The sequence below is a fragment of the Mus caroli genome, unplaced genomic scaffold (genome assembly GCF_978045245.1).
Source record: "Mus caroli unplaced genomic scaffold, Mus_caroli_1 scaffold_17, whole genome shotgun sequence".
Taxonomy (NCBI): domain Eukaryota; kingdom Metazoa; phylum Chordata; class Mammalia; order Rodentia; family Muridae; genus Mus; species Mus caroli.
The window spans coordinates 56,826,286-57,935,000 of record NW_028227272.1 but is presented as its reverse complement, the minus strand read 5'-3'; the positions used below and the strand labels follow the sequence as shown (position 1 = coordinate 57,935,000).

Sequence of the window (1,108,715 nt, the reverse complement as noted above, 5' to 3'; positions counted from 1 at the left end):
TTCAGCCAATAAGACTTCAGTCGATTACGCCACTCACATAAATTTGATTAAAACTTAATTTTTAATATAGCACTTGCCAAGACAGTAGTTCACGTAATCTGCATTAATTGACTACAGAATTTGCCACTAACCAAATAAAAGAAACAGTGATGAGTCTTCCACTAGCAGCCTTTGGATGAAGTCATAGAACTCTCGGCTCTTCCTGCGCCATGCCTGCCTGGATACTGCCATGCTCCCACCTTGATGATAATGGACTGAACCTCTGAACGTGTAAGCCAGCCCCAATTAAATGTTGTTTTTTATAAGAAAAAGAAAAGAAAAGAAACAGTGATGATATGATTGGTTAGGTTTTCATGTAAAAGCTGTTTCTACACACTTCTAATAGCATTGGTTTCTAAGTACTTTCTCTTCTGGAAATATAATCAAGCATTGTAGCATATATCACTTCCAAAAACTCGGACAGGAGATCATTATTTACCTATTACCTCCGAAGAAAACACCTGTTCCATTAAAGTTCCACTCATAAACGCACAGTAGATGTTTCTCTGGTAGGTAAAATGAATGTGCCACTTCTTATTTATGGTTAGTTTAACAGAACATAGCATATTGAAATAACAAACACATGTTTCATATATACTGATGATATAAGGATAATTCATATCCTGTGAAAAGATCAAGAGTTCCACTGCATTGTAATCTGAGGCAAATGTCAATAATTAAAATTATGTATGCTTAAAATATATGTGTATTTCAAGCACTCCATGTGGGTGGTTTCATTTACAGCTGTGCATTACTGAACTTATTGAGAAATTCAGTTTCTCTTTATACAATGCACAAACTGCCCCTTATGCACATATAAGCATAAGAAAGTAACATGAGACTAAGGACTTAGGATGCAGTAAGTGAAAGTGTAAGTCCCTAAATCCAATTTCTAGTGCCACATAACAAACTAGAATATTAATCCTAAACATTCCTTAGACTCTAGGAAATCTTTAGCACAATTTTCAACTTGATTCCATGATTCCACTGACCAGTGTTTAGAAAGCCTGTTTACCAACTACAGTGATAGAAAAACCAAGCAGATCTTATTGTGTATCAAATTAAATATTAATAATATTATGAAATTATAAGTTGTAAATTAATTTCCTGTAATTTGGATTATTATATGTATTTATTACACATAAGTATAAACTGAGTTAAGAGAAATTTTCTCTACTGTAAGGAAATGAGTATTTTCATTGCTATGGTTATTATTTATGGTCATAATGTATATGACAGGCATATATGACTATACCACATTGATATGATAGAATTCACTTACAGTTTTCAAACAGTTTGTATCACCTTTAACAATAATGTTCTATTCTCTATATAATTAACATATAATATTTCAACTGTAATACTTTTAAGAACAGGAAATTAGGAAAATTATACTTAAAACTTTGCTTATGTTAAAATTCTTCCATGCGTGTTTTGTTCCCAATTCCAAGAAGGGGCACAGTGTCCACGCTTTGGTCTTCGTTCTTCTTGAGTTTCATGCGTTTAACAAATTGTATCTTATATCTTGGGTATCCTAAGTTTTTGGGCTAATCTCCACTTATCAGTGAGTACATATTGTGTGAGTTCCTTTATGAATATGTTACCTCACTCAGAATGATGCCCTCCAGATCCATCCATTTGCCTAGGAATTTCATAAATTCATTCCTTTTAATAGCTGAGTAGTACTCCATTGTGTAAATGTACCATATTTTCTGTATCCATTCCTCTGTTGAGGGGCATCTGGGTTCTTTCCAGCTTCTGGCTATTATAAATAAGGCTGCTATGAACATAGTGGAGCATGTGTCCTTCTTACCGGTTGGAACATCTTCTGGATATATGCCCAGGAGAGGTATTGCTGGATCCTCTGGTAGTATTATGTCCAATTTTCTGAGGAACCACCAAACTGATTTCCAGAGTGGTTGTACCAGCTTGCAATCCCACCAACAATGAAGGAGTGTTCCTCTTTCTCCACATCCTCTCCAGCATCTGCTGTCACCTGAATTTTTGATCTTAGCCATTCTGACTGGTGTGAGGTGGAATCTCAGGGTTGTTTTGATTTGCATTTCCCTGATGATTAAGGATGTTGAACATTTTTTCAGGTGCTTCTCTGCCATTCGGTATTCCTCAGGTGAGAATTCTTTGTTCAGTTCTGAGCCCCATTTTTTAACGGGGTTATTTGATTTTCTGGAGTACACCTTCTTGAGTTCCTTATATATATTGGATATTAGTCCCCTATCTGATTTAGGATAGGTAAAGATCCTTTCCCAATCTGTTGGTGGTCTTTTTGTCTTATTGACGGTGTCTTTTGCCTTGCAGAAGCTTTGCAACTTTATGAGTTCCCATTTATCGATTCTCGATCTTACAGCGCAAGCCTTTGCTGTTCTATTCAGGAATTTTTCCCCTGTACCCATATCTTCGAGGCTTTTCCCTACTTTCTCCTCTATAAGTTTCAGTGTCTCTGGTTTTATGTGGAGTTCCTTAATCCACTTAGATTTGACCTTGGTACAAGGAGATAGGAATGGATCAATTCGCATTCTTCTACATGATAACTGCCAGTTGTGCCAGCACCATTTGTTGAAAATGCTGTCTTTTTTCCACTGGATGGTTTTTGCTCCCTTGTCAAAGATCAAGTGACCATAGGTATGTGGGTTGATCTCAGGGTCTTCAATTCTGTTCCATTGGTCTACTTGTCTGTCGTTATACCAGTACCATGCAGTTTTTATCACAATTGCTCTGTAGTACAGCTTTAGGTCAGGCATGGTGATTCCTCCAGAGGTTCTTTTATCCTTGAGAAGAGTTTTTGCTATCCTTGGGAACAAAACACCCATGGAAAGAGTTACAGAGATAAAGTTTGGAGCTGTGAAGAAAGGATGGACCATCTAAAGACTGCTATATCCAGGGATCCATCCCATAATCAGCTTCCAAACGCTGACACCATTGCATACACTAGCAAGATTTTGCTGAAAGGACCCAGATATAGCTGTCTCTTGTGAGACAATGCCAGGGCCTAGCAAACACAGAAGTGGATGCTCACAGTCAGCTATTGGATGGATCACAGGGCCCCCAATGGAGGAGCTAGAGAAAGTACCCAAGGAGCTAAAGGGAACTGCAACCCCATAGGTGGAACATTATTATGAACTAACCAGTACCCCAGAGCTCTTGTCTCTAGCTGCATTTGTATCAAAAGAATGCCTAGTAGACCATCACTGGAAAGAGAGGCCCATTGGACTTGCCAACTTTATATGCCCCAGTACAGGGGAATGTCAGGGCCAAGGGGTGGGAGTGGGTGGGTGGGGGACTGTGGGGGAAGTGTATTGGGGACTTTTTGGATAGCATTGGAAATGTAATTGAGGAAATTACCTAATAAAAAAAATAAATAAATAAAAATTCTTCCATGCAAAGCATAATATATATGTCAAGCTACCATTGAATTTTAACCTACATTATTGCAAATGCCACCTGTTTTCTCTCTTCTATGGTTCTTTACTTACCAACAGTCATAGGGACCATGTCTTCCTTTGCATTTTAATAATCAGGGCTTTCTTATTAAATATAAGAAAAATAAAATAAAATTATAAATTAAATATATAATTATTATCATTTTCTAAAAGCACACATAATTTTGTTAACAACAATCTTGTTTTTTTTTTTAATTTTCTTATAATGTGCCATTGTTGCTATAGTTCCCTCTAGAAAATGTCAGAATATTTTGTAATATTATATTTGCTTCTCTGCTTGATGGTCTATTTCCTGGTATCCCTGCCTTCTATATTATTTTGTCATATTTTACATAACACAATATCTCATCTAGTAATTGAAAATAGTCATGAAGAACTACAGGCCACTAGGAGTGTTGAGAAAGGGAGAATTATCTTCTCCCACAGATAAGTCACCGTACTGATTGTCCAATATACAGTGGTCAGCACTGAAATTGTTTATAAAGAAGCAACAAAAAACTAATTAGCTTACATTTATATATATATCAAACAATATCAACAATATCAACAATAATCAAATCAAATAAACAATATCAACAATAATCAAAGAAAAAGCTATTAACTAGAGAAGGACTGGGGATGCATGAGGCATTGGAGGAAATAAGGCAAGGAGGAGATGATCTAATGACCTTCTTTTTTTGGGGATCTTTTCTTTATTTACATTCCAAATGTTATCCACTGTCCAGGTTTGCCTCCCTCCAAGAAACACCCTATCACATCCTCCCTCCCCCTGCTTCTATGAGGGTGTTACTCCAACCAACCATTCACTCCCACCTACCCACTATGGATTCCCCTATACTGGGACCTCTATTGAGCCTTCAGAGAATCAAGAGCCTCTCCTAACAAGGCCATCCTCTGCTAAATATGCAGCTGGAGCCATGTGTACTCCTTTGTCAATGGCTTAGTCCCTGGGAGTTCTGGAGGGTCTGGTTGGTTGATATTTTTCTTCTTCCTATGAGGTTGCAAACCCCTTCAATTCCTTCAGTCCCTTCTCTATCTCCTCTATTAGGGACCCTGCATTCAGTGCAATGGTTGGCTGCTAACATCTGCCTCTGTATTTGTAAGGTTCAGGCAGGACCTCTCAGGAGACAGCCCTATTATGCTCCTTTCAGCATGTACTTCTTGGCATCCACAATAGTGTCTGGGTTTGGTAACTGTATATGGGTGGGAGATTCTCTGGGTGGCCTTTCTTTTAATCTCTGCTGTACATTTTATCTCCATATTTGCTCCTGTAAGTATTTTGTTCTCCTAAAAAGGACAAAAGCACCCACACTTTGGTCTTCCTTCTTACTGAGCTTCAGGTCATCTGTGAATTGTATCCTGGTTATTTGGAGCTTTTGGGCTAGTATCTTTAATTAAAATATAATAAATAAACATAATTTAAAAATAACAACACAACATTTACTATTCATAGTCCCTAATGTATGATGTCCACATGCCTTAACTATAACTATCACTATACTTTCTTGGCAAATACATTTTTTTACCTATGACCAAATTACTAAATCATGTAAATTCTATCCAAACAAGAATGTTCTCTTTTTAATGTTGGCTTGAAAAACTTAAATTATTTAGCACTTTAAAAAATAATAGATACATTACATAGCTTGTACAGTAGAATGATTACTTGCTTAAAAGAGTTTTAATTATAAAAAGACATGTCTATAACTAGAAAAGAATGTATTGCAGAGGAAAGACAGGAAGAAATGTACAGGTAAACTGTTCTAAAACGTATAACCGTGAAAATATGCTGAATCAAAAATTTTCTACAATATATAATTATAGACAACATTTGATTCTAGAAAATAATAACATGTAGCTATTTTTCTAATTCATTTAATACTATTTATTTTAATTAGCTTATGAAAGTCCCTTTGAGTGTAGCCCATTTCTTTGTAGCTGAACAAATTTTAGAATGATGATCCTTCATTGTATCTGCTTCCCAGTGTGTACTTAAAGTTTCAGTAATTCACACTAGAAAAGAGATAAAAGGCGATGGCACCTTCTATATTCCGACCTATATTAAACAAACGTTACTGTCATACTCAAACAACAGTCAAGTCAGCGCTTCTTTCTCTATTGCATTTAAATAAGTGGGCCCTGAAGAATACTTCCTGAGTGAACTTTATTAAAGATTACTTTTCTGGTGTTTTCTTCTTATTACAAGTTCTCTCTGGTGTTTGATCTTCTGACATCTTTCACTGACAAAAATTCCAAAGAAAAACCTACTATATTCTCAGTTCAGAATATCATAACTTTCTAACCCTCCCTTGTGGTAAAAACATATTACTCATTTAATGTCAGCATTATGAACATAATAGAAAATATGAGATCTGGGAGAAAGATGTAAGCGAACTGCAGGAATGTATCATGAGCAAAGTAGGCATAGTCATGTTACAGAAAAGACAGTTTTTATTACAAGATTATCTGTAGAAGAAGTAGAAAGATTTCCTTGCCTCAAAAAAAATCAAATTATATTTCTATTATTTGTAACCATGGTGTCATTTAGCACTAGAAATTTTTAATGCTGTTGTCTTAAACAATCTTTCAATGACTCAGTTTTGCCACTAGTTATTATTAAACAATATGATTCTTATTATAAAGTTACAGTGATAATCTTATAACTGGCTTGGTATTTAATAATAAGCAAAACATGAGAAGAATTTAAGCACAAATATTCCTTAGGGTTATTGAATAATTTTTCAATTAGTATTCAGCTGAAGGAATTATGTTATCAAAATATCAAGTTAATGAAGAGAAAGCTTCATATATTAAATATGTTTCCTTAGGAATTCAAATTGTATAATTCCAAAATGGCAGAGTGCAAACATGAAGTCCATGCATAGTAAATATATATTTTTCTATAATAAGTAGAATTGATTTACTCAGAAACTTAAAACAAATCAACAATGAAAAACATATTTAAAGCTATTAACAATATGATAATAACAGAGATAAGAAAGACTGAATATTTTACCATCTTAATGCTCATGATGTTCTCTCAAAGGAAGTCAAAATGAGGTACTTCTCTTGATAACAAACTGGCTCAAAATAGGATACTGAAAAAGGACAGCATGAATTTGAGGGACAACAGAGATGTAGGTATACAGGAAGGCTTGAAATGTGTGTGGGGGTGCAATTATATTATAATTTCAAAAAATTAAAGAAACAATTAAAAAATAATGGGCTCCCAATTAGTTCTGTGAGGAAAACTGTTCAAATTATGAAAATAAAAATCTAATCATTCTACATTTTATAGAATCAGGTCAAGAAGTTTTAAATATTCCCATGGCAGCATATTAAGAAAAAGAAAGGAAGGAAGAAAGAAAGAGAGAGAGAGGGAGAGGGATGGGGAGGAGGAGGGGGAGGAGGAGGGGGAGAAGAAGGAAGGAAGGAAGGAAGGAAGAAAGAAAGAAAGAAAGAAAGAAAGAAAGAAAGAAAGAAAGAAAGAAAGAAACCTCTGATGTTTGTTAGCCTAACATCGTTCCTTACCAGAATTTTTGAAATAATATGTATCTTAGAGAAAATCAAATTTTAAAAAAAGATTTTACTTATTTATATTCTAGCTGTTACCCACACACACTCTCACAGTTCCTCACCCCATTCCTTTGCATCCTCGAGGGTACTTCCCCCATCCACCAGGTATCCTTCTTTTCCGGAACCTCAAAATAATCTTCACTAACCCTACTTCTAATAGAAGGGTAATATCTAAAATATTTAAATAACATAATGCATTAGCCTCCAAAAAGAAACAACAACAACAAAAACCCAAACAAACAAAAAAACAAAACAAAACTAAACAAATAACCCAACTGAAAAACGAGCTACAGATCTAAACAGAGAACTCACAACAGAGGAATCTCAAATAGCCAAAAGCACTTAAAAAAATGTTCAAAGTTATTAATCATCAGGGAAAGGTAAATAAAAATGACCTTGAAATTCCACCTCACATCAATCAGAATGGCTAAAATTCAAAACACAAATGACAGCACATGATGGAGAGGATGTGGAGAAAGTCCAACACTTCTTCATTGCTGATGGGATTGCAAACTCTCACAACTACTCTGAACATCAACCTAGTGGTTCCTCAGAAAAGTGGAAATAATTCTACCTGAAGACTCAACTATACCACTTTTGGGCATATGCCCAAAAGATGCTCCATATTACAAGGACACATGTCCCTTTGTTTCACAGCAGTCTTATTTGCAATTGCCAGAAGCTGGAAACAACCTAGATGTCCCTCAAGTGAAGAATTGATACAGAAAATGTGGTTTATTTACACAATGGAATGCTATCCAGCTATTAAAAACAAGGACATCATGAGTTTGCAGGCAAATGGATGAAACTAGTAAATATAATCCTGATTGAGGAAACTCAGACCCTAAAGGACATACTTGGTATGTACTCACTGATAAGTGTATATTAGCCATAATGTACAGAATACCTAGGATACATCCCACAGACTGTAAGAAGTTTAACTTTCAAGGAAAGCCCAAGGGAGGATGCTCAATCCCACTTAGATGGGGGAAGAAAATAATCACAGGAGGCAGAGTGAGTTAGGGATCTTGGCTGATGAGGGGAATGGGAGGACAAAAGGAACAGATCATGTATGGGGTGTGTGGCAGGAGAGAAGCTCAGATTTCCAGAAGAATGAATGGAAATATGTGGCCTCTGGGGGTGGGATGTAGGGTGGCCCTCTAGAAAGTCTCAGAGACCTGGGAGGTGAGAGATTCTCTGGACTCAAAGGAATGTGACCTTAGCCATAATGCCCAACAGTGGGGAGAAGGAACTTGAAGAGTCCACCTGTAGTAGATAGATAAGTCCTTGCATGGAGGGATAGGGTCATTAACCCACAGTCAAAATGTTTGACCCAGAATTGTTCCTGTCTAAAAGAACTTCAGGGACAAAATGAAGAAGAGACTGAAAGAAATGAGGTCCATCTTATTAGGAGGGAAGTGGGCAACAAAGCCTGACACTAACTGATACACTCCTGTTCTTACAGATGGGATCCTGGTATGGCTGTCCTCTGCATAGAGATCCTACCAGCAGCTGACTAAGACAGACACAGATATTTACACTCAACAATTGGAAGTGGAGGGCAACCCCATAGTAAGACCAGCAGTCTCAACTAACCCAGACACCTGGGAGCTCTCAGAGACTGTGCCAAAAACTAGGTAGCTTACACTAGTTGGGTCAAGGCCTCATGCACATATATAGCAGAGGATTGCCTGGTCTGGCATCAGTGGGAGATGCGCCTAATCCTCAACAGAATAAAAAAGATAGAAGAGAGACTTTCCTGTGCAGAAGATACCATAACAAACCTTGACAAGACAGACAAAGTTAAAAAAAAACAAAAAAGCAAAATGCATAAAGGCCCTAACGCATAACATCTAGAAAATCAAGGACGAAATGAGAAGACCAAACCAAAACAACTTTAGTGAAGTAGCTGGATAATAAATTAACTCAAACAAATAAGGGAACTTTCTCTACACAAAAGATAAATAGGCTGAGAAAGAAATTAGGGAAATAATACCCTTCACAGTAGTCACAAATAATATAAAATAACTTGGTGTGACTATAACTAAGGAAGTGAAAGATCTGTATGATAAGAACTTCAAGTCTCTGAAGAAAGAAATCCCCAATAAAAAGACAGACTAACAGACTGGATACTTAAACAGGACCAACATTTTGCTGCATACAGGAAATCCACCTCAGTGACAAAGACAGATACTACCTCCTTTTAAAAGGCTGTAAAAAAAATTCCAAGCAAATGGTCCCAAGAAACAAGCTGGAGCAGCGATTCTAATATTGAATAAAATCAACTTTCAACCTAAAGTTATCAAAAAAGATAAGAAAGGACAGCTCATACACACCAAAGGAAAAATCTACCAAGAAGAACTCTCAATTCTGAACATCTATGCTCCAAATGCAATACACACAATAACTGTGGGAGACTTCAACACCCCACTGTCAGCAATAGACAGATCATGGAAACAGAAACTAAACAGAGACACAGTGAGACTAACAGAAGTTATGATCCAAATGAATTTAACAGATATCTACAGAACTTTTCATCCTAAAACAAAAGAATATATTTTCTTCTCAGGACATCACAGTACTGACTCCAAAATTGACCATATAATCATTCACAAAAAAGGCCCCAACAGATACAAGATTGAAATAATCCCATACATCCTATCAGATCACCACAGATGAATGCTGGTCTTCAATAGCAGCAAAAACAATAGAAAACGCACATACATGTTGAAGCTGAACAACACTCTACTCAATGATAACTTGGTCAAGGAAGAAATGAAGAAAGTAATTAAAGACTTTTTAGAAAATGAAGCCACAACATACCTAAACTTATGGGACACATTGAAAGCAGTCCGAAAAGGAAAACCCATAGCTCTGAGTGCTTCCACAAAGAAACTGGAGAGAGCATACACTAGCAGCTTTACAGCACACCTAAAAGCTCTAGAACAAAAAGAAACAAATACACACACCCAAGAGGAGTAGACTCCAGGGAATTATCAAACTCAGGGCTGAAATTAACCAAGTAGAAACAAACAAACAAAAAATTATACAAAGAATCAACCAAACCAGGAGGTGGCTCTTTGAAAAAAATCAAGAAGATAGATAAACCCTTAGCCAGACTAAACAGAGGACACAGAGACAGTATCCTAGTTAACAAAATCAGAAATGAAAAGGGAGACATAATAACAGAAACTGAGGAAATAAAAAAAAATCATCAGATCCTTCTACAAAAGCCTATACTTAACAAAATTGAAAAATCTAAATGAAATGGACAATTTTATAGACAGATACAAGGTACCAAAGTTAAATCAGGATCAGGTAAACAACCTAAACAGTCCCATAACCTCTAAATAAATAGAAGCAGTCACTAATAATCTCTCAAGCAAAATAGCCCCAGAACCAGATGGGTTTCGTGCAGAGTTCTATCAGACTTTCAAAGAAGACATAATACCAATACTCTTCAAACTATTCCACAAAATAGAAACAGAAAGAACAGTACTAAATTTATTATATGAAGCTGCAATTACTCTGATACCTAAGCCACATAAAGACCAAACAAAGAAAGAGAACTTCAGACCAATTTCTCTTATGAATATCAATGCCAAAAGTCAATAAAATTCTCACAAACTGATTACAAGAACACATCAAAACAACCATCCAGAATGATCAAGTACACTTCATCCCAGAGATACAGGGATGGTTCAATATACATAAATCCATCAATGTAATCCACTATATAAACAAACTCAAAAAAAAAAAAAAAAGAAAGAAAGAAAGAAAGAAAGAAAGAGAAAAAGAAATAAAACCAAATAAACTCACATGATCAATTCATTAGATTCTAAGAAAGCACTTGTCAAAATCCAACGCCCTTTCATGATAAAAGTCTTGGAAAGATCAGGAATTCAAGGTCCATACTTAAGCATGGTAAAAGCAATATACAGCAAAACAGTAGCCAACATCAAACTAAATGGAGAGAAACTTGAAGAGATCGGTTCAATTTTTAATCGGGGGGGGGGGGTGTTATTCTCTCAAAAATGAGCACCAATTGTGGCAAAGTGTGTCAATGTTCCCGATCATCTAAGGCAATAATTTTGGTTTTGTTATTGACTTATGGCCTGAAAGAATCTAGTCTAGCCTCTTATCCACTGTGTAGTTGAAGGTGTCTTCAAGCACTGATCTTCCTGACTTGATCTCTCTAGCTGTGATTACAGCTCTGTAGCATCAAACCAGGTTCAAGGACCTGGAGCAAGGGATCCATGCATACTGAGCAAGGCCTCCACTAGCTTAGCCATAGCCCCAGCTGTGAATTATATATGGACTCTGCACATCAAAGCTAAGTGTCTAAGCATGACAAATATGAAACTTCCCATGAGTTAAATTTAACAAAGAAATAAAAATTTCTCTTTTATATTAAATGTACAAATTTACATCTACAATGACAGTCTTGTTAAAAATAGTACAATCGTGTAACTCAATGAAGATACATGTACAAATGCACAAATTAATCATGATGCTGTGAGAACCATCTTTATAATCTCTGCCTCATTCTTTGATTAGTATTAACATAGAAAATATCAGATATAAGTGAGGGATAATTGAAAACTTCTTTTAAAATGTTGTCATTCAGTTAAAGTGAAGCCATTCAATACCCTTTTAAATAGACATAAAATATGGTATTTAAACTTATTCTAATAGAAATACAATAGGCTATTTAAATAGTTTTGAATGATTTAAATTTAAAATGCTGTATAAAGCAGATATTTTACAGTCATGAATGTTTAAAGAATATTTGGACATTATCTTGAATTTACTGTTTCATGATGAGAAATATTTATTTTTACAAAAACATAAGTAAAATAAAATGGAACAAGATATTTTTTCTCAAATAAGAGGAAAGGGAACTCATAATTTTTTATAAGAATAAATCAATGAATATCATTTAATTAAATCAGTTATTCTAAAAATAAACATTGACATGATTTCAGCATCATGATTAAGTTCATTAAATTAATGTATTGCGACTTTTTCCTTACAAATATAAATGGATATAATTGCCAAATATAGTTTATTATGTTAAATACAGAACTCATAAAATAGTCTTAGGATGATTGAATCTGGAAGTATATTCAACAAACACTTATTTGTTATCTATTACAAAAGAAATTTCAATATGAATGCTTATCTTTCTCCTACACCAAAACAAATGAGGGATTTATTTTAAAAGCATGTAATTGAAGTGTGTTTCTGAATGAGCTCATACTACAGTAAAATCTAAAAGAGATTTGATGGTAGATAGAAAATTGTGGTTTTGTTTACCAGAAAGTAGGAACAGGAACTTGTACATATAACAGAACGGATCATGGACTTGAGTTGGTGGAATGTGTAGAAACCAGAAGAAAGGCCTCTTAGAATTGGATTATCCATCTGGAGGGATCTGGATTAGGGATTAACCACTCAAAACTTCCTATGTCTGCCTATGAGAAAAGCTTAGTAGTGTAAATTGACACCAAGTGATCCCTTAGACACTGTCTTCCATATATGACATTACATGAAAAGTAAAAGTCAACTTATGTGGAGGGAAAAGGTGATAGTAAATGAAAAGATAAACACAATAAAAGAAGCCATGATTGGAATAAAAAATTAATAGACTCCAAATAATTGACAAAAATATCAAATGTGAAACTACAAAAAATTTAAAAACATACGCAACTCTTTTACAAAATTCCAATACCATTATTCACAGAAATTGAAAAATACCAGTCTTCAACTGTATATTGAAATATGCACACAAACACACATAAACACACACACACACACATGCACACACTCAGAGGCTAATACAGGCCAAATTAATAAAGGCACATCTAGAGGTATTACCAACCCTGATTTCAAGTTGTACTACAGAGCTATCAAAGTGAAAATAGGCACATTGTCAATAGAATAGAATTAAAAACCCAAACATAAGTCCATGCAATGGAGTCATGAAATTATGGTATGTTTACAGAGTGAGATGTTATTCAACTGTTAAAAAATGAAATTATGAAGTTTGCAGGTAAATGGACAGAGCTAGAAAATGATCCTAAGGTAATGCAGATTAAAAATAAGAAATGTGTCATATTTTCATTTATATGTGAGTGTTATCATTTAAGCTTTCAGTGTGTATACTATTATACAAATAAGTAGAGAGGTTAGGCACCTAGCAAGGGAATAGGTTATGGGAATGGAGATGAACTTTTCTTAAGGAAGTAGAAATAGAATACAGTATTGTGGAGATATAAAGAGGAACTCAAATAGGAACATTGTCTTAGTTGAGGTTATTATTGCTACGAGGGTTATTGCTAATAGGGTTATTTTTGTGAACTACCATGTCAAAGAAATTTGGTGAAGAAAGGGATTATTCAGCTTATGCTTCCACTTCACAGTTCTTCATCACAGGAAGTAAGGACAGGAATTCAGGCAGGTAAAGGACCTGGAGCTGCGGTAATTCAGAAGCCAACAAGGTGTGCTGCCTACTGGCTTGACTTTCGTGGCTTGCTCACACAGAACCCAAGACCACCAGCCCAAGGATGACATCATCCACAATAGGCTGGAAGCTCCACCGCCAGCAACAAGTAATAAAGGAAATGCCTTGCAATATTCTAGACAAAACTAGACATTTTATACCACCAATTAATATCCCAATGTCAGAGTGAAAAAAATGTTGAGTCATTTGCCAGTGGGGTCCCATAAACCCCTTTAAACATCAGAAGCTATTGTCACCGCTTGTAGCTGAAATCTACAACCTGATGACAATGCCCAGTCGCTGAAGAAAATGCTTAAACCTGCCATTGAAAATGGAGAGGTTAAGCTACCCCAGCTGTGTCAGAGGAGTTACTAGAGATGTCGCCTGTACTGACTATTATTCATGGTGGTGAAAGGTGCTTTGAAATCTATCAAATGGGTAAAATAATCATTAATGTAGCCCATTTATAAACTCAGTGAGCTCCCTGAAAGATACATTATTACAATATCGATACCAATGTTGTTTGAGTAACCAACCACATTTTCATTGAATTTAAGGTCCACTATATGAGAATTAACCTATACTGGCACTACTACTAAAACTGAAAAGTCCTTGCAACGAAGTAAGTGTTTTCTTCTGCTCTGAAGACACACCACGAGCAGCACAACTCTTTCAAAAGAAAACATTTAACCGAGGACTTGCTTACAGTGTAAAAGATTTCTTCTCTTATCATTATATCAGGGAGAATATCAGCAGGAAGACAGGCATGGCACTGGGTAAGTGCTTCATTCTGAGAGAGAGAGGGGAGGGAGGGGGAGGGGGAGAGGGAGAGAGACTGAGTTTGATTTGATGAGGGCTTCTAAAACCTCAAAGCACCCACATCCTCCCTCCCCAGTGGCACAACTCCTCCAACAAAGCCACACCTGCCACAATTTCTAATCCTTTCATGGGAATGAACTTAAAATCACCAGAGTAGGTCATGGGCCTAGGGGAAAACCCAGTGTTAATGTTATGCTAAAGTATCAAAGCAATAAAACAGCTTCTGCTGCAATACTAGTATACCCAGTTCAGTACCTTGTTCAACCAACAACAAAGAATTTCTTTTTGAAATAAATAGAAATTATCACAGAGACTTACAACTGCACAATGTGAAGTGAGTGAAAAACTGGGAATCCTTTATTCTAAATAGAATGAATTCATCAAACCATCCCTTCAAAGCTCAGGAAATTATGCAGAAGAAGAGGACAAATTGCCAGAGATGATCAATGATTCCCCAAGGAAATATTCTCTTGAAAGCACAATGGGACCGATGCACATATGAACTCTTGGAGACTGCAGTAGCATACACAATACTTAAGAACATTCAATTCAGCTATTTCTGGGTCCCATTTCTGAGAGTCAGGAGTGGACACAAGAACATACCTTTAACCAAGAACATATGTACAGTTGTTTCCTGTAAAATGGAGTATCACTGAGTTTATCAATTACACTCCAAAAAAGACCTCCTGATCAGGAAGAGTTGGCCAACACAAAACAAACTTTATTTTTCTTGTGGATTTTATGTTTTATTCTTGACATATTTTGCCTTATTTGCCTTTTGTTTGTTTTGATTTTTACTTTTGTGTTTTATTTGCCTTGTTTTGAAATAAAGACATAAAACAAATTTTGGGATTAGTGGGGGGTGGCAAGAATCTGGGGGAGTTGGAACATAAGAAAAATGATCAAAATATATTACATGAAAAATAGAGAAATATAGATAATGGTCTGAAAAATTGATGGTTTTATTTTTTATTTTTCAGATATCATATTTTTCAATGTCAAACATAATACACAACCTCTGATATCATACATTTTGTACTCCATATTTAAATGTCATGGTATAAGTAAAATAAAATGATGTTTAATTGACAATCAAAAAGTAGAGTAAAACTTTAAAAGAAGGAAAATTAATAAAGATGTATACTTATAACATTTAGATAGAATAACACTGAATTAGACAAATTAATTCTAGCTTTCTAATCTATGTGAACAAAAGCTTACTTTGTGTTAAACTATAATACTAACTGATTCAATTATCTATGAAAATGTCAATTATTTTCAGAAGAAAATTGCCTCGAGGAATTTATAATTGTAGCTGTGGAAACTTACTTGTGAATCCTTACTTAGAAATTGCTCATGTGTTTAAAATTCAGATGAGTTCACCTAAAGAGTGACATTCCACTCAACAATAGGGAAATTATGCCTGGTACTGCAATCTATTCAATTGCACAGGGCTGGTGAAGTCATGGATCTAGGAGGAGAAGCTAAAACTACTACTTTACTAAGTGAGCACAATCCCAACCTACATTCTAAATATTTTTCCTTATACCCACAGATAAATGTAGTTATCCCCCCTCATCAAGGAAATTTCTCTCTGCAACAGAAGGTTTTTTTGTTTGTTTGTTTGTTTGTTTTGTTTTGTTTTTGTTTGAGTAATAGTGTGCTCCATAGAATCATAGACTTGAATTCTTGGCCCCCACTGAGAGGCACTGTTAGAAGGTGTGGCATTGTTGGGGTAGTTGGGATTTTGTCAGAGGAAGTATCTCCTTGGGGTTGTGCTTAGCGGTTCTAGGTCCAGTGTCTCTTTCTTCCTGATGCCTGTGGATCAGGAAGAAGAAGTCTCACATCCTTCTCCAGCACCATGTTTGCCTGCATGCTACCATGCTTTCTACCCTGATGACAATGGACCAAACCTCTGAACTGCAAGCAAGCCCCAACTAAGCATTTTCCTATATAAGACTTGCCAAAGTCATAGCATCTCTTCAGGAGAAATAAAAATCCTAACTAAAACAAAAACCATTACAGAAAACCATAGCCTACCATATTGCAGAGTTCAGTAAAGACCCCAGTAGATATATGTATAATATGTATACCTTCCATTTAAGGCTCAGAGATCATTGCAGAAGATAGGAACAGGTACAAAGTTTTTAAGAGTCTATCATTTCCTTACAATGTTCAGCAAATGATTTTTCTCACATTGTCTCTCCGTAATGTAGTACTAATCATTAGAAAAAGCCCCAATTAATTATTGATAATTCAGTTATTTTTTTCCAGAAATTTTTTAACATTCTCAATCTCTCAAAATAATCTAGAAAATATTTTTTCTCATTTTGCATAACAAATTAAAGCTGTCTACAATATAAGATAGAATCTGTAATTTAGATTATTTTTATTATATGTAGACATTCTACAGTATGAAAGTGACTTAATCACAATCAATTTTTCGAAATCTGTCCTTTGATGGTGTTGCAATTGAGCCCGAGTAAATGTTCTGGTACTTACTTAGCTAAATAGGTACAAGGTGTTCCAAAAATAACAGTAACAATGACAGCAACAACAAAGCCAAACCAAACCAAAGGGCTTGAGCGCAAAATGTAAAATTCTACAGATATAGAGGGAGAACTAGAAAAGAAGAAACTAAAGGATTAAAAACAAAGCATAGTAGAGGGGGATGTGATTACTATCACATATTCTAAACTTATAGTGATACCTCTTTATGTGCTTAATATATGGTAACAATATCTATGTAAGTTAAATAAAAATCTGAAAGAAATACTTCATGAGATTCAATGTTACTTACAAATTTATAGAACAGTTTTCATTTGAGGAAAATCATAGGAAGTACTTATTCTAATATGCAATAACTTCATTTTGGTGATAAGTATTGTGTCTGTATTAGAACCAGTTTAACTACAACTCTAGATCATGCTATAGGATGTAAGTAAATAAAGGCTACCAGGTATCTGTGTATGTGCGTACTAAAGCTGTGTTTTTTACCAAAGACCTCTACTTGCTTTTGGCTTTGTGCAAAGAGTTCCAGTAAGGATTTGTACTGTCTTAAGACAACTCAGCACTTTTCATACTTCTCTTCTCAAATGAGGACTCTTAGTTAAATTTTTTTCAGCATTCCCAAATCCCTCAAAATAACTTAGGGAATCCTTTTTTTCTCATTATGCATGATAAATAAAGGCTATCTCCAACACAAGATAGAATCTGTCATTTAGACTATCTTTACTCATATGTAGATGTTCTGCAATTTAGAAAGTTACTTCATCACAACCAATTTTGCCAAATCTGTTCATTTATAGTTCTGCACACTTAGCAGTTGACACTTAGCAGTGCCAATTACCAGAGTGATCATTCTCCTTTCTATTTATTCAACTGGCAAGGGAGAGGGATTAAAATGAGATCTGTTCCCTAAACGTAAGAAAACATAAGGAGACTTAGCTATGTGCTTTAGTCAGAGAATAACCTGGTTTTAATAAGAAATACTATCTTTCAGTTTCTTTTAATTATCTCTGCTCTCCACAACCATTTTTGATGGCTCTACCATCACTATACCCATTTATTACAGCAACATCATTTACAAAGAATTGCAAAGCTAAACTTGTGTATTCAAAGATGTGGATAATGTAACAAGTACACTCTTAGACCTAAGGTCGAATAAGGTGATAGTATTCTGAAAGACCCCCGGAGGGCAGACACTTACTCAAGCCTCGGGACAGCCGCGCACCCAAGAAGACACTGAGACCGAACTTAAGATGTAGAGAGTAAGATTTAATAAAGCGACAACAAGAAAGCACATAAAAAGCACATAAACCAGAGCTCTGGGGTCGAAACTCATACACCCAGCATGGTGTAGAGGAGAATCGACGCCCGGCCCAAATTTTTCACAAGCTTTTATAGGAAAAAGCCAGGGGAAAAGTACAAGTTTTACGTCACCAAGGGGTCGTGTCCTATATTTTGGCAATGTACCCGATCTATTGGAACATTCTGGGGTAGTACCAGGAGGCCCCTATCTCAAAAATGTTCTTGGAACAGTCTTCAGTTAGGAGGGGTAGGACTAGGTTTGTTCCAGGAGACCCTTATCTAAAAAATGTTCCTGGAACAGTTTTTATTTGGGAGGGGGTCGGACTCTGGGGTGAAGAGTTCAGGAATGTACTCTGGGGTGAGAAGTTCAGGAGTGTTCCGGGAACAGTCCTTAGATGGGAGGGGTAAGAGGACTCTGAGGTGAAGAGTTCAGGTGTCCAGTAATTTTCCTCTTTCATTCCCCACTCCTTCTAGTAAGTAATTCTAATCTTAGAATTTTAGAAGTCTATATTTTTATGCGGAGAATACTGCATTTACTCTATTTTAACATGGGAACAAAAACAGAATAAGAAGCATTAGTAAACAGAACTAGGCAGGGGCCCTTTTAGCGAGGCTTGAGGGTCTGGGCATGATGTAGGTGCACGTAGATCAGATCTCTGGCTGGAACTGGTGAGATGTCCTTGGGGTACCCAGCTCGTTCACTGTCTCGGCTGTTGGGATCCCTGGCGCGATGTCGTCCGCGTACTCAGTCTGATCTTTTTCAGTTGTGACTAGACCACCTGCAAGCCTTTTAACTTAGCATACAGATCATTATTATAACAACATAGGTTTAAACACATCATTTAAGACTATGATGGGCATAGGAGTCTCATAAAGGATCTTAAAACTGAATCAAGAGGGAGTATTTTTAGTACGTTTGAATAGGGCATAGGGAAGGAACACCAAGTCTGTGCCAGTCTCCACGATTAATTTTGTCAAGGTCTGTCTTAGAGTTTTAAACTAATTTTTTATCTGTTCTGAGCTCTGAGGTCTGTACACACAATGTAATTTTTATTTTGACCTCTAAATACTTGGCCACACCCTGACTTACCTGGGCAACAGGATTATTGTTCTTTGGGATGCCTGTTTGGCGGTTAGATCTGCCATCTGATTTCTTTTGTTCACAGCATCTTAGGTCTTTTTCTTGCAGATGTCAACAGCTTTCTTTGTCTGTATATTGTTCCATACAGTGGCAAAAGCATACCTGCTGTCAGTGTAGACTTTTCTTTTGTCATTTATAAAGCTTGTATCAAAACCACAAATTCAGCTTTCTGGGCTGAAGTCCCTTTAGGGAGGCTGCTGGCCTAGATCACTTGCTTTTTGTCCACCGCTGCACTGCTGTCCCCGCCTTCCGCTTACCTTTAACCATGAGGCTACTGCCATCCGTGTACCAGTTCAAACTTTCAGGCATGGCTGATTTGATCTTTACCTGCCGAGGTAAGTAGCCCCCTCTGTTGGTAGATGGCCCCATGGACATGAGCTGCTTTCCATCTACTACTGCCGCTCCTGTTCTTCTTTTTCTCTCCACTACAAAGCTGCTGCCATCTGTGTACCAGGCAGGCACACCTGGCCAAGGCTGATCAGTCAGATCCCTCCTTGTTCCAGTTTTTTCAGCCAGGACATCAGCACGTTGATATACAGGAGTGGAGTCAGTCATCCGCCAAGGGGAGGAGGGTGGATTGAGAGCATGTGTCCTTGCAAGTGATAAGGAAGCCCACGGAATAATGTGTGGAATGCCCTAGTTGTAATTGGCTGAATTTAGCTTAAAAACTCCAGTCTAGCATGGCAAAATCGCTCAACTTCTGAGACCCCAGCGGAGAAACTTTGTGTTGAGAAATAAATCTGCATGGACGCTACGTGGGCATACAACATAGCCTGCATTCCGCAGATCAGTTCCAGAGGATCCAAAGCAAGGAACATTGAGTCGCATCTTACTTGCATGCCCTCCAGGAGCTAACGATACCCCTGCCAGACAGGAAAGGTTAGTGCGAGAGTGTTTATGTGAATGAACGAATGCGGGCCCCTTTTACCATTTATTTGCTTTTTTGCCGTTTATGAATAAATAAAAGTATTAGAAACTTTTCCACCGGGTTTGAGGAATTTGGTTCTGTCATGCTTCACAGCCCAAATCGCGAAACACACATCACAAGTACTTCATGTCCACATTTTACCCAAAGTGAAAAGAAAGAGAATCTGTCTCAGCTGTGTTCTACAATGAGTTAGACTGTCCACCCATATTCTATGAATGATCACCAAAATTTTTGCCTGATTCTCCATTTGTTCTCTGTCTCTTCTTGCTACTTGATTGCTCCTGGCCTTCCAGAGCCACCAGAGAGCCTTTTCATTTATGTTAAAAGCCAGAGAACTGGAACATGATTTCATTCTGAAATTATTATGAAATATACATATTTTAATTGTCTCTATGGTATTGTTAAATATTTTAGAAAGGACGTATTTTATAGAAAACGTTTTGCTTTAGGAAGAAGTGAAATGTGGAGAGAGGGGGAAAAGAAAGACGACATGAAGCCCAAGAAGGAAGACCAAAGCATGGATGCTTTGGTCCTTCTTAGAAGGGGGAATAAAATACCCATGGGAGGAAATACGGACACAAAGTGTGGAGCAGAGACTTAAGGAAAGGCCAACCAGAGAGTGTCCCACCTAGGAATCCATCCCATATACCATCGCCAAACCCAGACACTATGGTGGATGCTAAGAAGTACATGTTGACAGGACTCTGATATAGCTGTCTCCTGAAAGGTTCTGCCAGAGCCTGGCAAATACAGAGGCAGATGCTTGCCTCCAACCATTGAACTGAGCACCAAGTCCTCAATGGAAGAGTTACAGAAAGGACGGAAGGAGCTAAAGGAGTTTGCAACCCCATAGGAAGAACAACAATATCAATTAACCAGACCCCACAGAGCTCCCAGGGACTAAACCACCAACCAAAGAGTATACATGAAGGAACTCATGGCTTCATCTGCCTATCTACCAGAGGATGGCCTTGTTGGGTATCAATGAGAGGAGAGGGCCTTGGTCCTGTGAAGGATTGATGCACCAGTGTAGGGGGATGCCAGGGTGGAGAGGTGGTAGTGGGTGGGTGGATAGGAGATCACCATCATAGAAGCAGGGCGAAGGGGGATGGGATAAGGATTTTCTGGGGCGAAAACAGGGAAAGGGGATAACATTTGAAATGTAAATAAAGATAAATACACAATAAAAAAATGAAAAGAAAAGAAAAGAAAAGGAAAGGGAAAAAAGAGGTGAAATATGGAGAGGTAACAAATTAAACCAAGGGCCATTGAGGGAATATATGGAAACCCGCTAGAGAAGAAGAAGCTTATTAAAAATATACATATATGAAAGATATCTAAATGTAGTTATGTAATGAGGGAGGCAAAAAACACATCTAGACATCTCTATTTAACACCATCAAATAAAATCTCCAGTGTCAGGAATGGGTTACATCTAATTGAGTTTTTGGCCAAAGAGAACACATGGAAATCCCTCAAAACAACCTAGGCTACTGCCAAAGCTATTGGTTGGTCTCCACAAACTGATGGTAAATCCCTATAGTAAAGCTAAAGAAAATGCAGGTACAAGAATTTGAACCGCAAAAATTCAAGTTGTTGGCAGTCAACAGTTACTGCTACTGAGGAGTGTGCATGGTACTAATAGATAGTCTGTATACTACCAGAAAATAAACCAACAAACATGACGACAAACCCTTAGATCTAAAAGTGTTACCTACCTACAAGATATGCTGGTGTAATAATGACACAAAATGTGTGGGGTTAACCAACCACTGTTGGAATGAAATTAAGGCTTACTCCATGAGAATGAACTCATGTTTCATACTCCTCAAATGGCCAACAACCCGAGACTAATCAGGCCATAAACCTATGGGAAAACCAGATCCACATGTTTTGCCAAATGAATGTAGCAACAAAATAACTCCCCCCTCCCCCCCAAAATGCCTGTGATTCTCATAGATCAATGTTGGGTTCTAATAGAGATGTCTTCATCAAATCTATACCTCAGGTCTCACAGATCTCTGCAAAAGGGAAAGATTATAATATTATAAGATTGTAAAAATTATAAGCAGGTGGGGGACACCAAGGAAACAAAGCTTTCTAGACACAATAGATCTGATGCATATAATAATTTACACTCTGTGACAACATGCACAGGTTATGGACAAGTCTACATTAGATGGGAACCAACACTAAGAGGGAAAGTGAGCAGAAACTATCTTTAACCTAGAACTTATCTCCAGTTGGAACATCTTCTGGATATATGCCCAGAAGAGGTATTGCTGGATCCTCCGGTAGTACTATATCCAATTTTCTGAGGAACCGCCAGATTGATTTCCAGAGTGGTTGTACAAGCTTGCAATCCCACCAACAATGGAGGAGTGTTCCTCTTTCTCCACATCCTCGCCAGCATATGCTGTCACCTGAATTTTTGATCTTAGCCATTCTGACTGGTGTGAGATGGAATCTCAGGGTTGTTTTGATTTGCATTTCTCTGATGATTAAGGATGTTGAACATTTTTTCAGGTGCTTCTCAGCCATTCATTATTCCTCAGGTGAGAATTCTTTGTTTAGTTCTGAGCCCCATTTTTAATGGGGTTATTTGATTTTCTGGAGTCTACCTTCTTGAGTTCTTTATATATATTGGATATTAGTCCCCTATCTGATTTAGGATAGGTAAAGATCCTTTCCCAAACTGTTGGTGGCCTTTTTGTCTTATTGACTGGAAAGAGAGGCCCATTGGACATGCAAACTTTATATGCCCCAGTACAGGGGAACGTCAGGGCCAAAACGTGGGAGTGGGTGGGTCGGGGAGTGGGGGGGGGAGGGTATGGGGGACTTTTGGGATAGCATTGAAAATATAATTGAGGAAAATACCTAATTAAAAAAATTTTTAAAAAAAGAACTTATCTCCAAACAATCTAAAGGAAAAGTCATTTTTTTTTTTCTAACAAAGTTTCACTAGATATGCAAACCACTCTTAAGGGCAAACTCCATCAGGAGAAGGTCAATACAAGGTGAGTTTGATGACATTATGGGAGGCTTGTTTGTTTGTTTTTGTTTGTTTTTTGTTTTTTTGTTCATTTTTTTTATCTCATGTTACCCTATCCCTTGGTACTTTGTGATGGTAATTCTGAGTAGAGGGTAAGAAGGCACAGCATCAATGACACAGACTCAATGATTCAGGTGAGAAGGAAAAGCAGAGTACCTTATTATAGAATTGGAGAATGTCTTTTTACTTTCCACCCATGCTCCATTGGTCCATGACATCTTACCCCTTGTTGCTGGCACAGTTTTACTGACTGGCGAGGTGATGAGCTCTGTTATCATTTGTCTCCATGTGGCAGGAGAATCTCCATGGGCAGTCAGTCAGGGTATGCTAACTCACTCATTCTATAGTCTCATAACATTTGTCAGTATATTTATTTTTAAACCCAGCAAGACTTTTACCTGCGCATTATGGGTTCAAAATTTGGTGTCTTTATTGTGGTTTTGTGTGTGCAATTGTGTGCCTCTGCATTTCTATTTGTCTATTCAGTCTCCTCTTTGTCTCTTAGCTTGTTTATTTGTTGAAGTTGCTTATTCTTAATTTATTTTTTCTTCTTTTTTAGATGTCTATTTTCTAAAGAGTGAAAAGCCAGGAATGGGTATGAATTTGGGTGGGTAAGGGGGTAGAGAGAATAAGGAGGAGTTGAGGGAAGGGAAAATGTAATCGGAATATTGTATATGAAAATCTACATTCAATGACATTTTAAAAATGTACATGAATTTGTATAGGAAATGTTGAGAGGTATAGGAAAAGAACTGAACACAGGGAATGGGGGATAGATTTGATTCACATACATTATGAGCATGAATACATAAAATCTAAAATATTTATAAAATATTTTATACTTATAAAATATAAAAGACAATATAAAAGTGGCTAAAAGAAAATATAAAATATAAAAGAAAATATAAAAGTGGCTAAAATAAACTTGGTTTCATAAATTGACTAGAAACAGGGTTGTGAATTTGCAGCATGGGCCATACACAGAATGAAACTGGCCTAGTTTACCTGTAGATGACAATATTATACCAACAAGGACAAGTAGCTAAACACCACTGAAAGTTACTCCTATTTTTAACAAACTTCTTCAGGGCCAGGCAATCTGAGTGTAGATACATGGGGTTTATGCTGAAAAAGAGTCTGTACTGGCTATGTTTTTCTGTCACAATGTTCAAAGTCTTTATAATTTCAGCTTCTTGTTTATACATTAAAGTAATTTTCAGTGGAGCAATAAATGGTGTACTTGCAAGACCAGTAGGGTGGCTCAGTGTTTAAGTGTACTTGTTTGCAATAGCAGAGAATTTTATTTGATTCCCAGTACCTACATACTGGCTGTCAAGCATCTATAACTTCAGTTCTCTGATGACCTCACCTGACCTCTGCAAGCACCAAGTACACACACACACACACACACATACATACAAACATGAAGGTGAATCACTATACACATAAAAATAGCAAAATAAAGCTTTTTAAAAGGTGGAAATTGTGGAGATATTTATTATAATATGTGTGCCTACTATTCCTTTACACCAAATTTACAAATAGTATTCAAGGTCTTCATAGCACAAAGCTCCATAGGTTCACTTATGCATGAGACCTCAGTGAGAATGAAAGTTGCTAGAGGCTAAGGAATTTATCTTAACTGAATAACAGAAAGTTTTGAGAACCAGAGAAGACACGCTTGACATTTAACTGAGAATTTGCTCCAGGTAATGTTATTTTAAGAAACACAAATGACAAAGAACTCTTTGCATGTACGCTCTTATTCATACTACTTCACCAACATAGATAAATGCTTATTCTGAAAAAGAATACAGAAAAGTAAAAGGGAAAAAAAGCAATGGATAATTCCTTTTAGCAACATTACATGACTTTTCCCCCACCATTCCTTCCATCCTCCACGCCTTCCTTCCTCCCTTCCACCCTTCCTTTCTTTCTGGTTCTGCCTATTAACAAGAGAGCTTTATATATGTTAGACAAGATTACATCCACACTTTACCCAAATCACTCCTCTTCTGAGGAAGCTAAAAAATGTTAATTTCTGAAAAATAAATGTATCTTAAGAAACAAAACAAAACAAAACAAAACAAAGAATATTTACCCCAGTGCACTATTTGTTCAGTATTGATAAGAACAAAATGTAGATCTGTGGGTAATGTATGTATCAAAAATAATATAATTTCAGTAAATCTTCCAGAGTTTATCTGATACTTGATTCTAATGTTGTCACTGCATATTATCATGTAAATTTCTTTCTGATTACTTGTGTGCTTTATAAAGAAATTAAACAGATAGTGAAAAACCAATATAGATTTTCAGAGAGAAACATTGATTGTACATTTAAACAAAGGGACTTGCATTCCAAATTCATTCTCAATTCCTTAAAGTATACAATTAGCCCTAAGATTTATAATATGATCTAATGTGCTTTACGAGATAACCGATTAATCTCTCATTCTTTTATTGATTACATCATGTTGCTTAGAAGCAAAAGCCTATTTTGTTTCACTCTTAAGATGCCTGCAGTTGACAAAAATATACTTGCTGGCTTCTGTCCTCTCTTTTATTTTTATCTCTTTCCAAGTAACGTACTGCATGAAGTTAGCAGAGTGTCTCTTTGATCAATGATTTGTACCCTGTTTCCAACAGCATCTTCTGTATCAGGCTCTATCCTCAGAGACTTACACACATTGATGCTTCTATTCTGCTATTTTTCTTCATTTACTATCTTATCCTAAGAGAGCACATGAGGAAAAATAGATTGTTTATCCAGGTGTGGAAGCGCTGCTGTTATACACACAAGATGCTGACATTTTGTACCCCTTCTAGACTCAATGGAATAAAGTAAAAAAATAAAAAATAAAAATCCTAATGTCAATTTTTCTGCTGCTCCTTCTCTAGTGCTTTATTGCTATCTTTCCTTGCTGCTTTATAAAGAGCCACACAGATTCCCCTAGGTTTGGAATAAAAATTAGGTCCTAGGTTAGAACCTTATTCTCTGTCTCAGCTAACCTCCATTTCATACACTCCTAACGCTGGATAGCACCACATAGCATATGTCTTATTCTGGGGATTTGAGTTTTCAATAATCTTTGTTTCATCATTCTCTAGTTCCATTCAGTATTTGAAATGACAATTGCTCCATTTGTGTGACATTTAAAAACTATGCAGATTATTTGATTTAGATTAGTGTTACATTAAAAACAGCTATTCATTAACTGATCATGTTGTTCTATATAGAGTTAGAGATATGAAAAACTGTTTTAAAAGAAATATATTAGATGAAAACTAAAACTTGCATAATATGGCCTATTTAACCAAATTAGAATAATTATAGTGGTGTGGGGAGGGGTATATTTTCAATTATATTAATTTTTTAGTGTGTCCTCTAGAGTTACCAGTAGACAATGCATTAATCCCTAAGAACACTGAAATAATTATCTAGCCTTTTTTTCTTTTGATTAGTTTGTTTATTTTTTACTTATTCACTTTACACTTTGATCATTGCCCTTCTCCTGGTCACCCCTTGGTCAATGTCCAGGGCCAAGGGGAACCTGGGTGTCCCCCTTGTTATCCCCAGACCCTGGCACTTTAAGTCTCTGCTAGGATAGGTGCTTCCTCTCCCACTGAGGCCATACAAGGCAGTCCAGATAGAAGAACATATCCCACATGCAAGCAACAGCTTTGGGGATAGCCCACGTTCAGGGCTAACATAAAGACCAAGGTGCACATCTGTTACATATGTTCAGGGAAGTCTATGTTCAGTCCCTATATGTTCTTTAGTTAGTGGTTCAGTCTCTGAATCCCAGGTGTTCAGGTTAGTTGATTCCCTTAGTCTTTCTGTGGAGTTCTTAATCCCTTCCACAATCCTTCCTCCTATTCTTCAGTAAAATTCCCCAAACTCCATCCACTGTTTGGCTGTGATTGTATTCCTCTATCTGTGTCAGTTGATGGGTAGGGCCTCTCAGAGGGCAGCCATGCTAGACTTCTATCTGAAAGCATAAGAAAGTATCATTCGTAGTGTAAGGGATCATGGCATGGATCTCAAATTGGGCTGGTTATTGGTTGGTCATTCCCTCAGTCTCTATCTACTCCATCGCCAATTCCTGTATTTCTCATAGAAAGGATAAGTTTTGAGTCAAAAGTTTTGTTGGTGACTTGGTGTCCATATTGCTTCACTTTCCTGCCTGACCATAGGAGTCAACCTCCCCAGGCTCAATATCCCCAATGCTATGAGTCACAATCAAGGACACCCTATTGATTGTTGAGTACCTCCCCTATCTCTTCCTGGAGATGTCCCTATCTCTCCCCTATCTCTCTCCCAACTCTCCTATCAGTTACAGATTTCCATTCATTCTTATGTCTATCTGGTCATCTCCTCTGTCACCACATCCAATCCCTCCACTTCCCTCATGATCTCTTATCCCATTTAGCTCCCTCCCTCCATCTTCTATTCATGATCATTTCATTCCTCCTTCCAAGTGAGGCTCAAGCATCCTTGCTTGTGTCCTTCTTCCTGTCCATCCTTCTTGGGTCTGTAAACTATAGCATGGACATCCCATATGTTATGAATAATATCCACTTATAAGGGAATGCATACCATGCATATCCTTTTGGGACTAGATAAACTCATTCAGACTGCTTGCAAAATTCATGATGTCTTTGTTTTTTGTAGCTAAATAGTATTCCATTGTCTTGATGTAGTATATTTTCTTTATCCATTCTTCAGTTTAGGAATATCTAGGGTGTTTCCAGTTTCTTACTTTTACGAATAAACTGCTATGAAATACATGAACAAGTGTCTTTGTGGGATGGTAGAGCATCTTTTGAGTATATGCCCAGGAGTGGTAGAACTGGCCTTGAGATAGAACTATTCCCAATTTTCTGTGAAAGAACCAAATTGATTTCCAAAGTGTTTGTACAGTTTGCACTCCTACCAGCAATGAAGAAGTATTCCCCTTGCTCCACGTCCTTGCCAGTACCTGCTATTACTTGACTTTTTGATCTGACCTGTGTAAGATAGAATCTCAGATTTGTTTTGATTTGTATTACTCTGAGGACTAAGGACTTTGAACATTTCTTAAGTTCTTCTTGGCCATTTGAGATTCCTTTGTTGATAATTCTATGTTTATCTCTATGCCCCATTTTTGGGGGGTGGGGTGGGGGAAGGGTTTTTTGTTTTTCAGATTTCATTTCCACATTGCTATTCATCACTAAAGTAAACCACGACTGGAATTCAAGCAGGTCAGGAAGCAGGAGCTGATGCAAGGCTATGGAGGGATGTTTCATATTGGCTTGCTTCCCTGGATTGCTTAGCTTGCTTTCTTATAGAACCCAAGACTACCAGCCCAGGGATGGCACCACTCACAAAAGGCCCTCCCCCTTGATCACTAATTGAGGAAATGCCTTACATCTGCATCTTGTGGAGGCATTTCCTCACCTGAAGCTCCTTTCTCTGTGATAACTCCAGTTTGTGTCAAGTTGACCCAAAACCAGTCAGTACAGTAAATTGGTTTATCTGGGTTCTTAGTGTTTAACTTCTTTAATTCTTCATGAAGATTGGATATCAGTGCTCTGTCAGATATAGGGTTGATGAAGATACTTTCCCAATCTGAAGGATGCCATTTTTTTTTTTCTTGGCAGTGTCCTTTACCTTACAGAAGTGTTGCAGTTTCATGACATCCCATTTATCAATTATTGATCTTAGAGACTGAGCCATTGGTATTCTGTTCAGGAAATCGTTTCATGTACCAATGTGATCAAGGGTATTTCCCTCTTTCTCTTTCCTGAGATTTAGTATACACAGTTTTATGTTGAGGTCCTTCATGCACTTGGACTTGAGTTTTGTGCACGATGATAAATATGGATCTATTTTCATTCTTCTATGTGAAGACATCCAGTTAGACCAGTACTATTTCTGAAGATGCTTTCTTTTTCCATTGTACAGTTTCAGCTTCTTTATCACTCAGCTTCCTTATCAAACCTCAAGTTTTCATAGGCATATGGATTTATATCCGTGTCTTCCATTTGATTCCATTGATCAACCTGTCTGTTTCTTTACCAATACCATGCAGGTTTTTGTTTGTTTGTTTGTTTGTTTGTTTGTTTGTTTTACTTTTGGTTTTTTGAGACAGGGTTTCTCTGTGCAACCTTGGCTGTCCTGGAACTCACTCTGTAGACTGGTCTAGAACTCAGAAATCCACCTGCCTCTGCCTCCCAAGTGCTGGGATCAAAGGCATGTACCACCACTGCTGGGCTATTGCTCTGTAGTACAGTTTGAAGTCAGAGATTCTGATTCTTCCCAAAATTCTTTTATTGTTCTGAATTGTTTTAGCTATACTGAGCTTATTATTTTTCCATATGAAGTTAAGAATTTCACTTTCAAGTTCTATGAAAAATCATGTTGGAATTTTGATGGGGATTGCATTGAATCTGTAGATTACTTTTGTTAAGATGGTCATTTTTTCTATGTTAATCCTGTCTACCATGAGCATGGAAGCTAATTTCATCAAAGATTTATAACAATCTAATTCAACAATGTATAAAGTAAAATAGGATAATTTAAGCTCAGAATAAACAAAATGTTTGTGAAATAATTTAAAGATGTCAAGCTTTTCAAGTATGGCGTAAGGAGAGTGTAACATGGCAAGGATGTAAGATTCAGACCTACCTAGACAGCTTGGTCATTTTTTTCTATATACTTTAGCAAACTCAGCATGAAATAGATACTACATGGCTTCATTGTTGTGTCTCCATAATTATCTAAGTAAAATGTATGGAATGCATGGAATAACTGCAAGCATATAATAATAACTACTGAATGACTTTTGATATATAAAAATCTATGGATATTTATACAATTGTTTTAAATTTATAATCCTAAACAGGTAGACAGAAATCAGCCTCAGCTGACAAGCCTGCAAGAAAAAAGGCATTCAAATGATAAAATACTATATTTATAAATTTAGTAAGTTAAGAATCAATAGAATTCAAATCACAATCTATATTGCAATATAATTAAATATGTCTTTTCTATCGATGAGATCTTAAAATCAGATTTAATTGATTTATTTATACACATGCTACATAAAATAGGAATGCTATAGGAGCTTTAGTTGAGCTACATCATAAACATGAAGCATTGCCTGTAATGATATAAAATACATACCACAATAATTCAACTTTGAGATAAACAGTTAGCATTTTTATGGTCACTTACAAGAAATGTGTGTTTTTATCATAATAATGTGTTGGTTTAATTTATATAGTATTCATATACTCATTCACAATTGAAAGTTACACTGGGGTCATTTTCAGTAATAAGAGAAGTTCAATGTACTCTTTTCGCAAATAAAACAGAAAAAATAAAAAAGACTGTGTAGCCTGCATGCTAAAATGTGCTTGCATACAATCAAAAGGAAGAAATCTGTGGTAGATATAATCCAGTGGAAATCACTTCCTATTTTACACTTTTAAATCAAAGTAAATCAGAACTGTTGGCATCAGAAAAAGACAGTGGTCACTGCTGTGTCTGACCTGAACTGGAGCTAGCTACTTCTAGCAAAGAAGTGATATCTTTCTCAGATTTGCCGCTTTCTCTACCCTCAGTTTTGTGTGTGTGTGTGTGTGTGTGTGTGTGTGTGTGTGTGTGACTTTTAAAAATGGCTTCTTCCTTCTACAAACTTTTACCTTAAAATATTTAATAAGGGTGTTTCTGCATTTCAGCCAAATGACACAGACCTGAAAGGTATTTAGATGTGGTCAGAACAGCCATGTTGTTGGATTAAATTCCCTCTACAACTTCTCCCTTTCTGTTTAAGCTAAAATCATATACAGTTTAATTATTAAAACAGAGACAATTACCAATCCCATAAACTTAATAGTCCATATTATTGTCTATAATGAATATGTTGTATATACTCCGTGGACATAGTTTTAAAGACTTCAAAGACAATGTAGACTTTTCAGATGTTACCTGAGTATACACATAGTTCCTATGTAGTCTTGTCACCTTTATCAATTTTATGAGTGTTAAAATATCCAGAAAATTACCTATAAGGAAAACCTAAACAAAAATTAACAGCCAGCATGATTTTTCTTTTTATTCAGAGTTTTATTTAAATTTCTTTTAAATACTTTTCCTCTGAGTGTGTTTGCTCAGTTCATTAATCTATCTGATTGGTTATTTTTACTCAGTCAGCAAATAAGTCATTGAGATTTTACCACTTAATATTTACCATGCTGAGTCTCCAGCTATGAACAAAATAGACATTATACATTATATATAAAGAAACAAGCAACTTATATTATATATTGACATCTTAACAACATAAAGCACATATGGATAGAGAAGCTGTAATCATGATGGAATATAATTAATAAATAGAGATTTAGTAGAAAAAAATGGAAAATGGTACACTGGGAAGAAGCCCAAAGGAAGCAACACAAGGATCAAGGAGGCAATGCTCTAACTTTTTTTTTAATTAGATATTTTCTTTATTTACATTTCAGATGTTATCCCCATTCCTTTCGAAAATCCACTATCCCATTCCCCTTCCCTTTGCTTACCAACCCACACACTCCTGCTTCCTGGCCCTGGCAGTCACCTATACTGGGGCATAGAACCTTCACAGGACCAAGGGCCTCTTCTCCCATTGTCGACCGACTAGGCCATCTTCTGCTACATATGCAGCTAGAATGCTTTAACTATTGAACAGTCAGGAAGCATGAGGAGACAGGACGGCAAAGAACCAAGAGGAGGGCATGCTACTCTACATAGGTCTGTGTGTTAGAGCACAACCTCTGTGGAACCCTTTGCCCAGCTGGCAGGAGCAAAACATCTCAAAGGGCCCATGTGTGACCAGAATGTGCAAAGTGTTACAGCCCTCCAAGAGGAAGGCAGACCAAGGCAGGTGATAAGATGCAGCAGACAGCTAGGAGCCAAAGGTGGAGCAACCGAGCATGAAGTGACTGTAGTCAAGCTCCCACACCAGGCTGGTTGAGCCAGGGTGAGGTCCAGTGATGAAAGCTTTAGGAGAGAAATCTCTTCCCTGGAGTATTACAGCTCAGTAAGTCAAACACACTCAGACATTCTTTGGTGAAGTAATTCATGCACTTCATTTCTTATGGGCAGGGACCTTATAAACATTTGGGGGGTAAGCTAGGACCTAGGGGTATATCTTCCTACTGTCTCAGTCTGAGAAGTTAGGGACCCCTATTTGCCAGGGGGAAAACTCAAAGTGTTGTCCCTACGTGACTGTCAGGGTCCTCATAATGGGCTTTCATGTTCCTGTGTTCTAGGTAGGACAGGAATCTGGTTAAGAGCTTGTTCAAACTTTTGCCATTCTCAGTTATAAGTTTTTAACAGAGTTCAGAACTTTGCTGCAAGCTTACAAGTTCTTCTGTCTGGTGGCACACTCTACTGTGCCACAAGGATACTAGAAATAAACTGACTCAAAGAAAATGGGCAAATATTTAGACATAGTTACAAGATGATTCTCAGTAGAGCTTTGAGAAAGAATGCCTTTCTGGTTAAGATCATGCTTGGAAACTGTATTGAATAGAATCTAAAATGTTAAAACTTAGGAGAAATATAAATTTAAAAAGTAGAATTTAATCACACTCTGAGTAAAAGCAAAGAGGATGTCTAACATTTATATTCGGATTAAAGAAATGAACATTATGAAAATGGTTTTAGGCATTACAGTTAGCTCACATAGAAAAAAAGACTGTTTCATAAAGATCTATTTGAGCTGTGATTTTAAGATTCAGTTAATCATAATTTCTACATCCTCTTCCCAGAGTATAGGATTGAGTTAATAAAATGAGAGACACATCACTTCTCTTTCTTGTTTTGATGCCAAACCAGAAATTTTGGTCTGAAAAGCTCAGCCTCTCTTCCAAACTTACAAGAAATGGGCTTAAACTCATGAGCATTCTTTAAGGTCTCACACTGACAATGGATCACTTGCTATCTTATAATCTTCCACCGTTGGCTTATCACAACATGTAGGATAGGGTACAGAGTGCTTATAAAACCAGCAGGTATGTGAAACTGTTTGAACAATATCATATACACAGAAACATCAATCTCAGTTTAATCTTAGAAATTAACTTTCCTAATGCAAGGGGAAATAAAACTTTGTTTACTCCCTCATTATTTTTATATAATTTGGCATACATTAAATACCAGCTTACTACCTTTATTGTAAATCAGAAATTCATGAAATAAGGATAAACTTAGGTTGATAGATCAAATGTTTCTTGAGGTAAATCTTTAACTTAGGACAAATGGCCACACAAAATTTCATGACATCTTTAAAGAACGTACTAAAGAAAGCAACTTGTAATAAGTGGAGGTCCTTTAGACCAGTATCTGATGATAGTTCTTGTTTTAATGGATGTCTTGTACACAAACTTTCATTTGCTATTAATGTAAGAGAAATCTCATTTTTCATTTAGGCTTTCAACTTTTGAAACTCTATTAAGTTACTAATTTCATTTAATATACCAAATTAAATTGTTTTTACATTTGTGGAAAGCACACATCTAAAGTTTTAATATAAAGTGGTCTAAAAGCTATAGTTTATCTATACTGTAGCTTTTCATCCACTTGAAATCAAAAATTGTAATTGGTAGTGAGTTTCTATGGGATTTAAAATGTAAGGAATGTTTTCCTTGTGTTTGTTGACTTTGGTGGAAAAGTGTGACTTTAATATTAGAGAGATTCAAACTAAAATATATTATTATCCATTGAACATTTGGTTCATTCAAAATTAACAATTGGCTCTAAATGACCTGCGGTACTAAAGTATTTTGCCTAAAACACTGACTTTAGGTTTAAGTTGAGAGTAGTAAGTTCCTATAAGCATTATATTTGCAACTTGTCTAGATAGACAATCTATTCTTTCCATTCTCTAAACAATAAAGTAACATATTTGTTAGTGTTTTAGCATATAGTTGGAAGATTAGATGAGAGGCTTTTTGGCACTTCTATGTGATAGACATTTTAAAATATACACAAAATGACATATATACATCTACATAAACATGTATGCATGTCCCTTAGTTACTGTTCTATAGCTCTGAAGAAAACACCATGATCAAAGCAGTCTTATAAAAGGAGTAGTTAATTGTGGCTTGCTCATAGTTTCAGATGGTTTAGTCATTATCTTCATGGTGGGACATAGACCTGTATCTTTTTTTCCCTCTTCTTTCTTTCTATTCTTTTATTCTCTCATTTTTCCCATTATAATATTGTTGCTGATTACTTAGTGACTTAGTTCAATGCACTCCAATCACACTTACTTCAAATTCCTCTCAGATAGGCACCCTCATCCTTGTGCCCTCCCTAAAGAAGAAGAAGCAAAAAACATTCTCCAAGTCAAGTTTGTGTTGCCCGTATACTTACCCTAGCCTGGTCAAACTCCCAGTTGCCAGCTGCTTATAGACATCTCAGTCCTTTTCTGCCCCCACTCACACACACAGCAGAAGCCATCAACTGTGACGAGCTGCAATTCAGTATCCGTATCGCCACTTTCAAGGACTCCTCAATGGGCTTCCTATCTTGATTGTGTCTTTTGAGGGTGGAGTCTCTCATTCCCAATTATGAGTCTACAGTCACTGATACCATTGCAAAAGAGGCTTCCTTGCCCACAACATGCAGCCACAGCACAGATCTAGTGTCCCTTTTCATACAAAATTCAGAATAACATTGCCAAAGCTGCCAAGTTCTGCAGCCTGCTTGGGCTGAAATCCATCTCCACTTGATGACTTGCACTTACAAAAACATTCTGGTGTTGTTTTGGTTTAGGATATCCTTCAGATCTTTGTCTTTTTGTAGGTCGCAGAATTAACGATATGAGGTTTTGCCCTAAAGTCACCATTCACTTTATTCCATTTAGAATCAATAATACCCATATGATGCAGTATTAAGCTGCCCTGAAATCTCCTCTGCTAATGTTAATAACCCAAAGTTCTTCAATTTTGCCTCCATCAAGTGTTTAGGGCAAGAGCACAGGGCAGCCACATTCTTTCTTAAAATATCACAGGACTGGTCTCCAATAAACTTCCTGTCTGAAACATCTACGGTTGGGTCCTCCCAGTCCACACTGGTCTCAGTTCCTGCTAGAATGGCCCAGCTACCCCCATTTAAAGCATTCAACGTCAACTACGTTTTTTTTGTTCAAAGTTACAAAGGCTTCCATATTCCTCCAAAAACAACATGTTTAGGACTGTGAATCACAGCAATATTCTAGTCTCTGGAAATCACTTCTGTCTTAGTAATTGTTCTATTGCTATAAAAAGATATGATGACCATGATAATTCATAGGATAAATCAGTTGTTTGGGGCCTTGCTTACAGTTTCAGGGGATTATTAGTCTGTTTTGCCCATTTGTGAACCCCAAAAGACCACCAAGGAGCAGACTCTAATGTAATCTCGCTAGCTTAAGCTTGGGGTTACCACTGACCGTAATACAGCAAGATAGAAAAGTTCAGCTCCCACCCCAATTTCAAGTAAGCATTGATAGAGGCAAGCAAATAAGTAAGGGGGTTCTACCCTGGCACACATTTGATTGGGGGGCTATTATGGAATATTTTTGCCCTTTAAAATGATAGGCTGGTGCTGGGATCCAAAACATAAACTTAACTTCTGCTTTCCACCTGATTGGTGGTTGTTAGTGCCAGTGCAGACTTGTTGGAGAGTATCCTGGAAATTAGTGCTAGGCAAAGGTTTGTTGGGGAGTAACCTGGAAATTGATGCTAGGTGCCAGCTTGTTGGTTAACTTAAGTTCAACCTTAGGTCAGGTTCTCTAAGGTGGAGTCTGAACCCAAGAACTTATCACTCAAGTCCATTATCTTCATAACAAGAAGCATATGACAGGAGTGGTACTAGAGCAGTAATTGAGGGGTTTATATTTTGATCCAATGGAGTCAGGAAAGCAAAGAGATACTATGTCTACTGTGCATTTTTGAAACCTCAATACCCATCCCACTGACACATCTTCTCCAATGAAGCTCCAGTTCATAATATTTTATTTTATTTTCCAGTCATCTCTAAAACCTAGTATTCAGATATATGAACCTAAGTGAGTCACCCTCGCTTAAACGACAGTATTTATAGAGTTTATTAGTAGTATTTTAAGGATGAATATATTACTCTAACATGTTTAAATCTGTTATACATGCAGAATTAGCTAAGACCAAACTACCAAAATTGCTCAAATATTTGTTTCATCGAACATTCTAGCTCAAAGGTCTCTGATGTAATTAATCCATTATTAAAAGTGAAATTTAAGCACTTTTAAAAATAAATTCCATTTGGTTTTCCAGTGAAAATTGACTAAAATAAAAAAATCTAATATGTAGAAAACATGATTTTCATATTGCAGCTACAGAATTGTTAATGTTAGCAGCCTAAAATAGATGACATTGATTCATAAAAATATATTTTCCCGAAAATGTTGTAAGAAAATCAGATCTTTCTGTTTTTAAGAGTATTTTTTTTAATTATTCTGAAGTTTTGGTCATCTTATTTAATTAAAACAGAAGTTTCTTTTAGATTTTTAACTGAGATCTAATGTCTGTACTAAATTATATTTTCACAAAAACTTAATCTGACATTAAAGTAATTTATTTTTATTATTTTACACAAGCACTTTAGATACCATAAAATAAAAGGTTAGCAGAAATTTATGAAAAAGAAAAATGTCAAATTTATATATAAATACCTGATTTACATATTTATTGTTATTCACAATATTTTATACTTTAAATGCCTTACTCTTCCCTTGTCTTTATTCTTGGTCAATGCATGATATTTAACTAGCTATCAACAGTTTGAAATTTGCATATTGTATTTTTAATCAGAACTTTACACTCTATTTATATTTCCACATGTTTTTATTGCGCTGAGACCATAGAATCACACTTAAGGTAACAAATTACATCATTCACACAGGAATAATCTGCAAAGACCTCATTAAATACATTGCTTTTAAGAGTTAAGTGGTGGACCACAGGCCTCATCCGGCTGGATCAGCGCCGGGGTAGCGGGAGCGCAGGGTTGCCTGACACCCGCCAGCTACCCACGACCCCCGCCGCAGGATTTTGGGACTGCTGGTGAGTGGAACACAGCTTCTGCTCCAATCCAATTGCGCGGGACCTGAGACTGCATTAGTTAGGGAAGCAGAAAACCGGCCTGAGTAGGACCACAGGCCTCATCCGGCCGGATCAGCGCCAGGGTAGCAGGAGCGCAGGGTTGCCTGACACCCGCCAGCTACCCACGACCCCCGCCGCAGGATTTTGAGACTGCTGGTGAGTGGAACACAGCTTCTGCTCCAGTCCAATCACGCGGGACCTGAGACTGCTCTGGTTGGAGAGAGAGAAATCCGGCCTACATAGGGCCACAACCCTCTTCCGGTCAGAAAAGCACCTGGGCAGCTGGGGCGCAGGGTCTGCTGACACTCGCCAGCTACCCACAACACCCGCCACAGGATCTTAAGACTTCTGGTGAGTGGAGCACAGCTTCTGCTCCAATCCAATTGCGCGGGACCTGAGACTGCATTAGTTAGGGAAGCAGAAACCGGCCTGAGTAGGACCACAGGCCTCACCCGGCCAGATCAGCGCCAGGGTAGCGGGAGCGCAGGGTTGCCTGACACCCGCCAGCTACCCACGACCCCCGCCGCAGGATTTTGGGACTGCTGGTGAGTGGAACACAGCTTCTGCTCCAATCCAATTGCACGGGACCTGAGACTGCATTAGTTAGGGAAGCAGAAACCGGCCTGAGTAGGGCCACAGGCCTCACCCGGCCGGATCAGCGCCAGGGTAGCAGGAGCGCAGGGTTGCCTGACACCCACCAGCTACCCACGACCCCCACCGCAGGATTTTGGGACTGCTGGTGAGTGGAACACAGCTTCTGCTCCAGTCCAATCACGCGGGACCTGAGACTGCTCTGGTTGGGGAGAGAGAAATCCGGCCTACATTGGGCCACAACCCTCTTCCGGTCAGAAAAGCACCGGGGCAGCTGGGGCGCAGGGTCGGCTGACACTCACCAGCTACCCACAACACCCACCACAGGATCTTAAGACTTCTGGAGAGTGGAACACAGCTTCTGCTCCAATCCAATTGCACGCGGGACCAGAGACTGCATTAGTTAGGGAAGCAGAAAAACGGCCTGAGTAGGACCACAGGCCTCTTCTGGCTGGAGCAGCACCGGGGTACCGTCAGCTACCCACGACCCCCGCCGCAGGATTTAGAGACTGCTGGTGAGTGGAACACAGCTTCTGCTCCAATCTTTAAATAGTGACAACGATAACAACTAACCCCAGAGATTACCAGATGGCGAAAGGTAAACGTAATAATCTTACTAACAGAAACCAAGACCACTCACCATCATCAGAACCCAGCACCCTCACTTCGCCCAGTCCAGGGCACCCCAACACACCGGAAAAGCTAGACACGGATTTAAAAGCATATCTCCTGATGATGATAGAGGACTTCAAGAAGGACTTTAATAACACACTTAAAGAAATGCAGGAGAACACTGATAAAAAGGCAGAAGACAATAAAGAGGAAGCACAAAAATCCCTTAAAGAATTGCAGGAGAACACTGCTAAAGAGTTACAAATCCTTAAAGAAAAACATGATAACATAATCAAACAGGTAGAAGTCCTTACAGAAAAACAGGAAAACACATCCAAACAGATGATGGAAATGAACAAAAACATACTAGACCTAAAAAGGGAAGTAGACACAATAAAGAAAACCCAAAATGAGGCAACACTGGAGATAGAAACCCTAGGAAAGAAATCTGGAACCATAGATACGAGCATCAGCAACAGAATACAAGAGATGGAAGAGAGAATCTCAGGTGCAGAAGATTCCATAGAGAACATCGGCACAACAATCAAGGAAAATGTAAAATGCAAAAAGATCCTGACTCAAAACATCCAAGAAATACAGGACATAATGAGAAGACCAAACCTACGGATAATAGGAGTGGATGAGAATGAAGATTTTCAACTCAAAGGACCAGCAAACATCTTCAACAAAATTATAGAAGAAAACTTCCCAAATCTAAAGAAAGAGATGCCCATGAACATACAAGAAGCCTACAGAACTCCAAATAGGCTGGACCAGAAAAGAAATACCTCCCGACACATAATAATCAGAGCAACAAATGCTCTAAATAAAGATAGAATACTAAAAGCAGTAAGAGAAAAAGGCCAAGTAACATATAAAGGCAAGCCTATCAGAATTACACCAGACTTTTCACCAGAGACTATGAAAGCCAGAAGATCCTGGACAGATGTTATACAGACACTAAAAGAACACAAATTCCAGCCCAGGCTACTATACCCAGCCAAACTCTCAATTAACATAGATGGAGAAACCAAAGTATTCCACGACAAAACCAAATTCACACATTATCTCTCCACGAATCCAGCCCTTCAAAGGATAATAACAGAAAAAACCAATACAAGGACAGGAACCACGCCCTAGTAACAACAAGAAGGTAATCCCTCAACAAACCTAAAAGAAGACAGCCACAAGAACAGAATGCCAACTTTAACAACAAAAATAACAGGAAACAACAATTACTTTTCCTTAATATCTCTTAATATCAGTGGACTCAACTCCCCGATAAAAAGACATAGACTAACAAACTGGCTACACAAACAAGACCCAACATTTTGCTGCTTACAGGAAACTCATCTCAGAGAAAAGGATAGACACTACCTCAGAATGAAAGGCTGGAAAACAATTTTCCAAGCAAATGGCATGAAGAAACAAGCTGGAGTAGCCATTCTAATATCTGATAAGATTGACTTCCAACCCAAAGTCATTAAAAAAGACAGGGAGGGACACTTCATACTCATCAAAGGTAAAATCCTCCAAGAGGAACTATCAATCCTGAATATCTATGCTCCAAATACAAAGGCAGCCACATTCATTAAAGAAACTTTAGTAAAGCTCAAAGCACACATTGCACCTCATACAATAATAGTGGGAGACTTCAACACACCACTTTCACCAATGGACAGATCATGGAAACAGAAACTAAACAGGGACACAGTGAAACTAACAGAAATTATGAATCAAATGGATCTGGCAGATATCTACAGAACATTCTATCCTAAAACAAAAGGATATACCTTCTTCTCAGCACCTCATGGTACCTTCTCCAAAATTGACCACATAATTGGTCACAAAACAGGCCTCAACAGATATAAAAATATGGAAATTGTCCCATGCATCCTATCAGATCACCATGGACTAAGGCTGATCTTCAATAACAAAATAAATAATAGAAAGCCAACCTTCACGTGGAAACTGAACAACACTCTTCTCAATGATACCTTGGTCAAGGAAGGAATAAAGAAAGAAATTAAGGACTTTTTAGAGTTCAATGAAAATGAAGCCACAACATACCCAAACTTATGGGACGCAATGAAAGCATTTTTAAGAGGAAAACTCATAGCTCTGAGTGCCTCCAAAAGGAAACTAGAGAGAGCACACATTAGCAGCTTGACAACACACCTAAAAGCACTAGAACAAAAGGAAGCAAATTCACCCAAGAGGAGTAGACGGCAGGAAATAATCAAACTCAGGGGTGAAATCAACCAAGTGGAAACAAGAAAAACTATTCAAAGAATCAACCAATCAAGGAGCTGGTTCTTTGAGAAAATCAACAAGATAGATAAACCCTTAGCCAGACTCACTAGAGGGCACAGGGAAAGCATCCTAATTAACAAAATCAGAAATGAAAAAGGAGACATAACAACAGATCCTGAAGACATCCAAAACACCATCAGATCCTTCTACCAAAGGCTATACTCAACAAAACTGGAGAACCTGGATGAAATGGAGAAGTTCCTAGACAGATACCAGGTACCAAAGTTGAATCAAGATCAGGTTAATGATCTAAACAGCCCTATATCCCCCAAAGAAATAGAAGCAGTCATTAATAGTCTCCCAACCAAAAAAAGCCCAGGACCAGATGGGTTTAGTGCAGAGTTCTATCAGACCTTCAAAGAAGATCTAATCCCAGTTCTTCACAAACTATTCCACAAAATAGAAACAGAAGGTACTCTACCCAACTCATTCTATGAAGCCACAATTACTCTGATACCTAAACCACAAAAAGACCCAACAAAGATAGAAAACTTCAGACCAATATCCCTTATGAATATTGATGCAAAAATCCTCAATAAAGTTCTTGCTAACCGAATCCAAGAACACATCAAAACAATCATCCATCCTGACCAAGTAGGTTTCATCCCAGGGATGCAGGGATGGTTCAATATACGGAAATCCATCAACGTAATCCAGTATATAAACAAACTCAAAGACAAAAACCACATGGTCATCTCGTTAGATGCGGAAAAAGCATTTGACAAGATCCAACACCCATTCATGATAAAAGTCTTGGAAAGATCAGGAATTCAAGGCCCATACCTAAACATGATAAAAGCAATCTACAGCAAACCAGTAGCCAACATCAAAGTAAATGGTGAGAAGCTTGAAGCAATCCCTCTAAAATCAGGGACTAGACAAGGCTGTCCACTTTCTCCATACCTATTCAACATTGTACTTGAAGTCCTAGCCAGAGCAATTCGACAACAAAAGGAGATCAAAGGGATACAAATTGGAAAAGATGAAGTCAAAATATCACTTTTTGCAGATGATACGATAGTATATATAAGTGACCCTAAAAATTCCACCAGAGAACTCCTAAGCCTGATAAACAGCTTCGGTGAAGTAGCTGGATATAAAATTAACTCAAACAAATCAATGGCCTTTCTCTACACAAAGAATAAACAGGCTGAGAAAGAAATTAGGGAAACAACACCCTTCTCAATAGTCACAAATAATATAAAATATCTTGGCGTGACTCTAACTAAGGAAGTGAAAGATCTGTATAATAAAAACTTCAAGTCTCTGAAGAAAGAAATTATAGAAGATCTCAGAAGATGGAAAGATCTCCCATGCTCATGGATTGGCAGGATCAACATTGTAAAAATGGCTATCTTGCCAAAAGCAATCTACAGATTCAATGCAATCCCCATCAAAATTCCAAATCAATTCTTCAACGAATTAGAAAGTGCAATCTGCAAATTCATCTGGAATAACAAAAAACCTAGGATAGCAAAAACTCTTCTCAAGGATAAAAGAACCTCTGGTGGAATCACCATGCCGGACCTAAAGCTCTACTACAGAGCAATTGTGATAAAAACTGCATGGTACTGGTATAGTGACAGACAAATAGACCAATGGAATAGAATTGAAGACCCAGAAATGAACCCACACACCTATGGTCACTTGATCTTCGACAAGGGAGCTAAAAACATCCAGTGGAAGAAAGACAGCATTTTCAACAAATGGTGCTGGCACAACTGGTTGTTAACATGTAGAAGAATGCGAATCGATCCATTCCTATCTCCTTGTACTAAGGTCAAGTCTAAGTGGATCAAGGAACTTCACATAAAACCAGAGACACTGAAACTTATAGAGGAGAAAGTGGGGAAAAGCCTTGAAGATATGGGCACAGGGGAAAAATTCCTGAATAGAACAGTAATGGCTTGTGCTGTAAGATCGAGAATTGACAAGTGGGACCTCTTGAAACTACAAAGCTTCTGCAAGGCTAAAGAAACCATCAATAAGACAAAAAAACCACCAACAGATTGGGAAAGGATCTTCACCTATCCTGAATCAGATAAGGGACTAATATCCAATATATATAAAGAACTCAAGAAGGTGGACTCCAGAAAGTCAAATAACCCCATTAAAAAATGGGGCTCAGAACTGAACAAAGAATTCTCACCTGAGGAATACCGAATGGCAGAGAAGCACCTGAAAAAATGTTCAACATCCTTAATCATCAGGGAAATGCAAATCAAAACAACCCTGAGATTCCACCTCACACCAGTCAGAATGGCTAAGATCAAAAATTCAGGTGACAGCAGATGCTGGCGAGGATGTGGAGAAAGAGGAACACTCCTCCATTGTTGGTGGGATTGCAAGCTTGTACAACCACTCTGGAAATCAGTCTGGCGGTTCCTCAGAAAATTGGACATAGTACTACCGGAGGATCCAGCAATACCTCTCCTGGGCATATATCCAGAAGATGTCCCAACCGGTAAAAAGGACACATGCTCCACTATGTTCATAGCAGCCCTATTTATAATAGCCAGAAGCTGGAAAGAACCCAGATGTCCCTCAACAGAGGAATGGATACAGAAATTATGGTACATTTACACAATGGAGTACTACTCAGCTATTAAAAAGAATGAATTTATGAAATTCCTAACCAAATGGATGGACCTGGAGGGCATCATCTTGAGTGAAGTAACACAATCACAAAAGAACTCACACAATATGTATTCATTGATAAGTGGATATTAGCCCAAAACTTAGGATACCCAAGATATAAGATACAATTTGATAAACGCATGAAACTCAAGAAGAATGAAGACCAAAGTGTGGACACTGTGCACCTTCTTAGAATTGGGAACAAAACACCCAGGGAAGGAGTTACAGAGACAAAGTTCGTAGCTGTGATGAAAGGATGGACCATTTAGAGACTGCTGTATCCAGGGATCCGTCCCATAATCAGCTTCTAAACGCTGACACCATTGCATACACTAGCAAGACCTTGCTGAAAGGACCCAAATATAGCTGTCTCTTGTGAGACGATGCCGGGGCCTAGCAAACACAGGAGTGGATGTTCACAGTCAGCTATTGGATGTATCACAGGGCTCCCAATGGAGAAGCTAGAGAAAGTACCCAAGGAGCTAAAGGGATCTGCAACCCTATTGTTGGAACAACATGATGTACTAAACAGAACCCTGGAGCTCTTGTCTCTAGCTGCATATGTATCGAAAGATGGCCTAGTCGACCATCAATGGAAAGAGAGGCCCATTGGACTTGCAAACTTTATATGCCCCAATATAGGGGAATGCCAGGGCCAAAAGAATGGGAATGGGTGGGTAGGGAAGTGGGGGGCGCTATGGGGGACTTTTGGGATAGTATTGGAAATGTAATTGAGGAAAATATGTAATAAAAATATTAAAAAAAAAAAAGAGTTAAGTGAATTTTTAGTTTCTCACGAAGTTTTTTCTTATCTATAAAGAAGTAATAAAATTATTTCTAAAATAAACTTTCTTATATTCTGCCCAACCTGCATCCCAGACAACAAACAAACAAACAAAAAATTCCTTTTAAAAATACAACCACTAAAATACCCAGAACTACTCTTTAAACCAGTAAATAAATTAATAAGCAAATATCTATTAGTAATAGTTAAGAACAAAAGTATCAAGAAAGGGTGGAGTTTGTGAATGTGAAGCAGAAATTGGTGTTGCTAAGCTAAGATATTTTCCATATCTTCAGTCTGAAAATGGAAGACTCTCCTGGGAAAAAGAGAACACAGCCTTTCAGACTAAACTGAGATACTTTCTATTCAGTGTGAGATGCAGGCACTGGCAGTCTGAGATGGGAAAGATATGTAACAGTGTTTTACATATATCTGTGTCCAGCCTATATCCCTGAGGCTCTGGTTTCCCCTGGTTCAAACATGGTGATATTGGTCCCCAGAATCCAGTTTTCAGATCTTTCTCACTCCATTCATCGTCCAATTGTTGAACCAGAAGTGTGAAACTTAAAAATGCCAGGTATTGTCCCCACTCCTACCTCCACAGCCTGGACTCATGATTTCTGTTTGAAGTGGAATAAAAATCATATGAAAAACAATACATAACCTTTTCTCAAAGGAACTAATTTAGTTTACTAGAATTAAAGTCTAAAAGCATTCTACAGAGTGCAGGATAATATGCTAAAAAGTAGAACTATGAGCTTGTGATGGTTTGATAGTGGATGGTTCCTTATGTAATTTTGTACACTTTGTTCCCTGTTATTGCCACCATTTATGAATCTGCTTCCAGTGTGTTGATGAAATGGGACTATCCATCCGGCTGTTCTTGCCATTATGTCTTCCTATCTGTTACTTTTTCATCCCTGACAATTTTCAGTCTATATCCTTGGAAATATTAGCCAGAAACAAACAAACAAACAAATAAGCAAACAACCCTACTTTCCTCCAACTTGTTTCTTGCCATTGCATTTTATTACAGCAAAAGTAGGTGGGAGTGGGAAGATGGGTGGGGGAGCACCTTCATAGAAGCAGAGGGGTGGGGGATGGGATAGAGAGTTTAGAGAGGAGAAACCAAGAAAAGGGATAACATATGAAATGTAAATAAATAAAATAGCCAATTAAAAAACAAACAAACAAACAAAAAGAAAGGTGCTAGAAAAAAAGGAAGAATAAACTCTAGGAGCTTTTAAAGAAGAGAGCAACCCAACAGCAAGAGCAGGAAGAACTGCCCTCCAAAGGGCAAAAGGACCAAGAACAGGACTGCAGTAACAGTGAAAATAATTGTTCAAAAAGCCAAGATTTGCTCTGATTGGTCTGTAGACAAAATTATAATTAGGGACATTTGAAAGCAATATAGAAATTGGATAGAGGTTAGTTGTTGGGTGTGGTATACACAAAGAGTAAGTTCCATCAATTTCCCTGTCATCCCAGGGACATTGAGTGAATATCCAAAACGGTGGCCCCCTAAACAATGAATTGAACAATATTAATGATTGTAGGGTAGAGTAGATTTGAATGAAATAACTCAGTGAGCCACTAAAAAAATTTAAAAATTAAAAAAAAATAGCAGTCCCATGTAGTGAGAAAATTTAAGTACTTATGATGGCACAACATAGTATATAAATGTCCAGGGTCCAAGAAAAATAGCAAAAACAAAGAATACTGAACACAAGGTACCAAGCAGTAAGTACATGATAGAAGTCCTATGTTGATTTAATAGGAACATAACTTATAATAGTTGTTTATACATGTTCGATGAACTAAAAGAAACCAAACAATGCATTATGGGTTAAATGATATCACTTTATAAAATAAAGAATTTCTGTAAAATACTAGAATTGTGAAAAGAAATACCACCAGAAATTTTGGAGACATATTTTTATAGTAATTAAAACTATTTAAAATAAACAGAATATTTAAACTGGGAGAAGGAAGAATAAGTGAAGATAGAGCGAGATCATGATAAAATATGCAAACCAAGCTTGTGTCACTAATAAATCAGAGAGGCCTATAAAATTAGACTGACTAATTCAGCCAATCAAAATAAAACACAATCCTTTACTACAGTTCTGATGTCTTATAAACTCAGGTCCTGCCATATATATATATATATATATATATATATATATATATATATATATATATATACCCTCATTTGCATGTTGGTAACTGAAACCATACTGAAGAAAAATTTCCAAAAAAGCATATACTGTTTTCAATCATCTGACTGGCCATCTTTCACATCTGCTTTGCTAGTGTCTTAACATTGTAGTGAATAATCTAATCTTTCTCTTCTTGGATATGAACTTGGTGGATTTTTTTTTTCACTTGCAGTGATGTTAATCTACCACATTAGATTTCCCTATGTGTAATAGGGGACTTTGGTGAGGCAGTGGATCATTCTAAGAAACTTGGCAAGGTCAAGTAGGTTCAGAACTCCCTATGCCCACCTGAGGACAGTTGTAGTTTCACCTACTCCCGACTAGATTTCTGGCTTGTAACACTGTGACCACAACTCCCCACATAAAGAACGTGACCCCTGGTCATGTATAACACAGAACCCAGAGTTCTCCATGCTAATGAGATATCTAGATGGGTTTCCTTTCCCAGACATTCCTTCCTGCAAAAGGTATTTAATCCCTGATCCACCCCAAGGAAGTGGTTTGTACCTATTCTCCACAATGAACAACGAATAAAACGCTGACACCATTGCATACACTAGCAAGATTTTGTTGAAAGGACCCTGATATAGCTATCTCTTGTGAGGCTATGCTGGGGCCTAGCAAACACAGAAGTGGATGCTCACAGTCAGCTATTGGATGGATCACAGGGCCCCCAATGGAGGAACTAGAGAAAATACCCAAGGAGCTAAAGGGATCTGCAACCCTATAGGTGGAACAACAATATGAACTACCCAGTACCCCCCCCCCCCCCGCCAGAGCTCGTGTCTCTAGCTGCCTATGTATCAGAAGACGGCCTAGTCGGCCATCAGTGGAAAGAGAGGTTCACTGGTCCTGCAAACTTTATATGCCCTAGTATAGGGAAATGCCAGGACCAAGAAGTGGGAGTGGATGGGTAGGGGAGTGGGTGGGGAGGGTATGGGGACTTTTGGGATAGCATTGGAAATGTAAATGAAGAAAATACCTAATTAAAAAGAAAAAAGAAAAGAAAACAGTATGGACAAGCAAGAACTGCCTCTTTCATCAATAACCACTGTGCTGGAAAACCATGGTCATAGAGCCACATCGCCTAAGTACCTCCCAGAAGGCCCCTCTCCACTCCTGGACATTGACCCCCCTGAGCTAGGCAGGAGTTTCCCATTCCCTCTGTCCTCATTGCAATCTCCTGGGCCCTCTTTGTTCCCAACTCCATTGGGTTTCCTGCAGTGACTGGATGCCCCGGAGCTTAGAAACCCCTCTCTCTTTGGCTTCAGGCTGTGCGGTTTCTCAACTAGGCTGAGATCCTTATTATAGGCTGTATTCTTCTACCCATTGAGTGGTGAACTGTCGCTTTATGGAAACTCAACACCTGATGGAAGCATAGGTGAAATGCAGCCTAGCATGCTGCATTTCTTCTGCCAGAGCAGAGTTCACACACCTCAGTGATGGGAGGGAATGTTGAATTACAAACCTCAACTCTCTTCTGCCATTTCTTTTTTTTTTTTCCTTTTCTTTTGTTTTTTACTTTTCTTCTTTTTTTTCTTTTGGATATTTTATTTATTTATATTTCAAATGTTATTCCCTTTCCCAGTTTCCTCTCCGGAAAGCCCCTATCCCATCCTCCTTCTCCCTGCTTCTATGAGGGTGCTCCCCATCCACCCACCTGCCCACTCCCATCACACCGCCCTGGCATTCCCCTACACTGGGACATGGAGTCTTCTCAGGACCAAGGGCCGTCCCTTCCATTGATGTCATTCTCTGCTACATATGGAGCTGGAGCCATGGGTCTCTCCATGTGACATAGCCCTGGCAAGACCAAAGATCTTTAAAGTTTAGTAAGCATCACTCAACCTCAGAGGCGATGATCCAGAGTTGGTTTTTATCTTTCAGATTACCATATCTCTTGGCAAATGACATCTTCTGAAAACTTTAAAAGTACTGTCAGGAGGAAATTTCCAACAGGACATAAAAGGACTGAGAAGGAACCAACTAAACCACCATGTCCTGTAGGGAGAAAGGCTTCATTACAAAGATTCACGATCTCAGTGTTCCCCGTCAGCACAAAACAAGCAAAAACATCTCATGTGCATAAATCCATTTATGTTACAGATAATATTTTTCTCCACACTGTAATTTTTCTTCCTCTACTCCTCTGGGTAACCCTGGGAAGACTGATTTTATGAAAGACTTCTTCACAATAGCACATAGGTGGGCTTTCTTTGTTCTGAAATGAAATAATGTATCAGTGTTCTCACCACTTAATTGCTGTTCCCAGTGCTAAGGCATCATTTCAAAAAGATGCTTTGCTTTGACACTGACATTCTGAATTCCCGTTAGAAGCTTCAGTATCAGGTCAAATCTATAATGAGAGCCAACCATTTTGAAAGTTGTAGGATGTGTTCCTTTCAGTTGCCTTGAATCCCTTTTCTTTGGAAGGATACCTTGTTAGGAATTAGTCACCCATTGCCTTCCCCATTATGAACAAACCCACCTGTGCTCCCAAACTCAACACTGTGAGATATTCTAAAGAAATATTGGAAATATTTACCTTTAACGTGTGGAAAAGAAATATGGGTTTCTTTATAATGTGAAATCTCATTAAAATGAAACTGAGCAAGTATTGTCTGGATATAACTTAGCCAACAAATAGGTCAATAGATGACCATCTGTACGTCCTTATACATGACCTCCACCACTGTTCCTTGGCCTCCATTATACTCAGGAAAAAAATTCAGGGAGGTTAGACAAAGGTTTCATTGATAACTCTCAACTGTGAAATGTAAGGTGCAAAGGATAGGATGCTCTAGTTTTGCATAATTTATCCTCCAAAAGGACATGCATAAAGATTGGCTAGGATGGCAGGGTTTAGAAGGTGATAGCTCTTTTAGACATTTAAATAGGACTTGGGGCTCTACTCTCAGCAATGAATTAGTGTTGTCACTATGAAGTGGGGCAGGTCCTTAATTAATTAATTAATTACTTAAACCTTTGTTTCCTATTCTGTTACCTACTGCTTCTTTATACTACCTCTTGCTCACACATGTTGCTGTATTTTTAATCCACCCATCACAAAGTCTTCATTAGAGGCTAAGACTGGTGCTATATATGCTCTTGGTCTAACAGAACTGTAAGATTTGCTTACCAAGCATGTTTTGTTGGCTTGCTTTGTTTTATTTTTGTTATATAAAGTATCCAAGTTAGTATATTTTACTACAACAGAAAAGTGTCTTAAATATCTTCTCTAATTGACTTCTACATATCTGTGCATACAGAGTGGCAAAAATGGACCCATAACCATCATGTGTTAGGACCAAGGGAACCAGAACTATATTAGATATGTGTTTTGGACTCAACATTATAGCATTAGCAATTAAGAAGGTATTGGGAGTAGTTTATTCAGGGATTATGTGATCAACATTGTCTCTCAAAGTCCAATAAAATAATTGTAGAATAATTGTGAAGTATATACATATGCACATATATAGTAAAAGATTTATTAAAGATTGAAAAACTTCAATATTTCAGTGAGTTAATAGAGTTAACTCTATTTAATGAGTTAAGTTTTAGGCACATTTTACAATATACAACTAATTTATATATAAAAATACTTTCTTCAGAGTATTATCGTTTCTATGCCTATGAATTTTAATATCGTGTTGTTATAAGGAATTAATGTTTAACATTATTGCACATTTGCCAAAAAGATATACTTTCAATTCATTCTATTATAGGCAGATTTTCAAAAAAAAATACATTATCACTAGCAATAACTTTCTGTTACTGGCACAAACTTTTTGGAATGATTTGATTCTGTTTGCACATATTTAGTTCCATCATCAATACTATATTATGAAAGCATTGATCCACTCATTTAGAGTTTGCATATTATTATGTAAAATATTGTTGGTCCACATGTTATTTAACTCACGTCTATGAAATGAAGCTTCTTGACTTTGGCTTTTGCAGTAGAAAATGAATGAATGTGGTGGCTCATATAACTAAATCAGGAGTTAGAGTCATCACATCATCTGACTATTTATATATTGCTTTTTCATAGTAAACTCATAAAACATAAATTAGACTACTTCGTTAATAAAAATGACACCAAAAAAGGTAGAAAAAATATTCTTGTTTTTCAGTTTGCTTGTTTCCTATGCAGGATCTCCATATGTAGTCTAAGCAGGCTTTGATCTCAGGACCTTCCTCCTTAGCTAACAAATGCTGGTGCTACAGGTGTATACCTGCTACAGGTTGACTCAATTAACTTTTAAGTGTTGAATTTAAATGCTAACTACAACATCTGATCTTTAGGGAGGATCAAAAATTGTCACATGACAAGATTGCTCCCTATGAAAAGTGTTTCCAGGAACTTGAGCACACAAAAGGCCTCTGTGTATACCACAAACTGACAAGAAATAAAGGACAGTCAACCAGACCTTGATTCAAATGCCCTTGGTGCCATCCATCCAGATCCCTCAATCAGGAATTTGATGAAGGACAACAAGATGTTCTTTTTCTTAAAGAGGAAGTTAGTCAAATGACTGAAACTCATATAAAAAGTTGATTCTGAAAAATCTGTTGAGTATATCTTCATGTCATCATCATTTGCCTGAAATAATTATTGTTAATTTTCCCTACCCATAATCATAATTGAGCCAGAAATGATTCTAAGGTCCAAAATGTTAACACACCTAGAAGCAAATTAATCCTAACTGAAGCATGGCAGATATAAGAATTTAAAGGAGCTTCACAGATGACTACCTTAAAGTCATCTTTAACGTGATTTAAAGTCAGGCTTGTAGAAATACATTGGTCTATATCAGATGACCATTAATTAATCAGTTAGATAATTAAATAATACCTATTATAATATACTAAAATATCTAGAAGTCATACTGCAAAATTATTAAGAAAATACAACTTTATTCCTTGAGAACTTGTAGGCAACAATAATCCAATATACTTACTTTTCTATTTATAAAATTTAGTCACATAAGTAAAATAAGTTGAATTAAACAACATACACTTGACAAAGATATGTATAAAAACTGTGCAAAATAAACCTAAGTTTATAGAAGAGCTATAGCTGTGGAGATGTTAAATTTAAAATTATCTAGCATAACTAGAAAGATTAATTAAAGAAAAATAAAATTTTTCTGTTCATAGCCAGCCAGCTATGCCATATTGTTCGTAAGGATTAAGATGCTATTCCTCTTTATGACTTTCATTTTTATTTGAGAGCTGACATAGAATTTGTGCTCTGTTCTCAGGGAGTCAGTTTTGTCTGCACAGTTTTGTGATGATTATAAAACTAATGTTCCAAATTCCTAGCCTCAGAATTTAGTTTAATGAGAGTTGGGGTTTGATTCCTCTTTGCTTGTTTCACAAGATAATATTTTTTAGTAGTTCTAATGAGTTGCAAATTTTATTCAGCATTTTATTATTGAAAAAAATTTTCGTCCACATTTGGCTCATTACATTCAAATATTCATCATGGTAACAATAAGGTGAAGATTAAAAATATAATTTATAGTTTTGTAGAAGAATGAACATTAACTGGTCTCATTTGTAAAACAAGAAAGTAATATGTGAAAGTTTGTCAAAATCAATAACTAATTGTAATGTATTCATCTTACAAAGGAGTAACTATAATAACTCGCTGGAAGATGTAATCACCTGCATATCATTACAGATTCACCAGAGCCACACACTCACACATTCATTTCTCTTATTGATTTTAATACCAACAGAATTCCAATCTGACTCTAATCTCATTACTTGTATGTAATATTTCAATATTCAAGTAAAACAACTTATTTTATACAAATGTAATTTTATTCATTACTTTAAAATTGAAAATATAAGAGAATATTTTCTTATATTTTTGTGGAAAACCAGTGAAACAAAGCAAAGCAAAAATAATGAATAAATGTAAAATACTTCATGTGCTCATTAATACTAATAGTGTTAATGAGAGTCTCCAGAGATTGTATCTTCTTTTGTAAGGACTTTCATGTGAGTGTAGCATTTTGATCCATATAAAATTATGTATAAATTTCAAAGTACATAAAAATAATGTGTATGTGGGGGTGCATGGCTACCAATATAGATACTGCTCAATCATTGCCCAATTTATCTTAGACACACAAGCAAAACTGATTAAAATAGTGGAAACGTAACTATACCACACGTTGCTTCTCATCTCTAGTATCTTAGAAACAATTACTTTTTCAAGGAAAACTAATGTAGGGTCAATTGTCTATCATTTATAATCTTTGTGCGATGCAGACATATGTATGTGAGCATGCATTTGTGTTGTGTTAATTCAAGTAGACACACATGTTATAGGGTGCACATATATATTGGGGGAAATTTTTGCATGTCAGCCCATGCTTTCTGCATTCTTTTAGAGAGGGTTTATTGTTCACTTCTTTGCATTTTAAATTAGCTGGTATGAGGGTTTCCAGTGATTCTTCTCTTTTCACCTCACATCTGCAACAAATGTTATGACTATAGACATGTGCTACCAAGTCTGGATCAAATTAGATTCTTTGAACCCAAACTCGAATTAATTCAGTACATCAAATGTGCAGATCAAGCACTTTATCCACTGATAAGTATTCTAAGGCTCAATTCTCTGCTTTAAACAAAATCAAATAAAAATTTTTGTAATGATTAAGAGAGTTTCTCTCAACTTTTTGGTCATTGTCTTGTATTACAATTATATCAAACCTATGGCCTTTTATTCTGACCATTTTAGGCTTATTGAAAATTAGAAATAAGAAAAATTGACATTATCTTATTGAGTATAATGCAAGCCAAGCTTCAGCAATTGTCTTGTTCCTGGGTTATACATTTTAGTACATTATTATATATTTTCATGGAACGTTTCTATGATTTTAAATTTGTTCATCTGCATACACACACACATATGTGTGTGTGTATGACATATATAGCAAGGTAATGTATAAAGTTTTAAAACTGTAAAAAAAAGTATTAAGGAAGAAGAGAAATTCAGATTGCTGTTTTGAAGCAGTTAGTTTACACAGAAAATGTTCTTTACTTAGATATTGGGAGATGATGAGAAACTTGTATGATGGTAAAGGCATTCCTTTTATACTATTGAGGCCAGGAGAACCATAAACACAAACTAAGGGAAAGATAACATTGTGTATGGTGTTTGACTCTGGCCTGAGTCACCATGCCTAACCTTTATACACACCTTCATGCTGAACACTAGTTACGGCTCTAGTGGTCAGCCATGAACCTGCCCATGGGACTTGCTTTATGAATGAACTATGAGATTAAGCAACAATATTTATGGATTCATATTCTTATTCCTAATTGCTATTTAATGTTTCTAATTATTGTCTGAAATCTAAATACCATGGGTGGCCCATTGGTTCAACAAAGATGAAAATATTCCCAGAAGACAAATCTCTTTATACAAAGAGGAGTCTAAAGCAGCATGCAAATCCATATCTAGAAAATAGGTATTTACTGAAAGTGTGTTCTTACTTTTAATAAAAACTACAATAGACTTATTGAAAAATAAGTCAGAAGTTAGTATGCAGAAAAATCTATATTGCAGAGTAGGAGAGCAAGAGAAAGGGATGAACGCGTAGTTACATAAAAACCGATTAGCAAAACCTTTTACTGCTTTTATTAGGGCTCATTTCTCAGGCAATTGAATGTGATACAAGAGTATTTCAAGAACTATAGTAGCAATTCAGTTTCCAACAATGTACTGAGAGAATACCAATAGATAAATTAGGCTAGAGGCTAGAGACAAATTTTGGTCTCTACACAAGAGAGTTTGGGATGATTAAAGAATAAAAACATGGGTAAAGAGGTGGTGAAAAGAATAAGGGAATTATTTTCACAGGATTAAGTTATTACATGAATAAATTGTATCAAGAAGACATTCACAGCAATCAGAAATGGCCAGGTTTGTTCTTGGTAGACATTTTCTGAGTTGTGACATTTATTAGAGAAGAAAGATGTTCAGACATGACATGCTAAACCCTTCAATAAATGCAAAGAGGTAATTTTAAAATTAGTAGCTGTCTATGATATCAAAGCAGTGGTGACAATTTATCATTAGATGTTGGAATTTGTTGAGTGAAGGAAAAATCAAACTGATTGCAAACTGCTATAAATGCCAGAATTATTTCTCTAAGTGGCTTTGTTAAGGATAAGGGAGTGTATGCAGAATATTATCTCCTACAATGACTAGGGCATGTAAAAAAGGAAGTATATTGGAACAGTATAAATAAACTTTTGAAAGTTGTAATATAATTGAGATATGTAATGGAAAGTAAGTAAGCATGTGAATGCACATTTTGTGATTCTTCAGGGAAATAAGAAGGAACATCTATTCACCATCAGTATAGTTCATATCCAAAGAGTTGATTCCACTCAGTCTACCTCTGTACCCTTACCTTATTAATTCAATGTATTTTAAACATCCGCTTTACCCTTATTCAGCCCATGCCATTTGTGTTTTTATCATTTTATCCCTTGCTTTACAATTAATTAGATTCACCTTTCACTTATAATTATCTGCCTCAGTACATTTTTATACTGTCTCATAAATAGTATAAAAAGTCTAAAATAATTTGTTTCTTCTCTTTATCAGTCTTTAGCTTTACTATGCATAATTCTTGTTAAAATCGTTTTCTTATGTTATTGTTGACTCACTTTTACAGAGATGTAAACAATTTCAAAACTACTACATGTTCTACTATGGAGTTATTAAGTACAGTGTTTTTCTGTATGGATCTGTAGTTCCATTTTGTAATGTTTTAATTGTATCTAAGGAACATCTGGTATGCATTCTTTCAGGTTTAGTGTGTCTGGAAAAGTATCATTCTGTTAATGTCATGTATTTCGGTCACTTCAGCACTATGTTGCTCCCTTTTATTCCCCTACCAATCCTGATGAACCTCTGTTTGTGAAAGTTATGTCAATGAACAACTGTAACAAAATTTTAAATAGCTGTCTGTCTGTTGTTTTCCAGTGAGAAAAATTTTGCCATCTTTATATTTACTCTTTGCCTATAACATAACTCTCCTGATAAATGTATGCTTCTTTTCCGTTACTTTTTTTCCATTTTTTTATTGGGTTTTATTTCATTTACGTTTCCAATGCTATCCCAAAAGTCCCCCACACGCTCCCCTACCGACTCCCCCACCCACCCACTCTCACTTCTTGGCCCTGTTGTTCCCCTCTACTGAGGTGGTTTGTCTTATACGTCCTATTCAATGTCTTTGCACTCCCATGCATGTGTATCACTAGGGTCATTGTCCTTTCTGGATTAGCAAATTAATAATTAAGATTAAAATTTGGAAACACTCAGGCATTTCTCACAATAAACTTCTCCATTTTCTTAAAATTGCGTGCATATAGGTTATTTAAACTATTTTGTTACTCAAATGTTTTTAAAGTGTGTTTGCAGATTATTAGTGTCAAACTCTAGCACTTCAAAGGAAAAAACGTATTTTATCTAAATAGTAAATTTGATAGTATTTGTTGCTCTTTTGTTTGTCTTCTTGATATTACAGTCATTTATGACATTAAATCTATAAAGGGATAGGTATTGTCTCACATGCTACTACACTTTGAATTCAAGACAGATTTGTGTGTATCTGTCTTTTAACCTAATTATGGCTCTACTTGACTCTTTACTTAAATTGGCAGACGTAGTTCAATTATAGCAAATTCAAACACATTTGTTTGTTAGCTCTAATATTTGTTAATTCTGAACTGGATTTAGTTGATTTGAGGCGATTATGTGGTATGATTTACATAGTCCCTAATCTTAATTGTATATTAGATAGTGAAGATCTTATCCACTTTTCTACTGTAATTTTGTCTTCCTATAATTAAACTGAATGTTTTCTCTGCATAATAGGATAAGTTATTTGAAAACATTTTAATCTGATCAACTCTCCCTCCAAACATTGCCTTTACCATAGAATTTGGTGAGTGTCAGAACGCAGTTAACCTGAAGCTTCCTATGTGATAATTCTCAGAGGTTCAGTACATTCAGTCTATTCAGTGGAATAATCTTTACCTTGCAATGTTTTTTTTTGTTTGTTTAATATTTGGCAGCTTTCCTTACTAAATCTACCTAGGTATCTACATGGGTTTTTTTCATTTGTTTTAGGTTTTTCTGATTTTGTTGTTTGGTTGGTTCTTTTGGTTGTTGTTTGCTTGCTTGTTTTTCATATATTAAAATTATGGACTGATGTATTCTTATGCACAGCACATATTTTGACAAATTACCATTTTAGAACATATATTGAAGTATAAGCTACTATAAACAGAAAAGAGGATTTTAAGAAATGAAATCAATTTTGTATTATCAGCAAATATATTTTAGTCAAAACTGATTAACACAAATGACAGATTTTATGTACCATTTTACTATGATTGTATAATTCACAATCTACAAAAAAAATACTTCTTATGACACAAAACTTAACCTACAACAGTCTCTAGAATATTTCATTTTCCTTGTAGTTTGGGAGTTTAAAATAGCAGGTCAGTTTTCACTAGTCTATATAAAAATATCGGCATTTAAATTGGAGACTTATCTGTTATTTACTTTCTCAAGTACACACACTTTTTTTTGACAGTCATCAACTCATAGATCCATAAGGTTTTACTTTATTTTGTTAAGGTAGAGTAGTGACAGTTTAGGTCTGCTACAAACATTCTCTTTGTAAGGGAAATATAGATTAAAGAATTGGAAAATAAAACATAAGGGCATAGAGAATAATTTATGAATTTGGGCATATGCTGTAAATTTGAATAAATAAACTATGACAATTTCACTCTATAAACAAGACAACTCTAATGTATTCACTAAGAGATATTTGTGAGTATTGCAATGAAATTGTTTATAAATAAGGCAATTCATATGCAAAGAAATGAAAACATACAAAGCAACGCAAACAGCTTAATGAAACTACATTTTTATCATAATCATGCAAGTTGGTACAATATCGTAGTTAGGGAAGCCATGGGAATAGAGACGTGCACAGAAGCAAATATATCTTACACTTAGGATGGGGAGCAAATGGTTTATGGCCTAGTTTGTGAGTGAAGACAAAATGGGATTAAGATAAAAGGAACCCTTCAATAGTGGAAAAGGAGACAAATTTCCTATGACCTTTAAAATAAATATATATTCTGTGTTATGCATGTGAACCAACACACACACACACACACACATGACTACATAATCTTTAAAAATATATTTTAAAACATAGAATTTTGAAAATATGTCATTTTAAGTTATAAAGCATTAGGGGCTATTTTAATTGAAATGCAAAACAAAAAATCCCACCTATTATTTGTTGCAACTTTTTTTTTGAAGAGAATCTCAATTATTTATTGCTACCAACATGTTCTACAAAGAACAATGCCAAAAAATCACTCACAAAATACATGTCTTTTTTTTTTTTTTTAGGTATTTTCCTCAATTACAATTCCAATGCTATCCAAAAGGTCCCCAATACACTCCCCCCCCAGTCCCCCACCCACCCACCCCCACCCCTTGGCCCTGGCATTCCCCTGTACTGGGGCATATAAAGTTGGCAAGTCCAATGGGCCTCTCTTTCCAGTGATGGCCGACTAGGCCATCTTTTGATACAAATGCAGCTAGAGTCAAGAGCTCTGAGGTACTGGTTAGTTCATAATAATGTTCCACCTATGGGGTTGCAGTTCCCTTTAGCTCCTTGGGTACTTTCTCTAGATCCTCCATTGGGGGCCCTGTGATCCATCCAATAGCTGACTATGAGCATCCACTTCTGTTTGCTAGGCCCCAGCATTGTCTCACAAGAGACAGCTATATCTGGGTCCTTTCAGCAAAATCTTGCTAGTGTATGCAATGGTGTCAGCGTTTGGAAGCTGATTATGGGATGGATCCCTGGATATGGCAGTCTTTAGATGGTCCATCCTTTCTTCACAGCACCAAACTTTATCTCTGTAACTCTTTCCATGGGTGTTTTGTTCCCAATTCCAAGAAGGGGCACAGTGTCCATGCTTTGGTCTTCGTTCTTCTTGAGTTTCATGCGTTTAACAAATTGTATCTTATATCTGGGGTATCCTAAGTTTTTGGGCTAATATCCACTTATCAGTGAGTACATATTGTGTGAGTTCCTTTGTGAATATGTTACCTCACTCAGGATGATGCCCTCCAGATCCATCCATTTGCCTAGGAATTTCATAAATTCATTCCTTTTAATAGCTGAGTAGTCCTCCATTGTGTAAATGTACCACATTTTCTGTATCCATTCCTCTGTTGAGGGGCATCTGGGTTCGTTCCAGCTTCTGGCTATTATAAATAAGGCTGCTATGAACATAGTGGAGCATGTGTCCTTCTTACCAGTTGGAACATCTTCTGGATATATGCCCAGGAGAGGTATTGCGAGATCCTCTGGTAGTATTATGTCCAATTTTCTGAGGAACCGCCAAACTGATTTCCAGAGTGGTTGTACCAGCTTGCAATCCCACCAACAATGAAGGAGTGTTCCTCTTTCTCCACATCCTCGCCAGCATCTGCTGTCACCTGAATTTTTGATCTTAGCCATTCTGACTGGTGTGAGGGGGAATCTCAGGGTTGTTTTGATTTGCATTTCCCTGATGATTAAGGATGTTGAACATTTTTTCAGGTGCTTCTTTGCCATTCGGTATTCCTCAGGTGAGAATTCTTTGTTCAGTTCTGAGCCCCATTTTTTAACGGGGTTATTTGATTTTCTGGAGTCCACCTTCTTGAGTTCTTTATATATATTGGATATTAGTCCCCTATCTGATTTAGGATAGGTAAAGATCCTTTCCCAATCTGTTGGTGGTCTTTTTGTCTTATTGACGGTGTCTTTTGCCTTGCAGAAGCTTTGCAACTTTATGAGGTCCCATTTATCGATTCTCCATCTTACAGCACAAGCCTTTGCTCTGCTCTTCTATTCATGAATTTTTCCCCTGAACCCATATCTTCGAGGCTTTTCCCTACTTTCTCCTCTATAAGTTTCAGTGTCTCTGGTTTTATGTGGAGTTCCTTAATCCACTTAGATTTGACCTTAGTACAAGGAGATAGGAATGGATCAATTCGCATTCTTCTATATGATAACTGCCAGTTGTGCCAGCACCATTTGTTGAAAATGCTGTCTTTTTTCCACTGGATGGTTTTTGCTCCCTTGTCAAAGATCAAGTGACCATAGGTATGTGGGTTGATCTCAGGGTCTTCAATTCTGTTTCATTGGTCTACTTGTCTGTCGTTATACCAGAACCATGCAGTTTTTTTTGTTGCAACATTTAACATAGTGAGGACAGAGGATCTGGCATTACAAAAAAATAATTCTTAAATAATAACTTATGGAATGCACAGTATTATATTTAGAAAATTAGCTCATTTTTTTCTAATTAGATTACTTAGATAGATCAACATTCCTAGTAAATTTCTGTCTTGAACACTGGGTTGTACACAATTGGACAAATAGCCTAGAAAGTAAAAAACAAAACAAATAAAAAAATCTCTACTGTTAAAGACACCTTTCATTTTGGAAAAAGAACATAGAAAATCTGTTTAAGTTTTATAAGCTACTCTTCTGGCTTGCTTACAAGATACTTTGAAGACTAATTGGAGAAGAAAGCATTGATGGTCTTTATTGCTGCATTTTTTTCATCCTGCCAGCCACCTAAGTAGTGACATGGAGACTTGTTACTAATTATGAGAGCCTTAGCTTGGCAGAATCTCAACTAGCTCGTTTAAGTAAACCAAACCCTCTAGCTCTGTCCCACCATTTGCCTTGTTAGGTACTGCTCCTTCAGTCTGAATCCCTGTTCCTTCCTCCATGTCTGGCTGGTGAATATCTTACCATAGACTCTTCCTCAGAGTTTCTCTCTCTGCCTGGAAGTTCCACTTATACTCTCCTACTAGAAATAGGACATGCATCTCTTTATTAAACCAATCAGAAGATGATGGAGAAGATGTTTACAAAACACTGAAACAGTTGATGCTTCATAAAAATAACAATGCCAAAGTCTGCCTGTACTCAAATCTCAGACATTGGTATAGAAAGCAACATTTGAATAATACAAAGAGAATTTTTACACAGTGCACAGGAGATTATCCCAGCAGGCCTCACTCCACCACTGTCCAAGCTACAATACTTACACTTCTAAGAGATGTGCCTACTGATGCAATAACAGCATGATAGGTATGCAGGCAACCAACTACTTTCTAATTGGATAGGAAGTTTCCTCCACAGGAGGTATTTTATGTCTGGTACCATAAACCAGGTCCTATGGGCACTAATCTGTTGTTGTGATAATAAGTGATTATATTGTAAATATCCTAAATATTTACATTCATAAGCATAGATATGTGTTCTTAACTTTGGTCAGAGAAGCTTCCAATTATAGTAGGTAATTGTGAATGGAAAGACATAAAACTTCAAAGTCCCCAGTATACATAACACTGAATATTCGTAGTGGATGGACCATGTAGGTCAAGTTCTCATCACCCAAAGCTCAGGAAAAATAAAGAAGAAGAGGACAGAAAGAACATAAAATACATATGAAGGTGAGGTTTGTCATGCTGACTTCTGAATGTGATATATGTACATGGCTGGTACATACATCAAATCAGAGAAAGTATGGTCTCCTGCACAAGATCAAGCCAATAGAATTTTTAGCATACGGGACTCGCTGAGGCAGTTTTCTGACAACTGATGGCTATTGTACGAGAGAGTCATTCTAATTTTGGGATGTGACCATTGGTATATTATTTATATGCCACTAGGTTACGACTATATTGATTTGCTTTTTATTTTAGTGATAACTACCATAACCAAAAGAAATTTCAGAAAGAAAAGATTTAATTCAGCTTAGAAATCTCAGGCCACAGTACTACACTGTTTTAGAAATTCAAGCAGGACTTAGGAGGTAGAAATTGGATCCTAGACCATTGAAGGACACTACTCACTTCTCATGTCTTGCTTAGCTTGCATTCATATAGAGACGTGAACGACCTGCCTGGGGGTGATGCCACCCACAGTGGGATGGGCAATTTCACATTAATCATTCTATAAGAAATTGATTTCTCCACGGGCCAATCTGACAGAGGCAATTTCTACACTGAAATTCCCTCTTCAAAAATACGTCTAGGTTTGTTCAACATATGTGCAGTAGTAATTTGAATTATGGTGATGAAGATGAAGATGATCATTTAAAATTATTATTATTATTATTAAAAGTACATAAAATTGGAGAGGAGATAGGATAAAATGCATAAAGGGTAATTGTAGATATATATTGGTAGATGTATATGATCCATACACTGTGTAAAATGTATAGAGATTAAATGAATAAATATATTGTCATAAAATATTTGAAGAGTGGAAAATTACCAGCTGCCTGAAGGAACATAAAACTTTACACCCTCAGGCCCCGGCCTCCTGCTGAGTGACTGTACCCGAAACATTTTCTATAAAATACCTTTCCTGGAACAATCATAATGTTCCAACGCCCTCTGTGGAATGTCCCAACGCCCTAGGAGAGTTGCTTAATGTAGCACATGACCTAACTGTTAAGTGAATTTATGGTTTTGAACTTCCCCTATCTCCTCCCGCCAGGTTTGTGGTTTTTGCCTTTATAAGCTCTGTAACATTTCAGGCCGGGGTCGAAACTCCTCTACTCCCTGCGTGGTGTATGAGTCTCGACCCCAGCATGCTGGCCTGAGCTCTCGTTCCATCTCGCTTTCAATAAAACTTCCTCCTGTGATTACAGCAAGTTGGTTTCAGTTTCCTACTGGGTGCACAACGTTCCTGAGACTTGAGTGAGGGTCTCCCTTCAGGGGTCTTTCATATTGAATAAGAGTTAGTGAAGTAATTAATTGAATTATAGCTAACAACAGATTTAGTTAATTTCTTCCTGAGTTTAATTCTTTTCCTTTCTCTTTCTTTATTGGTTGTTTGAGAAATGTAAATTTTTGTCATATTCCACTCAGCTCCTATTAGATTCATCCTTCTTCCAAACCACATAAAGCTAGTCTTCTGGTTTTATTTTAAACTCACTGCATCCAATTTGCTTTTTAACCCTATATTTACTCTAAAGTGTGTGTCAATATACTGAAGCACTGTTGACCTACCAGGGGCCACATCTTTAAATCAAACTGATTCTCCTTTGCACATTCAAGCTTTTACTAATATGGCTTCAAGCAGCTTAAGAAACCTCTTTTAACATAAGAATAGAAACAATTTCTTAAGGCAGATTTATTTTCCATTCCCAAATCTTTGTCATGGTATATTTTGGCTGCATAGAGATTCAGCAAATCCTTAGTATGCTGTACTTCAAATCCATCTGCCTTAATCTCTCTTTGCAATACTCCATTCTTAGATATTTTGAGGCCAGCACTGCAGTCAGGGAAAGGCATTCCCTCTAATGGCATGTGACTTAAGGATTTCTAGATTTACCACTATGTTTCTAATATGATTAAAGAAGAAGGAAGAAAGTCTAGTTTTGCCACTGATGATATTTCATGAGTGAGAAACAGCCACACCTACAGAAACTGAGGAGGAACACAACAGTTTTACTGCAGTTCAGAGTGTAGGGAATATAACTTGTGATCATCAACCTATGAACTACCTGCTACTGTTATGAATCAGTAAATATCCACACTGCAGAATATCTGATCTGTGATCTTTTAAATGGTCATATCTCACAGGCTGAGAACTATTGATCATACTAAATTTGCTTTAACAACTTCCAATATACATGTTAAAAACTACTTCACTTCATGTGTTCACCTCTACTTTTTCAGAGCTAAAAGTCTGTGGGGAATTGGGCTACACAAAAACAGACTGGTCTCCAGTCGAGCTGAGGTCTGAACCCCAGGAATGGTGATAATCCACCTACATGACACAGTAGGCATTCCCTTATGCTCCTGGAAATCTGGCCCCTGCCTAAGTTACCACCCCACACAGCCCCCACAAGAGAAGCATGGCTAGAAGTTATGTAGGCAATAGCCCAAGCTTCTCATCTTCAGGCTAAACTCCTTCCCAGTTACCTAGCAACAGTGAAGACCATAAAAAAGGACTGTTCAGCCTCTGCTTACTTTCTTGCCCTCTTACTTCTTGCTCTCTTAATTGTCTCCCTCTTACCACTCACTCTCACCCTCTCTCATCTCTCTTTCTCTCCTCTCCTCTCCTCTCCTCTCCTCTCCTCTCCTCTCCTCTCCTCTCCTCTCCTCTCCTCTCCTCTCCTCTCCTCTCCTCTCCTCTCCTCTCCTCTATCTCTCTCTCTATTTCTGTCCCTCTCCCTCTCCCTCTCCCTCTCCCTCTCCCTCTCCCTCTCCCTCTCCCTCCCTCTCCCTCTACCCCTCTCTCTCCCTCTCCCTCTCCCTCCCTCTCTCTCTCTCTCTCTCTCTCTCTCTCTCTCTCTCTCTCTCTCTCTCTCCCCCTCTCCCTCCCTTCTCTCTTTCCCACTGCCTTTCTATAATAAAGCTCTCAAACCATCTCTGCTCATCAAGACCAGCTGTGATTAAAGGATGGGACAGGCATTTTCCTAATGAGCAGTTTCTTTCTTTCTTTTTTTTTTTTTAGGTATTTTTTCATTTGCATTTCCAATGCTATCCCAAAAGTACCCCACCTGCTCCCCGATCCATTCCCCCACCCACCCACTCCCACTTCTTGGCTCTGGCGTTCCCCTATATTGAGACAGATAAAGTTTGCACAACCAATGGGCCTCTCTTTCCACTGATGGCCAACTAGGCCATCTTCAATTAATATGCAGCAAGAGACACAAGCTCCAGGGGGTACTGGTTAGTTCATATTGTTGTTAAACCTATAGGGTTGCAGATCCCTTTATCTCCTTGGTTGCTTTCTCTAGCTCCTCCATTGGGGACCCTGTGATCCATCCAATAGCTGACTGTGGAAATCCACTTCTGTGTTTGCTAGGCCCCAGCATAGTCTCACAGTAGACAGCTATATCTGGGTCCTTTCAGCAAAATCTTGCTAGTGTATGCAATGGTGTCAGCGATTAGAGGCTGATTATGGGATGGATCCCTGGATATGGCAATCACTAGATGGTCCATCCTTTCCTAACACCTCACAACTGTGTCTCCGTAACACCTTCCATGGGTGTTTTGTTCCCTCTTCTAATAAGGGGCAAAGAGTCCATATTTTGGTCTTCGTTCTTCTTGAGTTTCATATGTTTAGCAAATTGTATCTTATATCTTGGGTATTCTAAGTTTCTATGCTAATATCCAATTATCAGTGAGTACCTATTGTGTGAGTTCTTTTGTGATTGTGTTACCTCCCTCAGGATTATGCCCTCCAGGTCCATCCATTTGCCTAGGAATTTCATAAATTCACTTTTTTAATAGCTGAGTAGTACTCCATTGTGTAAATGTACCACATTTTCTGTATCCATTCCTCTGTTGAGGGGCATCTGGGTTCTTTCCAGCTTCTGGCTATTATAAATAAACATAGTGGAGCATGTGTCCTTCTTACCGGTTGGAACATCTTCTGGATATATGTCCAGGAGAGGTATTGTGGGATCCTCCGGTAGTACTATGTCCAATTTTCTGAGGAACTGCCAGATTGATTTCCAGAGTGGTTGTACAAGCTTGCAATCCCACCAATAATGGAGGAGTATTCCTCTTTCTCCATATCCTTGCCAGCATCTGCTGTCACCTGAATTTTTGATCTTAGCCATTCTGACTGGTGTGAGGTGGAATCTCAGGGTTGTTTTGATTTACATTTCCCTGATGATTAAGGATGTTGAACATTTTTTCAGGTGTTTCTTTGCCATTCAGTATTCCTCAGGTAAGAATTCTTTGTTTAGCTCTGAGCCCCATTTTTTAATGGGGTTACTTGATTTTCTGGAATCCACCTTCTTGAGTTCTTTATATATATTGGTTATTAGTCCGTTATCTGATTTAGGATAGGTAAAGATCCTTTCCCAATCTGTTGGTGGTCTTTTTGTCTTATTGACGGTGTCTTTTGCTTTGCAGACACTTTGCAATTTTATGAGGTCCCATTTATTGATTCTCGATCTTACAGCACAAGCCATTGCTGTTCTATTCAGGAATTTCCCCCCATACCCATATCTTCGATACTTTTCCCGACTTTCTCCTCTATAAGTTTCAGTGTCTCTGGTTTTATGTGGAGTTCCTTAATCTACTTAGATTTTACCTTAGTACAAGAAGTTAGGAATGGATTAATTCACATTCTCCTACATGATAACCGCCAGTTGTGCCAGCACCATTTGTTGAAAATGCTGTCTTTTATCCACTGGATGGTTTTAGCTCCCTTGTCAAAGAACAAGTGACCATAGGTGTGTGGGTCTTCAGAGAAGAAAGAGAGAAGAAGAGATCTTTCACTTCCTTAATTAGAGTCACGCCAAGGTATTTTATATTATTTGTAACTATTGAGAAGGGTGTTGTTTCCCTAATTTCTTTCTCAGCCTGTTTATCCTTTGTGTACAGAAAGGCCATTGACTTGTTTGAGTTAATTTTATATCCAGCTACTTCTTTGAAGCTGTTTATCAGGATAGGAGTTCTCTGGTGGAATTTTTAGGGTCACTTATATATACTATCATATCATCTGCAAAAAGTGATATTTTGACTTCTTCCTTTCCAATTTGTATCCCCTTGATCTCCTTTTGTTGTCTAACTGCTCTGGCTAGGACTTCAAGTACTATGTTGAATATGTATGGAGAAAGTGGGCAGCCTTGTCTAGTCGTTGATTTTAGTGGGGTTGCTTCCAGCTTCTCAACATTTACTTTGATGTTGGCTACTGGTTTGCTGTAGATTGCTTTTATCATGTCTATGTATGGGTCTTGTTTTCCTGATCTTTCCAAGACTTTTATCATGAATGGGTGTTGGATTTTGTCAAATGCTTTCTCTGAATCTAATGAGATGATCATGTGGTTTTTGTCTTTGCATTTGTTTATATACTGGAATAAGTTGATGGATTTCCATATATTGATCCATCCCTGCATCCCTGCAATAAAACCTACTTGGTCATGTTGGATGATTATTTGATGTGTTCTTAGATTCGGTTAGCAAGAACTTTATTGAGGATTTTTGGATCGATATTCATAAGGGAAATGGGTCTGAAGTTTTCTATTTTTGTTGGGTCTTTTTGTGGTTTAAGTATCAGAGTAATTTTGGCTTCATAGAATGAGTTGGGTAGAGTACATTCTGATTCTGTTTTGCTGAATAGTTTGTGAAGAACTGGGATTAGATCTTCTTTGAAGATCTGATAGAACTCTGCACTAAACCCATCTGTCCTGGGCTTTTTGTTTTTGTTTGCTTGTTTGTTTGTGAGACTATTATTGACTGCTTCTATTTCTTTAGGGGATATAGGACTGTTTAGATCATTAACCTGATCCTGGTTTAACTTTGGTACCTAATATCTGTCTAGAAACTTGTCCATTTCATCCAGGTTCTCCAGTTTTGTTGAGTATAGCCTTTTGTAGAAGGATCTGATGGTGTTTTGGATTTCTTCAGGATCTGTTCTTATGTCTCCCTTTTCATTTCTGATTTTGTTAATTAGGATGCTTTCCCTGTGTCCTCTAGTGAGTCTAGCTAAGGGTTTATATATCTTGTTGATCTTCTCAAAGAACCAGCTCCTCCTTTGGTTGATTCTTTGAATAGTTCTTCTTGTTTCCACTTGGTTGATTTTGCCCCTGAGTTTCATTATTTCCTGCCTTCTACTCCTCTTGGGTGAATTTGCTTCCTATTGTTCTAGAGCTTTTAGTTGTGTTGTCAAGATGCTAATGTGTGCTCTCTCTAGTTTCTTTTTGGAGGCACTCAGAGCTATGTGTTTTCCTCTTAGAAATGTTTTCATTGTGTCCCATAAGTTTGGGTATGTTGTGGCTTCATTTTCATTAAACTCTAAAAAGTCCTTTATTTCTTTCTTTTTTCCTTCCTTGACCAAGGTATCATTGAGAAGAGTGTTGTTCAGTTTCCATGAAAATATTGGCTTACTATTATTTATTTTGTTATTGAAGATCAGCCTTAGTCCATGGTCATCTGGTAGGGTGCATGGGACAATTTCAATATTTTTGTATATGTTGAGGCTTGTTTTGTGACCAATTATGTGGTCAATTTTGGAGAAGGTACCATGAGGTGCTGAGAAGAAGGTATATCCTTTAGTTTTAGGATAAAATGTTCTGTAGATATCTGTTAGATCCATTTGTTTCATAACTTCTATTAGTTTCACTGTGTCCCTGTTTAGTTTCTCTTTCCATGACCTCTCCATTTTTGAAAGTGGTGTGTTGAAGTCTCCCACTATTATTGTGTGAGGTGCAATGTGTGCTTTGAGCTTTACTAAAGTTTCTTTAATGAATGTGGCTGCCCTTGTATTTGGAGCATAGATATTCAGAATTGAGAGTTCCTTTTGGAAGATTTTACCTTTGATGTGTATGAAGTGCCCCCATTTCTAATCTCCCTTTAGAAGGCCTTCCTGTGCTCCAGTCAAGATCTGCTGCCCTCACTCTCACAGATGTTGGGAACCTCTCTTCCCTCATCCCTCTCTCCTATAACCCTGGTGACTTTAGCAAGGTAGCTCAGTGTTTCCCAGGTAGGGCTGCCCTTTGGCCACCCCCTGAAGAGTGGGTCAAAGGCTTAAATGCCCACCCAGGGATGAGTTGAAAGTGTATGGCTGCTCTCCCATGACTGACAGACAAGAGAATAGGTAAAACTCCTGCGGGGCATGGGTTTCTCCTCCCCCCTCTTCCCCAGGACCCCCCTTTTGAGTTCCCAACAAAAGTCTAATCTAACAAAAGACCTAATCTAAAATCAACTCATCTTTGGCCAAATGCCAGCATCAAAGTATTCTCTGTACCACTCCTGTTATTGTCCTTCATTAATCTTCATTTTCTGTTAAATTGAGGTTAATTCTATTCAGAAGTATTATAGATTTTTTTTTTTTTTTGCGAAGTTTACATGTAACATTTGTGACATTTAAGTCTCTAGAATCCTTGTATTTTAGGAAGTTTTAATTTATTTTTAACTAAAATTAAGTTGTTTCAAAGTTGAACACACATAGCAGATGGTAATTTTGTTTAGTAGAATATATTAGTTAAATCTAATACAGTATTATATTTTTAAAATGAATTAAAATTTATAATTTGCATGTATTTTTTAAGCTGGTAAAAGATTCTTCAGATGCATAATTATAAATAAATCAGGCTAATTTTCTGTATTTTTCTCCCTGTGTGTGTAATGTGTTTATATAAGAAATCTAAAGACTTAAAGTCCATCTATATTACTAGAAAGCCAACTAGATGCAGATTGTAGTCTAGGCCTTCCTAAGTATCTGAAAGAAATTAATCACTTTGTTTAAATAACTCTTTCCAATAAATTTTTTTCACTAATCACATAGAAATGAGACTATTATACATCCCTTAGAATTGATTTAAGGCCTAAATAAATTTTAGGAACTAGATAAAACTCTTCTAAACTATTAATGCACCCTTTGTCTCCTTTTATCATTTTGCAAACAGCTTTTCTGTCTGAATCAGTGATTCTTAATCTTCCTAATACTGTTACATTTTAATACAGTTCCTCATGTTGCAATGGCTCCAAACACAAAATGATTTTGCTGCTATTTTATAAATGTAATTTTGTTACTATTGTAAATCATAATGTAAATATCTGTAATGCAGAATATCAGATATGTGACATTTTAAGTGGTCATGTCTCACAGGTTGAGACCTATTGATCTAAGTTAAGTTTGTGTTGACAGCTTCCATGATTCAGGTTGAAAACTACTTCACATCATGGCTTGTTCATTTCTTCAACTTTCTTAGAGTCCAAAGTAGAATCAGACCTAACCTAGAATCAACTCATCTTTGGCCAAGAATCAGTATCAAAGCATTTTACCTCTGCAACAATAATCTTATCCACTTCTTGGTTAAACTGCTTTTACCAAAACAAGGATTTAATCTAACTGTCTTCCCTTGCTCAGTAGAACTCAGGAGAAAAGAGGGAAGATTAAACTCTGGTTCTTCCTCAAATTGTTTAAAATTCAGTGAGAAAATGAAAAGCAAACGAACAAAAACCCGAGGTGTCCTGGGATGGCAGTTAGTGGTTGAGAAATTCAAATGACAATGCCTTCAAAAATCTAAAGTGAAACTGAGAGGAAGAAAATCTGCCATTATACCTATCAAATATATTTAATTTATATTGTAAGGCTTTTTATTTTTTCTTTCCACATCTTTCTTCCAGCCACAATTCATTGGAAACAAATGCAGTATTTGCTCCTCCCCAAATTTAGCTTCATAAATTAGGTTAGTGTTAGGAAGACATAAGAGACCAAGGACAATACAACCCTTCCCATAATGGAGGTGTAAACTACAAATACATTTTCTGTATACATTCCTCTGTTGAGGGGCATCTGGATTCTTCCTAGCTTCTGGCTATTATAAATAATGCTGCTATGAACATAGTGGAGAATGTATCCTTCTTACCAGTTGGAACATCTTCTGGATATATGCCCAGAAGAGGTATTGCGGGATCCTCTGGTAGTACAAAGTCCAATTTTCTGAGGAACCACCAGACTGATTTCCAGAGTGGTTGTACAAACATGCAATCCCACCAACAATGGAGGAGTGTTCCTCTTTCTCCACATCCTCGCCAGCATCTACTGTCACCTGAATTTTTGATCTTAGCCATTCTGACTGGTGTGAGATGGAATTTCAGGGTTGTTTTGATTTGCATTTCTCTGATGATTAAGGATGTTGAATATTTTTTCAGGTGATTCTCAGCCATTCGGTATTCCTCAGGTGAGAATTATTTGTTCAGTTCTGAGCCCCATTTTTAATGGGGTTATTTGATTTTCTGGAGTCCACCTTCTTGAGTTCTTTAAATATATTGAATATTAGTCCCCTACCTGATTTAGGATAGGTAAAGATCCTTTCCCAATCTGTTAGTGGTCTTTTTGTCTTATTGTAGGTGTCTTTTGCCTTACAGAAGCTTTGCAACTTTATGAGCTCCTATTTATCGATTCTCGATCTTACAGCACAAGCCATTGCTGTTCGATTCAGGAATTTTTCCCCTGTACCCATATCTTCGAGACTTTTCCCTACTATCCCCGCTATATGGGGTACTACTCAGCTATTAAAGAGAATGAATTTATGAAATTCCTAGGCAAATGGATGGACCTGGAGGGCATCATCCTGAGTGAGGTAACCCAATCACAAAGGAACTCACACAATATGTACTCACAGATAAGTGAATATTAGCCCCAAAACTTAGGATACCCAAGATATAAGATACAATTTGCTAAAGGCATGAAACTCAAGAAGAACGAAGACCAAAGTGTAGACACTTTGCCCCTTCTTAGAATTGGGAACAAAACACCCATGGAAGGAGTTACAGAGACAAAGTTTGGAGCTGTGACGAAAGGATGAACCATCTAGAGAATGCCATATCCGGGAATCCATTCCATAATCAGCTTCCAAATGCTGACACCATTGCATACACTAGCAAGATTTTGCTGAAAGGACCCAGATATAGCTGTCTCTTGTGAGACTATGCCGGGGCCTAGCAAACAGAAGTGGATGCTCACAGTCAGCTATTGGATGGATCACAGGGCCCCCAATGGAGGAGCTAGAGAAAGTACCCAAGGAGCTAAAGAGATCTGCAACCCTATAGGTGGAACAACATTATGAACTAACCAGTACCCCGGAGCTCTTGACTCTAGCTGCATATGTATCAAAAGATGGCCTAGTCAGCCATCACTGGAAAGAGAGGCCGATTGGACTTGCTAACTTTGTGTGCCCCAGTACAGGGGAACGCCTGGGCCAAAAAGTGGGAGTGTGTGGGGAGGGGAGTGGGGGGAGAGTATGGGGGACTTTTGGGATAGCTTTGGAAATGTAAATGAGGAAAATACCTAATAAAAATTATTTAAAAAAAAAAACTACGAATACATTATTCTTACTATTGTCATCTGTCACTATTATCCTTTGGTTTTTTAATTTATATTTCCCTTTCCTCCCCCCCTTCATATCTAAGGGGATACTCCCCCACCCACCTACCCCTACCTTACCTCTCAAGCCTCCCTCTTGTTTGGGGCATCAAGCCTCCACAAGAATAAACACATCCCCTCCCACTGAGTCCAGACAAGGCAATCCTCAGCTAACATACATAGTGGGGGCCTACGACCAGCCAGCCCATGTATGCTCTTTTGTTGTTTGCTTAGTTCCTGGAAGCTCTGAGGGGTCCGGTTAGTTGATACTATCATTTTTACTGTGGAGTTGCAATCCCCTTCAACTCCTTCAGTCCTTCCCCTAACTCTTCCATAAGGGTCCCTGGACTCAGTCCAGTGGTTGGCTGTAATTATCTGCATCTACTCTAAGGTCCACATTATTATCCTTGTATTGATTTCAAGATCTATAGTCAATGATCTAGGTTTGACTTGAGAACCCAATTGACTACTATTACAAAATGTATGGCATAAGGGTATTATCTACAACAAAATCCATGTATACATCCATATAAATAGACCATCAAATGCAACATTGCATTCTTTCAAAAGTAGATGAGTTTCAGAATACATAGTTGTGACACACTTAAAATTACAAAATGAATCCCTGATTAATTATATCTTAAGCCACTTCTCCATAATTTATTTCCCAATTAAAGAAACGACTGGATGAAACAAAAGAATTTACTAACTATGATTATTCTTAAAATTCACAATTAAAATTTGCTTATGATGCTGAGCCTTTCAAATCGTGATTTTGAATAAAGATACTAGTTAATAGTTATTATTTTTATCCTTCTGATGTTGGAAGGTGGAAAAAAATGCTTATTTAAAGGTGGAACAATACAAACCTATAGAGTGATTCTGTTTTAACACAATATCACTATCAAGAAGATATGTCGCATCTCACTGAGCATTTGATAATGTCATTAGTCTTCCTGATCCTATTAATTCATGCATGGCTGAAACTGTTTTCAAAGGGAGACTAGGATCTTATAGCAAGCACGTGCTCTCAGATCACGTTTCACACTTGAATTAAGTAATGTAACACTGATTGATCTCTGGGGTAATGCATACCCATAGATTAAATGTCAAGACTGAAAAATTGGACTTTAGATCATGTCATGACAAATGTAAGAAAGTTTACACCACAATATAACCACAGCCTCTTTAGATGTTATAATTAGTTAAATGAAAACATTTGTGGTCAGAATAGAGCCATTACAATTCTTTCCTTTTTTTCTCATTCAAATCTTTTTTTAACAACTAGAAATATCTAACACAATAAAAATAAATCTAAGCTAACACACGAACTATTAAAATGAATAAAATATTAATTTAATGATTAGATTTTTCTAAGGATATTATGTAAGCACTAAGTAGTATTTTGGAGCTCTGTGTCAATGACTTGTAAACTAGAATATGTATTATAATAGGAACAATCAAATTAACATGTTTACTAGAGGGTATATAGTAAATGCATTACATTTAAAAGTTGATTCCATTCAGACTTCAATGTTGATTACTAACAGTAATGTTATAGATCTTCAGTAATAAATAGTGCTACGAACATGATATCATAAAGTCTTTGTTAGTTACAACACAGAGACAGACAACTCTTTCTCATAGTCAATTTACTCAATTTCATTTAATAATACATGTCTCCTTGTGGTTTTATTAGCATATATTAATAATGCATAATGATGATATTCATTATGTCAAGTTCATAAATGCATATAATATACTTTTACTTTATCCAGTCCCTCATTAAACCTCCTGTCACCCTTCCACCTACACTTACCCCTTCTCCTTCCTAATTAGTCCACTTTCTATTTTCATGTTGCTTTTCCTCCCAGTAAACTAATGAATTAAATTAGAATTGCTTAAAGCAGCATGCTGAGTTATTCACTGGAGAATGAGCACCTTACCAGTATTTACATTCCTGTAGAGAATTTCTCTCCCTCCTCCAGCAACATTCAAATGCCTAGAGACACCCAGGGAGAGGTGAAGCCCTCCCAGCAATAATTACAGTCAAATAGTGGATCACTGTGATCCATGATGGAAGATAGATGGGTCCAATCTTGTTCAGGTTCTATGCAGTATACCACATCTTCTCCAAACACCCCATCAGACTAGAAGACAGCACTCTATAATACTTCATTCTTTTTCTAGCTCTTATTTTCTTTCCATTCATTCTTGTCAGGATGCCCTCTCAACTGTACAATGTGTCCGAATAAAGTCTGAACATTTTTAAAAATTACTTATTTTCATCAGTTTAAGCAGTTATGAGTCTCTGCAGCTACACATGCCCTACTTCAAAAAGAATCTTTTCTAATCAAAAGGATGGCATCATTAATCTATTTACAGACATATATAAGTATTTAGAAGACAATTTAACAGGCACATCATGCACTTTTAGCAAAACAACAGCAGTATTTCTCCACTAGAGCCCAAGACTTCTTCAGTTATGGATATAAAGCCAGTCAGTAGCAAAAAAAGAGAGTAGGCACCAAATCCAAACATAATATGTTGGCTATTACCATAATATTCATGAGACTGTTATATTCTTCCATTGGACATACATTGCCAGCAATTTTGTAATGTAGCTTGTAGGGTCCATAACTGTATAAAACTGTTTATGGAAATTCTCCATCACCTTCTGGAATTATGAACATTAGATAAGAGAAGAAACTTTCAGTTCTATTCCAGCTTGGTTTCTCTATGTCCTGAAACCAAAGTATGTTCTGTCTTTAGCAGAAACGCCTTACCATCCAGTTACAGTATGCAATAAAGAACATTGGTAATAGTATAGGTTATTTTATCAGCAGTTGGTAGGGAGGTAACCCACCACTGGATAAAGATATTCATTTAATAACTTTATGGCTTCCTTGAACACCTTTATCACAAAAAGTACCACCCTTAAAATTGTTAAACATTTTAGTGCATATATGTGTTATGTGTTGAGCAAGCCACATCTTATCTCCAAAATTACCATTTTCTCACTCTTCCCAATTCCTTTGTCTGTCTTTTCACTTTCAACCCTTAGACAGCTTACTCGAACTTCAAGTCATGCATATAATAAAAATATCTAAAATCTAGGAACCAGATTTCAAGAAAACTTATGTTTGTCTTTCTGTGACTAGATTAAAAAACAAAACAAACAAACAAACAAACAAACAAACAAACAAAGTATCTAGTCAAATCCATTTTTCTGCAAACAGCATAACTGATTTGTCTTTATGTATGTAAAAGCAACTTCTTTAAAGACACAGACACACACACATACACACACCCCACATCACATTTTCCTTTTCTTTGTCAGTTAATCTCTTATTGAACACCTAGGTTGATTGCCTAATTTGGCTGTTATGAACACTAATGTGCAAGTATTATTATTCAGATGTAAGTACTGTAGGAGCTTGTGTTCTTATGCTAATTATGTTACCTATAAATCTGGTTGCTCTTTTAAATTTTACAAAAATAAACCATCTTTGTGAATAAAGATGTCAATAATTTATATTTATTCTCTATATTTTAAAATTTGTCTTTGTGAATTATGATAACTATTTTTCTTTTATAACATTCTAAAAATTCACCTAAACTTCTCTTGCTTAGTTATGCTTTCACAACTTAATAAGTATGATTGAGCTTGTACTTTGAGTTACATTGTTAAAAGTCAAAATTATTATTTTAATAAACTCAAGATACTTAACAAATCAGTAATAATAAAGTGTGAGTGCACTGTTAATAACAAATACTTGCTTCAAATCTCAATTGTTTAAGGGAAATTGGCGTAAATAGAGAACAAAAGATAAGTAGAAGGATGCTCATTCTAGGACTATTGCAATAACACTATTTTAATAATTAATACTATTGTAATAGTATTTAAGCTCATGGAACTAAAGATGATTCTGATTATAACTACTTTGAGGTTTAAGGCTCACAGGTACAGTCCAGTGAATGTGAACCCAGTGAAGATTGAATGAAGAGTGTTTTGGGATATTTCGTGTTGGAAGCAAAGTTGTGAACCAAGGAATGTTGATCAGGAGATAGGAGAAATCTGTAAAATTGGCTTGATACGTAGTATTTTATCATAGGGGTGGATTTTGGTCCATACCTGGTACAGGTCTATTTAGTGGGAAGATTTATTGAAATTTATTACTGAAAAATTTAAACAGTAACATGGTTCCTTCTCTCTTAGCTCAAGATCATGTAACCATTTATTAGCAGATTTCACATCCAGTCTGCTTACTTTAAGCGCATGTTGACATGTGCTTTAGACATAGTAAAGACATAAAATTTAGTCAAGTTGATAAAATAGTGTTCTATTGTTTGTAGAATGATTGGGAAATACCTTCTCATCTCTCCTTGGTACAACAGCATAGACATAAGTCTTTGATTCAGTCAGGAGAACATGTATACACGTTCAATTCCTAGTCCTGAACATGGGGAAAGAAAGGATCTGGGAGAAGTCAGGGGAAAGGGAAGTGTAATTGATTAGATTCTTTCAAGAAAATTTATCTCACTAAAAGTGGGAAGAAGCTGGTTTTGTTTTTGTTTGTGTTTGTTTGTTTGTTTGTTTGTTTGTTTGTTTAAGAGACAAAGAAAATGATGAAACTAAAGGGAGGGAGGTGAGAAGGACCTGGGGTAAGATTAGGGAGGGGAAATAGCATGATAGCATTGTATGAAAAAAAAAAAATAGACAAAAAACACAGGCAGGGGTGAACCAAAATCTGAAGCTCTGTTGATCAAAAACAAAGGAAAGAATCGGGGAAATTGGGCTTTTCGCCATCCTCCCATTTTCAGATGTGCTCCTAGAACTCAGAATCCTCCTCAACCAGCCTTAGGGGGAGAGAGAGAGAGAGAGAGAGAGAGAGAGAGAGAGAGAGAGAGAGAGAGAGAGAGAGAGAGAGAGATCTCCTTAATTAATTAATTAATTAATTTACTGTATATTTCTCTCCTTTCCTCCCAGTCTCTCCCTCTCATCTCCCCTCCTCTCCTCCACTCCTTTTCTCCTCAGAGAAGGGTAGGCCTTCTATGGATATCAACCTGCCATGCTATATCAAGTTGCAGTAACACTAGGCACATTTTCTCCTCTGAAGGCTGGTAGACAAGATAGCCCACCCAGTGAGGGAAAAGAGATTGAAATGTAGGCAACAGAATCAGAGACAGCCCCTGCTCCAGCTGTTAGGGGTTCCACATAAAGACCAAGCTACACATCTGCTTATTGGTTAGTGATTTAGTTTCTTTATTATTATTATTATTATTATTATTATTATTATTATTATTAGCTTTTTTCTTCATTTACATTTCAAATGCTATCCTGAAAGTCCCCTATACCACCCCCCCCCGCCCTGCTCCCCAACCCACCCACTCCTGCTTCCTGGTCCTGGCATTCCCCTGTACTGGGGCATACAATCTTTGCAAGACTAAGGGCCTCTCATCCCATTGATGGCCTACTAGGTATCCTCTGCAACTAGAGACACAAGCTCTGGGGGTGGGGTGGGGTACTGGTTAGTTCATATTGTTGTTCCTCCTATAGGGTTGCAGACCCCTTTAGCTCATTGGGTACTTTCTCTAGCTCCTTCATTTTGGGGCCTTGGGTTCCATCCAATAGATGACTGTGAGCATCTACTTCTGTATTTGCCAGGCACTGGCATAGCCTCACAAGAGACAGCTCTATCAGGGTCTGGTTAGCAAAATCTTTCAGGCTGGGTTTAGTGGATCCCCTTGATTCAGTTTCTATGAGCTCCCTGTGGGCCCTGGTTAGTTGAATCTCTAGGTTTTCTAGTGGTGTCCTTGACCTCTCCTTGACCTCTCTAACTCCTTTCATTTCTTTTTTGTTTGTTTGTTTTTTGTTTGTTTGTTTGTTTTGTTTTTTGAGACAAGGTTTCTCTGTGTAGCTCTGGCTGTTCTGGAACTCACTCTGTAGACCAGGCTGGCCTCTAACTCAGAAATCCACCTGCCTCTGCCTCCCAAGTGCTGGAATTAAAGGTGTGTGCCTTTAATTCTTGCTCCACCTTTTCTAGCAATTGCCCAAGCTCCATCTAATGTTGGGCTGTGAGTCTCTGCATCTGCTTTCAGCAGCAGCTAGGTAAAGTTTCTGTGTGCAAGTATAGTGGAACATCATTAACAGTGTCAGGGACTGGCTCTCTTTCATGGTATGTGTCCTAAGTTGGGCTAGGCATTGGTTGTTCATTCCCTCAATTTCTGCTCCATCTCATCCTTGAAGTCTTGCCAAATTGTAAGTTGAATGCTTTGTAGATGGGTTAATGTCACCTTCCCTTCATTGGAAGTCTTGCCTGGTTATAGAAAGTGGCTATTTCAGGTTCCATATCTCCTGTTGCTAGGAGTCTCAGCTAGGGTCACCTCATTGATTCCTGGGAGGTTACGTTGTCCTATGTTTCCTGCTTGTTCCAGTGATGCACCTCCAGTGATTTCAATACTCTCTCCCACTTCTCTCTCTTTCTCTCAGTCTTCCCTACACTTATTGTCTCCTGTTCTCCTCCCCACCCCCTCTCTCACCCAGGTTCTACCTCCATCCATTTCTACTGTACTTTTCATTTCCCTCTCTGAGTGAGTTTCAAGCATCATCCTGTGGGCATTCCTTGACAAGATAGAACAATGATACCTGAGTGGGCTGCTAGCATTTCCTGTAGTCACAGACCCTTGAGAGCTAAGACAGCAGGAATCCCAGGTTTAAGGCTTCCCTGGACAATAAAGTTACAGGCCCACAGGTCAACATTGCAAGACTGGCCTCAAAATAAAATGTAAAACGAACACAATGTTGGCATTTGCAAATTTCACTTCAAGAAAAACATTACTGTGTTACTAAAATAATTATCAAAATATACCATCTTAGAAAGCTTAAACTTTCATATTGTGACTATTCAGAGCTTTTGGAACTCTGCAATTGGGGCCCAATTCCACTAGTGAGTCATATTTTCTGTATCCTGTTTTAAAAAGCCCGAGTCAATTCAGATATGAATGGAAGCAATAAAGGAGAAAGATGAGGAATCCATTTACATGAAATTGCAAAATTCCCTGGAAAGGGAGTTTTAAAGATGATAGGCATGCATATGTATAAGCCTCTTCCTGATTTTTAGTAAAAATATAATCCACTGTACATTGTTCCCCCAAATTTATATACACTATTAATATATATCTTAATATATATACTATGTGGTATATATTAATATAATTAATATACCAATACAGATAATGTATTTTTTAGCTTGAAAAGGTTTTATACCTGTGAAAATATAATAAAAAGCAGAAATGATTAAATTGTATCCTGGACTGATACAGACATAGAAGAAGGCAATAACACTGATTGGCATTGGTTATTTATGGCATTCTGCCTTTACTCACAGGAAAAAAAAAATAGAAGTGCTCAGAACCCTGGACTGACCTCAGACAACTGGACACCAACACCCGCTGAAATGCAGAAAAAACCAAATAGTTGTGATTTCTATTTCACATTTGGTCCAAGGGAGAAAAGAAATTTTCTCCAGAATGATTGACACTGAAAAGAACAAAAACCATGAAGTGAAAACTTTCTGTGTTGGAGCAGCATGATAGGTTGAGTTTGTCCAAAGTCACGGAGTTAATATTGACAACAGCAGTAGGAATTGTAGTCAGAACATAGCTGTTCAACCCCTGCATAATTCTCCAGGGCAGATGTAAGCATAGGCCACATTCTAAATTATTGTAGCAAAATAAAATTTATTGACACATTTTATAACAGTCATGTTTGACAAATATTAAAGTTAGCTGTATTTATTTGTATTAGTTCCTTTTCTTGTTGCTGTAATAAAATACTATGAAACAAAAAAGCAACCTAAGGGTTTATTTTGGTTCACTTTAGTTCACAGTTCCTGGCTAAGCTACATCCTGGCAAACAGTAAGAATTGAAGCATCTTGTCCAGTGGTATCCATGATCAAGAAGCAAAGTAATAAATGCCCAGGCTTAGATAATTTTCTCCATTTTTGCACATTGTGGGATCCCACCAAAGAATGTTGCCACCATTAGCAGATGGATTCTCACACTACTAGCCTTAACTTAAGCAGTAAAACCCCCACAGGCAGCTAAGAGGTCTATGTCCCAGAAGATTATAGATCTTATCAATATACCAACTCAAATTATCCATTATGTTCTTATAAATTAAAAACTCATCTTTATAATCACAGGTGGTGCAGGATCTTGGCATTCATTAATTTCAATATTAGAACTACAGTTTTTCTAAAAATTGCTTTGAATAATTATAGGTAATATAATTGCATAAAGTTAAACATCTGAACATTACACAAGGAATGCTTAATTTTTCTAAATATAAAATATCTTCTAGCTCTTTTCAACTTTCTCTTATGACATTTGCTGGCCATATGCTTTGGAAGAAAGAATTTTTATCTATTCCGATTCCATGAAATAGCTGTGAAATGATTCTTGTTTTGAATTTATGTTTCTGATTCCATGTTGTTGATATAATTTTGAACAATTTTATTTGAAGTATTTATTGCACAAATTTATGAGTTGCAATGCAATATCTTAAAAGACTTATATGCTGTATGATAAACAAATAAAAATAATGAACACATCTTCCACATCATTTTAACTGTTGGTTAGTTGGTATGGTTTTTGGTTCCTATTTAATTTTTCAAAGAACTAGATCTTAAATTCATTTAATATTTGGGTTGTTTTATGCTTCTAATTTAATAATTTCTGTTCCTGTTTTTATTTTTTCTTGCCTTATACTGGGGTTGAATTTGGCTTTATTGTTTTTCAATTCTTGAGTAGCCTCATAAATATGTGCTTTTATTTAAACTTTAATGTAGGCACTTCAAACTATAAACTTTTCTCCTAGAATTGGTTTTAATGTGTCCCGGGATATTTGTTGTGTTGTATTTTCATTTTATCTTAGTTCCAGGAATGTTCATTTCTTCCTTTCTTTTTTTCTTTTTTTTGAGCTATTTATCACTCAGTAATGAGTTGTTCAACCTTCATGCATGTGCTGTATAGCTTTATACTAACTTGACACACGCAGGAGTCATGGAAGAGAGAGCCTCAATTCAGGAAATGCCTCCACAAGATAGGCGTGAGGGCAATGCTCTGGTGCATTTTCTTGACTTATGATTAACAATTGACATAGTAAGGCCTAGATTACTGTGAATTCTGCAACCCTGGGATGATGGTTTTGAATGATCTAGAAAAGCAGGCTCAGCCAACCATGAACAGCAACCTAGTGATATATACTTCTCCATGACCTCAGCTTCTGTCTTGAGGTCCTAGCCTTGAGTTCCTGTTCTAATTTCCCTGGATGATGGACAACCAGCTACAAGATGAAATAAAATCTTTCAATTTCAAGTTGATTTTGGTTATCGTGTTTTATCACAGCAATAGAAACTATAAATAAAATGAGATTATTGCTGGAGAATCAATTTTTGTTACAAACCTCTGTATATACATATACCTTTTCCTCTACCCAAACCCTCCCATATCCCATCCCTTCCCCAACCCCCCACCCCCCCCCCACACACACACACACAACACTCTCTTTCAAATTTAGTCTACACTCAGGTTTCTTGGCTAATTATCTGAATGTGTTGTTCAGAATTTGATATTTGAAATTACAAGTGTATTTAGTGATCATTTATTTTTATATTTGGATCCAATAATTTAGGGCACTGCACTAATGACATATATTACTATACTTTTAATCACTACACTTTTTTTTTTTACTAAGCTAACTCCTTATTTGCTAGGTAATGTATCCTTTTATCATTCCTTACAGATTTTGATTTAAAGTGAGGTGTATCTCCCGACTCTCACTCTTCCTTCCTGCTCTGTGGAAGACTTCTTTGATGCTGTCACCATTGATCAGTATCTTTATGAGTGAAGGAAGTTTGTCCTAGGCAGAAGATAGTTGGGTCTCTTTATAATTCAGCTAGCTAGTTTGTTTATATCCACTAGAAAGTCACAGACACTAGGAATGCAAGAGGATCCCAGGAACCAGTGGAGATGACATTAGCCAAAATGCCTAATAGCTGGGAGATAGAATATGAAGAGTCCATCTGTAGTAGATAAACATGGCCCTGAGTTGAGTGATGGGGCAACCAATTCATCTCAAAAATTTTAACCCAGAACTGTTCCTGTGTAAAGGAAACACAGGGACAAAAAAAAAAAAAAAAAAAAATGGAGCAGAGAGTGAAGGAAAGGCCATCCAGAGACCGCTGCATTCGCTGAATTTTGGGATCCGTCCAATCTGCAGGCACCAAACCCTGACACTATTGCTGATGCCAAGAAGTGCTTGCTGACAGGAGCATGATATAGCTGTCTCCTGAGAAGACATTTGAAATATAATAAGAAAAAATGATTCACATAAAATAGGTTTCATTATGACATTCCCATACATGTACACAATGTATTTCAATCATGTCCATGCCTATTACACTCTCTTGTTCCCCTACCACTCCTCCTCATCCCCTTCTTCCAGATCGTCTTCCTTCTCCATCAAGTAAAGAAAGGAAAACTTTTCACTATTGCACTAATGGGTTGATCTCAGCTGACTGGTTTCCCTTAATATACATAGTTGTATAAGCCTAGATGACCTTTTTCCAATAACAGTGTGCATAAGAGCTTCTGCCAGTGTGGGATGTCTAGCTTGGTTTCTCTATGTCTCGTGGCTATGAATGTGTTATTATTAGCATTTGATTCTTACCTTCATGTTATGGTGAGCAACAAGCAGCAGTAGTAATAGCCAATATTGCTTGGGGCATTTTGGGGTCCTTATAACCCGACATGTGTGTCTTTTCCTTTCATGTATAATCAGTGCTTTATTTGTTTTGTGCATATATGTACATGAACATATACAATACATATGTATACATATATATCATGTACATTGTATTTTTGATATACCTAATAATAATTAGTGAGCAGGGGAAAGAAATAACAAAGGGAACTTGGAGGCAAGTGTAAAAGGAGAAGCAAAAAAAAAAAAAAAGAGGAATGAGAAGATAAAATTGTGAATTAATACCATGAAAAATATAGGGCCTTTCAGGAACAGTGAAAGTTTCTACATCTGATATTGAAATGTATGTTATATTTTGCATTCAAATTTTGTTAAAATATGAGTGGAAACTACTTAATATGCATTTTTGCCCTAGTATTTTAAAGATCATTAGTATTTTCAAACTGCAAACATGAGATAGACTATTATTTATAGCAAATATATTGTCTAATAATGAAGATAAAATCAATATAGTTATGTGTTGTTTAATGTAAACTCCAAAATAAAGGGCAGCAAATTATTACTCTACTTCTAGCACATAATATTCTTTACTATAGGTTTTCTTCCATATAGTCATATCTCAATATCCCACTCTTTAGTCATAAATATTAATATTTAGTTTGGAATCAATTCATTGATTTGTAATATAATTTAATATAATCATTAGCAATATTTATCAATATTGATGTTTTAGATTATACTAAATGGCCTCACTACAAAATGTACAGGATCTTAAACATTATCATGCATGGTAAAATGTAGAGAATAAGTTTTTAAATATAGAAATTAATATTATTCTTAACTTTTCATTTTTCATTTGCTATTAACAACTCACTCTTGGGGATAAATTCAGGGATATGGGAAAATAGAACAACTATTATTTACTTTATCTACTTTAACTTAAAATATTAGAAACATGACAAAAATTTATCTTTGGAAAAATATATGTCAAATTGTAGTTTCATTTTTTTCCCCTTTATCTTGATTTAAAAATTTTCAAGATGGAGTAGTTCTCTGAAGTCTGGAAACATGTTTTAATCTTTTATGAAGTCCAGTTAGATTCTAATATTCTATCATAATCAAATTTAATCAGAGAGAAGAACTCCGGAATTTATTTTTCACTTTTTTTTTTTTTCCTACAGCATCTCTCAGGCTAACTGTTTTTAGAACTTCACTTACATATCACTTACATAGGATTCTAGTTCCCTGTGAAATCCTATGACTTTTTGGTTCTCTCTTTCATTTTCATCATTGTTTTCTAAAATTGTTTGTTTGTTTGCGGGTGTGTGTGTGTGTGTGTGTGTGTGTGAGAGAGAGAGAGAGAGAGAGAGAGAGAGCAAGAGAGAGAGGGGGGGGGGAGTCAGAGTCTTTAAACAGAGCTTCTCTGTGTAGCCTTGAATGTCCTAGAACTTTTCTTTGTATATAAAGATGGCCTGGAATTAACAGAGATATACCTTTCTCTACCTCTGGTGTACTGAGAATATACGTGTGTGCCAACATTGAGTGTATCATTTTATAAATTGCCAACTACATGTAAGCATTATTTTGAGGTAGGAGAAAGAGAATATATGACAATACATTTATTTCTTTGTGAGAACTGACTAACAAGCAATGTTGAATCAATTATGATACTGAAGAAGATGATACAAGTAGTTACTTAACCACATAAAATCTGTTAGTTATTTTCTAATATTATATATGAATATTATGTTCACATCTATTTCTGTAGCTAATGTGTACTTTTAAAACAATTCATTCTCTAAAACAATGATATAATCACTCATATTCACTGTCCATGTTAGAAATTTACACTATTAAAAACTGAAGAAAAGGTTTTTTGAAAAGTAAACATTTTACTAGAATGATAAATTATAACTCTTCCCAAGCTATGAATCCTGGAGTATTTTTTGTCTATAAAAATTAAGAAAATTATTTCCATCTAGAAATAGCTTAAAACTTTTTTGCTAGATTCTACAGAAAAAGGAAAGAGCTTTTAAAAATCTTATCCTCAGTAGTCAGGAGCTAATGTTAAATTCTTTTATCTGACATTACAAGAGTTCAAAGCATGTTGTAAATGTCAGTAATCAATTCTACAAAGGATATCTCAGAGGACCGGATTAGTAAGCAAACAAATCCTGAGTCTACTGTTAACCTCAACTTACAGGCTTTTAAACGCCATGAAAACACTTAGAAGATTGGAATCAAGGACAAAGAAAAGCCCTAATTGATATGTACTAATAAAGGTCAGGCAAAAACAGTAATTGCATCTCTGTACAGAATTCAGGGGATTAATCATTTGTTTCTATTACAGTTTTCAACCAAAGCCTCTAGAAAACTGGTTCATTGGGGGTGAGGTGCAACCTCATGATGTTATAAAATTTGTTGGCGATTACTGCAGGCTTTAGAATAGGCAGTCTCAGAAAAACTCCAGACTTTGAAGCTAAGTCAGAATAGAGAGTTACATTTGAATTCCAATCAGATGGAAATAGATGAGTACTACAATTAATTCACATCAGTGGATCAATAGGCAAATTCATATAGAGGAATACCTGACTACACACAGCTTGAGTACTGAACAGCAATGGCAAGCTACAGTGCTAGGAGAACTAGACTATGTGATCATTAACAACACTAAATGACATTTAAACAGGGAGTAGATTTTAAAAGGTTATGATTCCCTTCATATAAACAACAGAGTACAGGCCTTGTGAAACACATGAATAACATTATTATTTTTTTCATTATCCCTATACAGATGCACATCAGCATTTGAGGGTTGAGATTTTTCCGTTTAAAATATGCAAGCTTTTGAAAAATGATGAGGAACTTGAAAAGAGTTAGTTTGTTGAATTTATATGAAACAGAACCAACTATATATTTGGTAGGAATGAAATATAAATTGCCATTAGATTCTCTCTTCTTTTATCAAATTATAAGTAAAATTATCAGATGTGAAAGGCTTGGTTTCAGAGCTAGGGACAGTGATCAAATAAAGAAAATGCAGTGTTTAGTATTATCATTATATGACCTTTTACTAACATATTTTTTTTCCTGATTCATGTGGTTTTCTTATCAACTGCAATTCGAGGACAAGACACCCAGAAAGATCAGCAATTCAGACTGCATATAAGGAAACAAGAAAGTGTGACAAGACTGTGAAAGTAATTATTGCTGGAACAAAGACAGCATTTTCAACAAACGGTGCTGGCTCAACTGGCAGTTAGCATGCAAAAGAATTCTAATTGATCCATTCTTATCTTCTTATAGAAAGCTCAAGTCTAAGTGGATCAAGGACCTCCACATAAAACCAGAAACACTGAAACATACAGGAGAAAGTGGGAAAGAGCCTCGAACATATAAGCACAGGGTGAAAATTCCTGAACAGAACAGCAAGGGCTTGTATTGTAACATCAAGAATCAACAGCACTCAGGAGGCAGAGACAGGTGGATTTCTGATTTCGAAGCCAGCCTGGTCTACAAAGTGAGTTCCAGGACAGCCAGGGCTATACAGAGAAACCCTGTCTCGGAAAAACAAAACAAAACAAAACCAACAACCACAATAAAAGAATTGACAAATGGGACCTCATAAAATTGCAAAGCTTCTATAAGGCAATAAGACAAAAAGGCAACCAATTAATTGGAAAAAGGTCTTTACCAATCCCAAATCCGTTAGGGGACTAGTATCCAATATATATAAAGAAGTCAAGGAGTTAGACTCCAGAAAACTAAATAACCCTATTAAAAATGGGGTACATAGCTAAACGAAGAATTCTCAACTGAGAAATACTGAATGGCTAATAAGTACCTAAAAAATGTTCAACATCCATAGTCATCAGGAAAATGCAGATCAAAACAACCCTGAGATTCCACCTCACAGGAATGGCTAAGATTGAAAATTCAGGTGACAGCAGATGCTGGCAAGGATGTGGAAAAAGAGGAACACTCCTCCATGGCTGGTGAGATTGTAAGCTGGTACAACCACTCTGGAAATCAGTTTGGCAGTTCCTCAGAAAATTGCACATAGTACTACTGGAGGATCCAGCAATATACTCAGAAGATCCTGGGCATATATACAGAAGATGCTCCAACATGTAATAAGGACACATGCTCCACTATGTTTATAGCAGCCTAATTTATAATAGCCAGAAGCTGGAAAGAACCCAAATGTCCTCAGCAGAGGAATGGATACAGAAAATGTGGGACATTTACACAATGAAATACTATGCACCTATTAAAAACAATGAATTTATGAAATTCTTAGACAAATGGATGGATCTGGAGGATATCATCCTGAGTGAGGTAACCCAACACAAAAGAAAACACATGATATGCACTCACTGATAAGTGGATAACCCTAAAGCTTGTAATGCCCAAGGTACAATTTGCAAAACATATGCAACTCAAGAAGTAAGACCAAAGTGTGGATGCTTTACTCCTACTTAGAACGGGAACAAAATACCCATGGAAGGAGTTACATAGAAATAGTGTGAAGCAGAGACTGAAGCAATGACCATCCAGAGACTCCATCACTTGGGGATCCATCTCATAAACAACCACCAAAACTGGAGACTATTATGGATACCAACAAGAGCTTGCTGACAGGAGTCTGATATAGCTGTCTCCTGAGAGGCTCTGCCAGTGATTGACAAATACAGAAGTGGATGTTTACAGTCATCCATTGGTCTGAGCACAGGGTCCCCAATGAAGGAGCTAGAGAAAGTACTCAAGGAACTCCAGAGGTTTGCAGCCCCATAGGAGGAAAAATATGAACTAAGTAGTAACTCCAGAGCTCCCTGGGACTAAATCACCAACCAAAGAAAACACAATGTAGGACTCATGTCTATAGCTGCATATGTAGCAGAGGATGGTCTAGTCGGTTGTCAATGGGAATAGAGGCCTTTGGTCCTGTGAAGGTGCTATGCCCCAGTATAGGCAAATGCCAGGGTCAGGAAGCAGGAATTGGTGGGTTGGTGAGCAGGGGGAGGGAATAGGGTGTTTTAGAAGGGGAAACCAGGAAAGGGGATAACATTTGAAATGTAAATTAAGAGAATACCTAATAAGGAATAAATTAACAACTAAAATGTGGTACATTTACACAACGGAGTACTACTCAGCTATTAAAAAATGAATTTATGAAATTCCTAGGCAAATGGATGTACCTGGTGGGTATCATCCTGAATGAGGTAAGTCAATCACAAAAGAACTCACATGATATGTACTCACTGATAAGTGGATATTAGCCCAGAAACTTAGAATACCCAAGAATACCAAGAAGAATTACTGTTTACACGAATATGTTGCTATTTAAAAGTAAAATAACCAATGCAGTGGATCACAGGAAAGCAAAAGGATAAACACTTCATGTTGTAACATGTTGACTTTTGTTAAGAAATCCTGTAGGTCAAAGTTTATATCTGTTTCTGCTGTCCATCTTATTATAATGACATGGCATATGCCATGAATTTTATGTATCTATGTTTGCTTTTGCAATATTTGAGATTTTAAGGTATTTATATACCATTTAGAGGTCCTTTGACAAATACATGAGCCCTTCATTTCAGTCTCAGCTCCTCAAGCTCCTTACCTCAAAATCTTGCTTACAGATAACTGTGCACCATGGCACTGTATTTTAATCTCCTGCTTGCTTCCATGTAGGCAATACTCTGCGAGGCAATTCAAATTTCAGGCCTACTTCTCATCTAATGTGATTGCTGAAATTATATTTCATTCATATTCTTTCCATTCAACATAAGGAAAATAACTTTTAACCTTTTGTGGAGTGATCTAGGAATCATATAATTAATGTCTGAAACTCTTCCTCTATATACACAAAACACTGCATGACATGGTCACTATGGTCTTTAATAGTTTAAATATACAATAGCCATCTAATTTATAGGTGACAAAATTGAAGTTTTAGTTAAAAATGTTATAAAATAATTGTTTTTCCATTACATGTATCTCACCTTATTTATTGACAATCCATAATGAAGTACAACATCAATTTGCTCTACCTTCTGGAATGTTGGGCAAAAAATGATTTCAATTTTTTTCCTGCCTTTTCATATTGTTAGATCATAAAACACATTCTGGAAGTCCTTTGAGTAGTAGACTTGAAGCAGTGAAAATTTTTTGAATCTTTAGTAGCTGAAACCATAGATTTAGGTTTCAATTCCAATAAAGGAACTATTTTGTTCCTCAGAGGCACTACAGAGGTAAATATCATAACGTAAGAAGCTATGACAGTGAGTTGGAAGAATCAGTATTTCCAGTCTCCTCACATGCATAAACCAATAAAAACTTAGGCCACATAATGAAGTGTAAAGTCATGTGTGGTCAAACAAGAACCTTCTCCAAACAAGTTCTTATTCAAGGATTAAAAATGTTCGTTAGCTTTTAAAGTTTTTTGATAGGAAAATCTATCCTCCATTTCCAGGACCAAACCTTAATTATTATAAAGCACTTCTCAAAGGACCCTGTAAATGTTTTCATATATACAAACCAGCATAATTTTGCTCATGTCTCAACTGGATTAACAAAACAAGAGTTTTCTTAGTAAATCTCAAAGGCAGCCTTTAGGGTAAGATTTTTACTCAGGATTATCTTTCAATTCTCAGACCTGTGCAAAAATGGAACAAATTATTGCACATTGATTTGTCCTGCTATACACTAAGTGAAATAATTAGAAACTTAGGAGGGAACTAAAATTTCTTCTGCACACACATCCAGCACCCTAAGTGACTTAGGGACAGGTACATGAATTTTCATATAGATTTTCATTAGTTGGTAGGCAACACAGAGTTAGATTTCAGCCATGGCTGCTTTTATCAGCCAGGTTGCTTGAGCCGTCACCAAATTGCATAAACATATGTGATAGCCTTGGGCTGAGCCATCAGCTTGGTGTCCCATCTGTGCTCATTAAATTATTGCTCTATGCACTTAATCAGGACCTGCTTTTTCACAGAGTTGAATGAAACACATAGTCCCTAATAAGTACAGAATAGATGGATTATAATTCTGCAATTGTGAGCTTTAAATATAATGTCAACTGGTCTCTTATGCCATTAATTTTCTAATAAATTTTATTGATATTATTCCAGAAATAAATCACTACACTAATATATACAGATCACTGTATTGATTGCTCTTTGATTTACAGATTCAACAACAATACATCAAAAATATTCATAAAACATTGTTTCCATACAGAACATATATAGACGTCCCCTTGTTAATATCCTGTAAATTATACATTATAATAACTATATAGTGTATAAAGCATAATGACATAATATAATAACTATATATCATTTAAAATGTAATCTAGACATGAATTGAATTATATGAGTAAAAACATAGCTTATTTTAAAATAGGCCATTTTACATAAGAAAATTAAATATTCATAGTTTTTTTTACACATGTGAGTTTCTTTAAACCAATTTCCTATAGATAACAAAGATCAATTGAATTTTATATCTTTAGAAAAAGTATTTGAGTATCTGCTAATGATTTAATATTGACTCAGAATATTAGAGACCCACAATCACTAATAGTTAAGGAGGCAAAAATCAATGTTCTTCACAAACAGAAAGAGTAATGCTGCGATGGTTCGTGATGTTAACGCGATATGTGTATCATATGAAGTTATGTTGGTCTAAAGTTTAACATAAAAAATAATCATTATTTCTACTTTTAATGTCAAATGTAATTCATAAGCAAAGCCAGACCTCCTGAAGATAACCAACTTTTGTATCATTTTAGTCAAAAAAATACTATTGACATTCATAAATGCACTGTGAATTCCATAAGAATAATTAGAGTGCACAGCAAATTTTCTTTCCAAACAGTATTGTTTTGTATAACATGTTGTATAAGAAGTATAATAATGAATATATTTCAATAGTCAACACATAGATTAAAATCAATGTAAATAATTATACATGCTTTGTTTTATGTGATCTCCAAAGTTCCACCTACGATTAGAAAACTTATTGGACACAATTTCAATATTATTTATAGGAGGATTTCAAACTTTGAGTTTTCAAACACTTATTGGATCAAAGTTCCATGTCAGCCGGTATCTAGCCGAATCGTGCTGTCTCTCAAGATTTTATAGAAAAAAGTAGACCATAAAGACAAAACTTCTAGAGACCATATATTTTTTGGCAATGTAATTGCTTTATTACAACACCTAAAATTAGTGGAAGTAAAGAAGACCCAGCCCAGACATTCCTCAAAAATATTGCTCTGTAAAGGCATGACACATGCCTCTAATCCCAGCGCTACAGAGACAGAGGCAAGCTGATACTTGTGTGCTTGAAGCCAGTGTTGTCTATAAATTGAGTCCAGGACAACCAGACTGTTTCACAGTGAAACTCTGTCTTGAAAAGCAAACAAGCAAACAGACAATAAAACAAACTCTGTGTGTGTGTGTGTTGCTTTGTTGAAACTACCTTCTAGAATAGATTTCTGTCTATAATACCTGACCATGATGCCATTATGCTATTTTAGTGATTTATGTGCTAGACAAAGGATATTTAAATATAATTAATCAAATTATATTGAAATATAATTAAACAGATGCACTTAATATATATTTATTGTATTTTAAAAAGTGAAAAATTATAAATCACAGCATATGGATAAGTAATCCGATGTTGTTTTATCACAGCAACAGAAAAATAATTAATACAGTACATAACCTTGGAATTCGTTTTACATTTATGTCCTCATTTTGGAATATCTGCAACCTGCTAGAGCATAGAAAATACTTCTAATTTCTAATTCTGCAGGCCTAAGAATGTACTGTCATTAATCTGATATATATGACCTGATTTTCTCTGTAATATCATAGACCACATCCATTTTGTTCATTGGCCTATCTGGGTAGGAAGAAGAGATAAGTATAGTCTTGCCGGGTGTGGTGGCGCATGCCTTTAATCCCAGCACTCGGGAGGAAGAGGCAGGCGAATTTCTGAGTTTGAGGCCAGCCTGGTCTACAAAGTGAGTTCCAGGACAGCCAGGGCTATACAGAGAAACCCTGTCTCGAAAAACCAAAAGAGAGAGAGAGAGAATGAGAGAGAGAGAGAGAGAGAGAGAGAGAGAGAGAGAGAGAGAGAGAGAGAGAGAGAGAGAGAGAGAGATTAGTATAGTCTTAAAGATATGTATTAAATGTACAGCGCCATGTGTTTCAAGGAAATATAAATTGTTTGAGATTAAAACATAGACTATACTTATCAGATTTTTAAAGAAAAATAAATACTAGGATGCATTCATCTATGTTCATGAAAATATCCACCTAAACAGCCAAACCTGTGCAGAACCTGTACATAGTGATTTCAAATTAGCTCATTAAAATACAGGTACATCCCTGAGTCTTGGAAGAGTCGTAACAGTGATTCTCTAGTATATTATAAGATTCATTTTTATGTGTGTAGGTTGTTTCTGTGGAGGTTGAAAGAGGATATAGATTCTCCGGGAACTACGTTTACAGGTAATTATGAGCCACTTGACATGGGTGCAGGGAAGCGAGGTCAAGGCTTCTGAAGGAGCATTAAGTGCTCTTATTCACTGAGCTCCATCTCCTGTAGATTTAAGGATGAGTTCTTCTTTCAGTAACAGAGAGAAGCATTGTAGTCACTTAGGTTTTTTATGTATGACTTGTTATTTTTCTATTTCTGAGTTGGATTGAAATAATATATACATTTTAAATTTACTACCTTATCCAAGGACAAAACATTCAGTTGCTTCATGTGAGATTTCCTTTCTATATCATCATTTTGCCAAAAGGTAAGCAAAAGATAGGAGAATACTACCAGACAGTACTTACACTCATCCTGCATTTCTATTCATGAACCAAAGAGATGATCACGGTATATATCTAGTGGACCCTCTGTGAGATGAAATGGGACCATCCTTCCACTTATCACCTGGCTATGTGCAACCTCTTGTCCAACAAAGGCAATACTAGAGTTTAGAATTCTCGGATAGGTTTATATTCTGTATATGAAGGATACAAAATGATGTTGATAGAGCCCTTGCCCTGTGAGAGAATAAAAAGCAAGCATATTAAAGCTAATTGATAACTTATTGTTTGAATGGAAGAAAAATATTTTTGCAAGGAATTACAGATATCCAATTCAAATTCCATATCTTCAATTTTAAGATTCGAATCTGCAAACTGACTCAGTGAAACTAAACCAAGAATCTCAATTTTCTCTTTGATATCTGGCTCCGGATTTTTGCTTGCCTCTTCTTTATTATATTAGATTGCACAAGTCAAGCAAAATGTACCGGCCTACTTATTTATTTTGTATTTAAGATCAACAAGAAACGGAAGGGTTTTGTTGTAGTTCTACAATCTTTTTTAAAAATATTTTCCGATCTGATTTTCTGCTATAGTAAATCATGGATTTCCCTCAGTTCTCCATGTGTTAAAAAGAGTGGCTCTCCAACAATCAGGGAAGCTGTATGGGTCTTTTCAAGGCAATCTGCATACACATTATGATTGTGTAGCATGCTCTTTCCATTGTACTCCTAACAGTGTGGATAGGGCTGTCTCTGACACTTTTTCCTGATTTTGGGACACTTTTCTGCCTCCTGGGTTACCCACCCATCCAGGCTTAATATGACAGGGATAGCTAATATTATTGTGACTTAATAAGCAATGTTTGGTTGATACCCTTGGGGGCCTGCTCTTTCTGAAAGGAAACAGAGGAGGAAAAGGGGAGGTGTAGTTTTGGGGGACTGGGATGGGAAAAAAGAGGGAAAATTGCAATTGGGATGTAATATATGAGAAAAGAACAAATTCAAAGTGAGAAATAATAAAAATGATGTTGTTCCCAAGGTAGCACTTTGGTATAGCACAGAACCCTTATGTACTTGTGGCTTTGTGGGGTCATTTGGTCGCCATGCATGTACCCTTGCTGGAAATTGTGAGATACCAGATTTCACCTCACCCCCTTTGGTCTCTATTCATATAGAGCGGCTGCTACCATTCCAAACACTTATGTCCCTATTTGATTTTCACAGTTCCATAGGAAAGGGACCATATGATTAGAGATTGCAATCTCCAACATTTTATACCAAAAATAAGCCTTTTTCAATTTATAACCTGATAATTTTGGCTTCGAGTATTTCCCATAATAATAGAAGGACCATAGTGTGTTACATAATATTAGTAGCCTTCTTAGTAAATAAAATGTTGCTGCTAACCCTCTGTTTTTCTGAAGCCTACAATCCACAGTGACCATGAAGAGAACAGGTTCATGGCAGCATCTCAGGTGACCAACGGAACCACCAAGCTTCTCAATGAGGTGGGTACTTTACTGAATCATAACATAGCTTGTTCTTTATCGCATGTGTTGGACTATTTGGGTAGTTTACGCTATAGCTTATTTTCTTGTAGTTTTACATAATAATAAAATAATTCAATTAGTCATTTGACCTTTCTCTAAAATCTTTATAGAGGCACTTCTCAAAGTTCACTATTCTTACCGTGTTGTCTGGCTATATTTAATCCAGGAACAATTTAAATTGTCCCATTCAGAAATCCCAGTAACAGACAGATAATTTTTTTTTTTGCCAAAGGTTATGACAATTCTCTCTCAGTGTTAAAATTTGTACATTTCTCTCCTCACTATCCATCATCTTTAAGCCATATTTCAAGCATTTACTTTTGCTTGCTAACAACAGATCTTAGTAAAATGAAGTGAGAGAGCTCATTTCTGTTTTGAATTTCCGAAGTGTAACTTGGCAACTGTACTGGAAGCAATGAAGCCACTTGGAGCAAAATAGGAGGGCCATCACAGAAGACATTCACTTCTACAATTTTTGCCCAATTCATAATCAGTAAATAACAGAATATCTTTCATAAGCAAATATATGTATTTCTACCTCTTCAAAGGCATTAAGAGCTATAATTCATCCATCTTTTAAATATCACATAGATGCAGAAGAAATAGACATACAAGAAACACACAGACATCCAATCCAAAATTGAAAATGGAAGTACTAAAACATATGGAAATGAGTTCCAAACAGTTCATTTGCTTTAAAAAGGTAAATAAATGATGTCTTACCGAAATGTATCCAAGTTTACAAGTACAAGGAAAGAGGTATTTTGACAAGAGATGAAGGATATAATCTACCCTGGTGTATTAAATAAAGATGTAGAAGAATCAAAATTAATTTGTATCAAATTAAAGGAAAAGCCATTTAAGTTCAATGGCAAGCAATGTGTATGTGACAATAATTCTGTATATGTTTTATAATAAATACAAAATATGCAATATCCTTTCAATTCAAGACTTAAAATTATTTAAAATTACCTCTAGGTTTGATTTTCAACATCTACAAATCTCTTTAAATCTTTAGACATTAGTTTTTAAATTATGGGATAATGGTGGAATAAAACAAACTCTCATATCAACTAGCCATGTGAAATCATGACAAGATTACTACCTCTATATTAATAACTGTAAGTGATCAAATGATACAAAATATCCACTTAAAATTCTTTCAAAAATAACAAGAAAAAAACTTAACACTGGACTGTGGGAAAGGAGTTATATATGGATGACACTAGTTGACTGGAAACATGTTTTAAGATGTGATTTTTTTTTTTGTTATTGTTGAACAAAATACAGTGACAGGATGATATGCAACAAGTCAAGGTATTTCTTCCACATTATAAAGGAGATTTGTTTTGTGATTTCATGAAAACTTTATGAGTTTGGTAGAGTAAATACCACATAGTATCATACTAAAAACATCATCTAAACCCAATACAGAATGTCACAAGTGCTCATTTGTAGCAGTTCACAATATCTGATCCTCAAGTTTCTGACACGGTAAAAATAATATCCACAGGGTCATCCTGATCATCTGCAGCCCCTGTCATTCTAACTCTCTTCTTAGCTAAGAGTGACATCTGTAAAATTATCCTGATTGCATCATGACTAACCCCTTTCCTCCTCACCATACTCACTGTGCTTGAGAAAACAAAACAAACAAGGAAGAAAACCAAATAATGTAAAGGCACAGGCGAAGAGGCAGAGTGTGGCAGTGTATGATCCCATCACTCTGGAGGCAGAGGCAGGCAGATCTCAGTGAGTCCAAGGCCAGAATGGTCTACAAACCAAGTTCCGGGATAAGCAGGGCTACACAACAAAACCCTGTCTCATAAAAAATAAAATAAAATAACGAAAACACTTACTTAGTTAGAGTCATGCCAAGGTATTTTATATTGTTTGTGACTATTGAGAAGGGTGTTGTTTCCCTAATTTCTTTCTCAGCCTATTTATCCTTTGTGTACAGAAAGGCCATTGACTTGCTCGAGTTAATTTTATATCCAGCTACTTCATTGAAGCTGTTTATCAGGCTTAGGAGTTCTCTGGTGGAATTTTTAGGGTTACTTACATATACTATCATATCATCTGCAAAAAGTGATATTTTGACTTCTTCTTTTCCAATTTGTATCCCCTTGATCTCCTTTTGTTGTCTAATTGCTCTGGCTAGGACTTCAAGTACAATGTTGAATAGGTAGGAAGAGAGTGGACAGCCTTGTCTAGTCCCTGATGTTAGTGGGAATTCTTCCAGCTTCTCACCTTTTACTTTGATGTTGGCTACTGGTTTGCTGTAGATTGCTTTTATCATGGTTAGGTATGGGCCTTGAATTCCTGATCTTTCCAAGACTTTTATCATGAATGGGGGTTGGATTTTGTCAACCTTGGCATGACTCTAAATAAGGAAGTGAAAGATCTGTATGACAAGAACTTCAAGTCTCTGAAGAAAGAAATTAAAGAAGATCTCAGAAGATGGAAAGATCTCCCATGCTCATGGATTGGCAGGATCAACATTGTAAAAATGGCTATGTTGCCAAAAGCAAACTACAGATTCAATGCAATCCCCATCAAAATTCCAACTCAATTCTTCAACAAATTAGAAAGGGCAATCTGCAAATTCTTCTGGAACAACAAAAAACCTAGGATAGCAAAAACTCTTCTCAACAATAAAAGAACCTCTGGTGGAATCACCATGCCTGACCTAAAGCTGTACTACAGAGCAATTGTGATAAAAACTGCATGGTACTGGTATAACAACAGACAAGTAGACCAATGGAACAGAACTGAAGACCCAGAGATGAACCCACACACCTATGGTCACTTGATCTTTGACAAGGGAGCAAAAACCATCCAGTGGAAAAAAGACAGCATTTTCAACAAATGGTGCTGGCACAACTGGCAGTTATCATGTAGAAGAATCCATTCCTATCTCCTTCTACTAAGGTCAAATATAAGTGGATTAAAGAACTCCACATAAAACCAGAGACACTGAAACTTATAGAGGAGAAAGTAGGGAAAAGCCTCGAAGATATGGGTACAGGGGAAAAATTCCTGAATAGAACAGCAATGGCTGTGCTGTAAGATCAAGAATCGATAAATGGGACCTCATAAAGTTGCAAAGCTTCTGCAAGGCAAAAGACACCGTCAATAAGACAAAAAGACCACCAACAGATTGGGAAAGGATCTTCACCTATCCTAAATCAGATAAGGGACTAATATCCAATATACATAAAGAACTCAAGAAGGTGGACTCCAGAAAATCAAATAACCCCATTAAAAATGGGGATCAGAACTGAACAAAGAATTCTCACCTGAGGAATACCGAATGGCAGAGAAGCACCTGAAAAAATGTTCAACATCCTTAATCATCAGGGAAATGCAACTCAAAACAACCCTGAGATTCCACCTCACACCAGTCAGAATGGCTAAGATCAAAAATTCAGGTGACAGCAGATGCTGGCGAGGATGTGGAGAAAGAGGAACACTTCTCCATTGTTGGTGGGATTGCAAGTTTGTACAACCACTCTGGAAATCAGTTTGGCGGTTCCTCAGAAAATTGGACATAATACTACCAGAGGATCCCGCAATACCGCTCCTGGGCATATATCCAGAAGATGTTCCAACCGGAAAGAAGGACACATGCTCCACTATGTTCATAGCAGCCTTATTTATAATAGCCAGAAGCTAGAAAGAACCCAGATGCCCCTCAACAGAGGAATGGATACAGAAAATGTGGTACATTTACACAATGGAGGACTACTCAGCTATTAAAAGGAATGAATTTATGAAATTCCTAGGCAAATGGATGGACCTGGAGGGCATCATCCTGAGTGAGGGAACACAATCACAAAGGAACTCACACAATATGTACTCACTGATAAGTGGATATTAGCCCAAAAACTTAGGATACCCAAGATATAAGATACAACTTGTTAAACGCATGAAACTCAAGAAGTATGAAGACCAAAGTGTGGACACTGTGCCCCTTCTTAGAATTGGGAACAAAACACCCATGGAAGGAGTTACCGAGATAAAGTTTGGAGCTGTGACGAAAGGATGAACCATCTACAGACTGCCATATCAAGGGATCCATCCCATAATCAGCTTTCAAACGCTGACACCATTGCATACACTAGCAAGATTTTGCTGAAAGGACCCAGATATTGCTGTCTCTTGTGAGACAATGCCGGGGCCTAGCAAACACAGAAGTGGATGCTCACAGTCAGCTATTGGATGGATCACAGGGCCCCCAATGGACGAGCTAGAGAAAGTACCCAAGGAGCTAAAGGGATCTGCAACCCTATAGGTGGAACAACATTATGAACTAACCAGTACCCCAGAGCTCTTGACTCTAGCCTCATATGTATCAAAAGATGGCCTAGTCGGCCATCACTGGAAAGAGAAGCCCATTGGACTTGCAAACTTTATATGTCCCAGTACAGGGGAACGACAGGGCCAAAAAGTGGGAGTGGGTGGGTAGGGGAGTGGGGGGGAGTATATTGGGGACTTTTTGGATAGCATTGGAAATGTAAATGAGTAAAATACCTAAAATAATTAAAAAAAATAACGAAAACAGAAACTGCAGCAGCAACAGCAAACAAAGAAAGAAAGCAAACAACAACAACAACAAAAGTAAAGTGGAAAGAAAAAAAATTGCTATCTGAGAAGTCAAGAAAACATCTAGAGATAAACTAAGATTTTTCTGTGGAGAAAAAAAGTATAGAGACTGAAGAGATGGTTCAATGAGTAAAACTACTTACTGGGCAAACATGAAGTCTTGAGTTCCAATTCATAGCACCTACAGAGAACAAACAAACAAACAAACAAACAACAACAACAACAAATTGGCAGATTTATAACTCCAGCATTGGTAGAAAGAGATAGGCAGATCCTTGGAGCTAGCTTGCCACTAACCATATCAAAAAACAGGAGTTAAGAGTTGATTGGGAGATTTTGTCTCAAAGAAGCAAAGTTGAGAATTTTAGTGTAGCCCTCAGCAAGATCCTCTGGTCTCTATGTTCATACCCAGGAAAACACATGATAGCATGTGTATAGGACACACACAACAGTACATCACAAAGCACAAGAGAATATTTTGATTCTTAATATTTTAATATTTTAAGTAAAAAATGTGGTTGAAAGTTAGTTGATAGAAAGATACACAGAAACTTTAAACCCCATAGAAACAGTATAAATTACAAGAAGCTTTAGTAAAACAGTGAGTTCCTGAGAAGAGCAGCAGGAGATTTTTCAGCTGTATAAAAAGATTCTAAAATAAAACAGATGAAATTATAGAGGAGAGGTAATATTTAAACAAATAATGAAAGTTTTCTTTATTTGATGAAAGATGTGAGGCTGCAGGTTGACAAGATTTCTGAGTCCCAGAGCGGATTAATAAAAAAGGTCATTTACCTCCATATATCCTGATAAAAATTTTGAATTCCAATATCAAATAGAAACTCTTATATAAGCTTCTTTAAGAGCAAAGAACTTTCACTTGAAAGTTAATCTGACTAATGTCTCATGTGTTTATAATATAAAACTCAGCAGCCATTAAATGTTATTGACTAATACAAAAGAAGCTAGCTTTAAGTCACTGCTCATTTGTCCATGCAAAGGCAGAGCATATAGTCGTTCCTCAGTTGAAACTATTGCCGTGTTTTAGAGAAAACAATCAGAGCATTATAATACTCTGAATAATCACTTGACAATAAATAGGAGCTAAGATACTGCAAAGAATGAAGTTGATAGTGGGCAATGTGGTAATGATTCTTCCAGTTTACACAACGTATCCTAAATGATAATGCTGATATGGTTTAGAAATGGGGAAAGCACCTTAGAGTCAGATTTCTTAAAATAATGTCTATTTATTTATTTGTTTGTAATTTTTATTAGTTATTTTATTCATTTACGTTTCAAATGTTATCCCCCTTCCTGGTTTCCCCTCCACAAACTCCCTACCCTACTCCCTCCGCCCTGCTTCTATGAGGGTGTTCCTCCAACTACCCTCGCACTCCCACTTCACCACCCTGGCATTTCCTTAAACTGGGGCATCGAGCCTGCACAGGGCCAAGGGCCTCTGCTCCTACTAATGCCAGATGAGACAGTCCTCTGCTACCGATGCGGCTGGAGCCATGGGTCCCTCCACGTGTAACTCTTTGGTTGGTGGTTTAGTCCCTGGGAGCTCTGGGGGTCTGGTTGGTTGATACTATTTTGCTTTCTATCATGTTGCAAACCTCTCAGCTCCTTCAGTCCTTTCTCTAACTCCTCCATTGGGGACATTGTGCTCAATCCAATGTTTGGCTGCAGGTATCTGCCTCTGTATTTGTCAGACTCTGGCCTCTCAGGAGACAGCTATATCAGGCTCCCATCAGCAAGCACTTCTCAGCATCCACAATAGTGTCTGGGTTTGATATCTGCAGATGGGATGGATCCCTAGGTGGGGCAGTCTCTAGATGGCCTTTCCTTCAATCTCTGCTCCACTCTTTGTCCTTGCATTTCCTTTAGAGAGGAGTAATTCTGGGTTAAAATTTTTGATATGGGTGGGTTGCCCTGTCTCTCAACCAAGTACCATGCCAAACCTCTGGATATGGTCTCTACAGGTTCTCTCCCCTTTGTTTGGTATTTTGGCTAATGTTATCCCAGTTGGGTTCTGGGAACCTCTTGCCTTCCTGGTATCTGGGACTTTCTAGTGGCTACTCCCAGTTCCCAATCTCCCATTGCTACACACCTCAGGTCAATTTCCTGGCCCTTGGTACTTCTCCCTCATCATCTCTCACACCTGATCTTGCCCCCCCCCCTTTTCCCTCCCTCCCAGGCCCCTCCTTTCCTTTACCTCCCATGATTATTTTGTTCCCTCTTCTAAGTAGGACTGAAGCATCCATACCTTGATCTTCCTTCTTCTTGAGTTTCATATGGTCTGTGAGTACCCTGAAATGAATTTAAACAAAACTTGAAACTAATAGGAACAGATAAGAAGAAAATGTGTTTTGATAACTGTCCTATCTGACTGAAGGAGGGGGGGGTTGCAAGAGATACTTGTAGAAGTATTTAATTCCAGTTCTTTTATTTTTCTTAGTAGTTGAAATTAAATTTAATTAGTGACAATTGCATCATAATAAACCATGACACTTTCCTGCTCTGGCTCACAGATGTAAGTGCACTGTGCTCACAGGCAAGGCAACATGCAGAGTTTTGTGGATGCTGGTTCAAAGGCGACTCAGTGCCTGCTGACTACAGGGTGATGTGCTTACTTGGCCACCACATTCTCTCACCCACTGATGTCAGTTTATTAACAGGAGGTTCAAGAGATAGTGCACCAATAAAAATGAAAAAGAGAGAGGTCAAATCCGAATTGGGAAAAAAAAGAAACAAAAATGCACACTAAAAAATAATAAAGTGGAAAGGTTGAAAGCTAAAACACAGGCTTTGGTGTTTAAAAGTATAAACAACATGATTCTGGATTAATTACAAAAGAAAAGGTTAAAAATATATATGCTACAAATGAAAACTTCTCTGAGTGCTTGTAAGTAGATGAAAGAAAGTATTTTATATCATTCTTTTGTCTTCATTTCTAACTTCTTTTTCACCGATTATTTTATTTACATTTCCCCTCTGCAAACCACCTATCCCATCCCTCCTCCCCTCCTGCTTCTATGAGGGTGCTTCCCCATCTGCCCACTTCTGCATCACAGCCCGAGCATTCCCCTATGATAGACAAATAAAGATTTTATAAATTGTGATACATGGAAACATTATCAGAAAAAAATATATATGTAGTGATTATTTATCATCAAAATATAAATAAAATTGATCAAGAAGTAGACCATTTGAATGAACCATCAAGAAATATCCAAATTTAAGCTGGAGAAATGACTCAGTAGTTCATAGCATTGGCTATTCTTCTTATATGTTCTACCCTTCCTGCCTCCCTTTATCCTATCCTCTTGTGTCTGGATACTTCATCCTACTTTCTACTTGGGCCTTTCTGCCCCATTAAAGCTAATCTAATTTTATTTTGCATACATTCTATGACCCTCCAATCCATAATACACGTTCACTCAATAACACTGTTCAGTAATTTGGCTTCCACATTACACCAATTTAATTATATGAAGCAAAAGATTCAGATCTAGGATCCACATATGATAAAGAGAATCTAATATTTGTCTTTCTGTACCTCGCAGACATTATTCAGTATAATATTTGTAGGCTCTGTATGTTTTCTTGCAGATTTCATAATTTGATTTTTTCCTGTACATGAGTGAAAATTAACTGTGTAAGTACAACATTTCAGTATTCATCAGTAGATGGATACCTAGATAGATATCATTTCCTAATTATTATGAGTAGAGCATTAGTGAACATAAATGAGCACGTATCTCTATAGTATAAAATCTAAGTAGTCATTATACTGAATATCTATAGTCTTCATATCTGTATATCTATATCTATGTAGATATAAAGTCATTTAAGTATAGGCTTAGGTATCATACATCTGGATTGTATGGTAGCATGTTGATAGCTTTCTGAGAAACCTCCAAACTAATACCCAAAATGACTACACTAAAACCATCGTGATGATCTGCGGTTAATGTGTTTGGAGAGCCACCATTTAGTTTGAAATCAATAACAACAAACCACTCCATTTCATTAAGATTATAATATCCATTGGGAAAATCTATTAAGCTTTTCTTACTCCTTTGGAACTATGAATAATGAATACTCATGTTACAAATAAAGAAATGCTACAGGAATAAAGTAAGATTTCAAGCTTAAAAACATAATAATGGCAAAGTACATCTTTCTAATAATAACTAAGAAATGATTATAGTACAGAAATTAGCTCTAATTTTTTGAGTATAATAAAAAACATGGCAAATCAAATTAAGTACAAACCTCTTTTCTTCATCATTGAAATTATATGTTATTGTAAGTCATTATAATCATGTTAATTACAATTCACAGTATTTTAGTGAATATATTATACATCAGTTAATATTAAATGATAAGATATTTTAATTTTCATGAAAATATAATATAGTCAAAATATTGAAGTTTTTTAACATTCCTATTTTCTATAATAATATTAATAATGAAAAAGAAATTATTTGTATTATAAAAAATGTAAGTATACTGTATGTAACTGTGTGTGTTTAAAAAAGAGAAAAGATATATTTTCATTCAGAGTTTGAGATGGTACACACCTACATGTGTGTATTTTTTAATCCATTAGCATTGACATTATATGGACTGTGCCGAGTTCTGACGCCAGCTCAGATATACTTAGACAACATTTACAAGTCATACCTAACATGTCCTCTAAATACTTGTTCCACTGATCCAGAAAAAAATTTCACCATGGTGTTCTGTTCAAGTAAGGTACACTAGGGGCTCTGTCTTCTCAGGCACTCTCTGTAAGAATTCCACTTCAGATGACCCTGCGTCTGCATTGTCAGTAACTCAGTTTTTAGTCACTTTCCCTCTCGAGGCAGTCAAGTCCTGAGGACTTTCATTCATGGCACTACTTGTTAAAACAAGTATAACTGCTTTTCTGTAATTTTCAATATTTACATGTATTTCCCCACAAAATCACATTTTTCCTAGTGTCTTATTTCCAGTCTTTGCTCTGATTTCTCATCATAAACTGGTGTCAACTAAGGAGGATAGTTGCCTAAATTGTAGGCTGAAATTTTTCCACCAAAAAAAAAAAAAAAAAAAAAAAAAAAGGTCCAACATGCCCCTAAATCTAGTCTCTCTCAGATATTCAGAGTTTGGGCAGAACATAGGAAACTTCATCGCCAGAATGTGACACAAGTGGCCTCCAGTCCAATTCCAAACACAGTTCTCCTTCCTTTTTGAAATCTAAGTAAGCTATCTTCAGTGAATTCTTAGAACAATTTTTGTTTTGGTTTTCCCCCCATGCTGTCACCAAAATGGTGTTACTCAAGTAAGCAGTGTTTATAAAGCTTTTGGCTCTTCTGTAACCCGGATTTCTAAACCTTTCCTCTCTCTCTTAATCTAATCACCAACACTTACAATAATAGCAAACACCTCCACCTGATCTGGCCAATTATCAGAGCAATGGCCCCACTTTTCAGGACCACTTTTCCTTGCCAGTTAACTTATCTTGTTATTACAATAGAAGACCAGACAGGAACAACTTAAGGATCTCTTAGAATTTGAAAGAATGTTCTTTACCTTGTCAGAGAAAACATGACAACAAGAGTATAGGCACCATGGCAGGGAGCAGGTATTGTGTCTTATTTCAAAAAACGTTGAGAAATCACTTACATATGTTTTCTGAGAAAGAATAAAAATATAAAAAGATAGCTTTCCTGTAAAGTAATGCTTTTGAAGCAACATGAAAATAAACAGAAAATATTTTTTTGTTAGAAACATGTTCTTTATAACAAGTAGCCAGCATTATCCTGCTATTCTTTCATGAAACTTTAAAGTAAATGATTCTTCCATGGTAGACACTGTGTTGATTTAAAATGAATTGTATCAGTTTGCGTATGATACTTTTGTACAGATTCCACTAAAGATTTAATCATGCTTAAAGATTTTGCTTATCAAACATGGAGAATATTTGCATTAATGGTAAGTGTGTGTGTGTGTTGTCTGCATTATTTTTGTTTAGTTAAAAAGGCCCAAGCCTTTAAAGAGTTCTTTCACAGAAGTCAACTGCCTGTTGAGTTACCACTGAGCTTAGTCAGTTAAATAGTGTGAAGTCCCTGTTATAAAGGAATTTTCCAGCCTACATACAAAGGACTGATGGGACAGTTTAATAGTGGCATGCTTGGTTAATCTCTTACCTGTTCATTCTGAGGGTGTTTATGAAGGACTGAAGCAGCATCACTGACTCAGTATTCACTATCTCACAAATTGCTATTTAAATGTTTATTTTACTGTCCTACCAAAATTATTTAAGTAAATATTTTCTCATCTGCTTTTCATGAAATTTTATACTGAAATGATAGGTCAACTATCTTAAGGAAATTTCCTAATCTATAGCCTGTTAAGAACCTGTGAAATATTCATATATGTAAATTCACTTTTTAAGACAAAAGGTTTTCATTCAAAAAACACCAAATATATTTTTTAAAAAGAGTAAAAAGAAAAAAAAAAGATCTCTTTTATTCCCCTGTACAGTATTTCACTCAGATAAAACCAGCGGGCTAAATGCTGCACAAAGCACAGCCCCAGAGAGGATCCAAAAGCACACCCCACCAGAACAGGCTTTCTATCTTATAAGCACAGTCAGCAGCCCTAGACCCACTCCGGCAAGTAGGCAAGGGGCCCCACAGAAGGGAGCGACAGCTACTGTCCCACCAGAGTCCTAACACCTAAGCAAAGTTGCTACTCCCAAGCAAAAGGTCCCCAAGTCAGGAGGAGGGGTGAAAAAACAGAGAGACCATGACAGTAAGACCATAGGGGCAACAGTCAGTGGAAGCTTAAAAAAGGAAGACAACCAACCAACCAGATCAATCAATCCATCAATCAATCACCCACTTTCGGGCTAGAGTGTGCCATCTTTCAAAAACAAAACAAGCAAAAACCAAAATCAACCAAACAAACAAACCAAACAAACCAATCCCCAACACATAATATAACTTAAAGGTATTTTTTTATTCTATAAAATTGTTATTATCTACAATCCTTTTGCAGGCTACCATGTAGCCTTTTACAGCCTGTCTGGTTGTTGCATTGGTTGTGCGTTCGGTATGAGGTCTTGGTTTGAAACAGTTAAATAGAAACCAAAAAGGGAGACCAGTTCACTCTGGAATTTTACTAACAGAGGCAGAAAAGGGGCTGGTAGCTCAGCAATGGGCCCTGTAGCCTCTCCCATGGCACCTTTCATAGGAAGTGAAGGATGGGAAGAAGGAAAGCGAGTAGGGAAGTAAACTCAGGCAGAATTTGAGAGCAGCAGGTAAGAGGTAAGTATTTCTCCCAGCACAGGCAGAGTCCCTACAGAGAGCACTCAGAGGAGCCAGAAGAGGTGACAGGGATTTACATAGGGTGCTAGTTTTATCCCACCCCCAAATGTTTTCTCCTATGTTGGCCCATCTTGGTGACCCACCGTCTCCATGGTGACTAAAGTTCCATGAATATCAGCATCTTATTAGGTGGTGCCTGGTCCTGAGACCATCAGATCAGTCATCCTTTGAAGAAATCCAGAACCATCCAAGGAAGCAGGATTTCTCTTACTCCTGGCAACTGTGGAGATTCATCTGCACAGCCTGTCACCAAATAGCAGGCAAGTAGCAGCTTTCTGTCAGACCCTCCAGGGAGGGAGAGCTTGTCTTCTGGACACCAACAGGACTTTGCTTATGGCAGGAGCGGTAGTGACAATCCTTTACAGACACCAGGTCCCAGGAGCAGCCTACCACAAAGAAAATAGACTACTTCTCTCCTCCTGGGCCCCTCCTTCCACCCCATAGACTCAGCATCTAGTGTTGTTGGGCTCCATAGAATCCTGGGTAGGGGTGGGAGTGGGTCAGAGCCCTGTAAATACTCTTTTTAAGTGAACTTTATAATCTTTAAATACATCTAAAACCTTTTTGTGTTTTTTAATAAGTCTAGTACTAATTTAATAAGTCTAATACTAGTTTTTTAATAAAACTAGTATGTTTGTATGCTTTTAGTCTTTTATCATTGATTTCCTGATAGTCAATAATAAAATGATTTTGTAAAAAAAAAAAAGTCTCAAATTTTGGACAATTCTAAGTTGGGATACTAACTTATACGATGTCAGATTTGAAAACATACAAAAGCCAATCATATGATGAAAAATATCAATGTCCTTAATAGTATTTTACAAAAATTATTGAATAGCTCACCAAATTTTAGAAATTATATATATATATATATATATATATATATATATATATTCTATTTTGGAATATGTCTTAGTCATGGTTTCTATTCCTGCACAACCATCATGACCAAGAAGCTGCTGGGGAGGAAAGGGTTTATTCAGCTTAAACTTCCATACTGCTGTTCATCACCAAGGAAGTCAGGACTGGAACTCAAGCAGGTCAGGAAGCCGGAGCTGATGCAGAAGCCATGGAGGGATGTTCTTTGCTGGCTTGCTTCCCCTGGCTTGCTCAGCCTGCTGTCTTTTTTTTTTTTTTTTTGGTTTTTCGAGACAGGGTTTCTCTGTAGACCAGGCTGGCCTCGAACTCAGAAATCCGCCTGCCTCTGCCTCCCGAGTGCTGGGATTAAAGGCGTGCGCCATCACGCCCGGCTCAGCCTGCTGTCTTATAGAACCCAAGACTACCAGCCCAGAGATGGTCCCACCCACAAGAAGCCTTTCACCCTTGATCACTAATTGAGAAAACAACTGGAGTGGGGGCTGTTCCAAAAGCTATTGTCTGTCTATGGAATATGTTCTTCTAGCTAGTCTGCCTTGTCTGGCCTCAGTGGGAGAGGATGTGCTTAGCCCAGCAGAGAAAATGCATATTCCCTGAAGATGTGCTAGGGTAAGGGGATACTCAGGGGGCCTCTACCCACTCAGAGGAGAAGGGTAGGGGATATGAAGAGAAGGATTGCTGGAGGGGGTGACTGGGAAGGGAAGCAGTGAGTGGGATATAAAGTAATTTTTTTCTAAAAAAGAATGTTTGAAAATAAGTAGTACTTTATCTCAGGAATGTTTTTAGAAATGAAGCAATATAAAGTTTTAGATTATATCATATTTTAAAATTTGGCTTCTTTATTTACATTGAAAACAGAAAATATTTAAACATGCTGACACTATTTTGTAGAAAACATAGAGATAAGCCCAAATGTTTTATGCCTCAAAATATTTTATAAGCAACGTACTTTATTTATATATCACTTCTATTTATTCTCAACAATTCTGGCTGTAGCACTCACCTGTCTTCATGCTGAACCATTAATCCTTTGTATTCCTATTTTTCTAAAATCTATAATTAATTTTTTTCTCTATGTTCACATAGGAGGTTTCTTACACCTATATTTATATTACCGAATGCAATTTCAAGAGCAGTTTGGACCACATCTTTACTGAGCATTTTTCTTTCCCTAGTGGTTTCCCCTCCAATCATATCCCTTTGATAAGGACATCCCAGCAGTATGCCCATCTATAGAGTACCCTAGAGCGTCAGCATAGACAGACACAGAAGCATCCCAGCAGTATGCCCATCTATAGAGTACCCTGGAGCGTCAGCATACACAGACACAGAAGCATGCATGTACATTCCTGTTTCTCTCCTCTTCCAGTGACTACTGGCTGGCAAGATTTCCTCACTTCAGGTCACTACTGCTTTTTATACTGGGCTCTCCATGGGCTCTCATCATACTATTTATTGCCCTGAAACCTTTCTGCATTGTTCAGTGTGCTTTGTTTGATAATTATTCTGAAGGACAAAGGCAATTACTCACTTCAAGGATCTCCCTAGTAGTCATGTGATCTTCCTTTTTTATTATTTTATTAGATACTTTATTTACATTTCAAATGTTAACCCTTTTCCTCATTTCCCCTCCAAAATCCCCCTAGCCCCTTCCCCTTCCCCTGCACACCTACTCACCCACTCCTGCTTCCTGGTCTTGGCATTCCCCTACACTGGGGCATCAAACCTTGACTAGATGAAAGGCCTCTCCTCCCATTGATGCCCAACAAGGCCATCCTCTGCTACATATGCAGCTGGAGCCACGGGTCCCTCCATGTATACTCTTTGGTTGGTGGTTAAGTCCCTGGGAGCTCTGGAGAAATGAATACGTGTGTCCTTTAAACATAAGCTTATACTAAATTATGGTTCATGTACATCTTGAAATACCCGCAGTATACTCATTCTTTGAATACTAACCACATTATATACATCTTATCTTTATAATAGGGACAATTGATTCATACTAGATGATTAATGGATATGAAATAGATTTAGGTTAAGTGTTATATTGAGATTAAGGGGCAATGATGTCATGTACAAATACAATCTTGAGAACCATTGGTTTAGTTTTTATTTAAGCATCTGCAGAAAATGATAAGATTCGAGAAGATGCTCTATCAAAGTGATAAAAATCACACAAAACCACATAAAATTTATTAAATATTCCAAACATCATTAATAAAATAGAGCTCCATGCAATGAAAACTACTGGAGAGATGTTCTGTGAGGTAGCTTTGCAATTTGTATGGGAGAATAATTAGCAAATATTAGTATGTCATTAAATGCTCAGTGTGATTCTAGCATTCACATACATTGTGAAATAACTACCAGACTATGGTTAACATATTCCTTCCTTCACAGATATGTGTCCATTTACTTATGTAAATATGGTATGGATACTTAAAATTTAGTCTCTCTTCAAATTCCTACAGTACATTTTATTAACCATGCTATCTAAATTCTACAGTAGATATCAACAGTATGGCTCATGTCATTCTTGAAATGTCTATTTTTTAATGGCATTGATTTTCACTCCATTCAGTCACCTAATAGCTGGTAATTGACCTTGTATTTATATATATATATACTTACAGAAATTATACATGTTAGTGAAATCAGACTCTTATTTGTGCTTGTTCCTGTTGTCATTTCTCTTGAGCAATAATTCTTAGAGATGTAATCATGGTATCTCAAGTTATAGGATATCTTGTTTTAGTCTCAGTGATATTACATTACATTTTCTCTCTACCCATTCATTACTAAAGAACACAAGTTTATTTCACATGTCAGATATTGAGAATAATGTTCATATATATTCATATATATTCATATATATTCATATTCCTTTATAGATTTCAACACTTCAAGACTAACATTAACCCTAAATAAACATCTAGCTCTAACCTTGACCCTAACTCTAAATTTAGCTCTAATACTGTCTTTTGGGCATATACTCACAGTAGCAAGTTTTGCTGAATCATATGGTAGTTGTAGTTTTACTTATTAAGGCATGTCTATACTATTATAATGATGGAGAATCTAATTTACATTCCATGTAAAATATATCTGTGATTTTTCTGTTTATAACACTTCTTTTTTTTATTTAGGTATTTTCCTCATTTACATTTCCAATGCTATCCAAAAAGTCCCCAATACACTCCCCCCCTCACTCCCCTACCCACCCACTCCCAATTTTTGGCCCTGGCATTCCCCTGTACTGGGGCATACAAAGTTTGCAAGTCCAATGGGCCTCCCTTTTCAGTGATGGCCGACTATGCCATCTTTTGATACATATGCAGCTAGAGACAAGAGCTCTGGGGTACTGGTTAGTTCATAATGTTGGTCCACCTTTAGGGTTGCAGATCCCTTAAATTCCTTGGGAACTTTCTCTAGCTCCTCCATTGGGGGCCCTGTGATCCATCCAATAGCTGACTGTGAGCATCCACTTCTGTGTTTGCTAGGCCTCACAAGAGACAGCTATATAGGGTCCTTTCAGCAAAATCTTGCTAGTGTGTGCAATGGTGTCAGCGTTTGGAAGCTGATTATGGGATGGATCCCTGGATATGGCAGTCTCTAGATGGTCCGTCCTTTCATCACAGCTCCAAACTTTGTCTCTGTAACTCTTTCCATGGGTGTTTTGTTCCCAATTCTAAGAAGGGGCAAAGTGCCCACACTTTGGTCTCGTTCTTCTTGAGTTTCATGCTTTTAGCAAATTGTATCTTATATCTTGGGTATCCTAAGTATCTGGGCTAATATCCACTTATCAGTGAGTACATATTGTGAGAGTTCCTTTGTGATTGGGTTACCTCCCTCACGATGATGCCCTCCAGGTCCATCTATTTGACTAGGAATTTCATAAATTAATTCTTTTTAATAGCTGAGTAGTACTCCATTGTGTAAATGTACCACATTTTCTGTATCCATTCCTCTGTTGAGGGGCATCTGGGTTCTTTCCAGCTTCTGGCTATTATAAATAAGGCTGCTATGCACATAGTGGAGCAGTGTCCTTCCTACCAGTTGGGACATCTTCTGGATATATGCCCAGGAGAGGTATTGCAGGATCCTCCAGTAGTACTATGTCCAATTTTCTGAGGAACCACCAGACTGATTTCCAGAATGATTGTACCACCTTGCAATCCCACCAACAATGGAGGAGTGTTCCTCTTTCTCCACATCCTCGCCAGCATCTGCTGTCACCTGAATTTTTGATCTTAGCCATTCTGACTGGTGTGAGGTGGAATCTCAGGGTTGTTTTGAGTTGCATTTCCCTGATGATTAAGGATGTTGAACATTTTTTCAGGTGTTTCTCTGCCATTCAGTATTCCTCAGATGAGAATTCTTTGTTCAGCTCTGAGCCCCATTTTTTCATGGGGTTATTTGATTTTCTGGAGTCCACCTTCTTGAGTTCTTTATATATATTGGATATTAGTCCCCTATCTGATTTAGGATAGGTAAAGATCCTTTCCCAATCTGTTGGTGGCCTTTTTGTCTTATTGACGGTGTCTTTTGCCTTGCAGAAGCTTTGCAACTTTATGAGGTCCCATTTATCGATTCTCAATCTTACAGCACAAGCCATTGCTGTTCTATTCAGGAATTTTCCCCCTGTACCCATATCTTTGAGGCTTTTCTCTACTTTCTCCTCTATAAATTTCAGTTTCTCTGGTTTTATGTGGAGCTCCTTAATCTACTTAGATTTGACCTTAGTACAAGGAGATAGGAATGGATCAATTCGCATTCTTCTACAAGATAACCGGTAGTTGTTCCAGTACCATTTGTTGAAAATGCTGTCTTTTTTCCACTGGATGGTTTTAGCTCACTTGTCAAAGATCAAGTGACCATAGGTGTGTGGGTTCATCTCAGGGTCTTCAATTCTGTCCATTGGTCTACTTGTCTGTTGCTATAACAGTACCATGCAGTTTTTATCACAATTGCTCTGTAGTACAGCTTTAGGTCAGACATGGTGATTCCACCAGAGGTTCTTTTATCCTCGAGAACAGTTTTTGCTATCCTAGGTTTTTTGTTATTCCAGTGAATCTGCTGATTGCCCTTTCTAATTCTTTGAAGAATTGAGTTGGAATTTTGATGGGGATTGCATTGAATCTGTAGATTGCTTTTGGCAAGATAGCCATTTTTACTATATTGATCCTGCCAGTCCATGAGCATGGGAGCTCTGATACCTAAACCACAAAAAGACCCAACAAAGACAGAGAACTTTAGACCAATTTCCCTTATGAATATCGATGCAAAAATCCTCAATGAAGTTCTCACTAACCGAATCCAAGAACACATCATAACAATCATCCATCCTTACCAAGTAGGTTTCATCCCGGGATGCAGGGATGGTTCAATATATGGAAATCCATCAATGTAATCCAGTATATAAACAATCTCAAAGACAAAAACCACATGATCATTTCGTTAGATGGAGAGAAAGCATTTGACAAAATACAACACCCATTCATGATAAAAGTCTTGGAAAGATCAGGAATTCAAGGCCCATACCTAAACATGATAAAAGCAATCTACAGCAAACCAGTAGCCAACATCAAAGTAAATGGTGACAAGCTGGAAGCAATCCCACTAAAATCAAGGACTAGACAAGGTTGTCCACTTTCTCCCTATCTATTCAACATTTTACTTGAAGTCCTACCCAGAGCAATTAGACAACAAAAGGAGATCAAGGGGATACAAATTGGAAAGGAAGAAGTCAAAATATCACTTTTTGCAGATGATATGATAGTATATATAAGTGACCCTAAAAATTCCACCAGAGAACTCCAAAGCCTGATAAACAGCTTCAATGAAGTAGCTGGATATAAAATTAACTCAAACAAGTCAATGGCCTTTCTCTACACAAAGGATAAACAGGCTGAGAAAGACATTAGGGAAACAACACCCTTCTCAATAGTCACAAATAATATAAAATACCTTGGCGTGACTCTAACTAAGGAAGTGAAAGATCTGTATGTAGATGTATTCTTATCCTAATAGGAAATGAACTTTATGAAATTGTCATTGAGAGCAGTGCCAGCTCCAGCACTAATGTAGAACAATAGGTCTCACTACCAAAGTTTTAGGAGACAATCTGGTCCTCATTGTAGCCCAGGATGTCCTTTAATGGGCTCTCCAATGTCAGCTTCACTACCTTCTTGATGCCATTGTACACTATGGACATATTGGGGATTGGGACATGGAAAACCATGTCAGGGAGCTTCTATGTCATCTCTGGAATAACTCTATCCAGAGCCTTGGCAGCATTAGTTGACACAAGGATGCTCTTCTGCACAGCCCTAGCATGATCATACCAGAGCTTCTCAGATGTACCGCCCACAGTAATCTGGGTCACAGTAATGGTGTAGACTGCTTTTGTGAATCCTTCAATGCCAAAATGTTCATGGGTGACCTTTGCAAGGAACGTCAACCAGGAAGCATTGATGATAATCTTGAGTGAGTTCTCCTATTTCTCATGGTTCACATCCATCACAAACATGGGGCATCAACAGAAGAAGCAGAGATAATAACTCTTTTAGCCATACCCTTTTGGTCCAAGCTCTCTCCACAGTGGCAGAGATACCAGTAGACCCCGCAGCATAGTCAGCACCAGCATCACTCCTTTTTGTGCTGTCAGGATGTCATTCCTGGAAGAAAGTGATGGGCTTCCTATTGAAGATCAGTCTCTTGTTCTTAGCATTGGCTATGCCATAGAACTTGCCATATGTAGAATCACACTGGAAAATGTAGATCATGTAGTTGAGATAAATGGAGGGGTCACTGATAACCACAATATTCCCTTTGCCAAAGTTGAAGGAAGCTCTGCAAACCAAGAACCCAATATGGCCAAATCATTTCTCTCTGACCTATGCCATCATGTCTGAAGGATGAATCTGGCACTACAGAAAATGTGATTGAGTATGGAACAGGTAGGAACAGAAAGCTAAATATATATAATTTTAATATATTAATTTAGATTAAGGTGCTTCTTGATAGTCTATGGTATAATGATTGTTATGAGGTAGTCAAAAAGGATAAATTAATGAATAATTTCCACTTTTAAGATACTTGATTTCTACATTGCAAAACATTGTGTGGAAATTTCACTTGATCACAATTTTTTTTCCCTTAACATTTACCACTGAAGCTTCTGAGAGACACTTTTGATAATACAAGTCCCTCTAGTGGCACCTGATGTGAATGCTGTGGCATGAAAAAATTTAAAATTGTTGTTAATGCTTTTAGAACACATTCATAAGATTGACATTTAGAATGGTGATATCTTCAAGTCACTCATTTCTTGTAATACTTATTAATTATATTACATAATATATATTTGTGTTGGTGCTAAATCAATTTAAGTGACACATAGGAATTGTAATTTTCAGTTTGAAAGTTACTTTGAGAGCACATAGAAGTGTCTCTTAGGCACTTAAGGTATACTAGATGTTTCCTCCATTAATAAATTTTGTTTGATTACTGGTAAGATATACACAATAGGTCTCATAATTTGTGCTTTTAAATGAAGTAATAAATAAAATAAAATAATAAAATAAAATAAAGTAAAACTTTGAAAACAACAAACTATATGAATTAAATGTCAAGTAACTGAGCAAAGTAACTGTGCACAAGTTTGTTTATTTAGTTTCTGCTGCTTATTTCCATTAAAATAAAGTTGCTTGGAAATAAAGAGTGGGCAGGGGAATGGCTCAGTGGGTGAATGACTTGCTGTGTATGCATGAGAACATGAATGTGGATGCCCAGCATGTGGGAGGTTGACAGAGGCATGACTTGAGTGCTTGCTGGCCTTTATTCTAGTGAATGTTGGCTATTTTTCTATCGATTCTTTCTTCATCCATTCAAATGAGCCATTGTGTGCTCACTGTTTGGGGAATGTGTATGACATTATAACAAACAATCTCACTTTGGCTTTGTGCTTCAAAATGTTCAAAGAAAATATTACCAAGCCTAGATTAGAGGTTTGGCCATCATATAAAGAATGGCAAAAGCAAAACATGTTATATTTATTATTTCCCTCACTTTTCACATAATTAATCTTAGTGTGAGATATGAATAACAGAGGTGATGACAGTTTTCTAAATGGCAAAGCATCTGATGAAAGCAACTCAGCTCTGGGCAGAGCTCCCCAGAGGTGGTAAATGGGCATAGAAAGGGAGACCCTCCAGTCCCCAAACAATTCTGTGAGTTGCAAGGATAAATTCCAGTACCACTGCTACTACTTTTCATAGTCATTAGGAAAGAGATGTTATCTGGGAGAATGAAAACCCTGAAGAAAGCCCTAAGGCCTTTTTTGTTTGTTTCTTTCATTGTTTGTTCATTTAAAGTAAAATAAATTCATTGTTCTCTAAAGTAAGGCTTGGCAAGATGACTTCTTCAGATAGTTCAGCCTCCCTCTGTTCTATTGACCACTCATACTTAGGGCAATAGCTGTAGTAGGGTGTAAAATCCCCATGCCTTTACTCATGGGGAGAGTTGGATATGTTTGAAGGGTCCACAAAAATGACCTTTATTGAATCTGCATGCCCTGAAATGGACATGAAATATCTATACAAGTTCTATGCATAATGGTAGAGACTTAAAGACTGTAAAGAACATATTCATTGAGCCAAGAACAATTACCTACTAAGGGGCATATAATCCAATAAAATTGATAAAGGATTCCTCCCAGAAAGTTGCGTGAAAAGACAAAACTGGCAATCTGTTTCTAGTACTGTACTGATCTGGTCACTATTATCAATAACAATAACTACACATACAGAGCCATAATATCAGAAGAGGGTGTGTGGATATTTTTAAAGTAAATGGTGAGATGCTATTTTTGATAACATGAAAATAAAATGTTAACTAGTTTGAGTCATAAGAAATTAAAACTTTGAGTTAAGGTATATGTGAATTGATTTATAACAAGAGATATAAGAGCCACCAATGTCTAATAAGAATTCTAAAGCCTCTTAGGAATTATTCTGTTAAATTTATTCTAAGGAATAAGTGATATAATAAAGTATAGTTGACAGTCTCAATTAACCTGGCCCCCTGAGACCTCTCATATACTGGACCACCAACCAGGCAGCATATACCACCTAATATGAGGCCCCCCAACACATATACAGCAGAGGACTGCCAGGCCTTGGTTTAGTCAGAGAAGATGTACCTAATCTTCAAGAGACTGGAGGTCCCAGGGAGTTTAGAGGTCTGGTGGGATGGGGGTGGGAGTTGGGGATATCTTCATGGAGACAGGGGGCAGGGAAGAGGTATGGGAAGTGATATGGGGGTGGGTCTGAAGGAGAATAAAATCTGGAGTTTAAAATAAATAAATAAATATTTCAAAATATTTTAAGTAGCTCTATATAGACACAGCTTGCCTTCAGTAACAAATCAAAAAACATATGAAAAAAATATTGAATCATGTGTTGGGCATGAATATTAATCACAAGCATTTTGTACATTATTTCCTTTTAGCTTTCTCATATCCTAATTTATAGAACGTTTTTGTGCAGCACTTTTGTGCTTTCTCAGTCAGTGATCATTTGGTTAGTTTTGGTCAATCCAACACAAACTAGAGTAAATTGGGAAGAGAAATCATATACTGCGGAATTGTCTCTATCAGATTGGCCCTTGGAATTGTCTTTGGAGGATTTTCTTGATTAATAATTGATGTGGAGGGTCCAATCACTTATTGCTGGTGATGCCCTTGGGCAGATTGTCTCTCGTGTAAGAAAGCAATCCAATAAGCATCATTTCTGCATTGTCTTTTTCTGTTCCTGATTCTCTTGGCTTCTCTCTATATAGGTTAACTTGTAAGCCATAAACACTTTTATTCCCAAATTGTCTATGGCCATGGTGTTTACTACAGTATGGTATTCATCTCAGAAACATAAAGCAAAGTAGGACAATGGAAAATGCTTTTATATATGAAAGTTAAAAGAATTGACATTTTTATAGTACTCACTTTCATAATTCATGGAGTTATATTTATAAAATATGTTCCTTAATACTCTTCATGATATTGGTCCTCACATCAATTGGCCCAAACCTCACTATTAATAAATCTTCATTTTCTTTAATTTTCTGACATCTATCCAAAATTTTATAAATTTGCTATTAGGTCTCTACATTTCAGTACACTATAGATGGACTTAGAGCATTCTTCTTACGAGTTAAGTTCACACCTACCTCAGTATTTTAGCATTGACTATGGGGCAAGATGAAGCCATACAACCATCCTTAATATTGAAAAGCAAAAAGCTGTTTTATGGACCTAACTTATCTTTTAAATAAAAACTTATCAATATTTAAGCTCTTCTTTTGGAGTACAGAACATGATGAGCCTAGAGGAGAAATTGATTCTCATAAATCCATTAATGTTTTTACAAACTCTATGAGATAGCACTTTGTTACATGAAGTTCTTTTTGTGTAAAGTTTAATATAAAAATTATGTAAACAGAAGTGGATGCTCACAGACATCTATAGGATGGATCACAGGGCCCCCAATGGAGAAGCTTGAGAAAGTACCCAAGGAGTTGAAGGGGTCTACAACCCTATAGGTGGGACAACAATTTGAACTAACCAGTACCCCCAGAGCTCATGTCTCTAGCTGCATATGTAGCAGAAGATGGCCTAGTCAGCCATCACTGGGAAGGGAGGCCCCTTGGTCTAACAAACGTTATATGCCCCAGTACAGGGGAATGCCAGGGCCAAGAAGTGGGAGTGAGTGGGTAGGGGAGCAGGGCGGGGGAATGGGTATAGGAGACTTTTGGGTTAGCATTTGAAATGTAAATGAAGAAAATATCTAATGAAAATTTAAAAAAAACATAAATAAAAGAAAGAAAGAAAATGATGTAAAACTTTTCAGTCATTAAATCCAAGTATAAAGGTAGTTAGACTAACTTCAGTTGTTAAAAGTCAAAAGCTGGAGTAGTTGGCATAACTAACAAGAGCATATTTTTTGAGGTATTAAGAAACTTGCTGACAAATCTGCCTGGTTAGACATCCTATACCCATTATCTATAAGAGCGTTGTTTACTCCGCTAATGAGCACAGAGAGCCAGCAGATGTCTAGAACCGATTTGGCAGCTCCTGAGCTTTATATCCATATTCCAAGAACCCATTAGCTAAATATAATTTTTAGAAACATAAATGTCAGGATTCTGCCAATGCTTCTTCTACAAGAAACCTAGAATTGGAAGAACGTATCATTTCGCAGTGGTCCGTGAAACCTAGATGGAAAGATTGGTGAGGCAGCATCAGCACTATTTAGATAACAACATCAAAGTCGCAGTCAAAACTTTACAGTTTTGCCAACATTTTTAGAATATCAAGTATCACCCTTACATTTCAGCTCTCTTTGCAGGTAGAGGTGGAGAAGCAGAGAAGATGGGTAGCAGTCACAGCTTTAGTGGCCTCTCCTAATTAGGTTTTCCATGGAAGCCACCATATAATCAATTGACCCCTCACTTTCTGGCTATAATACAAATGTATTTTGAACTATTTTCTGGCACTGCTGGGGCAGAGTCTAATTTAAGAATTCTTCTGGTCAACAGCTCCTCCTCAAAATGATAGGACTTCATATGAGATATAATATGTATCACATCCGTAATCATAGTATGTCAGCTATACTTCTTGGATATTATGTATCACTTTACCACAGTTGTAGTCTTCAATGTAAAATGCAGTGCTCACATGACTGACAGATTTCAATTAAAATAATGAATCTACTAAAAAGTGAAGGCATAAATCTGCATTAAATATTCATCAGAAAAAATATTAAGTGGCATCTTTTATCTTTGTATTTTAATGTGATCTTTATATTAAATTAGACCAATTCAAAGCTGTTTGTTTGATTTTACTGTCACATTTTTACAAATACCTTTTCTAAATTATAGCTTAATCACATAGTTTTATTATTATTTCTTTGGTGATATAATGAATACTTTTTAAAGAAGGATTCTGTAACTCTATATTCAACAGAACCTTGTTGAAAATGTTGCTAAACTCTACATACTGTGCAGAAAGTAAATATAATTTTTAAACAGTTAACCCTAAGAAATTTCAATTTATTAGATACAAGCATATGAATTATAAACACATGTTATAAATTGCTATATTCATGGGTTGCAGTACATCTATGGCACTAGGAATCCAGAGAAAGCTCAATTTTAGCACTATAATTGAATACAGTCTCAATTATAGCATCCAATATCCTCATACACAGGAATCATATTTATTTCTGCTAGAAGTCAATGAAGAGAAGTAAGTTTAGTTCCATAGAGAATTTTATGCTTTATTTTATTGTATTATGAGAACAAGATAGCCTAAAGTAATTTGCCTTGCATCCTGACTTCAGTTCATCTGAGTAAGTAACTCAAGCTAAGAGCTTGATTCATTTTTATGTCTCCTCCAAATGAGGCTTTGATGTTTATACCTTGTAATTGCCTTGTTTTACAGATATTTTTTTGGATTTTTGTCATTTTAAAACAGCCAGGCCTAGAAAGATAATCTCTTTTAATCCCCTAAATTTTAGAAGAATTAATTAAGGCCTTGAGATTGTAAGTGATGAGGCAAAGATTACATACACAGTTACTTGTGTATTTTATATGAGAAATGAAGGAATCTGAATGTTCATCCTCCACTTAAGTCATCTTTCAAAAAGGATGAAATGGGAAATGTAGCCAGATAATTAACAATTGATTGGAAAGGGAAGAAAAAGAAGACAAAGGAAAAACTGAAAAAGATATTAAAACTTAGTAAAGGTTTACATTTTCATTTCCATATATTACATATAAATCTAAGTCATGGCAATTGGAAAAATTTCACCATAAAGTAAAGATTATATACTTCTGGAACATTCTAAGATAAATAAACATGTCCCCTAAAAATTTTAAAATGCCTTTGTCTTAAGATAGATTTTGATTTATTGAACATTTAAAATTAAGTTATTATATCAACAAAAAGTCACCTGATTTTCGTGGGAGAGGTGGCTACAGGGTACAGAAATAACGAGTAGATGAGAACTTCACAGTTGCTGAATATCGAAATATAGAATTCAAAGAGGCAGGAATTTAATTATATCTCTTGCTGCAAGGAAGGACAGGTATACCCTAGGAGAAATCAGCTGGTTTAAAGCCACCAAAAGGAGGTCAAGAATGTTCTCAAGTAGTATACCCATTCCAAGAAAAAATGCTAATGTCTACAAAATACATCAAACTAAGTAGTTTGGGATCTGCCCAAGTATAAATAAAATTAAGATAGAGGAGTACTCACATTCACAAGTTTCTAGAAAATCCAGAAAAAATAAACTTACCCTTTATAATTTAAAACTTATTACATGCTATGTTTTCACCAGAAAAATCTTAAAATTTGTTTCATTAAGAGGAAAGAAGTAAAATGTTATATAATCATAATTTTGTCTTCTTACTTGTTTTACTTCTTATTTTTATTGCTGACCAGTTATTTCCATATTAAAGAAGATTTTCAGGAAAGTTATTAATGACTTTTAATTGATAAAAGGTACACCTAACTTACATTCTGTACTCATAGATATTAATACTGATTGAATACAACCTTTTCAAAATATCAAACTTATTAATTACCATGTTATAACTAATTTTTGTTCAGTAGCTTCTCTGGCACACAGTTACAAATACCAAGATGTATAATTGCATCATTTCATTCAGAAGGTTATATCTGATTAATGTTTGAAGAACAACTCTACCATATTGCTATTGGCTTCCTATCAGTCAGTGATACTCTGAAAAATCTATGTGTTTTTTACTAGTTATCATGAAAATATTATTTCTGTATTAACGTTTTCATCTTCTAGAACTACAGTATATTATGGTTGTGAATATTTTGCTCTAGGATCCTTATAAGCTACTATTATGAACATTTTAATAATACTTTTTTCTTTTTTTCTCTGTGTTTCATTATTTTTGAGAATTTCAATCACAAGTAGTTGAATCATAGCCACCTGACCCACTCTTCTCTCCAACTCCTATGCCACACCACATACTCAAATTCATGACATTATTTTCTTTAGTTATTATTGCTACACATATATGAGTAAAAAAATTCATGGTGTGTGTATGTGTGTGTGTGTCTGTCTGTCTGTTGCTCAGTCCATTTGGGGCTAAGCATTTGAAACTGGCTAATAAATTAGTGTTATCACTATGAAAGACAGACTTTCCCTTCTCAGTGGCTATTAATCGTCTAAGCTTATTATCTAAGCTCAAGGCCTTGATAGATTTCCTCCAACTATGCTAAATGTCAATCAGTGTTGTGGTTGTTGTTGTTGTAAAGATTTTGTCTAGATGACCATATTAGATTTCGTAGGCTCATATCTCCAATTATTGTAGAAGACATTATTTCACTGCAGATGCCCTAGTCCTCTCTTCCTTTATTCACGCCATCTTAAACAATGTTGCCTGGGCCTATCTTGAGCAAAGGGGTTGTGCTGTAGATATGTCAAGTTGGCACAGGAACACCACAGCCAGTTGTTCTCTGCATTTTGAGAAGTTGTGGCTTGCTGTAATGGACTCTGTATTCACTCCAGAACAGTATTTTTTGATGAGGAGTGAGGGCTCTTCTTATCTGTGGATATAAAGATAGGTTTTTAAATGCAGTTGGGAATTAGGGTGGTTTAAGAGAGTGGCAGTAAAAGGTTCTCCTCTAGAGTCAGCCAACCAGGTACAGGGAGTGGAAGAGCTTTAGCATAAGTCTGCTATTGAGTAGGTCTTAAGTCCAATTAGATTGTTGGGTGGTTATCCCAAGCTATAAAAGTGCAATTGACTTGCCTCATTGATGGCTTTTCTTCCTTAGCAGCTTGCACAGGACTTTCTTTTAACTTGAGAGCTACTCCTCAGGGCCAGACAGGTGCATCAGTGGTTAAGAGATGTGGCTGGTCTTCCAGAGGCACTGAGTTTAATTGCCCCAAACCACACTGTGGCTCATGACTGTATATAAAGGGGTCTGATTCTCTCTTCTGGTGTGCATGAAGACAGATAGCTACTCTTCAGTAAAGAGGCTTCTAGGTCAGCTTTAGCCCAATTTCTCTACACTCCGTGTTTGCAGTTGTGGTGTCTTTATCCATTAAGTTTACCTTGAAACTCTAGGAAGGAAACCAAAGTGATGGCAGTAGCCTATATTATGTAGGGAGTAGCTTGAATTTCTCTGACCAACAGATTAAAGAGAGGTATCCCTGTCTGACACTGATGTTTTTATTCCATAGCACTCTTGTGGGCACATGTGTAAGAGTTATCTCCACAACTGCTTTAACTTAATATAAATTATATATGTTACACATACACTTGTATAGATTATATATGTATATTTTTTCATTTTGACTGAAAATAAATTACTCTTTCATCTAATACATCCTAACCACAGATTTCTATCCCTCCACTTCTCCTAGCACTACCATCTCCCCTTTCCCATAGACCCAATGCCCCTCCATTTCCATCTATCAAAGGTCAGCACTCCAGAAGATGACAGGGAAACAGTTCATAACAAGGCAGGATAATACTAGGCAAAAACCCTCATATCAAGGCTATACATGAAAACACAATTGGAGAAGAGTCTCAAGAGCAGGTAAAAGAGTCAGAGACTCTCTCACTGTTAGGAATCCCACACAACCATCAAGCTAACAGCTACAGCATATACACCGAAGATCTAGTGCAGACCCAAGCAATCCCTGAAGTTGCTGTTTCAGTCTCTGGGAGTTCATATGAGCCCTGCTTAATTGACCCTGTGAGTAATTTTAAATAAACATAAAATGATGTATTATCTTAAGACGTTTCTAATCATCTTTAATGATCTCTAGCCTTCTTCTCTCTATTTCTGGATGTATTGTTCTCCTTCCTTTCATAGACAATCAATTTGAGCCTTCCTTTGGGAATACTATCACCGTGCATACTGTGCTATGTTTCCATGAGTATTCTTACTTACGTATGACAAAATCATCCCCTTGTAAATGTAAACAAGTTCACTCCTAATTTAAAAATGAATACTGCAATTATAATTTGGTTGTGGAATATTTTAATTAATATCTGATTTTATTTGTATGGTATTGATGTCAAATTTGCTGATAAACTCAAAGCATTACCTCAGGTGTGAAATTTCTCATTTCTGTAGTCAGGAAATTTCATTTTGAGTGGCTCTTCAGAAAGTGATGTTTTAGATTGCTTATGATCAAATCTCATGGTTCTATCATGAAGTCTCCATCAGAGGAATTGCACCAGTTCTTCAATATGAGATGGCAGACACATGCATCTGCAGTTCTGTACATCAATGCAATAATCCAACACCACAATTTTATTGATTTTTTATTTTATTTGTTTACATTTTATTTGTTTACATCTCAAATCATATCCCCCTTCCCAGTTACCCCTCCACAAGTCCCCCATCCCATAACCTCCCTCTCCTCCCTCCCCTTTGCCTCTATAAGGGTGATCCCCCACCCACCCACCCTCTCCTACCCCATCACTACAGCATCTCTCTATGATAGGGCATTAAACCTCCACAGGACCAAGGGCCTCCCTTCCCACTGATGTCAGACAAGGCCATTCTCTGCTACCTATGTATCTGGAGCCATGGATCCCTCCCTGTACACTCCTCTTTGGTCAGTAGTCTAGTCCCTGGGAGCAATGGGTGGTCTGGCCAGCTGATGTTCTTCCTATGGGATTGCAATCCCCCTTTGCTCTTCCAGTCCTTCTGCTAGCTCCCCCAACCAGGGTCCCTGAGCTCAGTACGATTGTTGGCTCTAAGCATGCACATCTGTATTGGTCAGTTGCTGGCTGAACCTCCCAAGGAACAGTCATACCATGTTCCTGTAAGCAAGTGCCTCTTCACAACAGCAACATTGTTGGTTTGGTGTCTGCACCAAAAGGATGGATCCCCAGGTGGGCCAGTCCTCAGATGGCCCTTCAGTCTCTGCTCCATTTTTTGTCCCTGTTCTTTCTTTGGACAGGAACATTTGTAGGTTAAAATCTTTGAGATGGATACGTGGCCCCATCCCACCACCAGAGGCCATGCCTATCAACTGGAGATGGTCTCTACAGGTTCTATCTATCCTTTTCTGCTAAAACCATTGTCCTGGTAGCCTCTTGTTTCCCTGGTGCCTGGGACCCTCCAGTGGCTATCCCCAGTTCCCTATCCCCACTGGCTACATATTTTTATTCAATTTCCTGACCCTCTCTCTACCTCTCTCCTGTTACCTCCAGTACCTGACACTGTCCCCTTATTTCTTTCCCCTCCTTTCTCCCTCCCTTTGCCCCTCCTTCCACCTCCCACGATCATCCTGTTCTTTCCCTCAATGTAGGACTGAAACATCTACACCCTGATCTTCCTTCCTCCTAATCTCCATATGGTCAATGCGTTGTATCATGGGCATTGTGAGGTTTGGGGCTAATATCCACTTATCAGTGAGTACATACCATCCGTGTTCTTTTGTGTCTGGGTTGCTTCACTCAGGATGATATTTTCTAGCTCCATCCACTTGCCTGCAAATTTTATGAAGTCATTGTTTTTAATTTCTTCATAGTACTCCATTGCATATATGTACCACATTTTCTGTATCCATTCTTCTGTTGAGGGACATATAGGTTGTTTTCAGCTTCTGGCTGTTATAAATTATGCTGCTATAAATATGGTGGATCATGTGTCCTTGCTACATATTGTATCATCTTTTGGGTATATGCTCAGTACTGGATATAAAATTAACTCTAACAAATCAGTAGCCATTCTCTAGTCAAAGGATAAATGGGCTGAGAAAAAAATTAGGGAAACAACACCCTTCTCGATAGTCACAAACAATATAAAATCTGTTTGTGTGACTCTAACCAAGCCAAGTGAAAGATCTGTATGACAAGAATTTCAAGTCCCTGAAGAAAGAAATTGAAGAAGACCTCAGAAGATGGAAAGATCTCCCATGCTCATGGATAGGTATGATTAAGATAGTAAAAATGGCCATGTTACCAAGAGTAATCTACAGATGATTCAATGCAATCTCCCATCAAAATTCCAACTCAATTCTTCATAGAATTAGAATGAGCAAATACAAAATTCATTTGGAATAACAAAAAACACAGGATAGCAAAATCTATTCTGAACAATAAAAGGATTTCTGGGGGAACAACCATTTCTGGCCTCAAGCTGTATTACAGAGCAATAGTGATAAAAATTGTATGATATTGGCACAGAGACATACAGGTAGATCAATAGAATAGAATTGAAGATCCATAAATGAACCTATATACCTATGGCCACTTGATCTTTGACAAAGGAGCTAAAACCATCCAGTGGAAAAATTACAGCATTTTCAACAAATGGTGCTGGTTCAACTGGTGGTCTGCATGTAGACGAATGGGAATTGATAAAACCTGATATGCTGAATCTAATAGAAGAGAAAGTTGGGAAGAGCCTCAAGCACATGGACATGGGGGAAAATCCTCTGACCAGAATATAAGTGGTTTATGCCCTAAGAATAACTGCTATTTTAATGTCAAGGAATTGTCATGATACATTCAATATTTTCCACATCAACCCTGGTATTTTACTGAATACATATTAAGGAGTCACCACCTAGAATAAGTTCCTATGTTTCTAAAAGCATTGCTGACTTTAAAAGGAGATGATGAGAAAATAGTTCACAGAACTTTAACTTTCAGACAATCACACAGTGATAACTTGATACAGTCTCTTTTGCCAAATCTGGTGCTTTGTAATCTGTGCAATGGGTACATGTTGGCTTTGCCTTTAGGGTGAATTCAGTGGTTTTCAACCTGTGGGCTGTAACCCCTTTGAAAAAATCTCTATCTCTGGAAATATTTACATTCTATTTCTTAACAATAGAAAAATTAGTTATGAAGTAGCAATAAAAATAATGTTATGATTGGGAGTTACCAAAACATGATATATTTAACTGTATTGAAGGATCACACAGTTAGAAAGTCTGAAAACCTGGGAAAATGCATGGATTCTCTTCTAACGAGTGGTGATGGAAGAATAGAGAACTGTAATTTAATAGTGCTGGAAAAAGACAAAAAGAACCACACAGAAATGTGAAGTTACCGTTGATGGTCCCAGCTGAGGACCCAGCCAACATCAGCGGCCAGATATGCAATCGAAATGCCTTTATATAATTTGAGACCCACAGACACTAAATTTTCTGAGCTGAAGCTTCTGTCCTTGGAGGAGAGACAAGCCCTGATCTCTTTTGTGACTTGTCTGACCTACAGAGTCCATGTGTGTAATGAAATGGTTGCTTTATGCCACTACATTACAGGCAATGTTAAAAGCCACATGAATAAGTAATGATAGATGAATTTTTCCAGAAAGTATTTGTAGTCAGCCAAATATCAAGTCACTGTGGAGACAGTGAGACACTTAATTCTCTGTGTGATCTGGGCAGTTTACTCTGAAAGATACGTATGTTTAAATGTAGATTATTAATATTGGTATGTTCTAATATAGCTGATAATGAAATGATGTAAAAAGAGGTCTTAGTACTTATGTATATTTTACATATGCAAAAAAGATAAATATTTGTTCTAAAAGTCAAGCACTTTGGAAGAGGGGGAAGTCAACTTTGTGGAGGAAGATTGTAGGATGGGGAGTTAGGTTGCCACAGGCTCCTGCGATTCCCTGAAGAAGAGTCCTCATCTTCTGTACACACATTAGATCTAAATTGGCTCCCACACACCATACTGGTGAGACAGCAAAAAGGAACGGAAGCCAGAAGTTCCCACAGATGAACATACTCTCCAGTCTCCTTCTAGCCTTCTAAGTTATCTCATTGGACTGGGCTTTTTTTGGAGTGTGGTGTGGGTAGATACGATTGGCCAAGAACTTAGGGGTTTGGGATTGACTCAAAACTGTATATAAACTTATGTGCTTGGTGATAAACTCAGGTCTGCACCCGGATGCTGGTCTCCAGAGGATTTCCAAGAATATGTCATGTGACTCTGTCTCCTCTCGCCCCACCCCTGGCCCCCTGCTCCTTACCACAAAATACTAATCTAATTGAAAAACTTAATTATGTGTCAGAAGGAAAATGTGGCACAGAAAGGAAATATTTAGAGCAAAATAAATTGAATTCAAATTAGTGATTTTGCCTACAATATTTAGGTCAGGAATATAGTCACACTTGTTCTACACTATTTGCAAATTAATGCCATTTCTTCAGAGGGGAAAAATGCTGTCTTTTTTTTTTTCCCCATCAAATAATGGCAAAAAATTAAAAAAAAAATAGCAGCAAGCATTCATTTCATCATGTTGCAATTCTGCACTAATGGTATTATGTTGATGGTGGCAATGTAGAACAATTCTTGATAATTTTGAGGGACAGCCTCAAAATGCATAACAGCAGTAAAAAGCACCACCTTCTTGCCTGGTCATATTCAGAGATTATTTTTAAATTATATCATGAGAACATCTATTGACCAAAATTCAAAGTTCTATAAACTCAACAACTTAGGAAAATATTGAAATCAATGTAGTCTTGGACACATATTTATATTAAATACCATGAATATACATATTTGAGTGGGGTAGCTGAAAATATTTTAAACAAACTAATGATTTCCTAATAGCACAATAGAGATGTTTATCTCTGTTTTCATTTATATTATTATTTTATATATTTATATAGTATTTTATTTACATTATATTTTATCTTTATTTTTATAGAGATAGGTTATTTTTTTTCCAATTCCTTATTAAATTTTTTGGTATTCTTTAGTATTGTTATGCCATTCTCATACTTTCAAAACTGAAAGAATAATTTTAAAACAGGTGTTTGATGGTTCATGTCTGGTCTGTCATGTATATAATTCCTGGAGCAGGATGTTTATAAGTTCCAAGCCAGAACAGGGTCCATAGACCGTTCTTGATGGAGGAATGGAGAAACCTTAAAGAGGAAGAGATGGCCTAAATTGTGACAACAACAAAAGTCACGCCACTCAAATGTCTTTAGCTATGTGATAAGAACTTCATTTTCATAAGAGACTGACACACCTATAAGTCCTTAATTTTTGGCTTTCAAATCTTTCTTGTTTATAGAGACTTATGCGTCTATGGTTAGCATTTCAATGAAATTATTTTGTTCTGTCTGGCTGAAGGTCTGAGGAAATTTTCCACTACGAATTTGTGTATCTCACTACTGATACTGTTATAATTACACTGGGTGCAGAATACTTAACACTTGCTTAGTTAATAAACAGTTGACAATATCAAATCTAACCTTCAAAATAATATTATTTTAATAAGACCATTGATTATATATATATATATATATATATATATATATATATATATATATAAAGCACCACCTTCTTGCCTGGTCATATTCAGAGATTATTTTTAAATTATATCATGAGAACATCTATTGACCAAAATTCAAAGTTCTATAAACTCAACAACTTAGGAAAATATTGAAATCAATGTAGTCTTGGACACATATTTATATTAATGGACACATATACATACATATACCAGATAGCCTATACATTTTAATCACACAGGATACATGTGTAAAGTTCACAACTATTTTTTCAATTTTATGAAAATATAATCAATATTCTAAACTTTCATTAATCACCAACATCATAATACCTTTATTTAAGAATAAAATCTAATAGATGTCTTTTACATATAGGTTTTGTTTGAGTGATCTGTGTTGATTTTAGGGAAACAATGAATACCAAGGTTCTAGAATTCTGATTTGAAAGAGACAAATGTATTTCAACAATGAAAGATACCACAAAAAAAAGACTGATAAAAAATGTATTACATAGTCTGAGTGTATATTAAATTTATGACTTGAATAGGCTTTTAAAATGTGAATTGTAGCCTTTATAATAAGGTTCTGGGTTTACTTATAGCACTAAAAATGTAGCATGGACCAGTAGGTAGATTATTAGACAGTCCTATCCTCACTGCAATAACCATACATAAGAAATGTATTGATCTCTCACTTTTGTTGCATACCAGGTTGATTCAATATTATTTCCCCACAGAACAACTGTAGAAACCTCTTTCTCTTGATTATCCCCTAGCTTCCTTTTAAAAAAAGTAGATGGGGTACTCTTCAAAATATAGATATCAAGTAAAGAAATGACTCGCCCTGCCTTAGTACCTGCAGCTTATATGAGAAAGACAGCCTTTGATCCCCTCCCACCAGTGACCAAGATTCGTTTTGTGCCTTTCCAGGACAGGCAGGCAACCATACCTGTTATAAGTTCATGATTGCAATGGTTATCCCGTGCCCAGAAGAAAGAACTCCAACACATCCAAATGGGCATACACATGGCCCTTGTTAAACTCAGTGGGCCACAAAACAAAACAAAAAATAAGGCAGGACTATGAGGAAAGGGTATACAGGAATGATGAGGAAGGATTGACAGTGGTAAAGAAGGCAGAAGGAGGGTGTGAAGATGTGAGAGCAACAGACTGAATTATGTAAATGCGTGTACCTATCACCGAATACATTTCATCAATAAAAAAAATAAACTCATGCTTTGCTTGCCATTACACTAGAACTCACAAGTTTTTAGAAACACTATTTCTGAGATGGGTAAAATGAGGCTACAGACAGGGATGTAGATAACTTAGCATGTGCAATACTTTCCCAGTACTGTGAGATGCACACCAAGTACTTAGTCCGTGCAAGTTCTGTGTGAGCAAGCACTGCTTTGTTTACCATTTATCCTGGGACTTGAAAGGAGACTGCAGATGGAGCAGAGAACAGAACAGATGAGTAAGGACGAGTTCAGACTTCAGAAGACGGCTTCTACTTAAAAGAAATCCTTCACAGAAAAAAGGAATAATGTTGTGGAAATCACCACTGTGCCAAGGATGGGCCAGTTCAAATAAGGACGAGGCCATATGGGAATTTAAACTGGGAAGGTGATTCACTGAAAGGATTCGGTAATGGGAATTTAATTAAACCGGATTTACTAAGATTTTATAAATCAGTAAATGGGCAGGTACATGTAAATTATGTATTTCAGAATTCTTATAGTGTGGTGAATATTGTGGGACTGAGGAGACAGAGGAGTAATGACAAGCAAAGCTGGAAGCCAGAATGTCTAGGCTATGGTGACTAGTTCTCATCTAGTACCTGGGAAACTGGGCAACTTGTAAAGTAGTATTAACTATTTTCTAATTTTGAATCTAAGGACAAATTAAGGTTTTCGCATGCCACCAAATGGAATGCTTTAGGGTGATGTAAGTGACAGGTGGTAAACAGATCCTGACTTTCATATGCAGTTTTTTATTTAAAAAAATCTGGCCATGACAAGATATGATTTTCTTTTATATGTTTAAACAAAAATCACAGGGATGAAAGACAAAACAAACTAAGAGCAAAGTGTAGCATAAAATAACAGACACACTTCTTTGAAATCTCTCAGGGGATGTGTATTTGGGAACATTTACTATGGTTTCTGCGTCTTCTGACACTATGTTTAAAGGACCCTTGGCAGTACAGTTGGAATACTGTGCAGGGCATAGGGTATGATGACTTCTGGATTATTTCGAAACTATGATATTCAAAAGAAGGCACATTAAGTAAATAATGTGTATATAATTGAATTAATTTTCTAAGATAGTAATGCTCTATTTGAGAGATCAACTTCTGTCTCATCTCACTAATCTAATAAAATATCAAGAAAGGACATGATATTTGGCCAGTTTTTTACTTTTATTGAAAATATATAATTTTTCAATATAAGCTAATAACAGTTTTCCCACCCCCACTCCTCTCAGTTCTTCCCCTCTGCCCTCCCATCTGGATCCACACCATTTCCATTTCTCCTCAAAAAATAAACAGACATCTAAGGAATTATAATAAAATACAGTACTATAAGATAAATAAAACCCAAATCTGAATATGACAAAGCAACCAAACAAGAAGAGTCAAAGAAAAGAATTGCAAGAAGTGAATATAGAGGAAGAGGCACACATCAGTGAAAACATCTGGTGGCTCAGTTTCTTGTCTGGTTACTCTGACAATGTTACGCAATTAGAGGAAGCATATACGTGCTTCATTCGGAAATTTTGCTTTTCTATTAATAAAAGAGAAATATATGTATTTATAGATGATACTAACACAATACATTTATGCTCTTCAATGAAATCAGGAATTCTAAAATAGTTATCTACTTCTGTGTTTGCTTTTCAAAACAATATTCTCTCTTGCATTGGTACCAAAAGTCACAGAAAATATACAAAAATCGCTGAGATTGAGTTTCTAAATCTGATACAGGAATGCCGATTAATTCAACACAGATCAAAAATTTTAACCTCATAGTGAAGGACTCATACCTTCCTCATCACTGTAACTATTTATTTTACTAAGTTCACACACTCTTGGTATAGTGAGGTTCATCCTCTGATGTGGGCCCATTTGCCTACATCAAATATTGACTTAAAGGCTACACAACTGTGGACTTATTCAAATAGATCCCACTAAGTAGCATATACAATGCTATCCACAAAATAATGTGCATAAATCATGTAGAGGATTTTAAGTGATAAGATGTAAATTTATTCCATCTTATAGGTAACAAGTCACTTCGTTTATCTCCCAAGCACCAGAATGACCAGCTGTGTCAAAACCACTTTGTTTTCACCAAATAAAAGTAAATATCATTAGCTAGCATTTTCTAAATGTCAAACAGGCAACCACTGATTGAAAAAAAAAAGCAAAAGTAATTTGAAATAATATTTCTACAGTTAAACTCATGTGCTCTATTTTCATTTTAAAACATATAGCAGGAACGATGTTCTTAGTTTATATTCAAGAAGTCAAATAGAAATGTAATAAAATATACTTTTACTCTGTCTTGTGATCTTTCCACATTGAAAAGCTTTGTGTGCTGCCCCAGAAATCTAGATTTTACAAGGACAGATACATAAGCATAAGTTTATTAGCAATATTATCATTTCAATAGTAGCTATGAAGTATACTTTTTAGGTATTTTGAGATCGACAATGCAAATCACATTTGTTCTAATTAATCCAAGTACATAATGCATTAGACAGAGAAGAGTGAAGTCGAGATATCTCCCAGAAGCAGGAGCTTGTCCCAAATTTCTTCTATGAAAATATTTCAGAATTTTTGTCACCAGGGATCTATTTTGTACTCCTGAGCCTCTACAAGTTTTCTTGTGCTTTAGTTTTGAAAAATTGACAAAGAAGTTTTAGTCACAGTGTTCTATTCTGAATGAGCTCTAGCATCCCAGTGACATTTTAATGTGCCTAGTATATGCACTTTATGTGAGGACTTCCATATTATTCTAACCATAATGTGTTTGTTTCACAGAATTTAACCATAGATTTCTAACTATAATTATAAAAAAAAAAAAAAGTTTTGTAGAACTACTACATCACTAATATGAAAAACACATTTATTTTACGGCTGCCTAACTCTGCATTCATGAGATTTTTCTCAAGAACATTAGAAATTTTCAAAAGCATCACCACAACAAAGTTTCTAATTAATGATGTGTTTATTTTATTATTTGAGACAGACTCTGTAGCACAGGCTAGACCGTAACTCCAGATTATGCTTTAAATATACACTGAGACTCCTCTGCCTAGTAAATAATGGAATCACAAGGGTGACCCATCATACTCAGATATTTGTGCTTAAAGGCAATTATATGTTTACCTTTTTAAAAAACTGACATATTTATGGATTTTTTAGAATAACCCAATATTTCTACCTCCATCTCTACTAGAAAAAGAACATTTGAATAACAATTTTTCTAAGACTACTCAAAACTTCTACTACCAACAATTTTGCCAACAGAACATTATAAATGACTACATACACATACCACATATTTATTTTACATCTTTTTACTCAGAGTTATTGTAAAAATTGTCTTTAATCACCCTAAGTACAAAAACTCATAAAGAGATCCAATTCTATTTCAGGGTTCAATTCCATAGCATTGAAAATATAATGAAGTTTACAGTGTTTGAAGTTAGGTTTTGATATCCTTTGTGGTTAAATACAAAATTTTCCAGGTTAACAAAGCAAGAAATCACAAATCTTAAATTTATTTATATTAGTACACATTCATTATCAAAATTATGCTACATTGATTTAATATTAATTTATTTACTATCATGTCTTGAAATATATAAAAAGCAGGAAAGCTATTTGGACTTGATCTTTAGTGTGTTGTCTTTATATAGTATAAAAAAATTAGAGAAATTCTTTGCTCACTGAAAATATACACATAGTTTCTAAGCAAGAAACCTCAAGTAGCTGTATTTGTATTTGTAGATTTTTTACATTAGTTGTTCAATTTTTCTTATACTTTTAGCATGCTAGACCATATACAAGCCAATCTTTCCTTAGTTAATATATTAAATTTGATGGCCTGAAAATATTACTGTCCACAGCAGGTCACTGATTTTGGTACCAGGAAAAAGCATCACTCAATTGTGTATATCTATAGTGAAAACTTAATCCTTTAAGACCAGATATTTCATGACATCTTTAAGGATCAGAACTCTTTATTTTTGCTCCTTCTTTCTTGACCTTAGAGAATGCAAATTACTGGTGTAAATTGATTAATTTACTTTTCTCCCAGAATAACATACTTGAGACTTTCTCCAGCCTTGAAACATGCTGTGGATTAAACAGCATAATCCTTCTTGTTTTCCCTCGAAGGAATTAATTGCAGGTTAAATCTCCACTCTTTTCATCATTTTACAAAGCAAATAGCAATAGGCATTGTGAAGGCTGTTATTTCTACACTAAGTGAATCGTTGGGCTGGAATTTTTTGTCATATATCTTTCACTTAATAAAAATTTAATCATTTCTTACCTGAAACCCGATCCCATATATCTTGAAGAACAATGTTCTGAAGGAATACAAAAGAATTCTGAACAATATAGCTCTGAAAAATGGGACATGAATGCTTTTATGAATATGGGTATGATTCAAATAGACAAGTGCAGATAAATCTACATGAATATTGCATCTGGTTCTTTGAGCGGCTTATAATTTTGAAACTGTCACATGTCAGCAAATATAAAACACTGCCAAAAAAATCAAAACAGAAGTGGATCTCCACTTCCTGCAATTTCATCTAGTTCATATAGGATACTCATGACTGTATTTTCTAGTTATTATTTCTTTTTATTTTATTGAAAAATGGATTTTTTTCTCACATAAATATATCATGATTTTGGACTCCTCATCACCTCCCTTCCCATTTGGGCCTACACCATTTCTGTCTCTTGTTAGAAAGCAAACAGGCTTTTAAGTGCTAATAAAATATAACATAAAACAAAAAAAGTCATCATATCAAAGTTGGATAAAGCAGCAGCAGGAAAAGAGCCCTAGGACAAGACACAAAAAGCCAGACCCTCAGGAATCTCAACAAAACACTGAACTGAAAGCCATACTCTATTCACAGAGGCTCCATGCATGCTGCATGAGGTCTCAGTGAGTTCCTATGCGTTCTGCTCATATTGGTTGAGAGGGCCTTATTATCTTGGTGCCCTCTTTCCCCTCTGGCTCTTATACTCTGCCTCTTCCTCCACCAGGTTCATTGACCTCTAAGAGGAGGAATTTGATGTAGATGTCCCACCTAGTTTAGGGCTGAGTACTCCAAGGCAGGTTTATGAAGCAAATTACTTTTACTCATACAAAATGGTTTACCATTAACCCCCTCCCCCCAGAGGAGAAAAGTGGGCATATGGAAAGAAAAGCAACTTTAGAATGTATACATGTATGTATACTTGGTAAGGAACCTTTAGAATGTAATACATGTATGTATACTTGGTAAGAATAGAAATGGACAAACTGATTTATTTAAAAAAATGTTACTACCAAGTTGGAATGAATAGCCATACTCCAAGTCATGGCTTACTCTTCTATTAAAAGAATGTCCTTAAGACTGTCTATGATCAATGGTCATGACAAAAACTACCATGTCTTTATCTCTTAAAAATAAAGTAAGAGACAGTACCAGAGTATTTCTAAACATATGACAGGTGCTTAATCCTGAAGTATTTTTTTCTTAAAAAGCCAAACTTAATAAGACAGTCATCATCTGTATACACAATACATATTCTGTGACGCTCTACCATGGTGTATTTAAACAAATAATTCAGACAAGACAAACCGTTGATACAGGAGAAGTTCAGTTTCCTCAAATGTTAGAGTTATGTTGAACTTCTGTTTCATACATTACATTTTGCTGTGAAATTGAGCATGAGACTTGGGAAGTGACACACACCTTTGTTTTTGTTTTGTTTTGATTTTTCCTTTCTTCCTTTTCTTTTCATTAGAATCACTCCCATTTAATATGATTTTTAGAAAAGCTTCTTACAGTTCAATTGTTTATAACTAACTCTTTCAAATTTACCATTCAAATAAAACACGAAAGCTTGAGTTTGGATGCTCATTTATAAATGTGATACTGATATTATGTTCATTTTTTCCACTGAGCAAATGTACAAAAGAATTATGATTTATCATCAGTCCACCAACATATTCATTATACACTCTGAAATTATTAGACAGGCAGAATGCCAGGTGGTGTACTCGGGTAGATTTTTACTTTACACCTGAGTTAGTAAACTAAATTGAATGTACAAGTACCTATGTCATTAGTTAGTATCAGTAACACTGGAAAAATGAGTAGTGAAATTAGATTACCCTACTGTAAACATGAATATAGGGACTCCATCTTTGTAGGTGTGATTTGCATGCATTTAAATTGGCATGGACATCTTTGAAAACAAGCTGTGTATGAATTCATAATGAGCGTGAAAGTAGCCACCAATCAGAAAGCGTCATTACAGTGTGGTTCCCACTTGCATGTTTCATTACTCTTTTGGAGTCTGAGCTTCCCTTGCTCTTCTCTCTTTCCTTCTGATTGACGGTAAGGCATGGACTGAAATCCTTAAACTAGGATCTGAGCCACAAACAGCACTGAGTAGCGCAGAAATCCGAGGAAACCCTGCTTTCATTTCCAGCATTCCTGGTAAACCGTTGACCCTAGACCTACAACATTTAAGGTTCCTGTCACAACTATTCCCGACCTGAACCCTCCACCCACTTGAAAATTATCCTCTCAAATTCGCTTCACTTTTCTCCAGCGTCATCAAAAAACCTTCCCAGTGCTTTTGAAGGAAAAAAAAAAAAAAAAAAAAAAAAAAAAAAAAAAAAAAAAAAAAGCATTACTCAGGCTTGATAATCTGCTCCTCTTCAATAAAGAAAACGATAATAATGTTAACAAATACACTACAGAAAATCCTACGCCAGTGATAAGCGATTTAACAAACATTGTAAGTTTAACCTGAAAACATCCTGCTTTTTCCGCAGGTTTAGCCTGCTCTTCCACCTGCGAGCAGTGGAGGAATTTTTGTTGTCTACTAACCCCCTCTAGCGCCGAATTGGCTGCACCCGAGCCACAGCTGCTGTCAGACGGGAGATCGCTCGGCTCCACCGAGCTCAGCAGTGCTCTAGGGCCCTGCCCTCCACGCACCCCTCTCGGCCGGCAGCAGGGCAACAGCTTGGAGACTGCAGGTGGCAACACCACTTCCCATCAGCTAGTCCCGTGCCTCAGCCCAGGGCGGGGTCCCACCAAGTAAGTAGCCAGTGAACCGGCTTAGAAGAGCCCCGACCTGGGAGACAGCGTATTGAGAAGGGGCATCTGGAGCAAGGAGAGCGCACCGGCCCTCGCGCGCTGCCGTGGACTTGGCCACGCACTGCTCAGACCTTGGGCTGCTCCTAGCTTCTAGCCCGACGCCACGGCGGAACAGCGGACTTATCCAGGCCCGTGGAAGCCCGGCACCAATGCTGCTATGAGGATGCTAATGACCTCCATGGCGAAGTCATCACCTTATGCGGAATGCTAAGACCTGGGGAAGCCGAGGCGCCAGGCACCAGTAGACTTCCAGCGCTCAGTGACTCCTCTCTGTAGCCTCTTCTCTCCCTATGCTTTCCAAGGACTCAGAACGGGAGAGGTGGCCACAAACCTCGGTGGCCAAGTTTGGGAGGCTGGCACTCAGACACGTCAGGGCTGACCACTACCTTCGCCAAGCTGTGCCCCGGGGCCAAGAGCACTGACCTGCAACCCTCACCCTTTCTGGTAGCAGAAATGTCTCCAAGGGAAAGGTGGTGTCCAGAGCTGAGAGCACATCGTTATATGGGGGAGGGGGGGCGCGAGTGCTTGGGGGACTAAGGTAGCTTCCGTGATACCCAATAAACAGCTGCTATGGCCGAGGGGGGCGGCGCAGATGCCGCGGAGTCGGTGGTCACGAGGCGACACTCAGCCCAGGCTACTCAGTCAAGAGGCTGAGTGCTCAGTCCGCCCCTCCCAGGGACCACTTGAGATCCCGCAGAGCCTCAGTCGCTGGGTTTCCCAGACATCAGACACAGGAAAGTTCTGGATGCCCAGGCTACCCTTACAATCTGCTGTGCCTCCTCTGCTCTGGGGTCTGTAAGTGCCCACTTGGATTCAGAGAGCACTTGGGTCCCCTGAACTGCACCTTCACTACCCGTCCAAACGTCCCTACCCATCCCCAGTACCGGCCTAGAGCCACCCTCCCCCGTCCACCATCCCCTCCCCCAAACTACAGCCTGAGCTCGCTCTTGCGCGCGCGCTCTCCTGGGCCCAAGTGAATAGTCCTCGCTCGAGCGGGACACGGTGGTGGATGCAATTCCCCTCGCCTCCAGCCGCCAGGAGCTCCCCGGCGGCGCAGGCAGCATCGTCCCCGCAAGCAGCTGCTCCAGCACCTGGGCAGCCTGGACCCTCGTGCCCTGCTCACGGGGCCTCGCGCGGGGGGCGCCCCGGGACTTCCCCTGCGGACCGGGTGGAGGAGGAAGAGGAGGAGGAGGAAGAAGAAGAGAGCTTGGTTCAGGACCCCCACGCTACTAGGAACACCTGGCTGCGCTGCTGCCACTTCTTTTTAAGGAGGAGAAGAGAACCAACCAGAACCATGGGGGGCTACGAAGTCCGGGAATTTCTTTTGCAATTTGGTTTCTTCTTGCCCCTGCTAACGGCTTGGACCGGCGACTGCAGTCACGTCTCCAACCAAGGTAAGGGACAAACAGAAGGGTTGGAGGAGGGTGCCCGAGTACACTTGTCCACTACTGCAGCTAACTTTGTCCCTGGGTCAGCTCCTCTGGACTTGCCACACTCTGAGTTCCAGGGAGCCCTGATTAGACCACCTGGGTCCAGCGTCCCCTGGGGCTTTGATCCCTTCAGTCTCTTGAATTCTTTCCGAAGCTCAGACATCCTCAGCACTTGGGTTCTTTCCTGGCAGTTGCCTGATTGCTCCCACTTGCGCAGTCTACACTGGAGGTCAAGCTTCATGGCACAGACCTAACTGCTTCTTGGAGATCTTTCACTAAATGGCAACGTGTGGATTCTCTTACACAACAGATTACAAAAAAAGGTCATGACTTTTCTCTATACACCTGTAACCAATGATCAGCCTGTTTTCCTCCAGTAACTATGGGTCGACCTTACCCTATCTTAGTTTCGGAACTCTACCATTTACTTCGTCAAAATATCCATAGAACAGATGCTCACGGGTCGCCGTTAGTGCTTCTCTCTTCTGAGAGAACTGGGCAAACAAGTGTTAAATCTGAAATTCCAAGTTATGACTATCCGATTCATAAAGTCTAGTTGCTATCCAATTTTTAGAGGACTTTATCAGTGGATAGTGGAAAGAGGAAGGCAAACATTGTGTGAGGAAAAAAAAATGATGAGAAGCATGTAAAATATTTTCTTCCACTCAATCTTCCATGAGATGTATCTCTTTTGATCCCTGCTATCCATGTTTAAATATATCGAAAAACATTACCTGCATGTTCAAAATTGATTTTACACTAGGTATCAAACAGCCATAAAAGTTTTCCAGCAGGTACCTGGCTGAATGCTCTCACTGATACGGTAGCATCACCAATATGTCACCTGTTAGCAAAGACTCTCCACACAGACTTCAAATGTAATACAGTGTTGATCAATTACGTTTTCCATTTAATATGGAGAATATATGTGTAATGGTCTAGAGAACATTAGCTGAAAGTACAAATAGAGGTCAGATTATAATGTGCTTTGTGTGTGATAGGTAGGAGGTTGAGAGAAGACAAGCCAAACAACGAAGGCTTACTTTTGTTATACTCGCGTATGGCCATATTATTTTATCTAGAAAGGAAATAGTTATCCAGATGTTCCTGTTTATAAGCAGTACTATTGATGTGTTTTACTTATTACTTTTTATCTGACAAAATGCAATCACAAATATTTATTTTTTTTGGAAAAAAAAATATCATCCCTGTGAGTTTGACATATCACATACGTGACCGTTATAATTCCACACTCTTCAGACTGTATCCCTCATTTGGATTATTGGTATTAATTACCCAGAAGTAGTTTAGTTGACTCTTGTGAAAATACATAGAGTTTTTTAAAAATAACATGAAATTATTTACTTGCCCTTTCATTTGAAAGGAAAACAATTTTTAGGAGTGAGGACATCGGATATATTTTAATACTAGAACTATCAACTACAGGAATTAAACATGTGTGTACTTTGAGATTCAAGTTTACTACAAAGTTTGAAGTGATTCCAGCCTGGATTTTCCTTGATAGTTAATGCCTGTAGTCCCTAAGTAAGTCAGCATCAATCCTAGTCCCTGGCTGGATGCAGACAAATAGAACACATATGAACATCCCCCAAATAAAGCACCACTCTACTGAAGCATGCCGTCCCGAACTATCACATTACAGATATTTATATCAAATGCAAAAGCCTAGTTGTGGAGTTTCCTACCTCTTAGAGTATTTTTTTTATTTCCTTCTTTGTCTTAGTGAAATTTAATGATTTTTAAACCTAAAGTAAATAGGAAACATCTGAAACATATTGCTTGTTTCAATTAGCTTAACTTAATGGTTGGGAGTATTTCTCAGCTATTCCATCCACTAAAACTGGCTACTAGGTATCACCAGATAAAACTGTTAACTTGAATTTGTAGTAATGCATTGAAATACAAGTATACATTTACTAGTACTCAAAAATAAAGCTGGATAAAATTGGGTTCGTTCTCTAATGCAAAGTTAAAAATATGATCATATTTTTTATCAGAAGTAAATGGTTATTTATAATATTATAGTGATTAGAGATTTTGCCTGGCAAACTTAAAAGAACACTCAAATATTAAAATAATCATACAAATGAGTGATAAATTATTGGCCTTCTATATACTACTCTTCTGAGTACTTTAGAGTAAGTTTGTTAACCTATAATTTCATAAAGAGACAGCAAATTGAACATTAATGCTTGTCTAGTTAAATGTAGAATGTTGCAGAATTATATGAACAGCACAAGATGATGCACGTAAAATTTACATTTAGTTGTAATCGATATAAATATAAATGTCAGATATGTGATTAATACTTAGTTTTCAGCAAATACTTTTCACATTGCTCATAATTTTATTAAGATTTTAGTTTTGAAGCCTATTTTATATAGAGCAAGTTTTCATTTTTCTATAACCTTCACTTTTGATTAAGGACATTCACAAAATGAAATGTCATTGCTCTGTGTCTATTTTTACCAAATGATTATATATAAAATCCTTCATGGATGAATAGATTGGATTCACCCTCTGACCTCCTACCCCATCTTCCATACTAAGTCAGAGTCAATGATGCTGAAGAGAACTGAACTTACCTCCCTCTTCAGATCAACCTAAGGGAAACCTCCCTACAGAGAAGGCTTCCTGCCTTTAAACTGACTGTAGAGCTCTGTGCTGTAAAGACAAAATAAATCAGATTGAATCTTTCTTTCTATTACCCATTGCTCTTTGAATCAATATGAAAGTAATGTTCCTTCCCATATCACTTCACCTGATTAAGCAGAAACATGATTTGTATTGGACTGTCTCTCATATGCCACTATTTTCTCTTGTGTTTAAAAATCACAGTATTTTTGAGGTATCAGCAATTTTTATTTAAAACTTACATTTTAATCTCTGTATATCCTTGTATCTATTTACTAGTGAATATAAAACCAAGCTTGCTTCCTCTGTAAGCTAAGCAAGTATAATCAATTATAGTGGCTACTGGCCATCAGGGGTCTATCTATTCAAAGATTACTCTCCTTTATAATCTGAATGAGTTGATACATCTCTTGGGGTGCTCATGTTTATAAAAATAATCAATTGCATGCATAATGATTCATTAAGTCAACTTGTTTGGCTACATGAAAGAGTGAAATTATTTTATTATCCCTGATGTGTGATATGACTAGTTTCCAGACAATCCTGGACAAACACAAGTACCAGGTAGCCATGGCACACGTTGATTTTGTTAATTTATTAATTGGTATGAGATGATGGTAAAAAATCTGAATTTGTATGTAAATATACGTAAACATGTTAAAGCAGAAATATCTGGGTGAAAATCAAGGCCTAAAATTAGTTGCCCTGCAGTAAGTATCGTTCATAAATTGTTAAAACAGAAGAAATTAGTTACTATAAAAGTTAGTTGAATTAGGGCGATTAGATAATTCACAAACAATATGAAGGATCCTTCAATATAATCAAAATGATTTTCACAGACAAACTATGCATAAGTATAGAGATGTCTGTGATAATTGTCACAAGCCCTCTTGGAATATATAACCTAGAGTTTGACTTTGTTATAAATAGGAAGTCCAATCTGTTGAGTTATTAGTAACAACAACCAATATAGAAAGATAAAGTGTTTCTTTTTTACTGACTCCAGAGTGACTCTGATTCTGTATATTGTTTGCTCTGGCTTACAAATAAACTCTATCAGAAGATTTCTTATTGCACAAAAAAGATAACTACTGCATTAAAGTTATGTCCTATAAACTGGAAGTAACTTAAGTAGTATTACAAACTGACATAGTGTATTGACTATTTTATGCTAATTTTATGAAGAGGAAATATTATTTTAAATATGCTAAATAAGATGATGTATAAGATTTTTGAGTCCAAAAGATCACACAACAAATTGTGTATTTTTCTACAAAATCATTCTCTGTTGCACAATCTTTCGTAGCTGTCTACAAATTTGTTTTCTTTTCTACAGCCTCAACAGCCAACCACACCTCTCCTGGTCTCACACAAGTATTTTCACTACATGTGTCCATTTGTTGCAAATAATAAAAGATTCTACATAAAATTCAACATCACAACATTTAATAAAAGATTCGTCTTAAAATTAAACATGGCAACATTCATAGAAGTCTCCTTCCTTTGGGTTATCACTTCTTGACAGTCTAAAGATTGTAGGCATCAATATGCATACTTAAATAATGAAAATAATATTATTCATGTACTTAAATAATAATATAAAATTGATTACATATCTACAAAAATCAAATGAACTTAGTATATATAGATAGATAGATATCATTATTTTTTTAAAAGTCAAAAATGTGTCCCTGTTATCACTGCTATATCTTGAGCATTGTTTTTAGAATGTAAAATTTAGTGGTTGAAGAGATGGCTCAGGAATGGACAGTGTCTGCCTAAGGGTGAGAGTAATTTGTAATTTCATATTCACAGTGATTATGCTTCTGGTCACCTGGGTCATGTATACTTACATAGATGTACACATTCATACACATAACATAGAGTAAAAATATAATAAACTAAATAAAAAATCAAAACTTTAAATAAAAGAGTAAATTGCTATATATAAAACAAAAAAAAACAATAAAACAAAACCTAAAAAAATATTTTTTAGATGATGATGATGAAAAATTAGAGGTGAGCAGGCATAGTCTATTTGTTCCCCACAACCTAGGAAAATAATAATTAAAGAACTCAGAATAGGGTGGATCCCCAGGTGGGGCAGTCCCTGGATGGCCCTCCTTTCAGTCTCTGCTCCATTCTTTTTATTCCAGTTCATCCTTTGGATAGGAACATTTCTGGGTTAAAATTTTTGAGATGGGTGGGTGGCCCCATCCCTCAACAGGGGGGCTGTGCCTATCTACCAGAAGTGGTCTCTACAGGATCTGTCTCCCTTTCTCTGAGTGAGAGGGCAGATGTAGGATGGGGGACTTTTGCAGAGTTAACCCATCAGTGGTATATCATTTGAGATGTAAACGAATGGAAAGATTAATTAAAAAAAATTAAAAAATGTTTCTAACCAAAAATGTAAACGAATAAAAAGATTAATAATAATAATAATAATAAAAACCTCAGAACAAATTGGAGAAAGCAACAAAATAAAGAGTCATGGGACAATTGTGGCCCATTAAATGAGTTGTGAAAAGGGACTGTGTTGAGGTGACATAAACCTCATTCTTAGGGAAGACAAACAAATAACCTGTTCAGAGTAAGGGGTAAATTAATGCGCGTGGAAAGTGATTTGTTTTGTTTTATTTTTGGTTTTGTTTTGTTTTATTTTTGGTTTTGTTTTTATTTTATTTGTTTTTTTTTTTTACTACTATTATTTTTTTTTACAGTTCAGTCATTGCTCCCCTCCCTGTCAACCCCCCCTGTCTGTCCTCTGACTGTTTCTCATCCCATTCCTCCTCTCCCCTCTCTTCCAAAGGATCTCCCCATTCCCTGGGGCCTCAAGTTTCTCAAAGGTTAGACCTAGATATACAAGGTCTTCTCTCACTGAGGACAGACCAGGCAGCCCTTTGCTGTATATGTGTCAGGGGCATAGAGAAGTATATTCTACATATATGAAAAACTGAGTCCACTGTAACTGGAATGTACTGAGTGAAGAAAGGACTCGTGAAAGTGTAGTTTGAAAGACAGTTACCAGACTTAATGGATGAAAAAAATGAGACATAGTAAGAAACCAGGCTCTAATGTTGTCTCAGGTAAAATGGATGATAAAGGACCTATAGTCTATCTCAAGAGCAAAGAGATGTCTGGAGGTTTGCAAGAGCCCAAGTAGAAATCTAGCTATTCAAGAGAATGGCTGTGGTAGCCTGGCCTAGACCAGTAGTAGTGGAGACCGACAGCGTACAGGCTTTGAAGAATTAGTTAATGGGAAAACATTATTCCTACAGAGAAATAAATATGCATATTCAGTAAACCTATTGTATTTTTTGAGTATCTGAATTACGTGTTGTATTATCTCACATTCAGTGGTCTTGCTATGTGATTAGGCATAATCAATGGGTTAAGAGGAATTGAGCAAAACAAAAATATTTATTATTTTGTTTTAAGTTCAAACTGACTAATATAACAGTGTAATCATATGAGATTTAGCAGTATTCCTCCATGGCCTCTGCATCATCTCTGGCTTCCAGGTTCCTACCTTGTTTATGTTCCTGCCCTAATTTCATTCCATGATGAACTGTGCTATGGGAGTGTAAAAGAAAGAACTCCCCAAAAGGAACAATTGCAAAAATACACATTGCTATAGATATGTGTACATTGATAGAGTTGGAAATGAGGCCCCTATACAAGTCTTCTGTGCCACGCATTTAAAAGTATTATATAATCTTAGTACCACTTGCTATTTCAAAAAATGTGTACGTGGTGTGGACTCATATGCTGCATCATCAAATGCACTGAGCTTTTTCTTTTCTTTCACCATAGCTTTCTGACTGTAGTTGTTTTCTTGTTTGTTTGCCTATTTGTTTTTTGTCTGTTTGTCTGTTTGTTTTGTTTTGTTTTTGTCAGGGAGGAGACGACTCAAGTAGGTCTTCTACACAGGACATCATTGTGTTACAAAGCCCAAGTATCAGGGAATGAAAAGCAGCAATGGAGTTGTTTGTAAATGTATCAAAATGCACCTATGTGTTTTAATGATACTGTTTATTTATATTAAAATTCCAACTAATTCCATCCATAAAAGAGATGAGTTGTTTTCAGATATTTCTGAGTCCCCTTTCAGCATTGCATGTCTATGAAGAACAATAAACATCAAGAACACTTCTAAATCCAGGCAATGGAAATTGAAGTTAGGCAATGTGTGGGAATGGGGGCAATAGAAGACCATTCGAAAATTTTCAAAATTTAAAATATCCCTTCGCTATTATCTACCTTTTACTGTGAGTTGTCTTTCCAAAAAGATATTTTTGAAAAAGAAAATCATGATTGTTTAATCTCCCATAAAATTTAAGAACCACCCAAAAAGAACAGAGTGTCATTAAAATGTCTAACTTAAACAACGCTTCCATAAATTTGATGTCTATTTTTACAGTCATACTATGAGTGTTTTTCACATAAACATTTGTGAATATTTTTAAATATATTCACATATAGTAAATCTTTATAAAATGTTCAATGAACAATCTGGCTTCTTATAGAATATACAATTTTAGTTTTGAAATATATATTCAAAAAATTATCATATTTATTCTTCTTCAACATATTTTTAAAAGGCCTTGCTACATGCTACATGCAGTAGATGTCTCATTTAATATGTAAAATGCCTGGCCCCAAATCTGGCAGGAAAAAAATTGTTTTTTTTTTATATTAGAATCATTAATCAGGAAAGACGTTTAATGTCATGTTTGTAATATGAATTATATAGTATATGACATATAGATGCATATAGACACACACTGGTTTATGTTCAAATCTCATAATAAATAATCAACATTGTATACCATTTTTTAGAAAACCGAATCTATTTTTCTTGTGTAATTTATGTTTAAGTGAGAAAACCATCCAGCAAGCTCAGCATTTAAAGGATCAGACAGCCTACGAGGTGCTGACACCAGAGTGACCACCACCAAGCAGACTTCCCTGAAATCCTATTACAAGGGGTGTGGTATTCCCTTAGTTCTTATTTAACTTACAAAGATTTGATGGTGTTCATATAATATCTTTTACGGTAGAGGAGATTGTGTGATAAGTGGGAGTAATCAAATGCTATCCGTCGTTTGTAAGCTTTATTTCTAAATTCCTTTTTAACATTTTTCTATTCTTAATTTTATAGATATATAAAAGCTTTATTTATAAAGGACACAAAGTCAATTTAAAAACATACAGTGTTTGTGCAAATAAAGGATAAATATAACACCAAGGTATAACTTTCTACAGACTGGCATTGAAGTGGAGATTTTTCTTGAAGGGATATTAAACTGACTTACTCTAGTGTGTTCAAAATAAAAGGATATTTATTTAAAATTGTAATTCATCCGGAAAATTTAAATTTCCCCTTTCAAATAGCATTAGGTATGTTTTGTTGTTGTTTGGTTTTGGGTACATTGTTTCACTTTGGATTTTTGAGCATTGGAGAAAAAAATTAGGATGAAAATCCATGCTTTCCACCCATGTGCTCAGTTGAAATATATGAAAAATACAGTCTGCTCCTTTGTGAGTACATAGCTGAGATCTTCAGCTGCGGGACAATTTGCTGACCTGCATTTGGTGAACATACTTGCAAATAGCTCTTCTTCCTTATATTTCATTAAAGTATGCTAGGTGTTAATGTCACATGTTATGATCCTTGGAAAGATGAGATAATATGAACTTTGAAAATCAGTCTTAGGGATATAAAAAGACTTAATCTGTTGTTCTGCTCTTGAATTTTCTCATGAATGTGATAAAAGTACTTCATTTAAATAAGCATAATTAACTTAATATATCCATCTGCTGATAGCAATATGTCAACTCCGTTCTCTAGAATAATGGTGCTACACTAGCAAACATGATTTTTTTGACACAGGAACAAATAGATACATATTATGCTACAGTCATTAGAGTATACATCTAGAATAAGATCACTTCCAATTTCAATTTATAAAAATGTACGTGCCAGTGAATATTTTTAACATTTCATGCAGTTAATAAAGTCCATTGTAATCTAGAAAATAAGAAGCCTTGTATTAGAATTAGAACATTCCAAATAATAACTGTATGAGAATAAGTAAAACATATACAAGAATAAAGTAAATATATACTTCCGGGTTAAATCATGTTGAATTATATTTGATGAAACCGAGTTTTTTTCTTCTAATGTTACTATAATACTTAAGTATAACTAAAAACTATGAAATTAGATATATAATTAGAGACTTTAAGTAGAAAAATTGTCTAAGGATTGATATCTTGTATTACTAAAACTGTTTTATAGACATAATAAAACTGTAAAAAAATCCTTCAGTAAAAATATCAAATAAAATAGAGATGTGAACAATGGCACTATATTTTTAGTTTTCAGTTTGATTTGTTTGTTTGGATATAGCTCTCTTTGTAGCACGGGATGACCTAGAACTTACTATGTAGCTCAAGCTCACCTTAGACTTGCGGCCTTTCACTAAATTAGCCTCTCAATACTGAAGTTATAGTAATGTATGACCCGGTGTGGCACATGGGACTGTCTATTTCTTTGAAATTAAAGTGCACTTATATAGTGGTTCCCTTGTGCAACACAAGTTCAAATAATCAGTCACCACTGTGTATCAGGACTTAAAGCTGAGCAAATTGAGAGATCTGATTGCTCAAATTCAAACCTGATTATAGCACATTCTACATGAAAACATGCCTTATGCAGCACAGTCTATTTGTTCTTCAGTAAAATAAAGTCTCTGCTATGTGTGAAGATGTTAGAACACCAGCACACTAAAGGAGGTTCACTATTACCCTAACTACTTTATATGCTTCATTTAATGAAGGAAGAGTTGTAAAGAGACCTTTATTTTTACTTAACAAACCCAAACATTTAGCTCTTCACACTACCAATATACCAGATTACCTACCATGATTTAAAAACAAGTAAAGTTTAGAATGCTTCACTTTTATTGTGATTTTTACGACTGTACTAGAACTACAAGCACTGAAGGGACAGTAACTCATTGTCTTACAGTATTGCTCTGTAATAACTTCATTTTATAGATTCAACAAAATGTGGTTCATTCTGGTTATTAAAAATAACACTTTGCTAGTTTGTTTAGTAAAAAAATACAAGTGTAAGAACATTTTTAGCATTCACTAGTTAATGGCAAGAAATCTATTTATGGAGAAAATTTTTCCTGGAATTTTCAAGGATCCCTTCAGCTCAAAAGATGAACTTAAGTTTAAGAATTTGAGCTAGTATCTTAAAGTTTTAATAGGCTTATTAAAAGCTAAGTCATACTGTTTCTTTAAAATTGCCACCAAGATATATAGTAACTATATATATATATATATATATATATGTGTGTGTGTGTGTGTGTGTGTGTGTATATATACATACACATATATATATATTTCTATGTGACTTCTGAAATAGTATTTATTGAAATGATTAGCAACTTACAAATATGCTCATTTTCACTTAGATACAAATACTACATTTCTTACATTTTGTGAAGCATAGGCATATCTTGTAAGATTACTGTTAGTTTCAAAATTAAGCACATATTCAAATTAAAAATGCTTGATCATGATGCTGAGTCCAAGAAAGAGCTATAAAATTTACAGCACAGCCCCCAACTTCAGAGAGGTTAAAATTCACCTAATCCCAGGTAGAGAGAAAGCTCAGTGCCTAAGGGAACTGTTTGCTCTTTCAGAGTTTAGATTCCCAGCACTCACTATTGGTACAAACACCTCCTTCTCTAGTTTCAGGGGATCCAGCATCCTCTCCTGTCCTTTGCAGGCACCAGGAATGCATATGGTACACATACACACATGAGAAAAAGCACACATACACAGAAAATTAAATTAACCTAAATATTTACCCAAGAAAACTATGTAAGCATCAATTTATAAAACTAATCGTGACTTTAATGAGGTTGAAGAGATCTGGACTCTTTAGAAAAATATAAAGGGCTCTTCTCAAAGATCCATAAGTTAAAATACAAAAGCAATGAAAATAAGGAGTCATTTTTATTAGATATTTTATCTATTTACATTTCAAATGTAATCCCCTTTCCAAATTCCCCTCCAGAAACTCTGTATCCCATCCCCCTCCTCCTGCTTCTATGAGGTTGCTAACCCACCCACCCACTCCTGCCTCCTCGCCCTAGCATTCTCCTACACTGGGGCATCGAGTTTTCACATGACCAAGGGCCTCTCCTCCCATTGATGACCTACAAGGCCATCCTCTGGTACCTATGGGGCTAGAGCCATGGGTCCCTCCATGTGTACTCTTTGTTTGGTGTCTTAGTCCCTGGGATCTCTGGGGGCTCTGTTTGGTTGATATTGTTGTTGTTCTGATGGGGTTGCAAACTCGTTCAGCTCCTTCAGTCCTTTCTCTAACTCCTCCGATGGGGACCCCATGTTCAGTCCAATGGTTGGCTGTGAGCATCTACCTCTGTATTTTTCAGTTCCTGGCAGAGTCTCTCAGGATACAGCTATATCAGGCTCCTGTCAGCAAACACTTATTCGCATCTACAATAGTGTCTGGGCTTGGTGACTGTATATGTGATGGATGCCCTGGTGGGGCCGTCTTTAGATGGCCTTTCCTTCAGTCTCTGCTCCACACTTTGTCTCCATATATCCTCCCATGAGTATTTTGTTGGCCCTTCTAAGAAGGATGGAAGCATCCACACTTTGGTCTTTCTTCTTCTTGATCTTTACGTGGTCTGTGAGTTGTATCTTGGGTATTCTGAGCTTTTGAGCTAATATCCACTTATCAGTGAACGCATACCACATGTGTTCTTTTGTTACTGGGTTTCCTCTCTCAGGATGATACTTTCTAGGAGCCATTTAATATTTTGGGAATGACTGTACATTGGGTATGAGCTTGTGACTATGAGAATAAAATCAGCCCTCACCCTAAGCTCATTGCCAGCCATAAAATCAAAGAGATGTCTCTGGCATCCGTGCCCTATAGATACAGCAGAGGCCATAAGATGTGGTATAATATACTTTCACAAATAAATTACTCTTGTTAAGCATAGGCTGTGGCAGTGACACATTGGTCAGAGCATGTCAACTTCAATACCCGAATTAAGATAATGAAGCTGGAACTTTCATGAGGATCACAATTTTAAAGTAATTTTGAAGTATCTTGTCAGTATTTAAAGATTAAACCTTAGCATACATTTAAAGTAGAGCCATTACCATGTAAATTGTACTATGGCTTAGGCTGAGTGTGGAGCTGATTACTGCATGGTATGATTTGGATTTTCATTAAACTTTTAAATCTGACTTTCCGTAGCTTTTATATTTAATTCTAGGTCTCACTGTAGAATACAAAACACATTTCTTAAATCTTAGCAAATGACATGTATAGCTGGCTGTTGATTAGTTATCTTTCCTTACAGGACTGCAAAATTAGGAATATCTGAATGGTTTTCCATGATATATATTAATAAAATGTCTCTTTAGTGCTGGGGGGATGCCTGCATGGATAAGTGCTTTCTGAGCAAGTGGGAATACTTTACGTGTGAGGTCCCCAGAATCCATGTCTAGTCTATGTCTGTGGTGCATGCATCTGTTACTCCAGAGCTAGGAACCAGAGAGGAGAAGACCATGAGTCTTGCTGTCAGAGAGCTCCAAGCTCCTTGGGGTCTCTTGGGGTAAAAAGAAAAGAAAAAAGAGGAAGGAAGGAAGGAAGGAAGGAAGGAAGGAAGGAAGGAAGGAAGGAAGGAAGGAAGGGAGGGAGGGAGGGAGGGAGGGAGGGAGGGAGGGAGGAAGGGAGGGAGGGAGGGAAGGAGAGAGGTCTAGGTGGAAGATGGGAGGAAAACTAAGAGAGAAGAGAAAGAAAAGAAAAGCTATGATGATCAATAAAGGAAGTTATCTCAGTATCAACACATGTGCAGGACATCTGTACACACACACACACACACACACACACACGGACACATACAAATACATGCATGCACACATGAATATACACAAGTACACACACACACACAAACAACATGTATATTCAAACCAGGGATGGTTGTTTAAATGTGTAAACCAGCTTTTGAGAGTAGAGCAGTGTACTGCCAGCCTTGCTTACATAATTAGAACCTACCTCAAGATAAACAAACAAACAAACAAACAAACAAATATTTCTTCAAAATCTTATCACCAGGTTTCATGCCTTATTTTCCTGCTTCATGGTTACTTAGTCCTTCCTAAATTTACTAAGCATTTAGTTGTTAGCAGTGCTTTAGACGTTTGGATTTGCAGGTAGTACTTAAATTTTTTTAGAAGTTAACTTACCATTTGATAGATTTTGTATTTTATATTTGAAAAATATGCCTTTAGAAGCATGTAAAAGGAAAAAATGCTGCCAGAACTTGGTATTTTTGAACAGAAGACATCAATTGCAGATTACCCATGATTAGCTTCTGACATTTAGATTTGTACATTTAGAATGTCAAAAAGCACTGAAAACTCCCAATCTAGCTTTTAAATTACAATAATACTACTTATTTTCTATCATTTCTGATATTATACTATCTTCCCTTTTTCATAAAAATAATTTTTTTCTAAGATAATAAAATTTATTATAGATCTTTTCATATACCTGATAGATTTAAATAATCAATTGTAAAGCAATATGCATTTTTATAAGGCAGATGAATATGCATGCTTCTACGTTTGTTCATATAACCAGACTTTACTGAGTTGAAAATTTCAGAGTTTTGACACTTTAAATTTAAATCCTTATTGTACACTCTTATACTCATACCACTAAAGACACAGCCCTCGCCCTGACAGGCATCCCATCTTCCAAATGTACCCTAGCCTCAGTTAGAAGTTCTATTCTTGATGTAGCAGAAGAATCCAGGACACATAAATAGTGCCTATAAAACCATGGGCAAACAGCCAATTTCCTCCTCACTATATTTGACTTTGATTGGCCTGTTCTCCAACTCTTTAGTTTTTCATGGTTTTTGCCTCATTAGTCCTCAACTGTTCCTTGAAAATATGAATATGTTCTAGTCCAAAGCAAAAGGAAGGTGACGTTTATACAATTTGGCTATTCATTAAAATCTCTGTTCTGAAATTGGAATGATTATAAGACTTCTGACTTTAGGTTGTAATTCTTACTACACCTGGTATATGTTTCACATTCATTCGAACAATCTCTTCAATTGGTTGTTGATTGTTTCATGTTTGTATTATTCTCTGACTAGCAACAGTGATTCAAACCCTGAAGGTTTCTCCTATTAGACCCCTTTTTACTATTGAGATATGCTTCTGAAGATTCATGCACACATTGCCCCATGGGTAATAGAAAAGTGAAATGTCCATCTGCCAATCACCAAATACCAGTAGTGTATGTGTGAATGTCAGTTCTCTGTTAGAGGTCAGTACACTAATGGAACTTATTTTTAGGAGGGGTTACGTCTTAACAGTTTGTTTATTTATTTATTTATTTATTTATTTATTATTAGATATTTTCTTTATATACATTTCAAATGCTATCCCGAAAGTTCCCTATACCCTCCCCCAGACTTGCTCCCCTACCCACCCACTCCTGCTTCTTAGCCCTGACATTCCCCTGTATAATGTTTGCAAGACCAAGGGGCCTCTCTTCCCAGTGATGGCTGAATAGGCCATCTTCTGCTACATATGCAGCTAGAGACACAAGCTCTGGGGGTACTGGTTAGTTTATATTGTTGTTCCACCTATAGGGCTGCAGACCCCTTTAGCTCCTTGGGTGCTCTTTCTAGCTTCAAATCGACTCAAATCCACTTATCTAACAGCCCAGGAAGATGAATGGGTAGCTGCTGGATTAATATTTGTAAGAAAGAAGAAAGGTAGGCTTAGATCAACTGAAATGTTTAGTACATAGAATATGGCTGACACAAGAGCAAGTGTATTTGGCTCTCTGCTGTAATAATGTAGTGCTCTCAAGCCAATGTTCTGCATATTAAAAAGAAAAAAAAAGGATGACACAAACTATAACAGACCTCACTACTCCTCACCCAGACCTGCCAACTGGGAGTTCTGTGTCCTGTTGTACTCTTAAAGCTGTCCAGCTCTGAGTAAGCTGTCCTTGGGAGGAAAAAAGCACCAACATGGTTAAAAGAACTTTTGAAATTTTAAATAGGAATTTCAGATAACTTTCCACAGAGAAGTGAGTGTCATTTGCTAGACGTCATTACTCAAGAATCTGTAAGCTGGGGGAGATTATGGCTCTACAGATTGGTCTGTATTGGTCTTGTCCTCTGTTAAGTTTCCAAGGTTTTTGTCTCTCTTGCAGAGGATTGGACACAAAGCCTCTCTTTTGCATAATTATGTCAGTGAACTACACTGCAGTTCATTCTGCTGATGTATAATGTGTTTTTTTTCTGGTGTTTAATGTGTAGCAATCTTTTCCTATCATTTTAGTTCGTTTTTCTCCTTATTTTATGGCTTTAGGTTAATATATTATGCCTTAGCCTATGCCCTGATGGCTTGCATTTCTTTGGATGTTACATTCTAGTAACCAATTAAGCAGAATGTTGAGAAATATCCATACAGTTGAATTTATTACTTCCCTCTTCTATGAATTTAATTTTTTTAAAATGACAAGAAAAAGACAGGATAAGATTTATTTGTTTGTAGAAAAGCATTTTATGTTGCAGTCATACTTACAAAATGAAAAGTTTGGAATCAAATTAAATAATCTGATTTGGGAGAACCTTTTGAGAGATGACTTCATTTGTCTGATATAATTTGAGTGACATTTTCTACTTTGATAAAAGTGTCTAAGTTTTTCTTCATAGGGTATTTGGAAAATTTTAGTTGTTGTTAAAAACATTATGGGCATAGACAAGACAATAATGAACAAAGACTTGTAACAGGGTGAGTCTGATGAAGACTAGCCAAGGAGACAGTATTAAAAGGATTGTCCTATTTGAGACATGAATTTTTGGGGAGGGCTCCTGTACTTTTATCTCCTGCCCCTACCCCTTTGATCTTCAAAATCTCAGCATTATGTTGCATTCTGATAGCCCTCACCTCCACAAAGATCTCCAAGGATATCACAACTATTATCATAACTATAGCTTAGTGATATCTTTTCATTTTTTCACATTTATTTTTAATTGGTTCTTTCTTTCTTTTTGAAACAGGGTTTCTCTGTATAGCCCTGGCTGTCCTGGGACTCATTTTGTAGACCGGGCTGGCCTTGAACTCAGAAATCTGCCTGCCTCTGCCTCCCGAGTGCTGGGATTAAAGGCATGCACCACTACACCTGGCTGGTTATTTTATTTCTTTACATTTCAAATATTTCCTTACATTTCAAATATTGTCCCCTTCCCCAGTTTCACTTCCACAACCCTCCATCCTATCCTTCCTCCTTCACCCTTGTTTCTATGAGGGAGTTTTCCCACCCACTCCTGCTTCACCACCCTAACATCCCCCTATGCTTGGGCATCAAGCCTCTACAGGATCAAGGGCCTCCCCTCCCACTGATGCCAGATAAGGCAATCCTCTGCTACATACTCAGCTAGAGTCATGGGTCTCTCCATGTGTACTCTTTAGTTGGTGGTTTAGTCCCTGGTAGCTCTGGGGGATGGGAAAGTCCAGTTAATTGATATTGTAGTTTTTCCTATTAGGTTGCAAAGCCCTTCAGCTTCTTCCCCTAATTCTTCCATTGGGGTCCCTGAGCTCAGTCTTATAGTTGGCTGCAAAATCCACATCTGTATTGGTCAGGTTCTGGCAGAGCTGTCCCACCTAGAGATTCATCCTATCCACATATACCAAACACAAACACTATTGCTGATGCCAAGAAGCAGTTGCTGACAGGAGCCTGGTAAAAATATCCCCTAAGAGGCTCTGCTTAGTGATATTTTTAAGGACTGGGCCTTTCCTGCTGGGGAACTAAGAACTGATGCTGGGTCAGGAATTTTTGGTTTCATCTGGTCCAGTGTCCCTAATTCTTCTACAGAAAGTAGCATGCATCTACCTAATGTGACAACATACCAGGAAATTTACAGAGGTCATAGAAATTGGGTCAGAAAACAGATCTCTGTGCAATCTCATTAGCAAGCTCTGCATATTGATTATACTCACCATTTATATCTAAAGGTTGGGAATGATCCCAGCTCATGGTTACAGTGTTGTAGAAGAGGACACATGTGGCTTGCTGACCAAGTACCACACATTTCTTGCTGTGTTGACAGTGTCATTTCTTAAGAATATTTAGCAAATTGTATTAAAAGTTATGCACTCCTTAGATTTTTTTTTAACTGTTGTGGATTAGAAAACATTTGCTTTATATGTGGGAAAGGGTATAAGCCTACACATATTATAGAGAAAAAGGGGTGAAATTAAATATAGTAATGCTGTCTAACATATGAGGTAAATAGAGCATAAGAGTATATAAACAGCGGGCTAGGAAGAGGGTTCAGCGGTTAAGAGTACTGAATGCTCTTTCAGAGATCCTGAGTTCAATTCCCAGTAACCACATGGTGGCTTACAACCATGGGATCCAAAGGCCTCTTCTGGTATGGCTGAAGACAGCTACAGTGTACTCATAAAAAAAAAAAAAAGCAATAAACATAGACACATGGAATCATAATGCCATAATAGGTCAGAATTTGAACCCCTGTCAGTTTAGTTCCAATAAAATATATGTATTCATGACTTATGTGATGCTGGCTTTGCAGAACAATTGATTTTTAATAACTAGGAGCATCTGTTCCTCTTACATTTGTAGATGGGAATAGATATTGTCCTTGGTAGCTATTGTGCTCTTTGGAACTATTGATAATTTTAAGCATTTTGCATTCAATAACCAATGAGATTTTCTTCTCAAAACAGTGTGTATAGTAGTTGAGAGTGCAAGCCAGTTGGTGCTTGAAGCACAAATATGAGGACATGTGTTTGGATCACCAGCACCAATGTAAAAAATGTAGGTGTGGAGACATGTGACTATAACCCAAGTGTTGAGGCAAGAGAATTGTAGGAGCTCATTGGCAATACAATTCCAGCAAAATTACCAGGCTCCAGGTTCAGCTAAGAGAGCAGAAAGACAAGGCAGAAGAGTTTTTGAAAATGAGACACAGCAAAGGTCCTGGCTTCTACAAGTATACATGTGTATAAGCGTACACATCCACGCCCCCCCCACACACCCACACACACAGGAAAACACACAAATCTATTCATCAAGCAAATTATTACAATAGATGAAGTGTCTTCCAACCTCATGTGACTAGAAGTAATAATCTCTAATCCTTGTCACTTTGTTATCACAACATTCTAATTTAAGGGCATAAATCTTTATTGAGCATCTAGTGGAATTGAGCATACATAAAGTAGGGAGTTATTTTTGAAGCAAATTTTGTCCTTAAATTGAAGTGAATCATTTACCCCTGTAATTTGAAAGCAGTTTACATGGTTGTCCTAGGTCCTAGAAACTTTCATGTGGATATGTATTATTTTCTATTGCTGTCTATCTAGGTTTTGATGCCTTTGTAGAGGTCAGGGGTGAGAGGAAGAGAGAGATGGGGGTGGGAAGAGGCCAGCATATCCTGGGTTACTTTACCTACAGGGTTCTTCTCTCACTAAATCACAGTGATTCACATAAGCATTTTATGTTAATAGTGTCATGAAAAGAACTGTGATTTTAAGAATGGGCTTTTTAAATGTACTTTAGGTTTTTTAATATTAAAATTTTGAAATAGAACCTGTTTAAGTCTGCTATGCAGGGCAGACCAGTTGCAATGTAAGCTGATGCAGGTACTGGGCAGTACCTGTTCTCTGTACTTACAGAGAGAAATTCAGTGAAACCCACCAGCATCGTTTGTGCTCAGCAGCCTCTCTTTCTATGTACTTGCAAAAACGCATGAGTGAGGGAAGGTTTCAACAACTAGGAAAAGGGAATAAAAAGCCAAATTATTTCTGACTGTACGAATTGATTTTGTTCCACCAATTCATCTTGTTTTAAGTAAGATAAAATTTAAATAAGATAAAAAAATCTGTACTTATCTTGCTAATGCAGTTTTTAACAATAGTTTACATGGCAGTTAATCAAACAAATTAGTAAACAGAAAGAAAAAAAGGAAAAACACTTTTAAGTACTAGATGAGAACAGAAACTTCATACAACTGCTAGAATTTACAAAATGCAAAGAAATTAAGTGTTTTAATGTTTTATTGTAAATTCTGTCAGTATTTCAAAATAATTTTAAAACTCATATACTTATATTAGTGATCTATATTAGAAAAACCAAAATTACTTAGAAAAAAACATTATACAATTAGTTTTCCTGAACTATATAAATTTGAGGTTTTACAGTAGCCAAAGTCAGTAGTTATCATTTTAAGCAATATTGTCCCTTTAATACTAATTTATTTATGGATCCTATTATATTGTATAGTGGAAAAGCTGTTTACCATATATATTTTTCTCCATTGGTCATATTTATAACAATTTCTGGATAAATAAAAACTGTTAATTACTACATAATCAATCTTGATTAAGGATATATAGATATATGTATACAGTATGTATGTATATGACTTATTATAAAATTTTTTCCAATGAAAAAAATCTATGAGGCAGTTTCCAAATCATTTGATTAGCATAGCTGAGGTACTATTTAGAACAATCATTTTGAATAATGATGCAGAGGTCTGTACTAGTTTTTCTACATATGTACTGTGGCTGTTACTTTGGTGGTTTTGAGCGGCTCCCAGTGGTGGGAGCAGATGTGTGTTTGACTCTTTTGACTGGTCTTGGTACCCTTTCTTCCTCTTGTGTTGCTTTCTTCACTGGGATTTATCCACATATAGGATTGTTAATTATTTTTCTTCTCCAATTCCTTCATTTTTCAAAATTACTCATTTCAAGTTACGGTAGTCATATGTGAATAATGCTTTGGAACAAATAGTTTAGGCCATTAATATTCAACAAGAAGGGGCTAATTCACTGAAATCATGAGGGAAACATGTAAAACCTTAAAGAAGTAATATACATGGTTCTTGCGAAGGCACCAGAGGATTAATTAGGTTAGCTGGATGGCATTTTTTTCTATGTAGCCTTGAGCAAATATTTTAAATCTTCAAGCCACAGTTCGCAACTTGGTAAGATACTGACAATCCTTGAAAGCTCTATTTTACAGGGTTGTAGTAGCAATGGAATATTGTTTGTCAAAATGTTTTGAACGTTGTGCAGTACAGCACAATTGTATTAGTTCATTTGGTTTCAGAACTGCGCTGGAACATCTTCACACACTGTCGATCAAGACATTTAATCATTCATTCGGCATTTACTGAACAAACATTAATTGAATTCCAGAAACCGTGATTCATGTTAGCATTAAACAGGGAGCCAGGCAGTCAAAAAGGGAGGAACTGAAGACTAAAGGGTAGGCAGAATGGAGGAGTCTCTATGACATGTGTTCAGGTTAGCTTGGCTGCAGCCACTGACAGTGTGCCCCGTTCTGTGCTACCAGGGTAGTGCACTGTCTTGGAAATGAAAGTAAACAAGATAAAATGGAAAGAGATGGGAAAGTCAATTGTTGTGCATGGATTACACACACTAATTAACTTTTCTACCTGAGGTGGTAGCAACGGTATTGAACTGTAACCGTAATCTCTGAAAGTATAATCTTAGGCAGAGCCATTATCACATCTCATTTTGTAAGTGAAGAGCGTGAGACACAGAAAAGCTAAGAGATTTAAAGAAGACCATCTGTCTCAGTTAGAGTTGTATTTCTGTGAAGAAACATCATGAACAAGGCAAGTTTTAAGAAAAAGAATTTAATTGGGGGCTTGCTTAGAGTTTCAGAGGGCTAGTACATGATTATCCTGTTGGGAAGCTGGCAGACATGGTTCGAGTGGAAACTGAGAACTTTCCATCCTGATCTGCAGGAAACAGAGAGGAAGGGAAGGAGGGAAAAAGGGAGGAATGGAGAGGGAGAGGGAGAGAGAGAAGAGGGAGAGAGGAAGAGAGGGAGGGAGGGAGAGAGAAAGACAGAGACAGAGATTCATTGGACCTGGTGGGGGCTTTTGAAACTTTAAACCCAACCCCCAGGGACAAATTTCTTCCAATAAGGCCTTTTTCCAAGTTGGACACACTTCCTCCAATGACAACCTTCTCCAACAAGGACATACCTCCTAAACAGTTCATCATGTGGGAACTGAGCATGCAAATACATGAGCTTAAGAGAACTGTTCTAAATCAAACCACCACACCACCTGATAGGACGAAAGAACATAAGAAGATATTGTGTGGCTATATAATTTGTGCAAAAGGATGTAAATGAAAAATGAAAATAACTGATAGATTGGTCAGGAAATGGAGGAGACTATTCATAATTGCTCTCTTACAGAAGATGTAGGTATTTCCTGAGTACTGAAGGTATATCCTAACAAATGAAAACTGACAGGAATGTTTTACAAACACAGAGGAGATAGAAATAATCTAATATTAAAATTCAGTATGTTAATTACTCACTAATAATCACTTGAAAAAAATTTTAATTCACTATAGGTTAGTATATACAGAGACTATTATTCAGGGAGGATTGTACCTGAAAGACATGGTTTATAACGAAGAAGAGTCAATCTTGAAGCATTTTTCCAAAAGAGATGAAAGTGAAACTGGGTGTTGTGATGCACAGTTACCAAGAGAGGTTCAATGTCAACCTCTACCCAAGAGGTCCTTCAAAAACTTTAAAGTTATCCCTGGATACACAGACTGTTTGTAAACCATGTGGAATACATGAGACTCTGTCTAAAATAAAAGGTACAAAAGGCAGTTTGATGAAATACATGTAGAGAAAAGGCATAGTTCCCCTGTAGAAGGGTCTGGATGGAGCAGTAGGATTTGGAGGAAGAGCAAAGGATAAAGAAGTCAGCATAGGAGAAGCCTGAGGGAACTGGTCAGATGACATCCACAGTAGAGAACCAAGCAGTGGATTAATGGATTCCTCCAAATGCCCACCTCACTTTCTCCTTTCATTCAGTCCTGGGCCCAGCCTCTGAAATGGTGCTGACTTATTCAGGGCAGGCCTTCCCACTTCAATTAAATCTATGAGAAAATGCCTCATGAGATGTCTATATGCCAACTTAATCCAGACAGTTCCTCATTAAGATTATCTTTTCAGGGGATTCTTTATTGTGTCAGGTGGGCAATTAAAACCTACCAACTTAACTCCATTCCTCGTCATCTTGACATAAGTACATCACTTTAAGCTATAACCATCCACTCTATATCAACAGTCTCATGGTTATGTCATAATGTAATATATAGTCCAACTATAAATGTTCTCATAACCTTTAAACATTCTAATTCTTTATTATTATTATTCTTTAATCATTTTTTTTTTTACAGTCTAGGCGTTATTCCCCTCTCAGTGCACTCTGACTGTTCCTCATTCCATTCCTTCTCTCTCATCTCCAAGAGGATGTCCCCACCCACCTCCTACCCCACCAGACCTTCCCCCCACCCCTACCCCTCTGAGACCTCAAGTCTCTCAAGGGTTAGATGCTGCTTCTCTGACTGAGTCCAGGCCCGGCAGTCCTCTGCTCTATATGGGTTGGGGCCTCATATCAGCTGTTGTATGCTGCCTGGTTGGTGGCTCAGTGTCTGAGAGATCTCAGGGGTCCAGGTCAGTTGAGACTGCTGGTCTCCCTGGGGTCGCCCTCCTCTCAGCTACTTCCAACCTTTCCCTAATTCAACCACAGGAGTCCTGGCTTCTGTCCATTGGTTGGGTATAAATATCTGCATCTGACTCAGCTGCTTGTTGGGCTTCTCAGAAGGCAGCCATGCTCTTTTAATGTCCAAAATCTCTTAAATGTGAGTTACTCTAAAAAAGTTAAAGTTAAAATCTCTTAAATGTGAGTTACTATAAAAATGTTAAAGTACACATTCATATTCCAACAACAAATGATCATGGAATGGTTAGGAGCAATCATATCAAACCTAGACCAGATTCCAGCACAGGAAACACAAAATTCTTTTGCTTCATGACAGGTATCTGGGGCTTATGACAAGATCAGTCAGGCTCTTAGCAGTTTGAATTGTGCTCAATCATCCCATTCTAACTGCAGCATATGTAGATTCTCTTTAGCCCTCCCTGAAGGATACACTGGCATCTCTAATATACTGGAATCTGCATTGCAACTTAAGCTTTACTTTCTTCTACCAAATTAACTGGTCCATTATCATTAATTCTAACCCTACTTATGTAATCTAGGCACAGAAGGAATGTAGTGGAATTTTTGCTAAAATATCACATAAACAGCCCATCACTCCATCTCCTACAGAGTCCTTATCCTCACCTCTGAGCCCTAATCATCTCAGACCTTTACAATCTCTTTTTCCTAGCACTACCAGCTTTTAGTGTCCCCGGGTTTGGCCAATTAAACTCTGACAATGAGGATACCAGCTTTTCCAGTCCAAAGTTCCAAACTCTTCTATGTTTCTTCAACAGAACAGGTCCAAAGGCTAAAAAGCCACATCATCAGGTTTATTACAGCAATGACCTCAATTCTCCTTACCATTATATGTCTTAGTTTTCTTTCCCATGGCAGTAATAAAGTACCTTAACAAAAATAACTTGAGGAAGGAAGGTTATACTCATGCCCCAGTTCTAGGTAACATTCCGTTTTGGCAGAGCAGTCAGTAGTAGCAGACTGGGAGACTGTCAGACTACATCTGCAGTCAGAGCAGGGGAAAGTAAAGCATTCCATTGTAGCTCAGCTAGCTTTCTTCTGTTCCTTTGGTCCAGGCCCCAGTCCATGAAATAATAATGTGGGTCTGCTCTCAGTTGGAGTGGATCTGCTTTCTTCAGTTACTGTAATCAAGATAATCCCACAGATGTCTTTGAGGCTCTTCTCTTATGCTATTTTAGACTATGTCAAGTTGACAATTAAAAGCAAATCATTACAGGTTTTATTTTCCCAGTAGTATTATTTTGGTTCCTATGCACCGTGATAAAATATTTTCACTAATTAAAAATGATTATGGAACAATTTCAAGTAAATGCTTTTTTGTTTATTGCATTATTAAAACACAATAAAATGCTTTAAATTAAAACAAAATAAAGAGGCAGTAATAATTTACTTTGATATGAAAATATTTAATCCAAAAACTACTAAGGAATAAGTATGATGTCTCATAAGTTTTAATATACATTTAGCAATAAAGGTTTACCTGTAGCACGTTGTTCCCTGAGAGGTTCCACCCAGCAGCTGACTCAGACAGATATAGGCACCGACAGCCAGCAGTGGATTGAATTTGGGACTCGTATAGAAGAATAGGAGAAAGGATTATGGGCTCAAAGGAGATAGGAATTCTACAGGAAGACGAACATAGTCGACTATTCTTGAACCCTGGGGCTCTCAGAGTCTGAACCACCAACTGAAGAGCATACATAGGTTGGACCTGGACCTCCCCACCCATACGTAGCAGAAGTGCAGCGCCGTCTTCAAGTGGGTCCTAAACAAGAGGAATGGGGGCTACCCCAAAAGCTGTTGCCTGGGTATGGGATATGTTCTTCTAGCTGCACTGCTTTGTCTGGCTTCACTGGGTGGGGCAACACCTAGCTTCATAGAAACTTGAAGTGCCAGGCTGGAATGATACCCAGAGGCCTCCATCCAGTCAGAAGAGAAGAGGAAGGGGAGATGGGGGAAGAATTGTTGGAGGGGGTGACTGGGCAGGGGCAGTGAATGGGATGTAAGGTGAATAAGTAAAAATAAAAATTAAATTAAATTAAAAGATGTTTGCCTGTTTTGTATTAGACATATCATTAGTTTAATATTTGAAATGTATGCAGTTTGATCCTAAGATTGCCAGTCATTCATGATGTGTTTTTATTTTTTGTTGTAACCTCTAATAAGGAATAAAAATGTTCAGATACTAATCTGCTAGTAACATATTTTGATGTTGAAAGACATTCTCTTAAATGAATCCTTATTTACATATAAATAATATTGGTTTTATCCCTTACATGTAACTACATCATTTACCATGCTTCCTATTTTAATTGTTAACTATCCATGGCTAAATATTTAATACCATGTGACGGAGAATAAGCAAGTTCACCTAGCTGATCATCTTCCACTTGGACAGCCTGCTATAGAAGTCACTTTGTGTTCACCAGCATTAATGCACAGCCCTGTGGCTTGCCTTGTAAGAAAAAAAAAAATCTCCATTTATTTTAAAACTCATGTGTGCATTTAAAGCTTAGGATATTCTGAGAGTAAACCATGGAGTCTTATTGAAATACTATTAATGTTGCTTAGAAAGCAAACTAATACTTGATTATAGATAGATTGATAGATAGTAAGGAGATGGATAAATACACAGATACATAAATAGTCACATGCATGCATGCATACATAGATGCATACATAGATGTTGTAATTGTAATCTTAGAGTGGTCTCCCTCATGGTGAATAAAATGCTTTGGAGGCCACAGTTGTTATTAAGGATGAAGGTGATAGACAAAGAATGACAAAAGAGAGATTTCTGAGAAACATGATTAAAGTGTCATCAGTCTGTTTTTATTTGTGTTGTTGTTGATCTGGTCACCACTAGACATTTGTAGTCACATCCAGAAAGTCTATTAACATATTTTAGGAAGACAAAGCACTAAATTTTTCTGCTGCTTCATAAAGTAACTACTTTGTCCCCTTAACGAATAGTTTTTGTGAGGAGCAGGGACTGATAACCACTTAGGGAACTAGATCTCAACCTTCCTAATGGTGCAACCCTTTAATACAGTCCCCCATCTAGAAAGTTATTTTTGTTGCTGTATTATAACTATCATTTGCTACTGTTATTAAGTATAATGTAAATATCTGTGTGTTCCAATGGTTTTAGGTGACACCTGTGAAAGGGTCCTTGGGGACCTACAAAGGGGTCATAATTCACAGGTTAAGAAAACTGGTGAAAGACATGATTCCCATCATCCAGACAATAGGCTATAGTGATTGAAACTGGAGCAGTGGCAATTACCACTGGAAGAGTAGATGGATGTTAAGAGAATTTATATTGAACTTTAAGCGATCTGAATTTAATTTAAGTGGTGAGACATAACTCATTGTCTTCTACTATTTCTCATATTTGGTATCAAGTATAGCAGGAAAAACTATTATAACATGCCTGATTCTGTAAATTGAAAATCTCTTTTTATATCCTTGAGAAGCAAGGTTTACTTCTTCAGTTTGTCTTTCTGATAAAGAGATATCCTAATTGTTTTTTCTTAGAAAAAAATACATACTCGGTTGTTGATGCTATATATGCATCTCTTATTGTTCAGAATTGTTCTCTTTCCTTTTCACTCTTTTGACTTACATAATCATAGTGTCTTTCACCTTTGCCTCCTGAAAACATGTGTCAAGAGTCAAAATTATTCTTTCAGGATGTTTAAAGTGACTCAGTTATTTTGGAGCTTTAATTTATTATTTTATTGGAATTATCATTGTATGGAAAACAACAATATTTTAAATAACTGAGTTGAAAATAAGATGGAAAATGATGGAAAGAATACCAGTGACTCAAATTGCTATCTGACTAATTCTTGTACAAGAGTTTAAAACATGGTCAATGTTCTCCATGTAGACTTGACACCCTCTGTTTATATGAATGAATGTACAATAAATATAAAGGTTGGTACACTCAAGCACAGATACAAAATCAGTTTTAAACAGAGTTTGAAATAGGACAGAAAAGATTTTCTTTTTTTTTTAATTAGGTATTTTCCTCAATTACATTTCCAATGCTATCCAAAAAGTCCCCAATACACCCCTCCCAGTCCCCCACCCACCCAACCCCACCCCTTGGCCCTGGCATTCCCCTGTACTGGGGCATATAAAGTTGGCAAGTCCAATGAGCCTCTCTTTCCAGTGATGGCCAACTAGGCCATCTTTTGATACAAATACAGCTAGAGTCAAGAGCTCTGGGGTACTGGTTAGTTCATAATAATGATCCACCTATGGGGTTGCAGTTCCCTTTAGCTCCTTGGGTACTTTCTCTAGCTCCTCCGTTGGGGGCCCTGTGATCCATCCAATAGCTGACTGTGAGCATCCACTTCTGTGTTTGCTAGGCCCCGGCATTGTCTCACAAGAGACAGCTATATATGGGTCCTTTCAGCAAAATCTTGCTAGTGTATGAAATGGTGTCAGCGTTTGGAAGCTGATTATGGGATGGATCCCTGGATATGGCAGTCTCTAGATGGTCCATCCTTTCTTCACAGCTCCAAACTTTATCTCTGTAACACTTTCCATGGGTGTTTTGGTCCCAATTCCAAGAAGGGGCACAGTGTCCACACTTTGGTCTTCGTTCTTCTTGAGTTTCATGCGTTTAACAAATTGTATCTTATATCTTAGGTATCCTAAGTTTTTGGGCTAATATCCACTTATCAGTGAGTACATATTCTGTGAGTTCCTTTGTGAATATGTTACCTCACTCAGGATGATGCCCTCCAGATCCATCCATTTGCCTAGGAATTTCATAAATTCATTCCTTTTAATAGCTGAGTAGTACTCCATTGTGTAAATGTACCACATTTTCTGTATCCATTCCTCTGTTGAGGGGCATCTGGGTTCGTTCCAGCTTCTGGCTATTATAAATAAGGCTGCTATGAACATAGTGGAGCATGTGTCCTTCTTACCGGTTAGAACATCTTCTGGATATATGCCCAGGAGAGGTATTGCTGGATCCTCTGGTAGTATTATGTCCAATTTTCTGAGGAACCACCAAACTGATTTCCAGAGTGATTGTACCAGCTTGCAATCCCACCAACAATGAAGGAGTGTTCCTCTTTCTCCACATCCTCGCCAGCATCTGCTGTCACCTGAATTTTTGATCTTAGCCATTCTGACTGGTGTGAGGTGGAATCTCAGGGTTGTTTTGAGTTGCATTTCCCTGATGATTAAGGATGTTGAACATTTTTTCAGGTGCTTCTCTGCCATTCGGTATTCCTCAGGTGAGAATTCTTTGTTCAGTTCTGAGCCCCATTTTTTAATGGGGTTATTTGATTTTCTGGAGTCCACCTTCTTGAGTTCCTTATAAATATTGGATATTAGTCCCCTATTTGATTTAGGATAGGTAAAGATCCTTTCCCAATCTGTTGGTGGTCTTTTTGTCTTATTGACGGTGTCTTTTGCCTTGCAGAAGCTTTGCAACTTTATGAGGTCCCATTTATCGATTCTCGATCTTACAGCGCAAGCCTTTGCTGTTCTATTCAGGAATTTTTGCCCTGTACCCATATCTTCGAGGCTTTTCCCTACTTTCTCCTCTATAAGTTTCAGTGTCTCTGGTTTTATGTGGAGTTCCTTAATCCACTTAGATTTGACCTTGGTACAAAGAGATAGGGATGGATCAATTCGCATTCTTTTACATGATAACCACCAGTTGTGCCAGCACCATTTGTTGAAAATGCTGTCTTTTTTCCACTGGATGGTTTTTGCTCCCTTGTCAAAGATCAAATGACCATAGGTATGTGGGTTGATCTCAGGGTCTTCAATTCTGTTCCATTGGTCTACTTGTCTGTCGTTATACCAGTATCATGCAGTTTTTATCACAATTGCTCTGTAGTACAGCTTTAGGTCAGGCATGGTGATTCCACCAGAGGTTCTTTTATCCTTGAGAAGAGTTTTTGCTATCCTAGGTTTTTTGTTGTTCCAGATGAATTTGCAGATTGCCCTTTCTAATTCGTTGAAGAATTGAGTTGGAATTTTGATGGGGATTGCATTGAATCTGTAGATTGCTTTTGGTAAGATAGCCATTTTTACAATGTTGATCCTGCCAATCCATGAGCATGGGAGGTTTTTCCATCGTCTGAGATCTTCTTTAATTTCTTTCTTCAGGGACTTGAAGTTCTTGTGATACAGATCTTTCACTTCCTTAGTTAGAGTCACACCAAGGTATTTTATATTGTTTGTGACTATTGAGAAAGGTGTTGTTTCCCTAATTTCCTTCTCTGCCTGTTTATCCTTTGTGTACAAAAAGGCCATTGACTTGCTTGAGTTAATTTTATATCCAGCTACTTCACCGAAGCTATTTATCAGGCTTAGGAGTTCTCTGATGGAATTTTTAGGGTCACTTATGTATACTATCATATCATCTGCAAAAAGCGATATTTTGACTTCTTCTTTTCCAATTTGTATCCCCTTGATCTCCTTTTGTTGTCTAATTGCTCTGGCTAGGATTTCAAGTACAATGTTGAATAGGTAGGGAGAGAGTGGGCAGCCTTGTCTAGTCCCTGATTTTAGTGGGATTGCTTCCAGCTTCTCACCATTTACATTGATGTTGGCTACTGGTTTGCTATATATTGCTTTTATGATGGTTAGGTATGGGCCTTGAATTCCTGATCTTTCCAAGACTTTTATCATGAATGGGTGTTGGATTTTGTCAAATGCTTTTTCAGCATCTAACAAGATGATCATGTGGTTTTTGTCTTTGAGTTTGTTTATATAATGGATTACATTGATGGATTTTTGTATATTGAACCATCCTTGCATCCCTGGGATGAAACCTACTTGGTCAGGATGGATGATTGTTTTGATGTGTTGTTGAATTCGGTTAGCGAGAACTTTATTGAGGATTTTTGCATCAATATTCACAAGGGAAATTGGTCTGAAGTTCACTATTTTTGTTGGGTCCTTATGTGGTTTAGGTATCAGAGTAATTGTGGTTTCATAGAATGAGTTGGGTAGAGTACCTTCTGATTCTATTTTGGGGAATAGTTTGTGAAGAACAAGGATTAGTTCTTCTTAGAAGGTTTGATAGAACTCTGCACTAAACCCATGTGGTCCTGGGCTTTTCTTGGTTGGGAGACTATTAATGACTGCTTCTATTTCTTTAGGGGATATGGGACTGTTTAGATCATTAACCTGATCTTGATTTAACTTTGGTACCTGGTATCTGTCTAGAAACTTGTCCATTTCATCCAGGTTCTCCAGTTTTGTTGAGTATAGCCTTTTGTAGAAGGATCTCATGGTGTTTTGGATTTCTTCAGGGTCTGCTGTTATGTCTCCCTTTTCATTTCTGATTTTGTTAATTAGAGTACTTTCCCTATGCCCTCTACTGAGTCTGGCTAAGGGTTTATCTATCTTGTTGATTTTCTCTAAGAACCAGCTCCTCGATTGGTTGATTCTTTGAATTGTTCTTCTTGTTTCCACTTGGTTGATTTCACCCCTGAGTTTGATTATTTCTTGCCGTCTACTCCTCTTGGGTGAATTTGCTTCCTTTTGTTCTAGAGCTTTTAGGTGTGTTGTCAAGCTGCTAATGTGTGCTCTCTCTAGTTTCTATTTGGAGGCACTCAGAGCTATGAGTTTTCCTCTTAGAAATGCTTTCAAAGTGTCCCATAAGTTTGGGTATGTTGTGGCTTCATTTTCATTAAACTCCAGAAAGTCCTTAATTTCTTTCTTTATTCCTTCCTTGACCAAGGTATCATTGAGAAGAGTGTTGTTTAGTTTCCACGTGTGTGTTGGCTTTCTATTATTTATTTTGTTATTGAAGATCAGTCTTAGTCCATGGTGATCTGATAGGGTGCATGGGACAATTTCAATATTTTTGTATATATTGAGGCTTGTTTTGTGACCAATTATGTGGTCAATTTTGGAGAAGGTACCGTGAGGTGCTGAGAAGAAGGTATATCCTTTCGTTTTAGGATAAAATGTTCTGTAGATATCTGCCAGATCCATTTGTTTCATAATCTCTGTTAGTTTCACTGTGTCCCTGTTTAGTTTCTGTTTCCATGATCTGTCCATTGGTGAAAGTGGTGTGTTGAAGTCTCCCACTATTATTGTGTGAGGTGCAATGTGTGCTTTGAGCTTTACTAAAATATCTTTAATGAATGAGGCTGCCCTTGTATTTGGAGCATAGATATTCAGAATTGATAGTTCCTCTTGGAGGATTTTACCTTTGATGAGAATGAAGTGCCCGTCCTTGTCTTTTTTGATGACTTTGGGTTGGAAGTCAATCTTATCAGATATTATAATGGCTACTCCAGCTTGTTTCTTCCTACCATTTGCTTGGAAAATTGTTTTCCAGCCTTTCATTCTGAGGTAGTGTCTATCTTTTTCTCTGAGCTGAGTTTCCTGTAAGCAGCAAAATGTTGGGTCCTGTTTCTATAGCCAGCCTGTTAGTCTATGTCTTTTTATTGGGGAGTTGAGTCCATTGATATTAAGAGATATTAGGGAGAAGTGATTGTTGCTTCCTTTTATTTTTGTTGTTAGAGTTGGTGTTCTGTTTTTGTGGCTGTCTTCTTTTAGGTTTGTTGAGGGATTACCTTCTTGCTTTTTCTAGGATGTGGTTTCCGTCCTTGTATTGGTTTTTTCTGTTATTATCCTTTGAAATGCTGGATTCGTGGAAAGATAATGTGTGAATTTGGTTTTATCATGGAATACTTTGGTTTCTCCATCTATGGTAATTGAGAGTTTGGCTGGGTATAGTAGCCTGAGCTGGAAATTGTGTTCTCTTAATTTCTGTATAACATCTGTCCAGGCCCTTCTGGCTTTCATAGTCTCTGGTGAAAAATCTGGTGTAATTCTGATAGGCTTGCCTTTATATGTTACTTGACCTTTTTCCCTTACTGCTTTTAGTATTCTATATTTATTTAGTGCATTCGTTGTTCTGATTATTATGTGTTGGAAGGAATTTCTTTTCTGGTCCAGTCTATTTGGAGTTCTGTAAGCTTCTTGTATGTTCATGGGCATCTCTTTCTTTAGGTTTGGGAAGTTTTCTTCTATAATTTTGTTGAATATATTTGCTGGTCCTTTGAGTTGAAAATCTTCATTCTCATCTACTCCTATTATCTGTAGGTTTGGTCTTCTCATTTTGTCCTGATTTCCTGGATATTTTGAGTTAGGATCTTTTTGGATTTTGTATTTTCTTTGATTGTCCTGCCGATGTTCTCTATGGAGTCTTCTGCACCTGAGATTCTCTCTTACATCTCTTGTATTCTGTTGCTGATGCTCGTATCTAAAGTTCCAGATTTCTTTCCTAGTGTTTCTATCTCCAGTGTTGCCTCAATTTGGGTTTTCTTCATTGTCTCTACTTCCCTTTTTATGTCTTGGATAGTTTTATTCAATTCCATCACCTGTTTGGTCTGGTTTTCCTGCAATTCTTTAATGGATTTTTGTGCTTCCTCTTTAATGTCTTCTATCTGTTTAGCAGTGTTCTCCTGCAATTCTTTAAGGGATTTTTGTGCTTCCTCTTTAATGTCTTCTACCTGTTTAGCAGTGTTCTCCTGCAATTCTTTAAGGGATTTTTGTGCTTCCTCTTTAATGTCTTCTACCTGTTTACCAGTGTTCTTTTGTATTTCTTTAAGTGTGTTATTAAAGTCCTTCTTGATGTCCTCTACCATCATCATGAGATATGCTTTTAGAACCGGGTCTAGCTTTTCCGGTGTGTTGGGGTGCCCTGGACTGGGCGAAGTGGGAGTGCTAGGTTCTGATGATGGTGAGTGGTCTTGGTTTCTGTTAATAAGATTCTTACGTTTACCTTTCGCCATCTGGTAATCTCTGGGGTTAGTTGTTATTGTTGTCACTGTTTAAAGATTGGAGCAGACTCTGTGTTCCACTCACCAGAAGTCTCAAAATCCTGTGGCGGGTGTCCTGGGTAGCTGGCGGGTGTCAGCTGACCCTGTGCTCTAGCTACACAGGTGCTGATCATACTGGAAGAGGCTTGTGGCCCTACTCAGGCCGGATTTCTGCCTCCCCAACCAAAGCTGTCTCAGGTCCCGCGAGCAATTGGATTGGAGCAGAAGCTGTGTTCCACTCACCAGAAGTCTTAAGATCCTGTGGCGGTTTGTGGGTAGCTGGCGGGTGTCAGCCGACCCTGCGCTCTAGCTACCCAGGTGCTGGTCAGACTAGAAGAGCAGAAAAGATTTTCATGAAGATGTTCAAGCTCATGATAAAAAGACAGAGCTCTATTGCCTTGCTCTTGATTTCACTCAATTGAGGGGAAAACAGTCATGACCCGGTATATATACAAATAAAATATTTGCCTAGCATGCAAAAGGACTTTCGTTTCAATAGACTTTCCACTTTATAGAAACTAGAGAACTTTTAAAATATAAATGAAACTATGGAAATAATTCATACTTTTATGCATTTTTTCTCATTTGTAAATACACTATAGTTGATTTAGTTCCTTCTATGGTTATGACAAAAACACCATGGGCAAGGTGTTAGGAAGGAAGGAAGGAAGGAAGGAAGGAAGGAAGGAAGGAAGGAAAGGAGGAAGGAAGGAAGGAAGGAAGGAAGGAAGGAAGGAAGGAAGGAAGGAAAGAAGGAAGGCAGGCAGGTAGAGTCTGTTTGGCGCTTAAGATTACAGAGGGATACAGTCCATCACGACCATCAGGGAAGCATGGAACATGCTACTGGAGATAAAAGCTGAGAGGTGATGGCTCATATCTTAATCCAGGAAGCATAGAGAATGAATTTGATATGGTGAGAATTTTTAAACTCTGGAACCTCTCTTTCAGTGAGGTTAAAAAGTGCAGGTCAGAGCATTCCAGTGAGTATGTATGCCTTTCTTACAGCTCCCAAGAAGCCAGGAGAGAAACATCTTTACATTTTCTAATAAGAGGTACTTTCTCATCTATTCTGAGATTTTCCAGAAAAAGGATGAGAGGGTTTAGAGAAGAAGCACCCTTCAATTCCTGAGATCTTATGCGTGAATATGTCAACTCAGAAAGTCTTTTATGTTTTATTTTTAGTTCACAAAAATCACATTATTGGCTTAAATTACATGGATACCATATTATGTTTTTTAACATGTAAACATTGTGAATGATATAATCAGTGCAATTAGCATACAATTTACCTTAAATATTTCTAGTTTTTTTAGTGAACATATTTTGATATCTCTCTTAGCTTCTCAAAAATGTATACTGTTATATTTTAAAGTATATTTAATTTATTCCTTGAGATTTTCATATGTCTGTATAATGTATTTCAATCATATCCATCCCATTTCTCCCAGAAATACCTTGTCCTCAAACTTGTGTAGCTCCCATATCATATTTTCCTCCATTTTTAAATATATATACCCCACAATATCCTATTAGTACTAGCTCTGTGAAGTAGTTGGTCAAGCTGCTTGCTATACAGTAGATATGTCAGACTTTTTTTTCTAATGATAACCTTATATAAATCATTGACTAGCATTTAGTCTTTCTCTGATCTCTGTATCCAGTCTTAATTATCACCCTCCTTCTCCTTACATCCTAGAGTTTGACATTTTAAAATTCTATAAGTCATATCACATAGTATTTCTTTTTTTTTTTAGCTGCCTAGTTTATAGTATATGACTTCGCATTCTTGAGCTTATTCATGTTGCTAAACTCAATTGAACTCTTTGATTTTGTAGATCTGAGTAACTTCCCATTCTGTATTCATACCATATTTTATAAGTCCATCTATTTGTTGATGGACACATTGAGGGATTCCATATCTTGGGTATGGTGAATATAACTGTAATGAACATGGGTATACAAATGTCTCTTCCACCTTCAACTTTTTCCCTTGTATATTTTTGCAATAGAAAGGTTGCAGTAACTCTTAATCAACGTGTATCAGAGCTAGCAGTGCTCTATCAATCTCATACAGAAATGATAATCTCCATTCCTGGCTACAGGATGAATTAACAGGGTTTACATGCGCAAGAAACAAAATTGTGCTTACGAAACCAAGAGTCAGCATTTTCTGATCTTTCCCCATCCTTTATTTTTATTCACCATGAGAGGACAAGAGTTAACAGATGACAATTTTGATGACAGAAACAAATAAACGTTATATCTATATGAAAGATTATATCTATTATCTATATGAAAGATTATATCTATTATCTATATGAAAGATTATATCTATTATCTATTCAAGTTCCCCAACCTCTAATTTATATTTTCCTTAGTTGTACATTTTTAAATTTTTTCTATTTTTTTATTAGATGTTTTCTTTATTTACATTTCCTGGTTTCCCCTCCAACCCCCTCCCTATTTCCTCCCCCTCCACCTACTCATCAACCCACCCACACCCACTTCTTGGCCCTGACATTCCCCTATACTGGGGTATAGAACCTTCACAGGACCAAGGGCCTCTCCTCCCATTGATGACCAACTAGGCCATCCTCTGCTACATATACAGTTGGAGCCATGAGTCCCACCTTGTGTATTTGGTTGGTGGTTTAGTCCCTGGAAGATCTGGGGTTTCCAGTTAGTTCATATTGTTGTTCTTCCTTTAGGGCTGCAAACCCCATAGGGGTTTCAGTTCCCTGGATCCTTTCTCTAGCTCCTTCATTGGAGACCCTGTGCTCAGTCCAAAGTTAAGCTGTGAGAATCCACCTCTGTATTTGTCAGGAACTGGTGGAGTCTCTCAGGAGACAGCTATAACAGGCTTCTGCCAGCAAGCACTTGTTGGCATCAACAAAATTGTTTGGGTTTGGTGATTGTATATGGGATGGATTTAGTAGTACATTTTAAATATAACCTTACAACAGATTACACTACCATTAAAAAAACTTAAATTTATACTCTGTGCTAATTTCCTCTAGTGATGAATTTATTACATCTCATATTGAACATTAGGAATTTTAAGAGTTTATTGTAGCATAGCATAGTTCACTTTACTTTTCCTTTAGAAAAAATTTTGGTCACCCAAATAAATCCAATTTCAATATAAAGAAGATATGTCTAAAAACATAAAACCAGGAGCATTGATTTGTCCAGCTATATGTACATATATTAGATTCTCTATGAAATATAAATTTCAACTTTTGATTAAGCAGACAATTTTAGTATGAGACTCTATTATATCTCTAATTCAAAGAAACAATTTAGAACCTCAATTGGAAAGCATAACTCATGACAAACTTCTGAGAGTCCATTGATGGTTTTCCTTGTTTTATTCAAACATATCATCTGGATTTTGTTTGTTTGTTTGTTGTTTTGTTTTCTTGCCAAAGTTAAGTTATTAATGCTTAGGAATTGCATCAAAGTCAAGGTAGAAACTTCAAACTGCTACTCAATCATAACCCTAATCAAAGTGGAGAAAAATGGATGCAGGCATCCTCTCCTATGCTCGATTGTGCTAATATCTATTTCCCTACACTTAAGCAGTTCAAGAATCTCTCACTAGTGAAGCTGAGACTAAAGGAAATGTCATCTAGAGACTGCCCCTCCTGGGGATGTATCCCACATACAGTAACCAAACCCAGACACTATTGTGGATGACAAGAGCGCTTGCTGACAGGAGCCTGATATAGCTGTCTTCTGAGATGCTCTGTCAGTGCCTGACAAATGCAGAGATGGATGCTCACAGCCAACAATTGGACTGAGCACAGCGACGCCAACAGAGGAGTTAGAGAAAGGACTGAAGGATTGAAAGGGTTTGCAGCTAATACCATTGTAGGTCATCAGTGGGAGGAGAGGCCCTTGGTCCTGTAATTGCTTGATGCCTCAGTGTAGGGGAATGCCAGGGCAAGGAGGCAGGAGTGGGTGTGTAGGTGAGCACCCTCATAGAATCAGGGGTTGGGGATGGTATAGGAAGGTTCTGGGAGGGGAGGAGAACAGGAAAGGGAATAACATTTGAAATGTAAATAAAGAAAATATCCAGTAAAAACAAAAATCTTTCTAGGGAAATGGGCCCTCACCCTGTGATGGGCTTCTTATGTCAGTTAACTTAATCAGAGCATCCTGCCACTATAGACAAGAGACAGATAAACCTAGTGTAGAACATTTCTCATTGAGACTCTCTTCCCAGGTGATTGAGAGTGTGTCTAGTGGGAGATGGAAGCCAGTCATCTGCATGAGTTATTTTCTATTGCTGTGAAAAACACCATATCCAGAAACATACTGAAGGAAGATTCTGTTGGGGTATACTGTTCCTGAGAGATGAGAGTGCATCATGGTGGGTGGCATGCATGGAAAGGAATAAAACTGACATTTTATATCTGCTATGAAAATATAATAATATAGAGAAGCTAGGCTAGATTGAATATCCTCAATCAAGCCATCTTCATTATTTTACCTTGTAACTAGAAGTTTGTTTTATATTTCACATCAGTAAAGCTGCAGGGTTACAATTTCATCTAAAAATGAAAAGTAACAAAAATATTTTGGAACCCCATAGCTAACTGAAGATACATTATCTGTTTGACATATGTTGTTTGAAACACATTGATTTAAATAAATATGCTTAAATTGTAGATTAAGGATATTTATAGAACTAATTCTTTAAAAAAAGTCAGATTCACATAGAAAGAGAAAGATATTGGTCAGTTTTTTTTTTCATTCTGTCACAGATTTATCAGAAACATAGGGGTGTTAGATTTCAACAAAAGAAGTTCTGCTAGTGACATGTAGAAGATGTAACTGTTGACTGAGAGTGCAAGGAATGCTGCCTACAGCAAACATTTGACAATTACAATTGGGCTTAAGTTGAAAGTATGTGGGTTATAGCTGTTCAGATAACAGGGTCAGTGTTTGTTTGTTTATAAAATACCTAAAAGCAAAACTTACATTGTAGATAATCCAGACCTACTTAGTGATTATGCTATTTCTTAAATTTTATGTAATTGTGTAAAATATTTTTGACTTGTAAAACTATTTCCCACTGAATCATCCTTTAACAGGGATGTTATTGGCAGGAGGATGAAAGTATCCTTGACAGAATCGAAACATTTCTAGTCTTTAAATTACTTTAAATTCAACTCTTTGGACTTTCTGATGCTTTACCTAGAAAAACCTTATTAATTCCCTCAAGTTTTGTGACTAAATCTTTAACTTGTTTCTATCGATTTAATCTCGACACAGCCACCGTGAGCACAGTCTTGTCCACTCCAAAACTTATGGACTGTCTTCCATACCTACACTTAAATTTGCTCTGATTGATCTATGAGTGGATAAAACAATGTAAGCATCTTGTTCCATCTTGTATTTCTTAGGTCTCATTGTTTCAAATGAGACCATCTTTCTAATGAACATTTTTGGTTTTGTTCCAAATATCCAGACCTTATTTTATATAATATATGATAATGTCTTATTTGGGGTTTCTAATATGGTGATGAAACACCATAATCAAAGAACAAGTTGAAGAGGAAAGGATTTATCTGGATTACACTCAACTGTTGCTATTCATCACTGATGGAAGTCAGGACAGGAATTCAAACCAGGGTAAGACTTAGAAGTAGGAGCTGACATAGAGGCTTTCAAATAATACTGGTTACTTGCTTGCTTTTACTGGTGTGCTTCCCCTAGCTTGCTCAGTCTGCTTTCTTATAGAACCCAGGACTACCAGCACAGGGATAGAACCATCCACAGTGGGCTGGGCCTTTCACTATCAATCACTAATTAGGAAAATGCCATACGATGCTGGATCATATTAAAACATTGTCAGAATTGAGATTTCCTCCCTTCAGAAAATTCATATATGTGTTGTTGACATAAGTGTTACCAACAAAGATGTGGAGATGCCAAATAAATGACATATTTATGTGACTGTACAAGTAGACATTACCTAGTCAAAACATATCTAGATTATAACTGTCATATTTTGAAAATAAAACTCACTTACATGATCTAGTATATTTTAAAATGCCTACTAATTTTTAATGACATTAAAATAATTTTTATAAATCTTGTATCACATGAAAAAGATACTTTCCATTGATAAGTTATTAACTTTTTGAAGGACAGCTATGCCGAATATCTGAATTTTGGTTAGGAAACTATAGATTGTATTGAAATTTTGATCATTAGGTGAAGATAAAATAAAACAGAATCTTTTCACTGTTGTTGTGGGGTATAATTGACGATAATTCTGGTAAAATGTGAATGTAAGGATGTAAGAGAGAATGCTTGCAGAGAAGATGTAGAAAGTGTGGAATGAAATAAAGGACATCAACAGAACAACTTAGTCAACCAAGATGATTCTAACATGAATGGATTCTTAGGAAGACTAATTCCTAATTCATCTGCTCTCTGTAGAACCAAAGTATAGGACCAAAACAACCATACACTAATTAAGGCAAAGTTAGAACATGCACAGATAAAAGAAATAAACTGCCCTGTATGTTCTGTAAAATTATATTTGTCAAGTTCCCTACTGTCTTCCCAGCCTTCCAATTAGTAAAAAGACAAAAAGAAATGTCTCTGTATTAATCAGTGATTATTTTAAATATATAAAAATGACTTCAAGAAAGTAGCTTTTGTGATCAAAGAGAAAATTAATATTCAGATTTAATTTCTGCTATTTAAATAACACAATTAAGAGATTGCATATGAAAAATATAAATTGCATTTTTCCAATGTACTTCAGATTCAAAGTGGGGTTTTAAAAGATACTAACTAATTTGGTGAGCGATAATGTTAGGGTTAGCCTCATGCTGTGCACAATTATCTCCACGAATAGTGAGACTGCAAACTACAATGCAAAGGCTTATTATCCATCAAGTTCAACAAAGTCCTTCTATCTGTAACTCTCTTAATGCCTCCCTACTAAGGTCCATCCAATTAGCTGGGTAATCATTCTCAATAGATGTTGCTGTAAAGAGTTATCAGAGAGAGAGAGAGAGAGAGAGAGAGAGACAGAGACAGAGAGAGACAGAGAGAGACAGAGAGAGACAGAGAGAGACAGAGAGAGACAGAGAGAGACAGAGAGAGGTAAACACAGAGGAAAAGAGGCAGAGACAAATAGAAACCAACAAAGACTCGGAGAGAGGCAGAGAGAGTGAGTCTGTGTGCTATATATTGCTTACTTTAGCTTTCTAACATTCAACAATAAAATCTAATGATAATATTCTAATTTATACTTTCAGTAAAAACTGATATACTATGTTTATCATTTCTTAGTTCTTTCTTGATTTGACTAGAAAAAGGCAAACAGATATACTTCTGGGTCTTATATAGTTTGAAAATTAAGGTACTTACTGGCAGAAAGGTTATTTTCCTGGACACACTAGGCTCTGACAACAAGTTTCCTCTGGTTCAGATTAAATCTCATCTACAGGAGCAGTTCCAACATGAATTATGTGATCCAGAGATCTCATAGGGAGTAACAGTGACATGCATTTAAATGTTTGACAGAAAGTTGAGTGATAAATCATTACTCTCCATAAAAATTGCAAGTAAAATTATAGAGATTTAAAAGTCATCCATCTGAATACTTAAGGAAAACAAAATCATAAAGTTTATATATGTTAGTGACTTTCAAACTTTTGATTCTGTGAGACCTCTGTAAGGCTAAAATTCATTGAAAAGAAACAGGGAATATAAAATTGAAATTAAGGTTAATTAAACTTGTTCTCAGACTAAAAGAATTTTGTTCGTTTTGTAGTATTTTGTTACATAGAATTATTTATATCATATTTTGCATGCATACACATGCATGTGTCTATGTGTGTATGTGTGTGTGTGTGTGTATGTGTGTTTATGTGTATACCAAGGCATGCATGTGGAGCTCAGAAGACAGCTATGAAGAGCGAGTTCTTAATTCTCAACATATAGATCCTTGGTTTGACAGAATTATGTACTTGTAAGCCTACTGTTTCATGTTATTACCTATGGTTGGCAAAAACTACTCTGATGAGGAAAAAATAAAATAAAAGACTTAGTAGAGGAAAGGGCTCATTGGGCTTGTATTTACAGGCCAGAATCCATCATTAAGGAGTGATGCATTAGGTAATTAATGCTGCTCAAATTGCCCAGGTGGTTCAGCGGCCAAAGTCCCTTGCTACCAGCCCCAATAGCCCCAGTGTTCTTGATTACCAAATGGAACACACAAACACACACACACACACACACACACACACACACTCTCCTATTTTAATATGTCTTAATCAGCTCAATGGTTGGGCTACTTCAGTCCTCCAAGTGGCTTGCACAGTCTCCCCTCTGATCTTCCTGAATTATAGCTTACTCAACCCTATAACCCATATTAGCTACCTGGGATCCAAGCCTACAGTCCTCCTGGGCCATGATCCTCACTGGCAGTCTATCTCTGTCCTACACTTCTCAGGACTGGGTCACCTCCTTTCCCTACATGGCAGATTTTTTCTCCCTTCTGCTTTCCTTGTCCCGAAATCCTAAAAGTCCCACCTCTGTTTCTCTGCCCAGTCCTTGGTCTCCAGCACCCTTATTTACCAACGAAAGCTAACTGGGGTCAGGGATACTCAACAGCTTGCATGCCGAGTGCAGATTCCCTTAATTTTGGAAACTGGAATTAACAAAAGTAGCATTAGAACCAATTTACAACAAAGGAGTGTTTGTTAGGACATGAACTAAAGCAGGAACTGAGGGAAAGGAATCACAGAACAGAGCAGCTTCCCCACTTTCTAACTGGCCTATGCAACCCAGGATGACCTGCCTAGGGATGGAACCACCCACAGTGGGCTGGGCCCTCTATACGAGTCAAGACAGTACCCCACTGACATGCCTGCGGCTAAATTGATCATAAAAATTCTTCACTTGAGGTTCCTTATTCCCAGACAACTCTAGGTTCTGTCAGTTGGCAATAACAACGAACCAGCATACCTACTGAGCCACACAATGGTCCTTAGATTAATTTTGATGGTGAGAAATCAAAAGCAGTGTCAACTACTCATCTTCTGTGGTGATTTTAAAATGAAATATACAAAAGCATTGCCCAAGCTGTTTGTTTAGATGAATCATAAAAAATAAAAAATAAAGACAAAGCATAAGAAAGTTGCATATTGCCTGACATACAGGATTACTCTTTATTAGCAATCATCTATAATGGCACTCGTACATGCTCTTATTTTTTGAAAAATCAATGCTCTTGAGAAAATGGAGGAAATTACTACAACTTCTAATTTTTCTATTATGCGTTTTCGTATTTTTTACCTAAATTATATTCGAAAAAGTAGATATTTACTCCATAAATGATTTTGTAGATTTGATATGTGAACACGATGTTCAGTAGCACCCTTGGTAGCCTGAAAACACGGATTAAAACCATCTAGACTGTATAGTTAGAGCAATCAATTCATTAAATGAAACAACACTGGAATCTAGTAAGAGATTGTAGAATTATAGAAGTAACTTTTTACAGCTATTCCCCATAAAATACAATACTATGTTATATCAAAAAGTAATATCCCCAAATCTTTTTTTCACACTCTTTATGTTGGAACAGACTCTCACTAAGTTGCCCAGGTAATCCATGGACTTTGCAATCCTTCTGCTTCAGCCTGCTGTGTAGCTAAGATATAGGCTTGAGCTACTAGGCTTGGCAAAACAATCTTAATGGCATTTTGTAACCATATCCAATATGCTTCTAGGTGTCTTGTATTGCTATGGCAATGTTGGAGGGTGTATCTTGAGTTTAAGCATTCATCTGCACTGAAAGTACATTTGTACTCATGATGCTTGAGCCACTTTGCTGTAGTGTACCACATCCTTGGATACTTATTAATCGTTTCAAGATGCCACTGCCTCTCCCTTGGAGTGCATCCCAATCCTCTGTATTTTCTCATCATTGCATGATGCCAGTCCCTCTCCCTTAGGATGCATCCCAACCCGGTGTACTTGCTCATCATTTTTTCTCCCAAACCTCAACCAGTAGATTAAAGCATTATATTATTTTGTAATGATTTGATCTTATGTTAAGGAAATAAGGTTTAAAACTGGCTATTAATAAAAATTGTTCTCAGCAAGACTCATTAGTGAGTGGAAAATTATACATGTAATTTATTGCAGTCTGCTTAGCAAAAGCATCACTGGCATTATCTCAGAGCACTCAGCCATCAGTTACCAATCGTCCATCCCTTGACTGTAAATGGACACGGTGACAAAGTATATCCTATACATAAATGACACGTTAATGTTTTTCACTTTCAAGACAGTAAGAAGACACCAGGGTATGATAAAAAAAATCTCTGATAAGCAAGCCACATTTTAACTTTTTTTTCATTAATGATGGTCAAAATAGAATCATGATAAGAAATAGAAGAGAAAAATCATAGTCTTGAGAGACTGACTGGGCATGCTGCTTGTAGATAACTGTATCTAATATTATGAATTACAACTTATAAGATTAAGGAACATTTATATAATCTTGAATGTCAGAACCAAGAAAATAATTATTCAAACATTATTTTGCTAAGAATGTTAGTTACATAAAAACATAAATTTCTGTCATACTTTTGAACAGCTGGGAACTGTGTAAACTGTGGGAGCCAAACTGCTATCATTCCAAAATGCTATGTCACAGAGGTACTAGAAGTCCATTAATGTTTGAGTTGATCAGGTAAGGCAGATGAGCAGAGTAAAAATAATTAAACTCATTCACTGAGTATATATTATTGATCACTGAATAGATATCTATTTTACTGAAAGCTTGTGTTAGGAGTGGCAACTGTAGTAGGGTGTTTTATGTGCCCAGAGTTTTCTGAGCATAGAAAACAGTATTAACTTGGTAGATTTTTAGGAGTTGTGAATGTAGCTATTTATCCCACACATGCTTATTTTTTGTACATCCATTGGTACCCATTCTGATTTTGTGAATAAAGGTTTTATTTTAAGTTCTTATATCATCTTAATTTTAATATTCTACCAAAAATTAAATTACACAAACTTGTAAGAATATTCTTTTTTTCTAAATTGTTGTTATTGGTTATTTTTTATTAGATATTTTCTTTATTTAAATATCAAATGTTATCCCCTTTCCTCATTTCCCTTCTGAAAATCCCCTCTCTCTTCCCACCTCCCCCTGCTCACCAACCCACCCACTCCCAATTCCCTGTTCTGGCATCCCCCTATACTGGGGCATTGAGCCTTCACAAGACCAAGGGCATCTCCTTCCATTGATGTCTGAGAAAGCCATCCTCTGCTACATATGTGGCTGGAGTCATGGGTCCCTCCATGCGAATTCTTTGGTAGGTGATTTAATCCCTGGGAGCCCTGGGGGTAATGGTTGGTTCATATTGTTCCTCCTATGGGACTGCAGACCTCTTCAGCTCCTTGGGTCCTTTCTCTAGCTCTCCATTGGGGACCCTGTGCTCAATTCATGCAAAAATATAATAAATGAATAAAAGTTCTCCTGAATAAAGTATTAAAATGCTTTAATTCTTTTCTGCTAATAATGTAGTAGAATACCATGTTCCTAAAGAATGTCTTAGAGAAAATGATAAAACTATTAGTGACTGTCTTAGTCAGGGTTTCTATTCCTGCACAAACATCATGACCAAGAAGCAAGTTGGGGAGGAGAGGAAAGGGTTTATTGGGCTTACACTTCCATACTGCTGTTCATCACCAAGGAAGTCAGGACTGAAACTCAAGCAGATCAGAAAGCAGGAGCTGATGCAGAGGCCATGGAGGGATGTTCTTTACTGGCTTGCTTTCCCTGGCTTGCTCAGCCTGCTCTCTTATAGAACCAAGACTACCAGCCTAGAGATGGTCCCACCCACAATGGGCCTTTCCCCCTTGATCACTAATTGAGAAAATTCCTTACAGTTGGATCTCATGGAGCCATTTCCTCAACTGAAGCTCCTTTCTCTGTGATAACTCCAGCTGTGTCAAGTTGACACAAAACTAGCCAGTACACTGACCCTGTCGTTACCCATAAAACAGTTAAGCTTTCAATTTTATCAGTTTCATTTCAAATTTTATTGACTCTTCCCACTGCCATGCTGAATAACACTGAAGGGTATTTATAAACAAAGACTTGGTTATATAGCCAAGCATATAGCTTTAGAATATTAATGTCCATTGAGATTTATTCATTTCTGACATTTATTATTAGTATACATATTCTAAAGGTAGGCATTTCTATATGACTCAATCTAGCCCTCCTTCTTTATGGTCATGAATGTTAGGATTTAAACTGTCCTCAAATCCAATTTATGGCTATGTTTGTAACAAAAAAAAATTCAACCCAGTTTAAACACACGGAAATACTTGGGTCCAACGTGTTTTCTTATTTTTGTAATTTTGCTTTACAGTTTGGGAGACACATAATAGGTGTGTTCACCATAAAAGTCCTTTTTAAAAAAAAAAAGGAAAGAAAGAAAGAAGCAAAGAAAGGAAGAAAGATTGATTTCCTAAGAGAATGTAAGTGCTTAGCAAAAGTTAGAGCTGTCTTCGTGAGCAGCCTTCAAAGGTGAAGTAAATAAGACATGAAGTTTAGCTTCCCAGCAGGCTTTAATTCAGAAATTGCTGATGGAATACAAATGTTCCCAGCCTCCTGCTATAAGATTTGTTCATTACCTTCATCCACTTGAGCAGATGAGGTGTATAGTATTGCAGGATACAAAGGTAAGAGCTGTAAAGTGTGTCTCCTTAAGCATTTTTATTTATTTATCTTTTGTTTGGTACAAGCATGGATGACCCTTGCTTGCTATTTATTAATTTATGCTTTGGAAGATGAAATGGACTCTTGGGGTTTCGGATATCATACAGAATAGTATAGAATTTGTTTGTTCGTTTGTTTTGCTTTGCTTTATGTCAGATCAATATCTATATACAATCATGTAAACTTTCAAATCTTTTTTTTAAGATATGATTTAATCTTTCTTTTTTTAAAAATGCTTCAGGTTTATCCCCCTCCTGGTCCAACCTCTGACTGTTGCACATCCCTTACCTCCTCCCCCATACTACCCTCTTCTCCACAAAAATGTCCCCAACCTCCCCAACCCCGCCAACCTCCCCAACCCCAGCTAGACCAGACCTCCCCTCCCCTCTCTCTGTGGCCTCCAGTCTCTTGCTGGTTAGATGTATGTTCTGACTGAAGCCAGACCTGGAAGTCCTCTTCTGTATGTGTGTTGGGGGCTTCATATCAGCTGGTGTATTATGCTGCCTGGTTGCTGTTCCAGTATCTGAGAGATCTCAGGAGTTCCAGGTTAATTGACATTGCTGGTCTTCCTACAGGGTCACCCTCCTCCTCAGCTTCTTCTAGCTTTTCACTAATTTAACCACAGGGGTCAGCAGCTTCTGTCCCTTGGTTGGGTGCAAATATCTGCATCTGACTCTTTCAGCTGCTTGTTGGGTCTTTCTGAGGGCAGTCATGATAGATCCCTTTTTGTGAGCGCTCCATGGCCTCAGTAATAGTGTCAGGCCTTGCCCTCCCCCTATGCCCCTTGAGCTGGATCCCACATTGGGCCTGTCACTGGACCTTCTTTTCCTCAGGCTCAAATCTTTTAGTACCAATTTCATCATCACTAACTAGAATTCTTCAGTCAGAAAAGCAGGAAAGTGAAGCATGTCCTGCAATCCATGTCTGAGAGATGACTTTCTGGCTTTCATTCTTGGACTGTGGCCTGCAATGTTCTCCAGCTCATATTCCAGATGCTACTTTATGAGCAGTGCTTTCGGGTCATACTCCAGCTGTTTTTAAACACAAACCTATCTGGATTTTACTTTGACTGCTTCTGTCTCTCACCAGTCATGCTTCCTGAGTGTTCTTACATTCAATGACCACTTTGTAGCCACTGAGAATAGAAATAGGAGTTAAAATACCTTTGAAATATTAAATGATGTAATACAATTAAAATATATTTAGTAAAGTGCACATACAAATGTCATTGAAACTATGGTAGCTAAAATTATTATATAACCATACTAAGTTTATAGATATGACTCAAATTCACCTTAAAACCTTAGGGCATGAAAATGTGCAGGTATAAATTATTTTCTACATATATTAATTTGATGCATTAAACTACTACTTGTGTAGCATATTCGTTTTTTTAAAAATAAATTCTTCTCTTATACAATACATCCCAACCAGTTTTCCCTCCCTGCATTCTTCATGACTTTGAGCTCCCTCCCCTCTCCCTCATATCCACTCCCTCTCCATTTTCTTTACAGAAAAGGGCAGATCTCCACAAGACAACAGCCAAATAGGACAAAATAAGATATAATAAACTGAGGCAAAACACCCATATCAAGGCTGGGCAAGACAATCCAAAATGAGGGGAAGTCTCTCAAGAGGAGGTTAAAGAGTCAGATATACATCAGCTCTTGTTGTTAAGAGTCTCATTAAAACACCAACCATATTAGTTTTTAAATTATTTTCCAGTATTAAAGATGTTCAGTTTCAACTACTATTATTGGATGAGTTTTAGAAGATTGAGAAAAATTTCATGAATATGTCTATGTATGTGGGTATAACATTTTAGAAAACACTTAAGAAATAACTCAAACATCAATATATTTTTTTGTTTGGGTTGTATAGAAAACATCAGAGAGCCCATGACTGATGTCCTGAGAATGGAATACAGGGCAGAGGCTGTGCTGTATTAGCACTGAGGAATGGGATGCTCTCCCCCACATGAGCAGTGTGCCATTAAGGAGGACACATTCTGGATACCTTCAGACAGAACACTATCTGGAGTACATTCATGATGTCTTGGTGACATAAGGTGATCTATGGAAATAGGAAGAGAATTGAGGAAGCACTAACTAGAGAAGGATCGGTTTGTTTACTTCAGGATCTATTTCTCAAGGGGAGAACTTTTCAAGACAGCCACAAAACAGAGTCATCTTTACCATGTTGCAATCATGCAAAGCAATCTCAAGGCTTAACAATTCAGAAAAAAAAATTTTTCCTCTGTCTGCTAAATCACTCACTTTCTGGGATTATTCTTGGTAAGTCAGAAATAGCAACCTTGAATGGCAGGTTATAAGTAGCAACTAACACCTACCCTACCCCTCTTACAGTGCAAGATCTCAAGCAAAGCACAACTAATGGAGAGAGATCTGCAGAGTTGTATGAACTTTGGATACTTTCTTGACTGAAACATTTTAAAAATAAGTCATAATTAAAACTCACAATAAATAATTAAGCTGTGAGATTTTATTAGAGTGTGAAATCAAATTAGCCCACAGACACGTTTTAAAATATTGAGGATGAATTAAAATAAAAAATAAAATAAGCACATAAACTTTAAAAAAAGATTAAATTCCAGTACTTTCAAGTAAAATAACATAATTCTCTATGATCTAATATTCCTTTAATAGCAATATTATATAGCAACAGTATATATACATGCATGTGTGTATGTGTTACAGATGTATGTGTGTGAATCCCTCACTTTTGAAAACATCCTCAAACAAAGTGCTACAGGAGAGGTCCTGCCCTATAAAATCATGATTTCAGTTTAGAATATGGAATTTTCTTTCAGTTAACAATATAGAGGTTTTACAGTATGATACAGGAGGCATCACATCTGGAGGCAGTGCTATTGTAAGGTGGGGATAGCACTGCTGGAGCAGCCTTTACCAAGTTGGATGTTTGTTGGGTACCTAATTCAAATCTGTAATGTGTACCAAGAAAGTATGTTATGTGATTTAGAAAGCAACACAGAAGATCAGACAGAATATAAATAACAAGATATCAACATTGATGGTGAAGAAATATAAAGAATATAAATAGGTAGCTATTGGAAGTTTCCCATAAGAAGCAAAAAGACACATACTAAATGTTTATAGGAATGATATTTCACTGTAGTCTTGATCACTGGCAGAAATCCTGTTTGTGTGTGTGTGTGTGTGTGTGTTTTTGTGTGTTTGTTTGTGTGTGTGAGTGTGTGTTTGTACAGATGTGTGTTGTGATGCATATGTCTTAGTGAATATAATTCTCCAGGAAAACCATCTGCTTTATTTTAAGACAGTTTCCGAGTGGCCTGTATATGATCCATTAGGCTAGGCTGCAAGCTAGCACATCACAAAAACTCACTTTTCTCTGCTTCTCTGGAACTGGGATTATGACTGTAGGACCAGACTCAGATTTCCAGCTAATTGTGTGAATGGTCCTCAGGTTTTCACAAGTGCAGAGCAAGGACTCTAACACCTGAATTTCTTTCCACCCTTAAATATGTTTTATGCAAAGACAACTATTATTACTCATTAGAAGACTTATAACCTTTGATATTTCATTGTTCCAGAATCTAGAAAACACTTAGTGAATAATGAGACGAAAATCTCTAAATTTATGAAAGAAACTTAGTCCATTTCCTAGAGATAAGGGATTGAATAGCCAGCAACAATAAATTCATGCCTTTGGCATGGAAAGTACATTATTCTGAGGAGGCCCATTAAACATGCCACTTCCACACCATTAGATGAAGGAAATTGGGAGATGGTTCTAGCAATAACTGTTATGCAAGCTGGGACTGAGAGTGAAGAGATAGTCATTAGAATAAGAGAATGCTGGCTTGTGGAATACCCAAACAGTTAAGTCTTCGAGAAACAAATGTTTTGATAAATCATTTTAGTAGGACCTGGGGCACTTAGTTTAAGGAATTTTTCAAGAGAGATGAATGCAATGATCCTAGAGTGACATAGAAGCCTACTGGTCACTTCAAAGTCACTTGGCCTTTGGTCACAATATTAAGCTAATTTCAGGCCTTATCTCCAATATATGTATATACATATAAATACATATATATATATATATATGTATTTATATGTATATACATATATATATAATGTTTAAGCACACATAGAATGGCTTAGCGAACAGAGAAAAGTGATGAGCATGAACTGTGGTTTTGTTAAATTGCTCAGATGTTTCATTATTCGTGGTATTCAGGCATAAAAATGTTATTGTAATGTTTGCTAGTTTAGAGTTGGACACATTAATCTAGAAAACCCAGAAAGTCCCATTCCTCTCTATTCCAATCCAATAGGGCATACAGAGCTTCCTAATTGAAGTTTGTGAACGCACTGTTTATTATGCATGTACAGTATTAGCTGCTTGATCATCAAAGTGATCAAACACTTAATAGGAACAACTTGTGTCAAGAAACATTTAGTTTGGATCACTGCATTAGTTCAGGGTATTATGAAGAAAAGTGATAAGCAAGGCAGAGAGAATTTTGATAATTCCATATATAGACTCACACTATTTTCAATAATCACATAGATCCGATTTTTATATTTTTTTCTCATTTGTTCAGAAAAAAAAGGCAGACTCTTTCCTTGATATAATGTAAAATCTTGTCTCTATTGGGTTTCCTGTCCTTCCATAATAACAACCTGCTTTTCTAAGGAAAAATTCTGGACCATTTAGAGGTTCAGTTATGTCTCCAAGCAAAAGTAATCATGGATCTAATTTAATATTTCATTTTATTTTATGAGATATTTTAGTTCCTACTAAAAGTTTGAATTCATATAAAAGCTCACTCAGGGAGAAACTCTAGAAAGGACATCATTCTGTACAGTTTTAAATGAAACCTGAAGTGTTGAACCAATAGGATCCCTATATTTAACTTCAGTGATGGTGCTGACTTCCTAGGTCTTTTAAAATAATTTTAAATGCAGTTTCATGTTTCTTTTCTTAGCTTTTCTACAACCTAAGTGGCCATAATGCATCGGCTATTTTTGTGCATGTGTTAAGAGCATCCTCTGGGCTAGAGATGTAATTCAGAGGATGGAGCCCTTGCCTTATATGAACAAAGACTTGGATGTGAATAGAAGCACTGCACAAGCTGTGTGTGCTGGTATCTGCCTGTCATCTTGGTCTCCAGAAGTGAAACCTGGAGATTAACACATTTGACAGACCAGCCTAGGATACAAGATAAAAGATAAAATTCCTGCCTATTTGTTTATTTATTTTGGATAGATACACCCAATTATCCATATATTTGTTTCTTTATATTTGAATTAGAGTAGAATTTATACTAAGTTTAGTGTTTTATTCACACATATACATCTACATACATGAGTATATATAATATACTCATAAATATATATATATATATATATATATATATATATATATATATATATATATATATATAATATGGTACATCATCTTGATTTTCCCTACAAACCCATTAAAGTTTATTTTCCTCCAATAGTTGAAGCTCCTGAATCATGTTTTTCTGTCAATAGCTGCTCTCTCCACATAGGATCAAGATCTTAAGATTATTACTGTGGTTTCATAAGTGAGGGAACCCTCTGCTCCCTTAATTTCCTGTGGCAAATCTGATATAAAAGTATAAAGCACTTTTATTATTTATTGCTATTGGATCAATGGATTTTAATCATATGGCCATAGCTACCCCTTCTCCAAAGTGCTCCTCTAAACCTTGAAGCAACTGAAAGTATACTATCTGTATTGTTTTCTTCTAAATTTCCATATTATTCAAATTTTGAGTCATTTATCAATTCCTAAGTTATCTAGATATGTGAAATATCATCTACAACTATTTTTGGCATAATTATAACAGTAATGCATTATAACAAGTACATCTATATATAGTATTTTTTATTTATTTTGTGGTTCCATTGAGTAACTTAATTTTTAAAATATCTTTAATTTTAAGTGCTTGATACGGGGTTCAGGATTTAGCTCAGTGTAGAGTGTCTGCCTAGCATGCACAAGGCCCTGGGATCGGTCCTCAGCTCTGGAAAAGAAAAAAAAAAGGCCGGGCATGGTGGCACATGCCTGTAATCCCAGCACTTGGGAAGCAGAGGCAGGCGGATTTCTGAGTTCAAGGCCATCCTGGTGTACAAAGTGAGTTCTGGGACAGCCAGGGCTACAGAGAAACCCTGTCTTGAAAAAACAAAAAACAAAAAACAAACAAAACAAAAAAACAACAAAAAAGACAAAATAATAGCTTGATACATAGAGCAAATTTGAGGGTATGCTATTCATATTTTTAACACTCTGACATAGGAAAGAACATGACATTAATATGCATACTTTGTGGCCCAAAATGGATTCAGTCTAATGGAGAACATTTACAGAAAGAACTCTATCCATTGTGGGTGAATCAAGATAATTCTTAAGAAATCATATATACAATTCTCAATAAAATATAAGATTATAGGCATCATTTCTTATTGTTTATTCAGGAAAATTATGGAAGGCTTTAAAAAGTAATCATGAGGTAGGCTATAAGTGGCAATGAGAATTTTATTTGTAGATCTACTAAAAATGAGAATGTTCCAAAGAAATGTAATAGATGAAATTGTTAGATGGTGAAAAGAAGCTGAATTTGAAAAATACCAGTGTTTAAGAGTCATGAAGGTAGGAATGATATGCAGAGGGAAGACCTGGGGCAGGGAAACATCACAGAGCTAGGAATTGTCCTACATACATTACTGAAGAGTTCAGAATACAAAGGCTCCTGAGTTCCAATGAGAAATCTACTCATGACTCAATCAGTAGTAGAATAAAATATCTGAGTAAAAATATTATATCTGCAGGGCACTTCTGCAACTATTTTTGACACTGTTATAAAAATAATACATTATTACAACTTCTTCCATAGTATGTGTACTAGGCCAAGTCTCAAAATTAATTTCAGGGTAATTTAGAATATAGGAAGTATGTGTAAAGGTTATGTGTAAGCACTTCATTTTCCATATGAGACTTTAGCATCTGGGTATATTAATATCTATTTCCAATTTTCTGAGGAACTTCCAGATTGATTACAGAGTCGTTGTAAAAGTTCCTTCTCCACATCCCTGCCAACATCTGCTATTGCAGTTTTTATTGAAGTTTTGATATTAGCTATTCTGATTGGTGTAAAGTGGAATCTCAGGGTCGTTTTGATGTGCCTTTCTCTGATCATTAAGGACTTTGAACATTTCTTTAGGTGTTTCTGAGCCATTGGAGATTCCTCTGTGGTGAATTGTCAGTTTAGATTCATACCCCATTCTTTTTCATTCGTTTTTTGTTTGTTTGGTTGGTTGGTTTTGGTTTTGGTTTTTTTTGTTGTTGTTTTTGTTTTGTTTTGTTTTTGGTTCTTTGGTGGTTAGCTTTTTGAGTTCTTTATATATTTTTGATATTAGCCCTCTATAGGATGTGGAATTAGTGAAGGTATTTTTTTCATTATGTTGCTTACTAATTTGTCACCAGCTTTGGCCCTTAAAGTGCCCTTGACTTCATTCTGTTCTTGCCTTTCTTTCACCTTTTTCTTGAGGTCCCTTTCTTCATGTAAATGCCATGCCTTGGAAGTCTGCATTTAGGATAATCATTTTGCATAATCCAAGGAATACAAAATCTCATCAAAGCCACTAAAATCGATTCTGAGGGGTTCTGAGTCTAAATATAAACATGACAACTGGTGTGACTTTTTAACATTTTGGCTAGCCTTTCCTGGATATCTGTTTATGGTACTGTTGTCTTCCTTCTCAGAGTGAAGGACAGGAAGAGCCATTTGTTTTCTCTGAATCAAATGGTTAGGAGTTTTCCCTGTCCACATTTTTATTGAGTCATTCATGACGACTGTGGTCCCCAAATATCCATGGAAGAAAAGACTAAGCCATGTTGGTAGATGACAGTGTTTACAAGGCTGGAAATACTGCAATAAAACTTCAGATTCCAAACTGACAAATAACATCGGCAAAATATGATGTCAGAGGAAACAAAAAGAAAACTATGATAGGGGTATAACCTAAAACATTCAAACCATAAACAGTTTTAGACATAGAATAAAGGAACAATAATTTAAGTAAAAGAAAATTAAATTATTCAGGAATGTTTTTTAGTTTTAAAACTACTCATTAGTAATCAAAAAGAATAGTGTGTTTATATCTTTAAAGGGTATCTATGTCAATAGCATTCTAACCAATGAACTCTGGTTGGTAAGATAAACATTTGAGTGAAATATAAAACTATTTAAAAGTTTAATTTCACCTGAAATGATAACTCATGATAAGCAAATACAATTTTCTGTCCTGATTTTAAACTGTAAATAAATTTCATATATATGTACATATATATATATGAGATATACATATATATACAGAAAATATGTATATATGTATATATATACATATATGTATAGATGTATATGTGTGTGTATATATATATACATGTATATATGCACACATATGTAAATATATATAGATATGTAGATATCTATATATATAGATATTTAGAGATAGATATATGATGAAGACACACAGATAATCAGCCTGTAAAAATGGGACTGCCATTCTCATATAACATGCCCTTCGAGGTAAAGATATACTTCAGCATGCAACAATACTTTAAATATAAGTGTAAGAGTCCTGAATTAAAATCTCCAGTACCCATGCAATAAACCTCTTAGAACCCCAGGAGTGTGACAGTTGAAGTCAGGAGTTTCATTGGGGTTTTCTGTCCAAAGGGTTTACTAAACCCAGCTTTAGTAAGAGACACTATCTTTAAGAGAGAATCTAGATGGTCTAGTCGGCCATCATTGGGAAGAGAGGCCCCTTGGTCTTGCAAACTTTATATGCCCCAGTACAGGGGAATGCCAGGGCCAAAAAGTGGGAGTGGGTGGGTAGGGAAGCAGGGTGGGGGGGAGGGTATAGGGGACTTTCTGGATAGCATTTGAAATGTAAGTGAAGAAAATATCAAATAATTTTTTTTTAAAGAGATGATCTAGAGAATCTTAGCAGGATGCCTGACATTTCTTTGTATGCCCCACATACTGCCAGGAACATACACATTTGCACAGATGCGTATACCTACACTCACATACACAAAAAAAGACATTTTTGATAAAGAAATGTAAAGTTTTTAATTTAAAAATTAAAGAAGCAATGTATTATCAAAAATTGAAATTTCTAAAATTTATCTAATAAAAAAATAAGCTACAACTATGGGCACTGTGTGAAAGTAATATATAAAATTCTAGCAATATAAGTAACAGTATTTGAAAATATATTACTTAGCCTGAAAAGAACTTCTTATTTTAGGTCTGAGCTTCATGCTTGCACTTATAGTATTCAGGTAGCCAAAGAGGATAATTACAAGGTCAAGGTCATCCTGGTCCATGCAGCTTTGTCTCAAAAAAATTAAAACAATCCAAAAATCACTCTTGATGTTTCTTTAGCATCATTGAGTGATGATGCTTTAAAAATATTTTTCATTGAAATTAATCAGATAAAGTAGGAGGCTTTTTCAAAAGTAAACCATGGCCATGTATTGCCAGTAGTTTAGTACTTTAGAGGAAATCTTTGATTTATAATGTGGTGAGTGAATTCAAATCCAGGAAAGGAAATTGTTTTGTGACAAACTGCCAGCTAATAAACCATCTTTCTCATTTATAAACTGATTTCCTGTATACATGAACAATCAGAGACAGTCTATTCCACTATGTGTTTGCCTCCTTAAAGAGTAATATTGAGCTCTTAAGGACAGACTTTGATTCCTGTTGACTTCGCCGAAAGAGTTTTTAGGGACTCACACATGTAATCATAATAACCGTGAAATAAAGAAAAAGATCAAGAGTTCAAAGTCAGCCTGAGCTACATAGTGAGTCTGGGGCCACCAGGAGCTATTTGTGATCCTGTCTTAAAAAAAAAATGAATGAAAAGAAGAAAAGCCATCCGTAAGAGTTTGTCAACATTATACATTTCTTCCACAATCTGTGCTTTAGGTAATCAGTAAATTAAGGAGCCTGTTCAGTGTCTTATGAAAGACTTTTTTGTCCTTAATTATTCTTGAGAAACTAATACTGAATAAAATATCCTTCATTTGCCTAAATGTTAAAGCAGTTTTGCCATTTTTCCTGCATTTGCTTTATTGGAGGCAGTCCTGGTAATAAACAATTTGACAATACTCCTTAATGATGCGCCTCCCCTACAGGGTAATGATGACACTAATGTAAGTTTTTATAAGTTTATTTTTATGCCAACAATAAAGCTTCCATCTGTCATTCGTTTCTGTATACTGAAGTCATACTGCTTCTGGCATGGGTCACATTTGTAAATGTTTCATTTATGAACCCTTCCTCCTCTTGACTCGTGTTCCCTTTAGAAATATGCTGGAAAGAATATGTTGCCTCCTCACAGTCTCTGTGCCTCTCAATCTGTCATTAAGTTCACTCTGACATTTCCTTCATCGTTTCCAGTAGGAAGTTATCCCACATCCTCCCCATGACTTTATCAAACAATTGTGCCAAAGGCTGCTTAATGTACAAATGCCTTGACAACTGTTACATATTTTATGGAAATTCTTATCATGGCTACATTTGTTTTATTATAGACCATTCTGCTTGAACTATGAACACTGTGACTTACCAAAGTAATTGGTATGATTCAATTTAACTTCTTAGAAGACAACACATGTCTTTTAGGCAGTTATTTATGTTGGAGTATGGTAAAAGCATTTGAAAATTACATTCTTATTTAAATTATTCCTGTGTAGAATCTCCCCAGAATTTGAAAGAGTGTGTGAATAGATTTTCCACTTTCACGACTAAATAAGTGTATTTCATGAGCAGTTGACTATGAAATCCGCAGGTTCATGAACAGTCTTTGTCAGTTGCTTTAAAAAAGACTCTTTATAACGTGGCAGTTTGATCTACCTCTTTTAAAGACTAGCAGAGCTACGGAATGAAATCTAATGATAGAAATTTTCTTTTGCTTATATTTGTTTTGAAGACTTCTTGCGTGAATCTATTGATATAAGAAACTAGGTGTGGAGAGAAAATGAGACTCATGACCCATGCAAACTGTATTATTTCTCTCCTTCTCTCTCTTTCATAGAATAAGTGTTGTTCACCTGGTACAGTAGCTAATAAGGCCAAAGTTCATTGATACCAGATCAGGATAGGTGCTGAAAATTAAAGAATTACTTGTTTTAGGATCAAACAATTCATAATAGTTAACACATTTTGGTTATTTACATTTTTATAATACACAATATTAATGACAAGTCTTATCCCTGGATAAAAATGGAGTATAAGTTAGAGTTTTAAAATTTATTTTTCAAGAGATTCCTGTGAATTTCCAGGTACAGTGATTTTTAGAATACCCTGAAAATTTCCCAAGTTGCTATCACCAAAATGGTACTAGAATAGGTTTTTTTAAAAATAGTGTTCCAGAAGTAAGAATAGAACATGAGTATTCATAAACAAATCAACAAGCTAATTTAGTAATATATTTTCTTCATAAGATGTATTCAGTAGAGTTGCTGATAAGAAAGGGTCATTTGAACATTTTTTACATGAGAGCAAACAGCCTGAGGGTCCTGTTGGCTAAAAAGGAACAGGTACAGTCTAGAAAATGAAAAGAGACTCCAGAAAGGAGAAAAGATGTGTCTCTTCTCACTGCTCATCCTATGTTCAAAACGATATCTATTTGATTTCATATTTCATTGTGACTACTTTGTCTGCTATGTTCAATAGATCATATGTAAATGGCACATGGGCAACTTCTCCACAGACTGAGAATTAACATTTGAAGTACCGACTTTTCTCCATATTTTGAACTGCTCTTTCAGTGCTTTGGAACGTATTTCTATCCAAATATGCAGCTTTTAGCTACACTCGTTTCCACTAACTACATTCTTCCATTCCTTCTTGCATTAATTTTATGAAAAAGAGAGGGGGGAGGGGGGAGTGGAGAGGAGAGAAGGAAAAGGGGAGAAAGGAAGTGGGCTCAGCCCCCACGGAACTCTAATTTTAAAAATTAATAAGTTTTTATTATTTTGGGGGTGGGGGGATAGAGACAGGGTTTCTCTGTGTAGCCCTGAATGTCCTGGAACTCTGTAGACCAGGCTGGCTTCAAACCCAGAAATCTGCCTGCCTTTACCTCCCAAGTGCAGCAATTAAAGTTTGTGCCACCAGTGCCCTGCTTAATAAGTTATTTTGATTTATCTTTAATTAATCTGAAAATAAACCATTTTCCCTTCACTCTGACACTGGCTTATTCTGCTGCCACAATGCAAGCATAGTTTGTTATTTTTGTTACTGCCTTTTTTGAGAGATTATGTATCTATATAGCTACCTGTCTAGATCTGCATCTGTGTCCCTATGTATTTATTATACACACACAGAGGCACTCACTTCTGGCACTCCTTTCCTTGCGATTGGAGTTGGGGTGATAATGTTTTCTCCAGTTCAACAGGAGTGCTTGACCCAAGTCAGTCATATTTATAATATGCCTGCTCTTTGTTTAAAATTAAATTTGGGCACAGGAAGTTCACAGAGACATTTAGGTTGTTTAAAAAGTCAGAATTTCTGAGTACCATTTCAGTCTGGAGGCTTTTAGCTGAGTCCAGGTATAAATTAGCCATAAACAGTCAATGACCCACAGTAGGCTTTAGTAAACTGTTGAGAAATCTGGGTAAAAGTCTGCCTTCAATTCTAAGCTTTTTGTGTGTGTGTGTGTGGCTTTTGTTGTTATTATTTGTTTCTGTTGTTGTTTACTCTTTAATCATAAGTACTTTTAACCCCAGAACCCAGGTCCTTGGTTCACATGGAATAATAAAGATGTGGTTTTAGATGGCCAAAAAAAAAAAAAAAAGAAAGAAAGAAAAGAAATCCTTTCAAATTGTTTCCAAGTATTTTACAAAATGATGACAACATAATTAAGATTGTCCTTTGAATACATTCCTGGTGATGTAAGTCTGCCTTTTATCCATGTCTTCTTCTCATAGGATTTAATTTATTATTATTTCTCTCTAGTCAAATTTAGTAGAACTTTAATGTACTTGAGATTATTTGAGAGAGCATTTTACAGGCAGGAAATATTTATCTCGCATTTTGTTGACTCCTGGGATGAATTTCTCTCTGTTCTATCTTTGGAATTCTTGGAAACTGGAATAAGTTATCTACTTACCGACAGCTCTAGTGCTGATGAAGATACTGATGTGGATGATGTGATACTGGATGCTCTACCTTCAAAAGAAAATCAACAACTCAACTTCACACAGTCTCCTAAATAGCTGGAACATCTCCTTAGCTACATTTCTAAATCAGGACATTTTAATACGTTCTGCTAGAACGTATTAAAATGTATACGTTGAAAAACTATACTTTTCAAGGCATACTAAACTGTATGCCTTGAAAAACTATGCCATGGGGATCAACACAAACATTTTAACTCTGGAAGTGATAATATCCCACCAGAACCCTATGAAGGTAAATATTGTATCCTATAGACTGTAAAAAAACTTCAGTACCTAACAGTCGCATATGACAGAAGCTCTATTTGGAGTAGTACCAACACATTAAATATGATCAAATGTCATTCCTGGAGACCTTTGCACCCAACTGAGAACTAGAGAAATTTATTTATATTAAGTCTGTGTATGCATAATAAAAGCAAATAATACTAAGAAGTGAAAGTCCCTTCAATTTTCAAGAATGAAAATAAATACTATTATTCACAGATGCTGTTTTTAAGCTCATGTAAAATTAGTTTCTGTGGATAGAAAATTTCTCTTGTTTCTGCTTAAAATGAAGGTTGCAAAAAGGTCTTTGAAAAAAACTGATTAATTAAATATTCATTGTTTATAATTAAAACAGCCATTGAATTGTGAATAAGATTTTAAATGAAATGGTCATAATTTCTTTTACCAGTGGTAAAGGAAAAATAATGTTAGTATATTTCAAACCTTCAGTTTTGTAATGTGTTTTCAAAATGTAAGTTGTCTAAAGTACATTTAAGACAAAGTTGGAATACAGAAGGACGGAAGTAGAAAGGCTTACATGACTTTGATGCCTTGGAAGCAATGGGTAGCACCTTCAGTGAACTTAGTTAAGTGGGACACCTTTGTGGGAGACATGAGAGAGTCAGGATGTTTATTAAATATATCTCGAAATTGGTAACACTCGGACTACAGACAAATAGCCTTTCATTTTCTCTTCTTCTTCTTTTTTTTTCTTTTGAAAAGAATCAGACCCTGTGTAGTTGAAGCTGTAATGATTTCAAGTTCCAAGATGAAGCAAGTGGAACAGTTTTATAATACTGTGCACTAGCAACTTGACATTTTTATTCTCTTACTCTTTTTCGGCAGACTGATAGCAATAATTTGATGGAAAGGCATAACTACCTCATGGATACTCAGGTGCATGTACTGACATTGCTCAGACTCCTGCTGTAGTAGAAGAATTGCTAAGAAGTGTCCCACTTGGGTTTTCATTAGGTCTCTCTGGTCAGTCCTTGTAATGAAATATTTAAGGAGTGTTTATAAAGAAGCAAATAAAAACTATTAGAAAAGACAAATATCTAGGTATACCTGGAAAGAGGAAATGGGAGCTATAAAAATAAGGATGACCATTCTAGTCACACTGATCAGCTATGAGCAACTTCCTCTTGAATGAATTCCTAGTGGTAGTTATGACTCTGTAGTTTAGTGTACTTCTAAATAATAATAAATTTATTCATTTGATAACTCCCAAGGAGCTTCATTCATTAGAATATGTATAGTTTGTCATTTTACTGTGTTACTTTCTCCATTTAAATAATAACTAAATTTAAAGGTTTAGAGCTGAAATAAATGGAATGATTTATTTTTCAGTAAAACAGACATGCTTCCTAAAAAAGATATTTTGTACTTGTACTGGATAATTTTGTGTCAACTTGACACAGCTGGCGTTATCACAGAGAAAGGAGTTTCAGTTGAGGAAATGCCTCCATGAAATACAACTTAAGGCATTTTCTCAATTAGTGATCAAGGGTAGAAGGGCCCCTTGTGGGTGGTGCCATCTCTGGGCTGGTAGTCTTGGGTTCTATAAGAGAGCAGGCTGAGCAAGCCAGGAGAACCAAGCCAGTAAAGAATATCCCTCCATGGTTTCTGCATCAGCTCCTGCTTCCTGACCTGCTCAAGTTCCATTCCTGACTTCCTTTGGTGATGAACAGCAATATGGAAGTGTAAGCCGAATAAACCCTTTCCTCCCCAACTTTCTTCTTGGTCATGATGTTTGTGCAGGAATAGAAACCCTGACTAAGACAAATTGGTACCACCATAGTGCGGTATTCCTGTGACAACCTGACCATGTTTTGGGGAGGACTGTGAAAGGACTTTGGAACTTTGGGCTTGAAGATCCATTCCTTGTTAAGAGCTCGTCAGATGTTGTGTAGGAGCTTGGAAGATAATGTTGAGAACAGTACAGAAGATGGAGGCCTGGCTTGCGAAATTTCAGAGGGAAAATTAAAGACTCTTTTCAGGGCCATTGTTGTTTAGATTGTGAAGATTCTGTAGTTCTGGTTAGCTGGGACTGAAGAATCAGCTGTGATTAACAAGATACCAGAACTACTAAAGCAAAAAGTTTGCACTACTGAGACTATTGATGCTGGTTAGCTGGAGCTATGAAATTAGCTGTGATTATTTGGGATAGCATTGGAAATGTAACTGAGGAAAATATGTAATAAAAATATTAAAAATTAAAAAAAAAAAGAAGAGACTAGCATCATTGAGGTGACATCTACTGGAAAGTGTTTTCTGAAAGCACACGAGGCTGTGTTCCAAAGATAGCCAAGGTTGTACTCCTGCTGCAGTGGGACTTGGTAATGTGTAAGGGTCACCCAGGTGGTACTGGTTTTGAAGGCATGAAGGGGTCACGCAGAGCAGCTGAGGCTTGACACTGTGAGAGGCCATGGAAGGCCATTGGTGAAGGTTCAGCCTCAGTTGCAATTGACTGCCCAGGACTGGAGGGGTCATGCAGTGTTTTGGAGATGCCAGTACCATGAGATGACCACCAAGAGCAGCAGCAACAGTGGAGTACAGGCATCTGGAGCCTAGAGGATGGTGTGTGTGCTACAAAGGGCATGGCTGGAGAAGTGACCCAAGCCCTTGGAGGAGCCCAGAAGATCGTGAGTTGGATCCCAGACATTGGATGGTTGGAGATTGATTTTTGCTTTTGATTGTGACTGTGCCCTGATATTTTCCCTCTTGAAGGAAGAAACTAGTTTAGTGGAGCCCACAGTTAAGAAACTTTTAATTGTAAAAATACTTTGGATTTTAAAAGAGATTTATATTTTAAAGAGATTGAAATTTTAAGAATATGTAAAGACTGTGGGACGTTTAAGGTTATTTAGACCTTGGGGATGAATAATGTAAGGGTTGAGGCTTACTAGTGATGTGTTTGTGTGTCAAGTTGACAAGGGGTCAATTGTACTGGATAATTTTGTGTCAACTTGACACAGCTGGCGTTATCACAGAGAAAGGAGCTTCAGTTGAGGAAATGCCTCCATGAGATACAACTGTAAGGCATTTTCTCAATTAGTGATCAAGGGTAGAAGGGCCCCTTGTGGGTGGTGCCATCTCTGGGCTGGTAGTCTTGGGTTCTATAAGAGAGCAGGCTGAGCAAGCCAGGAGAAGCAAGGCAGTAAAGAACATCCCTCCATGGCTTCTGCATCAGCTCCTGCTTCCTGACCTGCTTGAGTTCCAGTCCTGACTTCCTTTGGTGATGAACAGCAATATGGAAGTGTAAGCCGAATAAACCCTTTCCTCCCCAACTTTCTTCTTGGTCATGATGTTTGTGCAGGAATAGAAACCCTGACTAAGACAGTACTGAAACACAAAACTGTTAAGCTCAAGAATCCAACACTTAAATTTCTCCCTAATTTGTGACAGTAATTTAACCTTCCAGTGGACTTAGTTTGTTATAATTCAAAATGGGATTTTTCCAAGCTCTCAGAACTTAAAGGCTGGATAAAAGTAATCACAAATACCACTTACTCAATGTCAAATGAATAAGGATAGAGAGAAATAAACATAGCCACAAGCAAACAAAATGTTCTCAATACAACTAATGAACTAGTGTCAATCTCTGTAGACCAAGCTGTCTTCATTATTTTTAAGAAGCAATGATCCCCCTTGCACAGTGTTGCCTTGAAAATAATATCAATATATAGAAAGGTATTTGAGGGATAAGCATATAATCCTATGTACATTCCCAGCAATCTCTATTAGTTTGAGAAAGGATTAAAAATTGATTGCAACAGTATAGTATATAGGTCTGAAAGTAAAAATCGTTAGAGTTTACTGAATAAAACAGGCAGTTTTGTCAAACCTGGATAATTTGATAACCTTGAAAGTCAGCTGAAGCACCTGAATAGTATATTAATCATCTAGACGATGTCTACAATGTACTGTATTAAGGTACATGTTTATTGGTATAACTGATACTTCTGAGATTATAATAGATGTATTTTGTTTGTATATTATTTCTAGTGATACAGGAATGATAGGAAATGCTAAAGCTGGTGAAAGACAAGCTATCATATCCAAACCTGCTCAGTTGTTTTTGACTGACTCAAGTTCTTTTCTACCTGATCTAGCATTAACACAGAATAATGTAAAATGAATGCTTTATCCTTTTTGCATGAAATCCCCTAACAAAATTACCCAAGCAAATATTGGTGACTGTTTAAACTTTTAAGACTCTTGATATTATGACAGTCAGCATTCTGGAATGGAGAAAGGAAAGCTGTCTGCCAGTAGATGGACCAAGCTTCCCTGTATGGTTCCTCACACATGAGTATATGACCAACAAAACTGCACTTGTTGAGGGTTGATCTCTGAGGAATTGGGTGAGGAAGGGAGCTAATATAATCAAAATATATTGTATACATACAGAAAATTCTTAAAAAATTAACATATATATATTTAAAGATAATAATTCATGGTATTAGTTTCTATTCCTATAATAAAATTATCTAAAAACTGTATACATCTTAAATAATTATATATCAATCTATAAATATATCTCTCTATAAACATATAGAGATAGATAGATAGACAGACAGACAGACAGGCAGGCAGTCAGACAGTATTTCATGCTAGAATTCTAGGTATCCATAAATCTCATGCTGACCTAGTACACGGACTATAGGCAAATCACTTTCATTCCTAGTTTATGTGGTGCTGGATGCTGTTGGTGTGCTGGGCAAGTACTCTACCAACTGAGCTATATTTCCGTTCCAACTCCCAGTAAAGGGGAACTTTCTCATGGAATATCTTATTTTCTTATATTAGTTTTTCAAAATAATTTACAAATAAAATTTTATATTCTTTTATTCTTAGTTTATTTTATTAAAATTTTTATTATTCCACTTACTATACACTGTAAATAAATATGGTACTTGATTTTAATGCTGTATCATTTAAGTTTAATAAAGGAGTTCAAAAGTAGGTAAATTAAAGATATATTTACAAATATTGAATCGTATATTCATATTTGTATTTGTTCTACTACTATTAAAGTTCATTTTATTATTTAATATTTTCTTCTAGCACATAAAATACTTTTAGCTTTCTAAATGTAATAAGTAAAAGTAATACTATATATTCAGTGTATTTTTCAAGATAAATATAATATCCGGGACCTTTTCAACAGCTAATGTGAAAACCATACGGCCCTTTCCACACATATTCTATGCCTCATATTACTTCATAAAATAAAAACAAGTTTCAAAACAATACTGTGTTAACATCACTCTAGTATTTCATTTTTATTTATCTTATTTCTCATTATTTAAAAAACATAATTACATTTTTAGTTTTACTAGATAAAATTTATGTTTTGAGTTATACTACATAACTAACTAAATACAATTTAAACCAATGCTGTTCTGTTTACCATGATAATCTACTGACTTTGATGCTGTGACTTGTTCCCCTCCTGCTGGGTTTACAGTGATTTCACACTCCTGCAGGCAGTGGATGCCTTTTGTTTAAAGCCAGCAGGAGGAGCTCTCACCTTGTTGGGTTCACTGTAATTAGTTTGGGAAATCTGCATTGTGGGGTTTTGTATATGAAACAAATGGTGAAATCACAACATGTATGCACTGTAATGATATTAAGCTGTCATCAGTTTTCATATTTATATTACTATCAATGCATCATTTACTTGTGTACAATGCAATTTTTAAAAATGCTGTTAGGAATTTTTTAAAGGTAAGAATACAGCAATTAGGACAATCTTGTTCCTGAAAACTAGTAAGTGATTTCCCTCCCACCAAAAGAACTCTGCAGTACTAATTAATAATTCTCCTTCCACCACGAAATCCTCTGTACTCAGAGACGACCTCTGTTGTCTATTTTTATTTGTTTTGAATTTACTATTATGACTACTAAACCTAAGCCACCAAAATGTCTAGATAAAATTGTAATGATATCAATTAACCAACTATTTTACCAGCCATAACACCAGTAATTTTTGGAAACTCAATAAAATACTGTTGATAAATTTAAGTACTGATGGATTTTTGTAGTTCTTTCTGTAATTGTCATGTTTGAATATCTTTACTTATTGATAATACCTGTAAATTTTCTATATAAAATGGCAAAAGAAAAAGCATTGGTGTTTTTCTGGCTCACCAAATTTTAAAAGAGAAAACATAAATGAGTTTTTTTTTTTTTTACTTATGGGGTATTTATTAAGAATATCTAAATAAGGATATTAAAACCTGCACTTTCCTATTTGTTAGGAAATAAAACAAAATATAAAAGATGTACAGACAACTTCAGTGTCTATTAGAAAGTATAATTGAATAAACAAATCATGGTAGCTATATGCCATTGAGTAGTGTTCTGCCTTAAGGAACCACGAAGTCTCCTTATTTGTCACAACATGGATAGGCTGCAGACATTAAATGAAGAATGGAGTGAGTCAAATGTTAAAGACAACCGCTACATTGCTTTATTTAGACTTTCAGTGAGCAGGGTGGGACATGATGGAGTGGGCCCGAGGAAAGCAATAGCAAGCTACTGTTCAATGAATATATTCATTCATTCAATAATGTATATATGTTTTTCCAAAGTACTATTCAATTTTATTCAAAAATACATTTTGCCCAAATAATATATATTCATTCATTCAATAAATTTTCAGATATGCTATGTGTATAAAGTCCAGTGATCAACTCTACAGCACAATGGTTCTTCTAGAATATTGTATGTGAAATTGAAAAGTATTATTAGACAATAGGAGGAAAACAATAAAAGGAAAAAGAAAACAGCAAAAGAAAATCTTTGAAGGTGCTGAATTTGTTTATGATTTTTATTAAATATTTTCTTTATTTACATTTCAAATGTCCCCTTTACTGGCTTCCTCTCCAATCCCCCCCCATCCCCTCCCCCTGCTCACCAAGCTACCCACTCCCACTTCCCTGTCATGGCATTCCCCTACACTGGGGCATAGAACCTTCACAAGGCCAAGGACCTCTCCTCTCATTGATGTCCCACAAGGCCATCCTCTGCTACTGAATTAATAGGTTTGTGGGTGTTTGTTTATATCTAATATTATTATTTGTGTCTGTGTGTGTATTTGAGACAGAGTGTCTCTGTGTAGCCCTGGCTGTGCTGGAACTTACTCTGTAGACGGGGCTGGCCTTAAACTTAGAGATCCACCTGCCTCTGCCTCCCAAGTGCTGGGATTAAAGGCATGCACAACCACTACCCAGCTTTAATCTTATTAAACTGTACATATTAAATATGCACACTTCTTTGTTGTACCAACTGACCTCAAGAAAGAGATATAATTGAAAGTACGATAATCATAAATTAAAAATACTAAACATACTGTATAAGCACTAGTCATTTGAATATACATATGTCAGAAGTATTATTATTAGTCCATTATATTATTATCAGTTATTTGAGAACTTCATATCTTACATCTTAACTACATTTACCCTCTAATCATTTACATAGCTCTGCCAAGGTCCATCCACCACCTTCCCTGTTTATCCTCCTTTTTTAATTAATAATTCTTAAAATCCAATTTGTGCTGACTTATACTCTTTGTTGAGAGGCTATCCATTGGAGCATGGTTGAGTTTCTAAAGACCAACCATAAACTACCTCCTTCCCCCGCCCAAAAAATAAAACAACCCAAAAATAAACTCTATCTTCCTACCCAAGAAGCCATCGTCTATCAAAAGCTTACCAATTTTTGTTGGAACTCATAAGGCCCTCCTATCTCCATAAAAGTATATTGATTGTCTTTATCTTGTACAAGACTTGTGCATCCACAGTTGGTATGAATTCTAGAGTGCAACTATTGTTTCATGTCCAGAGGGCACTGTTAAGCTTCTGTTCTTCTGATACCTGGCTCTGACAGTGGTCCTAAACCTCTTCCCTAAAATTCCCAAGACCCTGGTGTGGGGAGAGTTGATGACCATGCCTCTCTCCTTAGTTACTGAATACTCCACTGACATTTTCTGCAATGTGATCAGTTATGAGTAGGCACCAATCACTACACAAGGAACCTTCTCTGATGAAGTCTGACTGTTATACTAGTCAGTGGTTATAGACGTACAAACATTAAGGCGGCTTATTATTGTGCCCATGTAGTAGAATACTCATACTAGACTTATATGCTTTGGGCCTGTGAACTGCCCAAACATGGGTTCTTTGCAAAAATTAACAGTACCAGGCATAAATTCCTCCCAGTAGAGCAGACCTTAAATCCATTAACAATGAAGTTGGCTCCCATTGTAACATGAGTGGCATTATTGCACACATGGGCATATCTTGGCATATAGGTCATTATTATAGTTACTGTAGGATTTCTTTTCTCACAGTGCCTAAAGTTACTTTCAATTTATCAAAACAATCAGCAAATGAGAAAGTTTCCTGGTTGGCATTAACCTGATTTTCCCATGTGCTGTGACTAAATTGTGTGATGTCTTAAGTAACAGGTTGTTACCATCAAGTTTTGGTGTGCATTCTGAAGAAATAGAGATACCCTATATTATTTTTGATGGCTTCCTGGACAACTCCGAGAAACAACTTCAGAAAAGATAGCCCAACTTCAACACAGAGTCTCTATTTGACATGATTTGGCTTCTTAAAGGAGCATTCTCACATGTATAAGTTAACTCCAATTAAACCCATTAATATGAAAAAATAATTTCATATGGTAAAATAGTAGACTTCCATATAACTTTCCCAAACATTTCTTATATGTAATTTCTCTATACCTCCATGCTCTCTCTACCCTACACTGTCAATTCTTACACATTATTTTTTCTATTTTATATGATCATTAGTTTTTGGTACTTCCCCTCTCCTAAGATTTTTTCCTCTCCAAATCTATGAATTACTTTCTAATTTCCTGGATTGTATACTTACTACCAATTAAAACATAACTCTAAAGATTTGACACAAAGATCCACCCTGAGTTTAGAACATGCAACACTTGTCTTTCTGAGACTAGGTTAACTTGCATAGAATGATTATTTCTAGCTCCATCCTTTCACCTGTGAATTTTATAATTTCTTTTATCTTTATATATAAATAAAATTTCATTATATATAGGTACCCCGTATGTTCATTATCCATTCGTCAGGTGATTGACATCAAGGCGGTATCCATGTCCTAGATATTATGAATAGAGCAGTTATGAACATGGATGAGCATGTGTCTCTGTAGTAGCAAATAGAATCTTTTTGGGTATGTGCCTAGAAGTGGTATTGCATATGGTGGATCTATTTTGTTTTTGAAGACTTGCCTCGCTGATTTCCATAGTGGCTGTACCAAATTGCACTTCCAGCAACAGGGCAAGATATTTTGCCATTACCCACATCCTGTCATTATTTACTCTTTTGTTTTCTTAATATTAGCCTTTGTTACTAGAGTAAGATGTAATTTCAAAGTGCTTTTAAATTTTATTTCTTTTGGTAGGGATGCAAACATATTTTAAGATATTTTTTAGAAATTTACATTTCTTCTCTTTAGAAGTCTCTATTCAGTTTCATAGCCCACTTAACAGGCAGTCTACAGAATAAGAAAAAAAATTCTCTTTCAGCTATACATCTGACAAAAGCATTTGTCATTTCTTTATAGTGGAAATCCTCATGATGTGTTCTTGTAGATTTTCTAAATGAACCCTACAGTTGCCATCAGCAGTTGCTCTGCTGCACAGCAGCACACAAGAACTTTTCTCATCTCTGTCTGCCCCATTTCTTCAGCCCTTCATAACGATCATTGTACTGCCAACTCCTGAGATATCAATACTCAGATTCCACAAATGAAAGTTATTATGCTGCACATATCTTTCATTATGGTTTACTTCACTCGAGATAATAATCTTCCATGTGGTATGAAGGAAAGATTTTTTCCTATTTTTTGTTCCTACATAATCTCATACTCTCTTCTCTCTTCTCTCTCTCACTCTCTCTCTCTCCTCTCTCTCTTCCTGTCCCTCTAGCTGCTCCCTTGTATGTGTGTGTGTGTGTGTGTGTGTGTTATTTATTTCTTTTTATTTCTTGACAACTATAAAGGTTGCTACACTTGAAATGGGGATGCAGATATTCCTTTGATGTACTGATTTCATAAAATACTTAAGACATTTCTGAGATCACTGGAAGAAGAGATCACCATATCCTCACTTCAGTTAATGTAAATTAATCACTAATCCTGCCACCTATTAGTAAAAAAACAATTATTTCCAAAGGATGTGTTTTAGATAAGTAAAAGTATGATCTTCAGTGACCTAATGTAGACACTGGACTTACATACTTTAATATGTCTGTGAAATAACTTTTATAACAAGATTAAACTATAATTTTAACAATCTTACTGTTGTTATTTTTTCCTATAATTGTGAGATATGTTGCATTGAATGAAGCAAGCCATGGTGTGTGTGTGTATGTGTTCTTATTGTACATGCCAATTTTTGTTTTTTGTTGCTTCCAATCTTGTTAGACTCGTATACAAAGATAGGGTAAATTGAACTATAATGAAAGTGTTTTAGAAGCTCTAGCCTTTTATGTCCCATTTTATTTCTTTTTCTGATGTTAGCAGCCACGGAAAAACATTAGCTAAATATATTAATTCATTAGCGATAGCAAATAGTGCATCCTAATCTGGTCATTCCGTCTCAATTTATTAACTAGAGTATTTCAACAAGAGAAATTTCCTTTCAAAGGCTATTTTGTTCAGCAGAAGTAGTTTAAACAGAAAATGCAAAATGCATGTTTTATTATATTAAGTTTATGTACCACTTTTAAACAATATGCTGTTCTACAGTTCTGAAAACTACTAAGTATGTTATTACATAGGCATGGATTCATCATATCTGGAATATTTCATTTACTGTTATGGATGGTCATATTAGTTATTTTGCCAGTAGTAAACTATGGAAATGAGTTTTTAGATCCCTTTATTGTTTTCTAGTAGAATATAATATTTTCTTCATGATATAGCATTGCTCCTAGGAAAAACCCAGGACCTTCTCTCCTTCTGCCTATTGTGATCACTTCTCCTGCCCAAGTGAGACTGAAGCATCCTCACTTGGACTCTTCTGTTTGTAAACTGTCTTGTATCCTAGATATTCTGTAAGTTTTGGCTAATACCCACTTATTAGTGAGTATATCCAATGCATGTCCTTTTGAGTCTGAGTTACCTCACACAGGAAGGTATTTTCTAGTTCTATCCATTTGCCTGCAAAACTCATGATGTCCTCATTACTAATAACAGAATAATATTCCACTGTGTAAATGAACCTCAGTTGTAGTATCCATTCTTCGGCTGAGGGACATCTAGGTTGTTTTCCGACTCTGGCTCTGACAGATAAGACAGCTATGAACATAGTGGAACATGAGGCCCTGTGTTATGTTTGGGAATCTTTTGGGTATATGCTCAATAGTGGTGTAGGTCTTCAGGTAGATCTATTTCAATTTTTCTGGAAAACCTACAGATTGATTTCCAGAGTGGTTGTATAGGTTCACAATCTCATCAGCAATGGAGGGGTGTTTGCCTTTCCCCATGTCCTTGCCAACATGTGCTGTGATCTGAGGTTTTTGATATTAACCATTCTGATTGGTCTAAGGTGGAATCTCAGGGTAGTTTTGATTTGCATTTTCCTGATAATTAAGGACCTTTAACATTTCTTTATGTGTTTCTTAACCATGTGAGACTCCTCTGTTGTGAATTCTCTATTTATCTCTATATCCCACTTTTGATTGGGTTGTTTGGTTTTTTGGAGGACAGCGTCTTGAGTTCTTCCTATGTTTTGGATATTAGCCCTCCATCAGATGTGGGGTTAGTGAAGATTTTCCTTCCCAATCTGTAGGCTGTGGATTTGTCCCATTCACTGTCCCATTCAATGTGTCCTTTGCCTTACAGAAGCTTTATAGCTTCATTAGGCCCCACTTATCAATTTTTGATCTTAGAGCCTTAGCCATTGAAGCCTTTGCCAATAATTTCAAGGCTCTTTTCCACTTTCTCTTCTATTAGGTTCGATATACCTGGTTTAATGTTGAGGTCCTTGATCTGCTTGGACTTGAGCTTTGTGCAAAGTGACAAATATAGATCTATTTTTTATTTTTAAATATACAGACTGCTGGTTAGAACAGCACCGTTTATTGAAGATGCTTTCTTCTTTCCATTGTATATTTTTTGATTCTTCATGCAAGTTTAAGTGTCCATAAGTGTGTGGGTTTATTTCTGGGTCTTCAATTCTTTTCAATTGGTAGACCTGTCTGTCTCTGTACCATTACCATAAAGCTTTTATCACTATTGCTCTGTAGTATAGTTTGAGGTCAGGGATGGTAATTCCCCAGAGGTTCTTTTATTATTAATAATTCTTTCAACTTTCCTTGTTTGTTCTGGTTTTCCATATGAGATTGAGAACTGCTCTTTTCATGTCTGTGAAGAATTGAGTTGTAATTTTTATGAGGATTGTGTTGAATCTGTAGATTGTTTTTGGTAGGATGGCCGTTTTTGCTATGTTAATCCTATCAATCCATGAGTATGGGAGATCTGGGGTCTTCTATTTCTTTGTTGTGAAACTTGAAGTTCTTGTCATACATATTGTTAACTTGTATGGTTATAGTTACACCAAGATATTTTAAATTATTTGTGACTATTATGAAGGGTGTTGTTTTCCTAATTTCTTTCTCAGCCCATTTATCATTTGTATAAAGGAAATTTACTGACTTGTTTGTGTTAATTTTATATCCATCCACTTTGCTGAAGTTGTTTTCAGCTATTGAAGTTCTCTGGTAGAATTATTGGAGTCACCTATGTATAGTAACATATCAGCTGCAAATAGTACTACTTTGAGTTCTTCTTTGGCAATTTATATTCCCTTGATCTCCTTTTGTTATCTTATTGCTCTACTTAGAAATTCAAGTACTATATTGAGCAGATATGTGAAGAGTCCCTGATTTTATTGAGATTGCTTCAAGTATCTCTCCATTTAATTTGATATTGGCTGTTGGTTTGCTGTATATTGCTTTTATTCTGTTTAGGTATGGGTCTTGAATTCCTGGTCCCGTGAATGCTTTTAACATGAAAGGGTATTAAATGTTGTCAAATGCTTTGTCAGCATTTAATGAGATGATTATGTGATTTGATTTTTTCTTTGAGTTTGCTTATACAGTGGAATACATTAATGGATTTTTGTATATTGAACCAACCTTGCATCCCTGGGATGAAGCCTACTTGATTGTGATGACTGATGGTTTTGGTGTGTTCTTGGTTTCAGTTGGCTAGAATTTTATTGAGTATTTTTACATCAATATTCAAGAGAAAAATTAGTCTGTAGTTCTCTTTTTTACTGGCTTTTTATGTGGTTTATGTATCAGAGTCATTGTGGCTTCATAGAATGAATTATGTAGTGTTCTTTCTGTTTCTATTTTATGGAATCATTTCAGGAGTGTTGATATTAGCTCTTCTTTGAAGGTATGATATACTTCTGCACTAATGTGATCTGGTCCTGGGATTTTTTTGTTTGGAAGTTTTTATTGACTTCTTCTATTTCCTTAGTGGATATGAGGACATTTAGATAGTTTACCTGCACTTGATTTAAGTTTGTATATGGTATCCGTCTGGAAAATCATCCTTTTCATCTAGGTTTTCCAATATTTTTGAGTATAGGCTATTGTAGTGTGATCTGATGATTTTTTTTTAGTTTTCTCAGTTTCTGTTGTTACGTTTCCCTTTTCATTTCTGATTTTATTAATATGAATACTATCTTTGTGCCCTTTTGTTAGTTTGGCTAGGAGTTTATGTATCTTGTTGATTTTCTCAAAGAACCAACTGTTAATTTTCTTGATTCTTTGTATTTTTCTCTTTGTTTTCACTTGGTTGACTTCAGCCCATAGTTTCACTATTTCCTGCCATCTATTACTCTTGGGTGTGTTTGCTTCCTTCTGTTGTAGAGCTTCCCCGTGTGCTATTAAGTTGCTAGTGTAGGATCTTCAATTTCTTTAAGTGCTATTAATTTTCTCTTAGCACTGCTTTCATTGTATCCCATAAGTTTGGATATGCTGTGTCATCATTTTCATTGATTTCCAGGGAGTCTTTAATTTCTTTCATTATTTCTCCCCTGACCAAGCTATCATTGAGTAAAGAGTTGTTCGGTTTCTATGGGTATGTGGATTTTCTGTTGTTTTGTTGTTATTAAAATCTAGTCTTATTCCTTATTCCGTGGTGATCTAATAGGATACATGAGATTATTTCAATCTTCTTGTATCTATTGAGGCTTGTTTTGTGAATGATAATATGGTCAGTTTTGGAGAAGGTACTATGAGGTACTGAGAAGATTTTTTTTTTGGTGAAATATTCTGTCCATATCTATTTTTATGTATATGAGTACACTGTCTTTGTCTTCAAAACACAAGAAAAAGGTATCAGTTCTCATTACAGATGGTTGTGAGACACCATGTGGTTGCTGGGAATTGAACTTAGGACCTCTAGAAGAGCAGTCAGTGATCTTAAAACACTGAGCTATCCTCCAGCCCCCATCTATATCTATTAATACATTTGGTTCATAACCTCTATTACTTTCACTGTGTCTATGTTTAGTTTCTGTTTCAATGGTCTGTCTGTTGGTGAGATTGGGGTATTGAAGCCTCCCACTATTACTATGTGGGGTTCAATGTGTGTTTTGAGCTTTATTAATGTTTCTTTTATGAATGTGTTTGCCCTTGCATTTGGGGCATAGATATTCAGAATTGAGACTTTCTCTTTGCGAATTTTTCCTTTGATGTACATGAGGTGTCCTTTTCCATCTCGCTTGATAACTTTTGGTTGAAAGCCTATTTTATTGGATATTAGAATGGCAACTCCTGCTTGTTTCTTGGAATCATTTGCTTAAAAGCTGTTTTTCCAACCCTTTACTCTGAGGTAATGTCTGTCTTTGTCAATGAGGTGTTTTTCTTGTATGGACCTAAATGCTGGATCCTGCTTTCATTACCAATCTGTTACTTTATGTATTTTTATTGGGAATCTGGGTCCATTGATATTGAGGAATGTTAAAGACACATAATTGTTAGCTCCTGGTATTTTTTGTTGTTGTTGTTGTAGGTGGCATAATAATTCTCTCCTTTTGATTTTATTTTGAGATGAATAGTTTTTTTTGTTTTTTTCTTTGGTGTAGGTACCCTTCTTTTGTTAGAGGTTTCCCAGTAGAATCCTCTGTAGGGCTTGATTGTTAGACAACTATTGTTTAAGTTTGGTTTTGTCATAGAATATTTTGGTTTCTACATCTATGATGATAGAGAGTTTTGCAGGGTATAGTAGCCTGGGCTGGAATTTGTGATCTCATAGAGTCTGTGTGACCTCTGTCTGGGCTCTTCTGACTATTGGTCTCTCTGTGTGAGAAGCCTGGTGTAATTCTGATATGTGTGCATTTATATGTTACTTGTCCCTTTTCCCTTTGCAGCTTTTAATATTCTTTTTTTGTTCTGTGCATTTGGTGTTTTGATTATTATGTGACAGGAAGATTTTCTTTTCTGATCCAATCTAATGTTCTATAGGCTTCTTGTACATTTGTGGCCATCTCTTTCCTTAGGTTGAGGAAATTTTCTTTGATTTTGTTGAAAATGTTTTGTAGTTTTTGAGCTGGAAGTCTTCTATTCCTATTACGCTTAGATTTGGTCTTTTCATTGTGTCCTGAATTTCTAGGATGTTTTGTGTTGGGAGGTGTTGTTGTTGTTGTTGTTGTTTTGTATTTTCTCTGACAATTGTGACAATATCATCTAAAGTATCTTCTATCTCTTAGATTCTGTTGGTGATGCTTGCATCTGTAGCTCTTGACTTTCTTAAGTTTTTCATTTACATTTACCTCCATTTGTGATTTCTTTATTGTTTCTCTTCTAGTTTTAGGTCTTGGACTACTTTGTTCAATTCCTTCACTTGTTTGTATTTTCCTGTATTTCTTTAAAGGATTTGTTTCCTCTTTAAGGATTCCTACCTGTTTACCTGTGTTTTCCTATATTTCTTTCAGTGAGTTATGTATATCCCCCTTAAAGGACTATATTATGTTAGTATCATGTTTTTCAGGTGTGTTGGGGTATCTAGGGCTTGCTATGGTAGGCAAACTGGATTATGATGGTGCTAAAGTATATTATTGGCTTCTGTTGTGTATGGTACTTAGCTTGCCTTTTGTTATCTGGCTGTCTCTGATGTTGACTGATTTGAGTGTCTCTGTCTGGAGCCTGCCTCTTATGTCCCTGGGTTGTTGCAAGTCTCCTGTGAGACCTGTGACCCTGGCTGTAGCAGATCTCCTGGAAGGCCCTTAGATTGTGGGGTCTTCAGAGGGGCATGCACACCAATAATGCATTGCCCTGGCTATAGTAGATCTTCGGAGATGCAGTTAGACTGTGGGGTCTGATGTCCTGTGTGCAACAGATCTCCCGAGAGGCTTTCAGACTGTAGGATTTGTTGCTCTGGATGCAGAAGTCCCCTGGAGGCCTTCATTCTGTGGAGTCTTCATAGAGGCAGACAAGCTATTGATCTGACCTGGTAGAAGGCACAGGTGGGAAGGGAGGTACAGTTCTAACAGAGGGAATTGGTGCCAAGTCAGCTGGGTTCTTCAGGGGTCCCATCTTCTATTGTTATTACAACAGGTCTCCTGGTCACAAGGACTTCTGGGGTCTTCTGAGGAAAAGACACACTGGTGAACTATCTACTCAGGCAGAAGTCATAGGCAGGAAGGGAAGATTCATTAAATTGTGTTTTTTAATACAGTTATACATTAGTACTCTAGTTAATGTTGAAGCATTCCATGCTTTGAAAGCTATGACTTACTTAAAAAGAACAATCTTCAAATGTTGCTGATATTTACATGAAAATTTCATAGCAACAAAGCACAGAGACCTGTTAGTAGTTTTTATTTTAATACACTAATCATGAAATTTAGAGAATAATCAGTGTGGGTTATTTCATTAAATTGAAAAATCTGTTGTATTAAATATGACCTTGTAATTGTTATTTGACTACCAATGTCATTGACATTATTAAATCAAATACCTGTGTAGAATTTTTGCATTAATTCTAACCATTTTATCTTTTGTATTTTTAAGTATTATAATAGGAATTATAAGTTCAAAGTAACAGTGTTCTTAAAGCTACTGTGATGAAGATATAGGCTCATTTCTTTTTTTTTTTTTTCCTTGAGGGTTCTACCTTCTTTTTTTAATTTTTAATATTTTTATAACATATTTTCCTCAATTACGTTTCCAATGCTATCCCAAAGTCCCCCATACCCTCCCCCCCACTTCCGTACCCACCCATTCCCATTTTTTTGGCCCTGGCCTTCCCCTGTACTGGGGCATATAAAGTTTGTGTGTCCAATGGGCCTCTCTTTCCAGTGATGGCCGACTAGGCCATCTTTTGATACATATGCAGCTAGAGTCAAGAGCTCCGGGGTACTGGTTAGTTCATAATGTTGTTCCACCTATAGGGTTGCAGATCTCTTTAGCTCCTTGAGTACTTTCTCTAGCTCCTCCATTGGGAGCCCTGTGATCCATCCACTAGCTGACTGTGAGCATCCACTTCTGTGTTTGCTAGGTCCCGGCATAGTCTCACAAAAGACAGCTATATCAGGGTCCTTTCAGCAAAATCTTGCTAGTATATGCAATGGTGTCAGCGTTTGGAAGCTGATTATGGGGTGGATCCCTGTATATGGCAGTCTCTAGATGGTCCATCCTTTCGTCACAGCTCCAAACTTTGTCTCTGTAACTCCTTCCATGGGTGTTTTGTTCCCAATTCTAAGAAGGGGCACAGTGTCCACACTTTGGTCTTCATTCTTCTTGAGTTTCATGCGTTTAGAAAATTGTATCTTATATCATATTAAGGTTGTTACTAATGTTGATGTATGTTTGAATCTGTTGAGATATTTATGTGAGCTTTATCTATTTAATTCTAGTTGTGTTGCTTGATACAACCACAGTGATGGGAGAACTAGGATGGAAAACATATCCATTAAATGGGGTAAGTTTGAATGTCATGAATGTTTTTACATTACTTTCTATCTTGGGTTTGTAGGATCTTCTATGAAAGGTAGAGGAACCACAGATGTGTGGGCACTTTTGTATATCACTTAAGTCACATAGAAAAGATTAAAGTCCAACTGAACTGTTAATGAATGTTAACGCTATATAAATAATGTTGTTTTCTTATTTTCTTTTAAATTAATAGTTGTTCTTTAATATTCCATTTTAAGAATGGGATTTTTAGAAAATTTATACCTGTTTTCTTTAAAATAATATACATGCATACATATCTATGATTTTTTTCTATACTCAGGTTAAATATGGTAATAGAAAATGTATTTCCTCAGAGACAAAACATATAATTAGAGTGAATAAACATGAGCAATATATCATTTAATAAAAAAAAAAATAGGTACTACAAAACTGATTTGGAAATTGGTGAGGTGATACATCTTTATGTAATCTTCAAGGTTGCTTCTAAAGGCTAATTCACATGTGTAATCTATAAAATTATGTTACTTCCTAGGTATTGATACTTTAGCTATGGTTATTAGTGAGCTTTTATATATTTCACTTCATTTTATATAATTTCTATATCCCAGTGTATTTCTACTTATTTTTTATATTAAGCTAAACTGGGTATTTGTGATTATTTTTACTTATTCTTTTTCTATGAAAAAAAACAATTCAGTAATCAGTACAAGTAAATAATCTCAACAGTTTATTTTTTCCTACAAATGTTTTCATTCATCAGTTCCTTATGATTTGTTTACTTTGCTTCTTTTATCATAACCTCAAATATGAATCTGATAGGAAAAAAATACATCGCCATGTCTTCATGTTTTAGAACCTTTCACTACAATGTACATTTTACAGCAAATGTTATTGATTCAACAATTGCCCCTGAAAGAAAACATTCATACAGAGCAGAATCTTCACTTTTTTACTTGACTACTTCTGTCATTGTTTTCATAGTCAATCTATAATTACAAAGTAAAAGGCTTCATTTTATTCTGAAAGAATGCTCACCATAGTTTCTGAGAAAATGTATTTTTAGGTATCATAATTTTATCTTTACTGTTTAATATGAATATAGTTTATCTATACTATTTTATATGAATATAGTTCTTTAATAAAAGTCCTTATTGAGGTTTTCAGGTTATGTCTCTTATTAGTTATCAAAATTTCTAGAATTCACTGCATATACTGATAATTATATAATGTAAAACTTCCATAAAATTCTAATTTATATTTGAGATTACAAAAGCTATTGTTTTCAAAATGAACTAAAACTTAATTTGCCAGAAAGGCAGTGGCAGAAGTCTAAAATCCTGAGACTCAGAGGGAAGCAGTTGTTTCTCTCTCAATTCTTATGTCTAAATGCAACATGTAAGAAAATATTCACCAGTTTAAGCTGTCCAATCAAAAGGTCCAAAGACGATGGGGCGCTGTAACTGAGGACTGGGTAAGAAAGACACCATCCAAGCTCATCCTGCACTGTGAATTTACCCTTCCAGCCTTGTGCTTTGTGGGTTGTCCCCCTCTTACATAAGGGAGTGTCGTTTTACTCATTGTGTTCATTTAAATATTATTTAGTCTCAGAAATCCTCAAACTCATTGGCAGAGTTATTTTCTCGGTTCTCTACGTGATTCTCATTCCAATCATACTGACTCCAATTTAACCAAGTCAGTTACTAGAGTTATGAAAATTGCTCTCATATCTAAATAACAGCTACAGATGAGCCTAGTACTGAATGCTGTTTACAAGATATTTGTAGTTTTAAATTAAAAGTAAGCTGGAGAAATGACCATATTGTCTATCACTTACATATCACAGTTTTCTTTTTTTTAAATTTTTTTATTAGGTATTTTTCTCATTTACATTTCCAATGCTATCCCAAAAGTCCCCCATACTCTCCCCGCATAATTCTTTATCACACGAAGAGTCAGAAATTGAATGTATTTCAAGAGAAAATGGAATATCTACTAATAGGTCTTTTTATATAGTATGCCAACTTCAGTAGTTTAATAACTTATCAAAAGTCCTAGACCTTAGTATTTCATTTTGAATCATGTCATTATGTACCATAATCATATATATGTATATATATATATATATATATATATATATGAAATCAGAAAGTAAGAACTTTAATGATAACTTCTCTAAAAATGAATGTTAATTTTCCTTGCTTTCCAAGATGCAATTTAAATAAGTTTTCTTTGAAGAAGCTCCACAATATATATATAGTGGTGTTTAAATGTCCACTATGTTAATTTCATTTCTGTTATTTCACATTTCAAATAACTGCATTCAGATTTAATGAATAGATAGATTAATTATACAAATATACTTCATTAATATTAGTGTTTTGATGACATTTTATTGCATTTTAGTGTATGTGCATGTGTGTCGTTATGTGTGTATGTGTGTGTGTGTGTGTGTGCACGCATGTATGCTTGTTCTGTGTGTATGTTCATCATGACTGACATATGGACAACAAAGAATAGCATACAGTTATTGCCATCCCATTCCATTTTGTAAATTCCAAGTTCCTAGGGTTGGCAATAGGCAGCTTTATTAGTTGAGCCATCTCATTGGCCTTCATATGATATTTTAGAGCTGTTTGCTCTCCATACAGACAAAAAGAAGAATACATTAATAGTACACATTTCCTTAGATTGTTACAGGGATAAAAATTTCATGGATGTAAAAAACAAAATTTATTATTATCATTGGGATAACTCTAAATATTTTGAATAAGTGAAAATCTAAACACAACATTGTACACATTGCTTGTTTTCTTCATCTGGAATTACCTTTACAATATATATGTAATTTTTTTTCTGTAGCCCTTCAAAAATATTTTATCATTACAATGTTTTTTAAAACAAACAAATGTAAGTAAAATGGGGTGTTCTCTTAATCTAAGTGAAATGGAAATTCATGTATACATCCCTCTACTGAACAAGAACTATTTGAAAAGTAGCATGGTGAGTATTTGTCATGAAGGTGTATGTGTGTACTCATTCTTGTCACCTCAGATCTCATAGTAGCTAAGGTCTTTAAATTGTGAGCAGTCAATTCAGCATTATTTGCTCTACAACACATAATATATATTACATATTATATATTATGTATTATATATTATATATTATATATTATATACTATATGTTATATGTTATATATTATATATATGAATACATATATATTATATATTATATATTATATGTTATATATGAATACATGTGTGTTAAAGCGAAAGTTGACATGAGGTGCTATTATAATAATAGTGCTCTATAACTTGATGGATTAGTTACCCAGAACATAACTCTGGAGGACAAATGTTCAACTTACAGGATCATAAAAGCAGGTTTTTTGTAGGAAAGAAATAGGGAAATTTGAAATATTTAAAAGGCAAACACAGGAAAAGTATGATTCTGTTTGTTTTTCCATGTTTGATGACTTCCTTTCAATATTATTCTTTTATATACACTTCTCCTCCTTCCCCTTTCAGTTTCCCCTTCCCCAGCCCTAGACTTTCTTCTTTTAGTGGCAAGAAAAAGCACCCTACAGACGAAAGGCTTTTGCAATGTTACAACGGAGCCTGTCTTTTGAGGACCATGATAAACATCTAAGCTTCTCTTTTATTTTTTGAGAAATGGAAGTACCAAATTTGAAACCCATCTTTCATCCTTTGGTCACAGCTTTCAAGAGCTTGTTCTATTAAAATACATACTGGCTTCAGTTGAGCAATCACTACCTAAATATCCCTGTGTGGCCCCTGTGATCAAGATAAAAGCATGACAGCAATGTAAATCTAGCTAGATCTCTGAAACTTTCAAAGGGTGGTGTTTAAGTTTGTTCTCTGTCCTTTCTTTGTGTATATATCCCAAAGTATGCTGACATATGAATTTTCTTCCTTCTTAAGAATTTTAAAGTCTTTTATAAGATCACTAAATGATCACAAATTACTCTAATTTTCATTTAAATGAAAATACATTAGTTGTTTTCGTTTTTACATTTATTTACTTTGCATGAGTGTAGGTGTGTATGTATATATGTGTATGCCAAAATATCTCAGTGCTTGTGCAGAAGTCTAAGAATAATTTACATGAGTCTTCTCTCTTTGTCTAGCATAAGAACTCATAAACAAATTCAAATCACAGACTTGTCATTATACATTTACCCAGTTTCCTTAATATTTATAGTCTATTTTTAATGTACTATTTTAGATAATTTGTACCTCTCTTGAACAAAGTAGCTGCCAAAATAAACTTAAGGTTATTTTCAGTTCACCATTCATAGGTACATACAGTACAATGTGTCAGAGAAATCTTGGAGATTAACTTGACAAAGTTGGTCCTATTGCATCCATGGGCAGGAGAAGAGAAAGATACAAGCTAGTAGTAGTCTTTTTACTTTTCCTTAGATATTTTCTTTATTTATATTTGAAATGTTATCCCCTTTCCTGGCTTACCCCATGGAATCCCCCTATATCATCCCCCATCCCACTGCTTTTATGAGGGTGTACCCCTACCCACCCACCCACTCCTGCCTCCCCTCCCTGGCATTCCCCTACACTGAGGCATTGAGTTTTCACAGGACCAAGGGCTTCTCCTCCCATCAATGCCCGACAAAGCCATCCTCTGCTACATATGTGGCTGGAGCCATGGGTTCCTCCATGTGTACTCTTTATTGGTGGTTTAGTCCCTGAGAGCTCTGGAGGATCTGGCTGGTTGTTGATGTTCTTCCTATGGGGTTGCAAACAATTTCAGCTCCTTCATTGGGAACCCTGTGCTCAGTCCAATGGTTAGCTGCGAGCATCCACCTCTGTATTTGTCAGGCTCTGGCAGAGCCTCTCAGGGACAGCTATGTTAGGCTCCTGTCCAAGCTAGTAGTATTCATCCTTGATTTGTCCCAGTCAGTCACTCTGGAATGATGCCACAATGAGAATGGTGCTTTCCATTTCAATTAAAACAATCTAATAGGACATTCTTTGCCAATCCCAGATGTTTATCTCCTAAGCCACCCTAGATCTAGTCACTTTGATGATCACTATTAACAAAAACAACAACTCCCTCTCAGCTTGACACTCAGCCATATAACTAGTGAGCCCTAACTTTCCATTCATTGTCCCAATGTCTCATGTTCATCATAAGGCAAAATTCATTTGGTCCAATATCTAAAATTCCAAACAGGCTTTTCATCTTAATATATCTATCTATTTATCTATTTATACACACACACACACACACACACACACACACACATATATATATATATATATATATACATATATGTATACAAATATGTGTGTGTATGTGTATTCCACAAAGTTTAATATTATTCTAAGTCTTCTGAGACTAAAGACAGTGTCTTTATACAAAACTCGGAAAAAAGTAGTTCTGATATAAAATGGTCTTGAGTTAAAACATTCCCATTCTGAAAGGGAGGAATTTGACATTGCATGCTAATTGCCAACCATAGAGGAATTTTAAAAGAGGTAGAGAGAGCTGCTGCATAATACCCAGTATCTAGGGCTCCTGATGCAATCATCTGGCTTCTAAATGGCTTTAGTAGAACTGCCTACCTAGTTCTTCTGCTTGAAGTATACATAGTATCACTTTGAAGCCACTTAGTGCCTTTAGTAAGCATTCAGGGGTCTGGTATATGCAACATTTTGGCAGCTCTGCTGCAACTTAGAACTCATCATCACAGGTTTATACAAAGCCTTCTCCAGCCCTCTTGCAGGGACTTTGATTCTGCTGAATATGGATTGAGTCGGTGACACTGAAACCTTCCAGCCAAACTTCATAAAAATCATTGTTTTGCATCTTACAAGCTTACAAAACTAGTATTGTGTGAGTGATGCTACCAAGTCCTACTGCCAACAAGCATGGTAATTCATTACTTTCAACCTCAGCTTAACTCAGTTCTTCAGGACATAGACAGACTGATTTCTCCCCCTTAGGAGAACATGGTCAGTTCCTAATAGTTCACTTCCTAGCTGGTTTTGGGCCAACTTGACCCAGGCTGGAGTTATCACAGAGAAAGGAGCTTCAGGTGAGAAAATGCCTCCATGAGATCCATCTGTAAAGCATTTTCTCAATTTGTGATCAAAAGGGAAGAGCCCCTTCTGGGTGGTACCATCTCTGGGCTGGTATGGTAGCCTTGGGTTTTATAATCAAGCAAGCTGAGCAAAGCAAGGCGAAGCTAGTCATTAAGTAACATCCCTCCAATGCCTCTGCATCAGCTCCTGCTTCCTGACCTGCTTGAGTTCCAGTCCTGACTTCCTTTGGTGATGAACAGCCATGTTGAACTGTAAGCTGAATAAACTGTTTCCTCCCTCCTGTTAGAATATCTGATTAATCTCCAGATCTCCAGCTACAGCTTTCCAGGCTTTTTCTAGCCCAGAGTTAGAGACTTTCGAGTATTCTTAAGATAAAAGAGATCCAAAGGCATACCATCCACAAGGTCAGGTTTATCACAGAAACAGCACAACTCTAGATTATCCATTTTCTATATTAGTTATACTACACACTGTTGGAACATTATGTATTCCATAGGCAATATAAGGAAGGATGGACTTATTTTGGTTCTCCGTTGAAGGATATAGTCCAGCATGATAGAGAAGTCTTGTGGTTGTTAAAGCACAACTACTCAATTGTAAGTAGAAATCATGAGAAAAGATAAGAAAAGGCCTTAAGCTCTATGCCCCAGCGTAGGGGAATGCCAGGGCCAGGAAGCAGGAGTGGGTGGGTTGGTGAGCAGGGGGAGTGGGGAAGGGATAATAGGTTTTCAGAGAGGAAACTAGGAAAACAGATAACATTTGAAATGTAAATAAAGAAAATATCTAATAATAATAAAAAAGTAGAAAGAAAGCAAAGGCCTTAAGAAAGTAGGTGATTAGGAGAATCAGTGCCTCTTAAAGTAACACTGTGGTTGCTAAATTTCCAAGCTCTGCATGACCTATGTGGGGTAGAGATGGAATGAGAAAATAGTTTTCACTGAAAATACAGAAAAGCTTTGTCATTCTTCTGTGCCTCTCTCAAGGAAGGCTGTATTACTCCCATGTGGGAGGTATTGGTCCTTGACATGACTGTGCCCTTGTCAACAACACACTTGCACTCTGGACAGCATTCACCACCCCAAACCTCTTGATCATCAAGTATTAGGTCGTTTGGAAGCAAATTCCCTAACTTGATTTTTGTCATATTCATATACACATATATTGAATAATCACATTGCAGTCAATATATGTATACATATATGTCAATTTTAAGAAGCTGGCTTCCTCGAAATCCTGATTCTCCTGCCTCTGCCTCCTTCAGCAAATCCTACCTGCGTGTGCCACCACAATCGGGCACACACCTTTAATCCCAGCACTTGGGAGGAAGAGGCAGGCGGATTTCGAGTCCAGCCTGGTCTACAAAGTGAGTTCCAGGATAGCCAGGGCTACAAAGAGAAACGCTGTCTCGAAAAAAAAAACAAACAAACAAAATAAAAAAAGAAGAAGCAGCTGGCTTCCTTATCTTAGACTGCCAGGCTGTAAATTCCTGCTGTAAGCCTAATAGTAGTTTGTAGAAATAATAGAAATAATGATAGCAATGACAAATGGAGAAGTGCAGCTACTTTGAGACAAACCAGCAAAGAGGGAAAAAAGCTCAAACACTAAAATCTTCTTTAGGAAAACACAGAACCATGAGGTTTTTTTGCCAAACTACTGGCTTTCTTCCATCGACTCTTGTAGTGAGTTAGGGAAATGGCCTCCCTGCATACAGGCAGCATGGGGAAACATATGAATGAATATGTGTAGTGTATTAGAGGCCATAAAATACAAATATTTAATAGATATTCAACTACAATTCCTGTAACCTTTTCCCCATCTGCTTTGAATAGCATCTGAACAAAAACAACAAAAATTGATTGCTGTCTTATATTTTCATTAGCTGCAAAAGCATCTATTAAACAGGGTAAATTTAATTTTGAGGTAAGGACAAGAAGTAATGGAAATTTAGAAAATCAGATGTGAAATGTTTACTATCTGTAAATAAGTGATTGCTTTCATATTCCTGGAGCACTTAAAAGTCAGTATGAATTGAATTGAATTTTTTCAGTGGCTCTGCTATTTTTAGATTTAATTTAATAATTTAAATTAATAAAGGGATTTAATGTCCCCTTGTAATCACTTCTTTTTTGAAAAGTATTAGCATACTTAAACCAGTCGTTGATTACATAATATATATAGTATTTTCTTTGTTGCTGTTTTTACAGTAATACTTCTAAGTCTTGATATATGGACTTCTGGTTTTATTTTAAAAAAATAATTATTGTGTTGCATGTCTCAACTAATGGACTGTTGTGGTGGTTGTTCATCTGTCTGTTTGTTTCAGCACCTTAAAATCTATTTTAACCAGAATTGTTTAAATACATAAACGTGATTGCATTTATACATCTGTCTACATCTAAATTTCATACAAGGCCATATAAATACTTTAGGAAATCAATAGTAAAGGTTGACAATAAAGTTAACATATTATAGGAGGTATTTTTAATACAATTAATTGGTTACAATCTATAATCAGCTTGCCCTTCTACCCCATGGGCAAGTAGAATATCCTGCAGATTCTATTTCCATGAAGTCTTTCAACCAGTATCCTTCTGCAGTTTCATCTTGGGCTCATTTAACTTCTTGTTATTTATCTCATGATTCACCAAGGTTTATTCTCGTGCTTCGAGTCTCTCTCCAGCTGATTCCTTCAGTCAATCAAGTAGTGTTTCGATGGGTGTCTTATCACAAACATGTCTCTATCCTACTAAGTTTTTCCTCTTCTTATTAACCTACATCATCTGTAGATATGTAGGATGGCCATCACCTGGCACTCTCCATTCATCATCTGACGATTTCTGAGCTTTAGTTAGCTCCTTTTCATCTTTTCTGAAATAGTCATCATTTCTTGTGCCTTACATTTGTCTCTGGCTATCAGAACCCAGTTCTCTGGTCTGTAACTAAAGTCAGTAAAGATTCAGAGTCTTTTCTGGAAAACGGATACTACTAAAGATGAATTAAGGAAACTTTATTTCAGGAATGTGATAGGAATGCCTATCACAGCATGTCACTCAAACTTTTTAAATGTGTGGTGAAGCACTAGTGTAATTCTGCAATTGGTGTTATATGATATAAGAAACTAGATATTTTGTATGTATGTAGAATTAAATAAGACAATTAGTACAGTATGCTAGAAGTGCAAGAAAAGTGGTTTTAACAGAGAAATAGTAGATGCATACCTGACAATATTTTAATAATATACTGGTCAAAGACTATATTTTGCAAATCTAATTAAAGATGGAAGAGTCTATTATTAACTGTACAGAAATCCTCTGTGGAGAAACCACAAAACTGTACCAAACATTTAAGTGTGTTCTTTTTCAGAAAAAGTTAAGTACAGGTTGGAAGGTTTAAATATTTGCATCTAATTTTTGTGTTTTTATCTAGTCTGATTCATATTGCTATAATCAGTTTTCTTATAAAATTCAAGTTCAGAGATGGAAAGAAAGATATGTACCTTTGAAATACAAGGACTGTAAAAAACTTGGAAACTTTTTAAACAAATAAATGAAGACATAATATACTTTTAGACAATTAATGACTGTTTTAGAGTAGCTGATTGCTAAATCCCATCTGGGAAATATTAACCCCAGTAAGTTATTAATCCTGCACAATGTTACAGAGATAATAAAAAGCAGAGCATATGGATCTTTAATGGCTTATAGATGAAGTGCAGGTTTAGAGAACAAAGCACTATGTTTTTTAAAGCATAGGTCAGCATTAAATGTTGAACGGGATTTTTTTTAATAATATACACCCCATGAAATTAGTATTTTGAGATAATTTAGCATAGTAAGCAAAGTAGAGTCTTAAAATGATTTATTTCCTTTTCACTCAGCAAAACAAAACTTGTTGACTAATAAATGTAATGCTTTACATATTTTTCATCACCCCTATAATTAAAAAGAGCACAATGCAAATATAAAACTAAAGGAGCTTTTCAAGTAGATATATAAACAAGGTCTGCATATATACATATGTAAGTATTTTAATCCCAGCACCTGGGAGGCAGAGGCAGGCCGATTTCTGAGTTCTAAGCCAGCCTGGTCTACAGAGTGAGTTCCAGGACAGCAGAGCTACACAGAAACCCTGTCTCAAAAAACAACAAAACAAAACAAAACAAAACAAAACAAAATATACAAGTATTTCCTTTGAATGTTTATACATAGTGAGCACAATGTCTTGGAAAAGTCTTATTAATTTTTATTTTTTTTATTTTGACTGTCAAATTTAAGTTATAGTTTAGTTAAGTGGTTTACCTTAAATGTAATGCTCTGTAGCACAGATACAAGGGATTCATTATTGTCAGCTCTAAATAAAGCTGTGAACATTTTCCATATCATCAATATATGGCAAAAGACACATGTAATCATCAAACATCAGTTATTTTTATTTATTGATTAATACATTATACTAATTAAGTGATTATTAATAATAATCTGCTTAGAGCATCACTGGATTATTTCTGGTGTGCCAGAATAATTGTTAATTATACCAAAAGTCTTTTCTTCAGTTCTCAATAACTACACTAAGACTAAAATGGCTATACTACTCAGATACCAGAACTTTTTAGAAAAATTATAATATTATGAAAATATGTTTCAGTTTTATTCCTATCAACATCTATTATGACTTTAGAATGGTATTAAGTTGTTATTTTCTGCTAAGATCTCTCCAAATGTCCTCATGTTTATATAAAAAAATGTATATGCAAGTATTGGTTGTTTTCAGATACCAGTATTCTATTACATGCAAGTCTTAAGAAAAATGTATATCATTTGATATTGATCTGGAAGCTGACAAACTATCTTCATTTTTATGGTGTAGAAGAAAATTCTGGTTATATTTCTTGTCTAGACTGCTCTAATAATTAAAATTATCTGAGAGAAAGGCTATGAAAATTTTTATTTTGGTCCAGTTTCATAGGTTCTTTTTATGGTTAACTAATTTATTGGCTCTGAATTTATGGGAAGACAGAAACTTCATGGTGGAAGGCCATGGGGGAGTAGAGTTACTCACCTTCAGACTCTCAGAAATGAGAAAAAGACAGTAGATGACAAAGGGGGTCAGTTAAAAGATGAACTCTTTAAAGGCATGCTCCAATAAATCACCTCTTTGAATGAGCCCCAACTTGTAATAACTCATTCATGTGTACTATAAGTAGATTCATCCAATGGTGAAGCTAGTGTGCAATTGCATCTTAAGTTCTTCAACTCCTACATCCTTCTGAGGATATTTTATATCCAATGCATGACAATTATTTCTTTTTTAGTGTATTATTTGTCCAAGTAGACCTGTTAGATATTAGAACCTCATGATACTCTATAAAACCAGGACAATATCTCCACTTTGCTTCAGAATAAAGAATTTCAATTCAGAAGCAAAAAACGATGTTAATTAATTAAAAATGCACTTTAACACATTTTTTTGGGGGGGGGAGGGGTTCAAGACAGGGTTTCTCTGTATAGCCCTGGCTGTCCTGGAACAAACTTTGTAGACTAGGCTGGCCTCTAACTCACAAATCTGCCTGCCTCTGCCTCCCAAGTGCACTTTAATACATCTTAATCCTAGGCAGCCCCTTCTGCTTAGGCACTTACTCTCTGTTTAGACGTGCACACAACTTGTACTCAGGGTCAAACAGTTTTTTGTTTTATCATTTTGTCTTTGTGCGTTAAGGTAAATATGTTATCCTATCCTGATCTGATATTAACAAAAAGAAACTAATGAAGCTACAAATATAGACACAACAGCAAAGTAGAGAGAGAAAAACCAATGTTAAAATGTAGTTCAGTTGAGCTTTTCTCTTAAGATATCAGAATACCAACCCTTGCTCATTTCTTTTCTTTTTTAAATTAGGTATTTTCTTCATTTACATTTCAAATGCTATTCCAAAAGTCCCCCATTACACACACACCCGCACTCCCCTACTAACCCACTCCCACTTCTTGGCCCTGGCTTTCCCCTGTACTGGGGCATATAAAGTTTGCAATACCAAGGGGCCTCTCTTCCCAGTGATGGCTGACTAGACCATCTTCTGCTACATATGCAGTTAGAGACACGAGCTCTGTGGGTACTGGTTAGTTCATATTGTTGTTCCACCTATAGGGTTGCAGACCCCTTCAGCTCCTTGGGTACTTTCTCTAGCTCCTCCATTGGGGGCCCTGTGTTACATCCAATAGCTGACTGTGAGCATCCAGCCTCATACAAGACAGCTATACCAGGGTCCCTTCAGCAAAATCTTGCTGGAGTATGCCATGGTGACTGCATTTGGAGGCTGATTATGGGCAGTCTCTAGATGGTCCATCCTTTTGTCTCAGCTCCAAACTTTGTCTCTGTAACTCCTTCCATGGTTGTTTTGTTCCCAATTCTAAGAAGGGGCACAGTGACCACACTTTGGTCTTTGTTCTTCTTGAGTTTCATATCTTTTCCAACTTGTAACTTGGGTATTCTAAGTTTGCAATATCTCTCCTGGGCATATATCCAGAAGATGTTCCCACAGGTAATAAGGACACATGCTCCACTATGTTCATAGCAGACTTACTTATAATAGCCAGAAGCTGGAAAGAACCCAGATGTCCCTCAACAGAGGAATGGATACAGAAAATGTGGTACATTTACACAATGGAGTACTACTCAGCTATTAAAAGGAATGAATTTATGAAATTCCTAGGCAAATGGATGGACCTGGAGGATATCATCCTGAGTGAGGTAACCCAATCACAAAAGAACTCACATGATATATACTCACTGATAAGTGGATATTAACCCTGCTCATTTCTTAGTTGCAGTTGCAGAAGATGGCCTAGTCTATCATCAATGGGAGGACAGGCCCTTGGTCCTGTGAAGGCTCTAAGCTCCAATATAGGGGAATGCCAGGGCCAGGAAGTGGGAGTGAATTGGTGAGCAGTGGAAGGGGGGAAGTGATAGGGTTGGTTTTTGTTTTTGTTTTTGTTTTTTGTTTTTGTTTTTTTTGTTTTTGGAGGGGAAACCAGGAAAGGAGATAACATTTGAAATGTAAATAAAGAAATTTGTAAATAAATAAATAAATAAATGAATAAGGAATACAACTGTGAACATGCAGTCTAGATTATATCTCTGCATGGAGAATCAAGGTATTTATAAACTCTTTACACCAAACCTATGCCATTTATAGCTTCTGGGACAGGGAAAGGCAGTTTTCTCTAAGAGCATAGTCCCAGGTAAGTTGGCCGCATTCCAGGGGATGATTACATATCCATATGGGTTCATTAACTGGGCTGAATGTGTTTGACTAAAGAGGACACAGAGTTGTATGAATAAGGAAGGGTGATGGATAAGAAAGAAATTGGGGAGAGATTAAGAGGATTAAAAGTGCTGTGTGAAATCTAATACCTAATATCTATATATCAGAATCCTCTCTTGTATACATGTATTTAGTAGCCTCCTATGGGCTCAACAGTCTATACAATTCTGCTGAAAACTAATGACTTCTATATTTTTTTCTCAAATGTCTTTCAGTGTTTATACTTACTCTGACTGAACAGATATATTATGGGTTATTTAATGGATATATTCACAATAAATGATGGTGGATCATTTTTCCCTTGGCCCTGAAAGTTGAGTGTGGGAGGATTCACTAGTCTTCAGAAAGTATCTATCCTGATACTGTTCTTTAGTGAGCTAAATGATTCTCAAGGCAGAGCATTTTCTTCCTGAACATAAAATTTTAAAATCCTAAAACATTAGGAATTACAACCTTAAAATTAGAAATGTTGATTTTTCATCATTTGGATTTTTACATATCAATAGCACTAAAGTTAATTTACATTATAGTAAATATTTCTAAGGATAGAAAATGTCTATTGACATAAATAACAACATTTGAAATTGAGTTATTAAGTGAAAGACTCTTTGGGCGTGAAAGGCCATTTTTAAAAATTGCATTAGTTAGCTAGCTTTATATTACTATACCAAGTTGTATATGAAAATTCATTATATAGAGAAAAGATTTATTTTCTTCAAAATTCTGGAAGTGCCAGTCCTAGATTCCTCAGCTCCCTTCCACCCCACCCCCCATTTCTTTTTTAGTGCTACTAGTAGAAACATCAAAACTATTATATAAGAGAATCTATATTATAGAAAAAATTATTCTATAGGAGAATCAAACTATTTTATATTTACTTGCTAAAAGACCCATTTCTTTTCAGTACTATAGGATGCCAACCAAGTTTTCAACATGCAGAGGCCTTTGAGAGAGATACTCAAAATTATTCTCACACCTTCCTTCATTCTTCAACCCAACTACCCCTGTTCTTATTTATAATGTCAGTGTTACCACTTGTTAATATGCCAAATTACAGATACGTGTCTTAAAACAACAGGAATTAATTGTCCCAAGGTTATACAGGCCCAGTCTCTGAAATTGCAATGACTAAGGCCAGTCTTCCACTCAAGACTGAAAAAAAATCTGTGCTTGTCACTTTTAGTCTTTTGGTTCTGAGTAATACTCATCTCCCAGTTGACAGGCACAACTGGCTTTCCCCCTGCATCTTCACATGGCCATTTTCCTTCTGGCTGTCTCTCTGTCTTCACAAGGCAATGATAGGACACAGTGACAGGACTCAGCTCATACTTTAATTTGGTAGGATCTTAATTCATCTACACTTATACTGCCTGCTTTTCAAAATAAGGCTGCATTTACAGATGTTACATGGACATGAAGTTTTCTGGGACACTGGATCCTTTTACATATCAACATGTCAATCTTCTCAGAAATTTCTGTTTATATAAAATACTTACATTTATGTTTTAGCACAGTAATATATTAAGGGAGCATATAAGTTATTCAATATGGGGTGATGACATTTTTTTCAGTATCTGTCTCTTCAAGGTTAATGCCTGATATGATAAGTAAACATTCACAAAGGAGTTTTGGAAAGCTGCAGAGAGTTAAACATAGAAACATTATATGGAAATATGACATACTTATGTGCTTATGAATTGGTAAGATAGTGTTTTTCTGTCTTCCATCCTTCAATTTTTCATCATAAAAAGTAGACCCGTGTTAAATCTAGAGTAACACAATAAAATAGAACTCAAAGAAGAATGAGGGGAGGAGGGATTTTAGATATTTTCACATTTACCTTTAAGCTGATAGAACAATCTTTTCTCACAATTTAGATACATGCTTCCTGGATTTTCACACAGTTCATAAAAAGTTTATGAGTTGCTGAAAATGCCTAATGGTTTCCCTTCAAAGCACAGTGACCTTGCAGGTGTTTTTCTATGATGTTTACCCTAATCTCTTCCAATATGACAGTAAAATAAAATCAGTTATTTTCCAACATAACTCCTGAGACTAATGTAGACCCTTTACTAATTACTCAGGTACAATAAGTATAAACAGAACATTCTGTTTTGCTACCAATTTAATAACCCATTCATCTTTTATTTGTAATTGAGATAATTATTTCTCTCATTTGCCTCAACATAAGCAGAAAATGGCAAGATATAATTTCTTTTAGCTGTGGCTAATATTTTGAAGTCATTAGTCTAATAAAAAGGAAGCATCTAATTTAATAGGATTACTATGCAAATTAGAGTTGTCTGTGCTGCAAAATATTACTGAGGGTAGAAATTGCATAAGAAATTTGGTAGAAAAACATAAAGATATTACCTCTTTACTTTAAAATAAATATATGATTAAGCCATATTCCTTTATATCCATTATTATATTTCAGTTACTTATCTGATGTCAATATAATTATATATATGATACCTAAAATAATCAGAATGTCATTGAAAGTATTCTGATTGTTTTTCTATTTTATCATCTATTTCCTTTATCTGAGGTGACAACTGTTTAGAGGAAAAGTATCAATTATTTTTCTTTTTTAATAGTCTTTGGTTGAGATTATAGGAAACTCAGATAATATCACCTTTGTTGAGTATCCTTTAGAACTGAGAGTTGCTTTTGATCCTTAAGTTAAAAGAAAGAATAAATGAAAGCAGGGGGAAAGGAACAAGTTTGTAAATATGGTAAATATGTACATGTGCAGGAAGTGAGAATGATACGGACAGCCTTTTAGGGAGCTGAAAGCATGGCTGTGACAGTAGGTTTAGGAGGCAGTGTGGAATTTTGGATGTTCTTTATTATCCACAAAATGCCAGTGAAAAAGAAGTTTCACATGAAGTGGTTTTACCAGAAGAATAGATTCTGGCACATGCCAGTACGATTAAGTATCCTATTCATCTCTGTCAGTCACGGCCCTTCAAAGACTGAATTCAAAGAATTGCTTTTTATAAGAGGGAGGACAAGAGGAAACATTTGAAAGAACAGGTGATTAATGACATCATTACAGAGCCCTGTGACTATTATGCAAAACCCAGGACATTTGTGCAGAAAATCTGGAAGTAACTTGAAAGTCCATGGATTGCCTCATTCTGAATCATTGATCTAAAATGCATGAATGTAACAGGCCAATGATAAATGTGAAGAGCTGGCTGCATAGGAAGTGGTATTCAGAATTGGTTTTTAGACAGATTTGGCCAGAACTGAAAACAAGGTAATATACTTTCTCTTGCCTAAGGTATGGTATTTTAGGATTGTAGCCAACAAGCAAGATGTTCATCTTGGTGAAGAATGTGCCCTTTGGTGAGATGAAACAGTTTTTGTTAATTTTTATTGAACATTTCATAATATGTTTTGACCTAATCCACACACTGTTCTATATCCTCCAGTTCTTCACCAACCACGTTTACATCCAACTTTATGTGCTTTCTTTGTCTTGCTTTAGAAGCTAAAGGAGACGACATTTATCAAGAGATTCAGATCAAAAGGAGACTAGAATGGGGCGAAAAAAAGGAGGTTAGTGGCACAAAGGGCTAAAGTTTTATATCACACTGTGAAATGTTTGGGAGTCATTTGCACAGTACAGACTTTCGTTCCCGTTCCATCCATTACATGCAGTTCTTTATACCACTTCGTATATTACATGTCTTATAAGCACCTTAAATATGTACTAAAGAGGTGTGCATCTTAGACATCTACAGATATTCTGGAGTCAGAGCACCACTGCCTCTGACCAGTTATAATAAGCCTCAACTTGGGGATTTTCAGCCTTCCTCTTTGCCCATGGGTTGTTCTATCTAGGACACTATTGTGTAGCATCTGTAAGGTCTTCCAGACCGACCTTCCTCTGGAAGGTCACTCTGCTACCTTAACTCCCATCTGAGAGTAGTTTCAGAATATTTTGGGAGAGCTGAAAGATGATGATCCATCTCCTTTTATCTATTTCCTGCTGGTGAGCAGTATAGCCTCTTCCTGAGCAGGACCACAAAACTATCTCTTAGTTTATGCATCAGCTGGAAAGGAAGCCTGTATCCCTGGTGGTAGAAACTGGCTGAAAAAGTCAGCATTACAAAGTTAGTCTGGAATTATATCATAAATGACACAAAAATAGAAATTAAGTATTAAGCAGGTTTTCCCCAGAGCTATTAGCACTTCTAGGACCCTCGGGTATGGCAGAACAGGTGCCCTAGCATTAATGGCTCAAAGGCATGCAAAGCTGGTAAACCTGGGCCCTGAATATTTACATTAGCAAAGAAAGAAAACCATTAGTAGGAGAGTGGTAGACTGATGGGGAAGTGGGGCTGTACCTGGAGGAAATTCCACTGAAATATGAACATGGGAAACACAAGAAAATGGTTGGTATTTGCAAAATGCTAGTACTGTAAGAAGTACAATCTAGCACAAATCCAATTAAACTCCATAGTTGGCAGGTGTAGAGAAAAATTAGGAAGCCCACGTGGGTGGGATCAGGGGAAGACTGGGTAAGAGTAGTCACACTAAGTATGGAAGGATTCATTTGTTATATTTGACTTTGCTTACAGATCATGTTGAGATACCATTTATCTTTCCTGGAAAAATCACCTTTAATTTATATATTTTTAATTTTAACACTTAAAGGGGTTACTAAGCTATGATTATATATTCATGGACTGTTCTGATTTTGATAAGATGTTTTTAACACTTAAATATGTGAAAATGCTCATTAAGTGGGTTTTAAAAGATACCAACACTTCACAACATTCTAATCTTTACATAACTCTAGAGAAATCTTCATGATTTTTGTAACAACATTTTATAGAAGGTCTGAAATTTTTTATTTCATAATTTAATTTATTGATTTTTAAGTAGCATTGATATAGTTACCGATGGAAACACCAAATCTTTGAGTGTAGAGAGGAATTTGAGAAGGGCTGTCTTAAAGGAAAGGGGAAGGATTATGAATGTCAGGATAAGGATAGTTGAATTTAATCAGCAGAACTCATTTTAAACATGATTTACAAACATGAGAAACTACTCATACCATTTGACTAAATATTTGTAGTATGCACTTTTGAAAATAAATAGCTATCAATATACTTTGTATGAGCCAAAAAACATATAAACTAAATTAAATTCAGATTTATAACCAATTAAAACTAACTGTGTAGTAGGAGATGAAAAGAAAAGATTTACATTGTTGTATTCCATGGAAAATTAAATCCAGACAGATATTGGGGGTGGGGGCAGATGAAATGAAGACACTAGTAAGACAAAATCAAACATGCTTATCACAAACTATCAGAAGATCTACATTAAAACTATCAGACTAATAACAGTTTGTCCTCTATGGTATTACTTTAAGATTTTATATAAAAGGATACTGTATTTCATGATTTCTATCACTGCCTCTACCCCAATCCAATCTTTCTATGTCCCCTCTCCCAAATTCATCATCTATTTTTCCTATAATCATTTACAAACACACACACACACACACACACACACACACACACACACACACACTTATTGAATCCAATGTATTTAGGACTAATGACATAGGATTAGAGACTTATTGATCAACCTGACAGCAGAAACCAAACAAACACACACACACAATAGCTCCCACATTCACCCCAAATGGTTCTTCTCCTTCAGCATCCTGCCTGTAGCACTCTTCACCTAGAAGTGAAGCCCTTTGAATTTTTCCTCCATCTATTCTGTCTTATCAAATGGACTTGCCTTTGAAGGTCTTATTGAAAGTTCATAAGAACAACATTCATGTTCTGTCCAAAAGACACTATCACATATCAGTCTTCTCAGTCCACCAGCTCTTCTTATCCTTCTGCTTTCTTCTCCATTGCTTCTAAGTCTTAGTTGTTGAGACAGCCCTACACACCTGTAAGCCCAGGAACCACAATTATTACAAGACTAGCATGATAGGTCCATAGGATGTGATAGTGGCACTTAAGTCTAATGTACAAACAACAGCTGTCTAGTAATAACTAAACCCTGCATAGCACTATACTATAATCCTACCCTAAACCAATGAATAGAGAGGTCCTAACCTATAGAAGAAAACCTGGTATTTTAGGAATATGTCTGTCTAAATAATCATCATCATAAACAAACATACAAAAAACTCACATATCTCATCAGGGAAATTTTTTGAAGCTAAGACTAATGAAGAGAACCACAGCTGGCCAAAATATGCATTGACTTTCTTGATTGAGTTCTCCTGTGAAATCCTCTTTGAAAATGACTGTTCAAAGCTAGTAAAGAGATGGGTGTGGCATTCACCTGTAACCTAGTACCTGGGAAGTGTAAACAAATTGGTCAGAAGTTAAAGGTCAGCTATGCAAACATGGTGAGTTTGAGAGTTCAAGGATAGCCTAGTTTGCATGAAATTCTTTCTTAAAAAGAAAAAAAGAATATAACGGAAAACTGAAGACATTGTTTTTCCCATTGGGCCAGCAGCGGCAATACTTCATGATAAGTGGGATGGTGATATGCATTTACCTTCTGGCAAATAAGAAACTATATTTTACTTGTCAAGTTTAAATTGTAAGCAGACAGCGCAACACATTAAATCAGTGTACCAGTTAGCATTTTACTGTCAGCTTGATACAGACTAGAATTGGCAGTGAAGAAGAGACTGAAGCTGAAGTGTATTGACTTGGCCTATGGATATCATGCCTGTGGGGCATTTGGTTGCTAATTGATATAAGTGGGACAACCACACTAGGGGTGGTGACATTTTAGGCAGGTTAGCCAGGACTTTAGAAAAAAGGTAGCTGAGCATGCCTGAGGTAACGAGAAGTATTCTTCCATGGTTTCTTCTTCAAATTTATCTTGATTTCTTTCCCTGACTTCTTGCAATAATGGATTGTGACCTAGAAGAATAAGTCAATATAATAAATAAATAATAAATATGCTTTCCTTCCTAAGTTGTTTTTGGCTATGCTATTTATTACAGTACCATAAAGAAAACTAGAATGCTCAGTTTCTTTGATTCATCAAATAATCATTGTATATATCTAAAGCAAATATATTCTAGAAACCATAAAACAATAGCAGCCATATCCCTTTCTTGTTATAACTATTTATGATAACCTTACAAAGGAATTCTAAAAATATGATTTAGAGTGTGAATAGTGCTCATTGTTTTGTTATTTACAACTATTTCATTGAAATCAGATCACTTAAGAACACTATTAATTATTGTCTTAACAAAAAAAAATCATATTGCTACTATATAGTACTATAAATCTCTACAGATCTGGTATAAATAAATTTGCATTTATTTACCATATCCTAATATTTCAAATAAATTGAGTCACAGGTTGCTTGAAAAATACATTTAATTATACTTTCCCTATAAGTTGTTTAATCTAATAACATGTCTTGAAGCATCAAGCCTTCACAGGACTAAGGGGTTCTCCTCCCATTGATGCCCAATAAGGTCATTCTCTGCTACATATATGGCTGGAGCTATTTTTATTCCTTTTTTTTTTTTTTTTTTTTTTTTTTTTTGGTTTTTTCGAGACAGGGTTTCTCTGTGTAGCCCTGGCTGTCCTGGAACTCACTTTGTAGACCAGGCTGGCCTCGAACTCAGAAATCCGCCTGCCTCTGCCTCCCGAGTGCTGGGATTAAAGGCGTGCGCCACCACGCCCGGCTTTTTTATTCCTTTTTTAAAAAAAAAATAAATTCTCAAGATTTATCAAGAAGTCTAATTTTAGGTGAGAACTAGGGGATAAACATTCCCTCATTTTATCCTGTCTCCCCTGTCTATCTATCATCTATCATCTGTCTATCATCTAATCTTCCTTTTTACTTCTATTTTACTTTTTTTTTTTTACTTCTCTTTTATCTTCTTTTTTACTTTTTATTTTTTTACATCTTATTTACCTTTCTCTCTGAAGGTCAGATTTGGACTATGCTCAGTGTCTAGAACTATGTGCAGGCTCAGCCATCTTAAGTTACAATAAGTCAGGCATTTTCTTCTTAGTTCTTAGTCTTCACTCACTCACGTCCTCCTGCTCTGGCACCTACTCAGAATGGATCAAGTCTTCTTTGTCTTACATTTTTAAGCCCAGGGCCTCTAAAATACAATTCCAATATGAGCATTTAGCATATCAGATCTATTCTAGTTCAGGCACATTGACAATCCATGTGTCCTTGTATCTTGTTATAGAAAATTTAGATATCTCTATGTCTTTTGACTTTGACTATAATTTTTGTGGTCATAGTATCCTGCTTTATACTATATAGTAGGAAAATAGTAGGATAGTTTAAAACAATCAATTATTTTAGATATAAACTTTATGTTCACTTTTCCATACAGACTTTTAAGACTATCACATGAAAGTAATATATAAAATGGTTCACTGTTTGTAAATAAGAGATAGAATACAAGGAAGGAAGGAAATATAAGAAAATAAATATGACTCTGTAAGAATGAGGTTATAGGCTTTGGATTTATAAAATAGGGATTTCCAGGTAACTGTTTCCTAGAATGTTGGTCTAGAGAGGAATGAATGTTAATGAAACAATAATGGATAAATGTATGTCCCTAAGCTAACAATATGAGAAACATGATTTCCTACAACCTGCCCTACAGTGTTTATGAAATATTATAAAATGTTATAAAAGGCCATTATGATAAATCCACAAAATATAATTAATATGGTCTTATTAACAATGAACCTATCTTTGGTTTTTATTATTATACCATCTGGTATGGTGCATTTAACACATTCTTGTTCATTTTATTGAACACAAGTCAAAGATTTACTTAAAATAAATACTTAAAATACCATGTCTTACTTACTAATGTTTTCTGCGTATTTATCATTATAAAGAGTCTGCCATATATGCTCTTTATTACATATCCTATTGATAGATATAATGATGGAAGTGTCACAAGTGAGAATTAATTCACTCCTAGCATAATTTACTGTTGTTTTCTGAGTAGTGAATGTTCTCAAGAGACTATCATGTATTTTCCATATCCTATTGATAGATATCATAATGAAAGAATTAAAAGTGAGGATTTCGTCACACTTGGTATCTGCCTGCTCACTGTAGATTTTACCTATACTCAACATTTACGGAGAATTCATAAAATGATAATGCGCTCTCATGCTATAGGTTACCAGTCACCTTGTGTTTTTTATCATTAGTTTTCATTCTTACAGCACTCTTTGGGTATGCCTTATATGCTACATAAAAATGTTAGAGTTTTTTCATGGTTTAGCTGGGCTGTCATTAATTAATAATTATTTTGTTAGTAATTCAAATTATTCTACAAAATCTTTCATAAATTAGTTATACTTAGTTATAATTTAGCAAAGGAATTTAGAATATATCTTGAATTCTACATAATTTGGAAATTTTTCATTCGCAGTAGTACTGAAAACATAAACTGCCCCACTTTTCACTACTTTCTCTACTGTGAGCACAGATATGTTTAAGCATAATTTACGCAAAGGCAAATTCACTTTTATATCTCTAATTGATTCATATTTGTCATAGATTTATAACAGTAATAAAATTTAATAAACATAGTATTTACAAAATGTCGCATGTTGTTTTTCATGATTTTTCTTTCTCAAAAGGTATTTTCTGTAATAGACTGAATTCTACAGTGTCACATTTATTACTTAGTATTTATTTATTTATTTATTGTGTAGGAGCTATGTGTCATAATATACAGGTTAAGGGGCGGGAAACTCGCAGGAGTCTTTCTCACCTCACACAATCTGGATTCCTGGGATCTAAGTCAGGTAATGAGGCTTCCTGGCAAGTTCCCTTATCCACTGAGCCATCTCATTTTGCCATGTATAAATTTTTAGTAAGCTTAAATTTTATATTACATTCTTTTATAATGCATACTTCGAGGAAATTTTTTAATTAGTTCTCATGCAATGTCAGGAGAGTAAAACTGTATATGTAAATTCTTCCAACTTTTATTGGTTCCATTTTCACCTTCGATGGTGTCCTTCATGAAAACCCTGGGTAGCTGCAGGTAGGGATGCAATGGGATTCAGTGAGTGAGAGGATCATTGCACATAAAGAGAATTATTAGACTCTTATTTTTCCAAGTTTTTCAACAAAGGAAAAGATTTTCTCTGTGTTCTTATTCTTCTAAATGATTGATGCATGTGAAAGAAAAGCTATTTGGGTTTATTGTGAGGCCCTAGAAGATGAAGGAGATGACTTCGTTGGAATTAATCTGCTAGGTGCCAGAAATACAGTGTTCAGAGGTTTGTAAAATAACTGAAGATTTTGGGAAGCTGAACATAAGATGGGTTTGATTGCATTGATTCAATTAGTCAGAAACAGTCTTTAATCCTTCAGCATTAGATATCTACTATTGCGAGATGTGGATTTTGATGACAGGCAATTTTTGTGATAATTTAGCTCATTATTATTATGCTATCCTTATCTTTTTTCATATTTTCACACACACACATACACCCTACTGAATCCATATAATCTCTGTCCGTGTACATGAGTTTATGGCTGACTGCTAGGTATTAGGGTAGACTATTGGGGTTTTCATGACTGGAAAAACTATTGTATTCACAGCAGCAATTTATTGCCTGTAGGTCTTTCAAAGATGGGGCTAAATAAAATGTACACAGTATACAGTAGAATGCCAACCAATGCCTTTTTGCAAGTCTAGTTTAGAAAACCATATTTTTGAGATTTCATTTGTGTGCTTCCCCTGTCACGTCTAAAAGACAACCTTTTATATTGGCTCTTAAAATCTTTTCACCCCCTCTTCCTCACGGTTCACTGAGACATAATTTAGAAGTTATGTTATAGATATAATAAGTGGGGCTGAATATGCCTCTCATCATTTGCTCTCTGTAGTTTGACCAGTTGTAACTCTCCTTATTAACCTCCATTTGCTTAATAAAGAAACTTTTTTGTTGTTGTGGATTGAAAACTATACTTATCTGCAAACTTCACAGACTATCATCATCATAAAATATAAAATATCATTCACATTGTCTATGTGCTGAAAGTACACAGTGTATATTATTTGTATAGATGAGGGAGTATGGGGAGGGGGGAGCGATAAGTCTCACAAGTTAAGAAACTCAAGTGTTATATTAAATGAGAAACTAAAATATTTTAATGAAAGCCATCAACTTTCTGGACTCAGTGCACATTGTTCTGCTGTTGAGTTGATATTTGAGCAGTGCCCCATGTGCTTCTAAACACATTTCCTACAATTTTAAGATAGACATAGAAATTTACTCAGATGCAGTCTAATGTCCTTATTTTCCATCTGATTTTTTTTTTTGCTTCATAGTCCCATAAGTAGTATATTAATTAAAAAGACAGGCAAATCAACTACCTGTACATACCTGTAAGTCTTCTTATATTGATGTAAAAACTTTCTATATTTTTGTGTCTCAGAAATGTACTTCACATGCCCTCCACAAATTCATAGAAATAATTGATGGCAGTAGAACCCAGGCCTAGGCAGGAAACTGTGCTATGGTTACACTGTTTTGTTTGGTTTCCTTTTCTTAAAATTTGCATTTTATTATTATTATTTCTTTTTTATTAGATATTTTCTTTATTTACATTTCAAATCTTATTCCCTTTCCTGGTTTCCCCTCTGAAAATCCCCTATACCCTCCCTCCTCTCCCTACTCACCAACCTACTCACTCCCACTTCCTGGCCCTGGCATTCCCCTATAATGGGGCATAGAACCTTCACAGGACCAAGGGCCTCTCCTCCCATTGATGACCATAGGAGGAACAACAATATGAACTTACCAGTACTCCCAGAGCTCCCTGGAACTAAACCACCAACCACAGAGCACACAAGGTGGGACACATGGCTCTAGCTGCATATGTAGCAGAGGATGCCCTAGTTGTTTTGTTTTGTTGTGTGTTTGTTTTGTTGTTGTTGTTTTTAACAATAGCAGTATTGCACATAGATGCTGAATCTATACAACTAGACCTCATTCTTCCCTAATGACTAACAACAAAAAGTAGATATTTTGTCCAACCAGTTTCTAACAGTTTAACCCTTTCCATCATAACCCTGTTCCCATAGCTTGAAATTCTCTCTCTTGCTCTCTTTATTTTTGACCTTTCTCCCAGTCCCTACAGTAGCTACAATATTCCTTCAAAAATAGATTGCATCACAATTTTACTAAAGAATACCACATTTTCTAGGACTCTGTCTTCATCACACCCCACCAAAGTGTATCTGTGTTTGCATCTCCTCTTGTCCTTTCCTTTGCTAGAGTTCTCTTTGTCTACTTGTAATTTGTCCAACTTCTTACTCAAACATCACCTTCTCAGACATGATTATACACTGTCTACTTAAAATAATCATCTCAATGCATCATTTCCACATCCTTTACTTTTCTTTTTTCTTTTGACTAATGCCAAATTTAAGCCCCAGGTTTCTCTGGTATCATGAGAAATATAGTCACTCTGATACATATTGCTTCATCTAGAATCTCTATGGAACATTGGAGCAAGCCCATTCTCTCCAGTTAATAGTGGGGCTGACAATCATTATGAACCAAACTGACAATCAGTAGATTCCAACATGTATATTTACTTGACATATAATAGCGAAGCATTGACCTTCAATGTACAAATGAATCTGTATTTAGGAAGAAATGCTGACAGTTGTCATTTAAAACATTACCCTAATACAATTTCAGCACATTTAATTGGAGATATTTAGCTATAATTTTTATAAGATTTGTATTAATATGAATGAGTAAATATTGTAATCATAAAATTAAATTATCAGAATGACTTGAATATATTATTGAAAATTCATCTGCTGGGATTATAGGTCTGAAATTCAATGTCATTTGTAATTATTCATAATTTATTTTATTCAAATACATTAAGCCTTAATCTTTGTAGGGTCATCTCACATTAATTAAAAGTATTGTCTTTTTAATGTAGAAGGCTTAAGAATTCATTCTTATGATCACATCCATATAAAAATATAGACATATAGTTATGTTAAATAGGATACAGTAATTTGAGGATTGCAATTATCTCTATTCATACCCAGAGGATACAGTATTAGTATGATCAACAAAGGTTATCAGGTTGAAAATAATACAAAACATGGAATTAATAAAATGAAAATATATTTAAATAAAATAATTATTTGATTCATGTTATTTCAAGTCATGTGTGTTTTAAAGATTTTTTTCTTTTTCCTTTTATTCTTCTCTTGAACAATAGAGGTATCATTGCACCCCCCCTCCCTCTATTCTTCCCACCTTCCCCACCTCCCCACCTCTGCTTTACCCTGGACACACTGCTTCTCCATTTCCCTTAAGAACAGAGCAGGACTCCCAGTGATATCAACTGAAAAACTAATAAAAAGATGCAGAAAGACGAGGCACAATCCCTATCAAGCCATATCAGGGCTGGAAGAGGCATCCAAGTAGGAGGTACAGGGGTCCAAGAACAGGCAAAATAGTCAGAGACAGCCATCACTCGCATTGTTAGGAGTCTCACAAGAACACCAAGCTACACAACCATAACATATATGCAGAGGGCCTAATACAGATCCATGCAGACTCCAAGGTTGCTGCCTCAGTCTCTATGAGCTCCTATGAGCATCGCTTTGTTGATTCTTTGGGTTCTGTCTTCCTGGATTCTTTTAGGAGATTTCTACCTTTTTCCTGAGGTCTGCCAAATATTTGGGTGTAGGTCTCTGCATCTGCTCCCATTGTCTGCTGGAGAAAATCTTCCTGATGATGCTTATGTTTAGCTCTGTCTGTAAGTATAGGGAAAAAATCATTAGGAATCACTATTTACATTTATTTGGTTGGTTGGTTGGTTGGTTGGTTGGCTATGTTTGACTCTGAGCATGTAAAAATAAGAAAACATACTTTTATGTCACTTAAAGTAATCTATAACAGTCTATAACAATAATGATTAACCAAAGTATATATAATGAGTAAATGTCTTTGTAAATATAGTATAATTTTAAATATATTTTAATGTGTTTACATTGTAGATGTGCAAAGAAGCTCTTGTGTTTTACAGATCCTTGGTATTTCCATAGTTATTTGTAACTCAAGTTCAGAAAGAATTGCATGGAGTTACTTTAATCTGGTAATTAACTTATCCAAAATATTTGTACATCTTAATGAATTTATGATAGCTCCTTCTTTGCTATTGGTATGTATCGACTACATTTTCTTTCTTTTACAATATTAAGTCATTTTTATTTTATGTGTATGATTTTTTTGCCTATATGTATGTCTGTTCACCATGTGAATGTATTGTTTACATAGGTCAGAGGACGGGGTCAGACTCCCAGGTAATCAACTGGCACTGATATATATATATATATATATATATATATATATATAAAATCTTTATTTTACACTCCTGATTTTATCCCCCTCTTGGTCCACCCTCTGACTGTTCCACATCCCATACCTCCCTGCCCCCTGTCTCCACAAGGATGTCTCTATCTCCCCACCCCCACCCTACCAGACCTCTCTACTCCCTCAGGTCTCAAGTCTCTTGAGGGTTAGGTGCATCTTCTCTCACTAAACCAAGACCAGGCAGTTCTCTGCTGGATATGTGTTGGGGGCCTCATATAAGCTGGTGTATGCTGCCTGATTGATGGCTCAGTGTCTGAGAGATCTCAGGGGTCCAGGTTACTTGAGATTGCTGATCCTTCTACAGGGTCGCCCTTTTTATCTACCATATATGTTCTGGGAATTGAACCATGCTCTTCTGAGTTATCTCTTCAAACCCCTATATTTTATTTTCTTCATAATGATGAATGTTTTTCTATGAAGCCATGTAAATAAAAAGGAATGTGATTATAGAAAACTATTAGAAGCTATTAAAGTTTTAAAAGTCATATTCTAGACATTAAAATCAGCTGTAAAATAGCCATAAAATATCTTCATCCAAATGAAATCTTTCAAAATTTAACTTGAAAATCAAATGTAACACTTAAAATATCTATAAATTAGTGTCTTCTATTGAAATTAAGTTTAATGTTTTTGAAGTAGCATGAGAGCCCTTCTAATTAAATTTTGTTCCATGTGTTTATATACTACATCACTGCTTTGGCAGAACTAAATGACAAGTCAGAGTTTAGTAGGAAATTTCCTGTCAAAGGAAATGACATATTAATTTGTAAGAAGACAGGTTGAAGAATCTTCATGTTTACCAGTGATATTCAGAGACTGATAAACATGCTACAGTAAAGTTATCTTGCCCTACCCCCACAGCCACTTTTGTTAATGGCAAAGTTTCCAAAAGGGTGTTGAAGACCATCTAAATTCTTTTGTGACAGTGAGGAATAAATGAGATGGGCGAATCAAAACCAAATTTCTGTTTAGCAAAATTTAATACTAATTCTTGACAAGCAATTTAGTTTGCCTTTGACTAGTAGTATTTGGATATGTTAGGAAGGCAATATTATTAGAACTAAATGCTTATGCTAATTATGGACATGTCTGAGTGACTTTTTTTTTTTTTTGAGGGTCTCATGTTTTAGCCCTAGCTGGCCAAGAACTCACAATGTATATAAGGCTGGCCTATACCACAAGGAGATCGTCTCCTTCTGCCTCATAAATGCTAGGATTACAGGCATGTACCACAATGCTCAGCCCATGCCTATTGTGAAAGAAAAAGAAAAGAAACATTATAAAGAATTAATAAACTACATTTAAGGGAAATTAAGAGAAAAGAAATGCTAGTAAAAGTAATGAGGAAAGGATTAGATATAATCTGTCATTTGATTATTTAGTTTAACATTCTTCTAGATTTTATACTGTATTATCCATATTATGAGATATTTATATTTTAATGTTAATCTCCAATATCCTACAACAAGTTTATGTATTTTTTAGGTTGTATATTAAAGAATTTAGGATATTCATTAGAGAAAATGATTATTTCTTTGTGGAAACTATGGAATTACTAGGGTAAGACAGAAATAATTTCAAGATGCTATTAATTGCTATGAATTGAAAGTGATGTGCTGTATCAATTCAATAAACAAATTTTGTCCAGCTATCATTACAATTGTATCTTTTGTTTTTTTTCAAAACCATCTGTTATTGTTCTCATTTTATAGATTAAAGAAACAAAGATAAAATATATTAAATATAATTTATAATACTAGAATCTATTTAGGGGTGAGAAGTAAAGTTATAATGTATGTTATTCCATGTGTTTCTCTCTTGATTCCATGTTAGAATTATGACTCAAGACTGACAGCAAAAATGACTGCCACAGTATACTAATAATTACAGAACTAGCTTCTCCCTTGCATGTATTGTGTTCCAAATCCTGTTTTCATGCACATTATTTTGTTAATATATTTATATGCATATAATATGTAATATAGTTATATGCATTATTTCTATTTAATTTGGACCTGTTTTACAGATAATGAATAATTCTGGAGATAGGCTTAGCCAGCATCATATATGGGGATATAGATATTTATGGTACTAGAGATGCAGAGTCGTATAATACAGACCTTTAATAACAACACTTTAAAGGTGCTTTCTCTGCCATAAGGTTTCAAATATATGCCATCCTATAAGAATATATTATCTAAAACCTACAAATCACGTCCTAAAAAGCTATTGAAATATTTTTGTCTCTAAAAGAAAATGGAGAGAGTTAGTTTCATGAATAGCTAAAGAATGCTGTTAGCACGTTTGAGTAACTTGGTGCCAGAGACACCTAGAAGGAGAAATTAAGCTGACTTATTGATTTATGATCTTGAGATGACAGAGCATTTGGGAAGTGATCAATGTTATGAACAGATGTCTGAATAGAGATAGAATGAAGCGAAATGTTAGGTGTGGGAGGGAGAGGGGCGTCATAAGGTACTTGACAGTTATCGTTATTAAAATGTATGAAGCAAGTGAGCATGGTTTTATATACTACCCTTTAAAAAAGTGTTACTTTGGCTAATACAAACACTTATATTCTTGACTTCAGTACCTAAGGTCACAAAGGTCTGGTTAGAGTAACTGAGTGTCTGAAAAAGATCCATGCAGCTGTATCAAAAAGACCACAGTCAACCACGGGGAAGAGAGGAGAGATGGGGCAAGGGGAGTGAAAGAACCATTGTTAAAGAGTCTGACCTGAGTGGGATCAAATAGGGTGGAAGACACAGAGACTGACATTTTAATTAGGAAAAATTAGGAAAAACCATGTCCTAAACTATATATGAAGCATGTTCAAAAAATGCACAGCAAAAGCAGTGGAAAACTATTTTTTAATCACTTCAATTATCTCAACATCTCTCTTTTTGTATCAGAATTTTATCTCACACACCTATGCATAATATAATGTCTCATAGAAATGAAATGTTCACTATTTTAAAATCTTGAGTCATAAAAATTGAATGTTTTGCAAATGGGAAGCATAGCTTGAATTTATAAGATCATCCTTTGAAAATGATACAGCACGTTCAGAAGTGTGTTAACTCATTCTGTTTTACAAAGTTTCATGTATGTATTCAGTTTGTAGACCCATTCTTGGTCGTTGAAAGTTATAGATTCTAGCTGGTATATTAAGGATTACCAAACAACTCTAGTGATTTAAAAATATCATGTGTGACACTTGATTCAGAATTTTATTCCACAATATTATTTGATCCTGTTTGTAATCGCACACAGGTCTTTATTTTAAGATGGAGAACTTTTCTGTTAAACTATTACATAATGAGAATTTAATGTGTTTAATATTGGAGCTTTGTGGTAAATTCAAATAAATATATAAATAGAGCAGTACCACATTCACAGATTTGTGACATAGTGATTGGTTCACATGAGACAAAATATAAAGTACACTGTTCTTTACTCTGCTATATCATTCATGCATATAAAGACACCCCTGGACTATGCTCAATTTTCAATAATTAAATTCCTGTGTGAAAGGATATAGCATATAATTTTTTACACTGATACTTCCAGTAAATAAGATCAAATATCAGAATGTTGCTCATAAGAGAAGAAATCTAAAGTGTCCTGAATTTTAAAACTAAGAACCCTTTTGCAAATAATTAAAGTTCATAAAATCCAGTTGAAGAGCAAGAATTACATTTACATGTCTGAAAATAATATATCTAATAAAAAGTTTTAGGAAGAATTCAATTAAAGTTTGTGACAAGATAATAAGTTCCATAGAAATTCATAACCACATTAATTCTGTCTACAGAGGAATGTTGTCTCTTGCTTAAAAATGACTTCTTTAGTCACTTCATTTAATTTAGCTTTAGGGAATTTTTAAATATATATTTATGTCTATTTCAATAAGAGAAACCATCCTCTTAAGCCTATTGAAAAAGCAATTATAGTTGACTATAATAATTTTAGGTATTAAGTACTATTTAAAACTTCCTAGCTATAAAAATGCATGCCTTTGGCTAAAGTAGAACTGGGCATCCATCTCTTATAATATGTTCCCTGATGTTTCTTTCCTTTGACAAATTACTTTGCTGTGAGTTTTTGTGCTAGTAAGTATAATGTGAATCCTTTTCCTTTATGTTAAATATAAAAGAGTGCATAAAGCATCGTATATATCTGACAGTGTGATAAAAATTATAAAAAAGAAACAAAAATGCCAAACACTGGCAAAATCTTTACAAGCTATGTAGTGATTTCACTCAAATAATTGTTGATAGATTCAAACAAATCTATAGCACTACTAACAACACAAAAGATTATGACATTTAAGTGATTAATGGGTTTTCCAATATTATTCTAAATACTTAAAAGCTATCCTAGTGGACACCAAAACATGGAATGACATTTGTTTCTAATCAAGACAAAATATTTTCCAAAGAAACTAGTTAAAATATTTAGCAAACTATACTTCTGGTATGCTTGTCATTTCAACCTATAACAAAATATATTTAATTTTTAAATAAAGTTAACTATTTGATATCTATGAATTGATAAAAAATATGAATAATTGCTTTCTACCTTTTTGAAGATTTATTTAATGATGATCAACTTCCAGAGGCTCCATCTCACAATCACAAATTAATAAATCAATTTAATTTATCCTTGTAGGTGTGCCTCTCTCACAACAAGTTACACAATGTGTTCATAGCATACTTTATCTATTTACTAAGAGATCAATTCTCCATTTACATTTTATGAGATAATAATTGAGAAAGAAATTTAGAACTCTCATATTACACTAGTAAAGATTAAGTAGCAAAAGCATATTTGCACAATACTAAATGATTTTATTATTCATTTACTTATTCATGATCTATGTTTTGTAAATGTTACAGAGTTGCCTCTATGGGTTTGTAACATCTCAGGCCAATTGAGGTGGTTGTTGTTGTTGTTGTTGTTGTTGTGTGTGTGTGTGTGTGTGTTTTAATTCTCATTTTTTTGTTTTTGTTTTTGTTTTGTTTTGTTTTGTTTTTCGAGACAGGGTTTCTCTGTATAGCCCTGGCTGTCCTGGAACTCACTATGTAGACCAGGCTGGCCTCGAACTCACAAATCCACCTGCCTCTGCCTCCCAAGTGCTGGGATTTTAATTCTTCTCTTATACAAAGTCCCAACCACAGTTTCTGCTCTCTCCACTCTTCCCAGGCCCTGCCCACCACCTCTCTTTCCCATATCTATTCCTCCTTCATTTCCCTTAAGAAAAGAGCATGTCTCCCTGTGATAGCAACAGAACAAAGAACAAAGCATAACAAGATGCAATAAGACGAGGCACAAACCTTCAAATCAAGGCTGGGTGAGGTGTTCCAGTAGGAGGAAACAGAAAAAAGAGTCAGAGACACCCTCATCCCCACTGTTAGAAGTCCCACACAAACACCAATCTAACAACCATACCATACCATATGTGCAGAGTCCCTCCTTCCCTCCTCCCCACCCCCTCTCTTTCTGCCTAATATTTGGTTATGGGTCACTGAATATTTTCCCATCACTTCCCATAGTAAAACTCTCTGGTAATGGTCTTGGCTCAATCTAGTGATATAATTAGACCTAGTTAGGCTAGACCTAATCTATGAGCATTACAGAATATGATTAGGAATCATTCCATTAATTTCTTAGGTCTCTGGGTCTTCTACCTTCCAGTTCCTGCTCATCGGCTCCCTCTTCTGGTTTGGGCCTTAAATTAAATCAGACATTGGTTGGCTAATCCCACAAGTCTTGTTTCTCCCAACATCAGAAGCCTTGCCTGCTTACAGAAGATACCTAGTTCAGGCTCCATATCCTCCACTATTAGGAATCCTCACTGGGATTACCTTAGTAGAATCCTGGGAGTTTGTACTGCACTAGGTCTCAAAATGAAAAGAAAAGAAACAACCAAACAAAACCAGCAAAAATACATATGTTAAGGTCAATGGTTCTTGACCTCTCTAATGCTATGACTCTTTAATATAGTTCCTCATGTAGTTATGAGCTTCAAACCATAAAACTATTTTCATTGCTAATTCATAATTGTAACTGTACTACTGTTACGAATCCTGACATAAACGTTTTTGGAAACAGAGGTTTGCCAGAGCAATCATGGCCTACAGATGAGAATTGTTGATTGAGGTTAACCATACTTGTGTGACGACACAGATGTCAATTTGTAACTAGAGTTATTTCAGAATCTTAAAGCCTTTAACCATCATTTACATGTCAGTGAGTATAGTCTTTTCTTTTGTCCGGTCTTCTTGATAAAAGGTAAAGTCATTTGTAAACAGGAAGTCTCAATTGAGAATAGGCTACCATAACGGGCTTATTGGCAAGTCTGTGAAGCCTCTTCTTGATTAATGATTGATGTTAGAAGGCCAGATCATGGTAGGTGTTGTTATTTCTGGAAAGATGGTTCTGGAATATGTAAGAAAGCATCCAGAGCAGTTCATAAGGAGCCAACCAGGAAGCAGCATTCCAGAGTGGCCACCACTTCAGTACTTGCCTCCAGGCTCCTGACCTGACTTCTCTCAGTGATAGACTGTGATGTGTAAGTGTAGGTGAAATATTCACTTTTATCTGCTTTTGTGGCTGGTGTTTCATTGCAGTAATAGAAATATATAACATTGTATGTTTTAGTGTGAATACAAATATTAAGAGTGCTGAGTGGTGTGTGTGTGTCTGTCTGTCTGTCTGTGTGTCTGTGTGTGTTTTCAGCACTATTATTTGCTTGGGCTTAGAATAAGCCAAATTTAGGACTATTTGGAACATTTAAATAATTAAAATTTTTGGGCTGGTGAGATGGCTCAGTGGGTAAGAGCACCCGACTGCTCTTCTGAAGGTCAGGAGTTCAAATCCCAGCAACCACATGGTGGCTCACAACCATCCGTAACAAGATCTGACTCCCTCTTCTGGAGTGTCTGAAGACAGCTACGGTGTACTTACATATAATAAATAAATAAATCTTTAAAAAAAAATAATTAAAATTTTCAGACATTGTAGAAAATAGGTCATTTGATGTATGTAAACTTAAAGAACAATATTATATTTAAATCAAAATATTATTGAAACAGACACTATATATTAGTTATCTTGGCCCACAATTATTTACAGTCATTAATTCAAAATTCAAAATTGAAATCAAACAAAATACAGATATTCGTCTATATTTTAAGAATAGATGTTACAGATATTACTTTATCTAGAAAAATATATGTGAAACTTTTTCATAGAAATGTATTTCTGAGTATTGTAAATTTGAAAAAATATTAAAATTTAATATGAAGTTTTTACTTTTTCCTTCTATCAAAAACTATCTTTCTGAATGTTAATCCTCCATATAATTTTAATCATCATTGCTTTTCATCCTGATTGATAGAGTCTGTTTTTTACACCAAGGAAAAAGGACAGTTCAGTATCTAAGCCATCCAAAACTGATCTACCTGTGCCAACATGATACGTTAAAATCTGGGTAAAATAAGGAAAATGCATTATGAATTAAATTTCCTGATTTAGAATAACAAGGTTCTGTTAGTAGTGCATATATATATATATATATATATATATATATATGTATAATTTGTTTGTGTAGATTCTGACATCCATCAGCAGCAACTTACTCTTCCATTAACACTATTATTTACTTTACCATTCAAAGTATAAATCACTAACTTTAATTTGGTTTTATGGCCAACAAATTCTATTTGGAATTGAATATACTCTAGTCCATTATTTTGAAAAAAAATGTTACATTGTTTTCAGACTTGCTTACCTTCCTGATTATGGATGTCTCTGTGATGAAATTCATGAACTTGGTTCACTGTTGCTGAAAACAGTATTTAGTTCTCAATTTGGTCCCCTTTGCAGTTGTTATTATAAGCACTTGCATGTGTAAAGGCCAGTTCACTGTTGTTTTAGTATTTAATCATCTTTAATTCTCCCTCTGTGTACTTTAGGGATAATCAGATCCACTAATCATGTTTTTGGTTTATTCACCCTGTTTTCCTGTTGTGTTTTCTGGTTTTTATTACTTTATAATTAATGATATTCTATAATAGATTTTTTTTCTGTTCCAGAGTTTGGTTCATTTTTGTTTTATTTTGTGGATTCTGTAACAGATTTATCTTTGCCATTTTAAGTCTATTAGAGTAACCTCAACACCTAATTTTTTATTTATTTCAGGAGTTATATATATTTTCCTGTTTATACTGGACTGCATTTTTCTTTTTCAATAATAATCATTATTGTATAGTAGAATATGATTACTATATTTCAGTCTGGATTTTGTCATTTAATTAACTCACAGATAGCTGGTTTTCAGAAGTTTACTGGAGACAAATTTTTATATGCAAACATAATTTTATTTTAAATTCTGGTCCCATGAATTTCAGTTGAAAGAACAGTGTTTGTTAAGGCTCTTGAAATTTGTGGAATTTGTACCACAAATGTATTCCCTTTCAAGCTGGGACCTAAAATCTTTACAAAGTTCCTGGGGGCTCATTTGTTTCTGCTGTCACTTGGTACATGAATAGTTTGAGTCCAGTAGGGACTGTCTGTGTGGACATGGTTCCTTTAGAGTCACTTTTCCCTAACAGGCTTTTTAGAAACACTCCAACTCTAACTTCTAGGTCCTCTGAAAGCCAGTAAGTCCAACTGCTGACTTTCTAAAACTTGGTCAAAAACATTGCATCTTTGTCCTATGGTTCTTACTAATAGCAGACTCCCTCCCCCACCCTCTTCCTCCTTCACATCCTTCTCACCCTCCCACACTGGAAACGTAAGAGTGTATTAGGTTTCACACTTGAGACCTACAGCAAAAAGGAACATGCCTACTCAAAATGTCAAGGTGTATCTGGTAGCCAGATCCTCCCTGCATGGCTCAGGATCTGCGTGTTATAAGACCCTCCTGGCTGTCATTCCTCACTCCTACCCTAAACTTTCTCTAGCTCAGGAGGCTGGGCTGCTTTCCCTATATAATCCAATTATTTGTGGTTGCCCCTTTTTTTGTACTTTGGGGAGTTTCCCTGTTCTCACCCTCCCTTTCTGCCCTCCTTCCTCACATGGAAGAGTGTCATGTCCACTCTGGACTCTCCCAACATGTCTCTACCTCTGGCTATGTTCTCCAGCACATCTGCAATAAACCTTTTCACTCCATCATACCTAGAACCAGTCCTGGTTATTTCCTTTTCTGTGTCTTCTTTTCATACATCTGGTCCCCCAAAACCTAAACCAGTAATGAATGTCCTTTCCTTTCCTGTCTTTTTTTTTTTTTCATTCAGAGTGAATGTCTAGTACATGAATTTTTATTTCACAGGCTTTATCTTTCAAGCATATTATGTATTCTCTACAAGACTTCTTTGAGGATACCAATCCTCTTTTATGGAAACTTCGAATTCATGATTTAATAACATGGCAAAGGTTATACCTCCATCCTGATTCCAACCCTTCTTGCAAACACATTGGTGATTTCTATTGATTATCAGATGCCAATCTTGTTGGTAATTTTAAAACTATGAAGTGAGCCAACTGTGAGTCTTAATTTACTCTGTAAGGATGTCTGTGGTAGTCTATTTATGAACTTTTATTACTTTTATTGTTATTTTCTCTGTATTTTTGCTTAGAACATCCTCCATTCTAACATCAGTTCATGTTCTATTTAAAGAGCTGCCTTTACTCAGGGATTACGGAAGAAATGGCAGGAGAGCCTGAAAAGTGTGTAACTATTGTAGTACATGAACTCAAAGTGTCTGTGACTACAAGCAAGGACCAGCACAAAATCAAACCATCTAAACCAACATGGAAGTGGAGTGGGTGGTGGATCATAAGGACACACCCCAGATAATGACCTGTTGGCAAAGGATGGCAATTTAGGCAGGGAAGGGAGCCATTTTTCTTCAGGGATGCTGTTTATTTTTGACTGCCCATCTACAGTGGATGATTTTATAATCATACACATAGGAGTATATGTCTGACAGCACCAAATGGATTCAGTAGGTTTAAAAAGGAGAGAATTAGTTGGGAGATAAACAGGTGGGTTAGGAAAGATAGGGGAGGTTATGAAGGGGAGATAATGAGGGTAATTTGATCAAAATGTGATCATTTGAAATTTCTGAACAATGAAAGTAATAAAAAATGATGCTTTTAAGTTAATTACAGTTTTAATATAGTATTTAATAGTTGCCTATATCAGTTATGTATATGTATGTTGTTGAAACATAACACACCCTACCTATGTATGGTGTATCTAGAATGTTGCCACTAAAAGAAAAAAAATAAAAACAAGCAATGGCTGATGAATCACTATTGTCTTGTATCAAATGTACTCTTCTGTCCAGAATGTTATAGCAAATTACCACAGATTGGGTAGCTTAATATGTAAACGCATTCTTTTTCTTGGTTCCTCAGACTTAGGCAATGAACTGATAGATTTGGTAGCAGGTCAGGTTCTACTCCTTGTTCTTGAACCTGCATTTCACTCTGTTCTTAAATGGTAGAACAGGCAAGGGAGTCTCTGAAGCCGCTTTATATGGGTTTTAATTTTTTTTTCCATGTGTGTTGCTTCTCTTTTACATCACTGTGCTAGAATACCTAAGAAAATCAACTCAAGAAGGGAAGAAACACGCCGGTTTGTTCATGGTTTCACAACTTTCATTCATGGTCAGTTGGCTGCATTGCTTTCAGTCCTCTGGACGCAGAAACATGGCTGAATAGATTAGAAGAGTAAAGCTGATGTCATCGTGATGTGCGTGAAGCAGAGAAAGAAAGGAGAGGAAAGAGAGAAAGGCCAGGGAAGAAGATAAAAACCCACCTCTTAGTTCTCAATGAACTCATCAGTGGATTAAGTTGCTGATGAAGATGGCTCCCTCATGATCCACTCACCTGTCCATACACCAGCTAAGGATCACCCTAGGGCCAGAAGGGAGACTCCATGCCCACATAATAAGAAAACATATACCCATGACATGACCTAACACCTCCCAAACCTCCATAAATCACAGTACTGACTGGATCTCACTTCAACCTATAGGTGTAGTCAAAAATGCTTCCACGTGTTGTATGGCTTACAGCCTGTAGACGCTCTATTAGATGATAACCCATAGAGGATAAAGTTTCAATTGATATCATCAGCAAAATACATTAGTTTTGAGAAAAATATGTTTGCTTTAGTTTTCAAAATGCTTTCTCTAGACTGCGATTTCTGTTGTTGTTGTTGTTGTTCTTGACTCTTCAGCAACAAAGCATGTGTTTTGGTTTGTTTGATTTCTTCCATCTTCTAAACTTTCAATCTATTGGATTTTGCTTCCATCTGCAAATTGACAATAAGCAGACATTTGCAAGACGCTGGTAAAGATGACACTGCCTCACTGTTTTTCTGTTTCAATATTAATATATTCAGATTTAAAAGATAATTAACATTCTAGGCTTTGTGGGGGTTTATTTCAATAGATATGTGAAAACTTCCCTTTCAGAACTGTAGGCATCGCATCGTTGTCACACCTACCAATCTCACTCCAGTTTCCCAAGGCCACAGGCTTCCAAAGGCTCAGTGCCAAATCCTCTAACTTAGGTGTCTGTAACACATTTAACCTGTTGGTGAACTCCTTCACCAGAGATGTTTCTATCACTGAATCACATTTCCATGCCCACAATGATGTCTTGTCCATGCTAAACAAAAATGTTAATGACATGTTTTCTCTAATAAAATGTGTAAATTGCTTTTCCCTTTAATGGATTTTAGTTACACGAAGGAATGCATTTGTACAAAATGAATTGACAAAGATAGTTTTTTTTTTTAACTAAATGCAATATTGCACTTTAATTCGAAAAGATGTTTGGCTTTCTTTTGAAACCATAATCACTTAGAGGTTGATGTCAAGCTCTTTCAAATATTTCTAGGTTTTAATAATAAATCTTGATTAAATCTGATTATGCCATGTTATAAAACTTCTACTAACACATTGAATTTTTATTTTAATCTGAAATTATCATATCAATAAGTGATCATTTGTTTTTCAGAACTAAGTTTTCAGTCTTTCTCCCTGTTTTAGTAGTCATGATTTTGAAATAATGAAATCTAGAGTTTTAGAATTTTTTAGGTGGCAAAGATATTCTGACTAGCTTTGTATTTTACTCTTATACAATAAGTATTGAATAAACATAATTTTACCACCTTTATAATACCAATAATGGGGATGGGTATATTTTAAATATTTCTAATATTGTTTTAATATTTCCAAAGTTGTTGATTATTAATAACTTTTACTAAGAATCATATATTAAGGGAGGGTAGCTAGAAGAGACGGCCTTCCAAATTAAAATAGGCAGTGGCAATTATCAGAAACTATAATAAAATAACATTTTCCTAATATAAGAACATAATTTTAAGTGTAATAGCTTTAATATATTATTTTTGCTCCCAGCATTGTGAGATTAAGTCTTCAGTGTTATTTAATTTTACTATGTTAACACCATCAGGAAACAATAACTTTATTATTTCGACTTACACTGACTCTCATTCAGGTTAGGGAGATCTGAATAGCTTTTGATCTCTAAAGCTCATGTAGGTTTTCTAAACTTTAAAATGTAGAGATAACAAACCATTTAAACCTCAGCGGTCACTTTCTCAGTAAGCTCTGCTCTTTAAATACAAAATCAATATGAGCTATCCTATATTTTGATACCAACAATATGCTTATGCACTTTTAGAAAATGTAACTAAATCATAGGTAGTTTGATTCCTTGTTTTATAATTGATATTAAGGAAAATAAAATTAAAACATTTTATGGTATAATTAATTATATTGATTATTTTAACAAATTATGGATTGTATTTAGAACTTTGAAACTCATTGTTGAAATATAATTACTGATATTTTGATTTGGGGCTAACACACAAATATATTTAACCATCACTTATGTTAATATTATTTTATATCTATATAATACATTTAGGAATAGTTTTATCAATTCATTTCATATTTTCTAAGTTGCAAAAGATAATAAGTGTTTAGACATTCTTGGAATCTCAAATTTGAAGTAGAAAATATCAAAGTCCTTGTTTTTTACTGAAGCATCATAGTTCATTTTCTATCAAGACCATGACCTTAACTAGTTCAGCTTCCCTTAGAATTTTCATTTGTGTATTTATAGTTCTAAGGATGCTTATTTATTTACTTCTCAAATTTGATCTTAATTTAAATGAATAGTATGAAATCTTTTTATCTTGAAGATACTGCCAATTTAACATGGAGGACTCATTAGGTAAAAATGAATTTTTAATGTCATGCCATATAGCACCTTCACCATGCAAAATCGCCAAAACAGAATGGAAACAAATCCTCCTAAGAAAAATTTGATATAGCTTTCCTATGCTTTTCCAGACCTATTTCCAACACTGCTAAAAGGGGGGAAAATTCCAGAAGGCACTGAAGAGACCGCCTCTCCAGACCCCGCTGTTACCTCTGCTCTGGATTCACAGGCTGCAGCTCCCTAGGAGCCAGGTTGGAAAAGTTTCTAGGAAAAGAGATTATTCATGTATAGCATATATTTTAAGTACAAAGGGTTTTTTTTCATGCAAATTTGTCTTTTAGGCCCCACAAGTACATTAAAATTCCACATATTAGTTTGAAATTCACATTTATTCTCTAGATCTTTTAAAATATCAAAAATGAATGTTTAGATTTTTTAATATAATATTGAAATGTAAATGACTTTAAAGGATGCAAAGTGAGATTATTGAAAACAGAGTGTGGCTGTTATAAAAAGACCCTCAGCCTCTTCTGATTCTTTTAAGATTATAAAGTATGACGTTAAATTTGATATTTTTTCAAAAATTTCTAAGCTTTCTCATATAAACAATATAAATGACAGTATTCTTATTTTGTAATTCTCTCTCTCTCTTTTTTTTTTCTATTCCTCAATTCTAAGAGATTTCAAAAACCCTCTTGGCATGAATGGAAAGTTAAAAGTAGTAACTCTGCATATGCTGTTAAAGTCCATGTCTAGTGGGAATCTTCACAGATAGGCCCAAAAAATAACAACATACTTAAAGGGACATTTTATCTAAGCTTAACATGAATTTAAACTGGAGGACTGGTGAATTTTGAAAGTAGAGAGAACCATCATTAATAGTGTCAGTGTGCAATGCATTGTAGTAAAAAAGAATGAAACTCTCTTAATGCACAAAGACTACATATAATAACTACGAGTATAAACGATATACCCAGGAGATATACAATTGATGTCTAAAGTATCTTATCTAATGCTAATTACTCTCTGAATATGAAAATATGTAAAAATTATTAAAATAGTTGAAGATCTAATACATCTTTAAAGAAAAGGTCTAGAAAGCTATAAATCAGACCTCAGATACTTTAAATCTGAAATAATAAATACAAAAGTAGAAATTACACATTCATATTTATAAAAACTAATTTTAAAACAATATATTTATATCTACTTATATAAAGTATGAGATTACTAACATTTTTAGGATTTTTTAAAAGAGAATGCATATAATAGTCTCCAAATGTTTTATAGCATTTTGGCATTTACATTGTATTATAATTATTGCTTTAAGGGGTATTTTGTTATTCATTCCCATGTATTGCTATTGTTAATGCCTATAGGAAATAATTAGATCTCACTATATCATTTATATTTCTGTCTCCCAGAAGTGCGAATAAGTTGAATTTAAGTGTTAATTACATATAAGCTTAGTTGATAGAACTGAATATACAAAATCAAGTATTTAAAAAATCATTACACAGAAACATGCACTGCATTAGCTTCTGTGAAATGGCTTCATTATTCTAACAGAATATATTCATTTCTTAATTCTTTTTTAAGTTAAGTAATTTTTAACTACAACCATTGCATTTTAGTTATTAGCTACTGATAATGATGACTTACTATTCTCTTTAAAAACTTTTATTCTTCTCAGATACATGACATCCTTACCTCCTGACTGCAGCTCACCCTCCCTCCATTCCTCCCAGCCCTTCTCCCCATCTTCCCTCTTCCAAGATTAACTTCTCCTCTGTCTCCATCTTAAAAATAAAATAAAAGAAGAAGAAGAAAATTATAAAACAGGACTTCTGGGGTATCCTTAATTCTTTTAAAGTTTACTTTGTTAAATGTGTTTAGAAATATGATTCATACCTTATTTTCTATACACATGTCCAATGTTCTTAATCACATTCAGTTCCTGTATGTCTTAATGGAGAAACATAAGATGCTCTGCTTTGAATATACAAATCAGTTTAGCTAATGGCCCTACTCTAACATGCCTGATAGAGCACTGGCATGTCCAGACCTAGAACAGCTGTGTACTTTATATTTAAACTACAAACAACATTATGCACAATTCTATAACTATTAATGTGACTGAAAAAAATGTGACTAATAATGTGACTAACAAAGTCAATTTGTTAGATCCATTTGAGCATCAAGGAAAGAGTGAATATTCTGTACTTTTTCATCCTGAAACATGGCTGACGAATGTGGTTCTTCTCCTCTTCATGTGAACTCCCAAAATCAAAAAGAAACAAGGAAGCAGTTAGTAAAGAGAGAATGATCCAATAAGCCAAAATTTCTAATTTGTTGAAATATAACAAGAATTAGCCAATTATCATGTTAGTCAATAAATATTATTTTTGTACTAAATACCATTTTCAGTAAAAAAAAAAAGGAGTGGTCATAAGTTAATAAACTTTGTGGATAGTGACATGTACAGATAAATAACATAACCCTCAATTTTATTCCCCATGAATGCAGTAAATCTTCAGACAGACTATAAGGAAAAAAACTTAAAAGCCTGAAGGTTGTCAGGCAGTGGTGGCACAGGTCCTTAACCTTAGTACTCAGGAGGTAGAGGCAGGCAGGTCCCTGTGAGTTTGAGGTCAACCTGTCCAACAGAGTGAGATCCAATGATATATAAATTTAAACACCACCATAAATGTTAAAATGTTATAGGCCTATAAATCTGTAGCCATAGTCAAATGATACATAAATCAATGCTGACTACAAAAATAGTAGATTAACATAAAGGATATCTTGAAAGACAAAGAAAACTGAGAGAACAAATATGTGCCTGGGGAAAATATTTAAATATTTTAAATATTTCCAGCAAGTATTATTAGCCTTTAAACATCTATGGATAAAAAGAAATGTCAATCTTCAAATAACTCAAAAAGTGCTCAATAGAATCAGAGGGTTTTCCTCCTTTGAGGGTGGGGAAAGAGAGTGTACTTGTAGAGCAGATTCAGTTTCCCAGCAGTATGAATGAGGGGAGCAGGTATCTCTTGCTGCTTCTGCCTCTATACCAGCCCTTCTGCATATCTATTGATTTCCTGTGACCGCTATCCCCATACCATACCTCAGGACCCACAGTTCACACTAGGACTCACTCGTAGTTTCCAACAAATTCATGACACCACGAATCCACCATCGTTTTTAGGCAGACAGATTCAGTTTTCCTAGACATTTTTCTGTGCTCTGGTGATTTGGCACTTTGTCCACTGTAACTCTGGTTGTTCAGCACTTTCTCTTTATTAACTTCAGACAGTGACTGTATTTTGTTCTTTCGTGTATTTCCTCTTTCCCATCAGTGCCATATAGCTAGAATCATCCACTCTGTGTCTTTATTTCTGATTGTTTCTTTTACTTAATATTAAGATGCATTTTAACTTCCTCTCTGTCCTACTTGTTATAACACCTAAATTCTATTTCACACTGAATATTTCATTATAAATACGTGTGAATTTTTAGACTGAAACCTGTAGATGATTAGAATATTTCTCATAAGCATTTTCTTTTTTAACTTTTTAATTAGTTATTTTCTTTATTTACATTTCAAATATTATCCCCTTTCCTGGTTTCCTCTCTGAAAACCCCCTATTCCACTCCTCTCATTTTCAAATGACTTGTTAGGCAATAATATTTTCTTTTACTGTACTTCTATGAACATTTATCTTTCTATATCTCTTAATCTAGATATTTAAAACCCATTTCACGGATCATTTTAATCTGTGTTACCTACTTTTCCTTTCCTATTTGTCACCAAGAAAATTCTATCATGGTCAGCCGCTACATAAAGGAAGGTTAAGTTCTGTCTAATCAACCTATATTCATCAGGCTCATGTCTTACCTTAATATACATTTGGTTATCTTATCGTATATTTCAAAATTGACATAGTAATTAATGCCTTTACATCATGTACTAGGGAGAGGAAAAAGAAAGGTTTACAGCAAGTTTGTTACCAACCGTGAGACTATGTCTTGAAGAGAAATAAAAACCACATATTTCAAATCTCATTAATAAACACATCATTTTTTCTGTGGGAAGATGACTTAGTTCATTAAAGTTAAGATAAGAAATATTAATTTTAAATTGACTGGTTTTGTTGGTTAAAGCCAAACCAAAAATAAATGTTTAATAAAAATAAACTCCATGATGTTTAATTTCATATATTAATATATAATCTTTATGAAAGGAATATGTACTATTTAATTTTTCAGCCTACTTACATATCTTTTTCTATCATGAATTAAAGATTATAAAAGATATACAGAATTTCCAAGTTTTGAAAGAATCTGATAAGGGTGTTCATTAATGTACTATCTATGTATCATTAATGTACTATTAATGTAATATCTATATACCTACTATTTGAGATGGTTTAATTTCATTAATCCATATAGATGTAGTAACATATCAGAGTTATACAGAAAAGATAAAGGGGTCCCAGGAAAGATTAGTTCCCTAAGGTTAAATTGTCTTCCCCACTAGTATTGCCCATTTTGAGTGTCTGCAGGTGAAGCCCTGAGCTAGTTGGATATTTATGCATTATACCTCAGCAACCTCTAGGGATCTACTGCTGAAGTGGTGTGTGTGTGTGTGTGTGTGTGTGTGTGTGTGTGTGTGTACCCTTTAGCATTCAACATAATGTTAAGTGAACTAAAAGATTGGTTGCTTTTCTATTCCTATAAGACATCACTGCCAAGGCAAGAAACTTAAATAAAAATGAGTTTTAGAACAACTAACAGTCTACCAGGGTGAGTGCATGGCCATCATGTTAGGGAGCTTGGCAGCTGGCATGCAGCCATAGCAGAACAGCAGTAGCTGAGACAGCTTAAATCTTGAGAAACAAACCTGAGACAGAGATAATTGGAAAGTTGTGAGCTTTTGAAATCCAAAGCCTACCACCAGTGACGCCTCCTCCAACCAGGCCACACCCCCTAATTCTTCCCAAAGACTTATAACAATTGTAGGCCAAGTATTCAAATATAAAAGCCTGTGGAGAGCAGGCATTGCCATTTAACCCACTGTATTTCGTGTAGAAGACTCAAGAACATTTTTTTCTCTTATATCTGACTGTTAAATCAAGGGTGGGAAGATGCTTGATTTTTAAATGTCTATCAAATATAAATTAGGCAAGGACCAGCCATCACACTGAATGGTAGAGAAGTGAACTCCCCTTTCTTTGTGTGTAATTCTATTACAAACCTGTAACTCTATACTATAACTGAAACTAGTAACATGAAAATAACAAAGTATCTACTAGTTGTAAAAGATTTTTAGTTTGTATAAGGGTATTGAAATAATAGACTATGGATTGCAATTCTAATTATTTATTATAAGGGTTACTACTAGTTGGAGACAGTTTTAAATACTGTCCTATATGCTCAGTATATTTATTATTTATATAAATTACTTATAATGATATTACAAGCTTGAATTGAGAATTAAAATAATATTTTAGAGAAGTGCATACAAGAATGCTATTTAAGAGTGATTTTCAACATGTGGGCCATAACCCTATTGAGGGTTAAATGACCCTTTCATGGTAGTCACATATAAGATACCTTTCATATCAGGCATTTACATTACTATTCATAACAGTAGAAAATTACAGTTATAAAATAGCAAAGAAAATAATTTTATGGTTGAAGGTCATCACAACATGAGGAACTAAGGATTGTAGCCCTATGAAAGCAAAGAACCATTGCTATATAAGGTTATTTGCACCTGAAACTACTACAATTAGTTGAATTAAAGGACATGTATGGGATGTTACCATAAGTAACAATTTCAAGACAGAAATATTACAAGGGAACAGGTTGTAGGGATGCTATTTTATTCACAAGACATTTGACTAACTTTAAGCACAATTTTTAGTTTGTTATTTCTTTTCAATGATTGTTATTAAAATGTCAGTATTTGTTCCAAGTGCTGTTCATGTCTGTTATTCTTAAACTGAAACTCCATATTTCTAGAATATCTATTCTTCTATGATCATGGTTGTGATGATCATAGATTAGTTGTTAATGAAGATATTTTCTAAACCTAGAAGTTTATTCTGAAGATCAGCAAGTAGTGTTACTTATTGTTCTTTATATCAGAAGTGAGCCTCTGAATCCAGTGATGCCCTCACCCATAGGTGACAGGGACCCTTGAGTCTATTGACATGGCGATCACCATACATTCCCAGTTTCCATCTGCCCTTACCTGTGTGCAGAGGTACGTGTGGCTATGTCATGTCCCAAATAAAAAGGAGAGCCATCTGACCTTTGCTCTATTCTCTTCCTCTTTTCCATCATCCTTCTCTGTTTTTTATCCCTGCCAATAAATCTTTCCCATGGAACTGTGCTGGCCTGGTGTGATCTGTCTGATGAGCCTCCATACTAATACAATTGTAAAAATACAATATTTTATATTCAATATTTTATATCCATAAATTTGAAATTCTTTGCATCATGCCCTTACTGTTATTTTTAAAATCATACTTCATCTTATATATGCCAATATACTTTGCATATAAATAATAGGAAGAATTGATACAGCTTTTATATGGGATGGGGCATATTAAAAAAATACTGGAAACATGGTAACTATATTCTTAGAGTGGAGATTTTTGTTATTCATAAGAGAGAGAAAATATTCAGAGTCATCTGGAAGAGTTCATAGCAGAGAAAGAAAGAAGTAAAGTAGACTTGGCCAAGGCTCTGACAATGGAGCTGGAGAGAGTGGGAGAAAGCAAAGACAGAACTAGCAATCCCAGTGTCTTTGGAACACCATTTCTCTGTGTTTTTAGGGAATCTTTCATTATCTGGTACTAGGGTCTGCCCTAACTGCTCAAACCTTCCTTCACATACTTCTCCTTCATCTTCAGCTAAACAGCCTCTTAGCATTTAGGCAAAAACAATTTGCTCAGGTGCCTGACTACCTTCTCTTAGGGTCTATGCAGCAAAAGTATTTTAGTGAATTGGTGAAGGGCCAAAGAATGCAGCAAAGATCACTCTACCATGAAGCAGATGCCATGTAAGAAATTTATTTGCTATTGAGAGGGCACCTCAGAGAATGGACAAGAGAGAAAAGAACAGACACAGAGAAACAGAGTGAGAGAAACAGAGCAAGTTAGAGAGAGGGTAGACTGTGATGGTGGGGACCTTTTAAAGGATGAATATGTTGCATTTGGTAGCTGGTGATTATGTGGCTGCTAAGTCATTAAAGAAATGGGGTTAAAATTCCTCACTTTTGTTTATTATAAAGTAATGAATATAAAGGGATGATGGTGAACCAGGAATGGGGGAACATGCTCTTTAGACTGGTTCCTGCACTTCGTTGGCATTACCAGCTTTGGAGACCCAGAAACCTGGGATTCTGACCAAGTCCTGAGAGAACATGCTAGTTGACTCACTGTTCAGGCTCTGTTGGACCATCTGGGGCTAGGGACATGCAGGCAGCAGTTGGAGCATTTTGTGAGGCTGGGCCACCTGGAGCCAGCCACTTTGAAGCTGTCTTGGATGCTGATTTTAAGGGAATACTTGGAGCTGGTGGGTTGCTGAAACAGATATATATTAGAGGCAGAAGGTAAAGTTAGGGATTTTAAGAAAATTTTTTAACCAGAGTATACATATGAAACTCTTAGGCCCATATTGTTAGTAATGTATTAGGTAAGTGGTATCCCAAGACAGACAGACAGACAGATAGACAGACAGACAGACAGACAGAGACAGATACACAGAGACTGATTCCACCCCCAGGAATATGTAGAATAGGCAAGTAGGAAAACAAGCTGTTGAGTGGCAATATTTATCTGGAGTCCATTTGGCCCATTAAAGGTGGATTCAAGCCAATCCTCCAAAGCTTACATGAATTTAAGTTTACAAGAAGACATGTTTTAGATATGCTGTGATTCATTACTTTTTGTTTGTAATCGTACTGAATATTGTGGAAAATGAAGAAGACTCATGCCTTTTTGTGTGCGAATTAGGCATTTCAGGGTCCAGCCTACCTTATCTAGGCAAATCCCAGACAGCAGCAACCCAGTGTACTGCTCATTCAGAGTTTAGACAAGGTCCTGATAGCCATCAGAGTAAAGGAGAGTTTTTCTCTTTATAGCCAGCTTTGCTACATTTAAAGCAAGCTCAAGATTGATCTTTTGTGCCCATGATTTCTTAGGAGGAAATCTAAGGTGTGGTGCCAGGACATGGCACTTCTCTCTATCACAGTAAGCTTTGTTATTATCATTATCATTTTCATTGTTGTTGTTAAACAGTAAATGTCATATTCAGTACCACTATCTATTAAATATATCTAAAGTAAATAAACTATGATTATTTCTAGTTACTTGTTTTTGTCTTAATTTAAAAAAAAAACAAACACAAGAGTCTAAATGAAACTTATTCTTGTAATTAATTACATTAATAGAACACATTGAAGAATTTGATCATTTATAAGGTGATCATTTATGTATGTATTAACTTAATTATCCTTAACAGTTTACAATACGTTATTAGCTTTTAAAAGACTAGGGCTTCACATTCTATCCTGTTAGGTTTAGCCTTGAAAAAAAATAGCAATTTTTGAGTTGAAACCCTTTTTAGTATCAAAGTAAAACTTTTAATCATAAAGTCAATAGAAAGACTGGGAACTTTATTGATCCTATCGTAGTGCACCATTATAGCATATTACAGTTTTTTGTAAGGCTTAGTTTCTATAAATAGCTAAAGCTTGAAGTGAGAAAAGACAAAGAAGCTGGAATAGTAGTACTGTGAGCTTGAAGGGACCTTAGCATTGTATAAATCTTGATCATCAAATGCAATTTATTTATCAAACATGTTGTTACATATCTAAATTTTCTAGCACGTTAGTATTCAACCATTAGCAAAGACATGTCGGTAGACATAAATCCTAACTCAGCTGTTGTTAGCCTGTGGAGAATTTTATAATCTTAAATTTTTATCATCATACATAGTATATTCTTAACCAGAGTTGAACCACATATATAGTATGATGTCGCAAATGTAACCTTAAATTCTTATCATCAAACAAAGATCTATACCAATCTAAAATATTAGAGACTTATAATTGCTTCCTTAGTCTAAACAGGAGACAAAGTGGCACACAAAGAGCTCACTCAGACTAAGAAGTTTTCTAGTTGTTATTCTAAATCATGTGGTTTCTGGAGATGATGTTTGTTGTTGTTCTATACCATGTGGTCATCTGAATATGCTGTTTAAGTCACATGGGATATATCCCTTAATCTTAGTAATAATGGGTGTCAGACGTGCAGCTGATTAACTCTTGAGGTCATTCAAAAAGATATAGGAGAAGAACATGGCTTAAAACTATCTGTTTTTCTAATATATATGTGTGCATGCAACTTGGTTTCAACTGTCAATAAAATAAATATTTTCATATATATTCCAATATACAAAACCCAAGTTACATATACAAACACATATATACCCTAAATAGCTTAAACACACACACACACACAAACACACACAAAGAGAGAGAGAGAGAGAGAGAGAGAGAGAGAGAGAGAGTTAAATATAAGCCTTTTCTTATATGTTTAAAACCATTTTCTACAGATTTTATAGATTTTAAATCATAGCCAACTTACAAATCCTGAGATAAGAATTTCCAGAATATTGTTTTAAAAATTATTTTTTATTTACATCCCAAATATTGCCCCCATTTCCAAGCCCCCCTTGCAGAGTTCTTCACCATATCCCTTGGCCTCTGATACTCTGACAGGGTACACCTCACCCCCAGACATCCCCCTTCCCTGGGACATCAAGTCTCTACAGGATGAGGCATATCCTCCCCCACTGAGGCCAGGCAAGGCAGTCCTTTCCTATATGTGTTCCAAGGGCTTTGACAAACCCCTGATGACTTAGTCTTTGAGAACTTCCACAGGTCCAGTTTACTTGATATTGTTGTTCTTCCTATGGGGTTGCTGTCACCATCAACTTCTTCAACCTTCCCCTAACTATTCCATAGGGTCCTGACCTCAGCCCAACGGTTGGCTGTAAGGATCTCTGTCTCAGTCAGCTGCTGGTAGAGCTTCTCAGAGGACAGCAGACATAAAGAGCAATTCTCAACTACATATGGAAAAACAAAAATCTCACGATAGCCAAAAAAAAAAAAAAAAAAACTTCTGGGGAAATCACCATCATTGACCTCAAGCTGTACTGCAGAGCAATAGTGATAAAATACCACATGGCATTGATACAGAGGCAGACAGACCCACTAATGGAATAGAATCAAAAGCCCTAAAATCAACCCCCACACCTACAGACACTTGATCTTTGACAAAGAGAACCAAACCATACTGTGACAAGGGGGTGGGGGAGTAGGGGATCTTCAACAAATGGTGCTGGTCTACCTGGTGGCCTGAATGTAGAAGAATGAAAATTGATCCATATTTCTCAGCCTGCACACAGTGTTATTTTAATAGTTTCTCTCTCTCTCTCTCTCTCTCTCTCTCTCTCTCTCTCTCTCTCTCTCTCTCTCTCTTGAGAAGAGTATAAAAAATTGTATATATAAAAGATTTTTTTATTGGGAAGAGAGGCCCCTTGGTCTTTCAAACTTTATATACACTGGTACAGGGGAATGCCAAGGCCAAGAAGTGGCATTGAGTGGGTAGGGGAGCAGGGTGTGGTGAGGGTTTAGGGGACTTTCGGGATAGCATTTGAAATGTAAATGAAGAAAATATCTAATAAAAATTGAAAAAAAAAAGAGTGGAAAGTAGAGAAAGTGTTGGGCAGAACAAGTTTAGATATAAGATATCACTTGTGTATGAAATAGCAATTGTTAATGATTTGTGGAAATTTAGAAATCAATTTTGTCAATTTGGGGTCATTTATCTATACTGAGGCCAAACTGTTGTAATAAAATATGATTCTATAGAAGAGAGAAAGGGCCATAAAACAGAATAAAATGGGGAAGTTTCCCCATGTTTCAGCTCTAAGCTGAAGTTATGTGATCACAGGCTGAAGCCAGAAATACCCAGAAATATGCAGTGGAAAGCGGAGCCAGTAAGTGTCTTTAGTAGAGAGATCCATAGAAGTGTAGAGAGTCAGAGCCTAGAGGGAAAGTCCCTCACGTGGTGGGAACACTCAAGGTGTAATAGCTGCCTCCAGAAAGTAGACACTCTTATGACATAGGACAAGGAAAGGAAAGATTAGGAGACAAGGAGAAACAATGTATGCCCTTGTGGAGGGTACAGCAGGCCACAGGGAAGCAGCAGCTGAAGATACCTAATCTAGAATTTGGAATCAAATTCATGAACAAATGATCCATACATACCTTAGGAGACTTGGTTTAGAGTATTCCTGCAGGTGCGATCAGGTGTGTGCAAGTTATGTGTATGTAGCAGTTGGTCTGCTCCTTTAAGGGATCCACAAACATACTTCAGCTAGGTCTAACTCTGGCTCCCATTTTGCAACAAACCTAAAATTCCATCCAGCATAACTTAAAGACAGGACATTTATACAGTGTGCTAGGAAGGAGACCAGAGAAGAACAAACAAGACTTGGAGCTAAGAAAGAAAAATAAACAGCTAGTGGGTGATGTCTCTCCATTTCTTCAGTCTCTGTCAGGAATTAAGGAGGTCCCCAATAACGTTGGGATCTAGGGTGCTGCTGGACAGCCACTTTGACTGCTTATGTAAAGGTTATTGAGGCTATATTCCACTTCAAAGATAGAGGTCCCTAAGGCAGGTGCTAGTGGAGGGGTTGGAGGATCTCCAAGAGGCATTTCAAAAAGACATACAGACAGTGCAGGTCCAATGTGAGGGAAAGGGGCAGGGTGATCTCTCCTCTCTTCTTGATCCCTAGGACTCAAGAAGATTGAAGAAGGAAGGCACAAGCCATTCAGTGAGTCATCCTGTATTGGACAAAGGCCAAGGCCAGAGGAGACATGGCACTAAACAGCAGGACTTTTCAATGAAGCAAAAACAAAACAAAGTAACAACAAAAACAACAAAAAACAAAAAGAAAACAGAGCTCAAAAATGAAGCCTCATCCAAGGAAAACTGTCAGCAGTGGGGTCAGCAAAGAGGGTCAACTGTAGCCTTAATACTGTAGCTATAGATACTTCCACCTTCACTAATACTAGAAGTTAAGCTGGATGTTCAAGATATATCCTCACATCCAAGGAAGTATTTCTGCCTCTGAAAAGAAAATATACCAATTGCTACTGCTGGATGGGGTCTCTAGCAACAACTGAGACTAAAAGTCTGTTGCAGGTGGAGCAAGTGGTTAAGGGATAGAGTCCCAGTGTGACTTAGATACACCCAAGCATGGAGGGCACAGCACCAAAATATCCTACCAAGGCTTGACATCCATATTAGGGTTTATGCCTGAGAGTACCTTCCAGATCAGTCCAGGCAAAGTTATGCCACAAAGATCACACCACACAACACATCTCACACAAGAGATTTAATGGGAGTAGGGGTGGGGGTAAGAATCTGCATTAGTGTGAGGACAAGAGAGAGAGACACAGAGAAAGAGACAGAGAGTTAGGGAGACAGAGTTAGAGTTAGAGAGGGAAAGACAGAGACTGGCTGACAGAAATAGAGTAGGCTAGGTCAGCTGTGAAGGTAGAGACCTTTTAAAGGGTGCATTAACTTGCTGGTGATGACATGGCCGCTGGTGCTGAGTCACTAAAGGCATGGAGCTAACGCCTTGAGCACAGGACTATATCATCTGTGTTGCCCTGTCATTCTGAGGTCTTTGAATTGTGTATCTCTGAGTTCGAGGCCAGCCTGGTCTACAGAATGAGCTCAAGGACAGCCAGGGCTACACAGAGAAACCCTGTCTCATAAAACAAAACTAAAAAACAAACCAAAAAACAAAAAACAACAACAACAAAAAAATACTTCCTGAGATTATAGTTAAGAGGGGTAGAGGCCTGAGACTTTTTCTGAGAATTAATGTTAGTTTGTGGGGAAAAACTGACTGTTCTTTTCCACAATTAATTTCTATTTCTCCTTTTTCACTGAAGCATATATTTTCCAACATACCACGTGACTACCACATTTTTAATGGCACTTGTTACACTAATCATATATAGTATTTCTACAATGTGAGAATTTCCATTTTTTAATATTCAGCTTCATACTGATATCATTGCAAAACAAAGATGATATGATTAATATCAATAGTAATTGAATCTTGTTAAATGGAGTTGATTTATATGAAAATTTAGCATTTTTGATACTGAAAACTACATACCATTAGTACTTTTAAAACTCTGCATATATAATATAATCTTCTCCTCCTTCCAGTGAAGGGGAAAAACTGACTGTTCTTTTCCACAATTAATTTCTATTTCTCCTTTTTCGCTGAAGCATATATTTTCCAGTGAGGTAAACTTTTAAAATTGCTTTATACACATGAAGATATGGACATTCCAGGATATATATGATCTGGACTACCCTCTCCCACATTATAAGACCCTGGCTTTAAAAAAAAAAAACACACACATAGATATTACAGTGTAGTACATTTTAAGAATATCAGTGTACATGATATAAACTTTGTAAATATATGACTTCTCGTTTGCTGAAAAGACCAATTTGATAATCTATCTTCTTTTTACCTTTTAAATAAAGGAACATGTCTGTAGGTGTCCACTCTCATGTAGCAGTACCTCACAGGCGGCCTCCTACGTCAGCATATGCTGATCTATCTCATAACTGACCTATCCCTTTTGTCTGTAATCCTACGTACTGACCTTTCCCTTTGTCTGTAATCCTAAGTAGCCAAACCCTTATCAAATGTTTTAAGACCTCCCCACACCCTATAAGTCTATATAGAGTTGTTACCCTTCTATTGCTATTCTAATCCTTTCACCCTTCAGGAATATTTTCACAGGCATTACTTGCTCATTTGTCTCCTTTGGCCTGTAACCCAGACAGCCGCTAGAATGATCCATTAAGAAATGCTAGCAGATCTTGCGATTTTTTATGACAAGCCCCTGCTGTGCTTACCTCCTTAGTACAGAAAGCCAGCACCCCAGTAATCTACCCCTCCACGCAAGCCTTTGAATCCCTGTTCACCACTCCCACCCTTTCAGCTGAGCTCTCCTCATGCTGGCCCCTTACCATTCCCCGCATACACTCTGCTTGTTCATAACTTGTGCCCTTTGATCACACCGTTTTCTCTTCCTTTCAAGTTCCCCCACATTTCTCGCTGTCATCCACTTCAGTCAGATTTCAAATATCACTGCATCAGAGAGGTGCTCTCCATTATCTAACATGGGGACCCTTCCCTGTTCCCTTACCCTCACTGTTCACTTGTTCACTCACCCCTGCCTCACATCAGTTCATTTCTCTCTGTAACACTTTTACCACTGATTTTTTTCCTTTTTATTTTTCTCTCTTTACACGTGACCTGAAGTTTCTTTTTTTTTTTTTAAAGATTTATTTATTGATTATATGTAAGTACACTGTAGCTGTCTTCAGACACTCCAGAAGAGGGAGTCCGATCTCGTTATGGATGGTTGTGAGCCTCCATGTGGTTGCTGGGATTTGAACTCCGGACCTTTGGAAGAGCAGTCGGGTGCTCTTACCCACTGAGCCATCTCACCAGCCCGACCTGAAGTTTCAAAACTTCACAAAATCAGAAAATTTGCCTTGCATTAATATTTCCACTGATATACACTTTACTCCAAGAATGCAGTTTGGTGGAAAATAAGTTGAAAATAAATATTTATTGAATGAATTATTATAAAATTTAAGAATAATGAGCCATATTAACATCAATGATATATTCATAAATTTAAATAAACCATAACTTACTAATCCCCTCTTGCTGATAGTTCATTTATCTCAATTTTTTCACTATTGGAAACTTTATTAAGTGAATTATTGCTATGCATTTTATGAACAATTTTTTATGGCTAGAAGGACTGTATCTAAGAGTATACAAGTTGTTATTTTGATGTATGTTGACAGGCTATCCTCTAAATACAATGGATCGAATGAATCTTTATAGTGCTTGGTGTTTTTATCCTTGGCTCTATTCTACCTCTTACATTTATTCAGATTTGTATGTCTATGCTAACTTCAGTTTCATTTGCATATGTGAATGGGTTCCACATTTACTCATATTGTTTATGGTATTTTTTATTTCTATGCAAGAGCTAAATATATGGTGTTCAGTCATTCAAATATTTCAGGGAAGTATAAGTTATCAGTATATGAAGAATTTTCACTAAAATTGTAGAAATTATGATTGTGGTCCACTGTGTTTGTATTTATAGAGATTTCTTTATTTTCATTAAATTTCAAGATTACAAAGAGGACTATATGATCTTTAAAATCATATGGTTAGGCTAGGTCTCCCTCCCTTCCTTCCTGCTGCCATCCCACCCCCCTACATGCACAGATTGCTTTGTAGAGGATCTTTCTCTCCATGTGCTTGCTGTGTGCACATCGACATGCTTTCTAAAAGCCTTCCTTTATTTGGTACAGACAGATGTCTAGAAACAAACATGATCTTAAAAATAAAATTTGAAGTTGATACTCATTCATTATATTTATTTACTTATTTGGCCCTCAAAATGCTACTTAATGGAAAAAAAACCTCATATGCCGAACAAAATATCATTTTTATTATCCATGTCAGTAAGTCCAATATTTTCCACTTCCTCTTGCATTATGGTAATGGCTTTTCAGATGACTGCATTTTAATTAAAAAACAGTTGTCAATTGAAGAGCGTTACTCACAAGCAGGCACAAATACAAACTACTGTTTATGTGATATTTAAAATGCTTTGAAGAAACCAGCAGAGGAATCATTTTCTCATAGCTGTAAGGGAGAAACTGTAAAATAGATTCCTTTTCAGTTGTAGGAATCAGTATTCAGTAGGAAAGGGATACATGAACCTGTGCCCTCTTCCACATTTCACAGCTAATGTCTCATCAGGGCGGTGTCAAAGGTTGACAAATTTAAAGGCATTCCATAGTGTAAAAGGAGCATAAAAAGAAATTCTAGAATGTTATTCATTTAGCGATGAATCTTTTCACAAGTATCTTCCCAAGCCATATGAAGAAATAATGATCCGAATACACAGAGAAGTGGCTGAGGATGGTAATTAGAAGCATTCTTCTCTTCACGTCTTCTCTTCAAGGTTATTGAGAGACTGTGGGGAAGAGGTGCACAGGTCATATTAACTACATCTGATGAGTCAATTAAAAAGTTTCAGAACATGCTGGCAGTCATGACCCAGCTAACTGGCTAAACAAGGTCTAAAATATGTGTTTCATTTGGATACAAATGATATGTTTACCCAAAAGCTGGAGTCTCACTATCAGATGTGTTAAGTTCTGAAGGAAAATTAATAGAGGCTGTCTGTATATCCACTCTTGTAATTGAGTGTTAAGATTCTGAGATACAAATAATACATGCATGTCAACAGTTTATTGCAGCATTGAGAATTTCTTAAAGAGTGGCTACTGGTTTCTTCCCTTTCAGATAAAATTTTGTTGAAAATTGAGAAATGTTGTCCAGATCACAGATCATTGCACAGGAGAGAAAATACCATGTGTGAAGGCTAGTTTTATATCAATTAGACACAAATTAGAGTTATCTGAGAAGAGGGAATCCAATTGAGAAAATGCTGCAGTAAGAAGGGGTATTGCCTTATTTGATGGTTGGTGTATGAGGCCCATCCCACAATGGGTGGTGTCACCACTAGGCCGGCTACCTTGAGTGCAATGAGAAAGCCAGCTGGGCAAACTATTGGAGTAATCCAAACAGTAGCATTTCTACATGGCCGCTGCATCAGCTCTTGGCTCCAGGTCCTTGCCCATTTCAGTTTGTGTCAACTTCCCTCAGGTTGGAACTGTAAGCTGAATTAAATTCTTCCTTCACCAAGTCATTTATGGCCATCGTCATCACATCAATAGAAACCCTAATGAAGATAAATATCTGAAACACAGTAATGGGAGAAATACAAATATGATCATGTGAAATGCCAATTTAACGAAACTGTATTTAACACAGGAGAAATAATGTGGGGAGTAATTTGAGCACTGTTAAACTTGATTGAACATTCACAAGAACTGTAGAGGATTTGGATAATAATACATGAGTGATACTTGTAGATGAAAGCAAGATTGAGCATGGAAAGAAATCTATAATGTTGCAAAGAATTTGTATAAGATGGAGAAGATGATGTGTGGATCATATCAAATTATTAAAGACATTACAGTATCAATCATGGAGCCTTCCAAGTTAACTTTGAAAATTCAAACTAAAAATATAAAGCATGATCTTTAATAAATAAATATCTTTTCATATATGGTAAGCAATCTTTACTCACATACTATTTTTCAGTGGACAGAATTTGCACTTGAAATATCCACAAAACTCAGAAATTGCTCTAATAGAAACATATAATAGAAGTTAGTGAATTTAAGTAGCCTGCTTACTCCTATATTGCACTGGACCTTCTTTCCCTCAGGCTCCTCTCCATTTCCATCCCTGCAATTCTTTCACACATTTACAATTCTGGGTCAGTTTTGACTATGGGATGGCAACTCCCTCCCCCCCTTAATGCCCTGTCTTTCTGCTGGAGGTGGGCTCTACAAGTTCCCTCTCTCCAATGTAGGGCATTTCATCCCTCCTTTTGAGTCCTGAGAGTCTCTCACCTCCAAGGTCTCTGGAGCATTCTGGAGGGTCCCCCCAACCTCCTATCTCCCAGGGTTGCCCCTTCCCATTCTTTCTGTAGGCCTCAGAGCTTCAGTTCTATTATCTCACCCAGTACCAGATCAGTTTCTCATCTCCCCTCCACTCCCCATCCACTTTCCCTCTCACATCCCTTCCTCTCTCCCCATTTCTGATTGTTTTCTTCTCCCTTGGAAGTGGGTCTGAGGAATACTCACTTGAGCCCTTCAGTTTGTTGACCTTTTTGAGTTCTATAGACTATCTTTTTATCTCTCTCTCTCTTTCTTTCTTTCTTTCTTTCTTTCTTTCTCTCTCTCTCTCTCTCTCTCTCTCTCTCTCTCTCTCTCTCTCTCTCTCTCTCTCTTGTCTAATATCCACTTATTAGTGAGTACATACCATGAATGTCCTTTTGGGTCTGAGTTACCTCACTCAGGATGATATTCTCTAGCTCCCTCCACTGTTAATTTAAGTAAAGAGAAGTATGCTAATGTCATATGAATTAATTCTTCCTCTAAAACTAAGCTATTTGTTCCCCCACCCAAAATCCTAGAAAATGTGTACTAACATTATGCCTCATATGATAACATTAAAGGGATTTCAGAAGTTTCATTTCTTGTTTGTTCCCAGTGTTTCCAGGTAACCTGACTCAGTTTCTTGGGAGTTATGAGATCCTTTGCTTGAGTACTTCTGCCATGTTTACTCTACAATTTCTGAGTACTATTTTATCTTCCAGTTCTCTGATTTTGAGAAGTGTGAGTCAACTTGAATAGGACTCAATTTCTTTAAATATAGAATGAGTATTATCTCATTGAACTTTTGTACATACACAAGATAATAGTGTGTACAAAGCATTTATTGTTTGTACTCTCAGTTAAAAGATAAATAATATTAATTAGATGTCCTTGTGTGTGTTCTTATTTTTACGTTTTTATTGACAGAAGGCTTTATCTTTAGTTAACCATGGGAATGCAGGTGATAGATCCTCCATGTCATATTTACCCCTTTTGTGCTTTAGATTTTTTTCATCTAAATTCTATTCAAAGACTTCTGCCCTTTGATTTCAGATCATCCTTTCCACTGTGTACCTCAAAAGAGCATACTAACAGCATATCATGGCTCATTCAGCTGCCATTAAAATCCAGTCATTAGTAAATGCCCTGATGCCAGTCTGCTTGCTCTAGTGTGACCTATATTTTTTCTTATCTTGTTCTTAATATAAAGAACCCATCCTGACCCAAGTTTCACAGTGCTTTTCTCCACATGTCTCATCATGTTTTATATTTCTTTTGATGAATAACCCATTTCCCCTCAGTGGAGAAGAGTAACATCTATAATTGCATTATGCTAAAAGTTACTGCAGCCATTGACCCAGAAATCTTAAAGAATACAGGTTTCATTTTGCCAGGTATCTGATTGAAACAGTGCCTCCTAATGTCTTAAAGTAAAGGGATCTACACTTCCAAAGCAAGAAAAAGGGAACCACTTTTACAGGCCCAGATGATCTAGGGAAAGATAGAGAAGTAAATCTCAAAACATCTCCTTCCATAAACCTTCATGCTCAGACTTAAATTGTTACTTGCACATCCATAAATTAAATGTATAGGATACACTGTTATGGTCCAACCATCTCTTTAGTATGGCTCACTGCACAACCAGGTTTTCATCTCATTTTGCATGCTGACCTACTTTTTGGAAACTCAAAATTAGTATCTTTATAAAATCTATTATTAAAAACATCTATTTCACGCTCTGCTGTGAACAGAAGGTTGGCTGAGTCAACTATGGCATTTCTTTCCTGCCTGTGTGTTGACTGTGATGTAGTGTATCCACCACCATTGTACTTACCATGGCTAGTGCCCTGTAACTTTCTCTAATCCAAGATATATCTATACTATGCTACTGTCTGTAAGCATGCCTAGTTATATGTGTCAGTAAAAATGTCAGGCCTTGGAATCTACCCATGAGATGGATGCCAAATTGGGCAGGTCACTGGACCACCTATCCCTCAGTCCCTTCTCCCAACACAAATACAGGAGACTCTGGTCGGACCTCAGTGGGAGGGCATCCTCTTGAAGATGTGAGTGGAGGAGGAATGGAATGAGGAACTGTGGGATGGTCGACAGGGAAGGGGGAAATGCCTGGACTGTAAAAAAATTAAAGTAATAGTAAAACACACACACACACACACACACATTTATGCATGCTACCATCCCACCTCTACAACAAAGCGATTCAAAGGGAAGAAGGCAGTTCAGACACTTGCAACACTAGTTCACAATTATTTACCTTAGGCAATGAAGTCTTCATGGCTTTTGCACAGTGACCAGTTCAACACTCCGTGCTAGGATAATTGTTACAGTTACTGTCTTCACTGCAAGATCTTTTCTGAGACAGGTATTCCAGTAAAGCGAGATATTACGTTGTTTAAGAGAATTTCTGAGTAAGCGGACATAGTGGGAAAAGAAGATGGCAATAGTGAAAACTGCTTTATTAAGCTAATTATTTCCATAAATAGTTGGAGCTGATCCTACTAAAACATTGATATCATTTGTTGTGCATGAAACTCCATGGCTTTTGTGGTATCTTAATTCCTGACTACTTCTGACCTATCTCATTCACAGGTAAGCACCCATTTTTAAGAGCTTTGAAGATAATCTTCACATACAAACCTGTGATTAGGGTATCATGAAAGGTTGGAGGAAATAGGCAAATGAACAGTTCCAAAAGTCACATTAGGATGAAATGCATACTTGGCTTGTGAACTAAAGTTCCCAGAGCATCAGGAGAAGGGAGCGCCATCTTGGTTGTGGGACTCCACCGAACTTAGGAACTTAGTCTGCACAGCTGAGAGTGTGCACCACAGAGGCAGACAGCTTCTGGGACAGGCGGGACTCACAGAGCCACTGAGGCAGCACCCTTTTGGGGCCACAGACATCCAGCACCCTCCAAGCCAGAGGACAGTGGCCCGCCCTGCACGGAAGCCCTCTGCCTCAGGAGCAGGGAGCACCATCTTGGTTCTGTGACTCCGCCAAACTTAGGAACTTAGTCTGCACAGGTGAGAGTGTGCACCACAGAAGCTGACAGCTTCTGTGATCTGCCAAAGCAACACTGCATCTGGGAAAGGTCCTGTTTTGGGCCTTCTTCTTCAGCCAGGAGGAGGTCCAAACACCAGATATCTGTGCACCCTCCCTTTAAGAGGAGAGCTTGTCAGCAGAGAGTGCTCTAACCAATGTAACTCAGAGGAGAGAGCCTGTCTCCCAGGTCTGCTGATAGACGGTAATCAGAATCACCAGAAGAACAATCTCTAAACAAAGACAACTATAACAACTCCAAAGATTACCAGATGGCAAAAAGTAAACATAAGAATCTTACTAACAGAAACCAAGACCACTCACCATCATAAGTATCCAGAACTCCCACTTCGCCCAGTCCAGGGCACCCCAACACACCTGAAAAGCTAGACCTGGATTTAAAAGCATATCTCATGATGATGGTAGAGGACATCAAGAAGGAATTTAATAACTCACTTAAAGAATTACAGGAGAACATTGCTAAAGATTTACAAGTCCTTAAAGAAAAACAGGATAACACAATCAAACAGGTAGAAGTCCTTAAAGAAAAACATGAAAACACATCCAAACAGATGATGGAAATGAACAAAACCATACTAGACCTAAAGAGGGAAGTAGACACAATAAAGAAAACACAAAATGAGGCAACACTGGAGATAGAAACCCTAGGAAATAAATCTGGAGCCATAGATGTGAGCATCAGCAATAGAATACAAGAGATGGAAGAGAGAATCTCAGGTGCAGAAGATTCCATAGAGAACATCGGCACAACAATCAAGGAAAATGGAAAATGCAAAAAGATCCTAACTCAAAACATCCAGGAAATCCAGGACACAATGAGAAGACCAAACCTACAGATAATAGGACACACATAATAATCAGAACAACAAATGCACTAAATAAAGATAGAATACTAAAAGCAGTAAGAGAAAAAGGCCAAGTAACATATAAAGGCAAGCCTATCAGAATTACACCAGATTTTTCACCAGAGACTATGAAAGCCAGAAGATCCTGGACAGATGTTATACAGACACAAAAGAACACAAATTCCAGCTCAGTCTACTATACCCAGCCAAACTCTCAATTAACATAGATGGAGAAACCTAAGTATTCCAGGACAAAACCAAATCACACATTATCTCTCCACGAATCCAGCCCTTCAAAGGATAATAACAGAAAAAAAAAAAAATACAAGGACGGGAACCAAGCCCTAGAAAAAACAAGAAGGTAATCCCTCAACAAACCTAAAAGAAGACAGCCACAAGAACAGAATGCCAACTTTAACAGCAAAAATAACAGGAAGCAACAATTACTTTTCCTTAATATCTCTTAATATCAATGGTCTCAACTCCCCAATAAAAAGACATAGATTAACAAACTGGCTACACAAACAAGACCCAACATTTTGCTGCTTACAGGAAACTCATCTCAGCGAAAAAGATAGACACTACCTCAGAATGAAAGGCTGGAAAACAATTTTCCAAACAAATGGTATGAAGAAACAAGCTGGAGTAGCCATTCTAATATCTGATAAGATTGACGTCCAACCCAAAGTCATCAAAAAAGACAGGGAGGGGCACTTCATACTCATCAAAGGTAAAATCCTCCAAGAGGAACTATCAATTCTGAATATCTATGCTCCAAATACAAAGTCAGCCACATTCATTAAAGAAACTTTAGTAAATCTCAAAGCACACATTGCACCTCATACAATAATAGTGGGAGACTTCAACACACCACTTTCACCAATGGACAGATCATGGAAACAGAAACTAAACAGGGACAAAGTGAAACTAACAGAAGTTATGAATCAAATGGATCTGGCAGATATCTACAAAACATTCTATCCTAAAACAAAAGGATATACCTTCTTCTCAGCACCTCATGGTACCTTCTCCAAAACTGACCACATAATTGGTCACAAAACAGGTGACCAATCAACAGATACAAAAATATTGAAATTGTCCCATGCATCCTATCAGATCACCATGGACTAAGGCTGATCTTCAATAACAAAATAAATAATAGAAAGCCAACATTCAAGTGGAAACTGAACAACACTCTTCTCAATGATACCTCAGTCAAGGAAGGAATAAAGAAAGAAATTAAGGACTTTTTAGAGTTCAATGAAAATGAAGCCACAACATACCCAAACTTATGGGACGCAATGAAAGCATATCTAAGAGGAAAACTCATAGTTCTGAGTGCCTCCCAAAAGAAACTAGAGAGAGCACACATTAGCAGCTTGACAACACACCTAAAAGCACTAGAACAAAAGGAAGCAAATTCACCCAAGAGGAGTAGAAGGCAGGAAATAATCAAACTCAGGGGCGAAATCAACCAAGTGGAAACAAGAAGAACTATTCAAAGAATCAACCAATCAAGGAGCTGGTTCTTTGAGAAAATCAACAAGATAGATAAACCCTTAGCCAGACTCACTAGAGGGCACAGGGAAAGCATTCTAATTAACAAAATCAGAAATGAAAAAGGAGACATAACAACAGATGCTGAAGACATCCAAAACACCATCAGATCCTTCTACAAAAGGCTATACTCATCAAAACTGGAGAACCTGGATGAAATGGAGAAGTTTCTAGACAGATACCAGGTACCAAGGTTGAATCAAGATCAGGTTAATGATCTAAACAGCCCTATATCCCCCAAAGAAATAGAAGCAGTCATTAATAGTTTCCCAACCAAAAAAAGCCCAGGACCAGATGGGTTTAGTGCAGAGTTCTATCAGACCTTCAAAGAAGATCTAATCCCAGTTCTTCACAAACTATTCCACAAAATAGAAACAGAAGCTACTCTCATTCTATGAAGCCACAATTACTCTGATACCTAAACCCCAAAAGACCCAACAAAGATAGAAAACTTCAGACCAATATCCCTTATGAATATTGATGCAAAAATCCTCAATAAAGTTCTTGCTAACCGAATTCAAGAACACATCAAAACAATCATCCATCCTGACCAAGTAGGTTTCACCCCAGGGATGCAGGGATGGTTCAATATACGGAAATCCATCAACGTAATCCAGTATATAAACAAACTCAAAGACAAAAACCACATGATCATCTCGTTAGATGCAGAAAAAGCATTTGACAAGATCCAACACCCATTCATGATAAAAGTCTTGGAAAGATCAGGAATTCAAGGCCCATACCTAAACATGATAAAAACAATCTACAACAAACCAGTAGCCAACATCAAAGTAAATGGTGAGAAGCTTGAAGCAATCCCTCTAAAATCAGGGACTAGACAAGGCTGTCCACTTTCTCCATACCTATTCAACATTGTACTTGAAGTCCTAGCCAGAGCAATTCGACAACAAAAGGAGATCAAAGGGATACAAATTGGAAAAGATGACGTCAAAATATCACTTTTTGCAGATGATATGATAGTATATATAAGTGACCCTAAAAATTCCACCAGAGAACTCCTAAACCTGATAAACAGCTTCGGTGAAGTAGCTGGATATAAAATTAACTCAAACAAATCAATGGCCTTTCTCTACACAAAGAATAAACAGGCTGAGAAAGAAATTAGGGAAACAACACCCTTCTTAATAGTCACCAATAATATAAAATATCTTGGCGTGACTCTTAACTAAGGAAGTGAAAGATCTGTATAATAAAAACTTCAAGTCTCTGAAGAAAGAAATTATAGAAGATCTCAGAAGATGGAAAGATCTCCCATGCTCATGGATTGGCAGGATCAACATTGTAAAAATGGCTATCTTGCCAAAAGCAATCTACAGATTCAATGCAATCCCCATCAAAATTAAAACTCAATTCTTCAATGAATTAGAAAGTGCAATCTGCAAATTCATCTGGAATAACAAAAAACCTAGGATAGCAAAAACTCTTCTCAAGTATACAAGAACCTCTGGTGGATCACCATGCCTGACCTAAAGCTGTACTACAGAGCAATTGTGATAAAAACTGCGTGGTACTGGTATAGTGACAGACAAGTAGACCAATGGAATAGAATTGAAGACCCAGAAATGAACCCACACACCTACAGTCACTTGATCTTCGACAAGGGAGCTTAAACCATCCAGTGGAAGAAAGACAGCATTTTCAACAAATGGTGCTGTCACAACTGGTTGTTATCATGTAGAAGAATGCAAATCAATCCATTCCTATCTCCTTGTACTAAGGTCAAGTCTAAGTGGATCAAGGAACTTCACATAAATCCAGAGACACTGAAACTTATAGAGGAGAAAGTGGGGAAAAGCCTTGAAGATATGGGCACAGGGGAAAAATTCTTGAATAGAACAGCAATGGCTTGTGCTGTAAGATCGAGAATTGACAAGTGGAACCTCATGAAACTACAAAGCTTCTACAAGGCAAAAGACCCCATCAATAAGACAAAAAGACCACCAACAGATTGGGAAAGTATCTTTACCTATCCTAAATCAGATAAGGGACTAATATCCAACATATATAAAGAAATCAAGAAGGTGGACTCCAGAAAATCAAATAACCCCATTAAAAATGGGGCTTAGAACTGAATAAAGAATTCTCACCTGAGGAATACCAAATGGCTGAGAAGCACCTGAAAAAATGTTCAACATCCTTAATCATCAGGGAAATGCAAATCAAAACAACCCTGAGATTCCACCTCACACCAGTCAGAATGGCTAAGATCAAAAATTCAGGTGACAGCAGATGCTTGCGAGGATGTGGAGAAAGAAGAACACTCCTCCATTGTTGGTGGGATTGCAAGCTTGTACAACCACTCTGGGAATCAGTCTGGCAGTTCCTCAGAAAATTGGACATAGTACTACTGGAGGATCCAGCAATACCTCTCCTGGGCATATATCCAGAAGATGTCCCAACCGGTAAGAAGGACACATGCTCTACTATGTTCATAGCAGCCTTATTTATAATAGCCAGAATCTGGAAAGAACCCAGATGCCCCTCAACAGAGGAATGGATACAGAAATTATGGTACATTTACACAATGGAGTACTACTCATCTATTAAAAAGAATGAATTTATGAAATTCCTAGCCAAATGGATGGACCTGGAGGGCATCATCTTGATTGAGGTAACACAATCACAAAGGAACTCACACAATATGTATTCACTGATAAGTGGCTATTAGCCCAAAACTTAGGATACCCAAGATATAAGATACAATTTGTTAAACGCATGAAACTCAAGAAGAATGAAGACCAAAGTGTGGACACTATGCTCCTTCTTAGAATTGGGAACAAAACACCCATGGAAGGAGTTACAGAGACAAAGTTTGGAGCTGTGATGAAAGGATGGACCATCTAGAGACTGCCATATCCAGGGATCAATCCCATAATCAGCTTCCAAACGCTGACACCATTACATACACTAGCAAGATTTTGCTGAAAGGACCCACATATAGCTGTCTCTTGTGAGACTATGCCGGGGCCTAGCAAACACAGAAGTGGATGCTCACAGTCAGCTATTGGATGTATCACAGGGCTCCCAATGGAGAAGCTAGAGAAAGTACCCAAGGAGTTAAAGGGATCTGCAACCCTATAGGGGGAACAACATGATGAACTAACTAACCAGTACCCCAGAGCTCTTGTCTCTAGCTGCATATGTATCGAAAGATGGCCTAGTCTGCCATCACTGGAAAGCGAGGCCCATTGGACTTGCAAACTTTATATGCCCCAATACAGGGGAATGCCAGTGCCAAAAGAATGGGAATGGGTGGGTAGGGAAGTGGGGGCGGGAAATGGGGGACTTTTGGGATAGCATTGGAAATGTAATTGAGGAAAATACGTAATAAAAATATTAAAAATTAAAAATAAAGTTCCCAGAAAGATACCCTTCCTAGGTTAACTATTAGCTATTAATAAAGGCTAGTAAACTGATTAGAAGTTCAGTTATTGTGGAAAAGTTAGAATATTGTATGTCCAGAGCCAAGATAACTAAAAGTTATCTTGGAATATCTTTCAACTCTTAATTTTCATTCATTATCTTCCTCTGAGTCTAATCTAACCCTAACCCTAACATCCTACAGAGTATAACATGGAACTATTTTGAGTCTATTAACAGGTCGTTATCATCCAGCAACCTGCAAATCAAGGAATATGGCATAGAATCAGAGCTCCATAGCAGATTTTTCTCCAAGGCTATACCCTCTCATCTTATTCTTCTACCAAAATTAAAGGTGTTTAAAAAGTGATTGGATTTAGGGTTGCCTTTGTTTTTTGCACTAAATTTCCAGTAGTGTGATAAAATATATTGAATAAATAAATTAATTATTTTAATAATCTTAAAAGATGTGGTCAGAGAGATAGCTCTTTGGTTACAACTACTCTTTCTAGAAGGCCTCCGTTTGACCCCCAGCTCACATATATACAGATGTAACACCAGCTTCAGGAGATCTGATACCCTTTTTGGCCTCTGTAATCACTTCAGTCATTGCAAGGAGTCAAATAAAAACTTTCATCATCTCCATTAGACTTGAATATCTTGTTTCAGTTAAAGCCAATTCTCATTTCAAGAAAAATCAGTTATTTATCAAAACAGGAAGTGTCCCTGCCTCTAATTTCTAATCTCTGTACTGTAGACTGACCACTGTATATCCCATAACAGCATTTTGCAATTAATCATTCATGGTTATTAATTAATCATTCATGGCTTGTCAATAATAAAGAAACAGGAATTAGTTAATATGAAAGAAGGAGAAGGAGAGGGATGCATGGCTGAACACTTTTCTAACCAATACCTGTTATAGAAGGAGTAAAACCTAGAAAAGAAAATCTGTTCATGGTAAGCAACATTCTAGAAAATCTTCATTAATTCAACATCCCAACCTAGAATACCAATAGGCAACTTTCACAATAAGCTAAATCAGGTCTCCATCCACTCTTGCATAAACTTCAGTCTCCTACAAATGCTTCACCGCCTATTTTGGAGATTTATCTTCTCATACTCTCCCTAGGTTTGGCCTCTTATTTAAAAGAATCTCCTACAAAAAATTGATTTTATTATATCAAAATCCATTGAATATGTCTATGTAGTCAGTGTATGAGACTCACAAATGGAACTTATATGCAATATCAATTTCTGTATAATAGGCTTTGATTGTTTCCATATATGTTCATATAAAATAAATATAATATTTGATAATTAAGTAATTATGAATACTGGCTTTGGATAAAATATTATAGTCAAATACCAAAAGCAGAATAAGGTTATACCTCAATTTGTTGAATGAAAAGATAGTTGATCTTTTGGTAAATTTTGAAAGATACAGTAATTAACATAGTGGTATAAGAGATTATATTTGTGAATGTTTAGTGGAATGAATTCACATAAGTTTGGTTAGGATCTGGGGCTACTTCAATGAAGCTACTATGGCAATTTAAAATATGATTTGTGACTAGATATTAACTTTTAAAGGAAAGATGTTCAATGTTTTAATAGTTAATATGAGTATTACAAAAGGAGTTAATATGTGTATATTATAATAATTACATAAAGTTCCAAGACTTGAGGAATTGATTGGGTTTCTGTTGAAAAATGCCTTTTAAAACATTTTATGCCTCTGAATGGAAGGAATAATGACTCCATGTTATATTTAAGCATAAATTTTCTCAAAATATGATAAATAAAACAAGAGACATAAAAATTACAGATTATCTATTATTTAAGGAATAATACTATGTTATACTTCTAAAAGAGTATTTTCAGCTCAGTATTCCTCTATACTCTTTCTGGAATTCACATATGCACACACAAATACACATACCCTCCCCCAAACACACACACACACAAATATTTATATTTGCCTAATTTACGTGATATATTTAATGATATGCTTAAAATGAATATATGTTCTTAAAACTAGAATAATTTACTTATTTTATAATTCATTTCCCTCTTCATAGTACAGCATAACTAATGAGTTGATTATAAACTTAAATGTATATTATTGGCTTTGTCATTTCACTTTTACACAATTATTTTGCAACCTTCACTATATCCTGAAACAATTCTACAATTAGAGTGTAAGGTTTAGTGTTGTCACCTTTGTCAGATGTTGTGTTCACCTGGGAGATTTGCCTTTGGACATGTCTATAGAGGATTAGCTTATTTGGAAGATGTACCCACTGAGGGCGCTATCATTCCCTAAGTAGAGGATCCTGGATTTAGAACTATGAGAAAGGAAGCTAAGCATTAGCATATATTATGAATTCTTTGTTTTCTGCGTTTTAATTGTAGAGTCATTATTACCAGATGTCTTGAACTCCTGCTGCTTTTGTTTCCTATCAATGATAGATCAAAACCTGGGACTAAGAGACAAAATAAAACAGTTCTTTTCTAAATTGTTTCTTTGAGAATAATTTGTCAATGCAAAGGAAAAAGACACTAAAGCATGTAGTTTCTAGATAAGAATCTTAAGTACCATCTCAGTATTCATAAACATGTTGTCATGTTTCTTGTTTATTGGCGCCACTTATCACGTATCAATGCTATTTATTTTAGAAATTCCAGTCACTTTTAGCATTGTTGAAATATTTTTAGTCTTTACCCTATTATCAAGATACTATTGTGGTACAGTATGTGTGTAGATGTATTTTAGTTATTATGTATGATATTTACTCTTGAAAACACACTTCAAGTAGTTTGGTCCCAATACACGGTCCCAATACACTCATTTTTGGAAATGGTGGGGGGTTTCAAATATTTTCAAAAGATGAATATGATGTTCTTAAAAACAGTCTTTGGAAAGGAAGTTATGGGCAGGTAGTTAGGCAGCATTAGATTTGGCTTATTTTATAATCTGGGTACTCTCTTTATAGCAACTGGTATTGGGTAAATCAAATGTATCTTTTGTCATGAGCTTGTTCGTATCACTTATTTAAATGTTGTTTAACATTCTCTCCTCTAGAAACTCATTTTCAGTAATTCTATTTTGCACTTCAGTGAATTTGTACCTTCTAAAACATATACCCATTTGTTTTCTATAAATTGCTGCCCTTAGTTTAAATTACTAGTATCAGTGTTAACTGTCTTAAGTATATTATATTACTTAATACATATTAGAGTAATAAAGCAAGCTTCTTCACTATGAAATTATATGTATAACTTGGATAGACTGCAGGCCTTTTTAGTATTTGTTTACTTAGGAAATATGAAATATTTTATACTTGAATTTAATCATAAACTTGAAATTGTATTTATAAAATATACTTTTATAGATAAACTCAAATTGGCAAATATAGAAGTAACACATATTTTAAGATATTTATTGATAACTTTTTATTATGCTATCTCTTTAGAGTCTTAGATTAATAGGTATGTATTGCAATATGTAGTTATAGTTATGATGAAGTTAAGCATAAGAATAGCTATGTATATTGGCTCAATTAAGTTACTTCTGAGCAAAAGGACAATAAAGCCTATGTTGCGTCATAGGGCTTTTTATTTCAATCCCAGAGTGGTATGAGAAACACTCTGTGGAATGCAATATGCTATATTTGAAGGGGAATACAAGGCATTACAGAACACAGTAGCTTTTTTGGAACAATCGTATTTTAATGGTTTCTCCTCTGCATTTCCCTGTACTATACTCTCTCCTGCTCTTATGTAGTAACCTTCTGTAGTCTACTTTCCCCTTCTACGTCACATAACATCTTTGCCACCCTCACCCTTCCTTAGCATCTCATTTTACCTTTTCTTGCTCTCTTTTCTATTTTGACATGTATACATCCAAGCTGGGGTGTATATATAAAAAGAACATATGGTTTTCTTTCTTTGTGAGTTTGGGTCACCTCATTACTTCCCTGATCCTGTCATTTCTGGCAAATTCAATAATTTTATTTTTTACAGCCATAAAAACTCTATTATACCACAATTTCTCTATCCATCCACCTGTTGAGATATATCCTATTTCTTGCTATTGTGAGTAGGATAGCAATAAAAATGGATGCACAAGTATTTCCATGCTTTGTCAGCTGTACTTCACACACTGGGATAATATCCAAAACTTACAATGAATCATGAAAATTAAACATATAAAAAGAAACACTGCCAATTATGCTAATTATGCTAATGGGTAATTCTCAAACAAGAAACACATGAAGTCATTAAGTATTTTTAAATTTCAAACATCAAAGTTACAAATAAAGTACATATCAAATCTATTTGAAGTCATCGGAGTAGAGATATATTCATTTTAGGATACTGACATGAATTAAGAGATTGTCGAACAAGAAAAATTCTGTTGGATCTGTAGTCCTAAATGAATTAGTAAGTTTAGTTGGATAAAGTTATAAAGAATTTGAAAAAAAAAGGCAACATCAACCTGTTTTGAGATATTAAAGCAATAATTATGAACGAGAATGTAGACAAAAAAAAGATATTTTGCAAATTATTATCTTACCTAAAGCAAATTTATTTTATATATTACAGGTCTGTAGGTCTGTAAAAACAAAATAAAATTCTTTTTTGTTAAGTCTTTTTTAAAATATTTTTATTAGGTATTTTCCTCATTTACATTTCCAATGCTATCCCAAAAGTCCCCCATACCCTCCACCCCACTCCCCTAACCACCCACTCCCACTTTTTGGCCTTGGCGTTCCCCTGTACTGGGGCATATAAAGTTTGCAAGTCCAATGGGCCTCTCTTTCCAGTGATGGCCAACTAGGCCATCTTTTGATACATATGCAGCTAGAGTCAAGAGCTCTGGGGTACTGGTTGGTTCATAATGTTCGACCTATAGGGTTGCAGATCCCTTTAGCTCCTTGGGTACTTTCTCTAGCTCCTCCACTGGGGGCCCTGTGATCCATCCAATAGCTGACTGTGAGCATCCACTTCTGTGTTTGCTAGGCCCCTGCATAGTCTCACAAGAAACAGCTATATCTGGGACCTTTCAGCAAAATCTGGATTGGCAGGATCAACATTGTAAAAATGGCTATCTTGCCAAAAGCAATCTACAGATTCAATGCAATCCCCATCAAAATTCCAACTCAATTCTTCAACTAATTAGAAAGAGCAATCTGCAAATTCATCTGGAATAACAAAAAACCTAGGATAGCAAAAACTCTTCTCAAGGATAAAAGAACCTCTGGTGGAATCACCATGCCGGACCTAAAGCTGTACTACAGAGCAATTGTGATAAAAACTGCATGGTACTGGTATAGTGACGGACAAGTAGACCAATGGAATAGAATTGAAGACCCAGAAATGAACCCACATACCTATGGTCACTTGATCTTCGACAAGGGCGCTAAAACCATCCAGTGGAAGAAAGACAGCATTTTCAACAAATGGTGCTGGCACAACTGGTGGTTATCATGTAGAAGAATGCGAATTGATCCATTCCTATCTCCTTGTACTAAGGTCAAATCTAAGTGGATCAAGGAACTCCCCATAAAACCAGAGACACTGAAACTTATAGAGGAGAAAGTGGGGGAAAGCCTCGAAGATATGGGCACAGGGGAAAAATTTCTGAATAGAACAGCAATGGCTTGTGCTGTAAGATCAAGAATTGACAAATGGGACCTCATGAAACTGCAAAGCATCTGAGTTTAAAATTCTTAAATTCTTTCCTCTTCATTAGTCTTTTTTTTTTTTTCTGTTGTGTAGGAACTATCACATCTTCAAGAGACATTATGTCCCTACTTGCATTAGCATGAACAGTTTGAATATTCTTTTACTTAACATTTGATGTTTGCAAGAATTAAATTTTCATAATCTGCTATACTTAAGCCATAAGATTTTTTAGTTAAATTAGAAAGATAATCAGTCTGAGATATGAACTTCCTAAGTCTTTACCACGAAGTCAGAGGATTCGGCTGCATGTGCAATAGTTCTTCTATATTAAAGTAATTCTCTAAAAATAGCTCCTTAGATATTAGAACACTTTCTCAGATTACTTATCTGATAAAGAAATGCATTCTGAATACCTTTTCTCCCTCTTCTTTACCCTAACTTGAACACAAAGACACATGGTATATAAATACAAATATCAAGGCAGAATTCTCAACCTGGATTTATATGCCAAACGTCTCATGTTCTGGTATGATACCCAGTGTGTCACCTGGAAAGTCCCGGTTTGAGCTATCTGTAATCAAATGTCCTATAATTTTCAAAATAATATTAGTACCTTAGGAGAGGAATTAAGCTTGTGTATTTTTCAGTCATGTGTTGCATTTAGAATCTTGACTTAGCATACCATCAGAATATGAATATTAGGAACAACCGGAAATTATTGACTTCATTTTATATTCAACAATAATAAGAACAATTCCCTCTGAAAGGTGATACAATGACCAATATAATTCAATTTCTGTTCTTATAGAGTGTACTTTCTATCTATAAATACTTTGATTTAAAGTCCTCATAAGAGCAAGAATTACTTTCCTTATATGTTTTAATACCTTTTTACTTATAATATATTCTTGTTTAAATTCATGGTCTCATTTTTATTAAGTATTATACCTAACATATGTACTCCGTACTCATTCTGTACAGGCTAGTCTTATGCCAACTTGACATACAAACTAGACTTATCTGAGTGGAGGAAATCTTAATTGACAAAATACCTCCATAAGATCTGGCTATAAAGGATTTTCTTAATTAGTGATTGATAATTTCCAGCCCATTGTGGGTGGGTTGTTGCGTCCCTGGGATGGTGGTCCTAGGTTCTATAATAAAGCAGGCTGATCAAGCTAAGAGGAGCAAACTAATAAACAGCATCTATATGTGGTCTCTGCAACAGCTTCTGCCTTTGGATTCCTGTCCTGTTTGCGTTCCTGTTCTGACTTCATTTGATGATAAACAGTGGTACTAAAATATAAACCAAATAAATTCTTTCCTCTCCAACTTACATTTTGGTCATGGTATTTCATCATAGCAATAGAAATCTTAACTAATATATTTTTTTATAGTGTTACCTGTATGTGTATTTTCAGGGCTAACCACACTGGATAACTAGTAGGGTTCTCTTCCTTGAAGAAGACTATTTTTCACTTTCAACATTCTGTATTGTAGTTCTTTCTGTTTGAGGCCTAGCACCTATGTTAGTATGTCTACTGTTGTTCTTATACAGATCATTTGTAGACAGTCATATCAGTTCAATTTTATGGTTGTAGATTCTGACATTCCTAGGAAACACAGTCTCAAAGCAAACTGTCTGATTCTCTGGTTTTCACAATCTTTCTGCTTGTCTTCTGAAATGTTCCCTGAGTCTTGGGTGTTGGAGTTGTTTTGAAGATCTATCCATGGGAATGGGCCCCATAGCTCAGCATTTTGATTGGTTGTGATTTTTCTTATAGGTCTCTGTCCATTTCAAAGAGAAGATTCCTTTATTAGAGGTGAGGATTACACTAATCAGTGAGTAATTAGAGTATATTTATAGGTTATACTGGTTTAGGGAAACTGTGTCTATAGATTCTTCTTCAAGATCCATGATTTCACTCGTCTGGAGTAGTTGGCTAGGTTTCTACTAGCAAGCACTATTTCCTTGTTGTTCAAGAGACTTTCAATAATGGGCTTATTGCTTTGCCCTTGGTTTCCCATCCACAGGTGGCAGCAAGTCCCTATTGCTGAAGACATCATGCATTTCAAATGTAAGACCCAGAAGCTCCTGATTTCATGTTTCCTCCATGACAACTAACATTCAGTGTAGTAGAAGATGTCATGCAAGTTTCTAAGGGGGGAAGCAAACAACGGTCCTATCTAGCTATAGCATCAATGAGCCTCAACAATGGCACTCACGACACAATAACCATAAGAGTGCAATAGTGGAACTAAATGGTAACCAACAGAAATTTAATTGGACTTAAGAACAACCAAAGAAGGAAAGAATCCAAGTAGTTTTAACAACATCACTTCATTGTGTGCATGTACTTGTGTGTGTGTGTGTGTGTGTGTGTAGTGTTGTTTTGGTTTTATGAACTCAAGTCAGTCACATTCTTTAGGTCAGTTCTCTCATTCATTATGCAAAAACTGGGCTTTGTTATATCTGACAAACAAGAATCAATATAAATATGATTTTTCTGTGCTTTATATGTTTGGAAAGTCTTGTGAAACATGTGTTGCAGAATATCTGATCACATTGTAAATCTGAGATTGTGTTATGTTGTATACTCTCCCCTTGGGACATACCTTTAATACTCTGGCTAGAATATAGACACCCCCTTAGTACAGACCTTTAAATCTCAAACAATGAAGCCAAAGTTCCTTTGTAGAAGGAAGCACCCATGTTTGAAAGTAATGTCTAGTTGAGTGGCAGACAAAGTGATGAACCAGAGAAAGATCTGACAAAATAGGATATACTCAACTCTCATAAAGAAAGGAGAAGTTACTTAAGACCAAGCAATGCAGAGAGCAAAGGAAATTGGGGTCAGTTTTACTGGGGCAGTTTTACAAAGACGACTTACAGGAGAGAAGAAACTAAACACATGTGAATACAGAATACACCAGAGAATGAAAAGGGGCCAAACGATTAGAGCAGACTGCCAGAGTCAGTTGGAAGCCAAGCAGAGAAAAATGTCAGAGACCTAAAGAGAAGCCAGATTGAATCAGTCAACTTGGAGATGAGCTTGAGCCAGAACAGCTGAGTTGACCAAGCATCCAGAGTTCAGAAAGAACTAGAAAGGGTGAGCTCATTCAGCAACAAGCCTCACAGGCTGAAAACAGATGTAGGCAGTAAGCCTCCAAGATGACAGTTGTACAAGTGAATAAAAGACATGTTTGCAAGCATGTTTAGGTATTTGTGTATTTAATATAAGGCAGAGCAATTAAGATCAGTATTTGCCATTTTCTTAAAGTATTAATCTTATAAATATAGTAAAATGGTACTTCCAGCATCTTATTTACTAACTGGTAATGTAACAACCTCAACTTTAGATTTTAGACATTTTGGCATAGAGAAGATGGACTATAGAGAACTTTTAATCTATATTAATATTTGACAGTCCTTAAATGGAATAATCATTCACTACTAATGGACAGGATCCTTATTGCTATGATAGTTAGGCCTACTGACACCAAAAATCCAAAAAAGTAATAAATATATTCATAGAGCTTGGTCTCAGCTGTACTCTTCTAGATACACCACTGAATTTCTACCTTTTATTAAATATCTTTGTAGTTGTAATAAAAAAGTTTTATGTTTGCCTGAAGTGATATAGAAATGCATCTTCACTGGCTACATTTTGCTTTTTGTTTTATTCTCTGAAACTAGCTATCATTTAAATGCAGAGTCTTCACATTTTTGCTGCAAAAACAGATTTATGTTATTAACTACATGCCTCGCAGCAGAATTCAGGGCACTAATTTTCTAAGTTTATATCAGTATATTGACTCAAAGTGAATATTTAAGTGGTTCTGGGAAAAATATTATATTTGAATATGAAGAAGTTTTAAGAAGCATTTCTTTGATAGGGAATATTAGATGCACACAGTTTACAAATTAAACCAGAACAGAGCCACAGAATAGCATAACTATGTGCCAGCAGTGACTGTAATTTATTTAGCTTCTACAAGCAAAGAAAAATTCTTGGGACAAATGAAGTTTCTCTCACTTCTCTCCACTCTCAGACATTCTTTTCCTTAGAATGAATTTGAAGATTCTCTTGCTTAGGCTCCCTTTCCTACTGAAGATAGCTACTTGAGCAAAATTAAGTATGATCATATACTACAAAACATTTAGGAATAAATTTTGTAGAGAACTTAATAAGAAATCAGAGATTTATCATGTGTTTTTGTTCCTTTGTTGTGTCTTTCTACCAATCTATAATGAAAAATACAATTCACTGTCTCATTTGTATATTTATCATTTATCTGACAATCCATTCTCAACAATTTAAAGGAGTATTTGTTTTGGGGAGTTGTATCATTTCAGTTATGATTTATTGTATTCTGTCTCTGATTTTTACTCCTTCATCACAACCAAGTATTGAAAATAAAGAAAATTTTCTGAATGTATTACACTTCCTAATAACATATATTCCTGGTTTGTTAGTAACAAACTAGAAATAAATTGAAAGCTTAATAATTTTGATATTAAGGTAAATAAGAGTAGCCAGTTATTTCTTTTTAACTTTTTATTGATTTCTTGTGAATTTCATATCATGTACCCCAAATCCCACTCATCTTCCTGTTCCTTCATAGCCACACTCTACCTTTGCAGTTTCTCCCCCAAAGAAAATAAAAAATAATAAAAATATCATCGTGGAAACTGTAATATATCATAGTGTGTCCCCTAGTATATACTTTTGTCCATACTTTTAAATGTTAACTATAATTATTGAACCATTTTGAAGCCTCTGACTTCTGCTGCACTATCAATATAGATGCTCACTGAGACTCCTCTCAGATATTCAACTGCTGCCCTGTATCACGAAGATCCTGAAGTTTGGATCTGCAGAACTGGCCCCTTCATGTACTCCAGCTTTTCATAGATGGGGTAGAATTTGCACTGGGCCAATCAAAGCATTAGGTCTGGGTCTGGGTAGCTGCTGAGTTGGTCTGCATGCCAGCTGTAATGAACACATACCACCAGGGGGAGCTGTCCAATCCTGGGAGCTAGCTCACCCAATGCCTCAGCCAAAATGGAGCCATCTCTCCTGCCCTCTGGGCTGGCTCACATGCACCCACACCTCCAGAGGCAGTTCTACTTTATTGCCCAGAGTAGATACAGGCCAACTCTCTCAAGTGCTGCAGCTGACAAGGGGCAGAGCCAGCTCCCCTGTCCTCATGACCTTAGAGCCAGCTCTCCAACCCTCACATCCTCAGAGCACAGCCAATTATTTTCAATGGGCAGAGAAAGCAGAAGAAAGTGAACAAATTTGATGGTGAATACACTATGTACTGTAAGTACTATTCACTTAGGGGACAGACGTACAACCAAAACTCTTCTCTCCAGCTATTTCATTCTTCTGTGCTATTAAACTTCTCTGTTCCCTATATTTGCATATGTAATATCATATATATATATATATATATATATATATATATATATATATATATATATTATTTGTAGGATATATGATTTTTGTGCTTTCCATTTAATGGTATTTCTTTAAAGTATTATTTATATTTACCCAAGGAGCCATTTTCATGCATATATATAGCATACTTTGGGCTTAGCAACAATACTTAATGATTGTTCTCCTTCTTTAATTTAGTCATCTTTGTATTTGTTTAGGGTCTTTATGAATCTGTGGTGTGATCCCCTCCAGTTGATCTATCATTTGGCTGTATGCTTTATAGACATTCATATTTATGACTTCCCTTAGAAAATATTAATTTTTCTATTCCACCGGTATTTTCTATTTTCAAAGTACGCTATCTGTTTTTTGTCTTAACATTACATTTTATATCTTGATTAACATTTATATTTCTGTTCAGTTCTGAAGATTTCAGAACGAAAAAGCATAAATTTGAGTAATTCGTGGTAGTACTTTGAAAGTGTAGGTCAACTTCCCTGTATATTATCAGAGCACTCTATGCCTAAAAAGGCCACTTGATTGCCTCATTCTATTTTCTGAGGAAAGAAAGCAATTTGAATCCTTAGCGACTCCCAGTTGCTTTTGGAATTAGTTTTCTTGTTCTAGGCTTCTATGCCTCAAAAGGAATTCAGCTTTTTTGGCCTACTTTATTCAGCTTGTTATGGAAATAAAACATCACATGTGGGTGTGGATTTTTAAAAGGAAATTCCAGGCATAAGTGGACTAAGGATTGTTCAAAGTTCTGTATAATTCACACCACTTTTGGCAAATGCACACTTCAAATGGCACTGCGGAGAGATAATTAGTGGAGAAATATTACTATATGAAGGAAGGCTCTAACATAAACATGCATTTTCTGGGTAAATTTAACCCTGTGCTGTATGCATATAGTAGGTAAAATGGGTTATCCCTACTTAAATCAAACACATAACTGGTTTTTCTCCAGTGAAACATTTACATATGCACAAACTAGGTAACAATAGAAAAACCTCTGGATGAAAATAATGATGCCTTTTGTTAATTCTGCTGTTAAGCTGGTCAGTTCTGTCAGCTGCTTGCTTTTATGTAATTGTTACTGAAATAAAACACTTCTATCCCTTTATGCTGTGCTTTCGTATTTATTCTAATTGTTAAAACTTAATACTTTATTAACTCTTTAATTATGTCATTAAATTGTGTTTTGACCATACCCCCCCCATTTTTACAGAGGACTTATAATATAAAAACAAGAGTTCACTAAAATATAGTATAACCAGTATCTCAGCAGAGCAAAATGCAAGCCCTGAATTCTTCTACAGAGGAGAAGGCCCTCAAGCTTCATCTTTTCTTATATCCTAAATGAATAAAAAAATAATTTCATTTTGTCATATAACAGTTTCATCATTGGGAGTTTATTGTTTGGATTGAGACATAGATATGTAAATAATGTATGATGAATGAAAGTTTCTTGGCCTAACTTTGCTAGTGAGATTGTTGGAAAAAAAATTAGTTGTTTTTGGTATGTTGTTTCAACAACATTTAAAGATCCACGCGACTATTTGGAGAATGCCATGTTGGATATAATAAAATGAAGTTAGTGTGTCCACAGGACAATGATTAAGAATATGTGGAAGGAAATTTGCCAAATTCACGAATCTCAGAGAGGAAGTCCTATACCGCCAACAAAAACCAAAATAAGAACAACAAAACATAGGACCTTTATCAAGTCATAGTACAGAGCAGTTTGTGTCAGAAACCTATATGGAGGTATCTTATGGAAAGGCAAAACTTCCAAAAAACCAAAAACAAGCAAACAATGGAAAATACTATTTTTTTTTGTAAAATAAAAATTTTAAAAAAGGTGTTGATATACAATCACCGTGGGATTTGTTTCCACACTGTCTCTAATACCTGATCACTAGACCAGAAAGTTGTAGAGTGATGGGAATTGTTTTCTTGAATCCATGTATCAAACATTGTGTTTCTGTGAGCAAATGGACCAACATAGAAAAATGTAGAGAGAGACATAGCCTGTGAAACAGCCTTACAGGTTGAACTTAAGGGCTGGTGGATTGGGAATGTTCAAATCAAGATGAACAGGAAGTAAAACAACACAGGAATGGACCACCAAAAAGTTTACAACTTTAGGGAAGAATCCCTTACTTCAAATAGTTCCGACCCCCTATATTTTCTATATTTTATATTCTCCCAATAATGCTGCAATATTATGCTTCCATCAAGAACTTACTTACCAGGCAGTATCCTCATGGCCTAATCCACTTGAGATTTGCCTTCCAGGGCACACTGAGAATATGTTTTATTAATCTCTTATGTGTTCCTTTATCCATTCATGTTAACAAAAGTAATCATACTTTATGAAGTTAGAATTAGGAAATGTTGCTGGGCAGTGGTGGCACTCGGGAGGCAGAGGCAGGTGGATTTCTGAGTTTGAGGCCAGCGTGGTCTACAGAGTGAGTTCTAGGGCAGCCAGGGCCACACAGAGAAACCCTGTCTGTCTCAGCAGCCCCCCCACCCCCCCCCCAAAAAAAAGGATTGGGAAATGTTCAGGGCTGTGGATTTAGTATTAGTGTCTGGATGTATGAAATACAGGTCCAAAACCCAATCCTTTTTTTTCTCTATAAGAATTATCCAATCTTTAGGAGTTCAACATACCCAATTTCTAAACTCCTAACATTTTAAAATATTTCTGTAAGAATTTCATTCAACATGTTTTGGTTATTTTCAAAACCCGAGTCTTCTTACATAGTTTCCTCTTCCCCACCCACCCAATTTTATGCCTCTCTGTTTTTAACCCATGAAACCAAATTGTGCTACCCAAATATTTGTAAAAGTGTTGTATTTACCTGATATAAATGTTGTCTCTGAACAATACTGCTGAATATGTTCATCCTCTCTAGTTCTTTCTGAACTCTGGCTGGCTGGTTCAAGTCAGCTCTTCTGGCACAAACTCTTCTCCATGGTGACTGATTCAGTCTGGCTTTGCTAAGCTTCTCACTGAATTGCTGTGCTTGGCCTTAGACTAACTCTGGCAATCAGTTCTAATCTTCTGACTGTCTTATTCTCTGGCTCGAACTGCCTCTGCTGACCTGCACTGAAATGCATGAAGTCAAGATTAAACTCAAGTCCACTGTGCTGCACTGCTTCTCCTGACTCCCCACTGATGCTCAGAACTCAACTCCACTCAACTGCCCTGACTGAACATAACTGACTTCTTCTCTGTGCACTGCTCTCAATAGCTTCCCTTTGCTGTGCTATTCTCGTGAGGTTAGATGTATCCTGTCTCTGACTCACTCTATCAAATCTTTCTCCGTACTTTGCCTGCTCCTATATTAGATATCACTTTCAAATATGGTTGCTTCCTTCTACAAACTAATTTTACCTTAAAAACATATATTATGGGTTGTTTGTATTCCAGCCAGAGGTATTAAAGGTATGTGGTCTCTTGCCAGAACAGTCACATTGCTAGATTAAATTTCCTCTACAAATATTTTTTAAAGCATGGGTAAATTTCTAATTACATTTTATTTATTTCTTATGGATGACATGTAATGTTTGCTCACACTTTATCACCAACTTACCCATAGTGTAGAACTTTGTTCCCAAATGAAAGTAGCTGAACATCTACATCTATACTTGTAATAAGTTCAGACTCTATCTTTTTTGGTTAAAATATCAACATATTCATCAATCAACTCCTAAAATATGAAAATAATATATCTAAAATGCTGCATGACTGCCTTTTGTGTTGGAGAAAACTTTATATTACTATTTATATAAATATATTCTATGTTGTAGTGTGTGTGTGTGTGTGTACATGCACATATATTAATACATCTCTTGATGGTCACCAGAGAAGGTTCTATTTGTAGTAGATGATAATTAAAACAAAGACCTCCGATAGGACAAAGAATAGAGAAAAAGGAGACTATAGATGCTCAAACATAAGTGGGACATCGATATAAATTATTCTCCTCTCAAGGCTCAGGGAATATTGCAGAAGAGAGGAAGAAGGAAAGAGAATCCTCTGGACACAGTAGGGTAGATTACACTTATGAACTCTGCATCTCTGACAGCATAAACAATCACAAAATCTCAAGCCAGACTAAATCCCAGAATGAAGACAGAAGTCAGACTCAAAGGCTTTTTCCTATCCAAGGAACTATTGTCAATTGATAAATGCTGAAAACTGGAGATTCTGTTTTCTTTAAGTGTGTTGAAGGCTATGTAGATGACTGTGATCCATGCTGCTGCTTGAAGCCATGTTGATGACCTTGGGCTATGATGCTGCAACCTGAGCCATCCAACAAAAACCATGTGGCAGTTAATGGTCTGTATTGTTACTTATATCCATGTTGATGTCTATGGGCTGTGCTACCAATGGAGAGCATGTTGAAGTCTGTGGTATATTCTGACACCAGAGGCCAGATGAATGTCCATAGACCATGCTGTTTCTTGATACCATGCAGAAGTCCATGCTCCATGGTCATGCTGACTGTAAAGAACAAGGAAGATACTTCTTTAGTGGTATTGATGACTGCAAACTCAGAGTAGAGAAAGAAAGACATAGAAGGCTTCAGTGACAAGTCTACCTTCATCCTTCCAACCCCCCAAAAGTAACAACCTAGACAGGAAGCCATTAAAGTGGACTCTTAAATTGTGATAGGATGCCCAAGTGTATCTCTCCAAAATAGATGTCTACTGGTGGAGGTAAAGGTGGCACAGGACTCACTTTTTTAAGGGGCTGGCCATTGGGAGTTTAACCAGGCTCCAGGGGTGTACATTTTTAATCTTTTTTTTATTTTGGCAGGAGGTCCTAGGGGTGTGGGGGCAAGCAAGGGCAGATAGGGTAATTGAGGTACATCATGTGAAATTCTCAAATAATCAATAAATATATAATATACCTATACATGTACATATACATCATATACATTATACACATCATGTGTATATATGCACATATATATATATGTGTGTGTGTGTGTGTGTGTGTGTATATATATATATATATATATATATATATATATATATGCATTGTGTGTTTGTGTATGTGTTTTGTCCTTGTTAAGTTGACCATGCTTCAATCAAAGGACACACATTGAAGAATATACAGGTAGGACAGATTGGATTTGATGGGTAAAAAACAAACCAAAAAAATACAGAGATTTAGAAGAGAGAGAGACTGGACACATGCTGAGGAGAGAATAAATATGATCAAGGCACCTTATATAAAATTCTTAAATTATTAATATTAGAGATAAAAGCATTATCTGATTCAATGGAAAAAATAAATGTGAATTTTTCAAACACAATGCATCCATATGCATAAGATAGCACATGATTTTTCATATTGAGTTTAAGAAACTGTATAAACAAGTGCTTTTTATATCTTTATTAATAATGTGAAATTGGAATTAACTTAGGTACCAGGTTTACTGCTAAATTTGATCTTCAACAATAGTCATAAGACATATATATTGAATTTTAAATTTTAATCTATTCACCTAAAATTAGAATATAAATTTAATGATGGTCTAAATGTATAAGATACATTTAGAATTCAATATGAGTAATGCAATTTTTATTTAATATTTTAGGTATATTTCTTTTGAAAAGATTGAATTTATGATTTTTGTATAGTAGTATGACCTAAAAGGCATAGTTTCTAAGCACTAAAATAATTGTGGCCTCTGAAAATTGTAGAACTAAGATTAGCTACTACGTGAGTGTACAGAGCACATATATCTTGTTTATGAATTTTTTCAATAAAAATTCATTATTTAAATCAATCTTCAAACATGTTATTTTACTACTACATGAAGATAACTTCATAATAACCTGTGTGTCTAGGCATATATTCAAAGCATTTCAAATCCTTATTACTATGAGGAAGGATGAGACAATCTCCAGGTTGCCAGCTGGTGACTTTAGTCAAATACACTTTCATGTCACCTACTCACACTTTCTCTATTGAGTCCCACAACGGACTTCTCATGTATAAGCTTATCCCAGACCCAGTGTAAAGCTTTGGATCTGTGGTCTAGAAAAGCCATTGAACATTTGTGTGTTCAAAGCATGGTAAGTACTTTTGTGGGATGATGGACTGTGACTATGCCCTGGTTCTTCCCTCTTGAAATAAATTATTTAGTTTTATAGCAGCCTACAGCTGAGAACATACAATTCAGAGACTTTTGATTTTAAAAGAATTTTTTTTATTTAAAAAGAGATTGTAATATAAAGTGTTTAACTTTAATAGACTGGAGAACTTTTAAGTTTGGAAATATTTTGTACTGTTAAGTCAATATTAATGTGTAATCCTAGGGATCAACAAGAAGGGAAACATTGTGGATTAACAGGGATGTGTTTTTATGTCAAGTTGATCAAGGGTCAATTGTGCTTTAAAGTTTTATATCAGGTTGACATGAGGTAAAATCGTCTATGAGGAGAGATGTCAATTAAGAAATTGCTTCTAGCCGGGCGGTGGTGGCGCACACCTTTAATCCCAGCACTCAGGAGGCAGAGGCAGGTGGATTTCTGAGTTCGAGGCCACCCTGGTCTACAAAGTGAGTTCCAGGACAGCCAGGGCTATACAGAAAAACCCTGTCTCAGAAAACAAAAAACAAAAAAACAAAAACAAAAAAAAAAAACAAAAAAAAATTGCTTCTATAAGATTGGGCTGCATGAAAGCCTATAAGATATTTTCTTAATTAGTGATGGATTGGAAGAGCACAACTGTTGTGGGTGGTTTTATCCCTGGGCTTGTGGTCTTAGGTTCTATAAGTGTGAGCAAGCCAGTAAGCATCACTCCTCCAAGGCAGCTCCTGCCTCCAGGTTTGAGTTCTCATACTCACTCCCTGTGATAACGAATTCTTATATGGAACTGTGAGAGAATGAACCCTTTCCTCCCAAAGTTGTCTTTGGTTATGGTGTTTCATCACAGCAAAAGTAACCCTAACAGATAGCACTAGGTCTAGTACAAACTGAACTTGCCGTCAAGAAGACAGAGAAATTCTATGTGGCCACTTTTTCTCTTGTGTTTTCCCAATTCTCAGGACATCTGTGGATTATTCAAAATGTTGAAGCTGGCATAATGATAGTTGGGTTGTCTATTTGACTGCTTGTCCTTTTGCTCGATAGCTGTTAATTATAAAGTCAAACTACTCTCCTCGACTCATTGGTCTGTTTTCTTATAGCAACCACACATTTGAATTACCACACAATTGAATGGGCACTTGCCTGTCAATCACTAATTAAGAAAGCACTCTGCAGCCTGATATTTTTGATCTACTTTTGAAATTAAGATTCTCTCCCCTCCAATGACTACAGCTTGTATAAAGTTGCCAGATAACTAGCCAGTTAGAGGATATCCATCTCTATCTCAGAATGACCATAGAAGTGTTGACTTTCATACTGGCTAATACATCTCCCTCTGTGACAAAATATAAATTACAATATAGATTGGGAAACCACTAAGCACTTTTAATAGACCTGGTGATTTTGATCAGATAATGCTACTTTAAATTCTGTTAGTCAGCCCAAATATAATTTTATTTTTATTCGGTTTATATGTTTGTGTCTCTGTGTACATGTTTGCACTAGAATTCAGATACTCATGGAAGCCAGACAAGGGTGTCAGGTCACCTAGATATAGAGTTAGAGGTGGTTGGGAGTTGTTTGATGTGGATGGTGAGGACTAATTGAGGGACCTTTCCAAGAGCAGTGGATGTTCTCAATTGCTGTGTTATCTCTCCAGCTCTCTCCCCAGAACAGTCATGACTCCTTTAGGTGTACTTTAAAAACATGTATGCTTTAATACAATCCTATAAACAAGAAATATTGCCTATCTATTTTACAGTTGAGAAAACTGAGGATGTTAAAACTGCTTTGGTCATGTTATAATGACGAAGGAAAGATCCCCGAAGAGTAGGTTCCATAATCTCAGTCAAACGTTCATGGTTACAAAGCTGCTTTGTCGGCATTCGGACAGTTGTGTTATATTGGTTCAACTCATTTTTCATTTGCTAAAACATTCTTAAGCAATTATATCCCTTAACTGCTGTGGTTTTATGATCTTTTCATTCTTTTCTTTTTGCAGTGGGATGCCATTACTGAAATGGATGAACACAACAGGCCCATACATACATACCAAGTATGCAATGTCATGGAACCAAACCAGAACAACTGGCTTCGTACTAACTGGATCTCTCGTGATGCTGCACAGAAAATTTACGTGGAAATGAAGTTCACACTGAGGGATTGTAACAGCATCCCATGGGTCTTGGGGACTTGTAAAGAAACCTTTAATCTGTATTATATAGAATCCGATGAATCCCATGGGGCAAAATTCAAGCCAAGCCAATATATAAAGATCGACACAATTGCTGCTGATGAGAGTTTTACTCAGATGGATTTGGGTGACCGCATCCTTAAACTCAACACTGAAATCCGTGAGGTGGGGCCTATAGAAAGGAAAGGATTTTATTTGGCTTTTCAAGATATTGGAGCATGCATCGCTCTGGTCTCAGTCCGAGTTTTCTACAAAAAATGCCCCTTCACCGTGCGGAACTTGGCTATGTTTCCTGATACCATCCCAAGGGTTGATTCTTCCTCTTTGGTTGAAGTACGGGGCTCATGTGTAAAGAGTGCTGAGGAGCGAGATACTCCTAAACTCTACTGTGGAGCTGATGGGGATTGGCTTGTTCCTCTTGGAAGGTGTATCTGCAGTACAGGGTATGAAGAAATCGAGGGTTCTTGCCATGGTAAGATGCAAAATTCAATTAATTTGCCTTGTATTTTAAATTGCTTCTTAAAAATATTAAGAATGCTACTATGCTTCCTCATTGTTGTCGTTGAAGAAATTGATTTCTATTAAGTATAAGAAAATGTTTGATATTTGGTTTTTCTTTAAATATGGAAAACGTATATTCCTTTCTATTAATTTCTAAGATTCATATCATTTTTATAGAGGAAAACAATGTCAAGTTCAATGGATTATTCACCTTTGCTAGTACCAAGTGAAATTTTTACCTGCATTAGATTTTTAGTTTCAGTAAGGATTTTTGTGAAATGTAATTGTTAAGAAGTAATAACATTGCAAAATGCAATTTAAATGGAAAACTATAACTTTCTTACTATGATTACATGGAATAACAATAAGAATGTTTTTTCTTTCATACAAATCATCTTAGAGAGTCTAAGTTTGGAGGAAGCTTAAGACAGGGTTTCTCTGTATAGTCCTGACTGCCCTGGAACTCACGCTGTAGTCCAGTCTGGCTTCAAACTCATAGAGATCTGTCTGCCTCTGCCTTCTAAGTGCTGGGATTAAAGGTATGCACTACCAACACCCAGCCTATGGAGACTTATTAATCAAATAACAATATATATTTAACATTTTGCTTAGCTTTCATAAGGAACATTGATTTAATTACATTTAAATTGCAATTTCATAGAATACAATATATAAATAAATTACCTTGAATTTAGTGGTGTACTATATATGTTCTATTCTCCATAAGTTATTCATAGAATTTTTTTCTATTGACGTCTACACTTGAATTACATTCATATGTGTTTGAAAAGATGAGAGATTGAAAGGAAGAAAAAGTTTCTTTTATATATGTATATGCACATATGTCCATATATAACAAATATGTGCATATACATATATATGTTAAAAGTGAATGTTCACAAGTTTAATCTGTAAGACACATGGCTTGTTGATTATTGCAAATTTCACTCGAGCGTTAAGTATTGGGCATGTTTACTGTTGGAAAACATTGGTGGTGGCTTGAAAAGTCTTTTGCAGCCGGGCGTGGTGGCGCACGCCTTTAATCCCAGCACTCGGGAGGCAGAGGCAGGCGGATTTCTGAGTTCGAGGCCAGCCTGGTCTACAAAGTGAGTGCCAGGACATCCAGGGCTACACAGAGAAACCCTGTCTCGAAAAAACCAAAAAAAAAAAAAAAAAAAAAAAGTCTTTTGCATGAAGCAAAAAAAATAGCCTCTATGATTTAATCATAAGGATATTTTATTCAATATAACAGAATTATCCTAACAACTTTATTTCACCTATATCAAATTTTATTAATGATCATGGAGTTGGGTGTTGTAAATTTCTTTTTATTTTCCCTTAGAAAATGATGTACATGAACATTAATTCATATAAATAACTATTCGAAAATTTGGAGGAAGCAAGAGAGCTCTGGATAAATATTTTGCATCTAGGATTCTATATATTTTTAACTTAACATGCTTTCTATACGACATTCCACTTTTATAAATGGCATACATTTCACTCATTCCTTAGCAGAGATGGTTTGAAATAAATGATAAATAGTATCAATTTATTTTGAGATTACATATCTGCAGTTAGTGTTGAGAGCTTTAGTATATTTCATCTGTTTATAGATATAAGAGGGGCTGTGTACTGTACAAACACTCATCAGTTCTAATAATGGGTGGAAAAGTGAGAATTAACCTTGTATTTTATATCTACACATCACTAACTTCAAAAATCACTTGAAATATGCATAGAGTAGTAGACATAATAAATACCAAGTACATGTAAAACTTCTAAATATATATATATTCCTATTATAAATAAAAGTTATTTTCAAACAAGTGTGAAACGTGATAAATGTAAAGAAATATACAGTGATATGTTTTCTATTTTCAGCTTTCATTTGCTGAGCACTTTCTTATTGTTCCTTTTCTTCCTGATATAAGAAGTCATATTTTGTTTCCGTTGTCTAACAACAGTATATCTCACAGCCAAACCTCTGAATTTTTCATAGTAAGCATTAATGCTTTCAAATTTATATGAATAAACTTGTTCATAAGCTCATATTAATAAAATGCATACCTTATAACTCAACTACACATCTAGAAAGAGAAATAGAGATGCTGTTCTTAGATGTGTTCATTCACTTTGTTGGTCTCTAGTTTACTTTGATAAAGTAATCATTTGAAAATATTATTTGTTACTTTTGAATGGGCATTGTCTTAATCACTCTACTTGATAAAAGATGCATATATATATATAATGTATATATATATATATATATATATATATATATATATGTTGTATATCTCTTTGAGACAAAGCAACACAGAGCTTGTTAGCTGGACACATCATTGACTTATTTCTATAGCAGATACACTTCAGATTGGAGAAGCAGAGTTCCTAATGTGACCATAGGGGTGCTTGACCAGAGTTGGGAGTGTTAAAGACAATCTTTCCTTCCCAGAACTGTTCTCTAGTTGGCCTCGAAAGACTTCAGACATTAGCCTACATTTTCCTATAATATAGGAAAAGCAAACAGATAAAAAGAAAGAAGGTAAAAGGTTAAAAGACTTTCGTGTTTCATTGGTGTCAAACTGTAAAGAGGACATGTGAGGGAGTGAATTGGGACTCTATTACAAGAGGCTACTACTGTACACCTCACTCAACTCTCTGTTGCCTGCTTGACCAATGTTTTTTTTCTTCATACACAAACCCATGTTCCTGTTTTGTGGCGTCATGCTGAAGTCCAACATAGTTTCATCAAAACCTATTACAGATGAAATTGACTATACGTGAAGTTCTCTCAATTTGAAAATTATATGTATTTTAAGTTCTTGTTTTTCTCATGACAATCACATAAATTATAATGCTTAAAAGTCTTTAAGATTCTAAAGGGGAGAAATTGCGCATTAGTCCATTGTGATGATAAATTCATCTATCCATATGCCTGCATGCCACAGCTTAGAGACTGATGGCATTGTCAAGTAAGCGTCAGCTCTGTGGCTGGTTCTCAGCAGCTTTTTGGATCCAGCCACTAACCCCCAAAACTCCAGACTCTCAATCAATCTCCTATAAGACCAGCCAGTTTTACAGCTCTGCTAAGGTTTCCTGATTTGATCAACACTAAGAAATGCTTTTTCTCTCCCGCAAACTAGCAAAGACTACTCTCAACAACCAATCTTCAGTTTTTATCATGGGCTGAACTTTTCTTGGGACCAACACCAATTTTCTTGCTGCTTTCCAATACTCTGCTCCATCTCCTTGTTATCCCATCCTGTGTCCACAACCCATTGTGTTACAATGTGACCTGGTTATTGTTTATTGTCAACTTGCCACAATTTAGATTAACTTTGAATCAGGAACCTCTATTGAAGAATTATCTCAGCAATTAGCCTGGTACCACTGCTAAGCACACTGTAATGATTGTTAATTGATATAGGAGGTTTCAGCACATTATAGGGGCACCATCCCTAGACAGAGAACATCATAAGCTGTTTAAGAAAGCTCACTAACCAAGCTTGGAATCAGCGTCCTTTCATAGTTTCTGCTTGAGTTTCTACCTTGACTTCTCGAAGCAATGCATTGGGTCTTGGGAGTAAAAGCCAAATAATCCCTTCCCTCCTTTAAGTTGCCCTTTCTAAGAATGTTTTATCAAAGCAATAAAAATCCAAACTGGGACACAAAGAAAATGTTATTACAGTTTTTATTTGACATCTGGCAGTCCCTTGTATTCTCCAAATGTTTTAGTTGGTAAGTTAAAAGTGGCAATTCACTCCAGCATTCAAAGAACATCACGCTCTGGCCTTCTTTTCCTTTTTAACATTGACAAATTCTACCTTCTGCTCAGGCTCATTGTTTTTGAACAATGTGAGTGTTCCTCATGTCTCTTAATGTTTTCAATGCTCTACCTAACAGCTGGGTTCCTTTATTGGTTGTTTTTTCAATCATGACATTTCATTAATCCATCCTGGTCAAACATAATTTTTTGTATATGCTGGTTTTCACAAAATTAGCCCTCCTTTCTTTCTTTGTGCTATACTTTGTTACTTCTATGCATTTGTCTGCTTTATCAGACTTCAGATAAAAGACTTGTACTTAAAAATCATCTGCAAAATGTAAGTGTAAGAAAGAGATTTCTGTGAGTGATCCTAAGACAGTGAGAAAGGAATACACTAAGACCAAAGGCCATCCATATGCTTAAATGATCCTTCTCATTATATCTCAGGGCTTTAGATGTGAATGTATTTAGAAAAGACTGGTATCCTTCATTTTACCAATAAGAGGATGAAATTATTGGGAAAAGATGTTTTTCCTATGGTCACAAAAGAGTACCTAACATTATATGGAGAATGGAAGCTCAGCTCTTCCTCCTCTTGGCCTTTGAGTGGCAGTCACTCTTTTCAAAAATGGCGGTCTTGCTTGGAGCAAACACACAATAAGGTAACTTATAGTAATTCCATGTGTGACTCTCACTAGGGAACTCATTTTTGGTCCTTGTAGATAGTTTTCAAATGGACTTGGATGAAGGAAGAATGGATCTTGGGGTGGGAATAGAAGGTAGTGGGGAGGGACATGGAGGAGAGGAGGGAGGAGAAACTATGGTGGAAATGCAATATATAAGAGAAGAATAAATTTCAAAGAAAAAAAAAAAAGAATGGACTTGGAAGGGTACTTAACTCAAAGTTAGAGTTTGAAAGCCTAATCAGTAATCCAAGTAAGCTTGAACTCATAGTAACTGCCAGGAGGAGGTGGGTAGAAGGATAAATATTAAGTTTTTGTTTGTGTTAATGTCAAGGAAAGAGACAGTCACAGCAGTGGAAACCTCTAAGTAGTTGCATGGGTAGGGGTAGTATGAGAGAGCACTATCCCAAAGACTATTAGGCTAAGCAGGTTTTGGAATCTGTCTGTTGTCCAACGGTGGGAAATAGAAAGGGGAAGAATACAAAAAGAGTATTTTGCTTTCTGACCTCTCATTCAGTGTCTTAGTTAGGGTCACTGTGGCTGTGATGAAACACCATAAGCAAAAGCACCGAGAGCAGGACAGGGTTTATTTTACTCACAGTTCCATATAACAGTTCATCAAAAGTAGTGAGGGCAGAAAGTCATGCAGGGCAGCAACCTGGAGGCAGGAGATAATACAAAGTCCATGGAGGGATGCTGTTTACTGGCTTGTTCCCTATGGCCTTCTCAGCTTGCTTTCAGGGAGAAGAAAGGGCCACTCCTCCTAGGATGATATTTCCTAAGATGGGCTAGGTCCCTCTTTATTTATTGATCACTGTTAAAAATAAGTCTTAAAGATGATCATATGGAGGCAGATTTTCAGGTGAGATTCCCTGCTCTCGGATGATTCTAGCTGACATAAATCTACCCAGTATATGCAGAAAGCAGGGTATGTGATTCATGAGTCTTCTGGGACCTCTGGTCTAGGTCCTTGTGTCATTGTGATAATTTATTCTTTCTTTCTTTTTCTTGTCCTTTTTCCTCCTCCTCCTTCTTTCCCTCTCTATCTCTCTCTGTCTCTCTCTCTCTCCTGATTTCAGGCATGTCTTATTAATCCTTTTCTGACTTCTAATTTTAGGCCCTCTTTCTTGGGATACAAAATACAGTTTTCTCCCCCATTAGCAGAGGTCTCATGTCTTGTTTGAGCAATAGAAGTTCAGGTTATCTCCTACTGTCTCCATCTTAGTTTATTTTCAGACACTAAGTTAATTGTGAAAAGGTTGCTGCCTGTCAACCATGATATTTATGTCAAAGTATACTACCATGCTAATATGCATTTATGTACCTCAGAAGGGGTTTATTTATATGGTGTGTGTGTATATATATATATATATATATATATATATATGTGTGTGTGTGTGTGTGTGTGTGTGTGTGTGTGTGTGTGTGTGTAGAGAGAGAGAGACAGAGACAGAGAGACAGAGAGACAGAGAGAAAGATAGAGACAGAGAAAGGTGGAAGGAAAGAGAGATAGGTAGATAGATAGATAGATAGATAGATAGATAGATAGATAGATAGATGGATGATATAGATAGATATCAGAAAAGATGCTAGAGGCCTTGGATAATCCAAGTTGTACATAGTTGACATAGATATACATAGTCCTTTGCAACTGACTATATGTGGCTCATTTTGTTCTTTTACTTTCCTCCATACCAATGCTACACCAGTCAAAACCACACTTTCTTTTTTGTTTTTTAATTTTAAACAAATTTTTATTAGATATTTTCTTCATTTACATTTCAAATGCTATCCCGAAAGTGCCCTATACCCTACCCCTGACCTGCTCCCCAGTCCGCCCACTCCTGCTTTCTGGCCCTGGCATTCCCCTGTACTGGGGCATATAATCTTTGCAAGTCCAAGGGCCTCTCTTCCCAATGATGGCCGACTAGGCCATCTTCTGCTACATATGCAGCTAGAGATACGAGCTCTGGGGGCTACTGGTTAGTTCATATTGTTGTTCCACCTATAGGGTTACAGACCCCTTCAGCTCCTTGGGTACTTTCTTTAGCTCCTCCATTGGGGGGCCCTGTGTTCCATCCAATATATGTCTGTGAGCATCCATTTCTGTATTTGCCAGGCATCCACTACATAATCAGCCACCAAAAGCAGACACTATTGCATATGCCAGCAAGATTTTGCTGACAGGACCCTGATATAGCTGTCTTTTGTGAGGCTAAAACCACACTTTCAAAATCTACAAGATGATGCATATTTACCTGTACTTACATACTTCATTATTGAGTTCCAGGACAGCCAGGACTACACAAAAATATCCTGTGCAAAAAAAAAAAAAAAAAAGTCTTAGCTACAAGGTGGTGGTACCCCTACTTAATCCTAGCACTCCTAAGGTAGAGGCATATCTCTGTGAGTTCAAAGCTACCTTGATCTACAGAGTGAGTTCCAGGACACTGAGAGCAATACACACACACACACACACACACAAACCCATGTCCCCCAAAAAGAAATTTAAAAAGGAAGGAAGGAAGGAAGGAAGAAAGGAAGGAAGGAAGGAAGGAAGGAAGGAAGGAAGGAAGGAAGGAAGGAAGGAAAGAAGGGAGGGAGGGAGGGAGGAAGGAAGGAAGGAAGGAAGGAAGGAAGGAAGGAAGGAAGAAAGAAAGAAAGAAAAGAAAGAAAGAAAGAAAGAAAGAAAGAAAGAAAGAAAGAAAGAAAGAAAGAAAGAAGTAAAGAAAGAAAGAAGTAAAGAAAGAAGAAGAAAGGATTCTGAAAGGTAGATCAGTGAGTTGTGAATTTCCTATTTCTTTTCCATGATCTTGTCAACACAGACATATACTCAAATTCCCTTGACAAAAGAGAAATAAGAGCTGCAGTGTGATGCTTGCTATATTATTCAAATAAACAGAAATAATATTTTAAGCATTTATGATAAAATTTGAAACCAAATGCAAATACTTCAAATTACTCTATGCATAACAAATCAGCTTTTCGTCTTAAATACCACCTTGTTTTTCATATCCTGTTAAACATTTCCCTAATTGAAACTGTCATACTAGCATACAGTTACAGACATAATTTTAATTGTTTTAATTTATTCTACTTAATGTCATTATTTCCAAGGGTCTGAGTAAAACATTGTTGATTTTTAAAGTGCTAATTTACATCAAATTGCTTTTTACTTCATCTCTCTATGACTATTATAACTGCATAAGAAATAACTGAGATCAATTACCATGCAAATTTGAATGCAAGTTTTGTTCTGTTTTGTGTTCTGAAGTGACATGAATCCCCAATAAACTCCCCATGAACATTAATTTAGGATAAACCTTATTAACATAAGATGTTAGTGTTGACTTGTACACCTGCTGCAAGAGGCAAGGCCTGGAGGTCTCACATGACATAATTCAGCAAATTTCATTTGGGAGTGGAGATCAAATTTCTGAAATGAGATTCCTTTCACATTTGTGCTTTTTTTTTTCTTTTTTTTTTCAGTTAACATGCACAGTATTGAGTGTCATTATGCACTTCCTAGGGAAGTGTGTTGTAGGAGGCTTACTCCCCATCTCCCTTATGCTGTCCCGGACACCCTATTAGCCTCTACCCAGTCTTCTTTCATGTCACATATATCCTTGTTTCCTCCAATTCTTCCAGAGTATCTCTTTGCAACGCTCTCTTGCTCTTCTCTCTACCATTTTTACATACTACTCACCTTGATACCCACTTAAACACTTAGGTGTACATAACAAGCCAAGATCCACATCTGAGTCTGCTCTGCCTCTTTCAAAAATAACAGTCTCTGAATGAGGTCACTCATTTCCAGAGGTTTTCATAATTTCATTTTTCTTTGAGCTTAATAAAATCTCACTGAGTACATGTTACTGAAATGTGCTGTATTATTTTTACGAAAGCATAGAAAACTCCCTTTGTCAAGAAAGACACCCTTATTAATGTTTCCTCTGAGGCTTCCTTGACATTCAGGAGGAAAGAACAGAGACCATTTTCAGATGAGTGCATAATTGCTCACAGAGGTGAGTAGGACAACCGAGACCTTTAGTGACATAGCTATTGATTTGGACTCCCAAAGAGAGTTGTTGTTAAGGCTTCACGGCACAACTTCTTCTGCAATCCAGAAACATTTACACTTTGAGTTTATAATCTTCTGTCCAATCATGTTATCATAGATGACTGTGGGATCAGAGAGCATAAAGAAATTCTAGGTACGGGGATTTTCTGGCCTTAAATAAGGGAGTTTGAGGATATGTTGAAAAGCTAGAAGGTGAGAATAGTATCTGACAAAAAAGGGAAGGTTTACTGGCCCAGACAGTATTTTTGACTTTGAAAGGTTCTCACAAACTAAATTTAAACTCTGGCAATATAACATTTGATTCCAAACAAAACCATTTTCCTAGAAGCAATTCCAGGGCTTCACCAGGCTTGAGAAGAATATGAAATCAAGAAGGGTGAAAGGTTCTAAAACTACAATGAATTATTTCCCAGAAAGGCAGAAAGCGTTGAGTAATTATAGTTGTTGGGTTTTTTTTTTAGAGGGGTTGCCACCCCCTTTAAAATAAATTAAGATATAAACTGTTTTAAGATATTTAACAAGTTGTTTTAATCATATTTAACACCTATTTTAATTTTGATTTTACAACACAGACATAAAAGTTACATATTACATTTCCATAGAGTCAAAGTTTAATGTTCTAAAGTGCTTTAATACATGTATTTCTAAAAGAGTGTAAATTTATTCAGTGTCTCGGTTTTCTATTCAAACATGGCAACTACTGAAATTATCACTTTCATTTGGGTTATTGTCTGGAATTTAATAATTACACAATTAAGGTTAACAGTGTATTGGGTCAAAAATTTGACAAAGCAGGTAGACAAATAATCAAGGTACTTGCCATATCTTTTCCTTTTTTTTTTTTTTCTTTCTTCTAGAAATAAACAGTCTCTATTAGCCTTTTTCTTTCATCAGATATATCCTCTAGAACTTATTTTGGCTAAGTGTGATGCTTTTTCTTTATGTGTGTGTGTGTGTGTGTGTGTGTGTGTGTGTGTGTGTGTGTGTCTGTGTGTATGTGTGTCTGTGTGTGTGTGTGTCTGTGTGTCTGTGTGTCTGTGTGTAAATTACTAATACAACTTGCTCGGTTTGTGTGACTATATAATGTTATTTCTGTGTATGTTTTCAGGAATGGTTCTTAAGTGCTGAGTAACCAACTTGTTTCTTTGCATCTTCTCAGTGAAGACTATTTATCTAACAGTCGGCACTCCTTAGTTGTCTATGGTTCTTTGTGTAGCACTGGAAGTTTAAGGATTGCTTCTTCCCATTCTAGCATATTTATATCTGTTATTCTTGCTCAGATCCATGTTTATGCATCTTATCAAAATAATTTTAAGGATGCCTTTTCATTGTTTCATTTCTCTTCAAATATTTTTTCAGTTCCTACAGAATTTACTCTCTTACATACAGGCTTTTAGGTAACATCTGGTTTAACTCAGAGATCTAAATCAGTATCTCTTTTAATATGATGCCAATGTTTCATAGCATTCATTTATCATGTGCCTTGGAAATATGTTTGTGTTCATTTTATTCTGAGCAATTTGCATTGTGTTTTCTGTTTTCTTACATTGTGTTTTTATTTGATTCAGAACTTTTCTCTTTTTTAATCTTTTATTTATGTATGGATTTCTTTGTTTATACTCCAGATTTTACTCCCCTCCCAATCCACTCCCAGACTTTATCACATCCCATACCTCCTTCCTGTCCCCTGTCTCCAGAAGGATGCCCCCACCCCCCACCACACTAGACCTCTAAACTCCCTGGGGCCTCCAGTCTCTTGAGTGTAAGGTGCATATTCTCTGACTAAACCCAGACCTGGCAATTCTCTACTGTACACCAAATCCAGTTTCTTCTGTCAAAAAAATCTCGGTAGTATTTCTTGGTGACAGGAAACTGAATTAGAGATCTGCACTCCTTGCATTTAAGAATTTACATGCAAAATGAAAGCATTGTACTTATCTGTGTTCAGCTCAGAGATTTTAAACAGCACACCTTACCTTAATCCATATCCGAAGAGATTGAAAAGATACTTGACCCATATAGAACAGACTAAAATTAGAGTGTTTATGTGCCTTCTATTGCTATAAACGGGGCTGGCCTACTGTTAAATATTGTCCAAGTTTAGTTGTCATGATTCAATAAAAAATATTTTATCACAGATACGGAGTTCAAAGTTTCTGAACAATTTATCACCTCTGCTGTAGTCTATATCTTTTCCCACAAAACAAACATACTTATCTTCTAATAATGAAAATTACTTTCCTATGATTTAAATAAATTTTGATATCTTGTGAGCAACACTTAAACATCTAACTCTCTATTCATGAAGCAATATGTACAATTGTGGGAACAGGGAACAGAAAGCTGCAAGTAAATACAGAGAAAGCCCAAGATGATGCCTGGCATTCAGACTCTGGAGACCAGCATTAGAGTTTAGATCTATCTTTATTATTTAATATATAAACACACACACACACAATTTTAGCCAATTTGGGTATGTCTTTGTAGTCAAGGGCAAATCAGGGTACAACAAGCATTGTTTAGCCGAATCTGACTTGCTTGTCCATGACTTTATACGGGAGGTTCCAATCCCCTGGTGAGGTTTCCCTGAAGCCAGGGCAAGCAGCACCACCCTGGCCTTGAGTCCTTTGTGCTGTCCCGCAGGTATGCCAGGAACCATGTCAGATCACACACTGTGTGCAGTGGATCAGGAGTCTTCAGGGTGCCGCAGAAGCCTGGGACGCCTTCCTCTCTTTCCCACTTCTTCACCTACCATGTTTATCTATACATTTTCCCCATACAGTGAGTAGGTAAATACAAAATTACCATCAACAAAGGGGAAAAAACATGTTGTTTCATATTTGGATGTTAAAGGAGATTCACGTAATGGGGATTACAAGCTGGGAAGAGTAAGGTGAATCTATGATAGAGCCAAGGAGTAGCAAATGACACTGAAATAGAAGTTTTAATGTTTCTTGCATATTGAGGCAGCCATCATTCATACTGTCTACGTATATGTGCTTATGGATAACTAGAAGCCCAAATAATAAATAATAAGTAATAAATAATAAATAAACTGTAAAATAATAGACACTGAAAGACTTGGTTTTTCCTTAGCACTGGTGGAGAGTGTTCCTAAAAGACATGGTCATTTATTCAATAACATATACTGTTGTATGTAATTGTATCATCATTATCATTATTATAGCATCATTATCATTACTATTATTATTTTTTTCATCATAAGTGCATGGAAATAAATTGCAGTGATAGCCAGTTACTGTTTCCCATCTAAACTTAGTGCAAACTAGCCATTTGTGAAATAAATCTCAAGAAATAAGGAACAAATTAATGGCAAAATTAGTCTCCACATTAAAGGGGATTATAAAGCCATGGGGATCTGTCAGTCATTATCTGCCTGTACATGCACTGTCACCATATAAAGAATCATGAAGGCTAACAATTGATGGCAATGTTCAAAACCTGAAAACAAACTCTGCTTTTATCTTCAGTGGCAGACAAGGAGAAAAGCATGATTTATTCCATTATTTGACAACTCTAAAAGCAACTACTATATAAAGACACAGAGATTTTTTTTGATAGATACAAACACTGTTGTGTGAGGCAGAGATAAACAATCACTGTCTTGGGTGGATTTCTTTAGAATGGAGAATTGTTATTTTGGTCTTTCTTCTTGAAATGACTTATATCCTTATTTTTTTTGTTGTTTTATATGTCCTTATTTTAGTTCTAACTATTGTGTATCCTGGGTCATTCTTTTTCTCCTGAGGGAAACTGGATTTTTCATGTTGAATAATAAAATATTTTATCTAAAATTAATGTGAAAGGGCTAATATGAAAAATTTGAAATGTAAACAAAGATGTATTATGTAGTATTTTTTCTAAAGATACTTTAATAAATTGGTAATTGCACTGTAATCAGGATGCCACACTCTTTAGTGACTAATTCTATATTGGTGTTTACATGGTTATTATAAATTGTTAATGTGAATGAATTTTATACAAATATACTGTAACATATTATAAAACCTAAGTAATTTTCAAATTTTGTGTGAAAAATTACAGGTAACAACTTTTACTTAGATGAGTGACTCTGTTTTGTCATAAGTTATTCTTTACTGAGCTAGGTATGATGTCATATACATACAATCCTTATGATCATGAGATTGAGGTATTTAATACTGGGAATTGAAGGCCAATCTAGGCTTAGTGCCAGGCCACCCTGAGCTACTTACAATGTTGTCTCTCTGAAACAAAAGTTCTCTTATATCTCTTTCTTGATTTGACATTAAAAAGTCCTTATACATTTATGCATTTCATATTTCACTAGCTGATCCATATTTACTCAATATAAAATTTATTTAGCTGGGTAGATTATTAATCTGAATTCTGTAAAGAACATAGAATAATTAAGTTAACATACTTATATATAATAATATATATAATATAAATAATATATTTTAATGCTATAAATGTTAATTTGTTGTTGTAACACTGTACTTAATTCTTATTATTTTTATCACATTTAGCTAAGCATCAATGATTCCAAATTGGAAATAATAAATGAAGTTAAATTTACAGTATTGAAAAAAAGAACAATATACAAAATAATATACTCGGGCAAATTATAAAAAGTACTCTAGGGAAAATATTTTTAAAGCATATTATTGACTCCTATGGAATAACATTTCTTATTAGCCCTGGACTAGAGAAAAAATCATGAAATTAAATTTCATGAAGTAATTAAACTGTGGTAAAATAGAGGTCACTAATTAATGGTGGCAAATGTATGGCTATTTCATAGACTAGTTTTCACTTTGTAGAGATTTAGTTTGTGTGTGTGGGGGGAACCACTAATGATTTGGATGTTGGGACATGACTGTCACAGCTTAGTAAGCCCCAGAACAACCACTCCCATTATTGAAAACATCTCACTTTCAGAATGTAGGAAATTAGCATCTCTTGCACTTCAGTATGGGAATCAGGAGAGTCCTGCAGAGGATTCAGTGGTGCGCTAAATTGACGCCTAAGGGAGAAGACAGTGAAAACATACTGGCTTCTCTCATACCAATTGCTGTTCTCATGGAAGCTTACAACTATGCAGATTTGCTAGTTTTTAAAATTGTAATAACAGGCAAAAATGTGATTGCAATATTAAAGACTGAATTTAACCCCCTCCAAGTTTTAGTATATGTTTGTTTCATTAACATGTCATTATCTGTCTTAAATATGGCTTATAATGAAAGATCCACAATTATTTCTTAGTGTAACTGCCAGAAAGTTGGAGGACTGTAGCCCCTGTCCAGCTGCAGAGATTTGATGGAACACACTAAAGTCTAATGTGTCATATACCATCTGTTTGATAGTTGTCTGTGAGATCATGGGGACTACATATCTAAAATATTTATTTCCTGGTATTTCACAGATACTTTTCTGACCTTATAGACATATTAAAGGTATTCTGAGATTACAAATAAATGGTCAAACAAATTGTATTGGTTAGATACTAATATGTACTCCTTTTATTATTCATAGAAGCAAACATTGAAGTATTTTTCTATAAGTATTACTATTTACCATATATGATAAGTATTACTATTTACAACTATTACTCAACCAATACTCAAACATTTGTATTAAGGAATATAATGTCTAAAGCACTCAGAGGAATTTGCATTATCTATTACTGTAATCTGAGTATAAAATGCTGTATTAGAAAAAAGTAAAGGATTGTGTGTGTGTGCAATGCATTTTTCTACATGTTTCCATGAATGTGTGTGTTAATTTAATTCCAGAATATTAATATGATATTGTGCCTCTAGAATGGAGACCTTTTACAAGAGCTATTTGGGGTCAGCAAATTCTCTCATACTGAAATAACTTCACCCTAAGCCATGCAGACATTAATCATATATTAACTAAAAATTGGTAAATATACTTTATATTCAATGAAAAAAAGGATATGCAGAAACAAACGGTAAATTTCATATTACCTTATACTTAAAACAGACTTTAAAGTGAACTACAGACTCAACCTGAAGTTCATTACTGTTTTTGGTACTTTCAGAGTAGAATGACTGTTCAGAATTGAGTATAATGTGTTTATTTAGATATAATATCAGATTAGCATATTTTTCTTTCATATCTATTATATTCTATGAACTATGAATTATTACCAATTATTATGGTGGCTTACAGACAATATAACCTGCTCTATCACAGAAATAAGTATATAGTGATTTTCTTAAAAAGAATTATATACATATATATATGCATATATATACACACACACACACACACACACATATATATATATATACACATATATGTATATCCTTATCATGTTGTAAATATTTTAAAATTAGATATTCATCAAAATCACTCTCAGATTTGAAAAGTCTTTTAACAAGGATATTTCTAAAATAAATTATATTCCTAATTCATTGGAAAGTAGGGAACGCATTTGAACAAAATAATACAAAATAAACTTCGTAACAACTTATGTGTATTTATGAAAATGGTATTTAAAATGTATTGTTAAATTTTAAATCAAGCATTCGTGCCAACCCATTTTTACTTTTCTCCCTTTCCATCCATTTCCTCTCCCAATTCTTTGTCCTGTCTTTTTTTATAAACTCACTTGCACACATGAACTTCTGATCTCTCTTAATTTTTTTCTTTTAAGAAACAAATTTTTGTTTGATATGAAGACTTTTATGGTGGGACAAATTTTATTTATGCTACCATTCAAACCCTCCTTGCTTAAGCTTTTATGTAGAATTGTTACATTTGTTCATTTCTATATGGTCTACCTTTACTACAGCGATAGACGACTAATTCCTAAAGTCACCCATTCTAATTCATCATAGCTGATGATTTACGGCATTACTTAAAATTTAATCTAAAATGAATTTTAATAGTTCACTGTAGGCCTTGCCTCATTCCCTAGAATTTCCAGTCTCCTCCACCATTGGAGTTATGCCTTGCTTACCCAGTTAGTCCCCTCCCTTCCTATCTGCCTCCCGCCTCCCTGCCTGCTCTGATGCGTGCTTGTTTTTCTAACTCCATTATGGTCTAGAATGAGTTTGTAAATATATGATTGAAAGAAATAGAATAAATATTTGAAGAAGTCTTCCTAAAACATCGACAAGTGTTTGTATGCGGACATCAGCCTCCTTAGGAAGAAGCAGTTATTAGAGATTCTCACACAATTTGACCATATAATTAAAATGTGGGTAAAATTAAAAAGTCAATATATAATTTTATGCCTACAGATGGAATGTTGAACAAAATCTAAGATTTGGAATTTCCATGTTCATATTACTTCAGAACATTGATCAACAATATATACTAGAGTTTCTAAAGGAGAAACCAGTGCATTTATGATGTGATGTGAGAACAATGATTATTTACTTACTGTCTAGTGGCCATGAAATAATAGTGTTTGTGAAATAGCATATCAATTTTCTTGGGACTGATTTATTTTCCCAGATGGTCTGCAATTCAAAATTTGTCTTGCACTTATTCATTAGGAGATGAAAGTATTCATTCAATTAAAATGATGCCATTATAAAAATCTAATGAATTCTCTAATGGTAACTAAATTAAAATGAAGATTATTCACAGAAGTTGTATACATTCGAGAAGGAAATAACTATGAAATCACTAACATGCTTGCCGATAAATATTGTTGACATTTTCATAGAGAAATATGAGATAAAAGTAAAAATATTTATCAAAGACACTATGGAGGACACTATCATCACCTGATGAAAGCTTACACTGTATATTTTTAAATGTCTGCCTTTGCTTTACTTTCTCTATTTTTTAATTAATCATTCCATTAGTTTAAATCTCAAATGATATCCCTCTTCCTGGTTACTCCATCCACCAATTCCCCATCCCATGATATCCCACTTCTTGGTTACCCTACCTTCAATACCCCATCCCACATCTCCCTCCCACCTCCCCTTTGCCTGTATGAGCATGCTCTCCCACCCACCCCCCACTCTCCAGCCCCACTGTTCCAGCACCCTCCTATGTGGCATCAAACATTACCCAGACCAAGGGCCTTCCTTTCCTGTTGCTGTCAGGCAAGGCCATCTTCTGCTACATTTGTATCTGGAGCCACGGATTCCTCCTGTTACACTTCTTGGTTGGCAGTCTAAACTTTGGGAGAACTGGGTGGTCAGTGCAGGCTATGTTGTTATTCCAATGTGGTTGCAATCCCTCTCTGCTTCCTCCAGTCCTTCTGCCAGCTCTTCCATCAGGTTCCCTGAGCTCAATCTGATGGTTGGCTCCAAGCATCCACATCTGCATTGGTCAGTTGCTGGCCAGACCTCCCCAGTAACTGCCACACTTGATTCCTGTCCACAAGCACCTCTTAACCACAGCAACAATTTGGGTTTGGTGTCTGCAGACATGCTGGATCCCCAGGTGGGGCTGTTCCCCAGTTGGCCCTTCCTTCAGTCTCTGTTCCACTTCTTTTGTCCCTGTTCATCCTTTGGACAGAAACATTTCTGGGTTAAAAATCTTTGAGATAGGTGGGTGTTTCCATCCCTTGACCAGGGGCCATGCCTATCTGCTGGAGGTGGTCTCCATAGGTTCTGTCTCCCCCTTCTCTGTGCTTTAACGCTAAAGTCATCCCCATTGGGTCCTGGGAGTCTCATGTTTCCCTGGTGTCCCTGGGACCTTCCAGTGGCTATCCCCAATTCTTCATCCACCCTGCTACCTATTTTTATTCAATTTCCTGACCCTCTGTACCTCTCTTACATCTCCTCCAGTTCTTGATATTGCCACCCTTGTTTCCTCCCCCTCCTTACACTGTTATTAGAACAGGAGAGAATATATATGGCATTGAAAAAAAAAGGTGAAAGCTAACAACATGAAAAGACATTTCTTTTTTGATCTCTATTTAGTGTATAAAAGCAGCAGTGGACATTTTGCCTAGAAATATTATATAATTCTTTCATTTCTTCTCTTAATTTTCCAAACATAATTTGATTATAGCTAATTTCCTTTGTAATAAAGGAAACCCATCATCATCTATATGCTAAGATAACATAGGTTAAAAATTAAACCGTGTCAAAAGCAAATATAGGTACTACCGATTTTAATATTTTTTTAAAAAAGTAGCTGTCTGTGATTAGTTAAATTAAAATATGCTGTGTTTGTTAGCATGAAGACAATTAAAAAGACATATAAGTTAAAATATACAGAACAGAGAACACTTTGGAAAGGTGAAATCCTGCTGAAAGAGATGTTTCTGTCCCTACATCCAAAAGACACGGATTTCTAGAGCCTGTAATTATCACAGTGCTTTCAATTAGAAACCAGAACCCCGGAGCTCTTGTCTCTAGCTGCATATGTATCGAAAGATGGCCTAGTCGGCCATCAATGGAAAGAGAGGCCCATTGGACTTGCAAACTTTATATGCCCCAATATAGGGGAATGCCAGGGCCAAAAGAATGGGAATGGGTGGGTAGGGAAGTGGGGGGCGCTATGGGGGACTTTTGGGATAGCATTGGAAATGTAATTGAGGAAAATATGTAATAAAAATATTAAAAATCAAAAAAAAAAAAAGAAAAGGATTTTTTCCTGTGTGAAATAATAAAAAAAAAGCCAACCCACCCATAGATTTGTTGAAAGGGAAATCTGAAGATTAAGGGAAAATTCTAAGGAAATATAACCAGTTTAAGATTGTTCTCAGATATGGTTTAATCTTTCCACTGTCTTTGTTGTATGCTTCAACCTTTAGCTATATTGTAGATTATTTGCTTTTCCATTATTATTATTTTTCCTGAAGAAAATCAACAACTTAATTAATTTTCAATTTTCAAAGTTCCAAGAAATATCAGAAGTGATGAATGAATTATAAACGAGGAATATAGACCAGACTAAAGCAGTGGATGAGAGGTTTGGTTACTATGGAGTTTTAGCTCATGAAAATAAACACAATGAAATGACAGAAGGTGTCAGAGGGCCACCAGTTAGGAGAGGAGAATATCATAGTAATGGATTGGAATGAAATTAAACTGTATGTTACAAGATCTTACAAAAGAATGCTCTGCATTATAAAAATCTATAAAATTATATATTTATTATACTTTGTTGAATAATTAACCATTCTGATACACTCAGCTTATATTTCACATTTTTTATATTCTAATAGTCATCTTACATGGAATTTAAATTATACAAGCTTCACATTGTGATGGCTTCCTAACATAATGTGTACTCTAACAAAATCAACAATTATGAGCCTGAAGACAAGATTTAAAGTTGTTCCTTCAACTATTCAATCAAAATTAAAGTTCCTCTTTCAGAATATTTAACCGAATCTATATTTTAACATCTTTATGTTGTTGAATTGTTTTTAGATCCCTTCTCATTTGAAGTGAATTACTCACATTAGCTTTTCATAATGACATTTTTTGATGAATAAGAAGTATCTTTTGAGGTTTCTTTACAAAGATGAGCTCTTTGCTTTATAATGTTGACTGCACTGTTAATTTGAACTCTCCAGTTTCAGAAAAAAGTAAATAGTATATTAAAATTTTCTATTATGAAAATCATTTACATTATAAATAACATGTATGCTTTTAAATGAATTATGAGAAATCATGTAAAAACTGACAAAATTACAATGACTTTTATTTATAACATTTCTATGCCACCGACAAAATTTATAATAACATAAAATGTTCTTTCAAGTGGCAATTTTATTAGTATTGACATGCACAGATCGCTGTATTTCTACAATCCCAATAAAGATAATGAAAATATGATTCAACCCTAACCTGCAAATCGAGGCACAGTACAAGGCTGAATGGAGATTGCTAACAGACTTTCTAAGGAAGGAAAAGTATGGGTATGTGATAAATGAAAGTTATGACTCCCACTAATGCCTGTGCCTTCCTTAAGCATGGAGAAGCAGGCATGTTATGGTCCTTTGATAAAAAATCATTTGTTTCCTAACATATTGCCCTGTACACAAACATTTATGTGCACACATATGACTTACACATTCTAAAATAGATACGTACAATCCTTTGTTGGCTGATACTGGGAAATTGTTATTACTCAACAGACCAAGGCTGTGGCCATCGTGATGCTCTGTTGGACTTCCATGCCTTGGAGCTGATCTTTCCTTCAGGTAGACATAGCTGCCTAGCCAGATTCCCTTGAGACTGTTGGCTCCTTTCTTCTTCAACTATTCTTCATTTTAACAATGAACAAACCATTATTACCCGGAATATATGGGTGTGGGTTATACTCGGGATAAGATGAAAGTTGAAGAACTGATGACTGATGTAGTGGTGATTTTAAGAAATCTTTGAGATGTGTCCTCTCTATGCTTTCAGCTTTCTAGAGTCTTCTATCTAAGTTGAAGTCAGGGCTTTGTGTCTTGTGTCATACATATTCCTGTAGTTTCCATCAGATGTCTAGGTTGGATTCCAGAGCCCCAGCACCTTGGAGATTGCTCTGAGTGTCTTCGTCCAAGGTTCTGGTATAATTTCTTTTTTTTTTTTTTTCACTTCTTGATTTTTTTTAACGTATTTTCCTCAATTACATTTCCAATGCTATCCCAAAAGTCCCGCATACCCCCCCCCCACTTCCCTACCCACCCATTCCCATTTTTTTGGCCCTGGCGTTCCCCTGTACTAGGGCATATAAAGTTTGCATGTCCAATGGGCCTCTCTTTCCAGTGATGGCCGACTAGGCCATCTTTTGATACATATGCAGCTAGAGTCAAGAGCTCCGGGGTATTGGTTAGTTCATAATGTTGTTCCACCTATAGGGTTGCAGATCCCTTTAGCTCCTTGGGTACTTACTCTAGCTCTGGTATAATTTCTTAAAGATCTCAGCATAGGAAGTTAATCTGTACTTTATTACTTTTGACAAATTCTGTCTCTATCACAGTGCTAGAAGTTAGATACCCACTACCTAGCTTGTGCAGAGGCCTTCAATTGTTACAAAAGAAAGCTAATCTATGTTTTTTCTTGAACAAAGCTGATGTAACCCAGGTAATCATTAAACACTCAGTAGAGGTGCATTTGTGAAAGCCATGCTGCTCAAGCCCCCTATTGAGTACAAATGCCTTACAAGACAAGGAAAGGATAGGAGGGGAACAGCAACCCTGAGGTTTGACAGAAGCTACTTTTTACAGTGACATGGATCAGATTTTAGGTTCTTAGAGACCAAATACTCCAAAGCACATGCCACAACCAGAATTCCAGAAACCAAGGTTGACAACTTTCAGAACACATGGAAAAGACTACAGCTCTAAAACACAGCTACAAACAGTTCTACAACAATCTTCAGTCCAAACCATACTGCACAACAAAGCCTGCCAGGCTATAGACTTTATCTAAGAGCCATAAGGTCAAAGTTATAACCAATAACATCTTTTCTTTCTCAGTAGCAATTTTCTACATTTGTTTCTTTTAGTGTGGCTATGACAAATTATGTGATAAAAGCAAATTAAAGGACAGACTATTTCAGGTCACAGTTGAAGAATACAATCCATCAGTAAAAATGTCATGGCCTCAGCTACTCCAGGTCACTGTATAAAACCCCAGGAAAGAGAGAAGGGAGAAAGAGGGAGGTTAACAAACAGTGTACTCTCACCTATTCTGATCATGACCACAGCACAGCCAATGGAGCAGTTTTATTTATATGTAGAATAGATTGTGTCCATTCACCTTTTTAAACCCAATTCAAAGTTTTCTTCACAGGCCAAGAGGTTTGTCTCCCAGATGTTTCTAGAGCCTGGTAACCACCACAGTCACTATACCCATTAGATATGAAAACATTTTATGTAACCATGACCAGCATAGAAAAAAAAAAAAAAACTACTAAAGCTAGAACATGTATATAAACATTTAAAATGGTTTTAGATTGTTATTACATCTGTTAAGCATGAGCAAAATGTTCAAACATACAGGGTGAAGGAAAAAAAGGCAGTAATAATTGATGCTAATATGTGGGTTCCTTTTAAATGTTAACTTGCCCAGATTAAAAAAAGAGAAAAAGAAAAAAGGAAAGAAAAAAAAGAAAAGAAAAAAGAAAAGCTCCAACGTAAGGCAGTAAACTACACCCACAAAAACATAGAAAATAAATTATCTCACACCAGAAAAATTTAAAGAGAAACATGCACACACACACACACACACACACACACACACACACACACACACAAATCTCCTAGAGGGTAGTAGCCACAGTTAGGGAATTGTCTACATCAAATTGGTCTGTAAGCATGTCTGTCAGGGGTTGTCTTGATTTTTGGTTTATGTGGGAAGACACAATCCACTGTGAGTTATACCATTCCTTAGGCTGAAGTCCTTAACTATATTAGTGGAGAAATATAACATTATGAACAAACTAGTAAGCAGAGAACACATGTCCAATTATTTGTTGTCTCATCAACTGTTGGTATGATATGACTAATTTTCCCAGTTTATTATCCCCTGATAAAGGATTGTGGCCTAGCCTTTTAAGTCTCATCCTATATGTAGATTTTAGTGGGGATGCTTCATCATAGCAATAGAAATCAAACCACAGTAGTTTTTAACAATTACTGAAAGCTAGTTATAATACATACTAAGATATATACTATAGCACCTGCTAGTTATCTCAACACTAGGGAGGCACGAACAGGTGGATCACTAGGACTCACTGCAGCCTGCCAAATTAAATTGGTGAACCCTATAGCCCAGTACAAGAGATCCTCAATTAAAAAAATAAATAAAAGCAGAAAAGTAAAAGAACCAACCAACCAAGATGTATTACAACAGTTTAATAATACCTGTGAACACCTGACTGATCTCTGGTCTACATAAACAGTTGTGTGACTTACTGTGAATACAAATTAACAAATAACCTATTCATTCCAGAAGGTGCAGTGATGACTGATCAACAAAATGATTAGACCTTAGTCTTTGTGAACAAGTCAATTCATTTGGATTGCTTACAGGAATATGGAGAAGACATTATTTACAGCAGCTTGGATAATTCAAAGGTTATTTCATCTTCAAAGACCTACACTATCATAGATGACAACACATGAAGGATGCATGACTAGATTCCAGTTATGATCTATGGGCAGGTGGTTTGCTTGAAGACTATCTACTTTCTCAAAGTTATACTGCATAGCACCTTGGGAAGAATCTATGTGAATATCTTAAGTTTCAGAAGCTTTCTAAATTTGTTGGTGTATTTCCTGAGCCTTACATACCTCTTCTTCCTTCCAGAAATGGATGTTTTCATCAAGAGGAATTTGGTGCAAAAAGCATGTATGCATGCGCACTATAAATGATAGATAGATAGATAGATAGATAGATAGATAGATAGATGACTGAGAACTAATACAACCAATTATAAGAAAGATCAAGTAAAAATGTTACTCTTTAGACTCATGCACTATGAGATTTGTTCACACAAAGGTCATTATCCATAGAAATAGATACATACTAGTTCAATAGAGTTACTTATAGCCTGCCTGTATTTAAAAGTTATTGTGCTTACTGTCTTGGTTTGCTTTACTGTCAAATTGTTAGCCTACATTCATCTGAGAAGAAAGCCTCAAATGAGAAATAGCCTAGATCAAACTGGCCTGTAGTCTTATCTGTGGGCATTTGTCTTAATTGTTAATTGATGTAGACAGGGGCCCATCCCACTTTATGTGGTGCCTTCTCTAGGTAGGGTATCTTGAACAGAATAAGAAAATGAGCCACGTAAAATGATCTATGTTAACTAAAAAACAAACAAACAAACAAAAAAAACCCAAACAAACAAAAATCAATAACAACAAAAAATAATTAAAACAAAAAATCCCCATAGTTTCTTTCATACATTTTTACTGTTACGTTAGATTCTTGACTCTTGATTGGATATTAATGCTGTGTCCAATGGTATGTAGGCCTGCCTTCAAGTTCCTGTGTTGGCCCTGTCTCTTCAATGATAGACTGTGACCTTAGTTTTAAAATACCCACTCTCATTTGATTTGGGTCCGAATATTTTACTTCAAAAAAATGTAACTAAAACACTTGACCTATGGATATCTGATAAAAAAAAAATTAAGAAATGCAATTAAGGAGTGTTCCTCCTGCTCCACATCTTTGACAACATGCATTATCACTTGAGATTTCATCCTAGCCATTCTGATGGGTGTAATATGAAATCTCAGAGTGGTTTTGATTTATATTTCCCTGACGACTATAGATATAGAGCAATTCTTTAAGTGTTTCTCAGTCATTAAATATTTCAATGTTGAGAAGTCTCTGTTTAGCACTGTACCAATTTTTTAAATTAATTTATTTTTTTTACAAACAGTATTTTATTCCCCTCCCCCATCCGCCCTCCAACTGTTCCACATCCCATACCTCCTCCCTAGCCCCATGATCTCTAAACTCCCTGGGGCCTCCAGTTTCTTGAGAGTTAGGTACATCATCTTTGAATGAACACAGACCTGTTGGTCCTCTACTGTTCATGTGTTGGAGGTCTCATATCAGCTGGTATATGCTGCAGGTTTGGTGGTCCAGTGTTTGAGAGATCTCGGGGCCCAAGAGTTATTGAGACTGCTGGTCCTCATACAGGGTCCCCTTCTCCTCAGCTTCTTTCAGCTTTTCCCTAGTTCAACCACAGGGGTCAGCTGCTTCTGTCCATTGGTTGGATGCAAATATCTGCATCTAACTCTTTCAGCTGCTTGTTGGGTCTTCCAGAGTACTTTCATGCTAGGTCCCTTTTTGTGAGTGCTCCATAGCCTCAGTAATAGTGTCAGGCCTTGGGACCTCCCCTTGAGCTGGATCCTACTTTGGGCCTGTCACTGGGCCTTCTTTTACTCAGGCTCCTCTCCATTTCCACCCCTGTAATTCTTTAAGATTGTCAAGAGTTGTGACTGTGGGATGGCCCTCCTCTCCCTCATTTGATGCCCTGTCTTCCTGCTGGAGGTATGCTCTATAAGTCCCCTCTCCCTAATGTTAGGCATTTCATCTAAGTTCCCTCCAACTGAGTCCTAAGAGTCTCTCACCTCCAAGGTCTCTGGTGATTCTGGAGGGTGCCCCCAACCTCCCACCTCCCAAGGTTGCCTGTTTCCATTCCTTCTGCTGGCCCTCAGGGCTTCATTGCTTTTCCCTCACCAATTCCAGGTCAGGTTATCCTCTCTCCCCCCACTTCCCTCCCCTGATGTCCACTTTCCCTCCCAGGTGCCTCCCTACCTCCCCACTTGTGATTGCTTTCTTCTCCCTCCCAAGTGGGACTGAGGCATCCTTACTTGAGCCCTTCAGCTTGTTGACTTTTTGAGTTCTGTGGACTGTATCTTGTGTATTCTGTACTTTTTGAGGAGCTAATATTAACTTATTAGTGAGTACATACCATGTGTGTCCTTTTGGGTATGAGTTACCTCACTCAGGATATTTTCTAGTTCCACCCATTTGCCTGAAAAACTCAGGATGTCCTTCTTCTTAATAGCTAAGTAGTATTCCATTGTGTAAATGAACCACATTTTCTGTATCCATTCTTCTGTCGTGAGACATCTAGGTTGTTTCCAGCTTCTGGCTATCACAAATAAGGCCACTATGAGCATAGTGGAACATGTGCCCCTGTGGCATGGAGGGACATCTTTTGGGTATATTCCCAAAAGTGGTATAGCTGGGTCTTCAGATAGATCTGTTTTCAATTTTCTGAGGAACCTCTAGATTGATTTCCAGAGTGGTTGTACCAGTTTGCAATCCTACCAGCAATGGAGGAGTGTTCCTCTTTATATACATCCTCTCCAACATGTGTTGTCACCTGTGGTTTTGATCTTAGCCATTCTGATTGGTGTAAGGTGGAATCACAGGGTCATTTTGATTTGCATTTCTCTGATCACTAAGGACTTTGAACATTTCTTTAGGTGCCTCTCAACCATCTGTTGGGTTATTTTGTAATGTGGTGTTGAATTTCTTGAGTTCTTTATATATTTTGGATTATAGCCCTCTGAGAGATGTTGGGTTGGTGAGAATCTGTTCCCATTCTGTAGGCTGCTGTTTGACTCCAAGCAGCATAGGGTATGGAGCCTGAAGTGGATTCCTCCTGTAGCCAGGCAAGGCTTTCAGTGGAGGGAGGGAGACACCAACATACCCACAAATCCTTTGCCTAAATTTCCCTTGCCTACAAGATGTGCACGGACAAAGGTAGAGGAATTATTGAGAGAATGGCCAATCAATGCCTGGCCCAAATTAAGATCTACCTCATGAGAGACCCAACCCCTGAATATATTAATAATGCTCTGCTATGCTTGCTGACAGAAGCCTAGCACAACTGTCATTTGCGAGGCTTCATCCAGCAGCTGATAAAATCAGATGCAGAAACCTGCACCCAAAAATTAGGCAGAGCTCAGGGAGTCTTGTGGAAGAGTCAGAGGAATGATTAAAGGAGCTGGAAGGTTCAAAGGTACCACAAGAAAACCTATAGAACCAACTGATTTGAGCCTATGGGAGCTCACAAAGACTGAGCCACCACCCAAAAAGCATGCATGGACTGGACTTAGTCCCCCTATACATATGTAGTAGATATACATCTTGTTCTTCATGTGGGTCCCCAACAATTGTAACAGAGCTGTCTCTTACTCATACTCTGTTGTCTGCCTTTTGATCCCTTTCCCCTAGATGGACTGCCTTGTCTGCCCAAAGTTGGAGAGAACACAGTTATTCCTGTTAAGACTTGATATGTTATGGCAGTTTGATACTCAAGATCAGATGCTCACCTTGAAGGGGAGGGGAAATGGGAGAAGAGAGTGAGAGGGTGGGACTTGGAGGACAGGAGGTAGGCAGATTGCATTCAAGATGCAAAATGAATAAAGAAGTAAATTAATGAAAAATGCAGTGATGAAATGATCTTGTTTTCCCTCATGTAGATTAAGCATAATCCCCCATCCATTTGTCCTTTAATCATTGTCAATAAAAGCTTCTGACTAATGCTGGGAGATTGAAACATGCAGACCACCAAGACACTACTCATTTCTCCAGTTCTGATTCACTCCTCTACCAGGGGTTTAATCAGGCCTGGGTCTGCCTCCCTCCTGAGTAGACCAGAGGCCCCATCTAAACAGCCTTCCTTCTGAAGCTCCCCTCTCCAGGTGGCCAGATGGGAATCGCAGACCAGAGTCATTTCCCGGGACATAGACACAGCAGCCAAGTTTATTGGTGCTGGGGCCGCCACAGTTGATGTTGGGGCCGCCACAGTTGGTGTTGGGACTGGCATTGGCACCGTATTTAGTAGCTAGATAATTGGCTATGCTAGGAACCTACCTCTCAAGCAGCAGCTCTTCTTTTATGCCATTCTGGGGTTTGCCCTGTCTGAGGCCATGGGACTCTTCTGTTGGATGGTCGACTTCCTCATTCTCTTTGCCATGTGAGGCTCCATGGGGTCACCCAGCCGCCCCTGCTGCTTTGACTCCATGCCCGTCCTGGTGCTGGAATGTACTGAGCTTTACCATTAAACAACAACAATGTTTCTCAAAAAAAAAAAATCTTCTCACTAAACATTTATGAATTACTCTTATGATCACTGTCATAAATACACTCCATGCAGAATAAGCACACTGGGAAGTGGCCCTTCTGTGTCATCGATTTACCAGAAGGTTATATAGATCACACCTTCCAGACATATTCCCAGACTACTTCCTCTTCTTCAGAATAATTAACCACGCAGAGAACACTCGGTTTGTATGATGTGGCATTTCCACACCTGTACTCCACAGATCACTCACCAGGAACATTTGGCAATACCTTTAATTAGCTTTAAATAAAATCTTAATTCACATCTTTCTAACCCTCACCATCTACATGATCTAGCCCTTGTTGGCTCCTGCAATTTCCCTGCTTTCTAAATCTCCCTTACTTCCTATGACTACACTCACATTGCTTTTACTCTGATTTTCAAACTTTCCAAGATTCTTTCTTAAGTCCTGTACCTGTGTTATTTTTTCTGACTTAATTATAATACTGTCTACCCCTACATAATAGTTCATTGAGGCTGCCATTAAAAAAAATAAATATATCCTTCTGGAGCTGAGACAGAAGGAAGGACCATGCAGAGACTGCCCCACCTGGGGACCCATGCCATAATCAGCCACCAAACGCAGGCACAATTGCATATGCCAGCAAGATTTTGCTGACATGACCCAGATACAGCTGTCTCTTGTGAGGCTATGCCAGTGTCTGGCAAATACAGAAGTGGGTGCTCACAGTCATCTATTGGATGTAACAAAGGGCCCCCAATGGTGGAGCTAGAGAAAGCACCCAAGGAGCTGAAGGGATCTGTAACCCTATAGGTAGAACAACAATATGAACTAACCAGTACCCCATGAGCTTGTGTCTCTAGCTGCATATGTAGCAGAAGATGGCCTAGTTGGCCATCATTGGGAAGAGAGGCCCCTTGGTATTGCAAACTTTATATGCCTAAGTACAGGGGAACGCCAGGGCCAAGAAGTGGGAGTGCATGGGATGGAGAGCAGGGCACCGGGAGAGTATAGGGGGCTTTTAGGATAGCATTTGAATTGTAAATGAAGAAAATATCTAATAAAAAATTGTTTGAATAAAAAAATAATAATCCTACAAAATGAACGTTGAACATGAATCTACTTCCTCAAGGTTCTGAGGGATGAGAGTTTAAGATCAATCTAACAGTGGGCTTAGTTCCTGATGAGGATTCATATTGTTTTGACCATGGCTTTCTTCTAGAAGTTTTCACACAATATTTTCTTTGTGTACACTCAGTTGCAATTGTAATGGCTTTGATACTTTCTGTAAGACTATCAGTCCTTCCTGACTGTCATGCTCTATTCTTATTACCCCATTCAACCCTAAACCCCTCCTTAAAGCTTCTAAATACATTCACATGATGGATTAGAATTTCAACCTATGTTTTTCTAGGCTCAGTGTCAGCATGTTAACATCTTCCTTACTTCCTTGCCACCCCGACTCATGGACTCGTAGACTTTCATTATTCAGGTTAATTTTGCCAGCATTTGTTTCAGACACTTCGTTATGTACACTCTATTCCAAGAGTAACATAATTATACAGGAGCAAGAACATTCCTAGCTTTGTTTATTCACCATTAAGCTCATTATGCATAGAATTTTGCTTGGCATATGTGAGGTACTTAGAGCATATCTGTGAGTGAATGTTTTTTCTTCAATTGACTGGGTATAATCATTTCTTGGTTCGGCATATAACATATCACATAACACAGCAAACTATATAACACAAACTGGGTTTAAAATTCTGTCTCTTGTATGCCGAGACCCCACTCATTCCCACCTCAGGAATTCCATTTAAAACACCAAACCCTTGAGGGAAGATACATGAGTTGTATGATTCATGTGGTATCCAGATAACATAAAAGTGTTTGTCCATGTACACCACCAAATGGAATAACTAATTTTAAGGAGTTATAATATATCATTATTTTAGTAAATCATTTTAGGTTTTTTTTTTTTTCAGTCAATGCCTCTAGCTATGTTATAATGAAATTTCCAAGTTCCTTTTCTTACCAGGTGGCATCTTCTTGACTTTTTCTTGGCTATATGCCAGAACTTTTATAGCTGCTTGGGTTATTAGTTTATTCTTTCCCTCATTTATTTGAAAATGTCAATCATAAATTTTATCCAAACCATTTTCTACATTTACCATCTGTGATGACAGCGCTCATAGCATTGGAAGTATTAAGGTGTGGGTGGACTTCCAGATATTTCTCACTCCCACGTCTAGAAGCCAGCTCCATCTGGCAAGGGCATGACGTGACTAGAGTATCAAATAACTTCTGACCTGACTCAGTGAGGCTGTGGAATTTTTTGTTGCTGATTTCTGTTTCTCCTGTGACACTCATTTCAAAATGTCACTGTTACTTTGGCCTGGCAGTGCCTATGTTTCCTATGTAGTGTGAAACAATTCCTTGGGGAGTAAGAGGTAACCCAGATCATGGATCACTAGGAAAAAAGATCAAGCAAAATTCAGCTTCACATATCCCATGTCTTATTCATTAAAGCCCACTGAAGACTGCCACGAGGGTACCTCTTCCTTGTGTATAAGCAAGTCACTGTAGGCTCGAAGCCCTTTTCAAATCCATCCACCTAGAGAGTAGTTCACAACTTTGCTATATCCAATCATAGCAAGATAGTACACACTTCTCTATTTTTATGAACATTGTAATGCCAATAGCTTCCAATATTACTGTGAAAGAAAATAGAACTGGCTTATCAAATTGGAGGGAACATGATATTTGTGAGCTTTTCAGTGCTGTGCAAACATATGAGAGGTAATAATCCACTAAGAATGAGAGATTTAACTATCAATTTCAGAGGTTTCTGGACCTGACTGCTCAAGGCACAATGCATCAGTAGTACATTCAACTCATAGAGGCAGAGAGGAAGGGAGATGGGGAGGGATGGAGGGAGGGATGGAGGGAGGGAGAGAGAGGGGGTAAGGGAGGGTGGGAGGGAGGGAGAGAGAGAGAGAGAGAGAGAGAGAGAGAGAGAGAGAGAGAGAGAGAGAGAGAGAGAATAGGCTCAGAACCCCCAGCAGCTCCTTATGAGGCATACCTGCAGTAACTAGACTTTCTCCCTTGCTTCCAAAAAAATATGATTGCAATACACACAAGTGGTCGAACCTTTAACCCATAAGCCTTTGTAAGAATGTTGGGATCTAAATGATAAGAGTTTTGGTTTTTTTTTTTTTAATAGAGTTCCAAATGTATGAGAAATTTCTTGAGCAGATCTCAGTTCACCCAAAGGGCATGCCTTCCATGCTTAAACAAGTAGGTTCAAAGGGTCTCTGAACATGATTCATCATTTCCTGTGAAAATTTGTGATACAACTGTGTAAATGTATAAAATGATTAACTTTCATCTTCATTGACAATGCTATACTTTCAATAAAAATCTCATTTGACAGTCATTTCTATGAGCATTTACAGTATATGTTAATTATAGTATATATCTCACTATATGTATTTTATATTAAATCATTTTCTATTTTTTCTATTTTTATTTCACTAGTAATTAGTCATTCCTATACTTAAGCATTTTGAGACAAAATTATATCAAAGAAATTAATAAATATTCTTTTAAAACTTTTGGCAGTTTATATATTGAATGCTTTAAATATTCTGAATTTTTGTCTTGTCTTTACACCTATTTTCCAATAAATAATTTCCTCTATATAAGAACTTTTACTACTCTGAATTCTATTAATATTGCTAGTAATCCATTCTCTTTCTATGTTTCTAATTTTCCTTTTCTAATATGTTCTGCATATTCTAATTTTACTCTGATGTATTCACTTGGTAAAAGGTTGGCTATAGCAAAGGTTAGTAAGACTGAAAACTATTGTTAGAAAATACATTTCTAAAATTTATATTATACAAATTTAAGAAGTAAATCCTTGGGATTATTTTTACCACCTTTATGGTGTTCCTTTTAAATCTAATTTTCATTTATGCCCATTTATATATTAAAAAATTCAAGTAAGAAAATATTTTCTTTGCTGAAGTGTTATAAAATTCAATTATGCATAAAGGCAAATATCACCCTGAGTAAAGAATCAATCTGTAAAATTAACAAAATGAATCTTTTGTATCATCAGGTCCCCAGCTTATTTTTGTGCATTGCAATGGCAAATATAACATATATTTGAGTACATTGTACAAGAAACCCAAGTGGGGCGGGGCGTGGTGGTGAACACCTTTAATCCCAGCACTTGGGAGGTGGAGGCAGGCAGATTTCTGAGTTCCAGGCCAGCTTGGTCTACAAAGTGAGTTCCAGGCCAGCCAGGGCTACACAGAGAAACCCTGTCTTGAAAAACCAAAAAAAAAAAAAAAAAAAAAGAAGAAGAAGAAAAAAAGAAAAGAAACCCAAGTGGAAGTGGAAGCACATTCTTCTCCCTGCTTACAATCTCTCTTCAACCACTCCTTCCTCTCCCCTCCCCTTTCCTTTTTACTTTAAAGGGATTCTCTTGGGATTTGGTGGTCAGTTCATTTCACATTCTTTCAGAACATCAATTTGCATATCAAAGTCCAGAGAGAAATACACAGAACCTATAGTACCATCTGTTCTTCACACTCTGTTGAAACCTACATATGAATAAAGCAAGAGATTGGAGAAGACAGCTTTGCTTTTGAAAAATATATGTCAGTATTTTTCAAGCAGCAAATCACAAATATTTAATATAGTTTTAAATTGTTTCATGTTTAGATACTAATGTCAAAACAAGATATTATTTCTACTTAAAGGGATTGTTGGTAAGAGGTGATTAGCAGGTGATTATTGTAGCTTGCTAGGTTTCATATTAAGGACATGGCCCATTTTATAACTGAAAGTAAAGCATTACGAAAAACTCAATCTTTAGTTTTCAAGTTAGTACATATATTCTGACCTATTTTATCTGTAATCCACAGGAAAGGAATTCTAATAATAAACATAACAGTTCAACATTTTAAACAACTGAAGTCAAGAAGAATAGTTACAGGATTCACTTCATTCTACTCTGCTTTGAAACAGCAATTCAGTAGACAGAAGCTTTGCCCATACAGAGGTCATTTTAAATCACCCTCCCTACCTTCCTGACCTAACTGTTTTCATAGTATTTCTAAATATTACCTTTTTGAATGTACCTAAAAATAAAACAAATCCCATTTTAATGATGAAAGTTCTGCCTTCTGGAATCAACTACAGAGTGACAATTATTTTGTAAAACAGTAAAAGCAAGCCAGGGGTCAATGCTGATTTAATGAGAACACTTCCCCTTCACCTGTAATCCTAAGAATTCTGTGATGAGCATTGCAGACTGCAGTGCCTGCTGAGGTCAGAGCTAAATTCTGCACCTATTGCAAAACAGGGAAGATGTCAGGAAGACTTTGTGAGGATTTAGTGTGGTAGCCTACACAGAGCGATGAACAGAACACTTTGACCTTGTTAATGTTCACTATTATTTCATAGAATTTTATATTTCTTCAAAACACAGAAAGCTTGAAATCCTCTAGGGAAAATAGAGAGGTTGTGAGAATGATGCCTTGAGGGAGAGTGAGAAAGGGTAAGGATTCATGTGCCAGTTTATTTTTAAAAAGCAGTTCTTACATTAGAGGAATGAAATTGGACAGAAAAAGAAAATGTTACTCATTTTCTCACAAGTGACTATCAAGTATACTAGTCTCCATAGAACCTCAGCTATTTTAAGTCTGTGGGGATATGACATGAATAAACATTAACAGGTTAATGAAACTCCTGTCTGAAAATAAGGGAAATCCTGTGGCTTGTTTAATGTACCAAAACTCAACCTTCTAATACTTCATTATGGTCTCAGTTCCTCTTAGAAGCAAGGGAAATAGCTTCTGTCCCAGGGGCATGCTGACTTTAAGGAGACTTTTTTATTAACATCCCTTTGTGGACTTAACTACCATTATGTGGTTAGGATAAAATATCTTGCTGATGACCCATTTCTAATAGTTCTTAATCAAGAAAGATTTGCAGTGCTGTACATATCTTTTCTCCACATTTCTTCTTAATTCATGCACATTGGACCCCTCTCTAGTATTATCATCGAAGCTGCCAGTGCCCAATTTCCTTTCCTTACTATCTAGCATTTTCATTATGTTCAACATTATTGCAGAATTTTGATGGGCTTTTGTTTTGATATCCCAAAATATCCCCAAACTGAACACTATAAAGGAAATTAAAAACATTATGCAGAGTAAGAATACCACTGCTCAGCTGATCCATCAAGAAGTGTTTGAAGGAACTGGCTGATTTTGCCATTCAATCTTTTTAATAAATAATTGCCCAGAGGGCCCTATCAAATTATGGCTTTTTATTTCTAAGATGAATTTTTAGAACCATTTTTAACACATTTAACAACAGTTACCTTATTTGGAACACAGTGTTAGTACTTTTCCTTGTGACTGTTGAAACGATTAAATGCCAAATGCAAATTAAACACAGAATACAGTGTCTGAAGATAGCATAATTTCAATAAACATGTCTTCCTTTACGTTCCTCTCTTCTTTAATAGGTGTCATGATTGCCATGAATATCAAAGTAGGAATCATTATACCATAAAATGTCCAGAAAGATTGCTTTGTGAAACATTGTTGCGGAATGTTTTTTTTCTCATCCACTCTGAAATTGATTGTTTCTATGCAACAGCTATGAAGGTTTTCACAACTAATGTTATTTCTAAATCTGAGCACAAGAGTATAATCTATGTATAGTCCCAAATACTCAGGTGGCTGAAAGAGCAGGATCTCTTGAATGCCTGAATCTGAGATAATTTGAGGGTAATGAATTGATACCTTGTTTAAAAGAGAAGAAAATATATTTATAAAACACTAATGAAGATTGTCTTAGTTAGGGTTTCCATTGCTGGAAAGAGACACTATGACCAAGGCAACTCTTATAAAAGGACAACATTTAATTGGGGCTGTTAAACAGGTTCGAAGTTCAGTCCAACATCTCCATAGCAGGAAGCTTGGCAGTGTCCAAGCAGCATGGCACTGAAAGAGCTGAGAGTTCTAAACTTGTTCTGAAGGCAGCCAGTAGAAGACTACCTTCCAGGGAGCTAGGAGGTAGATCTCAAAGCCCATCCCAACAGTGACACTGTTCTTCCAACAATGTTGCACCTACTTCAACAAGGTCACATCTCTTAATACTGTCACTCCCTGTGCCAAGCATAATTCAAACCACCACAAAGATTTTTTTTTAATTTATTAGATTGGCCAGTTAATAGATACAACTTGATGGTAAATTCCTAGTAACAGTATAAATACTTTAAAATAACATGAAGAAAATATAATCTTTCAGATAAGTCAACCAACTACTTAGAAAAGTACATTCTTACATTCTCTGAAAAGTGTCATATTTAACTTTGTTGGATAAAAGCCTTTGCTTTAAGTATAAGAGCTTATCTCCACTGTCAGTATTTCCTTTCCTGATAAAAACAAGTAGAAGTTCTGCAAATACTTACAGCTTAAAAGACAAATGAAATACTGTATTTTATACTTAGAAACAAAAATATAAATTAAAAAAAATATATAGATTTACATTTAAACATACCAGTCACAGTTCCATAAGACATTTTGCAGAATTAGTGAGTATACTTGTTTAGTAAATAATTAGCTATACAATTATAAATATAATATAATCATTTTATACAAAGTATTTTGTAAAATTCTGTTGATTTTAGGACTTACTTGCAATGTTAAAACAACATGACATATTAGGAAAATGTAAATGTCATATGATATGTATATATAATTTATTTAATACCTTGTTTTAAGAATTTTCAGGAGAAATCCGGCCTACATAGGGCCACAAGCCTCTTCCAGTCAGAAAAGCACCAGGGCAGCTGGGGCGCAGGGTCGGCTGACACTCGCCAGCTACCCACAACACCCGCCACAGGATCTTAAGACTTCTGGAGAGTGGAACACAGCTTCTGCTCCAATCCAATTGTGCGTGGGACCTGAGACTGCATTAGTTAGGGAAGCAGAAACCGGCCTGAGTAGGGCCACAGGCCTCATCCGGCCAGATCAGCGCCAGGGTAGCTGGAGCGCAGGGTTGCCTGACACCCACCAGCTACCCACGACCCCCGCCGCAGGATTTTGGGACTGCTGGTGAGTGGAACACAGCTTCTGCTCCAGTCCAATCACGCGGGACCTGAGACCACTCTGGTTGGGGAGAGAGAAATCCGGCCTACATAGGGCCACAAGCCTCTTCCGGTCAGAAAAGCACCCGGGCAGCTGGGGCGCAGGGTCAGCTGACACTCGCCAGCTACCCACAACACCCACCACAGGATCTTAAGACTTCAGGTGAGTGGAGCACAGCTTCTGCTCCAATCCAATTGTGCACGGGACCAGAGACTGCATTAGTTAGGGAAGCAGAAAACCGGCCTGAGTAGGACCACAGGCCTCTTCCTGCTGGACCAGCACCGGGGTACCGTCAGCTACCCACGACCCCCGCCACAGGATTTAGAGACTGCTGGTGAGTGGAACACAGCTTCTGCTCCAATCTTTAAAGAGTGACAATGATAACAACTAACCCCAGAGATTACCAGATGGCGAAAGGTAAACGTAATAATCTTACTAACAGAAACCAAGACCACTCACCATCATCAGAACCCAGCACTCCCACTTCGCCCAGTCCAGGGCACCCCAACACACCGGAAAAGCTAGACACGGATCTAAAAGCATATCTCCTGATGATGGTAGAGGACTTCAAGAAGGACTTTAATAACACACTTAAAGAAATACAGGAGAACACTGCTAAACAGGCAGAAGACACTAAAGAGGAAGCACAAAAATCCCTTAAAGAATTGCAGGAGAACACTGCTAAAGAGTTACAAATCCTTAAAGAAAAACACGATAACATAATCAAACAGGTAGAAGTCCTTACAGAAAAACAGGAAAACACATCCAAACAGATGATGGAAATGAACAAAACCATACTAGACCTAAAAAGGGAAGTAGACACAATAAAGAAAACCCAAAATGAGGCAACACTGGAGATAGAAACCCTAGGAAAGAAATCTGGAACCATAGATACCAGCATCAGCAACAGAATACAAGAGATGGAAGAGAGAATCTCAGGTGCAGAAGATTCCATAGAGAACATCGGCACAACAATCAAGGAAAATGTAAAATGCAAAAAGATCCTAACTCAAAACATCCAAGAATTACAGGACACAATGAGAAGACCAAACCTACGGATAATAGGAGTGGATGAGAATGAAGATTTTCAACTCAAAGGACCAGCAAACATCTTCAACAAAATTATAGAAGAAAACTTCCCAAATCTAAAGAAAGAGATGCCCATGAACATACAAGAAGCCTACAGAACTCCAAATAGACTGGACCAGAAAAGAAATACCTCCCGACACATAATAATCAGAACAACAAATGCTCTAAATAAAGATAGAATACTAAAAGCAGTAAGAGAAAAAGGCCAAGTAACATATAAAGGCAAGCCTATCAGAATTACACCAGATTTTTCACCAGAGACTATGAAAGCCAGAAGATCCTGGACGGATGTTATACAGACACTAAAAGAACACAAATTCCAGCCCAGGCTACTATACCCAGCCAAACTCTCAATTAACATAGATGGAGAAACCAAAGTATTCCACAACAAAACCAAATTCACACATTATCTCTCCACGAATCCAGCCCTTCAAAGGATAATAACAGAAAAAAAACCAATACAAGGACAGGAACCACGCCCTAGAAACAACAAGAAGGTAATCCCTCAACAAACCTAAAAGAAGACAGCCACAAGAACAAAATGCCAACTTTAACAACAAAAATAACAGGAAACAACAATTACTTTTCCTTAATATCTCTTAATATCAATGGACTCAACTCCCCGATAAAAAGACATAGACTAACAAACTGGCTACACAAACAAGACCCAACATTTTGCTGCTTACAGGAAACTCATCTCAGAGAAAAGGATAGACACTACCTCAGAATGAAAGGCTGGAAAACAATTTTCCAAGCAAATGGCATGAAGAAACAAGCTGGAGTAGCCATTCTAATATCTGATAAGATTGACTTCCAACCCAAAGTCATTAAAAAAGACAGGGAGGGACACTTCATACTCATCAAAGGTAAAATCCTCCAAGAGGAACTATCAATCCTGAATATCTATGCTCCAAATACAAAGGCAGCCACATTCATTAAAGAAACTTTAGTAAATCTCAAAGCACACATTGCACCTCATACAATAATAGTGGGAGACTTCAACACACCACTTTCACCAATGGACAGATCATGGAAACAGAAACTAAACAGGGACACAGAGAAACTAAGAGAAATTATGAATCAAATGGATCTGGCAGATATCTACAGAACATTCTATCCTAAAACAAAAGGATATACCTTCTTCTCAGCACCTCATGGTACCTTCTCCAAAATTGACCACATAATTGGTCACAAAACAGGCCTCAACAGATACAAAAATATTGAAATTGTCCCATGCATCCTATCAGATCACCATGGACTAAGGCTGATCTTCAATAACAAAATAAATAATAGAAAGCCAACCTTCACGTGGAAACTGAACAACACTCTTCTCAATGATACCTTGGTCAAGGAAGGAATAAAGAAAGAAATTAAGGACTTTTTAGAGTTCAATGAAAATGAAGCCACAACATACCCAAACTTATGGGACGCAATGAAAGCATTTCTAAGAGGAAAACTCATAGCTCTGAGTGCCTCCAAAAGGAAACTAGAGAGAGCACACATTAGCAGCTTGACAACACACCTAAAAGCACTAGAACAAAAGGAAGCAAATTCACCCAAGAGGAGTAGACGGCAGGAAATAATCAAACTCAGGGGTGAAATCAACCAAGTGGAAACAAGAAAAACTATTCAAAGAATCAACCAATCAAGGAGCTGGTTCTTTGAGAAAATCAACAAGATAGATAAACCCTTAGCCAGACTCACTAGAGGGCACAGGGAAAGCATCCTAATTAACAAAATCAGAAATGAAAAAGGAGACATAACAACAGATCCTGAAGACATCCAAAACACCATCAGATCCTTCTACCAAAGGCTATACTCAACAAAACTGGAGAACCTGGATGAAATGGAGAAGTTCCTAGACAGATACCAGGTACCAAAGTTGAATCAAGATCAGGTTAATGATCTAAACAGCCCTATATCCCCCAAAGAAATAGAAGCAGTCATTAATAGTCTCCCAACTAAAAAAAGCCCAGGACCAGATGGGTTTAGTGCAGAGTTCTATCAGACCTTCAAAGAAGATCTAATCCCAGTTCTTCACAAACTATTCCACAAAATAGAAACAGAAGGTACTCTACCCAACTCATTCTATGAAGCCACAATTACTCTGATACCTAAACCACAAAAAGACCCAACAAAGATAGAAAACTTCAGACCAATATCCCTTATGAATATTGATGCAAAAATCCTCAATAAAATTCTTGCTAACCGAATCCAAGAACACATCAAAACAATCATCCATCCTGACCAAGTAGGTTTCATCCCAGGGATGCAGGGATGGTTCAATATACGGAAATCCATCAACGTAATCCAGTATATAAACAAACTCAAAGACAAAAACCACATGGTCATCTCGTTAAATGCGGAAAAAGCATTTGACAAGATCCAACACCCATTCATGATAAAAGTCTTGGAAAGATCAGGAATTCAAGGCCCATACCTAACCATGATAAAAGCAATCTACAGCAAACCAGTAGCCAACATCAAAGTAAATGGTGAGAAGCTTGAAGCAATCCCTCTAAAATCAGGGACTAGACAAGGCTGTCCACTTTCTCCATACCTATTCAACATTGTACTTGAGTCCTAGCCAGAGCAATTCGACAACAAAAGGAGAACAAAGGGATACAAATTGGAAAAGATGAAGTCAAAATATCACTTTTTGCAGATGATATGATAGTATATATAAGTGACCCTAAAAATTCCACCAGAGAACTCCTAAGCCTGATAAACAGCTTCGGTGAAGTAGCTGGATATAAAATTAACTCAAACAAATCAATGGCCTTTCTCTACACAAAGAATAAACAGGCTGAGAAAGAAATTAGGAAAACAACACCCTTCTCAATAATCACAAATAATATAAAATATCTTGGCGTGACTCTAACTAAGGAAGTGAAAGATCTGTATAATAAAAACTTCAAGTCTCTGAAGAAAGAAATTATAGAAGATCTCAGAAGATGGAAAGATCTCCCATGCTCATGGATTGGCAGGATCAACATTGTAAAAATGGCTATCTTGCCAAAAGCAATCTACAGATTCAATGCAATCCCCATCAAAATTCCAAATCAATTCTTCAACGAATTAGAAAGTGCAATCTGCAAATTCATCTGGAATAACAAAAAACCTAGGATAGCAAAAACTCTTCTCAAGGATAAAAGAACCTCTGGTGGAATCACCATGCTGGACCTAAAGCTCTACTACAGAGCAATTGTGATAAAAACTGCATGGTACTGGTATAGTGACAGACAAATAGACCAATGGAATAGAATTGAAGACCCAGAAATGAACCCACACACCTATGGTCACTTGATCTTCGACAAGGGAGCTAAAAACATCCAGTGGAAGAAAGACAGCATTTTCAACAAATGGTGCTGGCACAACTGGTTGTTAACATGTAGAAGAATGTGAATAGTTCCATTCCTATCTCCTTGTACTAAGGTCAAGTCTAAGTGGATCAAGGAACTTCACATAAAACCAGAGACACTGAAACTTATAGAGGAGAAAGTGGGGAAAATCCTTGAAGATATGGGCACAGGGGAAAAATTCCTGAATAGAACAGTAATGGCTTGTGCTGTAAGATCGAGAATTGACAAGTGGGACCTCATGAAACTACAAAGCTTCTGCAAGGCTAAAGACACCATCAATAAGACAAAAAAACCACCAACAGATTGGGAAAGGATCTTCACCTATCCTAAATCAGATAAGGGACTAATATCCAATATATATAAAGAACTCAAGAAGGTGGACTCCAGAAAGTCAAATAACCCCATTAAAAAATGGGGCTCAGAACTGAACAAAGAATTCTCACCTGAGGAATACCGAATGGCAGAGAAACACCTGAAAAAATGTTCAACATCCTTAATCATCAGGGAAATGCAAATCAAAACAACCCTGAGATTCCACCTCACACCAGTCAGAATGGCTAAGATCAAAAATTCAGGTGACAGCAGATGCTGGCGAGGATGTGGAGAAAGAGGAACACTCCTCCATTGTTGGTGGGATTGCAAGCTTGTACAACCACTCTGGAAATCAGTCTGGCGGATCCTCAGAAAATTGGACATAGTACTACCGGAGGATCCAGCAATACCTCTCCTGGGCATATATCCAGAAGATGTCCCAACCGGTAAAAAGGACACATGCTCCACTATGTTCATAGCAGCCCTATTTATAATAGCCAGAAGCTGGAAAGAACCCAGATGTCCCTCAACAGAGGAATGGATACAGAAATTATGGTACATTTACACAATGGAGTACTACTCAGCTATTAAAAAGAATTAATTTATGAAATTCCTAGCCAAATGGATGGACCTGGAGGGCATCATCTTGAGTGAAGTAACACAATCACAAAAGAACTCACACAATATGTATTCACTGATAAGTGGATATTAGCCCAAAACTTAGGATACCCAAGATATAAGATACAATTTGATAAACGCATGAAACTCAAGAAGAATGAAGACCAAAGTGTGGACACTGTGCACCTTCTTAGAATTGGGAACAAAACACCCAGGGAAGGAGTTACAGAGACAAAGTTCGTAGCTGTGATGAAAGGATGGACCATTTAGAGACTGCCGTATCCAGGGATCCATCCCATAATCAGCTTCTAAACGCTGACACCATTGCATACACTAGCAAGATTTTGCTGAAAGGACCCAAATATAGCTGTCTCTTGTGAGACGATGCCGGGGCCTAGCAAACACAGGAGTGGATGTTCACAGTCAGCTATTGGATGTATCACAGTGCTCCCAATGGAGAAGCTAGAGAAAGTACCCAAGGAGCTAAAGGGATCTGCAACCCTATTTTTGGAACAACATGATGTACTAACCAGAACCCCGGAGCTCTTGTCTCTAGCTGCATATGTATGGAAAGATGGCCTAGTCGGCCATCAATGGAAAGAGAGGCCCATTGGACTTGCAAACTTTATATGCCCCAATATAGGGGAATACCAGGGCCAAAAGAATGGGAATGGGTGGGTAGGGAAGTGGGGGGCGCTATGGGGGACTTTTGGGATAGCATTGGAAATGTAATTGAGGAAAATATGTAATAAAAATATTAAAAATCAAAAAAAAAATAAGGAAATACTGAAATTGAGTTTGCAATCTTGAGATTTTTGGTTGATATATGTCCTTCAACTTTATTTTAATAGACATAGAGTATCAATTTTAAATAACCAACCTTTTGATATTAACAATATAGATTTAAATGTTTAAATCAGAATTGATCTTTAATTCACATAAAGTATTATATAAATTTCAGTGTTATCATTACCTGTTATAATACCTGTATGCAATGTATAATGTTTACATTACATAAATAAAACTTGTTATATATTTACTAGGAAAAAAAAAAAAGAATTTTCAAATTGACTCCAAAGAAAATAATTAAATATTGGTAGTGAAGTTTGAAAAAAATACCTATTTTGAAAGAAGATTAAAAAAGAATAAAATACAAAAATATATGCTGGTTATCATATATTTTAGGTAACATAAACTATTTTGTCCTGGTAATAGTCAGAAGTACTCTTCTGACTATTATAAATAGAGTATGACCTACAAGAAAGCAAACCTGGAGAAGAGCTATGGGATGCAGCCGGGCATGGTGGCGCACGCCTTTAATCCCAGCACTCGGGAGGCAGAGGCAGGTGGATTTCTAAGTTCGAGGCCAGCCTGGTCTACAAAGTGAGTTCCAGGACAGACAGGGCTAAACAGAGAAACCCTGTCTTGAAAAACAAAACAAATCAAATCAAAAAACAAAACAAACAAACAAACAAAAAACAAAATCTATGGGATGCCTGGGGGAAGGGTAGAATTATTTTTTAGCTCTCTTTTGGTTAAAGTTTCATCCTAACTCACAAAATTGGGTTATCAAATTAACCCAAGCTTATACATACATACATACATATATATATATATATATATATATATATATATATATATACACACACACACAAAGTGTTTTTTACCTCCCTAGTGTTGAAGTAAATAAATAAATGAAAATTTAGATGTATGCTTGTTTTAAACACTAGACTTTATTTACATTATTTATTCTTTTTTCATACTTTCAATTTTGATAATATTCATTCCATTCCCCAAGTCCTCTCAACTCTTTCCAACATTGCTAGCCACCAATTTTAATGTTATTTATCTTTCTCTCCCTCTCTTTCTGTCTCTCTCTAAAACAATTCTATAAAACAAAGAGACAAAAACCATAAATCATAGCAAAAAAAAAAGACAAAAAAAAAAGAAACATGTAGCCACTTTCATATTAGTCAGCTCCCTCCTGAATATGAGGCCTCTCTATTCAGAATATTTGATACTGTGAACCACTAGATTGTATAATTTACTGAAAATGCCTATTTCTATGTGGGGTGTGGCTTACCACTTAACACACACCTTTAGTCCCCCTGGCTGGAATATAGACACACCCTTAGTACACACCTCTAAATCCCAAACAATAAAGGTAAAGTTAGTTTAGAGAAGGAAACACCCATTTTTAAAAATTATATGTAATTGAGTGACAGATGAAGTGACTAATGAGGGAAAGATTTGACAGAATAGGATATGACCAACTCTCAGGAAAAGATAGAGAAACAGGAAGCCACTTAGGTGCTGCGCAGAACAGAAGGAAGGAGTTTTACCAGTACGGTGAGAGACAGGTCACAGAGAGAACAAGCTAGACCCAGGGGAAGTCAGAATGAAAAGAGCCCAAAGATTAGAACCTATTGTCAAAGTTAATATGAGTCCAAACAGAACAATTCAGGAAGAAACAGAAGCCAGATTGAATCTGTTTGCCTGGAGACGCATTTGAGCCAGAACAGCTGAGTTAAAATTGCCAGAGAGAGCTCAGAAAGAACAAGAAAGGGTGAATTTATTCAGCAGCAAGTCTCAGAGACTGAGCACATTCTAGGCTTCGGTTCGATTGCATGGAGGCTGAAAGCTTCCAGGACTAAGCCTAGGTTATCAGAAGGAGGCAGTAAGCCTTGGAGAGGACATTTGTGTCAGGTGACTTTTAGAGAGAAAGTTATTTTCCCTTCCCAGAAGGTATAAATTGCAAGTAACTTGAAATTTTGTTTCCTTCTTCTCTATACTGGTATTTTGTCAGGCTTGCATGTATGCAGGGACTGTGCATATTGTCTTGATCTCTGTGACTTCATATTCCATCAGCCTTGCATCTGCAAAATGCCATTTTCTTGGGATCACTTATTATTTCTGCTGCTACTGTCTTTCCACCTTCTCTTTGGCATATATCCCTGGGCCATGAGGAAGGAGTTTATTTAAGACAGTTCCTCCTTATAGGATACCTTCATTTAATTTCCTCTTACATACTTGAGGAAATTACTAGAATAGGAAATTCCCATATAGATGTTTAAAAGCCGTTAGTGTTAGTTGTCCCTTCCCCTAGCTCCTCTTTTACCCTGACCTCCCATCTCTCTCCTTACCTAATCTAATTTTAGTTTCCCCTTTATCCTTTCAGAACACTATATTCTATTTCATTTTCAATGAAAACTACCCTCAACTTCCCCCAGCCCTTACAAGCTACCTAACCTACACAAGGATCATTGTTTCTAAATTAGCTCCATCCACTTACCTACCAATTCCATAATTTCATTCTTCTTAACAGCTAAATTATATTTATGAAATTTGCCTCATGTTCACAATGAGTTCATTATTTGATGGATATCCAGGGCATTTCAAATGTCTGATTACTAGGAGTAGAGCAGCAGAAAGCATGGATGATCAGGTGTCTGTACTAAAACCTATATTTGAAACCTTTCATGGTTATCTAGTCAGTACTGAAACTCACTGTTCCCTGTGCAATTGAGAGTTTATCTCCCATTCTTAATACCACCTTGGAAGAAGATAAGGGAGCCTATATCTAGGACATAGCCAGTTTGTTACTGTAACAAGCACTTCCTTTAATATTCACTTCATTTACTTAGCACCAAGGAGCATATCAGCCTATCATTTCCATAGCTACTTTAGGTATTGTAACATCATTTACTCTGCATACTTTCCCATTAAAATGTATCCTAACCTCCATTCCCTTCTAAATATTGTAGCTAATCTTTAAATGAATTTATATAACATTGTTGTAGAAATATGCATATCTTCTCACTATTATCTTTGTAAGTTACCTTGCTAAGTATATTCAAACTACAAGAAATGAAGTGATAAAGTACCACTATTTCATTAATGAAACACAATTGTGCAGAAATTTACGAAATAGAAGCATAAAACATACATGTGTAAACCATGACTTTTATAGCATAAGAATTACATTTATTTCCTTGGCTATGAGAATTACAGGTAGTTTATCATTACTTTTAAACTGTACAATTGAATGTACACTCTGCATAAAAGGTTACATTGGAATTATTTAGCATAAAAAGATATGCCATGGCCACCTTAAATTCAAAGAACTATTAAATACGGAATGATTGTAGTTATATGGTCACACCTACTATAAAAAGTTATCCAGAGCAGCAGGAGCTGGAAAAGTTAAAAGAAAAGACAAATAGTTCTTAGGAATGTAGTCCCATCTCAGGAACAAAGAGCATTTTGAGAAAGCCAGTGTATGATTGAGCTTCTGAAGATTAATACTGGACTGGAAGATGATTATAACTTTAACTATGAGCACTGCATTATTGAAGTTGAGGTTTTAATTACATTGATTATAAAACAGCTGTTCTAAAATGTATTCATTTTATGCATTCATGTTCATTCGCATATTTATTTATAGACAAAGGTGTCAGAAAATAGTATCAGATACCATAAAACTGTAGTTAGGGAAGTTGTGAGCAGCCAGTTAGGTACTGAGAACTGAACCTTGGTCCTCTACAATAGCAGCAAATACTTTAATATTATTATTAATTATTTTATTCGTTAACACTTCAAATGATATCCCCCTTCCTGGTTACCCCTCCAAAAACCCCCTATCACCTCCCTCTCCCCCCCCTTCCCATTGCCTCTATGAGGGTGCTCCTCTACTTGCTCACCAAAAATTTTAACCCAGAAATGTTCCTGTCCAAAGGAAAGACTGGTACTAAAAATGGAACAGAGACTGAAGGAAAGGCATTCAGTATCTGCCCCCACCTGGGGATCTATCCCATCTGCAAACACCAAACACCCATTCTATTGCTGACAGGAGCCTGATATGGCTGTTCACTGTGAGGTTCTACCAGCACCTGACCAATACAGATGCAGATACTCACAGCCAACTATCAGACTAAGAACAGAAGAGCGAGGGGAAGGACTGAAGGAGCTGGAGGGGATTGCAACCCCATAGGAAGAACAATATCAACTAACAGGACCACCCAGAGCTCCCAGGTACTAAGCAGCCAGTACTCTTAGCCTGTGCTAATTCTTCAACCCAGAACAAGTGTTTTAAATATGCACTCACAGTAAACTGTTCTAAAGTAAATAAACTTATACATAATTGTATAGACTGTTTAATTTAGAAATTTTCTCAATATATCATTTTGTGATGTAAATGAGTTAATCTCTAACAAAAAATAAACACCATAATTTCCTAAATTTCTTATCTCATCTAGAACTCATTTTAAAATTTTATGGAATAGATTACCAGAACAAATCTTTTAAGGGACATGAATGGAGACAATATTCTGGTTTTAACCATAAAATATGGTAGCAGTATGATGCCTCTAGACTAATTTATCATGTAACAGAGCAAAATATGTTGAACAAAACATTGCCCATATTTTAACATAATAACAAAAGTAGAATATGGAAATGTAACTTAACATTTATATTTTGCAATCAGTAGAATAATAAAGATTCTCAACACATAAACAATGATATATGTTTGAGAAAATGGAAAAGCTAAATACCCTAATTAATATATTGTCTATAAGTATGAAATTATCATAGACTACCCAACAAGTTCATACAAATATGATATCAATCAAATATGTTTGGATAGATAGTGAGAATATCTAATTCAGTAGAAAATAGATACTTATAGCTGAAAATGGAAGACAAAATAGTATACATGTTTATAGTGCTGGACTTCCAAGGGTTACACTTTAGAAATGGGCCCCATGTTAAAATTTCATAATTCTTCAAATGCCACAGAACAAAGTGCTTATGTCTAGTCATCCCTAATCTCAGTATGAAATTGAATATAACTGTTATGTTTTCATGAACCACATAGCCATTTTAAAGAATTACTGTCAAAAATTTAAATCAGAATTTAGAAAATGGAGTTTAAAGGCTATACTGTAGTTTTCTGAATCCTTTTCATGTGTTCTTTTGACAATAGTCTGTATATTATTGTCTATATATTACTCAGTGAGACCATATTCTGAATCGATACTCTTATTTCTCTGTTACATCATTTTAGGAACAAAATGTCTTATTGACAAGCTTTAATTTCATCATGAGTTTCTAAACTATCATAATGAAATTGTTTCAGTGATCAAAATGAAAGTATATTTTGTTTAAAACATGTACCTTTTTGTAAAGGAAATCATGTAATCTTGCTGATGCTTTGTTCTTCCTGAGATCATTAGCTGTGAAAGTGAGCAGATGTGAGCAGGCTAAATGTCTACTTCTCTTCATTAGCATACAGTCTTTGTAATGAGCAATTCCAGGGCTATGCATGCTGTCAGACTCAGAATACTCATGTTTATAGACAGTGTGTAAAGGTATTTATTGTCCAAAAATGCACTACATAATAAAATGGCATCAGTTCTTCAGAGAATTTTCTAAAATGAGATTTCTATTTCTAGAATTGCTTTAAAATTCTGAGTCAACATTTGAAGGCTATTTTCCTCCACCTGAAGTCTCCTCTGGAAATAAAATATTGTTCAAAATATTTAGAATTCAGTTTTATTTGAACAGATAATATATCTTTTTTTCCTGTACCTGTTTCAAATTGTTTCAAATTGTTCAGATGTATCTTTTATTTTCAATAGATTGTTTATATTGTTTCTAAAGCACTTGAGCATAATACAAACACACACACAAATACACACATACACACAAATACACACATACACACAAGAATTTAGGTTTCCATTTGACTTGTTTTTGGAATTAAAATAAGTAAATCATTAGCATAGAGTGGTCTTCTCTCTCTTCTACTTTGCTCTGTTTCTGCAACCTCAGAGCACTTAAAGTTTCTGTTTGAAAACTCCTTTTATCATTGTACTATCTGAATGATGCTTCTGTTTGGTTTTGTCGATCCCTGTGGACTAAGCCAACCAAAAATCCACTATGTATACCCGGCTGGCCTTGAATTTGGATTATTCCTGCCTCAGAATCGCAAGTCTGTGAGCTACCACACTTAGTTTAGAGAGTTATGAGAGAGGGGGGGAGAGATAGAGACAGAGAGAGACAGAGAGAGAAAGAGAGATGATAGATAGATAGATAGATAGATAGATAGATAGATAGATAGATAGATGATGAATAGAATATAGATAGATACTTTCACATGCACCTTTATTTCTACAATACAGTAGATACCTAAGAAATATCTAAGTTTATGTAGCTGCCTTACTCTCTTTTGAATCTGGCTTCTCATTTTCAGTTCAATTCTGATTTATTTATTTTCTTGTACAAACATCATTTTGGAAATAAATTAGCTAAATCAGGACTAGATGAGGTGATGTAAATCTGCTAATCTAAGGATTTACAAAAGCAGGGCAAGAGGATCCTGATGACAGACTGGTTAGTGCTGCATAGCAAGACTAAAATGAGAGTGGAGTATCCCCCAGTTTTCATTCGGAATAGGGCACCCACTCCAGCAATTCTCAGGATTGGTTTATCACCTTGGTTGCTTTTTTCCTACCCATTTCTCTTATTGCTTCTGTGCTGCCTTTTGCCTTACCCTTTCAGCATACCATGCCCCTCAGTAGGAGGCTTTGCAGAGACAGATCCTCTTTTGTTAAGGATGCCCAGGTGAGAGGATCCTACCTTTTGCAGACATCAGGACTTTACAGCATGCCCTTTCTCAGTCCTTCTATTCCAAGAATCTCCCCAAGCATATTTTACAAGTGATGTGTGCCTTTAACGTTATGAGTATTTTTCTCTTTGGTTCTTTGTTAGTTAATATTTAATTTCTGTATCTAGGAATCTAGTGCAAATATCCCTTAACTTTCCATTTTACATGAGAAATAGATTTGCCCTAATTATATAACTTTTCTCAATATGTATTCTTTTGGCATAGTTGGAATTCTAGCCTTAAAACTTTAAGATCTGTTTGTGTAGCACATTATTCTTTGTGCTAGAAATCTATTTGTACATATGTATGTTTCTGCACTTGTGGACAGTTGCCCACATTTATAGTTAAACAGACATTTTTCTTTTTAGTTGCTTGATAATCTGTCTAGCTTTTTCTTCAGTTGTTAAATAACAAAATAACCATGCTTTAAATCTTGTTTATTTTCCTGAAGTCTGAGTATTGTGAATCAGTTGTATTACCTCTGTTTTTAAATGTTGAAATACATTGTCTTGATAAGGTGACAACTAGAGTTAATGCTTGTAGGAAGAGATGAAGGTCAGGAAGGCAGGAGTGTCATGAATGGGATTTATTCTGTTATAATGGAGGCCACACAGAGGTCTCTCATACCTTCTATCATCTAAGGACACACTGAGAGGATAGAACTTTAAACCCAGAAGTTGCATATCATAGACTCTTAGTATCTGGATGACTTCGTCACTGGATTCTTAACTTCCAGAAAAAAAAAAAAAATATATATATATATGCCTATGTTGTCTGTCAGCATTCAGTTTATGAGACTTGCTAATGCAGCACCAGCAGGCTTTTGCACAGTGACTTTAAAAAATAAAGTTTTAACTATACAAATTTCCTTTAAAATATCTTTTTCTAATTTAATATTTTTTTTCAATTATGTGTTAGGCAAGACATGGATTAGACAAGGAAACTTATAATGAACAGAAATATAGTTTTCACAAATTCAGAAGATGATAGGTACAAATAAAGATGGTCGCTATTAGACAGGGTTTTCTGCATGGGACTGCATTCTCTAGAATAGTGAGAGGCAAGCAAGCCACTCAACAGTGCATGACGTCTCTCCTTTTTAAAAAATTGTGCCGGGCGTGGTGGCACACGCCTTTAGTCCCAGCACTCGGGAGGCAGAGGCAGGCGGATTTCTGAGTTCGAGGCCAGCCTGGTCTACAAAGTGAGTGCCAGGACAGCCAGGGCTACACAGAGAAACCCTGTCTCGAAAAACCCAAAAAAAAAAAAAAAATTGTATAGATTCTTTGTCAGTTTTACACCATGTACCCTAATCCCACTTATCTCCCTATCATTCCATAACTGCCCTCTACCCTTGCAATGTGCCCCTAAAAGAAAACAGATATTTCATCTTCATCGTCGTCGTCGTCGTCGTCTCATGTGGAATTGGAGGTGTCTCATACCCCTTTGCCCTAACAGCTTTACCTGTAAATGTTCATTGGCAGGAGTCATTGGTATGATTTGATGCCTCTGGCATCTGCTACAGTATCAATATAGGATCCTTACTGGGACTTCTCTCAAATATTTTGTTGTTGCACCATGTCAGGGAGATCCTGCAACTTTGGTTCTACGGACCCGCACCTTCTTGCCTTCCAGCAATTCATAGATGGGATGTAGCAGTACCAAAATTAAACACTCAAGTTTATCCCAGCAGTAGCAGCACGTTCTTTGCTATCCACCCCAATGTTCTGAGTTCCCAAATACACACACACACACACACACACACACACACACACACACACACGGCTCAATGATTGGCCACTTCCTAACCTCCACATGGCTAATCTACCGTCTTCTGATATTCCAGTTATTACTTACTAAGTTCTATATTCCACCTTTGCTGCCCAGACCCCGCCTCTTGGGGCCTCTCTCTCCCCAGGCTCCTACATGGCAGCTATGCTCCTGTCCTGTATGTACCTTCTCAGGCATAACATCTCTCCTCCTCCTCCTCCTCCTCCTCCTCCTCCTCCTCCTCCTCCTCCTCCTCCTCCTCCTCCTAGCATGGCAGATCTCCCTCTTCTCTCCCCTTCATTCCTCTCCCTTGCCAGGGAATCTGAAAAGTGTTGCCTCTGTCTGCCCTGCTGGCTGTCAGCAACATTATTTACAAGTCAGAAACAGCTGGGGGCAGTGTCCCTGGATGTCTTTCATACTGACTTACTGATTCCTATGCAAATAATTTTGGAGGCCCAAATTAACATAAAATAAGCAGCATTAGGCCAAACTGGCTACAATGGGGTAGATGTTGGGATGGGCCAACTCGAAGCCCTGGATCTGGCCCTACATGGTAGCTGAGTTGTTGGACTCACCAGCTCTCCTGCTTTGCCCAGGTGATGGGCAGAGCCAGCTCTCCTGTGTTCACACCATGGAGACCAGTTCACCAACTGGCCTCTGTGCTCTACTTTACTGCCCACAGGATGTGGGGATTGGGAGATCTACTCTTCCAAGTGCTGCCACTTGAAAAGGACAGAGCCAGCTAAGCCACTCTAATATAATCTCTTTTCATCACTGCTTCATTGTATTCATGAGGGCCCAGGGGTCTGGCAGCAGCATCTCTTACAGTCTCTCTGATTTATACTACCATAATCGCAACACATGATTGTGAAGGGAACACTGTAGATAGGGATACAGATTTTGAAATATTGACGTTTTTGTTTTCTCTTTCATAAAACGTTTATCCTGTAGGTAGAATCCTATTTATCTTTTTCTTTTATTTCTGAGATTATTATATAATTGCATCAGCTCTCCCCCTCACTTAATACCCTCCCAACTCATTAAGACACTACTTCTGTCAAATCTCTTTCTGCCTTTTAATTATTACTACCAACATATATAATATAATATATATAATATAATACCATGCATGCATTTATTACGAAACCTTTCACATGCACATCCTAAGGCTGACCATGTGGTACTGGATAACCAATTGGTGTGCCATTTCCAGGAGAAGATTTTCCCCCCCAACTTTCCTTTTTTTGCCCTTAGTTCTTTGTGTAATTTTGAGACCCTAGGATTTCCCCCTATTCACTTTGGTATGTCTATTATTGTTCCTTTAAAGTCTATGTTCCACAATTATAGAAGGATTTTTAAATTTTATGTCAGTAAAAGTAACTCAGAAACCAATATCAAGTTAGTTGGGCTTCAGATTCATGTATTCTGCAATTTTTTTCTTTTCTTGGACAAGACAAATTTCTTCATGTTTTTTACAACTAAATGCAAACAATAGTAATGTCTATCCCATAGAGATAATAAAATATTCACATGTATTCAAATGTTCTATGCAATAACAAGTAAATAAATAGCAATAGAGGATGGCTCCTGTTATTTCCAGTGCTAATAATGATTATTTCAATAGCAGCACAGCAGAATCATCATTAAGAATCCCACTAGAAATCCTTTCATATCCTTTTTTTGGTGATCTAAATCACTGGCAAGTAAACCATTTTGTGTCCTCTCTAGATTCTGTTTGAATCCCACTATGTAAACACAAAGCAGGATTGACTGAGGAAGGGATGGGCTTTCATAAGGACAATCCTGATCTCTGTTCTCAGGAATCATATTGTGAAATTTTTCCCTTGAAATTTTCATTTAATGTTTTATTTCACTTTCATCGACATGTTTCTTTTATTAGAGGTCTTCATCTTGTTGGGGAATTGCCATCATATTTAACCAAAAAGGAATATGCAGTGGTGCTCTAGGTATTGCTATGTATTTATTTCCTTTTTCTGAGTAAATGTATTTTTTGAGGCTGATCTTTGATGGCCAGTGACTCACAGCTGCCGTCTTCTTCAACAACTGCCTTTGTCAAGATGTTATTGAGAAATACCTAGAGAAACCATACCTACTGACAGATCAGTAATGGGCTACAAGAGCCCATATCTTTACCTAGTGCATTCCAGATTCTGTTCCCAGTGTTATTCGGGTAAAGCTCTACTCTAAGTCCACATCTTGTGTGGCTTCCTCTGTCATCTTTGGGGTTTGGGGGGAACACGCCCATTAATCATAGCACACTCTGAAACCCTGATTTAGGATTTTGTTAAGGAGATGAGCCTTAATTTTATGTAAGCCTATACAGTGTTTGTATCACAGTGTAATAGTAACTACTTTTCCGAAGATTTTTTTCAATTTTTATTAGATATTTTGTTCATTTACATTTCAAAAGCCCCTTATACCCTCCCCCCACTATGAACCCCTCACCACCCACTCCCACTTCTTAGACCTGGCATTCCCCTATACTGAGGTATATACATTTTGCAAGACCAAGGGGTCTCTCTTTCCAATGATGGCCAACTAGGACATCTGCTACATATGCAGCTAGAGACATGAGCTCTGGGGGTACTGGTTAGTTCATATTGTTGTTCCACCTATAGGGTTGCAGATGCCTTTAGCTCCTTGGGTACTTTCTCTAGCTCCTCCATTGGGAGCCCTGTGTTCCATCCAATAGCTGACTGTGAGCATCCACTTCTGTATTTGCCAGGCACTGGCACAGCCTCACAGGAGACAGCTATATCATGGTCCTTTCAGCAAAATCATGCTGGCACATGCAGTAGTGTCTGGGTTTGGTGGCTGATTATGGGATGAACCCCAAGTGGTGTAGTCTCTGGATGATCCATCCTTTCATCTTAGCTCCAAACTTAGTCTCTGTAACTCCTTCCATGGGTATTTTGTTCCCTATTCTAAGGAGGAACAAAGTATCCACAGGTTGGTATTCCTTCTTCTTGATTTTTTTGTGTTTTGCAAATTGTATCTTGGGTATTCTAAGTTTCTGGGCTAATATCCACTTATCAGTGAGTACATATCATGTGAGTTCTTTTGTGATTGGGTTACCTCACTCAGGATGATATCCTCCAGATACGTCCATTTGCCCAAGAATTTCATAAAATCATTGATTTTAATAGCTGAGTAGTACTCCATTGTGTAAATGTACCACATTTTCTGTATCAATTCCTCTGTTGAGGGACATCTGGACATTTCCAGCTTCTGGCTATTATAAATAAGGCTGCTATGAACAAAGTGCAGCATGTGTCCTTCTTACCGGTTGGAACGTCTTCTGGGTATATGCCCAGGAGAGGTATTGCTAGATCTTCTGGTATTACTATGTCCAATTTTCTGAGGAACCTCCAGACTGATATCCAGAGTAGTTGTACAAGCTTGCAATCCTGCCAGCAATGGAGGAGTGTCCCTCTTTCTCCACATCCTCGCCAGCATCTGCTGTCACCTGAGTTTTTGATCTTTGCCATTCTGACTGGTGTGAGGTGGAATCTCAGGGTTGTTTTGATTTGCATTTCCCTGATGATTAAGGATGTTGAACATTTTTTCAAGTGCTTCTCAGCCCTTTGTTATTCCTCAGTTGAGAATTCTTTGTTTAGCTCTGTACCACAATTTTTAATAGGGTGAATTGATTTTCTGGAGTCCATCTTCTTGAGATCTTTATATATATTGGATATTAGTCCCCTATCTGATCTAGGACTGGTAAAGATCCTTTGCCAATCTCTTGGTGGCTTTTTGGATTATTGACAGTGTCATTTGCCTTACAGAAGCTTTGTAATTTTATGAGGTCCCATTTGTCAATTTTTGATCTTACAGCACAAGCCATTGCTGTTCTGTTTAGGAATTTTTCCCCTGTGCCCATATCTTCAAGGCTTTCCCCCACTTTCTCCTCTATAAATTTCAGTATCTCTGGTTTTATGTGGAGGTCTTTGATCCAATTAGACTTGAACTTTGTACAAGGAGATAAGAATGGATCAATTCGCATTCTTCTACATGATAACCGCCAGTTGTGCCAGCACCACTTGTTGAAAATGCTGTCATTTTTCCACTGGATGGTTTTAGCTCCCTTGTCAAAGATCAAGTGACCATAGGTGTGTGGGTTCATTTCTGGGTCTTCAATTCTATTCCATTGATCTACCTGTCTGTCCCTGTACCAGTACAATCCAGTTTTTACCACAATTGCTCTGTAGTACAGCTTGAGGTCAAGCATGGTGATTCTACAAAAGGTTCTTTTATTATTGAGAATAGGTTTTGCTATCCCAGGATTTTTGTTATTCCAGATGAATTTGCAAATTGCCCTTTCTAACTCAGTGAAGAATTGAGTTGGAATTTTGATGGGGATTAAATTGACTCTGTAGATTGCTTTCAGCAGAACTTCAAACCAATTTCCCTTATGAATATCAGTGCAAAAATATTCAATAAAATCCTCACAAACCAAATCCAAGAACACATCAAAACGATAATCCATCATCACCAAGTTGGCTTCATCCCAGTGATGCAGGGATGGTCCAATATAAGGAAATCTATCAACATAATCCACTATATAAACAAACTCAAAGACAAAAATCACATGATCATCTCATTAGATGCTGAGAAAGCATTTGACAAATCCAACACCCCTTCATGATAAAAGTCGTGGAAAGATCAGGAATTCAAGGCCCATACCTAAACATAATAAAAGCAATCTACAGCAAACAAGTAGCCAACATCAAAATGGAGAGAAGCTGGAAGCAATCCCACTAAAATCAGGGACTAGCCAAGGCTGCCCACTTTCTCCCTACCTATTCAATATAGTACTTGAAGTCCTAGCCAGAGCAATTCAACAACAAAAGTAGATCAAGGGGATACAAATTGGAAAGGAAAAAGTCAAAATATCACTTTTTGCAGATAATATGATAGTATATATAAGTGACCCTAAAAATTCCACCAGAGAACTCCTAAACCTGATAAACAGCTTCAGTGCAATAGCTGGATATAAAATTAACTCAAACAAATCTGTGGCCTTTCTCTACACAAAGGATAAACAGGATGAGAAAGAAATTAGGGAAACAACACCCTTCACAATAGTCACAAAAAGTGTAAAATAATTGGTGTGACTCTAACAAAGGACGTGAAAGATCTGTATGACAAGAACTTCAAGTCTCTGAAGAAAGAAATTGAAGAAGATATCAGAAGATGGAGAGACCTCCCATGCTCATGGATTGGCAGGATTTTCCTAAGATTTTATAATTGCTCATTGAGAGATTTTAAGAAAATTTTCAATGCTGTTATTTTGTTTCGTTTTTATTAGTTAAATTTTTCTTTAACAATGGCACACATTTTTATAAAGCATTCTGATTCATCTTCCAACCCATCTTCTCTTTTCCCCATACATATCATCCACTCTTTTCAACATTCCTTTTATTATATCCATGTCTTTAAGTTTTATCTTGTGACTGCTAATTTTAGACAACTTCCTCTTTATGACCATTGGTTTGGCCCTGTCCACTGGCCGCTTGAGGGCTCAATACCAGGTGCTAAGACAATTTCTGCTTTTCCCTCAGAATCCATCAGTACCAGTACCAAGAGCTCAGCAGAAAGGAGATGGAATCCATGACCCTCTTACTCTATCTGAAAATTGTTTTTACTTACATATGTACATACACACGCACACACACACACACACACACACACACACACACACACACATGGTAAATATGATCTTTTGAACTGCATAAAGCACTTTAACCAGTTAAATTCTGAGCCAGGAGTTTTTATGATCTTGGAACTGAAATTACTCCAGAAGTTGTAATAAGTCTCACATAGAATTTCAGAGTAGCAAGGGAACTTTATTGAAAGTGCAGAGTTAATATAGGATAGATTAGAAAGAAATATACTGTCAAAGAGACTGGGTCACCTAAATGAAGGAACTGAAGAATCCAGATAATTGTTTGGATCTTCCCTTCTTGGGTGCAGGAAAGTGAATCTGGTTATTTTGGGTATAATTTGGGTCTATTTTTGATTTACAGATTTAATTTATATAGTCATTTCTTTGTTGAACATGTGCCTTCCCAGATGAATCTTATCTTATGCATATGCATGCCCAGTTATGCTTAACCATAAGATGGGCTCCCATAGAGGACAAGTAATGTTTCCATTACTGTGCAAATCACCCAAAGCTAGTTTAGGCTAGATCAGCACATTGCCTTATAATCTGAATGAAAATGGGATTTCTAAGGGGAAGAACCTATATCCATTGTTAACAGCAGGTATATATATATATATATATATATATATATATATATATATATATATACAGCTTGATGTTGGGGACAGGGATGTGAATACTGGGATGTTAGCTGATTTCATTGGAGAGGGGTGTGTGTTCACAGTGAATGCAGGTAAGGCCTTCATTCTGCCTAATATAATAGAAAATGGGTTTGCATATAGCCCAAACCAAGTGGAATCACAGATTTCTAAGCTATTCCCTATGCTTGCCTGCCTCAGAATGTCTAAAGTAAGCTAATTAACAAAGATATGACTGGAATAATTATTTGATATGGTATTTACAGTTACAGTCTACTTTTAGTATTTTCTAATATATTGAAAAAAATTTTATTCATTCAATACCTTTAGAGACAATAATCAAAATAATATTTTCATTGAAAACTAGATGATGGGTTTCTTGACCATATACAGCAAATATGTACTAATTAATCTGAATAAAATGATTGAAAATTCAAGCTTGTCTCCTCCCTGTTAGTAACTTTTTTTCAATTTTTTATTAGATATTTTCTTCATGTACATTTCAAATGCTATCCTGAAAGTCCCCTATACCCTCCCCCAACCCTGCTCCCCTACACACCCACTCCCACTTCTTGGCTCTGGCATTCCCTTGTACTAGGGCATATAAAGTTTGCAAGACCAAGGGGTCTCTCTTCCCAATGATGGCTGACTAGGCCATCTTCTGCTACATATGCAGCTAGAGACACAAGCTCTGGGGGTACTGGTTAGTTCATATTGTTGTTCCACCTATAGGGTTGCAGACCCCTTCAGCTCCTTGGGTACTTTCTCTAGCTCCTCCATTGGGGGCCCTGTGTTCCATCCAATAGATGACTGTGAGAATCCACCTCTGTATTTGCCAGGCACTAGCATAGCCTCACAAGAGACAACTATATCAGGTTCCTTTCAGCAAAATCTTGCTGGCATATGCAATAGTGTCTGGGTTTGGTGGCTGATTATGGGATAAACCCCAGGTAGGGTAGTCTCTGGATGGTCCATCCTTTCATCTTAGCTCCAAACTTAGCCTCTGTAACTCCTTCCATGGGTATTTTGTTTCCTATTCCAAGTAGGAATGAAGTTATCCACACGTTGGTTAGTAACTTTTAATAAGCATATGTTTCTCTTTTACACTTAACCCAGCTTGCTCCCAAATACTTGACACTGGAATATTATATTTATTTTAAAAGATTTAAAGGCATAATAACTGAGTGTTATTACTCTATCTTTTCCCTCTATGCTTATTTGGCTGCCTCCCAGTTAAAATCCCAGTGATACTAGATTTTTTGTTCTGATCTGGCTCCCTGGGCTCCAGGTGTTTTCTCATGGTATCTCCTAGACTCTCTCCCTCTGCCTTTTTCTTCTTCCCCCTCCTGTGGCAGAGAGGAAGTTCATCCCTATTCTATACCCTGCTCAGTCACTGGCTGAACAGCTTCTTTATGGGCAAATCATGTAATGACTGGGAAACAATGTTTATATAACATTGAGGCAGGAGATACGCAGGGAAAGGTTATATACATTAGCACATAAAAATGACATATTTAAAAATCACCATCAGTTTTTGAAATTTCTGTTTAGAATAAAAATATTTTAAAAAGAAGAGAAAAAGGTAAATTAAGGTCTAAATTTAAGGTTACCAAGAGAGACTTTACTGGGTGAATGCCAGTTTGTCTGAAACATAATGCATATATAGGAGATGCAGTGTATCAGCAGAGAAAACATTTTCATTTACATAAGGTCTTTAGGGGACATATGATGTTTTGCAAGAAAATACTAAATATATATATATATATATATATATATATATATATATAGTTAGTTAGTTAGTTAGTTAGTTAGTTAGTAAGATAGTTCAAAAGATAACAAAGGATAAAATCACACAGCATTGATTTTATGCCATGCAGGGGATTTTGGACTTTGCTCTATATGCAATAAGAAACCACTAAAGGTTTATAAATTGAAGGAATGAGAGGTAATGAAATTTGACAAAATGACAGTAAATCAATCATAAAAAGCAAGAGAGAATGCAGAAAATCAGACACCGTTGTCAGTGGCAGGGTCAGTGATCATGTTGGACAGAATGAGAGCAGTGGAAATACAGAGAGGGGTTAAGACAGTATTTGATGACTCGTAAGTGTGTTATATCAAGAGATAGAAAGCAGGTTGTGTTGGTTCAATGAACATAGAGGCAAGAGGGAAAAAATGTGAGATTGTTAATCTGGAGATTCATGAGAGAAAAATCTGTTCCACACATTTGAACCAAAATTGAAGCAAGCTTTAAGTACATACTGACCATGATGGACTCTGGTCAGTTATCCTCAGGGATCCAGGGAGTGGCTCTATTCACATTTTTAGGAGCTTAAAAAGGCAAAACCCATAATTTACTACATTTCACATCAGATCCAATCACAGCAAGCATACATCCTGTTCCACCTCCTGCCCACATGTGGTCAAGCATATCTGGTATATATGGGTCAAAACTAAACTAAACTTGTTCAGGGGAGAAAAAGCAAAACAAACAAACAAAACAAAACAAACAAAACAAATACACACACAAACAAACACGTGCCCAGCATCCCAGGAAGTTACCTAGTCCTTGGACAAGTAAGGCTTACAGGTTGACTTTGGCTTTTATAAGAAGACACAGATAAGGCGAGAAAAACAGATAAAACAGAGTTCAGAGGTTTGGATCTTGGCATGAAAAATAGGAATTGTAGTGAAACATTTAAAGGTGTAGCATGCACAGCCAAGGTGGACTGTGAATAATTATCTATTACTGAACAAAAGACACTATATTTTAAATTGAACTGCAGTACACTTCCACAGGGAGATGTAAGTATAAAGTTTGGGAAGATGGTCTAGGACCTGATATTTAAGTTAGTGAAATATGACTATTTAGGAAGAAGAAAGGAAAGAAATGACTGGTGATGGTATCCAGAGGTAAAGTGAGAAGAATAACAAAGGATAATTAGAGTGGGCTCTGACACTCATATTTTAATAAATGGAAAATACCAATATATTAGAGGCATATGTATTTGTATTTCACTTTAAATTTTTCCTCAATATTTTCCTTTTTTGTTCTTTTTTTTTTTTTTGCTTTCAAATATTCTGAACAATGTATAAAACTTACCTGAAACAGGTAGAAAAATAAAGTGTTACCAAAAAACAAGAGTGGTGACTATTTGCTACAGTTTATGACTTGATTTTGACTGTTTATGACACATCAGGTACACTTTGAAGTAAGCTGTTAGATGTTAAGTCCTTGCATATGACTGGGGACTGAGAAAACTGTATATAACCTTTATACTGTCAAGTTCAATAAAACTGTGGAAAACGATTGATAGATGACATCAATCCGAAAGAAAAACTGAACCAGAAGAACAAAACTTGATCTGCTCGTCTATGTGTAGGACACACTGTAGACTATGCGAAGATTCTTGCTGATTTGAATAATGGTAACACTGGTATAAGTAAATATCAGTATATAAATTGAACAAGGGCTAATTCTACGTATTACCTAAAAATGGTGCATTTAATTGTTCCAAATTTATTGCACCTGTAAATAAATTTCAAAATCTTAAGGTAAGTAGAGAAAAAAATCTATTCATTATATAAATAAGAAATTTTATACAATATGAATTTTAATGAAAATGTCAAAATATATTCAATATAGATAATATAAAACTGTCTTGTTCTATCTGCAGCTTTTATCAAAATAAGTTTGTCAAATAAACAATAAACACTAGGTGATAAATTAGATTAAGTCATGCAAGCTATTTTTAATTTATCATGGCCTTTGCTCTTATAGATAGTACAGCTTATTATAAATTCTTCATGTTATGGGAACATGAACTCCTTGGAGTGTTTTCTGTATTATTATATGAGCTCTCTATCTCTGATCAATCTAAATTGATTTTAGCATAGCTATAATGATCTAAGAATTTATATCATTCCTGGAGATAGTACCTGAAAGAATGTAAGTTAATTCTCCAGCTATGTCAAATCCTTCAGGGATAATTTATTTTATAATCAGTAACACCAACGGAATGTTACAGTTGTTTACTGTGGAGTGGGAGAACTGAGTTATCTATTCATCCATTCTGAGTCTTAACCATGATTTATCCTTGCCCATGAATTGTAAATTTTACCCATCACTGGTAAATATATTGTTAATTCTGCTGTTTAGAATTTATTGGTGGTACGTCAGTAAAACCTTACAAGGCATTTGAGCTGAAAATGTACAACTTTCATTCTGCGAGTTTCCTAATTTTGTTTTTCTCTTTCTCTAATTACTTCTAAATCCAGTGTTCGCTTCCTTGCAGGAAGTCAAGATAAATTGAAGCAATATTTACTCTTTCCTTTTTACCAACAGTCCCAGGCAAATGTATACAAACTGGTTTGGCTTCTGGGCTAGCATTCTCAGTGTTCCTGTATGCTTTGGCATTGATCACATGCGCTTCACTTTCGATAATATAGCCCATGATTTATATTAGAATCAATTTGATATTTGACTCCATGAAAGAAATGCTATGGCTGATGCTCTCTAAACCTAGTTTGTTCATATTTCTCATGCCCAAGGTGTACAAGTAAAACCAAGAATTTTGAGGCATTATTCCTAGAAAGCTTGACCATTCACTTAAAGTGGTTCATGCTTACCAGCGGAATGAGAATTTTGCCATTTGAAAGAATTTCTGTCTTTGGAAGTCAAGCAAATACCTGTGGGGAAAGAGTGCCCTTTCTGTAGCTGCCTGTGCTCGTAGTTATATATTTTTATTCTCTCGGGTGAAACCTTAAATGTGAGACAGAATTTCATAGTCCTTAAGGTGAAGATCAGTCTAAGCATCTAGACAGTGGTATTCAGGCATCGGTGACTAGGAAAATGTCCTGAGAAAATCAGAGGTTTCAAATGGTGGGAAGATTGACTCTGGCTTGTGGTTCAGTTAGTCTATGGTTGCTTGTCCTGGACATTGAGCCCAGTCATCGATCAGAAGGCCATGGAGAGACAGATCTTGTCAAACCATGAGGCTGTCTAAGGTACAAAACATATGCAGTGAGTAAAAAGGCATGTATCAGTACTGAAACAGCTGGACATAAATATCGATATTAATGAATGGGAAGCTGTAGAAAGTGCACGGTATTTTACCAAGAAGTGATTGTTCATAGAAAGGGAATCTGGCACACACATCCCTTTCAAGGCAACCTTGCCACTGAAGTCAGCGCCATTAAGTCCCACCTTTTAAAGGTCTAAAACCTATGAACATCACACAGGATAGAAACACAAGAGACTTTGCAGAATATTCTTGTTACTACATGGTTTTTATATCAAAGCTCAAAGCTCCTTTTAGAATAAGTACGTACTGCAGCTTTAACTTTGAAGCTTTCTCAAAGATTTATATGTTAAAGGCTTGGTACTAGTAGTTACACTATTGAGATATTAAGGAGTGCCAAAAAAAAGTAGAAATGTCTCTACATCATTGTCAGTTCACCATTGAGTGCATCTGGGGATCAGGAACTTCTTGCTCTTATTTGCTCCCTACCTGTGGAAGGAGTAAGTTTTTTTTTTTTTTTTTTTTTCTGCTACACTCAAGTGGTACAATATGCTGTCTCCCTACAGGTCTAAACTGATAGGACTAATCAATTAAGGATTGAATAGTGTAAAACTTCTTGCCATTATAAGCCACTAGCTTACATAAGCTGGAGATATGGTTCAGTGGTTAGAAGGACCTACTTCTCTCACAGTGCTTCCAGGTTTGGAGCCTAGAACTTATACAGAGGTTCACAACTGTGTGTCACTGTAGTTTTAGGGGGTCCATCACTCTCTTCTGGTTTCTGCACAAACACACAGGGCACGGACATATCTGCATGCAAACACTCACACATGTACCAATGGAAACAACTCATAAAAAGTAAATCATCAATTTCTTTTTGCTATTAAAATTCTACATTGTTTAAGCATTAGCCTGAAAAGGAATGTTTCTGTCATTCATAGCTATTACACACCTCTGTCCTCAAAACTTTACAGAATAAAACCCCAGTTGTAGGTGGTTCTCCTTTGTTCTGGCTCCTGGCAAATCCCCCTGCTTTTAAGCAGGGGCAATTGATCAGCAGGAAGGGTTCCAGGGTTTTTCAATCTCAGGGTGGGCTGTGGGAAGAAAGTGAAAATGTAGCCCGATCTGAGATCTGAGTTGTAGTAATCAGATCAGACAGCACCCCGTGTATGATCAGATCAAACTGAAATCTTGAGAGCCCCATTTACCATTCACTTGCTTGGCAGCAGGCAGCCAGGAACCTGGTGTGATGACTTGCCTCTCTGCATAGTAACTCACCAGCCACATCTCAGCAGGTGAGTCCTTAGAGCAGACTGTAGGCAGCAGAAAGGTAAATGGAACAGCACAGTGGGGATGTGAAGCAACTTACCTTGTCCTAACCAGTTGTTCACACGATTCCTGCTATGATATTGTATTTCATCCTCTTTCTGTTCCAGTCCTGCATCTTAGTTTTTCCCCATCAAAAGTCTTTCTTTTTGAAGTTCAGAGGTATATAGAATTTATACAATGGTTTCACCTTCTCAAATTCAAGAACTAAAGACAGAACTCAGTCCTAATGTAGGCCCAGAGGGATGGTGTCAGACATTATCTCTAATTCCAGGCAGCTCTATATTGCCAGGGACAACCATCTAGCAGTGTGTACTACAACTAGGTCTGTCTGTTCTTCACTTTAGGGACTTTGTTAAATCTTAAGAGCCAGTGCATCGATAGACTAGACACTTGTAAAATATAAGTGGGTAACTTTATATATTTGGAACTCTGAAAGAGCTTTCCAAGAACAGATACAGTTACTATACGAACACTCTAGCAATTACCAAGAGAACACTTAAGGATCTTCTGTCAAACTGCAAAACTACAGCACAATGTGCCTTTCCAGGTACACTCTACAGTGGGATTGTCACAACTCTATGCCCCTGCCCAGGGTTATCTGTACACTTCCCACGTAGGAGAATTCTACTTAGATAACTCAATTATAATTATTAATTTTTGTCCACTGTATTTTCAAAATAGACATCTAAAATGTACTAAGTATAAAACCAAACTTCCTTGTTCTAAGGTCTCTTATACAAATTTTCTCTACACATTTTTTTTGTCTTTACACAGAAAGACATCAACACCATCTATCCGTCACTGAACATAACCGACCACTGAAGTGCTCCAGGCCATACACAAAAGACTTAATGTTTGATAGGCTCAGCATTCCAACTGGGTTGCCATCCTAGGCTTCTTAGGAGAGGGCCCATGGAGTTTTAAAATCTGGTTTCCTCTGTCTACTTCTCCAGTGTACCACAGCTTGCAGCAACATGTCTCCATCCATTATGCCTCGTCTTATAAATGTGTGCATGGAATATCTCTACTCTTGGGGTACTTCCTTGCTTTACTTCATCTTGCGAGGTTCTATTTATTCTATAATATTCAATGAAATATTCCTGATCCAACTAGGCTGAAATTGCTCAAGCACCCCTCTATGTTCCCCGAGCATTTTTCTCAAGTCACAATTTAAAGCATTTTAACGAATATAATTACTTTCTCTTTAATCAAACCTCTGAGAAAAAATATGAAATTAAGTTTTGATGAAGTAGTATCTACATAGCAAATATGGTGCATTTTGATTTTACATGCAAGAATGTACTTAACATTCCATACCTTGTAAAGCAAGCAGTCTCAAAGTTATCCTTTCATAAAAACTATATTTAAACTCTTCTTTAAATTTTTGATTTTGTTTGTTTTTTCTTTTCTTTTCTTTTTTTTTTTCTTTTGGTTATTTGAGACAGGGTTTCTCTGTGTAGTCCTGGATATCCTGGAACTCACTCTGTAGACCAGGCTGACCTCAAACTCAGAAATCTGCCTGCCTCTGCCTCCCAAGTGCTGGGATTATATGTATGCGCCACCACTGCCCGGCTCAGATGGAACGATTTTGATGGTGAAAATTAATAATATTTTCTAGATGTTTCCAGGCTTCATTGATAAAGCCCTTCTCACTGGTAGGATTTCATTAAAATGCAAATGATTCATATGACAATGTGTTGTTGTTGTTGTTCTTTGGGATTTGTTTAAGCAAGCTCTCACATAATTTAGGCTAGATTCAACCCCCTTCCTGTTCTTCTGCCTTTGTGTTAGATTGCATTCCAAGACCAGCATACCCATATTTCTCATGTTCAGTGAATAGAAGATATAAGAAGGGAGGAAGAAGGAGGGAAAGAGGAAAGATAGAAGTGAATCAAACATTCAACCAAATACACATGCTAGAGAAGTTTCTCAACCTATCTATCCATGTTGTACGGAGTTCATGGGGTTTTGAAATTCATATAATTGTTAGACTCCATCTTATGATTACAGAGCAGTCAATGAAGTTAATAGATTAAAAGACAAACTACAAAAAATCAATTATTCACCTAAGTCTCTACAGCCCAGAATGAAGATGAGCTTCAATCATGTACAGTTAGAAATGAAAATTATTATTCTGAGATATAACATTTTAAAGAAAACAGCATGTACTTGTACTTTATATATTGTGCAGTTTAATCAAGATTATTTTTCCAGCAGATGGCCATGCACAAATCTAATTACAATATGGTTAAGAAGGATTGGAGTGTCACAAAATGATAAATTATCGTAAAGAACATATACGTCAAAACCTCATAAAGCCAACATTTATCTGACATGGTCTGCTGATTACTAATGCTAACCTCTCAGATGCTTTATCAATTTTTGTACTTGAATTTATTTATTTTCCTATACAATATCCAGTTTTATTAAGGTATGATTGACAAAAAAAACTTTGCACATATTTATGTTGTATGAGATAATGTTCTGTTGTATATGCATAATGCAATAAAGCTAGGTAACATAGCACTTCACATAGTACCTTTTCTGTTGTTGTAAAATACATCCTTCACACTTAAAAGTGTATAATACTACAACCTCTGATTATTTCGGTTATATATGTATGATCTCCATAGATTTTTAAAATTATTTTTACATCCTGTCTGCAGTTTCCCATACTTCCTTCTCTCCCAGTCACCTACTACCTCCACCTCCCTGCTTCACCTCCCCCATGGACTCCACCTCCATTTCTTTTTAGAAAAGTGTAGGACTCCTATAGATAGCAGCCATGGTATATCAAGTTGCCTTAAGACTAGGTACCTCCTCTCCTATTAAGGTTAGAGGAGGCAAATCAGTAGGAGGAAAAGATAGCTCCTGCTCCCAGTCTTAGAAGACACAAGACCAAGTTACACAACTGTAACATATGTGCAGAGGGCCTATGTTAGACCCATATATGCTTTCTGGTTATACATTCAGTCTCTATGAGTCCCTACCAGTTTAGTTGACTCTGTGGGATTTCATGTGATATTCTTGACCCCCTCTGGCTCCTATAATCCTTCTTTTTCCTCTTCCTTGGGATTCCCTAACATCCCCTAAATATTTGGCTGTGGGTCTTTGCATCCGTTTCTATCAGTTGTTGTCTGAAGCTTCCTGGAGGACATTGGGTTAGGTAACAATCTATAAGCATAGGAAAATATCATTAAGTATCATTCATTGACTTTTTCATCTTAGCTTCTGACTCTATTCCCCAATCACTGCCCTGGCAACTACTATTATGAGTTTTGCATTGTTGTTGTTGTTGAGAAATAGTGGCAATTATCTTTCTCATTATGTATTTAAGTGTTCCCAACATAATTCTGTCAAGATGCATCCATGTTGTTGCAAATGGTGGGGTTCCTTTCTTTAACACCAGAAGAAGTGCATGTATGTGTGTGGGGTTCATATTTTCTTATTCATTCATTTACTATTGGATACTTAGATTGCTTCCATTTCCTGGCTATTGTGAGCAACATGGCACTGAATACCAAAGTGCCTTCTCCAGCTCCCTGCTGGGTTGGATGGTCTTAGGCTTAAAAGTTTCCTCTGGGAACAATTTTCTTCCTCACTTTCCATAGTTAGTCATGACATGCCTGTCCTGTGCCTGATGGCTAGCATTTCATTTTATTTACCTTTGCCTTCTTTGATAATTTTCCTATTTAAAAAATTCTTTCAAATGTTGAAAAGAGTAGTGTCATAAGTGACACAAACTAATAAAATGCTAAAACGACTTTGTGATTTTCTTAATTTACAGAAATATATAAACCTTAGAAATTTGTAAAACACAGAGAAAATGTGGGCATACAGATCACTTGCTTTGTGTTAACATTGGTGGGATGTTTGGGATCTTTAAAAGCCTGTGTGTTCCTCATATGCTACTTCCTCCATTACTAGAAACAGTCTCCTTGGGTTGACAAAACAAAGGGAAAGGAAGCAAGGGGAAGAAGACAGGGATGAGAGAAAGAAACAGAGTTGAAACAGAGCTTAGGTAGAAATCACCCATCTAGGATTCTGGGAGCAACACAAGTACGAAGAGATGATGCCGTTTCTGAGAAATGGCAATACCTTCACGGTATTTTAGAAAATTGCAAATTTATAGAATTTTTTACTATGGATTAGTAAAAACTTTTTTCCATCTAGGAAAAAAACATGGGGACTCTACTTGACAACAAATTTTAGAAAGTTAATACCGATTTAAAACAGCATACAAACTGCAAAGGAGTATAAAATTACTGAGTATGACATAGTCTGTTTTGTTGCAGGAATTCCATGCAATGTTAACAAGATAGCTTGTAATATAATTCATCCCTTTATCAGTTTAAGTGAGAAATTTGATTATCCACACAGATGCAGTAGAGTCCTTTAAGATTTTCAACACCTCATTTTATAATATGAACTGTTGGCAGAATTGAAATCTGACTAGGTGTTATTAAACCAGTAAAAAAGAAAATAATTTGAAACTCTACCTCACCGTAGAAGTCTAGATGAATTGTGGGCGTGACAAATTTTTTGGCATCACCATTTTATTCAGCTTTTTAAAAATTAATTTCCATACTCTAAAGACGAAGTAAAATGAATGAAGAGAAATTAAATATAAGTTCCATTTTCAGACATATTATTATCTATGTAGAAAATGCAAGATCATTGAGCATTAAACTACACAAATCAATAGGAGTTCTCAGATTTATCTTTGCACATAATCAATTTGCAAAAGCCAATAGTGTTTCTGTTTTCCAAATAAATGGGAGTAAACCCTATAATTGAAAGTATTTTACACTGTAAAATAGTGTACTAGTTGTGTTGGTTAGCTGTAACTGTCACCTGGACAAACACAGTCACCTGGCAATAGAGGATTGTATTAGGACTTATATTAGGAGAGCAGGCAAGCAAGAATCTTGGAATCGGTCCTCTGTTCTTGAATTAGGATATGACACTCTAGTTCTTGCCTTGACTTCCATGACATGATTGGCTACAACTTTGTAAACCATTGTCCCCCAGGCTGCTTTAGGCAAGAATATTTGTAACAACAACAAAAATGCAACTAACAGGTTGCCTTAGGGTTTTACTGCTGTGAATAGACATCATGACCAAGGCATATCTTACAAGGACATTTAATTGGAGCTGGCTTACAGGTTCAGAGGTTCAGACCATTATTGTCAAGCCAGGAGCATTACAACATCTAGACAGGCATGGTGCAGGAGGGGCTAAGAATCCTATATCATCATCTAAAGGACACTAAGAGAAGACTAGCTTCCAGGCAGCTAGGACAAGAGTGTTAAGTCTATGCCCACAGTGACACACCTACTCCAACAAGGTCATACTTGCTAATGGTGCCACATCCTAGGCCAAATATATAGAAATCATCATACTGGGTGAAGAGATGGCTTAGCAGTTAAGAGCATTGGCTACCTTTCCGGAGGTCCTGGTTCAACTCCTAACAACCACATGGTGGATTTCAGCCATCTATAATGGGATTTAATGCCCTTCTCTGGTAGGTAGATGTACATATAAATAGAGCACACAAGTTAATTAATTAATTAATCTTTTTAAAAAAATGAGACTAGAACATTGCCTCTAATTTAAAAAAATTCCAAGGACTTCAAGCTGTTTGGAAATAATCATGATAGTTTTTTTTTTTTAATGTCCTAAAGTCAAATTTAAATAAACTTTCTGCTTTTTAGATGGTAATGTTAGTACTCAAAATGTTTTGATGAAAATAACTGATCCTGATAAACATAGATATAATTAGTCTGCATCAGTAGTTTAGTTTGAAATTGTCCCAATACTTTTTCTTTACCTGTATTGCTTAGGAAGTCCATACATATTCTATGATGCCTCGGCAGCAAGGCTAGGAGGTGTGCAAGAATTCAGGAAGTTGAAGATATTACAAGTAGTCATAGCAAACTAGCCATACAACTTTTAGAGCCATACAGGATGATATACAAGCCAATGCTGGAAAGCACACAGGTAAATACTGGTCACACATGGTGGGCAGCAGGCACACATGCAGACCAGAAAACAGGCCACGAGTAAGCATACACTATTATACCAGTTGGCTGGCAAAAGGCACTGAACTCTGACCCCAGGACACATTTATATAATACCAGATGAAAGTAGCATTTTTCCAAGAATAGTGGTATAATGATTATAACTGATTGCTTGTAATTCCTCAGATATCATACGCCAACTACCTTTCGCAGACTTACTTGTGTCAGATGCCAGGGCCATATGTATTTTAGCTCACTCATGCTGTATATCCTTATCAGTGCCCTGTTTTCTAAATTTAATTGTCTCTTACAACCTCCTGTTACATACAAAGCCTATAATATAGATATTCTGCCTATAATATAGATATTCTAATCTTTTAAAAATGTTCTCAAATTCATTTTCAATATTAGATTTTAATTTATATGATATAACAATAGGATTAATGTAGATTTCTTAAACAATACATATAATAAAAACTATAAAATACAGATACTATTAATTTAAGCAGTATATAAAATTCTATAAAATATAAGTAAACAGCACATATGTTAAAACACTATCCACATTTTGAATGGAATAATTTGTAGCTCATATCATAAGCCTGAAGTTAGAGACAGAAAACTTTTGAGAACATTATTTTAAAAATAAATTTGTTATATAATAGATTTAAAAAGACCAGAATACCCTAGTTAAAATACTAGGGTAGATTATTAAAGCTTCACATTATATTTTTATAAAGTCAGCATAAAGAAAGAATAACAATTACTGGCATGTTTAAATGCTATAATTTCCCTACCAAAGGAATGTCTATGCAATGCTTTGAGTATCAGTGTCCATAAAGCAGTCATTCACAATGACACTACTTATAATTGAAGTTCCAGAATTGTCAAAAAGTAGATCAATGGTTCCTCTTTTGGATTTATCTAATGTATGCAATAGACTTATAGAAGCATCATGTTTAATTTTTATCAATATAGTTAATAAAGATATAAAATATATTTTGTTAAAATCAAGTAGAATGCAAATAAAGAACATAAAATTCAATAAAGTGAACATAATGACTGCCTAAGAGGATGATTTCCCTGACATTCTAGGTAATGAGCTTGTAAACTAATAAGAAAACTATGACAAGCATATCTAATTACGTTGTGGCCGAATCTGTTGAAAGGAGAAAATTATTTTTGGCTGGGAGAATAATTCACTAAGAATGTAATAACTGAGTTGCAGCTTGATGGAAGGAGAGGGCTTAATAAACATGGGCTAGAATGAGAATTGGTGCAGGTGGAAGACGCTGCATGGACACACAGGCACAGAGGTGAGAGATGAGACTTTCACAGGTGGATTGAATGTGGCACCTAGGGATCACACAAACAGAATGCCAAATGACATGTTGGAGTGTATAGCCTTTACTTATGAAACAATGAACCAAGTAGAATAGAAAGATTATTTCTGAAGCAGAATATAGGATGCGATATATAAATGAGAAATATTGTGGGGGCAATAACCCAAGCAAACACATAATAACTTTCCAAACAATAGCATTCGTGATGGATAAGATTGATGCAAGAAACACTGAAGGAGTCAGTTCATTAGGAGGCTAATGTCTGTACATAGGAAATCATTCACTGGAAGAACTATTTGCTGATTGGCAGGGACTAGAAGGAAATCACTAAAAGAAAACTCTGCCTTTAAAATTTCATTGATGGAAAAACTGAGGTGGATAATTAACAAAAATCTCATCGTAGAAATTAAAATGAGTTGCAAAGTCAGTCCTAAAATGATATCCAGAGTCGTGAAGATGGAGATGTAAGCTTGTTTAGAAACACAAGGTGATGTGTTTCCACACCTTTACAGAAGGTAATGGAGGGCATGTAGGAGAAGAGGCATTGAGTCCTCAGCTGTTTCATTGACAGTAATAGCAAAAGCTTTCATATCAGAAGTATGTTGGTAAATTTTAGAGCCAGGTGACTGTATGTATGTATGTGGGGGTAAGATCATGTTGCAGAGAGATTATACAAGAGTCTGTGTCTGTCCCATGTGAGGGCTTGGATTTAATTCAGCAGATGAAGAGAGATATCAGAATCCTAGGCCCCAGATGTCTCATAATATATCTTGGATGTTAACAGAATGACTGTTATTACCATATTGAGAAAGTACACTGTGATCAAAAGGAAAATAGATAGGAGGCAGTCAGATCAAACCCCAGAGAGACGCTGACACTTCCCTTAAGGTGGAATGATCATTAGGTTAGATTGGTGCCTCACCAAAGGAAATCAAGAAAAAAAAAATGTCATATTAATGGCAAGGACAATAATGCTGCTTAGAGCCATGCTAAATTTTTAAATGTTAACAGTATTCTCAGGTAGATGTTTAAAATGTTTACCAGTCATTGGAAAATATTTTTAGTGAAAATTTGTTGAAACTATAAAAGAATGAAAAGCAGGTCAGTGTAAAACAGCTTAACCTTTAAACCATTTTAAAACTGTCAGTCAGACAGATATTTTCTTTGTCTAATCTTTTCTGAAGACATGACTTTTGGAACTAAACATAGACCAGAAATCTGCTGTATCCGAGTATCTTTGATCTGACATTCCCAGCATGGAAATAATGATCACACTTATCACAAGTGATTATATTAAATAATAGTATATTTGGTACTAACAAAATAAGTATTGGTTGTAAAACTCCACTAATCACACAAATCTACTCCATCATCCTGGAGCTTTTACATTGCTCATTATTGCTAGGGGACAGATAGGTTATTAGAAGTCTGACATTATGAATGGTCGTATAAATAAATGATCACATTTGGAATAGAGCAGCTTTGCTGGCACGTGCTCTCAATCTTCAGGCTGTGTTTTGGAGTAGTGATACTAAAATCTCTGAGAGTGAGATTCACATAACCAAAACATTCTAATTCTAGAATTAAGTCAAAGGTGAGGAGACATAATTTACTGGAAGTAAATGTCCTTCTGGAAAGCCCTCCTCACATATTTTGTGGTGCCATATTTAGTAACAAACCAGCATCATTAAGAAAGCCAAGGTGACCACTTCCTGAATGGATTTTAAGTCTAGATGAAATCAAGGCTCAAGAAATTCTAGACACAGAACAGATATTTTATTCAAAAGACCTGATTAAGAAAAATCTTGAAGCAAAAAGTACAAAGTAGCATCATGTCTAAGTTAATTCACCTACTGAGTAGTTTAGAGACACAGAGACCCTTTATGAGCTCTTGGTCTGTGTGTCTTTGTTTGGGTAGATGTTTGACTGTTAGAAGGTGTACCTTGTACTACACCTGAAAGAGAGTGTAAAGGTTAAAACCTCATTTGCACACCAGAAACACTGTGCCTCAACACATTAGAATAGTCTGTTCTTTCAGATTTCTTTCAGAACATTAGTAAACCAAATTGGAGAGGCACTACGAGGAGAAAAAAAATCTCCATTTATTGTAGCAGGAGTAAAGAGTAGAGTTGATGCTCTTCTCATTAGTCCTTGGGTATAAACGTATAGGATCATATAATTACTACTACTCATACCAGGCAGAGGAAGCCTGAGATGGCTTCTGTCATCTTTGATTCCTACCCTATTCATTTACTACATTCAGAGACTTAGGAAAGAGTATGATGGTGGCTTACTTTCTATGCATTAGCACATGGAGACCCTTAATATGGAAGAATAACAAACCCCTATCAGCCTGACTTCTCACTAGTCATGTGGACTTAACAGTGTGACTCTCAGCATCACTTTGGAATCTCCTCAATAAAGGCCTGGGCTAATATAGAGCTTGATTTACTTAGCTCTGGTGCAATATTCTTTTAAATGAGGCTTCTATTGATTGAAAATATGGATCTTGTCATAGAAAATAAGTTTATCTAAGTAATATGCCATACAATACTTCTTTAGATAGTCCATGTCAGGATCTTTAAGAACAGATAAAACAGAGACTACTGGGGGCAAACTTCAAAATAATTCATAAGCTGCAGGGTGTTTGATTTTTTAGCTGGGTAGTCTTAATACTATTGTTTTGCTTACATAAAGTAACTTAAAGGCAACCACTGTGACTCTTCCTTTGGAAATTGTCATGCAAGAGCTGCCTTTCTTTTCCTAATGAACTCAAGAAATACTTATTAAAAGCCCTCCTAAGAAAATGGACTTTGTAGCATCATTCTGTTTGAGTTTTCTGGTTAAACACTGATCCACACACTCTAAGAAATTTCTATTTTGCAAAAAATATGCATAATATTCATAATGCAAACCAATACAAACTTTGTATCACACCTGACATACATATAATCTATTTTAGAATAACCTGACTTAATTATCATTTGATTATATAGTCCAGGGGCAAGGAACCAAAATATCTTAGTAAATTGTAGGGCTCTTTATTTTAACATTGACATGGTAGTAGATATGGCAGCATGAGTTATTTGATAAGTTCCAGAAGATAATTTCCAAGTAATTCTGTGTCCTCAGTCTTGACTTAATCTTGGAACTAGTTAGAAAGTTTTGCTTATATTTGAGTCTCCCCCTCAACAAATCTGATATTACTGTTCCAAATACTGACTAAAGATGAACTACATTCAACCCAAGATGTTGTATTCTAAATGTGATATCAGTCTATGAGTCCATTAATAATATCATATATATAATCAGATATCTCTCCCCTAGCAATGTTGAATTATATAAAAGCACTAAATATATAAAATTTAGTATGATTAAAGTAATTTATAGACAATATTTATTTTATTAGTTCCAAGTATATTATTAATTACTATAATCATATAAGGTAAGTATCATCATTAATCTCACTTCACAGTGAAGGATCAGAGGTATTGTGACTAATGCCACAAAGATAGTAGGGGATAGCATTGGCATTAGAATTTTCTCTGTCTGGGTCTAGAAGACAAACTCTTAACACTGTTAACAGCACATATTATTCCTACCCTGCATGTTCTTTCTGATCACTGCCCTGAAAAGCCTCCCATCAACCTCCGTCAGAATAAAATTCTCTACATTTCCATTTCACTGACCAATATTCACCTCTCTATGAGATGTCCTCCACTTCTCCCTATTCTGGGAAGTGATTCCCCCAAGCTAGCTGTGGTCAAAGACAATTATTTGTAAATGTTCTTGGAACAACTCACATTGAGGTATCCGTTCTTAGAGAAAAGAACCTATCTGCATATATTTTGTAGCTGCCTTAACATGTTCTCAAGATTAGTAGCCCTTTAATATTTGTTGATTGATTACATGAATGATTAAGTGAAAGACTGTTCTACTGAATGTATGCAATGATGAAGACAATTGTAAGTCTTACTCTTTTAAGAAAATTGAGTTAGGTAATTTTGTTGAATAAGAGATAAAACTAAAACATCAAAGTCATTATAATTTACATTTATGTCCCTGACTAGCATTAGATTTCCACTGCAGAGGGTTTTGTTTGTTGAAGATTTTAACTTGACACATAGTGCATCATGTACTCACAAGTACATACATACATACATACATACATACATACATGCATACATCTAAGATGATTGCCTCAGAAATCTTGTAAGAGTTAATAACACTACACCATAATGTAGACAATGTCTTTTATATCTAGGTAACCAAGGAAATGCTGTGAAGTTTAATGAAAGATGGCAATAAGGTACTGTGCAGGGTGCATGAGGGCTACTAACACATCCAAGAAGTGAGAGAATGACAAAGCAAATTGTAAGCATAACAACCAGAAAGACGGGGGACATGTGTTCAGTTATAAGACTAATTCAGAATGGGAGCCAGGAAAACTGTTCAAGAAGGAAGTTCTATCAGTACTTGATGAACAGTGAAGGGAACGCTAGGAGAGTGAAAACAAGCTGGAAACACAACCACAATGAAAAGAGTTTGACAGTCGTCCCTGAAGTACCATGTAATGTTGAAGCTACAGATCAAGATTGAAAACTGGAGCTCATATAATGAGCTGTACATTTATACATGCTTTCAATAATTGTAAATTATTGAAACTTAATCTTGTACAACTATAATTATTTTACTGAAGCATAATCATACTGATCCACTTCATTATTATGTAGGCTCGTTGGTTTTGCTCCAGTGGAAGACACTACAGTTGCAAAAGAGAAAAATGTGGCCTGTAGAATAGAAGATAACATCTAACACTTCACGGAGGAATCTAATAAGAGTAACAAAACCTGGTTGCATGTATTATAGATCAGTTGGGGTGTTAGCATATTATATTAAACACTAAGGTGATAAAAATATTGTACCTTGAAGCCTTTATAATTTGGATCTGCCAACATTTATACCAACCAAGAAAACAAATATCAAGGGTGAGACAATACAAATGAAGGGCAGTATGGCTGTAAGTATGGAGGTGCTGGAGACAGAGGGTGTGAAAACACTTGTGGAGAAGAAATCATAAGCTAAACATGATCAGAACTGTGTGGCCAGAGGTAGTGGGTGTCAATCTGTATGTGCTGGGACAGTGCCAGTAAATGAATGAGCCAGGATTAACAAGACTTAAAAAGATATATGTTAGCTTCTATTCCTGACATGAAGGGAGACTATCAAAGGAAAGGAGTGGCCGGATTGATTTATCAGGTAAAGATGCTTGTCATCAAGCCTGATGATCTAATATCAATGCCCAATAGGAGACAATGGATTCCTTTCAACCTCTGTATTCATGTCTGACCCATCCAAAAAAAAAAAAAAAAAGCAAACAAAATAAACTGAAAATAATTCTGAAATGTGATGCAGGTAGATACCAAAACATTTGCTACTTAAGTTTTCTACCCTCATTAAAAGCCATGGTTTTCTGCACCTGGAATATCTCACAACATGACTGCCTACACGTGAGCTAAATAAGGACAACAAAAACCATGCAGAAATGAATGGCAGAAACCTTTAGGACCTCACCCTGACACAAAGAACTAGAGTCAGAGAAAGAGTTTTCCCCAGGGAAGAGCAAGGCAATTGGTTATCCAATACCTAATGGCCAGCCCAGAAAAACACAAACAAAGTAACATTATAGAAACTGAACAGGTTGTATTTAAGGATATATAGGTATATACATACATGAATGTAACAACGAATCAATGAAAGAAGAAGCCATTAATTCAAAAGAGAGCAAGGAAAGTATATGGGAAAAGGGGGGAAATGAAGTAATTTCATTTTAATCTCATTTTTAAGAGAAATAATTAAAGCCATTCATGCATACCCACATGTGCTTTTATTGTTTTCCTTCTTTGAAGATAGTTCTTTTTATCATATAATATACCCTGGTCACAGTTTCTATTTCTCTGGTTTTCCTAGTTCCTCCCCACCTCCCCTCCCGTCTGGATGACCTCTCCTTCTGTCTCTCCTTAGAAATAATATAAAATATATCTAAGAGATAATAATAAAATATAAGATAAAACACAAATTAACACACTGGAATTGGACAACCCTAGCAAAAAGAAGGAAAAGAACACATTCCTCCCAAAAGACAGAAGAAATAGAGACCCATTCAATCACACACTCAGAAACTCCATTAAACATTGAACTGGAAGTCTTAGTATACACACAGCGGGCCTGGTGCTTCCAAGTGCTCTATGCTTGATGCTTCATTCTCTATGAGTTCATTTGATCATTTAGAAGGCTTTGTTTTCTTGGTGACCTTTATCCCTCTTCTCCTACGATCTTTCTTCTTCCTCTTCCATGGGGTTCCCTGAGCCATAATGGGAGGGATTTGTTGGAGATATCCCTTTAAGGCTAAGTGCTCCTAGTTCTCTCACTGCATCATTGCAAAAGTGTGTTTACTTTAAAAATGTTTTAAAAGGGAAATTAAAAGAAAGTAGACTAGGAATGCTGATCTTTCCAGGGTGAAATTCAATTTTATTTTCCTAATAGTTAATATTTTCAGTAGTGCAATAATAATAATAATAATTAATAATCTATTATAGGTAATCAATGAAATTTACAAATTTAGTTTATCCACTCTGATTATTAACATTTCGGGCATTTCTATAATCTCTCTTCTTAGTGAGCTAATTGGTTTTCTTACTCTCTCTTATTATTTTTTGAACAATTATCCTAACAGATTTCTTTTCATATAGGAAGAAGAGGAATAAGTGTTTACTTTAAGTAGTTTTGTTTTCAGACACTAAAACAAAAAATCTGTAAAACACTTAGAGATATTTTGAGTATACATATAGTAGTTAATAAAAAGAAATAAATATAAACATATACATATATACATATAACAATTAATAAAAAATGGGCCATGAATTTGAAAGAAAGTGAGAGAGAATATATGGGAGTGTTTGGAAAGAGGAAAAGGGAGGGGAACATGGCATAATTATTTTATATACTCAAATAATAAAAGAGACAAAATATTAGTAAAGCTGTGTTAAAATCATTATTTTTATATACACAAAGTTTTTTTCTAATTTTCATTTTGCCTATATTAAACAGCAATGACAAATTTGAGTATGTTTAAATTTCTTAACTTCATACACTGGATAACTATTATGCATATCTTTCCTATTTAAAACAAATATTAATTTTTCTTATAAGTAGAAAGTTCTTTTCTAACTTTCACTTTGCCTATTTTAAACAACAGTGGTAATTTTAAATAAATCTTGATTTCATAATTTAGATCTATCATGGATATCTTTTATTTTAAAAACTAATTTTTTAAAGAAAGTTTACGGAGTTATTTCCATCTATTGCCCTCTCTACCATTTCTTTTTTTATTTTGTGCCTTTTATTATTTTTATGTTTGGAAAGTAATGAGAATGATTCTGCTTAATCTTTGAAAATCTGACTCAAAATTGAGTATCTACACACGACACAAAGCAGCCCAGAGGAACGTGGGCCGATGCAGTTAGTTTAGTTTCCTGCTACAAAACATCTCAGACTAACTGTTAGCCAGCATAAGATCTCAGTGTCAAGGCAAGTCAAGAACAGCCTCACACAGAATAAACTGAGTTCTCATTAAAAATTCAAGTGCCCGTGTCCTGGCCCAAACCTACTGAGGCTGAGTCTCTGAAGAGGTAGTCTGGGAATATATATTTTTAACCAGATTTCCACATGATACTTATGCACATTAAAGCTTGAGAACACCGCCTTTATATGTGTAGCCCTTCTTATTTATGTCCCAGGGGTTCTGCAACTGTATTATGCTACACATTTAAAGAATAAAATAATATCCCTTCATCCACAAAGAGCAACTTTGAACATTAAAGACCTCCATTAATTAAAATTCAGGAATAAAATAGTTTGTTTATGGGAAGATTTTTGCCTGGCTCATCAAATTTTCAAAAGGTTCACCATCTTTCTAGACTTAGATTCATCTGGAAATATACAAGGGCTTGCTGACTGGTACTAAAATGAACGACTGAAAAAAGGGTGTGTTAAGAGATGGTTAAAAAAAGAGTCATGTAGAGATATTATGGGAGGGGGAGTTATAATATAAATCATTCTCATTTTCCCTTAAAAAGTGATTCAGACTTTTCTATGGATTTCCTATTTTAATATAAAAAGTACTTTTATTATATTTTAGTTATAAGAAAATGAGAATAATTTATAGTACTACATCACATCGTATTGCAGAGAAAATGGCAATCCATTTGACTATTGCCTTTCATAAGTTATGATCTATAGTTGTGATGAAAATATTTCTATGCATAGACAAGAATATGCATATATATGATATATGATATATATATTCTTTCATGTCTTTTACTTGGATCAAAAAGTATAATGTAAATATTATTTACATTAGGAAATTGTTACCAAGCCCATCTTTTCATTGTAATCAGTATTTCCATTTAAGTGATCAAGAAAAGTAATTTAGTGTTTTGTAATTTCATGTGTTCTATATAAACGACAAAACAAAACAAAACAGATTTTTTTTAATCATTTGATCCTGCAACTGGACTTTTAAAAAAATCACTTGAAAATCTACCATTCAATTCCATTGACTTACGTATTCAATAAAGGTAGTTTGAACAAGATGTTTTAACTAACTTACATCAGTAAGATTACTGTTTATATGTAAGGAAATTTCTCAAAAATACTGAAAGCTCAGAATAATGCTAGAGATAAAATATCTTTCGGTGCTCCCCTGTAAACCAATTTTGACTTGGGTTTTTTGTTTTTGTTTGTTTCCTAATGGGAAGTGGAGGTGGGAGTTAGAAGTGGGTTTTCTCTACCTGAACAATAGGGTCTTTATATTAAGCACTCTGAACACATAAGGAAGAAGGCATACCTACAAGGAGACTCACAAAAGGGAAGCAAAGTGGGGAAGCCAACACTTCCTGGCTGTGGGAGAAGGGATTGCAGATATAGATCCCTAAGCATCTGACTTTCACAAACACTGAGCCTGATAATCAAGTTTAATATGAGAATCAAGTTTGCCTTTTTTTTAATTTTAATTTTTTCCTTAAATTTTTTATTATTTAAATGTGTTTTATATCAAACATATTAATAATATTCAGTATTTTGAGAATCAGATAATACATTAAAATTGTTCAACTTTTATATTCATATCCTTTCATACCCTAAAATATCATTAATGAATACTTAGTACTATCTATAACGGAGGATCCTCTATCTAATAGCTGATATAGTTATCTCCTATGAGGCTCTGCTAGTACCTGGTAAATACAGAGGTGGATGCTCACAGTCATCCATTGGACACCACAGGGTCCCCAATGAAGGTGCTAGAGAAAGTACATAGGGAGCTGAAGTGGTTTCCAGTCCTATAGAAGGGAGTTTGCCTTTTCAAAGCAACTTACTTTATAATATTAACCTAGGCAAAGTAAAGGCAGCTGTGTGAGGAGAAAACACAGTACTTTAGCTTGCATTCTAATGATTCATTGGATCCAAGCAATCCTATCACTTTGGAAAGATAATTATTTTAGAATTTGATAAGTATAATACACATTGCAGTTTTTACAAGGTCTTTGATTGGTAATGGGGTTTTATATCAAAATTAATAGGTTATTTCAGATGTATCTTTATCAAGGACATTGTTACATGGGCACAAAAAGCACTTACCTGAGGCCTCTGGAGAGGCATTTGGGGGATTATACAACTTGGCCATCATAAAAAGGAAAACCTCCCATACTTAAACAACTTGATGATTGAGAATAATATTCTTGGTTAAGAATGTAGTGCCAGATACATGATAAATCTACCAAAATAATTTACACGATGATGAAATTGCAATAATTATTTATAATTGTTTATTCATTGTTCAAGTACTACAAAATAGAGAAACACATTTAGCATATCTGCAGTAAAATAAGAGAGAATGCTCACTGAACATTCCTTATGTATGAAATATAAAATGCAGTACAACCATCTTGTCATTTAGTCCTTAGCTAGGCATTACATTCCTACTGCAGACAGAAAACTAGCATTTAGTAACAAGCTTGGTATAGAGAGGGATATTTGAACACACCTTATTATATTTGCTGACTGTTTTTGGAAAACTTAGGTCTTACAAAATAGGCATTCAAAATAGAAAATAATTTCATAAATGTAGGTAATTTTATATAAAATTAGCAATGTGCTGCTCTATTAGATTTTTTTTAAAGCTCTTTCATGAGCTTGGATAAACATAGGCATTCAATGAATCTCTTCTATCAGTCTTATATTCCTGTCTTAACGGTGATCACAGTGTGAAGATGAGTAGCAGCCTGAATAATTAAAGGTCAGTTAACAGTCAGCCCAGGAATATACTTACACAGCTTAATATACTCAAAAATACGAACCTCGGAACAGAGGAGCTGATAATGGGTTCTACTGGGTGGATCATAATCTCAGAATAATGCCTGGTCAAATTTTGGTAACTAATATTAGGAATATAGGTGAAGAAATTATTAATGAGTTTCTTATAGGAAAATACCAGGAAATGAGGTGATAAGACTCTGATAGGGCATATGGAATTCTACACAAGTTGGGATGGGGAGGAATTACACAGGATAGGAAATGGACAAGGATTGAAATTATGTAATTTCCTTTTCATCCCCACATTGGAATCAGAATGAAATTATGACCAAGATGCATAGTTAGAAAATGGAGAAAAATTAGTTTTGAGAATTCAGCCAAGGTGATGAGGTCCACATAAATGGTTACACCCAAGTAAACACTGTACCAAGCTCTCCACTGGCTTCCCAGGGTAATCTTCCTTGTATTGTTGTTTAGTTGTTTGTTGAATGCTTTGTTCTTGGTTGGTTATAGCCTCAAAGTTTTTTATCAGCTCAAGTGACTGCAAAAAAGGGAACATAACTGGGTTTCTTGGATGTTTGTAAAATTGGAAAGCGTGTTCAAAACAATTAGATATTTGGTTTAAAAGGGAAATAAAACCACTGCCATATATCACAATAGGTAGACCAGAAAAAGAAAGCCAGTATCTTATACAAGCAAAAGATAAGGTAGAGAACAGAGGGGGCTTTCTAAGCCTCGAGAAACCACTTAGATGATAATACCCTGGATGGAACCTAGATTCGGCAAGGAGTTTACAAAGAAATAGTGATTACTTCTTAATTTCAAAACCCATTTTAAAACATTTTATTGAATTGTGTGTGAGAGAGTGGTAGAAATAGGGAACATTTTTTTCAGGAGTCAGTTTTTTCCTTTTTTTTTTAAATCAGATATTTTCTTCATTTACATTTCAAATGCTACCTCCAAAGCTCCCTATACACTCCACCTGCCCTGCTCCTCAACCCACCCACTCCCACTTCCTGACCCTGGCATTCCCCTCTACTGGAGCATATGATCTTCACATGACCAGGGCCTCTCCTCCCATTGATGGCCGACAAGGTCATCCTCTGCTATATATGTAACTAGAGACAAAGTTCTGTGGGGTATTGGTTACTTCATATTGTTGTTCCTCCTATATAGTTGCAGACCCCTTTAGCTCCTTGGGTACTTTCTCTAGCTCCTTCATTAGGGGCCCTTGTTCCATCGAATAGATAGATGACTGTGAGCATCCACTTCTATATTTGTCAGGGACTGGCATAGCCTCACAGGAGAGAGCTATGTCAGGGTCCTGTTAGCAAAATCTTTCTGGCATATACAATAGTGTCTGTGTTTGGTGGTTGTATATGGGATGGCAGTTCTTCACCAAATTAGAAAGGGCAATTTTCAAATTCATCTGGAATAACAAAAAACCTAGGATAGCAAAAAAATTTCTCAACAATAAAAGAACCTCTGGTGGAATCACCATGCCTGACCTCAAGCTGTACTACAGAGCAATTGTGATTAAAACTGCATGGTACTGCTACAGTGACAGACAGGTAGATCAATGGGATAGAATTGAAGACTCAGAAATGAATCCACACACCTATGGTCACTTGATCTTTGACAAGGGAGATAAAACCATCCAGTGGAAAAAACACAGCATTTTTAACAAATGGTGGTGGCACAACTGGCAGTTATCATGGAGAAGAATTCGAGTTGATCCATTCTTATCTCCTTGTATTAAGCTCAAGTCTAAGTAGATCAAGGAATTCCATATAAAACCAGAGACACTGAAACTTATAGAGCAGAAAGTGGGGAAAAGCCTTGAAGATATGGGCACAGGGGAAAAATTCCTGAACAGACGAACATCAATGGCTTGTGCTGTAAGATCGAAAAATCAATAAATGGGACCTCATAAAATTGCAAAGCTTCTGTAAGGCAAAAGACACTGTCAATAATACAAAAAGGCCACCAACAGATTGGGAAAGGATCTTTACCAATCCTAAATCAGATAGGGGACTAATATCCAATATATATAAAGAACTCAAGAAGGTGGACTCCAGAAAATCAAATAACACTATTTAAAAAAATGGGGCTCAGAGCTAAACAAAGAATTCTCAACTGAGGAATAGCTGAGAAGCACCTAAAAAAATGTTCAACATCCTTAATCATCAGAGAAATGCAGATCAAAAATACCCTGAGATTCCACCTCACACCAGTCAGAATGGCTAAGATCAAACATTCAAGTGATAGCAGATGCTGGCAAAGATGTGGAGAAAGAACACTCCTCCATTGTTGATGGGTTTGCAAGCTTGTACAACCACTCTGGAAATCAGTCTGGCAGTTCCTCAGAAAATTGGACATAGTACTACCAGAGGATCCAGCAATACCTCTCCTGGGCATATACCCAGAAGATTTTCCAATTTGTAATAAGGACACATGTTCCACTACGTTCATAGCAGCCTTATTTATAATAGCCAGAAGCTGGAAAAAACCCAGATGTCCCTCAACAGAGAAATGGATACAGAAAATATGGTGCATCTACACAATAGAGTACTGTTCAGCTATTCAAAACAATGACTTCATGAAATTCTTAGGCAAATGGATGCATCTGGAGGATATCATCCTGAGTGAGGTAACCCAATCACAAAAGAAGACACATGATATGCACTCACTGATAAGCGGATATCAGCCCAGAAACAGAATATCCAAGATACAATTTTCAAAACACATGAAACTCAAGAAGAAGGAAAACCAAAGTGTGGATACTTTGCTCCTTCTTAGAATGGGGAACAAAATACCCATGGAAGGAATTACACAGACAAAGTTCAGAGCTGAGACAGAAGAAAGGGCCATCTAGATTTTTCCTTTGACAGTATAGGTTGTAAAGTTTGAACTCAGCTCTCCCACTGTGACAATAAGCACCTTTATATGCAGAGTAATCCAGTTGCCCTATTCAATAATTCTTTAAGGCATGCTATATTATGTTCTATGCTGGGTGCTATAAATACAGACATTTAAGTTTACACGGTATATCTTAAAGAAGCATCTATTATAACAAAGTAGATAGATTAGCACAGCATTTCTCTCTGCCTGTTTAGCACAGATTCACAACTGGAATTTGATTGAGCCTAAACACTCTATGCAATGCTATTTTTTCCATGTTATTTTTTGAACCCATTTGCTAAGTCAGTGTAAAATGTCAATATTACAAAAGTGATCCTTGAACAAATTATGAAACAAAGAATTTTAGGGTTTGCTATGATGGCCTAAATAGTCCAAAAATGGTGGTGCTGGCTCTTTCATGCTGAGGTGACTTTTCATTAGCTTCAGTTAATCACTGAGTGCTTCTTCTAAAGCCAGTAAGAATGATGACCAATGGTTTTCCTATATTCTCATTATGTAATTATATCTAAGAAAGGCTTCGAGCTCATTTCTTCAGAATCACTATAATCTCTGCTTTGAAGAAAGTCCCTGCATCCAAGGACTCCCTCCTTGGGCCATCATAAATGGAGGTTCCAAATTTCTACTTCACTACTCTTTCTTCCACAGAAAATAGATAAAAGGGAAAAGACAGAGACTTGATGGAATCCTTGAGGCTCTAATATGTGTATGCTGCTCTAACATACTCCAAATGTGCATGCTCACAGTTTAGATAAATTATTGTTGGCCTTTGAAAAAATTGCTTCTGTTGGAAAATATATACCCAGTATGAAAATTAATGCCTTGAACTGAGCCTGTCAGAATACTTTGATGTAATGGGTCTTTCCAGGGGCTGCATTATTCAGAATAGTTTAAAATATGCAAACAATACACCAGGAGATTCATAGTCTATAAAATTATTCTAAAGCAGAACAAAATTTCCCTGATCTTTTAAAGGGATTCAGCTATTAATTTTTAAATGCTGAACAGAGTTGACATTTCAAATTGAATTGTTACTGGAGTAATCACATTGAATCCCTTGGTTAAATGTTCAAAATGGAACCTATGAAATATGCATGTAACCAAATCAAGGCACTGGCTTGCTTCACAGTATGCAATTTTTATTTGTAAGAAACACAGCTTTTTTATTTAAAAATAAAATAATCACTTAATAGCCAGGCATCCTGTCTTTTGTTTCAAAGAAATCCAACTTTGGAAAGCTCAAGGGATTTGTGTTATCCTTTTTTTTAATACCTGAGTTTGCTGTATTTTTACAGTTTGTGAGGAGATGAGATTTGAGATCAAGAAACTTAGTATGTTATGTTAATACTGGGAAAATATTAGCATTCCAAGACAATGTGGTCTATCACAAGTAACTCCCAAGATTAAACTACCTGACATGGGGAATCAGTACATTTTTCTGATAATTTAAACCATTGATATGGAACATGATCCAACATTTTATCATTTCATTTAGATTATAGCTGTCTTTCAGTTATTTGACCTACATTTTTATCCCAGAACCATAGAAAGAGAGTGTGGAGATGGATGCTTTTCTTGTAATTCTCTCCTTTGGGAGGTAGAGGCAGGAGGATCAAGAGTTTCATGTAGTCCTCAGCTATATACTAATTCAAGGCCAGCATTGGTTACATGAGATCCTATAAATAAATGATTAAATCATAATTAGGTATTTTAGCATCTAGATTTCCTTTAAAAAACACATATGAATATTAATAGGATGACCAGGTTTTCACAATCATGACCTGATCAATTAGTCATGGAAGTTTAACTCCATTCACTGCAAAGCCATTTAATCAAGGTTACTTGTGTTCTCTTTTTTCATGATAGTTATCTTCAACTTAGAGAGTCTAGAACTCACAGATTTTTACAAACATTTGTTGGAACTGGACATAATGGATCAGTTCTGCAGTCCCAATACTCAGGAGGATAACATGTTCGGTAAAGAAATATCCTTAGTCAAAATGTTTCTGAAATATATAAATAAATAAATATTGAATGAAATAATAAATCAATGCATGTATTTATACTTTAAAGATCGTAATAAATAGTATCAACGTGTTCACTGCTCTAGTTGGCAGTGGAACCTGGGAGAATGGAGCCTAAAATGAAGTGGACTAAAATCTAATCAAAGAGGCAACTTTATTCAGAGCATCAAACAATTTATACTTTCTCGGTTAAGAAGAATCACATGTGCAACATGTTCAATCAAAAGAACAAGACAAAAATGCCAAGAACCAGGTTTTTCCATATAAACAGATGAAAATCATTAGTTGCAATGAATAAACTGAAGTAAACTAAATCCTATTGCTATACCTGAGACAGACATAAATGCACATTCCAAAAACAATTCTCTGAAGAAATTGGGGAAAACTGAAGTCACAAGTCTCTTGTCTTGTCTTTTCCTTCTTTCTTTCTTCCTTTCTTTACTTTTTTACCCAAGCACTCATAATTCTCATTTCAGACCATGTTTCAAAACAAAATGTATTTAATTATACATTGTTTGGTTTATTCTAAATTATTTTCAGGCAAATGATATTTTCCCACTACAGTAAAGTGGTTGACAAGTTATAGTTTTAAAGAAGTTGAGTCCTATTCTGCTTACAGGATTTTCTTCAAAGAACTTACACCAGAGGAAAATGTAATATATACAAAAGTGCATGTGTTTTATGAAGACTAGATATAGGAATTGCATGATATACAAATACACTTGTAGGTAAATTTGAACGACTAAAACTCATTTTCACTGTTTACTTTAGTTATAAAGCAAGCTGTGTGTCCTGGAATTGCTAGGTTTGAGGAACCTTTGAGGAACAGAGGAGTGCACAAAGTGTTTCTCAGCTCGTGTAATAGAAGGCGTGGTCTTTCCAAATGGGTTGGAGCTCTTGAAAAGACTAAGAAGGAGCAGAGGTTTATCTTATCAAAACAGATATCTGCAGCTACCACCTTTTCCTAACTCTGCAGCACACTGCCTCACCAAGGCTTCCTTAGTCCACTATGTATGAAGTCATCTAATTTATAGATACAGAGATTTGGGGATATAGATTACTTCTAAGAATGTGGCTTTTGTTTTAATAAATCTAATTTAAAGTCATACCTGACTTCCAAGCTTTGCTACATACCTTCCAAGACCAGATTTATACAGGCTGATTAAAATAAACAAACCCTGATAATAAAACAAATTGATATCACAGGGCGGATGGAACCTGCAGAGAAAAAGACTGAATGTAACAGCTAGGGAGGTCCAGAAGGAAGGATGTCAGTATGGAAAGTTCTCATAAAGGGTTTGCCGTGATGATTCTCCTTACTGAAGACTTCTCTCATGGCACAGCTTCCATTTTTCTTAAATAATAAATTTCATTCAGATACGTTCAGTAAATCATTCCATAGTTCAAAGTGGGCACTATTTATTTTCTGCCACAACCAAGGCAAATCTGACTTAAAAGGAATCCTCAAATTACACATTTTACATCATAAATCCGCAGCAGGTAATCAATGGTGATTGCATTTGTACAGACATTTTCCTGCCTAGTAGTAGGTAAAACTGTACTGCATAAGGCACACTGAGGGACTACGACACAAGTCATGTTCTACACAGCTTGAGATTCAGAATCAGGGAATGACAGCTTTTCATCTCATCCATATTAACTTCCAAATAGAGATACAAAGAGTGTGGCTGATAAAGAAAATGTGCACATTAGGGTCCAAAGCTGAAAAGAGGACATTTGTCAAAATGTGAAAGTCAAGAGAAATGTAAAAGATGCAATTAAGATTGCAGTTTCTTAAACTGTAGGAGAGAGAGAGAGAGAGAGAGAGAGAGAGAGAGAGAGAGAGAGAGAGAGAGAGATCATGGTGTAGGACCTAATGGTACCCAGAGATAACACACATAGCTAGCAGAATAAGCAACCCGAGAGAAAATCATGGTTAGCATTATACTGTAGGAACAGAGAATTTTTTTTAAACATCAGAAAAATATGATATGGAGAAAATTACTAGTTAAACTGATCTTTGATACAACTCTTTCTACAATAAAGACTATAGATTGTAGGATGCAAAAGGCATATCAATGAATGTTAAGGTAAGGAACTCACAGAGATAGCTCAGTTGATAAAAGTACTTTCTTCAAGCAGGGGGATCTGACATTAATCCCCAAAATAAAGCAGCTGTGTGTGGTAGAGTGTACCTATAATCTCATAGTAGAGAAGTAGCGATAGGATCGTCCCTGATGCTCCCTGGCTGCCAGCCTAGCCTACTTGGTGAGTCCCCAGAAGCTGAGAGATTCAAAGTGAACACTGTGTTTTAGAAGATAAAAGAACAATTCAAAACAACAACAACAACAATAAAAAGTAAAAAAAAAAAAAAAGGACCTACGGTCCAATACCTGTAGTTGTCCTTGGGTCCCTATGTATACATACATGTGCGCATGCACTTACACACACAAAAGAACAAACATAAATGGTAATGAATCAATAGAAACTGAGCATTGAAATCGTTTTTATTATTTCTTGCTTAATGATGAAAGCATTGTACTTAAGTATTTTTATGAGTTCATTGCAAAGTAAATGAAAAAGGAGACATTGAATATCTAAAAAGAAAGGGAAAACTTTATAAAGATAAAGAGGATGAAAGGTACAATTTTGGTTATAGGAATTTTGTCACTCTAATCAGGAAAGGAATTCTAACTTTTCATCAGGATATCATTTTAATTAGAGTTATCCCTAAACAGTTTCTAGTTGATAATACAGTGATGTCACATTTAGTAGCTATAAATATAATGAGTGTTTCTGACAAAATAATCCCATTATGAAATAAATATGATATGAAAATCACTGTTCAATGTTGTTCATTCTTAGTGGTAGACCATTTAAAGCAGTGAATAATGAGCTGTTTATGATGCTTAGTAACTGGTAGAAATTCAACATAATATTAAATAAAAGAGAAGACCAGAAAAAGGAAATGTCAATTAATAAGTTTATGACCACACCTGGTGGTTTCCATCAGCATTGCGAGCACTTGAGACACTAAGGCCAAAAGTCAAGAATTTAGGCCAGTTTAGACTACATAATAAAGCTTTATACAAAACAAACAAACAAACAAAATAACCTGCTCTATATTGTAAAGATGTTTCTAATAATTGCAGGTCTCTGTTTCTCCATCTTCCTGGTCCTCAAGCTCCCTGGCCTTCTACCTTATGGTGCTTTTCCAGCTAATGTTGTGCTGTAACTATTGTCAGGAAATCGCTTTTGTTGCTGTTTTTGTTTTTGTTTTTGTTTTTGTTTTTGTTTTTGTTTTTGTTCTTGGTTTGGTTTGGTTTGGTTTTTGTTTGGTTGGTTGGTTGGTTGGTTGGTTGGTTTTGGTTTTTGGTTTGTTGTTGTTGTTGTTGTTTGTTTGTTTTTCTTTCCTTTTGCTTATGAATTGGTTATCTTATTTATTTCCATCCCAGATGTTTTCCCTCTCCTCCCAGTTTCCCCTCACAGAGTTCGTCCCCCTCTCCCCTCCCATTCACCTCTAACATCCCCCCTTCCTGAGGAATCAAGTCTCTACAGGATTAGGCATATCCTCTCCCACTGAGGTCAGACAAGGCAATCCTCTGCTAAATATGAGCAGGGGTGGGACTTAGACCAGACCTTGAATGCTCTTTGGTTGGTGGCTCAGTCTCTTGGAGGTCCCAGTGTTCCTGGTTAGTTGACATTATTGATCATCTTATGGGGTCACCATCCACTTCAGTTCTTCAATCCCTCCTTTAACTCTTCAGTAGGGGTTCCTGATCTCAGTCTAATGCTTCACAATGTCTATCTGCATCTGTATCAGTCAGCTGCTGGTAGAGCCTCTCAGAGGACAAACATAATACAGCATCAGTGTTAGAGATTCTTGCCTATCAATGGTATGGATCCCAAGTTGGGCTGGTCACAGGTCAGGCATTCCTTCAGTCTCTGCTCTATTTCTGTCCCTGCATTTCTTTTAGACAGGAATGGTTTGGCATTGAAAACTTTGAAGGTGGGTTGGTCTCCCCATTCCTTCCCTGGTGGCTCTGGCTTTTACTAGAGATGGTCTCTTCAGGTTCTATATCCCCACTGTTGGGCATGTCAGGTAAGGTCACCCATACTAAATCCTGGGAGCTTCACCAGCCCAGATCTCTGGGACTTTCTAGAAGTTCCCTCAACTTCCCATGCCTGGCAGCTACATATTTTCATTCATTCTCCTGGCCCCTCTGGGCTTTTCTCCTGTCCCCACCCTGCCCCTATACCTAATCCTGCCTCCCCTATTCTCCTGCTTTCTTCCACCCAGGTCCCTCCCTCCCTCTTGTCCTACAATTATTTTATTCCTCTTTCTAAATGGGATTTAAGTATCCTCACTTGCGCCTTCCTTCCTTTTTAACTCCTTAGGGTCTGTGGGATATATCCTGAGTATTCTGTACTTTTTAGCTAATTAGTCAAATAGTACAAAATACTCATAGTACACCCCAAGGAAATCCATCTTGACTCTGACCTCTTACCCATAAGAGCTTTCATTTTCTTGAAATAGAAAGTAAGAGATTTAGACACAGACACCTGTAAGGGCATACAGTTGGAAAATATTACTTCTGTACTTAAAGAAGTGGAGAGACCTTAATAGATGTTGTCATGGTTTGTATATTCTTGGACCAGGGAGTGGCACCATTTGGAGGCGTGGCCTTTTTGGAATAGGTGTGACCTGGTTGGAGTAGGTGTGTCACTGTGGGTATGGGATTAAGACTCTCACCCCAGTTGCCTGGAAGTCAGTCTTCCATTAGCAGCCTTTGGATGAAGAAGTAGAACTCTCAGCTCTGCCTGCACCATGACAGTCTGGATGCTGCCCTGCTCCCACCTTGATGATAATGGACTGAACCTCTGAACCTGTAAACTAGCCCCAATTAAATGTTTTTTATATAAGACTTGCCTTGGTCATGGTGTCTAACTAATACAGATGTCAACCAGAATTGACATTATGCCTTATTATTCTTACTCATAGAACTGTGAGAAAACAAACCTATCACAAAGGCAACATATTAATTAATTAATTAATTAATTTTAAATCAGAGCAGCCTTAAGGGTGGTGGTACATACCTTTTATCCCAGCACTCTGGAGACAGAATTCAAAGCCAGTCTGGTCTACAGAGGGCATTCCAGGTCAGCCAGGGCTACACAAAGAGACCCTGTCTCTCTCTCTCTCTCTCTCTCTCTCTCTCTATATATATATATATATATATATATATATATATATATATATAGTATTCACATAGAAACTAATTAATTATAACAATTTAAATATGTTGATTAGGTTGTAAGAGCTTTTAATAGTAGTGGATATCTTTACTAGAGACTGATATAATTTGCAAATGATTACTTTTGTATATTTCTCTATAGACAATGCTAAAAAGAATTCCAAAAATATAATTCACCCACCACTGGTGGTAGCTCCTTTCTGTCAGAAATGTCAACTATTATCAAACAGTTCTTAATATAACCTTATATTTTCCCATTAGGCACAGTACAAATCATTCCTTAAATTAACTATGAATTTTTGCAGTTTCAGGAGCCCACAGAGAGGTGTGTTTTGTTCACAGCCTGGGCTTTCCATTCCAGGCTTCAGATTAACTTCAACATCAAAAGCTCTGTTCCTGCTTACAACATGGTAGAGCAAGTGTCCTCTTCTATTTATTCTTCTTTATCCTACTTTGATGAGTGGAAATAGTTTTTGATTTTTACATGTGGTATTTGATGCGACTTACATGTATAGTAAGGAAAAAAAAACTGAAGATGGTTCCTATGAACATCTTATATATAAGGTTGTTTTCCCCTGTTTCTTAGCACACGATATCCTTGTGATCCTAATGACATATATTCTACCAAACTCAGTTCTTCAATCCATGCCTGACTCTTTTGCCACTAGTGTCATACAATTTGAACACAAGACTAATGTTAAACGACTCCTTAACATCTTCTAAACTCTAATTTCTTTTGCGAGTTGGATATTCCTTTCTTTCACCTAAACACTTGAAATAAGTATCGGACAAAGGGGTTTAAAGAATATTCAACGTATTTTCTTAAGTAATGATTTAACTAGGAGTGGAATGATAGTGCATGCCTGTAATCTCACTGTAAGGCAGGGCAGCTCCTCTGAGTCAGGAGTCAGTCCAGTTTCCACCCAGACACCAGAACCATGGAACCAAGATTTGTTACACTACAGGGGAAAGGAAGTGGGGGGCAGAGGTAGCTGCCTTTGGATCAGGCAGAGGCAGATAGAAAGCCTCAGCAATCAGTAGCTGGAGGCATTTTTTATTGTTTTTTGTTTGTTTGTTTGTTTGTTTGTTTGCAAGATTGGGTTTTTCAGGAGAAAAGGGTGGAGTTTGTGCTAGGGTGAGTTGGTAAATCCTGATTGGACATGTTAGCCTAATAATGTAGTGATTGTTGGATCTTGTTTTGTCTCAGAAATGAGCTAGTAGCCAAATAAGGAAAGGATCTTGGGCTTAGTTTTAAGAATGTAATCTGATGGAGTTTAACAAGGCAGAAAGAAGGGTAAAGGGCACCTGTGGGTACATACTTGCCATGCACAGACCCGTTGGAGAGCCCTTTGTTCCCATCTTTTTGTTTTAATGTGGAGTGGCTGAGTGTGGAGGAATTGAGCCCCATTCTCTCTGGCTGTTTCCTGCTTTGTTGTTAGGGGATCAAATGACTCTGGGAAGGGTTGGTTGGGCATGGGAGTTTTGCAGTGTCCTTTTCTACAATGTTACCTGGACTTAGGTTTAGGGGTTCTGTTACAGTTATCTAATTTAAAGTGGGCATTGTGTTGTAGTTTCTCATCAATAGAATAGCAACTAAAATGGGTACACCATTGCTTATTCTCTACAGTTTCATCAGCGTGGGTCTCCATGATTGCCTTCATCTGCTGCAAAAAGAAGCTCTCTGAGAAGATTTGAGAGCCTCACCTAGATACAGATACAAGGATAAATATTTAGAAGGCAGCATTTCTTTTGGAAATTTTGTAATATAGGTCCTCCTCTAGGACTTATGGCCTCTCTGACTAAAAAATCGGCGCTTCATTTTTAGTAACTGTAAATGTAGGGTCAATTAGGCAGTTGTTAAAAAGTATAAATGTCACATTATTGTCACATTGATGATACTGTGCCAGTCTTGTCTTTATGATTTGGAGGGTTCACAGCTGTATAGGAACACTGGCAGCATGCACACAACCCTTTTTTTCACTTTCTATCTGGCCCTCGGGTAGAAAGTTTCCACATCAATACCAGCTTGATTTCTCCAAGTGCTGTGAGTGAAGTATATGTTGTGTTCAGCATTAGGGAATTGCCTTTATGTACTGGTAGGCAACAATGGCAAATAGAAGAATGGCAATAGCTTATATTAAATAGAGAGTCTCCTGGACACACACATATCCCAAGCCAATGACTCTCCATTGGGTGCCTTAACTCTAGAGAGAGAGTCAGTATTTTGAGTAAGCTTATACAATGATAAGTTTCCCTGTGTCCCTGTGTTAGGAAATGTGAAGACTATTTAATTCATGGCATATAGACAAAGGACTCAATAGTCTACTACAGCAAAGCTTGATCAACCATGTTCATTGATTCTCTATTCACAATAACTAGAAAATTGAGGGACCTTGGATGGCCATCAGTGGAATTCATAATGAACATGTGGCCCATATGAACAGTGGAGTTCTATTTATCCATAAGAATAAGTTAAGTTGGAACTGAAAAATATGTTGATGTGAAAATATGACTGCTGTAAATTCTCTCTCTATATATATATTTTTGTGGGGGGAGGGTGGATCCTTGATTCTAACTATGTAACTTGGAGTAACCATTCAAGATGGCAAAGTAAATAAGACAATTGGAGAAGGGTGCAGAAGCTCTAGAGAGGGGAGATTCTAGAAGGGAGAAGAACGTGAAGGAAAGGATTTATTTTTGGAGGGGGAGAAAGGGTAACACAGATGAACAGGAAAGAAACATACATTTAAAAAGTGGTGTGTGTGTGTGTCCCTGTGCCTGCTCCTATCTATGCCTGTGCGTGGGTATGTATGGGTTTGCACCTTTGTTTGCAGTGCCTTTGAAGGCCAGGAGAAGGCAAAGGATCTCCTTGTGCTGGAGTTACAGGTAACTGTGAGTATCCTGACATTATGAAAACCACCGTATTCAAGTCCTCTGCAAAAGTAGGGTATGCTTTTAATTGCTGAGCCATCTCTCTGATTCACAATATGCATATTCAATTTACTATTAAAATGCTGACAGTAATATGGCAGTGTATTTTTGTTTTGTTTTGTGGTTTTTTTTTTCTTTTTTGTATTTTATTTAAACAACCTGGGGTAGTATCAGATACTCAGTTCTTTAATTTTTTTCTTTATTCTTAATAGTTTATGTGATAGCAGAGTGAAATATCATTATATCTACCACAATTCTACTTCCAGGACCTTCCATTTTCCCAAACACACATCTGTCTCCCTAGGTCATGTTCTTTCTCTTTTTTTCTTATAAAACATTAAGTCCAGTTGGTATTGTCTATATTTGCATGGGTATGAGACCATCCATTGATGAATGGGACTACTTCCCTATATCAAAATCATTGAATAAGAAGAAGAGGAGGAGGAGGAGGAGGAGGGTACCCCTCAATCAGTAACTATTATCTACCATCAGCTTCTTACTAAGAAGTGGGGTCTAGAGATTCTCTACCCTCACCTTTGTAGAAATTTGGAATGGCTTAATCTTGTGCAGGTCTTATACAGGTAGCCAAGGCTAATGTATGTTTATAATTGTAATCTACTTACATTATTGTAAATATTTAAAAGGTACCTTGATGGCATAACCATTCAAAAAAACAAAAATAGCTAGGTTCTATGTTAGGGTGTATGATCTATTTACCTATGAGCTTTTGAGATTGGTTACAATGCTAGGCATGAAATTTCCCCTTGTCAAGAAAACCCAAAATCCAATCAGAAAATGGCAAATTACCCCATAGCAGTCATTTCACCATTGTACCAATAGGTACCTTTCCACTAGAAACATAGCATTAGAACATGCATCATCCTTCAATATTCCATATGACCACTGATAGCTTTTCTCCCTAGAAGCATGCATAGCATCTTCCTGAGCTATGAAATCTATTCAAAAGAGAATATTCTTTTGTGATTTACTAGTGGTTTCATCATCATCCTGCATCAAAACATGTCCTCAACAACATGGTTTTAGCATGTCCTCATGGAAGGTAACCAAAGACAATGCCAATAGCCTGTGCTGCTTTGGAGATCTCTGTGACATCCCTGCCAATAACTCCTAGGGAAGTACAAAATGCCATTCACTAGCATTTTCTTTCAATGACCAGTATAGTCTGGAAGCAACAATATACACACATTTAGAGTAAATTTATCAGAATTCATTTTTGTTTTAAGGTTTATTTTACAACTACTTTAACAATTAGTGGGTCTCCATAAAGTTTTCCAGGTGTATTTTGTTTTGGTTAACATTCTCCCCACTCCCCCTCCCTGCCTCTTTTCTTTATTAATCTTTATGTCTGCAATAGCACTATCATTACAGATATTCTACTCTGAGTCTAATATAGCATTAAGCAAATCTACATAAGCTATCTTTGTATTTCAGAAACCATAGTGTTCTAATCTCTAGCTATTTAAATGATCTCCTTTGTCCATGTACCCTTTAATACTTGGACAGAAATAGTCACCTCTGCCTTAGAAAGCAAAATAGAAACTTCTGTAAATCTAGTTGTGGTAACATGATCTTCTTTCTACAGGCATATGAAAAACTGGGACTATTTTATCTTTGCAATCTTACACCAGCAAGTAGGACAACCAAAAACTCAGGCAAAGTGATAGAATTTTATTAGTTAGGAAACAGAAAAAGAGGGGAAATAATTCTTTTATGAGAAGCTGAAATTACACAATATGTTAAAAATAAGGGCAAAGTGTGGTTTTAATTGATGGCATGTGTCACGTGATCTTCCCTACGTTGTTCTAGACTGTTGGAATGTTTGTCTCATTTTTAAAAATGATATCATGCTCTGGTTGATATGTATCTTAGAAAATTTGGATATTTAGGTGGCATATTCTTCTTGTTTATTTTCAGTGTTTCATTTTAGCTTGACATTTGTGGGTCATGTTTTTACTTACACAATAGTTCAGTTTATTAGGAAGTGTCTGTGTGTCACACTTTATAATACTATGTTTTGGCTAAATTTTAGAAATGTAGGATACTCTAAGTTTTCTTTTTCTTAATAAATGCTAAGTACTTCCCATTTAATATTGTTGCCATGAATAGCTCTCCTGACATCATAAAAGCAGATAACAAATCACGTTTCTCCTGTTACTGCTATTACAGTTAGTAAATTCCTTACTTTTTCCAGTGCTTATACTCTATCACATATTTATATTATCCAGCAGCTAATGAAATAAAGTAACCCTCCTGGAAATGACTGGAAATCAGATGTCATAATTCTGTGATACTAGAAATGGTTGGTGTCTGTGTGCTTCTTAGCTACATAGTCACACTTTAAATGACAGTGAACGGCAGCCTTGCAGGGGAGGAAGTTTATGACAACAGATGAAAGCTATTTCTAACATCAACACTTTCTTTCTTATGACATTATATTTCAATTAAAACTCACCTCAGAAATAGTAGTCTTTCTACCTAATGCTATACAACATTTACAAACTACTTATATGAAGTAATTATCATTTTCTACAAATATTTTTTTTCAAGGAGAATCTGGAATATTGGACTGGTAATGTATATGATGAAACAACATTTAAAAAAGTCTAGAGTGAATGATGATAATAAGGACCTGAAGAAATACATTTGGGTATTTGTTGGCACTTTGTAAGTGAAATACAAGAAAAAAAAAAAAAAGAAAGGAAGGAAGGAAGGAAGAAAAAGAAAGTGAAAGGAAAGGGAAGGGAAGGAAAGGGGAAGGGGAAGGGAAAGGGGAAGGGGAAGGGGAGGGGGAGGGGGAGGGGAAGGGGAAAGGGAAGGGGAAGGGGAAGGGGAAGGGGAAGGGGAAGGGGAAAGGGAAAGGGAAAGGGAAAGGGAAAGGGAAAGGGAAAGGGAAAGGGAAAGGGAAAGGGAAAGGGAAAGGGAAAGGAAAGGGAAGGGGTAGAAACTTACATTGAGAAATGCATATTTACCTTTGGCATGTGGTGCTTGCCCATACATAATATACGCTAGTCTAAGATACATGTTTGGTTAACCAGTATAATATTTTTTGTTTAAATTTTTTGCTTATTTACAAAAATTGATAACAATTATATTTGTATGTAAGGGCAGCTGTGTAACTAGATATCAGTCTACTTTTTAAATACAGGCTTACTTTGAATATTTGTTACAAAGTATCTATTCACAAATGCTTACATATGCCCGTGATTATATTTGGACTGAAAGGTGTGAAGCATGCTTATTATGGATGCTCTGCTCCTTTATAAATCTGGTCATTCTTTGGTATTATTTTGTCCTTTCTGTTTTTGTTCGACTATAGGTTTGTTGCTGTGATTCTATTTTGTTTTGTTTTACTACATACAGGAGTATGTAGAAAGACATTTTGACAAATTGAAACCAAAAAAAAAAAGTAAAAGCATAATATTCTTTTTCAAATAATTTTATAAATATTCATATCTAGTTAATAAAGCTATTATAGCTTGGTACAACTGATACAAAATTTAAAATTTCTTCCAAGCCTATAAAACAGTTAAAGTATTCATTAACTATAGATAATCAATTTTGACATGTAAAGAAATTCATAAATTATTTTAAAGTACCATTCACTCAATGCATCAAATTAAGGGAGAAAAGGACATTAAAAATTGAACACAAATAACTCATAAGTGAAAGTATTCAAATCACTATAATCAAATGCAAGTTGATATTTAATATGATAGATTTTTCTACCAGGTGAACACATAGTTTGCAAGTGGATATAAGATCCTTTCTGGACAAAGTACATTTAAACTGACAAACTTGTATACTTGTGTTATGGATATATGGGTACACATAAAATAACAATTTTAGTACAGAATTATCCAGTAATTTATGAAACCTTGAAGTATAGATTCATGTACACTTGCAATGTGATCCCATTTGTATAGCAAAATTATTAGTAGTATTACACTGCAAATGACAAGGCTATATTTTTTTGCATTCAATATTTAATGCTATATGCATTCCACATGTTCTTTCTTTATTAGTTTGCCAATGAATACTTAGGTTGAATTCAACGTCTCAGTTCTTGTGAACAGTGGTTCTATTATCATGGGGTTGCTGATTACTTCTTCAGCATACTGAATTCATGTCCATTGGGTTTCTTCCAGGAATTTAACTAAATAATATGGTAGCTTTAGTTGTGACTCTATAATAACCATCTATACTATTTCCCTCCTACCATATCTAATTTGCATTCATTCTATCTGTTTCTAAAGTTCTCTTTCTCCACAGCCTCACCAATGTTCTATATGAAAATATTTGTTCTGTTTGCCAAACACATAAAACTCAAGAAGAAGGAAGACCAAAGTGTGGCTACTTAGTCCCTCCTTAGAATAGGGAACAAAATACCCATGGAAGGAGTTACAGGGACAAATTTTGGAGCTGAGATGAAAGGATGGACCATCCAGAGACTTCCCCACCTGGGGATCCATCCCATATTCAGCCACCAAACGCAGACACTATTGCATATGCCAGCAAGATTTTGCTGAAAGGACCCTGAAATAGCTGTCTATTGTGAGGTTATTGTGTTGTTCCCTATAGATGGAACAACAATATGAACTAATCAGTACCTCCAGAGCTCGTGTCTCTAGCTGCATATGTAGAAGAAGATGGCCTAGTCAGCTATCACTGGGAAGAGAGGCCCCTTGGTCTTGCAAACTTTATATGCCCCATTACAGGGGAACACCATGGCCAAAAAATGGGAGTGGGTGGGTAGGGGAGCAGGGTGGGGGCAGGATATAGGGGGCTTTGGGGATAGCATTAAGAATGTAAAGGAAAAAAATCTAATAAAAAATTGAAGAAAAAAAAAGAAAATATTTGTTCTAACTGAAGTACATTGATATGTCATTAACGGTTTGACTTTGACTTATGGTTAGGACAGGAATTATTTCATAAACTTGTGGCTTTTCATATGCCTTCTGAGAAACACCTGCTTGGATCATGTGCCCAATTTTCATTGGAGTTATTTTTGTTACTGAGTTGTGTAAATTATTAACCCTTGAAAATGAGAGTTTACCAACATTTCTTCTGTTCTTTTCCTCTTAACTCTGTTATCAAAATTCCTATGCACAAGATTCTATAAAATCAAGACAAAACAAAACACACCAGTGGATATGAGAAGTCCCAACATTAGCTCAGAAGATCTTAGTAATTCATGAATGCAGGAGAGAAACAGTAATTTTTTCCAGATGTATGTCCTCTGAAGGCTACCAAGGCTCCAGTGAAAGATCCTATACTAATGATATAGAGGAAGCAGTAAGATTCATAGTGTTTAAAAGAACATGGGTCTGGGGAAGCACATGAAGCTGGGAGAAAATGTGTCAGGGAGGGACAGGGATGCTTAGAATAACTGTGGATTTAGTAAAAATAAATTACATGCTTCTATAAATTTTCAAACAATAAAAGTAAGTTATAAAAAAATTCACTGGTGAAATACTTGCCTGCATGAATGAAATTGTCAAACAAATTCACTGGTGAAATAGTGCATGAATGAAATTGTCAAACAATGAAAAGGAAGTTTAAAACAAATTCCCTAAGCCTTTTTGTTATTTGTTTTGGTTTGGTTTTGGTTATTATTTAATTCTAATTTGTTTGTTTTGTGTGCTCCTTTGTTTTGGTTTTTGAGACAGTGTTTCTCTATGTAGTCCTTAAAGTCACTATGTATACTTCACAGGTTTCTACTTCTTTCATATACCTTAAAAATCTATGTTCTAAAATAATTTATTATAAATGACCTAGAACTGAGCGATATCCTCATGCCTCTGTCTCCCAAGTGCTGAGGTAAAGACCTGTACCACCGTTTCTTAGCGCATAATTCCTTCATAATTTGGCTGAAAGAGAAATATTTTCAGTCCTCCAGAATTACTGAGTAAAGCTTCTTTACAATGAGAATATTTTACAATCCTAGAACACATATAAAATAGCCTATTTTGAGACAATGTCAGTAACTTCTGGGAGTGCCTCCTGTTCTTAATATCATCACAAAAATCCAGTTTTATAAAGAAATGTAAGTTTCATCAGATGCCAGTTACACAAGTTTTATTTATGTTATTTAATATCAGTCTCATAACCCATCCATAGCAAATGTGTTATTTTCTTACAAATCTTACCTTATTTTTCTTTAGAGAATGATAGTTTGAGTAATGTGATTAAACAAATTTGACACTTTGAATCATCCAATGCATATGAAACTTGAAGTACTGTTGCTATAAATATAAAGTGCTAGAACACATGGCCACCTTCTCTGTGATGACTGGTTCACTGGTAAAATAGCTGTATGTATGAATGAATTTATCAAACAATGAAAAGGAAGGTTAAAAAAAAAGAAGGAAAGAAATCCCTAAGCCTTTTCGTTGTTTAGTTGGTTTTGGTTTTGGACTGGACTGATCGAGGAATGATGATTCAGTGGAATGGAAGAATGTCCACTGGATGAATGAGTTCTGCATCACCGTTTTTTGTCAGAGCCAATTCACAGGTTTATCCTTCTTGTATAAATCTTCATGTCTGTATTGCAAGTTATTGTTCTTTATAAGTCGATAGCAATCAGTTAGATTACTGTATGAAGACATGTGTTTCTGTTTAAAGCCAAGGTTTTACCTTTATATGTTTTTTTTTAAGTTTTACTGTTTGAATTTTTACTCATTCACTTTACATCCTGCTCACTGCCTCCTCCCAACCACCCCCTCCCATAATTTGTTCCCCATCCCCCTTCTTCTCTGTGGGAGTGGGAGCTCCTCTGAGTACCCTCCTACCCTGGCACTTCACATTTCTGCAGAGTGAGGCCCTTCTTCTCCCAAGAAGTAGAAATAAGTGTAACTTATCCCTGTATGTGGGATATAGTACTTTCATTTTTAATTCTTAATCACTTTTCAATTAGTCAACTTGTTTCTCATCTCAGTACAAAATAGAAAAGTGTTCTCTATGAAATAATGAGAGAAAATTGAACATTCTCACATGGGAGCTATTTGTTTCTCTTATAAATGAATGCTGTTTAATCTCTTCTGCAAATTATTAAATTTATGCAAACTCATAAAATAATAGCTAGCTAACAGTCTCCATGGCTAAATTTGAAACTCTTGGGTATCAAAGACATTGTCTCCTTTAACATATATATTGTAGTTTAGGTATACATTGAGTTGACAGACATTCCTCAAGTCATTTTACATTAGAGTGCCTGTGAAAAATGAATTTGAAACTCAGAGATTTCACTAACCAAATATGAAACTACTTACTTTAATTTTCATGTGTGTGTGATCTATGTATGTGGGTGGGCATGTACAAGTGTTTGTGGGTACCCAAGTGGTTAGATGTCAGATACAGTGACACTGGACAAAGAAGCACTTCTCAGCCTCCTAAGATGGGATCTAGGAATAAAACTCCAGTATTCAGCAAGAATATAAGATATTCTTAACCTCTTAGCTCTTTCTCTAGTATAGTAATTCTCAACATTCCTAATGCCATTTAAATCAGTTCTTCATGTTGTGGTGGTCACAGCTATAAAGTTATCTTTGTTGCTACTTAATGACTATAATTTTGCTACTGTTCTTAATCATAATGTAAATATCTGTGTTTTACAATGCTTTTAGGTGACCCTCATGAGAGCACCAAAGCAGTGGTCTCACAGGTTGAGACCCCAAAAATGTAAAAAGTAAAAACAACACAAATATTAAATATTATTATTAGAGCAGAAAACTTTGATTTTCATTATACTTTATATATTTATTATTTTATTTGTTTATTCATATGTGTATATGTATAATTATATATGTATATATGTATATATGTTCATGTATACTATGATGTGCAAATGAAAGTTGGAAAACAACTTGTAATTTTTGGAGTTTTTTCCTTCCATTGTATGTATCCTGGAAACCAAATTATATACATTAGGCCTGCCAATAAGCAACTTTACACATTGAGCCACTTCTCTGGCCCTATATAACAAACCTTTAGAGCTGTTTTGAAATGTTAAATTATTGCACTGATAGACAGTGATATACTAAAAAATCAGAAAGGGTTAGAAAGCATATTATAGGAGGAATAGCAATATAAATACTCAAATAACCATCTACATGTCAATGTGTACATATATATGCATTCATATAGTAACAGTTTCTTTCTACCATTTTTCAGAGTTTTTACTATGCAGTATATTTTAATGCTCTAGATATTTAAATCTATACTTAAGTAACAATAATTGACTAAATTTCTGCCATAAAAAGTATCTAAGAAATTTAGTCATCTGGAATTTGTTATGTTGACAAATCAATTTTTAAAAAGTATTAATTGATCTATTATATATATATATATATATATATATATATATATCATATACGTAACTTTCAAAGACTAAATTTTGTCTATCAGTGAGTTGCATGTTTGTGAGGATCTTCGGCGAAATGGTATTTAGAAGTTAATAGAGAAATGGAAGTACTTACTTTAGGGTGTTCGGTATTTGTAGGTTTCTTAGTTAAGGTTGACATTGCTGTGAATAGACACCATGTCCAAAGTAACTCTTGTAATGGAAAACATTTAATGAGGTCTGGCTTACTGGTGCAGAGGTACAGTCCATTATCATCAAGGCCAAAATCATGTCTAGTCAGAAATGGTGCTGGAGAAGGAGCTGAGCGTTCTATCTCTTGATCTGAAGGCAGCCAGTAGAGGACTATCCCCCAAGCAGCTAGGGAGAGGGTCTAAAAGCATAACCCCAGAGACACACTTCCTCCAAGGAGACCATACTTCCTAATTGTCCACTCCCTGCACCAAGCGTATTCAAACCACCACAGTAGGCACATATACCCAAGCAGATTTGTCCTGTGTTTATGCACGACTCCTCTCAGCTAGTGGTACAACTGACTGAAGAATGCCTAGTTTAAGGAAAGAAAACTTGAATGGTGTAGAAGAGAAAGGATATTTTAGATTCAAGGTGAAGTGGTTTCCTGAGAGTTAAGTAAAGCTGTAGGGTAGTTTGGTACATGGCATTTCTTTTTCACTCTTATTATAATAGGCAATGGGGAACTTTTGGTTTGAAAGTTACTTAAAAGTTTATGAAGTGGATTAATACAGGAACCTTAAGTTCACTGGTTTAGAGACAGCTTTAAACATGGCATCATTTCAATTTAGTGTGGCAGCATTGAAGTAGTAGCTGATAACTTACATCCTGGTCTGTGTTACTAGACACAAGTACATTTTGTATTTTAGAAATGGGACAAGAGTCCATTAACCAGGCAGATGTGTGTATACAGAAACTAATTTATTTAGACAATGGAAAAATGTAAGTTATATTCCCCCAAGGAATGTAGAATTGCTCCATACACATTTAAGAATCACTTTCTTCAGTTGGAGTTTCATCATAAATGAAACCTATGACCATGCCTGAGACCAAAAATGAGGCTGACCTGACAGATGCCATGGGCTCTGTTAATGAGTATCTTACTGTTTGAAGTCGTTGCCATTTGTACAACTTTCATATACTGAGCACTGCCATCTCAAACAATTTAGACATATTTTCTCTTTCACTTCCAGTAAAACATTTTCCAGTTGTAGAAATGTGTTTCTAAAGGTTATAGAATTAGTAAATGGAAGCTACAAGATTTCAATTGGAATTTGATGCAACTCTAATATCCATATTGACATTTAAGCCACTATAACTAAAGGGGAAATATCCTGTCTTTCTTTCTTTTGATCTTTTTCTTAAACAAATACTGAAAGAAGCCCAACTGACCTTTCTAGAATTCATTCTGTCACTATTCTTACACACCCAGAACTGTTCTTTCTCATCATGCTACCAGGGCTCTCTGGAGAGGCAAGTCTGAACTCCAGCTACACAGTCAGCATGTCTCATGTTTGATTACTTCTCTTATTATTGTTTCATGCATTTTTCTGCATGATGAAATAGTTTACCTAAGAACACTTTGTATAAGATGTTTTGGAGCCATCAATCTGTACTCCCTCCTTTCCTCCTGCTGAGAAGAGGATTCCTTCCCTGCACTGCTTTGTGTATTCATTGACAGTTTCTACCACAGTACAATCTTCCATTCTTCAAGTTCCCAAAGTCTTACAAACATTAAACATTAAATCATGCTACAGGTGTTTGATCTGTTGTAATGCCTAGCATTTCACTGGCTAAGAATGCTAGACAACAGCAGCACATAAATGTGACACTCGATATGGATTAAGTTTGAATACAGGGTTACTAGTGGTATATTGTAGCATCTTTCTAAGGTATGCTGTAACAAGTAAAGCAATGAATAGATACTGTCTTAGGGCAGGGTCAGAGTTCTAAGTCTTTTCTTGACAAATAAGATTATTGGCCAGTTCTAGGAGAATATAGGACATGAAAATCTAAAATAAAGATCAGGTTTCAGGAATGGATATGCAGGAAGTGTGGTACACCATATTGAAGTGTTATTTCACAAGCTAAATATATGATCGAATTCTCATATGTCTGAAAAACAAATTAAATAGATGGTAAAAAGATAATTAAAAACTAAAAAGTATCACAGAAGTTAATATAATGTTACTGTTTACATTTTTATATGTATTTTTCAATCCTAACAACCATGGATGGTAGGTATCTAGCAAGTGACAATTGATTTTTCAGCTATTTTATTTTTTGATCAGCAAGTTTTTAACTAATGTGCTTTCCTTCATCTTCTTCTTCCTTCTTTTTTTTCCCTTCGTCTTACACAAACATATAAATTTTAGGATTTGTTTGTTTTTTTATTTTTTTTTAATTATTCCATTCCCTTACATCCCAAATGATATCCCACTTCCCAGTTACCCCTCCACCAACCCCCCCCATCCCACATCTGCCCAATCCCCTCCCACTTGCCTGTATGAGAGTACCTCCCCACCCACCCATACTCTCCTGCCCCACCACTCCAGCATCCCCTATGCTGGGGCATCAAAACTCCACAGGACCAAGAGCCTCTCTGCTCCTGTTGCTGTCAGGCAAGGCCATCTTTTGTTTCAGTTATATCTGGAGCCATGGATCCCTTTGGGAGAACTGGGAGGGCAGGCCAGCCTATGTTGTTCTTCCAATGGGGTTGCACTCCCAGCCATTTTTAACTTTTTTAGATTCTCATACAAGGTATTTTAAGTATATTCAACTTCCCTTTTCCAACTCTTCCCTTTACCTGTCTTTCATCCCCCTACCCAACTTTGAAATTCCGTTTTTTATTTTTGTCTTTTCCAATTTGCATAGTCTATCTCTTTTAATATTAGGGCATGCCCTGTGTATTGTCAGCCTACCAGGAGTCACATCATAAGAATAAACAGATTCTTCTTATTCCAGGAGCCATTAAAAGCCAATATCACCTCATCTAATGGTAATATTTTCTGTCCATACCCAAACACATGTAGGGATGATATCTAACTGGATCCTGAAAAGATCCATTATGCATTAAGATTATTATGCATGCATTTATAATTATTATGATGTATAAGAATTTTAACCAAGCACTGGCTACTCTGATCACATCCAAAAACCTTATAGGTCTATGTGATCTAGCTGGGATACAGACATGTCCCTTGTTCACATCTTTAGTTGCAGATAATGACAACTTATTAAGAGGAAGACAGAGCCATAGAATGATTATACAAAGTGAGTCCAACATAGGACTCACTCAACTCTCAGAATAAAACCCATTTAAAAGGAGTGCAAGGAGAACGAGTTCAAATAGCTGGGAATCCATGCAGCCAATACAACCCAGTGGAGTTGAGATTGTTCATGCAGTTCAATGTAGGTCGGCAGAGGCAGTGAAAAATCAGAGAATAGGAAGGAGCCAGAGGACTACAACAAATTGACAGAGTTAGTTTGAGGCCAAATAGAGTCATTCACTGAGCAGCTGAGAGAAGCCAGATTGCATCAGTCAACTTAGAGAGGAGTTTGAGCCAGAACATCTGAGTTGAACCAGCCAACCAGAGTTCAGACAGAACTAGTACACGCTTATTCAGCAGTAAGCCTCCAAGACAAACAATTACATCAAGGAATTAAAAGTTACTTTTACACTGTGAATTCATGTATGCACCTGCCCATATGTTTCAGGAAAGCTCTTTTCTTGATGCCTTGAATCACCTCTGGTTCTTACAATCATTCTTTCACCACTCCATCCACAAAGATCCATGAAAATATTAAGAATGATACAAATGTCCTATTTAGGCCTAAGCACTCCATTGTCTTTGTGCTTTGCACATTGACTAGCTAGGGGTCCTGTGTTAATAGCTATTGGTTGCAAAAAACAAGCTTATCTTATGACAATTGACAAATCCTTTAATCTATGCATATAGCAATGGTCATCTTACTCTTATGCCAAATTAGCGGAATGATAGTATTGTGATCTCTTACAGACACATATTCTCAGACTCTCTAACAGTGCCAGGTATGGTCTCTGTCACATCAAGTGGGTCTTAGTTCCTATTAGAATCTATTAGAATCTATTGCTTATTTCGATAACATTAATGCTACTATTATACTAGCAGGCATATCATATTAATGTTTTTATTTTTGTTGCTTGTGTGTGTGGGTGTGTGTGTGTGTATGTTTGTGTGTGTAAAACCCCTAAAGATTTTTATAATGTAGAATCAAAACCTGGAACTTAGACAAAATATATTTCCCTTTAGATAGTCCGCCCAAACATACAGAATTCCAAAATATTTGAATCCCATCACTTTTTATTTTTGCATATCACTTTCAAAGGAGGCCACTCAAACATGCTAATTTCAAAAATATCCAGTTATACAGTCCTCTGGATGTCAGTGATTGCAAACTCAATAAATAAAGATAGTCATGAAATCTAGAGCATTATTCACATGGGAATAATTAAACTCAGATTCTAAACAAGAAAGCTTTATATAAAAAAATATGTTTCCAGAATTGGGTAAGTCTATTGATCTGCAACCATTTGTAAAATTGAGTGATTCGTTTATATCATTTTCACATATCTAGTTTCAGAACTTCTGAAAAACATGTTTTCAATTAATGCATCATTAGTGTATTAATTGAAAACATACACAGAAAAGCAGAGTGTGATGGCCCACATCTTTAATCCCAGCACTCCAGAGACAGAAGCCAGAAGATCCCTGTGAGTTTTATAGGCTAACCTGGCATCATTTCTTGAAGAGACACCATGACTAAGGCAACCCTTATGAAGGACATTTAATTAGGGGTAGCTTACAGGTTCGGGGGTTCAGTACATTATCACCATGTTTGGAAGTATGGCAGTATTCAGGCAGACATGCTGGAGAAGATAGTGAGAGTTCTACCTCTTAATCAGAAGGCAGCCAAGAATAGACTGTCTCTTCCCCATTGGGCAGAGCTTGAGCATAGGATCTCAAAGCCTACCCACACAGTGACCCATTTCCTCCAACAAGGTGATACCTCCTAATAGTGTCACTCCCCATGGGCAAATCATATTCAAACCATCACATCTGTTCTAACACTCAAGTTCCATGACAGCCTGGGTTGTTATTTAAGGTAACCCTGTCTCTAAAACAAAAACAAGCAAATAAACAACCAACCAAAAAAAAAAAAAAAAACTCACAGAGATTATTTTCTTCACTTTCTGAATAAAAAACAGAGCAATATCAGTTGTGTTGGATTGTCATCTGTGTATTTAATTATTTAGTAGTACACTGCAATTGATAGTGTACTAATTATTTTAAGGTAATTATACTTAACTATTTTAATTACTCTTCATATCTTTTATCCTAATAGAGAAACATCAATAGCCTTCTTTACAAAATTATTATATTTCCCTCATGCTGGAACAAAGTATAGAGATTTACTTTAATTCAGTTGAAAGTAGCCCTTGGTATTTCATGTAGGTTACTAATTCTATTATCTTTTGAGTAAGATCTTTTCACAAGCATATTTTACAAAGAATGCTATTATAAAGCTTTGTGAAATTAGAAAAACAGAAACTGCATAGAATCAATGTATGTGAATTATGGCTTCATATATTTTACACATTTACTTACAGATCACTCTATAAATTCATATCTTTTTTCTTCTCCTGTAGGGTATAACAGTACAAAGCAAAGGGTGGTTAGACACTGTGACTTTTTTAACTCCAATTTATAATGCGTGACGAATATATTCAGCTCAGTGAGTGCATAAATTACATCGCATATAAGACTTGAAAATTTAAGGAATGGAAGGGAAAAAAGCAACTGACAGTAACTGAAAAGAAATTCTAATTTATTGCCTCATATGACCTGGGTTTAATTTGTTTACATTTCACAGGGGAAACACCTATTTACCATGTTGTCTTTGATATAGTGGATGTAAAACTGAAATATTGTGTTTCTACTTGGCTAATGGAGTCATTACCTCAACTTTAAGCATCCTGTACCTGAAATGAGGATTCATAATGAACTCATTGGCTAACCAAAATTACCACAAGTAAAAACAATTTTGGGATACTTGGAGACTTGAGATTTCTTTTTAAATAGCTTTTTAGGTAGCATACTCAGAGAAATTATAAAAAGCGCACATTTAGAACCAAGAAAGCACAAAAAATAAATGATGTAAAGGAATAAAATACAAACTTGAACTCTTGGCTAAAGTAAGTAAAAACAACAATAGTTTTATATGAATATACACACATACACACACACGCATACACATACAAAAACACATACACATCATATACACGTACATGTATATATGTTTGTGTTAAAGTCAGGTCTGCTCTTGTACCACTCACTGTGCCTACCAATGGGGATATCAAATGGAATGCTGAGGTGGTCATGATGGCAAGAGAGATAATACGTAAAATATCAATAACTTAATAAATATAAATATCTTATAAATATCTTATTTGTTATTTATACTAAAGAGATGACTCAACAGTTAGGAGTACCTGCTGCTCTCTACAGGACCCTGATTTCATTCCTTACACACAAATGGACATCGGAGTTTCACTGCAGTCTGTATCATACACTAGAATCCAACAGCATGGCATTTGTAGATTATGTTAGAGGTGTAGTTTTATGCTAGAGCAAAAATTAGTTGTTGATTCCTTCCTCAAATATACATTTTAAGTATACTATATTTTTCCTTAGATTCTGAAATTCCAAATAATAGTCACAAATCTAGCTGTGACATATTCATGCTCACCATGAATATTATCACAATCATCACAAGGTTTACTTAATTTTTTTTAAATATGAAAAACCTGGTTACTTATGTGTAGTATAAGTGCTTAATAAAATAATCCTTATTAAAATAGTGAATAATTCTATAAAGTCTAATAGTCTAGTGATAATTTGGATACAGCTACTAGAGGGCATGTTAGGAAAATCATGATCCTGGGGTCATATTCTTCTTCTGTTTCCTCTCATCGTACATACATTAGAATTATATGATAGAGCCACTATCTAAATTCCCCGATAGAATATCATTGATAAAATAAAAACTAATATCCTTCACAGAGTGATACAAAGACCTAAATCACTGACTTATCATGGTTCCCGCCTCTTACAGGGCCTTAAAGTCCACTTTATCTGCTTAGCAGTTAGAGAACATGGGGAAGACCCAGTAGCTTATTACGAATCTTGACCAGGAACTGAATCAATCCTCTTTGTTTATGAGCAAGAAACTGTCAGCAGAGCTGTCTACACAAAGCAGTGAATAAAGACCTTCGTACTATAACCACTTCCTGCTTCAACTTTATATTTAGCAAGATAGAATAAAATTCTATCCATTCTATCTAGCCATTTTATTAAACTCACAGCATAGCTTTAAAACATGAACTTCTATAATTATTCAGAAGTTAAAAAAGAGAGTAACCCGCCCCCCCCCCCCCAAGAGACAGGTTCTGAAGAGTAATGAAGATGCATGGACCATGATCATCACTAAGATGTGCTCTGGAAATACACATGTAACCTTCATTTTACCTCTGTTTATTTAGGGTATTATGGCATTTCTATCCCATTCATACTGAATAATGCTCATTTTATGATATCATAACTACTTGATAATGTCTTTATTTTATGAGAAATTTCCCCCACAGGAGTGGTATACCAAATATCTTCATTTCATATTTTGAAAATCTGTCAAGGAAAAACAGCTACTCTTCAAAGATTGGAAATGGTTCTCTTGAGCCAATAACTGCAGCTTCATACATGAATACATAGAGCAGAGAGATTCAGGCTGTTCTAAGTATCTCAAATATCTTATTTGTTATTGATACTAAAGAGATGATTCAACAGTTAAGAGTACTGGCTGCTCTTCTGCAGGACCCTGATTCCATCCCTTACACACAAATGGTACAATTAATACCCATGTAGTTCTAGGAGACCCAACCCTTCCTATAATCTCTGTGAGCTCATGAATGTTTGTGCTGCAAATACATGCATTCAGTCATCTGTATGTGCATGCAAAATAAAATAAATGAATAAAAATTGTGTGTGTGTGTGTGTGTGTGTGTGTGTGCGCGCGTGCGTGAAACAGCAAGTGTAAACCAGACAGAGGATAACCTCTAGGAGTTGGTTCTCATCTTATACCTTGTTATGGAAGGGTCTTTCTTAGACATTCTGTGTTCTGCCTAGTCTAGAGTAGTTGGCCACACTCTTCTATCTGTATCTCCCATCTAAGAGCTCTGGATTACAAACACATGCCTTTATGTCCAGCCTTTCTGAGACTTAAATCAAGGTTATCAGGTTTGCTCCGTAAGTGATTTTGCTCATGGACCTGTTGCCAATGATGGTCTTAGACCTTGTCAAAGTGCCTAAGTCAGGTCCAATTCATCCTTTATGCCACATATATACATGACATCAGAAAACTAAGAACAGTTCAAGTCACAAACCACACAAATATCAACCACTTGGCATTTCAACAAGGTTCCCCTTATGCTACTTCTAACATGTATTCACACTGTTAACATGTGCTGTAGGGAGCAAGGTTCAATTGAAAAACTACATAGCAGTTTTGTGTTCATTTGAACATTGTGAAAGGCTAGAAGAAATTATCAGGTAGGCTTTGCAGAAGTCAAACAGAAAATATTTCCAACGCATTTAATTAAAGAACATTTTGAAAATTATGATCATGACAAAAGATGTAAACAATATCTTTTAATTACTTTCCATCTTCATCATAGGTTCTGTCCTAACAGCCATTTTCTGTTTTATGTAGATGAACCAGTACATCTCAAGTTAACATCAAACATAATCTTTGCTTTTTTATTATATTTTACATCATATCCTCTTCCTTTTCTAAATATTACATTGTCACATTAGTTTAATTTCAATTCAAAGTTTGAAAATATGAATACTAGGCAGCTACTTAAGTTACTGTTTTTAGCTTTCACATTTTATTTTATTTTATTTTATTTTATTTTATTTATTTTTCGTTTTTCGAGACAGGGTTTCTCTTTATAGCCCTGGCTGTCCTGGAACTCACTTTGTAGACCAGGCTGGCCTTGGACTCAGAAATCTGCCTGCCTCTGCCTCCTGAGTACTGGCTAGCATTCACATTTTAAAAACTAACATTTTTTCCCCCTTGGGACAGTTTGTAAGGAAAGACTATTTTGAAATAAAAAAAAGGGAAATAGGTAGCTTGGGTGTTAAATGGTTAAAATAAGAGTATAGAGTTCATAAATAAATGCAATTTTTAAAAAAAGGTATTAAGTACTTTGGATAAGGAGAACTAATTTGTACATCTGACTTTTCCTCCAGAATTGAGACAATTAGAAACCTATCATCTAGGAGCTTGGGTTTTATTAGCTTTAAAATGGTAAACTCCATTTGATATTAGTGTAAAATTTTAATGCCAAGGTTGAAGAAATGCCTAGGGGGACCTTACCCTCTCAGAGGATAAGGGGATGGGGGATGGGAGATGGGGGATGGAAGGGAAGGTCTCTGTGAGGAGACTGCAAGGAGGGAGCAGCATTTGGGATGTAAATAAACAAACTTAAAATTAAAAAAAAAGTAAATTTTGAGTAAAAGAAAAGACACTTTCTGTTGAAGCCAATATATAACTGGAAAAACAGTACAGGTCTGGCTTTCTTTCTTCCTTTCTTTTCTTTGCTTCCTTCTTTTCTTCCTTCCTTCCTTCCTTTTTTCCTTATTGGGGGGCAGGGGCAGGGGCTACAAGCATGCCTCTGAGATCATATGGAAGGTCAGAGCACAGTGTGTTGAATTGGTTTCTCGGTAGAAGAGAGGCCCCTTGGTATTGCAAACTTTATATGCCCCAGTACAGTAGAATGCCAGGGCCAAGAAGTGGGAGTGGGTGGGTAGGTGAGCAGGGTGGGGGAAGGGTATAGGGAACTTTTGGGATAGCGTTTGAAATGTATATAAAGAAAATATCTAATAAAAAAAAGAAGTGGAAACTTATGGTTGGAAAGTCAGTTGATTTTTCACTGGGGTAGGTACATGCAGACATGTTTTTCTGAAGCAGACACAGCTGAGAGGATGTGTTGCTAAAGCAAGCATGTAAAAAGTCATGAGAGAGAGAGATTCACCAAAAGACTTCTGGTGGTGTTCTGGCATCGTCTAGCTGCTTTCTTGAACTCTGGCTGATTGGCAAATTGATGTCAGCTGATACAGACTCACAAGGGGGAGTTTTGCTAAGACAGACTCAGTGCTGAGGCAAGACCTGTGGAAGATATGTGATGTTTGGAAGGAGGATAAATAGGACTCAACTGACAGTGACAGGGTCTTGCATATAAGCATATAAGCTTTACAATATGTCTTGGTCCTTGTTTTCACTTCATTGAGAGAGACCCAGAAGAGAATTTCTCCTGGCATTCATCCTGGTCCTAACCCTCCTTCAGACTCCAGCCAATTTGGCTGAGGCCAGACTGTTTCTGCTAGGAAGTGCCAGTGCTTCTGATTCATGTTTGCTATCCTGACACTACTAAACTGGACTGCTAGAATATGGGTGAAGTTTTCACAAGTGGATTGAACTGTCACTGCTGAATACTGTGATCTGAACTGCTGATTTCCTGATAGAGCAGACGGGATTTGCTCCAAAGAAGAATTTCTAAACAAGTCCACTTCCCTGTATCCTAATAATCTTTCTCCTTTACCACAACCTCTGGTGGGTGGTGGACTAGACAGGAGGTTAAAATATCTAAGAACCTATATGAAGGTAGGTTTTGAAAAATGTCAAAAGAACACCCTGGTCTACCATGTGGATACCAGTGATGAAACTCATGGTATCAGGCTTGGAATCAATACCTTTACTGGCTAAGCCAACTAAAAGGCTCCATAATCTTGGTAAGCCAAGCAATGTTATTAAAATGATTAAGAACTTAAGAAGGTAGATGTGCTTGGTTGTACACTGCTATAATCTTACCACTAAAGGCACTAAAACATCAGGGTGCTTGTTCAATAGTATGAAAGAACTTCATAGTATGAAGAGTGAGACCCTGGCTCATAAAATATATAGAAGTTCAATAGAAACAAAGGCTACCACAGGGATCACTATGCTTTGTCTTTTCTATAGAAATGTCTTCTTTAAGTCAAGTATATATCTACTTATAATAATCCTACTTTTAAGAATGTAAACAGGTGCACCAGAGAACTGGGATGTGAGATATTCCAGGACTCAAAGGATGGGACCTTAGATGAAACAATGGACAGTAGGGAGATGGAACTTATAGAGCCCACCTCCAGCAGGAAGACAGGACATCAAATGAGGGATGGGGTTGCCATCCTATAGTCACAACTCTGATCCATAATTGTTCCTGTCTGAAAGAATTAAAGGAATGGAAATGGAGAGAAACCAGAGGAAAAGAAGTTCCAGCTACAGGCCCAAAGTGGGATCCAGCTCAAGGGGAGGTCCCAAGGCCTGACACTATTACTGAGGCTATGAGCACTCACAAAAAGAAATCCATCATGACTCCCCTCTGAAAAACCCAACAAGCAGCTGAAAGAATCAGATGCAGATATTTGCACCCAACCAACAGACAGAAGCAGCTGACCCCTGTTGTTGAATTAGGGAAGGTTGAAAGAAGCCAAGGAGAAGAGCAATCTTGTAGGAGGACCAGCAGTCTCAATTAATCTGTACCCCCCAAGATCTCTCAAACACTGGACCACTAAACAGACAGGATACACCAGCTGATAGGAGGCCCCCAACACAAATACAGCAGAGGACTGCCAGGTCTCTTGTTCATTCAGAGATGAGGCACCTCAAGAGACTGGAGGACCTAGGGGGTTTAGAGGTCAGGTGGGGTGGGGGCAGGGGCATCCACATGGAGACAGGATGGTGTGGGAGGAGGTGTGGAATGTGGAACAGTTGGAGGGTGGATAAGGGGGGATGGAATATGGAGTGAGAACAATAAATTAAAAATAAAATAAAAAATAATAATCCTACATTTTCTAGCATTATTATAGGTTGTGTATGTCCATGTGACTAGTTTATAGCCAGAAAAATGTGAGTGACTCTCATATCACTATGTGTCATCACCTTGCAAGCCTAATTGAAAAATGGTCAGGTCCTAACCTGTGGAGGGTCTTTGTGTTTCTACTAATGTACTACACAGTACTGGCACACCTGAACCCAGGAGTAACATTTTGAGAATCCCTGATTTTTTTTCCTTCATAATTCTCCTAACATGAATGTGATCATTTGTAATGTAGAACTCCATCCTAAGGACGGTTGATAAAGCTAGCAAGATATTCAAAACACATTTATGAAAACATTTTTAAATTTAAGATCTGAGCTTCTCATCTTAGATTTACAAAGTTCCTTATATTTGTATGTGAATATATAGAGGAAAATGTCTGTAAAATATGTGTATATAATCATACTAAGGATATATATTTATATCCACACACTTTTAATAAATATATTACACACATATGTAGATAGGTAGATAGATAGAATATATATATATATATATATATATATATATATATATATAATGCTGACATTTTCATTGCGCAGTTGTATTTAGAGCAGTTTAGAAGTCTATTATGGTCTCTCTATATATTTTTAATCCATAAGCATTTCATTGCAGTACATAAATATGTTCAGGCGTAATGATTAATAATGAGATTTACTGTCTTCATGGGTATTGAGAGTACTTGGCCTTCAACCTCATATCTTATTATTTTTCTAAACTACTGAATATATCTCAGAAGGAGGATATAACCTGTCATCATTTCTGCTGACCTTGGCACTTAAATTCTAGAGGAAGACATGCAAGAGTAAAGTCAGTATATCTAGATTGCAGTGGGTTTTTTTTTTTCTTTCTATTTTTTGTTGTTGTCTTTAGATAAGGTCAATGATAAACTCTGGCCTCTTATATGACTCTTATATTTGTTTTAAGATTTAAGTATTTAAGAATGTCTTAACTAACTACAGTCTCTGTAAGGAACACAGTTGGTGTTTAATACTACATAGAAAGAACAAGTTCTGACTTGTTCCACTAAGCAGTACTCCAAGGGGCTCACAGAGACTGAAGCAGCAATCATTGAGTTTGCATGGGTCTGTTAAGTTCTCTACATATATGTTACAGGTACTGTTTTCATGTTTTGTGGGACTCCTAACAGTGGGAGTCAGGGATATCTCTGAATCTCTGTCTGCCTTTTGGAGCCTATTCCTCCTACTGGGTTGCCTCACCAGTGCTTATATGAGGATTTGTGCCTCATCTTGTTCTGTCTTGCTCAGCCATGTTCTTTTGATGTCCCTTGGAGATCAGCTTTTCTCTGAATGGAAACAAAGGAGGAATGGATCTGGAGGAGAGAGGAAGTAGGGGGAAAACTGGGAGGAGTGGAGGGTGAGTTAACTATGATTGGGATTATAAGAGTGAAGCTGGATTAAAACATTGTGTTAGTTTAGATCTTAAATTTCCCCAAGGCACAGGTGTTAAAGGTTCAGTCCCCAATTGGTGGTGCTGGGAGGTGGTGAAAACCACAGGTAGAATATAGTAGGTCCTGTGCTCTTAGGGTTATGCCTCTAATGGAAAGCCCAAGCCCCCTCTTTCACACCCATTGATGACAGTAATGTTTCACCCTTTTAGCTTCATGTTCCCTCCCCATTCACTCCATTGCCACAGGACCAAATCACTGCAACAACTATTCTTGGACTAGAGCTTCAGATATTAATAAAAAGATACCTTTCTTTTTTAAAAATTGATTCAGTCTGTATTACTCTTATAGTAATGGAAAGATAACCACCACAAACACAAAAGTAAAAAAAAAAAGTTATAATCTAAAAACAGCATTGAAATAACTCAAGGTCAATGCCTACCTTTCCTGATTTGTATTCTTAGAGTTCCTACAGCATATGTGTACTCAGAAACATTTGACTGAAAATTCAAATTATAATAAAAATACAATTCTCAACATTTCGAATTGTTTTATGAAATCCAATATATTTTGGTATTATGAAAAGAACACAAAATGTAGCCAGCTTAAGAACCCAAGAGAATGCTTAAAATAGATCTAATATGTAAAATATTAAATATATTATTTTAAAACAGTGAATGATTTTAAATGTGGGGGGATATGTTTTTACTTAAAGAAACAATATATTTAAAAATAAAGTCAGGAAAAACCTGTATACAAATTTTAAAAATGGTTTTGAACTAAAAACATTGAGTTCAAAATATCTTGGTTGTTAAAATGTCAGTTATAACTGAATAAGTATCTCAGTGAAAATTAAATCATATTGGGTCCTGTATTGCAAAGAAGTTATTATATGACACCTGTAATACATAGATTCATATAATAGTTACTGATGAAAATGTATTTCCTCACTTTCAGCTTGGAAGATGCTGAGTTCTGAAATACAGCTCAGATTACTCGTCTCTTTATGTCAAGTTTGTGTCCACAACATAAAAAATGACTGCAATTAGTAACTGATGTGCTAACAAGATTTAATGTTAAGAAATAATTTCTAGTATTTTAATCATATAACATATAAATCAGAAAACTATATGCAGCGAATGTTTCTAAAAATAAAATGCAAAGTAGGCAGGAGTCATTAAATCACATTCGTGGAATAATGTTGTTAACACCATCAGCAATGATAGGCTTCTGTTTCTTTCAAATTTAATATTTGCAAAACCTATATAGAATAAATAAATAAATAACTTAAATGTGGGACTTTTAAATTAGGATATGTGTACCTTGCGACCTGGACATTTAGTAATGAAGTAATCTTCTAAGATTAGTACATTGTTGGAGCTGTGATTGTTTTTATACCAGCTTTTCAAGTTTGATCACCGGGCTCTCATTCTGTGTCTAGCCACACCTTAACACATGTCAAAGTACTATACCCTAGACCCAGAGTCGGAAGCAAATTTATTTCTGAATATACAACTCATCAGGCCTCTCATTACTTCAAATTATTTGTGTATTGTCACATTTTATGGCTATTGAAGGCAACACACTTAAAGTGCTCCTTAAACTTTTAATACATAGGAACACTTACATCTGTCTTCATTTTTGATTTTTAATATAACCTTCTCATAAATTCTACCTGGGTAAGAAACACAATGTATGGGAGAAAAAAAAATACCATCAGCGTTAAGGAAGGATAAATTAAAATATGAGATATCAAAGTAAATTTAGAGTGTAACTTGGTTGATGCCATATAGCCAAGATATAACATGTTAGGATCTATTATGTGAAATACCGCTTCCTAAGTTATGGTTAACACACAGTAGCTGTATCTCTGAAACTATTTATAGAACTATATAAGAACTATTTCTAGACAGGTAGATGGGAAAACATATTTTGGTTAAGATATCTATTAAAAGTGCAGGGGATGAAAATGTTCATGCTGTCTCCCTTTGCATCATTTGTTGCTTGCTTTGTATAATAATTACTTAGGAACCATGGCATTTGTTGTTAGCATTCTTATGATTATGTAGTTCTATTGTCCTCTCATTAACAGAAGCATAAAATGAAAATTGAGACAATACTTTCAGTAAAAATTGACAAGGGTATATGAAATTAAGTATGTAACAGTATGAAGAGAAATGTTCGTAAGATGGGTATGTGTTAGTGTGTATGCAAGTGTGTACACATATGTATTTGTGTTTGTGTGTGTATGTATGTGTGTGTGCATATGCATCTGTATGTGTTTGTAGTATGTGTGTATGTGTGTGTCTGGGCATGTCCACATGTATGTGTGTGTGTGTCTGTGTTTGTATGTGTTTAATTGGATTAGTCAGTGACCTGAACTTTAGACTGTTGATTATTGTCTTGTTGATATGTTAATGTAAAGTAATTATTCCAGTGTAGTGAAGCTGAAAATAAACAAGTATATTCATTAATTTGAATTTAGACTTTGGGATTGTTAATCACAGTTGAGGAATTTATTTTCAACAAACTTGGTACAGCCTTTACCCATCATGCTTTTTCAACCATAAAATATAAATTTATCTTCCTCTCAACTTCTGAATTTACAATTAAGAAAAAAATTGTTTTGATTCTGTAAAATTCTCTTTTTAATTTGTCTTTTTATATTCATAAATATATTATTTCCTTGGGTATGCTTACTAAATAATGAGCTATGTGTTTCCTTATGAATACCTCCTACTAATGAATGCTTCATAAACACCACTAGGTGTCCATTAATTCACTTCACTTTGTGCTTTTATTTGTCAGTTTTCTGGATGCAACTTTCCAGAATACCTTCTAGTAGTGTGTGTCGCATGACTTGCCTCTGGCCACTTGATTAACTAGTAAAACAATAGATACTTTATCCAGGATTCGATAATACATGGCCTCCTTGTAGTTTATCAAGCTTTCTGCCCATTTCTACTCATAGTCTGATGAAAATCTGATGGTTTCCAAGTCCCCATGCTGTGGATAGTCATAAAATGAATAGTTTTTGCTGATATATGTGAGGATTACAAAATAATTGATGCTAGAAAAAATGAGCAAATGAGTTCCTTAAAGCATATGGACAACATATTCATACTTTTGTATGTGATGAGTTAAAAGTAATGACACGAAGTTCTCAGAATAAAAACGTCACTCCAACCCAAATAGACATGGGCAATGAAAACACAACTTAATTAATATGAATACCTGCTGTGCGCATAGATTGGACAGATCTACCACTAAACTAAAATCTCCCTCATATAAGAAACCCCTTATAACTTGTGGTTTCTCCAGGCCAGGTGCTTCTCTACTCTCCTTCTTCCTTTCCTCCATTGTCGTCATTGTCATCACTGTCGTTGTCTTCTTCCTCTTCTTCTTCTTCTTCTTCTTCTTCTTCTTCTTCTTCTTCTTCTTCTTCTTCTTCTTCTTCTTCTTCTTCTTCTTCTTCTTCTCCTCCTCCTCCTCCTCCTCCTCCTCCTCCTCCTCCTCCTCCTCCTCCTTCTCTCTCTCTCTCTCTCTCTCTCTCTCTCTCTCTCTCTCTCTCTCTCTCTCTCTCTCTCTTTCTCCCCCAAAACCTTCAGCTCCACCTTCCCCTTTTTCTCTGCCCAACACTGGCTCTAGCCTTTATTTTTAAATTAAGATGGGAAGCAGGTTTACAGGAAATCACCTGAGTGCTGACTCATTCCTTGTTCACAACCCCTCACCGGAGTACAGAATTAACATCAAATACAATTAGCCCCAGAACTATCTGCAACAGTTACCTACCTTGTCTTTGACTTAATGCACATACTGTGAATATTAGGAACTCCTGTTAGGAATGTTCCACTAGTTACAACCCAACAAAAGCCTAAGATGCATCAAATAACATGTAAGGCCTATGACAGATCTCTCCATTTGCTGTAACCAACCTGCCTGATGTTTTGTCAGTATGTTAGAACAACGACTTAATTTATAACTTCTATTACTATAAAAATTTCAGGAAGCTATTACTTCATTGGAACATTGTTTTGGAGGTAACTGAATATATGTTCCTGAGACATAGTCACTCATATTTGGCTCCAAAATAAATGATCTCATTCCCTTTAAGATGAGAGGTGTGTGTTTACATCAAGAAAGTCATTTAGGACTGGCATAGTTTATGGAGATATAGTAATGACCAAAGTTATTGTTCTGCAAATACATAAGAAATATTAGAACAAAAGGTGCACAAACAGAAGCTAGGTTTTCATTGAAATTTAATTTCTTAACTCAAATTATAATTGAATGAAAGGAACAAATAGTCATTTGGAAATCAAAACAATAAAACTAGGTGAGATATACAGATTATAACAGTGATTAAACACTTGTGTTGAGCACAATAAAAAGAGATATTTTAAATGGTATTTTTAGATTACTATTTAATTATCACCTGGATATATTAAAAAAGAACTGACATTTGCAGCTATCATTTTTGGGACTGCTTCCCAGGTGGTAAGGAAACATGAAACTTTATTATTTATATTATCTTTTCAAATACTTAAACATTGACTTCTTATATAAGGAACAATGAAAGAGATGGTGCTTAATTCAGCTGTACAAGACAGTCCTTGCGTTGTAAGGCTAGGATTCATGCAAGGACCTGAAGTGTTCCCAAGGAAGAGCTTTACACTGTGTGCCTCCTGAGAGAGAGGAGTTTGGAGGTGGAAAGCAGGGAAGATAACATATAACAAAAGGCTTATCCTGCCAATATCTTATCTTTATTTCAAATAATAATCAGTTACTACCTGAACAGTTTCAAAATGATGTTTTCTTTAAGTTTTTTTTTAAATGTGTGATTTTGAGAATTTTATACACGAGTATTCTATTAATATCATTTTAACTCAGACTTTGTCCTCATGAACTCTCCTGACATCCCACCTACACTCTCAAATCCATGACCATGCCATCTTAAATTACTCCTTGTATGTATGAATAGAATAAGAAATACAGAGATTAATAAATAGGAGCTATTGAAAACTTAATTCCAAAATGTGCAGAATCATCAAGAGATCAAATAATACAAGTAGATAAGATTTATTCAGTATAGTAGAGATTAATCTTTTCTAAACTCTAGTGAGCACAGTAATAGTAAAGGAAGATGTTATTAATATCATACACATATAATAATACACACATATACACATGCATACACACACACAAACATACACACACACACAACCTGTTGATCCAGTTTACTATTTAGAGCTGACTACTGGGGACTGTATAATCTAACAGGAGGCACATCCCTTGAGAAGAATAATTCTTCCTCTCATAGGAGACATTTGTTACCTACAACATTTTAACAAATGGTGTGGTGTTGTGAGATTTCTCCCATTTATGTTGGCATTTTAACTCATGTTCTTTGTGTAGGTCTTGTTTAGATGACTCTATTGCTAGGATATCATGGTTTTTGCCATGTTGAACATTGAATATAAGTTAAAATAATCAAGAGTAGAAATGAGATAAATGATTCAAACATACTTTACTACCAAATAATATATTGTATCAGTCAACATAGTATACTCTATTTATTTCATAATGAAGAAGTTTGATATCTATGAAGAATGCAAAATATTTCACAGTGTGCTATATTCATTTTTTTCAACTGATTTAAGACACATTATCTCTGATTTATAATTTGTTGCTGCAATGGGCAAATGTAACATTTATTAGTAAATTTTATGAACAAAATAGAATTGCTTGTTATAGAAGCATAAAATATGAATATTATGCTCATGAATAAAAAATAATTAATTAAAATGCACTGTTATTCTCAGTATAGTTTGTAGATGTATAAATGAAATAAGGCTAACCACCAAGTGGCATTTTGACAGTATTGGTTAGTGAATACAATCAAATGCAAATACTGCAGCCAAGATCAAACCCTCCTCTGTGTTTGCTTCTTTCTTTGTCATTTTGTCACTGCCAAAAATTCTCAGGTGAATGTAAATGTCTTCGTTCCCAAATAATTCATTTATTTGCCTTCTTCCAAGTTACTGCTTTGTTAGTATGTTGGTAATATGTAAATAACCCCAACAGCCCCACATGTATATTTATTTGAAGTTCCTGGCAATCACTAATTTATTTTATAAGACTACTCCTTCTTAACCAACTACAAACTCCCATCCTAGAACTAGTGTCAGGGACATTACAGAAGTGTTGTCAAGCTTCTCCTTGAGTAGAAAATTCACTTTGAGGGTTTACTTAGAAAAATCAAAGTGGGTATTTAACTTTTTAAAAATATATGCACTGTAAATTAGCAAATAATACATCCCTATCTACTTTTTATTTTTATTTTTAAAGATTTATTTATTTATTATATATAAGTACACTGTAGCTGTCTGGTTTAGAGGCTGAAGACCTAATTCGGTGTGCTTAATTAATGTTTGCCTAAATATAGGAAGCTTCAGGTTCAATCCCTAGTACTATATTAATCAAGTTAGGTGGGGCTGTCTGTAACTGCATATAATGGAACAAAGAGCAGGAATTTTGGCTGTGCAGTGAATGTAAAGCCAGCTTGGGGTTCAAGGTCATATCACCAAATAACAAAAATATGAATGAGGCATTTGGTTCATGCCTGTAATCCCAGCCCTTAAGAGTCAGAGGAAGGGTAGCTGGTAATTGAAGTCCATCCTCAACTACATAGTGAATCTGAGGCCAACCTGGACTACTGGACACTCTATCTCAAGAACAGTGACAAATCAAAAATTAATTTATCATAGTTCTCTAATCTTGTCACAGTGTATCTTTTATCACCCAGTCCTGTCAGCATTCCCTTTGATCTGAAACTTACTGTTTGGAATAGCCGTTTGCAAACAGATAAACTGTTTAAATCAGTTTCTTTGCTATTGGTGAGGAAACACTATCTCCCTAGTGGAACTCATCGCCTCATCTGTTTGATATATCAGCTTGATTTACCAATAACCTATGCCAGAAGAGCTAGCTTGGATTGTGATGCCTGGATAATTTTTACTTTGATTTCCTGAGGCTTTGCATTATATAGTAATGTTTTACTGGATAAGAACTCCACATGTCCTGTGACCTCAACACTGAATTTGAGGTCAGTATATATAAATATTTCTTTATAGACACAAAAGGCTCTTTCTTACAGTTGTCCACATCAAGACTTTTAACAATTCCATTAAGCAAAGTTAAATTCTGCAACCAGGACTTTCTTACTGAACAGATAGCACAGGGAGAAGTTAGTTCATGACACAAGTATTGCTCAATTGAGTTCTAGCCAAGCCCCTTACTGCTGCATGTTATATCCTGTGAAACATATGCAATCTTATTCATATGTAATTTCTTATCTACATTATCCATGAGAACTTTCTTCCATTTAGCAGACTAGGAAGACCTGCTCTTTAGAGCAAATATAGCATACATTACAAGATTTGTTATTAATAAAAATTGTCTTTATTGTCCTTCATGTTTTTATTCTTTGTTTTATTGACCCAAGTTCTTTTAAGTTATGTCACCATACGACTCTCACTAGACTTGTCAGTGGGTCATTTTTAAGGAAAATTATGTGTTGTACATATTAAACATTTTATTTTAGAGCTCAGAGTCTTAGGTTTTCAAATAAAACTCTGTGATACTTTTCTGAGTACCAGAGCAGTTATTGTGCATACAAGACCTATGTTTCTTTCACTAAATTTAGCTTCATTCAAAACATAGCAGGATACCTTTTCTTGTCTCAGAAACCTTTATAATTCTCGCTGGCACTTCCTATATCATGCAGTGCAATGCTAGGTAAATTGCATGCTAGGTAAAAGCTACTGTGGTGTAACACACCACGGGGAGTGGTAGGAAAGGATTGTTAGTGGGAATTCCATGGAGGGCACAGTAGGAAAGTGACACATGAAAACAATATGCTTGTTATTATCAATAGTTAAAACCAAATGGATAGCAAGGGTTCCCATTTAAAAATCAATCAATGGATGCCAGAATATCTTAGTCAGCATGAATCATTGATATTTGCAGAGGGCACTTTTTTTTCTCATTCCAACTCTAGCATGGAATAGGCAAGAAATGGCACCAAATGGGGTTCAGAAAATGACCCAAACTTTAATGCATAACAAGATCATACCACTGCTTTGAAAGATTGCCGAGACAGAAACAAACAAACAAACAAAAAAAGTATATAGGGAAAGAAGACAGTGATTGGCCCAAAGTACATGTATCCATTATTTGATGTTGTGGACACATAATATCTAGGAGATAAAGATATAATTTTCCAATGATCATTTCTCTATATATATCTCTAACAGAAGCTATTACATGGTACAATACAGAGAGACAATCTCCTGTCGTATCTTTATTAATTTTGTTCTGGTGTGGAAGGAAAACATTAGCAGAGTGGAATTGCTCTCAACCTCTTTGGAACCTGGGTCTCATTTGCAGATGTCACTGTTACTTTTCATGGTGACATTCTGAAGACTCATTCATGATTACTTACATGCATTCAATAGTATTCTTTCTTTCTGTGATTTTTGTGGGAATGAACAAAGGTCATGTCAAATGCCAAATGTATGACCCCCCCCCCCCCCTGCCTAGCTATAGGAACTGAGCTAATCCCTTCTTCCAAAGCTCTAGGGACTGAGCAGAGGCAATCCAACAGTAGTAGCAGGCTGAACCTGTGACCACCTTTATTCTATTGCACACACCACACTTTTTAATATTGATTTATTTCTTAACTTTCCCTACTAGGATATAATATGCTTAAAAGCAAGGATCATGATTTATTGATATAGATGCAAGTGTATGATGAATGAATTGTTAGCATGCATCCTCACCCAAAATTGAGCAACACTCACTTTACCTTGCATGTGCTTTTTTACTAAGAAAGCTACCTGACCAAACACATGGGTGGGCATAGGTCATTCAGTGTAGGTTAAAGGTTATTTAAGTTTCAGGGAGAGCATAGACTTGTTGATTTCATAATGAAGCAAGGCGGTTTTTTATGGTGCTAGTTCAAGACAGTGAAACTAAACAAAGTAAGTCCTTTCCCCTTACAAGAAAAGATAGATATGCTCTAGCCTCAAATGCATAACTTCATGAATACTTTCTAGATTAATATTTAGACCTCAAAGAAGCCATCAATAATGCCATTATCTGGAGTAAAAACAAGAATATGCAATGAAATGCCAAGATGTTCACAAGCACAGAGGGTTTTATTATATTTTTGTCTTCACATGCATGATGGGAAAAAGAAGTCAGAAAGAATAAGCCAATAATAAGAATAAAAAAGAAACAATAAGAAACAAAATTGAGATTAAACATGTACAGCATTCATTTATTCTGAAACTATAAATATTTACTTACTAAGGACAAGACACTGGGACAGAGGCTGATAGTTATAAACTGAGTGGAGAAATTCCTTGACCTTAGTGCAACTTATGTTCAAGTGGATGACACAATTAAAGTTATAATAATGCAAATCATTAATCATAATGTTGATAATTGCAGGGGACATCCTACCCTTATCTAACAACTCCAACTTGAATACCTTGGGACCTGGTGCAGAAAGGGCACTATGACAGGAAACAGTTTAGAACAATAGACCTGAAATTCTGAAAGACATTAAGGAACACTGAAATAGTCCTTCATGTGATTCTTCCTGTGGAGTATGGAAAGACCAACTACATTTTAATCTTCAACAAATGATTTATAAATGTTGTACAGTCATCATGTAAACCTTATCCAGTGTAAAAATGAAATTAGCCCCTTTCATAGACATAGATTAGCAAAACTATTTGTAAGCAGGAGTGTTTGACAGACCCCAATAACTCAGATGTGGCTTTGGTAGGCTTTTCCTTTTTTTTTTTTTCTGATAAACACAACATGTAATTGGAGTTGGCTTACAGGTTCAGAGGTTCAGTCCATCATCATCAAGGTGGAAGCATGGCAGTATCCAGGCAGGCATGGTGCAGGCAGAGCTGAGAGTTCTACATCTTCATCCAAAGGCTGCTAGTGGAAGACTGACTTTCAGGCCTCTAGGGTGAGAGTATTAAGCCCACACCCACAGTGACACACCTACTCCAACCAGGTCACACCTATTCCAACAAGACCACACCTCAAAATGGTGCCATTCTCTGGTCCAAGAATATACAAACCATGACATTCAACTGGTAGGCTTTTCCTAATGATCACTTACTATTATCACAGTTTTCTTTTAGGAGGCATTGCAAAGACTGGCAGTCAGAAATCACACCATGGTCATTGGGCATGAATCATATCCTTTCTAAATACTGTCATGTCAAACCACATTTTCAAAGATGGTTTGTTTAATATTGGTTTTGTTTTGATTAGAAAACAAATATCATAGATCACTGGTACAAATGAAGATAACTTGAATAAAGAGACATAGAGCAACTTACTGACAGTCTTACTAAAGAACGTGCAATAATATATATGTTAAAAGTTTGTGGTGAGTTCGTAATCTTTTTTACGATGAAATATTCTTATAGAAAGATTAAGATATGAAAATAATGCCACGTAGTGAACATCCTTTGTACCCCTCTCCCTCCAAGTTTGATTGACATGGGTAAGATGCTACAATTAGAGAAGATGGAGAGGTAATACATTCCAGTGTTTTGTAGCATCTGCAACTCCAGTTGCCTGGTTTCAGCTTGAAGTCAGGCCAGGATTAAACTCCCAGAGGTCTTTGCCTTCAATGCACTTAGAGGTTATCTTCAACAGCATCAGCACCATAGTTGTGAGATTTTCATATGGAAGGAAAGGGGAAGTTTTATACATGATTTGTTTTTGTGAGTTATAAAATATACCTCAAAGTGAGTTTTCAAGATCTATTATTGTGGCATTCATTTGTTTTGAATGAATTTCTTTAAATTGTATTTGACATGTACCTAGTTAAGTGCTTGTTTTCAGCTTTTGCATAATGAGCAATATGAGCTATCACAGCTTCAATTTTCCTGTCAAGCAGAGAGTGACAGCTGTGTGATAATATGTAATGCATATTTTCATCTACACATAAATAGAAAGGAAGAAAAAACAGTTACTGGGTGGTCAGGTCACTATCATTTAAATGAATCATTAAAATTATATTTTTCCCTAGAACAAAAATGTAATTGCTTTTCTGCTTAGATGCACACCAAAAAGGCCTTATTTATATTGTTGTAACATATTTCCTCTCAATTGACAACTTTCCCAAGATCCTTTGGATTGTTTTCAGTTTTGTTACTCCTTGCCACTCAGGAAATACTTCTTTGCAAAGCTTCATATGTCTGAATATTTATCCCTGGAGGGAAGAAATGTTCAGAGCATGATATTCTAGGGTTGGTTGTGCACCTCTACATTCATTTGATTGGTAAGGAGAAAATTGAAGATAAGTAGAGTGCCACTCACACACACCCCAGCTAAAGAACAGTTACAGCCCTGGACTAAGGGTCGTAAATGCACTATATTTTAACTGCACAAGAAAGTGGGGAAAACTAACTGTCAATTTATCTTAGTAGGTAAAGATACCTGCCAACATATCTTAAGACCTGTGTTCAGTCTAGGCAATCTACATAGTAGAAGTAGAAAAAAATATATGCTCTTATCTCCACACCACCACTATGTCAGGAATGTGTGTGTATTTACACCCCCATCCAATATATACACAGTCACAAGTAAGAAAGTAAGAAAAGAAAGAAAGAAAGAAAGGAAGAGAGAAAGAGGTGAGAGAGAGAGGGAGAGAGAGAGAAAGAAAGAAAGAAAGAAAGAAAGAAAGAAAGAAAGAAAGAAAGAAAGATGATAGATAGATAGATAGATAGATAGATAGATAGATAGATAGATAGGAAGGAAACATGATTAAGTGAAATAATGAATCTCACCATTCAATTTTCCCACTTTATAATTTTATAGTTTGCTACTAATAATTCATATAATATCTTTATGAGTATCTTAGCCATATTTCCAAATTGTCCTTTACTATTTCTTTTATTGTTTTTTTTTTTTTTTTGGTTGGTTGGTTGGTTTTGTTTTTTTGGTTTTTTGTTTTGTTTTGTTTGAGACAGGGTTTCTCTGTGTAGCCCTGGCTGTCCTGGAACTCACTCTGTAGACCAGGCTGGCCTTGAACTCAGAAATCTGCCTGCCTCTGCCTCCCAAGTGCTGGGATTAAAGGCGTGTGCCACCACCACCCGGCATCCTTTACAATTTCTAAGAACCTTAAAATCTCTGTGCTAAGATTTCATATGACAGTATATGGTTTGGTATTTATTTGATGATTTGAATATCTACTAAACAGAGAAATTTCACTTCATCTGCTTTTAATTTGCTGTTATAGAAATGATAATTTGGTATTGTATGTGCTGCCAAAAATTTTTTGGAATTATTAATGCTACTGTGCCCTCTGGAATACTATGTGGCAATTTAATTCCAGGTTGGATTTGAGTGATACTATTTGCCTAGAAAACAGTGTTAGAGAAATCTATTATCTCTAATGAACATTCTCACAGTAGTAAATCTTCTAAGATGAATCACAGATCTGGAGACATTAGAGAGAAGACTCACTTAGAACTTCTCTAGATTTGATCCAGGACTTCAGGAACACATTGTCTCAGAGCTGACAACAGCTTCCATTGTCCTGTAAGCACACGAAGTTAAATTTGCATAGAATGTTTAATCAACTGAACTTCACATTGTGTTCTTCTCATGCACAGTAGGTAAGCTTATTTTTCTAGTCAAATTAAATGATTTAATAGAAATGTTTTAACTATGTTTGACTACCGTGTCAAGAATTATTTTATAGTTAGATTTTCAGATGAAGGAAATACTCATCTGTCTTGTGAGATTTGGTTTAGTTTTATTGTTTGTTTCTTTTAAAACAGGATCTTTCTAAATAGCCCTGTTTACCATTAACTCACAATCCGCATATCTGTGCCTCTCAAGTGTTGGCATTATAGGACTGCACCATCAGACCTAACTCATGGATCTAATGTACTGTGCTCAAAATTTCATTCCTTTCCTTTGAAGTGGACATCATTATCTATACTTTACCCTAAAAGCATTATCACTGCAATCATTGATAGGACCACCTCCAGATATTCTTATTAACTAGCCAGGAATCAGTCTGCCTATCAAGCCATGTCTGAGAACATACATTTAACGTGCACGTAGCTTGTCTAGCTCACTAGTTACTATACTTCCAGCATGCATACAGTTGTCATTTTCAAAACCAGCTATCAGTCAGAGTCTTAAGCATCAGAATTACTTTGGGAACACTATGTCTTTAGATGCACTTTGACCTGTATTAGGTAATACTTCTAGGTTCTTATTTCCTTTAAATTACCCACATGGCTGTTATTTGGCTTTGATTTACCCTGCATTTGTCACATCACATACCTTGGAACCAGATAACTAAGCAGTTAAATTTGCATGTAGGGCACTTATTCGTTGGGTCCTCCAGTGAACAAGTGTCACAGGGAATGGAAAACATGGGGACAAATGTTGAGCTGAGATGCAGCTTATAAAAAGGCTCCGTGAAAACAAATAGAATGTCCTGCAGCAAAATTGGCCATTCAGAAATTTAGCAAGTTGAGACCTGGGAACCTTCTTAGCATCCATGAAAGTAATGAATATGAGCTTCAGGTACCACCTTGAGTACATAACCACACTCTGGAGAGCAACTTTATACACTCTGTTGCCATGCCCTTCACAGCAGAGGAATGAGAACTTAGCGACCCCCCTCAAAAGGATGTAGTGATATACAAATTAGGGTGATCCTTCTCTCTCTCTCTCTCTCTCTCTCTCTCTCTCTCTCTCTCTCTCTCTCTCTCTCACACACACACACACACACACACACACACACACACGCACATGCACATGCACACACATGCGCACGCACACACACACACACACATATGCACATGCACACCTGGAAAGAAATAATCTTAATGCCTTGAACAAAGCAATACATTGATTGTGTGTGTGTGTGTGTGTGTGTGTGTGTGTGTGTGTGTGTGCTTTGTCCTTAAAATACTTTTTCTAATGAAACCTCATTTGAAACACAGTAAGCAAAGAGGACATACAGTGATTACATTTCTATTGTTTTGAAATCTCCTGTAATTCAAGTTGAGCTGAAACCTATGATCCTCCTCCTCTGTCTCTACCAAGTGATAGGGTACATGCCACCAAGTCTGACTTGATCACATTTCTTAGAGCCTTAGATATAGAGAACTCATTTGTTTAAAAACATTTAGTAGAAATAATGATGCACTTGTTCTTCATTAGAGAGTTAAAGGAAAACAAGGAGAGGCATAGCTGGAGTTCTCAGAGAGATGAGGAGTTCCCCATGCTACTTCACCTAAAGCTTTATTGCATGGAATCCTTTCACAGGATTGGAACAAAGGTGTTCCTAGTTTCACTTGCTATATCCTGAGACAGATGGCCAGTTCTCAGTCGCCAAGAAGATGTGAATGCTACATCTGTCATTAACACCAGCTACTCTCATGATATTCATTCAGAAAATGGAAATAAAAATTGAATGTAGCAATAGGAACACTGGCCTAGAGAGGAGGTGAACATAGCCCCATTCTCTCCCTCCTCCCTTCAGACACCTTTCAAGTTTGTTCACATCTGGGACAACTTGCCCATTAACCACTTCTAATACTGATTGGGTATAATTCATATAACCTAGAATCTAAACATTTCTATACAAAGTATTTTAATGACTTTTTAAACATTTAAATTTTATTTATTTTTATTTTATCTACACGAATATATAACTACATACATCAAATGCATCATCTAAACATTTTCCTCACAGAGACCAGAAAAGCATATCATATCCCTTGAAACTACAATTACAGACAGTTGTGATTCACCAGGTTAGTTCTGTGGTACCAAAGCTGAGTTGTGAAAGACTACCAGTGATTATCACCGCTGACCCATCTTTCCAGCCTGGATACAAATCTTATAATAACAGGAAATGAATTTTTCCATTGCAGTGGGAGATTCCTTATATGTAGAGATGGAAGAGGAGGAGGAGGAGAGGAGGAGGAGGAAGAGGAGGAAGAAGAAGAAGAGGAGGAGGAGGAGGAAGAGGAGGGAGAGGAGGAGGAAGAAGAAGAGGAGGAGGTGGAGGAGGAGGAGGAGGAGGTGGTGGTGGTGGGTTTGGTTCTAAATTTTACCACAGGCTACCACAACCCGAAAGTAGTTCCAAATGTCTAATAAACTCATTGTCACAGTTATTATGGTAGTGGTTACAGTTCTAATACAAATCTTTTGTATTAATTATGTTCCCCATTGCTGTGACAAGACATCACAGTAAATATGGCAACTCTATATATTAGGGTAAATGTGTGTTTGAAAAAAATCTGATTTTTAACAATGTTTAGTCTCCTTGTAGGTTTCATGCTTTTTTTCCCAAGAAAATAAAATATTTTACAGTATCCCTGTGTGAGATGATTATCATAATAAGCTGGCTAGCACATCAGTGCTTCACAGCTTTTGGTGTGAGTGTGGTAAGAATGTTTAAGATCTGTGCTTTTAGAGATTTCTATCGTGTACTACAGATTTGTCAGTAGTAAACAGCTTCCTATAAAATAGCTACTCAAATTATTCAACTCAGCTGACACATCATCAACTTTCTCCACATCTCTTGTTTTTTCCTTCTCCATCTTACTCAAAGAACTTCTGTTCTATTCTTTGCTTCTGTTTGGCATTTTAAATGGCAAATCCAGGTAGAATTTGCAGGATTTAATTGATGTGCCTGGTGTATTGTTCCAGGTTCACCCATACATATTATTGGTAATGACATTATTTTTCTATGGATATGGGCATACATGGTTCCTTTTGTGACAATACAATGTTTTAATTTCTGTATTCTTAATATGTGTAAGCTTGTATTCACATGGCACTAATAATGTAAAGCACACAGGATTTTTCTGGTATGTTTTTTATGGGAAATAGATTCTTTCCTCAAACAATATATCTTGATTACAATTTCTTCTCCCTCTACTCATCCTGGTTCCTCTCCACCTCACTGCCCATTCAGGTCCACCCCGTTTCTAACATTCATTAGCAAAGAACAAGCTTGTAAGAGATAACAACAAAACATAACAAAATAAAATATATCACATTGAAGTTGGACAAAGAAACCCAACAGAAGAAAAATATCTCAAAGAGAAGTTAGAAAAATCAGAGATGCACTTGTTCACATACTGACAAGTCCTACGAAGTTCCATAAAAACACTATACTGACATATATTTATTTATATTTATATTGACAACACCTTGTACAGACCCTTGCAGGCCCTGGCACACAAGATTTCTTACTCTAAAAATTAATCTTATCAAAGGAGAAACCAACTATTGAATAGTTGATGAAAGACAATTAATTTTATTCTTAAACGTAAGCCAAATTATATTTCTCGCAAGTAGTAAAGAGTTTTATACAGAAACATCTATTAACTCCATAGCCTACTCCTTTAATGTTTAGTATAGTTTAAGAGACAATAATGATCATCTGTTTGAAGATTTCACAGTAAAGAACAAGAAATCACAGCTTTAAAACTTACCTTTGATCTTCAAACACTGTATCAAGTAATATAACTGCTAAGTATTCAAGTGAGGTTATTCAGATAAAATCTCTAAATGATTAGAGTGAGTTTAATATTTCATTTCCTCTTACTAGGACAAGGGTAATTTTATGTTTTCTAGTGTTCTGGTTAGAGCATCCTTCAACTTCTCGCTGAAAACATTGAGTTTGAGTCTGGAATTTTGCTGTTTCTTTTTTGACACCCATGCTTTCTGGTTCAGCCATGGAGTCCTTCCCATCACAAACATCTGAGACTCAGATTATATATTTAATTACAAAATACATTAAAAACTGCTGATTGCCGGGTGTGGCAGTGCACACCTTTAATCCCAGTACTAGGGAGAGAGAGGCAGGCAGATTTCTGAGTTCGAGCCCAGCCTGGTCTACAGAGTGAGTTCCAGGACAGCCAGGACTACACAGAGAAACCCTGTCTCGAAAAATCCAACCCCTCCCCCAAAAATATGCCTATTATGAAACACTGAGTCCTCAGTATATCACATTTGTAAGATGCCCACTTTTGAACTGCTGGAGACTGGAAACATTTCATTATTTGAAAACTCAGAAGATAAAGGGCATGTCTAACAAAAGATCTTTTTTTGTTCAGTTTTTGCATGTTAGTTATTTCTTTTTTAAAGATAAATTTATTATTTATTCATCTATCTATATATATATATAAGTGCTCTATTTGCATCAATTTGCCTGCATGACAGAAAGGGGCATCAGATCCCATTATAAAGATAGTTATGAGGCACAAAGTGACTGCTGGGAATTGAACCTCTGGAAGAGCAACCAGTGATCTTAACTATTGAGCTATCTGTCTAGTCCCCATTGATCTCTTTTTTTGTGATGGTAGTTTCTAGTTTCCTTGTAATATTCAGTTCAGTTTGCAAAGATATATTTTTTCTTTGAGTTATGAGATTATAGTATAATATTATTATTTATTCCCTCTTTTTACTTCCTCCTATTCACCCCTCCTTGCGCTTACAAATTAACGGCTTCTTTTTTTATTAACTGTTATTACACACACACACAAAAACACACACACACACAAACACACATACACACAAATATATATATATGTATAGGCATATGTGTATTTGTATATGCATATATATATGCATATATATATATATATATATATATATATATATACACATTCTAAATATAACCATCCTAGTCTGTGTAATATTTCCAGGGTTGATCTTTGGTATTAGCTAACTAATTTGTGTGTTCAGCTCCTCTGTCAGTGTTAACTAGAGTTCGGTCAGATGTATAGGTAAGACTTTATTGGTGTAGCTTCTAACAGGACTAGGAGACACAGTCTCTCAGCAAACTTCCTTAATCTCTTGTCTCTTACATCTATGTTGCTCACCCTGTTCCCTTTAATGTTCCCTAAGCCTTATGTCTGGAGCCGGTTATAGATGTATCCAGTGGCAGCTAGCTTCAAAACTTTACATTTTTATTGATTGTGGATTATTGAAATGGTCTCCATCTATTGACAAGACAATTTCCCTTAATGAGGGGACAGATCCTGTCTATTATGCATATTAGAAACACACAAAGCATAAAGTTCCATTTCCAAGCTTAATACTTATGAACTTGAGAAAGTTGCAGAATTTCTCAAATACTCAATTTTTGTCATATGTACAATAGTATTAACATTTTACATTAAATGTTAATATTAACTTTTAAATAATTCAAATATTCCATAGAATACTGCTTCTATTTTAATACATTTCTCTAATGTTCTCTAGTCATTGGTAGACAGACAGTATCGCCTCACTTGTTATTTACTATAAAGCATGTATGAAACTTTTATTAACTTTTATGAAAGTACCATCATGCTATTTACTCACAAGGATGTATCAAGTAAAAATTATCTTTTTCCTGTAGGAAATTCACTGTTATATCATTACCGTGTGTGTGTGTGTGTGTGTGTATACATTTAAATATATATATTTAATGTTATTAGTGGTATAATGATTCATGTTAGAATCTGCCAATGATCTCAGTTTTTTTAAAATAATTAAATTAATTAATAGGGTTCCAAATTTTTTCTTCCATCTAAACAGTAATCATTTCTATTAAATTTCACTATTAAAATATTAAAATGAAGGGGAGGCAATATAGCTCAGTGCTTTGGTGTTTGCCTAGCATGGGCCATAACTTGGGTTTGGTTCAGGGGAAATTTTTTATACTTTTACACACACACACACACACACACACACACACACACACACATACACACACAGAGGGGGGACAGAGACAGAGACACACAGAGACAGACAGACTTTATGGAAGCTGAATCAAGCCAGGATAGCAAGGATATTCAGTCTGACCCACTTTTTTCCTGTTGTGGGTATGCACTCCTACCATCAGACACTTGCAATCCATTGTACCCTATCCAATCCAGTGAACATTTCTGTAGCTGCATGTAACCTACATATGTGTCTTAGCTTATGTTCTTATTAGTTTGATGAAATACCTAGGCAAAAGCATCCTAAGAAATAAAGAGTTTATTTTAGCTTACAGTTCAAGGTATGGTCTATCAACCAGCGAGTCAAGGTGTAAGGGACATAAAGAATTTAACATAATGCACAAAAAGAGATAAAAGATGAGTGAGCGCCACATAGATGCTTCATTTCTTCCTTTCAGCATCACCCATGGTGGATGGGCCTTTTAACCTCAATTAACCTAATAAAGTTAATATCCAGAGTTATCCTAGAACCTTATCTCTCAAGTGATTCTATATCTTTCATACTGACAATTCACACCAATCATAAAAAATCATGTTTTAGTCTTAGCTAGCCAGGGGCGTCAACTAGCACTCAGATAACATTACTATCTAAAAACTGCAGAGGCCATAGCAAGTCCTAACAAGGAATCAAAATGTCTAAACTATGTAGATACTTCGTGTATTAAGTGGGAGTTTATCCGTAGATACTCAAACGAAATCCTGCAACTATGAGGATTTAAACAGAATTGGGGAAGGAAACAAAAAGAAAAAAAAATGAAGGATTCTAAGCAATCATTATTTTACTTATTCAGTTTACATCCCACCTACTGCCCCCCTTCTGGTCACCCCTCCCCAAATTCTTTTCCAATCCCCTTCCCCTTTTTCTCTGAGTGGGTGGGTTCCTCCTCTGTATCCCCTGACCCTGACACTTCAAGTGTCTGTAAGGCTAGGTGCTTCCTCTCACACTGAGGCCAGACAAGGTAGTCCAGTTAGAATAACATATTCCATATACAACTTTTGGGATAGTCCCCACTCCAGTTGTTGGGTACCCACGTGAATACCAAGCTGCACATCACTTACTTATGTATGTGTGAGGAGGCCTAACTCTAGACTGTATATGTTCTTTGGTTGGTGGTTCAGTCTCTAAGAACTCCAAGGGTCCAGGTTAGTTAATTCTATTGGTCTTCCTGTAGAATTAATATCCCATTAGGGGCCTGAAATCCTTCCCCCTATTCTTCCATAAGAGTCACCAAGCACCATCCAGTTCATGCCTCTGTCTGAATCAGTTGGTGGGTGGGGCCTCTCAGAGGACAATCATGTTAGACTCCTGTCTGCAAATATAACAGAGTATTAGGGATTGGTGCTTCACCATGAGATGAGTCTCAAGTTGGTCCAGTAATTGGTTGGCCATTCCCTCAGTCTCTGTTCCATCCTCAATGCCTGCCTTTCTTGTAGACAGGATAAGTTTTGTGAGTGGGTTGGTGTTCCTATAGTTTCACCAGGGTTCCTTCCCAGCCACAGGAGGCAGCCTCTCCAGGCTCCATATCCCCAGTGTTGTGAGTCATAGCTAAGGACATCCCCATTGATCCTTGTGTACCTCCCTATACTAGGTCTCTGGCTCATCATGGAGATGTCCCCTATCACAGTTGCAGATCAGTTGCAGATTTCTACTCAATGTCATTCTCATGGCCATCAGTCCATCTTCCTTACCCACCCCCCACCCAACCCTGAACTTCTCCTACTCCCCTCCCAATCCCCACTCCCAACCAGACCCTTCCCTCTATCTGCCTTCCATAACCATTCCATTCCCCCTTCCACATGTGGCTCAAGTATCTTTGCTTATGCCGTCCTTCCTGTCCAGCCTCCTTGTGTCTATGGAGTATATCATGGGCTTCCTATATTTTATGGCTAATATGCACTTATAAATAAATACATACAATGTATGTTCTTTTGGGTCTGGATTACCTCATTTAGGATAATATTCTCAAGATCCATCTCTTTGCTTGCAAAATTCATGATGTCGTTGCTTTTTCTAGCTGAGTAGTATACCGTTGTGTAGAGGTACCACATTTCTTTATCATTTCTTCAGTTGAGGGACATCTATGTTGTCTCCAGTTTCTGGCTATTATGAATAAAGCTGCTAAGCAGTCATTGTTAGTGAGAAAATGGAAGTATTTTTACATTGGTTATGTAAGTGAAATTGTTCAATTACTCCCTAGCAAAAAAAGAGGAAAAATCAGAAGGAATGTATGGGGTGTTTCCCGTACTTTAGTATTAGTTTCACTTTGTAAGTCAGTTTTTGGGAGCACAGGCTCATGTAGGTCCTTGTTTGTTCACCATTCCTTTTTAGACGTCTCATAAATTCATTGACAGTGTGCAGAATCAACACAAAACATGGCTTTAGGAAGCACCCCCTTTCTCTCTCTTAAGTGCTTGGACTCATTTCCTTACTCTCAGGGTTGCAGCCCTGTTTTCCTGTCTCATTATTTCTAAAATGTCAGCAATAAAAGTCATTTACTCCCTCAAACCTCCTTGAAGCCTGGCAGCATGATCCATCTTCTAAGAAAACCAGAGCTGAACTGCAGTGGTTCTTATTATGTCTTATTATGTTCTTTTCCATTCTGAGCTTCTTCACTTTTAGCTATATAGATCTGCCATTTATTTTTGAGTTTTCAAAGGCATATACATGCCCTTTTGTATTTCAGAAAATAGATTATTTTTGTGAAATAGACAGCCTAAATTTTTAGTTTATGATCTTCCTATTTTTAAATTAATTTATAACACAGCCCCTGTTTGCCTATAAGAAATTATTTTTAAAAATTGAGTGAGAACATAACTTTTATAAAATTTGATGTGGACACTATAAGTATTTTTATTAAAATTGTACAGATCTTACTGTGCTTACGTAGTCAATATTTTTTTTTTCCAATTAGAGGATACCAAAGCTTAATGATCAGCCACTGCCCTGGCATCTAGAAAAAACAAGATGCTAATGAACTGGTTTAAATCTACAATGCACTGCCATATAAAAAAAAATGTAACACTATAATGCTTAGTATAAAAACTCAGTATGTCTATTTATCTTTTACCCTATAGGATAGAAAGACCCAGGATGAAAGTCATCCTACATCTTTCTAGGTTTCCTTTCTGTAGCTTACCAATATGTAAGATTAGATCTTTTCTGTGATAAGAAGGACAATCTCCTCTAACGCCTCAACTCTAGGATTCAGTAGGGTATGAATACAATAATTAGTTCATGAATCAGCAAAATGGGGTTTTAACTCCTCATGGTATCTTCAAACTCTTGAATAGCACCTTATTATTGCCCTGGTTGATAATTGTATATAATAAACAAAAAGAAGCCCTGGCTTGCAAGTAAGAGGCACTTTGTGAAAAAAAAAAAAAAGAGGTTTGTTTGAAAATTTACAAATGATGAAAGAGCTTCACAAATGTTATACCCTGCCAAGATCACAAATCCGTTGAAGAAAAGAGGTTAGTCAAAGTCCATATTCTTTTCAATATAATAAATTACTTCAAATGAATGATACATCTTTTTTCCTTTTTCATACTGCCTTCTGAAGTGCAGAGAGGGCTGACAGTACCCAAGCTCAGAAGACAAAGAATTCTCCAAGGTTTTAGAAGTTAATCTCTTAAAGGATCTAATTCTTAAAAGTATTTATATACACTTTCTCAAAAAAGGAAAAGAAAGGAAAAAAATTCACAGATATACACCACGGAACAGCGTATCATCATGGCCAGCTAGACAGGATGCAAATTTAGGAGCAGCAGCAAAGTATCATTCGAAATATGCTGGCATGAAAAATTGACTTAATGGAATTGTTGGGGATATTTAGGCATATGTATCGGGTGTGGGGGAGCATTTTCTTAAGTCTCTTGGGAGGACAGTAAAGTCAATTAGTTAACTTTCTCTAGCATTTGTATCACTTGGGTGCAAATCCCTACTCTAGATTAATCTGGTTGGACATACTGTATGGCTTCGGAAGGAAATCTTGAGCTGAGTTTACCATTCTACCTGTCCCTTTGGTTGGATACTAATTGTTTCAGGATCAGAAAGACTTCATCAAGAAGAAATACAGATGTATAGTAACTTTTAAAGACGATTCGGGTCCAGTTTTTAACAAGGTTCTTTTGCTATGGAAAATATTAAGCTATGTGGGGCTGAAATGTAGAACAAAATAAATAAATAAATAAATAAATAAATAAATAAATAAATAAAGGATAAATGATACAGCTGGATCCAAAAGCAAAATGACCTGTTAGCTATAAAATGATACTGGGTAGATATGTTGGGACAATTTTGAACATCATCAAAGGATCAGCCTACAGTGCTTCTCAGCCTCGCTGGGATACTCAGATGCTTTGGCCTGGCATTGCCATGAAATGTTTTCACAGAGCTTCTAATCAATTGGTGTTTGTCTCACTGCACTTCTTCTTTAAATATTCAGTGATGTTTAAGTCTGGAACTATACTTGTTTACTCGCATGCATTTCCTTAGTAACAAACAGAATAATTATCATTTCTGATAATGCTAGTCTTGAGTTATAATATAGAAATGAAAATTAACCCTAAAGCATTATCTTGTTCCTGTGAGCCATTTTTTTGTAGATGGTTTATCTGATTTCATACAATTTTGTTCTACTTAGAAAAAGCATCTTTAATATTCTGTATCTATATAGTTATCTATATCATCTCTCTGACACATATTCACAAAACAAGATGCCTATGGCCTGCAATTGAATTTGAACGTATTTTTGTAGAAACAAGATTGTTTTAATGGATTTCAACAACACATGCTGTTATACATCATGTTGGTTTGGTGAGCATGGAAATCTATTGATTTTATATGTTCCAATTTTCTACTGCGTGGTTAATCCTTTTATAAAGCAAATATGTTTGGTACAAAGAAAGAAAATGCTGCAGATATCTTTACACTGATAAAGTACTGAATTCAGAGAAATTGAGTGAGTCACTCTAAGCCTGCTCTCATTGATTTACCGAACACATGGAAAGGACCAGTTTAAAGAAAAAACTTAAAGATTATAAGTGATAACATCACTGAGATAAAGACCATGGATTGTTATTGTGAACAGCATTGAAATCTATTTATAAATAGACAAACTACTAATTGCATGTAATTCCTTATCCCCAAACTTACAAAAGTGAATGTCCATATTGTAAGTATAACAGGTATATATAAAGACTGATTATGATAGTTTATCAAAGCATGTCTTGTTAATTTGTTTAAAAATACAGGAAATACTGATAATATTTTGTATTGCTATGTCTAAAACTATAATGTTTATATTGATTTGTCCACTAAACTTTGTCCCTAAATATAGGCAGATTTTTATCAAAAATATGTTTACTGTATTTAATTTAGAGATAGCTATAAGCTATACTGATTCTATTAGCATTTCAAAGAAAAAATATATGATTTAACATTTTTTCATTTATCTACCATTAAATTGTAATCAGGAACTAGATAAATTCACATATTTGTTACTATAAAATATAAAACAGTAGCATGCATTATTGCTATCCGTAGAGAAAAATACGTGGGTCACGTTGAATCATTTTCTCTATCTTTTATTTATTCCTGAGAATGCCATGCAAGTATATGATGCAATTTGACTACCCCTACTATTTTTCCACTCAAACTCGGCCATATTTTTCCAACATGCGCTACTGATTTTGAAATAATCCACTAAATACAGTTAGTACTGCTGAAGTGTTCATGGCTATGGGACATCTATTAGCTTATTGGATGCCTACCAGATCCTACATCCTAAAAATACCAGATTCTCCATCCCCAATAACAATCAGCTGCACATATCTACTCAACATCTCCTCAGGGTTTGAGAACTGTAGATCATCTATGACATCTATGCTCCAAATTTGGGTGACTTTATCTTGTATAGGTGTGTGTATGTAAGATAAGCACAGCCAGTATGGGTTGTTCTATGTCATTCCTAGAAAGAAAAGCATTTCTCAGAAGTTCTCCCTATCCATCAACTCTTACATTTTTTTTCTGCCTCTTCTTCATATTTGTTCTTCAAGCCTTAGTTACAGTTGGGAGTAGACAAATATAGGCAAAATGTTTAGAGCAGTGCCCTCAGTCTCTTGTTTTCAGCACTTTGGAGAGTTACACATCTCTTTCTTTCCTTGGTTGGTGTGCATTTCTAAACAAAGCCTTACTGGCCAAGGTTGGGGACAGCCCATGCCTATGTGTATAAAAAAATAAATATTAAGATGGAAACTTGACAGTCACTTAGCAAATGTGCAATAGAAGTTTCTACTATAGGGCTTATGAATTCCCCAGCCATGAGTTTTTACCCAGGATTACAGAACCAGGAAATTAACTGTGGAACATGTGTCAAATACATTCAGAAAGCTGTTAGTTGTCCACAATAATCTTGACACGGTTGTACAAGTGGTCACACCTCTCCTGAGAGATTAATATTATACAGAGCATTGGGATAGCATTGAGAAAGAGTATTGATGGCTTCTCCTCGCCCAAAACCATGAATGGCACCTTCAGGCACTAGAAAAGCTGGCCAGCAGGGAGGAAATTTTTAATATGTTTGAAGGTTTTTCACTAAGTCATATAGCCAAAGTTTTGGGGAGGGGTATACAGAAATGTGGTTTTACTATATAGTTAAAGGAACACATGTATTATTTATACATATGCTATTGTAATGTCTTATTTTTGTCAATATAAGGTAAGAAATTCAGTTTCCCTTTAGCAGCAATCCCTATTCTTCCCTTAAATTGAGTAACATACTAACAATAAGCTACATAAGCATAATATTCCTTAGGAAAATTGAAATTATGAGTAAAAAATGCAAGAGTCACAGAAATATTAAACCACATAGGGTTGGGTTTTGATAGCCATTTTCAAGCATGTGATTAACAGTTGTATTAATAGAGAAAGAAGTTTAAATGGTAAATCAATGGAATAAACAGAACATGCAGACAGAAGGTGTTGGATCATCGTGCCTTAGAGCTGTCATTTTATATTGACTCTACTTGTTAAAGCTTACAAGAATGTAGAGCTAAAGTTTCAGTACTCTGCATGACTTACAGTTGCTAGTGTTGAATGAAATTAGTGTTCCATTATGGAATTATGGAACTTAGCAAATATTCTAAGTTGGGGCTACCATCCATGAAAGCTGTATGCTGTATATTTATCAGGAGAGGGAGAGAGACAAAAGGATGGGCCATCTAGAGACTGCCATTTCTAGGGATCCATCCCATAATTAGCCTCCAAATGATGATACCATTGCATACATTAGCAAGCATTTGCTGAAAGGACCCTGATATAGCTGTCTCTTGTGAGACTAGGCCGGGGCCTAGCAAACACAGAAGTGGATGCTCACAGTCAGCTATTGGATGGATCACAGGGCTCCCAATGGAGAAGCTAGAGAAAGTACCCAAGGAGCTAAAGGGATCTGCAACCCTATAGGTAGAACAACATTATGAACTAACCAATACCCCGGAGCTCTTGACTCTAGCTGCATATGTATCAAAAGATGGTCTAGTCGGCCATCACTGGAGAGGCCCATTGGACACGCAAACTTTATATGCCCCAGTACAGGGGAACGCCAGGACCAAAAAATGGGAATGTGTGGGTAGGGAAGTGGGGGGTAGGGTATGGGGGACTTTGGGGATAGCATTGGAAATGTAATTGAGGAAAATACGTAATAAAAAATATTTTTTAAAAAAAGAATGTGTAACTTTGAGAAAAAAAGATATATGATAGATAGATACAGACTGATAGAGAGATGACAGATGATAGATGGATATATGACAAATAATGATTAGATAGATAGATAGATAGATGATAAAGTATCTTCTAATTCCCAGACAGCATCTCCTTTCTGAACTCCTTTCTGAGCTCTTGAGAATGAATGATGCAAAGTCTCAATGTAATGCTTTCATAGTCTTCTAATAAATCTGTCATTTATTTTAAGTCCACTTTTTTTCATAAAAAAATAAATAATTTCCAGAATTTGAATCAACAAAATTAAATGTCAGGAAGCAGATCTAGCAACATAATCTCAGTTGGAGAACACAAGCCCACTCCACCATGTTTGAGGAGCCTGGGTTCAGTTACTAGCATATGAAATAAAGCCGATGAATGTAATTTATACTCATAGGGTCTGGGAAGTAGAACTTTAATCAGGCAATCAAGACAAAAGGAAAGGAGTGTAAGGAAGAATGAGCTTAGAGTCTGTAAGAAAAACAACAGTGGCAAGCTGGAAAGAACCCAGATGTCCCTCAACAGAGGAATGGATACAGAAAAGGTAGTACATTTACACAATGGAATATTACTCAGCTATTAAAAACAATGAATTCATGAAATCCTTAGGCAAATGGATAGAACTAGAAAATATCATCTCAAATGAGGTAACCAGTCACAAAATAACACACATGGCATGTACTCACTGATAAGTGGATATTAGCCCAAAAGCTCAGAATACCCAAGATACAATTCACAGAACTCATGAAGCTCAAGTAGAAGGAACACCAAAGTGTGGGTACTTCGCTCCTTATCAGAAAGGGGAACAAAATACCCATGGAAGGAGTTACAAAGACAAAGTGCGCAGCAAAGACTGAAGGAATGACCATCCAGAGACTTCCCCACCTGGGGATCCATCCAATATACAATCACTAAACCCAGACACTATTGTGGATTCCAACAAGTGCTTGCTGACAGGAGCCTGATATAGCTGTCTTCTGAGAGGCTCTGCTAGTGCCTGACAAATACAGAGGTAGATGTTCACACCCTACCATTGGACAAAGTACAGGGTCCCCAATGAAGGAGCAAGAGAAAGGATCCAAGGAGCTGAAGGGGTTTGCAGCGCCATAGGAGGAACAACAATATGAACTAACCAGTAGCCCCAGAGCTCCCAGGGACTAAACCATCAACTAAAGAGTACACGTGGTGTGCAACTCATGGCTCCAGCTGCATATGTAGCAGATGATGGACTATTCGGTCATTAATGGGAGGAGAGGACCTTGGTCCTGTGAAGGCTCTATACCCCAGCGTAGGGGTATGTCAGGGCCAGGAAGTAGGAGTAGGTGGGTATATGAGTATGGTGAGAGGGGGTGGAATTTGGGGTTTTCGGGGGGTGGGACCAGGAAAAGGGATAACATTTGAAATGTAAATAAAGAAAATACCTAATTAAAAATGTAAAAAGAAAGAAAGAAAGAGAAAGAGAGAGGGAAAGAGAAGAAAAGAAAAGGAAAAGAAAAGGAAAGGAAAGGAAAGGAAAGGAAAGGAAAGGAAAGGAAAGGAAAGGAAAGGAAAGGAAAGGAAAGGAAAGGAAAGGAAAGGAAAGAAAAACAACAGGGAGGATAAGCTGCACATGGGAGCTGCCTGTAAGATAGAGTAGGAGAGAAAGTCATGTCATTTGAGTAAGATTTGTCAAATAGGTTAGCCTTGTTGGCTGGTGAGATTCAACAGAAACAAAGGCCAGTGAATATTTTAGTAAAACATGAAGAGTAGAGTGTCATGAAGACACCTCTTTTTGGCCATCAGAGGCTCAATGGGTAAAGAAATTGTGACCACATCAGAGGAAGTGATGTAAAATCTCACTGACCCAGAAGGTAAGGGAAAGAACTGACTCCTACAAGTCAGCCTCTGACCTCCACACACAGCATATGCCATGCTGTATTCTCTGCTGTCTTGCTGGGTCTCTGATAAGCACACATGAGTGCATGAAACACACACACACACTCACACACACTTGCCCACCCAATAAATATTTTTTTTTAAAATACATCCGTTTCAGTATGTACCTAATTGTAACAATCACAGAAACTTTAAATCATCTAGGTTTGGGGGCTAAAACAACTCTTTTCTGCTGTGCACTTGACCTGGATTTCCTTTCTAGATCCAAGCCTTCCTAGCTTTTCTTTCAAACCACTTCCTCTAATGTCTGAGTAACATTAACAAATATCCTGTCACAATCTCACTGTTGGATATTATCCCAAATGAATGTGATCTGCCCCCTTCCTCCTTGTTCATCTCTACACCAGCTGAGCTTTAAGATAAAGATAAAATGTAAAACTCAGTGAACTCAAGCCAGGCCCTCTGATATTTGCAAGCCATGTTCAGAAAGGGGTGCTTAACCCTACCTAGCAGTAACCAAAGCCCGGGCCCAGCTGCAAGCCTTCCTTTACCTGTTCTTCTTGACCTCAGAAATGTAAGGTTAGACACCAATGCCAAGAAAGGGTATTTGTAATCCCAGTTCTATTTTTTTCACTTGCCAAGAGCATCTTTAGTGACAAAGAGAGGCTGACCCACTTTTTAAAGGCTTGGGAAATTTTAAAATTTTAATTGGCAACAGTGTAACCCTACCAGTGCCAATTCAAGTCTTTTCCATCATCAGGAGATGGAAAGCTCTATCGCTTTGAGAAATGCCCAGTGTCATGGAGGACTCTTACCAAATGATATGCCTTAAGGCTACTGGGAGAAGAAATTGCAGACTGGCTTGTTTTATGTTTATTTAGAAAAGGCCACCAGAAGAATACATTATTTTCTTTCGAAGTAAAAGCCTAATAATGTTTTAAGGCAATTTTTAACCTTTAGCCAAGAAAGCATCTATTTTGGATATATACTGAAACATACTTCTGTAGATTGTTTCTGGCATATTTCATAAAGAAATGAACATGCATAGATTCCTACAGAAAAACAAAACAGATCCATTGCAACAAGGTTCAGGTGATTTTTTTTCCATTCTGCAACTATAATATTGAAATGTCACATAAAATAAATAAAAATATTTCTAAAACCTTATTAGTTATCACTAGATATGTTTGGAATTCTTTTTCTTATTCATTTAAGATCAGGGCAGATATTTATTAAAAGGAAATATAAAGCTATCCAAAACCTTGTCTTATGACAACATAAATCAGGTTTCTCTTACATATCATCATTTATCAAAAGCTAGAATACATGCTATGTAATTTTCTCACAAATAAAATAGAAAAATTACTAACAAGCCCTAGTTATGTAGATAAATACAAAAATAGTTAATGCTACTCCAACATTGGGATGGGTAAACTTAAATTATTGATGATAATTACACTGCTGACAAAATTCCCAGAAAGGATGCAACACACACGTGCTCACACACACACACACACACACACACACACATACACACACACACACACACAAACACATATACACACATGCTCACACACACACACATGCTCACACACACACGTGCACACACACACACACACACACACACACACACACCCCTCCCTTCAATAACTATCAAACCCAAGCCCAGTAGCAAATGCTTTCAGATCATTTTAGAGTATTCATCTCAGTTGTAATATGGACATAAGTAACTGCTATTGATGCAGCTCAATTTCGCAGAAGGCTGAGAAATGGCTTCAATCAGAGGTATACATCCCACTATGCTTTGGTTTAGTGAATAGGTAACAAAATGAGACTTTTTCAAGATCAAAAGGCAGGCAGTTTTGCATCCTATGGCTGTGATTATATGACAAAACCTGTCTTGATGCAGGTATGAAATTTCTTACTACTTTAAACAGCAAGATATTTTTTTTTTACAGTATTGCTTGGATCTCAAACTTTTGAAAAGGCATGGCAGTTTCTTTTCCTAACCAAACTGAAGATTTATTGATTTAGAACTGGTGGTTACATTAACAAATTATTACCCCCTGCCTGATTCTAATCACCAGGAGATTGCAGTTCTCTTGTCCCAGAATACTTAGGCAATGCTAGTAGCTTCAAGCTCAGACAACAAAAGCTGACTCCAGGTGTGAAGTGTAAGCCTGTATTCCCTTAGAGCAGAAGAAAACAGTAATTTCCTCTCTGTTCTAAGCAGATGTTTCAGTCTAAAAAAACAAAAACAAAAAAGCAAGGAGAAAAAGCCAAACAAAATGTATAATTCATCCAGGTGGTTATTTTGGTAGTTAGGAAAATGACAATACAAAGGGTTTCCCAGATAATTGTTGATGTATCACAAAAATTACTATTACATCACTAGGAAGAGGATTTCTTCCAGAAGTTGAGCGATGCCACACCGTAGGCAACAAATTACTTCACATTACACTCAAATACCCAGTGCTTGTTTCTTGCGAATGTTTTACTGTTCTGACTTATGGGATGTACGTAGAAATGATGGAAACTGAGCTGAGAGCCAGATGGGTTTGTAAAGTGGACATCACAGCAGCACGCAGGCTGAGTTCAGAGATTACATAGCTACCCAAGATAGCTGGGTACAGAAACGTGGATCTAGCACAGAAAGTGCTGAGAAGGCTGAGTTCACTGCCTAGCCAATTAATGGACAATGATGGCCATGAAAGAGCCTGTCTAGAAAAATATGACAGAAAGTGAAAAAAGAAGGCCTTAGATGTTGATGTCTGTCTTAAGCACACACAAATAAAAGACTCTGGAACATTGGAGTAGAGGCTTTGTGTAGGTACCAGTTCAGCATCTCCATCTTTAATAAGTTATGTAAGTATTCTTTTTTTTTTTTTTTTTTTTTTGGTTTTTCGAGACAGGGTTTCTCTGTGTAGCCCTGGCTGTCCTGGCACTCACTTTGTAGACCAGGCTGGCCTCGAACTCAGAAATCTGCCTGCCTCTGCCTCCCGAGTGCTGGGACTAAAGGCGTGCGCCACCACGCCCGGCTTGTAAGTATTCTTTACAGCAATGAGTCCATGATGTCAGTTTGTAGAGAGAAACCTACAATTTTAGCAATAGCCTGGGCTGTTCGGGGATTTCTGTGGGTCCCTTTAGCCAACAATTTAATTAGATACACACCAATCCTGGTGCTTGAAGTTTCTTCTGGTGGCAACAGATGCCCAGTTGGGACCATGTTGCTCTTGTTATTGAGCAACTTCATTAGATTGTTCTCATATACATATCTATTTTAGGAAATGATAAGATATTAGGTTTGCATACTACTCAAACACCACTTTTTAGCTGTCTATCCACATATTTCTTCCCACAACTCACGTTTCCTCATCCTTGACTCTCCCTTTTCCCTTTCCCATCCATCCATAACTCACTGTTCTAGCTCCCTTTCCCAGTGAGAGTTATCTTTCCTCTTACTCTGTACAAACCCACTGTGGTTTTATGCATCATAGCTTGGTTATCATTGGTGTAATAGCATATATATGTACATATATATATATATTATATATATATATGTGTGTGTGTGTGTGTGTGCCTGTGTGTATAAGGTAAACATGTTTCAGAGGATAGAGTTGAGGATAAGAGGCAACTCTAAGACATTACCTTATACTCACCTTCTTTCTAATTCTTTAACTATCTTGTAACTATCTCAATGTGCACATAATGCATCTTACATTAGAAGAACATTAAGCAGTATAGACATAGATAATGCCATGACTACAAAATTATGTCTACATCGGATGTGTTGTATCGGTGATTTTTCATTGGATTTGCCCTTGCCATAGTCAAGGCCTATTCTTCCTAATGAAGATGGCTAAAATTGTTTCTGGGAAAATAAATTACTATAAAAATTTATTACAGTTATAATTATCTTATCATAACCATTCATAAGCCATTAATTTGCCCAAAGTAATCTCCAATCACTCTGAGGTTAATTCTTCCACCATACCACAGGGAAAAAATCAATAGAGAAATTGATTTATAATTGTAAATATTCTAACATTACAAAGCCTGATTGAAATTAGAATAACAGGAGAAAAATGACTAGTTTTTATTTTTAAAAAAATATTGTATAATTACAAGTTGATTGCATTGGTTAATTTTGGATCTGTACAAAGTTAAAAATTCAGAAGTTGATATTCTATGAATAGGTATAGTGATGCACAGGAAGATTTTACTAATATAAACTATAATGGCAATTTATGTGTAAAAATGAATGGGTTGATTATATAAGACAGAACATGTAGACTTCTCAAAATCCCTAGTAACTGTATATGCCATATAAAAAGAAGAATGAATATTTAGAACAGTTCTTAGTCACAATAATTAAGTATACTGTAGCCATAGTATAAAATAAATGTAATTCTAAATTTAGGTAAAAGTAAAATGGGGATGAAATATCAGGACAGTCCGTGAATTTTCATTATACATACTGTTTTATTGAGAGATTTATCCCCTGCATTCCTTTAAGGGAGAGCATTTACATAGAAATGTATACACTTTATATGCAAAGTTGGGGCCAAAAGAAACAAAATACATGCCATCTGTATTACCTTTGAAAATTTCTAGGATACAGATAGCAAAAGTAGATTACAAAGCAACAACAACAACAAGAAACAAACAAACAAAAACAACAAAAAAAAGGATTTCCTTTAGTTAAGGCAATAAAGTAGTGCATATTCTTTTACTGTATTATTATTGCTAAACACAATAAGGGAGGAAGATGTGTTTTGACCCATGTGAGTGATTCTGCTCACACACCATTGTGCAACCTACAGATCACACAGAAGATGGACAGCCTCTCATGGTTGGTTTCAGTCTTATCAAACAAGATGAATTCTCATGTGCAAATAAAGCTGGTCACTTAGTTTTGTTTCACAATTAGGTTGGCAACTTTAAAGAGCATTTAACACATGTGTAAGGCTATGCCAGTGCCTGACAAATACAGAAGTGGATGCTCACATCTATTGGACGGATCACAGGGCCCCCAATGGAGGAGCTAGAGAAAGTACCCAAGGAGCTAAAGGGATCTGCAATCCTATAGGTGGAACAACAATATGAACTAACCAGTACCCCCAGAGCTCGTGTCTCTAGCTGCATATGTAGAAGAAGATGGCCTAGTCAGCCATCAGTGGGAAGAGAGGCTCATAGGTCTTGCAAATTTTATATGTCTCAGTACAGAGGAACGCCAGGGCCAAGAAGTGGGAGTGGGTGGGTAGGGAAGTAGGGCACGGGGGGAGGGTATAGGGAACTTTTGGGATAGCATTTGAAATGTAAATAAAGAAAACATCTAATTGAAAAACATGTAAAGTAAAAAGTAATAGAATAATATTACCATAATATTCTTCTTACATGGAATATTTGTGAATACCATTGTGCTTTCTGGAGATACTGGCTGGCTCTCAAACTCATAGTGAATATATATTTAATATTTATGGAATATATTTTAAATAAATTATAGATACCTAAGCTTTATGCTTTGTAGAACATTCTCCACTTTCAAATCAATAGGGAAAATTATTAATAAAAGAAGTAAGTGCTGAGTCCTCACCAGTTACCAGGCATTTTTTTTCAGTATATCAATAAAATAATGCTTGTATTCATCATTTTTCAAGCAAAACATTAAGAATTGCTTAATGTACTCCATACCAAATATAATCTGAAACTTTTATTTCTCCTTTGATCATTGCATTTTAGGGGAATTCTAAATAATGAGCTCCAGAAATCTGCTATGTCATCCACTCCACCTGATACCTATCACCACTTTTAGTCTCCTGTATTAAGAAGTCCTGTTTTGCTCAGGTGGATGAGTCCTTGCATGGCAGTAGTTAGATAAAGGCAGACACATTTTCTTGCTAAACAGGGTATGTGCTTATCTTCCTGCCTACATTGTTTCATGAATTTCATATTTGCCAAGTTACAGTATACATCTGAAACCTCATCTTTATACTCCAACTCTTAAAATGTTACTTTACCGAGTTGCCTCTCTTAGCCAGTGAAGGATACAAATCTGAGCAAATAGATGGATCCTAATAGAGAATGGAATATTGTCTGTGGAGTGAGATGTCCTGAACTCTAAGAAACTAGTGGATACTAAAATATGGAAAAAAATTAGCCAGTCTATTATTCCCCTAGTGTTGCAGATGCTAATAGCTTTAACAAACTAACACCAGAAATATACAATTTGTCTTTGAAGGTAATTGCTTCTAACCACTCATGATAAAAACTTTCCTTCTAAATAGAGTATACCAGCTTTATAAAATGTCACAAATGTAAATGCATAGTGACAGAATGGAAGATAAATATTTCCAGTGACTGGTTAAGTTGGAGACATATATTGAAAGGCAGTGTTCCTAGATTGTAGAAAATGAGCTGCATTTGAGTGAAACTGAAATGGAGACAAAGTGGGAAAGTGGCTTATGTTGCTCCTAGTGCTCTAGAGCAAGGCATGCATACTTTGCTATCAGTGGTTGATTTTTTTTAAATGCTCAAAACTAAGCACAGAGGCGAATGACTTCATTCAGTGGGTCATCAGGTGTTTGTGGCCAAACCTGATGACCTGGGTTTGACCCACATAGCCCACATGCTAAAATGTGAAAACTGGTACCCAAATTGTCTTCTAAACTCTAAATGCACACTATGGTTCTCTCTCTCTCTCTTTCTCTCTCTCTCTCTCTCTCTCTCTCTCTCTCTCTTTCTCTCTCTCTCTCTCACACACAGAAATGTCAATAGACATGATTGATTTTAAGTTTAAACATGAATATAATTTAGATATCTAAATCAATTGAAAAGCATTGAGAATGTATACAATGTATAAATAACTAGATTTTCTGAATATTATTTATTTTTGTCTTCTGATTCTTAGAAAAATCTTTATATGGGTCTTCATTACATACACTTTAAACATGAGGTACAGTTAATGAAAAGATTCATAATTATAAAGGCCACATTTACTTAAATCCAAGTATTTCTGTTAAAGAGAATTACAATTATCATCAAATACCATGATTATTAAGGTTAATGTACAAAGATGCAATCATAAGAGCATTTTTAAATGAATTCAGAGTAGAAAAATAGAAGTGACATTCTGGATGTTTTTGCTTCTTAGAATGACAAATGGTGACCTTTGAAATCTGCATCAAATTTTAATGTAATAATTGATTTAACTGGGTAGTTAAGCATATCTCATAAATGTCTGTGACATCCAGGAAATCAACAAGGTCAAACATTTTCTTCTTGAGGACCAGTGAGATGGCTCAGTGGGTACAGATGCCTACCCTAAGACCTACACAGTGAGAGGACTGAACAGATTTTGTGAAGGCTGTTCATTTCCTCTGACCTCCACAGATGTGAATAGTAGACGTGTGTCCTCACATGTAAACATGAAAGGGAGGGAAGAAGAAAGGAAGGAAAGAAAAAGACTGTTTTAAAAAGTTTTTTTTTTTTTTACTTGAGAAGACATTTTAAATATTCTTATTTTTAAGGAAAACATTTTAAGCATTTTAAAGAATTTCAAGAGAGGCCTTTGACATCTCAATAGAATTAAAGCTTCTTATTGCACAGTAGATTAATTATACTGAGTAGGAAAAGTAGAATCCTGTTAGCATCTCCCAGGATATGTTTTTTTTTAAGTTTTATATTTGAATAAAAGTGTTTCTACTTTTTTTTCTGTTAATTACAAATTTTGTTATTGCTCACATGCATGTAACATGCTATAGAAAAATAATACAGAATCATACATCAGTTAAAAAGTAAAAGTAATTTAAAATAAAGTTCATATTTCATGTGCAAAGTATTATCTGAATGATAAGGTGTTTCATCAATACTCTTCCCGATTCTCCTTCTACCTCCTCCTAAATTCTGGGATTTTACACCTATGTCACCATGGTTGATATAGTGCTTCATTTTGAACTTAGACATCATAAGTGCTACACAAAAACTCAATCAGTTCAGATCCATCTCCAGCCCAGCAGAGACTCTTCCAGTATATAGATTGTTTCACTAATATTGTTTTAGGTAGATTTATTTTTAAAACTTTGATAAGATAGATCAGCAATTCTAGTGTTTTCCCAAAATGTCAACTTTTATTCATTCATCCTTAGATCATATAACAAGCATTGTTTTATTATATAGTACCATGTCTCTCACAACTACATGTCTCTCAAACTTCAAATGGTATAGAACTCATCCACAAATCTTTTCAAAAGGGAAAAATTCAGACTTAGAATATCTTAGCTAAACGTGATCCTGTTTGGTGCTAAGAAGTTGCTTAGGGAGTGCCAAGATGATTCTTGCTTTAAGGATTCACATTGTTGGTGTATATGCATAAACAAATTCAGGAAATCTCTGCATAAAGTCCAACCAGATTCAGACTTAATATAAAAATACAAGTTTTCATCCATTTCTAAAGTTTCTAGAAGTTGAATGTTCGCTGTAACCATAACATGAAACTATTAAGTGGTAAGAATGGCACGGGCTTGCATTAATACCAGCATTGTTATCCGTGAAGCATTATACAAGCAGAGCCTTGGACTCCAAGTAAGATATCATATTTATACTCTAGGTTTCTACTTAACGAGATCCCTTTATTGGAATTCAAACGAGAAAATACTCGAAAGTGAGCTTCAAAATCCTGACTGAAATTGAAATTGGTTACAGATATCCTATGGTAATTTTTGTTTGTTTTGTTTTTGATTTTTGGTTTTTTTTCGAGAAAGGGTTTCTCTGTATAGCCCTGGCTGTCCTGGAACTCACTTTGTAGACCAGGCTGGCCTCGAACTCAGAAATCTGCCTGCCTCTGCATCCCAAGTGCTGGGATTAAAGGTGTGCGCCACCACAGCCCGGCTATCCTATGGTAATTTGCCAGTGGGATAAGGTCTTCATTAGATCAATTTCCAGTTTATAATTAATTAATTAATTAATGTTATATATTTTGTTTTAAAACTATTCCTTGAAAGTCTTACATAGGACTGCAATGTATCTTATCATATCTTCATTTCCCTCCATACAACTCCCTAGGTTCTCCCAACACGTCTCCTTTCCCATCCCATGTCCCCACTTGGTTTTGTGACCCACTATGTCCAGTTAGAGTTGCTCATAGCTCACGAGCATGGAATCATGCACTGAAATACAGACAGTCTTTCAGTAGCCACCCTTCAAAGAGTGACTCCCCTCCCCTAAGCAACTAACCATTGCAGGCAGCTCCCAAGACTGAGGTAGGCTCTTAGGGACCTCTTACTCCCAGTGCTCAAAATTATAATTGGTTTCATCTTGTACAGATATGTACAGGTAGCCACAGCTGCTGTGTGAGTTCCTGTAATAGCCACGTCACTTCTGGCTGTTCGCCACCTTCTACAGATAAGCTTCTTATTCCAGTGGTCGGTGGTTAATACAGAAACACAAAGCTATTCCACGTGCTAAGAAGTGAGTGGGAGTGCTCATCTGTAGGTCAACTGTATGGACTTCCTATCACAAGGCTATGGGCGCACACTGGAAGAGTGGGAGGGAAAATAATGCAAGTATTGGAGGGTCAGGAGTAGTTCTGTGCAAGGCTGTCTGTTTTCTAATACTTTGATTAGAATTTAACTTGAGACTTTCTGTAGTAGTTTGTAGTGTGTACAAACACTCATGCAGTAACTAAACCTTTGTTATAGACCAGATGACAATGCTATTATTTAAACCCTAGAAGTCCACTAAAAAGGTATTAAAAAGAAGTTTTGTGGTATAAATGTCCCGTTATCGATATTACTGAATTAAAGATGTTACTATTTCAAATATGACTGTATATTATCATTGTCACTTAATAATAGAATTTCCTATTTTTGTCATCTGTGTGGGTGTCTTATTTACCTTTCTATTGCTATGACAAAGCATCGAGACAAAGGCAACGTAGGCATTCAGTTTGGAGACTCATGGTTCCAGAGGACTGAACTCCAGAATTGTTACAACAGCATGGCAGCAGGCAGGAAGATATTGTGCTGGACTAGTAGCTGATAACTGACATCTAATCTGCAAGAAAGAAGCAGAATAAGAGCTAACTAGGAATGGTTTGGGTTTTTGAAATCTCAAAGCCTACCCCCAGTGACGCGCCTCATCCAACAAGGACATACTACCCTAACCCTTCCCGGACAGTTCTACAAACTGAGAACCAAGTATTCAAATATATGAAGCTATATGACATTTCTCATTCAATACCACAATGGGTATAAATGATCAATTCTTTTGTCAAATTCCCTTCACTAACAATGAATTTTAGTATATTCTCCTCCACTGAATAACTTACTTCTTTATTTTATATTAATACACATTTCTCATTTAGATTTTACTTATTTGCAGTTGTAAAAGATGGATCTAATGGAAAATATAAACACCATGATCTCAATTTTACACATTAAGTATTATGATAGGTAAACATTTTATCTTTCTCTCAAATTTTGCTAAATCTTTTTTATATTTTGGAATACTATAAATATTATACAGAATGGATTATATAATATATAATGGGACAATCAATTTTTTAATCAATAATTTAACCTAGAATTCATCTTTATGACATTTTAGTGTGCTTAAATTTCTTTAAAACCTGAGTATGTTTTTCACATTTCCTATTCTCCATCTCTTAATTTTTTTAATTTATTTTTTTAATTAGGTATTTTCTTCATTTACATTTCCAATGCTATCCCAAAAGCTCCCCAGACTCCCCATCCCCACCCCCCTACCCACCCACTCCCACTTCTTGGCCCTGGTGTTCCCCCATACTGAGGCATATAAAGCTTGATAGACCAAGGGGACTCTCTTCCCAATGATGCCCGACCAGGCCAACTTCTGCTACATATGCAGCTAGAGACACGAGCTCAAGGGGTACTTAATTTTTTAGCTAACCATTTCATATATTTTATTTCTCTATCACTCTTAGTTTAATTTTCCCACTGCGTGTCAGTTTCTTACTGGTTTTCAGTCTCATAATCTTCAACACACGTGTTATGGTTTGAATACCAGTGCACCATGTGTTAAAAGCTTAGACTCTAGTGTAGTGCTTTGGGAAGGTCCTGGAACCTGTAGGAAGTCGATCCCAATAAAAGAGAGTTACATAATTGAGAGCATGCCATGGTAACCTCTGAATAACCTTCTCTATCTGCTTCTTAGCCACCATGAGGTGACCAGCAACCCAGCAGCATGTTTCCCTCCATTTTGTATTATCTCGCCATGGATTCAAGGTCACAGGGCCAGGGAACTTTGGATCATTCCTCTAAAATCATGATCCCAAATTTCATTCCCTTTTTCTAAGTTCTTTATTTCAGACATTCTGTCAGAGGGACAGCAAGATATCACAACATTTATCCAAATGATTTCTTCCAACTCATTTTTAAAGTGCTTTCAGTAATTATTATTTTGAATCCTGGCTTATGTAATTCATGTTTTCATTTTTCTTTGTTAATATGTTGAGAGGTTAATTTTTTTCTCAAAGCTTCTGTAATCATGTGACTCCTAATTCTTTACTGAACAGGATGCAGAGATATTTATCTAATTTACAATGTTGTCTTATTTTATAAGGATTTAACTATATTTTATTTATTTATTATTAAATATTTTATTTATTTACATTTCCAATGTTATCCCCTTTCCTGGTTGCCCATCCGGAAACCCCCATCACATGCCCCCTGCCCCTGCTTCTGTGAGGATGCTCCCCCTCCCACCAACCCACTCCCATCTCCCCATCCTGACATTCCCTTACACTGGCCCAATGGAGTCTTCACAGGACCAAGGGCCTCTCCCATTGATGCTCCCTACCATTCTCTGTTACATATACAGCTAGAGCCATGGGTCCCTCCATGTGTACTCTGGTTGGTGAATTACTTCCTGGGAGCTCTGGGGGATCTGGTTGGTTGATATTTTTGTTCTTCCCTGGGGTTATAAATCCCTTCAGCTCCTTTAGTCCTTGCAAATGCCATGTGGATGCTGGAAAAAGATGCTCAATCCTTGAAACGTAGCAAGTGCTCTTAATATATCGATTAATTTTTCTCACATCTTATTTCACAATGAAGGAGCATTAATCATTATTACAAATAAAAACAAAGGATACAATGAAACATAACCCTTTCCCCAACTCCACATTTTATTACAAGGTGCTTGTTCTGATTAGAAGAAGACATCAATACACAAATTATAACCCTCATTATGCAATTTCTTACTGTTCACTTATCTAAAATTTCTAACATTTTTTTTTCATTCATAATATTTTCCAAACTGTTTGGATGTTCAGGTTAGATTTTCTCCTTGATCCAAATGTGGCTTTGGTTTGGTTTGGCTTTAGGAAGGAGTCATTTTCATGCACAAATGGATTTTTAAAAATTTTGTTGCCAACTTTACTTTCCTTTAACTTTTCTTATCTATAGCTATTTCTCTCTCTCTCTCTCTCTCTGTGTGTGTGTGTGTATGATTTTCAAAGTATTATATTCAAAATAGCTTTATTAACTCTAGCTAGTAACAATGACAACAAAGGAAGTATTTTAACTGATTATGCTAAACTCCTATTTCATGTTTGCATTACACATTCTTTTACTTTTACAAAGAGAGTTTAAAATGAATTTTCATTAGAATCTGGCAATTCTAATCAGTGCTGGGACTTTAATGTCTAGGTCTTTACTTTAAGTTTTATTTACTTAAAGATCTAGTTTTAGCTTAAAATATATACCACAAAATGATTTATGCCTTTTTCAAGAGGGACTAATTTAGATGCAAATTATGTCTTAAGAACAGTAAAATATGTGTCTTAGTCAGGGTTTCTATTCTTGCACAAACATTACGACCAAGAAGCAAGTTGTCAAGGAAAGGGTTTATTTATTCAGCTTACACTTCCACGTTGCTATTCATCACCAAAGGAAGTCAGGACTGGAACTCAAGAAGGTCAGAAATCAGGAGCTGATGCAGAGGACAAGGAGAGATGTTCCTTACTGGCTTGCTTCCACTGGCTTGCTCAGCCTCCTCTCTTATAGAACCCAAGACTACCAGCTCAGAGATGGCACCACCCACAAAGGGCCCTCCCGCCTTGATCAGTAATATAGAAAATGCCTTAAACCTAGATCTCATGGAGGCATTTCTTCAACTGAAGCTCCTTTCTCTGTGATAACTCCAGCTTGTGTCAAGTTTTGCTATATAAATTCGAGTGTACAAGAGTTTTAACAGGATGCTTTGGACCTGAATCAAAGAGTTTAGACATTTCTTTAAAAGAAAAAAGTTTTTTGACTCCTCTTTTACTGTAAATGTATTTTTGTACGTATTTCTAATTTGGCTCATTCTAATACATAGAAAATTAACCCATTATTAACAGTGGCAAACATAAATTTTTATGCCTGAAACAGAATATTTGGTAGGTTCTCCTCTACTGCTTTAATTTTTGTGGGGTGGGAGAATAACTAAAATTTGTATCTGTCTTTACTTTTTGAGTGTGGTTTGCAATAGGCAAAGCTCCATCCTCGTTTCTGAGACTGTTTTCTTGCCTTTGTGCACACCTTTTATGAAATACGCTCACTAACTCCCACCCATCCAAAAAATGTGAGCACTTCCTGAGTTTCAACAACCTTTTTTTTTTCTTTTTCATCTACGTGCTACTGGAGTGTTTTATGATTTTCAGTACCATCTATATGCTAATACCTCTCAAATCTTTCCCTACCAATCTTTCTTTTCCATGTCAGTCCTAGTACCTGCAGCCTATTGGCCATCCAGACATGGAGGCATCTCAATCCCTAACTCTCCAGAATAATTTCCGTATCCACCCTTACTCTGGGCATCCAGTGCCACCTCCTATAGGAAAGACATGCTTATCAGTAGCCTCCGTATCAAGTAAACAGAATTCAAACATTTCTTCTCCTTTTTGTCTCTCTTTTCTAGTAGTGAACTCTGTCTGCTAGCAGCATAGCCTCTACCATTCATCATTATTATTGGTTATTTTATTTATTTACACGTCAAATGATATCCCCCTTCCCAGTTACCCCTCCACAAACCTCCCCATCCCATCTGCCCTCTCCTCCCTCCCCTTTGCCTCTACAAGGGTGTTCCCCCACCCACTCCACTCACTCACTCCTTGCTCACCACACTTGTATCCCCCTACACTGGGACAATGATCCTCTAAAGGACCAAGGGTCTCCCCTCCCACTGATGCCAGATAAGGTCATCCTCTGCTCCATATGTACTTGGAGGCATGGATCCCTCAATGTATCCTCTTGGGTTGCTGGTTTAGTCCCTGGGACTAATCAACTAACCGAGAGATCCCAAGGCCTCTAACTTTCTAAATCTCTTCCTCCACGTTTTCTTCTTTACTGTAGTAGTGGCTTTTCTCATTGATGTCACCAAAGGTCTGGGAGAAAAACAGTTTTAGGAAGAGAGATTTGTTTTGACTTATGCTTGATCAATACAGATATCATGAGGAAGAAGTCACAGTGTTGGGTGGCTCCCTGACAGCTGAGGCTTGCAGCAGGTGCTTTTCCACAAAGCAGGAAGCAAACACTGGAGAGAAAATGGACAGGGGGATAAACATTGAGGCCCAAACTCTCTCCCATGAAGACTCATATTTACAGCTAGGTCCCAGCTCTTAAAAATCCCACAACTCCCAAACCGGCACCAGCTGTGAGCAAGCTTTCTAGAATGTCAGACCATAAAGGACACTTCACATTCAAACCTAACAATTACAGCAGCGGTTCCCAGTAACTTCTTTCTAATCGTTTCTGCCTTTGGTTCGTGGTACTGACAGGATGTGCTTTTCAAATTGCAGAGAAAGTCTAAAAGGAAACGAAAAGGAAAACATCTACAATATGTAATATCAGTCGTATTTTTAATGGAAAAATTCAATAAACTCAGAAATAAATCTTGTCACACTCCTATTTAAAATCAATACAGAAGAATAATTTTGTTTTAACTTCCTATCCCCATCTCAATAGAACCAAAAGACACTGGTAAATCAAACTACCATCATTTTTCTAGCCACAGTAAAACACCTGCTTCCTCTCCCTGCCTCTGCTTTTGCCCATGAACACAACTCTTCCATTTCCTGATGGTACAAAACTAAAATAAAATCCACTCTAAAATATTTATCTCGAGTGTTCCTTCTTCCGCTTCAGCACATACCTTCTACTCCACTCTCTGATGCAGGGAAGTACACAGGACACCTGTAAAGGGAAAGAAATAAGTTTAAACGCTCTCAGTTCTTTTCCACTCGTGCATATATTTTTCATGTTTATTTTTTGTAAATAATTTCTACCCATTTCCTCATATACTGTCAGATAATTTTATTATTATTATTTGACCTTCCTCCTTTTTTCACATAACCCCTTTTGAGAAAATAAACCAGATCTTTTGTTTCTACATCCAACCCCAGGAAGGCACAGAGTTGTCATTTTATAAAAGCTTATTGATTTGATGAACGGATCTGATCCTTTAGTTTGAATGCTCCTTAGTAGGAATATTACTACCAGCTCTTTCAGGCACTATAGGCAGTTACTTTTTAGTAGAAAGGGTGTTATTTTTTATGAGAGATTAGTTATGTAGCAGTTATATACTAGAGAAATTATTAAGTTATTATTTTTATTATTATTATTATTATTAAAATATCTAAAATCTTCATAGGACTTGTAAGCAATTTTGTAAGTCCAGGTTGGAAAACGTATCATGGTACATCTAGCCAGTCATCTGCAACACTGCCCTGGCCATAAAACTGAGGAAGAGTGACTTTCACAGAGCAATAGTGGCATGAAAATTCAGTGAAATTTGCCTCACAGTAGAAGGACAATTTGCAGAGTTGTGACATTTTAAGTAGGACAGGAATGAGGTGAACGTGGTGATGCCATGCTTTTTATTTATAATTACTTATTAATTTCATATGTGTACCATGTTACAGTTTGACAATCTAGGTGGTTTATATAAACAAACTATCTCTACTAAATATGCAGAGTTTTAAACTATCCTAAAATACAAAGGTTATGGAAAATGCAAGACAAAACAAATGATTTTACTGCATAGTGCATGTACTTGAGGACAATTACAAAAAAGTATACATTAAATACATTAAGTTTAAATTAAAACTTCATATATATGTATATATATGTATATGTGTGTGTGTATATATATATATATATATATATACATATATATATATATATTTGATAGAATAACTGTTAAGATGCTACCATTTTCCATTATTTACTAGTTTTATTAGGTTAATTTGAAATTGGGATAATCTATCTGTGTAAGTGAGGTACTTTCTCACAAATTTTGAAGACAATTTTACATGATTTTTTCCAAAAATTTTGGGAAAGACTCTGAAATCTGCATAGATATGAACCCTTGAAATGTATAAAGACATACATTAATATCATATCATGTGTCTGGATATCTTAGATGTTTTTTAATTTTTATACCGTTAAAACCCCTTGCAGCAAAAGGATGTTCCAGCAATCGGCCTTCTCAATGATAACATAAGCGAAACCTTCTGTTTCTTCATGTCTGGGGGCACGTTTGAAGGGTGGGCAGGCACACATTTGTTTTTCTCTTTTATTAATGTTTTGCTGGAGGGCAAATGTCAGTGGAGCCATTTTCACTTTTGTACCCCTCTTGCAGGAGGCTCCTGTAGGGAGATTCTGCACACAGGTTCCTTTGATGCTTCTCTTCATTTTCATCTCCCGCTGTGCCTTTGACAGTCAGACTGGCAGTAAGAGACAAAAATGAAAGAGGAAGGCTTAAAGAAATGTTAAGGCATCATGCTGTGACTTTAGAAGATGACAGGAGTTTCTGGCTGGCTTCCTCTGGCCCATGACTAAAAGAAGACCTGTCACCAGGTTACAGTGCTAACAGGAAGTAATGAGAACATATTTTCTCGTGCAGTCTACTTAGAGGACTCTGATGTACATGGCCCGCCCTAGTCAGTCTGAAACTCTCAAGGCTAAAATTGCTATGGCTGGATCCAAAACTACATTGTCCGACACCTCTGTGTACACAGGTTTTACATAATAGGCATGCCATATGCATTTAGTAATGATAATGGCATGTGAGTTTGTCTTTCATTCCACTATTGCAGGGATCTAAATTCTACAACCTTGTCTATATTTATTGTAGGTAATAATATTCTAATTTTTTATTATTTAATCCATATTATTCACCCCCCTCCAGGTCTTCCCTCTGACCATTCCCTGTCCCATACCTCAACTCTGAGTTTCCAAGAGGATGTCCCCACCCTCTACCCCCACATCACAAGACCTCCCCACTCTCTGGGGCCTCAAGTCTCTCTCAAGGGTTAGATGCATCTTCTCTCACTGAGGCCAGATTAGGCAGTTCTCTGCCATATATGTGTGGGAGCCTCATATCACCTGGTTTATGCTACCTGGTTGGTGGCTCAGTGTCTGAGAGATCTCAGAGGTGCAGGTCAGTTGGGATTGCTGGTCTTCCCAGAGGATTGCCCTCCTCCTCAGCTTCTCCCAGCTTTACCCCAATCCAACCACAAGGATCCTCAGCTTCTGTCTATTGGCTGGGTGCTAGTATCTGCATCTGACTCTTTCAGCTGCTTGTTGGGCCTCTCAGAGGGCAACAATGCTAGGCTCCTGTCTGTAAGCACAGCATAGCATCAGTAACAGTGTCAGGCCGGGGGCCTCCCCTTGAGCTGGATCCCAATTGGGATAATAAAATGATTTAATAAATGAGGTAGACAAGACTTTGTCGGTTTACTTTAGAAAAGGTTGTCCACTTACTTGTTTGGCAACAAGGGACTGTTTTTGTGCTTTTGATGTTTTCTGGAATCTCGAAAAGGTCAATTATTCTAATAGAGAAACGTGAGATTCTAAAGAACAAAGACTTCATAATGTGAAATTAATTTGGTCTACACAAAAATTTGAGAAATGTATAGGAAAGAAATAATTTAAAGTAGAATGTCTTGTGGGCTTGTAAATCACATTTGATATCATTATAACTATATAGCATCATCTGTATGTGTCCAGAGACAGTCAATCAAATAAGCTCCGTTAAGTCTCAGATGCAGAATTATAAGTGGGCTCTATGATACAGGGGATAGTATGAATATGTGCTCCCTCAAAATGCAAGTTGCAATTAATTCACTGTTCATCACGGTGGACCTAAGAGCTGAGTTTTTCTGCAAAGTGATTAAATCATGTTTTGTTTTGTTTCTTCCTAATGAACAGATCAATAAACTTTATGAACTAGAGTATAGAAATAAATTATCTCTTGTCTTTCAATTCTCTACTAAACTCAGTACGCAGTAACAAGTACAATCTTGAGAAAAAGAGGATGAGATGGGTTCTGACCAGACAATGAACTTGAATGTATCTAAATTCAAAAGACTAAATTACCTTTGTTTGTAATTTACTGGACTGGTGATAGCCTCACCAACCAGTGGCTGTTTCCTCAGTCATCTCATTGATCTCATCTTCCAGTGCTTGCAGATGTGTAGATGATAACAAATCTGCATTAAACTGCTCTGTGAATGTGGCTCAGCAATATCATCCAAAGCATGCACTGTTGCTATCTGGCTGCCCCCATAGCCTCCAAGTGCTACCCATGTCTGTCTGACTCTACAAGGTCTTAGATCCCTTCCCAGAGACTGAGAGGAAAATGCGATATTATTTGGGGTAAAGTATATAGTACCTAATAAAAGTAGATGAAATATATTTTTTCTCAAAAACGTTTGACTGCTATTTTCTGTTAAACAAACACAAGAAACACATTTACTGTCCAAGTTAAAAGCTTTTATTGGGGACCAAACTCATTCATGAGGCCTCTAAACTCTCAGTAACTAGTAATATGCAGGAAACATCAGAGTAAATATACTTTTAGTCATGGTGGCAAAGGACTATAACCCTAATCAGGAGGCTGACCCAGGATATTGGCTTCCAAGCAATGTGTGCTACATGGCAAGATCCTGTCTCAACACCACCCTTTCTACAGAGTCCCCAACTGCTGTAATAACCTGGTTTGGTCACAATAATGATTAATATCCCATCTGTACTCATTTTTATACCATAGGGCTAAAATGCATACATAAATAAATTAGGTCTTATTTGGATATTACAAACTCTCTTTAAGAACTTCACCCACTGGGTTTTTTAATTTAACTCCCATTTGTGAGGGAAAGCAATCCAGAATTGTAAAAATTTTACTCTCATTGTTTTATAGCTGGATCCCAGAGGCATTTTCTCAATAGAGAAATAGAGTCAGATGACTCTAGTTTGTTTCAAGTTGACATAAAATTACCCAGCAGATGGCCGGGTTGAAAGAATTAATGAAATTCCTAGGCAAATGGATGGACATGGAGGGCATCATCCTGAGTGAGGTAACACAATCACAAAGGAACTCACACAATATGTACTCACTGATAAGTGGATATTAGCCCAAAAGTTAAGATACCCAAGATATAAGATACAATTTGCTAAACTCATGAAACTCAAGAAGAATGAAGACCAAAGTGTGGACACTGTACCCCTTCTTAGAATTGGGAACAAAACACCCATGGAAGGAGTTACAGAGACAAAGTTTGGAGCTGTGACGAAAGGATGGACCATCTAGAGACTGCCATATCCAGGTATCCATCCCATAATCAGCCTCCAAAAGCTGACCCCATTGCATACACTAGCAAGATTTTGACACCAGATATAGCTGTCTCTTGTGAGACTAGACCGGGGCCTAGCAAACACAGAAGTGGATGCTCACAGTCAGCTATTGGATGGATCACAGGGCTCCCAATGGAGGAGCTAGAGAAAGTACCCAAGGAGCTAAAGGGATCTGCAACCCTATAGGTGGAACAACATTATGAACTAACCAGTACCCCGGAGCTCGGAGCTCTTGACTCTAGCTGCATATGTATCACTGGAAAGAGAGGCCCATTGGACACACAAACTTTATATGCCCCAGTACAGGGGAATGCCAGGGCCAAAAAAAATGGGAATGGGTGGGTAGGGAAGTGGGGGGGAGGGTATGGGGGACTTTTGGGATAGCATTGGAAATGTAATTGAGGAAAATACGTAATAAAAAATATTCAAAATTTTAAAAAAGTAAACATCAAAAAAAAAAAAAACTAGCCAGCATACTCCCCTTCCTTTTAGACTCCATAATCCCGCAACAAGATAATAAGGGCTCCTGGAGGGAGTATAGTTGAGTTTATTTACAAGCTTCAAGGTTCTCTTCTTTGATCAGTCATAGAAAGATTTGAGTTTCCATTATCATCTCCTAATTTCAAACCTGTCTCATTCACTATAATATGCTATCAGTTATTCTTTTGAATGTCTAGCTTTGAAGTGGAATCTCATATCTCCCCATTTTTTATTAATTGAAATAAATAAAGATAGTATTTGAATCAAGAATTCTCTGCACTTCAGTGATCTGATATAAATGAGGTTAAACTTGGAAACCATCCACATATGAAGACAGCCAGGAGCCACTCACTTGGAGGGGGAATTCAGTTTAAACCCTTGTTTAATTTTGTACTACTTCCTTCAAGTAACCAATTTTCCCACACTGAATTGAGTCTTTTAGTAGGTCTTGCTATTTTCCAGAATATCATGCTTCTATATTTCCACCTACTGAAAATATGTCCATTTTGAGGGACCTCTACTCTTCATTATAACTTCTTGATTATTTCTCCTTATAGATTCTCCTTGTGTACAGGCCACTCACTTGTATTATAACCATGAAACCTATTGTAACAAGATAATAAGAACTTGAGGAAATGTGCAATATTCCATTATGTCTTACAGAATCTTTTATTTAGTAATTTCTCTACAAACTTAGAATGAGCAAGAGACTAAGAAGAGATATATACACTATCTTAGGCGTCATAAAACAAAAGAGAATTCCTTTTAATTAATATCATCTTTCCAGGCAAATGTAATTGATATTTATTTCTCCCACCCTAGCATCAGCATACACTCCACATAAGTCTGCTGGTCTAAGCTTAGAACTTCCAGGAACTTTGTGTCCCCACTTAAAAACTAGAAAAAGTTATAATTAGACTTTAGACCTTATAGAAAAACTTGTGTCTCTGGAGAAGTAATAAATATCATAGAAATAGAATATATATTACCAAATTAACTTGACAGGGAAATGTTCAAATGGAAAATCTTTCTCATTTATTCAATATAATCAATGAAACATTCTATCTTCATTAACATTATTTTCATTTATATGTACAGTAACCTACAATTTATTTACTGCTGTATGTCTAGTGAATATATAACACATCAAAACTATATAATCATATTTAATATCTGTGTTATTAACTGATAAAATATATTGATTTATTTTTATTAAGTGTTAAATATTATACCAAAATATTAAAACTCATATTAAGCCTAAGAGGTAGATATTATTTGTACTAGTATAAATCATACGAAAAGAGAACTTATAGTCCAGAAATGCTAAATAACATGCCTGAGGGAATAAGTGGCCATGAAAATTAATGGCCATAATGATTGAGAAGCAGAATTTTAGAATCAGGTTTTATTTGGGACTTATACTCCTTTCAAAAGCTATGCTTTACAAAGTGTGATCCATGACTAGAGGAGCCAAGAGTTATATTAACATACTGTTTATTGTTTCCATCTCTTTCTTTCAGGATTTTTAGGATCAATGGAGTAAAACAATAGATTCTATATTTGTAGTTAAGATTAATATTCAATTCTTAAATATCTTTGCTCTTTTGTATCCTATAGTAAGAGTGATTTATACAAAAATGTTGATTATATTAAAACTATTTCCTTAATCATGGAATAGTACTGGCTTTATTATAGTTTAAAACAAGATATCAAATATTTTATGAATAATGTTGAATAATTGAACAGAAAGAAGTATTTATAGAACTAAAATTAAAATTGAGGGAAGAAAGACTCAAATGTTGTTGTCTCCACATTATATTAAATAAGGACTCTTTATGTTGTAAAAACCTTCTATGGCCTGGTTAGTGATCCAACACCTACAGCCACCTTTCTGTCCTTCAGATTCCTTGCACAACTAATGAATTCACAAAGCTCACAAAGAAAACAACTTCATCGAATGCTTCCTTTCCACCTAATTATTGCACTGTCAATTTCTCTTTCTACAATAGGTCAGCAGTACTCTTTCCTCTTAGCAAAATAATTGTAGGACATATTAGAATCCACGTCATATGTTTGTGTAACAGTTTGTTCATCCTGTCTGTTGTGTAACACACTTCCTAGAGAGATATGAACAAATGTCCACTTGCTCGTAGGGCATCAACACATACAAAATTATGGATACCACCAAAGTTCCGTGTGGTGAATAAATGAATTTTACTGGGGTTACTTACAGGAATATGAGCTATAGGTTACTTACAGGAGCAAAAATACCTCGACGGCCAAAACCAGAATGGGTGAAAGCTTAAGAGAGTTAGAAAACTAGAGTAGTCTGGACAGCATGCAGGCAGCTCAAAACCTTTGAAATGATCTCTTTCAAGCTGCAGGTAGCTTAACTATTTTCTGCTTCCTTCAGATACCACAGATGTTTTGAGCCTTTCCTAGGCAGCTCAGCTTGTCTGAGAGTCTCTCTCAGCAGTCTGTACAGCATGTATATACTTGGCAATAGAGGCAACTAGCTAATCTGTTCAATTTCAGGCACTTCCTGAAGGCACTGGGTCATGTTTACTTTCTTAGTTTAAAGAACTTTTCTGAAGAAAGAAATGGTTTTACATTCTATCCAAGGTGAAAATTTTATTGAAGAGGAATCTGGCATGTAACAGTGTCTGGTGACTTCTGTTATCATCTCATCTGGCTCATATTTCATAATGCTACCAGCTGTTAAAGACAGTCTTTATAAGCTAGCAATCATATTCTGTGTCTAACAAATCACAGGATAAGACTCTGCTGTTGTATAGACAGCAAAGTTTTAAACTAGTTTACCTTTTTGCTGCAAAAGTAAAAGATGAAAAGTGTTTAATATACTTTGTAGATTTAATCTTGCTAATCAATTAGCTATGTTCAATTAGCTATGATGTACACTGATCTCCATAGTTAACATGTGTAATTTTTGGCAAGCTCCAAATCACCATGTAAGCTTCTACATATCATATCTTCTCTTTCAGGTGTTTAACAAGCATTATATAAATAGAGACAAGTCTGAATGGAGAATCTATGATTTCATTGTTTAACCTAAAATAATCTCTTTAATTTTCCTCACAGTAATAAAATTACTCTTTGCTATGAAGCAAGCATATTTTATTGGTTCTTATTGATATAAAGACAAGAGGTATCTTTGAAAATATTTGTCTTTCAACATGGATCACCTTAGATAAGACTGTAAAATGCACACTTAAATAACCAACCTAGACAGGGCCTACCCTTAAAGCATAATTGTTATTAGATGGATATTTTTCTTAATAAAAATTTCAATAATAGAATTTAAGAGGAGCAAAACATGATTATCTAAAATAAACTTAAAATTGTTAAGAATAATTAATAGTTCATAAAACAAGGTATAAACCGCCAAATTTGCATATAACTGATATTCAGATTCATATGCCATACAGAATTTCATCAGCATGTACAATCTTCTCAAACAATGAGAACAACTTGCCCTGGCCACATCCTAAATTCCAATTAATCAATTCGGATGGATATTAATGGTTCCTGCAAGTATTTGTAAATGCAACCTATTGACTGCAGCAGTTGCACACCTTGGGTGTGTTACTTAGCATTGCCCTCTAAGGAAAATAACAGTTCAAAATTAGAGGTAAAGTTTCTACCAAATGTCCTTTCTTTTTATACCATTATAAACTCAAAATTCAATATATTCCCAAATTGGGAATATGTATGTATAATGTAAATAAAATGGGCTTATTCTACATTGCACATTTTTCTGTTTTCTCCCCATATTTTAAGACTTCTTTATTACTGTGTGTGTAATAACTAAAAAAAAAAATAAGACATTTTTATATCTTAACAATGGTAAAGTTATTGTCCTACCTGGACATCCAATATGCAGACACCAAACCCAGAAACTACTGTTGATGCCAAGAAAAGCTTGCTGACAGGGGCCTGGAATGACTCTCCCCTGAGAGGCTCTGTCAGAGACTGACCTATACAGATGCAAATGCTCACATCCAACAACTATCAGACTGAGCACCATACCCCAATGGAGGAGTTAGAGGAAGAACTGAAGGAACTGAAGGGTTTTGCAACCCCATAGGAAGAACAAAGATATCAACCAACTAGATCCCCCAGAGCTCCCAGAAACTAGACCATCAAACAATGAGTACACATGGAAGGACCCATGGCTCTAGCAGCAGATGTAGCAGAGTATACCTTATTTAGCATCAATGGAATGGGAGGCCCTTGGTTCTGTGAAGGCTCCATGCTCCAGCAGAGAGAAATGCTAAGGCAATGAGGCAGGAGTGGGTGATTGGTTGAAGGAGCACCTTCATAAAAGCAGGGGTAAGGATAGGGGGTTTGTGGAGGGGAAACCAGGAAGCGGGGGCAACATTTGAAATGTAAATGAATAAAATACCCAATAAAAAACAGTGGTATAAGTTAATTTTCAGGTATTTTAAATGTCAAAAAAAATAAATATTGAGAGAGGAAACATCACCTAAAGTTGTACATTTGTGATACTAAATGAAGTTAAGCTAGTGGACTTGGAGAGAAGCTTAAATGGAAGTCTGCAGAATTTAAGTTCTGTTTTTTCCTGGTATGCTGCACCAAATATTCTATATGTTATTCAAGATTTCAAAGGCCTACCCATGTTACACATCAATAAAAGGAGTGCAATAATGTTTCTTACAATATACCTGCATGATTTTATTTAATCCTCTTTCTCAAAAAAGTCTCTATGTTTATTTTTATCTTTGATTTGTCATGTGTATGTTTGCTTGCATGTGTGTGTGTGTGTGTGTGTGTGTGTGTGTCTGAGTGTCTCTCTGTGTGTGGCTGTGTGTGTCTACATGTTGGACTAGGCACACACGTTTAAATAAGAAACCAATTTTCAGGTATCAGTGTTCTGTTCCCACATTGAGTTTCATAAGGCAAAAGACCTCAGAGCAAGCATATGTGAAATATCAGTCTCTACCTTTAAACAGGAATGGAAAATATCTGAGCTGAGAAATGACCATAGAAGAGACAGAGTTTCTCGACTAAAAGTGATAATGACTAAGAGTGACGGTTATTGCCTGAGCTCTGTATGAGTAGTATTAAGGATAAGTTTTTGTAGGAGGGAAAGAAGTTTGTATTGTCCTCAATAGGCACCACAGTGTGGGACAAATTGTCTAGAGCTCATATTGCAGATTGACATGAAAACATCTTTTGGGCATTAATGATTTATTTGAAAAAATAGACTGTTTTTTTAGTTTTTTAATTTTAATTAATTTACTTTTTTCACTCCATATTCTACCCCCCCGCAACCACCCTCCGACTGTTCAGCATCCCATACCTCCTCCCTATGCCCCTGTCTCCACGTGGATGTCCACACCCCACATCCCACCTGACCTCTAAACTCCCTGGGGCCTCCAATCTCTTGAGGGTTAGGTGTATCATTTCTGAATGAACAAAACCCAGCAGTCCTGTACTGTATGTGTGTTGGGGACCTTATATCAGCTGGTGTATGCTGTCTGTTTGGTCCTCCAGTGTTTGAGAGATCTCAGGGGGTCCAGGTGCTGCTGGTCCTCCTACAGGATTGCCTTCTCCTCAGCTTCTTTCAGCTTTTCCCTAATTCATCAATAGGGGTCAGCTGCTTCTTTCCATTGGTTGGGGGCAAATATCTGCATCTGACTCTTTCAGGGGCATTTTTGGGGGGCAGTCCTGATAGGTCCCTTTTTTGTGAGCTCTTCATAGCCTCAGAAATAGTGTCAGACCTTGATACCTCCCCTTGAGCTGGATCCCACTTTGGGCCTGTCTCTGGACCTTCTTTTCTTAGGGCCCCTCTCCATTTCCATCCCTGTAATTCTTTCAGACAGGAACAATTATAGGTCAGAAATGTGACTGAGGAATGCCAACCCCATCCCTCAATTAATGCCCTGTCTTTCTGCTGGAGGTGGGCTCCCTACTGTCAGGCACACTTTTAAAGAGTAAAATTTGCAGTATTTCTTCGCTGAAAATGCCACATTGGCAGTACAGTCTAGTAATATAGATGCATCTGGTTACAATGGGAAAGGACATGAGCATCACTACATCTCTACACAATTGTGCAGCGTGAGAAATGATCTCTGCCACTCGTGAAGAGTTTGCCTTTTAAGGGACCTCTATGTTTCTTGAATGTTTGAATTTAGGTGATTGTTTTATTGTAAAAAGCAACGCTCTCCCAGAGGAAGTTTTAAATGTAATAGAACAAGCATTTGGCAATACCATCTGCTGTCATTGTCTGCAGATATTCAAGTGCTGTTATGAAGGGCACTAGAAATGGTTCTTAGTTCTGAATATTCTCATACTCTAAATAATTCATTGTACCTAAAATGCCTTTATATTTGAAGAATGCACATTACCTAATGAAACATCTATGCTTCATTCTCCTGTAGTTAGATTTGCCCTTGCATTCCTTTAACAAAATGACTAATCTGTGGATATTGGTTTCTGTAATGGGTATTTTGAGAGGTTCTGCCTATGATCTTGTATTTTGAATACATTATTTTTAAAACCAGACTGTAACATCAAATAAGAATATCAATTAAAACAGTATTCCAATTTGATTAACAAAATCCTAAGTTATTCATAATGCATTGATATTTTCAAATCATTATTTTTTTAAAAGATTTTTAGAAGAATCTTGTGTCAGAAGAGTATAGTGCCTGAGCTGCCATACACGATTCAGGCTGCAGATTGTGTGACTCCAGGAGCCCTATAATGGTCAGAATAAGCCATGTTATTCTTCCATAACAAATGTCCCTCAAGTTAGAGTAAATTATCATAATAACAATTGTATCTTCCTTATGCTCGGTGACCACTGCCAATCAGCTATTCCTCTGTTTCATGTTCATGTGGGGTTCTAGGCTGATGAAAAAGCTCCTGTTATGAATGTCTAGCCATAATAAAAGGACATTTGAGAAGTATAATAATTCTACCCAAACTCTTAATAAATCTACCCAGAAAAAAATAAAGGATGGAACTCTCTTTATATTTCATTGGACCACATGATTCAATCATACATATTTCACCAAAAATGAGTATATAATTCTTCTAAATAAGGGAATTTTAGCAAAGAATAGTGCAATCTCCTACAGCTAATACACTGTTCATATGCAAGATCATATAAGTAACACTATCTGTTATTTGTTGTTTTTCTGTTGGTATAATAAAATATTTAAATAGTATATCTTATTAAGAAAAAATGTTCCTTTAGTACACAGTTTTGCAGTTTCTAGAGTGTGGCTTGACAGGCTCAGCCTTTGTGATTGAAATTTGCCTGTGCCCCATGTCAGATGGTCTCATTACAGGAACTCCTGTGAGAGAAAGTTATCACAATGTGAGACAAGAAATCAAAAATTGGGGAGTGCTCAGTTTTCCTCTTTTATAGCCTTCTTGTCTTGAGGTGCCATTTCTGCTATTTAAATCTCTTCCAGAAATGAAGTCCCAATTACCTAGTCACTTCTCTATAGGCTCCAATACATGCAGGTTCTCCTACCTCAAAAGAGACACAGTGAAAAGTAGGTCTCATGCCTGGATCCCATGTACAAAAGTGGCATTCAATACTGAGTAAAAGTTGTCACAGTAGGCATTGTGAATTCTCATTGCTCATATTAAGGTACAGTGTTTTCTGGTTTGGGTAGAAATAAAAGACAGAAAACTTGGATGGTAAAAAAAAAATGGATTCCATAATAAAATAAAGCCAGAAATTTCCTTCTCTTGCGTTTTTGGGTATCACTTGAGTTGTCCTTAACTACATCCTACCATAAAATACATGGATCATGTCCAAACCAATTTACCTCCACCTCAAAATTCTATAAAGACCCAGACTCCTCACAGTGAAGCCTTTGTGTTTTCATGTAGATTCTGTAATTTTACCTTCAGATATTCATATGTGATTATTTTATCTGTTTAAAATCTTCTGTATATTGAAGGATCAATATTCAAATTTGAAAATTTTCAATTAAAATGATACATCCTGAAATAAAGTATTGACATAAATGTTACTAGTTCTGAAGTCAAAGTTATTGAGGTATTATCTGGCTGATAAATTTCTATTCTTTAAGGTCTGAGATGTCATAAGTGATTTCTTTTTCTTTTTATATATCCTCGGGCTTTTACATTTTTAATGGTATTCATTAAGATACTTTGCATGAAGATGCAAATTTATGCAACTCTTATCAGTGTATAATCTATTTTAAATCAACAGTACTGTTTCTTCATAACAGATTCAAACAGACAATAGGTTTTAGAAACTATCATCTTTTGATGCTGTGTAAGAGGAAGAGATAATTTATCACTTCCATGATTCGTTCCATGGCATCACTTTTAATGCGATAAAGTTTAATTATCTATTGTAAGACTGTGCAAATTAAAGTTTTAGACTTTACCTTTATCCTTAATTTCAGATGCACTAACATTTAAATAATAATGTTACATGACTGCATCTTGAATGGATTTAGTATAGCACTTCACTGTAGATGCCGTTGGTTCTTAAAGTAATTAAGTCAGTCATTTCATGTTTTTTTCACACAGTCACTTATTTTTTAAACAAAACTAAAATATAATAAGGTAAAACAAAAGCCATCCCGTTGAAGTTGGACACTGCAATTTAACAGAAAAGAAAGATCCACAAGAGGAGACAAAGGAATTAGAGATGCACTCATTCACACATTTAAGAGTCCCATAAAGCTACTAAGGCAAAACTATAAAATAGACTCACAGGATATGGTGCAAAGCCACTCTGAGCCTGTGCTTGTAGGACCTGCTGTAAAACCATAGTGACCTTGTGCTTGCTCTGTTAGTCTTTATGAGTTCGTATGAGCTTTGTTCAGTTGATTTAGAGGGCCTTGTTCTGCTGGTATCCTCCACTCACTTGGTCTACCAAATTCCTTCTGCCTCATCTTCTGTTGGGATCCCTGGGCACTGAGTCCAGGAATTTGATGGAGACATCTCATTTAGAACTGTATGCACCATGGTTTCTCTCTTTTGTAATGTCTGGCTGTGGGGGTAGGTGTCTGTATTTATTTGTTCCCGTCGTTTACAGTAGGAAGCCTCTTTGATGATGGCTGACTAAGGAGCTGATTTAATGAGTATAACAGTATATCATTAGGGTTCACGATACACACACACACACACGTACACACACACATTTGGTATAAAATCAGTATTGTTCTGTTTTATCCTAGGTCTTCGGGCTAGTCTCTGGTTCTTGGTTACTCAAGCAATTTTTGGTACGGGCTTCATCTTGTGCTGTAGGTCTTAAGTCAAATCAGACTCGTTACTCCCACAAGTTTTCTGTCACCATTTCCCTAGCTAGCATAGTGTACAGGCAGGAAAGTAGTAAATAAAAGATTTTGTGGCTCAGTTAGCACGTATATATTTTCCTTTCTGTAGCCTTTAGAGTACCTTCACACACCAAAGACACTAGAACATGGGGCTCAAGGTTCTAAGTAGCCACCAGTACAATCTTTCCATTTTCAATAAGTTGTGGGTTTACTTACTTAAATTCAACAGAATTACTTTCAATTTCAAATATTTTTTTCCTTTTCTTTCCTCCTCTCTACAATTTCCCTTCTTCTATAAATAATTGTTATACTGTGATTTTTTAGTATATAATATTGAAAAAAGAAGAGGCACATTCCAGTTTACTGAGTACTTCTGTGTGGGCTGCAATTGATCAACTCAGCACCTCTGACATCTGCATTTTGATAGCTGATGGCCTTTAGCGTTTGCAGTTCATGAAATATACGTGAGGAAGCCATCATAGAGTGTGCTACCACTCTGGGTGGTAAAATAGACATATGCAGAGTATTTTGAAATTTTACAGTAAAGAATTAGCTCAACAGTGTAATATGGGAGCTATTTATATATGAGTGTGTACTTGTGATGTATGAATATTAAGCATCCCTGTCTATTTTATATGCTATAGGGAATTTTTTTCAGTTGCTGGTACACAAAAGTGTCGTGACAATGTTTGTTAAATTTAGCAAGCAAGAAGAGCAGCAAAGCAACTATTTAGTTTCCTGTCATTGATTCTAAGCTGTCACCTTTACAACTATTTCAGAAAAAAAAATATACTGTAATTAGAACTGAATGGCTATGCTGTATTTCTTCCTCTGTAAAAGTAAATGTTGCTTTTATTTCCTCTGAGGGAGGGATGAGATGAAAGTGGTACCAAGCTATGTAAAATACATGGCTTGGGCTAAGCTGTGAGTATTTCTCTCATGCTGTCCCTAGGCCTAGGCCTGGAAGCTTCTCGCCTCCAAACAAGCTCATATTCTTCAAGCCTAGACCTTGAAGGCTTCAGCTTCCAGCCTCCATCTCTTAACCTGGGTCCAGATGTTTTAGCCTCCAAGATTTACTGCTGTATATGCTCATTCTTTCTAGTTCTTTCTGAACTCTGGATGGCTGGTTCAACTCAGTTGTTTTGGCTCAAACTCCTTTCCAAGCTGACTGATTTAATCTAGCTTCTTGGTCTTCTCACTGAATTGCTCTGCTTGGCCTCAAACTAACTCTAGTGATTTGTTCTAATCTTCTGGCTCCTGTTTATTTTTCGGCTTCAACTTCTGTTAACCTGCACTGAACTACATGAACTCATGAATGAACTCTACCACAATGCAGTCACTGCACTGACTCCTAACTGACTCTCCCTGCACTGCTCTTAAACTGCTTCTATTTCTTGTGGTGTTCTTGTTAGTGTTGGGGTGTATTGTATCTCTGACTCATTCTGTCAAATCATTTTTTGATTTGTCAATTTGTCTGTCACTCAATTAGATGACACTTCCAAATATGACTGTTTCCTTATACAAACAAATTTGGCCTTAAAGGTATGATGTACTAAAGGCATGCCTGTATTCCAGTCAGAGAGATAAAAGGAGTGTGACATATCTTCATGACAGCTGGATCACACAGTCTTTGGATGTATTCCCTTGACAGAGTAGCCATACTGCCAGATTAATTTTCTTTCACTCTTCTCAGTCTATGGTAAATTATATGACTGAAATATAAAATGCTGAGACACAGTTTCTAACACATGCAAAACAAAACCAATCATGTAACTAGACATGATATGTCACAGTGGGCCTTTTTTGAGGGGGAGTATACTAAATTAGATTAACTTGAAGTATCTTAGGTCCATGAATATTTATCTGTGTGTTTGGATATATCTGCTTTGACCCTCATATTCCCAAATATACCAAAGTTCTGACAAATATTTTAAAATATTATGTAATATATTCAATAAGAACAAATGATCAATAAACAAAGAAGCTACTCTTTGTAAGAGATAGAACTGGTAACCCAATCCTTTTCATTTGAAGTCCAATCCTCAAATACAACAGTAGAGTACAGAGTGGCAATAGTTTTCAAAACCCACATTCTATAAAGGAGCAGAACACTAATTAGAATCCTATCGTGTAAGTATTCCCATCCAATTCCTTAGTCTAACTCCTTTGAAATGATCAATCCACTTCTCCTTGAAGTAAGTACAGTGAGTAATTTATACAAGATGTGAAGATAAAACTTTACAGTCTCTCCCTTATTAGGATCCTATCAAAGGCATATATGACATATTTAAATGCAAATATAATGTGTGCCTAATTTCTCAACCTTTTTGTTGTCCTCTCTTACGGACATGTCATATTATGTAATGTAGACCATGCAACCACCATGCAGAAAAAAATAAATCACTGGTTCACTTTGAGGAATTATTTCTAAAAGGTTAGACAATAATGGCAAGAATTAACAGCTAGAGCTAGAAGACAGATACCAATGTGAATTGTACCAAGATTAATATTGGTAAGCATAATTTACCCAAAATAATCTGTGGCTAATATTAGAATGTTTAGCAAAATTAGTGTGGCACTGAGCTCAGCAGCAGATAGACTCTGATCGATGACTCTGAACAAAGAGAATTGCAGTGACTAAGTTTAAGTCACAGGCAGTTGGTCTATTATGGCAACTGTAAGTTTTCTTCCCTAGCATCAAGTCTGTTTGCAGGGTTCCCAGGAGCAGAGGCCACCCTAGAGAGTGTCATTGTGATTGTGACCCTACCTGTGAGCACCATAATTAATCTAGGAAAACATACCTAGCATAGATGCACCAATCAACCCCCATAGTTTTAAATGGAAACTTGGAATAGAGACATGTAAATGCGAGAGGTTATTGAAGATAAATCATGCTTGTGGTCATCCCCAGAGAAAAGGTGTGCAATCTCTGCTGTAAATGTCCTCAGAAGGTACCCTAATACTAGACTATACCAGACCAGGTGAGAGCTTTTTAATATATTCCAAAAGTTTTCTTTAAGTACAGTTCCTCCTGTTTTGCTTTTTATCAGTATGGCCCAACAGAACAATGCAGACAATATCAATATTATGCTCTAATTTATTCCATATTATGCTTTAGTATTTATTGTTTGAATTAAAACAGTATTTTCTTCTTCCAGCCTCTCCCAGCTACCTTCCCACCAGTATCTCCCATGTGCCCCACAGTCAAGCTGATTTCCTCTGTTTCATTGATTAAAATGTTAAATATATACACACATATTTGTATACAGTTGTAATGCAATGCAATTGATTTACATGTGTATGTGTAAATGCAATTGTCGAGTTGTTTTGTTCTTGCTGGTGGTGGTGGTGGTAGTGTGTGTATATAGTTTCAGAGCTGACAACTGTGCTTTTCCCTACCCATAAGGCAACTTTTATTCAGTTGGTTTTTCAGGAGAAAGCTTTTATTTTTCTTATGAGCACATCATGGTCTCTCTCCTTGAACAAAAGTAATAATTTAGCCTTAGAGATAATTAATCAAAGTTATATCTCATTCTAGTGGAAAATAACAACAAATAAGTTAGTTGGCCAGGCTTAGTAATACACAGCTTTAGTCACAATACTGAGGTTGAGATTTGAGGATTGCTAGTTTGACTCCAAAGCAAGCCTGGTATACACAATTAGCCTGTGTAGAACAGGAAAAATTCTAGGGACACTGGGGAGGGACAGAAGAAGGAAGTGGGAGATCATTCTGATTTCAAGCAGCCCTGATGGATTTTGTGCAGAAGGCAGAAACTCCAGCAAGTCTTCTCTAGCAGAAAGAAAGTATAAGAATGGCCACATTTTCCTTGCTGATATTTTAAAACCAACATTTTTCCATGTAGGTTCATAAAAGATTAGACCTTGTTCATTTTGCTTTAAATAAGAAAAGCTGAGTTATGTTTAGCAACCATGAACTGGAAACCTTTGTTTTCCTGAAAAGCTGTGGCTTTCTGTGGAATTACAGCCCGTTGGAATGACCACACTTTGCAAGAAGAATGTTTAAATGTGACTGATTGCTCCTACATTCCTTTATGGAAGAAGGAAACAAATGCTGAAATTTTGCTTTGTAGTCTTATCACTTCTGTCTTATATGTTCTCCAGTTATTTGAATTGTTTTCTTTCAGAACATAAATAGAAGTGTTTAATTGCTCACTTCATTGTTTAATCTCACTTAAAAACGTTGCTCTTTGGGTGTTACTGATGATGAAAATGCCACCTTCACATCCTAGAGAGAATGTAGAACCAACGAAAGCAGTGCAGTATCCATAGACCATCACAGTCTCAAACTCAGGTCTGCCTTGCATGAATACCTCTCCATAACCTTGGAAGAAAAATGTTGATTATGACAAGAAGCTAAATATAAGTTTGATTGTGTCGTATATTTTAAATAATTTTAAAATATGAGACCCCTGACACATATACAGCAGAGGATTGCCTGGTCTGGCCTCAGTAAGAGATGTCCTGAACCCTGGAGAGACTTGAGGCCCCAGGGAGGCCTGGAGAGGGATGGAGGGGGAGCATCTACTTGGAGACAGCAGGGAGGAGGAATGGGATGAGGAACTGTTCAAGAACAAACTCAGAGGTGGGTAACAACTGGACTGTAAAAAAATAAATGTAATTTAAAAATTAATGTGTACATATGGTCATGTGTTAGAAAAAGAAAGGCAATCTCTTACAAGCTACTGGAATCAGCACCTCCTGTATTTATGTATTTTAAATGTCATAAAGTCACTGAAACAATTACATTTATTTAGAATAAAAATTTGTCATAATGTGCAGTAAACATGTTTATAAGTATGAGTATTATAATTTTGCAGAAAATTATGATATAATCATAAATATGATCAGAAAATATTTAACTATTCTGGTTTAAAAATAAATTATCTTATCTTTACTGCCATATTTAATTCATTGATTATTAAATCCACTTTTTTTTATATACTTAACATTATCTTAACTTTTTTCCCAAGATAGGTATTTTTACTCAACATAATTTAGAGATGTATATATGTATATATGTATGTATGTATTCTGTGTATTTGAGTATGCTGTCTCTCTTGTCAGACACACCAGAAGAAGGCATCGGATCCCATTACAGATGGTTGTAAGCCACCATGTGGTTGCTGGGAATTTAACTTAGGACCTTTAAAGAGCAGTGTCTTAGTTAGGAATTTAATGCTATGAAAAGACATCAATGACCAAGGCAACTCTTATAAGGACAACATTTAATTAGGGCTGGCTTACAGGTTCAGAGATTCAGTCGATTATCACAAAGACAGAATGGCAGCATCCAAGCAGGCGTGGTGCAGGAGGAGCTGAGAGTTCTACATCTTTTTTTTTTTTTTTTTTTTTTTTTTGGTTTTTCGAGACAGGGTTTCTCTGTGTAGCCTTGGCTGTCCTGGAACTCACTCTGTAGACCAGGCTGGCCTCGAACTCAGAAATCCGCCTGCCTCTGCCTCCCGAGTGCTGGGATTAAAGGCGTGCGCCACCACGCCCGGCGAGTTCTACATCTTAATATGAAGGCTGCTAGGAGAAGACTGTCTCCCATAGATCTGAAGGAGGTTTTATTGCCCACCCCACAATAACACACATCTTCCAACAGGCCATACCTACTCCAACAATGCCACTACTTACAAACAGTGCCACAACCTGGGAAAAGTATGTTCAAACCACTACAATCAGTCAGTACTCTTAATGGTGGAACCATTTCTCCAGCACCTTTATTTAGCATTACTCAAAAACCAAACAGAGGGACAATTTTATGAACACAGTATATCCTTTTTATCAAAGGCCTTATTCTTTATAATTCAGTTGATTTCAATCAGCAGTGCTTCAAAAATTAATAGAAAATAATAAATAAAAACAAAAACCCCCACAAAAAACAAAACTTAAATAGTTTTTAGATTTAAGTTAGTTAAAAACTATTAATTAATTAATTAATTAATTTGACAGGATCTCACTATGTATTCCCAACTCACCTAGAATTCACTAAGTGGATCAGGCCGGCCTTAAACAGATATGAAGTAGCATGATGAAATTTTGCATCATCTTGTTCTATCCTGCTTAAGATTTGAATCACTGTTTCTGTCTATTGTATCCTTACTACAGACCCTACCAGACATGTGCAGTATAGAGGAGACCATTTTCCTATTACTTTATTCTTGTTCTCAGCTATAAATAGAGAATTACATTATTAATAATTGTAGTTAACCCCTTAGTGGGCCTTAATTATAAAGGAGTTATCATAGGAAAACATGTATTACCTGTAGGGTCTCTCACCATCCATGGCTTCAGGCATTCACATCTCAGCAGACTCTTAGATCTGTGTCTAGAGCTGAAATAAGAGTCTTGACATCAATATTAAAATTGAACTCATTTTCAATTTGAATATTATAATAAACTGAGGAGAAATAAAACTACATCATCGTTGTCCAGTTTCTAACCTGATGGTTGTGTGTGTGTGTGTGTGTGTGTGTGTGTGTGTGTGGTGTGTTATATAGAATAATGTCAGAAATCAAAACAAGCCTATGAGGCTAAGTCAATGCTGTTATTCATAGCACTTAATTCAGGTAAAACAAGCATATTTTTCTTTATGAGCTTTATAACCCTGTCAATATGTTTTACTTTGTAATATTTAAGGTACTTTCTAAATTAATAAATGTACAGATGTTAGTGGTCCCTGGCAGTGCTTATGTGATCTCCACATGGTCCTGTTTCCCTGCTATATAATTTCAGGTAAAATATTGTCATGTCAGCATCGTAACTCTGCTCAGACTCCAAGTGCTCTGCTTCATTACTAGCTAGTAGATGTTCTTAGAGGATCCAGGGAGCTCCAGTAGCTGATGGACTTTTAGACGCAGGTAGGATGCCACTTTGTTACAACTAAGGTTCAGTCAGTCACCCACTCTTGCCAGTGGCATAGCTCCTTCAGTTTTCACTTGAGCATTTATAATTCTTATTAAAATAACATATAAGTAAATATTTTCATAGATATAATTATAAATATATATATATGGAATAATTTTATATATAATATGGCTTGATAGAGACATTTCTTCCATTGTATTTTCCAAACCAACCTAATAGCTTTCTATTTTTTCCCTATTTTGAAATTAATAATATCATTCTTAGGAAAACAAGATGAAATCAAGATTGATTTCAAGGTAACGGCAGGTAATATTGACGCAATTTCACATGAAGGGGTTCCCTTATTTCTTACTATTTCTGCCCTGAAAGAAGTGCCTCAGGTCTTTTTCCATGGTCCATGGTTCCATCTCTGGAATGAGTCTTTATTCTTCAAAATGCTTCATATCTACATCTGAAAACAGTGTTTGAAATTGCACATTCCTGGGTAGTTAAGCAGCTCTCACATATGACCTTCCATCTGCAGAATTTAGTATTCACTGTTGTCTTTCCATTTTTAAATCTACCTAATTGAGACTGCTGACTGTCCCAGCAATGCAGCTCACCATGGTCCAGAATGCAGTAGTCTTTTTGCAGCAAACTCACGACTCCTGGCATGATATACGTCTCTAATTGCATACACTTTGCTTAATTTCATGAAGCCTACTCAGAGAGCCCCACATTGAGGGTCTTTTTCCCTGAGAAATTTGTCCTACAAAGAGAAATTAACTGTTTTAAGTATTTGAATAATATTATGGCAGCATAGTCATTTGGCCCATTAGCTCTACCCACTTAGGGCACTTTTCAGTGGAATGACATGAAAAGCAAATGATGTTTTCAGCTCAAAGGATTCAGCTCTTGGGGGGAGGCGGTTACTATGTTCACAGTTCTCCCAAATGGGAGGTGTCTCTGATTTTAACTTTTCTGTCTTTTAATTTATATGGAACAGACACTGATTACTTCACAATGCTTTGGTTTCCTCTGTCAACATCACTTTGTCAAATATAGTCAAGGGCACTGAAGACAAAAATTTACCTGGAAGACCCAGCTTGCTTTGATACCACAGGATTTTTTTATTTAAGATAACATTTTAAATTTTTAGTAGTTTCATAATTTTACAATAATTTTATTTTAAAGAAAGTTATGAGAATTGACTACTAAATGTTTATAAAGGGCAACAGCTATTTGCCACCAAGACATTGCTTGTTCTAAGAGTCACGCTTCTAAAGTCTACAGACATGAATGCCGCACCTTGAAGAAAAACTTCTATAGATGTAAAATAGCATCTATGCTCTCAGACTTTGTTGTTGCTCTGTGATGCCAGCATGTAAATAGAGACCATCAACAAAAAATTAATTTGAATCTTCATTCAAAATATGTAAGAAACATAGTCACAAAAAACACAAGTTCAAACAGCACTGAGATTCCATCTCACTGTGTAAGTAGGCTACCAGAAAGAAAGCAAAGGACAACAAATATTGGTGAGGATGTGAGGGAAAAGGAGGCCTATCCACTCTGCAGTGCTCATGGTGCTGCCACTATAGGAATCCATAGTAAGGTACCTCAAAAAACTTAATATGGCTACTATTTCATCCATCTAAACCATTACTGGGAGAATGTCCACAGAAATCAAATTCAGCATACCATAGGCATACTGACACATCAATATTGATTATTGTTTATTTATAGGAGTCAAGATATGGAACCTCCCTAGATGTCCATCATCAGATAAATAGATAAAGAAACTATAATAACACACACACACACACACACACATACACACACACACACAAAGGCATCACTAGGTGATATAGGTGATAAGGTAAGAATTGTTCCAAAACCATAGGGCTACTTGTGGAAGATAACAAACTGATAAGCCTATTATGATATTTATAGTTACTCTGTCTTCATTAGGGTTACTATTGCTATCATACAATACCATGACCAAAAGTAACTTAGCAAAGATAGGATGTATTTGGCTTATGCTTCCAGATATATAGAGTCCATTTTTGAAGGAAGTTAGGATAGGAACTCAATCAGGGTCAAAACAGAAGGCAGGAGCTGATGCAGAAACTAGAAAGGTGCTGCTTACTGGCTTGCTCCCCATGGCTTGCTTTCCTTCCTTTCTTATAGAAGCCAGGACCACCATCAGTAGGCTGGGCCTTTCCCCACCAATCTCTAACAAAGGAAATGTCCTACAGGCTTGCCAATAATCTGATATTATTGAGGCATTTTTTTTTCTCAATTGAGACTCCTTCTACTCCAATGACTCTAACTTGTGGAAAGCAGACATAAGGCTAGCAGGATCAATTGTGACTGCTCATGGCAATATTTACAATTGGAATATCCAGACTTATAGTCAAGCATAGTATTACTCTTAAAGAAATGGTGGGCCATCAACCTATATACTCAAGTGTCAATAAATGACAAAACAAAGATAGCTCCTGAGTAGTATGCCCTTCAGTTGATTAAATTATTGTGTGAATATCATACTGTCAATCATTCAAACTGGCTTCTTAATTCAATCAAAAAACAGTTGTAGGTCAGTTGCAAGCCTGTGTTCCAGAACCAGTGAAGGAAGGGCTATTTTATTGGGATAGAGGCTCAGGCTAAGTTATATGGGCCACAGAATCAGACTTGGTCTCAAAAAAACCAAACCAAAATAAAACAAACAACAAAAACAAAAACAATACAAATCAAAGCAGTACACTCTAAAAAATTATTGAAGGGACCACATAGTGAATATGCAAATTGTTAACGTAGTTGTTATGGTTGCCACATCCCATGTGCTTTGCTGTGCATGGTTGAATGTGTTGTGAATCCACTGCCAGCAGTACACTAGGTTTGTTGACACTAGCAACACTTGGTGAGAGGACTCCTTCATGGTCTCATGCATGTAATTTTTTATGTATGCATGTATGTATGTATGTATGCATGTATATATGTATGTATGTATGTGTTATGTGTCTATTTACTTACTAATGTAAAAGATAATAGGTTTCCTTATGGCATTGTCATAAGTGTGTACTATAGAACTTTGCTCCTATCACTCTTCCCATTTGTTCTCCTCACCATACTCTGTGCCTACTGGTCCACTTCCTGTCTTAGACAGTTGCCAACATGATTGTACTTGAAGATCCTCTCGTGTCCTGTCTTCTGTTTTGACTCTATTGGTTCACCCTCAAATTGCCAGCACATTTGACTGACTGCATATAACACTGAAAGTTCATGTTGCACACAGGAAGGACTTTTAGCTGGATTCCACTTTGTGGAACAACTTTCTACAAATGACCAAGAGAAAATTGCTGTATAGACACTGACTTCCCTTATGTGGGATAATTTAGAGGTGCTTGCTGACTATTCTTTTTAACTGGTTTATATTCCAATCATTCACGGTACTATGCAGATGAAAACATATGCTTTACCCTTAGCTAATTTCCCCAAGCCTTTTTTTCTCTCCACAAAGCAAACATGCACTGAATTATTTTTTATGGTCAACATTGGAGTACCCCAATTAAAATATCACTATCTAATAAAGATAATGACTAAATCTTTTTCTCAAAAGTTGAAAAAAATATTTGACTGTGCCCCAAAGAAAGATAAGTTGACTTTAAATGTACATTTAAAGTATCCTAGTGAGTGCTGGGACTTAGATATCGTTTAGTAATGCTATTTCCACACAAGAATGAGAACATGAGGTCAGATCCTCAGTATCTACATAAATACAGACCTATAATTCTAGCTCCAGGGTAACAGAGGTGGACACACCTGGAGCAAGATGGTAATTAGACTAGCAATATTAGAAAACCTTGGTTCAATTGGGAGACTGTCTAGAGGAATAAACTGGAGACCAATTGAGAAAGACTTCTGAAATTAGACTCATGTTTCCACTGGCATGAATATCCTCAGACACATGAAGTCATATACACTCCAACATATACATACATAAACATACCACACATAAATACGTTTGAATAAAAGCGTGATAGTGTTTGAAAATATTAAAGCAATTTGTAAGAACCCATTCAATAGTCTGTAGCTCAGTGTACTTGGTACTCATATAGAACCTACCTCTGTCTCTGGATTCAGCTTAACTCCTGGTTCTCTTAAGCTTGCTGTTCTAACTTCTTATATCTGAAATGCAGCCAATAAAACTACAAGAACTCCCTCTTCTTGGCTCCAATTTTGCTTTGTCTGCAGAGAAGATGGCATAAATATAACTCTGGTGTGCTCAGCACCATCAGAAGAAGACGTAAGGGGATAAGTTGGGCTTATGATCAATTAGGTATACTCTCTTTAATTCTTGAGATTTTCATTTGATTACTACAAACAAAACCATGTTTTTTTAGCAATAACAGTTACTATAATGAAAAGCCCAATTACTGTTTATTTCATTTTCCTGATAGTGTCCTTAAAGTAACAAAGAACATTCATCTTTCTCTCTGCACTACCCTGCCTTAAGTCCTCTCTTTCTCACTTTTCTCCTGAGAGTTGGGCATATCCTGTCTCTGACTCCTTCTCTCAAATTTATCTCTGATTTATCACTTTGTCCGACCCTCAAATAGACTTCACTTTTAAACATGGTTGCTTCCTTTCACAAAATTAACCTTAATTTCATTGATAGGGATTAAAAATGTGTATTAGGGAAGTGTCTCTATTCCAGCCAAGGGGATTAAAGGCATGCAGCAAGTCTGGAGTTCCAGCTGAATCACACAAACCTAGGTCTTTGGATGTGATCCCTTGCCAGAGCAGCCAGTTGCTGGAGTAAAATTCTTCTATATCTGCCAATTAATTTCAATAGAGAACATAATTAATATCAGTGTCTTTGTTAGGGTTTTACTGATGTGAACAGACACCATGACCAATGCAAGTCTTATAAAGAACAACATTTAAGAGGGGTTGGCTTACAGGTTCAGAGGTTTAGTCCATTATCATCAAGGCAGAAGCATGGTAGCATCCAGGCAGGCATGGTACAGGTAAAGCTGAGAGTTCTACATTTTCATCTGAAGACTGCCAACAGAATACTCACCAGGCAGCTAGGACAAGGGTATGAAAGCCCAGACCCACACCATCACACCCAGGCCAAAAAGGCTATACCTACTTCAATAAAGTCAAACCTCCTAATAGTGCCTCTCCCTGGCCCAAGCATATACAAACCATCACAAGCAGTAAATCTAAAATGTAATAAACAATAGTGCTAACCAATTTCCTTTTAAATATAAAAAGTCTTAACCTCAAGAAGAAAAAGATTTGACTAGACCACAGCCTCACTGAATTGTTCAAAATTAAGGGGCAGCAATTACAAGGGCTCTGGAGAAAATGATTTGAGAAAATGTTGTGGTCTTTTTTTTTTAATTAACACATATAGAAGATGTTGTAAAGACTTGTAGAGCCCGTTTATAAATAGTCTCTAACATCAGGAATTGGTTTGTTGTTGCTGTTGTTTTGTTTTTTTCGCTTTGTTTTTTTTTTTCTCCTTTTTTTTTAATTACACATTTTCCTCATTTACATTTCCAATGCTATCCCAAAAGTCCCCCATACCCTCCCCTGACTCCCCTACCCACCCACTCCCACTTTTTGGCCCTGGAGTTCCCCTCTACTGGGGCATATAAAGTTTGCAAGTCCAATTGGCCTCTCTTTCCAGAGATGGCCTACTAGGCCATCTTTTGATACATATGCAGCTAGAGTCAAGAGCTCCGGGGTACTGGTTAGTTCATAATGTTGTTCCACCTATAGGGTTGCAGATCCCTTTAGCTCCTTGGGTATTTTCTCTAGCTCCTCCATTGGGGTCCCTGTGATCCATCCAATAGCTGACTGTGAGCATCCACTTATGTGTTTGCTAGGCCCCGGCCTAGTCTCACAAGAGACAGCTATATCAGGGTCCTTTCAGCAAAATCTTACTAGTGTATGCAATGGTGTCAGCGTTTGGAGGCTTATTATGGGATGGATCCCTGGATATGGCAGTCTCTAGATGGTCCATCATTTTGTCTCAGCTCCAAACTTTGTCTCTGTAATTCCTTCCATGGGTGTTTTGTTCCCAATTCTAAGAAGGGGCAAAGTGTCCACACTTGGGTCTTCGTTCTTCTTCAGTTTCATGTGTTTTGCAAATTGTAACTTATATCTTGGGTATTCTAAGTTTCTGGGCTAATATCCACTTATCAGTGAGTACATATTGTGTGAGTTCCTTTGTGATTGGGTTAACTCACTCAGGATAATGCCCTCCAGGTCCAACCATTTGCCTAGGAATTTCATAAATACATTCTTTTTAATAGCTGAGTAGTACTCCATTGTGTAAATGTACCACATTTTCTGTATCCATTCCTCTGTTGAGGGGCATCTGGGTTCTTTCCAGCTTCTGGCTATTATAAATAAGGCTGCTATGAACATAGTGGAGCATGTTTCTTTCTTACTAGTTGGAACATCTTCTGGATATATGCCCAGGAGAGGTATTGCGGGATCCTCCGGTAGTACTATCCAATTTTCTGAGGAACCGCCAGACTGATTTCCAGAGTGGTTGTACAAGCTTGCAATCCCACCAACAATGGAGGAGTATTTCTCTTTCTCCACATCCTTGCCAGCATCTGCTGTCACCTGAATTTTTCATCTTAGCCATTCTGACTGGTGTGAGGTGGAATCTCAGGGTTGTTTTGATTTGCATTTCCCTGATGATTAAGGATACTGTTTTGTTTTTATTGAAAACAGGTTCTTTGCTCATACAATATCCCAATCACAGTTGCCTTTCCTAGTCTTAATGCTTCTCCACATCTCTCCATCAGATTCACTCTCCCTGTTGACTCTAAGAAAAAAAAAATCATACCTACAGGAGATGAAAGGATAAAAGAAGTTAAAATAAAATAAGGCTAAAGCCTTCTAGAAAGGCATAACAAGGCAGCTCAACAGGAGGAAAAAAGTCTTAAGAGCAGCAAAACATATTTCCACTGTTAGGAGTCTCACAGAACTACCAAGCTAACAGCTATAAAGTACATTCCCAGATCTTCCTGCAGACCCAGGCAGTCCTTGTGCTTGCTCTTTCTGTTTCTGTGAACCCACATGAGCCCTACTTAGTGGATTCAGTGGGCCAAGATCTCCTGGTATCCTCCCCCGGCTCTGACTCCTACTGTCTTTCCCCCACCCTCACCTTACTCAGGGATCCCCAAGCTCTGATTGGAGGGTCCTGATGGAAATCTCCAATTTAAATTCCTTCTGCACAATGTCTGGTGGTGCACCTCTCAGGGCAGATTGTAGGTGGAGGGTTTTGAGTGAGATGATATCCTGTTTTTTTGTTTGTTTGTTTTTTGTTTTTTTTCCATACCCTGAAGAACACACATGCTACAGAGACTAGACATAGGAACAGAGGCTCCAAGCCCACACTAGCTCAATCTCTTTACAATCACTGAGCAGAATGGAAGTCTGCTAGGCAGTCGGGCCCCACTGTCAGTTTTCAGAGCATAGCATCAACATGGATTGTTGAGAGATACCCAAAGGACCTCCTTGGCTCACAACTCAATCAAATAACCCAATCCCACCACTGGAAGCCTTGCCCTGTAAGGAATACTTTTAATCTCAGGAAGAATCATGAAAGTTTGATAGGTCATTTACATTACTCATCTTGAGAAACATTTCCTCCTTGCCCTCCAGGCTCCATCTTGGGTATGTGTTACAGGAAAGTTTTAATTGTCAACACCAAGAATTCAACTTAGTCAGAGCCCAGGATCTATGGAGTCTTACCAATCAAGCATCATATCACACAGTCTCTGGCTTTGCACACACATTGTAAGAAGGCATCTTTCTGCCTCATAAATTTACTATGATTGATTGAATGAGATGGTGCACATGTGATGTTTCACAGCATGCCTGATACATATTAAATGATCAATAAATTAAATATCCTTTTCCTGTGGTGGTTTCAATCTGCCAGTCTCTTTATATGTGTACCCTCCAGCCATGAAGACTTGCACACTCAGCATTTTTACCTGTCCTGTTCAGTTACATGCTGAAAGTCAATTTCCTTTGCCCTGACTCTTAGTGTTAGCCCTGAGGCTTTTCCTTCAATTTAATTCAATATATTCCTCAAGCTTACCAGAGCTCAGCAGACCCCATTGGTGGCATATGTTAGGTGTGATGGGTTACAAAATTAATATGGCTTCCTTTTTGCATCTGGGAGCCTGTAACCAAGTAACAGAAATTTAGTTATCTGTGAACATTGAAATTAAGGCCAGTGTAGGCACAGCCTTGATTGCCTGCTGGAGGTAGGGAAAGAGCATATGTGAAGTCTGAAGCATCTTATTTTATAATTAGGCTTATACATGATGGCTTAAGATGTATTCACTTGGCAATGATCCTAAGGGTGATTTGGTTCAGAAATTACATATAAATTATAATCATACCACATCTGAGAAATGAGAGGAAAGCTTCTAATTACCCAGTTGGTTAGTTTTATCTTTTAATAACAACAACAACAAAAAAAAACCAAAGCTAATATATCAGTGAGACAGTTGTACTGCAATTTTTTAAAATTTTTATTTGTATTTGTTTTATTTTTAAGATTAAAATTTAATTACAACATCTATCCCTTCCCTTTCCACGCTGCAAACACTCCCATATACTTCTCTCTGCTCTCCTTCAGATTTGTTACCTCTTCTATCTCTAATAATTATGGCACGCATATATGTATACTGGAAGCCTAGGCAACAACTCATTCCTATACCACCTTTTAACCTAAACATGACCAACAAGACAAATATTTTAATAGAAGTAAGATAAAATTAATTTCTTCTGATAAACCAGCAAGCAAAACCCTTAGAAGTTTAATGCCTCTTAAATGAAATGTCTCTTAAATCAAGCCACTGCAAAAGTGTACTATTAAATACACACACATACTCCAAAAAAAAAAATCTATGAGTGTGACAATGTCAAGAAATTACTCTGGCTTCTATTTGCTTCTTTAGTTTTACATTATTCTTTAGACATTTTAGGTTCTTTTCATAGTAATAGATTATGTATAGACATTGGAAGTTACAAAAAGCCTAACATTTATTAACAAATTTTAGCAAACTTAATCATAGTTCTGTGCAACTTCGCTGATTCAAGTCAGTCCATCCTCTCTTAAGAAAATGAAACACAACTGTTTTAGACTTATTATAGGAAGCATGACTAAGATATTATTATGTAGGAAATTCACCTTGAATAAAAACTTGGAAGCAAATATGAAGTTATTTTTGGTCATTCAATGACCTTTTTGTTGTTTTGTTTTTAAGGTAAAGAGACAGAATTCCATCCCCTGGAAGACACTGTAATTAAACTGCCTGCATCTTCTACCAACTCACATTGCCCTGGAGTTCTGATTGTAATGTAATAAAATACACTGAGGAAAGCTAATCTAGTTTCCAACCTTAATTAAGAAAATGCTGTTATATGCAGCAACACATCGTCCCTGTAACCCCCAAAGCTCAGCAAACACATAAATTCCTCAGTGCCTGCATTAGTGCAACCACACAGGCACATAAGGACCAGAATCTACATCACTAGCTCATAATATTTGATTGCTGTTGTTGCAAGGTACTATTCACTCTGATGGGCATATACACAAACATATTATTGGTGCGGTTTTCACACTTGGGGAATCTACACGTGCATAAGGAGTCTTAAGGAAGTAATGTGGGTGGGAAGAACAAAAGTGTAGAAAATAAGGAAAAGTCTCAGAGACCACAAGTATAAGCAAGTATTGCTCCTTAGATAGAACTTGATGTAACTCTTCATGCAATAAGATTTTAAGATCTTATTGTTCTACCAAACAAGAAGATTGGTAGAACCACAGAGGCTCTATTAAAAATGAATTTATTAGTGTTTACTCTGGCAGTATATGTAATACAACAGTGATTGCTTAACATTTAGGAGATGTTTAAGGCTCATGACCTGATAGGGTAAAATTGAGCCTATGTTGGATGAAGTATATTCAGTTACAATTAATGTTAATTCAATAGTATTATCAATTCTTTGACAATTAAGCTGGAAAATAACTAAACTTATGTGAGTGACAGAGACTCATGTTCAGTTATCCAACAAATATTTACTGAGAAAGAAGCATATTACCTAATAGTATTCTTGTTATTAAAGATCTGAAGCAAGAATATTTTCTGTTCCTGAGAGCAGCACAAAAAAATAAAACGGAAAAGGCCTAAATCTGTGTTGACTGAATGCATTAAATGTTCCTTACAAGGCATCACATTAGTGCCAAAATGTGTCAGCTAAATACATTAAAGTTAATTTCAGAGACATCCAAATATATCATTGTGGCACTAAAATAAAAGCAAATAGCTTGCTTTAGGATGAAATTTTCCAATAACAAGGCCAAGTGTGAACTTTTTGCTTCTCTGCACATGCCTTCTACGTGCCTATGGTTTGTGGTTCCTGGTTTGTCTGTGATTTATCTATTATATGTACTAGATCTGTCCCTATGGCATATATATGTTTGTATTCCCCTAACACAGAGCTATGCCCCATATTTACTAATCAGCACTGAATCTGTTGGGTGATGAAAAAATGAGGAAAAAAAAGAAGAAGAAGAAATAAGAGCCAGGTGTGGTGGCACACGCCTTTAATCCCAGCACTTGGGAGGCAGAGGCAGGCGGATTTCTAAGTTCGAGGACAGCCTGGTCTACAAAGTGAGTTCCAGGACAGCCAGGGCTAAACAGAGAAACCCTGTCTCGAAAAACCAAAAAAAAAAAAAAGGAAAAGAAAAAAAAAAAAAAGAAAAAATGAGGAATACTTTACAAAAGTTTTTCTTACCAAGTTTCATAAGGGGTTAACTCATTTTACTCCAACTGAACCCAACAGAGGTAATGTATTCAGCACTGCAAATATACTATCATCAAACTGTTTTGCATGTTATTTCAACATGTATGGCAGATACTTATTATCTAAGTTTGATTCCAACCTGTTGGCTGTTTTCAGCAAATTATTACCACAGCACACACATGCACAGTCAGGGGCATGGAAGATTAAACAATTTAAGGATAAATATATTGGTAAGTTAGGTAGTAAAAGCTGATTACGTGGGACTTCCAAGGGAAGTAAAGGGTGATTGTCACATTGTTCTCTTAAAGATTGTTCAAACAAAGTGGTAGGGTATCAGGCTGAATCGAAGTGACTTCAAGCTGCATTATTTACCTAGCTGTGAGGTCTGACTGAAGTTCTAGCATCTTAAAATGAAGGAACTAGTTTTATAAAAATGTTACTGCCATATAAATGATTTCATAATGTATAAATAATAAAAGTGTGTGATATAACAAAGAAAGACTGGCTAAGAGATGATTCTTAAGTCATAACCATCTAGGGCAATCCAGAAGGAACAGGAAGGCTAGCGTTAGTGTAACAAGATCATCCAGTGACAGGAGTTAGAGGAGCAAGCAGAGGCCAGATCTTGTAGAACTAATCAGCAGGCTGTGCAAAGAGTTTGAATTTATTTCCATATGTCTTGTAAGTAACTTGAAGATCTATGCTGTGAAGCAGATCCTCTCGAGTCCCTTTTAAAATGCTTACCTACATATTCAAAACACCATGTCAACAGGATATATAAGGTAGTGAGGGTCAGATGGGAAAAATAATGTTGGAAATATTGATTTCAGAAATGATGATGACTGAGTATAAGAATGCATGCAGGTAATCCTAGACCTTTAGAACAACAGGGGCAAGAAGATCATAGGTCAGAGTTAGCCTGGACTACATAACATGTCATCTCACTAAAATAAAAGGTGAGTGGAAGATATGCCCTTGACTTTTCTTTTTTCTTTCTTTTTTTTTTTTTAATTATAACAATATATTAAATTGGCAATCTGGGGCAAAGTTAAAAAAAGTACATGAGAGATTAATGCATATATAAATATATGCTAATATATATTGTTTATAACAGTGGAGATTTCCTATAAAACAATTTAAGGAAGAAAGGCTTTGCTTCACATTACAGTGCCAGGAGGTATAACCCAACATGGTAGGGAGTGACAATGTACAGAGCAGACAGTGGCTGTGCACACGGTCTTATGTCCAGTTAGGGAGAAGAAAGTGACATCTGATGATGTACAGGTATCTTTGCATTTTCATTCATTCTGCCAGTTAAGATATATCTACTCACCTTGATGAATCTAATCTAGATCATCCTTTATAGAAGGCTCGGGTTTGAGTCCATGAATAGCTAAGATTCTGTCTTGTTGGGGGTATAAATCATCCCGATGGATTTTCAATAAAACTCTAATTCCTCTGATCCAGAAACACCATGTTAAGTTCTGGTTTCAGTGCTTCAAGGATGAAAATACAGCAGAGAATGGTCCAGCAAACAGTAATGAATTTGTCAGAGACAGAGCTCTGTGAAATGACCATAGTGTGGAGTAGATTAAGAAAGCTGGGTCTAGTGGGGAATCCTGAGATTGGAATTCAGGTCTGCTGCTAGTGGAGACTTGAATTCCGAGGAATGAGAACTATTTTTTATAAGTATTGTCTTCTCATTTATAAAATAGAAGTGTTGTAGGAGATTAAATTTATAGTCACTAATGAGCTTAAAATCCATAAGCTATTAGCCTCCCTTTAGAAAAATTATGCATGAGAAAAGTTTATACAGTTATAGATTTGAAATATATTTCATTAAATATCTGAATATTTTAGACCTTAACTTATAGAGTTTTAAAATGAGAAATTTTTTACGTTAAAAGCAGTAGTTTAATCAGAGTATACTTTGACAATACTCATGCCTCAATATCCTTTCTTTCCTTTTTCTTCCCCAATCTTAACAGGTTTCCTCTTGTTTTCATGTTATAATGTGTACACATATAACATATATAGAGAGTTTTATGTGTCTATATAAAATCTAGGCACCACATTTGTCTTTCTTGGTCCAGCTTATTTTGCTTAATGCGATAACTTCAAGTTGTACCCATTTTCGTGCATAAAACATTTAACTCTTCATGACTAGATAAAATTAAAACTTCACTGTGTGTATTTCCATATTTTTTTTACCCATTTATCAGTGGTGGACACTGAGGCTGGTTCCATAACTTGGCAGTTTTGAACAATGTCACAATACACATAGATATGCAAACATGTTTGTTTCCCACTGACTGAGAGTCTTATCAGTATTTGCCAAGAGGTGCTACAGCTGAGTAATACAAACATTTTATTTTTAGTTTTCTGAGAACTTACATGCTGATTTTCATGGTAAATGACTAAGTTTCACCAGCCTTGTATAAGGACTTTTTCTCCCAGCCCTTCACCACTATTTGTTTTATATGCTCGTCATTCTAATTGACTAATGGTCTTGAACATTATGCTTATAGATATATGTAGATTATTTTTAAATGTGTTCTATTTCTTACTGCAATTGTATTTTTCAGTTTGTAAATATTTCATACATTAGTACTATATTATGTCACTTCCACTTCTGTCAGGATCTTTCACTCTCACTCTGCTTCACCTCTTCCCATACCCATGGCCTACACACTCATAAATTCTTTGCATTTAATTTTCTGTGTGTGTGTGTGTGTGTGTGTGTGTGTGTGTCTGTCTCTGTCTGTCTCTGTCTGTCTCTCATACACACACACACACACACACACACACACCTATTCCCATATTTGTATAGTTATGTATAGCTGTGTCTCTTTGTGTACCTGTGTGTTGCTGAGTCCATATTGTGTTGCTGATAGAAATTCTATAAGAGAAACTACTACTATCATTTTCCTATGCCAAAATAATTTAAAACGGCACTTATTTTTAAGAGCTGTCCATTAATTTCATTAGCCAATTTATAATTGAGTTGTTTGGATAGAGAATATTCCTTATTTTTTAAATTGTATTTGTTAGTGCCTCTGAGTGTATTATGGGGTTGTATACGTGTATACTTATATGGTGTGTCTTACTACTGCCCAGGTGTGGAGGTCAGAGGAAAATTGGGTAGGGCCAGTTCTCTCCTGCATTGATGTATGTTCTAGGGTTTGAAACCAGGATCTTGGGCTTATATAACAAACACTTTTACCCATTGAGTCATCTCACAAGACCCTGTTTTTATTTTGATTTTTAGGACATTTAAAAAATATATTCCATATGTAAAGCCTCTGTATCATGAATAGCTAACTTCATTCTTTTCTCAGTATCTTTTCCAAATTATTCCCTTTGCCATAGAGAGTCTCTTTAATTTTATGCAGTTTCAGTTACAAATTCTCTGTAATATATCCTGAACCATTAGAGCTCTTTTCAGAAAGCACTTAGCTGTACGCATATCCTGAAGTGCTTAGCTCGCAGTTATGGTTTTTGATAGGTTGAGAAACATCATGCCAAGCCCTCCTTGCTTTCAGTCCCCCTCCTCAGTCACCACTGTTGAGATGATTAACAACTTATTTCTCTCCCTTGTCTTTTGCTTTCTGTTTCACATGCCTTTAATAAATTATTAAACTCTCTGAACCTATGCCATATTACAGAAACCATCCATCTGTTCTCCCTTATCTGAAAAGCTCTGTGGTCTGTAGTTCAGAATATTGACATACTTGCATAATTTTTCTGGAACTATGAAAAACAATCTGCTTTTTCTTTCTTTATTGATTGAGAGTTTCATATACACAGGCTATGTGTTTTCATCAAGTCTACCTCCAATTTTTTTCTTCAAATGATTATCCTGTTCCCACTACCACTATGCTGTACTAATTTCATGCTCTCTCTCTCTCTCTCTCTCTCTCTCTCTCTCTCTCTCTCTCTCTCTCTCTCTCTCTCTCTCTCTCTCTCATCATTAAAGTACAATTATGTTGCCACACACCAGAAACTGCTGTTGTGAAATTGAAAATAGGAGACTCCAGGCTCTTATTGCTTAGGAGCCTTTTTCTGATGCTTTTATTCCAAGAAAGTTCAGGGTTCAAAGCAGGAAGAGAGAAGTAATGACAAACACAAGAGTAGTTTTCTTCACTTTGACCAGATGTGCTCAGAGGACACAGAAAGTTGTAAAGCATGATGGGAGCCATTTACATACTATCTCTAAATGATCTAAGCCAAAGGAAGGAACCATCTCACCTGTGGCATTTCTCACATGGCAATAAACAAAGATCTAAAGGATAATGTAGAAAAGTCTGTATGATATGCAGGGTACACATTACATCATTCCCTCCCTTTCTCCCCCCGCCTCCCAATGCCTTCCATGTCCCAAGTCCTTGCTCTCTCTCAAAATCATAGCCTTATCCAATGTGTTGTAGTTGCATACATTATACATGGCAATATACATAAACAGAACCTGCTGTGTCATTTGGAGTTACTTGTATGTATATGATTTGCAGGTATATAATAAATAGCATTCGTTATTAGATAATGAATTAGAGGCTTTATACATGAGATGATTAATTCTTTCTCTCAGCAGTCCTCCTTAGTTGCCTGTAGTCCTTTGTCCAGAATTGGGGTCCCACAAGTTTTTCCCTTTCCACAATAGTGTTCCTACTTGTGTTATCAGTCCTCAGATCTTGCTTGGGCAGCCATATTGTTGAGAAATCTCTGTCATTCTGGGAGAAACAATCTCATAGCAGACCTTTTTGTTTGTTTGCTTTGTTTCTTACATCTTTCCACCTACTGTTCCATGATCCTCTGTGAGCTTTAGTTGTATTGTAGATGTATTGTATATCATGCCAGGTACCCCATAATAAGTTGTCACCTGAATTATTACCATTTGTACTCTTCTCTGAGGATCTCTGCAGCAAGAGGACTGCCTTGTATGGACTCAGTGGGAGAGGTTACTCTAAATCTTGTAGACACTTGATGCCCCAGGGAACAGGGATGCTAGTGGGGGGTGAGGTGGGGTGGGTGGGTGTGGGGAAACACCCTCTCAGAGGCAGGGTGGGGTGGGGTGAAGAAGTTGGGGTGGGTAATGGGAAGGAGGTCAATTTTGAAATGTATATAAATAAAATAATTTAATTTAAAAAGATCTCTGCCTGCAAAGAGAAACTTCTTTTTTTTTAATATTTTTTTATTACGTATTTTCCTCAATTACATTTCCAATGCTATCCCAAAAGTCCCCCATACCCTCCCCCGTACTCCCCTACCCACCCATTCCCACTTTGTGGCCCTGGCATTCCCCTGTACTGGGGCATATAAAGTTTGCATGTCCAATGGGCCTCTCTTTCCAGTGATGGCCGACTAGGCCATCTTTTGATACATATGCAGCTAGAGTCAAGAGCTCCCAGGTACTGGTTAGTTCATAACTTACAGGGTTGCAGATCTCTTTAGGTCCTTGGATACTTTCTCTAGCTCCTCCATTGGGGTCCCTGTGATCCATCCAATAGCTGACTGTGAGCATCCACTTATGTGTTTGCTAGGCCCCGGCCTAGTCTCACAAGAGACAGCTATATCAGGGTCCTTTCAGCAAATGCTTGCTAGTTTATGAAATGGTGTCATCGTTTGGAGGCTAATTATGGGATGGATCCCTGGATATGGCAGTCTCTAGATGGTCCATCCTTTTGTCTCAGTTCCAAACTTTGTCTCTGTAACTCCTTCAATGGGTGATTGTTTCCAATTCTAAGAAGGGGCAAAGTGTCCACACTTTGGTCTTCATTCTTCTTCAGTTTCATGTGTTTTGCAAATTGTATCTTATATCTCAGGTATACTAAGTTTCTGGGCTAATATCCACTTATCAGTGAGTACATATCATTTGAGTTCTTTTGTGATTGTGTTCCCTCACTCAGGATGATGCCCTCCAGGTCCAACCATTTGCCTAGGAATTTCATAAATTCATTCCTTTTAATAGCTGAGTAGTACCCCATTGTGTAAATGTACCATATTTTTGTATCCATTCCTCTGTTGGGGGCATCTGGGTTCTTTCCAGCTTCTGGCTATTATAAATAAGGCTGCTATGAACATAGTGGAGCATGTGTCCTTCTTACCGGTTGGGACATCTTCTGGATATAACCCCAGGAGAGGTATTGCGGGATCCTCAGGTAGTACTATGTCCAATTTTCTGAGGAACCGCCAGACTGATTTCCAGAGTGGTTGTACAAGCTTGCAATCCCACCAACAGTGGAGGAGTGTTCCTCTTTCTCCACATACTTGCCAGCATCTGCTGTCACCTGAATTTTTGATCTTAGCCATTCTGACTGGTGTGAGATGGAATCTCAAGGTTGTTTTGATTTGCATTTCTCTGATGATTAAGGATGCTGAACATTTTTTCAGGTGCTTCTCAGCCATTCGGTATTCCTCAGGTGAGAATTCTTTGTTTAGCTCTGAGCCCCATTTTTTAATGGGCTTATTTGATTTTCTGGAGTCCACCTTCTTGAGTTCTTTATATATGTTGGATATTAGTCTTCTATCTGATTTAGGATAGGGAAAGATCCTTTCCCAATCTGTTGGTGGCCTTTTTGTCTTATTGATAGTGTCTTTTGCCTTGCAGAAGCTTTGCAGTTTCATGAGGTCTCATTTGTCAATTCTCATCTTACAGCACAAGACATTGCTGTTCTATTCAGGAATTTTTCCCCTGTGCCCATAGTATAGCAAAAACTCTTCTCAAGGATAAAAGAACCTCTGGTGGAATCACCATGCCTGACCTAAAGCTTTACTACAGAGCAATTGTGATAAAAACTTCATGGTACTGGTATAGTGACAGACAAGTAGACCAATGGAATAGAATTGAAGACCCAGAAATGAACCCACACACCTATGGTCACTTGATCTTGGACAAGGGAGCTAAAACCATCCAGTGGAAGAAAGACAGCATTTTCAAAAAATGGTGCTGGCACAACTGGTGGTTATCATGTAGAAGAAAGCAAATTGATCCATTCCTATCTCCTTGTACTAAGGTCAAATCTAAGTGGATCAAGGCACTCCACATAAAACCAGAGACACTGAAACTTATAGAGGAGAAAGTGGGGAAAAGCCTCGAGAAACTTCTTTAATTAGATATTAGGGTTAAAGTTAGTATCTGTTGGTATAAAGATGAGTATTTAGAATGTCTTTTTTTTTCCCCCTGACAGGGTTTCTCTATAGCCCTGACTGTCCTGCAACTAACTCTGTAGACCAAGCTGGCCTTGAACTCAGAAAACTGCCTGCCTCTACCTCCCAAGGTACTGGGATCAAAGGTGTGTGCCACCACTGCCCAGCATAGAATGAACTTCAGAATGATGCTGGTTGAGTAAAATGGTGAATATGGGTTCTGCTCCAAGTTCCATGACCTCATGGACCCCAGTGAGTTTGGCTAAGTTTCCATTAAGATGCATGGTTTCCCTCCTGCTGAGCAGGCCTTGGGTCCACTTAATTAGGCAGCTGTTGGTTACTAGCAAGATGCAAAAGCAACTGTTGCACATAGAGCTCTATTGCCAGGCTGGCCATTGTTGTGGTTTGATGACGTTACACATGGAGATAACTGTTACTTATTTCCCTCCTTTAGCAGCTTGCATCATACATTCTAGCTCTGTGAAGTCTAGCACTCAGGGAGGAGACTTCCAGGTCCAATTCAAATCATCCTATTCATATGTCCAAAGTATACAGTTGTTTTTGTAATAGTTCCTTACTTTTAGTCTCTGGGAGGCAACCAAGAGTAACCATAATAGCCTGCACTCCTTTGAGTATCTCTTGAATTATCTATGGCCAAAACCTTGAAAGATGGTTTCTAATGCCTGGTAATTCATTTACTTTAGATACTCTACAGCTCTTTAAAGGAACATTTCCAGCCCAGGTGGCTTGGGCTACAGACCAAACAGAAATTCCCCCTCCCCTCAAAAAAAAGAAAGAAAAAATGGCTAAGAAGTAATTTTTAAAAATGTACATCATTAATCCAATGATTAGGGAAATGCAAGTCGAAACTTGTTTTTGCTTTATACCAATCAGAAAGTCTAAGTTCAACAGAACAACTGACACTGGTGCTGAAGAGGAAGCATGAGGAAGGAAAACACATCACTGTTGGCTGAATTGCAAACTAGGGCAGCCATTTTGGAAATCAGTGTGTATTCTCAAAAAGTTCAACATAATTCTTCCACATAACCCAACTATAGCACCCCTTTATATAGGCACAAAGGGCTTTACATCTTGCATCAGGGGTACTGACTAGGCTGTATTCATTGACCCCATGTACACAATATCTAGGAAGTATAAACAACATTAATGTTCTTCAATTGATAAATAATGAAAATGGGGTGCATATATACCATGGAATATTAGTTAGCTGTAAAGAAAACTGAAGTCAAGAAATTTGAAGGCAAATGGATAGACCTAGAAAAGATCATATTGAATGAGGTAACTGTCCTGGTAGGAAACCTCTGTATGTTCTCTCTCATCTGTGGTTCCTGTCTTCAGTTTTGTCAGGTGTTAGTTTGACTAACACCTAAATTGACTGGAGAAACCAGGAAAGGAAAAAAGTGACTATGGATATGAGGGGTGGAGTAAAATGGATTAAACTTTAATTGGGGATAGAGGTCAACATATAAAGATAGGGAGGGAGGAAAGAAAAATAACTGTGAGTATGTTTAGAAAAGTCAGGAAAAGTTATTATTTTATGTGTAAAATTATAATATATATAATGGAATTCTGAAAATCATATTATTATTAGTCATCTTGAATGGATCTGTTTTTACTGTTAGCTTTTCATTTTATCCAAGTTGATGTTCTCTTTGCTTCAAGAAATCTGCACATTTCCATTTTAACATATGTTTTACTTACTCCACTCAGTCTCTCTTTACATTAAAGCATTCAGTAGAAAGCTACACATCTACACTGAAAAGCTAATTTGAAGAACTTTACTTCATATTAATGCATTTCTTCTTGAAACTCAGGCACGTATTTCTACAATATTCATGAGCTACCTGTAGATCTTGTATAATCATTTAACTTCAAGTTTATACATTTTACTCCTTAGAAAATGGTCCTCATAATGCTCTTTCACATTCTTGATGTGTGAATGATAACTGTGATTAATTATACATTTATAAAGGTATTATAGCTTAGAACAATAAAATATCATATTTGAAATTTTCATATCCATTAAATAGTTCTTGAAAAAGTATGATTATTATAGTAATTATCCAATTCAAAAATGTATATAAAGGCAAGATTATATATACATCCATGTAGAAATATACCGTCAAACCTGGGGTGAATATATTCATCAGTTTGTCATTTGAAACAAATGTTCTAAAATTGCAGTTTCCAACATGAAAGCATATATTACAATATCTTCAAAATTAGTCAGTTTTTGGATACAGTGTATATAGCAATTGTTATAGCCACTGTAATGTCACAGAAAGCAACTGCAAGCAATGCGCTGGACCTTCCAAATCCTGTCTTCCGTTGCAGCACATAGCATTTTACCCTTGAATGTGCCCTTGCAGTCTGAGACTCTCTCACAGCCAAACCATACTGGATCAATATGGACATTATACTTGAACTGGATGGAAGACTTTATGGTAGTTTATTTTAAATTGAAATTTAGACAACTTTCCAGTGAAATGTAGATCAGAGTTTATGTAAGCTCTTTCACATGTTACTAGTAAGCTTGTTCATATGATACTCTTTTGTTTTTTGTTTTGTTTTGTTTTTTGTTTGTTTGTTTGTATTCATTCATCATCTCTGTGAACTTGAGCATCTGTGAGGGCCTTCACCTCCACATCTACTAAATGAAGATCCTTATAAATCACTGGGTCTCTTAAGACTTACATAGAATAGGATATGTAAAAAGAAAAAAAAATCAACATTGAGAACTAAGAGGATGGTAAAGTGTAGTTATTATCTAAATTTGTTATCTAAAATTCTTCTGGGTAAAAAATTAAAGTGCATAATTAAATAATATTTATAGAAGTGCTTGGGTTTTGCCAACACAAATGTCTAAAATTCATGTCAGATTGAACAATAAATTCTAGGCTTGTTGTTAAACCAGCAATGGTATAATATAAAACTTCACTAAAGTGACAGAGTATGTGACCCTTGGAGCAGGGTAGAGAGGATTTTGTTAAAATCTTCAGTCCATTCCATGATGAATCTGCTCTCTAAATTCCAAATTCAGAGATAAATGTCTTGATCAAAATAAGGTAATACATAAGTTAATTTAATTAGGATTTTGAAATGTAGGTTTTTTTTAACTAGACAAGAAATCTATAGTAGTTTTGCTTTGTACCAAAAAATTATGGCTATAAGAATAGACAAATAAGATAAAGACTTACCTGTCCATTAAATTCCACAAAAGTGTATATATTATGAAAGTTATTTATAACTTAAATGTCATCATTAATTGTTCTTTATAAGTTATAGTTCACTCAGTCCTTCCCCTGAAAACCACAATATATAAACATTTCCACACACATTAAACCACTGAGGTACCTTAGGATAAAAGTTCAGATCATGTATTGAGATAACTTTAGGACTGAAACACCTAACTCTCTCATCATATGACTTTGTAAGTAAGTTTATCAGATGGCTCTTAAAAATCTACCCCAAATCTAACACCACAGAATCACAAAAAACATTTAGTTTTGCTCGTAAGCCTATAATTTTGGCAATGTGCAGCAAAATGATCAGTCTCTGCTCCATGATGTTCTTACCTTTGGTTCTGGACTCAGGGCTAAAGAGACCACACTCCAAAGACCATACGCTCTACTAGCAAATAGTTGTCTGGAAGCTCAGCTGGAGCCTAGACTCATTCATGCATTGCATGGTTCTCTACCTAGGTCCTTACACTGTCGTATTATGCTGGGTAGTCTTTAGAAGCATCCAAAAGAATCAACTGGACTCACTCACTATCCACTTTTATGACCTGCCTGGGTAGTCATATACAACCACTTTTACTATAGTCCTAAACATGCCACATTAAAGAAAAGATTATAGAAAAATCCTTGGTAAGTATTTTTATGCATTTCACAACAGTGCAACACAGTACTTATAACTTCATTACCATAAGTAGCCTCCATCTCTAAATGCTACCATAGTAGGTGTTTAAGCTTCCATATACAAATCTAGAGAAAATACCGATCTTTGGACCACAGCAACTTTTTTTTTAAAGATTTATGTATTTATTTTCTATATGTGAGTACATTGTTGCTATCTTCAGATAACCAGAAGAGGCCATCAGATCCCATCACAGATGGTTGTGAGCCACCACGTGGTTACTAGGAATTGAAGTCAGGACCTTTAGAAGAGCTGCCAGTGCTCTTACCCACTGAGCCATCTCTCCAGACCACATAGCAAGTGTTTTAAAACAATGAGAAAACATGCTCTGGGGGTTACTGTTTAGTTCATATTGTTGTTCCTCCTATAGGGTTGCAGACCCCTTTAGCTCCTTGGGTACTTTCTCTAGCTCCTTCATTAGGGGTCCTGTGTTCCATCCAATAGATGACTGTGAGCATCCAAAAATGTCGCTGGTATTTAAAACAGTTGTAAAATGAGGAAACAATATATCTTAGTAAATTAAAAAACAAAATAAAAACAGAATAGGGTTAACAAAACTCCAGTATGCCCAGAATCAAGATTGGGTAAGATCAATAGTTTGCCCCATCTACTTTATCTGTCTCATTTCTGCCTCTTGTTCCTGAGTGATGAACCATAGAACAGCTCATCTGTACTGGAACACTTTGAATAGCATTTACACTGCACTGGTTATTATCAGCTACGTAGAGATGATTTGAATTACACTTAAGTTGTGCCATTCCATGTAAAGGACTTGAGTGTGTGTGTGTCTGGGAGGGGGGGTTATCTGTGGGAGTCCTGGTCATGCCCCAGCACACATGTAGATCCTGAGGAATACCTACACAAACAATACAAGGATATGTCCACTTTTGCTCATAAGGGGATATTACTATTGCACAGATACCCAGCGTGAAGTTTTAATTGGCTAAGCTTATAGATAAAGAATTCATTCAACACTGCAAAAAAAAAAACAAACAAACAAACAAAAAAAAAACAACAACAAAAAAAACAACAAAAAAAACCAAAACAAATACAAAAAAAACCCCTAAAAATCCCTTATGCCACCAAATTGAAAAACCAAAAAGAAATGGATAGTTTTCTCAGTAGACACCATTTAACAAAGTTAAATCAAGAGCAGATAAGCAATTTAAATAATCATATATGAAAAAGATGCAGTCATTAAAATCTCTCTCTCTCTCCAAAACAGATTAAGAAGTCAAAGGCATTTGATTTCAGCACAAACATCTACCATCTACCAGATGTTTGTTTGTTTGTATGTATATATACATATACATATACATATACATATACATATACATATACATATACATATACATATACATATACATATACATATACATATACATATACATATATATATTGTTTACTGATACATGTGTCAGGTTAGCTGGCTAATGGACCCACAGGCACCTGGGCATCTTTTTGTCTGCTCCCCTCATTTTGTCATAGGATGTTAGAATCACAGGTGTGCTATACTGTGCCCAGGTTTATTGGGTTCTAGGAGCTCACCTCGGGTTCTCATGATTATATAAGAATACTAACCTCTGATCGATCTCCATAACCCATAACACCATAACACAGTGTTTGTGTATGAGCTTGTGTTTGTGTGAGTGTGTGTGTGTAGTGTAAAATGGAAACTTGGGGTGGCTTTGATTTGCATTTCCCTGATAACTGAGGATGTTGAACATATCTTTAAGTGCTTCTTGGCCATTTGAGATTCTTCTGTTGAGAATTCTGTTTAGCTCTGTTCTCCATTTTTAATTGGGTTATTTGTTTTTGTGAAGGTTAACTTCTTGAGTTCTTTATATATTTTGGATATTAGCCCTCTATAAGACGTGGAGTGAGGAAAGATTTTTTTCCCCAATCTGTAGGTTGCTGTTTTTTCCTATTGACTATGTCCTTTGCCTTACAGAAGCTTTTCAGTTTCATAAGGTCCCATTTATCAATTGTTGATATTGGAGCCTAAGCCATTGGAGTTCTGTCTAGGAAATTTCCACCTGTGCAATGAGTTCAAGGATCTTTCCCACTTCTCTTCTAGTAGACTCAGTATATCTGGTTTTATGGGGAGGTCCTTGGTCCACTTGCCTGCATACATGTCTCTGTATCATGTGTGTGCATTGTACTTAAAGATACCAAAATGATATATTAAATCATCTTGGAAGGACTCTCACCTGCATGGGAACCTCTCTCTCTCAGCCCTCTCTAATATAACCCCGGGGTCAAGGGTGTTGCCCTGGAGCCCCTGGTATCAGGGGCTGGCTGCCCCTTGTCCAGCCCCCTGCTGAGTGGGGTCAGTGGCTTATATGCCCACCCAGAGCCGAGTGGAAAGTGTCTGGCAGCCCTCCCATGTCTGCCTGCCCAGAGCATAGGAGGAACTCTAGCTGGAGGTCGGCTCTTTGCCTCCCCCTCCTTCCCCTACACCCCTTAGTAGCCCACAGTGGTTGTACCTCAATAAAGTGGTAAAGTGATGTGATGTATGTAAAGTACAGAACGGACTCCAAAACCTTTGTATCCCTGAAACCCAACACTGTGTAGATGTTCAACAAACTGGAGAATAATATGAACACTAGTCTGGTATTTCAAAGATTTTGCATTGCTAAACTTTACCCACAATGCACAACATAGTATATACTTCAGACTGTACACAAAGGCCCCAAATCAAGTGAATCATATGTTTATATAATCATTAAAATGAGTAAAATTATTATTCTTCACTTTTGTCTGTACCGAATCACACAGAAGGTCAGATACGGGCATACAGTAGCCATTTTCTATTTTCTGCTGTACAAATCACAGTACTGCAGTCATACCATGTGTTTAGAAATGCAACTGCAGTGACTTGGGGGAAAATTCAAGCTGGCAGAAATCAGAGGCAGGCATCCCTGAGATTAATGCATCAGGTCAAGGCATAGATTTAAAAACCAGATTCGTATGATTCTGGATGGAAGCTACCTACCGTGGGCACAATAATTGAAAGCAATGAGAATTTAAACTATAGGTTCATATCTAAATAACTTCCTCTCTAGAAGAGAAGTAAAAGAACAGAAACAACCACATCAGAAAACATTAACCTTCCAACAATATTTCATACAGGATTGACATGCTGGAAGATATTTGTACCTGTGCTGCAGGCAATCGTCAAGCTGTTCTGCTTATTTTGTTCATTGGAGGCAAGAAATGCACATCTTATAAGTAGGGAAACAGGATGAGATAGGAAAAGCCAAAAACCATTTATAAGAAAGCAGTTACAGAGTTCTCAAGGTATGGATGCTGCTATTTCATGTCAAGCAGAGCTACAAAGTTTAAACCACTAGCTGAATACAGACCATTCCCCTGTTTCTCTAATTACAGTAATATTATAGCAAGTACTAATGAATTTATTATGTGTTATCTCATTCAATTTAAAAAATATGAAAACCAAAAACAGTAGATACCATCAAAGTGATGTTCATCTCTGTCTTGTCTAAGTAAATGAACCTTCTGTTCACAAATGTGATAACTCAACTTTAATCATTTATGACACAATCTCAAGTTATGTAGTCTATGTGACACCAAAGTATGCTATGCCAGAAAAGATAAGTGCTTAGAATAACATGTTTCTGTTATCTCTAATACCAGAATTATTTATATACATACATACACACATGTATGTGTATGTAAATAATATAAACTTCAAATGCTAAACAGGGAAATATGCATGTATTGACATAAACAATTTCAAATGGAAATTTTTCTTTTATTATCTCATTTTGTTCTATTTAGTATCATTTTTTTTTACTTTATTATCTTATTTTACTTTTTATTTTGAGACAGGGTCTCATTATGCCAGCTTGACCTTATTATGTCACCAAGCATAATTTTGTACTTCTGATCCCCTTATCCACATGACTCACGTGCTGAGATTACAGCATGGGCTGGCATCAAGGCTGGTTTATAGGGTGCCAACCATGGAACCCAGGGTTTCATGTTTTCTGGTGAAGCACTCTACCAACTGAGAGACATCCCAGCCCTCGGGTTTCAATCTTTACAACTCCTCCCTTTTATTATACAGGGTTCTCTAGAGTCACAGAACTTAAGAAATATCTCTATATAATAGGGGTATTGTAATGACTTACAGTTTATAGTCCAGCTAATCCAATAATGGCCAGCTGCAGATGGGGAGCCCAGGAATCTAGTAGTTGCTCAGTCCCATGAGGCTACTTGTTTAAGCTGAACTTCTATAGAAGCAGGTTCCAACATATGTACTGGCAAGTAAGTGTAAGCAGTCAAAGAAGAATGAATCTTCCTTCTTCCATTGTCCTCACGTAGACATCCAGCAGAAGGTGTAACCCAGATTCAAGGTGTGTACCAGAACACCTGAATCTAAATCTTGCTTTGTCACAAGCTGACCTTGAACTCTGAGACCTGCTTGCCTCAGTCTCCTGGAGTTAAAGGCATGTACTACCTTACCTGGGCCTAAGATTTTCATGGCCACTATGCTTCAAGATCTCCATGTCAGGATCCAGGTCAGATACCTGTCTTCCAGTCTCAAGATCTGGGTCACAGGTGTGTCCTCCACTTCTGGATTGTAGGTCCTTCCAGATGTCCTTAAGTTGACAACCAGGAATAACCATCACACCCCCTAAATAGTTTATTTTGCTATGTTAAAGCAGGCATATCTGACCTTAGATACATAAATTTTAAGATAGCATATTCATAGCATAATTATTATGTAGTACTTCAAAAAGGAAACGAAAACTACTTTAAACATACTCTAAGATAAAAAATGCCATGACCACAGCATGTACCAAGTAGACATATATGGTTCTTTGCAGAAAATTAATTAGGACAGCAGTCTCTCAGTATATAGTGTTATTGATGGATATAAGCACCTATTACTGACAGGGATTGTGCCAACTTGTTCTTGTGAAACCTACAGGGACCAGATAAATATTTAACATAGAAAATGCATTGAAATGGTGGTAGATATGTTGGTGAACTGGATCCATGGGACTAGAAACAGAAGTAGCAGTTAATAACAGGGAATGGGTCATAGTTTTATCATAAAGAAAGGAGCATTGCCAACCCAAAGAAAGGCTAACAGCAGATAATTTGTTAAACAGAACCTGGGGATTTCATAGAAATTAAAGAAATCCCTCAATAGTCTCTCATCTATGTAGCAAAAATTCTTCGAAGGCCTAATAATGCCTCACAGTCTTTTAGGCTCAGGAGATGAACTTTAGCAGATGAAAAAGACAGAAATCTCTGCTTGATAAAGCACACAATCTAGTGGGAGATGGTTTTTAAAACTAAATGTGTCGAATGTCAGATGTTGTTAAATCATTTAGAGGCAAAGGAAAGCAAGAGGAGAGCAGTGTGGATTTCTGTGGGCTAGTAAATCAGGACTACAGTTTCGAAGAAGAATCCAAGAGTCCCTCAATTAGATGGTGACATGTACAGAAGCATAAAGGTATCGGGCTGCAAGATATCAGGTGTAAAAGACACTTTGATAGGAACAACTTTGTGTAAGGATTTTAGAAGAAGACCTGTACATTAGCCATATACCTACATACAAGAGGCTTGTTATGTTAATTTTGGTTACTTAAGACAATAAATAAAAGATAATAATGCCTCACAAATATAAGTTAAATTAAAACCAGTCTACTTTTATATAGTAAACAATATTTGTAAAATTTGAATAGGTGACAAATATTGTAAAACAACATAGCTCCCTGTGCCTTTAAAATAATATTTAAATGTTTAATATAATGTTTTCAAATGCAAACACCTCAATTACATGTGCATTTGTATGTAAATGGACTTTTAATTATTAGATTTTAAGTTTTTAATAGATTAATAAATTACTTAACTCTAAATAAGGTCAACTTTAAAGGTCATTTTTGAAGTTGTTAAACATTTATTTTATACTAAATTATTTTAAACTTTATAATTAAGCAAATATTTGAGTTAATGAGCACCATCTGAGTTTTTAAGACAATGCAAAAATCAAGTGTAGAAATCATGTACTTTTTAAAGAATATTTTAATTATGAAAATGTCAGCAAATTAATTATATATTATTTGCACACTGCCAGGTTCTCTTCATTGATTACCTTTGTAGCTAATGTTAGCATATCAAAGAAGAGACAATTGCTGGCATGTTCTTCCTATTGAAAATGATACTGATATATAGGATGTGTGTGTGTGTGTGTGTGTGTGTGTGTGTGTGTGTGTGTGTGTGATCCTAAGGACTGAATATAAGTCCTCATTCATGTCAGCCAGGCAAGCATGAACACGTTTGACACTACCATTTGTTTCTTCCCTTTTTACTTCAAGACAAGGTTTTTCTAAGCTGCCCAGCTTGACCTTGAACTACCTCTGTAGGCTAGGTAGGCCTTGAATTTTCAGTTTACTTGCTTTAACCTCCTAAGTAGCTGTGATTAGATACCTAAACTAGCAGGCCTACCTGAATGCTGATTCCTTAGTGGTAAGTGTGCTGTGTGGAATTAGTAACTCTCTTACTGTGAATTACTCAATTGTTTACCAAAATATATTATAAAGCTAAAACCTCAAAACCAATACAGTTCTATCCTAGACAGTAGGATATTTAAGCACTACAATAATTGTTAAGGATGTACCTTAGGCAAAATATAAGTCCTAAATTACTTGAAGTCAGAAGTAAAAATGATTTGAGATGTATTTTGAGTAGTGTGACTTTATATTATTTAACATTATCACCTAAAAATGCAACAACTCATCTCTTTTTTTTTTTTTTTGGCCAATTATGGGTATCCTCACATATATAATGCAGTGTTGTGTGTAAATGTGTAAAGAATTGTTTACACTTATGCACGAGTATGTGTACCTTCCAAGTTAGCTTAGCTAAGTCTCTAAAATTATAAATGTTCTAATAATTGAATGACTAAGTAGCTAATTTTATTTATCAATGTGAGCATTTATATTGACCTTTGCTGTGTATGTGTAAAATTGAACTCTGCGATGCAAAGTATGTTTGACTTAAAACATGTACAAATCAGAAAATCTCTAGTGATAATTGCTAAAAAGAAATTGTTCTTCCTGTTTACACAGCTTGCAGACCAGGATTCTATAAAGCGTTTGCTGGGAACACAAAATGTTCCAAATGCCCTCCACACAGCTCAACCTACGTGGAAGCAACGTCCGTCTGTCGTTGTGAAAAGGGTTACTTCCGGGCAGAAAAAGACCCACCTTCTATGGCATGCACTAGTAAGTCTGCAGACTTTGTATTTGAAAATTCACCTTGTTCTCTGTGCTTTAAACTCTAAAAATGTAAAAGTAAATGTGCAAACTTCTGTACTGATAATGGTGTCTTGGATAATATGGAACAGTCCTCTTTATCAGGGTTTCTGTTCAACCAATCGCTAAGTATGTGAAATCTTTCCTTTTTGAAACGTATAGAGATACTACCTATGCAAATACCATCCATATGATGAGGCACTGCAAATCTTCCCTAACTAAAATTTGTCTTGAAGAAAATATAAGCTTTTAAGAAATTTTAACCTTTTTTAAAAGAAATTTTAAGTATATAAAACCCCCATTCTTTCCTTTTAACCAGTTTTAGGCATATTGTTGGAGAAATATTGAATTCATCACTTGAGGGAGAATCCAGAGGAATTTTTAATCAAGGTTTTGTAACTGATTTGCAGACAAGCTTGGTTTTCCTTGACACCTGACTGTCCTTTGAATTTGTACACAGGTCTCTCTCTCTCTCTCTCTCTCTCTCTCTCTCTCTCTCTCTCACTCATACACATACAGAGTACAATAGTACAATATTCAAATTAAAATAAATATGAAGGTAATTTGAATGAATGCAGACAGAATTTTAATGGTTTGCTGCTTTCCATTCCTTAAGAATATTGAAGTATCTATACATTTTAAAAAGTAAAAATATTAATAGCTCACTAAGATAGGAAGATATATAATATTAACTTTTAGATGTAAACTTTAGATTCACAAACAAGCTATAATAGGCAACAATGTACCCATTTGGGGGATTAATAGGTGCTGAAATTTTAAATTGAGAGTTACATAACTCATAGAAACAATGATTAAATGTTTCAATTTTATTTTTCCCTGAGTTTAAAGTGTTCCCTTCTTAAAACTTTATTATAGTTCATTCTTTGAGAATTTCACACATAAATTTAATAAAACATGATCATGTTCCCCATTGGGACCATTCCCCTCCCAACTTTCCCTATATGCCCCAACATATCACCATATCGCTCTCTTATCTTAGGTATTTTCTTCCCTCTTCTTTACTTTTTTCCTTCTCCCTCCCTCCCTCCCTCTCTCCCTCCCTCCCTCCCTCCTTCCCTCTCTTCCTTCCTTCCTTCCTTCCCTCTCTTCCTTCCTTCCTTCCTTCCTTCCTTCCTTCCTTCCTTCCTTCCTTCCTTCCTTCCTTCCTTCTTTTTTAAAATAACATACAATGTTCAATCAGTGTTGCCAACATGTATTTGGGTTAGGACCCATCCCTGGAACACTGGACCACTATCAGTGGCCACAAGCTCAAAGAGGAATCGGTCTTATTTGGTGCTATGGGGTTGTGATTGTGCCAGTTTTGTAAGTACCTTGGGTCAACTCTTGTGTATTTTCTCTTCAGAATTTTTTGATATATTATATTGAAATTTTGTCATTTAAATGCCTCTGTTCATTTTTTCCTCTCCAGTCATGTAAATACATTTAACAGCATCCTTATTTGGTTGTGGCTATGATTCACTTTGCATCATCTCTTTATTTCATTTAGATTTATGATGCCTACCATATTGCTGTTTAATTAGCCTTCTGCTACTTTACGTACCTATATCAAAAAAAAAGAAAAGAAAGAAAAGAAAAGAAAAAAAAGAAATGAAAGAAAAGAAAAAACCATCACCAAAAATCCTCATTTCCCTTTGCATGAGAAACATCTTTACCCTGTCATTCACTCCATTTCATGCTGTTGCACACACATTCGTGAAACTATATGTGACATATCTTACTTCTCATATTCGTGTCTGGCAGACACCATGACCAAAAGATTCTCGAGAAAGGGAAAGATTTATTTCAACTTATTAGGTGCAGTCAATCATTAAGGGAATTCAGGGCCGAAACACAAACAGCATTTTGAAGCAGACACCATGGAATAATGCTGTTTGCTGGCTCTGTCCCTTGTCCATACATAGCTATCTTTCTTGTATAGCCCCGGACCACCTGCACAGGGAATGGTGTCATCCACAGTAGAACTTACCATCCTTTCTTCCTTAACAATCAAAATAATTCCCCATAGACCTGCTCAAAGAACAAGGTGATCTCCACAGTTCTTTAAACTAGGTGTTCCTCAAGGATGGCTCTAGGCTATGTCAAGTTGAGAAAGTGAACTAGGGCATGACATTCATTCTGAAGGATTGCAATCTCTTTTTCACCCTCTTTGTAATCTATTTTATGTTATAACACCTATGGTTTCCCTTCTTCTTCTGTTAGATGTTGGCTTTCTTCACAGTGCTTATCTGCCTTTTCAGTATATTCTTATTCTCTCCCATAGTTCCAGTTCCAGATGTCCTCTGTAGGTAGATGTGTTGATAATTTTGCATATTCCCACTCTTGTGAACACAGGAGGGCCAAAGTCTTTTAGCCTGAGATTAAGAAATCTGATCACGTGTTCACCTCCTGCCCCCCCCCCCCTCCTCCTCTCACTGTATACAGCACACTGCCTTTGCAAACTCGCTGAGCTTCAAAGATACTGAGTTTATTCCTGTGGGAATAGGATTCGTACCATTTGAAGCATCCTCTCTGTTAGGCTTCTTATGGCTGTTTACATTCCACTTGGTAGGATCAAATAGCAGTGCTTCAGATGGTTATGTTCTGAACCAGTCTTTCAAAAATGACACCTGCCTACTTGATCTTTTTGTCAACAAATTGTATGTTTTATGCTCTGTATCACTGAAAAATCTTTATTTCTGTACCTACTTCATTATTGAATGTCATTTTATCGCACCAGAGGGGACATGGGACTTTTCATGCTTTTGGCACACTGCGACCTCACCTCTCAGAACAGTACCTGGCATACAGAAGGGCCTTAATATTTGATGAAGAGAGAAACTAATCAGTTCGAGCTTAACCTCCCAGATCCAGTTTTATTACTCTCAACCTTGACTTGCTCATCTATCCTTGTTCTGTTTTCTTTAGCTTGATGAATCTTCATTTATCCATGCTTTCAAGACAAGCATACTAATTGTACTTCAAGTCAAGAACATCTAAGGTCAACTCCCATCTTGTCTCTCTGCCTCCAAATTTACCTATATCAAGGTCTTTGAAACCGTCCTAATATCCACTTGTATCAAAAGCATACTTGCTGATTGAGACATACATTATTAAATTAATTTATTGCAATTCTTTTTAATCAACTGTAAGTCAAAAGATAGTAAGAGTAATTCAGTGAAATATGATGAGCTTTGCCTGGTAGCTTAATATAGTTCATACTTTCTAAATTTTATTTCTCAGGTGACTCATTAATGAAAGATTTCTACTTTCCTATGGACCCTGTAGAGGATGTTCCACATTGTAAGATCTTGATGATCAGGGCCATTTCTGACAGAGTTCAGAGTGCAGAAGAATAACTGTCTGAGACTTTGCCAGGTCAATACACTGAATTTTGTAAAACTACACAATAAAATAAGTATTGCTTTTAAAAGTACCCCCTACATATTTGTTGCAAATGTACAACTTGGTCTTCATATGGATTCCATAACAATCTGACCAGGAGCTATCTTGGACTCTGTACTCTGCTATTGGATCCCCTTCCTCCTACTTAGACTTCCTGGCTGGGCATCAGTGGGAGAAGATATTCCTCATCCTGGTGGGACCAGATGTCCTAGGGTAGGGTAGTATGCAGGGGGAGGGGGCAATGGGAGGAGGGATTTGTGAGGGTAGGACTCGGAAGGGAGGACTATGACAGGGATGTAAATTGAATACAAAATAAATAAAAATAAGAATAAAGTACTTATTGAACAGGATTAAATAGATATATATGAAATATTTAATACGCAGAGGAGTGTAAAATCAGAAGAACAATATAAATGTATGATCCCAGCACTTTTACTTTGCTTTTTCCTCATGATTTTACATCATCAGGAATTTGCTTTCTTAGAGCAACTGAACAGGTGCTGCAGGATTTGTGCATTTAGAGATCATTTACATTGCCTACTTAGAAAGGTTCCTATCAAATGCAAATCACACGTGTGCGTACCTCAACCGCACACCGGGAAAGACACCGTGTTGTGGTTATCTGAACATATAATCACATACCCTGCTAGTAAAACAGTTTCTGGGAACTTCATTCTTAATACACAGGAAAATACCATGCCTTTGTATTTGCTATACAAAAACAGTGATTGGGAAGGAAGCATAAAACTTCAATTTGCATTTGCTCTAAAACTAACACTGTGAAGCATAGCTTCATTATTTCTGGAATAATTGGCCACTTCAGAGTCATTATTCTCTCATTCTTATTTTGAACAGAATAAATGCTGCTCACAGTACAGCAGGTGGGTTCTTCCCTTTCTGCTCCTCTAATCAGGACCTACACTTCCTGGATGAGCCCAGGAGGCCCATCAATCACATCCCCCTGCTCTGCTTGCTTCCTCCTCCTTTCTACAGCTCCTTTTCATTTTTTTTTTCATACCCATTTTCCACAACTCAAGTTCTGTATGAAAGATATCATTCTTGTGTCTTGATTGTTCACATCCTACACTAAAGCACAAAAGCCAAGCTGATGGTTTAGGTGACTCCCTGTAAACACAACGTAGCAGAAGCCTGAAAGGAAGGAGGCACAAAATTAGTTTTTATTACCTCTGGCAGGCAGAATTGTGTTCTGTATTTGCTTCATTATAGAAAGCATCTCTAAATAGTTGCTGCATGCATTGAAATATTATAATTTTAAGAAATTAAAGAGACCCTATGTTAAAGAATCCCAGCTTCACCATTTTAGACCACAAGGACGAGATGTCATTTGAGATTCATGGATTAGTCTAACTACAGTCACTTTCATAGATAACTCAGGAGAGTTTCTTTCATTAATTTTTTTTGGGGGGAAGCAATTTTTATTGGAACAATTATTAGGAGAATCTCCTGGTGTTGAAGAATCAGTAAAATCTTGTTATTACTGCATCTTTCCCTGGCTTCTACAATGGAATTTGGAGGGGGGAAAAAAGAGTCCCACTAAATAGTATCAATTTTTAAATAGGAAAGTAATTCAAAACATCTATAGTTTCAAAGAAAACATTCAAAATTACACTGCAATGTTCTGTGTTTCCAGGAAGACTGATTAGTGTGTCTGAACCTCCTCTCTCATTGTTTTGCTTTGTCCTGACAAATTATGGCCGCTTAATCCATCTGTATTTTTCTCTTCCCATTCTAATGGATGCTATTTCGAAGTATTGGAATCAAGAAAGGACTTCATGTATGTGTACATTTTTTTTCTTTCACAGTAGTAGCTAAAATGTTTAACAAAGCCCTAATAACAACAGCTCATTTTCTAGGTTATGTTTTTTCCATTTATTCTTTATGTGAGAAGCTATATGACATTTCCATAATTCATTTTTGTAGCATTATCATTGATTCCATGAAATAAATCCTGTGAAGATCTAAGGACACTCTTTAGATTTAGGTGTGTTTTTAATGCATAGGCAAGAGGTACAGAAGTGGCCAGTTCTGTGCCTCGGAGAGTAGAGTTGTCACAAAGGGGATGCCATTTAAATCTGAGTAGAATTTTCTGTAATGCAGAAAGTAAAAGCAATTTATAAACTGAATACACAAAGACTTTGTTGTGCAACACTATGCCTGGGAAGACATCAGCAAATATCTCTTCACCCCAAATAGGGTAATAGTGACATGCCAAAGTAAGGATACCTCCCCACACTGCACTCCAATGTGGTGAACCAGTGCATATTATTGCGGTTACTTCAAGAAGTTTGTGAGACAGGTAGTAAAAGGAGCAATGATTGATCAAAACTCAAGGAGTTGAACGGATTTGCAGCCCCATAGGAGGAACAACAATACCAACTAACCAGTACTCCCAGAGCCTCCAGGGACTAAACCACCAACCAAAGAGTACACATGGTGGGACTCATGGCTCCAGCTACATATGTAGCAGAGGATGGCCTGGTTGGTCATCTATGGGAGGAGAGGCTCTTGGTTTTGTGAAGTCTCTATGCCCCAGTATAGGCAAGTGGCAGGGCCAGGAAGTGGGAGTAGGTGGGTTGGTGAGCAGGGAAAGTGGGGAGGGGAAACAGGGAGGGGATTTTCAGAAGGAAAAACAGGCAAGAGGATAACATTTGAAATGTAAATAAAGAAAATATCTAATTAAAAAAAAAACAAAACAGTGAAGAAAAAAAAACAAAACAAAACAAAACAAAATAACAGATGTTACACGTAAAGTCCACACTAGCACAGGTAACAACTCATGAACACTGAAAAGCCAGGTCAGAGTTTCTCTTCTAGGCAGCTCATTTTGTCAGAGCCTTTTCCAGCCTGCTCACTGGTATATGCCTCTCCAGCAGTCCTTGCTCTTTATACAATTTGAAAGAGAGAAGGGTCTAGTATATCTTGTCATTTTAGAGACTTACTAAACCTCCTTGGTAGTTTATTTTTCTGAGTTAGTAGTGAACCCTCCTGAGAATATATTGAGTCTTAAAAATGGTTGAATGAAAAAAATTCTAGATTAATAAGGTACAAAAAGAAGGAATGGAAAATTAAAAATGGACCATGGCCAGGTGAAAAAAACCTACTTGTAGATAAAGATGAGAACCTTGAAGTATATTCTACAAATTAATAGTACTTGGTCTATTTTTATTTGTTTTACTTTAAAACTTTAAAAATAATATAATACTAATACAATGGAATTCAAAATTAGTGTTTCATTCTTCAAACATAGTACCATAAAAATATTGATTGATACATATTCTTTATTTTAGAAGATTAAAGATGAAGGAGAGATTTTGTGTATATGAATAATTCAAAACAATAAAAAATTCTGAGTTCCAAGAATTATTTGCTTTAATAGTTTACATTTTAATTGTTCTCCTTTAGAATATTAATTAATCAGCTATTCTAAGAGAAATCACTTGTAGAGAAATTGCTATTGATTGCTGATTTGTGTGTTTGAAATTTTTTAAATTAACAGTAATTTGAAAAAAAAATACATGACTGCAAACAATACTTTCTAATACTTCTTTGCCAAAACATTTTAAAGTATCCTATAGAGATATTTAAGAATATATTTTAGAGCAATATTAAGTCTAAAGTTGTACTTCTTGGATGACCAGATAAATTTACCTTTTATAAATTGAAATCACAGCCAATGCTCATTTGCCAAAAATACCTAATCATTTTTCGATGGTTAAATGGATCCTTTTAATGTGGATTCCATGTGGATTAACATTAAACTATTAATCTACCATTTTAGCAGCATTTACATGAAATTTTTTCTTTATGTTAGGAATCAGTATTATTACATACCTTGGAGTTAGGGTAGCAACTTAAGAACTAAAAAATGGATAAAAGAATTATGATAGCTTTGTTTTCATAAGTTGCAATCTCTATTCCTGAGTATGTATCTTAGTAGGTCTGTCACAAGGCAGATCTTGAAGGTGACAAGGAAGCATTGGAATAAACTGCTCACCACATTCCAGCATGGACACAGAGAAAACAACAAAAGGGCCAACTGTTCAATATTCCTGTCAGGGACTTAAGTCTTCCATCTAAGGTTTTTTGTTGTTGTTGTTGTGGTTGTTGTTGTTGTTGTTTTGATTTTTGTCTTTGTTTATATTTGTTCATTTATTTTATGTATGTGAGTACACTGTCGCTGTCTTCAAATTCACCAGAAGAGGGAATCAGATTCTATTACAGATATTTGTGAGCCACCATGATGTTGCTGGGAACTTAGGACCCCTGGCATAGCACTTCTTAAATACTGAGCTATCTCTCCAGCTCAATTTAAGTTCTTTTAGTGAAGTTCTTATATCCTTCATTGCACTGGAGGTTGGCACCAAAGTCTTCAGGACTTCATTTTCTTTATATTTCAAACCATAACATTTTGGTCTAATTTTTATTATTATTAACAATGAAAAGGAAGGAAGGAAGGAAGGAAGGAAGGAAGGAAGGAAGGAAGGAAGGAAGGAAAGAAGGAAGTCCATTATTAGCAGTATTTAGGCTGAGAGTTTCACAAAAGACTTTATATGAGTTTACATATTATGATAACAGAAATTATAAATATTCATCATGTCACATGAAAGCTGAAATATCCTTAAACTTGTTTTCTTCTAAACTAACCTTTATTTAAATCAGTTGTTCTCAATCTGTGAGTTATGACCCCTGTGTGGAGGGTTTAGAGGGTCAAATGACCCTTCCACAGAAGTCATCCAAGACCACCAGAAAACACAGAAACATTATTATTTATAACCAAAGCAAAATTAGTTATGAAGTAGCTATGAAAATAAGTTTGTTTGGAGATCACCAAACACAGGAACTTTCTTAAAGGGTCAAAGTATTAGGAAGTTTAAGAACCATTTGCAATAGACTGTTTTATATAACTCTGGTATTTCTCCACACATTTCTGAGATAGTAAGATGCAATGAACCAATTTTGAGGAAATGCTAGAGTCAACTCAGCAATATATATAAACCGTTTGTTCCAGGGGCGGTAGATCAGAAGACTCACATTTGAACACTGAATTTGGTTTTATTTGATATCATGTGGGATTTTTCTATATTGTGTAGAGATAGTCTGAAAGAGACAGCTATGTTTACAAATAATTTTCATTTAAAAATAATATTAAAGTGATAGAATACACAGCTTCTGAGGAATGACGGATTGCAGAGTCTGTGGGACCATGTGCTTTCTGTGGAGGAGGAGGAAGAGGAAATAAGAAAGTGTTGTCTGGGTCTCAGGCATTTTACCTGAGCAATGGGCATTTATTCTTTCAAAGTATAAAGAGGAAATCCAAGTGGAAGCAAAAGAATGCTTATGAGAAGAGACTCTCTTTATAAATATTATTAGTAATAGAAAGGGTAGCAGAACTAGAGCTAGTTTTACTGTGTAGGTTTTTTTTTTTTTCATCTTGAGTTTGAAAACTCAAGGCCAGAAAAATTTCTCTGTCGTTACAAAGTCAGTCTGTAGGGTGAGGATAAGAGCTATCTTCTATCCAAGAAGTTATTTGTTTTTCCTGAAGAAAAAAATCAACATAAGGAAATCCCTAAGAGTTTTTGAGACAAATGTCTCTAAATGCATTATTGCTGCCATGATGTTTTCTCGGTGTCATATAATATTTGTACAATTTATAAATGATAACAAAGCAATCAGGCCACATTCAGAAAAGCCCAGTGACACATAATTTAGTTGAATCTGAGGATTAGAATTAATTGTCTCTCTTTGTTCCACATTCTAAATCTTAGTAAATGATTCAGTACGTGTCATTACAGCTTAATATTTGCATGAAATCACAGTTTAGCTGGCATAATTTAACAGCAATTAAAAAGCTATTTAATCATCATGCAAATTGGTTGTGAGGGCCCTTGAGTGAGAAGGGTGTCCCTATTTTTTTAAATTTTTTAACATATGTCTAAGCAGATAGTTATAAACATTTGGACACCCATAACATAATTGATAAAATTTCCTAGTTGTAGATATATACATGAATAATAATCTATGCTATCAATTATGAATTAAAGAAAAATCAGCAATATAAATGTGTCACAATGAGACATTATTAGGGTAATGAATTTTTCTCCTCATGCATGAGTTTAGGAGGAAAGTAAAATGCACATTTGATCCTGGGTTTGTTTATAATTTCCTCCATCTTTTCTTGTCTGAAGGCATACCTATCTGAAAGCCCACAAAAACATAAAATGACATAAAGTAATACATTCAGCATTCTTTAATAAAAATTCCCAACATCTTTTTAGGTCTAGCGTTTGGTAATAGGAATACTGGCGGCTGGAGATTCCTTCCTGTACATGACTGACATCAGAACTGCACAAAAGGAAATAAGAGACAATACCCTATGGGTATTTTATTCCCAATTCTAAGAAGGGGCAGAGTGTCTACACTTTGGTATTCGTTCATCTTGAGTTTCATGTGTTTTGCAAATTGTATCTTATATCTTGAGTATTCTAAGTTTCTGGGCTAATATTCACTTTTCAGTGAGTACATATCATGTGAGTTCTTTTGTGATTGAGTTATCTCACTCAGAATGATGCCCTCCAGGTCCATCCATTTGCCTAGGAATTTCATAAATTCATTCTTTTTAATAGCTGAGTAGTACTCCATTGTGTAAATGTACCACATTTTCTGTATCCATTCCTCTGTTGAGGGGCATCTGGGTTCTTTCCAGCTTCTGGCTATTATAAATAAGGCTGCTATGAACATAGTGGAGCATGTGTCCTTATTACCAGTTGTAACATCTTCTGGATATATGCCCAGGAGGGGTATTGTGGGATCCTCCACTAGTACTATGTCCAATTTTCTGAGGAACTGCCAGACTGATTTCCAGAGTGGTTGTACAAGCTTGCAATCCCACCAACAATGGAGGAATGTTCCTCTTTCTCTAGATCCTTGCCAGCATCTGCTGTCACCTGAATTTTTGATCTTAGCCATTCTGACTGGTGTGAGGTGGAAGGAGTTACAGAGACAAAGTTTGGAGCTGAGAGGAAAGGAGGGACCATCTAGAGACTGCCATATCTGGGGATCCATCCCATAATCAGCCTCCAAACGCTGACACCATTGCATACACTAGCAAGATTATGCTGAAAGGACACTGATATAGCTGTCTCTTGTGAGGCTATGCCGGGGCCTAGTAAATGCAGAAGTGGATGCTCACAGTCAGCTATTTTATGGATCACAGGGCCCCCAATGGAGGAGCTAGAGAAAGTACCCAAGGAGCTAAAGGGATCTACAACCCTATAAGTGGAACAACAATATGAACTAACCAGAACCCCCCGGAGTTCGTGTCTCTAGCTGCATATGTATCAGAAGATGGCCTAGTAGGCCATCAGTGAAAAGCCCATTGGTCTTGCAAACTTTATATGTGTCAGAACAGGGGAACGACAGGGCCAAGAAGTGAGAGTGGGTGGGTAGGGGAGTGGAGGGGGGGGGAGGGTATCGGGGACTTTTGGGATAGCATTGGAAATGTAAATGAAGAAAATACCGAATTAAAAAAAATGAAAAAAAAAAAAAAGAGAGAGACAATATCCCAAAGCCAATGCAGTATCATGTGATTTATTGCTTATATTTTGCTCATCAATAGTATATAATAGACTTTATTGCCATGGCCCCATCCTCAAATAATGCACCACAGTGTACTGTGATGTTCTTTAAAAATATGTCTCTTCCATACATTAAAACCTTTGAGTCTGGCTGGGAAGATGGTTCAGTATTTAGAAAAGTACATTTTTTGAGGGTTTGAGTTCAGACCTATAGAACCCATGTAAAAGCAGGGTTCATGGAGCAAGCGTTTTTTAGTCCTAACTCCCCAAAGAAGAAGAAATGTAGCAGATTAGTATAATAGAAAAACAACAAAAAGGCCAGGTCTCAAACAAGGTAAACGGTAAAGATTGATACTTAAGATTGTCCTCTGACCACCACCCATTCTCTGTGGCATATGGATGCCTTAATTAACCCCCACTTATTTATACACAATTATCCACATGTACACATGAGTGAACACACACAGATGCATGCACATACACACACACACACCTCTACAAATTTCATTTTGTAACAGTTAGACACAGAAAATTGTCTAGCTGTTCTACATAATGTAACTATTTTGAGTTATCTATAATGCTCCATGCTGCCCCTTGCAACTCAGTTCATGGATTCTCTAACTGCCTTCTAATCCAGGTGCCTCCCTGTCTGTTCCATATTTGCTTGTTTTTAAGAATTTTCTTGACTAAAACTACATACTCCTGACCTCTAATATTCTCATCACTCTGACCATGTTTCTTATCACTGCTAATGTTTTCTTATGTTGTTACCAAGAGTTAAGTCCCTTCTGATTGTTTCTATCTCAGCTCATGCACTTTAACATTCTAAAATAGTAATTTTCATCATTTGAATCTGCTAACATAAGTGTGCTTTTTATTTATTTATTTTTTTGATTGTCCAGTAAAAGTCAACTGCAACAATGCAGGAATAATATCTACCACATCTACCAGAGTATCAGCCACAGAGTAGCCACTAAAAAAAAAAAAAAGCATTCATTTAATGAATACATGAACATAAGTTGATATTCAAAAGATATCTACATCACAATTTGAACTTCTGCCCTAAGAGAGTATTGAAGAATTCCTACCTACTGAGCCGTTTCTCTTAAAAAAGAAAATTTCAGGACTCTTTAGATTTCTTTAAATTAAAAATTCTAAATTGTCTGAAAAATGTGGGTTGTTCCAGCATTTGTATAATGAGCTATTTTTCAACTTTTTTTGTTTTGTTTGTTTGTTTTATGTTTTGTTTTTGGTTTTTGTTTTGTTTTGTTTTTCGAAACAGGACTTTTCTGTGCAGTCCTGACTGTCCTGGAACTCACTCTGTAGACCAGGCTGGCCTCGAAGTCAGAAATCTACCTGCCTCTGCTTCCCAAGTGCTGGGATTATAGGCATGCGCCACCACTGCCCGGCTTTCATCTATTTTATAAAAAATATTCTTATGGAATTTTATATACCATGAGAATCTTTATATAGACAATATCTCATCGATTCTAAGACATTAAAATATCCCTTAACACCTAGTCTGGCCTTGATGAGACAGACCTTCAGCTCATATTTTATCAGTGAATGAAGAGTAGCTGAAATAGAAACTCACATGAGTAAAAAAGATTAACGGCATAATTTTACAAGATGATACCATGAAAGGCTGCTGAGTGCTATGTGTTATGCTATATATAGAAAACCAAAATGTAGATGACTACACACATCATGAGAGCAACCTAACTTAGGTGTTGATGACAATGAAGATAGAATTGGCTAAGACTTCTTTAGGGATATTTTCTAATTATTGCCTCTGATTTTCATTTCTAATACATTTCTAAATGATCTGCCCATTCAAAATTAATGACAATATATTCCCAACAGCTGGAAAATATATTCTGTGTATTTGACAAAAAAATGAATGGGTGTTTTTTTTTTCTACTCAATAATGAGAACACAAGTTCTGAATGCTGTACACAATTTGATGAGTACACATACCACAGTTTCAAATTATGAAAATGGTAAGATAATTAATGAGGATATTAAAGGGCACATCTCATAATTTACAATTTCAACCCATTACATATTTTACAGCAAACAAACTTTGAAAGTGTTCCTTGAAGATATATGGACTTTGACATTAAATATTGAAGTTTAAATACTCAAAAATTAAGAAATGTACTGTATTCACCATTAAAGTTTCCTCCTTAAGCTTCATTAGATATTTAAACAGATCCTTTATAGTTCCTATAAGAAAATGGCTACCAATTAATATTAAAAATCAGCTGCATGTACTTATGAAAATTTCTATGTTGCACCACCATCTTTCATTGTTCTATGAAAATACAACTTATTTTCTAATTGCTTTTCTCTAGGACCACCTTCAGCCCCTAGAAATGTGGCTTTTAACATCAATGAAACAGCCCTTATTTTGGAATGGAGCCCACCCAGTGACACAGGAGGGAGAAAAGATCTCACATACAGTGTAATCTGTAAGAAATGTGGCTTAGACACTACCCAGTGTGAGGACTGTGGTGGAGGACTCCGCTTCATCCCAAGACACACTGGACTGATCAACAATTCTGTGGTAGTACTGGACTTTGTGTCTCACGTCAATTATACCTTTGAAATAGAAGCCATGAATGGAGTTTCTGAGTTGAGCATCTCTCCCAAGCCATTCACAGCTATTACAGTGACCACAGATCAAGATGGTAAGTACCATTACTATTCTCTCAAAATTGACTCACAGTTCTCTTTTATGTGTAACATGTGTGGTCTAGCTTAGTTTAATTTAATTTGGTAATTATTTCTATTGAAATATTCATTCAATAGAAAACATGACTTCTTTGCTTTCATATCTTATCATGATGAGAAAAAGAGGTTTTGTTTTTTGGTTGTTGTTGTTGTTGTTGTAGTTGTTTTGGTTTGGTTTGGTTTGGTGGTTTTGTATTTTTTTTATCCTAAGCAGTATGGCTGGCAAGATAAAATGCTTCTCTGTAATGAGTGTTTGTATTTTTAATACAACAGGATACTGATATTTCTTAATAAGTGCATATTTAATTTTACCAGTGAAAGCAGCTATAAATAAAATGTTGCTAAATGCGCTAAAATTCAATCAGCCCACTTATGTTTACCCTCCTTTTTACATGTCAAATAAAACAAATAGCAACAAGTTATTATAATTATAATTAATCTGTATTTTTAAAAGTTGTAGCTAATGTGTTTAACAATGGCATTATACACCTTTAAAGAAAACGCAGTCACACTAACAGAGGTAAGTGTACACACATACATACACATACATATTCAAATACTATTGTTTATGTGATATTATGAAAACAATTTAAACTGATGTAAAACATGATAAATTTAGTTAAAGGTATCATTATATGATTACAAAATTTTATTCTTATGTAGTCAGGCATAAACACTCATGGATTTTTAGGTATATGCTGTCTTTACTTCACCTCCAACATAATTATTTTACAGAGTGGGATAACAAAAAAATACAAACTCTTAAAATATCTTTTAAGAAGCAATAACAAATTCTATAGATATACAATAGACTGCTTTACAACTGATAGCATTGGCAAACACACATAACAGAAAATTATAAAAGAGAAAGCCAGCTTTCTAGGCTTTATTAATTTGCTGTATCCGCTGTAACCAACATCCTGTACTTTGTGACTTACACAGCAATTTCCCTTTCACATTGCTATTGGCTGGAAGTTAATAGAAAGACTGCTTCCAACTTGAAATGGTTTGTAAGCCTTTCAAAATGGCAAACTTTTTCCATGTCTCCATATGGTCTTTCGGTCTTGTATCCAGTCCTCAAAAATTCTCTTTGTGTATGGACATCAGTTATTGAATTATGACCACCATTGTAACCTTAGGCTTCCTTAATAACTCATTAAAGACTTACTGCCAAATATGTCATGCTACTGGGAACTCAAAGGTAGATTTCATCTATTGAGTACAGAATAATAGAATAGTTCAGCTCATAACATAAAGCATTTGTGTTACTTAGTATAAACTAGGTCTTCATAAGAATACTAACCAAAACTTAGTATTCTTTAAAACAAAATGATACAGAATGTAGATATAGTTTTGTGGTTAATATTCCTTGGTGTTTTCCAGAAAACACACACACACACATGCACATGCACACACACACACACAAAAGCATGATGCAAAGAGATCATGTTTCTGTTTCCATCACCCATGTTAGGAGGCTGACAACAAAATGGAGCCCTGGCTCCAGTTAGTCCGATGCTTGTTTCCGTTCTCCAGCTGCACTTGAGCACACACACATGGCAGGCACTGGTGAAGCCTAACACATAATCCAATGAATCTTATAAGAAACAGAGCATACTTATTGTATTGGCATGCTAGTCAACATTAAGTAGGATCAAACTATTGCTACATACATCTTGGAAAGCTCTTGAGAACATGATGTTAATTTCCCAAAGCAAGCCCAAAATTATCTGTATGATATGATTCTACCATATGACACCCTTGAAATAAAGATTGGGGAAAATTTGGGGGAGTGATGTAGCTTGGGATGTGTAGCAAGAAAAAGACCCATGATCATCAAACAATCAGCCACTAGCCCCTGATATTATACCTTTAATGAACAGTCTCACTTACAAAGTGTAAAACAGTTTTATTGTTATGTCTCTGTGATAGAGTAGACTGAATGAACTTCTATAATCTTAGAATCAAATATACTGCATTATACTATAGATGTAATAAATTACACACACACACACACACACTGTGCATATACTGACAACTCCATTTATATTATCATACTATATGTATTTAAGCAGGATGCCCCAGGGTTATCTGAGGGAGGGGAGGAGTGATGGGGGAAGAACTCTGGGAGGGGGATACAAGGAGAGGGAGCAACAATTAAAAGAAGGAAAACATTCTTATACCTATGAATATGTCACAATAAAACTTTAAATTTATACTAAAAGTAGTAAATGTAAAATTTTAATTACTGTGAAATATTACATAAATTGTCTTGCTGATAAAATCTAGATCTGACGTTAATAAAAAAAGTTAAGGCAAATATTATTGTGCAAATCTTTATGTTTATGCAGCAATTTTCTCCTTCATTAAGAAAATAGCTACACATCAAATAACTTGCTTGATGGTTGTTCATATGGGATTCCTGTTTACTCCTTTTCTTAATCTCCTTTGGCAGGAGGAGAATCTTGCTGAATGTGACATCAGTAACAAGCACATTAGAATCTTCTGTATCCTCTGCGCTAGCTAATTCTTTCCAAGGCTTCTGTTGTTGCAAACTAACAAAATTACAATGCACTAGTTCTATCACCATTCTTTGTTTTAAAATAAAAATATTATGTTTTAAAATATTATTTTAAATATATATTTCTATAAGCCTGCTTATGTATTTTCCTTCATAAGGGCAGCAACCTTCCATTCTAAGATTTAAAAAGTATATTCAGTCTACTTCTCTAACACTGAGACATAACATAATTTGTTTTCTACTTTTTAAGTATCACCTACATGAAATTACAAATACTCTAGGGAATGGACAATTGTAAAATAACATAATCTGTGGGTTAGTACTTCTGTGTTCAACTCAAAGGTGTCAAAACTAATGTTAACACTAATTTAAAAGAGTTCATAGAAATTAGTGTCCTAAAACTAAAATTTAAGACTCACCGTTGCTTACCCAATTTAACTGCAATTCTTCATCACTCCATTTAAAGTATCTCTGAGAATTCTCTTTCAAGTCCTTGAGCATTATTTAGCAATATATGGTAGTTTTATTCTAAAAAAAACATAGTGAAACAGTGTGCCTTAATCTTTATAATCTTTATAAGTTACACATAATTAAATTATATTAAAATGGAAAGCTATGCTTTAGCCACCCATTTGAAATTCACTTGGTATATTTGTGAGGAAGGTGTTACTTTTGTAGATGACACTGAGCGATCACTTATAATCCTTAAAGTCTAGTTCCAAAAGTTTCACCAGGATCTAACTAGTACTCCTTAAGTCTTACTAAAGAGAACCCCAGGACAATGAAAGCTTGAGTATAAAAGTGGGTCTTTCTGAAAATAACATATAAGTCCTCTAAGGAATGACTAGAATTAATGTAATTAGGCAAAATAAACATGGGAGAAATTTCCAGATAAAAAGAAACAAGCGAGACACCCAAGTCAAAGGGACTGACAAAATAAAGATATTTCACAGAAATACAATTTTCATGAAAGCAACTAGTGTTAACTTAAAATTTGGGAACATACTGAGAGTGTTTCTAAGAATTTTTTTAAGTTAAGAAATAAACCATTTATGAAAAGATACTCTGAAACATCAAAATCATACTAGGAATAAGAAAATAAGTCGGTCTGTGGTGGCGCACGCCTTTTATCCCAGCATTTGGGAGGCAGAGGCAGGCAGATTTCTGAGTTCGAGGTTAGCCTGGTCTACAGAGTGAGTTCTAGGAGAGCCAGGGCTACACACAGAAACCCTGTCTCGAAAACAAACAAACAAACCAAAAAAGTAGAAAATAATGCTGTTTATGTGAACATTTTTGTATAATTTGGAAAATAAATTCTGTAAACCAAGAATATAAATATTTAAAGCATAAAACTATATAAAATTTACCATAGTTTATCTTATACAAAATAACCATTTTATCATATTTAAGAAATATTTAGAAAACCACTTAAATGTTTACTGTTGCTTATAATTAAACTTGTTTTTCAAAAGGTCTTCCTAAAGCAGTTGGTAGTGGCACACACCTTTAATCCCAGCACATGGAAGGCAGAGGCAAGTATATGGTCAATTTGGTCTACAGAATGCATTCCAGGACAGATACGACTACATAGAGAGAAAAAAATACAAAAATTCAAAAGAAAACAAAAAAGTAAAGTCTCTCCTCAAAATTAACTATTAAACTTAACTACAGTTATGAAAACAGTTCCTGGATATTTTGCTTCTAGATGAATAAATAAATTGTAAAGCAATTGTAAAGGAATCTAGCAATTGCTTGTTTTAAAAACTTGCAAAATATCTTTTTAATTTTTTAAATAAATATTACTGTAAAACATTTTAATACAACATATTTTGAGAATATTATTTCCCATCCCAATAACTCCCGTATTCTCCTTTTCCTCACTAATCATAAAACCCCATTACTTTCTCGTTCCTAATGACAAAAAGAAAACCAAAATCAAAAATTCATGATCCATGAGGTCTGTTTTGTGTTGGTCAGCTACTTCTGTGTCTAAGCCCTGCAATGGAGTGTGGAGTGTGGATACACTGTATCCCTAGATGAAAATGATTTTCTACTTTAGAGCAGCTATGGATTGCAACTGGCTCCTAAGTTATGAATGGGAATTTGTGCCTACTTCTCTTCATGCTGGAATTTTGCCTGCTTTGAACTCATACAGGCCTTGTGCATGCTGTTTCTGTGTCTGGAGGACACAATTGCCTTCTTAGAGCAGTGATCCTCAACCTTCCTAATGCTGAGACCCTTTAATACAGTTCCTCATATTATAGTGACTCCCAAACATAAAATTACTTTGCTGCTACGTCATAACTGTAATATTGCTAGTTGTGATTTGTAATGTAAATCTGATATGTAGGTTATGTGATGTGTGACTCTCAAAAAAGTCTTGACTCACAGGTTGAGAATCAGTGCTTTAGAGTCAACCACCATCTCTACCTTTTACACTATTTTTGCTTCTTCTACATAGATTCCTAAGCCTAGAGGGGAAGGGTTTAATAGAGACATCCTATTTAAGGCCAACTACTCATTCTTTCATTCTTTAAACATTACCCGGCTGTGTATCTCTGTGTTAATTATCACTTAATGCAAGAAGAACCTCCTCTTATGAGAGCTGAACAAGGCTTTGCTCTCTCACTATATCAATATGTCGTTGGATTCATTTTACTGCTATGTTCTTTGTTTGTTTGTTTGTTTGTTTTTTTGCTATGTTCTTTTAACAAAGTAATCATAGTATGCCTTTCTTCAGAACCCATGAAATATGTAGTCTCAAGTTCTTAGCTTTAGTGACATTGTCAGATATGGGTTTGGTATTCTGGATAAGTCCAAATTTTAATTAATTAGTATGACCAATCAATGAGAGGTATACATGTAACATTTTTTTCATACCTTACTTACTTAAATGTACCATAAAAGTGTATCATTATGGAAGCAAATCAAGAAACCAACAACAAAAAGAATATTTTTAATTTCCTTTTTTTGTTGTTTTTTTTTGTTTTTGGTTTTGGTTTTTTCAAGGCAGGGTTTCTCTGTGTAGCCCTGGCTGTCCTGGAACTAACTCACTCTGTAGACCAGGCTGGCCTCGAACTCAGAAATTCACCTGTCTCTGCCTCCCAAGTACTGGGATTAAAGGCATGTGGAACCACTCCTGGCTATTTTTAATTTTCAACTCATGGTAAAAATCAATCAACCAGTCAATCAATTAATCAATAAAATGTACAATTCAATACAAGATATTTTTTAGATAGAAATTAGCAAAGTAAAGTATTCATCATTGGCATTCAAGAAGAAGCAAATTGTGTTTATAGAAACTCTAACAAGTGCAAACACATTCAAAATGAAAGATACGCACTTCATTGCTTCTGCTGATGTTGATAAAGGGACATTAAATCAATTATTATCAGAGGCAAATTGTCAAATTCTTTACCTTCTCAAAATGTGTGTTCAATAGCCCCATCACCGCTGCTGGATGACAGTTAAGTGTAGTCTGCAGTCTGCCTGGAGCTCATCCTTTCATTGTGAATTCTTCCTCTTTGCTCTGGCAGCTGTAATTAATTTAACTGGCACTGAAATAGACTTAAATCTATAGAAACAGATCTATGTGTTTTAAAACCTGAGGTGTTCCCTTTTATTTATAGTATAGTTCACTGAAGTTTGGGAACACCACCTATTTAAAATATCAACCTCAGTGCCTTGCTGGAGAACGTAATTGGGCCCACTCTGAGCATCATGCCTTATGCTCACGCTTTAATGTGCTTTATAGCTGGATGTCTTTTCACGCTCATTCTTTAAAACTTCTCTCTAAAACTGGCACAATTCTATTCCATCAAGAACAGAAAAAAAAATCAAAGCTTTAAGTATTTCCTAACAGTACACTTTCTAGAAGACAGTAGTATAAGGTTTGTTGTTGTTTGAATAGGAAAAAACCATGACCTGACCAGATGCTAGCATTTCTGTAGGCTGTGTTTTTCATGTTCATACAGCCTAAGCAAATGTCTAGAGTCTAAAGCTACAGACATCTTGTATTAAAGCGTAAAATTTCCTTGTCTCCTCAGGAAAAGTATTGCTCTCTGGAAAAGTGCACTGAATATTTTATTTTAGTGAAGATAACTGAAATGTCAGTCTAGTTTATCATTAAGTTATAGCCCTGCCAACGGTTACATTATATTACAATCTGTAATTGTAAAGTTTATTTTTACTCTTGCAAAAACATCACACTGTTTCCAAGCTTAATGGTTTTTAATGTCAAGCATCTTTTGATTAATTGATACAGAAAGAGACTTCTGACCTTATAAATTAATTTCCTGCGAAATAGTCAGTGACTCAGCTCCTAGTCTCCAGTACAGACAGTGGGCCATTCGTCCTGAATAGTTATGAAAACATTGACACATGCTATAATTTCACTGGAACAGGACTGTTCATTTTTAAAAATATTTTATTTTTAAAAATTTCATACAAATGTACAATATTGTCTACTACCTAGTATGTCCCTTCTACCTCCACCCTGGATACAACCACCTGTCTCTCTCTAACTTTATATTCCCTTTTTGTCCCCTCTGTGTTATTATTATAACTATAACTATTCCCTTGAGCCCACTTGGCACTAGCCATATGGAAACGATGGCAGGAGTATCCACTAAAACATGAATACCCTACTAGCGATCCATTCCCCAAGAAAAGGAACTGTTCTTTTCTATTTGAGTGCTCTGCAGTTCAAGAGTTAGAGTACTGATCTTGTAATTTTTTAAAATAATATTTTCCCCATCTATATAATAAATACTATCGAAAGATAAAGATTGTGTGTTATTATACATAGAATGAACCATCCTATAACTAACTATTACAACTATAGTATCAAATGCAGTAAGATGGTGTGAGTTAGTCTTTCATTTATACATTTCATCAATGGGAAAATATTTATTTCATAGTTATTTCATCCAGATGATCTGTGTCCTAGGACTGTCACAATACAAGTACAAAGTGAAATTCAATGTGTCTCTGCTGGCATAGTCACTATTATAGTCCCTGTGAAGGAGAACTGAGCAAACTGAGCATTTTGGAAGAAGTGGCTGGACAGAGAAGCTAAAAAGAATATCTTGACACGTGAAACTTGCGTTATCATGTGAATCTAAGAGAAATTTCTGTGAATATATAAAAGACTATGGCAGAGAATGGTCACTTAAAGGGCAAAGTCTTAAATTCAAGCCGAATGTTTAGAAAGTAACAAGAAAATACTATTGCGTATTCATTCCTTGACAAATGCCTGATTTCACCTGCATTAATTTTCTCAGTGCTGTGCCTACTGACTTTACAACAAATGTTATTTATAATCAACAGCAAACTAGTTTCTAATATAGGTATCCTTTCTTCTCCTCTTAAGGAAACATGTTAATTCTATACTTTATTGAAAGCTCCTGGCTTTTAGGGTTATCAACGTTTTCTGCTTTGGCATACTTGTAAGAAAAATAACTATAAAATCTTTCTAATTTAAAATAATAAGACCATCAGCTGTTTTGATTCCTTTATTCCTATGTTAGTAATTTTCATTGCATTTGTCTGTACAGAATGAAAAACAGTAAAGATTAGTTAACCAAATGTGTTACGTCCTATGAAAATGATCCATAGTAATAGGTAGCAAACTAAATTGAAAATCAATGAATAGAATTGTAGTCTGAATTTTCTTTAACAGTCACATAATATAAAGTACTGCTATAACCTAGAAAAATTGCTAGCAATGCCAATGCAAATCTTAGTTTAAAAAGTAAAGTCACCTTGATTATATGACTAAACTATTTACAAAACTGATTGATTTTGAAAACCAGTTCATCTCTGATAATTGTTGATTACTGTGCTTTCATGTTTAATTTTCTGAAATATTTGAGGTGATACTTTGAAATATTTTGAGGTAAATAATCATAATGTTGAAAGCACATTAATTTATTCAAGAATCCATATATACATTTTAGCCCTATCAAATAATTTATGTGCAATATTCGTTGACTTGTCATATATCTTTCAATTATATCATTTAAAAGCCAATTACTGATTTTTTTAATCAACATAAAATTCCATATAGCATCTTTAGTTCAAATAGTTTTTCTGTTGCATATTCATCAGCATTTCCTTAAGATTCTGAAGCAATCAGTACAAGTTATGTAGTCTCTATTGCACAGTGAATAAAACCAAACCAAAACAAAACAAAAAGCATTGTACCCTTTGCTTACAAAGCAAGGACAAGGGGCCATAATGGAATGAAACTTTAGTGCTCCTTGTCTCTTGTTATTTTTCTCCTGTTTTATCATAGGGCTTCTACTATACAGGTAATGAACCCCTACATACAAATGGTAAAACTTCACATTATTAGCAGGAAGTTTAAAATTCACCTTTATATTGATCAATTCAGTTGTAGATGCAAGTATAAGAATTTTAATTCACATACAAAAATCATAGAAATTGTACAATTCATTTTTCTACAATCACCTTAACCACTATGAGCGTTTCAGGGAGTTTGAGCTAAGAAATACAAACTATATAAGGTTAGAAGGCAGAATAAAAGAATTTCTCTAGGTCTTAAATCCACCCTAAGGGTATCCCACAGTTACTGGCACAGGATGAATGAAGCAACTCTATAGTTCAGTGAAATAAGGCTGTCTCAGAATCCCAGCTTCATTTCCAATACCCAGTAGGCCTCTGGTGCTCTAGGAATCTTTGAGAACTCCATCTTGGAAACTGTAATTAATTTGCAAATGATTGAGTGAGTATGTTATGTACTTTTTGTTGCTGTAATAAGTTCCTTGACCAAAGCAACTTACAAAAGTAAGTGTTTAATTAGGTTTACAGTTTCAGAGGGAAGGTTAGAAGCCATAATGGCAGAACAAAGAAATAACTGAGATCTCAGAAGGCAGAGAGAGTGCACTGAAGAAGAGTTCTTCTTCTTCTTCTTCTTCTTCTTCTTCTTCTTCTTCTTCTTCTTCTTCTTCTTCTTCTTCTTCTTCTTCTACTCCTCCTCCTCCTCCTTCTCCTCCTCCTCCTCTTCTCCTCCTCTTCCTCCTCCTCTTCCTGTTCCTCTTTCTCTTCCTCATCCTGCTTCTTCTTCTCTCTCTCTCTCTCTCTCTCTCTCTCTCTCTCTCTCTCTCTCTCTACACACACACACACACACACACACACAAACCATGTGTATGACAGTTCTGATTGAAATCATTCGCATAATGTCTGGCTCTGGCTCTCCCACTGGAGTTTGGAAGTAGATTTGGAATTTGGAAGTGGGCGTTTCTTCTAGAGATCAATATGTTTATACACTAAAGTATGTATAGCAGTTAACAAAAATCTAACACTAGGGACTGAAAGACATCTTGGCTGAGAAAAGGGGAGTATGACAGAAAGAACTTTCTGCTCAGTTTTGTGAGATGGATGAACACTGAACCTTTCCTGGATACCAGGGCTTAAATGTACATCATTCCATTATAAAACATGTCTAAATTCCTGCCACCTTGGCTTCTTTTCTATGATGGACTGTAACCAGGAACCGTGAACTAAATAAACTCTTTTTCCCCTAAAAATAAATAAATAAATAAAATAAAACATGTCTAAAAAGATGAAGATTTTTAAGATACTCAAGCCGAACGTTAAACACTTTACAGACTGAGGGCACAGTACAACTTACCATGACACACACTCAAATAATACTATAACTTTTCTATTTTTATGCTTCTTGACAGCATGAAATGATCTGGGACTAGGTCACAAGCATGTGCTACACATGCATGTTTGAGACATGGCACCAGTGCTCTAATACAGAGGAGCTAACAACATTTTATTCTCTAAGATTTAAAAGCAAATGTTCATATTAAGTAATAAACAAACGACTAAGCTAATATATATACAAATGTATATATATGTATATATATGTATAAATATGTATATATGTATATATGTGTATGTGTGTATATGTGTGTATGTATGTGTGTGTATAAATATATATATATATATATATATATATATATATATATATATTCTTCTTTCAACTAGGAAGGGTCAGACATCCTCACACTTTCTAACCAGATTTGCCTAATGATAATAAAACATCTAAATACCTATAGGTTGCATTCTTATTCAAGCCTCTGTATTCTATTCCCTGCTCCACCATGGCCTCGTGGAATATATATATATATATATATATATATATATATATATATATATATATTATATATATTATATACATATATATTATATTATATATTTCAATATATATTTTAAATGCTGAGTGCTTGAAAGATTACTAAGTATGTCAGTCTTTAAAATTTATTTAAACTAATAATGATTAAATAGTGGTATATTTCATTTGTCTATTTTATGAAAGAAAATATAATTTTTTAACCAAACATTTATTCTATGAGCCATGAGTAAAGTTTTTAATACTGAAAGGTTAAAAACAAGCAAATATTGGAAGGCAGTCGTATAATTCACGCTATGACAGACTCATCATAGATTTCAGCTGTTGATGTCAATGTTTATCTGTATGATTATTTATAAAATATTAAACAAACTTTCTTCTAAAGTAGAAGAGAAGGCCTTGCCCTTGAATAATTATAGTAAGGTCACTGGAGATATTTTCATTCATTCTTATTGTGTATTAATTTTTAAAACTCCATCTCAGCCTGACTAGTCCTCAAATAATTGTTCTGTAAAATATCTTCCAAAAACTAGCACACTCATACACACACACATATACACACAAAGTATATGTGTGTTTGTATGTGCTGTAGTTAACCAATTTGTTCTGTGATAATTTGATGCATGTTTATTTAACATAGGATTTACACTCTGCCTACTGTCTATTTTCTAGCTCCCACCCCTGTCTACAGTCTACTCTTTCCTACTATTGCCTTTTTCATATTAATGTCTAATTTTTGAGACCCACTGAATTTAACAAGGGCCTATAAGTAATCATGAGTTGGATACTACCCTTGCGATCCTTGGGGGACTCATCAGTGGTTTCACAACAGAAGGCAATTACCTTTCTTTAGGTTTTTTTTTTTAGCGATTTTTTTATTAGATATTTTCTTCATTTACATTTCAAATGCTACCTTGAAAGTCCCCTATACCCTCCCCTGCCCTGCTCCCCAACCAACCCACTCCTGCTTCTTGGCCCTGGCGTTCCCCTGTACTGAGGCATATAAAGCTTGCAAACCAAGGGGCCTCTCTTTCCAATGATGGCCAACTAGGCCATCTTCTGCTACATATGCAGCTAGAGGCACGAGCTCTGGGGGTACTGGTTAGTTCATATTGTTGTTGCTCCTATAGGGATGCAGACCCCTTTAGCTCCTTGGGTATTTTCTCTAGCTACTCCATTGGCAGCCCTGTTTTCCATCCAATAGATGACTGTAAGCATCCACTTCTGTATTTGCCAGGCACTGGCATAGCCTCACAAGAGACAGCTATATCAGGGTCCTGTCAGCAAAATCTTTCTGGCATATGCAATAGTCTCTGCATTTGGTGGCTGATTATGGGATGGATTCCCGGGTGGGGCAGTCTCTGGATAGTCCATCCTTTCTTCTCAGCTCCAAACTTTGATCTGTAACTCCTTCCATGTGTATTTTGTTCCCTATTCTATGGAGGAATGAATTATCCACACTTTGTTCTTCCTTCATCTTGATTTTCATGGGTTTTGCAAATTGTATCTTGGGTATTCTAAGTTTCTGGGCTAATGTCCACTTATCAGTGAATGCATATCATGTGAGTTCTTTTGTGATTGGGTTACCTCACTCAGGATAATATCCTCCAGATCTATCCATTTGCCTAAGAATTTCAGAAATCCATTGTTTTTAATAGTTGTGTAGTACTCCAGTGTGTAAATGTACCACATTTTTTATATCCATTCCTCTGTTGAGGGACATCTGGGTTCTTTCCAGCTTCTGGCTATTATAAATAAGGCTGCTATGAACATAGTGGAGTATGTGTCCTTCTTACCGGTTGGGACATCTTCTGGATATATGCCCAGGAGAGGTATTGCTGGATCTTCCAGTAGTACTATGCCAAATTTTCTGAGGAACCGCCAGACTGATTTCCAGAGTGGTTGTACAAGCTTGCAATCCCACCAGCAATGGAGGAGGGTTCTACTTTCTCCACATTCTCCCCAGCATCTGCTGTCACCTGAATTTTTTGATCTTAGCCATTCTGACTTGTGTGAGGTGGAATCTCAAGGTTGTTTTGATTTTCATTTCTCTGATGATTAAGGTCATTGAACATTTTTTCAGGTGCTTTTCAGCCATTCGGTATTCCTCAGGTGAGAATTCTTTGTTTAGCTCTGTATCCCATTTTTTAATAGAGTTATTTGAATTTCTGGAGTCCAGCTTCTTGAGTTCTTTGTATATATTGGATATTAGTCTCCTATCAGATTTAGGATTGGTAAAAATCCTTTCCCAATCTGTTGGTGGCCTTTTTGTCTTATTGACAGTGTCTTATCAATTACCTTTTTTTTTAGCCATTAGTGCCATAGCAAGGTGGAGGGCTAGGGGAGCACCTGACTGATTGGTGACAAGTCTTACTCAATTCCAGAGCAAGTACCTGCAACTGCTGAGTCCAAGTTTTCGATGACCACCGTGTCTTTTAGCAATGGTCATTTCACAGACCTTTTGTCTATTGTTGGTTCTTACATACTTCCTGTTCTCTCTTCTACAGTGTTCTCAGAGATTTAGATGGGATGGTATAAATGGATTATTTAGGTCTGCCGTGGCTACTTTTCCATTGCTGTGACAAAACTTTATGACCAAAGCACCTTCTAAAAGTAAGAGTTTAATTGGGCTTATGGTTTCTGACACATATGCTCTATAATGGCAGAGTCTGTAAGGCGTGTTGGCAGGCACCTAGAACATTAGCTGAGAGTTATTTCTTGATCCATAAGCAGGAAACATAGAACATATTGAGAATGATATGAGTTTTTTGAAACCTCAAACCTTCTACACAGTGACTCACTTCTTCCAACTGGGCAGGGCCAGACATCCTAACACTTTCTAACCAGGTTTACTGACTGAAAATACAACATCCAAATACCTATAGGTTCAATTCTCATTCAAGCCTCTGTATTCCACTCCCTGCCCCACCATGGCCTCAAGGACATATCATATCATAAAGTGATTTTAATCCAACTTCCAAAGTTTCTTTTACAGTCTAAAAACTGTTTAAAAATTTCAACTCTCTCCTGTGGAGGTTCAATGCCCCAAGACAGGGGAATGCTAGCATGGTGAGGCAGGAGTGAGTGGGTGAGTGGGGGAGCAACCTCATAGAAGCAGCAGGGAGGAAGATGGGATAGGTGTTTGTGAAGGGAAAACCAGGAAGGGAGATAACATTTGAAATGTAAATAAATAAAATAACCAATAAAAAAATCCAAGTCTCTTCTGAGACTAAATATAATCTCTTAATTTACTACCTTGTAAATTTAAAAATATATTATATACTTCAAACACACAATGGCACTGGATATATAGTACCATTCCAAAAGAGAAGCAGGGTGTAGTAAGGAAAATAATGAACCAAAGCAGGACTGAAACCCAGTTGGGAAAACTCAGTATCATGTAGTTCCATGTCTGCTGTCCAAGGCCTTAGATGGTTTTGTCCTTCTGGCATTGCTGCCTGAGATATACATTACATTGTTCTATCACATTCGTTCAGAAATCTGCACACAGCTCTTATATCCAAGGGCTCTGAAATTTCTAACATCTTGGGATCCTCAGTGTAATTCAGGCTTCACTTCTACAGCTTTAAACAATGTCTTCTTGAGGACTCCATATTATTTTTAAAAATTACATAAAACCATGTAATAAAAATATTAAAAATCAAAAAAAAAAAAAAAAACTAAAAGTGATGCAGGTTAGATTGTGAAGGATGTTGCAAGAGTTTCAGAGAAATAACAGTAATCCTATAACTTCAAGAAACATTGCCACACACAGGGTGTAGTAAGGAAAATAATGAACCAAAGCAGGACTGAATGTAGCCTACATATCTTAAAAAGTCAACAAGAAATAAGGACATTTTATTTTTATCTCTAAGATGGGATGACATGTTTACTGGATGCAAATAACATTTACAATATTATGATTAAGAGATCTGAAAGCCTTATATATACCGACTTCTGAATTGCATGGCAATTGATGCCTACATATATATATAAAACCATAAGAAAATTAGTGACACAGTTATGTCATAGTTGAAATGTTTTCTTGTGTGTGGCAATGTTTCTTGAAGTTATAGGATTACTGTTATTTCTCTGAAACTCTTGCAACATCCTTCACAATCTAACCTGCATCACTTTTAGTTTTTTTTTGATTTTTAATATTTTTATTACATATTTTCCTCAATTACATTTCCAATGCTATCCCAAAAGTCCCCCATAGCGCCCCCCACTTCCCTACCCACCCATTCCCATTCTTTTGGCCCTGGCATTCCCCTATATTGGGGCATATAAAGTTTGCAAGTCCAATGGGCCTCTCTTTCCATTGATGGCCGACTAGGCCATCTTTCGATACATATGCAGCTAGAGACAAGAGCTCCGGGGTTCTGGTTAGTACATCATGTTGTTCCAACAATAGGGTTGCAGATCCCTTTAGCTCCTTGGGTACTTTCTCTAGCTTCTCCATTGGGAGCCCTGTGATACATCCAATAGCTGACTGTGAACATCCACTCCTGTGTTTGCTAGGCCCCGGCATCGTCTCACAAGAGACAGCTATATTTGGGTCCTTTCAGCAAAATCTTGCTAGTGTATGCAATGGTGTCAGCGTTTAGAAGCTGATTATGGGATGGATCCCTGGATACGGCAGTCTCTAAATGGTCCATCCTTTCATCACAGCTACGAACTTTGTCTCTGTAACTCCTTCCCTGGGTGTTTTGTTCCCAATTCTAAGAAGGTGTAGTTTTTTAAACATCTACCTATAAAATATAATAGCTTGCCTGAAATTCTATGTAGTCCTGACAAGCTCAAACTTTTAGTGATCTTCTCTCTTCCACATCCTGAACACTGGGAATAGAGAACTGTACTAGCACATCTAGATGTTTATATCTCTTTTTATTTACTCCATTGTATTACTTTAAAAGAATGTTTTGGTTATATGTCAATCCTTTCTAAATATTGTCAATAATTATTTAGACCCCAAATCCTAACAGAACCTGCCACATAAAATATATGTATCAAATAGTTGCTAAATAAATTGATGAATTAAGTGAGAATGTGGGTAAATACTTTACATGTGCTTTTATATAAACATGTCACATACATACACAGAATTTATATCATACTCAAAGTCAAACCAAAAAGTGCTTTATTACAACATACTTGCCCCTTTGGCACAATGTGCTCACCAAATATGCCATAACAAGCACTTGGTTAATAGATCCATCATCCTGCAGAATGCAGATGGTCCTGTGTTCCTTTTGTGTAACCTAAGCAGGAATGCCTTGTGACGAGATAGGAGAGATCATTGTTCATTTGCTTTTAGGAATGAATCTCTAGGGTTCTAACTTTAATATCCTGTGTACAGAATTTTGTCTGCTATTTACCATCTGCATACTCATGGATTTATAACTCATAATGTCATTATATTTTCTGTGGATACTCCCAGTCGTTTAGCTATATGTAGAATCAGGAAACAGCTGGTCAAAATGTGATCAACCCTTGAGTTAATCCCAGAAGTGTCACTATGCAGCTGTGTAAATTCAGGCAAGTTATCTAATCTCCCTGGACTGCAGAGTCTTTACCTGCAAAGTGAATATTTTACGTCAGATAATAGAATGACCATTCCTATATCCAATAAACTCTGCATGAAGTCTTTTAATATTTAAATTCAATCGTATATACAAATAGAAAAATCCTGGTCTAATGAAAATTTAAAGCATAAATAGTCTAAAAATAAATATGTAAAGCTTCCTTACACCCCCACGAAGAAGGTACATACATAGACTGGAGAAAAGGCTTAGTAGTTAGCAGAGCTTGTCACACACAACATTGGAGCTCGGTTTTCAGCACCCACCTCAGGAGGCTCACTACTACCTACAGTTCTAGCTCCAAGGACTCTGTCATGCTCTCCTCTTTCAAAAGAAACAAGAAAAGGCATACAACTCAAACAAAAGAAACACAGACAAAAATTAAATCAAGTCACTTGCGAAGTATAATCAACAATGAGGAAGAAGAGAGAACACAATGAAGATAAATAGAAAAAAAGCACAAAAATAGGCGGTATAAATTAACACTCAGACAACAATATGATCATTAAATGCATATATTTGAAGATGTGTACAAAATAATTTTATTTTCTAGCAAAACTCAGTTATCAATTAAAGCATATAGAAGTTAAAAGTAGACAAATTTGTATGAAGCTGAAAATTTTACCAAACGTCGATTGATGTAAAAGCCGAATTCCTTTGGAAATTTAAGGCTGATTTACGTCATTGGCAGAATACAGGAAAGTAGAAAAGATTGGATATGATTTATGCTACCTATGAGTTGCATGATGCCTTACAATTAAACCTGGGGGGGGGTGACTGGAAAAGGGGTATAAGGTGAAGAAATAAATTTTAAAAAGGAAGAAAATAGAATATGTTAACATCAAAATAAAGGTCATTAAATCTAAAAACAAAACAAAAGAAAGCAAAAACAACTAAGCATTTAGAAAATGCTGGTCAGTGCTAGTGGGCATACAACAAGTAAAACCAGCTTCATTCAAAAGAAAAAAAAATACCAAAAGTTTATAACGTTAGATATGTACTAAAACTTAAAGGAGGAAAAAAGAATAAAGAAGAGTGACAGTCTCACATGGCCTGCCAGAGCTCAGTAGTGGAGCTAGAATGGTTCCAGAGTTATGAGCCCACACTGATCCCGTGATCCTGTTCAGTTCCCAGCACCCACATCAGGAGTTTCACCATCATCTTTAAATCTATCCCCAGGCAACCTAACATCCTCTGTAGATATTCTCACACATAAGCACATAAATGCACATAGACATACACATTTAGAAGGTTAAATAAATATTAAAAATTTTAGTTAAAAGGTCCCATATCCTGAAATTCTATTTTAGCAATCCATACAGGTTTTAACTGTAAAGAGCTTATCTGATAATTTTAGGCTTTACAGAAAATGTGCATAAGGACAAAGGTTGTACAATTGTTTTTAAAAGGCTATTTGGTCATTTACCCCATGTCCAAGTCCCCATCATTTAATCTTAGTGATTTAAAAAAAAAGCAGAACCAATAAAAGAAAAATCCTGGGCATTTGGGGAAAAATAAAAATATGCATCTAGGAAAAAGCTGAAAGGACATGAGGAGGAGGGCGACCTTGTAGGAGGACCAACAGTCTCAACCAATCTGGACCCTGGAGATCTCTCAGACACTGGATCACCAAACAGGCAGCATACACCAACTGCTATGAGGCCCCCAACACATACACAGTAGAGGACTGCCTAATCTGGGTCCAGTCAGTGAAGATGCACCTAACCCTCAAGAAACTGGAGGCCCCAGGGAGTTTAGAGGTCTAGTGGGGTAGGGGTGGGTGGAGATATCCATATGGAGACAAGGGAGTGGGGAAGAAGTATGGAATATGGAACAGTCCTCCATAAGCCCTCTTAGGATTAACAACCTAGGAATCATTACAGTGTACCACTGAGAAGAGCAAACCCTAATCATCTGTCTCTAACAGGGTCACGGAAAAGCCCCACCCTTGTGTCCTTATTTTTAGAGTCAAAATGTATACCAGAGTCAGGGGATGATTAGGAAAATGCAGAGCCATGCTTGTGCTATTTAGAAGATAATTTTGCACATATAAGTCAAGGTCTTAGTAACAATATCAGTTGGTCTTTTGTCAAGTATAAGCCATGCTGGATACAGAATTCTGAATATCAAAGAGGATATTTGGCTGAGGGAGGAACTTATTCTGGAATGTTCTTTTAATGAGAAAGCTTTTGAGAAACATAGTTCCCAATTGGGAACAAATTTACCTGGCATTGCAGCAAGATGCACAGTTTTGATAGTGATTTATATGCAGCCATATGGAATACTGGTTGTTTATACAGAGAACTCTCTCTGAGCTCTCAGTAATTTTTTTTTCCAGCCCTTAAGATTTAACTTCAGTGTACATAGTTATAAAAACTGTTTTTTCCATTGATCTGAGCTGTTGAATTCTTAACTGTAGCTTATTTTCACTTTGATTTTTCATATCTATAAGTGTCAGTCATCAGGTTTAGGAACTAAAATCATCGGCACAGGAATAAAAATGGAGAGTGATAATTCATGCCTGCCAGGGGCTACTGCCTCAGCCAGATGCAAACCACACAACCAGTCTCTAATAGTCTAATTTCAAATTAAGTGTGACAAATTAAGCAGGAAGCTAATTACTACCCTGAAACAAATAGTCCTGTGTTGATTGGAAAGGGCATCATAAAGCCGTGTTTTACCTTAACAGAATGCCCAGAGGAAATATTAGAAAGTAGAGATGTACAAATAACTATTAGTTTATGTGAAAAGGTGGGCTAGATGCAGATATTACAGCTGGCTTAGTGAGTCCAGGTATGTGAACTTCTTCCAAAAATCGTTTGTTATAAAAAAATCAAAGACAAAAATGAGTAGAATCACATGTTTCATGGTCCCCATAACTGTATCTCTACCCAGATTGACTTGATATTAAAATCCTATCAGCTCTTTTCATGAGACAGGAGTTTGAAGGAAGAATTATACTTTAAATGAAAATGACCTTAAAAACTTAGAGATGTTATAAATCATAAAGCCATTAAACAATTCTCATATATTTTCTGTACCTATAGTCTATGACTCACACTGCCTTCAAACATTAAATGGACATTGGCTTCTTTAGTTGAGTTCTTACCTGCCTTAATGTTTTGTTGATGGTAATTAAGGAAATATTTCAGAAGAGAACCTGGACTTTGGAGTTTAAGTGAACTTTAGGAAGGGTGCAGCAGTGTGCTGGCATCCGGCTATGTTCTGAACACTATAGCATCCAATGCAATAGTGCTTTGTAATTTCCTGGTATGGGACCTGAGACAACATAAGAAAAATTGATATCAACATCATGCTGATAAATGATGGGCAAATCAGAATTTATAGCCAATTTAGTCCCGAGTTATGACATTAACCATTAAGACATTCCTTTGAAACAGTACCAGTGAGTAGCAATTCTTAACTATAAGAAAATTATTCAATCATGAATTATTAGCTCCCACACTATTGCTACACTTACAATTGAACACTAGAAATACTCTTTGTTAAAATAAAAAGTATAGATTATTAGTATATACAGAGACTTGATCCCCCAACACTATCAATAGGACAAAATGGCAACCAACAGATTGGGAAAAGATCTTTACCAATCCTACATCTGACAGTAGGCTAATATACAATATATACACAAAGAATTCAAGAAGATAGACTCCATAGAACCAAATAACCCTCTGAAAAATGGGGTTCAGAACCAAACAAAGAATTCTCAGCTGAGGAATACCAAATGGCTTAGAGGCACCTAAAGTAATGTTCAACACCCTTAGTCATCAGGGAAATGGAAATCAAAACAACCCTGAGATTCCACCTCACACCAGTCAGGATGGTAAGATGAAAAACTCAGGTGACAGCAGATGCTGGTGAGGATGTGGAGAAAGAGTAACACTCCTCCATTGCTGGTGGGATTACAAGCTGGTACAACCACTCTGGAAATCTGTTTGGTTGGTTCTTCAGAAAATTAGACATAGTACTACCTGAGGACCCAGCAATACTACTCCTGGGCATATACTGAGAAGATGCTCCAACATGTAATAAGGACACATGCTCCACTATGTTCTTAGCACCCTTATTTATAATAGCAGGAGCTGGAAAGAACTCAGATATCCTTCAACAGAAGAATGGATACAAAAAATATGGTACATTTACACAATAGAGTACTAGTCAGCTATTAAAAACGATGAATTCCTGAAATTCTTAGGCAAATGGATAGAACTAGAAAATATCATCCTGAGTGAAGTAACCCAATCACAAAAGAAAACACATGGTAATTACTCACTGATAAGTGGATACTAGTCCAAAAGCTCCAAATAACCAGGATACAATTCACAGACCACATGAAGCTCAGTAAGAAGGAAGACCAAAGTGTAGGTGCGTCAGTCCTTCTTAGAAGGAAAACAAAATACTCACATAAGCAAATATGAAGATAAAGTGTAGGGCGGAGAATAAAGGAAAGGCCACCCAGAGACTGTCCCACCTGGAGATTCATCCCATATACAGTTACCAAACCCAGACACTATTGTGGATACCAAGAAGTGCATCCTGAAAGGAGCCTGATATGAATATCTCCTGAGAGCCTATGCCAGAGCCTGACAAACACAGAGGCAAATGCTGACAGCCAACCATTAGACTTATCACAGGGTCCACAATGAAGGACTTAGAGAAAGGACTGAAGGAGTTGAAGGGGTTTGAAACCCCATAGGAAGAACAACATTATCAACCAACCAGATCCTGCAGAACTCCCAGGGACTAAGCCATCAACAGAGGAGAACACATGGCTCCAGCTGCATATGTACAAGAGGATGGCCTTGTAATGCATCAATGGAAGGAGAGGTCCTTCGTCCTGTGAAGGCTTGATAGATGCCCCAGTGTAGGGGAATGAAGGGCCAGGAAGTAGGAGTCATGGGTGGATGGAGGAACATCCTCATTGAAGCAGGTGGAGAGAGAATGTGATAGGGTGTCTCTGGGAGGGAGGAAAACCAGGAAAGTGGATAACATTTGAAAATTAAATAAAGAAAATATCCAATGAACTGTGAAAAGTAAAATAAAATGCTGTGTGTAGTCAAGTTATATATAACCATAACAAAAATGCACAGAACCAGTATTTTATTGAAAAAATATATTTTAGATCAGAGATCTGGAGATGTAATTGAACAACTACATCTACTTGCCTCATGCTACTCACAACAGTGCATTTAGCATCACATAGTGGGTACACACACAAGAGTGCTGAACAAATTGTGTGGAAGACTGAACATGGCAGAGACGAAGCTGAGAGACCAGGCTTAGGTTTTTATAACCGCTCACTCTTATTTAAGCAAAGCCCATCCTGAGAGACCTAATCTGCTCAGGGACACCTGTAGTATTCCTGTCATTAAATCTGCTGTGACTTGCCCTCATCTTCCACTTCTTCCAGATCCCACCATCTTTCTCTACAGTGTCACTAGGGAGCCAGCCAGAGCAGGCAACATAAGAGAACAATAAACAGGCTAAAGGATGTATTTCTGAGAAAAACAAAGGTATTTTAAAGAAGTCTCTGAGGATGCTCTCATAGCAAGCCTAAATAATTTGCACTTTGTAGTTACAAATAAAGCAAACTTACGAATTCTCAACCCCTGATATATAGTGACTAGCACCTAGATGAAATTTATAATTTTGTTAAATCAAAATATAATTTAATAAGCAATAGACTTTTAATCTAGATTCTCTTTTTTATTTTCCTCTTTCTTTCTTCCTTTCTTTTTTCCTTTCTTCCTTTCTCCTTCCTTTCTTTCTTTCTTTCTTTCTTTCTTTCTTTCTTTCTTTCTTTCTTTCTTTCTTTCTTTCTTTCTGTAAAATGCTTTCTAATTAAAGTAACAGTTCTCAACTTGTGAGTCACAACCCCTTGGAGGTTGAATAAACTTTTCACAGATCTTGCATATCAGATATCCTGAATATCGGAAGTTTACACTACTATTCATAACAGTAGCAAAATTACAGTAATGAGTTAAAAATGAAAATTATTTTATGGATGGGAGGTCACCACAATATGAGGAACTGTATCAAATGGTTACAGAATTAGGAGGGCTGAGAACCACTAGATTACAGGATATAAAATAAGACTTGCAAATAAATTCATTCTCAGGATAACTTGCTAAAATGACATGAAGATATAAAGCACATTGCTATATTCAGAAATCAGTTTCAGTAAGAAATCAGTAAGGTCTTTTAACCTCAACATAGTCACTGTGGCATGTATTCATAAATACACATATAAACATCAAATACACACATTAAATAAGTACATAAAATGAGTTATAAAAATGTAGATCAAGCAATTTAAGATATAGGATATTATTTGCTAAAATTCTACGTTATACAATCTTGTGATACAACTATAATACACAAAATGTACAGGACAAAAAATGAATTGTGTGGCAACACAGCTTTGTAATCCCACTTGGGAGGCAGAAGCAGAAGGATGCTGAATTTGAAGACAGCCTCTAGGCCATAGTAAGACTCTAAAATAAATAAAGTACAAAAAAGGAACACTGCACGTTTTGTTAAGAGAGTAGGCAAATATAATTGATGAACAGGTATATCAAGTTCTTGTTCCTTAATTCTTTTTCAGAAACTCAGATGAAATTGTAACATCATTGGCTGTATTATGAGCACAAAAACACTTATCCATATATGACATAAATATGACACCATTACGACAAATAAAAGTGAGATAATTTCCACCTAGGAAGATTGTAAATCTCTTGGCATGCCCTCATGGGATATTTTCTTTTAAGAAACACACACACATTTTGAGATGTTTGGACCATACATTCCCAGTGTGACAAATCAGAGTGTTCTTGTGACAGCAAGTAGCACTAAGCTACTTCACAAATGAATGTGAATGCCTGTGTTCCTATTTTGTTTTGCTTTGCTTCAGAATTAGACATTTTCAAATACATAGCTAGTAATTTTTTTTATTTTTTGCTCAAAACACAACATCTTATTTCCCTCTCCATTGACAGCCCATACAAGAGTAACCCCAAGATAAGCGAGAAACTCCTTAGTTCTCTTTTCAAATGCTTTCCATCAGCAGGAAGGCAAAAGGGTCTCTTCTACCTGAATCTGCACATTGCATCCAGTGTATATAATTGGTTGTTTCCTTAGCTGCCACCTCTCAATTATTCCTAGAAGAACAACAGTCTTGAAGTTGGGCAGATGTGGGCTGAATAACCATCTATGCCAATTACAAGAGGGAAACCTGCAAGGTGCTTATTCTGCCTAAAATTCAGTTTCCAAGTCGATAATATGGGGGAGAACAGGAAAGACCCTTCCAAGCAGTGGTTTCCAACCTACCTAATGTTGCAGCCCTTTAATACATTTCCTCATGGTGTGGTGACCCCCGACCATATAGTTACTTTTCATAGCTGTAATTTTGCCATGGTTATGAATCATAATGTAAATATCTGATATTGCAGGATATGTGATAAGTGAACCCCAAAGGGGTCATGACTCATAAGTCGAGAAACTGTCCTCTAAAGGATTATGTAAGAACCAATTACATTAAACAGTGAATGACACCTAGTCATTTTATTTAAAAAAAATGTTAAATGAACACAAAGCATATAGTTATTTAACCTTCATTAAAGACACACACATACTATACGCTAAATAATTGTTAATCTTATCTAGCTTAGGTGTAAGTGAAGTTCTATGTACTTTTGTATCAATACATACACACGTAAATTAAATGAATTAAGGTAATTAAATATCAAGTAAATTCGGTCTTATCTGTTAACAAAGGAACATTCCTCTTTAATAGTATACTTCTGTTCCTCTTTCTAGAGTCCTTTTGAGAATGAGTAATAGGAAATGAATTCAATCCCATGGTAGCACATAGAATGCTGATATTATAAGGTAATGCTCCAATTGCATATGTAGCAGAGGATAGCCTTGTCAGGCATCAGTAGGAGGATAGGCCCTTGGTTCTGTGAAATCTTGATGCCAGGGTGGGGAGGCAGGAGTGGCTGGGTGGGTTGGTGGGGGAACACTCTCATAGAAGCAGAAGGAGGGGGATGGGATGGAGGATTCCAGAGGGAGAGGTCTTGGAAAAGAAATAACATTTGAAATGTAAATAAAGAAAATATCCAATAAAAAGCAATCATATTGAAAGGAAATTTTCATCACAGACACACACACACACACACATACACACACACACACACAGAGAGAGAGAGAGAGAGAGAGAGAGAGAGAGAGAGAGAGAGAGAGAGAGAGAGAGAGTGTGTGTGTGTGTAGACAGACTGAGGCAGAGCCCAAACTCCTACACACAGACACATACAGGCACAGGCACACACAGAGACACACACATACTATACACACACACATGTGTCCACCCATGGACACAGGTTTCTGTATTCAAACTTCATTCTTCTTTTACTTTATTTGATTGGGCTTTTTGGGCAATTTTATAAATCCAGTTACGAGGCTGTGTCACAAATCTAGATATATCACTATAAGATAGAGAAGAGTGATGTACCAATTTGAGCCATCAAAGTAAAAAGACTGAAGCTTCACGGCATATTATTTTTCTTAAATTTGTCTTGCTAAGCAACATAAATTCCTGAAAAATTAGTTCAGTGTGTGCTCAAAGTACAGAACAAATGCAATTAAAAGAGAAAAGTGACAATTATGAATTTGACTTTCATATTTTTTAAAGATCAGCCCAGAAATAAGCAATTCACCAGAGATATCCATGTAATGATTTGCAGAAAGTCACTAATGAATATGCTCAATTTATATTACACTCACCACACAAATAAATAGGAATAAAGAGTTGATGCTTTAACGTGAAGCCAGAGATAGACCTGGAGTCAATACTTTATAATCACAGCAATGTGTTATCTTAATGTAGAGATATGAGTTTAATCTTTTTCTAAGGAAAAATCAGTCAAGTACATTTGTGTTTCTATTTTTTTCTGTTTCTAAACTTGTAAACATTAGAATAATTTTTAAAAGTAATTAACGATCAATATCACAGGCTAATTTTAACAAATGCACTATATTTACCTACTTTATTATTTTTATGGGATCTGTGTTCATAGAAAAAGTCTTCTTTTTTTATGAGCACAAATACATTGATTCTTTGTGGACAGACATATTTTCTTTCATTCACCAAAATAAAGAAATACAATCCAATTTAATATCTGCTTATATAATGCCTGTCCAAATCCAACCTATCTTACAATAATGGCTTGAGAGCAATACATGAAAGACAGGAAATAAATCAAAAGTATTATTTGCCATATCTCTTATTAGAGTCCTTTATATACTATTTAACGGATGTACAAACATGTTGATTGAATAAAATAAATGAATGAATACAAGAGAATTTTATGTAAATAACATGTTTACATCTTATTTTAAAATTGAGTTCACTTAACTTGTCCTCAGAAGTTTTGTGTTTGTTTTTCTCCTGTGTGGAAATAATTGTAAGATAAAAATCTTTTAGACTAAAAGGCATTAAACAATCTGAGCCAGCAAGAGAAGGTTAAATTGGGAGAATTCAAGACCCGATTAAGAATTAGAGAAGTCTTCTCCCATGCTTAATTAGAACAAACATCCCTGCTTGCCTTGGTTTTCTAAGCAATAAAGCAGTCTCAGGGACTCACGACTAAAGTGTCAGGCAGTGGAGACAAGTAATTAATTCTGTCAGCTATAGGATTGACTAAGAATATTAGAGAACCATCCAAGGGTCATGCAATAAAGAGCTTCTCTTTCCTGTATGAGGAGAACTAGAGTCATTCCATGCTACTGACCTTGCATGAGTGGGGAATGCTTCTGCATTTCAGACACACAATGCTCTCTCCCTTTCTCAAGATTGCAAAGCTGCAAGCTGCCCCTCCAAGTCACACTACCGTTTCCAAGGCAGAGGAAATGAAGATCAATAAAATTTCAACAAAACTCATGCCTGCCTTTGTTGGGCATAAGCTTTTAACAAAAACCAAACTATGATCCGCAAATGTGGACTTCATTAGTCAGTCTTTGATGCCATTAACATATCTAACTCGAAGCAGGAAGAAATGAACACTAAGGCTCTTTTGTCCTAACCGCAGAGAACATCCAGAGTGAACCCTGGAAAGTGGGTGTTGAGTCATCTGGCATGCGGTGTCCATCCCAGGAATCTTTAGCAAATTTGTCCACTTAACTACTTAAAATAGAGATTCAGAGAAAAAGTATCAACAATGATAAATTGCATGAGTGATATGTATGTGTGTGTGCCAGTATTAGTCTGTGCTATGCTTTTCTGTCTGACTATATCTGTGTTTTAGGCTTTAGCATTGTCCATGCATTATCTGTAATTTTCTAGGAAAATGGTACTGAATATACTAGTAAGCTTTTCATATTTGAAATAGTAATCGGTTTTGTATTGCAACACATTGAGCACAGATCAAATCATTCTCTGTGATGGTGTGTCATGAGATAGCATGAGTATGCGATAGTGTGAGGGCTGAAGTTCTGAATGAGAAACATTACTCTAGCTAGACACATGCTCATCCTCTTAGTCTACACTGCATAGCTGAGTTAAACATGTTTATTATATTGTATTATCTTATTAGTGTGTGTGTGTGTGTGTGTGTGTGTGTGTGTGTAGGGAGGTTCAAAGAAAAACATAAGGGATTTGGTTCTCACATTTCACCAATGTGTTGTAGGAATAGAACTTCTTTGGTAGCAGGTACCAAACCTGCTGGTCCATCTATCCATCCCAGATATAAATTTTGATTAACAAAAATCAGGTTTACATATAAGAAGAAACATTCAGCTTCAAAGGGACAACACTCAGCAATATGAACACATTGCACATGTTTTCACATGAAAAGCTGAACTCTTTACTTGTCTCTCAAACTGGACGAGCACATTACTTTTACTCTATGCTTGTCTGAGACTATCTATCTTCCCCTCATAGTCATGTTTCAAGTAGGTGACATGGGCTCAGAGCTTCCTGGTATACATAAATAGATGGGTGCATTATATATAATTATATATAGTGTATCATTCGTATGAAATCACTCAATAGTTTTGGAAAAACATTTAGGCAAGTTTTATTTGATCTGGAATACCTAGCAGAATGTGATGGCATAATTATTTAATCCAAAATTCCAGAAGGCAGGTAGATCTCTGGGAGTTCAAGGCTAGCCTGATCTATCTACATTGCAAAGTACAAGCCAAATAGGTCTACATAATTGGAAATGGTCTTTTCAAAAAAAAAATAAATAAAGATTTGAAAAATCTTAAATAAACTTGCCCTTATAATCACAAAAATGACACAAATAAATCTAAACAACACAAATTCACAAGAATTATCTGGAAACAATATGAAAATGGAATTTTTTTCTGTTTATATTTTCTATAAATATCAAAATTGAGAGTGCAAGGCATTAAATGTCAAGGTATGACTCAAGCTCTATACATTTTACAAAAAGTAGTTTCATTATTAAACAGGGAAGACAAAATGTTAGAAATAAGTTTCCAATTTTCTTTTTTTTAAATTTTTTTATTAGGTAGTTTCCTCATTTATATTTCCAATGCTATCCCAAAGGCCCCCCATACCCTCCCCCCACTCCCCTACCCACCCTTCCTTTTCTTTTCTTTTCTTTTCTTTTCTTTTCTTTTCTTTTCTTTTCTTTTCTTTTCTTTTCTTTTCTCTTCTTTTCTTTTCTTTTTTTTCTTTTCTCTTCTTTTCTTCCCTTTGAACAATTTCTGTACATATCTGAAATGCTAAAAGGTACAGGAAGGAAATTCCTCTCTGAATGCTCACAGAACTTCACCAAAATCTCTACCTCAAGGCCCACACAGCCCACCCCCCTACCCCTAAATCATCTGCCCTTCAGACTGACTTGAGTGCCAGGGAGGCAAACACCAGCTTCTAGTCTCTACGTTCTATTACAACTCTATGGAGACTGTTCAGAGCTTTCTAGAAGCTTCCTAACTTCTCTTACTTTATTTTTCCAGATTATTTCCTGACTCTTTTCTTGCTTTTTCCCATTTGTCAACCTTTTCAGGAACCAATCACTTCTCATCAGTGGCTCTAAGTTGCCCTCCCTTACCACACACTACACAACTACCCTAAGAGTTGGAAGCTTATCATTTTCTTCCACCAAAGTCCAAGACTAAGGGAAGGAAACAATGTTCTTTGTGTCCCTGCATTTTTCCATACCTGGCGGGTGAATCAAAATGATACGAGAGAAACATCAGGTACCCATCCACTGCATTGAAGTACTGCAAGTGACTGAATGACAGATGCAGGCTCAGAAGTCATTGTCAGAAAATGGTTTTAAATAACTTCTCCTGTTACTTAAAGTATTTTAAAGTATGTGGATTATTTGATAGGATGCTAATTTCATAATTGAAGCATAACATAAAGACAGAATGCATTTTACAAATTTCTATAGGTTGAGTTTTGGTATTATCATGGCCAATAAATGCCTACTAATCAGAAAAAGAAAAATAATGGTAAAATTTTGGAGTATAAACATTTAGATTTACTTCAAAAAGAAAGTTGAAGAGGCTGTCAAAATGGGTTCTGAATTAATGCAAGAGTTTTGCCAACTATCTCTATTTGTAGTGACAACTTTACAAATGCTGACACAGCTACTACTGCCCAAGTTGCAGATATTTAAGGAGCCTCAGTATATGTTGGTAAAGAATGCCCTTCAGGGTATTACTTTCATCATTTTTGTAATTGAAGGCTAAGAAATCTTTTAATCCTCCTAAAAACCTTTCTACTTTAAACTCATGCTATCAGCCTTGCCACAAAAAAAAAAAAAAAAATCATGAATATACACACAATCCTGGCTCAATATAGAGCATAATTCTACCTCTGTGATTTTTCTCTGTGCCAGAAGATATACTTTATGTTATTAAGCATGTCAAATTTGCCTTAGACAACACAAGTCATGAGAGATTTATGCTCTTTGGACAGATGTACATTCAAATTTTTATAACTGAATTAAAATATTTTACTGTGAACAAAACTTATCAGAATCACACCAGAACGTATGTCATTTATTCAATTTTCCTTGTATCTAAACTAATGAAAAGTATTGCCCTGCTTAGAGCATTTGCATAAGAATCTACAAACTTGTAAAGGATGAAAGATATCTCCAGAGAAAATGCAGAGTGCTTTAGCATCGTTTTACATTTCTTCTCTTACAGACAAGATGTACAACATCATATGCATGCACAGTAAGAAGTGCTCAAAGAAACCACATAAGACATTCTCTGAATCCCCAGAGCAACCTATGGCTAAAGGTTTAATTTGCTGAATCCCTACTGATGCCTGAATATAGACACCATCAAGGAGTCAGAAATACAGAGCCTTTCTAGAACACATCTTTGCGAATCCAGGCACCTATTAGTCTCCTAGCCTGTGAAAATTAGATGATAGTACTGGTGGAATATGAGTGATAATTGATTCTGTTGGCCAATATAATTCACGCCAAACTGAGAGATTTCTCAAAGAGATGGAGAAACTAGTATGAACAGTAGTATTAACCTAAATGTTAACCTGGAATGTCTCAAAGAAGCTGACACATTAATCCTGTGAAAGACGGGTGTAATGAATGATCCTTTGCTCCTCAACATAAAAATACAGATATCAAATAATAAACAATTTACTGGTCCTTTTATATTCCTTCACTTTGAAAAATTGAAGACTCTGTGTGTGTGTGCGCGTGTGTGTGTGCACGTGTGCATGTGTGTGTATGTTATTATGTATTTGGCAGGTGCACTTGCTAGTGAGGGTGTGTGTTCATATGTATGGGTATAAGTACAGATCAGAAGTAAACACTTGTATACAATCACCATCTACCCTGATTTATGAGACAGGGTCTCTTACTGAACCTGAAGCTGATTTATTAGTCTGATTTAGCTAGCCAATGAGCTTCATGTGGCTGCCCTACATCTACGTTCCACGTCCCACAGTCTACTACACTTAGACTCTGACAATCCAAATATTTGCAGAAGGTTCTTTACTGAGTAATATGTCTCCTCAGTCCCTAAGTTGAATTGTTTTAAATATAAAGTCATCAAGAATTTGCCTTAATAATAGTAAAATGTTTTAATTAAATTTATAAAATGTATGTTAAGCCAATTAACACACTGTATATTTCAGCTCTTTATAAACGACAGAAAATAAGTAAACATTTCTTCTCTAAGTGTTCTTTACTGTACATACATATAAATTAAAGGTACACAGTCATACACATACACTATCAAATGATTACTTGGGCTTAAACAAACTATATACATTCCGTTCCATAATTAGTACATGTATAGTAAGAAGACCTCAATTCACTCTTGTAGTGATTTTAAATATGTGAAAGACCATTGTCTCCATCCTCCATGTTCTATGCTACATCTACAGACAAATTTACCTTACTACTTACCTGTACATTTGTAACCTATAACTTACTCTTCTCTCTATTAACTACCACTGAATTTAATAACTAGATGTAGTAATCTATTAATCTCTTTCTGCCTATTAGAACTTTCTCTTTATTTATGCATTCATTGACAGAATGAGCTCATACAGTATCTTTTTTAGACATCTGTGTTGTACTTAATTTGGCATAATGATGCATAAACTCATCTATATCACAGTGGTTGGCAGAACCTCTTTTTTTCAAGGGTATATGAGATTTCTGTGCGTAAATGTCTATAATATTGTCTTCTATAACTTTTTATATAAAGATGCTTCTGTTATTTGTATAACTTAATTTTAATAGCCACTTAAGTGATATGCATTAACAAAACCTTTTACTTCTCGTATTTTTATTTCCATATGTTGTATACAATATTGTAACTGCTTACACAAAAGAATAACAATATTTGATATTAAGTAATTTTATGTTGTAAAAAGAAAAAATATTTTTCCAAGACAAAAAGGTAATACTTTAATGAATGGCTTATTTTAAACAAGCAACTCTTTTATTTCTACAGAAAGGGCTTCTGAAAATGAGTATTAAAGTTTATAAAGTTAACAAAGGCCTTATAAGTTAATAAAGGAATTTCCTAGGGGCTATAATTACTATGAAATATTGAGCTGCTTTTCTACTGACACTTATTCCCTTGAGCTCAGTCAAATATTGACAGAGAAGTGAAAAATCTTTACAGGTTACCAGAAACAAATGGACCCAGTGATTGGTACCAGTGAGTTCTCAGAACTATTCAAATGTTTGCAGTATTTTATCATGGTATCCATGTGGATATGCCAATGGCAAATGGGTTCTAAGTCTTCAGAGAGAGGATTCTAGTTAGTGAGTCTGATGAATAAGTCTATATCTATTCTAAAGGGGTGTCCATAGCATCCCCAGCATATTGTGACAGCCACAGACTAAATATCCAAGCAAGACAAGGAGAGGGGAAAGGATATGGAAGTACAGGAGTCATGGTACCCCCTAAAACTTTGTGTTCATATGTCCAATGCCTAATTATATGATACTCACAATGGATAAAAATGTGATTCAGAGTTGGGCAAATTTCTGAGACTTCTCATTGTGCTTTAGTATATTTTCTGGCCTCATTCACTAAACTTCTACAGAGTGATCTCTCAATATTTGACATCAACCACAGCCCATAGGGTGGTTACCAGTTATATTTTGACAATCAGAGATTCAGTGACTTGATTCAAACCCACTCGTATGTTTCTCATACATTCCACAAATGGAGATGTTTATTATATTACATAAGACAGTGACTGTCCAACTATTGACATCTTTCTCTAAATATTCACCTTAATTATTACATCAGACACCCATTAGCCTGTTTTCATATACCTCCTTTACTGGTGCCAACTCTTTAATATAGGAGGAGAGGTCAGAGTCTTACAACTACCCCATTACCACTCAAAAGACCCCAACATCCTGACATTCCTCAGGTTTATCCCTCAACCTCTACAATCCCATGGAAAGATGGTAACAAGGATAAGCTTCAGTTTCAGAATAGAATCAGGAATCCCTGTCTTGGTTAATAAGGCAGCCAGAACTACAAGCTAGTCCTAAGAGGTATTCTTCATTTGGAAACCAGGAAAGGAATAATTGTACATTCTAAGATCGTAATTTTGCACTTGCAGTCTTTCTGGTCTATTTCCACTCCTGCCAATCACAATAGTTCCCATAATTCACTGCAGTGCATGCTTTCCTTTCACTAGAGTGGTGTATTTAGCATTTGCATGAGTCAGCCGGCAGCTCCATCCAATTAGCTGCCAGTCCTGAATCCTTTCTTCAGTTGGTATTCGACTTAAAGACTCAAATGTCTGATGGTTCTCTTTTCCTTTATGTAGCTGTCTGAGGAGAAAAAAAAAAAAAAAAAAAAAAAACATCATCAAAAGCACTGATGATGATGTTAGCAAGCACTGAAAGATAGAAAGTTCATAAAGCCAGAGCAGGCAGCAATACCAGTGAGGCACAGTTGGTTCCCTTATTACCAGTCCAAGTAATTAAGGTGATCAAGCTGCCAGATCCAAATGTGTCTTATTCTTTGGTATATGTCTCCATTAGTATGGGATCTGTGTGTGTGTGTGTGTGTGTGTGTGTGTGTGTGTGTGTGTGTGTGTATGCAAGCATCTTTCTCCATCATGTTCCACCTTACTTTCTGAAGCACGGTGTATTATTAAACATGAATGCTAAGGATTTTACTGTCTCTGCTGCCAAACACCAAGAGGACAGATGTCCACTACCAGCCTTGCTTTTTTCATAGGTGATAGGAGTTAAAAATCCAGCCCTCATGCTTTCATGGCAGCTGTTCCATCTTCTGAGACCCCAGTTCGAATTTTTGAATGACATAAATGTAATTGACAAGCTTTACTGGGCCCTGTTGTGTGTTTAGTTTTGTAATTTGAATGTGAAATTGACTGATTCTTAAATAGACTTCCATGGCTCAGGTATTGATTTATCCAGCAGGTAATTGTTATAAACTCATTGGACATCAGTCCCCTGGGAGGTGTAAAAGCCCAAGTTATCTCATTTCCAAAAGCCTTTGTCAGGGACATCCACATGAGTGACATGTATTTGCCCACTCCATGTAGGAAACACTATAGTCTGTGTCACTACACAAGATCTCTTTATAGTCCACTCAGCATACTTAGCATTGCTATGACCAGATGCATGGGCCCTAAACAATATTCTATGGAGAGGTAACAATGTAGCAAAGCAAGGTCAAAAGTCTTATCCACCTGATCTTAACTACAGTCCATAGTTTGGCCCATAGCAGTTAATTTGGCATAGTGTTTACATTATTTTTGTCAAGAGATGTCCATATACCATCCAAGTGTCACAACTTAATGGATACTGGCTTACTTTAGTTTCACAGAATAATCAATAGCACATGCCCTTATCTTATAGTTTCCATATGGTTTGAGTAGATTTCCCCAAGAGTACATGGAATAGAAACACAGTCATCATTGTAATAAAGTTTTTAGGTAGTGGATTCTCAAAGAGGTGGGGCAGTTTGCAAAAGATTAAGACCTTGGGTGTTCTATCCTTAGAGAGGCTTGATGCAGTCTCGACGGCTGAATTAGTTCTTATGAAAGCAAGTTGCTATAAAATACTAACTCCCTACATGTACTAATCATGTTTATGACCACCTGTTATAGGTGACACTGCCAAGGACTCCCTATCAGTCACTTAACAAACAGGGAAACAAATCATTAACTTTCAGCCTCCAAACTTGTCAGCAAGATAAACCTTATCATATAAAAATAACCAGTTTCAGGTATTTTGTCAAAATGGTAGATTTTATGAGTCTAGTACACTTAACAATCTTCAGGTATAGCTTAGAATTTTGAGATACAAATAACCTCAGAAAGGTTCAAATTGGTCTTTTCTGGTAATCTAGCTGTTTGGTTATAGGACTTGTAAATTCATTAGACTACCAATTGGATGCTGTCATGAATCTGGAGCATTTGGTAGCTGAAATATTGGTAACTTCATCCAGTTTGCTGATAAACATCCAAATACAAATGACCCTTTTAGCTCAAGAATAATTTGCAGTGTGACAGCTACCAAACTCTGTCCAGTTCTCAAAAGCAAGTGACTTTCCCTGGGCAAGAGGCATGGCATAAGTAGGAGCCTCAGACAAGTTATACAACCTAATAATCCAATCCAAGAGTTATTTATTTTCTATTGTCACAGATTCTAATCATCATATATGAAGTCTTGGGACACAGGAACACATACCTGCACCCTGTCCCCAAACCACTCAAATCTACATTGTCTTGTAATTACAATGATAATAGTCACCTGGCATTTGCATGTATCAACATGTCACTCTCCCTAGCGCTTTATATTTTTTAATACTGTTCAAGACAACATAAGGATCCCCCACCAAACATATAAAGGAAGCTTTCTCTTCATGATTTTAAACTATCCCCTTTACTATTTGAGCCCAGATACACACAGCTTTTTATTATCCCTCATTCTCCTTTATTCAGACTATCGACTATAGCTTATATGGTAACAATGTGTTCTTAGGTGTTGCAAAATATCATCCTGTTTTTTAATAATGTGGATCAAATACTCGACTCATAGTATAATGGATTATATTTCCTATTTGTTTGCCAATATCCTTGATGAAACTACAATCATCAAACATAGAAGTATACTAGCTAGGTAGAACGAGGTTTACTTTGTTGTTGTCATTGTTTTGGGGGTATTTTGTTTGTTTTGGTTTTTGGATTTTGCTTGTTTAATTGTTTGTTTCTGCCGCAAGTGATTTTCTTTTTTAATTTCTTTTTCTGAATCTGACCTTATTTCACTAGTTTCCAGCAATACATTGCATTTCTTTTTAAGGTCTCATCCTTCAATTTATTTATTATTTATTATTTTAGGGTGCCTCATGCCTCTCTTTTTTATTACTTCCTTTTTCAAATTATAATATCATTTTCTTCTTCCTATTCATCTCTTTGAAGTCCTCTTTGTGCTTCTTCCATAAACTCTCAAACCTATGGCCTCTTTTTCATTATTTTTTGTTACATGAATACATTTATACGTATATACATGCATATTTTTTAAAGAAATAAATGCAACCTTCTCAATCCATATGATGCTACTTGAATGTATGTTTTCAGGGGAGGCCATTTGGTAATCGGATAACCAATTGGTTTGCTCTTCCCAGAAGATTATTTCTCCTGCTCTGAGAATGTCTTGGTTTTCTGAAGTTCTTTGTATAGGACTGAGGTCTTGTCAACTTTTCTCTATGTACTTTTCGCATGTCCTATTGCTGTCCTTGTTCAGTGCAAATTTAGTCAGTTATGTTGGTGAAACATCATGGATGTGGCTTCGCATATTGTTAGGAGACAATCTCACAACAACCAGCTTAATCTTATGGCTATTGTAAATCTCGCTGCCCTGTTTTCAGCAATGATCTCTGAGCCTCGGGTTTGGTTTGTTTGTTAGCTGCTTGGTTAGTTAGTTGGTTAGTTAGTTAGTTTGTTTGTTTGTTTTAGATTTATCTGTCGGGATTGCACTCCATAACTCTGCATTCTGACTAGGTTTGTTTGTTTTTATTTTTGTTTTTATAGTTTTTGTTTTGTTGTTATTTTTGTTTTATAATGGTCCCCATCTGTTTCAAAGAGAATTATCCTGAGTCTCCTTTTCCTATTTAATTTCAGTCCCCATCTTGTTTTTTGTTTGCTTTTTGTTTTTAGAGAAATAGTATGTATTGTATAATTTCACAAACTTTAGAAGCTACATGTAATTTGTTTATTTTGAATACTTTCAAAGTATCACATGATTGAATGGTTAAGTTACATTTTATTTTCTATATGTTTCAACTTTACACATATTTAAAATATATGCTCTAATGAGCATTTTTCCCTATTTCTTTTGCTTATTTTTTGTCATTTTTTTATTATTTAAATATATTTTGATCATATTCTTTCCCTTCCCCAAGTATTTCCTAGTCCTGCCTCCCTCCATCCACATTCAACTTTAAAGCTTTTTTTTTTCAAAGAAAAAAAAATACAACAACAAATGCTCCCCAAAACAAAAAGCAAAATAAAACCACACAAAAAAGAAACAACAACAACAAAACCCTAAAAATCCAAAACGGACACCGATCTGAAACCAAATAAAAGCACAGAAAAACACTGTGGACTCCATCATATATTCATCAATTTCTCCTGAGCCTCCCTTGGAGTGGTTGATATAACCAGTGTCATCTTATTGGGGAAAACTAATTTTTTCTCTCACAGAAGTATAAGTGGCAGTTCAATTGTTAACTTTTACACTGGTGTCTAGGTTTCCATTCGTTCTTTCATTCACTCTTTAAAATAGAAAGAGGGGCTGGAGGGATGGCTCAATGGTTAAGAGCACCGACTGATCTTCCCAGGGTCCTGAGTCCAATTCCCAGCAACCACATGGTGGCTCACAACCATTTGTAATGGGACCCGATGTCCTCTTCTGATGTGTCTGAAGACAGCTACAGTGGACTCATATAAATAATAAATAAAGCCGGGCAGTGGTAGTCCACGCCTTTAATCCCAGCACTTGGGAGGCAGAGGCAGGCAGATTTCTGAGTTCGAGGCCAGCCTCGTCTACAGAATGAGTTCCAGGACCATCAGAGCTACACAGAAAAAAAACCCTGACTTGAAAAAAACAAAACAAAACAAAACAAAACAAAATAAATAAATGAATAAATCTTTTTTGTTTGTTTGTTTGTTTTTTGTTTTTCGAGACAGAGTTTCTCTGTATAGCTCTGGCTGTTCTGGAACTCACTCTGTAGACCAGGCAGGCCTCGAACTCAGAAATCTGCCTGCCTCTGCCTCCCAAGTGCTGGGATTAAAGGTGTGGGCCACCACTGCCTGGCTTAAAATATTTTTTAAAAAAGAAGGAAAGAAGAAAGGAAGAAAGGAAGAAAAAGGAAGAAAGGAAGGAAAGGAAAGGAAAGGAAAGGAAAGGAGAGGAGAGGAGAGGAGAGGAGAGGAGAGGAGAGGAGAGGAGAGGAGAGGAGAGGAGAGGAGAGGAGAGGAGAGGAGAGGAGAGGAGAGGAGAGGAGAGGAGAGGAGAGGAGAGGAGAGGAGAGGAGAGGAGAGGAGAGGAGAGGAGAGGAGAGGAGAGGAGAGGAGAGGAGAGAAGAAAGAAAGAAAGAAAGAAAGAAAGAAAGAAAGAAAGAAAGAAAGAAAGAAAGAAAGAAAGAAAGAAAGAAAGAAAGAAAGAAAGAAAGAGAAAGGAAAGGAAAAGGAAAAGGAAAAGGAAAGGAAAGGAAAGGAAAGGAAAGGAAAGGAAAGGAAAGGAAAGGAAAGGAAAGGAAAGGAAAGGAAAGGAAAGGAAAGGAAAGGAAAGGAAAGGAAAGGAAAGAACTTTAAAACAAAAATTATCAGATCAAAGTTGGACACAACATCTCATCCCCAAGCAAGAGGCAGAGAGAGGTTAAGAAATAACTGGGATTGATGTGGGATTTTGACAGTTTAAAACCCATCCTCAGATACAAACCTCCTCCTTCAAGGCCACACTTTCTAACCCTTACAAAAAACAGTTCCACCAACTAGGGACAAAACATTCAATAGAGGAGGCTATGGGGGCCATTCTCCCTTAAACCACTACACCATGATGCCTTCTTGGTAAAAGATCTTAAAGACCCTTGGCTGAGAAAGGATGATGATAGTCCGTATGCATGAGACAATGTTTCCCCAACTAATAATGCAATGTTACATCTATAAACTTGCTCAGTGGGTATCATCCTGGCATTTTAAATTTTATTTAAAATGGACCAGTACAAAGTGAAAACAGAAATAACAAGGTAATAAAATGTCTAGAACTTGATGCTTAGCTCAGTGTGGTAGCTCATACCTTTAAACCCAGCACTCAGGAGGCAGGGGCAGACATAGCTTTGTAAGTGTAAGGCCAGCCTATTCTACATAGTGAGTTCCAGGACAGCCAAGGCTACATAGTGAGTCATTGTTTCAGAAAAAATAACGAAACATGCAAATAGACAAAAAACAAAAGGAAAGAATACATTACCTTCATACTTCATTTCTTTTTCTTTTTGTTTATTTCATTTCTACTTGTGAAAAAATAATTTAATAAATCCAGTAGCCTGGTATTGAAATCAATAATCAATGGTCATTTCTTTAAAAAAAAAAACTTCCTATCCAAGTAAATGAAATATTTATACCAAAATAGATGATAGAGATAGATTTATAGATAGATAGATAGATAGATAGATAGATAGATAGATAGATAGGTGATATAGGCATCTATTCTGATTTTGCTTTTTCCTCCAATATATTTGAAAGATTACTATTCCAAAAAATTGTGTGTGTTTTTAATGTATAGATACAGCATATTATTTAATCTGTTGATAATAGTATATGATTTAATACTGTGGTTACCAAATGAGTCGACCTTATTAGGATGGTCCCTACCAATACTATTATTTTTATAAGAAATCAACATTATTGTAACAAGTGTGACATATATATATGTGTGTGTGTGTGTGTGTGTGTGTGTGTGTGTGTGTGTATGAATAAGTCATCATAAGGAGCTTTAGAGAACTGTCAGAATGCTCAAGTACAGAGAATAAGGAAACATTAAAGTAAAGCAGGTCAGACCAGTGCAAATGTCACTTAAAATCAGGTGTAGCTTAAGCAAAATGAAAGCGCACTTTACAAGGAAGTCCAAATCTAGTTACACAATTCATCACAGGCAGGAAGCCAAGCAGAGAATCAATGAAAACTGGTTATGATCAAGGTGGATTCAAGGATGGAAAGATATAGGACAGAGTAAATATTGAGCAATGGTTTCTACTGAAGTCTTGGATGACATTTTCATTCCCAGATTTACTTAAGAGGGAAAGGGCAGAGATACTGAAGCAAACAGTACGTAATGTTTGGATGTTGTTCTTCCTATAAAGGTGTAAAAATCATTATGAACAAGCTATCTGTGCCAAAGTAGCTCAAATAATTTAGAGATGAAAATATAAAAGTGTTGGTCTAACTATTGTAACCATTATTTAAAAACTTAATTATAGAATTTCTTTCTCTGTAAAATAAAGGATAAAAATAGTTAACTACCACAAAGGACTGCTGTAAAGATTAAACCCAATCCCGTGGATACAGTCCTTGGAGTAGTTCACAGTATAGTTTAAATGTGCAAAGACTATAACCATTACAGAAGCTTTTTAAGTCAAATAAACAAAAATTATAGGTGGGTAAGCAAAAAAAATATTGAAATCCAATGAACATGTTAATTTTCACTGATTCCAGTATCACAGCATTTCCCCTGTGCCTGGAGGTGCTTTCTTTATGATCTTCAATTTTCAAACTTTCCCCTATATTATTAAAATCAAGAGATTGACCTGGGTCACTTCCAATGTCCCTGCTGGGACTTTATGACTATTAGTACCACACAGCTCAATGTTTTGCTTTTTTCACAAGGTTGAGAGCTAATGGATATATATGTTTTAAAACTATTTTAGCATTCATGTCTCCTAGGCATTCACAGGGTTTTGGAATTCATGTGTTTCAGAAGTACATGAAACCATAATTTTATAAATATCCTACCCTTGGGAATACAATTTTAAAAGTTCCAATAACAAAAGTTTCTGAGATTTAGTTTCAAAGACAGTCTTGAATTTAATCTCTGTCACTGTTTGAAATGTAACTATGATCTCACTGGCCATATCTCATTAAACAATCAGGACAACAGTATCTTCCTGTCTCCAGCAATGAGAGATGAAGTGGCTAAACTCTGGCAACCAAGGGTCTGGCTGCCACATTCATACTTTTTGTTTTTCTAAATAACTTCGTTTTTGACTATTTTAAGTATTCTTTAAAGTTAGGCTCACCTCCTCATTGGAACTGTTTGGACCGAGGATGGATAGACATTAGATATTATCAGATGACAGTTTAGACATTAGATATTATCAGATGACAGTAAAGGGGCAACATTTAAATAAAATAGGAGATGGATTTCATTCTCAGGTTTAGAGATATGATCTAAACTGCAATGATTAATTTAAAGGGTGAGGGAGATGGAACAGGGAACACTTCAAGGTCAGGGCATTATTGGAATTATCCATTTAAATACAAAGCTTACCATTTCCCCAGAGGTTAAAAAGAAGCACACATGCCAAAGAGAAGGATGAATAACATTCTCACTTATATTTTAATTTGCTTTATCTTTCTTTCTTTTCCTTTTAACATGCATTTCTCCTTCCATGAATAAATTCATGCATTTTTCTTACTACTAAAAGAGAACAACTTTTTAAAATTTAATCTAGTGTGATTGTTGCCTCAACTGTCTCTCATTATACCTGTAACCATTTTTACCACAAAGCAAAAAGACATATACAATATCCAATAGTAAGGCCATGATAATTGAAACTAGGTAAATGAGATTAATTGTGGTTTCAATAATAATGGCATTATCAGGATCATCATTCTTATGCATTAGGTTTACAAAAATACTGTAAGGGCTTCATAGGCATTAGCATGTGTATATTCCTTGCTACATTTTTATTTGTGATATTCTGAGTAGGCCCGGCTGCTGACAATAACCAAATGTCACGCACAAAGTAATTAACTAAAAATAATTTAATGAAAAGACTGTTTGCAAAGCACTTGGCAGGATTAGAAGAACAAGAAGGCTCAGTCAACACAGGGAAGCCTGCTGGTTCTGCAAGGACTGCAGACTGGTCTGCATCTAAGAAGCAATCACACAGAAATGCAGCTTCATTCTTCTATACAGGAATTTCTATACAGGAGGTAAAGATGCAGTGAGGAGGATATATCCCTATTTGCCTTCCTTTTCCCTTTGATGCCTGCTTCTCAGTAATCAGATATCTGCATGTGGGAGGCAAGGAAGCACAGGTGCTATGAGGCAATGGAGTTGGCTTTGAGGCATATCTAGCAAGGAGCAGAACGATGTACAAAAGAGAGTTTCTCAGACTGTCTTAGTTTAACCCCAGTCACTTGGCTGAATATGGAAACAGATAGTAGATTCTAAGAAGCTACCCTGAGGTCACTCTGATAGAAAACTAATAGTATGAGCATTGGGGAAAAAAATCTCTGAGGCCCTAGTTGTTCAGACACTTCTGAAACAAACAGAATAATCTTTACTCTTTCTTTTAGTTTCTTTTCTTAGTGTTGTGGCAACATACCTTCTCAGAAGCTAAAGAAGGAAGGCTTTATTCAGGCTCACAGTTTAAAGCTGCTACCCTCAACTAGATCATAGAAGAGTCACATTGCATCTGATGTTAAGAAGTAAAAGATAGGGGTAAATGGCTGCTCAGCTTGCCTTATCGTTTCTAAGCAGTTCCTGACTTTAGCTCGCTGAGTGATGGTTTTAAAGTGAATCTTTCCACCACAAATGACCAAGGCTAGCAATTCTCTTACAGACCGGCTCAGAGATTTGTCTCCAGCATGATTCTAGGTGAGGTCAAATTAAAAGCCAATATAAACCATCCCACTCTAAGTATTCCTAAATTGCTTGTTTATACACTTGCAGCCAAAATCACCCAATATACCAAATGACCCAAATCAACTTCCAAAGGTTTCAAACTCAAGGCTGTCACAGGAGTCGGCGTTTTACACAACTGTACTTAAATTATCTTTCTACGCTTTGAAAGCCTGGCTGAAATGCAGCTGATGAACTGTATTGCGGACAGTTACACATAAATGGCTTTAGTTTACATTGTTTCAAACTCAATTTGGTCTTAGCTGTTCCTAAGTACTGTGTTAAACTAACTTCACTAGAGCCTGAATTATTTCCCACAGCAAAAATACGGCACAGATACACTGCACTGCACAATTATGGAACCGACTCTGGCTCATTTTAGATTAAACCCAAATAATTACAGCATCATACAATAACCACCTGAATAAAATACATGTTTACTAGAGTGAAATGAGAAAACAGATACATGAAACTATAATGTAGAGGAGAGGGAAATTCCTGTATAGAAGAATGTTTTACAGTAAATAAGAAGAAATAAAGGGCTAGAAAGTCACCCCTGTGGAAAGTTTTATCAATGAAAGTCCTTCTACCTTGGGGTATGGGGGTGCAAAAGCAAGATGAGAAAAAAATATATCCAAATTTTCTCAAAATATTCCACTTATTCAATTAAAATAAAAAAATAAGCCAGGGATGACAGCACACATTTGGATTGTCATACTTAGAAAGTAAAGGGAAATGAATTTCAAGTTCAAGACTAGCCAGGATTACCTACATAATAAGTCCCAGGCCACCCTGGGGCAGTATCATATAAACCTGTATCATAAGTAAATTATATAAGTAGAATGGTAATTATAAGCAAGATGGGCTATACCTTAGCAAAGTTAACATCACTCCATGGGCAAATGCCCACTGGCATGTCTTAGCTGGGATTTGTCTGATCATATAAGGTAGCATGCATGAGCTCCACAAGTCTCCTTAAGATTTGTGCAGTGTCAGCTACACAATCACTTACATGAAATGGTTTAAAAAAATCATAAGGATAATGTCACAAGCAAAACCTCTGCTTCATTCCAAAATAAGTTTCTTATTTTAGATAATGTATCAAAATTTTGTAGGAGAAATAAATAGAAAATTGTAAAGCAATCTTGTCAAATAGCCGCTGAGATGGCTCTACAGTTAAGAGACTGCGCTGCCCTCCCTCAGTTCTCAGCACCACATCAAATGGATGCTCCAAACTGCTTATTCAACAGGAATGGGGGCTGTCCCAAAAGCTGTTGCCTGTATGTGGGATATGTTCATCTAGCTGGGCTGCCTTGTCTGGCCTCAGTGGGAGAGGAAGCACCTAGCCTGGCAGAGACTTGATGTGGGGAATACCCAGGGGAGTACCCACCTGGTTAGAGAAGGGAAGGGGGTATGGGAGAAGGATTGTGGAAAGGGGTGACTGGGAGGGGAACAGTGAATGGGGTGTAAAATGAATAAGTAAAACAATAATTAAAAACACAAAAAATGCGTGCAACAAAAAAATTTTTTAAAGAGGTCATGAATTAAAGAGGTCATGAACTGGAGAGCAGGGACACATGGGAGGGTCTGGAGGGAGAAAGGAGAAGGGGATAATGGAGCAATTAGAGCTTAATTTTTAAAAATATAATGAGAATAGAGAATTTTTTAAGTGAAATGATATATAGCCAAATTACTATAAGCCTTAAATAAATCAAATTAACCAAATCAATATAATACTAAAGCAAGACATGAAAAAGAAAACACTCTATTTTAAGTCTTGGGTTTTTTGCAGTTAGTTAATCAGGTTTTAATCATATATTAAGAGTTATAAATAAATCATGAAAACTAGAAAATGTGTATAAACTTTTTTTTCCTGTGGCATGCATTTAAGTGCTCAGTATGTGGGTGACTGGGGTTTTCCAACAAATGTATGACTCTGTAGTTCCTTTCACATTTTATAACAGATAAAAAATGCATATACCAATTGTGATTCAATAATTGTAAACATTTGCTATTCTAATCACATTTTTATAATATTTCCTTTGTTTCCTTATCAGCTATTTTTAAATGAAGGATATCAGAAAACAGGTAAGGTCAGCACATAACCAATTAGCCATTCTGTTAACAGATTTTCCTGCTGAGTGGTGAATTTGACTAGCCAGCAATCAACCAATGGTATACAAACATAATAAAAAATACTGCATTTTGGATTTCTGCTATTATTTACTTGAACACTAAATCAGTAGCCATCAACACTAAACAAATGAAAACACACACACACACACACACAAGGCAATGAAAAAGGAAATCTGAACATATATTAGTCCCATTTTGTAGGTTAGTATTTGAAATAGATATATGAAAACATAGAGGAAAATGTACATGCCAAAAACTTAATTTGGTTTTATGATTCTGTTTGCATACAAATATGACAGGACAACAGGTCTTATGCTAATAGCCTTCATCTATCTGAAGTTGAGTTTTGTTCAGGGTGGGATATAAGGATTGAGTGTCATCCTTCCACATTTAGCTATCCAGTTTGACCAGCCCTATTTGGTGAAATGCAGTCTTATTTCTAGTGTATATTTTTTGGCTTCTTTTTAAATAATGAATTGGCTTATTCATGTGGACTTATATTGAATACTTAATTCTATTCTTTTGACCACCGGATCTCTTTTATGTCACTATCGTGCTGGTTTTACTACTGTAACTCTGTGATATAACTTGAAATCTGAGATGGCGATTGTACTGGCTATTTTTGTGTCAACTTGACACAGCTGGAGTTATCACAGAGAAAGGAGCTTCAGTTGAGGAAATGCCTCCATGAGATCCAACTGTAAGGCATTTTCTCAATTAGTGATCAAGGGGGAAAGGCCCCTTGTGGGTGGGACCATCCCTGGGCTGGTAGTCTTGGGTTCTATAAGAGAGTAGGCTGAGCAAGCCAGGGGAGGCAAGCCAATAAAGAACATGCCTCCATGGCCTCTGCATCAGCTCCTGCTTTCTGACCTGCTTGAGTTCCAGTCCTGGCTTCCTTTGGTGATGAACAGCAGCACGGAAGTGTAAGCTGAATAAACCCTTTCCTCCCCAACTTGTTTCTTGGTCATGATGTTTGTGCAGGAATAGAAACCCTGCCTAAGACAAATTGGTACCAGCAGAGTGGGGTATTCCTGTGACAACCTGACCATGTTTTGGGGAGGACTGTGGAAGGACTTTGGAACTTTGGGCTTGAAGATCCATTTGTTGTTAAGAGCTCTGTCAGATGTTGTGTAGGAGCTTGGAAGATAATGCTGAGAACAGTGCAGAAGATGGAGGCCTGGTTTGTGAAATTTCAGAGGGAAAATTAAAGACTCTCTTCAGGGGCATTGCTGTTTTTATTGTGAAGATTTTGTAGTTCTGGTTAGCTGGGGCTGAAGAATCAGCTGTGATTAACAAGATACCAGAACTACTAAAGCAAAAACTTTGCATTACTGGGACTATTGATGCTGGTTAGCTGGAGCTAAGAAATTAGCGGTGATTAAGAAGAGACCAGCATCGTTTAGGTGACATCTTCTGGGAAGTGTTTTCTGAAAGCAAAAAGAGGCTGTGTTCCAGAGATAGGCAAGGTTGTACTCCTTCTGCAGTGGGACTTGGTAATGTGTAAGGGTCACCCAGCGGGTACTGGTTTTGAAGGCATGCAGGGGTCACACAGCAGCTCAGGCTCAGCACTGTGAGAGGCCATGGAAGGCCATTGGTGAAGGTGCAGCCCCAGTTGTAATTGAAGGCCCAGGACTGAAGGGGTCACGCAGTGTTTTGGAGATGCCAGTACCACGAGATGACCACCAAGAGCAGCAGAAGCAGTGGAGTACAGGCATCTGGAGCCCAGAGGACGACGTGTGTGCTACAAAGGGCATGGCTGGAGAAGTGACCAAAGCCCTTGGAGGAGCCCAGAAGATCGTGAGTTGGATCCCAGACGTTGGACGGTTGGAGATTGATTTTTGCTTTGATTGTGACTGTGCCCTGATATTTTCCCTCTTGAAGGAAGAAACTGTTTTAGTGGAGCCCACAGTTAAGAGACTTTTAATTGTAAAAAGACTTTGGATTTTAAAAGAGATGGATATTTTAAAGAAATTGAAATTTTAAGAATATGTAAAGACTGTGGGACTTTTAAAGTTATTTAGATCTTGGGGATGAATAAGAATGTAAGGGTTGAGGCTTACTAGTGATGTGTTTGTGTGTCAAGTTGACAAGGGGTCAATTGTACTGGCTATTTTTGTGTCAACTTGACACAGCTGGAGTTATCACAGAGAAAGGAGCTTCAGTTGAGGAAATGCCTCCATGAGATCCAACTGTAAGGCATTTTCTCAATTAGTGATCAAGGGGGAAAGGCCGCTTGTGGGTGGGACCATCCCTGGGCTGGTAGTCTTGGGTTCTATAAGAGAGTAGGCTGAGCAAGCCAGGGGAGGCAAGCCAATAAAGAACATGCCTCCATGGCCTCTGCATCAGCTCCTGCTTTCTGACCTGCTTGAGTTCCAGTCCTGGCTTCCTTTGGTGATGAACAGCAGCATGGAAGTGTAAGCCGAATAAACCCTTTCCTCCCCAACTTGTTTCTTGGTCATGATGTTTGTGCAGGAATAGAAACCCTGACTAAGACAGCGATACATCCTATAATATTTTTATTTTTTGTGACTGTTTCATTCTCCTTGATCTTATGTTTCCATGTGAAATCTGAGGCTAGTTTTTCCAATTTATGTAAGGAATGGCATTGGAATTTTGAGGGCATGTAGATGCTTCTAGCAGAAATGCCATTTCAGAGTTTAACCCTGCTAATTCATAGGCATAAGGGTCTTTCCATCTTCTGGTGTCTCAGCAAATTTCAGTTTTCACTCTCTTGAAGTTTTCCCTGTACAAGTCTTTCACTGCCTTGGTTAATTTATTTGAAGATATTTTTAAAGACTATTGTGAACAGTATTGTTTTTCCAATTTTTTTTCTTGATATGTTTGCCATTTCTATCCAGGAAGGCTACCAGCTTTTGTATGCTACCACAATAGTTAGGGAGGAATCCTGTTGCTTACTTGTAATCATTGTAATGTTATCCAAACTGTGACTGAGTTTTAAATTTGGCCAAGCATCTGTTCTCAACACAAACTGTCAACTTGGAATTGAAACTAAAGCTCATTTAATTGATCTAAATTAAGGCTTTACTCCGAGCTCTTTTTTTTTTTTTTTAACAAAGAAATGTAAATTTTCCATTGTTTCTTATGCTACTTCTTAAAGAAATAGCTTGTGTTTAGGAATTGTGAGTTGTGTGTTTTGTTACTCATTCCTGAACTTGCTTTGTAGCACTGTCTTGGTTGGAGTTGCTATTGCTGTAATAGACCAAAATGACCATGAGAGAAAAGGTCACAGAGAGTATCAGGCAGTCATCCAAGGAGGTAATGACAGGAACTCAGTACAGGAAACTGAAGTGAGGAGTTAGAGCAGAAGTCATAGAGGAGCACTACTGACCCTGAGACTGCATTCTTCTAACATCCAGAACCACCAATCTCTGGGAGATGGGACTAACCCCATCCAATCATCAATCAACAAATGTACCACAAGCTTGCCCACAAGCCAATCTGGTAGGAGTATTTTCTCAAGTGAGGACTCTCCTTCCAAAATGATGCTAGCATATGTCAAATCGAGAGAGAAACTTGGTAGCACACAGTCTACAGACAATATCTGTATAAGTTAATCAATACCTACCAAAAGCATATATTGCTACATATTTAAACTAACCTATAAAGGATTAGTTTATAATCCTTAAACACCTATTTGGGGAAAAAATTAAAAAGACTTGCCATTTCTTCCCAAAGTCTATATTTACTTTTTATTATATTGTTTTTAAAACTTGTGTAATCTTAGAATTTTTTAAAATAAACCAACAGAAATTTTGGTGTAAATAGAGTATTTTTGCTGTTGTTATAGTTTCTTTAAGAAAAGCGATCTTTTACTTCTAATGCTTAATCTTGTTCTGAATTCTAGTTCTCTCTTTATATCTTCACCTGTTGTGTTTTCTACCATACTGTTTGTTTGTTTGATTGATTGATTGATTGACTGATTGATTGATTTTATATTTTACTTTTGTACCCCAGGTACTACTTACATTCTACTGAATTGGCCATTAATTCTCAAACACATGACAGCTGCTTCCAAATGTTAAAAGCATTTTAATTTCTGAAGTCAGGTCTCAGTGTCAAGGAGAAGTTTTGAATAATGTGACAAGAAATAGAGAAAGGCTGGAGAAGCTGAAGGGGTCTGCAGGTCCATAAGAACAACAACAACATCAACCAACCAGAACTCTCAGGGTCTAAACCACCAACCAAGGAGTACACATGGAGTGACCCACGGCTCCAGATGTATATGTAGCAGAGAATGGCCTTGTCGGGCATCAGTGGGAGGAGAGGTCCTTGATCCCATGAAAGCTAGATGCCCCAGTGTAGGGGAATGCAAGGACAGGGAGGCAAGAGTGGGTGGGTGGGTGGGAGGGGGCACACCCTCATAGAAGCAGGAAGAGGGGTGTGGGATAGGGGACTTCTGCGGGTGAAATCGGGAAAGGGGATAACATTTGAAATGTAAATAATTAAAATATCTAATGAAAATGTAGAAAGAAAGAAAGAAAGAGAGAGAGAGAGAGAGAGAGAGAGAGAAAGAGAGAGAGAGAGAGGGAGGGAGGGAGGGAGGGAGGGAGGGAGGGAGGGAGGGAGGGAGAGAGAGAGAGAGAGAGAGAGAGAGAGAGAGAGAGAGAGAGAGAGAGAGAGAAAGAAAGAAAGAAAGAAAGAAAGAAAGAAAGAAAGAAAGAAAGAAAGAAAGAAAGAAAGAAAGAGAAAGAAATAGTAAGTTCCTCGGGCTGGAGAGATGGCTCAATAGTTAAGAACACTGACTACTCTTCCAGAGGACCCAGGTTCAATTTCCAGCCCCCACATAACAAGCTCACAATGCACTGTAACTCCACTTCTAGAGGACACAACACCCTCACACAGACATACATTCAGGCAAAACACAGATGAATATGGCAAAAAAAAAAAAACCTTCAGTCTTCAATAGTTGTAAGCTCTGCAACATTTAGGCCTATAGTAAAAATCACAGATAATTACATTTGCTATTAACCACAGAAGAACTAATTCCATGAGATCTAATTTCATGGGGATGAAGAATTCTAAGAGCCAGAGGGTTAGAGGACACTAGAAGAACAACTAACCAGGGCTCCTAGGTGCTCACAGAGACTGAAGCGATAATCAGGGAGTCTTGTATGGGTCTGAGCTAGATCATCACAATATATATCAGCATCTATATATTATGGTTGTGTAGGTTGACGATGTGACACTTCAAACTGGTGAGACTAATTTCATTTCTTTTACCAGTTAATACAGATGTATCAGTTCTCAATTTGCACTCCAGGAAAATAGCTAATATGTTAATTCACATATAATGAGTAGTTCTTATGAAACAGAGAACAATTTGGTGAATGGGATAAATAAGGATAGATAGATAGATAGATATAAACATACATATGTGTGCATATATTCTATGGTAAATATATTATAACATATCACTTAATTTTTATAATGTTCATTAAAATTATTAACTTAGGAAATTTTTCTTTTATAGTTAAGTAGTTTATTTTTTATTTTTAAATTTAATTTAATTAAAATATATTACTCATTCCCTGTCGACTTTCCTTCTTCCAACCAGTCCCAAGAACTCTCTCCTCCTGCTCAAAAAGATGGCCTCTTTTTCTTTTATTATAATTACATATATATACAGATGTGCAAATACATATGCAACCTGGTAAATCCACCTATATAGTTACATGTGTGTGTGTGTGTGTGTGTGTGTGTGTGTGATTTCATAGCTGACCATTCCGTATGGATAATTAATTAGGTGGCTCATTCATGAGAGAGGCTAATTCTCCCACTCAGCAGTCATTAATTGCTTACAGATTTTTAGTTAGGGTTGGGACTCCATTAGAGTTTCCCTTTCCTCAAGAACATAACTATTGATACTGTGATTGTTCAGTTCTTATTTAAGTGGGTACCTCTAGAAGATACAATTGTTGTTCTTTTTTTTTAAATATTTTTATTACATATTTTCCTCAATTACATTTCCAATGCTATCCCAAAAGTCCCCCATTCCCCCACCACCACTTCCCTGCCCACCCATTCCCATTCTTTTGGCCCTGGCCTTCCCCTATATTGGGGCATATAAAGTTTGCAAGTCCAATGGGCCTCTCTTTCCAGTGATGGCCTACTGGCCATCTTTCGATACATATGCAGCTAGAGACAAGAGCTCTGGGGTACTGGTTAGTTCATCATGTTGTTCCAACTATAGAGTTGCAGATCCCTTTAGCTCCTTGGGAACTATCTCTAGCTTCTCCATTGGGAGCCCTGTGATGCATCCAATAGCTGACTGTGAGCATCCACTCCTGTGTTTGCTAGGCCCCAGCATAGTCTCACAAGAGACAGCTATATTTGGGTCCTTTCAGCAAAATCTTGCTAGTGTATGCAATGGTGTCAGCGTTTGGAAGCTGATTATGGGATGGATCCCTGGGTATGGCAGTCTCTAGATGGTCCATCCTTTCATCACAGCTCGAAGCTTTGTCTCTGTAACTCCTTCCATGGGTGTTTTGTTCCCAATTTTAAGAAGGGGCATAGTGTCCATTCTTTGGTCTTAATTCTTCTTGAGTTTCATGCATTTAGCAAATTGTATCTTATATCTTCGGTATCCTAAGTTTTGGGCTAATATCCACTTATCAGTGAATATATATTGTGTGAGTTCCTTTGTGATTGTGGTACCTCACTCAAGATGATGCCCTCCAGGTCCATCCATTTGGCTAGGAATTTCATAAATTCATTCTTTTTAATAGCTGAGTAGTACTCCATTGTGTAAATGTACCATAATTTCTGTATCCATTCCTCTGTTGAGGGGCATCTGGGTTCTTTCCAGCTTCTGGCTATTATAAATAAGGCTGCTATGAACATAGTGGAGCATGTGTCCTTTTTACCGGTTGGGACATCTTCTGGATATATGCCCAGGAGAGGTATTGCTGGATCCTCCGGTAGTATTATGTCCAATTTTCTAAGGAACTGCCAGACTGATTTCCAGAGTGTTGTACAAGCAACTTTGGTACCTGGTATCTGTCTAGGAACTTCTCCATTTCATCCAGGTTCTCCAGTTTTGTTGAGTATAGCCTTTGATAGAAGGATCTGATGTTGTTTTGGATGTCTTCAGGATCTGTTGTTATGTCTCCTTTTTCATTTCTGATTTTGTTAATTAGAATGCTTTCCCTGTGCCCTCTAGTGAGTCTGGCTAAGGGTTTATCTATCTTGTTGATTTTCTCAAAGAACCAGCTCCTTGATTGGTTGATTCTTTGAATAGTTTTTCTTGTTTCCACTTGATTGATTTCGCCCCTGAGTTTGATTATTTCCTGCTGTCTACTCCTCTTGGGTGAATTTGCTTCCTTTTGTTCTAGTGCTTTTAGGTGTGTTGTCAAGCTGCTAATGTGTGCTCTCTCTAGTTTCTTTTTGGAGGCACTCAGAGGTATGAGTTTTCCTCTTAGAAATGCTTTCATTGCGTCCCATAAGTTTGGGTATGTTGTGGCTTCATTTTAATTGAACTCTAAAAAGTCCTTAATTTCTTTCTTTATTCCTTCCTTGACCAAGGTATCATTGAGAAGAGTGTTGTTCAGTTTCCACGTGAAGGTTGACTTTCTATTATTTATTTTTTTATTGAAGATCAGCCTTAGTCCATGGTGATCTGATAGGATGCATGGGACAATTTCAATATTTTTGTATCTGTTGAGGCCTGTTTTGTGACCAATTATGTGGTCAATTTTGGAGAAGGTACCATGAGGTGCTGAGAAGAAGGTATATCCTTTTGTTTTAGGATAGAATGTTCTGTAGATATCTGCCAGATCCATTTGATTCATAACTTCTGTTAGTTTCACTGTGTCCCTGTTTAGTTTCTGTTTCCATGATCTGTCCATTGGTGAAAGGTGTGTGTTTAAGTCTCCCACTATTATTGTATGAGGTGCAATGTGTGCTTTGAGATTTACTAAAGTTTCTTTAATGAATGAGGGTGCCTTTGTATTTGGAGCATAGATATTCAGGAATGATAGTTCCTCTTGGAGGATTTTACCTTTGATGAGTATGAAGTGCCCCTCCCTGTCTTTTTTGATGACTTTGGGTTGGAAGTCAATCTTATCAGATATTAGAATGGCTACTCCAGCTTATTTCTTCATACCATTTGCTTGGAAAATTGTTTTCCAGCCTTTCATTCTGAGGTAGTGTCTTTCTTTTTCTCTCAGATGAGTTTCCTGTAAGCAGCAAAATGTTGGGTCTTGTTTGTGTAGCCAGTTTGTTAGTCTATGTCTTTTTATCAGGGAGTTGAGTCCATTGATATTAAGAGATATTAAGGAAAAGTATTTGTTGTTTCCTGTTATTTTTGTTGTTAAAGTTGGCATTCTGTTCTTGTGGCTGTCTTCTTTTATATTTGTTGAGGGATTACCTTCTTGTTGTTTCTAGGGCGTGGTTCCCGTCCTTGTATTGGTTTTTTTCTGTTATTATCCTTTGAAGGGCTGGATTCGTGGAGAGATAATGTGTGAATTTGGTTTTGTCGTGGAATACTTTGGTTTCTCCATCTATGTTAATTGAGAGTTTGGCTGGGTATAGTAGCCTGGGCTGGAATTTGTGTTCTTTTAGTGTCTGTATAACATCTGTCCAGGATATTCTGGCTTTCATAGTCTCTGGTGAAAAATCTGGTGTAATTCTGATAGGCTTGCCTTTATATGTTACTTGGCCTTTTTCTCTTACTGCTTTTAGTATTCTATCTTTATTTAGTGTATTTGTTGTTCTGATTATTATGTGTCGGGAGGTATTTCTTTTCTGGTCCAGCCTATTTGGAGTTCTGTAGGCTTCTTGTATGTTCATGGGCATCTCTTTCTTTAGATTTGGGAAGTTTTCTTCTATAATTTTGTTGAAGTTGTTTGCTGATCCTTTGAGTTGAAAATCTTCATTCTCATCCACTCCTATTATCCGTAGCTTTGATCTTCTCATTGTGTCCTGTATTTCTTGGATGTTTTGAGTTAGGATCTTTTTGCTTTTTCCATTTTCCTTGATTGTTGTGCCGATGTTCTCTATGGAATCTTCTGCACCTGAGATTCTCTCTTCCATCTCTTGTATTCTGTTGCTGATGCTCGCATCTATGTTTCCAGATTTCTTTCCTAGGGTTTCTATCTCCAGTGTTGCCTTATTTTGGGTTTTATTGTGTCTACTTCCCTTTTTAAGTCTAGTATGGTTTTGTTCATTTCCATCATCTGTTTGGATGTGTTTTCCTGTTTTTCTTTAAGGACTTCTATCTGTTTGATTGTGTTATCCTGTTTTTCTTTAAGGACTTGTAACTCTTTAGCCATGTTCTCCTGTAGTTCTTTAAGTGAGTTATTAAAGTCCTTCTTGATGTCCTCTACCATCATCATGAGATATGCTTTTAAATCCAGGTCTAGCTTTTCAGGTGTGTTGGGGTGCCCTGGACTGGGCGAAGTGGGAGTGCTGGGTTCTGATGATGGTGAGTGGTCTTGGTTTCTGTTAGTAAGATTCTTACGTTTACCTTTCGCCATCTGGTAATCTCTGGAGTTGTTATAGTTGTCTCTGTTTAGAGGTTGTTCTTCTGGTGATTCTGAGTACCATCTATCAGCAGACCTGGGAGACAGGCTCTCTCCTCTGAGTTTCAGTTGTTAGAGCACTCTCTGCTGACAAGCTTTCCTCTTAAAGTGAAGGTGTACAGATATCTGGTTGGACCTCCTCCTGGCCGAAGAACGAGGCCCAAAACAGGACCTTTCCCAGATGCTGTGTTGCTTTGGCAGGTCACAGAAGCTGTCAGCTTCTGTGGTGCACACTCTCACCTGTGCAGACTAAGTTCCTAAGTTTGGTGGAGTCCTGGATTCAAGATGGCGCTCCCTGCTCCTGAGGCAGAGGGCTCCTGTGCAGGGCAGACCACTGTCTTCCGGCTGGGAGGGTGCCGGATGTCTGCGGCCCCAAAAGGGTGCTGCCTCAGCGGCTCTGTGGCTCCTGCCTGTCCCAGAAGCTGTCTGCCTCTGTTGTCCTCACTCTCACCTGTACAGACTAAGTTCGGCGGAGTCCTGGAGCCAAGATGGAGCTCCCTGCAGGGCGGGCTGTCCTCTGGCTGGGAGGGTGCCGGATGTCTGCGGCCCCAAAAGGATGCTGCCTCAGCGGCTCTGTGGCTCCCGCCTGTCCCCACAATTGTTGTTCTTATTGTTGCTGTTGTTATTGTTGCTTCTGCTATTCTTGTATTTCTCTCACGCAATACGTCCCAAACGCATTTTTGCCCTCGCTCTATGACTCCCAGTCTCTCCCCTCAACACCACCTCTCTTGATGATATACACTACATTTTAGTTTTGCTTCAGAAATGAGCAGTCTGCCAGAGATATCACTAGACATGGCATAACAAGTTAGAAGAGGACTAGACACATACCCTCATATCAAGGCTGGAAGAGGAGGAAAACTGTCCCAGTAATGGAGAAATTCTCCTCTTGCTCTACATCTTTCCAGCATGGGCTGTCACTTGTGGTTTTGGTCTTAGCCATGAGGACAGTAAAGTGATCTAATAAAGTGGAGGTAATAAGATCAATGGCTTCTCTGGATGAAATCTGTAAGATGGAATCTCAAAGTTGTTTTGATTTGCATTTTCCTGATGGCCAAGGGATTGAACATTTCTTTAAATGTTTCTCGGCCATTTGAGATCCTCTGTTAAGAATTCGCTGTTTAGATCTATATCCCATTTTTAGTTGGATTATTTGATTCAGTGATGTCTAGATTCTTGAGTTCTTTATATATTTGGAGTATTAGGCCCATGTTAGATGTGGAGCTGGTAAAATCTTTTCCCATTGTGAAGTCTGTCAATTTGTCCTATTGATGGTGTCTTTTGCCTTACATAAGCTTTTCAGTTTTATAAGGTCCTGTTTATTAATTGCCAATCTTAGTGCCTGCACTATTAGTATTCTGTTCAGGAATATGCCAATGCATTCAAAGCTATTGTCCCTGCAGCCCAAGGATACCTATATTGTATCCAGTTGTGGTTTTCTGTAGAGGTTGCAATTTGCTACAAATAGTATATAATAAGGAAATATTCTGATCTAGCTAAAGTGGAGGAAAAATGATCTATGACTTCTGTAACCTTTGATCATTGCCTAGATTTCCAGGCATAATCTCTATCCAGCTTAAGAGGACCTTGAATCCAATTAAAGAGCTGTCAGTTACAGCCAACTTACGAGTGTCAGGACTGAATCCTTAGGGCTATGCTGCCAGTTTAACCAAGTACTTGAAACGTATTTGTGGTAACTTCTTAATAAAATTTTGTGTTGACAACTATATTTTTTACTTTCTATTAATTTGATTTTTATATTGGTGTCAATGTTGATATGAATATCTTCTCTGTCTCTGGGTTTTAATAACGGAAGTACCATTCACATTACAATTTACTTTATATTAATGTACTTGGACATCCTACATAGGAACAATAATGTTCACCTGTCTTGTAAACAGCAGAAGCCATATTTGTGTGGGTTTGCCTATTAATATATTTATATTTCAAAACCCTTGCATCTTTTTGGTCCTTGATATGTTGTTTGAGTAACAGTGTTTAAAAGGTTATAAAAACAAACAAACAAAATAACTGAATTCTTATTTATTTTTAATTCTTTTTATGTCTCTTTACAGAATATGAATCCAATAGATATAGCACACAATTTTCTTCATCTGATAGTTTAAGTGTTTAACCAAAACTTTTTTCATATATCTATTATTGTCATCTATATTCACCCTATAATGAACATCTCTAGCCTGGAGATTGGGTTTGATAAAGTTTTACAGCTAATTTCTAGGAAGAGTGACAGGGTTAGGACTTCTACAGATCAATCTCGTGGTAACTATTATGGAATTTCTCCAAAGTACAAAGCAAGAGTTAGCTAGCAATTATCCCTGTGCCACAAGAAAGAAGAATTCTGTATTTAGTTTTGCTCTTCAATGCTGTTTCTAAGATCTGGGAGAACTTTCTAAATGATTTGCAGTGTAAAGACTGCTGCTTCCCTTGACAATTCCTTTCTAAAATGAACTATTCTTTTGGGTTCATCTTTAAATTGGTTCCTTAACCTTGACACACAAATGCAATTGCCTTTAATATACTAAGAATTCATACTTTTATCTAAAAAATCAAATCTATAAACAGAAAAAATTATATTAATGCTGGAAATATTAAATATGACTGTATTAAATATATTAAATATGAAATAACTGTTTAATTATTAATATAACTATTATTACAATCCACATATGTACACAGAAATACTTTGACTGATTTGATTTTCAAGTATTCCTTCTCTAATAATGCTCTATGAACATGAGTATAACCATTGATACCAATAAATCTGATTAAGAAATTGAAATAGAAATGAAAACTATATCACGAGTTTCATTTTTAATTAGAAAAAACTATTGCACTTTTACTCTACCCAGCTTTCTCTATATTTGAAATTTATTATATTTATTACTTCAATTTACAGCCCTTAACAACTTCCATTTCTTTCTCTTACAAAAGTTTTTTCTATTATAAAATAGAATGTGTCTTGCAATAATGATTCTACAGAACTTTTAGTATTACATGGGACTTATGTAGTCTACCAATCTTCATTTATTCTTAAGATCCTAACCCCCTGGCACTTTGTGTGTGTGTGTGTGTGTGTGTGTGTGTGTGTGTGTGTGTTCTATGTATGACTGGGTCTGTATCTGTTTATTCTCTATATTTCGTGCATATTTGTTTTATGTTTCAGAACTCATAGTTTTTCTGTTTAAAAACTATATTGCCATATGCAAGTATACCCAATTGTTATTTATATATGTAAGCCTCTTTCACACTCAGGTAAAGATAAATGTACACTATAGGTTGGAGTCCAATGCACCAAGCACTGAAATGCATTGCTTTTCGAGAAACATTGCTTCATTTAATTTTAAGTGAAAGGAATAATTTTGTATTAGAAAGCTTTCTAAAAGGCCTGAGCTAATCATACAAGAATAGTAGTTTGGTATTTTCCTTGCAGCTTCTTTTATTAAGAAAGGATATGCTAAGAGCAGTTAGCATTCATTAGTTCATCACGCACAGGGCAAAGATGAAGTGAATAATGAAAGTGCTTGTGTGGTTTTATTTTTATTTACAGAATTATGTATATTGTCTTATGTCTGTTCTATTTAGATAGCAAGAGTTAGATGCATTTCACAAATCTTTCTCTTGCCTAATCACATACAGGTTTCTCCAAGCACAGTATAGAAATTGTTTTTTAATTTTATACATTTCTGACTATTAGAAAAAGACTTTTACTTCAACATATTTCATGCACAATACCTGGCCTTCAGGGAACAGCATGGTTGGACTGAACCTACTCAATTATAGATTGCATCCCTGTTTAATTTATTAGCCACCTGTTTCATTTTTACAGGATTATGGAAAAAATTAGGATGCCATTAACATATATACAATATCTGTACTCTGAATTTTCAGAGGAATTTTTCCAATTAGATAAAACCTCTAAAATTAAGCTGAAATTAAGGTTTAATAAATATTTATAACTTTAAAGATTAAATATAAATTTCATCTCAGTTTCTGTCTTCAGCATAATATCTTTTTTATTAGAAAAATCTAAAACAAATGAAGAAAAACCATGCCAAGAATTCTTGAAAACTTGAGTTGGTTTAATGCCAATAGAAAAAGAAGTACTGCAATACTTGAAATTTCACTTCCCTGTCTTAGTTCAAGAGCACTGTAAGTGCCAACAGTAGGAAGTGTAACTTCAGTGAAGGTGAAATAGCTGTGGATATGTTGGATAAACACCTTGAATGAAAGGTGGTATGCTGTTACTGATCTTGATCTTACAATAGAACAGCAAGCTCTGATGCCTCAGAGTATGCCCATAAAACAGATAACGTTTCTGACTTACATTTGATGAAGCATGTGTACGTGCATACACATACACAATTAGTGCTTATGATCAATCAATCATTCTATAGTTTTGACTATCAGGAAAAATTTACCTTATCCCGGAATCTGGACTATTTTATTGTTTATTTTCTGTGATGATTGGATAGTCTCTGAAGCTCTGTAGTGATGATTTCCTGGATTGTCAGGGTGACAGAGTTCAGGGCAAAACTCGTTGGCTTGAAACGTGAGCTTGTCTGTTTGAAACCTTACATTATGATGCTGACAAAAACAATACCAAGCTATCTTTGCCAAATTTTCCCTGACATTTTGGATTTCTCTCATGATATTCTCAAAGATTATATTTTGTGATAATCCATAAATGGTGTATCCCTCTCAAAAAGAGTCACTGGAAGCATCACTCCTTGTAATATGTGAACACTTACCATCCTGGAGGTATGAAATGTAAGCTTTCCTGAGCAGCTTTTGAGATCTGGCTGCCGGCTCCTAGTCATCCCACTGGTAATACCAGTAACAGCTTCCAGTCCTGGCAAGGAACAGTTGTCTATCTTATCCTATTACTTGGAGATTATCAGGCCTTGGCAAGGGATGCTAAAACAGAAGATGACAAATTCTAGGGAGGAAACAGGGTTTGACTTTCAATATTGTCTGCTATGTTTATTCATAATACAAAATGTTCATTTGAGCTGTGTCAAAAATGTCTGCTTGTTTCCTATAATTTAGTTTAAACATCCCCAAGTACAGAATATAGAGTAGGTATATTTGTTATTTCATTTCTTGTGATTTAACAGCAATTTTTAATTTCTTACAAATACAGACTAATATATTTCTCAAAATATTGTTATAACTTGTGAGTTTTCCTTAATATAAATGAGAGAACTAATGTGCAGTATCTTTCCATCAAGTTAAATAGTTCCAAACTGCTGGGATCAGGTTTTGAGTGTGCCCAATGACCCATAATTATAATGTTAGCCATTTTGATCTCTTGGTGTTTTCATGATATAATCTAATGTGCTAACATCTTTCTTCATAAGAATAAATGAAAACCTTTGTATATGTGTGTTAAGATAACTAAATAGTTCATGTGAAGGCTTGTCCAAACATCATTCTGTATTTTGATTAATGTTAATTTATATTTTCATATTATGTGTCTAATTTATCCCATAGTACTTGCATGTCATTTATATATGTTCAACTACTGTCTGAAGCCATGTCACCTAACAAAGCAACAACATACAAATTATGTAGTTAAACATGGCAGAAATAAGTAAGTACTATTTTTTTATATACAAGACCCTTTTTATTTTAATTTTCTGAGGTCACATGAGCTTTTTTATTATTTGACATCATTTAAGTAAATTTTATTCGTTCTCCTTAATCTAGCTCCTCAAATTCCTTTTCCCCATGCTTCTTTAAAAAAAAAAAATCATGGCCCCTTTAGTAATTATCGTGTGTGTGTGTGTGTGTTTGTGTGTGTGTGTCCTACTGAGTCCTACTAGAGTCACCTGCATGTACATGGACCTACCTCTTAAACTCAGCCAACCTATCAAGGGCCTTCTCCCTCAACAGTCATTGACTGACTGCAGTTCATCTAGGGAGTAGGGCCTGTTTTATGCAACTTGATAGATACATAAGTAATTTCATTTATTATATGTGAACATCTAGTTTTTTTCAGCACCATTCATTGAAAAATTTTTTCTTAACTCCAACATATATCTTTGGCATCTTTATCAAATATTAAAAGGCTGAAGTTATGTGTACTCATGCTTGGGTCTTGATTTGTTCCATTTGTCTACATGTCTGTCTTTGTGTTAGTACTATATGGCATTTATTATAAAATAGCTCTAATATATCTTGAACTTTGTAATAGTAATACATTCAATGTTCTTTTCTCTCAGGACTGCTTATGTTCTCAGAAGCCTTTTATGTTCCCATACAAATCCTAAGATGGATTTTTAAATTTTTCTGTGAGGAATGTTCTAGGTATTTTGAATGGATTGATGCTGAATATGGTATGAATCTGTGCTTTTGGTATGATGCTCATTTTCACAATATTAATTCTACCAACTCATTCATTATCATGAAATTTCTTTTCATTTTCTAGTGTCTTTCTAAATCTCTTCAGAGATTTGAAGCTTTTATTGTAGAAACCCTCCTGGGCTATGTTTTTTACTGACTAGTTTTAGGTCAACTTGACACAGCTATAGTCCTCTGAGAGGAGGGAATCTCAGTTGGGAATAAACCTCCAGAAGACTAATATGGAAGCAGAAAAACTTGTAACTTGTATAGTATTTTTTTTTTTTTAGTTAGCCAGCACTGTGTAAGAGCCTAGCCCACTGTGAGTGGTACCACTCTGAGCTAGTGGCTCTGGGTGCTTTAAGAAAATATACTGAGAAAACCAAATGAAGGAAACCAGCCTAGAAAAAACGTCTATTCCTTTGTATCAGCTCCTGTCTCTAGGTTTCCACCTTGCTTGAGTTCCTGTTCTCACTTCCTTAGATGATGAACTGTGAGGCAGAGTAGAATAGACCCTTCCTCCCAGAGCTCTGGTCATGACACTTTATCACAGGAACTATAATCCTAGCTAAGACAAAGTCATACCAGTATTATGGAGTGTTGCTGTGACAGACCTGATTGTGTTGTTTTGTGGAGAACCATGAAAGGATTTTAAAACTTGGGGGTAAACAAGCCATTCAGTGTTGAGAGCTCAGTGGACTGTTATGTAGTTGCTTAGAAGATGAGACTGTTGACAGTGATGAAGACAGTGGACACCTGACTTGTGAAGTTCCAGAGGGAAGTTTAAGAGTCTCTTAAAGACTCTATCTGGACAATAGCATATCTATAGTTACAGATCAGTAGTTCTGGTTGGCTGAGTCTGAAGAATCAGCAGTGATCAACAAGATACTAAAATGAAACCTTTATTTTTTTCTGGGATAATGATGTTGATCAGCTAGCTAGAGCTAAGAAATGACAAGCAATTGGAGCGGTGAAATTGGTGGTGATTAAGAACAAACAGTATCACTGAGATGAAGTCTTCTGGGAACGGTTACCTTAGAGCATAGAGAAGCTGTGTTCCAGAGACAACCAAGGTTGTACCTTGAGTTGACAGTCCAACTTGGTAATGTAAGAGTCACCCATATGCTACTGGTTTTGAAAACATGAAGGAGTCATGGAGAGCAGCTGAGGCTTGGCACTGTGTCGCAAGGATGGATCCATTGAAGAGAGCCCTGTAGATGAACACACAGCCTAGCTACAAGAGATCAAAGATTTTGGAGATGCCAGACATGGCACTGCCAAGAGAGCAGTAGTTTCAAGGGGAGCCAGCCTAAGTTTAGGAGACAATGGGTGTGCTCCAGAGGGTGGAGCCAGAGAAGTGACTTAGGCACTTTGGAGGAGCCTAGATAATTATAAGTGGATTCCAAACCTTGAACTATGAGTTATTTTCAAAGTTAGTTTTCAGTTTTGTTTTGATTTGATAGTTACTATGCCCTGGTTCTTCTTCCTTGAAATAAGAAAGTATTTACCATATTTGTTTATTTTATAAGAGCCAAGTTTGGGGATTTTGTTTGTTTGTTTACTTGGTTGGTTGGTTGGTTGGTTGGTTGGTTTGGGCTTTGTTTTTTTCTTAAGATTGTAGAAAGGGTGGCACCATTTTATTTGTAGCATAAAATACTGACAATTGCAGAGAAACATTCCCTTGAGGTTGACATAAGACATAGCTCATGTATTGGGCTAGCCTGACTGATCAGCACACTATAGGATTATTCCTGTCTTGCCTCCCTAGTGCTGGAATTATAAGGACCAAATGCCACACTTGACATCTTTCTCTGAGTTCTAGGAATCAGACTCTGGTCATCTAACCTACAAGGTAGGATCTTTACCTATTTAACTATTGGCCTAACCCTCTTGCTGTAGTTTTAATTTATATTATACAAAGATAATATTTAGCCTACTTCAAAAGTTCGTTAGGCTCTGAAATAGAAAGTGCCCAAAATAAATTTAATTCTTATCAGAATTAAATTCGCCCATTAAACTAACCTCACTTTTGTAAAAGAGAAATAATTAATTTCCCAAGATTTTCCATTAGAAAACACCTGATATTGCAGACATATATGTCTAGCTTCCACCCATTAACTCATGCTTGAGATAGAGAGGTTATTAAAATTACTATTTGTCATTCTACCAAGAGCTCAATTTATTGAAAACATTTTTTCAGATCCTTGGTCTTCTCCTCAATGAAAGTGTTTTTATGCTGTAGTTTTTCCCTTTTTTTGAAAATAGATTATTTTTCTTACACTATATCCTGTTACAGTTCCTCCTCTCTCATCTCCTCACACTTCCACCCACCTTCCCTGCTCTCTGGATCCAATCCCTTTCTGTCTTTCATTAGGAAAGAACAGGCTCAGCCATCTTATTATATAGTGAGAAGGTTAGACTCACAATAAAAAATATGAGACCTAAGGTTTTTTTTGTTTTTGTTTTTTTGTTTTGTTTTGTTTTGTTTTTAAGAGAGAAAACTTTAAAAGTATATACATTTATAGGCCTGAGGGACTTTTTAAAGTTGTAAAATGTTTTATATTGTATTGTAGACATCAGTGTATGATCTTGGGGATGATTAAGAAAGAAAAGGTTATGGCTAAACAGTGATGTACTTGTGTCAAGTTGACAAGACATCAACTGTCCTGGCTAGTTTTATGTCAATTTCAGAAAAAAACAAGACAGATTTTGACCTAGATACTTCATTTTCATTGATAAAATTGTAAATTAGAGTGTGTCTATAATATCTATTCCAGTGTATTATTTTGTTTGTATATAGAAAGACTAGTGATTTTAATGCTGGTATTATAACCTGCTTGTTGGCGAAAATCATTTATTGTTTTTTAATTCTTTCTGGTGAAAGCTTTGGGACCTATAATGTATATAATACCATGTCATCTGCCAACAGGAACAATTGATCTTCTTTTTCTATTCATTTCACTTTAATTTTCTGCTCTTGCCTTATTGCTCTGGCTAATGCTTCCAACATTATATTTAAAAGGAGAGTAGTAAACAGTGGACGACTCATTTTAATGAAGTCATTTCAATATTTTCTCCATTTATGAGAGTGTTGCCTGCCATATTGTCATAAATAGCCTTTGTTGTGTTGAGATCCACTCCACATAGGCCCACTCTATTTATGACTTATATTATAAAAGCAGGATTGGATTTTGTCAAAGGTTTTTGTTTGTTTGTTTTTTGGGGTTTTTTTTTTTTGGTTTTCTTTTGAGGGGGGTTGTATGAGACAGGGTTTCTCTGTATAGCCCTGGCTGTCCTGGAATTCACTTTGTAGACCAGGCTATTCTCGACCTCAGAAATCCACCTACCTCTGCCTCCCGAGTGCTGGGATTAAAGGCGTGCACAAAGGTTTTTTTCTCTGCTTCTATTGCAATAATTATTGATATTTGTCTGTGCATATATATGATTTATTGCATCCATCGACTTATATATGTTGGGTCAGGACTACATATATGGGATAAAAACCAACTTGATCACAATTAATGATCATTTTGTTATTTAGCTTGCTATCATTTTCTTGACAAATTTGAATCTATGTTGGGGATACAGTGTGGAGCTGCTTTTGCTTTATTTAATCAAAACATGTTTGTCATTAGACTCATAATGGCTTCCTACAGTGAGATTACTGCTGACCTCTGTTTCTTTCTTTTGGCATTTTTGCTGTTTTGAAAGTTTGAGAGAGATTGCTTGTATCTCTTCTTTAAGCAGCTGGTAGAACTCTACTGTGAATCTACATGTATCTGGACTTTTTTTCTCCAGAAAGGTTTCATTGTGAGATCTTCCCTTCCCCCAACCCCTTACTAGGTACTTAACATCTGTGGGTTTTCTAATCACAGCACATGTTTGTAAACTTTAACATGTAATATTTAAATAGAAGAGAAAGCATACACTACTTGTCTTTTGGAGTGTTGGTTGCCTCACTCAGAATGATTTTTTTCCTAGCTCCATTTATTTACCTGCAGGTTTTATAATTTCATTTTTCTTAGCATTTAAATATGACATTGTTACAAATTGACCACATTTTCATTATCCATTTATCCACTTATGGACATCTAGACTCTTTCCAACTTCTGGCTGTTATGAATAGAGCATCAAGGTACATGATTGAGCAAGTGTATTTGCAGCAGTATATAGAGTCCTTTGAGTATGTGCCCGAGAGTGGAATAGCTGAATCTTGAGTTATGTCAATTCTGTTTCCTGAGAGGTTTCCCCACTGATTTCCATATTGTCTGTACGAGTTTGCCCTTCAGCCTTAGTAAGTGGTCCCCTTACTCCACCTCTTTGCCAGCATGTACTGTTATTTGTTTTGTTGATATTGGCCATTATGACTGGAGTAAGTTGAAATATCAAAGCTGTTTTAATTATCATTTCTCTGATGGAAAAGCAAGGAAATAATGAGAGAGAAGGGTAAAGAGAATATGGGTAGAAGAAAACAAACATTCAAGGCTTTTTTCAAAAACAACGTATTGAAACCTGCTACAAACTACATTATTTATATTGTAATACTAGGATATTTCTAATGCTGTATCAAAAATTAATCTAAATCGAGTCATTGAACAATTACAGAAGACAATGCCTCATTTAGCCACCCAATACTACCAAATAAAACCTCCAGTGGCAGAAGTAGATTATATCTTGTTGAGTTATTGGCCAATGGTGTCTAATGGAACCACATAATCAAACTCTGCTGCCAAGGCTATTACAAGGCTCTCCACAACCTGGTGGTAAAACCTTACTGATGAAACAAACTCTTAATGTCACAGAAAATTCCAGCTGGCACCCAACTAGAAGATTAAGCCTTTTTGACTATACATCAGTGTCTTACTCAACTCTCGTCAGAAAAAATTCTTTTTGCAGTACATGGGAATTAACAGAAACTCACAACTGGACAATGTGGAGACATCAAGAACATTCAGTCTTACAAATGGGATGTCTTCCTCAAACCCATCACCTCAAGATTCAGAACCTATGTGAAAGAGGAGGGAGATAGACTGTAAGAGAGAAGGAGATGTGTTACTACAAAAACCAAATAAACAAACAAAAAAATGGGGTCTTCTAGACACAATAGGTGTTATGCACAAATGAGCTCACAGAGACTGTAGCAGCACACATAAGTCTTGTAGAAGTTCAATCCAGACTAGTTCTTTGAACTAGATGGAGAAGTGGATATGTGGCCTCAGATCTATTTGAGCAACTATTTACAACTGATACCTGCTAGTTCATGGAAAATCAACTTCATCAATAGAGTATCACTGGGCATATCAACAAACTCCAAAGCCGATGGTATGTGTGTGTGAGAGAGAGAGGGGGTGGGGTGTGGAGAAAGAGAGGGAACTTTTGTTTGATTTTGGCATTTTTTTTGTCTTATTGCTTTTTTATTTGAAAATTTCAATTTTTGTTTTGTGAATTTTTTTAAAGTGGGGGAGAGAGATGATAAAACTGTATGGATTTGGATATGGTAAATACTTTAGAAACATTTTAGAGGAAAATGATAAAATATGTTGCATAAATATTTGAAGAAAAATAGTAGTAGATTTAAACTGCATACAAAAATAAAAAATAAATATAGTTAACTTACCTTTCTCAATGTAATTTTTGGTTAGCATTTTTTTATGAAATAATAAATTGTTCATTCAAATACTATATACAATATCTTAATTAAAATGAGATAATTTATAAAAATTCCTCCATACAAAGTAGCAAACTATGTCATTTGTGAGAATCATTTCGCCACATGCACTTATATTAATCATCATGTTGTGCACCTTACATTCATACAAATTTAGTTGTAAATTCTGCCCCAGTAAAACTAAAAAAGACACAGGATACAGAGTAACCGCCTGCTGTTTAATCTGTCAATGTACATGTATAGGTATCCTATCTGTTTGAAAATATGGAAGATCAGTCATTTGAATTCAGTTTTATCTAATTTTAAAGTCATCTCCAGATGGTGTAAGGTATTCAACTTGTTCTTCACAAATGCATGGCCTTACGTAAAGTGCCTTTTTGAAAGTAAATGACATGAGAGTATAGAAACCAGCTGTAAGAACTATTTTTGAGCCTTCCCTGTGAAGACACAAGGAAAGGATGGGGTAAACGACAGTTTTCTTAGTTCAAGCTCACTTACAAAAAAAAAAAAAAATTGACATTATAAAAAGGAAGTCCTTTTGCAACTCAAACAATCCCCTCCTCTGCTAAAGGTCTGTTTCAGTTGTCAATATAGTCTTGATTTATCTGTGGTAGTCTGGTTGAATGAAGAAATATATCCATGTATTTATGATTTTCTAAGTTAATGGAGTACAAAATTATATATATATATATACATATTTATATATACACATATAGACATACATATATATACATATATATACATATACACACACATACACACATATAGATATGATATTTATTTACATTTCAAATGTTATCCCCTTTCCTGGTTTCCCCTCTGGAAACCCTGAATTCCATCTCCTTCCTCCTGCTTCTATGAGGGTGCTCCCCTACCCACCCATTCCCACCTCACCACCCTGGCACTCCCCTACACTGAGCATTGAGCCTTCACAAAACCAAGGGCCTCTCCTCCCATGGATGCCAGACAATGGCATCCTCTGTTACATATGCAGCTGGAGCCATAGGTCCCTCCATGTGTACTCTTTGGTTGGTGGTTTAGTCCCTGGGAGTTCTGGGGGCTCTGATTGGTTCATATTGTTGTTCTTCTTAGAGGGTTGCAAACCCCTTCAACTCCTTCAGTCCTTTCTCTAACTCCTCCATTGGGGGCCCCATGCTCAGTTCAATGGTTTGCTGTGAACATCCATTTCTGTATTTGTCAGGCTCTGGAAGAGCCCCTCAGGAGACAGCTATATCAGGCTCCTGTCAGCAATCACTTCTTGGCATCTGCAATAGTGTCTGAGTTTGGTATCTGTATATGGGATGGATCCCCAGGTGGGAGAGTCTCTGAATGGACTCTCCTTCATTATTTTTTGGTGTCTTAAATCTTTCTATTTCTAATTTCTATTAGAGAGTTGAAACTATTGAGTTACCATGGAAAGTATGTATAGGTTGCAGTAATTTTGACCTTTTTTTTTTTTTTGCTTGTTTGTATTTCAATAAATTATAGTTTCATGAGAAAATCTGTCTTTCAAGAGTCTTAGCTGAGCTTATTATTCTCTTGCTTCCTGAATGGATACTAGTGGTCTTTTTTGCATTTTGTTATTACATGTGAATTTTTATGGCGTTTGATTCAGGAAATTTTTTCTTTCTCATTCAGCTATGGCAAATAGTTTTGCTAGCTACATAAGTCTAGGTTGTCAGTCATGGTCTTTTATAACTTGTATTTTCAGTGTTCTTTAAAAGGAAATCAACTAACAAGCCATTGTTGCCCACCTATATTCAAGTATTTCAGTTTTATCATGTTGACTACCAGTTGACTTGTTTGTGTAGTTGGTATTTTTTTCTACAAAATTAAGGGCCTTTAAAAAAATGTATTAGGCATTATCTCCTGTCTTCCTCCTTTTCATTTTCTTTCTTCCCGTTTTGTCTTCAGTAACACATATTGTGAGCGTTGGGTATGATCCACAGATCTCTAAGATTGGATACTATGTTCTGCCATCATTATCAAAATCTTCCTGTGGAGCTAGGTTTTCACATTGTCTATGTACTGGATAGATTGTTTTTCAACTTATCATGATCTTCGAGCAACAGACAGGAGAGAAAGGGGAGGGAGAGAGACTAGTCCAGGGATGGGAGAGAGACTAGTTCAGGGATGGGCCTTTGAAACCTCAAAGTCCACCTCTTCTTTCTGCAGTGACTTAAAAAGTTGATGACCATTTCATATGTCAGTCAGTCATTCCTATACCTTTGAAAAATTACCATTGAAATTCTTTGCCAATTTTTAATCCTGTTATTTTTCTCTACTTATGGAGCCATTCATATATTCTAAATTTTATTACACACACACACATATATATACTTTGACTCTTCTTTATGCCATGAAGGACTTTTAAGCCAACTCATTCTCATTCATTTGTCTTTACTCTTGTTGGCTACACTGTCAGAGACTAATCTATGAACACATTCATAGAACAATATTACAGATCATTTTTCTTAGGTTTCATGTGTATATGTGCACATGTACATGCATGTATCTCTGTGTGTGTATGTGTGTGTGTGTGTGTGTGTGTATGAGAGAGAGAGAGAGAGAGAGAGAGAGAGATGTGCCTGCCTGTCTGCCTGTGTTCTAGGCTAGATAAAGCTAGCTATATCATAAAGGTTTTTTTTCGGGGGGTGGGGGGTAGGATGTAGAGATGGCCCAGCAGTTAAGAGGACTGACTATTCTTCCAGAAGTCCCGAGCTCCATTCCCAGCAACCACTTAGTGGCTCACAATCATCTGTAATGGGATCAGATGCCCTCTTCTGGCATGTCTGGAGACAGCTAAAGTGTGTATATTTATACATACAATAGATAAATAAATCTAAAAAAAAAATTTCCCACACAAGATTTATCTTCAAACTTCAAACCTATAATCTCAGAACTTAGGAGGTTGAAGCACAAGTACTGTAAGCTGGAAATCACAACCTTTATCAAAGGATAAATTCTGAAAAGTTTGTAAAAGGCTCATGAAATATAAATAAACATTACAACCATGTTATATAACTAAAGAACAACGTGGGTGTGACAGTGCATATCTATAATACAGATGAGAGAAGACCATGAGTCAAGGCCAAAATGGGATACATAAGAAGAGCCTCTTCCCCAACCCAAATAAACCAAAGAAATAGTATAATAAAGCAAGACAGAATTTATGTAGAAAAATAGTTAAAATTTGATGATGAAAATTGATATTATTACAAGAACACTACCTAATCTATTGGCACAAATAAATATATAACTTAGAAATCATATAACACCTCAAATTTGTACAAAGTTCTTAAAATAACTGAAAACTGAAGAAGAGATGAATGCTGGTAAAATTTTATTATTTACATAAAGTCATATACACAGTAGGACAGAGCAAAACAAGAAATTTTTTTGGATAATAAGTCAAGTAATGCTTGAACCAACTGATCAAATAGCTGCTAGACCTATTGCAGAGATTAGAAAAACTAAGGCTTACACATGGGAATGGTGTTCACTGTCTCTGAAGCTTTCCATAGTTAGCTGTGCACCTTCTCTATTTCATACCCTATATTCTTTCCACCATTATTTGCATCTTTCCAAAAGTCTGTAAAAAGATAAATTTGAAAAGCTATGGTCATGAAGCTATTTCTTAATGCTCTATTTCATTAAATATCAGAATTATTGTAAAGCCAACTCAGACAGCTTATGGAAATTTCTTTCCTTAAATATGTGGCTGATGGCTTGCATATAACTAATGGTTTCCAGACATCATTTGTAATTTCTAAATGGTTGAGCTCTACTTGCTAAATGATTTTAAATGGTGCAACATCACAATAATTGACAGAGATCTATTAATAACATTTCCTTCCAAATGTGTAAATGTCTTCTCAGCTAGCAGCTTCACATAAGCCAACACAGACAAGTTAAGGACTGCCTAATAATTGTTTAGAGATCATTTTATGTTTGTCCTTATGCTTGTTGTAGTATCAAAAGGTACCTAAGTGAATAAAGGTGCCCGGTACCAAGTCCGATAATCTGAGTTCAATCTAAAAGATCCACATGGTAGAATCAGAACTGACATCACCTGCAAACTGTCCTCTGAGATTCTAGAAAATGAATTCAGTGTTTTAGCTTTCAGTTGTTTTATCCTAAAATGAAATAAATATATATAATTGTTCAGCTGTAAGAGCATTGATTTCTGTATCCTCTGAGTCAACAGAATCCTTTTACTTAATTCAAAACAATAACAAGTTACAATATGTATACAGTTAACTTGAAAAGTAAGGTAGGACAAAGTGGGGGAAACCAAAACCAAAAGAACAAAGAAAAGCCTGTGTGCCCCTTGTACTATGTTGTGGTTTGCTATATACAAAGAGACAAATGAAAGCCCTGACCTCAAAGACAAAAGCTACTAAAGATGACCTGTTTTGTAGTTTTCTGTCCCCACTTCAGTCTTCCAAAGCTTCGCTGATAAGAACTACTACAGAACCATACACCAGTTAGTTTGCTTTGCCTTTGTGCATTACCCGACACATGGATGTTGTTACAAATTCCATATTTACATCTAATTCCATGGAAAACATATTTTCTCTCTTCTCTAAACATAATAATAATGATAATAAAAAACATAATTTCTTCTGGAGAGTAAAGTCTTTTTGTTTTCCCCCTTTTTACAATAGAGTTTTCAGCTGATAATTTTCAATTGATAGCAAATTATTTTAAATACTTAACTTTGTGGGCTTTAGTATGCATAAGTACTTTTCCTATAATTTATGGCCCTATTATAATCCTAGCTATTCTTTATGCAGTTCTTTGACAGTCATTCAAAGAATCCTTCAGGACAAATAGAAGCAGGTAGTGATTGTGGGAGTTGAAATAATTAGGTAAGAGACTCCTGGCTCTGCAATACTTCCTAGAACCAAATGGTGATGGATGTTCCCACATGCACAGGGCAAAAGGATTGACAAAGTACAGGCAATAGCAACCTCAGAGTAGGACTCTTATTAGCTGGGAAAGGACTGATGGTTACATCAGTTAAGGTGGAAGTGGGGCTAGGGGATCACATTTGATTTACCAGTTAGAGGACTGAAGTTTAAGACTGGCAGAAAGCCATTCTAAAAATTGCTTGTCAGGCTTGCACTGGACCCAAGAACCCAAAAATCAGAGTGATAGGTGTATAGATAAATAATTGAGAGGCTTACATCACCTAGAGTGTAGGTCTGTGTGCTAGTTAATGTCAACATGACCAAGCTAAAGGAAAGAACCTCAGGTGAGAAAATGCCTCCTTTTTCAGCTGGAAGGCATTTTCCTAATTAGCAGTTGATGGAAGGAAGGTTCACCCTATTGTGGGTGGCACCATCCCTGAGCTGTTGGTTCTGGGTTCTATAAGAAGGCAGTAGGCTTGATGCCCCCAGTGTAAGCAAATGCCAGGGTGGCGGTGAGGTGGGAGTGGGTGGGTGGGTGAGCAACCTCATAGAGGCAGAAGGGGGGGGTTGTGGAAGGGAAACAGTGAAAGGGATAACATTTGTAATGTATATAAATAAAATATCCAATTTATTTTTTTAAGGAGGCAGAGGAAACCCTCAGGAAGCAGCACATGTACACACACACACACACACACACACACACACACATACACACACATACACACTGCATGGCCTGTATATTTCCTCCTGCTTCAGGTTCCTGCCCTGATTGAGTTCCTGTCCTGACTTCCTTCAGTGGCATGATCTGAAAGTATAAGAAAAATAAACCTTTTCCTCCCCAGATGTGCTTTTGTTCATGATGGCTCATCATAGGGATAGTAACCCTGACTAAGATACGTTAGTACCAGAGGTGAGCTGTTGGTGTGACAGACCTGACCATGATTTTTTTTCCAAGATTGTTGGGAAAAGGATGTTGGAACTTTGGGCTAAAAATTCACTGAGTGTTCAAGCACAGTAAGCTTTTCTTCGAGAGCTTGGAACATGAGAATGTTGAAAGCGATGCATAAGACCTAGCGTGTGAGGTTTCAGGGGGAACTTTGAGAGCCCCTGAAGACTCTTCTCGGTGCCCTTTACTATTTTGAATTAAGATTCTATGGTTCTCCTCAGCTGGGGCTGAAGAGTCAGCCTTGAGTAGCAAAAGACCACTGAAGTAAAATCCTTGCCTTACTGGGACAATTGATGCCGATGAGCTGGAGATAAGAAATGGGTGGTGATTAAGAGCAGACTCACATCCATGAGGTGCAAGCTTCTGCGAAGGCTTTCCTCGGCTCCTCACCCAGAAACTGTACTCCAGAAGTAGATCAAGCTTGTACCTCGTGCTGGCAGCTGGACTTAGTCATATGTAAGAGTCACCAGGTAGCCGGTTTTGAAGGTATGAGGGGCCATGGAGAGCAGCATCAGGCTTGTCGCTGTGTGTCAGGGGTGTCAAATGAGGCTATTGGCGAAAGTGCAGCACATCTGCCTCAGAAGAACCAAGTCTTTTAGAAGTAACGGTATTATGGGATGACCACCAAGCACAATAGTGAAGATGGAGCAGAGCCAGACTGAGCCTAGGAGACAATCTGGGTATGTGGAGAGAAAGAAGTGACCCAAGTCCTTTCAAGGGTTTGGGGGAGTACAGAAGACCATGAGTGAATCCTAGAGAGTACGTTTTTTATTCTTTTGCAGTTTAATTTTTCTTTCTTGAAGTAAGGAAATGTTTAATTTATTTATTTATTTTTTTACCAGGGCCCATGTTTGAGGGAATAACTTGAATTTTAAAAGACTCTGAATTTTAAAAAAGACAGAACTTTTAACTGTTTGGATTTTAAAGACTGTAAGACTTTTAAAATTTGGAGTATTTCATATTGTGGTGTTCATAGTAATGCAAGGATAAGTATGAAAGGAAAAGTTGTGGCTTAATACTAGCCTCTTTGCTTGTCAAGTTTACAAAGGGTAGGTTGTTTTGGGTCCTGTTAAGTTAACTTGACACAAGCTAGAATAACTGGAAAGGAAGCAAATTCAATTAATAAAATTACTTCATAAGATTTAGCTGTAAGGCATTTTTTTAGTTAGTGGTTGAAGGTGGAAGACATAGCCCATTGTGTGTAATACCATCCCTAGGCTGGTGGTCCTAAGTTCTATGAGAAAGCGGATGAGCAAGCTATAAGGAAGAAACTAGCATACCTGCATGGTCTCTGTATCAGTTCCTGCCTCAGGTTTCTGCCTGAGTCCTTCTGTGATGGACTATGACGTGAAAGTATAATTCAAATAAACACTTTCTTCTCCAACTTGCTTTTGGTCATGGTATTTTATCTATGCAAAAGAAACCCTATCCAAGACTATTTGTTTGGTAGAACTATTTCCTGTTACAGCAAGATTATGCCATCAAGGGATATAAAATCCAGTCTGTTTTATTTTGTTCCATGTCTCCGACACTTTTTTGTTTTTACAGTATAATATAAAATTTCTCCCTTTGCTGTGTTTTATAAAAAAGAAAAAGAGGGAAGGGATATGTTTGGTGAGAGCACTGGAACAGTGTGGGGGAAGGACATGGCTCTGCTGAGGCATCCCTTCCCCCTCAGGAACCAACCACACAAGAAGTATAGTATAGAATAGAGTTTATTTAGAGCAAGGGGAAGGGAATTGAGGGGGTAGTAGAGACAGAGAAAGGCAGAAAGAGAGAGAGAGAGAGAGAGGGAGAGGGAGGGAGAGGGAGAGGGAGAGGGAGAGGGAGAGGGAGAGGGAGAGGGAGAGGGAGAGGGAGAGGGAGAGGGAGAGGGAGAGGGAGAGGGAGAGGGAGAGGGAGAGGGAGAGGGAGAGGGAGAGGGAGAGGGAGAGGGAGAGGGGGTAAGGAGGAGGAGGAGGAGGAGGAGAGACCAGTTATGAGCACTTAGAAAAAGTAATGGAGAGAGGAGTAATGGGGAGAGAAAGGACAAAGGGGGAAGAAGAAAAGAGAGCAAGAGTGAGAGAGGAGGGGGCAAGCAGCCCCTTTTTTGATTAGTCAGGCATTCCTGGCTATTGCCAGGTAACTGTGGGGTGGAGCCTACAAAGAATGCTAACATGCTTCCCTTTACCCCCTTCATACACTGCCATGCAATCTCTCAAATTCATGGTATCTTTTTTCATTAATTATTATTGTATGTATATTTGAATGGATGGATGGATAGATGATAGCTGATTGACAGATGATAGAAAGTTGCTAGATATATGATAGATATATTGATAGATAATAGGATGAAAGATAGATGATAGATAGATAGATAGATAGATAGATAGATAGATAGATATAAGTTGATAATTTCTCAATATAATCTGCTCAGTGGTCATTGTATATAATGCTACTTGTATGTTTTCAGGGCTGACCATTTGGCAATGAACAATCAATAGGAATGCTCTTACATGTGTTTTTATAACTCAAAATCTAAGTGGCTAGTGATTTAGATAGCAGTCCTGAACATTTGTTTTACAACCAAGGACCAGAGTTTGCATCCAAATACTCATGCAATCAGTATGTCATCAAACACTGTTCTGTAATCCTATTCTGTAGGGCCAGGAATGGGGGCAGGGTCTCTGATGTAGGAAGATTGCTTGAGGTTTCTATGCTTTCAGACAAAGCTCCAAAAACTGATAGATACCTGTCCTCAAAGGGGAATAGTCATAGAATAGTAAAGAAGGACTCCTGAAATGCTCCTTTTTATTACACAAGTGCACACACACACACACACACACACACACACACACACACACACACACAGAGAGAGAGAGAGAGAGAGAGAGAGAGAGAGGTGGGGGAGAATAAATTATTTAAAACTCAAAATATAATAACTAGGAAAGGATATATTTCATGGTGTTGGAAAGGTTATAACTAACCTGAGGTGCTGTTATGGCCTTTCACTGAAAACCTTTTGGCTTAGAGGCTTAGAGCCCTTTCCCATGATTAAAATTGATTAGCATTTTAGAGGCAGAGGCCCAGTTGTATATACAAGATCTCACAATGTTAATTCACACAAAAGCAAATGGATATTCTGGTTAGAGCGTGACACCTGATGTATATCCTGAAAATGCTTCCTGTCACCTTTTTCCTAGAGAAGCAGATTTGAAATTGTCATGACTTCTTGACTCCATCTCAGCTTTCTTTCTCCCCAGGGAATCCAATCTTCATCAGATGTTCTATAACCATAGCTTTGCTTATTTAATGGGTAGTTTTCAATTTCTATCTTGTAATAGAAAAATTATCACTGTCCTATCTTTCCACATAGATAGAGTCTTCCAGAATTATGGTATATTACTTTTGACTTGCATAGACACCTTAGGCTATGTGTTTATGTGAAGTCAGAGTAGGAGCAAGCACACTTATTCTTCTCTTGGGAGACAATAAAGAATTAAGAAATACAGAGAAGTGATATCCCTTTGAACCAAAGGGATATTTTTTTTCCTAGGCTTAAAAAAAAAACATTTCTGCCTTGATGGGACAGCTCACTTACCATGTCTTACTACAGTCTCAAGAAGGAGCACATTATTTATTTAATTACATCCATATCAAGAGGTAATTCCATCTTAAAAATTAATTTTTGGTGCTTTGGAGTTATTGCACATTAAAAGATAGTCATACAAAAAAAGCATGTGTGTCCTGTCACAAACATTATAAAATTATTGACCTTACACAGCTTCATCTGCACAACTATTGATTTTTTTCTGCCTTTATTTTGACATTTCATGTGATTTCATCTAAGATTCATCACTGTGGAAATGTCAGGTTTGAGGATGTGCTTTTATTGTTTGGGAAGAGCAATCTTAGACATGGTTTACTACTTATCTATTAGAGGCAGTAGGACGGGAGTCATCGATGTTGAAATGACTTCAGCACCAAGTTCTCATACATATTTTCCCAGAGGTTTCCAGGTTGCTCTTTTTTCCATCAAAGAAGTAAATTGGGTTGTCACTGTGGGTTTCAGATGCCAATAATTTCTCACCTCAGGCTCAAAATACTAAGATCGTAAGTACTTTTAATTGAATATGTCCTGGAACATATATGATGCAATAAATTTTATAGAATTTCTAGTAGTTGGTAGAGTTATAGCTATAGTAACAGATTTACAAATACCAGTAGCTGAAGATTCTATAAAAATTAATGCCTTTGTGCTATTTCATCTTTAATGGATTAGACTGTCTAAATTTTAAAGTAAATACTTTGGATTATCTTTTCTTCTTCCCTTTCCCTACTGTAATGGAAAACAAAAGGAATTTTAAAGATCTAAAATTGGATCTGTCCAAACACTTAAAGTAAGTGTCTCTGTTTCACTTAATTAGCTTTTCAGAAATGACATTTACAGTTTGCTTAAAACAACAGAAACAGCAACAACAAAATCAACTGATTAGTGAATAATTTCTGAGAAACAGATTGAACTACAGCCTAAGGGTGTAGCTGAATGGTTGTGAGTGTGGTGGGGAGGTGTAATCTTTGGATCCCCACAGCCAATTGCCTAGAATGTACAATGTTTGTGGTTTATTTCTAGCACTGAGAAAAAGAAGATAGTTAATCAAAGAAAGCATAATGAAATGATTTCCGTTTCATTTATTGATGAATGTGATTCTAGTGACTGGAGATTTTTACTATAATATGCTATCAAATACACTGAGAAATTCATTTCCTGTAATTCTAGGACTCTTAAATGTTTGCACTATCTTGAAACCAAGTCATTGTAACAAAATACAATTACATCTTTAATGGTATTTTTCTTTTAATTCAATTGAAAAGCCTGAGTTTTTAAAGAATGTTTAATGTTTTAATTATGGTGTTTGATTCAGTGAGGAACAGTTTCTCTAATGAGAGCTGGCCTGCATAATGACACACTACAGTGTTTTATTTAACTAATCAGATTTTGCCTTCAATCTCATTGTCTTTTACATATTCAGAGCAAATGCACTTATGCTATCATGTGTATTAATGTTAATTGAAGATATTCAGGTGGATGACAAAGAAAATTAGTCTCCTCGGGTTATCATCTTCCCTTGTAGCTTAAAAAATGAACTTTCAAGAACTGCATATATAAATTTGAACAAAATAGCCTCCTTCACATGTCTATGATAAATTGTGTAAGGATTTGATCCCTACTAATGAGAATGTCTATGATAAAATCTATGTCTCACAAAATGAATTCAAACAATACATAGAATTTTAAAAAGAATTTTTACATTAATTCTGAGATGTAATTCTAATCTATAACTAGGATTTTTAGTAAATTCATTGGTTTTGTTTAGAATAAATTTATTTTGACCAAAAAAAAGCATGATAGAGAAGAGATTTATAGACATAATAGGACAAAGCAAAATATGTAGGTGAAAATCTTATGAACAAACATGTAAATTAAGCTCAAAATACAACATAGTTACTTGAACATGAGAAATGAGGGGACAGTATGTAAAGAAAAACTAAGCTGGTTAGTCTGCATGTCAAATGGCCATGGTTATATAGGACCAGCACCAGATCTATTTCTGCCAAGAGACTTTTCAAAGAAAACACTCTGTCTGTGAAACTTGTGAAATATTTAGAACTATTTGTGCTCTCTGGAATACAGAGCAGTAGAACTTCCCCCCACCACACACACACCCAATGCATGTATTAATTCTTTATTCAAACCACCACATATAAAAGATACTTTAAGAGGTCTGATAAAATTGCAGAACAAATGGTCTGTATTGACTCTAAGCAGAATAAAACAGGAAAGAATGTAAGTGTTCCCACAATGGGACCACAGGGAGAACAAAACACGGTTTACGAAAGCACAAGAGAAATTACAGACTGATACTTTAGCAGACACATAAAAGGCTTAAAGAGAATTGAGAAATGGTGTAGCCACTGGAAATTGCCGCTTAAAATAAGAAGATTCAATGGCGTATTGATTGAAATGTAAATCTGAGGTTGTTTATCATTCAGTTGATGTGTGAACTGAAGCCATTTTTTTTTCTGCTACAAAAGAAAATTCTGGTTCTGATGGTGGCTGAGTGGCCCTCCCTAGCAACAGAAACCTGAGTACCAAGTACCTGTTCATCCTGTCCCACTGTAAACTCCCAGCTTTTTCTCTACTCTGCTTCCTCCCTATGTGCTAATGTGTATTCCAAGTTCTTCACTTAGCAGATCCCAACAAGTAGATGTCTGAGAGCATAGAAGAGCAACCAAAATATTATCTATGCTTCTAGTATTTTTCTCAACCTCAGAGAGCAATGAAAAAATAATTTCTTCTGAATACCACTTGTCAGTTTGCTAAGACATATTCCATTTTTTTCTTGGGGGGGAATGACAAGCACTGAAACAAGTTCTAGCCACATATTCCAGGCCAGATTAAAACTCATAGTTCTCCTGCTTCAGCCTCCTGTATGCTAGGCATGTGCCAGTACACTGGGCCTTTTATGACAGTATTTTTATTTACAACCATTTTAAAGATTTTCTTTTTTGGATACCATTCTTTATTTTTTGAGCATTCAGGAAACAGTGATTAAGACTGATTGTGGAAATGAAAGTTAATTTTCTTTTTTCTTTTTCATTATTTTTTAATTGGGTATTTTCTTTATTTACATTTCCAATGCTACCGCAAAAGTCCCCCAAACTCTCCCCCCCACTACCCCCCCCACTCCCACTTCTTGGCCCTGGTGTATATATATATATACATCCTCATATGGACAAACAACCTCTGACTCTCATTCTATGTAAACTCTTGCCTCAGAGATGCTGTTGCAAAATGTATTTTGAGGACCCAATACTTAGGGCTTTAATGTATTAATTTATGGGCGATCAGCATTCAGCCTGTGACAACTATAAAAAATTCAAGAAAACAGACAAGCATGATGTCACAGGCCGACAATCATAGCACCTGGGAGGCAAAGAAGGAAGAGTGTGTGTTCAAGACCAGGTTAAGGTACATACTGAGACCTATTTTCAAAGAAAGAATCAACAGATCGGGATGCCTCTAGAGGTAGAGCTCTTTCCAGTCTGTCTAATCTCCTCCATTCTGTCTCCTGCAATCCTGTCTTCACATCTCCCTAAAACCTATAGTAATTGGTTAGTTAACACTCAGGGAATTCAGTGGTGTTAGAAGCATTCTTTTCCTACTTCCATCTTGTTCACCTTTGCTTCTGATAATTTTTTATGTCTTTCTCTTATTTTACCAATGAATAAATATTCATTTTTTTCTTATTATTTTAAAGATAGTTTCAATCTTTTATTCTAGAATATTGATTCTGTTACAGTTTGAAAATAAAAATACATAGTGCCGCCGGGCAGTGGTGGTGCACGCCTTTAATCCCAGCACTTGGGAGGCAGAAACAGGCGGGTTTCTGTGTTCGAGGCCAGCCTGGTCTACAGAGTGAGTTCCAGGACAGCCAAGGCTACACAGAGAAACCCTGCCTCGAAAAACCAAAAAAAAAAAAAAAAAAAAAGAGAAGAAAAGAAAAAAATGCATAGTGCCATAAGTTGGACAGTTGGTCCCAGATAGGCTCTACCTTTGGGGAACTACTGGAAACTTTGGGTAGCAGTGTCTAGGCCACAGCAGGCCTGTCGTTGGGAGTACTGTCTTTCTTTGGCCCCTTCTGTTTCACTGTTTCATGCTCTCTGTGTCCTGGAAAGTATGAGATAATAGTTTCTCCCTCACTTTATTTCTGCCACCGGGATGACCTCATTGCCTCAGGCCTAAAACTAAGGAACACAGACATCTCGAAAACCATACCCTGAAATAAATTCTTCATCTTTTAAGCTGGGATTAATTGTCTCAAGTACTCTCAAGTAATCGTTACAGTGCTGAAAAGATTGACACCTGGGTGAGCTTTATGTTTGCACTTTTACCTTTAAGTCAATATTCTCTCTGATGACCAATTATGAACATTTCATTATTTTATAGCAAGTAAATAAAATTTCAGCTCCCAGGGATTCCCTGTTATCTCATTCAGGCTGATTAAAGCACTTATTTTATGTTATGTAAATTGCAACATTTTCTGCTACTACAGAATATTTCATGAGATAGGACTGACCGTGTTCTAATCAGTGTTCAGGTAGGGTAAAGTAACCGCTGTTAAAAGCCTTTGTGAGAACTATGCACAGTGTCAGAATCCTCTGACTCCATGAATTAACTTGGTTTCATATTATGAGCATATTGCATTAAATAAGACTGACCCCTGAACCCTGAATGAATGATTCTAACTTTGTAGTGATCACAAAAGAGGAAAAACATCAACATCTACATCAGAAAAATCACCTACCCAGAAGGTGAAAATTACCTCATGCCCAATTCTTGGGGAAAACTAGATGAAGGGTTCACCCCTAGAAACCAAGAACATGCAGAGCGCCTTACCTTATATAAGAAAGCAGAAATGTGTGCACTTCATGAAAGTCTCAGCTATTTAATCTACAGTCAAGCAGTCTCGGTAGAAACTAGAAGAACATATTCCAGAACAGGAAAATCTTTGCCCACAGCAATGGAGAAAATAATTCTGACTAAGTGTGGAACTGCTGGAAGAGTAGAAATCTGAGTTCTAAGAGATATGACTTGCCTCATCGCAAATTTTCAGAAACTAAATGTGAATGATGTCTTAATTTGCATTAGAATTGCCTAACTGATCCAGGGAAGCTCCTCAGAGCAGTGCTGAGGAGCCAAGCCCTGTGGATTCAAGGGCCTATGTCAATACTTCTCCTATTATAGAGTAGGTTTCAGAGGGTGTGGACTTTACACTTGCAAACACTGTAAATGAGAGTTCTTGCAAATGGAGTAGTCAGCCTTTTATATTATATATATATATATATATATATATATATATATATATATATACATATATATGGCTGAGCCTGGAAATTTTGTTCGTTCTTTCTTTCTTTCTCTCTCTCTCTCTCTCTCTCTCTCTCTCTCTCTCTTCCTCTCTCTCTCTCTCGCTCTCTCCCCCTTCCTTCCTTTTCTTTCTTTTCTTTTCTTTCTTTCTTTTCTTTTCTTTTCTTTTCTTTCTTTTTTCTTTCTTTCTTTCTTTCTTTCTCTCTTTCTCTCCTTCTCTTTCTCTCTCTCTTTCTCTCTTTCTTTCTTTCTTTCTTTCTTTCTTTCTTTCTTTCTTTCTCTCTTTTTATATTTTATTTACATTACAAACAAACATTATCCCCTTTCATAGTTTCCCTTCTGAAACCCCCCTATCCCTTCCCCTTCACCCTCCTCACCAACTCACCCACTCCCTGTTCCTGGCCCTGGAAGTCCCCTATACTGGGGCACAGAACCTTCAAAGAACCAAGGGCCTCTCCTCCCATTGGTGACTGACTAGGCCATCCTCTGCTATATATGCAGCTGGAGCCATGAGTCCCACCATGTGTTTTCTTTGATTGGTTGTTTACTCCCAGGGAGCTTGGGGAGGTACTGGATAGTTCATATTGTTTTTCCTCCTATGGGGCTGCAAACCCCTTCAGCTCCTTGGATACTTTCCCCAGCTACTTCATTGGGTAACAGTGCTCTGTCCAATGGATGGCTGTGAGCATCCACTTCTGTATTTGTCAGGCACTAGTAGAGCCTCTCAGGAGACGGCTATTATCAGGCTCCTGTCAGCAAGCTCTTGTTGGCATCAACAATAGTGTCTGGGTTTGGTGGTTGTTTATGGGATGGATCTCCAGGTGGGGAAGTCTCTGGATGGTCATTCCTTCAGTCTCTGCTTCACACTTTGTCTCTGTAGCTACTTACATGGGTATTGTGTTACCCCTTCTAAGAAGGACTGAAGTATCCACACTTTGGTCTTCCACCTCTTGAGTTTCATGTGTTTTACAAATTGAATCTTGGGTATTCTGAGCTTCTGGGCTAATATCCACTTACCAGTATCACTTTTGAACTCAATTCTATTTTGAATGAACTAGGAATTGTTCATTTTTAATTACAAGAAATAAATTACATTGTTAACTATAAAACCATTTAATACAACCAATTGCATCTATTATACATATATAGCAATGGTGTGTGTTAATATTAAGTTTTCTAAAATACAATTTTCTCTAGACCTTTCTAGTAAAATAGCCCCTCCTTGAAATACACTCCCATTTTCACATAACTTTGGATTCTGTCTTCAATAAAATTTAATTTTGCTTTATACTGTGAAATAAAATACATATGAATGGCTTTATTTTAATATAAACTATGTTGTACTGCCAATATATAGAAGAATTAAATGATGAAAAAGTGACAAACCTCATTTTTAATACTCATTTTAAAAATCAATTCGGAGTAAGTTCATTACATACTACTAATATAAATATCATTTTTCTGAAGACTTAATTATGTTTACTTTAAAAAAAAAAGCTAGAAATGGTCTTTCTAGTTTTAGATGGTATTTTTATTAAAACTATTGTGACTGTATAGGCAATAATAAGAATGCAGAGATTCTTGTTTTCAGACTGACCATTTGGTTTTGAGGAACCAATTCTGTGTTTCCCTGGGAAGACTATTTCTCCCAGTCGTGGCAGTCCTTAGTTGCCTGTAGTTCTTTGTGTATGGTTGGATGCCTTGTGGTTCTTTTCCTATTTGGCATATATACTGTTATTGTCATGGGTCACTTATATTTGAGCAGCCATGTTTGTGAGATTTTATGGGTGTAGCTTCAGATGTTAGAAGGACACATGATCTTACAACAAAGTCCCTGATGTCTATCTCTTACATTCTTTCCAACTTCTTGCACTATGTTCCCTGAGCCTTAGGAATGGAGTATATAGCAAATACATCCATTGGGACCATATGCTACAGTTCTGCATTTCGATTGGTTGTGGTTTCCATCAGTCACAAAGAGAACTTTCCTGGATGAGAGGTTAAGACTTCACTTATCTGTGGGTATAAGAATAAATATTTAGAAGGTAGATGGGGCTTATGCTGGTTTAGTAAAGAAGCAGTTGTAGGCTCTCCCCTTAAGAACTGTCATTTCACTAGCCCTGAGTGTGGCTAGTGAGGCTAGGTATGGAGTAGCAGGCATGATTTCCAATATGTTGAGCAAGTCTTAAGTTTAACCAGAGAATCACTGTTGCCAAGGTATGCAAGCCAATATTGCACACCTAGGGTCATAGTTGCCAGGCTGACTGTTGTGGAACATAGGCATCGTATTTGGATAGGACTATCAAACACATTCTAGAGCCATGCAAGCTAGCCTTTAGAGGAAGCTTTCAAGCTAGCTCCAGCTCTAAAACCCCTCAGTGCCCTGTGTCAAAAATGTATGGTGTCTTCAGCAATAGTAATTTACCTGCCACCTCTAGGAAGCAAACAAGGGCAAGAGCAGTTTCTTTTCGTCATTGGAAGTCTCTTAGACAACAACAACCATCAATAAACTATCCTGTTACCTACTAAATGGCAACATTTTACAAAACAACAATATAATATTACTAGGCTGTTGGCATTACTCTAGCACATCAATTTTATTGAGCTTTCTCCAACTTTTTATTTGCCCCCATGCCATAAAAATATATCAGCTGCAACCCATCAAGGATCCCTAGTATTTTCCTTTATCATCAAATCCCTCTATTTCCTCTCTGCTAGATTTAATCACTCACTGATATTAATGAATCTTCTATTTCTAAAATAGCCATTTAAAATAAGTTCAGAAATGGATTAACATAATTTAAAGTTTTAGGGATTACTTTTTAAAGCTCTACATCATACACTTGATGTAGTTGTTTGTTGTATTTTACTATAGAATGACATTCTACATCACATAAGAGCCCAATGGCTTATTCTATCATTCACTTGCTGTAGATACTTCTTAGCTGATTCTGCTTATTAGGTAGCACATTTATTCACAGATTATTTTTAGAGACTTAAGTTATCATTTCTCAGGGATAAATGATCTGAGGAAAATTCTAAACCTTATGATAATTATATATGTAGGTTTACTAAAAATTGTAAAAATCAATTCAGAGTTACTGTGTCATTGAAAACACCCACAAGTGAATAGCATGACACAGCTTCTCTGACTCCTTTCCAGCATTTAGTGCCATCAGTATCATTTTTTTTTCATTTTAGAGATTACAGTAGATGTTTAGCTATATATTGGTGATTATAATTTGCATTTTCCTGATGGCAAATGGTGTTGACTGTAATTCCAGGATCCTGTTTGCCATCTGTACTCCCCACTGATGGAATGTCGTTTCATGACCCTTTTACATTATCAAACTGATTGCTGGTTCTCTATCTCTGACTCCTGAAAAATATTTAGACATCCTAACTATGATTCGTTGAACACCTAAATTAGTGCAGGTATTTTTGTTTGTCTGTAGCTTGTGTTTGTATTGTTACTAAATGGGTTTTCTTAGAGCAAAAGATTTTAATTTTGTCAATTTGTTATTTGACTCTTTTATGGAATGTTGGGGTCAAACATGAAAGATTATTGCCAAGCCTGATATCCTAAAACCTTGGTATTTCCTTCAATACCATTTTTCAGTTGTATAGTTGTGTGATCTATCTTTAAATATAGTCAAGCTCTTATCTCTGCATGTGATGTCTACTTATTTCGGCATCATATGATAGAAAATTACATTGTACATTATTTCATTGGGTTGTTTCATCTTTTGTCAATACTTGCTTCACAACTGGGGATAGTGACACATAATCTCAATACTCAACTGACTGAAAGAGTAAGATGATGGAAATTTTAAGGCCAGCCTAGATCATGTAGCATACTCAAAGCCAACTAAGACATCAAAATGATACACTCTTAAGAACTTAATATGCACATGCCTATGTGAGTGGGGTTTTGGGTTCTCTTTGATGTTTAATGATTTTTTTTTATATTCACTGTATCCAGTACCACACTATCTCAGTTTTCTTCCCATATGGTTACCAGAGACAGGGAGTTCATTCTTCCCACTTTTTTTCTTAAGATTTTCAAAAATATTTCTAGGGTCTAAAACTCTTGTATAAATTTCAGAATACATTTGGTTATGATTACAAAATACTTTTTATTTTGGTAAGAATTACTTCCCTCTGATCAGCTTTAGAATATTGAGTTTGTATCATATCGAGCCTTCCTATCAATAAATGCAAAGCATCTATTGATGCAAAAAACTATTGCCATAGTTTCCCTTTAGACATCTTTTGATATTTCTAATCAATATTTTACCCTGTAATGCCGCAGAAGAACCTCACTTGGGTCCTCGATCCACGGGCAAAACTCGAGTTCGGTTACAGGAGGGCAAAGAGGCAAAAGTGGGCTGACAAACAGACTCGACACAAGGGAGTGTAGATCTGAATGTAATTTGTCAAATCAAGCATAAAACTTTTTATACAGAAGAAAATAGGGAAGTTGGGTGACACACCAGCAAGGTACAAAGAGGTTACTGGATTCTTACACAAAACAGAGGAATGCAAACTCAGAACTGGCAGGAACCAACTGGGATAAAATTCAATGTTAACATCTGGGATCAAAAACAGCTCCACCTAAGGTCCACTTAATCTTGGAAGCCAGGGGCAAGGGCTTCGTGCAATTGCCATAGTTCCTACTGTAGTCTATTGTATAGTCTACCTTCCCTCTAGTCCATTGTAAATACTTGTATATGGGTGTAACTCAGCTATCTATAGTTCTAAGTATCTACTCTGGTTCCTCCTTAGGTCCCAAACTTCCTTCTTCCTAGATAATGGTAAATTTCTGTTTAGGGCAGTGACTTAGCTAGCCATGCCCAGGGTCGGATCAAGGACTGCCTAGAATCTAACTTAGCTATATGTCAAAATATCAATCCTTAAGAGCACTTGTAATAAATCAATATTAAAGGAAAGCACACAGATCCGTTTACCAACTAAAAGGTTTTCGGGGCCTGTCGTGCTTGTCACTACTGGAGTGGATGTAGCACTGTAAGCCTATAAATGACAGGTTTAGCTGAGATAGTTTGTATATACTTAGTCCAGGAAGAGGCATTGTTTAGAGGTGTGGCCTTGTTGGAGTATGTGTGTCACTGTGGACTTGGGCTTTAAGAACCTTGTCCTAGCTTCCTAGAAGCCAGTCTTCCATTAGTAGCCTTCAGATGAAGATGTAGAACTTCCAGCTCTGTTTATTGTTTTATTAAATAAATGTAGTGAAAGTAGGTATGCTTGACTTACTTATAATCTGAGTCCACATTGAATTTTGTCACATATGTTTTCATATTATTTGATATAATCATGTGGTTTTTGATTTTGGTTTATATTGATATTGTAACTACAAACTAATTTGCAAACACTAAACCAGTCTTCTATCTATTGTATAAATAATATTTGAGGTACATGTTATATTTTTAACACTACTGAAGTCAACAAGAACTTTTTGATATTTGGGTAAATGTTTTTGCATTTATGCTTTTAGACAATGACCAAAATTGTCAAAATTTACAATTTTGAGTTTGTAATTTGTCTTACTGTATTTGTCTCTGAAAGAACCTAGTGGGGAACCCCCCACTCAACTCCCGAATCGGTGTTCACCCAAGAATCACGAACAGAACAGAATGCCTTGATGTAAAAACATGAGGTAGTTTAATGGCAGAGCTCCGGGTTGAAACATATCTCACACAGGAGACAGTGGTTTCGACCCCGAGGCTTGGAAGCTAGGGGTTTTTATAGAAAAGGGGCTGGGGCTGGGGGGACGGATTGGCACAGTTTCACATGATTGGTCCATTTAAACATCAGCAGCCTGTTAACATTTAACTTAGGTCAAAAGGGCAGGAGATAGGGAGGCACCAGGTCAGTCCAGCATGTCATTCTCTTTATCTCTCTTTATCTTTATGGCCAAACAGCCTCAGAAATGTCTTAACGAAGGGCCTGTCCCGGCATGTCCTGATCTGTTCTGCTATGTTCTCAGCCCCAAGTTTCAAAGCTCACAAACAACTCTTTGGGCTATTTGACATACATTACATGAATCACAGGTCTCAAGTTTTATTTCCTTTTATCTCTTCTTTGCATTTCGGGTAATGCTAGCTCCAAACAGTGAAAATAGACATAGCCCTACCTCTTCTTAATGTATACTCCTGGAAAACATTGGGGAAAATCACCATCAAGTATTTGGTATAGTTCTTCAGTGAAACTATTTTATCCAGGCAGTCATTTGTCTTTGAGCTTTCAAATTATGACTTCAAACTCTTGTTAGAAGTCATTAGTTGCTGTTAGTTGGTCAGTCTCTTATATCTTGCTTCATATTAAATAAATTGTAGTTTTAAAGTTTACATTTTTTTAAAAAGTTTATTTTTTCTACATATTCAATTGTGTGTAATTTTATCGACTTTGTTTTTCAAAGCAGCAGCTTTGTCTTATTTTTTTTATTTTTCTATCTTATTGCACCTACTGATTTCTCATATGATCCTAGTATAAATGGAAAAGTATTCTGTATTATTTCAATTTTCTCAAGTCTATTTAGATTAACTTATGGGCAATTAGGCAATCTATATTTTTGAATAATATATATGTATTTAGTTTGGGGCATAAAATGGGCAGCATAGAGACTCAACATTAATTTCTCACAGTTCTGGGTGGTAGAAAGTATGACCAAGATGACAACTGCAATAGATATTGATAAGTTCCCATGACATGTATTGCAGATCATTCCTTTCTCCCTGCAGCATGGCACTGGGAACAAAGAGGGAATGGAAAAAGAGGAGAGAGAAGGGGAGGGGAAAAGTTAGAGAAAGTCAAGGCAAAAAGAAACAGCAACCACAGTGTAGTCTTCTGACCTCTTCTCTACCAAGGTAGCTAATCACATTAAGAATACCTCATCTTTATGATTTCACCTAATCACAATTACTTCTCAGTGGTCCCATCTCTGATACAGTCACCTGGGGAGCTAGGACTTGTATATCTATAATTGATTATTTTGAAGAACCTGTTTAGTCTATCGCAATTCATGCCTTATTTCTGAAAACGTCTATGCCTCTAACATCAAAGTAGAAATATTCCAATCAAAAGATCCCACAAGCCTTAAAGTCCTTTGTGTATAAGGTCTAAACTCTAAAGTACAAACCTTATCTGTATATCATGTAAATCAGAAGTGAGAAAGACTCAAGATATGATTCTTCCCCAGTTACATTCCTTCTTAGCTATGAAATTAGAACAAAATCGAGTGGGGAAACATACTGTATGGGTATAGAACAAACATTCGGTCCCCAAAGAGATCTATATGAAGGAAGAGAGATTCAACACAAATATAAAGCCTAGCAATATGGTTGAATTTGTAAAGCCACCTGCTGAGATCTGAGTTTGGTCTCTAGGATGCACGTGGTGAAAGGGGAGAGCCCACTGCTCTCCTCCCAGTTGTTCTGTGACCTCTGTTCACAAGCTGGAGTGCCCCACACACTAAATAATAAATATGTGATCTTTTCAAAACCTAGCACAGACAATTCTACTAGAACATAGGCCATCTACAGATTGACCCTCTTTAGTTTGATGCTGAGTCCTCAGGCTCCCAGCATCACCTCTTGGTTCAGTTGATCACTCCTGATTTTGACTCATTTGGGGCCTTGCCTACACTGCTGGTTCTCTGTATTTGTTTGATAATTATAAACTTTGACACAGAGCTGGAAGTAGCCTTCCTCTTCCACAGGCATGCATATTTTAACCCTGTGTTCTGAACTGAGTATCCCAGTGACTTCAAAACTTGCTTTTGAGACTCCTCTTTCTTACTTTGAAGAAATAGTTCACATGAGTTTGCAGCCAAATAATTAGTGTAGTTTGTCTTGCGAAATCCAAGAATTTAGTCCGAATTGGCAGCATCTTGGCTGCAGTAATGCCACCTCTATTCCTGGCTACTGCTGAACTAGATGAATAGATTCTTAGCTTCATCTATGATCTTTATAGATTTTTTTTTCTTTTAGCCATAGCTTCTTGCTCTCTTCAAAATAAGCTACCCTATTTTTCTTCTTTTTGGCAGAACTAAGAATATTATAACTCTTCAGATCTCACATTCTGGTTCCATTGAATTCTGTTGTCAGTTTTCTCTTTCCCATTGCATTTTGCTGCAAGAATTTAGATGGAACTGTGACACATCTTCAACGATGTGATTAGAAGCCTTAGCTAAACATTCAGCTTGATTCACAAGTTCCCTCTTCCATCAAACAGCAGCAAATAAACAATACAGCCAACTTCTTCACCATCCTTCAACCAAAATTGTTTTTCTTCCCATTTCTACTAGTGTTCCTGCATGAGACATCACAAGAATGCCTCCTATTTCTACACCCTTCTTAAATCCATGCATTCCTGATTTTATGGTCAGAGGTATGTCCTTAAGGAGACAATTTATCCTTGTTAAAAGGAGCAGAACCTTTAAAAGCTCATATAAACTTTGGCCACTTTCTTCTTTCCCACCATGTGAAGACATATTTCTTGTGTCCACTTGAACTTAATAATAGCATATGAGCACCCCACATGTGAGTATTTCATGTAAAATACATTCCAAAGCACTGCTTATTGGGATAATTTAACCAAAACAGCAAGAACAGATTTGAATTCTTTACGTGTATGTGTGTGTGTGTGTGTGTGTGTGTGTGTGTGTGTGTGTGTGTGTGTGTGGTGTGTCAGGGTGTGTTCTGTCATTTTCTACCTGTCTGAATCTGTACCTGGGTAAATGTTGTCCTGTGAACCTATCCCTGTGTCTGTAACTGTGCATCTCTAACACAGTGCTTTTCTTCTGTATTCCTTTAAACAGCAAAGAAACTATCACGTGGGGAAGGAATGAGGAATATGTTAAACAAATCTGTAAGAGGATTCTGTAAAGGATTAAGTCATTGGCTCTACTAACCATAACTGCCCCAAACAAAGAAATTCTATCAAGCAATACCAATATGTTATTTTCAACATTTATGGCAAATATTCATTTTATAAGGTCACTTTCATTTTTTTCTTTTTGCTGTTCCCAAGATTTATTACCATAAGATACATACACACATGCATTACTTGAACGTCAGGAGCTTTAGGATTACAGCTGTGTATTAGCTTAGGTTTCAAAAGTTGACTAAATAGAATACACACATAATTTTGTTTGTTAACATTGTTCTCTTAAAGGCACATTTGACAAACTGACTGAGTACCGAGAAGGATATTGCTGTTAAGTCTTAATTGACCTCAAGGAGTATTATCAACTCTGTCTGGGAGGCTCAGCACAATTCCAGCCTCTTAGAATCTCAGAGATTTTTTATAACAATGCATTGCCACCGTGTCTCCAATCTTTTGCTTTCTAACATTGAGAATGTGGTAAGAGTATCCCCATTGGAGAATACACATCAGGCTGTCCTCTGAAATGTGAGGACACTTTCACTCTAACTTTCTTCTTTCTTCTTAGTTCTTGGAGGAATCACTTGTCTTTTTTATGTCAGTATTAATTTATTTATACATGCATATAAACTACTTATGCCACTTATCTCAAAATTCTCCCAATTATATTCTATGTCCAGTTCTAATATTGCTATCATGTTTTTATTGTTATAAAATTATTTCCTATCTCAGTAAAAATTTCATATAAACTTTGCTGTTATAGCAAATTACTGAAGACTGTGTGAATTAAACAAATATTTCACACAAAAGTGGACATTAGGAAGTCCAAGAGGTAGGTACTGTGGACTGGATTCTGGATGGGAACCTTTCTTATGGCCTACTGATGCCTAATTTTATCCTATTTCTTTTGGGGAAGGATGGAGTAAAATATTTCCAATCTCTTTTAATGACACTAATTATTTCAAAGGATTCCTTTTTCATGAGCTCTGAATGTTGGAGCAGAAATGGACACTATAGTGAGGGTTGTTAAAACTTACTTTACATGACAAGTTTAAAATATTATTTCATTTCTCTTCTTAATCTTATTCCACATATGTCCAGCTTAAATATCAAAAATGCCAAACTATGTTTATTTTTATCATGCAAAAGCTTATCCAGGACATAATTTCAAAAGTCATGACACCACTATCGTATTTAAAAAAACAGCAGGTAGCATGTATTTAATCAATTATCCCACCACCTATGACAAAGAGTGATGAAGCTGAATTTAAGGATTGTCAGTGTCTTTTTACCTTAAGTTATAACTGCAGAAGTGAGTTTACCTTCAAACTATATAGCAATTTTCCTCCAATACCATAAGAAACACTATATTCATAATGATGTTATTAAAATAATATAAAAATGGAATAATCAATTAATAAATTGGCAGGTGTGTCACAGCTACTCTGAGACCAGAGAGGATGCTTTGGTTTCTTATGTGTGAATGCCCTCCCCTTCTTAGCAGAATGTAAGAATCCAGCAGACTTGGATGATAATTGGAATTAAAATAGAATCACAGAAAACAGAAATTTTGATTTAGCATTTCAGTGGGTGGGCGAGATAACCATTTCCTACATTTGGGTAGGTTCATAAATGAAAACTATTTGGACTTTGATAATTTTAGTTAAGTTCTCAGAATTCTAAGGAAAGACATCAAACATCTATTTGGATTTGAGTTTAGAGTGCAAATGAGCGATGAGAACCAGGGAGCTATCATTTGCTTAGGTAATAGTTGTTTAAAACAAACAAATGAAACCTATTGGCCTTTGAAAGTTTCTCTCCTAGGATCTTCTACCTGCATCACCCATTGCATGGCATGACTCAGCATGTTCACCTAAGTTTGGCTCTTTTGACAGCAGACTCAAAACTGGGTTATAATCACAGTGTAGCTTTATGGTGGGATACAACTAAAACTAGCTGAAACCATGTATACGCTCTGATCTGCCTCAAGTTTGACATTTACTGAGACTCAGCTAAAAGGTTTGATACCTGTAAGGTCAGAAAAATGCAACCTAATTCCAATTCCTTCCAGATTGTCTATTCTGACAGCTATATTTTTGTATTCTTTATATTCACTGCCTCCAGAGCTTATTCTTGAACACCATTCTGGTTCAACTATGTTCTTCCCCGAGACCATCAAATCTACTATTACTCAGACTAGTCATCCCTCAGTTTCAGAGACTGGTATACTACCAAGGCCATTACACCTAAATCTAGGTGTTACTACTGACAGAGAGATGTGAAGCCTTCTGTCAAATATATGAAATTTGGTTATTGTCCACCTTCTATTTGTTATATCACTAAGAAATTTTGGTTCAAGGTCAAATGTGGATTCTACTACTCAATTCCTGAGGTGACCTATATTCAATATCCTTTCAGTTGCAAATTGACAAGCAAGGGATATGAGTTAGGTGGGCATGGCTTAAAGAATGAGTATTGAGGCATCATCTCATATAATCAAAAGATTTACTGTGAGAAATATGTCATCCCCAGGTAACTTGGGGTTCAGAATCACAACTGTGACTATGCCCTGGTCTTGATTATCTTCTCTATACACCAGTTCTCTGCAATTAAATCATGAACATGGCTATCTACTGACAAGTCTTAAGTCATCTTTTCTTACTAATGTCACAGGAGGGATGGGGCTTGGATCTCACCATCTTCTGAAATTAACCAATCTCTAATTGCCTAGGATAGAGTATCATACCCACTCATAGCTCAGTCACTTAGTTCGTGGAATGAAGCATAAGATGGGTAATCTTGCCAAAATCACAAGGATTGAAAGAGCAGCCTACAGTGCTGTGCTGTGAGAAATGGCAGGTTCACCAGACAGACACGAGACAGTAGACACAGCTCTAACATCTCATCACAATCCATGACTCATCTCTTCAAAGTCCAGGATTTAATCAAGTCTGCAATTGCCTGCTGCTTACTCTACCCGTCTGACTTCTCTCTCTCTCTCTCTCTCTCTCTCTCTCTCTCTCTCTCTCTCTCTCTCTCACCCACTCACTCCCCCTCCCCCTTCCCCTCCCTCTCTCTCTCTCTCCACTCCTTTTCGATCTCTCTTTAAAGTTCTTTTTACCTCATTCTGTAGAGAAGAAAATCAATAGTATTTTAACATTTCATCTATGGTGCAGTACTCTATGATGATAATAGACTGAGCAGTTTAACAATGGAGGCTTGGGTAATCTGAGTTTACACCTTGACTCTTCTGTTTCCTATATTAATCTCAGGCAAGCTCCCTGAGGAATTTGTAAAACAATCTATATGTCATTATAATTGATATAACTAAAAATATAAATGGACTTTTTCCTGTGATTTGGGAAGAAATCAAACCTGTATGTCTCAGCCCCTGGGCTGTAGAACTCTAGCAGAAACAACACATATGGAGATCAGCAAGAGATCAAAGCTTCTTAAACCATGACAACTCATGACCCTGCTCCACTTAAGACAGCCCATATTCCAAATGGGTGGAATGCCCTTGAGGAGAACAGACGCCACAGAAGCCCATGTAATGTAAGAGAGCTCTGAATTGCCTGGCTCCTATTGAGCTGTATAAAACACAAACCTTCTTTGTCCCAAGAGTCACAGATGAGCCAAGTGGCTTGTCACAGGGTTTGAGGCCTATGTTAAACAATGATACCTAATCTAAATGTTTTTCTTTCTTCCATATGTAATTTTAAAATATACAAAAATATATGAAGTCACTTATGGCTCATTAAGGACAAGTACTTCAAAAAATAAGGTTCTTATCCCAAACAACATGACATGAAGTGAGTATTCAAGCAGTAAAAGTTGTTAAGCAGGCAGGCAAGACTAAAGTCTAAAGAGAGAGTCCCTGACAGTACATCCCTAATAGCCAGCCTACAATTGGAGTCATCACTGCCACTGTTCTTGGACTTCTGTCATTTGGGACTTGAGCTGGTCAGAATCTAAGAAGTGATAGGATGAAGGATGTTAGGGAGAGAGGCTCAGGATACCTAAGACTTCAGTGTAATCGACAGCCCACATTCTATGGTTTCATGAGCTTTTGTTAGGCACCAGCTGTGGTCCTAGGTTCTACTTTCTCCCTCAGGGTGTCCAGATACTACTGCACACTAAGCTGAAAGGATGAAGAGTAACCCAGAGTGGGGGTGATGGGTGAGATATGTAGGATACCAGTCCAGCTGAGAATGTCAGGGTAGAGGCAGTCTACTCCAAGGATTTTAGTGTTACAGGTTTCTTAGACAATATCCAGCTTAAACAGTTTGTGTGTATACACTTTATTTGGAGTAGACAAGAACAATATGTGAACTTTGGAGAATAGGAAGGACTTTCCAGGGTGAATGTAAAATATTGTCTAGAGTTTAAAGTTCTGGGAATGCCTCATTTGCATGGGGAGACATTCCAGGAATCCAAGGTTCTTGCTAGGCATGTTCTTACTGGGGAAAGAGGAAGCTGAACTTGCTGAATTGCCAAGGGCTACATGTCCTTCCTCAGGTAGAGGGTGCAGGGGTCAGTCTCCCCAGATAAGATCAGAGAAGGGGTAATCCTGTTGAAAAAGGGGGGTCCTCTATGTTGCACTGAGCTCAAAGGAGCTATCCAGATCTTAAGTAGTAGGGTTTCCCAACAAGTTCCTTCTATCAAATCAGCCCCTGCTACTATGGATTTGGCCCTCAGGCCAAATTAGGGACGTCAGGAAACCACAGAGGCTGTCACTGTATCCACCCACTGCATCCAGAAGCCTGGAGGAGCTATATGCATTCTTGTTGCAGGTTAGTTTGCTAGATCTACCATGGCAAACACCAGCACTTTGGTTACTTAGGCAACACACTTCTGTTTCTCACTATTCTGCCAGCTACACACCCTGTAGCAAGGTACCAGAAGCTTTGGTTTTAGCCAGGCCTCTCTTTTTTTTTTTTTTATATTTTTATTACATATTTTCCTCAATTACATTTCCAATACTATCCCAAAAGTCCCCCATAGCGCCCCCCACTTCCCTACCCACCCATTCCCATTCTTTTGGCCCTGGCATTCCCCTATATTGGGGCATATAAAGTTTGCAAGTCCAATGGGCCTCTCTTTCCATTGATGGCCGACTAGGCCATCTTTCGATACATATGCAGCTAGAGACAAGAGCTCCAGGGTTCTGGTTAGTACATCATGTTGTTCCAACAATAGGGTTGTAGATCCCTTTAGCTCCTTGGGTACTTTCTCTAGCTTCTCCATTGGGAGCCCTGTGATACATCCAATAGCTGACTGTGAACATCCACTCCTGTGTTTGCTAGGCCCCGGCATCGTCTCACAAGAGACAGCTATATTTGGGTCCTTTCAGCAAAATCTTGCTAGTGTATGCAATGGTGTCAGCGTTTAGAAGCTGATTATGGGACGGATCCCTGGATACAGCAGTCTCTAAATGGTCCATCCTTTCATCCCAGCTACGAACTTTGTCTCTGTAACTCCTTCCCTGGGTGTTTTGTTCCCAATTCTAAGAAGGTGCACAGTGTCCACACTTTGGTCTTCATTCTTCTTGAGTTTCATGCGTTTATCAAATTGTATCTTATATCTTGGGTATCCTAAGTTTTGGGCTAATATCCACTTATCAATGAATACATATTGTGTGAGTTCTTTTGTGATTGTGTTACTTCACTCAAGATGATGCCCTCCAGGTCCATCCATTTGGCTAGGAATTTCATAAATTCATTCTTTTTAATAGCTGAGTAGTACTCCATTGTGTAAATGTACCATAATTTCTGTATCCATTCCTCTGTTGAGGGACATCTGGGTTCTTTCCAGCTTCTGGCTATTATAAATAGGGCTGCTATGAACATAGTGGAGCATGTGTCCTTTTTACCGGTTGGGACATCTTCTGGATATATGCCCAGGAGAGGTATTGCTGGATCCTCCGGTAGTACTATGTCCAATTTTCTGAGGAACCGCCAGACTGATTTCCAGAGTGGTTGTACAAGCTTGCAATCCCACCAACAATGGAGGAGTGTTCCTCTTTCTCCACATCCTCGCCAGCATCTGCTGTCACCTGAATTTTTGATCTTAGCCATTCTGACTGGTGTGAGGTGGAATCTCAGGGTTGTTTTGATTTGCATTTCCCTGATGATTAAGGATGTTGAACATTTTTTCAGGTGCTTCTCTGCCATTCGGTATTCCTCAGGTGAGAATTCTTTGTTCAGTTCTGAGCCCCATTTTTTAATGGGGTTATTTGACTTTCTGGAGTCCACCTTCTTGAGTTCTTTATATATATTGGATATTAGTCCCTTATCTGATTTAGGATAGGTGAAGATCCTTTCCCAATCTGTTGGTGGTTTTTTTGTCTTATTGATGGTGTCTTTAGCCTTGCAGAAGCTTTGTAGTTTCATGAGGTCCCACTTGTCAATTCTCGATCTTACAGCACAAGCCATTACTGTTCTATTCAGGAATTTTTCCCCTGTGCCCATATCTTCAAGGCTTTTCCCCACTTTCTCCTCTATAAGTTTCAGTGTCTCTGGTTTTATGTGAAGTTCCTTGATCCACTTAGACTTGACCTTAGTACAAGGAGATAGGAATGGATCGATTCGCATTCTTCTACATGTTAACAACCAGTTGTGCCAGCACCATTTGTTGAAAATGCTGTCTTTCTTCCACGGGATGTTTTTAGCTCCCTTGTTGAAGATCAAGTGACCGTAGGTGTGTGGGTTCATTTCTGGGTCTTCAATTCTATTCCATTGGTCTATTTGTCTGTCACTATACCAGTACCATGCAGTTTTTATCTCAAAGTTACTCTGTGTATCCTATGCCTTCATATACTTATATCAACATAAGAAAATCCCTTCCTGGAGATATAATATTGAGGAGTGAATATTTTGACCCATAGAGATGTATATGTGAAGAACAAGATAGACAGTAGGTAACTCTGAACAGTGAAACAGTATAAGACGAAAATGATGACATAACCTAGCAGTATCATGCTAGGACAGGACATATCAAAGGTATTTGATAAATAGAGAAAGAAGCCAAACATAGAGGAAAATGTAGAAAAGAAAAAAAAATAACTTTAAAAAAGTCATATTTTGGGCTGGAGAGATGGCTCAGTGGTTAAGAGCACTGATTGTTCTTCCAAAAGTCCTGATTTAAATTCCCAGCAACCACATGGTGGCTCACAACCATCTGCAATGTGATCTGACGCCCTCTTCTGGTGTGTCTGAAGACAACTACAGTGTACTCATATTCATAAAATAAATAAATAAATCTTTTTTTTTTAAAAAGTCAAGTTTTGATGTTTTTCTTCCAGGGTTATGTGGAAGGTATAACTTGTGAAAATTAGACATTTAGTGTTGGTTTCTTTGGCCACATATAATAAAACTCTAAAGGAGAGAAAAACACCAAAGATAACAATTATTATTCAAAAAATTGTAAGTTAAAATTGCAAAGTAAACCAAGGAAGTATGCAACCTGGGGTAGACAGTGTTGATGGTTTTGTCCATAGATTTTTGTCAGAGCTCACATAAAAAACCATTAACAGGGAGAAGTTTAAGTCACCTAGAGCATGGTCATATGGGAATAGAGGAACTACATAAAACGTATTGAATGAAGCTCTGAACTTATGCTTTCCTCCAAGGTAAAGCAGGACGGGCTCACGAGGCTACTCAGAAACCACCAGGCGTGCTACCTAAATTTTGAAGAGCTCTCAGGCAACCTTTAGTAGGAGTCATAGGATTGAGGGCACCCAAAATATACTTGATCTGGCAAAGCCCCAAGATAAGCTACACCAGTACAGAAAGCTGCCCTGCCAGCTTTGAGAGTAGCATTGTCTTATTTTCCCACTGGATCCACAAATCAGAGATGTAAGTATTTTGAATTTTAAGTTTTAATTACATAAATAATAAGTAACTACAGATGAACAGAGTATATAATAATTTAAGAGAAATAATTGCATGTTTTTATTGAGTATTCTTTTACAGACTTCAATTTTGGGACATTTTACAAACGTGCCCCCCTCCCCCCCGCAAAAATACAGAAGGAATGGCACAGTAAAATAATAATAAACTTAAATGTATTTATCTTAATATGGTAGGGATATATTTTGTATGCAATATGTATACTTTCAAGAACACATTAACAAACATGTCAGCATACATCTATATCCCCCATCATTTTCTTCATTTTTTTATTATTGCACATGATTCAGATGGATCAGGCTCAGCATAAACACTTGTATGATAGAGAGCTTGCTTGCTTTCAAGGCATCCTGTTCTATTTCTGAACAGGATAAAATTTGTCTCATGATCACATGAAAATTGTGCTTTTTTTTTTTTTCCTAGAGATGTTTTTGTGTGTTTGAGGCACTAAAGAAAAACATCTAATCTGTGTTTTTTATGCTAACAGGCTCTAATTAGTCAAGGTTAACAATAGGAAGGCAAAGGTAATCTGTGGGATGAAACTAAACTATGAGATGTGGTAGAAATACAACCTGGCATGTAAATCCTTACCAAATGACCTTCTGCATCCCCTGCTGAGCCTATTTGATCTTCAACTTGCCATCCAGGTTTTGGCATTTTAGTACAATTAAACCTGCCACCCCTGGGCACTAAAACTGAACAACATACTGCATATGCTCACAGTTCTTTTACCAGGGACCAAAAAAATGGCAGACATCCATCCTTCTGTTCATGCCAAAGTGCAATTTGTCGATTGAAAGATGCTAGTGGCTACAGTGGGAACGGACTGGAAAACCTCATTTGGCATGCCCTCTTCGCTCTCACACAGTGATTTCAAACACAAAAATAGAATCTGGCCAACTCAGAGGTAACGAGGATCATGCTATTTAGAGCTTTAAAGCAGTGGCTAAACATACCAACCAAAAAACCCTAAATTCCTAGCAATATGGATGCAATTTTCAACTACAAATGACCCTGGTATTTTTGTTATGCTGTCATTTGTTTTTAATGTGGTAATAATTAGCAACCCAAGAAGATACACTTCAACTAGTGTCAGTTTGAGGGGAGTGCTGAAGCTTTTTAAGTTTCCACGTTTTAAATTTTTGTCAAAATGTCCAGTGAGGCAGATTATTAGTAAAAATAACTCTATAACAAAACCATTTCTTCCATTCCTAAAAGCAACATAGCATTTCAACAACAAAGGGAAACAATTTGTTCCTCCGTTTAAATTTTCAAAGCAAAATCAATATTGGGAGTAATTAAAGAAGATATTCCAAGATCAGAAAAAAATTCTCATAATTACTGTGTTTATATATAAGAAAAGTTCCTTAAGTTTTCCTGGAATGATTGTTAACCTGTTAGTAATAGACTGAATTCCCTTTTTTATTCATGATATATGGGACATAAAATTGTTTGGGCTCTGAAGTAAAAGAAGAATGTAAATATTAATTATTATCAGTCTGCTGTAATGACTGCTTCTTGCATTGCTTTACAGAGAGAGAGAGAGATTGTGTAGATGTTCCTGATATATAAGTATAACCAACTCAGTTTATATAATATTGCTTGTATATACATATGTTTTCAAGGCTGACCATTAACATATTTTTATAGAGCAGATGTTTTGTAGATGAGAAGACAAATTCATGCTTCGACTCCATCATGTAAGCATAATCTTCTTTATATTGATAGCCTCTTTTAGAGTTTAGCATTTTTGTTTTTCTGGATAATATTTTTTTCCTCTTTCTATTTTCCTGAGTAGCTGTTAGAAATGAAGTCCTCATTTCTCTTCAGTTCACCTATGAACATAATTATCTTATGTTTATGCCTGCATCTATTTTACTCTGCATTATTTATTTTAAATTGTTTTGGATCAGCACCTTAAGAGATAAAATTCATCTAAAACATAATGTATAATACTCCAAAATGGAATAAAAGGAATTACTTATGTAGACTATAATCTCAGATAATGTAATTATTTGCATAAAATAAAAGTTAATTAAGCAAGCAAAAATATTTCATTTTCTTCTCAATCTTCACTCTGTTTATCCACACCCTTTCTTCCTAGCCCATAGTCACTAGCCCCTCCTTAGTATTTCTATGATGCTTATACTGGCCCTATTAGCTCACTAACTCTCACTGGGGAAAGTGTAGGAAGTGTGGCTAAGCTCCCTTCCATAGATCGGATGTACCCCTTTGAGTTATTTACCCAATACTGTAATTGTAACACACCATGCTGTGTCTTGCATCCAATGGAGACCATGGATTTCTTTGTTGTGATACATTCAGTAGCATCCTCATTCTTTCTTTGTAAACAATGCTATAATTTCATAGGTATGAATCATTTTTGGCACAAACTAGGCAGTTTGCCTCATTAGTGGGTGTCCCTAGAGTGGCTGTAACCATCAGTAAGAAACTACTAAATGAATGGATGAATTTTTTTTTTCACCTGCTAAGCTATAATAACATCCCCAAAGTCATCTCCATCTAACAGCGTGGGTCTTTTGCAAAAAAAAAAAGATCAAGTGATCAATTCTGTTTAACACTGAGGAGAAAACTGCCGTGCTGTGCAGGATGCCAGGTGCATGAGCGCTTGCCTTGAACAGCAAAAATATAGTATTCATCATGAGATGGAGTTTGGGTACCTGTAACAGATATTGTTAAAAATCATTGCACTAGGTTGGAACTAAATGAGGCAATGTCCCACAAGGAAGCCAAAAAGCTGATTAAAGAGGGTTTTATTCATTCAGAAAATATTTTCTAGCCATCTATGACTTACTAGCTCAGGTGATATTATAAGTCATGAATATACAGAAATACATAAGGCTGCCATGTTCATTAAATTTTTTGGAACCTGGAGCCATTTTAATTTGTTTGTTTAGCTTTGGTAGACTGCACAGCTTTCGGCACAACCTATCATTTAATTATAATTTAGTAAAAAGTATGATATAGCACAATACATTAGTGTCGACACATCCTATCATTTAATTATGATTTAGTAAAAAGTATGATATTGCACAATACATTAGTGTTCAGCAGAGATTTAGTTCTGTCTCATTTTCACAGAATTAATGGCTGTGTATGATTTGCTGCTGAAGTTGGTACAGACTGATGGTATTCAGTACTGACAGTCAGTTTGTTTTAGAAAATGCTCATATGCATTCCTAAAATAATTTGCTTAAAACTCATATTTATGATAAATTCACAAAAATATATCTCAAATTCTTATTATTCAATCAAAACTCCATATATATTATTTATAATGTAGAAGAATTAAGGTTTTCATAGCATTTTTTTGCTTCAGATTTGTGTTTTATTTGCATATTTTAGGATCAAGTCATTATTTAAGAAAATATTTTTATATAAAGTTCAATGACACATAAAATTTCATTTTTAGCATTCCCACCCTTTTTATGAGCTTTATAACCATGATAAGCATGGTTAACATCATTTAGATAAACCTTGATACAACCTATTTTACAAAATGAGAACAACAAGAACCTAGTAGGTTAATTAAATCTACATTTAACCATTCACATATTAATTAAATTTTTAAAATTCTATTGATAAAAAACTACTGAGTCAAAGTATTGATTTTATTTTTACTTTAATCTAATTGTTAAATCTGTGAGTGTGCCTTATCCTCTCTGATAATAAAGAAGGGCATGTGACCACTCATTAAGATTGCTTTATAATCCTTGATGGAAGAACAAAGTCTGTGCTTAAAATGGGGAGTTGTTTACTTACTTATTTAAATGATTTAAAGAGAAATCATGGTTATGTTTGCAGATCTTTCCTTTGTGTGAGTGCAATTTATTTGGTCCAGGAAGGAATTTGGAGAGGTTGTTCTCTTGGCTTAGTAAATCTCTATAAGACTCTATAAGAGTCTGGAATTAGCAAAAAAAAAAACTTTTGAAAAAAGAAGTATAAAGAAACAGAGGAAGTCAAGGGGACTCTAGTGTCCAGCAACTGTTGCTTAAAACTAATGAGACTCTGATATACTAGACTCGGTTTTATCTATCAAGTTTTTTGATGTTATGGGGAATTTTGTTGTTTATTGATTTATTTCCTTTAAAAGCTTACAGATGTAGTACTTTCCTCTGCTTGTTATCTCAGAAGACATCAAAAAGGCAGGGTGAATATGAGGCACAGGAAAGAATAGAAATGAGACTTTTTTTTCCTCATGTGATAAAGTCCTCAGAATGATGTGACAACTCGAAGAATCTCAAGGATGGAACTAATCTTCCAGATTGCAATCATATTTTAAAGGAGTATGCAAAAAAAGTTTCAAATAAAAACATAATTTATTTCTAGGCAACCCAAGCATTGAATTTATATGAATAATTAACACAAAATCTGTAATTGTGCCTTTAAGCCGACTCTAAAGGCACTGATTCCTCCTGTGAGCTTCCCTTGTAAATAATGTATAAGTGCTTTAAATCTGGCTCCTGTTTACTTTTTAAAGTAAATAGGCATGATTTTTCTTGGAGGCTTGGGATGCAGCTCAAAACTATAATGCCTGCTTAGTGTACACAAGGCTCTGGGTTCCATTGCAACACCACACAAAAACAGTTAAATTAAAGCCCAGATTTTGAGATTTCCTTTGAAATTACCATGAACAACCCTTGCGTTCTGTGTTCCAGGAAAATACCTGTTCTCAAGCTGAGCAGGGCCTCTAAATAAAGGGGAGTTTAGATCTTTGAATTCAAAGACACAGCTAAATACAGTTGACAAAAAAGAATCTCACGTGAAAATTATATTTTATCAACAGTTTGCCCTAGCCTTCAGGAGATAGGTGCATGGGGACCAAAACTTTAAAACCAGATTTCCTATGTAAGGAGTTGGGAGTTAGTCAGGGCTACATGAGAAAGTCTGCCTCAAAATGCAAAAAATCAATTAGTTAATTAATATATTATTAATAACTGGGTTACAAGAGCTATTTTCCTTAACCTTGGTATAACAGTTTTGCTATAAAAGTGAAATATATATATTTGCAATGATTCAAAAGGCATCTGTCTTCTTGTTGAATTTTTGTATCAAAAGCATAATCACACTTACACATTTCAAGTAGTACAATATGAGATTGAGTTCATTTTAAGGAGCACTTTTAGGATCTTCTCTTTCTTTCATTAAGGAAAATTCCAAAGCAACTGACAGTTCTATGGATGAGCCTCAGTTGCCATGTTGTTCTCCTTCTTCTAAACCCTACCATAGTCTCATCATTAGAAAGTATTTTGATGGAAGCATAGCGTCTCAATAGACTATATTTTCACTTCTCCACTTGAAGCACTAGCAGCAGAGGACCCAGTGTGTGATCCTATGGATCTCACAGAAATGATTTGTAACTGGGTGTAAATTAAACATGCTTTGCTAATGTTTTCCCTGCCAGAATTCTTCTATTTGTTCGGTTATCATCTTTAGAGGTTTTATTTTTGCATTGTTTGTTTTCAAAAATTATATTTTGCAAGTTAAAACAGAATCTCACTCCGTGTAGGGAAATGCATTCAGTCCAAGGAATAAAACCCTTAATTGCTATACTTTAGATTCAAACTTACAACTGCACCATAAAATTTCTGCCTTAAGACAGTTATAGAAATATATCTAAAGTTTAGCAGACTGTCTCTCAATAAGGCAGGGATATCCAGTCTGGCATTGCCGTTTTTAATCTTATATGGAAGGAAGAATTTAAAGCTGTCCTAATTATAGCAAAACTGGTGCTGATTGATGAGTGGTGTGTGGCATTTCTTGGGGAAAATGTAACAGTTGTCAATTTAACCCCTAGTGCAGAACTGATGCCTGACCAAAGTAACCTCCCACCAAAGTCTAACCTGGGGGAAAAAGCTTAGACTATTGGAGCTACATACAGAAGTGTGTATAATGAGTTACAGACAGGAGCATAGAAGACTTAAAGACAGTGACATCACCATGACAACCTAAGGTACAACTCCTGACAGCTACATCACTTGCTGGACTAGGTGGAGAGTCTTCTCCCCCAGCAAGTGTTAACTACTTCTGTAACTTTGGAGACAGGTCTTGGGAATTATTTTAATCTCAATGACTTCTTGAATCTAAGTTGTTCACTTCTCTATGTGAGGGGCTTTAAGATTGTTAATCTGGACCAGTGAGAGTGTTCAGTGGAAAAAAAAAAATAATTGACCAAGTTCAAAATTATCTAGCCAGAGCTCAGACACCAGGACCCACACAGTGGAAGAAAGAACCCACTTCAAAAGTAGTCTTGTGACCCCAACCCCTGTGGCATATGCATGTTCTCCCTTCCTTCCTATGCACACATGGTCTTAAGATAAATAAATTAAATACATAAACAAACAATAAGGTAGAGAAATTAATGCATTGACATCATCTTTGCATACCAGAAGGAGATATTTTTTTGCCATCTACTAAAGATTCATAAAGAGTGTAGTATACAAAACAGAAAGTTTCCAAAGTACCTGAGCTGGTAAGCAGAGGCCCTGAGATGCCATTCCAGTGTTCTTTCTAGAACCTACCATCTTAACCTGCGCATGTTGTTGTGATGTTATATGGAGTAATAAAAGTGAAGGTTACTGAAATAATCTTACATGTAGTGCCATGAAAGTATGAATGATTGACACATTTTTTGCTTGGCTCTTTGTGGTGGGTGGGGCAGTGAGGCACTGAGACAGGGATGAAGACTGAGACTGAAAGAGAGAGGGAGAGAAAATGTGCTCTGGGGTGCTGATGTCCTCTCCTCCCTGGAGGGCAGGGAGGAGAGGACATCCAGGTGTTTATTTCCTATTTCCTTGGCTTGCTCTATACATGATTATTTCTGTCTGTCTGTATCTCTGGATGGCTCTTTTCCATGCAATTTCCCCCTCTGATTCTTTCTCTGTTTCTGTCTTTCTTATTTACCTCCTTCCCTTAAAGCTCAAAAGTGGTAACAGATTTTCCATGTGTGTGTGTGTGTGTGTGTGTGTGTGTGTGTGTGTGTGTGTGTTTGTGTGTATAGTCGTATTTTCCCATGATTATCCTGTGGTTCTCCTATGCCTTGCCTATGCCTTTAGGGGAAAACAAAACAAAACAACAACAACATAAGAAAAACTGTAAATCTCCCTGCTTAATTTCAATGCGAATGTACCATCTGCTTCTCAGTGTTAACCTGACTGACATGGTAATCTTGCATTAGGAGGGATCTGGGGTATTTTAGAGAACAATGTCAGGTTAAGACAAATAACTAGAACATCTGCCTCAAAGAAGACAAGTTAAAAGAAGTATGTAAAATCTCTTAAAAATCAATATGGTTAAGATGAAGAAGGGCAGAGATAAGATGCAGGGCAGCCTGCCCACTAGAGGATCTCGGAGCTCACTCTGAGCTCGCTTGCTGTCTTTTGTGACACAGAATTGCTTTCACACTTCCTAAATAATTCATATGGACTCTCACAAATTCAGTGTGCTAACTTTCAAGCTCAAGATTTACATGTCCTTTGTTTGACAACATTACCATATGTTGGTAAATACTGAACCCATCTGGACTAGTCCAAGCTTTTGCCTAATAATATATAAAGAATCAAATGCCTATTTTCCTGAGACAAATGTCAGTTAATGTCAGCAAGAAAACATTTAAATTTCTATGTATTCTCCTGTATTTAGTATTTGGAGACAGTGACTCTTTACACTGACAGAGAAAAATGAGAAATTTCCTACTTCTACTAAATATTGTATGGATAATTCCAGCAGAGATGTAGCTTACCATGCATACACTTCTAATATTACCAAAGATGTCAATAATACATCATATGTATAAATTTACTAAATTTAAAATATGAAGGCCTATGGTATACTAATATTATACAATGAATAACTAATGTTTTATTTTCTTATGAATAATATTTAGTAGTTGAAGCTAATCAAGCTAATGAAAAAGAGTCATAGAATTTATTTAATCTGGTTGTGTCTTTAAAAAATGATTAATTAAACACAGTGGTCTCTTTGAAATTCCAATTTTATTAATGTTAACTTCTTTGAAAATACAGAACCCTGTATCAGTTGTGACTGGGCTTTACAATTCTGCAATTTAACCAGTTATGATTCTCTGTATCTGCTTATTGCGAAGAGAAGTTTGCTAGATGAGGAGTGAGAACTACTGTGTAAAAGGAGAAAAACTTAGAATGCTATTAGGGAAAAGTTGGTTTGATGAAGTGGCAGTTGTTAGTTCTCACTCAAAATCCATGACTTCACTTTTCCGTGGTTGGTAGTTGTTTCAGTAGCAGCCATGATTTCCTTCTTGATGAGTGGATTGTAAATCCAATTACAGAAGTGTTGTTTCCTGCCAAGACATGAATGTCACTCTTGGACCCTAGTTGTAGTACTAGGCTTCCCATTAGTGAAGTCCATAAGCATCAAAACTGGGTAAGACTATTGTTTACTTCACAAGTCCTCCAAGGAAGGTACAAGGACATTGTGGAAGACAGTGCAGAAATATTCTAAGAGCCAGAGAAATAAGAAGTTGGATGTGAGATTGTGTCTTGTACACATGTCAGAAACCACACCTCTGAAGTGTAAATAACATGTCGGCCTAAACCTGACCTGAAAAAGGATGACAACAATAGCCATCCGAACATGGACAGCGAGGTTTATAAGAACTCATCCTTATACTACAAGCAACTAAGGAATACTGAGAGCAGAAGAAATCATATCTATGGACATCTGATAGTCCAAATAGTAAGCCTTGAAAACATTTAGATTCATGTAACATTATACAGACTAGCAGGTTGTATTTACCTGTTTATGAAAATACATGTATTATAAATCATTATGATCAATATGATACATATTATGAATATATATTAAAATCAACAATTAAAGAGAGGCCATGACTTGACTTTGTGAAAGAGTAATATGGTCAGTGAAATAAACAAGAATTCAGAAATGAATTGCATGGCCCTCTACTTCCCACACTAATCTGATGCAGTTCATATTTCAGCTTTCATCCCATGATCCATAAGTCTTTCTTCCTGACTCAGTGAAGTATTTCATGTCTAGTACAACTCCTCTGGAATTTTGTAACATTTACATACTTATCACTAATGTACATCTGCCCTATGAGTCATAGTACCCAAACTTACAATCTAAGTTATCAAATTTACATTTTACTGCATGTTACTTCTATCTCCAGGCTTCTACCCTATAAAAATAATCTATTAGGGTTGAATGTCCAGACTATCTTCTACAAAGAATGAATCTCTTTGAAACCAGGGGTCATATTTAATAGTTTACTGTTGATAGTGCCTAAAAGAATCAGAAACATTTTGTTGATTTTGAAACTCAGGTACACCTGTGAATGATTCTCTTTTCCTACTGTTGCCCAGATAGTTAGTTACACAGCATTTGTAGCTGGTTTGACAGGAAACTCCAACTAAATTGAGGGCTGAGGTGCTTGTGATATGATAAATGACTTCCCCACTGAGCTTCCCATGACATCATTCATTTGTGAAAGTGGTTTAACAAATGAATGATAACAAATACTGTTCATACAAAAACTCTCTTAAGTAATTATTTTTTAAAAAGTTGGGTGATCATTAACCCATTCTTCAATTGATCAAGCAGATGAAAAGGCTATATCCAGGATATAATTATGGACGTAGAAAATTTCCATTCCTGAGCAGTTTATGCTGCACAATACAGTACAAACACACAGACCAAATGCATCTGCCTAACACATTTTTCTATGCTACACTGAATACACACACACATATAAGTTTATATATATATGTATATATATGCACACACACATATATATACATATATATATATATATATATTATATACCATGTAAGATAAAAACCATATTGAAAAGTAAGACTTCCAAGGTCTGAAAATATTTTTAGATTATATATAAATATATAAAATATAAAATTTTTATATGGTATTATAGAATTTAAATGAAAATAATAGAACATGGAGCTATCCAACACTAAATGTTAAATTATATTTTATTACATCAGAAATGACAGCTTGCCCAACTCCATTCTACATAACAAATTAACTTTGCCTAGTACTCTTTCTGGCTAAGCACTATGCTGTGTGAATTATGAATGTTATCTGATTTATATCTGGAGCAGAATTATAAGGGCTGCAATTACAATCACCTTTTTCAAGGGCTAATCTGAATTTCAGAGGCCAGACTGTAGCTAACGGAAAAAAAGATACAGCACAAGTGTGTCTGGCTGGAGTCCATTATTCTTCTTAGGTATTTTCACCATTGGAAACATGATTCACTTGGTTTCTGGGATCAAACTAACAAGCTTGGTTTCCTCTATTGCTGAACTTAGGTTCAAGTCATGGAGAGTCATATCCACTGGATGGACACATTGACCCCAAACTCCTTCAATTAGCAAATTAGAATTTCAGTAATTGCAGTTGATGTGGTATAAGTTACATGTGTGTGGTAAATTCAAGATTAGCATAATACCTTTAAAGTACTTCTTACAAGTAATCCCATGGTCTACAGTGTCAGAAAGGACCACTCACACACACTGTTGGATTCAGTCCATTTTGAGAACAGCCAGGTATGAAGATGTGTGTCTTCCTGCTTGCAAATGCAGCAGTTCCCTTTTGTAAATTTAACATCCTTTAAATTCCCTTGTGACACTAAGTCTCTGCACCTGTTTCCAGCAGTTGCAGGGTAAAGCCTTCCTGATGACAATTGGGCTAGATGCCAATCTATGAGTATAGAAGAATAGCATTCAGATTTTTTTTCCATTTGTTTGTTTCTCTCCTGGGTCTCTGGGCAATCCAGCCTCTGTTTCCTGGCTCTCCAAGAGGTGTCAGGGGTGAGCTCCCTCTTGCTGCATGGGTCTCAAGCTGCACCAGTCACTGATGGCCTCTCCCACAATTTCAGTTCCACCGTTAGCCCAGCATGTCTTGTAGGCAGGACAAATTGTAGGTCCAAGGTTTTGTAGTTGGGTTGGTGTCCCAGTCCCTCCACTGGAAGCCTTTCCTGATGATGGAAAATGACTTGATTAATGCTCCCTTTACTCCATTGCTTGGATTCTTAGTGAGGCTCATCCTCTTCAATTATTGGAAATTTCCATGCCTTAGGTTTCTAACTTGTCTCAGAGATGCCTCCAATTTCAGTTGTCACTCCCAGATCTCTCTCTGTCTATCCTCTCACATCCTGTTCCGTCCCCACACCCCAACCCTGTCCAGTTCACTTTTTCCATTCACCCACAGTGTCTATTCTATTTCCCTTCTCAGTGAGATTCACTGTACCCTTCTTGGGCCCTTCTTGTCACTTAGCTTCTTTGGGTTGGTGGATTGTAGCATAGTTATCCTTTCCTTTGTAGTGATGGAAACAGGTGCAGAGATTCATACTCAAACTTTAGGCAGAGCTTGAGGAATCCTGCTGAAGAGGAAGATGAAGGCTTGCAGGACAAGAGGGATCAAAGACCTCGCAAAAAAACCCACAGAATCAACTAACCTGGGCCACAGGGGCTCACAGTGAATGGACTGCCAACCAAGGAGCCTGCATGGACCTGACCTACACATGCATTTTAGTTGTCTAGTTTAGTCTGCTTGTAGGACTCCTGAAAGTAGGAATAGGGGCTGTTTCTGACAGCTGCCTGCCTCTGGAACCCTTTGTCGCTACTGGGCTGTCTTTTCTACCCTTAATAAAAGAGAAGTTGCCTAATCTTACTGCGAGTTGATATGCCATAGCTGGTTAATAAGGAAGAGGAATGGATGGGGGTCAGGGAAGAGGGGAGGTGTTGGAGGTAAGGGAGGAGACAAGGAGGAGAGAAGGAAGGAGAAACTGTGGTATTTATGTAAAATAAATAAAATTTTTTAATTGCAAAAAATTCCATGTGACAAAACGTGAGGAGAGCAATATTTAATGCATTGATGTTATTAATAGTCATCATTTGAAAAAGACCTAACACTTAAAGGGGTATATAAGTAGCTTCTGGAATAGTTACAAATGAAATGTTGTGTAACAGCATAGCATGCACACACCTTAGTGTGTGTGTGTGTGTGTGTGTGTGTGTGTTTTAATGAAATTTTAAATACTTTGTTATTAGCCAAGCAAGGTGGCATATGATTTTAGTCCCTGCACTTGGGAGGCAGAGACAGGCAGACCTCTGTGAGTTCAGGACCAGCCTAGTCTACATAAGAAGTTTAAGGCCAGTTTGGTCTATGACATTCTACAAAAACCACAACTATATAGTGAGACGTCTCAAAAGTTAAAATGATCAAAACCACATTATATATTGCATATACAGTATTGTTTAAATTGCAAATAATCTATTTGGTACTGTTTGACTGACAAATATGTTAATTATAAATATATGCAAATATTATTATAAGATATATACCAGCTTAGTAAGTGTTTTATTTTACAAGCAAAAAATTGCTAGAATTAGAGTGAGGAATTTACCAAAGGGACTTTTCTTTGTAGGAAGAAACTTTGCTCTTTGTGTATGTATGTGTGGCTCTGTGTGTGTGTGTGTGTGTGTGTGTGTGTGTCCATATGTATGTGTATGTGTATTCACACATACACATGCACATGAGCATGTATGTACAATAAAGATATACACCAAATTCTTCACATCTCTTATTGCCTTCATTAAATTGGTATGTTTTTCTGTTTGTTCTATAAAAATTAATGATGAGCACAAGGCTAATACTTGATATTTGCTTCTTAAGAATAGATTATTTCATGGCTTTCATTAAAAAATAGAAAATAGAAAGCCTTTTCCATTTTATGACAATAATCACCATGTAATGTAATTTTGGCTAGGAAAATAAACACTCAAATTTTCATAAGAAATATTATTATGAAGTATCTAAAATAAATTATGTGTAATCATTTTGTGAGAAAAGGATTTTCACTTCCTGTTGTTTTTGAGATTCTACAAGTACACCATATGTATGCTCTCCCATGCCTGAAATTCAGTATTATGATGGTAGGCTAATCACAAGACATCAGTCACAAGGACAATCTCAAAACAGACTGGCAGCTGTCATCTTTCCCAGTAAATTAAGCATTTGAAAACTTAGAAATTCTCAGCTCCTGTGTTCATAGCTATTTCTTGTTTTAATATATAAAGTAAGTCATTTTAAACATAAGATAAAATTAGAATACTATTTTACAAGTCATTTACTGTTGAAGACAGAAAATTGATCCAAGAATGGCTTGTTACTCGAGTTCATCAAACCTGGTCTGTAGCTCGTCAGCCTTTTAGGAAGTCGTCTCATAAGAAATACTGCTTTTGAGATGTGTGATGCCATTTGAAATAGAGATCATTTCTGAAAAAAGATGGCATTTGATTCTGAACTGATCTGTTATTAATATTCTCCTTAGTATTTCTAAGACTTCATATACTCTAGCAAAATTTAAAAGCCATGAACCATCTCATTTTCTCTCCATCTGTCAGAGAAACTTTTTCTTCCTTTCAAAAACATTCTTTCCCTGATTCTTTAAAATGGGACATTTGTATTCCTGGCTTGATAGGCAAAATTATTGGGAAAAAAAGATAAGACTTGTTAGATGTGCAATTCTTAAAAACAATTTCCCAGGTTAAAATGGTGAAGCTTAACTTCACAATGACATCTACACTTGTTTATTACTGTAGGCAAAACCTCTGAAAGTTATTCAAAGATCAAAAATGCTCTCTGATAGGATTTATTGGGTTGGAGGGGCAATGTAACTACTTGGATTTCTCCTTAACTCAATAATTCCTCTATTTCAAGCCCATGGCAGATTCCAAAGTATTCAAGTATAAATTAAGACAATGCTCAAATATACCAAAATCACTTCTCACTTCCAGATTCCTATAGCTGTAAGTGCATTTCTAAATCCCCAGTCAGCGCATCAGAACCCCTATCCTCTAACCCTCAAATCACGTATCCACTAGCGACTCCATAGTACTGCTTTGTTATCTTCCCCAGCTCATCATTGCCTAAAGACAAACTTGCTTCAATAGATCTATAAATATTCTTCTCCATAATTCCTAACCTTAATGATCTATTCTATTCACATGGCTTTAATTTTCCACACCTTTCATGACTGTATTTAAAAACAGCCTCTCCTCCAGTGACCAATAAAATTTGCAGTTGGGTGTCCATACTCTGGATGGATATAGCTGAAATTCTCTTATGAGACTTTTCCCAGTTTAACTCCCTGACAAACAAATATCCTGAAAAAATTAAACTTGTTATAAATATTTGGACCTTGGATACAATATTAAGTTAATTCTTGAAAATATTAAAAAGGAATAGTATATTGCTTCTCGGCCTTTTGGCTAAGATCAAGTGTAAAAAGGAATAGTATTCAGTATCTAAAGATAATGGTCACATCAACATGAATAAATCACAGTTTATTAATCTGAAATAAAAACTTATAGAGGTATATATTTTCTTGTTCATTTATAATTTTTAATGTCAAGAAAACTAGCACATAGTAAAGAAATCATATCACTAGTTTCTCTGGGATAGCAGTGCAGGGGAAGAAAGGAACTGCAAATGAGGCAAGAGAAACTTCTGTCAAGAGAAAATTATCAATTTTCTTGATGACAGCGATAGCTTGACAAATGAGTACATAACAAACCCTACCTAATCATGAAGTTTACATTTTATACTTTAATCTTATCTAATTCTACTAAAATAATGGCAATTTTCATAGTGTGTCCTAATGGTAATGAATAGAAATACTAAGGTAAATGGAATACAAATTTCCCCAAATAAATTAATTTTAGAAGATGTAAAGCACAGGATTACTGTAACTACATGAAATTATCCATGCATGCAAATATTCAAAATGAAATATTCAAGCTTCCAAATGGAAGTTCAGGTCATCCAATAATCTATAGGCATGTGTTTCAATTTATCCTCATAGTGGCTATCAAAAAATGAAGAATATGGACAAGTCTGTCAAAACAGTATTAAATAATCCTATCGTTGCTTTACTTCTGGAGTTATATAGTCTTTCCCACTGTCTGATTTTGATTGAAAAATTCAAAGTTGATGCCAGGAAGTTGGATGATCATGTCTGAACTGGTATTGTCCATATTGAGATAGCAAGACATTTGCCAGCATCACTGCATTCGGTAATCACTGTGAAATTTTACTTTCTCAAGCAAATCAGTAAGTAGAGAGAGCAATGTCAAGGAATGATGAATTATGCTGGAAGCAAGGCCGGAAAAAAGAACGGAAGTAATAGCTTATGATTTCAGTATACAAATTCCATACTTTCCTATTAACAAACCAAGAAGTGGGGATAAAAAGTAATCAGTAGAACTACATCTGTTGAAAAAAATAAAAATCCTACTATCTACACACATAGATTATCAATGAACTCGTGGAAACCCTTTGCTCTACTCATATGGAAACAATGAGTAAGGGAGGAAGAATCGTATGGGTAGAAACAGACTCTTGAGTGCTAACTGTTTATGGGCTAGGTTGACAGTCTTAGAGGTTTATAGATTTAAGCCCTGACAACCAGAGGGTAGTAGGACTTAGTAGCCAGATATCTGTAGATGTAGGGATTCAGGGAAGAGATGGGCTTACTGTTCTGGGCTCTGACTTCCACCATCTGGGCACTTAGCTGCTGGTGACACTTTTGGCTCTGATCAGCAACTCACATCAGCGGCAGTTGGCTGCCCTCAGTGCCAGCAGAGATTAGACCTCCTAAGCTGCCAATGCCACTAGATTCACAGCTCTTGAGCCTCAGGTGTTGGAAGTCTCAGCGATCAAGTATGACAGCTCCCAGAAATTCCTCGAACCATCAGGGGCTGCAGTCTCTTTAGCTGCCTTTTGCTTCCTGCCTTCTTCTGCCATCCCTGGGCTTCCATTTGTAGTTCCTCATCATCTTTACCACCTTTGTGCCTGAGTACAAAGCCAGTGATTCTAGAGTTCTTTGGTTACCCTGTTACTACTACTACTATGATTGTGCCGATGCCTTGTTGCTAACTATGATGCTGGGGCTCTTACCATCTCACAATGCTCTGCTTATAATGATCATAAGTATGTAGGAAAAGACCACTGGGTAGAGACTCTCACTGGGTGTAAAGTTGTTCAACATAGAGGGTATCTTTAGGCTGACATAAAACATGAGCTGAAGAGTTTGATTATGTAGAGGAAAGATACTGAAAATGTCATTCAAATGAAGAATTAATTTATAGCTGTCATGACACAAATTCTGCCAATAACTTGCTTCATTCTGAGTCACTGAAGAAATGATTCATCCCTCAAGTCAAGTAACAATATCTAGGAGGAACACTAAAGTGAAGTTCATGGAGACATCTTTTCTGGGGTGCTATCTTCCAAGGCCAGTGCAGAAATCTTGAGTGATATGACTGGCAAGGCATTCTGGAACTTCACTGAAGCCGTCTTTAGAACTGGAATGTTCTCAGAGTGAGAATAAAGTGTTTGTAGCAGTCAGGCTGTCTCCAGTACATTCTAGTAAGCTGCCAGGAAGTAATTGGTTGACTGACATTCACTTGCTCCAAGTTGCCCTATACAAGTAAAAGTTGTATTTGCTGCCATTCAATGGCCTGACTGACCACTAGAGTAACTCATTCACAGAAAAGACATGACAGGTTTCTTAACAATAAGGACTTACAATACCCCAGAAGATATCTAACTTTATCAATTGACTTTAACAATGTTTACCAGTGGTTAAGTGTTTAACCTGTCAAACGGTGCCTTATTAAAAGTTAAGTCCCTGTATTTGAGATTTGTCGGTCCTAGCACTCTGGGCCTAATAGGGAAATGGAACCTGTGTGTGTGTTCTCTCTCTCTCTCTCTCTCTCTCTCTCTCTCTCTCTCTCTCTCTCTCTCTCTCTCTCTCTCTCTCCTCTCTCTCTCCCCTCTCTCTATCGCTCTCTCTCTCTCTCTCTCTCTCTCTTTCTCTCTCTCTCTCTCTCTCACACACACACACACACACACACACACACACACATATATATATATATATATATACACATATACATAAACAAATAGTACTCTACTGCACATGGTAAAAACCTAAGGCTATTCATTTCATTTGAAAAATATTTAATACCACTCCCACACTCTGAAGTTCCACTTTTCCTTAATAAATCTATTTCCTCTACATTTGAATGGAATATTTAACAACAACAATAAATGTCACTGTCTGACCAATTACAAATATTTCAGATTCAGGAAAAAGACTGTGATGTTCAAACCTGTTTAAGTCCTCTGTACTTTCAACATAAAATTTTAAAATAGAAGAGAAAAATATTTATAATTTTTAAAATATACTTTTTAGCTTCATGGGGAAAAGCATGATATAAGAAAGGGAATAAATATGAAACAAGAATTAAATGAGTTAAGTTTATCAAAAACATACATATATGCATGTAACAAGGTTTAAGGCCATCAGCTGGCACAGCTAGCTATGAAATGCTTGTGGGCTTGAGTCTTCACTGATCTTTGCTTCCCTTAGGGAGGCACAGCTGAGAGAACTTCTCCTGGTGGTCCTGCTGGTCCTTCCTGCTGACTTGAGCCAAGGCCAAGGCCTGACTATCTCTGCTAGGTAGTGTCACCACTGTTGGTAATCTGACTCTACTGAACTGGGCTGCTGGAGCATTCTTGAGCTGTTTGGGAATAGATTGACTGCTAACCTGTGAACTAAACTGCTGATTTCCAGACAACACAAATGGAAGTTGCTCCAAAGAACCTTTCTAAACAGGTCCTCATTCCCCATATCCTTTCTTTTCCACTACCTCTGGTGGACAGTGGGTTACAAAGAAGGTCAAAGCGTTTAAGAACCCTCATTAAAAATAGGATTTGAAAAACTTAAAGTTACAACTATGTATAAAAAATAATGCACACAGGATAAGAAAATTGGGAATATATTGCTGCAGTAGGCGGAGAGTTAGAACATAGGAAAATGGGGCAGATTTTTAGAAAGGCAGCTTCAGGAAGCTAAAATTTCAGTCAGCAATCCTACAATGGCTTGTCATTACTTAATTACAACTGAGCCAGGAGAGCAGTTTGGGACTTTCATATTTTTGGTTAAGAATATGAAAGAGTCAGTGGCCTAGCAGTGGTAGCACCAGGTTTTATTAGAGCTCCAGAGGCAAAGGCAAAGGCAGGTGGGGCTCTGAGTTCAAGGCCAGCCTGGTCTACAGAATGAGATCCAAGATAGCCAGAACTACAGAGAGAAACCAAACAAAGGGTGTACACATGGAGGGACCCATGGCACCAGCCTCATATATAGAAGAGGATGGCCTTGTCAGGCATCAATGAGAGAAGAGGCCCTTGGTCCTGTGAAGGCTTGATGCCTCAGTGTAGGGGAATGTGAAGGCAGGGAAGTGGGAGTGGGTGGGTGGGTAGGGGAATACCTTCATAGAAATTAGGGGGATGAGGGTGGGATAGGGAGTTTGGGGGGCAATGGGAAACAGGATAGCATTTGAAATGTAAACAAAGAAAATATCCAATAAAAAATAATAATAAGGCTGGGCAGTGGTGGTGCATGCCTTTAATCCCAGCACTTGGGAGGCAGGGGCAGGCAGATTTCTGAGTTTGAGCTAACACAGTCAGAATGCAACTTTGAAAACTTAAGGCTGGAGGGACAAGGACTTAGGGTACCTAGTCCTAGTATTTCCTGTGCCTACCTGTCCCTTCCTAGTAGTCGTTCTACTTCTTTAAAGCAGACATCCTAACCTCTGCTCTGTACTTCCTACTTTGGGGAAGTGTGGAGGGAGATTTGTCCTATCAGAGACCATTACACCCAAGGACAGAGGTGATTTTCTAGTGTGTCTGGTAACATCACAGGAAGGAAGTCTATGGATCTTATGTCATAGGACTTTTAAGCTCATGCAAGTGGCATCTCACACAAAATGAAAACAGTTTGAGATACATGAGCCTGCCACAAGACACATCATGAGGATGTACATGAGACAGCCATGAGATGTACTTTAATCATTTGCCACTAAATGAAAACAGTATTTCTTGATATAGTTCAAGTATTGAGTGAAGCAAATCTGAAAACGTAATACCATAGTCACAAAGTATTTAAAAGTATAATTTAAGAAGACATAATAAAGAAATAATTTTAAATTATCTATGTAGACATTTATTGCAATTGTAAAATTTCAATTTCCATTCTGTAGTCATTAAGCAACATCTGCTTCATAATGCCACATCTTCAAAGATTGCCAGCCAAGATGCATTAGAATAATTTTAGAATCATATTTATAATCATGATGGAAAAGTTACTTCTTCATATAGATGTTTGACTATATTTATTCAATTGTTCCAAGACTGTGACATTTTCCTCTTTGTAGTTAATATTAAGGAAGGTCACTTTTAACTTGGCACAGGAAATCTACATCCCTAAAACTATTTTTAATATAAAACAATAGGTGTATACCACCTCTCCTATAACACAAAACTTTTAGCTAACTGATACCTACTAAGTGAAACAAAGAAAATAAATTTTAGTGGTCATGTTATTAATATGTAAGCTAACTAAAAAACAAAATATAAAAACTTCCATTATGAACACATATACATTTTCTGAGACTACTCAACACAATATTGAGAAAAATACCCAGTTATTTAAATGTGTTTAAAATATTCCAAGAACCAGTCACTTTATATAGAGATTATCTAGCTAAATGATGGTCAACAACTTTCTCTTTGGGTGATCAAAGAAGTCCAAGTCTTAACCGTGAAAATTAACTAAAAATGTAACTGAATTGCCAAGGGCTGTGCTAGTAAAACAGAATCTAGAATCAAGAAAGCCTACCTTCAGATTTGAATTTTTAAAATATTATTTATATCCCCCTTTCAAGGAAGCCTCATCACACGTGGAGAGGAATTCAACTCCTAGAGACAGCTGCTATAACTTGATTCCTCTCTCCTCCTTATCAGGAGTTAAGAACACAAATTCATACAAACATCTGAGTTCCTGCCAGTCAGAATAGGGACAGGCTACAAGGATTTGCTGACAGATCCCGTGGAAAGGTAGTAGTTTGTGAAGACAGAAATTTCAGAAGGATTTTGAAATAATGAATCATTCCACCCGGCTGAACTAGGGAAGTGGTAGTGGGCTGTGAGCTGTGCCTAATTTTTCTTGATCAGCCAACAATGCCTTCACCAATCAAGACCCAAGAGAATGATGAGCATGATTTAAGCACCTGAGCCATGATGGGAAATACATCCTATCATCCAGATAAAGAGAATTAAGTATTTGTTATTTTGGATTTCCTTACTCCTATGATTTATGTTAGAACAAAGGTAATATCTATTTACAAGTCAAGTTTATTTGCATAGTATTGATGTCCACAGTGTAAAGACTTCAGAAACATGTATTTCAGACAAACTGCTGTATGGATGATAAGGGTGATTTCAGTGAAAGTTTGAAAAAAATATATTACCAAAAGATTTAAATTACAGGAACCTGTTTTGACATCCCCAGTAAATGCCAAGAAACCCAGCTTTTACAGCAAGCTTATGGAAGTGTTCAGATAAAATATTCATGAATTCTCTGCTAAAAGAAGAGCCTCTTGTGGTCGTGCTTGACAGAGGATGACCTTTGCTTCAATAAGTTCCCATTTTTGCTGTAACTTAGTGTTTAGATGCTCTGCTTAGATGAATAAACCATAGCATTTTGTTCTTTGTGATTTTTTAGTATATGTGATAATTAATAGAAAGAAAGACTTTGAAGTTTTAAAGTGAAGTAAATGGGTTTTTTTTTTAAGGCATTAAGGAGTCGTAGGAGATCAATTTCCCAGCAGGTTATTTGTTGAAGCTCTTAGGATCCACCCCAACTTGGGCATATCCAGGAGTGCTCCATTGATGCTCTCTTTAAAATATCTCAAACATGTTTAGCTTTACTGTTCTTCAAGTCTTCCATCTAATGATTTGCAGAGAGATGGACCAACAATCCAATTAAGTATTAGAACAGACTTTATGGAAGTACTAAATAGATGCAGTACATGGTCCATTCAGTATTTTTGGGTGTGAGCTCTAGTTTTGGAATTTCTTTAGAAGAAAAATAGTGAACCCTCTGATGTGTATTTAGAAAAATAGTAATCAAGATAAACAGAATGTTACCTGTTCCTGTTTTAAAAGTTTTTTTTTTAATTTATTGGTTATTTTATTTATTTGCATTTCAAATGTTATCCCCCTTCCTGGTTTCCTCTCTGCAAAGCCTGTATCCCATCTCCTTTCTCCCCTGATTCTATGAGGGTGCTTCCCCAACCACCTGCCCACTCCTGCCTCATTGCCCTAGCATTACCCTACACTGGGTCATCGGGACTTCACAGGACCAAGGGCCTCACCTTCCATTGATGCCAGATAAGGCCAACTTCTGCTACATATGCAGCTGGTTTTGAAAGTTTTAAAATTTACTAATGTTTAGTTGTTCCCTTTCAGCAAAGATAGTGTTGCCAGAACAGAGGGAAAGCATCATACTAGTTTGAAATCAGAAAATTCTGCTAAGATACTTAACAGTATTTAGTAGCCTGAACCAGAACTAGGAAATTATCCCATGACATGTAAAGACTAATAAGCATATGCTTTGTATGTTGATGTAGAAACAAACTATGGGCTCATTAATGAACTTTCTAAAGTCATGTGAAAGGTCACTTTTAACCCAGACATAGATAGTGCAAAAGAATTTTATTGTGCTATTTACTTATACTTTTGAAAAACTTTCAAAATACTTGAAGTCTATTTGTAGAAATGTTGATATTTATATTTGGCTTGTAATGATTTACAGAATTAAATCAAGTACAACTGTAAATACATGTTAGTAATATTGTTCATTTAAAACACATGTTCCCCAATTTAGAGATTATAATATTTGTTTGACTTCTATCACCTTTAACTGTCAATAGCCAATGAATGACACAAATTAGTAAGGGTCATTGATGCAAAATTAACATGATACAGAAAATTTCGACAATGCTTATTAATTTAAATAAAGCATCAACTTGTCTTCCACAGAAATATTCTCTAAACTATTTCTGCAGAGAGTTCATTCCTTTATTGATTTAAAGAAATATTCTTTAGGATTATGTTATGGAAATGTATATAATTGCATTTTTTAAGACATTCAAGTTTGAAAATTCTCTTTTGGAAAATATTTAACTAGACTTTCTAATTCATGAATCAACATGTTATTTGGTGCACATCTGTTTAGTGTGTTTGTTTGTTTTTTTCTAAGATTTGTAATACTGGCTACAAATCATCTGTATCACTATTAGAAATGGCCCTTCAATTACCACTATAATATTTATCTATGGTTGACATTTGTTCAACAACAATAATAACCTGCTTCTTTTATGTTGGATATGACTTTCAATGAAATACTATATTTTTATTTAAACAGTATACTAATTCTCATGGAAACCTTGAAGCGTGTGTTACACTAATTTTCTATTAAAACAAAGAAGAAAAACTAGTATGTAAATTGATCAAATCACATGTATCAGAGCTACTACATTACAATTTAACTCCAAGTAACAGGGTCCACAGGCCATATGATCAATAGCAGTAAAGTGTACTGACAGACAGAGGGACCATGAGCTTGGCCCTCCTGCTCTCTGCCCCATTTGTAGCTTTGACTTCCCAGCTGTCACCAGTGTTACTGAGACACTGGAAAGTCTGCTAGCTACAATATACCAACAATGATTACAGATTCTTGAGTGAGACCATGCTTTTTCATGCCTTAGATATGGTTATTTATCTGTCCAAAACAGTATTGTACCATTCTAAGAATCCAAAAATAGGCCATGGGTAAAACCACTTTTAATCTTAGCAATATTAAATCAAGAAATTGTTTGAAGCAGAATCTACATTCTTATACCTGTCTACATCTTGAAAATTTTGTTAAAAGTCTCTACTCTAAATTGATAAATAGAAATTTAATAAAAGATATATAATGGTTACTTAAAAAGTGGACTTCCCTAGCAAAAAATAAAATAAAATAAAATATTTACAAAGGCCTCATTTTAAGCACCCATCAATGTTGTTGTAGCAATAGTGTCAACAGGTCTTATTTCCATAAACCAAACTAAACTACTGAAGAGATTGGGGAAGATTTGGTACAACAATCTGAAGCAGCTGTGAGAGCACTTCTCAAAAGCCAGCACTGCATCCCCCAAATCAAAGATATCAGCATCTCTCAGTGCATAGGCCATTCATGGTGTTCAAATGTGTTTATGGCTCTTGGTGAGTGGCTATACTCTTGATATAAGCATTTGCATATTTGATATAAGCATTTGCATATTTGAACTAAGTTCTTCCCTATATACTTAGAAGCCAACCATTCTTTATATTCAGACATACATTACATATAATGATTATCTAGAGCTTGTTGTTGAAATTCATGCCTGTAATCACAGTACTCTATCAGCAGATAGAATGTTCACAAGCTAAAGGTTAGACTGAGATACATAGAGAATTCCATGCCTGCTATAGGTTATGTAGTAACCAGAAAACCTCTGTGTGTGTGTGTGTGTGTGTGTGTATGTGTGTGTGTGTCTGTGTATCAAAAATTAAATAGTTCCTAAAGGACTAAACTGTTTCATAGGATTGGTAAATATATTTTTACAGCCATTATAAATTAATTTTATCATAACTGTAATGATAGTACAGTAATGTAATTATATATATATAATGATATAATGTTATATATAACATAGCTGTAATATATATATATATATATATAAAAACACACACATATGTATATGTGTGTGTGTGTGTGCGTGTGTGTGTGTAATTAGCGGACATAATATATCTGGGAAATAAATCAATATGATGGACAAGAAAGAAAAAAAGCTGAGGAATCAGAGTAGCTTGTCTCAAAGATCTATAAATCTTCTGTTCCCTAAATTCCATGCTCTAACTGCATCTTTTGACCCTCCAATTTGCCTTCATCTACCTTCGTCTATACATTACCCAAGAAGACTCATTGACAGACACAAACATCTAATAAGTTATGTTTTCAGACTTCATACCCAATTAAAATATCATCAGCTGTATTATTATCGCTAAAGCTATGTCCATTGGCTTGGGACTGTTGGGGGACTGCATAGATAGTTCAGCTTTAACAGTGCACACTGCTCAGTTGCCATACTCCCATGAGGTCACTGACAGTTGTTTACAACTCCAGCTCCAAGAGCACCTCAATTTACATATATGCATATATGGACACACAGACATAGAGATATTCGTAATTTTAAAATAATACAAATAAACTGTTGTGGGAAAAGACTTTTTTATCCATTTGACTCAGTGTTTTGGTACCTGCAAATTAAACTACTAAGGAGCAGATTAGCAAGAATGAAGACAAATTAGTATCGAAAATAGGGAGACAGAAATCTATAGAAAAACATTTGATTCAAGGTGGGGTGGCTAGAATTTGGACATTACATGCCATCTTCACAAGGAAAGGGGAGGAGAGTACGAATCTCAAAGGGGAGGAAACAGTTGATTGTTAAGAGAGACACTGCCAATGCCTGAAAAATACAGAAGTGGATGCTCACAGCCATCCATTGGATGGAGCCCAGGGTCCCCAAGGAAGGAGCTAGAGAAAGTACCCAAGGAGCTGAAGGGGTTTGCAGCTCCATAGGAAGAACAACAATATGATCTAACCAGTACCCCCAGAGCTCCCTGGGACTAAACCACCAACCAAAGAAAACATATGGTGTGACTCATGGCTCTAGATGCATATGTAGCAGAGGATGGCCTAGTTGGGTATCAATGGGAGGAGAGGCCCCTGGTCCTATGAAGGTTCTATGCCCCAGTATAGGGGAATACCAGGGCCAGGAAGCAGGAATGGGTAGGTTGTTGAGCAGGGGGAGGAGGAGGGGATAGAGGGTTTTCAGAGGGGAAAACAGGAAAGGGGCTAACACTTGAAATGTAAATAAAGAAAATATCTGAGAGAGAGAGAGAGAGAGAGAGAGAGAGAGAGAGAGAGAGAGAGAGAGAGAGAGAGAGAAATAGTTGTTTTGCAGGATAGACAGGAGATATGGCTGCTTGGATATTTTCCTGTCCTGGTGTTGACTTACTCTGGTGATTGGAGTCAATCTTCCTTAGCTCCTTCAATCTTCCTTCAGCTCCTTGGGTACTTTTTCCAGCTCCTCCATTGGGGGCCCTGTGTTCCATCCAATGACTATGAGCATCCACTTCTGTATTTACAAGGCACTGGCATAGCCTCACAAGAGAGAGCTATATCAGGGTCCTTTCATTAAAATCTTACTGGCATATGCAATAGTGTCTGCATTTGGTGGCTGATTATGGGATGGATCCTTTATATGCCCCAGTGCAGAGGAATGCTAGGGCCAAGAAGTAGGAGTGGGTGGGTAGGGGAACAGGGCTGGGGGTGGGGGAGAGTATTATAGGGGACTTTTGGGATAGCATTTGAAATGTAAATGAAGAAAATATCTCATAAAAATTGAAAAAAATATAAGTCAGAGAGTATTTAGGAAGACATGCAATGTTGGCTTCTGAATCTCTCTCTCTCTCTCTCTCTCTCTCTCTCTCTCTCTCTCTCTCTCTCTCTCTCTCTCTCTCTCTCTCTCTCCTTCCCTCTCTTAACTTGGCCAAGCACAGCTGTATATACTGCTGGCTCAGCTTCTCTGAAGGCAAATTTTGGAGTTCCCTTGAGCACAAGAATTCTAAGATGACCTTGATCATGTACTGAGATTCTGTCTCTATTAAAACAAGCAAAAGAAAAACTGAATTGAATACACAACTAAGAATACAGATAGAGACTAAGGTTTAAACTGACCTTAGAAAATTATTCTCCATTCTTTTTTTTTCCTCTAAAATATAATTCCAAATGAGGAATCATCATTATGGGTATCTGGGAACAAATGCCCAGCAAGCAGTAACCATAGAATGTAGGCCAGCTGAAAATCTGATAGCCACTTAAGTATTTGACTTTCCTAAACAGTAAACTCATTCTGTCAGCAATTTGAGTACAAATAAAGGAACGGCATCTCCCACTATCTGTTTTAGAAGCCCAGTGAGATCACAAGAGTTTTGGGGGACCTTAATTTAGACAAATCAAGGATTTGTGGGTTTTCATTGGAAAGTATCTTAGGACTAGCCAGTTTATGAAGCAGAATTGGAGATAAACATAGTTGTCTTAACCATGAGGATCAGAAGAAAATGGGTGATCAGAGAAAAAGCAGACACATTCCTAAGTGTGGGTACTGGCTCCTCAAGGGAGAGGCCCAGCTCATTGGAAGAAGGAGAAGGAAAAGGAGAAGGAGAAGGAGAAGGAGAAGAAGGAAGAGGAAGAGGAAGAGGAAGAGGAAGAGGAAGAGGAAGAGGAAGAGGAAGAGGAAGAGGAAGAAGAAGAAGAAGAAGAAGAAGAAGAAGAAGAAGAAGAAGAAGAAGAAGAAGAAGAAGAAGAAGAAGAAGAAGAAGAAATATTCGTTGTTGTTGGGTTTGGACTCATTATCTTATGGCTGGATGATTCCTGAGAGCACTTGACAGGACTCCAATCCATAAAGTAAAGGGCTAACCCACAGGAATAGGTAGGGACGATATCTTTACTATAAACACTTTTGTTTGAGAGTTTCTATCAATTCTGATAAAAGGTATGAGATTCTTAACAAGGCTACACACCTGGCTCTTCAGCCTAGGTCACTGTTACTTTAATAGAAAATGCCTGCTCATAAAGGAAACATTAACTATCTGTTGACAGCCTTTACAGCAAACATGGATTGTGCTTGAGTTCTTTTCAGCTGGTGAGAGGCTTCCCTCAGAGTCCAGGATGACAGGATCTGTCCTCTCACATGACCCAATCATCTCCCTGTCTTCCCTGCTCAGTGCAACTAAGAAGTACAGTCAAAGGAGGTGAGAGATTAGCTCTGCCTAAAAATACTCCCAGGGCCTGCATAGGTCTAAGGCAGATGGGATCCCTTCACTGAGAAGGGATGTGGACAGAAAGCCTCATCTCTAACCCATAAGCTATCTCCAACTTACAACTGCTCACAAAAGAAAAAACTTACTTTCCTCCAACAGTCACACTGGGTAGACAAACCTCACTTAAGGGCAGGCCCCATGTTCCCTAGTGATGGCCAACACAAAATGAATTCAATGGTGCTTTTGGAGAATTTTGTCCCATATTTCTTCATCTGATCCTGTTTTACCTTGTAGATTTTTGCTGATATATGGTTTTGAATTTTCTGTTTCTATAGGATTTCTGTGTGTGTCTCTGAGGCTCTGTGTTTCTAGTGCTGTTTATCTCTGTTTTCAGTATGTTTTGTTCTTTTCTAATTTGTTTGGTTTTATTTTACTTTATTTTATGTATTTACTTAATTGTATATATATATATTTTTTTTCCTAATATGAGAAAGAAGAGAGAGAGAGGTGAGGGAGTGGATTTGTGTAGGTGGGGAGGGAGGAAGGATACGTGAGGAGCTGGGAAAGAGGGAACTCTAATCAGAATATATTATATTTAAAATCTCTTTCTAATTAAAAATAAAAAATGGCACATACTTATCATGCACATCTGTCCCAGCACCCAGATTGGGCCACTTACAACTACCCATCACCTCTGACCTCCAGAGGAACCTACAGTCATATGCACATACTCATACGCACAATGAAAAGTAAAGGAAATCTTATTAAAAATAGCAAAAACATGCATGTAAAGAACAGTGTATAAATAGTAAAAAAAATTAATAATAATCCTGTGTATCAAAATAGACCACAAAAATATAGTAAATGCCATGATTATAAATTATTAAGGAAAAATAGCACATCCATTCAGGATAGAGATCAAAATACTTTAAAATTTTATGCCATAGGTGTTAGCCAGATTGAACAGTGCTGGCTGCAATCCATTGATTGACAGGCATGGCCTCTATGGCTTTACGAGCTAAGGTCATTTTGCACATGACAGGTACTTCTGTTTCCATGCTATCTATCCATTGCTTGCTATTTATCCCCTGGTACTATAATTTGAATATTTATAGGCTTTCTCTTTTTTTTAATTGGATATTTTATTTATTTACATTTCAAATGTTATCCCCTATCCCGGTTTCCACTCTGCAAACCCCCTATCCCATCCCATCTTATTTTGCTTCTATGAAGGTACTTCCCCACCCATCTACCCACTCCAGCCTCACCACCCTAGCATTCTTCTACACTGGAGCATCAAGCCTTCATAAGACCAAGGGCTGCCCCTCCCATTGATGCCAGGTAAGGCAACTTCAGCTCCTTCAGTCATTCCCCTAACTCCTCCATTGGAGTGCAATGGTTGGCTATGAGCATTCGCATCTGTATTAGTCAGGATCTGGCAGAGCCTCTCAGGAGACAGCCATATCAGGCTCCTGTTGGCAAGCACTTCTTGGCATCCACAACAGTGTCTGGGTTTGGTGTCTACATGTGGGATGGATCCCCAGGTGGAGCAGTCTCTGGAGGGCCTTTCCTTCAGTCTCTACTCCACTCTTTGTTCCTGTTATTTCCTTTAGACAGGAGCAATTCTGGGTTAAAATTTTGGAGATGGGTAGGTGGCCCCATCCCTCAACTAGGAGGCCATGCTTAAACTCTGCATATGGTCTCCACATGATGTCCCTCCCTTTTGTGGGGTATTTCGCCAATGTCATCCCCGTGGGGTCCTGAGAGGCTCTTGCTTTCCTGGCATCTGGGATTTTCTGGTTGCTACCCCCAGCTCCACATCCCCCATTGCTACACACTTCTGTTCAGTTTCCTGAACCTTGTACATCTCCTCCCATACCCAATTCTTCCCCTCTTTTTCCCCTCCCCCTCTTCTCTTCCTCCCAAGTTCCTTCCACACTATACTTCCCTTGATTATTTTGTTCCCCCTTCTAAGTAGGACTGAAGCATTCACTCTTTGGTCTTCCTTCCACTTGAGCTTCATGTGGTCCATGACTTTTATGGTGGGTATTCACGCTCTTTGCCTAATATCCACTTATCAGTGAGTACATACAATGTGTAGTCTTTTGTGATTGGGTTACCTCACTCAGGATGATATTTTCTAGATCCATCCATTGGCCTAAGAATTTCATGAAGTCATTGCTTTTAATAGCTGAGTAGTACTCCATTCTGTAAATGTACCACATTTTCTGTATCCATTCCTCTGTTAAAGGACACATGGGTTCTTTCCAGTTTCTACTATGAACATAGTAGAGCATGTCCTTATTACCTGTTGGAGCATCTTCTGGGTATATGACCAGAGAGGTATAACTGGGTCATCAGGTACTACTATGTTCAGTTTTCTGAAGAACTGCCAGACTGATTTCCAAAGGGTTGTAGCAGCTTGCAATCCCACCAGCAATGGAGGAGTGTTACTCTTTCTCCACATCCTCACCAGCATCTGCTGTCACCTGAGTTTTTGATCTTAGCCATTCTGACTGGTGTGAGGTGGAATCTCAGGATTGCTTTAATTTGCATTTCCCTGATGACTAGGGATATTGAACATTTCTTTAGGTGCTTCTCATCCATTCAGTATTTCTCAGTTGAGAATTCTCTGTTTAGCTCTGTACCCCATTTTTAAATAGGGTCATTTGGTTCTTTGGAGTCTAACTTCTTGAGTTCTTGGTATATATTGGATATTAGCACTCTATCAGATGTAGGATTGGTAAAGATCTTTTCCCAGTCTGTTGGTTGCCTTTTTGTCCTATTGACAGTGTCCTTTGGTTTGCAATTTTATGAGGTACCATTTGTTGATTTTTGATTTTAAGAGCATAAGCTTTTTGCATTTTGCATTTTCCTTGTTGTGTCGATATTTTCTATGATATCTTCTGCCCCTGGGATTCTCTCTTCTATCGCTTTTTTTTGGGGGGGGGGGGGAATCAATGTCAGTTCTTTAATTAAGTAATTCCCAGATGTTTGCATCTATGACTCCTGATCTCTTTTCTAGATTTTCTATCTCCAGGGTTGTCTCCCTTTGTGATTTCTTTATTGTTTCTATTTCCATTTTCAGATCCTCAATGGTTTTGTTCAATTCCTTCACCTGTTTGGTTATGTTTTCCTGTAATTCTTTAAGGGATTTTTGTGTTTCCTCTTTAAGGGCTTCTAGCTGTTTACCTGTGTTCTCCTGTATTTCTTTAAGGGAGTTATTTATTTCCTTCTTAAAGTCCTCTATCATCATCATGAGAAGTGATTTTAATGAGAGTCTTGCTTTTTCAGTGTGATAGGGTATCCAGGGCTTGCTGTGGTGGGTGAACTGGGTTCTGATGATGCCCAGTAGCCTTGGTTTCTGTTGCTTATGTTCTTGTGCTTGCCTTTCGCCATCTGGTTATCTCTGGTGTTATGTGGTCTTACTGTCTCTGACTGTGGCTTGTTCTTCCTGTAAGCCTGTGCATCAGCACTCCCAGGAGACCAGTTCTCTCTGGGAAGAATTAGGGTATGGAGAGCTGTTGCACAGGGTCAGCTCCCGGGCACAGATAGAATCTGGAAGGATCCTCTCCCTGGCTGTTCCTTGGTTCCTGTGTCCTGATGGCTCTAGGCAAGTCCCTCTTGGGCCAGGAATTTGAGCATAAGTGGTGTTCTCACCTGTGTTCTCGGGTGTGTCAGCACTATTGGGAGACCAGCTCTCTCCTGACAAGATCTAGGTATGGAGCTCTGTGCTCCCAGATGTGTCAGCCCTCCTGGGAGACCTGCTCTCTCCAGGTGGGATCTGGGTACAGAGAGCTGTGGCATGGGGTCAGCTCCAGAGCTCAGATTGAAACAAGAAGGGTGTAATCTTTCTTTTAAGGTATAATGTTTTAAAAATTAATATTAAGTTTTTACATTTGCATTCATACTGCCCAAGTCATATGTTAATTCTCAAATAACCAATATTTTTTGCTCCTATAAACTCATTCTGTGAATTTAGACAAAAAAATAAAAGCCTTAAATTGAGTTTAAACCATGAGATAATTTTCCACCTAGAAATTAGAAATGTCATTCAGATTGTATAGTATACACAGCATGTCACATTTTAAATGGAGCATCATTAAATCTTGCAGAGTTATAATACTATACATTGTGGATGATAGTCAGAATATAGTTATTTTTAAAGATTCTACTATACTTTAATTTCCTTATTCAGTAAGAAGTGATACCACTTGGTCTGTTAACAAAGCCATCACAGAAATCTGGGGAAGAAAGTATAGCATATGTCCTGGATGAGCTAGCAGCCAATGTGGGAAAACCGCCTCTCCACATGAGCCGTGCTTTTTACGCCACAATTACTAGCTGGAGAAAATGAGAAGGAAACTCAGGGCTCAGCCAGGTGTTGTTCCTTGTCTGTAACTTACTCTGCTAATTGATCAGGAATGAGAGCAAAATCACCCCTGTCCTTGGGAAGCCATGAATGTTTCAAGGCAGCAGCTGAAGCACCTTGCTGCTTGTGCTAAGCAGTCTACAAGTTCTTTCCTTACTGCTCAAGACAGAGGCAATGCTGGCCAACTTACTCATCTCTTAAGTGAAAGAATAAAAACAACTGTGCAGTTCTGTCTCTAGTGATTAGGCAGGAATACTTCCACATTCCTAAACCACTCGGCACCCCTTCTGGTGGAAAGCAGCATGAATATACCTTCCTTCTATAAACCTTTGTACATCTTGGAACTCTACTCAAGTCACACTGTACATACATGCACATACATGTAGCTTCCCATTGCCCAAAACAATGAAATAAAAATACAATAATGCTGGCTTATTGTTTTTTAACTAGATTATTTGAAAAACAAAATATGGAATCTTAGAGAAAGTTCTCATGCCCTACACTGCCTTTGGAATAGAGCAGACTTCTGCCCACTCAACTTTTATTGACCATGGGGGTCCCTAAAGGAAATAAGATGAGTTTGTAGCTGTGAAAGAAATGGGACTGGGTGAAGTTTTAGAATTAGATAAAAAAAAAATTATCCTGGGGACATTTCTCTTTCTTCATTACTACTTACTGAATATTTAGTTGGCATAAAAATTCATGTAATTCATTATGACGTTTTTCTACATATGTAACATTGTGCCTTGATCATAAGTACCAGCACTGCCACCCTCCCCCATACGCCTTCCAAACCTTTCATTGAAATATAAGGTATGGTTTTGCAATAATTAACTGAGAATTATGTTTGTTCTTGCTGTTTGATCAAATATTTATTTTCAAATGAAATCATTAAATAATGGTCAAACACATGGGGACTGACTTAAATGGATTTGAATAATATATAATTGAATTATAATGTAATGCATTCCATATTTTAGTTAACACTGAGATCACATGTCAGCATTTTAGAAAGACTTTTTAATTTTCCATCTTTGCCATTGTTAATACTCACATTAATTCTACTTCTGTAAAATGACCATATACATAAAACATGTAAATCATTTGAAAAGTTCTCATGTGGTGACCCCAAGGATTTATAGCAAAATCTTCTGAGACACTCCTGTGTTAAGTCTTGGAACAGGATTTAGATGTAAAGAAACATTTAGGTAAAGGTAACTGAGTCAATTTGTGTGGCAGCATAGCGGGTCTCATGAGAATCCCAAGGTTTTAGATACTGTTAAGGCTGAAGTGGAATTTCTAACTAATCACTTGAGAGTGCTGTCTACTTTTCATATGATGTGTGACTGTGGGTCAGTGATTTCCAGACCAATTCTTCACCTGTAGAGAGTAAAGATAACTGGACCTACAAGGTTATGCTGTATAGAGGATGGTTTAGTGTGCTAGAAGGAGCATAGGAAATTAGAAGTACAGTCCAATATACTTTTACACATTCTGTAAAGGAGGGTGTGCAGCTACATTTGTTGGATGATGGTGGTCAATTTCTAGATGTCAGAGGGACAGTGAGCGAATTCTTTAGGAGCTCAGAAGTACAAGATCAATTCCATCTAAAGTGATCAAAGCAGCCTTAAGCTGGTCTCTTCTATCTAAAGGGGGAAAATGGTAATTGCTGCTATTTTATTTCGTGTATGAATGGAAGTCTCTTAAATGCAAACTCTTCTCAAAAGCCCGAGGACACATCCACGGGTTGTTTTCTACTGCCGAAAAGATGACTCTAATTTTCTTGTCTGTTTGTGCACCTTAGGGGTGCCGTGGGAAAGGATTTTTTATTTCTTGATATACCCAGGAAGCGAATCCATAGCAGTTACAAGTCTAATTTTCATAAAGCTTCTTCTCTTAAAATACAAAGTCCATTTTTTTAGCTAGCTTTTGCTGCAATTTCATATTATTATATAAATTGAAGAATGTCAGTACAGAGCCAGACTAACAGCTGATGACTCCTCTGTGAGCCACATGTCTGTGGATACCATTTACAAATGCATTTGTTTTTAAGAAATGCCAGGGTGAGGAGGTGGGTGAGATGGGGGGGGGGATGGGGGAGCACCCTTGTAGAAGCAGGGGGAGGGGAGATGAGATGGGGGATTTGCAGGGGATGGGGAACAGGAAAGGGGATAACATTTGAAACGTAAATAAATAAAATATCCAATAAAGAGAAATGATATCGATAATTATGAGCTAAGATGATGTTTTGTTAAGCTCTTGAAATAAGATAGTTTGTTTTAAAGATATTATTGTAATTTAAAAATAAAAATTTACTAGATAGAAGATAATATTTTGTTTTGTTTTGTTTTGCTTTCGGCTGTATTGCATCTGGCTTTACTGGACTGAGATACTGAGTCACTCTAAGCAGTTTGCTGCTAACTCAGCCCATGTGTATAAATATCACCACAACCAAGTTGGAGGCATCTAATAGTTTTTTAATTAATGGCCCATGTTGTTTTATAACTTTTCTCTCACTTTGCATATCACTCTCCCCCATACTTCTACCACCTTATAAATATGCAGATTCACTTTAGATGCCTAGACTTAAAAAAAGCACTATGTGGTTTCTTTTAAAGTTCTAAACTTCTAAAAATTAAAAAAAAAAACACTGCAGCAATAAAATATATGTGTTTTATACATTCTTCATACTTTATACATTCATCATACTTTTAAATTTTCAGTTTTTTTTTTCTTAATTTTGAGAAATTAGCTGTCCCCCATTTGGTAATTCTAGCTAAGGTGATTTCTAATCCTGTTAGTATAATTTTTTCCCAATTTGATGACTTTTACATTTTAGCTCATTATTTTCTATACCTGGAAAATGAGGCAAATTTTTGTTGATGAATCAATTAAGGTCCAGAAGTAATAAAACTTGTCAAATGATATTTAAATGCTAACAAATTTTAAATGTATTATAATTTCATATATAATATATAATTATACAATATAGAAGTAGTACTTTCACCTAAAAAATAAGTAGCGTGGCTGGAGAGCTGGCTTAGCATTTGTCAACACTGTCTGCTCTTCCAGAGGACCCAAGTTTGATTCCCAGGACCCACAAGGCAGCTTGTAATTCCAGTGCAAAGTTACCCTGGCATCTGACGGTACTGGGGATGCATAGATACATACAGGCAGAACACCCCTTTACATGAAATGTAATTGTCTTTTAATATGCAAAAAAAAAAATGAAAAAACAAAACCCAGTGGATTTGATTTTACTATAACAAGATGTTTTATTATAATAAGTAAAGGATTAGTTTTTAAGCTGGAAAGTTTCAGTTTCTTTATTTTCCTTTTGGCTTGGTCGATTTCTCAGCTTTGGAAAGCTATCTATGCTAAATTCCTAAAAAAGTATTAGATTAGCAAATATTCTTCCATCGAAACATGAAAATAGAAAGGTCAGAGAGTCTCTGACTGCTTGAAGATAACTCATGACTTAAAAATAAATGTTTCTTTTTACTAATGATAAAGTGATTTTTTTTCACACTGTCAGAACCCGGGACCAGAAAATAGTGGGGGCTGTGACAGAGCCCACCGCATTTTCAGACCTCAGAGACCAGCACTGGGGTGCAGATCTAATTTTTATAGTTCAATACAAAACTTAGATACAACTTTTTAGCCAAAAAGAGTGCAGTTATATAATCAGGGGTTAAACAGAGGATTACACAAGCTATCCTGTTGAATCTAATTTGCTTGATCATGACTGTAAGGGAGGGAGTTGATCGCTCAGGGGCATTTCCCTGCAGGTAGAGGAAGCAGCCATAGCCATCAGCTTGGGTCCTCTGTTCTGTCTGACCAGTTTGCTGGGAACCACATAAGATCTCGGGCTGTGTAGAGCCGGATCAGGATTCCTCAAACAGGCTCAGGAGACCACAGCACTTAGCTTTCTAGACCACTTTTCCTCTGTTACATTCACTGCCACATCCTGACTTCTGAGTGATCTGTGCAAGTTCCTCCACACACTTGTCACTGATGCCAAGCCAGTGGCCCGTGTCGCCATGGTGCTGCAAGGTACAGTGGTGATTGTGGATAAGCTTGTTATATAATGCTCATATTTCCATTGGGAAAATGTTGGAAATTCAGAGATAAGAGCATTAAAAATATGCTAACACAATTAACTCAAGGAAGTATTTTGAAAATAACTTATGGAGATATGAAGAAATTATCTCTATGGTACAAAAAAGCAGAGAAGATTATAATGTAAATCTATGCAAAGTATCCCAATTTTTGAAAAAGAAACAGACTGGGAACATTTTATAAAATGATAAAGACAAAGATGCATTATTCTTCTATTGTTCAGGACAACTATTCTTTTAAAACATACCCAGTTTTCATAATAGGATCACAGATTCATATAGAATAGATCTTTGAAGATATATTCACCTTTGAGTTGGTAAAATTTATTCTGCTGTATTATATTGTTGTGATGACTTGTAAATTCCATGATTTTACAATGACTACAACGTTTCACAACAATACTTCAAACAATGTATATTCATACTATGTATAGTCATATACACCCCCTTCCCCAGTTCTAGATGTGAGAAACACAGGACTAAAATCCAGATGTCAGGTCTTCTGGGCCTTCTGGAGGTTCCTGGAAGGAATATACCACTTGATCTAGTCTTGACAGGCATCAGCCATGGCCTATGACCCTTGCCCTTTCTCTTAGGAAGTCCTGTGTGACTACTGGGCACATCTGGAGTACCCACTTCAAAATCCTGATCTTAATAAAAAAATAAATAAATAAATAAATAAATAAATAACTTCAAAGCAGCTTTTTTTTTTCCAGAACCTTCCCAGGTTCCAGGGAATGTAATGTGTTCTTTGGGAGCTATTATCTAGTTTAGTGCATTCACCGTTTGGTTTAGCATACTACCGTGTTATTCTTGGACATAAAAAAATAGAAATAAACTAGGGAGAACATAAAATAAAGTGCCAACTCTTCTTCATGTATGTCTCTTGTGTATATTTCAAACATATAACCAGATTTCAACCACATGGGGAAAGGATATAACAATATATATATATATATATATATATATATATATATATAATCATTAAAGTCTGATTACAAAGAGAAGTACATCAAAGCAAAATCACACAAGAGAAATATTGTGAGGATAGTGGGGATTCATTATCTTTAAAGCACAAAATATTGAATAAGTATTTACAAAACAAGATACAAACTTTTAGGAATGGTGTCTCAGAATTATAGATAGAGATAGAGATAGTCCTGTGTGCATCAATTTGTCCATCATTAATCTGCATCACATCAGCACATTCCATCATTAAGATGATAGTACCAATCACGATGTCTCTGCAAAGCACACACAGGAAGAAGCCTCAGCACGTCTTTGTGCTTTGCATTGATGTACATTGGTTCCCTAGCAATGAGAAGAAATGCTCAGACAGCTGCAAACAAAATTCTGTTCTGATGAGTCTGTGCCGGTCTATTCTGCTTATTGACATTCCATTGTAGTGTTGACTATGCTTTCTTAAACTTTTCTCATAACTACTTTAAGTCTTTCCTGGGAGTACTGAAAAAAGAAGAGTGAATACAGGGAGATCAAAAGGCATGCAAAAATAAATGAAGAAGGAGGCAGGCATGATGGACAAGGAATAGACACAAGAGAGATGGAGTGGAAAGGGACAGGATATCAGGCTAGAAAAGGTGATGAGTACTTGTGAGATCAGAGCTGGAACCAACAGGGAGGTCTCAGGAAGACACCAACTCATACGACAAATGCCTTCTAATTAGATATTTCCTGAAAGAAATGGAGAGTCTGATAAAGTTTCCTACTTGTTAATGCAACTGCTGTAGCATAAAACACATAATTATATACTTCTACACTGATGAAAACAAAATTTAAATAGTATATAAAATCTATTCAAATATTGTTTGAATATACATATAAACATATGCACAACACAGGCCAGCAAGCACATGGGCCCACAGTCTAATGAATACATATTGATATTAGCAGTATGATCAGTAGATGAATGTAAATTAACAATATTCAATATAATTTTTAAATATGCATCATTTCCTTCCAATTAAACTATAATTTACATTTAATGAAAAGATATAATTTACATTTAACATATATATGTATGTATATATGTATACTATATATATGCATATATACTATCACATTAAATATATCAAATTTCTTGATAAAATTCTCAGTGTAATACATTTCATAATTATTCACAGTGTGGTTTTGAATGGCAGCATATGTAAAACAGCATTCAAAGGCAGTAAGGTTATTTGTGACATTGTTTCACTCTTTGGGGTTTTGAACCAGATTCTAATTTTGAACACATTCCACTAAACCAGAGAGAATGTTAAGTGAAACTCCCAGCTACAATGTTAATTTAAAATCCTTATTTGACATTTTATTTATTGAATCTTACCTTCAAGTATCTTTACACAAAGGTAGAAATCCTCTGATCTTTAGCTACTCATCTTAAAAGATGGAAGCACTGTACATATAATAGATTGGTGAGATCTGAAGAAGACAATTTACATGGTCACTAGTAATTTTTTTCCAAAAAGTGATTAATTCCTAATTAGGAGCAAATATAGGAATTAAAGTATTTTTCAACTGTCTCTGTATAAGCTTAAGCAAATAATGCTGATGCATTTCTGAATATGAGTTTCATTTTTGTTAATTCTACTATATAATTTTCATCAAAATTGTCACATAGTACCTAACAAACAATTTGATATTCATTAAATGTACTTATTCAGAAAGTTTTGTATTAAAACTACTTGCAAGAACATAATAATCAGCCGGGCGTGGTGGTGCACGCCTTTAATCCCAGCACTCGGGAGGCAGAGGGAGGCGGATTTCTGAGTTCGAGGCCAGCCTGGTCTACAAAGTGAGTTCCAGGACAGCCAAGGCTACACAGAGAAACCCTGTCTCGAAAAAAACAAAAAAACAAAACAACAAAAAAAAAGAACATAATAATCTGTGAGTATCCAGTTCTAGAATGGAGACACGTGAGGTGACATGAGTGCTTGTGAAAACAAGACAAGTCTTGTGACCTCATTTTCTTGAAAACCGTACAACTGTTCTTGAAATAGATTTCCATGCTCCTCCCAGGTGTAGCAGATAGGAGTGTGTTTACTTCTACTGTTGTTATTCATATGTGTCTATGTCTTTGTACAGTACAGTTTGTCCTTGGAATTGAACACCTTAATCATGTGATCTCTTAACCCTCAGAGTATAAGTCGCCTTATTCTCTGAATAAAGTTGGCTATTGCATGAGCCTTAGTCTACTTCATTTTTAGGCTCTGCTCTCCCAGGTTCATACCACCAACTAGAACAGCAACAGTAATCTATTTAACAATCTTTTTTTTTTTTTTTTTTTTTTTTAAGGTCAAAGCTAACACTTTGAAGTTGTAAGCATTGAAGTATACCAGAAATCCAATTCTAAAGAAAGCTCTCTTGAATACATAATTCTCACTCAAAACGTACCACTTGAGCCTTCAAGTTGCTAGGATAGTCTCTACTGTGACAAATTCCATAAGATATTTCTCTCCCTGTTCACTCCAAGCTGATTTCTCTTAAGCAAAAATAAACAAGAAGTTGTCCTTTTGTGTCCTAAATCATTTTCCTTGATGCTTACATATATTTATGGTATGTTTTCTGCTCTGTATTCTAGTAAAATTAGTATTCTGATATCATAGTGTGCTAGCTACAGATACTACATAACCTGGGTCATTAAATAATCAACTCACTAAGTGTATTCCAAACAAATGGTTGAAGCCTTATCTACTAAAGCTTCATTTTTCAGTGAGATCCCACACAATACTGATTTTTGTGAAAACAGAACACGCAGTATTGGGGTGTAGTAAGCTGTAAATAGTTTCTCACATGCTAAGCTTCAATTCATTAACTGTTTATAATGGGTGCCCAAGGTATATGGATGCAGCTATTTTCAAAAGTGGTATGCTAATGTTCAACACGGTTCAGAAAGTTCAAATTATGTGAAGCAATTTTTCTCAATGCAAATAAAATTAACAAGGAGGACCTCGTGGGATGCACCTGCAGTTCCAGCTGCTAAGGGCTGTGGTATGATCACTTGAGAACACACATCCAAGCCAGTGAGTGAAATGAGTGAGAGTCCAACACAATACGAAGCTTAATGCTGTCCAATTCGTTTTCATAAATAAATATTCTAAGAGCACAGTATTAGAAATTTGCATATCCAACATTAAAAAATATCAATAAACGTCAACATAATCAAATATTTAGTAATTATTACAGACTGGCTAAAGGGTGATTAAACTTAGCAAATATATTGAAAAATAAATAGAATTGCTTCCAGTTTGATATAGAAAGCTATATAATGTTTGCATGTTAACATACAAAACGTTGTGCACAAATGAAGAGGAGTTAGAGATTAGCACACTTTTAAGTCTCCAAAGTCTATTTTACTTATGTGTTTATTTATGTTCATGCATGTGTGCATCTTGGAGTATATGTGATTATGTGTGTATGGAGGGGTGCATGCTGGTGTATATTCATGTGTATGCACACAAAGGCAGAGCCCAGAAGACAACCTTGGGTGTCACGAAGAGGATGACTATCCACCTCCTCTAAGAAAGAATCTCCTATAAGTCCAGAGCTCACATACCAGGCTGACTGGGTAGCAAGCCTCAATGTCTTGTCTCTGCATTCCCAGCAGTGAGGTTAAATCTTACCCTTCTCTTAAAACAGTATGTTCTGGGAATCATATTCAGGTCCTTATCCTTGCAAGCAAGTGCTTTATCAGCTGAATCGTGCCCTAGCTGATAAAGTGGACATTAAAGTGATAAAATTATGTAATTAAGGAACTTTTAATGTTTTCTTTATAGAAGTATAATATGAGACTTTAAAAATTAAGTAATGTGTCATTAATTAATAACTGGATCAGTAGAACAGAAAAAATGGTACATATATTTTACTTTGTAGTCATTCTATAATGTTGTGACCACAACTGAAAATTTATGTTTCACAGCCATTTATGGGTGGCCTTAAGAGCAAAATGTAATACAGTATAATAGTCACTGCATTATGACACTATATTAAGCTGAGAATTAACCATAGATTAATTCATGTATTCATGAAAATCATGTTCACATATGTAGGGTGTTGATTATCTTCCAGCTTTTATGACTTGCTTTGAATTTACAATCTATTCATAAATGACCCATCAAATACATTATAAACTATGATGTAAGAACAGTAGTGCTGTTTCCCATAGGGATCAATTTAATAGTAAATGTATCTCAGTTTAAATAATGAATAATTCCCAAGTGCCATTTCTTCTGTTCTACATTATCTATTACTGCCTTTATTTGTAATAGAAAAATTAATGATTTATGCAATTACATGTCATTTTGTCAACATATTTAATTGAATCTTAATTTTCTTCTAACAACCAAAATTTTAAACATACCTTCTAGTTCTTTATTTCCTCTGGGACAAAACTGTCAGTATCATGAATTTTTTTCATTTTTTTAATTAGGTATTTATTTCATTTACATTTTCAATGCTATCCCAAAAGTCTCCCACCCACTCCCCCACCCACCTATTCCCACTTCTTGGCCCTGGTGTTCCCCTGTACTAAGGCACATAAAGTTTGCAAGACCAATGGGCCTCTCTTTCCACTGTTGGCCGACTAGGCCATTTTCTGATACATATGCAGCTAGAGACAGAGCTCTGGGGGGTGCTGGTTAGTTCATAATGTTGTTCCACCTATAGGGTTGCAGATCCCTTTAGCTCCTTGGGTACTTTCTCTAGCTCCTCCATTGGGGGCCCTGTGATCCATCCAATAGCTGACTGTGAGCATCCACTTCTGTGTTTGCTAGGCCCCTGCATAGTCTCACAAGAGACAGCTATATCAGGGTCCTTTCAGCAAAATCTTGCTAGTGTATGCAATGGTATCAGTGTTTGGAGGCTGATTATGGGCTGGATCCCCGGGTATGGCAGTCTCTAGATGGTCCATCCTTTCGTCTCAGCTCCAGACTCTGTCTCTGTAACTCCTTCCATGGGTGTTTTGTTCCCGATTCTAAGAAGGGCCAAAGTATCTACACTTTGGTCTTCATTCTTGAGTTTCATGTGTTTCTCAAATTGTATCTTATATCTTGGGTATTCTAAGTTTCTGGGCTAATATCCACTTATCAGTGAGTACATATCATGTGAGTTCTTTTGTGATTGGGTTACCTCAATCTGGATGATGCCCTCCAGGTCCATCCATTTGCCCAAAAATTTCATAAATTCATTCTTTTTAATAGCTAAGTAGTACTCCATTTTTTTTTAAAAAAAAAAGACTTTTCCTGATGATGCAAAGACAACTTTTAGAAGTAAAAAATATTAAAACGAGTTTTTCTAAGAAGTTTAAAATATTCCAATGAGTCAGTTTTCAAACCTTGCTTTATCGTTATTAACACATTTAAATGGATATCAGAGAATAAATTGAGGGATACACAAGTCCCTGAGGTTCCTTTTGATTTGCATTCTTATTTACCTTCATTGATCTCACACCTCCTTTTTCTCATGAAGGCTGTGGTGCAGAATTAGTAACTCACACTGTACTTCCAAATGCACAACTATCTCTGATCAGAAGACCATACCGGGCCATTGAAGTCATTAATCAGTGTAATAACTTCTATGGGTCCTTCCTTCTGACTTCTTAAATTAAACTGTCGCCTTTTAGAGCCACTTTAAATGGATCCACTGAGAAATTACATAATAAAATCAGCACTCAGTATTTGGGGGCTGTATTTCTCTTACTCGGAGGTCTAAAGAAGAAAGGAACACTCCCACACAATCTTGTAATCATGTAGTTTGTTTCCTAAGGTAGGGAATGGATCATAGAAACAACAGGAGACACGTACACTGGATTTCCTGTTAATCCCAAAACCAAATCTAGTTTGAAGAACAGCATCCTTCTTTACAGAACCACAGACAATGAGCTCTGCCTTTCATCTTGGAGTATTTGAGTGTTTTCTGTAACACTTAATGGTTTTTCTAAGCATTTGCATCTCTTATTTAGCTTGAGTCAGATGTACTGTGATCCCATTTCCTTAGTTTGTCAATGGTAATTGGTATACTCGTCACAAAAGAATACATTTTCTTTGGAAGAGTTATAATATATATTAGATGGTGGAAAACATCTCTACTAATCAGTTTTTCTGGCCTTTCCTTACAGCACCTTCTCTGATTGGTATGATGAGGAAGGACTGGGCATCTCAGAACAGCCTTGCTCTATCGTGGCAAGCACCTGCATTTTCCAATGGAGCCATTCTGGACTATGAGATCAAGTACTACGAGAAAGTAGGTCTCATTTAGCACTTCCTAAAAACAGCATTTGCGTGCATATATGTCCATGTGTTTACATTATATATTGTTATAGTAGTTCAGGTTAAAAATCTGCTTTTCTTCGGCCTAACTTCATAATCACTTTGTCTTTGACTCCTCTCTAACATCCCACTGAGCTCATAATTTCTTCATTGGTTTACCTTGTTTTATGCCACACTGGGGTAGAAGGTACCAGATGCCCGTGTTTTTCAGGGCCTACTCTAGGGAGGTTTATAATATAGCAATAACTGATAATGTCTTCTACTTATAGTTTCATTGATCTAAATTTGTCTAAAATGTTGTCGAGAAGGAAGAGCAAGGCTGAATTCCTGTAACATAAGTGAGTGGGCAGCACAGATCTTTTGCCAATGAGTTTAACGTCATAGTCCATAATAATTTGGAAATGATAATTTAAGTGACAATTTGATTAAATGTGGTCTTTATATTCGAGTCAGCTGTTTCGTTTTATAAAAAGCTAGCAAGACCAACTTCACTTAAAAATAAAATTTTAATTTTGTTATTTTGAATTCTCAATTATTTTTATTGGTTATTTTATTTATTTACATTTCAAATGTCATCCTCCTTCCCAGTTTCTCCTCTACAAATCCCTATCCCATCCCCCATCCCCCAGTTTCTATGAGGGTGTTGTCCCACCCACCCATCCATTCCCTCCTTAACACCCTAGCATTCTCCTACACTGGAGCATTGAGCCTTTATAAGACCAAGGGCCTCTCCTTCCTTTGATGTCTGACAAGGCCATCCTCTACTACAAATGCATCTGGAGCCATGGGTCCCTCCATGTGTACTCTTTGGTTGGTGTTTTATTCCTTGGGAGCTCTGGAGGTCTTGTTGGTTGATATTGTTGTTCTTCCAAATCATAGACATCCTTTCCTTCATTAAATTCTTCCTTATGCTGTTCACTCCCCCCACCATTGCTTACCATTATGAGATTTTTGGCATAGCTATTGCATGGTCATTTCTCATATGTTCATTGTATTTGTGTTACAAGAAAACAGAGCTAATATTTTTTTTAAAAATGTATTTATTCATTTTTTATATGTTAAATTTTTGGCCTGAATATATGTAAGTACAGAACATATACTTTGGCCAGTTGCCTGTGGGAGTTAGAAGAGGTTACTGACTCCTTGGAGCTGTAGTAATGGATGGTTGTGAGTCACCATGTTGGTGCTAGGATTTGAACCCTGGTCTCTGCAAGAGCAAGAAGTGTTCATAACTACTGAGTGATCTCTGCTGCCCCCAAATTATTGTTTTAATTAAGGTAAAATTTGCATATAATATCCTGCAGTTTCTTATATTTTTGGTTGTGAGCCTAGCCTTGAATGGCTGAGCCATCTCTCCAGCCTTTCTTATAGGAAAAATATGACATGTACTTCTAAAATTTCTCAGAACAAAGAGACATTCAAACTATACCCCTCAAGGTTTGTAGTTTTCTCTGCTGAAGTAGCTGACCATAGATTTGCAGGCATAAAGGGATATAGATTTGTCAGCTGGCATGTGTGACTAGGAGCCAGCCACAGGATGTATGAAACTAAGAGACTACCCCAATGGTTGGAACTTAATGTCTTTATTCATAATAGGAAGGGAAACAGTAGACATAGATAATTCCAGAATGGATTACAGAAGAAATGAATGGATCCAAAGAAGAGAATCTGACTTATGTCAAGGTTCCTCAGGAATCTACATGTTCACCATTCAGTCTCATCTTCTATGATGACCATTTTTGTCCCCTTGGTTAAAGATGTTCAGTGAAAGAATTGGAGATCTAGCCTTTGGAAGATAACTTATTTCCCTCCAACTTGCTGTCCCCCAAGAATGTCCACTGGTTCCCAAGCAGTACATAGTGAGCTGTAATTTTCTAAGTCTGAGAGGGGAAATCATAAACACACTTAAGTCTTTCCTAAAGAAATCCAGGATAGGCATAGAAATGGTACTCATTTTACAGCTGAGAAAATGCAGTTTAGATCAAGGAAAAGACAGTTCATATTCATGGGCTAGTCTTGCAAATGTTATAGCTTGCAACATGTGGTCAAAGAAAATTGTGTGTCTCTGTGTGTGTGTGTCCCAGTAGTTGGAACAGATCTTCAAGTACTCGTATACTTGTTTGTCAAAAAACAACATACACACATATGTACAACAAACCTTCCAAAATCAAAACATTTCTGTTTTGGAAAAGTATTCTGTGTTATATTTCACAGAGAGAAAACCCACTGGCTTTTTTTATGATCATTTGCACTTTATATATTTGAGTTTGGATATAACCTTCAATATTTCCCAATAAACATAAAGCATAATCAGCAAAAAATGAGGTAAGCTCATCTAATTTAAAATCTGAAAACCACTGATACTAAATTATAGTAATTAACATGACCTCTATATTGACTTTTACTGTGCCTTATTAAGTTTTACTTTGAAGTTGGAAAAATCCTTTTAAATGTTTTTGTTTTATAAAATATGCTAATAACCCAGAGATAATGGATTAAATATGTAGCTAGAGCCAAAGATTTCTAAGTCATGTTCTGATTATGTCTCTTATTATGCTTCTGGCAAGAAAAAAAAAGTCAATACATCTCTTTTATTTAAAAAGTCACATTTTCCAAAATGGAAATGAATGTACCAACTTTCTTGTGGTTGTAAGGATTAATTATAAACAGACCTAAAGGTAAAAACACAAAATCAGTATTAAAAAAAAAAAAACAATTACATAAGCCTTAGAAAAATGTTCTAAGCCTTTAGTATAATGAAGAATGACAGAGCAGCAGCATGGGAGGATGGTATGGACATGCAAAATCCTTTTCTTTTCCTAAACACAAATATATAGTCAAAGAATCAAAAATGTTAAAATATCACAATCTGGCAAATAAAACACAAATGATTGAATCTTCTATTTTCCCCATTATAACTTCAAATGCTAAATTGTATTTTATATTTCTACATCTGTAATATAGTTTTTCATCTTGAGAAAATAATTTTATAAGTCTTAACTGGGAAAACTTACAGTAGAACCTATTAGAATTTTATTTTTTCATTAGTGGTAGCTTAAATACTACTTAGTTTAAAAAAATCATAAGTAATCCCTTCTTAGAATATAAATATCCCCTGATATTTGTACATTTTTGTGGAAATGCACATGTAAATGAGATGATTCAGAAGAAAAGGCATCCAAGTCTGATTCAGTTGCTGATTATTGGTAAAAATGACCCAGAAATTTGGATAGGTTGTACAGAGAGATAAAAAGAAAGAGGATTGTAGGAAGTGTACATAGGTATGAATAGACATGCCATGGGCCATAAGCAGGTTTTTGTATTTGTTATTGGTAATTATATGAGCAAAGGATGCACCTGAGGCAAAGCTTTGTGTACAACTGATTAAGTGGAGATGGTTTCTAGGGGAACTGAGACGGAGAGCAGGAGGATGGAGGAGGAGGATGTCCATCAAATTCATGGGAATCCAGGCAGTCTCTGGAGTCTGAACGACTTCTCAGAGAGCATTCTCTGCAGACAAAGAAGGCAGGATTCTTAGCCGGTTCAGTTAAAGTTTAGGAGAAGCATATGGGCAGCTGAAAAACAATTAGAAATGCCTCCGGTTCTCTCCTAGTGGCTATAGTTATGCAAGCTTAGATTCATAAAAAATGTTGCAGATTAAGCCATTAAAACAAAGAGAATGAGAAGAACCAGGAGTAGAGATTATTCAGGTGGTCTGTTGGAACATTGACTATTGAAGAGGTATGAAAATGCTCAAAGATCTCGTGGAAAACACATCCATGACTCTTTGTTACCATTTATACTCTCTTTAGGTTTTAGTACCAGTGGCCTGACATTTAAGTGACACATTATCTTTCACTCAAAGATGCTCTATGTTGGTGTCTATAACTGATGCATATTTCTACCATCCTCCCAGGGATTGGGCTGTTCTGTTAAATTCTGGTTGTTTACAATATATTCTTTGGTAAATCAACGAAGTAAATTTGCCTACAATGCAAATCATCTATAAATACCTGAAATCAAGGAACAGGCAGCTGTTATCAGCATCCTTTCTCAGAGAATGTGACTTATTAGAAGAAAACAATGGCCCCTGGGTGCAAAGATTGATGGAACCTCAAAACAACTTTATTTCATAAATAACCTTTTGCTATATTAGGGGTTGTCAAAACCACAGACTCATATATTTATTATGCAAGAAGCAGATTGTGGAGCAACACCTCCAGCTCCAAGCTTTGATTTTTGTCTTTCTGTTTGCTGTCATTGTTGACCTATGAAATACAAATTGGTATAGGTAATTCCTTATAGTTGAAAGATTTTTCAATTCTAAAATTAAAAAAAAATGAGATGTGGCTATACCTGACTTCTCTCTCTAGCTACACAGAAAGATGATAGATAGATAGATAGATAGATAGATAGATAGATAGATAGATAGATAGATAGATAATTATATACATTACATAGATATATAATAGATAGATGATAAATAAAGATGATAGATATAGATAGATGATTATATACATACATAGATTGCAAATATAGATATCAATATCTTTTTCTCTCTGTGTATGTGTGTTTGTGCATGCACACATGAGTGTGAATGTTTAATTGCATACTGGGAGTAAATATAGAAACTAACTGTATGACTTTGTTGGTCATAACGAGTGAATTTACTCCCCAAGCCTTACTTTTATTTTTTCATCTTCAAAAAGGATTTCACTTTTATCTAAGTCAAGTGAACACTTCACTAATATTAAAGGAAAATCATGAAGATACTCAAAAGTTCATTTTTTTTTTTAATTTTGGTTTTGATTTCTTTTCATCCAGAGTTAGAGTCCATGGTGAGTGCCTACTGATATTACGTTGGTACCATACACGCTCGTCATTTCAGCCTTCTTCTGAAAATGATGCAGCATCAAAATTTCAAGTCACAAAAGATCACACTGTCTTTTCTATACCAAGCCAATCATTCTTTTATTAGAGCATTTTATGCTATTCTAACACATAACCGAGGCCAAGCAGTTTATAGAGGCTAAACACTTATTTCTATAAATGAGAAAGTTGGAGGATTTTGTTCTCAGAATTTCCAAAAACAAAAAGTACAAAGACTTGAGGATGTCCTGAGCATCTAACTGACCCACAGTATCATGAGGGTACTTGATGTCTCTTGTTTGGCTTCCTTTCTACATATTTATGGCCTAATACTGAGACAGAAGTATGCACTGGTATACTCCCTGCCTTTGAGGTTATTCTCCCATTGTGCCACCATTCTCTCCATACTATTCTCCCAGTAGACAGACACCTGCTGGGCTACACCCTTAGTTTCATCTGCTGAAGTGCTTTTTGAACTTTACTATGTGACCAGGCTGAAAATCCTTCAAGTCCTTAAATTCAGTTTCCCTTTTGATTGTAAATTCTACTTTTATACCATTTCTTTTTATGAATTTAAAATATGTAGCTAAAAGAAGCCACAAAGCAGCCTAAAGTTTTATAGCTCATATATTTCTTGCACCAAATATTCACATTCGTCTGTTCTTAAATTCTACTTTCTACATGCCATGGGCATGAACATAACTCAGCCAGGTTCTTCGCTACTTTATAATAAAAATGGCCTTTCCTTCTGTTTCCAATACATTCTTCCTCTTTTTTTCTTCTGTTACTTTATCAGAATGGGCTGTCTACAGTCTACCACAGTTCAGAGAACAACCACACCATCAATCCCTTGGAACCTTCAAACCTTCCCTATCTTCTGTTTTTGTGAATCCACTCAATCTCCCTTAATGTTCTACTTACAGCAATCTATGTCTTTTCCTTGACTGACGGTCGGCATTCGTTCCTCCTCTAGCTGCCGTAAAATTATTTCACCTGTATTTATTTCCATGTTTGACATATTCTTCCTCATTTCTTTTTTATATATCTATATCAAAATTCTAAGGGCCTAGCCAATACTTCTAAGATGGTACCTGAATGCTGCAGCTCGCAGAGGGAAGATATGCCATGAGAGAAGAATGAAAGGAGAAATGGAAAGGAGGGTGTGGAACATTAAAGCTTTGAGAAGCATGTTATGTGAAGTCACTACCCACATCAACAGTAGATCTCACTCTGCTGACCACAAGGAAGTACCTTTCCCTTGCTGAGTCTCCAGTGCTAACATAATGCAAACATTAAAACCATAGCATTCCTCCGTTGGGGACCCCATGCTCAATCCAATGGTTGGCTGTGAGGAGTTAGAGAAGAGTCTGAAGGAGCTGAAGTGGTTTGCAACCCATAGGAAGAACAACAATATCAACCAACCAGACCCCCCAGAGCTCCCAGGGACTAAACCACCAACTAGCAGTAAACAGGGAGGGACCCATGTCTCAAGACGTATATGTAGCAGAGGATGACTTTATCTAACATCAATGGGAGGGGAGGCCCTTGGTCTTGTGAATGCTCGATGCCCCATGATAGGGGATTGCCAGGGCAGGGAGGCAGGAGTGGATGGGTGGGGGAACACCCTCATAGATGCACAGGGTGGGGTGGGGGGTGGGATAGGGAGTTTCCGGGGGGCGGGGGTAACTGGGGAAGGGGATAACATTTGAAATGTAAATAAAGAAAATATCTAACAACAACAAAACATCCATAGCATTCATCTGTTGCCATGTCTTCTAACTTTACCTGCTTTGCTCACATCAGCTGTCACATCCTAACTTCCACCCAACGCCCACACACACCTGGTTCACCTCTCCCCTTTCCCCTTCTCTGTTTTACTTGCGTTTCTACCCAAGATGCTTCTTTCTTACATGTGTATTCTTGCTACCCTCAGCACATTTGGGCTGTTACAATACATTGCCATAGACTATATGGGCTATAAACAACTGGAATATAGTTTGTAAATTTTTGGAGACTGAAGTCCAGAGTTTGAAGACTTAGTGTAGCATGGGGCTTGTTTTCTGCTTCATAGACAGCCATCGTTCCCCATGTCCTCACACCACAGAGGGACAAGGAAGCTCTCTGAGATTGTTTTAGTAAGAACACAAGTATCATTATGAGGCCTCTACCTGTATGACTTAATAATTTCCCTCAGACATGGCATCCTATTACCAGCTGTTTGAGGTTATTATCTTACCAAATGAATGGTCAGGGTATGCTTTAAAATCAGTACCTATCAAAAATAGCCTCAGAGTTATCTATGGTTATCTGATGCGCCTAAATCATTTATGAGACTTTAGATCATTTTCTTTACATCCCTCAACTTCAATCAGTGATAGGCAGATAGGGCTTATTGTTTTTAGTCATGTTATAGCTAAATTGGAAAAAAATTGTCTCTTTGTTTAGAACTCATTTATGGGAAATTGAGAAACATTTGCTCACTATAAAATAGGATCTACCAGAGATGAAAGAGGGGTAGATTGTGTGTGTGTGTGTGTGTGTGTGTGTCTTAATAGATTTTTGCTTTTCAATGTTCATAAGAAAGACTCACACATAAATGTCCATATGCTTAAAGAAGGTCCTGTTGATAATGAAACTGAAAATATAAGAGGGAAATGATTTCTTGTTTTATTGTTATATCCCCACCAGAGAGAGAGAGAGAGAGAGAGAGACTAATAGTTAATAAACAATAGATGCTGATCAGTTTCATACCAGGTAGTTTGAAGTCTTCTGGAGGATGTAATAACTAAACTTCTAAACCATTTGAAGTAAATATACTGATGTCTATCCTTTAACAAGTGAAGAACCATGCCACAAGGAGACTGAATGGCTTCATCACATCCACCAGGTGGCTGGAATGGCTCGCCAGGATCTCCTGCATCACTGTAGACACTCAGAACATCCAAGCTTTTGCTGATGCTGACTGAGTAGCTTCCCTGAGGCCAAAGGCTGATTACTCTCTGTTGCCCTTTTGCATCCATAAAAATGGCAGCAATAAAAGATGCCTATGTCACCAGGGTGTTATAGAGTTCCACTAATTGCCACCTGGTAGCTCATCTTGCCAACATGAATCCCCTATAACAGTTCATTATTCTTACATTCAGTATTTAAAGACACTGACTGGGAAATTATTTTCATAAAGTGCTCTTGTTAATTTTGACCAGTCAGCAGGTTTTTAACTCTGTTTAGAAAAGCTCACTGTGAGAAAGGAAACATTTCTCATACCCAGATGATCAATAACCATCTACAAATGTATTGAAAAAAAGTCATTGCTCTCTCATCCAAACAGAGAAACAGCTTTTTAGGGGCATTAATTACAAATATATAACTTTGTGACCCTGAGAACAGTATTATGAAAAGGTAAAAAGACTTGCAGAAAAAAAAATGTTCATTATTGGAGCTATTTTCATCCCAGTCAGGAGTGACTTGACATCGCTTTCGAGGCAGGGCCTCGGGTCTGTTATGAAAACCACACACAACCTAGCATCACACTCTACACAACACCTGTTTCTTCCTTTGTGCTTCTTTTATTTCCTTTAGGTAGATTTTTGTACACATGAACATTGAATAAATAGACCTTTGTTTTTCTAAAGATATATAATCAGTGATATATATATATATATATATATATATATATAAAAAATCAGTATATAGATAGATGATAGATAGATAGATAGATGATAGATAGATAGATAGAGATGGCATACCTTTTTAAAAACTAAATGAAGCAATTCTTGTACTAATAATTAGCATTGAAATCTCTTCTAAGTGACTTATATTTACCACTTTATGTATTTCCTTCATTTTTTTCACTCTGATTAAACTTTCCCTATTTCTAGGAAGGTTGCTGTTATGTCCGTCTATTACTTAGGTAAAGAAGCACAGTCCTTTTTCTTTATATCATCCTTCCCTTCTAGCTACCTAACTCAATCATTTCTTTGTGGACCTTAATGTAAGCTTGCATTTAAACCTAAGTGTGATCTTGTATGAGGATTTAAGAATAGCAGCAAAGTATAAAGATGAAATAGAAATCCGTACTCAGGTGGAATTCTCGTTGAAATGCAGATCATGATTCATATGGTTGGGCAGATAAGTGTGAGATAATAGGATGAAATTTTGCATTTTTACATTATACGTGGATGCCAGCAATCCTGGTCCGTGCATGATTCTTGAAGTTCTAGATCTCTAGAGAATCTGTGTCTCTATTACTATATTCCATTAAGTATGGATAAAGGTGAAATCATCATAAACCTTTGGGAACACATTAACTTATATGGCTGTAATAGGTGGCTGGGACCATTAGACATTACAAATTAGTATAATATCAGAACTAAAGCAAAGTATGATAAATGGATTGATCGCCAAATCAGTTTCAGATAAAACTATATATAAAAACATAATTTTTGAGCTGGTAAACAAAGGCTTTATGTTCTTTTTTTTATCTCTTATATTATTTGCTGCAAGGTCCACTGCAGAGAAACTGAATATGAGCATTTGGTACTAATTAAAATAACATTACCTGAAAGAAAATAAACACCAAGGGAATGCCCTGATATAAACACTCATTACAGCAATTCCATATCTAACTTCTGTGTTATGTTGAAAACATCACACTCTCCATGGAGTGCTATCTGGCTTAGTGGTCCAGGGAGTCCCTGCTGTGCCTATAGAAGAGATTCTCATGGTAAAAAGACTGTGGCTGATGCTAGGATTGTAGCCTCAGCAGCATCTGTATAATGTGAACCTGTCAGGATAGACACTGAAAGGACATGTGTACTATTTCATAATGGCTAGAGACTCTGCACACACAAACTGATAAAAATTTTGTCCAGTTGTTTTAAGTTTAAAACCAAAATTCAAAACGTTATCCCACCATTGGTTTGGGGAACAAATTTAAAAAAAAAAACTTATACCATATAATTTAGTATACTAAAGACTTAGTACATCTAAGACAGGGGAAAAAAACAAAACTAATTAAAGTACTCCAAATAAATTTTATTACAATTTTAGAATATGTTTTAGGAGAAATTAATTATGTTTCCTTCCTAGTGCCAGTGTAGGATGATGGCTCCTTATATGCCACGGATGCTGATTTTAATGTAGCATAGATCTAAAAAGACTAATATCTATCTATAGACAAAATTAAAGATTGTAAACATGATGATCATCAAATTATACTTTCTGCTCTCCTAGAAAAAAATGAAGTAATACATTGTCTAATATGTCTGCAAAGGCACAGAACACTGGATAGGTTGGCATCACCAGAATAGCACACTAGTCCTGTATTTTTGCATACAACTATATAGGATATATGCATTGCCCACACTTCAGCTAACTTGATATGTCCCATGCACTTCAAACACTACATTTCAAATCAATGACACAATGGTAACATAATAAGGCGCTCCATCTATGTCCCTAGACAAATACTCTGTAAATTGTTTCCTCATCACTTCGATGAATTCTCGGTTTACTTTTGATGACGTTTTTTTAAAAGTCCATTTCTAAACTTAAAATTCCAATTTTGTGTGGCTTTATTATTTATATCATGTACTGCTTTGTTATACAAGGGGACAGGAAACAAGAGTAAGGAAAAGGTAAAATAATCAATGATTTCAATGAAAACAAAAAAGAAATTTAAAAGTGAGGTTAAAGAGAACTACATTAAAAGTAAGGATAAAAGACCAACTCAGTTTCCTCTGCAATTTTAAGTGTATATTTTTTCAACAAAGTTCTAGGAAAAAAGAAAAATATGACTATCTAAAATTATTAATTATTAACGTGCAGTTTCACTTCCTCCTTCCTCTAAAAGATTCCTTTTGTGTGAAAGAAAGAAAACAATGCCTTTCCAACTCTGGATTGAAGAGTGGAGCTTTGATGACCTCAGTAGACATGTCAGTGGCTGCCACTGGCAGCACATCACAGGAAGAATACTAGAAATATCCATACAAAGCACTTACCCTATTACACACCAGAAATCATGGTAGTGTTGCAATATATAAAAATAGTGATTTTTTTTCTATTACCCTCCCATGCTTCCGATCAAATTTTCTAAGGAATAAAAGACATTACAAATACAAACTATACAAACTACCTCTAAATTTCCAATCTACTGTAGTAGCACATAAACAAATCCTCCCAGGTGTTTAAGCTTTTTGTTTTCTTGCTCTTACATTGCCATGAGCTCAAACTGTTGTCTTCAAGTAAGTGACAGAAATATAATGTTGCATTTGGAAGTCAAGTATATAAGATAAGCACTTTTATATTCTAAAATGAGAATAAAGGCTATTATATAATATGTATTATTAGTTTTAACCTTTTTGATATAAATAAAAAGAGAAACCAACTGAGAAGTTTTAAAGCTTGTCGTTTATATACATGGTTATTTGTCTACATGTACCATTCGTGTGTCTGGAGTCTATGCAGGCCACCAAAGGGCATTGGATTCCCTGAACCTGGAATTATAGAGGCTGTGGTTGCTGAGGATCAAACCCCAAACCTCAGGAGGAGCCACCTGTACTCTTAGCATCTGGGCAGTCCAGCTGCCAATCTTTTTAATTCCTCACTGAGCTTACGAAGGTGTTGGCTGAAGCACTGTGTAGTTAGAAAGATTGGCATATTTCGAGAGCAGTTCAAAGGATAGCCATGCTTTTGCACGTTGAGAGCCAGTTCTGTTTAGAAGCATCATGAGCAGTTCAGCAATTTGCCTGTTCTATGATACTCTCTTTTGCTGCTGTAATCCATCAGGTAGTCGGTATATATAAATCTATATGCTGAACAGACAAACGTTTCTTTCCATTAGTTTAACACCTATGTTTTATTTATATTAATATATAATAAATATGTATATATATAGGGTGTATATGCAGAGAGAGAGAGAGAGTGAAAACAAAACAAAACACATGAAGCTTTGAAATAATTCCTGTAAGAGGTGAGATGATTGTTCCTAGAGTTGCTCTATCAAACTCTATTTTTCTTTACTAATTTCTTGAAGAATTAGAACAGATAAAATAGACTGCAGAGAAAGTCATGTAGAGTAGCATATTTCCTGGTAGCCAATCATAAACATAGTGAAGATTCCACTTTGAAAATATGTAAATGCTTTTGTGAAAAGTGGGTGAGGGGTATGCATATGTGTGCTTCTGGCTCATATGTATGTTGGAGGTATATCTGTGTATGTAATGGGATATGTGAATGTGATGTACATGTATGCTTTGTGTGTCTGAACTACTGCTTAAGTACATTTATTAATATGTTCATAATTATAGAAATTTTCAAGGATATATTGAATATATCCTTGACGAAACATGTGAACTACTGTGTGTTTTGCTGTTGAATGATTCATAGTTTTTGCATCTAAAAGGAAACCTAATACTTAATGTTTGGCATATTCAAAGTTAAGAATGTCATGCTGGAACAAAGACACACTTGTTTGCTGCAAACCCAGTACTCATCCCTTCCTCTGTGTAAATAACCAGGAAAGAGTCTGAAAATAAAGGAACACTGAAGTATTTGCATGTTTCTTACCCATGAAATGACATTTTTGTCTTTGAGTTAAGTTGGCTAACTGAACTAGGTATTAAAATGTAAATTGAACTATTACAAAGCCAAAATAAGACTAACAGTTCCTGAGGGTGATTTATCTGTATTAACTCACTTTGGGATAAGGGAACTAGCTACTGGTTAAATGAGTGACAACTACATAACCCATGATCACTACTAGACCTCAACCACCAACTGGCAGCAGTGGGCAACTGTAGTGAACACAAATTAGATATTCACAGAACATACAACTTGACTCTACTTTCTTACCTTTTGCATCTTGTTTACTATTTGATGTTCCTTTCATTGATTTATGTTGACATTTATGAAATGAAGCACTTGACACATGTAAAGAAAATCCTCTATGACTTCAAATTACAAATCAGCTGAAAAATTAACTGGATAGTTCAATACTTGCAGACATTACGTAAGCCTTTTAACTGTTTTGTTTCAAAATGTAAATAGATATATTACATTACTTTTAAATATCTTTTTATCTCCTTGAGAATCAAAGACAGTTATTCTTTAATTACACACACCTTGCTTGAAATTCTGATTTTTAAGGTTGATTTGCCAGGTGACAACAGTTTTTGTTTTCCACACCTTAAATTACTCACCTGTTAGGAAAAGACAGTATAATAATGGTAAGTTATTTGTGCAGAGTGAACCAAACTAAAGTTTTAAGCATGAATCTTTTCATCTATTGCCTATTATATCTGGATATAGAGTACATATAGTATTCATAATTGTCCAATATTGGTATTAGTATAAATATCAACACCTGCTTGATTACAGTTCCCCCAGGGACTCTATAAATTTTTATTGCTCACACAGAATGCTCAAGCTACAAGCAGGATCATTAAGACATTTATTGCTATTGTTAGATGATGTGGAGTCAAACCTTATGAATATAAAGAGAGTCACTGGTCTGTAAACTGTAGAATAGCCAGATGGACATTAAACAACTAATTTAGCCTATATCATGATGTTCTTTTCCTTAAGGGAGTTTTAACATGTCCTTTTAAATATGTGATGGCATTCTAATTTTAAATCAACAATCACTTCATTAAAATATGAACTAATAACATTTAAAATATCTAGCAGTTGGCATTTAGATGAGACTAAATTTTCCACAAATTATATATATATATATATGTATGTATATATATATATGTCTAACATTGTAAATATAAAAAATGAAAAATAATTTCACTATTTGCACCTGAATATTAATTATTCTGATAATAACGTGGATTATATTGTGATTAAAGATTTTGCCTCTTCCTTTTAAGTATTTGGGGTTTGGGAGGGGAGAGGTGAGCAGGGTTATTTATCTTGAACTCAGACCTCCACGTTCCTTTTTTTTTTTTTTTGATTTTTAATATTTTTATTACATATTTTCCTCAATTACATTTCCAATGCTATCCCAAAAGTCCCCCATAGCGCCCCCCACTTCCCTACCCACCCATTCCCATTCTTTTGGCCCTGGCATTCCCCTATATTGGGGCATATAAAGTTTGCAAGTCCAATGGGCCTCTCTTTCCATTGATGGCCGACTAGGCCATCTTTCCATACATATGCAGTTAGAGACAAGAGCTCCGGGGTTCTGGTTAGTACATCATGTTGTTCCAACAATAGGGTTGCAGATCCCTTTAGCTCCTTGGGTACTTTCTCTAGCTTCTCCATTGGGAGCCCTGTGATACATCCAATAGCTGACTGTGAACATCCACTCCTGTGTTTGCTAGGCCCCGGCATCGTCTCACAAGAGACAGCTATATTTGGGTCCTTTCAGCAAAATCTTGCTAGTGTATGCAATGGTGTCAGCGTTTAGAAGCTGATTATGGGATGGATCCCTGGATACAGCAGTCTCTAAATGGTCCATCCTTTCATCACAGCTACGAACTTTGTCTCTGTAACTCCTTCCCTGGGTGTTTTGTTCCCAATTCTAAGAAGGTGCACAGTGTCCACACTTTGGTCTTCATTCTTCTTGAGTTTCATGCGTTTATCAAATTGTATCTTATATCTTGGGTATCCTAAGTTTTGGGCTAATATCTACTTATCAATGAATACATATTGTGTGAGTTCTTTTGTGATTGTGTTACTTCACTCAAGATGATGCCCTCCAGGTCCATCCATTTGGCTAGGAATTTCATAAATTCATTCTTTTTAATAGCTGAGTAGTACTCCATTGTGTAAATGTACCATAATTTCTGTATCCATTCCTCTGTTGAGGGACATCTGGGTTCTTTCCAGCTTCTGGCTATTATAAATAGGGCTGCTATGAACATAGTGGAGCATGTGTCCTTTTTTCCGGTTGGGATATCTTCTGGATATATGCCCAGGAGAGGTATTGCTGGATCCTCCGGTAGTACTATGTCCAATTTTCTGAGGAACCGCCAGACTGATTTCCAGAGTGGTTGTACAAGCTTGCAATCCCACCAACAATGGAGGAGTGTTCCTCTTTCTCCACATCCTCGCCAGCATCTGCTGTCACCTGAATTTTTGATCTTAGCCATTCTGACTGGTGTGAGATGGAATCTCAGGGTTGTTTTGATTTGCATTTCCCTGATGATTAAGGATGTTGAACATTTTTTCAGGTGTTTCTCTGCCATTCGGTATTCCTCAGGTGAGAATTCTTTGTTCAGTTCTGATTCACCTATCCTAAATCAGATAAGGGACTAATATCCAATATATATAAAGAACTCAAGAAGGTGGACTCCAGAGAGCTCCACGTTCCTATGCCTCCTGAGTGCTGAGATTAAAGGTGTGCTCCAACACCCATTTTAAGTTTTTAACCTAGAACAGTTTATGAGATATAATGTTATTTTTGACAAATTTTATTACAATTTTTGCTAAGTGGTCCTTTTCGTACTCTTCATCTGTGTTCTCCAAAGGGAGATGTGCAAAGCATGTGGGACAGGAAAGATCTCCCCTCCTGTCCATCACTGTAATCTGCCTGGCTCTCCTATTAATGGTCCATAAAAGGGCAGACATCTTGGAAATGGTCAGCATTTTAGAATATGATCAAGAATTTCCTTTATTAAAGTGATTCTTTAATCAAAAGCATGAGAAACTCCTCAGGAGATACATATATATATATATATATATATATATATATATATATATATCCACAAGTAGCTGAGTAAAATGCCTCTGACTGAAGATTTCATAGGCTACATAAAGACTCAGAGGCTAGAGATTTTTTTGAAAAATTTTATTAGTTATTTTCTTTATTTACATTTCAAATGTTATTCCCTTTCCTGGTTTCTCCTCCAAAAAAGCACCTATCCCCTCCCCCTCTCCCTGCTTCTATGAAGGTGCATTCCCACCTACCCACCCACTCCTGCCTCCCCACCTTGGCATTCCCCTACCCCGGGGCATTGAGACTTCACTAGGGCCTCTCCTCCCACTGATGTCGACAAGTTCATCCTCTGCTACATATGCATCTGGAGCCATGGGTCCCTCCATGTGTACTCTTTGGTTGAAGATTTAGTCCCTGGGAGCTCTGGCGTCTGGTTGATTGATATTGTTGTTCTTCCTATGGGGTTATAAACCCCTTCAGTTCCTTCAGTTCTTTCTTTCTCTCTAACTCTTCCAATGGGGACCCCATGCTCAGTCCAATGGTTGGCTGAGAGCTTCCACCTCTGTATTTGTCAGGCATTGGTAAATCCTCTCAGGAGACAACTATATCAGGCTTCTATCAGCAAGCACTTGTTGGCATCCACAATAGTGCCTGGGTTTGGTGGCTGTATATGGGATGGATCCCCAAGTGGGGCAGTCTCTGGATGGTCATTCCTTCAGTCTCTACTCCACACTTTGTCTCTGTACCTCCTCCCAAGGATATTTCATTCCCCCTTCTAAGAGGGACAGAAGTATCCACACTTTGGTCTTCCTTCTTCTTGAGCTTCATGTGGTCTGTGAATTGTATTTGGGTGTTCTAAGCTTTGGGGCTAATATTCACTTATCAGTGTGTGCATACCATGTGTGACTAGGAATCATGCCTCAAGCTTATTTCTGTGATTATCATTTGGAGTCCTCATCAGTTTACTGAATAGTTCTGACCATATTAGAGAGCGTGAATTCAAGAGACAATGACTACAATGCCCGTGAACTTTGTCATTTAGTCATGGAATCTAATTTTGTTATAATAGGAAAGGTGATTGCATATGAGTATGGATACTACAGTGGAGGATCTTGGGGTCCAATCTGGATGTCATTTATTACATCAGACTTAAGGGAGTATTATATGGCGCTTCAGTTTGGCTTCCAAAGAAACAAAATTCTATGTATTCACAATTTCTTTAAATTCTTAAGAATTTCAGTGGTAAACCATCTTGTTATTCAGAATTCCTCTGTTAATCCATTTTGGCATCACCTAGAAGAGAGATCTTTTTAGTTCTAAATACTGAGTCATCCTATTTAAATAACACATGTAGGATGATTTCAGTATCTAAAATAACAAGCGATACAAGCAACCCAAGTAAGATTTCAAGCTAACAGATCCATACATATTACTTTTTATAAAAGTAGAACAGAAAATTCTTGTACTTTTGGTCACATTTTCAACAATAAGATTTATGTTGCCTTGCAAAACCTTAATATATTTTCATGATTAATGGACACTGAGTTCCATGAAAGCACAACAGGGTTCAAGCTGACTTTGTAACAGGATTCTTCTCTCTACAAGTGTTCACAGATAATAAATATGCATAGAACAATAGTTAATATTATATAAACAATAAATCCCCAAATGTGATTAGATATGGAAATATACACACACACATATATATATATAATCAGAATCATTTAAAAATAATGCATTTGATGTGTTAGCAGGTCATTACGAGTTATAGTATCAATAACAAGTAAGTGCTTTGCTATACACTTGATTATGAAGATATTGGCAGGTCAACGTGTCAGACCATAGTATGAAAATATTAATCAAAAGATCAGAGCTTGAATCTGTACATGTGTGTATATGAAAGAGAAGAAGACAGGTGTGTAGGCATTGAAAAGATAGGAAGAGAGACAGAGACAGAGACAGAAACAGAAACATTTAGGTATTTAAATTCTTGCTTTTATTCTCCATATGTCTGTCTTTCTGCTTCTGCCTCCCTCTGTCTCTGTGTGTGTGTCTCTCTCCATAAATACTTATCTATGTGTTTGGAAAGGAATAATTTCCCAAAAAATTCTTACGTAGGTCTGTTTTATTGGATATATTTCAATATAATATAATTCATTTTTCATTGAAATACAATTAACAATTCATCACTTTGCCCTTTCATTTTCCACCTCCAGCCTCTCCCAGCCTCAGCTACACGCTCTTTACCCCTCCATGTTCCCTGACTATCAATTTGATAGCATTATTTTCTTTATCATTGTTATATTCATATATGCATTTGTATGTATCTTTATGCATGTATGTTTGTGTATGTATGCATGTATGTGTATATCTGTGTATGTATGTATGTATGTATGTATATGCACAACCTGCATTGCAAACTGTGAAGCTTCGAAACCATATATACATTGGATGCATCTTTAAGATTTATTTATTTATTATATGTAAGTACACTGTAGCTGTCTTCAGACACTCCAGAAGAGGGCGCCAGATCTCGTTACGGATGGTTGTGAGCCACCATGTGGTTGCTGGGATTTGAACTCTGGACCTTCGGAAGAGCAGTCGGGTGCTCTTACCCACTGAGCCATCTCACCAGCCCCATTGGATGTATCTTAATAAAAGCTACTCAACACTTAGGCCTGTGTTGCTTCAGCAACCAGTTTTCTGAACCCTGTAATATTATTTGCTTCATCTTTTCTCATGGTTAACCAGCACATACCTTTATAAAGGAAATTTCCTTTAGAAAACGCCTTACTTTTCTAATTTACAGAGGTACTTAACATCTTCAAAAGATGCATCAGACCTTCAAATTTTGTGGAAAAAATATAATTACAAGGAAATGCTCTGGGAGTTAAACTATTAAAGCGAAACTCTTTCAGCCTTCCTGCATAGTGAGTAGTGTGTAGTAAGTTCTTCATTTCCCGTCTCTGCTGTTATTATCCTCATTCCTTGGGGGAAGACTTAAGTATCTTAGATTCTCAAATGAGGAGGAAAAGACCCTAAATCTGTATCTTATCGCAAATAAGTAGAGATAATTATGAAGTTTCTTTGGCCAAATATAATTTTTGTGTTGCGGAGTAAAGCTAAGTCTCTGGCAACAGCCATTATTAATGATGCCCATATAATTACTATTTGAAAAAAAAAAAAAAAGGAGATCTGCCCAGAAAAATCAATTATAAACCACCAAATGTTCCTTGGACTTCTCAAAGAAGTTATATTCCTAGTGTCTCTCATGACCTCTCCGTTAAGAGACTGGTTGGCTATGCTCCTAATGGTTACCTTCAATTATTTAGAGGGGATTTCTAAGCTTTTATATACCGTATTAAAATGCCAAGAGAGCGTTTTCTGATTAATCTGCTTTGCAGAGCTGATGGGTAACTATGGAGAAAGCAGTTATCTGATTGACTGTTCTTTAAAAATAAATAAAAGTAATTGAGTCCTCCGCCATTAATGTCACTTGTCATAGAAACATGGTATGATTATTTTACACCACTGAAAAATTACAGGGAAAATAATAAGCTTAAAAGTCATTAAAAGTTCTATGTCTAATAGAAACTAACCAGTTGAGCAGTTGCATTTGTCAAGACCTGTTTTTATTTCACAACCCTGGACTTTTCTTAACATTATTCTCTTAATCTCAGTTGATGAATATCTGATTATAATCATCAAATATTAATTAGTCTCCAGATGTGGACTTCTATTTAATCATTCTGTCCTATCCTTTACCACCTACACACTGGCAAAACTGTCTAAAAGGAGCTAAGTTGGAGGCAAATGTGAACTGCAGAAAGGCATCATGAAATGGCAAAAAATATCCCAGAACAATTCACGTTGAGGACAGGATATGGATTTGTGAAGGGAAAGACACTAACCTGAATGGATATGGTAGGGTGGTCAGTAACATCTCTACGTACATCTTCTGATGGTAAATACAAGATTTTGATAAAATTCATATGCAAAATGTATTTTTTTCTTTTAGGAATTTTTACACGGTAAGAAATTTGACTCTGAACCAAATGAAATCTGGGTCTTGTGGAGAATGTTCATGTCATTTGCTTATATCACAAAATGGGTGCTTTGACTCCTATCCATGTAAACAGTCTGATTTTTGTCCTTCTGTCCCTTTTTAAGTTAGATGATCAGACAAAAAGTGCCTGTGATACATTAGCTAAGACCCTTGAGGAAAATTGTTTTAACAGATTGAAATTCAAAAATATACCTGTATTCTGCATTTTTTAGAAGTTGGAAGAAGTTATTTTCTCTAGATTTATTCAGCAGTCATTATTTTGAAGCAGTTCAGGTTTCCAATTCAAGTTTGAAGTAGTGAAGAATCTAATTTTCTAATTCTTGTGTTATAAAACTCATTGTCAAAAATAATCCTACATTTCCCAATTTCATCTAATAATTTTGAATTTCTGAAACCATATATTTGTAGATATTACCATCAAAAATATAAAATGTGAAAAATACACCTTTTTATTATTATTATTATTAATTAGCACTGTGGTGCATTAATATTTTCATTAGGTAGAGAAAAAAGTAAATAAAAATATAGGAATGGAAAAAGGAAAAAAACTAAAAGATGCTCTATGTAACAGATTAGGAGCTGTGTGTATCTTTGTTCTCTAAAGAGGACCCAGAATTCCTTCCCTCATGAATATTATCCCTTGAAAATTAAAGCTATGACACTTATGCAATATAAAGTTATATTGGAATTTAATGTGAAATGAGTTTCTATAATAAAAATCATCTGTGGACAAAACTTTAAATAATTAAAGAGGCAAACATTTTCATTTTTGGCTTAGATACCAATCCAAGATGGTAAGGTATTTAATATTAACAACCAAAGCAAAATACTAGAAAGGCATTTCAGATAAAGAAAAGGCAAGTGTGAAAACTCAAGGCCTGAGGAAGCTGACAAGTTCAAGGATGAGAGAGGGAATAGCATTTCAATAATAGAAGGAAGAATGGCTGGAGCTGACATATGAGATAAGGAAAGCCAATTATGCCCTACTTTCCTTCCTCCTATTACTTAAATACATACATACATACATACATACATACATACATGTATGTAAATATATAGTAATATTTCAATATGGATTCATATTAAGAATGCTATTGATTTTAAGTATTACTAAGTAAGCCTAATATATAATTGATTCATTAAACATTCCTTGACTTTTGTGATTCTAGAGCATCTTCATGTTTTCATTACTAACTTTTGATTTTTATTTTGCTGATATTAACTGTAAATTAAATTTACCTGGCCTATCACTCTATCATTAATTAGCATCATTCTCTTGTTACTTGTTCTAGGTTTTGAGTCCTTAAATCAGGATATGGTTTATAAATCTTTCCTTTATAACTGTAGTTATCCAATAATATATTTCATTCATAAATTTTGTTTTTCAAGAGTTGTAGTTTAGAATGAAGCAAAAAAGTTACATCATTTCAAATGATAAAAGTCTCTAGGGAATGCATGTTTATATTCAAATACACACAAGGATAGTCTCCATGTGTCTTTAATTGACACATCTAAATTTTAAATCCTTAAGCATGTATATGATGTATATGTGTATGTATATGTATATACATAACATATGTATATTTATATCTCATTAGCTTAGTAACTATTTTTCAGGCACAAAAGGGAATTTGACTTTTCTCTGTCCCTTTGTCTCTGGTTCTTTCTCAGCTTTTGATGTTGGATTGTGACTCCTTTGGTTATATTTGCATACTAGTTAATAACACCTTGCCTGACACATCTAAAATGAAATCTGAGCTGGGCGTGGTGGCGCACGCCTTTAATCCCAGCACTCGGGAGGCAGAGGCAGGCAGATTTCTGAGTTCGAGGCCAGCCTGGTCTACAAAGTGAGTTCCAGGACAGCCAGGGCTATACAGAGAAACCCTGTCTCAAAAAACCAAAAAAAAAAAAAAAAGTTTAAAATGAAATCTGAGGAATTTTTGATGGTATTAATTTCTTTTCATTCAAAATTTCTTTTTTTTTGTTCTTATTTATAGACAAATAGTTACTCCAACTGCTGTTGGTGCAAAATAGTTCTTTTTGTTTGTAGAATGATTATAAGATATCTATTTTGAAAGACTCATCATTTGAAACATTACTGGGTGTGGATAGTTACTGTTGAAGAAATTTTTAGTCTCATAAAAATAAGAGCATAATTTTCTAAATTTTTATCAAAAATGACTCACCAACACAAACACATATGCATATGCACACACCTTCTTTAGCGGAAACTACAGCTGTCAGTCTGGTAGACTAGGATCTCTTAAAGAGATTCTTTTTTATTATTTATTTTATTGGATATTTTCTTTATATACATTTCAAATGCTACCCCGAAAGTTCCCTATACCTTCCCGAATGGCTGAGAAACACCTGAAAAAATGTTCAACATCCTTAATCATCAGGGAAATGCAAATCAAAACAACCTTGAGATTCCACCTCACACCAGTCAGAATGGCTAAGATCAAAAATTCAGGTGACAGCAGATGCTGGCGAGGATGTGGAGAAAGAGGAACACTCCTCCACTGCTGGTGGGATTGGAAGCTTGTACAACCATTCTGGAAGTCATTCTGGAGGTTCCTCAAAAAAATTGGACATAATACTACTGGAAGATCCAGCAATACCTCTCCTGGGCATATACCCAGAAGATGTTCCAACTGGTAATAAGAAGATTCTTTATGGCTATGAGAGTATGAAGGAAAAAAATTGAGTCAGCATGAATAATTTGCAACATATTTTCACAGAACAACCATGTGCACAATGTTTAAGAGTATAAATGCATCATTGGGAGAAAAGAGGCAATAATAGGATGATTTGGCAGAATGGAACTTTGCATGGTCTTTTTGTAAAAGTGCACATACACACATATGCCCTTATACATGTATTTGGCATATATTGTAATAAAATGATCTTGGAATGTGCTGATTAAAAGAAGACACTATGAATTATGTGAACTTGGATATGCATCTGGAAATCAAGCCAAGAGTTCAGCACCAAGAATCATGTAAAGCCATATATACGGAAAATATAAATAAAGATTTGTGAAACATGGGACAATAGAATTGTACAATTAAGACACCATATTTTACCTAAGGATGAAGAAATAGAAAGAATGGACACCCTATAATACCTGTATGAGTAGTGGTTGCAACAGATCAGCACGCACTCCATACACACGACATGCAAAATCAGCTCATGCATGGAACATTTATATTATATTTAAGAGTATGGAACAAATAGAGAAAGGATGATAGTTTTAAAATTGGTTGAGACAATAGAAAGAAACCATCGACAAAGAAATGGTAGACTTACAACAGATTTCTTAGCAAAAATGGAAATCAGGCAACTGAAAAATATCACCTTCAAAGTTTCTGATAGAAAACATTTGTCAACACAGCAAGATCTATGCTACAATATTGTTTTTAGAACAGGGGTAGAATAAAGATGTTTAGAGATAAACTATAAGAGAGAACCTGTCACCAAAGGCCTATCATAAAATCCCAGGTTTCAGTAAGAAGAAAATAACTCCAAATATACGATATAAGAAATAAGAAGCAGGCCAAGATAAAATTCACAGACCACATGAAGCTTAAGAAGAAGGAAGACCAAAGTGTGGGTACTTCGCTCCTTCTCAGAAGGGGGAACAAAATACCCATGGGAGGAGATACAGAGACAAAGTGTGGAACAAAGACTCAAGGAAAGACCATCGAGAGACTGTTCCACCTGGTGACCCATCCCGTATATAGCCACCAAACCCAGACAAGTGCTTGCTGACAGGAGCCTGATAGAGCTGTCTCCTGAGAGGCTTTATCAATGCCTGACAAATACAGAGGTGGATGCTCTCAGCCAACCATTGGACTGAGCACAAGGTCCTCAATAGAGGAGTTAGAGAAAGTACCCAAGGAGCTGAAGGGATTTGCAGCCCCAAAGGAGGAATAACAGTGTGAACCAATAAGTACCCTTAGAGCTCCCAGGGACTAAATGACCAAACAAACAGTACACATGAAGGGACCCATGACTACAGCTGCATATGTTGCAGAAGATGGCAGTGTTGAACATCAATGGGAGGAAAGGCCCTTGGTTCTGGCTTGATGCTCCAGTGTAGGGAAATACCAGTACAGGGAAGTGGGAGTGGGTGGGTTGCTGCAGGGGGAACGGGATTGGGTGTTTTCGTAGGGGACATGAGGAAGGGGGATAACATTTTGAAATATAAATAAAGAAAATATCTAATTAAAAAGAAGAATGGATAATTTAAATGTGGTACTTTTACACTATGGAATATTATACAGCTATTTTTAGGCTGTATAATATCATGAAATTTGCACAGAAAAAGATGGAATTCAGAAAGAAAAATAAAACACCCTGAATGAGATAACACAGACCTGGGAAGACTAACATGGTATACAATCACTTATAAGTGGATATTAGCTGTTAAGTAAATGATAATCATGCTACAGTACACCAACCCAGAGAGGCTAATTAACAAGGAGAGCTCTACTAAGGACAAATGTATGTCACTAGTAAGGAGAAGTAGGGTAGACTAGGGCAAGTAGGTATGGGATCAGGAAGGATCAAGTTCTCAGGGAGGACCGGAGGGAGAGAGTATGGAAGAGACAACTGAAATTGAATGACTTTTGGTGCTGATGTAGAAATCTAGTGAAATGGAAAATCCCTGGAATCTACAAAGATGACCCTAGAGACCACTCTCAGTAATGGGGGGTACAGAGCCTGAACCAGCCATCTTCTATAACCAGGCAACTTACAGTGGTGGGATTGCAACATGAACCCAGCTACAGTCCTGAGACCTACAATCTGTCCTGCCTGAAAGATGTGCTGGGGCCATGGTGGAGAAGAACTTGTGGACATAGCCAACTACTGACTAGTCTAATTCGAAACCCCCAACAAGAGAGGAAGCCCATGTCTGACACTGCCTGGGTTATCAAGAACTGGAGTATAGATAGCCAAGGAACTAGTAGAAAAAATAACTCAATGAAATGATTCCTAGTGGTATTGTGCTGTACTAATAGATTGGGGCCTTTTTAATAGTCATCAGAGACACTTTCCCTAGAAGCTGATTAGAGTGGATGTAAACACTCACAGCCATACATTAGATGGAGAGAGCACCCAAACTGGAGTACTCCATTAGGTCCCTCCCCTCAGAGCTCAAGGAAGCCCATAGAAGAGGGGGAGGAGGAATTGTAGGAGCCAGAGGAGTCAAGAACCCTAGGATAATACAGCCCACAGAATCAACTAAACAGGGATCCTAGGGGTTCAAAAGGCTGAAGCAGCATTTATGGAGCATGGGTCTGTGCTTAGGTCCTCTGCATGTTATGGTTTTTAGCTTGGTGTTTTTGTTGGACTCCTAAAAATAGGAGTGGAGTTCTGACTCTTTTTCTGCTCTTAAGACCCATTTCCTCCTATTGGGTTGCCTTGCCCAACCTTGGACTGGGAGGAATGGAGGAAGGAGAGGCTGTGATCTGGCAATGTTGTATGAAAGGATAAATTTGAAGAAGAAGAAGAAGAAGAAGAAGAAGAAGAAGAAGAAGAAGAAGAAGAAGAAGAAGGAGGAGGAGGAGGAGGAGGAGGAGGAGGAGGAGGAGGAGGAGGAGGAGGAGGAGGAGGAGGAGGAGGAGGAGGAGAAGGAGAAGGAGAAGGAGAAGGAGAAGGAGAAGGAGAAGGAGAAGGAGAAGGAGAAGGAGAAGGAGAAGGAGAAGGAGAAGGAGAAGGAGAAGGAGAAGGAGAAGGAGAAGGAGAAGGAGAAGGAGAAGGAGAAGGATGCCGAGTGTGGTGGTACATGCCTTTAATACCAACACCGAGAGGCAGAGAACAGAGATCTCTAAGTTTGAGACTTCAGAGTGAGTTTCAAGACAGCCAGGAATATACAAAGAAATATTGTCTAAAAAACAGAAAAAAGGGGGGAGAAGGGTAAGAAAGGGTGGAAGAGAAAGCAAATAAGGAAAATTGTAGAGGGATTATATAAATCTGGAAAAATGTACTTTTGTCGTATTTCTATTAAAAATCTCAACTACTTGATTAAAATAGCATTTACCTTACTCCATTGTGAAAGGCTAACTTTACAGGTTCACATGAAAAGCCTTGGTTCTAGCTAATGGTAGCAGGATGTGCTGCGAATCTAGAAGTGGTGGAAACTGGTGAGAGGTTCTTAGGGCAATGGAGGTATGTCCTCCAAGAATATTCTAGGACCTTGATAAGTACTCTAGATTTCTAATTCATGGCTTGATCTATGAACAGCCATGCTTGCATGCTAAATGTGCTGTGCCTGAAGCAGTGAGGCAATTTAATCTTTCATTTGAACCTTCACAACTGTGAATTAAAATAACCCCCTATTAACATCGTAAATAGATAACTAACAACCCTTCTAGGAAGAAATGATAATGGAAATTAAAGTTCTATCTTTGCAGTAATGAAAATATTATATAGCAATGAAAATGTTATATAGCAAAATTTGTGGTATGGTATTACAACTTTACAAGTTGAATTTTATAACATAGGATAATAGGATACAATGATGATAAAATGGAGATGAACTAAGTTTTGAAGAGAAGAATTGAACAGAAATAATAAAACAAATAAGCTATATGAAAACAGAAGGAAGGTGTCACAGCTTTCACAGTTTTTCTGAAGTTAATGGTGAAGTCTTAATCTTGAATGTCGCATGTAGAAGTGGGAGCTTTAAGAGATGACTAGGTTCTGAGGGCTCTGACTTTGTGCAGAGATAGATGCTGTGCCCTCTGAAGTGGTTGCCACTAAAGAAGGATCCTTATAAATAATAGTTTGGTTCTGCTTCCCACCCCACATCCCCTGTCCTATACATGTTGCTCTACTCTCTACTTTCCGCAAGAGGAGTGGCCCAACAAAGAGAAACTCATCAGATGCCAGAAGACCTATCAGAATACAAATATATTACATATATATATGCATATATTGATGTAATTAAAATATAAAGCATAATTAAAATAGAACACAAAAGAACAAAATGTATTTTTTATTGTCAGAACCTTTTTAGCTTTAATTGTTGGCTGTAATTTTTAAGCAAATAGATCCCTAATCAGTAAGCTGTTTCCTAGACCTAGATTTTGTAGGATCCTGCCTATGTTTTCTTTAACCGTGTCAGTGTTTCAGGGTTCACATTTAGGTCTTTCATCTACTTAGAGTTAGTTTTTCTTCAGCGTGATACATACAAATCTAATTTCATTCTCCTCCAGGATGAAATCCAGTTTCCCCAGTACTATTTATTGAACATGACTATATTTTCAGTGTATGTTTTTATCATATTTATTAAATGTCAAATGGTCAGCAATAGCTGTGTGCACTCATGTCTGGGTTTTCTATCTCGTTCCCTTCATCGATATGTTCATTTCTGTGCTAGTAACATTATTATTACTTTAGCTTTATAATATATCTTACAATTAGTTATGGCCTCCAGCATTGCTTGTTTTGTGTGGGTTTGCTTGTTTCTTTTGTTTCTTTGGCTATCTGGGGTCTTTTGTTGTTCCATTTGAATTTTGGAGGATTTTTTTCTACTTCTACAAAGAATGTTGTAGAATTTTTTATTAAATTTATAGAATTTTGAATTTGTAAATTGACTTTAGTAAGATGGTTATCTGCACAAGATGAATTCTACCAATCTTTGTGTATATGAGGTCTATCCACCTTTAAATGCCTTCCCCAACCATTTCAGAGATTTAAATTGAAGATGTATATAAAATCTCAACAACACAGTCATTTAAGCAATACCTGCATGGTGACAACACCAGTTGACATGCCAGTGTTGTTGGAAGAATCCCAAAGGGCCTCACCCCTAGAGAAAGAACTACACACATAATTGTTGTTAAAAAGAATAACCATTCTTTTCCATGAATGACCCATTTGATATGTTACTTTTTTATCAGCTTTAACTACATTTGGATATAAACAATGCTAACTAGACTCCAAGAGGGTGTGTGTGTGTGTGTAAAACAATTATTAAAATAAAGGTCATGCATTTAAGGCATATGGGGAAAACTATAGCAGTTGGAGTAGGGAGAGGAAGGGATGGAAAAAGGAAATTTCAAAGCTTTAAAAAGTGAAAAAAAATTATTAAAAGTAATTTAGAGAACTGGTTAATTACTAAGCAACAGGCTGCTTACTGAGCATGCTCAGTACTCAGCACTGGAAAAAGAAAACACAGTATAAACCTTAACAGAGATGGATAAAAGGAAAAACTAAAAATGAGTAAAGAATGTAATGAAGAGAACTATTTAGTCATTGGAATATGAACTGTGTGCAAATATTCTTAAATAAAAATTACTGGCAATTGGAAATATGTCAGCAAATAAAGGTGCTTGTTACCAGGTATGATGACCTGAGTTCAAACCTCCAAATCCCGTCAACAAAGGTGGCCTTTGACCTCCACACACAGGCCCATGCACATCATACATACACACACACACACACACACACACACACAAATAATACTAATAAGTAATTTTCAAGTTACTAATTTTGAAAAAAAATGTCATTTACTTATGTGACAATTTTTTTTCCTACTAAGTAAGTTGACTCAATAGATAATCCTGTGTTTTTCCAGTTTAGAACGTTTCCAAAGAGCCAAAGAGCCCTTTTGGTACATTCCTTGCTTGGTGGTCAAGTCTCTCCAATGGGGTTGCAATCCCCTTTTGCTCCTCCATTCCTTCTGCCAGCTCCCCCACCAAGTTTCCTGAGTTTAGCCTGATGTTTGGCTCTAAGCATCTGCCTCTGCATTGGCAAGACTTCCCCAGGAACTACCACACTACACTTGGTTACTCTCCACGAGTGTCTCTTGACCATGGCAACAGTGTTGGGTTTGGTGTCTGCAGACATGATGAATCCCCAGGTGGGGTCGTTCCCTGGTTGGCCCTTCCTTCAGTCTCTGTTCCATTTCTTGTCCCTGTTCTTCCTTTGTACAGGAACATTTCTGGGTTAAAAAATCTTTGAGATGTGGGGTGGCTCCATCCCTTGGCCAAGGGTTATGAGTATCTACTGGAGGTGGTCTCCATAGGTTCTATCTCCCCCTTCTCTGCACATTATAGCTAAAGTCAATCCTGTTGGGTACTAGGAGCCTCACATTTCTCTGGTGTCTGGGACTCTCAAGTGGCTATCCCAGTTCTTCCTCCCTCCTGCTACATATTTTTATTCGATTTCCTGACCCTCTGTACCTCTCTCACATCTTCTCCAGATTCTGGTACTGCCACCCTTATTTCCTCCTTCTCCTTTCTCCCTCCCTTGTTCCCCTCTCCTTCCATCTCCCACAATCATCCTGTTCTCCCCTCAATGCAGGACTGAAGTGTCCACTCCCCAATCTTTCTTCCTTCTACACTTCATATGGTCTGTAAGTTGTATCATATTTATTGTGAGCTTTTGGGTTAGTATTCTCTTATTAGTGAGTACATACCATGTGTGTCCCTTTGTGTCTGGATTACCTCACACAGGATGATATTTTCTAGTTCCATCCATTTGCCTGTGAATCTCATGAAGTCATTCTTTTTAATCATTGTGTAGTACTCCATTTTGTATATGTACCTGTTGAGGGACATCTGGGTTGTTTCCAGCTTCTGGCTATTATAAATAAAGCTGCTATGAACATCCTGGAGGCCCTTGGTCCTGGGGAGGTTTGATGCCCCAGAGTAGGGGGATGCTGGAGCAGTGGAGTGGGAGAGTGTAGGTGGATGTGGGAGCACTCCCATATAGACAAAAATAGAGGAGGAGGGCAGATGTGGGACTGGGGAATGTTGGAGGGGGTAACTGGGAAGTGGGATATCATTTGAGATGTAAACGAATGGAATGATCAATAATAATAAAATAATGTTTAAAAAAAGAACGTTTCCAAAGTCAGTTTCAAAACTCCAAAGGACACAGCCATTCCAAACACCTGAAAATGCTTCCAAAGAACAGCGAAATGGGGATTTTTCTGAAATGTCATCTATAAAGCAAGAATAACTTGCCAGCTGATAACAGACAGCAGGATAAATGATTATCAGCAACTCTCACTCAGCACACACACACACACACACACACACACAAACACACACACGCACGCACCAAATCCTAAAGAAAATGTTAGCCAGATCACCTAGCAAACACAGGAAAGGGACTGATTTACAAATAAATGAAAATTTACAGTAGAATATAGTTCATGATCTAACTTAACCACGCTAGTAAAATAATGGCAAAGGTAAAATGTAAATACTGTGTATTACTGAAATTTAAAAAAACATTAGGGAATCCCAAACAATGATAAGCCTTAGAAATGTAACCAAGATCCAGAAGTCTGCAAATACTCGAACATTACCTCTCGTAATGTAAGCGTAAATACATACAAAATAAATGATGTATTATTCGTGAGTCCATGCAGATGTGGTAACACTCATTTACTTAAGCAAAGACACTATAAATGTGAAATTCAATGAAGCAAAATCTCTGTGAAAGAGAAGGCACAGAGAGAATGCAGAACTAAACAAGGTGATAGCACCACTCACCAGCACAGGATCAATGTTCATCACTCAGTTTTCACAAGTTATAGTTAACATATCTGCAGAGTGTTCTGCAGAGTGGATCATGGTGTTAGATACTGCCACTCACCACAAGGTTATGCAATCAAATCCTAGTCAAAACAATGCACCATGTAGGTTTCCATCTCAAATTCTGGAAAAATCATACGGACACCTTGAAGGCTTAGGAAAAATCCTGCATGAATTGCCTACTTAACTTTACTTGATCTTGTGTTTTCTAAGCCTACTCTATGTGTGAGAATACTCCCTATCCAAGAATTAACCCTCTAGAAAGGGAGGCCCCAAATGCTACAGTTTTGGATTCCCAATTATTGTTCACCTCAGTGGTCAATTCCCCCTGAACCCCCAAAGGCCAGAACTAGACCTTCTATGGAAATACAGGACTCCTCTGTGATGTCATTTCTGGAACCTCCAAATTCTGGGCAAAATCTTTGCTCAGAGACCTTTTCTCCCAGTCCAGCATCATTACCTCTCCCTTTGTAGGTCTCAGAAGTATACTGTAGGGCTAGATGTGCCCACCAGCATGGGGGTTACCCATGTACTCGGAGGAGAACAGGGGTGGATAGTGGGAGGAATTGTGTGATGGGGGACCAGGAGTGGGAGTCAGTGACGATCCGGATGTAAAATAAATAAATAAATAAATAAATAAATAAATAAATAAATAAATAAAGAAGTGGACTGGAGTCTATAAGGTGCTTGTCTACACTCTATTTGTACTCCCTTGGCTTGTTCTGATGTCTCCCTCTACAAAATCTCCACTTTCAACACGGTTTTTTATCTCATGCCCCTCAAACTCCCAATATACATGACTATAACATAATTTTAAGCAGTTTGTTACAGAGACTTTGCAAAAAAATACTCTATTGAAAACTCAGTATATGCTATTTTAACATTAGTTTATTGCTGGTACGTAAAGATTAAAAAACATAAATATATATTTGGCTCCTTTTATCAACAGAAACATATTATTTACACTTATGCAGGTCTCTTCTTTTCCTCTGTCTTTTTTATTTTATTTTCATAATGGATATTAGGAAGACATAATCTTTGACACCACAATAAATAACTGTATATTCTTTACTAAAGAAATTTGGTATTCAAATACATTTCTTCCATTTAATGAGGCACAGATTTAAAGCAATTGACCTTTTGAAGAAAAACATAAAAAACATATTGAGTTCTGATTTTATTAATTTTAAAATTATATATATATATGTATATATATACTAAATGCAATATTCTTACCTATACTGATAAAGTGGTTATGTTGATTGGCTTGGCATGACTATAGTACAACACTTGAGATATATTAAATTACAGAGAAAAGAAGCTACTTAGATTACAGTTGTTGAAGATATAATACAAATGTAAACAGCCTCCAAGCTTTGGATTTTCAGTGAGAGACAAGTCAGAGAAAAGTGCTCAAATCAATATTGAGGAAGGAGGGAAAATGAAACACAAAGAAACAGAGAGAGAGAGAAACAGAGACAGAGGGAGGCAGAGTGAAACAGAGGGAGACAGAGGGAGACAGAGAGACAGAGGGAGAAAGAGAGACAGAGGAAGACAGAGACGGAGAGACAAAGAGAGACTAAGGCCTATGTGTTCACATAGCCCATTTTTAATGGCAGGTCTAAATGGCCTAAAAACCTCTCAATATATGACTAACCACTTGAAGGACCATATCATATTCTACTACTGCTACCCAGGTGTCTAATCCTTTCTACAAACTCTGCATGGATGCTTATATTAACCATAACCTTAGATTTATCTTACTATATATACAAAATATTCTATCTCTCACAAATAAGGCATAGCAAGGAACACTTTATACATCCTCACTCCTTAAATTCAAAAGAAATGTAAATAAGTGAATGAAAGCTGGAGAGGTGGAACCATTGGTAAAACATTTGCTGTAAAATCATGAGAACTGAAGTTTATCCCCAGAACACACATGGAAAAACAGCCAGCCAGTTGTGGTAGTGAGCACTTATCATCCCAGTATTCAGGAAATGGGAACAGAAAGATTGTAAGATCTTGACTGTTGACCTACCTAGCCAATTAATTAACTATACATACAGGGACCCTATTCTCAAAGTTTAAGGTACAAAGTTGTTGCTTATGAAAAGTTAGGGTTTCTATTACCGTGAAGAGACAACATGACCACAGCAACTCATATAAAAGGAAAATATTTCATTGGGGAAGGCTTACATTTCAGAGTTTTTGGTCCATATCATCATGATAGGCAGCATGGTGGGATAGAGGCAGACATGATGCTGGAGTGGTAGCTGAGAGTTCTATATCTTGATCTGTGGGTAGCAGGAGGAGACTATGTGCCACACCAGGTAAAGCTTGAGCATATATGACCTCAAAGCCCATATCTAGAGTGACACATTTCCTGAAACAAAGTCACACCTACTTCAACAAGGCCATACTTCCTATTACTGCCACACCCAATGAGTCTAGCACTCAAACACATGAGTCTATGGGCCCACACCTATTCAAACCACAACCCTGGCTAAGTAAAGCATGAAATGCCAACCTCTGCCCCACACACACACACACACGCACACACACACAGAGAGAGAGAGAGAGAGAGAGAGAGAGAGAGAGAGAGAGAGAGAGAGAGAGAGAGAGAGACATTGTTTAACTTATTGTATATACCAACTATGGAAGAAAATTATTCCACTAAACTTTTAAACCATTCTTTCATTTTTAATAACATGTGATTTAAGGAAATAGTCATAAACATTTTTACCAAAGTTAACAACTAGTATATCATATAATGTAGAATATTCTGAGCGTATATTCACTTGTTGGTAGAAGTAGGCTTACTGAATTGATAGAAAACATATGTGTTAGCTAACATTGCTTTGCTGTAATCAGGGCCAAATTGTGGGATTTTTAATAAATAAGTAAATAAAAGTAATAATTTATTTCCAAGTTCTTATTACTAGAAGATATTTCTAGTTTGAAATTTATAGAGAAGAGTTAAATAATTCTTTGTATGAGCATATTCATATTAAGAAAACAAAATTCATTACTTAAGAGGTACAAAGTTTAAATGAACCTCTATTCATAAAGCACCTATACCTAATGCTTTTTAAAATCTTGTTGTCTTAATGGTTTCCAAAGTGCCCTTCCTTAGTACTCCTGCAAGGGAGTCTGAGTTAACAGCCTGTTATTATGTACTCCTGACTGAGCTGTTAATAGCTTTACAGCCTTGCAAAGAATACACCTGCTGCTCATAAAAACATTTATGTTGGTAAAGAATTTGGCTGCATTTTTAATATCATGTATTTGCAGTGACCTTGTAGAATGCATGCTGATCTAAAATTTTACGGGAAAGAAAAACTAAAATAAGACAGCTATCCATTTATCTGAACATATCAGTACAAAATTAGAAAATCATTTGGTTATTGTAAAGGTTCTAATAGTTTAAAAGGGTTTTTTTTTAATCAATAGTGTTAACCAACTTGGTAGTTACCTTACATTATTTGAGTTCATTTAGATTTTTATACTTAAATTTTTGTTGCCTTATTTACCTATCTCAAAAAATTAATTTTCCTATAGATTTATCTTGGTAAGAACAGGATGACTTAAATCCTATCAGAAATTCCAATGTTTCCTTGAGGAAAAAAAATAAGAATTATAATTAATTTGGATCTTTCTTACTTAACTAATAGTAACTCAAAGGAATATAGTTAGAAAAAATATAAAATTTTAGCTAAAGAAGCATTCTGCAGTTTTCCATGGTACGATGCCATCTAAATTTGTTTTGACTAAGTTTTATTTGGCAGAGGCAAGAGTTCCCAGAACCTGTACTTAATTCTTTTCACACAAGGACATTTAAATATAGCAGTCAAAGAAATCACATGTCCCTTAATTCTTACAATTTTGTGGATAAATACAGTAAATGAATGAATTCAATATTTCTGTCCTCTTTACCTTACCTATGCCTAAATATTCAGAACTATAACAATTCCTGCTGCACACACTTGGAGAATTTTCTACTTAGTGAACTACATAGGATGATAGTTTATAGCATATTCAATAATTTCATAGTTTTAAAGACCACCATAAAGCCAAAATGGTAGTAAATGCTTGTAATATCAGAACTCTGGGGTTAAGACAGGGGGATTTATGAGTTTGAGGCCAGCTTCAATGCCAACGAAAACACTGTCTAAAATAAAATAATGAATTTAAAACAATTATTCATACCTTCCAAATCTTTATTAATAGAGGCCATTTTCTCTGCTCTGTTTCTCTGTGGCAGATAAAGGCAGTTGTCAAGCATACAGTCCTTGACTCCTGAAATATAGAATATCCAAGGGTTATTCCGTTGTATTAATAAAAGTGGCATTAATAATCATCAAATGTTAGTGACCACAGGTAAAGGTTATTGACCTGAAACCTTAAATTGTCTTTTAAAAATATTCTACCATCTCAAGCAACCTCTTAACATGGAAATTATATATACATTTAGAGACCATGCCCCAAATTAATCATACAAAAGATTACATACCTGGGCACTTGGCTACCCTATTCTAAACTCTGGGCCAGGGAGTAACAAGAGTCAAGATTCTATGGTTCTCAGAGAACAATGTAGTAAGTGATGAATTCAGTCTCATCCACTTACTCAAAATATAATCCATTACTACAATTTGTCTTATCCTATACAACAAATGTTTCCATTATTGGCATGGACATCTCTGTGATTCTATTTGTAGCAGCAATGATAATCTGTCTTGCATTTGAACATGAACTCATTCAGAATCACGTCATATGCATCAACATTTGATGTAAGATGCTTGATACCAAGGACTTACACTCATTCCTTATCAGGATACACATTTACTCAGTCATAAGAAGGCATGCTTAATGATGGTATTATTTTAACATAGTACTTCACAGTACATATGAAATCATGAGCATTTTGTATATAAAGTTTCTTAGTGACACCTGGCTTTTTTATTATTATGTGATGTAAGAAACTGCAAAGAATAATAAATGATAGTAAAGAATATAGAGTTGAGGTGACATTAACATCACAGTTCAACCAGCAGGAACCCCCAAGTGAGCTTGACAATTAATGTGAGCACTCCATACCTCAGTCCTGTCTTCTATATAACCTACTGTATAGAGTAGGTGTGAGGATTTTCTATTGAGAGTGCTCCTTGTGTTCAGCACAGAAAGCAGTATGAAAGTGTTAAAATGAAAACTTGTTCTGTATGTGCTTTTAATTGATTTGTTTTGACTAACCTAGTTTGTCATTTCAGACCAAAACATCATCAACTTTTACAAACAATTCCTGTTCTTAAAATCATTAGGTACTTTTCTGAGGTGGGCATTGTTCAAGACAAAATGTGTGTGTATAGTCCTGGCTTTTCTAAAACTTGCTTTGTACACCAGTCTGGCCTAGAACTTAGACATTCACCTGACTCTGCCTCACAAGCACAGGGATCAAAGGCTTACACCACAACCAATCAAGCTGATTAAAATTTTCTAGGGTTAAGACAAAATATCATAGACAAACATAGTGATTTAAAAATCTATATGATCACTGAGCTATGCCACATTAGAGTTGTATAGTATAAAACATTAATATATATATATATATATATATATATATATATATATATATATATATATATCCTAGTTCTCTACTATTATACAGTAAACTCCAAAAACTGTGGCTTTAAGTTATAATTTATAAATGTTTCTTGAGATGGTGAGTTAGTGATTTGGGAAAGGGAATCTCTGCTCTAAAACCTGAGGCTTCAGCCTGGGTTCTGGAAATTTGTCTAGCATGGGGGTATGGCAAGATGGTCCAGAAGGTGAAGGTGATGCCAAGCCTCAGTTTAGTCTCTTAACCCACATGGTGGAAGGCGAGAACCCAACCCTTCAGGCTGACCTCAATCTCAGCTGTGGTATTGTATCACCTTCAATCAGTTAAATCAGGCATGTTCCTTCTCTCTCTCTCTCTCTCTCTCTCTCTCTCACACACACACACACACACACACACACACACACACACACACGCCCACCTGTATGTCCACACACCGTAGACACATGCAAAAGTAAATAATGCTAAAGATTTCTCATGCTTGCATCTCTATATGAATTTCTGCTTCTTTTTAATGTTAAGAAGTATGTCATGTGACAACCTATTTGATTTAGAAAGATGTGTTGACCCGAATAAGCAAATCATACTGTCATTCAATGGAGACTCTTCTTTGAAGTATTTCTCACATTCCACTACTACTCTTTCATATTCTGGTACAGGTTTGCCCATCTTACCTTACTTTAACTCTTCCAGAAATAGCAACCTAGAAATTCTTACGACGAGTCCAGTGCTGCTGTTTATTTAATTTTCAGACTTGCATTCTGTTACCAGTACTATTTATTTCTATCCTGTCAGCACTGTATCACAAACAGAACTCTTCTCTTTTTATATATACTATTTCCTCTAGCTTTGCATTTTATAAAGATATACATCCCATGGTTTGGTAGAATTAAAGAAAAGACCACTCCATTTTGCCACATTATTACATTGATTTGACTTTAGAAATGTTCGCTTTGGCATTTGCTGTGAAATTTACACTTGAGAAAATGGAGATATGCATGTTAATGTCTCTAAAGATACTTAATGCATTTTTCTCTATTTGACACTTATTGCTAACTTATGCTAATTTTTATAAAAAGTTTTTTTTAATCTGGCTTTTATGTAGCCATTTTACAATCTGACCTGAACTACTACTGCCTGTATGATTTCCTAAACTTTTTACATATTTAATGCAATCCTCAAATATTCTTACAGCAATTAATTTTCTTTTGAAATTTCTACTATCACATGAAATCATTTCATTTATCCTCAATAGTTTAATATGTTTGAATTATTTAAATATTTTATTCTCTAATGTTTCTATTCCTGCTTTGGGTATCAGCACATTTTTCTTATCACCTATTTTTTTCATTATGAAATGATAGTAAATAATTCAAATCTTTAAGAATGAATGGCTTCACCCCTCCACAAAGAATGGAGAAATGCCTCCAATTTTCAACCCAGCATAAAGAACTATATATAACTCAAGAAAGGTAGGAGAGGGAAGGCTAGTCCTCCTAGGGGAGAGCATACCAACTAGTTGACCAGTGCCAAAGAGTTGGCCCTGAAAACATACATACAAGTACCATTATGCAAAGTGATAGGTTGTATTTAGGAACATATGTGTTTAAAAAAAAAGAAGCCATGAATTTGAAGGAAATCAGGAAGGGCAATGTAAGAGGGTTTGGAGCAAGGACAGGAGCGAATGGGAGAAATATTGTAATGGTATAGTAATCTAAAGATAAATAAATAAAAAGAATAAGTTTAAATTCATTTTTTATCCATAATATATTCTTAATATTGAAGTAAATAACTTAGCAATGAAGGAACATTTTTGTGAACAAGTATATATGCAGATTTAAACTTCATTTTATTTATATGTCTTCATAAATATGTGTAATACAGAGCAGAAGATGAATAAATATTCCATCAATATGAAAGTTAGGTAACACCAAAATCATTGGAAAAGTTTAAGTTGAATAAATATTAAGTTCAAAAAGAGGGATCCATGACTCCAGCTGCTTATGTATCAGAGGATTGCCTTACCTGGCATCAATGGCAGGGGAGGCCCTTGGTCCTGTGGAGATTCGTTGCCCCAGAGTAGGGAAATACTATAGCAATGAGGCAGGACTGGATGGGTGGGGGAATACCCTCATAGAAACAGAGGGGAGGGGGGATGGGATAGGAGGTTTGCAGAGGGGAAACTGGGAGGAGGAATAACATTTGAAATATAAATAAATAAAATAACCAATAAAAATAAATAAATAAAATAATAAAAAGAATAAATATTAAGAACATGTACTGTGATGTTCCAAAATATAATTGAGTTATTTATTTGTTTTGTTATTCATTTATTCACTTATTTGGAATAGGGTCCCTCATAGCACTGGCTGGCCTGGAACTTTCTGTATACCCTACCTGTCCTTGAACTCATAGAGATATATCTGCCCCTGCCTCCAAGAACATGTTGTGCAACAACATGTCGTCATAAATACCAATTTTTAAGTAAAGTCCTTGCTATTTTTCACAATATTCCTAAGAAAACTAATTGGGTACTTTATAGTATACCATTGATGTTTTGTTGTTGTTTCTTTCTGATATTGTATTTTAATTATAACATTTCCCCTTTCCCTTCCTCACCACAAACCCTACTACATACAACCCCCTACCTTACTTTGAAGTCATAGCTTCTTTGGTCATTTATTGTTATTATATATATATGTATTTGTGTGTATATACATATATATGCATATACCTAACTATAACCTGTTGAACTTATGTAATGTTACTTGTATGTATGTTTTCAAGGCTGTCCATTTGGCACAGAGAAACTAACTGTTGTCTCCTCCCTAAGGAGGACTGCCTCTCCTGTTCCCAGTTGTAAGGAAATAGGAGTAAAGAACATGATGTTTTTCATGTCTCACTTGAGTTCTCAGTAGTTGATGACACCTCATTTTTAGATTGCTATAGGAATAATTTGATAATAATTTAAGCATTTAAAGGTAGATTATACAGCAATGAAATCACTTCTTCATCCATACTTGTATAAAGTGTCATGACAGCTGGCTCCGTTCTGAGCCTAGGCACCCCATCTGAAGCAGTATAAATGTAAATGCTGTTATGATGATTTGACTTTGAGTCACAATTGACAAGTGCTCCTAAAAGAAGAATGCTACATTAGATATCTTCTGGGTTCTATAATAACTTATAGACTTTCATATGTTACTTTTATCATGACAGAAAGCTTGGGCCCTTAAGATAGGTAAACACACCCCAATTTCATGTATGGACTGATTTTACTGGTACATTCCTAGTATTAGTATTTTTGTAAAGTCATAGTATAATAGCTTAACAATAGCCTTTGTAGAAAAATTTAACCATTCATTTTACACACACACAAACACACATGACCAATTAATTTTTAATATCCGATTTTAGATCAATAAGTCAGTTCCTATTGAACATTTAGAGCACTAGGAATGTATGTGATTTCATTTTACATGAATCACAGTACATGTTGGAAGAAATATATGAAAAAAGGGCATAGATGAGTTTCTCAGTGATTTGTACTCTTCTAGTTTGGAAAAATGTGGGTGGCAATCAAGAGTTGATTGTAGTAAACTACAGCTACAGAGCACTAAATGTATAGCCAGCCAGTGCTTATGCATTTAAAATAACTACTTCTCCAGTTTTCTTACTTGTACATATTTACAAATTTTGTCATAGCCAAAAAGAAAGAAATGAAAAAAAGGAAAAAGTTACAATTATCTGAACTTTCCCCCCATTTTCTCTTCATGTTAGGAACTTACAGAGTTTAAACAATGAGAGAAAAGTAAGCAGGTTGTTGTTGCTGCTGCTGTTATTGTTTGATAGCTACAGAAACAAATGTGCTCAACCACTGTGCTCAGTCCAATGGTGGGCTGCGAGCATCCACCTCTGTATTTGTCAGGCTCTGGCAGGGTCTCTCAGGAGACAGCTTTATCAGGCTCCTCTCAGCAAGCACTTCTTGGCATCTGCAATAGTGTCTGGATTTGGTGACTGAATATGGGATGGATCCCCAGGTGGGGTAGTCTCTGGATGGCCTTTCCTTAGGTCTCTGCTCCATACTTTGTATCCATATTTCCTCCCTGAGAATTTTGTTCCCCCTTCTAAGAAGGACTGAAGCATCTATATTTATTCTTCCTTCTTGAACTTCATGTGGTCTGTGAATTGTATCTTGGGTTTTGTGAACTTCTGGGCTAATATCCACTTATCTGTGAGTGCATACCATGTGTGTTCTTTTGTGATTGGGTTACCTCACTCAGAATGGTATTTTCTAGTTCCATCCATTTGCCTAAGAATTTCAAGAAATCATTGTTTTTAATAGTTGTGTAGCTTGCTTTTTTCTCTAAGACAATGAGCCATCTCCATCCTCCTCTGCTGGGGTAGATGTAGTACATGTGGAACTGCTTAAATATCTATCACCAGGATTTCTAATTTCAGTTACATTACCAAAGAATATATGAGTGTCATGATATTGTTCCAGAACATTGCAATGAAGGAAAGTTTTACAATATAATATTAATTAAAAAAAAAAAAACCTACATGTCGTAAGAAGAGGCCAGGAAGAGAATAAGAATAAAGAAGGTCACTTATAAATATGGATTAAAAATTTAGTTAAAGTATCATTAAATCCAAAATTTTTATTTAAAAGTATAATGCTATATTATTTTTATTAGATATTTTCTTTATTTACATTTTAAATGTTATCCCCTTTTCTGGTTTCCCCTTCGGAAACCCCCTATCCCCTCCCCCATCTCCCTGCTCACCAACTCACCCACTCACACTTCCCTGTCCTGGTTTTCTCCTACACTGGGTCATAGAGCCTTCACAGGTCCAAGGGCCTCCCACTGATGTCCAACAAGGCCATCCTCTGCTACATATGCAGCTGGAGCAATGAGTTCTATCATATATACTCTTTGGTTGGTGGTTTAGTCTCTGGGAGATCTGTGGGTACTGGTTGGTTCATATTGTTGTTTCTCCTATGGGACAGCCAACCGCTTCAGCTCTTTCAGTCCTTTCTCTACTTCCTCCATTGGGGACCTTGTGCTTAGTCCAGATGTTGGTTGCAAGCATCCTCCTCTGTATTTGTCAGGCTCTGGCAGAGCCTCTCAGGAGACAGCTATATCAGGCTCCTGTCAACAAGCACTTGTTGGCAGCCACAATAGTGTCTGGTTTTGGTGACTGTATATGGGATGGATCCCCAGGTGGAGCAGTCTCTGGATGGCCTTTCCTTCAATCTCTGCTCCACACTTTGTCTCTGTATCTCCTCCCATGGGTATTCTTAACAAGTACTAACAGGTTTTCTTTATTGTAGGAATAAAATGAGAGTTCACTAAACATTTATAGTACATTAAAATGAAAAACATAAGTCAAGTTAGGGGGAGATAAATCATCTTATGAGAATAACTGAGTGTAAGCACAAAAGAACAAGAACGGAGGTCATAACAAGTGACTAAATCAGACACAATTGCATTAACAGAACAAGTTAATGTTGTTCCAATAAATATGAAGCTAAAATTATGTTTTTGTTTTGATCATTACTATATATATATTTTTCACTCAATATGTTTGTATTGTGGGATAAAACAAAAATAAAGATTTCTTGGCTGCTACAGTGAAACATTAAATATTTAAGAATAGGAAGCTTGTTAATTTTTGCCACATAGTTAAATAGTTAGAGATTCTGTATCTGATAAGTGGAATAATTTTTATTTCCTACTGCATGTGTCACTGTTGTGTTTTAGATCATCTAAGTTAATTCTATTAATTGATTCTAAAGTTTTCCTAGTTGAATCTTTACAAATTTCTCTGTAGACTGTCCTGACTAGCAAGAATGAAATGATTCCTGTTGTTCAATGTTAGAAATGTATATAAATATAAACCCATATTCTACACAAACTATTGGGATTAGTCTACCAAATAACTAGGTTATGATTTAGAAGGACATTTTCTATATACTCAATTGATTACTGTGGGTAGAATAAATTCTTTCTCTCCAGAGAACTTTAAAGGATGCATAGACTAATGCTTAAGTCTAATCAAAGCAAACTGACACAAGAATAGAAATAGTGTCTTATGACATATGCCCTTTAGTGACGATTCCTATTTGATAGAGATGCTACACCTTCTGATAGTGCTTTCACTCCATGCACTAGGTACAGTGCCGTAACAATCTTAGAGATGGAGGACACTCAGAATCTATAGTTCTTCCAGAGTTTTGACATTCTAATTAAATCCAAAGAGAGACTGAAAAGCCAACCAAATTGCTATGTCTTACTATCTTTAGTTATAATTCTATGGCTCTTGAGAAGCTATGTTACCTAAAAGAAAACTACAATATCAAAGGAAAGATGAGAAAAATCTTAAATTATCTTTCAATATTATCATTTTTCTTGTTTCAGAAAATTATTATGAGTACTAAAGACTGTGTATAAGATCATCTTGGCATTTGCCAAACACTATATAAATCATGTTCCTCTGAACACTGACAACTTCATTTCTGTAAGCCTGTTGAAGAAACAGCATTATTATTAACGAGTGAATCTAGCTAATTTGTAATTTGTAAATTTTTATTTTAAAGTATAATGCTATATTATTAACAAGTATTAAAAGGTTTTAAAATGAGAGTTCACTAAACATTTATAGTATATTAATTTTATTATCTGTAACTGTAGAAAAAGAATTATTAACATCTGGTAAATCTAGCTAATTTAAAATTAAAATTTAAAATTAAACAGATGATATCTCTTAGAAATCTGACTGGATCCAAAGACATTAAGACAAAGCAAACCAGCTGGCAGAATCCTGTCAGTGCTGGCCTCTTGAATTGGAGTACCCCAGAAGACCACGAAGAACGAGTGAGAAGTCATTGTACATTGCAGGATGAATGTGTTCACATAGGAGTAAAGGGAAGTCTTGCCCAGGAATGTTACAGAAGCAGAGTCAACATCAAACCCAAAACTGGAGCAGTCTAACGGAGAACTCTACACACTGCCTTCCAGTGAGCCAGTGTATATTAAGTTTGACTGTAGGGTAATGTAGAGAGAGTGAATGAACACTGGAAGCCATGTCTTCTCATTCAGTTTCATTTGAAATCATATGCTACATCAACCTCTAAAAAGTATTCCTGTAGTTATTATAAAAAGTTCCCACCTTCGAGGATAAAGCTACATTCAATGTTTTAAGAAGATAGAGGGTCCAGGGTAACAGTAAGACTACATTCCCAATAAAGACTTTACTATTAGAACCTGCGAAGAGGCAATTATACTCCAAACTCCTCCTATGGGAACATGTTATAAATAAATGCTGAGACTTTTAGAGAATTATAAATAAATGTACTGTGTAAAAGTACCCTAATGTGTATAATGAATACCAATATATTCACACTATTCTGAATTTTTATTCTTCACTAATAGGAGACACCATGTATTTATTTTATTATATGGGCTGTTATTCATAACACAATAATAATATTCATTGTTATTGTGTTTACCCCAAATTGGTGCTACTTTCTGTGCTTATCCAAGGAGATGCTGTAAAACGGCTTCCTTCACAATCAACATGCCTCACTGCAAGACTGCCAGAGCCAGGCATGGTGGCGCACGCCTTTAATCCCAGCACTTAGGAGGCAGAGGCAGGTGAATTTCTGAGTTTGAGGCCAGCCTGGTCTACAGAGTGAGTTCCAGGGCAGCCAGGGCTACACAGAGAAACCCTGTCTTGAAAAAAATTTAAAAAATAAAAAAGATTGTCAGAGCCCTGAGCAATGAACATCTGGTACACCGACCAGAGTTCAGTGTGAAATCCCACCACCACAAACTGAGATCAATTCTTAGGTATAGACTGGATAAATTCTATACCTAGAACAGTTTACAAGCAATAATCTTGGACCTGCAACAAAGCATATCTTAAATCTTAAAAGTTCTCTTGGGAAATGAGTAAAATTACTTATTGAGTATAGCTAATGTGGTACTTATTAAATTGCGGAAAGAACTGGAGAGAGAGTACATATATATTTGAAGCATGTAGTAATAGCTAAGCTTGAAACATAAGCAAGACAACACAATTAACACAAACAAAGTACATAGAGGGAAGATAATGGCTTGAAATATAAGCAGATATTAAATGAGGTAGACAAGATGCAAAATTGAGAGGGAAAACTCTGCATGTTGCTTCAAACCTCTGGAAATTACAAAAAAAAAAAAGTAAAATTAAGAATTATCTGGGAGGGACTCACAAAGCTTGTGAGAGTCGCCAAGCAATCACTGATGTGACTTAAGGCTAACGCCACAAGCTGGAACCCATACCCAACACTGCTTGGGTGACCACAAACCTGAAAGTGGGTAACCAAGGACCTAGAAAAACAACTAGCAATAAAATGGTGACTAATGGCATTCTGCTGCACTCATGCATCAATCAGGGCCTTGTTCAGCCATCATCAGAAAAGCTTCCTCCTGTAGCAGATGGGAACAAATACAGAGAACCACAGCCAGACATTATTCAAGCACTAAGCCCTATAAATGGGATGCCTCAATCAAACTCTCCCCTCAGGGATCATAGAAACAGGGACAGGGGAGTGATAACTGGTGATGGAGGACAGAAAGAAAGCAAAGGGAAGGTCCTCTAAGTCACATGATAAATGTATATGTGTATCCACGGAGACTGAGGTGGCAGTGTGCTCAAGGGGGTTACAGAGCTAAAAGGAGCCATGAACACATGCCCGGTTCCCTAAAGCAGAAGCAATCTCCAGCTGATAACCACTTGTACATGAAAGCTTGGCTTCCTCCAAGGAAGTCTCATTGAGGAGAAAAACTACTCATCAGGGTAGGCTGCATGCCCAACCGTAGATGGCAAACAGAAAATGAACTCACAGGAAATTTTGTGGGTTCCTTATCTCGCAATGGCAATGTCATGACAGGACTTGTCTTTTTACCCTACAGGTCATTTGCATATGGGTTGTGGCTTCCAGCTAAGGGTTTTTATGGGATTTCTGAGTATGGAAGAAGTGGGTCTCTGCATCTGTATTCATTTCTTGGGCCTTCTCCCCGACTCTTCTCCTGTTTGTATTGTTCAATTCCAATGTGTTGGTTTTTATTTTTAGTCTCCTTTTAGTTTGTTTTATTTATTTATTATATTATGTTTTATTACTATCTCTTAGGAGCATTATGTTTTCTAATGAGAGCCAGAAAGGGTGTAGATCCCAGTGGGAGAGATGTTGGGGAGAAACTGAGTGGAATAGAAGGAGCAGAAGCTATGGTCAGGGATATATCATATGAGAGCAAACAAACAAACAAACAAACAAACAAAAACTGTTCACAATAAAAGGGAGAAAAGAGTAACAAATGACCATAACTTGAAAAAGAATGATCAGTAAATTTTACTACAGAGAAAAGGTGAAAAATTATAATTTTAGAAACAGTGAAATAACGATCTGGCCTCAGTGGAAGAGAATATGCCTAGTCCTACAGTAACTTGAGGTGGGCTGGTACCGAGGAGAGGCCTCCCCTCTTCTCAAGGCAGAAAGGGAGGGTTGAGGCTGTGTTTGTGGGGACTGGAGGGAGAGGCTCTGATCAAGATGTGAAGTGAGTAAGTAAATTAATTAATAGAAAAAGAAACACTAAAGAAAAAATAAATAAAATCCTCAGCAAAGTTAGCATTCATGTCATAAACCTAGCAATTCTAATTCACAATGGTGCACTCCAGAAAGGCACCTGCAAATGATGCTTTCAAAGATATGTCCGATTCCTCTTCCTGAGACCAGCAAGGGATCTAGCTCATGTAATGTATGGTCTCTACCTCGTGACAGCTTCTGGCGTTTAGAACATACATGTCAGCCAAAGAACAATTAGCCAATGTTCTAAAATAATAATAATGTACTATGCTTGTGGTAGCTGAAAGCTAAGTTCGTTTCCCAGGAGTTTAAAGCCACCACGAGAAAATATCTTCTTCCATGAGTCCTCCTCTTTGATAAGCTAGTAAGTGACAAGATGTGAGAACAGACAACTACTGTGCAGCTGGTAAGGAGTTAACCACACTTCCTGCCTAACAGTTCTTATATTAGCTATGTACCTACAATCATTGTGTGCATATCAGACACAGACAATCTCAAAGCTGCCTGCAGTAGGCCTCCTTGACTCTGTAACTTACTAAATAGGAAATTACTGTTTAGCTAGGTTTTGGTGAAGCATCAAAGGCAGTGTATAATATTCGGCAGCATTTAAGAGTAAACTTTTCATTCCATACCACCTGTCTCAGAGAATGAAACTGAATTATTTGAAACTGCTCTCAAATTCTTTCTATACTCATCATTTCATACAGTAAGACAGCACTGAAGGCACAACATAACCTCTCTATTGCAGGAAATTATACCAAAGGCAGAATATTTTTTCCTGTATAGGAGATTGAAAAATGTTAATGAACTGCAAATTTCTACTTCAAACAATAAGGTTGACAAGTATATTTCTATTTCTCTATGCTATGTATTTTTTATTACCAATGTCTTGACATAAGCTGATTTCGGCTTTCAATTCATAGCGGATGATTACAATCATCAATATTTTATAGACCTGGTTTTGTTTCCTTGACTCTTATGCTAGATGCATAGATTTCTATTTACTTTCTACTCTTAAAATCGCAAATGCACACACACACACACACACACACATACATAGGTTGCCAATTTTGTATTTATTTATTACTTACAATACTGCTATACTTTAGTCATTTTTGCAATTAAAAGTAGAAAGATTTGATTCTACCACTGAAATATATATACATATGTAATATATGTGCACATATACATATATATATATATACAGAAACATATGTGTGTATATATGTGTGTGTGCATGTGTGTGTGTATATCATATATAGACATGTATATGACATACATATAGTATGTAAGGTTATGAAAAATAAAGCCATAATGTTTAATGGCAAGTCTTCTGAGGCCCCAACAACACATAAACAGCAGAGGACTGCCATATCTCGACTCAGTCAGAGAAGATGAACCTAACCCTTGTGAGACTTGGGACCCCAGGGAGTGGGGTAGTCTGGTGGAGGGATGGGGGTTGGGCACATCCTCTTGGAGACAGAGGGGAGGAGGTATGGGATGTGGAATGGGGAATAAAGTCTGAGCTGTAAAAATCTTAAAGAGTAAAGAAAAAAAGAAAAACTTCCTTTTCCAAAGCAGAATAAGGGAATTCATTGTCATAATTTTAAACCTTAAGTCAGCACCCTCAAGCAGGGAACTTGACACATGTGTAGATGTGTGACTTTTTATAATCTTTTCTTAGTCTACAAAGTCTCTTTAAAAACAGCAGTTTCCAGGCAAACCATAAATGAGATCCTGACAATACAGACAGGATTAAGCATCAAATGAGTCAATCGACTAGAGACCCTGAAAGGCTTCCTCCTCCCCTTGACAGGATTTTTGCATTTAGACTTAAAAGAAATTCACTTCAGAACCTGTTGACCTAGGTTGATCTTTGCATTGAGAAAAGTTCTTTGTAAAAATATAGATGCACACTTTTTTTTCTGAAATTCCTGGGTATTTTAATTTTGGGGTATTCGCATAAGTAAGCCATAATGTTTAATGGCGAGTCTTCTGAGGCCCCCAACACATATACAGCAGAGGACTGCCTGGTCTGGACTCAGAGAAGACACATCTTAACCTTCAAAAGACATGGGGCCCAGAAATTTGGGAAGTCTGGGGGAGGGGGGAACCTAGTCTAAGGTGGTACCTAGTCTAAGCCCCAAACTCATTTAAACTTCTATGCATACCTGAAGGTAATTCTATGCAGTAGTTTCAGTGGGCCAGCATCCTGACTACTGCATACCATATGAGTACGATGTGGACCTGCCCACATAAGGCACGTGTCAGGAACTGAACAGATTGGCTTACGGGGCATTTCAGAGGACAGACTTTTAGAGTATAGAAGTTTGTATCTTACAATTTCTTTTGGATGTCTAATTAAACTATGAGTTCTTAAGAGGGAAACTTTATAAACCCCAAACAATAAAAGTTTAGTTCATCCCCCGCCACCATGGTCTTATGAACAATCCCTGATAAAGACAGGTAAAACTTGAACAATTCAGTTCTGATGGAAAGAGCAAGTGCAGCCACATAAAGGACCAGGACTCACCAGGTCGCGCTGATAGCTAAAGTAACCCAAAATCATGCGGTGAAGTAGTTAAACATAAAACCAGGAAACAGCAGCAGGCATCCCTTCAGGCCAGTCCACGATTTCACGGGCGCCACAAGTCTTCTCTACCTTTCTGCTGTCATTGCAGTTCCAAGGGCATGTTTGGAAGCCCATTTCAATCACGATGTACGTGACACGTCCCTAAAAGTAGAATCTGGCATCTCATGGGAAAAATTCTCATCATTTTATTTAAGTTCACATTAATGATAACTTCTGAGAAATCAAAGTTATAAACAGAAGAAATTAATTGCTACCTAAAGATTTCAAAGTATTTTTTTTTCCCTCTCACCCACAGGTATACCCACAGACAGCCCTGGCCATTTGGCATTTACTACCACTGGGTAGAAATATTGTGTAACACATTTATGGTTCCCAGCACAAACGCTAATGTGTCTAATCCAATGTGTCCATTTTGATGAAGACAAAGGTGCTACTCTGTTGAAACACGTTCACATATTAGAGTCAAAGTCCAGTGTAAATCACCAGTGTCCATGTATAGTTAAGCACAAGTAACCATCCCATTGATAATTTCCCAAATCAGACCCATCACATATGCAATGCTGATCAACTAAGTGCTAACCTGTGGAAACCCATGCTTAGACTCGTTTCCCTGGAGGCCGTCTCTAGGAAACGGTAGGGTCGCACTGTCTCATTTCCTTTCTTCTGTTTTCTGTCTCCAGGAGCATGAGCAGCTCACCTATTCCTCCACGAGGTCCAAGGCCCCAAGCGTCATCGTCACGGGCCTCAAGCCCGCCACCACGTACATATTTCACATCCGAGTGAGGACGGCGACAGGCTACAGTGGCTACAGTCAGAAGTTTGAATTTGAAACAGGAGATGAAAGTAAGTTTCATTCAAAGATGTGCTGCTCAAGTAAAATGCTCATTTAGGACTGGTCCAGTTGATCTGATATTAGAAAGCCAGGTGGTCCGATTTCTAACAGCCCTTCCAAATTGGGTATGTTTCCTATACCCACACATTCATTCGAGTTACTCTTTAGATGCTAAATCAATAAATACCTTCTGAAACGCTCTCAAACAGCCAATGTGTCACAAAAATGCCCCATTGTACAGAATTTATCACTCATGCTATTACACAGCCTCTTAATGGATGATGAGAGTCTGATTATCCACCAATCCTGGCATCATAATACAATACTAATGAACGCTGGTAAGAGATAAAGCCATGAAAAAAAACTATTTCAGCACTCAGTTCAAAATACAAATGTTCAGCGCCTTGTCTCAGATCAATAAAAACAGTGTCCAGTACAAGACATGTTCTACCAATATGTACATTACAAGATTAAATATAGATGCATGGGCTTTAAGATAAACTCACATTATTTCTACCACTCAGCATACTGAAAACCAAAACCAGAAGTAGACTGATATATAACATGCACATTAAAATCTATTAGTCATAAACCCAGATATGCTATTGAATTCATTATTCTTTAATCTCTTTTGAGGGTAGTAGACATTGGTATCCATGTCTAGTCACTTGAGAAGATTTGCCTGAGGTACCAGCACTTCTCATACTGCTCTGTAATGTCTGCAGTTTGTAGAAATAGTACTATTTCACCCTCCCTTCCCTAGGAGACTTTATGACTTAAAGCATTTATATCATCTTTGGCACATGCAACCAGTCCAATTTTTTAAATTTTTATTTTTTAAATATTTTCTTTATTTACATTTCTAATTTTATCCCCACTTCTGGTATTTCCCTACACTGGTGCATCAAGCCTTCACAGGACCAGGGATCTGTCCTCCCAGTGATGACCAACTAGGCCATTCTCTGCTACATATTTTGGCTGGAGCCATGGATAGGTTGTTCCATGTGGACTCTGGTTGGTGGTTTAGTCTCTGGGAGCTGGGGGGGGGGGGTCTGACTGGTTGATATTGTTGTTCCTGCTATGGGGTTGCAAACACCTTCCGCTCCTTCAGTGCTTTCTCTAACTCCTCCATTGGGGACCCTGTGCACAGTCCAATGACTGGGTAGGAGCATCTCTGTATTTGTCAGGCTATGGCAAAGGCTCTCAGGAGACAGCTATATCAGACTTCTGTCAGCAAGCACTTGTTGGCATCTACAATAGTGTCTGGGTTTGGTGACACTATATGGGATGGATCCCCAGGTGGGGCAGTCTCTGGAAGGCCTTTCCTTCAGTCTCTTCTCCCCACTATGTCTCTGTATCTCCTCCCATGGGTATTGTGTTCCACCTTCTAAGAAGGAGTGAAGCATTCACACTTTGGTCTTCCTCCTTGAGCTTCATGTGGTCTATGAATTGTATCTTGGCTATTCCAAGCTTCTGGGCTAATATCCACTTACCAGTGAGTGCATACCATGTGTGTTCTTTTGTGACTGGGTTCACCTCACTCAGAATGATGTTTTCTAGTTCCATCCATCTGCCTAAGAATTTCATGAAGTCACTGTTCACCAGTAGGATTTGCTGAAGGAGGCAGAGGCAAGAGGATCACAAGTTCAAGGCCAGCCTGGGCTAGAGTCCAATATTTTTAATTCACATTCTCATTTTCTTCCAAGATCTCTAAGTGGTAAACCATGAGTACACAAATGGCCATAGCTCTTCAATTTACTCTTGTATCATTTAGAGCCTGTCATAGAGCATGTGTTTTAGATACTCTACACATTGTTTGTGGGGACACATACTTAGCCTATGCATGACAAGTGGGTAGGGAAAAACATTTGATAGGATGTGGCAGAAACACTTCTTTGAGTAGTTTTACATTGACTTCATTGTGCCATTGTACATAGTGATAGATAAAATGTATTCTTAATAACTTTAACGACTATTGCAATATTTACATACCTACAACCTAAGTATTCTTTTTATTGTTTAATTTGATCTTTCTCTTAAAAATCTTTCTTTTTCTCCACTGGAGTTTATATTTGGTCATATAACAGAATGTTACATATTCTTAAGCCACTAAATACTGAAGGTTTTCAATTGGAGCTGGCTTAACACCAGACATGTGCATAAATCTACACTAAACATTTCATAGAAATTATTTCCTTTAATTCTAACAGCAGCATGCCTTTTTTTAGAAACATAATTAGCTGCATCCATAATTGTATAGTAGGCAGTGAAGGTAACAGATGAAAGCCCTAGAACTGGCTAACAATAGCAGCAGAAGACAGTGAATGCTGTGTCCCCAGTATGAAAGTGACTTTGATTATACCCTTAAAAAGACAAAGATTCTGAGAAGAACCCAAAAAAATGTTTGTCTAAACCTGGAGTTTGGGTACATGAAACGGTTTCTAGTCAATTTACAGCAAGAAGGAAAAAAATCACTTAAAGGCTCATTTTTTAGTGTACTAGCTCAAAATGGCATTTTAAAGCATGTTTATGCCCAGAAGAGAATTCAGTGAACAATGTCCTGGTAAGATGGGTGCAAGTTTGCCATAATTTAATAATATGATGATATGTACCCCAGTTGATAGCATCTGTCTCTGCCTCTTCATATTCTCCTAGCTCATGTGTAAATTTTTATAGCTTTAGTTTCTCAAGTAGGATATGAACTATTATGATGTCAACTTTATTGCTAAGTTCTCCCTTGTGTCTTCCATTTAATTAACTAACTTTATAATACACTCATAGAGAACGGGTAGGGGGTTGGGGGGCTAGCCTCTTTCATTTAATGGCCTGTTTCAAGTTTTTTAAAGCAAGCAGAATAGTTTACTATTCTGTTCTCTCTGGCTGTATCTGTTTTACTTTATTCAGGCTATAGTTTAATAATGAAAACAATAAAATAAAGAATAGATTAATTCTATTTCAAAATTACAATGATGCTATTAACAATTATTAACAATTAATAAATACTATCCTCTAAATGATAGCAATGAATAGTCACAGTACTATCTTTTGTTCTTCAAGGTTAGTGCCTTCACTTATATACACATTCATTCATTCACTATTGTGTCATTAAAATATGCTAATAGAAATTATATAACAGATATAAAGGCTATTAATTATAGTTGCTAGCCTATAAAAATAGCTTACTTGAACTAGCTTGGTAGCTTTCTTTTCTCCTTTTTAAGAACAACATCATTACATATGTATATATATGGAGAGATATACTGATTATAGATTAATAATAAATATTGATTGATAAATGTCTGTTTAGTTGAACACATAACATAGTAACACATTATGTTTTTTTATGGTAAGCACTGTATTAGGCATATATCTAAATATTTTGTCATTTACGGCATTTATTGGTTTCCGATTTTATACTGAGCTTGTTATATACCATGCTTCATCCCTTTATACTTTGGTTATGATAGAGTTAACAAAATTAGAAAAATATTTATAAGAAATTAGTAAGAAGCAAGAAAATAGTAAATATTTTATGTGGACACTCTTGAAATACATATAGAAACACAGTGTAGATGAAATTTTTCAAAATTAAAATAGAGTGTTATAATACCCCCAAATTAGCAAGTGCAGTTCATTTTGATGAATGAACCTTCAGAGAATGTGAATTACCTCAAACTTGTCAATATCCTTATAGTCAGAATTTTTAATGGATGGAATTTAAAATTAAGAACTATCTATATCACTAATATTTTCCATATCCTTAACAATGTTTTAAAATATATTTCATATGTTTTAAGATAATAATTTGTTTTAATTATACATATATTAAAAGGAATGAAATAATTTCAACATTATGAAATCAAACATTTATTTAAATAACTGTATTTATCTCACATTGACATCATTTTAGAGTCACCATTTATAATGATATATGTGCACACTTAAATAGGAAATAAAATATTGTCAGATTATAACTATACTGTACTTTTCTTTGCACTCTAGAAAGTTATTGTCAAGCTATCCAATAGAAGTAGAATCCATAGTTAAAGTCAATATTATTAGAATATTGGAGTCCTACATATGATGACTGGCCATTTAATACTTGCCTATCCCTAACTGTTATCCAGGTGACCTGGGAGAGCCAATACAATACTTTTCCCTGAAAACGTTTTTACATTGTGTAAATTTAGGTTCCACCTGTAGGGCTATGTAAAGCACTTTTATAGCCCAAAAGCCACATCTGTCAGATATTTAAAATGTACAGTAACTGAGTCGTAATGACTGACTTGTTTTATATATCATGGAATAAACACAGTAAAAGCATCATGATTAGCATTAGCCAACTAAGATTTGAACTGCTGATTGCAGCAGTATTTAAAAGAACCATATCCTGCATTAAACCAAAAATGGAATATAAGTCTGAATGAATGCCTAATCATTTAAGTATTTTGAAAACATCTGTAAAAATTAGCTAATGTATTGTGGTCTGATTAGAAACAATTGGTTCACTTGAACAGGACGCTGATGAGAGCAGGATCCTGAACGTTAAGGTACAAGATGACTTTTAGTTATCTCTTTCCTTATGCAACTTTCATGTTTTTAGTAGGTTCATTTTTTATATGCTCCATTTTGTATACAAATAACCCCTAAATTGTTGGTGACTAAATAATCATATTTTATTGAATAAAATATTAATTTCTCAACAGGTATTCATCTTTCTCTAAATCTATTCACAATAGACACCATTTCTCTTCATTTCTTCTCAAGTTAACATGACTCTGAAAGTAGGATTGCTTGGATACTTCAAACACAAAGGTTTTGTAATATCACCTTATCTCAGGTTTCCAGTATATCCAATGGCAGCATTAAGAAAACTATTACACTACTGAAGTTTAGACTAGCACACCTATTTCTTGACATAGGCCTGAAGAGCAAGAAACTATCTCTCTTTGGGGGATTTCCTCTTAATGTTTTATTATGCAAGGGATAAATTCATTACTATAATAACCTCTTTGAAATGAACAGTGATAATTTACTGCTTTACTCATATAAACAGTGTTACTAGCTTAGTTTCCAGTAACAGAATGAAATTAGGGAGTCATGTAGATGCATAATATATACAATTTTAGTTATAAATTAGTTACTTGTGAAATTTGAGAACACATGTGAGGGAGAAAATGTTTTTTCATGTATTTCCTTCTTAAATTTATTTTTAAAATCTCTATGCAATTTGGCTTACTCTGTTGATTCAAACACAATCTGTACTGCTTCAGTTGCCTAGAATAAAATTAGCTGCATCATTATTAACAGCAGCCAGAAATTTTGGAATGATTATTAATGGTGGAGCATGAAGCAGAGAGAAGACCAACTGACCCTGGTGGAACAATAAAAAAGTTAATTAATCAAGTAGTGGGTATATTTCATATTTATGAGTCTACTCAAAGGAGGACAAATTCCAGGGTATAACACATTAATTTTGAATTATCTCCAATCAATAGTGCACTCTCTGATTTGACAGCTATAACTATGTAAAGACAAAAATCAGTGAAAAAGAAGGATTTCCTAGTATCAGATTATCAAACTAGACAGTAATCTGTCTTACGAGGCAATATAGGTTCTTTCTAACAAAAGTGTGTGCTAAAGGTAGGGCTTCTGTTGGCTAAGTGATAAAGGAACTTGCTGATATATATATACTATATAGTATATATATATATATTATGTTGGGACAGAAGTCTAGTATGAGTGATGCTATTGAGATTCTAAAATATGATATTTGTTGAGTTTTAATTATTTCTCAAGCATTTTTTTAATGAAAGTTATCTTGCCAGTTATACGGCTCAAAACCTGAAGAATTTGGAAGAGCAGCAGTCCACTTGTTTTCCATATGCAGTAAGTGATGGATGAGCAAGTTCAGACCCTTTCGTTCCAGTGCCTACAACCAAGACTTACCTTTTGTTCATTCAATATCTCTGTGTATTTTATTTACTTCTGTCATTCCTTTTCATTTTCTACATGATTGGTTTGTCTTTGTTCTCATTCTGTACCTCTCTGTAATTGATTATATTCCTCTCTCAGCAAACATAACTTTGAATGTAAATGCAGATGATTAGGAGATTATAATATTTATAAACCACCAAGCATGAAGTTTTAAGAGCTATGAGGTGTTTTCATTCACTCGTCTGTATTAGTGCACACATGACAGGCTAAATATGATGCTTTAAAGGGGGGAAATAATGTGGTTAACATCATTTGTTTATCTATGAAGGCTATAGAAGAAAAATGCTTTAAAGGGGGGAAATAATGTGGTTAACATCATTTGTTTATCTATGAAGGCTATAGAAGAAAAATGCTTTAAAGGGGGAAAATAATGTGGTTAACATCATTTGTTTATCTATGAAGGCTACAGAAGAAAAATGCTTTAAAGGGGGGAAAATAATGTGGTTAACATCATTTGTTTATCTATGAAGGCTACAGAAGAAAAATGCTTTAAAGGGGGGAAATAATGTGGTTAACATCATTTGTTTATCTATGAAGGCTATAGAAGAAGAAGTACTATTTGCCCAGAAAAATAGAAGTCTCCCTTTAAGGAAAATTGTATTGGAAAAAAAGGATACTATGTTTCAATTCTGTGAGATCAAATAAGGATTTGAAAAGATAGGAACTAGGCTTATGTACCACGAGACAGACTGAATATCTTAATATGAAAAACATTAATGATTATAACTTGCTAAATGGCCTGGAAAGAAAATCATTAATGATTACCAGATACTTAGCAGCTGTACTGTAAAACATGAATTTTAAAATACAGTGTTAGAATTTGGTTTATACATAAAAGCAAAGTAGCAAACAAGTAAGTCTACTCATAAAGAAGATAGATGGTGATATAAGTTGAAAACCATAATTCATATATCCATCACACCTTGGATAATAGTTGTTTTACTGTACATGGGGAGAAATGTCTTTTTTTGCTTATTTTTTACTTGATGTGTGTGTGTGTGTGTGTGTGTGTGTGTGTGTGTGTACATAAAGCCAATTTCAATTAAACAACACAATTTCAGCCGCATTCTCTATGATGGCCATTAGGTACACAGTAACTTCATTTGTAGATGAAATATGAACAATGATCAACATTTCTTTATATTGTTATTATTTTTATACCTCTCCTGTTGCTTTACATGCAGCTGGCAAAGAAAGGCATTCTGTGAATGACAAAAGGACTAATGTTACTCATGGGACATATAACAGTTATTTCAAATTACATATATTTTATCTTTCTCCATACATGCCCTCAGTAGTCACTATTTTTTAAAACGTTTTAATCACCTTACATTCTGATTGCTGCCCCCCATCCTCCCTCACACAGTCCCTCCCTCTCTCCATTTACTCTGAGAGAGTAGAGTTTCCCCCTGGGTATCCCTCCACCATGCCACATCAAGTTTCTGCAGGGCTAAGTGTTTCCTCTCACACTGAGGCCATATAAGACAGCTCAGTTAGGGGAAATATTCCACAGACCGGCCACATCTTTAGGGATAGCCATCACTCCAAGTTGTTCAGGACTCACAGGAGGATTGAGCTGCAAATCTGCTACATATGTGTGTGGAAGGGGAGGCGCTTAGTTTCAGTCTGTGTGTGATGTTTGGTTAGTGGTTCAGTCTCTGAGAGCCCTCAAGCACCCAGGTTAGTTGACTCAGTTGGTCTTCCTGTCGTCCTGTGGAATTCCTATTCCCTTCAGGACCTTCAATTCTTCTATAACTCATATAAGAGTCGCCAACCTCCAACCAATATCTGTATCTGTTTTAGTTAGCTGAAGGGTGGAACTTCTCAGAAGCGATATATGCAAGGCTCCTGTCTGCAAGCATAACAAAGTATCATTAGTAGTGCCAGGGGTTGATGCTTGCCCATGGGATGGGTCTCAAGTTGGGCTGGTTACTTGTTGGCCATTCCCTCAGTCTCAGCTCCATGCCCTATCCCTGATTTTCTTTTTTTTTTTTTTTTTTTTTTTTTTTTTTTGGTTTTTTGAGACAGGGTTTCTCTGTATAGCCCTGGCTGTCCTGGAACTCACTTTGTAGACCAGGCTGGCCTCGAACTCAGAAATCCGCCTGTCTCTGCCTCCCGAGTGCTGGGATTAAAAGCGTGCGCCACCACGCCCGGCATTGATTTTCTTGTAGACAGGATAAATTTTGGGTTGAAAGTTTTTCGGGTGGATTTGTCTCCCCATTGCTCCAGTGGGGTTCCTGCCTGGTTACAGGAGGTATCCTCTTCATGTTCATATGAGTTGTGACTCTCAGCTAATTAGGGTTACTGTCCTGGGGGAGACAGAAGAGAGGGGCAAATGGCCAGGAGAATGAATGGAAATCTGCATTATTCACTATTTTTTTTTATCTCTTGTATACATATATTAATAAGAAGCCATAGTTGGAATGTTCAAGAGCTTCATGAAACTCACCTAACAGCCATACTATGGAATTACTGGCAGAGGTCTTTATGTCATTCACAAAATTTGATTCTAATTCGACTTGATTTGAGATGGATTTTCTTCTATCTGCCATCATATAAATTGTCTAAATTTTTCTGTCAAAGTTATTTGACTTTAAACCACTGGATTCTTCTAAGGAACAAAAATCTTCAAAGGACATGTCAAATTGCTCCAAATTTAGCAGAAAAAAAAATACATGCTCAGTGTAAAAGTTGAAGATTTGAAACCATTCTTCAGGCTGCAAGAATCTGCTTTATTGGCTAGTGGGTTTTTAATGGCACAGTTTAATTGTTACAAAGCACAAGGGACAAATGATAAAAACCTAATTTCTCCTGATAACCACATGGAAGTCATCTTCCATACCATAGCACATATGAGCTGCTACTGACTCCTCACTTCCACAGAGGCATGATCAGGAATAGGGTGAAGAAGTGGGAGTGGGATATTGACAATGGGAAGTTAAGGGATAGTGTTTAAAGGCATGAGGGGCTTCCCCTACTGTTAAGTGGCACATAATGATGACACATGAATAGTGCCCTATAAGAAAAGCTGGGAATACTTGGTGCCAACATGCAGCTGTCATTGAGGCTACAACAGCCTGCAAAGACAACACAGCTTAGGTTTCTGTTAGAGTCCACCCCACACTGAATTTAGCCAATATAGTAGTCCATCATTCCTCAGAACCATTAAATTTGACTTGAATGAAATTGTCAAAATATTTAGAACAGGTTAGAGGTATTTTATGTGACATATATAAATGTTAACTATGATAATTCTGTCAAAACTTAAAGGTACACTTTAAACTTTCCCAAGCACTACTCAGAAGTAAAATCATTTCAAACAATCTATACTACCTTTTTTTTTTTTAATTTGTACTAACCTAAAGCAGATCGTCCATTTTTATTTTTGTCTTGCTGTGAAGTTATAATACTGAATGGGCAGATTTTTTTTTTAAATAAACCCAGGCAGAGCTCCTCAGAGGCATGTGTGAAGAATCAAGAAGCAGCCTAAATATTTGCTACACTTTACTTTTCCAAGATATTTCAGTATGGTTTATATGATTCTACTTAGCAAAATCACAGAAGCCCTGTAAAGGATTTAGCTGTGTGTGCTAAAACCCCCGTGTGTATCTGTGAGTACATTATTACACTATAAAGTAAGGCCAGTAGCAGAGAATGCCCACCTTGCTTCCAGATAGGAAACAGCTGATGTGTCATAAAATGAACTGCTTACTCTTCTGTGCTTTTTACAAAACTGAGAACCCATTTAGAATTTGTCTTGCACTGTAGTTATTTTTGTGTCATATATTTGCTGAATACATAGTCAGGAAATACCCTAAATCATTTCCAACCATTACACATTAAATTAATATGAAATGCTATAATATTACTTACTAAGCTAGAATATATACATTCTGTCCCTAACTGTATTTTCATACTGACATTTAAAAAATGAAATGTGTAGTATTCTAGGTATCACTTTGTCAATTATCCTGGGAACTTAAAAGAGTGGAAATTTGATATTTTTTTCCTAAATTGAATGGGGCCAAAAGTAAAAGTCATTTGACAAAAAGGTATAGTAGGCTGAATACTCAATTGGTCTGTGCATTATTTCACCTCTTCACTCAATTAAAACCGACCAGGAAATAGCCATACCAAATACTGTGGTAGGCACTGAAAAATCAAAGATCAAAATGAATGAACTTGCTCCCTGTTTTCATGGATTTTATTGATAAAATCAGAGAAGGAAATATAACTATAAAACAGTGGACAAAGAGGAAGGAGAAAAGGAAGGGTGCCAGTGCCAGCCCTGGCTGTTCTTCTTTTTTACTTGGTTCTCTCTTGAAGTAGCAGAGAGAACAAAGCTTTGGCAGGGGCAAGACTTGGTCTTGTGGGATACTTAAGGTTGCTGATTAATAGTAAAATGTTTACCTATCTTACGTCTAAGTCACTTTGCTTCCATAGCTGATCTGCCTGTCTGAGTTTCTCTGTGGCCAGAAGTTGCAGCCTCTGACCCTTACAACCTCATAGTAAAACAGCAGGACATTAAGTAAAGTAGCCTTCTATCTCTTCAGGAACTGTGTGACTTTCACTCCCAGACTGCTAGTTCAAGTCACAAGAAGAAAACAGACACTTTGAAAAGTGAGTTTAGCTTTTATTTCTAAGTTCTTCAGTTCTGCAAAACGTTTCCACAAAAGATCTCTAAAAAGTTCTCTCTACTCTCTTCTTCTAATCTTGCTCTTTCCTCCTGCTTTGATGTCACAACAATGCCCTTACTCTCAATACCTGTATTCCCAATCCTATGCCTTTTCTTCTAATTCTATTATTCCCAGTGCCATTATTTCTAAGGTTTTTTTTTTCTAGAAGTTTTCTAAGAAAAGGTCTCTAAAAAGTTCTCACTAAAAAGTTTTTTCTTGAGTTCAGTTCTGTCTGCTCTCTTTGTCCTCAGCACTTATACATATTTCAGAATACATGATAAAAAGTTCACCACAGGTTTACACATAAATTCAAATCATACATGGAATAAGTAGTTTACAAGAGAGAATGTTTACATACATGTCCATTAAGGATAATTTTCTGGCTAAACATTCATCATCTGTCACTAGCTCTACAGGTTCACTGAAAGGTAAAAGCCATAATTTTTGTGACTAAGGTATTAGTGAATTTTCATATAGATAGTCCCACTCAATATTTGATCTTCTACCCTTGGACCTATAGTAAACCATTAGTTCCTTTTCTATGAATTTGGTTAATTTATTATTATTATTATTATTATTATTATTATTATTATTATTATTATTAGACATTTTCTTTATATACATTTCAAATGCTATCCCGAAATTTCCCTATACCCTCCCCCCGCCCTGCTCCCCTACCCACCCACTCCCAGTTCTTGGCCCTGGCGTTCTCCTGTACTGGGGCATATAAAGTTTGCAATACCAAGGGGCCTCTCTTCCCAGTGATGGCCGAATAGTCCATTTTCTGCTACATATGCAACTAGAGACACGAGCTGTGGGAACACTGGTTAGTTCATATTGTTGTTGTACCTATAGGGTTGCAAACCCTTTCAGCTCCTTGTGTGTTTTCTCTAGCTTCTCCATTGGGGACCCTGTGTTCCATCTTATAGATGACTGTGAGCATCCACTTCTGTATTTGCCAGGCACAGTTAATGGTTTTACAATCTCTTGGAATATGCTCTAAGTTGTGGATGCCTGCTTGCTATCTCAGAAGCAATTTACTCATGACACTTGAAGACTGGTAGAGTTCTCATGGCAATTTTGATTATCACAGAGGCCTTAATAACAGTCCTATTATAAAAAAGCTTAATAATCACTAATATGATTTTAGTAATTCTTATAGGATCATCATTAAGAATTAAAAAATCTTCTATTCGTCTATATAGCATCGTTACAAGATGGTGCATCTTTGTAGCTCTGCAGAAATCTGTTCAAAAGGGTGGGATAACACCTAGTGCTATACATATATATATATATATATATATATATATTGTTGTTGTACCTATAGGGTTGCAAACCCTTTCAGCTCCTTGTGTGTTTTCTCTAGCTTCTCCATTGGGGACCCTGTGTTCCATCTTATAGATGACTGTGAGCATCCACTCACATTATATATATATAATTATATATATATATTACATATATATATATGTAATAATAACAGCAAGGCATATTAATAGCAGAAATCTTTCTTCATATGAAATCTTCTTGGTCTTGCCTAAAGAAGCAAATCTATCATTATCTTAAAAAGTCCATGCTAAATCCATTTCAAGAAGTTCACCTGATAGTTTTTAACTTCTCTTTGATGGCTCCTGAGAAGACAGAGATGTAAACACACTTGGCATGGGAAACTTAAAAAAAAAAGGAGTTCTCTGATGGAATTTTTATGGTCACTTATATATACTATCCTATCATCTGCAAATAGTGATATTTTGACTTCTTCCTTTCCAATTTACATCCCCTTGAACTCCTTTTGTTTTCGAATTGCTCTGACTAGGACTTCAAGTACTATCTTGAATAGGTATGGAGGAAGTGGGAAGCCTTGTCTAGTCCCTGATTTTAGTGGGAATGCTTCCAACTTCTCTCCATTTACTTTGATGTTGGCTACTGCTTTACTGTAAATTGCTGTTATTATGTTTAGATATGGGACTTGAATTCCTGATCCTTCCAAGACTTGTTTTTCATGCTCTTTTTTTAAATTAGGTATTTTCTTCATTAACATTTGAAATGCTATCCCAAAAGTATCCCATACCCTCCCCCCAACTCCCCTACCCACTCACTCCCACCTCTTGGCCCTGGCTTTCCCATGTACTGAGGCATATAAAGTTTGCAAGACCAATGGGCCTCTCTTTCCAATGATGGCCGACTAGGCCAACTTCTGATAGATATGCAGCTAGAGACACGAGCTCTGGGGGGTACTGGTTAGGTGATATTGTTGTTCCACATATAGGGTTGCAGAACGCTTTAGGTCCATGGGAACTTTCTCTAGCTCCTCCATTGGGGGCACTGTGATCCATCCAATAGCTGACTGTGAGCATCCACTTCTGTGTTTCCTAGGCTCTGACATAGCCTCACAAGAGACAGCAGTATCTGATTCCTTTCAGCAAAAACTTGCTAGAGTATGCAATGGTTTCAGCATTTGGAGGCTGATTATGGAATGTATCCCCATATATGGCAGACTCTAGATGGTCCATCCTTTGATATCAGCTCTGTAACTCCTTCCATGGGTGTTTTGTTCCCAATTCTAAGAAGGGGAAAAGTGTCCATATTTTGGTCTTTGTTCTTCTTGAGTTTCATGTGTTTTGCAGATTGTAACTTGAATCTTGGGTATTCTAAGTTTCTGGGATAATATCCACTTATCAGTGAGTACATACCATGTGAGTTCTTTTGGGGTTGGGTTACCTCACTCAGGATGAGGCCCTCCAGGTCCATCAATTTGCCTAGGAATTTCATAAATTCATTCTTTTTAATAGCTGAGTAGTACTCCATTGTGTAAATGTACCACGTTTTCTGTATCCATTCCTCTGTTGACGGGCATCTGGGTTCTTTCCAGCTTGTGGCTATTATAAATAAGGCTGCTATGAACATAGTGGAGCATGTGTCCTTCTTACCAGTTGGAACATCTTGTGAATATATGCCCAGGAGAGATATTGTGGGACCCTCCAGTAGTACTATGTCCAATTTTCAGAGGAACTGCCAGACTGATTTCCAGCTTTCAATCCCACCAACAATGGAGGATGGTTCCTCTTTCTCAACATCCTCACCAGCATCTGCTGTCACCTGAGTTTTTGATCTTAGCCATTCTGACTGGTATAAGGTGAAATCTCAGAGTTGCTTTAATTTACATTTCCCTGATGATTAAGGATGTTGAACATTTTTTCAGGTGCTTCTCAGCCATTTGGTATTCCTCAGGTGAGAATTCTTTGTTTAGCTCTGAGCCCCATTTTTTAATGGGGTTATTTGATTTTCTGGAATCCACCTTCCTAAATTCTTTATATATATTGGATATTAGGTCACTATCTGATTTAGGATAGGTAAAGATCCTTTTCCAATCCGTTGGTGGCCTTTTTGACTTACTGACAATATCTTTTGCCTTGCAGAAACTTGCAATTTTATGAGGTCGCATTTGTCGATTCTTGATCTTACAGCACAAGCCATTGCTGTTCTATTCAGGAATTTTCCCCCTGTGCCCATATCTTTGAGGCTTTTCCCCACTTTCTCCTCTATAAGGATCAGTGTCTCTGGTTTTATGTGGAGTTCCTTGATCTACTTAGATTTGACCTTAGTACAAGAAGATAGGAATGGATCAATTCACATTCTTCTATATAATAACAGCCAGTTGTGCCAGCATCATTTGTTGAAAATGCTGTCTTTTTTCCACTGGATGGTTTTAGTTCCCTGGTCAAAGATAAAGTGACCATAGGTGTGTGGGTTCATTTCTGGGTCTTCAATTCTATTCCATTGGTGTAGTTGTCTCTCGCTATACCAGTACCATGCAGTTTTTATCACAATTGCTCTGTAGTACAGCTTTAGGTTGGGCATGGTGATTCCACCAGAGGTTCTTTTATCCTTGAGAAGAGTTTTTGCTATCCTAGGTTTTTTGGATGAATTTACAGATTGTCCTTCTAATTCATTGAAGAATTGAGTTGGAATTTTGATGGGGATTGCATTGAATCTATAGATTGCTTTTGGCAAGATAGCCATTTTTACTATATTGATCTTACCAATCCATGAGCATGGGAGATCTTTCCATCTTCTGAGATCTTCTTTAATTTCTTTCTTCAGAGACTTGAAGTTCTTATCATACAGATCTTTCACTTCCTTAGTTAGAGTCACGCCAAGGTATTTTATATTATTTGTGACTATTCTGAAGGGTGTTGTTTCCCTAATTTCTTTCTCAGCCTGTTTATCCTTTGTGTAGAGAAAGGCCATTGACTTGTTTGAGTTAATTTTATAACCAGCTACTTCACTGAAGCTATTTATCAGGTTTAAGAGTTCTCTGGTTGAATTTTTAGGGTCACTTATATATACTATCATATCATCTACAAAGCATGATATTTTGACTTCTTCCTGTCATATTTGTATTCCCTTAATATCCTTTTGTTGTCGAATTGCTCTGGCTAGGACTTCAAATACTATGTTGAATAGGTATGGAGAAAGTGGGCAGTCTTGTCTAGTCCCTGATTTTAATGGGCTTGCTTCCAGCTTCTCACCATTTACTTTGATGTTGGCTACTGGTTTGCTGTAGATTGCTTTTATCATGTTTAGGTATGGGCCTCTAATTCCTGATCTTTCTAAGACTTTTATCATGAATGGATGTTGGATTTTGTCAAATGCTTTCTCTGCATCTAAGGAGATGATCATGTGGTTTTTGTCTTTAAGTTTGTTTATATAGTGGATTGTGTTGATGGATTTCCGTATGTTAAACCACCCCTGCATCCCTGGGATGAAACCTACTTGGTCAGGATGGATGATCGTTTTGATGTGTTCTTGGATTCGGTTAGCGAGAATTTTATTGAGTATTTTTGCATTGATATTCATAAGGGAAATTGGTCTGAAGTTCTCTATCTTTGTTGGGTCTTTTTATGGTTTAGGTATCAGAGTAATTGTGGCTTCATAGAATGAATTGGGTAGAGTACCTTCTGCTTCTATTTTGTGGAATAGTTTGTCAGAACTGGAATTAGATCTTCTTTGAAGGTTTGATAAAATTATGCACTAAACCCATCTGGTCCTGGGCTTTTCTTGGTTGGGAGACTATTAATGACTGCTTCTATTTCTTTAGGGGATATAGGACTGTTTAGATCATTAACCTGATCCTGATTTATCTTTGGTTCCTAGTATCTGTCTAGAAATTTGTCCATTTCATCCAGGTTTTCCAGTTTTGTTGAGTATAACCTTTTGTAGAAGGGTCTGATGGTGTTTTGGATTTCTTCAGAATCTGTTGTTATGTCTCCCTTTTCATTTCTGATTTTGTTAATTAGGATGCTGTCCTTGTGCCCTCTAGTGAGTCTAGCTAAGGGTTTATCTATCTTGTTTATTTTCTCAAAGAACCAGCTACTCCTTTGATTGATTCTTTGAATAGTTCTTCTTGTTTCCACTTGGTTGATTTCGCCCCTGAGTTTGATTATGTCCTACCTTCTACTCCTCTTGGGTGATTTTGCTTCCTTTTGTTCTAGAGCATTTAGGTGTGTTGTCAAGCTGCTAGTGTGTGCTCTCTCTAGTTTCTTTTGGACACACTCACAGCTATGAGTTTTCCTCTTAGAAATGCTTTCATTGTGTCCCATAAGTTTGAGTATGTTGTGGCTTCATTTTCATTAAACTCTAAAAAGTCTTTAATTTATTTTTTTTCTTCCTTCCTTGACTAAGGTATCATTGAGAAGAGTGTTGTTCAGTTTCCACGTGAATGTTGGCTATTATTTATGTTGTTATTGAAGATCAGCCTTAGTCCATGGTGATCTGATAGGATGCATGGGACAATTTCAATATTTTTGTTATCTGTTGAGGCCTGTTTTGTGACCAATTATATGGTCAATTTTGGAGAAGGTACCATGAGGTGCTGAGAAGAAGGTATATCCTTTTTTTTAGGATAAAATGTTCTGTAGCTATCAGTTAAGTCCATTTGTTTCATAACTTCTGTTAGTTTCACTGTGTCCCTGTTTAGTTTCTGTTTCCATGATCTGTCCATTGATGAAAGTGGTGTGTTGGAGTCTCCCACTATTATTATGTGAGGTGCAATGTGTGCTTTGAGCTTTACTAAAGTTTCTTTAATGAATGTGGCTGCCCTTGCATTTGGAGCATAGATATTCAGAACTGAGAATTCCTCTTTTAAGATTTTACCTTTGATGAGTATGAAGTGTTCCTCCTTGCCTTTTTTGATAACTTTGGGTTGGAAGCCGATATTATTCGATATTAGAATGGCTACTCCAGCTTGTTTCTTCGGACCAATTGCTTGGAAAATTGTTTTCCCAGCCTTTCATTCTGATGTAATTCTGATAGGTTTGCCTTTATATGTTACTTGACCCTTTTCCCTTATTGCTTTTAATATTCTATCTTTATTTATTGTATTTGTTGTTCTGTTATTATGTGTCTGGAGGAATTTCTTTTCTGGTCCAGTCTATTTGGAGTTCTGTAGGCTTCTTGTATGTTCATGGGCATCTATTTCTTTAGGTTTGGGAAGTTTTCTTCTATAATTTTGTTGGAGATATTTGCTGGCCCTTTAAGTTGAAACTCTTCATTCTCATCTACTCCTATTATCGGTAGGTTTGGTCTTCTCATTGTGTCCTGGATTTCCTGGATGTTTTGAGTCAGGGTCTTTTTGCATTTTCCATTTTCTTTGATTGTTGTGCCAATGTTCTCTATGGAATCTTCTGCACCTGAGATTCTCTCTTCCATCTCTTGTATTCTGTTGCTCGTATCTATAGTTCCAGATTTCATTCCTAGGGTTTCTATCTCAAGCATTGCCTCACTTTGGGTTTTCTTTATTGTGTCTACTTCCCTTTTTAGGTCTAGTATGGTTTTGTTCATTTCCATCACCTGGTTGGATGTGTTTTCCTGTTTTTCTTTAAGGACTTCTACCTGTTTGGTTGTGTTTTCCTGTTTTTCTTTAAGAACTTGTAACTCTTTAGCAGTGTTCTCCTGTATTTCTTTAAGTGAGTTATTAAAGTCCTTCTTAATGTCCTCTACCATCATCATGAGATATACTTTTAAATCCAAGTCTAGCTCTTCGGGTGTGTTGGGGTGCCCAGGACTGGGCGAGGTGGGAGTGCTGCGTTCTGATGATGGTGAGTGGTCTTGGTTTATGTTAGGTTTCTGTTAGTAAGATTCTTACATTTGCCTTTCACCATCTTGTAATCTCGGTGATCCAAAGATTGCGTGGAGAGTCCTCTAGAGGATCCTAGGGGTGTCCGCTGACTAAGCAAGCAAGGTGACCTGATGCTGGCACCAATGGAAGGGATTTGTGACCCTGCTCAGGCCAGGTTTTCTGCCTCCCCAATACTGTCCCAGGTCCTGCACAATTGGATTAGAAGAGAAGTTGTGTTCCACTTACCAGAGGTCCCAAGATCCCGTGGAGAGTCCTCTGGTGACCTTGGGGGTGTTCACAGATTGTGCCCATGTGACCAGGTGCTGGCACAGACCAGAAGGGACCCATGACCCTGGTCAGGCCAGGTTCTCTGCTTCCCCAATGCTGTCTCAGGGCCCGTGTGACTGAATTGGAACAGAAGTTGTGTTCCACTCACTGGTGGTCCCAAGATCACATGGAGAGTCCTCCAAGGGACCCTGAGGGTGTCCTCTGACTCCCTGCCCAAGGTGACCCGGTACTGGTGCCAACTGGAAGGGACTTGTGACCCTGCTTTCCAAGACGTTTATTATAAATGGGTATTGGATTTTGTCAAATGCTTTCTCTGTGTCTAACTAGATGATCATGTGGTTTTTGTCTTTGAGTGTGTAAATATAGTAGATTACATTGATGGATTTCCATATATTAAACCATCCCTTCATCCCTGGGATGAAGCCTATTTGGTCATGATGGATGATCATTTTGATGTGCTCTTGGATTCGGACCCTAAAAACTCCACCAGAGAACTACTAAACCTGATAAACAGCTTCAGTGCAGTAGCTGGTTATAAAATTAACTCAAACAAGTCAATGGCCTTTCTCTACACAAAGAATAAACAGGCTGAGAAAGAAATTAGGGAAACAACACCCTTCTCAATAGTCAAAAATAATATAAAATACTTTGGTGTGACTCTAATTAAGGAAGTGAAAGATCTGTATGATAAGAACTTCAAGTCTCTGAAGAAAGATATCAAAGAAGATCTCGCCAGGCAGTAGTTGCACATGCATTTAATCCCAGCACTTGGGAGGCAGAGGCAGGTGGATTTCTGCATTCGAGGCCAGCCTGCTCTACAGAGTCAGTTCCAAGACAGCCAGGACTATACAGAGAAACCCTGTCTCAATAAACAAAAAACAAACAAAAAATTCAAAAACAAACAAACAAACAAACAAACAAACAAATAGCCAGGCACAATGGCACACACCTTTAATCCCAGCACTTGGGAGGCAGAGGCAAGTGGATTTCTGACTTCGAGGCCAGCCTGGTCTACAAAGTGAGTTCCAGGACATCCAGAGCTATACAGAGAAATCCTGTCTCAAAAAACGGAAAAAAAAAAAAAAAAAAAAGATCTCAGAAGATGGAAAGATCTCCCATGCTCATGGATTGGCAGGATCAATATAGTAAAAATGGCTATCTTGCCAAAAGCAATCTACAGATTCAATGCAATCCCCTTCAAAATTCCAACTCAATTCTTCATTGAGTTAGAAAGGGCAATCTGCAAATTCATCTGGAATAACAAAAAACCTAGGATAGCAAAAACTCTTCTCAGGATAAAAGAACCTCTGGTGGAATCACCATGCCTGACCTAAAGCTGTACTACAGAGCAATTGTGATAAAAACTGCATGGTACTGGTATAGCGACAAACAACTACACCAATGGAAAAGAATTGAAGACCCAGAAATGAAATCACACACCTATGGTCACTTGATCTTTGACAAGGGAGCTAAAACCATCCAGTGGAAAAAAGACAGCATTTCCAACAAATGGTGCTGGCACAACTGGTGGTTATCATGTAGAAGAATGCAAATTGATCCATTCTTATCTCCTTGTACTAAGGTCAAGACTAAGTGGATCAAGGAACTCTACATAAAACCAGAGACACTGAAACTCATAAAGGAGAAAGTGAGGAAAAGCCTCAAAGATAAGACAAAAAGGCCACCAACAGACTGGGAAAGAATCCTTACCAATTCTAAATCAGACAGGGGACTAATATCCAATATATATAAAGAACACAAGAAGATGGACTCCAGAAAACCAAATAACCCCATTAAAAAATGGGGCACAGAGCTAAACAAAGAATTCTCAACTGAAGAATATCGAATGGCTGAGAAGCACCTGAAAAAATGTTCAACATCCTTAATCATTGGGGAAATGCTAATCACATCAACCCCAAGATTCTACCTCACACCAGTCAGAATGGTTAAGATAGAAAATCCATGTGACAGCAGATGCTGGCAAGGATGTGGAGAAAGAGGAACACTCCTCAATTGCTGGTGGGATTGCAAGCTGGTACAACTACTCTGGAAATCAGTCTGGTGGTTCCTCAGAAAATTGGACATAGTACTACTTAAGTATCCAGCAATATCTCTCCTGGGCTTATATCCAGAAGATGTTCCAACTGGTAATAAGAACACATGCTCCACTAGCAGCCTTATTTATAATAGCCAGAAGCTGGAAAGAACCCAGATGCCCCTCAACAGAGGAATGGATACAGAAAATGTGGTACATTTACACAATGGAGTACTACTCAGCTATTAAAAAGAATGAATTTATGAAATTCCTAGGCAAATGTATGGACCTGGAGGGCATCATACTGAGTGACGTAACCCAATCACGAAAGAACTCACTGATAAGTGGATATTAGCCCAGAATCTTAGAATACCCAATATACAACTTGCAAAACACATGAAACTCAAGAAAATGGAAGAGGAAAGTGTGGACAATTTGCCCCTTCTTAGAATTGGGAACAAAACACCCATGGAAGGAGTTACAGAGACAAAGTTTGGAGCTGAGACGAAAGGATGGATCATCCAGACACTGCCCCACCTGGGGATCCATCCCATAATCAGCCACCAAATGCAGACACTATTGCATACGCCAGCAAGATATTGCTGAAAGGACCCAGATATAGCTGTCTCTTGTGAGGCTAAGCCAGTGCCTGGCAAACACGGAAGTGGATGTTCACAGTCAGCTATTGGATGGATCACAGGGCCCCCAATGGATGAGCTAGAGAAAGTACCCAAGGAGCTGAAGGGGCCTGCAACCCTATAGGTGGAACAACAATATGAACTAACCAGTACCCCCAGAGCTCATGTCTACAGATGCATTTTTAGGAGAAGATGGCCTAGTCAGCCATCATTAGGAAGAGAGACCCCTTGGTCTTACAAACTTTATATGCCCCAGTACAGGGGAAACACCAGGTAGAAGTGGGGAGTGGGTGGGTAGGGGAGCGGCGAAGGGGTGGGGGGAATATAGGGGATTTATGGGATAGCATTTGAAATGTAAATGAAGTAAATACCTAATTAAACATTGGAGGATAAAAAAGGATAAAGCCTAAAGGAGACTCTACAGTTAAGTAAAACTTGACCTTGACAGTGAAGATGTGATTAACTGTATGGATGGATTAGTGTATTCATAAGGACAAAACATCCTTCAACATTTAATGGTCTCATCTGATCCCATGTCTTTATATATCATAATGCAGATGTATGTCAGCATGAGCTTAAAATAGACAAAAGTTGTCCAAACAAGAGCCACAAAGCTCTGACTTGAGAATCAGCACTCTCTTTTGATATGCCCTTTTAAACTTAAAACTTTCTGTATTTCTTAGAACTAACAACTTGAGGAGTGAGAGAAAGACCAGGGGTTAGTAGTGGTTAAGATGATGTATAGGTACAAGAAATGCAAGTCATTATCAATGCTATATTTCATCTTGCTATTGAGGCTAAAATTTCCTGGTTTTCCAGTTTTCTTCCACTCATCTGTAATTATGACAAAAGGCAAGCTATCCAGGGCAAGCTTCCCATAAGTAACTTATCTAGAACCAAAGCTAACACATCTAATTATTTCTTTACCTTTATTTTATCCACACCAAAATAAACTTTTCTAAATATCTTTTTATTGTCATCCTGTAGCTGTCATCACTTTCCACTTCCCTAGAGACTATTTCAGCCTTCAGAATTCACATACTGAAAATACGGGAACCTTAGGAATTATCAATTTAAATTCTAACTCATGCTTGCTCTCTGCCAGCATGCAAACCTGCATATCTCTCCTTGACAGTTCATATTTAGTCTTTGGAATTTCAAGACACACTGAATTATGGCCTTTTCACCAGAGGCTCCAGAGAAAAGTACAGCAAAGCCACCTCATGTCAAGCCTGCAATGAAATTGTTGCAGAAATCTTGGAAATTAAGTTATCTGGAAGATTTTATGAATATATGTGGAAGGGAGGTAATGGAGATGTGCTAGCAAAGCAAAAGAAGACACTAGTGTCACACCAAGTGTCACTGGCTTGTCTATGAGCAACTAGGTTGCATATCATAACTGGTGGAGACAGACTGATACACTCAATAAGGCAGCATAAGACACAGTCTCATTGTTCATGAAGTCTGAATTCTATAGGCTTTACTTTCTCCTCAATCAAAAAGTTTTAAAAGTTGCTATAATACCTTCCTTTCCTTTAAAAATGTGAAATTCTTGCAAAATAATTTAAGGTCTGCATGGGATCTGTGAGGGTTTGCTCAGCCCAGGGCGTGGCACTATGAGAAAGTATGGCCCTGTTGGAGTAGATATGACCTTTTCTGAGTAGGTGTGCCACTGTGGGTATGGGCTATAAAACCCTCATCCTAGCTACCTGGAAGTCAGTACTCTGCTAGCAGCCTTCAGATGAAAATGTAGTTCCAACTCAATTCTTCAACAAATTAGAAAGGGCAATTTGCAAATTCATCTGGAATAACAAAAAAACCTAGGATAGCAAAAACTCTTCTCAAATATAAAAGAACCTCAGGTCGAATCACCATGACTGACCTAAAGCTGTACTACAGAGCAATTGTGATGAAAACTGCTGATACTGGTATAGCCACAGAAAAGTAGACCAATGGAATAGAATTGAAGACCCAGAAATGAACCCACACACCTATGGTCACTTGATCTTTGACCAGGGAGCTAAAACCATCCAGTGGAAAAAAGACAGCATTTTCAACAAATGGTGCTGGCACAACTGGTGGTTATCATATAGAAGAATGTGAATTGATCCATTCCTATCTTCTTGTACTAAGGTCAAATCTAAGTAGATCAAGGAACTCCACATAAAACTAGAGACAGTGAATCTTATAGAGGAGAAAGTGGGGGAAAGCCTCAAATATATGGGCACAGGGGGGAAATTCCTGAATAGAACAGCAATGGCTTGTGCTGTAAGATCAAGAATCAATAAATGGGACCTCATAAAATTGCAAAGCTTCTGCAAGGCAAAAGACACCGTCAATAAGACAAAAAGGCCACCCAATCTGGAGGATGGACCTAGAGGGCCTCAAGCTGAGTGAGGTAACCCAATCACAAAAGAACTCACATGATATGTACTCACTGATAAGTGGATATTAGCCCAGAAACTTAGAATACCCAAGATATAAGATACAATTTGCTAAACGCATGAAACTCAAGAAGAACAATTGGGAAAGATTGGGAAAGAAGATTGGGAAAGGATCTTTACCTATCCCAAATTGGATAGGAGACCAATATCCAATATATATATATAAAGAACTCAAGAAGGTGGACTCCAGAAAATCAAATAACCCCATTAAAAAATGGGGCTCAGAGCTAAACAAAGAATTCTCACCTGAGGAATACCAAATGGCTGATAAGCACCTGCAAAAGTGTTCAACTTCCTTAATCATCACGGAAATGTTAATCAAAACAACCCTGAGATTCCACCTCACACTAGTCAGAATGGCTAAGATCAAAAATTCAGTTGACGGCAGATGCTGGTGAGGATGTGGAGAAAGAGGAACACTCTTCCATTGTTGGTGGGATTGCAAGCTTGTACAACCACTCTGGAAATCAGTCTGGCGGTTCCTTAGAAAATTGGACATAGTACTACAAGAGGATCCCGCAATACCTCTCCTGGGCATATATCCAGAAGATGTTCCAACCGGTAAGAAGGACACATGCTCCACTATGTTCATAGCAGCCTTATTTATAATAGCCAGAAGCTGGAAAGAACCCAGAGGCCCCTCGACAGAGGAATGGATACAGAAAATGTGGTACATTTACACAATGGAGTACTACTCAGCAATTAAAAAGAATGACTTTATGAAATTCCTAGGCAAATGGATGGACCTGGAGGGCCTCAAGCTGAGTGAGGTAACCCAATCACAAAAGAACTCACATGATATGTACTCACTGATAAGTGGATATTAGCCCAGAAACTTAGAATACCCAAGATATAAGATACAATTTGCTAAACGCATGAAACTCAAGAAGAACGAAGACCCAAGTGTGGACACTTTGCCCCTTCTTAGAATTGGGAACAAAACATCCATGGAAGGAGTTACAGAAACACAATTTGGAGCTGAGAGGAAAGGATGGACCATCTAGAGACTGCCATACCTGGGGATCCAGCCCATAATCAGCCTCCAAACGCTGATACCATTGCATACACTAGCAAGATTTTGCTGAAAGGACCCAGATAGAGCTGTCTCTTGTGAGACTATGCCGGGGCCTAGCAAACACAGAAGTGGATGCTCATAGTCAGCTAGTGGATAGATCACAAGGCTCCCAATGGAGGAGCTAGAGAAAATACCCAAGGAGCTAAAGGGATCTGCAACCCTATAGGTGGAACAACAACAATATGAACTAACCAGTACCCCGGAGCTCTTGTCTCTAGCTGCATATGTATCGAAAGATGGCCTAGTCAGCCATCAGTGGAAAGAGAGGCCCATTGGTCATGCAAACTTTATCTGCCTCAGTACAGGGGAATGCCAGGGCCAAGAAATGAGAGTGGGTGGAAAGCAGGTGGGGTACTTTTGGGATAGCATTGGAAATGTAAATGAAATAAATACCTAGTTAAAAAAAAAAAAGAGAAAAAAAAAGAAAAAAGAAAAGAAAAGAAAATGTAGAACTCTCAACTCCTCCTGCACCATGCCTGCCTAGATTCTGCCAGTCCCAATTAAATGTTGTTTTTTATAAGATTTGCCTTGGTCATGGTGTCTGTTCACAGCAGAAAAACAAAAACTAAGACAGGATCACTCTGGCTAAGCATCTAAATCTGCCAAGTTGTTGTTGCTGCTGGGTTTTTTGGTTTTGGTTTTGGTTTTGGTTTTGGCTTTGGTTTTGGTTTTGGTTTTGGTTTTTTTAGTTTGTTTTTCTTTTTTTTCTTTTTTTTTTTTTTGGTTTTTGTGAAATTTGTGGGTATTAAGGGGATTGTTTATTTGTTATGAGGTTTTTGTTTTATTTATTTTTGGTTTGGTTTTTAGTTTTGTTGGTATTGGAACATAGATAATCAATTTGAACAGTTTAAGTGTTAGACTCATTAAGCAAATTCATGTGCTGTATAGTCACCTATCTACCAATTCAGTTTTATTTATATCCCACTCTGTATTCATATAAAATATCTCCATGATGGAGATATCATATCAGGAATATGCTTCTCTAGAAGTCACATTCTCAAGGGCAGGGAGATACAATGAATAAACAATAAGAAAAATAGCTAATGTTTCAGGTGATACAGGACTAGAGTGCTGTAGGGAGACTCCCTTGAGCACCGGGTGCTTGTTCCCTCAGCTATTGGAAGCCTTGATGAGAGACATTTTACAGACATTTTACCTGGCCTAAAACAGCTGCATGTCATAGAATCGTCACAGTATCACCACCACCACCCCCACCCAGTCCCAGGAGCAGACAGAACCCAAGTCTGCTCAGTGTAAGTCACAGAGACCTCTTTGCTTCAGTGAGGTGCATGCAATTCTGAAGAGCTTAGGATCTCAAGATCTCCCAGACATTTGCTGTGTTGTTTGTTGCTTCCACATGGCAGATGTACTGCTACATGGATCCCTTCCTGCTATATGGATCCCTTCCTGCTACATTGATCCCTTCCTGCTACATGGATCCCTTTCTGCTTCCCATTCTACCCTATACATCCTTGCTGAGACAACTTCTCACAACCCTATCGAATTCAGGCCTGCTGTACATAGTTCATATTGAATGCTACCTGAGATCATTAATGAAAGATCCTGTGAGGAAGAGCAAGACTGAAAAGCAATATGAAGAGTGCCGACTTTCTACATGAGACCATCACTCTGCAGTCCAACACATGTAACATCTGAGCATTCAATGCTGACTGTCATGATAACAACATTAAGCAAGGTATCCCATGGAAACTTCATGGAAACTTCATGAAGAATGGTCTTGCTTCATCATGAAAGAACCGGAAGCCTTCAAGTAATTGTCCTTTTTTTTTTTTCCTTTTGACACTTATTTTCTATGGACATCAGGGATTTTTGGATCTTAGTTTCATTTGATTTTTATGGGTAAGATATAAACATTAGTAGAATTCCAAAAATGTATTGACCTCATAGAATTTAAGTACTATGAAACATATTTAACAAATGAGGCTCCACACTTCAACTTCTGATAGTCTAGATATTTTTTCTAGCACAGGAACCAATATACCAGGGAGATTATGCCATACCTATGTCAATATTATCATTTAATGACCCAGAGCCACTGTCCCTGTTACATGCATGATATAATAGTGTTGTCAGTTTGAGAGAATGTAGAATCACCTGGGTGAGAAACCCTTGGATGTGTCCTTTGGATATTACCTTGATTTAGGTTAATTAATGTGGGAGGATCTATCTTAACTGTGGGCCCAACTGTTCCCTATGTGGGACTCCTGGACTGTATAATAGAGGAAAAAAATGAGTTGAATATGTAGGTATTGTTTCTATCTTCATCTGTTTGACATTACTTCAAGCTGCTGCTCCTATGACCTTCCTGTCATGATCACTATAATCTGGACTGTGAGCTGAACAAGCCCTTTCTACTTTAACTTGATTTGGTCTGAGTATTTTACCACAACAGCAAAAAAAGAAACAAAGACATGTTGTAGTCAGACTGTTTAAGCTTTGGACCAGTTTTGTTTTACATAGAAAAGTTTTAAAATCTCAACTACTGGAGCTAGACTATCTATACATAAGATTTGTTTCAGTTGTATCTGGGCAGGATAATTACATTATCTGGACCCTAGTTTTACCCTTCCTCTGAAGCTCACTCTGTATCCCAGACAGGCCTCTAATTCTAATCATCAGCCTCTGTATATAGTACTGCCACTTTCCTGTGTGATTGTTGTGAATACTCCATAAGTTGATATCTGTGGTATGTTTAGAAGTATGAATGTTATTAATAGTCATGCTAAAACCACTTATTATTATAACCATAAATATTGCCCCTCTTCTGAGAGAGACTCATCTGTTGAATATATTGTAATTCTGAAGGACTATCCTGAGCTATGAATCACCTGATATTCACCATCATAAAAGATGAAAGAAGAAAATTTAAAGTGAAGATGAATAAAGTGTTGGCAACAGAACTTCCTTAGAGCACCCACTGAATGTTTCTTCAAGTTGAAATGAACATCTATATATCTGTCTGTTTTGTCTGTTATATTGTGTTACAATAACACAATACTTAAAACTTGCAATTTATAAATAGCAGTAGTAGTATATATGGCTAAAATTTCTAGAGCCAAGCAAACTTTATTACCTTCATATGTATGGCATCTGGTGAGGCAGAGAGCAATACCTAGTGAGGCAGGACAAGAATGCTAGCCCAGCATGGCTCTTCCTTTCTATATAAACTATTGTGGTGATGTGGAGTCCATCCACTTCAGTATGGAACCTCATGACTCAAAATGACTCTGACTCCAAATGTCATGACCATATCAATATGAAGTTTGAATCTCCAATACTCACATTTCCAGGGGAAACAGTTGAGTCTTGAAAGGAGCCATGATGACTTACAGCAGTTTAAAAATTCCACAGCCATCCAGTTGATTCCCTTAGACAGGAATGAGCAAACCAAAGAACAGCAAAGTTAGCTGTACACTGAAATTGTATATTGATCAGAAGAAGTATTAGCTGTGTCGTTTCTTTTTTGACATAGTAGCTTGTTTGAAATTTTTTTCCTTTTACAAAGGTTAGACAGGCAGTTTTGTGAATATTTGAACTTTTGTGAAATCCCACTTTTTAACATTACATAATGACCAAAAAGAAGTCTAGTCCATTCTTTACCAAATTATTCTAAGTTAACTGGCAGACAAGCAGAACACTGAATAGAAATGTACCCAGGAGACTCAGGTTACCTAATTACCTTCAGCACATTTTTTTCTTTACTGTCATATTCTTTATTGCAACTCTCAGTGCTTTCTGAATCCTTCTAAACCATTAACAGCTTACTCCTATCCATTAGGGACCCACTTCTCAGTATCTGTATTTATCCATCTCACGAAGTGCAGTTTTTATAACCACCTAGCTGTCTTTTTTTGTCATTTTTTTATCACTTATCCTGCTTAAATGCCCACAGGGATAGTAGATTCCTAACTGTATTAAACAAGTGCATGCAGTAAAGATACCCAATGTAGGACATATGGTGAATTTTTTAAAGCTAAGTATCTTTAGCGTTGTTTCTGACTTAAATTCAGCAATATCTTCAAAGTTTGTAAAACACATCACTCATAATCAGATTTTGCCCTACCCTTGAGATATAGCAAGTAAGAAGAACCCAGTGAGCTTTCATAAGAAAACAGCAAACAGTGAAAACAAAGTTAAATACTATCTATCACGTCTTGCTTCCTTCAAGGCATGAATATATTCCATGCATAAGAGCTTGGTGGATTATTTTACCTTTGAACTCATGAGTGGCTTCTAGTTGGTCAAAGGAGTCCCATGGAAATCCCCAAACAACCCAAGCTGTTGCCAAAATTATAGGTTACCCTCCAGAAATGATGGCAAGACCTCAGTTCTGAAGATAACACCTATAAAACTCATTGAACACGGAGAAGTCCTGGTGGTACCTACATAGTTCTTCAATCCTACATGTTAGCATCTTTGCTAAAGGAAGGTACTTTGCATGCTACCAGAAGAGAAACACAAACACTAACCCAGCCACAAAACCTTTGATCTAATCTATACTGGTTTCCTGCCTGCAAGATATGTTAGGGCAATGATGGCACAAACTTGTATTAATAACCAACCAATGTCTGCTGTAACTTAAGGACTACTCTACAAGACAGAGGCCATACCTGACAACTTCTTGGGTGATCAAGAATCTGAGACTAGAAAAATCATACTACTGGTCCTTAAAAACTGGCAATAAAAAGACATCTAATGACATTCTGCTATCTTCATAGATCGGTGATTGCTCAGCCATCATCAGAGAATCTCCACCGTGCAGCAGATGAGAAAAAATACAGAGACCCACATCCAGACATTATAAACAGAGTGATGACTAACTCTCAGGACACACACTCTGCCCTAAATGGGTTGACTCTATCAATGTCTCCCCTGCCCTCAGGGCTCAGAGAACCCTAGAGAAGAGGAGGCAGGAAGAGTATGGGAGACAGGACTAGAGGACACCAAGGAGACAAGGCCCTCTGATTGCAATGAGCAAAGCTCCTATAAACTCACAGAGATGAAGGAGTACACCCAAGGCTTGCATGAGTCTGCACCAGGCCCTTTACATATATATTAAGGCTTTTAGATTAAATGAGTGAACCTCTGATGTCTGTGTACTCTCTTGGTCTCTTTTCCTTCTGTTTGTTTTGTCCAAATCCAATGTTAGGTTTTGTTTTATCGTATTATATTTGGTTTTATTATTTAAAAAAAACATAGAAAAATGGGATCTGTTAACCTTCAAAAGAAAACCAGTATGAAAACAGTCTTTTGAACCTTTGTTTCTGCACCTCCAAATGCAAGAAAAGAAAAGAAAAGAAGAGAAAAAAAGAAAAAGAAATTTCAACATATGAATTAGTCAGGTTGATAAGAAAATGAAGTTCAGGAATTCTCCTATATGCAGAGGGCTAGAGATGACCTCTATTATATTTTCTTAATTGCTAGGTATTTTAATTTAAAATAAAAAGTATAGCAGAATATTCCCAAACTTGTATACATTACAAATTGAAGTCATTAGTAACAATCTGTGGGGATAAAAAAGTGATAAGGACAAGCAGACTTCATCTCCAGTGAAAGGGTGAACTTTCTCACTAAGCTGACTTTCCTCACATACTGTCTAAGATGCCTAAGTCATCCTTGAAGTATAATGGATGCTTGCTTGGGAAGCATAATTAAACACAGAAAATTTTATTTTTTTTTAATTTGCAAATCTCCCCAAGAACATTCATAGTAGTTTAAAATGTACATACTGAATGCTAATAAATATGAGCTGGAGAAATGGTCCATTGTTTGAAATTACTTGTTGCTTTTTCAGAAGACCTGAGTTTGGTTCCTAGACCCATGATGGAAAGCTAACAAACACTTGTAACCCCATCTCCAGGGACTCTGACACATTCCTCTAGACTCCTTAGCCACCAGCATGCACACAGTATACATAGATACCTTCAGCCCACACATATGTATACAAAATACAATTCATATATAATAAAATAATAAAAATTAAATTGGACTTAGAAATAAAGTATCAGAAACATTTCAACACAAAGGAACAGAGACTCACTCTGAGACTTGTAACAGAAGTCACAGCATGTGCCTCATCTTGGCCTAGAAGTCCTGGTGGCAGCAAGAGAAGAGCAGTGTCCCTTGCACACATAGAGCACAGATGCCACAGGGAAGAGATAAACAGCATTCAGAAATATGGCTGCAGGCAGTTTTTCAAGAAATGCAGAAATGTTACTGGTTTATGTTCATAAGCATTTTCTGTCTACAGCCTTAAAGAGAGCCAAGGCAAAATGTCAGCAGTCAAGTGAGATTTTATATCCATATTGAAAATGAAGGGAGAAAATGAAGTTTTTTTGAACTTAAGAAGTTTCATAAATAAGGACTACAAAAAAAAGGAGGCTAGTAGAAATAATCATATTTCTTGTTGTTTCTCAATGATCTATTCATTACCAGAATTGCCACACAGGCAGTAGTTGGCCACTCTAAAATGGCCAAAATGGTGGTAACCCTTAGTTCCAAGCTGGAGAGAGAGAGAGAGAGAGAGAGAGAGAGAGAGAGAGAGAGAGAGAGAGAGAGAGAGAGAGAGAGAAAGAGAGAGAGAGAGAATGAATATGTTCATTCCTCCTTAGAGGATGCTAACAGTGCTGAAGTATGTCCCAGCGAGTCTCCTTGCCTCTCCATCCCAGGTACTGCAAGTACCGAGGTATGCCATTAAGCCCAGCACAGAGGTTAGTCTTGATGGAGAGCTTTAAATGTGAGGGTTTTTTTTTTCTTTAAATTTTTGCTTCAATAAATAATGTGATGAGGGGAAATTGGATTTCTTTTATTATAAAAATCAAAGTGCCTAACAAATATTTGTACCAATTTAAAAAATAAAACCTCCCACATCTAGTCTGAAATAGGCTGCAGGTGCTCATCCTTAGGATTCTGCTTAGAATCTCGTCCCATAATTAGACACACAGTAGATTGAGAGTCCAGAGCATCCCACCACAGGATTCCATGAGAACAGATCATAATGTCCTGGAAATTTTTCAGAGCAGGTGTTCTGAGTCATGGAGAAGAACCTGAGGAATATGCTCCCAAGAGACAAAATTCTGATGAGCTGGGCCACTCAGGAGCAAGCTTCCGGGGATTAGTTATGGTCAAGTCCACTGTGCAAACCATAAATAGCTTGTCATATTGTGTAGAACTATAATCAATTGCTTTTTCTCTACAAAAGATAATGATTTTAGTTTTTATAAAGTTGACAAAACAAATTTTTTTTTCTGGCAGCAATAGAATAGCAGTTATTTGTGTCCTTAAATCAGTTCTTGTTGTTAAAAAAATTAAAGTCACCGGTCGTGGTGGCACACTCCTTTAATCCCAGCACTCAGAAAGCAGAGGCAGGCAGATTTCAGAGTTCGAGGCCAGCCTGGTCTACAAAGTGAGTTCCAGGACAGCCAGGGCTATACAGAGAAACCCTGTCTCGAAAAAAGAAAAAATTAAACTCATAAGTGTCTTTATAAACGCTAACTTTCTATTTCCTATGATGGTCAATACTGAATTTTTCTAATATTACTGTTCTATCAATAAGAATTTTACTTTAAATACAAATAAATAAGACAAAACACGGGGCTGGTGAGATGGCTCAGTGGGTAAGAGCACCCGACTGCTCTTCCAAAGGTCAGGAGTTCAGATCCCAGCAACCACATGGTGGCTCACAACCATCCGTACGAGATCTGACTCCCTCTTCTGGAGTGTCTGAAGACAGCTACAGCTACAGTGTACTTACATATAATAAATAAATAAATCGAAAAAAAAAAAAAGATTTAAAAAAAAAAAAAAAGACAAAACACTAGTTTTTATTACATAACATCAAAGATGGATATGTTCAGGGCGTTTTCTTGTTTAGTTCGGTTTTAAGGGGATATTTAACACAGCTGCACCAAAAAATAAATAAATAAATGGAAAGTCATTCTTCCTTTAAAAATCAATACCCATACACAGATACCCATGCATATTACACAAGCACTCTACTACAGAACTACATCTGCAGCCCTTAAATCAATCCGTCCCCCCTCTTCCTGTGTGTGTGTGTGTGTGTGTGTGTGTGTGTGTGTGTGTGTGCATGTGTTTGTCTCTCTATATAGTTCTCCATCTCTCGAGTTAGAGAAAGATCAAGATTCACAGAAAACACTTTTAATTTCCTGGAACTCACTATGAAGACCCAGCTGGCCTTGAACTCATGGAGAGCTACCTGTCTCTGCCTCTGAGTGTTGGGATTAAAAACTTAGGCTACAAGGTTAATATGAAATTTGTAATTGGAATTTCACACATGAGAAGAAGCCTGATAAAACTGACAAAATAAAAATACATAGGTATGAAGCCATTTTTCTTTTCCAGGAGGTTGGGGATATTACAAGTAGACCTGCTCCCTCTGACCTGCTACCAATTGACATAGGTGACAGAGATATCTAAACTTTGACTTGCAGGCAGCATTTACCCCCAGAGAGCTGTGAATGGAGTGCTAAACCTTTGTAGGTGGCCTTATTGGGTTGCAAAATCAAATGGTTGGACACCCTGGAAGAGACTTATGAACCTGGTCTAAATAGCTTCCACATGATGATCCCAAAACTTTCCTTAGAGTTCACTGTCAAGGGATGTTGAGCCAGCCATTGGCATACAGCAGTTAAATCACTGTTAGAAGCCTAGGCTCTTAGTTACTAAGGCTATTGTGTCTAAAAGCTAGGAGACACTGGCCCCAGTGTCAAGGCCCAGGATCGTCTTGGAGAGGGGTTCAGACAGAATGGGTGTATAGGAACATTTATGTACAATTCATATAAACAAATATAGTAAATTCAAATTGGCCTCAAGCAAAGGAGCAGCCTTTCACTGGCTTTCATTTATTTGACTCTATGGTTTGGACAGTAATTTTATTCGTTGGTGTTTTTGATTTGGACAGCTTGGCCACAACCTAATTTTAACTAGTCGCATTACTAAACCGTGCAAAGTGTGGTCTACTCCTTTGGTTCCAGTTTGTCGTTGTATCCATGTCATGTTTTTCTCTTTTTCTTTTTTGATTAATTAATAATTTATTTACTTTACATCATGATCACAGATTCCTTCCACCTACCCACCCAGTGAAATCCACACCCTTTCATGCTATCTCTCATTAGAATACCAGGAGGCATCTAAAAAACATAGGGGAGAATAGAAATATCAATATGATAGAACAAAAACAAACTTGAATAAGACAAAACAAACAGGGAGAGAGAGAGAGAAAGAGAGAGAGAGAGAATGAGAATGTGTGTGTCTCAGCATCTGTCTTGTTTCTTTGGTGCTCTCTCTCTCTATCTCTCTCACACACACACATACACACAAATATGCACACACACACACATAGAAATCCCATAAAGAAACAAAATCAGAAACCATAATACACAAGCAAAAGACTGTACAGAAAAAAATTCCCAGACAGAATTTATGAGATAAAATACCTCTAGAAGCGCCATTGAGTTCATTTTGGGTTGAACACCTGCTGCTGGGCATGGGGCATGCCTTTAAGTGTGGCTCAGTTACCCACTTGGTGAGCCGTTCAATTTTTTTTTAACAAAAGACTGCTCTAGACAGATAAAAATATATCCATCCCATTTCACCTTGCCTTCCAGTCCTGCCCATCCAGTTATGAGGAAATATCTGTGGACACTGTGTTTAGCACAAAATACAAAGAAAATCATGCCACTGAACAATGATATAATAACAAAGAGAAGCTATTAACGTTGAGGCAGAAACGTATCTGTATATCTCCCATTCTGTTCCCTTCTCTACACACAGCATGCATACGATTAGATTATTTTCTCTGAACTCATTACACTAAATAGTATTCTCGCTATTCTCAAGCTCCAGAAACATAATTGATACAGTGAAAAGTGAGACGTAGATATCACATGTAACTAGAAAATAATGGGAGCACTGTGAGACTCAACACAACCTAGGGTGACTCCCCTGCTGCAGTTCTCATAAGCAGGGTCTTTCCATCTGTCTGCAAGAATTCCTATCTCCATCAAAGTTACAATTGTGAGTAAACGCACATACTTTCACACCTGTGAGCCTCATGATAACACAAGCAATGGGATGCAGACAACTGCCTTTTGGCTTTTCCCTGATCCTTGCATTACAAACAAGTCCTGAAGGTTTTGTTCCTTTTTGCATCTCTCTGCTATTTCTAATGAAGTTTTTTGAAATAGGATGTCCTTGTTTCTAAACATCCACTCACCACTTGGTGAGCTGCAAAACCCCTCTGATCACTGCAGGTTTGAGCCAAGGAATTACCACCCCGTTTGCTTCTAATCAAACAATCCTCTCTCGATTTCTTTATGACCCTCATATATACCTATGTATTTACCTAACTTTATTAGATTTTCAATTGATGCCAACTTATCTATTTCTGCCACTAAAGGGAAACTTTTCTGAGGATAAGAAACTGTTTTAGTTTTTATCTCAGAAACACCTATCTGAATCACAAAGGTTAATACACCACAGTTAGTTATTTAGTTAGTTAGTTAGATTGTTTGTTTGTTTGTTTGTTTTGGGAGCCTGCCTTGCATGTACCCCAGATTAGCTTTAACTTGCTATGTTACCAAGAGTGGCCTTGAGAGCTTTTGTTGCTTCCTGCTTCTACCTCTCAGATACTTACTTGTACTACTAGCATGAAAGATTATATCAGTTTTTTTATTCTTTATTAAAATCCTTTTAGTTGGTTGAGAAATTCATGCATGTATACACTGTATTTTGATCATATTCATGCCTCCCCAGTTTTCTCTCTAATTCTTACCAGATCTACTCCACACTTCCTGACCCACCCACACTCCAATTTGGTGTATATCTATTTTTAATTATTCACCATAGTAGTTTTATGAAATTCTCCCCCATAGACTGACAGGGAGCAGCATTATTGAAGTTGTGGCCTTGTTGGCCTGAGAATCAAAATATAGAACTCTCAGCTCCGTCTCCAGCACCATCTTTGCCTGCACTCTGCCATGCCTCCTGCCATAATGATGGACTTAACCTCTGAACCTGTAAGCCAGCCCCAATTAAATGTTTCCTTTATAACAGTTGCCATAGTCATGGTGTCTCTTCACAGCAATAGACACTCACCTAGTCCAATCTGTGCAGTTCATAGATTTTTAAGGGGTGGGGAACATCCTCTAGAACATTATCAATTTACCAGGAGCCATATTCTTATTCTTATTCTTTTTTCCCTTTTTAAAAAGATTTGTTTATTATTGTACATAAGTACATTGTAGCTTTCTTCAGACCCACTAGAAGAAGGCATCAGAGCTCATCTGATAACTTTGCGGGTGGTTGTGAGTCACCATGTGGTTGCTGGGATTTGAACTTAGGACCTTTTGGAAGAGCAGTCAGTGCTCTTACCCTCTGAGCCATATGGCCAGCCCAGGAGCCATATTCTTAAAGAAAATCTTTCCCCATGTGGGAGTAGGGAATTGTGAGCCCCTGCCCTTTATGCTGGATTGTTAATGGCCTTGATCTTGTAGATGTCTTGTGAAGTGACTCTGAGTTTATCAATGCATCAGCCCTGTGTCCAGAACACACTGCCTTGCCCTAGCCTCAACCTCTGGTCTTACAATCTTTCCACCCCCCTTTCCTAGATGGTCTCTGAAGATTGGGAGGAAGAGGCACCACCCACAGTTTAATTCTGTACTGAGACTGGAAGTTAGGGCTTCAAGTATGCAAGGAAAGCATGCTACCAACTGAACTAATTGCTAGACCCAACACATTCTAAATAATAAATATTTTTAATTATTTATGAATAAGTACTGAGTCAATCAGAAAGTACTCCAGAAAATTTCTATATTTTTAAAAAAATTATATTTACTAATAAAAAATAGTAGTAGTAGGGGATCAGGGCATACAGTTGTACAAGTACTATGGAGTGTGGGTGTGCATAGGTGTGTGTGTGTGTGTGTGTGTGTGTGTGTGTGTGTGTGTGTGTGTGTAGGTTAGAGAACAGTTTGAGGAGTTGGTTTTCTCCTTCTGCCACTGGTTCCAGACAATTAAGCCACATCAAGCTTGTACAACAAGTCTTTTTATACACTGAAACATCTTGCCAGCTCTCTGGACCATTTTCTAAATACACATGTACGTATTTTAGATTGCAATTCATTTAAATATTTTCATTAAGAATAAGTACATTTTTGTTGTTCATAAATCTTAATACTTACAAGCCTTATAAAATATGTGTTTTCCATTGGTTATATATTTAATTATAAACCTTTTTACTCCAAACAATAGTTGAAAAAAAAACTAAAGAAAGCCCCAAATACATAAATCTGATTATTGACATGTTACTGTGATTGAAGTCAGGACTGGGTTTTTCTAGGTTCTTTCTTGGTTCTTATTCTAGGAAGTGGGACACAACCCCACACAGACTGTGCAGCCACACAGAAATTTTCCTTAAGATAATGAAATAACACCAGGCAGTGGTGGTGGCTGCACATGCCTTTTATACCAACACTTGGGAGGCAGAGGCAGGCAGATTTGTAAATTCAAGGCCAGCCTGGATGAGTTCCAGGACAGCCAAGGCTACACAGAGAAACACTGTCTCGAGAAAAAACAAACAAACAAAAGATAATGAAATAATATAGATCAAAGTGTACAGCAACAAAGCCACAATCCATGTGGATGAAAATACTAAAGGGTGCCTGAGTCTCCTTTTATTCAAGCAAAAGAAGAGTTTAGTTTCTAAGGGGTCACAATGATGGCCTTTGTTTGCTTCAACTGATAAATTAGCTTATATGTAATTTTTTTACTTATGACCCTTAGAGCTTATGTCTAGGCATAAATTTTACTTCAATACAGAATTTTTCCTTACTATACATGTAACCAGATTAGGCTTGCTAACTATTACCCCACCCTGAACCAGGATGAATTATTAATGTTTAAAAGGAACTGTAAATATATATGTATAACTGTAGATATGTAGATATATTCCTTATATCTACATGCCTCGAGTATGCTTACCAGTATCCAAATATAATATGTGTACATATCAAATAATATTTGAAATAGAAAATTCATTGATTCCAAATCAGTAATCATGAGACATTGTATCATTAATAAGTGAGTACTATGCTACATTAGATATTTTAGAAGGGGTAAAAGATGAGAATATATATGAAGTTATAGATATTTCAATTATAAAAAAAAGTCTCAAAGAGAGATGATTACAAATTAAATTGCAGAAATGTAAAGTATTGACAACAGTTCCAGTTGTTCAAAGGCTGTGATCATTAATTTTCTTTTTGGAAATTCTCTGCGTGTGGCAAGGCATCTGTGTAGCTCATTAATGAATGCAAGAATCTCTTCCAAAACGAAAAAAAAAAAAAAAAGAACAGTATTTCATTACTCTGTACACCTATCCCTGTCTCTCCCTCTCCGACAGGTTGTGCCAAACTCACATTCCCCAATTATCCCTCTGTCATTCGGCATTTCATCTGACGGGTAAATTGGGGCACCAAGGAGAGTGAGTCTTGAGATTGGTGGTGTTCCAGGGAAGCCACAGTTTGATGTACAGAACTGCTTTGTTTCTGGAGAAGTGGCAGAGCAGTAGAAAAAGCTCTGCTGTGAAGTTACTTTCTGAAGAGTGTAATCCCTGCTAAAGCTCCCCTGCAACATAGATGATCTGTGAGGCTTGCTTTCAACCAACTGAGAATTCAGTAAGCAGCTCACCTGAGGGAAAGAAAGAATCTCTTGTCTTTCTGGCTTTGAATTTTAATCTAAGAGAGATTATTTTTGTGATGAAAGATAGCCTCAAGTATCAGATGATTATAAAAGAGAGGTGCTAATCTAACTCCATGTTTATACTGCTTCCTCTAAATATTCACTTTGTGGAAAGCTTTGGCACAAGTAACTGGGGGGAATTAATTCTATTATTTTCCTTTAATTTTTTCACTAACTGATTCTAGATTAAAAAAAAACAAAAAACAAATATATGAAGCTAAGATGTGTTTTATAGTTAACATTTCTCAGGAAACCAAACAAGCTTTCTATTCTTTAACTTAGAATCATTTATCTTCGCACAGAGAGTGTATTCTTTCTTTAATCACTTTTTATGACTATAGGTTTGCTAATCCTTAACACTTTTTAGAACAGTATGCTGTAGAGGAATTTTAATCCAGTAACATGGTTGCTCTGGCAAGGGATCTCAACTAAAGATATGATCTGTCTGGAATCTAGACTCCGCACACACCTTTAATCCCTCTCACTGGAATACAGGCACACAGTTAGTTCACACCTTTAATCCCAAACAACAATGTCTAATTAAGGGGCAGAAAAAGTGACAAATCAGAGAATGCTTTCACAGAGTGAGTCAGAGATGGGATAAGCCCAACTCTCATTAGAACAGACAGGAAAGAGGGGCTACTTAAGGACCAGTGAGGGACAGTCAATTGAATCAGTTCAGTTCAGAGGAAGACTATTTCTCCAGCTCTCACTCTTCTGTAGTTGCCTTGGTCCCCCTTCCACCAAGCAGCATTCACATTAGCATATTGCAGGGATCCCTCCATGTTATCATGTGGCATAGATAGATCCCTAAACTCTAAGAAAAGGGAAGTGACACAGACACTCCATTTAGGACTTAACATTCCTAAGTCTTTTAAGTTCTACTCGTTGACCTGATGTGGATCTCTGTGTTAATTACCCTCTAATGAGAGAAGCTTCTCTGAGGATTTAAGGATGTGCTGATCTATGGGTATAGGAGTATGTCACTAGGAATCATTTTATTAGTATGCTTATAGCAGTTTTCCCTTAGGGCACATGACCTATTTATTCCCATGTTCTTGGCCTGATTAACAATGTCAGCGTAGCTTCCATGTAGGGAAGCAGGCTAAATCCAAGCAAAACGTGTTTGTTTACTCCCATAACCTTTGTGGCACTATTGTACCTGTGGGCATATCTGGCAGGGGGGTGGCGCACGCCTTTAATCCCAGCACTCGGGAGGCAGAGGCAGGCGGATTTCTGAGTTCGAGGCCAGCCTGGTCTACAAAGTGAGTTCCAGGACAGCCAGAGCTACACAGAGAAACCCTGTCTCGAAAAACCACAAAAAAAAAAAAAATAAATAAAAAGACACACAGAGACCATAGCTTGGTGAAAGTTATGATTAGCTTTCTAATTGACTTCAAGTGATTATGCCACCGAGCTATAACATATGATATTTTTTGATGCTCCTTGAGTTGTATATGTAGTCCTAAACGTTCATGTTCCTGATGAGAAATATTTTAGAATACTGTGTCATATTTTCAGCCTCTTTCACCATTTTTTCTATACTCTTAGCTCTGGACACTTCTGCCTAACCCTCTCTTTACGTCCCTTCCTCACTTTCTAATTTCCAATATATTGTTACTATACTGTTGCTATAAAGTTAGAAATCAGTAAAAATATCTAAGTCTCAGTGTAGGGAATGCATGCTCTTCTCAGAAGCACACTATGCACTGTTAATATGAGAACATTAGTCAGATGTCTTTTATAAGACCTCACTCTTTTTCTTTTCTCTTACTATTGTTCAACTCCATTTTATCAAACTGAGGCTGCCATCTAGCTGATTTCAAATAAATGTGATCAGATGTGAAGGCGAACTGAGAAAATGACATAGGGAATTGCAAAGACTGAGGACAAAACCTGGGGATACTTAGAAAGTGGAAAAGACAATACTGATAAGCGTGGAACTACGAATGTGTAGTAGGATAACAGTGGAAAGATCTATATGAGGTGGACTCAGGCATCATGTGCATAAACATCTCTAAGCCACACTTGCTAAAATAGCTCTACCTTCTAGGCAATGAAGAAGATCTGAGAACTTTTAAATACCATTTTGAAGAACAAGTATCTCATTAGGTGGGATAGATTGGGAAGACACATTATACCAAGGCAGATTGACAGAACTAAGTCACTCACTTTCTCATGTATTTCTGTAGGCAGATATTATACCATGTCAATGGTGACAAAGATACAATGTAAGATGTACAAAAAGTTTGACTTGTTGGAAGATTCAAGATGAGATCATATTTACAAGTCCAAGTGTGCAAGAAAGATAATAACAGTGTAATCTACAAAATTACAATACATTTTTCTTCCAGGAGAGTTTATTCTACTACCTATCATTCATACATAATATTCTAATGTCTACCTTGGCTTGTAGTATTGAAATTTTTTGCATATCTACTAATCTCCATTGCACAGTTAGACGTGTCTCTCAGTCATATAATTTAGAATCTCGATTGCTACATATGATTTAAGGAGGGAATTTTCATGTGTCACTTGCCAAGAAATCTTACAATGATTTTTTTTCTGTCAACCTATTTGTTGAAATACAGGTTGCTTTTTTTTTTTTAAATCAATTCAGTGAAATAACAAAAAAAAATACATTTTACTGGACAGCATTTTTGAGAAATGCTTTAATCAAAATGTGTCATATATCTTCCAGTAGCTTTCAGAAGAAGTTCATAACAGAAATGAGTTAACTTCAAAATGCTCTTCCATAGAAAATGACATGGAATACAAATAACACATTTCACTTTGAAATGTAAATATATATAAAAAAAATCTTGATTACAGTGAGGCAGAATCATATGTCTCTGTAGAAGAAAGCATGTTGTTAAAAATAGCCAAATTGCTTTTCTCCTTTTCTCTCACACTTTTCTGAAAACGTGGAATCGAATTTTTTTGTAAGAATTTAGATTCCATGGAGAGAATTTCACCCTGGTTTTTTCCTCTTTAAATAGAAACAACTAGAACAAGCTTCATTTGATATTATTCTGACCCGATCCAAACATTATCTAGGTGCTATTTGCTGTCTCTGTAACAAGTTCACAATATTTTTAAAAATAATTATTTTTCCTTAAGGGAATGTACTTTTTGTCATGGCCATAAAATTAAGCATATCATTCGAACATGCTTATTTTTGTCTAAGAATATGACCTTTCTGCATTTAATGAAGAAATATTTTTTAATGAATGAGACAAATAAACTTAATTTATTTCTACAGATCCCCCTATGGTTCCTTTAAGGTTCAGAGCTCTCCCCATAGGTACTACTTAGGAGGATGCAGTCTAGATATATTTTCTGAGAGAAAACTAATTAGACATAATTAGCCTTGAGATTGCACAATGAATGCAGATAGCACTGTGGACAAGTTTTCCTAATGTAACAGTTCTTACTCTTTGTAATTTTTGTTTACTGTCTGATTTTCCTACTCAACTGTCAGTTGAGTAATTGCATAGTGATTGCATTTGTTTTGTTCACCTGCCTCCCTGGGGGGTAGGTCACCTTGGCATCTGTTACGTAATAACTTCCAATCAATACTGTTGAGTGAATTCATGAATTCTTTGTTTGGCAGACCATGCTAAAACATAAATGTTGCTACTATAGTAACTCTTACCTTCCAGGATCATTAGCTCCAAAGTGTGCAGAGTAATTAGAAATCAGTGTTGAGTATGCTGGTTCATCTACATGGAGCAGCTATGTTTGAGGTAAATCTTGCCCACATTGTCAAAAAGAAGACAACTGTGAGTTATTCCCAGCTTAATCTAACCTTTTCTTAATACGACTATCGAGTACATAAGCCTAATCAATTCAGTCTCTCATTGTATTCATTAAGCTACAACCTCATATCAAGTCACATGAGTTGGGCTCCTTATTCGTTGTCCTTCACTGGACACCTCCTCTAAGGCTCTGGGAAGGAACTCTTCACTACTTCTTCCAGTCCTTTGTCCTGCCAGTTATAACTCTAGCCACTCCCAGCTGAAACTCGAGCCACACCCTTCTTGTCTTCTCATCTCAACTTCCCATAAGAATTGCTGTTAAATCTAAGACCATCCAGATAATCCATGCTGGACACGATTTTTATTTATACTTTCTCTTTGAGAGGAGTAGAGGCATGTCACACTGAACTTGCAACAGACGTCACAGTGATTGAATTTCCTTCCTTTGTGGAGCTTTTATCCAAATTTATAAAAATGTATACATGTGCATGTGTGTATAACAGCAAACTATACTTTCTTTCATAGCATTAGTTTAAGGGATTATGAAAACATATGTCTGAGAGCCTAATAAAACACAAACAACTGGGAGAATGCTTCCCAAATGTCTGGGTGTCCATGAAAGAAAACTGTCAGGCCTGACGCATGTAACATCATTTTTGATTTCAGATACTTCATAAAGATAAAATTAAATATTATATTACAAAAGAAAAGGAAAAAGAAAGCATGATTTAATCGAGGAACTGTAGGAAAGCTGTAATCAGACAAGCCAGAGACTTGTGCTAACCGGTTGGGAAAAGCCTCATTAATAAAGTTAAGGGATTTGAAGTTTACCCGGTGATAAAATCAGAGCTCTGTGATGGACCAGCACTAATCCAATAAAGACAGATCTTGTCTAGCAAGAGGAATAACTGCAGCAATGGTCCAGGGCATTCCTTCTACTTCCAAGTGGCAAACTTTGTTCTTTCCAATAAAATAGTTACCTGTCTCTGGCAGCCTGTGACAAGTTCAGGTAATTCAACACTCTCACATTATAGATTTGAAATCAAGGGCAAACAAGGTCATCCATGATTCTGCTAGAACAAAAGGAAACCTGGGTCTAGTAGGTCCTGTTACTGAAAGGGGTTCATTTAAAATAGGGGTTCAGTAGTTAGAATTGGGAAACAGATAAATCAGTATTTTACTGTCATCTTTGCTTTGTGCAGTGTGTTTGGGTTTAGACAAGTAATAGAATTATTTAAGTAGGTGTAAAAATGGTACTGTAGACCCATGAACATGCATTAAATAATATTTCAAAGCTCCGTGCATTCATCCTAGAAACATAGATATGGTATGGATAATTATGTTTGTCATATTTCCCGACTCATATTAGCTTCATTCTCTGTATTATTTTATACCCAGTACAATAGTGACATTCATTAAATTCTGAGTACATGTGTACCTTATTTTCTATACAGAAATGCTTGATTTTGCTAGTATACATGCTTAGGAAGTAATTATGCAGAACTATGCATTCTTCAAATTTATTTAATATTCTGTTAAAACAATTAAATTTTAAATTCAAACCCAGTTCATAAGCATGTAGTCAGAAGTACATAATAAAAGAAAATATATTAGTGATAAACTAAGTTATTATTTAAATCAACATAAATTTCTATGACAACCTTTCTGATTTTCACAAGCCATGCAACTACATAATCTTATTCCCATCTGAGCTTTGAATAAAGTCTCAAGAAATCACTAGAGACCTGACTACTATAAAAATATTTGTTATAGGCTGAAAACTCTTGAACTAGATTATATCTTTTATGAGCACAGGAGCTGTAAGTAAATAATGTCTTCTTTTTTGAAAAAAAAAATGTCATCTTCTTTATCTTCAAAACTGTAATGTTTTCTGAAACATCAATTTTTTAGAAAATTTGTTGTTTAATAATTCTCAGTGAGAAAATATGACATTTTGGAGCACACCATTAATTCCCATATCAGTACTATTTTGAAGATTGCAAAACTTGAAGAAGAACTAATAAAAAGCTTGAGTCCATTATTTACCGGATAAGATACAACTGTTTAACTTGTCTCTGAACAGATTGTGTGTCAAAACTCAGCATTGTAAAAACTGCCTGATGAAATAATGGCAACTAAAATCTAATTCCAATATTTAATAAATTTATGGAAGGAAGAAACCAAACAAACATGACTTGATTTTTTATTACATTTAGAGAGTCTCCTAAATATTGTGACTGAGTGACTTCTTCCTGGAGCGAACAGTTGACACTCCCTAGCAGAGGAGGCTGTGCAAGCCAGAGGACCTGGGTTTGTTCCTGGTACCCTATGAATGCTGAATGCAGTGGCGGAGCCATCACTGTGCTCCTACTGGAAAATGAGAAGTAGAAAAAAACTAATGGACAGCTGTGACTGTGTATACCAAGCTAGTGTGGAAAAAAAAAAAAAAAAAAGGAGTGAATGATAAGAAACTTTGTCACAAACATGGTGGAAACCTAGAACTGTAAACCAATATTGTTCTCTGACCTCCATACGCACATTAGGGCACTCACTGATACATACTCATACAACACAGACACACACACACACAAATGAAATAATTTGCCATGCTTTAGTCACACTGAAGGATGTTAATGGGACATTTTTGATTAATATTTTATAATACTGATGGCTGAATCAAAAGTTGTACTTATAGCATAGGAAAAAAAAAAACTAAACTAAAATCTAAAAGCCTGGATTGTAATCATAAGTTTACAATGAGGAAACTTTTTGATTAACTCATTAACACATACCAATTTTACATACTAAGGAACTTAGTGAGATATTTCTGTAAGTATATACATCATATTTAAGCAATGTCTCACCATGCCCAGTAATGGAAATATTAATAAAGAAAATGAAATACAGTAATAAATTAAACTAATCAGTGTATTTTAGGGACATGCAGCTGCTATAGTTTTTACAACAAGAATTTTCTTAACTATAATGTGCAAGGGCCCCAATTCAAAACTTAGCTTAAATCCTTTTGACAATGTCTTAGTTTATTTTTGTATACTAAAATATTCTGATAACAGCAACTTTAGGAGAAAGGTGCATTCTGGTTCACAGGTCCAGCGTATAGGAAGAGAGGTCAGGGGTGGAAACAAAAACACCTTTTCTGCTAGGGAGTGTCAACTGTTCGCTCCAGGAAAAAGTCATTCAGTCACAATATTTAGGAGACTCTCTAAATGTAATAAAATGTGGACATAGCACAAACAGGGGGCAGCTAGCCAATATTTATTCATTCCTGGATATGAGTCCAGGAAATGATTCCATCCATAATTAACGTTAAATGTAATCAAAACAGCCCCCACATGGATGCCCAGATGCAAGCATCACTGAGGTGATTCTAGGTTCTGTCAAGTTGAAAACTATTAAACATTACATTCAGCAAAAAAAGTAGTGTGTTGTTACTATATATGATTTGACCTTAAAAGATAAAGAAAGCACATAGTCTTTTCTCCCCCACTTATTATCTATGATATGTATATACATATATATCATATACATGCATATCATATACACATGTATATATATATATACTTGTGTGTGCACACATATATACATGTATATATATGTATATATGTATATATAATATATATATATATATATATATATATATATATATATACACTTGTGTATGCACACATATACACCAAAATTCTTGTCCACAAAAGTATATCCTTGCTCTGTGAGTGGGTGTGGGAGCAAGCTCACAGAAGCAGGGGGAGGGAGGATGGGATAGGGGGTTTTTGGAGAGGAAACCTGGAAAGGGGATAACACAAAAATAAAATATCCAATGAAAAAAGAATTAAAATAGTTTAGTTACAGTTTTAAGAAGAAAGTTTTGCGTGTAATGTTCTGCAAACAGTACATAAATCTTATCTTACCTGGCTTGTTTAGAGACCTATTAAGATAAAGGTCAAATCTACTGTGCTTTAAAAACAATAACCATCATCGTATTAAGATATTGACCACCAAGTATCCCCTGTGTCTGTGTTTCAGCTTCTGACATGGCGGCAGAACAAGGGCAGATCCTGGTCATAGCCACTGCAGCCGTCGGGGGATTCACTCTCTTAGTCATCCTCACCCTGTTCTTCCTCATCACTGGGAGGTAAACAAGTCATCCCAGGTTATCCCCAAGACGGTGGATAACCACCCTTCATGTGTATTCACATGTGTGTATGTGTGGCAGCATGCTTGACATGAAGACACCAAGGGAACTCCACTGGGCTGCAGGGGGAGAAGCAACTACCAGCATTCAGCATCAATTTTCAATAAAAACAGCCAAAGCCTGCAGTCAAGAAGTCCGAAAGCCAAGTACTAAAGGATAACTTACTCCTGATTTTTTTTCTTTACTATAATCTAATGACTCCTTAAAGGGTTTTCCTTAGAATGAAATTTTTGATTAGACAGAACAACTTATATAAAACTTTGTGGATTTGTTAGGAAAGTCAGATGCTTTGTCAACTAAGTATGAAAATTCTCTACATTATAATTATTTTATTTTTATAAATGAAATATTTTTCTACTTTAGAGTAATATGTTAATTTTTAATTATTGTAAGTTGAAATAAGGTGAAAGATTTAGATTTGAGTCCTCACTATTGGTAAAAGGGATTCATCTATCTTGGACTGAGTTTTCTACTTTTATGGTTTTGGTGTGATGATTGAAAACCATATTTTAATCTTTAAATGTACTGGATGATAACCAAGATATAAGTCCTTAAACTTCACAAATAAGATTGAAGATGATATGTTGAGGGTATTTTTAAGTAACTTATTTTTGAAATGATATCAGACATTTATTTATCAGAAATCAGAAATACTTTCAGATTATTCTTCTAAAGAAAGTATGTTTTCATTCTTGTGCTGGCTAGACTTGTGTCAGCTTGACAGAGGTAGAGTCATTAGGAAGAGGAAACCACAGTTGAGAACATCTCCCCACCAGATTGACCACTTCAGATTGATATGGAAGGGCCCAGATGATTGAACATGGTGTCCACCATGGGCAAGTGATCCTGGAAGGTATAAGAAATTAGCCAGTAAGCAGCATTCCTGTCTGGCCTCTGCTTCGGTTCCTGCCTCAAGCCTCCTTTCCTGATTTCCCTCAGAGATAGTCAACGGCAGTTGAAGCTAAAATAAAGCCTTTTCTCCCCAAGTTGATTTGGTAATGATGCTCTCTCACGAGAACATAAAGCCAAGGGAATTTGTAAATATCAGTAAGGGCACAAAGAATACCTCAAGACTTGAGTTAATAATCTGTAACATGTGCATGATACAAGATTCCATTTTCATGATTTAAAACTACAAATAATGCACTTAAAATGAGCAATAGATACCCAGGGTGACTTTATATAAAGCACTAAGCCCAAGCAGAAAACCCCTAAAGAAGTAACAGCCACAGGTAGTAGATCGGGGTGTGTCATTCAGATCCCGATGACAGAAAAAGATGAGGAGAAAACAAAACAAAACAAACAAACAAACAAACCTTAACTCCTATTCTATAAAATCTAAGTAACATATACTACAAAGTCTATTTGATTTGGCTATATAGTGGATTAGTACAAAAATGCAATATTTTTATCAACTTCATGATAAATGGATTTTATATTTATTGTTTATTGTTGAATACAAATATGACACTCCTCTTAAATTAAATCACCTAATATTGTATGTACCCTAAACGTCTTCAAAGAAATTTTCAAAATGGAAATTAAGAATCTTTCTAAAACAAAATTAATCATGATATTAAATTATCACAGTCTAGATAATATGATATGCTTCATGTCTTTGTGTTAGTATCTCTATATAGGTTATCATTGTACTTTCAGTTGTGAGCAATTTTATGATGATTAAATTATTGTTGTCAAGAGATCCATACCCCAAGTTTACAAGTTGCTGAAAGAATTTATTTTATAGCAATTAAAGGATATGTCAATTTTAATTTTATTATATTTAGTTTTCTCTTGATGTTTACTAAGCAGATATCAATAGATATCAAGGTATTAGCAGTATTTTTATAATGCAGTCACATTGTCATTTTGGCTTTTCATGCAATCAATATTTTCATTATTATTTTATTCCACCCATCTATTTAACTTCCGAGGAAACTTCTTTCTTTCACCTGTTTCCAATCTAACAAAAATCATCAATGTCTTGGAATCCTTCTCCTTGCAAGACAGTATGCAATGATATTACAAGAACTTTTACCTTTTACAATTAAAAGCATTGCCTTAAATTATAGATGACTTAAAATGCTGCAATCTTCATGGGCAAAATTTAACCTGACAAACTTGAGAATAGATATCAAATGTTACCAATAATCAGAATTCCTGAATTGGAATATTTATACCACTTAAACAAAGAGGTTAATGACCAGGAAGACTTAACACTAAATCATTCCCAGCTTTGAATCTCTGTGTTTGCCATTTCTGTAACATCAGAAATTGCCTAAATACTACATATGGAAGAGAACTGTTTTGATTACATGAAGTACAGTCATTCTGAAGTACTTCTCATGAACTTTGGTAGAGAAACATTCTGTGGAAGTTAATTCCATGGAAAATATAAAGCTAATCTGACTACCATAGAAATACAGGTATAACTGACAGTGAAAAATTGCACTGGGTAATACAGATATATTCTGTTTAACCAATTGGAATATCGATTTGATGAACAGTTGAAACTCATGGATGATGCTGACGTTACTTGAGTTGACACAGTCATGAGAGCCCAACCACACAGTGCAAAGACAGCACATCTCCCTCAAAGCTTCAGCTTTTAAAAAAGAAGCCACCAAGCAAACTCGTTGAAAATATAAGCTGATTTTCTATATCTTTAAGAGTCTAACTCAACATTTTTTTTAATTTAATTTTTGGTACTATCTCGAAAAATAAAACCACCAAAAAAACAAAAAAAATTAATTATGCTTACTAAAAGTCACATAAAAAAAGAAAAAGGATGTTTATAGCTGATGATAAAATATTTTATGAGAATCCCATCTTTATCTTTTCAATCAGCCTATTTGATAGTGCTTTCTGATGCTAATTTTTATGTATATCAAAAATGTTATACAAGGCATTTTCACATTTGTAAACCTATTTTTAAGCTTGTCTTTATGAAGAGAGACAAGAACGTTGTCCATGGATGATATGTTTTCTAATATTTTTTTAATTTTAGTTGTAAATCATGTATATGTAGAAAGGTATGTGTATGTGAGCACATATATGCCTATGGAGACTAGAAAAGGGTGTTAGATCTTTTGAACCTGGAGCTACAGGCAGTTGTGAGCCCTCTGACATAGGTGCTGGGAATTGATTTCAAGACCTCTGGAAGAGTAGTAGCATGTTCTTTTAACCACTGAGCCATTTCCCCGGGCCCCTAATTCTTTTGTGTGCTTGCATTACATAATGCTTAAGTAAGTATCTGTTTCCCTTTTTGTAAGGTGTCAATGGTACATAAAGGCCAAAATGAAGTCAGAAGAGAAGAGAAGAACGCACTTACAGAATGGCCACCGTGAGTATTGCTTTGTTCCTTGCTCTGTGACCTCCTGGCGCCTCCAGAGCTCCATTCAACTTTGTGATCTACTGGGTTGAGAAAGCAAACAAACAAAAATTTCATTTCCAACCTTTTGGCATGAAGGACTTCATCGAGCTCCAGGTTTAGGGTAGAGATTGCACCTGATTCTCATTAAATGGCATTACCTTTTCTTCAGTGCCTGCAGGGGAACCCAACAAATTGAGTTTACTAAAAATACATAGTGACTGATTGTGTCTAGTTATTCGCCATCACAAAGGCTCCGGAACATGAGTCAGTTTTGTTTAGTGGAGCATTAGCTATAGATAGGTTGAGAAACCCTTAATCCCTTTTAGAGAGATTGTCATTTAATCATACAACAAAGCAATTTACAATTCATTAGCACTATAAAGGTATATCAGCTCTTTAACTCTTAGAATATGTATGAAGCCCTGTGCTAACTACAAGGTTATATTCATTTGAAGATCTCTTCCTCAGCAAGCTATAATTACCACTATAGTTGGTTGGGTAATTGCCCTTCTCTTCTTCCAAATACCCACCACCACCTTCACCTTCACATTGCAAACACCTCCATCAAGACAGTTTTTCTATTGAGAAATACTGAAGTAACAAGAAAGATGTTCTTTATTTAACCAAAGTATAGAGATAATAGATGGAGCAACTGGTTCAGCTTTTTTTAGACTTCCCTTTTCTTTAAATTAAGCAAAATAAAACAAAACAAAACAAAAAAGGAAAAGGTTTTAAGTAATATATGATAAATTTCTGAGATGAATTGGGGGAAAACTCTAAGGAACTTATCATTTTTCAAAGTGGGTCTAAAAGCCATCTGTCTGAGAGACCTGGCCTGAGACAACCTCAAAACGTTGTAAACAGATTGCAAAAGCCTGGCTGCAGACACGTGGACAGATGACTAATGCTGGGCAACCTTAAGATTCTCTGCAGGGCTTTTTTACTGGGGTGCAGAGAGAAACAGTGTTTCTGAGGTATTTATTATCTGCCTTCCAAAAAGCAGATTAGCATATACTAAGGCAGATGGGCTCAGCAAGTCCTATTGAAAATAACCTGAAGCCGCCAAGGGAGTGAAGAAAAAGGAAGGAGTGTTTAAGAAAGCAGAGATTCATTAAATTCAAAAGAAATTCACAACTGGGACTCATTTGGTCATGGTTTTTCTGATATTACATATACTGCATTTTCATGGAAGAAATGTTGTTATCTAATTATTGTGTGAGAAGGCATTATCGCTTTACACAAATGGCTTAATTGTTAAAATTATGTGTGAGTTAGTAATAGCATTTTTATCTATCTTTTAACATTTTCAACATTTCTCATGTAACTACAGCTAAATGTAGTCACCACAACTATGTCAGAGCCTTACTGGGCTACCTTGACATTTCCTCCACCATATTCTGTGACCTTTAAATTTAGCCTTCCACTGGGGCATGGACAAAAGCTGGGAAATTCTTTGTCAGAATGTAATACAAATTTCTGCTAGTCAGATTTCCAGTGGAGTTCTATTTCCTATAAGAAACTCTAAAAAGTCTTTACTCTTGGCATTACCACCTGCATTCTAGTCTTCTGACCTCTCTCCAGAATTGCCATTAGCCACTTCTTACGGCTTCCCAAGCTCTTGTCACCAGAATTTTCTCAGATCCTTTTATAAACCATCTCCAAAGCTTTTGAACCACATGTTCCACTTTGGTCACAGTAATGTCCCCATTGCTTTACATTAGATTTCTTAAGGAGGAAAGATTTATTTCAAGCTCATCTTTTAAGAGGATCCTGACTGTGGTTACCTGATTCTGTATTTCTGCCTATAATCAGATAGGATATCCTGGCTATAGGATCATGTGGCAAAGGATATTCAACTCAGGGCAGCCAAGAAGCAAAGCAAGAGAGAGAATTTATGCACTATGGGATCTCTGTTTGTTTGTTTCCTTTTGTGCAGGCATCAACCTGGAGGGACAGCAAAAAATTAAGTCATTAACATGTAACTACCTTAGTATGTCACTTCTCCCTGACACAGTCACAAGATATGTGTCTGCTGAAATACTGTTAAATTAAATCAATCTCATATTTTGTTGCAGTGCGCTTCCCGGGAATTAAAACATACATTGATCCAGACACCTATGAAGACCCATCACTAGCTGTCCACGAATTTGCAAAAGAGATTGATCCTTCAAGAATTCGCATTGAGAGAGTGATTGGAGCAGGTAAACATAAAATCTACACTTCTAGTTCACAGTTTTGCAACTGGTTCATCAACATACTATTTTAAATCTTAAAGTAATATCATTGAAAATATTAAGAAATAAAAGTATTTTCTGATTTGTAGTTACTTTTAAAAAGTAGATGTTTCCATATTCAGTTCCCAAATACTGAGGGAACATTTGCAAAAGTTATTTTCACATTCCATAGCCTGTTTTCATAATGAAGATAAATTACAAAGAAACTAGGGTGCCTCAGGAATTTATTTTGAAAATGCAATTTCAGGAGTTTGTCGTGAGGTTATTATAGATTTACTCAAGTTCCAGCGTCTATAGACTTATACTATAATTAGTGTTCATAAAGATGACCTTGAGGCTATGCAAGACTCAGAGTGTTCTGAAAATCATTGAAGGTAAAATTTGGTTCAATATAGTTTTAGATCATTTTAATGCAAATTAATAATGCTTCCTATTCGCAAATCTCTAGTACTTAGAACTTTTCATTATTCAGCTATTCTGGTTTTAAAAAATTATGGTGAGGCCCCCCCACAAGAATTTATGGTGTGCATTAGCTAGGAGAGACTATGCTAATGTAAAGGGTCTTGAGAATAAAAAGATAATTCCTCTTTCAAATCTTTGATGCAAGATAGGCAGCCTAGGGTTTTGCAGAAGAGCTTTTTTTTGCAGCAGGTCTTGCAAAGAGTGAAGTTCTATTATCCCTTGTTGTTCTGTCTCCTAGCATGTCCTTTCCTACATGGTCAAGGTTCACTTCCCGGCACATCTGTCTTTCAGCTTGAGGAAGAAGAAGAGTTCAGTCTACTTGTCTTTGTTTTTGAGGCAATAACCTAGAAATTACAAACACATTAACTTGCCTATCAAATATAATCCTATGAACACAGAGAAATATAAAGAATAATAAGACATCTTAAAAGCCAATGGTATAAGAGATCTTAGGCATCCTCTGTGTAGTCATTAGTCTCCTGAAGATGTTCTATGTGTATAATCCTCTGGAGAAGGCAGAATAAACCCAGGCATGATCATTCTGGCAAGTTGTGTCTTCTCAAAGACCATAAGGAAGCAGCTGATCGTACCTCACTCCTTTCAAAGCTCTCCTACGTAGCAGGCTTTATAGTTTGCCAGGTGCAATGTATGATGATAAGAGTGGGAAAGAAGGTCCCTGTTTAAAAACTACTACAAGTTTTAAAATGGTGGCAATAATGTTTGAAATCTACTGCCAACTTCTAAACTCTGGCTTTATCTATATTGTGGCTCAGCACATTCCAGGGGTGATCTTGTTTCCCCGGGTCATTGAATACTCGTACTACTCCAATATTACCCCAAGAACAAAGGCTACTGGGAAAGAAGTTTTCCTAACTGCACTCTACTCTTCAGGCACAGAGGCTCACCAGGTCCCCTGCATGGCCAGGTTTCCCTTTGAAAACTAGCATAAGTGTCTCTTGTACTGCATGGTGATGTTCTCATCTGAAAAGACTTTCCTATCAGAAAGATGAAAGGCTTAACAAACAATTGAATTCTTTGTTATCTTCTACTGAATAAACAACAAGAAAAGCCAGAGTCAACAGGCATAATTGAAGTGTGCACTATAATCAGTTTCAGAGTTTTTGTTTGGTTTTTGTTCTTCTACACAGCGGTGCAATCTGGAAGAAGAGGTTTAAGGCATTCCAGTCACTGGCCAACTTTCCTCTTGTGTCACATATGGAAATAGTATTACTGATTTAAATTTTTGTTTTATTTATTATCACCATCTGTATGTATGAGGGGTGTGTGTGTGTGTGTGTGTGTGTCTGTGTGTGTCTGTGTGTGTGGAGGTGCATGTGTGCCACAGCATCCATATGGAGGTGAGGGGACAACCTTCAATAATTGATTTACTCCTTTCACCCTGCTGAGGGCTGCTCTCCAGTGTTTCTGCCTCCCTGTGTGCTGTGTCTTTCTAGCTTCTGGACGAATTTCCAGCTTCTGTCTCCTAACTGGATGCTGGGAATGCTGGAATTACAGATGTGCCACACCAAATCTATCTTTTTGTATGGGCATTTGGGTACTAACTTGGGTCTTCGGGCTGTGCTACACAGCAAGCTTTTACCAGTTGAATGATCTCACCAGCCCACTATAACTTTTAATGCCACGTTATTTAACACTCTCAAGATAAAGCAGAAGTGGTTGTATCATAGCCTTTGTGTTCAAAGATGTTCTTTGCAAATGTGGCCAGACAACAGGTGTGATCTAATAAAAGAGACTACAATGGAGATCCCACAATGGTTGTCTTCTTCCCTTTATGTGTAGCTTTCCCTCCTGCTAGATTTGAGGCAGAAGTTTTTGGAATTGAGGCAGTGAAAAAGAATATCTAATAATATACTCTTAGGCAGTGTAGGGCAAAGAATGTACACATGCCCAACTCTTATACAGGAAGACATAGGAAGATACAAGCAATCAACCTAGTTTGTATGATTTTTTAAAATTTATTTTATTTTTATTATACGTAAGTACACTGTAGCTGTCTTCAGACACTCCAGAAGAGGGAGTCAGATCTCATTAAGGATGGTTGTGAGCCACCATGTGGTTGCTTGGATTTGAACTCAGGACCTTCGGAAGAGCAGTTGGGTGCTCTTACCCACTGAGCCATCTCACCAGCCCTAGTTTGTATGATTTGCTTTGGAAGAGAGAAATGGAAGACAAATACTTTTATATTTTGTGAAATGTTCCAGAGAAAAAGAATAGGGGCAAGACATATGTTGGTTGTTAGGAGATAGCCAGAGAGACTCTGAGGATCTGCTATTATCCTGGAGGATGGCAGGTGAATGTGCTATACAATGGTGAAAATTCTTCTAAGCCTTAAAATAATTTAAATTATTTATATGATATATATTTACCAAATCTTAAACAGTAAACTTCCTCGGTTTAATCCTATCTTGTCCCCCTCCACACCCGCCTATTGTTTCCTATTAGAGTCTAATTTTTTGCTGTGCTGGAGTGAACCAGAAAACTAATTTGGAAATATGAGCTAAATTACATAAGAGGCTGAGTAAAGATGTAAGACAGGTGAATTTTCATAGGAGATGGCAGAGGTCAGAGACCATCACCAGAGAAGTGTCAGGTGGATGGTGTGCAGGCAGACGGAAGGCACTGATGTTTGGAACACAGCACACAGCCTCACAGTTCACTGCTAGGGAAAAATCTGTACGACCTACAGGCATGTTTCACAAAAAAAAAAAAAATAGTCATAAATTATTTTAAGTTCCTCATTGGTAGACACAGACCATTAAGTGTTTCTTAAGTGAGTTATAACAAAGGAATATAAACATGGCTGCAATAATGCTCTGGAGGTAGGAGGGAGGCAGGAAGGAACATGGAAAATGGCATTGCACTTGACAGGACTACTTAGTCCATTGGCTGAGTCATGTTTACTAGGTGGAGGATACTTATAGAAGACAATCTGCTAATAACTGCTTCCACATGAAGTCTTTATTCTGACTGGAGATATGTGTATCCTGCTCGTCTTCCACAACCATTGTCCTGGGATTTTCATCTTCATGACAATATATTATGCAATAAAGAACTTAATTGGCCAGTGTGAGAGTGTGTGTGTGTGTGTGTGTGTATGTGTACTGTAAATCTTACTGTTTGTATGAGTTTTCTGAGACAGTTTTTACTTCACTATTCTACTTAGTGGAGGCATCTTATCTTTGTTCATCAGTACATGCCCAAACTTTCATGAAAAAAAAAAAAACACATTTCCATTTAAATGAAGGGAGCAGCCCTGGTGCACAAGAGACAATCTGATCGACTATCTCCTTTGACTTTTTTTTTTTGCATCATAAAATGAAATACTATGGATAGAAGACTATAAAACAGAAAATTCTCAGGCTAAAAAGTCAAGTCAGATTAAGGTTGAGTCATTATGGTACACATATCTTGAGATAATGAAAAAGCCTGGTAAACTGAAATTTAATCATGGTCAGGAAAAAGGTCATTGGAAGCCTACCTCTTTTGGGGGACAGAAAAATACCTGCACTATTATGAGAAAGCCTGAGTGGAATACTTGTAGTTTTAAAACATTATTCCATTGAAAAATATCATTCTTGTGCCTCTAAGCGCATTGGGCATCCTTCTTAGGCATGACCTTCCCTCTTTCCCTAGTCACAGTGACAATGCCATATCTGCCCGTCATTCACATTCTATCCCTTTATCTATACAAAACTCATTATTGCCTCTGCTGTCAGCCTCCGTTTCTGGCTTAGTGTCACTGTGTTTTTCTATTCCTAAAGAAAGTCAGAAGTTTTAAATGTTAGTTTCTCAGCAATCAGCTGTACACAGGGAAAAGAATGTTGAGAGGACAATCCCAGGGAATGAGAAGTGAGTGCTCCAACACTAACTCAGAAATGTTCCAGGGCATTCAGTCCTTCACACTGGACAAGCCTAAAGGCTTACTCTCGTCCTGGCTTAATGCCCTTGTTCCTTTAAAGTGCCACCACTCCCCTATTCTTTCTATTATCAATTGTTTTATTTTATTTTCAGAGATCTCTAACTCATAGGTCCATTATTACATATTATACTTTCTTATAGGATAACAATTAAGAAAGATAGGAACTATTGCAATTGTGGTCTCATGGATCACCTTTTACAAGAAGAAAGCAGTAATTAAAGTGTGTGTCCTTCATGCTTAGATGAAAAGCTCTTGCACAGAGTCAGGTCTGGGTTTTAAGATTGGGCAATGATTGAAATTCTCAGACATCAGAGTTACACAAAGCCTTACACTCATTTTTGACCTAAAACAATTGTTGCCATGCTCTGATTTGACCAACTTAAAATTTTTATGGCAGAGGGCACAATGGCATGGTTTCTAAAACCTATTTTCAATAACCAATAGACAGACCTGACAGTGACTTTGATTCATAAATTTTATGGCTTTCTAAATCAAATTATATAATAAATGATAAGGGTTTTGGGGTTGTTTTGTTTTGTTTTGTTTTCCACAGACAATATGACATGAGTGATGGACTCAAACCAAATCAATGTCTAAGTCACAACTCTCCTGCTACTACTACTCAGTGGCTTGCATCAGTTCAATGATCTTTTAGATATTAGGCTTGTTACCTGTACAATCACTACCTTGCTGGATCAATGGGAGAATACCAAAGGCAAGGGCCAGACACTAATAATCAAAGCATGGAAACATGTCTATTAGGTTGAAAATGAATTTACTCTTCATGCAATTTTGATGTCTACAAATATCACTCATTACACAATCTCAAAACAGCTTATGATACAAAAACCCACCATAGACAATTTTAATTTCAGTGTTGTATGTAACATAATACTTATAATTTTCAGTTAACTGAAAGTTACTAGTGAGATTAAATTTCACACTTATTTGTGTACTCATTGCAACCATAACATGTTCTCTTTTATTTTTCTTTTTAATTACAACAAACCTATTCAGAATTTTCTCTGTATCTTGGAAGAATACATTTATCCTATGCTTTATTGTTGCCATAAACTCAACAGGATAACTTGGTTTTAACACTTTTTAATTTCAATTCTTTAGTAAATCTATTTTCCTAACAATTCAAGCACTTTAAAAGTTTAATCTTTTCTATATGCCCCAATACAGGGGAATACCAGTGCCAGGAAGCAGGTGTGTGTGGGTTGGAGAGCAGGGTTGGGGTAGGGTATAAGGGACTTTTGGGATAGCATTTGAATTGTAAATGAAGAAAATATCTAATAGAAAATTGTTTGAAAAAAAGAAAAAAGTTTAATCTTTTCAAAATATTCAGTTTTCTAAGATATCCAGTATCACTAAACTGTCTAAAATATTTATGTAAATCTATTGTATCAATTTCTTTCTGTCAAACCAAAAAAAATCAATTTATTATCAGAAACAAATTATATAGAAATTTGATAGACCTTAAATAAATTTTAGTGGCCTCTGACTTAATATTTGGCATATTATTTGTGGGTCTATTTAGTGTATACTTACTATTTTCATAAGAAATTGTCAGTCTTAAAAACCATCTCATCACACTACTCATTTGAAAAAAATCTGAAATAAGTGAACTTTGAATTAGAAAACAAATGAAAAATTCAAGAATACAGAGTTATTTGGGGACCAGCAAGATGGTACCTTCTGCAAGTGTCACTACTATTGCAGTAAATCTCTCCAATCTAAATAAGCCCCAACAAATGAAAACACAACACAGTTAATATGATCACATGTTGTGCACCTAGATTGGGCCGATCTACTGCTACACCACCATCTTCCACAGCTTATGAGACCTCTTAGAACTTGCAGTTTCTCCAGGCCATGTGCTTCTGCTCCACTTTTCTCCTTCTTTCTCCTCCTCTGTGTACTCTCCCTCTTCCATCTTCTCTTCTCTCCCCCTTACCTTCTGCTCCACCTTCCCTTTTATCTGCCCAATCAACAGCTCTCTTTTATTTTACAAATTAAGGTGGGAAACAGGTTTAGAGGAAATCACCTTGAGTGCTGAGTCATTCCTTGTTCTAAACCACTCACAGGAGAACAGAATTAACATCAAATTAGCTGCAGGGCTATCCACAACACAATACCTTTCATATCCTCCCCACCCTCCCTACCCACCCAAGTCCATACCTTCTCTCTCTCTCTTCCTCTCTCTCTCTCTCTCTCTCTCTCTCTCTCTCTCTCTCTCTCAAATAAAGAGGAAACAAAAAGACATAGAAAAGGTACCAGAAACACTCACACACACACACACACACACACACACACACACACACACACACTTCAAAGCCCCAAAAGAAAAACATACAAGCAAAAGACCAGAGAGATTAAAAAAACAAAACAAAAACAAAAACAAAACCACAAAAACCTACATGAGATGAAAACGTTTACAGAAATACCAGTGAGTTTATTTTATGTTGGCTATCATTAAGCATGCGACCTTCCCTGAAATGAACTTTATATACCGAGTGAGATTCCATTGGAGAAAATTAATTTTTCCTTTGCAAGCATGTCTATTGGAGTAGTTTCTTGGTTAGAGATGGGAGCTCCTATCCAATATCTCAGTGCTGAAACTGTGCCTGGCTTGAATCTGTACAAGCAATGTATATTCTGCCAGAGTCTCTGTGAGTTTATACAGCACCAGTCCTAATGTGTATGGAGGATACAGTTTCATTGGCATCATCTATCACCCCATCACCTCTGGCTTTTACAATCTTTCTCTCTCCTCTCTCTAAGCCCTGAGGGGAGATGTGCCATTTAAGACTGAGTGTTCCAAGGTCTCTCATGCTCTCCACATTGTACAACTGTGGGTCTCTGTGTTTATTCTCATCTATTACAGGAAAAATCTTCTCTAATGATGGCTTAGCAACAATTGATCTCGCAGTGATTAGAGAATGTCATTCAGGGTCATTTTATTTTTTTATTTGTTTATTTGTTTTCCCACAAGACCCTTTTGCCTATCTGGTCTTAGATTCTTAGCCACCCAAGTAGCACCAGGGATGGATTCCATCTCATGAAGTGGCCTTATATAAGATATTGGTTGGTTATTCCCACATTCTTTTTGCCACTACTGCATAAAAAGCTCATCATTGTAGATCAGAGTCTGTAGCAGGGTTTGTGTTTCCCTTTCTCCTCTGTAATCATGAAGAGTATCTTTCAGTATTACAAACACTATAACAGAGAAGACTCTATCCAGTTCAGCACCAACTCAACTTTTCTGTCCAATAAGAATTTTAATTCTTCATATTTATATGATGTGTTATTTATTGTTTTTTAAGAAGTATCATTAAAGTGCCATAAAACTGAAACCACGGGGCTGTTTGGCCCATCCTCACTCTTTCCTCTTGCTCTTACTCCTCTTAGTCCCCTCTCTTCTCCTCTCCTCTCCTCTCCTCTCCTCTCCTCTCCTCTCCTCTCCTCTCCTCTCCTCTCCTCTCCTCTCCTCTCCTCTCCTCTTACTCTCTTCTGCTCTAGCCTTTCTTCTCTCTCTCTCCTTTCCTCCTTTTCACCTCTTGGCCATGACCGGTCTCTCTCTCTCTCTCTCTCTCTCTCTCTCTCTCTCTCTCTCTCTCTCTCTCTCTCTCTTACCTTCTCTCCTTTCTCCCTGCCTTTCTATAATAAAGCTCTAAAACCATAAAAAACAAACAAACAAACAAAAACAAAAAAACCTGAAACCAACATTTGCTTTCTTCCAGTTACTATAGATTAGGAACCTAGGCATGGCTTTTGCTTTTTCAGGGATGCTTACAAGATTGCAGTGAGGATAGAATAAAGATACAGTGGACACACATGAAGCTCAGCTAAACAGCAACCTACTGTTGAATTCACAAAAGTGGCTGTGGTCATGAAATGACAATCTGTGGTTGGTGGGATGGAACGCCTTGATTCTAACCATGTGTTCATCCCATAATCTTGCCATGTAGTCTTCTCCAATGCTGCAGTTAGCTTCATCAAAGCCAATAAAATGGTCTGTCAATAAATCGGTGTTCATAGTATTTTATAAATAATAAAAGAAGTAACATAATATCAACATTCCCATACTCTGTTGGCTATAATACTAGGGCCACCCAAACTTGAAAAGAAAGATCTCATAGTTGTAGGGGACCAATGTGGCCTGTCTTACAAGTCTGCCTAGAATAAGCAATATATGTTTGGGCATGGTAGTCAAGTTCATCTGTTTCCTCAAAAATACATTCTCTTCTTCTGTCCTGTTTGTGTCAGTGCTGAGTCTTAGACTCAGTGTGATGCTTAAGAATTTATTCTGAACCCTGTACTGCACCTGGACAGCACAGTAGAGCTGGCAATGGTGGGCAGAGGCTTCAGTGAGCTGAGCTGAGAGCATGAGATGCCCTATCACCACTACAAAAACCACCACCTGACACAATTGGAAGAACCAGCCTTGTCCCTCAATAGCTGTAGCACTCTGGAGATGAAGAGCAGTCCTGCATCTCACCTGGGCAGCACAATAGAGCTAGCCCTGATTGTGAAGGCACAGATGAGCTAGTCCTAAGTGTGTGAGGGCAGGAAAGCAGGCACTGCCCCTGGCTGGCTGGACCACTGGGGGAGGTAGCCTGGATAGTCCCCCCTGGTAGTACAGGTGCGGGACAGCTGGTGGGCTGACCAACTCTTGAATTGGTGCATCCCAATATCTAACTCATCTATGAACTGCTAAAGGGTGTGAAACGGCCAGTCCTGCAGATACAAAGGTGCAGGATCTCCATGACACAGGGCAACAACAGGATGTCTGAGAAGTGTCCAGGGAGAATCTGGTATTAATGGTGTAGAAGAAGCCAGGGGCCTTTAAACAAAAAAATGTCAACGAACATTTGTAAGTTAAGCTGAGTGAACAAACGTGTATGCTGTCGGACACACTATGACACACTATAGCTTCCACAAGATGGTTTTTCTATGCTTTTGTGTGTGTGTGTGTGTGTGTGTGTGTGTGTGTTCCTTCTGTGAGGAGGGAGATGTTCCAAAAGTAGATATGGAGAAGAGAAGATAAGTGAGTTTGGGGTGCATGGTGTGAAACTCAATAATCAATAAATAATTCATATATATATATATATATATATATATATATGAATGATAAAAACCTGGGGGGAAAAACTCAGTCGTGGGGTAAGATGAGCAGCATGAGACACAGACACACCTGGGTTCAGCAGACTAACCAACCAGGGCTATCTCCCTCTGGAGACCTTCCTCAGTGATGGGAGAATTATCCCCACTTTCTTACATCTACACTCAAGTATGTTTTGTTGTGCTCTGTATCAGAACTGTGGGTATGCTGAAGTGGCCCTCTAGCTGTGGCATCCAGGGATTTCCATCCCATTTTTACAGAGACCCAGCAATCCAGCAGTCCCCAGAGCTGATGTTCTCTTAAAGCCAAGAGACACAAAGTGTTGGCCTTCCAAGGTGCTTATGAAGGCCTTGCAAAACATAGTTAATATTGTGGATATAACGTGTTTCTTATACATTTCTAAAATTGAAAATAGTTTGAAGTTTGTTTTTCATAGATGCTAGAATTCTTTGGGGAAAAAATGAGATACAAATTGAATGTAGCTCTACACTTCTGTCTTATAAATGGTGAGGTTGTTTGTACTGTATAATTATTTCATAATGCCATCGAGACCATGTGCATTCTATATTGGTAAGCTATACGATGTGAATTAAGACTATAAATCTCTTTAAAGGATTTGCTTATGTCATACTAGAGTTTACCCAGCATGAGGCAATTAGTTTATTGTTCCCATAGTGATACTTGTGACCTCAATCTAATTGTCTGTGTACTTAACTAATGGAGTTTTGTGGAATTTTTGTCTATCTAAGGTATCTATTACTATGAAACAAACAATCCCCAAGCCAAATGTCTTCACATAATAATCAATTTGTTTATTTATAATTCATCAATTTTGGCTTGTCTCTAGAAGAAGCAGGTGTGGGTATTTTCTGCTAGTTTAACCTAAGGTCACTTGTGGGGCTGGAAAGCAGTGTGACCTGGTGAGTGTCAGGAGCAAGAGTGAGTCTGAGACATGTCCGAACGCTGAAAATCTCATTCTGAGACCAGTAAGAGTAGGACTGAGTCCTCCCTGCTCTGGGTCTGTGTGTCCCAGTACAGGTAGCATTATGACTCCCACCTCTGCTGCCCTTGAGGTGTTCATGTAGCCTGAGAGCACCCGGCTTTCCTTTTCATACAAATGAAGCATTCCTAGCACCTCATCTCCAGCCAATAATGAAACTCCTGCCCAAAACCCTTACCTACTCCCGAACGATTATATATCCCTTCTTACCCCCATTAAAAAGAAGTGTTTCACTATAAGCCAGGTCTGTAGAAGGCTGTTTCCCCTGTACTCACACTAACTGCAATCTTGTCTAACCCACCCACCTGGTTAAGCTTCATTCCTTTCAGTATAGTCTAGTGCACAATGGTATATCCAAAGGGGAAAAGCAGACCCCTACTGATAATCACTCCTTGACTACAGTCATTGATGGCTTAGATGGTGCTACCATCAGGGAGCTGGTCTAAAACATCTCAGGAGAGTCAGCTCATCTCCACTTCCTGTTTTCTCCCGTCTGCTGAACCTTGAGCTATGGTAGTGGTAGTGTTTTAAGCAGGTGAGAAAAATGCTGTGTGGCCACTTGAGGTCTTGGCTCTGAATTCTGACATTGTTGTTCTCACAGGTTAACGTGGTTAAAGCAGATGCAAAGCAATCCAGATTTCATGAGTTGGTGAGGAGGACTCTATCTCTTGATGAGAGAGCAGAGTCATGCTATAAATATGCATAAGTGTAGAACTGGACAGAATTTGAGGCTACTTACTATAATCTACCCCAAAATTGAACTGTTCTATGTGTACTAAAAAGAATCAACATCTGATAGCCTATAAGAAAATGGACAATGAATTTTTATTAATATTTTTTCTGACAAATCATAATTTGTTCTGCCAAACTCATGAATTAAAGTCACACTTTCCTCGTGCTCATGTAACAGCCTGAAGTTAGACACTATGATGCTTACAAAAAAATAAACAGGAAAGCTACTCAAGCTCAAGAGGAGAATAGAAAGTAATATAGAAAAATTATAAGGGGCATAAGCATGTTAGACATGTGTATAAATTGACATGCACATTCAAAGAAGTTGAAATCCACTGTGGACAAAATGATCAGAACTATGTACCTACATGAGTCAACTGCAGCTGGACAGTATGATAGACTTCCCACTGTCATTATTCCACAAACCTGACTTCTACAAAGTAAGGCTGATCCTACTTTACACTCCTCCACATACCTGAAGGCTTTAAGTCTCATACTTCTTCATCTTTTTTTATAACTAATTTGTCTGAAATTTTCAGCCATTCCTACACCTGAAGTCTGTATACTTCATCAACTTGGCCACCTTCCCCTAGGTTTTTCTTTCTGAGTCTTTTTTGAATGGGACCCAATATTGCTATTTTTTTTCCTAATCGATACAGAAAATGAAGAGTTAGCATCTTCCCTGCTGAGACTTGATTAGTGCAGCAGGGATTCCTGTTTGCTTTTGAACAACTGCCATGCACTCTTCCTGGAGAGAGCTTCCTACCAGGTTATCCCCAGTGGGCGATCTCAGAGAAGCTGCTGTTAACTCAAGCCCATTTCTATACTAGGCCAGCTGACTTTATTCTACTCATTACAACATCATATTATACTTTATGCCACACTATAAGTATATGTATATATCACATGTGTATTTGCTCTATATTTTAAATAAATATGTCCCTGTCAATAATATCCCTAATAAATTCCAATATTTTTCATGTCCCTTTTTACCTCAATTAGTTTGGACTATTTTGGTTTGGTTCTTTGAGACAGGGTTTCTCTGTGTAGCCCTGACTGCCCTCGATCTTTCTTTATAGACCAGGCTGGCCTTGAACTCACAGATCTATCCATCAGCTTCTGCCTCCTACTTACTGGGATGAAAGGCCTGCACCACCATGCCTGACTGCAATCTTTTCTTTTCCAGTATCATCTGAGGTGTCTTCTGCCTTGACTATCCATCATGTGACCTGACAGCAGCTCATAGCTCCCTATTCAGCAGTGATTCAATATTCTCTCCATTCTTTCTTCATTGGGAAGACTACACAATGTGGGGATTCTGTGTTTTGGGCTCCTCACTCATCCTTTATAGCAGTTGTTCTCAACTTTTCTAATGCTGTGAGCCTTTAATATAGTTCCTCATATTGTGAAGTTCCCAATATAAAATTGTTTTCATTGTTACCTGTAATAAATACCTGATATTCACAATATTTGATACACAATGCACAAAGGAGTTATAACACATAGGTTAAGAACTGCTGCTCTATAGAATTCCCCGATGGTAAATTATATCAACCAACATTGCTTCAACTGCTACACTGAAATCAAATGTCAATATTCAATAGATCCAACCTTTTCTCTGAATTTTTTAGGCATCTTAAGAAAGGAAATGAGTCAGCTTTTAAGTTTTCACTCTTTGTTTTGATCCCATTCCAACAGTAACTCAGTTAACTTTCAGCAAGATAGAGATAAATACTGTCTAATACAGACTCTCCTCTGCTGCTCTCATGGAGAAATAAATAAGCTCAGAGGTTGTGAGGGAATTTCTGTAAGGACTCATGGAGGCTACAAACACACTCTCTGTAATCCAGAGTAGTGCCTTGTCTAGGCAGAAAAGCTCTGCTCCTGGCAGAATCTTTCCTCTCATCCTATTAAGAATGGCAACCTGGACAAGCCCCATCTGGTCGGAGCCAGTACCAGGTCACCTTGGGCGCAGAGTAGTTGGACACCCCCAAGGTCTCCTAGAGGACTCTCCACGAGATCTTAGGGCCACCAGTGAGTGGAACACAACTTCTGTTCCAATCCAATCCCACAGGACCTGAGACAGCATCAGGGAAGCAGAAAACCCGGCCTGACCAGGGTCACAAGTCCCTTCCAGTCAGCACCATCACCAGGTCACCTGGGTGTAGAGGCGGACACCCCCAAGGTCCCTAGAGGACAGTTTCTGAGGCAGACCCCTTTTCGAGCTCCAAACATTTGGGCACCTTCCCTGCCAGAGGAGAGGTGTCCGCCCTGCTCGGGAGGACTTTGCCGGAGCACCTGGGGGAGCCAACTTGGTTCTCGGATCCCTCCGAGACTAGTCTGCCCAGGTGAGAGTGTGGACTACAGAAGCTAACAGCTTCTGTGACAGGCCGAAGTGACATAGCTTCTGGGACAGGCCCTGTTTCAGGCCTTCATCTTCTGCCAGGAGGCAGATCCAAATGCCAGATATCTGTGCACCTTCCCTGTAAGAGGAGAGCTTGCCTGCAGAGAGTGCTCTGACCACTGAAACTCAGAGGAGAGAGAACTAGTCTCACAGGTCTGCTGATAGAGGCTAACAGAATCATGAGAGGAACAATCTCTAACCAGAGACAACTATAACAACTAACTCCAGAGATTATCAGATGGCAAAAGGCAAATGTAAGAATCTTACTAACAGAAACCAAGACCACTCATCATCATCAGAACGCAGCACTCCCACCTCGCCCAGTCCTGGGCACCCCAAAACACCCAAAAAGCTAGACCTGGATTTAAAAGCATATCTCGTGATGATGACAGAGGACATCAAGGAGTACTTTAATAACTCACTTAAAGAGATACAGGAGAACACCACTAAAGACTTAAAAGTCCTTAAACAAAAACAGGAAAACACAACCAAACAGGTAGAAATCTTAAAGAAAAACAGGAAAACACAACCAAACCGGTGATGGAAATGAACAAAACAATACTAGAACTAAAAAGGGAAGTAGACACAATAAAGAAAACCCAAAATAAAGCAACGCTGGAGATAGAAATCCTAGGAAAGAAATCTTGAAACATAGATATGAGCATCAGCAACAGAACACAAGAGATGGAAGAGAGAATCTCAGGTGCAGATGATTTCATAGAGAACATCAGCATAACAAACAAAGACAATGCAAAATGCAAACAGATCTTAATTCAGAACATTCGGAAAATCCAGGACACAATGCGAAGACCAAAACTACGGATAATAGAAGTAAATGAGAATGAAGATTTTCACCTTAAAAAGCCAGCAAATATCTTCAACAAAATTATAGAAGAAAACTTTCCAAACCTAAAGAAAGACATGCCCATGAACATACAAGAAGCCTACACAACTCCAAATAGACTGGACCAGAAAAGAAATTCCTCCCGACACATAATAATCAGAACAACAAATGCACTAAATAAAGATAGAATATTAAAAGCAGTAAGGGAAAAGGGTCAAGTAACATATAAAGGCAGGCCTATCAGAATTACACCAGACTTTTCACCATAGACTATGAAAGCCAGAAGATCCTGGACAGATGTTATACAGACACTAAGAGAACACAAATGCCAGCCCAGCCAAACTTTCAATTACTGTAGATAAAGAAACCAAAGTATTCCGCAACAAAACTAAATTCACACATTATCTTTCCACGAATCCAGCCCTTCAAAGGATAATAACAGAAAAAACAAAAAACGGAAAAAAAAAAACAATACAAGGATGGAAACCTATCCTAGAAAAAAAAAGAAAGTAATCCTTCAACAAACCTAAAAGAAGACAGCCACAAGAACAGAATGCCAACTCTAACAACAAAAATAATAGGAAGCAACAATTACTTTTCCTTCATATCTCTTAATATCAATGGACTCAATTCCCCAATAAAAAGACATAGACTAATAGACTGGCTACACAAACAGGACCCAAAATTTTGCTGTTTACAGGAAATCCATTTCAGGGAAAAAGACAGACACTACCCCAGAGTGAAAGGCTGGAAAACAATTTTCCAAGCAAATGGTCTGAAGAAACAAGCTAGAGTAACCATTCTAATATCTAATAAAATCGACTTCCAACCCAAAGTTTTCAAAAAAAGATAAGGAGGGACACTTCATACTCAACAAAGGTAATATCTTCCAAGAGGAACTCTCAATTCTGAATATCTATGCTCCAAATGCAAGGGCAGCCACATTCATTAAAGAAACTTTAGTAAAGCTCAAAGCATACATTGCACCTCACACAATAATAGTGGAAGACTTCAACACACCACTTTCATCAATGGACAGATCATGGAAACAGAAACTAAACAGGGACACAGTGAAACTAACAGGAGTTATGAAACAAATGGATCTAACAGATATCTACAGAACATTTTATCCTAAAACAAAAGGATATACCTTCTTTTCAGCACCTCATGGTACCTTCTCCAAAATTGACCATATAATTATTGGTCACAAAACAGGACTCAACAGACACAAAAATATTGAAATTGTCCCAAGCATCCTATCAGCTCACCATGGACTAAGGCTGATCTTCAATAACAACATAAATAATAGGAAGCCAACATTCACATGAAAACTGAACAACACTCTTCTCAATGATACCTTGGTCAAGGAAGGAATGAAGAAAGAAATTAAGGACTTTTTAGAGTTTAATGAAAATGAAGCCACAACATACCCAAACTGATGGGACGCAATGAAAGCATTTCTAAGAGGAAAACTCATAGCTCTGAGTGCCTCCAAAAAGTAACTAGAGAGAGCACACACTAGAAGCTTGACAACACACCTAAAAGCTCTAGAACAAAAGGAAGCAAATTCACCCAAGAGGAGTAGAAGGTAGGAAATAATCAAACTCAGGGGCGACATCAACCAAGTGGAAACAAGAAGAATTATTCAAAGAATCAACCAAAGGAGGAGCTGGTTCTTTGAGAAAATCAACAAGATAAATACAGCCTTAGCCAGACTCACTAGAGGGAACAGGGACAGCATCCTAATAGACAAAATCAGAAATGAAAAGAGAGACATAACAACAGATCCTGAAGAAATCCAAAACATCATCAGATCCTTCTACAAAAGGTTATACTCAACAAAACTGGAGAACCTGGATGAAATGAACAAATTTCTAGACAGATACCAGGTACCAAAGTTAAATCAGGATCAGATTAATGATCTAAACAGTCCTATATCCCCTAAAAAATAGAAGCAGTTATTAATAGTCTCCCAACCAAAAAAAGCCCAGGACCAGATGGGTTTAGTGCATAGTTCTATGAGACCTTCAAAGAAGATCTAATTCCAGTTCTGCACAAACTATTCCACAAAATAGAAGCAGAAGGTTCTCTACCCAACTCATTCTATGAAGCCACAATTACTCTGATACCTAAACCACAAAAAGACCCAACAAAGATAGAGAACTTCAGACCAATTTCCCTTATGAATATCGATACAAAAATAGTCAATAAAATTCTCGATAACCGAATCCAAGAACATATCAAAACAATCATCCATCCTGATCAAGTAGGTTTCATTTCATGGATGCAGGGATGGTTTAATATACGGAAACCCATCAACATAATCCAGTATATAAACAAACTCAAAGACAAAAACCACATGATCATTTCATTAGATGCTGAGATGCATTTGACAAAAATCCAACACCCATTCATGATAAAGGTCTTGGAATGATCAGGAAGTAGAGGCCCATACCTAAACATGATAAAAGCAATCTACAGAAAACCAGTAGCCAACATCAAAGTAAATGGTGAGAAGCTGGAAGCAATCCCACTAAAATCAGGGACTAGACAAGGCTGCCCACTTTCTCCATACCTATTCAACATAGTATTTGAAGTCCTTGCCAGAGCAATTCGACAACAAAAGAAGATCAAGGGGATACAAATTGGACAGGAAGAAGTCAAAATATCACTTTTTGCAGGTGATATGATAGTATATATAAGTGACCCTAAAAATTCCACCAGAGAACTCCTAAACCTGATAAACAGCTTCAGTGACATAGTTGGATATAAAATTAACTCGAACAAGTCAATGGCCTTTCTCTACATAAAGGATAAATAGGCATAGAAAGAAATTAGGGAAACAACACCCTTCAGAATAGTCACAAATAATATAAAATACCTTGGCGTGACTCTAACTAAGGAAGTGAAAGATCTGTATGATAAGAACTTCAAGTCTCTGAAGAAAGAAATTAAAGTTCTCAGAAGATGGAAAGATCTCATATGCTCATGGATTGGCAGGAAAAATATAATAAAAATGGCTATCTTGCCAAAAGCAATCTACAGATTTAATGCAATCCCCATTAAAATTCCAACTCAATTCTTCAACAAATTAGGAAGGGCTATCTGCAAATTCATCTGGAATAACAAAAAACCTAGGATAGCAAAAACTCTTCTCAAGGATAAAAGAGCCTATGATGGAATCACCATGCCTGACTGTACTACAGAGCAATTGTGATAAAAACTGCATGGTACTGGTATAGTGACAGACAACTACACCAATGGAATAGAATTGAAGACCCAGAAATGAACCCACACACCTATGGTCACTTGATCTTTGACCAGGGAGCTAAAACCATCCAGTGGAAAAAAGACAGCATTTTCAACAAATGGTGCTGGCACAACTGGCGGTTATTATATAGAAGAATGTGAATTGATCCATTCCTATCTTCTTGTACTAAGGTCAAATCTAAGTAGATCAAGGAACTCCACATAAAACTAGAGACAGTGAATCTTATAGAGGAGAAAGTGGGGGAAAGCCTCGAATATATGGGCACAGGGGAACAATTCCTGAATAGAACAGCAATGGCATGTGCTGTAAGATCAAGAATCAACAAATGGGACCTCATACAATTGCAAACCTTCTGTAAGGCAAAAGATATTGTCAATAACACAAAAAGGCCACCAACAGATTGGAAAAGGAACTTTACCTATCCTAAATCAGATAGTGTCCTAATATCTAATATATATAAAGAATTCACGAAGGTGGACTCCAGAAAATCAAATAACCCCATTAAAAAATGGGGCTATGAGCTAAATAAAGAATTCTCACCTGAGGAATACCGAATGGCTAAGAAGCACCTGAAAAAATGTTCAACACCCTTAATCATCAGGGAAATGCAAATTAAAGCAACCTTGAGATTTCACCTCACACCAGTCAGAATAGCTAAGATCAAAAACTCAGGTGACAGCAGCTGCTGGTGAGGATTTTGAGATAGAGGAACCCTCCTCCACTGTTGGTCTGGATTGAAAGCTTGTACAACCACTCTAGATATCAGTCTGGCAGTTCCTCTGGAAATTGGACATAGTACTACTAGAGGATCCCGCAATACCTCCTAGGCATATAACCTGAAGTTGTTCCAACCGGTAAGAAGGACACATGCTCCACTATGTTCATAGCAGCCTTATTTATAATAGCCAGAAGCTGTAAAGAACCCAGGTGCCCCTCAACAGAGGAATGGATACAGAAAATGTGGCATATTTACACAATGGAGTACTACTCAGCTATTAAAAAAAATGAATTTATGAAATTCCTAGGCAAATGGATGGACCTGGAGGGCATCAAGCTGAGTGAGGTAACCCAATCACAAAGGAACTCGCACAATATGTACTCACTGATAAGTGGATATTAGCCCAGAAACTTAGGATACCCAAGATATAAGATACAATTTGCTAAATGCATGAAATTCAAGAAGAACGAAGACCAAAGTGTGGACACTTTGCCCCTTCTCAGAAATGGGAACAAAACACCCATGGAAGTAGTTACAGAGACAAAATTTGGAGCTGTGACGAAAGGATGGACCATCAAGTGATTGCCATATGCAGGGATCCATCCCATAATCAGCTTCCAAACGCTGACACCATTGCATACACTAGCAAGATTTTGCTGAAAGGACCCAGATATAGCTGTCTCTTGTGAGACTATGCCGGGGCCTAGCAAACACAGAAGTGGATGATCACAGTCAGCTATTGGATGGATCACAGGGCCCCCAATGGAGGAGCTAGAGAAATTACCCAAGGAGCTAAAGGGAACTGCAACCCTATAGGTGGAACAACAATATGAACTAACCAGTACCCCGGAGCTCTTGTCTCTAGCTGCATATGTATCAAAAGATGGCCTAGTCGGCCATCACTGCAAAGAGAGGCCCATTGGACTTGCAAACTTTATATGCCCCAGTACAGGGGAACCCCAGGGCCAAAAAGGGGGAGTGGGTGGGTAGGGGATTGGGGGGTGGGTATGGGGGACTTTGGGATAGCATTGAAAATGTAAACGAGGAAAATACCTAATAAAAAAATAAATTAAAAAAAATGGGGCTCAGAGCTAAAGAAAGAATTCTCACCTGAGGAATACCGAATGGCTAAGAAGCACCTGAAAAAATGTTCAACATCCTTAATCATCAGGGAAATTCTAATTAAAGCAACCCTGAGATTTCACCTTACACCAGTCAGAATGGCTAAGATAAAAAACTCAGGTGACAGCAGATGCTGGTGAGGATTTTGAGATAGAGGAACCCTCCTCCACTGTTGGTCTGGATTGAAAGCTTGGACAACCACTCTAGAAATCAGTCTGGCAGTTCCTCTGGAAGTTGGACATAATACTACTGGAGGATCCCGCAATACCTCCTGGGCATATAACCTGAAGTTGTTCCAACCGGTAAGAAGGACACATGCTCCACTATGTTCATAGCAGCCTTATTTATAATAGCCAGAAGCTGTAAAGAACCCAGGTACCCCTCAACAGAGGAATGGATACAGAAAATGTGGCATATTTACACAATGGAGTACTACTCAGCTATTAAAAAAATGAATTTATGAAATTCCTAGCCAAATGGATGGACCTGGAAGGCCTCATCCTGAGTGAGGTAACCCAATCACAAAAGAACTCACACAATATGTACTCACTGATAAGTGGATATTAGCCCAGAAACATAGAATACCCAAGATGCATGATATGATCTGCAAAACACATGAAACTCAAGAAGAACGAAGACCAAAATGTGGACACTTTGCCCCTTCTTAGAATTGGAAACAAAACACCCATGGAAGGAGTTACAGAGGTTGGAGCTGAGACCAAAGGATGGACTATCTAGAGACTGCCATACCCAGGGATCCATCCCATAATCAGCCTCCAAATGCTGACACTATTGCATACACTAGCAAGTTTTGCTGAAAGGACCCAGATATAGCTCTCTCTTGTGGGGCTGTTTTGGGGCCTAGCAAACACAGAAGTGGATGCTCACAGTCAGCTCTTGGATGGATCACAGGGCCCCCAATGGAGGAGCTAGAGAAAGTACCCAAGGAGCTAAAGGCGTCTGCAACCCTATAGGTGAAACAACAATATGAACTAACCAGTACCCTCCAGAGCTCCTGTTTCTAGCTGAATAGGTATCAGAAGATGGCCTACTAGGCCATCATTGGAAAGAGAGGCCCATTGGTCTTGCAAACTTTAATATGCCTCAGTACAGGGGAACACCAGGGCCAAGAAATGGAAGTGGGTTGGTAGCGGAGTAGGGGGGAAGGTATGGGGGAATTTTGGGATAGCATTGAAAATGTAAATGAAGAAAATACCTAATAAAAATTTTTAAAAAATGAAATAGTATCAGAATAGGTCAAAACAAAAGAGTAAGAAATAGATCAGATGCAAAGACACATAAGAGCTGGGCGAGGTGGAGCATGCCTTTAATCCCAGCACTTGGGAGGCAGAGGCAGGAGGATTTCTGAAAAAAAAAAAAAAAAAAAAAAAAGAATGTCAACCTGTCTTTGACATTAAGGACATTAAGTTATAACATCAAAATGGCATATATATATATATATATATATATATATATATATATATATATGTAATGTTCTCCATACACACACATATTTATATAAATATATATATATTTATATATATATCTTCTGCTCATATAGGAAAGATAGGTTTAATTAGTCCTTTTTATTCAAGTTGTTGAAGTATATGTGTACCTTGTAAAATAAGCCATTTTTCCCAAGATAAGTGTGGCCCCACTGAATTTGGAGGGATAGAGTTATTTCTAGAAAACAGTTGAGTATTTAACATTTAAAATCAACTAGACATACATACAGTTACAAATCTTGTCTAAAAATCATGCCATATTACATTTATTTAGATAAAACATAAAAGAAACTAATGGGTTAAAAAAAAACAGAGCAATCAATTGTTATTTTAAGAAATGTAAAGAAATGCCAGTCGTTTAATATCTCAAGTAGATTTTTCTGTGTATATATATTCTATGTTTGGTTTAGGATTGCTGTTCTCTAATAAAAGAGAATCACATCTTCTATGACAAATGTTGTATACCTTTCATTTACTTCACTAACGTGAACATGAATGCTGTCACATTTTGTTGTTCATATTCTGCAGTGAAGTCCAAGGAAACCACCTAATAAATCATCACTTTAAAGAGAAAGAAGAAATATCAAAACACAGGCATTTAGCATCTTTGTCTCCTTCCGTTGTAGTATAACTTGCATAACATCAGATACCCTTAAGGTTCTGAAAATTCTAGTTTACTAACATCAAATTTAAAGTATTTGTACACATAATTTCACATTATTCTAAGTTTATCTCTCCTTATTGATGATTTTCTTTTTCAGTACTAAAAATTCTCTACTCATTACTTTGACTTCACTATAGAACTCAGCATGGTTTAGTGGAGGAAATACTTGAAATTTATGATGGTACAGCTGTTGGTCACTTCATGAGCTATGAATATAGTAAGTACAACTATATGTTATCGCTATAGTTTTGGAAGGTGCTTTTGTAGAGATTAAAGTGAAGAGTTAGGCCCACCATACTTCTCTTCAAACATGACAAATGACCCAGTTGGAATGGCTACTGCTTTCCACATGGATATGAAGAAAGTGTCTTGTTTAGAGATGTTCATAGTATCTCAAGTTTTCTTTTATGTATGGGTCAAAAAAAAAATCTAAAGATGTATTTCAGAAGCATGCTTCTAAAATGCTAGAGTAGTGAGATCTTTCAAGTGTTATACCCCATATACTATGCAATGGCCTTAAGGTCACCAGCAATCCATATCAACAATAAGACTGGACAAAGCACATATTATGAGGAGGAAATGGTTTTGTCCCCTACTGTGATTCCTAAATATGTGGCTGTCTTCTAAACATGCTGGAATTAGTTCTATTTTCATCAGCAGATCATTTATGTAAACTTTACACTACTACTACTTATTTATTTTCACAATTAGTTCAGTAATATGCTTGGTTAAATGAATTAATTTGTATATAGCACTCAAAGCAGCAGCCAACATCTAATTACCTATTATTATTTTCATTGAAAATCAGGCAACAAGTAAAACTATATTGGTAAACATCAGCCTTTACTGTCTTTATAAAAGCCATGTTCAAGTTCAAGATCCTAATTGTGACTAATATTTTAATAATTTTAAGGTGACATTCAATATTTAAGGCTAACAGTTTTGGAATTTAGCTCTATGTGCCTATAAATAATAAAATGTATAAGAATAGATTAAAATATAAAGCAAAAGATGTCTTATTAGTGGAATTAAAAACTGGTAACCCTAACAGATGAGTTTTATTATACTTTAGTAAGTAATAGATTAAACAGGGTAGTGAATAAGGCTAGCAGATTGAATAATACAATTATCAAATATATGTGATGAATATTCAGAAGCTAATAAGCCTACATTTTCAAACTCATATTCTCTTCAGTGAAACAAAATATGTATGAAAATTGATAAACCTTGTCATAAAGCAATTCTCAAACTGTATTAAGTATTCTTGTTTTTGAGCAAGAAATAAACAGGAATCATCTAAAATTTAGAGAACTTGAAATACTGCTAAGAAATTCAGATGCTTAGGACTCATCTTCTGCTGGACAATGAAATCAGCAATGCAAACAGTTACATTTCAGGGTGAAGACCTAAGGGAAAGCAACTGAACCTAGTAAGGGGAAAAATAAGAATGCCCAGGGTAGGGCAGAAAGCAGAATGAACCATGCTTGCAATTGTGACATCAGATTTCCATTATGGATACTGTCTAATAATGCAAATGTAAATGGGAGAGCCTTAGAAGTTACCATAAGTAGGTAACTCAGCAGCCCCAGGTGAGAGTTCCTCAGTCCACACAGGCTTGGGATAAAAGAGCTACGTGCAGTCCACACTATAGCTCTGCTTCACAGAATAAATTTGCATTGCCTCTCCTCAAACCCTAGAGCCCAGGCTCCTTCAGCACAGTACAATACCTATGGAGACCAAACCTACACTCCAGAAGTGCCATTTCTGAGCTCATATTCACCACATTCCACATCTCTCTCCTCACAGCTCCCATTGTTGAAGGGGACTCAGAGTAGTATGTACCCCTAGTACTGTATTCATATACTGGCCTGGATTTATACAGTACACATCTTCCTTGTGGTACTTAAAAGCAAAAAAAAAAAAAAAAAAAAAAGGTCCTGACCCATTACAACACATACCATACCCATACCTAAATCCATGACCGCAAATGACAAAGCTACCCAGAAAGTGTATTATAGTGCTCAATTAGAGCCAATGCCACCACAAACTGATACTTTCAAGGAAGAAGCCACAAGCTATGACAACCAGCTTAAAAAGTGATAGAGAAAACTTGTCCAACATGTGTGCAAATAGCAATCTAGTAGCTGAGTACTGACATAAAAAAACAAGGCACCATGACACTTCCAAAAGAACCCAATAGCTTCTAGCTGCAGATTGCAAAGGAAAGAATATATACTAATTAAGAGAAACATCAAAAATTTCTTGAAAAAATCTCAGTGAGGTTCAAGGATTTAGTACTCCAATTTAAAAAAACATACAATTCATGATATGAACAAGAAATCTAACAGACAGTGATAATGAAAAAGAAACAAACAAAATTCTTAGAAATGAAAAGATCGATAGGTGAAATAAAGGTAGAGTTGTGAGCCAGTTGTGGTACATGATTGTGATTCCTGCACTCAGGATGCTGAGGTAAGACCACATGTTCCAGACCAATGGGGTCTTTGCAGGAAGCAATATGTCATTCAGGGTACATAGCAAACAATGTCTCAGAAACAGAGAACAGAAGCTGTGAGCATCAATAGACTTTAAAAAGGCCAAAGAATGGCAGAAGTCTAATGCTAGTTTGTTGTTTTGTTTTGTTTTATTAACTAGCAGTTGGGAAGAAACAAATAAAATAGAGGGATGAATGAGAGAATAGACAGTCTCTTAGGCTTATAAAGCACCCACCATAGGTAGATTATTTCATGAATCATGGAGAATTCATGAGGGCAAGAGATTAAAAGCTAAAAATATGCATTCAATGAAATAGTATTCAGGATGGTTCCTGTCCTGTTAAAGACGAGAACCTATAGGTATAGTGACTGCTATAAGGTGCTGTTGTAGCACCTTACTATCATATGGTTTCATAGATCTAAAACAGCAAGTGAAAAAGCTATCCACAGATCCAAGGGAAACCTCATTAGATTTAAAGCAGCTTTCCACAGAGACTTAATAAGGAAAAGCTATACCACACTCCACAAGGGTATTACTCAGGAAGAAAAAATACAGGATGATGAAAGTCATCAGCAGGACTACTGTAGACGAGCAGTACTGTAGTAGTAGTCTAGTACCACAGAGGCTGTTAAAAGGAATCCTATATCCAAAAGTCAGAAAATATCACCACAATGAAACATGCATTCACAAATCTCAACAGAAAAGAAGATATACAAAGAGAAGCAAAAAGCCATTAAAACATCAGCATATTAAAACACCAAACCAATAAAAATAAACAAGATAACAAGAAAAGATCAAAGTGTATTCTAACCAAACAGAAATTCATCAATAATTATATGAGTAAGACTAACTTCTCTGTAATTACCTTGAATCTATGTGGTCTAAAGTCTCCAATTAAGAAATTCAAATTGGCAGGTCTGACCTTCCTGAGCTGAGGCTAATCCATAGTCCACTGTGCACAGGTTCCCCCAGGAGAGACCTGTTCTCTCCAGGAGACCAAAAACTCAAGTGATAGTAGATGCAGGTGAGGATGTGTAGAAAGAGGAACACTCTTCCATAGCTGGTGAGATTGAAAGCTGTTACAACCACTCTGTAAATAAGTTTGGCCTTTCCTTAGAAAATTGGGCATAGTTCTACCTGAGGACCCAGCAATACCACTCCTCTGCATACACTGAGACAATGCTCCAACATGTAAGAAGGACACATGCTCCACTATGTTCATAGCAGCCTTATGTATAATAGCCAGATGCTGGAAAGAGCCTAGATGCCCCTCAACAGAGAAATGGATACAGAAAATGTGGTACATTTATATAATGGAGTACTATTCAGCTATTAAAAAGAATGAATTTATGAAATTCTTAGGCAAATGGATGGATCTGGAAGATATCATCCTGAGTGAGATAATCCACCACAAAACACACATGATATGCACTCACTGATAAGTGGATATTAGCCCAGAAGCTCGGAATACCCAAGATACAATTCACAAACCACATGAAACTTAAGAAATAAGGCCAAAATGTGGATACTTTGATCCTTCTTAGACAGAGGAACAAAACACCCATGGAAGGAGTTACAGAGACAAAGTTCAGAGCAAAAGCTGAAAAAATCCAGAGACTGTCCCACCTGGGGATCCATCCAATATACAATCACTAAACCCAGACACTATTGTGGATTCCAACAAGTGCTTGCTGACAGGAGCCTGATATAGCTGTCTCCTGAGAGGCTCTGCCAGTGCCTACAAATACAGAAGTGGATGCTCACATTCCATCCATAGCCCAATAAAGGAGCTAGAAAAAGGACCAAGAGAGTTGAGGTGGTTTGCAGCCACATAGGAGGAACAACAATATGAACTAAGCAGTATCCCCAGAGCTCCCTAGGACTAAACCACCAACCAAATTGTACACATGGTGGGACTCATGGCTCCAGCTGCACATGTATCAGAGGATGGCCTAGTTGGACATCAATGGCAGGAGATGCCCTTGGTCCTGTGAAGGCTCTTCCAGTATAGTGGAATACCAGGGCCAGAAAGCAGGAGTAGGTGGGCTGGTGAGCAGGGGGGAGGGGGGGTGGATAGGGGAAGGATATTTTTCGGAGGGGAAACCAGGAGAGGGGATAACATTTGAAATATAAACAATGAAAATATCCAAGAGAGGGAGAGAGAGAGAGAGAGAGAGAGAGAGAGAGAGAGAGAGAGAGAGAGAGAGAGAGAACAAAAGATCAGAATAAAGCACATTTAGATAAGGAGAGGACTAAAAAATTAAATTGAAGGTCATGGGACAGAGGTTAGAGGATTCTTCAAATCAGAATAAAGAATCTTCAGAAGCCTGGTGTGGTGGTACATGAATTTAATCCCAGCACTCGGAGGCAGAGGCAGGCGGAATTCTGAGTTCCAGGCCAGCCTGGTCTACAAAGTGAGTTCCAGGACAGCCAGGGCTATACAGAGAAACCCTGTCTTGAAAAACAAAACAAAACAAAACAAAACAAAACAAAACAAAACAAAACAAAACAAAACAAAACAAAACAAAACAAAACAAAACAAACAAAAGATTCCAGTCTGGAACCTACAACAACAGCAGAAAAGATGCCTCCAGATGAGAAAGCACAAAGGCCTGAAGAATTAACATGGCAGCCAACAGAGATGCAATGTTCAGAGTTAACAATCCAGATTCTGCTTAATAATGCTACCTTAGACCAATGTCTATGTTTTGTTGTATAGACATTGGAGAATTCCCATATATGTATATGTTAATATATCATACAGTTGATGCATGCCCAGGATTCCAATGGGCCTTTGCCTTGAATTCTGGAAAAGATGATTCTGAGATTGCACATTTATCAGAGATGGTGGTTATCTTTACAGATTGGAGGTGATGATGCTTTAACATGTGTATCCATTAACGTAGAATCTTCTTAGATATTGTGACATACAAAACATTAGATATATCTTACAACCCTACAAGTCAAGCAGTTATGAAGAGATTGAACAGAACTTTAAAGTAAATGCTCATAGAAAAGAGAGGGGGAATAAAGCTTATGGCCTAGGCATTTATTCATGAATAATTCTCAAAGTCATTGTCTTAGAAACAAAGAGGCTGGGTAGAAAAGCTCTTAGCTACACACACTGGTTTCTTTAAAATGGCCTTTCACAATGGTGCGTTTATAATAGGGTGGGATTCCAGTCGGAAGGTAGTTCTGAGGAAGAAATGATAAGTTGTGGTCTATCATGGTCAAGGTGGTGAAAAGTGGGTAAAAATTGGTGTGTTCATAGTGGACCTAATCGATGGACTTCTGGACCCCTGTGTATAACATGAAAAGATAGAAGAATCTATTTCTAAAGTCTCACTTTTCTTTGTATGCCCGCTCAGTATATAATCATTGTTCTATCCAGTGGGTTTTATTATGACATTTGGATATAAAGTACATAGATCAAATTTACCCCCGATAATCCCTCTTTTAATTTTATGATTTTGGTTTAACTTGATTGCATGCATTAAATAAATCATATGATTCTTGAAAAAAAAAAGTAATGTAGAACTTATGTCCCTCAAGCAAAAACACATTTGAAAAAAACATTTGTATAACATGTGTGCCTTCTTCCCAAGATGTAAAATGCTTACCTAAGATTATCTGGAGTTCTTTTCAACTTATGCATGTATAGAAACCAGTTTTTCTTTCTACTTACAAAGCATGGGCCAAATTTATCAAGATGCATTGAACACTATCTGACTACACAGATAAAATTAATCTCTTATGGCAAAATTTCTAGTTGCAAAAGTTAACCAAGGAAATGTTTAAGAAAAATTAAGTATTAATTTGAATCATAATTTTTCATCACCACCCTATGTTAGTGCTTTGAACCTGATAGAAATGACCTTTCTTATCATGTCACATTAGCTGAAGGATGAGCTTTAAATATACTATGTAGAAGATGATTGTAAATTCAGTGGTTTAGTCGCTTTTACATTTATATTTCTAATTCTCATTAATCTTATATGTTCCAGCTTCTCTAAACACAAAGCTTATATTTTCTTTTCACAAAGTTGTAATTACTCCATATAATATTTTTCTGCTTATAATAAAGACACTTCTACATTTATTACTTACTATGTTATGTGCAGTTTCTAAATTATAATAGATCATAATATTATCAAAGTTTTAACTTTGAAAACCATCTCAGTTTATAATTTTTTAAAAGCTGTAACACTGAATGGGATATGAGTCTACATACAGCAATATTCTACAATTTAAATTTTGTGAAAATTTTAGTCAATTTCAATAACTGATTATTCTTACTGAATTACAATATTCAATAACTGATTAGAATATTCTTCCTGAAATACAATTCCACAATCAATTTGGAAATTGTTGTTTACTGATGAATCCAAACGAACACTATCCTGCCAGTCAGTTTCTCCATCACATGATGGAATTTGAATTATTCTCTAGAGCCAAAGCACTTGTAGTTTGTTGGAAACTTCACTTCCATCTCAGAAGTTTTTTATAATAGCATGTATCACAATGTAGGCCTCAGTGAAAAGTGTTTTTAATAAATAATAAAGTATACTTTTTAAAGTATGATGAGTATCTCAGGGAGACAAATAGACTGAATGAAATTTTAACTAAAGTAATAAAGTCTATATTGGTGAAAATGAAAAGATAACATGAAAATGAACTTTTATGCTAATTATTTTATTAGAAGATCTTCCTGTTATCCCCAGAGAATAAGTAAAGTCATATTAAAATGTCTTTATTTTGAATCATGGTTCAATTTAGAGAGGTGATAGTGATTTTCCACAAATATGTTTTACAGCTTAAGATGAAATGATCTAATAATACAGTTTTAAATACAAACATTTACTATATTAAAGCTATGCAAAGACTTTACTGCTGTTAAAGTCATTTAATATCAGTCAGTGATTATCTAGGACACATGCTTGACTTTTAAATCAAAATTATTATGCATTTTATTTTGGAACTATCCTGACTCTTCTGTTACTTGGTGTACATTGACCAACACAGCTGTGAAGCAGCTGACTTCTCTACATCATTGTATTCTGCTCTCCAAGTGCAATCCTTCCACCATGAACTTGGTTTTCCATATAAGTTTCAAAAAGCTATATTTGCACCAGTGCAAATATCTCATCTTCTGGGAAATGAGGCTCTTAGTGTTGCCTTCACCGTGACTCAAGAATGAATAGTGTGCCCTTTGACGGGGAGTCAACTACTCATACAGGTGACCATCATAAAGTCATTGGTCTAACCACATACTCTGTAGCATGCCTTCCCATTGGGTTCATAGTGACTGATGTCAGAGGAGCAAGAAGGCAAGTTTCACAGTGGGAAAGGCAAAGGAGCAGAAAATGGTAGTAAGTCAGAGAACTGTTGCTGAAACATGAGAAGTGAACCTCAGTCAGTATCCAGAAACAAAGGCCTAAGGCATTGGTTGTCAAACATCCTAATTAAAGGGTTGACTGCGACCCTTTAACATAGTTCTTTGTGTTGTGTGACTCAACTATAAAATTATTTTTCTTGTTACTTCATAACTGTTATGAATCATAATGTAAATGCCTGTGTTTTCTGATGTGAAATGGTTCTTGAATCCCCAATGGAATCACAACTGACCAGTGGAGACTCATTGCCCCAAAGAGTCGCAGTCAACCTAAAACAGACCCACAATATAGGAATCAGACTGCCCCACCCTGAAATAGCTGCCAGCCATGCATTACCAGTTAAATCTACAAGTCTGTAGTCTTATAGTTCTTAAAGCCCAAAATGACAAGTTAATCACACTAAAACTGAATACAGTCCACAATGAATCTACATTCGTTTGGAGGGAAGAATGTGTGTCCTTGCCAGGGCCACCTTCTAAAGGTCCCTTCTCAAAAAACTACTATAGTCTTCCTGAACCACATGACAATCTTCCCTGGTTCATATTCATTCATCCCATCTTTTCTGCTTCTCTCCTGTAAGAACCTTTGTGGTTCCACTAGAACCACAAAGACCTATCTAGGTGTCCTAGTAGAATTGGTATGTCTAAAGTTTATTAATATAGTGAACCTGTAAGATCCTACATGGTAAGGCTTTTTAGGATACAGTTTTCTTTTGGGTGAGAGGACATGATTCAATCAACCATAGCAACAAAATGAATTAAGATATAATGTATGACAAGAGGTTACAGGGCATTCTATGTATTAAATTCTTCCCACTGCACATTCATGTGTTGAAGTTCTAACTTCCAGTGTGGGAGACTGGATTTGAGGGAGGATAAGATTTTTAGGAGATAATTGAGGTTAAATGAACCATAAACAAGGGACTTATCTAATCTGATGTCTGTCCATTTGAGAACAGAAAGAGAGCAAATTCTCTCCACATGAGTACTAAGAAAGGTAAAGGTGAGATTTCAAGAAGTCACTGAACAGCCAAGAAGAGAGTCTACCAGGAATTGAAACAGCAAGTATACTGAACTAGGACTTCCAACCATTCAACAAACAAAGCCATCATTGTTATTTAAACCATTCATTCTATGGCACTTTGTAATGCCAATCTAAGCAGATTACAATAGGAAGTGATGATGAGATGGTCCCTAAGAGACTTCCAGGTGTTAAGGCATGGGCAGATTTCAAGAAAGAATTTCACAGGCAGTAAATATAGATGTGTAATTTATCAGTATAAAAGTGAAAGTAATTGGTGATGGGGAAAACCTTAACCTAATATATATAACCTAATATGTCGACTGAAAGGAACATATAGTTGAAGATTGTTAGAGTCTGGGGATTTGGGAATAATCCACCATGAAAACCAAGTTTGAGTCAACAAAAGTTTCCCTATTCAAAAAAATCATTTATCAGGGAGATGTCTGGGTTTGGGATCTAAACCATGCCAGCGAGGGGCAGAACACAGCAACCTTTAGAAGCAAAAACCCACACATTAGATGGGGTGGGGCAAGGGGAGGCAACCAATTGGATACATGCATATGTTGTATGTTTCCAACCATTTTCACACCTGACACAGTAAGTGAGGGTTATTATTCCTCAGGATGGATTTCCTGTTAACTTAGCCTGGATTGAGACTAGCCAATCAGAGGCTCTTTAGCAGCTGATGGGTTTCAGTCCCAACTGGGTACTAATCAACAAAGCATAAAGGGTGAGATATTATGGTCTAAGTTCATATGCGGCACCTGGGGACAGAATTTCTGGGAATTGAGATGTTTCTTATATAATTATATATACAGACATAAAACATAGATTTTTATATGTAACTTATTTCTCTAAGAATATTCAGTGAGTGGTTGAACTAATTGTCAGTTTCAGTCATGGTATGAAGTGTAGGTGGAAGATGGTAACACAAGCTAATAGAAAAACATACAGTATGCTTTATATACTTTCCTGCAAAACAGACAAAGAAAATAGTCACAAATATATTTGTCATTATATTTGATTTTTAGCATAATTCTTCTGATAGCAGAATAGAAAAATCAATTTTGATAGATCACCAAGCAGACCTACCTTTGAAATGCAAATAGTTTTAGTATAAAGAGGATTGATCTCTTTCAATATATCCTGAGGCAAGAAAACTGTTGCTATGAGAATCCATCTGGTAGCAGCTGATACCCTTGAAAGAAAAGGAATTGCAAAAGTGGTGCTGAAATTGTCTACCTGGAGCAAAGGAGTCTCTTTATGAAGGGGCTGCTGGCTCCTCTGGCCTGTTGCATGACAAGCACTTCTACATCATGAAATAAAAAATAGTAACCTTTGTTGAAATGTTTTTTTTTCCTCCAGCTGTTCTCAAAAGCATTATTTTTTGCTTTTGGACTATTTTCTGTTCTACCCTCTCCCTGTTACCAAGCCAGAGGGTGGCCTAACCTGTAACACAGGAGCTTGGAAGACATTTGATAGAACATGGTTGATATGAAACCAGGAAGCCAGCCTTACTTTCAGAACCACCCACGTTCTCAGTAAACACAGATGGCACATGATAGTTTACCAATATAATATAAATTATGATAATTTAGATTATAGTTGACAAGATGAGGCTGAGAATCCATGGAGAGATAGATAACAAAAGAATAAACACATTGAAGATGGATTTTAATGATTTCAACTAGTTAAAGGAGCTATTTTAGTAAATAGTGTTAATTCTGTTGTGTGACATCCCCCTGCCTCCACCCAGAGAGACTACACTTGCATCTATTCACCTCAGATATGGAGACCAAAGAACAGACACCACCAAATATGGTAAGCCAATGAGTTTTTTTTTTTTTTAAGATTTATTTATTTATTATATGTAAGTACACTGTAGCTGTCTTCAGACACCCCAGAAGAGGGTGCCAGATCTCGTTGCGGATGGTTGTGAGCCACCATGTGGTTGCTGGGATTTGAACTCTGGACCTTCGGAAGAGCAGTCGGGTGCTCTTACCCACTGAGCCATCTCACCAGCCCGCCAATGAGTTTTTTGAGGGTTTACATACAGAAATATGGGCGAGGGTTTACTTACAAGAGCAGAAATGACTCAAAGACAGCTGCATCACCAAAGCCCACCTCAGTATGTGTGCCAGTTCACAAAGTCTGGGAGCCTAGAACACAATGCACAGCCTACAGGCAGCTCATCAGGCTGCAGAGTATCCTTACCAAATGACTGTAGTCTAAACCTCCTTCAGACAGTTCTGCTCCTCTCCGCTTCATCTAGGCAGCTTGGCCTCAGAATCTGTGCAGCTTGCCTTCTCTAGAAGTCCTCTTTACAGGCAGTTTTTTATTCCTTGTTTTTATTGGTTAGCTTTTAAGGTGTGGAGGGGTCTAATAAATCTGGTCTGTTTTAGGAACTTCCTGAAGTTATACCGAGTTGTTTACTTTTCTGCTTAAGGCTTTTCTCAGGCAGGATGGAATGTTTCCATCCCAGAGAAAACTGACACAACAGCTGTGAAATTAAAATCTGTCAGGAACACACGCGGTTGAAACAGAATGTGTTTGTTTTCCCTTTAAATGAGGAAAAGTTCACAGTATGGAGAACTAGCATGTCAACAAGAGGATGTCAGCAAGAACCTAGGCCAGGGTTTGAACTTGTTGAGTCATTTAGAAGACTGAGGGAATCAAGGACATGCATTTCAGTTAGGGGTGTGTGTGCTGGGGAACAGGCAATTCCATCATGGGGTATCTGACTTCTTTAATTTTTAAATAAGAAATAACAATTGTATGATATATTTAAGAGATGTGATGTAATGTTAAAATGGCTGTAGTTTTGAACGATTAATTAAATCAACTAATTTATTTTTCAAAATCAATCATCTCACAGACTCTTTTGAAGTAAATCTTTTAAAAACCGATTGTTTTAGCAATTTTGAAGCAAATGGTATATTATTTTATTATCATGAAATGCATTTGATCCCTGATACAAATCTCTCCTTTCTGCCTATGACATACTTCTTCAAACCACCACACACAGAAATCCTTTCCTGCCTCAACTGCTTTTGAAAGGTGAAGTTTCATCACAGCAAATGTTGCCCTAACCAGTACAGAAATCATTTTCATATCTATCTATCATCCAGTTGTTTATAGCCAAAGTGATGAGATGCTACAGTAGACCTGTAACATTTTTACAGAAGATTTAACTTCATACTAGAGTTAACACTTTGAACTAAAACTAATCATATACTAGAATTAAAATTAATTTACATATAACCTTTCATTATTAGAATATTTTTAATTTAACCTCTGGCAGTGAGCTTTATACGTTTTTCTATTTTTATTTATCATCCTTTTCTTTCAATGCATGGAACTACCTATTCTTATAAAGTCAGTTTCATAATGATGAGCAAACTCAGTTTCTGTCTCATGCCTGCCTGCCTGCCTGCTTACCTACCTACCTACCTACCTACCTACCTACCTACCTGTGTGTCTGTTTATTATTTGAGACAGAGTCTCTCTATGTAGCCCTGTCTGGCCTGGAATTGACCTTCCCAGTTTACAGCAAATCTCCTGCTGCTTTTATCAAAGTTCTGGGTTAAAGGGACATCTCATTACATCTGTGCTTGATTTGGGATATAGTCCTGGTTTGGTTTTGTCAATTTGACACAATCTACAGTTATCTGGGGAGAGGAATTTCAATTGAGGAAAATCCCCCAGAAGACTGGCCTATAGGCAAGTCTGTAGGACATTCTCTCACTTAATGATTGACATAGGGAGGTTCAGCCCATTGTTCCCAGCCTTGACCAATACTCCTGAGGAGTATATGAAATCAGGCAGAGCAAGCATGAGGTGCAAGTCAGGAAGCAGCATTCCTTTGTAGTCTCTGCTGCAGCTCTTGCTTCCTGGTTTTGACTTAAGTTTCTGCCCCGACTTCCTCTGATGATGGACTGTGTTCTGGAAGTGGAAGTGAGATAAACCCTTTTCTCCCCATGTCGCTTTTGTTCATGGTGTTTTATCACAGTAGTAAAACTCCTGAGACAGAACTCGTTATCTCTCTAGCATTTCTGGAGGACAACTTTGCCAAGTATATTCTCTTTGTTTTTCTTTTAGAATTATTTACTTTATTTATATGAGTACACTGTTGCTGTCTTCAGACACAGCATAAGAGGGCATCAGCTCTTGTTACAGACGGTTATGAGCCACCATGTAGTTGCTGGGGATTGAACTCAGAACCTCTGGACGAGCAGTCAATGCTCTTAACCACTGATCATTTTTCTAAGTATCCTTTTTTTCTTCTTGTGACTTCAACTAGCAGGCTGGAAGTTGGAGTAGTTCCTTCAGGGATAGAACAATGGCTACTTTACTTAATCCTCTGCTGTTTTACAATGAGATCCTAAACTCCAGAGATTCAGTTTCTGGCCTCACAGGATCTCAGACAGGCTCCACTGCATAGTAACTTAAACTTAAGACAGGTAAAGATTTGATTTTTAGGGTTAATAAAAGCAACCCTAAAAGTCTTGGAGGACCAAGTCTTACCCCCGCTGACGCTCTTCTGCCTTGGCTATCTTCAAGAGAGAACCAGAAAGAAGAACCGCCTATGTAGGCATCTGGCACTCCAAGGTGATCCCTACACACTAAAAAATAGCAACAAGGCCATAACAGAGCAAGAATGTTGCCTAGACAAGATTACTTCTGGATCTGTTGTAAGACAGAGATTGGCAAGCCTGGCCCATTAGAGGTGATAGGCAAGCATCCTATGGCCTTATATTAGCAGCACTAAAGTCAAGTTCAGTTCAGAGGCAATTAGAGAAAAAGGATAGGAGAGTTTTCAAGTCCACTGCCCATGATCAATGTCAGCAGGCAGACAGACTTGTCTGCAATGTGCATTGTGCATGACTACTTCTGCACTTTGCCTGGTTGGTTTTATTTGCCGGCTCACATCCAAATGGGTTTGAAGCCAATCTGTTTAGCAAATGATATTTCTAAAACTGAAGATAGGGCCAGAGTCAGGGATCTGGCAACCAGTTAAGTATCTGTTCTCTCAGAATGACCCTTCTAGGTCTCCTGCCCGAGTGAAAATATATACCATCTTACCCCCACCCATAAGTTTCCACAAAGAGTTATTTGTCTATAGATAGTACATTATTATAGTTAAAAACACCCTATAGATAGCTGGACATTTTTATAATGATTTTATGTCTCAGTGAAAATACTTTGGCTGTGCTAAGTATCCTAGCTTTATCTCTGTTACTATAATAAAGCAGTCTGATAAATAAAACAACGTGAGGAGGAAAAGGTTGATTTCATTTAATAAGGAGAAGGACGTGCTGTGGAGCACACCCATCTAACACAGAGAAAAGGCTCTGGAAGTAAAGTGTGAGCAGACAAGTTTCTGAGAAGGTGATGAAGGAAAGTAACTGTTTTGAATTAACTCCTGTTCATCCTGTTGGTCAGAGGAGGATTCTCTCTCCTGCATTAAGTGGATTGCCCAGTATCATATACCCATATACCTCTCACTGGACAGATATACGTGTGTGTGTGTGTGTGTGTGTGTGTGTGTGTGTGTGTGTGTGTGTGCAATGAATTATATATAATGTATTCACAATCCATAAGAAGAAGGTAGCCCATACTACATAGGTGTAAAATAAGTTAATAAGTTACACTTGACAACAGACGGAGCTAGTGTTGTGGGATATAGATTTACTAGTATCAAGTAGGAGTAGTTTCTCCCTGAATCTTTGTGAGGGTTATTGCTTAATCATTCCATAAGCTGGCAAGGAACGCCAGGAATCCTGTCCTCTAGGCCTATCATGGCCACTGCTCTCCTGAACTCCCAGCAGCTGTGTGATTATAACAAATATAGAAGTTCCATCCTTGAGGATGTGAGAAGAGATGAGGCCAAGTTTCTTGCAAGGAATTTATGAGCAGTTAGTGGTTGCTAGGAGTGGGGCTTACAAGGTCCTACCTCTCCTGAGGGATTTTAGAGGCAGTTAACCATTGCTCTCTGTGTGTGTGTGTGTGTGTGTGTGTGAGAGAGAGAGAGAGAGAGAGAGAGAGAGAGAGAGAGAGAGAGAGAGAGACAGAGAGACAGAGAGAGAGACAGAGAGAGAGACAGAGAGAGAGAGACAGAGAGACGACAGAGAGAGACAGAGACAGAGAGAGACTTTGGATCAGTGGTATGGCTGTCTGTAAGTTGCCCACACTCCAGTAAGAAATTCCAATCAAACTCATTGTGTTGGTAAGCTAGACGTGAGTGGAATAATCTCTGGTCTTTCATCAATGCTCTCTTTAGAGTAAATAAACAGCTTATGTATATCTCTCCAGGAAAAATCACAAAACACAGCTGAATCCTCATACACGGTAGTTTGGAGGGAGGGTCTGTGCCTGATCTGTTTGACAAAGAGGGTGAGTGTGTCAAGGGAACCTTATCTTAAGAAATAGAGATGTGTGCCTTCCAATAGTGCTTTCCAATAACAACAAAAGAGCACAAAATATCAAATCTGAGTTTAATGGCATGTACCATATTATCCTCATAGAACTTAGCTCTAAATAGGGAACACCAGAATAAGAATAAAACAAGAATCAATTTTAAAAAGAGAAGCATTCATTTTTGCCAAGAGAATGCGATGTGTAGTATTTTGGGATAACTTGGTGACCTTGACTCTGTCTGAACCTGGATAAAATTATGAAGTGGCCTTGCTTTGTCTCTTCTTGTCATGTCTCAGAATAGCCTTGTCTGAGGTTGCCATTATATCTGGTAGGAGAACAAAATAGCCTGCCTATCTATGAGTGCTGGACACACTTCCAAATGTAGAGGGTGGTGTTAAGTTACCAGATTTCTTTTGCTTTAGCATTTAAAATGGAAAGTTAGTTGGAGGAAGGAAAGTTGGAGGAAAGTTTATTAGGGGAAGCACCCTGGAAAAAAGATGGCAACGATCAGTCTTCACAGGGAATTAAGTAGATGTACACGGAACAAATGAAGACATGTGTATTGCAGACCATCCCAGTCCGGGGAAATGGCAGACGTAAAGAAAACCGTCGTGAAATACATGTTAGAACTCTTTAGAGGATAGCAACTCAGAAAGTGAACGTATGTTATAAAGAGGAGTGACTATATTGTCTTACTGGACAGGGCTGGGGAGGCCAACAGAGATGTCTTCCCACTGGAGACATTGAGCATCTGGTGGCTGCTGAGTGCACAAGGCTGGATGCCACCGCACCTCAATGTGGTGCGGAATGCCTGGAGGATTCTTGGGAGCCCCTGGGCTTCAACACATATCGCAAGTAGTATTCTGGTGGCAGCAAAGGCTGGCATCTGCTGCAGCAGTGACAGGAAAGGACACCCATCAACAGGGTCAAAGGCAAGCAGGCACACTCTTCACTTTTCCTCTGATCTCTCTTTACCTGAGCTGCTGTTTGAAGGTGCTGCGCTACTCTGGGGTTCGTTAGTCCTACCTGCACATCCCTCACAGACTTGCCCAGTATCTTGTCTTTCAGTTAATTCTAGGTCTAATCAAGTTGGCAAGATTTACCATCCCCACAACCAAAAGAAATGGTTGGTTGGTTTGTTTAAACAGCCAGGAGTGTGGCTTCTGTGTTTCTTCATTTAAAGGGGTTGGGAATGAAGGAGAGCTGGCACCTCAGATTGCAGAGAGTAAAATTTAGGCAAGGCTCCATGATCATGTTGTCACAGCTTTCCAAGATGATTGTACTCACTTCCCCCCCACTTTCCTCCGAGTGTCAGTTCAATTCTGCACAGTTTAAGTGCAAAATCCAATACTAATTGGTAGTTTCACATGGCCCTATATATTATACAATAAAATTGCTTGTCAAGAAAGATTTTTACCACTACCTGGAAGATAGATGGGATTGTTAGCTAGCAAATGTGCTGTCCATGGCAGAAGATCAATTATCCTGTGTATAATTTTCTTAGCCACCTTGAAACTAGACTGGAGTGGTTTTTACAGACTCACTAATATACAACCCATTTCAGCTGGGGCTCAAATTTAGTTGTTCTAGATAGTTTTAAGTCAACTTGACACAAGCTAGAGTTATCTGAAATGAAGAGGGGGTGAAACTTGATTGAGAAAATGCCTCCATAAGATCTTACTGTAAGGCATTTTTTCTTAATTATTAATTGATGGCAGAGAGCCCAGACCCCTGGGCTAGTGGTCCAGGGTTGTATAAGAAAGTAGGCTGAGCAAGCCAGGAGGATCAAGCCAGTAAGCAGCACCCTCCATGGATCTGCACCCGCCCTGGTCTCCAGGTCCCTGATTGTTGGAGTTTCTGCCTTGACTTTCCTCAGTGATGAACTGTGAAGTGGAATTGTAAGCTGAAATAAACCTTTTTTGTTCACAAGTTGCTTTTGGTTTTGGTGTTTCATCATAGTAATGGTTACCTTTAGTAGAACAGAGATGAAAGATTCATATAGCATGGCTTCATCACTCCATGTGCCTTTCCAATCCAGCCCATGCCTTAAACCCTGGAAATAATTAGTGTGAAGATACCATTGTTACCATAGGGAATTTAGACTGTGAACTTAATAAAATGCTAACAACGACTAAATTGCTCAAACATCAGGAAAGAAAGTGTTCACAGTAGTGAACTCTAGGTCCCAACATTTGTTGGTTGTGGCCAACTTATTTAGCAAGTGTGCTTTAGTTTCCTGCTTTATACATGGGGTATTAGTACCAACTTTAAAAGGTTTTTAAAGAAATTAAAGTATGAATTCAGTTTATAGACTCATTGGCACAAAGTACCATATGAGGGCACTGTAATAATGATTACAATTATGTGCAAGTAGTCATTAATGTTATGTGCCTATAGTTAATGGGTTAACTATACACTACATATAAAGAGTCACAATCTTATTAAGGAATGATTTCTTTTACTTATGGTCAAGTTACATGTACAATGTTACTGTTACTATAAGGACAATCACATAATGAATTGGTCTTTGACAGTTTATGAAATTGTACTTTGAGACACTTTCATATGTGTGATGTATCCAGACCTTCTGTGAAAGAATATCTGAACACATTTTGTGAGTGAGATTTTTTGGCCCAGGCCTGAAAAAATTCTCTAAGAAATATGCTCGTTAAGGCATATTTACCATCCCAACAGCCAGTACACATATTTTTTAAAAATAACTCAGGAGTGTGGCTTTTTCATTTCTCTGTCCCAAGGGGTTTTAAATGAAGGAGAACTGGAATCTCAGATCACCATATTTAGTGCCAATGAAATAAGTGTGATAACAGGCTGATGAAGCAAAGCTTGACATGAAGAAAACACCTGCCTGGTGTTAATAAGATGCATGAGTTTCAGACAACAGAAAGCCAAAGGAAATTACCACTATGTCTATCTTGATGAAGTATCAACAGAGATGTCATTTCTTTCATTATATTCAAAAGTTTATTTGAATTCTTATGATATTCACATGAGAAAAATTATATGGATTTGGACTCAGGTCAGATATTATATTTCTAAGTATTGCCAAGTCTTTATTAATAGTACATGATCTTTTTAGAGTTCAGTAAAAGATAAAGAGAGGCAAAGAGAAAGTTTTGGTTTTTTTATATATTTATTTAGGGGAGGAGAGTGATCAACAGACAAATTCTAATACTAGTCAGCCTTATGTGTATCTGACATGTATTTAGACATATTCAAATACCCTTTTTTGCTCCGAAGGTCCCAGGAGCCCAGGAAAATGTTTCAATTTTCTAACAGCTGTTATTTTTAGGTACAAAACACAAATTTAAAAATCAAATGTGTTATGAAAGAACTTTAAAAGCTCAGCTTCATTTTCTGTAAAATATGAACATTCAACTCCCAACAAATAGAGAGCATCATTTTAATATATTCGTGTATTTCTTACAAAATGTGGGCAAAATTTGTCAAGTCTGGTATTCTAAGCACTGCATTTTCTAGGGACAGCAGCCTGATCAGTGCTTCCATATCCTTGCTTGTGTGAAGTTTTAAAGTATAAAAGACAAACTCTCAGCTTTGAAGCCGTCTTCCCCAGCTCACTAGCCTTTTTTCCACCAGAGGGAGTGACTTTTTCCTCAATAATAAATGATTTCTAGTTCTAGTACTGAAAATAAAAATAAACCATGATAATAACAATAACAACTGACTATCTTGTTAGACTGTCTTCTATTTCTAGCAGACATGTACGCTCATATTTTTAAAAAGAAAACATTGTCTTTTTTTCTTCAACAATAAATGGTGGGTATTACTCACATACAATCAACATCTGGTTGACTCTGTTGAATTAATGCAAAGAATATATGGCTAATTGAAATCTGTGGTGCCGCAAATTATAATGTGATTACCTATCCATATCCAATTATTAATTAGAACTCTGAACTAATAAACTGAATTGACATATTCTTATTCCTTCCACCCTTAAAAGATTGAAATTTAAATGACTGAAACTTCTTTATGAATAATGCTACATAGTATGTGTGTGTGTGTTTCATTGGTATGTTGTTCACATTTTGCCTCCAAAAGGGTGTTCCTACTCCAACAGGCCCCCTGCTTACCTGGGGCCTCAAGACCCTAGAGGATTAAGCCATCTTCTCCCACTAAGGCCTGACCAGGAAGACCTCTGCTATATTTTTGCCAGGGGCCTCAGACCCACCTATGTATGTCCCTGGTTGGTGGCTCAGACTTTGGGGTCTGGGTTAGTTGAGACTACTGGCCTTCCTATGAGTCACTCTCCCCTTTAACTTCTTCAATCCTTCCCCTAATTTAACCATAGGGGTCCCCAACTTCAGTTCAATGGTTGGGTGTAAGTATCTTCATCTATCTCAGTCAGCTGCTGGTAGAGCCTCTCAGAGGACAGTCATGCTAGACTCCCATCTGTAAGCATATCATAGCATCAGTAGTAGTGTTGAGCCTTGGTTTCCTCCCATGAGATAGATCCCACTTTGGGCCAGTCATTGGACTGCCTTTCCTTCAGTCTCTTCTCCATTTTTGTCCCTGTAGCTCTTTTAGATGGTGTGGTTTCCCTTCCCCCACCCTATAACCTGCTTGCTCAAGGGTGGAGTTTCCTGCTGAGAGAGGTTGGAGACCATACTGTCAAAAGGGCAAGCCCTTCACTGCCTCCCACCCAAATAAAAAAGCCAATTGGCCTTGTACTAAGGAGCCAGTCTTACCCCTCCTCCCTGTTTCCCCACCTATCATCCAAAATTGCGGAGGAATATCAACTCAATGTTATTCTTAATAAAGCGTATTTCAAATTTGTTCAGTCAAACTTAGCCAGGGTTCCAACGCCCTACTTAAAATGCAACCAAGAAGTTACCTATTCAGCACTAATTAGCATTATAAAGTCAGAGCCTACAGCTCAGCGCTATTCTGTTAGTGGTTTACTAAGATAATAAGGACAGTCTTAGCCAGATACAGTTTACCATTAGAAAAAATAGAGAATCCCACGGAAACAGGTTTTTTCTTTAGCCCTAAGAACTCAGGCAGAACTATTGAGCATAGATAATTTTTCTGCCTCAGGCCAGCCTTTTCTTTTTTTTTTTTTCTTTTTTTGTTAACAAATGGGAGGAGATGTGGTTTCCCTTCTTCCACCCTAGAACCTGCTTGCTCAAGGGTGGAGTTTCCTGCTCATTTGTTCTGCCACGCCCACTGCTGGACCCTGTCGCTTTGCTGCTTGGAGGCACACACGTGTTCGTCCTGCTACTGGACCCCGAGTTACTTGGCGGGAAATTGGGTTCCCTCCCCCTTCCTTTATAACTGAATGTTGGAATTAGTAAAGGGGTGCCTTAAACATAAAATCGTCTTGGCCTCATTCTTTCTCCCGCCCCGTCTAGCTTCCTCTCTTTTCAGCTCGAACTGCCATCCTCAGTTAAACCGTTCGCATTGCAGACTGCGGGCGGGCTGCAACAAGATGGGAACAGTTCTGTGTCAGAAATTTTGACTGTGGGTTAGTATCCCTTTGCCTCCACTTGAGGCCCTGTCTATCTACTGGACGTAGACTCTTCGAGTTCCCTCTTTCCAGTGTTGGGCATTTTCACTAAGGTCAAACCCATTGACCTGTTATAGTCACTCACCTCCTGGGTCTCTGGTACTTTCTAGAGGGATCCTATTCATTCTCTTGGCCCTCTGGGCTTCTCTCCTGTCCCCCCTTTCCTCCCCTACTCTTCTCTCCCACTCAGGTCCCTCCCTCCCTCCACCTCTTGTGATTATTTCCTTCTAAGTAGAATTAAAACATCCTACACCTACTTACTTAACATGAGTTGTGGGGAATCAAACTCAGGTCTTCATACTTCCGTGCAAGTGCTTTATTATTGAGTTCTTTCCCCCATGCCCTTAATCTTTGTTGAATGTACCGTGTTACACTGAGAGAGCTGTGAGCCTTCTGGTAACAGCCCCTCAGAGTCAGTTGCCTTATGTCTTCACCATTCCTTGCTGTTTCTGACCTTTCAATCTGTCTTCAACACACCCACCTTGAATGTTCTGACCCCTCCTTATTTGTACATCCTACTATTTTCACCTCAACATAAAGTATCTCCCTCGCATCTAGTCCTGAAATCATGATTGTTCTTAATGGAAACAGCATTTTCATGGATGGACTACTCTTAAGTGATTCATTTGCATTCATCTCCTTTTCTTTTTAATGGTGCACAAGATAGTACCGTATACTTCTGTGACTCTCATACCAATCTGGCAGTATGTACTCATGCAGCAACATGCATATTTAACCTATTCATAAACTAGAGCTGAAGTATAACAGTTATATTTCTATCAATATATCTTGTATAATTCTGTATCCTATATAATAAGCTATTATAACTGTATTTAGCACAGGATTTTTTTCAGTGTTGATAAATTAATTAAAACAATATTGTTTTCTAATTGTCATAAAGCCCAGACTTATGACTTCACGGGTCAAATCAACTATACATACCAGGATTGTCTAAACAAAGCCCGAATTTGACCCATAGATTAGGACTGAGAAGAAGATCAGGGAATGTCAGATAATCATTGCTTTCCTCAAAAATTACACTACCACATCCCATTCTGCTGGACATAATTGTGTAGCAAATCAGGGATGTCTCTTGAGGAGCTGCCTTGATGCAGAAATAACACCTTCAATGTTTCTGAAAATTAATCAATGTTTTTATTTTATAATAATAATTCTAAGAACACTACTTCACCTAAATTTGTAATACAAAATGGCAGAAGCATTATAAACACACCAAGCATATTTTTCACACAAGCATTTTCAAGCAAACATTGAAAAGATGTATTTGGGGTTCATTTCTAAATGATATCATGGTAATTTGGATTTTTCTGAAATAGAAATGTTTGGTATAAACAAATGATTTTTGTTTTGTCTTTTAAGGTGAATTTGGAGAAGTCTGCAGTGGGCGTTTGAAGACACCAGGGAAAAGGGAGATCCCAGTTGCCATTAAAACATTGAAAGGTGGCCACATGGACCGACAAAGAAGAGATTTTCTAAGAGAAGCTAGCATCATGGGTCAGTTTGACCACCCAAACATCATTCGCCTAGAAGGTGTTGTCACTAAAAGTAAGTTCCTGGTTTTCCTCACTATTTCTCCTACAGTGCTCTTAGATTTTATTAAGTCATAATAAAAATACCAAGTTGTTGAGACAGCGACTTCATTCAGGATGCTGGCTTCTGACCTCTCTTCTCAGTGTCTGTCTCTAGGCCATGGCATTATCAGAGTTTACATAGGTTACCACAAAGCTCGGAAAAGGAATCACCCCTTAACTTTGCTCATTTGGCTTAGCATAATGACTCAAGAGGAGCGGGTTATATTTTTCTAAATGTCAATATTAATAGAAGACTGACTATCAATATTTGATTCATTAAAGTAAATTACTGCTCCTTAGAAATACATTTAATAGACAAGTATAAAATGCTTTATCATAGAGTAAAACCTTTCCAGAAAAAATTCTATATGGAAGTCAGCTCTATTAATAGCATTATGAATAAATTATTATAGTTGGTCCAAAGTAAAATATAAGATAACTGCTGAGATAACAATTCTGCTGTTACAGAAATAGTGGAATCAAAGTCATTGTTTTGAAAGAAAATTACTTTAAAATCTAAAATTACTCATACTTTAAGTAACTGGCTGCATATTGTACATATTTGAACAATGAAAAAAGGCAAAAAATATAACAATATGTATCCATTTTTATTTACTAATAAACTAAACATAAAACCCAACAGAGAATATAATTGAATTTTTCATAAAAATTATTTAAATATTTAAAGTGACATTTTATTTCACTTATATGAGTGGGATCTAGAGTGATGGTTCAGTGGTTAAGAGCACATCCTACCTTCTCTTGCAGAGAACCTAGGCTGAGTTTCCAGAGCCCACTACTAGGACAGAATCATATGTAATTTCAGTTCCAGCAATTTTGATGATTTCTTTATGCTACCACAAGCTCATGTACATATGTGATGTATATAAATTCATGTAAACACAAACACACACGTAAAAGTAAAATATGTAAATAAATATTTTTCAAACCATTTAAGGGACATTAAAATTTCATGTTATAGTTAAAAATAAGAAAATGTAATAACTTAAAAAAATATGTGCTGAACTCTGCATCTAAAATCTCTATATTCTTCACCCACGGCATTGGTAAAATGTTTCTCAAGAGACCAGATTAATGGCAGCCTCAATAGTTCAGAAAGCATGGAAGAGAGTTCAAAATAATAATCATTATAGTGGACTTGTTATTGTAGTGATTTAAGTTTTTCAATATTCACCCATATGCACTTCTCAACCACAATTACATTGAATTCAGCCATGTGACCAACTTTGCCCACTGGGACATTAGCAAGGTCAGGACACATGGCATTTATATACTTGCAAATTGTTACCTGTAGTCTATAATTCTTCTTCCTGAAACCCAACTTACATGTGGAATGAAAATAATCCATGCAGCATTGCAAAAAGAAGCCTAGCAAGGTAGGAGGGCATTGCACATAGTCTGAGTTTAATCTCAAGGTACCAACAGGAACTGAGTGCTACCATTGTCCTCTGTCCTTAACACCCATGTTGTGACTTGCATATGGATATAGTCACATCTCTCTTACATTAATCTCACACACATGTTAAATGTCTTACACACACACACAAGCACAAACAAACACATACACAATGAATTGGATGGATGCATGGATGGATGGATGGATGGATGGACAGATGAACAGATAGATGATAGATTTTTTTTAAAAACAGAGAATCAAGGTACTTTACTCAACATGCTAGATGGCACTAAATTTCAGTCTTGTGAGTGAACCATCTCAGACATTACATCCCTACCCAATTCGCACCCTAGCCAGGTACCTGCAGCTTTGGCCATGTGGCAGGGCAAAGAAACTAAATCAACTCAATCTAGTCAACCCAAGAAATTATAAGAGAGGAGGTTTTTTTCAAATAAATTTTGGTTCTTTATTGATTCTTAAACTCTTTTCATATAATGTATTTTGAGTATATTTATATTCTTACTTTTCCCTTTAACTCCTCTGAAATCTACTCCAAGTTTGTGTCCTTACTTTTCTTAATATTCCATAAGGTCAAATTCATGTTCCCCACATACTCCTGCACTACATCCAGTGGAGTATTCTAAATGTATTAGGGGCCATAGCCATAAAGAAAAGTGACTCTCCCTCTCTTGGAAGTCTAATTGTCCATATCTCCTCAGATGGAGGTAGAGATTTGAGTTCCTCTACCATTCTGGAATGTTGACTGGCTCAATCTTGTGCAAGTTGTATATAGGCAAACCATAGTTGCTATGAGTGCGTACATTCGGCTGTTTATTAGAGCCAGAAGGCACTACTTCACTCTTGTCCTCCCTGATCTCTGACTCCTACAGTCTTTCCTCTCTCCCTTCTGTTGTGGTTCCTGTGCCTAGTGATCTAGATGTCACATACCACTGACACTTACGTTATCACTTTGAACCACCATCCACGACACAAAGATGCTTTTTAATGAGGAACAAGAACTATATCGATCTATGCATCGAGAACTACAACTGTAGCCATGTACACTAGTGGTACAAATGTTATAAGAGTAAGAAACTGCAGAGGTCTTAAGTTCTGCATCATAGGAGGAAATGCATGTCCGAAACTATAAATCTAACTAATGACACATGGTTGGGGAGGCTAGACATCCTAGGAATGAACTTACTATTATTTTATTAGATGCATAGTATCTAAATGCCTGCTAAATCTGTGTAAAATTGTTGTTTTAAGCCATTAAGTTTAAATTTGTTTCTTTAACGGCAATAAATAACCAAATCAATGAATCGTTATAGGAATTCTGCTCTTGCCAGTTAAGATCTGTACACATTGGATAAATTATTTAACATCTCTATACTGAACTTTCATGTCTGTAGAATAAAACTAAACTAACCCAGATATCATTAATTAGAGAATCTCAGTTCTCTTTTCTAAGACTTTGAATTATTCCAATACAAATTAAATCTATAAATGGATACTGAATTTAGCATCATCTTCCTCTCACTAGCTTAACCATTTCAAGTGATTCCTTCATTTTTACTTTTATATTTACATGAAAAATTTATTTTTGAGGATGGCTTATAATTTAAGTTTGATGCCAAAATTCTCTTGTGTGAGTTTACACATAGAATGTCTAAAAATAAGAGAACAGCAATAGACTTAGAGTTTGGAAAGTAAGAGATCTTTATTTTCTTCCATTAATAGATCAAATCTTATCAAATAAATACTATGACTTTATCCATATATTATCATATATTATATTATAAATAGCATATTTATATGTATATATAAATGACCTATAAGAAGGCTCTACAAAATGGGAAAATTAATTCTATATAAGTCAGTATCTCCATGATGACAATCAGCATTATAGTTTTAACTGCTAAGCGCAAACCACATAAGGGAGTGTTGAGGCGCTGCAGGGTACATTGTGGGGATGAGGGAAAAGCAATTCCGGCAACAATCAGTGATGATGCTTGTCCTGTTATCATCTTGAGTCAAGTGCTATGGGATTGTTAGAAGAAAAGCAATAAATAAATGAAAACCTCATTCCCATAAATACACAGTAATTGTTCCAGGATTGCCCTTAAGTAGCTAAGAGATAGCTAGCAATTAATGTTCCCTAAAGACGCCCCCAACTGCATAAAAGATACTGATGAAGATAATGATGCAGTACAAGGGCCTGATTGCGGATAGATTGTCCTGGGGTCTGGGAAACAAATATATTGAATCTCCATTAAAAGTGATATAAGATAATAAATAAAATCCTTCAGAGCATCCGTCTACAAGTTCTCGTTTAATGTGAGTATATTTCTGTCTTATGTATAGCCTTTTCTCTTAGATGCATGCATGGTGTACTTCTTTGAATCACTTCTGCTCCATCATATGTTCACATATAACTGCTTTTATTTTAAATTGGAAAGCTAAATGATTAAAGACTGCATCATGCAAAAAAACGATGTCTGATAAAAATTGAACCTCTTTGTATGATGAATCATATCACAATTTTACTAGCCTGTTAAGATATAACTGATGGAAAGAAAGATGAATCAGTTAAAACCATATAGGAGACACATACTCTTTCTCCAGGAAGGAAATAGAAGCCATCAGATGGAGGACAGACTTGTAATCCTTAGTAGCATAAGTAGTCACTGATATGTAGCTGATAGTTGTCAGTGACATTAGTTACATCGCCAAGAGGTAAAAGGCTAGCTTTCTATAAGAAGTTAAGAATTGCAGCTTAGTGATGAAGAAGTATGGCACAATAACTGTGAGACAGACAACAGGGTCTATCTTCCAGCTAAGTAAAAAGAGCATTTACAAGCACTAACTATATCGCCTAAGTAACAAACTCAGTAAAGAGGAACAGAAGTCATCCCCAGTAGCAAACAAATTCCCAAAGATAATTCCATGTCATTCTAAGACATTCTTTAAAGAACCCATGGCTCAATACTAAAGCTATAATAGAATCTTCTAGAGTTATTTGGAACCTTTGTATGTTCAAGAATGTTATAAATTACTCACAGGGAGTTTTTATGAACATACATAAAAGAATAAATTCTACTCAGTCAAAAAGCATTGTACTACATTCATAGAAAGAGGCTCCCTAGTTCTCAGCTTGGCTTATTCTTGTTAGATAAAGGTAATCCTCCAAACATCCACTGTTAGAGCAACTGCTTCACCAGCTAATTATGGACTGAATAGTCACCAAACCACTCTAGGGCTTAGGTTTCTATTTTCCTATGAATGAAAGAAAAGTCCAGATCAGAGTACAAAACATAGAGGTCAAATGTAACCCTAATAAATCCTATTCCCTTAACAAACCAAAAGACATGAGATGTTCAATAAGGAAAGCTTATCCCATGATGGTTGATCCCTCCAAGATCATTATAAATTTAGGTTCATGCTGATAATTAAAAAATATTAATGAGGTTCACAATGAAAGAGAAATGAAAATTTCAGCCAACTTTTTAATTTATAATACATACATCGGAAAAATATGGGGAAATTTATCTGTAAGCAACATTACAGTTTGGATAGTATATTAATTAGCTTTCTGTAACTGAAATGCAATATTTGATATTTTTAACTGATAAAATAGTAGGCCTACTCTTGCTAACAGTTTTTAAAGTTCTAGTGTGTAATTGATTAGCTATAATAATTAGGGTCTTTCTGATGGCACCGGGTGAAGAAAAGTGATGCTTAGTCAAGCCAAGAAGTATAGGGAAGATGGTGACTAGCTCTCAGAACCTCATTTGATGGTATCATCAACTGAGCTGGCACATGCAGGGATCCTTATTTCCTGGTGCGATGGGACAAGTTCCATCCAATGAAGAGTAACTAACTGACCCTTCTTTTGTACACTTTTGTTAATTAGCAATAAGATGGAGTTAAACACTGAAGGAAACAAAAAAAAATCAATCTAATTCTATAAACACATTTTAGATAGCAAGAGAGAATTGAAAGCAAAGAGCAAGCAAAATCATGAGAAGAATGATAGAGTGTTTTAGGCACAGATAGCAAACTGTTTTAAGTCTTGAATCAGAACTTAGCACATTAGTGTAATAGCAAGAAAGCTAGCAAAAGTAATAAGTGTCAATTAATTACATAATGAAAAAAAGGACAAAATAGCAAGGAAGCCAGTGCAGAAAGACAAAAAAAATGGTGAGAAAAATATATTAATCAATATATACTTTGAAAGGAATAGATTTAAGATCTATTTTTCAAGACGTAAATGAGACACTTTGGTTATTGCCTGATTGTATCATAGATGAGGAGGAAAGGTCATATTCAAATGGCTTCTAATCATATTATTCCTGTAAGAAAGAGGATGGAAAGGAGAGGAGGGAAAGAAAGGGAACAGATTTAGAGAAAATAGCACTTTCTTGTTTGAACATGATTGCATTTAACTGAAGGCTTCCAGGAAGTTCTTGAAGCCCAGCAAGGAGCTTGGCTCACAGATGCAAATGAAAAGGCATTTAGCAGACTGGTAATGGTTAGTAGCTGATGTAGGGAAGGTGTTATCCCCTGGAAGAGGACTGCATTAAAACACACATATGTATGAGATTCTCAGGAAACTTCCTTAATCAGTAAAAAACACAAACAGGAAAAGAAACCAAAAGAGAGAGAGAGAGAGAGAGAGAGAGAGAGAGAGAGAGAGAGAGAGAGAGAGAGAGAGAGAGAGAGAGAGAGAGAGAGAGAGAGAAGCTAAGACAGAAGAGAAGTAACAAGGAATAGAACGCATAGGTCTTGCTGTCAGAGCAAGAGAGAGATCCCTAGAATAAAATCAGCTAAGGAACCAACTACAATAAGAACCAAGAAACATCCTTTGGAAAAACAAAACAAAACAAAAACAACAACAACAACAATCTCAGAAAAATATACTCCCTTCAGCCAGAGGTAGAGAGCAAAATATTTGATGTATGCTAACGCTGCAAACTCGTAGCTTTGAAAATAGTCAAGGCTCCTGCTATCTTAAATTCAAAATGATTAACATCCATTAAAGCCTTCACTTATTCAAATAATGTGTATTATATGAGAAGCTACAGCACTTTTCCAAGTACTGGGGTTCAGGATTGAGTAGGGAAGGTCAAACTCTACTCATGTGTCAGAAGTTCCTAGAGTTGGACTAGAGAGATAGCTCAGAGGTGAAGGCCACAACTATTCTTCCAAAGGTCCTGAGTTCAATTCCCAACAACCACCTGGTGGCTTATAAGTATATATATATACTTATAAGTATATATATATATATATATATATATATATATATATATATATATATGAGATCTGATGTCCTCATTTGGAGTGCAGGCCTTCATGCAGGCAAGATACTGTATACATAATAAATAAATAAATCTATAAGAATTGCAAAAAATATTTTTAAAAAGGAAGTCTAGAGTTTCATTCTTAAATCAAGCATTTATTTTTAATGACTATGGCATTTCTAATTCATTCTTATTTCTCTTATACTTCTGTTTCTACATCCCAGAAAAGACTGGGTAAAATACTAGTGTGATCTCAGTCCAGGATTCAGGCACACACTTGTGGTAAGAAGGTGGTGGTCTCCAGAGCAGGACTCCATCTGGTGTTTCTTCCTTCCTTTGCTTTGATGGTGTAGAACACAAGTTCATCTGCCAAGATGGTTGGTAAAGGAATGGTGTTGGTGAGTGTTTGTGATAGATGTTGAGAAGATGTTGGAAGCAAACTGACCAGGAAAGGATTTTGGCATCACTGAAATCTAAGGAAACTAGACCATGAGGACACAGCCTGCTTCCCTGCTATGATGAAAGGAAAGAATAGGAATGTGAGGAAGGTGTGACCCAGAAGCAGAAGTGCGTAGGAGTGGTAGCAAAGGGAGAAGGCAGGTAAATGCTCTGGACTTTCTTCTCCCATTAGCCTTAAGTATTTACTTTGCTGTTGCTGGAAATGGTGATGAATTATTCCTAGGTGATTTCAGGAGACTCTGGGGATTTGTAAAACACTTACTGCTAAGTATTTGCCCTTGGGATTATAACATATACACACAGCTAAACAAAATGCATCTTATGTGACTGCAGCAACTAATTATAAGATGGCCACACTCTGCCACACTCTGTTCAAGCACAGCCAAGGCTCACTGGGAAATTGGAATAACGTATTGGGATGTTTTCCTGTTGTCAGATTAGGGTCTCTCTTTCTATAAAAAATAATAATAATACAAATATTGTTTCTGTATTTAAGGGAAATGTATTCTTGTCCCTTCAGTGTTGAAATATCTGGGTCTCCTCAATGTCACTCATTTCAATCACTTCTGTAGATCAACCTCCAGCATCTTCCCCTTCTTGGTTCTATGTCGCTAATCCTGCTAATGATGTGTGATAGGCTGTGAGAAGTAGTGAGAGCTTTAAGAAAGACATCTAATAAGTTGTTGGCTATGAAAGTAACACTGTAAACTGCAGGAGCTAAGAGAGAAAAGAGTCTACAAATAAAAATGTATTCATTCAAAATATCTCCTTTAAAAACAACAATATGAACTAACCAGTACCCCCAGAGCTCGTGTCTCTAGCTGCATATATAACAGAAGATGGCCTTGTCGGCCATCATTGGGAAGAGAGGCCCCTTGGTATATATGCCCCAGTACAGGGGAACTCCAGGGCCAGGAAGTGGGAGTGGATGGGTAGGGGAGAAGGGCAGAGGGAGGGTATAGTGAACAATTGGGGTAGCATTTGAAATGTATATAAAGAAAATATCTAATAAAAAATAAATTATAAAAAATAATAAAGCCGTCTAAAAAGTAAAGTCATATTCATTTTCAGAAAAAATAAATCTCATCCCTTTCATCCCTAAAATAAGTTTGGTCTGAGTAGAGGGCACAATGCATCTAAATTCAGGGAGAACTAAAAACAAAGTAGGTAAAGCCATATTATAGGCATGAATTTGCTGCCATGCATTCAGGAGAATAAGAATCAGCCAGCCAGCCTAAGGAGAGGGCACTTTGGTCATGGCTAAGAAGCCTTTCAGAAGCCTTTAGCAGCCTTATGTAGGGTGGGTTAAAGACTTGTAAAAGTCACCAAATGACTAAGGAGCCTCCCATGTGATTTTTGTATTTTTAGAAGCCCCTGTAGAATCAATGAGGGAAGTCTCACACAGTCTTCATTTATTGTGTAGGATTTTCCGAAGGACTTAATATTGCACCCAAGCTGAACCTAGTTCAATGCTGTTTGGTGCTGTCACGGCTGCTGCTTCTTTTGTTAGAGTATGTTGCTATGAAACTTTCTCAATTTGCATCTCAACATAATTTCAGACTTAGTGAAAATGTTACGAAAGCCATACTTTTCATATGACTTTCAGCCAGTTCCTCCTGATAACCATACAATTAATATCAAAGCCAAGAAACAACCCAAGTGTGGTGGCACATGCTCACAGTGCCAGCTCATAGAAAGCTGAATGAGGAGGCTCACACCTTTGAGGTTAGTCTGGGCATTATATTAGTATCTTCTAAGAAAGAAGGAGAGAGGTGAGGAAGGGAAGGAAGACAGATAGGTGGGGCAATTGGTACTGTATTCTCATTCTGCCTTGCCAGGGCTGTCTCTTATTTTTGCTCTATTATCAGTTCCAGGCTCCTGGGTAGAATTTATCTCACATCATTTTAGTCTCTTCTCATCTGTTCTTTGGGCTTCTTTGTCTTTGACCTCCATACTACCCATGAATACTGAGCAGCTTGTTTTCTGAGTGTCCTCCACATTAGTGTCTGTAGTCTCACAATGATATGCAGCTCTCCCTTGGTTGGCAGGAAGTCTGCAGGAAGGATGAACCTCACTGAGTGCAGTGTGGGAAGGGATACAAGCATTTCATTCTTTAGGATGCCAACTCCTACATCACCGCACTGCAAAGTGACTTCTCCCCTGTTTGGAAATACTGTGTAATTAGACGACAGATAATTTAGACTATGAAAATTTTCTATTCTCAAATTTGTGGTTATTAGTTTTATCATCTGTTAATAGACACTGTCTGCCACAGTTATCTCAGTTCTATTCTAATGATAACTTTTTTCTCTTTCTGTTTTCTCTATATAGTTTGTTAATTTGAACCCTTCTTCAAGACAAAACAGATTCATAATGTTGTGTCCACTAGAATTATTCTTCATTTCCAAATCTGGATGCTCTCAAAATCCATTCATAGTTCTAGTTGATTGCTGTTCCTCTGTTTGTTTTACATGTGGTGGCTGGAGGGCATCTGAATGTTTGCAATTTGGGTGTTCGTTTATGAAACATCTTTAACCATGTGAGCACAAGTTTCTATGAGAAGTTATATTTACATCTTGGGCAAATATTTAACTGTGGGATGACTGAACCATAAGATAAGTATATATTTAACAGCATAAAAAATTTCCAGGTATCTAGATGGAGCATATTTTGCAGGTCCACTAGTGATTAGGCTCATTGCAGGTGCCTGGTATCACTTGTCATGGTTGGAACAAACAAACAAAAAGGTTAGCTGTTCTGGAGAGCCGTATTTGCATTTTCCTAACGACTAATGAATCTGTGCATCTTTCATAGGTCTATTTTTTTGTCCCTATTTCTCCTTTAAAGGAGCATTTTCAATTTTGCCGGTCTTCTTTAATTGTGATTTTTTATATAATGTTTAATTTTTCTGCATAAAATACTTTGTCAATAATGTGAATCTTGGAGTGGTTTTTCTCTAGGTTGAAGTCCCTCTCTTCATTCTTCCACTAATGTCATTTGTAGAGAAATTTTTCTTATATTAATTTTTGACAAAATATAGTTTGCTATACTTTAAAGTGATTAGGCTTATGGTACTATACATAAACTCTCTTCAGCTAGCCTAAAGAAGGGTTCTAATTAACAAACTCACTCTACTCAGCCTTGATTCTTTCTATATTTAAGCAGGCTTATGCTAAGTCCCTCTAGCATCTGAGTTGCTCTCTTGAACCCAGAGCAACCAAATGTCTCAAATTCTCGGGGCTTATGATGACCCTAGTGTAATACACTAAACTTAGTGTATTATGTAACTTTATCTTTTTTTTTTTTTTTGGAGTTTTCTTTTGTGACCCACCTCTATTTTCTGTTTTCTCTAAAATCTGCATTATGAACCTCAATATGTATTTTATATATAATTTTTTGTTTTTGAATGAAGGTTATTCCATGGTACACTTGAATAAGGGGTCACACATGCCTTAATCTATAAAAACAGGCAGTATTTTATCTTCCATGCTAAAGTAAAGGTTAAAGGTATGAAGAGGCTGATTTTTCTTGGCTATCTAGCTCAGTTCTTACCTGTAACTCCATCTAGTGTCAGTCATGTTCATGTAAGACTGATGGCTTTCCCATAATTGTGTTTGTCTGGATTTTGGCATTTTCTCCTTCCTCTCAACAGTCATCACATTGGAGAAATTTTCTTTTTTTAAAGCTATATAATAAACTAGTTGTACATGGCTTTTCTACAGAAGCAAATTGATAAGATGACTGATGACTACATGACTAATTTACATATAGAAATATTAAACTCTCCCAAGCATTACCTGGTCTGTACCTTGTGTAGATGTGTAAATGATAATCCCAACACTCAGTCTCAACTCAGGCACAGATATATAAGCAGAATATCAGTCTTTCTGGTCTGAGACCTAACAGTAGGACCTCTTTAGTCCACTCTGAGTTGAGATAAAGCAACAGAATTGTGTGAATGAATTGACATTTTTATGAACTAATATCAATCACAAGAGTGCATTTGTTCATTGTTCAATCATCACAAATGTCAACAAAAGGCATTAGTGATATTTTTCTCTATTTCACTAGATGAGATGACTATTTCAAGATTGCTACCCACAAATTTAATGTATTGACCTTTCCTCTAAACATTAATAAGCATGATTCTTTTGAAATAAGTTCAGTTTTCATTTTGGCATGGCCATATATTATACAAGACATGCTGTTGTATTTGCTATGGCAATCTGTATGTACAGCGGTCTATTGCTCCTCTGTGACTTTGTCATTATTTCATAGAGCTGGTGCCTGAACCATTCCATTACACTGAAATGAAACTATACAGAAATGTTCCCCATTAGCTATTGCCTCTTAGTATAGATTTTATGCTCTGGTGAAAAATCACAGAGTGTGCCCTAGAGAAGAAAGGCTAAGGTAGAACTGGAAGGTTACTGGAAGAACTAAGTGTAAGTAAGGCAGCTTACAGACAGGAGGCATCAGCAGTAAGGATAGTGTATGCCTTAGCTTCTTCAAGAAAATGAGTACATTTTCCTTAAAAGGGGTCTGAAGTTAATAGAGCTATTGCTTAAGTGTGACTAAGCAAATATAGTGAAAGAAAACGAAAGTTTCAGTCCTTTAAGGTCTAATGCTCCAATGACCCTGCTTGAGCAAACAGAAGTCTCGGTCACAAAGGTGATTGGCAATGGGCTCAGAAACTATTTTATAGAACCTGTCCCAGGTGGGAACATGGAATGTTGTTTTATCAAGTGAAAAAATATCTTAATTCTCTAGCCATGCTTATCTTAAAACTACTATTTTCATAAGATAAAAATTAAAACGTCTTATAGCCAAGATGATACTACTGGTCTTTCTGTGCTATTCCTAAAGTTTTACAGTAAGAGAAGCCTGCATTGTAAGGAGGTGCACACTTCTGTTTGTAACGAAATGGATCTGGTCTTTTACTTAATCAATAAAAAAGGAACTGCCCAGAAGAAAGGTAGGGATAAAACATTAATGAAGAAGTTGATATGAATGGAACAAACCCCCACTTTAATCAAATTTGAATTTCTTAAAAGATTTATCAATACTTCTGCTAGAAATTTAATGAGATGAGGCCAGTGTCTTTGCATGTGTTAAAGATGTGTCCTTTACCACTATTGCATATGCCAGCAAGATTTTGCTGACAGGACCCTGATATAGCTATCTCTTGTGAGGCTATGCCAGTGCCTGGCAAATACAGAAGTGGATGCTCATAGTCATCTATTGGATGGAATACAGGCCCCCCAATGAAGGAGCTAGAGAAAGTACCCAAGGAACTAAAGGGGTCTGCAAACCTATAGGATGAACAACAATATGAACTAACCAGTACTCCCCAGAGCTTTGGTCTCTAGTTGCATATGTAGCAGAGGATGGCCTAGTAGGTCATCAATGGGAGGAGAGGCCCTTGGTCTTGTGATGATGATATGCCCCAGTACAGGGGAATGCCAGGGCCAGGAAGTGGGAGTGGGTGGGTTGGAGAGTAGGGCAGGGGAAGGGTATAGGGGACTTTCAGAGAGGAAACTAGAAAAGGGGATAGCATTTGAAATGTAAATGAAGAAAATATCTAATAAAAAAAGATGTGTCCTTTATAGTAGGAAAAAAATTATCCTTTTTGACAAAGAAATATTATACAGAGGAGTTGTAAGAAAAACCACTGTGCAGTTAGTATTGATAGAGTTAGTGAGACAAAAGAAGACTATTTTTTAAGCTAACCTTAGAGGACAGCACTAGAGGTGGGCAGTATAGTAAATATTAGTTTTGTAGTTTCAAATTTTTTCCATAAGCCACTGATCAATGATAGAGAAATAATTATGTTATGCTGTTAGAGATAATATTTTTCTTATCTTTAAACCTGTAGTTGTTTTGTTTGTTTAATATCCAATAGCCCCTATGCTTTCCTGATCCAGTTTTGTTCTATAACATGGCTCAAGCTGGTCAGGTTACATTCAGCTACCAGACTAGAGAACCTGTTAATGTCTGGTTTGTGACTCATGAGCCTTATTGAAATCTTTGCTAACTAATGCAATTGTTTCACAATTGGTCATCCTGTCTCAATTTTATTGTTGGCCCACCACTGCCTATTTTTTATCTCCTTGCTAGAATGATCCCTTTAAAAAGATGTTTTTCAAAGTACCTAGGGGAAAAAATGAGCAAATAACCAGAGATCTCCTTTGAACAGTTAACTTCTGAGCAACTATTAATCCTTGATTTATGATAGTATGCAGTTTGTTTTATATGTAATGTTTTTATTTTATTTAATATTCACATGTATATAATGTGTTTGGGCCAATTACACCCCCATTTCCTTTCCTCCAACTTCTCCCTTACCCAGCTACCACTTTTTCTCCTAACTTTATGTCCTTTCTATCTCCTTATTTATGCTGCCTACCAGATCCATTTGGGATTGTTTGCATCTTCATGGGTTCGGGAACATCTATTGGAGCACATCTATTCTCTTGGGGGTGGCCTCCATGAAGAACTGATACTCTCTTCCCAGAAGCCAATAGCTCCTCAGATAGGGGTGCGATTACACAAGACCCTCCACCACCCAGGCTAGGATATGGACTGGACTCAATTATCTTCTCCATTCACTCACAGCTTCTGTGACTTCAGATGAGCAGCTGAGCTGCCATGCCCTGCCCTGCAAATGCTGTTTTGCTGGAGATATCTAACCCCATGGCTCTTAAAGTCATTCTCTCCCCCTCTTCCTTGGTGATTTCTGATCCCTGGTAGGAAGGAATGTTTTATAATTTATATATCATGCTTATATCTTCACAATCTCTTTATTTTCTGTGCATTGATTGGTTGTGGGTTTCATTATTAATTGATGTCCACTACAAAAGGAAACTCCTGTGGTGAAGGTTGAGAGATGAACTGATCTACTTCCATAAAGATAAGAACTTAGAAGGCAATTTACTATTATATCCTGTTAGCAAAATAATAGTGCTGAGCTCTCCCCTAGACCCTATAAGCTAACCAATCACAGCGATTTTTGGTTTTATTTTGTTTGTTTGCTTGCTTGCTTCATTAATGGAATGACGCACGGGTGTCATCTTGTGGAGCAAGCTTTAAATCCAATCAGAAAGTGGCTGTTTATTGCCATAAAATTCCACCATATTTTATCAGTGGGCAAATCTTTCTAGGTCACTTACTATTGTAGCTACCAGAGTGTTGGTATTATGGGTATGTAGGACTGTTGATGACTTCTCTAATGGCATTAGTAGAATATTCTGGAATTATGAAAGTTAGCCATTATGGATGAAGCTTTCAGATCAGTTCCAGCTTGATTTCTTCATGTCTGATGTCTCAGGTATGTGGTATCTTCAGCAATAGGGTTTTACATCAACATCTGTGTGTAAAAAAAAAAAAAAAAGCAATGGAAATAGCTTCGAATATTGGTGGAGTAGTCTAGGGCAGTCCACTGACAAATATTTTGAAAAGAAATAGCCCATACCTAGCACTGGATGTTTTGTTTGACAGCTGGTGGTGTTTGGAGGAGGCATTGTGCCCCATTATACAGTAACTTCATTTAAACCCCTTTTATATCTGTATATACATTTATACTAGTAAAAGTCATTAGTGTTACTCCATCCCCATTCTACAAACTCAGCTACTCACAAGAAAGATCATATAGTAACACATTTTCATTGTTTTTAAAGGATAAGGCATAATACCAAATGTTGCCATAAAAAACTGAAGCAAAGAGAGCACAGGGGCATAGAAAAATAATAAACATTGATGTCAGTATAAATTTTAATCTAGGGAAGTACATTGACACACAATAGGTAAATTTACTCGATAGTTTTCTCTGTCCATAAAGGAAATAAACTACAATGCATGTCAATATGACCAATTTCAGAAGTCATTCTATAGTATCCATCATTTATTTCTGATATAAAACTGTAATGGGTGAGGGTTATGTATTATTTCATGTTCACATGCATCAATATAAAAATAGTTTGCCAAATGGCATCCTAGACACACTTCAGATCCAGGTATGATACTTGCTGCTGAGATTTTTACTCTTTCTACTTTTGATAATTCTAATTTTAACAGAGAAAAAGAAAAATTATAAGACTATTATCAGAAAAACAAACTATCATCTACATACAAACTTTAGTATTGTAATCCAAAATTATAATTACAATGATGTCCTGCTCCTTCTTGGATTGCATGAGCTTTTGTGAAGATCAGTTATTCTGCAAGATAGAGTTCTTATTTTACATCTTGACTTCAGACAATAGTGATGTTCTGGGCACAGTCATTGTCTTCTTTTTGCTTAAGAGTTTAATCCATCTTCTAGGACCTCTAACTTCATAAAATTTTCTAAAAGGGATATTTCTAGCCTGTTAACATTCTGTTGACATCTTTGCATACAAGCTTGGTATCTAAGGGAAAATGTGCTGCAAGATTCTTGTGCCATGTTTGTCATGTTTTATGTTAGATTATTATGGGAGTATAAATTAATTAGAGAGTATATGACTGCTCTAGTTAGGATTTTACTGCTGTGAACAGACACCGTGGCCAAGGCAACTCTTATAAAAACATTTAATAGAGGTTGGCTTAGAGGTTTAGAGTTTCAGTCTATGGTCATCAAGTTGGGAACATGGCAGCATCCAGGCAGGCATGGTACAGGAGGAGCTGAGAGTTCTAGCCCTTCATCTGAAGAGAGGAGGAGGGAGAAGGGGAGGGAGTGAGAATTATGTAACTATGGCTGGCTGGTATTCACTATGTAGCCCTATGGTTTTGTCCATTCATAAACAGAGATACTAAATTAAGTAACCTACCCAGGTGATTCAGTTAAAATTAAAAATAACATATATACCAAATGTAACCATATGTGGTCCATAAAAAAGATTCTTCTCTGTGTTCTATGACTTATGTATATGGAAAATCTCAAATACCTGTGGCTATTTTTCTCTCATGTCCACTTATGTCCTGAGTAGATTGACATTTGCCTCATTGTTCTGTGTTTGTCAGGTCTGTCTTTTACCTCTGCCCTCTATACACATGTATCTGTTTTAATTTCACTCATGTGAACAAGGAAATATTACAACTTGTTAGGAATATGTGAACTTCAGAAAAAATGTGAAGTAAAATAATCCCTCAGAAGCCTAGAATAGGAGCAACAGCTAAGCAGTTAAAAGCACTGGCTGCTCTTGCAGAGCTGGGTTTAGTTCCTTGTACCCACCTCGGAATCTCAAAATCATCTGCAAGTCTAATACCAAGGGATCTGATACCCTCTTTTGGCCCCCATAGTATGGTATAGATATTTACGTATATGGCACAAACATGGTATGCATATATTTAGATAGATTCATACTCAGACTTTTAAAATATACTAAAATATTTCTAGGCTTTTAAAGTTTTAGAAAGCAATGCAACTTCTCAATATATATATGTATATAAAACATGTGCATGTAACATTTGATATAGACTATATATAATGTCACAGTGGTTGGAGGCAGAGGAATGACTCAACAGTTAAAAAATGGCTGCTCTTCCACAGAACCCAGTTTCAATCCCCACACCCACATGGCTTACAACTGTAACTCCAGTTCTAAAAAGTCAATAACTTCTGGTTTCCTCAGGCACCAAATATTCCCATAGTGTACAAACATACAACCAGACAAACACCGATACATACAAATGAATGTTTATTTTAAAAAATATTGTGATGCACTTTTTCATAGTCTTAAAAAGAATATCAGAAGTTATAATGAAGGTGTCTTTTTTATAAACCACCATAAAATAACTTAAACATTTCAAAATAATTGTTTTCAAAATTGCTTAATATCCTATTAGTGATGACCTGTAGAAATTGGTGGTAAATTAACCAATATGTGAGGCTGGCACGTAGCTAATTTGGAGACAAACTGCCATAGTCTTAGAAGTATTAGAAATGCAGAGTTTCTTCAATTAATACACAGCATGCATAAAGACGAATGAGACACTTTAAAGCTTCAATGTAAATAAAACAATACTAACAAAAGAATGGTCCCAGAGCAAAGGGATTAAAGCCAGTTATTATCCTTACTCCTTAATACGTACAGTAAGTGTTACAGCACACGTGTTACTATTAACAAAGGCATACAAAAAATTTCACTCTGCTCCTAAAATTACACTAAAATGACAATGGCCATAAAAACCTGAGAATATCTGTCTTAAAATAATGATTGAAATAAGAAATGAATTCATAAAAGAAAGGCATAATGTGTACTAAAGTGTATACAAAATATACACATAAGAAGAAGAGGGGGAGAAGAGGAGGGGGAGAAGAGGAGAGGGAGAAGAGGAGGGGGAGAAGAGGAGGGAGAGAAGAGGAGGGGGAGAAGAGGAGGGGGAGAAGAGGAGGGGGAGAAGAGGAGGGGGAGAAGAGGAGGGGGAGAAGAGGAGGGGGAGAAGAAAGTAGGAAGAGGAAGAAAAATAGATCACAGAAGAGCTATGCCAAATGCCTTGAGAAACATAGATATAAATCAGAGAGTCCTAATGTTCCATAGAAAATATTTAAAATAGAAGAATAGGCTTGTTCAATGGGTATAGAAGCTACAGTATCTATGTGTCAAAGACATATACTTATTTTTGTTTAAATTTGTAAGAAATTTATGATTTGGAAATATGCCCTCACTAATGACATTTCCCGTGTTTGCTAGCCATATATGGCTTGTGACTTCTGTATTGTAAAGCACAGATGCAGGGTGTTTCATCATAGTAGGATAATCTAAAGAACAGCTTTGGCCTTTTGATGTGGTGAGCAGATTTCTTTCATTTATTATTCAACAAATACCCGTTGAGACGCATAATTTTGAGGACTAGGACAGGGCGAAAATAAAACATCCATATGGAGACAAGAGAATCTTTGTCCTTGTGGGGCCCTCAAGCCTAACAGATAGACAGACAGTAAATAGATAATGCATAATATAATATAAAGTGTTGACAGGTGCAAATGAGAAAAATAAAACATTGAAAAGAGATTGAGCGTGTAAGAGGAGAGAGAGCCTTGGAGTCTGGATGTGAGTTCAGAGTTCTCAGAGAGCATGGTGTCTGAGAGGTCAAGATGCCTACAGAATCTATGGAAAGGATTCCAAGTGAAGAGAAGACCTAGCAGAATGGCAGGAGAAAGTCGTGTCTCTGAAACAAGGGGGGAGTATGACTGAAACAGCCAAGCTGAGAACTACAGAGTGAAGGCAGGTGAGAAAGCAGGAAGCAGATTGGGTAAGAAGTAGGACTCCATGCACACTTGTTTGTTTGCTTTCTCTAGTGTTAAGGGAAGTTCTTGAAGGAGGTATAATGAAATCAAATTTACATTTATTTCTTTTATTGAAAATAGCTTCTATTCTCATACAATACATCCTGATTATATTCCCACTCCTTCCCACCTTCCCTCCCTTCCAGATCCACTCCCTTTTTTTGTCTCTTATTAGAAAAGAACAGGTTTCCAGGAGACAACAATCAAACATGAAAAAAATAAAAAATATAAGAAGAAGCAAAAATTATCATATTGAAGTTTGACATGGCAACACAACAGAAGAGTCCCAAGAGAAGGCACAAGATTCTGAGAGCATCTTCTCACATTCAGGGGTCATATAAGAGAAACTAAGCAAATAACTTCAGTATATAGACAAAGAACATGATATAGAGACACATAGGCCCTGCATTTGCTGCTTCAGTCTCTGTGAGTTCATATGTACCTTGCTTAGTTGATGCAGAGGGCCTTGTATTCCTGGTGTTATCCATTTCCTCTGGCTCTTACAATCTTTTGACCTCCTATATTGGGGGAGAATTTTTGTAGACCTCCCATTTAGACTCTCTCCATGTAGTATCTGGATGTGGGTCTCTATAACTGTTACCATATATCCCTCTCTTATTAAAACTGGATAAAGCTCTGATATGAGTATAGCAGAATATCATTAGGAGTCATTTTAGTGATAGTTTGTTTGGTTTGTTTGTTTGTTTGTTGACCAGTAGTGTTTGGTTTTACCCTAGTTCTCTGGGCTATCTAGTCTCTGGTCCTTAATTACCCAAGCAATCCTAAATATGGGTTCCTTCATGTGAAGTGAGCCTTAAGTCAAATCAGACATTTGTTGGCTACTCACAATAGTCCTATGCAACCATAGCCCTAGCATATTTTTCAGGTAGGTCAGCTTGAAGATCAAATGTTTGTGGCTGGGTTGGTTTCTGTTTCTCTTTCTGTAACTACCATAAAGACTGAAATGTAGGGACAAAAGCCCCACGTAGTCACCAGTTCAACTTCTCCATGTTCAATGAGTTGCGTGGGAGTTGTCTTCCCCACTTGATCCCTGCTGTCCATTTACAGAGAGCAACCTTCTGTCTTAGTAATAGCCTGGGTTGTTTGGGGATTTCCATGCCCCGCTTGGGCAACAACTCAACTAAATAAAACTCAGTCTCACTACTGGGAGCCACACCTGGGGACAAGAGATTGGCTGTTAAGACTTCATATCCCATTACTGGGAGTCCTCATTAGGACACTTTCATAGATTCCAGGAAGCTTTCACTGCACCACATTTCTAAATCACTGCTCAAAGGTTTACCAGTTCCAGCTATCTCTCCCCACACTTCTTCCCTCCACCCCATCTCACCATCACAGCTAATCCTTACACCCATTACCCTTACACTTGCCCCCAGTATACCCATATGGATTCTCTTCTCAGAGAAATCCATAGCTCCCACACCAGCAGCCTCCCCTTTTCCTAACCACTCAGGTTCTATAGATTGTAACTTGGTTATCATTTACTTAATGGCTAATGTCTACTTACAAGTGAATATATACCATATTTATCTTTCTGGGTATGAGTTATCTCAGGATATATATATATATATATCCTGATATATATATATATATATATATATATATATATATATATATATATATCCCATATATTTGCCAACAAATTTCATGAGGTCATTCATGTTTTTTTTTTAACAGCTAAGTAATACTCCATTGTGTAACATACCCATGTGTTTCACCATGAAGATAATGGACTAAACCTTTGAAGTGCAGTTAATGGGCTAATTCTCTTTAGTTCTTCTGTTGAAGGACATCTAGGCTGCTTCCAGGTTCTGGATACTATGAGTAAAGCTGCAATGAGCATGGTTGAGCAACTGTCTTGTAATGTATGCACAAAAACAGTACAGCTGAATTTTGAGGTAAATTGATTTCCAAATCTCTGAAGAACTCCATATTGATTTCCAAAGTGGCTGTACATGTTTACATTCCCACCAGCAATAGAAGAGTTTTCTTTGTGACACACCCTCTTTGGCATGAGCTGTCACTTGTGGTTTTGATTTTGTTTTAGCCATTCTGACAGGTGTGAGATGGAATCTCAAAGTAGATTTGCACTTCTGTGATAGATAAAGATGTTGAATATTTCTTTAAACATTTCACAGCCATTTGAGTTTCCTCAGTTGATAATTTTTGCTTATATCTGTGCCCCCAAATTAGTTGGGTTATTTACTTTGTCAATGTCTACCTTCTTGAGTTCTTTATATATTTTGGATATTAGTCCTCTATCAGATAGAGGTGGAGTTGGTGAAAATCATCTCATATTCTATAGGGTATCACTTTGTCCAAATGACAGTGTCCTTTGTATTATAGACACTTTACAGTTTCATGAGGAACCATTTATTAGTTGTTGATCATAGTGCCTGTGCTATCAGTATTCGTTCAAAAAGGCACCCCCTATGCCAATGTATTCAAGGCTATTCTCAACTTTCTCTTCTATCAAGTTCAGGGTATCTTGTTTTATCTTGAGGTCTTTGATTGTTAGATCTCCCTTTCATTTCTGATTTTCTTAATTTGGATTATTCTCCCTCAGCCTCTTAGTTAGTTTTGATAATGGTTTGTCTATCTTGATGGTTTTCTCAAAGAACCATTTCCTTATTTTCAATGATTCTTTGCATTGTTCTTTTGTTTCTATTTTATTGATTTCAGCCTCCAGTTTGTTTATCTCCTGCCATCTACTCCTCTTAGGTATGTTCCATGGTATGACTAGGAATTGCCTCCATAGACTTATCCCATAGGAAGTGGTACTATTAAGAGGTATAGCTTTGTTGGGGTAAGTGTTGTCTTTCTGGAACTAGTGTGGCACTGTTGGAATAGGAGTGGGTGTGGCCTTGTTAGAGAAAGTGTGTTACTGTAGAGGAAGCTTTGCGCTCTCATATACTCAAGCTATGCCTAACTTGGCAGTTTTACTTCCTATAGCCTATGGATCAAGATGTAGAATTCTCAGCTCCTTTTCTAGCGCCATGTCTGCCTGCATGTCACCATGTGTTTCACCATGAAGATAATGGACTAAACCTCTGAAATGAAGATAATGGGCTAATTCTCTGAAATTTTAAGCCAGCCCCAATTAATTTTTTCATTTAGGGAGTTGCTATGGCTGTGATATCTCTTCAAAGCTATAGACACCCTAAGAAAATGTGCGTTTACCTCTTTTTGTTCCCGAGGCTTTAGGTGTACTGCTAAGTTGCTAGTAAAATATTTCTTTAACTTTTTTTGTAGGCACATAGTGCTATCAACTTTCCTCTTATTGCTGCACTCATTATTTGGGTATACAGTGTATTTATTTTTACTACATTCCTGAAAGCCTAGTTTCTTTCTTATTTTTGTCTTGTCCTATTTTTTAATTCAAAATGGTTCTTTAGTTTTCATGAGTTTGTAAACTTTCTTTTAGTTCTATTGTTGCTGGTATTCAGCTTTAATCTTACAGGATTCTGGGAGTTATTTCAATTTTCTTGTATCTGTTAAGACATGCTTTGTGTCCAAGAATGTGGTCAATCAGGTGTTGAGAAGGTATATTCTTTGGTGTTTAGGTGAAATGCTCTATAAATATATTATAATAGGTCCATTTTGTTCATAACATCTGTTACATCCAGTGTCTCTCTTTTTCATTTTTGTATGGATGTACTGTCTATTGGTGACAGTGGGGTGCTGAAATCTCCCACTATGTGAAGTTGCTATGTGATTTAAGCTATATCTTTTTAGTGGGGAAATAGGAACATAGATATTAAGAGATAGTCAATGATTGTTGATTTCTCTTATTTTGTTGTTATTTGGTGGTAGTGATGCTGTGTGACTCTGTGTGTGTGTGTGTGTGTGTGTGTGTGTGTGTTTGTGTCTCTTCTTTTAATTCTGCTGGTATAACATTGCTTATTTCCTGTGTTTTCATGAGTATATTTTACTTCCTTAGATTGGCGATTTTCTTCTAGCACCTATGTAGGACTGAAACTGTAAAATAAAGTGGCGGTTTAATTAGGAATAACCCCTTTGTGTTTTAATGTGTGGCATATAGGGATTGGCACTATCAGGGGATGTAGCCTTGTTAGAAGAAGTGTATCACTATGGAGGCAGGCTTTGGGGTCTCATATATGTGAAGCCACACCCAGTGGGACAGTCTCTGTCTCCTGCCAGTGGATCAAGATGTAAAACTCTCAGCTCCTTCTCTAGCACCAATCAAATGTTTTCCTTTGTAAATGTTGCTGTGGTCATAATCACCCTTCATAGCAATAGATACCTTAGTTATCCATAGATAACTAAAATTATCTATGGATAACATCCATAGATACTAGGAGATTTTCTTCTAGCACATTCGGTAGGGCTAGATTTAGAGATAGATAATGTTTAAGTTTCACTTCATTGTGGAATTTCTTATTTCCTCCATCTATGGTGATTGAAAAATTTCAGAGTACAGTTGTCTGGATTAGCTTCTGTTCAGGCCCTTAAGTTTTAGAGTCTCCACTAAAAAGTCAGGTATAATTCTAATAGGTCTGCCTCTATATGGTACTTGGTCTTTTTCCTTTGCAGCTTTTAATATTCTTTGTTCTGTATATTTAGTATTTGATTATTATCTGGCAAGGGGACTTTCTTTTCTGGTCCAATCTATTTGGTGTTGTATATGTTTCTTGTACCTTGATAGGCATCTTCTTCTTAAGGCTCTTTTTTCTTTAATGGTTTGTTGAAAATAATTTCTAGGCCATTTAGCTGGGATTCTTTTCTTTCCTCTATCCCTTTTACTTTCTTTCCTTTCCTTTCCTTTCTTTCTTTCTTTCTTTCTTTCTTTCTTTCTTTCTTTCTTTCTTTCTTTCTTTCTTTCTCTCTCTCTCTCTCTCTCTCTCTCTCTCTCTCTCTCTCTCTCTCTCTCTCTCTCTTTCTTTCTTTCTTTCTTTCTTTTGGTTTTTTGAGACAGGGTTTCTCTGTATAGCCCTGACTGTCCTGAAACTCACTCTGTAGACCAGGCTGGCCTCAAACTCAGAAATCTGCCTGCCTCTGCCTCCCAAGTGCTGGGCTTAAAGGCGTGCACTACCACCGCCCAGCTCTTTTACTTTATCCTTAAGTTTGATCTTTTTATATTATTCCAGACTTCCTGGATGTTTTGTGTCAGGAGATTTGGCTTGGTTTGGTTTGGTTTAGTTTGGTTTGGTTTGGTTTGGTTTTGGGTTTGGGTTTGGGTTTGGGTTTGGGTTTGGGTTTGGGTTTGGGTTTGGGTTTGGGTTTGGTTTTGGTTTTGGTTTTGGTTTTGGTTTTGGTTTTGGTTTTGGTTTTGGTTTTGGTTTTGGTTTTGGTTTTGGTTTTGTAGTCCTCACTGTCTTGGAACTCACTATGTAAACCAGGTTGGCCTTAAACTCACAGAGATCTACCTGCCTCTGCCTCCAGAATCATGTGTATTAAAGGTGTGTGCCAACATAGTTCAGCTATGTCAGATTTTTTAATTTAACATTTCTTTGTCTAATGTATCCATTTCTTCTATCATATACTCAAATCCTGAGATTCTCTCTTCCATTTCTTATATTTTGTTACCAAATAAAATATACTACTTCCTCTGTAGTTCCTATTTAAATTCCTACGTTTTTCATTTCCAGAATTTCATCAGTTTATGATTTTGTATTCATTTTTAGGGCTTGATCAGTTTTATTCATTTTCTTCACCACTTTGTGTCTTCTTGGGTTTCCTTTAGTGGTTTCTTCATTTCTTCTAATTTTTTGTTGCTTTTCTTGGATTTTGTTAAGGGATTTATTCATTTCTTCTTTAAGTACCTCTATTATTGCCATACACTTGATTTTCAGGTCTTTGCTTATGTTTCAGCTATGTTGCTATATTCTGAGTCTGCTATAGGAGTATAGCTGAGCTCTAGTGGAGACATATTGCCCTGCCTGTTATTGCTTGTATTTTATGCTGCCGTGTAGGCATCTGGGTTTGGAATGATTCTAAGACTAGGTGCTGATTTCTGGATCTGACTTTGTTGGATGGGAATTTTGTTCCTTGGTTTCTGTTGCCTCTCTGAATTTCTGGAGCATGTGATGGCTGCATGCTGCCTGTTTTCCTGTCCAGCTGCTCTGCTGCATTCACAGTGAATGGTGGCTGATATTGCAGGCTGGGATACTGGGATGAGTTGGGGAAGTGAAGATTGGAGGAGAAGGTCTTTGTGATCCCTCAAGTATGGAATATAAGAAGAAAGAAGAAAGAAGAAAATGAGATCAAACATGTTCCCAGCTACAGAGCTGGGGATGAAACTGGGAGTGTTGGATCTCAGGAGCAGAAGTGTGGGTCTGCTTTCAGCCTACTTGCTACACTGGGAGAAGCAGCCCTTGGGTTAGCAGGGAATGTTTGCTGGGCTTGGGGTCTGAGATATTTGGGGTTGATGAGAAAAGTTAGGAAGGGACTATCTATAAGATGCACAGAAGATAGGTGCAGGAGGCATGGAAGGATATTATGAGTATTCTGCTGCAGAACTGTGGAATACTGCGATATTGATCTACGGGAACAAAGAGAACTCAAGTTTACGAGTTTAAGCCATCAGTTTAGATGTACTGATAGGAATTTATACAGGTCTGAGAATTGAAGCAAAATTCATGTGAAATTATCTACAGATGTGTTCACCAGGAAGTTCCTAGTTTAAATATAAAGCAAATAAAATTATCTTATAAATATAATAATTAAAAGCATTCATTTAACCTTGAGATTTTAAATAGTCTTTCTCACTAACAAGTTTAGAGACAAATTATATTTCTGTTTCAAAAATTTAATCTCAGTAATGGATTTGTAAAGAATAGTATTTATATAATCAAGTTAATATAGATTCTCATCATTAACATAAATGTTTAGAATCCATCTAAAAGCAAAAGAGTGGAACAAAATCATGAGTAATTATAGATATGAGATTTTACACACTTGAAAGTGATTTTATCTAATTACTGATAATTAGAAGTCAGAAGGTGAAGGCTAATGGACGGGCTTAAAATGTTCCCATGCTTTGTACGAGATGCCAATGGCTAGAACAATTCAATTTGAGTTTGAATGTTAAAGGCACAAAGGTAAATAGTAGATAAAAAACTAAAGCTAATCAAAAGTAATAAAGCTCAGGATAAAGTTTGTGAATTAGGTATGAAGTCAACTGACTCTTTGTAAGTCACCTCAGCCAGAAATACCAGGGGCAAAGATTGAAGATCAGGAGTCAAATCTTGCCTCCCATGCTCCTGGCCATGGTTTAATTACACGTACTAAAGAGTAAGTGAAACAGAAAGAGTAAGTGAAACCAAATAAATATATAAATAAATGGAAGTAAAAATACATAATTTTATAATCTCTAGAACAAGAGATGTAAGTAGATTTTTTTAAAAAAAAGACTTTTATTTTTGACAGTTAAAGAATTACATAGACTAGTAGATAATTTTCTTTTTGTTCCTTTTTTTTAATTAGATATTTTCTTCATTTACATTTCCAGTGCTATCCCAAAAGTCCCCCATATCCTCCCCCCTCCACTTCCCTACCCACCCACTCCCACTTCTTGGCCCTGGCTTTCCCCTGTACTGAGGCATATAAAGTTTGCACGACCAATGGGCCTCTCCACTGATGGCCGACTAGGCCATCTTCTGATACATATGCAGCTAGAGACACGAGCTCCGGGTGGGTACTGGTTAGTTCATATTGTTATTCCAGCTGTAGGGTTGCAGATCCCTTTAGCTCCTTGGATACTTTCTCTAGCTCCTCCACTGGGGGCCCTGTTATCCATCCAATAGCTGACTGTGAGCATCCACTTCTGTGTTTGCTAGGCCCCGGCATAGTCTCACAAGAGACAGCTATATCAGGGTCCTTTCAGCAAAATCTTGCTAGTGTATGACTATTTTCTTGTTGTTTTATACCATTCTGGCAATGTGTATAAAACCTGTATATATCATAATTTATAGTAATAATTGTATTACTAAGATACTACCATATTCTAGATATTACTTTTACTGTTTCTCACAATAAAATTTAATTGATAAAATTAAACATTTTAGTTACTAAGTAAAAGGGTCATTAAAAAAAAGAAATAAAGATTAGTTCAAAATTCTATATCACATTGTTACATTATTAAAATCCTGTCACAAATACATGTGATAACTAATCTTGATTTTTCAACTTGGCATATCCAAAAAAGAGGGAGCCTCCTCTGAGGAATTCCTGAGTTCACATTGGCCTACAGCCAAGTCACTGAGGAGTTTTCTTGAACAGTCATTAACATAGGAAACTCCACCTCAATGTAGGAGGTGGCATTCCTGCACAAGTGGTTCTGGATATAAGAAAATAAGCTGACAAAGCCAGGAAAAGCCAGCAAGTAAGGAATGTTCCTTTCTGGGTGATGCTTCAAATATGCCTCTGGGTTCCTGCTGAGACTCGCCCCTAACCTCAGTGATAGACTGCAGTCTGTAAGCCAAATGAACCTTTGCATCCCCAGATGCTTTTGGCTTTGGTATTTATCATAGCAGCAAAGGAGCAAACAAGTACAATACGTCATGATAGAAATTGACACCCATTTTTTTTTTGCCCAAAATACAAATAATTCACTTATATGAGATCATGTACAAGAGGTTTAAAAAAAAAAAAAAGATGATAGCAACATTTTGTTGTTTTGAACCAGTACAGTGATTTGACATCAATAGTGCAGATATTTGAGGCTAAAGTTAAATGGGAAAAAGTTGTCAGCATCCATTATACTTTTAATACCAATATTGCATACATAATCAAAGGTCATAATGAAACAAAAACTGAGACATATTCCAAGTAAATGTCTGGCATATATAGTACCTTGGAGGCAGGAAAAATGGGAAACATTAGCATTCCTAATGTCACAAAAAATGAGTATTAATGAAGGGTAGAGGTGACTCTTGCCAACATAAAGATGATGTGTGTTCCCTACCCATGTACCAAGGGACAAGTGTTGACAGAGAAGCAGTGCGGGCCTGAGGTGACTCTAAGGAGTCTGTTGCCAACACTCACTGAAAATGAGGCAACTTAGTTCCAGAAGCACATGAACAAGTGAATATAAATCAAAAGGCTAGAGGAAAGGGAAGCAGAACGAATGTAGATATATTATATTATGTTAGACATAAAATAGTAATATTAAAAAGTATTATTATGCTAAGTACAGAATTTCTTTGACAAGTGAACTGTACTAGATTTAAAAATACCTACTTAGACACTTCACAAGTAAAATAATAATAAAGAGTTTGACACTACTCAAAATCGAATTCAGGATATTAGAATTTAAAACACGTGAATTAATATGTGAGAATTTGAAAGACAGTGCATCTAAATAATTACCTTGTACTTTCCTTCAGGTACTTGTGCTTAATTTATGGATTAAGTAAACAAATAAAGTTCAATAACAACAAAAAAGAATGCTAACAGTCAAACCACCCCATAAGATCCTTTCCTTTCACCGGGTTCAGTAATTCTAAGACTCAAATCTTAGAATTATTTAAGAAAATAGATTGTAAGAAATTAATTGTGAATTTTAAGTAATATTTATAGATAATGTAATTATAAATTATAATTATATCATATGATTAAATGGCTTTTGAACATAGAAATCTATGTTGGAGCAATCATATGTGTGGTCTAAATATTCTGATGGGAAAATACTTAAATTCTGCTTCCTAAATGTTTTTGTGACAGTCATAGTCACCCTGATGGTAGCAGGATATCAAATGTGTCTTGAATGGGTTAGATATTAATACTATGTACTATTGGGATTTCTAAATGATGACACAAATATATACTCCCACTAAATCATTAACTTTGAAACCATATCACCAAGCATATTATGAAAGAAAATCTTAGTATCAAAGCTATATATCCAAAATCTTTTACCTTGAATTTTACCAAAGAATGATTCTAATAAGCACAGGAGAAGGATGTTTCTTGCCGGGCTTGGTGGTGCACGCCTTTAATCCCAGCACTCGGGAGGCAGAGGCAGGCAGATTTCTGAGTTCGAGGCCAGCCTGGTCTACAAAGTGAGTTCCAGGACAGCCAGGGCTATACAGAGAAACCCTGTCTCAAAAAACCAAAAAAAAAAAAAAAAAAAAAAAAAGCACAGGATAATTCTTTCTAATATCTATCCATACATAATATAGATAGCATTGATTTGAAATATAACCTTGTTCAATGATAATTGATGTCAATTTTATACTGGCAATCCATATTTGTTCATAAAATGTTATTTATTAAGGTTCTTAATGATATATGACAGGAACTCAAATTATATTGACTCCATCTAAAGAGATTTTGTACCTATATTAATTAACAGTTCTGGGTCATTTAACAATAGGTATGGCTGGATGGATCTATAAGGATCTTTAATAATAGTCAGTTGAGACAGCCAGGGCAGAAGAGAGATGGGAGAGAAAGAGAAGTGGAACAGTTTGTGCACAATGAAGAAGGGTAGAACTGTGAGGAACAGCCTGATGTGAGAGCCCTGTGCTGCCATCTAAGGCAATGTGCTGCCTCTAAGGGCTGTATTTGGGTCCATGGCCCTACCACAGGAGGACTCTATGTCAAAGTCCATGGTTCATGTTACCACCCATGTCCATGAGGTCTGGGCTGCCATCTGAGGCCATGTTGATGTCTAAGGGCTGCACTAAGTTGTCCCTCCCTCTCACCAGCCACTGTTTCACACAGTGGTGCCAGGGATGTTATAGATGCAAGGAAGATGGCCCCCATGATGTAGGCACAGGTGAGCTATTAGGCTGACCAACTCAGCTACTACCATGGCCCAGATATAGGGCTTTGAGCCCAACATCTACCCCACCTTTGAGCTGCTGGAAGGTGCCAGTCCTGAAGAACCAAAGCTGCTGGATCTCCATGACATAGGGCAACAAAAGGATATCTAAGATTTTTGTCTCTTGTTTTCTTTTGCAGAGCGGTTACAAAGGTAGAGAGTAGAGATGGAAGGACTAGGAAATGAGTGGGTTTGGGGTACATGATGTGAAATTCACCAGGAATCAATAAAAGTTATGGAAATATAATACTTGAGTTTAGTCCCTCATCTCTGCTTTTTTTTTCTAGAATGGCCTTATGAATCACAGATGTAATTCAAAATTTCAACAGATGATAACTAAATTTCAACTCTACAATGGACAAATAGAACTTGAATTAAATGAGAGAAAGGAAATGATGTTTTTAAAGGAAAAAATCAATGTGTTCTTCAAGAAAATGAGTTACAGACAAGCAAAAGCAAATGTCTACTAAGTTCAGTTTGGTTTACCTAGCTTAATTCTACAGATGACTTCACATCTTGTCCACTTATTATTGTAGTGTAGTATAAGTAGCATTGTCAAGAGTTCCCATGTCTTTTCCACTTGTTTTTTTTTTTAATCTATCATTGTTGCAATTCTATGATCAACCTAATGAAAAAAGAGTTTGACATAGAATCATGTCCAAAATAAGTCCAGACCTAATGCTTGCACAGTTTTCGAGGACGTCTTTCACAGAGTACAATAGATGAAATCCATTGATATCATCTCCCAAATGAGGCCAGTGATAGCTTTTCATAAACTATGAGGAGTTAACAAAACATATTTTGGCATATGTCTCTGGCACAGTGTTAGTCACTGTTGTATACTGAGCTGAATATGAGAATAGGGTATTTTGCTGTGTTCCTCCTAACAAATTCACTTGGTTAGGACTAAGTCACTCTGGGTTAGTGTGGGTCCTTAGAAAAAGAGAGACTCGGGCAGGCAGAATGCTAGGAGATATAGACGGCAAAATGATCTCATCAGTATGACAGACAGATTAAAGTGAGGCCACCAAAAGTCCAAGAAATTGTCTGCCGGAGCCTTCAAGAGAAGAACTCTACAGGTACAGCCACCTCACCTGTGACAGAATATCACTTTGAGCTATTTAGTTCAACATACTTTGTTTCGTCACCTTTGAAATCCTCAAAAATACAAGCATGAAAATTACATTTAAAAAATTAATTTTCCCATTGGAACCAATCATGGATAAACTAAAAATATTTGATAGGTTATTTCACAGCTGGGGAAATGAGCCAATTCAAGCCAGATTAGAATAAATTAAAGGCTGGTTTATTGAGAAACTGCTTTTGGGCGAGTGAGCTTACTGGCCCTAGGGAAGGAGTTCAGGGAAGTCACCATGGGGAGAGAGGTGGCAGGGAGGGGGGCTTGTGTGTAGAGAGAGAAGGGAAAAAGAGAGAGGGAGGAGGGGGAGGGAGGAGGGGAAGGGAGAAGGGGAAGGGAGAGGGAGAGAAAAAGAAGGAGGGAGGGCAGGAGAAGGAGAGGGAAAGAGAGAAGGAAGGAGGGAAGGAGGGAGGGAAAGGGAGAGATAAAAGGAGGGAGGGAGAGAGAGAGGGAAAGAGGGAGGAGAAGAGAGAGGAGAGAAAGAGAGAGAGAGAGAGAGAGAGAGAGAGAGAGAGAGAGAGAGAGAGAGAGAGAGAGAGAGAACACAAAATGTCTCCTAGAGGAGAAGGGCAGCCCAGGGGCTGGTCTGGAAAGTCCAGAGTTAAGGGCAAGATATGCCAGATAGGGACTAAACAATGCTGGGAGAACCTGTTTTGATATGTAAATTATGCACCTCAGTCCATTGTCCCAGTGTCCAAACAATAGTCACTATTTATATTGTGTCAAAATATAATGTTTATATATTTAAATCAGATCATATTACAAAATAACAGACAATTGATCATCTTACTGTGCCTCTGTGATACTGGCCCCTTTCACCTACTCCTTTTAGAAAGCTCATCTTGCCTTGCTAGATTTCTTGGTCTTCCAGCTTTCCCCTTTTTGTCAGACTACATGTTTGCTTTCTTCACCATAGTCTCTTCCTCTGTCCTTGTATATTGCTAGAATCAAATATTGATCGTCTTCTCCTTTCAGTGTGAATATGAAAGAACCTAGTGGGGAAACCCCCACTCAAATCCCGATTCGGTGTGCACCCAAAGAATCACGAAAAGACCGTCTTGATGTAAATACATGAGGTAGTTTAATGGCAGAGCTCTGGGTTGAAACTTATCTCACTCAGGAGACAGTGGATTCGACCACGAGGCTTGAAAGCTAGGGGTTTTTATAGAGAAGGGCCTGGGGCTGGGGGAGGAATTGGCACGGTTTCACATGATTGGTTCATTTAAACATCAGCAGGGAGGAATTAGCACAGTTTCACATGATTGGTTCATTTAAACATCAGCCGACTGTACATGCAGATCGAGGTAACAGCAAAGCATCTGGTTAACATTTAACTTAGGTCAAAAGGGCAGGAGATAGTTTAGTTTTCTTTCTTTCAGATACTTAGCGCCATCCATTTATTCCACCAGCATCTGGGGTTCCAGAAAAGGCTGTTTACATTTTCTATACAGATATCATGTAAGCTAATGTAATTCAACCTCCCTACATCTTGGTCTCCCTCTGTTCATAACAAATCCAGAACCAGGCTTCCTTTCTTCTCTCTTCTTCACTGTGATACCTCTCTTCTTTTTCACCTCCATTTTGAAATCATTTATATTCTCTGATTAGATGACCTATCAAATTTGTCCAAAAAGAGAGACACAGAAAAAGCTCTGGATGTTAAAGTCTATGATATCTGGAAGTCACAAGACAAAGCACACCACTGTGAAACACTTGGAAGAGAGTCCAGGAGGGTCAACAGGAAGGAATGGTTTGGCAATGACCGTTATTCAGGTTTCAATAGTAACAATAAGCCAATGTAAGTTCATTGAGACTTGAGTACTGGGAATGACCTTTGACTGTCAAATTCCCAGCCTCAAAATTGCAAGGCAAAGAAACACTGTCTTCTGAGGTGTGATAGGATCTCGCATATGGCTCTTGGCTATTTGCTATCAAGAAAACAGCTAGGAAATAGGGAACAAAGAAGAGCTCACCTGGAATTTTTAGGCTTGTGACATATACCCAGAAAATAAGGACAGTGACTTGATTAATTATCTTCAAAGTACTAAAATGTACCAAGGAAGTCAGACAAGATGACAGGAATCATGACTGCTCACCTTATGAGATGAGCAATGCAGTCACCCAACTGATCCTGGGAGGTGTAGAGAGAGCGTGCAGGCTATTCAATGTTCCTGTGCTCAAAGAATGAACAGTGTCAGTAAATATTACCTTCGTCTCTATCTAATTCTTTTCATAAGTCTCTAACTCTTCTCATAAGTCACTAAACTAGGCAACTAAATGGAAAGGTTCTGTCACTCTCAAAAACACATACATTACCATCCTTGAGGTCTCACTGGGTACTGGCAGGGAAAGTCTTTCAACAACCAGAAAGATGTCTTTAAGATATCCAAACACCATGTCCAGTTTGATTTTTCTTTAGAATAATTTAAAATATTTTTATCTCTACCTCCACTTTCATTATCTGCCTAGTCACCCTTTGAACTACTGGAGAAATGAACTTCAGAAAATGCACAGCAGATAACATCACCACCATGCTTTATCAATCTCCAAGGCTCCCCACAGTCTGTTGGGGAGCAGCCAAGATCTTTGGCAGAGCTCTCAAAGCCCAGGTTGCTCAGGCACTTGCCCAGTTGGAAGGCACTTGCTGATCAGCTTATGCTCCAGCTCTGTTCAACTGTTCAAGACTCTCCACCTGGAGCAAGTGCTGCAGAGTAACTCCTCCTTCCAGGAATGCCTTCTTTCCAAAGGGTAAACACTTGACCTTTTTAGATTCAACTTGGGAATGTTTCCAGAGCTTCCATTTGTCTCCCCAGTACTAGACTCAAACATCGACTGTTAAGGAAAAATTTACTAGAAAGGGAAACTTTATTCAAGGAAGAGCGTGGTGACTTCCGTAAGAACTACAGGTGGGGTGTACAGTAAGGGATTAAAAACTTGATGCAACTTTTGTAAGGGCAAGATGGAGTCAGGGAAGAGAAAGCTGCTAAGAAAAAACACCAAAACAGAATAAGATTGTTAATGGAGGCAGGTCAGGCCAATACTACTAAATGTGAGCATATTCAAAAGATGAAGGATGCTGTGTTCTTGCAACAGACTCAACAGGATTCTCTCCCAAGTTGGGTTTTATAGGGAAAGAGAGCAAGTAAGCAAGCAAGAGAGAGAGAATCAACAAATGGGACCTCATAAAATTGCAAAGCTTCTGTAAGGCAAAAGACACCTTCAATGAGACAAAAAGGCCACCAACATGTTGGGAAAGGATCTTTGCCTATCCTAAATCAGATAGGGGACTAATATCCAATATATATAAAGAACTCAAGAAGGTGGACTCCAGAAAATCAAATAACCCCATTAAAAAATGGGGCTCAGAATTGAACAAAGAATTCTCACCTGAGGAATACCGAATGGCAGAGAAGCACCTGAAAAAATGTTCAGCATCCTTAGTCATCAGGGAAATGTAAATCAAAACAACCCTGAGATTCCACCTCACACCAGTCAGAATGGCTAAGATCAAAAATTCAGGTGACAGCAGATGCTGGTGAGGATGTGGAGAAAGAGGAACACTCCTCCATTGTTGGTGGGATTGCAAGCTTGTACAACCACTCTGGAAATCAGTCTGGCGGTTCCTCAGAAAATTGAACATAGTACTACCGGAGGATCCTGCAATACCTCTCCTGGGCATATATCCAGAAGAAGTTCCAACCGGTAAGAAGGACACATGCTCCACTATGTTCATAGCAGCCTTATTTATAATAGCCAGAAGCTGGAAAGAACCCAGATGCCCCTCAACAGAGGAATGGATACAGAAAATGTGGCACATTTACACAATGGAGTACTACTCAGCTATTAAAAAGAATGAATTTATGAAATTCCTAGGCAAATGGATGGACCTGGAGGGCATCATCCTGAGTGAGGTAATCCAATCACAAAAGAACTCACATGATATGTACTCACTGATAAGTGGATATTAGCCCAGAAACTTAGAATACCCAAGATATAAGATACAATTTGCAAAACACATGAAACTCAAGAAGAAGGAAGACCAAAGTATGGACACTTTGCCCCTTCCTAGAATTGGGAACGAAACACCCATGGAAGGAGTTAGAGACACAAAGTTTGGAGCTGAGATCAAAGGATGGACCATCTAGAGACTGCCATACCCGGGGATCCATCCCATAATCAGCCTCCAAAAGCTGACACCATTGCATACACCAGCAAGATTTTGCTGAGAGGACCCAGATATAGCTGTCTCTTGGGAGGCTATGCTGGGGCCTGGCAAACACATAAGTGGGTGCTCACATTCAGCTATTGGATGGATCACAGCCCTCCCACCCCCCCCCAATGGAGGAGCTAGAGAAAGTACCCAAGGAGCTAAAGGGATCTGCAACCCTATAGGTGGAACAACATTATGAACTAACCAGTACCCCCCGGAGCTCATGTCTCTAGCTGCATATGTATCAGAAGATGGCCTAGTCAGCCATCAGTGGAAAGAGAGGCCTCTTGGTCTTGTAAAGTTTATATGCCTAAGTACAGGGGAACTCCAGGGCCAAGAAGTGGGAGTGGGTGGGTAGGGGAGGTGGGGGGAGGGCATGGGGGACTTTTGGGATAGCATTGGAAATGTAAATGAAGAAAATACCTAATAAAAAAAGAAAGAAAACACTCAGAAAAAAAAAAAAAAAAAGGGAGACAATTCTTGCCCTTAGCACAGCCAGTGTGTCTGTCTGTTTGCATTGGCCTTCCCAGTTATCTCAAGGAGGCAAGGACATTCTTCATGATGAATGTCACCATATGGCATATCAGTGCTCAATAAATACTACCAAACTAATGAATAATGAAAACAGAAAGTAGGAACTAGGAATAAATATTGAATGACCTGTGTGATGCCCCCACAACCCTGTGTACTAATATACTTGAAAGTATGCAAAAGATTGATTTTTGCATACCTTAGAAATGATTAAAAGTGCAGACTCTAAAGTCAACTTGAATTTAATTCTGCTCTAATACGGACACTTTGGGGCTATTTATTTCTCTACGAATTGTGATGAAATATTTCCTTCTTCATTGGATTTTTTTTTTTTTTTGGAAAACTAATTAAATACACATTTATGGTATGATAGTTATAAAAACTATTTGTGAGTATAGTAACTGCTGCATACATTTTCTTTAAATACTTTCAACTACCAAAAGATTAGAGATGAGAATTTTAGAAGAAGTCTTTGTTCTTTCTGTGTGCATACTTTAGAAACTTTGAGCTTATATAATAAACAGCATTTTTGTAGGTCTCTGGTTCTTCCGTTTACAAAATACATATGATAATATGCACACTTTTTGGACAGTAAATCAGTCTCTTTCATGGTAGTATTGTATGTAGATAATGGTTACAATCAGCTTACACTAGCAGGATGAGAGATGTGTGATATCAATAGCCATGCTATTTTATTATTTAAGATAGTGTCACTTTGCGGCCCTGACTGGTTGTGAACTCTTTATATAGACCAGACTATCAGACACCTGCCTGTCTCTGCATCCCATGCTGGAATTAGAAGCACGTGTTACCCTCCTCATGAAAACATGTTATGCCTCCTCCTCAAGGATTTTATTAGTTCAAAATCTGTTGAATATTCCATGAAGAACAAAAGAAGTCCGAAGCAGAATCCGTTGACCCTGTTTTCAGATTGCACCAATAATTTTATTTTTAATTGTGCTGCTCTACCATTATTTTTACTTTTACACCACCTGGTCATCATCAGAGATGCTATAATTTAACTAAATTAGTTAGTGTTAAGGAGATCAAAATGTTTGTGACATAAAAACAAATGTTAAAAATTGATGAGTTGGGTGGCTAAGAAAATTATGGGAGAAGAAGAGGCCTGAGTATAAAAGGAGAAGAAGGCTGCTGCCTTCATGGGATTTGACCATGATAGAAGACAGCAGAAAAGCCACTGATGATAGGGGAAAAAAAGTGTGCAGATAGATCCAAGGGCAGGGCCATTTCTTGAGTCTCCCTTAAGTATGAGGCTTAGATGGGAAAGATTCAGAATTTAAATTTTAAGAATTAGCTCAAGCATGTTCTGGAAACTCTTAAGTGCTAAACTATGAGGTTTTATCTCCAAATGAAATAGGAAGTTTTGAAAAAATTTAAGATAACAGTCCTGCCATCTGGAGAAACAAGTTAGAAGCCTAAATTCAGAGGTGATGCCAGAGATGAACAGAATTGTATAATTATACACACACCCATATACAAAAATATACATACACACACAGAGACACTTATACACATACATACATACACAATTATATAGACATATACACACACACACACTCCCACACATACACACTCACATATATCATACATGTCACTGAAGGGAGTATTCATTAAGAGAAGCAATTTTACTTCTTGCAAAATATTACTGCAGGGTCATTACAAACCTAGAGATTCAATCCTAACCAAGAAGGAATGAAGCAGAGGGACCAATTAGAAGAATCCGAGAATAGTCGAAATTAAGAATAATAAGAACTAGAGGTGAAATGGTGAAAATTTGATTATAGGGGTTAACCAAAGACGGTTCAAGAGAAAAGTGCTCCTTTAAAAAATGTCTCTGAGAAGTTTGTTTATATATGCATTATATATATATATACGTATATATATATATATATATATCCCAAAATTTAGTGCTAATTAATAGATGCTGAATCTGAGTTGTAAGCTCAATTCTGGTACCTTTAAACAACTCATTCTCTTTGTGGCCTGGCTATTGCTTTATTATATCAAATGCCCTTTTCTTATTATTATTTCATTACATTGTAACCTTCAGAAGGAAAAGATTATACAAATGTCATAAGTCTTATTTCCCAAAGACAGAAAAAAAAAAAAAAAAAACCCAAAACCTACCTTAAAATAGCTAAGAAAATCCCTCTGCTTCCAAGCACATGAAAGACACATGTCAGACCCAGTTTTTTCTTACTTTGAATTCACCAGGAACTTACTGCTAAATAGCTTTTAATCGAGATTGAACATTAAAGACCTGCAAAGACTTAATTGTTAGCTCTACAGAACTCATAAACATCAAGGTCAATGTGAAATGTAGGTTAATGACACTAGCCGGCAAAGGGTTCTGGACATAGAGCCACCATAATAGCGGCAGCTTTTCAACTCCCTCGACTGCCACTTTGTGCTTGTAAAAATATGGTTATTATGCTCCAATTAGATATCCCTTCCCTCCAATGGTGTTTTATGTGTGTATGCTTGTTAGGCTTTTTGCTTGACAATTTTTCTAGGTTTTCTTGCACTAAAGATCCTTATATGCCAACATCACAGGAAACACTGGTCTCAGAGTTGTTTCTTTCCTGCTTGCTGATGGTATCTTTACCTGCTTATTGGATTATTTAGCACTGTTGGTTACGTAATTTAGCCAGGTAGTAGTGTGGGAATAGTAAGTGCTACTCTACGTGGCTTTTTGGTTCCTAGATTTTAAGTCCCAAATATTGTTTGTGTCAGACTTTGATCTCAGTTTTCTCCCAGTGTCGTCTGGCTCAAGACTAACTTCCATGTGATTTTCTTCTTGTTTACCCATGGTTGTATGCCTGGTGTGTACTAGATACTGTGTTATGTATTCTACATATGTAGCTATAGAGCTAATTATTGTTGTTGGTGGTTTTCTTAATTCTCAAATAAGGAAACAACAGAAAAATTAATTAAACTTTTAAAATATTGGATAGTAAGAAACAAAGTGAGTCAGTTTTAGGATTAACGTCATTCTGTTTATTTTATTTCCATTAGTATACCTTCACTGCACTATTCACGGTTGGTTGTATAATGGCACACTTCTCTAGCACATCGTGAACTTTGAACGTATGTATGTGCTTCTATTTCTCACTCCTGTGCACCTCTCCAGTCACTCTCCCTCCCAGATGAGTTTCACATTGTTTATATTGCATTTCCATCTAATTTACATAGATCCTCTGCTTTCTTATTATTTATATAACCTAGGACTCACGTATGGTAGAAAACATGCAGTATTTGTTTTTCTGAGTTTGAGTTATTTGCTTATTATGATGAACTAAAATTCTACCCATTTTCTTTTTATTTAACTTTTTAAAATTTAATTTTATTTGTAATTCATTTTTTACACACCATATTCCATTCCCGCCCCTCCCCGTCCACCCTCCGACTGTTCCACATCCCACACCTTCTCCTCACCCCACTCCATCTCCACGTGGATGCCCCCACCCTAACCCCCACCCCACCTGACCTCTAAACTCCCTGGGGCCTCCAGTCTCTTGAGGGTTAGGTGCATCATCTCGGTACGAACACAGACCTGTAAGTCCTCTACTGTATGTGTGTTGGGGGCCTCATATCAGCTGGTGTATGCTGTCTGTTTGGTGGTCCAATGTTTGAAAGATCTTGGCGGTCCAGGTTAATTAAGACTGCCTGTCCTCCTACAGAATCGCTCTTCTCCTCAACTTCTTTCAGCCTTCCCTAATTCAACAATGGGGGTCAGCTGCTTCTGTCCATTGATTTGGTGCAAATAACTGCATCTGACTCTTTTAGCTGCTTGTTGGGTCTTTCGGAGGGGAGTCGTGATAGGTCCCTTTTTGTGAGCTCTCCATAGCCTCAGTAATAATGTCAGGCCTTAGGACCTCCCCTTGAGCTGGATCCTACTTTGGGCCTGTCATTGGACCTTCTTTTTCTCAGGTTCCTCTCCATTTTCATCTCTGTAATTCTAACAGAAACAATTATGGGTCAGAGATGTAACTGTGGGATGGTAACCCCATCCCTCACTTGATGTCTGGTCTTCCTGCTGGAGGTGGGCTCAACAAGTTCCCTCTCCCTACTGTTTGGCATTTCATCAAAGGTTCTGGGAGTATCTCACCTCTCAGGTCTCTCGTGCATTCTGGGGATCCCCCAGTCTCCTGTTTCCTGAGGTTGCCTGTTTATATCTTTCTGCTGGCCCTCAGGGCTTCAATCCTTTTCCCTCACTCAATACCAAATCAGGTTCCCCTATACCCCAACTTCCCTCTCCTTTATGACTTAACAAACTGTGCTTATGTTCAGACTCCGTTTCTTTGTCTATTCATCCCTGGATTCATATATTGGCTATTGTGAATAATGCCACCATCAATATATAGTCTTTGTAGAATGCCAATGTAGATTCCTTGTGATATGTTTCCAGAGTGATAGATCTAGGTTTTGTGGTAGTTCTATTATTAATTTTGATGGACTTCCTACTGGCTGTACTAGTTAATATTCCTACCTACTAGTGTAAAGATTCTTCCCCATCTATATCAGTCTTTCTTGTTATTGTTTTAACTGTAATTCTTCTGACAAAGTGAGATAGAATTTCAATGCAGCTTTGATTTGACTTTTCCTGGTGACCAAAGACGTTAAACGTTTTTGTGTATTTATTAGCTATCTGTAATTAATTTTTGGTAAAGTATATGTTCATTTTTACCCATTTATTAGTTGTATTATTTCATTTTCTGTGTTTAATATTCTTAGTTATTTTCATATTCGTAGTATTTTATTTTTCATATCTTCAGTCACCATTTCACTGTGTTTTTGTGTTCTTGTTTCATTTGCTTTGCAGAATCTTCCAGATTTCATCCAATCCTCTTTGTCAATTCCTGAAATTATTTACTTAACGGTTAGAGGTTTTTAGAAAGAGGTTTTTAGAAAGACCTTGCCTATGTCTCTTTCTCATCAACTTTCTGCACTGGTTTCAGCACTTCAGTCTTACATTAAAATCTTGGGTCTATTTTGAGTTGATTTTTGTGTGAAATAGGGATATGGATCTAGTTTAATTTTTCTGCTCTTTTTTACTCAGGATTATCTTAACTATTCTGAGTCTTTTGTACTTCCAAATAAGACTCAGGATTTCTCCAACTTCTGTGAATAATATCATTGGAAATTTTCTGGAGAGCGCATGAACCTGTGGATCACTTTTGGCAATGTAGTTGTTTTACAATATGAATTCTGCCATGCTTTGAGCAGGAGAGGTCTTCCCATCTCCCAGTGTCTTTGTTTTCGTTCTCCTTTATTCCTCGTGGTACAGGTCATTCCCTTCCTTCAATGTTTATTCTCAGCTTTTTTGAAGCTATTATAAATGTGCTTCTTTCCTGACTTTATATGTTTATTATTGGTATAGAAAACACTGTGGATTTTCAATATAGATTTTGTATTCTTCTACTTTATTAAAAGTTTGTATCAGAGCTAAAAATCTTCACAATGTACCACAATATGTACCACACTGAGGGGAAAGTTTAAGAAGTTGGCTCACTTCTTCATAAAGCATGATACTAAAATCTTCAGCTTTTTAAATAATAACTGTCTGTTTTAAGGGACTGATTACCTCTATATGGCTAGATTTTGATAGTTAATGGGTTACTTAAAGTATTATAATGAAGTTGTCCATCTGCTTCTTGTCTTTAAAAACAAATAAGAAACCAAGTGTACATGCCTAGAATCAATACAAGGAAAAGGAGCTTAAAAATAGACAGCAGTGTATCTTCAATTATACTAAGTAGAAAATAAGGAAATATCCAAGAGCGATTGAGAACACCAAGGGTATTTGACTGGTGAAATCTCAGTGCTAGATAGTGGTTTAACAAGTATTACAGTACTGTAGCTGAAGGACCAGCTGCATTTTAGGTTGCTGAAAATTAGAGGCTTTTGAGAAATTCCTAAGTTGTTGACATCTGCTGTTAGGTTTGAGGTGGGATGGGAAATAGGAAGGCAGGTTTGTGGGGTTTAAGGAGTTTAACACCATGGACAGACAGAAAGTAAACACCATGGTAGGAGCTCAGAATAGAGTTCAGACTCCAGAACAAGAGAGAGACAGACAGCAATGTGGCATCGGCAAACAGTATCTGAACCTGTGTGGTAGAAGGAGAAGTCTGCTGTTACAACACTCTGAAGAGGAGGGAGAGAACTAAAAGTCGACAGCCAGACTTTTAGTTCCTAAGCATGAGGCTGGGAAGTGAGCGGAGAGTCGAGTGTGTGTGGCACCAAGGGTGTCACTACCTCAACAGTAGAAACCTTGGATGTTAACTCGGTTCCCAGGTGAGAAATTCTGTACATAGAAGGATTCACAGCACTTGTCCCAGTGTGTTTACCTGTCTGTATCAATGAGAGGAGGCTTTTGCAGAGTGTGGATTCTCACACCAATTATTATACTTCTAATTTCAGAAGGCACATTATAGGTAAGATCATGAACAAATACTATGTCTGAAGGTAGATATCCAAGATGATAAGATGTTTTGGAGATTTCCAGATGAATCAAGATCTATTTAGCCAAAAGTCAAAGATGTAAGTAACACAAGGGAAAGGGACAGGGCTTTCCAGTTATCACTTGGGTTGTCACATGGAGCATCCAAGAACACAATTCTAGAGACTGCCATATCCAGGGACCGCTCCCATAATTAGCCTCCAAACGATGACACCATTGCATACACTAGCAAGCGTTTGCTGAAAGGACCCTGATATAGCTATCCCTTGTGAGACTAGGCTGGGGCCTAGCAAACACATAAGTGGATGCTCACAGTCAGCTATTGGATGGAACACAGGGCCCCCAATGGAGGAGCTAGAGAAAGTACCCAAGGAGCTAAAGAGATCTGCAACCCTGTAGGTGCAACAACATTATGAACTAACCAGTACCCCAGAGCTCTTGACTCTAGCTGCATATGTATCAAAAGATGGCCTAGTCGGGCATCACTGGAAAGAGAGGTCCATTGGACACGCAAACTTTATATGCTCCAGTACAGGGGAATGCCAGGGCCAAAAAATGGGAATGGGTGGGTAGGGAAGTGGGGGGGAGGGTATGGGGGACTTTTTGGGATAGCATTGGAAATGTAATTGAGGAAAATACGTAATAAAAAAAAATTAAAAAAAAAAGTGAACGAAAGAACAATAGATCTCTCATGAAAACAATTTTAGTTGATTTAATATTAATTAGAAAAGCCCAGCAGTGAAAAAGGTTAGCACAGAGCACAGTCACAGCCACACAGACAGAGTAGCTCAAGTACACCTAGGGTATTGTTTTAGCAAAATTTAGATTACCAGTACTAGCAGACTCTGAGATTGCATGGGAAATGGAACATACTTGCAATTCACTACTGCTAAAAGTGTAGACTAATGTAGACTTTTGGCAGACAATTTGAAAACATTCACAATATTTTTAAAGGCATACATATGATCTGCTCTACACCATAAAATTATTTTTGCGGTACTTCAGAACTATAACTTTGCTACTACAATGAATCATAACATAAAAACTTTTTAGAGATAGAGGTTTGCCAAGGGGGTCATGACCCACAGGTTGAGAATAACTGACATAGGGAGTTCTATACCAGCAAGGATACCCTGTCTTAAAAAATAAATAGAAAAGAAAAGAACCTCTATATCTACATAACTATCCTAGAAACATATTTTCAAAAACTGTGTAAGGCATTCCCTTACACTGGGGCATCAACCCTTCTCAGGACCAAGAGCCTCTCCTCCCACTGATGTCTAAAAAGGCCATCCTCTGCTACATATGCAAATGGAGCCATGGGTCCCTCCATGTGCACACTTCCGTTGGTGGTTTAGTCCCTGGGAAATCAGAGGGTACTAGTTGGTTCATATTGTTGTTCCTCCTGTGGGGCTGCAAGCTCCTTCAGCTCCTTCAGTACTTTTTCTAGCTCCTCCATTGGGGACCTTGTGCTCAGTCCAGTGGTTAGCTGAAAGCATCCACCTCCATATTGGTCAGGCACTGGCGAATCCTCTCAGGAGACAGCTATATCAGGCTCCTGTCATCAAGCACTTGTTGGAATTCACAATAAAGTCTGGGTTGAGTGTCTGTATATGGTATGGATCACCAGATGGAGCAGTCTCTTGATGGCCTTTCCTTCAGTCTCTGCTCCACACTTCAGTCTCTATATCTCCTCATATGGGTATTTTGTTCCCCCTTCTAAGAAGATATCTACACTTTGGTCTTCCTTCTTCTTGAGTTTCATGTGGTTTGTGAATTGTATCTTGAGTATTCTGAGTTTCTGGACAAATATCCACTTATCAGTGAGTGCCTACTATGTGTGTTCCTTTGTGACTGAGTCACCTCACTCAGGATGATATTCTCAAGTTCCATCCATTTGCCTGCGAATTTCATTAAGTCGTTGCTTTTAATAGTTGTATAAATGAACGACATTTTCTGTATCCATTCCTCTGTTGACAGACATCTGGGTTCTTTCCAGTTTCTATCTATTATAAATATGGATGCTGTGAATATTGTGGAACATTTGTCCTTATTACATATTGGAACATCTTCTGGAACATCAAGAGTGGTATAGATGGGTCCTTCAGTAGTACTATGTCCAATTTTCTGAGGAACAGCCAAACAGATTTTCAGAGTGGTTGTACCAGCTTGCAATTACACCAGCAGTGGATAAATGTTCCTCTTTCTTCATACCCTCGCCAGCATCTGCTGTCACCTAAGTTTTTGATCTTAGCCACTGTGACTGGTGTGAGGTGGAATCTCAGGGTAGTTTTGATTTGCATTTCCCTGGTGACTAAGAATGTTGAACATTTCTTTAGATGCTTCTCAGCCATTTGGTATTCCTCAGTTGAGAATTCTTTGTTTAGTCTGTACCCCATTTTTAATAGGGTTATTTGGTTCTCTGGAGTCTAACTTGTTGAGTTCTTTGTATATATTGCATTTTAGTCCTTAGTAGGGTTGGTAAAGATCTTTTCCCAATCTGTTGGTTTGTCTTTTTGTCTTTTTGACAGTGTCCTTTGCCTTACAGAAGCTTTGTAATTTTATGAGGTCCCATTTGTCAATTCTTGATCTTAGAGCATAAACTATTGGTGTTCTGTTCAGGAAATTTTCCCCTGTGCCCATGTGCTCGAGACTCTTCCCCACTTTCTTTCTATTAGTTTCAGTGTATCTGGTTTTATGTGGAAGTCCTTGATCCACTTGGACTTGACCTTTGTATAAGGAGAAAAGAACGTATTGATCTGAATTCTTCTACATGCTAACCGCCAGTTGAGCCAGCACCATTGTTGAAAATGCTGTCTTTTTTCCACTGGATGGTCTTAGATCCTTTGTCAAAGATCAAATGGCCATGGGTGTGTGGGTTTGTTTCTGGGTCTTCAGTTCTATTCCATTGATTTACCTGCCTGTCACCATACCAATACCATGCAGCTTTTATCACTATTGCTCTGTAGTACAGCTTGCGGTCCAGGATGCTGATTCCCCCATGAAGTTCTTTTATTGTTAGAATAGTTTTCACTATCCTGGGTTTTTCATTATTCCAGAAAAATTTGAGAATTTCTATTTCTACCTCTATGAAGAATTGAGTTGAAATTATGATGGAGATTGCATTGAATCTGTAGATTGCTTTTGGCAAGATAGCAATTTTTACTATATGCCAATCCATGAGCATGGGAGACCTTTCCATCTTCTGAGCTCTTCTTTGATTTCTTTCTTCGTAGACTTTCTTTCTTGTCATAGATATCTTTCACTTGTTTGGTTAAAGTCACACCAAGATACCTTATATTGTTTGTGACTATTGTGAAGGGCATCGTTTCCCTAATTTCTTTCTCAGCCTATTCATGCTTTGAGTATAAGAAGTCATTTGTTTGAGTTAATTTTATATCCCACTTATAGCCCACTTTGCTAAAATGTTTACCAACTATAGGAGTTCTCTGGTGGAGTTTTTGGTTCTCACTTAAATATACGATCATATCATGTGCAAAGAGTGATATTTTGACTTCTTCCTTTCTAAGTTGTATCCCTTTGACCTTATTTTGTTGTCTAATTGCTCTAGCTAGAACTTCAGGTACTATATTGAATAGATAGGGAGAGAGGGCAGCCTTGTCTAATCCCTGATTTTAGTGAGATTGCTTCAAGTTTCTCTCCATTTAGTTTGATGCTGGCTACTGGTTTGTTGTAGCTTTTCCTATGTTTAACTATGGGCCTTGAATTCCTGATCTTTCCAAGACTTTTAACATAAAAGGATGTTGGATTTTGTTAAATGCTTTCTCATCCTCTAATGAAATGATCGCATGTTGTTTTTTTTTTTTCCTGTTGAGTTTATGTAATGGATTACATTAATGGGAGACTCTTAGACCCTTGACAGTGAGGAGGTCTATATAGAAGACATACTCCCAAACTTGGTTTCTGATTTGTATGTTCTTTCTTATTCGCCTCAGAGTCAGTGACTCTTTGTGAGATGGTGAATCAAGGCACAGCTCTTAGCTGAAATAGCAAGGCACAGCCTAACATGACTAGTGCAGAATAGAATCAGATCTCCAGTTATTTACTTATAAATAGAGATGCAAAATTGCAAATGGTTTTTAATAAAACTCAAGTAGATACTTCTAAATATCACTATTAATGTAATTGGGTGTATATTCTTTGTTGAAAATCAAAGGAGATTTTGTGTATTTTGAACCTGCAGAGGTATTGAGCATCCTGTCCCAGACTTTGTAACTTCATATGTGTATTTCATATTTCCAGACCTATTGTGTCTGGAAGACACTGCTTCCTTGGAGCTATCCATTCCCTCTGATTCAAACAATTTTTCTGCCTCCTATTCCACTAGGGTTCCTGGTCCTTAAGGAGAGGTGTTTGATGAAGATACACCCCATTTAGGACTGAGTATTCCAAAGTCTCTCACTATCTGCCCATTGTCTACTTGTGGTTCTTTGTGTTAATTCCTATATACAGGGCAGACCTCCACAAAATGGATTCCGTTGGTGGAACTTCTGGAGGCTTCTTGTATTGATTTGAATTTTTTGTCTCTTTGGTCATTTATGTTATTTTTTTGCTTTGGTTTTTTGTTTGTTTGTATAGAGGAAATAGTGAGAAGGAGAAAGGGGAAGAGAGAGAGAGAGAGAGACTATGAAGTTGGGTGGGATGAAGTGGGGAGGACCTTGGAGAAGTTTGGAAGAAACAAACCATGATAAAAATATATGTATGATATAAAAGGAAATATATATCTGGAGCTTTGATTGAATGCTGCATTATGACAGTTTTTTTTTCATTTATTTTGAGAAAAGAGTACAGATCTATATTCCAGGTAGGAGGCTGGTATCTGAACTAGTGACCAGATTCTGAAATACTGGCTTATATAATAGCAGAATAGTCTAGAACTGGCCCACTGATGAATGTGAAATCTGTTCCAAGTTCTTCTAAGTCTGAGCAAAAGTCTTCACAGAGTGCTGACAGTTAGTGAGAAGAACAGAAATCTTAAAGGACAAACAAGACTGCATGCTTCCAGGTAAGGTCAATATGAATGATGGGAAGTGTAAAGCCATGGATAACATTAATTTCTCTCATTCCTTAGCATATTCCAGGTAAGAACAGCATGGGATGGCTTCAGTCTTCAGAGATGCAGGTTTCTTCTGCTTCCTGGGTAGCTAGTTTCCTGCATCATGCAGGAGAAAGCTACACCAAAGGCCACTCTGAACAGCTTCATTCCATGTCTTCATCCAATACACAGAGAAACTAGAAAATGAACACTGGATTTATTCTGGCAAATTTATTTTTAAAAACAGCTTAAAAATCATGTTTTCATAAAGTGAGCAATATCGAGACATCTTCCATCGTTAACACTGTGAAGTGTGTAGCAAGAGATCGGCGGCTTCTCTCAGTTTTCAAGGACTACTCCTTTTGAAGAAAAAAAATGCTCAGAAAACAGAAACACTTTCTGCATTTAAGACTCAGTTTAAAGATTGTTGTAGTGATACACTTTAATATCAGGCCCCAGGAGGCAGAAGCAGACATTTCTCTGTAATATGGAGGCAGAATGAACTACATAGGGAGTTCCAAGCCAACCAGTGCTATAGAGTAAAACCCTGTCTCAGAATAAAAAAAAAAGGACTGAGTTTATTATTTTATTAATTTTTAAACATCTGTGCCTTTATTGAAAGTTTTGAATGCTCTCTCTCTCTCTCTCTCTCTCTCTCTCTCTCTCTCTCTCACACACACACACACACACACACACACACTCACACACAATTTTGTCTTTTATGAAAACTGCTCTCACTGATGCATGCCATTAACTCAAACATCTTTTTCTTAAGTTTTCATTTCTTTGCTTCTAGCTATTAATATTTATCCCGACAACAGCGTTTTCTAGAAGCACGGTTTGCTAGATTATAGCTTAGTCTATACTTAAATACATATTCTCTGGGACTCTCTCCAGACTCAGAGTTTGTGATTACACTTGAACAATACTGTCATTTGCTTTCCCTTTCTTTTCCGTGTCTTATCTCTTTAGTCGTTGGTATTCACAGTAGTGGAGATGAAATTCGAAGGCATGCTGATCTAACTCTTTCTAATTAGGCTGCACTCATTTATAACATTTCAGTTCTGTACCCAGGTTACCCTGGAATTATGTGCACCCAATTAAGGAACATTCAATTTGAGATCTATATGCCTTTGAGTATGAATGGTAAGTCTCCATAATTGAGTTTGATCCAGCTGCTCATTCAGCTGAGGTGAATGAAGTCTTCTGGGGCACTAAAGTACCATTTAGTAAATTACCTCATCCAACACACTAAATTCGCCTCACATGGGTGAACAGCTCCCTTCCAGGGAGTAGTTTCTTCTCCTCATTTCTGCACTGGCCCAACCTTATTGATGCTTTGGGGTCATTTGTATGACTCAGTACTCACCCACCAACCCAGACAATAACACTGAACCATTTTGTTTGAGAGCACATGTACAAGTCCAAGAAGAAGGGAGAAAGATGATTATTTTTCTACTTATAATCAAACAGAAAAGAAAAGCATCACAATACTCTACACTTTGAAACTTTTAAAAAAAATGGTGAAAACGTCACCATAAAAATAAAAATTATTTGATTCCTCAATTTTTTTCAGTCAACAATCATAATTTTCGAAAATGAGCCTAAATAAATAGCAGTGAATTGGAATAGAATACTTAAAAAGCAATATTTTTTCACTTGCAAATATAAATATTTACTTACTTTTTAACTCAGTCCTATTATACTCTTAATTATTAACATTGCAGACATGTGTGGGTTCTGTTCTTGAAAACGAGTTGTTTTCGTAGAGCCACAGGTAATGCTTAGAAAGTAGTTGGGTGCCCAGAGACCATGCAGAAATAAAATGCAGGCAGACATCTTCCAATGGTTTCCTGTCCACATAGATCAGAGCTGTTTCTGCACACTGTCACTGTGCCCAAGAGACTGTAACCACTCACATCTTCTCAAGAACGAACATTTCAGCAAACTATACAGATTCAGATCCAAACCAGCATTTGAAAAGTGATACCAAGCATGATTGATACATAAATCAGGATCTAGTAATAGTGTCACAAAGTGTGTTGCCATTAGCTTTGAAGAGAATGTCAACAGGAACATTTCCCATATGGAACAACACCTGCTAGCTTTCCCCTCTTCACAAGACCCTTGTGTCTAGAAGGATTTTTTTTTCCAAACAGGATGTACTTGGAGCCCCATTTTGAATTCAGTCTACTAGGATTTCAAGGATTGCCCACTGGCAAGCGTACTGGCACAGAAAGAAGGAGCAAAAATGCACGGGGAAATAGAGAGAGGAGTGGAAACTGTATTTCAGCATGCCCCAGCTAGTATGGCTGAGATTCCTAAGACTAGAGCTTCTTTGTGTCTGTTTCCACTCCCTCGTTTCCCTTAAAGGAATGAACGTTAGTTAAGATTAGATCAGAAAGTTAAATTAATATAGCCCTCAGTGGTATCGAGCCTTAAAATGGATAGCTACAATAAAACTTTTAAAATGCATTAAAATATGTAATATCTGACTCTTTTCAAGTCCATTTCACATTACGATCTTAGATAAAGCAGAGCCCGACACACCATTGTTCCTTGTATGCCAAACACATGCAGGGGTTCAACTTCAGACTTCCATCTAAAGTGAGGCTCCTGGGATGTGGTGGGGGGCTGGGTGAGAGCTCATTCAGTCCCTCCCACCACAGACTAGAATCTGTTCCTGTGCCTCTCCTTTTGTCTAATAAGAATGCTTTTCTGTCAAAGCATTCTCCATCCTCTTACACACACAAATTAGAGAGGGCACATGTTCAGAGCAGAGAGACATGCAGGGTGTGTGTGTGTGTGTGTGTGTGAGAGAGAGAGAGAGAGAGAGAGAGAGAGAGAGAGAGAGAGAGAGTCGCTGTCCCCCTCTTAGTCTGGGAATAAAGGAATGACCCATGAGCTTGCAAGTGTGGCTTCATATCAAATTTCTTATGACTCTAATGATATTCTAACTTGGCCAACCCGTTACATGAATTTGTTATTTGACCTTTAAAAATCAATATCAAATCACCAGTAACAAGGCCACAAAGAACACAGGCAAGTTTTGCTCTTCCCGTTTTGACAATTGCCCATATAGTCCAATACTTCATTCCTTATATTGTGCCAAGGTCGGCTTGAAATATAAAAATGCGAAGCTTCTGCAAGTGGATTAATTAATTAAGGCGCATTGCAAGCTGTACAACCACTCTGGAAATCAGTCTGGCAGTTCCTCAGAAAATTGCACATAGTACTACCGGAAGATCCAGCAATACCACTCCTGGGCATATACCCAGAAGATGTCCCAGCCGGTAAGAAGGACACATGCTCCACTGTGTTCATAGCAGCCTTATTTATAATAGCCAGAATCTGGAAAGAACCCAGATGTCCCTCAACAGAGGAATGGATACAGATAATGTGGTACATTTACACAATGGAGTACTACTCAGCTATTAAAAAGAATGAATTTATGAAATTCTTGGGCAAATGGATGTACCTGGAGGGCATCATCCTGAGTGAGGTAACCCTTCTTTTGGTTACAAAAGAACTCATTAGATATGCACTCACTGATAAGTGGAAACTTAGAATACCCAAGATAACAATTTGTGAACAAGGAATATAGTAACTCTCCTACAATGGAAATAAGATGTAATGCTTGCAACTGAAATTAAGAAAATCACTAAAAATGGCATTAGTGAGGCCTTATGTGGACTATTCTGTGCCAGGTCCCTTATAAACACTGTGCCAAATAATTGTCTTCATTGTACAGTATTCCCTACATATTATCAAAAGGAAAAATGAAGCTCGGGAAGTTTAAGTGGCTTGCGTAAAATTTTGTAGCAATCTGTGCCATAACAAAGCTGCGGCAACAGATGCCTTTAGCATCAGAATCTGCACTTATCCCAGAGGGATCGTGGAGCTTCACACCTCCACCAAGTGGAAAAGTTGAAACCCTCTTTGAAAAGGTGGTGTTTTAACATCATATCGGATTGCAGGGCCAAGGTGAGATACTCACTTTGTAGAAGGGGTAACTAACACACGCAAAAAATAGGTAAAGATGGTGTAAAATGGGAAGGGATTGAAGCAATACAAATGCCCTGAGTTTGTACTCAACTTCAAAAATTCAAGAAAGAATGGAGATGCTTAAAGCCCAGATCTATGAAGATTCCGTTTCGACATTAGAACCCTGCAGAGGTGTAGGCAAGTGTCCAGAGACGAATCTCATATGCTGACCTCAAGCTAACAGTGGCTAGCTGGAAAAGCAGACATGTTCTTGCTACTGTCAGGGCACTGCCATAATAGTCCCAGCCTGTCACACACATGTCCCAGCAAAAGACAAAAAGTCCTAATGGCATCATTTGGTTCTAGGCTCTGTTGGCTGTTACAATTGTTTTTATGTCGACTGTGTCCCCTGAGCATTTCAAAGCTAATCCAGTGCTCAGCATCATGATCATTAATCCAGTTCATCCCGCACACATCTCTGCCAACTCACTGTCATTTATCCTGAAAGAACCCCAACTCCCTTAGAAATAATCTAAGTAAGAAATGACTGGTATGAGTAACATATTTGTTTGTAGCTAATGCTAACAAGGCTGTTATCACATCTGGAGATAAAACTAAACATCCACTTTCTTTTTTAAGCTTTGATTACAGGAACAACAAGGTCGTGTCTGTAACAATAGTATAGAGATGAGCAGTGATGACCAGTCTAGTTTTCCATCTCTTTTGAAAATTATGGTGTCTTAGAGTTGCCGTTGCTATGAAGAGTCACCATGACCAAGGCAACTCTTATTTTTTGTTGTTGTTGCTTTTTTAAAAAAAAATTTATTAGATATTTTCTTTATATACATTTCAAATTTCAAATGCTATCCTGAAAGTTCCCTATACCCTCTCCCTGCCCTGCTCCCCTACCCACCCACTCCTGCTTCTTGGCCCTGGCATTCCCCTTACTATATAAAGTAAGGCAGCTCTTATAAAGGAAAGCAATTCATTGGGGCTGACTTGCAGGTTCAAAGTTCAGTCCGTTATCAAGATGGGAAACATGGCATTGTCTAGGCAGACATGGTGCTGGAGGAGTTTTATATCTTGATCCAACTGCAGCCAAAAAAGACTTTCTCGTGGGCAGATAGGAGGTGGGTCACAAAGCACATCTCCACAGTGACACACTTCCTCCAACAAGGCCACACCTCCTAATAGTGCCACTTCCTTGGCCAAGCATATTCCTGCCACCACCCACAAGAACAAGCACAACCTGCCTCCTTAACTCTTATATACTGTGCTAAATTTGTAAGCCCTGTGATAATAAAGTGGAAGATAAACCCACAGTTTATAAATATTAAAGCAAAGCACACTTTGGCTACCAAGCTGAAGAGCTCTAGGTCCACTCCCTACGTATTGGTAAATTCTGTTTAACATCTCCTGGGCACCTGAGATATAAAAGCACTTTTTTTTAAGGACATGTAGATCAAAACTGTGGGAGGAGGTGTGGGGTTGAGGGATGAGAGGAGAGGAGGAAGGGGAAACTGTGGTCAGGGTGTAAAATTAATTAATAAAATGTCACTGGGCAGTCAAGATGGGTTTTCAAGAGTGATAAAACTTTGCATTTTAAGAATTATGGCCCACCTTTTTTATTCTAAGAGAGCAAATAAAAAAATCACTTTATTTTCACAAAAGAAAAACACAAAAACAAAAACATCCTGTGAGCCCAGGAAGCAATAGCTGGGTAGGAATATGTTGGCAAAGGCATCATGGGAGGACATACTTTCCAGATCCGTTCATCTTGCCATTACTTCTCAGATTGCTTCTTAGACCTTTGCAAATTTTAGAACCAAAGTCTCTCCCTAGGTCCTGAACACTAGCTTTCAATGAGCATTTAAAGTAGAAAAGCATAAGCCTTATTAAATTCTGATAATTATACATATTTTGGGGCTATGTACATTATTAAAACATACATAGTCCTCAAAACTCTAACACAGAGAAAAGTCACTCTTTTGTTTCTACAAAGTCAAACTGCCTGTGGACTATTTATACAAAGATGATTTTAATGCTGCTTGATAAATATTACATTGAGCAGGCTCTGAAGATGGGTTGTATGGAAGACAACATGACCTGTATGACCCATTCATCTGTGTCCTTGTTTGGAAATGTATTCATTTTTATTTGTGTGTCTGTGTGCCTGAGTGACCCCATGCAACGCAGGTTTGCATGAGCTCTCAGAGACCTGGGGGCATTGGACACTCTAGAAATTGAGCTGCAGTTGGTTATGAACTGTGTGTGCTGAGAACCAAACATGGGGACTCTGCAAGAACAGTATGCTTTCTTAACCTCTGAGCCACCTCTTCAGTCCCTTTGCCCTAGTATTCAGAGATCACAGTCCAGTCCAGTGAGGGAGACAAATGTTTAAGCCAGAGTCACCTACCAGTCACCAGGAACCAGCCTTAGGCTGAAATCATCCAGATGTGTGCCATTTGGTTTTTGAAACATTTTCTAAACATCGGGATTCATTTTTAGTAAGAACTTTTACCCTCAGTTCATCTAAATGCCTTTGTCAAAAGCTGATTTACTTATTTACTGCACCTGGCAAAGTCCTTAAGGCATCTGAGATTGGCACCAAAAGACTGAAAAATAAACGCTGTATCTATGGTGATGTTGTGTCTCTGTTACAGTATTTAAAATTAAGAAGGCACAGAGGCTTGAATAGAGCGCATCCTTGCCAGATGTGCTTAAGCACGCTCTAACAAAGGAAGGGATGCCTGCCAAAGCCAGAGAGGCCTTCCAGAGAAGGGGCTTGGAAAGGAGTGTGGAGAACAGAATGGGAGCTTTGGGTCCTGGGAGTCAGAAGGAGAAGGTAAAAGAGAAAAGGATTTACCCTGTACTCACTGAATACTTTCTGTGCACATAAGAATTTCCAATATGCTTCATTTAAAAAAATATGTGTTCATCATCACTGGTTTTGAACATAGAAAATTTTGTTATTCAGCTTCATATACCTATGAGTATATATTTACTCAGGGCATGTGACCCACTAAGTGTAAACATAAGTACAACCACTGGACAGAAACCCCAAAAATCATTCAAATCAGCAAGTGGAGCAAAAACTTAAGTAAACAGATTTTTTTCAGCATAGAGGAAGCATGGTACGTTAGTCTGACCCAATTGAATCACCTTACTATTACGCACACTAAGCCATTTAAATGTTTTCTTAAAAAAAAAAAATATATATATATATATGTATATATATATATATATGTGTGTGTGTGTGTGTATGTATAATGTATACAATATATATTACATTTTTTCAAGAAGGATTTTAAACAGCTTCAATGTCTTTTAATTCTCTTTATTGGTGCAAAAATTAAACAAATTGTAACAGTCAGTTGTTATTATATCCTTTAAAGGTAACTGAGGAAAGATGAAAATTTATTTTACAGTCACTGAAGAAACTGAAATGATACCCCTGTCCTTTTTGCTCCAATACTGGATTATGAGTTATTAAAAATTAACAAGATGAGATGCATCTAAAAGTTATACTACTGTGACTTGGAGGATTAGAAAGTCAAGAGCAAAATAACATCACCTTGATTTGTAATTTTTTTTATTACATATTTTCCTCAATTACATTTCCAATGCTATCCCAAAAGTCCCCCATACCGCCCCCCACTTCCCTACCCTCCCATTCCCATTCTTTTGGCCCTGGCATTCCCCTATATTGGGGCATATAAAGTTTGCAAGTCCAATGGGCCTCTCTTTCCACTGATGGCCGACTAGGCCATCTTTCCATACATATGCAGCTAGAGACAAGAGCTCCGGGGTACTGGTTAGTACATCATGTTGTTCCAACTATAGGGTTGCAGATCCCTTTAGCTCCTTGGGTACTTTCTCTAGCTTCTCCATTGGGAGCCCTGTGATACATCCAATAGCTGACTGTGAGCATCCACTCCTGTGTTTGCTAGGCCCCTGCATAGTCTCACAAGAGACAGCTATCTTTGGGTCCTTTCAGCAAAATCTTGCTAGTGTATGCAATGGTGTCAGCGTTTAGAAGCTGATTATGGGATGGATCCCTGGATACTGCAGTCTCTAGATGGTCCATCCTTTCATCACAGCTCCAAACTTTGTCTCTGTAACTCCTTCCATGGGTGTTTAGTTCCCAATTCTAAGAAGGGGCACAGTGTCCACATTTTGGTCTTCATTCTTCTTGAGTTTCATGCGTTTAGCAAATTGTATCTTATATCTTGGGTATCCTAAGTTTTGGGCTAATATCCACTTATCAGTGAATACATATTGTGTGAGTTCCTTTGTGATTGTGTTACCTCATTCAAGATGATGCCCTCCAGGTCCATCCATTTGGCTAGGAATTTCATAAATTCATTCTTTTTAATAGCTGAGTAGTACTCCATTGTGTAAATGTACCATAATTTCTGTATCCATTCCTCTGTTGAGGGACATCTGGGTTCTTTCCAGCTTCTGGCTATTATAAATAGGGCTGCTATGAACATAGTGGAGCATGTGTCCTTCTTACCGGTTGGGACATCTTCTGGATATATGCCCAGAAGAGGTATTGCTGGATCCTCCTGTAGTACTATGTCCAATTTTCTGAGGAACCGCCAGACTGATTTCCAGAGTGGTTGTACAAGCTTGCAATCCCACCAACAATGGAGGAGTGTTCCTCTTTCTCCACATCCCCGCCAGCATCTGCTGTCACCTGAAATTTCGATCTTAGCCATTCTGACTGGTGTGAGGTGGAATCTCAGGGTTGTTTTGATTTGCATTTCCCTGATGATTAAGGATGTTGAACATTTTTTCAGGTGCTTCTCTGCCATTTGGTATTCTTCAGGTGAGAATTCTTTGTTCAATTCTGAGCCCCATTTTTTTAATGGGGTTATTTGACTTTCTGGAGACCACCTTCTTGAGTTGCTTATATATATTGGATATTAGACCCTTATCTGATTTAGGATAGGTAAAGATCCTTTCCCAATCTGTTGGTGGTTTTTTTGTCTTATTGATGGTGTCTTTTGCCTTGCAGAAGCTTTGCAGTTTCATGAGGTCCCACTTGTCAATTCTCGATCTTACAGCACAAGCCATTGCTGTTCTATTCAAGAATTTTTCCCCTGTGCCCATATCTTCAAGGCTTTTCCCCACTTTCTCCTCTATAAGTTTCAGTGTCTCTGGTTTTATGTGAAGTTCCTTGATCCACTTAGACTTGACCTTAGTACAAGGAGATAGGAATGGATCGATTCGCATTCTTCTACATGTTAACAACCAGTTGTGCCGGCACCATTTGTTGAAAATGCTGTCTTTCTTCCACTGGATGTTTTTAGCTCCCTTGTCGAAGATCAAGTGACCGTAGGTGTGTGGGTTCATTTCTGGGTCTTCAATTCTATTCCATTGGTCTATTTGTCTGTCACTATACCAGTACCATGCAGTTTTTAACACAATTGCTCTGTAGTAAAGCTTTAGGTCTGGCATGGTGATTCCACCAGAGGTTCTTTTATCCTTGAGAAGAGTTTTTGCTATCCTAGGTTTTTTGTTATTCCAGATGAATTTGCAGATTGCACTTTCTAATTCGTTGAAGAATTGAGTTGGAATTTTGATGGGGATTGCATTGAATCTGTAGATTGCTTTTGGCAAGATAGCCATTTTTACAATGTTGATCCTGCCAATCCATGAGCATGGGAGATCTTTCCATCTTCTGAGGTCTTCTATAATTTCTTTCTTTAGAGACTTGAAGTTCTTATTATACAGATCTTTCACTTCCTTAGTTAGAGTCACGCCAAGATATTTTATATTATTTGTGACTATTGAGAAGGGTGTTGTTTCCCTAATTTCTTTCTCAGCCTGTTTATTCTTTGTGTAGAGAAAGGCCATTGATTTGTTTGAGTTAATTTTATATCCAGCTACTTCACCGAAGCTGTTTATCAGGCTTAGGAGTTCTCTGGTGGAATTTTTAGGGTCACTTATATATACTATCATATCATCTGCAAAAAGTGATATTTTGACTTCATCTTTTCCAATTTGTATCCCTTTGATCTCCTTTTGTTGTCGAATTGCTCTGGCTAGGACTTCAAGTACAATGTTGAATAGGTATGGAGAAAGTGGACAGCCTTGTCTAGTCCCTGATTTTAGAGGGATTGCTTCAAGCTTCTCACCATTTACTTTGATGTTGGCTACTGGTTTGCTGTAGATTGCTTTTATCATGTTTAGGTATGGGCCTTGAATTCCTGATCTTTCCAAGACTTTTATCATGAATGGGTGTTGGATCTTGTCAAATGCTTTTTCCGCATCTAACGAGATGACCATGTGGTTTTTGTCTTTGAGTTTGTTTATATACTGGATTACGTTGATGGATTTCCGTATATTGAACCATCCCTGCATCCCTGGGATGAAACCTACTTGGTCAGGATGGATGATTGTTTTGATGTGTTCTTGGATTCAGTTAGCAAGAACTTTATTGAGGATTTTTGCATCAATATTCATAAGGGATATTGGTCTGAAGTTTTCTATCTTTGTTGGGTCTTTTTGTGGTTTAGGTATCAGAGTAATTGTGGCTTCATAGAATGAGTTGGGTAGAGTACCTTCTGTTTCTATTTTGTGGAATAGTTTGTGAAGAACTGGGATTAGATCTTCTTTGAAGGTCTGATAGAACTCTGCACTAAACCCATCTGGTCCTGGGCTTTTTTTAGTTGGGAGACTATTAATGACTGCTTCTATTTCTTTGGGGGATATAGGGCTGTTTAGATCATTAACCTGATCTTGATTCAACTTTGGTACCTGGTATCTGTCTAGGAACTTCTCCATTTCATCCAGGTTCTCCAGTTTTGTTGAGTATAGCCTTTGGTAGAAGGATCTGATGGTGTTTTGGATGTCTTCAGGATCTGTTGTTATGTCTCCTTTTTCATTTCTGATTTTGTTAATTAGAATGCTTTCCCTGTGCCCTCTAGTGAGTCTGGCTAAGGGTTTATCTATCTTGTTGATTTTCTCAAAGAACCAGCTCCTTAATTGGTTGATTCTTTGAATAGTTCTTTTTGTTTCCACTTGATTGATTTCGCCCCTGAGTTTGATTATTTCCTGCCGTCTACTCCTCTTGGGTGAATTTGCTTCCTTTTGTTCTAGTGCTTTTAGGTGTGTTGTCAAGCTGCTAATGTGTGCTCTTTCTAGTTTCTTTTTGGAGGCACTCAGAGCTATGAGTTTTCCTCTTAGAAATGCTTTCATTGCGTCCCATAAGTTTGGGTATGTTGTGGCTTCATTTTCATTGAACTCTAAAAAGTCCTTGATTTCTTTCTTTATTCCTTCCTTGACCAAGGTATCATTTAGAAGAGTGTTGTTCAGTTTCCACGTGAATGTTGGCTTTCTATTATTTATTTTGTTATTGAAGATCAGCCTTAGTCCATGGTGATCTGATAGGATGCATAGGACTATTTCAATATTTTTGTATCTGTTGAGTCCTGTTTTGTGCCCAATTAAGTGGTCAATTTTGGAGAAGGTACCATGAGGTTCTGAGAAGAAGGTGTATCCTTTTGTTTTAGGGTAAAATGTTCTGTAGATATCTGCCAGATCCATTTGATCCATAACTTCTGTTAGTTTCACTGTGTCCCTGTTTAGTTTCTCTTTCCATGATCTGTCCATTGGTGAAAGTGGTGTGTTGAAGTCTCCCACTATTATTGTATGAGGTGCAATGTGTGCTTTGAGATTTACTAAAGTTTCTTTAATGAATGTGACTGCCTTTGTATTTGGAGCATAGATATTCAGGATTGATAGTTCCTCTTGGAGGATTTTACCTTTGATGAGTATGAAGTGTCCCTCCCTGTCTTTTTTGATGACTTTGGGTTGGAAGTCAATCTTATCAGTTATTAGAATGGCTACTCCAGCTTGTTTCTTCATACCATTTGCTTGGAAAATTGTTTTCCAGCCTTTCATTCTGAGGTAGTGCCTATCTTTTTCTCTGAGATGAGTTTCCTGCAAGCAGCAAAATGTTGGGTCTTGTTTGTGTAACCAGTTTGTTAGTCTATGTCTTTTTATCGGGGAGTTGAGTCCATTGATATTAAGAGATATTAAGGAAAAGTAATTGTTGTTTCCTGTTATTTTTGTTGTTAAAGTTGGCATTCTGTTCTTGTGGCTGTCTTCTTTTAGGTTTGTTGAGGGATTACCTTCTTGTTGTTTCTAGGGCGTGGTTCCCGTCCTTATATTGGTTTTTTTCTGTTATTATCCTTTGAAGGGCTGGATTCGTGGAGAGATAATGTGTGAATTTGGTTTTGTCGTGGAATACTTTGGTTTCTCCATCTATGTTAATTCAGAGTTTGGCTGGGTATAGTAGCCTGGGCTGGAATTTGTGATCTTTTAGTGTCTGTATAACATCTGTCCAGGATCTTCTGGCTTTCATAGTCTCTGGTGAAAAATCTGGTGTAATTCTGATAGGCTTGCCTTTATATGTTACTTGGCCTTTTTCTCTTACTGCTTTTAGTATTCTATCTTTATTTAGTGCATTTGTTGTTCTGATTATTATGTGTCGGGAGGTATTTCTTTTCTGGTCCAGTCTATTTGGAGTTCTGTAGGCTTCTTGTATGTTCATGGGCATCTCTTTCTTTAGATTTGGGAAGTTTTCTTCTATAATTTTGTTGAAGATGTTTGCTGGTCCTTTGAGTTGAAAATCTTCATTCTCATCCACTCCTATTATCCGTAGGCTTGGTCTTCTCATTGTGTCCTGTATTTCATGGATGTTTTGAGTTAGGATCTTTTTGCATTTTCCATTTTCCTTGATTGTTGTGCTGATGTTCTCTATGGAATCTTCTGCACCTGAGATTCTCTCTTCCATCTCTTGTATTCTGTTGCTGATGCTTGCATCTATGGTTCCAGATTTCTTTCCTAGGGTTTCTATCTCCAGTGTTGCCTCATTTTGGCTTTTCTTTATTGTGTCTACTTCCCTTTTTAGGTCTAGTATGGTTTTGTTCATTTCCATCATCTGATTGGATGTGTTTTCCTGTTTCTCTTTAAAGACTTCTACCAGTTTGGTTGTGTTTTCCTGTTTTTCTTTAAGGACTTGTAACTCTTTAGCCATGTTCTCCTGTAGTTCTTTAAAGTCCTTCTTGATGTCCTCTACCATCATCATGAGATATGCTTTTAAATCCAGGTCTAGCTTTTCAGGTGTGTTGGGGTGCCCTGGACTGGGGAAAGTGGGAGTGCTGGGTCCTGATGATGGTGAGTGGTCTTGGTTTCTGTTAGTAGGATTCTTACGTTTACCTCTTGCCATCTGGTAATCTCTGGAGTTGTTATAGTTGTCTCTGTTCAGAGGTTGTTCTTCTGGTGATTCTGAGTATCCTCTGTCAGCAGACCTGGGAGACAGGCTCTCTCCTCTGAGTTTCAGTGGTTAGAGCACTCCCTGCTGACAAGCTTTCCTCTTAAAGGGAAGATGTACAGATATCTGGCGTTTGGACCTCCTCCTGGCCGAAGAAGAAGGCAGAAAACAGGACCTTTCCCAGATGCTGTGTTGCTTTGGCAGGTCACAGAAGCTGTAGGCTTCTGTGGTGCACACTCTCAGCTGTGCAGACTAACTTCCTAAGTTCAGTGGAGTCCTGGATCCAAGATGTGCTCCCTGCTCCTGAGGCAGAGGGCTCCTGTGCAGGGCAGACCACTGTCTTCCAGCTGGGAGGGTGCCGGATGTCTGCGGCCCCAAAAGGGTGCTGCCTCAGCGGCTCTGTGGCTCCCGCCTGTCCCAGAAGCTGTCTGCCTCTGTGGTCCTCACTCTAACCTGTACAGACTAAGTTCGGCGGAGTCCCGGAGCCAAGATGGCGCTCCCTGCAGGGCAGATCACTGTCCTCCAGCTGGGAGGGTGCCAGATGTCTGCAGCCCCAAAAGGGTGCTGCCTCAGCGGCTCTGTGGCTCCCACCTGTCCCAGAAGCTGTCTGCCTCTGTGGTCCTCACTCTCACCTGTACAGACTAAGTTCAGCGGAGTCCCGGAGCCAAGATGGTGCTCCCTGCAGGGCAGATCACTGTCCTCCGGCTGGGAGGGTGCCGGATGTCTGTGGCCCCAAAAGGGTGCTGCCTCAGCGGCTCTGTGGCTCCCGCCTGTCCCAGAAGCTGTCTGCCGATTTGTAATTTTATAATATTTTGAAGAATCTGTATTGAGGCTAGGTGTACAACTATAGAGAAAACATGCTGACTTTTAACTGCAAAAGTATTTCCATGTATCTGAATTTATAAAATAGAGCAAATTTTGTGACTGTAACTGTGGTTTAGATTAGAACCATTTTTTGAAAGTAACAGGGTCACAAAAATATTTTTCTCATTTAATTAGAAGTCAATATCAGAATTTATGCTTTGATGTTTGCTGAATATACAAATAGGTCAGTGTATCAACCAAAGGAGAGATGAGGAAGCCACTCCTCTTTTTGTTGTTTGCTTTTTCCATATCTTTGTTTATTGTTTGTAACTGTATATCCAATACAATTTATATTTTAGATGACTTTGACTTTGGAAGCTTAGTTAAATTCACTTATCATTTTTAATAATTAAAAAAAATTTATTGATTCTTCTCTCATACAATACATCCCAACTGACCTTCCCCTCCTTCCAATGCTCTCAGCCCCTCTTCCCTCCCAGTCTCCCCCAGATCCACAGCTTCTCTATTTATCTTCAGAAAAATAGCATGCCTTCCAGAGATGTCAACCAAATAGCATAGATGAAGTAAGACGAGGCACAGGCTGTGAGTTACATCAAGGCTGAATGAAGTAACCTTGTGGGAAGTAAAGGGTCCCAAGAGCAGGCAAAAGAGTCAGAGACACCCCTACTCTGACTGTTAGGAGTCCCATAGAACCCCAAGCTAAACAGCCTTAACATATATACTTTCTGTGCACTTAAGTATTTCCAATATGCTTTATTAAAAAAAAAAATGTGTGTTCATCATCACTGGCTTTGGACATAGCAAATTTTGGACCTAGAGCAGACCTATTCAGGCTCCAGGATTGCCACTTCTTTCTCTGAGCTTCTATGAGCCCAGCTTAGTTGATTCTGTGGACCACGTTCTTGTAGTTTCCTCAACCCCTCTGGCTCCTGGATTCCTTCTTACCCCTCTTCAGCAGGTTCTTCGAGCTCAGCCTAATGTTTGGCTGTGTATCTCTGCTCCCATGATGGCAGGAGGAGCTTTGCAATGACAACTGGGTGGGCTAGCCACAACTAGGCTATGAGTAAACTATGAGGATAGCAAGATGTCATTAGAAATCATGTCATAGACTTTTTTCCTTTTTTTCTTTTTCTCTTCCTCCCTCCCTCCCTCTCTCCCTTCCTTCCTTCCTTCCTTTTTGTTGTTGGTGGTAGTTTGTTTGGTTTTGGTTTGGGGGAGACCTTGGGAGGGGCTGTTGATGATGTTGTTGTTGGGGGTGTTCTGGTCTTGTTTTTGTTGGTGTTGGCCAGTTTTGTGTGGTTCCACCCTAGTTCTCTGGGCTATCCGACTTCCTGTTCCTGGCCACCTAGACAGTGTCAGATATGGGCTCCCTCTAGTGGCAGGAGCCTCAAGTTACACCAGTCATTGGTCATCCACTCTTAAAAGCTCTGAGCCATCACTGCCCCAGTACATCTTGCATGCAGGACAAATTGTGGGTCGATGGCTATAGATTTTTGGCTGGGTTGATGTTCCAGTTCCACTTTTGGACGCCTTCCCTGGCTAGAGAATATGTCATGTTCAGGTTCCATTTTCTCAATTACTAGGAGCTCTCACTAGAGTGACCCAGACCCAGAAAGACAAACATGATATGTACTCCCTTATGAGTGAATATTTAGCTGTTCAGTAAAGGATAATCACACGGAAATCCACAGACCCAGAGAGATTAAGAAACGAGGAGGGCTCTAGGAAAGGCATACGGATGTCCCTGAGAAGGGGAAATTTCCCATATTTTAAGCCTAAATAAAAATTACCTCCCTTCCAGGAAAAATAATTTGACCTAGAAATCAACTGTGCATGCAAGTTCTTTAGATCCTAGGAAATTATTTGCCTAAAGAGGAATATGTCACTTTCAATTGCTTCATTCTTATACCACTTTCTCAGCTAGCTTTTATTGAGACTATCCTCTGTATGTCCTTTGATCACAGTTTCAGGACATCAGACTGGCTGGCCTCAAGGGACACAAGGAGGAATAAACCATTCTAGGCTAAGATGTACATTGGCTTAGCATCTCAGCCTTCATGTACCGCATCAGTGAGGGAGCCAAATCAAAGGTCTCTATGGCCTAAGGATACATTCTTCCAGTGCTGCATCGAAAGATGGCGCTTCTTCCTGGGGTTGGTCTTCTTTGGTAGTGATCAGAAAATTTGAGTGTTTAGCCGCCTTCCTGATTACAGAAAATTAGGGAATATGTTCTCACACATGAATGTATATGACCTTCCTTCTCTTAGAGAACCTGTGGTACTATAAATTATTATGACTGAAAAAAATAAAAAAATGAAAGAAAATACAAGCTCCAGAAGGAATAAAGGAATGTTTATGGTGTCTGATAAAGAAAGGACCCATGTAGCTGGAGAGAGAGGGTTAGTGAAGAATCTCAAGCATTCAGAAGTAGGACTGCCTCGGTGAAATCAACACTTGGAATAGCATTTGACTTAACTGTTTCATTTTCAGAGAAGTATGGCCATTTATCCAAAGACCAGCCATGGAGTAATGTACATGAGACAGCTACAGGGAGAGGAACAGAGCCTCCCTGGTATGCTCACACTCTTTTCAGGTGTACTAGTTCAGATTAGTCCCATCAGCAAACATCTTTGAGTTTGCAAGTATCTCCTGCGTGGATTGTGTTTATTTATTTGTCATAGAGACAATTGACTTTATTTCGGGTGTTATGTTTATTCTGAAATACAGAATATAGGGTCATGTGTGATGTTGCATATTTAAATCCCAGCACTAAAGTGGCAGAGGCAAATTTGGATCAAAGAAAGTAAAGGAAGGAAGGAAGGAAGGAAGGAAGGAAGGAAGGAAGGAAGGAAGGAAGGAAGGAAGGGAAGGAAGGGAAGGAAGGGAAGGAGGGAAGGAGGGAAGGAGGGAAGGAGGGAGGGAGGAAGGAAGGAAGGAAGGATATCAAAGTGGAATAAAACTACTTTTGAAGCGATATTTATTTTTGTATTGGTGCTACAAATATAATTTCAGGTCTGACTGCATTCAGTTTATCTTGACAATGTAATGTAATATTAGCAATACACGGGGTTATTAAAATGCTAGTGTTTGTAACTGATATTAGTGAATCCTTATTTTTAATACTTGTGTGTGCTTTTTCTCTTCATATCCGATTACATAATCCTTCCTTGTCATAATAAAAGGAATACAATAAAGAATTCATGAAGGCATGAACACTTCAACTGTGTTTGCCCTTATTTATTTAAAGTGTTTTCTAATGTATAGACGTTGCTGAGAACGTCTATATAGAAGTAACAAAGTAAGTCTACTATAATCACTACAAAGTCCTGATCTATTTATTCAAGTCTTTGAAATAAAGTATTTTCACCAACACTTTAGCATCCCCCACCCCCAATCATTCCTTATACAAAGTAATCTCCCAACTTCTCTGGTTTTACACCACCTCTAACGACAAAATGTTTGAGCAACCCTTCCAAAGTTTAGAACTAAAAGTATATTTTGTTTCTGTATTTGTTTGTAACTGAAAGAAAAACATTCAAAATGTACATACATAAATAAAAATACATATATATGGACTGTCTGGCCTTGAGTTCCTTCTGCCTGTTTTCCTGCACTCTGAAGTACACCAAACACCCTAAGGTTTGAAACTGTTTACAAAAGGAAACTCATTGTTGCTGAAGCCTCAGTAGAGGCAGACCAGATAGAAACCAGCAAAAAAGTGGTGTACTGTAACTGAATCCTAAAGAGGACTCTTGTGAAGTAGCAGTCATTATCACTTTCATTTTAAAAAGAAGAGAAAGCTCAGCATTCTCTGCCTTTGTGTGCTACGTTTATACAAACACCTAGTGACACCTAATTCTTAATGCAGAGCTGTTCCAGAGACCTAGGAGTGATATCCACTTAGAAACAGGATTTAGTTTCATAGACCTTGCATCAAATATTTTTAATTATTGAAAATAGTTACTCTGCAGGCCAGCTAACATTCAAACACAGAAACCTAAGTAACTTTGAGTCATGCTTTCAAGTCAGAAATCAGAATGCAGGGCATTTCAATGTCTCCTTTTTACAGTGTAGTCTCAGTATATAAACTAGTAGAGGGTAGCCTTTTATTTTTGAGAATTTCATACATGAGTATTGTATCACATCATTTCTACTCTTCTGTCTCCCCATTCAACACCTGCACTCTACACCCTAACTCCTTCTCAAATATATAACCTATTCCTCTTTATTTACACACACACACACACACACACACACACACACACATGCATATGCATGCATGCTCACAAAACCTGCTGAGTCCATTTTGTGGTAATGCATGTGTTTTAGGGCTGACCACTTGTGATCCATAACTTTTTAGAAAGTCTGCCCCCGGAGAAGACTGTCTTCCTCTTCTGCAAACAATTAATTACCTATAGCTCTTCACCTAGGAGTGACATCCTTTGAGCCATCCTTTCCATGTGAGCATGTCAATCGATGGTGTCATTATGCAGGTCTAATTTAGGTGATTGTATTTTTTGAGGTTTCTTGGGTGTAGCTTCCCTGGCATATATAGAAGACATTCTCTGGCAACAGACATCCTGGTCCCCTAGGTCTTAGAATCTTTCTTCCCATCTTCCACAATAATTATACTTTACAACAGCATAATATCTTTCAGTGGATGCTTCTAGCATACAGAGACAGCGTTTTCTTTTGATAATAACACTTTATATATTGCACGGGTCACCAACCCTCTATCTATAAAGCGCTTATAATGGTTTCCCCGACCCTAATTTATGATGTTCTAAGTGTTCTGGAACCACTAAACCTGAGAGCCACTGTTCTAATGAAAGACTCAAGAAACTAACAAGCCAAAAATAAAAATGTTCATGTTATAAATATTTAATATTTACTCTTCTACTGTAACTAAAACTGAAACTTAAAGAAACTGACAAATCTCATGCTACAGATGTAGATGTCGTGACTTCCAATACAGAATAAATTATTGATGTATTTCACAATTAAAAAAAAAGAAAGCCGAATGGGAACAACTGGAGCAATTGTTGACTGAACCTGCTAAAATCATTTTGTATCAACACAGCTGGGTTAGTTACTTCTACCGTGGCTGTGAAACACTCAGGCAAAACAACTTAAAGACAGGAATAATTTACTTGTGCTTAAAAAATTGTCTCCTGGCTCCATGTGCTCAGACAGAGTGTCACATTGCTGGGGCATAGGGTGGAAGCTATCTATTCTTTCTCTCTTAGTGTGAAGGGAACAGGAAGAGAAAGGCAACAGAGGTCTAAGGGTAAGATATTCTAAGTGATTTCATTCTTCCAGCTAAGTGCCACCTGACAAAGTTTCTAGAAAGTTCCCTAATAACCCACCTACTAGGGGAGGGAAATTTTGTATTCAACCCATAACAAGTCTGAAAATTTGATCCCCTATGAATGAATTAAAAATGATACACAATACAATTATCATATAATGCCTGATCTCAGCTGAATGTGTATCCATGCACAGGACTTTTCTGGGGTTCTATTAGCTTTTGTAAAAGAGATCTTTCTTTAAGAAACAGACACTACCATGAATGAAAGACTTTTTTAACCATGGTAAAGAAACATAACAAAGCCATCGTGAGAGGTGCAGTGAGTTTAGTGGAAGGAAAGCTGCTATTAGGTGTGACAGCTGTCACAACAGCACACAGTAATCAATATAATCATAGCAATGAAGTAGTATTTGTGTTTAGTTCTTTCCAAGGAGTTAAAAATAATGAGCTTCTTTTCTAAATTGGTAGTTTTTATGGTGCTCTGAAAAATAGTAAATACAAGTCAACATCTCAAAATGCACACCATATTTAGATTACTCAGAGTCACTGCTCTGAATAGCTTCGTTTTAAGTTGCTTTCATGGTCATTTATAACCTTTTATTCATTGTTCTGTGTGACTAAGTTATTCTTTTCCCTAATAGCCAATATACTTGAACCAATATTTCTATTTCTTGGTTTTAATAAATCATTGTCAGCTAAACTTTTACTTTTTAATATCTGCATAAAACCTATGCCACTTTTGTTGTCATAGTGTATAAATGAATCTGTATTTCTTGCCATTATTTTTTTCCATTATAGCAATATCATTTCTTTTGTGACTTTAAATAAGAATGCTATGCACATATATAAAATTACATTCACCTGGCATTCAGTGAAATGCCACCATTAGTGTCTAGTGTTTTCCAGAAATCACTATACAGAAAGCACTGCAATATAGAAAATGCTTTCTATGGGAGAACTTACACATAGGAACTATTTGTGATTAGCGATGAATGTTCTATGCAGTCACAAGAAGAAATTAATGTCTTTCACTATTCTTTGAAGTTTGACTGTACACTCTCTGGTCTCCTGGATAGATGTCTTTCTTAATGTTGAAAGCATATCAGCTCTGCCATTAGTTCAGACCTAAGTTCAGGGATGCTTCCAACTTTAACCTATTTTTGGTAAAGATTTTAGTGTTGAAAACAGTATATTAGTGACTACTTATATTACTGATGTGACCAAATGCCTGAGATATAAGAAAGAAAGAAAGAAAGAAAGAAAGAAAGAAAGAAAGAAAGAAAGAAAGAAAGAAAGAAAGAAAGAAAGAAAGAAGAGTTGATTTTGGCTTATAGTTTGAGGGGATACAGTCCCTCCCGGTTGAAGAAGGGGTGCAGCTGTCATGGTATAAGGGAGCTAATCACAGTACTTCTTCAGGGTAGACAGGAACTAAGGCCAAACTTCAGAGTCTTCCCACTGTGATCCACTTCTTTAAGCAAAACTCCATCCTTAACGTGTTCCACAATCATCTAAAGCACCACTAACTAGCTCGTGACCTAGTAGTGTTCAGGGACACAAGCCTGTGAAAGATATTTTATACTTGAACCACAAGACAGAATAAAGTCTCTCCACAAACATGGGACTTGCTAAACCAGAGCATGGGAAGAACCACCCCCCGCCAGACACAACATATATAATCCCTCACCCTAGTAGGCTTTCTAGAGGCTTAAATGAGATAGATGCCCTCCGTGAATTGTGTCTCCTGTGCTCAACTAGAATTTCACTTTAGATTTCCCATCTGGATTACTAGAGCTGTCCACTCAATAATAAATAAATTTTCTTCAGAGTGACTATATTATCTTCAGGTCATTGAATTACCAGTTTTTAATGTTTATATTTTACACTTTCATTTCCAACTCATATACAAAGGATAGCAATCTCTCAAATAGGGATTTTTTTTCATTGTTTATTTTCACAATGGAGTTTGTCCTTGGGAAAATCTGTGACATCGCCTCTCATCTCTAGAACTCAATTTGTTAGTTTAAGGAACACTGGTCCTTGATGAAAGTGCTTTTCTACACTAATACCCTTTTGCTCAGAGACTCATTATATAATTTGATCAATAATTTTCCAATACTTTACTGTTGTCTTACTTCATAAAAAGATAAAGGAAAACGGTTCTACCTTTGCAAACTCTCATCATGTCCTCAAGAGAAATCTGTGAAGAATTAAGAACAGTGGTGTATGTTTACTGTTTTATACATATTTTAAATATGCATAAATATAAAAGGCTATGCTTATTTTAGCCATTGGTATTGATACTTCCAGAGCAAAGCACTGTGCTATTTAGACACAACATAGCTTTCAGATGTTATTGGAACAATTTTCTCTGTATTTCTCATTCATGTGGTTGTGGATAATGCAGATGATGTCAGAGACTGACATTCATGTCTGTCTCATCATTTCATAACCTGACTCTTGGAACTAAATATAAATTTAACTTTAAGCTAAATGTAGTGGTGCATAACTTTAATACCACTACTGGAGAGACAGAGGCAGGTGAGTATCTATGAGTTTGAGGCCAACCTGTTCAACATAGAGTGTTCCAGGCCAGCTGAGGTTGCATAGTAAGACCTTGTCTCAAAAGAGAAGAGAGAAAGAGGGAGGGAGGGAGAGAGTAGGGTGGGCAGAGAGGGATGGAGGGAGAAAAGAAGAGAAGGGAGAGAGGAGGGGAAGAAAGGAGGAAGGGAGAAGGAGAAGAGGAGGGAAAGAAGGAAGGAGGGAGAAAGAGGGAGGAGAGGAGGGAGAGAGACAAGAAGAGAGAGGGAGAGGTAAAGAGGGAGAGAGGAAGAGAGGGAGAGACGGAGAGAGGGAGAGAGGAAGGAGAGGAAATTTTATTATAGAACTCAACAGGGTAATATAACTACCAAGAAGATCTTCTCAAGAATAATACAATGGTCTTACAAATCTATGGGGGGAAAAACTATAGCCCAAATCCTTTAATTTCATAACTTTCTTGTGAAGTTTGTTATCATTATTGATGTGAGGTTTAATTGAATGTAAAAGAATTGAATGTTAACTTTTCCATGAGTAAGACTTTGATTGACGTAAATTTTTATCTTTTCTAAGGATCCTTCCCGGCGATTGGGGTGGAAGCCTTCTGCCCCAGCTTCCTAAGGGCTGGGTTTTTAAATGGCATCCAAGCGCCACATCCAGTGACTGCAGGAGGCTCTCTGCCCCCCAGGATTCCTGCAGGTAGGCACTCCAAGTGAATATCTCTACCACCAAATGAACCAGTAGAGCTCTTCTCACAGTTGACAGAAAAATAATACAGAAATGAATACTTCTAAAAAATGTTGAGAAGAAATGTAAATGACTCTGCAATGCAGCCCGCACATCTGTAATATCTAGTGCTATGGAATAGCATCAAAGGGGGCGGGAAAGGGACTGGTACCCAAGTGCCCCCTCAGCATAAGGTTTACATAAGCAATCACAAGAGCCACCTTGCCACTTGGAATGAACCACAAAAGAAAATTGAAAATGAAGTATGTTGACAGATAGTATAATTGGACAAGTCTATAGAGATTTAACTAAAGTTCCATTTCACTAAAGGAAAATGATTTGAAGAAAGGCCAGCAAACAAAAATTGGAAGAAATTTTTGAGATAGAAAATTAATATTCAGTCTTCTCTTTAAATAATAATCTGACCAGAATTATGAAATAAGAGAAAATATATGTAACATTCTGAACTGCAATCTCAGAATTTAGTAAAGTTCTTTTGGGTTATTCATGGCACCCTTTGTCACAAATCCTTGCCTTCTGTAACTCAGTGAAGTCTGGAGCTGCCCTCCTGCAATTTACCCAAATGATACAGACCTACTTTGCACTTATGTGAATGCTGACTCCTGATGTCTTTAATCAAAATTCTTGTGTGTTTGTCTTAAGTAATAGTATGGTATAAATTATGCTAATGTGGTAATGTATCCAAGAGAACTGGCCCACTTAACAGGGTAATAGAATACTTAGCAAGACTGGAAATCTTAATTTTTCAGAAGTCCCAAGATGTGCGTTTGTTTGCTTTTTCTTAACAGCATGCCAACTACTCTTGCAATTATTCTGATATTTCCGTCTTGCCTTAATATATAAAAATCAACTAGCAGTAAATATGCTTTCATGTCCTTTACTTTAGTATTGTCCTTTAATGCTGTGGCTAGAGAATTTATGGCTGACAGTACTATTGATAAAAGTAGATACCAAAATGATCTTAAGAATTTTAGTTCTGATGATACTCTGCTCCATTTATCTCCTCAGAAACAGATTGGGGAGAATGGTGTGCAGAATTTCTACTTCTGTTGCCAAAGAGAAGGGGGAAATCTACATCAACTAAGCTCTCAGAACTAATTACTGGTGATATAGACAAATCACAGCCCTCACCTCAAACAGAAATACTTTAATAGAGAAACAACAAAGGGTGACTATGGGCCAGTATCACATATTTAGGATGCCTGAAATTCATGTTCCAGCAAAGAAGTCATTTAATGGAGGCTTTTTAAGGGTTTAATGTCTTTTTATTTTATGTGTATGAGTATTTTCTCTGCATATATCAATGCACCTCGAGTGCCTGCTACCCACACAGACCAAAGAGGTAGTCTGGAACTGGAGTTACAGAGGGTTGTGAGTGCCATGTGGGTGCTGAGAATTGATCCCAGGTCCTCTGCAGAAGCAGCAAGTACTTTGAATCTATAAGCAATGTCTCCAGCCCTTTATGAACTTTTATAGTAAGGAAACAAAGAAAGCTATAAATAAGGACACTTTTTAAAGGCATCACTCCATAGACAGGCTGTTACAGCAAAGTAGAGGCACTACTGCAAACCTCACATGTTATCTGACAGTGTTCTTAGCTTCTAGGTTGGTAGAAGGTCTGTTTTACATCCCAGAAGGATTTACCGTAGTGCAAGAATATTAAGGTCACGCACAGTGTGAACAATAAAGAATTACTGGGTAAGATAACTCAAGCTATTTGGTTTAGGCCTACAACATTCCAACTTCCCTAGTGTTGCAAGGAGTCAACCAGCTCTGTAAAACATTCAGTGTATGTGTAATTTCTTTCTGGAAAATTAATTTATACTATAATTTTAAAACATAGCTCCAATTTCTATAATTGATATCTCACTGATTAGAACTGTGTAGATACACCCAATTTATACTTTAGTAGTTTAATCCTTAATATTAGTCCAGAAGACCTGACACTCTCTTTGGTCTCTGTGGGCAGCAGGAACTCATGGTACATTGAATTTAGATATATCTGGCAGAGATTATATTATGAAGTTTAACAGTGATTTGAATTATTCAGCAATACTAGCAAAAAATTGAAATAGCCCTTGTCATTTAGCCACTGGGAATGACAGAAGGAAGATGGTATTTCCACAGCACAAACACAAAATACTGCCTTCCAGAGAAGGATCTGAGAGAGCATCCCCAACACTCTATTCTTCCAGGCTTTAAGCCAAATTTGCCTCCAGCTTTCGTAGGAGAAAAAAAAGCTCCATTCAGTTTTCATGACTTACATACAAATCAGGTGAAACAAAATTACTGCATAAAACATTTATGAATCTCAACTTGTTCTTGTTCCTCCTACCTGAAATTAACTCAGCTCGCTCTTCCTGACACAAAACCCTCTCATAAGTGATCCCTGTACATTTTCTCCCCTAACCACCAAGGGCTGCCATATTTTCAAAGGTAATTTGTATTTTTCTCTCATTCAACCCTAGTTAATTTCCCAAGAATTTCCTTCGTAATCTTAAGAGAAGTAATGCAATCCTCACACGAAGTTCTTATTGTTTCCTACTTTTAATACAGCGAAGTATCCCTTTGTTGTGTAATGCTGCAGAGGTGGTCCTTCAGGGTTAGGATGTTAAACCAAGGACAGGAAGCGTGTTCCCTCCCCATCGCTACCAGGACGCTCTTAGAACCAGCTGAAGGGTGATGCCCGCTGGGCGTCTGCTAATTGATTATATGCCACAGAACTTGGCAGTCCCTCAAGATATTTCCTGCGTCATTGATGTATTAGCAAATCTGTTCTAGTGCAGATGTTAATTTGGTTCCTGCTAATCAAATTTAAATGAGATATGCAAGTATGTTTTGTAGAGTAGCAGTGATCCTTTGTTTCCCATCACAGCCTGCTATGAAGCCTCAGTATTTCTATAGCATTTCTTTCTAACCCATAACTTCCATCTTAGAACAACCACTGGATCATGAGAGAGAAAACAGACACACTTGTCTGTATTTGTGTAACAACAGTCGATCATTTGTGAATTTCTTGTTTCTAGACAGGTCCTTTTGAAAGGGTTATTTCTCTGAGTCTAGGATAGAGAGAGACACTAGGATATGTTGGCTAACATGGAGGAGCAAGGAGGACCTTTAAATAGGTAAATTCAGACAAAAATAAGCATGGAAAATCCCCCTACTATTTCCTCGGTGGTTAATCTTAGACGCCGATATTACTCCAGAGGAACATCTCAGTTTTCCTGCCTGTACCATGAATGTGACTCATCTGCTCATTTGCCTCTAAGAGTCTTCATTGTGTGTTAGGTTCAGGGGAAGTGGCTGATTTGGTTAGAGTCTTTCTTTGCTTACCTGGAACTGAATAACAGTATAAATCTGAGCACTAGGCGACTCAAACACAACATATGCAGTTTTTTTTTTTGGAATATAGCTAATACTGTTTAATATCACTTGCTTATTTTCTCAGAAAGAGATTTTAATCCCTCTTAAATTCAAAGATCCAAACTGTTCTACATCTGTATTCTTGCCCCTTGGCTGACTACAATAGAAAGTGGGCTCACATACCAGCTTTATGTATGTCACTAGCATTTCTTAGTTACCTTGGTTTTGTTTTTTTGTTTGTTTTTTTTGTTTTGTTTTGTTTTGTTTTTGTTTGGGGGGTTGGTCTTTTTGTTATTTTGGCCTTTTTTTTTTCCCAGAGCTGAGAACCAAACCCAGGACCTTGCACTTGCTGGACAAGCCCTCTACCACTGAGCTAAATCCCCAACCCTGTCACTAACATTTCAACTGTATCATTTTTTCACAGCAAAGGCCTCACAGTCCTGACTAAATATGAAAATGGCTCCCCAACCCACTTAACTAATGTCAAGATTTCCCTCTCTCTATTTCACAGGAAACACTATCTGATACAGAGTTAGGGAAATTTGTATGCACTGTTATCCAATCTAAAAGAACTTTTTAGAAACATACACTTCAGGTGTACAAATTAGACCAGGAGTGATAAGTGTGAAGCCACAGGAAGTCTTGAGCCTGGTGGCGATGATGCTCTTAGCTCTGGGCACATACAAAGGTTGCAGAAAAGAAATAGCACGGATGATTATGACTCGGTGGCAGCTTTGAATGGAGTAAAGAATATGTTAAAGAAATTTCACATGAACTCAGTGCACCATGGGAAATCAACAGTAGGAAAGTATACATTAAACTTTAAATGTGATCAAACAGTGGTTCAGAAAAAAATCAAATTAAACCATTTGATTCCTTCATATTTTCAGGCAAGCTAAGAGGCTACAGAAAGTGGGGTTGTGGCAGGGACTTTAGCCTGAAACATTTCAAACCCAGTCACTTACAGCAAACCAACTTCTACTGGAAATAGTTCTCCCGATGGTGGTGATAATTAAATTAATTTTCCAAAGACTATACAAAAGTTGTCTTATTTTAATAACATATCATGTACTTCATATATGCCTGATACAATATACTTTATAAGTAGGAGCTTTTCAGGATGAAAATCTGTTATTCATCTGCTGAATATTTTGCAGTAGCAAGTATTGCCAATTACCCAGGATGAATTACAGATGAGAGTGTCCATGTTCCTGCTTAAGTCAAGAGCTGAAGGAAACTGTAAAAGATGAAAAGTGTGAGGACAAGTTCCAAATATTTTCAAATGTTGTACAGTAGAAGAAGAAGAAGAAGAAGAAGAAGAAGAAGAAGAAGAAGAAGAAGAAGAAGAAGAAGAAGAAGAAGAAGAGGAAGAGGAAGAGGAAGAGGAAGAGGAAGAGGAAGAGGAAGAGGAAGAAGAAGAAGAAGAAGAAGAAGAAGAAGAAGAAGAAGAAGAAGAAGAAGAAGAAGAAGAAGAAAATGATGATGATACACCTTCCCCCATAGTACTAACTTCCTGTTTCTCCTTGTCTTGTTAGTAGCGTGACTTCATCCCCTCCCCACCCCTCCATCCTCCCACTTCAGTCTCTACTACTTGTGTTATTCTTTCTAAAGATCTCTCTTGCTCTAAAGATTTGGCAGTTTCAGGCTTCAGAAGAATCGCATCTAAGAAGAGAAACTAAGTTGCAGACTCAGGCAGGTCTAGGCAGGCACCCAGGATTACTGCAGCTTCTGGTAAGAGAAGCCTTGATGGCAGGGTCAGAGATGGAGTAACAGTATACCCAGCCATCAGAGCAAAAGGAAGATAGAATCTGTGACTGCAGTGCTAATCTATTAAGGGAAAACGCCCCCCTTTATATGTTTGCAACATTGTAGTGCTAGGTTCCAGAAGGTTTTTGTTTAAGCACCCACTTAGGACACAGTTTACAATCAATACAAAAGCCAGATCAAAATCTAGATCTTATTTTTGTCAGCTTGCTTACTGTTCAAAGTCAGTGGGCTTAGAAGAGTCGGTGCATGCTCTGATTGTTGGAATTAACTAAGGAAGTACCCCAAAAGTAGGAAAACGATGAAAAATCAGGCCTAAAATATTATTTGGAATTTTTAGAAGTAAGAATAGGAACATACATGAAGTTGAAGATGTTATTAAAAACCTGCAGATAGTAGGCTTGAGAAATGTCAATGCTGTTTATGAACTGAAGGAATCCTAAGGACAAGTCACCCAGTAGAGTGGGACTGTTGCTCTTTTATTTGTTAGCAGAAAGTGAGACTGCTCTTTTGTAACAGAACACCTGAATGTAGTTCTTTAGCCTCATCTCCATGCCCAACACTGAAAAATAAAGGAAAATGAAAGGCTATATATACAGTACAATCTCTTCCCCCAAAAGATGGATACATGTTCATGTGTGCCAACACTTGTAACGCTCGGGCTTGGGAGTGTCTCCAGGTGGCAGACAGTTCAAAAAGGAAGCACTTGGTTCCGCAGAACTAGATATCTGCTTTCAACATTCCGCTCAGTGTTAGAGCTCAGCGCGACCTCCATTATTCAAACTGATAGTATATTAAAACGGGGGAAAAGTGGCTGCACAGTACATTTGATAGCAAACTCTTGAACATGCTTTGAGTTTTTTCTTGTCTGCCAGAGAGACATGAAAAATCTTAAAAGAGCCTTTAAATAATCTCTCATCCACTTATGTGTGTCTATTCACAGTCTTTAAAAAGCTTTACCCTTTGACCTTAGCTAAGCCGTCTTATTAACATAAAAGCTTCTTTTTATTTGACTATCATTAGAATAAGTTTGCATCTTAAAAATATAAATCTTACGTAGCTATTTAAAATCACTAAAAAAAAAAAAAAATACCCAGCACCTAGAGAGCTTGTTTATCATTATAGATTATGCCATTTATTTTTGGTTCTATTTTAAAAACATGGTCAATTCTTGTCAAAGAAATAATTTTCTTCTTACAAAGAATTCTAAGCACCCTCATGCCATTTGCTAATTTAGCTGTGTCTCCATGTGAGTCAGCATTTAATCTTGTCATTGACTAGGGTTGTTTTGTAAGTATATTTTCTCCCTAATTAGAAACACCAAAGGAACCAGTCTGCTCCCATACCTCTATTTCTTCCCTTCAGAATGCCAGTTCCCTCAGGGTAGAATGCATGCCCTGTTGGGCAGCTGGGCCACTTAAAAACACGAGTAAGAGGGAGACCAGCGCTGAAATGAATATGTCTCCATTTGGCGCTCATTCTTCTGCTTTGTAGGGCAAAGCACAGTGGAAGCCGCACTCTGACCCAGTGGGCTCTCCTCAGTTCTCTTCACAGACAGCTTGCAGGGCGAGTTCTTAGCTAAGCTGAACTCTGAGAAGGAAAACTTAAACATCTTGTAAAAGTTGCAGCAAAGATTTGGCTATAAATAGGACCTCTGTGCAGGTAGGGAGAGAGTAGTCGGTGATTTAATTATGTGTGATGCGTTGAGCAATTGTTTTCTCATTATAATTAAAAGTTCATCAGAAAGAACCTGTGTTGATGGTATTATAGGCAGGGATCTGAGTCTGTACGGCACCTGCCGGGGTGTCTCAGGGAACTTGTTGAAATTATTCTGGTTCTTATGTCCAAGGGCAATGAACTGGACAAGAAGCTTGTAGCTAGAAATAAAGATGGAATTTTTAAAAAGGGAATACATTATCTAGGATAAGTGTGAGCTCGCAAGCTGAGTGAAGAGAGCGTGCTCCGAAAGCTCTATGCGGGAACTACATGACCCTTTGTGGACCATCCACAGAGCATCATAAACACAGTGAAAGCAACCAATTAAAACGGAGGCCATGGAACTAAACAGAGAGCTCTCAAAAAGGAAGACGTTAGGAATAACCAAGAATATTGTTAATGTTCAAAATCCTTAACCATCAAGGAACCGCAAACTTAATCTACCTTAAGATTTTATCTAGATTTTATGACTAAGAATATAAAGCAAATGACAACAAATGATGATGTTTGGGGGCACAGGAGCAAGAAACACTTATTGAGTATTGGTGAGCATACAAACTGGCACAGCCACCGTGGAAATGAATGTAGAGACTTGTCAAAAAGCTAGCGACTACCCCAGGATACAGCAGCAGCACTCGGGGGACTATCTCAAAAGGACTGCATATCCTATTACAGATACTTTGCCATCTATGTTCATCTCTATTCAATGTACAGTAGCCAGGAGGAGCAAATAACCTATATACCAACTCATGGATGGATAATGAAATATGGTTCATATATACAATGAAATAGTATTCAGCTGTAAAGCAAGTGAAATTATGGGACTCATAGGTAAATGGATAAAGACAGAGATTTGTTTTATCTTAAATTTCCTGGAGATTTTTTTCTGATGGGAATGATACAGAAAAGTGCATAATTATATAACATATCACTTATATAAGTAAAAGGCAGTTTGGAAGTTAGAAGTACAACATGCTATCACCACTGGGTAACAGAGAGCTTTCTGCTAGCCTTTTAGGGACTCTTAAAAGATTTCAGAAAGTAACAGCGCCTCCATTGCCTTCCCCAGAGGAGCTGAAAAAAAAATATTTTCACATTACCACTCTTAAAAGCTTCCATCTATGTCCCCTTGCAAGTGAAATTCCAAGTGTGAAATTTCATTTGCTTAAGTCCCCTATGAGAATGTGAGGAAAATTACTTTTAAAAAATCAATGTACAATGGAGTCTTGAGACGATTATCATAAAATGGCGCTTGAGATATGGGTGGGAAAAAAATCTCATGCTTTTCTAGTTGTTTTTCTTATCACTTACCTGCTGGTCATAAATAACTTGTCTATAAAAATCTTTGGTAGCCACAGAAGCACACCGTCTGTAATCCGAATCTTTCTGTAGGAAGGCATAAAGGTTTAGGGTGATATTTTATGCTTTCCAGATGACTAATAAAGACTCTAGTGTTATTTCAAAGTTCATCAAGATGGGCAAGTGCTTGGGCTCTGAAAGTTGTTAAAGCCTGGCTTTGCATCAATAAGCTCATCTATTAAACAAATATAATAATTGCATTCACTACAGAAATGCTATAAGAATGAAATTATTTAAAGAAAATTGTTGTCCGTAGGACATTGCCCAACACATTAATAAACATACAAATGTTATTTATTATGTTTATTATGATTAAATTAGGATTTACATCTAGTATGTATTTATTAATTATTTCTCCCCCCCCAAAAAAAAATATTTTTACCTAAATAAGGCCCAGGGATATGGTCCAGCAAGTAAACTGTGTTGCTTGCGAGTCTGAGGAAGCACAGTTTAGATCCCTAAAATCCACGTTAAAGGCTGGAGAGACAGCTCAGAGGTTAAGAGCATTTGATGCTCTTGATTGGAATTCAGTTCCCAGCACATATATTGAGTGGCTCGAAAGAGCTCTTAACTGTAGGTCCAGGCGTTTGATACCCTCTTCTGCTTTCTGATGGCACCAACATAAATGTACATACACACAGAGGGAGAGAGGGAGAGAGAGACAGAGAGACAGAGAGACAGAGACAAAGACAGAGAGACAGACAGAGACAGAGTCAGACAGACAGACAGACAGAGACAGAGAGAGAGTCAGACAGAAAGACAGAGACAAAGATACAAAGAGACGGAGAGACACAGACACATATATACACTTTTTAAAAGTAAGTAGAAATTCTTAAATAAACTGTCCAAAGATAAAAGGCCTAGGCTGTTAAAATTTTGTAACATAGCCCATGCGTTCCCCTTCTCCTCGAGAAAGACAGCATCTCATTAGGCACCTGTAGCAGTTATTTCTGTTGTCTCTGTGACATTTCTAGACAAGAAGAACTTTTTGCCTCTGCGGTAACTTCCTACAAGAAGAGGAATGTTACAGAGTAGTGCGCGGGCTCTTTGATACAGTGGCAGGTCTGCTCGCTGCAACCACAGAAAATGCAGTTTTGTTGGGGGTTTTCTTGTTCCTGTGGTTTGTCTTTCGGCTGATGGTTCTTTAGATTCACACCCCTCATTTCCATGTAAGTAAATCCAGACTGAGAACTGTTGTTTTCATAAACATGACTCCTTCTTCCTGGGAGCTGTGGTTTGGCTCTCTGGATGCCATGCTTCATGCTCTAGCATTTCTCCAAGAGCCCGGGGATCACCTCTAAAGTTTCAAAAAGGAAATGAAGAGAAACACGGAACAAAACCTCACTGGGTTATTAATAACCAGGAGTTTAGACCTGTCAACACAGTATGAAGGACACACGCAGCTAGTGAAAGAAAAATAAAGACGTTCCTTCTGGTAGAAACTGTTTTTTAGAAACTAATATAGTATGATATTTAAGTAAAAAAAAAATAGCCACCTTATGAGAAACAATTTTGTTTATTAAAACAGGTGCAGACCTGTTGGTTTCGGCTATACCGAATTTTAGTGAACCTTTGAGACAATCAGGAAAGCCCCTAAATATGCTGTCCTCGGTCATTTCCAGTAACAAGTCCACTTAATTGTGAAAAACATTCATTGACTTAAGATCCTCTAGCAGCGAGACTGCAAAGTAACATAATGGAGATGTGTGCATTCATTCCTTCATGCCGTTTCCGGGCGATTCCATATTTAGTATTGTATACTTGGATCCTTTTTCTTGCAGCTGTGACCAAATTCTTGACAAGAAGCCACTAAGGGGAGGGTGATTCTCATGGACTATTCAGAGGACAAAAGTCCGTTATAAAGGCTAAGGCATGGCAGTCTGTGAGCTGCTGCTCGCATCTTGGCAGATCAGGAAAGAAAAGAGCAAAAGGCTTGTGCACAGTTTTCTTTTTTTATAATATATTTTTATTAGGTATTTTCCTCATTTACATTTCCAATGCTATCCCAAAAGTCCCCCATACCCTCCCCCCGACTTCCCTATCCACCCATTCCCACTTTTTGACCCTGGCGTTCCCCCGTACTGGGGCATATAAAGTTTGCGTGTCCAATGGGCATCTCTTTCCAGTGATGGCCGACTAGGCCATCTTCTGATTCATATGCAACTAGAGTCAAGAGCTCTGGGGTACTGGTTAGTTCATCATGTTGTTCCACCTATAGGGTTGCAGATCTCTTTAGCTCCTTGGATACTTTCTCCAGCTCCTCCATTTGGGGGCCCTGTGATCCATCCAATAGCTGACTGTGAGCATCCACTTATGTGTTTGCTAGGCCCTGGCCTAGTCTCACAAGAGACAGCTATATCAAGGCCCTTTCAGCAAATGCTTGCTAGTGTATGCAATGGTGTCATCGTTTGGAGGCTAATTATGGGATGGATACCTGGATATGGCAGTCTCTAGAGTGAGGTAAGACAATCACAAAAGAACTCAAATGATATGTACTCACTGATAAGTGGATATTAGCCCAGAAACTTAGTATACCTAAGATATAAGAGACAATTTGTAAAACACATGAAACTGAAGAAGAACTAAGACCAAAGTGTGGACACTTTGCCCCTTCTTAGAATTGGAAGCAATCACCCATGGAAGGAGTTACAGAGACAGTTTGGAGCTGAGTTTTCTTTTTCCTCTTGTTCTTCTTGGTTCTTTCGAGCTCCTCACCTCTAGGGATCCTGCTGCCTGCATTAGAGGCAGGTCTTTCTGAAAACACCCTCAGCGACACACTTGAAGGCATGTTTCATTAATGTCCGAAGTGTTTCTTAGTCCAACCTAGATGACGATCAAATATAACCATATCAACTCCACTCCTTTTCAAGCTGACAGATCCCAGATGTAAACTGTAACATCCCAATGTTTGTTTCTGTGTATTTTCTGATGCAAAATCCATTTTCTCTATCTCAAAGACTCTCTTTAAATGCTAGGAGGGATGTGAGAAAAAGGGAATCCTTTTACTGCTCTTGGGATTAAATTGGTCTAGACACTATGGAAATAAGTATAGATGTTCCTCAAAACCTAAAAATAGAAGCAGCATCAGCCTGAAGTATACCACTTAAGGGTTTATACCCAGAGAACTCAGAGGCAATTTACCACAGAGATAGCTGCACATCTCTATTTATGGCAGGAGCTAAGTCATGAAATCATGTTTATCAACAGATGAATGAAGAAAATGCAATTTATATACACAAAGGAGTTTTCTTCAGTTATGACAAAGAAAGAAATTACGTTATGTGCTAGAAAATGAGTGCGAATGTGGAACATGGCAGTAAGCAAAATAAGTCAGACGCAGGCAAGACAGTGCACACTTCCTCTCATTTGTGAGTTTTAGAAAAATTTTTTCTTAGAACATCCATGGTGATTGATGATCGATCTATTTATGAGAGCAATGAAATTTTCAGAAAATGGATGAGCTTAGAATGTAGCGTATTGAGGCCACTCAATCAGAAAAAGTGAATATAGAGTTATGTATATATGTTGGTACATAAAAACTTGTGAGTGTGTGTGAAGTATAATATTTAAAAAGGAGATCAATAAAAGGTGATGAGGAAATACTGAATGCAGGCAAAAGGACACATAAGACATGGGAGAGAGCTATAGGACTTTGATATTGTGTATGTGTGTCTGTGTGTTTCTTTGTATCTCTGTGTGTCTGTGTGAGTGTGTGTGCATCTCTATGTGTCTCTGTGTGTGTATCTCTGTGTCTGTTTGTGTGAGTATGTATGTGTGTATACCTATGATTTCTGTGTGTGTGTCTGTGTGAATGAATGAGAGTGTCTGTGTGTATCTGTGTGTGTCTGTGTGAATGAATGAGTGTGTATGTGTATCTCTGTGTGTGTCTGTGTACGAGTGAGAGTATATGTATCTCTGTGTGTGAGTATGTGTATCTATGTATGTGTGTATCTCTGTCTTTGTGTGATTGAGAGTAGTATATGTATCTCTGTGTGTGAGTATGTATATCCATGCATGTGTGTGTGTGTATCTCTATGTGTCTACATGCATGAAATGAAAGAAGGGAGACTAGAAGAAAAGAACAGCCTAGTGGGAGGAGAGGAAATGTTGAGGAAGAAGAATAAAACGGAACAGGAGGGGTTAATATGGTCAAAGTACATGATAAACTTGAGAGAAGTTGCCTATATGGAAGTAGACCCTACACAATGAATATATACGAATAAAAAAACTAAAAAGCAAAACAAAAAGAACAGGTCACATGTTTCCAATATGGAATACTATTCAGTTCTAAAGAAAAAGCCCAATAACAGTATTTCCTGGGAAATGGACAGAGTCAGAATGTGTAATATTGAGAAAGGTTCCCCCAATGTCAGAAGGAAAAAAAAGACACATGTGTTCTTCCTTATATGTAGAGCTCAGCCTGTGAGTTATACATGGACATAAATAAATAAGTAATTATATAAATAAACATGCAACTATAGCATAAGATAAAAAGGGGAAAAGGAAGTGTAACTTTAAAAAGACAAAATGCTCACTAATGAGTTCACAAACACAGGTTTCTTTGTGTACATACTTTGGATGTTTTCTCGAGGTTTAGTTCATTTTAAATGCTACATAAATCCTTAAATGGGAAGCATCCACGGAAGGAGCGGTTAAATACTAGGATGCCTGAATTTCAAAATATATTTTAGTAAGTATTTCTATAGGCTATAGTTCTTATTAAGTATTGTTAAATTTAGCAGATTTTAATTTTTAAAAAAAACAGACTCTTAGTTACTCCAATGCAAAGAGTGTGAAGACTGTTAGAAGCATGTCATTTGGGCTCTGCTTCCCCACGCCATCCAAAGAATCCAGGACTGCCAGGAGCGGAAGAGACCGCAGGCTCTCCAGCAGCAAGAACAGACTCTCAAGAGGCAGCTCCTGTGAAGTAGCTCAGTGTAATGGGAAGAACAAAGTCTATTTAAACATTTGAGGTTTGGGTAGGGGCTTTCAGGGTAAGTGTACATTACGGGCCAAGGAGGAATTCCGGGGCTACTGGACATGACCTTATAAGGGATGAAGAGATGAACCTGGCTGCTGGCAGCTTGGTCTCCTCCAGTGGGCCAACAGTGGGAGCGCAGAGCTACATGCACCCCAGGACACACAGGCCAGGGTCAGGGAGAACAGTCCTACTCCTGTCATCCCAGGACAAGGTTTCCAGGACATGCCTCAATCCTACCATTGCCCCATGCTTCCTCTGCACCCCACCCCTGGCTCCCTGGCCCCATAGAAACATATTTAAAAATATCATAATTTTTAAAAAATACTCTGGGAACACTGCTTTATTGTCCCAGAAACTTAAAGGGTAACATGCCAGATATTTGCAAACACAGAAATGTCTTTATCTGTTTCACTGTATATTATAATTCTAAATTGTATCATTGTTGATGAATAAATACACAATTTAAAAACTATGTTTTTAATCGAAATAAATTTATATCACTTCCCTTTTCTTTTTCGAGCTCTCCCAGATACCCTCCCTCCAACTCCCAATTCTCAAGTTGACATCTTCTTTTTCCTTATTTTTTGTTACATACTCATGTGTGTATGTATGTATGAATATACATATGTATGTGTACAGATATATAAGTATGCCCATTAAGTCCATTTTTTGTTGTTTGTGTGGATGTGATTTCAGGACTGCCCACTTTGTACTGGATAACCAAAGAGGAACCATCCTGAGGAGAGGCTAACTCTTCTCCCAGCAGGCATTAATTGCCTGTAGTTTTTTGTCTAGGGGAAATATACTTTTTAAAAACAAAATTCTAAAAATAGAACAACAGATTGCATGCTTCTAATACACGGTGACACATTAACATTCCCATTCGAAAAGTCAGGAACACCTTATGCTAAGGAAACTTAAGACCAAACCAGGATCAGAACCCGGCAGAGCAAACAACCAGAACACACAGCAGCTATGTCATCAGGGCATCATGAGGCATCAACTAGTGTCTGGCTGCCATTCCAGCTGTGTTGCCTGTAGGAACAGAGATCTCACTTGGTCAGCTCCATTGAGTTGCCTGCTGACCTTCTCAATGTAGATGCCCACCTTTTTTGGCATCTACATTATCCTAGCACATCAATTGTGACTTAGGTTTCACCTTCACGGATTCAATCAATGGCTTCTCAATTACTCTTTGCAGAGAATCTGACCCTGGAACACGTTGCTTGGCTTTGGAGGCTTTCTAGACCCTACTGTCAGGCTTCCACCACCCTCATCATTGCTTGCATTTTGCCTGTCTAAAAAAAGGAACATCTACACCAAGTAACACCTACACCTACATCTACACCCACACCCACACCCACACCCACACCCACACCCACACCCACACCCACACCCACACCTACACCTACACCCATTAGCCTGTCTCACCTAGACCATAGCTGCAGAGGCCTTAGTAATCCTTCCTGCCTGACCTTTGGAAAACACCTCTCCAGAAAGACTTTTTCTTTTCTTTTCTTTTCTTTTCTTTTCTTTTCTTTTCTTTTCTTTTCTTTTCTTTTCTTTTCTTTTCCATTAAGTTATTTATTTATTCACTTTACTTCTGGATCTCAGGGCCTCTCTCCTCTCAGTCTTCCTCTTACACAGCCACTCCCCCATCCCTTCTCCCATCTCCTCTGAGAAGGGGAAGCTACCCCCTACACCAAACCACATTAATTCACCGAATTACTAGACACAAGCAGCCCAGGGAAACAGGATCCACAGACAAACAACAGAGTCAGTGACAGCTCCCACTCCAGTTGTTGGGGGACCCGCATGAAGACCAAGCTGCACATCTGCTACATGGAAGGGAGGGGGCTGCAGGGGATGGGGTGAAGATGGGCTAAGTGAAGCCCGTGTGTGCTCTTTGTTGACTTTGTTGGTCTTCTTGTGCAGTCCCTATCCTCTCCAGGTCCCTCAATCCTTGCACAAACACTATCACAAGATTCCCTGAGCTCCGTCTAATGTTTAGCTATGGGTCTCTGCATCCATTTTGGTTAGTTGCTTCATGAAGCCTCCCAGAGGACTGTGATGTACTGTCTAGAGTTCTTTATCTAATGAATTTACATTCATATCCTAAATCTCTTAGTGGGTGGAGTTTTGCAAACCAGACGTTTTCCCAATTACCTGTATAAATTCTGTGGTCTCTCTTTTTTAGTAGCTGTAATCTCTTTAACAATTACAAATTGTTAAGTGCTTTGTCTACACTTGCCTTTACTGCAACTTTAAAGTTATTCATTTTCCAAACTGCACGGTTTTTATACTTCGTTCTGCTCTCTCCAACTGTATGTCTAAAAGCACTGATCAGTAAATACACATAGGATGCCTCCTTGAAATGTTCTCTCCCAAACAACTAAATTCGTATTTTTTGAATTCAGCTCCACGAAGAGTTTTCAGGATATAGACAGAATAGACTGAGTAGAGATATCCTTTGCTAAAGTATAACATGAATGGCTTCCAGTCCAATTCTGGATAGCATCCTCATTGGAGTTAGTGTTACAAATATTGGTAACACAGGTGGAGCCAGAGATCACTGTGTTAAACAGAATAAACACTACATTTTCTCACTCCAGGGTGAAATATAAACTGGTCCATCTTAGAGAAGCTGAGAGAAGGATGGTGATTACCAAAAATCTGGGATGAGTAACAGTGGTTGAGTGGTTAAGTGGATAGAAAATTATATAGGAGCAAGAAATTCTGATGTGCTACAGCGTAGTAACCTCAGGGGAGGGAATGAGCATGCACGCTATGTTTCAAAATGGTGGGAAAGGATTTTGAATGTTTTCCCTATAAAAAAAACGCACAAGGTTTAAGGAAACAGATATTTGGTTCTTAATAAAATATTGCACAATGTGTGTTCCTTGAAATATCGCATAATACTGAAATATCACACAGTACCTGTTAACTATGTGATTATTATATACAAGTAGTAAAATATTAGATTAAAATACATTAAATTTTAATTTATAAATGTAAGATAACTTAAGATTCAAAGTCATTGAAGATGATTTTTGCTTGGGAGAGACTCTGATACTCACCAGCAGTTCCCCAATTTTAGCAGTTATCATGTGAATAAAAATAGTCATTTAGTACATTATATCTTTTCAGACTTATATTATCCATATCTGTGGAAAGCATGACATGGATAAGAAAATTATTTCATTTATTATCAAACTGAGAGGAAATGATAATTATAATTTGCTCTCTATAAAACAGCCAGAGAGGAAGAGTAGATAAAATAAGTGGCTCAAGGAGTGCTGAATTGCATGCGGGTAGAAAAAAAAAAAAAAAAAAAAAAAAAACATGCCAGCGCTCTGTCAATCCAAGTTATCACTGCAGTTTTATAGCCTGGTAGACAAAATATAGACATGATCGAATGTTAAATAAGCTAGAATGATTTAAATCTGTAATAGAGTTCTGAGGTTGTTGAGATTTGTTTTGATTCTTCATTTTACTGGCTGCACATTAGAAATTGCTGAGCTGATTCAAAACACCACATCCGGCACAGGCTCATTTCTTATATAAAAATGGCAAATTTCTGTAATCCCTTTCTATCACAAATCCTCTCTGGAGAAAATCTATTTCACTAACAAAGAGTTTCTCTGAGATTTTTATGAGAAATTTAAAGGATGCCTTTGTTTCCTTTTCTTTAATGCCATCATGAGAATAGTCGAGTGTTCCAATTATATGGATTCTGCAAACCTCCTTAATCAAAGTCATTGTAGACGTTTGGAAGTACTTGAAAAAATATATATTTGAAATATATATATATATATATATATATATATATACAGAGAGAGACATGTTTACATGCATATTATATATATATATATTTACTCTAGTATTCTAAATGAAAGAAAGAAAATAGTTATTGCTGTCTGCAATATAAAAGGATAATAAAGGAATTTTGTGATTATCTTAATATAAGTAAGTAACTTCTCAGATTTTGGTTCTCATGTCATTTAGACTACCCATAACAATATCCAATACTTATAATTTCATAGCCTTGAAAACAATAACTTTGGGTGGCCTGGGAGATTCAATATCAAACCAATGAACTTTCTGTAAATGAAGTGGTAATTTTGAGAACTGACTGGAGTTTGCTCATTGTTGATAGCCCAGTTCAATCAGTAGGGTGATACTGTGTTCTGAGGCATTTGAGGCAACAGGCTAAAATATACTAAAGGAATGAGCTCAGATATTTTTGAAAATTTAGAAATGGAATCGATTACTTCCAAGTATATCTCCTAGGAGCAGTCATACTCTTAGAATATATATAATTTACATATGTAATTGTGCATATTTAAAAAGCAAGACCAAAAAAGAATGGTTACTAAAACACTTTCCTCACCTAAAACAGAAATAAAGGATGGCGTCCAAATTTTCATAAGTTCCCTTATCCCTATGTATTTTTTGACATACATACAATAGGGGACCACAAGTTTGTATGTAATCTTCACATTATACTGTCATAGTTAGGGTTTCCATTGCTGTGCACAGACACCATGACCAAAGCAACTCTTATAAAGGACAACATTTAATTGGGGTTGGCTTACTGGTTCAGAGTTCAGTTCATTGTCCTCAAGGCAGGAAGATAGCAGGTAGACATGGGGCTGAAGGAGCTGAAAAGTTCTACATCTTCATCCAAAGGCAGACATGAGAAGACTGGCCTTGAACTCAGAGATCTTCTTGCCTCTGTCCTGGGATTAAAGGCAGGTATTACGTTGCCTGGGCCTAAGCTTTTCATAGCCACTGTGCCTCAAGATCTCCATGTCAAGATCCAGGTCAGAGGCCTGTGTCTTCCAGCCTTGAGATCTAGATTACAAGTGCCCCCCCCCATTTCTGGATTGTAGTTAATTCCAGATGTAGTCAAGTTGACAACCAGGAATAGCCATCACATGTTCCCTATAGAAAGCCATTAGGAAATAAATTACAGACTAAATTCTAACAGTAGTCTGGAAAGAAACCCACAATTCTTTAATTCAGGCACTCTCCACTGACAGTGCTGCATAAAATGCAAAAGAATGGCCCAAATGAAGATTCTAATTCACAAGAAACAGGGAGAGTCTTCATCTAACTCATTATTGTTCTTATGAGAAGTGAAACTTGTCACCAGTGGGTTTAAGAGTGCCAAAAGAAGTAGTTAGTTATAGATAGATCTAAGCACGGTATACTTGAATTCATATCATTAAAAAATCTTGCTGAAATAATTTAGTGTTATCTCACAAGGATGGTGAAATCAGTAAGAAAACATAGATTGATTTTATGAAGTGCCTACGATGCACAGACCTATAGGAAGCAACCCTCAGAAACCCAATGAATGAGGACACAAGTCTTTACAGGAAAAAGAGACAGTCATGCAATGTGACAAAGGCCAAGCACAACATGCCTTAGCATACCCAATAGCAGAAATAGGAGTTTACAGGAAACATCAGTACAAAACCTTTGCAAGTATGTGCAGTGTTTAAATTCTGGAGTATGGAGTCAGGGTTGGGGGCATTATGGTAGTATTGCTGAGAAGAGCAAGTTAAGAAGTAACTCCAAGGCTGGATGGTGGTGGCACACACCTTTAATCCCAGCACTTGGGAGGCAGAGGCAGACATATTTCTGAGTTCGAGGCCAGCCTGGTCTACAAAGTGAGTTTCAGGACAGCCAGGGATACACAGAGAAACCCTGTCTCAGAAAAAACAAACAAACAAACAAAAAACAAAAAACAAAGAAGTAACTCCAACAGGTAAATAGCAAAATGGAAAGCAGAAGGTTAGGAACTGGGTGTCCTTCACGGGAGAGAATGACTAACCAGACAAGACATAGAGCTACCATCCAGTAATCTTTTCTGAGATGCAACCATGCCATAAAGGTTCAAAGATCCCAAGCACTAGGCCAGATGCTTAATAATGCTACCTATTGGCTTTTGGGTCAAGAAACATAGTTCACTTTTCTATCCCTCATTTATTTTACCTATGCAGTAGGGATGAAGCAATACAAGGAAGTTTATACAAGCTCTTTTGATTCTAATAACACATAATTGAGAAATAGATGCTTTAAAATGAACACTTGACAACAATGGTCAAGAGACATTACAGAGGCGTGAAAATAGAGGGAGGACCTGTTCCGAGAGCAGTAACTCAACATCCCTCGTAAATGCTCATCCCAGTACCATTCTACCTTGAATTTTTGCTCAGAACTTGGTGTTGAGGTGCAAAGCTGGCTTTTTTATCTTACTGACTTTTCTACTTAGTTAGCCTTAGATTCTTACTTTTTGGGTCCCTAAAATCAGTGGACAAATAAAAGACAGAATGTCAAGTTTAAACCATGTCTTCTTGATTTTTATCTATAACAGTGCTGACAATTCATCTCACCTCTATAATTGGTGATAAAGTTCCTTGTTCATATGGGTAAGATTAATAGCTTTGAGGGGCATTATAGAAAATAAGTTAATATTCTCCCCAAATGGAAAAATTCCTTAAGTTTGAATTCTATGCATGATAAATTTGGAGCTTTATTGCACCTTTTAACCTTTAGCTCATCTTTTTTTAAAATATACATTCAAATGTAAAATCTAGCATTTGCATACATTGAAGCAATTTCTGATGGCTACCCTTTCTAACCTGCAAGACTTTGAGTTCAGAAAAAAAAAAAGGCTTGAAATATGAGTCCAACATTTTCATCGTTGGCACTGGCACAGTTTCTTTCCAGATCATTGTATGTGTGTGTGTGTGTATCATAAAAATAGCTATGTGCCATTCAGATTGAATCATCAAGAATTCTAATAGGAAATAAAAAATAATGTAGAAAGAAAAAGTAAGCATTGATGGATTCCTATTTCAGGTAAATATCATTTTCCACTCAATTGAAATTTTATCTTTTAAGCCTGTGCAATTGGAAAGAGTAAATGCATTCCCTTCTTTGAGACAAAACAAAGTTATTTATGTCAAATACTCCACCTAATAGAGATGTATCGGGCACTGTAACAATTGATGTGCTCGAAGAAGTAAACGATGCCCACTTCCTGATGATCACATCTGCATTTGACTACAAGTCAGAGTCGCCTGCTTTTCATGCACTGCCGTCGTCCTTCTGTTTATCAAATCTGTGTCCAATAAAGAGATGGTCAGGCATGCGTACAGATCCTGCCAGTGTGCAACATTCATCAACCTACTGAAAATTATTCTGCTTGGAATCCCTTAAAAGCAGTCTATGTCTGATTTTTTATAAGGACTCAAGGAGGATTTATGAATTTCTCTTTTCTGCTTTGATTTAGAAATAATTTCAGAACTGCCCACCCTAATGTAAGTGTCAGGGGGAAAGTACTGCAGCATCATGGAAACCATGCCAAACTTCAAGGACAGCAGCAGTAACCGCTTAAACCATGACTCCAGCCTGTTGGTTGTCATGTATGGGAGAATACAGGACAAAAAGAGTATCATCTACATAAGCAATCACATTTTGTAAAACATGTCGGATTCCTTTGTAACTCAGATTTTAATCCATGTCCCTTTATGAACTCAAAAAGAAATAATACTGTAGAGACATGAGATGCATATGTGAGTAGGCTTTCATAAAAGAGGATGAAAAGTGAAGTTCATCTTTTACAAATACAAATAAATTAGCTATTGCAGCCAGAGATCCCTACCTGCAGCCCATCTCTCTGTCATGGTGCTAACCATGTGTGTCCCTTGCTTCCTTGCAGGTCGGCCAGTAATGATCGTAGTAGAGTATATGGAGAATGGATCACTGGACTCCTTTTTGCGGGTGAGTTTTGTGGGTGGTGAGGTGCTCTTTTCTGATGTCTTTAAATAAGCTATTCTGAGATCTAGGCTTGAGATCATTTATCATAAATTAATTTTTGTGTAATGTCATGCATGAATTTTCTGTGGAGAATGACAATAATTTCCTCTGGTGCATTTCTCTGATTCTGTGATGCATGAAAACATTACTGAGGGAATAGGATGTACACAATAATAACTTAATTTGATTTCTCCTATTCATTTACTAGACATATTAATGATTTTACACATGTATATATATAATATACATACATACATAGAGTTCTATGTGTAAAGAAGTAAAAAGTAAAACTCAGTTGCCATCTATAGCTATTCATGAAGCCATATCGCACTTACCAATTTAGTATGGTATTTTGTGCATTTCCTAAAGCGCTAAGTCCTTATATTGCTGGGCAGTTACCAAAATCCTACCAATTTTGTCCTCATGTTCATTTGGCTATTTAAGGAGGAAAAGAAAGAATAAGATCCCCTCAGCAGTGTTATATTTAAAAAAACAAAAACAAGAACAGAACAAAACAAAACAAAACTTAAAAACCATTCTGTTGAAGACGACTCCACATAACTATATAGGGGAACAAAATAAAGCTAAGGAAGTGTAATAACATTATTTTTCCAAAGTGTGTTCATCACATGTTAAGATTTAAAGCACTACTGTAATATGCCTGGAAAATACACATTGACAGTGAAAAACAAATATAAAAATATTCGCTGCAGTAAATGTTTTTATCCCCAGGAGAGGTGACATATTTACTTGCCAGTGTACCCCTTAATATATCCAACAAAAGGCACAAGCATTATCTCTGGTTATGAAATGGCTGACTTTCTTTCCATTTGAAAGGTGTTGTCTCTGTTTTGATTTTCACCTCATTTTCTGTTCCTTGCTATTTGGACGTTTTTCCATTTGCATCTAGTCTGTCTCCCATGATCTCATTTCCACTTGTTTTGATTGGTTCTTGTTCTCATCTTCCAACTGCTCTGTGTTGGTGGGGATGATATATTTGTACTGTGACTTGACTCCATGTGCAGATTCAATCCCTGAAGTTGAATTCAGCAGCATCTTTGGGTTGTAATAAACAGAAACTACTTCTACAGCATACAATCTTGACCAATGCTGCTCTTTAAGCAAAATGAAATTCATAGTTTGGGGACATGAGCTGTTTTCTCTCTGCTGTGTGTGTGCATTCAGAGCATTCTATTCTATATCTTAAGTTCATTACCTCTAAATGCTCAAAATTATTTTTGAATAATTTATCAGGGCCACCTACAGTGCTCGAAATGCATATACACTTATGTCTTTCCATTATTTTTTTTTCAAAACACATTTTTATCAAATGCATAACAAAATGACTCATTGTCTAATAATACGGGCCAGAGGTGAGTGTTAGATTTTTTTGTAACAACTACCCAAAAGCCAAGAAAACAGAAAATAATATAGCAGACATTCAATTTAAATTACTGCTGAAAATTGGATCAAATGGCTGGTAAAGAAAAAAAAAGGTGGAAAATGTTAGTTTCAGATATACTTTTATTTTACTGAGCCAGGAATAAGTTATAATACGATACAAAGAATCAATCATTAAAAGAAAGGAACCTTTGATATCACAAGCTTATAAGTGATATATTTTATGAGTTACCTTTTCAAAGTTCTAATTATGCACCATATAGGTACCTGACGTCTAGGAAGTAGCAAAGCTTTAGTTGGTGGTGGGCACAATTACTTCTACTATGAGAATCTAGAAGTCTATGTCTGTTCATTTCTACTCTGCCTCATACTGGCTTTGGGTCTTTGAATGTGCTAATAGATTCCCAGGGTCTTTTCTTATCCAGCTGTATAATGGCATGGTGTATAGTATCTACCTCCTACAGTTGTTAAAAGAAACTTGTTGGCTATTATAAATAAGATTGCTATGAACAGGGTGGAGCAGGTGTCCTTATTACCTTTTTGAGCATCTTCTGGGTATAGGCCCAGGAGTGGTATTGCTATGGTAGCACTATGTCCAATCTTCTGAGGAACCACCAGACTGATTTCCACAGTGGTTGTACCAGCTCGAGATCCTACCAACAATGGAGGAGTGTTCCTCTTTCTCCACATCCTTGCCAGCATCTGCTGTCACTTGAGATTTTGATCTTAGCCATTCTGACTGGTATGAGGTGGAATCTTAGGGTTGCTTTGATTTGCATTTCCCTGATGACTAAGAATGTTGAAAAATTTTTTAGGTGCTTCTCAGTCATTGAGGTATTCCTCAATTGAGAGTTCTTTGTTTAGCTCTGTACCCTATTTTTAAATAGGGTTATTTGTTTCTCTGGAGCTGGAAAGAACCCAGATGTCCCTCAACAGAGGAATGGATACAGAAAATGTGGTACATTTACACAATGGAGTACTACTCAGATATTAAAAATAATGAATTTATGAAATTCTTAGGCAAATGGATGGATCTGGAGGATATCATCCTGAGTGAGATAACCCAATCACAAAAGAGCACACATGATATACACTCACTGATAAGTGGATATTAGCCCAGAAGCTAAGAATACCCAAGATACAATTCGCAAAACACATGAAACTCAAGAAGAAGGAAGACCAAAGTGTGGATACTTTGCTCCTTCTTAGAAGGGGGAACAAAATACCTGTGGGATGGTATACAGAGACAAAGTGTGGAGTAGAGACTGAAGGAGTAACCACCCGAGACTGCCTCACCTGGGGATCCATTCCATATATAACCACCAAACCCAAAAACTACTGTGGAGGCCAAAAAGAATTTGCTGACAGGAGCCTGATATAACTGACCCCTGAGAGGCTCTGCCAGTGACAAATACAGAACGAGATGCTCACAGACATTCATTGGACTGAGCACAGAGTACCCAATGAAGGAGCTAGAGAAAGGACCCAAGGAGTTGAAGGGGTTTACAGCTCCATGGGAGGAACAACAATATGAACCAACCAGTACCCCCAGAGCACCCAGGGACTAAACCACCAAAGAAAGAGTATACATGGTGGGACTCATGGCTCCAGCTACATATGCAGCAGAGGATGGCCTAGTCGGACATCAATGAGAGGAGAGGTTCTTGGTCCTGTGAAGGCTCTATGCCCCAGTGTAGGGGAATGCCAGGGCCAGGAGTGGGTGGGTTGGTGATCAGGGGGAGGCGGGAGGGTAAGAGGAGGGGAATTTCAGAGGGAGACCAGGAAAGGGGATAACATTTGAAATGCAAATAAAGAAAATACCTAATTAAAAAAAAAAAAGAACCTTATTGACTATTTTAAACTTTATAAGAAAAGATCCAAACATAAGGCTTCATGACTCCAAAAGTGATGAATTTCTATATCATGAGTTTTCTGATTATATTGATATTTATTTGCTTCTCCGTGCAAGTCATTGCCAACACCACATGTGGAGAGTATCATCTCTGTACATGCATGTCTCCCTAACGTAAAAATTATATCATTGAAATAAACAAAGAACTCTAAAAGCTTTAGAAATCAAATAAGCCGTTTGATAACGGGGCTAATGAAATGAAGATTAGGTTCTCAAAAGGTGAATTACAAATGGCCAATAAACATAAAATCCTTATCCACTGAAGAAATGCAAATAAAACTACCTTGAGATTCCATCTCACCCTTATATTGACATTCATACAGAAAACAAATACCAAATGATGGGAAGGATGTGGGCAGAAGGGAGCCTCTCATACATTGCTGGTGTAAATGTAAACGCATCCCCCCACTATGGAAATCAGTATGAGGTTAATCAAAAGCCTCAGAATAGAGTCATTAGCCCTTCTATACCACCCTGTCTACTTAGCTGAAGGACTCTGCTGAAGCCAGCTCCAGCTGCAAGCTTCAGGACCTGAGACAGAGAAGGAGGATTCGTGCAAATGAAGATGTTGACTCCTGTTGTCTTTCATGCAGGTGTCCAGAATAGCTTGAGACATCTTTATTTAAACAATCACAAGCCTGCTCTCCTGGGCAGTGACATCAATGGTTATTTTATTTAAAAAAAAAATCATATCATTAGCATTATAGAAGCCCCATCATTAAAAAAAAACAAAAAAAAAAACAAAAAAAAAAACCCACAATAGTTTTCCTTCTCCTTCTCCACTCCCGCTGGGCCAATCGCCACCCACCCCCAAAATTATTTTGAACTATAAAGCCCAATTTCTGCAAGCCAAGAATAAATGTGGAGCCAGGCATGTCTGGTGGACATGAGCATATACCCAGCTGGTAGCAAATGGGGTTACACGGTTATGCAAGGTGAGAGACAGATTAAACACCTGTGAGAATAAGTTCAGTCATCAAATAGCACCCCTGTGTCATAATCCTTTTAAAATTGCAGACAGAGACGTGTCCATTGTACCAAACAACCTTTCCCAGTATGCACATATCAACCCCTGATACCATCTGTCATGGTTTGAATATGCTTGGCCCAGGGAGTGGCACTATTTGGAGGTGTGGCCTTATTGGAGAAGGTGTGTCATTGTGGGCTTGGGTTTAAGACCTTCACTCACTCTAGCTGCCTGGAAGTCAGTCTTCCACTATCTGCCTTCAGATGAAGATGTATAGCTCTCAGCTCTTCCTGCACCATGCCTGCCTAAATGCTGCTCTGCTCCCCACTTGATGATAATGGACTGAACCTCTGAACCTGTAAGCTACCCCAATTAAATGTTAACCTTTATAAGAATTGCCTTGGTCATGGTGTCTATTCACAGCAGTAAAACCCTAACTAAGACACCATCTTTCCAAGAACAATTTTTAAGTCTCTATTGACCAGACATAGCTTCCCCATCTGAAGTCTTTGTTGATCAGACATAGCTTTCTCAGAATTTATGCAAGCAGGACCCACTGCTCTCCACAACTGCCACGGGTTTACTCACTGTTACTGTAGTTGTTTCTCTAAGGATATGAGCTCTTGTCCCAAAATACCCAGAATTAATGGTCTTGTCTGGAGGATCAATAGAGGTAGACAGAGGAGAGGAGGGTTTTTTGAAATTATTATTAGATATTTTCTTTATTTACACTTCAAGTGCTATCCCGAAAGTTCCCTATACCCTCCCCCCGCCCTGTTCCCCTACCCACCCACTCCCACTTCTTGGCCCTGGTGTTTAGCCCTGGAACGAATCATCCACGGGGCTTTCCACCTGCATGGTCTCAACCTTGGCCCATGACTGACAAAATGAAACTAAATATTGCTGTGAGTATAAACAAGCATAGAAAAACCCAGGAGAGCTTGTAGCACACACCATCTAGGGAGTAAGTATAAAGAACACCAAATTCACCACAGGTCCCTGCAAAGTGGGAAGGGGATTCCATGGGCCTTGCCACACTCGAGTCCAAGGGTCTCCATTGGCCTTGCCACAATAGAGTCCCCTCAGTGAAGCACTCATATGCTGTTCTCTGCAGATGCTGCAGGGCCATGGCCAAGACTCCAGCTCAGTACAACACAAACGTATTTGCACACTGGTGTTGATTGCAGCACTATTCAAAATAGCTCCGTGACAGAACCAACCTTTGTATCCTGCAACAGAGGAACAACTAAAAGTGTGGTGTGTGTTGCCAGTAGAACATTTTCAGTCACTACAAGAATGCAGTATGCTATTTGCAGGAAATTGGATATAACTTAAGATAGACATAGTAAGCTAATTGTCGTATCAGAATGACAAATATCACATTTTTCTCTCATATGGTATCTTAGTGATTGTTCCTTTGCTGTGAAAAGACACCAGGTCTAAGGCAACTATCATAAGAAGAAACTTGCCTACAGTTTCAGAGGTTTAGTCCATTCTTATCATGACAGGAAGCATGGTGGAAGGCAAGCAGGCCCTGGAGCAGTAGCGGAGAACTGCATCCTGACCCATAAGCACAGAGAGAGATTCTGGGCTTGACATGGGCTGTTGAAACCCCTAGGCCACCCCAACAATACAATTCCTCTCAAAAGCCCACACCTCTTAATTATTAAATCCTTTCAAATAATTCCACTCCATAGTGCCTAAACATTTAAATGTATGAGTCTACAGGGAATATCCTTATTTTAAAATATGTGCTCTAGATTTTATACAGATGCATAAAATCATATCTGTATGTGAGACATAAAAGTCAAGATGGAGCTGTCTAGGGGAAAAATGGAGATGGTGGGAGAGGAGGAGAGAGGGAGTGGGTAGGAAGAGGGGATATGGGGTAATAGCTCAGTGTACATTATATACATGGAAGAGAGTGTCCTTATATAGCCCAGTACTAGGTACAATGAATAAATGCCAATGGGGGAGATAAATATTAATCTTAACATAGCAAACTGTAGAAGAGTTTATATAAACCCAGATGTCTTTTTAAAGGAAACATTAACAATACTTTCAAAAGTCTATGTGCATAATGGATGTTTTCTTCAAAGTTAAAAAAAAAAACAACCTTATATTATTAAAAAATACAAGAAGGGTAGCATTACATGCCTGTAATTTCAGCAACTCAGAAGCTGAGGCAGGAGAATTACCATCAGTAAATGGCCAGCCGGGGCTACATAGTTAGTCCTTGTCTCAAAATATATTGAAATAAATGCAGAATGACAAAAATAAGAATGAAGAAAACTACAGGCACTAACATCTGACCCTTTTTTAACATTCTGTTCCCTTTGTGATCGTAACCCTTCTCTTCCAGGAGCTCAAAGTATAAACCCATATAAACTCATGTCAATAGCAGGCACTCAATTCTCCTTGCCAACCACAAATAAAACATATAAGTATATATAGCCCATAAACTTTGGAAAGCTAAGTCATTTTTTCCAACTACTGCTCTAGAATTTGATAATCGCAGCCTCTGTAAAGACAGAAGGCAGACAGTGGATGGATGCATGGTGGGAGAGCCATACATGGCTCATTAATGGCCTCCTGTGTTTACTGGAGGCAAAAACATTTCCCTCTGGTCTCCCACACTGTCTGAAAAGCACTTCAATTTGCTATTTTATTATGAAGGAGTTGTAGCACAACTAAATACAAGATTGCAAGTCACTTCTAGTGCTGGTGGCTAGCTGACTGGGATATTGCTCCAAATTGATAGATCTAATGGTCTTTTGATCCTTGAGGACATTTTTACCAGATACATATTACCAGTGGGGGTGCATGGTCAAGAGTTCAGGTGTGTGTGAAGAAAAGAGCACTGGGTATATGTGTGACTGTATGTGCTTTTGGTTTTAAAATGTAATGCATTACAGCTTAGGGAAGGAATCCTATAGCTGCCTACCCAAAAACATGATGTCACAGAGGCGTTGGGTTTTCTGACTTTGCCAATGGAAAGTTAAGTCGTTAAGTGTTCTCTTAACCAATATCTCTGCACACTATCTCTTCAGTGACACGGATGAATCTCATAAATAAATTTTGTAGTGCTTACATAAATACTGTCAGTCGCCCAACTTTCCAACTTCCTTTTTATAGCATGGCGTCCCGCCATCATTTCCATAAAACATGACTTCACAGCAGACTTCCTAGGCCTCTGGCCCTTACAATCTTTCGTCCTCCCCCCACTTGCATTATGCTTCCTAAGCCACGGGTATGGTGGTTACATTGTGTGTGTATCAACTGGGGCTGAGTAACGAACACCAGTGGTTCTCTACATTTTGACCAATTGTGTCTTTCTGTAATGTGCTCCAACTATTACAAAATGAAGCTTCTCTGATGTAGGGTAAGAGCTACACTTACCTGTTGTGTGCATAAGGATAAGTATTGTAAAATGCAATTTTAAAGTATACAGATTTTTGGAAAGTGGCACTAATAGATCTTCCTTTAAGATCTATGATCTCACTAGACACCAGTCACAAAAGGTTTACAGAACCAAGGATAATCCCCCTCCTGTTGAGTGAGTGAATATCTGTTTAGACTATTGGACTATTAGGCTGTTGGTCGCCAAGACTTAAGTAAGTATCACTCTTGTATCTTTAATGTAATCTCTCATTATGCTAGTCGTTATTGTCATTCATAGGCATCACAGCTGATAAGCTACTTAGCAGCTTGCATATCACCTTCTAGGACTATGAAATCCAGTCCTCCAGTCCTTGGGAGGAGGCTTTGAGGCCAGGTCCAGTTTTCATCTTCTGACCCCTTTATCAGAAGTACATGGTATCTCCACCAATAGGGACTCACCCTTGATTTCTGGGAGGCAAACAAGGGCAACATAAATAGCTTATACTGTTTTGAAAATCTCTTCCAGTCGCTGGAACTACAACTTGGAAAGAGGCCTCTCTTGCTAGGAATTAGGATTTTTGTTAGTCTATGGCTCTTGAAGGAGCATTATCAACCTAAGTGGCATAATGCTATAACTTCATATAATGCACATATGTGTCTCCATTTTACCTAAGAATTTCATGAATTCATTGTTTTAATAGCTGCGTAGTACTCCATTGTGTAAATGTGTGTCTCCATTTTAAATACACACACACATATACATATATATATATATATATATATGTATGTATACACTTATAAGTATTGCATATATTTTTAAGTAAATATAAAATAATGTGCTTGAAACCTAGTGTCTGTTAGCCAGCTATACCTACTTATCTCAGCTCCTGGAAATAATCATTCTAATTTCTAGTCTTCAGGTTGTTAAGTATATTGTACTAACAAACAAATAATATACACTAAACACATAGAAGGGCATCTTTCAGATAATGCAGTACCAGTGATGTCATCTAAACTAGTATTCTTATATGTTTTAGAACACAAAGAATAGTTGTTTTCCAGTTTACCCCTACCCTTATTTTAATCAATGGTTTTGTTTTCTACCATTCAAACGACCCTGATATACCTCAGGAATATGAGTATTTAATAATGCATATGCACTCATATCAGCATTTCAAAAGCAATGTGAGTCATTTGAAGTGCTCCTTGAACAAATGCAAAGCAAATATTAATTTAAAAAATTAAAGGGAGGTTTTAAATATTTATGTCCTCAAATTATAAATCTAGTAAAGATGGCATTTTACCTTATGCTAGTTATTTATTAATAATGAGAGCTGAATTTTATTAGCACACTTTTCTTGAAAATTGTATGTGTCGGGTTATATTCATGCAGAGGCACAAAAATGAAATTAATCTGTATCACAGTCATTTTATGTTCTACAGTGAAAAAAAAATCTCACTTACTCATTAATAATGCTTTAAACCATGAAATTTATAGTTGAATCTCATCTTAATTAATTTTAAGAGGAAATAGGTGAAACTTCAGGCAGAACAATGTTATTATTTATCTTGTCTATTCCAACTTAGCACTAAAAAAGATCTAAAATTGCTGTGACAATAATTATTCAGTTACAGGAAACCATGGTATACTAGAACCTAGACATGGCTGGCATGACTCTTCTATTTTCTTTTCTTTTCTTTTCTTTTCTTTGCGAAAAAGTATACCCTTACTTTCTTAGCCCATCTTTAAAACATCTTAAGTTGCTGGGTATCTTTATGTATTTTAAAATGTATACAAAATAACAGATTTCATTGTGGTATTTTCATACATGTCTGACGTTTTCAAATTAAGTCTTAATTTATAGATAAGTAATAACCCAACTTTATCTCATTAAAATTTTAGTGCTGTGATATGTAGTATCATTCATCTTGTCACCATGAAATTAGCCTCTATTAGTCTGCCTTTTTTATTTATTCTTTATTTACTTTGCATCTAGATCACAGCTTCTCCTCTCTCCTCTCCATCCAATCCCTCTCTCTCATCTCCCCTGCCTATCCATTCCTCCTCAAAAAAGGGGAGCCCCCAACCACTTGGTATATTAAGTTGCAGTAATATTAGGCTCACCTTCTGTTGAAACTAGACAGGGCAGGCCATCAGAAATGATTCCAAAGGCAAGCAATACAGTCAGAGACAGCCCCTGATCCCACTTTAGGAGTCCCACATGAAGACTGGCTACACAAGTGTTACATGTGTGCAGAGGGCCTAGTTCTGTCCCATACATGCTCTCTGGTTGGTAGTTCAGTCTCTATAGGCTTCTATGGGACCAGGTTAGTTGATTCTGAGGGTTTTCTTTTTCTTTTTTTAATATTTTTTTATTACGTATTTTCCTCAATTACATTTCCAATGCTATCCCAAAATTCCCCATGCCCTCCCCCCCACTTCCCTACCCACCCATTCCCATTTTTTGGCCCTGGCATTCCCCTGTACTGGGGCATATAAAGTTTGCGTGTTCAATGGGCCTCTCTTTCCAGTGATGGCCAACTAGGCCATCTTTTGATATGTATGCAGCTAGAGTCAAGAGCTCCGGGGTACTGGTTAGTTCATAATGTTGTTGCAATGTTGAGGGAATGGCCAACCAATGGCTGCAACCCTCTGAGGGTTGCAGATCTCTTTAGTTCCTTGGATACTTTCTCTAGCTCCTCCATTGGGGGCCCTGTGATCCATCCAATAGCTGACTGTGAGCATACACTTCTGTGTTTGCTAGGCCCCGGCCTAGTCTCACAAGAAACAGCTATATCAGGGTCCTTTCAGCAAACGCTTGCTAGTGTATGCAATGGTGTCATCGTTTGGAGGCTAATTATGGGATGGATCCCTGGATACGGCAGTCTCTAGATGGTCCATCCTGTTGTCTCAGCTCCAAACTTTGTCTCTGTAACTCCTTCCATGGGTGATTGTTTCCAATTCTAAGAAGGGGCAAAGTGTCCACACTTTGGTCTTCATTCTTCTTCAGTTTCATGTGTTTTGCAAATTGTATCTTATATCTCGCTATACTAAGTTTCTGGGCTAATATCCACTTATCAGTGAGTACATATCATTTGAGTTCTTTTGTGATTATGTTTCCTGACTCAGGATGATGCCCTCCAGGTCCAACCATTTGCCTAGGAATTTCATAAATTCATTCTTTTTAATAGCTGAGTAGTACTCCATTGTGTAAATGTACCACATTTTTTTGTATCCATTCCTCTGTTGAGTGGCCTCTGGGGATTCTGAGGGTTTTCATGTGGTGTCCTTGACCCCTCTGGCTCCTTCAATAATTCTTCCCCCTCTTCCACAGGACCCCCCTGAGCTCCACTTAATGTTTGGCCATGAATCTCTGCATCAGTTTCCATCAGTTACTGGGTAAAGCCTCTCTGAGGACAGTTATACTAGGCTCCTGTCTGCAAGTATAGCAGAGTACCACTAATAGTGTCAGGAGTGAGTTCCCTTTCATGGCATGGGTCTCAAATGAGAACAGCCATTGGTTGGCCATTCCCTCAAATTCTGCTCCTTTTTTTTCTTTCCCTGCATATCTTTTAGGCAGGAAAAATTGTGGGGATAAGATGCTGTGGCTGTCCCCATCCCTCCATTGGAAGTCTTGCCTGGTTACAGGAGATGGTCAGTTAAAGCTTCATATCCCCCATTGCTAGGTGTCTGAGCTAGGGTCATCCTCATAAATTCCTGGGAGTTTCCATTGTCCTAGGTTTATAGCTCATCCCAGAGATGCCCCACTCCCAATTCAGTTGTCTCTCTGAGTACTCTCTTGGTCTATATTACTCTTTTTTTTTTAATTTCTCCTTTTACGTACAACAATTTTGCTGATAGTTTTAATTGTAAGTTTTCAAGAATTTCATGCATGAGTACTGAAACACTCTGATATCTCATTTCCACTTTTATTTCCCCTTGCTAACTCCCTGAGTCATCTACATTCCCTCTTGAATTCATGACCTTTTCTTCTGTAATTATTACTTTGAAATATTTATACACACATACAATCCACTGAGTCCAATTAGTGTTTCCCATGTGTACATGTGTTGGGGCTGATTGCTGAGGGTTGGGAAAACTATCATATAGTTCATGCCCAAGGAAACCTTTCTCTCTCTCTCTCTCTCTTTCTCTTTCTCTCTCTCTCTCTCTCTCTCTCTCTCTCTCTCTCTCTCTCTCTCTCTCTCTCTCTCTCTCTCTCTCTCTCTCTCTCTTTCTCTCTCTCTCTCCTGCCACAGTCACTATCTATGCCTCGTCTTCTAGCAGTTTTATGTTGCAACATTTTCCCCATCCATGCTGACATGTTAACTGGTATGCCCTTGTACATGTCTTGTGCTAGCAGCCATATTACTGAAAATCCATAGTTGTAGCATCTCAGTCAAATCCCGAAGACACTATTGTGCAGCAGCCATCCCGATCCTGGTTTTCTCAATCTACAACCTTATGCCCCATCTACCTCTGAACCTGCGGTAGAGGGCTTGTGGTTGTAGATGTCCCCACATTCATTATTGTCTAAATTTTGACTACTTGATGATCTGTGTAACATCTTCCATTTGCTACAAAAAGAAGCATCTCCGATGAAGGGTAAAAGCTGCACTTATCTGTGGGCATGAGGATAAGTATTTAAAATATGGCTGAAAGCTATATTCATCTAATAGTAACAGGCTCTCCTCTGAGGTATCCCTCCCAGCCTTCTCAGAAAGATTTATAAAAGGCATGAGTTCCCTAATACTGAGTGAGCTTTAAGTTGTTAGGTGGTGCTTTGGTTACTCATAAAACATGTGTCACTATTACATTGTTGTAGCTCAGAGGCTTTCAGCTCTATCAGACTGAATAACATAGTAAGATAACACCACCTCTAGCAACTTACAGAGCACTTTTTGATTCTGTAAAAATCAGCTCCCTGGGATGAGCATCCTGGGTCAGTGTCAGCTTGTGCCTCCAATCTCTGTGACAGAAATATGTGGTATCTAAAGAAATAGTGTTTGTTCTCAAGTTTTAGGAGTCAACTAAGGACAATAGCAATATTCTATATTGGACTCATGTGAGCACACACATGGATGCATACATGAGTGCGGGCATGTGTGTGTGCGTGTGTGTGTGTGTGTGTGTGTGTGTGTGTGTGTGTGTGGGTGTGGGTGTGGGTGTCTGTGTGTGTCTATGTGTGTGTAGTTTAAATATAGTTACTCTGCACAGGTTTATAATGTTTCTCCCCAAAAGGCATAGAATATCTAGTAATACCTCCAGTTCCAGGTATGGGAAATTTCCCTTTAAGTTGTTGGTCAGGGATAATCCTAGAAGGAACTCATGAAACAAGATAGAATGATGTTATTGCCTTTATTTGCAGCTAGAACTTGAATGTATGATGCTATTGCTGAAGCCACCACATCCTTGAACACATTTGGAAGAATCAAACTAGAACTGACCTAGCAACCTCACCCCTCTGGACTAGCTCAGACCATCCAAAGATGCTACAGAAGCTGCCATGGGAGAAGAGCAATAAATACTCCTACTTAGTTGTAAAACCCACAAACAATAATGATGGGTGCTCTAATGAAGTATCTCCCATTGTTACATAGTAGCATTGTTTTCTTAGAGGAAACTAACATCTTGTTAGCCTAAGCCCATTCAGTAGGAAAGCAATGCAGGGTACTATTAATATGGCTAACTTACCCATTACTGGAGAGGTCATAGACCCTGGAGGAGAACCTCCTACTGCTGTTTTCTTCAAACAATATAATTTCTAACTGTGTTCTAAATAGTTACCCTTAGATGCACACACAAGTGCTACTCTCTTCTTTTTGCATCAGATGATGACTACTGCAGAGATTCTGCAATGGACACCATGCAGAGAATAAATTAGTCAATCTTAATTGATACATTTAAAATACAATGCCTACTCCTAAAACTCAGGAGCAGCCAGGGGAGAGGGGGTTCGAAATTTTTTAAAAGTCTGAAGACCATAAAATCTGCTGTGATACGGTGTCTTCCAAGCATGACAGGAAGGCTGCACTTAGTCGGGGGCGGGGGGTGGGGGGATGTCATGAATTTGAGAGGGAGTGGAGGAAATGAGGTAAATAGAGTGCACAGTGTCCCCAAGTGTTAAAATTAGAATGAGAGAAAACATCTTCTTTCTGTGTGTTATCTTTCCAGGTCTGGGTCACTCTACTCACTGTAAAATTCCCCAGTTCCATTCATGTACCTGAACGTTTCATGGTTTCACATTCATTATAATTGAATAGAATTCCATTCATTTATAAACTGATGGAGCATCTAGGAAGCTTCCATTTCCTGGTTGTTATGAAGGAAAAGGGACAAGCATGGATGGGGAAGTATGAAGGATATCAAGTCCTTTGGGCACAAGCCAAGGAACAGTATTCTTGGATCATGGTTCTCTCCACTGATTTCCATAATGGACGCTCAAGTTCACAATCCCACCAATGGCGAATGAGGGTTTCCCTTGCCCTCCATCCTCAGCAGAATTGGTTCTCTTTCTCTTGCAGTTTTTTTTAAATCAGTGATATATGTGACTGTTTCATCTGCATTCATACCTGTGCTCCAGATATAATGGTTAGTGTACAAGGAAGACAGAGAGAGCATTGCATACCCTGGAACTGGAGTGACAGATGGTTGTGAGCCTCCATTTAGGTACTGATAATTGAAACCATGTCATCTGTAAGAACAGCTGTGCTCTCAACTACTGAGACACCTGTTTAGCCCATCAGTTTTCCTGATCTTAGCCATTCTGCACGGGGTACTTCTTAATTGATATACAATACAAAATTATACTTGTAAATAGAGATATTTCATATACCTATCTGTACTCCCCTGTGGTCTCCTTAATGGGTTTCAATCATACACCAGGTTCTGGATTATATAACCAGATACTGATTTCTGTGTAAACATGCACAGATATATTCCACAAATCCCAGAGTAATATTGTTGCACTTCAATAATTCTCTGCTCCAAATAGAAGACCAAACAACTTTAAATTTTCTTGACTTCACAGAAAGGCTATACACAGTAAGTTACATAGATTATGTTCACAAAAACTTTACTAAAACGTTTAAAAAGAAAATAAAATTCCAAGTTCAATAGTAAGCTTGATAGGCTCAAGCCATATTATACTTAGATCAATTTTAAGTTCTTAAATGTAATTCTGAAATCCAGCTGCCATGCTTCACAAATCCGTGCCTGCTTTTCTTCCTAGATTGTCAGAATAGGAAAAAAAATGATTTTTAGTTCTTTAAAAGTTTCTGATTCGATCTGGGTCTTCTCTCGCCTACAATTAAAACTGTAGCTTTCTATCAGAAGATAACTACCAAAGAATGGCTTTGAAGTATTTATTAAGCATTCATGAAAATTATAAGACTCTCAATAAGGAAACTACAAAAAAATCAACAGACTTTTCAGTCGAAAATAGATATTAACTCTATTTTTTCCAATTACTATTTCATGGGTCTTTTAAACCTACAAATAATCCTAGCCATTTCTTTTTCACATTCAAGAGTGTGCTAAATAGTCACTCCTGGCCAACCTTCTGATTTGAAAACACATCAGCACTGGATTTTTAACTTTAAACTTAAGTCATAAAAGTTGTCCTGCATGGATTGACTTCTTCAAAGTCACCTATAAATAGTCCGTTCAGAACTCAGAATACATCCTACCACAAATATTTCTCTTAAAGATACCACTTAAGTCCCTAGATAGGCCCATAAAAGTCTCCTTTTATACAGACTCTTAGCTAACGGATATTACATTTAAGAATAAAAAAATGCTGCGAGTCTCCTATAAAAATGGAAAGAGAATGATTTCCTCATTCTAAACATTCCTCCCCAGCCATGCTTTGGCTTTTTGGGTTGGGTTTTTTGTTTGGTTGGTTGTTTGGTTGTTTGTTTGGTTGGTTTCTTTCTTTCTTTTTTTGTTTTGTTTTTGTTTTGTTTTGTTTTGTTTTTCTTTGTTTGTTTTTTGGCTTTTTTTTTTTTGACACATAGTTCCATCTTCATGTTCTCTACCCAGGTCCTTAAACACTCTGTTCTTACTGCTGTAAATCCCCTGTGGTAGCACAACCTCCCCATGCCCTGGTGCCCACAAGGCAGACTTTTCTCCAAGTCCTACGTCATTTCTGACTACTTTTAACTTTGTCTGACCCAGGTCAAAGCAACCATCTACCCATTTGAACAAATGTTAGCATATAAACTTTGGGGAACTCTTACAAGAAGGTTACTATTCACATTCCTCCTGAAGAAAGCTTTTGTGTGCATTTGTAGACCCAAATTGAATTTATCAGTGGAAAAGCAGCTATCAAAATCAAAGACTGCAAAGCATAAAGACAAAGTGGGTGATGATAGTTTAGGACCAAGGGACTGTAGAAGCCAAAGGGCAACTTTTCTCTGCTATGTCCTCACAAACTGTAATTTTTACTCCTTTATGATCTGACGGCAAAGCTTGGTTTCCCACACTAGTGTCTAGTAACACAGAAGTAGAGGAGAAAAAGGCATATACTGTCCAGGTTTATATACCAGGTTTGTAAAACACTTCTTTTTTAAAATATTCTTTTATTACATATTTTCCTCAATTACATTTCCAATGCTATCCCAAAAGTCCCCCACTTCCCTACCCACCCATTCCCATTTTTTTGTCCCTGGCCTTCCCCTGTAATGGGGCATATAGTTTGCATGTCCAATGGGCCTCTCTTTCCACTGATGTCCAACTAGGCCATCTTTTGATGCATATGCAGCTAGAGTCAAGAGCACCGGGGTACTGGTTAGTTCATAATGTTATTCCACCTATAGGGTTGCAGATCCCTTTAGCTCCTTGGGTACTTTCTCCAGCTCCTCCACTGGGGGCCCTGGGATCCATCCACTAGCTGACTATGAGCATCCACTTCTGTGTTTGCTAGGCCCCGGCATAGTCTCACAAGAGACAGCTATATCTGGGTCCTTTCAGCAAAATCTTGCTAGTGTATGCAATGGTGTAAGTGTTTGGAAGCTGATTATGGGATGGATCCCTGGATATGGCAGTCTCTAGATGGTCCATCCTTTAGTCAGTCTCCAAACTTTGTCTCTGTAACTCCTTCGATGGGTGTTTTGTTCCCAATTCTAAGATGGGGCACAGTGACCACACTTTGATCTTCATTCTTCTTGAGTTTCGAGTGTTTAGCAAATTGTATCTTCTATCTTGGGTATCCTAAGTTTTGGGCTAATATCCACTTATAAGTGAGTATATATTGTGTGAGTTCCTTTGTGATTGTGCTAACTCACTCAGGATGATGCTCTCCAGGTCCATCCATTTGCCTAGGAATTTCATAAATTCATTCTTTTTAATAGCTGAGTAGTACTCCATTGTGTAAATGTACCACATTTTCTGTATCCATTCCTCTGTTGAGGGGCATCTGGGTTCTTTCCAGCTTCTGGCTATTATAAATAAGGCTGCTATAAACATAGTGGAGCATGTGTCCTTCTTACCAGTTGGGACATCTTCTGGATATCTGCCCAGGAGAGGTATTGCTGGATCCTCCGGTAGTACTATGTCCAATTTTCTAAGGAACCGCCAGACTGATTTCCAGAGTGGTTGTACAAGTTTGCAATTCCACCAACAATGGAGGAGTGTTCCTCTTTCTCCACATCCTCACCAGCATCTGCTGTCACCTGAATTTTTTATCTTAGCCATTCTGACTGGTATGAGGTGGAATCTCAGGGTTGTTTTGATTTGCATTTCCCTGATAATTAAGGATGTTGAACATTTTTTCAGGTGCTTCTCTGCCATTCAGTATTCCTCAGGTGAGAATTCTTTGTTCACTTCCAAGCCCCATTTTTTAATGGGGTTATTTGATTTTCTGGAGTCAACCTTCTTGGGTTCTTTATATATATTGGATATTAGTCCCCTATCTGATTTAGGATAGGTAAAGATCCTTTCCCAATCTGTTGGTGGTCTTTTTGTCTTATTGACGGTGTCTTTTGCCTTACAGAAACTTTGCAGTTTCATGAGGTCCCATTTGTCAATTCTCAATCTTACAGCACAAGCCATTGCTGTTCTATTCAGGAATTTTTCCCCTGTGCCCATATCTTCAAGGCTTTTCCCCACTTTATCCTCTATAAGTTTCAGTGTCTCTGGTTTTATGTGAAGTTCCTTGATCCACTTAGATTTGACCTTAGTACAAGGAGATAAGAATGGATCGATTCGCATTCTTCTACATGATAACAACCAGTTGTGCCAGCACCATTTGTTGAAAATGCTGTCTTTCTTCCACTGGATGGTTTTAGCTCCCTTGTCGAAGATCAAGTGACCATAGGTGTGTGGGTTCATTTCTGGGTCTTCAATTCTATTCCATTGGTCTACTTGTCTGTCACTATACCAATAGCATGCAGTTTTTATCACAATTGCTCTGTAGTAAAGCTTTAGGTCAGGCATGGTGTTTCCACCAGAGGTTCTTTTATCCTTGAGAAGAGTTTTTGCTATCCTAGGTTTTTTTATATTCCAGATGAATTTGCAGATTGCTCTTTCTAATTCGTTGAAGAATTGAGTTGGAATTTTGATGGGAATTGCATTGAATCTGTAGATTGCTTTTGGCAAGATAGCCATTTTTACAATGTTGATCCTGCCAATCCATGAGCATGGAAGATCTTTCCATCTTCTGAGATCTTCTTTAATTTCTTTCTTCAGAGACTTGAAGTTTTATCATACAGATCTTTCACTTCCTTAGTTAGAGTCACGCCAAGATATTTTATATTATTTGTGACTATTGAGAAGGGTGTTGTTTCCCTAATATCTTTCTCAGCCTGTTTATTCTTTGTGTAGAGAAAGGCCATTAACTTGTTTGAGTTAGTTTTATATCCAGCTACTTCACCGAAGCTCTTTATCAGGTTTAGGAGTTCTCTGGTGGAATTTTTAGGGTCAGTTATATATACTATCATATCATCTGCAAAAAGTTATATTTTGACTTCATCTTTTCCAATTTATATCCACTTGATTTCCTCTTGTTGTCGAATTGCTCTGGCTAGGACTTCAAGTTCAATGATGAATAGGAATGGAGAGAGTGGACAGCCTTGTCTAGTCCTTGATTTTAGTGGGATTGCTTCTAGCTTCTCACCATTTACTTTGATGTTGGCTACTGGTTTGCTGTAGATTGCTTTTATGATAGTTAGGTATGGACCTTGAATTCCTGATCTTTCCAACACTTTTATCATGAATGGGTGTTGGATCTTATCGAATGCTTTTTCCTCATTTAAAGAGATGATCATGTGGTTTTTATTTTTGAGTTTTTTTACATCATGGATTACATTGATGGATTTCTGTATATTAAACCATCCCTGCATCCCTGGAATAAAACCTACTTGGTCAGGAAGGATGATTGCTTTAATGTATTCTTGGATTCAGTTAGTGAGAATTTTATTGAGAAATTTTGCATTGATATTGCTAAGGGAAATTGGTCTTAAGATCTCTATCTTTGTTGGATCTTTCTGTGGTTTAGGTATCAGAGTAATTGTGGCTTCATGGAATGAGTAGGGTAGAGTTCCTTCTACTTCTATTTTGTGGAATACTTTGTGCAGAACTGGAATTAGATCTTCTTTGAAGGTCTGGTAGAACTCTGCACTAAACCCATCTGTCCTGGGCTTTTTTTTTTTTTTTTTTTTTTTGGCTGGGAGATTATTAATAACTTCTTCTATTTCTTTGGGGGATATGGGACTGTTTAGTTCGTTAACTTGATTCTGATTTAACTTTGGTACCTGGTATCTGTCTATAAATTTTTCCATTTCGTCCAGGTTTTCCAGTTTTATTGAGTATAGACTTTTGTAGAAGGATCTGATGATGTTTTGGATTTCTTCAGGATCTGTTGTTATGTCTCCCTTTTCATTGCTGATTTTGTTAATTAGGATGTTGTCCCTGTGCCCTCCAGTGAGTCTAGCTAAGGGTTTATCTATCTTGTTGATTTTCTCAAAGAACCAACTCCGAGTTTGGTTAATTCTTTGAATAGTTCTTCTTGTTTCCACTTGGTTGATTTCACCCCTGAGTTTGATTATTTCCTGCTATCTATTCCTCTTGGGTGAATTTTCTTCCTTTTTTTTTTAGAGCTTTTAGATGTGTTGTCAAGCTGCCAGTGTGTGCTCTCTCCAGTTTCTGTTTCGAGGCACTCAGATCTATGAGTTTTTCTCTTAGAAATGCTTTCATTGCGTCCCATAAGTTTGGGTATGTTGTGGCTTCATTTTCATTGAACTCTAAAAAGTCCTTAATTTCTTTCTTTATTCCTTCCTTGACCAAGGTATCATTGAGAAGAGTGTTGTTCAGTTTCCACGTGAATGTTGGCTTTCCATTATTTATGTTGTTATTGAAGATCAGCCTTAGTCCATGGTGATCTGATAGGATGCATGGGACAATTTCAATATTTTTGTATCTGTTGAGGCCTGTTTTGTGACCAATTATGTGGTCAATTTTGGAAAAAGTCCTGTGAGGTGCTAAGAAGTAGGTATATCCTTTTGTTTTAGGATAAAATATTCTGTAGATATCTCTTAAGTCCATTTGTTTCATAACTTCTGTTTGTTTCACTGTGTCCCTGTATAATTTCTGTTTCCACTATCTGTCCATTGATGAAAGTGGTGTGTGGAAGTCTCCCACTGTTATTGTGTGAGGTACAATGTGTGCTTTGAGCTTTACTAAAGTGTCTTTAATGAATGTGGCGCCCTTGCATTTGGAGCATAGATATTCACAATTGAGAGTTCCTCTTGAAGGATTTTACCTTTGATGAGTATGAAGTGTCCCTCCTTGTCTTTTTTGATAAATTTGGGTTAGAAATTGATTTTATTCGATATTAGAATGGCTACTCCAGCTTGTTTCTTCAGAACATTTGCTTGGAAAATTGTTTTCCAGCCTTTCACTCTGAGGTTGTGTCTGTCTTTTTCCCTGAGATGAGTTTCTTGTAAGCAGTAAAATGTTGGGTCCTGTTTGTGTAGCCAGTCTGTTAGTCTATGTCTTTTTATTGGGGAATTGAGTCCATTGATATTAAGAGATATTAAGGAAAAGTAATTGTTGCTTCCTTTTATTTTTGTTGTTAGAGTTGGCATTCTGTTCTTGTGGCTGTCTTCTTTTTGGTTTGTTGAGGGATTACTTTCTTGCTTTTTCTAGGGCATGATTTCCGTCCTTGTATTGGTTTTTTTTTTTTTTTTTTCTGTTATCCTTTGAAGGGCTGGATTTGTGGAAAGATAGTGTGTGAATTTTGTTTTGTCGTGGAATACTTTGGTTTCTCCATCTATGGTAATTGAAAGTTTGGCCAGGTATAGTAGCCTGGGCTGGCATTTGTGTTCTCTTAGTGTCTGTATAACATCTGTCCAGGATCTTCTGGCTTTCATAGTCTATGGTGAAAAGTCTGGTGTAATTCTGATAGGCCTGCCTTTATATGTTACTTGACCTTTCTCCCTTACTGCTTTTAATATTCTATCTTTATTTAGTGCATTTGTTGTTCTGATTATTATGTGTCGGGAGGTATTTCTTTTCTGGTCCAGACTATTTGGAGTTCTGTAGGCTTCTTGTATGTTCATGGGCATCTCTTTCTTTAGGTTTGGGAAGTTTTCTTCTATAATTTTGTTGAAGATATTTGCTGGCCCTTTAAGTTGAAAATCTTCATTCTCATCAACTCCTATTATCTGTAGGTTTGGTCTTCTCATTGTGTCCTGTATTTCCTGGATGTTTTGAGTTAGGATCCTTTTTCGTTTTGTATTTTCTTTGATGGTTGTGCCGATGTTCTCTATGGAATCTTCTGCACCTGAGATTCTCTCTTCCATCTCTTGTATTCTTTTGCTGATGCTCACATCTATGGTTCCAGATTTCTTTCCTAGGTTTCCTATCTCCAGCGTTGCCTCACTTTGTGTTTTCTTTATTGTGTCTACTTCCCTTTTTAGGTCTAGTATGGTTTTGTTCATTTCCATCACCTGTTTGGATGTGCTTTCCTATTTTTCTTTAAAGACTTCTACCTGTTTGGTTGTGTTTTCCTATTTTTCTTTAAGGACTTGTAACTCTTTAGCAGTGTTCTCCTGTATTTCTTTAAGTGAGTTATTAAATTCCTTCTTGATGTCCTCTACCATCATCATGAGATATGCTTTTAAATCCGGGTCTAGCTTTTCGGGTGTGTTGGGGTGCCCAGGACTAGGTGGGGTGGGAGTGCTGCATTCTGATGATGGTGAGTGGTCTTGATTTCTGTTAGTATGATTTTTACATTTGCCTTTCGCCATCTGGTAATCTGTGGAGCTAGTTGTTATAGTTGTCTCTAGTTAGAGCTTGTTCCTCAGGTGATTATGTTAGCCTCTATCAGCAGACCTGGGGGACTAGCTCTCTAGTTAATTTCAGTGGTCAGAGTACTCTCTGCAGGCAAGCTCTCCTCTTGCAAGAAAGGTGCCCAGATATCTGGTGTTCGAACCTGCCTCCTGACAGAAGTTGTGTTCCACTCCCCAGAGGTCTTAAGATCCCATGAAGGGTCCTGTAAGGACCTTGCGGGTGTCCAGAGACTCCCCGGACCAGGAACCCCGGTACTGCAGTGGACCTGAAGGGATGTGTGCCGCTGATCAGTCTGGGTTATTTGCTTCCTTAATTAATGCAGTCTCTGGTCCCGCGCGATTGGATTGGAGCAGATGCTATGTTCCACTCAACAGAGGTCTTAGGATCCCGTTGGGGATTCTCTGTGGGTCCTTTTGTTTGTCCAGAGACTCCCCGGACCAGGAACCCCCGTTCTGCAGTGGACCGGAAGGGACTTGTGCCTCTGATCAGGCCGGGTTATCTGCTTCCCTGGTTAATGCAGTCTCAGGTCCCGCGAGATTGGATTGGAGCAGAAGCTGTGTTCCACTCACCAGAGGTCTTAGGATCCCGTGGGGGATTCTGTGTGGATCCTTTTGGGTGTCTGGAGATTCCCTGGACCAGGAACCCTGGTTCTGCAGTGGACCGGAAGGAACTTGTTGTAAAACACTTCTTTCTTTTATTTTTTATTATAATGGTTTTACTTCTTTAAAATTTTTCATTTTATTTAACCATTTCTCATTCATTTTATTTAATAATTTTCAAGAGCTTCATACATGAGCACTGCATCTACAGTACACACTCATTTCCCTCCCCTTTTCAATCCCTAATACTCCTCCTTCCTCCTTCTTTAGTTATTGTCATTGCACATTTGTACATATGAATATATATGTATGTACATAAGTACATGCCAAGAACCAGCCTCAGCTAGGTCGAGATTCCTGAGAGAAGGAACCTGGATGTCTGGGGGCAGCAAAAACGAAGGGTCTGGAAGTCAAGTCAGGGTCCAAGCTGGTAGCCTAGGTTGTGCTGAGATGGCTTTCCAGACTGTTTCCTCCCCTCTGTCTTTGTCTCATTTTCTCTCTCTCTCTCTCTCTCTCTCTCTCTCTCTCTCTCTCTCTCTCTCTCTCTCTCTCTCTCTCTCTCTCTCTCTCTCTCTTTCTGTGTGTGTGCCTTTGTTTCATTCTGTCTCTCTGTCTCTGTCTCTCTGTCTCTTTCTCTCTCTGTTCTGCTCTACTCTAGACAGGCTTTCCTTGCTATTCTAAAGACTCTCTGGTTGAGACAGCTCTCTCTGCTAGTAAAAATTCTAAAAGCTCTCTGGATAGCTCATGGATTTCTGACCAATTTTAGGAAAGCTGATATATATATATATATTGGATCTTCTGACCAACGCAGAAATCCTGACTCTCTGGTTGAGACAGCTCTCTCTGCTAGTAAAAATTCTAAAAGCTCTCTGGATAGCTCATGGATTTCTGACCAATTTTAGGAAAGCTGATATATATATATATATTGGATCTTCTGACCAACGCAGAAATCCTGTTAGAAAAAATTCCAAAAGTAATTTTTGAGCTTTCCAATCAAAATCAGAAAGTCGAGAAAATTCTAAAAGAGCCGTGTTTGCTCCAGAAAGCCTCTGCATAGTTGATAGAAAACACTCAAAAAGAGCTGTGTCAGCTCTCTAAGTAATTCTTGGGATCTGACCAAGTCAGAAATCCTGTTAGAAAACATTCTTAAAGAGCTGGGTTTGCTCTCCAGAAATCTCTAGATATCTTGGCTCTCACAGAGAAACATTCTAAAGAAGAACTGTTACTGCTTTTTTCTTAACTCATATCACACAGACTTTGGTCTGTCCACAATTTTTTTATTGCATATTTTCTTTATTTACATTTCAAATATTATCCCCTTTTCCGGTTTCCCTTCCTCCTGGAAACACCCTATCATATTCTCCCTCCCCCTGCTTCTATGAGGGTGTTCCTCCACCCACCCACCCACTCCCACCTCCCTGCCCTATACTGGGGCATCTATTGAGCCTTGGTAGGACCAAGGGCCTCTCCTTCCATTGATGCATGACAAGGCCATCCTCTGTTACGTTTGCAGCTGGAGCCCTGTGTACTCCTTTGTAGATGAAAAGCCCACTTTTTAATTTACATATCAATTTAGTTATTTATTCCAGGTTTCCTTTTGATTTCCTTTTGATTCTCCTATGAATCAGCATCCCAAGACCCCAGCCCCTTAATTCTTAGGAAACAACAAGCACACATTTTCTTTTAACATTGCAAAAGAATTCAGAGATCTGCCTAACTCTGTAACACACAGATGCTGGGTGTGGCCCGTCCTGAAATTACCATTTCTACCATACCTGGGCCTAACATTGCTGTGTCCCAGGCTGACCTTGAACTCAGGAATCTGCCTGCCTTTGTATCTTCCTACCTTTGTATCTTTCTGAAAAGATGACTCAGTATAGCTGCCTCTGTTCCTGTAGATCTTTAAGGCTCCTTATATAATGTGTAGTGCATTCTAATATTTTTGCATAGTTAAGAAATTATATATTTTCGAACTCATGTTTTAGAGTTCATCTCCACAGCCTTATGGGCTATCTTGAAGGTCCCAGCTTTTACTGCATTGATGAGACATTAGCTACACCTTCACCTCTTAGACTCCTGCTGTCTGATTATCATGGAGACATTGACATCAACAGGAGGAATGTAAAATATGTACATGATTATACAAACAAGCCTTATGCCCATGGAAGCCATTGACATTCCTGGAGGCCCATGTCTGCTGGCCCTGTCCCAGGGGCAGGAACCATGGCATTCTGTCCCCACCAAGGCCCTGCTGGCCCAGGCAAGTACATATGTATATATGCATGCTTGTATATACCACCTATTGAGTCCGCTGTTTCTCAGACCTGCATGTGTCTCGGGTTAACTACTTTGAACTGATCAACCTTCGTAGGATCACTTCTCTTCCCCGGCAGAGACTGATTTTCCCCTCTCACAGCAGCCATTGGCCATCTGGAGATTATCTTTTTTTTTTCTTTTCTTTTTTTAAAAAATTATTTATTTGTTTACATCCCAAATGTTGCCCCCTCTCCCAGTTCCTCCTGGCAGAATTGTTCACCCATTCCCCTCTCCTTCACCTCTGAGAGGGTACCCCCCTACCCATATGTCCCCACCCTGTGGCATCAAGTCCCTGCTGGATTAGGCTCATCCTCTCCCACTGAGGCCAGACAAGGCAGCCCTCTGCTACATACGTGTCCTGTCTGAGCAGGCCCTGTGGGCTCTTTGGTTGTTGGCCCAGTGGGCTCTCTGGGAGCTCCCAGGGGTCCAGGTTAGTTTTCCTGTGGGGTTGCCATCTCCTTGAGGGTCTTCAATGCTTCCCCTAACTTTCCCACAGTGGTTCCCGACCTCAGTCCAATGTTTGTCTGTGGGTGTCTGCATCTGTGTGAGTCAGCTGCTGGGTGGAGAATCCCAAAGGGCTGCTATGTTAGGCTCCTGTCTGCAAGCAACACATAGCATCATAAAGAGAAATGTGTAACCCAAGCTGGCCTCAAACTTGTGATCCTCCTACCTCTGCCTCCTTCAGCAAATCCTCCTGGCATGCCCCACCACAACCTTCAGAGATTTTCATCTAGGGTGGAACCATATGGGATTTCAGTGTCCATGACGGCAAGTTAACTCTTGTTGACATCATGCCAGTTTTGTTCAGGCAATCATACTGTTGAGATTTCATGGGTTCATTTCCCCTGTCATATCTGAAGAATGCTATCTAGCAACAGTCATCCTCACCCTCTGGATTGTTAAAATCTTTTGTCCCCTTCTTCAGTCACTTTCCCTGAACCCTGTATATAGGGGTTGCATCACAAATGTATCAGTTAGGATTGGGCACCCCCATAGAATTTGATGCTTAATATGATGTATTTTTATCTTATCCACTCCCTACTCAGTGCCCCCAACTCCTCTACCATCCTTCCCACACACCACAAGTACATATTCTAGTCTCTTGCTTATGTATCTTACCAAATCAAATTAATACTGCCCATTTGCTTATGGGTGTGGGATGTTGAACAGGGGCATAGTAAGTCTACTATGGACAACACCACTAGGGAAAATTGACTTCTCTCTCCAAGCAGCCATCAACTGTCAACCTTTCCCCAGGCAGGGAATAGAGCCTTGTGAGCCCTTCCCCTGTACCTTCTGGAATGTTGCCTTCTAGAAGGTTCACCTGCTCTGAGTTCATGAGTGTAATGATCCTGTCATGCCCAGAAGACACTCTGTCCTGATGCTCCCCAAACTCTGGCTTTTACAATCTCTCAGCTCTATGTTCCCTAATGTTCCCTGAGCCTCACAAGGAGGAAATACAATATGTGTGTTCCATTTGTGTCTGAGCTCTCCACAGACAGTTGTTCTCTACACTCTGGCTGGCTGCTGTGAGTCTCAGTCTTAATTGCTACCCACTACACAGAGGAGCTTCTCAGAAGGATGCTGAGCACTTCAGGGATCTATTGACCCGTCCACCAGGTCCAGTTATTCGAGAGTCTCGAGGGAACCTTCTCCTAAGAACCAAATGTGGGGTAGAGAGAGATGAGAACCTTGTGCAATGAACGACACACGGAAGCAGTCTGAGTAGCATCAAGGTCCCACTGTATTAGCAAGGCTCAAGGTTTAAATGCACAAGCAAAAGGGGAAGTACTTCTCAGCAGGAGGACTGGGGCAGTGGAAATGCACCTCAACAGGAGGGATGGGGCAGCAGAAAAAGAGGAAGTACTTCTCAGCAGGAGGGATGGGGCAGCAGAACTTTTTCTTTTGGCAACTACATGGGGAAGCAGGAACTTGGAGGAATCAGGGTACATCTTGAGGTCAGGACATCCAGCGCTGACTTAGGGCTGGAACAATCTGTGGTTGTTCTCGGAGCAGTGGGTGGGTAGCACACTTTTGACCCCCTTTTCTTCTCAGGGGCAGGCCCAATTCAGAGATCAGGACAATAGTGTTGTCTTAATAGCTCCCAACAATCTATGACTAAAGAGAACCTTATTGGGATGTGATCAGATACTATGGCCGTTTAACAAAATAACTTTGGCTTATGGCTCAGTGTCTGCCTCCAACACTTCTATAAAACCAACAAATTTGCTTTAGCTTTTAACCCACTTGTTGACTTATTTCAGTGTTCTGAATGAGTCATTAGGAATAGCTGTCCTAAAGATTTATTATTCAATTTAGGAAATCAGCCCCTTACTTTTTTATTTCCTTTTTTTTTAATTAGGTATTTTCTTCATTTACATTTCCAATGCTATCCCAAAGGTCCCCCATGACCTCCCCCCCGCACTCCCTCTTCTTGGCCCTGGAGTTCCCCTGTACTTAGGCATATAAAGTTTGCAAGACCAATGGGCCTCTTTTTCCACTGATGGCCCACTAGGCCATCTTCTGATACATATGCACCTAGAGACACAAGCGCTGGGGGTACTGGTTAGTTCATATTGTTGTTCTACCTACAAGGTTGCAGACCCCTTTAGCTCCTTGAGTACTTTCTCTAGCTCCTCCATTGGGGGCCCTGTGTTCCATCCAAAAGCTGACTGAGCATCCACTTCTGTGTTTGATAGGCCCAAGAATAGCCTCACAAGAGACAGCTGTATCAGGGTCCTTTCAGCAAAATCTTGCTAGTGTATGCAATGGTGTCAGCGTTTGGAAGCTGATTATGGGGTGGATCCCCGGGTATCATTGAGAAGAGTGTTGTTCAGTTTCTACATGAATATTCTTATTGAAGATCAGTCTTAGTCCATGGTTATCTGATAGGATGCATAGGACAATTTCAATATTTTTGTATCTGTTGAGGCCTATTTTGTGACCAATTATATGGTCAATTTTGGAGACGATACCATGAGGTTCTGAGAAGAAGGTATATCCTTTTGTTTTAGGATAAAATGTTCTGTAGATATCTGTTAGATCCATTTGTTTCATAACTTCTGTTATTTTCACTGTGTCCCTGTATAATTTCTGTTTCCACTATCTGTCCATTGATGAAAGTGGTGTGTGGAAGTCTCCCACTATTATTGTGTGAGGTGCAATGTGTGCTTTGAGCTTTACTAAAGTGTCACTAATGAATGTGGCTGCCCTTGAATTTGGAGCATAGATAATCAGAATTGAGAGTTCCTTTTGGAAGATTTTACCTTTGATGAGTATGAAGTGTCCCTCCTTGTCTTTTTTGATAAATTTGGGTTAGAAATTGATTTTATTCGATATTAGAATGGCTACTCCAGCTTGTTTCTTCAGAACATTTGCTTGGAAAATTGTTTTCCAGCCTTTCACTCTGAGGTAGTGTCTGTCTTTTTCCCTGAGATGGGTTTCCTGTAAGCAGCAGAATGTTGGGTCCTGTTTGTGTAGCCAGTCTGTTAGTCTATGTCTTTTTATTAAGGAATTGAGTCCATTGATATTAAGAGATATTAAGGAAAAGTAATTGTTGCTTCCTTTTATTTTTGTTGTTAGAGTTGGCATTCTGTTCTTGTGGCTGTCTTCTTTTTGGTTTGTTGAAGGGTTACTTTCTTGCTTTTTCTAGGATGTGGTTTCTGTCTTTGTATTGTTTTTTTTTTTCTGTTATTATCCTTTGAAGGGTTGTATTCATGGAAAGATAATGTGTGAATTTTGTTTTTTCGTGGAATACTTTGGTTTCTCCATCTATGGTAATTGAAAGTTTGGCCGGGTATAGTAGCCTGGGCTGGCATTTGTGTTCTCTTAGTGTCTGTATAACATCTGTCCAGGATCTTCTGGCTTTCATAGTCTATGGTGAAAAGTCTGGTGTAATTCTGATAGGCCTGCCTTTATATGTTACTTGACCCTTTTCCCTTACTGCTTTTAATATTCTATCTTTATTTAGTGCATTTGTTGTTCTGATTATTATGTGTTGGGAGGAATTTCTTTTCTGGTCCAGTCTATTTGGGGTTCTGTAGGCTTCTTGTATGTTCATGGGCATCTTTTTCTTTAAGTTTGGGAAGTTTTCTTCTATAATTTTGTTGAAGATATTTGCTGGCCCTTTAAGTTGAAAATCTTCATTCTCATCTACTCCTATTTTCCGTAGGTTTGGTCTTCTCATTGTGTCCTGGATTTTCGAATGTTCTGACTTAGGATCTGTTTGCATTTTGCATTTTCTTTGATTGTTGTACCGATGTTCTCTATGGAATCTTCTGCACCTGAGATTCTCTCTTCCATCTCTTGTATTCTGTTGCTGATGCTCACATCTATGGTTCCAGATTTCTTTCCTAGGGTTTCTATCTCCAGCGTTGCCTCACTTTGTGTTTTCTTTATTGTGTCTACTTCCCTTTTTAGGTCTAGTATGGTTTTGTTCATTTCCATCCCCTGTTTTGATGTGTTTTCCTGTTTTTCTTTAAGGACTTATAACTCTTTAGCAGTGTTCTCCTGTATTTCTTTAAGTGAGTTATTAAAGTCCTTCTTGATGTCCTCTACCATCATCATGAGATATGCTTTTAAATCCCGTTCTAGCTTTTCGGGTGTGTTGGGGTGCCCTGGACTGGGCGAGGTGGGAGTGCTGCATTCTGATGATGGTGAGAGGTCTTGGTTTCTGTTAGTAAGATTCTTGCATTTGCCTTTTGCCATCTGGTAATCTCTGGAGTTAGTTGTTATAGTTGTCTCTGGTTAGAGCTTGTTCCTCTCCTGATTCTGTTAGCCTCTATCAGCAAACCTCGGTGACTACCTCTCTCCTCTGAGTTTCAGTGGTCAGAGCACTCTCTGCAGACAAGCTCTCCTCTTACAGGGAAGGTGCACAGATATCTGGTTTTCACACCTGCCTCTTGGCAGAAGATGAAGGCCCGAAACAGGGCCTGTCCCAGAAGCTGTTAGCTTCTGTATTCCACACTCTCACATACGCAGACTGGTCTCAGAGGGATCCAGGTACCAAGATGGCGCCCCCAGGTGCTCCAGCAAAGCCCTCCTGGACGGTGCGGACACCTGTCCTCTGGCAGGGAATGTGCCCGGATGTCTGGAGCCTGAAACGGAGTCTGCCTCAGAAGCTGTCCTCTAGGGACCTTGTGGGTGTCCATCGACTCTGCGCCCAGGTGACCCAGTGCTGGCCCCAACCAGAAGAGATTTGTGATCCTGGTCAGGCTGGCTTTTCTGCTTCCCTAATGCTGTCTCAGGTCCGCGAGATTGGATTGGAACAGAAGTTGTGTTCCACTCACCGTTGGTCCTAAGATCACGTGGAGAGTCCTCTAGGGGACCTTGGGGGTGTCCTCCGACTCTGTGCCCAAGGTGACCTGGTGCTGGCACCTACTGGAAGGTGACATTATTCATTTTTGACTGAAAGAGAATTCCACTGTGTATGTTTTTAAAAGGTTGCAACCATTTCAGGTAACTTGGAGTAGGTGAACCCAAAAAAGTGCTTCTAACATACACATGAACCAAACTTAGTAACTTCTTTCTTAGACCATACAGTGTCATTATCCAATAGGGTTTATTTTATTGTCTGTGTGATTTATTCATTATAGATAGCCAAGACCTTGTGCTGAAAATTGGGTCCTCTATAAATATGTTCAAAGAATAATATGTAACTTTAGTAATACTGCTCAAAGAACTAGCTTGCCATCAACTGGGTGTAATGTTATCACTCATAGTTAACCTTTATGGGTCATGAATCACTAGAATGATCTACCTTTTACAGAGTATTGAACATTTTTCAGCGAGAGCTTGAGAACATTGATTTATACTACAGTACTCAGATCTTTCGTACTCCCTAATGCTATTCAGTTGGTATAGGCTCAATATCACCAAGGTTCTTCATTAACAACCCCCTAAAATACAAAGCAGAAATATTAGATGATATTTATTCCCCTCTTTCTAACTGTGTAGCAGAAATGTAAAGATCTGTTACTTATAGTCAAAGCATCTTGTTTTCAAAAGTGGAGATATCTTTAAGTATGATCAGCATTTCAAAGCTTGTTCGCATATGATATCCTTAGGTAAAGCCCTAGCAAAGTTAACTTTCTACGAAAAAAAATAGTTCAAAAAACATATTTTACTGCTTACTGCAGATTTGAATAGCTTCTCTCTCTACGAGAAAAATGCATTCAGTCATTTATTTCATTGGATTTGTCTTGAGTGTTTATTGCTTGCCAGTCTTGGTGCTAGGCCCTTAGAGTGTATGGATAAACACTCATGTAAGCATGACAAGGTAAGTCTATCCCATAGAAGCAATCAACTTCCTAACCAGTGTTCTCTTCTGTTCACGTAATCACAGGCTTTGTTGGACAGCTTCTAAAATAAATTTGGAACTTCATTCAAGCCAGGTTCTTTCTCTTGAATTATCTTAATAACTTCCCAACTTATCTCTGCTTCCACTATACACATGAAAATTTAAAAAAGGTGTTGGTCTATCTTAGCGTTTTACTGCTGTGAACAGACATCATGACCAAGGCAAGTCTTATAAAGGACAACATATATTTGGGGCTGGCTTACAGGTTCAGAGGTTCAGTCCATTATCAACAAGGTGGGAGCATGGCAGCATCTAGGCAGGCATGGTGTAGGCAGAGCTGAAAGTTTTAAATTTTCATCTGAAGGCTGCTAGTGGAAAATTGCTTCCAGGCAGGTAGAAAGATGGTCTTAAATTCCAGACCCACAGTGACACACCTACTCCAAAAGCCACACCTCCTCCAAAAGGGCCATGCCTTCTAATAGTGTCACTCCCTGAGCCAAACATATACAAACTATCATACAGTTTGTGTGCCTGCTTTGCTGGGTAGCTCAGGGAAGACAGAACTTAATCTATGATAGGAGTCTCAGCCCATGTTCTTCTGGGTGAAAAAACACTGGGATCCGAGGTGGATGCTGTGGTTCTCAATCTCCTATGTACCCAGAAGCCACAGGGGGACCTCAAGAAGTTGGAAATGTGGGTCCAAAGGTCTGAGCTTTCCCTACCTACACACCAGGCAGGAAGGGGATGGCTGAGCCTGGGATAGGGAATCGGTTTGGTTCCCAGTGAGTTCCAAAAGTAGGAAGGGGCTGAAAGAGAGGCCTTCTCTGGAAGATTAAGGAGAGGCTCTTTGTGAGGAAGGCCAACCTCCCCAACCCCCTGCAGCAATCCTTGATGAGGGAGACAGCACTTGCTTGTCCAAACTGTTTTATTCATGGTGGAGGTGAATGCATACATTTTACCCAGGGTGAACCAGAGATTAAATACCTTTTGTAGGAAGGGATGCCAAGGAAGGGAAACTCATTGGTTAAATACATGAAGCCTAACTAGCATGGAGGATTGCAAGTTTTTATGCTATGTGATCAGTTGTCATGACTGTCTCAATGGGGTGTTTTGATTTTTTGTTCCAGGACAGATAGACCCTGGTCAGGAGTTGGTTTTAATGTCTGCTGTTCTCAAGTATGAGAATTCTGGGGAGTTGAACCTGCTTCTACCTTACCAGGTCTTCTGTCTGGTGGTACCATCCACTCACACCACATGTAGCGTTTTCACTTACTATGAAATCATACTCCAGCTTCTCCTTTCCTTCTTCTATTTTGAATAGACTTTAAGCTATGCTAACTCTCATGGATCTCCCTGACTTTACCTTGTCAACCTTTTTAGTACCTCTTGTGCTTTGAATGCAAGAGACTCCAGCCTGTCTGGCTTTCCCTTATCTTGCCAAACTAATCATTTTTTATCTCAGACATTGGTGTGTGCTAATAACTGTCCACAGACTCCAGTATGCCATTCTCTTCCGAATCATTCTGTGGTATTTGTTTTACCACCATTATTTAAAATGACTTCACTTATTTTTTTTACTATTTCTTTTCTAGTCTTCTGTCTCCTATTTCCTACACAGAAACTGCTCTCGGTTTGGGTTTTCATGTCAACCTCTGTCAACCAGAGCAATCATTGTCCCACAGTAGACACTTGAAGAGTATTGTCTTGGGGCATGGATTTGTGTAAAACGCCATCTGAAAGATTAAATTTGTCATGAAAAGCTCAAGGGAAGAAAAAAAGTCAATATTCCTTAATGGGGTAACTGTATAAGCCCAGCATTTAAGTTGGTACCAGTTTTAAGGGTGAATAAAAAAGATGGATCAAAACAAGGATGGGGGACTAAAGATAAAGGGGAGTCACAATTTCATATTCATGATGGAAGCATTGCATCTTGCTCTATCTCTGAAGAATGTTAGGCAATGACAGTATAAGACTTCAGTATTATTAGGGCCTCCATATATTTATCAAAAAGCAAAACTTAGCACATAATTATATGGTAGCTTCCTATAGCATGACGCTTTAATCCAATATTTGTTCTAAACTCAGGCCAGATACCTGAACTCTAAGAAGAATAAGCATTGAAAAAGCTAACATATCTATGGGTGCACCTCACTAAAAGGGGGGGGGAGGGGGCCTTGAGAACCATCAAAACAGCTGGAGTTGCTGCAGAGATGATGTGACATGCCAGTGACAGCTTAGATCTAGAGGATGCTGTGCCCCAGGGTCTGAGGGAAGGCTTGATGGAACTCTCTGCAGCTTTCAGAATAGCAGTCATTATTATGTATAGCTTTCAGCAAACCCTTCCAATTGGGCTCACCCTTCCTGTCAGTTAGAGGGTAAACTCCCTGTTTCTCAGCAGTCAGAATGAGAAAGCAAAGAAAAAGCCAGGTAAAAACAAACAGAATTCTAGTCACTGAGTTCCAAATTCATCATATAAAGATGCCACCTTCAATTGCTTTCATTTGGATCTCCGTTTTGGGAAAGAAATCATATGTCATATATAAAAAAAAAAATCACAGTTTCCTTTTGATTAATCTGCAGTAGGAAGCCCAAAGATATTAAATTTCAGTGTTCCCAGACTTCTCTCCACCCCTCGTAAACAATTCAATTGAATTTGAATTAATATTTATCAAGCACTACACTATGGATGGCAGTATAGTGGATGCTGTCATACAAGTGCTACATAAAAGGGCTACGACTCATGACCAGCCTTAAGATAACAATCTGTTTTATATAGAACAATGGGATTATAGCAGCAGTTGCCATCAGTATCCCCACTAGATGCTAAAAAAACAAAAACAAAAAAAACAAAACAAAAAACTTGTTTAAATTCACTCTTTATTAACTACACACCATATTCAAGAAAGAAAAGTTCTGAACTGAATTTGTAAAAGTGATGTCATCAAGGAATAGAAAAAGGGAAACAGATTTTGTTAGGAGAAGAGTTACATTATTTCTGGAGAAAAATGTCCTATAACGTCTCATGTGTGAATAAATGAGGCTACTCCTCTTAGCCAGACAGAGATGAATAGAATAGCCTCTGTTGATTTTCCTGTAACGTTCTTCTCTCTCTCTCTCTCTCTCTCAATCTCTCTCTCTCTCTCTCTCTCTCTCTCTCTCTCTCTCTCTCTCTCTCTCGTTTTTTTTGTTTTTTGAGACAGGTCCTGCAACGTTCTTGCTTGCTTGTTTTTAGTTCAATACTCTCAGAGGTCTTTTTATGGCATTCTTTATTATTCCAAATAGTGCTGTCCAAACTATCCTAGGCTAGGTGAAGACACGATTAGCTCTTTTTCTGACAATTCTAATACACCAGAATGTATGCTTACATAGTCAGGCCTTCTTAATTATTTCTACTCACAATTTCTCTCACCCCAGAAACTTTTATATAACTTTAGGTATGTGTGTATATAAAAACAGGTATAGAAACCAACCATTTAACCATTTACTAATAACGAATCATGAAGAAATTGGTGGTTGAAATCAGCTCCTTTTCCACGCACGATCTCATTAGTTTTAAAGACAAATGGAAATGGGCACACTAATGAGGTGCATATGAACATTTGTGTACACATAAAGAATTAGGACATGGAATCTGAAGCAATGGCTCTATGGTTTACAGCACTTGCTCTCTCAGAGGATCTGGGCTCAGTTCCAAGTACCCACGTGGTGACTCTACCATTACTAACTCCAGTTCTAGTGGTGTCTTCTGACCTCTACAGGCACCAGGCATGCACATGGTGCTCACACATACATACAGGTAAAGCACTCATACACATAAAATAAATAAATACATTTTTAAAGAAGGAGTTATATGTTAATGCTGGGGGTTGGAGAGGACTGCTCAGAGGGGATATCTCTTGTTGTACAAGTATAGTGAAATGAGTTTGGCTTCCTGAAACCCTCATAAACTCAGATGTGCTAACATTTGTCTCTAATCATAGGAGTTCTCTGACAAGATGGGAGGCAGAGGCATGAGCTCAGGTGCTCATAGGCCAGACACCCTGCTGACTACTGACATGAACAAGACATCCTGCCTCCATTAATGTAGAAGGGAAAAACAAACACTTGAATTGTCTTCTGTCATCCACAAGTATAGCATGGCCTGTGCAGGCCTATATTCACACACTCATATGCATGTACATACATACACATAATACATACACATTATTTTAAAATAATTTTTAACTGATAATATTTTAGAATAATTGAGCCTTTACTGATACTTGAAAATATAGGACACAAAGCATCTTTAATGATTTCAGTAGTTCATCAATATTTCAATTCAGAATTATCAATACTGAGGGTGCTACTTTGTACAAATATGTAATCTAAAATGGCAGTACATTTAGCACCATTTCAATTATTATTAAAAACTCTGTTCTAATTCCAAACTACTATTCATCAAATGATTTTCTTTAGGAATCTCACCTCTACTCTTCAATTAGCAAACTCAACGGTTCTAATATAATACAATCTAGAAGTATATCAATTTGATAGTTATGTGCTGAAGAATTACACAAGAAAATGTTGTCTTTGTTTTTCATAATTAAAGCATTATGTTTTCATAACAGCAGAAAACGTCACATGTTCAGCAGAAACCCTGCAGTTCCTAACATCCAAGTTTTATAACGGAGCTAATGTATTTCAAGCGGCTGTGATCCCTTGGTACTTCATGTCATCACAGCATGCACATTGCAAAGTGCACATGTGTGTTCAGAGCCAGTTCTGAAGCAAAGTCCCAACAATGCAACCTGAGCTGAAAACACCTGGATTTTCCTCACAATTGTTTTTAATTAATTTTTTGGCATTGCATCGCCCTAAACTTTCTACTATTAGAAAGTTTACTTTCTAATATTCCCGACCCCAGACCCAATTACATAATCCCATGAGCTACAACCCATAGTTTACAAAGCTCTGCTGTATAGTATTTATAAACGCTAGTTCCACTGGTACATGATGGCAATCCTAGCTCCACTTATCTCGCATAGTTATTTTGAGAATTAAATGGAAACATACCTGTAAGATTTAAGATTGTTACACGTTTATAGTGATTTATAAATGTTGTGTATTTTCCCCAGGCAAATGTGGTAGCAAATAAGATATGTTGACCCAAATAATATTTCATTATTTAAATATCTAATTTAATATGTAATAATATTTAATTTTGGACCTTACCTTTATTTTATTTTTATATTTACCTATATTTTTTGAAATAACAAGATTTTAGTTTTGGGCTTGCCATTAGAAAAAGAAAAAGAATCAACACAAATAACAAGGAATCCACTAGGCAGTTCCCATCTGTCTTAAATGGCTGTGGATTTCCCACAAAACCATGACTTACCAGATTCCACTGCTCGCTTGTGTGAGCTCTGATTTTACATTCACTCCCCGGGTGCAAACAGATCACTTCTAGCAACACTAAGTCACTTGATCATGGTGGATGGTGACTTTGATGTGTTCTTCAATTCGGTTTGCGAGTATTTAATGGAGTTTTTTGCAACAGTATTCATAAGGGAAATTTGTCTGAAATTCTTTTTCGTTGTTGAGTCTTTGTATATCAAGGTGATTGTGGCCTCATAGAATGAGTTTGGCAGTGTTCCTCCCATTTTATCTTGTGGAATAGGTTGAAGAGTATTAGTATTAGCTCTTCTTTGGAACTCTGGTAGAATTCTGCACTAAAACCATTTGGCTCTGGGATTTTTTTTTTTTGATTGGGAGATTTTTAATAACTGCTTCTATTTCCTTAGTGTTTAAAATACTATTCAGATTGTTTACCTGCTCTTGATTTAGCTTTGACTTGGTATCTGTCTAGAAAATCATCCATTTCATTTAGAATTTCTAATTTTGTGGAGTAAAAGCTTCTGAAGTAAGACCTAATGATTCTTTGAATTTCTTCAGTGTCAATTTTTATGTCTTCCTTTTCATTTAGATTTTGTTAATTTTGTACTCTCTCTCTTTCTCTCTCTCTCTCTCTCTCTCTCTCTCTCTCTCTCTCTCTCTCTCTCTCTCTCTCTCTCTCTCTCTCTGCCTTTCAGTTAGTTTTGTCAAGAGTTTGTCTATTTTGTTGATTGCCTTAAAGAATGAAGACATATATTTTTAATGTGCCGCCATTTAAATGGCCATCATGCTTAGTCCTGCCTTTAGTCTATCTCACAAGTGTTGATCTTGAGATTATATAATCCCAGACAAAATCTAGAAATACTAATGTTCCACGAATATACCAAGGACAATTTTTTTAAAAGGCTGTTTTTAACTTTCTCAACATGTAGCAAAGGAGAACATAACAATAGCAATCAGTTTTTACTTGGGTGTTATTACCTTGATTTATATTAGTCACCTGACCTTTTATCTATCAGGGTTTTGTACCATTCACACAAATATAAGCTTAGTGGTAACAAGCAGAGATTTGTCATATTGTTATTATGAAAATCGTTTTGACTCCATGGACTCAGAAAGAATTGGTCAAATGAATTAGAAATTAATAAGGAACATTGTGTAGCCTCTGAAACAACAGTACAAAGTAGTTCAGGTTATTTTCACAAACCAGCATCTCCGTTTTTAAATGCCACTGCTTGTGATTGTTAGAACACAAATTGCCACGCAGTTGATAGGAAAGCAGTTAATCCAAATCTCTTCAAGTGTTTTTGTAACAATATTAAAATGATCCATTAAACACACACACACACAATCACTAAAACATAGAAGAATTCAAGTGTTCATCAACTTTCAGTGAATACAAAAGAAATAAAAAGTAACAATACAGAGATAAAACACTGATTATCTGCTACAATGTGAAAAAGTCTTGGAAACATTAGGCTACAACATGCAAGAAGTCAGCTATAAAAAGCTGCATGTTTCTGATTGGAAAATATTGAGAGCAGGCAAAATCCCAGGAGGATAGAAAGTAGCTTAGTGGTTGCATAGCGTAGTGGGACTACCGGGCATAGCGGGGATGTGATGGTGGATATGCGATGATTCTCATGAGGGTCATGGGAAAAAATCTTAAGCTCTATTAATGCTGTGTGCTGTCAAAGGCTGAGTGTCATGCTATGGGAACTCTGGGTTACTAAGCTGTTGAAAAGAACATGATGCTACATTGGTGAAGACTTGATAATGGGATTGGTGGGTATGTAAACTAGTCCAGCCATTATGAAGGATCAGTAAAGATGTTCCTCAAACACCCAGAAATTGAAATGCCATGTAACTTACTCACGTGTTACAATCTGAAGGAATCTAAGGCAGCAATAAAATAGAGATCCGTGTATGCCCTTCATCACAGCACAATTCATAGTAGAGCCACATGGAGTCAGCATAGGAGCCCAGTGATGGATGCACAGAAGAAAAAATGTGGCCTATGTAATTGTGCATTCTTCATCGATTAAACAAGAATGAAACCAATGTAATTTATTCCAGAATGTGGATGGAAGTAAGGACTATCCTGTTAAGCAAAGTTAGATAGTATTAGAAGGGGAAAGATGGTTCATCTGGTAAAATGCCTGTATAAAGGATCTGAGTTTACAATTCCAGAACACATATAAAATGTGCAGGGTGCACACATGCAAACCTAAGGCAACAGGAGCAGAGCTGGGAGGATCCATGTAGCTTACTGATCAGCCAGTGTGGCTGAGTCAGTGAGTTGTGGATCCAGTGAGTGCCTTGGCCCAAAAATAAGGATCTTTTAAATGATGGACATCCAGTATCAACATTACATAAACACACACACACACATTCACACACAAACACACACACACACCACTGTCCAGTCTTAGACACATAAATTTCTTGCATATATAGAATTTAAGAAATGAAAGGGAAATTAACAAAAACATAAAATTATTAATGTCGAAGGGAGGTTAAAGAGATTAGTAGGGGGGCTGGAGAGATGGCTCAGCCATTAAAGGCTAGGCTCACAAGCAAAAATATAAGAGATTAGTGGGGGGACCAGAAATGAGATAGAATGCAAGTGTCTCACATAAGTAATACGAGGGTAAATATCAACAAAATATATTACACATATGCATGATAACGTCCTAATGAAGTTCACTATTACTAATTTTAAAATGTGTTTAAAATAATAATTTTGGTTTTTGTGGCATTCTCAGGTTAGATTGGAACCTACATTTCCACGTGACCTTGTATAACTATTTCCCTTTATAGATACAGGTGTTTAGATTATCAACAGATTTTTTCAAAAAACAAAATTTCTGATACATTGACATGGTAAAACTTTATGTAATAATAACCAAGACTCACTAACTATAAAGAATTATTAAAACAATCCAAGAGTTGTTTGTATATTTTATATGTGAGTCTTTTAAAACTCGGGGTTGGATCACTACACTTGTACAGAGAAAGGAATGAGGCTTTTTTTTTTCCACAGATGGGCCAGGAACTCTTCCTCCTGTTTAGAAGTTCTGCCTGACAGTAACTATGAGCTGACAGAACTTTACTTCCTAAGAAAGAAGAATTACCTTTTAAAGTGTAGTGTAGTCCTTTCCAGAAAATAGAATTTATGTTTTCAATTCTCAAGTTTTGAAATTCCTAATAGAAGAGAGTTAGGTAGAACACATGATCGAAGAGGCCGATTCACTCTAATAGTGGACTGCCTACAAAGATGGATTGGAAACATAAAGAGCTAATAACACCAAGGATTTTCATTGCTATGTTATCTCTTGTACATTAATTATACAGCAGAGCCTGCTTTAATGGACACAGTTTCTGTGAGGATGCTTTGTTTAAGAAAAGCTTCTTCCCTTTACTCCAATTTGAATGTGGAGATACAATCTGAGAGCTATCAGAGAGATTTGATATGTAAAGCCAAGTTTGCACCATTGGTAATGTAAGCTTATTCTTCTACATAACCAATGGGTCAGCCTAGTAGAAGAGGCTGTGTCCCTATGAGGGATTCGCTGGGTCTCATCACCCTGTGCCTAAGTGACTCTGTGGTTTTTATCAAACATTCATGACAACAGCTTGTAACATAGAAAAAATGTAATTATCTTTATGTATGCTTCTACTATATAAGATAATATTGCCTTAGTTTCTTACTATATAAATCTACTTTTAATATCATTCATAAATTAAGTTGGCCCAATATATTAAAATGACTGGAATCCTTTATGCTTCTCTGTAACTCACTGATGATAACACTCTCCAAACAATTAAATAAATTAATATACATTACTTTTATTTCTATTCACATGTCATCTGATACCAAGACTACTGCCTGTATTTGGCTTTGCTTGTCCTTGCATTTTGCACAGAATACCACTGGACTGCTTTTCCTGTTTTGTAAATTATGCATTGTCCTGAACTCTAGGTGGAAGGATAAGATGTAATGTATTGATTATTGTCTGTTTTATTATTCACATTGCAGTATATGGTATAATTCTTCTAGCCAAGAACTTCAAATACATTATTTTATATTTGTCCAAAATAATTGAAAACAAAATCTAGTTATTTTTTGTCTACTTGTGTTATTCTATTTTGTCTACAGCTTTTCTAAATCCATTTTTTGTTTATATATCTTCATGTGGTTTTTTTTTTGAATGACCTAGCCTTGGCCTATGTATATATATATATATATATATATACCTATATATATATATATTATTTCTAAATACCACATGAATTTCTCCAAATCTCAGGCTTTGGTGCCCTCCTGTCTACTTGTGCTGCCCCAGAGAGGCTTATAAATGCAGAATGTCCATTGTGTATTCTCCACACTTTTCTCTCACACCATTTTACTTCAGTTTGCTCTTCTTAAAAAAAAAAAGTTGGCATAGTTTTTTTCTGGAAGTAGACATGGCTTGCTGTCCTCTGTCCTTGTTTAGCTTGGCTCTTCATCACCTCTAGTTAGCTTCTTATTCCATCCTTAAATATCAAACAAGGTCTCATATTTTGTTATGAAGACCGGCAGTGGTCAGCTGAATTGATGTTGTCTCACCAATATATCCTGTACGATTCGTTTGTGGTTCAATTTACTACATATATATGTATGCACACTCTATTAAGATCAGGCATCTAATAGGTGTGATTCTCTCACAGAAGCATGATGGCCACTTCACCGTCATCCAGTTGGTCGGCATGCTGAGGGGCATCGCGTCAGGCATGAAGTATCTTTCTGACATGGGATACGTTCATCGAGATCTAGCCGCGAGGAACATACTGGTGAACAGCAACTTAGTATGCAAGGTCTCTGATTTTGGTCTCTCCCGAGTGCTGGAAGATGATCCGGAAGCAGCTTATACAACAACGGTAAGTTTCGGCGCCCTGTTCCGTCACCGTGTTTACTTTTAGTTGTTTAACACTGTTAGAATAATTGTTCCTGGTTCCTCGGTCTCATGTCCTCACTTCTTATTTTCCTAACTGATATGTTACTCAGTTAAAAGGATTTTCTATATTTGAAGGCTCCGAGGGTCGTTGTTGCTGCTGCTGTTCTTTTAAAATAATAATAATAATCACCACACACACACACTTCTAAGATTTCGTCTTTGGGCTCCTGACACGCTGGAACTCTATGACCTTCATGGAGATGTGTGGCTTGACTTCCTTCGGATTAAACCTGCCCTTGCCTGAGGTATTTTAGCTTTCAATACATGTTCTTCTTTAAATATACTTCTTTATATATTTAGCAACATTGCCTCTAATACTTCAAGGATAATAAGGAGCCAGTGATTCAGAAATATCTTCTTTTTAAGTGTTACGGGGTGATCTATACACACTTATAAATGAATGACATAAGCTTCTTTGGCGATGTTTAAAGACTCTAACTCTAAAGCATTTTTCAGAGTACTCAGGGGGACGGATCTAGAAAGAAAAGGCTTAAGCTTTAAACCCAAAGCACCATCTTAAATAATATGATGTCAAATTCACGGTGGATATCTTAAATATTTATGAATTCTCTCACTCAATTCTTTGTATTCACCTCCTTGGATATTGTTTAAAGAACTGAGTCTTAACATCTCTATTGGAGTATAATAATCCTGTTAAGTTTTACTGTGACTCTCATTTGTTTATTAAAATTCGGGCCACTGATTCATTTGATATTTAAAACAGCTTCAGTGAAAAAGCAAGCAAAAAACTTACTCAAAACATATTTATTCTTTTTCCCTTTTTAACCATGCTAATAATTTTTAAATGGTACCCCTTTAATTAATTCCTCTTTATTTTATTTTCTATTAATTATTTTGAAGTTTTACTGTATTCAATAAGCCTTAAGGTAAATGGAAGTTTGACACTATTGATAAAATATTTATGTCCTTATTAGTATTTTTATTGGAATCCCCTATGATAATTTGTCAACATTTTCACATTTCAATATAAAATAGGGTTCCGTGGAAAGTAAATTAATCTCCAAGTCTGATGTATAAGGTAGAGCCAATCATTATTCTTTTAATTTAACCAAAAACTTTATGAAAATAAAAAAATCTATAGGACCTTAAAATACATTAGTCATTTTAGTGAAAAATTGATATCTCAAACTCCATCTTCTATTTGGAAAATATTGTAATTATTTTCACTTTTCTAAAACCTTTTTCTTTCTTCAACTTATAAATCCATAACATCCCAATTATTAGGATTAATAAAAATGCAACCCTAACACTTTGTATTTGTATAAAATATTAATTGTAATATTTTAAAAATTTTTTATACATGCAATGTATGAAAAAATACAATAAAATAATTAATGAGCCCATTGAGCGTGGACATATGTACTAATGTCTGTATATTTATAACACTTTAAGTAACAATTTAATTGCTTTTTAAAATATGAAGCCAATAGCGAGAAAAATATCTTCATAAAACTAGTGGGTAACCCAAAGTTCTGAGAGCTGGGACTAAAGGTGAGCACCACTGAGGCTAAAGAGATGGCTGTGGTTAAGACTGCTCTCCTGAAGGTCCTGAGTTCAAATCCCAGCAACCACATGGTGGCTCACAACCATCTGTAATGAGACCTGATGCTCTCTTCTGGTGTGTCTAAAAACAGCTACAGTGTACTTACATATAATAATAAATAAATCAAAAGAAAGAAAGAGAGAGAGAGAGAGAGGGAGGGAGGGAGGGAAGGAGGGAGGGAGAGGGAGGGTGAGGGAGGGAGGGAGAGGGAGGGAGGGAGGGAGGGAGGGAGGGAGGGAGGGAGAGGGAGGGAGGGAGGAAATAAAAATGACATTATTTGGTTAGTTGCCTTTATAATGGACCTGGATAGTCAATCCTAAAATAACAAAGCCATTTCTCTCTAAGACTTCTTTGTTTTACATGGCTCCAGCCACATATGTAGCAGAGGATGGCATTGTCTGGCATCAATAGGAGGAGAGGCCCTTGGTCCTGGGAAGGTTTAATTCCCCAGTGTAGGGGAATGCCAGGGCAGTAAGGTGGGAGTGGATGAGTGGGAGGGGAACACCCTCATAGAAGCAAGGGGAGGGGGAATGGGATGGGGAATTCCAGAGGGGAAATCAGGAAGGGGAATGTAAATACATAAAATATCCAAAAAAATAAAAGTCATACATTCTTGTGCTTCCCAACACTTTGATATGTCCATTGTTGTTATAGAAGTCGGAACAAGAAATATTGTGATAGCAAGGATAAGTAGCCTAAGGCAGGTCTTCTTTAAAAGGGCTAAGATTGTATCATAGCATATAAAATAAATTAGACTTTTGGATGGAAGGCATTTCCCATGAAGAAAGAAAGGGGAAAAATATGGAAATATAGATATATGAACAGGCAGGTGGGTAAATATGTGGACAGTTTAAAATTGAGTCCAGAAGAAGTGATAAAGCCAAGTTCGTCAGCAATAATTTTCAAGGTTCTTGAATGGCACTCCGAGAAATGTGAAAGTATTTCTATAGCAATTAAGAAACAGCCACTGACTGACAAGTAAATGAATCTTTTATTCCCCTTGGAGGTTTACTGCCTTTGTCTGCTAACCTGGAAGCTTCTAGCTTCTGTACACTCTAATCTAGGCCTAGAATGTTCTCCGCCTCTGAGACTTACTGCTGAATAAGCTCACCCTTCCTACTTCCTTCTGAACTCTGGTTGGCTGGTTCAACTCAACTCTTCTGGCTCAAATTCTTCTCCAAGATAACTGATTCAATATGTCTTCTCTCAGTTTCTCATTGTTCTGCTTGGCCTCAAACCAACTCTGGCCATTTATTCTCATCTTCTGGCTCCTTCTTTTTTATTTTTTAATTTTTTTTATTATGTATTTTCCTCAATTACATTTCCAATGCTATCCCAAAAGTCCCCCACACCCTCCCCCCACACTTCCCTACCCACCCATTCCTATTTTTTGGCCCTGGCATTCCCCTGTACTGGGGCATATAAAGTTTGCATGTCCAATGGGCCTCTCTTTCCAGTGATGGCCGACTAGGCCATCTTTTGATACATATGCAGCTAGAGTCAAAAGCTCCGGGGTACTGGTTAGTCCATAATGTTGTTCCACCTATGGGGTTGCAGTTCCCTTTAGCTCCTTGGGTACTTTCTCTAACTCCTCCATTGGGGGCCCTGTGATCCATCCAATAGCTGACTGTGAGCATCCACTTCTGTGTTTGCTAGGCCCCGGCCTAGTGTCACAAGAGACAGCTATATCAGCGTCCTTTCAGCAAACGCTTGCTAGTGTATGCAATGGTGTCATCGTTTGGAGGCTAATTATGGGATGGATCCCTGGATATGGCAGTCTTTAGATGGTCCATCCTTTTGTCTCAGCTCCAAACTTTGTCTCTGTAACTCCTTCCATGGGTGATTGTTTCCAATTCTAAGAAGGGGCACAGTGTCCACACTTTGGTCTTCGTTCTTCTTCAGTTTCATGTGTTTTGCAAATTGTATCTTATATCTTGGGTATACTAAGTCTCTGGGCTAATATCCACTTATCAGTGAAATTCCTAGGCAAATGTTTGGACCTGGAGGGCATCGTCCTGAGTGAGGTAACACAATCACAAAAGAACTCAAATGATATGTATTCTGGCTCCTTCTTAATGCCGACTTCAATTGCTTCTTCTGGCCTGCACTGCGCTCCATGAACTCATGAATGAACACCACTGCACTGCATTGCACCCAATGTAATACCTCCCAGCTGAGTGACCCAACTCCACTACACTGAACTTAACTGACTGGACAGACCTGAAGTCCTCTCTCTTCCTGCACTCCTCTTAAATAGGTTCCATTTCCTGTGCTGGTCTATGACTATTGGGCATATTGTATCTTATCAAAGCTTTCTCTGATTTGCTGCTTTGTCTGTCCCTCAATTAGACATCATTGTTTAGGATTAAAGATGTGTACTAAGGTTACATCTATATTCCAGATGTACCAGATCATACCCTAATCCAGAGCAGTAACAGAGCATGTTACTGGATTAAAAATTTTCTACTTTGGCACAAATCAAAGAACAAAACAGTACATTCATGTCATAGAAGATGCTGCTAACAACAACAAATAAATGAAGGGAAGAATAAAGAAAAGAGGAATTGGTAGTAAAATTTCCACGTAGGCATTATGGCTACAGACCCAAAAGGTCACACAGGCTTACTAGAGTGAGGGCAGCTAGAATAAAGAAGAGAGGAAAGGATTGAAATCATGATAACCATATAATATTCAAGATTCAATAATTAATCAGGCATAAATTATATAGAAAAGGAGGAATTAAAGAAGGCATTACTATAAGTAGATTTAACAGCTAGTTGTTGAGAGACACTATTAATCATGACATAGAATCCCCATTAAAGATGCCCTAGATACCAGTATTAGATCACAAGTAAAAACATCACAAAGAAAATCATAGCTCCTCTGTCTCAGATTCATTCGGATAATGACGGCAAAGATCACGGTTCTGTTGAGACTTACATAAAACTTTTTTACTTCATGGGCATGCACTTAGCCCCCAAGTCATTTTTATTTTTCCCCTTAAAAGGGATGGTGGTTGGGGCAGCACCCTCATAGAGGCAGGGGGAGGAGAAATGGGATAGGGGGTTTCTGAATGGGAGACCTGGAAAGGAGAAAAGGTTTGAAATGTAAATTAAGAAAATATAAAATAAATAAATAAATAGGATGGTATAGCTAGAAAATGTTATTGCTTTGTGAAACTATACCACAATTCATTGAAATTAAGTAAGAAATGCTAACTTTAATGACAAGTGCTTCTTGCTAAACCATATAAATATGACATTTAAAATCTAGCTCCCTTCTTCAGTTATTAAAGAAAGTTTGACTCTGCTTTTTAAAGTTAATCAGTGGATAACATTCTTGGAATACAACTTTACTATAAATTATTCTATTTTCTTTTTATATAAATATATTTTCAATTGTCTCATTATTTGTAATAGTTTTATCATGCTCATAAGAAGGGGACTGGAGCCAAAACAGGTCTGTGAAATATTTAAAAACAAGAAAACACTATGGGGTAAAAAAAAAAATCTGTGTTTAATTTTTCTTTAATTTTCTGTCTACTTGTACACTACACCAAATCTACTCTTTCCTAATCAAAATGAAGTCCAAATAAAAAAGCTTTTTTCACTAATGCATCTTTGTTTATTTAAAACAAACCCATATTACAACAAAAAGCAGAGAGAACTCACTAAATACAGCACAGGCCCAGGGAACCCGGTGCTTACCGTGGCACTGAACTGATACACAGGCAACCATAAGTAGAATGGGTATGTGATCCAGCATGACCAGACCAGGAAGAAAGGTGAGCAAAGAAGTCACCCTATTATAAATAAATGAATTCTTTATATTTAAAATCCAAATACTTATAACATATAACAGTATTTCTGCATTATAAAACTCCATAAAGTAGGTTAATGGGTGAGGTTTACAATTAAATATAACCAGAGATTCTCATGTTTGTTCCTACGCTTGAGTATTAATTGGTCCTGATTTAGATCTAAAGCCGATTCTTTAAATGTGTACCCAATACCAATAATTATGGAGCTACCACATTGGTATGTTGTTCGTTAATGGATCAGTTGTGGAGTGGGTTCAGATTACTTCTCATGAGAAAACACTCCCACTCTGTAGAAAATAGCCATGCTTGTACTGTGTCAGCCTCCAAAAATGAAAGTACACACATGACTTATATCCTATGAATCCTGAACTAATGGACAAGTCTACCATGCATTAACTACCAAATTGTCTTGAGTCCAGCAATATAAGGCATGCATGCACACATATCAGAAGAAGTGGCTTCGGCTTCACAGTTTACAGATAGGCAGCAGAGCACACAAGTTCTAGATTCACTGTGTGGGATCTCAAAGGCCTCCCAGGGTGGATGGAGTCTTAACCAGTCAGGACCTCCTTCATATTGCCATTGAGAAATACTGAATTGTAGGCAGGTCCATGGCGCATACCTCCAAACAATCAGGCTTAGTGGCCAAAGCTTGTAAGGACTTCCTGAATCCACAGAAGAGAGAAACAGGCTCCCTGAGAATTCTTCCCCAGCTCTAGATGTTACATAACCTAGAAGGTGTAGGCTGGCTTGTGTTGTTTAAAACAATACCCCTATTAGGGGTATTTACATTCCCAGAACGTTCCACTGTGGTTCTTAAGAACTAAAATCAAGAAGAGGTGGTGACTCAGTTGTTGCAATACCCTCCAACGAGCTGCCTACACCGACAAAGACTGTAGGCGAGAACAGATACATAGCTATATGGAGACAGAACCCAGAATAACCAACTGCAGTGTATAATAGAACTCACATCTCTGCAGCCATAAAGAGTGAACGATGCAGTTTAAAAGGAACTTCAGTAATAGCAAATGCTTCCAGTAAAGCACTTAAACCCTGAACTAAAATACATCAAGCCTCTGCTAAGAGACCTTGGGACTTGGTAATGATAAGGACACCATGAATTGTGCAATGTAGGCCAAAGATAGAAGAAAATGAGTGACACAAAAATAGTGTCTTGACAAGAAATAAGACCTTGCTTTTCTGTGCCAATTCTGTGAAAAACTTTTCAGATCCTCAGAAGAGTGACCTTTACCCAAAAATACAAATGGAGTTATCCTTTTTTTTTTAACTAAGTTAATCTAAACAGAAATTATTGACTCTTTGGGTGTTTTGATATTTGTTTTATTTTATTTTGGTTTTTCACATTCGATAAATAGTCTCCTGTCTGGCTAAAATTTAAGGGTGAAAAATCTCTTCCATTTTGAAATCTGACACATATTCACATGGACAATTGCTTTATAACCAGTCCAAAAAAGGTACCCTAGCTCATTTAAATATTGCTAGGCAACCACTTCTTATACTTCTATTGAAACTGCTAAGCCTCTTTGCTTTCAATTATGAAAATGAGGTCCTATGTACCTTAAAAAGAACATTAAAACATGTATTTTGGCTCACACTCACGCAATGTAAGAGATAATTTTTATTTGGAATATAATGGTAGTGTTATTCTTAATCATGATAATGATTTCTGTTATATTTTAAAGATGAAAGCAAAGCTCAGGAACCATCATATGACGCCTGACAGGATTCTGTGGCTTTGATTGCTACTTCTCATGTCACCTGAGGAAAGTTTTGCTTGTTGTTCTTCAACAGCAGTAATAGCATATCAGTACTTTCCTTATTGGAATGCAGAGTATAGTAATTGATAACATAGTCTGGACTTAGATGTCTGGTAGCACCTTAGTTTTGGTAAATTCGACTTCATGGGCTCTCTTTCCATATTCTGTAAGAAAAGCCATATGGGAAATGTTAAGTCTACCAGTCTAAGAAGATATGGCCTCTGCCTAACGTGTAAATTATTACAACTAACAATGCAAGAGATTGAAAGGGGCCTGTGGACATTTACATACTGACATTAATTGAGAGCTCAACTTCATACCTAATCCAAGTATGTATGAATTGTCTTGACTTCTTATATTAATTTTTAGATCTTGGAATTACCTTTTTCAAGAATAAACGTGCTTAATGCAAGGATAAATTGACAATATTCTGTTAGCTAAGCATAGTGACATAATCCCAGAGTTTAGGAGCTTAAGGAAAATATATTGTAACATTGGGGGTAACCTAGGCTATATAGTAAAACCCTCACTCACACAAACAAACAGAACAACAACAAAAAATACTTAAGCTAAACTTAGTAACTGATTTCCCCCCCACCCCCACCCCCGGAGTTGTGCTAAAATTCCAGAGTAACACTTACCCAGGGTATTTACTCATTTGTTTGTTTTACATTAAAATTTTACTCTAGAATGTGTCTTGGGAGGAAAGAAAAATAAAGTTTTCTATTAAAAAAAGTTGTTCCTTTACTTCTAAAATTGAGGGAAGGCAACTGTTCTTTGACATCCTACCAAGACACTTTTCGTTCATTAGAATGTGGTGTAGGGACTGACAGGAGGCTAAAGAATAGTTTTTATTTCATGTTTTAGAGCTTTGCCAAGCTAAAAAGTTAGCAGATAAGAAAGTATCGGTACAAGGCAGATACTAAGGCAGAAAGCTTCAATAACTAGCAACCTTCACAAAGCTACATGCAGGGGAAAAAAAACAGATTCTTGTACAGCATTCACTGAAAATTCCAGATGAAGGAAGTGGCTATTTCTTTTAGGCTAAATGCAGCAATAGAAGTAAAAAAGGAAGGTAACAAAAATAGCGATATTATCAGAAAGCTATTGATAGTGATTAAAATAACGTCTTGCTCAATAAAACAGGTGATGACAAGCTACACATTGGAAAATGAAAAGAAACAAAATCCAGGCTAGAAGAATCAGATCTACTTTCAAGGAAGGCACTTACCGTTAGGAAAAAAAGAATAAAATGCAGTTTAACCCACTCACAAAGACAGTTCTTACTCAACTGATCCTCTGATAGCTGTTAATCAAAAGAAGTTAACTCCCAGGACATTATCATTCACTGAGGAGAAAAAAATCACATATGTCAATAGAGGATTTCTAAATTGAAAGGAAACAAAATATTCTTGAACTGAGAGAGAGAGAGAGAGAGAGAGAGAGAGAGAGAGAGAATTTAATAGGCTAATGTATAAAAAGATAATCTGAGTTCTTATTGATTTTTTTGCAATGTGCTATTTTGGTAATAGAAATTCTAATGGCGTAAGTCAATTTAAATATATGTCAATATATGTCATATATATATATATGTATATATATACACACACATGCATGTAGGTATGTATGTATCTTCTAAAACTCATAAAGTTTCATCAATATAACTACCTATAAATGAGCTTAATGACAATAGACATGCTAAAATGAATGGGAGAAAACCATGATGCCTAAACCCTACAGAACTTTTGAAGCTACAGATAACTGAGTAAAGCAAAACAACAACAACAACAAAAAAACAAACAAACAAACAAAAAAAAAAAACCTGAGTAAAGCTGAGAGAAAGGGAGATAGTCTTTGACCAGGAAAGAGTATACCAAGTGGTCATCTTGAAAACATTGTACAGATGGAGAAAAATATGTTTAGTAATGCATGTGTGCATACATATATGCAAGTAACAACATTAATAAATAAGAAGTTATTAGTTTGAAAGAGCTAGGAAGGTATGATGACTATGATGACTATTGCTGGTTGTCAACTTGGCTATATCTTGAATGAACTGATGAATGCAAAAATAGAGGGCATACCTGTGATCTGGATTTTGAGGCAAGAAAATAACATGTCTTTGATCTGGATCTTGATGGTGGAAGTCACAGGCTTTTGATCTGGATCTTGAGATAGGAAGATACACCTTCTGTTGGAAAGCAATGGATGACAATGGATGAAACAAGGGTTCATTTTTTTTGCCTGCTTGTCCTTGCCTTTGCTAGCAAATCCATTCTTTCACTGGCATGGAAGCCTACTTCTTCAGAATCCCAAAATATACAGAAGACCAGCTGAGGTACCCAGACTTGTGGACTGAACAACTACTATACTCTTGGATTTTCTGTTCACAGCTTGCTATTGTTGGATTAGCTGAAATGCAGCCTGTAAAGCATTCCAATAAATTGTGTGTGTGTGTGTGTGTGTGTGTGTGTGTGTGTGTGTGTGTGTGTGTGTGTGTGTGTGATTTATATAGACTATAGATAGATGATAGATAGATAGATAGATAGATAGATAGACAGACAGACAGAGGGACAGATTCATTCCATAAGTTCTGTGACTCTTGAGAACCCTGACTAATATGAAAATACCAAGAAAAAACTTACAATATAAATAAAAGGACAACAAAGCTCTATAGCAGCCACAAAGAACATGACCTAAGTACAAAGGCAGAGTCATCACCTGTGGTAAGCACCATAGGCACCAAGCTAAATCACAGGCTGGGAAAAGCAAAACCTTAATGCTGACTCTCTGAGAGTCAGTGGGAAAGGATGTGCCCATTTAGAATATAGCACTTGGGTTACTTGAAAGTGGCAAATCTTAATCAAGATAGAAGCAGAGGCTAATACATTTTCAAAGAAATGATCATCTAAAGAGTCATCCCCAGGTAGGGTACAGGTCACTGGTAAAGCATTGGCATGGCCTGTGCAGAGTCCTGGCATCAATCCCAATGAAATTAAATAGACAGCATTCAAGAAAATAGGCATTTCTTAAAGATCTCTCATCTCTGAGATTTAAGAAACAATAGATTATTAGCCCCAGTGCTCTTTGTAGGAAGGGAATAAAACAATTTAACTGTAGTCACTCAAAGGGAAGAAAATGATATAGAGTATAAGGCTAGATTTTCAGGTTAGATAGGACAATCTAAGGCAGGTGTAATCATAAGAGGGTAAACAGTGCTAGGGGAAGTATTTCATTCATTCATTTATGAAGAGTAAGCACTGTAAGAAAAACATTCTAGGTGTAATCCTATCTCTTCGATGTGTGTCTTAAAGAAAAATACTCTAAGGCCTCAGAACTGGAAGACATTCTTTAAAAGAAGACTCTGTTAAGAATCCATCTTTCTAAGGACCCTGATACAGCTGCCTCTTGTGAGGCTATGCCGGGGCCTGGCAAACACGGAAGTGGATGCTCACAGTCAGCTATTGGATGGAACACAGGGCCCCCAATGGAGGAGCTAGAGAAAGTACCGAAGGAGCTGAAGGGATCTGCAACCCTATTGTCGGAACAACATTATGAACTAACCAGTACCCCGGAGCTCTTGTCTCTAGCTGCATATGTAGCAGAAGATGGCCTAGTCGCCATCATTGGGAAGAGAAGCCCCTTGGTCTTGCAAACTTTATATGCCTCAGTATGGGGGAACGCCAGGGCCAAGAAGTGGAAGTGGGTGGATAGGGAATGGGGGAGAGGGTCTGGGAGACTTTTGGGATAGCATTTGAATTGTAAATGAAGAAAATACCTAATTTAAAAAATAAATTTAAAAAAAGAATCCATCTTTCTATTCAACATATGCATAGTTTAATTGGTTCTTTTAATTTTTGTTTTTGTTTTAAGGGATTATAGCACTTCAGATTCATGCACAACCCTGGAAGATACAAGATTTATTTATTCTTGACCTTTCACCTTTATTTATCCTTGTTTGTTTGTTTATGTATAGAGTCAGAGGATAAGGCTCCAAATACCTTTAACTACAAAGCCATCTTGCTAAACCCTCTTCTTGACAGCTTTTAAAATCTGTCCAGTATGTATACTGGTTTACTATAGTGACTACTTAATCACTGTGAATAAGGAAGCTATGGAGAAACAGGTGGGAAGTATTGAGGCTATTATCATAGTGTCCAGCAGAGCCACCATTATTTCTTGGTTGTTACTGTTAACCACCACCCAGTACTGGGTATGCCTGGAACAACCCTAAATAAAGTGTAACGAAATGAAAAGTCTGCAATCCAAAGAAGCCAATGGAACCATTAGTGCAACATTAATAACGATAGATTAGGTTATTCACAGCAAAGAAGATGATACCATTTTTCAAAATCTCTGAAAATGTATTCCATAATACTTTGAGCACAACACGGATAATTTAAGAAAGATGGAATGCAAAATCACAGAATGTACATTTTAAGGGAAAGGCAACCACCTCTTCTTTTCAATACTTTTTTGAAATTAAAACTCAGTTACATCATTTCCTCCCTTTTCTTTCCTTTTCTTCCTCTAAAACTTATGAGGGAATCCCATTGCTCCCTCATAAAATCATGGCTTCTATTTGTTATTAAATATGCATAATATTGCTATGTATATTACATAGTAATAACACTTTATATTCCTAACTATATAAGTACAATAAGATCAGTGTGCATAACTGATGTTGGGCCCTGACATCACACCATTTCTCTCTCTCTCTCTCTCTCTCTCTCTCTCTCTCTCTCTCTCTCTCTCATGCACACACACACATATATATTCATGTGTGTGTGTATAAAATTTCACTCTGCACAAAATCTATAATGTATATACATAGATATAGATCACAGAATTTTATATATTTATTTAATTATTTTGGTATGTATTAGATGAATATGTTGTCAGGGTTCAACCCTAAACATCCAGTACTTCTAACACTGATGCTAACCATGAAGAATGTTATCTGAACTTTTAAAAAGGGGATCTACCATTTGCAGCAATATAAAACACCCTGAAGATCTAAAAGACATTATGCAGAGTGAAATAATTCAGACACAGAAAAAAATATACAACTTATCTCACATATATATAGAACTGAAATCAGTCCATATCAGAGACGTAGAGGGTAAAACAGCTCTCAGAGACTGTATAAAGAAGAAATGGGACATGTTGGCCAGAGAATATCAAATTTCAGTTGATCAAGGAAAGATCTGTAATAGGAATAATACTGTACTTTATTGGTGACATTCAATACGAGAAGTGTATTTAATTCTTCTGACAAGAAAGAAAAGAGTGGGGGGAAACATGCGAACTTGTTTTATTATAGCGGTCATTTCATGTAAATGAATTCATTGTATATGAAAGCATTATTCATATATTTCATGTAACTTGTTTTTCCATTTTAATTCATTAGGCTTGTAGAAAGAAGAGTTTCTCAGAATTTGGGAACAAGACAGGTATATGATCGTGTTCTTGACTCATTACAACCTGAGGGCTTATAAAATGGTGGGTAGTAAGTGCCTACTGGATTTCAGACACTGTTCTACAGATTTTCCAAACAAGTCAGTCTCTTGGACTTTGAAGTTCTGAGTATGTTGTAATAAATATGTCTTTAAAATTTTAAAAATGTATGCAATTATAGGCATAAAATAATAATAATTGCAGTAAATGTGTTGTTAAGATGTGGCCAGAAAATACTTCTTTAATTAGGGACATTGAAACAAGACCTTAAAATTAGGAAGGTGGCAGCCAAGAAAATATCTGATGCCAGAATGTTCTAAGGCAAGGGAAGAAAAAAATCTGCAGGTGGGAATGAGCTTGGCATATTTTGCAACTAGGACTCAGGCCAGAACGGGTGATGCACAGAAGAAGTGATGAGAAAGGTCCTATAGGAATTCAGTGTCAGGGAAAGAAGTGGAAATTTTAGTGTAACTACAGGCAAAACCCACTGAACATTTGACAGAAAAGATGATAGAATTGATGCTATAAGAGCTACCTGTGCCTGGCATGTTGAGAAGAATGTGTAAAGGAACAAGGAAGGATGTAGGGAAGATGCTTGATTCAGAACTGGTACTTGGTATAAATCAGTGTAAACCCAAAGATTGGAGAAGGGCAGGCAGCCTTGGGGAACAAAATCTCTGAGAAAAGAAAAAAGGCAGGCAAAATATATAGTGTCCTGATAATTTGTGGAGTGTGTGTATGTGTGTGTATGTGTGTGTGTGTGTGCACGTGTGTATGTGTGTGTGTGTGTGTGTGTGTGTGTGTGCTTTGCTTTTATAAGTTAAGAAATTGAAGGGCTGGAGAGATGGCTCAGAGGTTAAGAGTACTGACTGCTCTTCCAGAGGTCCTGAGTTCAATTCCCAGCAGCCACACGGTGGCTCACAACCATCTGTAATGGGATCTGATATACTCTTCTGGTGTGTCTGAAGACAACTACAGTGTACCTATATAAATAAAAATAAATAATATTTTAAAAAAGAAAAAGAAAAGAAATTGAGGGTGAAAGAAATTTAGTGATGTGCTCAACACCATAACATATGGTCATTTTATAAAATCTAGAGTGTCTAGAGCCAGTAGGCACTTACTACACACTCATTTCACACGATCTCAGGAGATTCAAGAACATGGTCATTTCATGGCTGTCTTGTTCCCAAATTCTGAGAACTTTTCCCTTCTACAAGCTTAATGAATTAAAATGAAAAAGCAAATTATATACATATATATGAATAATGTTTCTATGTGGGTCATCAAATAGTTTTAAGTAGTAATATTAAAGAAAGTGCTTGTCCAAGAATTAAATAATAATCCTCCTGTGCAAATTCTTTCCTTTCATTTTCAAACTCCCCTCTGTCTGTCACCTTGAGACCCTTGCCGAACAGGACAGTAGACATAAGAGCTTTGGCAGTTTTAGAAATGCAAAGAATCATCACTCGAGATATTCATAGAAATATACAAATCATATAATTCTATGTATTTAATCATTTTGGTTTGTTGAGTTTGTAAATTTTCCCACAGTGCATATTTTACTTGTATGCTAAAAGAATAAAAGTACTATACATCTCAAACATAGCGAAACAGTTCCTGATAGAGTTGCAAAACAATTTCTTCTGCTAGGTCTCAGACAGTGACTAAGCAATGCGTTAATATGGCTTCTCTACTGACAAAGCTGGCTGGAGATCATTTTGCTGGATCACGTTTTCTTTTGACTGAAAGACAAGACGATAAAGGAAATGAACATTCCTATCTCACCGATTTTGCACAGTATTCTGGAACATAATCCCAAGAAGTGCCAGGTTCCTTCAGAGATTTACATTTAACATCGGGTCTTCATTGTCACCACTAGAATTACCATCACAGTATTAACTTTTATAGGCTGATAGCCCTGAGTCCAAGATGCAATCTGAAAAGAGAATGACTGAGTCTTGAATTTCAAACATTACAAAACTTTATCAGTAACCTTGTTAACAAGGAGGTATCCTTGCCCCTGGTGGACTCTGTTCCTCGGTTGGCTATCTGTTGATAAGCTTAAGAAGGCCATCACTTATCAGGATTTTACAGATCACATATTGGCACAACATACCAAAGATGTCAAGGAGAGAATTACCCCTTATCTACATAATCCTTAGGTTTCATCATCAAGACATTGCAGTATTCCAGTGTGGATGCTTTTCCAGTCTAATAAAGAAAACACTATGGACATCATATAATAGAGGAAACAAGAAGTATAATCTTGGAGCTCTGATTTTTAATCTCAATTTGACCATAATTTAGTAAACAAGATGAATCACTCATTTAAAAACCCTCGTGCTTCAGTGGCTGCATCTGGAACAGAATTCATAAAAATGTCCAGTTGCCACAGAAACATTGTAAGACGATATCAAGCTAAAGTGTGGCCACTGTTGAGACTGCCCACTTAAGAAATGCTTGGAAGCATTTATAGTGAAGACTTCTCATTTGGGCCGAGATTCGTCTTCATTCATCAGGCCCAAGAGAAGAGTAACAACATGCGATCAGAAATTTTGAGTTTTCAATAAACACCCAGGCGACAGTGATTCAATTTATCTGAAGACCTCATCTTGATTAGCTAGGCTAACAAAGTCTAGACCTACACCCAATTATCTCCTCCTGCAGCTTTGTGCATCATTAAAGATGACAGAAGTTACAAGCAGATAAAAGACTTGTCAATACAGTGGGGAAAGGGATAGAAGAGGACGGGGAAGGCAGGAGAAACAGAACACTAGGGTTTGTCTCGTTCAATTTATGAGAACAAATTTCCAGCAAGCTAAATCTCTTCTCTGGTACTGTTTTAATCTATGACACTCCATACAGCTCAAATACTTTATTCTCAATTTCTGAAAGAAGATTGTTTCAAGCATTGAATATATTTTGTAATAATGAAGCCATTGACCCCTATAATACATACTTACTTGACAAATTTAGCATATTCAACTTTTATAGAGTCTTCCTAAAGATTTTTCCCACTATCTCTTTAGAAACCTGCAATACTTGTGCTCCTCCATCAGCATTTATTATCAGCCTGTAAAATTCCATGCAAATATTTTATGGTGTAGCTATAAACTGTAGGCAAATAGCAACACCTTTTTGCAGATAGCAAAATTACTTAAGTTGCCTCAGTTTTTATTTCAGTTGTATTAAAGTAAGTATATGTATTTCAAATTATGTAATTGAACATTTGATATCTGTAAAATTAGTGAAGTTTCCAAATACTAGAAATAATCAGATTTTGCTTGAAATCCAACAGGTTTCATAGGAATAAAACCAAGCTTTGGGAGCTATTCTTGTGATTCCTTTATAAGAACTATGCGTGCTGAGGAGTGGGGGAGATGGATAAAAGCTGATAAATCCTTTCATGAATGTCCATTAACAGAAGCTGTCAAAAGATCATGAGGCTGTTAATACTGCCATGGCTTCCTATGGCTCCTGAATGGGGCATAGTACATTTTGAAAACTTTTCTGGATACACACAGTGTGATTTTCTTAGTTGAAAATTGTCAAAAATAAAAGACACATACCTTATGAAAATTAATCAAGAGGTATTTTTCATGTGTATCTTCTTAAAGACAAAAATTTCCGAGCCTTTCTCCTATATAGGGGAGAACTGAACAAAAGAATATATCTCTTAGTAGTTCAGTAAGACATTGGTCAGATTTCAGTTGAGATTCCAGCAGCTGGCTCTACATTGATTCAGTCAGGGTTCTCATCCATTAAAAATAAATGAAGGTTTAAATGGATGTATAATCTTGGTGAAATGATCAAATGTAAAATTGCAGAAAAAAAATGAGTTGTTGAGTGAAGTAGTAATTGTTTACAATGAGAAAGATGAAATGTAGGAGAAATAGAAATTTGTATAAAAATAAAATAAAACACATAAGCTTTTCAGCAAGTATTTTAAGTGGTTAGTTGTTTTTTCTAGGAATGAAATAGTTTTGTGAACCCTGGAAGAAATATGAAAGCATTCCATTGTCCATGGTTTCTCAACCTGAGTTGAGACCCTTCACAGGGGTCACATATCAGATATCCACCACTTCAGATATTTACATTACAGTAGCAAAATTATAGTCAAAACGGAACAATGAAAATAAATTTATGGTTGGGGTCACCACAACATGAGGAACCATATGAGAAGGTTGCAGCATTGGGATGGTGGAGAATCACTGCCATAGGGGAAGAACCACCATGGGCCTAGATGTGAGGCAGTGGATGCATCTATAGACTTAGCTACATTAAATCCAATGTTACACATCACATTCTCATGGTTATAGACAGGGGGAAGTCTGTAGAGAGTCCCACTGCGAGATTAAACTCTAATTATAGAGGCAATAATTCAACTTGAAGAACATGTTAAATTACCACAGGGGATTTTCCATATGTTGAAAAAATTACCAGAGGTTATACAATGAAAATGCAAGTGCTACTTTGAGGAGAAAGAGATATTTATGCATTTCCCCAAATTTTGTGGTTATGTCTCTCAATTAATGTATTTGATATGACAATATACAGATTAATTTGGGTGGGTTTTTTTTATTTATTTCTATTTTACCTAGGAGATATGCTCTGTGCGTGTGGGGGTGTGGGGTGTGTGTGTGTGTGTGTGTATGTTGAATATGTTGAATATTGTGTTGTAGAAGAGGCCTGTTGTCCATACACATGAATGTACAACCACATAGCCTCTTACATAAACGTGACAAGGTCAGAGCAGGAAGTTGGATATCTTTCTCTGTTGGTGTATACATTTTTTCCTTTAGATGGGATCTATCTCTGAATGAGAAACTGGTCAGTTCAGTGAGGCTGGCTAGCCAGGAATGCCTTGAAGGGTCTGCCTGTTTCTGTACCCCACCACTGAGATTACAGGCATCTTTGACTTTTTATAAGGATGCTGAGTATTCAGAAACGCCCCTTTGCCCTCTGAGTCATCTTCCCAATACTTGTTTGTTTGTGGCAGTTTTAACTAAGTAGCCCTGACTGGCTAGAATTGGCATTCTAGACCAAGATGGCTTTGAACTTATGGCAATCATGCTGCTTCTGCCTCCTCAGTACCGAGATTATAGGTTGGTAATTTTGTTTGGTTGTTTGGTTTTTGGTTTGGTTTGGTTTGGTTTGGTTGTTTGTTTTGAGACAAAGGTTCTCTGTATAGCCTTGGCTGTCTTGGAACTCACTCTGTAGGCCAGGGTGGACTCAAACTCAGATCTGCTTGCCTCTGCTTCCCAAGTGCAAGGAGGAAAGGCATGCGCCATCACTGCCTGGCTTATTTTCTTATCCTAAGACAAATATCTAATAGAAATGCATATTTTCTATTGTGTTTTAAATCTAGTATCTAGCTATGTATTTTTGTGAAATATTCTTTAAAACATGTTGACAGAATAATTATAATAGTAGTCACATAGAATATTATTCCTTATTCTTTGCTTGGCCTTTTGTATTGTTCCCCTGGTTTTTCAAAATATCACAATATTTTTTTACTAGCTCTCCAGCTTTCAATTTTAGGGATTAATCCAGGTCATATTTCCAACAACAACAAATACATTTTTTTTAAAAAACTCATTATGTTCCACAGCTCGCTAAATCACAATCTCCCTGCCATTCACACTGACAGAAGATGCAATGCAAATGAATTTGAACTTCACAACCTGAAAGGTGTTGGGACCAGATTGAGTTTGCTTGTCTAGAACAATGCAAATTTTTAAAAAGTTTAAAATTGGCTCCCTTTTACAATAGATACAAGAATGAGAAGAGCACCAAAAGGGCACAATTTCACAGACATATGCCCCATCCAAATAGCATCTTGCAAAATGGACTGAGCCTGATTTGTGTTGTGAGGGCTTTAATAGATGTCATTTATAGAGTCTTTTCCAGTCCTGAAATCATTGGGATGATAAAAGTATTACTTAAGTTTTCCTAAAATGTGGAATATAATTCACTATGTAAGAAGTTAACTATAGATGCCCTTAACACTAAGAAAATGAGATCCAGGTTCATGGGTAAAGACCTTTCCTTACGTGCACAGAGCCCTGGGCTTGATCCCAGCATAAATTAAGTAAATGATCAAATGAATAAATGAGCATCAGTTATTAAATCCCAACTTCTCTTAAGTAAAAGTCGGAAAAGCTGCAGCTAAAATATAATGCTTTTATTTTTGTTTAATTGAATCCTTCCCATTTTCAATGAGTCTCCTCTCTGTCCTGCACTTTTATCAATACATTTGCACAAAGCCCTTGTTAGGTCTCAGCTTTCCCATTCTACTTCCTCCAGTGAAGTATTAATTCCGTATTGTATTTTACAGTCCGTAAATAACCTCCCTTTGTATGGTAAGATCATACCTCCAATCTCCTTTTGTGTCTTCACACTATACATCTTATTTTTCACATAAATCATGTGTAGTGTTATCTAAAAGAATTTCAGAGTAAGAATCATTTTAAGCAAAGTAACGTAGCTCAGAAAGGTAGATTCCTTGTTCTTTCTCATTTGTGGGTCCTAGTCACTAACCATTAAGTGTATCTAGATGGAGTAAGTGTAAGCAAAAGCAGAAGAATTCAAAATGGGCCACAAGACTTTACAGTCTGTTCTGTCTTCGAAGAGGTCCAGAGGACAAAAGAACAAAGAAGAAGTGTACTTAACATAAGTTACATGTACAGAGAGACGAGGCGGGAGTACAAGAATCATCCCAAATGAATTATGTAGTCTCCCTCACTCCCTTTCAAATTTGCGCCCCCTTCCTCTTTAATTATTACTATTTATACACATGAATATTTGTGTGTATACACTCAACTTGATGAGTCCATGGTAGTGCTGCTCATAAGTATGCATGTCCTTTTATAGTATTTTTATTCTGTGTAAGTTCCATACATTAACTCAATATATGTTGAACATATTCACCCACCACTACCTTTTTCCAGCCTTCCCTAGTGCTCCCTTGATCATCTCCCAGACAATTTGCTGACTTATTTTAGTTTCTGGTATATATAGTTACATATCTATCTATATGTAATATAGATAGATACAGATATATTGTTATATCTAATCCATTCTGCCCATATGCACATAGATGGGTCATCATTCCCTGAAGAATAAACAACCTGTCAACAGCCATATCCCAAAGGGAGAACAAGTCTCACTCCTTCAGCAAGCATCAACTATTAATAGCTTTTCTGAAAGAGGAGGAGGCTTGGGGTCCCCTACACCATCCAAAAAGCATTGTTTAATGTATGGTTTTAGATCTGGAGACCATCTATATTTCAAAGCAATCCAAAGAGCTGAGGGAATTTAAAAAAATGATGAAGAAAGATGAACTAATCAACCCTCCATTATTTGGGGATTAAGCAATCAACCCATACATGTATGCAAATATTTCCTGGCTAATGCTATTAAGATGTTTTGATAAGCAATGATCTTACATATGACAACACAACGAAAGCAAAATGAATGTTTTTAACCAAAGTAGTCTACAAGCAGAGAAGCTAATATGTCTCCATGAAGTCTGGGTTTTTCTTTGGTGAGATGATCTCAGAGGTCAGGTTTCAGCCCTGAGCTGTGAGTTAAAAGACACCCAGAATGTGTAAGAATGTGCCCCAGCTCACCTCATCTCTACAAATCAAAGATAAGCAGTCTCCCATCCTTCAGCTGGTTTTTATGGAAAATAATTCTATAGGAGATTAATGCCATTTCTTTTTTTTCTTTTTCTTTTTCTTTTTTTTCAAGACACAGTTTCTCTGTATAGCCCTGGCTGTCCTGGAACTCACCCTGTAGACCAGGCTGACCTCGAACTCAGAAATCCACCTGCCTCTGCCTCCCAAGTGCTGGGATTAAAGGCATGCACTGCCACTGCCTTGGCGAATGCCATCTCTTAAATCACAAAATAGAATAAATCTCCTGGGAATGCTTACAGATACCTTCTTTTGTGTCATACTCTTAACAGCCAGTCATATCCAGAGGGGAGCTAGAAAGGGGAAATGAGTGGGTATGACCATATTTCATTGTATGTACTTAGGAAATTATCAAATAATAACCTAATGGGAAAAACTGAAATACATACTTTAGTAAATGTCTACCAACAAGAAAACAGACAACCTAAGAGGTGTTGTCCTGTACTGACTACACAAAAAAGGTTGCTAGTTTGAAGCCCAAATTTATCATCTTTCTTCACATTCTCTTAATATATATTTACTCCCACAGTTATCACCCAGAACCTTGTCCAGAGACTGTCCTAAGAGCTACTGCCTCCTAATTGGCCTATAGGCAAAAGAATCTGGGAAGCAATTTTAAATTTACATCTTACTAAGGGCAGGCTTTGGCCTGAGACTAGCAGAAACAGGGGCATAAGACTGCAGCTCTGCCTCAAGACAACTCTTGGAAATGCGGAAAAGAGAACAAAGGAAGTAGCAAAGAGAATTGAAGGAGGGAGTCTGGGTTTCACCTGTATTAGAGGTAGTCTGGAGGGTGCACACACACACACACACACACACACACACACACACATACACGTCTGTGTGTATGTACAGGTACTCTTGCCATTGCATGGATGTGGGAGACCCAGAGGTCGATGTCACATGGCTTCCTCTAATAGTCTCTACTTTATCTTTTGAAACAAAGTTGGAATCAGTAGTTCACCATTTTTGGTAAATTGGCTGGCCTGTGAACAACAGTACTCAGCCTACATGCACTCCCTAGCACTGGGATTATAGGTACAGAACCACGCCGTGCTTTTACTTGGGTGCTGAGGTTCAAATTTAGGATATTCTGTTTGCACAACAAGCACTTTACCCACTGAGTCACTGCCCTCACCCAGGAATCCTATGTTTTAAAACATGTTGAAAAAAACAAGTCTTCATAAATTCATTCTTTTAAATAGGTGATTAGTAATCCATTGTGTAAATGTACCACATTTTTTGTATCCATTCCTCTGTTGAGGGGCATCTGAGTTCTTTCCAGATTCTGGCTATTATAAATAAGGCTGCTATGAACATAGCCTCCAAACGATGACACCATTGCATACACTAGCAAGAGTTTGCTGAAAGGACCCTGATATAGCTGTCTCTTGTGAGACTATGCCGGGGCCTAGCAAACACAGAAGTGGATGCTCACAGTCAGCTATTGGATGGATCACAGGGCCCCCAATGAAGGAGCTAGAGAAAATACCCAAGGAGCTAAAGGGATCTGCAACCCTATAGGTGGAACAACATTATGAACTAACCAGTACCCTGGAGCTCTTGACTCTAGCTGCATATGTATCAAAAGATGGCCTAATCGGCCATCACTGGAAAGAGAGGCCCATTGGATATGCAAACTTTATATGCCCCAGTACAGGGGAACTCCAGGGCCAAAAAGTGGGAGTGGGTGGGTAGGGGAGTGGGGGGGAGGGTATGGGGGACTTTTGGGATAGCATTGGAAATGTAATTGAGGAAAATACCTAATTAAAAAAAAATATATATATATATAAAAGAAAAAAACAGGTCATTGTGATTTTACATATGACTGTTACTTGAAGAGTTTTAAATCTATTTCTTAATTTATTTACTTAGGGGTGTGTGTGTTTGTGTGTGTGTTTGTGTGTGTGTGTGTTCTGCAGACATAACTGCATGTATGTATACAGATATACTGATCCTACTGGCCCATGTGGAGTGTAAAGGGTGATATCTTCCTCAGTTATCTCTCCACCTTAATTTGGAGCAGGGTCCCTCACTGAACATCATGCTATGCTCACTATTTTGTTTGGACTGGCTGACTGGTGAAGCCATGGAATCCACCAGGGGCTCAGGGTCCCAGTCAGCCATGTCCGGCTTTTATGAGAGTAGAGAATTTGTACCATGCTTGTACTATGTACACGTACTATGTACTTTGTACCATGTAGTATGCTTGCTCTCTGAAGGAGCCTTGAATCTCCTTTCCTTCATCCCTAGTCAGCATGTAGCTCTAACAGTAAAAAAGTCATATTCTGACATACTGGGCATAAGGTTTTCAATATGGAAATTTAGAGGAGACACTAATTAAAGACACAACAAAACCCTTGTATCTAATATTAAAGACAATAACAGATTGTCTTTTCTTGATCTATAAACAACCCTCTTTAGTCTGAAGTAATTTTTAACATGAGTCATTTTGTTTTTTTTTTTATTTTTGCATTAGCTCCTGTGTTATTGTCATGTGCAATATACCAAGTACATTCCCACCTACCTCTTTTTTATTGAACTAGAGGACATTATTTCCCACACGATGCAGCCTGGAATTCTACCATAATAGTTTCCCTAATGGGTTCTTCTGACTTATAAACGCCAGGTTTATTTTGGCTTGCATGTGAAGTCTGATTGCTTGCATTCATAATTGAGTTCCCCCTTTGATATATTAATCAGAACCATCATATTTCAAGATGATAATTAGTTGGCAAGCTGTGTCAAACATTTATGAAGTTATTTATAGATAGCATCCCTCTTCTTTCTGCATGGTAACATTGTTTGATAAATCAAAGAACTATAAAAGTGACAAACTTCACAGACTAAAATTTCTGACTCTTGCTGGAAGTGTGGCTTTCATAGTGCCCCACAGTGTCTGTAGGTTAATCACACTGCTGCTCCATATTTTGACACTAGTATTTTGAAATGACTTCACAGATACTATATATTCAAATATTTAAAGGTGTTTGGTTGCATATTCTAAAGTTATTTTATATATTACCTCAGAAGAGGCATCGCTAAAAATAAATAGACATAACATTTTCTAGTTTTCCATTTACACTTCCTTTTGAACTATAGAAAAACAAATTTATCATGCAATACATTTGAACAGTTTCAAATCTAAGCCCCTAAATATAAATATTTGTATGCAAAGTAGTAACTGATACATCTCTTTTCTGGACAGATTTGCTAGAAAGCATTTTTAAGAAAAAAAAGTGAAAGCCATACAGCTAGAGCTTTCTAGTTTCATCATCATCATTACGGTTATTATCATGTCAAGAGGTGCAGGTCAGAGCAAAAGCTAGAATTTTGTCTCTAGAATACCACCCACCTCCCATAAGACAGAGTTTTTCTTGGTCTTGTGTTCACCAACTAATCTAGACTGGCTGGCAGCAAGCCCTAGGATCCTCCTGCATCCACCTCCCCACTGCTCGGATGAAAGAGAGGCCAATCAGCCCTTGTCATTTTTCCATGGGAAATTAACTGGGAAGTAAACTCAGGTCTTCATTCTTGCATAACAAGTACTATGCCAGCTGACGTACCTCTCTAGTCCTCTGATTGCCTTTAAAATATTTTTTCCCCAGCAATTGGTAGAGGTGGGAGACAGAAACAGACAAAATAAGAGGAAAGGTGCCCTCTGTGGTGAGTAGCTTGGGAAAGTTCTCAGGTAACAGAACATACGGGCATTGCAAAAGCTATGCATGGACCAATATTAAAAATAAAAAAGACAAATCCATACTTTATTGTGTTTACTCTTTGTCATGAAACAAACCTCAGAAGCAATTTCCCTCTTTAGAAGCCACCTATATTCAAGTCTGTTGATCCTTAGAGATTGTATTTGGACCAAACAAAGCAGGGAATGCATTGATTTATTACTTTTTGTCACAGGAAAACTATAACCAAAGGGGTGTGCCAGCAGATTTATCTCCTAATTTCTCAGCACTTGTTTTGGAAACATATCCATACTCTAAAACCATAATAACTCATGATAGCTTTTTGTTTGTTTGTTTGTTTGCTGTAGAGATGAAGCCACAAGAACATTTGAGGTACCTCATATGTGCACATTACTCAAATAGCAAATAAGTAAATATTTATGTAAATATTTAATTATAAAACCTTCATAAAAGTTGTTCATAAAATCTTTCAATTTCCAAATAACCATTCAAAGAGAGGGTTGGGGTTTGTTTGTTTGTTTGGAAAGTCTTGCCTGGGGGGTGGGGGGGTGGAGCCACCTAAGGCCATTCCAAGCCAAGATACTGTAAGTCTCTGTTCCAGGCAGTTCGTAGTTTCACCACTAGTTCACTGAAACAATTTTAGAAATTGGGAAGAACCCCTCTGATAACAGCATCCATACAACCCAGTTATGGGGAAAGAGTAAAAACAAAAACATTTCCAAATAGGTTAACTTATAAACACTTCTTGACTACCACCAATTACTACGCCACTGATAGCCCATTTTTAATATCCATTATTCTGTTTAACAATCTACTATTTTAAATAAAATTTCTTCTTTAACATACATTATGCTAATCCTCTATCACTCTGGAATGGACCTAGTATAAAGGCATGAGTCAGGTGTAGAAACTTCTCCTGAGTCCTGAACTTCCAGGGAGAATACTACCAAGCTACTATTGGGTAACTCGTCACTCCTACGTTAGCATACATACCAACTGTATAAGTATGACTTAGTTACTTTTATATGTGGCTAGGATAAAGTACCATGACCAATGTAACTTATACAAGAAAGAGCTTAATTGGGTTTATAGCCTAAGGGACTAGAGTCCATTATAGGAATGAAGAAGACTTGACCGCAGGAATAGCTGAGAACTCATAGAACAGTAAACAGAAGGCAGAGAGCACCCTAGGAATGGTGTGAGTCTTCTGAAACCTCGAAACCCACTCCCAGTGGCATACCTCCTCCAGCAAGGCCATGCCTCCTAATCTTTATAAGCCAGTTCCACTAACTAGGGACAAAGTGTTCAAGCATTCCAGCCTATGGGGCCATCCTCATTCAAACCACTGCTTACCCTAAAGAAACAGTCAGTAAATTATACACATCACAGCATTTTAACAAACGTCTAAGTTATTACGACCTTCTGTGATATTCATCAGGCTATTGCCTGTCTCCTGTTTTGTTTTTACTTCTTTGTAGTTCTGGTTAATGGAAATATGCATTCTTATGTGGGCTATTTGTATTTATAGTTTGTAGGTCATTTTATCTCCGATTATTCATCTTATGTCACTCAGGAAATCAGTATTTCCTGTTGCCAGCTAAAGTAATATGTATGTTCTTTACAAACTGACTCTACAATACTTTCCTGGGAATACTCTGACATAAATTTGATGATGTACATCCCTGAGAAATACTTGTGAAACTGGTCTACAGCCTGCAGCTTTAGCAAATGCCTGAATCCTGCTATTCATAAGCCCACTAAGTCTGAAGCCACAGTCTACTTTGTATGTTCCAGTATAATGGTAGTATCCTTGTAAAATGGGAACTGTGCAAGTTGGTTTTATTCACTAGGTTCACTTAGAGCATCTACTTGGAAGCACACTGTGGAATTTCATAAATATTCAGTAATGGCAGAGCAGATTCTCAGTTTTCCAGATGTGAGTTATCTAGCTGATAGAATATCCAGCTCTCAGATTCATCTGAGTTTTAAAAATCTGCCTGTTTCTCTGGAGGACAAATAACACACCTTTTGAAGCTTGTTAGCAAGGCCAATAACATAGTAAACTATGATTTGCAGATTATCTGTGCAATATTATACCAAAAGGACTGTCTCTCCTATGAATAATAAAGGAGTGTTAGCTGTAAAATATCCATCAATCACACAAGGTCAGGAAACTCTGACATACTCTGCATGCTGGAAAATAAAATACTTCACAATTAGCTCTGTAACTGCCAATGAATATTGCTAAATATGCAGATACATAGACAATACATATAAATAATTGTGAGACTAAACAATTGTTTCTGGCAAGGGTTTGAAAATAGCATTCCCATTCGTATCCAAATTTGCAGTGAAATCAAATTAAAAGTACAGAGACAATCCTTTTTTCTCAGACACATCTACAGAAATTCAGAGGGAGAAAGCAAAGTATCTAGGTACCTGCACCTGGGTAAATAGGACCTAACCTACTTCCCACTTCCCCTATCTCCTTTGCTATTTGTTCACAGAGACTTTAGAAGTCTCCAGGTATATCACTATCAAATTCAGGCTGGCCTCTCGATTGCACAAGAGCAAGGGTGTTTACTCAATACATGCATAGGTACAGCTGAAAGTCTCTGGTCATACAACATTCAGGGCACAGATGCTGCACCTTCAGCAATTTACAGAAAAGACTTGAAGGTTCATAAGATGTTCAAATAGAAACACCAATCTCTGAACTGAGTGATGTCTAAAATCTTTAATGAATGGTCTTGCATTGTAATAACACTCTTTCTGATCGGTACTCTAGCCACAGAAGTTATTCTAAAACCAGCAATATCAATCCACACTTTTATTTATATACTTTGAACAGAGACTATAATGATTCTTCTGACATTATGTTTTTACTAGACTACTGCTGTTTGTCTGATCAGGACTTCTATACCTCCCACAAAAGAGAATTTCAATTATCAGATCTGGGAGCTGTGAGAAGGCAAAATATCTTTTAGAAGATCTATAATTAGTTTCTTTCAAAGATCCTTGATGGCATCTCATTGGTGCCAACTCAGTGCTGACCATATATCTTGTGTGTCCCTCTTAGACTCACCATTTTCCCATTTGTAAATACCCCTCATAGCATTGGGGTAGACTGTTCTAGTTTGTTGTTGTTGTTAATGTTTAGAATAGCTTTCAAATTTATTTCTATTCCTAACTTATTATAAAATCACCTGAATTCCCATTAACTTTTGCTGTCTTTATACATTTTAATATGTATACCAAGTCACTGGATGTATTGAGAGCATCTTGAATTCTTTGAAATAGCAGATTAATGTCTACATTCATTTCAGAGTGACTTGGGTGAGACTACCCCATCAGAACTGTGGGTCATAGATGAGTATCAACATATACAGACATGGCTGGACCTCCCCAGTCAAAGCAATGCATGAGAAAGAAATCCCAGATGCATATTGGTATCCAGCAGATCATATTCCAGAAATAAAAATTACTACCGATTTATATGATTACAAAGACATTTTCCCCTCTTGAAAACCTAGCTGTAAAGTACTCATGTAGCATGCATACGTCACTACCTTGCCTGTGGTATACTGAGGGCGGAGTTCATCCAGGACCTCAAGCAGATCAAAGGAAGGACTGTATTCATTGATCAGCACTCGAAAGTCTTTCATATCATTTCGTTGGTTCTGTTGGTATTGAAGACCAGCCTTTGTCCATGGTGACTGGATAGGATGCATGGGGTTATTTCAATCTTCTTTTATTTGTTTAGGCCTGTTTTATGACCAATTTATATGGACAATTTTGGAGAAAGTATCATGAAGCGATGAGAAGTACATATATTCTTTTGCTTTAGGATGAAATTTTCTATAAACATCTGTTAGATCCATTTGGTTCATAACTTCTGTTAGTTTTACCGTGTCTCTGTTTAGTTTCTGTTTCCATTGCAGAGAGTGGTGGTGTTAAGGTCTCCCACTATTAATGTGTGGGGTGCCATGTGTGCTTTGAGCTTTAGTAAAGTTTCTTTTATGAATGTGGGTGTCCTGGTATTTGGAGCATAGATGTTCATATTTGGGAGTTCATCTTGGTAGATTTTTCCTTTGACCAGTATGAAGTGTTTTTCCTTATCTCTTTTGATAACTTTTAGTTAAAAGTTGATTTTGTTCAATATTAGAATGGCTACTCCAGCTTGTCTCTTAGGACCATTTGCTTGGAAAATTGTTTTCCAACCTTTCACTCTGAGGTAATGTCTGTATTTGCCATTGAGGTACATTTCTTGTATGCAGCAAAATGCTGGGTCCTGTCTATGTTAGTCTATGTCTTTTGGGGGAATTTAGTTCATTGGTGATAGAGGATATTAAGGAAATGTGATTGTTACTTCCTGTTATTTTTGTTGTTAGAGGTGGAATTATGTTTGTGTGGTTATCTTTTTTTGATTTGTTGAAAGATTACTTTCTCGTTTTTTTCTAGGGTATAGTTTCCCTGCTTGTGTTGGTGTTTTCCATTTATTACCCTTTCTAGGGCTGGATTTATGATTTACACAAGATATTGTGTAAATTTGGTTTTGTCATGGAATATCTTGGTTTCTCCATCTATGGTAATTGAGAGTTTTGTTGGGTATAGTAGCCTGAGCTGGCATATGTGTTCTCTTAGGGTCTGTATGAGATCTGCCCAGAACCTTGTAGATTTTATAGTCTCTGGTAAGAAGTCTGGTGTAATTCTGATAGGTCTGCCTTTATATGTCACTTGGCCTTCTTCCCTTACTGCTTTTAATATTCTTTCTTTGTATAGTGCATTTGGTGTTTTGATTATTATGTGACAGGAGGAATTTCTTTTCTGGTCCAGCCTATTTGGAGTTCTGTAGGCTTCTTGTATGTTCATGGGCATCTCTTTCTTTAGGTTAAGGAAGTTTTCTTCTATAATTTTGTTGAAGATATTTACTCTGGCCTTTTAAGTTGGGAATCTTCACTCTCTTCTATAACTATTATTCTTAGGAATCTTCTCACTGTGTCCTGGATTTTCTGGATGTTTCGGGTTAGGAGCTTTTTTTATTTTGCATTTTCCTTAACTGTTGTGTCCATGTTTTCTATGGAATCTTCTGCACCTGAGATTTCTTTTCTATCTCTTGTATTCTGTTGGTGATGTTTGCATCTATGACTCCTGATCTCTTTCCTAGGTTTTGAAACTCCAGGGTTGTCTCCCTTTCTGATTTCTTTATTGTTTCTATTTCTGTTTTTAGATCTTGGATGGTTTTGTTCCTTTCCATCACCTGTTTGATTGTGTTTTCCTGTAACTATTTAAGGGATGTTTGTGTTTTCTCTTTAAGGGCTTCTAGATCTTTATCTGTTTTCTTCTGTATTTCTTTAAGGAAGTTATCTATTTCCTTCTTAAAGTCCTCTTTCACCATCATGAAAAGTGATTTTAGATCCAAGTCTTGCTTTTCTGGTGTGATAGTGTATCCAGGACTTGCTCTGGTGGCAGAATTGAGTTCTGATGATGCCAAGTAACCTTGGTTTCTGTTGCTTATGTTAAGCTTGCCTCCTGCCATCTGATTATCTCCAGTGCTGCCTGCCCTTGCTATGTCTGACTGGAGCCTGTCCTTTCTGTGATCCTGGTTATGTTAGAATTCCTCAGAGTTCAGCTGTCTCTGTGATCCTGTGATTCTGGGATCCTGTGAACCTAAGATCCTAGGTGTGTCCATGCTCCTGGGAGTCAAGCTGCCTCTGGGACACTGAGATCCTGGTGTGACCAAGCTTCTGGGATCCTGGGATCCTGTGATCCTGTGGTCCTGGGTGTGTTAGAGCACCTGGGAGTAGAGCTTCTTCAGGGTGTTGTGGGACTGGCTGCAGAGTTTACACCCAAGGTCTGCTCAGGGCACTGGCCCAGACCTGAAGGAACCCATGCTACTGGTCTCATGGAGTTTGCCCAGGTCCTGCTGGTCCCTGTTACTTTCAGTGTTGGGCAGATGTTTGACTGTTCTAAATTTAACCCATCTGCATCATAGCCTCCCTTGAGCACACAACTAGCTGAGACCATCAGACTGGGATTTAACAAATACACAAATAGGCCACATGCTATCACCATTTTCTTCTCCCCTCAGTCTTTCTTTTACTCAATTCTATCATCCCAGGACTAGGCAAGTTTATGAGTTGGAAGTAGAATAATAGATTTAAAGATCACATAGATTCTATGCTATGGCTATAAGGCAATTGAATGAGACAAATTATTTTCACCCAGTCACTATAATGATTTCTAATCAAACCTGATTTGTCTTTTTTTCTGATTGCAAAGGATCGTATGAGAGTTATGATCTAGAAAGTACAGGTTTGAGCTTATAACAGTATATTCGGAAGGATTATGCAAGTGGCATAGTTAGTGACTGAAAGAAAATGTAGTACATATAACTTAAACCTTGCTTTATTATCCTTTAATAATAATATTTACTATTTTTAATATATTTTTGCTGTAATCTTGGTATTGTATTATGGAAGATAGTACCTTACGAAACCTTTGGCTCCACGTGAAAGCTGAAAAAAAATAATTTAAGGGATTTTTTTTAAAACTCTTCTATTCAAGCAAGATTGCTAAGCAATTGTTGCAGCAGACAAGGTGGGAAGGAGATAAAATCCCAGCATAGATCACTTTCCTTGTCAAAAGTAAAAGAGACGAGAACTGGAAGCTGTGACTTCTGATCATTTTCTACCCAACAAGCTTGACTCCCTTTCCGGCGCAGCCCACGAAGCCGTTTAGGTTCTCATTTCTGTCCAATTCTTTGGGCTGCTCCACTGTGGCTGCTGAGCAGGTGATTTAGGATATGCCGTGCGCTGCTGGACTATGCCGTCCATCACCGCTCCTGAAGGGATGAGCACTCTGTGCTTTCCAAGTGAAAAGTGGAAAAGTTTGAAAGAATCTAGTTAAATCCCAATTAAATTTAGATCTGAAATTGTATTTTTTTTCCTGGCTACAGGAACTAAATTATACAATAAATTGTCTTTTTCAATTCCAATTTCAAGATCCGTGTCTTACCTATTAAATCACTCCAAGTGCCTTTGCAGGTCTACCCAATAACATTCCAACTTCCAGCCCTGCAGAGTAATACCACCTCCTGTCTACCTGTGCCTCTGTATGATAATCCTATGTTTATCTCCCACTCTGTTTCTGTATATAGTTTTACTCTGACTTGATCCTTGCCTAAAATACTATTTCTGAAACCTAAATGCTTTTGTTGGCTTTAAAGAGCACAGGTCCATCTACTATAATATTTTCTAACTATTATGGGAAGCAGGAGAGATAGAAGTTAGGCAAAAGGGTATAAATATGGCCCAGTTAATGAAAACAGCAGTAATGTCCAAACAAATGAAAAGAAAGGAAACACATGCCGGCAATGGTAGAGCATCTTAAAGTACCTGCCTAAAGCCCTTGAGCTTAAAAACAAATACAAAATAGCATGAATTTGCTCATATGTAAAGTATAGGTTTAGAAATAAAGGCATGAAAGTAGATAAGGGAATCTTGGGAAAGAGGAAAGAGAATAGAGAGAGAAAGAGATTACAATGGGGCCTGGATAGTATGACCAAAATGTATGCATCTATGAGATATCACAATGAAATTCACTATTCTGTAACACATAGTAATATACATTTTAAATAAAGCAAAGAGAAATGGAGAAGGAGATATGGAATGAGCAGAGAGACTTTTGAATGAGGAAAAAGTCTTCTTTCAGTCCTACAGAGAGAGATTTATTTTTGTTTAAGTAGAACCAAAATCTCACCTTTGGGGTTAGAGGGCAGAGCATTTTGATTCTGGAGTTCTCGGTCATATGCACAGACCTTTAGATCAATTCAAATACCACTACAATGGAAGTGAATGGGACACAAGAAGCTACATTTTTCCACATCTATCAATTCACAACAAAAGACCAGCTATTAACAAAACCCTGTGGAGAGTAGTCCTTTGAAATGAAAAGGCATCTTGAAAATATAATTGCCCCCATTTCCTTTTTTAAAGTAAGAAGTAGGTAGATAATATTTGAAAAAAAATCTATTTCGGAGATTTCATTAACTTCATTGTGGTAAAAGCTTAAAGAAAGGAGACATAGGGGCTGGAGAGATGACTCAGAGGTTGAGAGTACAGCAGTTCTTCCAGAGGACCAGGGTCTGATTTCCAGCACCCAACTTCAGCCCACAACTTTCTATAACTCCAATCCCAAGGGATCCAATGTCCTCTACCAGCTTTTACAAGTACCAGGCATGCACATGGTATGCAGACTTGCATGCAGGCAAACTACCCACACACATTAAAAAAAAAAAAATAAAGATTTTTTTTCTAAAATAAAGAAGGCCTAGAGACAAGAAGAGTGGAAGAATAAAGATTAAGAAGAAGCAGATGTTGGCTAGGAAGATATAATCATAGTCGGGGGCTAAATCATTGCTTGGAATAAATAAATCCACATCTGCTTTTTACTGATGAAAGATGAGCTGAGTTAGTAGCTATTGGACTGTGAGACTCCTTTGCAAATTTTCAGCCAAGTATTTCAGTTTCTTGGCAACATCCTAACTTAACACAGTAAATGAAGACCAGAAGGATCCAGTGGGGGCTGAGGAGGCAACTCAGCTGCAAAGGGCCTGCTGCATAAACTTCAGAACCTGAATTCCATCATCAGCAAAACATGACATTGGGGCATGGTGGCAGGTTCAGGTAATCAGTCACTGAGAAGCCAGAGACAGGAGAATTCATGGGTTTTTATTATTATTATTTTATCAATTTACATTATGAATGCTATCCCCTTCCCAGTGCCCCTCCCAGAGTTCTCCCACCCTATTTCTTCTGCCTTTGCCTCTTAGAGGGTGCTCCCCCAGGTACCCCCCATCTCTGGAGCATCAAGTCTCTACAGAAATAGGCTCATCCTCTCCCACTGGCGCCAGACAAGGCAGTCAGTACTCTGCTACATATGTGCTGGGGGGCCTCATATCAGTCCGTACATACTCTTTGGTTGGTGACTTAGTCTCTGGGATGTCCCGGGGTCCAAGTTAGTTGACACTGTTGGTCTTCCTATGGGGTTGCAATCCTTTTCAGCTCCTTCAGTCCTTCCCCTAATTCTTCCATAGGGGTCCCGGACCTCGGTCCAATGGCTGGCATTAAGTATCTGCATCTGTCTCAGTACGCTGCTAGTAGAACCTCTCAGAGGACAGCCATGCTAAGATCCTGTCTGCAAATCAAAAGGATCATGAGATTCCCCAAATAGAATGACGAAGATAAAAACTCAAGTGACAGCACATGCTGGCCAGGATGTGGAGAAAGAGGAACACTCCTCGGTTGCTGGTGGGATTGCAAGCTGGCACAACTACTGAAATCAATCTGGCAGTTCCTCATGGATCTTTCTAAGGAGACATCCTAGCCAAATCAGCAAGCCCAGGTCCCATTGAGAGACCCTGGCTCAAATAACAAGAGGTGGATGGCATCTAAGGAAAATTATCCAAAGCTGACTTCTAGCTTCTATACAAGCATGTACATATGTAAACACACACCCAAACACATTCGCAATGAACACACTCAGACACACACATAGGCACACATGCTCTTCTGCTCTTCTAGGGGACCTGGGTTCAATTCCCAACACCTATATGGCAGCTTTCAACTGTCTCTGAGTGCAAAGGAAAAGAAACCTAGAATGTGAAAACATACAAAAAGAAAAATAAAAGCCTAGATGATTAAATAGTAGCACATCACCTGAGAAATTATATTGATATGGGCAGTGATACAATCACGTGAACAGTACGATGTTTCTTTTCTAAGTACCTGAAGCTACAGCTCAACCAAGTATACACTGTCAGTTTTCACATGTACAGATATTAGTGAGGATTCACTAGCCTCTACTTACTCATAAACTTCATGATAGATGCAGGCAAGGACATTTGCCATGAATTTCTTCCAACAGTTCATTTTATCCATATGAGCATGGATGAAAACATATTCAACACTATTCAGATAGTGCGTGCTATCCAAATAACTGTCCTATTCAGGAAACAAAACATTTTACCTAATCATTCTCTCAGTGAGAAAGACCCATGTTTTACATTTTCAAGCAAAAAGAGTTAAAAACAAATTCTGTCTAGACTGGACTATTCTCTAATGCTTCCTTCAGTGTGATACTCCCAGGGATATAGAGAAATCGGGAAAATTCAATTACTGAGCTAAAATCAAGTCTTTGAAAAGTACAGTACAATAGCATCTGCTTATTTCATCCACTTGAGGAAATGTTATTCAGGTCGGATAACTGACTGATTCAATTAGAAGTAGACAGGAAAATGATTCGCAGAAGCAGGTCGTGCTTGCTGTTTACCGTCGCCATGGAAAGCACATCTCTAAAGCCACAATCTGGTAAGCCATTGCACCTTCATCTTTCCTCAGCCCAGCCTATTTGAAGGCAGAACCGCGTTTTGACTCACTACACCAGTAATTCTCTGCCAGGGAATGCCTAAACATCAGATTTCAAGTTCAAGTTTATACAAAAAAAAAAAAATTGGAACCTTTCAATATTCAAATATATTAAGAGTCACACAGTCATATAGGAATCCTTACTATAATTATAAAAGTAATATACTGCAAACTATACTTTACTGCAAACAAACTATGAAATGACAATGTTTTATTATATTTTTTTATTTCCAACAAAACACAACAGGAAGACTTTTGAAATCCTGATGTTATAAACGAATGCATAACTCCTTGGATTGGAGCTTAAAAGAGCACCAGGGACCAGATACCTGAAGGAATATACAATGTATATTTATTTAATTTTTTTGTTGATATTGCTGATGTGATTACTAACACCGCAAATATACCAACCAAAACCAGGTGAGACATTATACATATCAACAATATCAAATTACTTCAAGTTACAACAAATAGTAAAATATAAACAAAAATCATCCTTCTCCATAGAATAATTCCCATTATAAGTTTGCAACTTAGTAATAATTTTAAAATATTTGAGAATATTTCTCAATAAACTCTATAAGAGCTCTACTTGACTTCTCTGGTGATTAAATGTTGCTATATATTTTTAAATACTTTTACTGAAAATGTATTCTTTTCTGATATATCTTTATTATTGTTAACCTCCCTCTATTCCTCCAATTTTCTCCACAGTTCCCTTCACCTACATTTCTCCTGCTCCTGTCCCCATCTGCCCCTAGTCCACCCATAAAATCCATTCGATTTCCTCCTCCCAAAGACACCCATGAATCTCCCTTAGACCTTTTCTCTTTTCTTAACCTCTATGAGTCTACGGATTTTAGCTTAGTAATCATATGCACAATGGGTAATGTCCCTCATATAAGTGAATACATACCATATTTGTCTTCCTGGGTCTGAGTTATCTCACTCACCTCACTCACAATGAGTTTTTCTAGTTCCATCCATTTGCCTGCAGATTTCATGATGTCATCTTATTTTTAGAAGCCAAATAATCTCTACTGTGTGAACAAAACACATTTTCTTATTCATTTGTCTGTTGAGGGACATCCTTGTTGCTTTCACTTTCTGGCTTTTATGAATAAAGCTGCTATGGATACAGTTGAGCAAGTGTCCTTGTGGTAGGATAGAGCATCCTTTGTTTTTACCAACAGTGGTATAGCTGGATCTTAAGGTAGATTGATTCCCAACATCCTGAGGAACAGCTATACTGGTTTCTATAGTGGCTTGCACAAAGTTGTAGTACCAACAGCAATGGAGGGGTGTTTCGCTTGCTCCACATCCTAGCCGTTATGAACACTCACATGTTATTTTTTAAATTTTATTTATTCTCTTTACATCCTGACTGCACACACATCCCACCGACTCTGTCTTCTCCTCCCAGTCCAACCCATACAAATTGATTCCCCAATACCTCCTCTGCTTTTCCTCCAAGAAGGGAAAGTCCCCACCCTTGGGACATCCAGTAATACTAGGCCTAAGTATATCACTTCCCACTGAGGCCCAACCAGGCAGTCCAATTAGGGGAAGGTGATCCAATGGCAGGCAACAGAGTGAGAGACAACATCCACTCCAATTGTAGGCTGACTCATATGAAGACCAAGCTGCACATCTGCTATGAATGTGCAGGGCACCTAGGTCTGACCCATGCATGCTCATTGATTGGTTGTTCACTCTCCATGAGCCCCCATGGGCCCAGGTTAGTTGGCTCTGTAGGTTTTCTTGTGTTGTTCTTGACCCCTTGGACTCCCTAATTTCTATCCCCCACTTTTCCACAAGACTCCTCCAGCACTCCCTGATGTTTGGCTGTGGGTCTCTGCATCTGTTTTTATCTGATGAAGCCCCTCAGGAGACAGTTATACTCCTGTCTACAAGTATAGCAGAATATCATTAATAATTGGCTTTCTCACATGGAATGTGTCTCAGGTTGGATGAGTCATTGGTTGGCCATTCCCTCAAACTCTGCTCCATCTTTATTCTTGTGCATCTTGTAGGCAGGACAAATTTGGGGTTGAAGGTTTTGTAGGTGAGTTAATGTCCCCCTCCCTCCACTGATAGTCCTGTATGGCTACATTAGGTGGCCACTTAAGTCTTCACATCCCCCAGTGGTAGGAGTCTTAGCTGGGGTCACCCCCATAGACTCCCCAGAACCTGGGTCTCCAGCTACTATCAGAGGTGCCTGACTATTGATTGCAATTCTCCCAGCCCTCTCCTACATGCCCTCTCCCCACACTGGACCCCCATCACCATTCCATTACTCACCCCCTCTCCCACACAGTTCCTTCTCTCAGTCTACCTCTGATAACTATTTTATTTCCCCTTCTAAGTGAGATCCACGCATCCTCTCTAGGCCCTTCTTGTTACTTAGTTTCTTTGAGTCTGTGAACTGTAGCATGGTTGTCCTGTGCTTTTTAGCTAGTGTCCACTTGTAAGTGACTACATTCCATGTGAGTCTTTCTGTGTTTGAATTATCTCATTAAATGCTGTTTTCTAGTTCCATCCACCCACCTGTAAATTCCATGATGTCTTTGTTTTTAATAGCTGAATAATATTCCATTGTGTAGATGTATTATATTTTCTTTATCCATTCTTCAGTTGAGGGAAATGTAGGTTGTTTCCAGTTTCTGGCTATTACAAATAAAGCTGCTAAGAACATAGTTGAGCAAGTGTCTTTGTGTTATAGTGGAGCATCGTTTGGGTATATGCCCAGGGTGGGACAGCTGGGCTTTGATGTATTAAGGTAAAATGTGTTATTAATCTTAGCTGTTCTAACAAGTGAAAGAAAATGAATCTCAAAGTAATTTTGATTGTCATTTCCCTGGTGGCTGTGGATGCAGAACATTTCTTTAAGTGTTTCTCAGCCATTTGAGTTCCATGTACTGAGAATTCTGTTTAGATCTGTACTCAATTTTTAGTTGGATTGTTTGTGGTTTTAATATTTGGTTTCTTGAGTTCTTTATATAGTTAAGATGTCTAATTGGCAAAAAAATTTCCCATTGTGTTAGCTGATGCTTTCTTCTATTGACAGTGTCCTTTACCTTAAATATGATTTTCAGTTATTAATTAATCTTAGTACCTGCAGTATCAGTGTTCTATTCAGGAAGGTGTCTCCTATGCCAAGTTACTCAAGGCTATTCTTCATTTTCTCTCCTATCAAATTCAGTTTATCTGGTTTTATGTTGAGGTATTTAACCCACTTGGACTTTGAGTTTTGTGCAGGTGAGAAGTAAAGCTCTGTTTGCATTCTTCTACTTGCAGCTTGACCAAGCATCATTTGTTGAAGATGCATCTTTTTTAGGTTGTGTTTCTAGCTTTTTTTATTAAAAAGCAAACATGCATATTATGTGGACTTATGATTGGGTGTTCAATTTGATTCCATTGATCCATGTGTCTATTTTTATGCCAACACCATATAGTTTATATTACTGTAATACAATTTGAAATCAGCAATAGTGAGGCCTCTAGCAGTTTTGTAGTTGGTCAGGGTTGTTTTAGCTCTACTGGGGGTTTTGTTTGTTTGCTTGTTTTTTCCATGTGAAGTGGAAAATTATTCTCTCAATGTCTATAAATATTTTATTGAAATTTTTATAGGGATTTCAATGAGTCTATAGATTGATTTTGGTAGGATAGCCATTTTTACTGTTAATCCTGCTGATCCATAAGCATAGAAGAACACCTTCTGATAGTTTCATCAATATCTTTCTTCAAGGACTTGAAGTTATTATACAAGTCTTTTGCTTGCTTGATTAGAGTTTTCAAAAGTTATTTTTTTATTATTTGAAGCTGTTGTGAAAAGGGTTGTTTCCGTGATTTTTTTTTCATCAGTCCCTTTGTCATTTATATATAGAAGGGCTACAGTTTTTGTTTTGATTTGTTAGTTAATCTTATATCCAGTCATTTTGCCTAAAATGTTTATTAGCTGTAGGGATTCCCAGTGGAAATCTTAGGGCCAGTTATGTATACTACTGTATCATCTGTAAATAACTATCCATTGACTTCTTCCTTTCCAAATTGTAACCCCTTGATCTCCTTTAGTTGTCTTATTGCTCTAAGAGTTCAAGTACTGTATAGAATAAAGGTGGAGAAAGTGGACAGCCTTGTCTTGTCCTTGATTGTAGTGGAATCGCTTTGAGTTTCTCTCTGTTTAATTTGATGTTTGTTACAGGCTTCCTATAAATTACCATATAAATATAATATAATATAATATAAATAATAAATATATAAATATAAATATAATATTTGTATTCCTAAAATCTCAAGGAACTTTATTACAGACAAGTGCTAGATTTTGTCAAGTGTATTTTCTATATCTAATGAGCTGATCATCTGTTTTTTTTTCTTTCTTTCAGTTTATTTATATGATAGATTGCACCTATTGATTTTCACATATTGAAGAATCTCTGGGATGAAACCTACTTGATCATGGTTGATCTTTATTGTGTGATTTGGGATTTAGTTCACCAGTATTCTATTGAGCATTTGTGCATCCATGTTCATAAGAGAAATTGGTCTGTAATTTTTTCTTTTTTCTTTGTTGAGTCTTTATGTGAAGGTGACTGTAACCCCATAAAATGAATTGGAAAATGCTCCTTCTGTTTCTATTTTGTGAAATTATTTGAGGGTTATTGGGGTTAACTCTTTTTTAAAATATATGGTAGAATTCTGTGCTCAAACTACCAAGCCCTGGGTTTATTTTTACCTAGGTTTTGAAGACTTTTAATGGTTGCTTGTATTTCTCTAGGAGTTTTGGTCTATTTAAATTGTTTGTCTGATCTTGATTTTACTTTGGTAAATGATATCTATTGAGAAAAATTATCCATTAAATTTGGTCTTTACAATTTGATAGTGTATAGATTTTTAAAATATATCCTATGATTCTCTGGAATTATTCAGTGTCTTTATTAGGTTTCCTTTTTAGACTCTAGTTTTAATAATTTAATTTAAATCCTCTGTCTTTTTCTTAGTTTGGATATGGCTTTGCCTATCTTGTTGATTTTCTCAAAGAACTGACTCTTTGTATTGTTGATTCATTGTATGATTCTCTTTGATCCTACATTATTGATTTCAGCCCTCAGTTTGATTATTTATTACCATCTATTCCTCTTGGGTGTGCTTCCTCTTTTTTTTTTTTTTTTGTATGAGAGCTTTCAGGTGTACTGTTAAGATGCTAGTGTGAGATCTCCTCAATTTTCTTGTAGGTACTCAGTCACTAGTGAGGTACTAACTTGCCTCAGCCACTTTTATTGTGTCCCATTAAGTTTGGGTATGTTGTGTATTCATTTTCATTGAATTCTAAAAAGTCTCTTATTTTTGTCTTGACTCACTTTTTGTTCATTAGAGAGATGTTCTGTCCACATGAATTTATAAGATTTCTGTTGTTTCTGTTGTTGACATCTCGCTTTAATCCATGGTAGTCTGATAGATGTAGGAAGTTATTTCAATTTTTTTACATCTGTTGAGACTTTCTTTATATCTGAGTATATGGTCAATTTTGGAGAAAAGTTCCATGAGGTAAAGAGAAGAAGACATATTCTTTTGTATTTGGTGAATTTTTCTATGATTATCTATTAGGTCCTTTTTTCTTATAACATGTTAGCTCCAGCATTCCTGTTTATGTTTTGTCTGGATGACCTGTTCATTGGTAAGAGCTGGGTAGTGAAGTTTCCCACTATCAGTGTGTGAGGGTCAATTTTGAGATTTAAGTTGTACTGGTGTTTCTTTTGCCAACTTGGGTGCCCTTATGTTTGGAGCATAGTTGTTAAAATTTGAAATATCATCTTGGTGGATTTTACTTTGATGAACATGTAGTTTCCTTCCCTATCTTTTTTTTATTACTTTTGTGTTGAGATGTATTTATTAGATATTAAAATAGCTGCAGCAGATTGTTTCTTAGAAACATTTCCTTGGAACATTTTTTCCAAATTTTTACCCTAAGATAATATCTATCCTTGACATTAAGTCATGTTTCTGGATACAATAGAAGGATGGATTCTGTTTTCACATTCATTCTGTTGTCTGTCTTTTATTGGGGCTTTGAGACCATTGATATTAAGAAATATCATTGGTCAATGAATGTTGATTGCTGTTATTTTAGTAATGGTGGTGGTACTACTGGTAGTGGTGTGTGTGTGTGTGTGTGTGTGTGTGTGTGTGTGTTTCCCTTCTTTTCATTTTTGCTGGTGTGAGATTGTTTATTTACTATGTTTTCCTAAGTATACTTAACCTCCTTTTGTTGCAGTTTTCTTTCTAGTGTCTTCAGTAGGGTTGTGTTTGATTTGTAGATAGATACTGTTTAAATCTCACTGCATCATGTAATATTTTATTTTCTCCATCTATGGTGATTGAAAGTTTACAGGGTAATAGTCTGGACTGGCATCTGTGGTCTTTTAGAGTCTACAGTACATCTGTCCAGGCCCTTTGGGCTTTTGGAGTCTCTATTGAAAACTTGGATGCAATTTTAATAGGTCAGCCTTTATATGTTACTTGGCCTTTTTCCTGTCTACCTTTGTCTCTTGCTGGTAAGAGTATCAAATCTCTGTTGCTACTTCTTGCTGATATTGTTGCTACCATCTTCTACTAAAGCTGGAAAGCAGATTCTTCATCCCCACAGTGTGCACTGAACACCAGTGGACTTCAAAGAATTCTTAAGACCTTCAAGGTATACTTAAGCATACAGGTGTACAGACTAAGCAGCTAGCTACCAGTTTCTCAAGCTCTCGGCATGCAGATAGCCATTGTTGGACTACCTAGATTTTACCAATTTAGTAGATCTCCTTTGTAGTATTTATTTTTAAGTATGTGGGGGTTATTACAGGGATATATATAAGGTGGAGCATCTACTAAGATTTCCAGTTGGCAGGTGACACATGGATAGTGTTAGAAATGAAGATAGTTTATGAAGGAGACAGACACTCCCCAAAAATAAAATTGAACTAGAGAGATGAGACAGATCTGGAATCAGAAGCCCTTAGGCTCCAGTATTGTGACCCTTTTTAGGTTGTTTTCAAAGTTCCTGCCTTATGCATTCAGAGAAAGTGTAACTTTTCTCATGGTATGCCTTTTTCTCTACCTCTACTCTCCTTTGGATATTAAAAGCTTCTTATAAAAAGATAAAGTGGATATTTTAGAATAAGCTAAAGAAAATTACTTTTCTGCTCTCTGTATAGATGGCACAGAGCATTAAAACTACATATGCCCTAGTACAGGGGAATGCCAGAGCCAGGAAGCAGGAGTGGGTGGGTTAGGGGGCAGGGCAGGGGGAGGGTATAGGGGGCTTTGGGGATAGCACTTGAAATGTAAATGAAAAAATATCTAATAAAAATGTCTTAATAAAAAAATAAAAAGAAATAACATTTGAAATGTAAAGAAAGAAAATACCTAATTAAAAAAAAATCTACCGCTGTGACATAAAAGTGGTTCAGAAGACCTTGTGATCTGAAGCAAAGTTTACATCCTCAGTAAATGTGGTGAATGAAACATCAGAAAATAGACAATCGCTCATCAGATCCAGAGATTTTTGGTCAAGGCTCTAAGATTTAGAGATGTGGATATAAAAGAGGATGGTTGACATAAGATCCTGAACATTCCTGTGGTAAGCAACACAGTGCATAGATACAAAGGAGCCAAAAAGATAGGTCCTGATGTTGGTACATCATGTTGTGGAGACAATCCTGTGCATCCTCTGGTTTTCCAGAGCTCTCTGTCATTTCTGCTATGGGTGCAATGAGGACCAGAGTGATTTACTGGCTTCTTTACTGAAATCTCATTTAATTGAGGGGGGAAAAAGGCTTCACTTGATCATGGTCTTTGCCAGTCTTTCCCAGTCTTTTCCTAGGTCTCTAAGATTTTTCCGTTACATATTTTAATTCTGAGTACTTGATTTACAATATTTTGTGTTTCATTTCAGGCTAGAGAATAAGTCTAGTCTTTGATCATGCCAGGGAAGCACTCAACTGCAGAATTAATTCCTCAGACCAGTTTTTATTCTTTTTTATATAAAGAATGCAAATCACAAAGTCACATTTACTTTATAGATGTCTTAAAATATATTAAACTTTCTTCTGAATTTAATCTTAGGGGATCATTTTATTCGCATGCATTGATATACATGAGACTCAATCTGATACGTACTATCCTTTAAAGATATATTTATTATTTTAAAATCATGAGTATATGCATATGTGAACATGTGACTATGTCTTTGTGATTTCCCACTGAGGCCAGAAGCACCAGAGTCCCTGGAGTCAGATGCACAGCAGTTATGAACCAAATATGGGTACTTGGAACCAAACTCAAGACCTCTGCAAAATCCATAACTGTCCTTAACCACAGAATCATCTCTCATTCCTCACTCTCTATTCATTAATAAAGAGTTTAAGCCAAGTTCATTTATTATACATATATGGATATTGTTGTGTATATTGTAAATACATGTACATTGTTGCACCTGCCATCCCCTTCTCCAAGTTAATATCATGTTCTGAATTTTACCTTATGAATCAAAATAGTTACTCATTCATGATCTCCAAGTGGTTTAGAAGTTGTGTATGCTAATACTTTCTGCTAATAATTAACATATTTGTATTGCCATCAAACTTGAACATAAAGTTTTATGAGAGTTTATTTATATTCCACCAGCATTTCTATTGGGAAATTAATCCAGCATCTATTCAGTTTGCCAACTTCAATGGAAGTTTGGGATGTCAAGGACTTAGTTCCACAAGTGACTTTCCCTGAGCTGGACAGAAATCATGGACTCTATGGTTTCAGAGTATGAAGTATGTTAACTCACCAAAATGTCTATGCCAATCAAATCATCATGTATAGTATGTGGAGTTTATTCTGTCGTATGGGTGGGCATTATAAACAAGTTCAGGAATTCATTTAAAGGTAAGCTTAAGTATTTTATGCCTGATGACTGTACTGTAATATGGCATGTGCTTAATGAAAGAATCATTAACTAGAATATAATTCTATGCTTAATTCAGTCTCTAGTCAATGGTTTGTTTTTAAATACACCTAAGAGTAAATAACTTCCACAACTCTGCTTTTTACCTTCATCATCTCTGAAAATAAGAACAGAAGGGAAATTGTCAAGATATGGGAAACTTGACATACAAAATGTTTGGGGTTTCTTCTTCTTTTTTTCTAAGAAACATTCCCTTAAGACACCCCACAATGAATTCTGCATTTGAGCTCCAAATTAAATCAGAGTCCAGTATTTTTCTTTTAGTGATTCATGGAGGCACCTTAATTTATTAAAGGACTCAACATTCAGACACTTGTGTAGCTCTTTTTGACCCCCTGACTATTTGGCAATGCAGCCTTTTGCTTCTCTGTCACTGCCAACTTGTTTTCTATGGAAAGTGTCTAGGAAGTGCTCCTGCTTGAGATTTTGACTCTTTCCCTTTTGATTACAGCTCTCCCAGCATATCTCCTGTATTTTTGATGCCTTAGCATTTGATGAAAACCACTGTCAGTTTTTAACTTCCAGTTCTCCTTTCACCTCTCTTTCGAAGGTCTGCAAACAATTATAAACTTGGCAATATGGATAAAACAAGAAATTACAACCACAGTCCTAGATATTCAAAATCAGCTCACTCCTCTGATATGTAAGGCACTGTTGACAGGTCAACATCCTCAATTCATCCCTTTATTACTTAGTGCCCCTGGTCTACAGATGTTAATAACATGATTAATATTCTTTAGGGTCTCTCAAAAGGGTGCTTATGTCTGTCTTTCCAATTCTCTGTTATTTGTGGGAGTGCCTAAAATCATAGTTACTCTAAGGTTTTCCTGGTTTTCACTGACTTCAGATTAAGGCATTTGACCTAGAACTGCCAGGATGTGATAACACTGCACTGTACAGGTTTTCTTGCATTCCAATACCTCATTGTTCAGAAGCAAAGTGATGGCAGGGAGCATCCTTCATGTCAAATGAGGTACAAATGAATTTGGGACTTGAGATTTCTCTTTGCCATCCAAATATTGGGCATGCTGAAGTGTTTTAAATTTAAGAAGACATGATTAAAACTAATTTTCTTATAAAATGGGAAAGCAATATCTTTGAACTCTTAATAAATTTTACTTTTGTAATGAAAAATCTATCAATCACTTTGAAGTGATAGAGATCAAATCTAAGCCATGTGTGTGCCAGGCAAGCACTCTGCTGACTGAGGGGCCTCTCTATCTCTATGGAGTCTGTTCTGTCATTGCCAAGCCATATACTAGTGTACAGAAATATATAGAATGAGAATTCTCAATAACCAGATAAATATAAGTAGGTAAAGAAAAATCTGATAAAAACATGAGGTTTACAGGTCAGAAAAAAACATGGAAAGTAAAATTCAGATCAGAAGATATATAAATGTCACTATAAATTAAAGCTATGCATTTCTTGTTAATAATCAGGAAAAAAATGCAAGGTAGGACAAGATTTTGTTTTCAACTATTGAAGTAAGACAAATAAGGAAGATTTATAATGTAAAAACCTGGCAGGAATAATTAGAAATAAAAATGTTTACACAATGTTGGTAGAAGCAGAAATTGATGAACCTGTTTTACAGAGCACTTGGCAGTATCTCAGATTTTCAATTTTAACTGTTGTCTGCAGAAATATTTTATAGGAAAACAGTGACTTAGATACAATCATTGAACCATTGTTTAGCAGAGAGAAAACTTGGAGAAAAAATTGAATTTCTTATACTCTGGGGTTTTAAATTAATTATTAACATTTACATTACAGGACTGAAGGCTTTAATTTTTCAAAACCTACTTTAATTGAGGTTCTTAAACGCCTCAACTAATCAGTGAGTACATACCATGTATGTCCTTTTGGGTCTGAGTTACCTCACTCAGAATATTTTCTAGTTCTATCCATTTGCCTACAAAGTTCATGATCTTCTCATTTTTAATAGCTGGATAATATTCCATTGTGTAAATGAACCACATTTTCTGTATCCATTCTGCAGTTGAGGGACATCTGGATAGTTTCAAGCTTCTGGCTATTACAAATAAGGGTGTTATAAACATAGTATATTAACTGATAAGTGGATACTAGCCAAAAAGTACAGAATACCTCAGATACAACCCACAGACTTTTAAGAAGTATAACAAGCTCTGCCAGTGCCTGACAAATACAGAAGTGAATGCTCACATCCATCCATTGGACTGAGCACAGGGTCCCCAAAGAAGGAACTAGACAAAGGACCCAAGGAGCTGAGGGGTTTGCAACCCTATAGGAGGAACAACAATATGAACTAACCAGTACACCCAGAGCTCTCAGGGACTAAACCACCAACCAAAGAGTACACATGGTGGGACCCATGGCTCCAACTGCATATGTAGCAAAGGATGGCCTAGTTGGTCATCAATGGGAGGAGAGGCCCTTGATCCTATGAAGGCTCTATGCTCCCATGGCCAGGAATGCCAGGGCCAGAAATCAGGAGTAGGTGGGTTGGTGAGCAGGGGGAGCAGGGAGGGGAAGGAGGGCTTTTGGAGGGGAAACCAGGAAAGGAGATAACATTTGAACTGTAAATAAAGAAAATATCTACTTAATAAAAGATATGGGAGTGGGGAGGAAATAGCCCATTTCTGCTACTGTAAGAAAAATATGTGTTAATTTAAATTACAAATAAAAACATTTTTACTTTCTCTCATCAAAAAAAGAAGAAACACCCAAGTGAGAACATTTCAAGTCAACTTAGAAGTGGGAAGGAAATAATCACAGGAGGCAAAGGGAGGAAAGGACCTGGGTGGGAGAGGGGATCGGGGGTGGGGTAGAAATGAAGAATAAGATCAGGTGTGGGGGACGGGGCAGAAGAGAAGCCCAGAGGACCAAAAGAATAAATGGAGATAAGCAGCATGGGAGGTGGAGGCCTCTACAAAGTACCAGAGACCTGGGAGGTGAGAGAATGTAAGGACTCAATGAGGGAGCTGAAGGGCTCTGCAACCCTATAGGTGGAACAACAATATGAACTAACCAGTACCCCCAGAGTTCGTATCTAAAGCTGCATATGTAGCAGAAGATGGCCTATTCGGCCATCATTGGGAAGAGAGGCCCCTTGGTCTTGCAAACTTTATATGCCTCAGTACAGGAGAACACCAGGGCCAAAAAGTGGGAGTGGGTGGGTAGGGGAGAATGGCGGGGGAGGGTATAGGGGACTTTCAGGATAGCATTTGAAATGTAAATGAAGAAAATATCTAATAAAAATTTGAAAAAAAAAAACTCAATGGGGGTGAGCTTAGCCAAAATGCCTAACATTGGTAAGACGGAATCTCAAAGAGCCCACCTCCAGTAGATAGACAGGGCCTCAAGCAGAGGGACAGGGTTACTAACCCACAGTCAAAATTTCTGACCCAGAACTGTTCCTGTCTAAATGAACTGCAGGGATCAAAAATGGAGAAGAGACTGAAAAAAAAAAAAAAAAAAGGCTGTCTAATGACTATCCCAACTTGGGATCAATCTCATGGGAGGGCACCAAGGCCTGACACTATTATTGATGCTATGATGTACTTACAGATGAGAGCCTGGCATGGCTCTCCCCTGAGAGGCCCTACCAGCAGCTAACTGAGACAGACTTACACCAAAACATTGACTGAAGTCAGGAACCGCTGTGGTTGAATAGAGGTAGGATTGAAGAAGCTGAATGGAAGAGCGATCCCATAGAAAGCCTAGCAATCTCAACTTACTCAGACCCCCAGGAACCCCCAGAGACTGGGCCACCAACAAGGAGCATACATGGGCCAGTCCGATGCCCCCCCGGGACAAGTATAGAAGTCTGCCTGGTCAGGCCTTAGTGTTGAGAAGCTTCTCCTAACCCTGGAGAGACTTGAGGCCCCAGGGAAAGGGGAGGAGCACCTTCTTGGATGCAAGGGGGAGGAGGAATGGGATGAGGAACTGTAGGGGCAGGACACAGAGAGGAGAGCAATGGTGGGAATGTAAATAAATAAAATAATAAAAATTGGAAAGAACAAAAGACACTTTAACGTTCTTTTTAGCCCAACCAAAGGTATCAGAGAAAGAAGGTGAATAGGAAAAGGATGTTGTGAACCTGTCCAGAAGGAGTTCTTTGGCGGCAATTCCAATCTTTATTGTTAGGGTATCAGCAGTCCAGTCTAACATCAAACACTAAACATGAGTCAATAGCAGTAGCTGGATCCAGCAGAAACTGCAAGGCTCCACCATATTGGCACGAATAAGCAAGAATCAGTCAGAATACTACAAGAAGTTCTTTGGTGCATTTCTTTCTACAAAATGAAGACCAGTTAAGCATTGGAAAGTGTAGCAATGCAAAAGTGTCCCTGTCTATGGGGTTATATTTATATTCTTCCTAAACGTCATGCACTCTCTCAAGCGTTTGCTCCAGCAAAACATCATATGCCCTCTCATGTGCCTGCTTCAGCAAAACATCCTCTCAGAAGACAGTGTCCAGAAAACCATCACATGACACAACCCAGTTTCCAAAGAAACCAAAATTTTCCATTTCACCAGACACTGTGCAGTCATTACAAATAATGTAAGCTTTGATTAGTCAACTTAAAAATATCTCTACAACCTAATTCTACATTGAAAGCATGTTGGATATAATAAAATAACACTATTCTTTATAATAATAAAATATCATTTATATAAAAATCAAACACCTGAGACCCTTTTATCTGTTGACTATGTTTATTTTGAATGGGGTGTTATATTACAAATGATGAAGTGTGATGTTAGAAATTCAGTATTTGCTAACCAAGTTTACAAGATAATCACCAAACTGGAAGCTGATACTTGACCAGAATGGGATGAGGTAGAATTGTTTGTTTGTTTGTTTGTTTGTTTGTTTGTTTGTTTTTACATCCCCAGCCCTGACTCCTCTCCCAGTGCCCCCCCAGAGTTCCCCTCCCCTTCTCTTCTGAGAGTGTACTCACCCTGGGTATCCCCTCACCCTGGTGCATCAAGACTCCACAGACTTGGACTCATCCTTTCCCACTGAGAGAAGACATGGCAACCTCAGTCCAGTCCATGTATGCTCTTTGGTTGATGGCTCAATCTCTGAGCGCTCCCAAGGGTCCGGGTTATTTGACTCTGTTGATCGTCTTGTGGAGTTCCTATCCTCTTCAGGACCTTCAGACCTTCCCCCAACTCTTCCATAAGAGTCCATGACTTCCATCCAATGTTTGGTAGTGGGTTTCTATATCTGTTTCATTCAGCTGGTGGGTAAAAATTAGTGTTTTAGCCTACACAGTATGATGTAGTCTGAATCTATTATGACAAATATACATTGTATGATATTTAAAAGAAAATACATTTATATCTGTTACGGTTTGATACTACTTACATGCCAAACAGCTGAAAGTTTATAGTAACTGACTACAGAAACAGCAGGGTCTTAGGGTTTCTATTGCAGGGATAAAGCACTGTCCAAAAGCAACATAGTAAGGAAAAGGATTATTTTTCTTACAATTCCAGGTAACAGTCCATCACTAAAGAAAGTCTAGACAGGAAGTGAACCAGGGCAGGAACCTGGAGGCAGGAGCTAATGCAGATGCCATGGAGGGGTGCTACTTATAGGCTTGCCCTTTATGGCTTGCTCAGCCTGTCTTTTTATAGCACCAGGACCACCAGCCCAGGGGTGGCCCTATCTGCAGTGAGCTTGGCTATCCGGAAACAGGCATCAATCATGAAAATGCACCACAGGATTGTCCACAGGCCAATCTGGTTGGGGCATTATTAGCAGCTCAGGTTCCCAATTGTCAGTTGGCTCTACTTTGTATCAAGCTGGCGTATAACTAGCTAGCACAAGAAGCATCTCACATTTTGAGGAATTAAAAGCAATCAAATTATGATGTAACAATGAAGAGCCTACCTAATTCAATAAATAATGTCTGTTCTTTCATCCTTGCCTGCATCCTAATGCAGCTCTGGTCTCTCGGTGGAAGGTCAGTGTGGTGCCAGACATCATAGCATAAAAAATGGTCAAACGTGAATACAGGTAATGAGAAACCTCAACTCTGATCCTGCAATAGAGCTTTTTTCAGAAGTTTGATTTTTGCTGCTGTTGTTTTGATTTTAGAAGCTAAATATAAAACAAAATAATAAAAATTAATAATTTCTGTGAATACATAAGAATACCTACAACTGAACTGAAACATCCTTTTAATTTTTTTTTTAGACTTTCCACCCATTGCCATGTAGAATAGGGAATAGACAATCTGTACACACAGCCTTACAGCTTTACAGTACTGAGTAAATCGTAGCTCCGTTTCTCCATAGACCAAGAGCTCAGTTCCTCCATAGACCATGACCCTTCGATACTCACCTTGAATGAAAACTCTGTTGCAGACGTCATGATCACCCTATTAGATGGTAGTGATGCCCTGGTCCTCACTAGAGAATGCATTAAGTTCAAACAATGCATTTTCTAGCAGCATGAATGCTAACACAGAAGCCCAAAGTATATCCTGCATATGTTACTAGGCTATTTTCCCCAGTGTCTGAAACACCTGAAACACTGTCTAAGAGCTCATTTTCCTCTTGACCTGTCATCTGTATACTCTATGGATAGCTTGTCTGTCATGCTCAGTTGTGGAAAACAAAAAGCACCCTCCCGTATTGGATTGAAGGAACTGATAAACACTGATGAGCAACGTAGTTATGGTTAAACGATAACAGATGCCAGCAATGAGCTGAAACCTGCCTACGTCTTAATCACAGACACCGCTACAGGAAGATTCACTTCTAGACTCAAAGTGCTTATCAAATTCATAAGAATAAAGAAATTGTACAGTGTTCTCCCAGATATAGTTTCCATAAACTATATCTGTACTTCAGTTACAACCATGAAAGAATTTGTTTCTGCTTTAAGACAAAAACAGGATTAGTAGAATACTTTCGAATTACATGTTTAATTAAGATTAATTTTCCTAATTTCAGTTTAACTCCGGTTTTATTGGAGCCAGGTTCTTGCGAATGTACACAATTTCTCTTAAATGAAGGTTATGTTTTAGTTCCCCAAGTTATAAAAAAATATGCAGTCTTTTCTAGTGTTGCCTACACACACACACACACACACACACACAGAGTAACCCTCATTTAGCAAAGATAGCTCCTAGTAATAAATGTTAATTGGGAAAAATTATAGAAAATAAACAGCATAATAACCCCCAATGCATTAGTGCAGATGTAGTAACTATAAAAAGGATAATCAAGCCACCCTCTCGAGGTACTTGGTTGCTTCTCATATTTGGAACAGAATTCAAGTAATGGAAAATGAAACTTTACAATTTTAGAAAGGAGAACGGCTGGCAAAAATAAATAAATAAGTAAGTAAATAAATAAATAAATAAACTTGTGACAGTTTAATTTGAAGTTTTCTAGCTTATTAAACATTTTCCTTTTGAAATCTAAATTCCCCGAAGCATATTGAGGCCTGCATAGGGAAGCTTGAAGACTGATTAATTCCGCTGCTCATCAGCCCCACAAAAAGCCTTATGGACGTCTCTTCGCTTTTCTCAACTCAGCCCCTGTGCATTCCGTTTGTCTGCAAGATGCTTCTTGTGGATCTAGACATCCCCACCTGAGTTTGCAGTTACAGTGGAAAACAAGTGAGCGTTCACTTGGCTGTCTCGGAAGGTCCCAATTGGACAGACAGTCACGTAGGGCCTTCAACTAATGCTTGTTCCCAATTCTGCTACATGCAGAGGGTTAGAATGACTGCAAGTAGTCTCATAAATGTGGTTGCATGACTAAAACAGATTATCCAGCAATGCCCCTGCCTGTTTAAAATCAATGTCCTGGACTTTCATTTGCAACTAAGCAATCTAGTGTTCAAGGCAACACTAGAAACGACTGTTTAACATGAGTGTGTTGACTGGAAACACATTAAGCATTGTCTGCCCCTCCCTAGACCTACTCTTTATAAACATGTCTATCTCCCGATGAGTGCATGCCACTGACAGGACCTGTACATTAAAGTCTGCATTCGTAATGCACTGAATTCTTATCCATGCGTGGTACGTGATACATAGCTTGTAGTATAGCACTAAATAATTATGAGAAGCATTTTCTGCTCTCCTTTTATTGAAAATAGATTGTTTTTATTCTGATTATTATGATTCATCTAATTCATTATGATTTCCCCTCCCCCAACTCTTCCCAGATGCTCCCTGCCTCCCCAAATCTATATCCTATTTTTGCTTACTCTCTCCCTCATTAGAAAATGAGCTGCCATCTTTACTGTGGCATTAACAAAGCCTCAGTTGTAGAGACCATTTGTACCAAAGAAGACCTTTTGAATTCAAATTCGAAAGTTCACATGATAATCTATTTTAAAATATTCACCAAAAGAAGAGAAAGAGAGAGAGATTTAAACTGCAACTGGTTATACCGGGTGACACCATTCTGGCTCACTCTTAATAACATTTTTTTCTCCCAGAGTTGAAGAGACCAGGAGCATTTTGAAAGTTCTGCTATTAGGAAGCTAAGCCAAGGGTGTGTTTATTAATAAGCACAGTAGGATTTATAACGTGTTTCTCAGCCACTTCCACGCATGCTAACATTACTGCTGGCTTTTAGAAATATTTCTCACCCCAACACGCTAAGTCTCTGCAAAGCAACACAAAGATACTGTGATCAGAGATGCTGTGACTGAACACAGCCCCAACCCAAGAGCATTAACAGTGTAGGAGAAAGAAGGATCGGAAGAAACCACTCTGCACAAAATTCTTTCAATTACCAGATACATGAGTAGAGGTCATTTCTAGTAAAAGCTCAATCCAAACAGAACACTCCTGTCAGAAAGGTGCCTTTGAAGGTGATGTGTGTACCATTCAGAGGTCATGGAACTTTTTCTCTTTTAATGGGTGTTGCATGAAACTGAATTTTTAGATGAAACTAAATTTACCACAATTTCTTTGACTGTGAGATACAGAACCACAGATGTACTGAAAACAACAAATTTTAGCAACTGAAATGTTAAGTTTGGGACTGGAGAGATGGCTCAGCAGTTAAGAGCATTGACTGCTCTTCCAAAGATCCTGAGTTCAATTCCCAGCAACCACATGGTGGCTCACAACCAATGGGATCTGATGCCTTCTTCTCGTGTCTCTGAAGACAGCTACAGTGTACTCATCATATATATAAAAAACAAAATCTTTTTAAAAAATGTTAAGTTTGATAGACATACACACACACTCCAAATTTAGTTAATGCCCTAAAAATGTACAGCAAAGCACCCATAAAGAAAAATTCCGAACTATTACTAAATAATAATAATAAGCACAGTGATGTTAGAGGAAAGGAATAATTCTTTGTTCTGCTTCTACAAGAAGATAACATGAAAATGTCATCCAAAGAACAAGTGACAAAGGTAGCAACAACGGCCTAAACTAAAGGTGAGACTAATTTTTCTGATGCTTTCCAGAGACGATCTGCCTTTACTTCTTTAAAAGCATTTACAACCAAGGAAGTCAATACCGCTTGATAAGCCCCCATCATACCAGATCTAAGCAGGGTGAGCCAACTCACACCAGGTCTAAGTTGCTAAACTTCAGTAGTTTTGTATAATAAAGGTTTGTTTCTCCTTCATGCTGCATGTCCTATTGCGAGAAATTGTGCTGTATGTGGCTGTCACATAGCCATGGGATGCCAGAGCCTCAGCTGTGAGCAGTGTCTCTAGTCACTCTAACAGGAGAAGGGAGGTAAGAACAGTCCAATGATTCCTCAACACTACTCAGACCAGCAGTGACAGCAGTCACCTTCACAGATGCTTTGTGACCTAAGGAAGTCACGTGAAAGTGCTGAATGTCATATAAATGGGCAAAAGTACTCTCTACTTATGGGACAGCATTTGTAAAAATCAGTAATGGTGACTGAAGGTACTGGTGTCACCCGTTGACAGGCAGAAAAATTGAAGCATGGAGCAAACCAAAATAAAAATGATAGGAGTGATAAAAGAGAATGCTAAAACTCAAGTTCAATGTTTTATGCACAGCACTTCTTTATCCTTTCGTATAAAATGTTGATGAATCTCCAAGTCTTAAAATACTAAATGGGAGCCAGATAGCAACACCACTCAGTCAGTACAAATACCCAACACCCAGCCTGAGAACCTGAGTTTGATATCAGTAACCCACGTGGTGGAGGAGAGAGTCCCCTGCTAACAGTCGTCTTCCAACCTCTGTGGACATGCGGTAGTACTCACATATATACACACATACTAAATAAATAATTTTAAATAATATCACTTGATGTGCTGTTTTATATTCTTGAAGAGATTGTGAAAGGTAAAAAAAACCAGATCCACATAGTCTCTATGCTAATAAGTAATTCAGCCTAACTAAATGTTATTTATTACCTGCATTGAAAGATTCTAAAGTGCACTCTGAAATTATACATGAATAAAGCCATTTATTTATGATGTGTGGTGGCATGTGGGCCCTGGGGAAAATTAAGGGGAGAAATTCCTCCAACCATGACTGCAGGTGTCCCTAGATATAGAGGAAAGGACCAACTAGTGAGAGATTGAGAGGTAGAATGTCCCAATGGCTCTTTGTCTCTCCTATTTCCTGTCACATACATCCTTCCATCTTTTCTCTCAGGAAGCTACCACTCTCATAGAAGGTGATAGACATTAAGAATTGAGGAGATAAGAAGAAATAAGATCTATCCTTGCCCCTCCCCAAGGCACACACACAAGAATTCACAATCACAGCCATAAATGAGATGTAGAAACGCAATGTAAGATTCAATGAGACACACTGAAAAAGCTTGTAAAATTCAAACTCTACACATATGCCCAATTTTATAGGGCAGGGCTAGGCTGTAACTTGCCAGGATGTGTTTATTATAGTTCTCTGCCTGTGAATTTATTAGCGCCCTCTCTAATGCCTGAGACCTTTTGAGTTTACACACTGATATGTTTACAGTTGACACAACACTATCTTTCCTGGCTTTTGGGCCCACATTTGTTTACCCTGACACACGGTGCGGCAGCTTTATGTCTAGATAAGATTACAAGTGTTTTCACTGAAATTGCTCAGAATTATAGGAAGGAGATGCATTTATAAGCATCAGGGAACACTGGATCCTGAAGTCTGTGCTCTCTGGCATCTGTTAGTAAATACCTTGCTACCTCCAGTGGCTTTAGGGTATACATTGTTTACCTGTGGCACTGCAAAGGAAGTCTACATCTGGCTTCATGGTACTGAGCTGTTTACAGCCATCTGGTGGGGTCTTCCTTGCACTTCACCTGCAATGGTTTGTATCAGGCTTTTTGTCTCTTATGGTGCATGAAAAGGACAAATGAAAGTCCTTCCCCTGCGATAGTGTCCCCACTCATAAAAGGTCCTTTTCCAGACTCTAATTACTGCCATGATAGCCTATCTCCATTCTCGTGTCAAAGGTCTTACTTTGCCTGCTTTTCCAATTACGTCGTTTTCGATTGCTTTATGTGTTTTAGTCTGCTGTAGATCCTTCATTCCATAAAAAACAATAAAAGCTAACATGGGTGCTAAATTACAGCAATTGGCTACAGTATATTTTGTTTCAATCTATGTCTTCATTTTCCTCGTTGGGGATGCAGGTACATGTATATTTGTTACAGAACTGTTAGACACGGTGGCCATAGTCCGATATTAAAATGCTAGCATTTGGTAAGTCACCTAACTAGAAACAAGCTTCCATTCCATTTTAATTTGCCAGAGATTGTAAAATTACCAAGTAGAAGCACATTCTATTTCAGCCTGAGACTGCAGCACTGCTGTATGAGATCCAACATTCCCCATGGGTTCCTTCACACAAGATTCTGTATAGTTTTGTGGAGCCCATTGATCTTTTTAGTTATTGGGAAAATAAGCAAAAGGTTTTGCAATAACGCTACATAACCAGAAGCCCCCAAAGAGCCTTGGAGGGTCGCAAGAAGATTTTTTTTTTAGAATTTTTAAAATTGATTATTTTTACTTTATTTGTATAGATGTGTTGTATGCATATAGGACCCAGCATCTTTAACACTGGTTTTTAGTGCATTCTGAAGCTTACCATTGTTGGACCTTCATGTGTTTTACATGATTTGGATAAGTTGGATTTGGAGGATTTGGATAAGTTGGGGTTTTATTTTTCATTTTTTTATTAGATATTTTCTTCATTTACATTTCAAATACTATTCCGAAAGTTCCCTATGCCCTCCCCCGACCCTGCTCTCCAACCCACCCACTCCTGCTCCCTGGCCCTGGCATTCCCCTGTACATTCCCCTGTGCATATATGATCTTCCCAAGACCAAGGGCCTCTCCTCCCATTGATTGCTAACTAGGCCATCCTCTTTTATTTCTCACTCGTAAGTATTGCTGGTCAACAATGTTTAACACATGAACTAGGGCTCAGTTTTCTTGTTCCACATCCCCTATCCTGAGATTTATCCTGTAGAAGCAGAGCTATCAAAAGCAGGCCCTGCTCAAGCTGCAGGGCAGGCCCGGCAAGGGGAGAGCCCCAAACGGAAACACACTAAAGCCATCATTGTATGAGGAAAATGTCACCAGCAACCCACTGGCCAAGCAACTATCTTGCAAAGTTAAATATCAGTGAGGTAGGAAAGTCAGCTTCACTTCCAAAGAGCAAGGGCCAGGGAAGTGGTAGAAAAGGTTGATTGTAGTAACCTGCACAATTCACAGCTAGGTAAAACTGTCCCTGGCTTTTCTCCCCAGCAGCCTAAATAGCACTTCTCCCATTATTAAAACTAGCCTTCAAGAAGGAAGTTTCCAAGACAATCCCAGCTTGATTTCTTGTAACCTGAGATTAAAGTATGTAGTATCTTAAACAACAGAGGCTTGCAATCCAGTTCTAGCGGGTAGCCAAGAACAAGACAGCCTAATTTTCTTAACCTCCCTGAGATCTACTGCAGGTGGGTACCTGCAGTAACCCTTGATTTCTTTGCAGCTGCCCACAGCCTTAGCAAACAAGTCTACTTTCTATCTATACATATTTGACTATTATGGACAGTTCAAATAACATCCGGTAATACATGTCTTTTGTGAATGATATTTCTAAAAGCTTATTTGTTTGCTTTTTTACATGATTGCCTGTTTTGAGAAAGGGTCTCAGATCCAGGTTGGCTTTAAACTCACTGTGTGGTTGAGAATGAACTTGGATCCCATTGCCTCTACTCCTAAGTGCTGTGATTGAGAAGTGTACCATCAAGCCAAGTTTCTGTGGCTGCAAGAATTGAATCTAGGGTTACAACGCATGGTAGGCAAGCACTCCGCTGGCAGAGCTGCATACAGGCCCCTAAGAATGACTTTTCAGTAAAAGCAATTACTCAGGAAGAGTATCTCTCTTGCAATCTGTATCCTGTATCAAGACTTCATTCCTAGTTACTGATTCCATTGTATAAGAATACTGACTTTATTTCCCATTAAAGTGGTAAGAATCTCCATTTTCTTCTACCTCAGAGCTTTTATAGCTAACACGGCCACAGTCTTTCCAATGCAGGGCTTTGTGAAGCATTTGCACAGTGGCACTCACTTGTAGTCCAAGCATTTAGGAGGTGGAGGCTAGTTTTCCTACACTACAAGGTAAATTCGAGGCAATTTGACTTACATGAAAGAGACAGAAAGGAGACAGAGGGAGAGGCAGAGTTGGTGAGGTGTGGAAAGAGTGAAAATTACATGCTTGAGTCATGGAACAGCCAAATGTGGTTATGCTATATACACATAGCATAACTGTCTAAGTTCTGGGTTAGTCTTTCAGTTTGAATTACCAAATTGTTTTCCATGGCATTTACTGTACTTTAGTAATAAACAAGGCTTCTAATTCATCACAACTCTTCCAGCATTTTCTCCTGTCTTCTATCTTAGAGCCATTCCCAGGGGATGTGTAGAGGTCCCTCACTATGGCTTTGATTCACATGTCCTTAATTGTCAATGGCACTGAATATCTCTTTCTAGACACACAATGCCTTCTTTAGAGTATTGTCAGCTGATACTCTTCGTTCAATTTTTTGACTGAGCTGTTGTAAGATGCCTTTATATATTCCAAATGCAAGTACCTTACTGGATATGTGATTTACTCTGTTAGCAACATGTAGAAGAAAGAAGCACTCATTACTATGCAGTCAGCTTCACACTTTCTTTTATTTACTATGCTTTTGATTTTAGGTCTAAATCTTAAGTGCAGAAGTCATGAAATTTCACTCTAACTCATGACTTTGTCCTCTAACTTTGCTGTAATGTTAGATGTTGCAGTTAGACATACAGTTTTCCTTGAATAAATTTTTGATATGATGAATCCAATTTCACTCTTTTACCATTTTCTTGTATATACTGTTTGTTGACAGATGATTTTCTCCCATTGACTTGTGTTGGCTCCTTAGTTTACAACCGGTGACCACAAATATAATTTTTGTGAGTTTTGGACTCTAAAGCCACTCAGTTTACTGGTAAGCCTATTACACAACCAGCACATTCTGACTGTTGAATCTTTCAAGTTATAGAATCTAATAGTGTGAGCTCGACAGCTTTATTTTTGTTGTTGTTGTTGTTGTTGTTGTTTTGGGTTTTTTTTGTTTTGGTTTGTTTTGGTTTGGTTTTGGTTTTTGGTTTGTTGAGACAGGGTTTCTCTGTGTAGCCCTGGCTGTCCTGGGTCTCACTTTGTAGACCAGGCTGGCCTCGAACTCAGAAATCCGTCTGCCTCTGCCTCCCAAGTACTGGGATTAAAAGCATGTGCCACCACACCCAGCTAGAACTTTATTCTTTATAAGACTGCTTTGTGCCCTTCTTCATCTTGGCTTAATGGCATCATTCAGTGTAAATCATTCCAAATTCTTCATAGCACATTTGTTTCTCCTTTGTTGTCTATATTACAAAAACATAGTAAAAAAATCTCATAAACAACACCTACTAGATGGAAAAATTACCTTTTAATAATATACATATATTTACAACAAAATGTCTTCTAGCTTTAGATATTATCACAACATTCTTGCTGAAGACGAAGTACTCAAAGTCATACTCTCGTAAGCCTTTTGCCCAATTTATATATCAACTTACTTTACCCCCTAAGATACCTATGGGTGCAATACTCATGAAATAACCCTGGCGTCAAATGATTGTGTTTGGAAGCATACAAACTTCAAGATGCCCTAGGAAAAGAGGAGGAGGAAGAGAAGGAGGAGGAGAAGACAAGTCACATAGAGTCCTTCTCCTTATCATTTCTTTGAACTTTTAATACCAAAAACTCATTTTTGTTATTAAATGAAAGCAAATGTTTCTTTAAAACCAGAGAAGACCACGGCAATATCTTCAGGCCTGTGGGAACGGCTGCTAAGTTCATGTTTTCCAAACACAAATGGTCTTTCCTTGCAACTTTGGGACTAGAAACAGTACAGTAGAGGCAGCCACAGTGCCCATGCTTCGGAGAAATTAATACATGCACTACTCCATTCTTAAAGTTTTACTGAACTTATGCCATAAGCCATGAAGTCCAAGTTAGGAAAATGGCTTAGTTGCTAAAATGATTTCAGTAAGCATGAAGACCTGAGCTTCAATCTCTGGTGCTTACATAAAAAGTCTGTGATGGCCATGTTACTCTCTGGTCAGAGTTTTGTAAGTATGAACATAGTAAACATTTCAAAACCATGGCTTTGTTTCTATTTTCTCTGGCTCCGGGCTTTTTATAGTAGAGTTGCCAAGAACGCCATTAATCTCCGAAAGGCCATTCTTATCCTAAAGCGACTGACCCTCAAACACAGAATCCTCCCCGGCTCAGGCACATGGCTAGACCTCACTGCTGTTTCCTGAATGATTTATGTGAACTGTGGTGCCTTATGAAAAGCCCTGAAATGTCTCTGCATGTGACTTGTTTGCCTGTGATTTACCGTGACATCCTATCCCAGTACTGGGAAGTTACGGAAAACTTTTCTGAAATATTTGCTCTCTCATCCATCCTCCACAGCCTATGGCTCAGTTATCAGTGACCTCAATTTTCTGCCCTGTTGTTTTTCAAATTAAAAAAATGCATATGGGCAAGTCTCTCCGCAAAGTCACACATTAAATAACATCACCCAATAGATCATTATCCTGTGTGCACTCTGCCATTGCCAATGGCTACGTGACCTTTAGAATGAAGGAGATCATCATGCACTCGCTGAGAACCTGAAAGCTGTAACATTACCAGCATCCGTGAGGGCCTCTGGAAGGTTTACTTTCCACCATTCTGAGAGTATTCTGAGAGGTTGGGGCAGTGATTGGTCCTTGTCAAGACTTCTGATGCCCCTATGACAATAATGAAGAAAATGAATGACGGTAATGCTGTCTGGTTCAGTGAGACAGAAATCTATACAGAAGACTGAGCATAATGTTCTGACTTACATAGAAGAGTAAGAGAGGAAAATGACCCACATCGATGGGGGATCTGTCCTATAAGTGAGGCAGGCAGAAAAAATGCTGAGGTTGAGTCACATGAAGAGGGAGGATCAATCAATGAATTACAGGAAATCCCAGGACTCTCACTGACCACTACAAATCCACGTTAAATAAAAACCATTGTTCTCCCCAAAAGCCAGGGGGAAAAAAATAAACAAATTGAATGCATGCCTATTTTAAGGGATAGTTATTTCTTCTGCTTTCAGGGTATCATAAAGATGGTTTTCTGTATATAGTCATCAATAAAAGTGACGTCAAGAAGAGATGGACCCTCAGTGTTTCAGTGTTGAACAATTATTTTGCACAGAGGAAGAAATAAGGTTTTTCAGATGTAAACAGTGGCTTAAAAGTATTTTTCTCTGGATTCCATGTGTCAAAGTAAGTCTCTAAACAAACTGAAAGGCAAAATGAAGTAATATTTATAAAATGTCTAGTGAAATGCCCAATAAACTTTCAATGAGTATTTGCTAATATCATTATTAATATCATAATCAACACCACTCTTGTTTTCTTCTATTGAATAGTTATAATTGTGTTCAGTCAACTGTACACGGATTTGCATGAAACTCTTTGTCCAAGGTAATAAAAATAAAGAACTCCTCTCTACTCAGCATATTATCTCCATACTGACACCATTTAAAGCACAAATTGTCAACAATTAACTTTGATTATTTCATATCAGGCACCAGAATAGTTGTTAGAAAACCATTTCCAATCCTCTCTATCATCCACTGATTCATAACCTAGGGCTAATCTTACTCTTTCTGAACTTCATTGAGAGTAAGGGTATCTCTAAGTCACTTTCACATCTAATAGACCTTGGGGTAGTACAGGGAGATGATATTACAGAAAAACCATTATAATACATTGCATTCACCTTTAATCTGTCCTTGGAAGTCACCTCACTTCTGCCCCAAGCAAGCTTCCACATCTTTTATAAGAATGTCATTTCATAGAGTAGTACTGCAGGGTGCAGAAATGTCCATTGCGTAGGGTCAGTGCTGTGGATATTAAATATTTACTAAGGATAAAACCCTGCCTTGACCCACTTGCAGATTGAACTTTTAAATGCTGTTCTGTAACAGAGAGAGATAACTGTTGTCTTCCAATAATCTTTTACTATTTGTAGTGCCTTTGACCTTCATGCAAATGCTAAAGTAAAGGAACTCAAAATTTTGTCCACCCCCCCCGCCTTTTGTCCCTGGGCAGAACCATCTGATACAAGTCGCATTCCATCAAAATGTGTTTTTTCCTGAGGTAGTCTTGCTGTAATACATCATCGAAGTGACAGCCAGTATATTGTATATCACAATAAAATATCCCCAGAGCAAAGGTACATGTGATGATGAATTATGCTAATATGTTATTGTCATTATGTTATCAGTACTCGGAGAGTGATTTAGTGAGATACATCATCAGTGAGAGATTATCTGATTTCTTATTACTCAAAAAATGACACCATCGTGGAAAACTCCCAGCAGATTCAGTTGATGAATAGGGCTGGTGGTATTCTAGTGCCAGAACTAATGTACAGTAGTATATTAAGATGTCCTTTAGAACTGAAAACAAGTTAGAGAAAGATGAGTCCATGAGGAGAGGCTGTGAAAGCACTGTCTGTTTAAATATTATTATTGTAGATAGATAGATGATAGATACATAGATAGTGAAGGGTAAACAGGAGTCATCCGTCGTACTTTATTTAAACTTTGGCAGAGATCTAATTCTCTTTAATTCTCTTTAAGAAACACAACTAATGAGAAATCATCTATTTTAAGCTATTGGTTAGTCTATTAATCTATAGTCAACAAAAACCTTATTTTTTATTGGATACTTTCTTTATTTACATTTCAAATGTCATCCTCTTTCCCAGTTTACCTCCTTCCCATAAACACCCTATCATATCCTCCCTCACCCTGCTTCTCTGAGGGTGTTCCTCCACCCACCCACCAACTCCCACCTCCATGCCCTCGATTCCCCTACACTGTGGCATCTATGGAGCACTCATAGGACCAAGGACCTCTCCTCCCATTGATGCCTGACAAGGCCATCCTCTGCTACATTTGCAGCTGGAGCCATGTGTACTCCTTTGTTGATTGCTTAATCCCTGGGAGTTCTGGTGGGTCTGGTTGGATGATATTGTTGTTCTTCCTATGGGGTTGCAAACCCCTTCATTTCCTTCAGTCCTTTCTCTAATTCTTCTATTGGGAACCCCATGCTCAGTCCAATGGTTGGCTGTGAACATCTGTCTCTGTATTTGTAAGGGCTCTAGCAGAGCCTCTCAGGAGACAGCCATACCAGGCTCCTATCATCAAGCACTTCTTGGCATCCAAAATAGTGTCTGGGTTTGGTAATTGTGTATGGGATGAATCCCCAGGTGGGACAGTCTCTGGATGGCCTTCCCTTTAGTCTCTGCTCAATACTTTATCTCCATATTTGCTCCAGTGAGTATTTAACAGAAAACACTTTCTCATGGCCTATGGTTTATGCTTCAAATAGCTGAACCAATCCGCTATTGCTAAGCCCTTTGTTGAGATAACAACTAATTTATGCCTCATATAAGTGGATCATTTTCACCAAAACGTCCTTGTACATAATCTTGGATATTGTAGGCACTCAAGATAAATTTGCTAAATTTTATTGAACATTTTCTTGTAATTTTCTATATTCACAACTACAGAATTTATAACAGACAAACTAAAAGAGTCAGATGCCACTGACTGTTTCAGTAAAAAGTTAAAAGTCCAGCGCCAGAAATGGGCTACCTTTATTATAGTTGTTGGCCAATGGGGTTCCATAGACTCCAAAACATTGCATGTTATTGTAATGCTCTTCCAGACATGAGAATAAGATCCTATCGCTGAAGATACCATGTGCTTGAGATATAGAACATGAAAAAAAATCAAACTAGTATGTACCCAGAAGCTTCGTCCCTAATGACTAGCTTCCATAACACTAGAAACTGCTGCTTATGGTACTGAAGGAGAAAAATAAGTCATCAGGTTTACTCAGCTGTGAGCCCTGTAAGCTGCCATAATAACCATCCTTGTAAGATGTATTCATTCCCACTGGTGCAACAGTGCCATAAATGTTACACAAGTAACCAACCACTTCCTGCTTAGATTTAAGGCCTGCTCTACCAAATGAAACCGGTGTCTGGGATCATTATTTGGAGTTCAGAACCTGTGGATAGACAGGTCAGAGGTTCTAGAGGAGACCTGCATAATAGCAAACTGACTCCTAATGGGTATAACTCCTTATACCTGTAATTTAGCACATCCATCGACCTTTAGCAAGGAAGCTTCCTTTTGCAGTAAATGACAACTGTCACAGGGACCAGAAGTAGTCAAATACTGAAATAGTAACCTACAGGACTCTCATCCCTAACAGAGATATCTGTATCATACACACACCCCTCCCCAAAACAAAAAGTCACTGAAGTCGAGGGCATCGAAAGATTGTAAGAGCAAGAGTGAGTTGGTGATTACAAGAAAACTGTTTTCAAACACAGTGGAGCAGTGGCACATAGGATACCACAATGGTTATGACAGCACAGTTAAAGCATATGCAGGCTCAAGCTAGACCGACAGCCCAGTGTAGACGGAAGAGGTATTCACGAAGTTCTACCCCTACCTGAGGGGATATTGGTAACTGACAGCTTCTAATGGAGGGGTGTTATCGTTAAGGGTATGGCCCCTGGAAGCTCACACAGGCTTCAGTTCATGGCAATGCACCAAGAGCATGTAGCCAGCCATAATTGGACAGAATGGTTTGGTTTTAAAAGAAGGGCACAGTGGTGGGGGACGCACAATGCAGGCACAGATGTGGGAAGGATGGGAGGAAAAGGTGAGTGTGGTCAAAATAAAATGTGTGAAATCCTCAAAGAATCATTTAAAGCAAAACTGAGTTCCCACACTGCCTATCAAACCCAAAGGCATAGGCAGTATTAAATCACACCAAGTTCAGAAACCTAACAGCTGTGGACACAGTCTCACCAGGTTCTAAACTGGGATAGTACTTGGAGTGCCAAATTTTAGTTTAAAACTAGATCCTCTTTTCTTAGATTAGAGCAAGTACCAAGAGACCAGGATCAACTGTCATGCTCCGTCAAATTCCAGTAGCTAATTAAAATCTTCCCAGTGGGTCACCGGACTTAAGATGAGCAGTTTTAGAATCTCCCACATTCCCCAGGGAGAACTTCCATCTCAGTTTCTTTCTCCCTGATCCGAGCATGGGACCAGAGAGCACAAAGCCGATGCATTGTATTGTCTGCGCATCTCCTCGAGCGTTTGGATCGTGTGGGTAGCACCATCCTCTAGGTCTTGTTGGGGTTTGGTTTTGTTTTGTTTATCCTTGGCATTTTGGAGTTATGGTCAGAATTAAGACAGAAAGAATCCTATTTTAATGTTCATTTAGAGAAGCATAGGCCATTTTCTCGAGCCTAAAAGGCAAAGGTAGGAGAGTGTGTCGATTCTAGGAGTGAGTCGGCACATCTCTTCATCAGCAGTGAAATCCTGAAAAGATGGATGTGTCTCAGACCTCAAGAAATGTTTCAGGGTCATGAAAGGAGTTTTTCCTTCAGCTGATTTATGTGCGCAATTTCGGCAGGGTGCCTGTTCTGGAGTGCTTCCAGGGATCCACTGGTTAGATCATGATGAAGTCAGCATCAACCTGTCAGCGTTCAATTTGGCTCCAAGGTGTGTTATCAATTTCCACAGTATCTAATATACTCGGCTGAACCAACAGGATGGGGGTCACTCTGCAACCCAGCCATCACTTTATGTCCGTCTATCCCAAAGGTTGTGGGGTTGCAAGCTCACTTCCTAAAGTGCTTCCATCTAACACCCTACAAAGAAGGCAGCCTGAATCAGTTGACTGAGTATTCGAACCTCTTGAACATACCTTGGCTGCCCTTGGTTTTATTGCTACAGTGAATGAAGATATTGATCTTTTCTTTCAGGGATGACAGCAGAGCGTTACAGCTTAGTCAATGGGTCTTTAATTTAGTTAACTATCTACTAATAAAGAAATAAGTGCTCACTCAAGGGAAAAAAAAATATATTATCGGCATTCAAACTGTTTCATGATTCAGAGTACTGGAGACTGAGCCCAGAGTCTTGGGTGTAATAGTTCAGCACTCTACTGCTGAAGTGTGCTCTCAAGCCTTTTCTTATTTCAAACATTATGTTATACCACACTCACTATATTATGATATATTTAAGACAGGGTTTTACCAAGTTTTCTAGGCTGGCCTTGAACTTGAAGTGCCCCACCACCACCACCACCATAGCCTCCCTAGCCTGCGGCAGTAGTCTGAGTTTGTCTTTACGAGCTAAGTGAGATAATTCCAGTGCTATCGGATGTATAATGGTGAATTCCAAAATAATAACATAAGTAATACATAAAGCACTTACCATTTATATACTATCTTATTCACGTTCTTTTATACAATGATAGCACATTTAATACATAAAAGAAAAGGCAGAGCTGACAGGATGGTTCAGCAGGTAATAGAATTGGCCATCAAGCCTGATGGTCAGAGTTCAATCCTTTAGACCTAAACAGTGGAAGGATAGAACTAATTCTCCACAAGTTGTGCTCTGACTTCCACATTCACACTTTGGTGCATGATGCGCGTGCGCAAGCACACACACACACACAAACACACACGATAAATGAATTTTTAAAAATTTAAACAAACAAAAAAAAGCACATTTGATGCCAGAGGCCTAGATCTAAATATTGTCTCTATTCCCTGGTCTGTGTCCCTGAGTAATTTTTCTCCTCTTTCGATCTTCCTGTTTTCTGCCTTAAATGGCGAAACCGTCTCTGTTAAGCACTGCTGTGTAAAGGGTCGGTTCTCAGCTGCTTTGTGTCCGTGGGTCCCCCACACAATGTCAAGCGAGGCAAACTCCTGCTGAGTCATCATCTTTGTGAGGAATTATTTTCCAGTGTTTACAAATGAGCAGACTGAGGCTCAGCAAATCTGCAAGGCCGCATGATACACAGCTAGAAAGCAAAGCATGGCACTAGGTATGAGATGAGGATTATAGAAACGCTGGTCCTCTTATTTACTTGTGCAAAGTTTCTCTCTCTCTCTCTCTCTCTCTGTCTCTCTCTCTCTCTCTCTCTCTCTCTCTCTCTCTCTCTCTCTCTCTCTCTCTCCCTCATTGTCAAGATAAATGATATGGAATGAGTGTTACTTCGATTCCTATTTTGACAAGTTTGGAGTCTGAAGAAGGGCATACAGTACACGGTAAGAGGCATGTTGCAAAAAAAAAAAAAAATTACAACATGAACCGGGCGTGATGGTGCACACCTTTAATCCCAGAACTCGGGAGGCAAAGGCAGACAAATTTCTGAGTTCGAGGCCAGCCTGGTCTACAGAGTGAGTTCCAGGACAGCCAGGGCTACACAGAGAAACCTTGTCTTGAAAAACCAAGAGAGAGAGAGAGACTTTGCACAAGTAAATAAGTGGTCTCACTTCAACATTTGATTTCTCCCCTTTGCTCTGTACAGGTAGAGAGCCCTTTACCAGCACACGATAGGATGCACCCCCTCATTGTCAAGATAAATGATATGGAATGAGTGTCACTTCGATTCCTATTTTGAAATGACATTTTCCCTTTCTAATCCATTCCATATCCTATTCATCTCAGAGAATTAAAGTATAAAGAAATCATATGAATAATTACTCTTTCCTGAGACCATCCATTTTATTCCCATTTCAAACTTACCTTGTCCTTTAGTCCATGCAGTATTGCAATAAAGTTATATATGGAAAAAGTAAGGTATAGACCAGGAAGGGATCTACCTAATGACACAGAGCTCATAAGTTACACAAGCAGAGCTCCTATTTAAGCACTGACTCGGAGGCCGGAGCTCTTAACCTTAAACTCATCTCACAGCATACTATATAGATAAAGAATACAGAGCAGCAAGCTACAGTGCAATTCGACGTCTACTGCAAAAGTGAAAATGTAAAATTTGTTAGGAACGTGAGAATAAACTGTGCTTTGCAGAGAGTGGTCAAGTAATGTATTGAAACATGAAAATGAATTCCTTTTCCATATTCCCTTTGCACCTTTTTTATTATACAAAGACATATTACAAGCACTCATATAAACCTTTTTCTAAATGCCTTTTGTCAAAGCTAGCATATGGCTATAATTCACATCCTGAATTTTTAGAGCTGGCAAAAAAAAAAAATAGTGATTCACCGATGACTCTTTCGGTCGCATTTCCTAAAAAGCTGGATCTCAAGAAATCGCCTGCAGTGATGATGCAGTACTGAGGTACAAATAGATGCCCCCTGAGTAGAAGGAAAGTGTGGTTGCAGCAGAGAGCACGTGAGGCAGGACCATGGCTTGGGTCCATGCTCTCTGCTGTTTGAGTGAAAGACTAAAGACACGATAATTGAGAAACTACCCACATATGACCAGCCATTTGCAACTGAGCTGCGTTAGAAAGCTGGGCTTTGCAACATTTCATAGGAAGAAGGAAGAAGGCAGAATGGCTTCTTGCAATTCATTTGTGTTTCTTGTTTATTACCTACCAGGGTACTGGAGATTGTAGACTCATTTCTACATACTTCCAAGTTGAGTGGACTGTTAATTTCTGTGGCCATATGTGATCCTTGATTTTACACTCCTCACTGTGGTCTTTCATTCAAGTCAGACATCAATGGAAGTCACATGTTAGAGTCTGTAGCTAATTTACCTTCCTGTATGGTATGGTTCTGGCACACACTAGTCAAATGTCTGGTCTGCCTCAAAGGTGAGATATGGTCCAAGAGTCAGATGAGGATGATATATACCTGCATACTTCCTAATATTTGTGTGAACTTAAAGAAATAGTTCTATTAGCTCACCTACACAATATTTAAAATCAAGGACACTAAAAAAATTAACTGTCATTTAAGATACAATAGCATCTAAGGTGTAAAGTATGAAGAAAATAAGACATATATGAACATAATATGCAAGCACAGTATGAATGTTTATGTATCTATAGAAAATGTATAATTCTCTTTAATATTATAAAACACTGTCATACATATAACTTAATCACAGCCAATGAATTTTCAGAAATGTGATCCTAAAATAGTTATTTCATGGGCCAGTGTTCCACTGATGGTAGGCAAGAGTTGCTCAGCCCAGCCCACAGGGGGAAAAAAAAAAGAGCACAAGATGGAAGTAGAATGTTAGCAAGTCTGCATGGTCCTGCACACCAGCCAGGGGTTAGGCAACACGTTGTCTCTGATGGATGGTGAAAAGCATCCCTGAAGGTGGACAGAGTACAGTACCCCAAAACCTCTGCAGCAGTCAGCAACTGGTACCCAGAAAGGCAAACATTTCAGACATAGTTTATGGATTTTAGTGCCAATTATTCTAGTTACCAGCTCATTCTGATAAGGCCTATAGACTTTGTAGAGGTAGGAAAATACCCAAATATGAGAAATTAACATGGATCAATATTTAAAAAATGGAGGAGAGCATAAACTAATGGCTACAAAAGACTCTGGTGATTGGCTCATTGCTGAGTTATAAAGCAGGCGTGTTCCCTGATGAGGGGTAGAGTAGGTTCCAAATCCTAAAAAGCAGCGCCTCCCAAATACCAGTGATGCTGAGTACCAACCTTTGGACAATCTGAGACCTAGAGGAGAGGTGTCAGATGAGAGGGGCAGACAACTCACACCGTCACTTCCTTCCTTGATTGGAGTGCATTGACAGTTCTATGCCCTCAACCGAAGAAAAAAGTGTATTTATTGTATCGGCTTTTTAATGCATAGTTTAGATGAGCAACAAATTCAGGTCTTTTGAGTTTTGTTGTATACCTTTAGTAGTTTATTTTAACATATTTCTCAATCACAGAATGAATTGAATTTGGTTTCAATTACTAAAACTGGCTGTGACTACTATTTGCCTTTTCCTAACAATATATACCTACCCTCTACCCTTATACAGTCTAACTTGCAATTTGACATTCACCTCCAGTCCTTTCCTTCTTCCTCTTCCAGCCCTCTTCAAGTATGAAGCAATCAACCCCTAAAATTACAGTGGCAGGAATAATGTATAGCTAGATGCTTCGCCATTTCCTCAGATTTAGAAATTCAGAACCTGGTTGAAAGTAATGCCAGATATCTGCATCCCTAATTTGATGTTCTCAGAAGTAGCCCTTCCCGACAACTGGCAAGACTATCCTGCTCTGACAGTCTGACCCTTACACTCCAATTAAATATAAAAACAGATCTGAATCTCCTTCTACCCGTCGTAGTGTCAAGGCTAGTATAACTTCCCTGTCATGTAAAGCTCTTTAAATCAGCCTGCCAAGGAAATATGATTGTAGTACAGATTTTTAACATTCAGAGATATTCACTCCCCTTTCACTTACAAGGATTTTGAGGGTCAAAGCTATGCATTTTTATTAGATATTTTATTATCTTTCAACCTTCGTGAAGATCAATGTATTAGAATGGACGGAGAAAACATTTTTCTCCTTCTGCTAAAGTGAATTGGGATAAGGGAACTACTAATGAGGATTTTTTTATTACTTATTGAAAGTTCCTAGTTGACAAAATGGAAAAAAAATGTTGCGGAGGAGATGTAAATGTTGCTTAAATTCCATAATACTTTTTGAAACTTAAGCATCTGGTTGAAATAGATGAGCTTTTAGAGATAGATAGATGTATAGAGCTCTGAATTTTCTTAAAAGCATGATGTTTCCCAGAAAAGCAGCAATATGTTTTGGGGCAGGGACTTGTAAGTCTAAGCACAGAGTCAAACTTTTTTTTAATTTTAAACAATTTTATTAGATATTTTCTTCATTTACATTTCATGTGCTATCCTGAAAGTCCTCTATACCCTCCCCCCGCCCTGCTCCCCAACCCAACCACTCCCACTTCCTGGCCCTGGCATTCCCCTGTACTGGGGAATAATATAATAATAATAATAATAATAATATAATAATAATAATAATTCCCCTGTACTGGGGAATAATATAATCTTTGCAAGACCAAGGGCCTCTCCTCACAATGATGGCCAACTAGGCCATCTTCTGCTACATATGCAGCTATAAACACAAGCTCTGGGGGTACTGGTTAGTTCATAATGTTGTTCCACCTATAGGGTTGCAGATCCCTTTAGCTCCTTGGGTACTTTCTCTAGCTCCTCCATTGGGGGTCCTATGTTCCATCCAATAGCTGACTGTGAGCATCCACTTCTGTATTGCCAGGCACCGGCATAGTCTCACAAGAGACAGCTATATCAGGGTCCTGTCTGCAAAATCTTACTGGCATATGCAATAGTGTCTGTGTTTGGTGGCTGATTATGGCATGGACCCCGGGTGGGGCAGTCTCTGAATGGTCCTTCCTTCCATCTCAGGTCCAAATGTTGTCTCTGTAACTCCTTCCAGAGTCAAACTTTTAGAGCTACATTTCCCATCTAATTGAAAGGAACTGGGTTTCTTATTGAGTGTCTGATGGTGGGGACTTGCAGTCTTTTCCTGTGGTGTACAGCAGGCACAGCTCCTAGCTTTCCCTCTACTCTCTCTCCATGAGTTCAGAAGGTTTGGCATTCTGCTTTCTACAAGCATGGGTTGATTGAATACTTTTCTCTCTTTTTTTTTAATTAAAAAAAAAGAGCTATATTATATAAGCTCCAGCTATTAACAAAGTTCACTCATAATATACCTAAGATTTTATTTTAAAACAAACATCTAATTATATATATACACATATATGTGTATATATGTGTGTGTGTATACATGTATATATATATACATATATATATATATATATATATATATATATATTTGATAGATTTAAGCTATTTTCCTAGTTTTTTAGTTCAGAGACTAGTTTTTTTTCTTCAGTGTGCAGATACCTAGGAGAAACAATGATTTTGGCTCTTGGGCTCAGAGGTTACAGTCTGAAGTCTGCTGGCTGAATTGTTTGGGGCATAAGGTAAAGCAAAGCAATGTGGTGAGGAACATGTGGTAGATAAACTTCTCACTCGTGGCAGTCAAGATGAAGAATTATGAACGGAAGGGGCCAAAGCAAGGTTTAGCTTCCAAGGATGTGACCCTGCTTCCTTCATTAGTTCCTCCTCCTAGGCCTCCCTACTCAAGTCTCTTGTCTCTCCAGAAACAGTGCAAGAACTTCAGTGCATAATACTGTAGCAAACGCTGAATGACACCCAGGCCACAGCAATCAACAGTATGAACAGCCACTACCCTAAATGTGAGATGTGTCACTTTCCTGAAATTACAAACATTAACATTTCTTAAAGCTGGGATTGGTAGTACCAAGGATGCAGGGTTGGAAACAGGTGGATCTCTGGAGCTCACAGGGCAGTCAGTCTAGACTACTTGTCTACGTGATGGTTCCAGGTCAGTAGATACCCTGTCTCAAGAAAAGCAAACAAAAGGAAGTAAAGGAAGTGAGAAATGTTATGATTAAAACACAATCTCAAAAGTAAACAAACAAAAACCAACAAAGCCAACCAAAGTGGGGGCTGAAGTAATGGATCAGTGGTTAAGAACACATGCTGTCTTCTAGAGGACCCTACATAGAGTGGCTCACAACTGTCCATAGCCTTAACGCCAAGGGGATCCTGTGTCTCTGGCCTCCACTGACATCTGCATTCATATGTATATGCCCACAGAATGACACACACTTATACACATAGTTTAGTTAGTTAGTTAGGTAGGTAGGTAGTTAGTTAGTTAATAGGTGGACAGAGCATAAAAAACAATAGCAAAGACTAATCTGTACACGTTCACACATAAACACACAGTACTCCTTTTTTAAGAGATGCTGGGGAAAAGGGTAGAGTCATTTAGTGCTTATAAAAGAGAAACACTGAATAACTGGCTGAAGTCGGGCAAAGTGCATCCAGGCCCCAGGAAGCATTTCTGACAGCCATGCTAACATACCATAACACTGACATGAAGTTTCCTCTGGATGCCACGAAGAAGCTATTTGGGAAGAGCTTGTCAATAATGCAAAACTGGGCCAAAGGGTCCTGATGTTCAATTGCTTGCAAATGTCTATCCAAGCCTAATTGGAGGCGACTGAGCTCACATTCACAGCAAAAAGATGATCAGCGTAATTCTAATAAAACTAATTTAGAAGGAGCTTTCCTGGAATGTTACTTTCAAAAGTGGCTTTTGGGGTTTAACACCCAGTCATTTTTCTGCAAGTATTGTTTTTTTTCCTTCCTGAATTCTCAGGGCTCTGCTTTAAGTTCAGTTCTGTTTAACAGAAATAGATGAGAGCAGGGTTAATGCTATGAATGGTGTTTACTCATAACAGTAACCCTATGAGCACACAGAGCAAAGGATACATCTCAAAAGCCCTCTGACCGCCTTTGACTAGCTCATCACCAGGGCACCAAGAGAGAAGCAGGACACGCCCCCAAATAAATTATCTTGCTTTGTGCTTAAATAACAGATGAGGTCAATGCAAACCATCACCGCTGGTTTTGGTCCCCTGAGCTGCTAGAGTAGTTTGACCCTGAGTCTAATTGCTATAGAGGATGACATTAAACCCACGTGTCATCTTCCCTGAGCAAATTTGTTGTCAGGAGGAAAATAAGAAATTGGACCTATAGAATTTCACAGATGAGGACACAGAAAAGAAAAACAACCATGCTAAGTGAATTTTCTTCCTTTCACACAAATGAATAAATATATAAATAAAGGAATATTACAAAAACAATAAAACAAAAATGCTTATCACTAAATCATACAAAATACAGGATCTCGGCAGTGTGGTAGCTAAGTATACGTGTGAAACTGACTGACCCTAAGAATACCAAGATCACTGGTGTGATGGTTTGTATATCCTTGGACCAGGGAGTGGCACCATCTGAAGGTGTGGCCTTGTTGGAATAGGTGTGACCTGGTTGGAATGGGTGTGTTACTGTGGGTGTGGGTATAAGATCCTCACCCTAGTTGCCTAGAAGTCAGTCTTCCACTAGCAGCCTTTGGATGAAGACATAGAACTCTCAGCTCCTCCTGCGCCATGCCTGCCTGGATACTGCCATGCTCCCACCTTGATGATAATGGACTGAACCTCTGAACCTGTAAGCCAGCCCCATTTAAATGTTGTTTTTTATAAGACTTGCCTTGGTCCTGGTGTCTGTTCACAGCAGTAAAACCCTAAGACAACTGGTAAAACAGTGTCTCTGGATGTGAGTATATACTGACATAGTAAATTAGCATTCAACCAACCAAATTAAGAAAATATACCCTCACCAAAGATGGCAGTCATTCTCCAATCCATTTAAGGACTGGGTAGAACAAAACAGTGAAGAAGGTTGAATTATCCCTAGCACACGCATCTTGTCCGATCCTTCCTCATCAGAACTCTTGGGTGTTCAGACCTGAACATCAGCACCAACAGCATCCTAAACCCTAACCCTACACCCCTGCTCTTGGGTCAGTTTCAGCCTCACCCTTAGAATTATTCCTTGGGTTCTCCTGGATCTCAGTGACTTCACTCAGGCTGAATCATGCCAGCGTCCCCTCCCTCATTCCTCATGGTTGATTGTAAAATCATAACAAAGCTCTATGCTCTATATCACATTAGTGCTTCTCCAAAGCAAAGTCTCTCTTATATGTCAACATAACTTCGTGTTGGTCTTCTTTTTGTTGGAGACTGATGTTTAAACAGGAAGCATAAATAAATGACAGTCGTGCTGTACATGGTGGTTGTTCCAAACATAACCCCCAACATTGTTTACATGGTAGATTTGGACTCCTGTGTTTAGATGGTGTTCAGCCGAGTAAATGTTCTACACTCTTCTTTGTAAAATGGACAGTACATGATGCAAACATTGAAGTAAGCCTTTAATGTGTAAAGAGTTGATGTCATGTGATTGCTATAAAATTATGAAATAATATTTCCAGCTTCTTAAACATGACAAGATTCACCTGATTCTATACATTGTAGTGGGGTTTGCTACTTTGTTAGTTCTTCTTTCTTCCACTCCTTGCCGCTCTTTTTCTTTTACCCGTTCAATCTCCTAACACTAGATAGGGGAGAAAAAAAGATAGTGAGAAAAGGAAAGATATCCCTGAATAAAGTCATGGTTCAGAAAGGGGGTGACATTACTTTTAGACTGCTTCCTACTGAGTAGGGGTATTACTTAATTGGGGCAAGTTGGATTTTTGCTGCCAGAAAATTTAATTTCTTCTTGTTGCTTCTTCTTTGCACATAACCACTTAACAAACTGTGACCAATAACAACGAAAAAACAACCAACCAATCCACAACCCACCTCACCTCTCAGAGCCATAGCATTTACATACCCTGCAAAAAGTCCCCAGAATTCCACATACTACATACTTGCAGAAACTACCTACAACTGAGGGAATGATGCTCCTACCAGAGCCCAAGGCAAATGATAGTCAGCGACTGCGAACTTTCTGAAGTATCTCCATATCTCACGCCTGGGATTAAAATGAAAACATATTCTTATAATATTTCAGTGTTTTGTTTAAGAAACCAAATTTTAAAAAATTGTCACTATAATCTATCTCTCTCCATCCCTACTCTAGAGCCAAAGTCATCTAAAAAGATACCAAAACCAAATAAAAATCATAATTTTATAATTCCTATGCAGAAAGCCTTTTAATGGTTTACTATTGGCATAAAATGTGGTCTAAGTTCTTAGAATGACATAGGAAACCCTTGCTGACCCCTCCCTACCTGCTCGTCTGAGCTCATCCGTCCCCATCCACCCCATCCACCAGACCACACTATTTTGTCCAATTGCACCCCATCCACATAGCTCCATGGTATCCCTGTACACTTCTTTAAAATGGATTATTTAGACCATGTTTTACCACAAGATGCAACTCTAACTCCATCTCTTTCTTCTTAGGCACATTTCTACTCTCCTATGCCTAACCCCTCTCTTACCCACAATTCATTTACAATCCAATCTTTCACAAAGTCCTTGCTTAGTTCCCATTATCTCTAGGAAGCCCTCACTTACATCATTGTGTTCTTTTTCGTCCACAGAATCATTTACCACGTGTCATTCATCACCCATTAGATGAGTAAACTATTGTGGCTTTGTGCTATATCACCATTTAACTAACATTACCTGATCAGCTATTATGACCACGCTCATTTTTAAGGGATAAGAAAACGTCATAGAAACAAGCTAACAAGTTCTCTGCCTGAACACACGATTAGAAGTTGTCAGCACAAACACAGTGCGAGGGGAGCAGAGAACCAGAAAGAAGAATGAACTCAAGGAACAATACAGAGGAGAATGGGAAATATGGAGGGACACTCAAGGCAAAGAAGGGTTTCATGATGGGGCATGTGCACACCTGACAAGGAAAGTAGGAGTCTGATTAAAAAGATGAAGGCCAGATCATCTCTTCAGAGAGAACAGCAAATTCAAAGGGACAGCAGGATGGAACCGCACAATGTATCCAAGGCCTTTGATTTGTTCTGAAATTGCTCCTACAAAGAAGAAACCCAGATTTGGCATCAGCATCTTGGTTTGCCTAAGAAATAGGCCTAAGATATCAGAACTGTTTAAAAAAGAAAATCTGGATGGGCTTTCTTTTATTTGAAACTATCCTTTGCTGTTGGCTTGTGATAATATTTGAAGACGATAAAATAAAAAACCTCTCTCCTGCTTCATTCTGCTTTCAGGCAAGTACATCCAGATCTTGTCATGCCGTGGTGTTCAGCACTTCCAGCAGTGTCCTCCGGAGCCATCTGCTGTCCGTGAGAACAAGGCTTCAGAACCCAAATGATATACTTAAAGCAGAGCAAAGCAAGCTGGAGGCTCATTTCAAAAAGCATTGCTTTCCCAAAATGTATTCACTGGGAAAATCTGCTGTAAAATTGTGAATATTTTATGCAAGTAAAATTAGACCTTCCAACCTGCTCCACATGACGCATGACTGCACACACGTACTGCAGGTGATTCTGCCAGAACTGAAGCAATTTCATTTTTTTTATTAGACATTTAGTCAAAAGGTCAAAAGGAAAATTTAGAATCCATGGTATCCCTGTACACTTCTTTAAAATGGATTATTTAGACCATATTTTACCACAAGATGCTTACCTTTAAGCCATAAGAAATAGAAGTAGAATGAAAACAAAGAAAAATAAAACCAAATCATATATAATTTCGCACATAGAAATAGCAGCAGATACAACCAAAATAGTAAAATTCAGTTTCTGGGAAGGTGTTCTAAGTGAAGAGAGCATCACGAAATCCCAATGTTCACTGTTCTGAATCTTAGCCAAGTCTCTGATACCTCAGACTGTGAGCCATCTCTTCCTTCCTTAGACTCCAAATAGTAGCTGTTTCAGAAAGGTTGTAACTCCATGGATGCTTGGTGCTGTTCCACCTGCTGTTCCTTTGAGCTTGCTACTTCTCTGAAGAGATGCTCTGGCCATCCTCTTTATTAACTACAGTTCTTACTTTGCTTCCCAAACTCTACAAATCAACTCTGTGGAGATGCCCCTCTCCCCCTCACCACAGCCATCTGAAGTGCTCATCCCTTCTTTTCTGATGCTAAGTAAAGTTGGCAGAGACTTTAGTGCTGTTAACACTAGCCTGCATCAACCTTAAGGTGATCTCACTGGGAAAATATCTTCCTTATAACCTGAGCACTTAGCATGAGAGCTGTGTTCAAAAGTATTTGATCAAAGGAACACTAAAGAGAATGAATAGGTGAATGAATGAATGAATGAATGAATGAACTAATGAATGAATAGATGAATGCATGGATAGAATAGATGGATGGGTGGGTGGATGGATGGATGGATGGATGGATGAACAAATGAATGAATGGATGGATAAATGCTACCAAAGGCCTTCAGTGTTTCCACTGGCATTGTGTTTTAAAAACTGAAAATTCAGACCTGAAAAACTCCCCCTTCTTCTCTTCTTGTCATTAGCCGTGTACACAGTGATGAGTAATAAAACATTAAAAAGTGAAAACTTTTCATTTCACACTATTTCCCTTCTTTATCCCATCCAGTTCCCCACTTAGTGCAGAAACCTAATTGTCATAAGCCCAGTGGCCTTGAACCTGTGGATTTGTGGGATCTTTCTATGGCCGTCTCCCAAGTGATTGAGATTGTATACATACTACTATGCATAGCTTTGATATGAAATGTAAAACTTATACAGTTTTTGAGCCACAGTCAGCTAAGTACAACTGACACTATAGCAAGTGGAACAGCAAGTGAAGGGAACACTTCAAAGGCACAGAAGGTGCCTGCTTCCCAGAGTCAGTCTGGTGAGGCTGAGCGCGCATCTTCAGACGAAAGCAAGAGAACAATACTATTTATCAACATTTGGGTCCTGAAGAATCATTAATTGTCTTTACATAAGAAAACAGTTTAAAAGAAAACTTGGAATAATTGAATAAATATAGGAATAAATGTTCTCAACTCCACGCCTAATGATTATAAACTGCCCTCAACTTTTAAACACATTTTAAAAAATGTTCTGGCATTTTTAACAATCCTCTCAGCTAACAACTCTTCCTAAAATAGGGTCAGCTGTATTAAACATATTTTTTTTTGCATTCAGACATTTAAGTTTTGGACTCTGGGGGATGTAAGTTACTAGCCTGTCTTCACAGAGGACTACTTTTAGGTCCCCAGGAAGCTGAACTCCTGCACGCTCAGCATCCAGAGCAGCTGGACCTAAACTGACAGCTTCTACAGACACCACCATGCCATCTCCTCTCTCCTCAGATCACCCTCTCTGACAATGGGTAATTTGAGCTCACAGCTTCACTCTGAACCAATGCAGCAAAACACCACAACCAGGGAAAAAAAAAGAAAGAAAAAGAAAAACCTTGCTTCTCTGATAAGCTCAAAGCACCAGGCTCTCTCAGGATCCTCCCGGTAAAGTGCCTGTGGGTAAAACAGAAGAACCCAGTGTAGCTGTGGTCTTCCTGTCTGTGTTACCTCAGAAAGGATGGAAGGCTACTTTTTTTGTTTAACCCACTGTAGAATTACACTGATTAACAAATTATTACATATGAGACCTTTACAAAAAGCTACAGAGCCCTCAACTTACAGAGCCCTTACCTACCATCTGTCCCGAGTCACAGAACAAATTAGTGACAAGAGAGGGCTGCAAGGCCAGCCAGATAGCCAGCCCCACAGCTGCCTTCCCTGTACACTAGGGTCTACAACCTGTACTCCTCCCCCTCAGAAACCAATGTACTCTGTGCCTTTTTGAAACTTTGTTCCAAGCAGGACTTGTACAAATAACGCTAGAATAAATACAGGGCTTGCCTCACTTTTTCCAATTTATGAGCCTAATAACATGATCTAAACACTTTCCAAAAGTAACATCCAACCATGTATAGAGATGAATGGGGCACAGGCTCTCAGAGAAACAACTGGCAAATGTGATTTATGCAAATAATTGTATCATTAACACCTCAAAGTATTACATTTCTCAGAGTTTATATTAATTTATTTACGTACTTTACATTCCCACCACAGCTTCCCTCCCTCTTCTCCTCCCAGTTCTCCCCCATCTGCCTCCCATCCCTCCTTCACTCCTCTTCCAATTCTCTTCAGAAAAAGGGGAGGCCTCCCAGGAATATCAGCCAGTCCTGGCATATCAAGTCTCAGTAAGACAAATTTCTCAATTTTCAATGGAAGCAAATGACCTCAAATAACTAATCCTTCACTTTGCAATTTATGTGGAACATTTGAAGCCACTGCTTCTGTGCTGGTTTCCACAGATTTACCACATAGACCACGGGTTCTTAAAACTTCATTCAAATATACTAAGACTAGAAGGTTGTGTTGCTTAGTATCCTATAAAGAGAAAGGGAGAGAGAAAAAGAGAGGAGAGAGAAGGAAGAGAGACCAACAGAGAGAGAAAGAGACAGACAGAGAGACAGTGTGATAGTTTGTATATGCTTGGTCCAGGGAGTGGCACCATTTGGAGGTATGGCCTTGTTGGAGTAGGGATAGCCTTGTTGGAGTCGGTGTATCACTGTCAGCATGAGCTTTAAGACCCTACTTCTAGCTTCCTGGAAGAGAGTATTCTGCTGGCAGCCTTCAGATGAAGATGTAGAATTCTTAGCTCCTCCTGTACCATGCCAGCCTGGATGCTGCCATGTTCCTGCCTTGATGATAATGGACTGACTGAATGCCTGAACCTATAAGCCAGCCCCAATTAAATGTTGTCCTTTATAGGACTGGCCTTGGTCATGGTGTCTCTTCACAGCAGTAAAACCCTAAGCAAGACAGACAGAGAGGAGAAGGCCACTAAGAAAAAGTGCTGTCTAGAAAAGGCTAAGAATAGTTATTTAACTCTATTGTTATAGCCTATCCCATTGAGACTTTCTCATGCAATATTTTTGCAAAGCAATAATGAGTGATAGATTTTTTTCCCAAAAAAAAAATCCTCTCTGTGCTGTGAGCAGTGTTGAAGTTATCTGTGCTGTGATACAATGGCAATCCTCATAATACACCTGTGTTTAATTCTCCATATTACAGTAGCATTATATCCTGCATTATCTTCCTTCTAGCACAGAATAGAAAAAAAAATCTAATTTAATACACGTCTTCCAGAATAGTGTTATTCACTGAATGATGTAGAACCTATGTTCTCATTGAAAGAGAGTACGGGGAAACAGATAGCAATGAATTATTTTCCAGAGCAATTTAGGAGGAAGTAGGTTGAAAGTATCCCAGTTCTTGGAGCTTTTGATGGTGCGATAGCACTGTTTTATTAAAGGAAACGAAAATTTTGCATTCGCTCAGCTGCTTATACATTTAGACAGTGAATGGGACGTGTAGTGTAATCCTGGGCCTGTAGCACGAGAAATGAACGAGAAGCCCTTTCCACACTTAAAATTGTTTTAGCAAGTGGGAAACAAAGCTGATGGCTTGGCTCTTCACATTTGTCTGAAATCATTCTAATCTGTCCTCATTCTTCCTGAGTAGTGCATTCTAACATAACTTTCAAAAGGAGACAAGTATTTACTTCATCGCGAGAACAGTAGACTGGGATAGCATTAGAGGGAACAGCATAGCAATACCTAAGGCTTCAAATGGTGGCGCTGTATAGAATCAGCCCCCCCCCCCCAAACACACACACACACCTAACCCCTACACTCACAACTGCATCCTTCCCTACCTCACAATGCTAGATATGGCCAAAGAGGAGGGAAAGTGTCCCAAGGAAGGCAAAGGAGTCAAAAACATCCCCACTCCCACAATTAGGAGTTCCATAAACACACCAAGCTAACAGTCATACATATGGCTGCAGATGACCTAGTGCAGAACACTGAAGGCCCTGTGCTTGCCCCTGCAAACTCAGTGAGCCCATATACGCCCTGTTCGGTTGATCCAGTGGCCTATGTTCTCCCATGTTCTCCATCTCCTCTGACTCCTACAATCTTCCTACCCACTCTTCCGTGGGATTCCCCATGCTCCAAGAGATGGAGACCTGCAATTTAGACTCTCTTTCTACATAGTGTCTGGCTGTGGGTCTCTGTATCTTCTTCCACACGCTATCAGAGGAAACCTCTCTGATGGTAATTGGACAAGGCAACAATCCATGAGAACAGCAGAATGTCATTAGAGATCTTTTCTTTTTTATTTCATTTATTTATTTTTATTTTATTTTATTTTATTTTATTTTATTTTATTTTAATTTTTGCCAGTCATGTTTGGTTCTAACCTAGGTGTCTGGTTCCTAGCCATCCAGGCAATACAGAGCATGGGCTCTCTCTCATAGGTTGGGCCTCTCAATATAAAGCAAACATTGGTTGGCCACCCTCACGTGTCCTGAACCACCATTGCCACAGTACATCTTACAGTCAGAACAGATTGTAAATGGAGAGTTTTGTGGCTGGGTTGGTGTCCATGTTTGTCTTGCTAGAACCTGGAGAGTGCTTCCCATGCCAACGAGACTAGAACATAGAGGTGAAGGCTCCATGCAGGCACTAATTCAACCTCTGAACATTCATTGAACTGTGTGGATGTTGTCCTTGGCAATGGTGCCCTGCTGCCAGTTCTCAGAGAGAAACCCTCTGTCCTAGTATCAACCTGGGTTATTTGGGGATTTCCACAGGGGGACCTCCTTGGCCAACAACTTGACTCAATGCAACTCATCACTTGGAAGCCTTGCTTGATTACAAGCTATGGCCAATTGAAAATCCATCTCTACCACTACAAGGACAGTAGGATCACCCTCATAGATTACAGGAAGTTTCCACTGCCTCCAAAATGCCTCCCAATTCCAGCCATCTTTCCCCACGCTCTCTCCTTTAATCCCATCTACCCCCACTCATATCTCATCCCTCAGCTCCTGGCCTACCCACCCCAGTCTACCAGCAAAAAATTATTCTGTTTCCCCTTCTACAGAAGATTCATGAATTCCACTGCAGCCCTCAACTTTACCTAATCTCTCTGAGTGTAGAGACTATACCTTAATTATCATTTACTTAATAGCTAATATCCCTTATAAGTGAGTACATACCATATTTGTCAAGTGATATCCATCTTTCTGAGGCTAGCTTAATTTTGCTTAACATGAAGATCTCTACTTTTATTTGTTTTCTTGCAAATAATATAATTTTACTCTTCGTTACTGAATAAAGTTCCATTGTGTACAGATGCCATGTTTATTCATCTGTTGATGGGAACCTGGGCTGATTCTCTGATTGGGCTATTGTGAATAGTCCTCCAATAAGCGTGAATGTGAAAGAATCCCTGTGGTGCAATAACTGAGACTTCAAGAATATAACTACCAGCACTGTGGCTATATCATGTGGTAGCTCATTTTAGTTTGCTTGTTAATTTGTTTGTTTTTACTGATTTCCATAGGGACTAAATTTACTTTCCTACCAGACTGAATAAAAGTTCCTTTCCCTCTCTCTCATTTAGCATTTGTAGTTTTCTCTCTTGATGATAGCCATTCTGATTATAGTGAGATAAAACCTCCTTGTAATTTTGATTTGCCTTTTTCTGATAACTAAAGATGCTCAACATTTTCCCATACATTTACTGGGTATTTGACTGTTCTGTAATGCTGAATCTTTAGAGTCTCAAGACTTCAAAGATATATCTATAAGAAAGGGAAAGCTTCCAAAGAACTTATTGTCCATTCGAAATCTTTTTTCTTTAGGTTAAAATTATCAATTCCAGTGAATGAGAAATGGAGGATTTTTCAAATGTCTTTGCATTCTCTGGATCATTTTTTTGTTAGATTTTAGTATTAAGTCTTTGTGATTTTACTACCTATCTATTAACTGGCCTCTTGCGAGAACAGCCCTACGTTCTAAAATTTAGATGTGAAATAAATTTGAATATAGCTGCATTGTGGGGTGCTGGACATGCAAACATATACACATGTGCAGACTCCTTATTCTGTTACATCCTCACTTTTACATCCGCAGCCCACTACCTACTTGTTGGGTAACAAGCTTTGAATATAATTTGGAAAACAGGGTAAAAATCTTCCCTAGTGATGGTTTCAGTAGCCTCAATGTCTCTGCCTTCCTGTCCCCTCTTTGTTCCTCAGTGATTAAGCTTGCTGCGTAAGAGAGGAATCAGTAGCGAAAATGTTTCTGGATCCTGGCTAGTCCCTTTGATTAGCATCCTTTCTTCTCTGGCTCACTAACCATATGGTGAAAACAACTAGCCATGATTGTGGTTTCAAATCTAAAGAATGATACTATTTGTTCATTCCTGCAACCTGAAGCAAGCATCTGGTGGTTAGATCTTCCTGAAATAACAGAAAAAAAAAAACGAAAGACCAAAACAAAAAATGCACTTCAGTACTCAGGGGTGAAAACACGTAGACAAGATTAATCCACAGTGTAAGATAGTCCATTTTATTAAAAGGATGGGAGCCAGGGGGAAGGGGTAGTTTCATAGGACTCAGAGGACCTGAATCTCAATCCCCAGGATACACATAAAGCTATGTAAGGCAGCATGCATATGTAATCCACACCTACAGTGAGATGGGAGATAGAGACAGGATACACCCCAGAAGCTTGGGAGCCAGGGACCTGACTGCAGCTGTACATCACCAAACAACAAAGAGAGCCTGCCTTAAACAACATGGGAGGTGGGGGCTGATGCCTGAGTTTGTTCTCTGACCTCCACACGGATGCTCCCCACATGTGCTAAGACACATGAGCACCCTCACTCTCTCATACACATACAAGCATGCAAACACATCTACACACTATATAAACACACTGTACATGCATACAAAAGATACTTCTACTTCTTTTAATGTAAGAATTGGAAACGGTGCCCAAAGCTTAAGGCTCCCTTCCCTTTTCCCTCGTGTTACAACTAGAAATAAACTATATTTAGGATTCTTCATCAGAAGAAGAAAATATGCATTGCACGTCCCCTTATCTCTGTCGCATGTGAGCTCAGAAGCGTCCCAGTTTCTACCCACTATTAGATTTATGCATTTTGTTACTTAAAATTATGTTTTCCACATTAAACGTCTGTCCCATTTTCCCCCTGTATATTATTTTAAGATTATTCTGGCTTACACTTTCCATTTCAACACTAGGCAAAGAATTTGAAATAAAAATGTACTGTTCATTTTTCAGTGGTGTTCATTTGAACAAGTATTGAACAAGGTTCATTTTTCTTTATTGGGGTCGTGTAATAATAATTAGTCTGCCGGAGTTGCCGTGAGAAAATACCACCAACTGGGTGTTCTAAACACCAGAAATGTATTCTTTGTAGTTCGTTCTGGAGTCCAAGACCAAGATGTCAGCAAGTGAGGCTCTTCTGAAAGCTTCTCCAGCTCACAGGCAGCTGGCTCCTTCCTGAGCATGTCCCCACATGGCCTCTTCTCTGTGCCTGCAGATTCTTTGCTGTATCTGCATCCCCCTGTGGGGACACCAGTCGTATTGGGTTATACTTTTATGGCTTGATTTAACCTGAATTTCTCTTTTAAGTCTCTTTTAATATAGTCACATAGTGAGTTAGGGCTTCCGTGGGTGAATTTAGAATAAATGCCGTTCACAACAGGTAGCAATGTGGCTTGTCAAATGTTTTTAATATCTTCCCTTTAGGGAGAAGAGGAAAAAACATCTCAAGAAGAAAACTGATAAAATTCACCTTTCCATGTGAAAGTTGTCTGATATACAAATCTACATGAATATGCAAGCCACTTGGATAAGGATATTATTTATGAGACGATAGGTAAATTGAACATGAAGTCACGGTTAGCTGTGGCTTTGCAGTATTTCAAGGAGTACACTGAGACTTAACACAGGGGCAGGAGAGCAGGTGAGATCACACCAGCTGCCTTAGAATGTTCCCTGAGTGTTCAGGGACAGCGTTTACAACATCTTATTCTCAGTGCATCTGACTAGGACTTGCCAAATTTAACAAATCAAAATATAGGGTGCATATTTCAACTACAGAAGAAAAAAAAAGATGGTTGATTTATTCGTTTATGGCAAATGCTAACCTCATTTGATAATTGGGACACACCATTCCAAAAAATTCCATCATGGGGTATATTTACCCTTAAAAAAAATAATAAAGAACAAGTATTTTGTATTTATGTAGAATTCACTTAGCTGTGGGTGCTGTATGATTGTTGTTTGGTTTTTTTTTTTCTGGCAAACTTACATTATGTTAAAGATCGAATCTTTGGGGATGGGGATGTGGAGAGGTGGCTTAGACTCCACAGTCTCTTTCACACGTGGCTTGTGTGAGAAGCTTAAGGAAAAAAATAAAAATAATGGCACCTTTTGCCTTTACTGCCCTCCACCTACCCACCCAGTTACACTTTCACTAACTTCATAAATGTAATTTTCTAGTCCTTATTAGAAGATTTTTAAAAGACCTATGCCCTAAAGCACGGAAAACCTAGGCGTTAGGCTCCTGTCCAAGCTGCTGCCATGATAGATGACTACAATATATCATGTTAAAATATTAAAATCAGTTAGGTACCCAACTCTGCAGCTGAAGTATTTTCGTGGCTCTAGCAAGGCCCCGTCATCTCATCGTGTGGCTACACCAGTAGACTTCAGAGACCAAGGAATAGCTAATTCTTCATCTCTGAACACCGGGCAGCTCACTCACCTGTAAAAGCAGAGGATTGCATTTAAGGTGTTTTCCCAAGGGTCCTAACAATTCCCCTCCAGACATCTCTGAAGTGAGGTTTTCGCTAATTCTCTCATTTGCCTTATGAAGCCTAAATTGTTCCAACTTCAGATGAATTTTTTTTCGCTTGAAGTTCATAGTGTTTCAATTGTTAAATAATTAAGGATTATAGTACTGGAGATTTTCACCTTTAATAGATGTTTCCCAACCCATAAATTCATCAATGATGAAAGAAAATACTGACTTTATTCTCTGCTCCTCCCCCACACTTCCCTTAACACAGATTTTGTGCACATTGCGAGCTCAGATGCTGTGCGCATGAAAATGCTGATGATGTTGAAACAGTCCCACAGTGGCGGGTACTGACTGATGAAAATAATTTTGTTGGAACTGAAGCCAATCTCCCCGGTTTGAGTTAGATGGACCCGCTTCTTGTTCTCTACCGCCATCTAGTGGCACAAGGGTCGCCACATCTGTGCAACATGGCAATTCGGAGCTGAGATTTTTAAAGATTACTACAAATCGAATGGATGAATTGTTTTATTCTTGTCATCACAGTAAAATGGGATTTACAGAGTGTTTCAACATATAAAATGTAATAAATGTTAATAAAAGTTAAGTATAACGCAATGACAGATGTTAGCATCTAAGCAGTATAAATTTGTGCAATTTAATCTCTTTATGATGTTCAGACATAAACTTGAACACTGAAGGAAAAAATTGCAATGTACCTTAACGGGTGAAAAATAGAACTTTTTATAGACCTCTGATTTTGTATCATGGCAAAGATTTAAAAATTAATAATAATAAATGTAATCAAGGCTGAGGAAAAACAAGAAAATTCCATCCTCTTAAATGTGGAGTTGGTACCGGCTATTCAGCTTGTTTAACCATTTGTCTTCAACTAGAATAGAGCTTTAGCCTCATTATTATTTATAAACGTAATACAGTGTTTAATGAGTGTTGAATAACATTTAGTTTTTAATGTCCCATAATCTGGAACTTTCTCCAAATGGCATAATAGTGTGTTTAATTGTGTGAATCTAAAGTAAAAATAAATTTCTCTAATGAATGAAATAAAATCCTTCCAAAATGAGACTTTTCCCCCATGAAAGCTTTTTTTTCCCAAATAACAATTATCAGGGGGAAATTTCTGCCATTTAACATTATCCAAGCTCTCTATTCTAATTTAAAGCATCAACAGTATTATCAAGCACTTAGGAAAGGCAAACAAGAGACCTCTGAACAGAGTGCCTGTGTCTTAATATACTTGTGAACCATCTGAGAAATATCCTATTTGTTTTTTCAGGGAGGGAAAATCCCTATACGGTGGACAGCCCCAGAAGCTATTGCCTACAGAAAATTCTCCTCAGCCAGTGACGCGTGGAGCTACGGGATTGTCATGTGGGAGGTGATGTCCTATGGAGAGAGACCGTACTGGGAAATGTCCAACCAGGATGTAAGTACCTGGACGCTTCTGCCATTTTGTGAATGGAAGGGCATTGGCTTGATGGGGAACATCTCTCTCTTTTAATTCTCTCTCAGGTTAACCCTTGTCTTGCTGACAGTTTCATAGGAGACTAGAGGGAGAAGGGACCTGAGAATATGCAGAAGATTCTAGCCCTAGTTGACTGGGTGAGCTGGGCACACATCTTACCTGAAACACTCTCAGCACTGCTTACCTATAGTTAAACAAAAGAAAGAGTAATATTGACTTTTTATTTCAACCATGGAGCAATTCAGTGTACCACTGCAAAGTCCAAATCAGCCTAAGCTAGATTTAGACTTTCAAGGGAGAGTGAATGCTTTCAGGCACTATCAGTAAATGTCATCTCACAAGGTTCCTTTGAGATACATAATCTTTAGTGTCATCTTTTTTTTTTCCCTTTGGTTGTTTTATCTGTAGCAATTACATTTGTGGTTGATAACATTACAGAACAGAATAGTTCATACACGTAGCCTCTATGATCTGCCTGCAGACAGTAATCAGAATAACAGACATTCCAACAATGGAAGAGGGCGATGTCAGAGCAGACAAATGTGTGCCTCATCTAAGAATCCAGGGCTGTTCATTGTCTTGCCTTCTCCAGTGCTCCCTGTGGTTTCTAAAGCTATAGCGATAGGAAGTAAACACTGATATGATTTCGAATGTCCATAGATGCAAAGATAGCTAGTTACTGGACTGTAAATCATCCCTAAACATACACAAAGCATAACCAGTGTAGCATCACATTTCTTTACTCCAACTAAAAACTTACAGCCTCCCCTCCTTACAAACCTCCACACCTCACATTTTGCTACTAGAGATTCCAGTTTCAACACCTTTTGTAGTTGTGCAACAGCTACAGATTCTTTCAGTTTCACAGATTTGTTTTGTTGTTGTTGTTGTTGTTGTTGTTGTTTGAGACAGGGTCTCACTATGTAACTCTGGCTGACCTGGAACTCACTACATAGACCAGGCTGGTCTCAAACTCCAAGAGATCCACCTGACTATGCCTCCTGAGTGCTGGGATTCTAAAGGCATAAGTGTGGTTAGATTTCTGGCCACAATTGATGCTTCTACTAACATAGAGTATTGCTTTTGCAACTGAGTCCTGTTTCACTGTCTAGGAATCTCCTGGCTCATCATGGAGAATGCCAACACCAGATACCTATAAAACAGCAGGGAAAAGATCACATGAGCAGTCATTGCTCTCGAAAGCACAATGTCAAACACAAAGCCAGGATAACAGGGTCCCCCAGAACATCTGGAACACACAGTGTGCACTGCCAGCAACCTCTGTACCATACCCATCACTGGGGCATTTCAGAGCCATGTCATGATGAGAATTCTGTATTCTCTGGAGAGTTTTATGTAATGAACCTCTCACCCTGTGACTGAACCTTTTTGTTGTTTGGGGGTGATTGTTGTTTGTTTGTCTGTAGTGGGTGTCAATTCATAAAAGCCTTTTCCAGCACTTCCTGAGTTAAACTTCCAACTAGAAACTTGTCCCATTACTACCAGAGCCTCCACTTTGGATTATGGTTTTCTTTTGTTTTTTTTTTGTTGTTGTTGTTGTTGTTGCTTATTTGTACTTTTTTAAAACCAGGTAGCTACGTCATGTAAGCCCCAAATTCTGTCACTATAATACCCACTTTAACTCTGACGCATTGCTCTCATATGTATTCTGTTGAGGGTAAACTAATCCATCCCAGCAATCCCAGAATCGATTTCTCTTCAGCACTGCTTCTTGTCTAGAGTCTCGTGATAATGGGTTCTTCACGCTTTTAGATTGCAGCCGTGGTAAACTTTTATAACAAGCCATGGCCATTGCCGAGGAAAGCAAGGAATAACTGTGACTTGTATGTCGGTTTGTTTGAGTTCACACAGCTTCCTGTTTGGGACTGGTGATCTCCTGCCCTTGTAGAGTCCCTGTCTTAACAGTTAGGAGAAAGACTAGAAATGAAATAAATAAGCAAAAGTATAATATGTGGCCTGACACTAATGGGAATAAGACAAATGAGGAAAATAAGACTCTCCAGGCTTGGATTTGATTTATTTTTGAGACACTCTCATGAAAGTCATTCACTTAAAGCAATAAGAGTCATAATTAGTCCTTCTTATTAGACACCCAGAGGGAGTTATTCTAATAAAAGACTGACCAAGAGGAAGAGCCATTTCTTGAGTTTCCTGATCCCTAGACTTCCTTTCCTCCTGGGACCCATTGCTGCAGGCACAGATTTGGCAAGCATAGCCATGCTGATGTGGACTCTGATTCGGTCACGTAAGCTGCTTAGACTTTGAAAGTGCCCCAGTTTCATGAGTTAATTAAAAAATAAAGAAATGAGTTAGGGTCTTCCCAATGTGCCTTCTCATCATAAGATGCTGTAATTTTATAATCTGTGAGGAGATGCTGATAGCAAAGAAAAGACTCATGGTCTCCCTTCTCCAGTATAGCCTTCTCCCGATCTCTGCTGAGCTGCCAAAAGTAGACAGGACGTTCATAAAGCAGAGCAGGTACAAGTGAGGATGCCAGACCACAAGACAGATTGCTTAGGGAGGCAGCTTCAATGGGGAATGGCCCAATTGTGCCATTTCAACTCAGACGGCCATGTAAATTGTCCTTAATTGTTGCCTAGAATGGTCCAGAGCCTGCTTTCAGCCTTTTCCTGCCTGGACTGTGCCCAACAATTCGCCCAGCAGTTCTGGCCATAGATCTTGATGATCAGCATCCAATATGACCATTTAGAGAGTGATTTTGTCTATTAAGCCTCATTTGTCTACATGGGCTCCATCTGGAACAGGAGAGGATACTACAGCCAGGAATCACCTGACACCAAGCCCGTTCTCATTTGTTCTCAACACCAGGCTGAACTTTTTCTCCACACAGAGCCAAAGGAAGGTCTCAGTGGCTGTGGTTTCCCCGTCTTCTGGGGTGACCGAAGGATATTCCAGAAAGAATCTGAGGGGGGAGGGGAGATTTGGGGGCTGAATTGGGGGAGTCAAATCTTAAGGCCTTTGGATCCACACATTACTAGATGAAAGCAGAATGAGCCAAAATCTTTTATGTTTCCCATGAATACCTTCCTCTGCTACCAGCAAGGGAGCTGGAATTCTGTTTAGCTCAACATATTGGAAGTCAGCCTATCTGCAATGGGTCCAGTAATCCAGATTTATGTTCAGAAGCAGAAAATAGCTTGATAAAAATTCTCTGACTGCTCTGTCCAAATACTGGCGATTCCCTGTTTATCCTTGATTCCTTATCCATGCAATCAAGGTGTAGTTTTACACTTGACCATTTCCAACCAAGATGCTTTCTAAGAAAAGTAATGAGACAGAGAGTAAAAGTCAAACCATGTTCTGTTTCCGTGTCTTATATACTTTACTGCACTTTCGTGAGTTAACAAAGCTGTGGGCACAGATCAAATGGAACGTTACAATGTTTTATGATTTTTAATGAGTTCAGAAAATTTCAGACAGTTTTTAGGAAATGGTTTCTCTCTTCGCCGACTATGGTGTATTTTATTACAATGAACAATTCTGAGTCGGCAGAATCTGTGTTAGTGAATAATATAATGAGTTTCCCAAAGGTCAGTGGAATTGTACATTAGGGAATGGAAATGAGGAAGGGAAAAAATAAAAGCCGAATGCAGAGAACTATCGTACATAAAAAAAAAAAAATAACAGAATATAATAGCAGGTGCCAGCTGCTCAGGCACTCAGCAAGTACCACTCACCAGACCAGGTGTGCATGTGGGACAAGGATGTGGGAAAATCAGTCCTCTGCCGTGTTAATGAAATAAACAAAGCACGGAAAGACAGATGCTGGATTCTTTCCCACATAGGGCAGCTAAGAAGATAATCACATAGCACTACCTAGTAGACTGGCACTTAATCAGACTCTAAGAAGGAACACGAAGATGTGCATGCAAGGAGGTCAGGCACCGGGTGCCAAACATATTCAAGTCAGGGAAACGACGTCTATTATTCTCAGTGGCACATTAAGGTAACTACAGAATATAGCAGTGATTATATATTGGAAGGGGGTGTTTTATGTGTTTGTGTGTTTGTTCTGATTTTATTTTTGAGACAGGGTTTGTCTATGTAGCGTTGGTTGTCCTCGAACTAGCTCTGTAGACCAGGCTGGTCTTGAACTCAGAGATCTACATGTCTCTGTCTCCCAAGTGCTGGGACTCAAGCCATGAGCCACTACACCTGGATTGATCAAATATTTTGAAAAGAACTAGATTGAGAGAAGCTTGAAGATTTCTAAGGCAAAGAAATGACAAGTGGTTGCAGAGGTGGAAATGTTAATCCCTCTGACTGAGCATCACGCACTGGACACCTGTATGAAATTCTCACTGAATTCCATAAACATAAAAAAAGAATTAACGAGACATATCTTTCAATCAAGGTATCCATTATTTCAGTATAGAGTTGGTGTTCTGGTACATTATTAGTCCTACATCCACATCCGATTAGAATGACACTCATCAAGGGGGTATGATGTTCTTTCTTCTTCTCTTTTTTAATGTGGTAGAACACTGTATGACTACAATATAGTTATTTAAAATATACATACCACAAAAGCATGCCAGCTCTGTTATGGAAGGTTTTTCTGATCACTGAAAAAAGGAACTCAATGCAAACTAACTTGAACAAAAACACTTTTCTTTTTTTTAATCATGAAACAGCAGGTTGGTTACTCCACTGACTCTGGGTGTGCCAGTGCTTTCCTGTGGGCCTGGGTTTCTAGACTCTTTCTCTCTACTCACCACATTCTTTGCTGCCTCCTGCTCTGGGGCTCAGGATGTCAGGCTAGCTACAGCACTACCATGAATCCTTTCTAAATTTCACAAGCCAATCTCAATGTTAGGGAAGAATGGCCGGCTCAACCTTGATCTACACCCACATCAGAGAAGCAAGGACTGTCACCCAAGCTAGGTCTCCATGCCTGCCTTCTCCACTCCGAGGTGGATGGAGCACTATGACTGCAAATTGTCCCACAGTCACGTGGAATGAGAGGATCACAAGCGGAAGGATATTGTGCAGCCAGAAGATGAGTGAGGTTCCTTGGATTGCTTGTTTAGTTTCATTTTTGTACACCCTTTGGGGATATTTGTCATTTAATTGCAACTTTATTGCAGTCTCACTTTGGTGTGACACCAAAATGTTAATGGAGCATTACTGCATCCTAATCTAATAACAGAGAAAACTGGGAAGACCAGTATACCTACAGGGTCTCTCGACATCAGCGTCATCATCAGGATTTTGGGTTGAGGTTTGTGTTGAACTTTGGAGTTGATGCTTAGCCATAATATCAACCTCTATATGCAGTAGCATTCCCCTTCTAAAATAGCCACCACCACCCCCCAAAAAAGGCCCTGGTTATTGTCTTGTCAGAGATGGGTGACAAACATCACCTCCAGTTAACCCCAGTTAAGAGTCACTTACCATCTAGTAGAAAGTTCTGAGTTCTGATTCCAGACTCATGGCTGACTGAACACTTAGGCAAGTCATTTAAGCTTTCTGAGATATCATTTTCTGGAGTTCAAAATAACTAATTGTAGATAGTGAAGAAATACAAGGTAAACTCATTTATAGTGCCTGGTACATATACATTGTTTAATTAATCCTGGGTAGTGAAATTAATCCTGGATTTTATATATTTACTATAAATCACCTGTTTTGTTATTGTTTTGCACAGTTTGTTTGTTTTTTTTTTTCAAGTATCAAACTTGATTGGTACATTAAGATATCTTTTTTTGTTTTCATTTTGGTTTTTCAAGACAGGGTTTCTCTGTATAGCCCCGGCTGTCCTGGAACTCACTCTGTAGACCAGGCTGGCCTCAAACTCAGAAATTCACCAGCCTCTGCCTCCCAAGTGCTAGGATTAAAGGCATGCACCACCACTGCCCTGGCACATTCAGATATCAAACTTACCATCTAGTAGAAATACAAAAACATGCAGAACATTGGAGTAACAGAATAAATATTTAAAGGAAACAAAAATTTAAAACATGAGAAGAGTGAGTCTTTACCTGTCAACCTTGAGTCTAAATGAACAACGTTTCCTCATTAAAAATACGGTCAAGGGTGCTGAAGAGATGGTTAACATAAAAGAGCTATTTTAGGTGATTAGTTTAAGAGTCGAGATGGTTTTCTGAGGTAAATCCCATTATTATTTCCATTTCCAGATAAGGGAACTGGAGTCTAGAAAGAATCAGTGATCTATCCGAGTTGTTGGGGAGTCATGGAATTGATGTTGAAGTCCTTGCTTAATCCAAAGTGCTTGCTTTTACCACTCAATTGTAAAGTAGACATTCAGGATTCGAAGGAATCTACACACCATGCTTCCTAATGAGACCAAAGCATCTTTAATTGTGCATGCAACTCCATCACACGAAGCATTTGCATTGCCTCCTGCTTGCAAAAGGATGCGGGATGACCTATCACTGTTGAGATATATAAAGCCTCATTGCAGTTTTCTTGTAACTCGACGTTAATATTTTATGAAATGCACTATCCCGTTGTTACATTTCGTACAAACAATTCAGTCAAATTTTAATAAATGGCAGAACTATCCCATTGCCCAAAACAGTTCCAAGGCAGATGGAAGAGGCAGGGGGATTTCTTGCTGCTTTTAAGCATGCAAAGTTTATCTTTCATTTGTGTAAGGTAGATCAAGGTAATGTTGTATGCTATTTTATTCAAGTTCATAATCAATGAAATTTACTACCTATGGGAAGACATGGTGGTACACAAGTTCCAAAGATGGCACCAAGGGCAGTGCTCTTCTCTACTCTTAACAATTGCAATGAGCTTCACAGAGGGGGAAAGGCAAAATATGAACAGCAAGAAGCAGGAAATAACCAAATCCACGGAGTCAGTAGATGGGGGAAAGGTCATCTTCACTTAAATGAGCAGCAACTTCAGTAGAGCTAATGATCTGACTGCTGCACAGTAGTCTGGGGTTTTGTTTTGATTCCCTGACTGGGGGAAAAAGCCTTTGAAATGCAGATGTCTCCTAGGTGCTTAGGTTCTACCACTAAGCTCATCATTTTTCTCTAGAAGACTTCAGAAACAATCTCACGGGCTGGAGAGATGGCTCAGGGGTTAGGAGCACCGACTGCTGTTCCACAGGTCCTGAGTTCAATTCCCAGCAACTACATGGTGGCTCACAACCATCTGTAATGTGATCAGATGCCCTCTTCTGGTGTGTCTGAAGACAGCAATAATGTACTCATATATATAAAATAAGTAAATTTTTTAAAAAAGAAAAAAAAAAAACAATCTCACTTGAAGCTACTTGGAGAAAGCATAATGCTGCCAAGATGTGTTTGGTTTTCACTACCTAATTTTTTAAAAAGCTTTGCATGAGAAGGAGGAGGAGGAAGAAGAGGAGAAGGAGGAGGAGGAGAAGGAGGAGGAGGAGAAGGAGGAGGAGGAGAAGGAAGGAGAAGGAGAAGGAGAAGGAGAAGGAGAAGGAGAAGGAGAAGGAGAAGGAGAAGGAGAAGGAGAAGGAGAAGGAGAAGGAGAAGGAGAAGGAGAAGGAGAAGGAGAAGGAGAAGAAGAAGAAGAAGAAGAAGAAGAAGAAGAAGAAGAAGAAGAAGAAGAAGAAGAAGAAGAAGAAGAAGAAGAAGAAGAAGAAAAGAAGAAGAAACAACGTCGATGATGACAACGACACAAGTCACAGGTGCTTTCCCTGTAGATTATTTTCTGATGCTCAATTGAAGGGGCAAGGCGGGATATATCTCTATCTCTCAGGTTTTTCATGATTTTTTTGAATGTGGTGTGTCTGGAAACATCATTCTGGAATTTAGAAAGGAAGAAAGTATGTTTTCTGTATTTCTTGATTGCCCCCCCATAATTCTATAACCCTTCTCAGTTAGGGGTCAGCACTGCAGCCAAGACCGGAGGATGTACAGAATCCACTTACCTAGAAATGCAGCCTGATTTTATGACTCAGAGACTCCAGTTCATTTTCAATTTTTTTCTCTGATTAGATTTTCCAAACTCAACTGTATTATGTAATGGTCCCTGTGTAATGATCTGTGTAAGATACAGTAAATTGCTAAAAACCCATTCCTATTATTTCAACCCTCCATTTTACAGAGGGAATTTTTGCCTTGATTTGAATATGTATTCTACTGAAACAATTTCCAAAATGGCTTCATCTCCGCGGCTTTTTCAGTAATTCACACTCTTGGTACGCAGGCATTTGGTTGAGAGGCAGCATTTTAATTAAATGAGCACTAATTGCACCTGCATGAGGGGTGAATGCCTGCTTGAGAAACAAAAGGAATAAGGAATACAAAAAAAAAAATGCAGTGAACCACAATTGTAAATAAGTCAGTGTAGCAAGTAGAAGAAACCAGGACCTCATATATGTTACTGCTACACTGAACTTTTAAGAAAAGAAAGGATAACTTTCCTAACTACATGATCACAAAACTAGATAACATTCAGCATCCACACTGTTTCCAACAAAAGGAACAAAAAAATAAACACAATCAGCTACACCTTTGATTTCCATTCAGAAGAAGTATATTAGACATTTTTGGGCTCCTGTGGTCTTTTATTTGTGTTCTCTGATAATCATTTCCATAAAGAGTACTTTAAATTTTCCTTTCCATTTGCACTCAGATACCTTTTTTTAATGTATAGATCTTAAACAGCTTTAGTGAACTAAGGACCAGTAATATTAAAAGTTGCCCAATACATATACCCAGAAGAAGTTCCAACTGGCAATAAGAACACATGCTCCACTATGTTCAGAGCAGCCTTATTTATAATAGCCAGAAGCTGGAAAGAACCCAGATGTCCCTCAACAGAAGAATGGATACAGAAAATGTGGTACATTTACACAATGGAGTACTACTCAACTATTAAAAACAATGAATTTATGAAACTCTTGGACAAATGGATGTATCTGGAGGATATCATCCTTAGTGAGGTAACCCAATCACAAAAGAAGTCATTAGATATGCACTCACTGATAAGTGAAAAGGATATTAGCCCAGAAACAGAACACCCAAGATACAATTTGCAAAACATAAGAAGAGGGAAGACCAATGGGTGGATACTTCGTTCCTCCTTAGAATAGGGAACAAAATACCCATGAAAGGAGTTACAGAGACAAAGTTTGGAGCTAAGATGAAAGGATGGACTATCCAGAGAGTACCCCATCTGGGGATCCATCCCATAATCAGCCACCAAACCCAGACACTATTGCATATGCCAGAAAGATTTTGATGAAGGGACCCTGGTATAGCTGTCTCGTGTGAGGCTATGCCAGTGCCTGGCAAATACAGAAGTGGATGCTCACAGTCATCTATAAGATGGAACACAGGGCCCCAATGGAGAAGCTAGAGAGAGCACCCAAGGAGCTGAAGGGGTCTGCAACCCTATAGGTGGAACAACACTATGAACTAACCAGTACATAGACAGCTCCTGTCTCTAGCTGCATATGTAGCAGAAGATGGCCTAGTCGGCCATCACTGGGAAGAGAGGCCCCTTGGTATTACAAACTTTATATGCCCCAGTACAGGGGAATGCCAGGGCCAAGAATCGGGAGTGGGTGGGTAGGGGAGCAGGGTGGGGGGAGGGCGTAGGGGACTTTCGGCATAGCATTTGAAATTTAAAATGTATATAAAGAAAATATCTAATAAAAAAATGTGCTTAAAAAAATGTACACAAGGCAAAGCCCTACTGCACTCAGGGCTTAGCCTTCAGCCTTGAATCTGCTGAGCATGCGCCAACCCAAATAAAGCCACTTCCTAGGAGAAAAAAAGAAAAAGAAAAGTTGCCCAATATGTTTCTGGATTCAAAATGAAGTTCCCAAGTAGAGAAGTTAGCTTATCCCTACAAGGGAAATGGCTGTGAGGCATGAGGACACTGCCCTCTGTTGTAAAAAGTTAAATAAGTTAGTCTGGTACTTGATCTTCATATTTCTAAGAAGTATAAGCCACAGTAAAAACAAAACAAAACTGTGTTGTTGCCCGAATCTTCCTATTTTTTGTTTCCATCCTTGTCTGGGTGTTTGTTTCCATATGGAGGCATCGACAGCTCTTAGGAAACAGCTCTGTATTAAAACCAATCCACGTCTGAATGCAGAAGAACCTGAGGCTTCCCTTAGCAAGGCTCCTGCAGGGTCAGGATCTCTGCAGATGGAGCTGCTAGTATACAAAGTCCAATTGCAGGCAGAATCGAGTGCGCATTTCTTTATTAGTAACAGAGCCTTGTTTGGGAGTGCTGCTTGGGCCTTCACTACTCCTTTATTGACACTGCTACAAGCTCATGTGAAGTGCAGGAAAGGTCTTTACTTACCTCTGTTTCCAGGTGTGAGTTTCTTATTATTTTTTCTTATTAGGATATAATCACATAATTTCCCTGTATTCCCTTTTCTTACTCCAACTCTTCCCATGTCACCTACACATGCACGTTCCCACTTCCTTTAAATTCCTGGCTTTCTCTCCTTTGATTGTGACATACTATACATAAATTCAACCTGCTGAGTCCATTGAACGTTGCTTACATGTACATAAATTTAGGGCCAACCACTTGACATTGGATAGTTACCCAGAAGCCCTACCCTGGGGAAGACCACCTCTCTGGCTCTCAGCATTCCTTAATTGTCTGTTATCCTTAGTAGAGGGATGGGGCCCTAGGAGATTTCTACATTAGCATGTTTATTGGTACTGTCATTGCTCGGGTCTTATTTAGGCAGCCATATTATTGAGGTATCACAGACGTAGCGTTCCTGTCATTTCCAGGGGACACAAATCGATAACAGATTCCCTGATCTTCAGACTCATGTAATCCTCCCATCTTCTGCAATGTTCACTGGGCTGTCGCTATGTTGGAGATGTGTCCACCAGGACTGAGCACCCATGATTAGCTGCTGCAATGAGAAGTTTCTTTAGTGAGGCATAGGGGCCACATTTGTCTGTGGGCATAAAAATAAGTACTTAGAAAGTAATACAGAATTATGGTACTTCAGTAAATTAGGGATAAAAAGTTCTTTAAGATCCATGATCCCACTTGCTACTGAGTAATTGGCTAGGTTTTCAGTACCAGGCATGATTTCTCTGCTCTTCAGTATGTCTTAAATTAGACACATATTAATTACTTCCAAGATGTAAGTTCCACTATTGAACCTATAGAGGTATCTTGCCATGGGTATCTTGCCATTCTGGACATTGTGTTTCATGGGCATCACAGATGGATAGCGCTATTCATTGCTTCCCTCCATTGGCAACATGCATAGCACCTTCTGGAGCTACAAAAGTTAGTCTTCCAGGAGGAAGCTTTTGAGTGTGACTTCCAATTGTTAGAAATAATGATTGTCCAAAGTTGTCACTAACAACTAATTAATCTATGAGAGTCCTGTATTTCATAACACTTATTCTTCTCCTCATTCAGCAACCTACTCTGGCACAAATATACTCCATCTTTTTTTTTAAATTAAACTGGTTTACTACATCTCAATAGAAGAAGTAGATGCAGGACACTGGAAAGTTCACATAAGCAAATATACTCCATCTTATTCAGGCTCAACTGGTCTGATAGAAGACCCAAGTTCAAGTCTCATCACACACACATGGTGGCTCACAACTGTCTATAACTCCAGTTTCAGAAGATCTGATGCACCCATACACATTTCAAAAAGACCCTGTTTTAGATAATACTCACCATATTCACAGACTTTTGGCTGCTTCACTAGATTATAAACTACAGAATCACATATATATATATATATCATGTGTCATCTTTTATACTAGAATGACCAATAGTACATTTTAAGTGATCAATGTTTGTTTCTGATTGGGATGAAAGTTATTAAATATCCACAATAATATATGTTCATGCATCCAGTTTCAGGCAATTTTTGAAATTAGAGGGTGTTTTGCTTTTTGCATTTTTTCTTTTTTTTTTCTTTTCTTTTTTTACTCTAATTTTTTTTTACACTTCATATTTTATTCCACCCCAATCCACCCTCTGACTGTTTCATGTCCCATACCTCCTCCCCACGCCCCTGCCTCCATATGGATGTCCCCAACTCCCACCTCACCTGATCTCTAGACTCCCTGGAGCCTCCAGTCTTTTGAGGATTAGGTGTATCATCTCTGAATGAACACAGACCCAGAAGTCCTCTACTGTATGTTTGTTAGGGGCCTCATATCAGCTGGTGTATGTGGCCTGTTTGGTGGTCCAGTGTTTGAGAGATCTTGGGGGTCCAGATTAATTGAGACTGCTGGTCCTCCTACAGGTCATCCTTCTCCTCAGCTTCTTTCAGCCTTTCCTAATTCAACAACAGGGGTCAGCTGCTTCTGTTCATTGGGTACAAATATCTGCATCTGACTCTTTAAGCTACTTGTTGGATCTTTCGAGGACAGTCATTCTAGGTCCCTTTTTGTGAGCACTCCATAGCCTCAGTAATAGAGTCAGGCCTTAGGACCTCCCCTTGAGCTGGATCCCAGTTTGGGCCTATCACTCCACCTTCTTTTCCTCAGGCTTGGTTTTATATGTGTGAGTAACTTTAGACAAGTCTGGCTTTCCTGTGATTGGGTGTCTTAGCTATAAAATGACACTAAGAATTATAGGTACTCCACAGGTTTGTTTCAAAGATTGAAATCATAAACACATATCATTGGTAATTAGAATTTTGGAAATGGGACCCAAAAGCTCTCAACAATTAGCTGGGTGTTTTTTGATCATCACCACTGGTATCCTGTTATGCTATTGCTCTACAACATGAGCTCCTGTTGGGTTTGACACCTGGCTTGAGCCCAGGTTTCAAATGAATTTTATGATATGTTAAAGAACTTAAGAAAACAAGAAACTAAGAACTCTGTAAAAGACAGAGAGTTCCCTAAGGAGGAAATGTATGGGTCTCTTGATCCTCCCACTTCCCACCAATACTCTGGTGTCACCAATACTCTGCTGGACTCCATAAGGTAAGAGTTCTGCACAGCAATGCCACCCTCTTGCCACTCCCAGCTCTTAGAAAAAACAAAAACAAAAACAAAAAAAAACAAAAAAACCATCAGCACAGAGGGAGTTCTCTGCCTGGCAGATGCCATGTGGTTTGGGTGTGAAGTGTTGAGCATTTCCACGAGGTGTCTAGAAAGCCATAGAAAATAGAAATCCCTCTGGGGCTAAGAAGAAGATATGAGCAAAGGTTGAGCGTATAATAAAGTTATTTCTTCAGGCAGAGCCAGTCTCCTGTCACCTGATGGGTCTCAGCAATCAACAAGATTCTGGATGGTGTCCATTGATGACAGTTTTTAAAAGTTACGATTGTGTTCTCGGGGTCTTCAAATGCTATCATGCTTCCACTGAGTCTATCAGAAGTAGCTATTCCAAATCTTACAAAAAGATGTTCTTCTACCAAGACAAATAAAAAAATTATTTTAATAATTTCTGCTTAGACCATTAGCATTTACTAATAAGTGAGACACTATGTTAAACAAGAATGAAGAATCCAGAGGTGTAATTCCTGCATTTGTGTATATGTAGCCTGAGGGAAAGCAATAGAAAAAGAAATACAATAAAAGTGATAGATACAATAATAGAGGTGTGCATAAGATGCAAAAACATTCAGAAATGACATCTCATTCAAACATTACATTTTAAAAACTGCAAAGTACTGTGTGTGTATGTGTGTGTGTGTGTGTGAGATTTACTGAGAATACTAAGTTTAGGGCCGGAATGAAAACACCAAAGTCAAATGAGCATGTATAATAACAAAAGATAACATGGTATAAAATTTGAGAAGAGAACAATCTATCATGAAAATTGAAGGCAGTAGCAAAGGAATTGAAGGAATAGCAAAAGAACATCTGAAAGTCACAAGGAATTAAACACAGCTCCTAATTCTGCCACACAGTAGCTATGTGAATCTAGACAGGCCTCCTTACGTCTCCCAGCCTGGTTTTTATGATGTAAAAAGTAGCAATAATAGTAACCACCAGAGTCATTTTAAGCCGTAAACAGAAGAAAAAACTACAAGAACCGAGCACACAGAAAATGCTCAGTAAAGGCCACCTTTCCTTCTAACATGGCTTCACCTGCCACTGTTTTGTTCTATGCACTTGCAATCACATAACCGCCAAATTGACTCTCATGCTCCCAGGGCACAAATGTTCTCGAAAGCCATTCTGTCCTATTTTTTATAATTACTTCCATAAGCTATTCACAGTAGTTGTGATTGATTTCGAGCATTTTTATCCATTCGTGTTTTACTAAAACATGTACCAAAATGACTTAAACCCAAGCCTGCATAGTACCAAAAGCAGTCAAAAAAATGAGAAAAATTATATTCAATAATGTAATATAAAATGTAACATAAAATAATATCCTTGCGGATTGACGTATCCTGGGACTGAGAGAAAGATCTGTGAATAAAGGGCCTACTGCTCAGGCATACGGACCTGAGTTTGGAACTCCAGCGTTCATGTGTGAAGCTCATATAGGTCATGTATGAAGCATATATATATATATATATATATATATATATATATATACACTCATGTGTATATGATGGACCTGAGTTTGGAACCCCAGCATTCATGTGTGAAGCTCATATAGGTCATGTATGAAGCTCACATATGTATCATATACACTCATGTGTATATGACAAACCTGAGTTTGGAACCCCAGCATTCATGTGTGAAGCTCATATAGGTCATGTATTAAGTTCATAGATGTATCATATACACGTATGTGTATATGTCTACATCTACCCATGACCCAGCACTGGGATGGAAGAGAAACACATGGATCCCAGGGGCTTGGTGGCAGGCGAGTCCGGCTAAAGTTCCAAGCTCCAGATTCAGTGGACATCTCAAAATCAGAAGGCAGTCAATGATAGAAGATACCTAAAGTCAATCTAGACTTCCTCATGACCAAACACAGGAAATTGTACACGCACACACACACACACACACAAAGTATTACAGTCACCAAAAATATGGATGTGATCACAAGAAATTCTCTAAATACTGAAAAAGTTAGAACTTAGCAGTTAAGAGGATCCTGAAGGAATATTAATGCTTCTTTTTTAACAACTTACCTCTGACGTAAATTCAGAATTTTTTTATGGTCGTGTCAAATGATGTCAGTTTAAGAAGAAATTAAAATGAGATGTCAGTGGTTTTTTTTTTAAAAAATCATAAAAAAAGATAAGTTGATGGCCCTGCGACAGAATTCTTAAGAAGGTGATGTTAACATTAGTAGTTTTATATTTTGATTGTGGGGGGGGGGCTGAATTTGACTGATGTCTGTCCTTAAATATGTTTGATCCTCAGTTTCCCTGCTTTTAAATTGGTAAAAAAACAAATCTTCCCCATAAATGATATAAGAACAAATGTTCAAGTGACTACCTTTGATCTTCTCTTCAAAAGCTAACCTGCATGAATTCAGAATTGAATTTATTCCACATTTAGAAAATTCATCTTAGGAGGGGCTGGCAGGTAATACATTAAACTGGCAAAACATCTCCTTGGTTTTTTTTTTTTTTATGTATTTACATTTCAAATGTTATCCCCTTTTCCAGGTTTCCCCTCTGGAAACCCCCTATCCCATCCTCTCTCCCCCTACTTCTATGAGGATGCTCCCCCACCCACCCACCCACTCCCACCTCACCACCTGGGCATTCCCCTACACTGGGACATCAAGCCTTCACAGAACCAAGGGCTTCTCCTCCTATTGATGCCAGACAATGCCATCTTCTGCTACATATGTGGCTGGAGCCATGGGTTTCTCCGTGTGTATTCTTTGGTTGGTGGCTTAGTCCCTGGGAGCTCTTGGGGTGTTGATTGGTTGATATTGTTGTTCTTCCCCTGGGGTTGCAAACCCTTCAGCTCCTTCAGTCCTTTCTCTCACGTCCCGGTGCTCAGTCCACTGGTTGGCAAAATATCTCCTTGTGAGCATCCTTGTTATTCTTAATTCATGTGCAGATTCCTCTTTCTGGAGCTGTACAGGAAGTGGGAGTTTCAATTTAAATTAAGTGAATTAAAATTAACCCAGATCAAAACTTCAATCCCTCAGTCCTGTGAGCTACACCAGTGCCCCTAAGCAAGTCGTCATCACCATGTCCTACAGAGAGAGCCTCTCTCTCGCCACCTTTTATACTCGCCATTGTAGCTTTTCCTGTTTTGAACCTTAGGACCTCTGGAGAAACAACTTCGTTGCCAGGTCAGTCAGTGTAGGACTAAGGGACAACCCAGTCACCAAGGAGGAATGGAATATGTTACAAAGGGAGAACAATGTTTTGATTTTTGGTTTTGGTGTTTGTTTGTTTGTTTAATCCACTGACCTTACGAAAGGGACGAAAAAGAGACCTGCCTGCTGTTGCATCCAGTGTGCACTAACTGTATCCACATCATGCTGCCTCAATGCTGTTGGCACCAGGGTTTAAGGTAGTTGGGCAAGGGCTACAGAGATGGCTCAGCGGTTGTAAGCCTTAATTCTTCTTCCTGAGTTCAATTCCCAGCAACCACATGGTGGCTCACAAGCATCTATAATGGGATCTGGTGCCCTCTTCAGGTGTGAATGAGAACAGCATACTCATACACATAAATCTAAAAAATTAAAAAAAAAAAAGATAGCTGAGCAAAGTTACATAGAAGCAGTTTCTTAAGACTGTGATAGAACTAAACTAGGTGCTCACCAGCTGCGCATGCTTCAAGCATATTTTCTTCCCAGAAGGGGCCGCAGGTGCTATTGAGTTACCAGCAATTCCTCTTCAGAACTCTTAGGTATATATATATATATATACCTTTGCCTGGGCCCTGTGTACTCATCTTAAGTAGTGTTCACTCTTACCAGTATTTTGGTTTGTCCTGCCTGCATATGAAGACGCTACACACATCTCGTTGTCACCAAAAGTAAGAGCGTGATCTGCGTGTGTTTGCATTTAGGTTATCTTGTCCATTGAAGAAGGTTACCGACTTCCTGCTCCGATGGGCTGCCCACCGTCTCTGCACCAGCTGATGCTCCACTGCTGGCAGAAGGAGAGAAACCACAGGCCAAAATTCACTGACATCGTCAGCTTCCTTGACAAACTGATCCGCAACCCCAGTGCCCTTCACACGCTGGTGGAGGACATCCTTGTGTAAGATGCATAACGTTGGTACTTTTCCCCCTGACAATCAAAATTGCTTTCAGGCTTCAGACAAGAACAGCAAGTAGAGGGAACCAGCTTGCCTTAGTTGCTGTCCAATTGTTGACCCTCTATAAACCTTATTTCGTTTATTATCTAATGAGATAAGTTATTAACAAGAAAGAGAATATGGATTTTTCACTAGAAAAAAAATGTCCCTTCTTTTCTATCTAATTCTTATCTTTCTGCATTATTTTATTTACATTGTTCTTATGTGGATCATATATACATATATGTTATATATTCAAAGATATATATCAAAGATGCATGCATACACATCTATATGTGTATATATATACATATGCATATGTATATATATATATAACTGATCCTTCTTTATCTTTATAAGTCGAATTTGTGTTCATGTGTGTGTCCTCTTCAATTTTCTTTCTCCATTCTTTGTTCTACCCTTCTATTTGAAATGGCAAGCAAGGCAGGATGATTTGTGAATCACCAAAAGTGAGGATGTCCCGTGCTGGTCTGATTGCATTCTGCTGTTGTTACTTTCCTCTCCCCAAATCAGAATAAGACGGGTGATGAGAAAATGAAGGCCCTCGTGCAGCATTTTATAACCTTCAGTACAACTAAGATCATCCACTCTCTTCTCTCTGAAGAACAGTAAGGAGGAGGAAGAGTGTGGAAGCAAAAATCATCCTCATCTAGGTCTGAAATATTTCACTTGAACTATCATCGATGTCTTCCTTTAGAATGGACTATAAATAACCAAAGCAAACCTTTCTGAATTACAAGACAGCTACAGGATATACAAGACAGCGACACTCAACTGTGGGTCACAGATTTGAGTCAGTATGGGGTTTCGGTAACAATAAGAGTAGGCTATGTAAGGGCTAGTTGAAACAGGCTTCTTTCACAGCTGAACATGTAAGAGTTCACCTCTAAATCACTAATTGGCAGCCTCAGCAGAATGAAGCCAAGCATGAAATAGCTCATGATTCAGGTGTTGCTGCAGCCAGTGTCCTCTGATCAGCCCAGCACAGGAAACTGTAAGGAGGAGACACAGAAAAGAAAAGCACTTTGGACTTCATCATTAAGGCAGTCAGATGTCTAAGAAAGAGAATGATAGAATTAGAGTTGTGCTTCTGGGAGGCCCCTAGAGTATTGACTTAGACTATGAATGCAAAACAAGGAACAAGGTGGGAAATGGGGCCATGTGTGTCTTTTTAGAAACTCAAGCTATCAAAGTTCGAGACCTAAATTATAAAACGAGAATACAGTTGAGATCAGGAGAGAAGAGAATGAATGTATTGTTTGGCAGTATATAATGCCTCTTGGTTCCCTGAACAAATATGGAAGGAAGAAGGAAAAAGTAGGTATTTGTTGTGCTTCTATATTTGTGCGTGTGTGTGTGTGTGTGTGCGTGCACACACAACACACACACACAAGGGTATATTCTTGCTAAGACAAAAATGAACAAGTTTTGGAGCAGAAATGAGATGAGTTGGAGCATTTTGAGTCAGAGGTGCCCGTGGGATAGTAGAGTGAAAATTCCACAGGTACGTACATATAGGTTGAATTTGAGGTTAAAAAAAAAATCTTGGCTTTTGGACTTAGAGAGTTGGCTCAGCAATTAAGAGTCTATACTATTCTTGAGTCAGTTTCCAGTTCTTACACAGGGCAGCTCGTGGCTTCCTAAACTTGAGCTGCAGGATATACAACCCCTTCTGGCCTCGATGAGTTTTTACAGTCTTGTGCACACACCTACATATAGACACTCATGCACATACATAATTATTTTTTCAAATATCTAGGCTAGATATGTGTATCTGAAACTGACCAGCATATAGATTAAAACTGAAGGCATCAGCACAGTTAAAATAACCTACGATGAATATAAAGACTGGAAATAAACAGAGGAAGAGAAGGCAGTTCTATAGAATACCAAGATTTAAGACATGATCCCAACATCCAATAAGCAAATGAGAATGATGAAGAAGAGCCAGACTGGTAATGCAGGAAACAGGGATGGAGCCCTGCTAAAAAGCTAAAAGAGAAGATTCTTTCAAGTTCATGAGCAGCCTCAACAAGGACAATTTTTTATAAAATTTATGAGACATCGTCATCATTTTTAACAGAGAAGTTTCTCGACTGCATATTCAGACTGTGAATAATCATTATATTTATAAAATACTCAGGAAGAATCTTAAATCAGAAAATGACCCTAAATAAATAAATAAATAAAATGGAAAAGGGATAAGTGGTCAAGGCCGATGCAGGGGCCTGATGGAGGACCAGAGGTCCACTGGTGGAATGATTGCCAGGCTCTGAAGAGCCCCACCACACACAGACCAGGAATTGCATCCTTAATATAAAGTTGTCAGCTTGGTTCAGTTCCAAAATCTAATCTGCCTGGAACAAATAGAAATTTCCGTGAGTGATTTTTTTTTCTATCCTTCATCATGACATAGACCCACGAACTTCTTGTTTTAATATATTTTTGCTTGGGAAGCAAAATGAACTGGTGTTCCCGGCACACTGCGCCTGCAACTTATCATTACGCTTATTATCACAGGGCTTATAGAACACGGGATGGGTTTGCCTTGTCTTCCCCTGGCTGCATACTCCCAAGGCCATGCACACAGTCTGTTCCCAATCCCCGAGAACGGAGGCACTTTATTGTAAAGAAAAATCCTTGTTAGTTTGGTGTTTGTAAAATGATGATGAGCACCCCCACGTGGAAAGCCTGTCCATCTCCCAAGTCACGAGCATGCACGTCTGTCCCAGGTTACTGCGGGATTATGAAAAAGGGACCGTCAGGTCCTCGCTACTGAATGCCTCTCAAACATGTCAGCTGACGAGACAGTTCGCTGCATAAGAGTGCTCTGCTCTGAAAACATGGGTATCTATCTGAATTTGAATACCCAGCACCCACATTAAAAAACAAAAACAAAAATGAGTGTGGCTGTGTGTGCCTATAGCCCCAGCAGCAGAGACAGTGATAGTAGAGGTGTAAGAGTTTGCTGGCCAGGCAGCCAGCCAAACCAAAAAAAGCAAGATTCCAATTCAGTGAGAAATCTTGTCTCAAGGCAGGAGGGCAGAAAATAATAGATTTGGTGTCCTTCTCTGACTTCTACATAACAATACTTATGTGCATGCAACCCACATGTACACATACATGCACATGTGCACACACATTCACACATATACACACATACACATGTGCACACAGACACACACAAACACACACACACACACACACACACACACACACACAGTGTATGCAGCACAGCCATTAGACTCTCCTTTTCTCCAGCGTCCCCAAACTCCTGGCTTCTCTCATCTCTGCACCAACACAGACATCGCCCTTTCATCAACTACATTCCCATGGCTTTTATTCCACTATAATTGCCTTTTTCTCAAAAATTCACCTGAGAAATTTTTGCTCTTTTACTTGACAAGAGTAATAAGTGGAGGGAAAATTAGGATGACTAAGATAATGAGGAAGGCTATGAAAACCACACTTTAATAGCTCTGTGCTAGAAAATTAGAAATTTCATAAATCCCATTGGTAGCCGTTCCTTGCCAACGACTGAGTATCTATAGGAAGCTATTGATCCAAAGCTTTCAGGATTAGGAAGAGGGGTCCCCACTCTTGTCTTCTGCTGACATTCCTCTGCCTGATGCTTCCCATGGGCAGATTCACATTTCCTTAGCGTTCCAAATACACTATTTGAAAAAGTATATGGACATATATGAGATCATGGTAATTTATATAAGAATGCCCTTAAATCCAAATAACTGCTTAGTAGATTTTCAGAATTACCATCTTGATGGAGGCAGGCAAGCTTCCATAAATGCAATATCAATGTACCATAATTAATGACTTTACAATCATTCTCTCTCAAAGAGTTATTTGTGGTTGTCACATGGTACATGACCCCTGGGAGGATGGGACCAGCTTGAGATCAAGGTTACATCTATCAGAGCACTTGAAGCAATGCCTAGCTCTACTCTGTTCCTCCCCCTCCCCCTCCCCCTCCCCCTCCCCCTCCCCCTCCCCATTTGTCCTGTCTGCCACAACTCTCAGGATCAACCTTGTAGTCCCCAATTCCAAATAAGTATATTCCTATAGAGTCCTGGGATGTATCTGGCTAGCTAAAGTTTAATAGTACAAAGTTACCTGGTTACCATACCATGTCTATTCACTCTCTACCTTCCCTCACCCTACTCCATCTTCCTGCATATTCATTATCCATCCTTTCCAAAGCTCCAGGCTCTGGTATCTGCTAAGCATACTAGGTTGAGGCCAGCTAGCTGCACTTTTTAGCAAAGCTGCAATGCAATAGGGAAATGACATTGCTAAGGCTTAGTGTATATAGGTCACTGGTAGAGCCCTTACCATAAGCAAGTTCCTAGCTTCAATGCCTAGTATTGCAAGTAGAAAAAATGAGGAAAGGAGATAGTGGGGGATGGGGATAACATTTCCAATTCTGTTCCATGCCCTCTGCAAGTCACTGACAAACAATTTTTCAGAATTTTGTGCTTTAAAAACATCAGTTCAAAGATGGTATCTGGAGATAGCAGCACTCGCTCAGATAGACGATACTGGTCTGTAATACTCAATGAGATTATCAGTCATGTTCTGCCCCAGCCAAGGCATATTGTAAATATTCTCACTGTGCACTGGTTATGGTTAGGGATCTTGCAAACCTGTGGCTCTTAGGAACTTTAACTACTATCTTCCTTAGCACACAAAAGTATATGGTTCAATTTCCAAGCACTTGGTTTCCAGTGAATGAGAAATGTAGAGAAAACAGTCAGACCAGCTCTGTAATGATTCTCCTTCGGGAAATGAGAAGAAACCTAAGACCAAATAGTGCTATTATCTTGCATTCCATTAATAATTTTCAACAATATAATGTACAATTTTCCATCCATTTTCAAAAGATCTTTGACAATACGGCCCAGGTGATATACAATCAACATCTACAACATTGTTTGTGTTCATATATAAGTCATTGCAAGGCATTTTGTTTTGATTTTTGCTGCCTGTACGTTGTTGATGTTTATTGTACAGAAATAACTGCCTGGTCAAACCTGTGCAGACACTGCACAAGAATCATCTTTGTGGAAGGAAGGTGAGACAGGAAGCATTGATCAGAAGCTGTGAAAGTCCTTCCTGCCTACTAGATCTAAACTGAATGAGCTACTGACACAAGATTAATTATAATACTGCCTATCACTGTGGTAATCCTGATACATATCCTGTGCTATAAACAGTCACAACGAGTGTCGCTTGTTGAGACTGTACTGTGTGCCAGTCATTGTACCTACTGGGTACTATCATTAATTCTTTAAGTGTCACTACTGCTGTTCCTGTGTCTCAGACAAGGAACGGGAGACTCAAGGAGGCCATTTGTCAAAAGAACACAAGAAGTACTCGTGAGATTAGTAACAAAGGCCACCGACTCCAAAGTCCATAGTCACTCAGATGATCCAGTATTGGATAAAATCTCCAGATGTTTCTCCGCCCTGTACTGTTCAGAACATATGAGTATATGAAACAAAGGTACATTTTTATTTTTCCAGTTACATTTTTCTTTGGGCTAAACACGACTTCACAGGTGAAGTTTATTAAAAGTCCTTTAAAGTATTTTGGTTGTAGCACAGCCTGTCACTTTATTTTATTTTTAACCAAGTAAATACAAAGATGTTGAACACATGCCCTCCCCCATAGAGATAAAAAGCAGATATATCCTCATATACTCCTGAAGCATCCTCCTGCAACTTGCAGCCACTTGAATAATGCTAGTTGAGGACACACATGACTACTATAACATAGAGAGATGAAGAAAATAAGGCAAGAACATAGTTCCAGAATTACATCCTCGGGGTTTTCTGTAGATTGGGTTTTCTGGATCTGCACACATCTGTGTTTCTCCTTTCTGCTTGTAATGGCAGGCAGTGCTAGCCATCACAACATTATCCTCTCTGCTCAGGTACTGCTGTTGATACAGGTACTCGATGATAGCATAGTGGCCACTGCCCGTGCATTACTTCTGCACGGGATATAGTGTTTGTTTTCACTCTTGAGTATTTCCTCAAAACAGGAATCTTTCTTTGAGGCACAGGGACCTAGTCTTCTCTCTTTAGGGACCATGTGCTGGATACTTTACCCAGCATTGTGAGAGGCTATTTTAAAAGCATTATTCCTGCCATGCACTTATCTAAGTGTTCATAGTTATCATTTTTTATTATTCCTCTACATGTTTACTAGTTATCAATCTTATTATGCATGTTAAATCATCTGAACAATTAAAAGCAGAATTGCTAAATAAAATTGAAAAAAAATTAATGATCACATTGATGTAACAAAAGTCAGTAATCATACTGCAAATACCATTCATTATTTACCCATAGGATAGAGACAAGATTCATACCATGTTTCTAAGCATTAGATACTTTAGGGTACTTTGAGTCAAATCATGCTTTAATTTCTAGTCTCAAAATTATTTCATCAATTAGTGATCAAGTTAAATAATAGGCTCTATTGCAAAGAATGCAATGTAAAATCTTGAATAATTGAAAAAGTGCAGAGTAAAATTTTCTTTCAATGACTGGATGAGTAGTGTATATAACTGAATGTTGGTATATGAATTAACCAAGTACAAAGAAGAATAGCCACAAAGTCATGGGAACTTTATGTGAATGTGGTAATATTCCCGAGTGCTGAGAGGACAGACGTGAGTCACTACTTCCAGCTTACAACATAGACTTAATGTGAGCTTCTGGCTATGCTATGAAGATGTTTCAGGTGAGCAACTCCACTAATCACCAGACCAGTGATTTCCGCAATCTCAGCAAAACTATAGACTGAATTTATCCCTGTACAGGTTTGATAAGAAAGGGCACTTATTGTTTATTAGGCAATGTTCTAGAAAATTCATGTGAGGATGATAGTGCCCAACTCTCAAAGCCAGACTATAGCAGCATTTTTCAACTTCAAAATATGATAAAGTGAAATAAAAGTTCCCGCACAGCAGCCGTGAACAATGTGGAACCCCTGACCTTCCTAAATCAAGTGCCAGACCAGCTGCAGAAATGGCCAGGGAGTTACCTGGGCTACTAACTGGGTGTGTGTGAGAAGGGAAATTATGACGCAAATGTAAATGCTTTTCAGTGAGGAGGTAGGCCACTTCAGTCCCTTCGAGAGTGTTTGTTTTTCCATTGTCTTTCTTTATTAATGACATAAAATTTGTGAATTGCATTTGCATTCACCAGTTGTATGAAACTGTGAAACCTTGAGAGCTACTCCAGTGTCCTCTCAGGGTAGAGAATGAGGCTTATCTGACTTGACCTGTGCAGCTCTGAGCCACATAGTGAAACTATTTCAAACAAAGAGAACAAAACAAAAAACAAAAAGGCATAAGACTATGAAGGACATGGCACTTCAACTTATTTTTGTTCCATTTTAACAAAATTCTCTAACAGGTAATTGCAGTTATTAGAGCCATCTTGTTCTAAAATAAGACATTCACCTTTCTAACCTGTGGTTATTCATGCTAACAGTCAATAAGGGTGTCCTAATCTTTTGAGAGTTCGTCTGCAAACTACAGCAGTATTTCCTAAGAGATATGCTATAGACACCAAGTAATTCAACACCCTTACATATTCAGTGTTTGCTCAAAAATCGGAAATTCTGAAGAATGTTGTCATCCAAAAATCTAGTTAGTATCTCCATCTGTATTAGTCAGGTGCTGGCAGAGGACAGCTATAGCAGGTTTCTTTCAGCAAGCACTTCTTAGCATCAGCAATAGTGTCAGGATTTGGTGTCTGCAGATAGGACAGATCCCAAGGTGGTTCAGTCCCTGGATGGCCTTTCCTTCAGTTTCCGTTCCATCTTTCTTCCCTGCATTTCCTTTAGACAGGAACAATTCTGGGTTAACATTTTTGAGACGGGTGAGTGGTGCCATCCCTCAACTGGAGGCAATGCCTTTCTACTAGAGGTGATCGCTACAGGTTCTATCTTCCCTCTGTTGGATATTTCAGCTAATGTCATCCTGAGACCCTCACGCTTCCCTGGCATCTGGGGCTTTCTAGTGGTTCCCTCCCCACATTCACCCCCACACACTGCTACACATTTCCCTTCATTCTCCTGACCCACTGGACTTCTCTCTTGTCTCTTCCTATACCTGATCCTGTCCCCTCTTTTTCCCTTCCCCTCCTCTCTCCCTCCCAGGTCCTCCCAGAGACTAAAACACCAACCAAAGGGTATACATGGATGTGTCTTCAATTTTCACCTTAGAAGTTAATGCTCACTCCCATGTATATTTTATCAGAAAGGTACCAGAGTTAGATAGTATTTATAAACCCAGGTATTCTTTCTTCGTGGCTTTAGACACGTGTTTTTGCATATTAGCAGATTCCAGTTCCAACTGGCACAATTAAAATATTGATGGCAAAAGCTTGATGAAATATTTAAAATATTCATGTTCAAATTATGTGTCTACACATATTTTATACATTTTCATATATTTAAAAAACAAAATAATTGGTCATTGGGCTACCCTTCAGTGTCTAATAAAATGATTTAGTCATTTACTTCTGGTAAGAACATTTTTTATTATTTAATAAATATTGATTTGAATCAAATCATAAGTATATTTTAAAGAGCATTAGTACTTTACTAGATAATGTAAGTTTTGTATCTAAAACCTGTTTAAATGACACATTTGTTATAATGTATCTATTATTATATAAATACTTTTCCTACCAAATATTTTTACAAACATCACAATATTTCTATGTTTCCGTATTGCTGCTCTATTTAGTGGGATGGACCTGGGAGAGTGGAACCTCAGATTGAGGCAGACAAAATTATCGTGCAATAGCCAACTTTATTCAAGGCATCAGACAGCTTTTATTCTGAGGGTATTCTGAGGGCTAAGCATGTGAGCCAAATTCACTTGAATTCAAGTTGTATACAGTCACAAGGACCAGGTCACATGACTGTAAGCTTTTACAGTCAACATTATTCCGAATAACAATGGGTCAGATGATGGATAATCTAAAGTAAACCCACTCCTATTACTACACCAGGGAGGGCTTTGAATAGATCTACATCGTGGAGGAAAGAGGCCACAAAGACTTTTGGTTCCTTGCAGTTTGCTCACAAGCTCTCAGAACTCCCCTAACACAGCTTCAGACATGGACTGTGTGTTCTGGAATTCCCATAGAAAGAATAGGACAGTGTTCTACTAGAATGGCATAAGTGCAAATTCCTGAGTTATTTTACTATCATTTTAAAACTAATTCCATTATATTCCTTCCAACTTTAGCTAGTATGTGTATATGCTACGTATAAACATATATGTATGCATGCATTCATACATATCTTTCCTAGTCATTCTAAAATAATGCCTTTACATTATTGTTATTCTTAAACTATAAAAAAGTTCTCAGAGTGCTTGCATAGACTTTAAAAACTAAATTGATTATAATATTACTATTTTAATAATTATCAATACTATATCCCTTGGCTTGTTAGTTCACACTTGATTGATTTTTGCTTTATTTTATGGCTTCATATCTATGTTTTGAGGTAAAATACTCATACACTATGTTTGGATATATTTATGCAACTAAGTTCTGTGATAGCAGAAATTATTTTAAATAAGAATATTATTGTTGAATGTTTAAAAGTTTGACCAATGAATTCACTATTAAAAGGAGAACCATCACAGCAAGTGTGGGGTATGTAAAAGGACATAGATTGGTAAGAGGTCAAAAAGCTGCTACTGTTCATACAGAGACGGTGGGTAGATGTGTGTATGTGTGTGTGTGTGTGTGTGTGTGTGTGTGTGTGAGAGAGAGAGAGAGAGAGAGAGAGAGAGAGAGAGAGAGAGAGAAATGATTTTTCTAAAGGTCTATCAATAATACTACCCATAGTGACAAAAGACAGGAAAAGTTAAAAGAAATTACTGATTTGATAAAAAGAAAAAAAAAAGAGCTTGTACTAAGCTGAATAAGACAGAAAAACAGAGTTCATTTAAATAGAGGATAAAAATATTTGATATTAGGGTTGGAGATATGGCTCAGCAATTAAGAACACTGACTGCTCTTTCACAGGTCCTGAGTTCAAATCCCAGCAACTACATGGTGGCTAACAACCATCTGATGCCCTCTTTTGGTGTGTCTGAAGACAACTACAGTGTACTTATATATAACAAATAAATAATTTTTAAAAAAAAAACAAAGAGAGTGATGATATCTGTAGGTTGATGAAGGTTTGTCTTGCTGATAAACTAAGTTTATAAAAAATATTGGATATTTAAGAATATTGTAAAAGGTATAAATAAAAACGACTACATCGGGCTTTTGTGGCTTTTAAATGTTGTGTTTCATTTCCCTGTAGAATGCCAGAATCCCCTGGTGATGTTCCTGAATATCCATTGTTTGTCACAGTAGGTGACTGGCTGGATTCTATAAAGATGGGGCAATACAAGAGTAACTTCATGGCAGCGGGTTTTACAACGTTTGATCTGATTTCACGAATGAGCATCGAGTAAGTAATTCTAGGCATATTATTATAATCAGATATTCTGTTCATTGATTGCAAAGTCACACATCCAATCAAGAAACCTTTTCCCAAGGCTAGCATGTGACTTCTGCCATTCCTGATTATCATTCTGGTGGAAGCTGGAGTTGCTCTTTCAGCCATTATTCCTTTTAAAGAATGTATGTAAGTCAAAAAACTTTTTGACATTGTTGTATTTCAAAAATCATGTTAATCTTATTCACATTATAGGCATTATTACATCAACATAGTGTTTGTTGCCATGATAAATTGTTAGTCATATATACTAGTAATGCACAATCAATTTGTACTTTCTTTATTAAATCAATCTACTATTACAATGCCACTTTAGGATCCTTCTGCATATTATCATGATCAGACATCTTCCACTGTCTCAAGGATCATCATCCATTACCTACATCCAATCAAAGAACTCCAAACATGGTTTGCAATATTATAATAATTAGATGAAGCCAAATGGAATGGCCAATATCTTAAGACAACAATGCAGTTTCTTATGGCTCAAAATATTGATGGTTTTAATGTCAAATACTGGATTTTATTAATTCTTATTATTTCACATATATGCACAAAACAAATGCAGAGAATAATGTAACAAATTCCAGTGTACCCACCATTAAGTTTGTGAGATAATCCATTTGTAAAACAGTTCAAGCTCTATGTGTACCTCACTTCTATCACATCTCTTACCCCATCCCAAAGTCATCACTATTCTGTATTAAATGTTTATTAGTATGTTAATATCTTATTTCTATATTTCATATAAATTCTGAAATTCATACAAAAGTTTATGTATTATTCTTAATTTTTTCACCCAACCTTTGAGATTCATTGTGTTAGTGCCTATAAATCTAGTTCATTAGTTTGGGCTATTGTGTGGGATTTTCTTATATATCTCACTATTTTTAAAACTTTTATTAGTACAAGTACTTTTATATTATACAATTTTTGTATTGATTTTTTTTGTGTGTATACCTCTTAAGCATAGAAGTACAGTTGCTGTAGAGTTAGAATACATACAGTATAGAATATGCATATTTCCACTTTTATTTATTTCTACAAAATTGCTACATTTTGCTTCATATCATTTTTTTTTTCAGATTAAAAGATGGCTATGAGAATCAGATCATGCTCACATTATACTTCTGCCTTACAGGCTCAGCAGTTTCTATGACTGTGGCAAATTTGTATAAGTACTTGAAAAATAAATAGACATATGTCTACAGAGATGCAAACATTCTATCTGGATATGATTGTTTTCTTTATATCATTAAATTTGAGACTATTGTGTATTTTATGGAACCAGGAAGAAGGAAATATAAAACTATTGGTATTTGCTTACATGACTGCTTAACAATTAACCAACATGATTTTGTCAAATTTGACATGGTACATATTTAACATAGCTAAGTATTCATTTTTTTCTGGCTCATTTTTATTAACTCTAGATGCTCAAAATCTCTCTCTCTCTCTCTCTCTCTCTCTCTCTCTCTTTCTCCCACCCCCCCTCCATCCTTCCCTCTTTCTGCTCTCTCAGTGATATTAGGCGAATTGGAGTCATTCTCATTGGACATCAGAGACGAATAGTCAGCAGCATACAAACTTTACGTTTACATATGATGCACATACAGGAAAAAGGATTTCATGTATGAAAGTACTATAAACACCTGTATCTTGTGCCTCAGCATTTCTACAAAGAAAGATATTCCCTCTACGACTCATTCTTCTGATTCTCCAGCCTTCCCTTCACCACCCACTGTCTCCTGTTCTGACTATGGCTGCACACCTTACGTTTATGCTTCCACCCTGGATTTCAATACCATGCTACACAGGTCCTCTCTGAATAGCCTGCAAATGAAACTCTGGCCCACTGCAGATGATCACTGCAGAACGATAAATAACTCAGCATGAATGTGTAACTTTGTGTAGAAATGTTTGGGAAGTGTTCATGGACTTCACCTAAAGGAATTTGTTCTTAAGTGTGGCATCTTCAGAGACTTGTGTGGAGTCTGATGATAGATAAGAAGAAAATAGCTGATCATTCTTCCATGTTTTGTGATCAAGTAGCTCCCGAGTTCACATGCTTCTTTTTCAATAGCTCTACTCAACGCTGCAGGTTTTGCTGTTGGTTTATTTTTAATGACTTAACTGTTGGTGCCTGATGTTGATACAATGATTTGCAGAAATAATTAATGACTCCGTGTAGTGCAATTGTGTCCAGTGTGACTACAGTTATGAAGGGCATTGTTGGGGAGGGAGATGGACAGAAATACTGTGCTTTTAATCTTCTAAGGCTGGGTTTGTCTATATTTTTTAATTGACTTTATAGGGTTCTACATATTTCATAGTAGCTGATTGTTCAGAGGCTTTTCCCCCCTCTAATTTTTTTACTAATTGTACTGTATTTCTCTAGTATGTTCCAAGAATCCCCCTTGGAAAGACCGAGAGTGAGCCCATTGCTCTGTTTTCATAGACTGATGCATGGAGTGAACACATGGCTGCTCCCTTGGATTCATCTTCACAAGTTTGAAAAAAAAAAAACTATCAAAGCTTTGAGAAAGTTAATTGTTCACAGGACTTCTCTGAATAAAAGGTCTAACATAGTATCCATCGATTTAATGGGAAATGGTTTACTTAATTTAAGACATCTTACAGTTGTCCAAGGTAAAACACTTATTTTGTTCAGTGATAATTGGTGTATTTTCCAAATTTAAAATTTTCAATATTTTGATCACAAAAATAAGTTACATGGACATGCTGAACTGTTTTCCAAATCTTCTAAGAAAAGATTGATATCATAAACATGATATAAATAGCTCTCGCATTTAAGCATATATATAGAGAGAGATGCTTGCACCATCAATATGTGTGTGTGTGTGTGTGTGTGTGTGTGTGTGTGTGTGTAAACCTTGGTCTATCGTAACATATAAGAACACATTTGAGATGTGTTGACGTAATCACCTCTGAAGCTTGCAGCAGAAAAGCAAATATATTTTTCCAGTCAATTTGTCAGCTTCTCAAAATAGTGTTCCTTTTGAAACAAACTCAACGATAAAACCACCTGCTCCCCGTGAAACTACAAAAACTACCATTGTGCTGAGTGAAGAATAAGCCATGCATTGAGGGAAGAAAACTGCAGACCAGGTTGTCTAAAGACACACATTTGGCGAACTCGTTTTCGTGTGATATCAGTGACAGTGGTATCCCTCTCTCCACATCTCCAAATTCCTACCTAAACCATCCTGGGAGAGGGCAAAGCTATTTCTACTTAAGGAACCTCACGTCCCCTCCTGTCCTTGTTTGTAGGATTTTCTTATTGGCCCTTCATACTGGATCCTTCCACTCCTTTTCTTGGGCTGGTCCATCTCTTTTTTTCCCCGTCTTTTATTTCTGCTTAACTTTTTTCATTCCAACAAAAGCATGTATAGAGAAGAAGGATGTCTTTAGCGTATTCTTTAACTATACTGAGAAGGGAAAAGTGGACATTCCATCACTTTTAAGTAAGTGCGTCAGAAATAGCTAACAACATATTCCAGCCACCTATGTGCATGGCCATACGTCACTCATAGACTCTCTGCAGTTTGCTTGATACATTTACACAAATCTGGACACATTTAGTGGAAATATAAAATTTCCATATTTATCTGTATTTAAATATCTATTAAATGATAACAGATGTAAACAGATGGTTAAATTTATTAATCATATATATATTTATTTTTATAATACAACAAAAAGGTATTTAGAAAAATAAGAAATAGAATACTATGCTCCATCATAAGACTCTGTCAGTAGCAACTGTATGCCTTGATGGATTCAATTCTATAATAGTATTTAACGATCTGGGGATTTACATTCAGTGATGGCAAGATTTTTTTTTTAAATGTTAAGCATTTTTTTTTCAAAATTCTGATGATGCAATTCTATTTCTAATTGAATTTCTATCTCATGTCTTTTCTGACATGAGATACTTACTAGATACTTATTAGAACATTTTTTTACTCTCTCTCCCCTCAATATCTTCTTCCAAGTTTTATAAAATTATGTTTATAATTTGCCAAGCTATGAGTATGATAATATTAAGTATAACTGTGAACTTCATCATGGAAAGAACAAGGAAAAATGTATACAGTTAAACAGAAATATTAAAATGTAACAAGCTCTATTTCTTTGCTGCCTCGTGGCCATGCACCCTATGACTCACGAGGAAGTAAGGTCTGGGAATAATAATAATAATAATGGCTAAAATAACAAATTCAGTTGGAAATAAAAATTCTGAGATTTCCTGGTGCCCATGTACAATAACTAAATTTATTCAACATATACAAGAATACAATAATTACCCCAAAATAAACTAATGACTTTCATAATTACAGTTAGAAATAATCTCTTATAACAAAAATGTGCATATACATTATGTACTTGCCTATAAGAAATCCTAATCCATTCTAATGAGTGAATTTTTGGAATTTTGAAAATCATACCATGTAAATTTTTTATCTGCTTGATGATCAACTTCTGGTCTATAGCCAAAAATTTAAAACAAATGTACAATCTAAAAGAAAGATGGGGTATTTAAGTCATTCAACTAAAATATACCTAAAATGACGACAGTGTGACAGGAAGGAAGCACTGCAGAGCTGCCTTCTAACTGCTGATAAATGAGTTGTGCATGCGACAATCACAGATTTATTACATTGGGTATCACTCCTTAAAATCTACCCAGCTACAAACCGAATAAGGCAGTCGCAACTCTAAAGCTCACAGCCCGTAATAGAAAAGAAAGCCAAATTTAATCTGTGAAAAGTTTTTATAAAGCTCTCTATAGCAGGGATAGTGAAAAGGAAATTGCATATCACCCAGCCTGTGTCCTAAATGTCTACTTTGATATCTTTCTCTATTAAATTTATGTTCTGTGAGAAAGTCAGTTAAACCCTAAATTTTTTTTTTACCAGCATTGTCTTTTTTTCCCCCCTCTTCCTTTATTACATTTTTAGCCTCTCTGTTTTCTGTTTAAATTCCCCATCCTGTCTCTTTCTGTCTCAGGTTCTATCAATACACTCATTATATCAACGTGGGGAGGCACAGCAAGAGCAAGTTGGGCCTAGTAAATTTCCCTGGAAGGGGCTTGATGGCAGGGCAGTTTGCAAACCATTAAAGCTTTGATAGGTTTAAAGAGAATGGGAGCTTCAAGTCAGAGAGTGTGGGCTCGGTCTCTGATTAACAGAAATTAAGCACAAAGGGAAGAAATTTCAAGATGCAAGATAACCATTTTCTGCAGCTTCAGTTAGCTCAGGAAGCCTAATGTTAAATAAGAAGAAATTAGTATTTTAAGAATCAAATGCTAACTTATAGGAAATCTCTATATTTATCCAGAAAAGAGTTTCAGCGCTGATGTATCACGTCTTATGTTAGGATCACTTTAACTTTCACAACTTGAATGCCTTGCCTATTTTGATCCTTTTCTTTGAGAGACTCTAAACTATAGAGTCCTAGGCTGGGTACAACTGGGGACACTCTTTTGTCTTTCAGGCAATGAGGTCATACTTTTTCCTTCTTATAATCAACATTTGCAACATCCTATATCATTTTTATAATGTTCAAAAAAGGACAAATTTTATTTGCTATAGTTGAACAAATAGTTGAACAAAACAGCATGCCTCTCATACATACAAGTATTTTTTTTTTCATAAGAATGAATTTAAGTTCATTGCTGGCTTCCACTGATCCTCGAGTTTAGATTTGAGGGACTGGAGACTCCTCACAGTTGGCTATGGTTCTTCTGCCGCAGGGGAATAGATCTTGCTGTAGAATAAGAATAATCACACAGGAACTAGTCACCTGTGAACTGCATTTTCAATTCCCTTCAGAAAGAGGTATTTTGACTCTTGTTTGGGAGACGGAATCATGCTTTTAAGTTCTCTAAGATACTCTCCTCAGAAATCAGTCCATTTCTCACATAGCCTTTAAAAACATTTTTCTTTCCAATCAAACCTGAAATTTTAATCTCTAACCCTAACTGATTTTTCTAGCAAATGGAACAATATGTACTTCAAAGCTTGTATAAAATCATTTCAAATTTCAAAGGAAGTGATTACCCATGACTAGATCAAACAGAGCCACAGGGAAGAAAAACCTTAGACTACATAAAATTGAACATCCCATCTTCCTCTTAATGTTTCATTAAAACATCAAGAATTAGTCAGAGTTTTAAAGATTTATTAGAGAAATAAATAGTGGGGTTTTGTTATAAGGAGATATAGCATGATACATTTTGGGGGGGAATAAAGTTGAAAGGTTTCGGATACAGGTCACCTGGGTGTATTTAACTAACCTTTTATATGGAGTAGTCGTTAGATTCAAATTATCATTAGCTCAAATTGTTTTGGGCATCCTCACAACTTGGTTTGAGTTATATACAACAAGTCTTGAGTTCTTTGCTCTTGAAGCAAGTGTTTTTGTTGGGTTGGCAGATTTCTCTTTTGAAATCATGGGATATATCTAAATGTCTAGCTTTGAAGTTGTTGGATTTTAAAATGAAGCAAGTAAGTTAAGAGAACTAGAACTTAGAAGGGAGCGAAAGGACATCTAAATAAACTTCAGTTTTTCAAAAAAGAATCTGACAACTTCAAAGCCTTTGCATGTCAATTGTGTCAAATCCCTTCTCCTTTATTATATTTAACATTTTTAGTGTTTAAAATCATGACATATGATGCGAAAAAGAAGCCAAGCCCTAAAAACAAACCATAAATGTCAAGGATTCACCTGAAATGCTCTGCTGCTTCTGTGATGTCCTGAATCTTTTCTATGTTGAGTTATTTGTAGAATTGGCTGTGTGTGTTCTGGGCAGAACTTGATTTCACATATTTTTCATTTAGATATATCTTTATTCAATCTTAAAGTTGGAACACTATAAGTTCTATGACCTCAATTTAACATGTGTTGTAGCATTGTCTCCATATGATTCTTTTATTAGATATTTTATTTACATTTCAAATGTTATCCCCTTTCCTGGTTTCCCCTCCAAAAGCCTCCTCCCCTTTCCTCTCCCCCCTCCCCCTGCTCCCCAACCCACCCACCACTTCCTGGCCCTGGCATTCCCCTACACTGGGGCATAGAGCCTTCACAGGACCAAGGGCCTCTCCTCCCACTGATGACTGACTAGGCCATCCTCTGCTACTATGAAGCTAGAGCCATGAGTCCCACCAACAACAAGATGAACTTACTATTAATTCTATTGCCTCACATTGGCTCTTTATAATACTTATCCCAGAATAGCCTTGTCAAAGCCACATGGCATTTTAACTGGACATGCTTTATCTACCGTCATATATTTGTTTTACTTTACTAAATCTGCTTAACATAAGGTCTTCAGAAACTCTAAGAACTAAAACCAGTAGCCACTCACTGGCTAAGGAACGTATCACTGACCGAACTATAGTCCCATCAAAGAGGCTGATATGATCACTGTTTAAAACCAACATGCTCTAATATCATTGATATGATATTACTGCCATATACATTCAAAGTATAGTTAAGACAATGCTGAATATTATAGACAATAAATGAATAATGAGGCTTTAATTTTTTCTGCCCTATAAGGAAAGTGTTTAATGTACATAAATGTTTTTCATTGGAGTTTTTAATATGTTCTCTCTTCCTATGCTATATATATATACATATATGTGTGTATACATATATCTTTTAAAAACATTATATTAATATATTGATACTATGCAAAACTCTCATTTACTTTTGATAACAATGTAGAGCTTCCATTCAATTTTATGTTTTTTTTTAATTAGTCCTTTAAGAATAAGTAAAACGTAGAAATATAACTTGAAATGGTAGCATTTGGGGGCAGAGGGGTACAAAATTAGAGCCATGGTAACAGAAATGAATATGAGAAACACAATTTTAAAGATCACTGAATGTATTTCATTTCTGATATCATATTAATCATTTTGTTAAAATGACTCCTAGATTGTGACATTGAAAGCATGTATATAGAATGTAAATGCCTTTGAAAGATTTTTTTCCTATGGGTTTAATTTTCAACTTGTGTGCAAGGAAAAAATCAACCGTTTAAATTTTGTTTTGAAAAGGTAATTTTTTAAAAATTATTATGTATACAGCATTCTGCCTGCATGTAGGCCTGCAGGCCAGAAGAGGGCACCAGATTTCATTATAGATCATTATGAGCCACCATGTGGGTGCTGGGAATGGAACTCAGGACCTATGGAAGAGCAGCCAGTACTCTTTAAGCGCTGAGCCATCTCTCCAGCCCCAAAGGATAGTTTTTAACTAGCAATGCTTGATAAATTTTAGTTATGCTTGTTGTACTGATCTGAAATTTAAAAGATTACAAGCATAGTATTAACCATAACATTAATAACAAGTATTACAGATCAAAAGGTAATAAAACTTATGTTAAAGTGGTTACTTCATTTAAAAAGAAAACAAATAGAAAAGAAGCAATTAACATTATGTCATGTTGTTCTTACTGGTAATTTTGAAACTAAAATGCATTTTGAGGATGTGAATATATAATGTAAATAATTCTACTCATTTTCATGAAAATATATATTGACATTGTTAGAAAAAAAAGCCTATGAAAACACCCAAATAAAACAACTATGTCTTAAAAATACATTAGTAGGAATCTGAGCATTCTTAAATTAATACATTTTATTTCTAAGAAATGTAGTAAAATGATTTTTAAAATAGTAATTCATTAAATATGACTATCAAAATATTTTATACATAGTAATGAATTACCCAATTCATGGATTTTTTTCATTCCTGTCATTAAATTTGTGTCTAAAAGATACTGAAACACCAATAATCAACATACCTTTAAAATGTCATATGTATTTTACACAACATTAAATGTTTTAAAATACAGTATCTTCATATACATTTTGTGTGACACTTTGGTTTTTACATGACATTTTTGAATGTAGAATGCTTATATTCTTTCTTTCCTCAATTGCTTTAAGAGCCACTGACTGGAGACTGAATTTAAAGGAAGTGTTTGTTTTGTTTGTCAATTTTTTTGAAATAGAGTCTCACTAAATAGCCCAGGTTGGCCTCACTGCTGGCCTTCCTCTGTCCTCCTGCCTCTGTATTGAGGATACAGAGTTGTGTGCCTAGACTATAGTTACACAGTTTTTACTTCCATTCAATCACATAATGTTAGTAGCATTCAAATTCTCAAAAAGTTACAAACAAATGTCATTATAGTGGCTAAAATTTCCTTTTTGTTTTCCAAATGATTCTTCTTTTAACTCACACTAGCCAGATATCCTGTAAAGTAAGCTAGAAAAAGAAAGTTGTCTTACTCTCCCAGTAAGAGAAACACAAAAAGAAAATCCACCATTCACTTAGTGAATCTAGGATAGTAATTTATACTTTTTCTACTTATTTTTTACTTGTGTTTATTTGATGTTTAAAATTTCACTGAACAGGATGTTCAAACAAAATTAGACAGCTATCTCATTTTTAGGACCTCTTTATTTTCTTCCAAGTTTTCAAAACCCTCTGAAAAAAATTAAAAATTCCATTTCTCTATTTTACAATGTTAACCACTGCATTAAATACAGAGGTATCCATAATTTAATGTAAATGCTCAGAATTCCATATTTGGGCAAAATATTTATCCTATTTATACTATATAATATTTAAAATAACAACAAACAAAGAAACCATGTTGGTTTACTGGCCCCAAACTGTAAAATTCCTCCATTTTAAAATAAGTATATATGCTTATATATTTATTGATTTATATTAAATGTGTTTATTATAAATACAGATATACGACAAAGCACTAAGGGTTAGTGAGGCCAAAACAGACATATTTATACCTTATGAAATAGACATCCTAAAAGTAAAGATAAGTAATAGCCGTGTGTTATACTGAGAATCATGTTACATATATGTTACAGTTACAAGTGACTCTGACTTCACAATAAGTGGTTTAAAAATATCTGTACAGATATATTAAACTGTGATATGAAAAACTGAAAGGAACATCCATGAAAGAAGTGAAAACAAAGTTGCAAACCGAGAGAGCAGTTAAGAGTTGGGAATTTGGAGGGTGTGAGGATATGAAGGGAATGATACATTGTAATGAGGAACAAGTATCAGGGCACATGAACAAAGCTTCAGGGCTTCATTAGAACATGGTAGCTCTTGTTAGAGTAGACAGACATGCTGAAGATGGAGACCAGTGCATGAGTTTTGGATGACTAAATACCAGGTTTACTGATGGACTGGAAATAAGGGATGAAGAAGACAGAAAAACCAAAACTAAATTTGCATTTGGGGAACCAGCAATTGATTTAATGGCAGTGAAGTAGGAGCTTTGGAGTGGAAAAGTCAAGTTTGTTTTTGGCTGCATGATGTCACAAATAACTGGTAGACACTCAAATGGTCCTATTATGTAGGCATAGGCAGGCTGGGGAGATAGCTCAGCAGTAGATTGCTTACTAACAAGCTTGATGACATGAATTTAAGCCCCTCAAACCCCTTAAAAAACAAAACCAAAAAAACTTGGCATCATGACACTTTCATAGTCCCATAGTTGGTAGGTGCAGACAAGAGGATCACTGAGGCTTGCTGGTCGCCAGTTCAACCTAATTGGTAAGTTCCAGGTCAGTGAAGATCCTGTCTCAGCATAATGCTGCATGGTAACTGAGGAAGGACAGTCAAATTTGTTGTCTGGCCTCTACACACACACACACACACGTAAAAGTTATTGCATCTGAGATTTGAAAGACTGATTAAGATCAAGAATTGAAGTCCATATGTATCAGTGTTTACATTTTTAAGACCAAGAATAGTCCTGTATAATAGAAAAGTAGGACCAGGACTGAGCTCAAAATGATTCTCATGTTTAGGGCTTAGGCAGAGGTCAAGAAGCTAATAAACTAAAAGTTCAGGGACAGAAAAGAGAAGTGCAGCTGATTTGGTGGTTTTAAGTCGAGATCGGGGCTGGAGAGATGGCTTAGCAGTGTGTGTATGTTACTCTTGCAAACGACCTGAACTTGGCTCTAGCACTCACATACAGGAGCTCACAACAGTTGCCTATCACTGCAACTCTGAGGTATCTGGTACTCTCCTCTGGTCTCCTGGGCATCCCCAAACATGTGCCCATGTACACAGGTACATGCACACAAAGTTAAAAACAATAGTAATCCTAAAAACAAACAAAAGAACAAAAAAAAAAAAAAGGAAAGAAGTCAAGATCATAATCAAGTATTGGTCATTGGATAATGGCAACTTTGTCTAGAATGTTCTCTTCGAGGTCCTGAGGGCAGTCTCTAGAATGCAGTGAAGTCAAAGCCTGCCTGGAATGGCTGAGAAGACGGGTAGGAAATGGAATCAGAATCTGTGAACAAGTCTTCAAAAGCCTTTGTTGTGACAGAAGCCAAGCAAAACAGGACCGAGCAAAGGAGCTGTGGGGTCAGGAGAATCCTGGGTTTTGTTTTCTGTTTGGTCTGGGTGAAGGATGTTAACAAGTATATTTACATACTAATGACAATGATCTGGCTGGCTGGGATCTGATTATGCAGGAGAGAGGATAATCACAGAAAAGGCTGGAGAGATAGAGTTCATTGGTATTCAAGCAAAGTAGAAAGGTTACTTTTAAAAGGAGCAGGTACATAGAACTCCAGTTGCAAGGGAAGGGCCTCTGCAACAGGCAGCTTAATTGGAAGGTCTGTGGTGGAAAGGAAAAGATGTTGCCATGTGAGTAGTTTGATTACAAAAGTTAATGTCGGGGTTGGGAAGGAAGTGTAGGTTGAAAGTGTAGTTGTAAGCTGTTAAAGTAGGAAAGTGAGTATATATACACATATGCACATATATATGTGTATATGTGCATACATACATATATATGTATATATGTGTGTGTGTAAATATATATTAAATATTGAGGAAAACAAAATACTTCAAAGGCATCTTCATCAATAGTTTAAGCTATGTTATTAGAAGACCCAGCACTGTTTCCCAAGGACTCTTTGAGCCTTCTCTGCCCGAATAGTACAGATCGAGGACTTCTCAAGGGTACTAGTATTTGTCCTGTTTTCTTACTTATGTTTGCCTCTTACAGAGTAAATGGCAGAAACATTCGGTATTTGTTCTATCAAAAGCTATGAAAATTAAAACTAGTTTGTTCTGAAAGAGGTGCAGTGTTTATTTAACCTAACAATATTCTCAAATCCTATTTTGGAAGTGCTTAAGCTCCTATCTATATTTTAAAAAGCAAAAAAAAGTAGGGGTGAAGATATTAACCTTTTAAGAGAAAACATTTTTGGTTTGTTTCCACCAAGAAGACACTGTAAAATATGTTGTCATTTAGACGAAGTCGATGGGTGATGTGAGGGTGTTTTGTTCACTGTCCCTCTTGACTTAAGGAAAAGGATTAAAAACTAACGAACAGTGCTGGGTGCTTCATTTCTGGATACACTGTATCCGATGGGTGGGACTTTAAAGATGCATCTTTCTTCTTTGGGCTTTATGTAAAATTAGATTGTGACTAATGGGATAAGATTGCTCTCCATATTTTTGCTATTCTAGCACAACTTAAATATAAATATGTAAGTATACATGTAAATTCCTATTTGCTTAAATACTTTAAATATTTAAACACTCAAATTTTAAATGGTAGACATTCTCAGTGCATTCAAAATATTAAGTACAAATGTCTTTGTGGCACAAATCCTAAAAAACAGTACAAAATAGTGTATTCTGTATAATACCTAGATAACATCTGTCTTGACTTATTTAATCACCTTCAGAGATTATATTTGACTAATCAAAAACTGCAGCCACAATACTTTTTTCCCCATAATTTAAAGACTTATAAAGTCTTTCCTTGTTAACGGACTCAAGGTTATCATTCTTCAAGTATTTAGCTGGTACTATAGCCATCTATTTTGCAAGAGGGTTTGGATCTGTTTGTGACAATGAGAAGGGATAGCACCACATCATGTTTTCTGTTTGGAATCATATCACTATTTAGGGCATACATGTTTCTTCCAAGGTTGCTTATACAGTCGATGTTTTCATTTTAGTTGTAATTCCAATATGGTAGAGACATAAATGCAGCAAAATGGCACTATTTGAACTGCAATCCTCCTACTACCTACTTGACCATAGCAGTGAAGTACTTCAGTTTCATTGGAAGGTGGTACTATTTTCATCTTATTAAACTACTATAATATTCCATGTAAATGTTCATGTGCTGGCATGCAAACAAGGTAATAGTGTTATAGAATGCCCAGCTCCCAATAAGAGGGGTCATTTATGGTAAATTGAATTATATTTGTCATCTAGTTGCTGAAAGGATATGGTGTTTAGCAAAACAACCTGCTGAGCAACATAGTAAGATTTTTGTACAAAGTACAAATTGCTAATTATTGTATTTTATTTTTCTATGATTTCCTAAAAGGCATTATCAGGGTCTTAAAGATGGAGAAAGCCTGTTTATTAAAATATCTATTACCAAATAAAAGTTACAGTTTTGGTGGTTGAGTTTGTGATGTTTTGTACTGTTATATGCAAGTATATTATTGTAATTTACTTTTTAGTATGTATGTCTATGTGCTGTTTAGAACTTTAGTAATTACGAGTGTAAAAAATAGTTGTCATTTTTCCAAATAATTACAGACTTTGAGGTCTAGGCATAAATTCACAGAAATCACTATAATTGATGGATACATATTTTTGTAGTGATTTTATACTGGCAAATATTTAGTGAGATTTGGGTGAATGGAATTATGTACTACAGAGGTAGTTTTTACAGATACGTAGTCAGCACACAGGCAACATCAACTGGGCTAACAAATCTTCATGCCATCAGTGTCCATTACAAAATTTCCAGTATATTATCAATCAGGGATTTTCCAGGTTCCTTATGTTGCTGACAAGGAAATACATCCACACCATCTTGAGATGATTAGACGTAACGTATCTAATGTGCCTCACTCTTTTATAGTTGTCTGACTATAGCTACAAGCCACTCTGAAATGAACCGAAAACCCTTCTACATGTATCTTAAGTAGACTTGAGAAAAATCACATAATGTTTTAAAAGCTTGTTGTGCTCACAATAAAATCAAGAGAGTCAAACTAACTTTGTAAGTCGAGTGGAATTACGTCTTGCTTCTGGGTTTACTCAAGATAGGTTACAGCTGCCAACCATCAAAACAGCAGATTCAAACAAATGAAATATTTACACTGTTTTAGGGTTCATTTTTTTCAACATTTTCTAGATTACTAAATAGAATTTAGGAGTCATGTGAACTCTTTAATCTCTAATACAATAAAACAGCAGATCAACTACACTTAAAACAAATAAACAAAAAACAAAACTGTTCACCTTTTGTTGTTAAAAATCACCTAAGCTGGGGATGAAGAGATGGCTCCATGGTTTAGAGCACTCGTGGCTCTTGCAGAGGAGTCAGGTTTGAGTCACAGCACCCACATGGTGGCTCACAATATTCCCTAATTCCAGTCTCAGTAGATATGATACCCTCTTCTGATCTCTCCAGGCACCAAGTATTCTTGTGGTGCACATACATATAAGCAGACAAAACAAACATTAAAAAAGTCAATAAATCCAACAAAAATAATTTTTAAATGTCATCTAAATTTACTATATAAATGGTTGCTCGGTCTGTGCTTATATATTTAGTTTCCTCCTAATGCTTTGTAGGAAAAAAAATCTGATAATATCTGCTTAAAGGGGGGAAAAATCAGAGACATAAGCTCTATTCTATATCTAGAGAGAAAATATTATATAAGCAAATAAGCATCCAAGTTTTGTCAAAGTGAGCCAAAGAGAAGTGGTTTAATAGTTCCTGGTAAATTAGGGACCCTTGCATTTGGGGCCAGATGTTAAAGGACAACCACATCAGGAACTGAGCTGATTTTCTTTGAGTAATAAAAAAATTCACAACGAAGGAAGCTTATCTATTGAACACTTGCTATCTATTGGTCAGACATGCATACTTTTTTCTTTCCTTTGTCCTCAAAACCACTAGATTAGATACATTTTTGAAGACGAAGATGAAATATACACAAAGGGTAATTTTCCTAGACCACAGAGAATAGTATATTTGCATTTTCTACTTTAACAAGGGCATTTATGTTACTACCTTTGGATATACAAACTATAGAAGTTATGTTCACTAGAACTAGACCTTACTCCACATTAGGAGTACTAAGGAATTTGGAAAGGCACCAGAAAAGCACTCTATGGCAGTGCATATACCAGCGTCTTAACCACTATCTTTTTGATGGAATTCCTTTCAGTTTCTTCACCCTACTCCAAGTCCAAATAATAGGCCAACTTCCTTAACGGGCAGAAAAACAAGTATGGTAGTTGAACATACTAGCTGGTAAAACCGGTAAAGTAACATCCCACATTTATGCTAACAAGTGATATGAAGAGATGAAACTTTCCAAATACAAGTTTGTCATGCACTCATTCATTGAGGAGTAGGATGGGGGAAACGGCTAGTTTGAAGACAAAAAAAAAAGGTAAAAATAAATAAATAAATAAAATGTAGATCTTTAATTGTTGTATCTGTAGCCTGTCTGTTGGGAACAATGCAAATGTGCGGGAAGGTGTCTATCTAAAAAACTTTCAATTAGCATAAATTATTTCTTTTTTTTTTTTTTTTTTTTGGTTTTTCGAGACAGGGTTTCTCTGTGTAGCCTTGGCTGTCCTGGAACTCACTTTGTAGACCAGGCTGGCCTCGAACTCAGAAATCCGCCTGCCTCTGCCTCCCGAGTGCTGGGATTAAAGGCGTGCGCCACCACGCCCGGCGCATAAATTATTTCTATTGCTATAAACTCCAAGTGATTCCACCAGGCTCTCTGATCCACAAACTCATGTCTAGTGTTAGTTAATATCCCGGACAACATACAGCTAAGGACTAGGGACAGGGTCACCCTTCCTTTGCCAAATAATGTTTCTGTTTTTAAATACTGACTGGTTTTGACCAGTTTCCCTCTCCTGCCTGTACTAACAACTGTATTCTGCAGGACTCGCTGGCTCTCAGGCCTAGCTGAGCCTAGGAAAGGCTCTGTATAATGGGAGGAGCATGTCTGAGTAGATCCTTTCCCTGCCTCATGCCGCCCACGACGATGGCGGTCAACTCAAAACAGTGCCACCCACAGATAAGGCAGTCCGGCCAAAAGCGCTAACTAGAACCCCGGAGCCCAGCAACCAGCGATGCGCGCGCAGCTAAGGCCGCCCCGCACGCCTCCCGGCAGGCTGTGCGCGCGCCTCCCGCTCCCTCGGGTCCCAGCAGCACGGGAGCTACCACTCGGCTCCCAACGCATTGGCGGCTACCCGTGTCTTCCGTGCTCACACTTTCGCTAACAGAGTTCCTCTGCGGGAATCAGACCGTTCATTTTTTTACCCAGAGCTCTCCAGCCGCAGAAATGAGAACCTGTGGGCGGACACCTACGAAGCCTGAGTGGGCGTGGCTTTGGGACCGGAAGAAGCTCCCGTTGCCAAGGGAACGCCGCGCGCCGCGGCGCCTGCTCAGCCACTGATGCGCGCATCCAGGGTGAACCCGGCGGTTCTCCCAACTTGTAGAAGGGGCTGTGCTTGGGACAAGGGAACCTTCCTAAGGAGGCAGAGAGAGGAAGGCTGAGGCTCCTGGGAAGATCCCACCGCGGAAACGGGTACAAGAGTGCGTCCCTTCCTGTCCTTGTCAGCCCCTTGGCCTTTGGATTGACGTCAAAGATCAGGTACCTCCACCCGCACCCCGCTGTTTGTCTCTCTTCACCATCATCTGTGTGTTCTCTTTCAGCTCTGTTGGGTATGATTTTTCACGCCAATAGCTTCACCCTTGTTAACATATACACGACCTTTCCACGGTGTCTGTAGCTCTATGGAACCGGCGGCAGGATCCACTAGTTCAAAAAGTTCCCGCTACCTGTTTGCAGCCATTTCCACCCGGTAGACAGAGAATACCTCCTCCCTGTCCCATTTAGAATTACTCTAAACTATTACCCGTATTTTTTAATCCAAGTGAGTTACTATCTCTCATGTGTGAGAGATGGGGAAAAAAATTGAGTTTATTTGATGAACACTAAGGAGCCTTTAAAATGTTTTGAATTGCTTTGAGCGAATGCTGTTTGCTTGTTTGACTTTAATGCTGCCCAAGACGGACCTTTTTATACCATGTATGAATTATTTGGTTGAAATTTCATCATCAAAATTTTCTAACTTAATAAGATTGTTTTATTGGGGCAGTAAGAATGTGCAACAGCCCACACTACTATAAAGTTTAAAGTTTACAAAGTAGCATTTCTGGCGTTTGTCTCTGTCTCATCTCATCTTTCTCTGCAGCTTAACTCTAAGGTCTTAACATGTGGATAACGTTAAATCTTCAGTGCTTTTCTGGTAACCACCTAATCCTTTGGAAAGCCAATTCTCAGAAAGCAGCTCAGACACCTAAGTGTTCTTGATTCAAGGAGTTGTTTCATTTTAGCCAAATTTACTTTAGCTATCAATTCTGTCAGTGTTATACAATACATACAGTAAGACTTTTTACACTGAAGGTATATTTTGTTCCTAATCTAGCCAATATGATGGGTTGTTTTTCTTTTTTTATCCTTTAAAGCATAGTTTTAAGTCTAGTCTTAAGTCAATATCAACTTTATACCATGTTCTTTCTCCTCTCCCCCCACCTCTCTATTAATACTTGTTCATGTAGTGTAGTGCCTGTTGTGTGACCAGCTCTGGAATTGGAGTTACAGGTGCTTGAGAGCCTCAGTCAAATTCTGGTCCCCTAGAAGAGCTGTGCTATCTCTGCTGTTAAGAGTATAATTTTTGCCGGGCAGTGGTGGTGCACGCCTTTAGTCCCAGCGCTCAGGAGGCAGAGGCAGGTGGATTTCTGAGTTCGAGGCCAGCCTGGTCTACAAAGTGAGTTCCAGGACAGCCAGGGCTACACAGAGAAACCCTGTCTCGAAAAACCAAAAAAAAAAAAGTATAATTTTTAATTTTTTTCTTTCTTGTTTTACAGTGCCTGAGATTAAATCTAGGACTTTTGCACATTGTAGGCAAGCACTTTACCATTTTGCCACATAACCAGTCCCTAAGATTATACTTTTCTTTAGAAAATTTTAATAGACATGAATAGGGAAAGAGATTATAAAGCTAATTGTGTCCCTAATTTCAGCCCTGTCACAGCCCCCCCCCATTTGTTTTGGGTGTTAATTGTGTAAAACTTTAATTGGTGGTAAGAATGTAAACCCTTAAGCAAAAGCCCAGTTGCTTTATAAGAGTCTTCCTAAGGTAGAAGTTTGCTGAGAGTTTGGGACTGGGCAAGTTTTTGCTTGAGTGGCTACCTTAATCTAATTGTGTGGTGTTTTTATTTGTGAGTTCATTACAGTGAGGTGATTTTATTGGTAAGAACTTTTAAACTACTATTTGGAAGAAATTCAGAACCAATCAGAGGATGAAAACTGGCTGAGAGTGTTTTGTGATGTGTGTTCTCAACTTTATGATCCAACTCCAGATCTTTATGACTTACTACTCCCCATGCTGCAGATTCTGAGTCAAGCTCATCCTGCTCTTCTCTCTTATTGACTAGCCCGTCTTCCTCAGTCACAGTGGGTTTTGTTCCTTCTTAAAGAACATTTTATGGACTTACCTCAGAATAGCTGTACTTAGCCTTTGCAGAACTTTGTTGTGCCTAAGAACTTGCTTTCTCTAAACTTAAAAACAAAAAATAAGGACATGGAAGAAGACAATAAAACCAGCAGTGCCTCAGTCCCCCAGAAGCACACTTTCAGGGTATAGTTCTCTTCAAAGCTGAAGAAACTGGTAAATCGGAAAAAGGGACATTAATGAAAGGAAGCTTAGTGGTTCACATGACAAAGTATAGGGATGTGTGACTTGAGAGATGATGTCACAAACAGACCAATAGGTTTCCCAGATCAGGTTTCCCAGTTTGTGTGAAGTTGAAATATTTCCCCAAAAAGGTTCTTGTGAACAAGTCTTACAGACAGGAGTACTTTCTTTGTCCATCTCTTGGAGCTTTAGAGATCATATCAGCATATTAAAGAGTAATGCCCTGTAGAAGCTTATATAAAATTTCTCAAGCATCAGTGACCTTGAGATTTTGTTTAGAAGTAATCCCTAAGAATTTTCTTCCAGAGAATATAGTTTAGAATGTACAGAGGACCTATTGCTAGATCCAAACACATATAAGAATATAAAAAAGGGGGGGGGGAGTAGAAGGACAACCAGTTCTCTGAATCAGCTCTCATAACCAAGTACATTTCAGGAAAATTAGAATTTAAAACCTGAAAAATTAACTACAGATAAAAGAAACAGAATATTAGTTAATATGTTCAAAATACTAAAGAGAAGGAAATATTTCTAGACCTAAAACTGAAGAAAGAAACCAAAGAAAACCACCAATATCATCAGATAAAAGCTCTGTATTATAAAACAATTGTAATAAAGTAAATTTTAATTAAAATAGTTTGCAATACATATGCATGGAATATATACATGACTACATACAGTAATCAAAGCAGTAGCCACCAGATATAACAAGCAGCCCATGAGAGAAACACTAACTAAAAAGCAAGTTTCAGTGATATTCAGTTTTATTAGTGATAGAATAAACCAAATTTAAACACTGCTGTGGTAGGGTTTTTCATGTTGCACATAAAAAAGAATTGAAAAGCTCTTTAAAATTTTATATTCCCAAATATTTCAATAATAAATCTCAGGTATTTGAGAAAAATGATAGAAAGTCACAAAAGACTGTGGACGATGAATATCTATGATAGTACCTTTTAACAATCAATGCTTTGTAGTACTTACCCAGAGAGGAGACATGAAAAACAGAGAGGTTGTAATTTTGAAAATATGTTAAAGATTATATGGAAAATGAAAAAACATAGAAGCATTATATTAACATGCTTCCCTCTATAGGACTTAATAGCCAATTCTAACTAAAATGATAAATATGAATTGTTTTATGCAGCAAAGAAAATTTAAGATAGATTCATCAAATTCCAACTCCTAAGTTGGTATTCAAAGAAATGTTTTAAAATGGGCTTTGAATCTCTAATATGAAAAGGTTTAAACGACTACAAAGGTTAAACCCATTCTCATCCTTAGGATAAGAAAGAGAGCTGCCCATTAGGTATGCACTGCTTCTTTTAGGCACATCATTGAAAGTTGATGTTGTACTTTATACTGATAGAGGTCTCCCAAAAGTAATAAGCAAAATGTCAACGATACAGTCACTTTTCTTATGCATTTGACTTAGAAGCATCTTATTGATAGCCTTTCCTTCACATCCTTTGCTTGGGATGGCATAGCATAAAAGACATTAAAGGAGTTGTAACGTGTTTGAGTTATGTGACCTTAAATGAACATGAGAATTAATAAAGTGAATTAATGTTTCAAGAACTCTGGAAATTAATATTCAGAAAGCAAAGAAAAATACTTAGTAGACATGTATTGTGGCAGTGTTGGCAGTACTGGGGTGGTTGGTAAAAATTATTTTTCTTCTATCTAAATACAGTAACATTTAGGGTTTGATGACACCAAATGAAAGACCCTTAAAGAGCTTCATTTGGAGATGTGAAATGTAAATTTAACAGTACCATTGGGGGTAGGAGCAGTCAAAGCTACACAAAGCAATCGTATTAGCAGCAGTTGTATTTGGCTTCAAAGTAATTCTGCCTTGTATTGCTTTGGGGGGTGGCTCATTTTGTTGTTATTTAAAGACTGCTCTAGAAAGTTGAATAGCTTGGATGTTTTTAATATAGTAATTTGTTTTTTAAGAATTTTATACTTGTGTACAGTGCATTTTGAGCTTATCTACTTGCTATTCCCCAATTCCAATTCTTCTCGGGCTCCCTCCTCCCCTCTTGTATAATTCCTCCCAACTTTATGCTCTCCTCTCGCTTTTCTTTTAAAATAACCAGGAGGGTCCAACTAGTGCCACCCCGAGGCTCATGGGTGTGCAGCCATCCACATAGGCAAACAGCCAGTGGCCATGTCCCTGAAGGAAATTGACTCTCCTGGCAGCCATCCACTGCTAGCCTCTCAGATAGCGAGGTGGCCTCGTGAGCCCCCTCTGAGCTCCTGAGGTCACCTCATGAGCCCTAACCCAGGCTGAAATGTTGGCTGGCTTGGGCAGTTCTTGTGTGGACAACCAAAGCTAACCATGAATACAGTGGCCCTGCCATGTCCAGAAGTTTCTGCTTGGCGGCAGCTCCCTCCCCAGCTTCTGGCTTTTACAGTCTTTCTGCCTCCTTTTCCAGAATGTTTCCTAAGCCTTGGGAGGAAGAGTGTGGTGTAGATAAATGTTTCGTTTAGAACTGAGCCTTTGCAATTACTTATTCTCTGGATGTGGACTGGTTGTGAATCTTTATATCAACAACTATCCACTGCAAAAAGAAGCTTCCCTGATAGGGGCCGAGAGCTGCATTCATCTGTGGGTATAATAATAAAAGTGTAGAGAGCAGCTTATTACTGTATTATGTAGCACAATAGTAGTAGTAGGTTCTACCTTCTTATTCATGGGCGTGGTCAAGTTTGCTATACCAGGCATGAGTTTCTGCCCCAAAATCAGGCCTTAAATTCAACCAGAAAGCAGTTGGTTACCCCCATAACCCTCATGTTATTCTTGCACCCATGGACATTATACTAGCTCTCACAGTTCACAGATGATGTAGACTAGTAATGACCTTTTGCACCCAGTGTCTGCATAACACAGTGTCTGTACTATGAAAGCTAGCTATCAGGGAAGAAGTTTCTGGGTCAGTACCAGTTGGATTTCTCCACATAATGTGACCAAGGCGTGTGGTGTCTTCAGCTGTAGGATCTTAACATGAAGTTCCCATGGGCAGTAAGAGAAATGGCAATACCTTGGTTCATTGTTTGGGGTTGTCTCTAGGACCCTCCCCTCCTAAGCCAACAACTGAAAGGGAGATATCCCATACCTGACATTAATAGTAAACACTCCTCAAAGGCCTATCTTAAGAGTTTAGTCTCCAACAATAGGAACTCTGTCATGGGCTAGAGTATTTGCTATAGAAACAGAAAGCTGACAAGACAGATTTTTCTTCTAAAAAAATGATTCAGTTGAACACCTAAGAGACAAATTAGCAAATACATACATATATATGTATATGTGTGTTTATACCAAATATGTATATATGCATGTTTCTGTGTACATATCTGTATGTGTGAAAACATGTGTGTGCTTAAAATTTGTATTTACTTTTCTGTTCTATAGTGGTATTATAGTTAAAGCTCTTTTACATAAGGGTAGGATATTGTAAATAGTTAAGGAAATGTTAAATTTAGTAAGATTAACTGAAATTATGAAGGAATGTATCCACTATTCCCAAAGAATTAGTGGTAAATTACAGAACTATATAAGAGGTGGGTGAATCAGGTCATTCTTTGTTTATTAATAGAAAATGGAAGCAACCTGTAGAAAACAAAAACAGTAAAACTTATATAATTACAAATTATTTCAAAATATAAGCATCCTTTGTTTTGGATATTTACCTAGATGTTAAAGTGATATGCCTAGACCTTTCACTTGTTTTCTTGTCTTCTGCTTTTTGAGCTGTAGCATCAGGCTGTAGCTGAGCCTTGTTGCCTTTGTAGTGTTCCGTATTTCCCAGCCTCTCATTCATAAATAACTTTGAAAACCACAGTTGGCAAACTCCACATGATACTGAAGCTAACAAGAGTTACTTTGTGAATATTATAAATATGGTTGCTTCAGGGATGTTATTCCGTGTTGCCAAGGTTTATAAGCTGCAAGCCTGCATTTCAGTTAAGGCTCCTTTCTGATAATCGGCTTACACTGTTTACTAAGAATAAAGCCACACCGATGGGTTTGTGTGCTGCCATTAGCTTTAAATTTTTCATGTATCTCACGTGTAAAGTCCCTTTGAAATAATAATTTCTCTTCCCTTGCAGTTGCTCTTTAAATATTTAAGCCACGATATGGGGTTGCTGGACAGACTTTCAGGTTTACTTGGCCTGAGGAAGAAGGAGGTTCATGTTCTGTGCCTGGGGCTGGATAATAGTGGGAAAACAACAATCATTAACAAGCTGAAACCTTCCAACGTAAGTACTTCTGCCACTCTTGACATTTTCTCATACAGAGAATGGGAAGCCTAAGTTTTAAGTTACAACTTCTGATATTCATATGAAGGCCTATTGTTCTTGTTGGTAAAGGGGTATCAGTGAACTGTAGCTTACTGCATATACAACATATTTGTGAGTATGCAGGTACATCTTGATTATTAAGATGGGATATTCCTTTTTTCTTCTTTTATATTCCCCTAAACATCTTCACGAATTGGCTGTTTACTTATAGGTTGCACTCACTGTGTTTAAGTTCCGTGTATAATTATACAGTGGTGTGCATATCAGTGACAGATGGCAATTTTGAGTAACATGTATGAAAATATTAGTACTAAAAACATATAAAGTTAGCACATGCAACATATGATTCATAAGCCAGAGGTGGGCTTTGTTAAATATAATTCCTGATATTATTTCCTGACCCTTAAGCTGGAAGCAACTTTCCTGTCTTGGGGTTCAGAAAAATCATCCTGAAGATCCCAACTGCAATTCGCTTTGCTCCCCAACTCTGCTGCCTTTTTAACTACGCTAATAGCAGCCAAGAGGTGTTCCTTGAGTTGGCAGGTGTGGAGGTGCCATACCTGTGTTACTCAGGTGTAGCTGTTTTCTTCCTTACTGTTCCCAGGGCATCAGCATTAGTGAGCTTTCATCTACACGTGGGCACAATTTTTAGTTAATTAAGTGTATTAATCACAGAATCTATAGTACTCTCTTAGGAAAAGATTATAAAACTGATCCATGTCTCATTTTATAGGAAAGTTATCTCTTCTTGTGTATGTAGGTAAAATTTATTTTTGATTTTAGATTCAAACCCATTTTTTATTGGATATTTTATTTATTTACACTTAAAATATTATCCCCTTTTCCGATTTCCCTCCCAAAATTCCCCTATCCCATCTCCCCTCCTCCTGTCTCCATGAGGGTGTACCCCCCACCCACCCACCTACTCCCACCTCCCTGCCCCCCCGCTCCCCCCCTGCACTCCCTCACACACTGGGGCATCAAGCCCTCACGAGACCAAGAGCCTCTTCTCCCATTGATGCCCGACAAGGCCATTCTCTGCCACAAATATGGCTGGAGCCATATATCTCTCCATGTGTTGGTTGGTAGTTTAGACCCTGGGAGCTCTGGTTCATTGATATTGTTCTTTCCATGGGGCTGTAAACCCCTTCAGCTCTTTCAGTCTCTTCTCCAACTCCTCCATTGGGGACCCTGTGATCAATTCAATGGTTGGCTGCAAGCATCCACCTCTGGGAGAGCCTCTCAGGAGACAGCTATATCAGGCTCCTTTCTTCAGCAAGTACTTTTTGGCATTCACAATAGTGTTTGGGTTTGGTAACTGTTTACGGGATGAATCCCCAGGTGGGACAGTCTCTGGGTGGCCTTTCCTTTATTCTCCGCTCTACACTTTATCTCCATATTTGCTCCTGTGAGTATTTTGTTCCCCTTCTAAGAAGGACCAAAGCCCCCACACTTTGGTCTTCCTTCTTTTTGAGCTTCATGTGGTCTATGAATTGTATCTTGGGTATTCCAGCTTTGGGGCTAATATCCACTTATCAGTGAGTGCAAAGTGTCCACACTTTGGTCTTCGTTCTTCTTGAGTTTCATGTGTTTTACAAATTGTATCTTATATCTTGGGTGTTCTGACCTTCTGGGCTAATATGCACTTATCAGTGAATGTATATCATGTGTGTTCTTTTGTGATTGGGCTTCCTCACTCCGGATGATATCCTCTAGATCCATCCATTTGCATAAGAATTTCATAAATTCATTGTTTTTAATAACTGCATACTACTCCATTGTGTAAATGTACCACATTTTCTGTATTCATTTCTCTGTTGAGGGACATCTGGGTTCTTTCCAGCTTCTGGCTATTACAAATAAGGCTGCTATGAACATAGTGGAGCATGTGTCCTTGTTGTATGTTTCAGCATCTTTTGGATATATATCCAAGAGTGGTATAGCAGGGTAGTACTATGTCCAATTTTCTGAGGAACCACCAGACTGACTCCAGAGTAGTTGTACCATCTTGCAATCCCACCAACAATGGAAGAGTGTTCCTCTTTCTCCACATCTTTACCAGCATCTGCTGTCACCTGAATTTTTGATCTTAGCGATTCTGACTGGTGTGAGGTAGAATCTCAGGGCTGTTTTGATTTGCATTTCCCTGATGACTAAGGGTGTTGGACATTTCTTTAGGTGCTTTCGACCATTTGGGTTTCCTCAGTAGAAACAAAAAGAATTATACAAAGAATCAACAAAACCAGGAGATGGTCCTTTAAGAAAATCAACAAGATAGATAAACCCCTTAGCCAGACTAATCAGTGGGCATAGAGACAGTATCCAAATTAATAAAATCAGAACTGAAAAGGGAGACATAACAACAGATCCTGAGGAAATCATCAGATCCTACTACAAAAGCCTATACTCAACAAAGCTGGGAAACCTGGATGGAATAGACAATATTCTAGACAGATACCAGGTACCAAAGTTACCAGGATTAGATAAACCATATAAACAGTCCCATAACCCCTAAAGAAATAACAGCAGTCATTAAAAGTCTCCCAACCAAAAAAATCCCAGGACCAGATGGGTTTAGTGCAAGAATTCTATCAGACCTTCATAGAAGACCTTATACCAATTCTCTTTAAAGTATTCCATAAAATAGAAACAGAAGGAACACTACCCAATTTTTTCTACGAAGCCACAAGTACACTTATACCTAAACCACACAAAGACTCTATAAAGAAAGAGAACTTCAGACCAATTTCCCTTATGAATATGGATGCAAAAATACCCAATAAAATTCTTGCAAACTGAATCTAAGAACACATCAAAACAATCATCCATCATGATCAAGTAGGCTTCATCCCAGGGATGCAGGGATGGTTCAATACACAGAAATCCATCAATGTAATCCACTATATAAACAAACTCAAAGGAAAAAAAATCACATGATCATTTCATTAGATGCTGAGAAAGCATTTGACAAAATTCAACACCCATTCATGGTAAAAATCTTGGAAAGATCAGGAATTCAAGGCCCATACCTAAACATAGTAAAAGCAGACTTATTTTTAAGAATGAATTATTTTAGTGCTGTATTTGAATTGATGACTATCCTCAGCTGCCAGGGTATTTTTCACCCAATCAGTCTTTGTACGGAAGAATATAGTTTTGATTGGTGGTATATGCCTTTAATCCTATTCAGTAGACAGGCAGAGCAATCTTAATGAGTTCAAGGCCAGTCTGGTCTACAAATAGTGTTCCAGTTCAGCTAGGACTTTATTGGGGTGGGGGGTGGGGGTAGGGGGAGAGGTAAAAGCATCTAGGTCATCGTGAAAAACTCCGAAGCAGTCTGCTTATTCATTTGATGGTGTACTACATATTCAGGTGATAACTTGCTTATTCAATTTTTCCTCAATATCAGAGCCCTTGTCTTAGGGATTCTATTGCTGTGAAGAGACACCCTGACCAAGGCAACTCTTTTTTTTTATTGGTTATTTTATTTATTTACATTTCAAATGTTATCCCCCTTCCCCGTTTCCCCTCTAAAACCCACCAACTCATCACCCTCATCCCTGCTTCTATAACGTTGCTCCCCCCCCACCCACTCCTACCTCTCTGCCCTGGCATTACCCCACACTGGGGTATCAAGCCTCCACAGTACCAAGGGCCTTTCCTCCTATTGATGTCAGACAAGGCCATCCTCTGCTACATCCAATGCAGAGGATGTACATACTATGCAGCTCGAGCCATGGGTTGCTCCATGTGTACTCTGGTTGGTGGATTAGTCCTTAGGAGCTCTGCGGGGGTCTGGTTGGCTGATATTGTTGTTCTTCCTATGGGATTGCAAATCCCTTCAGCTCCTTCAGTTCTTCCCCTAACTCCTCCATTGGGGTCCCTGTAAGACAAAAATTTATAATGGCAAAAATTTAATTGGGGTTGGCTTACAGGTGCTGAGGGGTCAGTCAGTCTATTATTATCACACAAACATGGCAGAGTCCAGGCAGGCATGGTGCTGGAAGAACCAATAGTTCTACATCTACATCTGCAGGCAGCTAGGAGGAGTCTGCATGTGTTTCACCGTGAAGGTAGCTAGAACATTCAAGTCCTCAAAGGACCAACCCCAATTGACACACTTCCTCTAACAAGGCCACACCTCCTCTCATAATCCCAAAACTTCAAATAGTGCCAATCTCTATGACCAAGCATTCAAACACATGAATCTGTGGGGGCTGTGCCTATTCAAACCACCACAGACCTTAACTTGTCAAGCATTGAATATCGCATACCTACAGTAAGGATTAGCACTTAAATATGTTTTGGATGATAGATGAATAGATTATCTTTGGCCAGGGAATTTTGTTGATTACATGGAGGGTAAAATTTTTAGCAAGCATGATAAAAATAAGACTTCTTAGAAATTCTGTTCTGGTCCTGTTGATACTGTTCAAATCACTGCTGGACTCAGATGGTCCAGTCTATACTCCTTCCTTGTTGCCATTCCTGTCCAGTGACTGAATGTATTTGTTCCTAGGTAAAACAGAAGGAATTAATATTAGACATGACTCTGTTTTGGAGATAGGAGTGAGAGTGTGCCTGCTGTGTGTATAGGGGGAAATCGGCAGGCCAGAGATTGACTTCAGGCTTCTGCCTCAGTTTCTCTCCACCATGCTTTTCAGACATGTGTGGTTGGTCCCTCACTGAATCTAAAGTTTTTCTAGGTGGCTGGCCCCAGGGCTCCAGGACATCCACTGTCTCTTGTCTCCAGAGTGTGTGCTGTGCCCAGCCTGTACTCTGAATTACTGCAGTGAAAAATGAATTCCATATGAATCCCTTGTGTCCTAGTCAACTTCTGGAGCTTCTTTTAGTGATTACTTTTATCAGGACTTTGGAGAAGAGAATGTTGGGAATTTTTATCCCTTCAAGCTAAATTTTAAAAGGGAATTTGTGGAGAACCTAGGTAACTATGTAGAGGCAACTTAAATGTTCTACTTATAATTCAGTGAAGGCACTGTTGATAATTGGGATATATTTTCTGTGATATCCTTAAACTTTTAACCTTTATCATGTAGTTGATACAATAAATAAATATATAAATAAATAAATAAATAAATAAATGGTAAGATCATGGGAAAAAAGAACAAAATTAAGAAATACTTAATGCCAATGTTTGTTGTTCAGGGAACCTCAGAGTAATGAGGCAAGATCCTAAGTGCCACAAAATAGTTTTTCTAGCAAACAAGAAAAATACTTTAGGGAAAGTATGACTGCAGCCTGGAGGCTAAGAGGAAGGAAAAGCTGAGTAAACAGACTTCGGCGAGGCAAACCGGAGCTGTTCCGGGAAAGGCCTGGTCACAGCGCGAGAATAAGGTTCCGGTGCTCCCATTCATTTTCAGCTTCTCTCCCATTGGAATTTAAAGTTTACAAAAGTGCAGTACCTGAGTGAACAAGGTAATGGGAGGCAAATTTTCCCTTGTTCTACTCTTATTTTCACATAAAAGTTTCAAGATTTTTTTTTATTTAGTTATGGGTAAACATAGGAATAAGAGTAACCAAAATGAGATTATAATTATAATAATAGCAAGCATTTCTGGAATGTTTTTAGACACCATGGTAAGTTTTTTTATACCTATTAGCTCATTTAATTCTCATAATAACTTTATGAGCACGGTAATATCGTTGACATTTAAGCAAACCTAGCCTTAACTTGTGCCAGATGGCATAGCAAATTAGGAGTAATTAGGAGGCTATTGTAATTCAAAGCAACAAATGGAAAGGACTATTCTAAGGTAGTGGCACAGAGCCAGGAAAACAGAGAGTGAATCGCTTCATACATGGCACGTAACAATGGACAGAGTCAAGAATAATTTCTCAGCATCTGGATCATAAAAAGGATAGAGTTTTGCTTTGAATGAAGTTTGATGGAAATTCTAGAAGGCATTTAATGGATTCAATTGTCAGTATAGTTTTAATTGTCTGTGAGATCTGTCAAAGTGTATATCTTACCCGTCTCTTGGCCCTTTTTGATCTTCCTGTAGAACTCCCTAGCAGAGCTATCATAACTCACCTGTCTATCTTCCCTATGTGTCACTCTTCTACTTAGCAATGAGCTTTAGACATGCATGCTGTCAGGAGCCATCTAGAAAAGGTTAAGGCTAATAGGTGACTTTCCTGAGATGGCCCATCATTTTTGCATGACCTGCAATGGGTAAAATTCATACTTGCATGGTCTTTCAAAATCTCATCTCAGGATTGATTCTTATTGCTGATATGCCTTTCCTGACATTATTAAATTAGTCCAATAATTCCTGGGCATTAGCTCACCCTATTGGGCAAATTTTGTGCAAATCAATGAAGATGTTTTCCCTTGTAGTAATGCTATGTAGACAAACTGATGATTTCTTAATTCCTAATAGTGAGTCTATAGAATTCCTAAATTTATACAAGTAATTTTGAGCCGAAGTTATTTTAAAAACTGCAATTAGGACTCTGTAAACCTTCGTGTGTCATGGGCTAATTTCACTAGAATAGAAAGCAGGCTTGGAACAGATTTGCAATCAGAGAAGGCATTCCTTCTGGGCTGGCTCTGAAACCATTGTCTGATAACTAAATTTGTAAGCTGGGAGTGGACAATTTATTGTGGGTGCAAGGACTGAAGATGAAGTGTTCACTGGATAAAAGTTCAAAACTAGTGAGACACTAGGCAGACGATTTGCCTCTTGACAAAACCATGCTCAAATTAAGACATAAGAATGATTGTTTTCTCCAGAGCTCGTGTCTCTAGCTGCATAGGTAGCAGAAGATGGCCTAGTCAGCCATCATTGAGAAGAGAGGCCCCTAGGTCTTGCAAACTTTATATGCCCCAGTACACGGGAATGCCAGGGCCAAGAAGTGGGAGTGGGTGGGTAGGGGAGGAGGGTGGGGGGAGGATATAGGGAACTTTCAGGATAGCATTTGAAATGTATATAAAGAAAATATCTAATAAAATAATAAAAAATAAAAAGAATTATTGTTTTCAATTTGTAATGAACGTGTAGAACTAGTTACAGATAATAAATGTTTTATTAGATAACTAGTCTAAATGGAAACACATGTATACATGTCTGTTGTAACTTCTTATTCAATTTATGATTTGAATTTATGTATGAAAACTTGTGAACTTTTGAAAAAAGATGCTTGGACTACCATTTGGTCATGTATCCTAAAAAGAGAATAATTAAGGGCAAGCATAGAAAGTTGTTCCCCTTTATTCTCTGTCTCAGAAAGAAAGGCTGGAGTGTCTTAAGAGTGACTGCTTCTTTCTACAGAACTTTTTCTAGCCAACAAGGAATTAATGAGCTTCCAGCCTCTCTCAGGGCTAGGAAGGACCTGCAGGGAAGGAACAAAGAGAACAGGAGAACAGTTACTTCTTTACTTAATCCCCCCACACACACCCCCACACCCCCACAGTCCCCAACCTAACAGCTAGGTGTTAATCACCAGAGGCCACAGGTTTTCAGCCACTGAATGAGCAGTCACTTTGTAGCATCCAGTGCAGTTAGAGTTGACCTTTCCAGTGCAGTGGAAAGGTCACCTCCCACCTCAGACCTGCAGTTCTCCTGAGCTGGAGCAGGCCTCAGGCAGCATGCGTTCTAGTTTTCCTGGGTAGCAAGTTATTTCCCCCACTATGCGGTCAGTGCACTAACTCTATTTTCTAGAATAATCTTTGCCATAGGTCTTCCCCTTCCTACCATTCACTCTTGGGTCAAATGTCACTCCACTCCTGAACACTCTGTCTACGTGGTCATATGTTGATTGTTGAGAGCAGGGACCAGGTAGACATGAAGACTATGCCAAGCATACATAAATTCAGGATGTATGTGTTGACTGATTATGAAGTTCAATACAGGAACTCAGAGTGACTCTTCAAACCGTTTTATGTTTTCTCTTACAGGCTCAATCTCAAGATATAGTTCCAACCATAGGATTTAGCATAGAGAAATTCAAATCCTCCAGGTAACCCCCTTCTCTTTGTGACTAGGAAGCTGTTTCCAGACTTACCTGGAAATCATTTGTCATTTCAAATCTCATGGGCTGTGCCCTTTGTACCACTTCTGTTTGTTTACTCTCAGCCCTTAAAGTTTAGGCCAACTCTTAAAAACCTCATTAGTGAAGGAAGCATTTTTATGTTATCCATTGCAAAATCATATTTAGATTAATAAAATCATTTTCAATTTTTCTTGAATATTAACATCTATTATACTGTAGCCATGATGATTTAGTTGATAGAAAAGTTAACCATTTGATTTAGTTGCTTTAAATACACTAATGTTTTGCTTTTGTTTATAGTTTGTCTTTTACAGTGTTTGACATGTCAGGTCAAGGAAGGTACAGGAATCTCTGGGAACACTATTATAAGTAAGTGTTTTTGTGAATGTTGCTTAACTATATGGCTGCACTTTAATGACAAATAATGATTAGAAATCCAAGTGATTATATGGTTTCTGCTATAAAATGTGACTTCCTATAATTCCTGACTTTGTTCTTTCTGGTTTTGATAGCGATTTCTAAGAACCCCCTAGACATAGTGGTGCATGCCTGCTATCCCAGTTCTTGTAGTGCTAAGGAATAAGAGTCACAAATTTAAGGCTAGCCTGGGCTATATAATTTAGAAGCCAGGCTGGGGGAGGGGGGGGGAGGGGAGGGGAGGGGAGGGGAGGGGAGGGGAGGGGAGGGGAGGGGAGGGGAGGGGAGGGGAGGGGAGGGGAGGGGGAGAGACACAGAGAGACGATAATTGATTATAACAGTCACCTTAGCTGATACTTTGCTCTTTCCCCATTACTCTAACTCCAGTGCTTTCAAATGCTATATTCACTCACATCTGTGGGATATGTGCAATCAGATTCCACAGCTGCACTTAGTGAAAAAGTTGTTCCTTATTCAAATGATTTCGTCAAGGAAATTATAGATCATAGATCAGAATTATTACTAACCATATTTAGTTGAAATAAGATTGTTTTAACAGCAGATAACCTGTTTTATGAGTATTTCTATACAAGGTGTTTTTTAAAGTAAGCAGACATACTATTCAGTAAGTACTTCAATTATAGCAGCTGCCAAGTTACTAGGATCCAGATGTTTGAGACCACTTAAGACTGCATGTGGTAGTAAACTAATTTCACTGTTCTTTCTTTATACAGAGATGGACAAGCCATTATTTTTGTCATTGATAGTAGTGATAAGTTAAGAATGGTTGTGGCCAAAGAAGAGCTTGATACCCTTCTGAATCACCCAGGTATCTGTGTAGCTTCTTCCACCATTGGTATCTGTGTTTTGGGTTCCCTCTGTATGTGCTGGTTTGTTCTTTAGTAGAAGAAAAGATGATTATGAGATGGAATTATTTTCTATTTAAATTTGTAAATTTTAAAACTTTATAATAACTTGGCCTATTTTTTTTTTTAGATTTCAAAGCTTTTTGCAGAGTTTGTTTGTTTTTATATACTGGCATTTATTTCCTTATCACTAAAAGTCCTACTTTCTCAAATATATAAATAACATATTGTAGTAAGAGAACAACATTTAGATGGAAGAGATGAGGGAGGAAGTAGGTTTTGGTGCAGAAGGACATGAGCTCCGTTGCTTTGGTTTCTTGATTCCAGCGTGTGGTGGCAGAGGAGCTACTATGCTTTTGCTTCTTTAGCTTTCAATGTTAACAGAAAGGAGGAAAACTTCAAGTAGGAGGAAGAGGAACTGGGCTGTGGTTTTATTATTTATCATTTTATATATGAATGTTATGTGTGCCCTAGGCATGCAGGAGCCCACAAAAGCCAACAGAATGTGTCAGAGCTTCTGGAACTGGAGATATGGGCAGTTCGGTACTCCTGTCCAATTTATTTTTAAGTGTTGCTTAGGTAAAAAGATAAATATATGCAGTAATTAAGTTGGTGAATTGATTTTTATGCAGAATTAGATAAAATAGTTATAGCTGGAAATATGTTGTTTTTTTTCTTTTTCTTTAACAAGATGTAAAGATGCTGCTCTGTGTTGCCTTTCCTGTGGAAAGCAAATTGCACAACATTGGACAGGTAGCAAGAAAATTCTGTTACCACCTACCACTTATGGCTTCTAGTTTGCACTTGGCTTCACTCAGCAGCTCAGGGCACTTGCTGCTGAATCTGGCCTCCATCCTAAGTTTGAACCTACAGAGCCATATGGTGGACAGAGGGAGAGAGTTGACTCTTTCCTATGAATTATCTTCTGACCTCCATGCATAGCATGACACACCTACATACACGAACATGTACAAACACACACACATATACATGTACACATACATACATACAAACATACATGTATACACACAATTAACGAATACAGTTAAATATATAAATGTTAAAAAAAAAACTGGGAAATCTTTTCAAAACTGTAATGGGAAAAATAGCTGGTTAAAAATAATGTCACGGTGTGGGGAAAAAAAGTAATGTCACTTGTTCATTGTACTGTTTATGACTTATAATTAATCCACTTCCTCCTCTTCTTACTTGAGGTCTGTATGTCTTGTGTTGACAAGACAACACAGAAGTCTTTTTGCATAGATACTTCTCTATGACTGTGAGGTTCCCCTTCTCCAACCTTGCTCTTTGGTTTAAAGCACCTAGCCAGAGTCTTACCAAATAGTTTTAGTTTTTTTTTTCTGTTTAGATCACTGGTTCTCAGCCTTGTAATGCTGTGACCCTTGAATATATCTCCTCATGCTGTGAGGACCCCAATCATAAAATTATTTTGTTGCTACTTCATAACTGTAACTTTGCTACTGCTATGGACTGTAAAGCAAACATCTCATATGCAGGTATCTGATATGCTGACTCACGGGTTGAGAACGGCGGGTTTAGATGACTGTTTATATCTCTAAGGGTTTCTGTATGTGTATTTCAGTTTTAGGAGGCTAGGGCCAAGTCATCCAAAGCACGAGAGGCATCACGATGGGGTCCTTTTCTTTTTCAGATATTAAGCACCGTCGAATTCCAATCTTGTTCTTTGCAAACAAAATGGATCTTAGAGACTCTGTGACTTCTGTGAAAGTGTCTCAGTTGCTGTGTTTAGAGAACATTAAAGACAAGCCGTGGCATATTTGGTAAAAAAAAAAAAATTGTATTTCTCATTTTGTCTTTCTGAAAAGTCTGTGAGTTCGTGTATTCTTTAGGGTTTTTGTTTTTTGTTTTGTTTTTGACATTTTATAAATGGCTAAGCATGATAGGATGTAAGCTAAATATTCGCTTCACAGATTTGCAAGTACTCATGAGAATACTGCTTTTAACTTTACAAAGCCTTTGATGCTAGAAAAAAAGTATATTTAAAAAAACAAAAAAGCCCTTATAGTGAAAAACATAATTAAATGTCCCACTCACTCTTCTGGCTTCAAACACAGTGACTTCCTTTTTTACCTGAAATCAGCCAAGCCTCTATGGTGTCACCTTGCCTGAATCATTCACCAAATCAATTGTTCTGTGTTACTATTGTACCGCACCATTACCATGTGGGCTCTTTGTTGCTTATTTTATGGTGGGTTAGCTCTATTTTTGACAAGTTTTGGTTGCTGCCTTATTTTTCTTTTCCCACTTTTGTGACTGGCACATGTTACATATACTATAGATATTTGTTCAAATGAAGAAATAGAGATAATGGCTGTATATGGACATACTAGCAGTGTCTGAAATTCATGTGCATTAGTTATTTCGGAAAGAGTTCTTAATTAACTCTTGTGTTCTACTTTTCTGAGATCCTCTTTTGCTACCTACCCTCCTGCCTTCCCATGTCCTAAAGTGTCCCTCTATAGCAGTCCCTATATGTTGTAAGAGTTACAGTAATATTTAACAGGAAGTTGGACACAAATCAGAGAGTCTACTGGTGATAAAAGTGACCAAGCATATAAAGCAAGAAAGTGGAGCCTCAGAACCCCAGTGTGGACTTGGGGTGGGAATGCAGCTCTGCTCCTAGCTGAGGAGCTGTTGACATTTTGATAGTTAATGGGAGAGGGAGAGTTAGTTCAACCAAATACACAGTATTTGACACAAACTGGACTGATTAGGTTTTAAGACAGAGAGAGAGAGAGAGAGAGAGAGAGAGGAGAGAGAGAGAGGAGAGAGCATGAAGTTGGATGGTTAAGAAGCTGGGAGTGAATATGATCAAAATGCATTGTATGAAATTCCAAAGAATTAATAATACTTTTAAAAAGAAAAGATTTTAAGAGCTAGCCTTGGTGCTGAACAGAGTAGCATTTAAGTAAATGCTAGAAATATCTCAGGATTCTATGAGCACCCCTGCCCCCTACCCAAGATCCCTCTGCCAGGAAGGAAATAGTGAAACCTTTTTTGCTTTTGAACAGTTGGGGGAGAGACAGGGCTACTCTCTGGTTGCTGAATTTGAATCTGAGGTCCAGTGGTATTTGATAGTTAAAGAAGAGTGTTTGCTCTAGTTCTGAGTCTTACAGCTTTTCTCACAGTAAACAGGGAAGTGGTTCAGAGAAATGCCCAGGTTTGTAGTCACCTGCTGACACCTCCACCAGTGGACAAAGCTCGTTCCTGTAGTACTTGTCTCGAACTATGAGTTCTAAAATCAATAGCTTGGGGAGTTTTGGTGTAAGTGATACTACTGTGCCTTGCTGTTACCGTATGTGATGAAAAGTGTGCTGTGCATAATTGCTTATCTTATACTGTTTGTTTCCGTCTTCCTACTTGAAAGAATTCTGTAGGTTCTTTACTATACTCTGCGTAATGCTTCCTCCAAGTGAATGATATAAAACAAGCTCTAATTACTCAGAAACTTTAATTATATATTAATATGGTCATGGATTTTAAAATAAGTTACTAGATCTGTAACATGTAATGTTGTCATAAATTCCTGTATTTTCAGAGTAGAGTCTGTTCAAGCAATACTTAGCAAGATTGAACTGTTATGAGACCCTGTCTCAAAAATAAAACAATAATCACAATAGCAACAAAACCCATGTATAATTATAGGATTTTACTCTATAAATAACAAACTACATTTCAAACCAAGTCAGTAGATTCTTTGACTACACTGTGATCTATGTCTAACATTTCTAACTGATAAATGCGATTGGAGCAGTGGGTACAGTGAGGTAGGATAGTGAGTGCTAGAAAATTAGGTAGGACAGTGGGAAAAATATTATGTTCTTTATATCACTACAAATCTCAAAATTTGTCTCAGATTTTTTTCCCTAGTCCTGAGACTCTAATTTCCTAATTATATAATATATTTCAATGGAATATAGAATATTATTAATATAACATATTATATTCTATTTCAGTATTTAATTATTCTTGTACAAACATATATTATTAGTATGTATTTCTTTGCAATATTGTTTCTTACTCGTAGAGTTGTATGTATGACACCATAAAGTGGATTTTGTGTGTGGACTTTATTTCAGTGCTAGTGATGCCATCAAAGGAGAAGGCCTGCAGGAAGGCGTGGACTGGCTCCAAGGTACATCCCAAGTTGCTGCACAGCTGTTGCCTGCTTCTGTTTCATTCATTCATTTCATCTTTATGTTTTAATTTTATTACATCAATTCCCCTTCTTGTTTTTATTTCTGCTGTCAGAAAAAGCAGTACAGTAAGTACCTGATACCTTGTTGCATTTATGTTGCTGTATTTTTTCTAGCAGATTTCTGTGTTTACATTCAGTAAATAGAGTAAATCTGGAAAATGGTTTTAATGTATGGACCCAGATTTTCATTAAATCTAGTTGCTAAAAAACACATCTGAAGTTTGGGACAAACATTAGGCCTTACTGTTAATAACTAGAACAAAATGACAACTAATTTTTTTATGAATCACGATGTATAATATTACATATATCTTATACATAATTTATATGTATATTTTAACACTCATTTAGTATTAAATACTATTAAATGATATCTTGTTTATTTCAGTTCAGTCAAGATTAGATAAGTATAGTTTTCCCTAGGGTTGTAGCGTCTGTATAAGATGTGTAAGAACAGCTTGCAACATGCAATGCAGCAGATAGGTGTGTATTGTGTATGGCCTTTCTCAAAAGCCGTTCTGGCCAGGTCAGAAGCTTTCATGTTCATTCTTCCTGGGAGGCTCCTACCCTGAAGGAAAGTAAAAGAGAATCAAATTCTCATAATTTTAGGTTATAATATTAGATATGTGTGGGATAGTTTTTCATTTTTCTTCTTCCATTCTTTGGAAACTCTTGGAGACTTACAGCTTTTTGTGTTGGGTGGAAAAGTAATCCGTTTACAACTGCTTCACAGAGATAGATAGAACTTGGTTTTGTAACAGCCTGGTTTTTTTGTTTTGTTTTGTTTTGGTTTTTGGTTTTTGGTTTTTTTTTTTTTTTTTTTTTTTTTTGGAGACAGTTTCTCTTATAGCCCTGGGTATCCTGGAATTCACTCTGTAGACTAGGCTAGACTTAAACTTGGAGATTTGTCTCCCTCTGCCTCCAAGTGCTGGGATTAAAGGCCCACCTGGCACAGACTTTCATTTCTAGTTGTATTTATTCAGACAAAACATTTACTACTAAATTGCAAAGAACATTCCAATCCTATTTTACAAGTAACAAACAAACATCTTTAATGGTCCTAAATATTAGTAAAGGCATTTTTTCTTTGAGCCGATCAACTTCAATTTTTAAATTATTTTAAGAAGTATTGGGGATTATGGTATGGATTTCCAGAAGAAACTGTTGGGTTTCAGAAAAATCCAAAGAATATAGAGAAGTGAATTTTCATGGCAAATTTCTTCCTTCACCAGTGCTGACCATTGCTCCCAATGATGATGCAGTGCGCAGTGGAAGTCCTGCCAACACTCTCAGTGTAGTCATTCCCACCTCAGGATGAGATGATGATAGCTGAGAGGACAGCGAGGGTTTACTTTCTTCCCCAGCTCCCTGTGTATATATTTTTTGTCTATAGCGATAGCCACTAGGTGTCAGTAATGACCCAGTTTTACAGTTTGACCAGTTTTCAAGACTTGGTGTGCAATGTTTATTCTGATCTGTTATCTTACCTCCCAAGTCTTTGTGAGAATAGCATATTGTTAGAGGTGCTTTTATGCCCTTTTGTTGCATCAGCCTCTGCAAGGTAAGCAGTAGCAGCCTTGTTGCTCTGCGCACAGGAGTAGTAGCAGAAGAGCTGGACCTTTGAGGGAGCATTGCTTTAAAAACAAAATCAAAGGATATATCAGCTTTTTTTTTTTTTTAACTAGATGATCATTGTATTTTCTATAGAAGAGTAAATAGTATAGATTTTTATTGTTCTCAGTTATGTTTGAATATAAAGAAAGATAAGCACCTATCTTTCAAAACAAGTAAATAAAAGAGACTAACCAGCTTCTAATGTCACATATTACCTTAAAAAAACATAGTAAAATCTAACTGTAAAAGACCTTTGACCTCTATTCATTTTACTTTCAGAATCCTGAAGTTCCTAGCGAATTAAACAAGGTTCATCTTGCGCTGATCTAATCATATTTATTTAATATTGATTTTTTTGTATAATACTAAATGTTACATATGATTATATTCTCATTTGAAAGACTTGGTAATTTTATATGTTTAGTGATCAGTATAAATTTTCTAGTTCTGAAACTTTCAAGTGAGACGTTTTTGGGGGGGAAGGAGGAAGGGTTTGGTTTGGTTTCTGAGGCAAGGTATCACTATTTGTGTAACACTGGCTGACCTGGAACTCACTATATGAATTTCCCAGTGATGAGACTACAGACATATTCTACCTTCCCAGTTTTCAAGTGAGATTTTTTTTTTTTTAAAGTTTTCCCAAAGAGTGAAACTTGTTTTACCATATTATAGGTAAGTTGAAAAATCAGTAATGCCTACAGGTTTCAGACTTTAATCTTGTTTTATTTTATATTGAATACCAAAAATGATTCCAGGACATCCACCCTGAGCATAAGCAAATACACATTGTAGACAAGCACTCTACTTCTGGTCCTACAACCTTAGCCCATTTACAGATTTTTGTGTGTATATTTTACATACTGTGAGCATGAGTATTCTAATGGAAAATAGAGGACTGAACACACACTCCAGTCTCAGGTATCACTAGTAATAAAGGCGGCATTTTTAAAAGATACTAACTTCACAAACATGTAGTAAAAATGATGATCTTGTTTGGAAAGCTGGGTATCTGATGGATGTTGATTGGCTTAACAGCCGCTCCCCAAAAGCCGACTCCTAAGCTGGCAGTATGAAATGATAGTACACAGCCTAGTTGACTGACGATCTTCTCAAAGGCTCAGAATATGCTAGTAATTGAAAATAATATAGTTAAAAATAAAAGATGGATCTGGAACTAAAAAGAGAAGACATGACTCCCTAAACCATAAAAAAATGTTTTAAGAAATATCCTTTGCAAATAGTCAAAACACTACCTCTGGACTGGAAAACACCAGACACATCTATGTACGGTAATAGTGAACTGAAAGCAAAGAGAGGCTGCAAGCTTTTGTATAGAAGAATTCTGTGGTTCTCATCTGTCTGCTACTCCACCAGGCAACGGTAGAAGGAGACGGACAATAGGGAGGGTCGTCTGAGGAGTCAGACTAAAGAGTAGGCAGAAGATAAGTTGTCTCTGAGGAGTCAGATTAGGAACTAGGCAGACGACCCAGCACATGCCTTTAATCTCAACACTGAGGCTGAGGCAGGCAAATTTCTGAGTTTAAGGCCAGCCTGGTCTACAGAGCAAGTTCCGGGACAGCCAGGGCTACACAGAGAAATCTTGTCTCAAAACAAAGAAAGAAACAAAAAAGGTAAAGGAAGAGTCAGAGGAAGAAGTAGTAGAAGTAGTAGAATTAGAGGAAGGAGGAGGAAGAGGAGGAGGAGCAGGAGAGGAAGAAAGTAGGCCGGCTATAGGAAGAGTCATCTCTGAAAATCAGGCTTCTCCAAGAAAAAAGTCACTAAAGTAATAATTGTGGTGATTTCCACGGAAGTGTCTTAACCAGATGCAGTAGAATAGTGGCCATATTTGACAAACTGCACACACACTTATGATGTCTAGTCTACCTTTAGTTGTACTCATTCATATAAGCCAATAGCAAAGTGTCCAGATGTCTGAGGATAAAAATATGAAATACACAAATGAAAACTTGTAAGAAAGGGGGAGTACAGGTACAGGATATAGGTTAAGAAAAACATTTCAAACAGTATTGGAGTTTATCCTTTAAAATATGTCATTTTTACAAATTAAAAGTTAAGATATGATTTACAGAAAAGAAATTCCAGCAACAAATAAGTCAGTTATATGAAAATAAGAATACTAACAATGAGAACTCAACCAAGAAAAACAGTGCCCTTTTCCAGGAAGCAGGACAGAGGGATAAGGAACAAAGTTGGAAGGCAGGCATGATGGTACGTTCATGTAACCCTGGTACTCAAAATGCTGAGACAGAAGGACGGAGAGCTCCAGTGGCACATCTTACCTCAAAAGAAACAAAAACTTGGTAGAAAACAAGACAACCATGCCAGGAGGTTGAGGTCCACACCCTTAATCCTAGCACTTGGGAGGCAGAGGCTTTTGCAATCTTCCTGAGGGGGAAATAGGTTTCATATCAGGAAAGAAATTGTTACAGCACCAGCTGCATGGGATAGTACTGACAGTCTATGATACTGGTCAGTGCCCGGAAGAGATCATGGAGAATACACTGGAATCACATACTCGGGCAACGTCAGAGTATTGTGACAGCAAGGGAAAACCACGACATCCAGTGACCCATCTTCCAGTGTGCTGGTAAAGTGCTCTTGTGTTGGTCTGAGGTCTGAGGGAGTTCAAATCCCCAGGACATATCTAATCCCAGTGTGCCTATGGCAAGATAGGGAAATAGGAAAAGGTTGTGGGGCAGCTAGCCTGGAATACACAACAGCAAACAACAAAGACCTGTCTTAAGATAGAAGATGAAAACCAACACTCCGTTGTTCATTGACTTCCACACATGGACCATCATGCCCGTGCACACACAGACACATGAATATGGACACGTGCATCATACACTAACTAAAAAGAGAAGGATGGCTAGATGGATCAGGAACTGGGAATGAGCATAAGGTTGCAAAGGAAGGCTACTGACATTTCAGGAAATACTCTGTATTTAGTGAGTTGTAAGTAATTCCCTTGAAAAGAATTAATTGTAAGTAATTGGTTCTTAGAAGGAGTAATCACCAGAGGAACTGCTCCCTGTCTTTCTAATAAGCCATAAAACCTGTATTCTTTCCTTACTTACAGCTTCTATAAAACTTAACGCACAGTTTTAATTGTACCTGAAGGAAACAGATGTATGCATAGGGCCTTCCTGTGTTCTATAAAATTGCCTTGGAGTGATTTAGAGAATAGAGTTGCTATTGTTTCCCTTGTGGGGCTGACAGTGTCTTTGTCTGTCTGTCATCAGATCAGATCCAAGCTGTGAAGACGTGAAGAGATAGTCCCTGGAGACCTCAGTGATTTTCAATGAATGGAATCTGCGTAAGGCATACTGGATAATCTCAAATTTATTTTAAAAGATATATGTAACTAAGAATTTTTTTAACCACATTTTGCTTGCTTTGGTGGACTCTGGAAGAACGTTTTAAGGACTCTAGGACTTGAGACATTGTTAATCTGGCCATTAACTATACAAAATCTAATATTTCTTTTTAACTCCTTAGTTACCAACTTCTTGTTAAAGTCTACATCATTGTGATAAGTAGAATGTATAAATACCACTTATAAGCCATCTCAATATCCTATCATGATTTATGATATATTTGATGTATTTTTATTTTCAATTGTTTTCTAAAAGTTTAGTTCATTGTATGACTTTGAAGTGCAAATTGTGTTAGTGAAACACCTTTAAAGATTTATAAGGGATCCCAGGTAATTAGTATGTATGGAATTTTTATTGTGTCACTATCAATAAAAAATGAAATACACCAACTAGAGTGTTCTGTTCATGCTGAAAAGAATAATGTGTTGGTGTGGTATTTGGTGTTTTAATTGCCAAATATTATCTGAGGCCAACTAAACTGAATTCATTTCCTCGGTGCCTGATGAAGGGTTCCGTCCTTTCTGCTCAGGCCTTGCCCTGACACCTGCATGTGTGCGTGTTGTTCACAACTGTGAGGGTCTGGGTGGTGATCAGGTCATAAATGTAATGCATCCCTTGCCTTCACGGGAATCAATTTAATGCGGGAGATCTGAGAACATTTCATATATGATTGATACATTTTATTGCAGTAGCTAAATGACAATATTTCATCTTCAATTGATAAATGTAAATTTTAATAAATTTTTAATATTTTTATAACTGACTTATTTTTATCCTTAACATGTCCATGTGTTGGTCAGCTTTCTGTTATAGCAGAATGCAGGAGATAGTTTATAAAGAGAGGAAAAGAGGGAGGAAGGAAGAAAGGAAAAAGAGAGAGAGAGAGGAAGGAAGGAAGGAAGGAAGGAAGGAAGGAAGGAAGGAAGGAAGGAAGGAAAGAGAGAAAGAGAAAGATTGATTGATTCTTGTTTAAAATGTGAAGGCTCTGGTCCCACTCAGCTCCTCGTATTCAGTCCTGTGCCAAGACAGCTTCATGGCTGCAGTACATGGCAGAGCAACTTCTTCTCTTTACAGCTAAGGAAGCAAAGAAAGAAGAGAAACCTGGGCACAACACCGCTTCAGGGGTGTATCCTCAGTTCAATTCACTGCTTAAGGAGCCTTCTGGGTAGTCAGTTACAGCAGACTCCACTACCTCAGCTAACTGTTTATACACTGCTATGTGAGTGTTCTTCAGAATTTGAGACATATCTCAGGAACACAACATATGTAACTTCTGACAACCTAAAGAAAGGCCATTTATAATTGTAAACTCAAGTTCATACTTCCCTGTTAAATTAGACACTGAAACTATTCTCACAACAATGATGCCAGTTCTGAATACATTGCATTTGAATGAAAAGCTACGAATTATATAACATCTTAAACATTCTTAGTCATGAAAATAACAAGGCAAAAGGTGAGTAATGCAGACACATTGGTACACGTATCCATTGGAAGTAGATGTCTTTACAGATTTCATAAAAATAGCAGTCAAAGATGTATAATCCAATTTCTCAAAGTCTAGAAATACCAATTAATGGACATTTGCAAAACTAAAGATCATCAGAATATTGTAGTGGTTAGTGGTCTGTCTATTTTGATAGCATGCCATAAGCTTCTTTTATTAGTATGCGTTCAGAATGTCATCAGTCTGGAGTTGCCTCAAATATAGATAGAAATGATGTATTTTTTTAAACGTGTGCCTTAGTTAGGGTTTCTATTGCTATGAAGAGACACCATGACCAAGGCAACTCTTACAAAGGACAACATGTAATTGAGGCTAGTTTGTAATTTCAGAGGTTCACTCCATTATCATCTTTGGTGGAAAGCATGCCAACGTGCAGGCAAACGTGGTGGAGAAGAAGCTGAGTTCTACATCTTGATTCAAAGGCAGCCAGGAAGAGATTCCATCTTCCACCATCAAGCTCTCAAAAAGTCCACTCCCACGGTGGCACACTTCTAACAATGGCTACTTTCCATGGGCCAAGCATATTCAAACCACCACAACACGTTTTGTTTATTTGTTTGTTGGTTGGTTTGTTTTTTCTTTTTTTGTGGAGGAAATGCTATGTGGAGTAAGATGACAATTTTCAGGAGTTGGTTCTGTCCTTCTATCACGTGGGTTCCTGGAACTGAATTCAAGTCACTAGGTTTGGCAGCAAGTACCTTTATCTAATAGTGCCAACCTCACAACCCGTGCTGCCATTTAAAGAAAGAAACAGCAAAAACAGATACACTGTAACAATTTTAGGAAGGCAGAGAAATTCAAATTTTCACCTACACATTCAGAATTTTACATCCTTCAGTCTTCACAACCATATATATATATATATATGCTATGCCCTGTTGGCTCTTTTTTGTGGATTGGGAGTTTGGACGGGTTGTGTGAGAATTTCCTGGGTAAATAATGAAAAAACATCTACTCAGCCCAGAAAGGACAACACGACCACAGGAAAGAAATGAATCTACCAAACCCTAACTTGGTAAACTAGTAAGTTTATTAGGGCTGCTTACTCTGGAGTATGAGTGAAGGGTTACTTACAGAGTCATGGACAACTCAAGTCAGCCACATCAACACAGAGCTCCACTCTTCCCAGCATGGCTAATGACTCAGAGAAGATGAACCCATGGAGGTCTATACCATAGGCAGACAATTCAACTGGTCATAATTACCTCCTGTACAGTGCTTACTGCTGACTATTGTAATTCAGGTAAGTTTTAGGAACTTTCTGAGACTTAGTAGTTGTTTCCTTCCTCAATCTGAATGAGCTGACCTTTACAAGTTCCTGATCCCAGAAGAGCTTCCCTCCAGGATAGAATGTTTCACTTAAGAGGAAATAAGAGGTTCGGTGATTTGGTGAAATGCACAGGGCTGAGAAATGCTGGTGCTGGCCTTCAAAAGCAAGCACTCTGTTTAGAATAGATGATTCAAAACAGAGAAGAGAAATATAGGTATTTTTTAATAGTACTGCTAAAAGTGAAATTAATTTAAAAATCATAGACTACTGGAGGTGCTCTTTTATTTTTGGGTGTTTTTATTTTGTTTTTTTTTAATTTGTTTTGATTTTCATTTTAAGCCTATCAACACTAAGAGTTTACTCTCTGAGCCTGAATACATGGAGGTATATTAAATGAGATACATTAGATGTTGACAAGTTAGATAAAATTAACAAAACTGCTTAAAACTAAACTAGCTAGTAACTCACATATTAAAATACTTAGAAGAGAAAATACTTTCCCCTTGATCTCTTAAGATCTATTAATGGTTTATAAACAGCATTTATTACTATACTTCATTTTCAAGGAAAGATTCTATAGAAGCAAACTGGATAATATAGGATGCCATATGTATATAAGCTGAAATTATTGTGTTTGTTTCTAGCATATTATATAGTGGCAATATATCTCAAAGTTGAAACAACTTTTTCCCCCATGTTTTACACCTCAGCATTGAGAAACTTAAGCTCAGTATTTTTAACAGCATTTTGTAAAATGTTCAAATCTTAGCATTGTTTGTTTTACATTTAAATATTTCTTTGTTGACTGGACTGTTTTATAAACCACAGAACTGAGTTTTGAGTATTTTTCATTTACAGGTTCTGATAAAAATTATATTATATACCCTAATTACTTGTAATTATTTTTTTCCTTTCAGATTTTGACACATCAAGGTTTTGATTTCCATAATTACATTCATTTCCTTGTAAAAGTACTTGCTTAATTCAGGTTGGTATAACAATAACCATAGCCTTGGCAGCTTATGTGCAACAGAAGTTATAGAGGATGGTGATCTGCCATCGGTCTGCTAGTGATTTAAGGTTCTGTTGAAAGCCCCCTTAGCAGTGGAGTTCCGTCTTCTCATTGTATCATAACAGAAAAGACAGAGAACACTCTGAGTGTCTTTAGAGGAGTATTAAGGCTCTTTACATCCTTTAGAGCAGCACCATCATCAACTAATTACGTCCCAAAGACAGTTCCTCCTAGTATCACACTGGTGTTTAAGATTCCAACCGGTGCATTTTGTGTAAAAATAAGTGTTCGGTCTGTTCTACTACTTAAGGCAAATTCAACTTGCTTATGACTCTAATAATAAAATACGCCAGTTTGCCTAACTTTATGCATAGCATCTACTCTCTTACTACTTGCCTCTTATTTCTTAGCTTAGAAATATATTGGTTACTCACTGTGATCTAATACAACTTTAAGAAGGAAGGGCTTATTTTGACTTCGAGTTCCTGGGGAGAGAGTCCATGGCAGATAAGTACGGTGCCCGCAACAGTAAGCAGCTGGGCTCATTGTACCCAGGGAGGAAGAAGTGATAAGTGCTTGTACTCTGACTGCATTCTTATTGTTCCATCTAGGATCCTATCCTGCAAAACGGCACCACCAGCATAGAGGATGGGCTTTGCTGTAACAATTAATTTAGATAATCCTTCAGATATCCCCCACTTACTTGTTTCATAATGGTTCCATATCCTATCAAGTTGTCAGTAAAGATTACCCATCATAACTACTATCTCTGACAATGTCACACCCAAAGACATCACTTTTAAGCTTCCACCCCTCGTTTCCATAAGCTTATGGTCATCTCATATTGCAGAATGATTTTGGTCCAACTTCAAAAGTACCCATATTCTTTAATAATTACATTTTATAAGTCCAAAGCACCAACTATCATTAGGAATTCAAGGTGATTTCTTAACTGTAAGCTCCTATTTACAAAAAGAATCAAAAGCAAGTTACTTCCAGTAAAGAACAGTACGGAATATATATTCCTCTTCCAAAGGGATGAATGAGGGCATAGCAAAGAATGATTCAATCAAAGCAAGACTGGAATCCAGCAAAGCAAACACCAAATCCTGAATCTCCTCCATAGCTGGCATCTACTACAAGTGGAATCCTTCAGATTTCAAAGGGTTTGTACAGTCTCACCCTCCAGCTCTGCCACCTATGATAAATGTATTCTTTCTTGAGCCAGCTTGACTGTATCCTGCAGCTTTCTTGGTAGATATTTCATGGTTCTAGCATCTCCAAATTTTAGGAGGGTCTCAAGTACAACTTGGGCTTGACCTTCATGAAATAGTATCTCAGGTCCTCCTTGCAGGGACTTTGACTCTCCCACATGTTGCCTGACCTTACTGGCTCTCTGGAACCAAGAGGCACAAGAGTCATTAAGCCCTTCAAGGTGACACCTTTCATGTATGCAACAGACCTGAAAATACCACCACCCTGGTACAACCGATTTACCTACATAGAACAGGCCTTCAATGAGTCTTCAATGAGTCAAGAATCCCTTGCTGATTTTAAAACCATCCTGTTTGCTCTTTTGTCTGCCTTCAATGCCTCTGCAAGAGTAGTACATGTTCTTAAACACTGAACCACCTCTGCAGCCCCAGTCCTGTATTTCCTTACACCATCACTAGCAAGCTAGCTGACAGTGCTCCACTGGGTACGAATTCCAGGTAACAGCTTTGAGAAAGGAACTTCATAGAAGACTGGCAAGCAGCTGTCAAAACGATTCTTTACACGCTGGATTTTACTCCCAAATTAGATACTTCGTCAGTAAGAAGACTTCCAACTTCCATAAGATGTACTGGTCTAACCTGTCCAAGGCAGTAATTGGCAGTTGTAAACTCAAATTATATAGTCGCCTTAGGATTGGGGCAGCAGTTTCTCCACCTGCATATTTCTCATACCTGTCATTTTCATTTACTTTTCAATTATGCAATTTTTAAAAGAAGGTCAAGAGAATGCAATAAAGGGTTCACTTGAAGGTAGTTTCCTATTAACATGCCAAACCTGCGCATGCCACGTATTACACATGGTGTGTGGTGATTCATGATTTAAGAGGCATTCATTTATTGTCTTATTTCCTGACCAAATCAGATAGAAGCCAAAGCAGATACTAAGTATATGTCTGTCACTGGCATAGCATTGTGCATTATGTATCATGCTGCTCTTTTTAACTAGTGTGATATTCCTATAGCAGATCTGTTCCAGGAGGTCGTTTAAATGCTGGTTGTAGAACGTCCTGACCCATGCCTCTAGAGGTTTCCTAGAGCATGACATGGAGCATGGCTTGCTGAAGCTACACACTGTGTCACTTGCTCTTCTGCCCACGGGTCACATTTATGGCATTCTCTTGCAGTTGGCCACCCTTTGTTGTGTGATTTTGTCTCAGTCTGAGATGCTTGGGACTGGGTCACCCCTGTGAACTCCAATCACTAAGCAGCCAGCCTGAAAGAACTGAGCAAAGTTGCTGGACTGCCTACGAACGACATCTTTACAGATAACATTTGGGGATTTGTCATTTTGGTTTTTGTTTGTTTGTTGTATACATTATCTCACCAACTTTTCTAGTCACGTTTAAAGCAGCTAGCCTGAGAGGAGTGACTATGAAGTCAGCCATTCAAAATTTTATATATAGATTTTTATTTTGGTACTTTATAAAATACAGGGTGCTTGTTGGGCTTCTAAATAAATATGTAGTTATTAGGGTCTTTTCCTACTTGTTTGTTTTAATTTTTCAGTTTTCTGACTACCCTATTGAACTTTGACTACCCTAAGGAACTTTGCAAGTTGCAACTTGCCAAATTTTATTCAAAGATACCTTGTGTTCTAAAACTGGTTGTGCTTTATTTAAACCTCAGAAACCAAATGTACTGACTGAATGCCCGCCATGAAGTGTCCGAAGGACGGAACTGGAAATGGCGGTTTAGGTAATTTTGTTTCAATTCCTCCCAGCCTGTAGGTGGCTGACACTTTTATAGACATGGATGTGGCTGCTCAGAACAAGTGTGTGACTGATTGGAATGTGGATCTATTGCTATTAAGCTTGGCGACGACAACAACAACAACAACAACAAAGGCATTCTTGATTTTTAGCCTTTTGAACCAGAATCTTACTAGGTGGGGCAAGCTGGCTCTCTGTGTATTCCAGGCTAACCTCAAATTTAAAATATTTTGTTTTAGCTTCTCACATGTTAGGGTTGCGGGTGTATTTCACCATACCCAGGTTAAAATTATTTCTTTCTCTCTTTTTTTTTTTTTTTTCAGTCTATGGATTGAACCCAAGGCCTTGCATACATGGGGCAAGAACTCAGTCACTGTACTCCCAGACTGCATTTTGAAATATTTTAAGTTAAATTTCTGAAAGTTTATTAGCCAGAATAGTTCAGAACGGAGTAAGATTTCCATAAATAAGTTTGTCAGGTTTATTCATTAAATTCTAAATTCATTACTTTACAACTCCAAATCAAACTAAAGTGATTTTTGTTCTATTCTGTGCAGTATAAATGTGTGTACAGGAAATAATGCTAACCTCAGTTTTAAATTAGGTAAAGCCCGCACGGGAAAGCTGTGATTCATCTTACTTGACAACATATAGCATTTCCAATTGCTGTCTCTCCCTAATCAAAACCTGTGCTCACAACAGCAGCTGCCTCCATATCTTGTCTTCACAAGTCAGTCTGGCAACTAGTTATTCCAGTAGGAAGGATCAGGCTTCCAGAACACACTTGCTATAGAATTGAAAATAATTTCATAAGCCAATTTTAGAATCCTAAAATCCACCGTTGTGCATAGCCTGTGTACTCAGATGAAGTATCTTGGAGAAACAGATTATATGGTCTAAGTTTCTTATCTAATAGTAAGTTAATATTCTGAGGTTTCATGCCTGCCATTGTATGCAGCTGATTAATATTAAATAGAATATTTAATTTGATATTCTCATTTTACTTCATTTTTATAGCACTAGTGTGACTTGATTTGATTTGGTTTGCTATGAACAAATTGATACGAACAGTTATTCTGGAATATGCTTTATAATTTATGTTTCCAAAGGCATTCTCCTACTTAAGTACTTGAAGGAACATATTATTTCAGTATCAGTAAACTTTATACTGTTTGAAAAGTGCATATTCAATTCTCAATGGTCACAAAAGTTTTAAGGATTTCTTTTCTTCTGTATATATATCATCCTGGAGGAATAAAATAATAAGTGCAACCTAGCTCAAACTAACACATCTATTTAATCATGGGTTTGAACGAGTTCACTCTCTGCATGTTCTGCAAAGAAAACCAGGAACAATACAATAAAACATCGTGTATTCCATACAAGTTTGAATAACCAATTATTAAAAACTTCACCATCTGCTCTCATTGAAGCCCTAAGATGAGGCATTTCCCCACGTCACAAACCGTGACAGTCAGAATGTAACAGAATGAGAAACTCTAGCATCATTGCTCCTTTCTTCCTTGCTGTCATGGTTTTTAATGAAAACTTGCGTATGCAGACAAAGGAAAGGGGGAGGCTATACCGTCCCCACCTCCCTCCTAATTGAGCGCTTCTATCCAGTAATAGCTTTTTTGCTGCCCTCGGCAGCTTGACTTTGCCTCATTTGGCCGAGCACCGCTATTATTCTAAGAGGCAGCCAGTGAAGTGCCCCAACCCATCTGTTTGCTTTTTCATGGGCTGGTGCCTTCCTTGATGTTGACAGCTGTCTTAATATTCCCGGGCCACCTGCCACACAGTAAATACTCTGCTCGAAGAAAGATTCGGTAGTTTTTTCCTCTGGTAGAGTTCCCTCAACAACAGAAAAGCTCAGCATTTCCAACCTCCTCATGCCTCCTCCCTTAAATGCTTCATGGATCGGCATTTCCAGTCGGGTCACACACTTTTGAGCCATACGGTACATTCGCTTTGGGAATGGCAATACACTCTCATGTGGCAAACTTGACACTTCCTCATATATATGGGCGACTGTATTAGTCTTTTTGTAGAAGTGATGTAGTCACCAGAGGCAGAGAATCTAGCAGTAAGGCACTTCCTCCTGTGAGCTTTCCAGAATACCCCTCCCCCACATACACCTACAAAACAAGTTCCCTTCTCTTCTGGACACAACTACTTTCCCATCAAAGTGGTTCCTTGAGAGAGGGCATACTGTCTTAATCTTTACACAGGAGTGTGGGGCTGACACATCTTGGGCACTTAAAAGACAAATTTAGTGTTGTGGCATCTGTAGTTTTCAAAGTTTTGGGGGAACCTCTATTGATTAAGAATTTCATACACACATATAATGTGTTTTCACCAAGTCCAGCCCCCATTGCTTCCCTTCCAACCCTTTTCCTCGTCCATAATGGTGATTCTCTTTTGTGAGGCTCTCTTTAAAGAAAAAAAAAAAAAATCCTGACGCTAAAAACGAAATTTATATTAAATGATTTGGAACATAATAGGACTCGAATTAGTAACTCTAAAAGATCCACTGCAAACTTAGCAAATTCTATAAAAGCAATGTATTTTTTCCTATTTCCTACTTGGCATATGTCTACATATTAAAAATTCATAGTGTATCCTTTGAAAACCTTTCATACGGAAATATTTTTAATGTCATTGTACGTACAAAACAATCGAACAGTCTTTCCACCGTTTCACTTGGTGTTATTTATTATTTATAGAAAAGGCATGAAAACAAGCATCATTACGTCCTGACACGCACATAGAGAGCTCAAATTTCTGGTGTAGGTCTAATAAGAAGTCTGAAAATTTCAATTTGACACAGTTTACATTGAATAGAAAAACAGTAGAGTGCGTTATGGAACATATTTTACTACTCTGACAGAATTGGTGTCAATTAGAAACAGTTCTGTGTCTTGCAGTGTTGTCGGCTGGTATCTGGGATACGTAACACATGTCATTTTCCAGCTGCACACTTCATAGCCTCTTTCACCTTCACCATCTACATACTTGAAATCTTGGAAGCCATGTGTCTATTCATGTCTCAACAGAACCTGTGGTCTTGCGTCTTGGGTGTAAACCTGGACGAGTTGCGCAATGAACAAGGTGGAATTTAAGCAAAAACTGAACTACCCTCCGAAGAGGAGCAGCTTAAAACTACATAGATAGTTTCCCAAGAAGATCAAAGCCACTGGAGTCTCCATTCACCAGACCTCAGTGTGAGCCAAAGAACTCTAGAACCTACGAACTCCAGACATAGGATAGAGGAAGAGTCCTGTGGTCCCAATCCACTTAGCTTTAAAGAAGAAATTACATTGACAGTCGTCTAAGAACACGTGACCATCCAGTCACTGCGCACACTGGAAAAGGCTGCACCAGTGAGGTGTCTTCAAACGTGAACTTCGGCAGGGCGGTGGTGGCGCACACCTTTAATCCCAGCAAATGGGAGGCAGAGGCAGGTGGATTTCTGAGTTCAAGGCCAGCCTGGTCTACAAAGTGAGTCCAGGACAGCCAGGGCTATACTGAGAAACCCTGTCTAGAAAAAAACAAAACAAAAAACAAAACAAAAAACCCGTGAACTTCATCAGCTTTATGGAAAGAATGATCCTGCCTCAGCCACTTACCAAATGTCTGGATGAAAACTGAATTTGAAATGAAGTGAAGTGGAGTGGATAAAATTAGTATCTCTGAGATGTTTCCAACTGAAATCTGAAAGCACTTTCACAGATTTCGTAACAAAATCCTAGAATCTAGGATTCAAGAACCTGCTATTGTATGTCAAGACTGTAAGGGTACAGGAAATCTAAAAATCTAAGTATTGGAAAAGCAAACATTTGATACCAAGAACTTTCCATGCCGTGAGCCTAATACTTCTGTATATACCTCAGAGACCAGTTGTAAAGAAACATTAATATGTGGACTACTATAGCATTTTCCTATCAGCTAATTGAGAGGAAATCGTATTATTGAAAATCAGAATTTGCCTCATAATTTTATTGACGCCCAGACACGTTTATCCCCAGACAGACTCCCTGCCTGGACCTTCTGTGCCAACACTGAGGTGTAGGACCACTTTTTGTCACAGGACATGTGGGGAAGGCAACTGCTAGTCAGCTAACATTGCTTTGGGGAGGCACATTATTCTCCAGGCCCTGTAGCTGCATGGAAGAATTTGCTTCAGATTTTTGCTTTTGAATCCTCTTTGGGCTTCCTGATTAGTAGATCTTTAATACGGATTCTCCTTCAAAATAATGTTAGCTTGGCCAGTTTTTTTATGCTGTCTAACTGTATCTGATCCTAATTTTTTTCTTACTCTCATACTCCTAGTTTCAGATCCACATGACAGATAAAAATGCCTCAAAGGGGTAGCTGTGGGTCCGCGGGAAGGCTACTTATCCGGCACTATGATTACTTGGGGCTGCCAGGTAGACGTGCGACCTCCTCACTACTCCAGCCAGCCACAGACAGCTATCACCCTATTTTCATGTGATTTGCTCACATAACATTTTTAGTTACTAAATGTCCCACTGTTATCTTGAACTTCATACCTCTGGTGTTTGACTTCAGACAAACTATAACAATATACCTGGGGCGAATATGGCCCTGTGTGATTTCTCTGTTAGCAGCTCCGCTGTATAAAGTCATTTTTATCATAACCAGATATTCGATTTTAAACTAATGTTAAGGGCCTTTGGAGTTCCAGAATACA

General features: G+C 37.1%; 2 protein-coding genes and 1 pseudogene across 4 annotated transcripts; all 3 read left to right on the top strand.

The window, feature by feature from the left end:
* Window positions 1–136,961: 136,961 nt before the first annotated feature.
* On the top strand, window positions 136,962–1,059,110 carry Epha6 (EPH receptor A6). 3 transcript variants are annotated; one of them, XM_021184474.3, is made up of 19 exons: window positions 137,754–137,769; window positions 214,248–214,312; window positions 255,540–255,659; window positions 301,250–301,913; window positions 511,159–511,314; window positions 524,696–525,031; window positions 664,555–664,679; window positions 713,375–713,537; window positions 759,381–759,489; window positions 762,822–762,892; window positions 764,998–765,123; window positions 809,201–809,386; window positions 878,589–878,714; window positions 899,678–899,739; window positions 941,026–941,235; window positions 1,027,614–1,027,763; window positions 1,044,710–1,044,903; window positions 1,055,324–1,055,473; window positions 1,057,044–1,059,110. In XM_021184474.3, exons 4-19 carry the CDS (start codon window positions 301,268–301,270, stop codon window positions 1,057,156–1,057,158), a joined length of 2,925 nt encoding a protein of 974 aa, XP_021040133.1. In that variant the 5' UTR covers window positions 137,754–137,769; window positions 214,248–214,312; window positions 255,540–255,659; window positions 301,250–301,267; the 3' UTR covers window positions 1,057,159–1,059,110. The 3 variants fall into 3 exon arrangements, with proteins under 3 accessions (XP_021040132.1, XP_021040133.1, XP_085688636.1); XM_021184473.3 differs by lacking the exon at window positions 255,540–255,659 and having other exon boundaries at window positions 136,962–137,769; XM_085832510.1 differs by lacking the exons at window positions 137,754–137,769; window positions 214,248–214,312; window positions 255,540–255,659 and adding an exon at window positions 289,482–289,515.
* LOC110311231 (ATP synthase F(0) complex subunit C1, mitochondrial pseudogene) lies at window positions 328,453–328,875 on the top strand (annotated as a pseudogene).
* Window positions 1,059,111–1,072,149: 13,039 nt separating the features above from the next.
* Window positions 1,072,150–1,097,920, top strand: Arl6 (ARF like GTPase 6). Its single transcript, XM_021184477.3, has 8 exons — window positions 1,072,150–1,072,269; window positions 1,078,493–1,078,642; window positions 1,086,603–1,086,664; window positions 1,086,998–1,087,066; window positions 1,087,849–1,087,943; window positions 1,089,653–1,089,782; window positions 1,092,102–1,092,157; window positions 1,097,098–1,097,920. Exons 2-8 carry the CDS (start codon window positions 1,078,520–1,078,522, stop codon window positions 1,097,121–1,097,123), a joined length of 561 nt encoding a protein of 186 aa, XP_021040136.1. The 5' UTR covers window positions 1,072,150–1,072,269; window positions 1,078,493–1,078,519; the 3' UTR covers window positions 1,097,124–1,097,920.
* Window positions 1,097,921–1,108,715: the final 10,795 nt, after the last annotated feature.

Excerpts from the sequence above, each read along its gene's own strand:
- Epha6 (XM_021184473.3), top strand. The coding sequence starts at position 137,385 with ATGCAATTCCCCTCGCCTCCAGCCGCCAGGAGCTCCCCGGCGGCGCAG. Across the intron at positions 214,313-301,249 it reads AAACATATCCATTAAATGGG|TGGGATGCCATTACTGAAAT; the intron begins GTAAGTTTGAAT and ends TTCTTTTTGCAG. Across the intron at positions 525,032-664,554 it reads AGTGACCACAGATCAAGATG|CACCTTCTCTGATTGGTATG; the intron begins GTAAGTACCATT and ends CTTTCCTTACAG.
- Arl6 (XM_021184477.3), top strand. The coding sequence starts at position 1,078,520 with ATGGGGTTGCTGGACAGACTTTCAGGTTTACTTGGCCTGAGGAAGAAG. Across the intron at positions 1,087,067-1,087,848 it reads CTCTGGGAACACTATTATAA|AGATGGACAAGCCATTATTT; the intron begins GTAAGTGTTTTT and ends TTCTTTATACAG. Across the intron at positions 1,092,158-1,097,097 it reads AGGCGTGGACTGGCTCCAAG|ATCAGATCCAAGCTGTGAAG; the intron begins GTACATCCCAAG and ends GTCTGTCATCAG.